This window comes from Botryllus schlosseri, chromosome 5, assembly GCF_051294905.1.
Source record: "Botryllus schlosseri isolate E-star chromosome 5, Bs_hap1, whole genome shotgun sequence".
Classification (NCBI taxonomy): Eukaryota; Metazoa; Chordata; class Ascidiacea; order Stolidobranchia; family Styelidae; genus Botryllus; species Botryllus schlosseri.
Window position 1 is genome coordinate 19,904,878 of NC_137240.1, and position 1,153,433 is coordinate 21,058,310.

A 1,153,433-nucleotide genomic window follows, 5' to 3' on the forward strand; every position below is an offset into this window, starting at 1 on the left:
GCGCAGATTTCTCGCGTTAACTTACCGCCTAGCTGCTAGTTGACGGAGTAGAATCCGCGCTGGAAATTGTAGCTTTTTGAACTACAAATTCTTAATATTCTATTTCAATATAGTAAAGAAGGAAGGCAGTATTCGATCTGAAATGGCGTGTCCTGTAGGTTACCCGATTGGGTTATATTTCGTAAGCCTGGCGAAACGAGAAAGTAGCAAAAGAGCCAGACAGCATTGTTGCGTCCCAGTGCCAATCTCCATAACAATGAAAAATTCAAGGCTGATTGTGGGGGTTCCAGGGCCACGAGCGGAATAAAATTGATATTTTCGTCATCAGTGCAGAGTCAGCTTTCGATTGATATCGGTTTTACCAAATTTAATGCTCGACAAGCCGGTCAAAAATGACCATCAAATTGCCTGTAGCCAAATGGAACTTGTGACGTGATACAATTTCACTGAGTCGTGAGATTTGCTTGTGTCGACACCATATTGGGCACTATGGTACGCCTGTATAAGCTGTATTATGTTCTCTTCAGAGCAAAATCACAAACAATTAGGGCATTTCCATTTCCCTGTTCGTGAAAGATTGTCGCAGCTAAATTGCAAATCGTTGCTGACAATGCAGCCCACATTTGATATCATCTTTTACTAAGATTGCCGACTTGGCGAAATCACAAACTAGCGCGTTTATTGCGAAACATTGTGTTGCGTCTGGAATTACGAGAGTTTTTTGAGTTCAAAGTGATCTTGCGTGAGCTGGCCGCAAAATGTTTTGATATACCAATTTTGACACAATGCGGTAATCGCATTCGAGAGAGTTCGTTACCGCTGGCGGAGATTCTGATTTTTACCGCATTGTTTTGTAATGCCCCCCATGGTGTCAAAATAAACGTATGCCATACTCTGATTCGACTACGACGATTTGTTGCACACAGAGGCCCCACTAATGATTATAATATTAATAGATTCGACAACTAATATAGCGATAAATCACGCGAAGAAAACTTCAATTGGCATAAATGACATGACATGGCCCCTCTATCCTCCAGGATACGCCGATGTCGGGTATGTGAGATCATTTAGGTCGAGTGAGAGGTAGGATTCCTGGTTTCCCATGAGCATTGAAATAGGTCGCTGACTCTATCAGGGTTGGTGTGGGAATACTGTCCAAGTACGTGATATCCTACATCAGATATACAGTGTAGGCTATCTGCTTTCGCAATCAGGATAGTTTCTGATTCTGATTTAGATATTCTAATGTGTGATAAATTTATTTATGCACTTCAATAGTATGGAGACAAAGGCAACATAAGATGCTGAACGCAGCATAAAGTACAGGACTTCAATATGCTATCGGTGTGCTATCTATATTGTTTTTGAACTAACGTATAAGGATGACGCGGGTCATCATCATCATCATCATTGGTTTATTAGCAATTTTATCAGTTCAATACACCACAAAAAATGCGATACAATGAAAAGACAGGAAGATGTCGAAGCGGCAAGGAGTAGTCTGTGGAATCTGACACCCATCTTGGCCTAGGCGATGTAAAGAGGAGGCACGCACACTGAATGAAAGTAAAGAAGATAGTATATGGAAAAAGGAAGCGACAAGAAATAGGGCGGCATGTCATAAGAAACGAGATCGATAGGTCAGTCGTGGTCCGGTAATCTTGAGGATGGACATAGATAGTGCCGCTGGCGTTGGAGAAGGTCGAGGATAGACGATTCGCGATGAATATGCAGATGCACTTCATGCTCAACCCCATATAGTTGGTGTGTGCGGTATTTAGAGTGATGTGTAGTCTAACTCCAAGCTTGAACTTTAACAAAAGTCGTGCTTAAGGCACTAGCCTCGAGTTTGAATTCCTAGAAAATGACACCTCATTCGCGTGTTCCATGACAATGTTGGCTAGGGCTGTTCAAAAATAACTTATTTTTCTGGATTCCAGTCGTTCGGTTATCAAATTGTCAGGTTACCCTGAAAAACGCTGCACACCGTATTTGGTTCAATTCTAACAAGTATAGGGCTCCGCAGATCCAATTAAACTTTTTAATTTAAACAGGAAAATAAAAAAAAAATTCAAATTTTTCTGTCAACCCCATGAAATTGTTGAGCTGTCTTCAGAGACGATGCAAAACAAATTTGACTCAATTCCAACTAGTAGAAGCGGAGATATTGGAGTTGTTCACTGATATTTCTCGGATTATCCTTGATTGGTGGATAATCCGAGATTTATCAACGAAAAACTGTTCTACTGCTCTACTGTTTCTACTGTTCGAATGGCAGACTTTTTCGTCATGAGAATGAACGTTCCATCAGGTGGTAATAGCTCTAGAGCTGACCACAACGTTTCCAGTACTTGCATCTGAATCGAGTATTAATTGAATAGTATATTCATATTGAAATGAACCCCAATGTTTTCGGCTGACACTCGTCAGGTTTAATCGTCAGCAACTAGTAGGGAATTGGAAAGAATATTGTATATTAACCATCGTATCTCGAAATGACGTCACCAGCATGAAATGAGATCTTAGATAAGAGAGCGTTCAATGTACTATTTTAAGATGGTACACGAACTCCTTCTATTGGCAAAGCCTGGCCTGATGTATTTTGATAAAGGTCGACTCCAAGGCACACGGATGATAGTGTGAGCGGCTCCTCTCGATGACAGGAAAACTGTCGTCTAGATAATTTTTCGCACAGGCGGGATAATCCAACAGATGTTTGCCAATGGCAGAATTTAAGGCCTTCGAACGCTCAGCGTGAAGTTTTAGTCCACCAAACTATCTTGAATGTGAGGAAGAACTGACATTGCATTTTGTGGTATATAATTCGACTTTTGGCGTGTTTCATAGTCTTTCATGACGTCTGATGAGTGACATTCGAATTCTCAACTCAACTAGACTCGATCCAGAATTGAAACACTCGGGCACTTAGAAGGAGACGCCTCGTTATTTAGTCCATTTGAATTTATTCACTGTTGTAGACGGGAACGTCTATCGGGAAAACGTGCAATTTATTCACAACGTTTTCACAGGGTCACCGATAGTATAGACGACGCTTGCGTAAAAACATAGGCCTACAGTAGCAAGAGTTTAAGGAATGACATGGAAATTCACAGCGCAATGAAAGAGCTTAGTAGCGACATGTGCAGTAGAGTATTTCGTCAGAGGAGCACTCTGCAAGCACACATGAAGACTCACTCCGGAGAGAAACAACACGATTGCGACATATGCGGGAAGAGATTCGCGTAAAAGCACACCATGAAATACCATCGATCGCTTCATACCGGAGAGAAAGGCCACGAATGTGATATATGCGGGAAGTCGTTTAGCAGGAAAAGCCAACTGAAATACCACGCGACGATCCACACAAGATCCCATGAGGATGAGCATACGTGCGAAGTATGCGGAAAGTCTTTCCCATTAAAATCGAGACTAAACGCCCACATGCCAGCTCACCCTCACATAGGAGTGAAATGCTATCAATGCGAGATATGCGCGAGGCGCTTTCTATCGATTACACATCTACGAGCGCACTTGCCGATTCACACGGGTTTGAAGGGATATGAATGCGACATATGCGGGATGTCTTCTCGGATAAAGCCACAACTAGACAGTCATTCATTGATTCACATCGACGTCAAGCCACACCGATGCGATATATGCAACAAGGACTTCCGTCACAAAGGAAATTACGTTACACATTTGCAAATGCATAACGGCACCGGAAAACGCGAATGTGAAATATGTGGCAAGCTTTGTCATACCGAGTCAAATTTTAATAGACACTTGCAAAGTCACATGGATCCTCATGAATATGGTTGTGAGATTTGCGGTATAGCATTCCGCCGACGTGTTGGCTTAATAATGCATATGAAAAGTCATTTTGGAGTCAAGGAATACATATGCGGAGATTGCGGATTGGGGTTTACTGTGAAATCTCATCTAAAAAGCCATTCGGTAATGCACAGCGACTTTCGACCACATCGCTGCGATGTCTGCCACAAGGAATTTCGCCACAAAACAACGTTAAGGTACCATCTGGCTGTTTATCATGGCGCGAATGGTTTCGAAAAAATCATTTGCGACGTCTGCGGGAAATCGTTCGCGTTCAGCTGGACGTTGGCAAGCCATATGCAAGTTCATGCTCCAACGAAGGAGTACAAGTGCGCCGCGCGCGGGAAGGCTTTCGTTCGAAAGCGTTATCTCGTACTGCATTCGCGAACGCACGGGCGGGCCCAGCAACGTTGATGTCATTCATCAATGCGAAGCACACAAATTCAATCCAGGAGCAGCTTGAGCATGTCGAGACCACATTAATGCCTTAATAAATGTCATCTACCGGAAAGGTTTTATTGTTTAAGAGTTTTGACATATGAAATGAGATTTCGTGTAAGAATCCCTTGATAATACGAGACACTCGATCGACAGATACGTGGCGCCCGATTCGACTCGGAAATTGCAACTTATCACGAGCAGTATAGCCTATTTTAATGCAGGTCTCGCAATAACGCGTGGCGCGCTCACTGTTGGTTGAGAAGGAATCATGGACTCGACGTGAATGTATAGTATACTGTATATATGTTTTCGATATCTTATCGGTAATTCGATATTGCATAAACACCATGAAGCCCATTATTTGAATCCAACATGGGCCTGTTCAAATGTCATGAATAAAAAAGACTATTATTTTACGCAGGGCCTGGATGTAATCGCTTTTTCGCAGTAGCGTGACCAGGACAATGATTTTATATTCACATGTCTGTTATAAAACATGAAGTATATTATCAATTCATGTGATGGAAATTCTTTGTCTATTCACCGGCGATATAAACCAGTGACGCGTCATCATTAAGCTTCTGCAACACGAGAAAGTTATTAAAATGCTTTCAAAGTGGAAAAATAGAATAGAGCAAGTGGCCGTGGCCAACATTCCCAGGTTGATAAACTTGGAATCATTCAGTGACATAGAAACGAACAGACGTATATATGGTATGCCAGTTGTGGGATATTGTGGCAGATTGAGGCCGCAGGCTGCATTACCAAGTAAGACCGGAAACTGTCTGCGGGTCGCTCAAAACCCCGTCGCGATCCGGATCCGGCCCGCGGGCTGTATGTTGCCCGCCCCTGACATGGTGTCACAAGATTGTGATCGAGAAAAAGAATGCCGCCTGGTGGCTGCGTGCCTGCGCAGCTACTGCGCAGCTACTGCGTGTACTTGGACATATAAATTCTATCATGACTTTGTTCAAGTCCTAAAATTTAGCCTATATATGTCGAGGAAATGAAAAAAAAATGGATTTGGACTTTGGTTTGGCCCAGAACAGGATCGAGATTTCGAGAATTTGCTCATAAAATAATATCCATCACATTGACCCATAGGCGCCGACTTCTATTTTTTACGAGGTGGCGAAGTCCTGTGACGTCATAATTGCTCCATATCGATGACGTCATCGTCGCACTAAAACGCACTTTACTACATGTCGCTGGTGTACGTGCAGCGTTAAACCATTCGTGTAATACCGGCCCTGCACTCATTAATATCAAACCATGCAGTCGAGTTATTAAATGGAATCTTAAAACGGTACGATCATTCGAAAGTGTAACTGCGGCCAGCGCTACCAGTGCGTCCGACGGAATGCATCGAACAAAAATCAGAATTTACATCACTGCGAATCTGGAATTGCATCAATGTTATTCACGCGCAACGCGCCGTGTGAGTAACGAAATACACTATACGCACTGGCCTGCCAAGTAACACACGACAACTCTCGAATATTTCAAGCAGACAATAGTGATGATTACAAACGCGAACCCAATCAGTAATTGTCTCTTGCGGTTTCTTGGCTTGCTTCGCGTTGACCAACTCGCTTCGCGGCAATTATTTGTAGATTAAAAGAGCGATTTGGGCGTCGTTGGTGCATTTCCCGATTTACTTTCGCGAAGCATTCCGGGAGTACATCGGCCAATTCGTAATTTCAATTTGCATGGCGACGGCCGTGAACACATACTAATTGAATTACGTGTTGACGGCCGCACAAATTTCCTTCTAATCCAAATATGGATAATGGCAAACGAAAAAGCGTGTATTCTAATTAGTATTGCCACGAATGGGTTTTTAGTTTGACACCGTATTGAGTAGCTTTCGTCGCGACAATTGTTTTCTCATTATATCGCTATTGAAGCTGTATTGCTGCATTTCCCGAATAATGTCACTGGAAAAGCATTGTTAGAGAAACGAATCTGCGCAGAAATGAATTCCAATTTTCAAGCACACACCAACACACCCTCCAATTTCGCGCTCCGATTACCAAGACTATCACGAAGCTAGCTTGCTCACGAATGGTTTTGTAAACGAATATGGGCGCACATAATTTAGATTTCGTCTGTTTGGGCGCCTGATCGGCAGAGGAGATCCAGGGCGGTGCTTCTCAGCACAGGCTAGGCGCGTAGCCAGTCGAAAAATTAGGGGGATTTGGCTTTTTTCAAATTTACCAATATAGCATCAATTCAATTCGGGTCCAGTACATGTGCAAATGGCGATCATATAATCTCTTCGTATTGACGATTTTAGGCGTATGATAAGCTTGCCAAAAAGTCGGGGAGTGCTGTCAATAATCGAGTCCCTGATCTCTGGTGAGCAATTAAATACGCGCGCGTATAACGCAGTCTCGGCGACAATTTTCGCAAATCAAGATGTCCGAACTTGATGGCACCGAGTTCAAACCTTTGTCGTCTTTCATAACTCAAGCAATGATACACATCTTCTGATCGTTACGTTCAAGTTTTAGCGGGGATCAATTACGAGCGTTAAAGTCTGTTTGCAGCGATTCAATGTTATTCAGTTTCGCCATGTCGCTTTTTAATCAATATGACATAAAACAATCACTAATTAGCGTAAACTCGACCGTATTGTCTCCAAACTAGCGAGAGATAGGAGCCAAATCATGCTATGCCCGAGACGCGATAGTTAGACCAGCAATGATATCTTTCAGACCAGGCCTATTGAAGATGCTATTGTGTGGACCAGCGAGGATATCGTGCACACCAGGACGAAACCGCCAATGCAGATGTGATTGCACACGCAAGCGATGATATAGTGTGAACTGGGCCTACTGCAGATGCGATTGTGCCAGCCTGCGGAACCAGGCCTGTTCGTGACGCGATAAATCAGGCTAGCGACGATTGCCACGCTCACGGGAATGAATGACCTAATTTCGTGACCATCTCGGCGGGAGATCATAACAGACTCTTCTCGCTAATTGACAACACGTTTCTCGCAAATCAACCGCGCAGAACATTGATAACACAATTATTGAATTGCAACTGGATATTAGCGTTCGAATGATCATTTCAAAATGACGGGGTTTCGCGTTTCAAATAGGGAAGCTCAACCCCCGAAACCACCGTGGCTACAAGCCTGGCGCACGCGCGTATCGAAATCGAAGACGTCTCTCACGAGGTCGCATCGATTCGCCTGATTACTAATTACTGGTCACAAATCACATGGGCGTTTGAGTATTTTGTACGAGGTGGCCGCCTCGTAACCTCGTAAGTCGGCGCCTGTGCATTGACCTGTGTTTCCTAAACTTGGTACTAGCACACCTTGGACGAAGGGGACAGAAGCACTCAAGGGCGATATGCGAGATGCTGGGACACTGGAGGGAGTATAGTCAAAGGATATGGAAATTGCTTAAAAGTATCCCAGTAAAAACTTTAAGAAAAAACCTCTTTCGTGAGAAACTGTTACCTATAGGCTACCTGTAGGCTACCTATATAAAAATTAGAAAATGCAGCGACAATAAATTTTCAAGCTCAATAATAGGCCTAATTCTACCAAAAAGACGTTATCATTTATGCTTATTGTTTATCCACGAAATATTTAGGCTCCCTTCGTTACCTTTCGAGCACGGTGCGGTAGTCACTGCCCTAATAAATAGACGTAGGCCAACTATTGCAATGAATGTTGTAATGAAAACGAATCTGGCGAAGGTTGCGACGAATTTAGGCGCAGGGTGGCAACCTTAATCCATCTCAGTGATTCCTGAACTTTTTAGACCGCGAACCAAATCTGAGTTTCATTAGCCTCTCGCGACCCAGGCCTCAAAAACCGAAACAATGTATTTTCAATGTTAGCTATAGTGCTATAATGCTATAGTTTTAGGCCGACATGCATAAATGACGGGACTAGGCGACGACCATTTCAACGACTGAACTTATCAATAACGTTTCTCCTTTCAGCCGGGGTTTTATTGCCACCGATCTTTTTAGCAATGCTCTTCGGCCGGACACCTAAACTATTTCCCGCTATTTCCACCCGCCTTACCTGCCCGAGTATTACCCTTGGGGATAGAGCTTTGCAGAGACCAATATCGGGCAAATGTTACCATGTTATCAAACCATTGTGTCATACAAAGGTTGGCACACTTTCATGATGGCGCCATATGGTCGTATATGAACACTTTTCTATGGGTCTCGTTAGTCAGCTATACAGTTCCCAATAGGAATGGTCTGAACCTCTGAAAGGTTCACGTTCGTGGTGAAGGCGAACCTTATTGAAAGGTTCCGTGTGAAAGCGAACGTGAACCTCATGACGTCATATTGCTAATTCCAGCCCTACATTAGGGCTCTTCAAAAATGACTTTTTTTCTCAAATCGTACTGGCTACTTCATAAAATTGGTAGGTTACCCAATTTAAGCCTACACACAAAATTTGGTTCAATTCCAGCCAGTAACCGCTTTGCTACAGGAGAAGAAAGTTTCTATTTAATATATAAAAATAAATAATAAAAAATTTGAAAATTTTTTGTTCACCCCATGAACGTGTTAGGCCGTCTATAGAAACGATGCTCACCAAATTTGGTTCAATTCCAACCAGTGGAAGCGGAGTTATTGCCGGCGAAAAATTTCGATTTGAATAAAATAGTATTTACGGTGATCGATACTTAGTAGGGATGGTGTGAACGTGAGGTTCACGTTCGCGTTCTGTGTGTGAACCTCAGAAATTTAGAGGTTCACGTTCACAAACGAACCTTGGTATGTTCTGCACTGTGAACCTTTTTCATTTATTACAATTTGCACTTCATTATAACATCTTTGGTGGAAATTTATTGCATTTCAACTGCGGGCCACTATATGCATGGCGCTGGCAGCATAACAAAAATCAACATTAAACGAGCATGAGCCTAGGCAATCTCAAAAAATCACTTGCTTTGTTTCAAAAGTTTGCTCGAATATTTAGTGACTCTTTGCTGTGACTTTGACCCGCAATCACACAACATCAAGAGCGAAATACAGCACATGTAGGTAGTCAGCGAATTATGCGTATTCAACCAAGCAATGAAATTGATATCGTTGTCTGGTGCAAAAAATTCTAAAGCAGCAGGCGTACGGGGTCAATCTGGATTTCATATATGCTTATTGTATTATAAAAATCAAATCCGTGCGATTGGGGTGTTAGCTACGGCTGTATAACTTGTTAATGGGGTGTTATCGGTAGCAGCGTTTTACACTCTGCTCAATATCAACGTAGCAATACTCATACACCGAATAGGCTACATTGTCCGGTCTGGCCTAGACCGTTGAGTCGTAAGTTTATATTCCCTTGCAAGTCCTCGTCAAAATTGCTGGCAAAGCGACGGAAGATATTGATTTTATGGGATTATTACATCATTTGATTGCCCGGGTTGATACATTTGGCGACGTTTAATACTTCAATATGTAGGCTACTTCAGCACTGTGGCATCATGTGGCCCGAGTCGTCGCTAGGTATCGTGTACATTAATATATGCTATCACTCCACTGACATATGGGGTTGGGATTAGCAATATGACGTCACGTGACGTGATGAGGTTCATGTTCGCGTTCACACAAAACCTTTCAAAAAGGTTCGCGTTCACACGAACCTGAACCTTTCAGAGGTTCACACCATCCCTAATACTTAGTTAATTTATTATGGTTGTGCTCACCGTAAATACTATTTTTTTCAAATCAAAATTTTTCGACGGCAATAACTCCGCTTCCACTGGTTGTAATTGAACCAAATTTAGTGAGGATCGTTTCTATAGACAACCTAACACTTTCATGGGGTGAACAGAAAATTTTTAAATTATTTATTATTTATTTTTATATAATGAATAGAAAATTTATTCTCTTGTAGCAAAGCGGTTACTGGCTGGAATTGAACCAAATTTTGTGTGTAGGCTTAAATTAGGTAACCTAACAAATTTAGGAAGTAGCCAGTACGATTTGAGAAAAAAAGTCATTTTTGAAGAGCCCTATCCTACATTTCAGTGAAGTGATGGCCTAGATTAATGTACTCTTACATATTATACAAGATACCTAGCCTCTACTCGGGCCACAGTGCAGAAGTACATATTGACGTTTTACATGTATGTTGAATTTAATGTATCGACTAGGCCAATCAGATGATATAATAATTAATCCCATAAAATCAATATCTTTCCGTCGCTTTGCCAACAATTTCGAAGAGGACATGCAAGGGAATATAAGCTTACGCCTTAATGGTCTATGCCAGACCGCGGACAGTGTATTCGGCGTCTGAGTATTGCTATGTTGGTATTGAGCGGAGTGTAAAGCGATTTTCAATACTTGCTACTAGGGATGGTGTGAACGCGAGGTTCACGTTCGCGTTCTGTGTGTGAACCTCGGAAATTTAGAGGTTCGCGTTCACAACAGAACCTTGGTAGGTTCTGCACTGTGAACCTTTTTCATATATTACAATTTTCACTTCATTATGACATTTTTGGTGCGAAATTATTGCATTTCAACTGCGGGCCACGCTATGCATGACGCGGGCAGCATAAAAAACCAACACAAAACGACCATGCACCTTGACAATCTCAAAGATTTTACTTGCTTTGTTACAAAAGTTTGCTCGAAATATCCAGCTTTCCGTTTGTAAATATTTAGTGACTTCCTGCTGTGAGCTTGACCCGCAATCACTCAACATCACGAGCGACAGACACTACATGTAGTCAGCGAATGATGCTTATTCAGCAAATCAATGAGATTGATATCGTATTTTGATGTACCAAATCTAACCGGCGTACGGGGTCAGTCTTGACTTCATATGTTTACTGTATAATTAAAATCAAATCCGTGCGATTGAGGTGTTGGCTACAGCTGTATAATTAGTGGGGTAGCCTAATATCGGTAGCAAGTATAGAAACCTGTTTTACACTATGCCAAATATCAATGTAGCTATACTCAGACGCCGAATACACTTTACGGTCTGGCCAAGACCGTTAAGGCGTAAGCTTATATTCCCTGGCAACTCCTCGTTGAAATTGTTGGCAAAGCGACGGATGATATTGATTTTATGGGAGTATTATATCATTTGATTGCCTCAGTTGATACATTTAGTGACGTTTAAAACGCCAATATGTACTTCACCATTGTGGCATTATGTGGCCCGAGTCGTCGCTAGGTATCGTGTACATTAATATAGGCTATCACTTCATTGAAAGACAGGGTTGGAATTAGCAATATGACGTCACGTGACGTCATGAGGTTCACACCATCCCTACTTGCTACCGATATTACCCCATTAACAAGCTATACAGCAGTAACCAACACCCCAATCGCACGAACTGGGTTTTCATGATACAATAAACATATGAAATCAAAATTGACCCCGTTCGCCTGCTAGATTTTTTACATCACATAACGATATCAATTTAAGATTGTCAAGGTGCGTGCTCGTTTAGTGTTGATTTCTTTCATGCTGCCAGCGCCATGCATATAGTGGCCCGCAGTTGAAATGCAATAAATTTCAACCAAAGATGTGATAATGAAGAGACAATTGTAACATATGAAAAAGGTTCACAGTGCAGGACCTATCAAGGTTCGTTCGTGAACGTGAACCTCTAATCTTTGAGGTTCACACACAGAAGGCGAACGTGAGCCTCACGTTCACACCATCGCTAGCTCCCAATACAGAATATAGTGACCAATGGCAATGACCATGGACAATTTGAACACGTACGAACTAATCACAGTGGAGATCGCGCCAAGCGTGAAGAACGGTTTGATGCGCGAAATTCAGCTAATACCACACAAATAGTAAAAGGCCGCTCTGATGCGGTCGCGACAAAAATTTGTAGCCTTCGCGACCCATACTTTAAGAGCCCCTGATCTGATCTGAAAAAAAGACGTGATAACGATTAAGAGTTGTTGTTGATGTTTTATGCCGGGTTAGTTGTTCCTAACTGCTATGGCCTATAGTGCACAAGACCGGTTCTGGTGACTAATTGGAATTCAATAACAGGCTAAATAGTGTATGGACTCAATATAAGAGTGCAGTGTGTTTCAACATATGTTCATTTGGTCCTAGGCTGATGTTCATGTACTGCCAACTGTCACCATGCCCCATGGGGCGTAGTGCACTATCGTTCTGGAGTTATTTATATGTACGATGGCGCCTAGGGCTCTTATGCGGATCAGGTTGGCGATGACCGGGAGTTAAATTGCGTCATCGGATGATATGATTTAGTTATTTCAGCTTGTCATTCGACAGAAAATCCCCGCGCACAGGAATAAGATGATGGAAATGAAAACCAAGTTTTGATGGCATTTTCACGATGTCTGCCAAGATATTTCGCTGAAACACTGTGACGTCATCGAATGAAAACACGATTCATCGAAATCTTCCATACAGTTTTACGTAGGAGTGGTGCTGCATCTGATTTAAAAGGCGGCTGTCATCGTTGCTAACCATGAACAATATTTATAATGAAAAAAAACGGGCGTGGGCAACCTGCGGCCATGGGGGAATTTGTGCGGCCGTTGACATGCAAATTGACTCCCGAATTTTTGAGTCATTTTAAATAATCTTGAAATTGTCTTGGGCTCCGCGCGATTCATTACGACTTCACTTTCGATTTTAATATATAGTAGGGTCCTTTGCAATCAGAGTCGGAACCGGAATTGTGTACTCCTCACGAAAGAAATTTGTTTTTGAGTGATGCATTTGTCGATTCCAATATATTTAAACTATCCCGACATTAATCCTGATGGGGGTCAAGAAATAACAGCATACAACGTAGTGACTAATAACAGTCTGCCCACCCGAAGATGCATTATCATTCATAACTTGCCCTAAATTTTCGAAAGTAGGCTATTCCCTATATCAACTCTACCGGTGAATCTGATCACATGGGCTGAGAAAGGATAAATATCTGGTAGTAACATGCATTGCCATAGTGTCAGATATGGTGTGGATACAAGCAATTAAATTTCACGGCTCAGTGAAATTGGTCTAGCACGAAATTTGATAAAACGGGTATCAATCGAAAGTTACCGCGGAACTGATTGCGAAAATATAAATTTTATTTTGCTCGTGGTCGAAAAATTTCTTGCAGCATGACACTCCGATGCTAATCTCTGTGGCAAAGCCTTGTTGGATATTTTGCCAATAGCCCCTGCCTGTTGAACCACAGTCAGGGCAAGTCACAGTACATTGAATAACTGCATCATGCATGACTTGCTAGGAAAAAGGTTTCCTTTGAATTCCATCCACCACCATCAGACTTCAAAGCAGATAAAAGTTCCAAACTTTTCTCGAATGACTTTATCATAATATTTTCTCCTTCTCTGGTCAAATGCCTGTTTTGTTGTTAGCTTTGTCCCGCCCATTGTAAAATCACAACTAACTATCAGTTTTCTCACAATATTATCTTGATAAGTAAAATAATTCCAAAATCAGCCACTGACAATAGGAGAGTAAATAACAATGTCTTGTGAGTGCTTTACAACTGCTTTGGCTGCCAGAGAATGTTATGATATTCATGCTTGAGTGATTACAGATATGGCTCTTTTCACTAACTGTTTAAATTATAAGGATGTGGTCTTTAGTGACAATTGTGAGCTGGTTAAAAATATGGGTGTGGGTCTGGAATTTTTACGAAAATGAGAGATTTCAAATGGAATTTTAACCTACTTATATCTTGAAATCATGCAAGATGATTACATTTTTGAAAAGAGCTAGTCTCATACTTTGTAATTCTGCAATAAAATATTATGAAAAATTTTGATGATCTGGGAGTACCTTACCCCCTAACAATAACAAGGATAATATCTTTAATCGAAAACCGTGCTTTACTGCCGTAGGCTACTAGGCACCAGTTTGTGACCTTATATTGTATGATCAGCAATAAATCAATATTGTTGAACACTTGTGGTTTTTAGAATCCGGTTTACTTCTTTTTTAAACCGGAATAAAGAGTAGAAACAGTTTCCGACACCTGCAATTGTGACGAAGGTGCATTACAAAGCACATGTGTGGTATTCAAATCTCGATGGTTATGGAATCTCATTCCCCCAAGCTTGATTCGGAGCGACATAAGGCCATAAATTCTGCCATTGGAAATTATCTTTTGGATAATCCCGCTTGTGCGAAAAGTCATCGAGACGACATATTTCGTGTCGTCAGAAGGGGCCGTTCACACTTTCATTTGTGTGCCTTGAAGTCGACTTTTATCAACATATACCAACCAAGGCTGTGTTAACTAAAGGAGTTCGTGTACCATCTTAAAATAGTACATTGAACGCTCCCTTATTCGAAATTTCATGCTTGTGACGCCATATATTGCGATACGATTGTTTGTATACAATGTTATTTCCAATTCGGTATTGATTATGCTGTATGATTTTCTACTCATTGCATCATCTTAAACCGGGCTATGTTTTTTAATAGACATACACATACTGTCAGCTCAGAGGCTTATAGGGAGGTATGCCTATTGCCCACGTTTCGTATTCAGCGAGACCGATCCACTTATCAAACTGACCACGAAACTGAAGATATTCATTGATGGAAGATCCTAAAACGCTCCATTCCATACCAAATCGCGTTTGAAAACCCATTTTAATTGTGTCCGTGAAGCTTATTGTGAGGTTGAGCATGTGATTTCTGGAGATTGGCGATATCTGGGCTCCTCATCGCTAAACCCACTGCCATACCAGTGTTTCAAAAGGCCCAGATTGCTGATGAGTGTGGAAGTCGTCCTGAAGATTACGAAGGCAAAGATACTGAACATTAACAAATCATTATCGTGGAGCAACAGACTTAGGCGGTAAGCACCACTGTTATGTATGAAATAAACAAACAAACAGTCAGTGTGCATTGTGCATTGCAGACTGCAGTCTGTACACGAATTCGTGAGAGAGCTGGTTGATTTCCGTGCGCAGTCTCAACGCGAACGAGTCAGCATCCGATTTGAAACTAGAGTTTTCGGATTCAACTGTAACTATGATTCACGTTTTATGCTGTGTATGCTGAGATCAAACGCACCATGTGCCGTTCCAATTAGACCTTTGTTGAATGCATGCCCGGATTGGATTGCACGGTCACACGGACCTAAAGAGAAAAAAGGAAACAGTTTCCCAAATTCCGGTTTGATTCGTAGAATGTCTGTGTTTCAAACTTGGAAAAATGCCATGTTCGATGTGGTAATTTCTCCAGAAGTTTGATTGCAATTCTTTGAACTAAACATGCATATATAAGGCCTTGCTTGCTGCTTTACTGATTTGTAAATCGCGCTGTTGGAAATCACTTTTTGATTGTGCCAATCGCTCTGAATGGGTAGGCTATATATAAGGCTACCTATTTTATATCACGCTACTGAGTGAATTAATATTATCAAGTTTTAATATGCACTTCCAGTCAGACACGGGGTGATTACTTAATGAATGTAATCGATTACGATTACGATTACTTCTGAATGACGCGATTACGATTATACGTTGACAGCAAAATCAGGAAGTATTCGATTACGATTACGATTACATTGGAAAAGTAATCACGATTACTCACGATTACATTTATTTTGCTTCTTAGAACTAATCTTAGCAGATATATTGGAAGACAATATGAGTATTGCGATGAAAAAGTCTAATTTCGCCTGATAACTTCTGAAACTGCAGGACTCACATAAACAGAATGACTGCCTGAGATGAAATATCCTACTGTGCGAAATCATTTAATTACCAATAGCCTATACTGATCCAAACTTATTGCGGTTTAGAGATGTTTTGTTAGGGTTTGTGGGAATAATAATAAAAATGGAGTATTAAGGTTAATCAGGCTGACTTCGAAATGTATGCAAAACGCTATGAATTGGACGTTGTCAGTTTCAGCAAATCAGTGAACCGTCGTTCGAAATAAAAATTCCGGATGTTTTTTCCTATAATCTGCCCCGATAAACGGATTGAAACCTTGCCACGGAATCCATTTTCTCATGTGATATGCATAACCACCACTCCAAAATAACTTCAAGATGAGCCGCTATATAGAAGTGTCTGGACTGGACGTTCATTGAAGACTTGTGTCTCAATTTTGGTGCCATACATTTTGCAATCCCATTACCTAAATGTTTCGTCGGTATGCGTTACGCGTTAATATTCCATCCGCCACCACCTGTATTTGTGGGAATGAATTTTCGGCACTCGTTCATAACAAATCGAAGGCGCGGATTTCCAACGTACGACTAGGGCTGGGCACAATGATTCGAGGCGAGTAATGAAAGATATTTCCGAATACTGAATTTATACGCTCCATGGCCCGAAGTGTTAATTTTTCGACGAAAATTATAGTTTGGACAGTATTTTTTCTACTGTGGCAGCCTTGAAGCCTCGATTGGTCGTAACGCAGCGTACGAAGCGTGTACAAAGCTACTAATTACCTTTCTGTGGTATACAACTGCTATTATATTCTTGTGGTGGAATATATAGGGTACATATTTGAAACTTTCCACGTCTTTAATACTTCCTACGTCCTAATGACTGATACTTGAATGCTCGACTCGAAGCCTGATACGCGATTCAGAAACGAATCACTCACGCTTTGTCTCACCCATTTTTTACATATTGTATGACGTTATTTTCAATAAAAGTCATTTGGCTACTGTTTATCACTAGCCTACAATTAATTTTAGCACATGATAGACGACGGCTGCACGATAATTGAGCTGAATTTGAACTTAAACTTATGGGGAGTCCGTGGGGTTCCCTGGTTGTCCAAAAGGAGTCCGCGAAGATTAGAGGGTGGAGAACCACTGGAACAGGCATTTCAGTGCCGGTCATTACCGCGCCACGGCACACCAAAAGACATATGCAGTTTCGAGCAGCATGCGACTTCACGAAGTGTGCTACTAAAGAAAGACCTTGGCCGAAACTTAGGGTATGTGTCCATTGTCAACAGCCGCTCTGAGTAGGCGTTACTTAAAGTCCTGTCCTTCCAGTCTGAGCACACAGTGCAAATGCCACCCGGGGCACCCATAGAGGAATAAAGACATGACAATGGACAATTTGTGGGTGCGTCACACGAAAGTTTTTCTTCTAGTCTGCTACGTTTGGGCGACTGCAATATCTTTTGAATACATTGCATACCGAAGGCCACGACTTAATACCATACAATAAAGTAATTATATCCACATGCTAGATGTTATAATTGTGAATTACGTGCCCCCAGCTCTACAGGTAAATCTGACCATCGGGCGCTGAGAGCGGGATAAAAATGAATAGTAATATAATGCAATCAGCAATACTGTTGACGAAATTTAGTCTTCAACCTGAAAATTGACCACCTTATGGGGGCCCAAGACCAATATTTGGAGTGGGGGACGAATCGCTGTTTTGGTGTTTTGGACCTGATTTTAGGTACAATACAAATTCTGCCTCCAACTAATTAATACAGATACTGCAAGTTGCCGTTACGAGAAACGGCAAGGAACGACTCGGCTATGATATATATCAGCGGCTATTGATTTTCAATGCCTCGTTGTGGAAACCGTAATGTGTTATTTGACGAGAACAAAATTTCAAATCTTTGTCCGGTGTACTACATAGGCCTACTGCTCGCCAAGCAGCAATGGTCAAACTGTGCCTAATTAAGCATAACTAAGCATAACCTAACACCAATACATAAGTTACTATTTGAAACTAGGCAGAGTGGTGTGTATTATCCTACTGCGAGGTAGTGGCGTCTGTAGTGTGTTGATAACCTGATATACAGCACGGCTGGTGTTCTTACAACCACACTACAATGTACGTACATCGAATATCCATTTACTATGTGTAGATACTTCTTACGCAATGACGAGCAAAGCCAATACTTCTGACGTAATAAGGAGCAGTGGCGTTTGAAAATCAGACGTTTGTGCTATCACTAACCTGATATCATATCTCTTCCTTCACGAATGTTCAGTTTATGTCATAGTCCTTGCACAAATCAAAAGTAATCGTTTTCTCACAAAGAAATCGATTACATGTGGGAAGTAGTTGATTACGATTACGATTACTTCGGAATTTTTTCGAATGTAATCGATTGCGATTACGATTACTTGAAAATGCTGTAATCGTCATAATGGATTACGATTACTAATCGCGATTACCCCATGTCTGCTTCCAGTATGTATGATGTGTATCATTCGCATTCTCAGATAATTGTTGTTATAATGGCGATCAACAGCAAAGCAATATTCTTGATGATCGCCATTGATTTGAGCGGGATGACCATCGTCTCCTCTCAAGGCGTACCGGGATCGTGCGACAACATCGCAAAGCTACATCAGCTATGCGTGAGCGGAGACACAGAATCTGTGCCATCCTGTGTATGCAAGGCAGGGATAGATGGAAACATGAATCCGGATGAGATTGATTATGACAAGTTTCTAAAAGCAATTGACGGTAAGTTTGAAGGTAGCCATCAAAGTTTGGCATATCGGCGTCGTGGTCATTGTGGAAACAAACAAATCACAGCATGTGGGGTTAAACTCTCAGCTTCCGGGCGAAGTGTGGCATCTGAAAATATTCAATTGAACTAGCAAGCAGAGTTAAAGTCTGTCAAATGGACCGCCCGACCTCAAGTGGTCAAATAATGCTCCGATGTGTTTTTGATCTTGTCTAAAATCTTTTTGCTGTCACCGGTTCGTTTGTTTGTTTATTTAACACATACAACAGTGGTGTTTATCGCCTATTAAGGTCATGTACACCACAACAATGATATTAGTAATGCTCAGGATCTTTGCTTTCGTATTCCTGCCGGACGACTTCCACATTCGCGCGCTCCCAACTTAAGTCTCTCTTTCTTTCATGCATCCGCACTTGTTCTTTAGTGCCGACTTCTTAATGGCTCGGCTCACCAATAAACTGGGCTTTTTGAGACACTGCTATGGCAGTGGGGTTAACGATGAGGAGCACAGTGTTTTTAAACTTGTCTAAAATCTTTTTGTTGTCACGGGTATGTAACTTGTACCTATGATGCGCCTTCCCTGGTTACTTGTGTTAGCAAGTGACGCGAGAAATTGCTTAGGACTGGTCGCGAAGGTCTAAGCCGTTTCGCTACCATGGTCATATTACTACGGCGAGGTGCTGACATATATAACACTGGTAAGCACAATTTTTGTTGACTTCGATCAGACAATAGATTTCGACTAACTTTTAAGTGCTGAATTCAAAAATGGCTTCCGTTTTTCTCCATCACGTTAAGGTTTTGAGTTAGGCACCCACCACATTGTATCATCATCCACATAAAAGCACTACTTTTGATATTTTGTATTTATTGTTTAAAACGTTTCAAAAACCACAAGCAGCCGAAAGTATATCAATAGACTTTCACTAAACATTTGCACTGCTTTATTTGGTTGATATAAACTGATATTGCTTCTGCAGGATAAATAAACTGCGAGTTTCTGGGTCCAAATTTACGCTAATACCTCATAATTCTGTGGCTTGTTTCGTTTAATGCTGGAGCAGTAGTCAGCTAACATATGTATACATATATGCTTCAACCTGCTCTGGTATTTCCAGCCCATCTCTGACTATGTCAAGGTTTTCCGGGATAGTACTTCGATATTTAAGCTCTTTTTAAATGTCTTCTGTCCCACATAAACATATGATAGTGGCACATGTGTATCTGGGTTACATGTGCAATGTGCATGTACATCCTTATTTTCTGGCCGCTAAGAAACACAAGGTTTCAAAGCTGACATATATGATCCAATCGTGCTTGTGATATTGCAACAATTCAACGTTTCTGTATTATTCACGAAGACTAACTGAGTGTCCGATTGTTGCTGCACCTAAGACGTTGCCATTGTGATTTGGGATCCTTTTCGAGCTACCAATAGACATTTGCCATTCACTTGAGTTTTAATTCAGGATTCCTAACTCCTCTAGCAACCCATGGTAACAACACCCTATCATGACGATGCCAGTATCACGGCAATACACAAAGCTACCGAAAGTTACCCTCCGATAAAAACGCCATCTCTAATGATCGAAAGTGAGATATCTTCTCTCTCTTGCCGAGTAATCTTTTCTCAATTCGCATGGATGCTAAATGTTCCGAATATTTCTATTTCAAGTTCCGAAGCCTATGTAACATCATTTAACTTGTGTTGATGGACTACTCTACGTTCTGAATCATCTTCGAATTCAAAATCTTCATCAGTAGGCTTGTTCTCCCTATGATCTTTATCTTGATCCAATTATCGAGCATAGAGAAGTTTCAAGTTACACTGGAAAAGCTGAATAGCGCATTGGACCTATAGCTGATTGTAAATGCAATGTTTATTTTTCTTTCCATAATCCTGCAGTTTGCATCAAATATGTGTCTGAAATATCTTCTGCAGATTGCATCTTCTAACCAAAAATAGGAGACAGCATCGGCCCAGATCGATACCAGGACCTTTTTTTCTCAATAATTCAATTGAGCCATTGGCTATATATCTTAGTATATGATAAAAGTGTTGATTTCTATGTGGTATGGAAAAGTAGTATGGCTAAATTCGTGAAAATTTACATATTTCGGGCGTATGTCGTAGCGAAAAAACTTGACGTGATAAAAAAAAACAGCAGCTGCATTTTTAGAATCAGCACGCCCAAATTAGCCTAACTAAATCAAGTGCAAAATCAAAGTCGACAAATATTTCGTTTAAAATTGTTGCCCAGTGTAATCCATCAAATGCGTCGAAACGATCCAGCGGATTCAAGCGAAAGGATGGCTCCGTAAATATGCGCGGTTCTGAACCTTTACGAACCTGCTTAACACTTAAGTCAATCTGCAAGCCTTCGCGGAACACCAAATTTCCGCTGAGTTAAAAAAAATCCACCACTACACACATCTATTATTTTACTATAGATTACTGCTGCACAAAATGAACTGTGCAGCAACAGACTGTTAAAGGAACAAAACCATTAAAATAGGATTTCCACACAAAACGAAAACATTTAAACAAATATTCATTGCAAATCAGCTGTTCCCTGTCAGATACCAGTTCAGAAATGCGAGGCTTCACATTGTGCAGTCGGTCGGTCGGTCGGTCGGTCGGTCGAAACGCAAGCGCGATAACAATTGCTCATGCTTACAAATGAGCTTATATGTATTGGAGATATAATTTTAATTTCAGAAAGACTGGGATTCGATTTCGAACCCCAGTTTCCCCTGCGTACGGTATATAGCACAACCCGTACAACCACGGCAGTCACAATTGTACTACGGATCGGGCCGAAATGCGTAAAACAAATGGTGGCAAGGCGTGCGCGTCATAACATATCATATGTACGAGTTAAATGTGTGTCGTGACCTCCACAGATCCCCCTAGATTGCCTCATGGAGCCCCTAGTGTTACATCGAACACCGGCAAGAAGCACTGTTCTACCATCCTGACACTTGGAATATAGAGTTGGGTCGACAATGAATTATGTTATACAGACTGATACTTTTTCTAAAAGGCATGGAATTTAACTTGAAAAACAGGATCATATGACTAGATAGTATATATACGGGACTTTTGTAAACTTTATCATAACTGCGACACCAGCAGTTTCAAGACATCAGGATGCTTAAATATTTGTGTCACATTTGTTTCAACATATCGCTCGCAATTTTTAGATTTCTCGTCAATCCTGAAGCAAACCTTCTCTGGACTGAAGAGTATTGTCGATAGCAATAAAAAAGAAATTGAAATTTTGAAAAAAGGTATGGGGAATTTAAAACAAAAAAGATGTTACTGAACTTAATATAAACCCCTCATGTCTTGGTTATTTTCAGATGTGAACGCACACAAGGTAGATTGCAGTAAAGTCAATGCTCATAGCTACAAATCCGGTTCCGAAAGTGGAGGGGTATTTGAAATTTATGTTTCTGGGCAACCAATCGATGTATACTGCGATATTAGTACGGAGGGCGGAGGCTGGACAGTAAGTAAATATATCCACTTCACATTAGGCTTTCATAATCGCTGTGTTCAAATTATTATATCTCCATTGATACCATCCACAGCCTTCTAAGAGGAGCAGAGGAAGTTATTCGTCCGAGAGTGTTCTGGTGTAAATGTCCATAGTAGTCTATATTAGACGACCCGCACAGTATTTTACAAACACTCTGCGTATTACGAGATGATGCTATTGGCTATATCGATAGTTATTCTAGGTTATTCAAAGACGAATGGATGGAAGCGTTGATTTTTTCCGAAATCGTGCCGAATATATCCGAGGCTTCGGCAACGTTGATGGGGAACATTGGATAGGTGAGAAGCGCCATAACCGTCATGCACCGAACCCCAAATTTAAGGAAAAGTTGCAGGGACCCACGGATCACAAAATGCTTTTTCGGTTAACATTATAGATGGAAACTATCCATATAAAATTCATCCAATAACTACCGCTTTGTTTACCGCTTAGCTAGAGGAGCTTTTAATTAGAGATGGTGAAAATGTGTTGTTCACGTTCGTGTTCGCAAACGAAGCTAGAAAAGTTCTATACACAGTGAAAATTTTTCTTATATAACAGAATGTTATAGTAAGCTTAGCATATTTGATAAAGCTATCTTAACATGACGACAAAATTACAAAAATGTAAAACAAAATTGAAGCTATAGCATCGCCGGAACTGTTACTGATTCTAGAGTAGGGGTCCGAAAACTTTATGTTGCGGTGTAACAAAATTTGTCTATTTCAAAATATTATCGAGTTGCCGTGCCAAACATTTATAGTTTTGTCATTGTCATATTTAGCGCTTAAAGGAATTTCCACCACCCACTTATCTGAAGCTGGCAAAGGCATCTGTTAGGCCAGTTTTTCTCAAAGTTTGCTCGCGAAGGGTATAAGTTTTGGTCTCTACCGCACTAGACTAGTCGCTAAAATATCGATATTATCTGGCTGCGTTAGTTGTTTCCAAGTCCACTGTGTTCGGTACCAAAGCCAATAGTCGCACAGCAAAGCCGAGTGGCACGCGTGACAGGGGTTGCCGACTCTTGTTCTGGATAATGGCGCTCTAAATATCCTGTACGATGCTGGTTGACTGGTCTCGGTTACCCGATACGTGGTTGTCCGGGAACGTGCGCAGTAGCATGTTCGGAGACGAGAATCGAGTTCTATTCCAATTGTTACCCGTCATTGACATATTCCAATCGCGCCTCTATAGCCTTCCCTTATCAAGTGTGAATATTTTAAATATCGGCATGTCAACCTTGCAGGCTACTTGTATACAGAAATTGTTACACCATTGCTCTCCTATATACTCAATATCACTAATTTTGAAACATTACCCAGAAATGAGGGGCCTACAACAGATTTTTTAGAAAAGGTCGACTAACTTGAAAGTAACCCTGAAACATATGTATTCTTGCTCGTATATCCCTTCGTATATCCCTATATAAAATGCCATGTCAAAGTGACGACAATTATTAACGAAGATCTTTTTTTCGGTTTTGTCTAATAGTACTGCTCGCTCATAATTATGTTTAACTCAAATCCGATTTCTGCATCAGGAGTTTGTGAGCTGTTATAATTTTGCGTTACTGCTTGGATTTATTTCATAATGACTGGGAATATTGTACCTCTTGGATAACAATCTCTACGACGCCTTAATTGAGCGGTTTTCATGAGCATAACTTTTGGGCTTTTATAGTCAAGTAGACATGACATGTCTTGAGCATCGGGACTTCGAGTTAGACTCAACCGTGTATATATTTTAAGTAATAATTTTACTTATAGGCCTACTTAAGCATCATCAGAGACTGTGTTTAATAGCTTTACGCCGCGAACCTGTCACACGTTACATGTAAAGTACTTGACCAGCCTGAACTGGAATTAAATCATATTGTTCATTTTTATTATCCAATTGCAACCACAGTAAGGAAATATGTGGTAGTCTTGAAAGATAAAGGTAAGATATACTACGCGGGCTAATTTATTTTAAAATACAGGCCTGCAAAACATTTACAACATATTGCAATCGTCGGATAATTTCAAATTACGAATCGACATGGAAGATTGGGATGGGGTGAAAAAATTTGCGGAATATTCGTAAGTAACAAACGAGTCGATGAAGTTACTCTTTTTACTTAACGCGTAATCCTCAAACCTGAAGTATTCATGTCAACTTATACTTAGCATGCGGTTCATTTCCATGAACTGTTCAATGATTCGTCTGCGGCCGTATTAGAAAAAGGGCTGACCAGGCTGCAATCCGGCTCCGGTTAAAATTGAGAAAATCCGACCGGATATACAATCCGACTCCGATCCAAGCCCGATTTTCGCTCGCGGGCTGAATCGAAACAGACTGTGGGCTGCAGCATGCCAATACCTATCTTCACTATAAATGGCCTATTTGGGCCTCTCCGAGCCCTCTTGCTGATTGATTCATTAAGTCATAAAAGAGATGCAAATGTTTCCAATAACTACTTTCCACTTGACAAAGGTCAGTATGCAAAGGTAAATATTTCAGTGTAAAACACTGTTGCAGTACCAGCAGTATACAAGTATAATGGTACCTGAGTACGTAACGAGAGTAGATAAAACCTACTTGAGTAGTTCAGAAGTACTTCGCTGCTGATGACCTGTGGTTTTTGAGGGGTAAAGGTACGTTAACTCTGATAAGTAGGTGATAATTCAAATAAGTTTCAGAACAACTAACCGATACTGATTTTTGCCGGAGGTGAATATTTGCTCTACCTACTTATGCGGATATGCTTTTAGAGTATACTATTTCGAATACTCATCAGCATGTGAAGCAAAACTACTAGCTTTTTGACACTTCAAATTTCGTACATTGGAACATAGTTTTGGATCATTTTTACGATAGAAGTGGAGTGTAGTGCGGGTATGTTCAACATAGTGAGAAGTAATCATACGCCACATATTGCAGGTGCTCAGACGCAGGCACTGATCAACTTGGTACGAATCAAGTGCAAAATAATACATATCCGATGAAGGTGTAGCCCATACGTGACATTAAGACATTGTCTGAAACGATGGAATATTAACTGGGTTGTAATAGCTCTATATAAGGGGTGTAAACCACTCAGTTGCAAAACAAATGTATATAGTAACTGTAACAATAAGGTGAGATTACTATGAATGAGATAATCGGCATCAGTATGTAGGAGTAAGAAATTTGAAGTGTGCAAAGGGTTGATGTTATTCATACTTTAAAATACGATTCTTCTCTGAGTTTGTGAATTTGAATTTGGTTACTTGAAATATATAACTTCCTACTTGTTTAAGGCGATTCGATATCGACGGAGATGACAATGATTACACTCTGATGGTGACCGGATACTCTGGAACTGCGGGCGATTCTTTAGCTATACAAAACGGGCAGAAATTTTCCACGAAGGATCGCGACCTCGACAGTTGGGCTAACGGTGACTGCGCAAATACCTACAAGGGCGCGTGGTGGTACGAACATTGTCACTATTCCAATTTAAACGGAATCTACCACAAAGGGGGACCTCACGCTTCATATGCCGATGGCGTGAACTGGCACACATGGAAGGGGCTCAAATACTCACTCAAATTTGTTGAAATGAAAATTAAACCGATAGTGTAGATATATCAACCAGCGAACATTTACAGTGTTGTGACTCCATCGCCTTCAACATCGTTATTATCTTGAATGAGCACAATCTTGGATAAAGGAAATGCAATTGGGTTATTCCGTAATTTGTAGGAAACTTTCCTCCAATGTAATAGTATGTATAATTTTGCATATTAATATAACATGCATGCGGTAATTTTCATAGTTTGTCAGTAACGAAGACGTTTAATTTTTTTCGGTGTCCTCGCGCAGGTTTGGCGCACTTGCATCAACTAATGACCTGATTATATTTTGTGACATCTTTCGTTTCCACGCCAACATATTTTGTAGTAAAATTACTTTTTGAGCACTTGGTGTATTTTGTCTGATGCAGGGGTTTTCAACCCGCGAGTCATGGCCCACTGTTGGGCCACATGAACAGTTTGAAGTGGGCCACAGAGCTATTTGGAATATCGTGGATTTTTTTTAGGGGTCCGGAGGAACCGCAGTAAACCTCCCCCCGTATTGGGTCCTCTGTGTCATAGCAGATTCCCCGTCGGTTTTCTCGCATTTCTCCTTCATTTTTTCTTCTTGAAGGTGCATGCGGCTGGCACAACTAGGCTTTGAAAACGGGTCGTCTGCGGCCGCTTACCCTTATCGCCACCATACTTGTGCCTGGGATACTGGCCCGTCAAAGTGGCCTCAGATCCCAGTTGGTACAAACAGTGATTAGGCACTGGTTTTTTAGAGGTAGCGCGATTTAGTGACAGGCAAGTGTTATTCATCGCAATATTTCCGCAAAACACAAATTCGTATTGTGAAATTATACTAATAAATGAGGTGAGTGTAACTTCTGCCATCACAATGTACATGACGAAAATAGGAAAGACAAAGGCGTCGCTTGCCTTCTGGTGACGCCTACAATGACAGAACACGGCTAACAGCAGCTGAAATAATTTCGATCATATGTTGTTGAAAGTTAATGCCGGAGTAATCCAGTATTTCGGCAGGAATATATGTCATATGCCGTTCAAAAGAGTATCCAGTAAAGTCAGACAGAAGTGCATTGGATATAGTTTTGCGGTATCAACTATAATTACAATTTCATGATCAATTATTATAGTGAAATGCATTTTTACGATGGCGTGGAATATCATTCTGCAAGGTCCCGTCAAATAAGGCGTACTTCCCCACTCGGAAAGGCTTCGAATGTCCCTTATTAGTCATGCTGAGGCCCACGACGTCATCAAAAAATAGGAAATTGAACCGCGAGGAAATTTCAGTGTAAAGTCCCCTTGCTCAAATTTTCCAGCCTTCAAATGATTAATTTCAAATGATTCTTCATAAATTTACGAGTCGTATGGAGGATGGTATCGCTGGACTGACTGCCCTGGCATTAAAATGCAAGTACGACGAGACATACGCACAGCTTTCATAACAAAAACTTCCTTTTTGACTTCTCTCCAATATCCCAATCACCATGTAGATTGCAGGAACGCGCTAGAATGCTACGAGAAAGGTTTATGCGTTTTTTCCTATTACCAGAGAGTAATGGGATCAAGTCACTACCTTCGAGTCACAAGTAATACCGATTTATTGCACATTTTGACTCAAGTCAAGTCAAAAATGTAACCAGCATTTATATGTGATCCCAATGTTTAATAAGTTTCAATTTACATACGAATATTACCAATTTGTCTCGACGTTTAATTACATGTAGTCAATTTGCAGAGTCCGGATGCGTTCAGTTTGGAAAACGTATTCAACTATGTAAGTGTAATGACGTAAATTTGTTTTAATGATGTCGCAGCACCAAGGATCACTCGTACGGAGTGTCGACCCGAGCTTACAATGTTCAGTAACGGGTAACAATAGAATGCTATAATCGCCTTGATTCCACTAATTCAAATATTAATAATGTCAGAGCACCGAAACCCCCGCAAATCGCCAAGAAATATGAAAATTGGCTTTATTACCCACAAGGTCAGTGCAGTTAAGTGAAGACACAAATTAATCTGCCGCTTCGATCGTTGAAATACAATCCGATAAACGTAACGTACTGAAATATTGCGCTATAGGCAGGCCGTGTTATTTTTGGCATATGCATGTGGATGTAGCTTAGACTGTGTCAGTGTGATGTCAGGCACCTATTTTTCACGAGGGCAGTGAAGCCTGATTTGTTTCCAAGCATGGCAGGTAAGTGCTCCAAACGTGCAGAGTGAACCGCACATGTTAACAGTCATATCATGATCAATATTGAATACGTCAATTGCCTTCGTGGTTGTTTTCAATGGTTTACAAAATGTCAATTCTTTCACTACTTCTTCCGCTTTCACATATCTCGCAAATACTACTAACTGACTGCAGAAACTGACGTCTGTTTACTCATCCAACTTACGACTCACTTTGATAGGACTGGATATAATATCATCGACCACCTGTGGCAAAATATCGGTGCTAATATCACTGATCCAGGCAGGAATGATGTCATTTGACAATGGCACTGATGAACAGCCTATTTTTCTACTTCAAAATCGAATTCTGTTTTTGTCATGTTCATTGCAAATGGTTTCAATAACTCTTCGGCAACTGTATGCGGCTCATTTTCTTTGGAAAACAGACATGGCACTCGATATGATGCTAGCTAAAATGAATTTCCAATTTTGCTTTGGTCGGCTACCACTGCGATGAAAGCGATGACGGTTTCAGACCTGCATTTGGAAATACTTTGGTTGTGAAGTCAGAGGAATTCGATCTGTCCTTAATGCATCTCGTACCCCCTGCTTCGGTGCTACGTACCCCCAAGGGGTCCACGGGCACCCGTTTAAGAACCCCTGGACTAGAGCATGGGTGTGAGACACGCGGTTCCCGAGTATTGTCGAACCATGTACGATGGGATTCTCTCAAACTGTCCGTATCCATGATAATTTCTAGGGATGGTGCGAACCAATGAAAGGTTCAGGTTCGTATGAACGCGAGCGCGAACGTATGACGTAACGCATATCCCCAATTCCAACCAACCCTACATTTCAGTGAAGTGATATATTAATGTGCAATTGTGCATGTACATGTGCATGTGCGACGACTCAGGCCACAGTATGCCACAATGCTGCGAAGTACATGCTCACTTCACAAAATGAATTGTCTGGAATGATCAAATGCCATAATCATCCTGATATGTATCGTGATTGGAAATTATCGTTACTTGATTACAATTATACTGAATGTTGTTGTACTGGGTCGAGTAAACGACGATATTTATTCGTTTTCTGTTGCCATGCACGTCGGGACCTTTTGTTCTGTTCGCTTGAATAAATTCCTAAGTTAGAATATTACATGGCGTTATCATACATGGCGTTGTCGGCAGGACATATCTGAAAGAATGAACACACAAAGCACCATAGATGGCTACGGCGAGAGGAAAACAGATGGAGGTAATGGAGCAACTGCTTGAACACTTGATTGTAGAATCGGAGAAACGCGAAAAACAAAGAGAAGATGAAATGAAGAGATAGGAAGATCACCACAAAGCAGCTTTGCAACGCATATAAACTGATCTCAAAGATGTCATTGCAACTCTTTCTGGGCAACTTAAGCTTAGCTCAGAACATTTGGAGAGAACACACAGTCACGTGTCCCCGAATAAAGCACCTAGGCTTGAGGCAGATATTGACATATAAAACTTTCGAGAGTGTCATCAATCATGGTCAGATTATGCAACAGTTATGAGACTAACGAGTTTACCGAACGGCGAACAAGTTGTTTTACCAAGCCCCGCAGAGTCAGGGACGCAATCTATAATATTACCGCATTCACTAAGCATCATGTGTTCACAATGTAGTTCACTGCTTTTAATTTAAATATAAAACTGCACGCCGCAGAACATTGTGTAAACCAGTGGTTCCCAACGTAGGCGATAGCGCCCCCCATGGTCGATTTTGTCAAACAGGAGGCGAAAATGACAAAGGGAGAAATTGCGGGTGAAAATGTTGGAACGTTCAGTCAGATATATTTTAGCCACCGGATACCGACACAAAATACACGTGAAAAGCGGATTATTTTGGAACTGCCGTGAAAATTGACTATAAAAGGGCAACTCGCCACACAAACTATCCTCAAATACTTGCTCGGCTGTGAAAAGTTGACATTTTGGTCAATGTAGGATCGATCAGAGTTAGCTGTATAATCTTTCCCATTTATACGTCTTCTTTCTCGGATCCGGATATAAGGGGCGATAAATATATGCCGAGCTTGATAAGGGCGATGAGTCGAAAAAGGTTGGGAACCACAGGTCTACACTTTTGTCTAAGCCCGTAAATGTATTTTCAGCTTCACGTTTGACCCACCGGGAAAACGATTGCCCGTCCTGATCTAAAGAAAGATAGTGTAACTTGGGGTGTTCTTCTTGTTTTAGTATTCGCAAATATTCCACATATGTTCATTTGGCGCTCGACTGATGTTCCCATACCGCCAACATTCACTATACCCCACTATCGTTCTGTACTTATATGTAAGACACCGCCTCAGCGCCTTATGCGGAACAGGTGGGGAATGGACAGATGTGAAATCACGGCATCTGATTTTCTGATTTCCTTATTTCTGCTTGTCAAGCGGCAGAAATCCACGCACCCAGGAATGAGATGGTGGAAATAGAAACCCAGTTTTTAATGACATTTCCACGATGTCTGCCAAGATATTTCACCGAAACAGTGTTAACGTCATTGAATGAAAACACGATACATTGAAATTTCCTACAATTTTGCGCAGGAGCGGAGCTGCGAATGACTCCAAAGGCAGCTGTCAGCGTATGTTGCTGATCATGACTAATATTAATGAAGAATTAAAAAAAAAATCTACTTGAACAAAAACAAAGGTTATATCTTTCATTAAAACCTGTGTTTTACTTCCTTACTGGGCACCAAGTTAGTGTACTTATATTATATGATCTGTAATAAATCATTGTTATTGAACACTGGTGGATTTTGAAGACTGGTATACGAACAAGAACTTCATTTTTAAACCGGTACAAAGAGTAGGCTACAAACAGTTGCCGACATCTACTACTTCACAGGTCGATAGTTTGGTGGCGAGTCAGCGTAGTGGTATATTAACCTACAGCTACAGCACCAATGGGTTGCTGGTTCGAGTTCGACTCCAGAATTCCAACCTATGTGCTAGAAGTTCGTCTTGGCTCCTCCTCGCCATCTCATCCGTGTAAGCGGTGTCTTGTAAAAGGCTAGAAGTGGGCCGTGCTACAAGTCAGCAGCTACAGAATGAAAATGAAGAATAATGCCCCGTTGTAAATGACCACTGTAGTCGAAAATCCCCATGAATACCACCAACAGCAACAAACAGCCAAGCTATGAACCATGAACGGGATGAGATTGTTTTTCTTTTAACGAGTAATATCTCCTCAAGACAAAGGTGTAGAGTTGTATAGGCTTGTATATTACTAATAAATTACGATATTTCTGACCCATCTTCATTCTTGATTATGCTGTATGGTTTTATACTCTTTGTATGATCATAAACCGGGCTATGTCTATTAATACCAGAGGTGGTCAGTAACGAAGTACTTCTACTTTTTCGAAGTACTCAAGTAGTTTTCCTCTACGTCTGGTACTTACTCAAGTAGATCTGATTTTCGCTACTTCTACTTCTACTTCGTGATATTTTGTGATCTATACTTACTTACTTTTCGCTATTTTCAGTTCGTCAAGTAGAAGTAGTTCAACCCTCCAATCAGGAAGATAGCCTGGGGAATTTCGGGGCTGCTTTCACGGAGTATCAACATTTAATTTTCATAAAGTTGAGTAAAGCCCTAAATTTTCGTCGCGCTTCGCGCGCAGTGGATGCCGAGTAACCACTATGATTTCACGAAAGTATCGGTGAATATAATTTAGGTAGCGGGTTGGCGTGGTTCCGTTCACACCACATTGTCGCCTTTCGCCCATATGAAATATTTCATCACAGTATATTTGGCTCATCATAACGTTTGAATCTGATGTTTCGCAATCTAGTATTTACTTATCATGTCGTAATCTAGCATGTCCATGGCGTGTCCTAATCTGGAAAAGTGGACTCTAAGTTTTTTTAGTTTTAGAGCTGTTTTAGCATACCACCTTTGAAACTTTCTAGACTAAAGACATGAAATCCATGTCCCGCTTTTAAAAGTAGTATTAATGTTTCATTTTCAATTCCCAGTATCATATACTTTGAGTTCTAATTAATATCAGCTCTTTTGTCTGGATAACCTACATGTTGCAGTATAAAAGCAAGTGTAGTAAGGCCTTTAATTTCCGGAAATAAAGCTACACAATAGAGAATTTTACGGTCTGCCATATTTTTTATTGATGTTTACTAATCGCGCAAAGTGTTTACACCGTATCCTATACAACTTCTCCGTATTGCTCTTCGACTAAACTACGGGCCTTATAATATGGGGGGGGGGGGCGGGCGCCATACCATGATATTTTCTAAAACGTGCTGTTCGAGAAAACAGAGGATTTGTATCGCATTTCCATATCAATACTATCATGTTCATCCCATGATGCGGGCGAATGCTTATGCTGTCGAAAATTGGATACCTCCTGGTATGCATCAATATGAATCAAGCTCGGAACCGTTCGCATAACTCAATTTGCACCTTTGATAATCCATGTGAACAAATTAGGACCGTTTTCACAACTACTTACTTACTTGAGTAGATTTAAAGTCAGTCAATTCTACTTCTACTTCAAGTAGTTTTAGGTTACTTATGGAAGAAGAACTTCTACTCGTACTTGAGTAGATTTTTTTCCTCGCTACTTCTACTTCTACTTGAGTAGCTTTCTTGACTATTTTGACCACCTCTGATTAATACAAACAAACGATGTCAGCTCAGAGGCCCATAGGTATGTCTATTGCCCGCGTTTCCAACTAAAAATTTCGATCCACATCAAACTGACCACAAATTCATTGATGGATGTTCCACGTTCCATTCAATGTTCCATTCTGAATCATATTGCATTCGAAATTTCATTTTATTTGTGTCGGTGAAGCTTATTGTGTGACATAGAATGTGACTGCTGGAGATTGCCGAAACATTAGTGAGCAATGTGTATCTCAGGCTGCAGTGTGTACGAATTCGTGACAAAGCAGGCTGATTCCCGTTCGCAGTCGCAACGCGATTGAGTAAGCATCCGATTTGAAACTAGAATTTGCGGTTTCAACTGTAACTATGAATCACGTTTTATGTTGTGTGTGGTGAGATTAAACGCACCATGTGCCATTACAATTAGACCTTTCTTGAATGTATGCCAGAATTGGATTACACAGATTGTAGACATTTAGAAACAATTTCTCCAAATTCCGGTTTGATTCGTAGAATGTGTGTGTTTCAAACTTGAAAATTTTCCAACTTCGATGTGCTAATTTGTGCGCAATTCTTTGAAATAAACATTCCTAGGCTATATAAAGGCTGACTGCTATACTGATTTGTGAATCGCGCTGTTCGGAATCACTTTTTGATTGCGTCAATCGCTCTGACTGAGTAAATAGTGGGCTATATATCGTTCTACTGCCTGAAAGGTACTCAGTCTCCGATTGGGAGTTAATAAATGTTATAAATTTTTAATATGCGCTTCCAGTGTGTGTAATGTATATCATTCGTATTCTCAGATAATTGTTGTTATAATGGCGATCCAGAGGAAAGCAATGTTCTTGATGATCATCATTGATTTGGGCTGGATGACCATCGTCTCCTCTCAAGACGTACTTGGATCGTGCGACAACATCGCAAAGCTACATCAGCAATGCGTGAGCGGAGACACAGAATCTGTGCCATCCTGTGTATGCAAGGCAGGGATAGATGGAAACATGAATCCGGATGAGATTGATTATGACAAGTTTCTAAACGCGATTGACGGTAAATTTGATCGGAACCATCACAATTTTGCATAGGCTACCGGCGTCGTAGTAAGGATGTGGAAACAAACAAATTACAGCAGGCGGGGTTAAAAGTCTTGCCTTCGGGATAAATCTGACCTCTGAAAATATTCAATTTTACTAGCACGTCGGGTGTAAGCCTGTCGAATGCGCTGCCCGACCTCAAGTGTCCAAACAATGCTTCAATGTGTTTTTGCTTTTGTCTAAACTCTTTTTGTTGTCACCGGTATGTAGGCCTACATTCGAACGAAAGGACGGCACCCTAAATATGCGTGGTTGTAATATTCGTGAATTTTGTAAACTTTATCATAGCAGCGACGCCAGCAGCTTCAAGCCGTCAGGATGCTCAAATATTTGTGTCACATTTGTTTCCACATATCGGTCGCTATTTTCAGATTTTTCGTTAACGCTCAAGCAAAGCTTCTCTGGACTGAAGAATATGATCGATAGTAATAAAAAAGAAATTGAAATTCTGAAAAAAGGTATACAGTAAATTTAAAAGAGAGAAGATCTTGCCAAAATTATTGTAACTTCCCGCTGACGCTGGGGATTTTCAGATGTGAGTGCATACAAGGTAGATTGCAGTAAAGTCGATGCGCATAGCTACAAATCCGGTTCCGAAAGTGGAGGGGTATTTGAAATTTTTGTTTCGGGGCAACCAATCGATGTTTACTGCGATCTTAGTACGGGTGATGGAGGCTGGACGGTAAGTAATTATACCCACTTCCCGTTAAGCTTTCATAATCGCTGAGTTCAAATTATTATATCTCGATTGCTTACCATCCCCAATTCCACAACCTTTTACGAGGCGCAGAGGAAGTTAGTCGTCAGAGAGTGTCATGGTGCAAATATCCATAGTATGTTATTTTAAAAAACAATGTGCGTATACCGAGATGATGCTATTGGTTATATCGATGCTTATTCTAGGTTATTCAAAGACGAATGGATGGAAGCGTTGATTTCTTCCGAAATCATGCCGAATATGTTCGAGGATTCGGCAACGTTGACGGGGAACATTGGATAGGTGAGAAGTGCAATAGCCGTCATGCACCGAACCCCAAATTCGGGGAGAGATGCAGGGACCCACGGATGACACAATGTTATTTTAAATAACATTAGATTGAAACTTTTCATATCTAATTTATGTAATAACTAGCATTTTGTTTACAGCCCAGCTAAGCGAGATTTTAATTATGGGGATGGTGAGAATTTGTTGTTCGCCTTTGTGTTCGCAGACGAACCTAGAAAAGTTCTACACAGCGAACATTTTTTGGAATAGAATAATGTTGACGTATGCTAGGATATCTTACAATGGGAACTTTCTATCACTCCATGCATCGTGGGGACAGACAAGAAGCCATCACGAAACATTATCGAATTTAGCATCGTCGAAACTGTAACTGATTGTAAAGCAGGGTCCGCAACATATCGTATGCGTCGTGCCAAAATTTGTCAATGCCGTGCCAAACATTTTGAGTTTTGTCATATTAATGTTTCAAGGGAGTCTAACCATCCGTTTATCTGAAGCTTCGAAATAGCACCGGTTACGCAAGTGGTGCTAAGTATTGGTCGCGAAGAGTATTAATTTGGTCGCTACCGCACTACATCTATAGCTTTTAAGGTAGGCATACGTAATATTTACATCATTTATTTTAGTCGCATTAAGAGCGGTCATCTGTGGCTCCTTTAGTCGTTTCCAAGTCAAGTCAGGGGTGCTTAGCCAATATGTGTCCGTCCATTGTCCAGCGAAGCCGAGTGGCACGCATGCCAGAGGGTTGCCGACTCCTGTTCTGGAGAATGGTGATTGAAATATACTCCATTGCTGGTTGACTGGTCTCGGTCTTAACCGATACGTGGTAGTCGGGTGAACGGGACCGTACAATGTTCGGAGACGAGAACCGAGTTCGATTCCACTTGTGACTTGTCACTGACACATTCCAATGACGTCTCTAGCTTTCCCTGATACAATGTATATCAGGGAGGGGTCACGAACCTTTTTAAAACTAAGAGCTAATTCTTGGGTACTGTGATTAACGCGACGGGCTAGCAGTTTCTCCCGCCGTTTATCCGTGCTCAGTTGGATTTCTTCACATAGGCATTCGGAGCACTGGGCAGGGTTTACGAAGCGCCGTAGCGCCAATTTTCGCATCGAGACTCGGAAATACGAGTTAGATTCCTGCTAAGCCTCCGTATAAGCGAAGACGAGCAACGCCCAGATCTAAAACTGCGTTCGTATGTTCTTTAGGGTCGACTGACCCATGTTTAACTGCTGCTCATATGAAACCCGCCTCCGCTTCGACTTTCAAATCTCTCATTTGAATATATGCCACTTCTCACTGCGCGACTCATTTCGTTCTCGCGGGCTACCGAGTTGGTGGCCGATGGCGCATATGTTTCAAAATCCTCATGACAGCCTTTTATAGGTTACTTGTATACAGAAATTATTACGTAATAGCTTTCCTATACTTAATTAATGTCACTACGTTTGAAGCGATACCAAGAAATGAGGGGCGTGCATTAGATTTTTATGAAAATTCGAACACCTTGAAAGAAACGCTGGAACATGTTGATTTTTGATCATATGTGACTTCGTATCGCTATGTCATGCCACTTAAATGCCATGCCTGGTGACGAAGATTATTAAGGAGGAGTTTTTTTGGTTTTGTCTACTAGAACTGCTCACTCGAATCATTATATTTCCTCAAATCCCATTTATGCGCCAACAGTTTGTGAGCTCATACAATTCTGCGTTACTGCTCGGATACATCTTTCATAATTACTGGGAATATTGCAGCTCTTGGATCAAAAATGTTCGTGACATCATCTTCGTACGATTTACACGAGCATAACGTTTGGGCTGTCAGATGCAAGTATAGTCATGGGATGGCATGTCTTGAGCATCGGGACTTAGAGCTCGACTCAACCGTGTATATATTTTAAACAATACTTGACATTACTTGAACGTAAATTACATATCTTGCTCATTTTTATTATCCAATTGCAACCATAGTAAGGAGAATACATGCTAGTCTTGAAGGATACAGGTGCAAATGACTATGCAGGCTAATTTATTATTCAAATACAGGTCTGCAAAACATTTATAACATATTGCAATCGTCGAAAAATTTCAAATTACGAATCGACATGGAAGATTGGGATGGGGTGAAAAAATATGCGGAATATTCGTAAGTATCACACTACTCGACTTTATTTACCACATAATCCGTAAACATGAAGATATAGAATGGATTATAAGTATGTTGTACATTGTCCAAGCCTTCAACTTCGAAGAAAACCGGGATCGTAATTGAGAGGTTGAAGTCGTGCGTTATCAAAAGTAGCCGAATCAATATTTATCATCTCCAAACACTTTCATACTGCTGGTCCGCTCTGCAACATAACAACATAACCAAACTAATACAACAACTCCTCGTCTCAATTATTCGAGCATACGATGGTAGCGATGAAAATCCACATCTAATATTGACTGAAAGCAGGAAGAAAACACTATTACAGCAGGGCAAGACGTTAAGCTTTCTTTTTCGTGAACCGAATCCGAAAGTACTAAGTATCATCAGCGCGTCATGTTGAGAGTTCTACTCATCACCAGCAAACAGGTAGAGCTACACAGCTTTAAAATCAAATATATTTTAAATCATGTACCTTGTACCTACACCTACAAAGGATCGATTGAGCTGGGCACGATAGCTCGGTAATCCGAATCCGAATCCTTTGGTGATTGTATTGGTTGAAGTCGAGTTATGAGAGACTCCATTTCTAGTATACTGAATTCATATCTCCATTTCCATTAAGAGCTAATTTATATTTACATTATGAAGAAATATTATGGTCTTGATACTTTTTCCTCAACTGCAGAAACCTTGAAACCTCGAATAATGATATCGAACCATCCGAAATGTGTATCAAAAAGCTACGCGCAATAATGGATATGACTTTTTTATGACCAGCAGCATTGCCAGAAGGCGCAATAAAAGCGCTAACGTCGATGAAAATACACAGTTAATTCCAATGCGGTGCATAATTGTGTGCGACAAAAGTAGAGCAGCGATCGTAGGCTAGAACGTAAAAGGGGCGAAGGTGGTTCGAAACTGATATAACTTCAGGTCAATCATATTCAAATAACTGTCTGGTTCGATTCAAGTTCAATTTATAATTGATGTTGCTGGAAAATAAGCTAAATGATTGACTAATCTCAGCCCACGAGTGGTAAAAACGATCAAATTGGGACATCCACGTTACATTATATCAAACGAGCTTATGAAATCTCACAACTTCGTAGGAACGCGTCGTTTGATAATTTGGCGAAAATCTATTCCTAACGGAAACAACATATATCAGTGTTTCACATTGACATTATGAGCTTTTTCCGTATGAGCGGAATCGAATATCACGCCAAGAGGGATACAAAATAGGCTATAAGCCAGCAAGCTGGTACGATACAACCGAAATAATGCGCATCGTTCCCGACGAGTAGCGTCTAAAGAAAGCTGAACAGTGGACTTTTTTATTCGCCGTGCTGTAATCAATACTTACTGTATAGCATATATCAACGCAGACAGGTGCTCGTGGTAGTGCTGGTCGGATCGACAAATTCTGTGGTCCGACTCCGATCCTGTTTTCAAATTATCTGCTTCGACTCCTAGGCCGGATTTTAGCAATACCCGTGATCCGGTCAGAGAGACTCCGATAAATATCATCTACTCGCAAGTTGTTAATGAATACCGATTGAAATAACAATCAGGGAATTAAACACTCCAAAATCAAGCTCAACCCTTATCTGATGTATTTATGTCAATCTGGACTTAACATGCGGTTTCTTTCCATGATCTGTTCAATGTAACTATTGGCTGCAGGGTGGAAGAGGACAGGTTGTCCTATTCTTTGTGAAAAAGTCCTGATCCGGTTCAGATCCGACTAAAGCCGTAACAGAAAAGTGCTGATCTGGCTTCGGCCCATGCCTCGCGTGTCGGATCAGAACAGATTGCTGTCTGCCGGTGGCTTATGTCTATCTTAACTAAATGGCCGAATTGAGCATACTCACTCCCGCCTTCTGATTTATCCACTTAGATCAGGGGTGGGCAAACTTTTGAGCTCGCGGGCCGCATTCAAAATCTAAATCCATTCGCGGGCCGCACTATATAAAATTGGGATTATAAATCAAAACACAATATTGGTATTCGATTATATAGTGAGAACATGGAGATAATATATGTGCTTATTTAAAACAAACCAAACATTGCTTTGGTGATATCGCACACGGGTCAGAAACAGTGGCGAGATTTCATGGGCTGGTCGACCTCAATTACCAATTTGACAAAACTATGGAGATGAAAGTCGGTTGTCCCGATTCTTAGAAAAGGATTGAAATTTAAATCTGTGAGCAGCGACCTGTTCATAGATTCACTAATTCCACTTTTGGTCCAGTTCCACGACGCACAATGCTGACGGTATCATACCCATGTTAGCTTCAAACAGGCTTCTGTACTATGTGTAGATAAAATATAAATATGCTACCCCGATTCTACGCATACAGAGAACGAATCTACCCATGACACCCACGAATCGTTTTCTATAAGCACATCACTGAAATATTTAAAACTGGAGTGGCCAATCTGAAATCCCGTTCGTGATCCGAATTATGTCAATCTCGCTTAGGAATTCTGTGATGTTTAGCAGTTGAAACCTTTCAAACTGCATGGGCCTTGAGATCGGGCTGTCGCGCCATAAATTAAACATGAAAATAACATAGAAAGTGTTTACCTTAGAACAGTGGTTCTCAAACTTTTTAAGACACGCCCCCTTCCCTTATGATGCTGAACGATTTCGCGTCCCCCTTATCGTCATATCACAAAACGTAACCAGGATACTAGTAAACCTAACGCACATAGTTTGACGACATGGAAGGTTACGAATGTGGATGAGGGATTTTTAAATATGAAATTCAGACTAAATACTTAGCAATAATCCCAAAGCGGATGACAATCGCGCGAAGCGCGAAAAATTTTTTCAATTGAGCTCACCTTCGTGCCCCCTTCAGATGCTTTCACGCCCCCAAGGGGGTGCGCATCCTAGTTTCAGAACCCCTGTCTTACAATTATCGTGGTGAGATATACGAAGAAAAAGTTTAATCAAGCCCCTGCATTATTTCGATTTATAGTACGCATTTTATCTATATTTTTAAGAAGTTTCTTTAGACTCTCGCGGGCCGCACAGAACGGTGTTGCGGGCCGCATGCGGCCCGCGGGCCGTAGTTTGCCCACCCCTGACTTAGATGAAAAAGTGGTTCACATGTTTCCAATACCTAACTTTCACTTGGCAAAGTTCAGTTTGCAAAGGTAAATATTTCAGTGCAAACAACCGTGACAGTAGCAGTGGTATACAAGCATATTTGTACCTTTGTATACGTAATGGTATCTAAAGCCTGACAAGGAGCGATGATTCAAACAAGTTTAAGAGCGACTGATTTATACTGTTTTTAAAAGGGTTGATATTTGAATTACTTACCTACCTATACTGGATAGGCCTATGCGTTTAGCGAAGACCGCTTCGATTTATATTCATCAGCATCTGAAGCGAATGAAGTGGAGTGCAGAGTGAGTATCGTCAATATATAGTGAGAAGTAATCATACACAACAGACTGCAGGCGTTCAGACGCAGATACCAATCAACTTCGTACGAATCAAATGCAAAATAATACTTAGCCAATGGAGGTATATACGTGACTTGAAGCCATCGCGCGAAACGATACAAAATTGACTAGGTGCTATAAGAGCTCTATACATGGAGAGAAATCCACGCAGTTGCAAAACCAATTTATGTCTGTATATAATAATAATAATAAGATCGGTATTACTGCGAATAAGATAATTTACATCAGGTTAGAGGTGTACGAAATTTTAATTGTATAACGGATTGACGTCTTTCATACTTTAAAGACGATTCTTTTCTAAGTCTTTCGATTGAAATTTGGCTACTTGAAATATATATTTTATCAATTCTTCGTATAGCCGATCCATTCTTAATTTCCTACTTGTTTAAGGCGATTTGATATCGACGGAGATGACAACGATTACACTCTTATGGCTAGCGGATACTCTGGAAATGCAGGCGATTCGTTAGCTTTGCAAATCGGGCAGAAATTTTCCACGAAGGACCGAGACCTGGACCCTTGGTCTGGTGACTGCGCAAATACCTACAAGGGTGCATGGTGGTACCAACTTTGTCACCATTCCAATTTAAACGGGATCTACCACAAGGGAGGACCGCACGCCACATTTGCGGATGGCATTAACTGGTACACATGGAAGGGGCATAACTACTCACTCAAATTCGTTGAAATGAAAATCAAACCGATGGTGTAAAGATATCAAAGGCGAAAATTCACAGTGTTGTGATTCCGTCGTTCAACATCATCATTATGAAGCACAGACCTACTTCTGCATAAAGGAATTCCAATTGGGTTATTCTGTAATTCGTACGAAACTTTCCTCCAGTGCTTGAGTATGTATAATTTTGCATAATTATAAAATCTGGATGTGGTAATTTCCATAGGTTGTCAGTAAAGGAGGTATTTCAATTTTTTCGGAGGTGTTTCGGCTTATTTACATTAACTAAATCGTTTAATTATCTTTTTCGACATCTGCTTCTGCGGCAACAGATTTTGAAGTAAAACTACGTTTGGAGCACAATATGTATTTTGTGTAGTGCAGGAGTTTTCAACTGGTGGGCCACATGAGCATTTTGGAACGTCGTTGATTCAGTGAAAGTTTAGTTGTATTCATCACATTATTTCCGCAAAACACAAATCCCTATTTGTCGAATATTATTAAGTCAAGTTTTTCACCCGATCAATGATGAGACGTCGTGACACTTATGGCATCACAGTGTACAATTCGAAAATAGTCTTTTGACCCTGGTTTCGCCTAAGATGATCAATTCCTTGCCCATTTCAACTAGCTTCACCCTGTCCTACGATTCACGATTGAAAAATAACGCAATAACTAATTGTCATTTTGGACCTTTGGTCTTCAAGTAGAAGTAGAGTTCGCAGTCTTTCAAAACTACCCCAGTAAAGTAAGTAGTTTGGAAAGCAGTCCGAAATACGCTCCCACGGATCGTCAGCATCTGCAAATTGACATAAGCGGACTGTGCAGACACCTCGGCTTATATTGCTACATACCACGGAGAAGATATATATTCACAACAACGCAAGGATCAGACCACATCGTTTGATAACACGATAGCTTCGCTATAGAACAGATGTTTGGATTTTTTTTACGTCAAAAGAGCCATACTGACCCTATATTTTCAATTATAATGATGATAGAACCATACATAGATTCTGATTTACTGCTACGTCCCAACTGAAGATTCGTGACGTCATTGCGAGATGATATCGTATAGTTCACTACATGTAATTATCGGCGTGCACCATATTTCTGTGTCCTGTACACACTGCTGTTATGTTATACTATCCACCCAAATCCATCGCTTGTCCGACGTTTGACCGCGCAATATAAAGAAAAACGAACACTTTCATTACAATATCTATTGTAGTAAAAGATATATTAAACTGAAAGACTTTTCGGGTGCATATTTTCCAGAGTTATTGGTGCACTAGGGATTTAAATAGATTCAAAAGCCAAAACCAATAAGGCATAGTATGACGCAACAATAGGAATTACGACACTCGAACATTGGACAATTTAGCCTAGCTGTAGTTATTCAGGCGTCGCGTTGTCTTGTTTTCTTCCTCATTAATCAACACATAGTACAATCCATGATGATCCAAGGCGTGTATTAGTGAGTACATGGAATTATGATATTGGATAAGATATTAACAGCAACTCTGTTTTTGCCGCTATGTACCATACTCGTATCTAGGGCTGGGCAAAATCGAGTACCTCAGTGATTCGATTCTGAATCACGTCTTACGCTTCGAGTCGAGTCGAGTATTCGAGTATTCGAGTATCACTCATTATGACATCACACCGGAATGTGTTATATCAAAGTTAAAATATGTACGTTTTATGCCACCACAAATAATATATTGCCTGTTATTCGCCACATTAAAGATATTTTGGTATTTGTTTGTTCATACCGATTTCATTGCACTTCTTGACAATGTTGCGGGATGATCATGACTTCGGAAAAGTGTTATTTCCACCAAGGTTCGTAGCTTTGTACTATGACTCGTATGCTGCGAAACGGCCAATCAAGGTTCCAAGGCTTCCTTAGTGTAAAATAGTTTCAAAACAATAATTCTCGTTAGTGAATTAACTTTCAGGAGCGTATAATTTCAATACTCGAAAAAAAACGTCTTTTACTACTCGACTCGAATCATCAAAATTAATACTCGATTCAGATTCGAGTACTCGAATCATTGTGCCCAGCCCTACTCGTATCGAACGTGACGGATTTCATTTGTCTGATGTATTTACACTTCCACTATTATCGGAAAATCTATTATATTGGACTGATAATAATGAGCACTTATCCACACCAATTATTCAAGATATTTCTGACTGATATTTCAAGATTTGTAGTTTATGAGCTTTTATACCCCCCGTCGCAGGATGCGTCATATTGTTGACCTTATAAGACTTGTCTAATTTACCACAAGATCAATGATGCCAGTGGTTATGAAAATTTATTAAATATTGGTAAATAAGATGGTAACAATGTGCCACATTATAAATTCATCGTAGAGCCATATTTGGCTCGCGAGCCGTAGGGTCAAAATCAAAAGATTAGGAACCACTGATAGGGAGGAACTGTCTGTAAGTTTCCATTCTGAACCAGCTGGCGGTGGAGGCTATTGTGGAATTATGTTTTTCAGTGCTTTTACGTGATTTTACCTTTAAATTTTTTATCTTTGCTACTGGTTATCTGTAACGCCCCTTGCGGTTCTATGACGTCAATAATCTTAGCGCTAAAGAAAACTGCAAGCCAGCAATATGTATCATGAAGACTAAACGAATTTGAAACTGAATTGAGTAACCCAAGCCGCTAGCAGTGGTTCTCAACCTTTTTTTAGACACGCCACCTTTATGATAGTGAAAAATTTCGCGCCCCCCAGGTTGGGAGTCACTGCGCTAGAGCCTTGGAATATATAACGTCGTAATTGAGGATTTAAAAGAGATATCTCGTTGCAATAAGACGTGGATGCTGGGCACTTTGAACGAGCGACCTAAATTCGCACCGGCCATATGGACACGTCAACACGTGGGAGAACTCATCGTCCGGCGAACAACTAAGCTGATGGTGCATTTTGGAAATTATCACTAGTTCATCGACCTAGCGATTACAGTTAAAATGTTATGAATCATACAGTTATGCCCTCGACCGCTATGCTGGGGGCATAGGTAAAGTAAAAGGGCTTAGTTGACCCTTTTTGGACAATTTCGTGTCCGGCCGACGGACACTCGGATAAAATTGATAGAAACGAAACAAAGCAAGAAGGTTTAAGAACAAAGAACAAAACGTTCAAGCGTATAAGAGACAGGTAAATCACGGAAAACTAATCATTCAATGAAGTTGGTCAATGCTGAACAACCCTAATTGTAGTCTACTAGTGTACAACGAAAACGACCAATCATTTTTGTCTACGTTTCGCATTAATTGTCGCGAATAGTAAAACCTGCTTCGTAAACAGCAATATAGGTGACGTTACCGTCTTGCAATGACTGTAAAAATATTGACTTCCGATTAGTACATGGATCTGCTCATCCAAGTAAGCTTGTATAGTCACAGTAACCTCTAGTTGACGTACTTTTAAATCGAAATATGTGACTATTATGAAAATAAGGAAGTTTGGTCGTGTCCGGAAATAAATGGAAAATCATTCATACTGACATACGAATGAAGAAGGAAAAGTTATGCTGTATTTAATATGATGACTGTAAAGTTAGTCGATCCATATCGACACCCTGTATTCGACGCTCTGTCCGCAGACATGCCTGGCGTAACCGCCAATTCTGCAAGTCTGGCTGCAAAGTCTTTCCACGGCTCCGAAGATACCTCCACCAGATAAATAACGGCATGTAGCCTATAGTTAAATGTGGGCAATTTCGCTGGATGATGATTACACAAACACAAATGACAATCATGCTACGAATTAGCTGCGACGAATCGAATGTGCCGTAATCCATTTTGCAGTCAGCCAGGCCTAATCAATTAGCTTGTTTTGTAGACAAAATTCGTACCAGTGTTGGTTGATTACAGCATAGTAGTCATTTTCTTCAGACACTCTACAATTTTATATGGTGTTCTTTCCCGATGCTATTATTATATTTTGTCATCGAGAACAAAAAAGTTTTTTACTAGATTCGACTGCATGTACAGATGCACGGATCATGGCTTTTTGTCACCTGGATTTAATACTGTTTGATAAAATGTATTGCTGATACAATCGGGATCCTGTTTCCTTCTCAAGTGTTGACATATGCGCACCGAAAAATATCCTGCACAATGTGGAGCATCATTTTGTCCCTTTCTCCAATTACACTTCGCTAATGCATTGAAGTTTGCTATCAGGGATTTTTCAAAATATTGGTGCAATGCTGAAGTCACCTGATTCCAACTTCATACAAAAATCGAATTAAACAATGAGAAAGTCACTGTCATGCTCGATTAATTTAGGCTCCTGTCCTGATCCGGATCTGATCGACCACAATAAGAATCCGGATACGATCCTGTTGGAAAATACCTGCCGGGTTCCTGTCCGGTTACAATCCAAAATCCTGACCTTGCACATCTCTGCGTTGCACCGGCGACTCGCTAGAGGTCGCCACGCTTAATCGCGCGAGCGGTTGCTGTTTAGCTGGCCTATCCTATTATCAGCACCCGAAAAGCGAACATTATTTTGGCCAGGAAGCAAAACGACAAAACGAACTTAACTGAACATGCGCTGTTGTAACACTACGAATTCGTGAAGGCAACTAGCGGCACTTTAGTTTAGATCTTTCAGGTTCGAAATTTCTCCAGAAAAATTGCGTCAAATCCTCACAATTGAAAAAGGCCCAGATATCACGTCGAACAAAATTTGCAATAACAATAAAGAAGGTATAGGGCAGGTACAGCAAGTTGTTAGACAAAGTTTTGTAAACCAGGATTCAACACTAGAACTACCGGAACTTCGAAGTTCGAACTACCTAGAACTACCTTGTGACTTTTTTGACGCCTGTCAAATTTTGTTCGATTAAATGCATTCAACGGAGCTAAAAATCAACACAAATCTCAACAAACGGCATCAGAAACCATGGTTTATTGCGCTCACAGCTACTTGCAATATTTTAGACACACCCTAGTGCAATACTTATATAGTAAATCACCGTTTTTTGGTGTAACATACAGGTGTTGTTTTGGTGCGCATTTGGTATATTTAAGCACGTTCTTTAAAAATTTGGAGTAGGTTCCAGATGCGCTTTAGCCACATCACCATTCTTGGTTATTGCTGGTATATCACAAAGCTTATCAGATAAGATTTGCATAATGCTATCTCGCAACTAATCCTCGATTTGCATATATTTATAGTATCGGCATTTTGCAAGTAGAAGATAATTCACATTCTAAGAAAACATTCACGGACCATCGTCGACTTGTTGGTACCCTCATAGAATACTGCCTTGCAACCTGGCCAATGATATTCCCCTGGTTTTGTTTCGTTATACATTTAACCGTCGCTGGTTTCTTGTTTGTGTTGTTTCTGAAGGAAACAGTTACCTCCAGTTGGAGTGAACTCAATATATATGTATAAAACTTAGATCTCTACACTGGCATCTCGCCGTTACGCTTATCAACAAGACGATAGCTTTGAAAAGTGTGGCTGCATGAAGCTGCCTGTGTTCCTTCTGGTCCTTGGTAGCTTCAAGTAACTTTTGACAATGGTGTGAACTGGGACTTCGTTTGCGTCTCCAAGCGTACAGCCACATTCACGTAACATTGTTTCAAGATGGATTACATCAGACTCTTCACATTACTATGCTTGGCAAATGCATATATTATATAAGAGGTGTCTTGTCCTATCCTTGCCTAAATATGAAACGCCCTTGTACAAATACTTGGTAGCAGCAGCGTCCACCATCTGACATTTCACCCCAATTATTTGCTGGCATTGCGACCATGTAATAAACGAAAACAATATTATCTTTATTGAGTCTACACCTTTTGTACTCCTTGTGTCAATAGAAAGCTCATGACTTCCATAAACTTGTTCCTCGAGAGGGTCTGACTAAACATAATGCACTCATGCCCTAAGTCCTCACATTTTCATTCAATTTATAAGATCCAGCTCCGGGTATACCCCCGATGATCCATCTCGTAGACCAGAGCAAAGGCCCTTTGCCCTTGCACAACCCTAGTATATTAGCATGGACAATACAGATGTCGGATTGGTCTAATGGTACATTTCAAATGCCATGTCCTGTAACATGCTGAGCTTTCAGAAATATAGTATTGCAGAGCTTTGGTGACTCGGAACGAGGAAGATCCAAAGCCTTCTATTACAAGGGATGTTGTTGCTAACACAGATAGACCAAGTCGATATTAACAAAGTTCTGTTGTTATAGACGACTTTTATGCGATTAGCAGATACATAACCACTTTCAATAATATGAAAATGCGATGCCTTAAGATAGAAAAACCGTAATACGTCAAAAACGCCACTCGGTAGTTCTAGGTAGTTCTGTGTATAACTTTTTTATTTGTACTAGATGAGTGATGAAAATCATAGGTAAGGTGGCCTACATAAAATAAATAAAAGTCAAGGAGTTTCAGCCGAACAGCGTAAGATATGACTGAATGCCAGCTCTTCAAAATTGAAAATGCGTCAAAAAAGCCACTTGATCGTTCTATAGTGTTAAGCATGTTTTAATTACAGTATTTTTCGAAAATTGAAATATGTTTAGCATTTCTGAGTGTCCGGCCCGTCAGCGCTATCGAACTTAAAAGATCATAGCAGTTCAATAACCTAAGTGATAGAACAATCCATTACGTTGTTGCAAATTTATGTACCTACGAATGTTATCTGCTACTGTCGTCACAACTCTTGCCATACAAATCCTGTGTTACGAAATTATTACTATATGCGATAATTATTCCCATCTGCATACCAATAGGCTGCGGGTTCGAGTCCGACTAAACAATTACAGTCAGGTATTTTACGAAACATACGGTGCTGACCCTTGACATCTACGCTGTTGGGTGTGGGCAGATGTAGGCCTATAGTAAAAAAAAAATCAGTAGTCGCATTTTTTGCTCGGATACAAGTGATATGAACGTACCAAAGCCCGACGTTTAAAGAACAGAGAACAAAACGTTCAACTGCATAAATGGGTAGGAAAATCACGGAATACTAGGTGTTCGATGAAGTAGGTCAATACCGAACAATCGTCATGTACATCTACTATGTTTGTTTACTCTTCGCATTAATCGTTTTCTATACTTGGATCTACTTCGTTACGTATATAGGTGATGGGACTATCTTGCTGTGACTGTAACAATATCGCCTTCCAACAAATACCCGGATATGCTCATAAACTAAGATTGCATATCGTTCTAAAAACGACTAGTGGGCGAATGTGATCGCAGTATGTGAGAATTATCAAAATACGGAACTTTAATTGTGTGCGGAATTATATGTAAAATGATTCATATTGACTTTCGACCGAGTGATAAAAATTTATAATAAATATAATGAATTGTATAGTTAGTCGATGCGTATCGACACCCACATATTCGACACTCATTCCACATTTCAGATATCACAACATATTAGTTGTTATTCCATTGACATGAAGTCAGCTATTTTAATTCCTGCAATATCCATCCAACTTACTCCCACGGGTCTGTGAAGTATATAAATAGGGAGTTCTTCGCTAATATATTTGTGTAGGCAATCATCTGCCTGCTGGTGACAATGATAGCGCCATAACGCAGAACTGTATGAACAATCGGGAAGCTATATGTGAAGCTACATAGTAAAAGCTGCAGATTAATTTCAATTTCGGTGTTAGACGTTATTGCTTTTCAATATAGCAAAAGCTCAGAATGTGATAACCGTGATTTGTAATCAAAATCGATTACGACGATTACAGCATTTACAAATAATCGCGTTCGCAACCGATTACATTCGTACAAAGTAGTAATCGCAATCGTAATCAATTATTTGTAAAAGGTATGGATACTCTATACCAGTGGTTCCCAACCTTTTTTGGCTGATCGCCCCCTTTTGAAGCTCCACACCGATCATCGCCCCCCAAATATTGGGAAACTAAAATCAGCACTTTGGCAGCCCCCCAAATCTTAGTCTTTAGGGCAACAGGGTGATGAACCAACCGCAGACCCCCCTCAGACAGTGGGCCTTTTGTCGCTACATATCAGATATACCCTATTTCATGTAATGTTTGGTGAGTCACCGTATTTCGCCTAAACACGCGAAGCGCGACAAATTTATATAACTCATGTTTGAATCGGTCAATATGGTCGGGAATTGCATGTATATCGCTATCAATTTTTTATCCTCTTTCTGCTCGTGTAATCAGATTTACCGGTAGAGCTGAGTGTGGTGTACTGGAAAAGGTAGGACCCCTAAATAATAATTAAACATCTTCGGGCGGAATCGTTGTTATATTGAATTCGTTACATGATGCTATTTCGTGACCTCCTATGTCTCTGCTATGTCCGAAGATATGGAAATCGTCAAAACGTACCAAACTAAAAGACGCACATGATGTCAAATTGGTATTTCTGTACAGGCAAATAATTTTTACCTTGCGGGATGGCATTTGTCCTGTAGGGTTAAGGTCGCCAGGACGGGAACATTCGACGCCGGCCATTGAGGCGCCTATGGTCAATTAAACAAATATGTATATCGAAGTTTTTTGTTGGCGCAGGGGCATTCCTTTTCGGCCAAGGCGTTCTCGCTGCTGATCGTTCTGGTACACTTCTCGGAGTCGCATGTTATATGGCCTCTAACTTCATATGTATTGGTGCGTCGTGGCGCAGTAATGACCGACGCCGAAGTCTCCCATTTCCATAAATCATGCGTATTTTTGTTGGGTGATGGGTACCCCAAAATCAAGATATATGATACTATTGAATCACGCGCAGCGCGAAAATTTTCTGAAATAGTTGCATGAATTTCTAAAAGATTACTCTATAATTATTGTTAATTCAAGAAATAATTTTGGGCCCCCCTCGAGTTCCGACCCCCACCCCCAATTGGGGAGTTTGGGATGCGATAGTTACGATCCCGACTCCAATATAGCCGTTTTAACGCGCCATCGCCCCCTATCGCCCCCTTCGTTGCTTTCGCCCCCTATCGCCCCCTTCATCCGTTTTCGCCCCCCTGTCGCCCCCTTCGTTATTTTCGCCCCCCTAGACTGCCAAATCGCCCCCTGGGGGGCGATATCGCCCACGTTGGGAACCACTGCTCTATACTTCACGGGGTGTATGAGGAAACTGAACATTTGTGAACAAGTACGTTGCATCAAGTTATTGTTAATTATCATTATAATAGAAATGTCGGCCTTTTAAACTCAATTGCTCGTTATCACGTTACAAGTATTAGCGATGCCTGTGATCGTGCAACTGGATATCCACACTTAGTCGGTGGGTATAGTTGATCCAACAGTTGAACGAGAGAATCACCGCCAGTGGCTGTCTGCAATGCTTTATATCTCGTCCTCAATCACACCACCTGCTCATAAATCACTAGTCTGCTTAGATTCAAACCTTTCCAAAATTAATGATGTTTAAGCTTGGTTAATGGTTATGCGTACTTGAACGTCGTTTGAATATGCCCACAAACGATACAAACAATTGAAATTTTATACTGGTACTTGTTACTGGTGTATTTCCACATCAAATCACTATAAATCGACCGTAGCTGATATAAATCATAGCTGAACGATTCGTTCCCGTTAGTTGTACCGATGCCACAGAATGTCTGTATTATTTGGGTTGTATTCCTGTATTCCTTCAAATACGACAAGGGCTCCTAACCTGTGGTACGCGAGTTTCTCAACTTCATATTTTCTGTGGTTTGTTAAGAACAATATCACCTGGATGTTCTTCCGGGAATCGCTCGAAACGAACAAACAGAGACTCCTTGTAAGCGTACACGCAAACTTCCAGATTTCAAATTACAAACGGCCTCCGCGATCTCCAGTGAACTCCTGGCTCGGGAAGGATCCTTGTATTGAAGTCTAGACCAGTGGTTCTCGTCGCGCCGCGTCGCGTCGAGCAAGTGCGACGGTGACGATATCGTGCCATGTAACGGGTTAAGCAGCCGCGGCAGCTGGTCTTGTAGAAATTTCAATAAATTGCAGCTCCATTACGGTGGCGTTCTGAAGGAAATGGCCGCGGCCAAAAATTTTTGTTCGTTTTTACCACATCATTTTCGGAGCGCAGTGACCCTTTAATACTTTGCGAGATTAGTATGTCTTCATGAAAAAAATATGGCAGATCGCAGAAATGCCATATAGTGTAGCTTTATTTTCGGAAAATAGAGGCCTTAATACACTTGCTTTTATAGTTCAACATATATGTCCTCCAGAGAAAAAGAACTGGAAGACAAAGGATGATACTGGGAATTGAAAGAGAGATGCAATGCTACCTCTAAAAAGTGGACAATATATTTCATGTCATTTGCCCAGATAATTACAATGGTGGTCTGCTAAAACAGGTCTAACGCTCAAAAAAGTCAGAGTTCACTTTTCCAGATTAGGGCACGCCATAGGCTGCTAGATTACGATATGATAGGTATTTGCAACATTGCGAAACGGTAGTTTCAAGTGTTATGATCTGTATTGACTGTAATGAAATATTTCATATGGGTGACAATGCGGTGTGAACGGAACCAAAAATCCCGCTACCTAAATTGTATTCACCGATACTTGACTACCTATATTTGATACATAATATCACTAAGTTGAAGTAGAAGTAGCATGAAATTAGATCTACTTGAGTAAGTACAGCAAGTACTGGAAAACTACATGAGTGCTTCTAAAAAGTAGTAGGCCTACTTTTTCATTACTGACCACCTCTGGTTAGGACACATCCTGGGATAGTGGGATGTGATAGCATAGTGGTATGATCTAGAACTGCACGCAAAAAGGTTGCGGGTTAGAGTCCGACCATACGCTGTTGACTGTGAACCGCTGTGATGGCGACATAAGTAAGGTAAAAAAAGTAGTCCCAATTTGGACAATTTCGTATCCGACCAAGGAACAGTCGCATACAAGTGACGTAAACGAAACAAAGTGAGATGTTTAGAGAACAGAACGTCGAAGCGCATCAGGCAGGGACGGGCAACATACGGCCCGCGACGTAATTTTGAGCGGCCCGCAGACAGTTTTCGGTAATGCATGATAATACGGCCGGCGGTCAGAGTGTTCCGCAATTCTCTACTGACTTGCTTACTGCGTCATGTTGTAGTGACTGTAGGTTATCATTTCTTTGTTTTTTCAGACACAAATAATTGTTATTTGTTTTCTTTGTCTCCGATATGCAGCCAAAGTTCAAAGATCCTGTTCACAACTTTGATCGACCACATATGTCTCATTGACTTTAACGGTTATTGAAGTAGGTTGATAAATTGATTGAATACTGCTTAGGTATATATGCTTCAAAGTTCAAGTTTACATTAAATACGATTAATTCATGTATATATACAGGTGAATAAATACGCGTTTGATGTATCCATTCGGGAATCCGGCCATCTAAGTAGGCTACTATATTTTCCCATATCCTGCCCGCCGACTGGAGCAGTTGCCCGCCCCTGACATGAGGGATATAAAAATCACGGAAAACTAAGAAGTTGGTCATTAGCGAGCAACCGTTAATCTACTATTGTAAAACGACAACGCCCAATCATTCCTGCTTGTTTACTCTTCGCATTAATCATCTTGTATACTAAGACCTACTTCGTTATGTATATAGTTGATAGGCATATCTTGCTGTGACTGTAACAATATTGCTTTCCGACGTATACACGGATATTCTCGTGGACTTAGAATACGTGGTCACAAAACGACTGGTGGGTGCATGAAATCGCATTAAGTTATGAAAATACGGAACTTTGATTGTGTGCGAAAATAAATGTAAAATGATTCATACTGACTTTCGAACGAATAATGAAAAGTCATAATTATTATAATGCGGTGTATATAGTTGGTCGCTGCCTTCGACACCCACATATTAGACACTCATTCCACGTTTCGGATATCACAACATATTGCTTGTTATTCCATTGACATGATGTCGGCTAATTGCATTCCCTTATTATCCATCTAACTCACTCCGACGCGTCCGTGAAGTATATAATAATTTTTTGTAGGCATTCATCGACCTGCTGGTGAAAATCATAGCGCCATAACGTAGAATTGTACGAGCAATCGTGCATGTATGTAATCTATGTAGTAAAAACTGCAGATTGATTTCAATGTTGGATTTTAGTCGTTACCTTTCAATATAGCAGAAGCCCAGACTTGGGACAATCGTGATTTGTAATCGATATAGATTGCGACAATTACAGCATTTACAAATAATCGTGTTCGCAATCGATTATATTCGTAGAAAGTAGTAATCGGCTTTTCGAAGTACAGAACTGAAATATTGCAGCAAACAATAAGTTCATATTGTCATATTTATTCCACGCTGTTTACTGCCGTTCGCGACTTGTGTACTTGTCATAATTAGGTCACAACGACAAAATTCTTTCGATATTTCGAACCTGGTTAACCTCATTTACTGGCGTTCACTGCTGAAGAGAGCCAGTCGAAAAGATTCCAGTGGAATAAATATGACAATATTAACGATTAAACGTATTGTTTGCTGCAAAAGTAGTAATCGCAATCGTATTAGCTAATATGAAAAAGGCATGGATACTTTTACTTTACGGCAGGGGTCACCAACCTGGTGCCCGCGGGCACCAGGTAGCCCGCGAGGACCAGATGAGTGGCCGGCGAGCCTGTTCTAAAAATAGATCGAATAGCAGCATTTGCCAATATTCGTCAGATTATCACCAGTGAGCTTTTAAATATATAAATTGAGTGATTTGGCTATTGTTGTTTAAATCACACTATAACATGTGGCTTAGAAATGACACTACATATATATAAACCACTTAAAATGATGATATCAAATATACCCATACCCAATTACAATTAGTAATACACCAACATGTAGTAGAATAACAAGATATCGAAGACAAATAATAGGCCAACGGCGTACTGCCCACACAGGCGATATGACAGCATGCCTTCCACGGTCTTCTTGAAAGGGTGGGGGTTGCGTTATGGTAGCTCGACGTCCCGGACAATGCCAAAGTAGTAAACAACGTTACTATCCGGTAGCAAATGGCGGTGACGTACTAGCAGATGCAGTATGCCCAATGTGCATTGCATCTTTCGACATAGCTTGTCTCTATTACACTCAACGCAATTTATAGTACCATATTTCTAACTTTCTGTAATCGATGCTGCTGTGAGGTATAATGAAATCTGTCATGTCTAGATGCTGAACAATTAGAGATTGAAATTGTACCACTGCAAAATCACCTCCACCTCAAAGCCCACAAGGCTGCAGCAAACTTTTGGTGCCTAGTTGACACGGAAAAGTACAGTAGTGAATGCGCATTGCGCAATTGCGCAGCAGCTATGAAGGTTGCAAGCGTGTTTGGTTCAACCTATCGTTGTGAACCAGCCTTTGCGTACACGACATTAATCAAATAACAAACGCAGAACACGCCTCACTAATGCAAATCTAGAACACTCACTCAGAGTTGCAGTGTAAGTTACATACCAGAGTGCAGCGCACTAGTTGATAGCATGCAACGCCAGGCCTCCCACTGACTGGTTTAGAAACAGATAACACGATGTCCAGTCTAACGTGTTTGTTTGTTTGTTTCAAAATCTGAGCTTACAGATGTTATATAATTTATATAAACACGGTGCGAAGTAATTCGTGATTTCTTAAAAAGTGGCTAGCGGGTTGAAATGGGATGTTTTGATTTGAAAGAATATCTTAGAAGTCTTACCGCTATGCGATACCTGCCCAATGCTATGAATATATAAGCGGGAATTGTGTCTGACACGGGTAAACGGTGGGAGTAAATGGTAGCCCGTCGCTTCAATTAGTACCCAAAAGTAGCCCTTGGCTGCAAAAAGGTTGGTGACCCCTGCTTTACGGGGAGTAGGAGAAAAACTGAACATTTGTCAAGAAGAAATAGTACTTTATATCCCGTTATAATTATCATTACAATAGAAATCTCTGCTTTGTTAACTCCATTGCTTATTAACACATTTATTAGGTAATATTAGCGATGCTCGTCATTGTGCAAGCCATGGCTTATGTCTTTTCATTAACAACGCCACCTGCTCATCAATCGCTAATCTGCTTAGATTCAAATAGTATGGTAATTATTGGGATTTATACTTTGTTTATGGTTATTAAACGAAGTTTAAATGTTGCAACAAACGACACAACCTATTAGAATTTTATAGTTGTCATAAATATAATGACAATTTACTTCACATCAAATCATGATAACTTCACGGTATAGTTCATATAAATCATAACTGAACGATTCTTTACCGTTACTCGTAACGATGGCATGACTCGGTGGGTTGCATTTATGTGTGGGTTCAATTACGACAAGGGCTTCTGATCTGGGGTACGGGAGTAGCTTCCGTAGTTACTTGTTTGTGCAAAAACCTGGACGAGTAACTTCATATTTTGTTCAACTAGTTTTGTCAAAATAAAGATTGATGTTCTGCCAGGAAAGATTGAACATAGACTTGTTAAGAGCATACACATAAACTTTCAGATTTCAAATTACGAACGACCGCCGCGTTCTCTAGAGAATCGATCACCTGCTGGCTCAGTAAGGTTCCTTTATTAAAGTCTAGTCAATCCTGTGCCACAGTAATTGAAACTCTTTTCGACGCGGGGATGCGTGTTGGAATTTTCAGCCACGATGAACACCAAGTCAAAAATTGAAACCGATTAGGTGCGACAGGAGAACACCTTCGATCCGTTTTTAGCAGACAACTGGTGGACAGTGAACAAAAACAAAAATCTCATTTAATTTAGTTTTTGGAGCTCTACTGATATTTTAGTAGGCCTATAATATTCTTTTAAATGAAATATGATTAAACAAAAGCAGTTTTCAGGCCAGAAGGGTATAGTACATAGTGTCTAACTAAATTGAACGAGATCGTAAATAGGTTGAGAGCTTCTGAACTACGAGAAGCAATATTCTTTAATGCAGGGTTGTAATGACTCGAGTCATGACTCGACTCGAGTCACGAATTTTTGGTGACTCGACTTGACTCGAGTCATTTTCTTGAAAAGGGAAAATGACTCGACTCGACTCGAGTCAACATTTGGATTGACTCGACTTGTACTCGAGTCATTACGCATGACTCGACCCAAGTCATTGACTCGGCATATTTTATATGACTTGAAGATGAAGAAATTTGCGAATCGTACTGGCTAGATCAACGCATATGACGAATTCTGCCAATATCGCTATTTGTCGCCTCTGCTTTCGTTGGACTCGCCTGATATCAGAAAAAACAGACGATGGCACATATAGTAGCAAAGCATTGTACAAAATCATCCTGTGATGAAGAGGTAATAGATCCTCCGCAATCAAAGTACTCGAGACTTTTCAATTATACAAGCAAACAATCGAAGCAAAGTTCAATTAGAGGCAATGAAATGACTCAGATGGTCAGGTACTTGGAAGAGACTGATAAGCTCGTGTGTAGATTTAAAGGCGATGATTCTTTGCATTATTGGGCGACCATAAATAATGAGTATCCAATGCTCTTCAATGTGGTTCAAAAATGCTTGGCAATTCCTGTCTCTAGTGCACCAGTGGAACGTGTTTTAGTAGATGTGGATTTATTCTAAGGCCATGCCGCTATAACATATATGAGGATCTCCTTTCCACTTTAGTATTTTTGAATTGTAACTCATCATTGATTTGATCTGCTGTCAGTGAAAACACACAATACACTCCGTCCATTTGACGTTTTGTTAGGTATGTGCATTGTGCACGTGAGTTATAATGAATGGCTAATGTTGTGTTATGTTTGCACAATAGGGTTGTTCAAAAATAACTTCTCATTTATTTTACTGGGTGGCTACTTGGTAAAATTGTTATGTTGCATAAAAAGAACACTGAATCTGGCTTAATCTTAAAAAGTAGAATCAATGATATGAGAGAAGAAAATTTTATATTTTTTTTAATAAAGGGAGTGTTTTTGGTGAGAAATTATTTCATATAATATAATTAAATACTAGTAGTAGGCCGACTATTTTTTCATATCCAAAATATTCCACTCTAATAAATTCACCTTTTCTAGTTGGAATTGACAACAATATCATGAGGTGGCCGGTAAAATTTGAAAATCTCTATTTGTAGTTAATCCAAAATTTCCTCTCATATTAGTAACGCTCCGTCGGCTATTTCGGGAGCTGAGCAGGAAAGCTGACCTATTTTTAGTCAACCACCTGATAATGCGAAAGAAAAACTGTACGTCTACATAAACAGCATCTATTGATTCTCTATCAGCTGGTATCTAGACGTGAATTCGTTGGTTCTATATCAGATAGCTTGTAGAATGAATTCGTTGATTCTCTATAAGCTATAAGCTAATTCAGGATTGAAAACATGAGTTGAACATGACTTCAATACTGTGACTTGGACTCGACTCGAGTCATAACGCTATGACTCGGACTTGAGCCTTTAAACGGTGACTTGGACTCGGACTCGACTCGGTGATGAATTGAAAATGACTCGACTTTACTCGAGTCAAAACCACAAAAGTAAGATTGACTCGTGACTCGGAACAATGTGACTTGGTTACAACCCTGCTTCAATGCAGATTTTTATCTCATGTGGTTATGGCCCTGCTTGAGTGGGCACCAATTTCATTTTGCAATCCTTTACAGTCAAATCTGAAATTACTGTCATTAATTCGCCTGTAAACCATGTTAGCATGGGGTTATAGCTAGAATAGAACCCTTGCGGGCGAGAAATAGTCAGATATAAAGTTGCGTAATATGGTGACGCAAGACGGAAACGAAGTCATATTTCATAATATATTCTCTTATTTTAGGCAGGCAACATCGCAATGTTATATTGTTTTTCAATATGTGTTCGAGGAAGCAAAACAATTCAGATCATGATTACATCTCCATGCGATTTGTAGTAATCAATGTTGTTGAACTACTCATTTTACTCGAGGCCCACATGATTCCTTTACATTCCTGGGATGCCAAGTCTTAGCAGCGCCCATTTTCGTTCTAGGCTTTTGTAAGACATCACGTACACAGATCTGGTGGCGACGAGTAGCCTAGGTCGCCAACCATTACGCGGGAATACCAGATTCGTCCTCGGCCGGACTTGAAGCCGCAAAGCTCTCGTAGTTGTATAACATTATACTGTACGCCTGCCAGCAATTGAATGAGTCAAAATTGATCAAAATGAAATTGTAGGCTTATTGGATCCGGTATACTGAGTAAAATACACAACACCATTGCGTTAAATCAATGAAACAAACAATTATCTCCTCACAAAATACAGTGAAGTCGTTTGAAACAATATTTTTGCCTGAACTGTCATGCTTTAAAAATGTATAGGCAACATATCGACAATGGGCAATAAGTTAACACTGTTCAGAAAGGCATTGTAAAGCTTGGCGCATTGTGATTCAAGATATATAGCATTACGGAAATGAACGAAAGGAAAGTGAGTGTGCGGGATTTTGAATGCTTACATCTATTTTACTTGGCTATTAGAATACTTTATGAAGTCGAATCCCTACTAGCAGAGCATTTAACGATGCCATTAGAATGTTTATTGATTATAGTTTCACCGTCGACTTGTTTAAATACTGCTCATTACGAAGAACATCTGTTCACAAAAAGATGTTGTTTCAAACATCGATAAAACCTTTGCAGCCATGGCCATGGGCGAGCTGGAAGGGACAAAAATTTATTTTGTAAATCAACACAAATTGTAGAGTATCTTTTTTGGGATAATTATTGAACTTGTAATTTTTTCGCGCTCCTGGTGATTCAATGTCAATACTTTTAACTTATTGAAATAGGCAATTCGGCGCCGGTCATTACTGCGCCATGACACACTAAGAAATTAGGAAGTTTTCACCAACATGTGACTCAGCAAAGTGCGCTCACAAAAGCACCGGGGGCGAGAAAATGGCCACCGCATGTTGTTGGCCAACACCTTCGATATTTCTATGTTGGAGTTTGTATTGCTCAGAAGACACATATATGACCGGCGCCGAATAGTCCTGCCCTGACTAGCTGGGCTCCACAGTACAGTAGTCGCAGAGGAAAGTTATGCACTCCGTGCAGAAATATCGACTCGGAATCGTGGGCTTATCACTGTGTTTTTATTTTAGCGTAGTCTGGTAAGTTTGAGATAGTATAATAATATATTTTTATGATATAGCTAAAATTATTATTGGAATTAACAACATGTGGCAATGTAATTAATAACAACGCCCTCCTCGAAGACGTATAATTAATTATAAATATAATTAATTAATTATAATTAATTAATTAATTAATTATAAATAATTAATTATAATTATAAATATTGTCAGATATCGTCCTGGGGCAAAAAGCCGAGTAACTAAGCTCCATTTTCCCCCTAAAACCTACCTACCAACCTGCCATAAATATTCGTAGAAACCAGCTCTCTCAACCCTGCCTTTAAATGTAATCATGTGGGGTGAGAGAGGATTAGAAAAATAAGCAATTGCGCATATAATTGACAAAAGTCAGCCACAACGCCGTGCGACTCGTCAGGACATACCCACTCTCACCAAATACCAAAGATGCTGCGTTACTGATCGTGAAATATTGGTCTGGAAGGATAAGTCCCCTTGTTGGTCTTGTTGATTATCCCATGTGGGCCCGAGACCAACGCTTCTGACAAAGTAATTTTTCGGTCCTGTGTGCGATCTGGTCGGTATAGTATAGTTCGGCTTTTAATTGGATGTCATGATGCATTTATATTTATGGAATAAAGCGCGAATCAAAGTCAGCAGAGATTCTGACTTATTCCCCAAAATTTTACGATGCTATTTTTGTAGACGATCCATATTGTTCGACTGCCTGAAAGGTAAACAGTATTGGTCACTGTGGTTTCTTTCTACTTACTGTTGGGGATAATATGCTCTTTCTAGTGGCAGCAGGAATAAATAAATGAGATCTCCGCGTTTGGCAATCGATATATATTGACAAATGAGACATACGTGGAGTCTGCATATAATGTGAAGAAAGTGGGTGATGATTAGCCATCTGTACCGAAATCGTACGCGAAGCGCTGCGACAGCAGAGACGCAGGTTTCGCGAAACGTTTTTAGGTCGTGATGTGCCCTACTGCCCTAGCGGGTTTTGCACGTGCCCAATTGTCCAGCACTAGCCTATTGCGTAACTCTAGACTGATCCATCTCCACGGCCTCAAGCTATACTAGCAAAATACCGTCCTTTCATAATTGCGATTACAGTTTGAGTCAAGTACGTAAATCAAGCGTATCCGGCAGGCACCGGCAGGTTTTTTCGCCAAATTTTACTTCACTTTACAAAGTTGAAAAACACTAACCTCAATGGGACGCGAACCCAACCAGAAATGTACGGTTGGATTCAGAATTTAAACAGCCGAGCGTGTATATATCAAGAAGACGAGATAACCGTGCTGTAAAAAGTTTTGGTTACTTCCTTGTACACTCCACAATAAGTCCGTGCTATTCACTGCGACTGAGATTTCTTCGTTCAAACAAGCCGGTAGTGATCTCTTTTGTTCAACTATTTCGATCGCTACTATCAAAACAAGGTAGCAGACATGGGGTAATCGCGATTAGTAATCGTAATCGATTACGACGATTACAGCATTTTCAAGTAATCGTAATCGCAATCGATTACATTCGAAAAAAATCCGAAGTAATCGAAATCGTAATCGACTACTTCCCATATCTAATCGATTTATCTATGAAAGAACGATTACTTTTCATTTGTACAAGGACTATGACATAAACTGAACATTTGTGAACAAGGAAGAGATATTATACAAGGTTCGTGATAGCACAAGCGTCTGATTTTCAAACGCCACTGCTCATTATTACGTCAGAAGCCGCAGTTAGCTTTGCGCGTCATTGCGTAAGAAGTATCCACATCCACAGTAAATAGATGTTCAATGTAGGCCTATACGTATACGTCGTACACTAGTGTGATTGTAAGAACACCTGCCGTGCTTTATATGAGGTTATCCAACTTTCCACACGCTACTACCCTGCAGCAGTATAATTTGTCTCTGCTCTGCCTTGTTTAAAATAGTACCTTATGTGTTGATGTTTGGATATGCTTAGTTAAACGCAGTTTGACCGTTGGTGCTTGGCGAGCATTGGGCCTATCTAGTACGTACGGACACCGGACAAAGATTTGATATTTTGTACTCGTCAAATAAAACATTGGAGTTTCCACAACGAAGCAGTAAAATCAACAGCTGATGATATATATATATATATCATAACCGAGCCGTTTTGCCGTTTCTCGTAACTGCAGCTTGTAGTATTAAGTTGATTAAGTTGAAGGCAGAATTTTATGTTCGCTTCTTCTTATTCTCATATGACTCTACTTGAAACGGGCGCCAATCGTTATTTCACAATTATTTACTCAACATTGGGATGTACCGCCATGGCCATGTGCTTATACATCATGTTAGCGTGGGATGTAGCTGGATTCGGGACCAAAACAGCATTTCGTCCCCCAGTCCAAACGTTGGTCTTTGGCCCCATAGGGTGGCAATCTCAAGTTGATAAGTCAATAATATTAGAACAGCTTCTTTGAGGTACAGAACTTCAATATACAATTGAATAGTATATTCATATTGAAATGAACCCGAATATTTTCGGCTGACGATTACCCCTGACGAGTGTCAGCCGAAAATATTCGGGTTCATTTCAATATGAATATACTATTCAATCAATAATATTAGTAATTGCATTATATTACTCTTAGTTTTTAATCCTCTCTCAGCCCCCGATGGTCAGATCTACCTGTAGAGTTTAATTATTTGTTTGAGGTAATCATGGTGTTTGTCGACTAACGGTCCTATACACCAGGCCGATTTTCTACATTTTTGATTCCGTATCTACCAACTTGTACCACGGCCCACTTCTAGGCTTTTTGTAAGACACCGCTTATGCGGATGAGGCGGCGAGAAGGAGCCTAGATAAACCTCCAACACTTTGGTAGGAACCATTGGTGTTGCAGCCATGGATTATACCACTGCGCTATCTCACCACACAATTACCTAGCAGTAGAGCTGGGGGCACGTAATTCATAATTCATATTATCTTGTTATAATTACTTTAGTGTATGTTGTTAATTCGTGACCTCCGATTTGTTATATAATCAAAATATATTGTATTGGCTCAAACGTAGCAGACTAAAAAAAACTTTCGTGAGACGCACAAACAAATTGTCATGTCTTATATCATGACTGCATGTCTAGCAACTCAAGTTGTAAATTACTAGGGTCAGTGGCCTCATTACCTACAATAGGACTTGAAAACAATTTCATCATGGGCAAAAAAGCATTCATTCCGTCAATGCGGCCGTTGAACTTAACAATCAAGTCAATTGGTTTGATGGTCAGATAGCCTTGTAAAACGTGTTGTAACACCACTTGCTCTTAATTAAGTCCGATGTTAAGCAAACTTAAATCTGAGTGCCCATCCAAACGCATTTGAGTGTGAGCATACTTTCTGACGTGAGTTGAGTAACGAAATCGTTGCTGAGTAGAGAATCGTTATTCGACAGCAAAGGAATTGGTCTCCACCCTTAATTATAAGCTCCAATTTCCAAGCCAAGCAAGTGTAATTTTTAATATCAATTTTTTTGTGTGTTATCGATTGATTTTTATTGTTTTTGTTGGATTTTCCAACGTCAATGGGAGCTGCGAGTAGACTAGCTGGGAGCCCTGGATGGGAATCACTGATCTAGAGAGGATTTCAAGTTACTTAGATCTCTCGAAAATACTCTATACCTATTTTGGTTTACGAAATACTTTTTGAGTCCCCTCTAGCTCCCTCTCCACCCTATTGGGAACTTTGGGGTGCGCCAGTTATGGCCCTGGCAAGAATGCAAATCGATGGGCGCGATAAATTGACCTCCATAAAAATGGGCAATAGTTACATTATGACGTAACAAGCAAATGACGCATCTTTTTTAAAGGGAGTTTGTTATCTCATTCGGCCTTTTCAGCGCAATCCATATATTGTCTTCCAGCATAGCTTATAAGATGTAAAATAAATGTAATCGTGAGTAATCGTGATTACTTTTTCAATGTAATCGTAATCGTAATCGACTACTTCCTGATTTTGCTGTAATCGTAATCGTAATCGTAATCGCAATCGATTACATTCATGAAGTAATCACCCCATGTCTGCAAGGTAGGTAGAGCGTTTCACCACACGCAGTCTGACCCTGTCAGACATTTTAGTTTTCCAGTAACACTAAATCACGCGAAGCGCGCAAAGAAATATTTCAGTTTAAATGAATTTGCCCTAAATTTATTGCTCATTAACACAATTAGAAAATAATTGGCGGCATGGTCCCTTTCGCCCTCTGGCTAAGCACATGAAATTAGTTCGTCTTTATCGGTTGGTTGTGGGCTCGATGTCCCGCCAGGATAGACTAAAGAACTGATTATTAACACTGGTATCTAGGGTTGCATTTAAAACAAATGTTCCATTTAAAACATTTCAACAAAGGCCCTAATTTTTTTACAAGTTGTAAAATGATGCCATAATTGTGTAAATCAGTGGTTCCCAACCTTTTTCCACCCACGTACCACTTCGAGGTTTTATGCAGTGCTCGCGTACCACCTACAAAATTTTCGCACGCCGTGGGCGGTCAAAAATATTTTCAATATTTATGACGTCATACCCGCGTATTTTAACTATGTGAGGTGTAATAACTAGGGCGAATTTTTACCTTAAAATCGGAGGATTTTGATGTAAAAAAACTTCATTTTGACCAAATTTTGAGTACACGTACTCAAATTATGTGTTTTCGCACATCATGTTAAAATAGTACTAGGCCTACTTATATTTATTTCTGGTTTGACCTGAAAAAGCGTTTTTGACTGAAAAACTGACAAATTTTTTCATGAAAAAACTTTATTTTACCGATATCTGGCCCAGTAGTTACACCACGTATTCGTACACTTAATTAAAATTTGTTGTAGTAAAGCGAAACATACTTCGGGTGGAAGGTGTCTGCCTTACTAAGTAGCTTGCCAAGGAAATACCGTGTAACAGCAGTAGTTGTTGGCTGACAACACTGAAGCTGTACGTACATTGCTGGTGACGCAACGTGTTGCTCTATTCTGACAATGCTGTCATACGTCACAATTTTTTATCATGCGCTTCTTGATAAAATAACCATGCAAGGCCCAAGCAGTCTTGCTTCAGTTAAGATATTGCCGTACGTTGAGCAATGAGCATAACACCATGTCACTTGTCAACCAATTCGTTTCGTTTGACAGTTTATGATCCACGATGAGCAGACAACGGGCCGCTTACAACGGTAGGCGTATAAAGTGGGCTACAGGCTGTATAACATGAAAATCTACGATACAAACGAGTTGACTTAATCAACAATTTTGACATTTTTTTGACTTAACACTTAATCGCCCTAGTAATAACAAATTCTATTAAACTAGGCATTATCAGCCCGGGTTGATAGATGCATGGAATTGTTTTTTCACCACTAGTCAAAAAACTTCCAAAAATTCAAATTCAACCATTCCTGAACTAATAACTTCCTTCGGTCGAAAAAAGAACCAGAATCTACTCGCGTACCACCTGGAAGACCTTCGCGTACCACTAGTGGTACGCGTACCACAGGTTGGGAACCACTGGTGTAAATACTTGCCAAAAACATGTTTTATGAGGCTATACGGACAATTACTGCCGACGCACATCGATGTGGGTTGGTTGGAACCCTCAAACTAGTCCGTTCAACATTAATAGTACAGATATTTCGTCAAAGGTGCTATGTTTACCCTGCATTTTTAATGGTCTATGTCAATCCACTATGACATCACAGTTGAATATTCGTGCCATCATGGCTTGAAAAAAAAAACATGTTTGTTTTAAATGCAACCTACTGGTATCCATGACTTCTCCGCTTTGCGTCCATGCATTACTGGGATACCATGGAGGGGTGTTTCAAGACTTAGAAAGCCTCACATAGCTATATCCGCACCTTCCATGTCCAACGGCACGTGCACATCATGAACTTATGTTATGCATATGTACAGATCGCATGTCGGTGTAAGCCAATATGCCGCAGAAACATCAAGGACAAAAATAAACTACGTCCTCTCCTTGCTACTAAAAATAAAGCAAGTGCACTTGCGATCTCGTAGACTTTGATCTTTTTGATAGATGACGTTGAAATGTTTTATCACTATCTGAAACATGTTGACTTAAAAATAAGATAAATACTTTCACTATATAGGCCTCGTTGTGATAGATTTGGTACGTCGTTTGCCCGCGTGGGAGAAATCTAGTTATGAGGCCGTCGCGGGCCCAACAAAATTGTCTCGCGAACTGCACACTTTTATCGCATATGAAGGAGTTTAAAAATAAGGAGATTTTGCATGTAAAGGAGGGATTTCAAAAAGATTTTGAAAATACTTCCAGCAAATTCGAAGCCAAAAGAAACACACGTTCGGAAATAAAGATGTTGACTATTACTTGACAGTTCGGACATGAAAAGTTTGGTACATCCTTTACAATTCTAAAGCAAAGTTCCCCACTAAAAATTAAAAAAAATCCCTCAAGTGGGGAATTCCCCCAGGCTGGGAGCCACTGACCTAAAGGTAACAGTACAGAAACTCATATCTTTCACGAGGAGCATACCCTTTCCAGTTGGTATTTCTATATCGGGCACAACATTTTCCTCTGTTGTTCACATGTCGACGGCCGCCAACACATAATAATTGAAATACGTGACGACGGCGGCAGGTTCGCCACTCCTGCTATATGTCGCTACTGACACGATATTCGTAACTCTGTTCATAATTAATAGTGAATCACTCTGTACTTCAATCATCTTGCAAGATGGAATGGCTTGAAAAATGTCTGGAACTCCGTAGACTGGACATGACTTGGAGACTTGACTCGTGACTTATGGACTCGAATTGACTTGACTTGACTCAAGTCACCTCCAAAACACGAGTGACTGTACTTGACTCGAGTCACAATGTGCAATGATTCGAATTGACTTGTGACTCGAAGGTAGTGACTCATCTCAACACCAAGAAAATATAGGATTTAGCAATGGACGTTTAGAGGTGGCGAACAACAACTCCTTCAAAACAAAATGCCATAAACCATTTACAGAATACCTGGACAAACCACGTACTCTTTACCACTCGTGATATTCTATTACCAGTATTGAAGTATATTTAACAAGTTTTGGCGAACACTTAAACTTTGCGTCGTGGTGAAATGCAATCTCAGCAGGAGATCGAAGACGTCTACATGAATGATAATGATACTGTAGTGTTCCGATGCAGACCCCTGCCGCCGGAGACTCAAATATCGAATTCGAGTAGAGTCCAAACATCGACTTTTGCACGGAATGACGAAGGTACGTCGACTATTGTTGTTGTCTATGGTATTCATGGTAAATATCTGGTTCGTGGTACAGAACTTGAATATTGCTTTCAATACAACATCCAATGTAACAGAATATTTATTAACCCGCCATCACTAAGGTTGGGGTCAAATTGACCCCAGGCGAACAAATATGCGAGCCATATTTTCATGTGCGGGCGGATTGTTCTTGCCAGCCATGTAATCCTAAATGGTGGTATACACTACCAATCGCAATAAGGCCTTAGCTGATTATCGCTAATACCTCGCCGCTATGAGCTATTGATTGAGCATGGGTCAGATTTTGGAGGTAGAGAGGGCAGACTAAGTATTTTTCTCCTCACTGTAATCGGATCGATTTTGATTGCTAAGGGCTCTTTCTCATTGTTCATGTCACGTGGAGTCAACGAGGCACGACGACAAGCTTTAAGATCTCTTTGCTGGCCAGAAAGAGTCAGTTATGGGTGGATTGAGTCATGGATTGAGTGCGTGAATAATGTCCAGGCTTACTACAGAGAATGTATCACGTGTGAAACATGCATTGGACCGGATGAGGATTCTGATTGAATTTACTTTGTTGCAGTGTTGGGATCAAGTCACTACCTTCGAGTCACGAGTCATTTCGAGTCATTGCACATTTTGACTCGAGTCAAGTCAAGTGACTCTTTTTTTAGAGGTGACTCGAGTCAAGTCGAGTCAAGTCAAGTCAAGTCACGAGTCAAGTCACAATTCAAGTCAAATTGGTTTTTTGAAGTATGAGTGACGATTCAAAGTCATTACATTTTGCTAGCTGTGTGAAAGACAGATGTATTGGACATATATCTTGAATCAAATAACGAGTATAAAGTCAAGTATACATGCAAACGAACATAAAGTTAAATATAAATGATGCAAAAAGGCGTTGTATCGCTTGAGCAGACGTAGAGCAGCTAATAAAATACGTGACCCAAAATGGAGGATTGAATACGAAGCGTAGAGAAGTTGAAACAAATTGATATGGTATAATACACTATCCATCTACACATTCGTGAGAATATAAACGCATAAACTATATTCGTTCCATTCAAATCATACAAGGGGGTTAGCTAAGGTGGGCATTGCGCGACGTAAGCACTCAGCCGTCTAAGAAACAGAGATGCGTTGCTATTAGATTATGCTACTGATAGCACATAAACGTAAGCTGTGATCAGTTCGTTTTCGGTCAATTTATTTGTGATGTAACAATGGGGGTCAGTGAACGGTACAATCAGTGAATGGCTGGTTGCTCTCACAAGTCACACGGGCGTATCACGAATAATCCGAACATAAACAAGATACAGAGATTTAATCGACACCGTTTACTTGATGACTTGAAATTGACTCGTAAATTTTGCTCCGAGTCACGAGTCAATCTACATTTTTGAAGCGCCGAGTCAAGTCAAGTCAAGTCATTTTTTCGAAGTGACTCGAGTCAAGTCAAGTCATACGAAAAAGTTGACTCGAGTCTGACTCGAGTCAAGTCATGACTCGAGTCATCCCAACACTGCTTTGTTGTAATAAGTAACTGTTGTAATATTGTATCGTATTGTATCGTTGTATTGTATTTAGGACTGGGCAAAATCGAGTGCCCGAGTGATTCGCTTCTGAATCACGTATTACGCTTCGAGTCGAGTCGAGTATTCGAGTATCACTCATTATGACGTCACAGCAGAATGTACTGTGTCAACGTTCAAATATGTACTTTTTATGCCACTACAACCAATATAATGCCTGTTATCCGTCACATTAAAGACACTTTTGTATTTTTTAGACTATACCGATGTCATTGTACTTCTTGGCAATGTTGTGGGATGATCATGACTTCGAAAATGTGTTATTTCCAGTAACGTTCGTAGCTTTGTACTATGTCTCGTATGCTGCGACACGGCCAATCCAGGTTTCAAGCCTTCCTCAGTGGAAAATAGTACCAAAACTATAATTCTCGCTAGTAAATTACCTTTCAGTTGCGAAGAGCGTATAATTTCAGTACTCGAAAAAATCCTCTTTTACTACTCGACTCGAATCATCAAAATTAATACTCGATTCAGATTCGAGTACTCGAATCATTGTGCCTAGCCCTAATTGTATTGCAGGCCTACTATATTGTTGTATTGTAATAAATAACTGATGGGGTCTGTTTGACCACAGTTCGCCATTCGTGTAATGGTGTTACGCCTCAGCGGGAACTTTGAAATGGGTAGACAGTAGGGTTCAAACTTGATTGGAATCGATGGCCTTTTTCCAAGATAAAGTAATTTAATAAAAAATAATAAAAAATAAAACATAGTGTGAGCACAGGAAACTGATTCCATGCACAGGACACCGATTTTATACGGCATATATGTGTTCAGAAACAGAAGATGCATCGTTATAAGGTCCTGCAGGAGGTTATTAGACAGCTGTATAGCGAAATTGGTAAGAAAAAGGGCATATTTCCTGATGGGGTCAATTTGACCCACCTTAGTCATCGTGTAACGATATCCTACCTTAGTGGTCTAGGGTTAAACTCGAAGACTTTTCGGGTGCCTCTTTTCAAGAGTTAACGGCACACTAAAGGAATTTAAACAAATCTAAAAGCAAAATCCAACAAGGGAAAGTACAACGCAACAGTCAAAATCACAGACCATGAAATTCGCATTGTACCAATGGCAACAATAACAAACTAGAAGTATACGGACATGTCGGACATACGGTGCAATTCCCAGTAAATTCGGCCACCGGTATATTCGGCCGGTAAATTCGGCCCTCGGTCACTTCGGCCCTCGGTAAATTCAGTCCTTGGTAAATTCAGCCCTCGGTAAATTCGGCCCTTATAAATGCATTTAATACGAATTATTTTTCTCAAATAGGGAAGTTTTACGTGCCGTGGGTGGGTAGGGGGGACATTAGGGTTGGAGGGGTGTAGGGTACATGTTGGGGTTAAGGTATCGCAGGATTAGGGTTGGGGTGATGGATATTAGGGTTGAGAGGGGATATTAGTGTTGGTTAGAGTTAGGGTTAGGGTGTCCCAAGATTAGAGTTGGTGGTGATTGAGTTGGGAGGGGGATATTAGGGGTGGGGATTAGAGTTAAAGTATCCCAAGATTAGGGTTGGGGGTTATGGGTATTACGTATCATGGTTGGGGGGGGGGGGGTATTAAGGTTGCGAGAGGGGAGATAGTATGGTTGGGGATTAGGGTTATAGGGTTAGGTATCCCAAGATTAGGGTTGGGGGTGAGGGTGATGGGTATTAGGGTTGGGAGGGTTCTTTCATTTAAAAGTGTTGGAGTCTACTTTTATTCAGTTGAACAAACCTATTTTATGCAGACAAAAAGATTTCCTCTATAACCTACAAATTTCTCATTAGTGCGTGTTGTTTCGTGCGTGTAACTGTTTATTTACAAATAGCGTTGCTAGCGGTCAGTAACGAAGTACTTCTACTTTTTCGAAGTACTCAAGTAGTTTTCCTCTACTTCTGGTACTTACTCAAGTAGATCTGATTTTCGCTACTTCTACTTCTACTTCTCAATATTTTGTGATCTACTTACTTACTTTTCGCTATTTTCAGATTGTCAAGTAGAAGTAGTTCAATCTTCCAATCAGTTAGATAGCCTGAGGAATTTCGGAGCTGTCCGGCCCGCGTACAGTTTTCCGTCTTACATGATAATGTGGCCCGCGGCCCTAGTCTGCCGAGATTTCCCACTACTTGCTTAAGTTAGTCGAAGCGAAAAGACTTGCATTATAGGCATTTACGATGTACTCAACCCTAATGTCGTTTGTGGTAATCATGGTATTTGTCGACTACAATGGTCAATTACACCAGGCTGATATTTCTTATTTTTCTTTCTGTAACCGCCGACTTGTAGCACTTGCAGCACGGTCGCGGGCCACTTTTCAAATTTCGTAGTGGACGCGGACCGCATGAAATCGATATCGAGATTTATCAGGCCACACAGGTGAACAACGATGCTATCTCGTCACCTACTCAACCCTAATGAATTGATATCTTGGTTTATTAGGGGTACCGGGGTTATCGAACTCCTTGAAATCTTAATTTGAGGATTTTCATTGAGGATTGCACCGTGTGTTGATTGATCAGATAGAAGCAGACATGGCGGCGCCTGTATGACAATGCTATTTTCAAATCCACATTTTCTTCGTCATTATCTGCGAGAAATGGCTTTGAAGTGACATTACTGTCGTTAAAATGCAGTCATTAAATGTGATTTATTTCTTGTATAGGTGGATAAATGGGCGAATAATGTATCGATTCAGCAATCCGGCCCACCAAGTACTTAATTTTCCGATATCTGGCCCGCCGACTCGAGAAGTTGCCCGCCCCTGGCTAGCCTATACGATCAACTACATTGAGTGCGGTAATAAGTTAAAATACATAGCAGATTCACGAGGTTACAGGACCATGATCTGACATTTCGACTTCGCCTACAACGTCATCATGCCATTTCATTTTCATCGCATGTCCTTTTATCATTATCCTCTATCATAATATAATACACCATTATAATAACTATTATACAATAAATCGTTGCTGGTACCCACCGACCGTGCGCAGCGATTATACCGGAATTCATCGCTTCGTACGGTAGGCCTACATAAACGCCAGTCCTTCCCGCAAGTATCCAAGATCAGCCTACCTACACTTATATGACCATATTTTGACATCCAATTTGTATCACATTTCTTTATAACTATTCAACCTCCTTGCCGACCCATTCCCATCGACAAATATGCGTTATTATCACCAACTTCTCCAACTTTCACCGTCTGAATTCCATATGGAATTTATAGTCGTACTGGTAACAATGGGTTGTGGGTCGTCACACCATCCCACAATCTCTATAGTTGCACATCATTTTAAGAAAAGTTGCAATACAATATCGCAATCAAAAATACTAACAGTCAATACGAACCATCAAAACACGTGTCCTATCTGACAACTTGTACTCTAGCCTCATTCAATCAGTCTCGGAAGCATAATTGCTCAACAATCTCTCTACTTTCTCATAACGTCTTAGCCTACTATACACACCAAAATCGCAAGGGACCATGTTTTGAATAAATAGAGGGAAAGCTTATATCCGCGCGAATCACGAATGTTTTTTTTTTCAGATTTACGAATGAATTTCGTCATTATTATTAGTATACTCACATATTGCAATCAAAGAGTTATCCTTTATTCGCCCATGTGATCAGATCCACTGGTGGAGTTAGTTAATGGAGGTAGTGTCTTTGGAAATTTAGGGCAAGTTACACATAATGATGCATCTATGGGTGGACCAATTGTTATTGGTCACTTTGTTGCATGCTATTATTTCCTGACATCCCATCAGAATTGTCGGTAGGCTTAGCGGAAATAAATTGGAATCGCCTGACCCAGTGATTCCCAACCTTTTTGGGTGTCGGGACAGCATTTCAAACTTCGGACTACGAATGGAGCCGCATGAAAACACTCAAGTATATTATGCTATATATAGACTACTTATAACGGAAATTTACAGGTAGCTAGCCTACCTCTGCTCTCACCATCCAGCTAATTCAAAAACATGCAGATATTGCGCATGGACTGCTATAGATTCTATCTATATCGGCTATTATAGCGGAGTTGGAGATGTGGAAAAAATATTGACTGGAGTTGGAGTCGGAGTCTGCAAAAATGACCCTGACTCCGACTCCGACTCCAACTTCTTTAGGAAGAAAACAATTGCTTTCAAAAGATTTTCAATAGGATTGTTATGTAACATCCAGGGCCGTAACTGGCGCACCCCAAACCCCCCAATTGGGGGGGGCGAGCTCGAAAGGGGGCCCCAAATTGTTTTTGGTGAATTAGCATAAATAATAGAGTATTTTTTTAAAACTTTATGCAACTTTTTCAAATGTTTTTCGCGCTGCGCGCGATTTCAAGTTGCCAAATGTGTATGATTATTGGGTACTCTTCCCCCAAGGAAAAATACGCAAGATTTATAGAAATGGGCATATCGTCGTTGGCCACTACTACGCCACGACACACCAAGACATATACAGTTTTAGGCCATGTAACACGCGACTCCAAGAAGTGTGCCAGAATGATCGGCAGCGAGAAACCTTGGCCGAAAAGGACTGCCCTTATGGTGACCGAAAACTTCGTGATATATACGAAATACATATAGATTAATTTGTCCGTAGGCGCCTAAATGACTGGCGCCGAATGTTCCTGTCTTGGTAATCTGAACCTCGCAAGACAAATACCATCCCGCATTGAAAAATTAGATGCCAGTGAAGAAATACCAATTTGAAATCGTGTGATCGTGTGTTTAGTATGTTTGGGCGATCCTATATTTTTTTGATATAGCAGACAGGAGGTCACGAAATAACATCATGTAACGAAGTCATGCCAACTAGTCCGCCCGTCAGAAGATGTTTAATTATTTTTTACGGGCTCTACAGTTTCTAAGACACCTCACTCAACTCTACCGGTAAATCTGATTACGTGAGTAGAGAGCACAAGAAATTGATAGCAATATATATGCAATTCCCGATCTTATTGACCGATTTTATCATGAATTATCAAAATTTTCGCGCTTGGCGCTGGCTAACTGAACAGTACAACTGTAATTTCGTGGCAAAAACGAACAACGTGATTGGGAGGGGGTCGGTTTATCACCACATGGGAGCTCAAGACTCAAGTTTTTGGGGGGCCTGACGAAGTGCTGTTTCGTTTCTGCCAACGGGTATAGACCCGGAAATGTTCAATTATTATTGATTGGGGGGTCCTACCTTTTCAAGCACACCTTACTTAGCTCTACCGGTAAATCAGATTACGGAAGCAGAGAGAGGATAAAAATTGATAGCAATATAAAAGCACTACCGAATACCGATCATATTGACCGATTCAGTCATGAATTATAGAAATTTCTCGCGCTTCGCGCGACTAAGCAGACAAACCTGACTCACTAAATGGACACCCAATGTACAAACAGCGTCATAGTTACCGACTGAGTCATGAATTATACCAATATCGATTAGGCAAGCAAAAGCAGAGTGACTAAACGGACACCCAATGAAGAAACAGCGTATATCCAACGTAAACAGCGTATAGTCGGAGGGGGGTCTGGGGGGCAAAGCCCCCCAGAAGTCCCGTGTACCACCCTGTGGGGGGCCCAAAACCAACGTTTTGGGGGGGGCTGACGAAGTGCTGTTACGGCCCTGGTAACATCAATCACCGTTATTAATAACGATACAGATCAGGGGCCATCCCGTGGTCCACAAGCCAAATGTGGCCCGCGAGAAGGTTTTGTGTGGCCTGCGAGGTAAATCTCGAAATTATAAAATTGCGACAAAATGATAGAGGCATGTTTACCGCAACCGTCGATATTGCTATGTCTAAACGCCGAATAAACCCGTCCTTGTCAAATGACCCCAATATATGTGAGTAGCATATGTATTGTGGTATTCTTTTTATAGTATTGTAGTTGCAGTAATTCACTCGTTACATCTGAACAAAATTTTGCGCTTCGCGCGACCTGATCATAACTGCACACTGCACACTGCACAGTTGCATCAGATAGGCTAATTGTTATCAATTTTAAAGCGTAGTATTATAAGTCTTATTTTCAATGTTACCTAATTCGATTTGCTCCTTTCGGACGACTAAAAAAGGTTGCTCGCGCCATGGTTCGTACATAACATGTGACCCTTTGGCCGAAAAGGTTTGCCACCTTTTATATAGAAAAAATCGGACATTATTCGCAAATTGCAATTCAGTTGCATAGAGGAAGAAAATAGCAATATGCATCTTTGCGATGCAGTCACAAATTGAAGAAAGGAAGGAGATTTAGAGAGGCGATCTTTCATGTTAATTGCGTAGTGAATAATTCGAGCTGTGTGACCCAATGAAACAATTTTGCATGCCTTCGTTAATCATGTTTGCATATGATCAAGGTTATATGATAGTCTCTTAACCGTAACTGCGGCATATAATTTTCGAAGTTAATCGGTATTTATGTTGGAGTCGGAGTCGGTACGTTTAAAGACTCGAGAGTCCGAGTCGCAGTCGGTATATTGAAAATGTGTGGAGTCGGAGTCGGAGTTGAAGTAGGTGTATTGAAAATTTCTGGAGCTGGAGTTGGAGTTGGTGGGAAAATGTACCGACTCCACAGCCCCATGAGTAACCCCTTTCTTAGTCAATACAAGATTTCCAGTACATATTTCGAATCAGCGTCTTTCTATTTCGTCGCATTTGATGAAAGTATCCTCCCTTCCCGATGATAGAATATGGTAACCCTAGATACAATACAATTTTCATTATTATTTTGATGATATCATTTTGGTATTCCAATACTTTATTCGACGCCAATAAGGTATCTATTACGATGCTAGATTCGGAATAGAATCCTCTTGTTGATATATTAAGTAGGATTACCATACGTCATCTTTTAAGAGGATTTGACCTCTTTTTTACTTTTTTGAAAGTGTCCTCGAAGGACGTCCAAATTTCCTCTTTTTTTGAGATTTTGTGCACTGGTTTGAAAATTTTGGTCAAGTAAATGCCAAAATAGACTGAGATACAGTAAATGAGACCTGAGGTAACGCTCCTGCGGCTATTTCGGGAGCTGAGCCGGAAAGTTGACCTTTTTTAGTTAACTAACTGATGATGTGAAAGGAAAAACTGCATTTTGGGCGCTGGGCGGGAAAGTTGACTTTTTTCTTTCTTTTTAGTCAATCGACCACGAAGTGGGTGAAATTTAAAACTTTTATAGGATTTTCCTCCGGTTTTGCAAGCATGAAAAGTTTGAAAAAGTGTCCTCTTTTCAGATTTCCAAAATATGGTCACCCTAGATTACGTCCAGACAATACATGTACTGAGGAATAAAATCCAAATACTCACTAAACGTGTCGTTTAATAAATACTGGAACAAAATACACGTGAGATGTCTCTTTTCGGCAGATATCTCCAAGAAGAAAGACAAATTCAAAGTGATCATATCAGTGGTGATCGCTGTCTTCTTTGTTGTGACGTTGGCTTTGTTCGGAGTGCAAACAAACTGGGTTTTCGGAAACAGCAATCAGAATATTGGTATGTTGTAGTTAAGAGTCTGATATTTATCGTTCTACTGTTTCGTGTTGAAATAGCAGCACTGCAATGATGGCAAAAACTTTAGTGCATGCAAGAATCATACACAGGGTTGTTTCGTAAAAACAACTATATGTGTGCATGGTACGTACAGCACGGTCAGGATAAGTTATGAGCCTGGCAGTTTATAGAATTTGTGTATATAGCTAAAAACAATACTCAATAATAGTGATATAATTCAGTGGAGCCCCGCCACATAGGGAAGTGCCCCACGTATAATTCTGCGGGATAAAAATATTACCAAAAATGTAATTTCTCTGGACACATCAATGAAGATAGTGACATTATGTCGAAAATCGCACGAGGACTACGGCTCAGCAAAATGATCGGGCTTCTTGATCACGACGCTAAAGTTTTCTGACTTTTAACATGCCCTGTGAGTAGGGACGGTGTGAACGTCTGAAGGGTTCAGGTTCGTGTGAACGCGAACCTTTTTGAACCTCATGACGTCACGTGACGTCAGATTGCTAATTCCAACCCTACATTTCAGTGAAGTGATAGCCTATAATAGTGTAGCCTACACGTTACCTAGCGACAACTCGGCCCACATAATTCCACAATGCTGCAGTACATAATTAAGTTATACGTGTCGCCAAATGTATCAACTGCCGTGGTAATCAAATGCTATTATAATCCCATGAAATCGATATCTTCCGTCGCTTTGCCAGCAATTACGGCGAGGACTTGCAAGGGAATATAAGCTTGCGTCAGAAGTCTGAACGGTCTAGAGCAGTGGTTCCCAACCTTTTTCGGTGTGAGGGCCAAATTTAAAATTTCAGAGTACGGTCGGGGCCGCAAGAATACTAGGGCAATGAAATGGACCCAAATATAGTCATCAAAATATGAAAATTGGCATTGTTCCGATCAATCGCTCGACGCCATTAACGATTGTTATGGTCATTGTGTTGCCGCGCTCCCGTTGTTCAGAACAATCGACCTTTGATGGCTATTTCGGAGTAGTTTTATTGCCCTGGCGAGATTTCAAAACTGTACACTGTTTACCGCTACTTATCTGCTGCATTGGGTGTACATTGAGTGAATCAGCTTTTCTCATGTGAACGCGCGAAGCGCGAGAAATTTCTTTATTTCATGACTGAATCGGTCAATCTGATCGGGAATTGCATATATTGCTATCAATTTTCATCCTGTCACTGTTCACGTAATATGATTTACCGGTAGAGCTGAGTGAGGTGTATTTGAAAACGTATACGCCCCCTCAATAATAACTAAACATCTCCGGGGGTATACCCTTTGGCAGGAATGTAACAGCACTTCAGGAATGTAACAGCACCCCTGGGCTCCAATAGGGTTATAAACTGACCCAGCATCACGTGTTTCGCGTTTGCTACGAAATTAAAGTTGTATTGTTTAGTGAGCCGGCGCGAAGCGCGAATATTTCGATAATTCATGATAAAATCGCTGAAAAAGATCGGGAATTGCATGGTTCTGCTCCCGTAATCAGATTTGCCGATAGAGCTGAGTGAGAGGTGTCTTTGAAACTGTAGACCCCATAAAATTGAACATCTTCGGGCGGGCGGACCCCTTGGTATGACTTCTTTGCATGATGTTATTTCGTGACCTCCTGTCTGCTATATCAAAAATGTAGAATTGCTCAAAGCTACTAAACTGAAAGATCACACGATTTCAGATTGGTATTTCTTCACTGGCATATATTTTTCCCCTGCTGGATGGTATTTGTCTTGTGAGGTTCAGATGGCCAAGAAATGAACATTCGGCGCCAGTCATTCAAGTGCCTATAGGGACAATTAAACATATATGTATTTTGTATATATAACGAAGTTTTTGGTCAGCATAAAAGCAGTCCTTTACGGCCAAGGTTTTCTCGCTGCCGATCGTTCTGGCACACTTCTTGAAGTAGCATGTTACATGGCCTAAAACTTCATATGTCTTGATGCGTTTGTGGTGCGGCAATGGCCAACGCCGATTTCTATAAATCTTGCCTAATTTTTTAAGGGGAAGAGCACCCAATAATCAAGATATCAATATCAAGATATGAATTTAATTCGTGCCCAGCGCGAAAATTTTGTGAAAAAGTTGCATAAATACTCCATAATTATGCTATTTAACAAAAATATTTTGGGCCCCCTTCGAGCTCGGCCTGCCTCAATTGGGGGGTTTGGGGTGCGGCAGTTACGGCCCTGGCTATAGGACTACCAATTATGCTGCTTTTAGCAGGCTAAGCAGTACGCATCTCGGCGTATTCAACCGTGAGTCACGTGTTGCACATCTAGTTATCATAGGGTTACCATACGTCCTCTTTTAGGAGGATTTGTCCTATTGTTTTTATTTTTTTGAAAGTGGAGGACTCCCAAATGTCCTCCAACGGCGGCTATTTCGGGAGCTGGGCTGGCAATCTTACCTTTATTCAGTCAACCACCTGTTAATGTGAAAGAAAAACTGTATTTTCCGGGAGTTGAGCCTATTTTTCTATTTTAGTCAAGCGACCACGAAGTGGGAAAAAATTACCATTTTTTCAGGATTTTATAAACATAAGTTTTATTTTTTTGTCATGAATCGATTTCTTACTATATTTTGGGGGCCGCAAGAAGGCTATGTGGGGGCCGCATGCGGCCCTCAGGGCCGCGGTTGGGAATCACTGGTCTAGAGCAGTGGTTCCCAACCTTTTTCGGTGGCAGGGCCAAATTTAGAATTTCAGAGTACGGTCGGGGCCGCACGAATACCAGGGCAATTAAAGGAACCCAAAATAGTCACAAAAATATGAATATTCGCATTGTTCCGATCATTCGCTTGACGCCATTGGCCATTGTGTTGCCGCGCTCCCGTTGTTCAGAACAATCAACCTTTGCTGGCTATTTCGGAGTAGTTTTATTGCCCTGGCGAGATTTCAATTCGTATTTTTGGAATCAGTGCGACATTTGCTTCTTTCGATAAACACCGACATATCAAATTGTTCGGACGCTTGGGTCGCGAGCTATAGGACTACCAATTATGCTGCTATTTTGCTGGCTAAGCAGTACGCATCTCGGCGTATTCAATCTTGAGTCACTTGTTGCACATGTATCCGTAAATTAGTTCTCAATACCCAGGGCCGTAACAGCACTTCGTCAGCCCCCCAAAAAACGTTCTCTTGGGCCCCCCATAGGGTGATAGACCGAACTTCGAAGCCCCCAGACCCCCTCATGCTAGATGGCTGTTTACCGCTATTTATCATCTAAATCGGGTGTCCGTTTTAGGCAGCTTCTCTTGACAAATCGCGCGAAGCGCGAAAAATTCATATAATTCATGATTGAATCGGTCAATATAATCGGGTATTGCATATATATTGGTATCAATTTTTATCCTCTCTCTGCTCACGTAATCAGATTGACCGGTTGAGCCGAGTGAGTTGTGTTGGAAAAGGTAAGACCACTCAATAATAATTAAACATCTTCGGGCGTATACCCGGTGGCAGGAACGAAACAGCACTTCGTCAGGCCCCCCAGAACACTTAGGTCTTGAGCTCCCATAGGGTGATAAACCGACCCCACGTGCCGTTGTTCGCTTCTGCCACGAAATCAGGATCCCCGTTTAGTGAGCCAGCGTGGTGCGCGAAAATTTTCGATAATTCAAAATAAAATAGGTCAATAAGATCGGGAATTGCATATATATTGCTATCAATTACTTGTCCTCTCTGCTCACGTAATCAGATTTACCGGTCGAGCTGAGTGAGGTGTCTTGGAAACTGTAGGGCCCGTAAATAATATTTAAACATATTCGGACGGGCGGACCCGTTGGTACGACTTCGTTACATGATGTTATTTGTTATTTCGTGACCTCCAGTCTGCTATATCAAAAAATATAGAATCGCCCAAACGTACTAAACTAAAAGATGCACACGATTTCAAATTGGTAGTTCTTCACTGGCATATAATTCTTCCCTGCGGGATGGTAGCCTATTTGTCTCGTGACGTTCAGATTGCCATGACAGGAACATTCGACGGCAGTCATTTAGGCGCCTATGGTCAATTATACCTATATGTATTTTGTATATACATAACGAAGTTTTCGGTCAGCGTAAGAACAGTCCTTTTCGGCCAAGGTTTTCTCGCTGCCGATCGTTCTGGCACACTTCTTGGAGTCGCATGTTACATGTCCTAAAACTTTATATGTCTTCGTGTGGCGTGGCGCGGTAATGGCTAACACCGATATGCCCACTTCTATAAATCTTGCGTATTTTCTCTTGGTCGAAGAGTACCTAATAATTATGGTATTTGGATACTTGAAATCGCGCGCAGCGCGAAAAATCTTTGAAAAAGTTTCATAAAGTTTCATAAAATACTCTATAATTTATGCTAATTCACTAAATAATTTTGGGCCCCCTTCGAGCTCGCTTCCCCTAATTGGGGGGCTTGGGGTGCGGCAGTTACGGTCCTGTCAATACCTCTTAAGTATACCTATATCTATAGGTACTGCCCGTTCAACTGGAAAGTTAGGGCACATTGCATTGAAACAGCAGTGGCGTAATCTTAGCAGTCTACTCACAACTTGCCTGCAATTCTAATTGAAAACTCCAGACTCCAAGCCAAGCAAGAGTATTTTATAAATCTATTTTTTTCATAGATCGATTTCTCAATATTTTTGTGGGGGCCGCAAGAAGTGTAGCTGGGGGCCGCGGTTGGGAATCACTGCTATATAGGCTTAATTTGACTCTCTATGATTCATAATGAGCAGGCAATGGGCCGTATACAACGGCAGGCCTATGAAGTAGGTTACAAGTTGCAAAATGTCAAATGCTAAGTGAACATCTACGATACCAACGAAATGCTGGTTGCAAAAGAAATCGACTTTGTAAACAATTTAGACCATTTTTTGACCTAACGCTACAATTTTGAAAAATTTTGACTAATTTTGACATGTCTTAAAATCGCCCTAATCATGAGATATTGCCATCGACACTCCAAAAATGAGACAATGTGACCTAAAAGTGACAAGTTTAAAGCCGGACATTGCAGAAAGCTTCACTGTCACTATATGTATGGTACAGTGCTCTTCAACCTTTTTCGACGTGGTACACCCTTTTAACGTTTGCTCAAAACTCGTACACCCCTGTTCATTAGGGGTCTTCAAAAATGACTTTTTCCCTCAAATCGTACTGGCTACTTGATAAAATTGTTAGGTTACCTTACTTATGCCTACACACCAAATTTGGTTCAATTCCAACCAGTAGCCGCATGGCTACGGGAGAAGAAAGTTTCTATTTATTATATAAAAATAAATAACGAAAAATGTGAAATTTTTCTGTTCACCCCATGACAGTATTAGGTTGTCTATAAAAATGATCTTCTTCAAAATTGGTTCAATTCCAACCAGTAGAAGCGGAGTTATTGCCGTCAAATAAAAATTGGATTTGAATAAAATAGTATTTGGTCACAGAGTCTATTCGCAGCCAGTTAGGCCGTCCGTCACGCAAATTGGAATTTATTTCGTGTCAGCCCCAAAACATCATGACATTACGAACGATAATCAACCTAAATGTAACAGTATTGGGGAGAGAGAAGGTAAAGCTACTGCTGCAGAAGCGGTAATTCAGATCAGCGATGATAGCAGGCGCACCAGCCTACTGCGTATCAGGCCTGCCTCACACCACACACAGTCGATAGTAGAACATGGGCTGGAAGAGATGTCAGTAACCTCAGATCGTATGCCGCTATACACAGTCTATTATCGCTAATTGGCATCACTAATAGCAAAATACTAAATTGCAAATGTATGGCGAAATATTGGACATAAAATCGGCATTATAAAACAAAAGGGTTTCGATTCCAACATGGAAGCTGTTTCGACCCTGGCTTGCTACGTCACTTCATTTATGTGCATTGCGGTATTTATTAACGTCGGGTAGGAAGTACCGATTCAAGAAGTCTGAGCTATCTCGGCGGTTTCCTCAAAAATCACTAAAAGATAAATTACTATAGCTGAACACATGTTTGTTAACTGCATACTTTCCAACACCAAACGGAACCATTGGTCTATTGCCGACGGCTAAATGAATAGGAGAAATATTTGCTTATGGCATCACAATCAAGCGATGTACAGTATTACCTTTGAGATAACATCGTACCGTATTGCTCATTAACCTGTGCGTCAACCTGTACTGACCCATAAACCTGCCTTTGTGATAGCTAGCCACCGGCTCATTGTAATTCGGATCTGCTACACCCCTGTACACCCCATCCGAGTGGTACACCCTTTGCAAATTCTGGTACACCCTAGGGTGTACGACAACCCCGGTTGAAGAGCACTGGACTATAGTATACATTGTATACCATTCGAATTTGATTCACCCTATTACTGACGTTACCTACTGATGAGAGTCAGTCGAAAAGCTTTTAGCGAATACATTAACAATATGAAGTTATTGTTTCGCGTTATTTTTCTGTACCCAAAATAGCTTGTTCGAATTCGAATATCTTATGTGACTGATCATCTCTTCCATTCAGAGATCAAACATCATTTGTTAAACTTGAAAAAGACATCGGAACGATATCATATCGGTAAGACGACAGTTTATGTGTCTTCCGTTAGATTAAGGAATCCACCGAATTTATCTAATAAATTTTGTAGTGGTATTCAGGCAGCCATGGCGAGCCATGAGAGCTGAGCAGTACTTTTAGTCTGAATTAAGATGCCTATGTAGTGCAATATTGGTACTCAGGTGAAGCAAAGCAAGGCAGGTAAGCTCCATCTTCATCGCAAGTGGAAGAAGCGATTTCGAGAATATGTCAAAAATACTTAACCAGAAGTAGAAAAGAATAGATGTGAGAAGTACTTTATGGTATTTTGAAAGCCAGAGGTGGTCAAAGTAGTCAGGGAAGCTACTCAACTAGAAGTAGAAGTAGCGACGAAAATTTCTACCCAACTACGAGTAGAAGTAGTCATTTTAAAAGCAATCAAAAACTACTTGAAGCAAAAGTAGAATTTACTGACTTTGAATCTAGTCAAGTAAGTAGTTGTGAAAACGGTCGTAAGTCGTTCGCATGAACTGTTAGAAGCTGCAAATTGAGCTATGCACAAAATGTGTAAAGTGCATGATTCTTTTTGATGCATCCCAGCAGGTATCAATTTTCGACAGAATAAGCATTTGTCCGCATCATGAGATACAAATGATAGTATTGATATGTAACTGCGATACTAATCCTTTGTTTACTCGAATACCCTGGGTGACAATGTGGCGTGAACGGATCCGCACAACCCGCTACCTGAATTATATTCACCAATACTGTCGTGGAAACATATTTCTCACTCTATATATGTACTGTTCGCGAAGCGCGACGAAAATTCAGGGCGTACTGAACTTTTATGAAAATTAAATGCTCATACTCCGCGAAACCAGCCCCAGAATTCATATTGCTATCTTTCTTATTGGAGGATTAAACTACTTCTACTTGTAAAACTGAAAATATCGTAAAGTAAATAAGTAGTTCACAAAATATTACGAAGTAGAAGTAGCGGATTATAATTATTTTTATAGATAAGAACACAATGGAATAAGTCGCACTTATCGCGAAATCAGAATTACTTGTGTAAGTACCACAAGTAGTGAAAAACTACTTGGGTATTTTGAAAAACTAGAGGCACTTCGGTACTGACCCCCTCAGTTTAAAACTATCTTTGATTTGATCGAGGGGTCGAAAAAGTTCAGCAGCAAATCGAAGGTGGGTACTTTCAAAATCGTAGTTAACATCCGCTCGACTAATACATTATGACTTCTGACTAGAGCCCGACCGATTTATCGGTTCACCAATTATATCGAGTCGATATCACACTTTTAAAGAAATATCGGTATCGGCCATTAGAAGTAAAATAAGGTCGGCAATTTTCACGACTTCACAACATGGTAGTAAGGACTCATAGAACTATGACTATACTGTTAATATTGATAGTTTTCTTATAACCTACATGCCGAGGTAGTAAAAGTAATCACCGTTGGTCAGGGTTGTAACGACAGGCACAAGGTTCCGAGTCGAAAGTGAATATCACTTTCATAATTTTGACTTGAGTCAAGTACAGTTATTTTCAATTCACCACCGAGTCAAGTTCGAGTCCAAGTCGGCTAGTACAGTACCGAGTCCGAGTCATAGCGCTTTGACTCGAGTTGAAGTCCAAGTCATTGTGTTCACAGTTCAGTTTTCATATCAATCCAGTTCAACCAACTCGCATTCATAATATAGTAATTTTACTCGGTCCTAACGATCTCTCACCCTATTTTCTAAGTATCAGGACTGATAGACGTAGTACCAGTAATGTGTTACCTTTACTATTCTTCGAAATTACAATGAAATATCTGTATTGGCTGACCTAGTGTCGAGTCATGTACAATGACTCGAGTATACAAGTCGAGTCAATACAAAAAGTGACTCAAGTCGAGTCAAGGCAGTTTAAACATTTGAAAAAAAATTACTCGAGTCAAGTCGAGTCAGCAAAAAACTTGTGACTCGAGTCGAGTCATGACTCCAGTCATTACAACCCTGTCGTTGGTACTCAAGTAACAGTAACCACGTATATTGTACTCCAGCCGGCTTACCTGTAGAAAGTAGCAATTTCCAAGTACGTAAACGTTAAATATTTTAGGTCTGTTTTGGTTAGAAGAAGTTCAAAATGTTATGTTAAACCTATTTCCGTACTCTGAAATACTAGAAATCATAATATCAAATCAAATATATTTTTTCTAATAACATCAAATCAATTTCAACACAGAAAATATTGCAAGTACATCAAATCCTTTAAACGAACTTTCAATTCGTGACATCATGACCTCACCAATGTCCTGTCACAGTTGCTTGGGATTGTTTCATGGCGTCTTAAAGTTATACCACCAATATCTCTCTACAAATGACAAAGGTTTCTCGCACGTAGCGTGGATCTATAAAAAATGAAGGCTGGAGAAAGTTGATCTTTTTAAGCTAACCAATCATGTTGATTTAGACGTGAGGGATGAGACCGGTAATGCTGTTTCGACATTGGAGCGCAATTTCATGGCGGCAGTGAACGGTATGGCTCATTCACGTATATCAGAAGTTTCCAAACTGCATCTCACGGCCTTCATTGCGGCTTATAAACATTATCTACTCAATGCTATAGACATAATAACTTGTTTAGATAAGTTTAATCATAATTATTTCTAACGCCTTTTGAAACAAAGGCTGTTTAAACCATGACGATCAAAGTATCAAAACTTGATGGATTATGAATATTTCATAATAGGTAGGCTACTTTTGGTAAGTTTGAAATATGTTATGAGGGATGACACCAGGAATGCAACTTCGACACTGCAACGCAACCTCATGGCTGCGGCTAAAGGTAGGGTAGATTCCAACGTCTATTTTACGAACCAATAATGGTCACTAACGGTGCTGCGCTGAATATATGCTCCATGTTTTTTTTATTACATAACACTATGCTGTGTTAATTTTGAGGTTAATAAAGTATTGATATTTCTCAGTGTGCTTTTTAGTGTTGAATCCAAAACTGTAACCCGTTTACTTCCACCAGGTCTACTTTTTTGGCAAATTGCATTCAACATATTCGATAGTTTCAGCTCTCAGCGTCTTCCGATTTGGAATTGTGCTGCCATAGAATGATTTAACAAATGAACTAGGTTTTGATGAAGAGTTTAGAAAACATTTCAATTATGACGAAGACCATTCCCTAGTATACTGTCAAGATGTTTCGGGATTTCATGTCAGCTTTGGCCGCTTTGGGCAGAATGCACAGTTCGGCAGAATGACGTTTGTTTTTGGACTCATCGGTAAAGAGTTTGAAGGCAGTGGCAATGGCCATGAGATTGGTTCTGTTGATGTTGGGCATTTCGTGGATCTTACTAAATTTTATAACGACATGAAAGTTCTTTTGAAACCCCTTCAACAAAGCCAACAAAAATTGAAATATGTGGTGAGTTGAAAATGATTTCTTTTACTGTTGGGTCACAAGCCGGTTACACTAGACATGCATATTTTGTGTCTATGGGATTCGATGGCAGATGATAGCCATTACTTACAAATTAGCTGGCCATTCAGTGAGCTGGTCACCTAGAATAGATTTTACACTTGGTTTTACAAATGTCAAATCTGCTTACTTGGTTTATCCCAAAAATATTCTTTTGCCACCTCTTCAGATTAAACTTGTTTAGCTATCTACAAATCTATAGTGTAACAAATTAGCTCCTACTGCTAACTTGATCGCTGTTGAACAAAATTGTGTGTTAGGAAGATTTCTTGGTTAGTTGAAATTCCTTAATTTCAATTTTGTCATTATATTTTTGTGGTATTTAAAAGGTATGTCATTGCATAAACCTTGCATTCAAACAAAAATACGATCTTGCGAAAATTATGAACATGCAGGGCCAATTGAGCTATTCTGCAGAAATTAGTTTATTTGTGCACAATAATGACCAAAGCCAGCATAATTAAATATGTGATACAAAAAAAAACTGGATCTTACTGAGAAAAACTGGTTCCATGTATGAGTTCAGTAGACAAAATTGATTCAGACACACTTGAAACATCCTTAACCTTTGCGAATCTTTCAAACACAGCATAGTGAACTTAAAAAAAAACTATATAGCATATTCGTCCACGCTATTGACTAAACACGATGTCCTTCCATTTAGACCTGAAGGAGTCCAGGAATGCTACTAGGACATTGGAACGCAATCTCATGGCGGAAGTAAACGGTATGGCTCATTCAAATATAACAGATTCTAAACTACAGGTCTAGGCTTTCATTGCGGCTTAGAACAATTGTCCGCTCAAATGCCATAGATACAATCATTGTTTAAATACGTTTTATCAATTCAATATTTTTTAAATATATTATCATCTAGGGGCGTCTTTCGTAAGAAAGGCTTGCTTTTTGCACGACGGCACTCGGGGTATCAAAACTTGGTTTTTGAATACTTCCGAATAATGATTTTTCGGAAGTTCTAAATCATTTTTGGCCAGTTTTGTCATCGTCAATTTGGTATGTCTTTTATACTCTGCAATTCGTTGTTGTTGGTGCTGTTGTTGTTGTTGTTGTTGTTTTAGGTTATAGTATTCATGGTGTTTCGACTACTACGGTCATTTATACCAGGCCGATCTGTTCTAATAATATTCCGCATCTACACCTGGCGACATCTAGCGGAGTCCGCTAAAAATATAGGTGGGAAAAAGCTGATTTTAAGCTAACCTATCATGTTGATTCAGAGGTGAGGGTTGAGATCAGGAATGCTGCTTCGACATTGGAGCGCAATCTCATGGTGGAAGTAAACGGTATGGCTCCTTCACATTTATCAGAAGTTTTCAAACTTCCTGCCGAGGCTTTCATTGCAGCTTATAAACATCATTTACTCATATGCCATAGATACTATAAGTTCATTAGAGCAATTTTATCATATTTATTTCTATTTTTATGTATATAATCCTATAGGGGTGATTTTCAAAACAAAGGCTTTTTACACCATGACGCTCGTGGTACTACAGTTTTATGGTTTATGAATATTTCATAATAGATTCTTTTCGTAAGTTCAATCAAGTTAACTGGAAATCCGATAGGTGAAGCATTGCTGACTGTTAACTACAATCTGAACCGTGTAAACATTTTTAGCACCAACAATCTCACAAATTCATAACTTCAAGAATATTCAATTATTGTTAGACGAGAAGTTCAAAGAACTCTCTTCAATGTCAGTAAACATATATTAAACACCTCATTTCAATGAGAAAGAATATGTCACTGTGAATGCTATATGGCATATAATATAAAAATCCATAGGAACATAAGGAATACTGTAGGCTTATCATTGTAGTGTGCATAATATTTTCGATGACTATTCGTCACCCATAAGTACACCCAAACATATTATAACGCGGATCCGAGACCAAACACAAGAAAGCGTGACAGAATGAATATCCGGTAAATCGACAGAATTCAAAGCATTTGCAATATTTCATCAGAACTTTAGTTTTTCAGTAAAGGACGTTATAATTGGAATATTATATATCAAATTTGCTTTTTCGAAACTGCACAGTTATATTCTAATTTCCATAAATAAATCCAGTCTTTTTGTGATTCCTTGAATTAACGAAATATTACCACATTGATATTCCAGGTTTCGGATGTATATGATTGACGATTACAATCAATGATAGCGCAACAATTTTGGTACACTGTGTCAATGTCCAGCCCCAAATATTCCGCTACTACGTTTCTTTAAATGAAAAAAGGTTCCCGACCCGCGGCATGGTCCAAAAATGTATGAGTAGGCCGGGAGTTGATTTCAAGCTACCTAATTATGTTTCTTTAGAAGTGAGGGATGGGAACAGGGATGCAACTTCGACACTGGAACGTGACCTCATGACTACGGCGAAAGGTAGTGTAGATCCCAACATCTTGTTTATGAACCTATGATGGCCACTAACTGCTCTGCGTTGAATATAAATTATGCTTGCTGTCTTGTATTGTGAAAAAAACTATATAGCATATTTGACTATGTCATTGAGCATTGAGAAAACACGATATCCGTCGATTTAGACCTGAGGAATCTGTCCAGGAATGCTATTAGGACATTGGAACGCAATCTCATGGCGGGAGTAAGCGGTATGGTTCATTTATATGTATATGAATTTTCAAAACTACTAATCGAGGCTTTCATCGCGGCTTTGACCAAATATCTGCTTAAATGCCATAGATACAATCAGTTATTTAGATACGCTTTATCATATTCAATATTTTTTAACTTTAAAATCAATTAGGCACCTTTCGTAAAAAAGGCTGTTTTTCACCACGGTGCTCGGGGTATCAAAACTAGGTTTTTGAATATTTCAGTATAGGTATTTATCCCAAGTTCTAAATCTATTTTGACCTGTTTCTTCATCGTCAACTTTATATGTATTCTATGCTTAGCAGCTGTTGGTGTGAATTTGGGATTCTGTTTTCGACTACTATGGTCATTTATGCCAGGCCGATGTATGCTCTAATATTATGCCGTATCCGTACCTGGTATTAAGAGAATCTGAGATATCAAAAACTGTTACATTTCATGCAATGATTCTTAACTTTGATGAAAGTGCGGAGCACTTACGCCAATATGCAAGCCATTGCGGAGCCCAAATTTTTTGGTGAGTAGTTAAGACAAAAATCTCCCACAAGATGCGTCAAACTACACATTATTGCATTACCATACAGTACTGGTGTACGAAATGAACAGTACATAAACAGAAATCTGAAAATATAAAACCAATGAATTTGAATTTTCGAACAATACGAAAAACTCATGTTGAACATTTATTACAAATCGGTGTTACTACTGCTGTTCTCTTTCAGATACCAGTTCAGAAATGCATGGCGCCTCCATGGAAATTGTCATCGTATTGTTTGGTCGCAGCGCAACAGCGCGATACCAACTGCTTGATTACAAATAAGCAATAGTTTCGAAATTACAGTCTATATCCCCTCGACTTATGACTAGCTATAGAGCAGGGGTTCTCAACTTCCCTTGTATACCGGGCCGCATTTTAACAGCAGATGACGCTGCGGGCCGCAGAAAAATACTCACATGTATAGGCCTATTTGTGGGCTAATGTTAAATTTAGGCTAATGTAGCCTATTTACCAGTCGTATACGGTCATTTGGTACGTTTTTATGCGTTCTAAAGCATTAATGGACAACGTTCGTAAGTTTGCAGCTGCTGCTTGTTGTAAGACTATATATCTTCTTGCGGCGCAAGTAAATCCCTTCATGGAGCGTGCATTGCATTCGATACCAAGTCGGTATGTTAAACTTCAAAACCTTCCATCAGAGAACCGAACTCTCTGTTTCAATGCGTGAGAGAGCAAGTATAAAATTGCGGTAACTTTTGCGCTACGGATGCCATCATCACATTGAGCTCTGAGTGATATGTGGAGAAGTCTGGTGATCGGGGCCATTTCTGTGCAAACCAATCGGCTCTTTTTCTTTCCTTCCAAGCCTCGGGCCCAGCAGCAATAATTACAATAGGCCTAGTCAGCTTTGTCAAGTTGATATTTTTGCTGGTCCCCTCCCCGCGTTTGCCCAGCCTGCATTTACTCTGCATATACGTCCACTCTGATAAAATTCAACCAGATAATTAGTTATGCAATATCGGTGGATTCGACCGAGGATGGGTTAAGTAGTCTACGCGGCAACGTGTTTCAGAACATGCTATAAAATACCGAATGGCATAAATGTTTCTCGTCTGGTCACGATTAAATCAGACGACTGTCTCTTCGCAATTCGTCGGGTGATGTTGTCCTCGCACCTAAGTTCCGGAAACAGCATATATTCGCACAGAATGTAGAGGTTTTATTGAAATAACACCTTCTTTCGTAGATTTCTTGGGTTTAGCGATATTCCAATCAATTTTGAACGATGCGTCTGTAACGTCGTCGGCAATCTCAACAACCGTTCGCACTGACTCTAACACTCTTTAAAAGTGTAGGCCTACTACGTAGCGGAATTCTCTCGAACTAGAGTCCAGTCGAGTACCGATTCAAAACAATACCAATCTGAAGTCGAGCATATATCAAGAAACGAGAACACATTAAAGCAGTGGTTCCCAGACTATTTTGGACACGCCCCCGTTTTTGATAGGTAAAATTTAGTGCCCCCTTCTCGTCATATAACAAAATGCAACCAGAAAGCTAGCTACACAAACGGCTAATACGATGGCAAGGAAGGTTATGGCTGTTTATGAGAGAATTCTCAAATATGAAATTCTGACTATACACCGAGAAATAACCAGGAAACGGAGATAAATTGCGCAGAACGCAAATTTTTTTGTTCAGTTGACCGCAGCTGCGTGACCCCCCTCAGATGCTTTCAGACCCCTAAGGGAGCGCATCCTCCAGTTTAAGAACCACTGCTTTCAAGAATGAATAATCAAACAAAAGAGAGACGGTGCGATAAAAGAGCTAAGTATCTGAATTAATTTGTACAAATACCGTGTCCGAAGTAATTGCGTTTATAATGAAAGATGTCGCGGGCCGCGGGTTGAGTACCCCTGAGCTAAAGCGTAGGGCCCGACCGACAATATTCGTTTTGGCAATAATATCAAATCAAAATCAAACTTTGAAAGAAATATCGGAATCGGCCAGTAGAAGTAAATAAATTATAGACGATTTATGTTACATCATAACAAAGTGGTATGGAGTCGGAGAACAATGACTCCATACTCAATTATAATAGTTTTCTTTTATCTTAACCGGTAGTCAAAGTAGTCTTCGTTGGTACTCCAGTAGAAGTAACCTGGTAAATGCTACTCCAGTAAAAAAATAGCGATTACCAAGTAAGTAAACGTTAAGTTTTCTAGGTCTTGTTTTGCCCTGACGGAGTTCGCAGTCTTATGCTAAAACTACTTCATTACTCAGAAATACTATAAGTACTACGTTAATGAGAACCTCTAATTACAAGTGTACAAATAAAGTCTTTATAGTTCGTGAACAAGCATAACATTGGCTGTAACCCCGTTAAACGAGTGGTCTGAAGTTTCGGAGATGCGAGTAGAGCGAGACGCTATGTTTTTGATTTAATCGGTATCGGCTCAAAATTCCAATATCAGACAGGCTCTACTAATAACGATTAAATTTTCGAAACTCTATTCAGTTGTCGTGATACAGGGGTTCTATGGCGAAACATGGCAATAATACCCACAAATGCGACGCATCAGATGTATTACAAAACTACTCTCTAATTTGTAAAACTTTCAGTGTAACAATTATAAGCAGTAATGCCCCAAAATGTTAAGCTGAAGTAGCCTACTAGTGGTCTAAAAACATATCAACTTGAGTAAGATATAGGCAGAGGCAAATTCTACATTGGTACTCTGAAAATGTAGAACCACCTGGTTACTGACTCCTTTTTGATACATATTAGTGGTGACTTTGAAATTTCATTCCAGGTCAACCGTACACTGATTTATTTTCATGTGGAAAATGATTTGGGGTTGGAGGAAAATACATATGATCATAACAGCTGTGGTTCCGTTTTATCGCTTGAATCTCTTCGATGAACCTAAGATTAAATTCATATAGTTTATCACACCAATAGAATGTATTACGTATAACTGGTTTTCATTGTCGAATATTATTTCATATTGATTCAGTGCTCACGCGAAATGTCTCCAAGCTGGCGGACAATGTCGACCTACAGTCAAAAAATACTGAAATTATGCAGAAAGGTATATGAAATGTATTGTATAAATTTGAAATGCACATCAGAAGTCTAATGCCTAACTCGTTCGTTCTTCTGGATGCGAACCAGAGCACGATAATGATTAATATTGTAACCCAAGCAAACAGTGGGAGTCACTAAATATTCACAAACGGAAAGCCGAATATTTTGAGTGAACTTTTACATTGAAGAAAATATAATTATTGAAAAAAGCAGGATGCATGCTCGTTGTCGTTTAATGCTGAATTAATTTTCTTCCTGCTAGCACCATGCAGACAATGATATAAAGTCTAAATGGGAAGTATTTCAATCAAAGATGTTAAATTAGCGGTAAAAATTATATTGCATGAAAAGGTTCACAGCGCAGAACTTACCACGGTTCGGTTGTGAACGCGAAACTCCAAATTTCTGAGGTTCGCACTCAGAACGTGAACGTGAGCCTCACGTTCACACCATCCTTAACCCTAGATTAATTTTCTTCCTATACCTATGTCATAACAATGTTATATCTACTTGAACTTGAAATCCTCCTAGTCATCATGTATCTGACTACTTAACTCTGCCGACTATTCTTGATATGCTATAAACCAGTGGTTCCCAACGTGGGCGATATCGCCCCCCAGGGGGCGATTTGGCGGTCTAGGGGGCGAAAAAGACGAAGGGGGCGACAGGGGGCGAAAATAGACAAAGGGGGCGACGGGGGGCGAAAATAGCGAAGGGGCGATAGGGGGGCGATGACGCGTCAAAACGGCTGACCTTTTTTGTTTTTGTTTTAGTCATCCCACGGAAATTTTGTTACAAACGTGTGTCAATTTAGACAATCAGCTGACAATTTGACCTTTTTTTAGTGAACCCGCCGGTGATTACAGTTTGTATGCCCAATTTTCGGTACACAAAATTTGGGGGGCGATGATCGGTGTTGACCTTCAAAAGGGGGCGATGGGTCGTAAAAGGTTGGGAACCACTGCTATAAACGATGTCCGGGGTTCTTTACGTGTTCTTAACCCGGCGTACATGATTCCCTTATTTGTCCGATGACTAATTGTATGGGGTTCATGATGGGTCAATGTATGAAACTACCACCGAAAAACTACATTGTCCGTTTCTATTTGTGCTATTATTTTGTCTTAGTGCTGTTCTTTCATCACTATGGCGAAAGCATTGGCCTTTTTTTACAAGTCAGGTAGTTTTGTTGGCAACAATCATTGCATTATTAGGCTATGGTGAGAACTCAGCCATAATGATGACGTGTTTAAATATAATCAGCTACTCAAATTTGACGGTTAAGAAAATTATACCTTGTCTTAAATTGGTGGGCAGAGGGAATATGTATTGTGCCAGTGCAATCAACGGTATTCTTTATCTGACGGCCGGAAAAATGAACTGGTTAATAACAGTTCGCGTGTTCTCTGTCTTGTGATTCATACGAATCAATATGCTTAATATTATGATTACTCAATTGTTGCCGCGATGAAACGCAAGGTTTTATCAGTACGGGATATTGTGGGATTTGTTTTTGTTTTGATATTATTGATGTTTCGATTTCATTGCTTATATTGTACCAGGCCGATATAATTTCTTTTGAATACGGATTTACCGACTTGTAGACCGGCTCACTTCTAGGCTTTTGTAAGACACCGCTTACGCGATCCACCTGGCGAGGAGGAGCATTGGAGTTTAATTTATTAAATGGATTCAATGCATAGCATTTTGCGCGAAAATCTCGACAACGCGAAACATACAACGGAACATCTTACTGCAAACCAGTTGAAAACCACCACCCGGGAGGATTCATGTGGCCAAGAAGTCACATATTATGACAGAATACCCCATTTGACACATTTTTATAAAAGATCTCCCCGTCGCCGAGTTCGTCAACGTTACCACTTCATGTTATAGTGTACAGAGCCGACTATGATGCAGCGAACGCAGCGTTTCGAAATAAAACGATTGCATCACAACCATTTGATTGTTATTAGTTCTAGAGATAAGCATGTCATTGTTTGAAATTGAATCCACTGAACGTGGCGTTTAGAGCATTTTAGACCTATGATTGTACCATGGAATCTATATTTTGAACAATTCTCTATCCTTGTATTCCTTCTAATATTATTCATAAAAAGCCGTATTATTACTGCTTTCAACGCTGTGCCTCTGACCTCGTTAATTCGAACTTTTTAGAGTTGCAGAAAGAGATCGAAAGTGCAGTGATGGCATCTGAGAAAAATAATCTGGATAATATTCAAGGTATTCTGGAGTAACTTGGTACCCCTTTCTAACGAAATCCTGTTCAGCTTGTTTCGCCGCTCAAGGGAACATAAACAGCAATTATGGCATGTCGACAGAGAAATAAATTTTGTATTTATTTTAAAATAAATCCAAATGGAAACGAATGCACTGCAGTTAGAGACACGGGAGCCTATTATTTGTGCATAACTGCGACATTATTGTTTAATACTTGGAACACTCGATTTGATGCCTGTTATTTGACTTCGAAAGGAATCAGTCAAAGATTTTGCTTAGCCGCAATGAGAGTACAATATTATTCTCGGTCCACTGTTTGCTTTCTATGCAAACAAGGCGATTGACGATGAATGGGATATGGAACATGAATGTTGTGAATAATGTGTTCGTTTCGGTTAACCAGTGTCCTGAAGGTGCTTCAAATATGACTAGCTAACACTTCAGATTGTTCGCTACACTACATCATTTAATAGCGCAGTAGGCTACTTACGCTATTTTATTATTCTTATATTATTGATATATAAATTAAATTCCATTCGAATTAGAAGGGCTCATTCATACTAATACATTCTCATTTTCGTATTCAACATGGAATAGGAACTGTCACCGAAAATCTGCGTTTGTTGCCATAACGATAAGTGAACTTATACCTCATTCGGACAGTACCACGCTATAGAGGATTGCTTTATAGTCTGGATCTGCCTTGATTAGAACACTCAGATTTATACATATAGAATACATTGAACAGAGTGAAATCGAATCTAATCCTCTTATTCTTTGTTATAAAGATTACATTGTCATCGTTTTAATTAATGCTACCGAATCAATTGTTCGAAATATTGGTTCCATAGTACATGCATATGTCACATGCTCTAAGCATGCTCAGAGCATGTGACATATGCATGTACTATGGAACCAATATTTCGAACAATTCAGTATCTTTGTATTACTTCTATTCTTATTAATCGGATGCTGCATTCTAACTGTCTTCAAAACTATGCATGTGCACTTCAATAATTTGTACCTTTTAGAGTTGAAAAAAGAGATCGAAAGTGCAATGATGACATCGGAGAAAAATCATCTGGATATAATTCAAGGTACTCTTGACTAATTTGGTGCCGCTTTCTGAAGAAAGTTCTGTTCTGCTAGTTTCGCCGATCGATGGCAGATAAACAGAAAATATGACATATCCAGGGATCAAAAAATTTTGTATCTATTTACGGAATATGTATCCAACGAATACGAATTTACTGTTAGAGACACGACGTCATATTAATTGTGCATAAATTCGACATCGTTAAATGCAGGGTTACTTTTAAAACAAAAATCAATTTAACACAAATATGACTAAAACAAGGCCTTGTTTAAAACATGTTTCTTTGAAGCCACGACGTCACGAATATTCAATTGTGACGTCAGAGGATATTGACATGGACCAATGAAAATATAAGGTAAATATAGCTCCTTTGACGAAATGTGCACCACTGCTGTTGAACCGACTATTTTGAGTGTTCCATCTTATATCGACATACATCGGCTATATTGGCTTATAATTGTCCGTAGGCTCATACAACATGTTTCTTTGAAAAGTATTTACACAATTATGTCATACACTTAAAAAAATTGTATTTTCAAAAAGGCCTTTGTTTAAAACATTGCTTAAAACATGTTTTAAACAAAGTGTTATAAAACACCGTTTGTTCGAAATGCCTTTTTCAATTAAACTAATAATTTTGACATCGAATCAGAAAGTTTAGTATGAAAGTACCATTGTTGGTAAGTTGAACTACACCTTCAATAATAAGAAGTCAAAACTAGCTAGATCAGTGGTTCCCAAACTGTGTTTTGCGTACCACTAATGCAAGGGTGGACAAATTACGGCGGCGGCCCGCGTCACCGTTTTGTGCGGCCCGCGAGAAGCGCAAGAATCGTATTCAAAACATTGAAAAAATGCGCAGTAAAAATCTACTTACTGCAGGGACTCGATTTAACATTTTCGCATTATCTTTCACCATGATCAATATAAGTTATAATCTGACTACAGTATAATTTGATTTCATTGCTGGTGCGATAGTCCTACTTCAAGGCCCATGCATTTCAATTGCCAAGGATTACAGAAAGTCAAAATTAAGTGATGACATTTGGATCACGACTGCAATTTTACATTGGCCTCTCCAGTAAGTTTAATACTTTTAGTGGTGTACTTGGAAAAACCGATTCGCGCGTGTGTCAGGCAAATTTGTTCTCTGTATATGTAGAAGTATTTAAATTTATCAAATCCATATATAACATATTTGAAGCTAACATGGTGTTGTGTGTCATGTAGTTGGACCAAAAGTAGAATCAGCAAATCAATAAACAGTAAGGTTACCATACTCTGTAATCCGAAAAAGAGGACACTTATAAAAAAAATTTGACATAGAAAACTGGTGAATTTGAAATTTTTTCTACCAAAACTTCGGTGTTGACTATAAAAAAGGTCAGCACTTAGTCTTAACTCCTGAAAAACCCGCTTTTTTACGATACTTTTGTGGTGTAGACTAAGAAAAAGGTCGTCGCTATGATGGACTCCCGCATTACCCACTTTGCTAGAATTCTGCCTGGAATCGACTTTTTCATGGCATTTTAATACATTTTCAGACTTTTAATTTTGTAAAAAAAGAAGACAGTGTCTCTTAAAAGAGAACGTGTTGTAACCCAAATAAACAGATCACTGCATACAGATTCATATCTGCATTCTGTTATAAGAATTGGTAAAATCGACTTTCATCCCTAGTTTTGAAAATTGGTTATTGATGTTGACCAGCTTATGAAATCTCGCCAATGTTTCTGAAGCGTGTACCATATCCTCTAATCAATGGTTGGTTTGTTGTAAATAAAATATATATAATTTCCACATCCTCAATATATAATCAAATGCATGCGTTTTGGTTTATAATCCCAATTTTATAGAGTGCGGCAGGCGAATGAATTCAGATGTTGAATGATAAAAAGTTTGCCCACCCCTGCTCTACAGAGTCTCGACTATAATATGGATTAGTGCATGGCTGGGCAAACTACGGACCGCAACACCGTTTTTTGCGGCCCCGAATACCTTAAGATACTCTTTAAAATATTGACAAAATGCGTATCAAAAATCTAATTGTAGCAGCGACTAGGCTAAACTTTTTCTTGTCATATTTCACCATGAGGAAGATCTGTTATAGTCTTGTTATGGTCTTATTATCTTTTATTTTCTATTTTATTGCTATTGCAATAGCCCGATGACCTCAAAGCGCGGGCTTTGATAGAGGTTTCAATTTTTAAATATCACAGAAATTCAAATCGGAAATGAAATAACTCGGCCCACGAGTGTTTTTCTTTGTAAACTGCTGCTTACGGAGGATAATCCACTTCTATATTATCTCCATATTTCTTCGGTCACTATATGACAGTGACATGCCACTCCATTTTTTTCGGTTGCATTTTTCTTTAGGCTACTATCTTCTTTTACTTTTCATTCAGTGTGCATGCCTCCTCTTTGCATCGCCTAGGTCAGTGGTTCCCAAACTCTTTCGGCTCGTGGACCCCTTGGCCGACATTTGCACCGAAAAAAGTTGCCCGGTTACTAAAAAGGGTCTTTTTAACGCACAGCCATTTGTTGACTGAGCAATATATGCCAAAACGTTTTCAGATATGCCCTATAACTATGTTGAATGCGGACCGTATTACACTTTCGTAAAGTAACGCTGACAACTTCCATATCAATTATTTGACACTAGGTGTGTTGTTATCAGTGGTGGCATTTGGTGTGGGCGGTCATTAATGGGCCCTTGGTCGAAGGATCTCCCATCTTTGGTTTAAGTGCTTTTTCAAGGAATATAGCAAATAGACGTGGAAATCCGTGTACCAATCAAAAAGATGGTTCCGTACAGATGGGTCAATCATCAAATCTCTGCATTTGCTAGAAAAGTTCCATAACCCGATAATCAAACCTTGACGTGGTGTGTTGGCTTATTACTAATGTCACCCGATAGCTTGCCAAATAAAGGTGGTCTATTAGCATGTAGCAGTTGTATCGTTGTTTCATTATTTCACGCTACATGCCATACATCTTCAACATGAAGATAGGAGATATATTTAACCGGGTCACTTATTTTATAATTTTATAATGTATAATAAAAGAAGGCCCAGGAGCTACAACAATTCAACATCGAAGCACACTTCAAAACCGTGCTACAGTGTCATACACGTGAGTGACGTAATTCCGGTCCATTAATTTCAGTTGGTAATATTGAATGCGAGGGGGGTCTGTAGGTGAAGTCTCCCAAAAGCTGCGATTACGTACTTATAGGTCCCCCTGGAAGTCTCGCCCAGGACCCCCCAATCGTAGGGCCACCACTGACTGTTATCAAAAATTTATCTAAATCAAAAGAAATTAGGTCATTACTTTCCGTCGTGGTAAATTTACTCTAAATTTGGCCTCTTTTTTACTGGCCGAGGAGCTCCTGACTACAAATTAATCACCAAATTTGCTTTTTGCGCTGGCCTTGAGTTCAATAATGAATTTAGTGTTTTTCACGTTAGCACAGATGTTGGCTTGAAAAAGGTAAACATTTTCTCGAACGGCCTTCTTGTGCTAAATTCTCCCCGACTTTTCCCTGCTTGATAGCAATTTAGTCGAGAGGCTGTTGCGGGCCCAACGACATCGTATCACGCGCCTCACTTTTTCAAGGAGTGGAAGATTATAGAAGCATATAAATATATATTTAGCTAAGAATCCGCCAAAAGAGACCTTCAAAGAACTAGTTTCATACTTGCAGTTCTAACATAAAAGTCGAAAAATGTTGCGAACTGAGTGTATCTTGCGGTGCAACGCCAAATCCAATTCCCCCCCTAAAAGTTTCGAGATTCCCCCCAAGGGGGATCCCCCCTCCCCCCGGTTGGGAACCACTGGCCTAGGCTAAGGTGGATGTCTGATTCCGAAGACTAATCCAAGTCATTTCGACACCTTCCTATCTTTTTCATTGTATCGCAATTTTTGTGGTGTATTGAACTGATAAAAACTGCTTATAAACCGAACGAATATTGGTTTTCAAATTATGGGCGTGGAAGCATCCGAAAGGTGGCGCGAAGCCGCAGTATACTGAAAATATTTTGCGCTTTGCGCTATTTGCCTCCGATTCATGGCTATTGCTCTGTCTATTGTGCAAATTTCATATTGGATAGTTCTCTCGTCTGCAGGCGCCTACCTGGAAATTTTCATCGTATTGTTCGGTCGTAGCGCAATAGCGCGATACCAACTGCTTGATTACAAATAAGCAATAGTTTCGAAATTACAGTCTATATCCCCTCGACTAATGAATGACTTATGAATAGAGCGTAGGGCCCGACCGACAATATTCGTTTTGGCAATAATATCAATTCAAAATCAAACTTTGCAAGAAATATCGGTATCGGCCATTAGAAGTAAATAAAATATAGACAATTGATGTGCCGTCATAACATGGTAGTATGGAGTCAGAGAACTATGACTCCATACTCCATTATGATAGTTTTCCTATATCTTAACTTAAGCGGTAGTCAAAGTAGTCTTCGTTGGTACTCCAGTAGAAGTAACCTGGTAAATGCTAGTCCAGTAAAAAAATAGCGATTTCCAAGTAAGTAAACGTTAAGTTTTCTAGGTCTTGTTTTGTCCTGACGGAGTTCCCAGTCTTATGCTAAAGCTACTTCATTACTCAGAAATACTATAAGTAGGCCTACTACGTTACGGGGAACCTCTAATCACCAGTGTGCAAATAAAGTCTTTATAGTTCGTGACCAAGCATAGCATTGGCTGTAACCCCGTTCAAATGAGTGGTCTGAAGTTTCGGAGATGCGAGTAGAGCGAGACGCCATGTTTTTTATATATCGGTTGAACGTATCGATTTAATCGTTATCGGCTCAAAATTCCAATATCAGTTGCGCTCTACTAATAACGAATAAATTTTCGAAACTCTATTCAGTTACCGTGATGCAGGAGTTATATGGCGAAACATGGCAATAATACCCACAAATGCGACGCAGACGTATTACAAAACTACTCTCTAATTTGTAAAACTTCCAGTGTAACAATTATAAGCAGTAATGCCACAAAATGTTAAGCTGAAGTACTGGTAGTCTAAAAACATATCAACTTGAGTAAGAAATAGTCAGAGGCAAATTCTACATTGGTACTATGAAAATGTAGAACCACTTGATTGCTGACTACTTTTTGATACATATTAGTGGCGACTTTGAAATTTCATTCCAGTTCACCGTTATACACGTATTTATTTTCATGTGGCAAACGATTTGGGGTTGAAGGAAAATACATATGATCATAACAGCGGTTGTTCCGTTTTTTTGCTGGAACCTCTTCGATGTAGCCTACCTAAGATTAATTTCATGTAGTTTATCATACCTATGGAATGTGTTACGTACAACTGGTTTTCATTGTCGAATATTATTTCATATTGCTTCAGTGCTCACGCGAAACGTCTCCGAGCTGGCGGACAATGTCGACCTACAGTCAAAAGATACTGAAACTATGCAGAAAGGTAAATGAAATGTCTTGTATAAATTTGAAGTGCACATCAAACGTCTAATGCCTAACTAGTTCGTTCTTCTGGATGCGAACCAGAGCACGATAATGATTAATATTGTAGGCCGAGCTCACATTGGGAGTCACTAGATAGTCACAAAAGGTAAGCCGAATATTCTGAGTAAACTATTCTATCAAAGAAAATATAATTAATGAAAAAAGCGGGGTGCATGCTCGTGCTCGTTTAATGCTGAATTAATTTTCTTCCTGCCAGCACCATGCAGACAATGATATGAAGCCTAAATGGGAAGAATTTCAATCAAAGATGTTAAATTAGCGGTAAAAATTGTATTGCATGAAAAGGTTCACAGCGCAGAACTTACCACGGTTCGTTTGTGAACGCGAAGCTTCAAATTTCCGAGGTTCGCACTCAGAACGTGAACGTGAGCCTCACGTACATACCATCCTTAACCCTAGATTAATTTTCTTCCTATACCTATGTCATAACAATGTTATATCTACCTGAACTCGAAATCGTCCTAGTCATCATGTATCTGACCACTTAACGCTGCCGACTATTCTTGATATGCGACAAACAATGTCCAGGGTTCTTTACGTGTTCTTAACCCGGCGTCCATGGTTCCCTTATTTGTCCGCGGACTAATTTTATGGGGTTTATGATGGGTCAATGTGTGAAACAACCACCGCAAAACTTCATTGTCCATTTTTATTTGTGCTATTATTTTGTCTTAGTGCTGTCCTTACATCACTAGCGAAAGCATTGGTCTTTTTTACGAATCAGGTAGTTTTGTTGGCAACAACTATTGCATTATTAGGCTAAGGTGAGAACTAAGCCATAATGATGGCATGTTTAAATATGATCAGCTATATACTCAAGTTTGACGGTTAAGAAAAATATAGCTTGTCTTAAATTGGTATGCAGAGGGAATATGTATTGTGCCAGTGCAATCCAGGGTATTTTTTATTTGACGGCCGAAGAAATGAACTTGTTAATAACAGTTCGCGTGTTCACTGTCTTGTGATTCATACGATTCAATATGCTTAATATCATGATTACTCCGTTGTTGCCGCGATGAGACGCAAGGTTTTATCAGTACGGGATATTGTGAAATTTGTTTTTGTTTTGATATTATTGGTGTTTCGATTGCATTGCTTATATTGTACCAGGCCGATAATATTACTTTTGATTCCGCATTTACCGACTTGTAGACCGGCTCACTTCTAGGCTTTTGTAAGACAGCGCTTACGCGATCCACCTAGCGAGGAGGAGCAATGGAGTTTAATTTATTACATGGCTTCAATGCGTAGCATTTTGCGCGAACATCTCGACAACGCGATACATTCAACGGAACATCTTACAGCGAATCAGTTGGAAACCACCACCCGGGAGAACTCATGTGGCCAGGAAGTCTCATATTATGACAGAATACCCCATTTGACACAATTTTTATAAAAAATCTCCCCGGCGCCGAGTTCGTCAACTTTATCACTCCTTGTTATCGTATACAGAGGCGACTATGATGAAGCGAATGCAGCGTTTCGAAATAAAACGATTGCATCACAACCATTTGATTGTTATTAGTTCTGAAGATAAGCGTGTCATTGTTTGAAATTGAATCCAATGAAGGTGGCGCTTGAAACGTTTTAGACCTGTGGAGGTATCATGGAGTCGATATTTCGAAAAATTCTCTATCTTCGTATTCCTTCTATTATTATTCATTGGAAGCCGTATTATTACTGCCGTCACAGCTGTGCCTCTGACCTCGTTAATTCGTACTTTTTAGAGTTGCAGAAAGAGATCGAAAGTGCAGTGATGACATCTGAGAAAAATAATCTGGATATTATTCAAGGTATTCCGGAGTAACTCGGTACCCCTTTCTAGAAAAATCCTGTTCAGCTTGTTTCGCCGCTCAAAGGAACATAAACAGAAATTGTGGCATGTCGACAGAGAAATAAATTTTTTATTTATTTCAAAATATAGATATATCCAAATGAAAACGAATTCACCGCAGTTAGAAACACGGCAGCCTATTATTTGTGCATAAATGAGACATTGCAAGATTTCTAATTTGCTTTGTATCCAAAGAACGCTGGGTTTCATTGTGCCAGTTGTAATGATAGTAATGTACCATTTATAGCTGTGGTGGTGAGCAATGAGAGTTGAGCAATACTTTTAGTCGGAATTAAGATGCTCACCTCAATTACAAGTAACATTCGCGATGCTGAAAATATGTTAAAACTACTCAACTGGAAATAGAAGAGGAGAGGTTTCAGAAGTACTTTTTGCTACTTTTAACTAACTTTGATTTGATCGAGGGGTCGAGAACGTTTAGCAGTAAATCGATGGTGGATACGATCGAAATTGCAATCTACACCCTCCCTACTAATACATGATGAGGTGACTTATGAATAGAGATCGACCGATTATTAATGGTTCACTAATAATATCGAGTCGATAGCTTTAAAAGAAATATCGGTATTGGCCATTAGAAGTAAAAAAGGTCGGCAATTTGTGTGACGTCACAACATGGTAATATGGGCTCAGAGAACTATGCGTACCAGACTGGAAATGTTGATAGTCTTCTTATACCTTACATCAGGGTTGTAAGTAAGTCTCAAGGCTCCGAGTCACAAGTCAATCTCACTTTTTTAATTTTGACTCGAGTCAAGTCGAGTCATTTTTAATTCACCACCGAGTCAAGTCCGAGTCCAAGTCATCGAGCAGAGTGTCGAATCCGAGTCATGTTATTATGACTTTAGTCCGAGTCCAAGTCATTGCATTGACTGTTCAGTTTCGGGTTAAAGTCTTGTTAAAACAACTTTGTATTACTCTGTTTGTTGATATCGAATGGTTCAAATTTATAATATACTAGTTTTCCTCGCTTTTAACAGTTTCTGGTCGCATCTTCGAGTACCAGTACCAAGACGAAATCCCAAGAGTGTGTTTACTTTACAATTCTTCGAAATTACAATGAAATATCGGTCTTGGCCGTCTGGGTCTCGAGTCATATGACTTGGTTCGAGTCATGCGCAATGACTCGAGTCCAGTGTTGGGATGACTCGAGTCGTGACTTGACTCGAGTCAGACTCTAGTCTTCTTTTTCGTATGACTTGACTTGACTTGAGTCACTTAGCTAAAATGACTTGACTTGACTAGACTCGGCGTATCAGAAATGTGGATTGACTCGTGACTCGGAGAAAAATTCACGAGTCAATTTCAAGTCATCAAGTAATCGGTGTCGATGAAAGTCACGGTATCTTGCATATGATCGGATTGTTCGCGAATCGCTGATGTGGTAATCGTGCGTTTTACTAAGCCTCCATTGTTCTATCACAAATGAATTGACCACAAACGAATTGATCGAAACTTACAGTAAACTAGTAGTGAAGTAATTTTATTGCAAAATATCTATTTCTGTTCTCTGTTCTTACCTTAATCAAATCTCTTGTTTTGTTGAAATTGAAGTCGATAGTGTATAATATACTCCTTAACCATTGGCGCAGACTCGAAATGTATCGGCGTTGCTGAAGAGATTCGGCGTCCTAAACATAGAAGATATGCGGAAACTAGAAATCGCCAAGTTTATGTATCAGTTCCACTGCGGTCGTTGCCCCGAATATTTTAATGACTTCTTTACCTTGGAATCAAAAGCGCACAAGTACAACACACGCGCGTCCACGTCGTCCAAACATCATATGATCGACCGAAAAGATCATCGCTCTATAAAATATGCCGGACCTGATGTGTGGAACAGTATCCCGCCGGTCATCCGTCAGTCGACGAGCATGTCCACATTCAAGTCGAAATACAAGCAATTACTATTAAATAAATACAGTCCATCCTCAAGAATACCGGACCACGACTGACCTATCGATCTCGCTTCCCATGACATGCCGCCCTATTCTTTTCGCTTTCTTTTTCTATATTGTCTTCTTTACTTTCATTCAGTGTGCATACCTCCTCTTTACATCGCCTAGGCCAAAGTGGGTGTCTGATTCCATAGACAAATCCAAGTCGCTTCGACATCTTCCTGTCTATTCATTGTATCGAATTTTTTGTGGTGTATTGAACTGATAAAATTGCTAATAAACCAATGATGATGATGATGATGATATCAATATGTATAAATGATATTGCATCTTATCAACTCGCTACTCTATTCTCAACGCTCTATTTTGGATGGTAACTATAAAATGAGGCCATACAGTTACTTATCCAGTTCAACAGTTCTACGTATATGTGAACAATACAGCGCCTTCTTGCGTGTATATTTAACTCTATATTTGTTCATCGATTCAGAATCAATGATCACCCAATTGTTATTTCAAACAGCTAGCAAAATGTAATGTCGTAATTATGCCTCATACTTCGAAAAAGCAACTTGACTTGAATTGTGACATGACTCGTGACTTGACTTGACTTGACTCGACTTGACTCGAGTCACCTCCAAAAATCGATTGACTTGACTTGACTCGAGTCAAAACGTGCAATGACTCGAAATGACTCGTGACTCGAAGGTAGTGACTTGGTCCCAACACTGCTCGAGTCCAAGTCAAATCAATGCACAGATTGACTCGAGTCGAGTCATTTCCATATTATGAGGAAATGACTCGAGTCTATTCGAGTCATCAGAATATCGTGACTCGAGTCTAGTCATTGCAACCCTGGTAGATCCACTTGGTTACTGACCATATCTGGATAAGGGTGACTTCGAAATCATAGCATTTTAATGGCCAAAAAATCTTATTCTATGATCGGTGTTCATCGTTATACACCTATTTATTACCATGTGGAGAATGATTCGGAGGTGGAGGGAAATACAAATGACAATACAGGCCTTCACTAAAACTGTTGTCCCATGCTCTTACTGGGAACGATTTCATGTATACACAAGATGTAAAGAACTTGGTGTCCCGATGCCTATATAATGTGTTACGTCACTCAGTGTTATTATCAATATTTATATTTCTTATTGCTCCAGCGCTCACGCGAAATCTCTCCGAGCTGACAGACGTTGTCGAGCGTCAGGCAAGAGATATTGGAATTCTGCAGATAGGTATATGAAATATTATATATTTTGAACTTGAAAATGCACATCAAAAGACTAATTCTTACCTCGTTCTTTTTTCTCTCGACAATGTTCAGAGCATGTAGTCGAATGCAGCAAAGTCGATCGACATGCCTTCAAATCTGGCAATGAACGTAGAGGGGTGTTTGAAATCTATGTGTCCAGACAAAAAGTCGACGTTTACTGTGATCCCAGTATAGAAGGCGGTGGATGGACTGTGAGTACAGATTGCTAGACAAAAACTCTAGTAAATTTACGAACTTCTTTTTCTAAATAGAATATATCATTACGGTAAGCCTCTATAAACAGCAATTTTCGTCGATTTAAATATATCTTGTTGATATGGTTGATCAGGAATGTCCAACGAAATCGAAGATAGTATAATCAAATCGCTGATGTTCATAATTCCAGACATGATCATTTAATTTCGTAGGTATTTCAGCGGCGCATGGACGGCAGTGTCGACTTTTTTCGAAATCATTCTGAATACGTCAACGGATTTGGGAGTCCTAGTGGAGAGCATTGGCTAGGTGAAGAAATTGATGTGTTTTTTGTGACCCATAATTCGGGATTCAAGTGCTGGGAACGAAGGAGGATTGTCAAACTCTCTGCTCCAATACGCCTATTTGGTCACATATTGATACCGCAATTTTAGGATTGGACCGTTTGTACAAGATACTACAAACATCCGAGACGTTCCAATTACGAATCGACATGGAGGATTGGGATGGAGTGAAGAAGTTTGCTGAATATTCGTAAGGGCAATACATTTACTGTATTATTCCAGGGCTGTGGAGTCGGAGTCTGTGGAGTTGGAGTCAATTTTCGCTTGATGGAGTCGGAGTTGGAGTCGTGGAAAAAAACTGACTGGAGCCGGTGTAGTCATATAAGTCTTGTTTTCAATGTTACCTAGTTCGATTCGTTCCTTACTGACGACTAAAATTGAAGTTATCAACATTCAAGTTGTCCGCGCAATGGTTCGTAAATCTCATCTTGCCCTTTGGTCGAAAAGGTTGGCCACCCCTGACATAGATAGAATTAGACATTATTTGCAAATTACGATTCAGATGCATGGAGGAAGAAAGAAGCAATATGCATAGTCGCGATGCAGTCACAAATTGATGCAATTTTTAGAATTATACCATGATATTGTGACAAGGCAAATATATCGCCTGGTTGTAAAATTGATGTAATCATAACCAAACGCTCCTTCCCACTTGACAAAATTAAAAATATTTCTAGTGTGGCATAACTGCTTTGGTCGAACAAATGATTAAGAGAGACTTCAAGTGCTAGTCCTTGATTACTTGACTATAAGTGCATGTAGACTAGACATGCTATTGACTACTTCCTAAATTTCGTTTATGACCAATGTCTATTTGCAGTGAGAGTGTGTGCGCTTGTAATCAGTACGATATGTAATGAGAAAATTAGTAAGATGCATCTCTGTAATAGTTGCTGACTCATACATGACAGAAACACTTCGATTGTTTTATCTACATTTTAATTATACAGGATGGGCTATAAGTCGTGTTTGAATGACACATACATATTAGGTTATCAGAGAGTCCATGTTATAAAAACTGATAAGATATGAAAAAGGGAAGGATATTTAGAAAGGCAATCTTTCCTGCATATGGAATGATTCGAGCTGTGGCACAATGAAACAATTTTGTATGCTATCGTTGAACATATGTTTGCATACGTTTAAAGGTTGAATGATAGTCATTTAACCGTCACTGTAGTATATAATTTTCGAAGTAAATTGGTAATACTCTTGGGGTCGGGGTCGGAGTCGGAGTCGGTAGGTTTGTAGACTCAAGAGTCGGAGTCGGTACATTGAAAGACTCAGGAGTCGGAGTCGGAGCCGGTTAATTGAAAATGTGTGGAGTCGGAGTTGGAGTCGGTGGTAAAATTTACCGACTCCACTGCCCTGGTTATTACACTCACTTGTTATCTCGGTTTACTTTTTCAATGTGGTCGTTTAAAAATTACTTGTGACAACTGCAGGGTTGATCATGATCACTGATCAGTAGCAAAGTATTTTTACTTTTTGGGAGTACTATAGGACAGTCGTCGGGAACCTATGGCTCGCGAGCCATATATGGCTCTTTTTGGCACAAGATATGGCTCTTTGCGAAATTTTTATTTTTGTGCTTCATCTATATTGCAGCAACTTGTTATTAAATCTTCAGCACGACCAGTATAATTATTCTTGTGGCAGTATATCAGGTCTTTGAGAGGTTAATACAGTGGCGTATTCGGGGTTAGGGGCTCGGACCCCCCTTTCAAAATCCTGAAATTTAAACAGAGGATACGTGGCAGCACCTGTATCACAACGCAGTTTTAAAATACACATTGCCTTCATGATCTACGGCGAGAAATGAACTTCCGTGGAAGTGACACTCTTAATTACAAATTCAAATTACAAACAGCACCATTGCTATCCACGTTCTTGATTGATAACGTAGCTTTGTAGTCGCTGTTAAAATGTAGGCGTGTGGCACTACGTTATGTTACCGCCGAATACTTTGAGAATTGAGAAGTCAAATCGGAATCAGTGTGGCAATTACATTCGATTAATACCAGTTATTATATATTTTATGATATTTACGATGAATTGCGCTATCACAGGTAAGGCATCGCCAGACTGTGCCTCACCTATGCCTCATCTCTCCATTCACAATTTGTTTTCGAACAATAAATATGCAAGTCGCGTCATTTTTGTAGTAAAAATGTTCACAATCTAGTAGACAGGTGGGGCACTGCGTCACCTGTCTCCCCTCACCCCACGTCGCTGACACATCACACATTACAGTGGGTATGTAAACTGCTGCATAGTGATGATGTTGGGCTTCACCTACGAATCAGGGGTCCTCGCATTTAGGATAAGCATCAAGACGAACATACGATTTCGTATGACTGAAGAAATTCTCAAGTTTTGTATGAATTTCAAATGGAAAATATAGGGTCAATATGGCTCTTCAGACGAAAAAGGTTCCCGACCACTGCTATAGGAGGTTGATGTATGTATGTATGTATAATTGGAAATGGTGCGTATAACTGCAAATGGTTTTTTGCACCATGCCATATCAAAATCAAAAGATCTATACTATAGCATATCTAGTGTCATATTTCTCTACCAGATAATATGACAAATTCAATTAATGGTGTACTGGTATAAGGGCTAGAAAGCAATAGTTCAATTTCCATTGGTACGTTGTGATACAGCGCATTGTCCCGCAAATGTTGTCGCTGTCGATCGTACTTTCTACATTCAAGTAGAAAGTGTGCTACCGTCTCGGGTACTTGGCAATCTTCACATAATCCATTTGGGTGACAATGCAATTTGCACAAGTGATAATTGAGTTTGCAATGTCCGGTCCTTAATCGGAATAGGACAGAGGAAGCTCTTCCCGTTGTTTCTTCGCTGGGATATACGTTTGGTACGATTCCGCATTGGGTGAGAAAATTCTTCTGTATTGCGATTCCTGATCCACTTGCCTGAATTCTTCTTTGAACAGGCTTCGGCATACTTCCGACACAATACTTTTATATTCCTTGGTGGACAGTTCAATTTGATCCTCACCGCCTCTATGCAGCGCGGCTGATTTAGCCAGCGCATCTGCGATTTCATTGCACCCCACTGAACAGTGGCCTGGAATCCACAGCATAGTGATGTTGAAGCCTCGGCGTTTCAAATCAGTACACTGGAGTATTATGTCTGCAACAATAATGTTATTTAATACGCGTGATCGGATAGCTTGTAGGGAACTCAGACTATCGGATAAGATAACTATATCATAGTTACTAGTGCCGTATCTTTTAATCCATTTGAGACTTTCCTGTATAGCTATGAGCTCTGTTGAAAATACTGATAAATGGTGGTTTAGTGATACATTTTTCGACACACCCTCGCCCCACACGTAGAAGGCGGCTCCACATCCAATCTCAGTTTTTGAACCATCATATATTTTGATACATTCTCTATAATAATCGTAAATGTATTGCTCACTTACCAATTTGATAACTGCTGGGGGTCGGTTTTTCGGAGCATCAACGATAAACTTACGTCTACGCGACAGTCTAGAATGTCTTCCCATGGTGGTATGGAGAAAGTGTCAGACTTGTATATAGATATATACCTCACGGCAGGTATGTTCGATACCATATTAAATGTTCTGAAGGAATGCGATGGGAAAATCTCATGCCATGATTGTTGTACGAGAGATCGACAGGGGTGATCATTGCCCGATAATATATTTCCTCGGAACTTCAAACAGGCCTGTAAATGACGTAAGTGAACTGGCAGCTCGTTACACGCGTGTTGCAAAGAGTAGGCCTATATCGGGGTACTACGCATACCTCCACAGCAAAGTCGGAGTGCTGCATTTTGAACAGCTTGCACTGATCTGATCACATATTTAGGGGCGAACATGTACGCCTCGAATCCATATTCAATTACCGATCTTATTAATGCTCTATATAGGGTCAGGAGACAGTCTTTGGACGCACCCCCAGATGTGCCACTAAGAAGGCGCAGTAGATTAAGACGCTTGGTGCAGATTTCAGTGACAATTCACGAATGTGCTCTGTAGCTTAATCTAGCATCAAACGTAACCCCAAGATATTTATACTCATTTTTTGTGTGAACCGCAGCATCATTAAAAACCAATTTCACTTCAGGTAATTTACGTCGTCTAGAAAATAGTACGGCCGCAGACTTGTCCATGTTAACTCTAAATCCCCATTTCTGACACCAGCGTGACAATTCGTGTAGCGATTGTTGCATTGTATCTATAAGACTATTGGCATCCGGACCTAACTCCCACATACATACGTCATCGGCGTAAAGATTCATATTTGATGTCACCACATCTGGCAGGTCATTTATCATCACCAGAAATAAGACTGGACTAAGAATGGAACCTTGAGGTATGCCATTTTCTAGCTGCTGGATATCTGACACGGAACTACCCAGGCGGACATGAAATGACCTTCCATTTATGAATGTGTTGATCCAGTGTAGCAAATTACCATTTATTCCCAATGAGTGAAGTTTATAGATTAGGCCATCGCGCCATACCATATCATACGCCTTCTCGAAATCGATGAACATAGCCAACGTCGATCTTCTGTTAGCCAAGGACTTATATATTTCATCGTGCAGTAGCAGGATGCAATCACTCGTGAAATGTTTCATCCTGAACCCACTTTGCGCTTGATGGATGAGGCCATTGGTCTCAAGGAACCATCGTAATCTATTCGCAATCATCTTCTCCATTACCTTACAGAAATGGCTCGTGAGCGATATAGGACGATAAGAGGACGCTTCTCCGATCGGTTTACCGTTTTTCTGTATTGGTACCACTATCGAGTGTTTCCACTCGTCAGGGCACCTTCCGTTTACCCACACATTATTTATCACTGCGAGGACGGTCTCTCTACTTTTGGCATTCATGTTAGTGAACATCTGATGGCATATCCTGTCTGCGCCGGGTGATGTCGATTTACGTTTTTCTATTACCGCCAGCAACTCGGTCATGTTGAACTCTGTATTGAAATCATGGTCCCAATCGTTTCGTGGTTGTTGTAGTATTGGTTGTATATGATCTATTGCGAAGGTAGTTCTGGTAGATCTAAATTCGTCGTCGAGGTTTTCATCACTACTTACATTGTAGAATTGCTTGGCCAACTCGTTTGCCTTGTCTATTTCATCGGTTACCACCCTGTCGCCCGCCTTTAAATGATGTATTTGGTTCCAAGACCGTGACCCAGACATGGATTTCACTACGCGCCACACTTTTGATATGTTAGAATTGCTATTTAATGAATCACAAAAGTCACGCCAATAAGACCGTTTTGCTTCCACGATTGCTTTTCTCGCTGCTGCTCGGCGTTTTTTGAAAATTATGACATCGCTCTCACGAAACGTTCGTTTCATTTTCTGAAATGCTGCTCGCTTGAGACGCACATATATGGCACATGTTTTGTTCCACCAGGGGACCGACAGCTTTCTGTTAATCGGTTTACTAGTAGGGATATTAGAATATGCAGCATCTAAGATAGCTTCGGTCGTCTTTTCCACCGCCAAATGGTGGGTTGGGTCAATTTTTTCCAGATTCCTTGAACAATCATGTTGGAAGTGTTCCCAATCGGCTCTTCTCAGCGACCATGAGCTACGGTGAGTTACGGTCGAGTGTTCATAATGTGATAGCTTTGTGAGTACAAGATAGTGGTCGCTCCCGAACAAGTGGTCCGTTACATCAGATTGCACGAGATGTGCAATATCGCTTGTTGCGTTCGTCAAGTCCAAAAGTGATCCTTGACCCATTGTTGGATGAGAAATTGATATACGCGTGGGCATGCTCGTATTTATGACTACCAGGTTTTTTGAATCAATCACATGGTAGAGGTGGCGTCCACAGGTGTTAATGCGTCTCGCTCCCCACAGCGGGTGATGAGCGTTCATATCGCCAATAATGTAGGCTTACCATACGTCCTCTTTTAAGAGGATTTGTCCTCTTTTTTGACTTTTTTGAAAGTGTCCTCGGAGGACGCCCTTTTGTCCTCTTTTTTGAGATTTTGTCCTCTTTTTTGAAAATTTAGGTCAGAATTAGAGGAAATTGCGAGTGATATGCCGCAAATTAGCGCAGAAGTGAAGCTCCGGCGGGTATTTCGGAGGGAAAAGTGGTGATTTCAGCTCTGAGCGAAAAGAAGACCTGGCAACGTGGAGTGATAAACGTGTTTTTGAGCTCTGAGCGGAAGTGATGACCTTTTTTTTTTTTTTTTTTTTTTTTTAGTCAACCGATCATGAAGCGGGTGAAATTTACCTGATTTTGAGAGTTCTTCTCCAGTTTTGCTTGTCTGAAATTTCTGAAAAAGTGTCCTCTTTTTTCATTTCCGAAATATGGTAAGCCTACAATAATGATGCTGCGCGAATCAAGTACATAAAGCAGCTTTCCATGTGAGAGCGTGATATGCGTCTGTTTGGAGGGATGTATAAATTCATAATTTTGATTCCTCCGATCTGTACAATTTGAGATTCAATCGGCGACACATCGTCCGTGGGTATCTCCATATATGGTAATTGACGTTTTATAAATAAACAATCACCGCCCCCATGGATGTCCCGGTCTTTTCTGATCAGCACATAGCCGTGAATCGTAGGGTTGTATCTAGGAACGAGATGAGTTTCCTGAATGGCCATCACGTCTGGTTTCGTTACTTGATCCCGTAGAAAAACTTTCAATTCGTCCAACTTTCTGTAAATACCTCTACAATTCCACTGAATAAATGATAATGGCATCTTGATTAGCCTACTTGTCTCCCGTCTCCATATGTTGGCTATGTTCACCTGAAGGATCCTTTGGAGCCCCTTTTTTGCCCTTTTCACGATTGCGTAGTTTCTTATTGCCGTTTGTTGACAAACTTGTACCTGGTACCTGACTTTCTTCAGCAGGTGTATCAACGGATAAATCTAATACAGTATCTTGTTCAGTTTCTCTTGGTATAGCGGGAATAATTATACCGAGATTGTTTCCCGCGGATTCCTCAACAATGGATTCAATGCATAACTCCTTTTCAGCCTCGAGGGCGAATAATGTATTTTTTATTACTTCGGCAATGAAAGTGAAAAAGGCTTTGGTCGGGATTGTAATATGACTTCCATCAGTTGTAGCGTGTGTATTTGGTGCACATTGTTCTGCCGAAATTTCCGTTTGGGGTATAGTTCTGTGGATCGCCTCCATGCCGTACCAGTGGTGGGAGGTCGTACTTGATCTTCTTGTGTTGTGACTTGTTGCTGCATACCACTGTATCCCTGATTCTCTCTCTGACGCATTTGACGAGCTGTCCAATAATCGACTTTGGAATTTGCCATAATGGACTGGATCTTACTCTCCTCCTTATATCTAGGACATCCTGCGTAACCCGCAGAGTGCGCTAGTTTCCAGTTGACACAAAAGGGGGTCTGGCTATCACAGTTTTCATAAGCGTGGTCTTTGCCACATTTCGTGCACCTCTTCCTTCCACGGCAATATTTCGCTTAATGCCCGAATCTATTACATTGAAAGCAGCGTGTCGGCGATGGATTATAGATCCTTGTTCTAAACTGCAGAAATACGATTCTAACTACTGTCGGTAGGATAGTAGAAGCAAAGCAAAGCAGTACTGATGTACTCATTTTGATTCCAGTCTTCGTGCGATAGGTGAGTCTACGAACGTAGCTAACATGTTGATGGGCAAGGGATTGCTTAATTTCCTCGTCAGTAAGATCATGAGGCACATCCGAAATAACGCCGCGTACCTCGCTAGGCTTTGTTTTGAATAGCTCTGCGCGAACCTCGATCGGGTTTTCTTTAGATCAGTGCAACTGAGTAACTTTCCCACTTGGGCGTGGTTGGCGCATTGAATACACAAGTCACCTGATGGTAACACTCTGAGGTCAGTATATGCCCCCCCCCTAACACTCTGTACAACGTTTTATTGATAACAAATGGGTTGTACTGCCGAATCTTCCGATTAACACCTTTAACTACCACGGAATGCGCCAATTCTGAATTTGACGCAGATGAGGCCCCTTTTGACGCAGGTCCTTCAAGCTCAGTATCAGAGGAGCGCTTTTGCTGCCCGCCTAATCCCCACATATTTAATACACGAGCTTATAAACCAGTAAACGGTAAATATATGATGTAAGTATGGTAAGAAGCAGTGTTGGGATGACTCGAGTCATGACTTGACTCGAGTCAGACTCGAGTCACCTTTTTAGCATGACTTGACTTGACTCGAGTCACTTTGCTGAAATGACTTGACTTGACTTGGCTCGGCGTATCAGAAATGTGGATTGACTCGTGACTCGGACCAAAATTCACGAGTCAATTTCAAGTCATCAAGTAATCGGTGTGGATAAAAATGACTGTATCTTGCATATATTCGGATTGTTCGTTAAACGCTGGTGTAACCCGTGAGAGCGAATAATCATTCAAATATTGTGCGTTTCACTGAGTCTCGATTGTTCTCTCACAAATAAATTGACCGTAAACGAAGTGATCGAAGCTTACAGCTTACGTTGTCGCAACTCGAGTAGTAAAGTAATAAAATAGCGAAATGTCTATTTCTGTTCTCTGTTGTTACCTTAGCCAAACCTCTTGTCTTATTGAAATGGAATATAGTTCTCAACCATTGGCGCAGGCTCGAATTGTATCATCAATTGGTAAATGGGTAACGTGTTGCATCTTATCAATTCGTTTTTCTATTCTCTATTTTGGCTGGTAACTTTAAACTGAGGCTATGCAAATACGAGGTTCAACAGTTCTACGTATTATATGTGAGAGATACAGCGTCTTCTTGCGAATATATTCAACTCTATATTCGTTCATCGGTTCGGAATTAATGACCACTCAATCTGTATTTCAGACATCTAGCAAATTGCAATGACGTAATCATGCCTCATACTTCGAAAAGGCAACTTGACTTGAAATGTGACTTGACTCGTGACTTGACTTGACTTGACTCGACTTGACTCGAGTCACCTCCAAAAATCGGGGGACTTGACTTGACTCGAGTCACCTTTGAAAATCGATTGACTTGACTTGACTCGAGTCAAAATGTGCAATGACTCGAAATGACTCGTGACTCGAAGGTAGTGACTTGATCCCAACACTGGTAAGAAGTCACAATAACACCTTCTGTCCGGCGAGTAGCTCGACCGCTAACAGCTGCTATCTGTCTTGATTGGTACGTCCTACCTCGACGACGTCCTGCACGCGAATCATAGGAGGTTGATCGTACTGGCACTACTGACTCGATTAGTTATGAATTTAAAACTCCTTATTTACCTCACTTGCTGTCATCATCAAACCACCCCTTTTTACAACTTGTATTATGTCAAGTAGAAAGTAGGATTTGGACGGATTTGCATCAAATATATGAGAGAAATCCGCATGAAAAACTTTTGATGTGGCCCACCTATCACGGTATCAGAATGTAATTTTTGAAATGATCTTTTCTGCTGCTTAAGATGGTTTGAATGCAAAGGTGATTATTGCAACTTCGCATGCCTTTCTGGCAATTCATTAATAAAACCTTCCACATCCATTTCTTAAAACTACGCACTTCTGTGCTTAACGTCGCATTTTCTAGATTTAGCCTACTTCTTTCATTTTTAACTCAGATTGAAAATCGTGACTCCTAACTTACATCAGTTTTTCTACTTGCATTCAGTTAGTATCAACGACTATAAAAAAATACTGATTGCTAATAGGATTTGACCTATTAAGGGTGTTGTGTGTAATGACTGAATTCGAAGCTGTTATCTGACCACAGTCAAACATGACATTGTGGTGAAGAGGTCAACTTGTCACCATTGTGCGATTTTCCAATATAACGTGGTACATGTTGAGAGTTCTTTTGTTGCAAACCCCAAGATGTGTGACTCCCGGTCACATCGGCGCATTTGGTAAATTATGCGACCAAGATCAATGGCAGGTAGCACACCCGTACACGTGGCAAATCGACGAAAAATTTGGAGCTATGGATACTTAACAGCTGTATCAGGATACAGGAGTCTGGAATACGAAACGTACAAAAGCTTAGCCATATGTCCTTGATATTTCTAACACCAATCTTTTCATTTCCAAAATTAGACCCCGGTTACTTGAAATATATACCCAATTCTCGGAAATAGAAAAAAAAATTGAATTTGTTGGAAGGAATTAATCTCAATTGATCTCTTTTAAGGCGGTTTGATATCGGCGCACCTGAGAACGATTTCACGTTGAGCATCTCTGGATACTCTGGAACTGCCGGCGATTCGTTAGCTCGTCAAAACGGACAAAGATTTTCCACAAAGGATCACAACGTCGACGCTGCGTCTGCTGACTGCGCAAATACAAACAAGGGCGCATGGTGGTACGAACGTTGTCACCATTCCAATTTAAACGGCATCTACCACAAAGGCGGACCGCACAACTCGTATGCTGATGGCGTGAACTGGTACCATTGGAAGGGATACCACTACTCACTCAAATCTGTCGAAATGAAACTCAAGCCGATAGTGTAAAGACATCAACTGAGGACGTTAACAGCAGGGGTGTTGGACTCAAATTGCCGGACCAGTCATCTAATTCGAAAATATTAGTTCACTAGTATACTTTATTTTCAAATATCAAGCATTTATAGATTATTATAATAGTATATTACCATTGTATCTCAGTTACCAGACTTTTTTTCTAGCCTTGATTGGAGTAAGTTGGCATATTTCTACGCTCCCATTGCTTTAGTGGTAATCTGGCGTTTGTCATGGATTTGCGATCTGAGGAGTACAAAAGATTCGATGGCAAACGTGGACTTATTAATTTGGTTTTGTTAGGGTTAGCAAATTTTGGTCTCTTAAAATAAGGACACTTATCATGAATTCTGAAAGCTCCAGCACCAGAGAGGAAAACTGGTGATTTTGCAAATTTTGCGACTGATAGAACTGTGTAGACTATATTTTACTAGACTCTTGATTTACCAGATTTTGTACGGAGCTCCGACGTCAGCTGAAGTCACATTTATCATGATATTTCAATCCTTTTCATAGAAAAAGAGGTCATTTAGGCGTCCTCCGGGACACTTTCAATTTATTGTAAAAAGAGGACAAAACCTCTTAAAGGAGGACGCATAGTAACCCTAAGTTACTTATTATTAAGTTTCGATTCGATTTGTTGTGTCTGTGTAACTTTTGAGCAGGAATCGACACCACAGATATTTGTATTATACTTTTTTGTAACCAATATATTCACCATGTTACTGCATATAGTGGTTTAGCATTGATGTTTGCGCTTCTGTGAACAAATACGTTTTCGTCAATTTTCCCAAAAAACTCTGATCTAAGTGTGCATTTCTTAGGCTTTCCGAAATTGGGTGTCAAGGTCACCAACTTGTCCCTAAGGGTAACTAGAGTGATGTCACGACACCACGGTCGGCTGGTTATAATATCGCGCCCAAAGGGTCGAAAATAGTGATACAAGAAAACTGAACCTAACTCAGAATTATATCGCGGACACAAAGCGTACGTACATAGGTGCATACCTTCTTACGCTCCTCTTTGCATGCATAATTATGCTTAAAATGTTTTTCTCGGTTTATACCGCGGTAAAAGTCTGAGGTAGGTTCTGGTTTCGTGTGTCAGAGGTGTATATTCACACCCTCACAGCAGGGTGGCCTACACTCATTTCCCAAAGAGTGTAGGTAGAACATGAATACGCTCGGCATTTGCTGTCTGGAGGGATTAGTTCATGGAAGTATTACCAACAAAAAATCTGAACATTTGGAACAAATATATGCTGGATAATCTAAATATTTTTCGAACTACTCAGAATTGTTTCGTGTACCGTACGAAACCGTCTGGCGGGCCGGATGCGGACCGCGGGCCGTATGTTTGACACCCCTGGTATAGAATGTGGTCATTCCATCGCATTCAATATTTTAAATTCGAGCATTAAACCCATATTGTGTAGATATTTTCCGTGTACGTTTACAGTGTCGTGATTCAATCCCCTTCTATGTCATTAGTAGGCTATCCATCAATAGGACCTGCTTCTGTGTTATGAGAATGGAAGTGTAATTTTACAAATGTGTTGTTTGTACAAATCTTTTACCAATCTTTTGGTATGTGTAATATGAATATCATATCGTGTGCTAATATAATTATGAGATCAGAATCGAAGCTATTTTCTCTTTCGGGGTCATCAAGCAGGTTTTGATCTTTTATTTAAAACTGCAAACACACTGTAAATCCAAAAGGTGGAAATTTCCTCCATGTCTATGTGGTTACCGTTTCCCCCCATACGGTGTAATATTGGAATAGTGAAATAAATATCCCATCCAATTGAATGGAAAGGCTTTCTACCCTAATCCTTCTACATCCAGCTGTTGCATATCGTCGCGTTACGCAATATGGAAGAATGGAAATGCTTTTGAAAGTAAACAAATATGCTATTGCCGGCATATTTTTCAGCTTTTTCCATCACACGAACATGCTGCCTTTCTGAAAATAGTTGGTCTAGCATCACCGATTTGTGGCTGAACTTACTCAAAGACCCAAAAATGATGATGGCAGTTCTATTGGTGGCACCACATTTACCAGTTCCTTATCAGATGGAACAGTATCTTTTTCGTCAATTAACGCCAGTCCATTATGATCCCTTTTATGGCAACATCTTGGTATTCTTCACAGCGGAATTTGTGAGCTCCACACTATAGGCAGTTTGATCTGGTATGAGATAATAAAGGTGAGACTGCGTTTAATATTGTTGGATATTAAATATCCAATGAACTGCGATCAGAAGGGGAAGTGCTTCATCAAAACTGTCAACGTTTAAGGAAAGATGAGTCCATCCAAGTACAGGTACCGTTGGAATTGTTAAGCATGGTTGAATACGGAGCGATGAAAACCTGAAAGAGATATTAGTAAGAACTTACAGACTTCTGATCATTATGAGATCGATAAAGGTGTATCAGATTCGATAGCAACACAAACATTGTAGCAATTTAATAAACCAGTACTACTGGGCAATATCTTGGAAAAAGTAGGCTGATACAAGGTGCTGCTTATTTGGTATTCGCGAAATCACCAATCATAAGAGGTCGTCAGTAACAAAATACTAATCATTTTTGGAGTACTCAAGTAAGTTTTGAATAATTGCACTGGCTATTGATGTATATGTTTTAGAGCACTCCCACATTAAACAAAGCGTCTTTGCAGTAAAACTATGCAGTTTCTTTCATTCAGGATTTTGAAGAGTGTCGTGGACTCGTCCGGGGTAATAGTCAGCAACTAGTAGAAAATTGGAAATAACATTGTGTATCAACAATGGTGTCTGTATTTTGTAAAGTAAATGAAATGCTGTAATATGGTTAAGTGAAATTGGAAAGTAAAATTATATTTAAAAAGCATCCCGACACAAGTCATTCTGATTTAATTTTGTAAGCTCTATTCGACTACTGCAGGTATGCGACGTCTCTATAAAATCAACTTTGAAACTTCTTATTCGAGTACTTATCATACTTATCATTTTCTAATGCTACAATAGTTTGGGCATATCTAGAGAAATCGCTACTTCTACTTGTAACTGAGTAGAGATTTATAGGGTACTTCTGCCTGAGTAGTAGTGATTCTCTCTAAGTTGAAGATCTCTGCGCATGATCCTGTAAGATCGACTCGAAAAAAATATTTACAAGTATCATTTTGTGACATTATAATGGGACGGTACGCACGGTACCAGATCTCAGTAGTTGACTACTGTTGGTTTGCTCGGTCCGTCAATTTTTATTTTCCAGGAATATGAGCTATCAAAGTATCTGCAATTGTTGCAGATTGTGATAGCATACGGTGTATATTTGCGAACAACTTACCAGACCAATAGGTACAGAATTGTCACATCCTTCTCCAAATATTGTCGGTTTATCAACGCCTCAATTAACCGCTCCATCATATGAATTCGACGCAGGTCATCACCATTACTGATAACTGTTTCCTATTGCCCAATATTTAATAAGAATTGGTCTAAATTCAACAGAGCTTGCAATAAGAATAAAATAATACCAAATACGAGACCACTAAATTTAGGACTTGTACACATTAAAGGAACTCATTGCATACCTTCCTACACAAAAACATCTGATTACAAATATGCCATATCATTCCACATGTCTATTGATATGTGACCTATAATTCTACAAAGTGACATTGTCAACCCTTTTCTTTCGAACTGTTCAAAAATGTTGCATTCCGCAAAAATATCACACAGCTGTTATTTTAGTCTCATTTGACTGAAATGGTTACCGGAAAATTGGCAATGCCACACAAAAAGTCCCAACAACAACAATCCTTGAATAATCTTGGAGACTTTCTGCAACTTATCATAATCTGATCTTGATTGTAACGGTACTGTATTATTGTCTTTTTCAAAATAGCAAAGCTAATTGGGGTTTCAGCCTCCATCAATATCGTAATGTACCTAAAATATAAAGACAAATATGAATTTTATTCTTCTCTTGGTCCTTGAACCCCCAAAATCAGCCTCGAATTAGACATTGTGACGTAGTTTGGCATGGTGACGCAACAATGCTGTCTGACTTTTTCTTCTTAGTTACACTGATGGGAGGTTAAAAACTAACGAAATGTAACAAAAGTGATTAATAAAACCGGGAAATGCACATCATTAATTTTGGGCCTAAGATTTTCGCAGCCACCCCCTCTTTCAGCTCTTCCGGTTAACCTGATCACTTGGGCTACGAATTTAAAAATAATTTACATTAATATATGATACAACCAATATTGTTGAATAAATTAATTTTCCTGGTGGAAACATTTTTCGCGCTCTGCGCCACTGGAAAGGGAACCCAGATATCATTTATTAACATTTATACCGCGGTTTTGGTGAATAGATAGTAAGTCTTCGGGTTGTTTTGCTTCTACAATTTGAAACTTGGTATATATCTCGAAAAATTAGTGATGGCACAGAACACCACACGGGCTCTCTGCTGTGTGAAGATCCCAGTAACCAATTTAACATCAGTGTATGGTCCTTGGCGACACTCCGCCCGAATGCGACAGTGTGTTATGGAATCGAAATACGGCGGATAACAGCAAAAACGTTGAGCACCCCTGGTGCGTTATGTGATCAGGGGCGTACGAGTTTCTAGTAAACGTTAAAATGGTGTACCATGGCGGAGAAGGTTGATGAGCACTGATCTAGGTTACTTATCGAAACTTGTACGCGTAATTGGCGCCTTATAAACGCGTTTACCGAATTTTGTGTCCTGTTGTAAATGATTCAAGTGATCCGCAATATATCGCTTAGAAAAACCGCCTGCATGATGTGAGGTGAGATAACTATTGACCATAGACCACAATGAATACAAACAAGGCTACGAGTGTCAGTGTTCTAAATTTATCATTTTGTATCTAGCTGGAGCAAGATATATTTTATATGTATTTCATGCGAAAATCAGGTGGTCACCCTCATGACATTGCGAAAGGTAATCGATACTGAAAAATATACTTATGCATAATTCGTTAGAAATAGCGCTTTTGTATTCATGTATGGCCTCTACATCTATATAGCGGAACAATAAGTACAGATACTCTGTTCGGACAAAAACATGGATTCTGCTCACGATAGTGAAAGCATTTATATGGATGACAATGTAATATCTTTCGGACGAGAAGCCGAACCGCCAATGAAGCCACAAACGACTTACAAGGAGGATTCGAAAACATCTACAGCTCAAAGCGATGATTGTACGATATTTATTTCGCTCTTTGATCTCACTTTGAATACGCAGACTTATCTTTAACTGATGTTCCTCATTTTTACAAGTATTTTGGCGTCCTTTATTTCATGTCTTTCATAATCAATTTCTACCATATCAAATTGAACTCATGTTGCGTATCCATGGCAACGCTTTGTGAACTATCTTAAATTGAATAATTGTCAACGTAAACCTGGTTCATAAACAAATCTTCCTTTGCCGCAGCGATTTCCAAGATGAACCGCCACGTGCGGATTATTTTCGCAGTACTGGTGGTTTTCTTCATCGTAACATTGACATTATTCGGTGTACAATTTTATTGGATATCACGGCTAGACATTCAGAATATTGGTAAACTGGAAATATATCTGATTTTACTCGTGCATGGATGACTACGAAATCTTGAATATTTGCAATATAATTTTAAATTTCCTATCAGGGTAGCCAGTTTGAGTTCACCTGATACAGTGGTCCTCAACCTTTTTGTGTTCGCGGACCTCTTTTCGATCGCAACGGACCCCCGTGGACCCCCAAAAATTTTCGTATAAAATTAGCTCAATTATCGTGCAACCGTCATCTGTCTTGTGCAAATATTGACTGTAGTCTTGTGATAAACAGCAAAGAAATGACTTTTCATGAAAATAACATCATAATCTATGTAGAAATCGGGTCAAATATTACAATTTCGAAGCTAATTTTGCAGCTGTATTTCTTGTCATGAAATTCCGCGTTTTCGATATGACATGAACGAGTGCCGAATATCCATTTCTCAAAGGGTGATGGTAAATGTAAAAGCGTAGCGCTTCCGACGACACCGGTGACACAGCATATATGGCACAGAAATCGAGAGACAGAACTTCAAAAGAACAGTACTTTCACGTCCAGTCTAATCATTTCTATCCATCATCTAATGTTGAAGTTATTCCGTGATAGTGGTTACGTATATCACAGGAGAAAATTGATTTCGAGGTTCAGCAAATTCAGAAATTTTTATTTCAAAGGACTTTTCATTAATTTGCAGAGATTGACTTCTTCAAACCCATAATGTTTGCATTCATTTCGAAGTCAGCATTTTTGACCTTACTATATCCAGCTTTTCATTTTTCAACCAGAACAAAATGTCTCTAAACAGCTATATGTTCCTATCAGTAGGCTATTGGCAATGTGGCAATAAAAATGAGTTTGTCCAGCAGCATATTTCAACTTGGACGGCCATTATAATGATGTGAGTCCTGAAGTTTTAGCAATTATGAAGCGAAACTCTCTCATGCTTTCTCTGATTAAAAGAATTTCAAACTAAGTTATTCATGATTTTACAAGTTTAGAGGTTTCGCGGACCCCCATGTTGAGAATCTCTGATCTAATACATTAATAAATACTCGCCTTTGTCACTTGAACCTCGTTACATTGGAAGATTCAAAAATAACCAGATTAGATTTGTCAATGCGAAAATGTTCACACCAGTATATCCGGGGTGGTGCACGGGTGGAAATGCACAATCCTTTCGCTATGAGTACAGGGCGAGTACAAACGAATGGCGATTATGAAACCATAAACAGTTTGAAGAACCAGAATCAAAACACATCAAAGAATAAGTCATCAGCAAGACACAGAGTCATATAAAAATCACCGTTTTCAACAGAGGACGAAGAAATAAATTGCTAAATTATTAGATACGTAACATTGCGGCACTCACAATATTTGAGTTCATAATAAACAACTCACAGATATAGGTTGATCTGGGCTCCTCATCGCCGACCTCACTGCGATTGCAGTGACTTGAAAAGCCCAGAAAGTACAGTAAGCCGAGCTGGAAAGTCGGCAGCAAAGATCCGATGAATGAATGAATGTGGAAGAGTGAGAGAGACTGAATCGTGGTAGCAAGAGAAGTCGCCAAAAGAAGAAGAAATGCATTGAACTGTTAAATTGCCATTGTGCCATTGTCGTGGAGCACAAAGCCTCATAAGGCTATAAGCACCACTGTCTTATCTAATCAATACAATATATACAACTCGCAGATATGCGTCGTTGGACCGCATGTTGAGAACCCTTGCTCTATAGCATAATTTAGTGATTTTGAATTAAAAATAAATTACACTGGTCTACAAATTTCGAAAACAAGTTTTTCGCCGAGAATTTTATTGAGTCAATTAGGCTAGTTTAAAGTTGCTGAATCCGATTCTGTACTCAGAATTTCTCCATCACGTCAGATTTTTTCTGTATGAATTTTTCTCATGTTCATAAATTAATCAAATTTCGGCTTTAGTTAGTGACATCACGGCAAGCATACAACAGCAACAGATCAAATATTGTCATTGAAATCATATATCATGAAACCTGGGTTGTTGTAATACATAATGATTGAGTTTTCGGTGAAGTTGAATCCAGTATTTCTCTATCTTCGTTTAATCAGAAGCTCTTTTCGACCAATAAAATTAAACTGGCCTGAAAATTGAAAAATAATGTGTTCCAAAATTTTAATGATTGATTTACGCTAATTTTAGGTTGCTAAATCCGATTCTCTCGTCAGAATTTCTCTATCACGTCATATTGTTTCGCTATGTATTTTTCTCATTTTCATAAATTAATCAAACTTCGGCTTCCGTTAGTGACATTATGGTCAGCGTACAACAGCAACAGATCAAATATTGTTATTGAGATCATCTATATTCTATAATGATGAAATCTGGGTTTTGTAGAACAGAATAACTGAGTTTTCGGTGAACTTGAATCCAGTAGTTCTCTATCTTTCTCGAACAGGACCTCTTTTCGGCCCATAAATTTATATGTGGATGCAACTATATTTAGTCAGTAGCAGTTATCATCTTTACATGCCACACTTCGTTTAAAGATTGTGATTAGTACACTGTAAAAAATAAACATGGATTTTATCATGGAAATGACATGACTTCCTCTTTCTCATGTTAATTCCATGAAAACACCGACATGGTTTTGAAAACTCATGTTAACATGACAAATACTTCCATGTTGAGACATGATAAGGCATCCATGTCTGTGGTTATAAAGCAAGAGTATCACGTTGAGCTTCAGTGATATCATCATAATTATCATCATCATCATCGTCACTGAGATAGAGGGAGGGAGAGAGAGAGAGAGAGAGACAGAGAGGAGGGAGAGAGGGAGAGAGAGAGGAAGGAGAGAAGGAGAGAGAGGAGGAGGGAGAGATAGAGAATAGAGCAGAAAGAAGAGAGGGGGGAGAAGGGAAGGGAAAGAGAGCAAAGAGAAAGAAGAGAGAGAGAGAGAGAGAGAGAGGGGAGGGGAGGGGAGGAGAGAGAGAGGGGGAGAGATAGAGAAAAGAGCAGAAAGAAGAGAGGGGGAGAAAGAAGGGAAAAGGAGCATAGAGAAAGGAGAGCGAGAGAGAGAGAGAGGGGGGGGGAGGGAGAGGGAAGGAGAGAGAGAGGGGGGAGAGAGATATCAGACTTATTCTCGTTTGCACCATTGAGATGCTTTGACGATTGAGATGCGATAACCATGCTATCCCTGAATGCTGAACGTTGAGCCGGATAGCCACGGATACCAGTTTTTTAGTCTTTGGTCTGACATGGCCGGGAATTGATCATATGACCTACCGATCAAGAAGCAGAAGCAGGACGCTTTACCATTTCATTATATCGCTATTACAGCTGAGTGACAAGTAAGCATCGTTACAATATAGAATGTAAACGTGGAATAGCAACGACCGATTTTGCTGCTTCGTTCCGCTTCGCTGAAGCTTTACTCAGACTTATTTTGCGGCAGCTACTGTAGGATTTCAGGCAATCCAAAAGTTGTCTTCCAAAGCTCAGAATTTACTGAATCTGGTCTTGATCGAAAGCAACTATCGCACTGATTCCGAAAATATGAATCAAAATATGGTCAGACCCCGTACTTAGATGAAAAATCACCCTCAACATCTAAAATCTGCATTGTTCAGAACAATCGGATGACCGCAAAACAATGACCATAACGATGACCCATTGCGGCTAATCGATTGTTCGGACAATGCCGATAATTCAGACATTTCTGGTGTCAGTGTGACAGTAGCTTTCGATCAAGACCAGATTCAGTTAATTCTACGCTCTGGAAGACGACTTTTAAATTGCCAGAAATCCTACAGTAGATGCCGTAAAATAAGTCTGAGTAAAGCTTCAGCGAAGCGGAACGAAGCAGCAAAATCGGTCGTTGCCATTCCACGTCTACTTTCTATAGTTACATCCTCACAGGATATATTACAATACACAAACATCGTGATTCGAAAATAGCAACATCATCGCACGCAAACATAGCCGTTCGGTATATCAGCGGCATATGCACATCATGCACTCATGGTATGCATATGCGCAGATCGTGTGTATGTGTATCATGAGTCGGTGTATATGCGGCAAAAACATCAAGGACAAAAATAAACTACGTCCTATCCTATCCTACAGAGCCATAATGACTCCGGATTATCTGGTTACAAGACCAGTCATGCGTACAGTGTAGCGTTCAATTCAAAAGGATTGGGAAAAAGAGGAAGTTTGATAGAGTTGGTCATTTCATGGGTTGTCTTTGTCAAAGTTGCAAAGTTTATGGCTTGTTGCTGTATTAAGCCGTGGATTGGATGGTAAGTATTGATGTATTTATTGTGCCTGCCTTAGCTGTAATATATCCACCGAATCTGCAATGCGTCACTGGGTATAGTCGAACCTGAAGCAACTTAGCCGTATTCAGTCAGATACCGGTATATAGCGAAAACTGCTGAACGGCTGCAAATAGTGATCAAAGTTTACTGCGTATCCATTTGTATGTAGTTGTAGATCATGGGGAAGTTGGTAATGCGTTAGTAGTTCTAGATGTTACACAAGCTCCCTTGCTTTTATTTTGTACCGTACTGGGCAATGTTAAAGTGAAGTATTTATCCATCTGGAGGAATATTCATGTTGAGGTGATTGAAAAAACTTCAGCTTTAAAAATATGGGATATCATGCTATACTCGAGCCTTTGATTCAAAATTTGAAAACCGTAGAAACATAACGAACTGGTGTAAATTTGTATTTTACATATATACATACTGCAGTTGTTTGTATACTATTACTCCTGTGATATTTGTGACATTGAAAATGAGGCTGCTGGAGATCATGAACGAGTGATTACAGTGGATCACAGATCTGAGATAGCTGAAACTGTGAGAACTGTATTTCGGAGTAATATCGGGGACAGTATATTCAACTTCTATATTACGACGAGGCATTTGCCTTGTATGATCTCTGGGCAATTCAAGATAAAGGAGTAATATGACTAATCTTGACAGACGATGAAAGTAAGTAATTATTACCACAAATAAATTGGTAGGCTACTATACTATGATTACACTCTTAACGCATATTGGAAGGGTTGTTTCGGGGTTCTGAAAGACACTGATTCCAAATATGACCTTGGTTTTTTTAAATTGTCTCTGGTTTTGGTGATATCCCATGGGGTTATTTTGACTAACGTCACATTTTCACTGTATGGCCCAGATAAAAAAAAACGGCTAAGAAATTAAATCTACTTGTTATACTGAACACTGTATTTGATCAAAATGCAGTAAAAGAATTATATTTGGGGTAATTGGATTTATCATAATTGGAGTTTTTTATAAATTATTTCTTGAGAGACCACATCATATTTAAAGTGGTGCCCCTTTAATTTCAACCTTGCAATCGATTTCTTACAAGCACGTTGCTATGTTTGTGCTGAAGAGATATTTCCATGGCTAAGCCAAGTATTATCATGACTCTTCTATACTTGTGTAGAGAAAGCTGTTTGCAAAGTCAACACATCTACCCTTCCGAAGACGAACTTAGCGTCGACGAGCATCAAAAGGAAATAAGTCAGAGTGGAAATAGAGGGTGTCAGATGAAGAGATGCTGCAAGATAGAATGAGAAGAACTTTTAAATCACGCCGCGACAGTGTCGTCAATGGAACATCAGCAAGAATACTTATGGAGATTGAAGATATACCCAGTTTTGACCCATGCTCCCTTGGTAGGTAAAACCTAACGCAGTGGTTTCAAACACAACATTGCCATGATCGAGTCAACCTGCGACTTTGCAACAAACCCAGAAAGAGTTCGTTTTTAAGAATGCTATGATAGTACAAAACAAACTACATATATATTAGGGTTGTTCAGAATTGACCGACTTTCAAAAAGTCTAGGTTTTCAGTCCGTTTCCCATGCCTTATACCTTAAAAACAAATTCTGGCAACTTTTTTTTGTAATTCATCCCCTGCATCCGTGTGCACATTGAGCTGGAAGAATAGCAGCTGAAAATAGGGGATTCCCCTAAAATCTGAGTGTCACGATTTTATCTAGCCTAGATAAAGTGACATATAACATGGATTTATGCAGCTGTTGCGGTTTGGAGTGCTACAAAACCCCACTATATAAGACATTCCTAGTTCAGGATATCATTTCCATGTCCCACACTGCCTTAGAACTGCTCAAAACTACCTAAAACTGATAGTCATTTTGTTGGATCACATATCCTACACCCCTCAAACCTACCAGGCACTGTTCATCAATTTCCTGGATCCCCATGTGCAAGATTACAACTGTAAATGTAACATCCACTCACAGCCACATAATAAACATCACAGGAAACGAAAAATAAGGCAAAGAAAGAGATCAACTTGGCAAAATATTATATAAATCAGGTGGATGAAATGGTAGCTTTCGAGAAATCTGCATATCTGTTCCGGTGATCTTCCACAGCTTGTAGGAGGCTCGCTCGCTGTTTTTTTGTCATCCGTTATGAACGCAGCATAGTCGGTATTCAATTTTACCATACGCTCTGCTGCATCATTAACTACTTCAACAGTATTCACAAATTCTTGAGCAGTCACGAAATCCGGATCAGTATGCCATTCCAAAACTGGAAGACTCAACCAATCATGTTCCACATGTATAGCATCAAATAGAAACCACGATTCTGGCCCAATCAAATCGACCATACTCAATTACTCATTGACTCAGAGACAGAGTCAGAGATCAGACTGAGAGGCATACCTCTGCGAAATTTTTCAGGGATTGGCATTTTCAGCAATTTAGCAGCCATCGCTTCCTTCAGTTTGTCAGGAATCTTTGGATTAGCCGAGAACATAGTAAATACCACCATTTCCTCAGTTAGAAACCAATGATGTTTTCGCAATTTCTTGTATGCCACATCAGCAACAGTGAGATCGCATATTGAAAAGTTTTTCATGTCATGAAGGAATTTGAGATCATTCCAAGGTGCGTCACATGCAATACCAGTTTTCAACCAAGCTGGAACATAAAACAAAGCAATGAATGTATTGATTCGTTCCAACTTTTCAATGAACTCTTCAGAATAGTCCATTTGCTCACTCCACATGAACATTTTTTGACAGTACAGGACTTGACTCATCCATCTAGCGCTATGAGTAGCACCAGGCTTGCGAAAACGATGATCAACATATTTGTCATCCAAAATCGCCAAGGTGCCTGTTGCACATTCTCTGTAGTCATCTCTTATCAAGACTTCTTTCTGCTTTCCATCATAGGGTTTCATCAGTGGAATTATTTCTTGCTTTGCTTCATCAGCTTTCATCGCCAACCAGCTGCCTTCAATAAACTTCAGCGTTTTATAGCTTCTTGATTTATCAATATGTTTCCACTTCTTCTTGAAGGTATTAAAATCCGTGTTTTCAGGGCCTGTGGTTGTCGATCCAAACAAACACTTCCAAACCTCTCGAATGACCAGTTCATAAATATGATGGCGACAGGCATTGTAGAAAACTTTCCTGTTAATCAATTCTTCAAGTAACGGAACCGCACCTTTGTTTTTAACAGTGTTTGAGGATGTTGTGTCAAACACAAGAGCTCTAACAGATTTTGTTAAATTCCAAAGTTCCAGCAGTTGAAATGATGCATCAGCCTGTGCTTTTCCTGTAGCACTTTCCAGAGTTTGAATGCCAAGAAGTTTCCCTTTCTTAAATGCGCCGGAATACGCAGACGATGCGAGCACTGCCAAGGCCTCAGATTGATATCCTAGACGACTCTTCGTGAGCTTTCCATCCCAGTGCAATGCAATGTGCTCTGGTGGATTGGTGGATATTTTTTCAAAGATAGATTCGGAAATTTTCAAACGATTTGCAATGCGTCGTCGATAGGTCCCAGATCTTGAAAGATGGAAGTCATTAGGGTTGCCATCGCAAGCTTTAATCAGTGCTGCAGTTATCATGGTTGCGGCATTATCACTGACTTTCAAGCGATCAAAAACCTGTCATAGGTCTTCGTCGCTGAATAGGTTTACAGGAGCTTTTAGAGTCACAAATTTAGAGGAATGACCAGATGTCGACTGTGCAAGTTCAAAATCAGTGCTGTGAGAAGTGTCAGCTACCTGTGAAGATATAGATGAGCTCTCTGTAAATTCACCTTCGCTACTTGATGCTGGTGCAGACTCTCTTGCACTCATGGTCCGTCTCTTTTGTTGCATGATTTTCGCTTTCAACACTTTATCTTTGCCACCAATCGTTGCTAATCTCGGACCGCTTTGATCCTGATAAAATGCTATGTCTTCACGTTTTTTATCGTCAGGGGCTCCTATATCCCATAGCTTACTCAGTTTGGCTTCAAAGTCGCTTTGTTTTTTGATACATATTGCCGGCCTGCAGTTTTCTTTAGTGACAGCCATTGTTTCCATACTGTTTCCAATCTTTTAGTGGCATTGACTTTTGTGATAGTCTTTATGCCAGCAAGTAACCAAAAACCGATCACTTCATCTACTGCGATCTGGATGTGTGACTTGACTGGTTCATTTTTTAAAAATGAATGCTCTCTCAGGTGTAGCACATATTGCATAACTTGCCTCAGAGTGGGCAACTTCGATCTTGTAATGGCTTCCTCAGATGGCTCAACTAAGAAATGCTGTGTCTGCGATCGTGTTCTTCTAGTTTTCTTCGGTACTGCTTCACTAGATGACGATTTTTTTTTTCAGACATTTCGCACTACAGCTAATCCTAGAAAAACAGATATACATAAACTCAGTCAAGCAACAAAGAATAGTGGAAAACATTTCAGTTCTTTCAGAGTTTTAGGTCGAACACATACTGCATAACTTCCACAGGAGTAGCCAGATTAGATCCAGTTATAGATTATCGAAGATAGTTATTCCTAAATTGGAAAAACTCATACCAGTATATTGATATCTTGGGATATAACAAAAAATTTAGAGCAACCGACTGGCGGTTTTCCCCAGTCACTGGAATAGACATTTGCAAGCTTTGTTTCTATCCCAGTAGAAAGGAAAAGAGTATCAGGTCCATTATATCAAATAGTTGTATACTGCTATAATACTACGTTCACTAATCACGCGCTAAACTCGCTAATAGCACGAGTCAAAACGCCGCCTGATAAGTCCTGCACCTCAATCGTAAACACAGTCCATCAACAACAAAGCACCAAGGCACCTGACTAACCAATGATCCCCGTTTCACAGCCGTGCTCAGCGTTTCACCAGCGCTAGAACATACGCGTCACGTCAATGAGAACACACGCCATTCCCGTCGAGTCACTGACAACGGGGGAATCCCCTAATTCCGAAGAAATTTTTAGGTGCATGAAAAAACGGCAATGTGCACACGGATGCAGGGGATGAATTACAAAAAAAAGTTGCCAGAATTTGTTTTTAAGGTATAAGGCATGGGAAACGGACTGAAAACCTAGACTTTTTGAAAGTCGGTCAATTCTGAACAACCCTAATATATTGCTGAAATAATTTACGATAGTTGTGACATATCCTCGACCACAAGCCCGACTTGCGCTTAAATTGAGACTACTGATAGTACTTAAGGCTCCTGCAGACTAACTTAATTAATTAGCTATGATGTAAACTGTCACAATGTTCAGATTTTGGAAGAAGTGAAAATATGTTGCCTGAATCAAGCCTGTTCGGATGTTGACTTGACCTCAAAGATTTTGGAAAAGACTTGGAGCTCTGCACTCAGTCTCCTGCAACCGCAAGACATTCCAATAGAAATACAAAAAGTTATGGGTAAGTAAGAGACATTTGCAAATTTAGTTAGTTGGCGGTCAATATCTGTCGAGTAGTTCTAGTTGCGGATTGTGAAAAATGATCAGTTTAAATTTTAGTTGCGGGTTACGGGAAGTGAGTAATTCTTGTTCCAGCTTCGCAGTTGTGTAGATGCTCAATAACTAAAAAACACATGTCATCGCGAGGGTGGGTTAAAATCGAATAGCCTATCTGAGTGATTCCACAGATCTAGTTAGGTCAGGAGTGGGCAATTATTTTTCTCTGCAGGCCACTTCAGTAATAGAAAATAAGTTGGCGTGCCGAGCCAACATGTTCAGCTATATTCTCCAGTGTATTGATTTTATTTATAAATGGAAAGCAGTGAATTACATTGTTAATAAATACGTCTTCGTGGATGTGTTGATATTAGATAGCCTTATGAGAAAAGTACGGTTAATTAACGAAATGAAAATTTATAATTATTTTCCCTCCTTATTCATGATAATGTTAAACATGATACATTTTGAATACTCTGTAATCCAGGTTTTTATATCAAGACATTAAAAGGTAGGCTATATCCTAACAGTTTTGACTTGATGAAATTGACATATATATATATATATATATATTTACCTATTAGGCTACTTTGGGAGACAATCGCACTTATTTTTGTAGCAGTTGGGGGACGAAAAATATTGGGAGACAATTTTGTGTCCCCCTAATTCTTGGCGACATTTTTCCCTCGGTTGCTATCGTCTGTTAAGCAAATCCGTTTGGGACCACGCTTATTAGTCCCTCATTTGTCCCTTCCAAAAGAAATCAAGTCATGAAGTAGCAGGAATTTCGAGTTACAATGGCGACATTTTGACCCCTGTATAAACCCCGTATTTTGAAAAGTGGCATTAAGTCGACAATTAATAGGGGGGATTTTCTTCCACTTTTGGCGTGTATAAAATGACACCGCTTTGCATACATGATAGTTTTTGTTTAGGATTTACTCAGTTTAGACCATTCCAGTATATATAGGGATTTTAAGACTTTATACACTGTTTTAAAAAATGACGACATAAAAAATGCTGACTACCATTGTGATGACTCGACATAAGTTCTAGTTGCGATCTTGGTAGACACCGCGGATCGTACGATTTTAATGGCGACTCCTATTATTTGGGCCCTGATTAGCTCTTGGCAAAGGCGAAAGGGCACTATACCATCGTTAAATTTTGTTGTTTAACACTCGTGATACATATTGTGAAAAAGAATCCCTGCTTTACCTTAATACAACTCCATCAAATATATGTATTGGTTATAGCATGATAAATATTCTGTAGTATTTCCCGCACCCAATATATCGAGCTGATAGGTCGTTGATTTGCTTGTGTCAAGACAGCTTTAAGATGCTCTGTCAGTTGCGAGCGTAAGGCATATACCTTGTGTCAGTTATTCTCAACCTTTCATGTCTTTGCGGACCCCTTTTGGACCGTCGCGAGCCTCAGCGAACCCCCGACTTTTATTTCTAATTTAGCTCAAATTATTGTTTCCGCTCAAGCCAGACAATGTGCAATGCGGTACTAAAGATGCATTGCGACATATTCAACAGAGAAGAGAATGCTTAAACTACCAAGCACGGTTATTATTAATCTATAGCATCCATCTCGGCCTAATCGTGAAGGTGATTGGCTTCCATTTTTTCTCTTCAGCTGTGTTTCAGTTGCTTGTCCTAGCAATTCAGTGTTCGCTTTCCTGGCATTCGCAAATCCATGTCTTTGTCGGAGGAGTAGCCCAGATAAACCAAGGAGGGTTGTTGCTCTAACCGTGCAAATAAGAAAGGATTCACCTTACTAATGCTCAAGAGAAAGAAAGATAGAAAGCAAACAAACTTATTTTTATCTTAACCATCGGATACCGTGGATACCAGTTTTCGAATCTTAGGTCTGACCCGCCCGGGGATTGAACCAACGATTTACAGATCAAAAAGCCGCACGCATCACTGCTACGCTATCTCCCCCATTCCTGCCACACCCAGATATTCCTACCCCGCTTGGGGGAGGGCGAGCTCGAATGGTGCCAAAATTATTTCGTGAATGAACACTAATTATTCGCTATTTATTTGAAAATTTTCGTAACTTTTTAATTTTTCTCGCGCTGTACGCGATTTCATGTAGATAAATGTTTGTTTATTAGGCACCCTTCCTCCACAAAAAATGCGCATCATCTGTAGACGTAGGCATCTAAGCGAGCGTTGGCCATTACCACGCCACGATGTAAAAAGACATATAAAGTGTGGGTCAACATGGGTCTCAGAGAAGTGAGCCAAAAAGATCGTCAGCAAGAAAACATTAGCCGAAAAGGATTTCCCTTATGTTGACCGTAAACTTCGATATAAAAATGTCTTGATCCGGGTACCTAAATTGCTGGCGCCGAATATTCATGTCGTGTCAATCTGGACCAGATGAATATAAAATGTGACCTAATATGGCCGCGGGTGTAATCATCCCTCTCCACACCCACAATAATTTCGTTGCTAGAGAGAGGAGAACAGCAACGACTAGCATAATAACAATATATCTCGTCGTAATTTTCAAATTATGTGCAAGGTCCAACGGACCATGTGACCTCAATCAGCTTTCCATACCTTCGTAAGTTTGTAGCAATTCCTTAAATGATTGTAATCACCCTATCATCTTACCAGAAACGCATATCTGGGTTGAAAACGCGTGATATCAATCAACCGTAATTTTAACATTAAATTCAACTGACGTAGCTCATGTCATCCGCTCATACCATGCAGCAGTGTTGCTTGAAAAATCAAACTCGTTTATTCGTCATCACGTACAAGGATAAAATGACTCTGCAAAGCTAACATAAACAAATAATGATGATCAGGCTGAAATGTGGCGATATAGGTTCGGAAAGCAGCCAACTGCAAAGTTGACTTGTTTTGTCATTTCATAACGTCACAATGCTGCGGCAAGAGAGTGTCCATTCAAACACCTATCACTGGCTATCAGACATATTGTGGTGTCAGTTGTAAATACCCAGAGTGTCGGTTTCGCACAATGCGCTGGTTACAACGCTCGGTATAATCTAGGCTTACAACCGATAATCTTACATTATATGCGTTACACTAACTAAAACATGAGTACAGATATTCTATTTTCCTTATATTAACACACGGTAAGAAGCAGTCAGATTCGGCTATCAATTACGGCCCCGTCCGTTCAAGCCAAGGCAACAATACATATATTGACATTGACAGTCTGATGTTTAAGTGATCAGACCGTCACGTCATCATCGTTGATCATTATGGCAGACTAGGGAGACCGCAGGCACTTTGATCAGAATTGCTTGACGGCAAATTCATTAGAGTGTCTTCCCAGCTATCTTGACGTCTCGATTGTTTGCAGTGGCTGAAAAACAAGGCAGCGATCTAATGCCAAATTGTTAGCTCCATGCACAGTACATACGTTTGAAGATTATACACAACTCCAGTAAATTTCAAAACAAAAATGCAACATGATAGGTTGCTTCATCAAGATGGAGCTTTATCATAGGCCACACACTTGATTTTGAAAAGAATCAATGAAACGAAAAGGCAGATGTTATCGTAACTATGTGCTCACTCACACAGCGTATATATACGATTTATCAATATTTAGAAAGTATCTAGCTAGTTGAATTATTTGAAATTAATCGGGAAACAATATAAAGTTAACGTTACGCGATAAAAGTAGGCCTATTCCCAGATATATTGAGCGTGAAGTCAACATTTTACTAATTGAGTTCTGTGAACACCTTTTCAAGGACGATTCTAAATCCGTTGCTACTCACATAGACGTTTAATAATCTGTCAGAAAGCACGTTACGCAGTGAAAATCTACCACGGCACGAATTGAATTAGTGAGGGAAACATCACAGGACGCAGCCTCCGTTTGGCGACTGTTCTGTCCAGTACTTACCCTTCCGCGTGACGTAGTTAACGAAATATAATACTTACAACAGAAGGGAAATGCATTCTATACTGAATACTCACTTTTTGTCATGGAAAAGGAGTCAGCGTGGCGATCCAAATTTGTACGCTATTGTACGCAGAATTCAGCAGCTATGTAGAATACTCTTCAATACACAGAACGAATCGTTCGATGAAAACACTGATTGGGAAGTAACTCCATCACGCATGTTTGCGTCTTAACTTTTCATATAAGATTCGTGTTAAGGATTCATGCTGATTTACTTGTCATGAAACTTTAGGGCCATGAGGTGCTAATACATCTTCTGCATCATTCTACATCATCTGCTAGTCCATCGTCCAAAGTAACGTCCATTTACAATAACCTGCTAATACGCTGAAACTAATCTTTCAATCACTCGGTGACAGCGGACATGAGACCTTACCAGTTGATGGCACGCAATTGGTCGCGCGTACGAATACAATACAAAAGTCATCGACCTAATTCAACATTGTGAATTGTGCCTATCTCTGTAAGAAAGGCGGCATGTTAAATTTTTTGTGATAAAAGTAGGCTATTCCTAAGCTACTGATCGATCTGTATATTCTGCGAATTCGGTAGCCTTTGGGAGACAAAAACCGACTTTTCAGACGCCAATACCGGGCCAACCCCGTGCCCAAGCCGTTGAATCGGATATCATCGCGTTCAGTTCGACGAGAGGAAAACGGGGATAACTCTGTCGAACCCCTAAGACCAGCGGTTGTCGATCGGTATTTCGATCTGTGTTCTGATACCGACCGATCGAAAAACCAATTGCGTAACCCGTATTGGCGTACCATCACGGGTTTTTTCTACGCGTCCCATCCCCATTTCCTGGGTATCGTTGGAATCGTAATCGAATTACGCGTCTGCCGGTACCAAATTTATCCGGCTACGATATTCGGTTGGCGAGAAATCGGTGATTAAAAAAACTGTGAAAAAAGCGCTATACACTGTTTTTTGAAGGCCGATCCCGAGTCGGCTGAAAGTCCGATACGATCGTATCGGGTATCGGTCTACGCGGGGCCCGAAGACGAACGCAGCGGTACCTCGTATGGCCCAGTGGTGTGAACGACCGAGACGGAACCTCGGAAAGCCCGCCTATGAAAAACGTGAACTTCTCGGATGATCCACCGATCCAGGATAATCCGAGGATTATAATCGAAAAACTCACATAACTCCGCTTCTACTGGTCGGAATTGAGTCAAATTTGGTTTGCATCGTCTTTGAAGACAGCTAAACAATTTCATGCGGTTGGCAGAAAAATTTGAATTCTTTTTCAAAATTTCACCTAATAAATTAAAATTTTTAATTTGATCTGCGGAGTCCTTTACTTGTTAGAATTGAACCAACTTTGGTGTGCAGTGTTCTTAGGGTAACCTGACAATTTAATAAGTCAATGGCTGGAATCCGAAATTTTACTTTATTTTTGAACAGCCCTAGTGTACGTACGTACAGTCCATTTATGATCAGTGCGGGACTTGAAGCACAGGCCTCCTGCAGGCATAGGCGGAGCCTGGAGCCTATTAAATAACATTAGGTCGCATGTAATACCTCGTTTACAATGATAATGAACCCATCAAGCGCCAGGGTAATCAAGAAGACTCGCAATTGGCAATGAAGATAGGTTGGGACGGGGCCTAGGGGCCTACGATCGTAGGCCAGTTATCGTAGGCCCCGGTTGGGATAATCTTATATATGATTCGGCATTTTGACCATGTTGATAATTGTGATTATAATTTATCGGGCACGGTAATTACTCGTAAAAGTTATGATACTTTACAAAAACCCGTAGTCAACGTAGTCTTGACGACAAATATAGCATTTAGTGACGAAATTACACATGAAGGAAAGCTATCGGTATCAAGGTCAATATTACATCACCTCACTATTTCGAATTTGGTTTGACTGTTGTACTCGATAAGATTGGATGGATGGCTGCATCAACAAACTCACTCTGGCTGTTTTAGTATAGATTAGTGAAGATTCATTCGGCTCCGAGCCGATAAAGCTAGGTTAATGTGTTTCATCTGCGAAAGGCGCGTATCTGAACTATGACATCAGATCGATGCGATTCATGAAAGCAATTTTCACGCCGCAATATAGCGTAACGCAACAATTTTGGTCGTTATTGTTTGATATTCACGGTGCTCGACTATATTGTTCACATTGCCGATATCTTTGTATGCGATATTTACGTTCATAAGACAACGATTACGCAAATGAGTGGTACGTAGAAACCGAGATAAACCTTTAACACAGTACAAATTTGGAGTCGACCTCGGTCGGACCCGAAACCGCAATCAGCTGGTTTTGCGGTTGTGGATTATTCCACTATACGCTATCTCGCTACGCTCTACTAACGAGCTTGATTGAATTGAAGATCTCATAGGCGTGTCTGTGAATGCGGCGAATGTTCGGTTAGGTTTGCTGGATTTCGTGCTGCGCTGCTAGAATAATAGTATTTACGGTGACCGATTTCGTCACACCGACATGTCCAGAAATCGTGTTCTATATATGCCTTAGGAGGCAGGGATGTCTTTTACACATGTTTTGATCTTGACAAGGCATACATCGCCAGTAACTGAAAGAAATTGATGACACATATTAGCTGTAAATTGGTCCACTTCATTGGGATAGACACGTTGAAACGATGGTGAGATAATTCTCAAATACAGTACTTTACACACTGAAATTCACGACCACAAGAAGGAAATGAACTGATAATAAGCACACAAAATACGGGTACGTATATTTTTCAAGTGATAGTCAATATCTATATTCTTTATCGGTCCAAGGTAGATTCCTTCACGATGCAATTTGATATTTATGAATTATTCTATCATGTACTCTGCAGCACTCCTATATAGTACTCTTACAGGCGGATTATAAGACTAATTGGCATCGTGACAGATCTTATTCCTATCAAAAGTCATCGTCCTTTTTTCATGTCATCCTCCACATTCGGTGAATACCATCTAATAACTAATTGTATCCATATATCGTGTTAAATCACCAATGTTTTTTATTACTTTATGACAAGAAGGGGGTTCTGGTGATATTGAAAGACCAGAAAATATCTAATGTGCTTTATAAGCTCAGTGGGTTACCATTTAGTTTCCCTGAAGCTCGCAAAGTTTCCAGCACATACACAGCTCTAGTATCAACGCCTAAGTGAAGTACCATAAATGCTTTTTCAACTCATAAATACCATTCATTGGCATAGTCCATTCTCAATTGCAATCGGCATCATTTACGCCCTGGATCAGTCAATGTCAAGTGGCAGAGAAATATTGGAACGCTGAGTTGCTGAGGAATGCAATTGATGTCTCTGTGGATGAGATTTTAGGAATGGCGACTTTGCAATCAGTAAAAACTTCGAATCAAGGCAGAGAGACATCGGTGTGCCCTGCATAACTGGGAATGATTTCATGAAATCAAAATTGGTCCGACAAAAATACATGTTACTATCACTGGAGAAATATATTTACCCGTATTTTACCTGCTTGTCAGCTCATTTCATTTTCGTCGTCCTTAATTTCAAAAAATTATCCCACCACCCTTTAATGGAGTTATTTTAATGAAGTGGACTAATTTCCAGCTAATCCGTAACGATTTGAAGCGGCTTTAACATGACGAGAGTCTGAGATAGGAGGTAGAGACATGTTAATGTGGTATTTATTCGAAGGTTTCTGTCTTGCAGCACTAGTAATAATTGATCAAAAAGTGTGCCTTATACGTTAAGCCGAAAATTGCCTTATACCTGCTAATACACTCCAAGTCTATGAAACAAGAAGCTTCCAATGGATATTAGGGTCGATTATAATAAATGAATATATTTATTATTTTATGGTAACTGAGATCTGCTATCGCAGCAAGGTAGCTATTGTATGTCGTAGTTATTTGCATACTAGCCGTAGAGAACTGGTGATCTAATCTGCAGCATGGCCAACTGTAGCTTCTTATAAAGACACATGTTCCGTATTTTCACAGCAGTTTTCAAACGCAAATATGTGCGTGGTGAAATGGCGTGGTCATTGGTATAATCCACAGCTGCAACACCAATGGGTTGTTGGTTCGAGTCCGGCTGAGGACGACACGAGAATTCCTACCCAAGTGTTGGAGGTTTATCTAGGCTCCTCGTTGTCATGTGATCCGCGTAAGCGGTGATTTATAAAATCCTAGGAGTGGGCTGTGCTAAAAGTCGGTGAATACGGAATCAAAAAATGAATATAGGCATACTCTAAAACTACCAAATTAGTCAAAACACCATGAATAAAAAACAAACAAACGGCGTATTATGTATCGCGATCATCGATATCGTACAAGGATGACGTCGTGGATTTCAAATAGTGACGTCAAAAGTGATTGTCATTGGTAAATGACTCTTTTGACGAAACTGGTTCCCGAACCTTGTCATATAATACGACGTCAATGTCCACCTTAGTTCAGTAACAGCAATGGTCATGGTCTGGTAATTCAAAATGGCGAATTGTCTCCCTAAGTAACAAATGTCCACTAAAGTGGTCTATTAGATATTGCAAAAGTTGGGAAAAATTAGGGCGACCGCAGTTGGAGGACATTTCGTGTATATTCTAAACGCTGCGATATAAACCGCAAATCACCAGTGACAAAGCGCGGAATCGATATTCCAAAACCAATCGAGTTATTTTCATACGCCTAGCTTGTCTCCTTCTGTTGGCGATAATTGTCGCCCAACTGCTTCAAAACAGGACTGTCCACCAAAGTAGTCTAATAGGTAAATATATATATATATATATATATCGGTTTCGGCCGACATGTTGCGGTACTTTTGGTCATGGTTTCCTCGCCGTTGAGCTTTTTTGCAGCACACTTCGCAGAGTCACATGTTAGCCGAAACGTCATTGTCAACATCTTGGTGTGTCCTGACGCGCTAACGGCCGACGCCGAAAAGCCGATCTCTCTAAATTAGCTGTTTTTGCAGGTAGAGCGGTACCCATATTATTATCAAAACATCTAGTCCCTATATATCGCGCAAATAAAATTTGAATGAAGTTTCATAAATTATAGGATTTATGTCCATTTACGAAGTAATTTTTGGTGCTTCGAGCTCAGGCTCCATTTGAGGGGTCTGGGATGCGGCAATTGCGGCCCTGTGTTTAGTGCTCCATACCTTCTTTGCATTTCAGCTTTCGACATTCTTTTTATGATATGCCCATTCACCCTTTATGTATGATGAGGTCTCAGTAACAACGCGCACTGACAATGGCAACAAAGAAGGTTTGAACCAAACTATATGGAAGGAGTAACTTATTGTGACTAATTGTTACGACTTACTTTGCTACATTGACTTTATTTTAAATCTGGATTACGGATACAAGCTTGGGAGGGATGTAGGCTATGTAATCGCGATATATTATTGAGCAGGCTTCAAATTAAATCAATTTCCGTTCCAGCTCAGTTTATCCAGCTTATGGTTTTATTCCACGCAGCGATATTCAAAAGTAGGTTTTATGTTTTAAATTCCAAGAAATGGCCATGCGGGCTTCTCAAAATAGCGGGCCTCACTTTGCCCATGGCTGAGTTCGATGTAATATAGTTCGTTAGTTGCGGATTTATAAGGTCATTACTTCTTGGTAGGATATTATAGAAATAGGGTATTTCAAGTTGCCGATTTAAAAAACTGTCTGGTCCCTCCTAAAGCAATGTTAAAATTTGCATATTTTTTGCCACGTCCATATTTGCAGTTCACACTACACAAACAGTAACTGCATTCATTTAATTTTTGTAACTGCATTTATTTAATTTTTAAAACGTTTCATTTTTCTCGAGTGTTTCACTTGAGCTGATCTCTCACTTCTTATTCAGGTAATCAGAAATTGGACTGGGTGGTCGGCATCCCCGCCATTTTCAATGAACGCTTCGACAGCTTCCTGATTGTGGATAAGGTGAGTTGATAATGGCCAAAACTGGTTCGCTCAATAATACTACAAGACATTACTACAATAATAATAATAATACTCAATTCAGATTCAAGTGCTCGAATGATTATGCCAAGCCCTACAAACAATGTGAGTTAAGTGTGTACCATTGCCTCGCAGGAAAACCAGTCAAAAACCACTGATATTGTTAGTTGTGATTTAGTTCGTAAGCTCCTGATTTTAAAAGGTTGCTAGTACTAGTTCTAGTATCGAATTTTAAAAAGTTCTAGGTATAGTTGTAAGTTATAGTTAGATTTGTGGATTTTGAAAATTGAGTAATTTTAGTTGGAATTCTAGTTTTGAATTTTATAAGGTGATTGATTAGTCATAGTCTTAGTTTTACTTGCGGATTTGAAAAAGTGAGTATAGTTCTGTTTTCGGAATTCCCAGAAAAGACACAAACAACCTTTGGCCGGGTCACAATGACCAAAGTTGAACTCCGTCACCAAAATACAAGTTTTCAAATCATGGATTTACCGCCCATCCGTGCATTAATCCATCCATTTATTAATAATTGGATAATCGTAGGTCGTAGCATCAAATAGTATAGTGGTGCACAGGTAAAGGAATGGAAGACTGTGCATACCAGACTTGGACAACAAGAAAATTTTAAGCTTTTCTAAATTGGATTAGAATTAGATTACCGGCATTTCGCTCTAATTTAGTTAAATTATACAACTATAGAATTATCTAGTTATCCAAGCATATACTTTGACAACTAGAAAAATTTCAGCTTTTCTAAATTAGATTAGAATTAGATTACTGGCATTTCTCTCTAATTTAGTGAAATTAGACCACTAGAATTATCTAGTTGTCCAAGTCTGGTGCATACTTGATATTGTCATGTTAAAAGTAGATTTTGGACATACCGAGACAATTCGTAGACAAGGTCAATTAATGTAATGAGGTGCTAATAGATTTTTGTCATCTTAACTGGCTGCTGTGATGGATACAACTTTGAACCACCTTGGAAACTATTCATCTGTATTCTATCAACCCGTGTGCTTTGAATAGTGCATGGATGGTAATGACATTTATATTCATTATAGGATCCGAAGAATGTCTACCAGACGATGAGGTCCGATACTCTTCAGAAAAAGTGGACAATCCATTTCGATGGGGAATCTGTCGATGGAATAATGAGTTTCCATCATACATTGGCTACATATTGCGTTTTCAATATCAAGTTTGCGCCAGCGTAAGATGTTCGTTGAACTTTTCGCAGATTTTCTTGCAAACATTCCAGATGTCAAATACAGCTAAATACATCTAACCACAGGGTATGTGTACATTAGTAGAGGTGAAAGGTCAATTTGAAGCATTATTAGGACATGGGTAGGAACATGGATGTCAACAGGTCTACATGGATGTCGACAAGTTATCATGGGCCTTTTCCATGTCAACATGACTCAGGTGGGACCAGGTCTAGACTATGGGTACACCCATGATTATTTTTTACAGTGTAGCTCCTTACCTAATTTAGTTCCATACGTTCTCTATCTTTATACATCCGTCCTGTAGACTTAGTCGGTCAATTCATTTTGTGACAGCACTCTGCTCTTTCGTAAAACGTAAGCAGGCAATAAACATTGTATTGTTGGTATATTATGTAGAAGAAAATTGTTCACTCTGGTACATGACCCGAATATGTGGCCCTTTAAGCTTGTTTTGAAACATTAAAAGACAGGGTTGTAACCAAGTCACAGGGCTCCGAGTCACAAGTCAATCTCATTTTTATAGTTTTGACTCGAGTCAAGTCGAGTCATTTTCAATTCAATAGCGAGTCAAGTCCGAGTCCAAGTCAGCGAAAAGAGGGCCGAGTTCGAGTCATGGTATTATGACTCGAGTCCGAGTCCAAGTCATTGTGTTGACTGCTCAGTTTCCAGTTAAAGTCTTGTGAACCCCTGCGTTTTATAACTCTGTTTGGTGATATCGAATAGTTCGCATTTAGAATATACTAATTTTCCTCAGTCTTAGTAATTTCTGGTTGCATTTTCAAGTACCAGCACCGATACACGAAATCCCAATAGTGTGGTTATTTACTATTCTTCTAAATTACAATGAAATGTAGGTCGTGGTCGTCGGAGTCTCGAGTCATAAGACTTGGTTCGAGTCATGCGCAATGACTCGAGTCCAAGTCGAGTCGAGTCGAGTCATTTCCGTGCTTTAAAAAAATGACTCGAGTCATGTCGAGTCATCAGAAAATCGTGACTCGAGTCTGACTCGAGTCATTACAACCCTGTTAAAAGAAACAGGATGTCTGCTTTCCTCCAAAAAGTGCTTATCATGATAGCTTGAAAGAATTTATCATCATTAATCTCCACCAGTAGGCTACTTATCATGATAATTCTTCTTCTCCAGTCTCCATATATTGTCACATTTTACCGGAATCGAGGATAGCTGTTTCTGAACTGTTATCGTTTTATTGCCATGATATAAAGGGATTCTTTTGCATTGTCCATTATAGACAACCAGATGAATGGAGACTACTTACTAACAGCTCAACACGAAACCTAGAGTACTTCACAATAGAAATAAATATGCATCGGTTGTAGGACAGTCGATCTCTCTTGACATAGGACATTCTGTGGCCTACAACAAATACCACGTGTTCTATGCTGGAACAGAGCCAGAGATTAGCATTGCTTGATTTCGAGGCTTTTTTTAGTGTGTTGCATGATCAAACGCCAGTTCCAAATACAAAAAGCTTCACATTCTTGGTGGTTTCTGATTTGCCGTAATATTTCACTATGAACTAGAGTCGGTCGAAGTGGTCAGTGTTCCTACTCAAGTAGCACAAGTAACGTCTTACATTTCTTCTCAACTACAAGTAGAAGTACTAATTTCTAAGACATGTCAAAACTACTTCAAGTAGAAGACGAAATAAAAGGTCTGAGAATTACTGAAAGTCAGTAAATATCTTAGTATATTTTATCGGGGGAGGGTGGTCGCATACTTTCCACAGTTAGTCGGAGGTGGCTAGATACGAAATCGCAAGATGTGTCACCGCATATAACGCAAAATGACTATAATGACACCACCAATGGGTAGAATCTTCGAAAACTCGGGTATCGTGATTCAGAGGCTATTTTACGCTTTTCTTATGACAATTTAACTCATGATAGTGGTGCAATATTATCCCTGAAATACTTTTTACTTTACAAAACCCAAATTGCAAAGGTAATTAGTTCATCCAGAATACAGTTCAGGTATAGATGTTGAAGTAGTTGTAAAACATTACCACTTCAGTAGGTACTACAAGTAGCGAAAATCTACTTGAGTACCCCGAAAAAGTAGAAATATTCAACATATATATTATCTCGAAAACGTGACGTGATGGAGCAAAAATAACCTCAGTTTCGTATTCAGCGACCCAAATTAGGTATAGTTGACCCAAAGAAGTCGTGGCGCAAAAATCGTGTAGACCAGTGTTAATATTGTTGCCAGTACGACGAGCCTGCTTTCACTCATAAATATGCATTGCATATTCATTTCGTTAAAAGTCATTATGTAACATATTAACACTAAACATATCGGCGGCCGACAAAGTTAGAGTTTACAGTAGATTTAAAAAAAATAGGACTTGATTGGAGCAGGAGATCATTATTATTATAATATAATATGATCCTTCGAGAACAATGGGAAGACATTTACTTCATATACTTCGTCAAACGATTCAGTGAGATGCTTGGGAAGTCATATTGTTTACCAATCTTCCAAACGAGTATGTGTCCAGTAAATACTTGGACAACTTGATTATATAGTTTTCTAATTCCACTAAATTAGAGCAATATACCGGTAATCCCATTCTAATCTAATTTGTGAAATCTTTCCATGCTCTAGTTTTAATTTTAATCTAATGTATGAAATGATCCTTTGTTCTAATTCTAATTCTAATCTAATTTTGTAAATGTTTCTATACTCAAATTTTAGTTCTAATTTAATTTATTGTTTTCCAGAAAATTAATTTTTGTCCGCAGCGAGTTAACAAGAATATCCTTCTCGAGCCGGGAGATCCACTGCCAAGCTGCCATCACATTACGTACACCGTACAGACATAGGTATTGCGAGGACTGATAACCGTGCTGGCATAGAAGCTTGTAGTCTGCTGACAACATTCTAGTTTCGAACACGAACAGAACACCAGGGGAAAAAAGAGAGGGTTAACACGGGCTTGTGCACTTTCATGTCCTCAACTACATCAAGAAAAGGGTCAATGGTTGCTTCAGATCTAACCCAAGCAAATATATTAGAGGATGAAGTGAGGGCATGGATTGTGATGGTTTACGTTACTGGACAAGATAAATCCTTTTCGTCATCTTATTAAGGCTGCTGCTGGAGAACTCGTGAACATTAGCTCCACCGGAAAGACTTTTCAGCCACGCAGGACAATTGTATAGTGTAGCTGACGCCAACTCAAAACGGGTCGCGTGCCACAATAACGCACAGACAAAATAGGAGATACAGTTGAGCAACCACGTTTTGAACAACGCCGCACTCACTGACATGGACGACACATGCATGGTCACCACAAAAGAAGTAATATTTTAATAAAGGAGTGCAATTACAACAGGAAATATCATGATCATACGCTTCCTTTTTTTCTGAACTATGAGTTGCGCACGATACCTGATACCTTTTCCGCGACTAGTGAATCGATATTGCGGCTAGCGCCAGACATTACCAGCTGAAAGACTATCTCATCTTAAAGATTGATCTCGCGGGAGAGCCCAACGCCGTGTTCTAAGCGTCGTAGTCTTGGCAGTGACTCGGGCATTGCACGTCAAGTTAATAGGCTCACATCAGCTGACTCTTCATCAAAGGGATGTTGTTGTCATCGCCAAAGCAATTTAAGGAAATGAGGAATAGTGTTCTTGGGCACAGGTGAATAGATTATTTTGAAACAACAACAACAATAATAATAAGAAGCTGAAATTAATTTAGGCATTTCAAAATGCTCCACTTTGCGGTCTTACAAAATCACAAATCAGATCGCCGGTCGCATGTGGACCGCGTGTTGATGACCACCCTGTTATAGTACAAAACGAGCCAAGATTGGTGTGATGACGCTAACCATTCTCATGCTTATAGAAATGTAGGCTAATTCCATTATAATTTAACAGGGGCTGTAATGCATACCCTCAGAATTGTCCAATATTTACAAATGTTATTCTTTTTTTAATTCCAAATTTATTAAAAAAAAAAATTGAAAAATGTTCAGCGGTTCAAAAGATATTGCGATTTAAAATCCTCTCGTCACTAGGTGGCGCTACTTTCAAAAATCTTTGAAATCGATATTTTTAGCTCAAATGATGGTAGAGAACCAATCAAAATGTCCAATTAACCAATTCTGGGGCCAAGGAATTCAATAAAACCAACTGTTTCGCCCTAAACTCAATGAAAAAAAAGTTACGGATGAAAAAAAAAATGGGGGGGGGGACGGGCTTGAAAATGTCTGTAGGATACGGCCTACACAAACAAAAAATTCTTGTGAAATGTGCTTTTAAGGAGTATGGTTGATAAAAAGCTTGATTTTAAATTTCCCATTTATTCCACCGTGAAATATGCATTATATAAAAATTTCATGGTCCCAACCCATATCCCTGCTCACCGTAAATACTATTATCACCAGTCAGATATATGAATAAATTTATACAATTTGGCTTTCGAAATTTTTCAAGTAGAATTCGTGCGGAACCACCGCTTCAACAATAATAGAAGCAAGTAACAAAAGTCAAAAGACATATTTACAATTGATCTGGCAAGTCTTGCATTTTTTTTCATTGAGTTTAGGGCGAAACAGTTGGTTTTATTGAATTCCTTGGCCCCAGAATTGGTTAATTGGACATTTTAATTGGTTCTCTACCATCATTTAAGCGAAAATTATCGATTTCAAAGATTTTTGAAAGTAGCGCCACCTAGTGACGAGAGGATTTTAAATCGCAATATCTTTTGAACCGATGAACATTTTTCAATTTTTTTTTTTAATAAACTTGGAACTCAAGAAAGAACAACATATGTAAATATTGGACAATTCTGAGAGTATGCATTACAAATCTCAAAAAATTTGCTAAATTATAATGGAATTAGCCACTGTGATTTGATGTGACCTGGACTTGATTTTTGCTGGATTTATTTCTCATTCACAATTTCATTCAATGTCCAAGATTTCACGAATTCAGTAATTCTAATTCTATATCTGATTTAATTTAAAAAAAAAGTGTAGCTCTAACCCTAATTCTAATGTAGAGTGTCGAGATAGCGCAGTGCCATAATCATCGGCTGCAACACACTGGGTCGCGGGTTCGAGTCCGACCGAGGTCGACTTCAGTATACTATACCTAAGTGTTGGAGGCTTATCTAGGCTCCTCCTCGCCACCGGTGTCTTACAAAAATCCTAAAAGTGGGCCGTGCTATAAGTCAGCAGTTGCGGAATAAAAATGAAGAACATTGGCCTGGTTTAAATGACCAATTGACCATAGTAGTCGACAAACACCATGAATACCACAAAACAACAATTTTAATATAATTTGGAAAAAGCTGTGTAGCTCTAATTATTTTTCTTATCTAATTGGTAAAAATTTGTAGCCCTACTTCTAATTCTAATCAGATTTGAAAAAATACGGGTGGCTCTAATTCTAATTCTCATCTAATTCGGAAAAGATGGCCACTCTGGGCACCGAAGCACCAATCTCCGCGTCGAGGATTGGAAATAATATCAAGATTCCTTTTGGTAGCCTGCTCCCCGGGGTCGAAGACGAGCAACCCCCCCCCATCGAAAATAGCATTCGCATGTTCCTTGGGGTCGATTGATCCATGCTCAACTGCTGTTCACATGCAACCCTTCTCCACTTCGAACTTCAAAGCTCTTCGAAACCTTACGGGCGACCTGGTGACCTCGGGCACCGCATTGGTGACCCCTGGTGTAAAGCATTGTTGATCTTGAGGCACGTCATGCTCACCTTCCTCTTGTACTCCAGTCGTACTTATTCTTAATTGTCAAGCATCATTTGTATATTTATACTGCGGCATAATTCAGAGAGAAGATGGGGTCCGTTTACGCGTTTTTGGATGTGAATATACATTGTTTCGCTAATAGTGCATTGATTGATTAGAATGAGTGGTATGATATCACATCAATTTTCAACACATAAAATACGGCGAACACATCGAATCCTATAAGCAATTTTTTTCAATCCGCGCCACCGTGACGTCGTCATTATCGCGTCTCAGTTGATTGACATAGTTTCGCGTTTTGGGAATAAGAATTAACAATATACCACCAAGATATATCTTCCAAAGACAAAGGTTCCCGACCCCTGACGTGGTGTTTAAAATATATGGTTTGGCCGATTGTTGATATTTAGCCAACCAAATATGAGACCAGCAATGCAACTTCAGCACTGGAATGCAATCTCATGGCTGCGGTTTAAGGTAGGGTAAATCCCAACATATAATTTACCATATTTTAATGGTCACCAAGTGTTTTGCGTTGAATATGTGCTCCATGCTTTGTAATACACAATTTGTGAAAGAACTTATATAGCACCTTCGACCGCCAAAAATGAAATCCATCGATTTAGACCTGGCGAATGAATCCAGGAATGCTACTCGGACATTGGAACGCAATCTCATGGCGGCAGCAAACGATATGGCCCATTCTAATATATCAGAAAGTTCTACAAAACTACTCGTCGAGGCCGTCATAGCAGCTTAGAAATATTATCCACTCATATGCTATAGATACAATCAGTTGTTTAGATATGTTTTGTCATATTCAATATTCCGTTAGGTATAAAATCACTGAGGGACGCCTTTTTGCACCACGGTTCTCGGGTTATCGAAACTTGCATGGTTTTTTAATATTTCAGAATAGGTAATTTTCGTAATTTCTTAATATTTTTCAGACTAATATTGTCATCGTTAGCTTGGTATGGCTTCTATACTCCGCATTTGGTTGTTGTTGTTGTTGTTGTTTTCGGTATACATTGTGTTTTTCGACCACAATGGTCATTTATACCAGGCCGGTATTTTCTATTATGACTTTGTATCTGAAACTGATATTTAAAGAGTTTGAGTTAGGTAAACTGTTCCGTTTAACGCTGTTGATTTTAGCTTTGAGGAACGTGCGGGAGACTAACGCTAATCTGCAAGCCTTCGCGGAACCACAAATTCTAGTTGAATCATAAAAACAAAAGTCTATAACAATACACATCATATTACAAATTTAATGCATACTGTAGTGCTGATCAGTGCATGACTATAGTCAGCACCGTAACTGCCGCACCTCAAACCCCCCATTGGGGGGGGCCCGAGCTCGAAGAGGGCCCAAAATTATTTCGTGAATTAGCATAAATCATAGAGTATTTTTCGAAAATTTAGGCAATTTTTTCAATTTTTTTTCGCGCTGCGCGCGAATTCAAGTAGCCATTTATCTATTCTATATTATTGGGTTTTGGGCCATTTTCCGCGCCACGACCCACAAGACATACAATCAAGTTTTAGGCCATATAACATGCAACTCCAAGAAGTGTGTCAGAACGATCGGCAGCGAGAAAAGCTTGGCCGAAAAGGTCTATGCCCTTATGCAGACCGAAGACTTCGTTATATAGGCTATGTAAAATACATATAGGTTTAATTGTCCATAGGCGCCTAAATGACTGGCGCCGAATGTTCCTGTCTTTGCAATCTGAACCTCACAAGACAAATACCATCCCGATGGGAAAGACTTTATGCCAGTGGAGAAATACCAATTTGAAATCGTGTGCGTCTCTTAATTTAGAAGCCTACGTTTGGGCGATTCTATATTTTTTGATATAGCAGACTGGAATTCACGAAATAACATCATGTAACGAAGTCATATCAACGGGTCCGCCCGCCCGAAGATGTTTAATCATTATTTACGGGCCCTCCCGTTTTCAAGACACTTCACTCATACTGCCCGATGAAATCATGAATTCTTGAAATTTATCGCGCTTCGCGCGCTTAGGCGACAATGGCTGATTCACTAGACAAACTCCCAATGAACTAGTTGAATAGCGGTAAACCGTGTATCGCTGGAGGGGGGTCTGGGGGGCGAAGCCCCCCAGAAGTTCGGTCTATAAACCTATGGGGGGCCCAAGACCAAAGTTTGGGGGGGGGGCCTGACGAAGTGCTGTTACGGCCCTGACTATAGTGTGCTGAGAGAACAAAAACATTAAAATATAATTTTCACACGATAATCAAAACCTGACGTTCAATATTTATTGCAAATAAATGTGACTTTTGCTGTTTCCTTTCAGATATCAGTGCAGAAATGCAAGGCGCTACGTTGGGATACAATGTTCCCTCTAATTTTCCACGAATCTGCCCGCACTCACCAAGTCACTGCGCGGTCCCCTGGACAACAGCGCTTAACGACTAAAAAAGGTCACCATTTCGTCTTACTTGAGCGCCGCTTAGATTTTCTGTGCGCAGAGACCGTGTCAGCACTGCGCAATTGCGCACGCGCGCAGCTTTGAGGGAACAGTGGTTGGGAAGTGACATCGTATTGTTCGGTCGCAGGGCAACAGCGTGATACTAATGGCTTGACTAAAAATACGCAATATTTTCGAAATTGCGGTCTACATCCTAATGCATGATGACTTATGACTAAAGCTAGACCGATAATGGGTTCGCCAATAATATCTAATCGAAAACAAACTTTTCAAGAAATGTCGGTATCGGCAATTAGAAGTAAAAAATATGGATAATTTCCGTGACGTAAACACGTAGTAGTAGGGAGTCAGAGAAATAAGATATGCGACCATACTAGACTGTAAATATTGATAGTTTTCTTATATCTTTTCAGCGGTAGCCAAAGTAGACAACGTTCTTTTGTTTGTAATATTCATGGTGCATGTCGACTAGTACTGCAGTCATTTACACCATACCAATTTCCATGATTTTTAGTCCATATAGCTGCCGACTTGTAGCATGGCCTACTTCTAGGCTTTTATAAGACACCGCTTATACACTGATGACATCGTTGGTAAGGTAGAAGTAACCTTGTAAATGCTAATCTAGTACCTGTAGAAAATAGCAATATTCAAGTAAGTAAACGTTAAGTACTGTAGGTCTAGTTTCGCCTTGAAGAAGTTCAAGTCTTTTGCTAGACCTACGTGAGTATTCTGAAAAAGTATCACGTTACTAATCACAACGGTTGTTAAAAAATATATCTTTTTCAAAATCCTGAGATTCACTGACTAAATTGTTAGGTTGCCTAAAGAAACGCAGGAGACAACTTCAAGTTCAAGGAGTAGACGCCTACGGAGCCCCAATCGAAATTTCGGCTATTATGGGAAATAATAGTGTTTACTGAGGCAAATCTTGGATATGACCAAACATCGCTTTACAGCCATGCCTGTAGGAGGAGTGATGCTTTTTTCGTGATTTTCACTCTGGAAAATGGCCTGTAATAGCGCATGGATATAGCAGCCTAACCACTAATTAATGAAAATATTTCTGACACTGATTAGCTGAAAATTTGCCAACTCTACGGAAATCGCCTCTCTACGATGATGGTGATAATTTTCATAAACAAAATACCTTCCACACTTTGATTGGCGACCATGAGGAGGATACAAACTACCAAGCACCTAAAATACAGGTATATAGTTGAATTTCCCAAGTGATAGTGAATATCAAGAAGTAACTCCTGAAGCGGCAATGTGGGTTTCACGAAGTCAGAACGAAACTTCTCGTTGCACTCTTCACAATGCATTGTGATTAGATGAAATCAAATTAGTTTATTTTCAACAGCCCTGTTTTCTTACGGAAAGTGAATTGCGCTTTATAGATATTATTCACGACTTTCGGTGGAGATACATTATCTCTGACTCAGTTATATGCAGTGACATCGTGTCCTCTATAATTGTGGGATGCTTGAAGAATCTCACTATCTTTTACTCCTAATAAAATTTATCAGTGACTGTGGAGAGTTCCAAGTGACATATAGAACTGTTGCTATACTATATAATTATATGTCCCTAATGCACAATCCACTGCGACGTCATTTTTTTCAGCATCCCGCCTATCGCTCCTGAGCGTTTCCGCCCTCTTTGGATTCCAAATCGCTTCCTATGGGGGCGCTGGAGTCAGATTAAGAATCACTGCTATAAAGAGATGTAAATTTCGAAAGTCTATTATTACCGTGATACTATGGGGTTAATCTTATTATCGAATTTATTTCGCTTTGCTTCAGCGCTGACGCGAAATCTGTCCTTGCTGGTGGACGTTGTCGACCTACAGTCAAAAGAGGTTGATATTCTGCAGATAGATATATAAAATGTATTATATAAATTTAAACTTGAAATGGACATCAAAAATGTAATTAACCTACCTAACGCATTCCTTTTTTTTGGATACGGTTCAGAACAAGACAGAAAAAAGTCGAATGCAGCAAAATCGAGCGACATGCCTTTAGATCTGGCAATGAGGGTAAAGGCGCGTTTGAATTCTATGTTTCAAGATAAAAAGTCGATGTCTCTTGTGATCACAGTATAGGTGCCGGTGGATGGACTGTGGGTGCAGATTTCTAGAAAAATACCTTCTATTCAAGTTACGAACTTCCCTTCTAGATGGAATATATCCTTCGACTAGGACAATATAAAAATAGCAGTTTATGTAAGTCTTGTTGATATGGTCGATTAGGAATGTGCGGCAAAATCGAAGATCGTATAATCATATTGACGATTTTCAAAATTCCAAACATGATAATACTTCTTCTCTGACTTTTTCGTGGGTATTTCAGCTTTTTTCGTAATAATTATGAATACCTCAATGGATATGGGAATCATAGTGGAGAGCATTGGCTAGGTGAAATAGCTCATACATATTTTGGTGACCAATAATTCAAAAGTACTGTGGTTGGAATGAAGGAGAAATGTTAACGTCTCCACTTCAGCCGATGTGGTCATATATTGATACCGCAATTTTAGGATTGGACCGTTGGTACAAGATACTGCAAACTTCTGAGACGTTCCAATTGCGAAGGAGGATTGGGATGGAGTGAAGAAATTTGCTGAGTATTCGTGAGTAAAATATGTTTACTTGTATAATTACACTCACTTCCTATCCCTGTTTACGTTTTCTGTGCAGTCGTATTTAAATTGCATGTAATAACTGCAGGGGTGGTCAGTAGCGGAAATTTCTACTTTTAGGGAGTACTACATGTTAGGCTGTCCGTACTGGCACTACCAAGTACCAACACTAGTAATCATTAATTCAAAATACCCTCAAATATACCTTACCTGCTGTTATCTGTATTATCCACTACCTTTATATAACTTTTATTTTGTCAGGCACAAAGTAGGATTTTGACGACGGCTTTGCATCAAATTTAGGAGAAAAAATTGCATGAGAAATGTATCAAGGTATCAGAAGTATTTTCTCAAATGATCTCTATTTGCTGCCCAATAATTGTTCTGCTTTGATTGCGGAGATGATTATTGCAAATCCGGAAGCTATTCCTTGCAATTAACGATCAAATCCTTCCCGATCTATATATTACCGCTACTAACTTGGTTACTTGACGTCACATGCTCTACCTTCTGTTGTAGTTTTGACTCATATCAAAAATCGCGACTTCTACGTTCTTTTACTTGTATTTAGGTACCATCGACGACTATATAAGTACTGAATGCTAATAAACAGCATTTTGCATATGGGGGATTTTAAGGTTATGTTGCATGATGTCAGAATTCCAAACAGTTATCGGTTCACCGTCGAGCATGGTATCTATAGATTATGGTGATGGGTTATAGAGCTGAGGTGGCCAATTACATTTTCAACGGGTCAAATTCCAATGCGAAATTAATTTGGCGGGCCTAGTAAGAAGCTTAAACTAGATATGCACGGTGCGGATTCTCCGCGCTGCGGTAAATCCTTCTGGTGTTGGTATTCCTGGGTAGCGAGACACTCTCAAATCCCAACTTATTCTCAGGGCATATCAGCTAGGTTTGCATTATAGTGTTTTAAAGAGGCTTTTTTCGAACGTTGTCTAATTATGCCATAATTAATTGTGTAAATACTTACGAAAAAACGTGTATTATGAGCCTACCGACGATTTGCACTCAATATAGCCTACGTATACGATGAGCGGTGACTGGAACCCTCGAAATCGTCGCCGGTTGAACAGTTGTAGCATGTAGATATAGATCGTTGGTACGGAATGGGTGTTCTGATAATGAAGACCACCGAACGTAAATATGATTCATAACGATGTAGTCCTTTTTAAAGATATTTTTGGTATGTGTATAACAGTGGTCGGAACCCCTTTTCGACGGAGGAGTCATGTTTACCCTATATTTTTAAATGTCAGTGTCGATCCACTGTGACGTCACAATTTAAGATTCGTAACGTCATAGCTAAATGATGAAAAAATAAAAATAAAAACAGGTTTTAATCAAGGGGCATGTTTTAAAGATGTTTGTTTTATATTGATTACGAGAAACGGTTATTCGATGATATTGATCGACCATTAATGTATCAAAGATATGTTGATCACTCTTTCGCCATATTTGAGAATGAGTCTCAGTGTGGTATGTTTCTGAGCAAATTGAATGGTCTTCACCCGTCACTGAAATTCACCATGGAAAAATAGGGTAATCATTCAGTAGCATTCCTTGATGCTATTGTTGAAAAGACGGGTGCTAACTTTGCTACTTCAGTTTACCGTAAGCCTATACATTCAGGGGGCAATTTATTTCGTGGGATTCTTTTTGTCCAGTTAAATGTGAAGGTAATTTGATAAGAACTTTGGTGCATAGGGCTCTGACGATTTGTAGTAGAGTCAAACTTGATTCTGAATTGGAGAACATTCGGTCAATCTTTCAGTCAAATGGTTATCCTGATCATATCGTTAAAATGACCATCGACCGTAAACTCAAAGATTTCAGAAAAGTTAAACCGTTTGGACCTACAAAATGTCCCGTTTATTTGCATCTTCCTTGGATTGGGAAAGTGTCCAACAGGTTTGAAAAGCAAATTAAATCGTCAGTGAGGCATTGTTTTTCACAAGTAGAACCGCAGATAATCTTCATGACGAAATCTTTGATGCCTGCAACGCAAAAGGATGTGCTACCTGCGACAAATCAAAGCAACATTATATATGAATACACGTGCCGATGTGACAGTTGGAATGTAGGTCGCACGTCTCAGCGCTTGCAGCAATGAATTCGCCAGCTTATCCCACGGCAAATTAGAATAAGTAATGTTTCTCCAACTTCATCATCGCAGTCTGTTGACTCACTGCGTGATTATGATTAAGTTACTGCTTGTAATTCGGCTATTGGACAGCATCTCTTATCACATAGAGAATGTGCTGATCATTACAATGACAGTCAATTTTCTATAGTTGCTCGTGGCCGTTCTCTTTTTAATTTGAAGGTCCTGGAATCGACGATCATAAAGCTGCGAAAGCCGATTCTCTGTCGCCAGAAGGAACGCCTCTACACCCTTTACTTGGAATATTTCATTAATGTTGTGTGCAGTGTTCTCGGCTATTTATACCCGTATATGTGCTCGTTAACGTCTGTTTTGTATCGTTACTGCCGTATCTTGCCCGTCTATTAGTTGTTTGCTTTGTTATTATTACGTCATGCACACAAAATAGTTCTTACATTTCGAATTTGATCCACCCTATCACTAACGTTCGCTACTGATGAGGGTCGGTCGAAAAGCTTTTAGCGAATAAATTAACTATATGAAGTTATTGTTTCGCGTTAACCCTAATATTAGCTCAGTTGAATGTATAACAGCCATTCTCTCACAAACTCCCCATCCGGGAATGGCTGAATTACTGTGTTTATCGAGTTTGGAAGACATTACAAACGTGATATTGGTTGCTGCATCCCGAGTTAGGATTATCTTGGTAAAATAGACTTCCTAATTTGCTATCTTCTCTAGCAGGCCTCCGAAAGTTCGCTCTCGGTCAGCCTCAGTGTTTGTATTTCCCCGGGTGTGTTTTCTGATAATGCCGACTGAAATTCTATACTAACCATTGAATGCCCAAAGATGGCGATCTGCTCACCAGAAAGTAAACAGAAAAGTTTACCTCAGACTGCAGTAAACAAATATTGATTGCTCCAAATCTTCTTCAAATTTTGCTATTCAGCGTCAAAATAGTTATTTTATCGTAACATGCCAGTACATCGCTTATGGGTGACCATAACCCGTGCACAGTTTGACTTGATTTACCAATTAGGAATATGAAAAATTATGGCAAAGCTATTAAAAGCACAAAACTTGTAATTCCTAATGCAACAATGGCAACAAACAAGATTTTAACTATACTATATATCTTGACCAGTGAGTTAAAAAAATTGCAATAAGTTCATTTGGTTATCGCCTAAATTGAGTTACCTGAAGACACAGGCGCAAAAGGTCATAAATAGCGATAAGCACCAGTCAAATTTCCAATATCAATCATAATAATACTATATAGGGCAGTGGTTCCCAACCTTTTTCGGTGGCAGGGCCAAATTTAGAATTTCAGAGTACGGTCGGGGCCGCACGAATACCAGGGCAATGAAAGGAACCCAAAATAGTCACCAAAATATGAAAATTGGCATTGTTCCGATCATTCGCTTGACGCCATTGGCCATTGTGTTGCCGCGCTCCCGTTGTTCAGAACAATCAACCTTTACTGGCTATTTCCGAGTAGTTTTAATGCACTGGCGAGATTTCAATTCTTATTTTTGGAATCAGTGCGACACTTGCTTTCGATAAACACCGACATATCAAATTATTCCGACGCTTGGGTCGCGAGCTATGGGTCTACCAATTATGCTGCTTTTGGCCGGCTAAGCAGTACGCATCTCGGCGTATTCAATCGTGAGTCACTTGTTGCACATCTATCCGTAAATTAGTTATCAATAGCCAGGGCCGTAACAGCACTTCGTCAGCTCCCCCCCCCAAACGTTGCTCTTGGGCCCCCCATAGGGTGATAAACCGAACTTCGAAGCCCCCCAGACCCCCGCAGGCTAGATGGCTGTTTACCGCTATTTATCATCTAAATCGGGTGTCCGTTTTAGGCCGCTTCTCTCGACTGATCGCGCTAAGCGCGAATTTTTTTTATAATTCATGATTGAATCGGTCAATATAATCGGCAATTGCATATATATTGGTATTAATTTTTATCCTCTCTCTGCTCACGTAATCAGATTGACTGGTTGAGCCGAGTGAGTTGTGTTTGAAAACGTAAGACCACTCAATAATAATTAAACATCTTCGGGCGTATAAGCGTGGGCAGGAACGAAACAGCACTTCGTCAGTCCCCCAAAACACTTAGGTCTTGAGCTTCCATAGGGTGATAAGCCGACCCCCGCCCCGTTGTTCGCTTCTGCCACCAAATCAGGATCACCATTTAGTGAGCCAGCGTGGAGTGCGAAAATTTTCGATAATTCAAAATAAAATAGGTCAATAAGATCAGGAATTACATATATATTGCTATCAATTAATCAGATTTGCCGGTAGAGCTGAGTGAGGTGTCTTGGAAACTGTAGGGCCCGTAAATAATAATTAAACATATTCGGACGGGCGGACCCGTTGGTACGACTTCGTTACATGATGTTATTTCGTGACCTCCAGTCTGCTATATCAAAAAATATAGAATCGCCCAAACGTACTAAACTAAAAAATGCACACGATTTCAAATTTTTAGTTCTTCACTGACATATAATTCTTCCCTGCGGGATGGTAGCCTATTTGTCTCGTGAGGTTCAGATTGCCAAGACATGAACATTCGGCGCCAGTCATTCAGGCGCCTATGGTCAATTATAGGCTACCTATATGTATTTTGTATATACATAACGAAGTTTACGGTCAGAGTAAGGGCAGTCCTTTTCGGCCAAGGTTTTCTCACTGCCGATCGTTCTGACACACTTCTTGGAGTCGCATGTTACATGGCCTAAAACTTTATATGTCTTCGTGCGTCGTGGCGCGGTAATGGCCAACGCCGATATGCTCACTTCTATAGATCTTGTGTATTTTATCTTGTTGGAAGAGTACCCAATAATTAAGGTATTTTGAGATTTGAAATCGCGCCGGGCGCGAAAAAATTTTGAAAAAGTTGCATAAAATTTCAAAAAATACTCTATTTATGCTAATTCACTCAATAATTTTGGGCCCTCTTCGAGCTCGCTCCCCCTTGCACTTGGGGTGCGGCAGTTACGGTCCTGTAAATACCTATATCTCTATACCTATAGGTACTGCTCGTTCAACAGGAAAGTTAGCGCACATTACATTGAAACAGCAGTGACGTAATCTTAGCGGTCTACTCACAACTTTACTGCAATCCTAATTGAAAACTCCAGACTCCAAGCCAACCCAAAGTCGATTTCTCAATATTTTTGTGGGGGCCGCAAGAAGGCTAGCTGGGGGCCGCACGCGGCCTTCAGGGCCGCGGTTGGGAATCACTGATATAGGGGCTTATGTCTTTATTTGTTACCGCTTTTACCTTAATATGTTTTACTTTATTTTGAATTGGAAATACGCATAGGACATATATGTTGGCTCTGCATACACGTAACAGGGTTCGAAGTAATTGCATTTCAAGTTCATTTTAAAATGGTGTTAGTGCGCGCATTAACTTTCAAAATTAGGTTTTATATTCAGAACTCCATGCAGCTCTTTACGGGCAGAACAAGGAAGCAGTTGGCCCAGCTCTGGGGTAGACAATTGTCACCATTCTGCGATATTAAAATTTGACGTGGAGCATGTTGACGAATTTTTTGTTGCAAACAATCAGATGTGTGATTCCCGGTCACATAGGCACGTATATTGGTAAATTATGCTACTCAGATCAATTTCCGGTACACGGTACGGAGATCAAGAACTTACTTCGGATAAGAAATAAGTACATATCGTGGGTTAAAGGAGTAAGGAATGCGACTTGGATATAACGGATTTCCCATACGTCTTTGATATGTCGAAGATCAACCTTTCCGTTTTCAAGATTAGGTCCTGATTACTCGGAATATATATAGGCTACACAAGTCTCTGAAACATCAGACTTTTTAAATTTTTGGAATAAATTAATTTAAATGGAGTCGTCTAAGGCGGCTTGATATCGGTGCATCTGAGAATGATTTCAAGGTGAACATCTCCGGATATACTCTGGAACCGCAGGTGATTCATTAGCAATGCATGACGGACAAAAGTTTTCCACAAAGGATCACGACATTGACATTGATGCAGTTGGTAACTGCGCAAATACCTTCAAGGGCGCATAATTGTCACCATTCCAATTTAAACGGAATCTACCACAAAGGCGGACCGCACAACTCATTTGCGGATGGCGTGAACAGGTACAAATGGAAGGGGCATTACTACTCACTTAAACTTGTTGAAATGAAAATTGAACCGATATAGTGAATACACAGCGAACGTTTACAGTGTTCATACACTTCAACACGGATATTGCCATCCTTGGTTCATAACTTTTTCCTCCAGCGACCGTTTTTAGATATTTCCATAGTCTGGCGCCACCTCCCCAAATATTTTAAATTTTAGGATTGTTCCGATATTGTATAGATCAGTGCTGTTCAGCCTTTTTGAGCTCCATTCGCACTTTTTTGTAAAATAAATTTCATTCGCACAGACTAACACAGTGTATTTTTCGGGAATGAAAAATGCTTGCTGGCAGAAATCGTTTTTGAGAGCTGACATAAAGGTCCCGGAGGCTTCAGTTCGTCGGAAGGGTGAAAAACCCACATGTTTGTGTTGAGGCTTTTGCCGTATGTCTTGGAAAATAAGGTCCAAATCGATCAAGGAAAGTAGGATCATTAGATCTTGCTTTCTTATGATTCCAAATTGTGCATTAGGGCTGTTCAAAAAAAACTTTAATCTTTAATCTTGCAGGCTACGTGATTAAATCGTTAGGTTGCCTTAAAAACGACGCACACCAAATTTGAATTCATTCCAACCAATATTCGCGAATTTCGTACAGTTTGAAAATTTTGAATTTACCCATATATGCAAAAAAATGATGATTCGATGATAATTATTGGATGATCCACCGATCAAGGATAATCCCCGAATTATCAAAGAAAAACTCAAATAACACCGCTTCTACTGGTTGGAATTGAGTCAAATTTGTTTTGCATCGTTTTTTAAGACAGCGCAACAATTTCATGGGGTTGACTGAAAAATTTGAATTTTTTTTTTTGGCACCTTCGGGTAAATTCAAAATTTTCAAACTGTGCGAAATCCGCAAATATTGGTTGGAATGAATTCAAATTTGGTGTGCGTCGTTTTTTAAGGCAACCTAACGATTTAATCACGTAGCCAGAAAGATTCAGGAAAAAAAGTTTTTTTGAACAGCCCTATTGTGCATGTTATGTTTTTGTTTTCGATTTCCCATTTCTGTCTCGCGAGTAGCCTATATGAGAAGAGTAAATAAGCTCACGATACTTTGTGTTCGGCTCTTTAGCTCAATCGAACTTGCTAATTCAAAACAGTTTAATAATCTTAAACCAGCTTTTTAGACTACCACCAAAATCTGACTTTTTGTGGCATCTCGCGATCCGAGCTTCACCCATGAAAATGAATTCATTTTTAATATTACAGTAGTATGCTACGAGTTTGCGGACATGTATGAAATTATAGAACGCGCACACCACAATTCTACCCAACACAGCTATCAAAACATGTCTGACGCACGCGATTTTAAATTATGGTCGCATTTGTACTACTGTCTACTCAGACTGCAAGAACGGAACTATTCCGTGCCGACAACGAAGCATATCCATATCGAAAGGTTTGGCCATCCAGCATCGGTAGCCTAATTTTTGGCCAAGGGTTTTGTCGCCGCTTATGCTCTTGGCACCGGTATGGATGATGGCCAAAACTCTACGTCTGCAACTTCTCGTTGCACAACCCTACTCTAGTGCATCCCAACGGTCATCGTTTATGTTATCCGGAAATGCCATTCGGACAAATCTTATCATGAATTCAAACCAAAGGTCGGCAGAATCTCATGATCAAGTCATATTTCTGCGTGTCTCGCTTATTGGCTTCAGTACCAAACACAGTGACCGCTGGATTTTTTGCAAATAATGCAAATACATATTAACAGATATATCTCTGGCATCGTGTCGACCCAAACTTATACCCTTGGCGGTTTTAATAACCCATGAGGGGTAACTTGCAAATGTGAGTCTGTAATGATGGTATTTACTACTATCCTGGTGCCTCGAGTTAATCGAACTGTTAGTACGAAATTATGATGATTGTTTAGCGAAAGGGGGCAGAATGTCAATTTGACGTCATTTTGCCAGTTGCAGGCTCAGACGGCCTGATATACTGTATGTGTGCCACTACACCAGACCTGGGCAAAGTGCGGCCCGCGGGCCAAATGCGGCCCGCGAAGATATTCTGTGCGGCCCGCGAAAGGATGCTTGGAATTCACAACATAAAACTTGCTTTTTAAATGACTAAAACAATAGGCTGTATCAACTCAACAGGAAATTCGTTTACTTTGAAGCCTGTTCATTAATATGCCACGATTACGCTGCCTACGTACCTCGCTTGTGCAATCCAGATTCAAAATAAAGGCAGCGGCAAAGTATCAATGAAAGTTACAAGAAATCACTCTTTTCATATAGTTTAGCTCAAACCTTCTTTGTTGTCATTGTCAATTACGCACTATACGGTATGTGTTAGAAATTGGTACGTGATACGTTTCCAAATCCCTAATTCGTAACACAAGTCAATTAATTCCCGCGATTACTATATGACTCATCGTATCTATCACCCATAAAGGATTAACGGGCATGTCACTAAATGCCACTAAATATTTGTATTGCACTCAGGGGCAGACCCGTCCTTTTAGTTTTAGCCGCGAACATGTCACCGAGATTAAGGATTTTATTTAATGTCGATCTTATGACAAAAATACGAAACACTCGGTCAAGGTAGGGCGAAGTTCAGAAAAATGCAAGCTTCGCTCAACATCACGGCTGATAAAGCTGCACACGGCTCGGAAGGCTCTGTACTTTTGCATATACATTTCAGTGCAGTGGTTCTCGAACTTGGGGCGTGACAGACAGACAGACAGACAGACAGACAGACACACAATTATTGCTTCGTCAAACATAAAAAGTTGACTGGAGGTGACGATATGGCCTATAAAGGCCTTGTTACTCGTCACCTCCATGGCAGTGAAGTAATCAAGTGCACTCATCCAAATAAATATAACAATGGACAGTCTGCAACATAGAAGAAAATAATAATGAAAGCATCAAAAGAGGGGCACGAAGCCGAAGTCGAATGAAAATTTTTCGCGCTCCGCGTGAACTACCCGCCACTTACAGTTTTTGCTCTGTGTATTGTCCGGCTGCGATAATTCAGAATTCAGTCATCAACAGCCATAACATTCCATGCCATCAAGTTATCCGTTGGGATTGCTAGCATTCTGGTTGCTCTTTTTAATATTTTGTGATATCATGAAAAGGGGTCGCGAAATTATTCACTATCATAGAGAGAGGCTTGCCTACCAACGTTTGAGAACCACAGTTTTAGAGTATTAATAAAATAATGTGGATGGATAGGGGTTTAAAGAGAGTTAAAATGTATCATGTTTAGCATTGTTTCGAATCATGACGGCAAATAGATATTTTTTTCAATTAACCGTCAATTTCTCATTACCTGACATGAACACATTCAATGTGCAGCATTTATTACCAATGCAATTTTAGAAATAAAATTAAAATACCCTGGAGAATATAGCTAAAATGTTTCACTCGGCCCGCCAAGGTATTTTCGACTTCTCATTTGGCCCGCGGAGAAAAATAATTGCCCACCCCTGCACTACACCATGGTGTGTGTAGGGCGAAAATATAAATTCGCGACGGCTTGTGAGAGCTTCGATTAGTGGTGCGTCATAAGTTAAACAAGTTACAAATGCGTCAGAACTCCAAAAATAAAACTGCCCTTGAATTTCCTATTAGGTTTATTTGAATTATTCCACGTCAGAAAAATTAACATTTATTCACGATTTTCATTCGCACTCAATCTGGATTTTCATTCGCACCATTCGGACCACTTTCGTCATTCGCACTGCAATTTGTTTCATTCGCACAAGTGCGAACCGTCACACAGGTTGAATAGCACTGGTGTAGCCTACTGTAACTATTTACCGTGAACATTTACACTGTTGAGATTTCATCGTATTCAATGTCATTATTATCCCTGATTCCGTGTTATGAAAGTGTATTTTGGCAAATGTGTTGTTTGTACGAATCATTTCATATACTTATAGCATGAATAATATCATAGCGCGTGCTAAATATTATATGATCAATATCGAAGTACAGTTTTACAATTTCGGGGTCCTCAACCAGGGGCAGAGTGAAAATTTTCACCGTTAACTATATAGATATGATTAAAAGTTCAAAGAAATTATGGTGAATTAGTCTTATTGCAAGCATCATTCATATTGAATAATTTGAATTTCCACATGATTGTCGCATCAGGCTTATAACAGGAGATTGATGGGTAGAAATACGCGTTGCTATACACTCAAGATCTGTAGCTAAGGGAACGTAAACCTCGATTACATCGATCACACAGAAGAAACACGATGACTATACACATACTATATCTAATTCTCCTCTTCAATGGAATATTTTGGAGATTTGCTGGGCTTGCCATTGGCTGCAAGCTTATTTTAGTTGTCGACTGATGCGAAATGAAGGTGATTAGGCTATCCATTATGAAGTTGGAAGCAGAAAACACTGATTTGGACTGGGGCAGCGTGGTTGTGGTTTCGATTGATAAAAATTGCAGCTTGAAGAATAAAATACGTCTCCTTAATACAGCGATAGATACAGTAATTTGTAACCAGGTATAAACTTATATAATTAGAATTCGCCACCGTCTTCGACATACGAAACTTGGAGTTCAATTCTCAGTAATTGCTTATTTCGATTGTCGCTGGGTTTCTTTGTATTATCTTAGTCCGTTTTGCTGTTCATAAGTCGTCGAAATACACATTGCCTTGATGATCTGCGGCATGAAATGAACTACCTTGTAAGTGACAATACCAATTACAAAGTCAAATTACAAGCAACGTCATATAGCTATCCCCGTCTTGTTTGGTTAGAAGCTTTGCAATACTACCGTTAAAATGTAGGCGTGTAGCGCAACGTTATGTTACCACAAAATACTTTGAGAAGTGAGAAGGGGATCAATATTTTGATTTCGGGAATCAAATGCGCCAATTATATATATTCGAATAATATCAGTTATTTTAAATCATAAGCTACTTACGATGAATTGCGCTATCACGGGTGATGCCGGGTCCATCTGTGCCTCAGTGTTGGGATGACTCGAGTCGTGACTTGAGTCAACTTTTTAGCAGGACTTGACTTGAATCGAGTCACATTGACTTGATTTGACTAGGCGTTTCAGAAATCTGGATTGACTCGTGACTCGGAACAAAATTTAGTAGTCAATTTCAAGTCATGAAGTAATCGGTGTCGAACAAATCTCCGTGTCTTGTATAATGTTTGAATTGTTGGATTCAATATTGCGCTTTTAACTCAGAATCCATTTTTTATTGCATATCACAGATAAATTGATCGCTAACGATGTGATCAGAGGTTGCAGATTACACTGTCGTAACATAGTAGTAAAGTAATTTAGTAGCGAGGTATTCTATAGGCTGCTCACGGTCCTCACCTTAACCAACGCTCGTGAATGATATAAATCGAACGACTGCAGCCTCATTACTACGTTTATAATATGTGTTAACAATTGGTGAAACCTACATTGAATCTCATCGTTGTGCCGGTTCGTGGTGTATTGTAGTGCATTACATCAATTTGCTTCAGAATTTAGGTTTCGTATCCTATCCTCTATCTATATTGACTGGTATTTATAGATTGACGCTATGCAGTTACCTTCGTAATTTAGTAGTCCCATGACTGAGAGATATAACGCCGTTTTGCAAATATTTAGCCGTATACTCGCCCCTCGATTCAGAATGATTGGCGACAGCTAAAAAAATGCAAGGAATGAACACGCCATCAACCCCGGCATAGAGAGGAAAGTAACGCAATTTAACGCAGAAAAGTCAACAGAACCTACCGAACGAACAAGGAAAGATGTTTACATCAATCTACATTGGATTGGTCCTGTTTACGCCCGCTATGAAAGCCAATTGATTTCTGTGGTCAATAAGTGTTACGACACAGTGAAAACCAACGTGATTTTCACGATAACGATACTGCTCCCTGCAACACGTAAAGACGTGCTTCCTGCAACAAAGTAATGTAGTTTACGAATATACGTGCCACCGTGATTGTGGCTATGTGGGAAGAACGTCAAAACGTTTTCAGGAACTCATAAATCAGCATGTCCCTAGCTTTCGAACACGCGCTTCCCGCTAGGTGAAAAGCTCACCCCTGCCTCGTCTCCTCGAGCTTGATGCGTAAGTAGTTAGTATGATCGGTCGCGATTCGTAATGGGGTTCTTATGGGCGGGGTGGCGAGCTAACGAGAAACCGGGGGTGGCGAACTAACGTTTTCGTCTTATGGCGGGGGTGGCGAACTAACGTTTCGTCTTATGGCGGGGGTGGCGAACTAACGTTTTCGTCTTATGGGCGGGGTGGCGAGCTAACGAGAAACCGGGGGTGGCGAACTAACGTTTTCGTCTTATGGCGGGGGTGGCGAACTAACGTTTTTGTCTTATGGCGGAGGTGGCGAGCGGCTATTGTGTCTTGTGGTCGCACGGTAACCCTTTTCAGCATAGACAGCGGTCGCACGCGGCTTCGTTGTTGGCATGTCGTACTTCGTGTTGAATATGTATCAAGTAAGTAGTCATGTGAATGAACCTTTGTTAATGTGTATATCGTCGTGTATTATTACACGGTCTCTACTGATTCACCATGCGATCTTATGGGTGCGGTCGTGATTCGTACTTTCAGGCATCTCTCGCGTGGTGTTGAATAGTCACCAACAATAATCGCACAAACGGAAACGTGGCTTGTTGTGAGGATTAAGCAGCGCGCCCTATATTTCGAATGACCTGCGCGCTGAATTGTTTCACGACCAACCGCGTGCTACTGTCGAATATTACACTAGACCAGTCAGTGTGAAATAGTTTGCTAAATCTAGGAATCACTTCCAAGTTAATATTTTGGTAATTAGTTTACTGCAGAGCCGACGTAGACGGTGATTCGAATATCGACAATAACCGCGTTCGCATACTAACACTCTAAAAAGGTGTGAAATATTTGTAAAAATCCTACGACCACTCACAAAATAACACATCAGAATAGTCATCTCTCGTGGTTTGGTGTTACAAAGGTAGGAATTACGCATAAGTAATATTTTGGACGACAATGATATATCGTTATTCTTATGGACGCGACGACATGATAACGTTACAGGTATAGGCTGTGGTGGTGATTCGCCATGTGTTCTTATGGGTGCGCTCGCACGTCGTACTTTCAAGTATAGGTATCTCTCGCATGTCGTATTGGAAACTCGTGTTGGCTCGCTCACGCGGCGAAATTTTAGTAATCAGTTTGTCGCAGAACTTGATTTCGCTGGTAAGATTTAATAAGTAACGACCAACAGAACCGCCAGCGTCGGTAACTTGAATAGCAACAAATTGCCACTTATTTCCGTCCTAACCCTAATCCTTTGTGAGGTTACCGCATACTCAAATAGGTGTGAAATAATTGTAAAATCCCACGATCGCTCACGAGGGTAAGGAATAACAGAACCACAACGGTAACGAATTGAATACCCACGAATTGTCAATTGTTGGTATAACTCGAATCTTTTTAAGAGTATAATCCTTTTGAAACTGAATATTACTTAATTGACTTGACCAACTTTCAACTCCGTTTCCGGATCATTCGCACATTCCATGCCGCTGTTTTGTTTTAACACTTATAGAATCAATACCAACTATCTCTAACCCGATAATATTCAATCATTTTGGTAATTTGTCAACTTTAAATCCGTTCGTCAGATGTACTACAGGTAAACTGAGATAATCAAAAATGAAATATTTTGACTTGGTGTAGTGTGAATTGAAATAGGGTTGACAAACATGACTACCATCTTTCCAAGTACCATTTCGATATTATACACACATTGACTTGAAACAAGTAATGAAACATTACAACTCTATTCGCGATCAGGCTTTCCGTTTGCCAAAGAGACAGTTTAACATCTTACCATACTCAAAAGAATTATTCACAACAAACACCAGTGTTAAAAATCTAGTTTTCACTTACTTGATTATATCAGTACAGCTAGCAAACTTGAATTAATTCATCTGGTTGTATTCATATGACCGATAATTTTTATCCAACTGTAAAGGTCGTTATACTACTCTGTAAGACAGACTATTTACTAATCGGTGCATATACGATTTGACTTGGGCATATTATATTTTGAGTATACGAGATTTGAGTGTCAGAACAATAACTGAGAATTAAATTATCACAATTGAATCCATATACGACAGCGTAAAAGATATTGGGATGTCAGCATCTCTTTACGGTTACAGTTACAACCACATTACCTAATTTACCCGACCAACTCGTCATGATCATTCCCGAAATCAACACAAACATTACTACTGACTTGAGTTAACCACAAAACAGCATCAAGTTTTAAATCCACTTGTAGCTTACGGTTTATTTGAATGCGGGTTATGTTTTGTTGTAATTGAGTGCACGGAAATAGTATTACGTCTCGACATCTCACCATCTTATCATATTCAAAGAGTCAACCGCGAAAACATTGTCAAGTAAATCCGGTTGTAACTTACCCGACCAACTCAAACAGTATCAGTATGAAAAACAGCCAAACATACACGAATCCATACAATCACTAAAACCTAAAATCCATAACAAGCTTGGTTGTATTCAGATCCCTACACATCTTTTTTTTATCCAGCTTGAAAAGTCGTAACTATTCTGTAAGATAGAGGAATTACTACGCGGTATATTCTGCAAGACAAACTAATTACTACTCGGTATATTTTGTAAGACAAAAGTAATTACTTCTCATTGTCGGCGACTTGAGATTAACATATTACATTTGAGTATACGAGATTTGAATGTCTGACCAACGTAGTTGAGAATTCATTTCTTACAATCGAACGCAGGCGTTATATTGAAAATTTTCGCAATGTAAACATATGAATTGACACATTGATTTTGACATATGAGATTTTGTAATAGTCGATCATGACTTGATTATTAAATTATTCGCGTTAATTAGACCCGGCGTTGTGGTAAAGGTTATTATGACAGCAACAAACTTTCAGTACCAATGTTATTAACATATTGAGTTGTAAAACTATGCGTGTCTGAAATGTTCTTGAATGGAAAATTATTCCACCTTGGTACATATCACCCTGCGTATCGCGGATATCAGAAAATATTTTACAAATGTAATTGTCTCCACTAACCAAGACTAAAGATGAAACAACAATTTCCTTTGTTAAACAATAACCGGTACAATACTTTATCATCGTAATCAGCAGTGAGAATTGAAACACTTTCGCACATTATCCGGTGTCAAGATATCACACTAGGTGAATTGACATACCGCCGCTTGATTAATACCTAATCCATTCGCACCATTTCACATACTTTGATCATTACAAAAGTAAATTGGAATATGTTTGCTAGATGCATTCAATTCAGTTAGAAATGTCTGGTACACAACAATCGTAATATCATGGAAGTACTTGCTACGCTGTAATTCACTTAACGTGTTTTGTATTGTTGTTCATTTGTAGTATTGATTGTTTTTGAACCCCCAAATAATAATTCCCGACATGAAACCAAACCGCCGAAAGTCGTTACCATCACAACGAAACAATTTGTACGATGTTTGCCAAATGTATCCTATAGTTAGGTGTACTAGAATTATTTGTCTAACACATACACCGACAATGCAACCGAAAATTTTTCCGTTATCATTCGCTAAAGTAAATGTCATCACAATACTCATCAAGCTGTCATCTGTAAATCAAGATTACATCCAACTTGTAACTGTATCGTTTAACTACCGGATTGCATCAGTTTGCTATTTTTGTCATTTAGTGACTGCTGAACATACCAAACGATACACATTCACTTACGAAATACTGTGTTGATCGTAATTTCCATCATCGTGATAATCGAAGTACATTTGTTTCGAGTTCATAACAACCGACTACTTCTCTATGACATGACGAATTTTTGAAAAGTTATGCTTAGAAGATTGGTGCATCTCGCGAAAAATAATATACCACTCATATTGATACTGTTACTCCATTGACCGGTATTTTCAAACGAGTCGATTTTCAACCGAGCAAATTTATTACTTGAGTTGTCTCGCTTACTACATTTAAATGTAAACTCACCCGTCTTTCAACAACAAACAATGATAAAAAGTACACAAGCAAACACAACAAGTTTTACTTTTGTTGGACACTAATTATTATTCCGCACATCTCATTTCATACTAAGTGTATATGAAAGATATTCACGGCACACGAAAATATTCGATATTCCACGCTACGAACATACGCAATGATTGGTGACGCTTTCACACTATTTCGATTTAGTGTACCAAAAACAACAACAACAATTTCCACTCTCTTGACTTATGAAAACAACAGACGACCCTTCATTCAATATTTTGTTTTTGTCAACTAGTTACTTTTTCATGAGACCCCCACAACTCTTACAAAAGTAGGAAAGATATTTACACAAAGTAATCAACTTTACTCGATATTCTCACATTACGAAACTAAAGAATGGTTGGTTTGACTCTACAAACTGTTTCGTTACCTCACGACCTTTATTGTCTGAATGGTTGTTCATGTGTCTTAATAATCAACACAGCACTAGTACCAACAGTAACATCAGAGTTGTTTACACAAAAGTTTGTATGTGCGCAGTATGCGAATACCACGTGTAAGTCCAGCACAATTGCAGTATCCAGCCGAGATTAGTTAACACCAATTTATTACAACGGAGCCACGTAAACTTTCGTGAAAGAAAAGCATACTCACTTCTCGAGATTCTGTCAATGTCATAGCAATAAACCAGCTACTCCAACAGCAGAGTACATACGTTTTCTAGTAACGACTCTCGAATCTTACACACAGATCAATCTACTTTGCTAACGAAAAGTGCTGAGTCATCACATGATTATCCTCACAACAACCAGTAGATGGAGCTGTATTAAAATGTTCCTAACCCTCTGCACACCAGCGAAAAATTGTTTTGTGAATCGAGTTGTTGTTCCGCGTCAAGTCTCCATGTTGAAGCATACACATTAAACAGCGCAATCCAATTAAAACCATGAATCTATTTTCATTTCCTCACAAACTGTCACATTCAGAAAAAAAAATTCTTTCCCCAACACATACTTGTAACCAATCGCTTTCATTAAACACACAACTCCATAAAAGTATTTACTTTCTACAACATAGACATTCCGATGTAGTCAAGAAATATTAAAACGGACACGACACAACTGAATGTAAGGGGATAGAAGTCTATCGCATCGATTTACATGTGGTCTTCGCTACGGTTTCAAAAAACGAATCATCTATTTTGCATTGGTCGAGACCGAGCGAACCAGTTACATGTATTCGCGGTAATGATTTTGCTTGTCATATGCGAACGATAGGATTGCTACTCCGACAAATCAAATCAACATACAACCATCTTCTGACGATCATAATAGCAATTTCATTTTCCGCCCCTTCATAATTGTACACGCACGAAAAGTATATTGTACAACTCGACAGCTACGTTTAACAAGACCAACGACACTGAACCAACGACGTTTACCTATGTAAAATTACCACTTTCACTTGGCAGTCCGTCGTTTACCTGACTAAACATATCATTTTCCTTTGGAGATCTGACGTTTACCCAGAGTAAGAAACCATTTTCATTTGGAAATCTATTTTTTCCCCTGGGTAACAAACCTTTTTTCACTTGGAAATATTTTTTTCCCCGGATGACAAACCTTTTTCACTTGGAAATATATTTTTTCCCTGAGCAACAAACAATTTTCACTTGGAAATCTATTTTTATCCTGGGTAACAAACCTTTTTTCACTTGGAAATCTATTTTTTACCTGGGTAACAAACCTTTTTCACTTGGAAATATATTTTTTCCCCGGGTAACAAACCTTTTTCACTTGGTGGGTCGTCGTTTACCTGAGTAAAAATATCATTTTCCTTTGGAGATCCGGCGTTTACCCAGTGTAACAATACATTTTCTCTTGGTCATCTAGCTTTTCCTAGAGTAACAAAACCATTTTCATTTTGAAATCTGACAAACACACCTGACAATTTGGTATTTGTTGTATTGACGATAGTTTGAAATAGATTACAACGAACAGTGACGGAAATATACACAGACCACCGGTTTCAGAGTATACCCCCATCAGTCGTATCACATCAATATCATCGGTTAACCACATACAATATGCTCTTGTACACCGAAATACATGTTTTGGAAAATTGGACAATAGGCTTCGATAGTTCTGTGATGTCCGGGTTCGTGCTTTGGATTTTCCAGAGTCAATATGTCTGAATAAAACACCTCCTTGACGATGGTTGGTATGTGGATAACGGTGTTCGGAAAACGGTTGGATTTATGTCACCCATCGCGATAACAACTCCAGGTCGAGTTTTCCTCCCGCATGTTTACTATATTGTGTCTTTATTGGTCAATGTATGTCTCGACATTCAGTTTGAAATCGGAAACCCTGATAAAGTACGTAACCGGATCCGGATATCAACTGTGAATCGATAAACCAATGAACAATATTCAAAGTAAACATGTTACACCCTGTGTTTCCACGACAAAATACCATCCAGACATACGTCGCGCTTGTTTGCCCACACCAGTATACGCGTAAATGGAGGTGTGTGACATTGCATGCAATGTGTTGGTATACAAACATCGATCCACAGACATTATCATAGCCGGTAATTTTGATGTAGATCGAATGTCACTCGATAACAATGGCATACCAATAAGCCACATTGCAATGACTCTGATTCCGCGCTATTACATCGATATTTCGACACCGTTCACTGATTTACTCGATGGTGTTATCGTGTTGTTACATTGCAAGATAGTCATGACCCTATCTCCGGACAGATCACCCAGATCAATTGGATACATCGGTCGATATCCAGCGTGTTGTCGACACCGAAGTTTTCTGCTGCAGCGTTTGACCAATGTGAACTATCGAAGTACGGGTGCTCGAAATGATTGCGATCAGTCTTTCAGTCACGATGCATGGATGTCGCTACTCCCACATAACGACTCCAGATAAATATCGTGAACTTCTGCAAATCTCGGACTGATACTGTGATCCAATAAGGTGTGTTTCTGTGGAATGAAGACTGCAATCGTACACCACAATAGAACACTACCTCGCGATTTCACACGCAATCATAAAACACATCATCGTAAGGGTCCAGTTCGTCCGGTGACATTTCGAAACGGTCATCGCTACAAGAGATCGGGTTGGTCTCGTCATATCGGTAGCATTTTGACACTGTCATCACCACAAGGCTATTGAGGTCGATTCTGTTGGTCATATCGAAGAACATGTCAATCCGTTTTAGAATGTACCGTTTTTCAACTCCCCGCACCATAGTGTTACGACACAGACAAGAAGCGTCGGTGGAAATGATAAAACACGGAAGGCATACTTTGGTGTTATTTGATATGGATTTTACACCCGACGAACCTCACATACGAGCGATGTATTGGAATGGCGATTGTATTATTGATGTCCAGGGAAAAGAAATGTATCGATTTATCGGTTTCGTACATATCCAACAAAAACCAGGGTATATGATTGTGCATGGTTCGCATATTTGACTGTGATCACAATATTGGTATGTACTGTACAGTTCACTTTCACCATCGTGCGAATACCCATGTTACGGTTTCTATGTTTGTGTGTCTGTATGTTATGCTTCAGATTGACTCAGAGTCATTGCAATTTGGCTTATTGGTATGCCATTGTTATCGAGTGACATTCGATCTACATCAAAATTACCGGCTATGATAATGTCTGTGGATCGATGTTTGTATACCAACACATTGCATGCAATGTCACACACCTCCATTTACGCGTATACTGGTGTGGGCAAACAAGCGCGACGTATGTCTGGATGGTATTTTGTCGTGGAAACACAGGGTGTAACATGTTTACTTTGAATATTGTTCATTGGTTTATCGATTCACAGTTGATATCCGGATCCGGTTACGTACTTTATCAGGGTTTCCGATTTCAAACTGAATGTCGAGACATACATTGACCAATAAAGACACAATATAGTAAACATGCGGGAGGAAAACTCGACCTGGAGTTGTTATCGCGATGGGTGACATAAATCCAACCGTTTTCCGAACACCGTTATCCACATACCAACCATCGTCAAGGAGGTGTTTTATTCAGACATATTGACTCTGGAAAATCCAAAGCACGAACCCGGACATCACAGAACTATCGAAGCCTATTGTCCAATTTTCCAAAACATGTATTTCGGTGTACAAGAGCATATTGTATGTGGTTAACCGATGATATTGATGTGATACGACTGATGGGGGTATACTCTGAAACCGGTGGTCTGTGTATATTTCCGTCACTGTTCGTTGTAATCTATTTCAAACTATCGTCAATACAACAAATACCAAATTGTCAGGTGTGTTTGTCAGATTTCAAAATGAAAATGGTTTTGTTACTCTAGGAAAAGCTAGATGACCAAGAGAAAATGTATTGTTACACTGGGTAAACGCCGGATCTCCAAAGGAAAATGATATTTTTACTCAGGTAAACGACGACCCACCAAGTGAAAAAGGTTTGTTACCCGGGGAAAAAATATATTTCCAAGTGAAAAAGGTTTGTTACCCAGGTAAAAAATAGATTTCCAAGTGAAAAAAGGTTTGTTACCCAGGATAAAAATAGATTTCCAAGTGAAAATTGTTTGTTGCTCAGGGAAAAAATATATTTCCAAGTGAAAAAGGTTTGTCATCCGGGGAAAAAAATATTTCCAAGTGAAAAAAGGTTTGTTACCCAGGGGAAAAAATAGATTTCCAAATGAAAATGGTTTCTTACTCTGGGTAAACGTCAGATCTCCAAAGGAAAATGATATGTTTAGTCAGGTAAACGACGGACTGCCAAGTGAAAGTGGTAATTTTACATAGGTAAACGTCGTTGGTTCAGTGTCGTTGGTCTTGTTAAACGTAGCTGTCGAGTTGTACAATATACTTTTCGTGCGTGTACAATTATGAAGGGGCGGAAAATGAAATTGCTATTATGATCGTCAGAAGATGGTTGTATGTTGATTTGATTTGTCGGAGTAGCAATCCTATCGTTCGCATATGACAAGCAAAATCATTACCGCGAATACATGTAACTGGTTCGCTCGGTCTCGACCAATGCAAAATAGATGATTCGTTTTTTGAAACCGTAGCGAAGACCACATGTAAATCGATGCGATAGACTTCTATCCCCTTACATTCAGTTGTGTCGTGTCCGTTTTAATATTTCTTGACTACATCGGAATGTCTATGTTGTAGAAAGTAAATACTTTTATGGAGTTGTGTGTTTAATGAAAGCGATTGGTTACAAGTATGTGTTTCGGAAAGAATTTTTTTTTCTGAATGTGACAGTTTGTGAGGAAATGAAAATAGATTCATGGTTTTAATTGGATTGCGCTGTTTAATGTGTATGCTTCAACATGGAGACTTGACGCGGAACAACAACTCGATTCACAAAACAATTTTTCGCTGGTGTGCAGAGGGTTAGGAACATTTTAATACAGCTCCATCTACTGGTTGTTGTGAGGATAATCATGTGATGACTCAGCACTTTTCGTTAGCAAAGTAGATTGATCTGTGTGTAAGATTCGAGAGTCGTTACTAGAAAACGTATGTACTCTGCTGTTGGAGTAGCTGGTTTATTGCTATGACATTGACAGAATCTCGAGAAGTGAGTATGCTTTTCTTTCACGAAAGTTTACGTGGCTCCGTTGTAATAAATTGGTGTTAACTAATCTCGGCTGGATACTGCAATTGTGCTGGACTTACACGTGGTATTCGCATACTGCGCACATACAAACTTTTGTGTAAACAACTCTGATGTTACTGTTGGTACTAGTGCTGTGTTGATTATTAAGACACATGAACAACCATTCAGACAATAAAGGTCGTGAGGTAACGAAACAGTTTGTAGAGTCAAACCAACCATTCTTTAGTTTCGTAATGTGAGAATATCGAGTAAAGTTGATTACTTTGTGTAAATATCTTTCCTACTTTTGTAAGAGTTGTGGGGGTCTCATGAAAAAGTAACTAGTTGACAAAAACAAAATATTGAATGAAGGGTCGTCTGTTGTTTTCATAAGTCAAGAGAGTGGAAATTGTTGTTGTTGTTTTTGGTACACTAAATCGAAATAGTGTGAAAGCGTCACCAATCATTGCGTATGTTCGTAGCGTGGAATATCGAATATTTTCGTGTGCCGTGAATATCTTTCATATACACTTAGTATGAAATGAGATGTGCGGAATAATAATTAGTGTCCAACAAAAGTAAAACTTGTTGTGTTTGCTTGTGTACTTTTTATCATTGTTTGTTGTTGAAAGACGGGTGAGTTTACATTTAAATGTAGTAAGCGAGACAACTCAAGTAATAAATTTGCTCGGTTGAAAATCGACTCGTTTGAAAATACCGGTCAATGGAGTAACAGTATCAATATGAGTGGTATATTATTTTTCGCGAGATGCACCAATCTTCTAAGCATAACTTTTCAAAAATTCGTCATGTCATAGAGAAGTAGTCGGTTGTTATGAACTCGAAACAAATGTACTTCGATTATCACGATGATGGAAATTACGATCAACACAGTATTTCGTAAGTGAATGTGTATCGTTTGGTATGTTCAGCAGTCACTAAATGACAAAAATAGCAAACCGATGCAACCCGGTAGTTAAACGATACAGTTACAAGTTGGATGTAATCTTGATTTACAGATGACAGCTTGATGAGTATTGTGATGACATTTACTTTAGCGAATGATAACGGAAAAATTTTCGGTTGCATTGTCGGTGTATGTGTTAGACAAATAATTCTAGTACACCTAACTATAGGATACATTTGGCAAACATCGTACAAATTGTTTCGTTGTGATGGTAACGACTTTCGGCGGTTTGGTTTCATGTCGGGAATTATTATTTGGGGGTTCAAAAACAATCAATACTACAAATGAACAACAATACAAAACACGTTAAGTGAATTACAGCGTAGCAAGTACTTCCATGATATTACGATTGTTGTGTACCAGACATTTCTAACTGAATTGAATGCATCTAGCAAACATATTCCAATTTACTTTTGTAATGATCAAAGTATGTGAAATGGTGCGAATGGATTAGGTATTAATCAAGCGGCGGTATGTCAATTCACCTAGTGTGATATCTTGACACCGGATAATGTGCGAAAGTGTTTCAATTCTCACTGCTGATTACGATGATAAAGTATTGTACCGGTTATTGTTTAACAAAGGAAATTGTTGTTTCATCTTTAGTCTTGGTTAGTGGAGACAATTACATTTGTAAAATATTTTCTGATATCCGCGATACGCAGGGTGATATGTACCAAGGTGGAATAATTTTCCATTCAAGAACATTTCAGACACGCATAGTTTTACAACTCAATATGTTAATAACATTGGTACTGAAAGTTTGTTGCTGTCATAATAACCTTTACCACAACGCCGGGTCTAATTAACGCGAATAATTTAATAATCAAGTCATGATCGACTATTACAAAATCTCATATGTCAAAATCAATGTGTCAATTCATATGTTTACATTGCGAAAATTTTCAATATAACGCCTGCGTTCGATTGTAAGAAATGAATTCTCAACTACGTTGGTCAGACATTCAAATCTCGTATACTCAAATGTAATATGTTAATCTCAAGTCGCCGACAATGAGAAGTAATTACTTTTGTCTTACAAAATATACCGAGTAGTAATTAGTTTGTCTTGCAGAATATACCGCGTAGTAATTCCTCTATCTTACAGAATAGTTACGACTTTTCAAGCTGGATAAAAAAAAGATGTGTAGGGATCTGAATACAACCAAGCTTGTTATGGATTTTAGGTTTTAGTGATTGTATGGATTCGTGTATGTTTGGCTGTTTTTCATACTGATACTGTTTGAGTTGGTCGGGTAAGTTACAACCGGATTTACTTGACAATGTTTTCGCGGTTGACTCTTTGAATATGATAAGATGGTGAGATGTCGAGACGTAATACTATTTCCGTGCACTCAATTACAACAAAACATAACCCGCATTCAAATAAACCGTAAGCTACAAGTGGATTTAAAACTTGATGCTGTTTTGTGGTTAACTCAAGTCAGTAGTAATGTTTGTGTTGATTTCGGGAATGATCATGACGAGTTGGTCGGGTAAATTAGGTAATGTGGTTGTAACTGTAACCGTAAAGAGATGCTGACATCCCAATATCTTTTACGCTGTCGTATATGGATTCAATTGTGATAATTTAATTCTCAGTTATTGTTCTGACACTCAAATCTCGTATACTCAAAATATAATATGCCCAAGTCAAATCGTATATGCACCGATTAGTAAATAGTCTGTCTTACAGAGTAGTATAACGACCTTTACAGTTGGATAAAAATTATCGGTCATATGAATACAACCAGATGAATTAATTCAAGTTTGCTAGCTGTACTGATATAATCAAGTAAGTGAAAACTAGATTTTTAACACTGGTGTTTGTTGTGAATAATTCTTTTGAGTATGGTAAGATGTTAAACTGTCTCTTTGGCAAACGGAAAGCCTGATCGCGAATAGAGTTGTAATGTTTCATTACTTGTTTCAAGTCAATGTGTGTATAATATCGAAATGGTACTTGGAAAGATGGTAGTCATGTTTGTCAACCCTATTTCAATTCACACTACACCAAGTCAAAATATTTCATTTTTGATTATCTCAGTTTACCTGTAGTACATCTGACGAACGGATTTAAAGTTGACAAATTACCAAAATGATTGAATATTATCGGGTTAGAGATAGTTGGTATTGATTCTATAAGTGTTAAAACAAAACAGCGGCATGGAATGTGCGAATGATCCGGAAACGGAGTTGAAAGTTGGTCAAGTCAATTAAGTAATATTCAGTTTCAAAAGGATTATACTCTTAAAAAGATTCGAGTTATACCAACAATTGACAATTCGTGGGTATTCAATTCGTTACCGTTGTGGTTCTGTTATTCCTTACCCTCGTGAGCGATCGTGGGATTTTACAATTATTTCACACCTATTTGAGTATGCGGTAACCTCACAAAGGATTAGGGTTAGGACGGAAATAAGTGGCAATTTGTTGCTATTCAAGTTACCGACGCTGGCGGTTCTGTTGGTCGTTACTTATTAAATCTTACCAGCGAAATCAAGTTCTGCGACAAACTGATTACTAAAATTTCGCCGCGTGAGCGAGCCAACACGAGTTTCCAATACGACATGCGAGAGATACCTATACTTGAAAGTACGACGTGCGAGCGCACCCATAAGAACACATGGCGAATCACCACCACAGCCTATACCTGTAACGTTATCATGTCGTCGCGTCCATAAGAATAACGATATATCATTGTCGTCCAAAATATTACTTATGCGTAATTCCTACCTTTGTAACACCAAACCACGAGAGATGACTATTCTGATGTGTTATTTTGTGAGTGGTCGTAGGATTTTTACAAATATTTCACACCTTTTTAGAGTGTTAGTATGCGAACGCGGTTATTGTCGATATTCGAATCACCGTCTACGTCGGCTCTGCAGTAAACTAATTACCAAAATATTAACTTGGAAGTGATTCCTAGATTTAGCAAACTATTTCACACTGACTGGTCTAGTGTAATATTCGACAGTAGCACGCGGTTGGTCGTGAAACAATTCAGCGCGCAGGTCATTCGAAATATAGGGCGCGCTGCTTAATCCTCACAACAAGCCACGTTTCCGTTTGTGCGATTATTGTTGGTGACTATTCAACACCACGCGAGAGATGCCTGAAAGTACGAATCACGACCGCACCCATAAGATCGCATGGTGAATCAGTAGAGACCGTGTAATAATACACGACGATATACACATTAACAAAGGTTCATTCACATGACTACTTACTTGATACATATTCAACACGAAGTACGACATGCCAACAACGAAGCCGCGTGCGACCGCTGTCTATGCTGAAAAGGGTTACCGTGCGACCACAAGACACAATAGCCGCTCGCCACCTCCGCCATAAGACAAAAACGTTAGTTCGCCACCCCCGCCATAAGACGAAAACGTTAGTTCGCCACCCCCGGTTTCTCGTTAGCTCGCCACCCCGCCCATAAGACGAAAACGTTAGTTCGCCACCCCCGCCATAAGACGAAACGTTAGTTCGCCACCCCCGCCATAAGACGAAAACGTTAGTTCGCCACCCCCGGTTTCTCGTTAGCTCGCCACCCCGCCCATAAGAACCCCATTACGAATCGCGACCGATCATACTAACTACTTGCGTAGCAATCCAAGGCCATACGTTCTGCCATTAGCAAGCATCTGTTGAATAATCTCGCTTGAGCGAAAATTGTCGAGACGATATATTTCGCGTCGTTGGAAGGGACCGTTCACACTTTTATTTGTGTGTCTTGGAGTCGAATTTTATCAAAATACACCAGCCAAGGCTGTGTCTATACAAGGAGTTCATGTACCATCTAAAAATAGTACATTGAACGGTCTCTTATTCGAATTTTCATGCCGGCGACGTAATATTTCGAGATACGATTGTTGATATCCAATGTTCTTTCCGATTCTCCACTAGTTGCTGACGGTTACCCCTGACGAGTGTCAGCCGAAAATATTGGGATTCATTTAAATAGGAATACACTATTCAATTGTATACTGAAGTTCTGTGCCTCCAAGTATATCGTCTAGTATTTTGGAATAACAAGAGTTCGCTGCTTCGAGTTTTCAGGCCTATAGCAATCTTTGCTTCATCAGACTTCGTATCCAACGTTAACATCGTCACGACCCATAGGTAATTGCAACAAAATTTCTCGAGCGAAACGGGATCAAAAATGGATGATAGTGATGCAACGCTGTGAAATTCCATTCAAGAATACGAACAGACGTCGCTTGTCCTTCAGTTCGTAACCATGGTGGCAATGAGTTCTTTTGTCTCCTAATTGTTTACTTGGACATCGCGACGGCCTCGCATTGCGACCCTGCACACTAGATCCATGAAATCATGGCATTCTTGATGACTGCAATTCCCTTTACCAATATTATCTAATGTCCGTTATATGTTTTCATTTTGGCTACACCTGTTGCCGTATTCAAGGCAGGCAAATTATACATCAGGAAATGGTATAAGGGTAATATCTCGAGAACGGGGGCCAATTATTTGATCGTCATGATCCAGTAACAATAATTTTCAAAAGTGCACACAGATTTTTGGTTTTCGGGCGACATGTTTGAATCGATAAGATTGAAAAGTCGCAAAACACCTACGCGGTTTACTGGGGTATTCAAATGGTATCAAGTGTAATCATTGCACCCGTGATTCATTATACACACGCGATACCCATGTCAGATTTTACCACACATTTTTATAACCCGTTGCTCATCTTCAAATTTCATAGGATCATATCGGTGGTTTCAAATATCCCATAGAGGACATCTTCGCGTAAATTTATTCTGAAACACGAAATACCTATGACGTCAGTTCACAGATGAAATACTTTAACCCTGCTTCGGCGCGACTTACATTTATTCACAAATCTCGCTGCGGTTGTATGGTCGCGTCAATTTGAATGCAACATGTAATGAAATATTATAGAGCCGAAAGGCCGAACTGCTCCAAGAATGTTAGTAGGTGCACTGAACCATATCAGGCACTGTAAAATTGATCACTCAAGTAATGTGATACGGGGCGTTTCCGATAGCATCGTGCGCGCCTACCGACGCTTGACGAAGATTCCCCTGATAGTGACTCTGCAGTCATGCAATCCGATGCCAATCTGGAAGGCAACTTGCACCGTGAACTGTCGTCGTTAGCACCATTGATGCTGTGGGTCTTGACTAAAGCGCGGTCATCCGCTGTGCGAATATATGGAATTGACGGCTGCATGTTTCCTGATAGGCTGATTCGATACCTCTTAGGTAGACGATTGCAATGATTCTTTAGCGCGAAATTGACTGGATTCTAATTGTAATATACCGTGCGCGGTTGAGACATTCCAATTCTTCGGCGATGAAATCAACCGATTGCGACTGCAGAGATGATGTACAAATATATACGTCAAGTAATTTAGAGTTAGTGATGAAACAAGGGTCAAATGCCAGAGAGGGCCAAAGTAGCGATAAAGGCTACTCAAGTAGAAGTAGCGACACAAAATTCTGCTCAATTACAGATAAGCGTAGTTGTTTTCGAAGCACCTCAAGACTACTTCAAGTAGATTTTGCAGTCTTTCAAAACTATATTCAAGTAAGTAGGTAAGTAGGCTTGAAAAGCCGTCCAAAATACACACCTGTGAATCATCAACACCTGTAAATTGAGATGGGCGAACTTCCAGAGAACTGTCGTTGTATTGTTACGTCCCATGCAGAATAATATATATTTTAAACAGGGTAAGGGTTCGACCGCATCATCTGATACAAATGTTTTAGGACAAAGATTATATACACTTTTTCACCCAAGCAGTTACTTTCAGAAATTGTGACGATTTTGAGCCCTCCCTCGTTTTACAAACCCCATAGTTGATGAGATGACGAGTGATTATGATGTGTTGAATGGGATAATAACATAACACACTGCGCAATTAGGAACGCCCCTGAAAATTTGGTATATCGTATAATTCCATACGTTGTGCTGAGTTTCATATACTGTGATGAAACTATCATGGAGACTATGCGGCCTGAAATTGCGCACACGAACCACATAGCCCCTACATAAATTGTGTTGAACTAGAACTCCGTGGAAACAGCTTGACAACTGTTTACATATTTTGAGAGAAGCTTGACGAAAATTCCATACTCTACGCAAATATGTCTCTAATTTATCCGTTTCTCTTATTTGACACAAATAGTATTTCTACTTGGCAAAATGTAAATAGCAAAAGGTAAGTAAGCACGTCACAAAATATGAAGGAGTAGAGGTAGATCTATCTGAGTAAGTACTGCAAGTAGAATAAAACTGGATGAGTACTACCAAAAAGTAAAATAATCCGTTACTGACCACCTCTGGTGCTCACCACAGATCAAAATAGCCACACAGACGATGCGAACATTAATAACACTGTTCAACAATCAATTTGCTTATAAAACGAATCACAATCACAAACAATCATGGTTAATTTTGGGTAGCTGATCACGAATATCAACTTGTTGGTTGGCTCCAGTTTAGAGAAATGACACCATTGCAATCTACGTCAAAATTGATCAAAAATATCAATAAAATAAAGTGCGAATTGAATATTCATTAGCCTACATTTAGGGCCTTCATATTGGGTTAAATCTATCGCGTTATATTCTAAGGTCGTTTTAAATTCTTTATCTTCCTGTGGCGAGCTGAAGCAATAATTCTCCATTCATTTTGCTCTCGGAAACCAGAAAAACTTTTCCCAGGAGTATCCATTTCCAATTTTATAATAAATGAGCGTAGCTAAACTATAGGGACAATACACCTGTATTACATAGCAATACGCAGAAAAGATTTTGTAATACTGCAGCAAAAAAGTATTGTCTCTGGTTGATCTGTATCATAATTATATCTAACCAAATATCGTAGGTTAGAGCTGTCTGAATACGTACCTCCGAGAAGTCCTGTTGCTGGTCGTTAGAGTTGTTCTTAAGACACAGATATTACTCAAGACATACGAATATATTGCAGACGTTGATGCAAACAGATTTAGTAAATGAATCTCATTTAGGGCACGTTCAGGACACTTATATACTCAAAGTTGATTGTAACAGGATGTAACACTAATGTGACAAATCTGACGCAAGAATCATTTCACTGTCGTACGATCGATTATCATAGGATCTCGTGCAATAATGAGAACTCAATGAGAGAAGGTTATACAGCGTAGTTGTTTGAGGATCGGTTACTGTTTGGGTGTGGCCAATTTCCCGCCAAGCTCATTTGTTGCTATCAGTCAGGTCATCATTTATAGCACAATGCTGTTACCGACCATGCCATATTACAATATTTGTGAAGACTGATGTTGATGGGGATTAGCGTGAGAGATGAGCTTAGTGTGGTCTTGTTCATCTTTGCGAAATCTAAAAATATTATCAGTACTGAAATATACATTTGAAATTACTGAATTTTTCTTCAAAATCGGAAACTAGCCTATGGCCGCAATACATGATAGATCACATGCGGCCCGCGAGTTGGTAACACATATCCTATACCTACAGTAGGCCTAGGCTATATCCTTGGGCTCATATCCTCTGTCAGTGTTTCTTGACCTTTTTAACGCACGTACCTCTTGGGTTGTCATGAAATGTATCTCGTATAGGCCTACCTCCTATCCAGGATAGAAACAGCTCTGTTTCAGGTTGCCTGCAAATGCTGGTTAGACCCCGGTAGGGTTTTCAACAAAACACCTGTGGATTTCAGGGGCAAGAGACTTTCAGCGACTGGAGACATCAATCTAGAAGGTTTCGCCGCCTTGCTGTATTTTATGGTCTAAATGTTTATCGCCGCCGATCTCTTTGGCAATACAGTTTACCTGGTCGCAGGAAACCTGATGCGGCATAGGTCTTTGTGTGTTCTGGGACGGAAGTTACGACCGGCGCCGAAATGCCGGTTTGTGATAGTCCCGCTTCAGCAGGTTTGACACCTCTGAACTAAAGCACTCCAATGACATCAATCCATCATTCTCTCATAATTGTAAAAAACGGCTGGACTTATTTCTGTAACAGATGGTTTAATTTTTGTCATTAACCCACTATTATTTTCTCTGAGGGGATGGCATACCCTAATCCAGTGCTTTTCACCCTTTTTGAGCGTAGTAATGTACCAACATGCAATAGAATCGCAAGAAGTTAGAAGACGTAGGATACGGCGCACTGCCCAAATATAAGCGACATGACATAATGCCATCCACGGTCTCCTTGAAACGGAGGTATGGTATGCCGTTATGGTAGGCTTACCATATTTTGGAAATCTAAAAAGAGGACACTTTTTCAGAAATTTTCAACTTGCAAAACCGGAGCAGTATTCTCAAAAACGGGTGAATTTTTCCCACTTTGTGATCGGTTGACTAAAAAAAAAGAAAAAAAGGACATCTTTTCCGCCCAGAGCTCAAAATACCGTTTTTCACTCCACATTACCAGGTTGATGACTAAAAAAAAAGGTCTCCTTTTCGCTCAGAGCTAAAATCACCGTTTTTCACTCCGAAATACCCGCCGGAGCCGAAGAGAGAACTCGATCTTGACCCGATTGTACACCGGTCATTGCAGGCTAAACAAACACTTGTACAAACTCAGCTTACACGAAAGTGGACTTTGTGCGGAATGCGGTGTTCCGGAAACGGTGGACCATTTTGTACTGTTCTGTAATAAATACTCCGCAGAACGGACCCATCTGATCAAAGCCGCTCAAAAGTATCGAACACCGTACACAGTATTTTCTCTCATAGTAAATCAGAGAACGATTCAACCGTTAATAGACTTTGTGATATTGACCGGAAGAGACATATGACAAATATTGACCGGAAGAGTCCTATGACAAGGGATTTCAGGAATAAGCAGTAAATACGGTTCTGGTGCACAAAGCCTTAGCAGCTAAGCACCATTCAACTCAAATACCCACCCACCACCCGCCGGAGCTTCACTTCTGTGCTAATTTGCGGCATATCACTCGCAATTTGCTCTAAATCTGACCTAAATTTTCAAAAAAGATTACAAAATCTCAAAAAAGAGGACAATAGGGCGCCCTCCGAGGACACTTTCAAAAAAGTCAAAAAAGAGGACAAATCCTCTTAAAAGAGGACGTATGGTAAGCCTAGCAGAGATGTACGGATCATGGTTTTTTAGGATCCTGTTCCAATCCTGTTTCATGATATCATAATCCTGATCCAATCCTGATCCTGTTGCAATCGCATATTTCAGTATCCGAGTCCAAAAATAATCCTGTTTTCAAAAATTGCTTCATGATCCATGTTACTATGAGTAGCGGTAAATATTATATTACCATATATGCGATTTCTGGAAAAAATAAATGTGAACAGAAGCTGAAGCCAGGATGAACTTACAAAAAGTAGTATAGTTTACATACTGCAAACAGATAGTTGATAACTGAAATTGTATTCAAGAACTGCAACATGGTCATCGTTAAGATACAGACTGACAGAAAAAAAGAAACGATTACACAAACAGCCTCACTGACCTAGCTTGAACACATCGTCACCAGCACTTTTCACTACAACTGAAGCATCTAAGCTGTCAGCTGAGAGTAAGGATCTTTTTTTCTCAATAGTATTCCCACACAAACTGAATGCCCTTTACCTGGATAAACTTGATACAGTAATACTAATTTTGATTAACCCAACAGCAAGTCTACTGAGATTTGGATACCTAGCAATTGTATAGGGATTTGTCCAATACTTCACTAAGCCGATGCCATCTCCAATATCTGAGTCACTCCAAGGACTTTTAGTCTTCGAGCTCATCAGTTGAACATTGACATGCTATATTGGCAACAAGCACAAAACATACCTAGCATATTTCCCATCTTGCTTGTCTACCAAGTATCGGAACTGTCTTTAAACATCACTGTTAGTCCTTGTGACGGTGTTTTCGTCAGTATTAACAATGTCATTCCGAACTATCAATTCTAAAATCTCTCACATTCTGAATTAGACAAGAACCCCTAATGATATCAACCTACATCAAGATCTGACGAAATAGCAGCTCAAGACATTTCTGCCACTGAAATTTCCTACACGGAAAATATATATTATCTGATTTCTACATGTAAAAAATATAGTTTATAAACTCCGAGAAGATAAGTTCTGCCTTTTCTGAATCAAAACATGTTTGACAAGATTCTTATCAGGTTTTCGTCAAAATAAAAATCCTGTCCTGATCCGGATCCGGCAAAACAGTAAAATTTGGAATCCGGGTCCAATCCTGTTGCCAAAAAATCACCCGGATTCCTGACCTGTTAGAATCCAAAATCCTGATCCTGTACATCTCTAAAGCCTAGTTATGGTAGCTGCCGAAGTAGTAAACAACAATACTATTCGGTATCAGATAGTCGTGACGTACTAGCAGATTTTCAATATCTGTATATGCTCATTGCGTATTGCATCTTTTGGCACAGCTTGTTTCTCTTACACTCAACACAGGTAGGCTACCATGTTTCTAACTTTCTAAGATCGTTGCTGCTGTTAGGTATGATGAAATCTGTCATGTCCGGAGGCTGAACAGTAGGAGTTTGAAATTGTAACACTGCAAAATGACCTCCACCTCAAAGCCCACATGGCTGCAGCAAACCTTTGGTGCCTTGTTGACACGGACAAATACAGCGGTGCATGGGCAGCAGCTATGAAGGTTGCAAACATGTTTCCGGGCCTTTGGTTCAACTTATCGTTGTGAATCAGCCTTTTCGGACATGAACTTCATCACAAACAATCACAGAGCACGCCTCAGTAATGCACATCTGTAACACTCACTCAGAGTTGCAGTGCCAAGTTACATACCAGAGTACAGCGCACTCGTTGATGGCATGCAATGTCAGGCTTTCCACTGACTGATACAGAAACAGATAACATGGTGTCCGGTCTAAAGTGTGACATGATTAATTATTTATTTTAAAATTTGAGTTTACTGTTGTATAATTTATACCAGCATGGTACGAAGTAATTCATGATTTCCTAAAGGATCTTAGTGGATAGCTAATTGAAATGAGATGGTTTGATTCAAGATACTCTTTAAAGAAGTCCTGCCCAGTGCTATGAATATCAAAGCAAAATTCAGTACGGGTAAATGGCGAGAGTAAATGACAGCCCGTCATTTAAATCAGTACCCAAAAAGTAGCTCTTGGTTGCAAAACGGTTGGTGACCTCTGTCCTAGGTCCATCTAGATCAGTGGTTCTCAATCTTTTTCGATGTCGAGGCCGCATTTCAAACTTCAGAGTACCATGGAGCCGCATGAAATCACTCGAGTAGCCTACTACAACAAAAATGTAAAGGCAGCTATCATCAGGTTTGCAATGACTCGAGTCATGACTCGACTCGAGTCCCAATTTTCTGATGACTGGACTTCACTCGAGTCCTATTTTCAAAATAGAGAAATGACTCGACTCGAACCAAGTTTTATGACTCGTGACTCAGACGACCAAAACCGACATTTCATTGTTATTTCGAAGAATAGTAAAGTAACGACACTATTGGGCTTTCGTCTATTGGTACTGGTACTTGAAAATGCGACCAGAAGCTGCTTAAAGTAACAATAATTAGTATATTATGAAAGCAAACCATTCGATATCACCAAACAGAGTTGTAAAAGGGGATTTAACAAGACTTTAACAGGAAACAGACCAGTTAACACAATGACTTGAACTCGGACCGAGTCATAATAACAGGACTCGGTCTCGACCCTCAACTCCCTGACTTGGACTCGGACTTGAATCGGAGGTGAATTGAAATTGACTCGACTTCAATCGAGTCAAAACTATAAAAGTGATATTGACTTGCGACTCGTAACGTTGTGACTTGGTTCCAACACTAACCAGCCTACCTCTGGATCCCATCATCCAGCTAACTCAAAAGCATGCACAATTGCACATCGACTTCTATGGATTCTATATCTGTTACGTTATCATTGATAGACTAACAATGGCGAACGCTATACATTGAAATACAATGTAACAGGGATGGTGTGATATTTTGAAAGGTTGAGGTTCGTGTGAACGCGAACCTTTTTGAAAGGTTCTGTGTGAACGCGAACGTGAACCTCATGACGTCACGCGACTTCATATTGCTAATTCTAACCCTACATTTCAGTGATGTGATATATAGTAATGTACACGATACCTAGTGACGACTCGGGCCACATAATGACACAATGCTGAACTACACCCTGATTTTTTAAACGACACCAAATGTAACAAATAAGGCAATTAAATGATATAATAATCCCATAAAATCAATTTCTTCCGTCGCTTTGCCAACAATTTCGACCAGGACTTGCAAGGGAATATAAGCCTACGCCTTAACGGTCTACGCCTTACCGGACAATGTATTCGGCTCCTGAGTGTTGCTACGTTGATATTGAGCAGAGTGTAAAACGGGTTTTACCCCGTTAAAAAATTATACAGTAATAGCCAACATCCCATAAACGGATTTGATTTTTATGATACAGTAAACAAATGAAATCGAGATGGACCCCGTATGTTATATTTTTTTTTACATCAGACTGCAATATCAATTTCATTGATTGGTTGAATAAGCATCATTCACTGACTACCTACATGTAGCGTATTTCGTTCTTGATGTTGTGTGATTTCGGGTCAAGCTCATAGCAGAGAGTCACATTCACGAACAGAAAGCTGGACAATTCGAGCCAACTGTTGTAACAAAGCAGGTAAAATTTTCTAGATTGTCAAGGTGCATATGCTCGTTTAGTGTTGATTGTTTATGCTGCCAGTGCAATGCATAGAGTTGCTCGCAGCTGTAATGCAATAAATTTTAACCATATATGTTATATTGACGTGAAAATTGTAATATATTAAAAAGGCTGTCACGGTGGTTTCTCACAGCGTGAGTGACTCTGTCATGCTCTACTTAACTCACAACTCGAGAGAAGCGACGACCACGTTTTCGCCCTTTTCAGAGACAGACGTCGTACAGTAAACAGGGATTTTGTGTCGCATTTCGTGTAGCATTGCATTAACGTAATATCTTCCATTTAGAGTAATTGCCAGCGTATATTTTAATGATACGTTATAGACCAGTTAGTTAATCCTACTCGCAATACAAGCTACGGAAACCCACTGTGTCTGGACTTTAACGGTCAGTTAGATATCGGTCGTTACTCGCAACAGATATTCCAGTCCAGTTCTATCGAGAACTGATCCTACGCGACAGAAGAGTTAAAATATACGAGTGCCGACCGACGTCGTTATGGATACATCACTGCCAGCAGCCAAAGCAGAGGTGCTCAGCCAGCAGCAAGTCAACACGGTCTTGACACTGCCAGCAGCCGAAGCAGAGGTGCTCAGCCAGCAGCGTTCCAATACTTTACTGCCAGCAGCCGAAGCGGCGGTGCTCAGCCAGCAGCATTCCAATACATTACTGCCAGCAGCCGAAGCAGAGGTGCTCAGCCAGCAGCATTCCAATACATTACTGCCAGCAGCCGAAGCGGCGGTGCTCAGCCAGCAGCATTCCAATACATTACTGCCAGCAGCCGAAGCAGAGGTGCTCAGCCAGCAGCATTCCAATACATTACTGCCAGCAGCCGAAGCGGCGGTGCTCAGCCAGCGGCGGTGCTCAGCCAGCAGCATTCCAATACATTACTGCCAGCAGCCGAAGCGGAGGTGCTCAGCCAGCAGCACGTTCACAAAGTTATACAAGAATCCACCGCCGCTTACAAGACAGCTAAGCGCGCTTTCTTCCACACCATCAAGAACACATCATCACACACATACGTCGCCGAGTGTAAATGCGAACTAGACGAACTAATCCTTAAGCTCAAGGATACATTACACGAACTGATACAGATAACACAAGCCTACGAGTCCACTGGTTCCAGCCTACCACGAATTTACAAGCTGAAAACAGATATCACCCGCTGTCAACGTAATGCCAACAGCGCCGCCTTCGCAGCATACCGGCGTACCTTCTATAATTCCAATCAACCACGAAGAAGCACTAAATCGAATCGTCCATTTCGCATAAGTGCCACTACTTCCAAGGAAGCCGCAAGAGAGCGAATCAAGGTTGAACTCGAAATAGAGATGGAAGGACTCGAAGTTGAATTCGAAGCAAAGATGAAATTTATCAAAGCAAAGAAGGAACTCAGCGACGCTCTCACTGAGCTCAAAATCGTCAGTATCAAATTGTCCCACATATCCCCACGAAAACTAGACAAACCTATCCCAGAAAACTTTGTCGTGAGTAACGAACTTTCACCTTTACGTACTACCTCTGACACAACTCGCACGCATGTATCTGATACATCTGTGGTTGTTAGCCAGAGGTCCGTTAATGGGCCGGCGGTCACTGTGTTACTTACTTCCCACTTGACCATACCGACAATTCCTGCAAATGCCCATGTCCAACCTAGTCCAGTCCATTCCCCCAACCATACCGACGATATAACCATCAACTTCCTGAAAGCTAATCCTAATGGCACCGTCCAAATGGCCATTCCGCACAGTGTGAATGTCTCCACTGGGCCGGGCATGCCTGACATTACTGAAGTCCTTGTGCAACTACAGAGAGTCTTTACTTATGCTACTGCAAGCGACAGTCATACTATCCGCACCCCTGGTTATGACAGACCGGGGTATTTTGAAGACTATGATGGCGAAAGTCAAGCTCACACGAATGTACTAGACACTGCACCTCCGCATATCATGTCTGGACGTTTCCAACCACTTCTGCCCTGGGAGACGAAGACCGTGAAACTGCCCCGCAATAGAGTGGCAGCCGCTAAGCCGTTCGATATCCACCGTTTGAAATCCACACAAGATCCTGAACTATTCCGCGGACACCGAGACGAGATCAACAAATACCTGCGTCGAGAATACGCTCGATTCGATTCGTCCGATCTGCTACTCCGCATCGAACGTCCGCCTTGATCTGCGCGCGTATCGCGTTACACGTTTTTCTTTATTTCTTTTCGTGCTAACATATTTTGCCTATTATTAGTCTTTCATACGCTCATCACCACCATTCCTTCAATTCGTGGCTCATGGATAACTGCATTTATTTGGCATTCACCATTCGCCACAGGGCCGGCTATGTCACGGTGGTTTCTCACAGCGTGAGTGACTCTGTCATGCTCTACTTAACTCACAACTCGAGAGAAGCGACGACCACGTTTTCGCCCTTTTCAGAGACAGACGTCGTACAGTAAACAGGGATTTTGTGTCGCATTTCGTGTAGCATTGCATTAACGTAATATCTTCCATTTAGAGTAATTGCCAGCGTATATTTTAATGATACGTTATAGACCAGTTAGTTAATCCTACTCGCAATACAAGCTACGGAAACCCACTGTGTCTGGACTTTAACGGTCAGTTAGATATCGGTCGTTACTCGCAACAGATATTCCAGTCCAGTTCTATCGAGAACTGATCCTACGCGACAAAGGTTCAGAGTGCAGAACCTACCAAGGTTCGTTTGTGAACGTGAACCTCTAAATTTCAGAGGTTCACACACACAACGCGAACGTGAACCTGACGTTCACACCATCCCCAGTAAATGCATATCAATACTACTGCATACTGAATACGTCGTTATGTGATAGATCTTCATACATTCCAGCACGTAATGCAGAAGTTTGGGGGGGGACTATACGCTGAGTAGTATTGGTAATGTTGCAATTTATACTTGACTATGAGCCGTTGTGTCGCTATTTACCCTTCACAGAGACGATCTATAAAGGTCAATGACCAGCAGAACTCAAGATATATCATTGTCTGATTGATACGCCTGTATGCGTTTGACGCTAGTCTGCAAAAATTATCTTTCCGCGTTTTCAGAAGCGGCCTAGGACGTCTTAAAAATAACTAATATCCCTACTTTAGCATTCATATACATAAACTGACTATGACTATTCATATAAACAAAAAACAACCGTCTGTTATATTTTTGTGGCATATTCATAGGTCAATCAGAGCCGCAAGACTTCTAGCTTTGAGTCGCATTCGGCTCTGAGAGCCGGGGTGGGGAATTACTGATCTAGACGGGTTTAAGAAAGGACCATGAGTACGCACCATAATATAGAATAGAACCCGTGCCCCAGGTACCTTCATAAGGGTTTATCAGTTGTTCAAAGCACAGATCCATGAAACATATGTGACGCAGGTGGTTTCGAAGGTGGGTGCACTGATTTCTTCGGTGGGTCGCATTTGTGCTGCGGGGCTCAGATTGCAAGGACCATCTCGACGACCGGACATATCAATATCGTGGGTGTTGGCCAACCAACGACGGTTTTATCACCGCCGATCTTTTTTGCACCACACTTCTCCCAAACGCATGTTGGTCGAAACTTCATGTCTTCGTGTGTCCTGGTGCGCAAAGGGTCTACCCAGAAATGCCTTTGTCTAACAGTCTCGCACCGCAGCATATTGCAACTCCCAGACAAAAACATCCAAACGGTCTCCGACAGTGTTCAACGATACCAGGAATATATCAGTCTTTCCGAATTGCGTATACGGCTAGGGTTGTTTCTATAAATTATGCACATTAAGGAAACTGTGGGGTGCCGCAGTTATTGCTACTTCATTCCTCTTCAATATCAGAGTATTACCCGTGCAAGCTAGAGCTTGCCAGAGAAACCAATGTCAGACAAATCGCATCATGACATCAAACAATATTTATAATACAGAGGTCCGTACATATTTATTATCAAGTCATATTATCGTAACCATTTTTGCGTTTCCGGCTTATCGGTGATGCTACATAAGACCATGAATGATTACGGGTACAAACGAAGTATCCAACCGAGATCGCGCGAGTGCGAAGAAATGTGTTGGTTGCGGGAAATTAGGCAAATATTACATGCATAACAAAGATCGCTACAGTGCGGTCGCGTCCCATACTTTACCAACCCCTGTTGATAATTCTATCCCTGCATTTCCGACGACTCAGCCCAAAATGCAAAAGTACATGCTGACTATTTAAACTTCTCCAAATCTACGATTGAAACGATCAAATGCAGATAATTCTATATAAAATCAATATTTTCCGTCACTTTGCCAACAATTTCGACGAGGACTTGCAAGGGAATATACGATTACGCCTTGACGGTCAAGGCAAGACCGAAGCAGTCTTAAATGACATTTTGGGATTCAGCATCCAGAACTATGTGACAGGTAAACAGGCAACTGTTTTCTTTTCGGAAGCAAATAACTTGATGAGTGTAATTACACACCCGCTGGTAATTAGGTCGGGCAAAAGTGATGACATTTTCCTGGTCATCAACTCCCCGACATTCCGCAATTAGGGGTCCACGCCTCTACCCAGGAACGTTGGAGGCCCATGCTAAAAAAAGATTAGGAACCACTGATCTATATCAATTCTATGTAATTGCCCATTCTGCACCAGTTGGCCTTCGAGGCTTTCGTGCAAGTATGATATTTTCTAGTTACGTGATTTTTAACTTTCAAAACTTTGTCTTTGCCGCCGATTATTCATAATCTGCAGCGCCTCTCATCATGATATAATACTATGACGTGATTAATTTTATCGCCTGAAAGGAGTCTATTTGCTTGAACTGAAGAAATCTATTCCGGGGCTGTTATATCCGGAGTTCGATAGTATGTGCTGCAGATGAGAGAGGTATTCGCTTGATATGTATCTGTGCAGTTACGATTCGTAGCGAAAATGATGAAGCGGGTACTGGCTAGTAAAAAGACAATCACAAAAGTCAGAGATATGAGACGGTGTTATCGCTAAGGAAAACTGCAAGTCAGCGATATGTGTCAAGAAAACTAAGTAACTGAGTAAGCTAAGGAACATATTTTAGCCCCTGACGGGTTTCCACCAGAGCAAGAAAATACTTCCAGGGCTCGGTCCTAAATTCGCATCAATCATATTTTTTCGCGGCAAGAGTAACTTGGGATTGAATGATGAGCAATGCTGCACTTGCGGAAGAATGTATAGATAAATTTAGGAATGCAAGCATTGACTTCTTGCACAATCACAATTGCGGGGAAAAAAATGACTAAACATCGCCAAAGCTATATTTAGCGGCGAAATTCAGTGATTAACATCAGTTGTCGTCAGGGTCTTGCACATTCGATACAGATAATTGCTTGATTCAGATATCACGGCTTATTGAATCAGGATTATTAATGCAACGATATTACCGGCTGGACTTTTACGGATATGACTTTCAACGTAAGGGACATGACAATAAGGATCACCTGCGTTCTGTATCTACTGCGTTTGGGTGAGATTCAAATACGTGATATGTATATTTTTGACCAAGAGTATATCATCTCAATATCAAACCTACTCCGCTATTGTCGGGCTCAAACCGTAATCCGCCGCGGTACAGTTACAATTATCAATATTTTTCTTTTCGAAATTCTCGTAGTTGTAAGTTATGCTATAAACCAGGGGTGGTTAACCTGAGGCCGCCATCACGTAATTCAATTGGTATGTGCTGTTGGCGGCCGTCGACATGTAAATTGAATTTTTGACAGATTTTAATTAAATCGGAAGGTTTTCTTCACGCCGCGCGCGATACAATGCGACGGAGGAGACTTGTTTCTGGTACGATATGGCGATTCCAGCATCTTTCCACTATAGTGACTATACCGACAATCCTGAGGGGATGTCAACAAATAACAGCATGCAACAAAGTGACTAATCACAAATGGCCCACCCGAAGGTCCGTCATCATTTATAACTTGCCGTAAATTTTTGAAAGCACCCCTTCCATCAACTCTTGCGCTGAAGCTGATCACAGGGGCTGCCAAATGATAAATGTCTGATATTATTCTGTGAAACTATACTAGTAATATTGACGACTAGTGATATCGGTGCGTATAGTAAGCCGGTAGTAATAAATGGATTAATCCGTAGTTCACAGGATATAGACATGGACGGTTTAACATGGTTAGTTGGCGCCCAGATAGTTCATTAATACTAACCCCTGGAATGCGGTCGTATAGGCTACATGAGTTATAGAATGCAGCCGTGAATAGCAAAAAGTTGACCATCCATTTTATAATCACAAGAAACTTTCAAAATGCTCAAGAGAAAACTGAACGGTATGAATATATATAGTTACTGATGATGACTTTGGAATTAAACACCGATTCTGCCATTATTCTGGTATTGACACTCCCAATGTATGGACGGGACACTCCAATAGGCTACTATTGAGTGCCGATTTCTCAGGCGTTGGATCCCGCCTGACTAGCTGAAACGTGATTTTGGACTACGCAAGCCTTGAGCGTGGGTCTTGTATTTCAATTGATCCAGCCAAACAACCCGGATCGAAGAACAATGTAGACTTAAGGGTGCGACTCATAACTAATAGGGTTCGTAATCCAATATAGTGCATGCTCGGCCAGTTCTCGAAGACCAGAGTGTGCAAAGATAGTAGGGAAGACAATATATTAGCGCAAGAAAAAAGACTACTTAAACCAGTGGTCGCCAGCTCTAAACGTTTTGAAAAGTCTTCGTCAGTACAACGCTGTGCAGTGCACTCTAACATCGGTGACGGGCATAGTTACCACAAAAGAATAAATATTTTATTGCATAAATACAAATATCACAAAATATATTATGATCATCACTTTCGCTCTGTTTTGAACCATGAGCTTCGCATGATACCATAGGCAGCAATTTTCAGCCACTAAAGCACGGGTGGCTAACCTTTTTGCTATTCAAGACCGCATTTCGATTATTTATGTAGCCTGCGGCCACATTCCAGTGCATATAGTCGTAATGAACTAACTGGAGGTTAATAATATTCACGTTAAACTGTCCATATCCATTGCCGGTGAACTCCGGACTTATCTATGTACTCATATCGGCTTATAACGCGCACCGAAATAGCGAGTAGTCATAGTCATGTTATGAATGGCCACAGGGATTCGTCTTGAGGTCGCGCGAAACGCGTAAATTCTTCATATTCATGAGGGAATTTCGTCATTAATATTATAGTATAGTTTCACATATTACTACCAAATGTTTATCCTTTGTCAGCCCATGTTATCAGATTCCCTGTAATGTTGATGCAGGGGGTATCTTCGAAAATGTAGGGAAGTTAATAATACTGTGTTGCTTCTTTGGGTGGGCCAATTGTTATTAGTCCCCTTTGTTGCATGCTATTATTTCTTGACGACATACCATCAGGATTATCGGTATAGTGGAAAGATATTCTATTCGCCCAAACAATTCTCCTTCGTGATGAGGAGAACACGGTTACAAGTTGGTATTTCTTTTTAGGCGCATCACTTTTCTCTACTGTTCGCATATGTACTGTGGGGCTCAGATTACAAAGTACACTACTGTATTAAAATGGAAAATCAACTTGCATTGAACTGTGCATAGCGCGAAGAAAATCTCAAGAATAATCTAAACCTCTCATTAATTAAAAAGTAAAATCGTCAATTAAATTTGCATATTGACGGGAACGGACGGTCGGACCTTGGACTAAAGAATCGATATTGGTTTAGCTAGATACTGTAATTGCTGGAACACTATCTCGTTAGCGAACACCCCTCATTCCCTTCACAAACGAGCATGTATGCTTCCTCCTCTGTACTATCAGAGTGGTGCCCGTAACTAGCATGGTATTGCTTCAAACTACAGCGAGAGCTAATTGCGCTGTATTACACACGTCTCTGCGTCAAAATCACAACACCCAGCACGTGGTCATTAGTACATTCACGGGAATGAAAGGGTAGCGAATCAACTAGCTGTTCAAATGGATAGCCTATATACCAGGGGTTCTCCAAGGGTGGGCCACAGGAGCATTTGAGGTGGGCCACAAAGCTATTTAGAAAATTTTAGAATTAATGTAAGTTTAGTTATAATTGTTACGTTAATCGCTAAAAAATGTACTCATATTATCTAATTATACGTAGGTTTTGGCTACGTGAAGCTTTTCATCTGACTCTGATGACACGTAGTGGCACGTACACTCTAAAAACTGGGCCCACCTTTTAAGGTGTTTCAAAAAAAAACTTCAAAATAGGAGGGAAATTTTCTACCTTATTTCACCTGGTGGTTATTTTCCCACCTCATCAGAAGTAGGGTAACTTTCCACCTTTTCCTATCCGGATTCCGCTTCATCCTACCCGGATATCGTCGAGGTACAGCATATAACCACACTTTGAGCCTTCACAAAACACTAAATCACCTTCATTCCAATGCCTTTATTTGCAAATTAGTCACGAATGTGATCCAGTTTGGCATAAGCTGCAGTACTGATGTCTTTTACACCTGGCAAACGTGCCAGAAAAACTGTCATGACAGTCAGAAACTGCATTTCGAAGATTCAATGAATTTCTAGCATCACTGCAAATGCCTCATGAAAGCTCTCGATATTCTTCACCTTTTCAACATCAAACCAGACGGTCCACTCTTTCTTCATTGTATCGTAGCAAATTGTAGGACACGCGGATGTGGGTGTCTTAAAGAAATATATTATTATGTGAAAGAAGCATCAGGTCAAACATACACTTAACACACACACACAGACACACATTGATGTTATTTCAGTAATCAGCTTATGAAATATACCGGCAGCAGGGCACTGCGGATCCTATTTTCAGTCAACATATGATATCAAATAGCAAATAGGCCAATGTATATGCGGACTTGGCCAGGTGGAAGTGATGACCATTTTGCGTCATCAGCTAATGTGAACAGTAACCTTTAGTAGAGTGGCTCTCAATTTTTTGTCGGCGCGGACCCCTTTTCTTAACCATCAAGGAAAGGCATCCGTGCAGACACCCCTAAAGTTTTAGTTCAAATCATGCTCAATAATAGTGCAACCGCCATCCACCTCTTGTCAATAGTCCTTTTTTTGCAAGTTGCAAAGGTACATCTTGGCGAGTTCGAAATAGCAAGCTCGGATAACTGCTGATATCTACTTTTTGAAACTACTTGAGTACTTTGCAGCCCTTCATTTCCTACTTGGTTGAAGTAGCTTTGACATGGATTTGAAATCACAACTTCTACACTGTACTAGCCTCGAAATATACGAAGTGATGCTTTACCCGAGCTAAGAAAATCACAAATTATATTATTAAATAGTATATTCATATTGAAATGAACCCGAATATTTTCGGCTGACACTCGTCAGGGGTAATCGTCAGCAACTAGTAGAGAATTGGAAAGAACATTGTATATCAATTCCAATTCTCTACTAGTTGCTGACGATTACCCCTGACGAGTGTCAGCCGAAAATATTCGGGTTCATTTCAATATGAATATACTATTTAATTGTATATTGAAGTTCTGTACCTCCAAGAAGCTCTTCAAATTATATTATCATTCAGGTTAAAAATTTAGCAAACACCATAAAGATGTGCTTCACGGACCCAGAGTTAGAACTGCGGGTTGTGGGACCGAGCTGAAAGAGAGCATGTGCCTGTAACACCGGTTTTAGGTTTGCACCTCGCTAAAAAAGGTACCAATCACAATCCATCATTTTGTCTTCGGGACGTCGATGTCAGCTTCTGCGCTTCATCCTATCAATCATATTTTCAACCAATTCCGCTTTGATGGGAAATCATGCTCATCTCGTCTTCATGAACAGAAGACGAAACCGTTTTCTGCAAAGCAGCCGGAATTTGAAATATGCAGTGAAACAGAATAAAAATTTCATTGGGAGATTAAATTTGTGAAACCGAGCCGCAATCATTTTTTCAACAGGTGAAGCAGCAAAAATGAGCAGATTTGAATTTATAGGCTTTACTTAGCCTTGGTGAGCCAGGCGAACTTTTCATGCTGTAAGTAGGGCTGGGCAAAATCGAGTACGTGAGTGATTCAATTCTGAATCACGTAATATGCTTCGAGTCGAGTCAAGTAATCAAGTATCACTCATTATGACGTCATAACAGAATGTAAGATGTCAAAGTTGAAATATGTACCGTTTATGCCACCACCAAGAATTTAATGCCTTTTATCCATCACATAAAAGATGCTTTGGTATTTTTTCGACTTCACCGATTTCATCCCACTTGGTGACAATGCTGTTGGATGATCATGACTTCGGAAATATGCTACGTCCAGTAACCTTGGTAGCTTTTGTACTATAGGTTTCGTATGCTACGATACCGCCAATCAAGGTTTCAAGGCTTCAACTGTGAAAATTAGTATCGAAACCAAATTTGAATTCATTCCAACCAATATTCGCGATTTTCGTAGAGTTTGAAAATTTTGAATTTGCCCAGAAACACAAAAAAAATGTTTTTCAAAGTTTTCTGCCAACCCCATGAAATTGTTGGGCTGTCTTCAAAAACTATGCAAAACAAATTTGACTCAATTCCAAGCCGTAGAAGCGGAGTTATTCCCGTTTTTCGATGAAAATTCTTGGATTATCCACGGATCAAGGATAATCCCAGAATTATCAAAGAAGAACTGAAATAACTCCGCTTCTACGGCTTGGAATTGAGTCAAATTTGTTTTGCATAGTTTTTGAAGACAGCCCAACAATTTCATGGGGTTGGCAGAAAAATTTGAAAAAAATTTTTTTTTGCGTTTCTTGGCAAATTCAAAATTTTCAAACTTTTCGAAAATCACGAATATTGGTTGGAATGAATTCAAATTTGGTGTGCGTCGTTTTTAAGGCAACCTAACGATTTAATCACGTAACCCGCAAGATTAAGGAAAAAAAGTTATTTTTGAACAGCCCTATTATGCACGTATGCACTAACATCTGCATGGATCACTATCACACGAAGTGATAGTGCCGCAGGTGGGGTAAAATATTCGTTCTATGAGATCATGTCATTGTCACTATGGATAATACCATCACAACCCGGTGCCCGGAATTTATACGCTATAGGCAAATCCTGATCCGACAGTAAGGATATGACGGCGTTGAGGTATTGTTTACGTGTCTTGAGCTTTCGAGAATAAGGCTCGGACTGCAGCACGTGCACGTGCCGTGCACATCCGCTTGCATCAAATGCGTTGCTTGCTGTATTGCAACATTGCATGCATTCCATGCGACAAATCAGCCACTAAATATTTTTTTGATAAGTCTTCAACCATAGCATCTGGCATATCTCATGCACTTGAAATGTCACCTGTGAGAGGAAATTGTGGTGAATTCTACACCATTTAACAGCTGGTGGCAGAATAGTGACCATCGTTCCCCATCTGTGCTTTCCTGTCCGTGACGTCTACATTGTTCGTACAAGAATTTGAATTGCATAGACGACTAGCCTACTAGGTAAATCAGTCGCTTTGCAAGCATCTCCAAGATAAAAATACCTTGTATTCAATCAAGAACAGTTGTGAGGCCTAAATTCATCTGACTTTTGTCACTCAATTTCAACCGACCGATTGCAATTCAACCAGTAAACATTTATTGATATTATCCAATGCTGGCAACGATAAATTCACGTACGAGGAAGCGAGTGCGGCAGTTGGTTAAGATGCCATTGTCCCGACACCAATGAAAGTGAGTTAGAATCCCTGTTCTGTTTATCTTCTATGTGTCGCTAGTTTATCTGCGCTGGGCTCTTCACGGCTAGCCTCAATGCGATTGCATCGTATGAAAATCCCAGAGCGAAGGTGAGCCGAGTGTGAAAGTTGACCGGAAGATTACGAAAAGCAGAGTCCAATAAGGCACGTTTTGCTTGAGCAAGCTTGTGCAAGTTCACATGCAGAACTGTCAGGACTTCAATATCTGTACCAAGTGAAGAATCCGTTTTTTCACTCTGATCACCAGCAATGAAGCAATCGTCTGACGCCTTCAGAATACATTGTCCAGTCTAACCTAGCTCGTTAAGGCGTAAACAAATATTCCGTTGCGAGCCGTAAGTAAATGCGGTGATTTTGATATAAGACTTCACAGAAACTTTGGACTGCCCTTAGATACGATTTCAAAAAATATGTTTGACAATAAATCCGACCACTGCCGCGTTAGGTCGATAAGGTCAAGCACGATCGCCGCTAACGAATACGGAGGCGTAGAGGTGTAGACTATACCAGGTTATACAATTCATTTTCACGCAGATCGTGTAGCACGCGTGAGGATAGCCATACCTCATTGGTTCTACTGGCAGCCACCCGCATTTCAATTATAGGCCTACTTCCAACAAACCAAGATAGTAACCTCAGCGGCGAAGAGGTTTGTCAACTGATATAACATGAACCACCTTACTTCTCAATTCTCATATTCGTCGACAGTAACACAACATTGTGCTACAAGCCTACATTTTAACGGCAGTGCTGGCACGATACCTAACAATCCCAATGTGAATTGCCATGTTTGAAATTAAAATTTGTAAACGCAAACGGCAACCCCAAAGGAGAGAGAATTAATTTGCGCATAATTTCAAAATTACGAAGAAATCACTCGCGACACACTTGCGAGACGTAAATGGCGTGCCGTAGCACAACGGTTCAGAACCACTGCCGTAGGCCGTCATTGGTGGGATTGCCCTTACCCGTGAAGACGACTTTACCACGACTACGTCGGTTTCATGCAGAAAACTCAAAATCAACCCCGCCTGAACTACTACCTTTCTTCGGCCGAAAAATTAACAGAATCTACTCGCGTACAACCTGGAAGACCTTCGCGTACCACAGGTTGGGAACAACTGCAATATAGGAACAAATCAGAGACGTTGACACCCAATTTCGAAAAGGCAAAAAAGTGCACACTGAGTTGAGTTTTATGGAATAATGTGCCTAAAAGTAGTTATTCACAAAAGCGAAAGCGACAATGCCGGACCGTTATATGAAGTTTACATGGATAATATATTATTTTGACAAAAACTATAATTCATATATCAGTGCATGGTCGCGCTGCTGTATCATTTCTGACTCAGGGTGCGTTCATACCTAATTTTCAGAACACAATTTCCCAGAATAATCCTCAGAATGCCAGCAATGTGAACGCAGTCGGGAATCCCGAGGCTGGTCTGAACGACATAATTTCCAAAACTTCGGTTCCCAAAAATGTGGATCTGAACGCAGCCGGCCCCGCGTCGCCTGTCAATCATATTCCAGTTTTGGGAATAGGCGCGTTCAGATCGCGCGGGAAATTACCACTGCATCGTTGTCTGTGCAGTGTGCCTTATAGTTGCGTTTCTCAAGGTGAATTTGGAAAGAGTTATTATCTGCAGTTGTATGGGGCCAAATTGGTATGTACGACGTATATCTAGATCTCTATTATGCCTATTTACTTGAAATGTAGAAGATCGGAATAAGCGGGTGTCATTTTTACCTGTGTACCGTACAGCATCATATAAATGTTTTTTTACATTTCTTGTTAAATATAGATAGCTAGCATAATTTTGTGATCAAGAAACATGTCGTCACGAGGTATACTATGGTCTACAGAGGAAACTAAATTGCTCGTCGATCTCTGGGCCGAGAAACAGATCCAGGAGAAAATATCAAAACGATGTATTAGCAATAGAGAAATCTACGGTAGCATATCACAATCGCTGCAACTACGGGATCACGATAGCTGTTACAAGAGGATGCAAAGACTCATTCGTGATTACCGCAAGTTCAAGGACGACTCGAAGAAAACTGGCGGAGGGGAATTGAGAATACCACCCTCAATTGCTGATGTATATCCTGTTATCGATGCAACCCTGCAAGACAAGGCCTTGACAGACCCGATTCTTCTGAGCTCCATGGATGGTGAGTTTCAATGCCATTGGGACTGAACCATTCTCCTATTATGTTAATTACAGAGCCAGGCAGCAGTGATACGTCTTTTGAAGCTGAGTCAAGTGGTGAGTTATCAATTGCTCCACCAAATTTCATAATAACATTATTTTCATCATTTCCTGTTTGTTTGTTTTTTCTCAAGAAAAAATGTTACTGAAAAGGAAAGGTAACAACGGATTACCCGCCAGTAAGTTTTTTCGCTGTACATACGACTATCTGATAAACTGATGAACAGCTTTTTGTCTGTAGCTCCAGCTAAGAGAAGAAACAGTGACCTTTCACAAATAAGTGAGCAATATGAACAATATAGAAGATTTTAGACAATAGGGATTGTTATTTTCATTTCAAGGAGAGTTAGTGGAATTGGGACAAGAGAGGTCAGACAAACGGATTGAGTCCATTCTTCAATACCAAGTAATGGCTTGAAAATTTTTAATATCCGAATACTGAGACCTAGGATATATTATTTACAATTCAGAGAGAGGAAAGAGAAAAGGAAAGACATGAAAGGGAGCTAGAAAGAGAGCACGAGCTGAAGCTATTCGAGATGCTGACGAGGTTCGTAGTTTATTGAAAGATTGCTTTTGCCGAACATGCTATATAACGCTTTTTCTTCTTAGGGCTCATGGAAACTACGTGATACTCCGGTATGAGACTCAAGCTTGCTGTCAACTGTCTTAATACAATTCGAATGATTTTTAGGCCCGAGGAACAAAACCTGGAAAACCCAGGAGAGTTGCAGGATAACTGATCGAGTGAGAAGAAGTGAAGGCTCTTTCCTCCAAAACTTTTCTTGTTGATGTTTCGTTAAAATAGTGCCATGCACAATTAACCAATAATAAATTTTTTTTTATTATTCTGCGGCAATTCATACTGTAGCAGTCCAGTTTGATATAACTACCACTAGTGAACTCAGAACTATGGTAGAGTTAAGAAATCTCTCAGAGCGTCTCGCACATTCGCTCCTGACACTTCATCGTCCTCGTATGTCGGCACTGGCTCATCAAGTATGATATCGTCGTCCATGTCGTCCCCTAGGGCGTCGCAGAAATTGTGAAGTATGATGCAAGACGCAATCATCATTCTAGCGTTCGTTGGGCCGGCGTTACAGGATTTAAATAGGCATCGCATCTTCAGTTTACCAAATGCTCTCTCCACCACCATCCTGGATTTGCTGAGTACATGATTAAAATGACTGCTGCCCCTATCATTTTGAGCATAGGGCTTCATTAGCCACGGTAGTAGAGGATATGCAGCATCACCAATGATGTAAAACGGTATGTTTTGCCCACCAATTGAAAGTTCACTATGCGGAAAGAGAGCCCCACTCTGAGCTTTTGAGAATAGTTCAGATCTTCTCAGTACCCTTGCGTCATGCACTTTGCCAGGCCAGCCAATAACAACATCGATAAACCTCCCCTTGTAGTCGACCACTGCTTGTATGTTTATCGAATATTGACCTTTTCGATTCCAGTAATCTTCACCGTCTTCAACAGGCTTTGGAATGGGGATGTGACAACCGTCAATTGCTCCAATACAATTTGGCAGGCCATTTTTGACACTGAAATTGTGAGCGGCAAGATGTATGTTCTCGGGTATTTTTACGTGCCTGGAAATACGGTGTGACAAGACTGAGCACACTTCCATAGTGACCATGAAGACGGTAGATTTCCCCAAACCAAAGGTCTCTCCAATGTGGCGGTAGCAACTACCACCAGCAATTCTCCATAATGCGATAGCAATTCTGCAGTCCGGTGATATTGGCTCTTTGTATCGTGTAGTTTGTTTGATAACATCCTGACGCAAATCATCGCACAAGATATGAAAGGTGGACCTGGAGAAGGAAATATGTAACATCACAATTCATTCATCACACAAAATACAATAGATGAATTTATAAGAGGTATGCCAACTTTTTCAGGAATGATCATATGATTGTTAGTTGTAGGTGGTACTACTACTACAAGGAGAGCAGACATTTGTTAATTTTTACTGCAATATTTCTATTCATCAGTGAGGCACTGTGATACTTTTTGAGCCTGGAAAGTTTCTTATCTAGGCCTACTACCAATTAGCTGCCCTGTGAAACTGAGCACTTGGATTTGCATGCGGAATCAGGACTAGCAATAGCAAGATAATTCAGGGCCACCGTTAGTCGGTACAGCTAGTGCATTATGATAACGACAGAAACTGTGATTTCGACTACAAAACCCCCATTAATGCGTCATACAAAAAGTTGTTCCGGCGACAGTTACGCTATAGAATGTAAGTAGAATGTATAGTTATGCTACCGGTACATTTTATGCAAGGCTGGCTCATAGAACAGAGAATGGCAGGGTCTTGAATGTGCGTACGACTAAACTAATAATAATAGTACTGCAACACGTTTCAAGAACTTTCTGACCACAATAGCTTCTGGCACACCTACCTATTTAGACGAAGATGCCTCTTGTAGTCAACCGACGTCCAACATTGCAAGACCCTCTCCCAATAGTTTTCGTTGGCCTTCAAAACGCTATAAACTCGTCGCGGAGTTGGAGTATGATTCCACAGCCACCAAGTGCAAATCAAGTCAAGAAACTCAGGTTCATCGGCCAACACAGAAACAAGATGAAGTTGTCGAGTTTTCATGGCTCTTCTTCGTCGCCGTTTATTACGCAACAGCAATTTATATAGAGCAACGCTTATCAAGCTACCATCCATCTGAGTTGAAAACAACTGTTGTTAATTCACTGCATCACTCATCGCAATCCTTATACTGCACCCGGCCTACGGTGCCCCTTTATTGGCCATTGTAACGCTCCGCCGTAACACAACGCAGCCTGCTATCAACGACGGGAACACCTCGGCGAGGTGATCTCATAACAGCGCTACCTTGCGAGGAACGTCGTTCAGACTGCACGATAATTCCGAGAAAAACCAACTAGTGTGAACGCACAATCGCGAAAATTGCGGACTGGTTTGAACGCTCACATTTCTGGGAAAATTCTGAGGATTTTTGTCCTGATATGAACGCAACATTTCTGGGAACATTATCAGAATTCATGTATGAACGCACCCTCAGAAGATCTCCAGAATCTAGAGATTCCTGAATCGTAATTTATTAAGAATACAACAAATTCAAAAGTCCGCGTTTACAGTTTAATCTCTTGTATTCCTCACAACGCATATACACGCGGCCAACGCCAGATTACGACTTAAGCAAAGGGAGCATAGAAATAAGTGAACTTGTATCGTCGTTACCGCCATTGTTTTAGCAGCGGTTTATAAGTGTATTCAACCAGCCAATCAACATCGTCAATTCCATTGTTCGCGAATAAAGGTGTTGCTACTTGTTTGAATGAAGCGCCTATGATCCGTGATACAATTGTAATATACTATGATCTATATATGCTTGGCAATAAGGTGTTCAAGTGAAAAGCAAAGCGTGCGGCCCGCGAGCATTTGTAATGTTTGAATCCGACCCGCGACGTAATTTGAGTTTGACACCTTTGGTCTACAAAGTAGGATATTTAATCCCATACGACCATTCTGTTGATGTGCTTACTGAAGCATTAGCAGTTCAAGCGAAACTGCTTGTGATTTCCCTAGTTTGAAAACGTTACAAATTCGTTTCCAATCTTTTTGCAAATTTAGAGGTCTCGCGGACCCCCTGAAAATGCTTCGCAGACCCCCGGTTGAGAACCACTGGCCTAAGACTTATGCGACTCGCATGAATATTGTGCGTGTGGGCTCCACCTAATAGCAAATTTCTAGAACCGCTGCTCAGATTATTCCCAAAAGTTTTCGACCCAGTACCGAATGGTTCTAAATTTTCGCAATGTCTTTGGCGTCACTTGTTACTTTGTTTCCCTACAGAGTATCTGCTGCAGCTTAGTTACCCTATTTGAACGCAGGGATATCTCAATTCTACGAGGAATTGTGTCTCTTATCACGTTCAGTCTTGATTAGACTTTGTCTTTGATAGTTTGTATTGATGAATACCTCCTAACGAAATCAGTGTAACATGAAGCCACTGGTCTGTTGCATGATGCACCTTTAAGCGTTTGATTAAGCATCAACATCAATGCAATCAACCTTCACCTTTACTAGAATATATATTTCAAGTTGCTACAAAATGTAACTGGGACAAAACAATGATATATTTATAGGTTCATCCGAGCCCGTATCGACTACACAATCGTACGATAACATGGCTATTATGGAGTCTGCATGGATCGATGATCTTCTGATATGGCGCGAGCATGTTGCGGAATGGATACGCCTGGTTGAACAAGGATGGTATGTATCACGGCTTGTAAAATGTGAAATCCTTGAGTGGAGAATTTTCCCTGTATTAGTTTCTGATTTAGCGGCCAAAATATACAGTAGCGTAAATGCACGTTCGGTAGCGTTTTCCACAATTAAAAAAAATGCTGCGTTTTCTATTATCAATTTGTCAGGTATTAATGATATAATCGTCAATGAGCCTGCAATAAGCTTACAGATAAGCCGTAAACACTCCTTGTAAATCGTTTGAAATTCACCATAGACTTGAAGAGTGGTTCCTGACTTATTTGTCTTCACGTACCCCTTTTGATCGATCACATCCCCCCCCCCCCAAGTTTTAGTTCAAATTAAGCTCAATTATCTCGCCGCCATCTGGTGCAATTATTAACTGTTTACTACTGTAAACTGCAATAATTGCTCTTTTCACGAAAATACCATCATACTGTAGATCAGGGGTCGGCAACATTTCGTATGCAGCAGTGACGTGCGGTGAGGCTCATGGCTGGTGAGGCACGGACCCTCCCCCCCCCTCCCACACACACACACACGCACGCACGTAAAGTGCCTGATAAAGAGACCCAAAACGTGAATAACAACAGCAGCGGGTATAGAGAGCATTTTCTTTGCACACTGATAGCCGTTGCAATTTCACATTATACAATACGCATTACGTATTGGCCGTCGCTACTATATATTTCCTACAAGACAGTCAAGACCAGGGGTTCTCAAAGGGTGGGCCACAGAGCATTTTGAGGTGGGCCACAGAGCCATTTAGAAAATTTTAGAAATAATGTAAGTTTAGTTATATTTCTTATGTTATTCGCTTATATTAGTATTATCCAATTATACGTAGGCTACATAAAGCTTTTCATCCGACTCTGATTAGACGTAGTGGCACGCATGAAGTCAGCATGTACAAATCGAACACGTTAGGGAGAAACGGTGGCTTTTTCTACTGGCTATGACAATCTACGGCTAACAGCAACTAAAATAATTTCAAGCGTATAATAACTGGAAGATAATGCTGAAGTAACCAAGTATTCTGGCAGGGTCATATGTCGTATCCCGTTGAAAGGGGTATGCAATGAACCCGCAATGAAGTGCAATTGATGTATAGATTTACTGTACTTCGGCAGGCCGTATTATTGCAAGCTAAACATAGCCATAATTGCAAATTATTAGCAACTTCTGGCGGAGGTATACTGCACCACCGCTACAACGAATCTTAATGGATTGAGGATTTATCGGAGCGCATTAATCTTTGAAGTCGGTTTAAAATGTCCTGCCTGGATATCATTGTACATACTGAAAGAGTCACAGGAATTGATTGCATCATTGGATTGTATATTCTGACATCGCAACGTCAGTAGTTTGGGTACAAGACATACAAAGTACATCATGCGTATTGAAAAATCTTTCTCCACTTTTCTGTATTACCCCATACACCAATGAATTGTTCGATGCTGGCCCAGAATGAATATAATATTCCCCACAATAGTATCACTAAAGTCCCAATCACACAGTGTGGGGATCTGATCATTGTGTTTCGCGACGCGAATGGAGCAGCGGACGAAATTAATCTACTTAGGAGTTTTAGCTCATGATCTACCAGGGCCGTAACTGCGGCATCCACATCCCCAATTGGGGGAGCTCAAAGGGCCCAAGATTATTTCGTTGATCGTTTGTTAAACGATATTTATTCAACTTGTTATTTTTTTTCGCGCTTCGCGCGATTTCATATCCCGAGAGATCGAGATTTAAATATCATCAGTTAGAGAAAAATGCCCATATTTTAGAGAAATAGGCATATCGGCGCTGTCCGTGACGACGAATTAAACAGGATTATGACTCCAAAATATCAGGTGGGCCACAGCACATTTTTAAATCGGACAATGGGCCACGGCCAAGAAAGGGCTGGGAACCCCTGGTCAAGACTCAAGACTGTTGTTTTCCGAAATAGATAGCGCGTTTCACTGTGCTGCGATTGTCCAATTGTTAGCGAATAGTGCATGAGGCAAATTCGTTTGTGCTCACCTGGCTATTGTTTCTCTGCGATGGCATTGTTTGTAATAAAGCCGAATGTCATCACCTTCCTTGGCGATTTTGAGGGGGTTCTGGTGGTCTGACACTGTTAATATTTCGATTTTCGGAAACAGTGTGACGACAGCATTCGATTGAAACCAGTTGTTATGAATTCCGAGCTATTTATGATGAATTGCATTATCGCAGGTGAGGCACGACCCGCCCGTGCCTCACCTGTGCCGCAACTCTCCTTTCGCGCTGTATTTTTGAATAATAATTATACAAATTGATGATGCTGTGTGAAAAAATGTTCAAATTTAGTTATTTATGAACATCGATGTAAAATATCAATAATCATCGACTCATGGAGGGTTTTCACAATTTTCACTTATTCGCCCTGACGACAGGTGAGGCACTGCCTCACCTGTGTTCATTTTGTCACAATTATCGTTTCAAGCACGGAATCTCACAAACCGCTATCTGAGGCTGACGACGGAATCGGTGACGTCAGTGTTTCTCAATGTGGGGGTGCACGCCCCTTGGGGGGGCGTGGAAGCTCCTCGTGAGGGCACGAAGCCGCCAGGCAGAAATTATGTTTCTTGAACTCGGAATGAGTTCAGTTTGTGCTTCAAGTCGACAACAGCAATAATCCCGATAATATTACAATTTTAAATGCCACAATTGCGACGTACTATTCATTTATAGATTATAACAAATATCGGACCTTGCACCGATCAGAAGTTGTCTCTGAATTGAGAGTAACCTGTTAACGAATTTAACTGTTAGTTGATGTTTTATGGGCTTTCTGACAAGCATCTCTGCAGGGTGCGTAGAAAGGCACAACGATATGGAGAAATACGATATTCACTTATAATGTCATAATGAAACTGAGAAACAACGATTAAAATCAGGGACGAGAAAAATACGGATCCGGATCTGCCCGCAACTGGATTATGAGCCTTCTACACGCTAAAAAAAAATCGAATCTGACAGCGTTGAAAAATGTTTCGTGTCACTGAATAAATCCAAGTCGATACCATCCTGAGAAACTACTAGCTCTGTTCCGGTCTACATATATTTGCCAACAGTCTTCCTGTTCTCTTCCTTTTCAAGAGCTTGCATTTACTTCTTTACTTTATATCAGTGGTTCTCAACCTTTTTTCAGTCACGCCCCCCTTTTTGATAGTGAAAAGTTTCGCGCCCCCTTTATCGTCATATCACAAAATCCAACCGGGACGCTAGCAACCCCAACAGATTGTTTGATGGCATGGAAGGTTATGATGTTGATGAGAGAAATAAAAATATGAAATTAGGTCTGTATATAGAGAAACACGCGTGAAATGGAGGCAAATCGCACGGAGCGCGAAAAATTTTTCCAGTTGACCGCTTCTTCGCGCCCCCCTTTAATGTTTTCACGCCCCCCAGGTTGAGAACCACTGCTTTATATGGTCATGAGATTACAGCAAAGATACAATGTTAATATTTCCAACCAACAAAAAAATTGAAAATTATGATTTTTTCGCAACTTCTCGACTTGCTAATCCCCTTAAATATACATTCAATACAATTTATTTTGTGTATAGGTGAATAAATACGCGATTGATGTATCGATTTAGGAATCCGGCTAGCAACGTATTGCATATTACCATATCAGGCCCGCCGATTCGAGAAGTTCCCGCCACTGATTTTAATCGAAGTGGCTCACAACGCAGAAGTACCCTTTCCGAGTATACTCAATTAGGATACATTCTATAGAATGCCACTCCCAAGACGCGCATAATACGCCGTGTGCGTCAAATCATTCGGCGTGCCATGAAAAATTATCTCGCGTACCCTACCACTTGGGGTTACCGACCCCCGCTATATATATTTTGAAGACTCAAATTGTTTCAACTCGAATTCATTGCTGGAGGTTTATCTAGATTCCCCCTCGCCATTATCATCCGTGTAAATGGTGTCTTATTAAAGCCCAGAAGTGGGTCGTGCTACAAATCGGCAGCTACGCAATAAAAATGAAGAGAATTGCCCTGACGTAAATGACTATGGTAGTCGACAACCTCCATTAATACGACAAACAACTCAAATCCATTAAATGGGATGTTCGCAGCTGCATGACATGATGAAAAAGTTGAAATGGGGGGTCGTGATGTGCAAATAAAAGCCTTAGATATGAGCTAGAGAGCAAAAACCCACTTTCATAAAGATAGGTAGAAGTGGATGAAATATTAGCCCGTAACACCTCCGATGACAAATATTTGGGTGTGGCCGCAACATCAGCCACCAAAGTTAAGAAATCTTTAGGATCTATTAGGAAAACACTTGAAGAATCTTATCCTGGCAACCGTAAATGTACACTAATTTCCTGAGAATGACAGCTTCAAACACAAAAACACTTGGCAAACATTGCGAAATTACCCTGACTGATCCCCATATTCCAATTTGTTATATTTGCCATGAACCGTAATAAAACATTTCTAATTCGAAATATGGTCGCATCAAAAAGTCTACCAATTGACTGAATGTAGGAGGTTATCAAGAGGATATCTCAAACGGCCGTTCTGTTGATGTGATCCCTGACGTTTCGGCAGTTATGGAAGCAACCTTGCTTCATAGGATGTACCTTTTAGCTTAGTAAATCACAAATTAGGTTATCAAAATCAATCATGGTGAAATCAGGAGGTTTCACCGACCCCGGTAGGGATTCACTGGACTAGCGAATCGAGAATTGAAAAATGGGCAGTAAATCACGAATCAATAATCATGATTAATTGGAGCCTGAAATAATATGCCAGTGATTGACTGCCAATTTGTTTTGTTGAATTGTGTTGGTTTGCAGAAAGTTGTGTTGGTTCCACTGCAGATATGTAAAATCACCATTGTCAATGTTTCCATCAGGACCGCATAATAAAATGTAACATGCCCGTCAGTTATTTTCTAGGTGCAGAATGTTAATACCAGCATTGATATGTATAGCACGGTTGTCCGACATATAAGCATGCGACACATTGAAAAACGACAGATCAGCATGCGTCACATTTGCATGCGACACTTTGGCATATGGTTTCAAAACCCCAAAACTTACCCCAACCCCGACCTGAACTCCGAAATCAACCCTCATATATTTCCTAACTCCAAACCTAACACTAACGCAATCCTCGATCTAAACCAGGTGTGCAAACATCCGGCCCTCGAAGCAATTTTTAGTAGCTTTAAAAATGCGCGTATTATTCACCACATTTCTAACAAATCTTGAAATTTTGAAAATGTGTCCATTCAATAACCCCCCAAAGCAGCGAATGTCAAGTGTGTTTAAAGCCCACATTATTACTACCTTACGGCGGTTTTTTGGTTTCGAATCATCATTACGAGTCAGTGGCTGGCATTGGCACCCAATTCCGAGAAGGCAAATAGCGCATATTAAGCTCGGAGATTTATGGGAAAATCGACTAGAAACCAGTTATTCAGAGAAGCGAAAATGTCAATGCGAAATCCTTATATGCAGGTTACATGGAGAATTAGGTTGTACTGCTACATCACTCATGACTCAAAAGGTCTCCGGCCTCGAGAGAAACCCGAATCGCTATATGATCATGATCATATGAAGTAGATTCCAACGTCAGTGTTTACATACCAACTTATATCATCGCTAGAGCCTATGTGTTCTCGGTTTATAACAGTGTTCGGTCGCCCCGTCGTAATATTACCAATTATATATATATATTTGCTAATAACGGTGAATCCAAATTACACTGTAAAAAATAAACCGTGTATTTAACGTGTTTTTTGCATGTTTTTTCCAAAAACACGTTAAACGACGGAAAACGCCGACGTGTTTTTGAAAAAAACAAGTTTAAAACCGAAAACGCGACGTGTTTTCCAATTAATCAAGTTCAAAACTGAAACGTAACATGTTATGTAAAAAACATGTTGCGTTTCAGATTGGAATAACGTTGCTCTGATTTGAAAGCTACTGTCGCACTGATTCCGAAAATATGCATTAAAATCTAATCAGGGTAATGGAACGCCTTCGAAATACACCCAAAAGTATGAAATTCGGCATTGTTCCGAACCACGCGTTATAGGGCTGCGTCGCTGCGATTGTTTGGAACAATGCTGATTTTCAGATTTTGAAGGCTACTTCGGGGTAATTCCATTGCCCTATTGAAATTTTAATGTATATTTTCAGAAGGACACGGAAATAGTGTCAGGGACAGGGATTCTGCACAATGTTGATACAGTGGGACCAGATTCGGATTTTATTGCACCAATTGGAACGCAACATAATTGCTAATCCTATCGCTGACGATCCGAGCACTCAAATTAAAAAAAGTTGAGCTTATTTATAGGCTACTGTCGCATTGATTCCGAAATATACATTAAAATCTTATCGGGGCAATGGAACCCCCTCGAAATGCACCCCAAAAGTCTGCAAATCGGCATTGTTCTGAACGATCGCAACAACGCAAAGGCCGTTGTTATGGTGATTGTGCTGCATCGCTGCACGATGCCGATTTTCAGATTTTTAGGCTATTTCGGGTTAGTTCCATTGTCCTAATGAAATTTTAATGTATTATTTTCAGAATCAGCGTGACGGTAGCTTTCAAATAAGATCAACTTTATTTAATTTGAGGGTTCGGGTCTTCAGCTATTGATAACCGATCATGCTGCGTTCAGATTGCTGAGCACTTCAGTAGTCAATTCCTCACGACGAGCAAGGGTGATGATGGGTGGTGCGAATCTATGCGTAGGTTAGTTATCTATAAAAAAAAAAGACATTTGAGTATTGGTCTTGATTGGTTGAAAAACTGAGGTATAATTTCAGTTCACAGCTCACACGATTTCCGAATCCGTGGTTGGAAAACAGGAAATTTTAGTTCACGGTCCTCGATTTCAGTCTCCGTCGTGATTGGTTGCAGAACGACGGTAAAATTTCAGTTCACCACTCACACTATTTCACGATCCGACGTGATTGGTTAAAAAAACGGAAGTTCTAATTCACTGCTCACGTGATTGCCGTATGCGTTACGATTGGTTTGAAAAACTTTCAGTGCCGGGAAGCCAGTAGCCACTTCCATCGGCGATCACTACGCGGCCATCAAAGTTGGCGAAACTGATTGTAGAGTTTATTACCGGCTGACGGTTATTGATCGTATTTGTCCAGTTAGTAGAGGATGCATTTCACATCAGTTTTCATCGGGGAAAGTGTTTCCGATTCATATGCGCGCCTACGGGGTGTGCATAGTTGGTGTGCTGCATTTAACTGCAGTACGGTAACGTGTGGCGTGTGGAGGCAGCATATCGTTTAGCACTTACCATATATAGCTTCAGAGTGCATACGGTAACCAGTCGATTACAGTATATCATGTTGGGGAATGTCTTAGCTTAACTATGTAAATAATGAACCTAAGAAAGTTGAGCCAGTTGATATATTAGGAGGATGTGTATACCATGCCAATATGTTGCATTTTGTCGAATGCAAGATATGGAGGGACAAGTTTGCTCTGTAAAATTATGTGACAAATACGGCAAAAAAGAATTCATGTTGTCAATCAGGATCAAGATGGTAAAATATTTTTCTATGAAGATTTTGACGGGCACTGTGACATTTGTGGTATCCTCAAGTCAGGCTTTGGGCGATATTTACACTGTTATTCCTGTGAGGCTATGACAGAAACCGGTTTCCTTTGTGTTTTACAACCTGGTGAAATATTTTACCAGAGACTCCATAATTTACCGGTATACTGTATTGGTAAATTACAGTATGGTGAGCAATGTTCCCTCTAATTTTTGACGAGTCTGCGCACACTCACGAACTCACTGCGCAGACCCTTGGACAACAGTGCGTAAAGACTAAAAAAAAGGTCATCATATCGGATTTTTTGTGCGCAGAGACCGTGTTAGCACTGCGCATTTGTGCATGTGCGCAGCTTAGAGGGAACATTGATGGTGAGATCGCTACATTAGACTGCATCATAGAATATGTTTCGAAGTTTAATAGTGAACTATATGCCGATAGAGAAAAGTTCCGGTAATTAAAATTGCGTAATTTTGAACATGACGTTCTATTTTTCAGATTCATCAGACTGGTTAGCGATTTATTACTCTTGTGCTATTAAATATGAAAATGCTGATCATCCATGGTAATATTAGAAAGGTGATCACAGTTGATCACCTATCTGAGATTTATGATGTTGTGAGATGTGCAGTTCGTAGTACCATCTAGGACAGAAAATTCACTACGGAATATTACGACAAGTCGCTTGAATTGAACGGCGATTTCTATGAATTGTCTGCCAAAGATATGGGACAATATGACTGGTTTGACGATGGAAGTGAGTAATTATATTCTATGCATGTCAACAGAATTATCGTCATAAAGCGATGATCATGGTAATCATACTGTACTAAAATTATCTTGTCTTGTTCGATATCTGTAATAGAAACGAATATAGATTTTTAGCCAAAATCACGGCGTGTTATGCAGGGCTTTAGAGCAGCCGCAAATTTAAACTGCTCCTGCTCTAGCTGCTGCTCCGGCTCTGAAATGATCGCATTGGCCTGTCTATATCAGGGGTGACCAACCCGTGGGCCAAATATGGCCAGCGAGAGGGTTTTGCGTGACCCGTGAGCTAATTTCCTATTATATTATCGAAAATGAATTGCTCAGATTGTGAACTTGCAATGCCAACAAAAAATTACAATTCTTGCTGCGACACTTGGGATCTTGATGACTAAAATATCAGTTCCAACGCATTGGCAGATCCAGGGTCCAGTCACCTTTTCAGTAAGTCGTCGTACATTACAATAAAGTAAAATAGCAGTGAAATTTTTTTTCACGCTTTGCGTGTTTAATTTTCGCACGATTTTGAAGTTCATAGGTCAATAATATTGTCACTTGATTATATTGCGGGCCTGCTGTATATCGCTGGGCTAAGTTTGCGAGGACTGGGTTATTCGGCGCATGGACATATCGATATTGAAAGCTGCGACCGCAACATGCGTCAATCATTTCGTGCCTAGGTTTCATAGTCGACTGCCAGTGCAAACGCAAGGTCGCATATGTTGAACGACACTTTGTCTCGTAATCGCTAATATAGTTAGACTCAATCTGAAAACGAAAAAAACGCCTATTTTATCCGATTGAGTCTAACTGTATTCGCAATTACGGGAGAAAGTCTTTTCGCGTTTGCGCTCGCATAAAGATCGTCAATGGTGAAATGGCGATATCGATGTGGCCAGACGCCAAATAGTCGTGTCCTTGCAAACTGAGTCTAGCGGGCGGTATACAATAGACCCGCAATACTCGAGTAATAATATTATTGACCTTGTTTATTTATAAATTTCGAAAATTTTATCTGCTTGGCGTGGCTAGTGGACCGCGAACTCGTTCGTCAATTGCATGTGGCTCTTCAGCCGAAAAGGTTGGCCATTCCTGGTCTATATAGATTACTAATCTACCATAGGTTAGTACTTTTTTGTTTCCCGAATAGAATATGTTGGAATATGTTGATATGAACTTCTTCAACGAATATGTGATGTTCTCCTAGGGTGATTTTATTTTTATCTAAAAACCGAAGATTTTGACCGATAAAATCTGACATTCTGTCAATTTTGACATTTTTAACCCTAAAAATCTTAATTTTGATGAAATTGTGATCTCGTATATATGTAAATTGCCTGTTTTCCCCCATTACCTTAAAATTTTAGGCTACTGCTTATCTTCATTTCTGGTCGGAACTGTCTGTTCTTACGAAATAGTTGGCCTAAAAAAACTTTTGCTCTTTCTGCAATAAATTGACCCGCTATTACCGGCAAGCTGATAATTTGCTGGGCTTTAATGAAGATATTTATTACAGAGTCAACCTGCATCGGTATATTCTCCAGAAGACGAGCGCAGCATCGAGGTACAGCAAAAAGCAATAAGTGTCAAGTGGACGAAAAGACTGCGTGACAAGAAAAGATTCAGGTTAGGATGAAAAGAACATTTGAATCGTGTCATGAGGCCATTTTGAATGGGATATCAACACAAAGTCTGTTCGAGATTTAGCCGATGTTGATCGATGCGCATTGGGCAGGTATAAAGCAGTGTTGGGATCAACTCACTGATGCATAAAGCGCTGGTGAAATGTCTTGTATTTGCAGCTCCATTATTTGTTAAAACCTCGTTTTTGTCCAGTAAATTTTGAGCTTTATGACCTAATCAGGAAAATGTGACTTCATAGCTTTAATGTAGCTCAAAGGGATACGGCTTTGTGTTGAAATTGATTTCACGACTTGCTGATGCATAGAACAAAATATGGCTTTGAATGGCCCTAATTATTACCATGGGTTAGCAAAAAGTGAAGTCAGTTTTCAAAATGTATAAAACTCGTCGGTGACCTAAAGATACTTTTTAAATTAACATACATTGTTCTTTTTGGGCAGATTTAGTTTTCTTGAATTTTTTAATCGCACATACTTCCAGACGTAGACATTTCTTCCTTAGATATAAGGGCGACCAACCCTCGGGCTGCAAGGCGATTCTAGAAATTGATTATAATATTTATTAGTACTCGCAGAAATATTGTCAGCGGTGAAACCTTTGCACAACGCGATGTACGCAGCCTCGCTGCAACCTTGATATTCATATGTCCAAGCTTGGAATAATCCTTGTCAAATGAGCCCAGAGGTATACAAAGGCGACCTGCAACTCCTTGCAGGACATGACTGCACACTTGGTTGTCGTAACATAATTGTCATCGAATTTGCTGCGTAGTAATATGTGTCATGTTTTCACCCTTGCCCAACCGTGTTACCTCCTGTCGGATGACTGAAAATCTCTATCAACATTAGAGGGGCCCGCGCAAGGTTTCAAAGTCGCTGATTTACTTTACGACGTCGCAGTCGCGTCAAAACATACATAGAGTTGATTTCTGACACTTCTCGTTCAGGTCGTCAAAAACTGGGGTGGATGGTCGGGATCCCAACGATCTTCAATTCTTCAATGACAACTATGGCAGCTTCCTGTTTGTTGACAAAGTAAGTTGTTTGGTGTATGTGTAAGCATTATGTCACTGTGTTGTGGACACAAGCAAATCGCATGGCTCACTGCCATCAGGCTACATCATTCACATCATACAAAAAAGGCAATTTATGGCACTATTAACACTGTATTGCTGTATTAACACTGTATTTGATAAAAATTGGTATCTCGAAAGGTCACTGTAAATCGAAAGAATGATGTAATCCAATATCAGTGAGTAACGAGATTTTCCCGTGTCCATGCTACTGTAGGACACTATGGTGAAATTGTCACTAGTATATGGCGTCCAATCAAAGAAGATGATGTGAAACCAATATTGGCCCCTCCTATTTCACTTAGAAAGTTGCAGTGTTACGACTGATGCTAAAATCATTCCACTCTGGGTACCATTATGCTCGCTCGATATCCTTGAAAGCACCATCACGTACGATCGTTTTCTTACCTCTTTGCATGACCCCGACTCGCGCAGTAATGACTTATTAGGTAGGCTTACCATATTTTGGAAATCTAAAAAGAGGACACTTTTTCAGAAATTTGAGACTTGCAAAACCGGAGAAGAATTCTCAAAAATCGGTGAATTTTGCCCACTTTGTGACCGGTTGACTGGAAATTTTTTAAAAAAGGTCAACTTTTCGCTCAGAGCTCCAATCACCGTTTTTCACTCCGAAATACCCGCAATAGAGTCACTTCTGTGCTAATTTACGGCATATCACTCGCATTTCGCTCTAAATGTGACCTAAATTTTCAAAAAAGAGGACAAAATCTCAAAAAAGAGGACAAAAGGGCGTCCTCCGAGGACACTTTTAAAAAAGTCAAGAAAGAGGACAAATCCTATTGAAAGAGGACGCATGGTAACCCTATTATTAGGCCTCATACTCAACTCAATTCTTAATCTCAGACCACATCGATAGTACTAAGCTAATATCATTTTTATTTATCAGGAGCCAAAGAATTATATCCGACGATCAAGTACAATACGATCCTGAATGAATGGAAGGTTCTCTTCTATGGCAAAGTTATCAAAGGGGTCAGAAGCTTCCATCATGCTATGGCCATAATACTGGCAATATACTGGCTGTTCAACATCAAGTTCGCTCCATCAGCCTCTAATTCATGGTCCGTCGTCACGAACTCTCCTTCGAAACTTCCGAACGTTAAGTACACTGCGGCTGTCTCGAAACTTTGTAACGTTAGGTAGACTTTGGCTGTTCGTAGTAAATTAATTTGAATAATTCACCAAGGACAGGTCAATATTTTTAGCCGTTATAATTCTTGTGTCATTGCATTAGGTACTCGGCGCCTTTAACTGTGACAATTTGTAATAACTTAATTAATCGAGGACCGGTCAATGTTTCCAGCCGGTATATTAATTCTTGTTTCATTACATACGTTTCGAAACTTTCTAACTTTAGGTGTGGCTGACTGTGGCTGTTCATTGTAATTTAATTTGATTAATTTATTGAGGACGGGTCAATGATTTTAGCCGTTATTATAATTCTGGTTTCATTACATATGTCCAAAACTTCAAAACATTAGGTACTAGGCGGCTTACACTGTGGCTTTTTGTAGTAAATTAATTCATTGATGACGGGTCAATATTTTTAGCTGTTGTTGTAACAATTCTTCTTTCATTGTATAAATTCCAAAACTTCTTAACGTTAGGCTCTCTGCGGCTTACAATGTGACTTTTTGTAGTAAATTAATTAATTTATGAGGGGCCAATATTTTTAGCCGTTGTTGTAAGAATTTTTCATTCATTGCATAAGTTCCAAAACTTCTTAATGTTAGGCACTCTGCGGCTCACACTGTGGCTTTTTGTAGTAAATTAATTCATTGATGACGGGCCAATATTTTTAGCCATTGTTGTATATAACTCTTCTTTCATTGCATAAGTTCCAAAACTTCTTAACGTTAGGCACTCTGCGGCTTACACTGTGGCTTTTTGTAGTAAATTAATTCATTGATGACGGGCCAATATTTTTAGCCATTGTTGTATATAACTCTTCTTTCATTGCATAAGTTCCAAAACTTCTTAACGTTCGGTACTCTTCGACTTACACTGTGGCTGTTAGTAGTAAATTAATTGCGCCATGACATGTCAATATTTTTAGCCGTTATAGTAATTCTTATTTCATTACGTATTATCCGAAACTCTCGCCATTTCAGAATTTTTCTTGTTTTGATGCATTTGTTCTCAATATACCATCATTTGATCCAACACTGAATTGCTTGTTTTAATTCATATCCTGGCTACAGATTTTGTGCCAGTCGGTCCAAGGTGAAAGGTCAATTGAAGTCTCAGGTCAGACGTGTTTTCGAGATTACATGACGGGCAGAAACATGTTAGGCAACAGGTGGAACTAAACCTGTCGTATGGTTTTACATGACGGACATGTATTAAGAGGTACCAGGTGTAAACATGTCTATGGACACCTTTATTTTTTACAGTGTAGAACCCCTATTTTCCGTAATACAATGTAATGTATAATGTGTTTATAGCCTTGATAGTAAAGTATTCAAAATGAAAAACAAGGGCATGGATTTTCAGGTATTATTGTGGAATCCTCTGAATCAGTGGTTCTCAACCTTTTTTGACACGCGCCCCCCTTGGAGATGGTCAAAAAATTTGCGCCCTCCCTGACCCCCCTTGCATTTATCGTCATGTCAAAGGAGCACATCAGCATCTAATACAGAGGTGGGCAACGTTTTTGATAATCATGACCGCATTTCGATTGCTTATGTAGCGTAAGGCCGCATTCCAGGGCATAGCCGCAATGAACGATCTGGACGCAAAATTCCTACGGTAAACTGTCCATATCCATTCCCGGTGAACTCCGGACTATTCTACTTTTCACAATGGCCTATTGCACGCACCGAAATCGCGAGTGGCAATGTTATGAATAGTTGCCGGGAGGTGCATATTGTCGCGCGGAGCGCGTAAATTTTTCAGGGCCGCGAACGAATTGCTATTTCTTGCCAATTCCCATTCCGGCTCAGATTAAGAAGGGCGCCACTGCATTAAAATAGAAAAATGAAGTCTTGTTGAATTGCGCGGAGGGCGAAGAAAATTTCAAGATTAATTAAAATCTCTCGCAAATGTGGGAGTGAATTCGTAATTGCAATTTGCATGTCTACGGCCGCCAACACATACTAATTGAATTAGGCGTCGACGGCCGCTCAAATTCCCTTCTACGGCTGCAGGCTGCCCACCCCTGATCTAATAGTATACATAAGGTATATCTTACGCCAATTTTGAATCTGCATTCCAGTTGTTGAGTCTTTTACATTGCTGACAAATTTCTTCAAATTTGTTTGAAAATTTCTTCAAATTTGTTTGAAAATAACAAAAAACATTGAACAAGACATCCTTTAATTAATTTCAATGTAGGTTACCCTGAGACTAATCCTGATGCTGGTAGTGAGTACAGAGAGCAAGGCGTCGTTCTGTCCTGCCAGGCTAAATTTGATCAGTTTTCGAAATGGATTAATTGTGTTGATTTATAGCCTAATTGAGGGTGAAACCGGGCAACCTATGTTGCATCTAAGTCTGTCTTAGGCAGTGCAGTTCGCAAGCTACTAACAAGAGCTGCCCAGCGCGACAAGCTTTAGGCTACTGTCAAAGCTATGAAGCAATGAATGACTTACACGTGGGAATTGCTCTCTATATCTCCAAAGAATTTCAAAAATTTATTCAAATGAAGTTGAAATCAGACTATACTCAGTAGAGCGCTGTTGCTAGAGTTTGTATTTTGCAAGCTTTCTTGAATATGGAATAAATTTCATCTTCATTAATCGTCTTCTCATAATGGATGTGAAACACATGTTCAGACACGTACAATTTATACTGACTTTGTCAATTTCTCGCGCCCCCCCTATAATGACTTCGTCACTTTCTCGCGCCCCCCCTGAGAGCCTCCCACGCCCCCCAAGGGGGGCGCGCCCCCCAGGTTGAGAACCCCTGCTCTGAATGGTGCGGTCCGCGAGCGATATAATGTTGTGAATCCGGCCCGTGACGTCAGTTAAGTTTGACACCCCTGGTCTGAACCATACCCAGCCCCAACCCTTAAATTCTATTCACATGCTGAAATGTCACATGCATAGTTGTTGGATGCTCATATGTCGATGTGCCGTATTGCCCAGGTGCTACTGGCCTATTAAGATGAAGTACATTCATGCGGCATGCTAGCGCTTGATTACCAAAACCAGGGTTAGAATCCTGTTACGTTTGGTATTAAATTGGGTGAGGGGAGATGGTTAACAGTGCTACTAGGTACCAGACTTATCAATTTCACAAAATCCTCGTGGCAACTCACAAATAAGCCGCATTGGAATTCAAGGCTTGTATAAGTCTCTCAATCGGAATAATTGGATGTTTGATTGTCCCTTGCTAGCCTATAGATAAAAGTTTTGCCTTTTCGCGGGTGGGTGGCAGTTACGGATATGTCACAAACTATAGTATTTGGCAATATTCATGACATACACCAAACTACTCGTTTGAGGTACGGCAGGTTGCTGAGTTATTAGACATAAAAATGCCAGTGAAGGATTGACTAATTCATTAGTGCCATATAGTTGTTAATATATAATATAAAACCAATGTGGAGAGTTCGAGATGCTGAGCAGCTGTAAAATCACAACATGCGGCACATCCCTATATCAGCTTTTTTAGATGCTCTCTATTAGTCTCTAGTAATCCGGGGATTTTAATAAGAATAATCTCGTGATTGGGATCAGAAAAATGGTTTAATTCCGGGAGCGGGAGTCCTTGCGTCCCAATGCTATAGTGCAATGGCGTACTCATGCAACGTTGAGGTTCGAAATCGAGACCCTCCTATAGCTATTAGGTAATTTGTCACTAATCAATTACTATCACTGTGTTGTGAGGCCTTATCCAAGGTAAGCCTCGCAAATCTTAACTAGATGGATTTTTAAAAAATGCGGTAAACTAGAATCACCGCTAGCTGTAACAAGCTATCTCTAATGCAAGTTGAAGCTCGCATTTCAGAACTGTTATCTGAATGGGAACACCAGAAGTCACACTGACTGGCAATAGATATTCATTATAATCTTTTTTTCTGTGAGAAAAACATGTTTTAACGGTTTTGTTCTTTTAACACTCTTTTAATGTACAGATCATTCTGGGCACCAGTACTCTCTAGTAATGTTTTAGATGTGTAGTTAGATGTGTATTGTAGTCGATTATTGTTTACTAGACTCAGCGAAAATTAAGGGTTGGCGAAGGCTTGCAGTTTAGCGTAAGTCATCCCCAGGTTGGTAAAGTTTAAGATCCGCTGCTCTGAAGTCGATTATTCTCAAGTCTGATGAGAATAAGGAAGGTGATGTACCCTTGTAAGGTAGCAGTATTTAGTCTTTTTTCTTTTATTTGTTAACCAATAACTTTCGAATTTGCCCCATATGGTATTGTACCATGTAGTTTAATATTTGTCATTATATTTGTGCTTCAGCTTCGTCAATGAGAACGATACAGATTGGAGGTTACTTTATGAATGTCCGGACTTTTCCGAGATGCATTGCCAGAATGAAACCGCATTTCGGTCCACAAACGACTCTCTCAATTGTACTATCGCATACTGCGAAGATGGCCGTTACAGCAGTAAGAATTATATCGTACATTGTTGATGAAGAAATTGTGTTGCCTATTACCACACAAAATATGTTTCACGTTAAATGTGGTTCACGCAAAAAGAACCTATTTTACCCCTGTGATATATCGCAATAGGGATTGGCGTATTTATCAAAGTTTCAGTAACTGGAATGGCTGTGGCTGAAAAATTCTCTTCCAGTGTCTTTGACATGATTCGCACACTATGCTATACTCGAAATCGGTTGATTACACGACTGTATTTGATTTAATATTCGATACACGTAGCGTTATTCAGTATCCATCCTAATTATCAATTGCCTAATCAATTCGACTCCGAGTCCACATCGTTGGTGACTCGATGTTTTTCAAGTTTTCAACAATGAAACCTCATCCGATCATGCTGAAGATATTGAAAGATGTCTGAATACGCACCTGTCGTGAACTCACGTCATCACCATTTTACATTGAATAGTATTTTATTAATAACATAAAATAAGGGTGTACAAATCGTCAGGCTTTAGATTTTCTGTTCATTACCTCATTTATAATTGCGGAAAATGAATGCTTCTCCTATCACATCACTCTGATGCCTACATGTTCTTTACCAGACGGAACAGTTCTTCGGAATATTAATCGTGGGCAATCGCACATGTATAAACGAATCTTTGCGATTTACAAAGCTGATTCAATTCAGTGTAGACCAAGGTAAGAAGTTTTATACTAGATCTATTTAAAATACACACTGATGAACGGAAGGCCTTCGATACCAAATATAATACCTCGGAATTGCATGGTAAATAGAGTAGATGGATTCATCAATATTACTCTGATGCAGTGGTTCTTGAACTGTTTCGTTGTTAGCCGAATCCGTGTGAACAATCGTAAGTTCGTGATCATACATTTTGACGCCATTATACCAGAATAAACTTCTCGATTTTAATTACACTTAGTCTTGGGGCTTTCCTCACTGTGCGTAGCAATAGCAAATATTGCAATTGAACTACAGGAGCGTAACAATATCCTGTATTCCCACTTCAACTTTTGTGCGTGTAGAGGTGCTGCTGTGTATAGCATGCCGAAATTGTCCGAATCTTGCTTGACAATCTTGACTTTGTAGCTGTTTGCTTAATTGGATAATGAACACACCTTTGGTTCTGGTCTAAATGAGCTTCCTTCCCAGTTGGAAACGATAAGCAGGCATCCCAAAAGTCCAAATGGTAAACTGGGAGCTGAACGTAAAGAAATGGTCGACTTCCTCAACCACTGGTATGTCAATCGAATCCCATCGATAGGTTATTCAGATAAGTCTGAGCCACGATCAGCCGATCACATTCATGATGACAATGACACTATAGCCCTACTGATTGACTATATGCATTTGCACTTATAATATACATGATCTCGCTGTGTTATTAATATGGTGATTATTCAGATCGCACAGAAAGCTATCTACACACAATTACTATTAATAGGCGTACTGAAAACGCACTACAATCTCAACGCAGGTTTGGTTTTTATTAACTAAGCGAAGACTCAAGCAACTGAACGAGATACAAAAAAATATACAATATATAGGTAATTACCATGTGCTTTGTTAGCACAAATATTCATGAGATTACGAAGAATCAATAATCATCACAATATGTTTTGCTTGTAAGCTATACCGACTGTAAGTCATCGCACAGATAAGCATGAATTTAGACTTCAATTTGTTTTTCTGGAGATAGGCGGCTTCGTACCACATTTACAATTATGACGCATGCGTGTTGAAGGTTTATGATTCGAAATGAATAAACTATTGTAAGTCCAATAAATTAAAACGAAAGATTTAGCCGAGAATAGGTGAATTACAGCTAGTTATCCTAAACAGCTCCCGGAACGCATTTTCAATTGGAGGCCCCAACCCATATCTTAAGATTTGCATCAGTCCGGCCCCCTATTTTCCCATAAATTGGGGATGTTCGAGCATATTATGATTCATGGCTTACATTCAGTGATCCCAAATGTTTAGAATATAATTACATATTTGTTTTCAGGACGTGCCCAACCACTCCTGTTTCGCCAGCAGTAACAGAATCTGAAACCACCAATGTTCCGTCTACTACGCCTACAGGTATGCAGTTTTAACTAATGCGTTTAAAATGACTGACGTTTTAAAATGTCTAGACCAGGGTTGGGCAAACTTTTTAGTTCGCGAGCCGCACTCAACATCTGAATCCATTCGCGGGCCGCACTATATAATATTGAGAATAAAAACCAAAACGTATATTGGTATTTGATTATATAGTGAAGACATGGATATAATATATGTGCTTGTTTAAAACAAACCCAACATTGCTTCGATAACATCGCAAGCGCTTCAGAAACATAGTGGCGAGATTTCACAGGCTGGTCGACTTCAATAACCAATTTGTCGAAACTACAGAGATGAAAGTCGGTTGTCCCGATTCTTGGAGCAGGATTGAAATTTCAATCTGAGAGCAGCGATCTGATCATAGATGTACTAATTCCACTTTTGGTTCAGTTCCAGGACACACAATGCTTACAGCATTATAACCATCTTAGCTTCAAACGCGCTTCTACTATATGTGTATATAGAATATAAATACCCCAATTGTACGCATACAGAGAACGAATCTACCTAAGACACGCTTGAATCGTTATTTATAAACATTCAGCACATCACTGAAATAATTTAAACTGGAATGGCCAATCTGATCCGAATTATGTCAATCTCGTTAAGGATTTCTGCGATGTTTAGCAAATGAAACCTTTCAAACTACGTGGGCCTTGAGATCGGGCTGTCGCGCTAGAACTTAAACATAAAAAATTATATAGGAAGTATTACCCTTAGAACAGTGGTTCTCAAACTTTTAAAGACAAGCCGCCACCGCCCCTTCCCCCTTTTATGATGGTGAAATATTTCTCGCGCCCCTTACAGTCGTATCACAAAACGCAAACAGGCTACCAGCAAACCTAACGGATAATTTGATGGCATGGAAGGTTACGAATGTGGATGAGATATTTTAAAATATGAAATTCAGACTAAAAACAGAGCAATAAATATGAATTGGATGCAAAAAATATTTTCACTCGAGCTCAGCTTTGCGCCCGCTATCAGATGCTTTGACGCCCCCCCAGTTTGGGAACCACTGCCTTAGAATTATCATGGTGAAATGTACTAAGAAAAAGTTTAATCAAGTCCCTGCATTAATTCGATTTTTAGTACGCATTTTTTCTATAGTTTTATCAAGTTTCTTTAGACTCTCGCGGGCCGCATGCGGCCCGCGGGCCGTAGTTTGTCCACCCCTGGTCCAGACCAATATATTTAAACGTTTTTGAGCTCCATTCGCACTTTATTTGGAAAATAAATTTCATTCGCACAAACCAACTGAAAATTGTTATACAAAAAGAAGTTGAAGATACTTAAACAATATTTTGTTCACGTGTGTAACAAATTGACTACTATAGCTTAGGCCACCAAGCGTCTGGTTAAAAAGGCAACTCATATCCGTCGTTTTGATTTCAACTATATTTTACTAAAACCCTTCTCGGCCAAACAAGTTGCTGGATTTTTTACAATAACCTCTACTAGTGCTGGGATACCAAGTTTTGAGAAGTGATCTGCACTCCTATCCAAAACACAGCGTAATTTCCGAGAGTGAAAAATGCTTGCTGGCAGAAATCGTTTTAGGGAGATGACATAAAGGTCCAGGAGGCTCCAGTTTGTCGAAAAGGTGAGAATCCCACATGCTTATGTTGAGACTTTTGCCTGATGCATTGGAAAACAAGCTCCAAACGATCACGGAGAGTATAGGCAATTAGGACCTGAGAGCTCGCTACCTTATGATATGTTGCTCCAACTTCTGTTATTTTATTTCTATTTTCCATTTTCTGTTTCGCGAGTAAATGAGAAGACCAAAGAAAGTCACGATACCGTGTGTTTTGCTCTTTAGCTCAATCTAACTTGAGAGTTGATAACAGTTCAATAACCTTGAATCAGCTTTTATAGACTACGGACAAAATATGAGTTTTTGTGCCATCTTGCTACCCGAGCCTCACACATAAAAAGAATTAATTTTTAATATTACAGTAGTATGCTACGAATTTACGGACATGTATGGCATACAGAACGCGCACATCACAATTTTGCCCAACACAGCTCTAAGAAACATGTCTGACGCATGCGATTTCAAATTAAGTTGAATTAAATTCCCATGAGCGTCGCATTTGTACTACTGTCTACTCAGACTGCAAGAACGGGGCTATTCGGTGCCGACTTCTGCCGACAACGGAGCATATCCATATCGAAATGATTGGCCAACCAGCATTTTTTCAGCGGTAGAAGGGATTGACCTAGAAAGGAATGAGTCTCATAGGCCTGATCTCGCTCGTTGTACACCCTTACACTAGCTCATCCCAACGGTATTCGGCCATGTTTTCCATAACTACCAGTCGGACAAATCTCATCGTGAATTCAAACCAAAGTTAGCCAGATTCTAGGATCAGGACGTATTCTCTGCATGTCTCGCTTATTGGCTATGGTACCCAACGGAGTGACCTTGGATATGTAAAAACGATCGCAGGATTTTTTGCGATAATTTGAGCAAATATTACATACATATTAACAGATAGCTCTGGTACCGTGTTAACCAAAAATTATACCATTTCCGGCCGTACTTTAATAACCTTGAAGGGGTAAAAATTTGAGTTACAGTCATTCGCAAATGGGAGTCTGTAAGAATGGTATTTACTACTATCGTCGTGCTTCGCGCTAATCGAACTGTTATTACGAAAATATGATGATTGTTCACTGTTCAGCGAAAGGTAGAAAGTCAATTTGACGTCATTTCCCACCCCGTCGCCGGCTCAGATGGGCTGATACACTGTATATCTGCCACCACACCGGCTTTCAAACCACACACCGTTAAGCGATTCTACGAATATGCCGTTCTTTCACAATTGTGAATACAATTTGATTATTTTCTATAAATTACTTGTATTAAAAAATTCAGGGGTTCGGCAGTTACGGCACCTATTAGTGCGGAGCTTATCGACAAATTCTCTGGTCCGGCTCCGATCCGGCTCCGGCCGTATCAGGAAAAAGTACTGATCCGGCTCCGGCCAAAAATGAAAAAGTCCGGCAAGAAATCTGGCCCTACACGATACGGGGGTTCCATGAATTGATAAATATGCCTCGTTTATGTTCGCACTGGCTTGGCGGTTAATTGCGTGTGGTTGGTTGGTAGTTATTTAGTTATAAAAGTCATGTTTTTCCATAAAGATTCGGGCCGTATCAAAAAAGTAGTGATCCGGCTCCGGCCGTAACAGAAAAAGTACTGATCCGGCTCCGATCCAGTCCGGTCAAAATTGTAAAAATCTGGCCGGATATCCAATCCGGCTCCGGTCCATGCTCCGCACTAGCACCTATATGTCCTGCTCAGAGTACGACTTAAGCAATTAAGGGAACATAAAAATATGTCGATTTATATCGCCGTTGCCGCCACTGTTGATTGGAACTACTAATTGCAGTGGCAAGTTTTATAGAAGACTATGCGTACCAGTTTTTTGAAAAAAATAATTAATTTTTCACACTTAAAACTTGGATTTTCCACCTCATATATGGCATGAAATGGTTCAAGTGCAACGCTTCTGATTCATAGCCTTTATCGACGTGACATAGTTCGGCGTAAAGAATTAGAATTGTCATCATGCAAACGGAAATCCTACATCATGGGCTGGTGCCATAATATACAAGTTTCATCCATCTCATTAGTTACAATAACTCCAGAATAACTATAGTTGTATGATGTGGAGGCTGAAAAGGGTGTACTGATAATTTATTCGTTGTGCAATGGGAACCGGCTTAAACGAGTTTGAGAAACATTGCATTGCACCAGCGGTCCTTAACCTTGTCTCCGTCCCACCCCCAGGGGATTTGAATTTTGAAGGGCAGGAAACGCTCAGGGGCCGTATGGGGGACGCTGAAGAGAAATGACGTCGCAGTAGATGATGTATTAAGGGCACATGATTATATAGTACAGTGGTTCTTAACCTTGTCTCCAGCACCCCCAGGACCGATTTGGATTTTGAATGGGGGGGGGAATGGGGGGGGCTAAGCTCAGGGGTGGTATGGGGGCGCTGAAGAAAAATATCCTCGCAGTAGATGGTGTAGTAACGACATATGATTATATCGCAGAACAATAGTTCTATATATCCCTGAGTTCTCATTTCAAACTAACATTCGAGAAAATCTGTCTAATCACAACGTTTGTCGTTGTGCTCATCGCGAAATATCCCCCGACCATGTCTCAATGAATGCTGTGGTTTGTTTAAATTCATGTAAAATAATTTTGACGAACTTTTGGATTGCTAATTCCCCGTTATAACACTCCGGTCACGCTATAGCTACTCCAAGTCATTTCGACACCTTCCAATCTTTTCATTGTATCGCAGTTTTGTGATGTTTTGAAATGATGAAAATATTATTAAACTGATACTTATGCTGATAGCTCGGGTTATTTTCCACAACTGTTTTGAACTAGGTATTATTATTATTTGCAGCGTACTGCGCATCGAAATCGAAAAGGCACTGTAGGCTATACTTTACAACTTTTGAGAGTGATACCCTTCGTACATTAAAGATGTTTTGAAGCATTTCGGCCAAAATGATTAACTAAATTTACTTGTATTTGAGAGCTACAAAATTAAATCGTCAGAACATTTCTTTATCGTATCATAAAGGATGATGCTGCTTAGTGATATTACCCCCATTCATGTTAAGAGCTTGACGCAGTACTAAATTTAGTGTGAACAAATTTCTACCACATCCCCGTTTGATTTAGTAGTCACACGAAGCAATACAACAACATCTAATACAAATAACTTTCCCGTATTGGCAATCGCAGAGGAGAATTCGGGATGTGTACACGCACATCGATCTTGAACCAAGTACCATGAGCCCGTAGACCAGGCCTGGGCAAAGAACGGCCCGCGAGCCAAATGCGACTCGCGGAGCTATTCTGTGCGACCCGCGAAAGGTTCCTTGAATTTCAAAATATAAAACCTACTTTCAAATGTTGCTGTGTGGACTAAAACCATAGGATCTATAAACTGAATTCGTTTACTATCGAGCCTGTTCATTAACATGACACGAATATGTTTAAGGAATATAATTTAAGTCGATTCTATTACAAAAACACGAAGACATGCACTCGGTCAAGGGACGGCGAATTTCGGAAGAACTGTAAGCTAGGCTCAACATCATCAGCACAGGCCATTTCGCGTAGTTACACAATGCTCGGAAGATAGCGACCAATACAATTAGCTTTATAGTAGCCTATCCCCGGGACTGTAACTGCCGCACCCAAACCCGGCAATTGGGGGCGAGCTCGAAGGGAGCCTAAACATATATCGGTAATGAACATAAATTATGGAGTATTTTTTGAAAATTTACGCAACTTCTTTCCAATTTTTCTCGCGCGGTGCGCGATTTAGAGATCAAAGTAGGGTATTTCGGCGTCAGCCATTAACGCGCCACGACGCACCAAGACAAGTTTAGGCCAACACCTGACTCCAAGAAGGCACTGCAATTGAAACTGCTGATCAACTAAGTGAAGGAAAAAAAGTTCGGGAGCGAGAAAACCACATGTCCAATGGTCCATAGGTAATATTTGGCAGTGAGGAAATATCAATTTGGAATCTTGTGCGTCTTTTAGTTCATTACGCTTTGTCGATTTCAATATTTATTTCACATAGCAGACGGAAGTTCACGAAATAACAACATGTAGCGAAGTAATTATACCAACGGGCCCTCCCAAATATTTCCAAGGCAACACCTCACTCAGCTCTAACGGTAAAACTGAGTTCGTGAGCTGAGAGAGGTTAAAAATACAGCAATATATATGCAATTACCAATATTATTGACCGATTGAATCATGAATCATGGAAAAATTCAGCGCTTCGCGCGATTAGGGCTTAAAACGTTGCCAATCAGTAAAAGGAAATATCGCTCGGAAGTAGTGTTGAAAACGTGCATCCCGATTGACGTCTGGTGTGGGGGTATCATGTTTAACATTGTTTCGAAATATGACGGCAAATGAACATTTTTTTCGTAATTAACCGTCACTTTCTCATTCCCCAATATCAACACTTCCACTGAGCGCCAATTAGTGTAATTCACTGCTTTCAATTCAGAAATAAAATCAATACGCTGGAGAATACAGCTAAAATTTCTGACTCGGCCCGCCAACATATTTTCTGCTTGTCATTTGGCCCGCGGAGAAAAATAATTGCCCACCCCTGCCGTAGACCTTATCCGATGGTTGTTATAACAACCTAAATTTGATCCCAAAATAACACAAACTATTATACCGTTAATTAGTCGAGTGGTCTCATAGTGAAGTCCCAACAGAAAACTGGACTTCGACCACTTACCCCCTTTTTACTACAGTCCAAATAATCATTGGCGCCAGACCCAGGCAATTTTTGAAAGGTGCACTGAAGAAAAACGTTAAGAACCACTGCATTAAACGGAAACAAGTTGAAGAACAATAGAATTCACTACGCTTCACTCTTTATCGCCCGACGATTGACGAGAGGCAGAAATCGGAATCTCTACGATATATATAACCCTTAGATTTTCAACTTGGAGCTTATCATAGACCTTCACTCAAGTATACCATAATGCTAAGACCTTCAATGGCTATTGAGACCACGGCGCATTTGTATATAAGCAAATCGCGCGGCACAGCCTGTTGGATGATTGTTCTGTGTCCGTTATAGAAGTCAGGCAATTCCCTAACCTTACACACTAATCATGTTACTATTTACATTTGCCGTCTCGATGGTGAATTCCAGTGTTCAACTGATCAAACTGGATTATATAAGATGTTCGACTACCATTCATTTTTATCGAATGCGACTGCTGTATGCCACTGTCGTATGTAGGCCTACTTCTGATTTGTGTATGCAAAGTCCAATCACCTGCACTAAATAGCCACATACCGAGGTTTGAGGTGTATGATTGGGACACCGTGCTATTGAAATGTTTCGATTTTACGATGAGGTAGCCTACGTTGCCCTCATGATATGGATACTCGGAACAAAAATATAAAAATCACAGATTCATGGGCGTGAGATGGACGGATCGGCAGGATGTGTTTTTGTCACGTTTGTTCGATTTGTCTCATGCCATTTCTTGGTTCCACATCAACGGCGAAGTCAATCTTCTACGAGCTGGGAAATATTCTGATGTCAATGAAAGATAAATTGAAATCTTGACAAAATAAGTTGTAATATTCAAATAATAAATATAACACTGACATTTTTCTATGAACCTGCCTATATTGGTGACTTTCAGATGTGAATTCACAAAAGGTAGATTGCAGTAAAGTCGATGCTCATAGCTACAAATCCGGTGACGAAAACGGAGGAGTATTTGAAATTTATGTTTCTGGACAACCCATCGACGTATTTTGCGATCTTAGTACGGACGGTGGAGGCTGGACAGTGAGTAAATAACTCTACTTGAATATGGTAATAGCTGGGTTGAAGTTATTCCGTCTCGATTGTTCACCTTCCATGGATGTACTGATACTAGAGAGGTACGCATCGCACTTTTTTGTATACTGATCTAATCCTGTTCCATGCTATATTATTCCTGATTCGTTCCTGATCCTGTTCCACTGGGATATTTCAATATCCGAGTTCAAAAATATTCATGGTGATAAAGATTGCTTCTTAATCCATGCTGCTAAGTTGCCATGTGTTTTATCTGGAAAAACAGACATCAACATAAGCTAAAGACATCATCGTCTGCAAAATATGTAGTCGCTTACTAGCCTATATGACTGCGGAGCAAAAATATACTGGATACAGCGTTCCCATAAGATCACACGTTATCAAGTACTTCTGCACCTTTAGAGAGCATGCTAGCATAGCTGTACGGAACCCTACCGATAATTCGAGAATATTAGGCCCCTTATTACTACAGTAGTGGATACTGCATAGCAAGACCGAAACAGCTATTCGTCATCCCCCAGACGTTTGCCTTGGGTTTGGTGATAAGCCATGTCATCATGGTCATGGTCAAAGTAAACAGACTTGGCAAACACACCAATTCAATCAGTCCGAGCTTGCAGGATAAATCCCATTGTTCACTTAAAAACCTCATGACCAGCATTTTTCAAGAAACTAATGCATCTAACATAGACTGTCAGTAAGTATCATTTTTCAGTAATCATAGCATATCACCACATAAACTGAATGCTCTTTCACCAGAACTAGATGCACTTGATGCAGGAATTTTCAATACCCTAATAAAAAGCTAAACACGGCTCTTTTATATCTGACCCATACATGCCACTCCTGGGTTCATCCATCCAGATCTCGGTTTATTCTAGCATTCTATCATCACCCTTGGTGTTTGTCCTCGAAATCTGTTTTTCCACATCACATTCGTCAGGTCACTTTAACGCTGAAAGATTAATTATTGCATTGGTAAGATCATAATGTCGTAAAATCATCCTACTTCAGTTCACCATTGTCGATCGATTTCGCTGGAAGAGTCTTGAGGCACTGTTTCACTAGTAAAATGAAAGGACTCGGCGTGATGCGATAGAGCTTCGTTGAATACTGACTTTGAGTCGCTGAAAGTCCTATTCATGCGGAGGCTCATTTAAACCGTTGTATTGTAATTTGAAACGATTTAGGATTTGAATGCGAATATCACTCCAAAAAAAATCGTGTATCAATAACACGTAACTGTATATTATGCACATGGGTATCTGAGTATATTCACTTCTAATATCGACACTTCGAGAAAGATAAGTCGGACACGCCCAACAATTAAGTTATTTAGAGTGCTTGATTGTGAGAAGATTCAAATTACCCTGAATTTCTTTATTTGGAAGTTTTATTTTCGGACTGTCACATTATTCAAGGATTAATCAGATGAAAGCTACATTGAACTGGTCAGTTCAGGGCACTGCATGGAAATATCCGGAAATCACCCTCAGAGATGAATGACATTGTTACGAACATTCGCGGCGCCGTTATATAATGCACTATCGAGTATTGAAGCCGCTCACCAATTGTTCCATCGTAATGTCCTAAACAGTGAGATCGAATGGTTCACTGGGTTTGGGATACGTCTTAACTTTTTAATTGGTCAACGGCAATTTTACGGCAATTTTTACCTGCTTGCAGAGCTCAAAATTTGATGAAACGGGAATCAATCAAAAGCTGCTGCTTTACTGATTACTGAAATATAAATTTATCCAGCTCATGGCCATGTAACCACCCAAAATCAGCGTCGCATTTTGAATTGTGACGTGGTTTGGCATTGTGACGCAACAATATCGTCATGAAATACTATGCTACAGCTCACACTTTCTGTTTGGCCAAATGCAGTTTTACTGAAATTTTTCACCGGCTTGCTGACCGCGAAATTTGTTAAATATTGGCGTCAATCGAAAGGTACCGCGGTACTGATCACGAAAATATGGATTTTATACTGCTCGTGGTCCTGGAACCCGCATAATGGGCCGCCAATTTAAGTTTACGTTCTGCATTGTGACGTGACAATGCCGTCTAGAACAGTACGGCGCCACGCAGGAACAAAGGCGCTGATAGAGTGAGAGGGTGAATACTCGATCGCTTGCACAACAATGGTTTATACCAGTGCTTCTCAACCGGTGGGCCGCGAAGCTATCTCAGGTGGGCCGCGAAGACGTTATAAGAAACTATCATCGATCCCAATTTGTAGGTCTGTTCTCTACCACTAAAGTCGAAAATTAACGAAAAATGTCAAAATTTTTATTGTTTTCTTCAACTTTCGGATGATGATTCCGGAACATGTAATTGACAGACCTGCGTGCTCGTGCGCTTTCGGATCAAACTCATTACAGCCCTACGGAGAAAATGCGTTTTTGGTACGAAAGTGCATGAGCCCGTACTGGTCCGGTTTCGTCGAATTCAGATTTGTGAATTAGGCTGCGGGATTCGCAAAATACCAGTTTTGACATGTTAGTCACCTTTATAGCTCTCAGAGAAATGCAGAGATATACCTCAAATATGTGACTAGCGGTACTGAACTTGAATAGTGCTTTCATAACTACATTGATTGCAGTAGAATTTATTACCTCAAATAATTTTCGTGTGCCCCTTATCAAATTTCCAAATATTCCAAACACTTTATATTATCAAGATTAGAAAAGTAATTTCACATTGTCCTACTCCAAATTAAATTGTTTTGCGCCATAAGCGCCACAAGCTGCGTCGCCGTGCTCACAATTCGTGAGCCAGATTTCCGTCACAATCATATTAATTGGAGCGTGAAATCCGACAGTGCGTTATTGTGTATGCGTGAGATTGAAATTCATTCGTTCCTCCAAAGTCTTAGCGAACGTTGATCGGGAAATGCAGCAATCCAGCCCAATTACCGCAAATCAATTCACTTTATTGTCGGTTTTTGTCTGTGGTATTCATGGTGTTTTTGTACTACTCGGCTCGACGGATCAATGGTTTGATCGTTTGTCGCGAAGGGGTGTCTGGTGGGCCACGCAATTAAATTTGGATGAAAAGTGGAACGCGAACTGAAAAAAGTTGAGAAGCACTGGTTTATGCGATTGCGGTTTGCGCTGCTCCTCAATTGCTTTTAGGTGACGTTTTTGAGTCACAATACCGAACTCCGTTGCGATGCAAAATTCAAGGCTAATTTTGGAGGTTTCGTAATGAACAGTGGTGACCCCACGATTGGCGGGCCTTGGGTAAGACTTCCGGGTCCCCTATAAGTATTTATTCACAGCTTCTAGGGAGCTCAGCCTCCCACACCCCCTTTCACTAACCAACCTAATATTAGTGGGACATAAGGGACGGTATTACGGTGTGTGTATATGACACTATAACACGGCTTTGAAGCAGCCCGAAATAGCTTAGTGATACAACTGCTGCAGGCTAAATAGACCACACCAATCTGGATAGCTATCGGCTGACATTAGTATTAAGTCAGGGAATTATCTATTATTATTGCATGGTTACAAAGATAGACTACATCATACCTCTGCCGCAGGATTGGACAACCTGCAGCCGTCGAAGGAAATTCGTGCAGCCTTGGACACGCAATTCAATTAGTATGTGTGGGCGGCCGTCGACATGAGAGTTTAATTTACGAATTGACTCCCAAATTTTGAGCGATTAATTAATCTTTGAGAGATTTAATTGAATTTGAAATTTTTTCGCACTACGCGCGATTCAATGCGACTTCATTCTAAATTTTATTATAGTAGCGCTTTTTGCAGTCCAAGCCCTAGAGCAGTGGTTCTCAACCTTTTTGTTTTCGCGGACCCCTTTAGGACCGTCACGGACCAAACGGAACTCCCCAGTTTTTGTTCAAAAGTAGCTCAATTATCTTGCAGCCGTCAACTGTCTTTGTGCTGATAGTAAATGTGGACTATAGTGAGAAACAGCCACAAAATGACTTATCTTGAAAATAACAGCACACTACATGAAACATTTGGGTGGACTTTTATTATTTCGAAGGGAATTTTCCAGCTGTATTTATTATCTTGAAAATCCGCGTCTTCGATTTGATATGAATGAGCCATTTCCACAAAGATATAGGCCTATTGATAGCGAATGTAATATTAACGCGTAACGCTTCTGACGACAGCTTTTGGTGTGACTTTTTAATGAACATATCACGTCCAGCCTATAGTCATTTCTATTTAGCATTTCATATTGTTATTTAGTGGTTATATCACAGGAGAAAATGCATTTCGTCGCGAGGTTTCAATTCCTTCATTGGGACAGTTTCGGGAATTTTTATTTCAAACGACTGTTTAGTAATTTGCTGAGTCTGACAACCCCTAATCCGAAATGTTTGCCTGTTTGACCTTGCTGTCTCCAACAATTCATTTTTGCACAAACCCTAACAAAACATCTCTAAACTAAACAGCAATATGTTTGCATCAGCAAGCTATTGACAATCTGACAATTTAAATGAGTTTGTACAGTCGAATATTTCATCTCAGGCGACCATTTCAATGATGTGAGTCCTAAGTTTTTTATATTATGAAGCAAAACAGGCTAATGCTTTTCTTAATTAAAAAATTATATAAAAATTAGGTTGTCAATCATTTTACAAATTTAGAGGCTTCGCGGACCCCCTGAAAATGTTTCACGGACCCCCGGTTAAGAACCACTGCCCTAGAGTGCAGATGCGAACAGCGTAGGAAAATCATGCACCCCATATTGAAATACGAATTAGGAATCGTGTGCTCCTCACAAACGAAATTTGGTTTTACTAAGTTTGAGAGATTTTACCGTTATACCGACAATCCCGATGTGAGGTCAACAAATAACAGCATGCAACAAAGTGACTAATACCAATTGGCTCATCCCAATATATGCATCGTTATTTATAACCTGCCCTAAATTTTCGAAAACACTCCTTCCACCAATTCTACCAGTGTATTTGATAACATGGGCTGAGAAATGATAAATATTTGATAGTAATTATATGTGAAACTAGTATTATTAATGACGAAATTCATTCGCGAATCTGAAAAATATTTCGCGCATCGCGGGACCAGAACGGCTACCACTGACTACTAATTACATGACCACAAGCAGTCTCGATGCTTATAGTAAGGCGATATGAAAAAGCAGGTTTGTCCGGAGTTCACCATGAATGGACAGTTAGTTGAACATGGATATTTGGTGTCCAGTTAGTTCATTGCGACTATGTCCAGGAATGTTGCCGTAGGCTACATAAGTCATCGAAATGCGGCCGTGAATAGCAAAAAGGCGGCCCACCCCTGCTCTATACCGCATGCAGAGACTTGATAATTATCAGGATATGGGACTTTTCCAACAAATCCAGAGATTTGATGATTGATTCCTCTGAACGGAATCATCTTCTTGATTGGTACACAAATTTCTACGCATATTCGCTATAACCCTTGAATAAAAGCGCTGAAACCAAAGAAGGCGGGCTCCGATCATGGGGCGAGGGACCCCCCACTTCGCCACCCCCAACAGCCACCGCTGGTTATGAGTACCGCGGTAGCTTTATATTGACACCAACTCTATCAAATTTTTCGTTCGGCAAGCCCACGAAAAATCACCGAAAAATTACCTCAGGTCAAATGGAAAGTGTGACGTAAACCAATCGCAGTGAACCGTGAGCTTTGGCCATGTCCACACCCATGTAAGACACTATCGTGAAGGTCGTATAAGTCGTATATTCCAATAGCAGTGAGCAAATTAGCAACATCTATGTCATATTCCGCTGCTGCAGACCCGGTCGATATCTGAGAACATACGAGCAGTGCCTCATCTTCGTCGTAAATCGTCAGAAATTCTGGGATTATTTCCGGGATCAATCAAATGACATCATGTTAATGTTATAGCTACCTAGAATAGGGTTGCGATACGTCCGGAATTTCCCGGACATACCCTGAATTTCAGTGTTAAACCGGCGTGCTGGAGAAATATGCCTAAATGTCCGGAATTTTGAAGTCTTGAAGTGAGCTCATAAAATTTCCTGAATCTACATCAACAATATTATTTTTAGACAGATTTATGCTACATGAAATTTTTCTTCGCGCGGCGCGCGATCTAGTGTCTAATATATTGGTTTTAATATCGAGACTAGAGACTACCACCCTCGCAATAACTGCGATCAAAAATAAATAAGAAAAATTCGCGAAGATGTTGAACGTAATCAGCTTCTAAAATATGCCTTGAGTAAGTCTGGGCAAATGTTCCGCCCTTTAATTAGCAATCAGTATCTCAATTTTCGTGCTGAGCCACGGAAGATTTTCAAGTTGGAAAAGCAGTCATGGTCATAAAAGGTTGGAAACCACCGGATGTGCGGTATCTATATAGGTCCGTGGTGTAGTGCGCACTGGCACTAGGCCAGGGGTCGCCAACTCAAAACGGGTCGCGGGCCACTTTTCAAAATTCAGAGAGGCTGCGGGCCGCATGACTGCAATGTCAACACAAAATAGGCAACACAGGTAACCATAATCGTTCACAGCTACAATTAAGCACATTTTAGCATTTTCCCCGGACACAGTTTAAACACTAACATCCCGGAGATGTCCGGGAAAATCCGGACGTATGACAATCATAAACTAAGAGGGTGTATGAATCCTATGTGTCCAGACAAAAATTTGATGTTTGCCGTGATCACAGCACATCCGGTTCTAAATGGAACATGTCTTTAAGTATATGAGTAGCAATTTAATAATTTTCTGTTTATATGGACGATGAGGAATGTGCGACAAAGCAAATATATCATATTCCTATTATTCATTCCATTATTACCGACATGATTATGACTCTTCCTTGTTTATTTTGCAGGTATTTCAGCGGCGCATGGACGGCAGTGTCGACTTTTTTCGAAATCATTCTGAATACGTCAACGGATTTGGGAGTCCTAGTGGAGAGCATTGGCTAGGTAAGAAATTTCGTCTATATTTTTCGTGACCTATAATTCACGATATCTGTGGTCGGAATGAAGGAGACAGATTAAAGTGCCAGCTTCATTACGCCCATTTGGTTACATATTGACACCGCAATTTTAGGATTGGACCGTTTGTACAATATACTACAAACCGCCGCGTGGTTCCATTTACGAATCGACATGGAGGATTGGGATGGGGAGAAGAGGTTTGCTGAATATTCGTAAGTACGATATGTTTACTTGTATAATTCAACTAATTTGTTATACATGTTCACGTTTTCAGTCTAGTCGTATTCGAATTACATGGTCACAAAATGAAGTATTTCTACTTTTTGGGAGGCTACTATAGTAGGCTGCCTGTACTCTCACTACTAAGTCGAGTACTTATAAATTCTAACCCACTCCAAAATCTACCTCAATTGATGTTAACATCAAACCAATCCCTCTTTACAGCTTGTATTTATTCAAGTAGAAAGCAGGATTCGGACGGATTTGCATCAAATGTGTCATGGAAATGCGAAGGAAAAACTTGCGTGCTATCCCTTGCAATTCATTAACCAACTATTTCTAATTTAAATCTTAAAACTACTTATTTCCGTACATTACGTCACATTTTCTAAGTGTATTTCCCCTAGTTTTGACTCATATCGAAAATAGAAACTATCAAATACTATAAGTAATACTGATTGATAATAGTATTTGGCACATTAATGGCGTTTAATGTGGTGTTGAATGATGACTGAATTCCAAGCATTTCTCTGATCGCAGTCGAGCATGACATCCATATATTGTGGTGTTAAGGTAGAATTGTCAACATTTCGCAATTTTCGAATATGACACGGAACATGTTAACGAATCTTTAGTTGCAAGTACTAATATGTGTGATTCACGGTCACATCGGCACGTATATTGGTAAATTATGCTACTCGGATCAATCGCAGGTAGTGTCCCTGTAGGCGTTGCAAATCGAACGAAAATTTGGAACTTACAATAGATTAATATTAAGTATATCAGATTATAGGAGTACGGCACAAAAGCTTGGTCATACATCTTTGATATGTCAAATACCAATCGTTTTGTTTTCAAATTTAGACCAAGGTTACTTGGAATATATACCCGATTCTCCGAAATATCAAAACCTTTTTAAATTTGCTAAAAAAATAATTTCGGTGGATTTTGTTTAAGGCGGTTTGATATCGGCGCAGCCGAGAATGATTTCCCTCTGAATATCACCGGATACTCTGGAACTGCAGGCGATTCGTTATCCTTACATAACGGACAAAAATTCTCCACGAAGGATCACGACGTTGATCCAGTTGCTGATGATTGTGCAAATCTGTACAAGGGCGCATGGTGGTACTCCTATTGTCACCATTCCAATTTAAACGGGCTCTACCACGAAGGCGGACCGCACGACTCGTCTGCTGATGGCGTAAACTGGTACACATGGAAGGGATACTACTACTCACTAAAATCTGTCGAAATTAAGCTCAAGCCGATATTGTAAATATTTTTACCGTGAATATTTACAGTGTTGTTATTCCATAGTTTTGAATATCATCATCATCTATCAATACAACCCGCTTCTGCATTATGAAATGATGCATAAACTATTCTGCTGTTCGTACGAGTCTTTCTATATCAATCATTTGGTATGTATAATATGAATATCATTATATCTAAATAGGTTTTTGTTTGTTTTGGGGTATTCATGGTGTTTGTCGACTACTATGGTCATTTACACCAGGCCGATATCCTTCTTATTTTCCGTTACTGCCGACTTATAGCATGGTTCACCTCTAGGCTTTTGTAAGACACCACTGACCAATGTTCCCTCTAAGCTGCGCTCTTGCGCAAATGCGCAGTGCTAAAACGGTCTCTGGGCACAGAAAATCTAAGCTGCGGACAAAACCTCCAAAGTGATGTTTTTTTAGTCGTTGCGCACTGTTGTCCAAGGGACCACGTAGGCGCGCAGACTCGGGAAAAATTATAGGGAACATTGCCAGGGGCATATAGTGTGATCGCTGAAGTCTGAAACCGAGGTACAAATGCGTCCCGCAAAGGTAAATATTACGCTCCGCGAAGAAATGAGAATTTGCAATCACGTGCGCATCACGAAAAATATTTTTCTTCAAGTATGATCTCGTACGCATGAGCGATACTAATATCATTGCAATAGCGCATTATTTTCTGGGGATGGTGAAATAACATGGTTTAACAAAGTTATAGTAACAATGGGCTAGCTCAAAGTTGATCTGCGAGAATCTAACGAATAGTCTTCTCCGCGTGGCATGAACATTGCGTAAGATTTACTCAGGACCGTAACTGCCGCACCCGAAACCTCCCAATTGGGGGGCCGAGCTCGAAGGGGGTCCAACATTATTTCGTGAATTAACATAAATCATAGTGTATTTTTTTGAAATTTTTCAAAATATTTTACGCGCTGCGCGCGATTTAATTTTGTCATATTGCTTGATTATTGGGTACCCGTCCTCCAACAAAAATACGCATGATTTAAAGAAATGGGCACTTGGGCGTCGTCCATTACCGCGCACGCACCAAGACATATGAAGTTATAGGCTATATGTAGAATGCGACTCTGAGAAGTGCGCCAGAACGATCAGCAGCGAGAAAACCTTGGCCGAAAACGACTGCCCTTATGCTGATCGAAAACTTCGATATATATACAAATACATATACGTATATTTGACCATAGGCGCCTATAGAGCTGGCGCCGAATGTTCCTGTCTTGGCGATCCGAGTCCCACAACAAGACAAATGCCATATCGAGGGAACTTTATTTGCCAGTAACGAAATACCGATTTGAAATCATGTACGTCTTTTAGTTTAGTAAGTTTGGGCGATTTCAATATATTTTGACATATCAGATAGGAGGTCACGAAATAGCATCATGAAACGAAGTCATTATACCAACTGGTACGCCCGAAGTTGTTTAAGTATTATTTATAGGACCTACCTTTTCTAACACACCTAATTCGATCAGCTCTACCGGTAGATCTGATTATGTGAGCATAGAGAGAGGATAAAAATTGATAGCAATACATATGCAATTCCCGATCATATTGACCGATTCAATCATGAATCATAAAAATTTTTCGCGCTTCACACGTTTAGGCGGTACGACGATTTATCACCTTATGTGGGGCCTGGTTGCGCACTGTTTTCCAAGGACCTGCGCAGTGAGTTGGCGTGTTTGCGCAGACTCGTGAAAAATTAGAGGGAACATTGCCGCTGACGCGGATGAGGTGGCGTGGAGGAGCCTAGGTAAACCCCAACACTTAGGTCAGGGGTGATCAACTTCCCTAGCATAACGGGCCGCATTTTAACAGCAAAATACGTTGCGGGCCGCAGAACATTATTTCCATGTATTTGTGGCCTACTATTAAATTTAGGCTACTGTATAGCTTATTTACCAGTCGTATACGGTCGTTTAGTACATTTTTCTGCATTCTAAAGCATTAATGGACAGTGTTCGTAAGTTTGCGGTTGTTATTTTTGTGAGAATATTATTTTCCAGCGGCGCAAGTATATCCCACCATTGAGCGAGCACTGCATTAGTTGCCAAGTCCGTATATGCACCTTCAAACCCCTCCACCAGAGAACCGAACTCTCTGTTTCAATACGTGAGCGAGCAAGAATAAAATTGCGGTAGCTTTTTCGTTACAAAGGCCATTATCACTTTTAGCTCTCAGTGATATGAGAAGAAGTCTGGCATCCGGGTCATTTCTGAACAAACCAATCAACCCTACTCCCTTCCTTCCATGGCTGGAGCCCTGCTGCACCAATAGTCATACAGATATGAGTCAGCTCTGTCAAGTTGCTGTTTAATAATCTTAAAGCAGCTTTTTAGACTACCACCAAAATCTGAATTTTTGTGGCATCTCGCGACCCGTGATTCACCCATGAAAATGAACTGATTTTTAATATTACAGTATCTACGATTTTGTGGACATGTATGAAATTATAGAACGCGCACACCACAATTCTACCCAACACAGCTATCAAAACATGTCTTACGCATGCGATTTTAAATTATGGTCGCATTCGTATTACTGTCTACTCAGACTGGAAGAACGGAACTATTCCGTGTCGACAACGAAGCATATTCATATCGAAAGGTTTGGCCATCCAGCATCGGTAGCCTAATTTTTGGCAAAGGTTTTGTCGCCGCTTATGCTCTTGGCACCAGTATGATGGCCAAAACTTTACGTCTTCATGTGCCGCGACTCAGAAGGGATTGGTCTCGAAATGAATGAGTCTCATAGGCCTGAAATCGCTCGTTGCACACCTCTATACTCTAGTGCATCCCAACGGTCATCGTCCATGTTTTCCAGAAATACCATTGGGGCAAATCTTATCATGAATTCAAACCAAAGGTCGGCAGAATCTCATGATCAAGTCATATTTCTGCGTGTCTCGCTTATTGGCTACAGTACCAAACACAGTGACCGTGGATATGTAAAAACTATCGCTCGATTTTTTGCAATAAATTCAACAAATATTGCATATACATATTATGATATTAACATATATCATTCGCACAAGTGCGAGCCGTCACACAGGTTGAAAAGCACTGGTGTACATATTTACCGTGAACATTTACAGTGTTGTAATTCCATCGTTTTCAATGTCATTATTATCCCTGATTCCGTGTTATGGAAGTGCGAATGGCAAATGTGTTGTTTGTACGAATCATTTAATATACTTATAGCATGAATAATATCATAGCGCGTGCTAAATATTATATGATCAATATCGAAGTATTGTTTTACAATTTCGGGGTCCTCAACCAGGGGCAGAGTGAAAATTTTCACTGTTAACTATAGAGATATGATTAAAAGTTCAAAGGAATTATGGTGAATTAGTCTTATTGCAAGCATCAGTACGTATTGATTAATTGGAATGTCCACATGATTGTCGCACTAGGCTTATAACAGGAGATTTATGAGTAGAAATACGCGTTGCTATATATACTCAAGCTCTGCAGCTAAGCGTACCCAAACATCGATTACATCGAATCACACAGAAGAAACACGAAACATCGACGATGACCGTTGGGACTATACAGACCATACCTAATTCTCCTCTTCAATGGAATATTTTGGAGATTTGCTGGGATTGCCATTGGTTGCAAGCTCATTTTATTTGTCGACTGATGCGAAATGAAGGTGATTAGGATAGGCATTCTGAAGTTGGAAGCAGAAAACACTGATTTTAACTGGGGCAGCGTGGTTGTGGTTTCGATTGATAAATATTGCAGCTTGAAGAATTAAATACGTCTCCTTAATACAGCGATAGACACAGTAATTTGTAACCGGGTATAAACTTATATAATTAGAATTCGCGGAGTTGCTGGTCCGTGCCACCGTCTCCGACACACGAAACTTGGAGTTCAATTCTCAGTAATTGCTTATTTCGATGTGTCGGTGGGTTTCTTTGTATCATCTTAGCCCGTTTTGCTGTTCATAAGTCGTCGAAATACACATTGCCTTGATGATCACGGCATGAAATGAACTGCGTCGTAAGTGACATTTCCAATTACAAATTCAAATGACAAGCAACGTCATATAGCTATCCCCGTCTTGTTTGGTTAGAGGCTTTGCAATACTACCGTTAAAATGTAGGCGTGTAGCGCAACTTTATGTTACCACAGAGTACTTTGAGAAGTGAGAAGGGGATCAATATTTTGATTTTGGGAATCAAGTGCGCCAATTATATATATTCGAATAATATCAGTTATTTTAAATCATAAGCTACTTACGATGAATTGCGCTATCACGGGTGATGCCAGGTCCAGCTGTGCCTCAGTGTTGGGATGATTCGAGTCGTGACTTGAGTCGACTTTTTCGCAGGACTTGATTTGAATCGAGTCACTTTGACTTATTTGACTAGGCGTTTCGGAAATCTGGGTTGACTAGTGACTCGGAACAAAATTTAGCAGTCAATTTCAAGTCATTAAGTAATCGGTGTCGAATAAATCTCAGTGTCTTGTATAATGTTTGAATTGTTGGATTCACAGTGATAAGCTGCCGAAGGCAGCATAGCGACAAAAGCTATGAGCTGCGCCCGCAAGGGCGCAGTATAGAGAAAGCGCGATGGATCCACCAAAGTTCTTGTTGGAGTTTTAATTGTAGATAGGCCTATGTCGTTAAAATATAGCGATAAACAAGGCATTTGGTGTTTTAGCCAAAGGATCTTCCTTCGTAAGCTGTCACAGGCGGGCTTAACCCTACCGACAAAAATCCATAGATTGGTATTTTAGGTAGATATAATGTAACATAAAATCTGTAAAAGTAGTGGATAAAAGGTAAGATGTGATTAAGTGAAGGAGTTGTAGTATAGATGTATGACGTAGTAGATATTTAACAAAAAGATATATAGGTTCCATGTGGTACAGAATTTGAAAATGAAAGTGTTTTTCTTTGCAAACAGATATATTTATATGTATAAAAATAAAACAAAACATATATAAATTCGTGAAAACATAATATAAGCAGAGGGAATGAATATAGTAAAATGGATATTGACTCGTTCCAAAGCAACTCTACCATAGCATCTTACGTCGTCAGGGGTATAAAGATTTAGGTAGGGCCTTAGCCTCTCCTTTTCTGTCGCAAATAACCGGTAATGCTTACACCCAACCCACCCAACAATTTCGATCCCCCAATAAATTCAAAAATGAAGTCAACCGTGCAGTACTTAACTTACTTTTAAAAACCAACCCCCATAGAGACCCCATTAGAAAACCCAAACCTTTCCTGAAACCCATTCCGCTCCCAATCTCCAAAATATTCAATTCGACCATATCCAAAGCTCATTCGCAATATACCCCAAGTCCTGTTAGGAATGCCATACTAAATACTTTGGATAACTTAGAAAATTTTAGGGACTCTAAATTAAATACCAATCATATAAAGCCAACATTTTCCAAAAATCAAGTAGAACAAATTAAACAAATCGCAAGTAGAAGAGACTTAGTTATTAATATTTCGGATAAAAATTTAGGTTTCTTCATGAATTCGACCAATTGGTACATTAATGAATCCATTAGACCAGGGGTTCTCAACCCGCGGCCCGCGGGCCGCATGCGGCCCGCAGACGATTATTTTGTGGCCCGCGACATCTTTCATTATAAACACGGTATTTTTACAAATTATTTTTATCTTAATACTTAGAACTTTTATCGCACCGTCTCTCTTTCATTTGATTACTCATTCTTGAAAGCAGTGCTTCTCAAACTGTAGGATGCGCTGCCTTGGGGCCTGAAAGCATCTGAGGGGGGCGGGGGGCGAAGATGCGGTCAACTGAACAAAAAAATTAGCGCTCTGCGCAATTTATCTCCGTTTCCTAGTTATTTCTCGGTGTATAGTCAGAATTTCATATTTGAGAATTCTCTCATCAACAGCCATAACCTTCCTTGCCATCGAACTAGCCGTTTGTGTTGCTAGCATTCTGGTTGCATTTTGTTATATGCCGATAAGGGGGCACTAAATTTTACCTATCAAAAACGGGGGCGGGTCTAAAATAGTTTGAGAACCCCTGCTTTAATGTGTTCTCGTTTCTTGATGTATGCTCGACTTGAGATTGGTATTGATTTGAATCGGTATTCGACTGGACTCTATTTCAAGAGAATTCCGCAACGTAGTAGGCCTACATTTTTAAAGAGTGTTAGACTCGGTGCAAACGTTTGTTGAGATTGCCGATGACGATACAGACCAATCGTTCAAAATTGATTGGAATATCGCTAAAACCAAGAAATCTGCTAACGAAGGTGTTATTTCAATAAAACCTCAACATTCTGCGCGAATATCTGCTGTTTTCGGAACTTAGTAGCAAGGACAAGATCACCCGACGAATTGCGAAGATACAGTCGTCTGATTCAATCGTGACCAGACGAGAAACATCAATGTCAGTCGGTATTTTTTCGCATGTTCTGAAACACATTGCCGCGTAGACTACTTAACCCAGCCTCGGACGAATCCACCGATATTGCATAACTAATTATCTGGTTGAATTTTATCAGAGTGGACGTATGTGCAGAGTAAATACAGGCTGGGCAAACATGGGGAGGGGACCAGCAAAAATATTAACTTGACAAAGCTGACTACTGTAATTAACGATGCAGGACCCCAGGCCTCGAAGGAAAGAAAAAGGGCCGATTGGTTTGTTCAGAAATGGCCCCGATCACCAGACTTCTTCACATATCACTCAGAGCTCAATGTGATAATGGCCTCCGTAACGCAAAATTTACCGTAATTTTATAGTTGCTCTCTCACGCATTGAAACAGAGAGTTCGGTTCTCTGGTGGAAGGGTTTGAAGTTGAATATACCGACTTGGTATCGAATGCAATGCACGCTCCGTGAAGTGATTTTCTTGCGCCGCAAGAAGATACGCCTACATAGTCTTACAACAAGCAGCAGCTGCAAACTTACGAACGCTGTCCATTAATGCTTCAGAATGCATAACAACGTAATACATGGCCGTATACGACTGGTAAATGGGCTACATTAGCCTAAATTTAACATTACCCCACAAATACATGTATATATTTTTCTGCGGCCCGCAGCGTCTTCTGCTGTTAAAATGCGGCCCGTTATACAAGGGAAGTTGAGAACCCCTGATCTATATCATAATTATTAGGGATGGTGTGAACCTCCGAAAGGTTCAGGTTCGTGTGAACACGAACCTTTTTCAAAGGTTCTGTGTGAACGCGAACGTGAACCTCATATCGTCACGTGACGTCATATTGCTAATTCCAACCTTTCATTTCAGTTAAGTGATAGCCTATATTAATGAACACTATACCTAGCGACGACTCGGTCCACATGATGCCACAATGCTGCAGTACATATTAACGTTTTAAACGTCGCCAAATGTGTCGAATGGGGCAATCAAATGATATAATAATCCCATAAAATCAATATCTTGTGTCTCTTTGCCAACAATTTCGAGGAGGACTTGCAAGGGAATATAAGCTTACGCCTGAACGGTCTAGGCCAGTCCGGACAATGTATTCGGCGTCTGAGTAGTGCTATACGCCGATATTGAGCATAGAGTTGGCTTACCATACGTCCTCTTTTAAGAGGATTTGTCCTCTTTTTTGACTTTTTTGAAAGTGTCCTCGGAGGACGCCCTTTTGTCCTCTTTTTTGAGATTTGTCCTCTTTTTTGGAAATTTAGGTCAGGATTTAGAGCAAACTGCGAGTGATATGCCGCAAAATAGCACAGAAGTGACGCTCCGGCGGGTATTTCGGAGTGAAAAACGTTGATTTCAGCTCTGAGTGACAAGATGACCTTTTTTTTTAGTCATCCACCTGACAATGTGGAGAAAAAAACGGTATTTTGAGCTCTGAGCGGAAAGATGACCTTTTTTTTCTTTTTTAGTCAACCGACCACAAAGTGGGAAAAATTAACCGGGTTTTGAGAATTCTTCTCCGGTTTTGCAAGTCTGAAATTTCTGAAAAAGTGTCCTCTTTTTAGATTTCCAAAATATGGTAAGACTAGCATAGAGTGTAAAACGGGTTTCTATATACTTGCTACCGATATCACCCCATTAACAAGTTATATAGCAGTAGTAAACACCCCAATCATACGGATTTGGTTTTTATGATACAATAATCATATGAAATCTAGATTGTCCTCCGCCTGATAGATTTTTTACATCAGATAACGATATCAAGTTCAATGATTGGTTGAATAAGCATCATTCGCTGACTATCTACACGTAGTGTATTTTGCTCTTGATGTTGTGTGATTGCTGGTCAAGCTCACTGCAGAGAGTCACTAAATATTCACGAACGAAAAGCTGGATATTTCGAGAAAACTTTTGCAACAAAGCAAGTAAATTTTTGAGATTGGCAAGGTGTATGCCCGTTTGGTGTTGATTTTTTACGCTGCCAGCGCCATGCATAGAGTGGCTCGAAGTTGAAATACAAAGAATTTCAGCAATAGATGTTATAATGACGTGAAAAATAGTAATCTATGGAAAAGGTTCACAATGCAGAACCTACCAAGGTTCGTTTATGAACGTGAACCTCTAAATTTGGTAGGTTCACACACAGAACGCGAACGTGAACCTCACGTTCACACCATCCCTAATAATTATATTAACCAAATATCGTAGGTTAGAGCTGTCTGAATACTTACCTCCGAGAAGTCATGTTGCTGGTCGTTAGAGTTGTTCTTAAAACACAGATATTACTCAAGACATACGAATATATTTCAGATGTTAATGCAAGCAGATTTAGCAAATGAATCTCATTTAGGGCACGTTCAAGACACTTATATACTCAAAGTAGATTGCAACAGGATGTAACATTAATGTGACAAATATGGCGCAAGAATCATTTCACTGTCGTACGATCAATGATCTTAGGATCTCGTTCAATAATGAGAACTCAATAAGAGAAGGTCATACAGCGTAGTTGTTTGAGGATCGGTCACTGTTTGGGTGTGGCCAATTTCCCGCCAACCCATTTGTTGCTATCAGTCAGGTCATCATTTAAAGCACAATGTTGTTACCGACACGGCGACAATGCCATATTACAATATTTGTGAAGATTGATGGGGATTAGCGTGAGAGATGAGCTTAGTGTGGTCTTGTTCATCGTTGCGAAATCTAAAAATATTATCAGTACTGAAATATACATTTGAAATTACTGAATGTTTCTCCAAAAGCGGAAACTAACCTATGGCCGCAATAAATGATAGATCACATGCGGCCCGCGAGTTGGTAACACATATCCTATAGCTACAGTAGGCTATATCCTTGGGCCCATATCCTCTGTCAGTGTTTCCTGACCTTTTTAACGCACGTACCTCTTGGGTTGTCATGAAATATATCTCGTATAGGTCTACCTCCTATCCAGGATGGAAACAGCTCTGTTTCAGGCCGCCTTCAAATGCTGGTTAGACCCCGGTAGGGTTTTCAACGAAACACCTGTGGATTTCAGCGACTGGAGACATCAATCCAGAAGGTTTCGTCACCATGCCGTGTTTTGTGGTCCAAATGTTTATCGCCGCCGATCTCTTTGGCAATACAGTTTACCTGGTCGCAGGAAACCTGATGCGGCATAGGTCTTGGTGTGTTCTGGGACGGACGTTACGACCAGCGCCGAACTGCCGGTGTGTGATGGTCCCGCTCCAGCAGGTTTGACACCTCTAAACTAAAGCACTCCAATGACATCAAGCCATCATTCTCTCATAATTGAAAAAAGCGGCTGGACTCATTTCTGTAACAGATGGTGTAATTTTTGTCATTAGCCTACTATTATTTTCTCTGAGGGGATGGCATACCCTAATCCAGTGCTTTTCACACTTTTTGAGCTCCATTCGCACGTTTTTACGTAATATAAATTTCATTCACACAAACTAAGCGAAAATTGTTATACAAGAATAAGATGAATATACTGAACAACATGCTGTTCAGATGTACAACATATTGGCTACTATGTAGCTTGAGCTATCAAGTATTTCATTAAAAAGGCAACTTTTTTCGCTCGCTTTGATTTCAGCTATTTCACTAAAACCCTTCTCGGCAAAACAAGTTGTTGCGTTTTGTACAAGAACGTCTAATAGTGCTTAGATGACCAGGTCTTGAAATCTGTTCCGCACTCCTATCCAAAACACAGCGTATTTTTCGCGAGTGAATAATGCTTGCAGGCAGAATTCGTTTTTGAGAGATTACACAAAGGTCCCGGAGGCTCCAGTTTCTCGAAAGGGGTTTGTGTTTGTGTTAAGACATTTGCCTCGTGTCTTAGGAAATAAGGTCCAAACGATCAAGGAGGGTAAGCACAATAAAGCTCACCACGTCATAATCCGTTGCTCTAACTTGAATTCTTTTTTTTCTCGATTTTCAACTCATGTCTCGCGAGTAAATGTGAAGAGCAAATAATATCACGATTCCGTGTGTTCTGCTCTTTAGCTCAATCTACCTTGAGAATTCATAACAGTTTAGTGACGGTAAAGCAGCCACCAAAAGCTGAGGTTTGTGGCATTTCGAGACCCGAGCCTCACTCATGAAAAGGGATTCATGTTAAATATTACAGTAGTATGCTACGAGTTTACGGATATGTATGACGTACGGAACACGCACGCCATAATTCTATACCCAACGCAATTCTGTACCCAACCAGTCATACACTGAGAGTATCTTTCACTGATCCCCATTGCTACATCACAAATAAATTGACCGAAAACGAAAAGATGACAGCTTACGTTTATGTGCCAGCAGTAGAATAATCTAATAGCAACGTATCTGTTTCTTAGACAGCTCAGTGCTTACATCGCGCAGTACCCACCTTAACCAAACCTCCCTTTGTATGATTTGAATCGAACGAATATAGTTTATTCGTTTGTATTCTCACGGATGTGTCGATCGGTAGTGAAAGTATTATACCATATCAGTTTGTTTCAACTTCTCGACGCTTCGTATTCAATACTCTATTTTAGCTCACGTATTTTATTAGCTGCTCTACGTCTCCGTGAGCGAAACAACGCCTTTTTGCATATAGGCTATATATGACTTTATACTTATATACTTGGTATTTGATTCACACACATCCAGCAAAATGTAATGACTTTGAGTCATCACTCATACTTCGAAAATGCAATTTGACTTGAATTGTGACTTGACTCGAGTCATCTGCATAAAACGAGTGACTTGACTCGAGTCACCTTCGAAAATCGATTGACTAGACTTGACTCGAGTCAAAATGTGCAATGACTCGAGATGACTCGTGACTCGAAGGTAGTGACTTGATCCCAAAACTGCCATGCATGTATATTAGAAAGTGTAGCATAGGACATATATACCCTAGTTCCCTCCATCGAGGTTTGACGTATGATTATGAAGTATGCGTATACACTATATTATAGCATATGGCGTATACCCCAGGTCAGAGGTAACCATAGCGGTGCCTGCGTGCCCCAGATAGACCACGAGGTTCAGATGAGTAGCCCGCGAGCCTGCTCTGAAAATAGATCGAATAGCAGCATTTACCAATATTCGTTTGATTATTACCAGCGAGCTTTCAAATATATAGATTGATTGATTTAGCTAATAAATCACACCAACATATAACTTACAAATGACAATACATATATATATAAACACTTAAAATGATGATATGAAATATCGTAAATTACAGTTAGTAATATACCAACATGCAATATAATCGGAAGATGTAGAAGACATAGGCTACGGCGCACTGCCCAAATATAGGCGACATGACGGAATGCCATCCACGGTCTCCTTGAAACGGAGGGGGTTCCGATATGGTAGCTGCCGAAGAAGTAAACAACATTACTATTCGGTATCAGATAGTCGTGAAGTTCTAGCAGATTTTCAATATCTGTATGCTCATTGCCTATTGCATCTTTTGACACAGCTTGTTTCTCTTACACTCAACACAGGTACCATGTTTCTAACTTTCTATAATCGTTGCTGCTGTCCGGTATGATGAAATCTGTCATGTCCGGAGGCTGAACAGTAGGAGTTTGAAATTGTAACACTGCAAAATGACCTCCACCTCAAAGCCTACATGGCTGCAGCAAACTTTTGGTGCCTTGCTGACACGGACAAATACAGTGGTGTAAGGGCAGCAGCTATGAAGGTTGCAAACGTGTTTCCGGGCCTTTGGTTCAACATATCGTTGTGAATCAGCCTTTTTGGACATGAACTTCATCACAAACAATCATAGAGCACGCCTCACTAATGCACATCTGGGACACTCACTCAGAGTTGCAGTGCCAAGTTACAGGCCAAAGTACAGCGCACTAGTTGATGGCATGCAATGTCAGGCTTCCCACTGACTGATACAGAAACAGATAACATGGTGCCCGGTCTAAACTATGTGACATGATTAATTATTTATTTTAAAATTTCAGTTGACTGTTGTTGTATAATTTATACCAGCATGGTACGAAGTAATTTATGATTTCCTTAAGAATCTTAATGGATAGCTATAGTTGAAATGAGATGATTTGATTCAAAAGACTCTGTGAAGAAGTCCTGCCCAGTGCTATGAATATCAAAGAAAAATTCAGTACGGGTGAATGGCGAGAGTAAATGATAGCCCGTCGCTTAAATCAGTACCCAAAAAGTAGCTCTTGGTTGCAAAAACGTTGGTGACCTCTTTCCTAGATCCATCTGGATCAGTGGTTCTCGATGTTTTTCGATGTCGAGGACGCATTTCAAACTTCAGAGTGCCATGGAGCCGCATGAAATCACTCGTGTACAACAACGAAACTGTAAAGGCAGCTATCATCAGGTTTGCAATGACTCGAGTCATGACTTGACTCGACTCGAGTCCAAATTTTCTGATGACTGGACTTCACTCGAGTCCTATTTTCAAAGTAGAGAAATGACTCGACTCGAACCAAGTTTTATGACTCGTGACTCAGACAGCCAAACCCGACATTTCATTGTTATTTCGAAGAATAGTAAAGTAACGACACTATTGGGCTTTCGTCTATTGGTACTGGTATTTGAAAATGCGACCAGAGCTGCTTAAAGTAAGAATAATTAGTATATTATGAAAGCAAACCATTCGATATCACCAAACAGAGTTATAAAAGGGGATTTATCAAGGCTTTAACTGGAGACTGACCAGTTAACACAATGACTTGAACTCGGACGAGTCATATTAACAGGACTCGGTCCCGACCCTCAACTCCCTGACTTGGACTCGGACTTGAATCGGAGGTGAATTGAAAATGACTTGACTTCAATCGAGTCACAACTATAAAAGTGATATTGAATTGCGACTCGTAATCGTAACCCTGTGAGTTGGTTTCAACCCTAACCAGCCTGCCTCTGGATCCCATCATCCAGCTAATTCAAAAGCATGCACAATTGCACATCGACTTCTATGGATTCTATATCGGTTACTTTATCATTGATAGGCTAACAATGGCGAATGCTATACATTGAAAAACAATGTAATAGGGATGGTGTGAGATTCCGAAAGGAGGTTCAGGTTCGTGTGAACGCGAACCTTTTTGAAAGGTTCTGTGGGAACGCGAACGTGAACCTCATGACGTCACGCTACTTCATATTGCTAATTCTAACCCTACATTTCAGTGAAGTGATACATAGTAATGTACATGATATCTCGCGACGACTCGGGCCACATAATGACACAATGCTTAAGTACACCCTGACTTTTTACACGACACCAAATGTATGAAATGGGGCAATTAAATGATATTATAAAAATTCCATAAAACAATATCTTCCGTCACTTTGCCAACAATTTCGATGAGGACTTGCAAGGGAATATAAGCTTACGCCTTAACGGTCTAGGCGAGACCGGACAATGTATTCGGCGTCTGAGTGTTGCTACGTTGATATTGAGCAGAGTGTAAAACGGGTTTTACCCCATTAACAAATTATACAGCAATAGCCAACATCCCATAAACGGATTTGATTTTTATGATACAGTAAACAAATGAAATCGAGATGGACCCCGTATGCTATATTTTTTTACATCAGACTGCAATATCAATAAGCATCATTCACTGACTACCTACATGTAGCGTATTTCGTTCTTGATGCTGTGTGATTTCGGGTCAAGCTCACAGCAGAGGGTCACATTCACGAACAGAAAGCTGGACAATTCGAGCCAACTGTTGTAACAAAGCAGGTAAAATTTTCTAGATTGTCAAGGTGCTCGTTTAGTGTTGATTGTTTATGCTGCCAGTGCAATGCATTGAGTGGCTCGCTGTAATGCAATGTTAACCAAAGATGTTATATTGATGTGAAAATTGTAATATATTAAGAAGGTTCAGAGTGCAGAACCTACCAAGGTTCGTTTGTGAACGTGAACCTCTAAATTTCCGAGATTCACACACATAACGCGAACGTGAACCTTACGTTCACACCATCGCCAGTAAATGCATATCAATACTACTGCAGACTGAATACGTCGTTATGTGATAGATCTTCATACATTCCAGCACGTAATGCAGAAGTTTGATGAGGACTATACGCTGAGTAATATTGGTAATGTTGCAATTTATACTTGACTATGAGCCGTTGTGTCGCTATTTACTCTTCACAGAGACGATCTATAAAGGTCTATGACCAGCAGAACTCAAGATATATCATTGTCTGATTGATATGCATGTATGCGTTTGACGCTAGTCTGCAAAAATTATCTTTCCGCGTTTTCAGAAGCGGCCTAGGACGTCTTTAAAATAACTAATATCCCTATTTTGGCATTCATATACATAAATTGACTATGACTATTCATATAAACAAAAAACAACCGTCTGTTATATTTTTGTGGCATATTCATAGGTCAATCAGAGCCGCAAGACTTCTAGCTTTGAGTCGCATTCGGCTCTGAGAGCCGTGGTGGGGAATTACTGATTTACCATATGATTACTGGTTAACATAGGACCATGAGTACGCACCATAATATATATTAGAACCTGTGCCCCAGGTACCTTCATAAGAGTTTATCAGTTGTTCAAAACACAGATCCATGAAACATATGTGACGCAGGTGGTTTCGAATGTGGGTGCACTGATTTCTTCGGTGGGTCGCATTTGTGCTGCGGGGCTCAGATTGCAAGGACCATCTCGACGACAGGACATATCAATATCGTGGGTGTTGGCCAACCAACGACGGTTTTATCACCGCCGATCTTTTTTGAACCACACTTCTCCCAAACGTATGTTGGTCAAAACTTCATGTCTTCATGTGTCCTGGTGCGCAAAGGGTCCGCCCAGAAATGCCTTTGTCTAATAGTCTCGCACCGCACCATATTGTACCTCCCAGACAAAAGCTTCCAAACGGTCTCCGACAGTGTTCAACGATACCAAGAATATATCAGTCTTTCCGAATTGCGTATACGGCAAGAGCAGTGGTTCCCGAACGGTGGGCAATTCCCCACTGGTGGGGAATTCAATGGTTTCTGGTGGGGAATAGACGCATTTGTTCAAAATTATATACAGGACAGTCTACATATTCGCGGAGACACATGCGCAATTACCGCTGCTCTAGAATGTATGTATCGAAAATTATATTGTGTTTTGTTCACAAAACCACATTTTAACTCTGGATGGCCAATGATGGCGTCACAAGCGCATCCAGCACGACTATTTTGGCGTGCAAAACTGCTTTCGCGAAATTTTGAGTTTTACTGGCATCGGTTCACAATACGTTTTATGTTGCAGTTATAGGCGATTGTCTTGCGTACTGGTGTGGTTGTGTGTCTTGTGTAGTCAAACCAGCAAATAGCTGCTCTGGGATGAAAAAAGCACTGGGGAGTGGGGAACAGGACCGTAACTGCCGCACCCCAAACTCCCCAATTGGGGGGGGGGTGAGCTCGAAGGGCCCAAATTTATGTTGTGAATTACCATAAATTAAAGTATTTTTTTAAATGTATGCCACTTTTTCGAAAAATTTTCGCGCTGCGTGCGCGATTCAATATTGCCAGATATCTAATTATTGGGTATCCTTCCCCCACGAAAATACGTAGAATTTATAGAAATGGAGACTTCAGCGTCGGCCATTACTGCACCACGACGCACCAAGGCATATGAAGTTATAGGCCATGTAACATGCAACTCCGAGAAGTGTGCCAGAACGATCTGCAGCGAGAAGACCTTGGCCGAGAAGGAATGCCCTTGTAGTGACCCAAAACTTCGATGTATATATAATAGATATATGTTTAATTGGCTAAATGACTGGTTCCGAATGTTCCTGTCCAGGCGTTCTGAGCCCCACAGGACAAATTCCACCCCGTAGGGAAAAAATATTTGCCAGTAAAGCACTACCAATTTGAAATCACGTGGGCCTTTTAGTTTTGGCGATTCCCATATCTTTTGACATAGCAGATATAGGAGGTCACGAAATACCATAATGTAACGAAGTTAATATACCAACGGGTCGGGGAGATAGTGTAGTGGTTACGATAAGCGCCCACCAATCTGACGGTACGGGTTCGATTCGTTTTTACGGCGACAAAATAGATCATTATCGAAAAGAACTGTGACATCGGGTACTATAGGCTGAGGTGGACGTCGCTACTGATGCGTGTCGTTCGACATCCTCCTATCTGTTCATGACATCGCACTGTGGCATTGTGTCTTATCGCATTGTACATTGTTTGTGACTGTTCAGATGAAAAATAGGACCCTACCTTTTACAACACACCTCACTCAGTAAATCTGATTACGTGAGCAGAGAGGGGATTGCAACATATCATTGATAGCATTGATATCATATTGGCCGATTCATACACGAATTATATAAATTTTTCGCACCTCGCGCGTTTAGTCCAAATAAGGCGACGCACTAAACAGTAGACCCAATGTTGCTGATAAGTTGCAGGGAAAAGCGTACAGGCTCAACGGGGCTGAGGGATTCTGGGGGCCCAAGACCAACGTTCTTTTAGCGGGGCTAACAAAGTGCTGTTACGGTCCTGGTGGGGAATGAAGGCTCGTGATAAATCTGAAGTGTGGAATGAAGACAAAAAGGTTCGGAACCACTCGGCTAGAGTTATTTCTATAAATTATGCGCATTAAGGAAACTGTGGGGTGCCGCAGTTATTGCCCCTTCATCCCTCTTCCATATCAGAGTATTGCCCGTGCAAGCTAGAGCTTTCCAGAGAAACCAATGTCAGACAAATCTTATCATGACATCAAACAATATTTATAATACAAAGGTCCGTACATATTTATGATCAAGCCATATTATCGTAACCAATTTTGCGTTTTCGGCTTATCGGTGATGCCACATAAGACAATGAATGATTACGGGTACAAACGAAGTATACAACCGAGATCGCGCGAGTGCGAAGAAATGTGTTGGTTACGGGAAATTAGCCAAATATTACATGCATAATAAAGATCGCTACAGTGCGGTCGCGTCCCATACTTTAAGAACCCCTGTTGATAATTCTATCCCTGCATTTCCGACGACCCAGCCCAAAATGCAAAAGTACATGCTGACTATTTAAACTTCTCCAAATCTACGATTGAAACGATCAAATGCAGATAATTCTATATAAAATCAATATTTTCCGTCGCTTTGCCCGCAATCTCTACGAGGACTTGCAAGGGAATATACGATTACGCCTTGACGGTCAAGGCAAGACCGCAGCAGTTTTAAATGACATTTTGGGATTCAGCATCCAGAACTATATAATAGGTAAACAGGTAACTGTTTTCTTTTCGGAAGCAAATAACTTGATGAACAGTGTAGTTACACACCCGCTGGTAATCAGGCCGGGCAAAAGTGATGACATTTTCCTGGTCATCAACTCTCCGACATTCCGCAATTAGGGGTCCACGCCTCTACGCAAGAACGTTGGAGGCCCATGCTAAGAAAAAGATTAGGAACCACTGATCTATATCAACGTTATGTAATTACCCATTCTGTACCAGTTGGCCTTCGAGGCTTTCGTACAAGTATGATATTTTCTAGTTACGTGATTTTTAACTTTCAAAACTTTATCTTTGCCACCGATTATTCATAATCTGCAGCGCCTCTCATCATGATAAAATACTATGACGTGATTAATTTTATCGCCTGTAAGGAGTCTATTTGCTTGAACTGTAGAAATCTCTTCCGGGGCTGTTATTTCCGGAGTTAAACAGTATGTGCCGCAGATGAGAGAGGTATATTCGCTTGATATGTATCTGTACAGTCATTCCTAGTGAAAATGATGAAGGGATTACTGGCTAGTAAAAAACAATCACAAAAGTCAGAGATATGAGACGAAGTTATCGGTAAGGAAAACTGCGAGCCAGCGATATTTGTCAAAAAAACTAAGTAACTGAGTAAGCTAAGGAACATATTCTAGCCCCTGACGGGTTTCCACTAGAGCAAGAAAACACTTCCAGGAATCGGTCATAAATTCGCATCAATCATAGTTTTTTCGCGGCAAAGGAAACTGGGAATTGAATGATGAGCAATGCTGCACTTGCGGAAGAATGTATAGATAATTTTAGGAATGCAAGCAATGACTTCTTGGACAATCAAAATTGCGAGGGAAAAAATGACTAAACATCGCCAAAGCTATATTTAGCAGCGAAATTCAGTGATCAACATCAGTTTGTCGTCAGGCTCTTGCACATTCGATACAGAGAATTGCTTGATTCAGATATTACGGCTTATTTATTCAGGAATATTAGTGCAACGATATTACCGGCTGGACTTTTACGGATATGTCTTTCAACGGAAGGGACATGGCAATAAGGATCACCTGCGTTCTGTATCTACTGCGTTTTGGTGAGATGCAAATGCGTGATACGTATATTTTTGACCAAGGTTATATCATCTCAATAACAAACCTATTACGCTATTGTCGGGCTCAAACCGCAATCCGCAGCGGTACAGAATCTTATTAATATTTTCTCTTGGAAATTCTCGTAATTCTAAGTTATGCTATAAACCAGAGGTGGTTAATCTGAGGCCGTCATCGCGTAATTCAATTGGTATGTGTTGGCGGCCGTCGACATGTAAATTGAATTTACGAATTGAATCTCGAATCTTTGACAGATCTTAATTAATTTGGAAGTTTTCTTCACGTCGCGCGCGATACAATGCGACGGAGGAGACTTGTTTCTGGTATACGATGTGGCGATTCCAGTATCTTTCCACTATAGTAACTATACCGACAATCCTGAGGGGATGTCAACAAATAACAGCATGCAACAAAGTGACTAATAACAAATGGCCCACCCGAAGGTCCATCATCATTTATAACTTGCCCTAAATTTTCGAAAGCACCCCTTTCATCAACTCTTGCGGTGAAACTGATCACAGGGGCTGACAAATGATAAATGTCTGATATTAATCTGTGAAACTATACTAGTAATATTGACGACTAGTGATATCGGTGCGTATAGTAAGCCGGTGTTATTAAATGGATTAATCCGTAGTTCACAGGATATAGACATGGACGGTTTAACATGGTTAGTTGGCGTCCAGTTAGTTCATTCATACTATCCCCTGCAATGCGGTCGTATAGGCTACATGAGTTATAGAATGCGGCCGTGAATAGCAAAAAGTTGGCCATCCATGTTATAATCTCAAGAAACTCCTAAAATGCCCAAGAGAAAACTGAACAGTATGAATATATATAGTTAATGATGATGACTGTGGAATTAAACACTGATTCTACCAGTATTCTGGTATTGACACTCCCAATGTATGGATGCGACACTCCAATAGGCTACTATTGATTGCCGATTTCTCGGGCGTTGGATCCCGCCTGACTAGCTGAAACCTAATTTTGGACTAGTCAAGCCTTGAGCGTGGGTCTTGTATTCCACTTGATCCAGCCAAACAACCCGGATCGAAGAACAATGTAGACTTAAGGGTGTGACTCATAACTAATAGGGTTCGTAATCCAATATAGTGCAGCATGCTCGACCAGTTCTCGAAGACCAGAGTGTGCAAAGATAATAAGGAAGACAATATATAAGCGCAAGAAAAAAGACTAGTTAAACCAGTGGTCGCCAACTCTAAAACGTTTTGAAAACTATTCGTCAGTACAACGCTGTGCAGTGCACTCTAACATGGGTGACGGGCATAGTTACCACGAAAGAAACAATGTGTTATTGAATAAATACAAATATCACAAAATATATTACGATCATCACTTTCGCTCAATTTTGAACCATGATCTTCGCATGATACCAGGCAGCAATTTTCAGCCAATTAAGCACGGGTGGCTAACCTTTTTGCTATTCACGACCGCATTTCGATTAGTTATGTAGCCTGCGGCCACATTCCAGTGCATAGACGTAATGAACTAACTGGAGGTTAATAATATCCACGTTAAACTGTCCATATCCATTGCCGGTGAACTCCGGACTAATCTATGTACTCATATAGGCTTACTATGCGCACCGAAATAGCGAGTTGTCATAGTCATGTTTTGAATGGCCAAAGGGATTCGTCTTGAGGTCGCGCGAAACGCGTAAATTCTTCTTATTCATGAGTGAATTTCATCATTAATATTATAGTATAGTTTCACAAATTACTACCAACTGTTTATCATTTCTCAGCCCATGTTATCAGATACCCCGGTAGTGTTGATGCAGGGGGTATCTTCAAAAATGTATGGAAGTAAATAATACTGTGCTGCTTCTTTGGGCGGGTCAATTGTTATTAGTCCCCTTTGTTGCATGTTATTATTTCTTGACGACATACCATCAGGATTGTCGGTATAGTGGAAAGATATTCTATTCGCCCAAACAATTCACCTTCGTGATGCGGAGAACACGGTTACAACTTAGTATTTCTTTTTGAGGCGCATCACTCTTCTCTACTGTTCGCATCTGTACTGTGGGGCTCAGATTACAAAGGATACTACTATATTAAAATGGAATATCAACTTGCATTGAACTGTGCATGGCGCGTAGAAAATCTCAAGAATAATCCAAACCTCTCATTAATTAGATAGTCAAATCGTAAATTAAATTTGTATATTGACGGGAACGGACGGTCGGCCGCATACTTTTCTTTCTACTACAATATATTGGCCTCCCTTGGACTAAAGAATCGATATTGGTTTAGCTAGATACTGTAATTGCTGGAACACTATCTCGTAAGCGAACACCCCCCATTCCTTTCACAAACGAGCATGTATGCTCCCTCCTACCTACTATCACTAAGGTGGTGCCCGTAACTAGCATGGTATTGCTTCAAACTACAGCGAGAGCTAATTGCGCTGGATATATTCATAAAAGCTAATAAGTATTACACACGTCTCTGCGTCAAGATCACAACACCCAGCACGTGGTCATTACTACATTCACGGGAATGAAAGGGTGGCTAGCCAACTAGCTGTGCAAATGGATAGCCTATACCAGGGGTTCTCCAAGGGTGGGCCACAGGAGCATTTAAGGTGGGCCACAAAGCTATTTAGAAAATTTTAGAATTAATGTAAGTTTGGTTATATTTGTTACGTTAATCGCTAAAAAATATATTCATATTATCCAATTATACGTAGGTTTTGGCTAAGTAAAGCTTTTCATCTGACTCTGATGACACGTAGTGGCACGTATGGAGTCAACATGTACACGTCGCAAACGGGAGGGAGAAACGGCGGCTATTTCCACTGGCTATGGCAACCTACGGCTAACAGCAACTAAATAATTCCGAGTATATTATAACTGGAAGGTAATACTGAAGTAACCAAGTATTCCGGCGGGGGCGGGGGCATATGTCATATATGCCGTTGAATGGGGTGCGAAAAAAAAGGAATGAAGTGGTATTGATTCATAGATTTACGATAAATAGCGACATCGTATTATTGTAAGATAAAAATAGCCACAATTGTAAATTATTAGCAACTTCTGGCGGAGGTATACAGCACCACCGCAATGAATCGTAATGGAATGAGGATTTAGCGGAGCGCATTAATCTTTGGATTCGGTTTAAAATGTCCGCCTATATCATTGTACATAATATAAGAGTCACATGAATTGATTGTATCATTGGATTGGATATTCTGACATCGCAACTTCAGTTGGTTTGGTGAAAGATGTGTTATTGCATGCATACTAAAAAAAATATTTCTCCACTTCTCTGTATAGTACCCCATTCACAAATGAATTGTTTGAAGCTGACCCAGAATGATTGTATTATTCCCCACAATAGTGGAACTAAAATCCCAATTACACAGTGGTTGCGTGAATTTGATCATTGTGTTTGGCGTTGCAAATGGAGCAGCGGACGATCATGATATACACCAAAGTTTCAGCTTAGGATCTACTAAGGCCGTAACTGTTGTACCCAAACCCCGGATTACAGGACCTCAAAGGGGCCCAAGATGATTTCGTTGGTCGTTTGTTGGAGGGTATTTATTAGACTTGAAAATTTTTGTCCCGATTCGCGCGGGTCTACATTTAAATATCTTCAGTAACAATGCGCATATTCTAGAGCAGTGGTTCCCAACCTGTGGTACGCGTACCACTAGTGGTACGCGAAGGTCTTCCAGGTGGTACGCGAGTAGATTCTGTCTTTTTCGATCGAAGTGAGTTATTAGTTCAGGTGAGGTAGATTTTGAGTTTTTTGAAGCCGTCGTCTCACGCTATCCCCCAGCTGCTAATTGTCCCTTATACGTGGGAATGCGAGCAATGATTTTCATCCCTAATGACTATCAAGTCGAAGCGATGAAACCGACTTGTTGCGCCCATATACATGACTTTCGATGCGCTGTAAGCAAACGTATGCCACGCATCGACAAGCTAGTGGTAAATAAACAAATGTAGCCATCGCATTAAATAAATTGACTTTTGTTGAGTGTTATTGTTATTTCATTACGCTGTTTTTCCTGTGACTAGTGGTGAAAAAATACAATTCCATACATCCCATCAACCCTGGCTGATATTGCCTAGTTCAGGGGTGTCAAACTCAAATTGCCTCGCGGGCCGGATCGAAGTCATGAAATCGCTCGCGGGCCGTACCAGTCAACGGAATCCAAAATATTGCCTCGTGCCATTGTTTTTCGCTCGAATACTTTATTATCAAGCATATATAGATAATACACGGGTCGTAGGGGTTTCATTCTAGCGAGTCGCAACACCATTATTTACGAACAATGCGAAAATACGATGTTTGTCCGGTTGAATACAGTTAAGAACCGCTAAACCAATAACATTACCGGCGATACAAGTACACATATTTAAGTGTTCCCTTTGCTTCAGTCCAGGTGTGGCCAACCTGAGGCCGTAAGAAGGAATTTGTGTGGCCCTAGACACGCAATTCAATTAGTATGTGTTGGCGGCCGTCGACTTGCAATTCGAATTTACGAATTGACTCCCGATTTCTTGAAAGATTTTAATTAATCATGAAATTTTCTTCGCGCTGCGCGCGATTCAATGCGATTACATTTTCGATTTCAATATAGTAGCACCCTTTGCAATCAGAGCCCCACAATACAGATGCGTCAGTGGAAAATGATGCGACTCACATGGAAATATCAGCTCAGAATCGTTTGCTCCTCACCATACTAAAAATTCTGATGGGAGGTCAAGAAATAACAGCATGCTACAAAGTGACTAATACCAATTGGCCCACCCGAAGATGCATCATAATTTATAACTTACTTTAAATTTTTGAAAACACCCCTACATCAACTCTATACCTGTGAATATGATCACACGGGATGAGAAAGGATAAATGTTTGAGGGTAATATGTAGAACTACTAATATGACGAAATTCACTGGTGAATCTGAATTTTTTTAGCGCTTCGCGCGACTATGAGCACTTCCATCCTTCACTCGCGATTTTGATGCGCATAGTAAGTCTATCATTAAATAAATTAGTCCGGAGTTCACCAGAAATGGACATAGACACTTTAACCTGGGTATTTGGCGTCCAGCAGCTCGTTCATTACGACTATGCCCTAGAATGCGGCCGTAGGCTACAAGAGTAGACGAAATGCGGCCGTGAATGGCAAAAAGGTTGGCCACCCCTGCTTTAGTCATAATCTGGCGGTAGCCCTACGTATGCGTTGCGATGAATACAAGATATTTAACTGTCAACGCGGACGTTGATATTTGGTTTATTACTGTGGATGTGATGGATAATATAATATTTTTTCAATGTACACAGAATTTTTATGCGTGCCGGATAAAATCGTCTGGCGGGTCGGATCCGGCCCACGGACCGTATATTTGACATCCCTGGCCTAGTTCAATAGAATTTGTTATTACATCTCGCATAGGTCAAATACGTCATTATGACGTCATAAATGGTGGCAACGCGCGTAACTTCCTTTGTGGTACGCGAGCACTGCATAAAACCTCAAGATGGTACGTTGGTGGAAAAAGGTTGGGAACCACTGTTCTACAGGAATAGGCATATCGGCGCCGTCGATTACCACGCATTGAACAGGATTATGACTCCAAGCTAAGAGGTAAGCCACAGCACATTTTCAAACCGGAAAATTGGCCACGACCAAGAAAGGGCTGGGAACCCTGGCCTATACATTTAAATCACCCGTATGTAACGACGCTGCTTCGCTTCGGAAGACGTGTTTCGAACTATATAATACCCACTTTACACAATCGGATAAGTCAATATAGAGAATATTTGTGAACTGTTTATTCGTCATGCGTATCTAACAACACAACACTTATGAAATATTCCCAGGGATTAGATCGAAAAATGCCAATTCAATAAATAGCTATAGTCATATAGACCAGTGGTTCTCAACCGCCGGTCCGCGACGACTTTTCTGCCGGTCCGCCAGGTATTTTAACATTTTACACCCTAATTTCAAGATGCAAAATGTTGAATGCCTGCCAATTGATGGAATAAATAAAACATCAACATCAACATATTCAGAACATCATGATGCAACATTAGGCCTGTTCGATTTAACTTTAAGTTCAAACGACAAGTACGAGCTGACTCGCAAAACCGCGCAGTTTGCAAAACAACACTTCGTTTTCGATTCATTCATTTTGTGGATAAACTCGTATCGCTGTTGACAGGTTTTTCGTGCGGCGTATTGCATTAATAGTAGGCTACGTCTGGTGGCAGTGGGAAATGAGCAAAGTAGCGCGACGAGGTGCTTGGTCCAGTGTTTGGATCAAGTCGCTATACCTTCGAGTCAGAAGTCAAATCAAGTCATTGCCTATTCTGACTCGAGTCAAGTCAAGTCACTCAATTTTTGGAGGCGACTCGAGTCAAGCCGACGAGTAAAGTCACAAACCGATGTGGAATTTTCGAATTTCGAGGCATGATTCTATCCATTGCATTTTGCAAGATGATTGAAGTACAGATTGATTTACGATGACTTATGAATCCAGTAACGAATATCGAGGTAATTATACATTCAACAAGGCATTGTATGGCTCACATATACGTAGAACTAGGCCACATCGATAACTGTCCGCCAAATAGATGACAGAATATGAAATCTCAGAAGTTAAACAAATTGATATGATTCAATGCATAACCTACCTATATACCCATACAATACAATTGAAGCCTGTACTACTTATTGACGAGTAATACAAATGTATAAACTAATATATCAGTCCCATTTAAATTATGCAAAAGACAATGCTGCATATAGAATACTACTAGTCTATGAAAATGTAAGCCAGGGATGGGCAAACTTTTGAACTTGCGGGCCGCATTCAACAGCGGAATCCTTTCGCGGGCCGCACTATGTAAAATTGGGATTATAAACTCAAACGCAATATTGGTATTTGATTATATAGTGAGGACATGTAGAGAACATATATGCTAATTGCTTATTTAAAACAATCCAAATATTGCTTTGATGATATCGTACACGCCTCAGAAACATTGGCGAGATTTCATAGTCGACCTCAAATTTGTCAAAACTATAGAGATGAAAGTCGGTTGTCCCGATTCTTAGAACACGATTGAAATTTAAACCTGTGAGTAGCGACGTGCACATAGATTTACCAATTCCACTTTTGGTTCAGCTCATGGACACACAATGCTGACAGCATCATAACCATATAAATAGCCTAATTCTACGCATATAGAGAACGAATCTACCTAAAACACGCGCGAATCGTTTTTTATAAGCACATCACTGAAATATTTAAAACTGGAGTGGCCAATCTGAAATCACACCCGTGATTTTTCAAACTGCGCTGGCCTTGAGATCAGGCTATCGCGCCAGAAATTAAACATAAAAAATAATAATATAGGAAGTATTTTCCTTAGTACAGTGGTTCTCAACGTTTTTAAGACACGCCCCCACCTTGTGATGGTAAAAGATTTGGCGCCCCTCTTATCGTCATATCACCAAACGCAAAGCAAGCCTAACGAATAGTTTGATGGCACGGAAGGTTACGGATGTGGATGAGAGATTGTTAAATATGAAATTCAGACTAAATACAGAACAATAATTATGAACGGGGTGTAAATCGCGCGGAGCGCGAATTTTTTTCAGTTGAGCTCAGCTTCGCGCCTCCCTTCAGATGCTTTCACGCCCCCAAGGTGGGTGCACCCCACCAGTTTGGGAACAACTGCCTTAGAATTATCGTGGTGAAATATGTAAGAAAAAGTTTAATCAAGTCCCCGCCAATTCGATTTTTAGTACGCATTTTATCAATATTTTTTAACAACTTTCTTTAGACTCTCGCGGGCCGCACACAACGGCGTGGAGGGCCGCATGCGGCCCGCGGGCCGTACTTTGCCCACCCCTGAAGTAAGCTCTAATCACCAAGTTTGCGGTCAAGTTATTTTTGACTTGCCAACGGAGGCTCAGTAAAACCAGGTTGCGCAATCGTTGAATGACTGGTTGCTCACATATCATATCATCGTGTCGATAGCACACGTACAGCCAGTTAGTCGACACCGATTATGGGATGACTTTAAATTGAATCGAATATATATGTTGCTTCGAATCACGAGTAAATCCACGTTTTTGATACTCCGAGTCAAGTCAAGTCGTTTTTTCCCCAGGTGACTCGAGTCAAGTCAATAAGTAATCTGCAAAAGTTGACTCCAGTTGAGTCAAGTCATAACTCGAGTCATCCCAACACTGGCTTGGGCCTTCTTCGAAACGCTTCTTCTCTAGATATTGTCGAAAAGAAAAATATTCGAGTTGGCGCAGTCGGTTAATCCACGATCTTCATCGCGAAAGACTGTAATCGACTCTCGGCGATTGCACGTTTATCTGGGCCAAAAGGTTTTACCTCGACTCAGCAGACTATAACTACCGTAAAATCATGAATACTATCGTGGTGAAAACCGTTAAAATGTCACGCTGTAGTACCATACCTTAAAAAAAACGGTTTCATACATTACATTTTTGGTTGATTTCAATTTTTAAGGTCCACCGGTCCGCCAAATATTTTTTGAATTTTGACCGGTCCGCGAGGTGAAAAAGGTTGAGAACCACTGATATAGACTACCCAGCAAACACAATAAACATAGATATATATATGACTCTCCTCCAACATAGCATATGCCATGGGCTGTTTTACAGAGTTCTTACTTCAATCATGAAAGTGATGCAAATACATCACAACTAGTCTTTAATTGTCAAAAGCGAAAGTGTAAAAGCAAGTATGATTTCCCAATAAAAAACAGTCAAAGAAGAAATGTATTTAGTCCACAACAATGAGTGAAAGTAAGGAAACCTAATCAAGTACTTTGCAAAATTAGATTCCTTGCATCAATCAATTAAGCAAAGTCGCGTCATGTTGTACTACTAGCCTAAAAATACGCGGAACATAAAATCGATCTAAGTCAAGTATGCTAAATTATACACGTATGCACTAACATCTGCATGGATCACTATCACACGAAGTGATAGTGCCGCGGGCGGGGTAAAATATTTGTTCTATGAGATCACGTCATTGTCACTATGGATAATACCATCACAACCCGGTGCCCGGAATTTATACGCTATAGGCAAATCCCGATCCGACAGTAAGGATATGACGGCGTTGAGGTATTGTTTACGTGTCTTGAGCTTTCGAGAATAAGGCTCGGATTGCAGCACGCAACGACCGCAGCGATTCGCACGTGCCGTGCACATCCGCTTGCATCAAATGCGTTGCATGCTGTATTGCGACATTGCATGCATTCCATGAGACAAATCAGCCATTAAATATTTTATTGATAAGTCTTCAACCATAGCATCTGGCATATCTCATGCACTTGAAGTGTCACCTGTGAGAGGAAATTGTGGTGAATTCTACACCATTTAACTGCTGGTGGCAGAATAGTAACCATCGTTCTCCATCTGTGCTTTCCTGTCCGTGACATCCTCATTGTTGGTACAAGAATTTGAATTGCATAGACGACTAACCTACTAGGTAAATCCGTCGCTTTGCAAGCACCTGCAGGATAAAAATACCTTGTATTCAATCAAGCACAGTTGTGAGACCTACATTCATTTTACTTTTGTCACTCAGTTTCAACTGACCGATTGCAATTCAACCAGTCAACATTTATTGATATTAACCAATGCTGGCAACCAGGGCATGGTATGTTATGGTATGGAAGTATGGTTCGGTATGGATCGATATTTTGGTATGGAATATGGAATAATGCAAGTATGGTATGGAATGGAAGATTTTACTCTCTATGGCAGGGGCGGGCAACTTCTCAGGTCGGCGGGCCGGATGTAGGAAAATTAAGTACTTGGCGGGCCGGATATAGCTGAATCGATACATGTTTCGCCCATTTATCCGCATATTTAAGGAATAAATCGCACGTGTGCAATTTATTCCAACGATAGCAATGTCATTTCAAAGTCATTCCTCGCTGATAATGACGAAGGCAATGTGGATTTCAGAACAACATTGTCATACAGGCGCCGCCTTGTCTGCTTCTCCCTGATCAATCAACACATGGTGCAATCCTTAATTAAGATTTCAAGGCGTTAGATAAGCCTGGTACCCCGAATTTACCAATATATCAATTCATTAGGGTTGAGTAGGGCCTACATCGTAAATGCCGATAATGCATGTCTTCTCGCTTCTACGAACTTACGCACGCATTCTTGGTAATGTCCATTCTCGGTAATGGTTTTCTCGGTATTGGTATAGAGCTCCCGCGGTCCTAGTCTGCCGGGATTCCCCACTACTGGCTTCCGACGTCACATTTTAGTGACTGTATGTTATTATTAGCGTGCGTGTGTACGCAGCGTGCGAGAGTAGAGCATACGCGTAAGTAAATATAGAATCGAGAAGACTTGCACAAACGGAACCGTATAGAACCGTAAATGCCGTTAATGCAATGGTTGTTCTCGGCAATGGTTGTTCTCGGTGGTGTCCATTCTCGGTGGTGACCATTGTCGGTAATGGCTTTCTCGGTAATGGTTTTCTCGGTATTGACCGGACACCAGCCGGCGGGCCACATTATCAACCAAGACGGGAAACTGTCCGCGGGCCGGATCCGGCCCGCGGGCCGTATGTTGCCCGCCCCTGCTCTATGGTATGGAACGACATTTCCATACTTCCATACTTTGATGTTTTATACATTTTATCGTGATCTGTGCAAGCTTCATGAAGCGTACGTTGTTCGCTGTTTACGGAATACGATCGTATTTGTTATGTGCGAACGTGAACTATTTAACGCTGTGTAGGAACAAATAGGCCCACACGCTTGTGCAACGGTCTTAGGAGCATTTGGAATGACATGATTTAGTGATGTAATAATGACAACAGTAATGTTGATCCTATATTCTATTGAGTCTCCGTCTCCGAGCATAGTCTATCATGTGACGCAATAATTGGTAATGTAGGCTACTCCAACTACCTCATTCCTTGAGTGACGACAGCTTACAAGCAATCATGATGCAACGTACTAAATGCTCAATGTGATTGATAATTACATTTCTTCTGAAACATTGTCCGCATATATACTATTTACATACCGAGATATCATAATGGTCATATTTCAAACGCTCTCGCATTAGGATTATAGACCAGGGAGGGGGTAGATATAGTTTGAAATTGTCGCCACGCTAACCCCAACCAAATACAGTACTAATAATCACGCAGATCGCTGCAGTATTCATCGCCTGCAGCTGGGATATTTTATGGGTGCGCCTATATTATAAATTATCGTGCGAGTAGTTACTTCAAACTTGCATGTGCCTCATGCCAATGTACCGGAAATGTGATGATATTCTTGTGAAGCAGGGGCGGGTAACTTCTTCAGTTGGCGGGCCGGATATAGGAAAATTAGGAACTTGGTGGGCCGGATTTCTGAATGGATAAATTATTCGCCCATATATACAAGGAATAAATTGTATTTAATGAATGTATTTTATCGACTGCAATGTCACTTCAAAGCCATTTCTCGCCGATAATGACAATATAAGATAGATTTGAGAACAGCATTGTCGTACAGGCGCCGCAATGTCTGCTTCTCTCTGATCAACTAACTCCCGGTGCAATCCTTTATTAAGATTTCAAACGTTTGATAAGCCCGGCACCCAAAATTTACCAAGATATCAATTCATTAGGGTTGAGTGCATCGTAAATGCCGATAATGCAAGTCTTCTCGCTTCGACGAACTTACGCGTAAGCTCCACTCTCGCACGCTGCGCAGTGCGCACACCTATACAATAACATACAGTCACTAAAATTTGACGTTTAGGCAAGTAGTGGGGAATCTCGGCAGACTGGGGCCGCGGGCCACATTATCATGTAGGACGGGAAATTGTCCGCGGGTCCGACAAAATCTTGTTGGGGGCCGCATCCGGCCCGCGGGTCGTATGTTGCCACTCCCTTTTATGGACGGTCCTAGATAACAATCAGCTGACTATCTCATTTTTCTCGCGGAAGCTGTAGAGTAGACGTACACGGCACCTCACCATCGTGAACTAAACCTCACCAAAACAGACTCTGTAAAACTATTACCAGGAATTAAATTCGCATCATGGCTAGTTTAAGCAACAATGACATCCGAAATATCAATAATATAGGTGCTATAAAAGGTACTATACTTATGATATTGAAGTATTTGAAAGTATGGAATATCTATCAAGTATGGTATGGAACAATGTTGGTATGGTATGGAAAATTGCAAGTATGGTATGGAGAGAGTAAGGCAAGTATGGAGTAAGGAAAATTCTCGTTCCATACCATACCATACCATGCCCTGTTGGCAACGATAAGGTCACGTACGGGGAAGCGAGTGCGGCAGTTGGTTAAGACGCCCTTGTCACGACACCAATGAAAGTGAGTTAAAATCTCGGTTCTGTTTATCTACTATGTGTCGGTAGTTTATCTGCGCTGGGCTCTTCATGGCTAGCCTCAATGCGATTGCATTGTATGAAAATCCCAGAGCGAAGGTGAGCCGAGTGTGAAAGTTGTCCGGAAGATTACGAAAAGCAGAGTCCAATAAGGCACGTTTTGCTTAAGCAAGCTTGTGCAAGTTCGCATGCAGAAATGTCAGGACTTCAATATCTGTACCAAGTGAAGAATTCGTTTTTTCACTCTGATCACCAGCAATGTAGCAATAGTCTGACGCCTTCAGAATACATTGTCCAATGTCCAGTCTAACCTAGCTCGTTAAGGCGTAAACATATATTCCGTTGCAAGCCGTAATTAAACGCGGTGATTTTGATATAAGATTTCTCAGAAACTTTCGACTGCCCTTAAATACGATTTCAAAAGATATGTTTGACTATAAATACTGCCACTGCCGCGTTAGGTCGATAAGGTCAAGCACGATCGCTGCTAACGAATACGGAGGCGCAGAGGTGTAGTAGACTATACCAGGTTATACAATTCATTTTCACGCATATCGTGTAGCACGCGTGAGGATAGCCGTACCTCATTGGTTCTACTGGCAGCCACCCGCATTTCAATTATAGGCCTATACTTCCAACAAACCAAGATAGTAACCTCAGCGGCGAAGAGGTTTGTTAACTGATATAACATGAACCATCTTACTTCTCAATTCTCATATTCGTCGACAATAACACAACATTGTGCTACAAGCCTACATTTTAACGGCAGTGCTGGCACGATACCTAACAATCCTAATGTGGATTGCCATGTTTGAAATTAAAATTTGTAAACGCGAACGGCAACCCCAAAGGAGAGAGAATTAATTTGCGCATAATTTCAACATTACGAAGAAATCACTCGCGGCACACTTGCGAGACGTAAATGGCGTGCCGTAGCACAACGGTTCAGAACCATTGCCGTAGGCCGTCAGTGGTGGGATTGCCCTTACCCGTGAAGACGACTTTACCACGACTACGGCGGTTTCATGCGGAAAACTCAAAATCCACCCCGCCTGAACTACTACCTTTCTTCGGCCGAAAAATTAACAGAATCTACTCGCGTACCACCTGGAAGACCTTCGCGTACCACAAGTGGTATGCGTACCACAGGTTGGGAACAACTGCAGTATAGGAACAAATCAGAGACGTTGACACCCAATTTCGAAAAGGCAAAAAAGTGCACACTGAGTTGAGTTTTATGGAATAATGTGCCTAAAAGTAGTTATTCACAAAAGCGAAAACGACAATGCCGGACCGTTATATGAAGTTTACATGGATAATATATTATTTACTCAAAAACTATAATTCATATATCAGTGCATGGTCGCGCTGCTGTATCATTTCTGACTCAGAAGATTTCCAGAATCTAGAGATTCCTGAATCGTAATTTATTAAGAATACATCAAATTCAAAAGTCCGCGTTTACAGTTTAATCTCTTGTATTCCTCACAACGCATATACACACGGCCAACGCCAGATTACGACTTAAAGGTAGGCCACACGTATAATATTCACTCGCGACCCCAACTCGCGACAATCTCACTTTCTCACTAAAACGAGAGTGTACGTCATCGCGAAATGAGAAAAAATAGATGAAGCATGAGTGCGTCCGGCAGGGGTCGCAATTTACAGCGTACGCTAGCTCGAAAATGAAAATGTGCGATCTTTCGTAAAGCTTCAGCGTCGCGAACGCTGCGTTTTATACATCTTCACAACACATTCGAAAAGATGCTACAGCTACGGCATACGAGATATGTTAGCCGGCCAGATGGCACGTTGGGCGTTGAAAGCAGGAATGCGAAGATTGCATTGCTCTGGCTAGCAGTAAAAAGGAAGCACAGGCGGAGGACTAGGCACATGTGGGTGCATCCAATTCTGCAAAGAAGGGAGATCCTAGGTATGTGTGTTATGATATATGTATGGGAGTATCATACCTTATGGAACATAATATTAAACAGGAGAGTTTCATGCTTTGGTGAGGGAACTCAGATTCGAAAGACAGGAATACTTTCGAGATTATTTTGCAATGAATGTGGAGACCTTCGATGAGCTTCTGTCGTTGGTCGGCCCGCTCATCAGCAAGCAGACCACAGTCATGAGAAAGCCGATTCCACCCAATGAAAGATTAGCTATCACGCTGAGGTAAATAAGACAATAGAGATGACTAGGTGCAGTTAATTTTGCAGGATGGTGTCAGGTTGTGGTTAGTTAGTGTATGTTGATGCTAGCAAACAACTTGACAAATTGATTAATAGTAGCAAATAGTGCACTAGGGTTGTTCAAAAAAAACTTTTTTTTCAAAATCTCACTCGCCTAGTGACTAAATCGTCAGGTTGTCCAAGAAAACGATGCACACCAAATTTGACTCAATTCCAACCAGTATAGGCCGTGCAATCTTGAATTGAAATTTTTAATTTATTAATAAAAATTAAAAAAAAAAATTCTCAAATTTTTCTGTCAACCCCATGAAATTGTTGAGCTGTCTTCAAAGACGATGCAAAACAAATTTGAGTCAATTCCGACTAGTAGAAGCGGAACTATTTGAGTTTTTCGTTGATAATCCCCGGATCAAGGATAATCCGACAATTATCAACGAAAAACGCAAATAACTCCGCTTCTACAAGTCGGAATTGACTCAAATTTGTTTTGCATCGTCTTTGAAGACAGCTCAACAATTTCATGGGGTTGATAAAAAAATTTGAGATTTTTTTTTTTAATTTTTGATAATACATTAAAAATTTCAATTCAAGATTGCACGGCCTGTACTGGTTGGAATTGAGTCAAATTTGGTGTGCATCGTTTTCTTGGACAACCTGACGATTTAGTCACTAGGCGAGTGAGATTTGGAAAAAAAAGTTTTTTTTGAACAACCCTATAGTGCACCTTATTCAAGGTATTCATCATATTGCTCTGTACATAGGTTTCTTTGCACTGGTGATTCATATCGTACGATCGCCTTTTCTTATCGATGTGGGAGGTCAACAGTAGCAAAGATCGTCCCAGAGACGTGTGCTGCTATTTGGGAGGCCCTAGCACCCGAGTACATGCCAGAGCCAAAAAAAGACCAATGGAAGCGCATTGCTGAGCGATTTCAAGATAAGTGGAATTATCCTAATTGTGTCGGCAGCATAGATGGCAAGCATGTTTTGATTCAGAAACCGGCAATGTCAGGGTCCCTATTTTTTAATTATAAGAAGACTTTCAGTGTTGTTTTGATGGCAGTTGTGGATGCTGACAAGCGCTTTATTGCTGTTGATGTTGGTCAATATGGTGCAGTGAATGATAGTAAATGTTTCAGTAACTCGCTTTTTGGTAAACGTCTGTCATCTAACCAATTAGATTTGCCATCAGCGTCTCCTCTACCTGGATTTGACAATCCAACTCATTACGTTTTTGTGGCGGATGAAGCCTTTCCTCTGAACACTCACATCATGAGACCATTTCCTGGCGGATCGCTGAGCAGTGATGAACGTCGTATTTTCAATTACAGATTGTCACGTGCTAGGCTTGTTGTGGAGAATGCATTTGGGATATTATCCTCTCGCTTCTCTTGCTTTCGGAGGCCAATGGTTGTTATGCCTGTTCATGTAGATGAAGTGGTTAAAGCCTGTACCGTTCTCCATAATTTTCTTATGAGTGACTCAAATTATTATGATGCTGCAGTGGATGAAGCGCGCCCGTCATCGTCTCTACGGCCACTGGACAGAGCGGGTAGAGGAAGTGCTGCGGCAGCCAAAGCCACACGAGAAGAATTTGTGAGATACTTTAGTAGTCTTGAGGGGGCTGTTTCTTGGCAGCAAGAGCGCATATAGTTCGATTTCATTTCCAGTTTTAAGTTTCTTGACATTGAGGTGATAAAACGAATTTCGTGATTCAACTTGAGGATTCAAGTGCATTCTTGATAGCGAAGTTGGTCTACTCGGGATATTTTCAGTGATGCCTGTGATGATGATGATGAATTGAGAAAAGTCCATTTCTCCTTTGCAGGAGGTTGAGTTCAAACTACATGATTGGCCATAAAACTACTCAGTCTGAGGCATCAACCTATTAGACTTGACAACAGCTTGTTATCATCTTTCTCATTTCTCGTCTATTTAATAAACACATTGCAACATTCGTCTGCTGTTTTGTATATTGACATATTTATCAGACATGTGCTACATATTAGCCAGTTACGCAGTGCAATCCGGGGCATAACTGGAAGTAAGTTGCTCAGAGACCAAAGTGTAAACCCGGTAAAATGAAAGATCTCCAGGTCCTCAAGACCATTTCTTATGCAGCAAATGTCAGTCTTGCATCAGATTTGCGGTGGCTGCAGCAAATCTACGTTTCAGTCCTGCATCTTCATGTGGTGTCTGCAGCAATGTAGGTTTCTTAGATTTGTGATGCCACTCAATCCTAGCATGTTCCGTTGCGCGATGGTTGCTGATCATGCTCCTACCTCTCTTTCATTATGTCTGCATCTAGAAATATAATTATACGGCAGCACATGGTGTTCTTCACTACAACAAATTAGTAGGCATGCAGACATACAAATTACCATCAGATATGTGAGCATTCGTTTTTGATAATACCGCCCGCATCCGCATGAAGTTATACAAATATGAATTAGTTAAGGCGCACGCTCTGTGCGAGCTTATCTCAAAACTTTACGGCATGTCCGCTCGCACAAGAACGAACCCGCCTAAGTAAAGTCGTTCTTCAAAATTCAGGGACAAGTTTTACAGCGAAAAAGCAACTCAGCACAAGCGCCCGTGTAAACGGAATTGTTATGTATCTGAACAGTGCGACAAGCGTAGAACCTGTTCGATACAGTCCTTGCAATATCGTCTCAGTTAGTGACTTTACATAAAGTTTTCATCTTCTTTCAACCATATATTGGCCCTGATTAGCTTTGAATTAGTGAAACAGGCATAACCATGACCAAAAAATGGGCGAAAAAATTTGAAAATGTTTCAAACAGGACATAAGTCACTTTGATTCCACTGCGACAATATGGGAGGGGGACATACCATATAAATTCATGAAAAGGAGCGCTGGAGGAAAGCATGCTAATCAATGATGAATAAAATATTACCTTGATGGACAGCGCCCCACAACTTTATCATTGCGATCATGCCTCAAGGCCACTGCGGTAATCCTTGGTCTAAAGTGATATCATATCCATTACAGCACCGTGCATATAATCAAAAATTAGGTATTTTCAATGCGGTGAAATTAAACTTTCAGGAGTACAACATGCACACTTTCTGTTTTCTGTTGCTCATTTTGAAATATGGACACAAACATGCCTTGGTTACGGGACCTATAGCTCCACACCGCACATGATTCTACTGGTTCCATACTATTGCCGAGAATGCTATTAGCAAGATGGACATTACCGTGAATGCTATTACTGAGAATGGACATTACCGAGAATGGACATTACAGAGAATTGCCAATGCCAAGAATCTAGCCTACTGGGACGGACGTTGTCGAGGAATTTATACCTCAGAATCGATACCGAATGTGGCCACCCCGTCATTGCACACACATGACCTGTTCATATGCATAACATGCCTGCATTGCATATATTGCATTCTTGGTAATATCCATTCTCTGTGGTTTCCATTTTCAGTAATGTCCATTCTCGGTATTGACCGGATACCGTTTTTACTCCTATCAAAAGTGCACATATTCAAAGACGAGTTACCGGAGGTTGAACATTCCATTTCCTCCTCGATGATTCCATCTCGGATGAGCTGGTGTATTCGGAATTTGATGCCAGCGCGGCGAGTAGCATCTTTGATGGTGGCTAGTTCCTTGCCCATGCTGGCCATAAAAAGCTCATCTGCAGATGGTTCTGTAAATTGTAACATCTTTGTTACTGGCTGCTATGATTGTGCAAAACTTTTGTTGGTGTCTATGTGGTTGTTGATCAGTCTAACGTTGCATGATGGCAATTAATCGAGTTACATTCGGCTTTTAAATCAAGGAAACCAAATTAATTGTTGTACATTTGAACATACGTTTTTGACTGCGTGAGCATTGCATGGTTCTTCTACCATTGGCCTGGTACACGAGTCTGAGTTTTGGCATATCATATTCATTTTCCGAACACAAAATTCGTCTCTACAACATAGATACAACTACATGACACATGCGTACCTCGATTTCCTTGCTGCAATGCCTTGAGTACAGACTGCACATCTTCATCGTCTCTTGGCGCTTTGCGTTTGCAACTCCGCCTCTTTACTGCTGTAGCAAATATGCAGGGTAACCAAAGACTGAAGCACAATTCTTGTAAAATTTCCACTCACGACGTGATGGTGCGTTGACAGCCGGTGTCGCCGTTGGCGTTATTGGTGGACTCTCAACCGAAAGAGTGGCCACCGATGTTATTGGTGGCGTGTCATCTAGTAATGAGGATGACAACGGATGCTCCGACATGTTCGATGATGTCCTGCATAGCATGAGAAAATTGTTATCAATCTGAAGTTTACCATTTTGTCAGAGAATAAAGATAAACTAAGCTACAAATGCAATTTTGGCGTGTTTCCCTGCAATTCACTGAGTCAAATTATCATCTTCTGTGAAATCTGGTTGGTCTAAGTTGGTATGTAACATTTTTAGCATTTCCTTTGACACTAATCAACATAACAAATAAATTAATTGTTTTCCTCCATCCCGGATAAAATTAACTACAACTTACTGTCTCGTTTCAAGATACGGATCTAAGAAACTCATTATATCCATATACTGCCACCGAGGTGATATTGCTTCATGACCTGATCCTGATGGAATGTATTTGTTTTTCTCTTTTACGTATCTGTCTCGGGTCTTTTTCCACATGACGGTGAGATTTTCACCTGAAATATTCTATATAAGCTCCTGATCGCAGAAATTCACTAGTATACACGATGTACCTGGGCATCCAAGAGCTTCTGACACTTCTCGCCACGTTCTTTTCTTTTTTATATTATGGTAATACTCCGGGTGCGACTTATCATATAGAATAGGCCTATATCTAACCCCTTCAATTAGATTTTCGACGTTCACCATACTCAAGCTCATCTGCAAACAAGTATACCGTAGTAAAGGTGATAAATTACTGATGATGAATCCTCGTGCGCTATGAGACGAAGATCGAGTGGTACAGCTGAACTCTACAGAAAATTTGCGCTTACAGAGCCAATATATACCTTCTCCGAAAAGTTATTACTTACATTATTACGTTAGTTCCTACCGCAAAACCGCATCAGGCCTCAATAGGTCCGTACCCGGTGGAGAACTGCGAACAACTGATTGCAATTTGACAAATCAATTTTTCTCGGCTGTGACGAATATTCTCTCGTGCGGAAAGATTCACTAGCGAGCTCGCGATTGGAACGCATCGGTAGCGTCTTCATTAGCGAGCTCGCTAGTGACCTCGCTAGCGCTAGCTAGCGAAGGAGTGGAGCAAAGAAAGAAACGAAGTCGCTAGCGAATTTCGGTACCGTGTGGCCTACCTTTAAAGCAAAGGGAGCATAGAAATAAGTGAACTTGTATCGTCGTTACCGCCATTGTTTTAGCAGCGGTTTATAAGTGTATTCAACCAGCCAATCATCATCGTCAATTCCATTGTTCGCGAATAAAGGTGTTGCTACTTGTTTGAATGAAGCCCCTATGATCCGTGATACAATTGTAATATACTATAATCTATATATGCTTGGCAATAAGGTGTTCAAGTGAAAAGCAAACCGTGCGGCCCGCGAGCATTTGGAATGTTTGAATCCGACCCGCGACGTAATTTGAGTTTGACACCTTTGGTCTACAAAGAAGGATATTTAATCCCATACGGCCATTCTGTTGATGTGCTTACTGAAGCATTAGCAGTTCAAGCGAAACTGCTTGTGATTTCCCTAGTTTAAAAACGTTACAAATTCGTTTCCAATCATTTTGCAAATTTAGAGGTCTCGCGGACCCCCTGAAAATGCTTCGCGGACCCCCGGTTGAGAACCACTGGCCTAAGACTTATGCGACTGCATGAATATTGTGCGTGTGGCTCCACCTAATAGCAAATTTCTAGAACCGCAGCTCAGATTATTCCCAAGAGTTTTCGACCCAGTACCGAATGGTTCTAAATTTTCGCAATGTCTTTGGCGTCACTTGTTGCTTTGTTTCCCTACAACGTATCTGCTGCAGCTTAGTTACCCTAGTTGAACGCAGGGATATCTCAATGCTACGAGGAATTGTGTCTCTTATCACGTTCAGTCTTGATTAGATTTTGTCTTTGATAGTTTGTATTGATGAATACCTCCTAACGAAATCAGTGTAACATGAAGCCACTGGTCTATTGCATGATGCACCTTTAAGCGTTTGATTAAGAATCAACATCAATGCAATCAACCTTCACCTTTACTAGAATATATATTTCAAGTTGCTACAAAATGTAACTGGGACAAAACAATGATATATTTATAGGTTTATCCCAGCCCGTATCGACTACACAATCGTACGATAACATGGCTATTATGGAGTCTGCATGGATCGATGATCTTCTGATATGGCGCGAGCATGTTGCGGAATGGATACGCCTGGTTGAACAAGGATGGTATGTATCACGGCTTGTAAAATTTGAAATCCTTGAGTGGAGAATTTTCCCTGTATTAGTTTCTGATTCAGCGGCCGAAATATACAGTAGCGTAAATGCACGTTCGGTAGCCTTATCCACAATTTAAAAAAATGCTGCGTTTTCTATTATCAATTTGTCAGTTATTAATGATATAATCGTCAATGAGCCTGCAATAAGCTTACAGAAAAGCCGTAAACACTCCTTGTAAATCGTTCGAAATTCACCATCGACTTGAAGAGTGGTTCCTGACTTATTTGTCTTCACGTTCCCCTTTTGATCCATCACCCCCCACAAGTTTTAGTTCAAATTTAGCTCAATTATCTCGCCGCCATCTGGTGCAATTATTAACTGTACACTACTGTAAACTGCAATAATTGCCCTTTTCACGAAAATACCATCATACTGTAGATCAGGGGTCGGCCACATTTCGTACGCAGCAGTGACGTGCGGTGAGGTTCATACCTGGTGAGGCACATGCCCCCCCCCCACACACACACACACGCACGCACGTAAAGTGCCAGATTAAGAGACCCAAAACGTGAATAAAAACAGCAGCGGGTATAGAGAGCATTTTCTTTGCACACTGATAGCCGTTGCAATTCCACATTATACAATACATGTAGAACTGGTCGCTATTGTGCTAAATGGGCAAGTTTAGACGGATAATAATTACTATCTCTTCAAGTACCGGTATAAATTATTCGAAGCATAAAGCAACGACAATAATGCAGCCTATGCAAGTAGATATAACATACCACATTTTAACGGAAAATAAATAACAGCTACATAAGTAAGGGAATGTATTTGCTCCGCGCAATACGTATTGGCCGTCGCTACTATATAATTCCTACAAGACAGTCAAGACTCAAGACTGTTGTATTCCGAAATCGATAGCGCGTTTCACTGTGCTGCGATTGTCCAATTGTTAGCGAATAGTGCCTGAGGCAAATTCGTTTGTGCCTCACCTGGCTATTGTTTCTCTGCGATGGCATTGTTTGTAATAAAGCCGAATGTCACCTTCCTTGGCGATTTTGAGGGGGTTCCGGTGGTCTGACACTGTTAATATTTCGATTTTAGGAAACAGTGTGACGACAGCATTTGATTGATACCAGTTGTTATGAATTCCGAGCTATTTATGATGAATTGCAACATCGCAGGTGAGGCACGACCCGCCCTTGCCTCACCTGTGCCGCAACTCTCCTTTCGCGCTGTATTTTTGAATAATAATTATACAAATTGATGATGTTGTGTGAAAAAATGTTCAAATTTAGTTATTTATGAACATCGATGTAAAATATCAATAATCATCGACTCATGGAGGGTTTTCACAATTTTCACTTATTCGCCCTGACGACAGGTGAGGCACTGCCTCACCTGCCTCATTGGACGGCACGTCACTGGTATGCAGCGTATCAATGTCAAAATACGAACAATTGGAGTGGCAAACGTGTTCAGTTTGTCACAATTATCGTTTCAAGCACGGAATCTCACAAACCGCTATCTGAGGCTGACGAAGGAATCGGTGGCGTCAGCGGTTCTCAATCTGGGGGTGCACGCCCCTTGGGGGGCGTGGAAGTTCCTCGTGAGGGCACGAAGTCACCAGGCAGAAATTATGTTTCTTGAACTCGGAATGATTTCAGTTTGTGCTTCAAGTCGACAACGGCAATAATCCCGACAATAATACAATTTTAAATGCCATAATTGCGACGTACTATTCATTTATAGATTATGACAAATATCGGACCTTGCACCGATCAGAAGTTGTCTCTGAATTGAGAGTAACCTGTTAACGAATTTAACTGTTAGTTGATGTTTTATGGGCTTTCTGACAAAGCATCTGTGCAGAGTGCGTAGAAAGGCACAACGATATGGAGAAATACGATATTCACTTATAATGTCATAATAGTTGACCTGCATAACATGAATATTATAATATGAAACTGAGAAACAACGATTAAAATCAAGGACGAGAAATATACGGATCCGGATCTGCCCGCAACTGGATTATGAGCTTTCTACACGCTAAAAAAATCGAATCTGACAGCGTTGAAAAATGTTTCGTGTCACTGAATAAATCCAAGTCGATACCATCCTGAGAAACTACTAGCTCTGTTCCGGTCTACATATATTTGCCAACAGTCTTCCTGTTCTCTTCCTTTTCAAGAGCTTGCATTTACTTCTTTACTTTATATGGTCATGAGATTACAGCAAAGATACAATATTAATATTTCCAACCAACAAAAAAATTGAAAATTATGATTTTTTCGCAACTTCTCGACTTGCTAATCCCCTTAAATATACATTCAATACAATTTCTTTTGTGTATAGGTGAATAAATACGCGGTTGATGTATCGATTTAGGAATCTGGCTAGCAACGTATTGCATATTACCATATCAGGCCCGCCGATTCGAGAAGTTCCCGCCACTGATTTGAATCGAAGTGGCTTACAACGCAGAAGCACCCTTTCCGAGTATACTCAATTAGGATACGTTCTATAGAATGCCACTCCCAAGACGCGCATAATACGTCGTGTGCGTCAAATCATTCGGCGTGCCATGAAAAATTATCTCGCGTACCCTACCAATTGGGGTTACCGACCCCCGCTATATATATTTCGAAGACTTAAATTGTTTCAACTAGAATTCATTGTTGGAGGTTTATCTAGGTTCCGCCTCGCCATTACCATCCGTGTAAACAGTGTCTTATCAAAGCCTAGAAGTGGGTCGTGCTACAAATCGACAACTACGTAATAAAAATGAAGAGAATTGCCCTGGCGTAAATGACCATGGTAGTCGACAAACTCCATGAATACGACAAACAACTCAAATCCATTAAATGGGATGTTCGCAGCTGCATGACAGAATAGAAAAGTTGAAATGGGGGGGGTCGTGATGTGCAAATAAAAGCCTTAGATATGAGCTAGAGAGCAAAAACCCACTTTCACAAAGATAGGTGGAAGTGGATGAAATATTAACCCGTAACACCTCCGATGACAAATTTGGGTGTGACCGCAACATCAGCCACCAAAGTTGAGAAATCTTTAGGATCTATTAGGAAAACACTTGAAGAATCTTATCCAGGCAACCGTAAATGTACACTAATTTCCTGAGAATGACAGTTTCAAACACAAAAACACTTGGCAAACATTGCGAAATTACCCTGACTGATCCCCATATTCCAATTTGTTATATTTGCCATAAACCGTAATAAAACATTTCTAATTCGAAATATGGTTGCATCAAAAAGTCTACCACTTGACTGAATGTAGGAGGTTATCAAGAGGATATCTCAAACGGCCGTTCTGTTGATGTGATCCCTGACGTTTCGGCAGTTATGGAAGCAACCTTGCTTCATAGGATGTACCTTTTAGCTTAGTAAATCACAAATTAGGTTATCAAAATCAATCATGGTGAAATTAGGAGGTTTCACGGACCCCGGTAGGGATTCACTGGACTAGCGAATCGAGAATTGAAAAATGGGCGGTAAATCACGAATCAATAATCATGATTAATTGGAGCCTGAAATAATATGCCAGTGATTGACTGCCAATTTGTTTTGTTGAATTGTGTTGGTTTGAAGAAAGTTGTTTTGGTTCCACTGCAGATATGTAAAATCACCATTGTCAATGTTTCCATAGGGACCGCATAATAAAATGTAACATGCCCGTAAGTTATTTTCTAGGTGCAGAATGTTAATACCAGCATTGATATGTATATCACGGTTGTCCGGCATATGAGCATGCGACACATTGAAAAACGACAGATCAGCATGCGTCACATTTGCATGCGACACTTTGGCATATGGTTTCAAAACCCCAAAACTTACCCCAACCCCGACCTGAACTCCGAAATCAACCCTAATATATATTCCTAACTCCAAACCTAACACTAACGCAATCCTCGATCTAAACCAGGGGTGCAAACATCCGGCCCTCGAAGCAATTTTTAGTAGCTTGAAAAATGCGCGTATTATTCACCACATTTCTAACAAATCTTGAAATTTTGAAAATGTGTCCATTAAATAACCCCCCAAAGCAGCGAATGTCGAGTGTCTTTAAAGCCCACATTACGGCGGTGTTGTGGTTTCGAATCATCATTACGAGCAAGTGGCTGGCATTGGCACCCAATTCCGAGAAGGCAAATAGCGCATATTAAGCTCGGAGATGTATGGTAAATTCGACGAGAAACCAGTTATTCAGAGAAGCGAAAATGTCAATGCGAAATCCTTATATGCAGGTTACATGGAGAATTAGGTTGTACTGCTACATCACTCATGACTCAAAAGGTCTCCGGCCTCGAGAGAAACCCGAATCGCTATATGATCATGATCATATGAAGTAGATTCCAACGTCAGTGTTTACATACCAACTTATATCATCGCTAGAGCCTATGTCTTCTCGGTTTATAACAGTGTTCGGCCGCCCCTTCGTAATATTACCAATTATATATATATATATTTGCTAATAACGGTGAATCCAAATTAGAACCCCTATTTTCCGTAATATAATGTAATGTAATGTAATGTATAATGTGTTTATAGCCTTAATAGTAAAGTATTCAAAATGAAAAACAAGGGCATGGATTTTCAGGTATTATTGTGGAATCCTCTGAATGGTGCGGTCCGCGAGCGATATAATGTTGTGAATCCGGCCCGCGACGTCAGTTAAGTTTGACACCCCTGGTCTGAACCATGCCCAGCCCCAACCCTTAAATTCTATTCACATGCTGAAATGTCACATGCATAGTTGTTGGATGCTCATATGTCGATGAGCCGTATTGCACAGGTGCTACTGGCCTATTAAGATGAAGTACATTCATGCGGCATGCTAGCGCTTGATTGCCAAAACCAGGGTTAGAATCCTGTTACGTTTGGTATTAAATTGCGTGAGGGGAGATGGTTAAGAGTGCTACTAGGTAGCAGACTTATCAATTTCACAAAATCCTCGTGGCAACTCACAAATAAGCCGCATTGGAATTCAAGGCTTGTATAAGTCTCTCAATCGGAATAATTGGATGTTTGATTGTCCCTTGCTAGCCTATAGATAAAAGTTTTGTCTTTTCGCGGGTGGGTGGCAGTTACGGATATGTCACAAACTATAGTATTTGGCAATATTCATGACATACACCAAACTACTCGTTTGAGGTACGGCAGGTTGCTGAGTTATTAGACATAAAAATGCCAGTGAAGGATTGACTAATTCATTAGTGTGCCATATAGTTGGTAATATATAATATAAAACCAATGTGGAGAGTTCGAGATGCTGAGCAGCTGTAAAATCACAACATGCGGTACATCCCTATATCAGCTTTTTAGATGCTCTCTATTAGTCTCTAGTAATCCGGGGATTTTAATAAGAATAATCTAGTGATTGGGAACAGAAAAATGGTTTAATTCCGGGAGCGTGAGTTCTTGCGTCCCAATGCTATAGTGCAATGACGTACTCATGCAGCGTTGAGGTTCGAAATCGAGACCCTCCTATAGTTATTAGGTCATTTGTCACTAATCAATTACTATCAATGTGTTGTGAGGCCCTTTCCAAGGTTAAGCCTCGCAAATCTTAACTGGATGGACTTGAAAAAAATGCGGTAAACTAGAATCACCGCTAGCTGTAATAAGCTATCTCGAATGCAAGTTGAAGCTCGCATTTCAGAACTGTTATCTGAAAGGGAACACCAGAAGTCACACTGACTGGCAATAGATATTCATTATAATCTTTTGGTCTGAGAGAAAAACATGTTTTAACGGTTTTGTTCTTTTAACACTCTTTTAATGTACAGATCATTCTGGGCATCAGTAATCTCTAGTAATGTTTTAGATGTGTAGTTAGGTGTGTATTGTAGTCGAGTATTGTTTACTAGACTCAGCGAAAATTAGGGGTTGGCGAAGGTTTGCAGTTTAGCGTAAGTCATCCCCAGGCTGGTAAAGTTTAAGATCCGCTGCTCTGAAGTGTATCGAAATAAGTCGATTATTGTCAAGTCTGATGAGAATAAGGTGATGTACCCTTGTAAGGTAGCAGTATTTAGTCTTTTTTCTTTTATGTGTTAACCAATAACTTTCGGATTTGCCTCATACGGTATTGTACCATGTAGTTTAATATTTTGCCTTATATTTGTGATTTAGCTTCGTCAATGAGAACGATACAGATTGGAAATTACTCTATGAATGTCCGGACTTTTCCGAGATGCATTGCCAGAATGAATCCGCATTTCGGTCCACAAACGACTCTCTCAATTGTACTATCGCCTACTGCGAAGATGGCCGTTACAGCAGTAAGAATTATATCGTACATTGTTGATGAAGAAATTGTGTTGCCTACTACCACACAAAATATGTTTCACGTTGAATGTGGTTCACGCAAAAAAAACCTAGTTCACCCCTGTGATATACAGACATGGGGTAATCGTGATTAGTAATCGTAATCGATTACGACGATTACAGCATTCCCAAGTAATCGTAATCGCAATCGATTACATTCGAAAAAAATCCGAAGTAATCGTAATCGACTACTTGACATATCTAATCGATTTATTTGTGAAAGAACGATTACTTTTCATTTGTGCAATGTCCATGACATAAATTGAACATTCGTGAACAATGAAGAGTGCGATTTAAGACAGGTTTTGGAGAGCAGAAATGTCGGATTGTCAAACGATATACATGTAGTACTGTGATCGTAAGAACACCCGCTATGCATTATGTCAGGTTATCAATACACTGCAGACGCCACTACCTCGTAGCAGGATAATACTCGCCACTCTGCCTAGTTTCGAATAGTAACGTATGCACTATGTATTGATGTTTTGTTATGCTTAGGTAAACGCAGTTGGACCGTTGCTGATTGGCGAGCGGTAGGCCTATTTACGTATACACCGGGCAAAGATTTGAAATTTTTTACCCGTCAAATTAAACATGACAATTTCTACATCGAAGCATTAAAAACCAACGGCTTGTGATAAAAAAATCATAACCGATCCGTTATTCTCCGTTACTCGTATAACGGCAACTCGGTATATCTGTAATAAGTGGATAGTATGCAAAAGTCTATGTTTACCTTATAATATTCTCATCCGGCCCTACTTGAAACGGGCAGCAATTTCTATTTCGCAATTTTATACTCAACATTTGGATCTGCCTCTTTGGCCATCCACTTACACACCATGTTAGCGTGGATTGCAGCTAGAATCAGTACCAAAACAGCATTTCGCCACCCCATTCTAAAAAAGGTGATCTTTGGCCCCCCCAAAGGCGATCAATAAAACTTTTGGCGGGTGAAGTCCACCAAACCCCCTTTAACGACCCGGCTTTTCACAAGAACTGGAAAACACGATTTGATGCGTTATGGATGCGCTCTATTTGCTGTCAAGTCGCGCTAAGCGCGAATATTTAGGCACGTAATTTACAACTATAGCTGTATTGTATGTTGGTGATTCTGAACTTCTTTCTACTATATAATAAAAAGATATCGGAGTCGCCCTAACGTAGCAGACGATAAGAAAACTAAACGAAAAACTTTCGTGAGTCGCACCTAGAAATTGTCATTTCTACACGGGGTTCATCAATTTCCTCAGTGGGTGAACCGGTTGGCATTTTCATTGTGGGGCTGAGATTGAGAAAACTATTCGTCGCGATCATCCTGCGCGGCTATGGAAAATGAAAAAATACACAATGTTTCGGCCAAGATAGCATATCTTGGTGTGTCGCGGCGCGGTATTGGCCGGCACCGAAATGCCTATTTCTGTAAATCATGCAATGGTATAATAGTAGTGTATATGATCGGTCGTGGTGTGCGCTTTTTTGCATGGGGTAGTATAGGGCCCGCTGGTGAGGTGCCGCAAAACTCGTGTTGGTGATGGCACCCTTTTGACCCCCCTTCCGCGGGTGAGGTGCCATGTGTTCTTATGGGATCTCTGGTGATGGTACCCTTTCAGGTATAGGCTGCGTCGGTGATATGCCTGTCATGTATTCTTATGGGATCTCTGGTGATGTGCCATTGTTTCTTATGGTATCTCTGGTGACGGCACCCTTTCAGGTATAGACTGCGTCGGTGATGTGTCGTGAAAACTCGTGTTGGTGAGTCGCACTTTCAGGTATAGGCCGCGTTAGTGATGTGCCTGTCATGTATTCTTATGGGATCTCTGGTGATGTGCCATTGTTTCTTATGGTATCTCTAGTGACGGCACCCTTTCGGGTATAGGCTGTGGCGATGATGTGCCCACGGATTCTTGTGTCGTAGTGAACTAATGTTGTTGGTATAGGCTGCGGTCATGAGGTGATGTTGATTACGAAGTATATTGATCACGTGATTGATCTTTAGTTATTGTGTATACCCCAAATTATTATATATGACCGATTCCAGGTAATCCTAACGTTTACGGTGATTGCGACTTCAATATATCGTTATTCTTATGGATGCGGCGATGATTCGTACTTTCGGGTATAGACTGCGGGCGACATGTCGTACTTTTAGCAAAAAAGGTGTGAAATAGTTTGCTAAATCTAGGAATCACTTGCTCGGTAATATTTTGGTAATTAGTTTGCCACAGAGCCGGCGTAGACGGTGATTCAAATACCAACAATAGCCGCGTTCACATACTAACACTTCAAAAAGGTGTGAAATATTTGTAAAATCCTACGATCACCCACAAGATAACACCTCAGACATAGTCATCTTTCACGATTTGGTGTCATAGCCATACCGATCGCTCACGCGGTGAAATTTTAGTAATCAGTTTGTCACAGAACTTGATTTCGCTGGTAAGATTTAATAAGTAACCACTAACAGAACCGCCAGTGTCGATAACTTGAATAGCAACAAATTGTCACTTATTTCCGTCCTAACCCTAATCCAGTGGTTCTCAACCTTTTTGACCTCGCGGCACACTTTGAAAATTAAAAATAGTTCGCGGCACACTACCACAGTCGTTCAGAACTCTTTTGGCTTACACCACAGGCAAACTACCAGAATGCGTATAGCAGCAACCATAATCTTACAGAGGTGGTCACTGACGAAGCACTGTTACCTTTTCGGAGCACTCAAGTAGGCTTTTCTCTGCTTAAGTTTTCTTTTATCTCTGCGGACATGCCACAAAACGTTTGACATGGGAATCGTTTTTAATTCTTCCCAAACATTTTTTTACAATTTTATTGCAGGCCGGAAGAAGAGCTTTCTTCGTTTCCGTGTGAGGTTTTGAATTATCAGCTATTACCTCTGTTACCACATAACTGGCCAGCTGAGATCTCGTTTAAACTTCAGGTTCAGCTTAATTTCATAAGATTGACTTGACAATAAAGTCTGCCCACTACCGCATTGTCGATGTAATTAACCGTCGCATCGAAGAGTCCAATCACGATCGCCACTAACAAATACAGAGGCGTAAAGGTGTATTATACAATATACATGGATGCCAAACGCATTTCCACGCAGATCGTGTAATAGCACCTGTTAGGATAGTAGGCTATACCTCAATAGTGTTACTGGCAGCCACCCGCAGTTCAATTGTAGTTCCAACAAATCGGGATAATAAACCTCAGCGGCGGGGAAATTTGTAACTGATATAATTTGATCAACTTTACTTCTCAATTCTCGAATTTGTCGCCTGCAACATAACATTGCGCATTGAGCCTACGTTTTACCTGCAGCGCTGGCACGCTAGGCCTACATAATAATCGCAATGTGAATGGCTATGATAGCAATTCTAATTTTTAAACGTGAACATCACTTTCAAATGAGTTCATTTCTCGATGGTGAGAATGCCTTTCTAGGTTTTGGAGATTTGTGTAGGCTCCTACTTGTCCTCCGATCTGCAAAAGCAGTGTCTTACAAAAAGTGGGCCGTGCTATAAGTTGGCATCTCAGGAATCAAAATATGTAATATCAGCATGGTGTAAAATAATCATCGATGACGAAGACATGGCAAGAATACGACTACAAATAGAAACATAAAAAGGTCATCAACCTGCGTCATGTCCCTGTTCTGTCTACGGTTCTGATGGGAGACAAGTAAAAGGTGAACACTTCGGCCACACCTCAATATCACGGTCCAATTACCCGAGTTTAGTTATCACCGTCCTAAATGCTACTATGTGGGCAAACTAGCATATAACACACCAATCACTGACGGCGGAGGCCCCAGTTTGATTCATGGCAGTGCAGTAGCAAGTTACAAAACGTTGCAGATTTATTAGATTCTCCGCCCCTATACGTTGCTGTGCTCAGAGCGTCTTTACTGCAATAAAAAGCCCAGAGAAAGACCCAATCCATGACCTCATGGGGATGCCAAATTGAAATACTAGATTGAGATACCGTTCACTGCATCGGTTGGTGCATCGCGTGTCTTGGTCGGGTAAATTCAATAGAAAACCAACAATGACCAACTCATAATTGGGATTTTTGTTATACTTCGACATAATTTGCTCGCGGCACACCTGAGCAGTCCAATTGGCACACTAGTGTGCCGCGGCACACCGGTTGAGAACCACTGCCCTAATCCTTTGTGCGGTTACCGCATACCCAAATAGGTGTGAAATAATTGCAAAATCATATGATCACTGACAAGGGTAACGAATAACAGAACCACAACGGCGGCGACTTGAATACTATCAAATTGTCAATTGTTGGTATAACTCGAATCTTTTTAAGAGCATAATCCTTATGAAACCGAATATTACTTGACTTGACCAACTTTCAACTCCGTTTCCGGATCATTCACACATTCCACGCCGCTGTTTTAACACTTATAGAATCAATACCAACTATCTCTAACCCGATAATATTCCATCATTTTGGTAATTCGCCAACTTTAAATCCGTTCGTCAGATGTACTACAGGTAACTGAGATAATCAAAAACGAAATATTTTGACTTTGACATAGTGTGAATTGAAATAGGATTGACAAACATGACTACCAACTTTGATCCAGTCACATTTCAAGATTATACTTTGAAACAATCCTTGAAACATTACAACTCTATTCGCGATCTGGCTTTCCGTTTGCCAAAGAGACATTTTAACATCTTACCATACTCAAAAGAATTATTCACAACATTAACCGGTGTTACAAATCTAGTTTTCACTTACTTGATCATATCACTACAACTCGCAAACTTGAATTAATTCATCTGGTTGTATTCATAGGACCGATAATTTTTATCCAACTGTAAAGGTCGTTATACTATTCTGTAAGACAGAGTATTTACTAATCGATGCATATGCGACTTGACCATAAACCTATTATATTTTCAGTATACGAGATTTGAATGTCAGAACAATAACTGAGAATTAAATTATCACAATTGAATCCATATATGACAGCGTAAAAGATATTGGAATGTCAGCAACTCTTTACTTTAATAGTTACAACCACATTAACTAATCTACCCAGGCAACACGTCATGATCATTCCTGAAATCAACACGTACGCGGCAACTGACTTGAGTTAACCACAAAACGGCATCGAGTTTTAAATCCGCTTGCAGCTGACGGATTATTCGAATGCATCGATGGAGAATATTATTGAACTCGTCGGTATTGTTACTTCAACAAATTTTCGCTTACACCGACTGTGAAAGTTAATATCGAATGGTAAGATTTGATCACATATTTGTTGATCACAGAAATGACAAAAAAACATTACCGAGATTTTATAAACTAGTCATATTACTCTACACATCTATCAATATCAAAATGTGAGTCATCCAATTTTTCTACTAAAGTAACATTTCACTTTCGGATTCGGATTCGGTATAGTCATAAAAATTGTATTAAATGCAACATCAAAACAAAAGGACTTTTTAGTTCATTGAAATCAAATCATTCGTCTTCGACTTGTGCTTTTTTAGATTGCACGCGACAATTCGTTTCGAATGAGTTGTAACCAAAGTCAAGATATCTTTGTGTCCACAGATGTGGAAGATGAATATAGCTAACACAATCACGAATCGACGTTTCAGAGTATTTCACGGATGTAATAAACTTGTTAGTGCCGCCTATCTAAAAGTACGCACGCGTTCGATTTCCATACCGACTGTTGCGATGTTCAGGATTCACTTACACTAACCATGGGTGAGGATTTAACATCAATGTCGTTACTGTCGGAATTCACAACAGAGAATTGAAACATTACACAGTGTGAAAATATATCTTTGATATCAAAGCACTATGTCAAGTACACGATTAATACTCAACTCTGCTCACACTTTCTATAGAACATGCTAAATGTAAAATATCGCGAGGTTGCACTCTAAGACTTTGATCATTACAAAAGTAAATTGGAATATGTTTGCTAGATGCATTCAATTCAGCTAGAAATGTCTAGTGCACAACAATCATAATATATAGGAAGTACTTGCTACACTATAATTCACTAAATGTGTTTTGCGTTGTTGTTCATTTGTAGCATTGCTTGAAATTGTTTTTGAACCCGCAAATAATAATTCCCGACATGAAACTAAGCCGCTGAAAGTCGTTACCATCACAAAGAAACAATTTGCACGATGTTTGCCAAATGTGTCCTATAGTTAGGCGTACTGGAATTATTTGTAAAACACACACACGATCAGAGAAATTGAAATTTTTTCCGTTGTCATTCGCTAAAGTAAATACCATCACAATACTTAATCGCTAAAATACCTTACTTGTATGTGATTGAAACCCTTGTGATTGAAACCCTAGCAATTACCTCACTATTCCAAAGAAATTTTACTCACTCGACGGTTTAGATCGTTTTTCTAAATGCAAATCATATCCATCCAACAGAAAATAATTTTCACTTGCTTGGTAATGAAACCGAGGTGTGGGTCTTCATTCAATTTTTTTTGTGTGTCAAATACTTTGCAATAAACACACTGGAGTGATTGAGCTTTACATCATCAGGCTGTCATCTGTAAATCAAGGTTACATCATTCTCGTAACTGTATCGTTTACCTAACCGAGTTGTATGCACAGTTGGATATTTTTGCCATTTAGTGATTGTTGAACATACCACTTCGAAATACTCCGTTGATCTTAATTCCCTTTGTCGTGATAATCGAAGTACATTTTTTTCGAATTCGTGACAACCGACTATGACATGACGAATTTTTGAAAAGTTTACTTAGAAGGTTTGTTGCATATCACGAAAAGTAATATACCACTCATATTGATACTGATTCTCACCGAACTCGATTGTGATCAATGTATGCTTTATGTGTTCTGGATTCATTTCGGTATGGTTAAACATTCAACCTCGATAGATACGAATTGACACCCACTCAACTAATGTCATACCAAGTAGTTATTTACAACAACCAAGACACAGGAAATTTGTTTTGTCGGTTTCAATTTTTTTTACTAGAGGTACTCATCACTTCGCCTAATACGATCTAGATTTAAACTCCGTCTATAGTTCTGCTGGATAAGTATTATGTTAGTGTAAAAAATTTTCACTCTCTTGGATTATGGACTCAATGTGTTAGCGGACATTCAATATTTTGTTGTATCAACTAGTTACTTTGTAGGATACGAATGATCTTCCCTATAACTCTTACAAAAGTACGAAATATATTTAGATCACACAAAGTAATCAACTTTACTCGATATCCTCACACTACGAAACTAAATGTTTGGTTATACTCTGCAAACTGTTTTTGATGTCACAAGAACTTTTTTTTACATGAATGGTCACGCATCTAAATATTCAAATAATCCAACACACAACTATAGTACTTACAGAAATATCGTAGTTCTTGTAACAAAGTTTTATAAGTATAATGTTTATCGTGAGTCCTACACGTTCATGATATCTGTCGAGTTTGACTTTTAGAAAATATTATATCGATATCGCGACATCTTTCAAAAACAAAACCACGGTGACTGCTTGAGAGAGACCTACCGATGATATCACAGTAATACAGTTACTACCACAAAAGAGTATGTATTCGACTTACTTTCCACAAATCTAACGCACAAAATAATTTACTTTGCTAACGAAAAGTGCTGAGTCATCATATGATTGTCCTCACAACAATACAACTAAAACACACTATCATACAAAATGGTCGTTATAGTTTGCACACCAACGGTACATCGTACAAGTGACAAGTCTCGAGAATCCAGTTATTCAAAAACGTAGAAGTGTTTCTACACCAAGTCGTTATGTTGACGAAGACGTATATTTTAATATCATGATCGATTTGTATTCGTTGACCACAAAATGTCACTACTCTAAATAATTATTGTTCACTCAAACACAAAAGCCTACTTGTCACCATTCGTTTTCATCAAGCACGAGTTCAAGAAACTTACTTACTGCGACATGAATTGTTATTTTTATGTTGTGTAAATAGGTAATAATTAATTTCAGTAACACTATATCAGTGCTTTTCAACCTTTTTGAGCTTCGTTCGCACTGTTTTTCTAAAATAAATTTCATTCGCACAAACTAACCTAAAATTGTTGTACAAAAAGAAGATTAAAATACAACTATTAGTTGTTCAGAGTTGCAACAAATTTGATACTATGTATCTTAAGCTATCAAGTGTCTCATTAAAAAGGTTTCTATTCTCGCTAGTTTTGATTTCAACAATTTCACGAAAACCCTTCTCGGCCAAACAAGTTGTTGGGTTTTGTACAAGAACGTCTATTAGTGCTTGGATGGCCAGGTCCCAAAATATGTTCTGCACTCCTATCCAAAATACAACGTATTTTTTCACGAGTGATAAATGCTTGCTGCAAGAAATCGATTTTGAGAGGTGACAAAAAGTTCTAGGAGGCTCCAGTATGTTGAAAGGGTGAGAAACCCCCTTTTTGTTGAGGCTTTTGCCTTATGTCTTGGAAAATAAGGTCCAAAGAGAGTGGGCACATTAGAGCTCGATATCTTATGATAAGCTGCTCCATTTTTTTTTTGATTTCTCATTTTTTAACTCGCGAGTATGTGGGAACAGCAAATAAACTCACGATTATGTGTGTTCTGCTCTTTAGCACATAATCTAACTTGAGAATTCAGTTTAATAACGTCAAAGCAGCTTTTTACACTACCACCAAAATCTGAGTTTTTGTGGCATCTCACGACCCGAGCCTCACCCATGAGAAGGAATTCATTTTTAATATTACAGTGGTATATGCTACGATTTTACGGACATGTATGACATACGGGAAGCGCACAGCACAATTCGATCCAACACAGCTCTACAAAATATGTCTGACGCACGCGATCTCATATTAGGGCAGGGGTGGGCAAACTACGGCCCGCGGGCCGCATGCGGCCCGCAATACCGTTCTGTGCGGCCCGCGAGAGTTAAAAGAAACTTATTAAAAACATTCATAAAATGCGTACTAAAAATCGAAATAATGAAGGGTCATGTTATACTTTTTCTGAGTATATTTCATCATGATAATTCTAAGGCAGTGGTTATCGCAAAACCGGTGGCCTGCAAGCATCTGAAGGGGACGCGAAGCTGATCTCAATGGAAATTTTTTCTGCCGCTTCGCGCCATTTACATCCAATTCATATTAGTTGCTCTGTATTTAGTCAGAATTCCATATTTAAAAATCGCTCATCCCCACAGTCGTAACCTCCCATGCCGGTTGGTTTGCTGGCATCGTGGTTGCGTTTTGTGATATGACGATAAGGGAGGCGCGAAATCTTTCAGCATCATAAGAGGGGGCGTGTCTTTAAAAGTTTGAGAACCGCTGTTCTAGGGTAAATACTTCCTATATTGTTTTTTACATTTAATTTCTGATGCGACAGCCCCGATATCAAGGTCCACGCAATTTGAAAGGTTTCAACTGTTGAACATTACAAAAATCCTTAACGAGATTGACATAAATCGGATCACGACTGTGATTCCCTCCAGTTTTAATTATTTCATTGACGTGCTTATAAAAAACGATTCGCACGTGTCGTAGGTAGATTCGTTCTCTGTATCCGTAGAAATTAGGGCATTTATATTATATATACACATAGTAGAAGTGTGTTTGAAGCTAACATGGTTATAATACTGCCAGCATTGTGTGTACAGGAACTAAACCCAAAGTGGAATTCGTAAATCTATGAACAGATCGCTGCAAACAGATTTCAATTTCCATCCTTCTGTTCTAAGAATCGGCACAACTGACTTTCATCTCCATATAGTTTTAATAAATTGGTTATTGAGGTCGACCAGCCTAGGAAATCTCGCCACTGTTTAAGACGCGTGTACTATATCATCAAAGCAATGTTTGTTTTGATTTAAATAAGCATATATATTATCTCCATGTCCTTACTATATAATCAAATACCAATATGCGTTTTGGTTTATAATCCCCATTTTTATATAGTGCGGCCCGCGAATGGATTCAGATGTTGAATACGGCCCGCGAGCTAAAAAGTTTGCCCACCCCTGTATTAGGGTGAATGAAAATCCTCTGCGTGTCGCAGTTGTACTACTGCATTCTACTCAGATTGCAAGAACCGGACTATTCGGTGCCGACAACGGAGCATATCCATATCGAATGGTTTGGCCATCCAGCATCGGTCATTTTTGGCCAAGGTTTTGTCGACACTTATGTTTTGGCACCGCATTTATATCAGCGGTTTGTTGGTGAGAACTTTACGTCGTCATGTGCCCCGACGCAGAAGACGTCGGCCTCGAAATGAATGAGTCGCATAGAGCTGAACCCGCTCGTTGCACATCCCTAGTCCCTACACTAGTTCATCCCAACGGTCTTCGACCATATTTAACAGTCGGACAAATCTTATCATGAAAAAGCCATATTTTATGCGTGTCTTGCTTATGGGCTACAGTACCCAACACCGTGACCTTAGATTTGTAAAAAATATCGCAGGATTTTTTGCAATAAATTCAACTAATATTACATACAATGTATTCGGCGGAGTATTGCTACTTTTATATCGAGCAAAGTGTAAACGGGTTACTTCACTTGTTACCGATGTTACCCCAATAACAAGTTATACAGAAGAAGCCAACAACCCAATCGCATGGATTTGGTTTTTATGATACAATAAACATATGAAATCAAGATTGGCCCCGTACGCCAGTTACATTTATTACACTAGACAACGATATCAACTTCACAGATTGGTTGAATAAGCATCATTCGCTGACTACCTACAGGTAGAGTATTTCGCTTTTGATGTTGTGTGATTGCGGGTCAAGCTCACAGCCGAGATTCACTATAAATATTCGAGCATACTCTGAGATTGTCAAGGTGGATGCTCGTTTAGTGCTGATTTTTTGTATGTTGCCACCGCCATGCATATAGTGGCCCGCAGTTGAAATGCAATTAATTTCAACCAAAGATGTTTTATTGAACTGAAAATTGTAATATATCAAAAAAGGTTTACAGTGCAGAACCTATCAAGGTTCGTTTGTGAACGTGAACCTCTAAATTTCCGAGGTTCACACATAGAACGCGAACGAGAACCTCACGTTCACACCATCCCTAATATTTACTACTATCCTCGTGCCTCGCACTAATCGAAAAGTTATTACTAAAGATTGTTTAGCGAAAGAAAGCAGGAAGTCAATTTGACGTCATTTTTTCAGCATGTCGCAGGGTCGGACGGGCTGATATACTGTATGTCTGCCACTACACCAGCTAACAAACCAGGCTTTGGGCTACGTAATAATTATAATTCGAAAATATTATTTCACTATGGCTTGTGAGAGCTACGATTAGTGGTGGGTCATAAGTAAAACAAGTTTTCACAATTGCGTCGCAACAACAAAAGTTACACTGCCCTTGAATTTCCTATTAGGTTTATTTAAATTATTCCTGGTCAGAAAAATTAATAATTATTACTCGCGATTTTCATTCGCACTCATCCGGGATTTTCATTCGCACCACCTTCGTCGTTCGCACTCATCTGGGATTTTCATTCGCACCGTTCGCACCACCTTCGTCATTCGCACTGCAATTTTTTTCATTTGCACAAGTGCGAACCGTCACACAGGTTGAAAAGCACTGCACTATATCAACATCATGGAGTTGTGCGAATAGATTTACACGTGGTATTGTGGTTTTAATCGAAGTACACAGCACGGTCTAATGTAGAGTCATCTCTATTGTATAGCAACTCGGTAATCGAAATGCATGCATTAGCATTTAAACAGCGATCTTGTTTCATCACGCGAAAAATATGTTCACTATCGCGATACTCTGCACAGGGAGTGCAAATCCTTTTCACACTCGTAATAGTATACCAACAGCTACCGGTGACAACGTTTAACAATACCAACGACACTAAACATGCGATACCTACCCAAGTAAAATTACCATTTTCACCTGGAGGTCAGCCGTTACCTGAGTAAAAAATACCATTGTCCTTTGGAGATTTATCGTTTACCAGTGTAACAATACATTTTCTCTTGGGGGTCAATCGTTTCCTAGAGTAACAAACCCCTTTTCCTTTGGAAATCTATTTTTTCCCTGGGTAACAAACCTTTTTCACTTGGAAATATATTTTTTCCCCGGGTAACAAACCTTTTTCACTTGGAAATATATTTTTTCCCTTAGCAACAAACCATTTTCACTGAGCAACAAACCATTTTCGTTTGAAAATAAATTTTTTCTCCGAGTAACAAACCCTTTCAACTTGGAAATATATTTTTTCCTAGAGTAACAAAACCATTTTCGTTTGGAAATATATTTTTTCGCTGAGTAACAAACCCTTTTCGTTTAGAATTATATTGTTTCTCTGAGCAACGATACTGTTTCACTTGGAAATCCATTTTTTCCCTGAGTAACAATACCATTCTCGTTTGGAAATCAGACAACCAATCCCGACAATTTGATATTTTTGTATATTGTTTACAGCGGATAGTGACAAAATATACACCAACAACGACCCCGATACATTTGTGTAATCACATATTCACTTGTTATGGTGCATCCCATCAAAATCGTCGGTTAGCCACACACACAATAACAATGCTCTATTTCGATATGACTGCGATGTCTGGGTTCGTGCTTTAGATTTTCCAGAATCAATCCGTCTAAAGTTGTAATCCCCTCGACTTTGTTAACTGGTTGATACACGGATAACAATCTTCGGAACATGGAGGAACGCATGCTACCCATCGTGCTAACGATTCCAGGTTACTTGATTAATTTCCTTGCTCACACTATACAGATTTTAGGTACGGGGATATGTAGCGGTAATCGGTTTGGTCAATTTGTTTTGCGGTATTCATGGTGTTTGTCGACTACTATGGTCATTTACACCAGGCCGATATTCTTCTTATTTCTCCGTAACTGCCGACTTATAGCACGGCCCACCTCTAGGCTTTTGTAAGACACCGCTGACGCGGATAATGTGGCGAGGAGGAGCCTAGGTAAACCTCCAACACTTAGGTATCGGAATTCGGAAGTCGACCTCGGTCGGACTCGAACCCGCACCCATTGGTGTTGCAGCCGCGGATTTTACCACTGCGCTATCTCGATTGACCCCCAAGAGAAAATGTATTGTTACACTGGTAAACGATAAATCTTCAAAGGACAATGGTATTTTTTACTCAGGTAACGGCTGACCTCCAGGTGAAAATGGTAATTTCACTTGGGTAGGTATCGTATGTTTAGTGTCGTTGGTATTGTTAAACGTTGTCACCGGTAGCTGTTGGTATACTATTACGAGTGTGAAAAGGATTTGCACTCCCTGTGCAGAGTATCGCGATAGTGAACATATTTTTCGCGTGATGAAACAAGATCGCTGTTTAAATGCTAATGCATGCATTTCGATTACCGAGTTGCTATACAATAGAGATGACTCTACATTAGACCGTGCTGTGTACTTCGATTAAAACCACAAGACCACGTGTAAATCTATTCGCACAACTCCATGATGTTGATATAGTGTTACTGAAATTAATTATTACCTATTTACACAACATAAAAATAACAATTCATGTCGCAGTAAGTAAGTTTCTTGAACTCGTGCTTGATGAAAACGAATGGTGACAAGTAGGCTTTTGTGTTTGAGTGAACAATAATTATTTAGAGTAGTGACATTTTGTGGTCAACGAATACAAATCGATCATGATATTAAAATATACGTCTTCGTCAACATAACGACTTGGTGTAGAAACACTTCTACGTTTTTGAATAACTGGATTCTCGAGACTTGTCACTTGTACGATGTACCGTTGGTGTGCAAACTATAACGACCATTTTGTATGATAGTGTGTTTTAGTTGTATTGTTGTGAGGACAATCATATGATGACTCAGCACTTTTCGTTAGCAAAGTAAATTATTTTGTGCGTTAGATTTGTGGAAAGTAAGTCGAATACATACTCTTTTGTGGTAGTAACTGTATTACTGTGATATCATCGGTAGGTTTCTCTCAAGCAGTCACCGTGGTTTTGTTTTTGAAAGATGTCGCGATATCGATATAATATTTTCTAAAAGTCAAACTCGACAGATATCATGAACGTGTAGGACTCACGATAAACATTATACTTATACAACTTTGTTACAAGAACTACGATATTTCTGTAAGTACTATAGTTGTGTGTTGGATTATTTGAATATTTAGATGCGTGACCATTCATGTAAAAAAAAGTTCTTGTGACATCAAAAACAGTTTGCAGAGTATAACCAAACATTTAGTTTCGTAGTGTGAGGATATCGAGTAAAGTTGATTACTTTGTGTGATCTAAATATATTTCGTACTTTTGTAAGAGTTATAGGGAAGATCATTCGTATCCTACAAAGTAACTAGTTGATACAACAAAATATTGAATGTCCGCTAACACATTGAGTCCATAATCCAAGAGAGTGAAAATTTTTTACACTAACATAATACTTATCCAGCAGAACTATAGACGGAGTTTAAATCTAGATCGTATTAGGCGAAGTGATGAGTACCTCTAGTAAAAAAAATTGAAACCGACAAAACAAATTTCCTGTGTCTTGGTTGTTGTAAATAACTACTTGGTATGACATTAGTTGAGTGGGTGTCAATTCGTATCTATCGAGGTTGAATGTTTAACCATACCGAAATGAATCCAGAACACATAAAGCATACATTGATCACAATCGAGTTCGGTGAGAATCAGTATCAATATGAGTGGTATATTACTTTTCGTGATTTGCAACAAACCTTCTAAGTAAACTTTTCAAAAATTCGTCATGTCATAGTCGGTTGTCACGAATTCGAAAAAAATGTACTTCGATTATCACGACAAAGGGAATTAAGATCAACGGAGTATTTCGAAGTGGTATGTTCAACAATCACTAAATGGCAAAAATATCCAACTGTGCATACAACTCGGTTAGGTAAACGATACAGTTACGAGAATGATGTAACCTTGATTTACAGATGACAGCCTGATGATGTAAAGCTCAATCACTCCAGTGTGTTTATTGCAAAGTATTTGACACACAAAAAAAATTGAATGAAGACCCACACCTCGGTTTCATTACCAAGCAAGTGAAAATTATTTTCTGTTGGATGGATATGATTTGCATTTAGAAAAACGATCTAAACCGTCGAGTGAGTAAAATTTCTTTGGAATAGTGAGGTAATTGCTAGGGTTTCAATCACAAGGGTTTCAATCACATACAAGTAAGGTATTTTAGCGATTAAGTATTGTGATGGTATTTACTTTAGCGAATGACAACGGAAAAAATTTCAATATCTCTGATCGTGTGTGTGTTTTACAAATAATTCCAGTACGCCTAACTATAGGACACATTTGGCAAACATCGTGCAAATTGTTTCTTTGTGATGGTAACGACTTTCAGCGGCTTAGTTTCATGTCGGGAATTATTATTTGCGGGTTCAAAAACAATTTCGAGCAATGCTACAAATGAACAACAACGCAAAACACATTTAGTGAATTATAGTGTAGCAAGTACTTCCTTGATATTATGATTGTTGTGCACTAGACATTTCTAGCTGAATTGAATGCATCTAGCAAACATATTCCAATTTACTTTTGTAATGATCAAAGTCTTAGAGTGCAACCTCGCGATATTTTACATTTAGCATGTTCTATAGAAAGTGTGAGCAGAGTTGAGTATTAATCGTGTACTTGACATAGTGCTTTGATATCAAAGATATATTTTCACACTGTGTAATGTTTCAATTCTCTGTTGTGAGTTCCGACAGTAACGACATTGATGTTAAATCCTCACCCATGGTTAGTGTAAGTGAATCCTGAACATCGCAACAGTCGGTATGGAAATCGAACGCGTGCGTACTTTTAGATAGGCGGCACTAACAAGTTTATTACATCCGTGAAATACTCTGAAACGTCGATTCGTGATTGTGTTAGCTATATTCATCTTCCACATCTGTGGACACAAAGATATCTTGACTTTGGTTACAACTCATTCGAAACGAATTGTCGCGTGCAATCTAAAAAAGCACAAGTCGAAGACGAATGATTTGATTTCAATGAACTAAAAAGTCCTTTTGTTTTGATGTTGCATTTAATACAATTTTTATGACTATACCGAATCCGAATCCGAAAGTGAAATGTTACTTTAGTAGAAAAATTGGATGACTCACATTTTGATATTGATAGATGTGTAGAGTAATATCACTAGTTTATAAAATCTCGGTAATGTTTTTTTGTCATTTCTGTGATCAACAAATATGTGATCAAATCTTACCATTCGATATTAACTTTCACAGTCGGTGTAAGCGAAAATTTGTTGAAGTAACAATACCGACGAGTTCAATAATATTCTCCATCGATGCATTCGAATAATCCGTCAGCTGCAAGCGGATTTAAAACTCGATGCCGTTTTGTGGTTAACTCAAGTCAGTTGCCGCGTACGTGTTGATTTCAGGAATGATCATGACGTGTTGCCTGGGTAGATTAGTTAATGTGGTTGTAACTATTAAAGTAAAGAGTTGCTGACATTCCAATATCTTTTACGCTGTCATATATGGATTCAATTGTGATAATTTAATTCTCAGTTATTGTTCTGACATTCAAATCTCGTATACTGAAAATATAATAGGTTTATGGTCAAGTCGCATATGCATCGATTAGTAAATACTCTGTCTTACAGAATAGTATAACGACCTTTACAGTTGGATAAAAATTATCGGTCCTATGAATACAACCAGATGAATTAATTCAAGTTTGCGAGTTGTAGTGATATGATCAAGTAAGTGAAAACTAGATTTGTAACACCGGTTAATGTTGTGAATAATTCTTTTGAGTATGGTAAGATGTTAAAATGTCTCTTTGGCAAACGGAAAGCCAGATCGCGAATAGAGTTGTAATGTTTCAAGGATTGTTTCAAAGTATAATCTTGAAATGTGACTGGATCAAAGTTGGTAGTCATGTTTGTCAATCCTATTTCAATTCACACTATGTCAAAGTCAAAATATTTCGTTTTTGATTACCTCAGTTACCTGTAGTACATCTGACGAACGGATTTAAAGTTGGCGAATTACCAAAATGATGGAATATTATCGGGTTAGAGATAGTTGGTATTGATTCTATAAGTGTTAAAACAGCGGCGTGGAATGTGTGAATGATCCGGAAACGGAGTTGAAAGTTGGTCAAGTCAAGTAATATTCGGTTTCATAAGGATTATGCTCTTAAAAAGATTCGAGTTATACCAACAATTGACAATTTGATAGTATTCAAGTCGCCGCCGTTGTGGTTCTGTTATTCGTTACCCTTGTCAGTGATCATATGATTTTGCAATTATTTCACACCTATTTGGGTATGCGGTAACCGCACAAAGGATTAGGGCAGTGGTTCTCAACCGGTGTGCCGCGGCACACTAGTGTGCCAATTGGACTGCTCAGGTGTGCCGCGAGCAAATTATGTCGAAGTATAACAAAAATCCCAATTATGAGTTGGTCATTGTTGGTTTTCTATTGAATTTACCCGACCAAGACACGCGATGCACCAACCGATGCAGTGAACGGTATCTCAATCTAGTATTTCAATTTGGCATCCCCATGAGGTCATGGATTGGGTCTTTCTCTGGGCTTTTTATTGCAGTAAAGACGCTCTGAGCACAGCAACGTATAGGGGCGGAGAATCTAATAAATCTGCAACGTTTTGTAACTTGCTACTGCACTGCCATGAATCAAACTGGGGCCTCCGCCGTCAGTGATTGGTGTGTTATATGCTAGTTTGCCCACATAGTAGCATTTAGGACGGTGATAACTAAACTCGGGTAATTGGACCGTGATATTGAGGTGTGGCCGAAGTGTTCACCTTTTACTTGTCTCCCATCAGAACCGTAGACAGAACAGGGACATGACGCAGGTTGATGACCTTTTTATGTTTCTATTTGTAGTCGTATTCTTGCCATGTCTTCGTCATCGATGATTATTTTACACCATGCTGATATTACATATTTTGATTCCTGAGATGCCAACTTATAGCACGGCCCACTTTTTGTAAGACACTGCTTTTGCAGATCGGAGGACAAGTAGGAGCCTACACAAATCTCCAAAACCTAGAAAGGCATTCTCACCATCGAGAAATGAACTCATTTGAAAGTGATGTTCACGTTTAAAAATTAGAATTGCTATCATAGCCATTCACATTGCGATTATTATGTAGGCCTAGCGTGCCAGCGCTGCAGGTAAAACGTAGGCTCAATGCGCAATGTTATGTTGCAGGCGACAAATTCGAGAATTGAGAAGTAAAGTTGATCAAATTATATCAGTTACAAATTTCCCCGCCGCTGAGGTTTATTATCCCGATTTGTTGGAACTACAATTGAACTGCGGGTGGCTGCCAGTAACACTATTGAGGTATAGCCTACTATCCTAACAGGTGCTATTACACGATCTGCGTGGAAATGCGTTTGGCATCCATGTATATTGTATAATACACCTCTACGCCTCTGTATTTGTTAGTGGCGATCGTGATTGGACTCTTCGATGCGACGGTTAATTACATCGACAATGCGGTAGTGGGCAGACTTTATTGTCAAGTCAATCTTATGAAATTAAGCTGAACCTGAAGTTTAAACGAGATCTCAGCTGGCCAGTTATGTGGTAACAGAGGTAATAGCTGATAATTCAAAACCTCACACGGAAACGAAGAAAGCTCTTCTTCCGGCCTGCAATAAAATTGTAAAAAAATGTTTGGGAAGAATTAAAAACGATTCCCATGTCAAACGTTTTGTGGCATGTCCGCAGAGATAAAAGAAAACTTAAGCAGAGAAAAGCCTACTTGAGTGCTCCGAAAAGGTAACAGTGCTTCGTCAGTGACCACCTCTGTAAGATTATGGTTGCTGCTATACGCATTCTGGTAGTTTGCCTGTGGTGTAAGCCAAAAGAGTTCTGAACGACTGTGGTAGTGTGCCGCGAACTATTTTTAATTTTCAAAGTGTGCCGCGAGGTCAAAAAGGTTGAGAACCACTGGATTAGGGTTAGGACGGAAATAAGTGACAATTTGTTGCTATTCAAGTTATCGACACTGGCGGTTCTGTTAGTGGTTACTTATTAAATCTTACCAGCGAAATCAAGTTCTGTGACAAACTGATTACTAAAATTTCACCGCGTGAGCGATCGGTATGGCTATGACACCAAATCGTGAAAGATGACTATGTCTGAGGTGTTATCTTGTGGGTGATCGTAGGATTTTACAAATATTTCACACCTTTTTGAAGTGTTAGTATGTGAACGCGGCTATTGTTGGTATTTGAATCACCGTCTACGCCGGCTCTGTGGCAAACTAATTACCAAAATATTACCGAGCAAGTGATTCCTAGATTTAGCAAACTATTTCACACCTTTTTTGCTAAAAGTACGACATGTCGCCCGCAGTCTATACCCGAAAGTACGAATCATCGCCGCATCCATAAGAATAACGATATATTGAAGTCGCAATCACCGTAAACGTTAGGATTACCTGGAATCGGTCATATATAATAATTTGGGGTATACACAATAACTAAAGATCAATCACGTGATCAATATACTTCGTAATCAACATGACCGCAGCCAATACCAACAATATTAGTTCACTTCGACACAAGAATCCGTGGGCACATCATCGCCACAGCCTATACCTGAAAGGGTGCCGTCTTTAGAGATACCATAAGAAACAATGGCACATCACCAGGGATCCCATAAGAATACATGACAGCATAGTGTCCTATATGGTGTCGACACAAGCAAATCGCACGGTTCAATGAAATTGTATCACGTCACAGTTTCCATTTGGCTACAGGCAATTTGACGGTGATTTTTGACCGACTTGCCGAGCATTAAATTTGATGAATCGGGTATCAGTCGAAAGCTGACGCTGTACTGCTTGCGAAAATATAAATTTTATTCCACTCATGGCCCTGGAACCCCCACAATCTGCCCCAAATTATTCATTGTCGAGTAGATTGGCAGTGTGACGCAACAATGATGTCTGGCGAAACGAGACACTAGCTCAAGAGCAAGGATGCGGCCGAGCGGCGAGAGTGGGATCAGCTGACGTCGCGGCAATAGCAATGTGCAACCGCGCCACAGAGAAACGCTGCGCTGTTGATACTTTTTCTATGCGTTTCGGTACAAGCGAGCACACACCAGCCTTTCCTTGACTTGTAAGGGTAGAACTGGGTCCACGGAATGTATTAGGGCCCTACCAATTTTCGCGCAATATCCTTCAGCTGATAGAGATATGTAGGCTACGTCTAAGTAGGCTACGTCTAAGTAGTCTACATTGGATATGTCAGATTATTATGATATCGATTGCCTTAGCCCGCTTGTTGCGCAGGGCTCCAGAGATGCATGGCGCTGTTGATACTTTTTCTATGCGCTTCGTTAAAAGCGAGCACACACCAGCCTTTCCTTGACTTGTAATGGTAGAACTGGGTCCACAGAATGTATTTGGTCCCTACCAATTTTCGCGCAATCCTTCAGCTGTTAGAGATATTTCTAGTAAGAAAAATATACTTTCAAGTAATAAGATTCACTCAAGACAGCAAATTTAGATAATGTAAATATATCATATTGTAGTAATACAACTACAGTGATGAGTTTTCACTCTAGTCCCCATAAGCACCACGTCGGTGACCTTGCCAAATTCCGAGAAGGCGAAAAAGTGCAAACTCTGTTGGGCCGAATGGACAATGGACATTCAGTTATTCACAGATGCGAAAAAAATACTGCAAATCCGTTTTACGTAAGTTACATTAGGAATATATATACAGGCTACAGAATGAATATAATTCAAATATCTGTGATACCACTGTATTACTTTTGACGCAAAAGGTCCCCGGCATTCAAAAAAACTATTTGGTGATTGAAAAATGCTAAACCAAATTCCAATGTCAACGTTTATAGTGATATCAGATATATTCCAGTGAGAAACAAAGGTATGAATTTGGTGGTAACATTTTGGAATCATTTGGCAGGTATGGCCCGCAAGCTTTCTAGTAACGGATTGAATCCGGACAGCGATAGCAGTTTAATTCGACACTCCTGCTGTTAAACTTTATTCAACAATCAACATTTTACCTGCTGCATTCGCGGACCAATTCCTACCCATACGGATCAAATAAAAGCTTGTAATGTATGCTCATGCTCAATGCTCCTTGCTCACACTTAACCATAAAAGCGACTATAGAAAGTATCGACACCCGCCATCAACAGCGCGACGTGTCTCTGGAGCCCAACGCAACAAGCGGGCTAAGGCAATCGATATCATATACAGTCCATCCTCAAGATTACGGGACCACGACTAACCTATCGATTTCGCTTCCCATGACATGCCGCCCTATTTCTTGTCGCTTCCTTTTTCTATACTATCTTCTTTACTTTCATTCAGTGTGCATGTCTCCTCTTTACATCGCCTAGGCCAGGGGTGGGCAAACTACGGCCCGCGGGCCGCATGCGGCCCGCAACACCATTCTGTGCGGCCCGCGAGAGTCTAAAGAAACTTATTGAAAATATTGATAAAATGATTATTAAAATCGAATTAATGCAGAGACTTGATTAAACTGTTTCTTGGTATATTTCACCATGATAATTCTAAGGCAGTGGTTCTCAAAGTGGGGGTGCGCCCCCTTGGGGGCGTGAAAGCATGTGAAGGGGGTGCATAGCTGTGCTCAACTGAAATTTTTTCGCGCTCCGCGCGACTTACACCCAATTCATAATTATTGCTCTGTATTTAGTCTGAATTTCATATTTTCAAATCTCTCATCTATAGTAGGCTTACCATATTTCGGAAATGTAAAAAGAGGACACTTTTTCAGAAATTTCAGACAAGCAAATCTGGAGAAGAATTCTCAAAAACAGGTAAATTTCACCCGCTTCATGATCGGTTGACTAAAAAAAAAAAAAAAAAAAAAAAGTCATCACTTCCGCTCAGAGCTCAAAAACCCGTTTTTCACTCCACATAGCTAGGTGGATGACTAAAAAAAAAAAAGGTTGTCACTTCCGCTCAGAGCTCAAAATCACGTTTTTGACTCCACGTTGCCAGGTGGATGACTAAAAAAAAAAAAAAAAGGTCTTATTTTCGCTCAGAGCTGCAATCACCACTTTTCCCTCCGAAATACCCGCCGGAGCTTCACTTCTGCGCTAATTTGCGGCATATCACTCGCAATTTCCTCTAAATCTGACCTAAATTTTCAAAAAAGAGGACAAAATCTCAAAAAAAGAGGACAAAAGGGCGTCCTCCGAGGACACTTTCAAAAAAGTCAAAAAAGAGGACAAATCCTCTTAAAAGAGGACGTATGGTAAGCCTAATCTATAGTCGTAGCCTTCCATGCCATCAAACTATGCGTTAGGATTGCTAGCATCCTGGTGGTGTTTTGTGTTATGACGGCGCGAAATCTTTCATCATCATAAGGGGGGAGGAACGAGCCTTAAAAAGTTTGAGAACCACTGATCTACGGTAAATACTTCCTATGTTTTTTATGTTTAATTTCTGGCGCGACAGCCCGATCTCAAGGCCCACGCAGTTTTATCCACACATAGTAGAAGCGTGTTTGAAGCTAACATGGTTATGGTGCTGTCAGTATTGTGTGGCCTGGAATTGAACCAAAAGTGGATTTAGTAAACAGATCCCTGCTCACAGATTTAAATTTCAATGATTTTTTAAGAATTGGGACACCTGACTTTGATCTCTATAGTTTTGACGAATTGGTTTTTGAGGTCGATCAGCCTATAAAATCTCGCCACTGTTTCTGACGCGTGTACGACATCATCGAAGCAATGTTTGTTTTGTTTTAAATAAACATATTTATTATCTCCATGTCCTCACTATATATTCAAATCCCAATATTGCGTTTTGGTTTACAATCCCAATTTTATATAGTGCGGCCCGCGAACGGATTCAGATGTTGAATGCGGCCCGCGAGCTCAAAAGTTTGCCCACCCCTGGCCTAGGCCAAGGTGGGTGTCCGATTCCATAGACAACTCCTAGTCGCTTCGACATCTTCCTTTCTTTTCATTGTATCGCATTTTTGTGGTGTATTGAACTGATAAAATTGCTAATAAACCAATGGTGATGATGATCATAATAATCTGACATATCCAATGTAGACTACTTAGGCGTGGCCTACATATCTTTATCAGCTGAAGGATATTGCGCGAAAATTGGTAGGGCCCTAACACATTCTGTGGACCCAGTTCTACCCTTACAAGTCAAGGAAAGGCTGGTGTGTGCTCGCTTGTACCGAAACGCATAGAAAAAGTATTAACAGCGCAGCGTTTCTCTGTGGCGCGTTTGCACATCGCTATTGCCGCGACGTCAGCTGATCCCACTCTCGCCGCTCGGCCGCATCCTTGCTCTTGAGCTAGTCTCTCGTTTCGCCAGACAGCATTGTTGCGTCACACTGCCAATCTACTCGACAATGAATAATTGGGGGCAGATTGTGGGGGTTCCAGGGCCGCGAGCGGAATAAAATTTATATTTTCGTAATCAGTGCAGAGTCAGCTTTCGATTGATACCCGATTCATCAAATTTAATGCTCGGCAAGCCGGTCAAAAATCACCGTCAAATTGCCCGTAGCCAAATGGAAACTGTGACGTGATACAATTTCATTGAACCGTGCGATTTGCTTGTGTCGACACCATATAGGACACTATGATGACAGGCATCACCGACGCGGCCTATACCTGAAAGTGCGACTCACCAACACGAGTTTTCACGTCACATCACCGACGCAGCCTATACCTGAAAGGGTGCCGTCACCAGAGGATACCATAAGAAACAATGGCACATCACCAGAGATCCCATAAGAATACATGACAGGCACATCACCGACGCAGCCTATTCCTGAAAGGGTACCATCACCAGAGATCCCATAAGAACACATGACACCTCACCAGCGGAAGGGGGGTCAAAAGGGTGCCATCACCAACAGGAGTTTCGCGGCACCTCACCAGCGGGCCCTATACTACCCCATGCAAAAAAGCGCAGACCACGACCGATCATATACACTACTTATAATATGTCATATACAGGAAATGATGCCAAGACGTCTCATTTAAAAAGCAAGACCTTCTCTCATGAGGCTTTTTCATCGCATTGTTCTCTTCCAAAGATAACTTCTTAGAAGCAAAATAAATGTAATCGTGAGTAATCGTGATTACTTTTCCAAAGTAATCGTAATCGTAATCGACTACTTGCGGATTTTGCTGTAATCGTAATCGTAATCGCGTGTTTCAGAAGTAATCGTAATCGCAATCGATTACATTCATGAAGTAATCACCCCATGTCTGATGATATATCGCAATAGGGATTGGCGTATTTATCAAAGTTTCAGTAACTGGAATGGCTGTGGCTGAAAAATTCTCTTCAAGTGTCTTTGACATGATTCGCACACTATGCTATACTCGAAATCGGTTGATTACACGACTGTATTTGATTTAATATTCGATACACGTAGCGTTATTCAGTATCCATCCTAATTATCAATTGCATAATCAATTCGACTCCGAGTCCACACCGTTGGTGACTCGATGTTTTTCAAGTTTTCAACACTAAAACATCATCCGATCATGCTGAAAATATTGAAAGATGTCTGAATACGCACCCGTCGTGAACTCACGTCATCACCATTTTACATTGAATAGTCGTTTATTAATAACACAAAATCAGGATGTACAGGCTTTACATTTTCTGTTCATAACCTCATTTACAATTGCGGAAAATGAATGCTTCTCCTATCACATCACTCTGATGCCTACATGTTCTTTACCAGACGGAACAGTTCTTCGGAATATTAACCGTGGGCAATCGCACATGTATAAACGAATCTTTGGGATTTACAAAGCCGATTCAATTCAGTGTAGACCAAGGTAAGAAGTTTACTACTAGATTTATTTAAAATACATACTGATGAACGGAAGGCCTTCGATACCAAATACAATACCTCGGAACTGTATGGTAAATAGAGTAGATGGATTCATCAATATTACTCTGACGCAGTGGTTCTTGAACTGTTTCGCTGTAACCCAAATCCGTGTGAACAATCGTAAGTTCGTGATCATACATTTTGACGCCATCATACCAGAATAAACTCCTCGATTTTAATTACACTTAGTCTTGGGGCTTTCCTCACTGTGCGTAGCAGTACCAAATATTGCAATTGAACTACAGGAGCGTAACAATAACCTGTATTCCCACTTCAACTTTTGTGCGTGTAGAGGTGCTGCTGTGTAGCATGCCGAAATTGTCCGAATCTTGCTTGACAATCTGGACTATGTTGCTGTTTGCTTAATTCGACTATGAATACACCTTTGGTTCTTGTCTAAATGAGCTTCCTTCCCAGTTGGAAACGATGAGCAGGCATCCCAAAAGTCCAAATGGTAAACTGGGAGCTGACCATAAAGCAATGGTCGACTTCCTCAACCACTGGTATGTCAATCGAATCCCAGCGATAGGTTATTCAAATAAGTCTGAGCCACGATCAGCCGATCACATTCATAATGACAATGATACTATAGCCCTACTGATTGACTATATTCATTTGCACTAATAATATGCATGATCTCGCTGTGTTATTAATATGGTGATTATTCAGATCGCACAGAAAGCTATCTAAACACAATTACTATTAATATGCGTACTGAAAACGCACTACAATCTCAACGCAAGTCAGGTTTTTATTAACTAAGCGAAGACTCAAGCAACTAAACGAGATACAAAAAAATATTCAATATATAGGTAATTAACATGTGCTTTGTCAGCACAAATATTCATGAGATTACGAAGAATCAATAATCATCACAATATGTTTTGCTTGTAAGCTATAACGGCTGTAAGTCATCGACGAAATAAGCATGAATCTTGACTTCGATTTGTTTTTCTGGAGATAGGCGGCTTCGTAACACATTTACAATTATGACGCATGCGTGTTGAAGGTTTATGATTCGAAATGAATAAACTCTTGTAAGTCCAATAAATTAAAACGAAAGATTTAGCCGAGAATAGGTGAATTACAGCTAGTTATCCTAAACAGCTCCCAGAACGCATTTTCAATTGGAGGCCCCAACCCATATCTTAAGATTTGCATCAGTCCGGCCCCCTATTTTCCCATAAATTGGAGAGGTTCGAGCATATTATGATCCATGGCTTACATTCAGTGATCCCAAATGTTTAGAATATAATTACATATTTATTTTCAGGACGTGCCCAACCACTCCTGTTTCGCCAGCAGTAACAGATTCTGAAACCACAAATGTTCCGTCTACTACGCCTACAGGTATGCAGTTTCAATTACTAATGCGTTTAAAATGACTGACGTTTTAAAATGTCTAGACCAATACCTTTATACGTTATTGAGCTCCATTCGCACTTTATTATATTTCATTCGCACAAACCAACCGAAAATTGTTATACAAAAAGAAGTTGAAGATAATTAAACAATATTTTGTACACGTGTGTAACAAATTGGCTATTATAGCTTAGGCCACCAAGCGTCTGATTAAAAAGGCAACTCATATCCGTCGTTTTGATTTCAACTATATTTCACTAAAACCCTTCTCGGCCAAACAAGTTGCTGGGTTTTTTACAATAACTTCTACTAGTGCTGGGATGCCAAGTTTTAAGAACTGATCTGAACTCCTATCCAAAACACAGCGTAATTTCCGAGAGTGAAAAATGCTTGCTGGCAGAAATCGTTTTAGGGAGATGACATAAAGGTCCAGGAGGCTCCAGTTTGTCGAAAGGGTGAAAATCCCACATGCCTATGTTGCGGCTTTTGCCTGATGCCTTGTAAAATAAGCTCCAAAACCATCACGGAGAGTATAGGCAGTTAGGACCTGAGAGTTCGCTACCTTATGATATGTTGCTCCAACTTCTGTTCTTTTTTTCGATTTTCCATTTTCTGTTTCGCGAGTAACTGAGAAGACCAAAGGAAGTCACGATACCGTGTGTTTTGCTCTTTTGCTCAATCTAACTTGAGAGTTGATAACAGTTCAATAACCTTGAATCAGCTTTTATAGACTACGAACAAAATATGAGTTTTTGTGCCATCTTGCTACCCGAGCCTCACATATAAAAAGAGTTCATTTTTAATATTACAGTATAGTATGCTACGAATTTACGGACATGTATGGCATACAGAACGCGCACATCACAATTTTGCCCAACACAGCTCTAAGAAGCATGTCTGACGCACGCGATTTCAAATTAAGTTGAATTAAATTCCCCTGAGCGTCGCATTTGTACTACTGTCTACTAGGGATGGCGTGAACGTGAGGTTCACGTTCGCGTTCAGTGTGTGAACCTCAGATATTTAGAGGTTCACGTTCACAAACGAACCTTGGTAGGTTCTGCACTGTGAACCTTTTCCATATATTACAATTTTCACTTCATTATAGCATCTTTGGTTGAAATTTATTGCATTTCAACTGCGGGCCCGGTATATGCATGGCGCTGGCAGCATAAAAATTAACACTAAACGAGCATGCACCTTGACAATCTCAAACATTTTACTTGCTTTGTTACAATTGTTTGCTCGAAATATCCAGCTTTCCGTTTGCGAATATTTAGTGACTCATCTCTGCTGTGAGCTTGACCCGTAATCACACAACATCAAGAGAGAAACACTACATGTAGGTAGTCAGTGAATGACTCTTATCCAACCAATCAATGAAATTGATATCGTTGTCTGATGTAAAAAATCTAGCCGGCGTACGGGGTCAATCTCGATTTCATATGTTTATTGTATCATAAAAACCAACTCCGTGGATTGGGGTGTCGGCTACTGCTGCATAACTTGTTAAAGGGGTAATATCGGTAGCAAGTAGGAAACCCGTTTTACACTCTGCTCAATATTAACTTAGCAATACTCGGGACGCCGAATACATTGTCCGGTCTGACCTTGACCGTTAAGGCGTAAGCTTATATTCCTTTGCAAGTTCTCGTCGAAATTGTGGCAAAGCGACGCAAGATATTGATTTTCTGGGATGATTATATCAATTGATTGCCCCAGTTGATACATCTGTAGACGTTTAAAACATCAATAGGTATTTCAGCATTGTGGCATTATGTGGCCCGAATCGTCGCTAGGTATTGCAAGGCTATCACTTCACGGAAATGTAGGGTTGGAATTAGCAATATGACGTCACGAGGTTCACGTTCGCGTTCACACAGAACCTTTCAAAAAAGGTTCGCGTTCACACGAACCCGAACCTTTCAGAGGTTCACACCATCCCTACTGTCTACTCAGACTGCAAGAATGGGGGCTATTCGGTGACGACTTCTGCCGACAACGGAGCGTAGCCATATCGAAATGATTGGCCAACCAGCATTTTTTCAGCGGTAGAAGGGATTGACCTAGAAATGAATGAGTCTCATAGATCTGATCTCGCTCGTTGTACACCCTTACAATGGCTCATTTCAACGGTATTCGACCATGTTTTCCATAACTACCAGTCGGACAAATCTCATCGTGAATTCAAACCAAAGTTAGCCAGATTCTCGGATCAGGACGTATTCTCTGCATGTCTCGCTTATTGGCTATGGTACCCAACGCTGTGACCTTGGATATGTAAAAACGATCGCAGGATTTTTTGCGAAAATTTGAGCAAATATTACATACGTATTAACAGATAGCTCTGGTACCGTGTCAACCAAAAATTATACCATTTCCGGCCGTACTTTAATAACCTTGAAGGGGTAAAAATTTGCGTTACAGTCACTTGCAAATGAGAGTCTGTAAGAATGGTATTCACTACTATTGTCGTGCTTCGCGTTAATCGAACTGTTATTACGAAAATATGATGATTGTTCACTGTTCAGCGAAAGGTAGAAAGTCAATTTGACGTCATTTTCCAGCCCATTGCCGGCTCACACGGGCTGATACACTGTATATCTGCCACCCCACTGGCTTTCAAACCAGACACCGTTAAGCGATTCTACGAATATGCCGTTCTTTCACAATTGTGAATACAATTAGAGTATTTTCTATAAATTACTTGTATTAAAAAAATTCAGGGGTTCGGCAGTTACGGCCCCTATATGTCCTGCTCAGAGTACGACTGAAGCAAGGGAAATAGAAATATGTCGATGTATATCGCCGTTGCCGTCACTGTTGATTTGAACTACTAGTCGCAGTGGCAAATTTTATAGACCACTATGCATAACAGTTTTTTGGGAAAAATAAGAAATTTTTCACACTTAAAACTTGAATTTGCCTCCTCATGTATGGCATGAAATAGTTCAAGTGCTGTGATAACGCTTCTGACTCATAGCCTTTATCGACGTGACATAGTTCAGTGTAAAGAATTAGAATTGTCATCATGCAAGCGGAAATCCAACATCATGGGCTGGTGACATAATATACAAGTTTCATCCATCTCATTAGTTACAATAACTCCAGAATAACTATAGTTGTATGATGTGGTGGCGGAAAAGGGTGTATACTGATAATTTATTCGTTGTCCAATGGGAACCGGCTTGATCAAGTTTGAGAAACATTGCATTGCACCAGTGGTTCTTAACCTTGTCTCCGGCCCACCATCGGGGGATTTGAATTTTGAAGGGCCGGAAACGCTCAGGGGAAATGACCCCGCAGTAGATGGTGTAGAAAGGACATATGATTATATAGTACAGTGGTTCTTAACCTTGTCTCCAGCACCCCCAGGGGGAAATTTGGATTTTGAAGGGAGCGCAATGGGGGGGGAGCTTAGGGGGCGGTATGGGGGCGCTGAAGAAAAATAGCCCCGCATAGATGGTGTAGTAACGACATATGATCATATCGTAGAACAATAGTTCCATATATCCCTGATTTCTCATTTCCAACCAACATTCGACAAAATCTGTCAAATCAAACGTTTGTCGTTGTGCTCATCGCGAAATATCCACCGACCATGTTTCAATGAATGCAGTGGTTTATTTGAATTCATGTAAAATTAATTTTGCGTACTTTTGGATTGCTAATTTCCCGTTATAACACTCCCGTCACGCTAGCTACTCCAAGTCATTTCGAAACCTTCCAATCTCTTCATTGTATCGCAGTTTTGTGGTGTTTTGAAATGATGGAAATATTAATAAACTGATACTTATACTGATAGCTCGGGTTATTTTTCACAACTGTTTTGAACTAGGTATGGTATTTGTATGTCAATGAAAGAGAAATTGAAATTTTGACAAAACAAGTTGTAATATTCAAATAAAAAATATAACACTGAAATTTTTATTGGTGGCTTTCAGATGTGAATTCACAAAATGTAGATTGCAGTAAAGTCGATGCTCACAGCTACAAATCCGGTGACGAAAACGGAGGAGTATTTGAAATTTATGTTTCTGGACAACCCATTGACGTGTTTTGCGATCTTAGTACAGACGGTGGAGGCTGGACAGTGAGTAAATAACTCTACTTGAATATGGTAATACCTGTATTGAAGTTATTCCGTCTCGATTGTTCACCTTCCATAGTTTATGGATATACTGATACTAGAGATGTACGGATCGCACTTTTTTGAATACTGATCCAATCCTGTTCAATGCTATATTATTCTTGATCCGTTCCTGATCCTGTTCCACTGGTATATATTTCAATATCCGAGTTCAACAATATTCATGGTGATAAAGATTGCTTCCTAATCCATGCTGCTAAGTTGCCGTGTGTTTTATCTGGAAAAACAAATATCAACATAAGTTAAAGACATTATAGTCTGCAAAATATATAGTCGCTTACTAGCCTACATGACTGCAGAGCAAAAATATACTGGATACAGCGTGTCCATAATATCACAAGTTATCAAGTACTTCTGCACCTTCAGAGAGCATGGTAGCACAGCTGTACGGCACCCTACCGATAATTCGAGAATATTAGGCCCCTTTTCACTACAGTATTGGATACTGCATAGCAGTACCGAAACAGCACTTCGTCATCCCCCAGACGTTTGTCTTGGGGTCGGTGATAAGCCATGTCATCATGGTCACGGTCAAAGTAAACATACTTGGCAAACATATCACTTCAATCAGTCCGAGCTTGCAGGAAAAATCTCATTGTTCACTCAAAAACCTCATCACCAGCACTTTTCGAAAAACTAAAGCATTTAACATAGACTGACAGACAGTATCATTTTTCAATAGTCATAGCCTATCACCACACAAACTGAATGCGCTTTCACCAGAACTAGATGCACTTGATGCAGAAAATTCTCCATACACTAATAATAGCTAAACACGGCTCTTTTATATCTGGACCATGCATGCCAATCCTGGGTTTATCAACCCAGATCTGGGTTTATTCTAGCATTCTAGAATCACCCTTGGTGTTTGTCCTTGAAATCTTTTTTTTCTCAACATCACGGTCGTCAGGTCAACTCAACGCTGAAAAATTAATTATTGCATTGGTAAGATCATAATGTCGTAAAATCATCGTACTACAGTTCGCCATTGTCGATCGATTTCGCTGGAAGAGTCTTGTTTCACTAGTACAACGAAAGGCCTCGGCGTGATGCGATGGAGCTTCGTTGCATACTGACTTTAAGTTGCTGAAAGTTATATTCATACGGAAACTTATTTAAACCGTAGTCTTGCAATTTGAAACGTTTTAGGATTTGAATGCTAATATCACCCTAAAATTTTTTGCTGTATCAATAACATATAACTGTATATTATGCACATGGGTATCTGAGTATATTCACTTCTAACAGCGACATTTAGAGAAAGACAAGTCGGACACGCCCAACAATTAGGTTAATCAGAGTGCTTGATTGTCAAAAGATTCAAATTAGCCCTGAATATCTTTATTTGGCTGTTTATTTTTGGACTGTCACATTATGCAAGGATTAATCAAATGAAAGCTACTTTTAACTGGTCAGCTCAGAGCACTGCATGGAAATACCTGAAAATCACCGTCAGAGGTGAATGGCATTGTTACGAACAACCGCGGCGCCATGATGTAATACATTATATATAGAGTAATGACGGTGGTAACACCATTATTACCAAAAAAAAATCCCAAAATCAGCGTCGCATTTTGAATTGTTACGTGGTTTGGCATTGTGACACAGCAATGCCGTAATGAATTACTATGCTGCAGCTCAGGAGGAAGGTGAGTGAGCGGCGAGAGTGCTCAATCGGAGGCTCGTTAATGAGCATTGCGCTTGTGGATCGAAGTGCAATTGCGTAGCAGCATAGTGCTGTTATTTCGTCACATTTACACTTCTCCAACGTCTCTTTCTTTTCGCACATGATTTGTTCGAGTATTTTTTGTAACGAATATGAAAGAATTGTCAGCTCTTCCTGACCTTTGAGAAAAAGTCATCCGCATCTAAACAGTGCTAACCCAGTTTCATGGCCATTGGCCAGCCTATCTTTATGGTGGGATTCTTTTAAAGTAGTATACTATTCTTAACAGTTTGGTGCCCATACTGAATGAAAGCTTAGTGCCCTACAATGTTGAGAACACAGCCAAATCTCACGACTCCCTGCGATTGGTTTGCGCCACAGTTTCTATTTGGACAAATGCAATTTCACTGTAATTTTTCACCTGCTTACCGATCGCGAAATTTGAGGAAATTGGTGGCAATCGAAAGCTACCGCAGTACCGATTACGGAAATATAAATTTTACACTGCTCGTGGTCCTGGAAACCCAATAATGAACCTCGAATTTCACGTTGTAACCTAGTTTTGCATTGTGACGCAAGAATGCCGTCTAGAACGTACGGTGCCAACCAGGAGCAAGTGCGCTGTGAAAGTGAGAATGTGAATGCTAGATCGCCTGCGCAACAATAGTTAATACGCTTGCGGTTTGTACTGTTCCTCCCTTGCATTTAGATGGCATTTTTGCGTACAATATCGAACTCCGTTGCAATGCAAAATTCGAGGCAAACTCTGGAGATTCCGCAATGAGTACCGCGGTAGCTTTCGATTGATAGCAATTTAATCAAATTTTTCGATCGGCAAGCCGGTAAAAAATTACCGCACAATTACCTTTGTCGTATGTTCCAATAGCAGCGAGCAAATTAGTAACATATGTGCCAGATTCCGCTGTGGCACACCCGGATGATATCTGCGATGGGAAAAAACTACTGGTGCTTCATCATCGTCATAAATCGTCTGTAATTCCGGGATTGTTTCCGGGATCAACCAAATGACTTCATTTATTTATTTATTTACTTCAGATACAACAGTGGTATGCTTAACGCCTATTAAGGTCAAGTGCACAACGACAACGATTTTGTAATATTCAGGATCTTTGCTTTCGTAAACTTTCCGGACGACTTCCACACTCGCGCGCGTGAGGTTAGCAATGAGGAGCCCAGATAAACCGAACCAGGATTCGAACCACTGGCATTAGTGTCGTGACGCTGGCGCTTAACCAACTGTGCCCTTCGCTTCCCCGAATGACATCGTAATCAGAGATGAGCATGGATTGGGATTAGAATTTGAAAAAAACGGATTTGTGTGATTTTGTCGGATTTGGATTGGATTAGAATTAAAGATTTTTTCAGAACGGATTGGGATTTCGATTGGAGTTACCGATTTTCCTGAAGATTGATTTGTCGTGTTGCGAATGGCGACAAATTTTATTCAGATCAGTTATTATTGTACTTATGCTACACTACACTGTGGTACACTCGGTGCCAATGAACATGAGAGGTGCAGCCATGTGCTAAGTTATCTTAAATCAAGAGAATTGTTGGTGGTGAAAGAAAAATTTCCAATTCCTTCCTTGCATAAATTAGAATTTTTTCTAAATTTCAAGTCAGAATCGCATTAGTATTGGAGGCGGATTTTAATATACAAAAGTTGGGGATTAAGATTCGGATTAGGATTTGACGCTTGGGATTTGGATTGGATTAGAACATAGAAATTCCAAACCCGCTCATCTCTGATAGCTATCTATGATGACGGATCACTATAAGTTGTAGAACAGTGGCTCCCAAATGCTGAGGAATGCCCAACATGTTCGGAATTCGTGGCTTTCTGGTTGGGAATAAACGTACTTTAAAAATAAACGCATAGTGCGGAGGCCACGGTCACGACTACGGTTACCAGTTTGCTGCTCTGGACTGTATGCATCGCTCATTTGAAGGCGTGTTGTTCAAATATAGGCCTATTCATTTTGAATTCTGGATAACCAATATTGGATCACAATCACGTACAGCATGAAGTGCAATGGAGTTTATTATTTTAGATTTTAGATTGAGTTGAGCACTTCTATTCTCAATCTCGCCGCTCAGCTGCTCTTGATCTGACCATATCATTTTCAGACGTCATTGTTGCATCAGAATGTCATACTACATCACATATGCAAAATAGGAGGCTGATTGAGGTGGTTTCAGGACCATGAGCCGAACAGGTTTTATATTTTCGCAATCAGTACAGCGACGGCTTTCGATTGAAATCCCTCCTAAGGTTGGAGAATTGGGTGATATTAAGGTTTGGGTACACTGTAAAAAATCTGGTAGATTTACTGGGAAATCTCTGTAAATTTTGCAACGAATTACCGGTAGCTTGTAATTTTACATTTTGATATGTAATATTACCTCAATTTAGCTCTAAAGTCAAGTTACCAGAATTTCTTCGCAAAATTACTGACAATTACTCGTTACTGAAGTTTACCAGGCTATTGGCAAAATTGATTAGCTTGAAAATCTCTGCAGCCAATGTATACGTGGAACTGAATGTTAGTGATATCATTCTCGTGGTGATTTGACCTGATTCAACCTCGTTCGCGAGTCTGGGGTCTGTCTGTCTGGGGTAAAAGAAACAACGGACAATCGTAGATACCCACTATATTATATTATAAGGCTATGGCTATACGGCCGGTCTCGCTGGTTACATTCGTTGTCACGGATAGGACTGATGAGTTAGAATATCAGTTTAGGATGTATAATATTGTTCGGGAAACTAGAAACACCAGCACCGCATGCCAAGTTGACCATTTGTTAATGGCAAACAAGGCGACCTGTAATAGGCTACATTAGGTTACCGTTACGCGTTACTGCTTTTTCTGAGATTCGTAGTAAACAACCAAGGCACCACTGTGACATCACAAGCAGCGTCTGGTTAAGTAAGTACGGTAAGTAGTGACAACACATGGAATAAATATCTATTTAAACGCAATTAGATGGAAAATAAAGGGGCTAGATGTAATGATAACTGTTTCTGTATGAAAAAACGACCTAAATCAAACATTATAACGCAGTGGCCAGTAAATATTTTTGCTGGCATGTCAGCGGATGAATACCACTTATTTCGAAATCGTGAGAGTGTCGTATCGTCGTCTGGCCCTTATTGAGATTGAGATTTGAGAAAGGGGTGGAGCGAAGCTTGTTGTGCTTGAAGAAAGTGGACACGATCGTTGAAGATTCCTAGGAATGCTGATTGGGATACGCATCGTAAAAGGTACAGTACTAAATAGTATTCGTTACCGTGAATATCTACGACTGTGCACACCACCGGGATGACTTTGATTTCAAGATTGAAATATTTCATTCGCTGCATTTTCTGTTCTATTTTGGGATGTTAGTCGACTTATATACTGACCTGTGACACCACATACTCTGCCGCGGAGTAGTTGAAACTGTTGGCATGTTTATGTCGTTTTGGGGCATAGCATAGATATGTTTCCATTCAATGCAGGATTTGTTTGGCACACATGCCACCTCAAATGAGGAACCTTTTGCTTCAATACATAAGATCAGTGGTTCTCAACCTGGGGAACGCGAGAAGTGGACTAAGTCTGTATGAATTCTGACTAAACATGTGTTTCGCAACCATTTTCAGAAGACGATTGTTGAAGATGAAACATATTTCGCATTCAAGAAACCTCGCCAAATTCAAACTCCAGCAGTCGTGCTCAACTTCATTTAAGCAAATTTTTGATATTCTTTGAAGATTTAGAGGAATTACCACATGTAAGTCATTCATTACTTCATAGCTTTGGCAGTAGCCTAAAGCTCGTTGCGCTGGGTAGCTGTTGTTAATAGCTGGCGAACTGCACTGCGTAAGACAGACTTAGATGCAATATAGGTTGCTCGGTTTTGCCCTCAATTAAGCTACCCTATATCAACACAATTTAATTCAATTCGATTCCAAAACTGATCTAATTGAGCATGGCAGTACAGAATGACGCCTTGTTCTCTGTAGTCACTACCAGCATTAGGATTAGTCTCAGTGCAACCTATCTTGAAACAAATTGATCTCCTGTCCAATGTTTTTTTTCTATTTTCAAACAAGCTTGGGGAAATTTGACAAAAATGTTAAAGACTGGAATACGGATTCAAACTTGGCGTAAGACATACCATATGTATACTATTAGATCAGGTATGGGCAACCTGCTGCCGTAGATGGGAATTTGTGCGGCCGGCAACACGTAATTCAATTAGTATGTGTTAGCATCCGTCGACATGCAAATTGAAATTACTAATTCACTCCCAATTTTTTTAGAGATTTTAATTATTTTTGAAATTTTCTTTGCGCTCCACGCAATTCAACATAACTTAATTTTCCGATTCTAATATAGTAGCACCCTTCTAAATCTGAGCAGGAATCAGAATCGTGTGCTCCTCACGAAAGAAATTTTCTGATGGTACATTTGGGCGATTTCAATATATTTCCACTACCGATACAATACGATGGACAATCCGGATCGGGGGTCAAGAAATAACAGCATGCAATAAAGTGCATGACTAATTAATAATAATTGGCCCACACGAAGATGCGTTATCATTTATAACTTGCCTGCTGCATTTGATAAAGTAAGTCATGAATCTCTGCTATATCATGTAAAAGGCGGAGCCGTCACCACAATATGTACCGGTACTTCGAAAATTGTTATATTTTTGTTACCCTATTTGTCTTAGTAGTCTTTATAATGTCATATCTAGGTTAGGGACTTTGCTTAATATAGCGACTCGAATTCTTTTTAGTGGAACTGCAAGATACTAGCTACACAGAAGGAATGAAGACGAGAAAAAGAAACAATTGGAAGTTTGGCCGATAGTTGGAGACCACTCGTATTACTGCATGTCTCCTAAAGAAGAATTAGACCTCCAGCCGCAATATTTCCATCGATAATCTTCTCATCGTGAATCATGAATGAATATACAGTTTGTTCCAATGTCGTTTTGGGGTGTGAAGAAGCTTTTGCGATATTTTAGCATAGGGTTGCTTTGCGATAGGTATGGGATGTACGTGAATTTACAAGCTGGTATGTAATCCTGATCTACACAGACAGCATGTATGTAGGTAGGCGGTAAAATTACAGTCTGAGTGGCAGATACACAGGGTAAAATGTAGGTTGGATATACCAGAGGTGACTGTAACATTACAGTCTGGCGTGTAAAGTGAGATTACCGGACGAGTGTAAGTTAAATTTACATTGACTAACGGTAATGTTAAATTACCACGAAATCTCTGGCTACCGTGCTTCCAAACATTTCGCAGTAAATCGAGGTTTTTTTTACAGTGTAGGGGGGATATTAGGGTTGGAGGTGGGTTAGGGTCAAAGTTAAGGTTAGGGTATCCCAAGATTGAGGTTGGGTGATATTATGGTTGGGATAGGGTGGGATATTAGGGTTGGAGGAGTAAGGATAATAGGGTTGCAAGTGGGGGGGGGGGGGGATTAGGGCTGGGGGAGAGGCTGATAGTTGGGTTGGGGGATATTAGAGTTGGGGGTGGGTTAGGGTCAACGTTGGGGTTAGGCTATCCCAAGATTAGGGTTGGGGTGAGGGACAAGATATCCAACCTTAATATTCCCTTCCCCAACCGTAATTTCCACCCTCTCCTAATCATAATATCCCTAAATCCTAATCTTGGGATATCCCAACCCCAACTTTGACCTTAACCCACTCTAACCCCTCGCCCATCCTTAATATTCCTCCTACCCCAACCCTAATATTTCACCTTCTCGCAACCCTAATCTTGGGATACCCTAACCCCAACTTTTACCCTAACCCACCTCCAACCCTAATATCCCCCTCTCCAAACCCTAATATTACCCTTTCCTCCAAACCAGATATCCCCCTCTCCTCCAACCCTAATATCCCCTCTTCTCCAACTCTAATATCTCCCTCCCCCAACCCTAATATTCGTCCTTCATAACCGCAATATCTCCATTACTCCAACCCTAATATCCGTCTTTCTAAAGGCAAAAATCAATTTATGTTCACGTTTATAAATTTTTATCGTGTTCATGGAAAACATTTGTTGGTGTCATGGGGAGCACCGTTTCGATGTGGGGCGTGTATCGAAGAAGCGCAAAAGTTTCTTCACACTCCCCAAACGACATTTTAACAAACTGTATAGTGCCGTGCTTTTCAACCTGTGTGACGGTTCGCACTGGTGCGAATGAAAAAAATTGCAGTGCGAATGGCGGAGGGGGTGCGAATAGTGCGAATGAAAAATCCAGATGAGTGCGAATGAAAATCGTGAATAATTGTTGATTTTTCTGACGTAGAATAATTCGAGTAAACCTAATAGGAAATTCAGGAGCAGTATAACTGCTCTAGTTGAGACGCAATTGTAACGTGACGCACCACTAATCGTAGCTCTCACAAGCCATAGTGAATTAATGTTTTCGCACTTTAATTATTACCTAATCAAAAGTCTGGTTTGGAAGCTGGTGTAGTCGCAGACACACAGTATATATATGGCTTGATCATGAGAATAAGCCGACCTTTGGCTTGAGTTCATTATTAGAATTGTCCGAATGTTTTTTCTTTTTTTCTGGAAGACATGGACGAAGACCGCTGGGATGAACCAGTGTAGGGGTGTGCAACGAGCGAGTTCAGGCCTATAAGACTAATTCATTTCGAGGCCAACCCCTTCTGCGTTTCGGCTAACATACCCCTGATAAAATAAGGTGCCAAAAACATTAGCGGCGACCAAACCTTGGGCAAAAATGACCGTCGCTGGAAGGCTAAACCCAGCTAGCACGCCCACTTGGTATCCAGGTGGAATTTAAGTGGTTAGGTGGGATGGATGATCGGAATGGGTTAGTAACATGTAACCCACATCGAAACCAAGCGGGATTTCCATCCATAAAGATGCGTGGTTATACCATACCAATCCCAGGTAGATTGCAATAAGTCTCTTCTAATTGTACCTATCAATTTGAACTCGGGGGAGTTTTACTTGTTGAGTTTTTGATATCAAATCATCTTGAAACATGAGAAATCCACTTATGGAGGAGCTCAGATTTACCATATATCACCCACACAGGAACCAACCTTATTTTCCATCAATGTTATTTGGTTTATTTCATCGAATAATAAAGGTGGTTCCATATGTAGTAAAGTTTTCTAGCTATTATGCTATCTCTGTTGGTTGCTCGAACCTCGAACATTAAAACCCCTACCATGCTTTACTTCGTCAATGTGATTTGAACTATTTAAAATTGACCGTTTGTCACACTGAGGTGAACTTAAATTTCCGTTGCTGGAGTACTCAATTCCTCACAGCGTGCGGTATAATTTTCTTGCGTAGATCCCATTACCTTGATCCCTTATCTGTATCTATTATTTTTAACTCAGGATTAATTTGACTCGTAAAATTTCTGTGATCAAATAATTGGAACTTGTTATTTTCGTCAATGAAGAATGGTCGACTTTTCATACGGCTCCCACTTGTGACCGAGTAGTTTTCCGAAATAGATGCTTCTATTATATTTTCCTACAGCAAGGTTTGTTCATCTATATAGTAAAGTCATATTATGATCGGTTTCGATTTATTCATTTGCGATGCTGGTCGCTGGGACATTTCCAAATTGAATTCCACCACCATATGAATTGAATTCGGGTACTGGTGACGATAAGCCAGGGTTGTAACCAAGTCGCAAGTTACCGAGTCACAAGTCAATCTCACTTTTATAGTTTTGACTCGAGTCAAGTCGAGTCATTTTCAATTCACCTCTGAGTCAAGTCCGAGTCCAAGTCAGCGAAAAGAGGGTCGAGTCCGAGTCACAGTATTATGACTCGAGTCGAGTCCAAGTCATTGTGTTGACTGCTCAGTTTCTTGTAAAAGTCATGTTAAAATCTCACTTTTATAACTCTATTTGGTGGTATCGAATGGTTTGATGTTATCATATACGAATTTTCCTCACTTTCAGCAGTTTCTGGTCGCATTTCCAAATACCAGTACCAACAGACGAAATCCCAATAGTGTGTTGGCTTGGGAATTACAATGAACTGTCGGTCTTGGACGTCTGAGTCTCGAGTCAATGACTTGGCTCGAGTCATGCGCAATGACTCGAGTCCAAGTCGAGTCAATACACAGATTGACTCGAGTCGAGTCGAGTCATTTCCATATTTTGGAAAAATGACTCGAGTCAAGTCGAGTCATCAGAAAATCGTGACTCGAGTCGGACTCGAGTCGAGTCATGAATCGAGTCATTACAACCCTGCGATAAGCGCCTAAGAATCGGGCGGCCTCGGTTCGACTCCCGTTGGAGGTCAGTCTAAAAGACGGCAACTGCGCGTCGGTCGGCATCCTCCTATCTGTTCATGACATCGCTTTGTATCTTATCGCATTGTACATTGTGTGTGTCTTGTTCACTTGAAAATATAACTCAACGATTACACTTAAACAGTGATGATGGTCTCACTCACCCACCGTAAAGGTTATTATCAGTGTTGGGATGACTCGAGTCATGACTTGACTCGAGTCCGAGTCAGACTCGAGTCACCTTTTTCGTAAGACTTGACTTGACTCGAGTCACTTTGCTAAAATGACTTGACTTGACTTGACTCGGCGTATCAGAAATCCGGATTGACTCGTGACTCGGAGCAAAATTCACGAGTCAATTTCAAGTCATCAAGTAATCGGGGTCAATAAAAATCACAGTATCTTGCATATGTTGGTATTTTTCGCGAAACGCTGGTGTAACCCGTGAGAACGACCAATCATTCAATGATCGTGCGTTTTACTGATCCTCGATTGTTCTATCTCAAATAAATTGACCGCAAACGAAGTGATCGAAGCTTACAGCTGAAGTCGTCGTAAACTAGTATAGTGAAGTCATTTGATAGCAAAATGTATCTTTCTGTTCGCTGTTCTTACGTTAACCAAACCTCTTGTTTTATTGAAATTGAATTCGAATATAGTTTATATAGTCATCAACCATTGTCGCAGGTGCGATATGTATCATATCAATTTGTAAATGGGTAATGTATTGCATCTTATCAATTCGTATCTCCATACTCTATTTTGGCTGGTAACTATAAACTGAGGCTATGCAATTACTTACGTAGTTTAGCGATGCTGCGTGTATATATTTAACTCTATATTCGTTCATCGGTTAAAAATCAATGACCACTCAATCTGTATTTCAGACAGCTAGCATAATTCAATGACGTAATCAGGCCTAATACTTCGAAAAGGCAACTTGACTTGAATTGTGACTTGACTCGTGACTTGACTTGACTTGACTCGACTTGACTCGAGTCACCTCCAAAATTCGAGTGACTTGACTTGACTCGAGTCACCTTCGAAAATCGATTGACTTGACTTGACTCGAGTCAAAATGTGCAATGACTCGAAATGACTCGTGACTCGAAGGTAATGACTTGATCCCAACACTGGTTATTATATACTCAGATTACCGTATATATTGTTTGGTGTGAGTGGGTGTTGGTAGCAGGTATGTACTGTACAGTATACAATGTTAAAGTTAACTAACGTGTGGGGTTTACCTAACATCGCCTTAGCGCTTGTCTACATCGAATTCTCGGCCCACTTACACTGTCACTGCTAATATTGTCTTCGCTATCAGCTTGGTGGGTTACCCACATGGTTCCCCAGAAAATACCTCTGTAATATGGGGCCAAAAATGTGCGGTTCCCGATTGGTTTCACCAGCTGGTTACCACAATTCATCTCACCTTGATACCTTGTGGTACCCAAGTATGCGTGCTACCTGGGAACCTTTCTATATTGATAATGCTCCGTTGTCGACGCGGAATAGTCCCGTTCTTGCAATCTGAGTAGACAGTAGTACACACGCGCGTTCATTCATACATGTCCATGAAATCGTATCATACTACTGTAATACTAAAAATGAATTCCTTTTCATGGGTGAGGCTCGCGTCGCGAGATGCCACAAAAATTCAGATTTTGGTGGTAGTCTTAAATGCTGCTATGAGGTTATTAAACTATTATGAATATTCGAATTAGATTGAGCTAAAAGGCCGAACAAACAGTATCATGTCTTTATTTGCTCTTCTCATATACTCGCGAGACAGAAAATGGGAAATCGAAAAAAAAAAGAACTCAAGGTTGCAGCAACGTATAATAAGGTAGCAAACTCTAATGTACCTACTCTGCTTGATGATATTGGACCGTATTTTCCAAGACATCAGGCACAAGCCTCAACACAAGCATGTGGATTTTTCACCCATTCGAAAAACTGGAATCTCCGGTACCTCTGTGTCATCTCTCAAAAACGATTTCTGCAAGAAAGTGTTTTTCACTCGCGGAAAATACGCTGTATTTTGGATATGAGTGCAGAAGCGTTCTTAAACCCTGGCCATTCAAGCACTATAGTATGCGTTATTGTACAAAATCCAACAACTTGTTTGGCCGAGAAGCGTTTTTAGTGAAATAGTTGAAATCAAAACGAAGGAAAAGAGTTGCCTTGTTAATGAGACACTTCATGGCCTAGAACTATAGTAGCTAATTTGTTGCACATCTGAACAGAATGGTCTTATGTATCTTCATCTTCCTTTGTATAGCAATTTTCGGTTAATTGGCTTGTGCGAATGAAATTTATTTTGCAAAAAAAGTGCGAATGAAGCTCAAAAAGGTTGAAAAGCACTGGTATAGTGTAAATTCAATTCATTCATGATTCACGATCAAATGGTTATCGATGAAAAAGTATTGCGAGTGGTCTCAAGAAAGGTGAATTACTTACACCACCGGATAAACTTCAAATTATTTTTTTCTCCCGTCCTCATTCCTTCTGTGCAACAATTATCTTGCAGTTCCACTAAAAAAGAATTCATGCGTAAGTCGCTGTATTAAGCAATGTCCTTAACCTAGATATGACATTATAAAGACTAAGTCAAATAGGCTAACAAAAATAGAACAAGTTTTGAAGTAGCGATACTGGTACATTGTGTGATGAAGGCTCCTCATTTTACATGATACATCAGAGATTCGTGACTTACTTTATCTAATGTATTGGAGAAAAAGGTTTCTTATTAGAGGTGGCATGTGCGCCACACATATCCAGCAATGGATGAAAATATATCTAAGCTATGGCATGAAAATTGTCAGACTACTCCGAGGCGGGAGGTGTAGTCGTAGATATTCACGGTAACCAATGCTATGCCGTACTGTACCCTTTAGAACGCGTAGCTCATTCAACATTCCTGTGAATCTCCAACAAAAGCGCCCACTTTCTTCAATCACAACACGATTCGCACCACAAAAGCTCAAAGCTCGCAATAACCAGACGGCCCGCAGACGACTTCGAAACAAGTGACATTCATTCGCTCACATTTGCCACCAAAATATTGACTGACCACGTTATAATATTTAATCTAGGTCGTTTCTTTCATACAGAAACATCTAACAAATCATATATAGTACCTTTCCATCCCATCTAATTTCGTATAAATTGATAGTTATTCTTCCATGTGTGGTTCACTACTTACTTACCTGATCTTACGATGCTAGTGATGCCACCTGCGTGTACTTGCTTATGTCACAGTTTTGCGTTGGTTGTTTCCTTCAAATCTCAGAAAACCCACTCAACGCGTAACCTAAGGTAACCTGTTACAGATCGCCGTGTCCGCCATTAACAAATGGTCAACTGTGCAATGACCATGCGGTGCTGATATTTCTAGTTTCCCAAACAAGATAATATATATCCTAAACTGATTTTCCAAGTTATTAGCACCATCCGTGACAATAAATCTAACTAGCGAGACCGATCGGGTAGCCATAGCCTTATAATAGAATACAATGGCTATGCTGTAACCACATTAGCTACGATTGTCAGTTGTTAGACCGGGGACAATTGTAACACTTTTTGTATTTTCTAACATCACGTCTTTTTCCCATGGAAATTTCATTTCCAAAGTTTTATATAAAGAAGCTAACAACTCGATAGTTGATATAAAAACTAAATTGGAACTCAATCAACAATTAATCATGGAAATATTGAGTCGCGAAAATCGTCGCTTAAATGTTACAATCGCCCCGTATCCCGGGGCAATTGTACCACCCATGCGGGGCAATTATAACAGTGTTATTTATAACTAAAAACAAACGAAATGAACAACAAAAACGAGAGCACGAATTGTATTATTATATTAAACTAAAGAAAGAGAAGTTTGTCTGCTTGCAGGCTACGCTCCCTCGGATTTTTGGCATCTAAATACAGTATCACCCTTCGTGCCTTTTTCACGAACGTAAAGTGTAAAAGAAACACATTCATTTTATCATCTCCCTAAACATATTCGGACTCTTCTACCAAGGTTATGTTGATCAGCGTGCATAATGGGTTGGTCATTCGGTCACCTGCGAAGGTGCGAAACCGACCTGGCTAACATATCGGCGCTTCTTCGATATACGCCCCAGATCGAAACAGTGTTTCACATGTCACCAGCAAGTGTTTCTCTTGAACACGATCAAATTTTATGAATTGTTTTTTTGTCTGTGGAGGGACGGACATTAGGGCTGGATGTGGGTTAGGGTCAAAGTTGGGGTTAGGGTATCCCAAGATTAGGGTTTGGGGAGGGGGTATTAAGGTTGGAGGAGAAGAGGATATTAGGGTAGGGGTAGGTGGATATTAGGGTTGGGTTAGGGCAGGGCCGGCCAACCCGTGGCCCGCGGGCCACATGTGGCCCGCGAGGTAATTTCCGAAATTTCTAATATCATCAAAAATGGATTGCACGGATTTTGAACTTGCAAGTCCAACCAAAAATTTGATTAATCTGGCTGCAACACTTGAGATTTTATGGCTAAAATATTAGTTCCGACGCATTGACAGATCCATCAGCCATTCACATAATGTTATATATCTTCGTAGACTACAATAAAGCAGAATAATTTGCGATAGATGTATCAAAGGTAAAAAATTTCTACAAGCTTAGCGCAATATGTTGTCACTCGATTGCTTGTTTTCAATATTGTTACCATTTTGTGAAAATGGAAGAACACTTAATGTATCAGATTGAGTCTAACTATATTCGCGATTACGAGACAAAGTGTCGTTGAACATACGCGACCTTGCGTTTGCGCTCGCGGTAAGACCGTCCACTATAAAACCCAGGCACGAAATGCTTGACCCATCTTGGTCGCAGCTTTAGATATCGATATGTCCATGCGCCGAATATCCCAGTCCTCGCAAACTTAGCCCAGCGATATACAGCAGGCCCGCAATATAATCAAATGACAATACAAGTGACCTATGAACTTCCAAAAATTTTCGCGCTTCGCGCGGATAGTGGCCCGTAGAAAGAGTACGTCAATCGAATGTGGCCCTTCACCCAAAAAGGTTGGCCAGCCCTGGGTTAGGGTATTACAAGATTAGAGCTGGGGAAGGGGTATATTAGGGTTGGAGGTGGGTTAGGGTTAAAGTTGGGGTTAGGGTGTCCCAAGATTAGGATTGGGGGATATTATGGTCGGGAGACTGTGGGATATTAGGGTTGGATATCATGTCCCTAACCCTAACTCTAAACCCATCCCCTAACCCTATTATCCCCCTTCCCCAACCCTAATATCCCCCTCTCCTCCAATTCTAATATCCCCTTTTCACAACCCTAATATCCATCACTCCACGAACCCTAATATCCCCCCTCTCCAACTCTAATATCCCCCTCTACTCAACCCTAAAATCCTCCCTCCCCAGTCCTAATACCCCCCTCTCCTCCAACCATAATATCCCCCTTCCACAACAAAGGCAAAAAATAATTTATTTTGACGTTTATAAATTTTATTGTGTTCATGTGAAACATTCATTGGTGTCATGGGGAACACTGTTTTGATCTGGGGCGTATATCGAAGAAGCGCTAACATATCTTGGTTGAATGGGCCGCTGATACTGTAGCAAAACGACGACTCAACATTATGTGGCGTCAAAGCTATAATGGCATTCTTATTCTGTACAAAATTAAAATAAATTGTTCACACCAAATGACAAAATGTACAGCCCGATATAGCCAAGCTGTACGATATGGGATTGTTGGAACCCGCGAAATAGTCGGTTAAACAGGTGTAATACGTAGATATAGGTCATTGGTTTGGAATGAATATACTGATGATGATGACCACCGACAGTAAAAATGCTGCATGACGACATAGCTTCCAGGTTAAAGATATTTTGGTCCGTATACGACAGGGGTTGGAGGGCTATTTCGTCAAAGGAGCTATAATTACCCAATATTTTCAATTGCCAATGTCAATCCACTATGACATCAAATATGAATATATGTGACGTCATCACTGAAAAAACATACAAACAAATCAATAAAAAACATGTTTTAAACACGGGCCCTGTTTTAAACATGTTTGTTTTAAATTGATTATTTTCGCTACTCCCCGGCATATAGCCTCAATAGTTGCGATCTTCCGAGCGGTGAATGCTCGAAACTACTTTTGTAAAAGTGATTGTCCCTATTTTGGTACACCGTCTATACCTACCTAATCCATGACGTACCTGACCTTACAGGCGAGAAGAGTCACTCTCTTTTTCATCAATAATAATATTAAAAATAATAATTTCCAACACGTCATGTAATAGTTGCAGACAGCTTCAAAGCATACAGCATTGGCTAGCTAAGAATGTTCGCTAGCTAGAAAATGGTGGGAGAAACAGCAGCTGTCAACCTAGAAAAATTCAGACTGCAATACAATTTTCCAAAATTCCGAACATTCAAGCACGTTTTAGCATTTTCCCAGGATGCAGTTTAAACACTAAAGTTCCCGAGATGTCCGGGAAAATCCGGTCGTATGACAACTATAAACTAGAGGGGTGCTTGAAATCCATAGGTCCAGACAAAAAATCGATGTTTGCCGTGATCATAGTATAGGTGAGGTGTATGGAATGTGAGTACACATTGTTGGGAAAACATCTTCCGTTAATTTTACACACTTCTGGTTTTAAATGGAATATGTCTTTAAGGTATATCAGTAGCAATTTATCTATTTTCTGTTTATATGGTCTATGAGGAATGTGCGACAAAATGGAAGATATCATATTCCTATCGATAATTCCATAATTACAGACATGATGATGCCTCTTCCTTGGTTATTTTGTAGGTATTTCAGCGGCGCATGGACGGCAGTGTCGACTTTTTTCGAAATCATTCTGAATACGTCAATGGTTTTGGAAGTATTAGTGGAGAGCATTGGCTAGGTGAAAAAGTTCATATATTTTAGATTACCTATAATTCAAGATTTCTGTAGTGAGAATGAAGGAGAAATGTCAAAGTCGCATCTTCAATACGCCCGTAGTTGGCCCCATATTGATAATACCGCAATTTTAGGATTGGACCGTTTGAACAAGATACTACAAACTGCGGAGACATTCCAATTACGAATCGACATGGAGGATTGGGATGGAGAGAGGAGGTTTGCTAAGTATTCGTAAGTGCGATATGTTTACTGGTATAATTCCACCCACTTATTATATCTGTTCATGTTTTCAGTCCAGTCGTATTCAAGTGGCATGTAATAAGTTTGATAACGACAGGGGCGGTCATTAGCGAAGTATTTTTGCTTTTCGGGAGTACTATAGTAGGCTGTCTGTACTCGCAATACGGAGTCGAGTAAATATGAATTCTAGGCTACTTCAAAATCTACCTAACTTGCTGTGAGCATCGAACATCTCCATTTTAATAACTTGTATTTAGTGAAGTAAAAAGTAGGATTTAGACGGATTTGCATCAAATGTATCATAGGAATTTGCACGAGAAACTTGCGAGCTGTCCCTTGCAACTCATTAACAAACTCTTCCCAGTATACTTCTTGAAACTAGTCACTTCCGTACTTGACGTCACATTTCCTACCTTTATTCCTTATAGTTTTGACTCATATCGAAATACGAGACTTCTACGTTAACCAGTAGGCATACTTCTACTTGGCTTGAATTATAATCAACGACTATAAAAAATACTGATTGCTAAAAGTATATATAGCATATTATGGATGTTTTTATGGTTGTATTGTTAGATGGCTGAGTTCTAAGCAGTTATCTGATCGCAGTGGAGCATCGCTTCTATAGCTTGTGTGTAGAATTGTCACCATAGTGCGGGTTTCAAATATGACGTGGAACTAGTTGACGAATCGTTTTTTGCAAACACTGAAATACGTGATTTACGGTTACAGCAGTGCGTACATTGGTCAATTATGCTACTCAGATCACCGCACGTGCCATAACCCGTAGGCGTCGCGAATCGAACGGAAGTTTGGAACTCACTACCGATAAATAAAAAGCATATCAGGTTATAGGAGTAAGGAATGCGAAGTGTACATAAGCTTGGCTATACGTCCTTGATATGTCGAAGATCAGTCTTTTCGTTTTCAAAACCAAACCCAGGGTACTTGGAACGTATAGGCTACCCAATTCGCAGAGATAGCAAAATTTTTCGTAATTTGTGAAAGAAATTTCGATGCATTTCGTTTAAGGCGGTTTGATATCGGCCCACCTGAGAATGATTTCACGCTAAACATCTCCGGATACTCTGGAACTGCAGGCGATTCGTTAGCTGTACAAAACGGACAGAAATTTTCCACGAAGGATCACGACGTCGACGCTGTCGCTAGTAACTGCGCAACTACTTACAAGGGCGCATGGTGGTACAGCTATTGTCACGATTCCAATTTAAACGGGATCTACCACAAAGGCGGACCGCACAACTCGTTTGCTGATGGCGTGAACTGGAACACTTGGAAGGGATACTACTACTCACTCAAATTTGTCGAAATGAAACTCAAGCCGATATTGTAGAGATATATACCTTAAATATATAGTGTTGAATGACATTATCATCTATCAATACAACCTGCTTATCGATTATGAAATATTGCATTGGCAATACTTATCCCTTAATACGTATGATATGTATATCATTATATTCAAATAGGTGATCGGTGAGGGAATAGTTGTATTGTTTTAGAGTCCTCAATTTTTTAGATTGAAGATCTTTAGTATCATTACTCATTTAGTATTGGTAGTGGCGATGCTTGTTGTAATTTTTAGAGGCTATTTCTGATGATTGACAAATTGTAGACAAATAACCTATACCCCTGTACAAAGTACTTCCTACGTCCAGCACTTTCAATATTTATGTATACAATGATGGAATTATATAATTTACTGTTAATTATGTAGACATTTCTGTAAATACTTGTACTTAAGCTTGAGCATGGATTAAAACAACTGTACCATATTTGCAGGTTATTTCTTTTTCATTTTATTGAGTACAATTGGCATGATAGAGTATCGTATATGTTATGGATTACAGCAGAGGTCTCTAACACGCGGCCCGCGGGTATTTTGGAATTTCAAGTATTCGACAATATATTCAAGTGTCATATATCTTTTTTCAGATTTAAGAACTTAAAGTTCATTCTAAAACTACTAAAAAAACCTGAAATCTAAACAAACTTCACCATCACATCACTTCTGAAATCTACCATACGGTAGAAGATCGCTATTACGTCACATTTCAGGTTCATGATGATAAAACATGACCCGTTGATGATTTATGACTGAAAATGGTGATTTTGTGTGGTGCGATCTTTCGTCAAATTACTCGATTTTGGATTGACTGGAAGATAAACTAAAAACGACTGGGGTTGAGTCGGGTCAAACGGTAAAATCAGAGAAGGACTTGCGTCTCGGAATAGTGACTTGGTAATCCTACGGACGTAACAATCTATGAAACTGTCCTAGGGAATCGTAATATATCAAAAGCCCGTAGCTTTCGTTGCGTAGGGTATATAGATATCTAAATAGGTCTGTATGAAAACCATTGGCATTCTGAGGTCCCCGTGACGTATATTTGGTCAGATTCTGGATGTTGTTTGTTCTCTTTGTCCCTGTTATTATCGGTGACGAGTAAGGTATTGGTACGCTCCACAGCTAGATTCTTCTGTTATTGATCATTTCTATTCTATGGGTTCTTAACCAGGGGTCCGTAGCCTCTTCGTGGTACGAAGCACCACATCAGGGGGCCTTTATGCTGCAGAATATTTTTTGGGCCAATTTATTCAACTGGAAAATATTCTTCCCGCTACGCGCGATATTATGTCAATGGGCTTTCGGATTTTTATATAGGTACCATCATGAATGGTGTTGAAAATGCACAGGAGGCACGGGAAATCTTATTGAAAGAACAATGGGTACGATTGCTAAAACGGTTAGATACAATCCTATTACTATGGAACGATATGATTATATTTAACCCTTACGAGGTGGGGCCATATTTTGAAGAATTGACCTTCACTTTTCAAATTTTCACCGTGACCCCACCAAGACTTGAATCCGGGCCGTTCCAGTTTAAAAGTGGGCGGAGTATAGCCCTCTACCGATTCCACCCTTGATCGACACCCCATGACACATCTAGGGTTTTTTAATAAGTTCAAATATTCAAAGTTTTTCTCCAAAAAAATCTCTCTTTCTCTCAATTTTCAAGGCTGACGCCATCCTGAGGGAGAAGTATGATGCTTCAGTGCGTAGCCACTGTTGCCTGGTTTCAAACAAGCCGTCAACCATGGTTGTAAACCGCGAGGTTCGTCAGATATCGAAAAATGGAAAATACATATAAAATCTACAAGTGGGCGTGGTCAGTGAGTGGTCATCAAGTCAAGTTCATGATCAACACTCAATCGGACCCCTGCCGTCCGGTTTATGGCGTAAAACAACGCAACTTGCTTTCTTTTGTCATATCCAACCATTTGCAGGCATAGTAAACCAGTTTATAATTCATATGCCATCTGAATTTGCCCTTGAAATTGACCTAGATCTTGAAGACCACTGAAGCGTGACCAAAATTACCAATTCCCCCTCAGAAAACTATACAGAACACGTTTTGATGTTTGAAACGGTGAAAATTTACACATAATACCGTACATGTCGACTTCTGATGTTCTGGCCGATTTTCCAACAATATTTCCCACTCGGAAAATATCTGGAAACTTTAGGTCAGGTGATAACCATTTTTTCATTTATTTTTATTTTCTATTTTATTTTAGCAAAACAAAATTTTTGAGTAAGGTACCAAAAGCATCGGAAAAGTCTCACCTTTTCAAAAAACGTAGTACATGATGTCTAGGGCGTGTCAACATGGAGAAATCGGTGTTGGAGGCATGCCATATAATATATGATACACCCACCTCGTAAGGGTTAAGTTGTTATTGATCTGTTCCAATATTAATCGAAGAAAATCTAACGCTGGTTTCATTTGACTTTGGCAAAGACAGTAACAATAGCCTACTTATCACGACTATATCAGAAACACCGATTAGGCTACACTGTTCACATGCTCTGATATCAGGTCAATCTTTCTAAAATATTCTGCATAAAAATGTGTCACGTCAAAAGTCCACTAGCTGAAATATTGTAACAAGACAGATTATACGATGTCATCATGCGTCCTGTCGCATGATGTATATAACTCGTCATTTTAACAAATTATGCCCGGAACAAAAATAATTTTATTCAAATATTTGAAAATATGATTTTTTTTCATGCCAAGCGTGAATAGTATAATAGTAAATGACATTTTTATGATGTTTGTGGAATGCCTGTCTGCAAGGCGCCATCAAATAAGGCCTACTTGGATATTATACATTGAATATCCCTAATATTGATGATGCGGCCCGCGGTGTCATCAAAAATTAGGAAATTGGTCCGCGGGAAAATTTGAGTATGAGAACTCTGTATTACAGCCTATATCAATGCATTTCAATTGGGTGATTCGTACGATCTGGGCAGCCGTAGACAGACATTATAGCTAGAGGGCCGTATTCAACTTTTGAATCCATTCGCGGGTTGTACTATAATAGTCAAATTGGGATTATGAGCTATAATCGTTATTTGATTATATAGTTACCAAAGACATGAAGATAATATATATATAGTACTGCTATCGATAAAATGAACCTTATATCAGGTTATGCGAGTAAGGAATACAAACTGTGCATATACCGATCCATACGTCATTGATATGCCAAAGACCAATCTTTCCGTTTTCAAAATTAGCCCCCATTACTTGAAATATATATGTAATTGTCGAACATATCAAGACTATTTTTTTGTTGTTGCGAGAAATCAATATCTATGGATTTTGTTGAAGGTGGTCATTAGCGCACTGAGTATGATTTCACACTCAACAATGCCTGACACTCTGGAACTGCAGGGGATTTGTTGTAGCTATGCACAACGGACAGAAATTTTACACAAAGGATCACGATGTAGACTATAGCGATATAGGGTATCTGACAACAGTATATTTTCACACCCATATTAGCATACGAATATGACTTCCTCTTGTAATTATCCCGAGTGTTTATAAGCTCGTGTAAGAGCTGAAACCCGATGAGATTCATGCTAACCTACTGGAATACGTTTAATAAACTGTGTATGAACATTATCTGTACGAAGAATATCACGACAGGGACACAAGGACAGCCTCTCAGTTAAGTACCAGACAGCTACAGCCTATATATCAAGTGTCTCATTAAAAATGCATTTTTTCTCGCTCGTTTGGATTTCCACTATTTCATTATAACCCTTCTCGACCAAACAAATTGTTGGGTTTTGTACAAAGAACGTCTACTAGTGCTTGGATGACCAGGTCTTAAAATCTGTTCTGCACTTCTATCCAAGAACAGCGTATTTTTCGAGAGTGAATGCTGCTTGCTTGCAGAAATCATTTTTGACAGCTGACACAAAGGTCCCAGCGGCTTCAGTTTGTCGAAAGGGTGGAAACCCACATGTTTATGTCTTGGAAAATAAGGTCCAAAACGACCAATGTGAGTAGGTACATTAGATCTACCTTATGATACGTTGCTCCAACTTATGTTATGTTTTCTTTTTCGATTTCCCATTTTCAGTGTCGCGAGTAAATATAACTTGAGGATTCATAACAGTCTAACACAGTGGTTCTCAACCTTTTTGGCTTCGCGGACCCCTTTTGGCCGTCACGAACCCTCGCGGACCCCCTCAAGTATTAGTTCAAATTTAGCTCAATTATGGTGCAACCGTCATCTCTCTTGTGCAAATATGAACTGTAGGCTTGTGATAAACTGTGCAAATATGAACTGTAGGCTTGTGATAAACTGAGACAAAATGACTTATTTTGAAATTAACATACTATTTATGTAGAAATTGGGTCGACTTTTATTATTTCAAAGCTAATTTTACAGCTGTATTTCTTGAAGTACGTGGTCGTGTCTTGAAGATCCGCGTCTTCGATTTGATATGAGCGATGAGTGCTAAAAATCCATTTAAAAAAGATAGAGACAATGTTCCCTCTAAGCTGCGCACGTGCGCAGTGTTGACATGGTCTCTGTGCACAGAAAATCTAACTTGCGCACAAAAAATCCGAAAAGATTACCCTGTTTTTAGTCGTTACACACTGTTGTGCAAGGGTCTGCGCAGTGACTTGGTGAAAGTGCGCATGACTCGTCAAAAATTAGAGGGAACGTTGAATGGAGGCTACTGCAATATTAACGCGTAACGCTTCCGACGATAGGCTACTTTTGGTGTGATCGCAACATTTATGGCACCAAAATGAAAAAAATATTATTAATGAACATATTACGTCCAGCCTAGTCATTTTTATGTGGCATCTCATCTTGAAGTTATTCTGGAATAGTGGTTATGTAAATCACAGGATAAAAATCAATTTCGTGGCGAGGTTCCAATCCCTTCTTCGAGACAAATAAGAGGAAATACTTCAGAAATTTTTATTTCAAACGACTGTTCATTAATTAGATGAGACTGACAACTTCAAATCGAAAAGGGTTCGCAAACATTACCGAAGTCACCCTATTTGACCTTACTATCTCCTTATTTTCATTTTTTTCCACAAAACGCCCCTAAACAGCAATATGTTTGTATCAGTAGGTTATTGGCAATTTGGCAAATAAAATGAATTTGCACAGCAGGATATTTCCTGTGAGGCGATTATGATGATGATGTAAGTCATGAAGTTTTAGCAGTTGCGGTGCGAAACTACCTCATGCTTTCTCAAGTTATAAAACGTTAAAATTAGGTTACCAATCATTTTGAAAATTTAGAGGTCTCGCGGACCCCCTGAAATTGCTTCGCGGACCCCTAGGGATCCGCGGACCCCCGGTTGAGAACCACTGGTCTAACACTTTGACTGCCAACAATCCTAAATTTATGAATTTACTCAATCCCATAAAGTGCCGGCGATCCTATATTTAGGATATTTCTCTAATGCGCACAGTAAAGTCCGGAATTTATTCTATCCCCGGATCACGGCTGTAATCGAGGCTACTCAATGGACGATTCCCACCGCTCTAGCGCCCCCTATAGAGGGATGGCGGTCTTAATTTTGCCTCCATAAGGCTACCATTGTGTGCAGAAATATTGCAGTTCTTTTCCCTTCATGGCGACTCGTTACTGTGAATGCACGAGTTGTTGGTTATTGCAACACTACTAATGCCTGATTTCATGTCATTGCTAGCGAAATCCAGACCCTACTTCTTCATTATAGCAGTTTGAGAAGCCTTAGCGTGGGACTGTATTTTTGCTTTAACTGAACCGCTGCTGACTTCTCTTCTGATGTCACTAGTAACAGTAACAATTTACATGCAATGTATAGAGCTTGTATTTTCATACTTGTTGACGGATCTACCACAGTTCAGTTTTGCCGACGTAAACATGATTGCCAGTGAATCGAGAGGTAATGGAAATAGCAAAGGCTATAAATTATTCGCTGAATCTTACATGAGATTTTCGAGGCATGTTGTAATTTATACTAGCATAGGTCCTTGGTAGATTTATTCAAGCACTCGAATTATAGGCTCCTAACTGGCTTTGAGAATTAGACATCGTGACTTTGCAAGTATCATCTGTGATCCTGATGAGTTTGAGCATGTCAGTATCAGCAGTGTTGTTTGGGTCAATGCTTGATATTGCCAGAACAAAAAATTGTACTGGCAACTAATATCAAATAACTATAATCAATAAATTGTTTAGTAATAAACAAATACGAAGCTTTACAATATGACTAAAAATTGCCGTCGTTGCAATGTTCCCAATTGCACTGCCCCAGTTCGATGATTTTCAAGTGCACCATATACTGGCAGGGCTGTGGAGTCGAAGTCGGTGGAGTCGGAGTCGAAGTCGGGGTAATTTTCGCTTGATGGAGTCGGAGTCGTGAAAACTATAATAGCTGGAGTCGGAGTCAGAGTCGGTGGGAAAATACTGACTGGAGTCGGAGTCGGAGTTTGTGAGAATGACTATAACTTCGACTCCGACTCCGACTCCAACTTCTCTATCATGAAAACATTTGCTTTCAAAGAATTTTCAATAGAATTTTTATGTACCACCAATCACTGTTATTATTAACCACACAGATCTGGTGCGGACAGCCCGTGGCACGCAGGTCAAATTTGGCACACGAGAAGGTTAGGTGTGGCCTGCGAGGTAATTCTCGAAATTATTTATGACATCAGGCACAATTGCAAGGCCAACCAAAATTTGATTAGCACGACCGCGAAATTTGATGATGACTAAAACAACAGTTCTGACGCATTGACGTATCCAGGGATCAGCCACATTTATCCCAGATCTTCGTATATGACCTATTGACCATGAAGTAGAATATTTCATTGCAGATTTATTTGACTTGAAATTTTTCTCGGTACTTCGCATGATTCATTGTCACTAGATTTCTTGCATTCAGTATTTGAGCCCCCTTCTGAAAATTATAAATACATTTTATTCACAGAATTGAGTCTAACTATATTCGCAATTAGGAGATACGGCTTCGCTTGTGCACTTGCAGCGAGATCGTCGACAAAACATTTGCACAAAATGATAGAGGCATGTTCACTAATACCAACGATTTTGCTATGTCTAAACGTCGAATAATCCTGTCCTTGCCAAATGAGCCCAGTGGTATACAGATGCGACCCCCAATGTATGTTAGCGACATATTTATTGATATAGCTATAGCCTAATTCAGTCGTTATCTTGCAAAAAAAATTCGCGCTTCGCGCGACCATAGCCTGATTGCGCACTGCACAGTTGCATGACACATTGTTATCAATTTTAGTGCGGATTAATATAAGTCTTGTTTGCAATGTTACCTAATTCGGTTCGCTCCTATCGACGACTAAAAAAATGTTATCAACATTCCAGTTGCCCGCGCAATGGTTCTTAAATCTCAGGTGTCCCTTTCGCCGAAAAGGTTGCCCACCCCTGATATAGATAAAATTAGACATTACTTGCAAATTACAACTTAGTTGCAGAGGTAAAGAAAATCGCAAGATACGTTTTCGCGATGCAGTCAAAATTGATGCAATTTTTGGAATTATACCATGATACTGTGACAGAGAAAATGCATCGGCTGGTTTTGTAAAATCGTAGAAATGACGAAACGATGCTTCCCACTTGACAAAATTATAAATATTTGTAGTGTAGCTTAGCTGTTTGGGTCGAATAAATGATTAAGAAAGACTTCAAGTCCCAATCCTTGAATACTTGATTAAGTACATGTAGACTAGAAATAGGCTATGGTCTTTGACTACTTAACTAAATTCCATTTATGACCAATGTCCATTATTAGTATAGTAAGAGTGTTTGTGCTTGTAATCAGGATGGTGTGTAATCACAAAATTAGTAAGTTCAATTTCTTTATTAGTTGCTGACTCATACACAAGAGCTACACTTGGATTTTTTATCTACATTTTTATTATACAGGATTGGATATCTGCCATATTTGAATGATTCATACATTTCAGGATATTAGAGAGTCCATGTTATAAAAACTTGAATAAGGAAGGATATTTAGCAAATCTTTATTTCATGTTAATTGCATAGTGGATAATTCGAGCTGTGCCACAATGAAACAATTTAGCATGCCACAGTAAATCAAATGTTTGCATATGTTTAATGGTTGTATGATAGTCATTCAACCGACAATGTGGCATATAATTTTCGAAGTAAATTGGTAATAATGCTGGAGTCGGAGTCGGGAGTCGGAGTCGGTACGTTTAAAGACTCAGGAGTCGGAGTCGGTATATTGAAAATATGTGGAGTCGGAGTCAGAGCCGGAGTCGGCGGTAAAATTTACCGATTCTACAGCCCTGTATACTGCTGCAGTATTTTATGTTCCAGGTGCAGATGTGCCTCATCGACCAGCCACAACGAGACGGACCATCAATGATCGACAAGGATATTTCGAAATCTGATGATAAAACTAGAACTGTCAAGGACACCTTGCCCATTTGCGGGATATGAAAGGGTCATGGCGACCCGGATATCTTTCAATTTACCTGGGTTTAGACTTTGTTCTCCACGGTGGACACCAAGCCGCTCACTCCCAGTTGTGTACCGGGTAGCTTTGTGCATAGCTGGCTAGCCCCAAGCAAATGGCGGATAAATTTGTCAATATACAATACCCAACAGTGTAACGTACTTTTGGTCGTAGCCTAGTTACGATAGTACGATATATTTGGCTCGATTAGAGACTTGGCTGTATCAACTTAGACTGTTCGAGTAGCTTGCGAACTCAATTCCAACCACTACCTAGTTGCTATGCGTCCTATTATCCGAGCCTACCCCTGAGACACGGTCAAAGTAATTCAAACAATTACAGAAATAGGATCACAAATTTATCAAATGAAAGTCCACGTCAACTTCAAGCAGGGTTGTAACCAAGTCACAAGGCTCCGAGTCACAAGTCAATCTCACTTTTATATTTTTGACTCGAGTCAAGTCGAGTCATTTTCAATTCCCACCGAGTCAAGTCCGAGTCCAAGTCAGCGAACAGAGGATCGAGTCCGAGTCATGGTATTATGACTCGAGTCCGAGTCCAAGTCATTGTGTTGACTGCTCAGTTTCCAGTTAAAGTCTTCCTAAACCCACTTTTTTAACTCTGTTTGGTGATATTGAATGGTTCGCTTTTATAATATATCAATTTTCCTCACTTTTAGCAGTTTCTGGACGCATTTTCAAGCACCAGTACCAACAAACAAAATCCCAATAGTGTGTTGGCTTCGAAATTACAATGAAATGTCGGTCTTGGCCGTCTGAATCTCGAGTCAATGACTTGCTTCGAGTCATGAGCAATGACTCGAGTCAAAGTCGAGTCAATACACAGATTGACTCGAGTCGAGTCGAGTCATTTCCGTATTTTAAGAAAATGACTCGAGTCGAGTCATCTGAAAATCGTGACTCGAGTCTGACTCGAGTCGAGTCATGACTCGAGTCATTACAACCCTGACTTCAAGGCAGTGGCTACAAATCGGTTATCAACAGTTAACTCTCTAGGCTAAACTTATAATCTAAATGAGTAATCACAATTAACTCAATGATGCACCAAACAATACAATAATGGAATCCCTTATACCCCTAATCTTGGCTAATTTGAATCACTGACAAAAACTTATTACCAGCACCAAGCGACTAATCTTCAACAAGTGTCTATAAAGACACGAGGGGAACATATCCCAGAGAGGGCACTATTGAGCTGTGAGGCTCACAATCACTTGCCAATTTCTCGTGTTACAAACAGAACTGTTGAATGTTACTTGTTTTGTTTATTGAGCAGATAAAAAAATGAAAGGATTAGCGATATAAAGCAGACTTGACTTGTGTTTATGTAGCCACAATGGCCATGTGGCGCGATACCAATCAAGTTTATGTGTATGTAGCCACCATGGCCATGCGGGGCGATACCAATCAAGCATTATTACCATGTGGGCTACCATAATTTCCTCATCTGAAGGGTTGGGGCATATATTCTCTAATTTGCTCTCTACTCACCCAAATTGTCAATTTTCCAATAGTAAAATATGAAAAATTTGCCCAAGTTATCGATAACCCGCTAACAGATGCAGTAGACAAGTTTAATCGAACACCAAGGTCTTTCACTCCAAAGCCTTGGTGAATCCGACAAACAAATGAAAACAGTTTGTCTTGCAATGGCAAGTTTTTGAATTTGCCTTTGCTTGAAATTCTTCAATATACCACTTCTTAGATAATTTTTAACAGCTGATAAAAGTGGAACAGTTGCAGCTGTTGATTAGACTATATCAAAAACTTCAAAACCAATCCATAACTTGAAAATCCAGAATAATACAGTAACATATATCATCGGATGCCTTGAATCGTGCACAAAATCAGCTTCTCCAGCTCGTAACTTAAATCCTGAATTATTCCCTTTGCTTCAGATGATTTTTCTTCACAATACGCGTGATCCAGCAATGGCTGTTGTAGATGTGGAATCTGATCAGTGGTGCTTGGACCAGAAATTTCTTCTGGAGTATGATGTCCACTACAAATACAGTTAGATGCATTTATAACATGCCGACAGAAATGAAAACATTTATAGTTATGGTATATTTACGATCAACTAACAATGGCAGTTATTCAAGTACATCTACGTTTTTCAAGTAATAAAGTTGCTTTTACTAAATAATTAGTGCTGGTGGCATAACCAAGTGCAGAAAAATATTTAAAGTAAACAATCACCTGAATCACAAATGAGCCGAATTGGATAAAATGTCTGTCAGCTTGCCACACACTAATATCACTAATAATGTTCGGTCATAATGTTTGTCGCTGTTCAGGTGATACAGCAGCTTGGGATTGAGCTTGGGATTTTGCTGCACTAATCATAATAACCAGAATGGCCAAGCACACCTTGGACATATTTCCTGATACTGAGTTGTGCAAGTTATATTTTTGGCTGCAATGCACTCTACCTTACAGTCTACATATTGTTAGAAAGGCAGCATCGTAGTTATTGGACTTTCCCTTCCACGCAATTGATTTGCCGAGTTCACGAAATAGTTTTAAATAATATTGGAATCTCTCACACATAAGAGACCTATCTACCATGCAGTCATTGTTAAGAATTAAAAGTAATTTGTAGCCTCATATCATGTCAGTTTACATTGATCTCACCTCTGATGCCTGTGCAACACCCTTCTTGATGATGTTGTTGACTTCGTCCACTTGAATGTCCCAGGATTTGCTCCAATTTTCAAATAGTGACGTCCGCAAGACTTTAGTTTATAATCCTCGTCATTAAAATGCTCCCCACTTCTGGTAATTTACTCACTTCAAAATTCAGCCCGACTACAGATCTAATTTTTTATATCCATTTCTTCATGTGAAAAGATGGATTCGCGGCCTTTCTTGAGTCGTTGTTGCATTTCAGAACACAACAATCATAGTGTGATCTTCCTGTCACAGTCCACGATCCCGCATCTGCATTCATGTCTGTTATCTCACAGGCAATACAGTATAATAATATATAGATTGTTTATCGTAAAAGTTCTTTGAAAGATATTAACCTGTCCATATCAAACATAAAACTGTATTACAGGAATAAATTCACTAATTTAAATTACATAAATATATCCGTTATGACCAGCCATTTTACAAATATATATGCACTATTATCTTAGAAGTCAAGCTGATATGCCATGATGTTCTCGACTTCTCGTGAGTTGTCACAAACCAGTACCGAAAAACTTCGTAAAACGGCTGAAATCGGCTGTTTTGCGCTAAAAAAAAGATGCCATGCTAATAATAAACATGCTATTTATCTTAATTTAGCAACGATACCCTGAACTGCGTCATATCGACAACCCACGGAGATAAATAGCGAATCCAACTCCAAAACTGCCATCTGCGCGCACGAAGCAAGATTCACCGGCCGCCATCCCTTGAGTCTTGACCATAATGGCGGCGCTCGTGAGCAAAAATGAAAATCGTGCATACGCTTGTTCTCATAAACAACCAAGCATATTCGTTGCCGCATGTATTTAAAAAAAAATCGCATCTGCATACAATAGGCCAACCTGCTTTGGTTTGGCTACTAGGTGCCTCTTCATAAAATGAGCAGCAAAACCTTGCAATATTTTTACAATTCCTTGATATAATAATTTTTTGTCGATGAACAAGGTTTACACCAATGATGTATATACAATGATTGGAAACTACCGTAAGCCCTGCGTTTAAGCGTGTTCGTGGTCACGCTTCATCACATACACACTTGTGCTGTAAACAAAAGAGTCTTCAGCAATAATTCTTTGAGGAACTATCGATGATATATGATGTATTCGGTATATTTATCAGTGACAATTAGCGTAATCGTGTTGAATAGTTTTAGTAACGCATGTTTTTCTCGCGTCCAGGATTTTTTCTGATTAAGCTAGCCGACCCCTGCCATGTAAACGCGGAAATAGCTCGGTGAGATTCAAGGACACACGGTTCACAAGTTAAATTTCGCGGGTCATGCACGTATCGTAAATCCAATTCACACATTGACGAGTCGCGATTATACGCAATCACCATGTTGTATCCTTGTGACGACCAGCTGATTGTATGTTCACACAGTCGCAGACGTTCAACCACTGTTGCAAGCAGGGCTTTGGAGCCGGAGCCGGAGCCCCAGAGCCGGAGCCGGATCTCTACATAAAATTCAGCCGGAGCCGGAGCTGGAGTCAGTTATTTGAGGAGTAGCTCCGGCTCCGACGTATCTCATAAGATGTTATTATATATGCTAAAACCATATCTGCTGAGTTCACATAATTCAACAGCGGGCCTTCGCGAAATTAAGAATATTTTCCTCTTTGGCGCTACCTTTTCCGACTAACCATGTTCCTGGGGATTCAACAGCAGAGCAGTCGTATGTTCAATATTCAATTTTCATACATTAGTGCCGAACCTCGGTATGCGAAATATGCCCGTGAATATTGTGGGTATTCGGCATACCCGCAATTTCATCATCAGCATAACCTTGCTGGCCAATTGTATACGGTTCGAAAATAATGATCACTAAGTATTATGCGAAATGGGAGAGACGATATAAACGTGATTTCGTTGCGCATGTCGATATGACGAGCACGTGCCGAGAGATTCCATCTCATCGTTGCTATGAATCGGATAAGCAAATACTCGTTCTTTCGTGATAGTTCCTTAATCGGGCTGCGAAATTGGACAGTGTTATTGAGTATGCAATTACGCATGCTAATAGGAATTCATCACTACGCATCATCGTCATTCACTCACGTAAGGATGTTCGAGCGTAAATAGGGGATGGTAGAAGAGTAGCCCAAAACCCCATGGTATTTTATGCAGGACACAAATTACTTATTCGATACGCGATTTCCAATTTGTAACCATTTGTTTCTTAAACTTGTAAATGTGCAATGTGCATACTGCATAGTTTAATTAGTTATGGGCATGGCGCAATGTGCATGGCACAGTGTTTAATTCGATTATTCGATTCGTTTCAACGGGAAAAATATTATATTCCGATAAACTTGATCGACACCGGATGGACTGGTAACGAGTGCAGCAATATTGAACGTCAAACCATTGGCCATTTGGTACAAATCGAGTTTCTATTGATCACGTCGTTATATCCGCCCATATTGGTCTTACTACAGTTATACAGTTACAGTTGAATAATAATCGTAGATTTAAAGATTGAATTGAACTGTCTGGCTGTTAACGCGTACAGTGCCAGTGTTAAAACGCCGCATCAGAATTTTAATGCTGTACACAGCAATGGCACGGAGTATAGTGCGTTCTAGTGCAACTATGATGTTATCGTCAATTGACAAGTATACTCATTATGTCACCGCAAGCCGGTACGGCGGCACCTATGTGTTCGTTGCTGCATCCGATGTTACTGACGGCTGACAGACTCTAGATCAGAGTTGGATCGATTGTAATTTGTAATTGAGCTGAATGTAATTATTACATTTTTCAATGTAATTGTAATGTAATTGTAATTGAAGCGTTTTTATTTTGTGTAATTGTAATTGTAATTGTAATTTGACAAAAATTTTGCTCAATTACAATTTCAATTACAATAAATTGCTATTGAGACCTGACAAGCACAACATAAAATAATTGACTTATAATTAGGGATGGGCACAATGATTCGAGTACTCGAATCTGAATCGAGTAATTATTTTAATGATTCGAGTCGAGTAGCAAAAGACGATTTTTTCGAGTACTGAAATTCCACGCCCCTCGCCCTGAAAGTTATTTTATCAACGAGAATTATGGTTTTGATACTATTTTCCACCATGGAAGCCTTGAAACCTTGATTAGCCGTTTCGCAGCATACGAAACATAGCACCAAGCTACGAACGTTACTGGAAATAACACATTTCCGAAGTCATGATACTTCCACAACATTGTCACAAAGTGAAATGAAATCGGTAGAGTCGAAATAATACCAAGGTATTTGTAACGTGACGAATAACAGGCATTTATTCTTTGTGGTGGCATAAAAGGTACATATTTGAACCTTGACATTTTACATACTGTTATTACGTCATAATCAGTGATGGTATGAAAGCTGTGGAAAGATCCTTGGAGGAAAGTAGTCACCCAATGAAAGAAAGCATCATGGAGCTCATCAGATTCACGTTGACGCATAATACCTTCGAATTTAATAACGACATTTTTTTACAACTTCAAGGTACGGCAATGGGCACAAAATTTGCTCCACAATATGCAAATATTTTCATGCATCATTTTGAAAAAGATTTTATGGAAACCCAGAAATTGCGACCTATATTCTACACCAGATATATCGATGATATATTTATGATATGGACCCACGGAGAAGAATCACTAAAAAAGTTTCACGAGTCCATAAACGGCTTTCATCCAAATATCCGACTAACTATGGAACACTCGACGAACGCCGTCCCATTCCTCGACACACTCGTCAATATCGAAGAGAGTTCTATTACCACATCACTTTATCGTAAACCAACGGACTCCGGTAAAATATTGAACTATCACAGCTTTCATCCGATGCACTGTAAAAAGGGCATAATATACAGCAAGGCTCTTCGTATACATCGTATTTACTCAAAGAAAGACGACAGGGATTATCATCTGAAAGTTCTAAGAGATGAACTAATGAATTCTGGATATGATCAAAATCTGATAAAGATCCAAATTAACAAGGCTATCAACGTTCCACGAGAAAAACTCCTTGGCAGCACCAGTAGTGATGGCAAAAAAGAACACAGAGTGCCGATGGTTACCACATATTTTCCCGGGGCGGAAAAGATTCGTAAGATGCTACGGAAACACCAAAGGATTTTGGAAAATGATCCAAAATGTAAAGAGGCATTCCCAAGGAGGCCACTTCTAGCCATCCGACAACCCCGAAACTTGCGAAGCATTTTGGTACAAAGCAGATTACCTCATACAATACAAAAAAACGTTGTTGAAAATTGCGGACAAACTCCGTGTAAGACGTGTCCAATTCTCGACACCAGCACCGTGATTACTAGAGGACAAACTAATCACAGGACCAAAGGCCAGTACACATGCAAATCTGATAATGTGATATATTTAATTCGTTGCAAAAAGGGATGTGATGCTGCGTGGTACATTGGCGAAACTGGCCAACCACTCCACAGAAGAATAAATAGTCATCGACATGACATTTCTAAACGAAACAGATCGAAGCCTGTCGGTGAGCACTTTTCTTCTGCGGGACACTCGGAAAATGATATGATTGTTAACGTGTTGGCCGGGAACATCGAGGACTCAACCCTGCGCAAGGCCACTGAACAGAAATACATCGACCAATTCAATACGTTCCATCAAGGGCTTAATATAGATCGGGGGTGCATGTCACATTACACCATGCGAATCTGCAGTTGAGAAATTCGGTGCATATGTATTTAATCATTGTATATACGCTTTCAAACCTCATTTTCAGTGCCATAACTTGCTGTAGTCCTTTCAAATTACAATTTCGATTATATTGTCTATGACGTCACAAAGGTACAAACTTTTTCGGCCTGAAAATTATCTTCTCTGTGATGTCACAATACGCGTATATGTTTGAATCCAGAATCGCTTTGCGTTATTTTCATTTTAACACCTGAAGAAGGAGCGGAGCTCCGAAAGCTCGTGTAATAAATAAAATTATTACGTTGCAAGTGGACGCTAAATAGGGTGTGAAAGCAACCAAGATCCTAATATTATCTATATCGTCTGCTATCGGTTCAAAGAATTATTCAACTATGGATCACACCAGAAAATGCCGAATTAAAGTGGAAAGAATCGCAAAGAAGATTGCTCGCAAAAACGCGGACATCTTTTTTCTGTCCGAATGCAAAAAGCGCGACCTGATCCCAAAGGGTCTAATAATTCAGAATCCTTTACGTAACACCTTCAGGACAACATACTCCGAAAATTTGGCTCGACGAATGTCGAAGAAATTGATGGCACATCTGACTGATGTGCATTACAGAAGCAGAGCAAAGTTCAGGTACGATATTGAGTGTACCATAAATTTAGTTGCCAATCCCCAATCACAGCGAGAGTTGCGTGAAGTAGTTCGAAATATTTCGACAAAGGAAGTAAAAGAGATGATCATGCAGAAAGAGAATAAAATTACGCAATTACTAACGGAAAGACAGCAATCTGAAATATCACTGCCTCCTGGTGCAACAGCTGAAAGCAATGAATCAAATCTGGCTATCGCAAATCTGTCTAGCAAAACATTGAGCCAATCTCAAATAGAAGTGCTCAGTCTGAATTTGAAATTCTGTCCTGCACAAAAACTAGATCCGTACGTGCTCGCCGGAGACGCAGACGAATTTGACAGAAAAATGAGAAATGAATTTCATTTCTACGATACCAATTCGAAAAACGATGGCTCTCAAAATGCCCAGAATACAAATGAGCAAATACTCAGCAAGAAACCGAAGAAAAATATAAAATGGAGGGCACCACACGGCGAAAACACTAATTTGGATAAATATCTGGAAAGTTTTCACAATGAGTTAAATGCAACATTCATCAGTAAATCTGACAATTGGAAAAGAAACTACGACGAAAATCTCACAAATGAGCAGAGAAGAGCAATAAGGGAACTAAAACACGACCATGACATCGTGGTAAAGCCTGCAGATAAAGGAGGAAAAGTAGTCGTTATGGATTTGAAAGACTACCTAAAAGAAGGTTACAGGCAGCTGAACGACACCGATTCGTACAAAAAATTAGCCAATGACCCAACAAAACAACACACAAAGGAATTGAGGGACATTATTAAATCTTTAGACATGTGTGAAAAAGAGAAATCGAAAATCAATAAGCCTTCTGATCCTTGCCTCGGCCGCTTTTATCTGCTTCCGAAACTACACAAGGCGAACATTCCTGGACGCCCCATTGTTTCGTGCAACAACACGCTAACAGAAAAAATATCTGGATACGTGGAAACACATCTCAAACCATTGGTGAAAAGCACACCTAGTTTTTGCCGGGACACAACAGATTTCTTGAACAAACTCAAGCATTTCAAGAAATTGAAACCAGGCACTATATTAGCTACCATGGACGTTTCGTCACTATACACGAGCATTCCACATAGTGATGGTATGAAAGCTGTGGAAAGATCCTTGGAGGAAAGTAGTCACCCAATGAAAGAAAGCATCATGGAGCTCATCAGATTCACGTTGACGCATAATACCTTCGAATTTAATAACGACATTTTTTTACAACTTCAAGGTACGGCAATGGGCACAAAATTTGCTCCACAATATGCAAATATTTTCATGCATCATTTTGAAAAAGATTTTATGGAAACCCAGAAATTGCGACCTATATTCTACACCAGATATATCGATGATATATTTATGATATGGACCCACGGAGAAGAATCACTAAAAAAGTTTCACGAGTCCATAAACGGCTTTCATCCAAATATCCGACTAACTATGGAACACTCGACGAACGCCGTCCCATTCCTCGACACACTCGTCAATATCGAAGAGAGTTCTATTACCACATCACTTTATCGTAAACCAACGGACTCCGGTAAAATATTGAACTATCACAGCTTTCATCCGATGCACTGTAAAAAGGGCATAATATACAGCAAGGCTCTTCGTATACATCGTATTTGCTCAAAGAAAGACGACAGGGATTATCATCTGAAAGTTCTAAGAGATGAACTAATGAATTCTGGATATGATCAAAATCTGATAAAGATCCAAATTAACAAGGCTATCAACGTTCCACGAGAAAAACTCCTTGGCAGCACCAGTAGTGATGGCAAAAAAGAACACAGAGTGCCGATGGTTACCACATATTTTCCCGGGGCGGAAAAGATTCGTAAGATGCTACGGAAACACCAAAGGATTTTGGAAAATGATCCAAAATGTAAAGAGGCATTCCCAAGGAGGCCACTTCTAGCCATCCGACAACCCCGAAACTTGCGAAGCATTTTGGTACAAAGCAGATTACCTCATACAATACAAAAAAACGTTGTTGAAAATTGCGGACAAACTCCGTGTAAGACGTGTCCAATTCTCGACACCAGCACCGTGATTACTAGAGGACAAACTAATCACAGGACCAAAGGCCAGTACACATGCAAATCTGATAATGTGATATATTTAATTCGTTGCAAAAAGGGATGTGATGCTGCGTGGTACATTGGCGAAACTGGCCAACCACTCCACAGAAGAATAAATAGTCATCGACATGACATTTCTAAACGAAACAGATCGAAGCCTGTCGGTGAGCACTTTTCTTCTGCGGGACACTCGGAAAATGATATGATTGTTAACGTGTTGGCCGGGAACATCGAGGACTCAACCCTGCGCAAGGCCACTGAACAGAAATACATCGACCAATTCAATACGTTCCATCAAGGGCTTAATATAGATCGGGGGTGCATGTCACATTACACCATGCGAATCTGCAGTTGAGAAATTCGGTGCATATGTATTTAATCATTGTATATACGCTTTCAAACCTCATTTTCAGTGCCATAACTTGCTGTAGTCCTTTCAAATTACAATTTCGATTATATTGTCTATGACGTCACAAAGGTACAAACTTTTTCGGCCTGAAAGTTATCTTCTCTGTGATGTCACAATACGCGTATATGTTTGAATCCAGAATCGCTTTGCGTTATTTTCATTTTAACACCTGAAGAAGGAGCGGAGCTCCGAAAGCTCGTGTAATAAATAAAATTATTACGTTGCAAGTGGACGCTAAATAGGGTGTGAAAGCAACCAAGATCCTAATATTGTCATAATCAGTGATACTCGAATACTCGACTCGACTCGAAGCATAATACGTGATTCAGAATCGAATCACTCAGGTGCTCGATTTTGCCCAGCCCTACTTATAATGCATTCTCTTTAAATGTCGACAAGGAATTTGGTGGATCCATTCGCGGAAGCCCTTGACTGCGCCCTTGCGGGCGAAGGTTTCTATTTTTACCGCTATGCTAGCCTCGGCTGCCATTGTATACAATTATTAGATTACTAACCAACGGATGGATTCGCAACACGTCACTCACGATTGAATACGCCGAGAAGCGAACTGCAGAGCCGGCTAAAAGCAGCAGAATTGATAGTCCCATAGCTGGCGATCCAAGCGTCGAAATTTGATATGTATGTTCCTAATTGAAAGCTGGTGTCGCACTGATTCCGCAATAAAAGTATATTTCCAGGCAATGGTACCATCCCAAAATAGTCGTGAAAGTCTGGGAATCGGCATTGTTCTGAACAATCGCTGGGCGTAATTGGTCATTGTTGTGGTCATGCTGCTGCGGCGCTCTCACTTTTCAGAATAGTCGGTCTTAAACGGCTATTTTGGAGCAGTTACATTGCCCTGACGCGATTTTAATTTGTATTTTCGGAATTGGTGCATCAATAGCTTACGATAAAGACCAGATGCATCAAATTTGGACTCTTGGATCGCCAGCTCTAGGACTACAAAGTTTGCTGCTTTTAGCCGGCTCTGCAGTACGTTTGTCGGTGCATTCATCCGTGACTCACATCTTGCGCATCTATCCGTGGGTTGGCAATCTACGATACGATTTCAGATCACAATGCTGCATCGTTACTTCGTCTGGCTAACTAACCAGACCACTGGATATTATATAACGTCTTATCTGACAAAGCACGGTTCTGTTTTTACTCCTCATCCTAATTCCTACGCCCCTCGATAAAAATAATATTATTTCTTTAATTATATACTGTATACGCAAATCCAACACGTGCATATATTATAATACTTTTTTCAACGACATACTGCATACTGGAATAGTTCGAAAACGTTTTTTCTTTTTATTAATCAACGGGTATTTGCGTATCATGAATGAAACATGAATACTTGAATTGTTGTTAATTACGACGCTACGATTGTCAAGGAGCACGGTTGAATTTATGATTATTCAATTACATGTTCAACAGCAGCAATTGTAATTGTAATTGTAATGTACTTGAAGCATGCAAGGAGTAATTGTAATTGTAATTGTAATTTGATATTTTTAACATGGAGTAATTGTAATTGTAATGTAATTGAAACATGCATGAAAGTAATTGTAATTAAATTGTAATTGAACTGAAATAATGTAATTGATCCAACTCTGCTCTAAATTACTACAGATAATTAACCTACGGGTAAATTAGTAATCTAAATAGACCAGAGGTGGCCAACCTTTTCGGCTAAAGCAGTGCTTTTCAACCTTTTTGTGCTCCGTTCGCACTCTTTTTCTAAAATAAATTTCATTCGCACAAACTAATCGAAAATTGTTATACAAAATGGAGATGAAGATAGGCCTACTTAACAACATTTTGTTCAGATGTGCAACAAATTGGCTACTATGTAGCTTAAGCTATCAAGCGTCTCAATAAAAAGACAACTTTTTCGCTCATTTTGCCTCCAATTATTTCACTAAAACCCTTCTCGGCCAAGCAATGTTGTTGGGAATTTGTACAAAAATGTCTACCAGTGCTTGGATGGCCAGGTCGTAAAATCTGTTCTGCACTCCGATCGAAAATACAGCGTATTTTTCGCGAGTGAAAAATGCTTGCTGGCAGAAATCGTATTTGAGAGCTAACACAAAGGACCCGCGAGGCTCCAGTCTGTCGAAAGGATGAAAACCCACATGATTGTGTTGAGGCTGTTGCTTTATTTCTTTGCAACATAAGGTGCAAAACGTTCTAGGAGAGTAGTCACATTAGAGCTCGCTACCTGATGATACGTTGCTCCAACATCTGTCTCGCAAGTTTATGAGAAGAGCAAATAACTCACGACACGATACTGTGTGTTCTACTCTTTAGCTCAATCTAACTTGAGAATTCATGACAGTTTAATAATGGTAAAGCAGCTTTTAGACTACCACCAATATCTGTGTTTTTGTAACATCTCGCTACCCGAGCCTCACCCATGAAAAGGAATTTATTTTTAATATTACAGTTGTATGCTACGATGTTACGGGCAGGTATGCAATACAGAACGCGCACACCACAATTCTACCCAACACAGCTATATAAAACATGTCTGACGCACGCGATTTCAAAGTATAGGGCGAATTAAATTCCTCTGCGTATCGCAGTTGTACTACTGTCTACTGCTACTCAGATTGCAAGAACGTGACTATTCCGTGCAGACAACGGAGTATATCCAATCCATCTCGGAAGGTTTGGCCATCCAGCATCGGTAATTTTAGGCCGAGGTTTTGTCACCGCTTATGTTTTTGGCACCGCATTTTATCAGCGGTTTGTTGACCAAAACTTACGTCTTCATGTGCCCCGAAGCAGAAGGGGTTTGCCTCGAAATGAATGAGTCTCATAAGCCTGAACTCGCTCGTTGCATACCCCTACGGTCTTCGACCTTGTTTTCCAGAAAAAAACAGTCGGACAAATCTTATCATGAATTCTCTCTCTCTGTGTCGACCCAAAATTATACCCTTTGCGGTCCATACTTTAATAACCCTTGAAAGGGTAAAACTTTGCGTTACAGTAACTTGCAAATGTGAGTCTCTAATGATGGTATTTACTACTATCCTCGTGCCTCGCGCAAATCGAATAGGTATTGCGGAAATATGATGATTGTTTAGCGAAAGAGAGCAGAAAGTCAATTTAACGTCATTTTTCCAGCCTGTCGCAGGCTCAGACGGGCTGATATACTGTATGTCTGCCACTATAGAGATTGTAGAGATCCCAATACTGCCACTACACCAGCTTCAAACCAGGTTTTTGGTTACGTAATAATTAGAGTGCGGGAATATTAATTGACTCCGGCTTGTGAGAGCTACGATGAGTGGTGCGTGATATTAAGTTTTACAATATTAAGTTTTTACAATTGCGTCGCAACTCGCAACTACAAAAGTTACACTGATCTTAAATTTCCTATTAGGTATTAGATCTTGAATGAATTATTCCACGTCAGAAAAATTAACAATTAATCACGATTTTCATTCGCACTTGATCCGGATTTTCATTCGCACTATTCGCACCACCTTTGTCATTCGCACTGGATTTTTTTTCATTCGCACAAGTGCGAACCGTCACACAGGTTGAAAAGCACTGGGCTAAAGGGTTGCATGAAATTTACGAACGAGTGCGTTGCCCACTAGCCGCGCCAGCCACGTAAAATTTTCAAATGTAACATTATTATTACTTGGATATATTGCGGGTCGACTGTATACCGCCCGCTGCGCTCAGTTTGCAAGGACAGGAGTATTCAGCATCCGGACATATCGATATCGAAGATTTCCGCTAATATACGACGATCATTTTGTGCCTACATTTCATCGTCGACGATCTTTCTGCGAGCGCAAACGCGAATATAATTTCTCTCGTAATTGCTAATATAGTTAGACTCAATCGGCTAAGTGTTGTCATTTTAAGGTGGGGGTAGGCTACCTGGAGCCGGAGCTATTGGTTGAGAGAAGAAAGCTCTGGAGCCGGAGCTGGAGCAATGCAAATTTACGGCTGCTCCAAAGCCCTGGTTGCAAGTGACACAACCTTGATTCCAACATGAGGTGTCGCTTTTCCATCATATTGATACACCAATAACATCATGTATAAATAATTATCAAGCAGAGGTAGTTATCAGAGAAGTAATTCTAGTTATTCTGAGTATACTCGAGTATGTTTGCCTACTTAATCGGGTGATTGTGTTTTCATACCACTCACCTAACAACAACATCACAATTTACTTTTTGCCGAGTATATCTAGATATCCTTGGATTTTAAATGTTTTTGAAAATTGTACCCACATATTTATTGGTCCATGGTCATTTTCCGGTAGTCACAAAGCAAAAGTGACTATTTCCAACTAACTGCGAGTCAACAACTTAGTCTAATATTAGAACTTTTTAAAAGTACTTTACAGATTTATATTTTTGTTACTTCTATTTGAACATGAGGAAATCATTGTAGCAATACTTCCACTAATTCAGTAGCAACGCTGTATACGTCAAGCACCTTTGACATAAAGTCACTTATCCATGATCATTCCACAAAATCTCGATCGATGCCTCACAATACACAATTGAATTTTAAAGGATCCCATCATGTTATGTAAAGATATGAGGAATGATGAAACAAGATACATACACTTCACAGAAGTAACATTTACGATTACAATATGCAACGGTACCGAAATAGATCGATGCAAAATGACAAAAAACCGTTTATGCGTGATGATTTAAGTAATAACGGTGCTAGATATCGATTTTTGTCATCTCCAACTTGAGAAAAATGTTTGGATGATGTCCTTAAAAAATGCAGCAGTACACTCGCTTTCATTATCTGAAAAGTGGCCAATTACGACCCGAATGATGCCGTATCTACTCTTGATGAAATCTCCTGTCTTGCTTAGATGTTTGTTAATCTTTGCTACCCTTTTCTGTAGCTTTATATGACATAAAGGCGAAAAGAGTCAGGAGGAGATAACGATGAATACTAAAACCTTCAATAGTTGTCAGTATGTCCAGTTGTCCACACGCGTGGGGAGGAACTGTGAGCATTTACCCTGAGCAAACATATGACATTCCTTAAATACAGTGGTTTTAAACATTGTCTCTAATGACCCCCCCCCCCCCCAGGAGCGATTTGGACTTTGAAGGGGGCGGAAATGCTCAGGGGGTGAAATAAGGGTCGTGAGGCTTAGGGATTGGTATGAGGTCGCTGAAGATACATAGTACATGGTGTACGCTAGTAAGGACATATGATTATATAGTAGAACAACAGTTCTATCTATCCCTGAGTTCTCATTGCAAACGAACATTCGGCATGTGAAGGTTGCGATTAGTTGCGCGTCGTAAGTTGAACAAGATTTTACAATTGCATCTCAACTACAACAGATACACTGCCCTTGAATTTTCTATTAGGTTTATTTGAATTATTCCACGTCAGAAAAATTAACAATTATTCACGATTTTCATTCACGCTCCGCCAGAGATTTCATTCGCACCATTCGCGCCACTTACGTTTTTCGCACTGCAATTTTTTTCATTCTCACCAGTGCGAACCGTCACACGGGCTAAAAAGCACTGCACTGAATGATGATTACACAAACACAGTGAGAATAATGCTACGAATTGGCTGTGAGGAATCGAATGTGACGCAATCCATTCTGCAGTCTGTCCGCCTCAATCAGTCAGCTCAGTTTGAATACGAAACTCATACTCGTGTTAGTTGCTGATTACAGCACACTGTTCATTTTCTTTCAGTGTTCTTCCCTGACGCTATCACTGTATTTTGTCATCGAGAACTGCAAGTCACTTTCGATTCGACGGTACACCGTCTTCTCGCAAGTGGCTAGATGTTGTCTCCCGTCATCGGGCGAACGGTTGCTGCATAGTTGGCTTATCATATTTTTAGCAATAGTAAAGCGAACAATATTTTTTTCAGCTATCGAAACGAAAAAAAAACTAACCTAACTCAATATAAATGCAGGTAACACCACGAACCTGTGAAGACGAGTAGCGGGATTTTGGTGACGGTCTGTTAAGTTCGAACTTGCACCAAAAACACTGCGACAAATCCTAGAATGTAAAAAATGCCGAGTCATTACGTCGGATAGAGTTTGAAATCACAATAAAACAAGTAGGGCTGGCAGCGAAATTTGTTAGAAAATGTTTTTAGCCAGGATTTCAGCATGTTTCATGGTTATTGTAGTTATTTTCGGAAATAAATACCACGTCTCGCATAGAAGTCATAATGAATGTATAAGTAACTGAATCGAAATGCGAAAAAATAGTTCATTTGGACATTTTTGAGTGTTCGGCGTTCTAGCTCAATTGAACTTAAAAGGTCATAGCAGTCCAATAACCTAAAGCAGGGGTGTCAAACATACGGCCCGCCAGACCATCTCATCGGGCCTGCGAAGCTATTTTGAAAAATGGTCGTATTATCCAGCACATTTCTTACAAATGTTAAGATTTTTTGTACGAATTATTATGATCAAATAATCCCTCAAAATGGCAAAGGTCGAGTATGTTCAATTGTTCATTGGCCACATTATGATATAAGCATATGACAGTGGTGCTGTGGTTTCACTCTAGTTGCCATCAGCAAGGAAGAGCCGTCATTCACGTCCAATTCCGAGAAGGCAAAAAATGCACGCTCAATTCCGAGTTTTATGGCATATGAACAAAAAAGTAGTTATTCACAGCAGTGAAACCGCCATAGTTAGAAACCGGTATTTGCAGGTTACATGAAGAATATAATTGTTACACGGAAATATAATTCAAATATATCTGTGGACGCACTGCCAGTTTCGCTTATGACTTAACAGAACCTCTGTATACGGAGAAACCCGAATCGCAATATAATAGTAATGATCCAGCTTCAAAATATCTCTCGTATTCCTCATAACGTATACACATGAGGCAGATCGTCCTTAAAGCTACTCCTTTCGCAGTTTATATTACCGTATGTAACCAGTAATATTATTAATTTTACTGATTGCATTGTTCGCTAACAAAGGTGTTGCTAGATTAGGCTATAACCTTATCATCCGTTATAATGTAGCCTAATATATTATTGTGCAGGCTTAATAATTGGCTATTCAAGCAAAAAACAAGGGTATGGAATTTCAGTCATTTGAATGGCCCGGCCCGCGAGCGATCAGAAGGTTTGATTCCGGCCCGCGACATAATTTGAGTTTGACACCCCTGACTTAAAGGAAGAGACCACTTCAGTAACTGTAACAGTCTGTACTGATGATGTTAATTACTATTACAACCATCCATTCATACGAAATTATGATGATTGTTGGAAGTATCAAAGATTGAACATTATCAATTTTACATAATTTTTTCCTCGTATCGCGGGCTCACACATGCTGATTCTGTGTATGTCTTCCATTTCACCAGACCAGACCAACCAGACTTTTGACAACGAATGATTACAGTCACCAATTATTTTACTATGGCTCGTATGAGACAAACTTATTGTAAAAACTACGACTAGCACTGCGTCATAAGTCAAAAAAGGTTTTACAAACGCTTCAAACCGACAAAACGCGAGGAGTCAATGTGCCTAATACTTTCTACGTATATTGGAAATATTCCACGTCAGAAAGGGTAAAAATTATGCACATTTTTTATACGTGCTCATCCACATCACGTTTGTCATCCCGTATTGCGATATTCGTCATCCGCAAAAGTGCGCACAATGTCACAGGTTTAAAAGCATTGATCTATACCAGGGGTCACCAACTCAAAACGGGTCGCGGGTCACTTTTCAAATTTCGTAGCGGCCACGGGCCGCATAAATTCAATATCGATATAAAGTGGGCAACCACGTTTTAAAACTCTACGTCACTACAACGCTGTGCTACCTAACATATAGACGATGGCTACAGTGACCACAAAAAAGTAATATTTTAATAAAGGAATAAAAATACAACAAAGGATCACTGTCATCAATTTCATTTTATTTCGAACTCCGAGCTGTGCACGATACCTAGAAAGGATTTTTGGGACTAGCGAGATCCGTAACTAGCTGAAAGACCATCCCCACTTAAAGCTTAATCTTGTGGGTAAGCCCTAAGCCAGTGGTTCTCAAACCTTTTTAGACATGCCCCCTATATGATACTGAAAAATTTCGCGCGCCCTTATCGTCATATCACAAAATGCATCCAAAATGCTGGCTATCTGAACGGATAGTTTGATGGCATAGAAAGTTATGAATGTTGATGAGTGAATTCTGTAATATGAATTCCGGATTATACACAGAGCACTAGCTATAACTATGAATTCGAGGGAAATCGCGCGTAGCGCGAAAAATATTTCAGTTGAACGCAGCTCCACGGCCCCTTCAGATGCTTTCACGCCCTCATAAGGAGGACGTACCCTCAGTTTTAGAACCACTGCCCTAAGCAGTTTTCTAAGCGTCTCGGTATTGGAAGTGTTTGGGCCATTGCACGTCAATTTCAGAATTTCAAAATGTTTTCTTAGCTTTCTTCCGAAATCTCAAATCATGTCGCGGGCCGCAAAATATGACCTGGCGGGCCGCATGCGGCCCGCGGGCCGCGTGTTGGTGACCCCTGATCTATACTATTGTAAAACAACAACACCCGATCAACAACACCCGTTTGTGTACGCTTCGCATTGTGCGTCTTTAATACCCCAACCTGCTTCGTTTGTATATTAGTGATGTGACTATCCATTTGGGACTGTAACAATATCCTCTTCCGATGAATACACGGATGCGCACATACAGTAAGTCTATGCACAGTCACAGAAACGACTAGTGGGCGCCATTATGTTTGGATTATGAAAATACGGAAGTTTGACTGTGTGCGGAAATAAAGGTAAAATGATTCATACTGACTTTCGAGCGAGTAATGAAAAGTTATATTTAATATAAATGAAACTCACAGTTAGTCGATGCGCATCGACACCCACCTATTCGACGGTTCTTGCCATAGGATGTCAGCTATTTTGATTCGTGGGATCTCTATACATCATCCACTCCCACGCGTCCTTGAAGTATATAAATAGGGGATTATTCGCAAATATTTTGGTGCATGCAATTATCTACCTGCTGGTGATAATGATAGCGCCGTAATGTAGAATTGTACGAGCAATCGCGCGGTAGTATTTAATCTACATAATAAAATCTGCTGGTTAATTTAACTGTTGGGTGTTCTAGTTGTTATGATATCTTTCGATATAGCAAAAGCTCATACATGAGATAATCCTGATTTGTAATCGAAATCGATTAGGACGATTACAGCATTTACAAATAATCGTGTTCGCGATCGATTACATTCGTGAGAATTGTAATCGCAGTCGTATTTTATAATTTGAAAAAGGTATGAATATTTTTTTACTTTACGGGGAGTATGATAAAAACGTTTTATTAAGTTATTGATAATTTTTGACTGGTCAGGCCATATCCACTATCACCAAATAACGAATAAGTTGCATTACAGATGGTGAAATAGGGTATGGGGGCTATGTCCTGCAGAAATTGGTTAATTACCCCATGATGGCTGAGACCTACGTTTTGAGGGGGCTGACGATGTGATTTTTCGGTCCCGTGTTCTATCGTATACGTTATGGAAAGCTACTGGCAGATCTGGTCGGAATTGTAGTTTGAAAGATATGGAGTTGCCTTTGGTTGAATTGCATGACGCAATCCCATTTACGGTATAAACCTCGAATAACCGGTGAGCAGAGATTTAGGATTATGCACCAAACTTCTAAGATGCTATTTTTGTAGACGAACCATATTGCTCAACTATGTCAAATGTCAAAACAGTTCGGACTACTGTGATTAGAGATAATATGCCTTTTTGTGGCAGCAAGAATAAATAAATAAGGTCTCTATACCTTGTGCAATCAATACATATCGACGAAAGAGAAATACCTGGCGTCATATATAGAAAATAAAGGAAGCAGGTGGAGATAAATCTATCTAGCGTTATAGTGGTTAACAACCTTTTTCAGTTCGCGGCCCACTTTTCATCCAAATTGTTTTGCGCAACCAACCCGACCCCGCTTTCGCGATTTACCTTTCAACTAATGCTCATGGCGTCCAATTTGTATGTTGGCAGTGTGGTCACGGGTAGCTGGTCGCGGTTACAGTGAACATTTTCCGGAATTCATGTTTGAATTCGAGAGGTGATATTAGCAATTGCATAATATTACTATAGTTTTGTCTTCTCCCATCCCAAGAGGTCAGATTTACCGGTTGAGCTGAGGGAGGTGGTGGCGTCTTTGTGAAAATTTCGGGCACAATTTAGTAATTTATAATTACATCTTTGTGCGGGCCCTTTGTTAGTAATTATTGGTCGGGAATTTTGTTTTCCCATAATTAATGTTGATTCACCAGATCATTTTGACACTCCCATTCGGGTTGCAGTGCGACATAAAACATATGATCACAATTGCATTTAAAAAAAACGGTGCTTTAAAACACTTTGTTTTTAAACAGTGTTTTAAATAAAGGATTTAAAAAAAATGTGTTTTTTTTCAAGTTGTAAAATTATGCCCTAATTGTGTAAATATTTTCCAAAAAACATGTTGTATGAGGCTACGGAATATTTTCACCCGATATAGCCGACGTATATCGATATGGGACGGTTAAATCCCTCAAAACAGTCGGTTCAACGTTGATAGTACATATATTTCGCCAAAGGAGCTATATTTACCCTATATTTTCACCTGTCAATGTCAATTTACTATGACGTCACAATTGAATATTCGTGACGTCATGGCTTAAATATAAACAATAAAAAACATGTTTTAAATCAAGGCCTTGTTTTAAACATGTTTGTTTTAAATTGATTTTTGTTTTAAATGCAACCCTAATCACAAACAAGGATGGTATATCTAGGCTCCTCCTCGCCATCTGATCTGCGTTAGGGGTGTCATGAAGACGCCTGGAAGTGGGCCGTGCTCCCAGTCGGCAGATGTGGAATCATTTTAAAGAATATCGGCCTTGTGTATACCACCATTGTAGTCGAAAAACATCAGGAATACCACGAACAACAACAAACGAAAAAGTAGGTATCCAAGCCGTAATTAGTCTTTGAAGTCGAACACAAGGTCGTATAGTGAGTAGTTTGCGTCGCGGGAATAGTTTGCAGATTACAACGACAAATCTGATTGAAGTCCTGCGTTTTTATATCAACGTTCGCAAGCGTTTGGAGGATATAATAAAATCCAAGTCCAAGCATACAGAATTCAGAATCCAAGCATACTGAATTACGCACTGTTCACTGTCATTCTCCAATCAAAATTAATGTCACGAAAACCTGCTTCACAGATTATTAGGAGCACAGGGACCTGGCTTGAGGCGCTTATGGCGCAATATAATTTAGTGGCGACCGTGTATTTGCTTATCTAATCTTGAGAATATAAGTGTTTGGAAAATTTAGCAAATATAATAAGAAACTTTGACTTTAGAAGTACATCGCGACCGACCTCAAATAGCTTCGCGACCGACTCGTGTGTATCGACCCACCGGTTAATAAACAGTGATCCAGCGCACTCGCATATGCGATGTCGTTGCGACAGGCTCAGAGGTAAAGTGAGCCATGTACAATAGGATTTAGCAATCAACCTTTAAAGATGGCGAACAAAAACTCCATCAAAACAAAATACCATAAGCCATTCACAGGACACTTGGACATACTTCTAACTCTTTACCTTATTTTCACACTCGTGATGTTTTATTGCCAGTAATAAAGTATATTTAGCAAGCCTTGGTGAACACATAAACTTTGTGTGGCGGCGAAATGCAGTCTCAACAGGAGAGCGAAGACGTATACATGAATGAGAATGATGACGTGGTGTTCCGATGCGGACCTGTGCCGCCGGAGACACAAACATCGAATTCGCGAAGAGTCCGGACATCAACTTTGGCACGGAGTGACGAAGGTATGTAGTATACGGCATTATACGAAATTTTACTACTGAATTGAGTTGTACTATCATTAGTACGGCAAGTTTTTGTCCACTCTTGAGAAAATTGCACTTAATTTTAACAAGAGTTGTAGTAAAATATTGCCCACAATGAAATAAAAACAGTCAATGAACATTGCAATATCAAAGCATGTGTCATAACCGACAGCTAGCACTCCAGCCTCATGCAATCAGTCTCGCGAGCATTATTGCGCAGCAATCTCTCTTCAATCTTCACTCAAACATGTGCAAAAATCTCAAACGGGCCGCAGGCTTGATATCCCTGCCTTAGATTACCATCTTTACAGATACCAAGGTTTCGCTTCTTACGTGCAAAATAACGAATGCAATTTTTTGAACACACAACTTGGCTATCTCATCCATCACACAACGTGCTTCCGTTTGTGCGAGATGCTTGGCCAAAAGCCAAGTCATTCTTCCACTTCTAATTTAGTTCGGGCAGTGCCGTGGTTGGCTGTTTTTTTTATCCTCCAGAGCAGTGTTTGTCAAGCTGATGGTCGCCAGCGCTCCAGGGGGCGATTTGGATTTTGAAGGGGGCGTTATGGGCCGCTGAGCTTAGGGGGAGGTATGTGGTCGCTGATGAAAAATGGTGTTGCAGTAGAGCAGTGGTTCTCAACCTGGGGGCGCGCCCCCCTTGGGGGTGAAAGCATCTGAAGAAGGCCCAAAGAAGCGGTCAACATCATAACCTTCCATGCCATCAAACAATCAGTTGGGGTCACTAGCATCCCGGTTGGATTTTGAGCTATGACGATAAGGGGGTCCCGACATTTTTCAATATCATAAAGAGGGGCGTCTATAAAAAAGGTTGATAGCCACTGCAGTAGAGGGTGCAGTAGGGATATATGATTAATTGATAGAACAACAGTTCCATATATATCGATGAGGTTTCATTGCAAATTAATATTCGACAAAATCTGTCAAATCTCGAAGTCTTTTGTTGCGCTGCGCGCGAAATATATGCAGACTGTGTTTTCTACATGTTTCTTTGTGTATGCATTGGTTTATTATAATTCGTATGATATTAATCGCGCGTACTTGTAGATCACCAATTCCCCGTTAAAATACTCCCGTCACGGTAGCTCTGGTTATTCTCCAGAAAATGTTGCGAACTTGATATTTGAACCCGCAGCGAACACCGTGTCGAAATCGAGGAAAGAGGCACTGTGGCACTTTTGAGAGTGAGAACCCTTTCTACATTAAAGATGCTATGATGCATTATGGTCAAAATGATGAACTAAACATATTTGTATTTGATGAGGATAGTGTGAACCTCTGAACGGTTCAGGTTCGTGTGAACGCCAACCTTTTTAAAAGGTTCTGTGTGAACACGAATGTGAACCTCATGACGTAAAGTGACGTCATATTGCCAATTCCAAACCTACATTTCAGTGAAGTGATATAATAATGAACAGTACACTATACCTGGCGACGTCTCGGGCCACATAATACCATACGGCTGAAGTACTTATTGACATTTTGAACGTAGACAGATGTATCAACTGGGGCAATGAAATGAATAATAATCCCATAAAATCAATATCTTCCTCCGTCGCCCTGCCAACAATTTCGACGAGGACTTACAAGGGAATATAAGTTTACGCCATAACGGCATAGGCCAGTCGGGACAATGAATTCGACATCTGAATATTGCTATGTTGATACTGAGCAGAGTGTAAACCGGGTTTCTATACTTTCTCCCGATATTACCCCATTAACAGGTTATACCAGTGACGGTTCTCAACCGGTGTGCCATATACGTCTCGCGGGTGTGCCGCGAGCGATTTCTTCGGAATTTTGAAATTATGCGCAAAATAATTCTAGTGTCTAGCAAACGATCAATGGTAATCTAATTACGAGCTTGATATGAAGTTTGTACATTTGACAAATCAAAATGGATGTCATGCCCGCAATCAATACCTTCTCGAATTCACTTAACTTTACCCGACAGATCGCGTGCCTTGAAGGCTGAATTCAGTTTTGCACAATACGCCTGCGCCTGTGTGACAATGCAGTTTTCTAATCCTCACTGTCTCGCCAATCACCAGCGAGAAATGAACTTCTTTGGAATTGACGTTCGCGTTTACAAATTCGAATTACAAACATGGCAATCCACATCGTGGTTGTTAGGTATCCTACCGGCACTTTCGTAAAGATGTTGGCTTGTAGAACAACGTTGTGTTATTGTCGACGAATATGAGAGTTGAATAGTAATGTCGATCAAATTATATCAGTTAACAAACCTCTTCTCTGCCGAGGTTATAATCTTGCTTTGTTGGAAATATAAATGAACTGCGGGTGGCTGCCAGTACAACCAATGAGGTATGGCTATCCTCACGCGTGCTACACGATCTGCGTGGAAATGCGTACAGCCTGGCATAGCCTGGTATACACCTCTACGTCTCCGTATTCGTTAGCGGTAATCGTGGCTGACCTCTTTGACCCAATGCGGCGGTGGGCAGATTTAATGCCAAACAAATCTTATGAAATGTATCTAAGGGCAGCCCAAAGTTTCTGTGAAGTCGCATATCAAAATGACTCCTTTTACTTTCGTCAGAATATGGCCTGTTTGTTGTATTCAGGACCGTAACTGCCGCACCCCAAACCCCCCAATTGGGGGGGGCGAGCTCGAAGGGGGCCCAAAATTATTTCGTGAATTTGCATAAATTATAGATTATTTTTTTGAAAATTTATGCAACTTTTTCAAAATTTTTTCGCGCGGTACGCGATTTGATGGTGGCAAATATCTTGATTATTTGGTAATCTTCCCCCAAGAAAAAAACACGCAACCTCTACGAAAATGGACATATCGGCGTTGGCCAATACCGCGACACGACGCACCAAGACATATAACGATTTCGGACATATTACATGCGACTCCAAGAAGTGTGCCAGAACGATCAGCATCGCGAAAACCTTGGACGAAAAGAACTGCCCTTACGCTGACCGAAAACTCCGTTATATGTACGAAATATCTATAGATTTAATTGTCCATAGGCGCCTAAATGACTGGCGCCGAATGTTCCTGTCTTGACAATCTGAACCTCACAAGACGAATACCAGTCTACCAGAAAATTATATGCCATTGAAGAAATACCAATTTGAAATCGTGTTCGTCTTTTAGTTTAGTACGTTTAGTCGATTCTATATTTTTTTTATATAGCAGACAGGAGGTCACGAAATAACATCATGTAACGAAGTCATACCAACGGGTCCACCCGCCCGAAGATGTTTAATTATTATTTACGGAGCCTACAGTTTCCAAGACACCTCACTCAGCTCTACCGGTAAATCTGATAACGTGAGCAAAGAGGACAAGAGAATTGATAGCAATATAGGCTATATGCAATTCCTGATCTTATTGGCCGAATTTATCATGAATTATCGAAAATTTTTGCGCTTCACGCTGGCTCACTAAACAGTATAGCCAATTTCGTGGTAAAGCGAACAACATGATGGGGGGTCCTGGTTTATCACCCTATGGGAGCGCTAGCCCCAAGTTTTTTGGGGTCCGGACGAAGTGCTGTTTTGTTCCTGCCAACGCGTATACGCCCTAAGATGTTTAATTATTATTGAGGGGTCCTACCTTTTCAAATACATCTCACACATCTCTACCGGTAAACCTGATTTCGTGAACAGGAAGGGGGTAAAAATTGATAGCAATATAAATGTAATTCCCGATGATCTCGACTGATTCGATCATGAATTCTTGAAATTTTTAGCGCTTCGCGCGTCTAGGCGAGAATAGCTGGCCACGAAACAGAGATCCAATGTTGATGACAAGTAGCGGCAAATAACAGGCAGGCACAGGGGGTCTTGGGGGCGAAGCGCCCCAGAAGTCCGGTTTATCACCCTTCGGGGGCCCAAGACCAACGTTTTTTTTGGGGGGGGGCTGACGAAGTGCTGTTACGGCCCTGGTTGTATTCACGAAGGAATGATATTCTGGCCCGAGGAAAATGATGGCTTTTTATCACGGCTTAGTAAGCTATACGAGAGACGCTTTCCTTACAAAAGTTTACTTTTAGAAATATGAAAATGGCGAAGTTTATTTCAAAAGAAAGGAAGTAAAGAAACATTTTGGATTGACTGCAGAGGTGGTCACAATAGTCGACGTTACTACTAGGTGATGATAAGTATTGTGGCAGTTTGCAGGTGCCGTAAGCCCCAAAAGGTCAAAAACCACAGTGATGGTGTGCCGCGAACTATTTTTCATTTTCAAAGGGTGCCGCGAAGTCAAAAAGTTCGAGAACCACTGGGTTATACAATAGCCAACACTCCAGTCACACGGATTTGGTTTTTATGATACAATTAAGATATGAAGTCAAGATTGACTCCAGACGCCTGCAAAATTTTTTACATCAGAAAACGATATCAATTTCATTGATTTGTTGAATAAGCATCATTCGCTGACTACATGTAGTGTATTTCGCTTTCGATGATGTGTGATTGCGGGTCAAACTCGTAACAGAGAGCCACAAACGGAAAGGTCGATAGCTAGATCAAACTTTTGTAATAAAGCAAGTACATTTTTTGAGATTGTCAAGATGCAATCTTGATTACTGTTGATTTCTTTCTATGTTGCCAGCGCCAGCCATAGAGTGGCCTGCAATTGACATGAAATAAATTTCAACCAAATATGTAATAATGAAGTGAAAATTGTAATATATGAAAAAGGTTCACAGTGCAGAACCTACCAAAGCTCGTTTGTGAACGTGAACCTCTAAATTTCTGAGGTTCACACACAGAACGCGATCGTCAATCTTACGTTAATACCATCCTTGGTATTTGGGAGCTACAAAATTAAATCTGCAGAAGATTTCTTCATCTTATCATAAATGATGATACTGTTTAGCAGAGGTGGTCAAAGTAGTCAAAAAGCTACTCCAGTAGAAGTAGAAGTAGAGTAAGAAGAAATCTACTCAAGTACGAGTAGGAGTAGTCATTTTAAAAGCAGCCCAAAACTACTTGAGGTAGAAGTAGAATTGACTGACTTTAAATCTACTCATGCAAGTAAGTAGTTGTGAAAACGATTGTAATTCGTTCGCATAGCTAGACAGTCAAAAGCTGCAAATTGAGCTAGGCGAAAGGTGCAGAGCTTGATGCATTTTGATGCATCCCATGATGTATAAATTTTCGACATCATAAGCATTCGTCCGCATCATGGGATGAAAATGACAGCATTTACATAAAAATGCGATACTAATTCTCTGTTTACTCGAACACCCCTATTTAGAAAATATCATGCTATGGCACCCTACCCATATTATAAGGCCCGCAGTTTGATCGAAGTGAAACACGAAGAAGTGGTGTGGGATCCGGTGTACTCACTTTGCGCGATTAGTAAACGTTATTAAAAAATATGGATCGTAAAAATGCCATATAGCGTAGCTGTATTTTTGGAACATAGAGACATTACTATAGTTGTCATTATACTTCAACATGCATGTTCTCCAGACAAAAGAACTGAAACTATTTGAATTCAAAGTATGATACTGCGAATGGAAAGAGAAATATAAATGCTACTTCTAAATCGGAAAATATCATCTCTTTTATCCAGAAAGTTTCAACAGTGGTCTGCTGAAACAAGTGTAAAGCTAAGAAAATGTCAGAGTCCACTTTGCCAGATTATGACACGCTATGGGCTATTAGATTACTATATGATAGGTAAATGTTAAACTTCTAAATGGCAGTTTCAAACGCTATGATAGGCCATATTTACTGTGATAAGATATTTCATCTGAGCGACAATGCCATCTGAACGGAACCACTTAACCAGTTACCTAAATTACATTCACCAATACGTCGTGAAATCATATCAGTCTACTCTGCGCGCAGCGCGACGAAAATTCTTGGCATTACCCAACTTTTATGAAAATTAAATGTTGATACGCCGTGAAAACCGACCCGAAATTCCTGAGGCGGTCTTTCTGATTGGAATATTAGACTACTTCTACTTGACAACCTTTAAATAACGAGAAGTAAGTAAATACTTCACAAAATATTACGAAGTAGAGGTAGCGGGAAATTAGATCTACTTGAGTACTTTAGAAAAGTAAATTACTTCGTTACTGAATACCTCTGCTGCTCAGTATTGTGCGCCGAGCATTCACTTGAAGGTTACATAATATGGCTTGCAATGTTTGGAATACATTCATGTTGAAATTGATAAATCGGGGCAGTATTCACCGAAATTCACTGTCAGCAAAGACCTCTACCACTATTTCAGTTGATTTACTAGTTATAGAAAGTAGGGCTGTGGAGTTGATAAATTTGACTACCGACTCCAACTCCGACTTCAACTCCACACATTTTCAATGCACCGGCTCCGACTCCATCTCCTGAGTTTTTAAACCTACCGACTCCGACTCCAAACCCGAATCCAACAGTATTACCAATTTACATCGAAAATTAGATGTCGCAGTGACGATTCAATGACTATATCATATAAACATAAGCAAACATATGATTACCGGTGGCATGCAAAATTGTTACATTGTAGCTCGGCTCGAATTATTCACTATATGCATGAACGATTGCCTTTCTAAATATCCTTTCCTTTCTCATATTTATTCAGTTTTTATAACATGGACTCTCTAAGACCCTAATATGTATGAATAATTCAAACAAGACATATATCCCATCCTGTATAATTAATATTTAGATGAAACAATGGAAGTGTTGCTCACATGTATGTGTCAGCAACTAATAGTAATACAGAGATGCATCTTACTAATTTTCTCATTACACACTGTACTGGAAGCACAAGCGCACACACTCTCACACTACTGACAGCTATTGGTCATAAACGAAATTACGGAAGTAGTGAAATAGCATATCTCTAGTGTACATGCACCTAGTCAAGTAATCAAGGACTAGGACTTGTTGTCTTTCTTAATCATTTGTTCGACCCAAGCAGCAACGCTACACTCAAAATATTTTTATTTTGTCAAGTGAAAAGGAGCGTTTGGTTATACTTACATCAATTTTACAACCAGAGGATATATTTGCTCTGTCACAATATTATGGTATAATTCCAAAAGATGCATCAATTTGTGACTGCATCGCTAAGAGGCATATTGGTTCTTTGTTCCTATATGGAGCTGAATTGTAATTTGCAAATAATGTCCAATTCGATCTATATGTCAGGGGTGGCCGACCTTTTCCGCCAAAAGGCCACATGACTGACATGAGATTTACGAACCATTGCTCGAGGAATTTGAATGTTGATAACCTTTTTTCTAGTCGTCCGATAGGAACGAACCGAATTAGGTAACATTGAAAACGAGACTTATGATATGAATAAGCTTCAAAATTGATAACAATTATGTCATGAAAACTGCGTGTGCGTTGTACAGGGTGCAGTCATGCCCTGGTTTCTCGATGCACGAAATTTTTTCAAGGTAAAGAATGAATTCGATCGATAAATATCTTGCTTGCATATATTGGGAATCGACTATGAATAGCAATGGGCTCATTTGGCAAGGGCAGGATGATTTGGCGTTTTAGACATAGCAATATCGACGGTTTCGGTGAGCATGCCTCAGTCATTTTGTGCAAATGTCTCATCGCCGACGTTCTGGCTTCGAGGGCACAAGCGAAGTCGCATGTTGAATGACACGTTATCCCCTAATTGCGAGTATAGTTGGATTCAATTCTGTAAATTACGCGTATATATAATTTCCAGGAGCGGTCTCAATACTAAATGCAAGGAATGTGACAATAAATCATGCGAAGTGCTATGAAAAATTTCAGTCACTTAAATCTGCAACGGAATATTCTACTTTATGGTCATATACGAAGATCTGCGACGAATTTGGCTGGCTCTGGATACGCCAATGCGTCGAAAATGATGTTTTATTAAGCATCAAATTTCGCGATCACGGTCGGGCTAATCAAATTTTGGTTGGCCTGCAATTTTACCTGCTGTTATAGCTAATTTCGAGAACTACCCCGCAGGCCATACAAAACCTTCTCAGCCTGCGGGTCACGGTTTTGCCGTCCTGATCTGTATCGTAACAGTGATTGATGGTACATAAAAATCCATTCATAGTTAATATTAGTAATGGAAAGATATAGGCCTACCTTTGAAAGCAATTGTTTTCGTGATAAAGAAGTCGGAGTCGAAGTGATGGTCATTTTCAAAAACCCCGAGTCCGACTCCAGTCATTTTTTTCCACGACTTCGACTCCGACTCCAGCAACTATAGTTTTCACGACTCCGACTCCGAAAAGGAAGTGAAGGTTGGAAAGGCTGCAATAACCTACCCTAATCATAGACATCTTGTGAAACCTATTAGCAACTGCTGAAAGTGTGCGATCACATCACCAACAGAAACCTGTATCGATCCTGAGCCATGTATCAATCATGAAAGTGCCCAGTGTGATTAATGGTGCTTTGGTCCCTGTTTCGGCCCCCAAACTGCACCAGCGGTTTTCCAAAATTGGTTGCTTTTCGCAATGTCTTGCCTACAATGCGATTATTGCTTATGATCAATAGTTCACGTCCGGAAGAGAGAATATAAGTGGAGGTACAGCTAACAGATGAATGATTGTCGAATGATTCATTTCATGTTGCGTTGATTGTATGTAGTCTAAATACCGAGGTTGTAGCGCATCTTTAGAGATTAATGTTTGTCCTGAAGCAGTGGTTCTTAACCTCTTTTCGTGCAGCACCCCCATTTCCAAAATTGTCCAGATCTGGCGCCACATATATTTTAAGGACGGTAGTAAAACAAGTGGTGAACGTTCTAAGTCAAGTCGGTCTTTTCGGGTTGGGACTTCTCTATTGGGAATAGCTTGAATCGCATCCGAGGCTCACTCGACGAATTAACGCTATTGTAATTGTGTCTGCTATATTCGGGATCAAATCAAGGTTGTTATAACAACACTCAGGTACGGGCTCATACCATCTGGTCGATCACCTTTAAAATGGTTGTGTATTCCAAACAAAGCTACCCACATTATAAAACGTTCGTGTAAGGTTGCGGGTCACAACACTAAACAGCTTCATCCTTCATGATACGATAAAGAATTAGTCTGAAGATTTAATTTTGTAGCTGTCAAATACAAATGTATTTTACCAAACAGCTTCAAAGTATCATGAATTAACAAAGGGTTTTCACTGTCACTCTTACAAGTGGTCCAGCGCCCTTTTATTCGAGTTCGACACGCTGTTCGCTGAGGGATAAAATACCTAGTTCGAAACATTTTGTGAAAAAACGAGGTAGTGTGATGGGAGTACTGTAACGGGGAATAGGAGATCTAAAATTAGAAAAATTAGTTCTAATTATAAGAAACCACTGCATACATGGAAACCTGATGCAAACATTTTCAGCATATATGTCGCGCATATTAGCCTACAACGGAAAATTTCGAGATTCGACACATGTTGTCAAATGTTAATTTGGAATGAGAACTCGGGGATTCAGGATACAGAACTGTTGTTCTACTACATTACGACATGTCCCTATACTGTACCCTCTAATGCAACGCCATTTGCCTTTAGCGCCCCCTACACTGCCCCTGAGCGTTACCACCCCTTCAAAATCCAGCTCGCACCCTAGGGGCGCTGGCGATAAGACGAAGAAATACTGTCGCAAAATAACCTCTGAAATCAGAAATAACGGATTTTTTTAATGTTGCTGCGTGGACTGAAACCATAGGTTCTATAAGCTGAACAGAAAATTCATTTACATTCAAGCCTAATCAATGATCATTAATATGCCACGATTACGAAGCCCAGAGGTAGGCTACCTCGTTATCCAGATTCAAAATAAACTCAATGTGTCAAATTATGCCGGAACAATTGAAGTCAATAAACCTTCTTTGTTAGCATTGTCACAATACGCATCGCACCAGTGGTTCTCAGAATGGGGGCGTGAAAGCATCTGAAGAGGACGCGAAGCTGCAGTCAACTGAAAAAAATCGCACTTCGCGCGATTTACCTTCAGTTCATAGTTATTGCTCAGTGTATATTCCGAACTTCGTGTTTGAGAATTCTCTCATCAGTACTCATAACCTTCCATGCCATCAAACCATCCGCTGGGATTGCAAATTTTCTGGTTGAATTTTGTGATATGACGAACAGGGGGGCGTGAAATTTTTCACTATGATAAAGGTGGGCGAGTCTAAAAAAGTTTTGAGATCCCCTGCACTACATGGTGAGTGCTGAAATTCAAAGAAGGTTTGGAGCAATAAATATTTGTTGACTGAAGTCAAGGTTGAACCGGTCCTTCTAGTAGTTCGTGTCGATTAGGTTGCAGTTTTTAAGGAAGATAATTTGAGTCGGTCTTATGACAAAAACACAAACACATACATTCGGTCAAGGGAGAATTTCAGAAGAACTGCCACCCTCGATCCACAACAGCACAGTGCTTGGAAGGCAGCGACCAACTCGAAAAGCTGTGTAATATCCCAATATCATAATATTGTCTTGATAGAAAAACGCGGATAGGGGCGCATAGAGATTTGAAGAGAGTTTAAGAGGTATCATGTTTAAAATTGTTTCGAAATATGACGGAAAATTAATCCTATTTTTGGTGATTAACTCTCATTTTCTCATTTCATAATATCAACACATCCACTGAGCAGCATTTATTGACAGTGTAAATCAGAGGTGGTCAGTAACGAAGTACTTCTACTTTTTCGAAGTACTCAGGTAGTTTTCCTCGACTTCTGGTACTTACTCAAGTAGAACTGAATTCCACTACTTCTATTTCTACTTCATAATATTTTGTGATCTACTTACTTACTTTTAGCTATTTTCAGTTTGTCAAGTAGAAGTAGTTTAATCCTCCAATCAGGAAGATAGCCTGAGAAATTCGGGCTATTTTCACGGAGTATGGACATTTAATTTTCATAAAAGTTGAGTTGAGCCCAGAATTTTCGTCGCGCTTCGCGCGCAGTGAAGTGGTAGTAACTAGTATGATTTTACCAAAGTATCGGTGAACATAATTTAGGTAGCGGATTGGCGTGGTTCCGTTCACACCGCATTATCGCCCTTCGCCATATCAAGTATTTCATCACAGTATATATGGCTTATCATAACGTTTGAAACTAATGTTTCGCAATCTAGCATTTACTTATCATATTGTAATCAAGCTGTCCATGGCGTGTCCTAATCTGGAAAAGTGGACTCTGACTTTTTTTAGTTTTAGACCTGTTTTAGCATACCAACCTTCGAAACTTTCTGGACTAAAGACATTATAAATACATGTTCCATTTTTAGATTTAGATTTCACTTTCAATTCCCAGTACCATATATTTTGATTTCTAATTTATATCAGTTCTTTTGTCTGGATAACGTGCATGTTGAAGTATAAAAACAAGTGTAGTAATGTCTTCAATTTCCAGAAATGAAGCTACACAATATAGCATTTTAACGTGTTTACACAGTATCCAATACAACATCTCCGTATTGCTCTTCGACTAAACTACAGGCCTTATAATATGGGGGAGTGCGCAGTACCATAATATTTTCTAAAACGTGCTTTTTGAGTACACAGAGGATTAGTATCGCACTTCCATATCAATACTATCATTTTCATCTCATGATGTGGACGAATGCATAGCGAAAATTGGAGACCTGCCTGCTGGTATGCATCAATATAGATCATGCTCCTCACCTTTCGCATAGCTCAATTTGCACTTTTTACTATCCATGTGAACGAATTACGATCGTTTTCACAACTACTTACTTACTTGAGTACTTTTAAAGTCAGTAGATTCTACTTCTACTTCAAGTAGTGTTGGGATGACTCGAGTCATGACTTGACTCGAGTCCCCTTTTTCGTATGACTTGACTTGACTCGAGTCACTTTGCTAAAATGACTTGACTTGACTTGATTCGGCGTATCAAAAATGTGGATTGACTCGTGACTCGGAGCAAAATTGACGAGTCAATTTCAAGTCATCAAGTAATTGGTATCGATAAAAATCATTGTATCATGCATATGGTCGGATTGCTCGCGAAACGCTCGTGTAACCCGTGAGAGCGACTAATCATTCAACGATCGTGCGTATCACTGCGCCTTCATTGTTCTTTCCCAAATAAATTGACCGCAAACGAAGTGGTCGAAGCTTACAGCTTACGATCTCGTAAACTAGTATAGTAAAGTAATTTAATAGGAAAATGTATATTTCTGTTTTCTGTTCTTACCTTAACCAAACCTCTTGGTTTATTGAAATTGACTTCGAATATATTTTATATAGTCATCAACCATTGGCGCAGGCTCGAATGTATAGTGCATCTTATCAATTCGTTTCTCTATTCTCTATTTTGGCTGGTAACTATAAATTGAAGCTATGCAATTACTTACGTAGTTTAGCAGTTCTACGTAGATGTGAGCGATACAGCGTCTTCTTGCGTGTATATTTAACTCTATATTCGTTCATTGGTTCAGAATCAATGACCACTCAATCTGTATTTCAGACAGCCAGCAAAATGTAATGACATAATTATGCCTCATACTTCGAAAAGCCAACTTGACTTGAATTGTGACTTGACTCGTGACTTGACTCGACTTGACTCGACTTGACTCGACTTGACTCGACTTGACTCGACTTGACTCGACTTGACTCGACTTGACTCGACTTGACTCGACTTGACTCGACTTGACTCGACTTGACTCGACTTGACTCGACTTGACTCGACTTGACTCGACTTGACTCGACTTGACTCGACTTGACTCGAGTCACCTCCAAAAATCGAGTGACTTGACTTGACTCGAGTCACCTTCGAAAATCGATTGACTTGACTTGACTCGAGTCAAAATGTGCAATGACTCGAAATGACTCGTGACTCGAAGGTAGTGACTTGATCCCAACACTGACTTCAAGTAGTTTTAGGTTGCTCATTGAAGAAGTACTTCCACTCGTACTTGAGTAGATTTTTTCGTCGCTACTTCTACTTCTACTTGAGTAGCATTCTTGACTACTTTGACCACCTCTGAGTGTAATACACTGCTTCCAATTTAGAAATAAAATAAATGCGCTGGGGAAGACAACTCATTCATTTTACTCGGCCGCCAACGTATTTTCTGCTTCTCATTTGACCCGCGGAGACAAATAATTGTCCACCCCTGGTATAACTTGTTTATGGGGTAATATCGATAGCAAGTATAGAAACCCGTTTTACAGTCTGTTCTATATCGATGTAGCAGACGTCAGAAGCAGAATACATTGTCTGGCCTCGACCTATAGGCGTTAGCTTATATTCCCATGCAAGTCCTCGCCGAAATTGTTGGCAAAGTGACGGAAATATTGGTTTTGTGAGAGTATTGTAGCATATGATTGATTCAGTTGATACATTTGGTGAAGTTTGAGAAAAGTCAGCATGTACTTCAGTAGTTTTTTAAACTTTGGGTTGGGTGAACGCTAAGTAGTTTTAAGAGACTGCAAGTGTTTCATTTAAATACCAAAAAATAGCCGCCTGTGCTTAAACGAATAATTATTTATTAGGCCACTGGCAGTGTGCAAGACAAGACATAGCGAGAGACGACCATTATTTTCTACTATGGTTGTAAGTCCAAATTTCGGAAAAGCGCTGGTGAAATTTGGGGGACTGTTTCCGTCCCCAGGACACATTAAATAAAACACTGTGCGTCAGCACTGTGGCATATTGTGGCCTGAGTCGTCGCTAGGTATCGTATACAAGGTGTATTGTTATATCATTTCAGCTTTGCGTGACTGATTCCAAAGGCGACGCCAAGTCGTTTCGACATCCTCCTATCTTTTTACTGTATCGCATTTTTGTGGTGTATTGAACTGATATAAATTGCTAATAAACCGAACTGAGCTAAAATGCAGGTTTAGAAAGAGCAGTATGACGTCTCGTGGCGTCATAAGGTTCACGTTCGCGTTCACACAAAAAGTTTCAAAATTGTTCTCGTTTACACGAGCCTGAACCTTTTCCGGGTTCACACCATCCTCATCAGGGTATAATCAGGGTTACTATCCCAGCAAATACTCGATCTCCAGTTGACTTCCTGCGGAATAGCCGCAGGGCGCCCAGCGTTACTTCCCTGGAGTGGATTTGTCGACTACTAGAAGCGTCCTAAACACTTCCTGAGTTGGTCTACTATGGACGTGAAACGACTCCATATGGACTCATCGGATCTGCTGTGAACGTGACGTGACTCCCTATGGATGCGTCAGACCTACTGTGGACGTGACGTGACTTCCCATGGATATGTCATTTACCACCGGTTCTATTCCTCAGGATTACCATATCAGGACTCCCTGTGGAGACCGCTTTATCATCTCCATGATGACCGCCTCTACACCTGATGCAATTGCATGGAATTCAACATCATATAAACTAACGAACTGTTTATATTGGGATACTGGAAAACGACAATTGCAAAATACAAGTACAATGAACTATGAACTAATGAACTATTACTTGTTAACAAAGTTCAGGCTTACATGAAAAATCGATCAGGGAATCACTACGAATGAATGTGTCAGTGGGATTTTGTATATAACAGCAAGTTCTAAGTCAATTTCAAATTACCATTACAAACATTTCAATTGAAGTGCATCATGAAATTAGAAATAAACGTGTCACATTAATGTGAAAAAAATACAACTGCGAATACAACTAAAACAGGCAAAAGCATGGAACAATCATAAGTAATAATTTACATTGCATATTATAATATCATGCATCATTTGCACCGCACCATGTTAAGAGCGCGAGCGCGTATTCGCAATAAACTTGGTTGCAACAACAGTTTTCATCTTGGTCCTTGTTTTGCCTGAAACATATACAACAATGTCAGCAAATCATTTGTAGAGCTGACATAGCACATGAAATTTGCGTCAGAGCTTCAATTTATATTTCCTCATGCATTAATTGTGATATGTCTTGTGATCCGCTACTTCTACTTGTGCTGAGTGATAATTTATGACGATACTACCATGTCTACTTGAGTGCAGTGAGCTTCTGACGTTGTGATACGGAGTATGCAACCCGTCAATCAAATTAAATTGTGGAAACACCTCAACTCCATACTTCAGTACTTTCCAGAACCTCTACCTAAAATAGTTTTGATAAGCCGTGTATATCGCGGCTTGAGTGCTTGAACCCGAGTAGAAATACATTGCGTTACTCTTACTTCTACTAGACTACTGATGCTACAAATATTTCTAATTGAGTGCTGAAAATGATTACTTTCCCTATATCTGTTTAAAAGCATACAACTACGACATTCCACAAGTCTCCATATTTTGACCATGTCGACACTTGGAAGTAGTTTGATGTCTTGTAAATCGCTATCTATACTATTTAGCACTGTACTAATGATGAATACTTTGACCACCTTTATTTGGAAGTTACCACCTACTACAACTAGGGCTTGCCACGAATCTGAATAGAGTAACGATAAGTCGAAACAGATGATCTTTTCGGGTACATAAATTGTACTCAACAAGAATTAGAATTCCGATTCTAAGTACCAATGCGAGGCCTAAAAACATCGATTGGTCATATCGCAGAACACGGCACATGTGGGACGTAGCTACGCACGATCGTGTGAATGACAAATGTATTGTCTCAAAGTTCAATAAAATAGGAATTATCTTGAATCTAAAAAATATTCTTCGATGTGATGTAGAGCTGGTATTCATTTTCTTTGAAGTCGCATACGAGATAGATATTTCAACTTTCCCTTGTTCATAATGTTGTCACACCATATAGAGCAGAGGTTTCCAATTCAAATGTGGTCGCGGGTCAATTTCCGGATTTTTGACGACGCAGCAAAATAGGGATATTCAATGTATAATTTCCAAGTAGGCCTTATTTGACGGGAGCTTGCTGACAGGCATTCCACAAACATCTCGAGAATGTAATTTACTATTGTATTATTCACGTTTGACACAAAAATCACATTTTGAATGCCTACGCAAAACCTCAACCAAATCTACTTTTTAAAACTTATTATTTGTGCACTTTTCAGAACTGCATTGTCTAGTAGATTTGACGCAACTTTAAAGTTGTTACCTCTAGGTGTGTATAGATCCATAACATTACATCTACTTCAGTTCAAAAGATGATTACTTTCACAACCTCTGGTTTCCATGAAGTGTATTCAATTTTTTATACCTTCAATGTTTTTTGACTTTTTCCTGAGGATGACGCAGCACCGATTTCGCAGCGTTGCTTGTTCCATGTGGCAGTAGTTCTTCCGAACGTTTTCGGTTCCAGTCAACAAGACATTCTTTGTACAGTGTTCTTGACGTTGTTGAAAATTATCAATTGAAGACATTGCCGATCTAAATAATCAAAATTATTATAATGATTGTAGTGAAGCCATTTGTCAAGAAGCCAAGCCAGGAATCTAGAATATCCTGTAAAAAAAACAAAGACAATGAAGTTCAAGCTGGACTATTCCCACATTCTACTCACTATAATGACTAATCAATAGGGCTGAGCACATTGGTATGGTTACTCAAATCTCGAACGAATATCAATTCTTATGATTCGAGCCAAGTATGTGACTATTTTCAAGACAGCCTACTGAAATTACACGCTCTTTGCCACTATAAGAATGCAGTTGATAATAAAATTATAGTTTCACCCAGCACGTTTGTGCAGCCCAATTGCGAACCACCGTCAATAGTATATTTCTGCATCATCGATGACACTTTCTTCAGGGTAATAAATTGCTAATTATTGAACAATCATAAATCATCATATATAGTTTGTAACTTCAACTTACATAATTCAACATCTTGATCCATGAACAATGCACCGCCTTCCTCTGGAGTTTAGAACTACATAACATTGCCTGTTCAATATCTAGTCTCCTGGTAGAATTGAAGGAACTTTGTATACACAAAAACAGATATGTCCCATCCATATAGTAAGAATCCATTGGGTAAGGTTGTGAGTTGGTAACATAAGGTTGTGTATTCTTATCGACGGCAAGATGACCATGAGCAATCAGCCTTCCTTAGGGCCCATCCATAGCCTACTTTGTTAATACTGCTGCAATATAGGCAATGTTTCCGTGTAGGGGAGATGTGGTACCGATGGATTACTGGGACCGAAAATACTTGAAAAGTTGTCCATGATAATTTCATGATTAGACTCAGTGAATTTGTCTACAATTACATGCTGACAGAATCTTTCCTCACATGCAAAAAAATTCGACCTTTATGAGTTATGGGGTCTGTGACGAATGATTTACGTTTTAGGGGGTGTAAAGTAAATTTGGATCTACATTTGCATTTTTCTATATCACCTTCAAGACTAACAAACCCGCCATAAGTTCTGATGTGAAGTGTAGGGCTTGTATAAGGGTATATAATGGCACATATTTTTTGAATCAATACCATCCTCGAGTGGACTATTATCAAGTCAATTGCAATATTTATGGGGTGGGGGACCTATGGTACCATAGCCAAATCAAGCAAAATAGATAGACCAACTAATCACTTAACAACAGAAACTCGCCTACATATATAGGCTGTAAATCATAGTTACCTGTGGTGTTTTATCGCTATTACGAGGTATTTGAAGATCAAAATGTCGATTTGCGGGTAATATGTATGTGGCATTAGTTTTGTAAGCTTAGGCGCAAATCAAAACATGATTTTATGCCAACATTTGAGTTGATATAATCTATTTAATTCTTGAAGGTCTTGAAGAAACATTCTTCATTGGCTTGCTGTAGCTTAGCTTATAGTACACAACAAAACAAGGTAACAAATTTGAGTTTTTGAGCGTATGTCTCATAGGTCCCATGGTCGTGTGCCTTTGGACCCACCGGGTGGGGACCGATGACACGTTCGAGCAACAAACTTTAAACGTTTATGAATATTTTTGGAAAAGGCGGATATTCATGTGAATGTCCGCGATAGGTAGAGCTTGTATCGAAGTGTTGAGACAGCAAAAGATCTGCTTTTCTCGGCCGAAGATTTGAGGGCCAGAGATCATTTTGCAATTTTTGATCCATCGGTACCACATCTCCCCTATATAAACTAATATTGAAAGTTATAATCAAGCATTAAAAGTATGCACGGAGGCCGTGCCAACATTGCGGTAACATTGGCAACAACCCGTCCGCACCAGGCCATGAACATTTTAAGTTTATTGAGTTTATAATTGGTTTAGTGTTGGAGTATCCTTTGATCAGAGCGAGGTTAAAGATGGGCTAACCAACTATTATAATAAATATAAATATAAACCAATATTGCCATAAATTCTTACATGTTCACTAAAAGCCTCAATTATTCTATTACCGCTATTATTGATGGTTATATACTGTTGTGGACACAAAAATACGAAAATGGATGTTAATGTTATGCTACAATCTTCATGCATCCACAAATTCAGCAATCTCAGATTCCATAAAGTGAACATTCCACATTTCCATTATGTTACATACCGTTTCAAAATTCAGTATATACCCAGCAAACACTCGATTTCCAGTTGACTTCCTGTGGAATAGCCGCAGGGCGCCCAGCGTTACTTCCCTGGAGTGGATTTGTCGACTACTAGAAGCGTCCAAAACACTTCCTGAGTTGGTCTACTATGGACGTGAAGTGACTCCATATGGACTCATTGGATCTGCTGTGAACGTGACGTGACTCCCTATGGATGCGTCAGACCTACTGTGGACGTGACGTGACTCCCTATGGATATGTCATTTACCACCTGTTCTATTCCTCAGGATTACCATATCAGGACTCCAATTCACACCTGGTGCAATTACATGGAATTCAACATCATATAAACTAACGAACTTTTTATATTGGGTTACTGAAAAACGACAATTGCAAAATACAAGTACAACATTAACTAATGAACTATTTCTTGTTAACAAAGTTCAGGCTTACGTGAAAAATCGATCAGGAAATCACTACGAATAAATGTGTCAGTGGGATTTTGTATATAACAGCAAGTTCTAAGTCAATTTTAAAATACCATTACAAACATTTCAATTGAAGTGCATCATGAAATTAGAAATAAACGTGTCACATGACTTTGAAAAAGTACAAATGCTAATACAACTAAAACAGGGAAAAGCATGGAGCAATCATAAGTAATAATTTACATTGCATATTATAAAACGATGGATCATTTGCACCGCATCATGTTAAGAGCGCGAGCGCGTATTCGCAATAAACTTGGTTGCAACACCAGTTTTCTTCTTGGTCTTTGTTTTGCCTGAAACATATACAACAATGTCAGCAAATCATTTGTAGAGCAACTCTGCTGACATAGCACATGAAATTTCTATTTCCTCATGCATTAATTGTGATATGTCTTGTGATCCGCTACTTCTACTTGTGCTGAGTGATAATTTATGACGATACTACCATGTCTACTCGAGTGCGGGGAGCTTCTGACGTTGTGATACGGAGTATGCAACCCGTCAATCAAATTAAATTGTGGAAACACCTCAAGTACATACTTCAGTACTTTCCAGAACTTCTACTTTACCTAAAATAGTTTTGATAAGCCGTGTATATCGCTGCTTGAGTGCTTGAACCCGAGTAGAAATACATTGCGTTACTCTTACTTGTACTAAAATACTGACGCTACAAATATTTCTAATTGAGTGCTGAAAATGATTACTTTCCCTATCTCTGGTTAAAAGCATACAACTACGACATTCCTCAAGTCTCCATATTTTGACCGTGTCGACACTTGAAAGTAGTTTGATGTCTTGTAAATCGCAATTTATACTATTTAGTACGGTACTAACGATGAATACTTTGACCACCTTCATTTGGAACTTACCACCTACTATAACTAGGGCTTGCCACGAAGCTGAATAGAGTAACGATAAGTCGAAACAGATGATCTTTTCGGGTACATAAATTGTACTCAACAAGAATTAGAATTCCGATTCCATGTACCACTGCGAGGCCTAAAAACATCGATTGGTCATATCGCAGAACACGGCACATGTAGGACGTAGCTATGCACGATCGTGTGAATGACAAATGTATTGTCTCAAAGTACAATAAAATAGGAATTATTTTAAATCTAAAAAACATTCTTTGATATGATGTAGAGTCGGTATTCATTTTCTTTGAAGTCGCATACGAGATCGATATTTCAACTTTTCCTTGTTCATAATGTTGTCACATCATATAGAGCAGAGGCTTCAAATTCAAATGGGGTCGCAGGTCAATTTCAGGATTTTTGACGACGCAGCAAGATAGGGATATTCAATGTATAATTTCCATGTAGGCGGGAGCTTGCAGACAGGCATTCCACAAACATTTCGAGAATGTAATTTACTATTGTATTATTCACGTTTGACACGAAAAAAATCACAGTTTTGAATATTTCAATAAAATTATTTTTGTGCTGGGCATAATTTGTTAAAATAATGAGTTATAGAGATAATGCAATAGGATGCATCATGACATCGTCAAACTCTGGGTTATAATATTGCAGTTGGTGGACCTTTGACGCGTCACAGTTTTATGTCGAGTATTTTAAAATCTACTGAAATTTGATCTGGTATCAGAGCATTTGAGCGGTGTAGCCTAAGCCGGGTTTTGATATAGTCGTGATAAGTAGGCTGTTGCTACTGTCATTACCGAAGTCAAATTAATTCAGAATTAGCTGTTGCCTTCGATTATTATTGAAACATATCAATAACAACTTTAGCCATAGTAATAGCATTGTTTCTTAGCCTTAGCGATCGCACCCTTCATGCTACCAATAAGATTTCTAGCAGCCCAAAATTTATCTTCAACACAATTTCTAATGGTACCTATATTAAAATCAGATAGTCAATTCACATAAAATTGCGCATAGCACAAGAACCACAGCATATAGGTCTAATCCCACGATGCATATCATACCCTCTGATGTGGTGCTTCGTACCACGAGAGGGTCTACGGGCCCTGGTTAAGAACCCCTGGGATAGAATAGAGCACAAAATCTTATTTTAGAACTTTTTACTTCATTTTGAAGTGAATTTTACAAGCCTGGTAAATGGCTAATTGTACAGCAGTTGAAATTCAAGGCGTTGCAACTATTTCAACTCCAGTGCAAACAATAATTACTTTGACCATCAACTATGATTAAACGCTAAGAAGGCCTACGCAACACCTCAACCAAATCTACTTTTTAAAACTTATTATTTGTATACTTTCCAGAACTGCATTATCTACTTCCATTTCGAGTAGATCTAACGCAACTTCAAAGTTGTTACCTCTAGGTGTGTATAAATCCATAATATTACATCTACTTCAGTTCAAAAGATGATTACTTTCACAGCCTCTAGTTTCCATGAAGTGTATTCAATGTTTTATACCTTCTGACTTTTTCCTGAGGATGACGCAGCAACGCTTGTTCCATGTGGATGTAGTTCTTGCGAACGTTTTCGGTTCCAGTCATTAAGACATTCTTCATACAGTGTTGTCGTTGTTGTTGAACACTATCAATTGAAGACATTGCCGATCTAAATAATCAAAATTATTATAATGTTTGTAGTGAAGCCATTTGTCAAGAAGCCAAGCCAGGAATCTAGAATATCCTTAAAAAAAACAAAGACAATGAAGCTCAAGCTGGACCATTCCCACATTCTACTCACTGAAATGACTAATCAGTAGGGCTGAGCACATTGGTATGGTTACTCAAATCTCGAATGAGCATCAATTCTTATGATTCGAGCCAAGTATGTGACTATTTTCAAGACAGCCTACTGAAATTACACGCTCTATGCCACTATAAGAATGCAGTTTATATTAAAATTATAGTTCCAACCCACTCAGCACGTTTTAGCAGCCCGATTGCGAACCAACGTCAATAGTATATTTCCACATCATCGATGGCATTTTTTTCAGGGTAATAAATTGCTAATTAATGAACAATCATAAATCATCATATATAGTTCGTAACTTCAACTTACATAATTCAACATCTTGATCCATGAACAATGCACCACTGCGGCGCCTTCCTCTGAAGTTTAGAACTATACATAACATTGCCTGTTCAATATCTAGTCTCCTGGTAGAAATGAAGTAACTTTGTATACACAAACACAGATATGTCCCATCCATATATAGTAAGAATCCATTGATAATAAGGTTGTGTTTTCTTATCGACGGCAAGATGACCATGAGCAATCAGCCTTCCTTAGGGCCCATCCATAGCCTACTTTTTTAATACTGCTGCAATGTAGGCAATGTTTCCGTGTATATATACTAATATCGAAAGTTATAATCAAGCAATAAAAGTATGCACGGAGGCCGTGCCAACATTGCGGTAACATTGCCAACAACCCGTCTGCACCAGGCCATGAACATGTTAAGTTTATAGAGTTTATAATTGGTTTAGTGTTGGAGTATCCTTTGATTAGAGCGAGGTTAAAGATGGGCTAACAAACTAATATAATGTTGTTCCTAAAATACCCTAAATATAAACCAATATTGCCATAAATTCTTACATGTTCACTGAAAGCCTCAATTATTTTACTAACGCTATTATAGATGGTTATATATACTGTTGTGGACACAAAAATACGAAAATGGATGGTAATGTGATGCTACATCTTCATGCATCCACAAATTCAGCAATCTCACATTCCATAAAGGAACATTCCACATTTCTATTAGCCTACATAACATTTCAAAATTCAGCATATACCGATATGTTATTAAATACCGGTACATTACTTTATGCGGCATCTGGTTTGCTGATTGGGTCCTGCAGTCCTAGGAAATCCTTGTTAAACTTTTCACAGGATGCACATGAAATGTCAAGTTATTGCTTGTGAGACATTATGCAACAGAGCACAATAAATCAGACTTCTATGATCAATACATTAGCCTATCATATAGTATCAAATTAACTACAAGTATTATCGGCTTGCATGAGTTACCGATTAGCAGCGGGTCGATCAATTTCGTCTTTAGGTGATATTACAGCCGTGTCACTATAATCATATAGTCGAATTCATTATATCGCATCAGCAGTTCATGATGATCGAGACTGCTGCTGTTTATTAAATTTAGCACTCAAATACCAAGCTTCCTGCCCTTCCGGTACTCATGATAGAGACATCTCACAATCCACGCTGTTAACGTTTCCCATTATGAACTAAACCATTACTGTGATAAATTCGTCCCTCCGCCATTGCTACATACGCTGATCAAATTGAATTACAACGCGCATGCGCGATGCTCGCCAAATAGAAGAAGGCAGGCTTCTGGTTTTATGGTTGGATGAATTTCAAGCAACAGGCGTGTTCGACTCCATTATCGAAATAGCCGAGAGGATTGCTTACTGCGTTGTTCCGTGATTGGAATAGTCATGACAATCCCATCATGACGATTATCAAGTTCTGATGTCGGAAGATTTCACATGCATTACGAGTATTTGCCCCTGATGTGGGCATTTTCGACCCAGTAATGTCACAATAAAATAAGCTACTGTGTCTCTGTATCGCACATTATATCGAGCCTCTTTAGCACTGTGCGACCGCAATGATCGATAGCCGGGCATGTGAAGTTCCACGCGATGGGAAAGTCATCACCATATCACCATTCACGGCTTCACTCCACTAGATTTCACTTATATCATGAGTGCATTCAACACGACTTATTTAGCATTGACTGCAGAATAATGCACATTTGAGTTCATAGAAACTATTTCCCAGTATAAGGACATCCAAATCAACTCCGGTGTAGGTGGCATCCAGGCATCACACTATTATGACATCCACTGGAATGGTCATTGGTGACTGGCATAGGAGAGCTCCAAAAGTTACTTCCTCTGGGGGTCACTTGGAGTTACATAATCGGACGTCAATTTGTGACTTACTGAGCAAGTCCTCAGTCACTAAAAGTGGGACGTGGGACGATTGGGCACAATTGTGGACGTACCCGTAAGTCCGTGGGAGATCGGGTGTTTGCTGGGTACCGATATGGTATAAAATACCGGTACATTACTTTATGCGGCATCTGGTTTGCTGATTGTATCCTGCTGTCCTGGGAAATCCTTGTAAAACTTTTCACAGGATGCACAGAAAATGTCAAGTTATTGCTTGTGAGACATTATGCAACAGAGCACAATAAATCAGACTTCCATTATCAATACATTATCATATAGTATCAAATGTACTACAAGAATTATAGGCTTGCATGAGTTACCGATTAACAGCGGGTCGATCAATTTCGTCTGTAGGTGAATTACAGCCGTGTCACTATAATCATATAGTCGAATTCATTATATCGCATCAGCAGTTCATGATGATCGAGACTGTTGCTATTTATTAAATATAGCACTCAAATACCAAGCTTCCTGCCCTTCCGGTACTCATGATAGAGACATCTCACAATCCACTCTATTAACGTTTCCAATTATGAACTAAACCATTACTGTGATAAATTCGTCCCTCCGCCATTGCTACATACGCTGATCAAATTGAATTACATGCGCATGCGCGATGCTCGCCAAATAGAAGAAGGCAGGTTTCTGGTTTTATGGTTGAATGAATTTCAAGCAACAGGCGTGTTCGACTCCATTATCGGAATAGAGGAGAGGATTGCATACTGCGTTGTTCCGTGATTCGAATAGTCATCACAATCCCATCATGACGATTATCAAGTTCTGATGTCGGAAGATTTCACATGCATTACGAGTATTTGCCCCTGAAGTGGGCATTTAAGACCCAGTAGTGTCACAATAAAATAAGCTGCTGTGTGTCTCTGTATCGCACATTATATCGAGCCTCTTTAGCACTGTGCGACCGCAATGATCGATAGCCGGGCTTGTGAAGTGCCACGCGATGGGAAAGTCATCAACATTCACGGCTTCACTCCACTAGATTTCACATGTATCACGAGTGTATTCACACAACTTATTTAGCATTGACTGCGGAATAATGCACATTTGAGTTCATAGAAAAGATTTCCCAGTAGGGCCATCCAAATCAACTCCTGTGTAGGTGGCATCCAGGCATCACACTATTATGACATCCACTGGAATGGTCATTGGTGACTGGCATAGGAGCACTCTAAAAGTTACTTCCTCTGGGGGTAACTTGGAGTTACATAATTGGACGTCAATTTGTGACTTCCTGAGCAAGTCCTCAGGCACTAAATGTGGGACGTGGGACGATTGGGCACAATTGTGGACGTACCAGTAAGTCTGTGGGAGATCGGGTGTTTGCTGGGTATGCGTCCTCCCTTTTTGCCATTCGTCCTTCTCTTTAGATTTTACAGCTAGGCGATCGTAAAGCCACAACTAAAACCGCCGTACATTACGCCAAATTTGGGATCTGGACGTTCGAGCGAGTGTTTCGGGAGTCGAGATGCACAAATGACCTATTGTTGTCAACACAGCAGTATTTCCTGTACAGATATTCAAGTTACCCGTTGTCTCTTCATATATTATAAATTCGTGATTTGTAAAAAGGATCTTCGGATATCAAAATATGGTGACCTTAGGTATAAGAGTATACCCAAGTTGCGTACCAAAGTCATACGTCCAATTGTAAATCCACAACATGAATTAAGTTAGTCGAGACGACATTGCTGCGAAGTATGACGCGTCAGTGACGGACCGATTGCATCGTACAACGTTTTTCAAAGATATATCGTCAAGTATAAATTTGTTGTAATAGAGCATATTGTAATTTATTTTCATGTTGGGATGGCAAAACATTGCTACTCTAATACTTTAATCGACGCCAATACGGTCTGTATTACGGCAATCTGTTCGGAATCGAATCGGCTGGTTACTCAATTGCATCAATGCAGTACCTGTACTGATGATAGATATTCAAATACTCACTAAACGTATAGATTAATAGATACAGGAAGAAAATGCATGTGAGATGTCTCTTTTCGGCAGATCTCTGTAAGAAGAAATACAAGTTCGAAGTGATCATCTCAGTAGTGGTCGCTTTCTTCTTTATTGTAATGCTGGCCTTGTTCGGAGTACAAGCCAGCTGGACTTTCGGAAACAGCACTCAGAATATTGGTACGTTGTTGCTAAGAAACTGATATCTATAACTCAAAATGTTTCAGGGCATTTTATTGTTTCGTGTTGAGATAGCATTGCTGCAACGGCGGCAAAAACGTGAAAAACGTCAATACATTCAAGAATCATATGCAACGTTATTGCTTAAAATCAACTATATGTTTGTACGATCCGTCCATGAAGAGTTAAGAGCCAGGCCATCCTTGAATATTTTATATATAGCAGAGGTCTCAAACTCAAATGTGATCGCGGGCAAATTTCCGAATTTTGATGAACCCACGGGCCGCATCATCAATAATAGGGATATCCAATGTATAATTTCCCAGTAGGCCATATTTGACGGCACCTTGCAGACAGGCATTTCACAAACATCGTGAAAATGTAATTTACTATTATATTATTTACGCTTGGCACGTAAAAATCACATTTTCAAATAATTGAATAAAATAGTTTTTGTGTCGGGCATAATTTGTTAAAATATTGAGTTATAGACATCATGCGAGAGGACGCATGGTGACATCGTAGAAGCTCTCAGGTTATTATATCGCAGCTATAGTGGGCCTTTGACGTGCCACAATTTTATGTATAATATTTTAGAATTTACTAGGGATTGATCTGATATCAGAGCATGTGAGCGGTGTAGCCTAATCGGGGTTTACAATATAGTCGTGATAAGTAGGCTAGGCTATTGTTACTGTCAGTGATAAAGTCAAATGAAACCAGCGTTAGATTTTCTTCGAATAAAATTGGAACAGATCAATAACAACAATAATTATTATTGTTCCATAGTAATAGCATTGTTTCTTAACCGATTTAGCGATCGTACTCCTTGTGCTTTCAATTAGATTCCCCGTGCCTCCTGTCCATTTTCAACACAATTGCTGATGATACCTATATAAATATCAGGAAGCCCATTCACATAAAATCGCGCATAGCGCGAAGAATATTTCACACATGAATAAATTGGCCCAGAAAATGTTTCACATCATATAGGTATATTTCAACAATGCATCTCATACTCCCTGATGTGGTGCTTCGTACCACAAATGGGCTACGGACCCCTGGTTAAGAACCCCTGGAATCGAAATGACCAATCGCCGAAGAACCCAATGGTGTCACAGCTGTGGAGCGTACCACCACCTCACTCGCCACCGAGAATAACATGGATAAAAAGAACAAACAAGACCCAGGATGTAACAAAGTATGCGTCACGGGGGCCGCAGAAGGCCAATGGTTTCGATACAGACCTGATTAGAAATCTATATACCCAGGGCCGTTACAGCACTTCGTCAGGCCCCCATCAAAACGTTGGCCTTGGCCCCGCCAAAGGGTGATAAACCGGACTTCTGGGGGCCTTCGCCCCCCAGACCCCCCTGTGCCTGCCCGCTATTTGCCGCTACTTGTCATCAACATTGGATCTCTGTTTCGTGGCCAGCAATTCTCGCCTAGACGCGCAAAGCGCGAAAAATTTCAAGAATCCTTGATCGAATCAGTCGGGATCATCGGGAATTACATATATATTGCTATCAATTTTTACCCCCCCCCCCTGTTCACGAAATCAGGTTTACCAGTAGAGATGAGTAAGATAGTAAGATGTATTTGAAAAGGTAGGACCCCTCAATAATAATTAAACATCTTCGGGCGTATACGCGTTGGCAGGAACAAAACAGCACTTCGTCAGGCCCCAAAAACACTTGGGTCTAGCGCTCCCATATGGTGTTAAACCAAGAACCCCATCATGTCGTTCGCTTTACCACAAAATTAGCTATACTGTTTAGTGAGCCAGCGTGAAGCGCAAAAATTTTCGATAATTCATGATAAATTCGGTCAATAAGATCAGGAATTGCATATAGGCTATATTGCTATCAATTCCCTTGTCCTCTTTGCCCACGTTATCAGATTTACCGGTAGAGCTGAGTGAGGTGTCTTGGAAACTGTAGGCTCCGTAAATAATAATTAAACATCTTCGGGCGGGTGGACCCGTTGGTATGACTTCGTTACATGATGTTATTTCGTGACCTCCTGTCTGCTATATCAAAAAATATAGAATTGACTAAACGCACGAAACTAAAAGACGAACACGATTTCAAATTGGTATTTCTTCACTGGCATATAATTTTCTGGTAGACTGGTATTCGTCTTGTGAGGTTCAGATTGTCAAGACAGGAAGGAACTTTCGGCGCCAGTCATTTAGGCGCCTATGGACAATTAAATCTATAGGTATTTTGTATATATAACGAAGTTTTCGGTCAGCGTAAGGGCAGTTCTTTTCGGCCAAGGTTTTCGCGATGCTGATCGTTCTGGTACACTTCTTGGAGTCGCATGTAATATGTCCGAAATCGTTATAGGTCTTGGTGCGTCGTGTCGCGGTATTGGCCAACGCCGATATGTCCATTTTCATAAATGTTGCATGTTTTTTTCTTGGGGGAAGATTACCAAATAATTAAGATATTTGCCACCATAAAATCGCGCCCCACGCGAAAAAATTTTGAAAAGTTGCATAAATTTTCAAAAAATAATCTATAATTTATGCAAATTCACGAAATAATTTTGTGCCCCCTTCGAGCTCGGCTCCGCCCAATTGGGGGGTTTGGGGTGCGGCAGTTACGGTCCTGTATATACCCTATACGCAACGGTGGCTACGGGCTTTTGATATATTACAATCCCCCACGAAAGTTTCATGGCGTCCGTAGGATTATAAAGTCGCTATTTCCAGACGTAAGTCCTTCTCTGATTCAAACGTTTGACCCGACTCAACTCGAATCACTTTTAGTTTGTCACCTAGTCAATCCAAAATCAAGTATAATTTGACGAAAGGTCGCACCAAACAAAATATCAATTTCTAGTCACGAATCATCAACGGGTCATGTTTTATCACCATGAACCTGAAATGTGACGTAATAGCAATCTTCCACCCCATGATCGATTTTAAAAGTGATGTGGTAGTGATTTTGTTTAGATCTCACGTTTTTGTAATAGTTTTAGAGGGAACTTTATGTTCTTAAATCTAATACAGATATTTATCACTTGAATGTATTGTCGAATTCTCGAAATTCCCAAATGCCTTCGCGGGCCACAGAAAATGTTCTCGCGGGCCGGGAGTTTGAGACCTCTGATATATAGGGTTGCATTTAAAACAAAAATTAGTTTAAAACGAGCATGTGTAAAACAAGGCCCTTGTTTAAAACATGGTTTTTATTGTTTTAGTTTTATTTTTTTTTTTTTAATCCATGTCGTCACGAATATTCAATTGTGACATCATAGTAGACTGACATTGACAATTGAAAATATAGGGCAAATATAGCTCCTTTGACGAAATATCTGTTTAATAGCTCTTGAACCGACTATTTGGGGTGTTACACAATTGAATAATATATTCATATTGAAATGAACCTGGATATTTACGGCTGACACTCAGGAGTAATCGGCAGCAACTAGTAGAGAATTTGAAAGAACATCGTATATCAACAATCGATGTTCTTTTGAATCCTCTACTAGTTGCTGACTATTTCCTTGACGATGGGTGACCAATCTTCGGCAGTAAAGAAGGTAAATTATGCGACCGTCGACACTTTATTCAATTAGGACGTGTAGGCGGCCGTCCATATGCAAATTGAATTTACGAATTGACTCCCTCATTAATGAAAGGTTTTAATGATTCTGGAAATTTTCTTCGCGCTAGACGCGGTTCAATGCGAGTTGATATTCGATTTCAATATAGTAGTGTCGTTTATAATATGAGCCCCACAGTACAGATACGATCAGCAGAAGAAACTGATGTGCCCCATAAAGAAATACCAATTATGTATTCATGTACTCCTCATCACGCAGGAAATTTGTTTTTGGTTTCTTTACCGACAATCGTGATGGCAGGCAAGTCGATAAATAACAGCATGCAACAACGAGGACTAACATTAGTTGTTCTGCCCAAAGATGCAGCCCGGGGCCTACGATATCGTAGGCCCCGTGCAGCCTACCACAAATAATATTATCTGTAAATTTTCGAAGACATCCCAGCATCAACTCTACCGGTGAATCTGATCACATGGGCTGGGAAAGAATAAATATATGATATTGATATGTGAAACTATAATAACATTATTGCCGAAATTTAAACTTGAAATAGAAAGAAAAATTCGCGCTTTGCGTGACTAGTAAATATCCCAGTGTATGTTAGTAGTGTATATGATCGGTCAACCGGTGGCAGGGGCTCTTATGGCGGGGTGGCACGGTGCCGAGAAACCAGGGGTGGCACGGTGACCCTTATCTCTTATGGCGGGGGTGGCACGGTGCCATTGTGTCTTATGGCGGGGGTGGCATGGTTACCTTTTCGAGTATAGGCTGCGGCGGCACGGTGACGTGAAAACTCGTGGTTGCATGGTTACCTTTTCGGTATAGGCTGCGGCGGCACGGTGACGGGAAAACCGGGGGTGGCATGCTAATGTTTTTAGGTATACGTGCGGCGACATGCTAACGTTCCAGTTATAGGGTGATGAAGTGGTGTTTCGACCCCTTAAGGTGGCACGATAGCGTTAAAAAGATAGGGATCGGTCGCATGCTAACGTTGTTGGTATAGACATCTCTCGCGTGGTGTTGAATATGTACGAGTCACCAACAATAACCGCGCAGACGGAAACGTGGCTTGTTGTGCAAGAGGATTACGCAGCGCGTGCGACCTATATTTCGAATGACCTGCGCGTTGAATTGTTTCCCGTGCAGTTGTTTTGTGCTACTATCGTATCGATTATTACACTAGTCCAGTCAGTGCGAAATAGTTTGCTAAATCTAGGAATCAATCGCTTGGTAATTAGTTTGCCACAGAGCCGGCGTAGACGGTGATTCGAATATCAGCAATAACCACGCTCACAAACTAACAGTTCGAAAAGGTGTGAAATAGTTTGCTAAATCTGTCGCATGGTAATGTTTTGGTAATTAGTTTGTCACAGAGCCGGTGTAGACGCCGATTCGAATACCAACAATAACCACGCTCACAAACTAACACTTCAAATAGGTGTGAAATATATTACAAACCCCACGATCGCTCACAAGTTAACACCTAAGACATAGCCATTTTTCGCGTCTTGTCATTACTTACATCCCAATCGCTACAGTTTAATATGTCGATGGTTTTTACTATCAAGTAATAAGTAATGAATAACAGAACCGGTGCAGACTGTGATTCGAAAACCAACAATTTGGCACTTGCACGCGATCGCTATATGTTTTGACACTTCGGAAGAGTGGTTGACTTTAGTTGCGTGATACAAATCATGAGAATATTCAACCAATGATTTTGATGGGATGCATCAGAGCAACTGAATATTTGATTAGACAAATGTATCGGAATCGTTGTTGGTGTATATTTTGTCGCTGTCGTCGTACCAATATACAAAAATATCAAATTGTCGCGTGTGGTTGTCAGTTTTCAAAACGAAAATGGTATTGTTACCTAGGGAAAATATAGATTTCCAAGTGAAAACGGTATTGGTACTCAGGTAAATGATAGTTTTCCAAACGAAAGGGGTTTGTTACCCAGGTAGAAAATATATTTCCAAAAGAAAATGATTAGTTACTCTAGGTAAATGATGGTTTTCCAAGTGAAAAGGGTTTGTTAGCCAGGGAGAAAATATATTTCCAAAAGAAAATGATTAGTTACTCTAGGTAAAAGTATTTTTCCAAGTGAAAATGGTTTGTTACTCTGGGTAAACGCCAGATCCCCAAAGGAAAATGATATTTTTACTCAGGTAAACGACGGACCGCCAAGTGGAAAGGGTTGTCACCCATGGAAAAAATATATTTCCAAATGAAAATAGTTTCTTACCCAGGGAAAAATATATTTCCAAGTGAAAATGGTTTGTTGCTCAGGAGAAAAATATATTTCCAAGTGAAAATGGTTTGTTGCTCAGGGAAAAAATATATTTCCAAGTGAAAAAGGTTTGTTACCCAGGGCAAAAATATATTTCCAAGTGAAAAGGGGTTTGTTACCCAGGGAAAAATAGATTTCCAAAGGAATACGGGTTTGTTACTCTAGGAAACGATAGACCCCCAAGTGAAAATGTATTGTTACTCTGAGTAAAAGATAAATCTTCAAAGGACAATGGTATTTTTACTCAGGTAACGGTTGACCTCCAGGTGAAAATGGTAATTTTACTTGGGTAGGTATCGTATGTTTAGTGTCTTCGGTAGCCATTGGTATACTATTACGAGTGTGAAAAGGATTTGCACGCCCTGTGCAGAGTATAGCGATAGTGAACATATTTGTCGCGTGACTAAACAAGATCGCTGTTCAAATTTGAATGCATGCATTTCGACCACTCAGTTGCTAAACACGAGAGAAGAGCCTACAGTAAGACCATTCTGTATGCTTCGATTAAAACCGCAACGGAGACCACATATGAATCGACTCGAAGTATTTCAACCCTCGTTGTATTTAGTCAATTCGAACCAATTTTGATACAAGTCTCCCGGTATGACTCACACACTAACACCGTAAACGGAAGTCAATGATTGTGATATGGATTATAAAAAATATTTCTCAACTACATGTACAACTAATTCGGGGTTTTGATGTTGTAGAAAGTAAACAGTTTTATTGAGTTGTGTGTTTGACGAAAGTGATTGGATACAAGTATGTGTTGAGGAAAGAAAATTTATTTTTCTGTACGCGACAGTTTGTGTCAAAATGAAAATAGATTCGTGGTTACAATTGGATCGTGGTTGTGCTGTTCAAATGTACGGTTCAACACGAAGACTTGACGCTCAACAACAACTCGACAAAACATATCCATTGCACGATTTGTCACTGGTGTGCTAAGGGTTAGGAACATTTTTATTACGGTTCCATCTACTAGTCGTTTTGTTGTGCCGACAATCATGTGATGACTCAGCAATTTTCGTTTGCAAAGTTGGTTGTTTTGTGTGTAAGATTTAAGGACGGTGACTAGAAAACATAGGTACTCTACTCTGTTGTTGGAGTAACTGGTTTATTGCTATGACATTGCCAGAACCCTCGAGTAGTGACTATGCTTATCTTCTACGAAAGTTTACGTGACCCGGTGTAATAAATGTGTGTTGACTAAACTAGGATAGATACCGCGGTTGTGCAGGACTTACGCATGGTATTCACATATTGTAAATATACAAACTTTTGTGTAAACAACTCTGATATTTCTGTAAGTACTAGTACTGTATCGAACTATGTGAATAATAAGCTACGTTGGATCATTCGTGTCAAAAAACACTTGTGACGTCAAAACAGTTTGTAGAGTCTAACTAAGCATTCTTTACTCTGAAAGCGTAGGCAATCATTCTTTAGTTTCGTAGTACCGAAAATATCGAGTAAGGTCGAGTACTTTGTGTGATGTAAATATCTTTCATACTTTTGTACGAGTCGCGGGGATTATCAGTCGTATCATACAAGTAACTTGACACAAACAAAATGCGCGTGTATCGTTTTCAAAAGTCAAGAAAGTGAAAATAGTTTTCTGTTACGCTAAAACGTTTGCTACACTAACATATTTCGTATTCGGCAAAACGATGCACGCCGTTGAAACGATGTTGGTCAATATCCGTAATGTGATGAGTGAGTAAAATACACCTTAAGTTCGTTGTGAACTGATTTATTCTCGTGTCACGCAATAAGCAACAATGTACAGTGTGTGTGTAATTTTGTTATGAATGATTATAAAATAAATAGTATTGTTCCGTGTCGGTTGTTACCGTCGATGCATTAGCTTTAACCAAGTAAGTGATATTTACAAATATGTGTGTCGTTTTGACAACTCAAAGATTTTAGGTCTTGTGTCCAGAAAAACGACCCTATAGTTGTGCACGCGTAGAAAATGACTAGGAGTTCAATCTCAACTCGGAATCGTGTTAGTGGTTGCGTGGTTTTCTTTGGTGGTGTGCGTTCTACAAATAATTCCAGTTTACCAAACTAGGATGCATTGAGCAAACATCCTGCAATATGCTTTTGATGACTTCCTGTGGTTTGGTTTTATGATTACAATTTTAGAAGATTCAAATGATAATTTATGACCACTACTATAAAACATTGAACATCAATGCAACCACATTTTGTAGTATTCAGTGAAGCATATGTTTCGATTTTATTAGTGTTAAGAGTTTTCTGTATTACTCAAGCCTAGTTGAATAGGAGGTGTCTAGCAAACATATTCCAATTTGTTTTTGTAATGATCAAAGTGTGTGGTGCGAACGGATTAAGCATTAATCAAGCGGCGGTATGTCAATTCACACATCTTGACATCGGGGTAATGCGGGTATGTGTTTCAGTTCTTAGTCGCAGATTCCGACAATGAAGTATTGCGCCGGTTGTTAATCAGTAAACGAAATTGTTGTTTCATCTTTAGTCTCGGTAACTGGAAACAATTACATTTGTAAAATATTTTCTGACATCCGCGATACGCAGAGTGATTTGTACCAAGGTGGAATGATTTGTCAATCAAGAACATTCCATACACGAATAGTTTTATAACTCAATATGGTAATAACCATGATAGAGAAAAGTTTGTTGCTGTCATAATAATCTTTACCACAACACCGGGTCTAATTATCGTGAATAATTTAATAATTAAGTCATGATAGACCGTTACAAAATCTCATATGTCAAATCAATGTGTCAATCCTTATGTTTACATCATGATAATTTTTAATATAACGCCTGCGTTCGATTGTAAGAAATGAATTCCCAACTACGTTGATCAGCCTTTCAAATCTCGTACACTCAAACATAGTATGTTAATTTCAAGTCACCTGCACCGAGTAGAATCTACTTTTGTCTTACAAAATATAACGCATAGTAACGACTTTTACAGTTGAACAAAAAAGACGAGTTGGCGGTATATGATTACAACCGAACTTGTTATGGATTTTAGATTGTAGCGATTACTCGTGTAATCTTGTTTACTTTTCATACGGATACTGCTTGAGTTGTAAGTTACAAACTGATTTACTTGACAAGGTTTTCGTATTTGACTCTTTGGGGTGTGGTAAGATGTTAAAAGATCGAGACGTAATACTATTTCCGTTCACTCAATTGCAACAAAAAATAACCTGATAGCTTGTTCAAGGTTTCGACAAATAGATTGAAATATTCCTTCATCACCCTATAACTGGAACGTTAGCATGTCGCCGCACGTATACCTAAAAACATTAGCATGCCACCCCCGGTTTTCCCGTCACCGTGCCGCCGCAGCCTATACCGAAAAGGTAACCATGCAACCACGAGTTTTCATGTCACCGTGCCGCCGCAGCCTATATCCGAAAAGGTAACCATGCCACACCCGCCATAAGACACAATGGCACCGTGCCACCCTCGCCATAAGAGATAAGGGTCACCGTGCCACCCCCGGTTTCTCGGCACCGTGCCACCCCGCCATAAGAGCCCCTGTCACCGGTTGACCGATCATATACACTACTCCTGTTCATAACATGACTAGCGACTACGCACGATTTCGGTGCGCATAGTAAGCATAGAGCAGCAGAGGTGGTCAGTAAAGAAATACTTTTACTTTTTCGAAGTAATCCGGTAGTTTCCCTCTACTTCTGGTACTTACTCAAGTAGATCTTTTTTCGCTTCTTCTACTTCGTAATATTTTGTGATCTACTTATTCACTTTTCGCTATCTTCAGTTTGTCAAGTAGAAGCATTTTAGTCCCCTAATAAGAAAGATACCCTGAGGAATTTCGGGGCTGTTTTCACGTAGTACCAACATTTAATTTCCAACTATGTTTAATCGAAAGTATCGCTGAATATAACTTTGTAACTGGGTTGCGTGGTTCTGTTCACACCGCATTGTTGCCTATATCAAGTATTCCATCAGAGTAAGTACGGCCCCCATAGCGTTTGAAACTACCGTTTCGCTATCTAGCAATTACCTATTAAACCTAGCAGCCCATGATGTGTCCTAATTTGGAAAAGTGATAACCATATACTAATTATCGCGCAAAAAGTTAAAGTCGTATCCGTCACAACTTCTCGGTATTGCCATTCCACTGAACTGGGGCCTATAATATGGGGGAGGGCGCCAGGCCATGATATGGGGGAGGGTGCCGTGCCATGATATTCTCAAAAACCGGGTGTTCGTGTAAACAAAGGATTAGTATCGTATTTCCATATCAAGTCTATCATTTCCATCCCATGATGTGGACGACTGCTTATTTGTTCAAAAATTGACACCACCTGGGATGCATCAATATGAATCAAGCTCTCTACACCTTTCGCACAGCGTCATTTGCAGCTTTGGACAGCCCATGCGAAGGAATTACGATTGTTTCCACAACTACTTACTTACTTGTGTAGACTTTAAGTCGGTAAATTCTACTTCTACTTCAAGTAGTTTTACACTGCTTATGAAAGAATTAGTTCTACTCGTACTTGAGTAGATTTTTTAGTTGCTACTTTTACTTCTACTTGAGTAGCTTTCTTGACTACTTTCACCATATCTGTATATCAGTAAATATATTATCTAGTCCGGAGTTCACCAGCAATGGACATGAACAGTTTAACGTGGGTATTTGGCCTTCCGTTGGTCCGTTACGACTATGCAGTATGCACTGGAATGCAACAGTAGGATACAATAATATTCAAAATGCGACCGTGAATAGGAAAAAGGTTGGTCACCCCTGTTTTAGTTGCTGAAGTGTGTTGTCAGGTATCGTGCGCAGCTCATAGCTCAAAATATAATGAAATTGATTATCATTACATTTATTGTTGCATTTGTATTTTTTTTAATAAAATAATATTTCTTTTGTGGTAACTATGTCCGTCGCACATGTTAGAGAGCACAGCGTGGCACTGACCTAGAGTTATCCAAACGCGGTTGTTAAACTGTGTTGCCTATTTTTATCTCGATATAGAAGTCATGCGTCCCGCGGCCTCTACATATTTTGAATAGTGGCCTGCGACCCATTTTGAGTTGGCGACATTTGATTTAAAACATGTTCTGAACAAAGCGCTTTAAACAAGCGTTTGTTTTAAATTCAATCCTATTTATACAGCGAGAAACTAAATACAAGTGATATAATGCAATATGGCCTCGTCAAATAGCTGGGGTTGCATATAAAACAAAATTTAATTCTTGGGTAACTTGCTATCGCTTTCTGAAAAAAAGTCGTGTTCTGCTTACCTCGCCGATGAATGGAAAATAAACAGCAATCATGACATAATCATCTTTTGAAATTGAATCCACTGAACGTGGCGCTAAGAGCATTTTAGATCTGTGAAGGTACCATGGAATCGATATTTCGAACAATTCTCTATCTTTGTACTCCTTCTATTATCAATCATAGAAAGCCGTATTATTACTTCCGTCAAAGCTGTGCCTCTGACCTCGCTAATTCGTACTTTTTAGAGTTGCAGAAAGAGATCGAAAGTGCAGTGATGACATCTGAGAAAAATAATCTGGATATTATTCAAGGTATTCTGGAGTAACTTGGTACCTCATTCTAACGATACCCTGTTCTGCTTATTTCGCCGCTCAAACAGCAATTATAACATGTCGAAAGTGAAATAAATTTTATATTTATTTCAAAATATATCTAAATCCAAATGAAAACGAATTCACTCTAACTAGAGACACGGAAGCCTATTATCTGTGCATAAATGCGACATTACTGTTAAATACTTGGAAAACACGATTTGATGCCTCATATTTGACTTCGAAAGGAATCAGTCAAATAGTGTGCTTACGCGCAATGAGAGTACATTATTATACTCGGTACCAGTGTTGGGATCAAGTCACTACCTTCGAGTCACGAGTCATCTCGAGTCACTGCAGATATTGACTCGAGTCAAGTCAAGTCAATCGATATTCAAAGTTGACTCGAGTCAAGTCACTCGTTTTTTGGAAGTGACTCGACTCAAGTCGAGTCAAGTCAAGTCAAGTCAAGTCACGAGTCAAGTCACAATTCAAGTCAAATTGAATTTTCGAAGTATGAGTGATGATTCATAGTCATTATATTTTGCTAGCTGTATGAAAGACAGATTAATTGATCAGTTATCTTGTATCAAATAACGAATATCTAGTTAAATATACTAGCAAAAAGACGTCGTATTCCTCAACGCACACGTGGAAGTGCTAATAAAATACGTGAGTAACTGTACACCTACATGCTACGGTCAGTTATTATCTGCCAAAATATAGGACCCAATACGAAGCTTCGAGAAGTTGAAACAAATTGATATGGTACAATATCCTAATACACTACCCCTCTACACATACGTGAGAATATAAACGCAAAAACTATATTTGTTCGATTTAAATCATACAAGAGGGTTGGTATATGTGGGCACTGTGCAACGTGGGCATTGAGTCGTCTAAGAAACAGAGATACATTGCTGTTTAGATTAATCATCTACTACAACTTCGACAACTTAAGCTGTGATCGTTTAGTGCGGTCAATTTAATTGTGATCTAACAATCGAAAATAGTGTCAACGTCGAATCAGTGAATGAGCGGTTGTTCTCACAAGTGACACCGGCGTATCTCGAACAATCCGAACATACACAATATACAGTGATTTATTCGACACCGTTAACTTGATGACTTGAAATTGTCTCGTAGATTTTGCTTCGAGTCACGAGTCAATGCCCATTTTTGAAGCTCCGAGTCAAGTCAAGTCAAGTCATTTTTCCGAAGTGACTCGAGTCAAGTCAAGTCAAGTCATACGAAAAAGTTGACTCGAGTCCGACTCGAGTCAAGTCATGACTCGAATCATCCCAACACTGCTCAGTACACTGTTTGCTTTCAATGAAAACGAGGTGATTGACGATAAATGGGATCTGGAACATGAATGTTGTGGATAATATCTTCATTTCGGTTAACCAGTGTCCCGAAGGTGCTTCAAATATGAACATGTAACACTTCAGATTTTTCGCTACACTATACATCATTATATAGCGCAGTAGGCTACTTACGCGATATTAATATTGATATTTAAACTAAATTCCATTCGAATTATAAGGGCTCACATTGTTATTTTCGTATTCAGCATCGAATAGGAACTATCACCGAAAATCTGCGTTTGTTGCCGCAACGATAATGAGACTTATACTGCATTCGGACAGTACCGCGCTATAGAGAATGTCTGTAGTCGGATCTGCCCTGATTAGAACACTCAGATTTATACATATACAATGCATTGAACGGTGTGAAATCGAATTGAATCATCTGATTCTTCGTGGTAAAGATTAACATGTCATTGTTTTAATTATTGCTACCGAAGCGATGGTGCTTAGATCATTTAAGACATGTGCATGTGCTATGAAATCAATATTCAGTATCGTTGTATTCATTCTATTCTTATTCATCGGATGCTGCATTTTAACTCCCTTCAAAACTATGCATCTGAACTTCATTAATTCGTATCGTTTAGAGTTGAAGAAAGAGATCGAAAGTGCAATGATGACATCGGAAAAAAATCATCTGGATATAATTCAAGGTATTCTTGAGTAACTTGGTACCACTTTTTAAACAAAGCCCTGTTCTGCTTGTTTCGCCGAGCAATGGCAGATAAACAGAAGATACGACATATCCAAGGATCAATAAATTTTGTATCTATTTCACAAATATGTATCCAAAGAATACGAACTCACTGTTAGAGACACGGCAACATAAGAATTGTGCATAAATTCGACATCGTTAAATGTAGGGTTTAAAAGAAAAATCAATGTAAAACAAATGTGATTAAAACAGGGCCCTTGTATAAAACATGTTTTTGTTAAGCCATGACGTCACGAATATTCAATTGTGATGTCATAGTCGATCGACATTGACCATTGCAAATATAGGGTAAAGATAGCTATTTTGACGAAATATCTGTACTATTGCTGTTGAACCGACTATTTTGAATGTTGACTCCATCCCATATCGAGATACGTCGGCTTTATTGGGTGGTAATTGTCCGTAGGCTCATGCAACATGTTTGTTTGGAAGTATTTACACTATTATGTCATAATTTTATAACTAAAAAAAAATTGTTTCTCCAAAAACCCTTTTTTTAAAACACTGTTTAAAACATGTTTCAAACAAAGTGTTTAAAAACACCGTTTGTTTCAAATGCAACCCTAGTTAAATGCTTTTGTCAATTAAACTAATAATTCTGACATCGAATCAGAAAGTTTATTATGAAAGTACCGTAGTTGGTAAGTTGAACTACACTTTTAATAGTAAGAAGTCAAAAACTAGCTTGATCTGTGGTTCGCAAACTGTGTTACACAAACCACTAATGGTAGGGTGTAGCATCACAAGTGATACGAGAGTAACTTCATCGAACATACAAATTTATGAAGTGGAAAAAAGATTTAGATCAAGATTTCCCATTTGCTTCGTATCCAAATAACGCTGGGTTTCATTGTCCAACTTACTGATAATGTTTGATGCAAATTCCTCGCAATAACTGTTGTAGATGTGGAGTACAAAACCTATGATGTGTTAAACGCCAGTCTCACGGTATTACTTAAATACTAATACCAATACCGAAAATCTTCGATGTATTAAAGACCCAATGGTACAAACATTCTTGTATTGTGGATTGCTCGCTTCGTCCTATGTTGAACTTTAGTAGACGTGCATCGATGGTCCCGATTGTGCAACCGCGAGTCAAGCCATGAGAGATTCATGTACGCCCAAAAGCTCGCAAATCTCATTTTAAATCAACTGGACGAACTTTTGTGAACAAATATAACATATCCCTGAAATAAATTCGTAGATTCTCGCGATTTGCTGTATCGGGATTGAGTTTGCTGTATCGGGAATCAAGTTTTGTGACGATTTCAGAAGATTCCCTACCAAATCTTGGCCTTACGTCATATGATATGTGCCAAACTGGTCCCAGTATTATTAACTTGCAATCAAGCTGAAATATTGTCTCCTAGCACTTTCGATCTATAAGCCTCTGTTCCGGTCGATATAACGAGCTTGTAACTGATCTCAGTAAAACTGTTCGAAATACTACAAGCATACAAAAGGTTTGAGAGGCACTTACCTAGACAATACCCCTTACATATCATGAGATATTGCCATCGACACTCTCAAAATGAGCCGATGTGACATAACAAGTGACGAGTCTAAAGCTGGGCATTGCATTAAGGATCCGGCTTGACTGCCACTATATGTATACAATTCGAATATCTTATGTGACCGACCGTCTCCTCCATTCAGAGATTAAGGATCACTTGTTAAACTTGACAAAGACGTCGGAAAGATATCACATAGGTAAGATCACAGTCGATGTTTTTTCTCTGTTAGCTTACGGAACCCACCGAATATACCTAATAATTTTTGTAATGGTAGCCGAGTACCATTTATAGCTGTGGTGGTGAGTAATAAGAGTTGAGCAATACTTTTAGTCTGAATTAAGATGCTTATAGTATATATACTTTCTCAAATCTGTACAATCAGGTAGAAGTGAAGTAAATGCAGTAAATCTATATCTCCATTACAAGTGACGGAGGCGATTTTGAAAATATCTCAAAACTGCTCAACTGAATGTAGAAGAGGAGAGGCTTCAGAAGTACTTTTAAATATTTTAACTAACTTTGATTTGATCGCGGGCTCGAAAACGTTCAGAAGTAAATCGAAGGTGGATACGTTCGAAATTGCAACATCCTCTCTATTAATATATAATGAATTAGGAATAGACAGAATATTATTAACAGTTCACCAACAATATAGAGTCGATATCACCAGAGGCGGTCAAAGTAGTCAGAAAAGCTACTCAAGGAGAAATAGAAGTAGCGACCAAAGAATCTACTGACTGATTTTAAGTCTACTCGAATCAGTAAGTAGTTGTAAAAACGATCGTAATTCCTTCGCATGGACTGTCGAAAGTTGCAAATGTAACTATGCGGACGGTGCAGAGAGCGTGATTCATATTGATGAATACCAGGACGTGTCAGTTTTAGACAGGATAAGCAATCGTCCACACCATGGGATGGAAATGATAATATTGATATAGAAATGCGATACTAACCCTTTGTTCACTCGAACATACCATTTAGAGAATATCATGGCATGGCGCCTTGCCCCACATTTTAACGCTCCTAGTTCAGCCGAAGAGCAATACGCAAAAGTTGTGTTGGATACAGCTTTAACACTTTGCGCGATCAGTATACGTTATTCAAAAATACGGCAGTTGGTGAAAACTCCATATGGTGTATAGCTTTATATTCGGAAAATATAGGGCATTACTACACTTGCTTTTATACTTCAACATGTATGTTCTCCAGACAAAAGAACTGAAACTATAATTAAAACTGAACGTATAATACTCGTAATTGAAAGAAAAATTCAAATATTACTTCTAAAAAACGGAAAGTATATTTCATGTCTTTTGTCCAGAAAGTTTCAACGGTGGTCTGCTAAAACAGGTCTAACGTGAAACAAAAGCCAAAGTCCAATTTTCCAGATTAGGACACGTCATGGGCTGCTAGGTATAATTGTCAATTGCTTAATTGCGAAACGGCAGTTTGAAACGTTATGCAGACCATACTTACTGTGATGAAATATTTGATATAGGCGACAATGCTGTGCGAACGCAACCACGCAACCACGTAACCCCGTTCAAATGAGTGGTCTGAAGTTTCGGAGATGCGAGTAGAGCGAGACGCCATGTTTTTGATATATGGGTTGAACGTATCGATTTAATCGGCTTCGGCTCAAAATTCCAATATCTCTCGGGCTCTACTAATGACCATTAAATTTTTAAAACTCCATTCAGTTACCGTGATACAGGGGTTATATGGCGAAACATGGCAATAATACCCACAAATGCGAGGCAGACATATTACAAAACTATTCTCGTGGCGAGATAGCGTAGTGGTATAATCCGCGGCTGCAACACCAATGGGTGCGGGTTCGAGTCCGACCGAGGTCGACTTCCGAATTTCGATACCTAAGTGTTGGAGGTTTACCTAGGCTCCTCCTCGCCACCTCATCCGTGTCAGCGGTGTCTTACAAAAGCCTAGAGGTGGGCCGTGCTATAAGTCGGCAGTTACGGAAAACAGAAGAATATCGGCCTGGTGTAAATGACCATAGTAGTCGATAAACACCATGAATACCCAAAACAACAACAACAACAACAACAAAACTATTCTGTAATTCGTAAAACTTTCAGTGTAACAATATAAGCAGTAATGACCTAAAATGTTAAGCTGAAGTACTAGTAGTCTAAAAACATATCAACTTAAGTAAAAAATAGTCAGAGACAAATTCTACATTGGTAGCCTACTCTGAAAATGTAGAACCATTTAACGCAGAGCGAATGTTTGTAGTTGTATAATTGTATATCTGACTCCAGAAAGGTTGCGTTTACGATTCGCTGCGTGTTTCTTCTTTCGTTCGACAGACCGGCGTAACCACGGCGTACGACCTGGTTGGCTGACGTACCACGAAGCCTGTCTCTTGCACACGTATTCGATGGATCACACGGACGAATATATTTTGTTTCTGTCTCCACGACTTGTAATTTTATTACCAATCACGTACGGTTCAAAATGCGGTATATATTTTTCCACCCAACCAGCGAAATACTTATGAATGTCTATCGACTTTCGAATCGTCGAAATAACCATGAATGTATATCGACTTCCGAATCAGCTAATAATCATGAATGTATATGTAAGCTGTATTACATCCGTATATATATCATAGCCACAACAGATTACATGCACCAAACATCGTACGATTTATTTCTCTTAAATTCACACGACAAATAGACGACTCCCGAAGGTCTTTCGGGTTTTCACTTCAGGGAAATAGGTAAAAAAAAAAACACTCCCTATTGCTCAAATCTTAAAATGGCGTGAACAATATATTTTGTTATAAGTTCCCTCTTCCTACCAAAAGAACTTGGTGTAAAAAAAACGAATATATTGTTCAAAATGTTCGGTTATAAATTCCCCCCTTTCAGCCAAAGAACTTCGTGTAAAAAAAAAACCGAACATACCGTTCAAAACCTTCTATCTAAGGTTATAACTAATCAGGGACTGGAGACAGGTAACAATTTTATATGCAGGGGCAAAGTAACTAATAAAACGAAATACCATCATAACATAGTATTCGGCTGATCTTGAAATGACTCGAAGTAACATCATTCTGTTCATGCAGACTACTGAAATACAGATCAACAACATTAGGTTCTCGTAAAACAACAAATATCACTTGATACCTCAAAACAATACATACACGATATCACGGCAACATTAAAGGATACATTACATTGGACATTCAGAAAACCGATAATATCACTCGCACGCCAACTAATCAGCAAGATACTGCTATGGGTATAAAAAATCGAATATTCACCTGCAATCATTTTATCCTAAATTGATATGAAACTTCCTAATTCATATCACGTAGCATTTAACATTGGTAAATACCAACAGAACGAGAGTGTGCCCTATTTATTGTATTACATGCAAAGCAATGTTTGCAAATATCATGCACTACCGCGGTGCATATTTTCTCAATGATATACTCAACATAAGGGTATCGTCGTATGGCAGAGGCCTAATATCTCTTCATAAGGCTTGCAATATATCATTATTCATCACACATACATATCAAGCTATTCAGCTATTGGATGCATCATGGCATCGAATAAATAGGGTAGCCTTCTTGCCACGGGTTTACCCGCACACATCTCTTAACAAAACATCATGCTATATAAGCACCTGCGTCCTACATCTACCAGCAGCGCAGGATTTGACCCGCAGGAAATGCAACCCCTACCTGGGGTTTAGAAACCAATGATTGCAATTTACTTTACTAAACTACACTTTGTCAATATCCCAATAACAGCAACCAACTAACGTCGTAGTGCAAGAGAATAAAATCGATCTACCTTACATTTTTCTAATCCGTGTGATGCATGCTTGGAGCACCACAGTCCGCAAATCTGCTTAACTTCTGCGATTTCCAACCGATTTCTGACACTGCAGACGTTGTCTTCATTATTGTCTTTTCTCTGGAGTGCTGATCGTCGAAAGCACGACCCCGCTGCATTTCTTCCTGGCAATAACGTCTCGTCGTTTTCTCTGGATGGTCTTTCTCGCCGTTGTGCAAGGCGAATCTTTATATTGATCGTTGCTCGGCCGGCCGGTCTTGATTAATTGGACGTCGGAGGTCAACATATAACGCAGAGCGAATGTTTCGTTCAATAGTCTCTTCGTATTATCTCTGAATGTTCTTTCTCGTCGTTGTGTGAGGCGATTCTTTATATTGATCGTTCCCGTGGTCCGTTGCTCGGTTGCTGTATTGCTCTTTCTCGCCGTCGTGCAAGGCGAATCTTCATATCTTTATATTGATTGTCTTCGGTCGGCCGGTCGGTCTTGATTAATTGAACGTCGGGATCACCACTTTAACGCAGAGCGAATGTTTGTAGTTGTATAATTGTATATCTGACTCCAGAAAGGTTGCGTTTACGATTCGCTGCGTGTTTCTTCTTTCGTTCGACAGACCGGCGTAACCACGGCGTACGACCTGGTTGGCTGACGTACCACGAAGCCTGTCTCTTGCACACGTATTCGATGGATCACACGGACGAATATATTTTGTTTCTGTCTCCACGACTTGTAATTTTATTGCCAATCACGTACGGTTCAAAATGCGGTACATATTTTTCCCCTCAACCAGCGAAATACTTATGAATGTCTATCGACTTCCGAATCGTCGAAATAACCATGAATGTATATATCGACTTCCGAATCAGCTAATAATCATGAATGTATATGTAAGCTGTATTATATCCGTATATATATCATAGCCACAACAGATTACATGCACCAAACATCGTACGATTTATTTCTCTTAAATTCACACGACAAATAGACGACTCACGAAGGTCTTTCGGGTTTTCACTTCAGGGAATTAGGTAAAGTTCACAACACTCCCTATAGCTCAAATCTTAAAATGGCGTGAACAATATATTTCGTTAAAAACCACTTGGGTAATGACTCCTTTTTGGTACATATTAGTGGCGACTGTGAAATTTCATTCCAGGTCAACGTCATACACTTACTTATTTTCATGTGGAAAACGATTTGGGGTTGGAGGAAAATACATATGATCATAACAACTGTGTTTCCGTTTTTTTGCAGGAATCTCTTCGATGTACCTAAAATTAAATTCGTGTGGTTTATCATACCTATAGAATGTGTTACGTATAACTGGTTTTCATTGTCGAATATTATTTCATATTGCTTCAGTGCTCACGCGAAATGTCTCCGAGCTGGCGGACAATGTCGACTTACAGTCAAAAGATACTGAAAATATGCAGAAAGGTATATATGAAATGTATTATATAAATTTGAAATGCACATCAGAAGTCTAATGCCTTACTCGTTCGTTCTTCTGGATGCGAACCAGAGCACGATAATGATTAGTATTGTAGGCCAAGCTTACACTAAATATTCACAAACTGAAAGCCGAATATTTTGAGTAAACGTTTCTATCAAAGAAAATATATTATTGAGAAAAGCAGGGTGCATGCTCGTGCTCGTCTAATCCTGAATTAATTTTCTACCTGCCAGCACCATGCAGACAATAATATGAAATCTAAATGGGAAGAATTTCAATCAAAGATGTTAAATTAGCGGTAAAAATTGTATTGCATGAAAAGGTTCACAGCGCAGAACAGCACGGTTAGTTTGTAAACGCGAAGCTTCAAATTTCTGAAGTTCGCACTCAGAACGTGAACGCGAGCCTCACGTTCACACCATCCTCAACCCTAGATTAATTTTCTTCCTATACCTATGTCATAACAATGTTATATCTACCTGAACTCGAAATCGTCCTAGTCATCATGTATTTGACCACTGAAGGCTGTCAACTATTCTTGATATGCTATAAACAATGTCCAGGGTTCTTTAAGGGTTCTCAACCCGGCGTCCATGGTCCCCTTATTTGTCCGTGGACTAATTGTATGCGGTTCATGATGGGTCAATGCAAGAAACTAGAAACTACCACCGCAAAACAACATTGCCCGTTTTTATTTGTGCTGTTATTTTGTCTTGGTGCTGTCCTTACATCACTAGCGAAAGTATTGACCCTTTTTACGAATCAGGTAGTTTTGTTGGGAACAACTATGGTGAGAACTCAGCCATAATGATGACATGTTTAAATATGATCAGCTACTCAACTTTGACGGTTAAGAAAAATAGCTTGTAATAAATTGGTAGTCAGACGGAATATGTATTGTGCCAGTGCAATCAAGGGTATTCTTTATCTGGCAGTCGGAAAAATGAACTTGTTAATAACAGTTCGCGTGTTCTCTATCTTGTGATTCATACGATTCAATATGCTGAATATCGTGATTACTCCGTTGTTGCCGCGATGAGACGCAAGGTTTTATCAGTACGGGATATTGTGGGATTTTATTTATTTTTTAATATTGGTGTTTCGATTGCATTGCTTATATCAGGGGTGGGCAACATGCGGCCCGCGAAGGGATTTTGTCCGGTCCGCGGACAGTTTTACGTCTTACATGATAATGTGGCCCGTAGCCCCTGTCAGCCGAGATTCCCCACTACTTGCTTGCTAGGTCAAATTTTAGTGACTGTATGTTATTATATACGCACGTGTGCAGCGTGCGAGAGTGGAGCTTTATGCGTAAGTTCGTCGAAGCGAGAATACTTGCATTATCGGCATTTAGGATGTACTCAAACCTAATGTCGTTTGTGGTGATCATGCTTTTGTCGACTACAATGGTCATTTACACCAAGCTGATATTTATTATTTGTGATTCCGTAAACGTCGACTTGTAGCAGCACGGCACACCTCTAGGCTTTTGCAAGACACCGCTTCTGCCAGGGGGTCGCAACTTAAAACGGGTCGCGGGCCACTTTTCAAAATTCGTAGAGGACGCAGGTCGCATGAATTCGATATCGAGATTAATTAGGCCACACAGTTAAACAACGATGCTATCTCGTCACCTACTCGACCCTAATCAATTGATATCTTTGTAAATTTACGGTAACGGGCTTGTCGAGATCCTAATTAGGGATTGCACCACGTGTGGATTGATCAGAGAGCAGGCATGGCGGTGCCTGTATGGCAGTGGTCGGGAACCTTTTTTGTCCGACGAGCCATATTGGCCCTATTTTTTTCCATTTTACCTCCCAAAGAGCAATACATGTCAATCAGATATTACGTCACAATTGAAAATTTCTGACGTCAAGGTAGTATTAATTCGAACTCTCTACCCGGGATTCGTCGTGTGCGGCACATTTTCTCTGTAAAAACTCGAACTGATCATTCTGGTTGCCTTACTTGAGCAGAGCATGCGAAACTTGACTTACGAGAACGTAGGTTCGCCGTGATGCTCCTTTTAATTGCGAGAACGCATGATCAAGATCACATGCGTACGTGGAGCCAAACATGGTCACTATAGCAATCTATATATAGGCCTACCCAATCTAAGCTGTTGACGAAGATTTTGAAACCTTCAATCATTATTGGTATTTTCTGTTGATGTTGAACATTTTTCTCCCAAATTCCCACAATTTTCATTTTATTAACCGAAAATAAAGCGCGAAACGAGAGGTAAGGCACAGACGGGCCAAGCCTCACCATTGATAATTGATAAATTCATCGTAAATAGCTTAAAGTTTGTTATAACTGATATTAATCCAATGTAACTGTGGCAGTGATTTCGAAAATTTAAATACTGATCGACTTCTCAGTTCTCAGAGTATTCAGCCGTAACATATAACCTTGCGCTACACGCCTATTTTATCGCCGGTAGAGCTACTTGCCAATCAAGAACGTGGATATCTATGGCGTTGTTTGTAAATCGAGTTTGTAATTGTGAATGTCACGTCCACGGCAATTCATTTCCTGCCGTAGATCAGGAAGACAATGTGTATTTGAAAACTGCGTTGCCATATTGGTGTCGCCATCTCTGCTATTCTCTGTGATCAATCAACCTATCGCGCAATCCAAGATTTCGAGTCGGGTAGGCTACATCGAATTCTAGGGTGATATTGGTCGCCTGCGCGACAGTCACTTAAATTTGAGGATTTTGAAAAGAGTTCGAGCCCCTAACCCTGAAGACGGCGTTGCCTTTACCTCTCAAAGACATGTTTATACTGCCACGGGAATAATTATTCTGATCGTGATGAAAATTTACTAACAAGTCGCTGCAACATTCCCTTTCAGTAGAAAAATAAATATTTGGCAAAGAGCTATATCTTATCCCCAAAAGAGCCATATTTGGCTCGCGAGCCATAGGTTCCCGACCAGCACTGCTGTATGACAATGCTATATTCTCAAATCCGCAATGTTTTCCTCATTATCGGCGAGAAATAGCTTTGAAGTAACATTACTGCCGTAAAAATACATTCATTCAATACGATTTATTCCTTGTATATGTGGAGAAATGAGCGAATAATGTATCGATACAGCAATCCGGCCCGCCAAATACTTTATTTTCCTATATCCGGCCCGCTGACTGGAGAAGTTGCCCGCCCCTGGCTTATATTGTACCCAGGGTTGTATTGACTCGAGTCATGACTCGACTCGAGTCAGACACGAATCACGATTTTCTGATGACTCGACTTGACTCAAGTCAATATGTGTATTGACGCGACTTGGACTCGAGTCATTGCGATTGACTCGAGCCAAGTCTGATGACTCGAGACTCAGACGGCCAAGACCGACATTTCATTGTAATTTTAAAGAATAGTAGAGCAACCACCTTATTGGGGATTTCGTCTATTGGTACTGGTACTTGAAAATGGGACCAGAAACTAATAAAAGTGAGGAAAATTAGTATTTGATAAATGCAAACCATTCGATATCACCAAACAGAGTTGTACCAGTTGGTTTAACAAGACTTTAATTGGAAACTGAGCAGTTAACACAATGACTTAGACTCAGACTCGAGTCATTATCCCATGACTCAGACTCGAACCTCTGCTCGATGACTTGGACTCGGACTTGACTCGGTGGCAAATTGAAAATGACTCGACCTGACTCGAGTCAAAACTATAAAAGGGAGATTGTCTTGTGATTCGGAGCCTTGTGACTTGGCTACAACGCTGATTGTACCAGGCCGATAATATTTCTTTTGATTCCGGATTTACCGACTTGTAGCCCGGCTCACTTTTAAGCTTTTGTAAGACACCGCTTACGCGATCCACCTGGCGAGGAGGAGCATTGGAGTTTAATTTATTACATGGCTTCAATGCATAGTATTTTGCGCGAACATATCGACAACGCGATACATTCAACGAAACATCTTACTGCAAACTAGTTGAAAACCACCACTCGGGAGGACTCATGTGGCCAAAAAGTCACATATTATGACAGAATACCCCATTTGACACAATTTTTATAAAAAATCTCCCCTGTGCCGAGTTCGTCAACTTTATCACTCCATGTTATTGTGTGCAGAGGCAACTATGATGCAGCGAATGCACCGTTTCGAAATAAAACGATTGCATCACAACCATTCGATCGTTATTAGTTCTAAAGATAAGCATGTCATTGTTCAAAATTGAATCCAATGAAGTTGGCGCCTAAAACATTTTAGGCCTGTGGAGGTACCATGGAATCGATATTTCAAACAATTCTCTATCTTCGTATTCCTTCTAATATTTTTCATAGGAAGCCGTATTATTACTGCCTTCAAACCTGTGCCTCTGACCTCGTTAATTCGTACTTTTTAGAGTTGCAGAAAGAGATCGAAAGTGCAGTGATGACATCTGAGAAAAATAATCTGGATATTATTCAAGGTATTCTGGAGTAACTTGGTACCACTTTCTAACAAAACCCTGTTCCGCTTGTTTCGCCGATCAAAGAAACAGAAAAAGCAATTATGACAATATTTGTGCATAAATGCGGCATTATTGTTAAATACTTGGAACACTCGATTTGATGCCTGATATTTGACTTCGAAAGGAATCAGTCATAGATTTTGCTTAACCGCAATGAGAGTACATTATTATTCTCATTGCACCGTTTGCTTTCTATACAAACGAGGCGATTGACAATAAATGGGATCTGCAACATGAATGTTGTAAATAATATCTTCATTTCGGTTAACCAGTGTCCAGAAGGTACTTCAAATATGAACAGCTAACACTTCAGATTGTTCGCTACACTACATGATTATATAGCGCAGTAGGCTACTTACGATATTTTATTATTCATATTATTGATATTTAATTTCACTTCCATTCGAATTACAAGGGCCCAGACTGTTATTTTCGTATTCAGCATCGAATAGGAACTGTCACCGAAAATCTGCGTTTGTTGCCGTAACGATAATGGGACTTATACTGGATTCGGACTGTACCACACTACAGAGGGATACTGTATTCTGAATCTGCCGTGATCAGAACACTCTCATTTATACATATGCAATACATCGAACGGTGTGATATCGAATCTAATCTTCTGATTCTTTGTTATAAAGATTAACATGTCCTCGTTTTATTTAATGCTACCCAAGCGATGAAAATTAGAGCATTTAAGACATGTGCATGTGCTATTTAACCAATATTTCAAACAATTCAGTATCTTTGTATCTCTTCTTTTCTTATTCATCGGATGCTGCATTCTAACTGCCTTCAAAACTATGCATCTGAAGTTCTGAACTTCATTAATTCGTACTTTTTAGAGTTGAAGAAGGAGATCGAAAGTGCAATGATGACATCGGAAAACAATCATCTCGATATAATTCAAGGTATTCGTGACTAACTTGGTACCGCTTTTTAAAGAAAGCCCTGTGCTGCTTGTTTTGCCGATCAATGGCAGATAAACAGAAAATATGACATATCGAAGGATCAATAAATTTTGTATCTATTTAACATATATGTATCCAAAGAATACGAATTAAGTGTTAGAGAAACGGCAACATAATAATTGTGGATAAATTCGACATCGTTAAATGTAGGGTTTGAAACAAAAATCAATTTAAAACAAATATGATTGAAACAAGACCCTTGTTTAAAACATGTTTTTTAAAGCCACGACGTCACGAATATTCAATTGTGATGTCATAGTCGATCGACATTGACCATTGCAAATATACCTTTGTTTAAAACACTGTTTAAAACATGTCTTAAACAAAGTGTTTTAAAATACCGCTTGTTCTAAATGCAACCCCAAGACAAATTTCTTTTTCAATTAAAGCAATAATTCTGACAACGAATCAGAAAGTTTAGTATGAAAGTACCATCGTTGGTAAGTTGAACTACACCTTCAATAGTAAGAAGTCAAAACCTAGCTTGATCAGTGGTTCCGAAACTGTGTTACGCATACCACTAGTGGTAGGGTGTAGCATCACAAGGGGTACATGAGTAACATAATCGAACCTTGAAATTTATGAAGTGGAAAAAAGATTTAGATCAGGATTTCTCATTTGCTCTGTATCCAAATAACGCTGGGTTTCATTGACCCAGTTACTGATAATGTTTGATGCAAATTCCTTGCAATAACTGTTGTTGATGTGGAGCACAAAACCTATGATGTGATTAACGCCACTCTCACAATATTATTTAAATACTAATAACTTGAGCAATTTTTTTTTTGACATGTCAAAAAAAGTCAAAATTAGGTCAAAATTGTAGCGTTAGGTCAAAATTTGTCAAAATTGTTTACTAAGTCAAACATTTTTTGACCTCTGCATTTCGTTTGTATCGTAGATTTTGCGCTGTCGGTGAACTTATCATTTGATATTTTACAGCTTGTAGCCTACTTTATAGGCCTACCGTTGTAAACGGACCATCGTCTGCTCATTGTGAATCATAAATGGTCAAATGAAACAAATAGTGACATGGTTTTATGGTCAACGTACCGCAATATCCTAGCTGAAGCAAGACTGCTTGGACATTGCATGGTTCTTATATCAAGGAGCGCAAGCTGAAAAATTGTGACATAGACAACATAGGTTTGTCACCAGCAGTGTGCACACAACTTGAGTGTTGTCAGCCAACAAATGCTGCTGTTGAACGTTCTTTCTCCGTTCTTGGCAAGCTACGTAGTAAGAACAGACACTTTCTACCCGAGAATGTAGGAAAGGATCTTTCGTTGTCCAACAACAAATTTTAATTATTTTCACCAGAATACGTAATGTAACTACTGGAATTCTTCATAGGGCCAGATTTCGTTAAAATACTAGTTTTTCATGTAAAAATCTGTCAGTTTTTGAGCCAAAAACGTTTTTTCAGGCCAATCTACTTTGTAAGGACAAACAGTTCCAACCAGAAATGAAGATAAGTAGTACAATTTTAACATTATATGCGAAAACACCTAATTTGCATACGTGAGGTCAAAATTTGGTCAAATTTCAGTTTTTTAGGTCAAAAAAGGTCAAAATTTAGATTTTTTATGTCAAAATCTTCCGTTTTTTAGGTCAAAAAAAAGTTGCCCTACTAATAACAATACTGAGAATCTTTGATGCAATAAAGACCCAAAGGCACATCTTGATCCCACTCCAAACTGGCCATTGCCGGCTGAACGAACATTTGCACAGGATCGGATGACATGAAAATGGATTATGTGAACCGTGCGCAGTGCTGAATCAGTGGAACATTTCCTGCTAATATGTCCGAGATACTCAACTAATAGACAATATATCAACGAAGCTGCAAGAAACCATGACGTTAACATTGTATTATAACAAATTCTTACCAGCCCTTTCACTGTAACGCCTATTATAGAATTTGTATCCTGTGGAATCGAATAATAAAGAAGTCTTGTTCTATTCAAACTTTAGGGCTGGTGAACAAGGCCACCAGTAGCCAGGCACCAATAAAAAACATACCAACCGAAAAACCCAATGACACAAACATTCTTGCATTGTGGATTGCTCGCTTCGTATGCACAACAATAGCCCGTGGTCGAAATTTAGTAGACGTGCATCGATGGTCCCGATTGTGCAACCGCGAGTCAAGCCAGGAGAGATTCATGTACGCCCAAAAGCTCGCAAAGCTCATTTTAAAACAACTCGACGAAGTTTTATGCACAAATATAACAAATCCCTGAAAAAATATCCTAGAATCTCGCGATTTGCTGTATGGGGAATTGATTATAATTATCAAGTTTTGTGACGATTTCAGAAGATTCCCTGCCTAATCTTTGGCCTTAAGTCATATAATATGGGCCAAACTAGTCCAAGTACTATAAGCTTGCGATCAAGCTGACATATTGGCTCTCAGCCCTTTCGATCTATAAGCCTCTGTTCCGGTCGATATAACGAGCTGGTACTTGAGTTCAGTAAAATTGATCGAAATGCAACAAGCATACAAAAGGTTTGGGAGACAATATCACTTAGATATCTTGAGATATTGCCATCGACACTCTCAAAATGAGCCGATGTGACATAACAAGTGACAAGTTTAAAGCCGGGCATTGCATTGAGGAGCCGGCTTGACCGCGACTATATGTATACAATTCGAATATCTTATGTGACCGGCCGTCTCTTCCATTCAGAGATTAAGGATCAGTTGTTTAACTCGACAAAGACTTCGGAAAGATATCATATCGGTAAGACCACAGTCGATGTTTTTTCTCCGTTAGCGTACGGAATCCACCGAATTCACCTAATAAATTTTGTAATAGTAGCCGAGTATACCGGTTATAGCTATGGTGGTGAGCCATGAGAGTTGAGAGATACTTTTAGTCTGAATTAAGATGCTTATAGTATATATACTTTCTCAAATCTGTACAATCAGGTAGAAGTGAAGTAAATGCAGTAAATCTCTATCTCCATTACAAGTGACAGAGGCGATTTTGAAAATATGTCAAAACTACTCAACTGAAAGTAGAAGAGGAGAGGCTTCAGATGTACTTTTAAATATTTTAACTAACTTTGATTTGATCGCGGGTTCGAAAACGTTCAGAAGTAAATCGAAGGTGGATACGTTCGAAATTGCAACATCCTCTCTATTAATATATAATGACTTAGGAATAGACAGAATATTATTAACGGTTCACCAACAATGTAGAGTCGATATCACCAGAGGCGGTCAGAGTAGTCAGAAAAGCTACTCAAGTAGAAATAGAAGTAGCGACCAAAGAATCTACTGACTGATTTTACGTCTACCCGAATCAGTGAGTAGTTGTAAAAACGATCGTAATTCATTCGCATGGACTGTCGAAAGTTGCAAATGTAACCATGCGGACGGTGTAGTGAGCGTGATTCATATTGATGCATACCAGGACGTGTCAGTTTTTGACAGGATAAGCAGTCGTCCACATCATGGGATGGAAATGATAGTATTGATATGGAAATGCGACGCTGACCCTTTGTTTACTCGATCATCCCATTTAGAGAATGTCATGGCATGGTGCCCTCACCTACATTTTAACGCTACCAGTTCAGTCGAAGTGCATTAAGCAAAGGTTGTGTTGGATACAGCATTAACACTTTGCGCGATCAGTATACGTTATTCAAAAATACGGCACTTAGTGAAAACGCCATATAGTGTATAGCTTTATAATCGGAAAATATAGGGCATTACTACATTTGCTTTTATACTTCAACATGTATGTTCTCCAGACAAAAGAACTAAAACTATGATTAGAACTCAACGTATAATACTCGTAATTGAAAGAAAAATTCAAACAATACTTCTAAAAAGCGGGAAGTATATTTCATGTCTTTTGTCCAGAAAGTTTCAACGGTGGTCTGCTAAAACAGGTCTAACGTTAAACAAAAGCCAAAGTCCAATTTTCCAGATTAGAGCACGTCATGGACTGCTAGGTATAATCGGTAATTGCTAGATTGCGAAACGGCAATTTCAAACGTTATGCATGCAGGCCATACTTACTGTGATGAAATATTTGATATAGGCGACAATGCTGTGCGAACGGAACCACGCAACCCGTTATGTAAATCATATTCAGTGATACTTTCGTTAAAACATAATGGTCACTCCATATCTACTGGGCGCGGAGCGCAACAAAAATTCTGGGTATTACATTACTTTTATGCAAATTATATGTTGCCCGAACATAGTTCTATTTTATATTGCAAAGTTTGAGTTAATTTCCCTGCTTGAGAGGATAAGTAGACAGGTGGCGAGTTGTCATGTTCCCACTCTGATTGATAGTTTTGAAGCTTTTCTTTCGCGCCGTCGAGCAGAACCCTTAAAAAAACCTGTGTGGGTTTTGAACCCCTTCGGCAAACAGGAACCTCCGGGATCTTTGGGCCATACTCTGACTAGCGATATCTGTCAGCAAGCATTTTTTAATCGCGGATAACACGCTGGATTTTGGATCAGCGGCCTGGATAGCTATAAACACCTGGCCATCTAAGCAAGAGAAGTTCTGGAACAAAATCCAACAAGTTATCTGGCGGAACAGCGCTTTACTGCACGAGTTGACATCAAAACGAGGAGAATGAGTTGCCTGCTTGATAGGACACTTGACGACCTGTTGCGGGGCGCCGTGGAGCAAGAAGTTGTACCTAACTTGTCTAAAATCTCCGCAAATATTCAGCAGCAATCGAGTCATTGACAAATCGCTGGCCTATACTTATTGGACATTCGAAAACAAAATGAACCCGACAATATTCGTGTTCATTTCAATATGAATACACTATTGACTACTCAATTGTATATTGAAGATCTGTATCTCCAAAAAGCTCTACGAATACAAAAGTGATATGTTTCTTCATTTTCCTTTTGCGTAATGAATTCCGACTGGCGCGAATGATTTTTTAAAAAGTCCGAATGGAGCTCAAGAAGGTTGGAAAGCACTGCTATAGATTATGATGAAAAAAACGTCAATGAGTCTACGATAAGCTCACAGGAAAGTCGCTGCGTAAGATGACCTGACTCGTTGCGGTTTCAAACAGATGTAGCCTACAATTGCTTCAGGCAATAGTAAATTATACATATGGTTAGCCATTATCCTGGCATATCCATCAATATCCCTATCATGTAGCTTAGTTTTGTATAAGAAAGCCGACACACCAGCCGTAACACCGCACAAATAAGCGTGCGAGTTAAGCTATTTTTGCACCCGAGCCTGTGATAACAACATCATATAGAGGCAGTTATATATCTGTTTAGATGACACACGAAGTTACTGTTGGCTTCTATGACTACTGTTGATCATACATGGAACATTAGCCGTGTAGAATACAGTTCAAATTGATGCGAAATAAAGCAATGTATCACGTGAAATGACTTCCCGAGCGTATATGGGCACTGGGCAGTGTCGAATAAGGCAATATGTGTATACTTAAGGATCCCTTGCAGTTGCAAGTTACATATAACAAGCAACTGGGGTTGATAACACTTCAATAGCATGGAGAATTGGAGATGTATACTAACGGCAAAATTACCAAGGCAGTTACTATGTTATGTAGAACTGGACGCGCGTTGCCTTCAGCGAAAATACGAGATTACGTAATCGATTACTCATCGTCGGCGGCCGCGTGATTGTGCTTATCATCTCTACCTTTCCAAGATCGTAGCGCCGGGCAATGAAGCGCTATAGTAGCATGTAATGTCTCGTTGGAACGTAGAAATTCACGCGGATGGCATTCAGGTGGTGATATACTAAGGGTGGGTTTGAAATAGTCAACTTAATCCCGTCGTCAGGCTTAAGCTACACCCCTCAGCCCTAAGTCAATTTCAAAACTCTGACTTAAGGGGATTTCCCTCCCAGCGTGGTCTTTGTTAAGACAGATGTCCAAGCCTGGTAGGGGGTAGGCTGAAGTCTCCTGTGCTGGTAACTGTTGTGCTGTTTTTTGGAGGAGGTAGGCCATTTTTCTGATGAACAGCTTGTCAAATCAGATGATATTATTGTTTAGTGCTGTCAGGCAGTTTTGAGCAATATTTTATCACATAACATGATCCATCTTGTCATGAACGTGACAATCTGATATGATATACCGTTATATAATGGGATTTACAGTGAACAAATGCTGCAGGGTTCTTCATAAGCGGATCTCATTTGAAATGGATAGCCAGAGCCCTGAGCACTGGACACCTCAGCACTTCTCCCATAACCGCACCATATTGTATCAAGTAATGTTCCGCATGACCACCGTAACCCTCGTCCTCCGACTCCAATCAATTTGGTTACGAATATGATATGACTATGGTTACGAGACACGGGAAGTGATATTTGGGGTAAGGCGTAAAGGTGTGCCTAGCGTTGGACTTGCGAATCCCGTACATTTTGGTAAAGAAAGGTCAGCGATAAGAACCCGCTACGGGTAATGATGCTGATCAGTGGTCATGGGGAACATCATTTAATATAGTGCATATATCGAAGAAGACCCAAGATGAGATTTTAGGTTGTGGCAGATTAACAGGTCCTTTATTGATAGCCTACGTCCTACGTCAACTCATCATTATAGTTTTCTCGACTGGTTACGTCTTTTAACTTAGGCACGTTGACGTTTTGACAGTTTGCCTTTGCTGTGGTTATAGTCAAAAAGTGAACACACGACGCGTCACCAGAAAATGGAAAATATGTATCATGCTCATTTCGTTGAGCCTAATCAATGTTGCACCACTTGCACGCAACATGGTTGTGATTGATTTCAGGGTTCCCCTAAATATCCGTTTTTTCTCCACCCCTATGAGCATTGTCATGAATATGATTAACCGCTACTTTCTAGAATAGTGCCGACTACATCGAACTTTGATCAATATGTGTTTTTTCAACCAGCATTGTATTGATATTCCGTTCACTGCACGTGAACCGAATTTCAGCATAGTGGATAAAGATCCAGAAGTTTCGGAAAGAAATATTACATGACTAGGCATGAAGTTGTTAGTGAATTGCTATAGATGTGAAGCAATGTTTCCTCTAATTTTTGACGCTATAGATGTGAAGCAATGTTCCCTTTAATTTTTGACGAGTCTGTGCGTACACTCAAGAACTCACTACGCAGACCCTCGGACAACAGTGCGTAACAACTAAAAAAAGGGTCATGACTTCAGATTTTCTGTGTGCATAGACCGTGTCAGCACTGCGCATTTGCGCATGTATACAGCTTAAAGGGGCCATTGATGTGAAGTGATATATGCCAATAATATTCAAAGTGCAGTACATGCTAACGCTTCAGTAATCCAAATGTTTTGAGATATATGTCAATTCAACATTGATTTTCACAGATTTGCTACCAAGTCATAGTATCGACATAGTAGCATAATCAGTCAATGTAAAAATTATTATATAGCTGTGCAATGTGCCATCAGAGTGAGCTGCAGGCTGTGAAACAAATGATAGCACCATTCTTTTGGAAGACAGAGAAAATCAAACGAGCAGTGATGTGCCAAGCCATCAAATAGGTATTTATCTATCTATCCGTATATGTGAGTGTGAATGCGCATACCAATATCCAGTTCCTTTTATATTAAGGTTTTTCTGAAAGCACTTTGCTCGAGCTTTATCCAGTTCCTCGCACCGTGATACCAACACTGGACTGTAAGTATGTCATTTCCATTCATATTTATACCATGCTTGATAAGTTGTTTTGTGATAGATGCTGACCCATCTGATCTGCCAACTTATGGAGTAGCAGTTGGGAGCTGCATCTGCGAGTTGTTTGGGCAACATTTCCAACCAAATCAAGGTAAATTTGCATTCATTACTAGGCCATCAATTGTCTGTTTGTTATCTCATTATTATTGCTACTAACATTCGTATAGTTTGCTGATGCTATGTATTACAATAGACTATTGAGTTTTGTATCGATAGCAACAGTATAAAAATTTAAAACATTCGTTCGAAATTTATCAGTTATATCTCTACCAACAGCTCACCGAAGTCCAGGCCCGAAGTCAACTATGAAGCAGCGAAGATTTGAAAATCAGTGATAAAGCAAAAGAGAACGAAACAAGTTGAGCTTGGTCTCAACGTTAATAATTATAGAAGATGCTGAACAACATTAATTTGACCCTAGCCGAATCTAGAGTCAAAACATTGTCTTTTGTACATTTGATTCAATTTCGTTCAGCCGTTCATGTTCGCATGCTCCAGTTTTCTAAGCCCCTTGTAATAAATTCGCTATATTGTGTCCAAATTTATGAATTTGAACTTACCATAACGTACATTTTACCCCATTTTAACGTGTCACAAGAAATAAAGCACGAGTATGTTTTGGAATGTAATCAAATGTATTGCAAACAAGAATGCCAGCTAAAAAAATCTCTAGATCATGCGTTGTCGTGCAGATTTCTCTGTAGGAGTCGATACTGTGAGAGTGCGGTCAATGCTTCCAGTTGCAGTATGTCATCAAATTCAGCTCCATCTGCCTTGTCAGCATTGCTATGATTGTAAAGGCAGAAGCAGGCTATTGTCATATCGATATTCTGAGGTTCTTCCTTGAATATATTAGCCAATGCGCGAGATATTTTCTTCAACACAGAGCACTGCGCTCTGCCAGAGGGTAACAATATGCATGAAAACAATAGTGATTTTTTTCGGTCAAAGTTCTTGGGCATAATAGTGGCGTGAGTAATAAGTCCTCAGTGGATATTCAGCATCTCCAAGAGCATAATCTTCATCAATTAATATGCCAAAATGCTGGGCAGTTGTGTCTTCAAAAATCGGTATCACAGCCGCACTATTTCTTCGAATACTTTGCGATAACGTGCTGATCATTTGCCAGATACTTCCTCGGGATTCCGTTCTGATCATCCGTCCGTAAATTTCAACAACTCAAGCAATTCCATATTCCTTCACTGCATCGCTACCATACTTTACGTTTACGACATCAGCAAGCAACTCAAAACAATAACACCTGGACTCGGTTCCGTGTTGAACTCGCTACAGCGACGAAGTAGACAGTAATTACTCGCAACTAACGGACTTGGCCGAGCGCGGCGCCAAATTGACATTTGAAACCGAAGTAAGACCGCCGACGCCTGGCGTCTTGAGCAAGTCAATCACTGGCCTTAAGCCAGGTCTAAATTAAGACAACTTTTTGAAACCCACCCTAAGAGATGGCCTAGGTATGACGCCAGGAGATATAGAACAACAAAATTGTACTTATTTTCAAGAAATCGAGAACATTTTCTCGCATAACGCTATTCCCTCTGGCGTCTGAGCCGTGACAGTATCTCAGACCGCTAGGCGGCTTCTTCAGGTTTACGGCAATATATTGGGCGTCGATTTAAGCCATATGGATGACATTTTATCGTTTTTTATGTGGATGCAGTAAAATTTTGGTCAGTAGGCCGGCCGGTTACAAAGGGTTAAGATTTGCCTAAAAGCGCTTGAAAGTAGCTGCCGTAGAGCGAGCGAACAAGCGACCATAGAACGGTCAGAAGACGAGTAATCCAGATCTCGGCGCTTGATTGATTAATCAGCTATGCTTGAATGATCACAACCGCAGCCGCTTTCTCATTATAAGCTTCTACTTATTCAAGAGGTTTGCTAACAGCAATGATTCTGTAAGCGGAAGCACATTGTTGGTTGGTGATTCATTATTAAAATGTGGTACCTCGTCATTGAATATTTTAGTTTGGAAAACCTCACGTTCACACCATACCTATGTCACACAAAATTATATCTACCTGAACTCTATATCATCATAAACATAATAGTATCCGACCTCTATACGCATTCGACTATTCTTGATAGGTTATAAATAATGTCCCGAAACTTTACGGGTTCTTAAGCCCGCCTTCATGGACCCCTTGTGGGTCCGCGGACTAATTGTAATAGTTCCAATGATTGCAACAAATTCTCGCATGTAAAAAGGCCCAGATATTACGTCGGACAATGTTTTCAATAACAATACATAAGGTAGAGCTATAATATGGCAATTTGTTGGAAAACCATTTTTAAATCAGCATTTCAGCATGATTCGTGGTCACAGCATTTTATTCGGAAATAAATACAACGTCTCGCCTAAGCGTCTTGTTGCAAGTTTAACCACCTCGTGGTACGATCGAATCTAATTCGGGCACTTTTGAGGGTCCTCGGGACCAATAAATTTTGTGTAGGAAGGAGACTTGGTTCGAATCGAGTCGAGTCGAGTAATGACTCGAGTCAGTACAACACTGGTACAGACACAATAGGGTATAAGTATATGATTTATGATTCCGATCAATATGTAACTCAGCCCAACTATGCTGTTTTTGCCGCTGCTTATCATCTAAATACGGTATCCGTCGGATAGGTTTGGCGCCTGATCGCGCTTAGCGCCAAAAAATTATATAATTCACGATTGAGTCGGCATATTGCTATCAATTTTTGTGGTCCTTCTGCTCACGTAATCAGATTTACTGGTAGAGCTGATCGAGTCAGCTGTGTTGGAAAAGGTAGGACCCCTAAATAATAGTTGAACGTCTTCGGGCTTACCTAGCTTTGTCTTCCTTTTTCACATGCTCCGACAACCATTCCATGTGAAACGGATCGCACTTCTTTGTTAATCTGACTTGGTGAGGGGATGAGCATGAGAAACTACCCATTCGTTTTGCCATCATTAAAAGCGATCATTATAAACAGTGAGAAGCAGAATTAGCAAGTATTCACTCAACGTTGACCACACAGGCAAGCAGCTAGCTAAACCCTTGTAGTGACAAAAATGGACGCTTGTAACCGCAAAGACAGCGATTCGTAATTTTGTGCGACTATCTGTGACGTCACAAAAATCCGTGCATGTGGTGACATATATAGATTACTAGTAGACATACACGCACGAGAACGCACTACAAATCAATACTTTACAGGCGATCGATGTAGGCCTGCCGCAATAAATCACTGATGTGATGTCTTTCTTTACCGGCAATGCACTCATTACTATCAAGACAAACAGTCATGTGTTGGGATCAAGTCACTACCTTCGAGTCACGAGTCATGTCGAGCCATTGCAGATTTTGACTCCAGTCAAGTCTAGTCAATCGATTTTGGAATGTGACTCGAGTCAAGTCAAGTCACTTGACCAGCCATTTATCTTGAATCAAATAACGAATAGAAAGTTAAATATACATGCAAAATTGCATTGTATCGCGCACGCACATGTAGAACTACTAATAAAATACATGAGTAACTGTATACTTACATGCTACAGTCTGTTATTAATGTTATTATCAGCTAAAATAGAAATTCGAATACGAAGCCTCGAGAAGTTCAAACAAATTGATATGGTACAATACACTACCCCAGCTATACATCCATGAGAATATAAATGCATGAACTATATTCATTCTATTTAAATCATACAAGATGGTTGGTAAAGGTGAGCACTGCGCAATGTAAGCACTGAGCCGTCTAAGAAACAGAGATTCGTTGCTATTAAATTAATCTACTTACTACTACGGCAACGTAAGCTGTGATCATTTCGTTTGCGGCTAATATATTTGTGATGTAACAATGGAGGACCAGTGAAACGTACAATATGTGAATGACTGGTTGCTCTCACAAGTGTCACCGGCGTATCGCTAATAATCCGAATATACACATGATACAGGGATTTGGTCGACACCATTTATTTATTGATGACTTGAAATTGACTGAAAAATTTTGCTCCTAGTCACGATTCAATCCGCAATTCTGAAGCGCCAAGTCAAGTCAAGTCAATCATTTTTGCAGAGTGACTCGAGTCAAGTCAAGTCATATATAATAGTTGACTCGAGTCATCCCAACACTTTGATACGAATATTCAAGTCTGACTGAAGCAAGAACAATATTAGCGTATGACCTTATCGACGGAAGCTTCCCGTTCAAACGAATGGAATAAAATCAAAATTTGTGCTGCTGAGAAGCTGATGTAATTCAACGCCCTACAGAGTGCAGTTGAAGCATTTCCCGATCAACGTTTGCAAGGGTATGGATTTTTTCAACAATATTGGTGCTTCTACTTGCATATTCTGCATATTATCCTATGTCACCATGCGTGATCATATTTGCCATATGTAAGTGATGACTTCGAAAATTCACGGCATGCAATTGTACAGCAAATCTTGTGCAATGTTTATGCCAGGCGGAGAATACTATTCGCTATTTTCTAGATGATTCACTTCGAGCTAGCCCATTGTTATTTATAACTTTGTTAAACCATGTTATTTCGCCATTCCCAGAAAGGATTGCGCTATTGAAATGATATCAGTATCGCTCACGCGTACGAGACCATATACTAGAAGAAAAATTTCTTTCGTGAGGCGCACATCATTGCAAATTATCATTTCTTCACAGAGCGCAATATTTACCTTTACGAGCCACACTTTTTCCTCGGTTTCAGACTTCAGCGATAACACTATTTGCCCTTGGCAATGTTCCCTCTAATTTTTCACGAATCTGCGCGCTTGCGCGGTCCCTTAGAGAACAGTGCGCAGCGACTAAAAAAAGTCATCACTTCAGATTTTTTGTGCGCAACTTAAATTTTCTGTGCGCAGAGACCGTCTCAGCACTGCGAATTTGCGCACGTGTGCAGCTTAGAGGGAACATTGCTCCAGAGTGTAAAATATTCTAGAAACATACACCATAGATCACTTTGATATCTTAGAACAGTGGTTCCCAACCTTTTCATCCTAATTCCCCACTTCCGATATATTCCGAGCCTTCATTCCCCACCTAAAATCTCTATATCCACATATACCCTTTAAAGTGCTACCTCCAATAAAATTTTGCAAGACTTTGCTTAGTGTTAAGATCCCCGCAATTGATCAGCACACAATAAAATTAACGCATCGGTGAACTGGTAACCGTAAACGCACCTCCGTAAATATATGTATCTACCCCGGCGCGTAATAGCCAACAGAAAAATGGGAGGGGTTTGAAAATTTTCCAAATATTGCGGGGTAGCATCAATAAATGCCGAATAATACATGGGTCGGATAAACTTACTGATGTTGACGAACTTATGCGTGCGATATATATATAAGCCGCTGCAAACTACACTTTCGCACAATACTAAAATAACTTGAAATAATATAAACATGTAATTTCATCGGTAACGAGTCCGGATGTGCTATCAATTAGCGAGTCCACGATCTTGCTTGAATACATGTTCAGCAATATGAGCTCTTATTACAATGAATCAGAATTTTTCTATCACTACGTTTCATGACCGATGATGGTGTACAAATGAATAAAAGCATTTCTGGAGATCGCCTGACGCTATCCAGGCGATACTCTCTAATTGGAGGCACTGATAATATAAATCGCTGAATCGCAAATTAGCTATGAAATATTCGGTGGGCATTTCAAAACGACATTTAATAAAGGAGAATATTACTGTGAAGATTTTTTCAAAATTGAGTCTATTCTCCACCAGAAATCCCAAAATTCCCCATCAGTGGGGAATTCCCCACCGTTTGGAAACCACTGTCTTAGAAGAATGATATTTACATCTTGGGTCGAGATTTCGCGTTCAGTGCTTTCATATCTTCCATGCAGTCGGGCCAACTCCGGAATTATAGAATGTAAACGTGGAAGAGCAACGACCGATTTTGCAGCTTCGTTCCGCTTCGCTGAAGCTTTACTCAGACTTATTTTAAGGCAGCTACTGTAGGATTTCTGGCAATCCAGAGCTCAGAATTTACTGAATCTGGTCTTCATCGAAAGCTACTGTCGCAATGATTTCGAACATATCAATCAAAATATGGTCAGCCTCCGTACTTAGATGAAAAATCACCCACAACATCTAAAATCTGCATTGTTCAGAGCAATCGGCTGATTGCAAAACAATGACCATAACAATGACCCATTGCTGCTCTTCGATTGTTCGGACAATGCCAATAATTCAGACTTAGAGGGCGAATTCTAAGTGGTTCAGTGCCTGATCATATTTTCATTTACATTTTCGGAGTCAGTGTGACAGTAGCTTTCGATCAAGACCAGATTCAGTTAATTCTGAGCTCTGAAAGACGAATTTTGGATTGCCAGAAATCCTACAGTAGCTGCCGTAAAATAAGTCTGAGTAAAGCTTCAGCGAAGCGAAACGAGGCTGCAAAATCGGTCGTTGCCATTCCACGTTTACATTCTATACCTGAATCAATTCTTCTTCAGACACACACTTTATTCTCTTGCCATATTGATTGTTGCTTTCTCATCAGTTATCATACGAATTGGAGAGACGTTGTAAACCTCAGTTGCACATTACAATTCTTACTGGCGTGAACTAACTAATATTCAGTAATAATAGTGTATATATCGCATATGTACTTGGTTATATTTATTGGTAGAGCTGATGGAGGCGGTCTCTTTGAAAATCAAGGCCATGCAACACGGTTGAGACTATTCATAAAGATGTAGCGACCAATAGCTTCTGGTGTCGGGTGTTAAAATAAATTTGTTGTAGCGTGTTGTTGTGTCTTGACCTCTGATAAAGATTGATTGACCTTCGATATTGATATGTTCAGTCAAAGAAGTGAGGGCCCGAACATACCACTCTTACAACCAGACCCTTGCGGTACAAACGCGACCATGCAGTTTCACTTCATGTTCATCTTCAAAGTTTATAGGTCAAAGCGCCAAATAATCCCGTGCTTGCCAAATGAACCCAGCGGTATTCCATTTGCGACCCGCAGTATATGTAAGTAACATTATTATTGACCGAATTCATTCATGAAATTTTTAAATTTTTCGCCGCATCCGGCCCTCCAGACGATTTCCTCCGGCCCGCGAAGCAGTTCTGAGTTGACTGAAAAATCCCTGTATTATCCAGTACATTTCTAACAATTGTCGAGATGTAATAGTAAGAATTATGGGAGATGTGGTACCGATGGATCAAAAATTACAAAATGATCTCTGGCCCTCAAATCTTCAGCCAAGAAGAGCGGATCTTTTGCTGTCTCAACCAATGTTCCCTCTAATTTTTCAAGAGTCTGCGCAAACACGCCAACTCACTGCGCAGGCCCTCGGACAACAGTGGGCAACCACCCTCCAATAGGGTGTTAAAACTGACTACTGGGGGGCTTCGCCCCCAGACCCCCCTAGACCTCTTAGCTTTTCCGGTACTTATCATCTATATTGGGTGCCCAATTGGTAGTAGCGTCCCTAAACGCGTGAAGCGCGAAAAAATTCTTTAATTAATGATTGCGTCGGCCAATATGATTGGGAATTCCCTATATCTTGCTATCAATAATGCTCACATAATCAGATTTCCCGGTAGAGCTAATCCAGTGAGGTGTGTTGGAATAGATTGGCCCTCTAAATAATAATAAAACATCTTCGGGCGTACCCGTTGATATAATGACTTCGTTACATGATGCTATTTCCTGACCCCCTATCTGCCATGTCAAAAGATATTGAAATCGCCAAAACGTACTAAAGTAAAAGACGTACACGATTTCAAATTGGTATTTCTTAACTGGAAAGTAATGTTCCCTCGATATGGCATTTGTCTTGTTGTGGGACTCGGATCGCCAGGACAGGAACATTCGGCGCCAGCCATTTAGGCGACTATGGACATGGACAATTACACAGATATTAGTATCAATTGTATATATCGAAGTTTTTGGTCAGCACCGGGGCAGTCTTTTTCGCCCAAGGTTTTCTCACTGCTGATCGTTCTGGCGCACTTCTTGGAGTCGCATGTTACTAGCCTTCAACTTCATATGTCTTGGCGCGTCATGGTGCGGTAATGGCCGACACCCAACTGCCCATTTTTATAAATCATGCGTAATTTTCGTTGGGAAAGGGTACCGAATAATCAGATATCTGACAATAATAAAACGCGCGTAGCGCGAAAAAAAATACCTGAAAAATTCCAAAAAAATACACCATGATTTATGTTAATTCTCGAAATAATTTTGGACCCCCTTCGAGCTTGGCCCCTCCAATTGGGTGGTTTGGGTGCGAAAGTTACGGTCCTGAGTAAATCTTACGCAATGTTCATGCCACGCGGAGAAGACTATTCGTTAGTTTCTCGCAGATTAACTTCGAGCTAGCCCATTGTTATTTATACCGTTGTTAAACCATGTTATTTCGCCATTCCCAGAAAATAATGCGCTATTGAAATGATATCAGTATCGTTCACGCGTATGAGGCCATACTAAAAAAATATCTTCCGTGAGTCCCACGTGATTGTGAATTCTCATTTCTTCACGGAGCGCAATAGTTACCTTTGCGGGGCGCACTTGTACCTCGGTTCCAGACTTCAGTGATAACACTATTTGGCCCTGGCAATGTTCTATCTTAATTTTCACGAATCTGCGCGCCTGCGTGGTCCATTGGACAACAGTGCGCAACAACTATAAAAAATAACATAATTTCTTGTGCGCAGCGTAGATTTTCTGTGCGCAGACACCGTTTCAGCACTGCGCATTTGCGCACGTGCGCAGCTTAGAGGGAACATTGGTCTCAACACTTTGATACAAGCTTTAACTATTGCGTGCATTTACTTGGATATCCTCCCTTTCAAAAAATATTGAAGAACGTTTAAATTTGTTGCTCGAACGTATCATCGGTCACCCACGGTGCGTCCAATGGCACACGACCATCGGACCAATGAGATATACGCTCAAAACTCAATTTTTTCTACTTGTGTTGTTGTTTACTATAATATATGCTACAGTATACCAATGAAGAGTGTTTCGTCGTCACCTACAAGAATAAAATAGATTATGTCAACTCAAATGTTGGGATAAAATCACATTATGATTTCCGGCAAAACTTACAAAATTAATGCCACAAACATAGTACCGGAAACTCGACATTTTGACTTTCAAATACCACGTAATAGCGGTAAAACACCACAGGTAAATATGATTTACAGCAGAGGTCTCAAACTCAAATGTGCTCGCGGACCAGTTTTCCAGTTTTGACGACGCCGCGGGCCGCATCATTTATAGGGGTATTCTATGTCTTTCCATGTAGACCAGGGGTGGGCAATTATTTTCCTTCGCGGGCCTAATGAGAAGTAGAAAATACGTTGGCGGGCCGAGTGAAATTTTTTAGCTATATTCTCTAGCGTATGTTAATTTTATTTCTAAATTACATTGTTAATAAATGATGCTCAGTGAATGTGTTGGTGTTAGGTAATGAGAAAGTGGCGGTTAATTAAAAACTACTTATTTGCCGTCATGATTCGAAACAATGTTAAACATGATACATTGTAACTCTCTTTAAAGCACTATCCACGTTCTTCTATAAGACAATAAAGCAGTGGTTCTAAAGCTTTTCTAGGCACGCCCCCTTTATGATAGTGAAAAATTTCGCACCCCCAATCCTATTATGATATCTCAGCCCTTCCTTGACCGAGTGTTTCGGGTTTTCGTCATAATCAATATCCTTAATCTCGGCGACAAACTCGGCAAGAACTAAAAGGACGGGTATACCCCTAACTCCAGTATACAAATTTCAGCTTTTGGCTTTCTCTTTTTGACAAGCCCGTTCATCCTTTATGGGTGATAGATATGATGAGTCATATAGTAATCGCGAGCACAGACCACTGATCGATTTTACGAATTTGGAAACGCCGCACGTAAGAATTTGATACACGTACTTTGTAATACGTAACAAATGGCAACAAAAAAGTTTTAACCTAAACTATATGTAAAGATTGATTTCTTGTAAATTTAATTGCTACTCATACTTTGCCACATTGACTTTATTTTGAATCTGGATTACGCATGCGGGGTACGTAGGCAGCGTAATTGTGGCATATTAATGAAAAGGCTTCAAATTAAACGAATTTCCTGTTTAGTTGATACGGCCTATGGTTCTAGTCCACGCATCAACATTCTAAAAGCAGGTTTAATGTTATGAATTCCAAGCAACCTTTCGCGGGGCACAAAGAATGGCTTTGCGGGCCGCACTTTGCCCAGGCCTGATGTAGACCTTATTTGGCGGGAATGAATTGTCCTATTGAAAGTGAGCCGATCCAGCAGACTGACAGTAAACACACATCGTCAAAATGTGATTACTCTTGTATCAATTTAGGCCTGACACGAAAAGAATCATCACATTTATAACTATTTGAATAGAATTGTTGTTGTACTCAACTCAACGACTAAACATAATATTATAATATGATATAGACACCATATGGACGGACAAACGTATGACGCTATCATAAAAGCTATCGAGTAATAATTTTGCAGCTACTATGAATATTTTGAATTTAACATATTGATAATAGAGACTGATCTGATATCAAAACATTTTTAGGTTGAGCATTGTAATTCCAATACAGGATTCGGATATAATTCTGATAAGTAGGCTATTAATCTCATGGTCAAATATCTTCAATAATAGGAGCAGAAAAAATATAAATATAATATAAATATATTGATGAATGTGTCCTAGTGATTGAAATATCGGAACGCCGAACGGTCCATTGTTGTTACATCTTTGGGGCGTACCACTACGGTACTATCGGTACCTTTGAGTGGCCCTAATAATATGGTTTAGCGACCTTCCGATATATTACTACCCCCTTGTACGCGACTAGTTTATTGCGTCCATGGTTCTAACAAATTCACGGTATTCCGAGTCCACTCGAGATATTTTCATTTTGCTATCGAGTTAGCCCGAGTCTGAGTAATTCTACACAAGGTCATGTCCAAGTCCAACTCACAAATTTCAGTTACGAATCGTCCAAGGGTCAGGTTTTGTCATCATGAATTGGAAATGTGGCGAAATAGTGAATCTTCCACTGCGGCAACGTTTGCAATTGATGTGATACTGAATTTTGATGAATAGTTTCAGGCTTTCGGGGCAATTTAAGAGGGAATATTCAATTTATAACCTGAAAAGATATATGTGACACTTATATATTGTCAAATTATTAAAAATATAAAATGTCGTCGCGGGCCGCACAAAATGCTCTGGCGGGCCGCGTGTTTGAGACCTCTGATTTACAGCCTCTATATATGGGTGTTTCTGTTGTTAAGTGATTAGTTAGTCCAACTATTTTGCTTTATTTGGCCATGGTACCATAGGTCCCGCACCCTATAAATATTGTCATTTAGGGGTGGCCAACCTTTTCAGCCAAAGGGCCACATTCGATTGACGAACTATTGCGTGGGCCACTAGCAGCGCCAAGCGCGTAAATTTTTTGAAGTTCATAGGTCAATATTATTGTCACGTGACTATACTGGGGGATTTCTGTACATCGCTGGGCTCAGTCTGCGAGGACTGGGCTATTCGGTGCCTGGACATATCGATATCGAAAGCTTTGAACAACATGCGTCAATGATTTTGTGCCTAGGTTTCATAGTCGACGGTCTTTCTGCGAGCGGAAACGCAGGGTCGCATATGTTGAACGACACTTTGTCTCGTAATCGCGAATATAGTTAGACTTAATCTAATACATTAGGAGTTCTTTCAATTTCACAAACAATATTAACAGCAAGACATCGAGTGACAATATGACGCACGAAGCGTGTAGAAAATTTTTACTTTGAAAAAATTCATCGCAAATTATTCTGCTTTATTGTAGTGTACGAAGATCTAACGATATGTGACTGACTCATGGATCTACCACTGCTTCGAAACTGATATTTTAGTCATCACATCTCAAGTATTGCGGCCAGACTAATCAAATTTTTGTTTGGCCTTGCAAGTTCACAATCTGTGACACAATCCATTTTTTAAGAATATTAGAAATTTCAGAAATTACCTCGCGGGCCACTCAAAACGTTCTCGCAGGCCACGGGTTGGCAGGCCAGATTGAATTTTAAATCGTCCTCTCGAGACTGATGTTGTTTCAAAAAAATATGTGCCATTATAAACATTGATACAAGCCCTATAATTCACAACAAAATCATGTCGGGTTTGTTAGTCTGGAAGGTGTTATAGAAAAATGTATACTTCCCATCAAGTCAGCAAATGTCAATATAATAGACCACATTATAATTATATGACAGCGGGATTAAGGTCCCAGTCTAGTCACTATGAAAAACAAGTCGGTGACACAGTCATCCACTTCCCAAAACTGAAAAAGTCTACACTGAGAAAAAATGAGCCAAAAAGTTATTATTCGAATATCAAAAAAGCCAAAACGAAACCGTTGTACGCAGTTCGCATGGAGAATATAAAAGTTGAAAAAAAAGTATAATTCAAATATATTTGGTCGCACTGCTGTATCACTTCTGATTTGAAAAGGATGGAAAAATCCAGAAAAACCCGAATCACGATTAACGACAACGAGTCAACTTCTAACGTCCGCAATCCGCATTTACAGTTAAATCTCTTGTATTCCTCAAAACGCAGACGCAGAGTTAACGCCAGATTACGACTAAAACAGGGGAAGTATAGACATCTGTCAAATTTTTCCGTCGTTAGAGTCAGTGTTTTAGCGGTTGAATTCAAACGAGCGATCTTTGAATTTTTGCCAACATTCCGTTGTTTGCAAATAAAGGTGTTGGTAGAATATAACCATGAGCTGCAATGTAATGTAATATAGTATTATGTATACAGGATTGATGATAAAATAATAAAGCGAACATAAAGGGCGTGCGTTTTGAGGTAACATATTGCAACCATTTACTGGTCCGTCCCGCGACGCAAGTTGAGTTTTACACCCTGGTTCACAAAATATGTCAAATCGATGATAACATTAACTGATTCCTTTTTCAAATCAGATATTGATGACAGAATCACAACTCTGGAACAGGTGCTGGGCTGGTATCGAGCTGGCAACAACAAAATGTATAAAGTTTTTACGGAAAGAGCCAGTTACACTGAGTCTCTGGAAAATTGTGAAAAGAAGGGGGCCAGACTTGCAGTGGACGGTATTATTGAGGCCGCTATCCGAAGGTGAATTAATAGACTGGCATGATTCAGTTTTGTCGATTGAAATATATGTCTAAACATTGAGGATCACAATAGTGCATTGTTTCGTGTATATGGACAATCCCATCGTTGCTATATCATTTATGATCAAAATGAACTATATAGATATATGATCAGTAACAATGTCACACATATGAACTCTTCACACATTTTTGATACGGCGGGATATTACTTTATCATACTGAGGATTGCAGTTAAGACACAATTCAATTTAGAACAGACATGTTCAAAACATGGCTATTTTCAAAAAAATGCTTTCATTGTTTGTTTTTTCATCCAGGACGACACGAGTCGTTAAATGTGACGTCACAAGGGAATGACATAGTTAATAGAAAATATTGGGTAAATATGACTCCTTCGACGAAAAAGGCTTCTAATCCCTGTCTTAAATGAACCAAGAAATATGAAAAAAATAAGGGCGAATGACAGGCGTGGTGCAAATGGTGCGAATGAAAACGGTCCATATTTGTCACTTTTTCTGACCTGGAATAATTCAAATATACTCAATAGGATATTATATACGATGAGTCCGAAACTTTTTTGTTGGGACGCAATTCTAAAAACTTGTTGATATCTGCGCTTTTCTAGTTCAAAAGTGAGGAGCACCCCCGATGCGTTTATATTGCACAATTTGAGAGTTCTCGTGAGAGATTACATCACTGCCTGCAAAAAAGAAATGGGAGAATCGGTATTAGTTGCTCGTGTACGGACTTTGTAGGCCAGTGGTTCGCAACCGGGGTCCGCAAAGGATTTTCATGGACTCCGCAAAACCGTAAAATGATGGATAACCTAATTTTTATTTTCAATTAAAGAAAAAATGAGACAGTTTCGCTTCATGATTGCTAAAACTTTGATACTCACAGCATAAAAATCGTCGTCTGAGATTGTATTGATAAGGTACGCCAGTGGTGCTTATAGCCTTAGGAGGTTTTGTGTTACATGACAATTACACAATGGTAATTTCAATAGTTCAATGCATATTTTTCCATGGTGACTTTTCTTGCACTCCCTCTTCTTCGAATCAGTCATTCATAAGTCATTGGAACTCTGCAGTGGCTTTCGATATCGCTGTAATTTCTGGGAATTTTAGGGCACTGCAATCGCAGTGAAGCCGACGACGAGGAGCTCAGATAAACCTCCGACACATATAAACTTGGTAAAGCCGAGAATCAAACCAACAACCATAACTGTCGTGACTGTGTCTCTCAGTACACTGCGCCACCCGCTTCCAGCTTCGTCTGACTTGAAATATCCGACTTTTGAAACTCATTTTAATTGTCAATTTGACACTATACAGCTAATATCCCAGTTTAGAGATGTTTTGTTTAGATTTTTAGGAAAAATGAAATGTTAGACACAGCAAGATCAAACAGGGTGATTTCGAAATGTTTGCGCTACCCAATGTCTACATATAGTAGGGTGTTATTTTCAAGAAAATTCATTTTGTGACTGTTCATCACTATAGCCTGAAATTATTATTAACACAAGACGGATAACGGTTGCAGGATAATTGAGGTAATTTTGAACGAAAACTTGAGGGGGTACGCGGGGGTCCGTGACGGTCCAAAAGGGGTCCGCGAAGACAAAAAGGTAGAGAACCACTGTTGTAAGCAATAGCAGCCAATGCCAGTGTTGACATTTGGCATATTTGAATGCAAAGTACTGAAATTTCGGCACATATTCATGTTGGCTGGAACAATAATTTGGCGTTTTCCACGCTGGCACTTTCAATTTTCTTCAACTATAACCAGTGACATGTATTGTTTACTCGTGTACCTAATCAAGTATTAGAGGCTGTTAAAAATAAAATTAGAATAAACACAGTGGTTTCTTACGTATGGTGAGTTTTTATCTTGCATTACCTCGAATTATATAGTCACTGTGCAGTTATCTACTGACCATTGCAATAGCCTCATTGTAATGCAAACTACACCATTTAGGCTTAGACACGCTTTTCTGTTCATGGACTGATGATCTTATGCCGAGTCTAGATCGTTAAGGCATGGGCCTATATATAAATAATTGTCGATGCCACTAAGCTTGCTGATCCATAGCAAAAAAATGCCTGGTTCATAATCGTACCACCTCTGTTTGTACTGCAAAGTTTGTTATATTGAGAACTCTACCGATTTAACTTGAGCACCAAGAGAGAGAAAAATCAAATCCACCAAGACCTATAGGTATTACGATACTCCTTCTGCAGCCTAATTAAACCCTAATTAGACTGTTGAAACTCATTACTCTTTATGTAAAAGGATATTTGTGATAATATTAACAATTTGACATAATTTCAGTCAGTCAATTACTCGGATTGTGTTGTTTTGTATAGCAAGGCATTCCTGTTTCTAACGCCCATCGTACCATCTATTCGGCTAACATACCTTAGTACGGTGAAGCATTATTTCGAATGTTGTCAGAAAATGAACCAAAGGTGCTAGTCGCAACATTGATGCTGTGATTCAAGTGCAGTTTCACTCTGTTGTGTGTTCTAAATGCGAACACATTCGCATCGCGATGACGTGTTGCGTGACACACTGCATCGCTCGCTTCCCCAACGACGCGAGCTAAAAATTATAACCTCCCGGTAAATTAATTCGAATCATCTTGTTTATGTACTTAGTGGAAACGAAAATATAACAGGGACCTCTTCGACCGGCTAATCAAACCCAGCGGCTATAAGACTTATGTTGGACTAGACGACAGAGCAATTGAAGGCACATTCGTATGGCTCAACGGAAAACCATTGATCGCGGGAGAAGTGGAGTGGGGCAGTGGCGAACCCAACAATGGCGGTGGTCGTGGACAGGATTGTGCGTCCATTTATCATTCAGACTTGATTTTCGATGACGCTGAATGTCAGAACAAACTGAACTTCATATGCGAAATATCACCTTAGTGTACGGGTCAAAGATGAGGTACATTGCATATATATTTGCCGGGCAGTAAATTCAACTCACTTAAAGAATATCATGCATAGTCGAGACTCCACTGAATTCTGGCTCTTTTGTTTCTCTCACTTTTAGCCGCATTAAACGAATGAACGGTTTGTCCCAATTAAGCGGAAATTAATTTTTCGTTTCATTATCATTCGTAAAGGCAGACAACGCATTAAAAATACTGGTGCGTAATAAATGGATTACTGCTGCGATATAGATACTCTGATGACACACAACTACACGATTATAGTCTTATATCTTCACTTAGTTGTAGTGTACTTGGAGGTACACTACTATGCTGGCATGACCATTAAAACACTTTGCTTGTACAGCTTAGAGAATTGCAGGCATGACAGAGGTGAAATGGTCAATGATTGAGCACTTTTAGACCAAAATATAAATCCGAGAAATGCCTATAGTCGGATATGGTTGCAATTTCTTCAGTGCCCCTACTTTTCTGGGCGTAGGTAAGTTTATTAGTCATCGCAAACTGGTGCAGCACACCATATGTGAGACTGATGCCGCACGAAATCTTATCTGTTCAGAAGATGTTATATGGACCGACCAGATAGCTTATATATTGGAACACCGAAGAAGTGCAACTATCGCACCGCTTCAATGCATTTTAAGCTCGTTTTATATCCATGTCTGGTTTGATTCCAGCATTTGTACAAATGCAGCCGCGGTAATGATTCAAGATTGATTCAGGATGTGCTAAGATATAACAGCAAACTGTATTTTTGCTGGTCATACCAACATAATCTGTGCTTGCCTTTATACCTCTTTCTGCGGCATCATTAACGACTTTGACAGCACTTACAAGTGAATTCATTTTGCTGTAGGAGTCCAATAAGTCCCCAGCATAAACGGCTTATTCAGCAAATCCTGAGAGCATTCAAGACTAATAAGATCAGACAAAGTAGTGTCATTGTCAAGCTTCATAGTTGTATTAAATGACGTTGCATCCCTTCTGAATTGAGAAATTCGCTCGCCACAAGTGCGTTTGCAATATTTCTCCTCAGGTTCTGCGCTTTCTCTCGGTCAAAACAGGCATGTACAGACCGTGTTATTTTTGGCATATGCCAAAACTGCCAAAAATAACTTATTTTTGGCATTTTTCGATTTTCATTTTTGGCAGTTTTGGCATCGTCCTCTAAATAGATAGTTTCAGCCTCGAATTAGTCACAAAAACGCTTTATTTGGGCTAGTTTGTCAAAAGACACCACAAAATGTGCAGCATCCACGTATAATCAGTGCCAACAAACAATAAGAAGAAGAAAATACCTAACGATTTCATAGGTTAATAATATCAAACGAAACCACAAAATATGCCGTATCCATCGGAATCGGTGCCAATAAGCAAAAAAAATAAGAAAAGCCTAACAAACACGCTCAACAGCGGATTGTTACAGCTGTTGAATAAACTTAAATCGTTTGCACTGTAACAGTGCTTCCAAACTCAGGTCAGCTAAGTTTCTCCTAAATTCATTTCTCGCCCAGCGAATGTGGGAAATATCGGCTTCAACAGTAGCCGTTGAGGGAAAGAATGTTGCCAGTCATCCACAAAAGGTTTTCAGAGTTTGGAAATCTTTGGAGGGCCGAACCGGCTTCCATGCATCATGAAAAGAGATCACTTCGCCAGTGCCATCGATCTAATCGCGGAAAGAATTTTCTTCCCGATACTTTTCCAGAGTTTCCTGTGTTGTCTCTCAACAAATTCTATATAGTAGCCCGACTATCATTTCTCCTTCAGTCTACGGATAGATTTTCGGAGGACTTTTGTCACTTCAGGTGGCTTTAATATTACCAACTCGCATGGAAGAGTCCTAGGAAGGTTAGCTTGTTTAAGAACATTGACGCAACAAGACTGTCTGGCAAAACGAGACTATGCAGCTCAGAAAAAGCCAGACAGTTTGTTGCGTCACAATGTTCAACTCGATCACAATGCAAAAATCGTGGTTGGTTTTGGGGGTTCCAGTTCCATGAGCAGAATATAATTTATATTTTAATAATCAGTACTGCGGCAGCTTCTCATTGATACCCGTTTTATCAAATTTAGCGCTCGAAAAGCCGGTCAAAAATGGTCGTAAAATTGCCTTTGGACAAATGGAAAGTATGACGTAAACCAAATGCAGTCAGCCGTTCAATCTCGCTGTGCCCACACCATTTAGGACACCATGCTTTCACCCCTAATGGGTGGGCTGGGCCCAGATCAAGAAACCTGCCTTTCACAAACGCTCTTCTCGCTTGTAACGCGGTCCTGTTAACACAACACCATGAACGAAATACACTATTCGGCAGACCGTGTTATTTTTGGCATATGCCAAAAATTGCTTATTTTTGGCATTTTCAAATCTTTATTTTTGGCAGTTTTGGCATCTATCTGCTGAAATGCCAAAAATAACACGGCCTGGGCATGTAGGTTACGGTGGTTTCCTTCACAATAAGCCAGTCATGCTTTAAGTGTGTGTGAAGCAGCTGTTGTTTGTTCATTATTATGTATTTCGTAACTCAACAGGCCCTGAATTAATCCTATACCATTATCTGCCAACCAACCTACAGAGTTACAATACGGAATTCTTTTTTGGGGTGCTGCCTGCAAGAATACAATTGACCCACTACAAAAACTTCAACATCGGATCATCCGTATCATTGCAAAAGCCCCAGGGGGGGCTGGATGTGCAACTGATAAATCGCTTCTCAAAAGATTTGGTGTTCTAAACTTAGAAGATATGAGGAAGCTAGAAATTGCCAAGTTTATGTATCAGTTCCATTGCGGTCAATGTCCCTCAAATTTCAACGACTACTTCATCCGGAGACAAAAGCGCACAACAGCACACGCGCGTCAACGAAGAACAACTACCATATGATCAGGACTGAATACACGAAAACGCATTGCTCTATCAAGTATGCCGGACCCCAATTGTGAAACAGCATCTCGCCGGCTATCCGACAGTCGTCGAGCATGTCCGCTAGGGTTGTTCAGAATTGACCGACTTTCAAAAAGTCCTGGTTTTCAGTCCGATTCCCATGCCTTATACCTTAAAAACATATTCTGGCTACTTTTTTTTGTAACTCGTCCCCTGCATCCGTGTGCACATTGAGCTGGAAGAATAGCAGCGGAAAATAGGGGATTCCCCTAAAATCTGAGTGTCACGATTTTACCTAGTCTAGTTAAAGTGACATATAACATGGATTTATGCAGCTGTTGCGGTTTGGAGTGATACAAAACCCCACTATATAAGGCATTCCTAGTTCAGGATATCATTTCCATGTCCCACACTGCCTTTGAACTGCTCAAAACTACCTAAAACTGATAGTCATTTTGTTGGATCACATATCCTACACCCCTCAAACCTACCCGGCACTGTTCATCAATTTCCTGGATGCCCATGTGCAAGAATACAACTGTAAATGTAACATCCACTCACAGCCACATAATAAACATCACAGGAAACGAAAAAATAAGGCAAAGAAAGATATCAACTTGACAATATATTACATAAATCAGGTGGATGAAATGGTTGATTTCGAGAAATCTGCATATCTGTTCCGGTGATCTTCCACAGCTTGTAGGAGGCTCGCTCGCTGTTTTTTGTCATCCGTAATGAACGCAGCATAGTGGGTATTCAATTTTACCATACGCTCTGCTGCATCATTAAAGTGCTACAGGAAAAGCACAGGCTGAGGCATCATTTGAACTGCTGGAACTTTGGAATTTAACAAAATCTGTTACAGCTCTTGTGTTTGACACAACATCCTCAAACACTGGTAAAAACCAAGGTGCGGTTCCGTTACTTGAAGAATTGATTAACAGGAAAGTTTTCTACAATGCCTGTCGCCATCATATTTATGAACTGGTCATTCGAGAGGTTTGGAAGTGTTTGTTTGGATCGACAACCACAGGCCCTGAAAACACGGATTTTAATACCTTCAAGAAGAAGTGGAAACATATTGATAAATCAAGAAGCTATAAAACGCTGAAGTTTATTGAAGGCAGCTGGTTGGCGATGAAAGCTGATGAAGCAAAGCAAGAAATAATTCCACTGATGAAACCCAATGATGGAAAGCAGAAAGAAGTCTTGATAAGAGATGACTACAGAGAATGTGCAACAGGCACCTTGGCGATTTTGGATGACAAATATGTTGATCATCGTTTTCGCAAGCCTGGTGCTACTCATGGCGCTAGATGGATGAGTCAAGTCCTGTACTGTCAAAAAATGTTCATGTGGAGTGAGCAAATGGACTATTCTGAAGAGTTCATTGAAAAGTTGGCACGAATCAATACATTCATTGCTTTGTTTTATGTTCCAGCTTGGTTGAAAACTGGTATTGCATGTGACACACCTTGGAATGATATCAAATTCCTTCATGACATGAAAAACTTTTCATTATTCGATCTCACTGTTGCTGATGTGGCATACAAGAAATTGCGAAAACATCATTGGTATCTAACTGAGGAAATGGTGGTATTTACCACGTTCTCGGCTAATCCAAAGATTCCTGACAAACTGAAGGAAGCGATGGCTGCTAAATTGCTGAAAATGCCAATCCCTGAAAAATTTCGCAGAGGTATGCCTCTCAGTCTGATCTCTGACTCTGTCTCTGAGTCAATGAGTATGGTCGATTTGATTGGGCCAGAATCGTGGTTTCTATTTGATGCTATACATGTGGAACATGATTGGTTGAGTCTTCCAGTTTCGGAATGACATACTGATCCGGATTTCATGAGTGCTCAAGAATTTGTGAATACTGTTGAAGTAGTTAATGATGCAGCAGAGCGTATGGTAAAATTGAATACCGACAATGCTGCGTTCATAACGGATGACAAAAAACAGCGAGCGAGCCTCCTACAATCTGTGGAAGATCACCGGAACAGATATGCAGATTTCTCGAAATCAATCATTTCATCCACCTGATTTATGCAATATTTTGCCAAGTTGATCTCTTTCTTTGCCTTATTTTTTCGTTTCCTGTGATGTTTATTATGTGGCTGTGAGGGGATGTTACATTTACAGTTGTATTCTTGCACATGGGGATCCAGGAAATTGATGAACAGAGCCGGGTAGGTTTGCGGGTGTAGGATATGTGATCCAACAAAATGACTATCAGTTTTAGGTAGTTTTGAGCAGTTCTAAGGCAGTGTGGGACATGGAAATGATATCCTGAACTAGGAATGCCTTATGTAGTGTGGTTTTGTAGCACTCCAAACCGCAACAGCTGCATAAATCCATGTTATATATCACTTTAACTAGGCTAGGTAAAATCGTGACACTCAGATTTTAGGGGAATCCCCTATTTTCAGCTGCTATTCTTCCAGCTCAATGTGCACACGGATGCAGGGGACGAGCTACAAAAAAAAGTAGCCAGAATATGTTTTTAAGGTATAAGGCATGGGAATCGGACTGAAAACCTGGACTTTTTGAAAGTCGGTCAATTCTGAACAACCCTAATGTCCGCATTCAAGCCGAAATACAAGCAATTTCTTCTAAATCAATACTAGCCAGTCTTCAGGATTACCGGACCACGACCTAAGATCGACCTCGCCCTCCGCCACATGCCACCTCATTTTGTCGCTTGCGTCTTATATTCTCTGCATTACTTTTCATTCAGTGTGCATGCCTCTTGTTTACTTCGCCTAGGCTAAGGTGGGTGTCTGATCTTAATGGCTACTCCAAGTTGTTTCGACACATTCCTATCTTTTCATTGTATCGCAGTCTTGTGATGTTTTGAAACGATGAAAATATTGATAAACCTGATTGATTCATTGATGCGCTTTCAGAATCATCACCGTTCGCAGACTAATTTTTATCAACTAATCAGCAAGCTACCGCCGTCGTGATCATTAAAGCATAGCCGTGATTTCGTGATTACTAGTCTTGTCGCCGTTGTATGGTCGCTGGCACGGACCACGGATAAGTTTAAATTGTTAACCGATCACTCAATGATGGTTCGTCATGCGTTTTACCGAGCCTCCATTGTTACATCACTAATGAATTGATCGTCAACGCAGTGATCGGAGATCATAGTAGGCCTACACTTTGTCGTAAACTTGCTCACCTCAAACAACCCCCTTGTGTGCTTTAAATCGAACGAATATATAATTGTATATCATGGAAATATATCTGGGTAGGGTATTTCTCCATATCATTTATTGAACTTTCTGATGTTTCATATGTTATCCTATATTTGGGCTGATAATTATAGATCAGGGGTGGGCAGAGCTACTTCACGCGTAAACCCACATATTAAAAATCGTTGCCTTAAAAGAGTCACAACACAAAAATTGATATATACTCATTCATTCCTTCACAAAGAAATGTAGGGTATCGAATGAAGTTTATTTTTGTGTGGTATCAGATTTGGACAACTAGAAAATTTTCGGCTTCATCAAATTAGATCAGAATTAGAATTAGAGCTACTTAGTTCATTTCCAAATTAGATTAGAATTAGGATTAGAATTACTGAATTCGCAAAAACTTTGAAATTGAATGAAATTTTAAATGAGAAATATAATTACAGCCCAAATCAAGTTCAGTTCATATCAAATCACAATGCATTTCCATAAGGATGATACTGGTTAACGTCTATACGCCAAGCTTGGCTCGTTTTGCACTATACCATGATCTGATTTGCGATTTTCGAAGAACGCGAAGTAAAGCATTTGAAATGCTGAAATAGATTTGAAAGCGAAGTTACTGGTCAGGTCTCGTGCGCAGCTCATAGTTCAAAATATAATGAGGTTTATAACCACGATATTTCTTGTTGCATTTGTACTACTTAATAAAATATTACTTACTTCTTTTGTGGTAACCATGACCACCGCCTAGTTACTGAGCGTGGCGTTGTACTAACGTAAAGTTTTAAAAGTACGTGGTTGCCCAACTGTGTGGCCTATTTTGTGTCGATATTGCATTCTTGCGCTCGTGGCCTCTACGAAATTTTGAAAGTGACCCACAATTCGTTTTGAGTTGGCGACCCCTGCACCATAGAGTTCTCCCGCATGGCTGAAAACTCTTTCCGGTGGAGCTGATGTTCCAGTCATGTCTACTAGCTCTCGAGTAGCAGCCTTGAGACGAGGAAAAACGATTTTTCCAGTAACTTAAATCATCACAGATTCACAGTTAATGCTCTCACTCTCTGCTTCGAGATATTTTTCCACTTCCTTTTCCACTTCCACTTGTGATCGAAACTAGAATGTTGTTCGCGGACTACAAGCTACTATGCCAATATGGCTATTATTCATCACAGTAACTACCATGCCTGTACGCTGTAAGTAAAGCGATGGTGGTTAGGCACTGGATTTTCCTGTGCGGGACGGATGTTCTTGTTACCTAGCTGCAAAATGCCTCGGACAAAGAGGTATTTTCAGGAAAACAATAAATTAGATTAGAATTAAAATTAGAGTATAGGAACAATTCACAAATTAGATTAGAATTAGAACTAAAGCATAAGAGCATTTCACAAAAGATTAGTTTAGAATTAGAAATAGAGCCCAGAAAAACATTTCACAAATTAGATTAGAATTACATTACTGGTATATCTAATTTAGTGAAATTAGTCAACTAGAATTATCTAGTTGTCCAGTTCTGTGTGGTACAATACGATGTGTCTCCACCTAGGCTGCAAGGTCTTTGAAATCGGACTGATATGGCGTCAAATAGTGCGGAGCTCGGTAATCATAATACTTCGTAAATATGTCTTTTGTTAGATAACTCGTGGCAATTAAGGATTTGGTGTTTGGCTTCGTAATGACTATAGTGAATCCTAGCTTTGTGATTATTGGACGAATCTTTACCAAAAAGGCACAGTGGCTTACGTTCATTATCACCGAATGCACATAGCTCATGGAATAGCCGCAATCAAAGGCTGAAAGAGCAGCACGCGGCTCGCTAGTCGCAGTTTTCCCACCCCTGTTATAGACTGAGGCTGTGCCGGTACACTGGCGTAATTTGACAGTACTACGTATGCATGAGCGATAAAGCGCCTTCTTACGTGTATAATCAACTCTGTATTCGTTCATTTGCAATTCAGCAATTCGTATTATCAGTGCCTCCAATTAGCGAGAATCGACTGGACAGCGGCACGCGATCTCGCGCATACACGTTGTTAGTCCGTCACATGCGAAATGGTGTGATTGAAATCACGTGATTCGTTATGATACGAGTTCATAGGTATTCAGGGAGTTCAGGGACTCGCTAACTGATAGCATAGCCTTACTCGTTAAAGATTAAATGACATATTTCTTTCCGAGTTATGTAGCGTGCAAAAGTGTATAGCTTCTGGCGGCTTGTCAGCAGGAAGTTTATTTGCCCCATGAACTGTTTGGCATTTACACATGAAAATTTATGCTACCTCGCTACATTTGGAAATATTTCAAACCCTTCCTATTTTTCCGTCGGCTTACACACACATTTGACGGAGGCGCAACATTGCGTTTACGGTTACCAGTTCACTGCTTATTCATTTCATTCCGTGCTGTTCAATTCTGGGAGTCTTCACTTTCACCAATAATAAGGCTTTACAAAACAAAGTCTTACCACATTTTATTGCATGGGGTAATTTTAATGGGTGGAAATACAGATTTCAGGTTGTGGGGAATAAAGAAAAAGGATTGGGAACCAATCTTCTAATTTCACAATACCTTTGGTTTATGTAATTTTGTAGATAATGTTACTGCTAGCCAGTGTTGGGATCAAGTCACTACCTTCGAGTCACGAGTCATTTCGAGTCATTGCACATTTTGACTCGAGTCAAGTCAAGTCAATCGATTTTCAAAAGTGACTCGAGTCAAGTCAAGTCACTCGATTTTGGAGGTGACTCGAGTCAAGTCGAGTCAAGTCAAGTCACGAGTCAAGTCACATTTCAAGTCAAGTTGCCTTTTCGAAGTATATATGAGTCATGATTACGTCATTGTAATGTGCTAGCTGTCTGAAATACAGTTTGAGTGGTCATTGATTCCGAACCGATGACCGAATATAGAGTTGAATATACACGCAAGACGGCGCTGTATCACTCACATATAGGTAGAACTGTTAAACTACGTAATTGCATAGCCACAGTTTATAGTTACCAGCCGAAATAGAGAATGGAGAAACGAATTGATAAGATGCAATACATTACTTATTTACAAATAGATATGATACAATTCGGGCATGCGCCAATGGTTGAGGACTAAACTATATACGAATTCAATTACAATAAAACAATAGGTTTAGTTAGGCTCAGAACAGAGAACGGGAACATACATTTTGCTATTTTATTACTTTACTTTTATAATTACGACAACGTAAGTTGTAAGCTTTGATCACTTCGTTTGCGGTCAATTTATTTGTGAGAAAACAATCGAGACTCAGTGAAAGGCACGATCATTGAATGATTGGTCGCTCTCACGGGTTACACCTGCGTTTTGCAAACAATCCGAACATATGCAAGATTCAATGATGTATCGACACCGATTATTTGATGACTTGAAATTGACTCGTGAATTTTGCTCCGAGTCACGAGTCAATCCACATTTCTGATACGCCGAGTCAAGTCAAGTCAAAACATTTTAGCAAAGTGACTCGATTCAAGTCAAGTCATACGAAAAAGGTGACTCGAGTCGGACTCGAGTCAAGTCATGACTCGAGTCATCCCAACACTGCTGCTAGCAAGCCGATACCACACTAGATTTACATTTAACGAGATTCTGTTGTGATTCCAAATAATCCCGTGTGTAGGACTATATATTATACAATTCGTCTTCGATGAGTAGGCAACAACATACATTGCTGACGACATATGATATAAAAAACTGGGGATATCATTGGTGCATCAGGGCTGTCCAAATGGATAATTTCATCCAAAATAATTAGAATAAAAACGCCGCAACATTTGAACATATCAAAAATAGAATATCAATTAGGAGATTGGGCACGTTGCGAAAGTATGGAAAAAGTATCAAATATGGCAGTGGTCGGGAACCTTTTTCGTCTCAAGAGCCATGTTGGCCCAATATACTACTCACTATACATGACACTCAATTGCTACGTCACAATTGTAATTCGTGACGTCACCGTAGTACTAACTCGAACTCACTACGTGGATTTCGTCGTGGGCGCAATATTTTCTCTGTCAAAACTCGTAGGCTAATAATCATCACGTGACAGCGCAATTCATCGTAAATATAGCTCAGAATTTATAATGACTGATATTATTCTAATATAACTATAGCACTGATTCCGAAAATCTAAATATTGATAGACTTCTCAATTCTCAGCATTCGGCGGTAACATAAACGTTCACTACACGTGTACATTTTAACAGCAGTGCTACTGACCAATGAAGAACGTGGATAGCGAAGCTTTGTTTGTAATTTTGATTTGTAATTGGAATGTCACTTCCAAGGCGGTTCATTTCTCAGCGTAGATCAGGAACACTACGTGTATTTGAAAACTAAGATTGTCATATAGGCGTCCCCATGTCTGCTATTCTCTATGATCGACCAGCGTATGGTGCAATCCAGGATTACACAGCGCGCGATGTCGGGTACATCGAATTCGCGAGGAATATTGGTCGCTGGAACGACGGCAATTTAAATTTGAGGATTTTGTAAAGGGGTCCGAGCCCGTAACCCTGGATACGCCACTATTTTGATCTCTCAAATACAGGTTTATGCTGCCACGAGAATAATTATTCTGGTCGTTATGAAAATTTACTAACAAGCAGACATGGGGTGATTACTTCATAAATGTATTCCATTGCGATTACGGTTACATCCTAATCACGCGATTACGATTACGATTACAGCAAAATCTCGAAGTAGTCGATTACGATTACGAGATTACGATTACATTGGAAAAGTAATCACGATTCCTCACGATTACATTCATTTTGCTACTTAGAACGTATATTTCGCGACGTATTGGATGTCAATATTACGATTGCGATGAAAAGGCCTCATGAGAGTACGTTTTTCGACGTAAATGTGATGTCATTTACTTGTTACATCACAGTATACTCATTGCCAAACTCAATAGCTGACGATCTCTCGCACCCAGCGATTTCCATTCTACTCAGGGCGCACCGTGAACCCCCAATTGGATGTATGGTGAGCTCGAAGGGGACCCAAAATTATTTCGTAAGTCATTATATTTTGTGGAGAAATTATTTGCAAAAAATTTCTTCGCGATTTAATGTCGATAAATATGAAGAAAAAATGACAATGTGTGGGTGCGTCTCACAAAATACGTTTTTCTTTTGTTTAGTCTGCTACGTTTGGATGACTCCAATATCTTTTGACTATGTTAACGAATTAATAACAAGCAACAAAGTAATATAAACATCGGGCCCGACCGAATATGTTATAATTAGTAATTGCGTGCCTACATTTTCGAAGACATCAGCCCCCTCAGCTCTACCGGCAAAGCGGACCACTTGGGCTGAGAGATCAAAATAGATATAATGTCAATACAATTACCAACATTATTGACGAAATTCAGTCATGGATTCAACGATATTTTCGCTATTCACGCGATAACAACAATTACAAAGTGAAGCCATATCGCATCAAACCTGTATTCAAGTTGTTGTGAAAAGACTAGTCGTAACATGGGGTCTGCGGGTGACCAAGTCCTGTTTTGGTTGTGATTCTCGGTACATCCTACGCTAACAATGTTAATTAGAAATATGGCTATGGCGGCAGATCAAAATGTTGAGTAAAGAATTGCGAAAAAACGATTGGTGCCCGTTATATTGCGAGATGACGTTACGAATAACGGCAAACAACAGCTCGCCTATGATTTCCATCAGCATTCGTGGATTTTTAATGCTTCGATGTGGAATCCGCAATGTTTCATTTGACGAGTATAAAATGACAAATCTTCGTCTGGTGTACCTACGCAGGCCTACTACGCGCCAAGCAGCAACGTTCAAACTGCGTGAGTAAACTGATGAGCACAACCAATAATCAAACAACAATAGAATCTTACTATTTGAAACGAAACTGGGCTGAGTGGCTCCTACAACCACACTGCTACTTATACATTATGCAGTTTACGTAGGCTACATCGAATACTATTTAGTATTTACTACGTATGGATAATTCGTTGTGCAATGACGAGCAAAGCTTATACATGTGTGCTGTGACGTAATAATGAGCGGCGGCGTCTTTGCTATCAATAACGTGGTATAATATCGCACTCTTACTTGTTCACGAATGTTCTGTTCATGCCAGAGTTGCATAGTCCCAGTACAAATGAAAAGTAATCGTTCTTTCAAAAAGAAATCGATTAGATATTTGAAACAATCGATTACGATTACGATTACTTTGGATTTTTTTCGAATGTAATCGATTGCGATTACGATTACTTGAAAATGCTGTAATCGTCGTAATCGATTACGATTACTAATCACGATTACTAATCACGATTACCCCATGCCTGCTAACAAGTTGCTGCAATATCGGTAAAATTAGGTACAAAATTTAAAATATATCAAAGAGCCATATCTAACACCCAAAATAGCTATATATGGTTCGCGAGCCATAGGTTCCCGACCACTGAAATATGGTATGTAAGAATGTTGCTATGGTATGGAAAATTATCAAGTATGGCATGGAACGATTAGGCGGATATGGACTTATGGAGTATGGAAAATTCTCATTCCATTCCATAACATACCATGCCCTGGTTACATTGCCACTGGAGTAACCTGTCATAGCTTCCTTGTTTAAGTACCGGTACGCTAACATGTCTTTTGTATCATATCATGCAAGTACTAAATCCGACGATTCTATAATTTTTCAAAATGTGACCTGTGGCTGCTGCCAAGAATCCTATCCGTACAGTGAGAGACAAAAGAATCGCAAAGCTGGAGGAATTTGTTGAAGAGCTGCTGCGGTGAAAGATGTGTGTCAGTTACAAGAATTCCGCCTTATATCTTTTATGACATTGATCACTTACACGAGGAAGTGGAATAATTCGGGCAACATAAGCATATATTGCCCAGCGGAAACTTCGTCTTTATGTGCGAGAGGCTCCTTCGGGTGATGGATTTTGTGAGGCCATGCACATTTTCTCAGGGTACCGGTATGTCGGAAGCTTTTTTGGAAACCTTTTTTAGAATCGTTGAGGTTCGGGGTCACATATCTCCATTAGCAAGATGATACCTTAAAATCACGGGTGGCCAACCTGCGAATGCAGTGAGAAATTTGTGCTGCCGTCAAACCCGTAATTCAATTAGTACTATGTGCCGGCGGCCGTTAACATGGGTATTTGGCGTCCAGTACGGACAAGCCCTGGAATGCGACCGTAGGCTACATAAGTAATCGAAAGACGGCCGTGAATAGCAAATCGGTTTCTCACTCCTGCTTTAAACAGATAATGTTGGGAAAATTTGTCGCAAAATTCTGACATCCTAGAATTTGAATTCAAAGAGAGATCATATATGCAAAATACGGTCACTACAGCACCTAAAGTACTGTATGCAGAGGTGGTCAAAGTAGTCAGCCCTGCTACTCAAGTAGAAATAAAAGTAACGGTGTAAATATCCACCCGACTAAAGACGATTACCACTGACAAGTGTCAGCTAAAAATATTTGAGTTCATTTCAATACCGGTATATATTCCATCGATTGATTGATGTAACAGGCAGATTCCTCGAAAATCTATTCAGTTACCTTGACACGGCTATATAACGCGGTAAATGTGACGCAAACTTTTTCCAAATCATATTTCTACTTTTCGAAATCCACATTGTGAAAAGGAATTTTGACTGAAAACTGTTCCAGACAAAACCTACACTTATGTAGCCTACTTTGAAAAAGTTGAAATACTTCGTTCCTGACCACCACTAACTTAATGTTATGAGTAGGGCGATTTTTTTTACCTTAAAAATGGAAAATATTGACCTAAAATATCCTAATTTTTATAATTTTTTACCCTAAAAATCTTGAATTTGACCAAACGTATGCAAATTAGGTGTTTTCCTACATAATGTTAGAATTGTAATACGTATGTTCATTTTTGGTTGGCACTGTCTGTCCTTACGAAGTAGTTTATTCTGATACACAACTCTTGTTGCCTCGAAAACTGACAAATTTTTACATGAAAAAACGTCATTTTAACGGAAACCCTAATCCGCATATACTTAACTGCATTGTCTCCAAGCCATCAGAAGATAGGAGGAGCCAAATCATGCTAGGTCTGAGACATGGTAGTTAGGCGAGCGATAATATCTTTAGTACTAGGCTTATTGCAGATGGGATTGTGTATGCCAGCGATTATACCGTGCGCACCAGACCAATACAAATGCCATTGTGAAGGGCATCGATGGCATAGTGCGCACCGGGCCTATTGGAGATGCGAATCTTCAAGTCAGCGATGATTGCCGAGCGCGCGGCAATCAATGACCTGATTTCGAAATCTTCTCAGCGGGAGATCGAGTCGCGTTACATTGTGCACATACGAATCTCGCTAATATGCCGCTCGCAACACTGATAATACTTACTGAATCACAACTGAATATTAGCGTCAGAACAGTCATTTCAAAAGGACGGTGTTTCGCGTTGAAGGAGTGGATTTCATGCTTCAAAATGAGGGGGTTCCGACACCTGAAACCCCCTCCCCCTGGCTCGGCGCCTGTCGTAATATGATGGATTCCTAGCAATTGCATCAGCTGTGACCATTCTCTGGACGTAAATTGGCTACCTCGGTCCGTTATAAGTTTCCTGGGCTCGCCGAATCTCGATACATAGCCGAAGTGAAAGGCGCCAATGACTGTCTGGGTGCACAACTGCGCATATCCCACATTCGAGAAAATCTCGCCAACGAGAAAATCTGTCAATGCACATCAATCAATAGTAAAAACCGCAAATTTTAGGCATGGAAAGGATATCAACGTTTACGACATGAAAACGTTTAGGAGGCACTGGAATGTGAAGTATTGGCTTTGGAGTATGCCTGGTTATATCTTCTAGCGCTGACACGGAAGACGATGTCGAACAAACTCAATTATGTGTCGCTTCATACGAGGCCATACGTACCGGTACGTTATCAGCCTTGTAGTCGCTCGAATGCTAGGGTGAGAAATGTTATGAAGTCCGTTGAGCACTACGTCGCGCAAAGAATGCGGTAGGAACGCGCGATGTTTGCCAGGCAGCGACATGTCGGAGATAGCAACCTGTCAACCGTTTGCTTCACAAGATCCAAAGAATGCTCGTTGGAGCTCAACAGTAGATACCGCAATTCGTCGCCGTCCTTCTGGGCGTCAAACAGCATCTGTGCTGAAATCGGTACGGTATCTGGAAACACCACATTGACTTCTAATCTTGAGAGACTGTCGGCTGCAGTGTTCAGCGATCCCTTAATGTGGACGAGTCTTTCAGTAGAGTTCTGCCAAGTTTTAAGACCGTCATCGGTGATTAGTTGAAATTTCCTGCCCTTCAATTGAACGTGGAAATGTCTAATAGCAGAATACGCTTTCAAAAAGCTCGCCATCGAATGCTGAATAGGTTCGTTAGGTACGATTAAGGGTCTTCGAATAAAACCAAACAGGCGAACATATTCCTTTGTTCCTTTCAGTGTTGGGATCAAGTCACTACCTTCGAGTCACGAGTCATTTCGAGTCATTGCACATTTTGACTCGAGTCAAGTCAAGTCAATCGATTTTCAAAGGTGACTCGAGTCAAGTCAAGTCACTCGATTTTTGGAGGTGACTCGAGTCAAGTCGAGTCAAGTCAAGTCAAGTCACGAGTCAAGTCACATTTCAAGTCAATTTGCCCTTTCGAAGTATGTATGATGCATGATTACGTCATTGCAATTTGCTAGCTGTCCGAAATACAGTTTGAGTGGTCATTGATTGCGAAACAATGAACGAAAATAGAGCTAAATATACAATACATGCAAGAAGGCGCTGTATCGCTCACACATACGCAGAACTGTTAAACTACGTAATTGCATAGCCTCAGCCCCAGTTTATAGTTACCAGCCAAAATATAGAAACGAATTGATAAGATACAATACATTACCCATTTTCAAATAGATATGATACCATTGGAGCCTGCGCCAATGATTGAGGACTATATAAACTATATTTTACTTCAATTTCAATAAAACAAGAGGTTTGGTAAAGGTAAGAACAGAGAACAGAAATATACATTTTGCTGTTCTATTACTTTACTTATAGAGTTACGACAACATAAGCTGTAAGCTTCGTGTGCGGTCAATTTATTTGTGAGAGAACAATCGAGGCTCAATGAAACGCACGGTCATTAAATGATTGGTCGCTCTCACGGGTTACGCTACCGTTTCGCGAACAATCTGAACATATGTTAGATACAGTGATTTTTATCGACAACAATTACTTGATGACTTGAAATTGACTCGTGAATTTTGCTCCGAGTCACGAGTCAATCCACATTTCTGATACGCCGAGTCAAGTCAAGTCAAGTCATTTTAGCAAAGTGACTCGAGTCAAGTCAAGTCATGCGAAAAAGGTGACTCGAGTCTGACTCGAGTCAAGTCATGACTCGAGTCATCCCAACACTGGTTCCTTTGTGCTGCTTTTGCAAAACTGCACCCAAGCATGGTAATGGTTCTGTTCTCTTTGATTTGCATAACAAAGAGCTATATGATGGGTTAGCTGCACCTCACTGTTTTCTATGACACAATGGCTTGCAAAAAGTTCAACTACCTCTGCCGAGCACGACGGTGTCCGGACAATATGTGAATAAATCGCTTTATTGATTCTGTCGGTAGAATTTGAAATAGTTTCCCATTTCACGAACGCCCATTTTCACTGGGTCACCTTATTCAGGCTACCGATTTTGTTAAATTAGCCAAGAGAGAGTTTTTCTGCAATGCCTTGGGTCATGTTAGCAGACCTAGGGGGCTTGGTGTGTTATTTGACTTGCTTTATGGGAGAGGTTTATCGCTATGCTGTTTGACTCTTGGGGAAATTATACCCGCATTTCGTAATTTTCTTGCTGTTTACCGGGAATTTTTTTACATTTTTGGTGGTCTCGCCAGAATATCCGTGAAATGGCTTGCAAGCAAGAAGTTCAACTACCCCTGGCGAGCAGACCGTGTCCGAACAATACGTAAATATATCGTTTTAAAATTTTTTTCGTTTCAATTTCAGATAGTTTGCCATTTTACGAACGCCCTGGTGAGACCGCCGAAATTTACATCTTCACTGGGTCATCATATTCAGGATATGATTTAGGTAATGTCGCCAATAGTGAGTTTCTCTCCAACGACTTGGGCCAAGTTCGCAGACCTAAGGGGTTTGGGGTATAATATTTGACTTTTTTAAGTGGAGGGGTTATCGCTATGCTGTTTGGCTTTTTGGGGAAAATTATTCCTGCATTGTTTATTTTTCTTGCTGTGTACCACGACAGCGTCCACTATATAGCTCTTGAACGCCATCTCGTAGCGGCAAAGTATATTCATATAGCAGGATTTGGCGCAAAATTTCAAAGCAATCGGGGTTCTCGTTGCCTCATTCGGATATATTCAAGTTGGTTTCCATCAAGACAGCGCAAAACGTAGTTGTACCGAGCAACATCATCATCAACGTCATAAGACTGGGATCCAGATTCTACACACACAAACCAGGACTCCGGTGCATGCTAGTGAAATTGCACCGAAGGCATATCTCCACGCAGATGCGCGTTGGAAGGTTGGGCTGCAAGCTCACCTCGTTCATCTTGCACTTGCTAGTCGTCGTTGGCTTCTTGTAGACATCGCGAACGACTATAGTCGTATACAGCTAACTCGCGTACGCAATGATCACGTCGTCTTCAGATTGCGTTGGTTTAGATCACATCGAATTTAGGATCGCGTCGCTTCGGTCACGTCGGGCTATATGATCACGTCGGGATCACCAGAAGTATGGCGGGCTGTGGTACGCTGTCTAAGTCCAAGACTGCGTCCCGTTTCCTCTAGGGTCTGCAACATAGAGTCGGCGAATACGTTGGCCTGCACTTTATTGTACAACAGAAGACATCAACGGACTAAGGATAAAATATCTGATATATTAAAGCGTCGGTGGTAGAGCGTCAGTCAGATAAAAAGGCGGCGAAGATTTTCTTCAAATAGTCAGAAACCAGACAGGGTCGCGCGCAATGATCAACATTGATTGTAATTGATGATGCGACGTTCAGAGAGTAGGGGAGATGTGGTACCGATGGATCAAAAATTGCAAAATGATCTCTGGCTCTCAAATCTTCAGCCGAGAATGGCAGATCTTTTGCTGTCTCAACACTTCGATACAAGCTCTACATATCGCGGACATTTACATGAATATCCGCCTTTTCAAAAAATATATATAAACGTTTAAAATTTGTTGCTCGAACGTGTCATCGGTCCCCACCCGGTGGGTCCAACGGCACACGACCATGGGGTCTGTGAGACATACGCTCAAAAACTCAAATTTGTTAACTTGTTTTGTTGTGTAATATAAGCTAAGCTACAGCAAGCCAATGAAGAATGTTTCGTCGCGACCTTCAAAAATAAAATAGATTATATCAACTGAAATATTGGTATAAAATCATGTTTTGATATACGCCTAAACTCCCAAGATTAATGCCATATACATATTACCCGCAAATCGACATTTTGACTTTCAAATAACTCGTAATAGCGATGAAACACCACAGGTACCTATTATTTACAACCTATATATATGTAGGTGAGTTTCTGTTGTTAAGTGATTAATTGGCCCATCTATTTTGCCTGATTTGGCTATGGTACCATAGGTCCCCCACCCCATAAATATTGTCATTGACTTGAAAATAGTCCACTCGAGGATGATATTGATTAAAAAAATATGTGCCATTATATTCCCTGATATAAGCCCTATACTTCACATCAAAAATTATGGCGGGTTTGTTAGTCTGGAAGGTGATATAGAAAAATGCAAATGTCGATCCAAATTTACTTTACACCCCCTAAAACGTAAATCATTCGTCACAGACCCTATAACTCACGCAGGTCGATTTTTTTTGCATGTGAGGAAAGATTCTGTCAGCATGTAACTGTAGACAAATTCACGGAGTGTAATCATGGAATTATCATGGAGAAATTCTCAAGTATTTTCGGTCCCATTGATCCATCGGTACCACATCTCCCCTATGTGCAGCACATCGATCCACCATATAACTATATTGCCGTGACTGTAACGATATTACTTTCAGATGCGATAATCAGGTAAGCATATGTCGCACAAACATCTAGTGGGCGGATGAAAGCCGACTTATGAGTCAATCATGAACACAAGGAAGTTTGCTTTTCCTTGGAAAAATAAATGTAAAGTGATTTATTATGTTTTTTTTAATGAGGGGGGAGGGGGAGTAATGATTGATTTGGTACGTTTGATGTAACGTTATGCGATTTACTTCGTATTAAGTTGCCTAGTCACGCCTGGTTCGTGCAATAGGCTACGACTATTTCGCCCATGTGCTATCAATTCATTACGGTCATTCCTCGGAATGTTGGATATGTGGTGCCGATAGAAAAGTACAATGGCAGTAATCTGCAGAGTTTGTTTTCAATTGGTTTTTCTTTGTGTATGTTGGCCTTTTTGTGTGATATCCTGTTACTTTCCGATGCTCATCCATGTATGCATCATCCTCACCTTGCCACATATGCAGAATTTCTTCTAACTGGTTTTAGCATACAAATACTAAGCTACGAAATCGTTAGTTAGTTTCAATACAATTAGATTGACTGAAATCGTCACATCATAAATCAAATCCATCCCATAAAACTGAATCCATGCAGAAGACGCTAATGCTTTGCTTACATTTTACTTCATCGTGGTTGGTGTTGAACAGCGATTACTGGAATGTCTAGTTTTTTCGACCAGTGAAGAGTCAAACAGCTTGGAGATGAGTTCGATGACCTTACGATTGCTCGGATTTCATACAGGAGATCGATGCCGGTTCAATTAATTTGCATCTGTCTTTGTATTTATATCGAACGAATATCCTTAATGGCGGGTCAATTACATCTGCGTCCGCCCACCTTGTAACGTCATGCTGACAGCACAATTTAAAATACTCGTAAATCACCGTGTTTCCGTTAGCACACGAATTTTCTTATGTGATAAAATAGTCTTCAGAGTGTAGGCTTTCAAAACGACCATTGTCGCCCACATTTTCGACTCTCATTCCTCGACTTTGATGTGTATGCGACAATCATCACGAAGTATCAAGTAGTATTCTTCGATATGAAGTCAGATTTTCATATCATAATTATCTACATCTAATTGACTCCCACACGACAACCAAATAGTGTATATTAGTAAGGATTCGTCATTACCATCATCCGCTGCTTATGATCTTATATTCATAACGTAGAATTGCATTACCCGAAAACTGCATGATATGAACGACAAGAGGTGTCATTTTAAATGTATCTAAATATCAATACAGTATCAATACAGTCGACCGAGGTCGACTTCCGAATTCCGATACCTAAGTGTTTGAGGTTTACCTAGGCTCCTCCTCGCCACCTCATCCGCCCCAGCGGTGTCTTACAAAAGCCTAGAGGTGGGCCGTGCTATAAGTCGGCAGTCACGGAAGATAAGAAGTATATCGGCCTGGTTTAAATGACCATAGTAGTCGACAAACACCATGAATACACCAAAACAAACAAACAAACAGTTTATATTCGTACTGATTGACGAGGTTATTATCTAATCCCTTCGATGTATTGAGTAGTAGCGCATTTATATATGATCCACCAATGCATCACAATGGGTTGCGGTTGCAAGTCGAAAATTGAATCCATGCAAAGGACGATATTGCTTTGTTAACTTTTTACGTCATCGCGGTTGGTGTTCAACAGCGAATCCCTGAAATTCTAGTTGGTCTAGTCTAGTCTATTCTAGTTGGTTTTTTCGAATGAAGAGTCAAAAGCTTGCACATGTGTTCGATTCAATCACTAGTACTCGGACTTCATCCAGGTGACCAATTTCGGTTCCAATTAATCTGCATCATCACATTTCGATCGACCAAATGTCCTCAATGGCGGGTCAATTGCCTCTATGAAATTGGATGGAATCGGCACATATTATAAGGTAATGCTGACACCACAGTTTGTACCACTTGTTAGTCATCATGTTACCGTTCGGTCCTCAATGTTGTTACGTGATGAAAAAGTCCTCAGAGTGTAGGATTTCAAAGCAACTATTGTCGCCCACATTTTCGACGCTCATTCCTCATCTTTGATAGGTAGGCGACATAATCATCACAAATTATCAATTGGTATTTTATTGATATGAAGTCATATTTTCATATCCTAACTATCTCCATCTGGTTTACTCCCACGCGACCGTCAAGTAGTCTATATAAGTGGGGATTTGTCGTTCGCATCGTCCGCTGCTTTTAATCTAGCCATAGTATACAATTGCATGTACCTGAAAACTGTGTGATATGGGATATACAAGAGGAGTAATTTTAAATGCACCTAAATGTCTGTATAGTCCGTATTCTCAATGATAGATGAGGTAATTGGTCGAGTAGTACAATAGGTTGTGGTTGCAAGTCGACAGACGTCGACTTGGGTTGCGTAGGTTATCCAGGTTACTTATCGAACCTTATACACGTAATAGTGCCTTATAAACGAGTTTATCGAATTTTGTGTCGTGTTATAATCGATTCAAGTGCACAGCAGTACCAATTAGAAAAAACTGCCTGGTGTGAGATGACTATTGACCGAGAGTCAGTGTTCTAAATATATCACCACCTGTATCTATTTGCGGCAAGTTATATTTTATTGGTATATCAGTTCGCCACCCTAACAGGACATTCCGAACATTAATTGATAATGTCAAATATGCCCATATAATTCGTTGGAAATAGCCCTTTTGTATTCGTATGGTCTATACATCTATATAGCAGAACAATAAGTATAAATAGTGTGTTCGGACAAAAACATGGACTCTCCTCACGATAATGATCACATTTATATGCATGACAATGCAATATCTTTCGGACGAGAAGCCGAGCCTTCTAAGAAGCCACAATTGAATTACAAGGAAGATTCGAAATCATTTTCAGCTCATAACGGTGACGGTACGATTGTTACTGCAGTAATCTGCAGGGTTTAGTGTAGTGATTATTGTCATCAGTTGATTAGGCGCCCCGTGCTTTGTTCTCTATATATGTTGATTGGGCGCCGCTTCTAGTTTATTCGTTTCTGTCGTTGGTACTGTTGAGTTAGCTACTATAAGTTGGTACGCTGTCAGTTGTTCTTTGTGTTCTATGTGGTCTCTAGTTATTGACATGTGTTTCTATTGTTTAGGCTTGTCTTCCATAACCGCAGGCGACCACTATTTTAAAACCTAATTTCACGACCCAGTTTCATTTGCTGTATTTGGGACATTCATTTGTTACGTCATCCATTCGAATATATCATTTCAACCTTCATCAACGGATCATCATTTGTCAGGATCGGTCGTGGGATTTGAGTTCAATTAAAAGTGGTTTCAATAACTCTCCTTACGTTAGGAGCAGTTACAGTTTTAAAATATACGCTTGTCGAAAGAACAGGAGGCTGAAGCAATTCGAAGATGGCTTCGAAAGAAGATACGCCAACCAATCACGAGATGGGTGATCATGATGTTAAGGCATCGGATGACGCCCATGGAACCGCGCATGTGGGCGCAACGTCCGCTGATGCAAAGGTATCCGATGACACCGCGTATGTGGGCGCAGCGTCCGCCGATGACGCTAGTGTACCGCGCAACGACCGCAATGAAGGCGAGCATGACGGTGAAGGGGCGTCTGATGTAGCGAAGAAGCGGCCGGTGGCGACACGCGGCAAAAACAAGGAGATAAAGACGAAATTCTCAGAAAGTACTGATCATTTGAACCGCAGAATGGAGAATTGCTCCGAAATTGCAATGCTTTCAAGCAATGAAAGTGAAGTTGGGGACTCCGTGAAACTGATGCTACAGCACAGAGACAGCCTGAGAAATATTCTGGAAGTAATGAAAGATGTTCTTCCAGACGTCGAGTATGTCCTGTTTGAAGAAGAATTTAAACGTTTGGAAGCTGGAATAAAAGAAACGAAGGTGCAAGTGTCACAACGTCTTCGCGAAATAAGAGCCGATAAACGCTCGTGTTCTAGTCGATCGAGTCGTACCAAGTCATCCGGAAGATCGTCGAAAGCCGGGAGTGTCAAATCTCGTATTCAAAAGATGCGCGACGCCAAGGAAAAGGCGGCCGTGCTTAAAGCGGGTTTAGCTTTCAAACAAGAAGAATCTGAGCTTGAGAAGAAGAGGGCGTTGCATGAAACCACCATGAAGCTTGAGCGGGATGCCCTTGAAACGAAGAAACAGATAGCTACGCAGGAAGCAATCGTAAGAGAGTGCAGGCAAGTGGAAAAAGTGGAAAATCCGTTCGGTCTGATGGAAGAGTTGGAGAATCTCTCGCGTGAGCCGTCTTCCTACATGGAGCAACCAGCTGTTTCACGTCACGATCAAACAACAGGCATGGCCGTTGACGAACACCCAACAGGTCCAGAGATGAATCCTGTTGAAGATACAGTTGATGTTCGTGACCGACCACAATTTAGTACTCGTGTGGTGGCCAATGAATCTCGCGTGGCTGATTATTCACGCGCCGAACATTCAATCAATACGATCGCGGGACACATCGCTCAAGCACCGTCTGCACCACCAGTAACTAATAGGCTTAACGTCTATTCCGATAACTTTGTGCCAATGTTTGCAGGTAATGCACAGATACCGCGGGATCCCGTGAGTAGATCCGGCGTATCTTCAAATATCACAGCATCGAACACAAATGCTCGTGGTGCTCTCGATGGTCTCCAACGCAACGAGGAATTACTTATGTCAATGATGAGGGAGATGATATCAGCTCAAAGACTTCCAAGCATTCGACTGTGGAAGTTTACTGGTAACCCTTTGGATTTTCCGAAATGGGAAGCATCGTTTGAGGCGTTGGTAGAGTCCAGAGTTCAAAATACTAACGAAAAAATGAATTTGTTACGGCAATATTTAGGTGACGGTCCCTTGAAGGTTGTCGATGGTTACTTCCTGAATAATACCGAGGAATCGTACTTCGCTGCAAAGAGAGAGCTGAAGCTCAGATACGGTGGCAGCACGTCGATTGGAAGCGCCTTCATCAATGAACTGAAAGCGTGGAAGCCCGTCAAAAGTAAGCATGACCTTCGCGAATTTTCTGATTTCCTGTTGCAAGTTTCAGCCAACAAGGAACGAAATACGGACTTGAAAACGCTCGACTATGCGTCTTGTCAAATACCGGCTGTGGTCAACAAACTACCATTGTATCTGAAGAACCGGTGGATGGATGAAGTTCACAAATACAAGCGGTTTACTGGTAACGACGACAGTTACCCGCCATTTGTTAACATTGTCAGATTTGTTAAGGACCAATCCGATATCAAGAATCAGCCTGAATTTGAAGTGCATGACAGCGGAAACATCGAGAGCAAACCGAAACCGAAAACAACTTCTTTCGCGTTCAAAGTAGAGAAAGCAAGTTGTTTGCATTGTGAAGGAGATCATCACATTGCTGACTGCTTTGAATTGCAAGGTAAAACCATGGCAGAGCGTAAGAAGGCATTTTATGCTCTTTATCTGTGTTTCGGCTGTGGCAACAAAACTGGTAAAACTCACATTTCAAGATCCTGTACCAAGCGAGCAAAATGCTCCAAATGTGACAAAAGGCATCCTACATGCCTTCATCTTGACACAGATCATGAAAAGGAAGTTAGCACCTCAACTTCTCTATGTACGCAGATATGCGATTCAAATGGTAAAGGAATAAGCAGCGCGCTCATTGTACCTGTTTGGGTTAGATCAAAACATAATGCGAGATGTGAAGTACTTTGTTATTGCGTCCTTGACGACCATTCCAACTCCAGTTTTATCTCAGACGAACTGTTTGATAAGCTTGACCTAGATGGAAAGGATACAGCGATATCGTTGACAACTCTTGCCGGGAGAGACATCAACACGCCTTGCAAGAAAGTCAAGGATTTGGAGATCTTGAGCTATGACAAGAAAGAAAGAGTTGATGTGGCGACACTTTTCACGGAAAAGGAGATTCCAGTCTGTCGCACCCAGATTCCCAACCGTAAAATCTGCAAGGAGTGGGTACATCTTACAGAGGTATGTGATCAGCTTGTCCCGTACGACTCTAAGTTGGATGTTTCAGTATTGCTCGGCACTGACGTACCGAAAGCATTGCGGCCGAGAGACGTCGTGGCTGGAGGGGACAATGATCCATATGGCGTGCGTACCATATTAGGTTGGGGAGTTGTAGGTCCAATGTGTCTGGACGTTGCTAAGGATTCCGTCATTTGTCACAAAACGTTAATTCGACCTACGGCCCTAGATGACAAGCTTGTGTTCGGTTCGAAATGTAAAGAAGTATTAACACCTCAATCAGTAGGAACCATGTTTGAGATTGAATTTGCGGAACACAATGGTAAGCATATTCCAATGTCAATAGAAGACCGTAGGTTCGTCGAAATTCTCAAAGAAGGCACATTTCAAAGATGTGATGGTCATTTGGAAATGCCTTTACCCTTGAAAAGCAGTACGGCAACGTTACCAAATAACAAACCGCTAGCAGTAAAGCGAATCGGTCAACTTAGAAAGCGCCTTCTGAAAGATGAGAAGTATTCCGCCGACTATGTGACCTTCATGGAAAATGTCATTAACAATTGGGCTGAGGTAGTACCAGAAACTGACCGAAATATCGAAAATGGCAAAGTGAATTACATACCACACTTGGGAGTTTATCACCCGCATAAACCGGATAAAATCAGAGTCGTGTTCGATTGTTCTGCTCCATATTGCTCAATTTCCCTGAATGATGTTTTGTTATCTGGCCCAATACTGCTGAATGAGATGCTGGGAGTTCTTTGCAGGTTTCGGAAAGGACACGTGGCGTTGTGCACAGATATAGAAGCCATGTTCCATCAGTTTATTGTATCGCAGCCGTATCGTGATTTTCTAAGATTCCTGTGGTTCCAAGATCACGACATCAGGAATGGACCTCTGGTGGAATACCGGATGAAGGTTCATTTGTTTGGAGCAAAAAGTTCACCAGGCTGTGCGAACTTTGGATTGAAGCGGGCGGCTGATGACGGAGAAGGTCAGTTTGGTCAGGACGCGGCTAATTTCATACGCGACGACTTCTACATGGATGACGGTATTACGTCGAAGGACTCTGTTGAAGAAATCGTGAGTTTGGTTAAAAGCAGCAAAGCACTGTGCGCTAGTTTCAAGTTACGACTTTGCAAATTCGTTTCCAATAGTGCAGAGCTAATGAATTCTATTCCAACGGAAGATAGAGCGACTGGATATCGCGAAATAAACCTATGTGATGATATCGTGCCTAACACTCGAACATTGGGGCTAATTTGGGATGTTAAGAATGATTGTTTCAGATTCAACATCAAATTGTCCGATCGTGCGGTGAACAGGCGTTCCATCTTATCCTTTGTCAACTCCGTATATGATCCGTTGGGTTTCATATCGCCAGTGGTGCTGGAAGGGAAACTCATTCTGCAATCTCTTTGCAAAGCTGGGACGGACTGGGATGACGAAGTACCAGACGAGCTGAAGCGCCGATGGGTTGCGTGGTGTTCAACGTTATCATCGATCGAGTCTTTGCGCATTGACCGCTGTTTCAAGCCGCCGAGTTTTGGTAAGATCGTGCTTGTTGAATATCATCATTTTTCGGACAGCAGCTCGTATGCTTATGGTCAATGCTCTTACGTGCGCTTGGTCAACGAAAGAGGAAATGCCCATGTTTCGTTGGTAATCGGCAAGGCCAGAGTTGCCCCTCTGAAGCGACAGGTATCTATTCCACGTTTGGAGTTGAATGCTGCTGTTGTTTCTGCTCGGATGAGTAAGTTCCTGAGAAATGAATTGAAGTTCGAAACGATAAAGGAGTATTTCTGGGTTGATAGCATGGTTGTTTTGGGCTATATCCGAAATGAGTCGAAACGTTTCAATGTGTTTGTTGCTAACAGGGTGCAAACTATTCATGACCTCACCGAACCTAGCTCGTGGCATCATATCATCTCGGCGATGAACCCCAGCGACGATGCGAGTCGTGGCATCGATGGCAAAGACCTCACATATGATTGTCGTTGGCTGAAGGGTCCTGAATTTTTGTGGAAAGCAGGACCATACGTCGTTGCTAGTGATCACGACTACAAGCCAACCGAACGAGATGCATTGGAAGTTAATGCTGAAATGCGAAAAGCGACTGCGTTTCAGGTCAAAACGGACGCGGAAGTTAGTGGTCTCCAATCCATCGATATTAATCGGTTGGAGTCCATTTCGGAATGGAAAAGAATGGTAAAAGCCGTAGCCAACTGCCTCAGGTACATAAACATATTGCGAAAACAACCCTCCACTTTGTCCAGCGAGTTAATGATTACTTCTGAAAAAATAATTATCCGTTCTCTCCAGAGAGAAGTGTTTTCGCAGGAGATCAATGCCTTAGAAGAGCATGGCGCTGAAAATCGTTCGGCTGGAAAGAAACCAACAGGTGGAAGTTTGGCAAGCTTGAATCCGTTCCTCGACACTGACGGGATACTACGTGTTGGTGGCCGTATTGGAAACTCAAGTCAAGATTTCGATGTGAAGCATCCTATAATAATGCCACGACAGTCCTTTCTGACACGACGGCTGGTTCGTCATTTCCATGAAGGTGTAAATCACATGGGTAGGTACACAACCTTGAACTCAGTTAGACAACGTGGCTTTTGGATCGTTCGAGGTCCATCTGTTGTATCAGAGGTGATACATAATTGCGTGGTTTGTAAGAAACTCAGGGCAAAGATGCAGAACCAACAGATGGCCGACCTCCCGCCAGATCGACTAAAAGAAGAGGCACCATTCACCTTCTCCGGCTGTGATGTCTTCGGAACATACTACATCAAAGAACGCAGGTCAACGATGAAAAGGTATTGTGTCGTTTTCACTTGCATGTCTTCACGAGCAGTTCATCTGGAGCCACTGAATACTTTAACCACGGATTCGTTCATAAACGCTTTGAGAAGGTTCATCTGTCGGAGAGGAGTAATCAAGCAATTGCGCTGTGACTGTGGAACCAACTTCGTCGGCGCGAGTAACGAGCTTGAAAGAGAATTGAAGACGATGAATCAGCAAAGAATAAGTGAATTTCTGTTGTCGAAAAATTGTGATTATTTCGAGTTCAAGTTTACGGTACCGCATGCCAGCCACATGTCTGGATATGTCGAACGTCAAATTAGAACGATAAAATCGGCCCTTGACCCATTGCTGAATAACTTCGGTCACATGTTCTGTGACGAGTCCTTCAGAACCTTCCTTTGTGAAGTTGAATGTATCGTTAACTCGCGACCATTAGATGTTTCAAGCATTAATGACCCTTCGGCTCCCGAACCTTTGACTCCGAATCACATATTGACTTTGAAATCCAAAATTGTTCTCCCTCCACCTGGCGTGTTTCAAAAAGATGATTTTTATTTGAGACGCAGGTGGCGCCGAGTCCAGTACATGGCCAATGAATTTTGGAATCGGTGGAGAAAAGAGTACGTTCAATCCCTGCAACGGCGACAAAAGTGGACAAGCGTCAAGCGGAATCTGAAAGTCGGTGATGTCGTCTTGCTGTCGGAAGAAAATCTGCCACGAAATCGCTGGAAACTGGGCAGAATCGACTCCGTTTATCCTTCAGATGATGGGTTGGTGAGGAAAGCAAGGATACTCGTTGGGCGAAGAGACTCCAACGGAAAGCCGACTTATCTGGAACGGCCAATACACAAACTGATATTACTAGTTGAATCAGACTCGTGGTCGTTAAAGACAGAACAGTAGCCGCTATGTTCACTGTGTATGTGCATGCATCTGTCTCGTGTTTAGTTTATGACATCAATGATTGAGAATTTGTGAATACTGTATGCTTATCGTACGTATACGTGTCTTTAGCTCTTCGTGTAGTATGTATTTGTGGGTCGATCCCCGACGATGGGAGCCTTTATTGAACTTATTTGTTTGCGAAACCACAATTGCATCGAATTGCAGTTTCGGAGGAGCCATGTTACTGCAGTAATCTGCAGGGTTTAGTGTAGTGATTATTGTCATCAGTTGATTAGGCGCCCCGTGCTTTGTTCTCTATATATGTTGATTGGGCGCCGCTTCTAGTTTATTCGTTTCTGTCGTTGGTACTGTTGAGTTAGCTACTATAAGTTGGTACGCTGTCAGTTGTTCTTTGTGTTCTATGTGGTCTCTAGTTATTGACATGTGTTTCTATTGTTTAGGCTTGTCTTCCATAACCGCAGGCGACCACTATTTTAAAACCTAATTTCACGACCCAGTTTCATTTGCTGTATTTGGGACATTCATTTGTTACGTCATCCATTCGAATATATCATTTCAACCTTCATCAACGGATCATCATTTGTCAGGATCGGTCGTGGGATTTGAGTTCAATTAAAAGTGGTTTCAATAACTCTCCTTACGTTAGGAGCAGTTACAACGATATTTATTTTGCTCTCGTATATATCTTTGAATGCACAGACTATTCATATACTCATGTGCCACATTGTTTAAACTTCGTGGTCTTTTGGCATCCTTCATTCACGTCTTTCATAGTAAATTTATATGATATCGAATTAATCTCATGTTGCGTATCAATAGCAACGATTTGTGATGTCTATAGCATTTCTGAATAATCTTATTATTGAAGAATCGTCAACCTGGTTCATGACTAAATCTTCCTTTGTCGCAGCGATTTCCAAGATGAACGGCAAATTGCGTATTATTTTCGTAGCAATGGTGATCTCCTTCATTGTAACATTGGCGGTAGTCGGTGTACAATCTTATTGGATACCAAAGCTAAACATTCAGAATATTGGTAAGCTGGAAATATCCGATTTTACTCGTGAATGTATGTTAAGAATATTTGCGGTATAATTTAAAACTCGAAATCGGCTAGGGTAGTCAATTTGAGTTCATCCGACACATCATTGAATACCCGGTTTTGTCACCCTAACCTCGTTACATTTCACTATTCGGAATAAACCAAACTAGATTCGTCAATGGTCAATATTTGTCCAAGAACAATGGGATTCACAGAAATGTTACGCCACATTTGACCGGAATTATTTAGATTCCAACATCGCATTGGTTAGTTCAAAAATATTTGGAGACCCAAAACCATTCAATGCATCCCTGGCCCAATCAAAAACTGGGAAGAAAATTTGTAGTTCATCATTTGATTGTATATCCATATTGTATTGATACATCTTATCTATAGACTTATGCAAACAGTATAATGCAGAATTGAGTGACCGACCAGGCCCCAACGAACTACAGGGGTTCACCGAAGTTCCAGACACACACTGGACTCATACGAATAGTGCTGACAAACGTGTCAATAATTGGCTAGAGCGAATTAGGCGCGATAAGCAGTCGAATTGGACTCTTGTGGTGATACATTTTCTGAAGTTGCATATGCAAGGGTGGTGGGAGTTCGAAATCGAATCCGATGCTTTTGAGATTCAGATTTCTTCTGCAATATTTATTATCTCATTAGCTCATTCGCCTGTCAGCAATTTGTGAGCAAACCAATAAAACCTTTAGCAAGTCCTATCATGAACGGAGCCTCATCAGTAGTCACAGTATCCAGCTTTTCCAAGGAATTTTTTTGACTGGTCTTCGAAAAAAGCTCATCATAACTAGGGCAAGTTTTGTTGCAGTCAAATCCGTGGATAGTTGCATTTATCTTGCGCAAATGTTGGACTGAAAAGTTGCATTTATGGACAAGATCCTTGAAATTATTAGGGTATGAATACTAGAATCCATCCGTATCCAAGGCACTAGGCAAAACTGAGTGTTGACGACATCAACTAAATTAGAAGTCTAAAAAAATTGACCCAGTGAAAATATAGTTTTCAGCGGTCTAGTCTTGATGCATAGTCAAATCAGAAGGACCTCAAATTTAAACGACAGTGAAATAATCAAGCCACCAACTTACCTATAGTGCCAAATATTTCTAGTAAAAGTTAGTTGCATGAAAAATTGAAAAAACTTGCGAAAATTTGCATGAAAAATCGAAAAAGCTACATAACGTTGCATGAAAAAAAATGGAGAAAAGTTGCAATATAAGAATTCTCCAAACAGCTTTAACCACCATATTACTTACCTTCAGACTATTTAGGATGCTGCCGGAAGCTGTAAAAAAAGCTGCCGTAATTATAATATAACAAATTTCTTCTCACCGCGTTTACCTTGTCACCGGTTGCTAGGGTTGCACTTAAAACAAAAATGAACGCAGATCAAACATGTTTAAAACATGGCCTTGTTTACAACATGATTTTGTTGCGTTTTTGTTTGTTTGCTTGTTTTTTTTATTTATGACGGCGCGAATCTTCAATGACTTCACAGGGATTACCGTTGACAATTGAAAATGTAGGCTAAATATAGCTCCTCCGACGAAAAGAACTTCCGACTGCTGTCATAAGCAAACCAACAATACCCAGCAAACACAAAACCGTAAAAGGATCATCCGGGATCATCTCGATTAGGTTCTGATTTTCTAAGTGTCGAGGGAATGTCTAAAATACGTAGTAGGATGGTCTTGTGGTTATATTCAATCAGAATAAATTCATACTCGGTGTTGTTCCATCTCATGCATTAGGCTTCGTTATATCCGGTAGTTAACCTAATAATGCAAATTTTCTATCTCTCGCGGGTACGACTAAAATACGTAGAAAGGATGACTTTGTCGGTACATTCAATCACGATGAATTCTATCCGGTTTTGTTCGATCTCATGCGGTAGCTTCGTTCTATCCATTAGAAAACAATGTTCTCCCTTCGTTTTATTGCGTGAGGATGTCACCGGTGTTGTATATTCGTGTTGTTGCTCTAAGGTCGAATAGCTTTGTTTTCCTCTGATATATATGATCTTCATTATATATATATTCGCTCTTTCGGTAATCTCGCATGTTCAACGAGTGTGGTTAATAGTTTTATTCAGAGAATAACTAAATAAGTGATATGTTGTACGTTTAGGAATATGATTATCGATGCGTGACTTCTAGAATATTTCGGCGATTCAAATTTTACGTCATCGCGCCATACAAAGATTTGAAGCGCAACAGGTCGCAGCCAGGCATAGTTCGCTCTTTCTGTATGGTAAATGCCGTAAATATATAGGAATTGTGACTGACTGAGGTAGCGGGTTAAAGGTATATATGCAGTAGCATATAGCTTATGGGGTATTTCGAATTGCCTGTAGTATATGACGCCTAGAGCTGTTTGACTTTCTGCAAAACAGGTGTAGACAACTATAGAAAAGTTTCAGCTTTTCCAGGTTAGAATTAGAGCTAAACCGTTTTTCCGAATTAGATTACAATTATATTGCTGGCATTTCGCTCTAATTTAGTGAAATTAGACCACTATAATGCGCTTCAAACATCTGAATTACCGGTACCTATACCTACGGTATATCATAATATTTATGCTTGAATTTTCTAGGTATATAAGTCATATAGATACATTCCTGTAGAACACTGATTCATGATTTTATAAAAGTTGGTGCAAGAATGAAAATTTTCAACTTGATGTTGATTAATGGAGCAAAATTTGATATTTGAGTGCAATTATACCTCGAATCCAGTGACAAGATTAATAATCGTTGAAACCAAACGCAGCTTGATTATGTTGGCCAGAGAATTTGGCTAGCCAGACCATATTGATGGAATATGGTCACAGTAAGATAATATTTTGGGCTATTTTACATGAACTTTCATACATTTGATTTGATATGTCCACTAAAACAGTTGTTATTCTGCTTTCGAATAAGACCTTAATTGCTGGTTTCAATGGTAACTGTGTTTGTCAAAGGCTGCAAAGGTAATTTCTTTTCCTTGTTAGATGTTTATTTGTTTGTTTGTGGTGTTCATGGTGGTGGTTCGACTACACTGGTCATTTTACACCAGGCCGGTTCTTATTATTATTATTCCGTATCTGCCCGATTACCAGTGAACTCGGCACTTGGTGAATTCGGCCGCACAAACTCGGCACTTGGTGAATTCGGCCGTGGTAGATCTCGTAGCGGTACCGGTCACCATGATTGGTTACTGGAATGTTTGCCGGTGAACTTGGCACTTTGAGTGGTTGTCAATGTTGTACGGCGGTCAGGGCATGCGTAGATCACACAGTCACGGCGTGATTAGATCACAGATTGCGTAATTGCGGGAAATAACGCGACGCTCTTCACTTGGTGAACTCGGCCCTTGGAAGAATTGGCACTAGAACACCTTCGCATTAGAAATGCATTTAGTATGAATGAACAGTATCAAAAAGGAAATTTAAACGTGTCGTGGCTCGTGGTAGATCTCGTAATCTTGGGATCCTTCAACCGTGTTATCGAGACACCCTAATCCCAGAGTGGAATCGTCTCTCCAAAGGCGAAAAATAATTTATTTTGACGTGATCATGCGAAACATTTGTTGATGAGGAACACTGGCTTGTCGTGATCGATAAACGAAGAAGCGCCGCTTGATGTTCCACAGTTTTGATCTCACATACAACGCCAAGATCCATCTTCTCAAAACTTACACGACACAGGCCCGTGACTCACGCCATCGATTCCAAGCAGACCGCGCGTGGTCGGTATATGAGCGCTGTGTTATTTCCCGTGGCTACGCAATCCGTGATCTAATCACGCCGTGACTGCGCGATCTACGGATGCCCTGACCTCCTTACAAGATTGACGAATCACTTGATAATACTATTATTAGTTTGATAATTCATATTAATAGCTGTAAATACACTTCATTTCAAAATTTCCTGAGGGCCGAATTCACCAAGTGCCGAGTTTGTGCGGCCGAATTCACCAAGTGCCGGGTGCATCGGCAACCATCTGCCCACTTACAGCACGGCCCACTCCTAGGCTTTTTAAGACATGGCTATGCGAATCAGATAACGAGGAGGAGCCTAGATAAACGGCCAACACTTCGGTAGGAATTATGGAGTCGACGTGTCACGCTCGAACCCGCAATTCATTGGTGTTTAGCTATAATGGAACGTACCACTACGTTTCCTCGCCATGCCTTGTAAAATGAGACCGTAGCATTTGGCATTTCGTATGGCAATTGACTTTTGTGTGGAAAATTGTGTTCGTTTTAGAACTTATCCGAAACTTTTATTCCGCCATAGATTGTATATGATAAAACAATATCGGAATTGATCCTAGAAGAATTCCAAAGCAACTCACCACAAAGGAGGATTTAAAGAAGTTTGATGGAAAATTGAATGAAAGCAAAAGCCTTTGCAAGAGATGTGGTATGTTGAATCTGTTTTGGTATTTTTAAATAGGCCTACTTTGTTGTGCCGATAGCAGACAGTATATATAAACGTAAGATGTGGAAGCTATCAAGGTGTTTTTAGAAATTCAGTCAGTCAAAGTGGATGATCGTATTGCTTGGATTATATTTAGGCTTATTTTAGCATCTTTGAGATGCAACTCTAAACGTGGACGGTCATGAACAGTAGGGCTCTTCAAAAATGACTTTTTTTCTCAAATCGTACTGGCTACTTGATAAAATTGTTAGGTTACCTAATTTAAGCCTACAAACAAAATATGGTTCAAATCCAGCCAGTATCCGCTTTGCTACAAGAGAAGAAAGTTCCTATTTATTATATAAAAATGAATAATAAAAAATTTGAAGATTTTCTGTTAACCCCATGAAAGTGTTAGGCTGTCTATAGAAACGATGCTCACCAAATTTGGTTCAATTCCAACCAGTTGAAGCGGAGTTATTGCTGTCGAAAAATTTGGATTTTAATAAAATAGTACTTACGGTGAGCACAACTTTGATAAGTAAACAAAGAATCGGTCACCGTAAATACTATTTTATTCAAATCCAAATTTTTCGACGGCAATATCTCCGCTTCCACTGGTTGGAATTGAACCAAATTTGGTGAGCATCGTTTCTATAGACAGCCTAACACTTTCATGGGGTGAACAGAAAATTTTCAAATTTTTATTACCTATTTATTTTTATATAATAAATAGAAACTTTCTTCTCCTGTAGCAAAGCGGTTACTGGCTGGAATTGAACCAAATTTTGTGTTTAGGCTTAAATTAGGTAACCTAACAATATTATCAAGTAGCCAGAACGATTTGAGAAAAAAAGTCATATTTTAAGAGCCCTGATGTCCATGTGAGAGAAACGTTTTAGGGTAGGCCTACTCATATGTCTCGCAGCGTTCTCTACATAATTGTCAATTGCGATACAAACTGTTTGCTTGTATTGGTAAAGCCATCCAACTTCGAATTGTAAAATGTTGGGAGTCTTGATATCAAATTTTTGAAAGGTGCACTTTGAGAAGATTTCGGAATCTGTCAAATTATACAAAAATTTAGCAAATTCTTTGACATATTTCATCTATTTGGGACTCGATCAACGTAAAAGAATTGGTAATCATTTTATACAATGTATTGTATTTGTAGTTGAAGTATAGTAATAATTCTTATGGTTACCGCACTTGTAACGATTCACGGCCATAACTGGAATAATTAGAATGATGTAACTTTCAAATTGTCATGCATTTTGCAACCACATTGTTCTCAATTTTCAAGGTGCTGACCATTCGAGGAAGAATCACCCACCGGGAATTCACGATCCGTAAACGCGGCCGACTGTTTCTCTCCTCAAGCGGAAGCGACAGAGAAGAGGAACGCAGAGAAAAAAGGAGCAGAAATAGCAAGAGTGTGACAAGTCGCGTCCGTTCGCTTTAATGCGTATTTCCATCCGCGAAGTAGTAGGTGGGAAAACTAATGGGCGTTTGGTTAGGGCTTATATAAGGTTGACTCCAGCGCTGTATTTGCTTAATGTTGCTATGAAATAGGGGTGGTGTCATTTGGTATCAATATTGACTATTGAAAGACCATTTGTTAGTGGTCATGGATTTGTTCAGCCAGTATGCAGTAATTTCTGATGGTCACTTCCCGGGCTTCTGTTCTCTAACCCCTCATAATTGTTATTCTGCTTCTAGTAAGACTGTCGATTCTAATGTTTTATCGTATCATTTGTCGGAGGTTTCGCTCGCTTTATTTACAACGTTTTGCTCTCTGCTAGGTCAATTACTGGCTGAGTATCACTACAGCCTAAGAAACTGCACTAATTCTCATTTTAATGTCTTGCTGGTTATCTTGCTGTCAATTCTAATAATTTATTAATGTCTATACCAGTGCCGCCACTCAAATGTTTTGTTCTCTGTACACAATATTGTTAGGTCTTCATCTTTCCAGGCAGAGTATCATTCCACTTTCTAGACTTGAGTATATATCTCTCCAACTAGCTGCCAAATAACTGATTCATTTGGATTGTTGAATTGATCATTTTGGACAGAATGTGAAGAAATTTTAGTCAAGAATTCTTTTTGTGTTAGTGGCTGTTTTCAAAGAGTGCTGAAGTAGTCATCGTTGATCTTGATAATCAAGTAGAAGTGACGATTGAAGTCAGTTCTCTAGTCATATAATATTAAAAAATATAATAATAAAACTTGAAAACTTGAGTGGAAATAGTTCAGAATCGAATCCATTTTAGTAAGTATGGGCGAAAAAAATGTAGGAGTCATTCGTTAGTCGCTACCTCTGCCATTTTCGCAGTACGAATGTCTTAGCTATTAATCATCATTTTCATTTTATTTCTGCAGGGTGTTGAGAAAAAAGGCCGCATGCTGGTTATTTAACTGGCTCATCAGAAGATGAAACCTGATGATAAGGACTGTTTTCACTTTCTTTCTAAAGACATTCGTTCGTTTGTTCGTTTTATTTTTTACAACGGCATTATTGCCAATTCGTTTGAAATTAAATTATCACAAATGTGATTAATATGTAGTAAATAATGTGGTGTGTGTACGCAGCCGTGATCAGGTTAAGCCCATAGTGGTAGAAAACAGGTTATTATATCAGGATCTTCTTCTAACGTAGGATCTACATTCTACTCACCATGTTTAAAGGCTGTAGCATCTGCATAATATTTACATTATTGAAGGACATGGAAAAGACGTTGAATTGAGTCGACACAAAATCCCCCTTTCTACGACCTGCCGAGATCTAATATCTACTATATCGGCTCGGCTTTTCTACATCTTTGGTCTGTACTGTGTTTGCTGGGTATCTTTAACAAGACTATATCGTTATGAAGCATTTTTACGGTCGGCGGTAATCATCATCATTAGAGCACCCTATCCGCGCCAACCCTTACTGTCGGGTCCACGGCGATTTCGAGGGTTCTAGCCACTCCATATCGTATACGTCGACTATATTGGGTGCAAATAGTCCACAGGTTTATACTACATGTGTTTTCGAAAGTATTGACACAATTATGGCATAATTATATAACATTCGAAAAAAATAATATGAAAAGCATTTGTTTAAACACCGCTTGTTTTAAATGTAACCCTGCCTGTAGCAAGTTTAGCATTCGTTCCATGTTAGGCTGAAGAATTAGGCAGTTTTAACAGGTTTCAGCAACTGCAATAATTGCTCATTGCTAATTGCATCTGCAGCTACGCTATTTCCCTGGTGATTCTGTCCTTGTTGTTAAATTACGAAAACAGCAAATTCGCACTACTGCTAATGTTTTCTTAAAAATTCACATTCAGTTCCTGGTTTTATTGGCTTTCGCGATATCTTTTCAGTATCTCTCTGGAGTTCAGCGGTATTTTATGCGTTTTCAGTTTAATCGTTCTCTTGTAATATGAAAGAAACCATTGAACCAGATTACCAATTTTAGCATATAGCTTTAGACGTTTACAGTTAATAACAACTTAACGTTTAAATGCCCAAGACTGGTTCACCTTCACATTTTCTTGGCTACGGAACCAAATTGTTAAATATTATCTCGTGATTAGCCACCTCTCGATGCTGTATTCACTGCGCAGCCTGCCTCCCCTGTCGCAAAGCCAGGGCCGCCAAGTGGCTGCTATACCTCTATGCAGATAAAGCCGTTTTCACACGCATTTTGGCAATTGAATAGATGCCACTGGACATTCTAAATCCAACAGGTTCGCCCCCCCCCCCCCTAGGTATTTGCTGTCCTTTGATTCTCACAAACGCCCTTGGGCAGCGATATCACCCGCGTTGGTTACCACTGCTATTAATGATATTTCAATTCGTGTCACCATGACGTCTTCCTTGTCGCGTCATAGTTGATTTATATTATCGTACGGCGTCTTGGGAATTACAATAAAAATATACCACCAATGGATGTCTATTTCAATGATAAAGGTCCCCGACCCCTGACGCGGTCCAGATAGTAGATGGGTACAGGTCAGCAGTTGATTTTCAGCTAACTATATTTATGTTGGTTTAGACGTGAGAGATGAGACCAGGAACGCTACTTCTCTATTGGAAAGCAATCTGATGGCGGCGGCCAAAGGTATAGGGCACATTCTAATATATAATTTGCCAACCTTTCATGGTCACCAATGGTCACCTATCAAGAAAACACTATGTTCATCCTTTTAGACCTGAGGAATGAGACCAGGAAAGCTACCAGGACATTGGAACGCAATCTCATGGCGGCAGTAAACGGTATGGTTCATTCATATATACTGAAGTTTCCAAACTTTTAACCGAAGCCTTTATTGCAGCTCACAAACATTACACTGGTCGACATGATTTTTGTTTTTCGGTCAAAATGATGACTATTAAGTCAGTTTTCGTTCGCTGATTACGAATATGAAGTCGCTTTTTTCCTATCACGTCAAGACTTTTTATAATCTGTGATTTAAAATTTTGCATTTCAGTGTTAAAAACAGCCTGTTCTGTGACGTGTTCCTTGCTGTTGGATCATAGCTATATCCATTATGACGTCTTCAGAGGTGGTCAAAGTACTTGCCATAGGTACTCAAGTAGAAGTAACAGCGTCAATTTCTACTCAAGTACAAGTAAAAGTAACTTTTTATAAGTATGTATGAAAGTAAGTATTCCAGGCCTAGTTTTTGATATCAGTATCAATTTATTAATCTTTTTTTTCTTTCAAAACATCACAAGACTGCGATACAATGAAAAGATAAAAAGGCGTCGATACGAATTAGAGCAGTCTTTGATATCACACACCCACCGGGGCCTAGGCGATGTAAAGAATAGGAATTCACAGCACACTGAATGAAAAATAACGTGACATTGAGGCTGTGAAGCATTTGAAAACAAAATTTTTTAGCATTTGATGTGCCAGTAGTTTGGAGAGAGAGCCACGTGGACACGGAAAAGATTGTTACTTTTGCTCATGTGTATTTTTATTCAATGTCAAATATCAGCATAAAATTCAATATCCAATTTAAATTGTGCAATACGACCGATTCCTCATGGGCTAGATGTGACAATTCCATTGCCTTCAAAAGTTTTACTAACAGTTGAACAAGATTCTCTCGGTGAAGAGTGTTTGTCTGAAGAATGTTCTCAGCATCAGTGTGGTGGTGATCTGCAGCTATATATTGTTGAATCAAGTTGAACTAAATAACTTTGTTATAAATTTGAATACGCTAAATTAATCTGCTCTTAGTGTAAGTTCCAGATAAAAACATATTCTTGCAGCTGCCACTGTTGCTTGGTATATGCATCGTGGTCATGATAGTGAATACCAGGGTTGTAACCAAGTCACATGGTTCCGAGTCACGAGTCAATCATACTTTTGTGGTTTTGACTCGAGTCGAGTCATTTTCAATTCATCACAGATTCGAGTCCGAGTCCAAGTCACCGTTTAAAGGGTCAAGTCCGAGTCATGGTGTTATGACTCGAGTCGAGTCCAAGTCACAGTATTGAAGTCATGTTCAACTCATGTTTTCAATCCTGCTTGGGTGATATCGAATTCCTTGTTTGCGAAACATGCTCATTTTGTCCCTATCAGAGTCTTGGCACGTGTTTATTTAGGCAAATAACGGACAGGTCCTGGCCTCATTTACCGATGCTGAAGAAAACTTTACTAATCTCAGAACTTAAAATCAAATATCTCTCTTGTCAGTCTGATACATCACTAATACAAGCATTCAGTTTTTATTATGAACACATCGACGATAGCTCACGAATAGCTGATAGAGAACCAACAAATTCATGTCAAGATACTAGTTGATAGAGAATCAATAGATGCATGTTTATGTAGAGGTATTTACAACAGGCCAGCATGCTGTAAAAGCGTGTATGCAACTATGTGCATTGTGCAGTGACAACAGAACAGATGCCTTTTCATTATACTAAAGGTTTTCCCAATTGCATTACAGACTACATCGCAGTTACAGCATTGGAGAAATAATTGTACAATGGGGCTGTTCAAAAACATTTTTTCAAATTTTCCGGCTACTTCTTAAAATTGCTAGATTGCCTAAAATAATCAAATTTGGCTCAATTCCAACCAGTAGAAAGCAATGCTATGAAAGAAAATTTTAGACTAATTACAAATAGAGATTTTCGAATTTTACCGGCTATCTCATGATATTGTTACATTGTGTAAAAATATGATTCATAGCAAATTTGACTCAATTCCAACTAGAAAAAGTGAAGTTATTAGAGTAGAATGTTTTGGATATGAAAAAATAGTCGGCTTAATTTACTATGTAATTATATTATATGAAAGAATTTCTCACTAAAATACTCCATTTATTTTCAAATCCAAAATATTCTCCTCTCACATCATTGATTCAACTTTTTTCAAATTAAGCCAGATTCAGTGTTCCTTTTATGCAACATAACAATTTTATCAAGTAACCACCCAGTAAAATAAAAAAGAAGTTATTTTAGAACAGCCATATTGTACAAACATCACACAACATTAGCCATTCGTTATTACTCACGTGCACAATGCACATACCTAACAAAACGTCAAATGGACGAGGGACATTGTGTGTTTTCACAGACAGCAGATCAAATCAATGAGTTACACCTCAAAAATACTAATGTGGAAAGGAGATCCTCAAATATGTTAAAGCGGCATGGCCGTAGAATGAATCTACATCTACTGAATACACGTTCCACTAGTGCACTAGATGCAGGAATTGACAAGCATTTTTGAACCACACTGAAGAGCATTGAATACTCATTCTTTCTAGTCACCCAAAAATGCAAAGAATCATCGCCTTCAAATCTACACATGAGCTTATCAGTCTCTTCACCATCTGAGTCATTTCATTGGCTCTAATTGAACTTTGATTCAATTGTTTGCTTGTATAATTGAAAAGTCTTAAGTACTTTAATTGCGGAGGATCTATTACCTCTTCATCACTGTACGATTTTGTACAATGCATTGCTACTATGTATCATTTTCTGTTGTTTTTACGGCGGCATATCTGATATCAGACAAGTGCAACGAAAGCAGTGGTGACAAATAGCGATGTCGGCAGAATTCGTCGGATGCGTTGATCTAGCGATTATGATTCGCAAATTTCTTCATCTTCAAGTCATATAAAATAAGCCGAGTCAATGACTTGGGTCGAGTCATGCGTAATGACTCGAGTACAAGTCGAGTCAATCCAAATATTGACTCGAGTCAAGTCGAGTCATAAAAAAATCGTGACTCGAGTCTGACTCGAGTCGAGTCATGACTCGAGTCATTACAACCCTGGTGAATACACACGCTTCTTTGCCTCCGAACCCTCTGTAGTCGAAACTACTGAAACGTATAGAGTTTTCTTCGATTCTGAATTCATAAATATGCTACTGGTTCAACTGTCTAGAACAGGGGTGGGCAATTATTTTTCTCCGCGGGCCAAATAAGAAACATAAATACGTTGGCGGGCCGAGTGAAATTTTTTAGCTATATTCTCCAGCGTATTTAAATTTTATTTGTAAATTACATTCCTAATAAATGCTGCTCAGTGAATGTGTTGAATGTTGATATTAGGTAATCAGAAATTGACGGTTAATTAAAAAATATCTACTTGTTGTCATGATTCGTAACATTATTAAACATGATACATTTCTGCTTTCTTAAAAACCCTATCCAACGTTCTTCTATTATGAATTTAAAACAGTGGCTCTCAAACTTTTTCAGGAACGGCTCTTTTCATGATAGTGAACAATTTCGAGCCCCCTTATCACGATATCACAAAATATTAAAAGTGCAACCGGAATGCTAGTAATCCCAATAGATAGTTTGATAGCATGGACGATTGTGGCTGTTAATGAGAGAATTGTGACATATATGAAGTCGGACGATACACAAAGCAGCAACTATAAGCTGGGGTATATCGCGCAGAGCGCGAAAATTTTTTTCAATAAACTTCGGCTTCGCGCCACCCTTCTGATGCTTTCACGTCTCTCAGTTTGAGAACCACTGCACTGAAAAGTATATGCAATAGTACAAAGCTTTTATTATTGGTCGCTGCCTTCCGAGCAGTGTGCAGCCTAAATAACCTTTATGTTGAGCGAAGCTTGCAGTTTTTGTGAACTTTGTCCTCCCTTGCCCGAGTGTTTTTTCGTGTTTTTGTCATAAGACCGCCTTTTGTTAAAATTCTTAATCTCGGCGACATGCTCGGCAAAAACTGAAAGGACCGGTTTACCCCTGACTCCAGTATAGTGTATTTATATAGAGTTCTAAATCCTAAACCTAAATCTTCTTTGAATTTCAGTTTTCGGCTTTCTTTTTTGGGCATGACCGTTAATCCTGGTGCTGATAGATATGAGTCATATAGCAATCGCAAGCACTGATTGACCTGTTTTACGAATTAGGGATTTGGAAACATATCACGTAACAAATTGAAACTCATACCGTATATTGCGTAATTTGACAATGGCAACAAGGAAGGTTTGAACTAAACTATTGCTACTCATACTTTGCCACGTTGCCTTTATTTTGAATCTGGACTACGCATGCGTTCGTAGGTACGTATCAGGTACGCAGGCAGCGTTATCGTGGCATATTAATGAACATGCTTCAAAGTAAACGAATTTCCTGTTCATTTGATACAGTCAGTTTTAGTCGTCCAAAAAGCAAGTTTTATGTTTTGATTTCCAAGGAACCTTTCGCGGGCCGCACAGAATAGCTTCGCGGGCCGCACTTTGCCCAGGCCTGGTCTAGAACATAGATGGGCAACCTTTTTGCTGTTCACGGCCGCATTTCAATAACTTATGTAGCCTACGGCAGGCCGTAATGAACTAACTGGACGCCCAATCCCCATATTGTGCATTTCCGGACTGAACTACTGTTTCATACCGGCTTACTATAGGCACCGAAATCGCGAGTGATCATGGTCTAAATAGCTACTGGGATACGCAATGACCGCGCCGAGCGCGAAATGTTTTTCAGTTTCACGAATCTATTTCGTCATTAATAGTAGTATTTTCACAAATTATTATTAATTATTTTTTCTTTCCCAGCCCATGTGATCAGATTCATTGGTAGAGTTGATTAAGGGGGTGATTTGGAAAATTTAGGGCCAGGTATATAAATTATGATGCATCTTCGGGTGAGCCAATTGGTATTGGTCACTCTTGTATGCTGTTATTTCTTGACATCCCATCAGGATTGTCGGTATAGTGGAAACACATTGCAATCGCTCGAACGTACCAGAAACAAATTTCTTTTGTTTGTCGTACACATCCAAGTAGGTATTTTATATGGGGCGCATCATTTTCCCTTGCTGTTTGCGTCTACCGTGGGTCTCAGATTGCAAAGGGTGGTACTATATTAAAATTGAAAAATGGAGTCACATTGAATAGCGCGCAGCGCGACGAAAATCTCAAGAATAATTATCTTAATCTCTCTAAAATTCAGGAATCAATTTGCATGTCGACGGGGGCCAACACATAATAATTGAATTACATGTCGACGGCTGCTCAAACTCCATTCTACGGCCGCAGGTTGCCCCCCCCCCTGGTCTAGAACTACAAGGTATCCTTGTTTTATTTGTGAATGGGACAGTAGAAGTCATTGAATTAAACGTAAGTGGCCGATGAGGGAGCATCTTACACTGGGCTTTAAAATGTTTCAGTGCCTGCTCTTATCGACAGATCTAATGTTGTATTTCCACCATTATATATTAAACTGGATCTCATGAAAAAGTTCTTAAAAGCTCTGATCAAATAGAGTGCATGTTCTAAATATATTCACGTAAGGTTTCCTAACTTGAGTGAATACAGTAGAGGCTCTATTTGTAGAACCTAAAATCAGAACACTCATGAGGAACCCCTATTTCTCATTAGCAAGGCTTGGGAAAAAATACATGACTCTCTTTCAACGAAATTTCCTCTAACTTTCTTCGAAATACTGAAGATCCTGATTATTTAGAGGGTTTAGGTTGAGATAATAACAATTCAAATCCAATAAAGTAAGATGAGAGGACGTGTTTCGTATCATATACGGACCTCAACAGCCATAAGCACCCTTAATACAGTCGTTTTTGTGTAAAATTTATATTCGATTTTTGCGCAAAATTGTGACGTGATGAGTGAATTTGGCGAATGGAGCATATTTATTAGGTGAATAATAGGACGAAAAATAAAATTATTCACCACAATATAATTTCTGAAGGGCTGCCTTGGGACAACAGTTCAACCACTGATTTATAATGCGGTTAGGTATATTTCACGTGCAATAAATTTGTATGTTTTACATCAGAAGAAGGGCGGGCTGCATATGAAGTGGAATTATGCACGTTCGGTTGTATTATTGTTGAGTCCATCTTATGACTTGAAAAAGATAGGTATTTCAACGATTTACTAAAACATTTAAGACGTCATTTTCATCAGGTACACGTGATTGTGATTTATCATTAGACAATATATTTTGAAACGTGATTTGATTATAGTAGTATAAGCAAATACGTCCCCGTCAATATTCAAAACAATTTCTGTGACTGCGACTATATTTCAAAGCCTACCCATCAGCTGTCCTCCACTTGTAATGAACACTGCACAGGTAACACAATACAGTGTACTATCTATGTTAAACGCTGTTAGTCAATACAGAAGCGGTTCCCGACATTTTTGTGTGTCCTTTCATGCCAAAGGAAAAATAGTTGGCAACACCATCGCCCATCTGGAAATTTTTTATGAAATTTATTTATTCTGGTTAACAATTTGAATAACCCCCTAAGAACTCACACAGTGTTGATCAGGGGTGTAAAACATACGGCCCCCGGGCTGCATCCGGTCCGCGAAGTATTTCTTGAGTACACGAGAAAACGCGTGTACGAACCCGCGCAAAGGCCACCAACCTTTTTGAAACCAAGAGTTACTGCTTAGGTACAGATTAATGCGAACGGCTGTGATTCACTTCCTTCGTTTATCTCTGCCAGATTGGACTTCTTGACGTGTACAGTCAGAGCACTGGGCAGGGTGTCGGCTCCTTGCTAAAAACAGATTACTCTCTCCGGGACTCACGCCAGTGAATCAGAGTTCAGTTTCGTTGTCGGACACGCGACGAAGTCCCCATTTCCGCGTCGAGCTCGGAAATATTAAGTAAAGATTCCAGCCTATAGCCTCCGTTAGGGCTAAGACGAGCAACGCCCCGATCGAACACTGCAGGTCAACTAACCATGTTTAACTACTGTTCACATGATATCCATCTCAATCTTAAAAAGCTCTCATTTCAATATTTGCTGTTGCGGCCGCGGGTGACTATTCTGATCCTGACGGGTGACCTGGCGCCCGCGGGTACCGCGTTGATAACCTCTGATCTAGCACATTCCTGCCAGAAGTTGATATTTGTGTATAGGAAATACTTCCACGATAGAATCACAAGGCAACAAATGTTGAACATCCATAGATTTCACATAACCACAATTCTTGGTCGATATTACGTTGATAGTAATCGTTGGTGACATTGGCACGAAATTCATAGAAGACACGAATGTGCAGGGTTATTAAACACAGAGGCAAAGCGCCAATGCGAAGCCGTCACATGTAAATTACACAAAGAATCCAACAATCCACATATCTGGAGTCGTGGTCGAACTACTGTTTAACTTATTAATCAAAAGCTCATCAGTAGAAACCCGAATGATGATTTTATAATAATGAACCAAGACAGCATTTACAGATAAATCTCATATCTTCCTAACAACTCATATGCAGAGCCTACGCAGAATTACCACTAATGCAGAGGGCCCATAAAATATGTCAAATTTATCAATCTATCGTGGCGATCCCTAATTCAGAGCAACCCTACTATTGGTTTATAACTGTATTCAATGGATCAATCAAAAATTTTGTCAATTCCATTGTTTCCGAATGAGGTTTTGCTGGGATTAACCAGGCTTAATGAGGCATCCCAGTGATAAGACAGAGTATGTATTTTACTGGTCCGACCCGTAAGCGATCAGTCCGGTCCGCGATCCGAATTGAGTTTGACACCCCTGGTGTAGAGCTCCTCAGTCACCATATTTATGCAACAGTCAGTGTGGAAATTCTCAGAAATTAAAACGCAATAATCTGGGAAATAATGTTGCGGTTTTTGTCAGTGTCAAGGGCCATGAAAAGACTCAGCTAGTACATTGATGATACAGTACAGGGGTGACCAACATTTTGACTAAAGGGCTACATGCCGCGTTCTAGGTAATTGCGCTGGCCACTTGAATATTGGTGACATTTTTTATAAAGCATAGGGGTTCTCAACCCAGGGGTTGCGAGCCCAATGAGGTCGTTTTCGTATTCTTTCGGGGTCGCTGAGATGAAAATTAAATACCAATGACTATCCCAATAATTAAAATTACCCAGATGCTATCGGCGGCTCCTGTCTGAAGATTTTAGGTTATTTCTCGAAAGAACCTTTTGCGGAATGCAAACCCGTCAACAAATTATTAGATCAGTCGAAGCTTCATTTTAAAGCCCCTGCAGAAATATACCCCCATGTCCACCACTAACGGGCCACGATGGCGAGCGAGCGTAGTGGTATAATTTACAGTTAAAAAAACAATGGATTGCGGGATCGAGTCCGACCGAGGTGTTGGAGGTTTATCTAGGATCCTCATCACCACGTGAACCGCGTTATCGGCGTCTTATAAAAGCCTAAAAGTCGGTAAATACGGAATATCGATCTGTTGCAAAATGTCCAATGTAGTCGAAACACCATAAATATCAATCCAACATACAATCTCGCGAGCCACGGCTTGGCCGTGCGTGATACAGGACATGGAATACAGCAAGATGCACTTCGGTGGCGCGTTCTGTACTCTCCGCAGACGTCTTATTGCGTCACGTTAATCCTTTTTGTTGCATGATTCTTGTGTTCTTGATTCTTGTATTCAAAATACCTATATCAAATTACGGTATATTGACAGTGGTGTTTAGGTTGCAAGTACGTGAATGGTACGCTAAAAGATCACATCTAGGACTTGGAATACAACAAGAATACCGAAACTATTCCATCAAAATGATTATTCGCATTCTTGTGTCGGAAATATTTCCACAACATTGTTATATGTTCTACCAACGCAATATGTCAAGTCGATATTAATAAATTATAGTCACCTTTTTCAAACCAGAAATATATAAAAGAATCACAGCTTTGGAACAGGTATTGGGCTGGTATCGAGCGGGTAACTACAATCTGTACAAAGTATTTACGGAAAGAGCCAATTATACGGAGTCGTTGGAAAATTGTGAAAAGTATGGTGCCAGACTTGCAGTGGACGGTATAATTGATGCCACTATCCTCAGGTGAATAAATATACCAGCCTTAAACGTCAGCCGTGGCTTGCAACAAATTGTCGTTATTGAAATGCGCGTAGTCGATGTTTTCGAACATTTGAATTACGCACATTGTAACAAAGATTTATCACCTGCGATTCTTTAAAATTATCAAATACATCTGTGGTCAATCATACAGTTTTTTGGTAATGTCAAATCTGCAGCATAATTGTACTCTGAAACATTATTTTTTCTGAGAAATGGTAATATGATATACGGACTTTTTCTGTATTTTCATGTAAATTTCACTTGAACGTATATCACTTTGATCACGTCTACAAACAAAAACATAACAGAGACCTCATCGACAATCTGATCAATTCAACCGACTATGGGACGTATGTTGGACTGGACGACAGAGCAAAAGAAGGTACATTCATGTGGCTGAGTGGTAAACCACTGATCGCGGGAGAAGTGCGCTGGAATAGTGGCGAGCCCAACGATGATCTTGGTGGCGGACAGGACTGCGCATACATTCGTGCTGAAGCCTGGAATTTCGATGACCATTATTGTGAGACAAAACTGAATTACATATGCGAAAAAATGGCATAGTGTATATGTATATGCTCAGGACAATTATTTTAATTACATGGAAATATGTAACAGGTAATAAATGCCACTCGTGGAAAGAATGTTGGACTTGTGGGGAATGAATATACTCAAAGTAATATAATACATTGTATTCCAGCTGTTGCATTAATTCTGACGAACGGAAAAGTTAACCTCAGATTTACTAACCTGTTTTATATCATGGTCAACCGCACTGATCACATAACAATATAGCCGGCAAGGTATCGCAATTACCGGACTTTCGCCGCTTCGTAGCCTAAAATACCTCGATAGGTCATTCTTAACCTATTGATTCTGGTCAATTTGAGGTGTTGAAAGTCCTTCTTTGCTCAGCTGCTCAGTTCTTCTTGATATCAAAATAATGAAATATGAATTTTTTCGCCACGTAATGTAATGTACATTTAACTCCTGATAAACGACACACGAAAAGTATTCGAGTTTAAGGATGTATACAGAATGAAGGTAGCATAAAACAAACGTGATATTCAAATTGAGTATATGTCTCCAGTCATGTGTTCAAAGCAGTGACGTGTGGTCAGGAAATGCAAGTGAGGCAGTGTCTCACCTGCATTCAGGATGAGTAAAGGAAAATTGTGAAACCTTCAATGATATTGATATTTACCGTCGGTGTTCATATATAATTAAATTTGACCTTTTTTTTCGTCAAACTTCACCAATTTTCCTATTTATTGTTCGAAAATATAGTGCGAAAGAAGAGGTAAGGCACAGGTGCGGCACGGGCAGGTCGTGCCTCATCTGCGGCAATGAAATTAATCATAAACAGCTCAGAATTCGTAATAACCGGTATCACTCAAATTCTATTGTCGCACCGATTCCAAAAATCCGAATAATAACAATCGTCGAGCACTGGAACCCCCTCAAAATCGCCAAGGAATGTGAAACTTGGCTTTATTACGTACAGTACGGAAGTAGTATAGTAGATCGCTCGTGATTTGCCTGGGGGTTCTTATGGGATCTCTGGTGAGGTGCCGCGAAACTCGTGTTGGTGATGGCACCCTTTTGACCCCTCCTTCCGCTGGTGAGGTGCCATGTGTTCTTATGGGATCTCTGGTGATGGTACCCTTTCGGGTATAGGCTTCGTCGGTGATGTGCCGTGAAAACTCGTGTTGGTGATGGAACCCTTTCAGACCCCCTATCGCTCGTGATGTGCCATTGTTTCTTACGGGATCTCTGGTGAGGTGCCATGTGTTCTTATGGGATCTCTGGTGATGGTACCCTTTCGGGTATAGGCTTCGTCGGTGATGTGCCGTGAAAACTCGTGTTGGTGATGGAACCCTTTCAGACCCCCTATCGCTCGTGATGTGTCATTGTTTCTTACGGGATCTCTGGTGGTGTACCATTGATTCTTATGGGATCTCTGGTGAGGTGTCATGTGTTCTTATGGGTGCGGTCGTGATTCGCCTTTTCGGGTATAGGGCGTGGTCGTGATTCGCCGTGAAAACTCGGGGTCGTGACTCACCTTCTTTGCTATAGGTGGTGGCGGTGATTCGCCTGTCGTGTATTCTTACGGGATCTCTGGTGATTTACCATGTGTTCTTACGGGTGTGGCGGTGATTCGCACTTTCGAGTATAGCCATCTCTCGCGCGGTGTTGAATATGTACGAGTCACCAACAATAACCGCGCAAACGGAAACGTGGTTTGTTGTGAGGATTAAGCAGTGCGTGCGACAGATGGCGATTCGAATATCAACAATAGTCGCGTTCGCAAACTAACACTTCAAAAAGATGTGAAATATTTGTAAAATCCTACGATCGCTCACAAGATACCACTTCCGGCATATCAATCTATCACTCAATACACAACCGAAGTTGAATTGTAATTGAATGCGTAAATTTATCACCGCGACATCAAAATTCGAAAACAACAACTTGATGCTTTATGTTCTCACTCTAATTTCATGAGAAGTGTAATAAGTGCCGAATAACAGATACACCCCCGGCGAGACTTGAATACCAACAAATTGTCACTTATTTCTATTCTAGCCGTAATCCTTTGTGAAGTTAACGCTTATTCAAAAAAGGTGTGAAATATTTGCAAAACCCCACGATCACTGACAGGATAATGTCTCGGACATAACCATCTTTCACGACTTGGTGTCATAACCATACCGATCGCTCACGCGGTGAAATTTTAGTAATCAGTTTGTCACAGAACTTGATTTCGCTGGTAAGATTTAACAAGTAACTAATAACAGACCGCCAGTGTCGGTAACTTGAATAGCGACAAATTGTCACTTGTTTCCGCTCTAACCCTAATCCTCTGTGAAGTGAACGCTTATTCAAAAGGGTGTGATATAATTTTAAAACCCGATGACCACTCACCGGATAATGCTTCAGACATAGCAATCCGCTCACAAGGTAATATTTCGGTAATTAGTTTGTCCCAGAGCCGTCGCAGACGGTGATTCGAAAACCAACAATTTGTCACTTTCCCGCGATCGCTATACGTTTCACGCCTCCCGAATAGTGGCTGACTTTAGTTGCGTGATAAGATCCATGAAAATATTCAATCAATGTGTTAGTTTGTCAACTTGTTTGTCAACTTGAAATGTAACTTACTACACAAATCAAGTTGAATCGTATTTGAAAGTATTGATTCGACCCTACTCAAATCCTTTGACAAATCCTATTAACGCGATCTGTTGAATCGAACGTAACCTGAATATTACTGACGCCAACATTCACCCGCATCGGATCATTCACACATTCCACGCCGCTGTTTTAACACTTATAGAATCAATACCAACTATCTCTAACCCGATAATATTCAATCATTTTGGTAATTTACCAACTTTAAATCCATTCGCGGGATGTACTAAAGGTAAATCCAAATAATCCAGAATGAAATATTTGGACTTTGACATTGCGTGAATTGAAATAGGTTTGACAAACATGACTACCAACTTTCACCCAGTCACATTTCAAGATTATACTTTGAAACAATCCTTGAAACTGACAACTCTATTCACGACTCCGCGTTTCCGTTTGTAAAATAGAGTTTCAGAAATACTATCACTATGACAACTCAACATTTTAACATCTCGCCATGCACAAACGAGTAAAATACAAAAACCTTGGTAAGTCAATCCGTTTGTAACTCACCAAACCAAAACAAAAAGTGTCCGTATGAAAAGTAGACAAGACTACGCGAGTAATCACTACAACCCACAAACATACCAACTCAGTTGTATCCATATCCCATATTTTTTATTCAACTGCAAGATGAAGTAATTACTACTTGGCGCGCGGTTTGAGATTAACACATTACATTTGAGTATACGAGATTTGAATGTCTAACCAACGTAGTTGAGAATTCTTACAATCGAACGCAGGTGTTATATTGAAAATTTTCACGAATTGACACATTGATTTTGACATATGAGATTTTGTAATAGTCGATCATGACTTGATTATTAAATTATGACATTATTAGACCAGGGTTGTGTTGAAGGTTATTACGATACCAACAAACTTTTCAGAAACATTGTTATTGACATATCGATTTGTAAAACTAGATTAACATATCTGAAATGTTTTGATTGGGATGATTAAGCCGTGTTCGTAAAAACCACGCAGCGTATTGTGGAAATCAGGAAATAATTTACAAATGTAATTGTCTCCAGTAACCAAGACTAAAGATGAAACAACAATTTTCTTTGTTGAACAATAACCGGTACAATACTTTATCGTCGTAATCTGCAGTGGGAATTGAAACACTTTCGCACATTTCCCGGTGTCAAGATATCACACTAGGTGAATTGACATATCGCCGCTTGATTAATACCTAATCCATTCGCACCATTTCACATACTTTGATCATTACAAAAGTAAATTGGAATATGTTTGCTAGATGCATTCAATTCAGTTAGAAATGTCTGGTACACAACAATCGTAATATCAAGGAAGTACTTGCTACGCTGTAATTCACTTAACGTGTTTTGTATTGTTGTTCATTTGTAGTATTGATTATTTTTGAACCCCCAAATAATAATTCCCGACATGAAACCAAACCGCTGAAAGTCGTCACCATCACAACGAAACAATTTGTACGATGTTTGTCAAATGCATCCTATAGTTAGGTGTACTAGAATTATTTGTGTAACACATACGCCGACAATGCAATCGAAAATTTTTCCGTTGTCATTCGCTAAAGTAAATGTCATCACAATACTCATCAAGCTGTCATCTGTAAATCAAGATTACATCCAACTTGTAACTGTATCGTTTAACTACCGGGTTGCATCAGTTTGCTATTTTTGTCATTTAGTGACTGCTGAACATACCAAACGATACACATTCACTTACGAAATACTGTGTTGGTCGTAATTTCCATCATCGTGATAATCGAAGTACATTTGTTTCGAATTCGTAACAGCCGACTATGCCACGACGATTTTTGGAAAAGTTATGCTTGGAAGATTGGTTGTATATCACGAAAAATAATTACCACTCATATTGATACTGTTACTCCATTGACCGGTATTTTCAAACGAGTAAAATTTATTACTTGAGTTACTCCGCTTACTATATTCAAATGTAAACACAGCTGTCTTTCAACATCACAAAGACATCGATATAAAGTATACAATCAAACGCAACAAGTTTTACTTTTGTAGGACACTAATTATTATTCCACGCATCTCATTTCATACTAAGTGTATATGAAAGATGTTCATGGTACACGAATATATTCGCCCATGCTACGAACATACGCAATGATTGGTGACGCTTTCACACTATTTCGATTTAGTGTAACAAAAACAACAACAACAATTTTCACTCTCTTGACTTACGAAAACAACAGACGAACCTTCATTCAATATTTTGTTTTTGTCAACAAGTTACTTTTTTCATGAGACCCCCACTACTCTTACAAAAGTACGAAAGATATTTACATCACACAAAGTAATTAACTTTACTCGATATTCTCGCATTACGAAACTAAAGAATGGTTGGTTAGACTCTACAAACTGTTTCGATATCACAAGACCTTTATTGTCTGAATGGGTGTTCATGTATCTTAATAATCAAATAGTTCAACACAGAACTAGTACTAACAGAAACATCAGAGTTGTTTACACAAAAGTTTGTATGTGTACAGTATGCGAATACCATGTGTAAGTCCAGCACAATTGCAGTATCCATTCGAGTTTAGTCAACACAAATTTATTACAACGAGCCACGTTAACTTTCGTGAAAGAAAAGCATACTCACTTCCAGAGGGTTATGTCAACACCATAGCAGTTCCCCAACAACAAAGTACATATGTTTCTAGCCACGGTCCTTACATCTTTCACATAGATCAATCTACTTTGCTAACGAAAAGTGCTGAGTCACCACATGATCGCTCTCACAACAAAACAGCTAGTAGATATTATCATTCAAAATATTCCTAACCCTTTACACACCAGTGACAAATCATACAACGAATATGCTTTGTGGGTCGAATTGTTGTTCAGTGTCAAGTCTACCCGTTGAAACGTACATTAAACAGCGCAATCCAATTAAAACCACGAATCTATTTTCATTTCGTCACATACTGAAAAATAAATTTTCTTTCTCCAACACATACTTGTAACCAATCGCTTTCATTAAACACACAACACCATAAAAGTATTTACTTTCTACAACATAGACATTCCGATGTAGTCAAGAAATATTTTTATTAATCAAAATCATCGATTTCTGTTCACGGCGTTAGTGTGTGCATGTCATACCTGTGGGCTCCGTATTAAAATGGACACGACACGACTGACTGTAAGGAGATAGAAGTCTATCACATCGATTTACATGTGGTCTTCGCTACGGTTTCAAAAAACGAATCATCTCTTTTGCATTGATCTAGACCGAGCAAGTTAGTTAATGGGCATGATTGTGTTTGTCATATGCGAATGATAGGGTTACTGTCAAATCTACATACAACAATCTTCTGACGATCATAATAGCAATTTCATTTTCCGCCCCTTCATAATTGTACAACTCGGTAACTACGTTTAACAAGACCAATCACACTACCAGCGTTGAACACAAGATACCTACCCAAGTAAAAATATCATTCTGGTTTGGACAACTGACGTTTACCTGTGTAAAATTATCATTTTCACTTGGAGGTCCACCGTTACCTAACTAAAATACCATTGTCCTTTGGAGATTTACCCAGTGTAACAATCCCCTTTTCACTTGGAAATATATTTTTTCTCTGAGTAACAAACCTTTTTCACTTGGAAATATATTTTTGCCCTGGATAACAAACCTTTTTCATTTGGAAATATATTTTTTCTCTGGGTAACAAACCTTTTTCACTTGAAAATATATTTTTTCTCTGAGTAACAAACCTTTTTCAGTTGGAAATATATTTTTTCTCTTGGTAACAAACCTTTTTCACTTGGAAATATATTTTTTCTCTGAGTAACAAACCTTTTTCACTTGGAAATATATTTTTTCTCTGAGTAACAAACCTTTTTCACTTGGAAATATAAGTTTTCTCCGGGTAACAAACCTTTTTCCCTGAGCAACAAACCTTTTCCACTTGCAAATATATTTTTTCCTGGGTAACAAACCTTTTTCACTTGGAAATATATTTTTTTCCCTAGGTAACAAACCTTTTTCGCTTGGGAATATATTTTTTCCCTAGGTAACAAACCTTTTTCGCTTGGGAATACATTTTTCCCTGGGTTACAAACCTTTTTCACTTGGTGATCCGTCGTTTACCTGAGTAAAAATATCATTTTCCTTTGGGGATCTGGCGTTTACCCAGTGTAACAATACATTTTCTCTTGGTCATCTAGCTTTTCCTAGAGTAACAAAACCATTTTCATTTTGAAATCTGACAACCACACCGACAATTTGATATTTTTGTATTTTCTTACAGCGAACAGCGACAAAATATACACCAACAACGACTCCGATACATTTGTCTAATCAAATATTCACTTGTGTTGGTGCATGTCATCAAAATCGTCGGTTACCCACATGCAATGCGCTCTTGTACACAGAAATGCATGTTTTGGAAAATTGGACAATAGGCGTCGATAGTTCTGTGATGTCCGGGTTCGTGCTTTGGATTTTCCAGAGTCAAAATGTCTGAATAAAACACCTCCTTGACGATGGTTGGTATGTGGATAACGGTGTTCGGAAAACGGTTGGATTTATGTCACCCATCGCGATAACAATTCCAGGTCGAGTTTTCCCCCGCGCGTTTACTATATTGTGTCTTTATTGGTCAATGTATGTCTCGACATTCAGTTTGAAATCGGAAACCCTGATAAGTATGTAACCGGATCCGGATATCAACTCTGAATCGATAAACCAATGAACAATATTCAAAGTAAACATGTTACACCCTGTGTTTCCACGAAAAAATACCATCCAGACATACGTCGCGCTTGTTTGTCCACATCAGTATACGCGTAAATGGAGGTGTGTGACATTGCATGCAATGTGTTGGTATACAAACATCGATCCACAGACATTATCATAGCCGGTAGTTTTGATGTAGATCGAATGTCACCCGATAACAATGTCATACCAATAAGCCACATTGCAATGACTCTGAGTCCGCGCTATTACATCGATATTTCGGCACCGTTCACTGATTTACTCGATGGTGTTTTCGTGTTGTAACATTACAAGATAGCCATGGCCCTATCTCCGGACAGACCACCCAGACCAATTGGATACATCGATCGATGTGTTGTCCACGCCGAAGTTTTCTGCTGCAGCGTTTGACCATGGTGAACTATCGAAGTGGTGCTCGAAATGATTGCGATCAGTCTTTCAGTCACGATGCATGGATGTCACTACTCCCACATAACGACTCCAGATAAATATCGTGAACAGTGATTATGCAAATCTCGGACTGATACTGTGATCCAATAAGGTGTGTTTCTGTGGAATGAAGACTGCAATCGTACACCACAATAGAACACTACCTCGCGATTTCACACGCAATCATAAAACACATCATCGTAAGGATTCAGTTCGTCCGGTGACATTTCGAAACGGTCATCGCCACAAGAGATCGGTATCATTTTGAAAAGACATCGTCACAAGGCTATTGACGTCGATTCTGTTGGTCATGTCAATCCGTTTCACAATCCGCCGTTTTTCAACTCCCCGCACCATAGTGTTACGACACAGACAAGAAGCGTCGGTGGAAATAATAAAACACGGAAAGCACACTTTGGTGTTATTTGACATGGATTTTACACCCGACGAACCTTACATTCGAGCGATGCATTGGAATGACGCTTGTATTATTGACGTAGAAGGAACAGAAATGTATCGATTTATTGGTTTCGTACATATCCAACAAAAACCAGGGTATGTGATTGTGCGTGGTTCGCATATTCGACTGTGAACGCTCTATTGGTATATGCTGTATAGTTCACTTTCACCGTCGTGCGAATAACCCATGTTACGGTTCCATGTTTGTGTGTCTGTATGTCACGCTTCAGATTGACTCAGAGTCATTGCAATGTGGCTTATTGGTATGACATTGTTATCGGGTGACATTCGATCTACATCAAAACTACCGGCTATGATAATGTCTGTGGATCGATGTTTGTATACCAACACATTGCATGCAATGTCACACACCTCCATTTACGCGTATACTGATGTGGGCAAACAAGCGCGACGTATGTCTGGATGGTATTTTTTCGTGGAAACACAGGGTGTAACATGTTTACTTTGAATATTGTTCATTGGTTTATCGATTCAGAGTTGATATCCGGATCCGGTTACATACTTATCAGGGTTTCCGATTTCAAACTGAATGTCGAGACATACATTGACCAATAAAGACACAATATAGTAAACGCGCGGGGGAAAACTCGACCTGGAATTGTTATCGCGATGGGTGACATAAATCCAACCGTTTTCCGAACACCGTTATCCACATACCAACCATCGTCAAGGAGGTGTTTTATTCAGACATTTTGACTCTGGAAAATCCAAAGCACGAACCCGGACATCACAGAACTATCGACGCCTATTGTCCAATTTTCCAAAACATGCATTTCTGTGTACAAGAGCGCATTGCATGTGGGTAACCGACGATTTTGATGACATGCACCAACACAAGTGAATATTTGATTAGACAAATGTATCGGAGTCGTTGTTGGTGTATATTTTGTCGCTGTTCGCTGTAAGAAAATACAAAAATATCAAATTGTCGGTGTGGTTGTCAGATTTCAAAATGAAAATGGTTTTGTTACTCTAGGAAAAGCTAGATGACCAAGAGAAAATGTATTGTTACACTGGGTAAACGCCAGATCCCCAAAGGAAAATGATATTTTTACTCAGGTAAACGACGGATCACCAAGTGAAAAAGGTTTGTAACCCAGGGAAAAATATATTCCCAAGCGAAAAAGGTTTGTTACCTAGGGAAAAAATATATTCCCAAGCGAAAAAGGTTTGTTACCTAGGGAAAAAAATATATTTCCAAGTGAAAAAGGTTTGTTACCCAGGAAAAAATATATTTGCAAGTGGAAAAGGTTTGTTGCTCAGGGAAAAAGGTTTGTTACCCGGAGAAAACTTATATTTCCAAGTGAAAAAGGTTTGTTACTCAGAGAAAAAATATATTTCCAAGTGAAAAAGGTTTGTTACTCAGAGAAAAAATATATTTCCAAGTGAAAAAGGTTTGTTACCAAGAGAAAAAATATATTTCCAACTGAAAAAGGTTTGTTACTCAGAGAAAAAATATATTTTCAAGTGAAAAAGGTTTGTTACCCAGAGAAAAAATATATTTCCAAATGAAAAAGGTTTGTTATCCAGGGCAAAAATATATTTCCAAGTGAAAAAGGTTTGTTACTCAGAGAAAAAATATATTTCCAAGTAAAAAGGGGATTGTTACACTGGGTAAATCTCCAAAGGACAATGGTATTTTAGTTAGGTAACGGTGGACCTCCAAGTGAAAATGATAATTTTACACAGGTAAACGTCAGTTGTCCAAACCAGAATGATATTTTTACTTGGGTAGGTATCTTGTGTTCAACGCTGGTAGTGTGATTGGTCTTGTTAAACGTAGTTACCGAGTTGTACAATTATGAAGGGGCGGAAAATGAAATTGCTATTATGATCGTCAGAAGATTGTTGTATGTAGATTTGACAGTAACCCTATCATTCGCATATGACAAACACAATCATGCCCATTAACTAACTTGCTCGGTCTAGATCAATGCAAAAGAGATGATTCGTTTTTTGAAACCGTAGCGAAGACCACATGTAAATCGATGTGATAGACTTCTATCTCCTTACAGTCAGTCGTGTCGTGTCCATTTTAATACGGAGCCCACAGGTATGACATGCACACACTAACGCCGTGAACAGAAATCGATGATTTTGATTAATAAAAATATTTCTTGACTACATCGGAATGTCTATGTTGTAGAAAGTAAATACTTTTATGGTGTTGTGTGTTTAATGAAAGCGATTGGTTACAAGTATGTGTTGGAGAAAGAAAATTTATTTTTCAGTATGTGACGAAATGAAAATAGATTCGTGGTTTTAATTGGATTGCGCTGTTTAATGTACGTTTCAACGGGTAGACTTGACACTGAACAACAATTCGACCCACAAAGCATATTCGTTGTATGATTTGTCACTGGTGTGTAAAGGGTTAGGAATATTTTGAATGATAATATCTACTAGCTGTTTTGTTGTGAGAGCGATCATGTGGTGACTCAGCACTTTTCGTTAGCAAAGTAGATTGATCTATGTGAAAGATGTAAGGACCGTGGCTAGAAACATATGTACTTTGTTGTTGGGGAACTGCTATGGTGTTGACATAACCCTCTGGAAGTGAGTATGCTTTTCTTTCACGAAAGTTAACGTGGCTCGTTGTAATAAATTTGTGTTGACTAAACTCGAATGGATACTGCAATTGTGCTGGACTTACACATGGTATTCGCATACTGTACACATACAAACTTTTGTGTAAACAACTCTGATGTTTCTGTTAGTACTAGTTCTGTGTTGAACTATTTGATTATTAAGATACATGAACACCCATTCAGACAATAAAGGTCTTGTGATATCGAAACAGTTTGTAGAGTCTAACCAACCATTCTTTAGTTTCGTAATGCGAGAATATCGAGTAAAGTTAATTACTTTGTGTGATGTAAATATCTTTCGTACTTTTGTAAGAGTAGTGGGGGTCTCATGAAAAAAGTAACTTGTTGACAAAAACAAAATATTGAATGAAGGTTCGTCTGTTGTTTTCGTAAGTCAAGAGAGTGAAAATTGTTGTTGTTGTTTTTGTTACACTAAATCGAAATAGTGTGAAAGCGTCACCAATCATTGCGTATGTTCGTAGCATGGGCGAATATATTCGTGTACCATGAACATCTTTCATATACACTTAGTATGAAATGAGATGCGTGGAATAATAATTAGTGTCCTACAAAAGTAAAACTTGTTGCGTTTGATTGTATACTTTATATCGATGTCTTTGTGATGTTGAAAGACAGCTGTGTTTACATTTGAATATAGTAAGCGGAGTAACTCAAGTAATAAATTTTACTCGTTTGAAAATACCGGTCAATGGAGTAACAGTATCAATATGAGTGGTAATTATTTTTCGTGATATACAACCAATCTTCCAAGCATAACTTTTCCAAAAATCGTCGTGGCATAGTCGGCTGTTACGAATTCGAAACAAATGTACTTCGATTATCACGATGATGGAAATTACGACCAACACAGTATTTCGTAAGTGAATGTGTATCGTTTGGTATGTTCAGCAGTCACTAAATGACAAAAATAGCAAACTGATGCAACCCGGTAGTTAAACGATACAGTTACAAGTTGGATGTAATCTTGATTTACAGATGACAGCTTGATGAGTATTGTGATGACATTTACTTTAGCGAATGACAACGGAAAAATTTTCGATTGCATTGTCGGCGTATGTGTTACACAAATAATTCTAGTACACCTAACTATAGGATGCATTTGACAAACATCGTACAAATTGTTTCGTTGTGATGGTGACGACTTTCAGCGGTTTGGTTTCATGTCGGGAATTATTATTTGGGGGTTCAAAAATAATCAATACTACAAATGAACAACAATACAAAACACGTTAAGTGAATTACAGCGTAGCAAGTACTTCCTTGATATTACGATTGTTGTGTACCAGACATTTCTAACTGAATTGAATGCATCTAGCAAACATATTCCAATTTACTTTTGTAATGATCAAAGTATGTGAAATGGTGCGAATGGATTAGGTATTAATCAAGCGGCGATATGTCAATTCACCTAGTGTGATATCTTGACACCGGGAAATGTGCGAAAGTGTTTCAATTCCCACTGCAGATTACGACGATAAAGTATTGTACCGGTTATTGTTCAACAAAGAAAATTGTTGTTTCATCTTTAGTCTTGGTTACTGGAGACAATTACATTTGTAAATTATTTCCTGATTTCCACAATACGCTGCGTGGTTTTTACGAACACGGCTTAATCATCCCAATCAAAACATTTCAGATATGTTAATCTAGTTTTACAAATCGATATGTCAATAACAATGTTTCTGAAAAGTTTGTTGGTATCGTAATAACCTTCAACACAACCCTGGTCTAATAATGTCATAATTTAATAATCAAGTCATGATCGACTATTACAAAATCTCATATGTCAAAATCAATGTGTCAATTCGTGAAAATTTTCAATATAACACCTGCGTTCGATTGTAAGAATTCTCAACTACGTTGGTTAGACATTCAAATCTCGTATACTCAAATGTAATGTGTTAATCTCAAACCGCGCGCCAAGTAGTAATTACTTCATCTTGCAGTTGAATAAAAAATATGGGATATGGATACAACTGAGTTGGTATGTTTGTGGGTTGTAGTGATTACTCGCGTAGTCTTGTCTACTTTTCATACGGACACTTTTTGTTTTGGTTTGGTGAGTTACAAACGGATTGACTTACCAAGGTTTTTGTATTTTACTCGTTTGTGCATGGCGAGATGTTAAAATGTTGAGTTGTCATAGTGATAGTATTTCTGAAACTCTATTTTACAAACGGAAACGCGGAGTCGTGAATAGAGTTGTCAGTTTCAAGGATTGTTTCAAAGTATAATCTTGAAATGTGACTGGGTGAAAGTTGGTAGTCATGTTTGTCAAACCTATTTCAATTCACGCAATGTCAAAGTCCAAATATTTCATTCTGGATTATTTGGATTTACCTTTAGTACATCCCGCGAATGGATTTAAAGTTGGTAAATTACCAAAATGATTGAATATTATCGGGTTAGAGATAGTTGGTATTGATTCTATAAGTGTTAAAACAGCGGCGTGGAATGTGTGAATGATCCGATGCGGGTGAATGTTGGCGTCAGTAATATTCAGGTTACGTTCGATTCAACAGATCGCGTTAATAGGATTTGTCAAAGGATTTGAGTAGGGTCGAATCAATACTTTCAAATACGATTCAACTTGATTTGTGTAGTAAGTTACATTTCAAGTTGACAAACTAACACATTGATTGAATATTTTCATGGATCTTATCACGCAACTAAAGTCAGCCACTATTCGGGAGGCGTGAAACGTATAGCGATCGCGGGAAAGTGACAAATTGTTGGTTTTCGAATCACCGTCTGCGACGGCTCTGGGACAAACTAATTACCGAAATATTACCTTGTGGGTGGGTATGAGGAATTGCTATGTCTGAAGTATTATCCGGTGAGTGGTCGTTGGATTTTAAAATGATATCACACCCTTTTGAATAAGCGTTCACTTCACAAAGGATTAGGGTTAGAGCGGAAATAAGTGACAATTTGTCGCTATTCAAGTTACCGCGGTCTGTTATTCGTTACTTGTTAAATCTTACCAGCGAAATCAAGTTCTGTGACAAACTGATTACTAAAATTTCACCGCGTGAGCGATCGGTATGGTTATGACACCAAGTCGTGAAAGATGGTTATGTCCGAGACATTATCTTGTCAGTGATCGCGGGGTTTTGCAAATATTTCATACCTTTTTGAATAAGCGTTAACTTCACAAAGGATTACGGCTAGAATAGAAATAAGTGACAATTTGTTGGTATTCAAGTCTCGCCGGTGGTGTATCTGTTATTCGGCACTTATTACACTTATCATGAAATTAGAGTGAGAACATAAAGCATCAAGTTGTTGTTTTCGAATTTTGATGTCGAGGTGATAAATTTATGCATTCAATTACAATTCAACTTCGGTTGTGTATTGAGTGATAGATTGATATGCCGGAAGTGGTATCTTGTGAGCGATCGTAGGATTTTACAAATATTTCACATCTTTTTGAAGTGTTAGTTTGCGAACGCGACTATTGTTGATATTCGAATCGCCATCTGTCGCACGCACTGCTTAATCCTCACAACAAACCACGTTTCCGTTTGCGCGGTTATTGTTGGTGACTCGTACATATTCAACACCGCGCGAGAGATGGCTATACTCGAAAGTGCGAATCACCGCCACACCCGTAAGAACACATGGTAAATCACCAGAGATCCCGTAAGAATACACGACAGGCGAATCGCCGCCACCGCCTATAGCAAAGAAGGTGAGTCACGACCCCGAGTTTTCACGGCGAATCACGACCACGCCCTATACCCGAAAAGGCGAATCACGACCGCACCCATAAGAACACATGACACCTCACCAGAGATCCCATAAGAACCAATGGTACACCACCAGAGATCCCGTAAGAAACAATGACACATCACGAGCGATAGGGGGTCTGAAAGGGTTCCATCACCAACACGAGTTTTCACGGCACATCACCGACGAAGCCTATACCCGAAAGGGTACCATCACCAGAGATCCCATAAGAACACATGGCACCTCACCAGCGGAAGGGGGGGTCAAAAGGGTGCCATCACCAACACGAGTTTCGCGGCACCTCACCAGAGATCCCATAAGAACCCCCAGGCAAATCACGAGCGATCTACTATACTACTTACGGACAGTACGGACAATCGCACCTCAGTGAACCAGCTAACGATTTCGGAAACCAACAGTACAGTGCTGTAAGAATTGTACAGTGGCGACGGCTATCATAATGCGGTACAAATACATTCCCTTACTGATGTAGCTGTTATGTATTAATCCATCAATACCTACCTTAAATTGTGGTAGGCTCTGTGGTAGCTACTTAAATAGCCTGCGTTGTCGTTGTTTGTGACCTTTACGGTGGGTTTCAGACTGCATCACTCATTTACACCAGGCTTCTAGGACATCTAGACTCTTTGTAAGACACCGCTAATGTGATAAGAAACAGGTCGCCTACTCAATCAGCCGACCTTGTATGTTTTATACAGTCGCGAATCATATTCCAGGAAAATCTCTGCATCCTAATCATACGGTTACCATACGTCCTATTTCAGGAGAATATGTCCCACTTTTATGACTTTTTTGAAAGTGTCCTCGGAGGACGGCCAAATGTCCTCTTTTTTGAGATTTTGTCGTCTTTTTTGATAATTGTGGTTAAATATATGGCAAAAACAACAATTAAATTACGGTAAATCAGCACTGAAGTAACGCCGCGGCAGCTATTTCGGGAGCTAACCCGTAAACTGGGCCTTTTTTCGGTCAACCAAGTGATAATGTGAAAGGAAAAAGTTGACCATTTTTTAGTCAACCGTCCACGAAGTAGAAAAATTTCCCATTCTTTCAGGATTTTCTTCCGGTCTGAAAATTTTGAAAAAGTGTCCTGTTTTCAGATTTCCAAACTATGGTGTCCCTACCTAATTATGAATAGGACTGGGCAAATTCGAGTACCTGAGTGATTCGATTCTGAATCAAGTATTATGCTTCGAGTTGAGCCGAGTATTCGAGTATCCCTCATGACGTAATAACAGTATGTACGATTTCCATGTTCAAATTTCTACTTTTCTTGCATCCACATAGAATATAATGCCTGTTCGCCATGACATTGAAGATATTTTGGTTTTCATTCGACCATACCGATTTCATTGCGCTTTGTGACAATGTTGTGGGCTAATTATGACTTCAGAAATATGTTATTTCCAGTAACGCTAGCAGCTTGTACTATGTGTTTCGTATGCTGCGATACGGCCAATCAAGGTTTCAAGGCTTCCACAGTGAAAAAATAATATCGAAACTGTTATTCTCGTTGATAAAATAGCCTTCAGTATATTTTCAGTACTCGAAAAAAAATCACGTTTTAATACTCGACTCGAATCATTAAAATTAATACTCGATTCAGTTTCGAGTACTCGAATTATTGTGCCCAGCCCTAATCCTGAATGTAACCCTGATTTTACCGTCTGAAAGATATTTCAATAATTTAAGTTCGATCTTAGTGAGTGACATATTTAGTGTTGCTGATACAGTTTCCATTTCAATTTTGTAAAAAAAAAGAGATTTGACGGGCAAAGGACAATAGGGAATATAAAACCGAAATTATAACCGTAAATAAAATATTTTCCGTTTTTCCTTTCATCCTTTTCCTCGAGAAATCTGTATTAAATAACTGAATATTTCAGCAGCGGAAAAATCTTATCCGGGTAAGCGGTGTCTTATAAAAGCATAGAAGTGAGCCGTGCTAAAAGTCGGCAGATAAGGAGTAAGAATGATCAAAATTGGCCTGGTGTAAATGACAATAGTAGTCGAAAAACACCATGAATACCACAAGCAACGACACCGACCATAACGGAAAAATCGAAATATGTATAGTAGAATTGCAAAGGCCAACGGGGAGCGGAGAAAATGGCCTCGCCTAACCACTTTCTCTTGCTGCTGCTGTTGGTATTCACATCTCTGTGTATCTTTATCGGGTGTACTTTACCTTTTGTGTGTGTGTGTGTGTCTGTTTGTGTGTGCGGTGCATGGGGAGGGGGCAGTTCCTCACCAGCCATGAACCTCACCGCACTTCATTGATTCAACTACTGAATATACCCTTTTATTTTGTTATTATTAGTCACCAATAGCCGATAGATTCGTATCGTGGTCTCTGGCTGAAGAATTATGAATATCATACTCCGCTGTATTATATTTCATTCACCCGGATTCACAGGAATTTGTATTCCTGTGATTACATTCCAGATAATGGTGCAAACCCCTAAAGTGATAGGTTGTTTGTTCCAACACGGACATTCCTGAATTATTCGTTGCCAAGTCATTGAATCTTAAGAGCCATACTGAACTGAATTTCATTCTCCTAGGGGACACATTAACAGTCTTATGATGTTACATTGCTAATTCATACGCAAATATATTTGCCTCGTAATCTACAACCCCGTCAGTGGTCGGAGCATGTTTCAGTCAGCAATTGGACATTCACAATCATATAATATTTCTTTGATAAAATCCTATTTGATCTACGGTTAAATTTCAACCTGCAAATGTATTTAATTCACACCAAGTATTATCCGCGGCTGCAACACCAATGGGTGCGGGTTCGAGTCCGACCGAGGTCGACTTCAGAATTCCAACCTAAGTGTTGGAGGTTTATCTAGGCTCCTCCTCGTCACCTCATCCGCGTAAGCGGTGTCTTACAAAAAGCCTTCAAGTGGGCCGTGGCATAAGTCGGCAGTTACGGAAAAAGTGAAGAATATCGGCCTGGTGTAAATAACCATAGTAGTCGACAGACTGCATGAATTCCACAAAAAAACATCGTGTTGGCGGAAACGAGGTAATTCGTTATTTAAAACAGGAAAAGCTTGAATTTCATCGGTATTTTCGAGAATAATTTTAGGTTTCGTTGATACAAGATCTATCTCCCGGCTCTGCTGGCTTTTCTGCACTGAATTGTGTTACTTTCCTCTCTATGCCGCGGTTGATGACATGTTCAGGGTAACCGTGCAATGCAGAAAAGCCAGCAGAGCCTACCGAACGAACAACCAAAGATGTTTACATCCATCTACCTTGGATAGGGTCTATTTCCAACCGCTTTGAAAAGCAATCGATTTCAGCGGTCATTAAGTGTTACGACACAGTGAAGACCAACGTGATTTTCACGACAACGCAACTGCTCCCTGCAACACGTAAAGACGTGCTTCCCGCACTTCAACAAAGCGCAATGTAGTTTGCGAATTCAAGTGTCACTGTGATTGTGGCTACGTGGGAAGAACGTCAAAGCGCTTGCAGGAACGCATAAATCAGCATGTCTCTAGATTCATTAGAACGCGCTCGGCGAAAAGCTCACCCTTACCTCATCCGCTCAAGATTGATGCGGAACAAGCAAAGGCCAAAAATTCTGCAATTGGCAAACACCTGTTGGATAATCCCACCTGTGCGAAAAATTATCGAGACGACAGATTTCGCATACTCGGAAAGGGTCGCTCACACTTTCATTTGTATGCCTTGGAGTCGACTTTTCGTTTTTCGTGTATCATCTAAAAATAGTACATTCGACATTCCGTGCTGGTGACGTCATATTTTGTGTTACGATTGTTGATATACGGTGTTCTTTTGAATTCTCTACTAGTTGCTGACGATTACCCCTGACGAGTGTCAGCCGAAAATATTCGGGTTCATTTAAATATGAATATACTATTCAAATGTTTATTGCTCTGTGTATAGTCCGGACTTCATATTGGAGTATTCTCTCATCAACAGTCATATAACCTTCCATACCATCAAACTCTCTGTAAATATTGGTAACATTCTGGTTTCATTGTGTGATACGACGATACATGGGGCACGAAATATTTCACTGTCATAGAGGGTGGCGAGTCTAAAAAAGTTAGAGAACCAGTGGGCTAAACTAAATCTTAATATTTCAAAAATGGATGAACAGCAAATAATCTCTTCTGAAACCTATGCTGAACCCTTTCCTACACCACGGTTAGAGTTTTAGTTTTAAATCTCTGACCAGTACCAAGGCTAGCTGCAACAATTGCAAAAAGAAATGCAAGTTTCCAATCACAGCTTCATCAAACTTGATCACGCATTTATTGAGATGTTATCCCAATCCCAAAGCTGAAGGAGAATATCTTAGTTACACAAAATATATAGACTAATTCAAGTATGTGATGTCCCTGATGTGTCGCTTACGACTCAAAAGGTTCCCGGAATCCAGAGACTCGGTAATCATGATTTAATAAATGAATCAAATTCCAACGTCCGTTGAATCTCTTTTATTCCTGACAACGCATATACAGAATGCTAACACCAACAACAACCAAAGCTACGGGAGCTAAGAAACATGCTGACATCGTCGTTATCACCACTGTTTCAGCAGTTCATAGCTGTACTCAACAGGCTAATCATCGCATTTTTATCAATCCCATTGTTCGCGAATAAATGAGGTGTTGCTAACCAATGTTCCCTCTAGGCTGCGCACGTGCGCAAATGCGCAGTGCTTTCACGGTCTCTGCGCACAGAAAATATAAGTTGCGCGCAAAAAATCCGAAGGGATAACATTTTTTTAGTCGTTACGCACTGTATTCCAAGGGTAGGGGAGATGTGGTACCGATGGATCACTGGGACCGAAAATACTTGAAAAATTCTCCATGATAATTCCATCATTACACTCCGGAAATTTGTCTACAATTACATGCTGACAGAATCTTTCCTCACATGCACAAAAATTCGACCTGCGTGAGTTATGGGGTCCGTGACGAATGATTTACGTTTTAGTGGGTGTAAAATAAATTTGGATCGACATTTGTATTTTTCTATATCATATTTCAGACTAACAAACCCGCCATAATTTTTGATGTGAAGTATAAGACTTGTATCAGGGTATATAATGGCACATTTTTTTTGAATCAATACCATCCTCGAGTGGACTGTTTTCAAGTCAATTACAATATTTATGTGGTGGGGGACCTATGGTACCATAGCCAAATCAAGCAAAATAAATGGACCAACTAATCACTTAACAGAAACTCGCCTACATATATATAGGCTGTATATCATAGGTACCTGTGGTATTTTATCGCTATTACGAGGTATTTGAAAGTCAAAAGGTCGATTTTCGGGTAATATGCATGTGGCATTAATTTTGTAAGTTTAGTCATAAATCAAAACATGATTTTATGCCAACATTTCAGTTGATATAATCTATTTTATTCTTGAAGGTCGCGACGAAACATTATTCATTGGCTTGCTGTAGCTTAGCTTATAGTGCACAACAAAACAACTTGACAAATTTGAGTTTTTGAGCGTATGTCTCATAGGTCCCATGGTCGTGTGCCTTTGGACCCACCGGGTGGGGACCGATGACACGTTCGAGCAACAAATTTTAAACGTTTATAAATATTTTTTGAGAAGGCGGATATTCATGTAAATGTCCGCGATAGGTAAAGCTTGTATCGAAGTAATGAGACAGCAAAAGATCTTCTATTCTCGGGTGAAGATTTGAAGGCCAGAGATCATTTTGCAATTTTTGATCCATCGGTACCACATCTCCCCTACACTCTTAGCGAAAAGAGTGGTTATACACCCCCCTAAAGGTGGTACACGAAAACAGAACTTACGTAACCCTGCCGGTGTGTATGGCCAGAATCCACCCTATTCCTTGCGGTGTATATCGGATATCTCACCCTAGCCATTAGAATTGATTGGGGCGTAATTTCAATATATACACCCTACTTAAAATCCTGCATTTTCTTCCAAATGGCACGCTATTGCAAATAAACTTTCTTGATTGCATATATTCGATATCAATTGAACCAGAATAACATAAAATGGAAACATATTTCGTGAAATAACAGAAACAGAGATCCCGGCGACGGAGAAAAAAATTCACTGAAAATACCGCTCGAAGAACATTGCCCATGTAATATTGGGAAGTCGCCTCCTCCAGGTCTCCGCAAAACACTCTTGTACGGCGAACGCTGAGTCACTATCTTCAGCAAGAACTTGTGGCATCATCCTGAAATCAAAATGCATATTCACAACCCAATTAACAGGCACATATGCTAACATGCATAACTTAATGAAAGACCACAAAAATAGAAGCCATTACAAAGTATATATATTTTCACAAAGTACTTACAAAAAATCAGATGTTACACTTGCTAAGGCATTGCAGCACAGACTGTAGTCCGATAGGGTGAACTTACCGCTATAGGAAACATGTTCACACACGATCACTGTATGTGTGGGCAATTAGGCATCGACAAGATGGAAATTTATGGATAGTTTTCATGAAAACCGCATGTAACAGGCAAACTTGGACAACTACAAAACGTTCCCTTTTTCCAAATTGGATTGGAATTAAATTACAACTACAAGTTTCTTTTCGAATTAGAGTAGAATTAAAATTATAGCTACAGTTGGAAATTAGATTAAAATTATAATTCTAGCTAACAGTTTTTTCAAATTAGATTAGAATTAGAATTACTGAAATCGCGAAAAGTTGAATCAAACTCCGTTATTATCAAATCATAGTTCATCTTATGAGCATGAGAATAGCAAATGTCTGTACAGTGGTTCCAAACCTTTTTCGGTGGCAGGGCCAAATTTAGAATTTCAGAGTACGGCCGGGGCCGCACAAATCCCAAGGCAATGAAAGGAACCCAAAATAGTCACCAAAATATGAAAATTGGCATTGTTCCGATCATTCGCTTGACGCCATTGACCATTGTGTTGCCGCGCTCCCGTTGTTCAGATCAATGAACCTTTGCTGGCTATTTCGGAGAAGTTTTATTGCCCTGCCGAGATTTCAATTCATATTTTTGGAGTCAGTGCGACACTTGCTTTTGATAAACACCGACATATCATATTATTCGGACGCTTGGGTCGCGAGCTATAGGACTACCAATTATACTGCTTTTTGCCGGCTAAGCAGTACGCATCTCGGCGTATTCAATCGTGAGTCACTTGTTGCACATCTATCCGTCAATTAGTTGCCAATACCCAGGGCCGTAACAGCACTTCGTCAGCCTCCCCAAAAAAACGTTTCTCCTGTGCCCCCTATAGGGTGATAAACAGATCTTCAAAGCCCCCAGACCCCCTCAGGCTAGATGGCTGTTTACCGCTATTTAGCATCTAAATCGGGTGTCCGTTTTAGGCAGCTTCTCTCGACTAATCGCGCGAAAAGTTTCTATAATTCATGATTGAATCGGACAATATAATCGGGAATTGCATATATATTGATATCAATTTTTATCCTCTCTCTGCTCACGTAATCAGATTGACCAGTTGAGCCGAGTGAGTTTTGTTTGAAAAGGTAGGACCACTTAATCATAATGAAACATCTTCGGGCGTATACCCGTTGGCAGGAACGAAACAGCACTCCGTCAGGCCCCCCAAAACACTTAGGTCTTGAGATCCCATAGGGTGACAAACCGACCCCACACCCCCCCCCCCCCCCGTGCCGTTGTTCGCTTCTGCCACAAAATCAGGATCCCCGTTCAGTGAGCCAGCGTGGAGCGCGAAAGTTTTTGATAATTCAAAATAAAATAGGTCATTAAGTGTGGTGAATTCTTGTGCGCGATTGTCTCGTCCTTTATATTTAGTTAAACCAATTATTACTTGATTACCTGTCTTTTCCTCTATATATTGTCTCGCTCCTAATTTGTCATTTCTTGGTACCTTATAGTTGCTGGCCTAGCTGTGTTGCGTATAGTGCTCGTTTTCAGTTAATAAAAGCCTTGGTTACTCTGTGAAATAAAGGTCATCACAATTTTATTAACTGAAAAGATCTACTACGGCGTCGAACCAGACGCTCATTCGCGTTCCCGTGTTAAAGGCTATGCCGAGGGATGATGATGCTGGTCAGGAGTTCAAGCACTGGATGCGCATGATAAAGGCGTATCTCACGTCCGTCGATGCTGCTAGAAGAGATGGTGACCCAGAGATCGATAGGTTCAGTATAATGGCAGGGTACTTGTCGGCTGAATCTTTTTCGCTGGTTGAGGAAGAATCGACCTTTACGGATGCGATGAAACTTCTTGAGGGCTTGTATGTGAAAAAGAAGAATCTTGTCTATGCGCGCCATGAGTTAGCCACAAGGAATCAGCAGCCATCGGAGACCATATCTGAGTACGTTCAGAGTCTCCATGCCCTGGCTAAGCAATGCGAATTCAAGGACATTTCGGCAGCACAGTACAAGGAGGAGTCCGTGATGAATGCAATGATCACCGGATTGCGCTCTTCAAGTATACGACAAAGGTTGCTAGAGTATGAGGACCTCACACTGCAGAAGGCCACCCAAGTTGCTGATACTCTTGAAAAAGCACAGAAGTTCTCTGAAAACTACCAGCAGCCGTTGGCATCGGTCGCCAAGGTATCTGTATGTGCGGATAGCGCTAATGACAACGGACTCGATACCAAACCAGATCCGTCTGCCATTGCTGCTTCAACCTCGAAGACTCGTAAATACCAGAAGAAATGCTGTTATTGTGGCACTCGTCATGTTTTTCGCAAGAGTCTATGTCCCGCGAAGGATGCTGAATGCTTTGGATGTGGGAAGATCGGGCATTTCAAGAAATACTGCGATTCGCTTTATTCCGACGAACCTATTAAGGATTCGGACCGCCGACGTGTGGCGTCGCTTCTGGCTGGGATTCCGAGCTCGTTAAAAGGTGCAATTATTACGATTGGTTTGGAAGGCAATGACTTGGATGCGCTATTGGATTCGGGGGCCGCCGAGAACTACATAGATTATCAGGTGGCGTTGCGGCTGAAGTTGTCGATTACACCATGCGATGTCACCGTTGGGCTGGCATCAAAAGATGCAGTAACCAAAATGCGTGGCTCCGTAGCGGTGTCCATAAACATTTCCGGAAGCGTATACCGTAACGTTCATTTTGGTGTCGTTTCTAATCTATGCGCCGATGTTATCTTGGGACACGAGTTTCTAGAACAGCATAAAGAGGTGATATTTAAATTTAATGGACCTCGTGATACACTCTATGTCGGACAGTGCAACCTCGCCGCCGCAAAAACCTACGAGATTCCGAGAATTCAGAAAATAGAGGGTATCCACTGGGGCAGGAGGCGTCGAACGCTTTTCGGAAGCTCAAAGATGGTTTGCTGGAAGCCAGTCTTGGATACATATGTGATGATTCGCCGTTTGTTGTGGAGTGCGACGCATCAAACTCTGCTGTCGCTGCTGTTTTGAGCCAGAAAGGTAGGCCGGTCGCGTTCGCGTCTAGAACGCTCAATAAGACGGAACAGAACTATCCGGCCGTTGAGAAGGAAGCTGCAGCTATCATAGAAGGTTTACGCAGATGGGGATATCTGCTTCACGGTAAAAGGTTCAAGTTGGTTACTGACCAAAAGGCTCTGTCCTTCATTTTCAAGAAATGTCATAAGAGTAAAATTAAAAACACAAAGCTTCTACTGTGGAAACTTGAACTAAGTGCATTCGATTATGAAATTGAACATCGTCCTGGAATACAGAATTTTGCTGCTGATACTATATCAAGGATATTTTCGGTTCATTCTATTTCAGCATTGCGGGAGGCACATGTTAATTTAGGACACCCGGGAGTTCGGAGGCTTATGCATTTCGTCAGGGCTAAAAATCTGCCCTTTTCGATTGATGACGTTAAAGCCGAATGCCGATCGTGCATGGAGTGTGCCAGAATCAAGCCTCGTTATTTTCGGCCGGCGGAGGAGTGCTCGTTGATTAAAGCTACGAAACCAATGGAGCGACTGAGTGTGGATTTCAAAGGCCCCGTTGCTGGCAGAAATAAGTATCTTTTGATAATCATTGACGAGTTCAGTCGTTTTCCGTTTGCCTACCCGTGTAGGGACATGTCTTCGAGAACGGTAATCAATCGATTGTCTCAGTTGTTCTCACTTGTCGGCGCTCCTAACTATATCCATAGTGACCGGGGGATGTCGTTTCTTTCCAGAGAGGTGAAGACCTTCCTTGTGAAGAGGGGGATTGCGAGCAGTCATTCAACGCCTTATCACCCGACGGGAAACTCTCAGTGCGAAAGAGTGAACCAAACGATATGGAGAACTGTCAAGCTTCAACTGGCCTCTCAGAATATGCGCGAAGATGACTGGGAGATGGTACTTCCCGATGCTCTTCATTCTGTGCGTTCATTGCTGTGCACTGCAACTAATGTTACTCCGCACGAAAGGTTTTTCGCATTCCCTCGTAAATCTACGTTCGGGCAATCTTTACCAGATTGGTTGCTTCAAAGTGATACTGTTCTGCTACGCAAGCACGTCAGAAGCAAGGATGAACCCTTGTGTGAGCCCGTGGATTTGCTGGATGCAAATTCGAAGTATGCCTCCGTCCGTTATCGCAATGGTACGGAATCGAGAGTTTCGGTGAAAGATTTAGCGCCCTATCCGAAGAACCGATATGACATCGAGTCAAGAGCCGCTGCGGAACATGTTGAACTTGACGACACCGATCCTTGTGATCAGCGTAACTCACCTACTGCTCCAGAAGTCGTATCGGACCAAGACAGCCCGCAGACGGCTGAAGATAATGATAGTCCGCCTTTACGTCGGTCTACCAGAATCCGTAAAGCCCCCGATCGTTTTCGATATTGAGTCAATTGCCAATTCCTTGTACGTATTGTACGATTTCCTTTCGGGCGGGGAGATTGTGGTGAATTCTTGTGCGCGATTGTCTCGTCCTTTATATTTAGTTAAACCAATTATTACTTGATTACCTGTCTTTTCCTCTATATATTGTCTCGCTCCTAATTTGTCATTTCTTGGTACCTTATAGTTGCTGGCCTAGCTGTGTTGCGTATAGTGCTCGTTTTCAGTTAATAAAAGCCTTGGTTACTCTGTGAAATAAAGGTCATCACAATAAGATCGGGAGTTGCATATATATTGCTATCAATTACTTGTCCTCTCTGCTCACGTAATCAGATTTACCGGTAGAGTAGAGTGAGATGTTTTGGAAACTGTAGGGCCCGTAAATAATAGTTAAAAATATTCGGACGGGCGGACCCGTTGGTACGACTTCGTTGCATGATGTTATTTGTTATTTCGTGACCTCCAGTCTGCTATATCAAGAAATATAAAATCGCCCAAACATACTAAACTAAAAGATGCACACGTTTTCAAATTGGTAGTTCTTCACTGGCATATAATTCTTCCCTGCGGGAATGGTAGCCTATTTGTCTCGTGACGTTCAGATTGCCAAGACAGGAACATTCGGCGCCAGTCATTTAGGCGACTATGGTCAATTATACCTATATGAATTTTGAACATACATAACGAAGTTTTCGGTCAGCGTAAGGGCATTCCTTTTAGGCCAAGGTTTTCTCGCTGCCGATCGTTCTGGCACACTTCTTGGAGTCGCATGTTACATGGCCTAAAACTTTATATGTCTTTGTGCGTCGTGGCGTGATAATGGCCAACGCCGATATGCCCACATCTATAAATCTTGCGTATATTTTATATAATTGAGATACTTGGAAACTTGAAATCGCGCGCAGCGCGAAAAATCTTCGAAAAAGTTGCACAAAACTTCATAAAATACTCTATAATTTATGCTAATTCACTAAATAATTTTGGGCCCCCTTCGAGCTCACTCCCTTCTATTGAGGGACTTGGGGTGCGGCAGTTACGGTCCTGTCAATACCTATATCTATACCTATACTCGTTTAACTGGAAAGTTAGGCACATTGCATTGAAACAGCAGTGAGGTAATCTTAGCAGTCTACTCACAACTTTCCTGCAATCCTAATTGAAAACTCCAGACTCCAAGCCAAGCAAGAGTATTTTATAAATATAATTTTTTTTTTCATAAATCGATTTCTCAATATTTCTGTGAGGGCCGCAAGAAGGCTAACTGGGGGCCGCGGTTGGGAATCACTGTGTACACTGTACAGTAGGGGTGTTCAAAATGACTTTTTCTTTAAAATTCTACTGGCTACTTTATAAAATTGTTAGGTTATCTAATTGAAGCCTGCACACCAAATTTGGTTTGATTCCAACCAGTAGCCGCATTGCTACAGGAGAAGAAAGTTTTTTTATTTATTATGTGAAAATGAATGAAAAAAGATTTAAAATTTTCTGTTCACCCCATTAAATTGTTAGGATGTCTATAGAAACTATGTTTCGCGAGAGAGAGTATTTGGTTGTATTCAGATTCGTGTCTTGCCTTTGCTAGCCACCGTAAATAGTACTTAACTTAGCTACTATAAACCTACGCACTAGGCAATTATCTCTTCATTGTTAGTGACTGCTTGCTGAGCCGTATCTTCGCCGGTGAAGCAACAGTCACTAAGCCTAGGATAAGTAGCAGCTTCCTCTGTTCTCCTCTATTTCTCGCTGCCTCTCTTTCTCACTGGATTTCGAGTCTTCTGCCTCTCCAGCGTGTCTTTACCAGCCTTCATCTTCTCGACTTGCAGAAACCTCTTTCAGACGGAGACTTTAGTTTTCACTCCCAGCCTCTCACAAATCTCGCCAGACAACTTTCTAGACAGCCTCTTGATACAAAGTATCGCATCTCCAAACGTCACTTTTAGGCGAGATTGCAACTGTGTTACCAGACCTACAACGGCTTCCAAACAGCAATAGAAGCGCTGTAAACCAACCACTATAGACAGCTTTGGGATACTACAGTGTTGTCTTTCGAAACGCGTCTTTTGACCGCCTCTGAGCTGTCCTTCGGAGTACATCTGCGCTCAAATCAAAAACCCGCGGGCATAGACACATTCAAATAACGCAGTGAAACAACACGGAACTACAATGGCCTATGCACAGGCCATTGCAAACACGTCTGCATCAACAAATGTACCAACACAGCAAATTAACGCACGACCGGAACGAATAACCTATGGCTTGCGACCTAGATCGCTTGACATCATTGTACCCAACAACACGAAGAAAACTGATGTTATCGACGCAATCATTACACACCCAGAGATGAAGCTGTACAAAGAATACATCTTCTCGATCTACCAGATAGGCTGGAATACATATAACTTAACATTCTATAATGGCTCGCCTATCGACATAATCAGAGAAACATTCTTGAAAATCGCAGAAGGAGGAATCCCGCTTGAAAATGGAAGAATGTACATTGACAAACCAAGAATGCCTGTAGCCAGGATTAACATAAGAGCAGTACCGACGGAGGTAGAGCAAGATGAAGTAATCCAAAAGATTAGACAATACAACTGCGGTACAATAAAAGAAGTTAGAATGATCAATCATGATGGAACTACCATCCACAATGGCTACAGACAAATAGACATCGAAAACTACGTACCGCGACAAATTCCACCCTTTGTCTATCTGGGGAAAGCTCCATGCAAGGTCTTCTTCCCGCCGGGAGAAGACCAAGCCCAATGCTTTAAATGCCTGAAAGAAGGGCACGCAGCCAGAAACTGCCCCAACCAAACGGCTTGCTACATCTGCAAGCAATATGGACACGTTAGAGACCAGTGTCCTCAAAATAACCAAACGGAGGTAAAATATAGCACAGTAGAAACTCAACCAGAGGAAAATGAAGTGAGATCGGAAGAATTGACCATCACCCCAGAAAGTATCAATCAATTGTCTGCAGAGGAACAACAACAACAACTTGGAAGCGAAACAAAACAGATTCCGAATCAAACGCCTCAGATAAATCAGGGCGAGAAAATAACCGACGAGAACAAGCAAATAGAAGAACAAACAGAAGAGGGACAGCTCACACAAGAAGAACAAGAAGAAGCAAATGCAGAAATGAGAGGAACAAACGAACACAAAAAAATCAACACAGGAATGAACGATTCCGATCCAAACACAATCTCAGAAAGTGAGGCAGAACAAACTGATGTTGAGGAAGACCTCTTCGTAATGGAGAAAGACTCGCCAGCTAAAACGCCTGGGAAACCAGTAGCCCAAAATACCGGGATTACGGAGGATATTTGAACCCTCCTCCATTATAACAGCCAAGGAACTGGTCCACCTAACGTGCTCGCCCATCAAAAGAAGTCGTGATGAGGGAAGCCCACAAAGTATTAACACACAAAATAAGAATAGGAGAAAACTTCTTTCATCGAAAAAAAGCTGAAGTTATAGCACGTAACGGACGATCCATCATCCCACTTTACCCGACCAAATGGATCTGAAAATACTTTCCCTTAACGTAAACGGCCTACAAGCCCATTGGCATAATTTCAAGAACTTTCTTAGACTAGAAAAAGACTGGGACATAATCTGCATCCAGGAAACCCATAGGACTAATAAAAAAAAGATCGACAGATGGGCCCACCAAAGCCAGATAAAATACTACGCAAACCATATAGACATAAACACAATCTGGACAGACCAGGAAAGCAACAAAAAATTATACTTTAGAGGCACAGGAGTGCTTGTAAAAAATAGTGTCGAACAACGACACACCATAGAAAACAGAATTATCAAAGATGACAGACTGCAACAGATAATAATCAAGGACAAAGAAACAGAACAAGCCATAAAAGTATGGAATGTATACGGTCCTTCAGATGTAGGAAAGGTCCAAACGGATTTAAGCTCCTTGCGACAGAAGTAGGCTAGCTATAGACCCAAACAACACCGTCGTATGTGGAGATTTTAACATCGTAGAATACCCAATAGACGCCAAATACAACGAAAATTTTAAAATTACACCAGCTGCAAAAGTTTGGAAAGACCTCACCGGAATACACAAAGTCCGAGACGTCTGGCGCTGGCGTAATCCACACAGAAGATTATACAGCGTAATCAAGACGAGACAGTCTAGACGGGTAGACAAAATATACGCGTCTGAAGACCTTCTATCAAGAGTCCAAACCTGCACGTATAAAATGAACCCAATATCCGATCACGTCTTCCTAACCACGATCAAACTGAAGAAGCCAGAGCATATAAGATGGGGATACGGATACTGGAGAATTAAATAGTATATTCATATTGAAATGAACCCGAATATTTTCGGCTGACACTCGTCAGGGGTAATCGTCAGCAACTAGTAGAGAATTGGAAAGAACATTGTATATCAACAATCGTATCACAAAATATGACGTCACCAGCATGAAATTTCGAATGAGAGAGCGTTCAATGTACTATTTTCAGGTGATACACGAACTCCTTTTGTTGACAGAGTTTTGGTTGGTGTATTTTGATAAAAGTTGATTCCAAGGCACACAAATGGAATTGTGAACGGCCTCGACCTACGATTCGAAATCGGTCGTCTCGATAATTATCATGCTGGTGACGTCATATTTTGTGATACGATTGTTGATATACAATGTTCTTTCCATTTCTCTACTAGTTGCTGACGATTACCCCTGACGAGTGTCAGCCGAAAATATTCGGGTTCATTTCAATATGAATATACTATTTAATTGTATATTGAAGTTCTGTACCTCCAAGAAGCTCTTCAGATACTGGAGAAGCGACTCCAGACTCTTCATAGAAGCAGAACTAACAACGGAGCTCAAAAAAATGCACAAGAGATGCACCGAGCAAAAACACCTCTTCGATGACGTGTACCATTACTGGGACTTCCTTAAAAACCAAATGAAGGTCCAAATAAAGAGATACGGCTACAAGAAAAAAGCAGCCGAAGGACAAAGAATTGAGTCGCTACAAAAACAAATCGTAGAACTCCAGAATAAAGATGATACAAAAGGAGACGTATACGAGCTAGCTAAAGAGCTCAAAAGCATTGAGCAAGAAAAATTCACACGCCAATGTAAACTCCACAAAATCAGAGACATAGAAGAGAACGAAAAGCCAACTAGGTACTTCTATCAGAAGCTAAAACAGAGGAAAGAGAAGGTTGCGCTAACCAGTGTGGTAGCACCTTCTGGAACAGCAACCAAGAACAAAGCTGAAACGTTAGAAGCAGTCGAAAATTTCTACACTAAACTGTGGGCCAAATCACACCAGGCACAGACTCATGTCCAGAAAGACTACCTGAAAGAAGTAGAAGGACTAGAAATCACAGAGGAAGAAAAAAAACTGCTAGAATGTCAGGTAGACGAAAACGAGATTAAAAATATCCTCAACCAAATGGACAATGACAAGTCGCCAGGGTCTGACGGACTATCTAAGGAATTCTACCTGCAATACTGGAATATGATAAAACATGATTTATGTGAGGTAATAAACAATGCCTACCTTTTCGGTGGATTATGTAGCACCTGGAAAACGGGAATAACGACGATAATTTACAAAAAAGGCCAACCCACAGAATTGAAAAAATTGGCGACCTATTACTTTACTAAACACAGACTACAAAATACTCACCGGACTGATTGCTAATAGACTAAAACCAATACTACCCAACCTCATTCTTGAAACACAAATGTGCAATAAAAAAGATCGTCAAATCACGGATATTTTACGAAACACGCAAGCTGCAACAGAATACGCGAAAGAGAAAAAGAAGGAACTCCTGATAGTCAACTTAGATCAGGAAAAAGCTTTTGACCTGCTAAATCATGAATACCTTTTCAAAATTCTTGAAAGTTATCATATGCCGGAAACATTAATGCGGCTGATTAAACACATCTATAACACCGCATCGAGTAGAATTCTGGTAAATGGCGCAATGACACACCCCATAAAACTGGGTAGAGGGATACGGCAGGGGTGTCCTCTGAGCATGGCGCTCTACGCCATTAGTTGTGACCCCCTAGCCAGGAAAATAACGAATAACGAAACAATCCAACCCTTCAGAATCGGAAAAGCCACCATAAAAATCCAACAATATGCCGATGACATAACTTGCTTCCTTACCAACGAAAAAGACATTGGCCGCATATTCCAGGAATTCAACAAATTCGAAAGAGCAACAGGACAGAAACTAAATGCGGAAAAAACCGAAATCTTGCATATCAACCAGAATAAGTATTCGAGCCGAAACCCGATTTACGATAATAAGAAAAAACGAAGCATAAAAATATTAGGTCAACACTATGGAAAAAATCAGATTGAAGAAACCTGGAGCGAGAAAATTGCGAAAATCAAACGAACACTATATGGCTACCGTGATAGAAAACTGACATGGGTAGGAAAGCTTACGATCCTGAACTCCCTGGCATCAAGCCAGATCATATATAATGCGAGGGTAATAACAGCACCCAGAGAAATAAAAAAAGAGCTAGAAAAGCTATATTACAACTTCTTATGGCACCCCCAAAAGATGGAAGCAATAGCCAGACGAACGCTTATTGCAGAAAAAAAGAGAGGGGGGGTCGCAATGCCGGACGTGGAATCAAAGTTCAAAGCGTGTGAACTTGAAAAAATTGTCGCGCTGAAAAAATTGGATCAACCGAAGGAGATATGGCATCAACATGCCATATACGAAATCGGCACAAAATTGAAACAAATTAACCCCGTGCTCTATAATAACTCTGAGCCGCATAAATTCCCGACACCCAAAAACTGGGTGGAAAACCTGGAATTACCAAAAAAAATAAAACTCACAAACGATGAATGGGAAGTCGCATCTCACAAAACGCTATACAAAGAAGTCAAGAAACTGAAAGAAAACAATCCAAATATTAAAACAAAAAACGGAGACGAAATCAACTGGAATAAAATTTGGCAATCGAAACATATGGGACATAAAGTAATAACCAACGAGGAAATAATTATAAACTACAAAGTAGTCCACGAAGGATTCATATTTGGGGCAAAACGGAAAAGCAGAAACTTGACCCATGACAAAGATAATAAACCGCTCAATCTTAATTGCAAATTTTGCAATAACGAAAAAGATGACATAAGACACATACTAACAGAATGTACACATACTAACAGAATGTAAATATACAAACGAAATTAAAATCCATGTTGAAAGAGCGCTCGGAATAACAATAAACGAAAATAACATACTCTACAACCATAAAACGGCGAAATTAATGTGGATAATACTATCCATATTAAAGAAGGTTGTGATAAAATTCAAAATCGCTCTAGATATTGATAATAGAAAAGCAGGAGAGGAAAAACTTGGAAGAAAGATCCTGGAAAAATTCATTACCAGAATGAAAAGAGTACCAGAAAATGAAGACATCAGCGAAATTATCGCAAAAACTGACGGATACCTATAAATTCTGTAGAAATTTTTAAAAGTAAAACCATTGAGATTACAGTGGGGGGAGTAAAACACGAGTATAGCAGTAAAATAGAGAAGCTAAAAAGAATGAGAGAAACCGTTTTATCAAGTTGAACCATTTAATCACCTAAGTTGGAAAATATATATATATAAAAAAATAAAAAAAAGTGTAATCAAGACCTCGAGCGCGAGACAGCCCTACACATACGAGAGGGCTGCCGAACGCCGGCGGATACGGGGAGCCGTATAAAAAAAAAAAATGGGCATCGTTTATAGACAACCAAACAATTTCATGGGTGAACAGAAAATTTTGACTCATTTTTATATAATAAATTTTAAAAAACTTTCTTCTCCTGTAGCAATGCGGCTGCTGGTTCGAATCAAACCAAATTTAGTGTGCAAGCTTCAATTAGGTAACCTAACAATTTTATCAAGTAGCGAGTAGAATTTGAGAATAAAAAGTCACTTTTGAACTCCCCTACTGCACCGCAAGTTTGGCTCGTTTCGCACTATACAGTTCTCCTGTAGCCTTTTCAGGAAAACCAGACATTAGATTAGAATTAAAATTACCGTAGACCATAGAAAGATTTCATGAATTCGATTAGAATTAGAATTAGAGCATAGAAACAATTCACAAATTAGAATAGCTTCAATTAGTATAATTAGACAACTAGAATATCTAGTTGTCCAAGTCTAGCAACACCACCTGTATCAGGAATAACTGAATATATTTTTGAAGATTGTTGCTGTTAGTAGTGTCATATGCCATTAGTAATTTTATATTAGTCGCGAAGATTCATATCGCAATTTTCAAAGTAGAAACTTCCGAAAAACTGCTTACCATACTTGACTATTTTTCCGACATTTCGTATTCTACTTCCACTTGACGTAGTTTTGACTTGTATTGGGAACTGTTGCATCTACTTGTAATCGAGTATAAATTGACGGCGGTATTTCTACTGCGACTTGAGTAGCAACGCTAGTAACTCTGACCATCTCTGCTTCGGTTTACTTCATATATGCGACTACGAAAGTTGACATCAGTTGTCGTTACAAAGTTGTCATACCTGCTGGCTTGATAACGAGTCTTTCAGTTGGCGTAGCATACTCGTAAACTCGGTTAGTTCCTGTGATATAATCTTGCTCTTGCAGCATGCAGTCTTTAAGCAGCATCCTAAAATTTGAAGAAAATCAGAAAAAGAGATGCATGGACTTGATTTATATTTAACTACTTGGTATTAATCCAAAACACGAAACGTTTCCTAGTTGTGCAATATTGACTTTCAGAATAGATTCAAAGCGACCGCAGATACAGGTCTGATTAGAAAACCTTGACTTGCTTTATACATGGAAATTAGCAAATTAGCTGGATGCTAATGATTAGCTTGCAATATGTGCTGTTTGATAACGATCCATCACTGTTTCGCAGAATACGGTTTTACAGTTCAATGTGACGTCGACTTGGTTGAAATGCCCTGACATGATCTTGTATCGTAGCATCCTAAAATTGAAAAAAGTAACCATGAGGTATAAACGTTTAGTTGACAATTTAGATTAGATTCTAAACTCCCAAGTCATCTGATATGTGTACTAGGGGTCTTCAAAAATGAATATTTTTCTCAAATCGTACTGGCTACTTGATAAAATTGTTAGGTTACCCAATTCAAGCCTGCACACCAAATTTGGTTCGATACCAACCAGTAGCCGCATTGCTACAGGAGAAGAAAGTTTTTTTTAATTATTACCGTATATGAAAATGAATAAAAAATAAATTGAGATTTTCTGTTCACCCCATTAAATTGTTAGGTTGTCTATAGAAACAATGCTCAACCCATTTGGCGGAGTTATTGCCGTCGTAAAATTTTGGATTTGAATAAAATAGTATTTACGGTGACCAATTCTTTAATTATTTATTATAGTTGTGCCCACCGTAAATACTATTTTGTTCAAATCTGAATCTTTCGACATCAATAATTCCGCTTCGGCTGGTTTGAATCGAGCCAAATTTGGTGGGCATCGCAGACCTAAACACAGAAGTCAGAACAAGCTGGGAAAGTGCAAAACAAATGGAACTGGGTCTGGTACTATCGAGTGACGGCCCAGATTCAGATCAAGAACAAGAATATGACATTGACCTAGCAAACGTACAGACTGAGATAATCATGGTCGACAGCCAAATAGAGAACTCAGAGGAGCACACAGATGAAAGTGCTAATGAACAGCAGACGCTGTCAGAAGATGAAAATCCTACTGAATATGATCAGAAAGGAACCCCAGCGAAGAAAAAGAAGAGAAGAATGAGCAAAAGGCAGAAAAAACAACGGAAAGCCAGGAAACTTCTACAATCCAAAATGACTCCATAAGAGTAAACTTCCTCCAACAAATACATTCAACAAAATACTAAATATAAAATTGTTATCCTTCAACATAAATGGCATAACTAGGAAGAAATCAGAACCAAAACAGATATTAAGCAAGAGAAGTTTCGACGTAATAGCTCTACAAGAAGTTCATAGAGTCGATACAAAGAAAATAGAGAACTTGATGAACAAACACAACTATAGAGCCTATAACAATTCACTAGATAAAGAAGAAAAGTGGACGAACCAAGATGACTCCCCAGCACTATATTTCTTAGGAACCATGATACTGGTTAAAAATGAGATAGCGAACGAGAATAAATATACACTGAAGCATGAAATACTGATGCCACACAGTACAAAAACTCGAAATAGCATCAGAAGAAAATCTTGAGAAGATAACTATATGGAACGTATATGCGCCAGCTAATATAGGAAAGTTACAAACCGACTTCTTTAAAGAATTAACCGCAAAGCTAGATGAGAAATGGAATGATAACTCAACACTCTGTGGAGACTTGAATATCATAACATCGATCAAAGACGTGAAAAACAAAACGAACTTCAAATTAAAACCAGCAGAGAAAATTTGGAAAAGATACACTGAAATTAACAAAATAATCGACGTATATAGAACCAGGAATCCGGACAAAGAAATCTACACGATGACTAAACACAATCAAGCAAGGCGCATAGACGCCATATACATCTCAAGTACCATTCAGCAGAATATAAGAAGCTTCAAATATGTAACGAACGCAATCTCAGACCATAATCATATGTGCGCCATTGAAATCCGAGACCTCCAAAGACAGAAATGGGGCAAAGGTTTTTGGAAACTAAACGCCGAACACCTACAGCACAAAGTGCTAAGGGAGAGCATCAAACAAGCCCACGAGATCTACGTAGAGCAAATAGACACATTTGACAATGTTGCGGAGTGGTGGGACGCAATGAAGATAGAATACAAAAAAATATGTAATAAACACGCTAAAAAACAAGTTTACATTGAAAAACGTATAAACAGAGACCTAGAAAAACAACTGAGGGAAACAAAAACTGAACAGGAATATGCATCAGTGCAAAAAAAGATTAGGGAAAGAGAGGAAAATAGAATTCTGCAAGAATGTAGAAAAGCCAAAATCCTAGACCTTGAACAAGGAGAAAAACCCACGAGGTACTTCTTCGATAAGATCAAGCTAAGACAGAAATCAACAAGAATAGAGGAACTAATTAGTGAGGAAGGAAAGTCGCTAATAGGAAAAGAAGACATAATTGAAGAAGCGACGTTGTTCTATAGAGAACTATGGAGCAAAAAGCACGAAGTAATAGGGGAGGATAGAGAGGAGGATAGAGCGAAATTCATAGAAACTATGAATGAGAGCGAGATAAATAGTGGAGATAGAGAAAAACTTAACTCGGAAATTACGCTAGAAGAGTTGCACCAAACGATTAGAAATATGAGTAACGGAAGCACGCCAGGCTCAGATGGGCTTCCCTACGAATTTTATAAGTCGTTCTGGAATGTAATAAAAAATGAATTGCTAGCAACTCTTAATGGAGCCCTGAGGGATGGTCAAACATGCGAATCGTGGCACGTAGGCATAGCTAAACTACTTTATAAAAAAGGGAACCCAAAACAAATCAAGAATTACAGACCGGTAACCCTATTGAATTCGGACTACAAAATTTTGACAAAAATTATTACGCAAAGACTAAACAACATATTGCCAGAGGTCATATCACAAGAGCAAAAATGTGCCGTAAAAAATAGATCGATATTTGACGCAGCCCTAAATATAAAAACTAGCATTGACATAGCGAAAAGAAAGAAAGGAAAGATACACACAGTGAGCATCGATCAGCGTAAAGCATTCGACATGGTGGATCACAGCTTCATGTTCAGCGTATTAGACAAACTAGAGTTGGGAGATAACATCAGCACACTCATCAAAAAACTATACGAAGGAGCAATAACGAGAATAGAAATTAACGGTAAAGCGTAAGAGGAGATTGTGATTAAGAGAGGGATAAGGCAGGGCTGTCCGCTCAGTATGAGCTTGTACACGTTGTGTGGAGAGCCACTGACCAGGAAGATAAATAAAAACCCAAGAATAAAAGGGTTAAAATGGGGTCAAAACGAAACCAAAATACAGAACTATGCAGATGATGTAACTGCGATAGTTAAATCATCAGATTCTATAGATGAACTGATGAGAGAATTTGGGAGATTCTCTAATGCCACAGGGCAAAAGATCAACGAAGAAAAGACGCAAATTCTCCCTGTAACGGCTGAAGCGAAGGAAGAATTAGAGAAAAGTAAATACAAAAATATCATTAAAACACGAGTTAAAATATTAGGCTACAAATATGGAGTAAATAACGTAAATGAGATGTGGAACGAGAAAAAAGATAAAATAAGAAGAATCCTTAAAAACTACGAAGGAAGAAGCCTGACGTGGGTAGGGAAGATCCTTATACTTAACAGTCTTGCAGTAACACAACTCTTGTACACTGCCAGGATCTTTCAACCGCAGAAAACAATAATCAGGGAAATAGAAAGGATGTTTTTCAGATTCTTGATAGTACCTGAGAAAATGGAAACGATCAGTCGCAAAACACTGATAAAATCCAAGTATGAAGGAGGACTAGATGTCCCCTACCCAAGTTCCAAAATAACCACCTCTGATTTAATGAAAATCAGCAGGCTGGCAAAAATAAAAAGACCGAGCGAACTTTGGGAGAATGAAGCAATATATCAAATCAGCACAAAAATAAAAAGATTCAATGAAGGAATCTATTCAAACAGTATCCCACATGCAGACAAGCCAGCGAAAGAGTGGGAAAAGCTGATAGAATCACAGCAAAAAATAAACTGGAATCAAGAAAAGTGGGAAGAAGCAAACTTCAAATTGATATACAAAGAAGTAAACAAACAATTCGAGAACGCATTAGAAGTGGAAAACAAGAATAAATGGTACAAAGTCAACAACGCTTACAGAAATGCGGAACCAAAACTAACGAACAAAGAAAAAGTTAACAACTACAGAATTGCGATGAACGCATATAACTTTGGAGAAAGAAAGGAGAAAAGAAACCTCTTGTCGCCAGGTCAGGCGAAAAGAGAGAAGTACGAATGCAAATTTTGCAGACATGCGACAGATAATGTCAAGCATGTTTTTGCAAAATGCCAGGTGTCGACTCGGGTTTTAAGCAAGGTTGCAAGAATCCTGAAAATAGGGAAACTGAAAGAAGAACAGATCCTTTAAAATAAAGACAACGGTAGCAGCCTAAAACTGCTGACGATCACAAAATTCAAAAGGAAAATTTTAAAAACAAAACAAAAACTGGACATCGAAAACAAATGGCAGAATGAAACAGAAAGCTGGACACTAAACATGACGAAGAAAATATTGAAGAAAATCAAAAGAAGAATTCAATCGAGAGAGATGATCTCCTTGAAGGAAAAGGCCGACGAATGGATAACGCGCATCCAAACTTACCTTGATGGAAGCGAAGACGGACCCGAGTCCGATCGAGAAAACGAGACGCGAGCTGGAAATGATCCTGACGACGACCCGGCTGGAGATGATCCCGACGACGACGAATCTGAAGGAGAGGACTCGGCCGATGATGAATCTGATGACGACGACCCGAGTGATGATGATGACGAAGAAGACGATGAAGCAGAAGTGAACCTGCGAAGGAATGAATTTATATTGTGCCGATGATATTTTATTGTCATTTCACAACTGTTCTTATGACCATGTATATTTGAAATATCTTGTATTGCAATAAGTCTTTTTAGAAATAAACGCCCACGTCGGGCACATACAAAAAAAAATGGGCATCGTTTCTATAGACAACCTTACAATTTCATGAGTGAACAGAAAATTTTGAATGTTTTTTACTCATTTTGAAATAATAAACAAAAAACTTTCTTCTCCTGTAGCAATGCGGCTGTTGGTTGGAATCGAACCAAATTTGGTGTGCAAGCTTCAACTCGGTAATCTAACAATTATATCAAGTAGCCAGTAGAATTTGTGAATAAAAAGTCATTTTTAACACCCCTAGTGTACAGCAAGCTTGGCTTGTTTCGCACTATAGTTCTCCTGTAGCATTTTCAGAAAAACCAGACATTAGATTAGAATTAAAATTAGACCATAGAAAGATTTCATGAATTCGATTAGAATTAGAATTAGAGCATAGAAACATTTCACAAATTAGAATAGCTTCAATTAGTATAATTAGATAGATTAGAATATCTAGTTGTCCAAGTCTGGCAACACCACCTGTATCAGGAATAACTGAATATATTTTTGAAGATTCTTCCTATTAGTAGGGTCATATGGCATTAGTAATTTTGTATTAGTCGCGAAGATTCATATAGCAATTTTCAAAGTAGAAACTTCCGAAAAACTGCTTACCATACTTGACTATTATTCCGACATTTTGTATCGTACTTCCACTTGACGTAGTTTTGACTTGTATTGGGAACTGTTGCATCTACTTGTAATCGAGTATAAATTGACGGCGGTATTTCTACATCGACTTGAGTAGCAACGCTAGTAACTTTGACCATCTCTGCTTTGGTTTACCTCATATATGCGACTACGAAAGTTGACATCAGGTGTCGTTAACAAAGTTGTAATACCTGCTGGCTTGATAACAAGTCTTTCAGTTTTCGCATCATACTCCCAAACTTGGTTAATTCCTGTGATATAATCTTGCTCTTGCTGCATGCGGTCTCTAAAATTTAGAGAAAATCAGAGAAAGAGATGCATGGACTTCGATATGAATTTAATATTGATTCAAAACACGTTTGAAACGTTTCCTCTTTAGGCAATATTGACTTTCAGAATGGATTCAAAGGGATCACAGATCAGGGTTGTACTGACTCGACTCGAGTCCGACTCGAGTCACGATTTCCTGATGACTCGACTTGACTCGAGGCATTTTCTCAAAATATGGAAATGACTCGACTCGAGTCGATCAGTGTATTGACTCGACTTGGACTCCAGTCATTACGCATGACTCGAACCAAGTCATATGACTCAAGATTCAGACGGCCAAGACCTACATTTCATTGAAATTTCGGAGAATAGTAAAGTAACCACACTATTTGGATTACGCTTATTGGTACTGGTACTTAAAAATTCGATCAGTGAGGAAAATTAGTATATTTATAAATGCGAACCATTCGATATCACCAAACAGAGTTATAAAAAGTGGATTTAACAAGATTTCAACTGGAAACTGATCAGTCAACACAATGACTTGGACTCGGACTCGAATCATAATACCATGACTCAGACTCGACCCTCTGTTCGCTGACTTGGAATCGGACTTGACTTGGTGGTCGAAGGAAAATGACTCGACTTGACTCGAGTCAAAACTATATAAGTGAGATTGACTTCTGACTCGGAGCCTCGTGACTTGGTTACAAACCCGCTACAGATACATGTCTGAGTGTGTCTTGATTAGAAAACGTTGACTTGTCTTATACATCGAAATTAGCAAATTAGCTGGATGATAATGATTACCTTGGAATATAAGCTGTTTGATAACGATCCTTTACTGTTTCGCAGCATACGCTTCTACCGTTAAATGCGACGTCAATTTGGTTGAAATTCCCTGATATTAGCTAGTATAGCAGCATCCTAAAATTGAAAAAATAAACATGAGGCATACGGTAAACGTTTAGTTGACAATTTGGATTGGATTCGAAACGCCCAAGACATCCGAAATGTGTACTGATGTTGTAGCCTTGACTTGCCTTATGCTTGTAAATAAGCGAATTAAAATACAATTTTGCAACTCTCCTACGCATAGTATATTACTGACCAACAACATATTTGATTTCACATTCACATAGTAAGAGTCTGCTACTAATAGCAATCAGTCCTTGAATCTAACAAAAAGCAGATTTGTGCATATGCACAGATCGTGTGTATGTCATATCATGAGTCAAGAAGTGCATATATTATGATTTGTTTATATTGATCAAAAGGACAGTTTGATAAACTTTGGCAAGGCTATGTTTGCCTCTTCATATTGGTCAAAACATTGAAGACCCAGCTAATCCGTGCATTGTTGCACACCGAGTTGACCGCAGTAGTGCGCATTGCTACTCAAGCTATAGATGTAAATTTCTACTCAATGACAAGCATATAGAAGTGGCTATGTCAAATCCATGTCAAGCTGCTTCAAATTAAAATAAATATATGAACAGAACTCAGAGAAGTAGTTTCAAAAGAAGTAGTCTAGTTGATGGGTCACATACTCTTAGCAGATAGTCTGAGGGGGCCACTGCAAAATATGTTCAATAAGACAAGCCTGTTCCTAGTCAAGTCTCTCATATTCATAGTGATAGCAATATAGCATCGTCATATTTTCACCCATCCCCATGTCATAATATCATTAACATTTACTGGCCCCAATTTACGGGGATCGAAAGCTTTCATCAAATGTCCATTGCTCACCTCAGAAACTATTGCTTCATATGCTTCAGCCCTTTGCTGTTTGTATGTTACACTTGTTTTCTCATGAGGAGAAATCGATAATTTCATTCTTCAAGAGCCCCAAATTTGCGATCTTTGCCCATGCAAGTCTGAAGTAGAATAGATAATATGTTTACCTTCCTACCATAACATAACATAATATATAATGTGTATAATAGCTCAGTGATAATGACAGGGTGATAGGCTTATAACATAACTCTGCATAGTCAGTGGTAGGCTACCCTTTACACTTAAACAGGTCGTGATGTGCTTTGGTAATCAATATAACGACAATCGAATCGATTTTTTTTCAATGCACTTACAAACGATGTTGCTCAAACCCAAATTACCGTAGTTTATAATCATAGCTGATGCTGGACCTGTCAACAGTATCTCCATTAGAGCCATTGAGCTACTGTGTCTTGGATATTGGTATCCGTACTGGTGATACAACAAGTATGTGAATTCAATGTATCGTCACTACCGGTACGTTTAAAATTCCAACTTGCTACATATAATTCTGTTCAGTACAGCTGCGACACTGAGTAACAGGAATCAGATCTGTACCGGAAACTCAACGGAACAAATGTTCTTTACTACTATAGTACCGATACGAAATGTAACTCGATACGAAATGTAACCATCCAGATATTTTCAATCTCGAAATGATGCTTTCTTCACGGATTCACGACAACTAATACGGTCAGTCGATAGCCAGTCTGGTCTCGTAAGAGCGGAAATACGGCATATAACGAAACATAGCTGTAGCGAAACATAGCAGCAGCTGTTCTGGTGACGACGGTTTGTATGTTCCATTATGATGTGACAATTGACTAACTGATGCAATAACTATATTGAAGTTAAGGATCTCCGGAATATTTGTATGTATACTATAATTGATTTATCGGAAATTTGGATTTGATAGCTGTGAAGCTGCAGATTGCATCATAATAAGCTTTAAAAAGTCTTGCAGTACTAGATTTATCTTCATAGATCGAACCATTGATGCGATCCGAAAGCTGTATGCGAATTGTCGGTTAAGCTTAGTGTGCAATTCATAAAGCTACCAAATAGTGAATAACACAACAATATAGATATGAAAATAACCAGGAAACTTTGCCCAATTTAGTCCCTCTTTCGCCCAATTCAATGATTGTTCCGTGACGTAACCTCGTGTCCCATTCTAATTTGAATTCTTGCTACGCCCATATCATAGCCTTTACCTTTGTAAAGGCTATGCCCATATTGCGTACTGCTCACGTAACTTTGTGGCAGAAATTTAACTCCTTCTAGTATTCCCAGCTCTAAATACCCTTGACCTGCATTATACTGTGGTTATACACTAATGCCGTGCGGAATAGGTCCGATATATTTTGTACCAGGGATATCTAGAAGTTTCAAGATATCTCTGTTTTGTACATATAGCCTACGTACCATGTACATTCGTACAATTGTGCATTTGACGTGGCATGAAAGAAATTATAAACCAGTATCGTGGCAACTTCATAATGTGTCGTATTTTTGCCACACACTTGAGATACATCGGTCACACTATAGTAGGCTTACCATATTTTGAAAATGCAAAAAGAGGACACTTTTTCAGAAATTTTCAAGATACAAAACCGGAGTAGAATTCTCAAAAACCGGTGAATTTTTCCCACTTTGTGGTCGGTTGACTAAATAAAAAAAAAAAAGGTCATCTTTTCGCTCACAGCTAAATTCACCGTCACTTCTGTGCTAATTTGCGGCATATCAGACCTAAATTTTCAAAAAAGAGGACAAAAGGGCGTCCTCCGAGGACACTTTCAAAAAAGTCAAAAAAGAGGACAAATCCTCTTAAAAGAGGACGTATGGTAAGCCTACACTATAGTAGCCAGGGTGAAATTTCAGCCAAAGTACGAGTACCGCAGTGCGCGATAAATGTGAATTACAATATGATATTGCGGACTCAGCTATTATTCATTCATGTCGATGTAGCACGCGAACTAATACAACGAATGCTTATTTGTCACTGAAGCTCAAACTATATGAGTAGGTGAATTTACTTGATCGAACCGGGTTAAATCCATAAAAACTTAACAATGCAACATTGCCTAAGCCTACCCAAGAAGCCTTACAGACACGGACAACAATAAAGTGGATGAAAACACGCATTTTCGGTGGATAATTCAACCCCAAAGAGAATATGTCCTACACGACCTACAGTTAGACACAGCAGAGAAGTTCTCAAGTGCTCATACAATGATCAGTTCAGTGATTCGACTGAATTTTTCACAAAAATGCAGACTTGCCGCACCCCTGCCTGCTTAACCAGGTTTATGACCGACACAGACTTAAAACTTCAACAGTCAAGTTTTGTGGAAACGGCTAGCGCGGATTGAAATCTACACGATGACTAAACACAATCAAGCAAGGCGCATAGACGCCATATACATCTCAAGTACCATTCAGCAGAATATAAGAAGCTTCAAATATGTAACGAACGCAATCTCAGACCATAATCATATGTGCGCCATTGAAATCCGAGACCTCCAAAGACAGAAATGGGGCAAAGGTTTTTGGAAACTAAACGCCGAACACCTACAGCACAAAGTGCTAAGGGAGAGCATCAAACAAGCCCACGAGATCTACGTAGAGCAAATAGACACATTTGACAATGTTGCGGAGTGGTGGGACGCAATGAAGATAGAATACAAAAAAATATGTAATAAACACGCTAAAAAACAAGTTTACATTGAAAAACGTATAAACAGAGACCTAGAAAAACAACTGAGGGAAACAAAAACTGAACAGGAATATGCATCAGTGCAAAAAAAGATTAGGGAAAGAGAGGAAAATAGAATTCTGCAAGAATGTAGAAAAGCCAAAATCCTAGACCTTGAACAAGGAGAAAAACCCACGAGGTACTTCTTCGATAAGATCAAGCTAAGACAGAAATCAACAAGAATAGAGGAACTAATTAGTGAGGAAGGAAAGTCGCTAATAGGAAAAGAAGACATAATTGAAGAAGCGACGTTGTTCTATAGAGAACTATGGAGCAAAAAGCACGAAGTAATAGGGGAGGATAGAGAGGAGGATAGAGCGAAATTCATAGAAACTATGAATGAGAGCGAGATAAATAGTGGAGATAGAGAAAAACTTAACTCGGAAATTACGCTAGAAGAGTTGCACCAAACGATTAGAAATATGAGTAACGGAAGCACGCCAGGCTCAGATGGGCTTCCCTACGAATTTTATAAGTCGTTCTGGAATGTAATAAAAAATGAATTGCTAGCAACTCTTAATGGAGCCCTGAGGGATGGTCAAACATGCGAATCGTGGCACGTAGGCATAGCTAAACTACTTTATAAAAAAGGGAACCCAAAACAAATCAAGAATTACAGACCGGTAACCCTATTGAATTCGGACTACAAAATTTTGACAAAAATTATTACGCAAAGACTAAACAACATATTGCCAGAGGTCATATCACAAGAGCAAAAATGTGCCGTAAAAAATAGATCGATATTTGACGCAGCCCTAAATATTAAAACTAGCATTGACATAGCGAAAAGAAAGAAAGGAAAGATACACACAGTGAGCATCGATCAGCGTAAAGCATTCGACATGGTGGATCACAGCTTCATGTTCAGCGTATTAGACAAACTAGAGTTGGGAGATAACATCAGCACACTCATCAAAAAACTATACGAAGGAGCAATAACGAGAATAGAAATTAACGGTAAAGCGTCAGAGGAGATTGTGATTAAGAGAGGGATAAGGCAGGGCTGTCCGCTCAGTATGAGCTTGTACACGTTGTGTGGAGAGCCGCTGACCAGGAAGATAAATAAAAACCCAAGAATAAAAGGGTTAAAATGGGGTCAAAACGAAACCAAAATACAGAACTATGCAGATGATGTAACTGCGATAGTTAAATCATCAGATTCTATAGATGAACTGATGAGAGAATTTGGGAGATTCTCTAATGCCACAGGGCAAAAGATCAACGAAGAAAAGACGCAAATTCTCCCTGTAACGGCTGAAGCGAAGGAAGAATTAGAGAAAAGTAAATACAAAAATATCATTAAAACACGAGTTAAAATATTAGGCTACAAATATGGAGTAAATAACGTAAATGAGATGTGGAACGAGAAAAAAGATAAGATAAGAAGAATCCTTAAAAACTACGAAGGAAGAAGCCTGACGTGGGTAGGGAAGATCCTTATACTTAACAGTCTTGCAGTAACACAACTCTTGTACACTGCCAGGATCTTTCAACCGCAGAAAACAATAATCAGGGAAATAGAAAGGATGTTTTTCAGATTCTTGATAGTACCTGAGAAAATGGAAACGATCAGTCGCAAAACACTGATAAAATCCAAGTATGAAGGAGGACTAGATGTCCCCTACCCAAGTTCCAAAATAACCACCTCTGATTTAATGAAAATCAGCAGGCTGGCAAAAATAAAAAGACCGAGCGAACTTTGGGAGAATGAAGCAATATATCAAATCAGCACAAAAATAAAAAGATTCAATGAAGGAATCTATTCAAACAGTATCCCACATGCAGACAAGCCAGCGAAAGAGTGGGAAAAGCTGATAGAATCACAGCAAAAAATAAACTGGAATCAAGAAAAGTGGGAAGAAGCAAACTTCAAATTGATATACAAAGAAGTAAACAAACAATTCGAGAACGCATTAGAAGTGGAAAACAAGAATAAATGGTACAAAGTCAACAACGCTTACAGAAATGCGGAACCAAAACTAACGAACAAAGAAAAAGTTAACAACTACAGAATTGCGATGAACGCATATAACTTTGGAGAAAGAAAGGAGAAAAGAAACCTCTTGTCGCCAGGTCAGGCGAAAAGAGAGAAGTACGAATGCAAATTTTGCAGACATGCGACAGATAATGTCAAGCATGTTTTTGCAAAATGCCAGGTGTCGACTCGGGTTTCAAGCAAGGTTGCAAGAATCCTGAAAATAGGGAAACTGAAAGAAGAACAGATCCTTTAAAATAAAGACAACGGAAGCAGCCTAAAACTGCTGACGATCACAATATTCAAAAGGAAAATTTTAAAGACAAAACAAAAACTGGACATCGAAAACAAATGGCAGAATGAAACAGAAAGCTGGACACTAAACATGACGAAGAAAATATTGAAGAAAATCAAAAGAAGAATTCAATCGAGAGAGATGATCTCCTTGAAGGAAAAGGCCGACGAATGGATAACGCGCATCCAAACTTACCTTGATGGAAGCGAAGACGGACCCGAGTCCGATCGAGAAAACGAGACGCGAGCTGGAAATGATCCTGACGACGACGACCCGGCTGGAGATGATCCCGACGACGACGAATCTGAAGGAGATGATCCCGACGACGACGAATCTGAAGGAGATGATCCCGACGACGACGAATCTGAAGGAGAGGACTCGGCCGATGATGAATCTGATGACGACGACCCGAGTGATGATGATGACGAAGAAGACGATGAAGCAGAAGTGAACCTGCGAAGGAATGAATTTATATTGTGCCGATGATATTTTATTGTCATTTCACAACTGTTCTTATGACCATGTATATTTGAAATATCTTGTATTGCAATAAGTCTTTTTAGAAATAAACGCCCACGTCGGGCACATACAAAAAAAAAATGAGCATCGTTTCTATAGACAGCCTAACACTTTCGTGGGGTGAACAGAAAATTTTCAAATTTTTTATTATTTATTTTTATATAATAAATAGAAACTTACTTCTCCTGTAGCAAAGCGGTTACTGGCTGGAATTGAACCAAATTTTGTGTGTAGGCTTAAATTAGGTAACCTAACGATTTTATCAAGTAGCAAGTACGATTTGAGGAAAAAAGACATTTTTGAAGAGCCCTAATGTCTATATCAGGGGGGCCAACGCGCGGGTCAAATGTGGCCCGCGAGAGGGTTTTGCGTGACCCGCGAGGTTATTTCCTATTATCTTATCGAAAATGAATTGCTCAGATTGTGAACTGACAATGCCATCCAAAAATTACAATTCTGGCTGCGACCCTTGGGATGTTGATGACTAAAATATCAGTTCCGACGCATTAGCAGAACCAGGGTCCTGTCACATTTTCAGTAAATCGTCGTACATTACAATAAACTAAAATAGTAGCGAAATTTTTCCTCACGCTTCGCATGTTTAATTGCTGCACGCTTTCTTGCTTGGTAGCCTACCCCCTACTGAAAATGAAAAAAATAACGCCTAATTAACCCGATTCAGTGTAACTGTATTCGCAATTACGGGAGAAAGTCTTTTCGCGTTTGTGCTCGCAAAAAGATCGTCGACGGAGAAATGTAGTCGCAACATGATTGTCGCATATTATCGGATACCTTCGACAGGGTTGTAACCAAGTCACATGGTTCCGAGTCACGAGTCAATCTTACTTTTGTGGTTTTGACTCGAGTCGAGTCGAGTCATTTTCAATTCATCAATGACTCGAGTCCGAGTCCAAGTCACCGTTTAAAGGGTCAAGTCCGAGTCATAGTGCTATGACTCGAGTCGAGTCCAAGTCACAGTATTGAAGTCATGTTCAGCTCATGTGTTCAATCCTGCTTGGGTGATATCGAATTCCTAGCTTGGCAAACATGCTCATTTTCTCCCTATCAGAGTTTTGGCACGTGTTTATTTAGGCAGTTAACGGACAGGTCCTGGCCTCATTTACCGATGCTACAGATAACTTCACTAAGTTAGAACGTAAAATCAAATATCTGTCTTGTCAGTCTGATACATCACCAATTCAAGCATTCAGTTTTTATGATAAGCACATCGACGATAGCTCATAAAAAGCTGATAGAGAACCAACGAGCTCACGGAGATACCAGCTGATAGAGAATCAGCAGATGCATGTTTATGTAGAGGTATTTACACCAAGCCAGCATGCTGTAAAAGCGTGCATGCAGCGATGTGCATTGTGCAATGACCAGTGGTGGCCCTACGAACGGGGGGCCCTGGGCGAGACTTATCGGTGGGCCCCCTATAAGTATCTATCCGTAACTTCTGGGGGGCTCCGCCCCCCAGACCCCCCTTCCGCATCGGTTATTATTAGCTATCTTTCACCGCCGCAAAAGGTTTGCCAGGTCCTGGATTCGGCCATGTCTGTTTTGCATGTGTGCAAGGATAGACTACATCAAAACTAAGTAATTCTACCTCATGCAGAGACGTGATGATTATCGGCATACGGACTTTTCTGACAAATGCAGTGATTTGATGATGATTGATACATCTGTACGGAATCATATTCTTGCTTGGTACACGGATTTCCATGTTTATTCGTCATTCTCCTTGAAAAAAGTGCAAAATCTAAATAGGGGGGGGGCTTCGACCAGGGGGGCCCCGGGCGACCGCCCACCTCGCCCACCCCAAAAGCCACCACTGGCAGTGACAAAAAACGGATACCTTTTGATATTACTTAAGGTTTTCCCAATTGCATTACAGACTACATCGCAGCATCAGCATTGGAGAAATAATTGTACAATGGGGCTGTTCGAAAATTTTTTTCAAGTTTTCCGGCTACTCCTTGAAATTGTTAGATTGCCCGAAAAAATCAAATTTGGCTCAATTCTAGCCAGTAGAAAGCAATGCTATGAAAGAAAATTTTAGATTAATTACAAATAGAGATTTTCGAATTTTACCGGCTATCTCATGATATTGTTACATTGTGTAAAAATATGATTCATAGCAAATTCCAACTAGAAGAAATGAAGTTATTAGAGTAGAATATTTTGGATATGAAAAAATAGTCGGCTTACTACTACTATGTAATTATATTATATGAAAGAATTTCTCACTAAAAATACTTCATTTATTTTCAAATCCAAAATTTTCTCCTATCATATCATTGATTCTACTTTTTAAAATTGAGCTAGATTCAATGTTCTTTTTATGCAACGTAATCAAGTAGCCACCGAGTAAAATAAAAAAGAAGTTGCTTTTGAACAGTCCTATTCTACAAACATCATGCAGCATTAGCCATTCATTATTACTCACGTGCACAATGCATATACCTAACAAAACCTCAAATAGACAGATGGTATTGTGTGTTTTCACAGACAGCAGATCACATCAATGATGAGTTACACTTTAAAAATACCAAAGTGGAAAGGAGATCCTCAGATATATTAGAGCGGCATGGCCTTAGAATAAATCCAGCTCTACTGAATAAACGTTGCACTGGTGCACTAGATGCAGGAATTAATAAGCATTTTTGAACCATACTGAAGAGCATAGGATACTCATTCTTTCGAGTCGCCCAAAAATGCAAAGAATCATCGCTTTCAAATCTACACATAAGCTTATCGGTCTCTTCCAATTACTTGACTATCCGAGTCATTGCGTTGGCTCTAATAGACCTTTGCTTCGATTGTTTGCTTGTATAATTGAAAAGTCCTAAATACTTTGATTGCGGAGGATCTAGTACCTCTTCGTCAGATGATTTTGTACCTTGGCTGGTGATCCTCTATGAATGAGTGTTAGGCCCAGTCATCATCAACTCGATTATTTTCTGCCGCAGTGCAATTCGGGATTGTTCTGAGTAATTTAGATCCATAAGCTAATGGAAAGCAAATTTCGGATGGAACACGCATGATGTGAAGAAGATGGTTTCACCAAACGGTTTGGGATTACCGATAGGCCAATCCAAAGACCAATCAGTTGTGATCATGTTCACATTTACAAACACTCCTGCAAAACGCTTTAAAATAGAATTTTTCAAAGCTTCCACTAATGCGCGCAAGTAATTGACAGTGATAGCGTGCCTAATTGAATGGTTGTAGAGTGAGACAGAGAGCAGGGTTGGTAGTTGGCACTACCCTGATTGGTATTGGGACGCAACAATGCTGTCTGGCGAAACGAGAGAGTAGCTCAAGAGCAAAAGAGCCAGACAGCATTATTGCGTCCCAATGCCGATCTCCATAACAATGAAAAATTCGAGGCTGATTGTGGGGGTTCCAGGGCCACGAGCGGAATAACATTTATGTTTTCGTAATCAGCGCAGAGTCAGCTTTCGATTGATACCCGTTTTACCAAATTTAATGCTCGCCAAGCCGGTCGAAAATGACCTTCAAATTGCCTGTAGCCAAATCGAAATTGTGACGTGAATCAATTTCTGAGGCGTGAGATTTGGTTGTGTCGACGCCATATAAGACACTATGGTACCATTGTCTGTTGTTTTTGCGGCGGCATATCTGATATCAGACGAGTGCAACGAAAGCAGTGGTGTCAAATAGCGATGTCGGCAGAATTCGTCAGATGTGTTGAACTAGCCATTGCGATTCGCAAATTTATTCATCTTCAAGTCATATAAAATAAGCCGAGTCATTGACTTGGGTCGAGTCATGCGTAATGACTCGAGTACAAGTCGAGTCAATCCAAATATTGACTCGAGTCGAGTCGAGTCATTTTCCCATTTCAAGAAAATGACTCGAGTCAAGTCGAGTCACAAAAAAAACGTGACTCGAGTCTGACTCGAGTCGAGTCATGACTCGAGTCATTACAACCCTGACCTTCGATATCGATGTCACCAGACGCCGAATAGTCGTGTCCTTGCAAACTGAGTCTATAGCGGGCGGTATATAATAGCCGCAATACTCAAGTAATATTATTATTGACCTAGTTCATTAATAAACTTACAAAATTTTACCCGCTTGGCGCAGCTAGTGGACCGTACACTCGTTCGTCAATTGCATCTCCCACTTTAGCCGAAAAGGTTGGCCATTCCTGGTTTATATAGATCACTAATCTACCCATATGTTAGTTATCTATAGTAATCTAGAGTCTGTCAGCCATCAGTATCATCCGATGTAGCAACGAAGACATATAGGTGCCGCCGTGCCGGTTTGTGACGTCATACTGAATACTTGTCAATTGTCGACAACATCGTAATTGCACTAGAACGCACTTTACTCTATGCCAGGGGTGGGCAAACTTTTGAGCTCGCGGGCCGCATTCAACATCTGAATTCATTCGCGGGCCGCACTATATAAAATTGGGATTATAAACCCAAAAGCAATATTGATATATGATTATATAGTGAGGACATGGAGACAATATAATAATGCGCTTCTTTTAAACAAGTCAAATATTGCTTTGATGATTTCGTACATGCGTCAGAAACATATAGTGGCGAGATTTCATAAGCAGGCGGACCTCAATAACCAATTTGTCAAAACTATAGAGATTAGAGGCGGTTGGCCCGATTCTTAGAATAGGATTGAGATATAAATTTGTGAGCAGTGATCTGTTCATAGATTTAGTAATTCCGCTTTTGGCTCAGTTCCAGGACACACAATGCTGACAGCATCATAACCATGTTAGCTTCAAACACGCTTCTACTATGTGTAGATAAAATATAAATATACCCCATCCCACGCATACAGACAACGAATGTACCTAAGACACGCCCGAATCGTTTTTTTTTTATAAGCACATCACTGAAAAAATTAAAAATGAAGTGGGCAATCTGAAATCTCACTGGTGATCCAAATTATGTCAATCTCGTTGCAGCTATCCCGCTGTGATTAGATCAGTAGTTCTCAAACTTTGTAAGACACGCCCCGCTCCCTTATGATGGTCAAAGATTTCGCGCCCCCTTATCGTCATATCACAAAACGCAACCAGGATGCTAGCAAACCTAACGGGTAGTTTGATGGCGTGGAAGGTTACGACTGTTGATGAGAGATTTTTAAATATGTAATTTAGACTAAATACATAGCAATAACTATGAATTGTATGAAAATCGCGCGGAGCGCGAAACTTTTTCCCAGTCGAGCTCAGCTTCCCACACCTTTCAGATGCTTTCACGCCCCCAAGGGGGGCGCGGCCACCAGTCTGAAAACCACTGTCTTGGAATTATCATCGTGAAATATATTAGGAAAAAGTTAATCAAGTCCCTGCATTAATTCGATTTTTAGTACGCATTTTATCAAAATCTTTAAATAGTTTCTTTAGACTCTCGCGGGCCGCACTAAACGGCGTGGCGGGCCGCATGCGGCCCGCGGGCCGTAGTTTGCCCACCCCTGCTCTATGCCATTGCTGTGCACAGCATTAAAATTCAGGCCTGCTGTTCAATTATGATAAAACAGCAGATGTGGTTGTTGCATATATATAATGGCATCTTATGAAATAGGTCGGAGCCGGAGCTACTCCTCAAATAACGAGCTCCGGCTCCGGCTGAATTTTATGTAGAGCTCCGGCTCCGGCTCCAGCTCCGGTGAAAATGCACGGCTCCGGGCTCCGGCTCCAAAGCCCTTTTCGCCGCTAGTCGGTACTTGATAAATGTGCATTGTTAAAAGTTATATTACATCCTAGTATGCAGCACTGCCTCACTATGCTCAAGAAACCAACAAAAACTAAACCGATTGGGGAAAATCAGTGAATTAGTACGCCAGCAAGGTCTATTGCAGCACTCCACCACAGTCGACGTACGCATTCGCGTACCTCTGCTCAAGCATATCCCGCGACGGGCTGATTTCGCCGGGAACCTATCTTGTAGCGTTAAGGGGCGTGGCAGTTTCCAATCATTGTATATATATCATTGATTAGGACAGCCATTTCCAACCAGAAATGAAGATAATTGGTACAATTTTAAAATTATGTGGGAAACACCTGATTTGCATACGTCAGGTCAAAATTTGGTCAAAATTCAGTTTTTTAGGTAAAAAAAAGTTTTTAAGTCAAAATTTTCCTTTTCTAGCTAAAACAATCCGCCCAACTCATCATCAAGAATCGCGCACAGAAAACATACCGCGCTAACCAATTAACTTCCTACATCCGATTAGAACGCAACTTTCCCATATGCTCAAGCGGCAGAGAATGCATCTTGGCAACAACCGTCCCAAACTGCCGAAGCGGAACGATCGCTAGTGTCTACACCACCTTAAAACACTTTGGTTCTGCACTGTGAACCTTTTTCGCGTCGCGGGCCGGATTCAAACCTCGTTCGTGGATCACACCAGTCAACTGATCCGAAAATGTTACCTCATGTCTTTGCTTTTTACATGAATACTTAATTATTAAGCATATATACCAGTGGATCCCAACGTGGGCGATATCGCCCCCCAGGGAGCGATTTAGCGGTCTAGGGGGGCGAAAATACCGAAGGGGGCGATAGGCGGGTGATGACGCGTTAAAACGGTTATATTGGAGTCAGGACCATAACTGCTGCACCCCAAACCCATAATGAGAGGCCGGACTCGAAGGGGGCCTAGAAATATTTCGTGAATTACCATAAATTAATACAGTAATTTTTTAGAAATTCATCCAACTTTTTCAAAAAATTTTCGTGCTGGGCGCGATTTCATATTGTCATATATCTTGATTTGGGGGTACCCGTCCCCAAATAATAATACGCATGATTTATGGAAATGGAGACTTCGGCGTCGGCCATTACTGCGCCACGACGCTCCAAGACATATGAAGTTATAGGCCATGTAACATGCGACTCCAAGAAGTGAGCCAGGACGAACAGCAGCGAGAAGACCTTGGCCGAAAAGCAATGCCCTTGTGCTCACCGAAAACTTCGATATATATACAAATACATATATGTTTAATTGTCCATAGGCGCCTTAATGACTGGCGTCGAATGTTCCTGTCCTGGCGATCTGAACCCTAAAGGACTAATGCCATCTTCGCAGGGATAAATTCATTGCCAATAAAGAAATACCAATTTGAAACCATGTGTGTCTTTCGGTTTGGTGCGTTTTGGTGATTTCCATATCTTTTGACATAGCAGATATAGGAGGTCACGAAATAGCATCATATAACGAAGTCAATATAGCAACGGGTCCGCCCGAAGATGTTTAGTTAATATTTAGGGGTCCTACCTTTTCCAACACACCACACTAAGCGGTGCCGGTAAATCTGATTACGTGAGCTGAGAGAGGATAAAAATTGATAGCAATATATATGCAATTCCCGACCATTTGACCAATTCAAACATGAATTATAGAAATTTGTCGCGCTTCGCGTGTTTAGGGGAAATACGGTGACTCGTCAAACAGTACATGAAATAGGGTATCGCTAATATGTAGCGACGTAAAGCCCACTGGCTGAGGGGGATCTGGGGTTTCGTTTATCACCCTATGAAGGCCAAAGACCAACGTTCTTTTTTGGGGGGCTGACAAAGTGCTGTTACGGTCCTGATGGGAGTCAAATCGGAGAAATGACCCTTTTTTAGTCAACTCACGAAAATGTAGCTTTAAAAGTGTAATTTCGAGGTCGAGCCGAAAAGTTGACTTTTTTTTGATTAGTCAACTCGCCGGTTATCCCAGTTAGTATGACCATTTTTCGGTTCCCAATATTTGTGGGCGATGATCGGAGTGGAGCTTCAAAAGGGGGCGATGAGTCGAAAAAGGTTGGGAACCACTGATATATACGGATAATTATAATTACAAACCTAGGGCTGGGTACAATGATTCGAGTACTCGAATCTGAAGCGAGTATTAATTGTGATGATTCGAGTCAAGTAGAAAAATAGGTATTTTCGAGTACTGAAATTATACGCTATTCGCTACTGAAAGCTAATGTACTAACGAGAATGATAGTTTTGAGACTATTATCCACTGAGGAAGCCTTGGAACCTTGCTTGGCCGTGTTGCAGCATACGAGACATACACAAAGCTATACGAACGTTACTGGAAATAACACATCTTGGAAGTCATGATCATCCCACAACACTGCCAAGAATTGCAATGACCTCTCTATGGTCGAAAAAATGCCAATGTATCTTTAATGTGACGGATAACAGGCATTATGTTCTTTCTGGTGAAATAAAAGTCACATATGTGAACTTTGACATAGAACATTCTGTTGTGTCGTTATAATGAGTGATACTCGAATACACGACTCGACTCGAAGCCTAATACATGATTCAAAATCGAATCACTCAGGTACGCGATTTTGTCCAGCCCTAATCACGGCTCAAAGGATTAGCTACAATGTTCCCTCTAATTTTTGACGGGTCTGCGCACACTCACCAACTCACTGCGCATACACTGTAAACGAAAATGGTGTGTTTTCGCAATTCACACCCTAGCGTAGGGTGTGTTTTGAGTCATCACACCTACTGGGTACTAAATTTGTCATTTACACCTAAGCTATTGGCGGAAATAAGCCGAATACACCCCTATACACACATACCATAAAATATACACCCCAAGCATTGGCATCTGGGGTGAATTGTTAGAGATTACACCTTTTGTCAGACAAATATGCAGTTTGGGATTCAATCCGCGCTAGCCGTTTCCACAAAACTTGACTGTTGAAGTTTTAAGTCTGTGTCGGTCATAAACCTGGTTAAGCAGGCAGGGGTGCGGCAAGTCTGCATTTTTGTGAAAAATTCAGTCGAATCACTGAACTGATCATTGTATGAGCACTTGAGAACTTCTCTGCTGTGTCTAACTGTAGGTCGTGTAGGACATATTCTCTTTGGGGTTGAATTATCCACCGAAAATGCGTGTTTTCATCCACTTTATTGTTGTCCGTGTCTGTAAGGCTTCTTGGGTAGGCTTAGGCAATGTTGCATTGTTAAGTTTTTATGGATTTAACCCGGTTCGATCAAGTAAATTCACCTACTCATATAGTTTGAGCTTCAGTGACAAATAAGCATTCGTTGTATTAGTTCGCGTGCTACATCGACATGAATGAATAATAGCTGAGTCCGCAATATCATATTGTAATTCACATTTATCGCGCACTGCGGTACTCGTACTTTGGCTGAAATTTCACCCTGGCTACTATAGTGTAGGCTTACCATACGTCCTCTTTTAAGAGGATTTGTCCTCTTTTTTGACTTTTTTGAAAGTGTCCTCGGAGGACGCCCTTTTGTCCTCTTTTTTGAAAATTTAGGTCTGATATGCCGCAAATTAGCACAGAAGTGACGGTGAATTTAGCTGTGAGCGAAAAGATGACCTTTTTTTTTTTATTTAGTCAACCGACCACAAAGTGGGAAAAATTCACCGGTTTTTGAGAATTCTACTCCGGTTTTGTATCTTGAAAATTTCTGAAAAAGTGTCCTCTTTTTGCATTTTCAAAATATGGTAAGCCTACTATAGTGTGACCGATGTATCTCAAGTGTGTGGCAAAAATACGACACATTATGAAGTTGCCACGATACTGGTTTATAATTTCTTTCATGCCACGTCAAATGCACAATTGTACGAATGTACATGGTACGTAGGCTATATGTACAAAACAGAGATATCTTGAAACTTCTAGATATCCCTGGTACAAAATATATCGGACCTATTCCGCACGGCATTAGTGTATAACCACAGTATAATGCAGGTCAAGGGTATTTAGAGCTGGGAATACTAGAAGGAGTTAAATTTCTGCCACAAAGTTACGTGAGCAGTACGCAATATGGGCATAGCCTTTACAAAGGTAAAGGCTATGATATGGGCGTAGCAAGAATTCAAATTAGAATGGGACACGAGGTTACGTCACGGAACAATCATTGAATTGGGCGAAAGAGGGACTAAATTGGGCAAAGTTTCCTGGTTATTTTCATATCTATATTGTTGTGTTATTCACTATTTGGTAGCTTTATGAATTGCACACTAAGCTTAACCGACAATTCGCATACAGCTTTCGGATCGCATCAATGGTTCGATCTATGAAGATAAATCTAGTACTGCAAGACTTTTTAAAGCTTATTATGATGCAATCTGCAGCTTCACAGCTATCAAATCCAAATTTCCGATAAATCAATTATAGTATACATACAAATATTCCGGAGATCCTTAACTTCAATATAGTTATTGCATCAGTTAGTCAATTGTCACATCATAATGGAACATACAAACCGTCGTCACCAGAACAGCTGCTGCTATGTTTCGCTACAGCTATGTTTCGTTATATGCCGTATTTCCGCTCTTACGAGACCAGACTGGCTATCGACTGACCGTATTAGTTGTCGTGAATCCGTGAAGAAAGCATCATTTCGAGATTGAAAATATCTGGATGGTTACATTTCGTATCGAGTTACATTTCGTATCGGTACTATAGTAGTAAAGAACATTTGTTCCGTTGAGTTTCCGGTACAGATCTGATTCCTGTTACTCAGTGTCGCAGCTGTACTGAACAGAATTATATGTAGCAAGTTGGAATTTTAAACGTACCGGTAGTGACGATACATTGAATTCACATACTTGTTGTATCACCAGTACGGATACCAATATCCAAGACACAGTAGCTCAATGGCTCTAATGGAGATACTGTTGACAGGTCCAGCATCAGCTATGATTATAAACTACGGTAATTTGGGTTTGAGCAACATCGTTTGTAAGTGCATTGAAAAAAAATCGATTCGATTGTCGTTATATTGATTACCAAAGCACATCACGACCTGTTTAAGTGTAAAGGGTAGCCTACCACTGACTATGCAGAGTTATGTTATAAGCCTATCACCCTGTCATTATCACTGAGCTATTATACACATTATATATTATGTTATGTTATGGTAGGAAGGTAAACATATTATCTATTCTACTTCAGACTTGCATGGGCAAAGATCGCAAATTTGGGGCTCTTGAAGAATGAAATTATCGATTTCTCCTCATGAGAAAACAAGTGTAACATACAAACAGCAAAGGGCTGAAGCATATGAAGCAATAGTTTCTGAGGTGAGCAATGGACATTTGATGAAAGCTTTCGATCCCCGTAAATTGGGGCCAGTAAATGTTAATGATATTATGACATGGGGATGGGTGAAAATATGACGATGCTATATTGCTATCACTATGAATATGAGAGACTTGACTAGGAACAGGCTTGTCTTATTGAACATATTTTGCAGTGGCCCCCTCAGACTATCTGCTAAGAGTATGTGACCCATCAACTAGACTACTTCTTTTGAAACTACTTCTCTGAGTTCTGTTCATATATTTATTTTAATTTGAAGCAGCTTGACATGGATTTGACATAGCCACTTCTATATGCTTGTCATTGAGTAGAAATTTACATCTATAGCTTGAGTAGCAATGCGCACTACTGCGGTCAACTCGGTGTGCAACAATGCACGGATTAGCTGGGTCTTCAATGTTTTGACCAATATGAAGAGGCAAACATAGCCTTGCCAAAGTTTATCAAACTGTCCTTTTGATCAATATAAACAAATCATAATATATGCACTTCTTGACTCATGATATGACATACACACGATCTGTGCATATGCACAAATCTGCTTTTTGTTAGATTCAAGGACTGATTGCTATTAGTAGCAGACTCTTACTATGTGAATGTGAAATCAAATATGTTGTTGGTCAGTAATATACTATGCGTAGGAGAGTTGCAAAATTGTATTTTAATTCGCTTATTTACAAGCATAAGGCAAGTCAAGGCTACAACATCAGTACACATTTCGGATGTCTTGGGCGTTTCGAATCCAATCCAAATTGTCAACTAAACGTTTACCGTATGCCTCATGTTTATTTTTTCAATTTTAGGATGCTGCTATACTAGCTAATATCAGGGAATTTCAACCAAATTGACGTCGCATTTAACGGTAGAAGCGTATGCTGCGAAACAGTAAAGGATCGTTATCAAACAGCTTATATTCCAAGGTAATCATTATCATCCAGCTAATTTGCTAATTTCGATGTATAAGACAAGTCAACGTTTTCTAATCAAGACACACTCAGACATGTATCTGTAGCGGGTTTGTAACCAAGTCACGAGGCTCCGAGTCAGAAGTCAATCTCACTTATATAGTTTTGACTCGAGTCAAGTCGAGTCATTTTCCTTCGACCACCAAGTCAAGTCCGATTCCAAGTCAGCGAACAGAGGGTCGAGTCTGAGTCATGGTATTATGATTCGAGTCCGAGTCCAAGTCATTGTGTTGACTGATCAGTTTCCAGTTGAAATCTTGTTAAATCCACTTTTTATAACTCTGTTTGGTGATATCGAATGGTTCGCATTTATAAATATACTAATTTTCCTCACTGATCGAATTTTTAAGTACCAGTACCAATAAGCGTAATCCAAATAGTGTGGTTACTTTACTATTCTCCGAAATTTCAATGAAATGTAGGTCTTGGCCGTCTGAATCTTGAGTCATATGACTTGGTTCGAGTCATGCGTAATGACTGGAGTCCAAGTCGAGTCAATACACTGATCGACTCGAGTCGAGTCATTTCCATATTTTGAGAAAATGCCTCGAGTCAAGTCGAGTCATCAGGAAATCGTGACTCGAGTCGGACTCGAGTCGAGTCAGTACAACCCTGATCTGTGATCCCTTTGAATCCATTCTGAAAGTCAATATTGCCTAAAGAGGAAACGTTTCAAACGTGTTTTGAATCAATATTAAATTCATATCGAAGTCCATGCATCTCTTTCTCTGATTTTCTCTAAATTTTAGAGACCGCATGCAGCAAGAGCAAGATTATATCACAGGAATTAACCAAGTTTGGGAGTATGATGCGAAAACTGAAAGACTTGTTATCAAGCCAGCAGGTATTACAACTTTGTTAACGACACCTGATGTCAACTTTCGTAGTCGCATATATGAGGTAAACCAAAGCAGAGATGGTCAAAGTTACTAGCGTTGCTACTCAAGTCGATGTAGAAATACCGCCGTCAATTTATACTCGATTACAAGTAGATGCAACAGTTCCCAATACAAGTCAAAACTACGTCAAGTGGAAGTACGATACAAAATGTCGGAATAATAGTCAAGTATGGTAAGCAGTTTTTCGGAAGTTTCTACTTTGAAAATTGCTATATGAATCTTCGCGACTAATACAAAATTACTAATGCCATATGACCCTACTAATAGGAAGAATCTTCAAAAATATATTCAGTTATTCCTGATACAGGTGGTGTTGCCAGACTTGGACAACTAGATATTCTAATCTATCTAATTATACTAATTGAAGCTATTCTAATTTGTGAAATGTTTCTATGCTCTAATTCTAATTCTAATCGAATTCATGAAATCTTTCTATGGTCTAATTTTAATTCTAATCTAATGTCTGGTTTTTCTGAAAATGCTACAGGAGAACTATAGTGCGAAACAAGCCAAGCTTGCTGTACACTAGGGGTGTTAAAAATGACTTTTTATTCACAAATTCTACTGGCTACTTGATATAATTGTTAGATTACCGAGTTGAAGCTTGCACACCAAATTTGGTTCGATTCCAACCAACAGCCGCATTGCTACAGGAGAAGAAAGTTTTTTGTTTATTATTTCAAAATGAGTAAAAAACATTCAAAATTTTCTGTTCACTCATGAAATTGTAAGGTTGTCTATAGAAACGATGCCCATTTTTTTTTGTATGTGCCCGACGTGGGCGTTTATTTCTAAAAAGACTTATTGCAATACAAGATATTTCAAATATACATGGTCATAAGAACAGTTGTGAAATGACAATAAAATATCATCGGCACAATATAAATTCATTCCTTCGCAGGTTCACTTCTGCTTCATCGTCTTCTTCGTCATCATCATCACTCGGGTCGTCGTCATCAGATTCATCATCGGCCGAGTCCTCTCCTTCAGATTCGTCGTCGTCGGGATCATCTCCAGCCGGGTCGTCGTCAGGATCATTTCCAGCTCGCGTCTCGTTTTCTCGATCGGACTCGGGTCCGTCTTCGCTTCCATCAAGGTAAGTTTGGATGCGCGTTATCCATTCGTCGGCCTTTTCCTTCAAGGAGATCATCTCTCTCGATTGAATTCTTCTTTTGATTTTCTTCAATATTTTCTTCGTCATGTTTAGTGTCCAGCTTTCTGTTTCATTCTGCCATTTGTTTTCGATGTCCAGTTTTTGTTTTGTTTTTAAAATTTTCCTTTTGAATTTTGTGATCGTCAGCAGTTTTAGGCTGCTACCGTTGTCTTTATTTTAAAGGATCTGTTCTTCTTTCAGTTTCCCTATTTTCAGGATTCTTGCAACCTTGCTTAAAACCCGAGTCGACACCTGGCATTTTGCAAAAACATGCTTGACATTATCTGTCGCATGTCTGCAAAATTTGCATTCGTACTTCTCTCTTTTCGCCTGACCTGGCGACAAGAGGTTTCTTTTCTCCTTTCTTTCTCCAAAGTTATATGCGTTCATCGCAATTCTGTAGTTGTTAACTTTTTCTTTGTTCGTTAGTTTTGGTTCCGCATTTCTGTAAGCGTTGTTGACTTTGTACCATTTATTCTTGTTTTCCACTTCTAATGCGTTCTCGAATTGTTTGTTTACTTCTTTGTATATCAATTTGAAGTTTGCTTCTTCCCACTTTTCTTGATTCCAGTTTATTTTTTGCTGTGATTCTATCAGCTTTTCCCACTCTTTCGCTGGCTTGTCTGCATGTGGGATACTGTTTGAATAGATTCCTTCATTGAATCTTTTTATTTTTGTGCTGATTTGATATATTGCTTCATTCTCCCAAAGTTCGCTCGGTCTTTTTATTTTTGCCAGCCTGCTGATTTTCATTAAATCAGAGGTGGTTATTTTGGAACTTGGGTAGGGGACATCTAGTCCTCCTTCATACTTGGATTTTATCAGTGTTTTGCGACTGATCGTTTCCATTTTCTCAGGTACTATCAAGAATCTGAAAAACATCCTTTCTATTTCCCTGATTATTGTTTTCTGCGGTTGAAAGATCCTGGCAGTGTACAAGAGTTGTGTTACTGCAAGACTGTTAAGTATAAGGATCTTCCCTACCCACGTCAGGCTTCTTCCTTCGTAGTTTTTAAGGATTCTTCTTATTTTATCTTTTTTCTCGTTCCACATCTCATTTACGTTATTTACTCCATATTTGTAGCCTAATATTTTAACTCGTGTTTTAATGATATTTTTGTATTTACTTTTCTCTAATTCTTCCTTCGCTTCAGCCGTTACAGGGAGAATTTGCGTCTTTTCTTCGTTGATCTTTTGCCCTGTGGCATTAGAGAATCTCCCAAATTCTCTCATCAGTTCATCTATAGAATCTGATGATTTAACTATCGCAGTTACATCATCTGCATAGTTCTGTATTTTGGTTTCGTTTTGACCCCATTTTAACCCTTTTATTCTTGGGTTTTTATTTATCTTCCTGGTCAGTGGCTCTCCACACAACGTGTACAAGCTCATACTGAGCGGACAGCCCTGCCTTATCCCCCTCTTAATCACAATCTCCTCTGACGCTTTACCGTTAATTTCTATTCTCGTTATTGCTCCTTCGTATAGTTTTTTGATGAGTGTGCTGATGTTATCTCCCAACTCTAGTTTGTCTAATACGCTGAACATGAAGCTGTGATCCACCATGTCGAATGCTTTACGCTGATCTATGCTCACTGTGTGTATCTTTCCTTTCTTTCTTTTCGCTATGTCAATGCTAGTTTTTATATTTAGGGCTGCGTCAAATATCGATCTATTTTTTACGGCACATTTTTGCTCTTGTGATATGACCTCTGGCAATATGTTGTTTAGTCTTTGCGTAATAATTTTTGTCAAAATTTTGTAGTCCGAATTCAATAGGGTTACCGGTCTGTAATTCTTGATTTGTTTTGGGTTCCCTTTTTTATAAAGTAGTTTAGCTATGCCTACGTGCCACGATTCGCATGTTTGACCATCCCTCAGGGCTCCATTAAGAGTTGCTAGCAATTCATTTTTTATTACATTCCAGAACGACTTATAAAATTCGTAGGGAAGCCCATCTGAGCCTGGCGTGCTTCCGTTACTCATATTTCTAATCGTTTGGTGCAACTCTTCTAGCGTAATTTCCGAGTTAAGTTTTTCTCTATCTCCACTATTTATCTCGCTCTCATTCATAGTTTCTATGAATTTCGCTCTATCCTCCTCTCTATCCTCCCCTATTACTTCGTGCTTTTTGCTCCATAGTTCTCTATAGAACAACGTCGCTTCTTCAATTATGTCTTCTTTTCCTATTAGCGACTTTCCTTCCTCATTAATTAGTTCCTCTATTCTTGTTGATTTCTGTCTTAGCTTGATCTTATCGAAGAAGTACCTCGTGGGTTTTTCTCCTTGTTCAAGGTCTAGGATTTTGGCTTTTCTACATTCTTGCAGAATTCTATTTTCCTCTCTTTCCCTAATCTTTTTTTGCACTGATGCATATTCCTGTTCAGTTTTTGTTTCCCTCAGTTGTTTTTCTAGGTCTCTGTTTATACGTTTTTCAATGTAAGCTTGTTTTTTAGCGTGTTTATTACATATTTCATATTTTTTTGTATTCTATCTTCATTGCGTCCCACCACTCCGCAACATTGTCAAATGTGTCGATTTGCTCCACGTAGATCTCGTGGGCTTGTTTGATGCTCTCCCTTAGCACTTTGTGCTGTAGGTGTTCGGCGTTTAGTTTCCAAAAACCTTTACCCCATTTCTGTCTTTGGAGGTCTCGGATTTCAATGGCGCACATATGATTATGGTCTGAGATTGCGTTCGTTACATATTTGAAGCTTCTTATATTCTGCTGAATGGTACTTGAGATGTATATGGCGTCTATGCGCCTTGCTTGATTGTGTTTAGTCATCGTGTAGATTTCTTTGTCCGGATTCCTGGTTCTATATACGTCGATTATTTTGTTAATTTCAGTGTATCTTTTCCAAATTTTCTCTGCTGGTTTTAATTTGAAGTTCGTTTTGTTTTTCACGTCTTTGATCGATGTTATGATATTCAAGTCTCCACAGAGTGTTGAGTTATCATTCCATTTCTCATCTAGCTTTGCGGTTAATTCTTTAAAGAAGTCGGTTTGTAACTTTCCTATATTAGCTGGCGCATATACGTTCCATATAGTTATCTTCTCAAGATTTTCTTCTGATGCTATTTCGAGTTTTTGTACTCTGTGTGGCATCAGTATTTCATGCTTCAGTGTATATTTATTCTCGTTCGCTATCTCATTTTTAACCAGTATCATGGTTCCTATGAAATATAGTGCTGGGGAGTCATCTTGGTTCGTCCACTTTTCTTCTTTATCTAGTGAATTGTTATAGGCTCTATAGTTGTGTTTGTTCATCAAGTTCTCTATTTTCTTTGTATCGACTCTATGAACTTCTTGTAGAGCTATTACGTCGAAACTTCTCTTGCTTAATATCTGTTTTGGTTCTGATTTCTTCCTAGTTATGCCATTTATGTTGAAGGATAACAATTTTATATTTAGTATTTTGTTGAATGTATTTGTTGGAGGAAGTTTACTCTTATGGAGTCATTTTGGATTGTAGAAGTTTCCTGGCTATCCGTTGTTTTTTCTGCCTTTTGCTCATTCTTCTCTTCTTTTTCTTCGCTGGGGTTCCTTTCTGATCATATTCAGTAGGATTTTCATCTTCTGACAGCGTCTGCTGTTCATTAGCACTTTCATCTGTGTGCTCCTCTGAGTTCTCTATTTGGCTGTCGACCATGATTATCTCAGTCTGTACGTTTGCTAGGTCAATGTCATATTCTGGTTCTTGATCTGAATCTGGGCCGTCACTCGATAGTACCAGACCCAGTTCCATTTGTTTTGCACTTTCCCAGCTTGTTCTGACTTCTGTGTTTAGGACTACGTCATTTGTCTGAGTTGCTCCACCATCCTTTCTAAGACCCTTGATCTCTCTTTGGGTTTCTCCTTCGTTGTTTTTAGGACCTTCATTGTCCTTTAGGATTTCTCCCTTTCTATTTTCCGGACCTTCATTGTCCTTCTGAAATTCTTCGTTTTGACTCATTAGACCTTCCTTGTCCTCTTAGATTTCTCCAATAATGTCTGTCAGCCCTTCGTTGTCTGTAACATTGTTAAGTCTTGAGGCTTTTTGGCTTGTGTCAGCCTCCTTTTCACCTTCTTTTATTGGACCTTCTTTGTCCGAGTGTGTATTATTGTTTGCGGCGTTTACGCTTCCTCTGTTCTGCTCGCCTCCTGCTACCTCTTCCTCATTTATTTTTGGTTCGGCCCTTTTGTTGCTTACCTCTAGCTTAGGGAAGTCAGTATTGAGCGTTGGGCAGTTTTGCCTTTCATGCCCGCTTTCATTGCATTGTTTGCATTTTTTTCGGGTTTTTACACCATTTCTGTATGTGGCCCACTTGCAGACATCTGTTGCAGATGGGTTTTTCATTTCTCCTCTTTAGCGGGGGAAAGACTTTGCACCATATTTCTCCGAATTTTAGAAATTTCGGAAGGAGCTCTGGATTATATTTTTCAATTTCAATTTTCCTGAATCCATTCTGTATATTACTATCTTTGTGGTATGACCTTGTGACTTGAGTCACAGATCCCACCCCTGTTTTTTCTATTTCTTGGGCCACAATTTCATCGTCAATTTCTGTAGGCACTGCTCTGAGGCACACAACTTCGGTTGTGTTTCTCGGTAATTTACATATGGCTTGCAATCCGCTTGCCTGTATTTTGCCTTTTGATTTGTTCAAGAACAGTCTTCTTGTGTTTTCATCCCATTCATTTTTGAATGTGATGTTGTAGGACCTCGGTCCGTTTTGGAAAATCGACTGTACGTCTTCCTTCATTTCTTTCAATTGCTCATCCTGAAGGATTTTTTTCAGGAATTCATCCGTGGTTATGTCTTCACGTATTAATACATCTATTGATCTGTCCCTTTCGACAGCTTTCTCAAGCTCATTCATCTTTCTTGTTCTGAGTGTATAGGATTGATTTACTCTAATTGGTGACGTCTGAGTACCCGTATTTTATTATAAACACGGCTTTCAATACTTATTTATCCGATACACTTTTTAGTAGTCGTCTCATTGCATTCGTCTGGAATCTAGCCTGTAGCGCTCTATTCCAGGCTCTGACCGACAATCCTGCCAATTGTTAACCTCCGCGAGCGAACAATCTGGAGTCCGACTCGCGATTGTCTCGTCAAGTCTTAACAATGCCGTCAGTCAGGCCAAGCACTATTTGTTGGTTTCTCACGTTTTTTGTGTCGTAGGGGTTCTATTCTTGATCTTTTTGTTATTTAGATACCTGGGATGTGTTATTTACGCAAAATTCTGTTCAATGATACCCTTTTTTTCAACAATGTTCCAAATTTCAATTATTGGTACCGGTGTCGCCAACCTCTACTAAATGTGTACGGCGGCAGCGGTTTTGTCGCCGCCTCGTTTGTTCGATGTATAGCAGCTAGCAGTACTGTATCCTTTTAGTTTGATAGATAACTGTTTGTATATTCAATTGCAGGTCAATCTTCCAATCGAGTACGGAAGCCACGCGTCTGTGAAGAAATTTGTTGTTGCACCGACGGCAGGTAAGTTTTAGAATAAGGCAACCGTTTGTACGCCAAAACTGCAAGCAATCTCTGCAAGCCAGGCACAACAAATGCGCGTGCGTGAAGAATCTTTTACTGTACCCGGATAAGGTGAGTCTCCCAGTTCAAGGTAAGGGAACCTTGTGTATTTTGAAGCTGCAGTTTGAATAGAGGCAAACGCGCGTTTGCTGAATTGTGGGAAAGGCAGATCTGATCTACAGGTAAGGCCGTAAAGGGACCGTGTTTGTGTTTAGTCTGCAGGTAAGGCAGCTCCGATCGACAGGCAATACTGCAAATAGATCGCTCCGGTAAATTAATGAATTAGCTGCGTGTGTGCCGAATTGTAGTTAACACAGTTTTGAACTGCACGAAAGGCGGTTGAAGATTGAAGCGGTCTCGTGTTATTCGAACTGCAAGCAAGAAAGAAAGTCTTGGACTGCAGGTAAGTCTGTTTTGAAATGCAGGTAAGGCAGCTTGAAATAAGGCAACCGCGTGTGTGCTTTAGAACGACAACCACGTTTTTGAAGAAAATCTGTTTACGGCAACCACGTGTAAAGCACTAGGATCTAGTCAAGGCGGTACGGCAACCACGTGTACGGCACTAAAGTCTAAGCACGACGGTACGGCTGTTAATCTAGCTGCACAGCGCAGATGTAGATTAAATATTTATGATAAGTCAATGTATCACAGCGATACCAGTCTAAGATAAATCTGTAAAAAGTTCTAGAAGACACCTGCCTCGCCAAGAGATGCGATACCTTAATACAACCAAAACGATCCTCGCCAAATTTGGTTCAATTCCAAACAGTGGAAGCGGAGTTATTGCCGTCGAAAAATTTGGATGAGAATAAAATAGTATTTACGGTGAGCACAACTATAATAAATAAACAAAGAATCGGTCACCGTAAATACTATTTTATTCAAATCCAAATTTTTCGACGGCAATAACTCCGCTTCCACGGGTTGGAATTGACCCAAATTTGGTGAGCATCGTTTCTATAGACAGCCTAACACTTTCGTGGGGTGAACAGAAAATTTTCAAATTATTTATTATTCATTTTTATAAAATAAATAGAAACTTACTTCTCCTGTAGAAAATCGGTTACTGGCTGGGATTGAACCAAATTTTGTGTGTAGGCCTAAATTAGGTAACCCAACGATTTTATCAAGTAGCCAGTACGATTTGAGAAAAAAAGTCATTTTTGAAGAGCCCTAATAGACATGCCCATTCGATAATTTCAGAGCCGGAGCCGGAGCTGTAGCCGGAGCAGTGGTAATGATGCAGCTCCGGAGCTAATGTATGATAAAAGAGAGCGCCGGAGCCGGAGCAGTTTAAATTTACGGCTGCTCCAAAGCCCTGGCTGCGAGGCATTTTAGCATCGGTTGCAACCATTCATGTACGATACAGCCTAAAAAATTATTAGATACTGTGGGTGAGCGTCAATATAGATGTGCAGAACCTAGAAGGATTGTTAAAAGAGGATTTGAAAGTTTTCTGGCAGCATTTACGTCACCTGTTTTTTTAAAAGAGAAGGGTTGATTACGATATTTGTTCGAGCAACTAAGTTGTTTTATATAGTATATATTGTAATATTGTGGGGCTGAATTCACCAAGGGCCGAGTTCACTGGCAGCCATAGTATCAATAATAAAAAATCCGAACTAACCGAAAACTATCATTGTACTGATTGCTAAAATACTAACAGCATATATAACTTTTTACCGGGTCAGGCCGTTAAATCCACATCAATGATGGGAATCGGCATTGTACCAAACTATATTCAATCGGCAAAACAATGCACTAGAATGACACTGAGGATAATCACTCCATAGCTGGTATTGTTCACATCGACCTGGCGTGATCTGCCGTACTCCTCTCAATAGTTATATCTTTCACACCGGGGTGTCCGAAAACGTGTACCAATGCCCATTTATTCAAAATATACCTGATAAACGTTTTGGCACTACTTCGATATAAACTACACGTTGTGAAGTGTTACCCATAAATTTCCTGTAAACCTTGAAAATTAACAAGGAGTTTTCGTTAAGATTGATAGCTGGAAGGATTGTACAAAATAGATGATTTATGCATTTGCGAGCAACATTCTATGGCGTCTTATTCATTGAAAGGTTAGGTAATGATTTTGTAACCTTCATCATTGTATAGTGTGTACGTCTATGGTATTTCCAAAGATAGTAGTCAAAATGAATAATACCCTGACGGTTGGTGCTGGATTGGATTCCATTGATGCAAAGAAAAATAGTCTTGCTGAAAGACTATGCATATTATTCGAGAGCGAGAGGTGAGGAGATGGACACTACAATGTAATCTGTGGATAATTTCGTGTGCCTTGTGAATATGCCAACCATGTTCAGCTACAACTGCCATTTAAAGCCATATTGCATTACAGATAATATTGCTTCACTTGTACTAGCTGGAAAAAGATATGCCGCTACTGCAAAACTGGAGATATTCTCATGCCGCAGAAACAGCAACGAAATTCGTGAGCAGGGAAGCTTATCAAAGAGACAAGAAAACAACAACAATGATGAATTTGATACGGACATTTTTGCCAATCCATCGAGCAGACTACCTCATTATCACCAAGAGATTGAGTCTTGATCCGTTATTAGATTCATTTTTAGCCTGATCAGGAAATCTGGCCGCTCCTGCGATCAGACATGGGGTGATTACTTTATGAATGTAATCGATTACGATTACGATTACTTCGGAATCACGCGATTACGATTACGATTACAGCAAAATCAGGAAGTATTCGATTACGATTACGATTACATTGAAAAAGTAATCACGATTACTCTCGATTACATTTGTTTTGCTTAGGACTATAATCTTAAATGATATATGGGAAGAAAATACAAGGATTGCGATGAAAAGGCTTAATGAAATATCAACTTTCTTCATCATGCGTCATTTGCTTATTACGTCATAATATATCGATTGCCCAACTTTATAGTGCAGGGGCTCTCAACTTCCCTTGCATAACGGGCCGCATTTTAACAGCAAAATACGTTGCGGGCCGCAGAACATTATTTCCATGTATTTGTGGGCTACTATTAAATTTAGGCTACTGTAGCCTATATTTACCAGTCGTATGCGGGCGTTTAGTACATTTTTCTGCATTCTAAAGCATTAATGGACAGTGTTCGTAAGTTTGCGGTTGTTGTTTTTGTGAGAATATTATTTTCCAGTGGCGCAAGTATATCCCGTCATTGAGCGTGCACTGCATTAGTTGCCAAGTCGGTATATGCACCTTCAAACCCTTCCACCAGAGAACCGAACTCTCTGTTTCAATACGTGAGCGAGCAAGTATCAAATTACGGTATATGGCTTTATCGTTACAGAGGCCATTATCACTTTGAGCTCTCAGTGATATGAGAAGAAGTCTGGCATTCGGGTCATTTCTGAACAAACCAGTCAACCCTACTCCCTTTCTTCCATGGCTGGAGCCTTGCGCCAATAGTCATACAGATAGGAGTCAGCTTTGTCAAGTTGATGTTTTTCGCTAGGCCCTCCCCGCGTTTGCCCTGCCAGCATTTCCACTCTGATAAAAAGCACCCAGATAACTTGCTATGCAATGTCTGTGAAGTCAGTGGATTCGTCCGATGCTAGGCTAAAGTATACTCTACGCGGCAACGTATTTAGAACATGCGATGAAAGATCGACTGACATTGCTGTTACTCTTCTGGTCACGGTTCAATCAGACAACTGTAGCTTCAACATTTGTCAGGTGATGTTGTCATTGCTGTTAAGTTCCGGAAGCATGCAGCGAATATTCGCTCAGTATGTTTAGGTTTTGTTGAAATGACACCTTCTATGGCAAATTTCATGGATGTAGCGATATTGAAAGCAATTTTGAACCATGCGTCTGTAACATCGTCGACACTTTTAACAATGCCTCGAAATATGGATTGGTGGGTTTGACACCTAGCTAGCAATGTTTTTTTCTAACATCAGGCCATACGTATAACTCCAGAAGAAAGTGTCGTGGTATATTTTTTAGCTTCTACGCTTCGTTACGACAACTGATCTTCGACAAATATGTCCCATCGGTTTTCCATTCGTACCTTAGAAAGCAAACTGATTGTTCCACGTAGACTTACAAACCCAGTTCCCGCCATTTAATTTCCCCTTCCTTGTTCTTGTATCTGTTTAGACCATTCGCGGTGAGTGAAACACTCTTTAAGTGTACTACACAACGGAATTGTCTTGAACCAGAGTCCAACCGAATACCGATTCAAAACAATAACAGTCTACACTCGGGCATATATCGAGAAACCAGAAAACATCAAAGAATCAGTAATCAAACGAGACAGAGACTGTGCGATAAGAGAGCTAAGTAGCTAAATTATTATTTAACAACATCGTGCTAGTAGCAATTGCGTTTACCATGAAAGATGTCGCGGGCCGCAAAATAATCGTCTGCGGGTTGAGAACCCCTGTTATAGTGGATGATTTATCGCATCCAACGATTTGCATTATTGCCATGTCTTTACCTGCCGCGCCCTATATTCCTTGATAGAGTGGGGAGCGTGCTCGAAGGGGACTCAAAAGTATTTCGTAAACAAACATATATTATAGAGCATTTTCGAGAATTTAATTAATTCTTGTAAATGTTTTTCGAGCTTTGCGATTCAAATATCTCTAGAACAGGGGTCACCAACGCGGACCAAATGAGTCGCCCGCGGCTTTTGGGGTGGGCGAGGTGGGCGGTCGCCAGGGGGGCTGGCCGAAGGGCTCCCCTATTTGGATTATGCGCTTTTTTCAAGGATAATAACGAATAAACATGGAAATCCGTGTAAGGCAAGAATAGGATTCCGTACAGATGTGTCAATCATCATGAAATCTCTGCATTTGTTAGAAAAGTACCATATCCCGATAATCATCACGTCTCTGCATGCGGTAGAATTACTTAGTTTTAATGTCGTGTATCTGTGCATACATGAAAAAATACACATGGCCGAATCTAGCACCTGGCCGAACCTTGATAGATAGATAATAATAACAGATGCGAAAGAGGGGTCTGGGGGGCGAAGCCCCCCATAAGTTGCGGATAGATAGGCTACTTATAGGGGGGGCGGTAAGTCTCGTCCAGGCCCCCCGTTCGTATGGCCACCACTGCGCTGTAGCAAATATCCAAATGAGAGATTTGATAGTTGAAGCTCGTTTCATATGAGCAGCAGTTGAACATGGGTCGGCCGACGCCAAGGAACATACGAACGCAGTCGCTCGGAGCATTGCTTGTCTTCGCCCACGCGGCGGCTCAACGGGAATCTATATAGTTAATATTCCCGAGTCTAGACGCGGAGATCGGCGCTTCTGCGCGCACTGCAGCAACGCAACTGAGCTTGGAGGAGCTGGTGTGAGTCCCTGCGAGTGAGCGTTTTTTTTTCTTGGTAAGGGGCGGAAACCCGGCCCAGTGCTCTGATTGTCTTACTCTCAGTCGGTGGTTCCCAACCTTTTTCGACTCATCGCCCCCTTTTGAAGCTCTGCACCGATCATCGCACCCAAATATTGGGAACCGAAAAACAGCACTTCGTCAGCCCCCCCCAAAAAAGAAACGTTGGTATTTGGCTCCAGACCCGTGACCCCCCTCAGCCAGTGGGCTTTTTGTCGCTACATATCGGCTATACCCTAATCCCTGTACTGTTTGGTGAGTCACCGTATTTCGCCAAAACGCGTGAAGCGCGACAAATTTATATAATTCATGTTTGAATCGGTAAATATGGTGGATGTGGTATGTTGGAAAAGGTAGGGCCCCTAAATAATAATTAAACATCTTCGGGCGGAATCGTTGTTATATTGACTTCTTTACATGATGCTATTTCATGACCTCCTATATCTGCTATGTCAGAAGATATGCAAATCGTCAAAACGTACCAAACTAAACGACGCACAGGATTCCATATTGGTATTTCTTTACTGGCAAGTAATTTTTTCCTTGCCGGATGGCATTTGTCCTGTAGCGTTAATGTCGCCAGGACAGGAACATTCGACGCCAGCCATTGAGGCGCCTATGGACAATTAAACATATATGTATTGTATATATATCGAAGTTTTCGGTCAGCACAAGGGCATTCCTTTTCGGCCAAGGTCTTCTCGCTTCTGATCGTTCTGGCACACTTCTCGGAGTCGCATGTTACATGGCCTCTAACTTCATACGTCTTGGTGCGTCGCGGCGCAGTAATCACCGACGCCGAAGTCCCCCATTTTAAATCATATGTATTTTTGTGGGGTGACGGGGCCCCCAACATCAAAATAAATGAAAATATTAAATCGCGCCCAGCGCTAAAAATTTTTGAGAAAGTCGCATGAATTTATAAAAATTACTCTATCATTCATGTTAATTCACCAAATAATTTTGGGCTTCCTTCGATTTCGGGCTCCCCACCCCCAATTGGGGGTTTGGGATGCAATAGTTACCGTCCCGACTCCAATATAGCCGTTTTAAAGCACCATCACCCCTATCGCTCCCTTCGTTGTTTTCGCCCCCTTCGTCCGTTTTCGCCCCCCTATCGCCCCCTTCGTTATTTTGGCCCCCCTAAACCGTCAAATCGCCCCCTGGGGGGCGATATCGCCCACGTTGGGAACCACTGCTCTAAGTGAAGAAATCCAACTGAACATGGATAAACGACGGGAGTACGAGGTAACCCGTCGGTCGTCGCAATAATCAGTACACACTACACCAGGGGTTCTCAACCCGCGGCCCGCGGGCCGCATGCGGCCCGCAGACGATTCTTTTGCGGCCCGCGACATCTTTCAATATAACCACTACTGGCCCCGTATTGTTATGGAAGACCGATGTGTCACATTTGTCGAAGAACAGTTGTTGTAACAAAGCCCAGAAGCTTGAAATGAGAGCACGATAGTTTCATCTGATGTTATACATATCAAACGTTGGTAGCTTGGTTTCAAACCCGGCGATCCATATTTCGAATCATTTCTAAAATTGCCGACGACGTGACGGACGCATTGTTCTAAATTGCTTGGAATATCGCTAATCCCAAGAATCTGCTAGAGAAGGTATGACTTATATAAAACTTTAACGTACTGTGCGAATATTTACTGTTTCCAGAACTTAGCAGCAAGTCCTACATCACCTGACAATTCTCGAAGCTACATAGTTGTCCGATTCAACAGTCACCAGAAGAGTAACAGCGATCTCAGTCGATCTTTTATCGCATGTTCTGTAACACGTTGCCACGTAGACTACTCTAGCCTAGCATTGGACGTATCCATCGATGCACCCAGTGCACACACATTGCATAGCTAATTATCCAGGTGCTTTTTATCAGAGTGGGCATGGGCATATTTCCAGAGGAAATGCTGACGGGGCAAACGTGAGAAGGGAACCAGGACATCAATTTGACAAAGCTGACTTCTGTAACTATTGGTGTAGGGCTCCAGCCATGGAAGGAAAGGAGAAGAGTTGATCGATTTGCTCAGAAATGACACCTAACGTCTCAATTCTTCTCATATCACTGAGAGCTCAAAGTGATAATGACCTCAGTTACGAAAAAGTCACCGTAATTTTATACTTGCTCGCTCACGCATTGAAACAGAGAGTTCGGTTCTCTGGTGGTGGAAGGGTTTGAAGGGTGCATAAATGCATATATATTATACCGACATGGCAACGAATGGAATGTACGCTCCATGAAGGGATTTACTTGGGCCACTTGAAGATCGATATTCTCACAAAAAAACAGTAACTGCAAACTTACGAACGCTCTCCATTAACGCTTTAGAATGCATAAATATATAAATGCCCGAATAAGACTATGATAAATAGGCTTAAATTTAATAGTAGCCCACAAATACATGGTGATAATGTTCTGCGGCCCGCAGCGTCTCTTAGTGTGAAAATGCGGCCCGTTATACGACGGAAGTTGAGAACCCCTGCACTACACAATAACTAGCTTTTTGTTTCAAAACAGTCGGTTACCCCTGCTCCAGTAGATAGCTGGGTTTGAAATGCATACCTCTTCCGCTCAAGAAAAAACATACACAGGCTATATTTTATGGGAATAGGCATTTCGTAGCCGGTCATTACCGCGCCACGATCCCACAACACACCAAAACACATATGCAGTTTCGGCCAACACGCAACTCCACGGGATGTGATACCAAAGAAATACCGTGGCCGAAACTTAGGGTATTCGTCCATTGTCAATAGCCGCGCTGAGTGGGCGGGACTAATAACTCCTGTCCTTCCAATCTGGGCCCACAATGCAAATGTCACCCGGCGCATCCACAAAAGAATAAAGTCATGACAATTTGTGTGTGCGTCTCACAAAAGATATTATTTTAGTCTGCAACGTTTGGGCGAGTACACAATATCTTGTGATTATACAACGGACTGGAGATCGCGAATTAACAACATACAGTAATTATAACAACATACCAGATGCTATGAATATGAATTACGTGCCCCAGCTTTACAGGTAAATCTGACACTCGGGGCTCAGAGAGGTTATAACTGAATAGTAATATAATGCAATTACCAATATTATTGACGAAATTCACTTTTGAAAATTGACCAATGGTTGGACAGGGGAATTGCTGTTTTGGCTGAATTGCTGATTCTAGCTACAACCCACGCTAACATGTCAGGCTATATAAGCGGATGGTTATGGCGGCAGGTCCAAATGCTAAGTAACGAACTGTGAAATAACGATTGACGCCCGTTTCAAGTAGTTATATGAGAATAAGATATGGTTAACATAAAAATTCTGCCTTCAACTTAATACATATACAGCGAGCTGCTGTTACGAGAAACGGCTAAGCACGACTCGGTTATGATATATATCAGCAGCTGTTTAATTGTAATGCTTCGTTGTGGAAACTGCAATGTCTTATTCGACGAGTACAAAATTCCGAATCTTCGTCAGGTGCACGTGCGTACGTAGGCCTCCTGCTCGCCAAGCAGCAATGGTAAACTGCGTTTAACTAAGCACAACCAAACATTAATACATAAGTTACTATTTGAAACTATAGGCAGAGTGGTGATCAATATCCTGCTGCGAGGTAGCGGCTTCTGTAATGTATTGATAACCTGATATACACCACGGGATGTGTTCTTACAATCACACTACAATGTGCATCGCATGTCTGTTTACTATGTGTGGATACTTGTTACGTAATGACGAGCGGAGCTAATACTTCTGACGTAATAATGAGTCAGTAGCGTTTGAAAACAGACGTTTGTGCTAACGCTAACGTGGTATATTATCTCATTCTTGTTCACGAATATTCAGTTGATGTCATAGTCCTTGTACAAACAAAAAGTAATCGTTCTTTCACAAACAAATCGATTAGATATGGGAAGTAGTCGATTACGATTACGATTACTTCGGATTTTTTTCGAATGTAATCGATTGCGATTACGATGACTTCAAAATGCTGTAATCGTCGTAATCGATTACGATTACTAATCGCGATTACCCCATGTCTGCCTGCGATATGGTAATTTTCAAAGAATAATTGATTTCCAAAGAGGCTTGAAACATCCTAGTGTTCAAATGTCATGATACTTGATGCTTCAATGCCCGCCGATGCTCAACGTCATGTGAAATCGCTGTTCTACCATCCAATTGCAGTCCTGTTATTGTCATTAAGAGAGAATAAGAAAGCTCGAAAAAATAACGTTTGAGAATATATGTTTTTGTTACGTCACAAGAAACATTGACGTTATCAACTATGAGGCACAGTTATTCGATTGTTCATAATAGCACGGCACAGTTTCATAAATTACAACAAAAATAGATGCACACTGTACATTTATCGAATGGCTTAAACATAGGTATATCTGATATTGTAATCTGCATAAACATGAAAATACCTTTTTGCTACATATTGACTTGACTTAAATGCTTTCCGCTGACTAGGATTTTGGTGCTTGTTATTTTGAATTTAGATGACAAGTCTGACATGATAACAAAATTGTTTATGCAGTTTTCAAGTATTATAGTAAATGAAATATCTATACCCTGTATCAAGTTCTCAATGATATTATGGCGTTGGTATCCTCATTGAAATTTAGTCACGACTAGTATCAGCGCATTTAGGACTCCATGAAGAGGTGAGGTATTTAAGCTGTTCAAAATCCTGCTTCTGTAATACCCATCCGATGACACATTGTTATGACGCTCAGATTCGATCAACTTCTTCCATGATCACCTCGACCGTTGAGGGAATAGATGGTGATGTGTAAGTTCGGAAATTTGTTGAGTGAAGGGGATTGTTGGACAGTCTCTATTCCGTCCCATTCTTCGAAGTCACCATCTTGCAAGTCAACTATGATTGTAAGACTTGACAAACTGAACATGGACAATATTACAATTAAATGACTATACAAAGTTTATGCTTTGAACAATCATTTATATATCATTGGCTGTGCACAAGTCTATCAGCCCTGAAATGGACAGTGGCAGGAACTTTCTACCTATTGTGGGTCGCTCTTGCGCACACATACACTTATAAGATATACCATCACATCATGGTAAATTGTACTCATGAATTCGTTTGAAAAAGTAGGTTAAGACCAGATTTTGCAGACGTTTGTTAGTCAATTGGATATTGATATCTACTTGTTGAAGCAGAAAATGAACGATCTGAAAAGTACTCGAGTAGTATTAAGAAATGAGTTAGACTATACATTGTATACATCTGTTGGTCAATTGTATACTGTATCTACAAGCTGCTGACGATTACTCCTGATTAGTATCAAACAAAAATATTTTTATTTATTCAATTGTATATAGGAGCATTCGAATCACAAGATGAAAATCCGTAACAAAGGAATAATGACTATTATTACTTCATAAATGTGATGCTTTTTGCGATATCCTCAAGTAGGTTTTGCCTACTTTCACAACTTCAGAAGGCCTGACTTAAGAGTCAATTTTAGAACCTGCCTGAATTGACTTGAAAAATTTAGAAATGACTTCGTGACTTGATTAAAAATTTGCAATGACTTGAAGATAGTGACCTGATCCGAATTCTACCTCGTACTATGAAGTATCCACCGTTATTTGATACTGCGAGACCACCTCCGATGACAATGTTCATCACGTAGGCACACTGGTACATCAGTTTCGTCTGAATATTAAGCCATGCTACTGGTATTGGCCAAAACCTGTACAGTATGAACACATTTCACCTGCAACAGAGGTCTTGATAAAAAACTTTTAACTACGTTAACGCAAGTTCCTGAAGAAAGATTGCTGGCGAACCGTTTGTTTACATCGATTTCATACCGCTGGTGAAGCATGACTCGCGACGCGCTCAAACGCAGAGCTCAGTGGAGTTTCCAATCATTGTACATATATCATTGTTGTAACGAAGTAGTTTGACCTGAAAAAAAGATTTTGGCTCAGAAACAGGAAATCTGGCCTATGAAGAATTCCAGTGTTTACAATATGTATTACGGTGGAAAAAATGAAAAATTTTGAAGTGCAACGAGAGATACTTTCCTACATTCTTGGGTAGAAAGCGCATGTCCTTACTAAGAAGCTTGCAAAAGACGTTCAACAGCAGCAGTTGGCTGACATCACTCAAGTTGTGCGTACACTGCCCTTGAAACACCATGTTGCTTCATTCTGACAATGTTATCAACATCACAAATTTTGATCATGCGCTTCTTAAAATAATAATGATGCAATGCCTAAGAAGTCTTTCTTCAGTTAGGATATTGCGGTACGTTGTCCATAACACCTTGACCACCTACTTGTTTTATTTGACCGATTATGATTCACAATGAGCAGACAATTAGCCGTTTACAATGGTAGGCCTATAAAATAGGCTACAAGCTGCAAAATACCAAATGATAAGTTCACAGACAGCGCAAAATCTACGATCTAAACGAAATGCAGACGTCAAAAAAATGTAACTTTATGAAAAATTTTGACAAGTATTGACCTAACGCTACAATTTTGACATGTCAAAAAAAAAAACGCTTTAATGATGAGACATCAATCTATAAATTAAGATGTCAAATTCTGCTGCCGGTAAGGTTTTTCAAGCAGTGTAAGCGGCATGTTATCGTGTTACATTGCAACCGGAGTAACCTGTCATAGCTTCCTCGTTAATGTTATCGTTATCATGCTATATGTACGCCAACAGACCTTTTTGGGCTCAAAAACTGACAAATTTTTACATGAAAAAACTTTATTTTAACGAAAACTGGCTTTATGAAGAATTCCAATAGTTACATTCTTACATTACGCGTTATGGTAGAAATAATTCATTACGTATAATTTAAAAAAATGTAGTAGGCCTACAGCGAAACATACTCTCCTACACTCACGGGTAGAAAGAGTCTGTCCCCTTACTAAATAGTTTGCCAAGAATGGAGAAAGAACGTTTAACAGCAGTAGTTTTTGACTGGCAACACACACAATTGCACAGGGTTTACACCTGAATATATAGCTATGACAGTAGCGTATAGATTGTGAAGACACAATGCCCTCTTTACGGGTCACATATCTTTAGTACCACTATTTAATTGTCAGGCAGAGGTGCCAGTGTGCAACAATTTGTGATAATACAGTGTCCAGTTCCTCTGTCGTATGAGCTATTACTTGTAAATTGATTGTCAGGCAGAGATGCCAGTGTAAGACAATCAGTGATAAAATAGTGTCCAATTCTTCCGTCGTATGTGGCTACCTTTCAGGCGTAGATCACACACAGCTTTAATTCCGTCGTCTGGTTTCCTTTCAGGCGCACCTCATACAGCTTTAAAACAGTAATTATTACAAATTAGTATCGATTCAAGCTAATTTGGCTTAATACAATTTTTTTAGGGGTCTGGAGGAATCGCAGTAAACCTCCTCGCGTGACGCTTGTGACAAGTACTGTGGGATTTCACCAGAGGGGGTCAGTAACGAAGTACTTCTACTTTTTGAAGTACTTCAAGTAGATTTTTTCTTCCCACACTACTTTTTAAGTAGTTATGATTTTAGACTACTTCTACTTCTACTTGACAGTTTTCAGATTTGTAGGCACAAATAAGCGTAAAATACCTACATACTTACTTACTTGTGAACCACCACTTCTACTTCTACTTGAGCAGAAAATCCGGCGTTACTTCTACTTCTACTTGAGTAGCGACGGTGACTACTTTGACCACCTCTGGATTTCACCACAGCACTTATGTGCCACAAGCGTCCGTAATAGGGTCCTTTTTATCGTGGGACACAAAACACCAATCTCAGGTTGCTTCCGTTTTACTTCCCTTTTTTCTTCTTGTTGGGTTTCAAATGGTTGACACAAGCAGGCTTTAGAGGGGGCGTCTGCGGCCACTGATCCGTCCGCCACCATATTTGTGCCCCGGGATATTGGCCCGTCGATGCGGCCTCAGATCCCGGTCGGACTATGAAGGCCTGGCGGCCATACTCGTCCTTGGTAGTAGTAGTGATTGGGCAGTATTCAAGGTTAGACCACTAGGGCTTCGCATCGTCCAGCGTCCAGAGAGGCGATGCTTGACGCTTTTATACAGTGGTTCCCAACCTTTTCCCACCCGCGTACCATTTCTAGGTTTTATGTAGTGCTCGCGTACCACCTACATAAGTTGCGCGCGCCGAAGGTGGTGAGAAATGTTACCACCGGGTTGAGCTGCCGAAGGCAGCGAAACAGAAAATAAACTGCATATTTTAAGGTGCACTATGATTTCTGTAGTGGTGGATCCATTTGGAATTCTTGTAGTCAAATATATTAAAACGGAATTTGGTTAGGTTGGAATCTCAATGCTTTTCGACTAGATCTCTTCCCCGTAGGCCAGGGGTGGCCAACCTTTTCGCCATTCACGGCCGCATTTTAACTACTCATGCTGTAGCCCACGGCCGCATCCCAGGGCATATAGTCGTAATTAACTGTAGGTAGACGCTAAATGCCCACGTTAGAGCGTCTATGTCCATTTCCGGCGAACTCCGGACTAATCTATTTAATCATATATGGTTGCTATACGCACCGAAATCGCGAGGGGTCACTGGTGATCTTATGAGACAGCAGGAATTGCCACGCGAAACGCGTATTGTTTCAGATTTACAATTGGATTTCGTAATATTAGTAGTTTTACACACATTACTATCAAACATTTAACCTTTCTCAGCCCATGGATGTGGTCAGATTGACCGGTAAAGTTGATGGAGGGGGTGTTTTCGTAAATTTAGTGGATGATGCATCTTAGGGTGGACCAATTGTTATTAGTCACTTTGCTACATGCTGTTATTTCTTGACCTCCCATCAGGATTGTCGGTATATAGCAGAGTTGGATCAATTGTAATTTGTAATGTAATGTAATGTAATTAATTACATTTTTCAATGTAATTGTAATGTAATTGTAATTGAAGCATTTTTATTTTGTGTAATTGTAATTGTAATTGTAATTTGACAAAAATTTTGCTCAATTACAATTTCAATTACATTAAATTGCTATTGAGACCTGACAAGCACATCATAAAATAATTGACTTATAATGCATTCTCTTTAAATGTCGACAAGGAATTTGGTGGATCCATTCGCGGAAGCCCTTGACTGCGCCCTTGCGGGCGAAGTTTTTTTTATTTTTACCGCTATGCTGGCCTCGGCTGCCATTGTATACAATTATTAGATTACTAAACAACGGATGGATTCGCAACACGTGACTCACGATTGAATACGCCGAGATGCGAACTGCTGAGCCGGCTAAAAGCAGCAGAATTGATAGTCCCATAGCTGGCGATCCAAGCGTCGAAATTTGATATGTATGGTCCTAATCGAAAGCTAGTGTCGCACTGATTCCGCAATAAAAGTATATTTCCAGGCAATGGTACCATCCCAAAATAGTCGTGAAAGTCTGGGAATCGGCATTGTTCTGAACAATCGCTGGGCGTAATTGGTCATTGTTGTGGTCATGCTGCTGCGGCGCTCTCACTTTTCAGAACAGTCGGCCTTAAACGGCTATTTTGGAGCAGTTACATTGCCCTGACGAGATTTTGATTTGTATTTTCGGAATTAGTGCATCAATAGCTTACGATAAAGACCAGATGCATCAAATTTGGACGCTTGGATCGCCGGCTCTAGGACTACAAAGTTTGCTGCTTTTAGCCGGCTCTGCAGTACGTTTGTCGGTGCATTCATCCGTGACCCACATCTTGCGCATCTATCCGTGGGTTGGCAATCTACAATACGATTTCAGATCACGATGCTGCATCGTTACTTCGTCTGGCTAACTAACCAGACCACTGGATATTATATAACGTCTTATCTGACAAAGCACGGTTTTGTTTTTACTCCTCATCCTAATTCCTACGTCCCTCCATAAAAATAATATTATTTCTTTAATTTTATACTATATACGCAAATCCAGCATGTGCATATATTATAATACTTTTTTCAACGACATACTGCACCCTATCCTTAATCCTAACCCATAGGAAATTAGGTAAATAACATTTTACATTTCCAATTACGTGAGCCATAATTACCGAGCATACAAAACACGCTTATATTACGTCACAATGACATCTTACATAGCATACTATGTACCTACATAAACGCATTTATTACTACACAATCTGAACTAGACTTGAATTGTTGTTAATTACGACGCTACGGTTGTCAAGGAGCACGGTTGAATTTATGATTATTCAATTACATGTTCAACAGCAGCAATTGTAATTTTAATTGTAATGTAATTGAAGCATGCAAGGAGTAATTGTAATTGGAATTGAAATTTGATATTTTTAGCATGGAGTAATTCTAATTGTAATGTAATTGAAACATGCATGAAAGTAATTGTAATTGTAATTGTTATTGAACTGAAATAATGTAATTGATCCAACTCTGGTATATAGTGAGGTGTATACACGATTCCGAGTTGGTATTTCTATATAGGGCGCATCATATTCCTCTACTCTTCGAATTTGAAATGTGGGACTCTAATTGCAAAGGGCCCTACCATATTAAAATCGAAAACAAAGACACATTAAATCGCGCCCAGCGCGAAGAAAATATTACGATTAATTAAAATCTGTCAGGAAATCGGGAGTCAATTATTAACTTCAAATTGCATGCCGACGGCCGCCTACACATACTAATTGAATTACGTGTGCACCGGCGCACAAATTCCCTTCAACAGTCGCAGGTTGGCCATCCCTGCCGTAGGCTGGTATTGGTGGGATTGCCCCTACCCACAACGACGACGGCTTCAAAAAACTTATAGTCAACCCCATCTGAACTAATAACTCGCTTCGATCGAAAAAAAAAGAATCTACTCGCGTACCACCTGGAAGACCTTCGTGTAACACTAGTGATAAGCGTACCACAGGTTGGGAACCACTTACTTAATACAGCCAAATACTCCAAGTATGGTGCAATTGCCATGATGCTAACTCGCAGACAGAGTGTACCCCTGAATTAATCTGTATCTGTACTATTACTTTGAGCTAACAAATGTCCTCATTTTGCAGGTCAATTGCCTCTGCGGAAAAGAAGGAAATCCGCCCACCTCATAACCTCGTGCTAACACCACAAGTTTTAACACTCGTTAATCATCATGTTATACCTTTAGGACATCAATGTTATTATGAGATAAAAATAGTTCTTAGAATATAGGCTTACAAAACGACCATTGTCGCCCACATTTTCCGCGCCCATTAGTCATCTTTGATATGTATGAGACATAATCATCACAACGTATCGTGTTCTTAAAAATAGGCCTACATCAATAATAATTCATAATGACTTTTCGAAGATGTGGCAAAGTTGTGATTAATTTGATATGTTTGATGTTAAGACACTTGATGTATATCGAATTAAGGTGCTATGTCACGTCATTTGGCTGCGGGTTCGTGTAGCACGGCTATTTCGCACACGTGCCATCTGTTCATAACAGTCGGCCTCGGAATGTTGGATATGCACTGCCTATAGAAAAGTACAATGGCAGTAATTTGCACAATTTGTTTGTAATTGGTTTTTCCTTATATGTATGTTTTTTTTTCTGTGACATCCTGCTACTTTATTATGCTTAGCTATGAATTTATCATCCTTACATCACCACATATGCTGCATTTTCATTAGATCTTATACTAATTTTAGCATACAGATTATGGGCAGCGATGTCGATAATTAGTTTAAATTCCATTTGCTTGACTGAAATCACCACTTCAGAAGTCACCTCTATTCCAGAAAATTGGATCCACCGAGAAGACGATATTGCGTTGTCTGTTTTGAACAGCGGCCACTAAAATATGTAGCTTTTTTCACGAACGAAGAGTCAATAGCTTGAAAATAAATGTGCTCGATGCCATCACTATTACTCGGACTTCATACAGGTGATTAATGTCAGGTCTAATTAATCTGCATCTGTACTTATAAATTAATCCAACAAATGTCCTTAATGGCGGGTCAAGTGCCTCTGTGAAATTGGATGGAATCAGCACATATTATCACGACATGTTTACACCATGACTTGTAGAACTCGACACTCATCATGTTACCGTTCAGTCATCAATGTTATTACGTGATAAAACAGTACGCAACATGTAGGCTTTTAAAAGAAATATTGTCGCCCACATATTCGACGCTCATCACAACGTATCCATTGGTGTTTTCAGTGATATGAAATCAGATTTTTGCACCAATATGTCCACCTGGTTCACTCCCACGCGACCTTCCAGAAGTCTATATAAGTAGGGATTTGTTGTTCGTATCATCCGCTGCTTATGATTAAGCCATAATGCAGAATTGCACGTACCCGAAAACTGCGTGATATGAACTATACCAGGGATTTAACTTCAAATGCTCCTAAATGTCTATATAGTCCATATTCTCACTGATAGATGAGTTAATTATTTAGTTTCCTTCGATGCGTCGAGTAGTGCATTGGTATGATCCACCAATGCACCGCAGAGGATGCCAATTGCACGCCGACAGATGTCAACACCAGAATCGCTTCTTGAATGTTGTGGGTTATCTAGATTACTTATCGCAACTTATACACGTAAGTGGTTCCTAATATAGGAGTTTACCGAATTTTGGGGGGTGTTATGAACCGAATTCTGTGTGGTGTTATAATTGATTCAAGTGCTCAGCAGTATCAATAAGAAAAACTGCATGCTGTGAGATTACCATTGGCCATAGACCAGAATGAATACAAGACATGCTCTGCGTGTCAATGTTCAAAATCTATCGCCATCTGTATCTATCAGCGGCAAGTTTTATCTTTCATGCGCAGATGATCGGTTGGTCACCCCAACATTGCCGCCCGAACATTCATTGGTAGTGTTAAATATATCTCAGATTTATTAGAAATATTGCTTTCCTATCAAGATTATTGAGATAAACATCTATATAGCAAAACAATTATCACAAATACTCTGTTGGACGAAAATATGGATTATCATCCCGACAACGAACACATTTATATGCAAGACAATGCAATATCTTTCGGACGAGGATCCGCGCCGACAAAGCCACGATTGAACTGCCAGGAAGATTCAGCTTCACCTCAGAGCGGTGAATGTACGATATTTATTTCGCTCTCTCATCTCACTTTGAATGCAAACACTTATCATTTACTGATGTTCCTCATGTTTTCAAGTCTTTTGGCATCTCTTATTTTACGTCTTTCATAATCAATTTCTACAATAACAAATTAAACTAATGTTACGTATCAATAGCAATGATTTGTGATATCTAGCATTTTAGAATCATGTTATATTGAAGAACTGCCAATGTAAACCTGCTTCATAAACAAATCTTTCTTGCCGCAGCAATTTCCAAGATGAACGGCAAACTGCGGACTATTTTCGCAGTAATGGTGGTCTTCGTCATTGTGACATTGACATTATTCGGTGTACAATTTTATTGGATATCAAGGCTCGACATTCGGAATATTGGTGAGCCGGAAACATACGAATTTATCCGTGCATGCCAGTTTGAGTTCATCCAACACATAATTAAATGCTCGCTTTTATCACCCGAACCTCGTTTTATTGGAAGATTCGAATAGAATCGAACTGGATTCGTCAATGCGAAAATTTTCCAAAAGCAACGAAGTTTGCACAAATGTTATATCAAATTTGACAGGAAATATATAGATTTCAACATCGCTCTGCCGATTGCACGAAACGTTTGATCTCAGACCTAAAATCATTCAATCCATACCTGGCCCAAACACAAACTGGAAAAAAAATTTGTAGTCTATCATTAATCGTATATATATAATATATTGATACATTTTTGTATATACTTATACAGTATAGTGCAGTGGTGCTTGACTGGACTCAAACGTAGAGTTTTACCGAGCCAGTCTGAGAGGGTCACCGGAGTTCCTGAAATAGACGACTTGTGTGAATAGAGATGACACGCCCGTCCTGCCTATCATTGGCTACAGCGAATTAGGCGCGAAAAGTGGTCACATTGGACTTATGTGGTTATACATTGTGTGTGTGTGGGGGGGGGGCGTATGCGGGGGAGGTTGGGGTTAGAAATCGGAGCCGAATGCTTTCCTCTCATTCGTCCGAGTGCAATCATTTCGACATGTGGTGGATTTTTATGTTTGTGGCTCAGTGAAAATTTGGAGTTCATTGGCGGAATGCAGATTCACCAGGTTAGTTAAGATTAAGAACTAGGGGAGATGTGGTACCGATGGATCACTGGGACCGAAAATACTTTGAAAGTTCACTATGAATATTCCATGATTGCACTCCGTGCACTTGTCTACAACTGCATGCTGGCAAAATCTTTCCTCACATACAAAAAAATTCGACGTGCGCGAGCTATGGAGTCTCTCACAGATGTTTTTTGTTTTGGGGGGTGTAAAGTAAATTTAGATCGACATATACATTTTTCTTTGTAACCTTCAACACGAACAAACCAGCAATCATTTTTATTGTGAAGTGTAGGGCTTGTATCAGGCTATATAATGGCACCTAATATTTTTTTCAGTACTTTCCTCGAGTGGAATTTTTTTCGATTCATGTATAAAATTCGTAGGGTGGGGACCGATGATACAATAGCCAAATCAAGCAAAATAATGAAGCATACTAATCATTGAAACAAATGAAACATGCCTACGTACGGAAGATCTTTATGTAATAATTGCATATAATGTTTTATCGCTATAACGAGGTATTCGGAAGTCACACTGTCGATTTTCGGACAATATGTATGTACCCTCAAATTGATAAGTCCGAGCCTAATTCAAAACGTGATTTTATGACAACATTTGAGTTCATATTTATTCTATTTTTTGACGGTTGCGATCAAACATTCTTCTTTGGCTTGCTGTAGCTTAGATTATAATACTGAGCAAGAAAAGTTGTCACATCTGAGATTTCTAGGATATATGTGTCATAGGTCCCCGGGTCTTGTGCCATTGGACCCACCGGGTGGGGACCGATGACACGTTCGAGCAACAAATTTTGAACGTCCATAAATATTTTTTGAAAAGACGGATATTCATTATATGTGTGCGATAGGTAGAGCTTGTATCAAGGTGCATAGCCAGCAAAAGATCTGCTGTTTTCGGCTGAACATTTTGGGGCCAGCGATAATTTTCCAATTTTTGATCCATCGGTACCACATCTCCCCTACTGTGATTTCTTTTGACATGTCAAATCAGGTCAAAATTATGTCAAAATTGCAGTGTCAGCTCACAAAATTGTCAAAATTGTTTACAAAGTCAAACTTTTTTTACAACTTGCATTTCGTTTGTTTCGTAGATGCTTGCACTGTCGGTGAGCTTATCATTTTACATTTTACAGATAGTAACCTACTTTATACTCCTACCGTTGTATTAGAACCATTGTCTGCTCATTGTGAATCATAGACCGCTAAATGATACAAAAAGGTTGACGTGGTCTTATGCTCAACGTAGTGTAATATCCTAACATAAATGAAGTCAGACTGCGTGGGCACTGGTTCTTATACCGACAAGATAGACACCGACAAAATAGCGTAATGATTAAGCGTCCGGCTTCTTGATCGGTAGGTCGTGGGTTCGATTCCCGGCCGGGTCAGACCAAAGACCTGATTAGTAACACTGGTATCCATGGCTTCCCTGCTTGGCGCCCATGCATTACTGGGATAGCATGGAGGGGTGGTGCATGACTTAGAAAGCCGTAAAGGCTATATCTGCACTTCCTTGTCCAGCGACATATGCACATCATGCTCTCATGGTATGCATATGCGCAGATCGTGTGTATGTGTATCATGAGTCGGTGTATATGCCGCAAAAACATCAAGGACAAAAATAAACTACGTCCTTCCTTCCTTCCTATACCGCATTAAAAGCTTGATAAAAATTGTGTTGTAGAAAACATTGTCAGTATGAAGCAACACGGTGTGTCACAAAAAGTGTGTGCACAATAGCCAACAACTGCTGTTGTTGAACGTTCTAGTAACAATGTATATGCTCAGAAGCAAAGATTCGAAACTTCCACGATATAGCGGGTCACATTTTGATAACAAATTTTGCTCGATTCAGACTGGTGGATATGACCGCACTGGAGTTTAAAATTTTTCAATCCATATTTTACTGTCAACCCCATGACATTTTTGAGTTGTCTACTAAACGAAGTGAAACAAACTTGACGCAATTCCAAACCGTAGAAGCGAATTTGTTTGAGTTTTTATTATTAATCCTGGGATTACCCACCGTCGAGGCTATTTCTGCGAATACAAAATTTTTGACTGCAATGGAAAATGGTCAAGCATCGTTCTTTTAGACAACCTAACAAATTCATGGGGTTGGCAGTAAAATTTGAAAAAGAACTGTTACCTGCCACCACCCTTTCCTGCCGTCGTCGTTGTTACGTCGTCCTTTGAATGCCTGCACAAGTGCACCTGCATATACTTATGAGAGCGTGATTCCGCGATTCCGTACTATCGAATCTCATAATCTCATGTATCATATAAATTCAGCGATTCAAGAAGCAACAGACTGCTGAGCAGACAAATTGAAATAATTCACATTAAGATAGTGGTTCCCACCCTTCCTCAAAATTATAAGGGTATAACTGACCGACTTTTTCGCGGATCGGTTTTCATTCAATTTGAGGTGCAAAGTCGACAGCACGCGGGCGGATCACATCACAACATAGCAGGAAATCTCGTCAGTCGTCATATTGGTTTGAAATAGATATATAATATACGCGACCTCGGCATGCATGATTTCCCAAACAAAATGTCCGTAGCGTATTCCGCTATCTAATGAATGATATAATTTGCGGTAACTTACTTCAAGTGAGTATAGCGACTGTATTCCTTTCTAATATTTGGTAATCACGGGCGAGAAGTACATTTTTTTCACCTGCGATCAATTTTCATTACTGGCTAAGTGCGTTCGGGTGAAAAATAGGTAAATTAATCTGGTTTGCATATTATGGGGAAAATAATTTCGCCGCATTGTTCAGTGGAAACGCGCAGCGTGCATTTAATCGATATTGTGCGATTACGTCGAGAAATATTCATTAGGTTTAGAGATGTTGGATTCGGAAAGAAGAGTTGTACGAACCTTCCTACACCACTAACTATAGTTGTGTTGGAAAAAAATCAAATTAAAACTAACAAATTTAAAACATTTTTTTGTATCGTTTTACTTTGATTTTTCTAAGGCGTGACGTCGCGCATACTCAATTATGACGCCAATGTGGATTCATGTTCACAATTGAAAATATAGGGTAAATATAGATCCTTTGACGAAATAGTCTTCCACGCCTGTCATAGACGGGCCAAAAATATATCTAACCAGGACTACATCGTCATGCAGCATTTTTACGGTCGACGGTCACCATCACCAGAACAGTCATTCCGTACCAATGATCTATATCTACGTACTGTGGCAGGTGGACCTCTTATTTCGCTGGTTCCATCCATCCCATATCGTGTACGACAGCTATATCGGGCGGCAATTGTCGTCCGAAAGTATCTGCGAATTATGTCATAACAATACAACTAAAAAAACATAATCTTTTATTTAAATCGTCTTTGTTTAGAACACTGTTAAAACATGTTTCGAACAAAGTTTTTTCAACAATTATTCATTTGTTTCAAGTGCAAACCTACCACTAGCACAAATGTTATGAATAAAGATATCAATCTGGTTAGTTTAAAAATTCATCAGTAAGCTTGACTACAATAAAAGTCCTAAACTTCCGAAGTATACAACTTTTCGCGTACCGGTACTAACGCGCCAACAGTGATCCGCGGACCCACGGTTGCCAACCACTGTTTTAGGGGACGGTAAGCCTTGGCTCGTGAGACACATATGACTCAGTACATGGTACGTATGGCTCACAGTTAAATATAGAGGTCGGGAATTATCATGTGGCACAATTGACTTGAATCAATATCCTTTGTAGTCTTCTACATAAATATTGGAAAGAAACATATACAGTGGCTGTGGCGTTTGCATGGTGAACACCACATTTCATTGTGACGTGACTTTAACTAGACGACCGTATAAGCTGTGGACTCGGGGCACGATAGCGTGATGGTGTACTAGTACCCAGCAATAGCGTTAGATAACATAAAAAAAACTTTTTATGCGAACGTTTCTGAAATATACTACTATAGCAGAAGTGATCAGAAAATTTCAACGTGTACGTTAGGCTAGGTGAGCTCCAACATTTCGACCGATATAACCTTTTAATCTGACGAGTTGCCAAAACATTTCATTCCGAGGCCATTTCGTGAAATTAAAAAAGTACCAATTATTTCAGTAAATACGAGATCTGTGCTATCGCGGCAAACTATAACCGTCGAGTAGCAGACAGGTGTCGTAGTAATTTACCATCTATCCGTTGAACATTGGTGACATATTTTGAAGGATTTAAAACACACTAGCTTCTTAGATACCAGTATTCCGTATTTATATAGTGATTATCTAGTGATATTGTGATACTCACGCCATTCGTTTCCAGAGCACGAACTTAACTAAATAACCGTTACGGAAGCACGAAATCGAACTGTTAAGAGGTTCGTGGAAAGTGGATTTGGGATAGCGATGTCATGGCGTCCACTGCCCGCACCTCGTCACCCCATCATCTGACTAGGCAATCTTAGCGAAAGGAGTGTGAACACACACAACTGGGGGTACCCGAAAACAGAACTGCCCCCCCCCCAATTCTGCAGCTTCATTCTAGGATTGTCGATAGAGTATTCCATGGGAATTGTTACAGACTGAGCAGAATTCATTTATTTGTGTGCTTCAATAAAATATGGCGGAATAGACAGTCATCATTTATTCATGGTTTGCAGCAGGGGTCACCATCGTTTTCAAATCCAAGACTTACTTCTTGGGTAGCCTACAAGTAACGGAGGCTACCAGTACTAATGCGAAGCGCTACCAGGTACTCCTGCCGTTTACCAAGGCTGGTTTGAATTTCTTGACCTCGACATTCAGATCACAGAGCGGGGTTCCCGCTCCTAACATTCAAATGATCACTAGTTCTGGGACCAGCGTCTCCGAGTTCAGTTGCGTTGCCACACTGGGCAGCGAGCACCAATCTCCGCGTCGAGGATTGGGGATAATAACTAGATTCCTTTCGGTATACCCCGGGTCGAAGACAAGCAACGGCCTCCTATCGAAAATAGCGTTCGCATGATCTTTAGGGTCGACTGACCAACGCTTAACTACTGTTCACGTGGAACCCCTCACCACTTCTAACTTCAAAGCTCTTCGAAGCTTTACCGGTGACCTGCTACCCGCGGGCACCGCGTCGATGACCCCTGGTGTAAAGCATTGTTGTAAATCTTTCGTTCCTACGTGCATACCTTCGTACGTCACTGCATGCTTACATTCCTCCGCACTCCATTCGTACTTATTCTAATTTGTCAAGTATCATCAAAATTAATTTTTTTTTGTTTTACTTATACCTCGGTATAATTCTGAGTTACACTACGTTTACGTGCATGCTAAGTTTTTGGTATGAATACAGACCATTTCTCCTGATATAGTCCATTGCTTGATTAGAGCAAGTGGTATGATATCACATCAATTTTCAACACAGAAAATATGGCGCATACATCAAATCCTATAAACCACCATGACGTCAGGATTACCGCGTCACAGTTGATTAATATTATTTCATGTCATTTTGGGAAAACCGCCACCCTGCTCCAGTCGTAAAATAGATGGGTATTGGTCGGCAGTTGTTTTTCAGCTAATTATGTTGATTTAGACGTGAGGGATGAGACCAGAAATGCTACTTCTACATTGGAAAACAATCTCATGGCAGCGGCTGAAGGTAGGGTACATTGTGATGTATAATTGCCATTGGACAATGGCCAATCTTTATTGGTCACCTATGGGTTCTGCGCTGAACATGTGCTCCATGTTTAGTAGTACGTAATTTGTGAAAACACCTATATAGCTTAGTTGATCATACTATTGAGCAAACGATATGTCCATCGATTTAGACCTGAAGAATGAGTCCAGAAATGCTACTGGGATATTGGAACGCAATTTCATAGCAGCAGTAAATGGTATGGTTCATTTACATATAGGCTATCTGAAGTTTGCAAACTGCTGGTCGAGGCCTTTATTGCAGCTTATAAACATTATTTGCTCATATGCCATGGGTACAATCCGTGGTTTATATACCTTTTATCATATTTACCACTATTTTAATGTTTAAAATCCCTTAGGGATGCCCTTTGCACCACGGCGCTTCGGGTATGAAAACTTTTTGAATCTTTTGAATTGTGTTTTTGAATCTTTCGGAATAGGTACTTTTCGAGAGTTGTAAATCTTTTCTAAACTGCTTTCATGATGGTCAATCGCAGTCAACGGAGTTGGTTGTTGTTGTTGGCTCAAATATTCACGTTGTTTTTCGACATCAGTGGTCGTTTACTCCGATATAATACTCCCTATTATAATTCCTTATCTGCAGCGATTATTTAGAGAGTTTGAGATGGCAGTAAAAACTGGTACGTTTATTGCAGGTGTTCTTAACCGTGACTTACTAGCTGAACACTGACGCCAATCTACAAGCCTTCGCCGAAATCCAAATTTTGGCTGAGTCACAAAAATGTGAATCTTACCACAATACACATCTCACTACACATTTAATATATTACTATAGCGTACTGGCGCACAAACAGAAATGTCATCAGAGTGCTAAATGAAAAAAAAAACATGGAAATACAATTTTCACACAAAAGGAAAACCTTATGTTCAATATTTATTGAAGGTGAAAGAGACTTCTGCTGTTCATTTTTACATACAAGTTTAGAAATGATCTACAAACCGCCGAAGGGTCAGACTCCCCGGTTTACGCGCTTATCTAAAATACCACCTAGAATACTTACATCGGTGTCGTACTATTCATTCACCAAGGTACCGGTTGTAACATTTAAATTAGAACATGATTGGAGTCGAAGTCGATTATCTGCTACATTTATGTCAGCTTACTCAGCGGCTTTGATGCTAATTCGTCACCCGTGGCATCTTTTCATCAGTCATTAGATGACGGTTGATGATATTTATTTGAAACGGTTACACATCTCCGTCCATAATTGGAGTGATCAACCGCTAACAAAGAATCCCCCACAAGCGACATAACATCAAGACGCAGCATGGGAAACATAAATTTAAAAGAACATGGTAAGAACATGTAAAAAGATATTATCATACACGGAAGATCACACAAATCGGGAAACAGGCAGCGATTCATCACGAATACCCGTACACTCTAGCAATAATAAAGGCCTTGAGATGACCACAGAGTATCTTCCATAACTTCAACGCGTCTTCAGGCGAATCCAGGAATATCATCAAAACGGCAATGCCAACGTCTTCATACAAAGTCAGCAAATTACCATCAAAACGTCAATGCCAAAGTCTTGGGATTATGCAACAATACTATCAAAACTTCAATGTCAACGTCATAAGACGAAGATCTGCTTGCTCAAGCAGACTTTCCGACTGCGCTAAACTCCGGTACAGTACAAGAAGCATCTCCCTCCTGTCTTGGATATGTCTGTTGTACAACTTCTACGGCGTCTGCCGGTCTCAGCACTGATGCGGTCACTGATTTGAGATCCGACTTAGTATAAGTCACATTTTCCTTATTGCGAGTAATCTTGGTTCGCAATAACTCCAGAATTTGCTGATACTTATTACGAACGTCATTTTGGTTTTAGCGTAGAGTATGTACTTTGGGGCTTAAAACAGCAAGAAGAACTATAGTATAGTATATATTTGATTGAAAAGCCATCGCTGGCCTACAAAATTGTCTTGCAAACTGCAGCACATCTGAACTAATTTTAAAAAATATGAGGGGGGAATTTGTATGTGAAAAAGAGATTTCAAATAGCATTTGAACATACTTTCAGCAAACAAAAAAAAACCATAAGGAGCATACGTTCGGATATAACTGGTTGACTGCATGACAGTTCGGACATGAACAATTTAGGAAATCCAATTCTAAAGTGGAATTCCTCCCTAAAAATTGCAAAATTCCCCCGAAGGGGGGAATTCCTCCCCGGTTGGGAACCACTGAACTATACTACCTGTGTCTACGGACAATACTACCTTGCGCTATTCGGGTGTTCTGATCACAGCTTATTTTTGTATATCTGCAACATTCACCAAATCTTGCGCTTATCGATCAAAAATTTCTGGTCCTTCGTAACAATGTCCGTCCACCATCATCGTGTCCATGTCGTATCCAGAATTGGAATGCGTGCTCGCCATTGTAGCCTTTGCTAATCTAAGGCAGTGTTGGGATCAAGTCACTACCTTCGAGTCACGAGTCATTTCGAGTCATTGCACATTTTGACTCGAGTCAAGTCAAGTCAATCGATTTTCGAAGGGGACTCGAGTCAAGTCAAGTCACTCAATTTTTGGAGGTGACTCGAGTCAAGTCGAGTCAAGTCAAGTCAAGTCACGAGTCAAGTCACAATTCAAGTCAAGTTGTTTTTTTGAAGTATGAGGCCTGATACGTCATTGCATTTTGCTAGCTGTCTGAAATACAGATTGAGTGGTCATTGATTTTGAACCGATGAACGAATATAGAGTTGAATATACACGCAAGAAGGCGCTGTATCGTTCACATATAAGTAGAACTGCTAAACTTCGTAAGTCATTGCATAGCCTCAGTTTATAGTTACCAGCCAAAATAGAGAATACAGAAAAGAATTGATAAGATGCAATACATTACCTATTTATTTAAAATTTATATGATACACTTCGAGCCTGTGCGAATGGTTGATAGGACTATAGAAACTATATTCGAATTCAATTTCAATAAAACAAAAGGTTTAGTTAAGGTAAGAACAGAGAACAGAAATAGTCATTTTGCTATTAAAATACACCATAGTTTACGACAACGTAAGCTGTAAGCTTCGAACACTTCTTTTGCGGTCAATTTATTTGTGAGAGAACAATGGAGGCTCAGTAAAACGCATGATAATTGAATGATTGGTCGCTCTCACGGCTTGCGCCAGCGTTTCGCGAACAATCCGAACATAAGCAAGATCCAGTGATTTTTATCGACACAGATTACTTGATGACTTGAAATTGACTCGTGAATTTTGCTCCGAGTCACGAGTCAATCCACATTTCTGAGACCCCGAGTCAAGTCAAGTCAAGTCATTTTAGCAAGGTGACTCGAGTCAAGTCAAGTCATACGAAAAAGGTGACTCGAGTCTGACTCGAGTCAAGTCATGACTCGAGTCATCCCAACACTGATCTAAGGCTTGTAGCAGAAGAGGGTTGCTACTTCCTTTCTGGTTCTTCGCTGGACATAGACAGTTCACCGACTGGAGCGAATATATTATATTTTCATCAAAACGCACAGCCCACACGCATCTAGCTATAACTCAGAACCCCAAAACGCCCTTCTCCCTTACTGCATTCCTGAGTGTTTTTTCCGCGCCGAGGTCAAATATCAGGCGGTTACAGTTAACAATATTTAACTCGCTCTAAACAAAAATTGATATAAACAAATTGAAAGACAATCATTCGGGAACCGGGCATTTCTTGAGCGCGACAACGAAACAAGTGTAGAGAAACCGCCGACACGTGACTAGAGTTATTCACCCGTTATACAGGTATCATACTGTTCTATCATCAAGCATTCACATATAGTATTCATATATGCAGGAGTTGGAAGTGTGTCTGGACCTCCGCGGACTCCCAGAGACTCCTTCTCGGAACCCATACTGCTCCATTGAACATTGGATAATAACCCATTGATAACTTACAAAGAAATGCTACTCAATAGGTGGATACTTGATTCACTGTCGATTGTCTCTCGTAAAATGATGTCTGAATAATTAGTCCTGCTGTTTCGATCCGAATTAAAGCGTTGGTGTCTGATGAAATCTATCTGATCCGCGGCGTTCCAGGAGACTCATATAGTAATGTTTTTGGAAATATTTGGGAGTCGTGACGATTTTTGTAGATTATGAGTTCTTTCGGTAGCCGGCGCCTCTTTTCCGCAAGTCTCCGGCCTTGCATTGAGACTCTTGGTCAGTATCTCTCAGCTTACACCTAACTACAGGGTTGTGATGACTCGAGTCACGAATTTTTAATGATTCGATTTGACTCGAGTCATTTTTTCAATTGCGTAAAATGACTCGACTCGAGTCAATTATCGTATTGACTCGGCTTGTACTCGAGTCATTGTGCTTGTTTCGAACCAAGTCATGTTACTTGAGACTAGGTCGGCCAAGACAGACATTTCATTGTAACTTCGAAGAATAGCTAAGCTACCACATTATTGGTATTTCGTCTATAAGGCCTGATACTTGGAAAATATGCCCAGAAACTGTTAAGACTGAAGAAAATTACGATATTACGAATGCGAGCCATTCTATATCACTAGACCAGAGTTGAAAATTATTGGGTCAACCGTATTGAACACAAGACTGAACAGTAACCGTAATGACCTGGACTCTGACTCGAGTCAAATCGCTATGAATCTGACTCGATTCAAATCGCTGTGGCTCGGACTCGACCCTCTACTAGCTGACTTGGACTCGGACTTGACTCGGTGATGAATTGAAAATGACTTGACTTGACTCGAGTCAAAACTATAAAAGTGAGATTGACTTGTGACTCGGAACCTTGTAACTTGGTTACTTACAACCATGCCTAACTGTATCTACTTCATCAATATAATAGTTCTGAGAGATCATCTGGAAAACGAAATCGCAAATTGTAAAAGGGACTTGCTGGAATACTCAAACAAAGCGAATGCATATGATGAAAGTAAGTCTCTTACCTTATCATATTATATTATATAGGCTGGATATACGTAGCCTACACAAAGGTTTTTGCTTGATGACGTATACTAGTATTATACATGATATGGATTCAAGCTAAATGTAGCATAGATGTAAGTCAGAATCCGATCGTAATAATATATAGGCAGAGGATGTACAATTGTACACCGTATCTACCTCTGCATTCGCTACCAATGACACGTTTAAGGACATCAGACGCGTGTTTGTTTCGATTATATGGATAAAGTGTAGACTTCTGTGCAGTTTCATTGATATAATGAATACTCACTTTTCCACGGTACCCACTTCCCTACTTTCGGGCTCTTTCATACAAGTAATTAGCTATATTAAAATATGTAATGCATGTATTTATCTAAAGAAATATATCAATGTCACGATTCGAAATACTGAAACTGAGCAGACGTAGCCTGCATCATTTATCAAGACTCTTGATATTGCTAAAAGATGGAAATAAGCTAAAGTCTCTAGTGTTTAACTTGATGGATTCTTGTGCACCTCACATGATGCACGTAACACTATGCGGAAATCAGTGACACATGCGAACACTTCCATACATCCGTACACAATATCACTGCGGTTTCCAGAATAGTCCTGCGCACACCTACAAATATCGCGGCTTTAGTAGCTTAGTAAGCAATACAATTTCCCTGTTTGTCCCGCATTTTGTTTTTAAAATATTTCAGGGTTCAATTCTACATATTTTACAAATTGCCGGAGGGTTTTTGCTGAAGATGCCAAAAAGAGATCTGAGAGCGGAGGTGTATTCGACATATACCTACGACGAAATAAAACGGAGGTATTTTGCGATCTGGAAACAGATGCCGGGGGATGGACAGTAAGAAAAGACGATGTTTCGTTTTTACTATTTTTCCCACTACAAAATCAGATAACACAAAGGTGTTGTCCCATTCGAATATATGCATCTTGAAACACAATTTTATATCGCTACAATCTTCAAGTATTTTGCGGCAGCTGATCGAATCTTCGATTACTCCGCCAATGTGGGGATCATACTTATTATCTATATCAGCGAATGGCAGGATGCCCATTCTTTTACCAGAGATAGCAAGAATTATTGAAGTTAAAATGGGTTTTTGAGGTGGGCATTGCGTGACGTCACTCAGAGACAAAGCTACATACATTTTAATTAATATGATAATCATGTCAAATAGATGTTGCGCAATGATTACACTACTAGACACAATTTTTGTTGACTTGGATCAGACAATTGATGTCGACTAACTTCCGTTTTTTCTCTATCGCGTCAAGTTTTTGAATTAGGCACCCAGCACCGCATTGTTTCATAACCCACATAAAAGTACTACTTTGAATATTTTGTTTTTATTGTATAAAACGTTTCAAAAACCGAAAGAAGTCGAAATCAATAGACTCAAAATATACATTGGCAGTGCTTTATTTGGTTGATTTAAACTGATTTTGCTTCTGCAGGGCGTATCAAGTGTGAGTTTCAGGGTCCAAAGTTACGCTAATTACTCATAATTCTGTGGGTTACAATGCTTACAATGCCAAGGTTTTCCGGGAAATTATCCAGATATTTTAGCTTTTTGGAATGTCTGCTGTCCGACATAAAGATATGGCTATGGCACATGTGTATCAGGGTTACATGTGCATTCTTCTAGTCTGACCACTAAGAAAACAAAATATTTCAAAGCTGACACATTTGATCCTATCATGCTTGTGATATTGCAAAAAATCAATGCTTCTGTATTATACTCAATACTTATGTTATGTATTCTTCATACATAATTTCATGGCCGCAATTTTCAAGACTAGATTTTATGACTAACATTGCTTTTATTCATATTTTACTGGCTACATAATGAAACTGTTATATAGGCGAGTATAACAATTGACGTAAGGACAACGGATATAATGTGAACACAAATTGTGAACATGATGATGCTTGTTCCTAATACGTGTTAGGAATAAACGTACTCGCACTACTCCGTCCTCTCTTGTGCCATTCATAATTGAACTTGTAATATCTTTAAAGATTGCATTTACGATATACTATTCGCATTCAGGTATTTCAAAGACGCATGGATGGATCAGAGAACTTTTATAGAGGTTGGGATGACTACGTTCATGGATTTGGAAATTTGACCGGCGAATTTTGGATGGGTGAATATAATATTATAAATTAGATAATCTGCCAACTAATGAATCCACTAAATAACATTTTTTTAAACATCTTCATTCTAAGTGGTCGCATGTTTATAACCATACATGGTGATTTAGTGTCCTTTAGGCTGCCGGCATTTCGACAGTTTCAACTGTCATAGTGAATAATTGGGAATGCCGATATGAGGAATGAAAATACAACAATGGTAATAGATTCAACTTACATTAGCTTAACGAATGGATGTTTTTGATTGCGCATCGATAGCGACGAGGAACAATTTGCCATTTACTGGTCATTCAAATTCCACGACTTGTTACGATCGATGCTGGGGACACGGAACTATTTTTTACCAAAGGTCCGTATGCAGAAGTTTTCAATTCTCCTAGATCCGCTTGGAATCTCAGCGAACTCTTTTTGCTGGCTATGCCTGTGGTGATTACTAATAAAAATGGAAAAAGGTCAACCCTCCCGCCTGTGTGCCAAATCTACGTAATCTACTCGTGGATAATGGGTTCTTCCGTTCCTTCGACGTTGACTACATTGAGCCTGTGGTAGTGACTATATATATACTAAGATTACCTCACCCGACTGGCTATTTCTGTGGTATCAAACTCTACTTGGGTCGCGGGCTGCTCTACTTGAATGATTCCAACGTGTTAACCCCAAATTCATAGCCTTGTTTTTCAATTAAATACTTTGTTTGTCGAAGCTATATTCATTAGAGTATATTATATTAGAATGCAAGTCATTGAGGCCAAATTCCAACAACAATTGTATTCGCAAAAAAATAATTGGCAAAAAAAAACGATGACTGGTCGGTTGAATGCAATTATAAAAAAGAGTCAGTGGCTCTGAGGTCGATATAAGCTGGAATATTTCCATTCTCCCTTTGTTTGTTCTGTTTGTCCCGTATGCGCTGGAATCAGTGACGTGCGGTGAGGTTAATGGCTGGTGAGGCACGCCCCCCCCCACATAAACACACACAACACGCATGCAAGCACGTAAAGCACCTGATAAAGAGGCCTAAAATGTGAATAACAACAGCAGCGGGTATAGAGAGCATTTTCTTTGCACCCTGATAGCCGTTGCAATTCCACATTCTATGGTACATGTAAGACTGGTCCTATTGTGCTAAATGGGCAAGTTTAGACAAATAATAATTACTACCTCTTCAAGTAGGCCTTCCGGTATAAATTATTCGCAGAACATCAAAAAAACATCCTGAGTTACATTTTTTTTTCAGTGAAAAAACACTAGACTTGCCGAATTTCGAAAGAAAATGCGCTATGTCAAGTCAAAATACACTAGATCCAGTGTTTAGTAGTGGCACCACTGACCACGAACAACAACGCAGGCTTTGTAGGTATATGGCTATGGCTATCACATACCACAATAAGGGGTTAAATAGGCTTACCATACGTCCTCTTTTAACCCTTTTAAAATCTGATTCCGTATACGGAATCGGTCAACTTCATCTGGCCCTATCTTGATTTGTCTGCGTCCTATAGGCTTCATTTGTGTTTGTAGGGAAAGCTAGCAATCTTCTGAGTTATATGATACCTAATTCGAAGGTATAAGGCATGACAATTTTCGAGCACCGACGATCTAACATAAGGAGTTTGGTCGAAAATACCCCTGCAGAAAAAAGTGGTTATCACCAAAAATTTCCAGGTATTTTCCGAGTGGAAAATCTAGTCAGACATTCTGCCAGAACATCAGAAGTCGACTTGTACGGCGTTCTGTGTAATTTTTCACCGTTTCAAACATCAAAACTAGTTCTTGGGAGTATTCTGAAGGGGTTTAGTAATTGTGGTCACGCTTCGGTGATTTTCAAGAACATAGTTAAGTTCGTGACCGAATATGAGTCATAAACTGGTTTACTATGCCTGTAAATGGTTGGATACGACAAGAGAAAGTATACCACGTTGTTTCATGCCATTAACTGGGCGGTAGGGCTCCTATTCGGTATTGATATTGAACTTGACCATTATGACCACTCACTGACCACGCCCATATGTAAATTTTTCATGTATTTTTGATTTTTCGATATCTGGCGAGCCGCGCGGTTTACGGCCATGGTTGACGGCTTGTTCGAAACTAGGCAACGGTGGCTACGCACTGATGCATCATTTTTGACTCTCTGACGCTATCTTGGGGGTCAGTCTTGAAAAATAAGAAAGAGAAAGAGATTTTTTAGAGAAAAAGTTTGTTTATTTAGTCTTATAAAAAAATCTAGACATGTCTTGGGGTGTCGATCGAAGACGGAAACGGTAGAGGGATATAGTCCGCCCACTTCTAAAATGAAACAGCCCAGATTGAAGTCTTGCCGAGGTCACGGTATGAATTTGAAAAGTGATGGTCAGTTTCGCGAAAAATGACCAGATTTCCAAAGGGTTCAAGAGGATTTGTCCTCTTTTTTGACTTTTTTGAAAGTGTCCTCGGAGGACGCCCTTTTGTCCTCTTTTTTGAGATTTTGTCCTCTTTTTTTAAAAATTCAGGTCTGTTATGCCGCAAATTAGCACAGAAGTGAGGGTCCGGCGGATATTTCGGAGTGAAAAACGGTGAAGTTAGCTCTGAGCGAAAAAATGACCTTTTTTGTAGAGTAAAAAACGTTATTTTGAGATCTGAGCGGAAGTGAAGACCTTTTTTTTTTTTTTTTTTTTTTTTTTAGTCAACCGACCGCAAAGTGGGAAAAATTCACCGGTTTTTGAGAATTCTACTCCGGTTTTGTATCTTGCAAATTTCTTAAAAAGTGTCCTCTTTTTGCATTTTCAAAATATGGTAAGCCTAGGGTTAAAGGGATTGCAGTCGAACACAGCATAAAGGACACGAACAACGACAATGAAGCCTATGGAAGTAGCTATCACATACCACAATTTAACGTAGCTATGGATGCAAAATATATAACAGCTACGTAAGTATAAGGGAATGTATTAGCTTCGCATTACGCATTGGCCGTCGCTTGTTATATAATTTCTACAAGACTGTTTGATTCCGAAATCGATAGCGCGTTTCAAAATGTTTCGATTGTCCAATTGTTAGCGAATAGTGCATGAAGCAGATTCGTTTGTGCCTCACCTAGCCGTTGTTTCTCTACGATGGCATTGTCTGTAATAAAGGCAATGGTCACCTTCCTTGGCGATTTTTGGGGGTTCTGGTGCCCTGACATTGTTATTATTTAGATTTCCGGAATCAGTGTGACCACAGCGTTTCATTGATACCAGTTATTAACAATTCCGAGCTATTTATGATCAATTGCATTGTTGCAGATGAGGCACGACCCGCCCGTGCCTCACCTGTGCCTCACCGCTCTTTTCGCGGTGTATTTTTGATAATAATGATGTAAATTGATGATGTTGGATGAAAAAGATGTTCCAATTTAGTTATTTATGAATGTGGATGTGTAACATCAATATAATCATCGACTCATGGAGGGGTTCACAATTTTCACTTACTCATCCAGACGACAGGTGAGGCACTGCCTCACCTGCCTCATTGGACCGCACGTCACTGGTTGGAATGTCATTCAGTATTATAGATTCACCATTCAAGTCTCCCTGGCGGCCGTGGATCTTTTTAGTACTAAGTTATACAGCAGTGGGAACACAGATATCTCAAATATGCTCTCCATTTAATCTAAATATTCAGTTGGGTAACAAGTTTATTGCAAGCGGCACTCGAGCGAACTCTCAAAACACAATCGAACAGCTTTATATATAATGCGAAATGGCAATGTCAAGAGAAATCGCAGTACGCCTCGCTGACTACAGTTGTGATTTCGCATGGTGTCGCCACAGAGTCCCCTCTAAAAGCGGGTAGTTAGCGGAGGCCGAGTGTGACCACGTAGTGGAACTTTGTACTATGTGCTATTATTCCTCCGGGATTCGGGAGTTTGGCCTCGGCCTGGTAAAACGCTGCGGGGAGGTCCAGAAGGAAGGAATCTGGATAGCCACTGCATGCTAATCTGGAGTCTCCAAACCATCCTGATTCTCGGAATTCATCTTGCTGTGTGAACTATCCCATTTTTTTCCGGCTCGCGGGGTCACCAGTTAAGCGGGTTAGGTAGGGTTATCAATACCATACGTCCTCTTTTAAGAGGATCTGTCCTCATTTTTGAATTTTTTGAAAGTGTCCTCGGGGACGCCCTTTTGTCCTCATTTTTGAGATTTCGTCCTCTATTCTGAGAATCTAGGTCATATAGCAAAATACGACTGATATGCCGTAAATCAGCACCGAAGTGACGCTACGGCGGGTATATCGGGAGCTTTTTTTAGTCAACCACCTCACAATGTGGAGTAGAAAACGGTATTTTGGGTGCTGAGCGAGAAAGTTGACCATTTTTTTAGTCAACCGACCACAAAGTGGGAAAAATTTACCGGTTTTTGAGAATTCTTCTCGGGTTTTGCAAGTCTGAAAATTTTTCAAAAAGTGTCCTCTTTTCCGATTTCCAAAATATGATAATCCTACGATTGGGTATATTGCAAGCAGGACGCAAGCGACATTACAACAATTCGCGTCTCGCAAACTCTCGTTGATATAGCACTGGCCTCACTTAATGCAAACAGTGCAATTTTCACTTTTCTCGGGTTTCATCATTACTGTGAACAGACATATTCTACAAATAAATTTTTGAGAATATGCACATCGAATAGAAGCGATATCGTGTCTCGCAACCACAACGCCGTGCAGGAGGCCACGGTCGCAGCATGTGGAAAATCCACGATCATCTGAAACAGAGAATAAAATCACGCACGCCAGTTCATCTTAAAAAGCCATCACACCTCCTAGGGAGCAATAACTGCTCAAATACAGGATCAACATTGTGAAGTTGTAATAATGGACTTTTCCAGTACGGCTGATTAAATAGACCAGTGCTCTTCCCCCTTTTTTGTCGTGGTGCACTCTTTTAACATTTACTCGAAACACGAACACGCCTGACCACATTATACACTGACTCCGAATAGCAAGCGTAATCCAGGGGTGTTAACCTCTTTTTGCTATTCACTGCCGTATATTGTTCATATATATAGCATGTGACCGCATTGAGGCGGAGAGTCGTCATGGCCCATCCGGACGTCATATACTACTCTTGCTGAATTGACTTCTCGGAACTTTGCACCGCGGAGAGCTCGTGTCTCGTGTGGTGTTCTGTGCCATCACTGGTTTCCTGAGATATGCGTTGCGTAAAAATGACGTCTTACCGGTAGATCTGATGGTGTGTCTTCGGAAATTTTGGGCGCAAAATTGATGATAATGCATCTTCTAGTTTTTATTAATCTCTTTGTTGCATGCTATTTTTTATCTCCCTTCAGGATTGAAGGCATAGTCAGAATATATACCGGAATCGGTCAAACGTACCAGAAGAACCTTCATTGGTGAGACGCACATGATTTAGACTTGGTATTTCTTTATGGGGTCCATCATGTCCGTCTGCGGTGGGGCTCTTATTACACCAATATATTAAAAACGAAAGATGCAAGTCACGCTTGATCGCGCCATGAGTGAATAAAATTTTCAAGTTTCATTAAAATCACGCAAAGACTTAACAACCGATTCATTAATGCAAATTGCATGTGGACGGCTGCCAACGTTTGCTAATTTAATTATATGTGTAGAGGGTCGCATAACTACGTTTTTATGGCTGCATGCGAGAGGCGTACGTCTGCAGGTTGACCACCTCTGGACTGTTGAAATAAGGATAAGCAAGGCTGCAACCCTATTGGAAATGTTAAATATTAAACAGGAGTCGAGGTTACCGGACCACCATCTAGCACAGTGATTCTCAAATCATACACTCCGAGACCCCTGACTCCGCCCCTGCACTTACGTGCACTACGCTAGTTATCAGCATCTCGCAGGAAGTACCCATTCAAAATATCTGAGTTCATTGATAGACATATATCTCAAGCTAAACATATGTCAACTCCATCCTGCTCTATTCCAAAATGAACCGATAAATCCATTGAGGAGAAGCATTTACTCATGACATCATAAAAAGGAATGTAATTTGCAATCTTCGTACAGCTGATATGAACATCAGCATTGTACGGTATATTACACATCTGATCATCATGTTCAGAAATCTATTTATTGTGATAGCTAGTGATTGCTCTATTTTGTTGCGGATCTGGTACACCCCAGTACACTCCATCTGAGTGGTACACCCTTTTACAATGTTGGTACACCCTTGGGTGTACGATACAACCGGTTAAAAAGAGCCCTGAAATAGACAAACGGCCCTGATTTGCCCTAACTGAATCGATCATGCATTTTAGTGCGTATTTAGCTGCTGTTTTCATCGATCGTTTCAACACAACGCAGCAGTTGTCTTCCATACCTACAGCGCCCCAATTTGCTCTCAGCGACCGTTACCTTCCAATTATACAGCCCCCGCCCCTCAATCGCACATATCATGGTTAGAACCCCTTTTCGCGCTTGCGAACGCCATCCAGGGGCTCTGGCGCCAACTTTTAGAACCGTACTGTGTAGGAGTCGCCAGAACTAGGAAGAGTCTATCTTTTTAATAATATGTCGTGGTATACTACGGACCGAATTGCAACAGCATTCCCGTTATAGCATACATTTCTTCTGTTCTGATCTGGACCGCAATTTTTGCAAAGCCTTGCCAAGCCAATTGTGGAAAAGGATACAGGCTTTCTGGGGGACGTTCTCACTCCAAGGAAAAATATATGAAGCAAACCAATCTGGTGCATTCAAGGAGATAAAAGTATCGCAATTCGTTTGGTCTTCTAAGGAAAACCAGTTCATATAGCAGATGTAGAAATTTCGCGTAGAACACCTGTCGTCGACATCAGTAGAACTGCAGTTTAAAATCACTGACATTGTCCGCCTTTATATTGCAGGTCTCGAGACTCTTCATCGCATGACTGCCTCCAGTCCTCACGAAATGCGTGTGGACTTGGAAGCCTGGGATAACGAAAAAAGATACGCGAAATATTCGTAAGAACATAAAATCGTACTTAGCCAGTGATTAGAACTTGATGAAATGGTTTCTGACAGAACGTTTTATGTTGGTAACCTGGAGAGCAAATACGCTATTCGCATATATGGACATTCGGGTACGGCCGCCGATTCTATAAGCCGGGAAAATGGAAGACCATTCACGACTAAAGATACTGCAGATCACAGATGCGCCACAGCCTATCAAGGTGCTTGGTGGTATGGAGACTGTCACGAGGCAAATCTTAATGGAATCTACTACAAGACCGGACCTACAAGCCCATATGGAATCGGCGTGAATTGGAGAAACTGGAAAGGATATTATTACTCAATGAAACGTGTTGAAATGAAGATCAGACCCCTGCATTTGTGAGAAAATACAACAACATATTTTACACACAACGAACGCATGATCTCAAAATGAAGTACTTGATTTTATATCTGCACTGTTAGTCGGTAAAATATTGGTAAAATATATGGAAAACGCAAACATTTGTGGTGATATTGTTTTCATTTCACATTTTTCACAAGTGTCTTGTTGAATGGTAACACCAGCTAAAATGTCTTACTAGTTGATATAAAAGTATCAATTGCAGCAGTGGTGGATTAATGAGTTATATCCTGAGATACAGAACGTATGTTCAAATAATTTCACTTTCATTGCCGGACTAACGGAACTTCGTACGCGAACAGTATTGGGCGAATTTGACTAGCCATATAACTAGATTGTTGCCTCTTCAAGTGTTAAGTTATCATACTCACAATTATTCACTTTGCGTATATATGGGTGATGAATACTAACTAGAAATATATCAAATCCGTCACTATTATTCCATGATCCAGGTAGTACGGCATTACTGTATTATGTGATGTTTTATTGGTCCCTTTCCAATCCACAACTACGTAGATATCCGGCAAAAATCCGTCCATGATGTCCATCTGTTTCAAGATATAAATTATACATTTTTTACATCGGCCAATGACTGAACTTAACAAAACAACATTTGCGGGCTTGGAGCCCGGCGCCCTATATAGGTTGTGCGGTCAGTTTCATGTGCGAGACAGAGGATAATCAAGTAGAAGTATAGAAATGTAAACTCAAGTATATTGATAAGATCATGTACCGGTTTCGAAGTGGGAAAATACCCTAAATTTCATAAAGATGGATAACTGTTAAGTGGAAGCGAAAGTAATGTAACCAGCTATAACATACTTGAGGATACTTCGTTCGTTAGTGATCACGCAAGGTGAGTGGTTTTGTGGTCTTATGTTCGAAGTATCGCCCACCTCTTACATCAGAGGTTTCAAACTTAATTGGGTTTGCGGGCCAATTTCCTAATTATGATGTCGCCGCGGGCTGCAGCCTTATTATAATAGGGATATTCATTGTATATTATCCAACTAGGCCTTATTTGACGGCACCTTGCAGCCAGGCTTCCACAAATATCGATAAAAATATTTTATATACTATTATACTATTCACGCTTGGCACGAAAAAATCACATTCTCAAATATTTGAATAAAATAGATTTACGCGCCCCCTGTATAATTTCAACACAATTTCTGATGGTACCTATATCAAAATCAGAAAGCCCATTCAACATGAAATCGCGAGTAGCGCGAAGAATATTTTCCTGATAAATAAATTGGCTCAGAAAATATTCCACAGCATATTGGCCTATTTCCACAATGACATGGACAGTTAAGAACCCCTGGAATAGAAATGACGAATCGCCCAAGAATCCATTGGTGGTACAGCTGTGGAACGTACCACTACCTTACTCGCCCCCGATAATAACATGGATAAAGATAACAAACAACACCAAAGATGTAATCAAATATACGTCACGGTCACTGGGGCCACAGAATGCCATACTGACCTGATGAGATATCTATATACCTTGGGCAACGCAAGGTACGGGCTTTCGAAATAATACTATTCCCCATGGCAGTGTCATAGATTGTTGCGTCCGTAGGATTCAGGGCCGTAACTGCCGCACCCCAAACCCCCCAATTGCGGGGGGGGCGAGCTCGAAAGGGTGCCCCAAATTATTTGGTGAATCAGCATAAATTATAGGGTATTTTTTTAAACTTTCTGCAACTTTTTCAAAAACTTTTCGCGCCAGGCGCGATTTCAAGTTGCCAAATGTTATGATTATTGGGTACTCTTCCCCCAAGGAAAAATACGCAAGATTTATAGAAATGGGCATATCGGCGTTGGCCATTACCGCGCCACGACGCACCAAGACATATATCGTATTAGGCCCTGTATCACGCGGCTCCAAGAAGCGTGCCAGAACGATCGGCAGCGAGAAACCTTGGCCGAAAAGGACTGCCCTTATATTGACCGAAAACTTCGTTATATATACGAAATACATATAGGTTTATTTGTTCATAGGCGCCTAAATGACTGGCGCCGAATGTTCCTGTCTTGGTAATCTTAACCTCACAAGACAAATGCCACCCCGCAGGAATAAATTAGATGCCAGTGAAGAAATACCAATTTGAAATCGTGTGATCTATTAGTTTAGTACGTTTGGGCGATCCTATAATTTTTGATATAGCAGACAGGAGGTCACGAAGTAACATCATGTAACGAAATCATACCAACGAGTCCGCCCGTCAGAAGATGTTTAATTATTATCTACGGGCTCTACAGTTTCGTTTCAAAGACACCTCACTCAGCTCTGCCGGTTAATCTGATTACGTGAGTAGAGAAGACAAGAAATTGATAGCAATATATATGCAATTCCCGATCTTATTGACCGATTTTATCATGAATTATCAAAAATGTTCGCGCTTGGCGCTGGCTAACTGAACAATACAGTACAACTGTAATTTCGTGGCAAAAGCGAAAAACGTGATTGGGAGCGGGGTCGGTTTATCATCCTATGGGAGCCCAAGACTCAAGTTTTTGGGGGCCTGACGAAGTTCTGTTTCGTTCCTGCCAACGGGTATACACCCGGAGATGTACAATTATTATTGAGGGGTCCTACTTTTTCAAGCACACCTTACTTAGCTCTACCGGTTAATTAGATTACGGAAGCAGAGAGAGGATAAAAATTGATAGCAATAATAAGCAATACCGATCATGTTGACCGATTCAGTCACGAAATATAGAAATTTCTCGCGCTTCGCGCGATTAAGCAAGCAAAGCTGACTCACTAAGCGGACACCCAATGAAGAAACAGCGTAGATCGAATGTAAACAGCGTAAAGTCGGAGGGGGGCCTGGTGGGCGAAGCCCCCCAGAAGTCAAGTTTACGAACCTATGGGGGGCCCAAAACAAACGTTTTTTGGGGGGGCTGACGAAGTGCTGTTGCGGCCCTGGTAGGATTACCAAAGTCAGTATTCCGGGACGCAAGTCCTTCTCAGATTTTAACTTTTGACCCTACTCAACTGGAGTAATTTTCAGTTGATCACCCAGTTAATCCAAATCGAAAGGTCGCACCAAACAAAATCACGATTTTGAGTCACGAATCATCAACGGGTCATGTTTTATCATCATGAACGTGAAATGTGACGAAATAGCGATCTTCCACCGCATGGTAGATTTCAAAAGTGATGTGATGGTGAAGTAATTGTTTAGATTTCCTGTTTTTATAGTAGTTTAAGAGTGAACTTTAAGTTCTTAAATCTAAAAAAGATATATGATACTTGAATATATTGTCGAATACTTGAAATTCCAAAATGCCTTCGCGGGCCGCACAAAATGAACTCGCGGGCTGTGTGTTTGAGACCTCTGTTCTATACATGATACGATAACCGTAGTGTTCGATTGATAACAATTATCTAGATCAGCGGTTCTCAACCGGGGGTCCGCGAAGCAATTTCAGGGGGTCCGCGAGACCTCTAAATTTTTACAATGGTTGATAACCTAATTTTTATTTTATTTTTTTAATTTGAGAAAGCATGAGGCAGTTTCGCACCACAACTGCTATAACAGCATGACTCATATCATCATAATAATCGTCTGACATGGACTATAGTAGTGTGGAAACTCATTTTCATTGCCAGTTTTCCAATAACCTGCTGATACAAACATATTGCTGTTTAGAGACGTTTTGTTGGGGTTTGTGAAAAATTATTATATGGAGATAGTAACGTCAATCAGGGTGACTTTATTATGTCTGCGAAACCTTCTCGATTTGAAATTGTCAGTCTCATCAAATTAGTGAACAAATTAAAAATTTCCGAAGTATTTCCATAATTTGTCCCAATGCAGGGAATAGCTTCTTGGAGGTAGAGAACTTTAATATACAACTGAATGGTACATTCATATTGAAATGAACCCGAATATTTTCGGCTGACACTCGATCGTCATAAATCGGACAATGATATATACCTGCTCTTAAAGCTCGGCTATCAGATTTGGCGCATTCTTATTGCGGATGCCCTATCGACAAGGCTGATTTTTCGATGAAAAAGAAGTGTTTCGTTGTAGGGATGGTGTGAACGTGGCGTTCACGTTCGCGTTCTGTGTGTGAACCTCGGAAATTTAGAGGTTCGTGTTCACAACAGAACCTTGGTAGGTTCTGCACTGTGAACCTTTTGGTAAATTGTAATTTTCACTCCATTATAAGATCTTTGGCTCAAATTTATTGCATTTCAGCTGCGGGCCACTCCATGCATGGTGCAGGCAGCATAAAAAATCAACGCTTTACGAGCATGCACCATTCACCTCGACAACCTTAAAAGTTTTAGTTGCTTTGTTGCAAAATTTTTCACGGAATAACCAGCTGTCCGCTTGTGAATATTTAGTGACTATCTGCTGTGAGCTTGACCCGCAATCACACAACATCACGAGCGATATACGTAGTCAGCGAAAGATGCTTATTCAACCAATCAATGACATTGATATCGTTTTCTGATGTAAAAAATCGAACGGGCGTAGGGGGTCAATCTTGACTTCATATCTTTACTGTATCATTAAAACCAAATCCGTGCGATTAAGGTGCTTGCTACTGCTGCATAACTTGTTGTTTGTGGTATCGGTAGCGAATATTGAAACCCGTTGTACACTCTGCTCAATATCAATGTAGCAATACTCATAGACCGTTAAGGCGTAAGCTTATATTCCTTGGTAAGTCCTCGTCGAAATCGTTGGCAAAGTAACGGAATGTATTGATTTTACGCAATTAATATATACTTTGATTACCGCTGTTGATATATTTAGCGACGTTTAAAACGCCGATATGTACTTCAGCATTGTGGCATTATGTGGACTGAGTCTTCGCTTGGTATCGTGTACAGTACATTAATATGAGCTATCACTTCATTGGAAGATAGGGTTGGAATTAGCAATATGACGTCACGTGACGTCACGAGGTTCACGTTCGTGTTCACGCAGAACCTTTCAAAAAGGTTCGCGTTCACACGAACCTGAACCTTTCAGAGGTTCACACCATCCCTATTTCGTTGCTATCAAAGCATTACGCTCCAACCCTGAAATTCATGTCACCAGTTATATTGGTATGTAGCCTTCCTTGTCTTGTTAATGTGCAATTGTTCATGGTCGAAAATGTTTGCTCGTAAATATATATATGTAAATCCGAACAGAACAAGTCGTTTCATGACAGTCTTTCTCTGGTTGGAAAACTTGGATGAATTCTTTGGAGCATAAAATTTGTCAATACTTTTAGATTAGGATTTCGCTTTGACGGTAGAAACTCTCTGCGGGCCGATCAAAATGACGTCGCCGGCCGAATCCGGCCCGCGGTCCGTATGTTGCCCGTCCCTGCGCTAGATGCTGGACGTGATATGTTCATAAAATATGTGTTTCTTCAATTTGGGGCCATAAATGTTGCGATCACACCAAAAGTATTGTCGGAAGCGTTATGCGTTAATATTGCATTAGCCTCCATCTATCTTTGCGGAAATGGTTTTCGGCACTCCTCGTTCTTATCAAAACGAAGACGCGGATTTTCAAGACACGACCACGTACTTCAAGAAATACAGCAGCAAAAGTAGCTTTGAAATAATAAAAGTCCACCAATTTCTATATAAATAGTATGATGTTACCTTCAAGAAAAATCATTATTTTGCTGTTTATCACACAAGCCTACAGTTCATATTTGCACAAAACAGATGAAGGTTGCACCATAATAGAGCTAAAATTGAACTAAAACTTGAGGGGGTCCGCGAAGGTCCGTGACGGTCAAAAGGGGTCCGCGAAGCCAAAAAGGTTGAGAACCACTGATCTAGATCATTGAGGTGTAAATGGCGCGAGGTTCGGACATTGGTATACACAAACTATCAACGGATTCATATAGGACTGGTATAAACGACCAAGATAGTTGTCACGGTGGATATTATTTTCTTTATGGCTCACTCGCCACTTATACTGCTTCGGAGCGCACGTGTGTTCATTTACGTGAGCGACGTGGTGAGAGTAGCCAGCTTTGTTTTGCTGTTGTTGATCTGTTCATTTATTGTTTTATTTACTGGAGTATTTGGTCTTACCAGGATATTACCAGCAATTTTTCAACGGTATTTTAATAAGATATTCGTCCATTTGGAGTTCTTGTTTCGTACCAGTTGGGGAGGAGATCCAGAGTCAGCCTACTCCAATCACATTCTTCATAAGTCTCTACTTGGAGACGACAAAGGTTGAAAAATTGTGTGTATTCCATTAACTTCGTTATGGATCCTCCATCTACAGTCAAAGACTTCGATGCGCAAGTCAATCATATTACTTTTGGTCCAAGAAGAACCCCTAATGCCTATAAGGCGATTACTGTCAGAGGCTTCGATATGCAAGTAACTGACAATATTTTGGCCGGTCTAGCAAGGGACTTCCACGCTGCCGATGCCTACTTTACTAAATGTTTGAGTGGAGCTACTCCCCGAACTGTTCTGGCTGCAAAAGACAGTCTTGACGAGACATTCCATCGAGTCAATACCCAGTTAAACAATCTTACTACCGGTATCAAGGAAAAGATAAACGGAGGCAGTGTCGATGCCGAATCAATATTGGAAAGTATTTCGTCATTTCATGACCTGTGTCTATATACAAAGAATATTGCTGATGGCACATTCCGTAAACTTATTACTGCTGAAAGTGTAAGTACGTCACTTGACGACTTACAGACATTGTGGACGCATGAGGAAGACAATTTGAAAAGGTTGGAATGGAAACTTTTCAGTGCTCAGTCAAAACTTGAACAGTATAAAGCAATTGTTTCGTCACAATTTGGATCATTAGCTTCTGTGACCAGTAACAAAGGTTGCTGCAGCTTGGATAGTAATGACACCCACAACAAAGGACTGCCGGTTGGCAATGCTATTAATGCTAAACCAGTCACAAAAGACTTTCTCAATACTCTGGCCATTCCCACGCAATGTCAAACTTTCGCAACTTGCCCTACTCCCTGTGTTGAAGAATGTTCGTTATCAGACAAGACATCCAATTTCCAATTCTCAGCCCCCCGTAATGGGTCGGCTGTGAAACCAGTTATTTCATCCTATTACCGATTCTCAGTCCCCTGTAATGGGCCGGCTGTGCAACAAGATTTGCCATTCAGTTGCCGTTACTCAGAAGCCTATAATGGGCCGGCTGTGCCTCAAAAAATTTCCTCTGATATTCACTACTCGGCAACCCGTAATGGGCCGGCTGATGCGACCAAATTTAATCGAGGCTTTCACACTTGTGAAATGTCTATTGATAGTTCTACGAACTCTGCAACTGTTACCACTAACAATAGTGAGTTGCTACAGTCTGCTCGATATCCTGTTATTCCACCTTCATCTCCTGTAAGTCACCAGGATGAAGCCTGTGTTAATCCAAATTCCAACGATTTCGTTGAATTTGTCAAGACGAAGACAACATTGACTAGGTCACCATTTGGTCCGGTTAACTGCGAATTTGATTGTTCATTTGAACCTGAAGATGTTGATCTAAACGTGCCGCACAAGATGTACTCGAAGAATCCGCGCAAAACTGCAATGGAGGTGAATTCTACATCGATGGATTCGAGCTCGATGCATCGATATGTCGCTAAAAAGGAGCTACGTTCATCATGTATCCTGTGTCAAGATCTTCATCCTCTTTTCAACTTTGAAGACTTCCAACTTCATGGACTCGTAGAAGGGGGTCTGTTGCGCCGTAATTGTTTATTCTGTGATCATGATCACAATTATTACCCATCCACATGTCATTGCAAAATTCATGGATGTGGCTGTGCTCAAAGCACTTTATTACATGACGCATATAATTGTTCATTACATCCTAAATTGATTGTTGTTGCCAGTAACAACACAGTTACGGCTCTATCTCCTGCAATTGCCGAGATAAGTTGTCCGGTACATCTGTCCGCACCTTTGGTGATAATCACCTGCCTGGTAGCTACTACCAGTTTAATCGCACGTGCATTCCTTATTTCTGAGGCTACTAACTGCCTGTGTACTTTCTTATTTCTAAACCAATTGGTTATCAGTGGTGAACCGCTGACTTGTTTAATAAATACCGCTGCCATCCTTCCCCACCAGCCTAAATTTGTGCCCATATCCGTTAAAGGAATCGGGTAAAGCACAGGCATCTACTTGAATGATGTATTCAGCTACTTTGTCACTTTCCTGATATTGTAAATCTACCCCCAAGCGCAGACATTGTTGCACATTGTCCACCCAATTATTGATGTAAATGATTTTTACTGTATTATTGGTAACAAGTTCTTATGCGATACCTGCATTACGAAGTCAGCAGTTACTTCATGATAACTTGGCCACTCTTTTATGGGTTGTGACAAAAACCCTTCGAACTAATTAGGTGTATTCCACTGAGGTTAATTTCCTTGATTGCAATAACAAGACTTCTGTTATTGTTGAGAATGTCATGAGACACTATTTTTTCTGCATTTAATGCCAATTTTACTAATCCTAATTGTCAATTCACTTCTAATTCATCGCTCATTGGGGCATTATGTCGATTTTGAATACTTGAATGTCCATGGGCAGCAGATCTGACTTCAGATGACTTCTCACATCTTTGGAGACACTTGTACTCCTGATATTGCACAATTTTGTGTTCGCAAAATAATTGCCTGCGACGTACTTACGTCGATAAGGCAACCCTTTATTGTATCCTAATCATGCTTCCTGACTGTGTTGGCTTGGTCAGGAGAGTGAGGTTTTGTACTGTAAGTAGAACCTACGAACATAATATTCCTAAGTTCATATTCGTACAACCACCCTGTGTATTTTTACATTTTGTTAACATTCATTACCACCGCTCATCAGTTATTGTGACTCTATGTATTTGCTTTGGCAGTTCACAGTTCGTCACAGGGCCGGCTATGTCACGGTGGATATTATTTTCTTTATGGCTCACTCGCCACTTATACTGCTTCGGAGCGCACGTGTGTTCATTTACGTGAGCGACGTGGTGAGAGTAGCCAGCTTTGTTTTGCTGTTGTTGATCTGTTCATTTATTGTTTTATTTACTGGAGTATTTGGTCTTACCAGGATATTACCAGCAATTTTTCAACGGTATTTTAATAAGATATTCGTCCATTTGGAGTTCTTGTTTCGTACCAGTTGGGGAGGAGATCCAGAGTCAGCCTACTCCAATCACATTCTTCATAAGTCTCTACTTGGAGACGACAATAGTCATGCCATAAAGTGGTGCCACTATCATAAGTGCTATGTTCGTGAATTTTACGTTGGTATCGTTTGTTTCGTATTTGTCTAGGATTAGTAATTACCGCCAATCATTATTTCCTCGTGTGTCGTGCTTCGCATTTATACCATGTCTTCTGTCGTCTGCTGGCATTTCGTTAAACTGCACTCTGGATCGTGTCGCCTGTCTTAAAGTTATTCTGCTGTATAATATACTGATTTCATATTGCAACCTCGTCGTAGGAGTTATTGTTCAAACAAGATCAAGAACATAACAATTGGTGTCAGAAGTCGGATTCGTAGTTATTTCTGCGACTGAGAAAGCACGCTGCTCGAGAAGCAGCAGGCAATGATGGCGAGGCTACATGAAACAATGGCAAATCAAAAAGCACAGCGTAAAGAAGAGTGGAAGCAACAACAGGCACAGCTGGAGCAGCAAAGTGCTCGGCACAGAGAAGATTTGGACCAACAACGCGCATAGCACAAAGAAGATATGGCACAGCAAAAGATGCAGCATGAGGAAGCCATAACGCAAGTAGCGCAGAGGTTGAGTCCCAGAGCGTCAACATCTGAAGCTACTGCTCCTAAGTTTGATTCGTTCATATAATCAAAGGAGAAATGGGACCAATATCTGCAACGATTCAACCATCACCTAGCAATTTACGGCATTTCCAACACGGAGAAAAAAAAGCGTGTCTACTCTCATGGGTCGGACCTGAAACCTACTCGCTCCTACGTAATTTGTTTGATGCTGCTGATGTCAGTGCGCAATCCTTCGACGCGTTTACCGAGAAGTTGTCTACACGCTTCAAAGACTCCATTCATGTTCAAGCAGCCAGGTACGAATTTTACAATTGAAAAATGCGGCCCGGACAGTCGTACGCCGATTCGATCGCTACTCTACGCGGAATCTCCAAGGATTGCAACTTCACATGCTCAGGAGAATGCTGTGATCAGAGCTACGTTGATGAGCTAATTAAAGAAACGCCGCAGACGGATGTGAGACGGCATTGTCTAACACAAACCAATCCATCCCTCGACGACGTTCTCAAAGTAGCCGCAACACACGTGATAACGCTGGAAACTGATAGAGTTATCCAGAGCGATAGTAGCGGCAAAGACACTTCCATCGTCAACAAAATGACGGGAAGTTATCAGAAGAAGAAAAAACCTTCAAAATCCACCCAAGGCAACTTCCCGGAAAGACTGAAATCCTGCAGCCGCTGTTTCATCGATCATCAGAGAAAAGACTGTCAATATCGACGTGCAGTATGTCAGAAATGTGGTCGAAAAGGTCATATCAAACCTGTGCGCATGTCTACCAAACCTAGTTTCACGCAACAGGTCACTTCCGTTAATTTCTGCTCAGTGCCGCTCCTCTCCTTCGACATCGATCAACTATATCGACGCGTAGGAAACCAGCTCTGGATCAACTCCAGCATCAACGGCATTCCGTTGTCGACACAGTGGGACACTGGTGCACCCTCCGCCATGGTTGGATTGACTGGGTACCAAACTTTGGGCTCTCCGAAAGTCTCAGCATACCATTGCTCTTTCGTAGCGTACGGCGACAAGCCACTGAAAGTGAAAGGTATTTGCATTCTAACCGTGCAGGTGGGTTCCGAAGTTGGAGTTGGCTTAAAATTGACAGTTCTGGACGAACACCGTGGGCAAAACATTATTGGTCTTGAATGGAGCGATGCTTTCTCCATGACCGCTAAGGGAACGTCTGCTTTGGATGCAATTTCCTCGTACATGGTCAAATCGCAATCATGTAATACTATTGACATTTGCGATTCGAACAACAAATTTCAGTCCGAATTTCCCTCCGTTTTCTCTAATGTATTAGGACGATGTACCAAGACAAAGGTGACAATTCACTTGAAACCTAATGCCAAGCCCGTATTCAACAAGCCACGTCCTTTACCCTTTGTCCTTTTCCTGAAATAGCCCGATGAATTTTCAAATTTAGCTTTTAATCTAAATAGCCCTATATAGGGCTCAGATTCCATATAGCATAGGGTTACCATACGTCCTTCTTTAGGAGGATTTGTCCTCCTTTTTCCTGTTTTTGAAAATGTTCTCCGAGGACGCCTAAATTTCCTCCTTTTGGGAAATTCGTCCTCCTTTACAGCTTTTAGAGCATTGGTTCCCAACCTTTTTCCGCCCACGCATCATTTCGAGGATTTATCCAGTGCTCGCGTACCACCTACATATTCACGCGCGCAGAAGGCGGTCAAAATTTTTTCCATCGTCCTGTTGAGCTTAGAGTTGGGACTTCGGGATCAGATTTGAAATCCCTGGATCGGTGATATTCCTTGTAGTATTGATGCAAACACATCAGAGCATCGACAGTATCATCGTTTAGACCAGGGGTTTCAAACTCAAATTTGCTCGCGGGCTAATTTCGTAGTTTTTGATGACGCGGCGGGCCGCAGCATCAAATAGGAGTATAATATCTATTTCCAAGTAGGCTTTATTTGTTGGACCTTGCAGACTGTCATTAAATACACATTTTGAAAATGCGATTCACTATTGCAATATTCAAATTTGCCACGAAAATGTCATAATTTTGAATATTTTATTAAAATGATTGTTGTGCTTGGCATAATTTGTCGAAATAATGAGTTATAGATAGAAGACAACATGTGGGACGACAAATGCATCAAGTCATCGTAAAAGCTGTAGTGTTATAATTTCGCAGCTAGCGGACATTGACATATGATAGCGACTAAGGTTTTTGGAGTGGTTTCAGAGTTAATTGTAAGTTCTCAAATCTTAAATAGGAATTTCTACAGTTGAATATTGTCGCATACCTGGGCCACGTGTTTGAGACCACTGTTTCAGACAATCAGCCGAGTTTGTGACACTGCTTTATTACCAAAATAAGAATATGGCGCTACGTTAGCCTTAGTAGATGCTGTTTACAAATACCTGGATTTCACTTGTGTCCCAACGCAGACCGGACCCAAGACAGAAAATAAACTCCCCATTTTAAGGCTAATCAAATGATTTCTGTAGTGAATCCATTTGGAATTCATGTGGTCAAATATAATAAAACGGAATTTGGTTGGACAAGAATCCCAATGCTTTACGACTAGATGTCTCCCCCGTAGGCCGTCATTGGTGGAATACACCTACCCACGACAACGTCCTTGCCACGACGACGTCCTTGCCACGACGACGTCCTTGCCACGACGACGATGCCTTTAAAAACAAAAAATTCAACCCCACTTGAACTAATACCTCCCTTCGGTCGAAAAAAAAAGAATCTACTCGTGTACCACCTGGAAGACCATTCGCGTACCACAGGTTGGGAACCACTGCTCTAAACAATCGCAGCGGCGCAGCATGATGACCATGACTATACCTTTGCCTGGTTGCGATTGTTCAGAACAATGCCGATTTACAGACTTTGAGGTGTATTTCAAGGGGCTGTCTGCTTTTCAAAAGAAAAAAGTGCTTATCATAACTGGAAAGAATTTATCATCATTATTCTGCGTCTGTACTGGTCATGCTAATTCTTATTCTCCAGTTTCCATATATTGTCATATTTTATCGGAATCGAGGAAAGACGTGTCTGAACTGTTTTGCATTTGGTTTATTATCATGATATAAAGGGCTTCTCTTTGATAGACAACCAGTTGAATGGATACTGCTTACTAAAAGAGCTTCTTGGAGGTACAGAACTTCAATATACAATTAAATAGTATATTCATATTGAAATGAACCCGAATATTTTCGGCTGACACTCGTCAGGGGTAATCGTCAGCAACTAGTAGAGAATTGGAAAGAACATTGTATATCAACAATCGTATCACAAAATATGACGTCACCAGCATGAAATTTCTCTCTCATTCGAAATTTCATGCTGGTGACGTCATATTTTGTGATACGATTGTTGATATACAATGTTCTTTCCAATTCTCTACTAGTTGCTGACGATTACCCCTGACGAGTGTCAGCCGAAAATATTCGGGTTCATTTCAATATGCTTACTAAAAGCTCAATACGAATCCTGAAGTGCGTGCTACTTCACAATGGAAACAAATCCGCATCGGTCGAACTGTGTCAACATAGGACATTCTGTGGCCTACACCAAATACCACGTGTTCCATGATGGAACAGACCCAGAGATGAGCATTGGTGAATTTCTAGTAATGTTTTAAAATATTTCAAGGCTTTTTCTTAGTGTTTTGCATGATTAAACGCCAGTTCCAAGTACAAAATCTTTACATTTTTGACGGTTTCTGATTTGACGAAATATTTTATTATGAACTAGAATTGGTCGAAGTGATCGGCGTTGCTACTCAAATATCACAAGTAACGTCTTACATTTGTACTCAACTGTGTACTCAACTACGAACAGAAGTAGGAATTTCTAAGGCATGTGAAAACTATTTTGTGGACGACGAAATGAATGGTCTGAGAATGACTAATAGTCAGTAAATATCTAAGTATATTTGGTCGGGGGAGGGTGGTCGCATACTCTCAACAGTTAGTCGTAGGTGGCTACATACGAAATCGCAAGATATATAGTCGCAGCTAACGCATGACTGTAATGACACCACCCATTGGTAGAATCTTCGAAAAATATATTCAGTTATTTCGGTTATTCAGGCTATTTCACGCGTTTTTAATGACAATCTAACTCGTGATCGTGGTGCAATATTATCCCTGAACTACTTTCTACTTTACTCGAAATCTACTTGAGTACCTCGAAAAAGTAGAAATATTCATTATATATAACATATCAAATACGTGATGTGATAGAGGGAAAATAACGTCAGATTAGTATTAAGCGCCCCCAAATTAGGTATATTTGACCCAAAATCGCGTAGACCAGTGTTATCATCACGCAAATCGATTTGACATAACCATCATGGCAATTCGAAAATATTAAGCTTGTCTTGTAGCGACGTTACGATATGCCGGCCTTCAACACGCATTGTAACTTCATAAAATCTGGTAATCTCTGATAACAGAATGGACACACTGATGTTGGGTAAGGAAGCTAACGTGTGACCCACAGATCGGCGGGGAAAATGGACGTTTGATTTGCCGTCCCAAAAATGATTGTTGATATAAATTTAAAGTCTAAGATATATTTGAATGCATTGGTGTCCAACCGTTGGGGAGTTTAGTGAATTCTGGTTTGGAATCGACTTACTTGTAAATTTCTCTTTTTACATTAGTGGTTATCAACCTTCTTGTCTTCGCAGACCCCTTTCGGACCGTCACGGACCCCGCGGACCTCCACAAAGTTCCAGTTCAAATTTAGCTCAATTATCGTGCAATCGTCATCTGTCTCGTGCCAATCATGACTATATGCTTAGTGATAAACAGCAACAATACTACTTTTCTTGAAAATAAGATCATACTTTCCATGTAGAAATTGGGTTTGACTTCTAATATTTCTAGCGAATTCTTCAACTGCATTTTTTGAAATACGTGGTCGTGTCTTGAAAATCCGCTCCTTCGATTTGATATGAACGAGTGCCGAAAATCCATTCCCACAAATATAGGTGGTGGCGAATGTAATAATAACGCGTACCGCTTCCGATAACACATTTGGGTATGATCACAAAAAATATGCCATCAAAATTGACAATTTTTTTAATGAACATATAACGTCAAGCCTGGTCATTTCTATTTATAAATTTCTAACAAATATGATCAATGTCTGCACCTGCCTCCGCAATATTGATGATATTGAAGACCCCAAATAAAATTCCTGTCAAGTATTCGGTGTTGGAGAGTGCCCATCAGTGTTTTCTAGTTAATGTATGATCATTGCCAAGATCAAACTATCAGGCACCAGTATTCATTGCTCTTGTTCGAACCGACCAAGCACTGTCGGCATTTTCATAGGTTCCCACGGATGACATATGTTGTCTCATATCATTTGGATGTATATTTGATGAAGTTGAATGCAACAGAAGCAATGTCTCTATGAGACATGTTATGCAATGTTTTCGATGCGATAAATTGAACTTCATGGAATAGTTTTCGTAATTAGTACGATAATTTATTTATTTCTATAACAGGACTGGCGACCTTGCACGTTACATTACAATCATCGAAAGATTTAGAATTACGTATCGATATGGAAGATTGGGATGGAGTGAGGAAAACGGTGAAGTATTCGTGGGTATCACCTCGGTAGGGCACGGCGTCAGCGTAGTGACGAATAATAAGCTACGCTAGTCAAGATATTCTGAATTCGAAGGAGCGAAGTAACCTGTGCACTGTGCAGCTCGAAATATTTGCATTTAGTGGAGTCATTATCGAATTCAAGATTCAAAATCATGTTATTTTCAGGCTGAGGAAGATCAACATTAAACAGACAATTCATGTTGCCTAAACATAGATTTACTGCAGCACACTCGAAAGCAAAAAGTATGTGTATTCATTCACACCCACAGGGCCAAAAAGGGTGATGCAGGAAAACATAACCTAACTCAGAATTATATATGGCCGCCATAAATCCCACGTGTCTTTACGTGCATACCTTCCTACGTTCATACGTGTATTCGGGTTGTTCAAAAAAAACTTTTTTTTTCCAAATCTCACTCGCCTAATGACTAAATCGTCAGGTTGTCCAAGAAAACGATGCACACCAAATTTGACTCAATTCCAACCAGTCAAGGCCGTACAATCTTGAATTGAAATTTTTAATTTATTAATAAAAATTGAAAAAAAAAATTCTCAAATTTTTCTGTCAACTCCATGAAATTGTTGAGCTGTCTTTAAAGACGATGCAAAACAAATTTGAGTCAATTCCGACTTGTAGAGGCGGAGTTATTCGCGTACTCAAATAGTTCCGCTTCTAATTGTCGGAATTGACTCAAATTTGTTTTGCATCGTCTTTGAAGACAGCTCAACAATTTCATGGGGTTGACAGAAAAATTTGAGAATTTTTATTTTTTTATTTTTATCAATAAATTAAAAATTTCAATTCAATATTGCACGGCCTTTACTGGTGGGAATTGAGTCAAATTTGGTGTGCATCGTTTTCTTGGACAACCTGACGATTTAGTCATTAGGCGAGTGAGATTTGGAAAAAAAAGTTTTTGTACGAATTTCATATTTGAGAACTATCTCATCAACAGCCATAATGCCATCAAACTATCCGCTGGGATGGCTAGCATTCTGATTTATCTCTTTAATATTTTGTGATATCATGATAAGGAAGGGGGGGCGCAGAATTTTTCACCATCAAAAAGGGGGCGTGTTTAAAAACTTTGAGAACTACTGCTGTATGACAATGCGGTTCTCAACTCCACGTTGTCATCTTCATTATCGGCGAGAAATCGCTTCGAAATGACATTGCTGTCGTTAAAATACATTCCTTAAAATCGATTTATTCCTTGTATAATTGAATAAATGGGCGAACAATCTATCGATTCAGCAATCCGGCCCGCCAAGTACCTATTTTTCCTATATCCGGCCCGCCGACTGGAGAAGTTGCCCGCCCCTGGCATATGTGCTATTTGTTTGTTTTTGGGGTATTCATGGTGTTTGTCGACTACTATGGTCATTTACACGAGGCCGATATTCTTTGTATTTTCCGTAACTGCCGACTTAACGCACTGCCCACCTCTTGGCTTTTGTAAGACACCGCTTACGCGGATGAGGTGGCGAGGAGGAACCTAGGTAAACCTTCAACACTTAGGTATCGGAATTCTGAAGTCGACCTCGGTCGGACTCGAGCCCGCCCCCATTGGTGTTGCAGCCGCGGATTATAGGCATATGTGCTATCAATTCATTACAGTCATTACTCGTAATGTTGGGTATGTAGTGCCGATGACTGCCAATAGAAAAGTGCAATGGCAGTAATCTGCAAAGCTTGATTTCAATAAGTTTTTCCTTATTTATGTTGGTCTCTATGTGTGATACGTCTGTTACGTCTGTTACGTCCTGATGCACCTCCACGCATCCTCTTCACATTGCCCTATACAGTGACTTTCCGTAGATCTGGAACTGGTTTTAGCATACAAATACTAAGCCAAGGGTTCTCAAAGGGTGGGCCGCAGGAGAATTTGAGGTGAGCCACTTAGCTAATTGGAATATTGTAGAACTAGTGAAAATTTGGTTTTATTTGCTATGTTATTCGCTCAAATTATAGATAGATAGATAGTGTTTTATTCGTCACATCAATAAATAAAGAAGTATACGAAACAAATTACTCTATAGAGTGGGAGACGACGAGGGGCCGTTAGGCCTTCAGAGTCAGTCGCCACTCGTTATATATAATTATATATTCATATTATCAAATTATACGTAGGCTACCTTAAGTTTTTCATCCGGCTCTGGTGGGACGTAGTGGCACGTATGGAGTCACAGCGTACAAGTCGAAAATCGGAGGGGAAATGGTGGCAAGGGGCCCAAATTTCGTTGGTTGGTCGTTTTTTTTTGTTTGAGGAGAGTTATTCAACCTGAGAATTTTCGTCGGGCTTTGCGCGATTTCATGAGTATGTAGGTCTACATTTGTAATGATCGGTAAGAGAAAAATACGCATATTTTAGAGAAATAGGCACATCGCCGCCAGCGATGATGACGCCTTGAACGGGACTATGACTTTATGATACGAGGTGGGCCACAGAACATTTTCAAACCGGAAAATGGGCCACGGACAAAGAACGGCGAAGAACCCCAGTACTAAGCTAAGAAACCGATAGTTAGTGTCAATACAATTAACTTGACTATAATCTTCACTATAGAAGTCAAATCCTTTCAGAAAATTTAATCTATGCAGTAGAGTGGTATAGACGATATTGCTTTGTTTACGTGGTCGGGAACCTATGGCTCGCGATCCATATATGGCTCTTTTGGGCATAAAGTATGGCTCTTTGCGAAAATTTTGTGCATAATTTATCAATATTGCAGCAACTTCTAATTAAATCTTCAGCACGACCAGAATAATTATTATTGTGGCAGTATAAACATGTCTTTGAGAGGTGAATACAGGGTTAGGGGCTCGGACCCCGTTTCAAAATCCTCAAATCTAAGTTGCTTTCTCGACTGCACCACGAAATCTCGGATTGCACGATGCGTTGATTGCTCAATGAGAATAGCAGACAAGGCGACTTCTGTATGACAATGCAGTTTTCAAATACACATTGTCTCCCTGATCTACGGCGAGAAATGAACTCCGTGGAAGTGACATTCCCAGCAATCACAAATTAAAATTACAAACAACGATATAGTGATCCACGTTCTTGATTGAGAACGTAGCTTTGTAGGTGCTGTTCAAATGCAGGCGTGTGGAACAACGTTGTCTTACCGCCGAATACTTTGAGAATTGAGAAATCGAATCGAAATCGGTGCGGCAATTACATTCAATTACTATACACTGGTCAACAGAACGAAAAATAAATTGGGCAGAACATCTAAGAGCCATTTCTGGGGTTTTCGAGGTTGCCGATTATGAATATCACATTAGTGATTAGAGATTGGCTCTTGTACCCCTAAAAAAGTCCCAAATTACTGTATTTACCATTGAATATTTCACTTGGCAAGAGGAAAATCGTAGTTTTTTTTGTAATTTTATACTGCACTTCATTAGATAATAATTGGCTATGAAGAAACCTCATGTCGTCCCCATGTGTTATCTCCAAAACAAGATCCAATTTGAAAAAACTAAGATCATTTTGGGAATCAGCGCCCTTCAGAACCACCAAAACCACCCTTCCTTTGTTTGCCTGAAAATATGTGTTGACCAGTGTTATCAGTTATTATAAATTCTACGATATTTACGATGAATTGCGCTATGCTAATCCCGGCCGTGCCTCACCTATGCCTTACCTCCCCTTTCACGCTATATTTTCGAACAATAAAAATATGCAAGTTGCGTGTTTTTCTTAGTAAAAATGTTTAAAATCTAGTAGACAGGTAACGCACTGTCTCACGTGCCTCTCCAGAAACCACGTCACTGACGCATCACACATTCCAGTGGGTATGCATGCTGCTGTGTATTGACCATCATGTTTGGTTCCGCCTACCTATGTCCCCATGGGTCCTCGCATTTAAGAATAACGTCAAGACGAACCTGATCTCGCATACTGACGAAAGTCGACGAATTTGCGCTACCATGACGTCACAATTTTTCAATTGTGACGTATTAGTGGATTAAAACGTATGGCTCTTTGGAAGTTAAGACGGAAAATATGGGCTCAATATGGCTCTTCGGACAAAAAAGGTTCCCGACCACTGGTTTACATTGTACTTCATCGTGGTTGGTGTCGAACAGCGATTACTAAAATGCATAGTTGCTTTCTTACTAACGAGGAGTCAACAGCTTGCATATGAGTTCGATGCCATCACTGTTACTAGGACGCCATACGGATGATCAATGTCGCTTTTCTGCATCTGTATTTGTATTTTGATTGAACAAATGTCCTTAAGTGCAGGTCTAATGCCTCTGTTAATTGAATGGAATCCGCCCATCTTGTAACGTGATCCTCACAGCACACGTTGTAACACTCGTTACGCATCATGTTACCGTTCGGTCATCAGTGTTGTTACGTGAGGAAATGGTCCTTAGAATGTAGGATTTCAAAACAACTACTGTCGCCCACATTTCTGACGCTCATTGCTCATCTTTGACATGTAGGCGACATAAACATCACAATGTATCAACTGGTGGTTCATTGATATGGAATCAGATTTTTATTTCCCAATTATCTCTATCTGGTTTATTCCCACGCGACCGTCCAGTGGTTTATATAAATAGGGATTTGTCTTTCTCATCAACCGCAGCTCTTGAACTAGTCATAAAGTAGAATTGCATGTACCGGACAACTGCTTGATATTAACTATACTGGAGGTGTAACTTCAAATGCTCCTAAATATATATATAGTTCATATTGTCACTGATAGACGAGGCAATTATTCAGTCTCCGCCGCTGCGTCGACTAGTGCTTTGGTATCATCCACCAATTCATCACAATCGGTTGCGGTTGCAAGTCGAGAAGAATGGCATCTTGAGGGTTGTAGGTTATCTAGGTTACTTATCACAACTTATACACGTAAGTGGTGTCTTATATACGAGTTTACTGAATTTTAATCATGTTATAATTGATTCAAGTGCGCAGCAATATTAATTAGAAAAACGACCTAGTGTGAGATGACTATTCACCATAGCCAACAATGAATACAAACCAGGCTCCGGGAGTCAGTGCTCCAAATTTATCATCATTTGTATCTATCTGAGGCATGTTATATTTTATAGGTATTTCAGGCGATGATCAATTGGTCACCCAAGCATGACCACCCGAACATTCATAGATAATGTTAAAAACATACTTCTAATGTGTTAGAAATCGTGATTTCGTATTACGATAATTGACCTATACATCTATATAGTAGAACATTAGGTACAAATACTCTGTTCGGAAAAAACATGAATTCTCCTCGCGATTATGAAAATATTCATATGCATGACAATGTAATAACTTTTGGAAGACAAGCCGAGCCGCCAAGGAATCCACGATTGAATGACAAGGAGGATTCGAAAACATCTACAGCTCAGAGCGATGATTGTACAATATTTTTTCGCTCTCCGTCTCACTTTAAATACTGTTTCTCAGTCTTTGAAGTCTTTTGGCATTCCTTATTTTGCGTCTTTAATCATCAATTTCTACTATATCAAATTAAACTCATGTTACGTATCAACAATTTGTGAGATCTATCATTTGCGAAATATTTTATATTGAATAATTGTCAATGTAAATCTAAATCATAAACAAATCTTATATTTCCGCAGCGGTAACCAAGATGAACGCCAAACTGCGGATTATTTTCGCAGTAATGATGGTCTTCTCCATTGTAACTATGACATTATTCGGTGTACAATTTCATTGGATATCGAAGTTAGACATTCAGAATATTGGTAAGCTGGAAATATCTAATTTTACTCGTGCATGGATGACTACTAAGTTTTGAATATCTGCAGTATAATTTTAAAATTCATAGCAGGGTAGTTTGAGTTCATCATAACATTTGTAGTCTATCATTAATTGTATATCCATATTATATTGATACATTTATTATATAGACTTATACAGTATATAGCAGTGGTGCGTGACCGGGCTCAAACGAACCATCATGGTTTACAAAGCAAGTCTAAGTGGATCACCGGAATTCAAGAAACACGGAACTCATATGAATAGAGATCACACGCCCTTCTTGCCCATCATTGGCTACGGTGTACAGGCTAGATGAGAAGTCGAATAGGACTTCTGTGGTGATACCTTGTGTGCAGGGGGATTTGGTTTAGATATCTAAACCCAATGCTTTCGAAATTGGTATTCCATTTTCGTGGCTCTGTCAGAATTTTACGGGTTGCAGATTCATCAGGTTAGATAAGTTTTATAACCACTGTTATAGAGTATATGGTCCAGTAGGATTCTAAACTTACAAGGTATAGAGGGCCACGTTTTCCTAACAACAGTTACAACGGATACCCGAGTACTATTATTATTTGGTATCTGTATTATAATGCGCAAACAGGTATAACAATGACTATTTTCGTCACGGATTCCATTACCACGTTGGGCCTCTACACCTCCCGGCTTGCTGCACAGCTGATATTGAAAAATGAATGATGAAAAATGCCTGCAGCGATATAAGAGTAATTGTAGCATTTCGGAATTTTTCTGAGCAAGCCAATCGATCTTTTCGCCGCTCTTATCATGAACAGAGCGCCATCAGTAGTCACAGAATCTAGCTTTTCAAAGCTAGAGTCTTTGTCTGGTCGTCGATAAAAGCTTATTATAACATAACAAATTTCCTCTGACCGCGTTTATCTTGTCACCCACAGCAAGATCAGCATTTCCTCTGGGTGCCTTTTCTCAAAATTGACACATCTGCAGATAACTAGTTGAACAAGTAGTGCGGTGGGGATCGACAAATAATATGGACCTTTAGTAAATATTATTATTATTGTTAAAACAAAGAAGAAATAGTGACGCTTTACACATTGAAACCATTTGCGTCACGCCATCGCATGCATTTGAAAGCTGCAAAAACTTATCATGCAAGGAATATTCGTGTGACAGAAACGTTGGCAGAAGCTTCTACGAGCAGATTCGAGTGATATGTAGTTACACAAATTAAGAGACAAACATTTAAATAACGCGCCGTGATTCCTCGACATTTTGGATTATATGGTTGAACGTGCATTCACTAGATAATAATTCTACTGTATTAAACAGCCTGTCCTTTTTAATGTAGCGTTTCAGATTTGCACATTGCCGTTTATACTTGATTAGAATAGAGATACTTGATCATGGAGAGTGTGCCCATCCATCTTGCATGGTGTGTTGCACCAGGTTTGTGATGATGTATTGTTACTGTGGGCATTTCATGTTAATCTTACGGGGTTCAACAATTTAGGAGTCATACTTGTATTCGCTAGATGGCGTATGCTTGACGATACTTCCTGGTCTGGTCTAAGGGAATATTCTGGATATAGCTGTGATAGGGTACAGTTTGTCAATAGTAATTGGCCCAACGGACGTTCCCCCACTATATCTACCGTCCTTGTTGGGACAATATTTTATTCGTGCTACTACTGTGTCGTATTATAATTTGGATATAAGGAAATTCGATCAATTGGAACTTCAAGCAATATACTTTTCTACCGTACTTCAAGATCGCGTATATTTACATCGGGAAACTTATAGGACTTTGCGGCGCTGTAAGTTCAGGGGAAGACAGCTTACACAGAATCACATAGGCAGTTCAGCGACCGCAACAGTAGATACAGCTAAAGGTCCGGTGGGGAAGTATTGGAATACACTGAACGATTAAAGGTCCTTGGTTGAGTATTGGAATATACCGTGCAACGCCAGGAAGCGGAACAGTAACACAGGACGGCTATCGGTACATAAGGAAAGGACAATCCATATTGTGTGGATTGGTGCCGGTATTAGGACTTGCTTCATTCATACTGATGTTGGAGAAAAGGACACACTTCTGTTCAAGAAAACAGTAAGTTGGTGTACTCTAGTTTTCATAATGACTCCTGGTAACGGGAAGAAGTCTGCAAAGGCTTCTGGTGTTGGCCACAATGGTGTCAATTCGAGGAATTCTACTTTGGGGGGTGAAGATAACGTAGATTCGGATCCTTATAGAATCATGGCCGAGGATTACAAGCATGGTCACACCGTGATATCGGGAAGGAGAACTAGAGGAACCTCCGCGGTATTTGAAAACATGAAGCAAGAGTTTCACTTCCGTGTCAAATAGTTATTGCGAGACTGCAAAGGTTTGAATTACCTGATAGAGTCTGGGGACAATCAGGATGAGGTTTCCAAAGCTTATTTGAAGATGCAAAGAACGTTTGGGGAATTGCAAGATTTTTGGACAGACCTTGAGCCTCGTCTTACCAAGAGGAATTGATAGCATTTTCTCGTTCGTTCAAAGATATACAAGATCATGTAGCAGAGACTGGCTACGACGTAAAGGATTATTTGGATGAATACAACGGCCAAGTGAAGGCCAAGTCGACTCAGCCCGCTCCGAGAAGGAATAGGTTCGCTGTACTAGAAGATTTGAGCTCTCTTGATAGCGAGACTGCGAAATTGGTTGAACAAATGAAACGGGACCACGAGCAGAAGATCAACGACCTGATGTCTCAGCATCAACGAGACATGCAAAGGCTAATTGATGGAATGCGGAAGTCGACACCGAGTATTGTACTGGATAACATTGAAAATGTGATGGATAGAGCTCCTAGTAACGACGGGGCCAATGTGAGTCATCATGTTGGTGCAAATTTGGATAAGCTACAAATCGGAAGGTGTGTGAAACCTGGTGAATTTGGCACTGTTGAGGAAGTGAAGCTTCATCAATTTTCAGACGCATGCGAGTATGGATACCAACAATGTTCATATCTCCGATTGGTGAATGATGAAGGGAAAGCGCATTGCGCTCTTATGTCAAAATCGAGAGCTGCACCTTTGAAGCAAGTTTCAATACCGAGGATGGAACTGAATGAAGCTATGGTATCAGCTAAGATTGGAAAATTCATTAACATAGAGTTGTGGTTATTGAAGGCAGAAATTATCATCTTGAAAGACTGGCAAAGTGAATTATTTCATGATGAAATGAAACGTCTCAATTCTTCATCGGAGTCGAAAGGTTATGTTGTGAAGAAAGGCAGTCCATTGTACAAACCGGATCCATTTTTGGACGGTGATGGGGTGATGGGTGTGGAAGAAGAATCAGTGATGTACAGGTTTTGAAACGACCTATCCACAAATTGGTCGTGCTTCTCTCTACAGAAGAAGTTACCAAGGATTCCAGCAACGAGAAGCCACTAATGGACTGATGTTTAACTTAATTTGCAAAAAAAGTTCTTTGTCATTTTATAACTTTTTGGGGCGGAATGTTACTGTGGGCATTTCATGTTAATCTTACGGGGTTCAACAATTTAGGAGCCATACTTGTATTCGCTAGATGGCGTATGCTTGACGATACTTCCTGGTCTGGTCTAAGGGAATATTCTGGATATAGCTGTGATAGGGTACAGTTTGTCAATAGTAATTGGCCCACCGGACGTTCCCCCACTGTATCTACCGATCTTGCTGGGACAATATCTTATTCGTGCTACTACTGTGTCGTATTATAATTTGGATATAAGGAAATTCGATCAATTGGAACTTCAAGCAATATACTTTTCTACCGTACTTCAAGATCGCGTATATTTACATCGGGAAACTTATAGGACTTTGCGGCGCTGTAAGTTCAAGGGAAGACAGCTTACACAGAATCACATAGGCAGTTCAGCGACCGCAACATGTATATCTACACCTGCACCGAGAAAAGCCAGAGCAATAGCCACACCTTGTCTCTAGTCATCTTTTGTGAAGAAATCTTTTCTGCTCGTTCTTTAAAACATATAGGAATAGTCAGAGTCTTGAATTGCTGTTCTATCAAGACTGCTCAAGCTCTTCTTAAGGTGGGCATACCATGTGATCTAGCCATCTTTCGTGCAGGTTTTGAAGTGATCGCACCTCAGGTGATTTCTGCGTTGTCGCAATCCTCGCCATTTTTCACACTGTCATTACATCATCCACCACCACATAACATAGTTCATGAGTAGGGCTCGACTGAGGACAATGCTCTCTCAGATGCAGAAAGCATCTCATTACTGCTCATATAGTTGGTAATCTCGAGCCACAGATGTAATCGCAAGTAGCCTATATCCGACCAAGTACGGTACTGCTCAGATTTAGATCTTGTTCTTCGCTGCGGCATGTATACAATCTTTCGCCGTTTTGCCTCTGCCATGACTGCAATATTGTTGCTCCAATTCATAAACTACTGCTATATAGACTCTACAGCATTCAAAGAACACGTGTTACAGTACTACTTATGAGTCATGACCAGGCCTGTTTATTTTTGGATATTGGGTTTTATTTTTGGAAATTCTCCAAAATTAAGATTTGAAAACATCCAAAAATAAAAAAATTTTTGATGATGTTTTTTCGCGTTTTGTAGTTAAATAAGCGAGTTAGAGCAGTGTAGATACATTTGAAACAGCTAGGAAACTCCCAATAACACACACAAAAAAAAGAACACAGCATTTGTGTGATGGAGGGGGACTCCAAACGTTAAAAGTAGCACTGCACCACTCGGCCCTGTGCCGCAGGCGAAATACCACCATATCTACAACAATCACTTCGTCCACACGATGCTGGGACTGAATGGTTACCTCAAACGGCAACAGAACTTCATCCAGGAGATGAAAGTACGTGCCCCAAGTTTTTTGACACCTTGACGCCCGTTGGTTGTCAACGAATAAGGTGAACACTTGGTTGACCGGTCGTTGTACCAAACTCCTAGAGGCTATGAACAGGGAAAGTCCGGCCTGTGCACCTCCGCCGCAATGGTGGATCCAATTGATCGTCCTCGAAAGCATGGCAACAGAGCTGAGCACCACCGTCACGAAGCTCCAGGGACTTGGCCTTCTGATCGTTGCGCAGCAGGAGGATCTCCATCACATGGTCGAACGCCTTCGAGCTCTGTGACCAGCTGAGGACTGGGACAATGACACGGTTCCATACTATTACTGAGAATGCTATTACCGAGATGGACATTACCGAGAATGCCATTACCGCGATGGACATTACCGAGAATGCTATTACCGAGAATGGACAATACCGAGAATGGCCAATGCCAAGAATCCAGCTTAATGTGACGGACGTTGTCGAGAAATTTATACCTGAGAATCGATACCGATTGTGGCAACGGCGTGATGCACACACGCGACCTGTTTATATGCATAACATGCCTGCGTTGCATATATTGCATTCTCGTTAATGTCCATTATCGGTATTGTCCATTCTCGGTAATGTCCATTCTCGGTATTGTCCTTCTCGGTAACAGCATTTTCGGTATTGACCGGACACGCGCGGAAGGAGGGCTTTCTGATCAGAGGGTGCTGGACTGTCAAGTTCAATGAGGCACGCAACTTCGTGGAAGATCAAGAGTGTGTAGTCTCGAGAATATTGACGAAGAGGGGAAGCATTTCACTTTCGAGGTAGCTGGCAGTGTTCATCGACATCATAAAGAAAATTTAAGTTGCCGACAATGAAAGGGGTCCGCCCGTCTACCACACCAAGTGGTGCAACTTCTTGGGCACTAGGTGAGCCGACACAACACCGGGGTCGACTGTCGAACAAGTGGAAAGCCAAGGAGTTACAGAATATCGAAGACCGATTCCAATCCATGTCTCTCCGATACACATGGACGGCACTTTCAAGCAGATTAGTGATGAGTAGCGACGAGTGTCATGAGTAAATGCTTATAAGATTGAAGTGTTTGGAGAGTTTGAAGCCATCCGACGGTTATTTGGACCCCGATAGGCCCGATGTTTCCCACAACTGCGATGGTCGAGTCCGATTTCTCGAAAATCAAGGGGTAGAAGGGTCTGTACCGGGCGTCTCTGACAGGCCAAAGGCTTAGTGACGAAAGTATTGGAAAGTTGGATCAAGATCTCAAATGATGTCGATGTGTTGGAGGACATGAATATACATGATAATAACATACTTTCGGTGACCTTTTCTAGAAGATTCAGGACTAAAAACACCTCCATTTCTTATTTTTGGAGATTCTCCAAAATAAAAATTTGAAAACATCCAAAACTAAGCTATTTTTGTTATATTTGGAGAAATCCAAAAATAAACAGGCCTGGTCATGACTCGTCAACCCACAACGCGCTTGTACAAAACCACAGCCGCTTCAAACAGACTCGACCTCAGCAAAGCAGACTTTGAATTTAGTAAAGCGACGCACCCGAATCCGAGTCAGCTGTTGCGGTAATCATTGAAGCTTATTCGATTACCCAATCAGCAACCGTGTTTTCGCGGCTGCCCGCTTTTTCGCAACTCTGCTGTCGGTGACCCGCCCACTCTTCACCAACGACTTTCAAACGCATGTAGACAAATGTTACTGACTTCCCTGCGAGCTTCTTTCAGGCCCAGAATTATTTTTTAACAATAATCTACAGAATAAGCCATGGATACGCAGTATTCCAAACATTTTCCAAATTTTGAACAACCCTAGAGGGCACGAAATAGCATCATGTAACGAAGTCAATATACCAACGGGTCCGCCCGCAAACGTCTTATTATTGTTTAGTGGTCTTACCTTTTCCAACACACCTAACTCAGCTCTCTTACCGGTAAATCTAATTACGTGAACAGAGAGAGGATAAAACATTGATGGGGGATGATACATGAGTGGAAATACGAAATACGAAGAACGAGTCATCAAGAAAACACGGAGCCGTATGGAAATCGCCATTTTCAACAGATGATGAACAAATTGTTTAGCTAAATTACTTAACACGTAACATTACCGTACTCATATTAATTGTGTTCAGAATCAAAGATGTTTGGCGCCATAAAATGCGTCTGTGGACCGTGTGTGGGGAACCCGTGCTCCTGTGCATCATCCATTTATTGATTAATTAAACAAAAAAATTATTTGGCAGAACATGTCGAAACATGTAGGGGTTTTCAAGGTTGCTGTGTTTAGACACATTGTCTATAATTTAGAAGATACTTATACCCAGGGTTGCGATACCGTCCTTATTTCTAAGATTTGTCCGAGATTTTATGACATCATAAAGGAAAGGAACTCTCCTGACGTACACACCATAAAATTTGACTTATAAGTTGTGAGATAGCTTGGGCCGTGAGTGTTTTCGTCTGTACCAAGCTACCACGGCGGACGTCATGTTAGCAGTAAACAGCAGTACCAGGTTCCTGCTGTTTGGTCTACAGCAGAATAAGCTCAAGCTGTGGAGAAGGCAGCATTTATTGCGTAGTGAAAAAAGGCGCAGTGCAGTCGACACATTGGTTAAAAAGCAGTAAAGCTATTATTAATTGATAAATTTTTCTGAATTATATTGCACTTGCGCACATAGTTTTAGCTACTAATTAGGTTAAATCTGATTAGTTAAAATGAGCAGGCGTAAAAACGTTTTTCGTGACGATTATGAGAGAGAATTCGAAGGTATCTAACGAAGTTTGAAGGGCGAGTGTTTCGCACATAGCAATATCTGCAATTGTGACATTAGCCTGGAGGCCATAAGAAAAAACCGCTATTCCAACTCACATTGACACCCCAAAACACAGGAAGTGTGTCATAATGATTCATTTGAGCCAGTCGATGAATAATTTTTCCACAAGTCGATCAGCACCAACGACCGCAGACGACGAGGCAGCTGCTGCAGAGGGTACCTGGGCATTCCATACCGTCAAATACCAGCAATCATTCCTCACCAATGATTGCACATCGCAATTGTTCAAAGCAATATTCCCCGATTCCAACATCGCAAATAAGTTTTATTCGGCCGGGACCAAGATTACAAGTATTGTTACTCGAGTTCTTGCTCCATACCCTCATAAATGATTTTGTCTAAACAGGGTGTACGGCCTTTTTCCATCTTGGTTGGCGCCTCTAATCACAACGAGGCGGAGAAATTTGGTTTATCACCCTGTGAGGGGGGGGGCAAGACCAACGTTTTTTTGGGAAGGGGGGCTGACGAAGTGCTGATTCGGCCCTGAGTAAAGGTAAATCTAGACATGAGCTCTCGTGAGATCCATGAAGCACTTTCTAATAACAAGGAGTTGCTGGATCAGATTGTTTTTGGCGAAAAGTATTGAATATGGAATGCCACGGCTCGTATAAATACAAAGTATGTTCAAAAACGTGTTTTCATGCTAATCTAATTTTTCGACTGTCATTATTTTTGGGTCTATGTCGATGGCAACCCTGCTTATACCCCTAAAATGCCCCAAATTACTGTGCACAACCCTAAATATTCCACTTGGTACGAAGTAAATCGTACCTTCTTCTACTTTTATACTGCACATAAATAGATAACACTGTGCTGCCTTTGAAAATTATTTTTCCAAGGTCAAAAATGTTTTAACTGTTTTTAGATATATTTTTGGCGCTGGACTCAAAAAGGCAACGAGGTTTTTCTTTATCACATCTTCAATTATGCTAGCTTTGGAAATTATTGTACACAACAAAATCAAGCTCGGTAGTAGCCTAATTGGTCATGCATGTTGTAAATTTTCGCAAAATGGTAATTTTTATTAGAATTCAAGGTTTTTGCAATGACATCCGTTTTAAATGCTACTAAACTATAATAACACAGTTGAAACAACTGCACTTCCAACTAACCAAGATAGCAAAATTCTGTTCAATGGCGTTTAACCTAACAGAAGAAGGTATAAGTTGATATGTTACACCATAGAGCATAGACAAACACTTGATACAAATGTGTTCTAAATGCGAAATCCTTGCTAACATCAATGTGTGAAGTGTGAAATGAAAACGAGGTATTCAAAATAGCTTAACAAAGAAAGCGTTCTGCGGAACATGATGATAAATTACACTGATACTGATACTAATATTCCAACGATAAATATAATAACAATATATGATGTAAATGATTGATGTTGACAACAAATGTCACTTCAAAGATTTCCTTCCATGTGTGGAGTTATGTGGATTTATCTTTAAGCAGCCACGGTAATCTGCAAACATTTTAAGTCCCTGTATCCTTGATACCATTCTTCCATCTGGCAAAAGTCTTGATGAAATTCCATTGTTATTCGCAGTAATCACCACAGTTGACTGGAAAGTAATTCTAATGGGAAGTCAAAAAGTGCATTTTCACAGACACCAGGGCTCCAGGGGATTGAAAGCTTACAAGCAGCTCTTTGACATGTGAAGTTTAGAATGGCTACTCGAAAAACTGCCAATGTTCATTTTTCTACTGCACCCATGTGTGCAGTGAAAACTTCGTCTTTGATCAGTTCACAGATCCGCGGAAAATGCCAAAAGCTGATATTAATCCTGAAATCTCTTTACAGTATACTACAGGGAAGTGGTTCTCAAACTTTTTTAGACACGCCCCTTCTTGATATATTACGAATTATCAAGTAATAAAGAGATAAATCAGATTGCTAGCGATCCCAACAGATAGTATGATGGCATTGAAGGTTATGTCTACTGATGAGAGGATTCCAAAATATTATATTCGGACGATCGATAATAGACAATAGAAATACCAGTTATTTGCAGCAGCTTCGCGCCTCCTTTCAGACGCTTTCGCGCCCCCACTTTGAGAAGCACTGCTATAGGGATTGGTCTTCGTCATAATTGAAATATTTTCTAAACTTTTCATCAAACATCATTGGTAAGTCAATTCTATGACGTCACTAATTTTAATCGCATGACGTTGAAAGCTGGAGTTTTCGAATATTCCAATGCAATTTGCTAAAAATCTAGACCTGATTGAAGAAAATGGATAATAGTTTTGGATTCTGCCTGAAAAGTACACTAAGAACCGTCATAACTTTAGTAGCATCAAAATTAACGCATTACAGCAGTGGTTCTTAACCTTTTTTCCTCCAGCGCCCCCTTTCAAAGATTATCGGGCTCCAGCGCCCCCAACCTCATATTGTAAGGAATGTACCAAAGACAATGAGTAAGAGGGAGGGCCGTAACAGAACTTCGTCAACCCCCCTAAAAACGATTGCCTTGCGCACCCATAGCGTGATAAACCAAACTTCTGACGGCTTCGCCCCAAGAACCCCGTAGCGTGATTTCGATGGTCAGCAAAGTTTGTGTGGCCTAGGCCTGGTCGCTTTAGGTGCCAAAATATTCTATAATGCATGAGTGAATAGGTGGTAATTACATATATATGTCGCTATAAACTGTTTTTCCTCTCAGCCCACGTAATCAGATTTACCAGTAGCACTGACTGAGCTGTTGTATTGGAAAATAAACGGCACGTAATTAATAATAAACATATTCGGGCGTGCCCGTAGGTACAATTAATTCGTTACCAGGGCCGTAACAGCACTTCGTCAGCCTCCCATAAAACGTTGGTCTTGGGCCTCCCGTAGGGTGATAAACCAAACTTCCGGGGGCTCCGCCCCCAGAGCCCCCTTCGGCTATCCGCTATTTGTTGATACTGGTCATCTACATTGGGTGTGCAATTACTGAGCCAGCTATTCTCGCCTAGACGCACGAAGCGCGAAAAATTTCAATAATTGTTGATTGAATTGGTCAATATGATCGGGAAGTGCATATATATTAATATCAATTTTTATCCTTTCTCTGCTCACGTAAACAGATTTACCGGTAGAGCTGAGTGATGTGTGATTGAAAGGGTAGGACCCCTCAATAATAATTATACATCTTAGGGCGTATACCGGTTGGCAGGAACGAAGCGACACTTCGTCAGGCTTGCCGAAAAAACTTGGGTATTGGGCTGCCATAGGGTGATTGACCGACCGCCCCCCATCACGTTGTTCGCTTTTGCCGCGAAATCAGCTGTACTGTTTAGCGAGACAGTGCGAAGCGCGAAAATTTTCGATAATTCACGATAAAATCGGTCAATAAGATCGGGAATTGCATTTATATTACTATCAATTTCTTGTCCTCTCTGCTCACGTTACCAGATTTACCGGTAGAGCTGAGTGCGGTGCAATGTTCCCTCTAAGCTGCGCACGTGCGTAGTGCTGACACGGTCTCTGCGCACAGAAAATCTACGTTGCGAACAACAAATCCGAAGTTATGACCTTTTTTTAGTCGTTACGCACTGTTGTCGAGGGTCTGCGCAGCGAGTTTGCGAGTGTGCGCAGACTCGTCAAAACGTAGAGGCAACATTATGAGGTGTCTTGGAAACTGTAGGGCCCGTAAGTAATAATTAAACATAGCCGGGCGGGCGGACCCGTTGATATGACTTCGTAGCATGACGTTATTTCGTGACCTCCTGTCTGCTATATCAAAAAATATAGAATCGCCCAACAGGGATATCGCCCAACGGGGATATCTAGTTCTATGTATACCTGTCGTCCAATCGTACTAAACTAAAAGACGCACACGATTTCAAATTGGTATTTCTTCACTGGCATATTATTTTTCCCTGCCAGATGGAATTCGTCTTGTGAGGTTCAGATTGCCAAGACAGGAACATTCGGTGCCAGTCATTTCGGCGCCTATGGACAATTAAACCTATATGTAGGCTATAAATAACGAAGTTTTCGGTGTTAATTCGCTCTGGATATACTCATTAAGGCTATGTCCTACTAACACATCATCTACTGCAAAGCCATATTTCTCCAGCGCCCCCCATACCGCCCCCCCCCTGAGCCCAGCGCCCCCTATATCGCCCCCTGAGCGTTTCCGCCCCCTTTCAAAATCGCCAGCGCCCCCTGGGGGGCGCTGGAGGCAAGGTTAAGAACCACTGCATTACAGCATAATTGACTGTGAACAACGTTGACGTCGTCCCCAGTTATTTCATCAATGTCAATATGACCTATGCGAGATCTTTGTTCGTCTAAAAAGCAGTTCGCCAAGCCTAAAAATTGTACTTTTACACAACAGAGATGTAATTTCTTCAGGACCCATCAGTCATTCCTCAAAAATGAAAGAGGAGAACATTTATGTTTACTATTCGCTATAAGCTTCGTTTTACATCCAGGAATTGCCTAATTAAAGTTTGTTTAGATGTCTTCGAATATTTTCGACATAACTTGTTCGAAACGAGTGGCATAGGCTACTTTTTGACCTTGACCTTGACTTTTTGGCTACCTTTTTTGCCCTCGGAAACTGCTTTGGTCACCTCCGGTGTAAATCATCCTACATCCTCAATTCTCAAGCATCATTTGGATAAAAAAATTGTGTTTTATCCATACCGCCGTAAAATTCTGAGATAGGCTCCGTCTATGTGCAAGTGACATTTTGGGTGTGAATACACAATCTTTTAGCTAATAGTGCATTGCTTGATTAGAGATGGTAACATGATATTACATCAATTTTCAACACAGAGAATACGGCGCACACAATCGATTCCTATTAGTCGAATTTTCAATCCGTGCCACCATGACATCAGGATTGTCGCGTCACAGTTGATTGAGATTGTTTCATGGCATTTTCGGAAAAACAAATAAAAACGTACCACCAATATGTCTCTTTCAACGACAAATGTTCCATACCTTTGGCGCGTACCATCAAATAAATGGGTTGGTCAACAGTTGATTTTCATCAAACTTTTTATATTGATTTAGATGTGAGGGATGAGACCAAGAATTCTGCTTCCACTTTGGAACGCAATCTCATGGCGAGGACGAAAGGCAGAGTTCACTCCAATAATTAATTTACCAGCCTTTAATTGTCAGCAATGGCTCTGAGATGAATATCATCTCTATGTTTAGAAATATATAATTCGTGAAAGCACGTGTAGGTTTTGAGCACACGATTTTCATCGATTTAGACCTGAAGAATGAGACCAGCAATGCTGCTAGGTCACAGGGGTGGGCAAACTTTTGAGCTCGCGGGCCGCATTCAACATCTGAATCCATTCGCGGGCCGAACCTATAAAATTCGAATTATACACCAAAACGCAATATTGGTATTTTAATATATAGTGACGACATGGTGATAATGCTTATTTAAAACAAACCAAACATTGCTTTGATGATATTGTACAGGGGTCAGAAACAGTGGCGAGATTTCATAGGCTGATCGACCTCAAAAACCAATTTGTTACAACTATAGAGATGAAAGTCGGTTGTCCCGATTCTTACAACAGGATTGAAATTTGAATCTTTGAGCACTGAGCAGCGATCTGTTCATGTATTTGCTCATTCCACTTTTGGTACAGTTCCAGGACACACAATACTGACAGAATCATAACAATGCTAGCTTCAAATACGCTTCTACTGTGTGTAGATAAAATATAAATACCCTAATTCTACGCATACAGAGAACGAAGACACGCGCTATTCGTTTTTAAGCACATCACTGAAATAATGAAAACTAGAGTGGCCAATCTGAAATCACACCCGTGATCCGAATTATGTCAATCTCGTTTAGGATTTCTGTGATCTTTAGCAGTTGAAACCTTTCAAACTGCGTGAGTCTCGAGATCGGGCTGTCGCGCCAAAAATTGAACATAACAAGTAATAGAGCAAGTATTTACCTTAGAACAGTGGTTCTCAAATTTTTTAAGACACGCCCCCTTTATGTTGGTAAAAGATTTCGCGTCCTCCGTTCTTATCGTCATATCACAAAACGCAACCAGGATGCTAGCAAACCTAACGGATATAGTTTGATGTCATGGAAGGTTACGATTGTGGATGTGAGATTTTTAAATATGAAATCCAGACTAAATACAGATCAGTAAATATAAGTTGTATGTAAATCGCGGGAAGCGCGAAAAAAAAATTCAGTCGAGCTCAGCTTCGCGCCCCCCATTCAGATGTTTTCATGCCCCCAACGGGGTCTCGCCCTCAGTTTGACAACCACTGCCTCTGGATGATCATGGTGAAATATACTAAGAAAAGGTTTATTCAAGTCTCTGCATTATTTCGATTTCAGTACGCATTTATCAATATTTTTAATAAGTTTCTTTTGACTCTCGCGAGCCGCACCGAACGTCGCTGCGGGCCGCATGCGGCCCGCGGGCCGTAGTTTGCCCAACCCAGTGCTAGGACATTGGAACGCAATCTCATGACGGCAGTAAATGGTATAGTTCATTCATATATATCTGACTTTTTCAAACTGTTGGTCGAGGCCTTCATTGCAGCTTATAAACATTATCGGCTCATATCCAATGGGTGCAATCCGTTGTTTAGATACTTTTTGTCATATTTATTGCTATTTGTATGTATAATCCTTCAGGGATGCTTTTTGAAACCAGGCTTCTTGCACCAGGTAGCTCGCGGTATCAAAACCTTGTTTGTGAATATTTCGGAATAGGTACTTTCGTAAGGTTCAAAATTTTTCTCAACTAGTTTCGTCATAGTCAATTGCAGTTCATTTCATCCAAATTTCCGTTGAGTCGTAAAAAGGCGAATCCACAACAATACACATCTAACGACAATACTATAGTGTACTGGTACACACAATGAACAGTGCATGATCAGAATGCTAAAAGAGGAAAACCATTAAAATACAATTTTCAGACAAAACAAATACCTTATTTGCAGCATTAATTGCAAGTGAAAATGAATTCTGCTGTACATTTTCAGACACCAGTTTAAAAATGCAAGTCGATACCTTATAAAGTGTCATCATATTGTTCGGTGGCAGAGCAACAGCCTGGTAACATTTCGAAATTACTAATTGGTTACACATGTTGGAGATAGAATTGTCATTGGAGAAGGACGTCGTTACGATTTCTAACCCCAAACACCGCTGCGTTAACGGCACTGCACACGACCTACCATCCAAACAGCCACAATTCGACTACATGGTTGAATGATAGCCAAGATAGGCGCATAATCAAAAATCATGTTAGGCCATGTTGTTGATCTACTAACTGTCGAAGGGTCCATCCCCGGCTTACGGGCTTATGTAATATACCACCTAGAAACGTTGCACAGGTAGGCCTATCGTATTATTCATTCACCAAGGTATCGTTTGTAGCAATTACCTTAGATCAGTGCTCCTCTACGTTTGTCAATGTGGTGCACTCTTTTAACGTTTAATCAAAACTCATACACCCTGGCCACATAACACACATCTACCCTAGTAAGCCTAATTCAGGAGTATTCAACCATTTTGCTACTCACTGCCGCATTCACTTACATATGCACTATACATCACACGACCGCAATCCAGGGGATAGTCGTCATGGCCTATCTGGACAATAAATAAGCCTACTCTTGTTAAATTGGCTACCGGGAGGATTACTATATATATGCACCAAAATCGCGAGCGTAACTGTTAAGAAAGTTGTTGGGATTTAGTTTTTAGTCTCGTAGAGCGCTGACTAGAAACATGCGTGGCTGCAGTTATTCACCCGTTACAGTGTGTCTTGGCCCCCGTGGAATCCCAGAGACTGGTTCACGGAGCCCATAGTGTTCTATTGAACACCGGCTAATACCCACTAGGGTAGGGTTACTATATTTCGGTGACTCAAATTCCGGACACTCTTTAGTGTCCACTAGCAGACTCCAGAATGAGGTATGAGCACATTGTCTGTCAATATTACGTAACACCAGCAAAGCTTTGCTTGTCGACCAGAGGTGGTCACGATCCGGTTCAGGAGTGAGTGTGTGGCGGTGTGTTGCGTAACCAGGACCAAAACCCCATTTTTAGCCCTCGATCTCGCCTTCCGCCACATGCCACCTCATTTTGTCGCTTGGCTTTTGTCTTCTCTGCTTTACTTTTCATTCAGTGTGCATGCCTCTTCTCTACTTCGTCGGTGGGTGTCTGATTTCAAAGACAACTCCCAATCGTTTCGAGACCTTCGTATTGTTTCATTGTATCGACGTTTTGTGGTGTTTTGAAATGATCAAAATATCAATAAACTGATACTGATTCTGAAATAAATATTGATCTTGGGCGCACCATAGGGTAATATACAGGGTTGCCATCGACATGGACCCAAAAATAAGGACAGTCGAAAAATTAGATTAGCGTTTTTGTACATACTTTGTATTTATACGAGCCGTGGCATATCACATTCCATACTTTTCACCAGAAACAATCTGCTTCAGCTACTCCTTGTTTTTAAAAAGTGCTTCGGGCCTCACGACAGCTCAGCTCAGGTCTAGGTTTACCTTCACTCAGGACGGAAACAGAACTTTGTCAGCCGCACCCCCAAAAAAACCGTTGGTCTTGCCCCCCCCCTTAGGGTGAGAAACCAAACTTCTTCACCACGTTAGAGGCGTCAACCAAGATGGAAAAAGGCCGTACACCAAGTTTAGACAAAATCAGTTTTGAGCGTATATGGAGCAAAAACTCCAGTAACAATGCTTGTACTCTCGGTCCTGGCCTACGAAAATTTTGAGGAATCGGGTAATATTGCTTTGAACAATTGCGATGTGCAATCGTTGGTGAGAATAATTGCTGGTGTTTGATGACAGTATGGAATGCCCAGCTACCCTCTGCAGCAGCTGCCTTGTAGTCTGTGGTCGTTAGTGCTGATCGACTTGTGGAAAAATTATTTATCGACCGGCTCAAATTAATCATCATGACACACTTCTTGTGTTTTGGGGTTTCAATGCAAGTTGAAATAGCGGTCTTTCCTATGACCTCCAGGTTAATTTCACAATTGTAGATATTGTTATGTGCGAAACACTCGCCTTTGCAGCTTCGTTAGATACCTTTGAATTCTCTCTCATAATCGTCACGAAAAACGTTTTTACGCCTGTTCATTTAAACTAATCAGATTTAGCCTTATTTGTAGCTAAAACTATATGCGCAAGTGCAATATAATTTACAAAAATTTATCAATGATTTATAGCTTTACTACTTTTTAATCAATGTGTCGACTGCACTGCGCCTTTTTTCACTAAGCAATAAATGCTGCCTTTACCTAGGCTCCTCCTCGCCACCTGATCCGCGTCAGCGGTGTCTTAGAAAAGCCTAGAGGTGGGCCATGCTATAAGTCGGCAGTTACGGAAAATACGAAGAATATCGGCCTGGTGTAAATGACCATAGTAGTCGACAAACACCATGAATACCACAAAACAAACCAACAAATGCTGCCTTCCGTACAGCTTGAGCTTATTCTGTTTTAGACCAAACAGCAGGAACCTGGTACTGCTGTTTACTGCTAAAATGACGTCCGCTGCGGTAGCTTGGTACATACGAAACTGCTATACCAACACTCACTGGCCTATAGCTATCTCACACCTTAGAAGTCAAATCTTGTGGTGTGTACGTCACGAAAGTTCGTTTCATTTATCATGTCTTAAAATCTCAACGCAAGAGCATAATTTGAGAATATTATGCAACACAGATACCAGAGAAAAACGGTCGAAGTTCTGTAGCGGTTGAAAATAAGACAAAATAAGGACGCGAGTCGAAAATAAGGACATTTCTTAGAAATAAGGACAGTTTAGTTTTCTAAGACGTGGCCCTTCAAAATAAGGACAAATCTTAGAAATAAGGACGGTATGGCAACCCTGGTAATATATGTAACTTCTGGTGGGCTTGCTCTATGCATGCATGGTCGTTAAATTGTTTCAATGAATTCCGTGAATAATATTGGTTTTTCCATATATCAATATCAGGGATGGCGCGAAGGTGAGGTTCACTTTCGCGTTCTGTGTGTGAACCAATCCTGGGAAGTCGGTAAATTTTATCACCGACTCCAACTCCGATTCCGACTCCACATATTTTCAATCGAACGACTCCGACTCTGGCTCCGACTCCGGCTCCGATTCTGACTCCTGAGTCTTTAAACCTACCGACTCCGACGCAAAGCCTGACTCCAACTGTATAACTAATTTACTTTGAAAATTATATGCCACAGTGGCGGTTAAATGACTATCATATAACCATTAAACATATGCAAACATATGATTAACGATGGCATGCAAAATTGTTTCATTGTGGCACAGCTCGAATTTGCACAAAAGATTGCTTTTCTAAATATCCTTCCTTTTTTCATATTTTATCAGTTTTTATAACATGGCCTCTCTAATAACCTAATATGTATAAATCATTCCGACACGGCATATATATCCCATCCTCTATCGATAAAATGTAGATAAAACAATCGATGTGTGACTGTTGTGTATGAGTCAGCAACTAATACAGGGATGCATCTTACTTATTTTCTCATCACACACTGTACTGATTACAAGCACACACACTCACTACTAATAGACACTGGTCATAAACGAAATTTAGGAAGTAGTCAATTAGCATATGTCTAGTCTACATGCACTTATTAAAGTATTCAATAACTAGAACTTGCAGTCATTCGACCCAAGTAGCTAAGCTACACAACAATTTTGTCAAGCTGGAATCAGCGTTGGGTTATATTTACATCAATTTTACAACCAGACGATATTTTTGCTGTGTCACGATATCATGGCATAATTCCAAAAATTGCATCAACTAGTGACTGCATCGTGAAGATGCATATTGCTTCTTTCTTCCTCCATGCAACTGAATTGTAATTTGCAAATAATGTCCAATTTTGTCTATGACTTAGCATGTCCCTAATTAATCTTGAATCGTTACCGGCTGCATCACGACTAATGCTTGTGTGAATCAAACCAGACATGGATATAAGAAGTATTGACGCGGTACGGTAATTGCACTTCTTCAGAGTTCCAATGTAAGCTACCTGGTCGGCCCACATATCAGTGTTGGGATCAAGTCACTACCTTCGAGTCCCGAGTCATCTTGAGTCATTGCACATTTTGACTCTAGTCAAGTCAAGTCAATCGATTTTCGAAAGTGACTCGAGTCAAGACAAGTCACTCGATTTTTGGAGGTGACTCGAGTCAAGTCAAGTCAAGTCAAGTCACGAGTCAAGTCACAATTCAAGTCAAGTTGCCTTCTCGAAGTACGAGGCATGATTCCGTCATTGCATTTTGCTAGCTCTCTGAAATGCAGATTGAGTGGTCATTGATTCTGAACCAATGAGTGAATATAAGTTAAATATAAACGCAATAAGGCGCTGTATCGCTCACATATACGTAGAACTGCTAAACAACGTAAGTAATTGCACAGCCTCAGTTTATAGTTACCAGCCAAAATAGAGAATAGAGAAACGAATTGACAAGATGCAATACATTATCCATTTACAAATTGATATGATACAATTCAAGCCTACGCTAATGGTTGAGGACTATATCAACTATATTTGAATTCAATGTCAATAAAACAAGAGGTTTGGTTAAGGAAAGAACAGATAACAGAAATATACATTTGCTATTATTACTTTGCTGTACTAGTTTACAACAATGTAATCCGTAAGTTTCGATCACTTCGTTTGCGGTCAATTTATGTGTGAGAGAACAATGGAGGTTCAGTAAAGCGCACGGTCACTGAAAGATTGGTAACTCTCACGGGTTACACCACCATTTAGCGATCAGTCCAACCATATGCAAGATACAGGGATTTTTATCGACACCGATTACTTGATGACTTGAAATTGACTCGTGAATTTTGCTTCGAGTCACGAGTCAATCCACATTTTTGATACGCCGAGTCAAGTCAAGTCAAGTCATTATAGCAAAGTGACTCGAGTCAAGTCAAGTCATACGAAAAAGGTGACTCAAGTCTGACTCGAGTCTAGTCATGACTCGAGTCACTCTACAGCATCCATCTCGCATGGTTAGCTGCTCCAGTTTGGCGATGACTAATATACGCTACCTCCACCCAGAAAAGCAGAAGCACTCGGCGTAATCTCAAGCATATCAGATGGGCATTTTTCATTACTTTCACTACGTACTTTTGTAAGTTCAAAACCATTCGCTGTTCCACCTCTGCCATGCCTGCAATAGGCTATTGTTGCAGTAAACGAGAGGTCGCTAACTCAAAACGGGCCGCGGGCCACTTTTCAGAATTCGTAGAAGCCGCAGACCGCATGAATTCAATATCCAGATAAAAATATACAACGCGGCTTAACAGACACGTTTTGGTAACGCCAAGTCAGTACAACGCTGTTCTCTGTAACATGAGAGACGGACATAGTTACCACGAAAGAAATTATATTTTATTGAAGAAATGCAATTACAACAAAAAAACAACATCATTACTCTCATACTATTTTAAACTATGATCTTTGCTCGATATTTGCATCTAAAACAGATGGCTGTTTGAAACACTTTGTTTAAATCATGCTTTAAAGAGTGTTTTAAACAAAGGCCGTTTAGATTTTTTTAAAGCTGCATAATTATGATGTACCGATACTTTCCGAAAAACATGTTACACGAGCCTACGAACGATTACCACACCCGATAAATAACCAACGTATACGATATGGGATGGTTGAAATCCTCGAAATGGTCGGTTCAACAGTTATTGAACGTAGATATTTCGCCAAAGCAGCTATATTTACCCAATATTTTCAATTGTAAATGTCAATTGACTATGATGTCACAATTGAATATTCGGGGCGTCTTGGCTTAAAAAAAACATGTTTTAAACATAGACCTTGTTTTAAACATGTTTTTTTGCTTTATTTCTGCTTTAAATACAAACATACAGACAACAGTCTGCAGCAACAAATGCATATGTGGCAAACCTTTTTGCTATTCACCGCCGCATTTCGATATCTTATGTTGGCTACGGCCGCATTTCAGTTCTTCCTCGTAATGCTCGCAAAGCTTTGGTCTTTTGGGGAGCCCGCATGTCGTTTTCTAAGCATCTCGGTCTTAGCAGTTGAGGACCATTGTACTTCAAGGCAATATGCGCTTTCTTATCAGCAAATTCCCCTATTGAATTATAGATAACTAACCTACGGTAGGTATAGATAACTAGATAACGGTATAGATAACGGTATAGATAACTAACCTACCGTAGGTTAGTTATCTATAATTGAATGATATTACCATCGCCGAACCCGGATCACCTATAGCGAGGAATGGTGGATATTGGGCACAGGAGAATAGCTTACTCTGGACAGCAACAACAACAATATGTTTATTTAAACTGAAATCAATTTCAACATTTATACTACGTTCTTCCGAAATTTAAAATCAGGTCGCAGGACGCAAAATATGACCTTGCTGGCCGTGCGTTGGTAACCCCTGCTTTAAACCTGCAGTTGCGTAGTTTAACACTAAAACATACAATGACCAGGTGTTACATCACCAACGTACAATGCACTTACAGAATCATTGCCGTTAGCGATCTTGAAAATAATCGTCTTGCACCTAATCAGCAAGCCACTGATTGCGTGATTTTCTGATTAATTTATAGTCTTCTCGCCGTTCTACGGTTGCCGACACTCCCACTCTACCGAAGCTACTTTCAAACGCATTTAGAAAAATCTTACCTACCCTCCTGTGAGCTTACTGCAGGCTCATTGACATTTTTTTTATCAATAATCTATAGAGCTTCTTGGAGGTACAGAACTTCAATATACAATTAAATAGTATATTCATATTGAAATGAACCTGAATATTTTCGGCTGACACTCGTCAGGGGTAATCGTCAGCAATTAGTAGAGAATTGGAAAGAACATTGTATATCAACAATCGTATCACAAAATATGACGTCACCAGCATGAAATTTCGAATGAGAGAGCGTTCAATGTACTATTTTTAGGTGATACACGAACTCCTTTTGTTGACAGAGTTTTGGTTGATGTATTTTGATAAAAGTTGATTCCAAGGCACACAAATGGAATTGTGAACGGCCTCGACCTACGATTCGAAATCGGTCGTCTCGATAATTATTCGCAATAATAATCCGATTTGTGCGAATAATTATCGAGACGACCGATTTCGAATCGTAGGTCGAGGCCGTTCACAATTCCATTTGTGTGCCTTGGAATCAACTTTTATCAAAATACATCAACCAAAACACTGCCAACAAAAGGAGTTCGTGTATCACCTAAAAATAGTACATTGAATGCTCTCTCATTCGAAATTTCATGCTGGTGACGTCATATTTTGTGATACGATTGTTGATATACAATGTTCTTTCCAATTCTCTACTAGTTGCTGACGATTACCCCTGACGAGTGTCAGCCGAAAATATTCGGGTTCATTTCAATATGAATATACTATTCAATTGAATAATCTATAGAATAAAACATGGATACGCATCATTTCTGAGATTTCCCAAGATATTGACAACCCTATTTACACAGGGTTGCCATCGACATGGAGCCAAAAATAAGGACACGCGAAAAAATTAGATTGGCATTTAAAAGCGTTTTTGTACATACTTTGTATTCATACGAGCCGTGGCTTATCATTTTCCATACTTTTCGACAGGAAAACTACCTGTTACTAGAAACTGCTTCATGGATCTCATGACAGCTCAGGTGTATGTAGGTTTACCATTACTCAGGGCCGAAATAGCATTTCATCAGTCCCCCCCCCAAAAAAAAAAGTTGGTCTTGGGCCCCCCTAAGGGTGATAAACCAAAATCCTTCACCTCGTTGCGATTAGTGGAGTCAATCAAGATGGATAAAGGCTCTACACCAAGTTCAGACGAAATCCCTTTCTGGGCGTATAGAGCAGGGGTTCTCAACTTGGGGGGCGCGGGAGTCTCAACCTTGGGGGGCGCTAGAAATTTTTGTCAATTTTGTCAATGTCTGTATAAATTATGACTAAACATGTGTTTAACAACCATTCTGAAGAGACGATTATTGAAGATTAAATTTAATTCGTATTCTAGAAAACTTGCCAAACTCAAACTCCAGCAGTCGCGCTCAACGGAGTATAGGCTGACTTCAACTTCATTTGAAAAAATTTTTGATATTCTTTGAAGATTTAGAGAAATTCCTAAGTGCAAGTCATTCATTACTTTATAGCTTTGACAGTAGCCTAAATCTCTGTGCGCTAGGTAGCTGTTGTTGATAGCTGACGAACTGCACTGCCTAAGACAGACTTAGATGCAATATAGGTTGCCCGGTTTCGCCCTCAATTTGGCTATAAATCAACACCAATAATTCATTTCCAAAACTGACCAAATTTAGCATGGCAGGACAGAACGAATCCGTGGTCTCTGTAGCCATTACCAGCATCAGGATTAGTCTCAGTGCAACCTACCTTGAAATTAATTGATGTCCTTTTCAATGTTTTCTTTGTTATTTTCAAACAAGTTTAGGAAAGTTTGTCAGCAATGCAAAAGACTAAACAACTGTAATGCGGATTCAAAATTGGCCACGCGAAGGGATTTTGTCCGGCCCGCGGACAGTTTTCTGTCTTAAATGATAATGTGACCAGCGACCCCAGTCTGCCAAGATTCCCCACTACTTGCTTAATACGTCAAATTTTAGTGACTGTATATTATTACAGTGCTCTTCAACCGGGGTTGTCGTACACCCTGGGGTGTACCAGAATTTGCAAAGGGTGTACCACTCGGATGGGGTGTACAGGGGTGTACCAGATCCGAATTGCAATGAGCCGATGGCTAGCTATCACAAAGGCAGGTTTATGGGTCAGTGCAGGTTGACGCACAGGTTAATGAGCATGGTACGATGTTATCTCAAGTGTAATACTGTACATCCGTTTGATTGTGATGTCATAAGCACAAATTTCTCGTAATCATTTAGCCGTCGGCAATAGACCAATGGTTCCGTTTGGTGTTGGAAAGTATGCAGTTAACAAACATGTGTTCAGCTAGTCATTTGTCTTTTAGTGATTTTTGAGGAAACCGCCGCAATAGCTCAGACTTCTTGAATCGGTACTTCATACCCGACGTTAATAAATACCGCAATGAAAATAAAAGAAGTGACGTAGCCAGCCAGGGTCAAAACAGCATCCATGATGAAATCGAAACCCTTTTGTTTTAAAATGCCGATTTTATGTCCAATATTTTGCCATACATTTGCAATGTAATATTTTGTTATTAGTGATGCAAATTAGCGACAGTAGACTGTGTATAGCAGGGGTTCTCAACCTGGGGGGCGCGCCCCCTTTAGGGGGGCGTGAAACATCTGAAGGGGCCGCGAAGAAGCGGTCACCTAAAAAAATATTTCGCGCTTCGCGCGATGTACCTCCAATGCACGCATGTTTCTCTCTATATAGACCCAATTTCATATTTTTTATTCTCTCATAAACATTCATAACCTTAAATAGCTGGTTCGTGGTACAGAACTTGAATATAGCTTTCAATACAACATCCATTGTAGCAGTATATTTAATAAACTCGAAGACTTTTCGGGTGCCTCTTTTCAAGAGTTATCGGCACACTAAAGGGATTTAAATAGATTTAAAAGCAAAACCAAAAAGGCAAAGTATGACGCAACAATCAAAATCACAGACCATGAAATTCGCATTGTATCAATGGCAACAATAACAAACTACGAAGTATACGGACATACGGTACTATAGTAGCAGCACAATTTGTAAATAAACAGTTACACGCACGGAACAACACGCACTAATGAGAAATTTGTAGGTTATAGAGGAAATCTTTCTGTCTGCATAAAATAGGTTTGCTCAACTGAATAATAGTAGACTCCAACACTTTTAAATGAAACACAGACCTACCACGCGCAATGACAGTGAACATATTGTCATCATAGTGCTGTGCACAGGCAAGGTTTTCGCTCAGATGCTGACCGATTGACGAAGCATATGCTTGGTAATCATCATAGCAGTCTGTTTTTGCAGCCAATTTGCACTGACGTGCGAGCTCCGTGCGTTCATAGCAAATCTCTCTAGTTATAAACTCAGTGATATCGAAGAATTTGTATTGTCTCATGGATTGGATTTTTGTTTGCCTCCCAACAACGTTAAGAGAGAAGAAATATTCGCCGATTTCGAGGTATTAATTGGTCAACTACAACACCATAGACCATTATCTCCGGAATATTTTTCTGCGATGAAAGCTAAGCTCAGTGATCTTGCACATGCGTATTGTGGCACCCCAGTGGACGCCGGTGATTTTCTGATGAACAAGGATTGTCTTAAAGCCATCAAATCCTTACGTTCAAACGAAAAAATTTGCATCACAAAACCTGACAAAGGTTCTGGAGTTGTGATTTTGAACCGGGCAGATTACAACATGAAAATGGAATCCATTCTTCAAGATTCGTCAAAGTTCACCAACCTGGGTCCTGCCGACATGAACGATAACACGCGCAAGTTAGAAATGAAGCTGCAGCGTCGCCTTCTCAAACTGAAGAAGGATGGAGTACTTCCTTCAAATCTGTACGAGTCTCTACGCCCAACGGGATCACAACGGCCGCGTATGTACGGTTTACCGAAAACACATAAAGATAACGTACCGCTTCGCCCCATATTGTCTATGTGTGGATCGGCACAGCATAATTTAGCCAAATGGCTTAACACCGTCATTGAGCCAGTTCGATCCTTGTATACGCACCACTGCGTCCGCGACTCGTTCAAATTTGTAGACGAATTAAAACGCGCCAAATTAAATCCGTCCAATGTATTTCTTAGCTCATTTGATGTGAAAAGTCTTTTTACTAACGTCCCATTGTCGGAAACTTTCGAAATCTGCGCAGACGCGCTTTATGATGGCACGCTTGAACCTCCGAAACTACCGCGTGAAATATTTCTTGAATTGTTGCAAACCGCTACTAGTAGCGTTGAATTCAGCTTTAATGACACGATGTTCCGTCAATGCAATGGTATTTCGATGGGTTCACCGTTGGGACCTAGTCTGGCCGATATATTCGTGGGATACCATGAAAAGAAATTGTTTGAAAACGTCACAAAACCTCTCCTCTATTTTAGATATGTCGATGACACCTTTGTTGCCTTTAAAAATGAGCGAGAGTGTAATAATTTCTTCGAAAAATTGAATTGTCTCCATCCAGCTCTACAATTTACCGAGGAAAAGGAAACTGATGCTGCCCTTCCCTTTTTAGACGTCTTAGTAGAGAGATCAGGACAAACGTTTTTAACGTCGGTGTACAGAAAACCTACTTTCACTGGTCATTACATTCGTTGGGATTCATTCTGCCCGAAGCGGCGTAAATTAAACCTCATTTCATCTCTCGTTAATCGCGCCTTGCGCCTCTGCTCAACGGAAAAACTGTCACGCGAATTGGATGATATCCACTTGATTCTCTCCAAAAATGGCTATCCGGACCACATATTAAAATGCTCCATCTCTAGGGTATTGAAAAAATCGGATACAGCTCCAAAATATGGCCCAGAAAAATGTCCGGCATTTTTACACCTACCTTGGCTAGGTAACGTGTCTAGCCGATTTGAAAAGCTTATTAAATCGGCTGTTCACCGTTGCTACTACAGCGTTAACACGCATGTAGTGTACACGACGAAACCCTTGTTACCCAACTCTCGAAAAGATGTACTTCCTGCCTTTGATGCAAGTAATGTTGTTTACCAATACAAGTGCCACTGTGATAGTAGGTATGTAGGACGTACATCTCAAAGATTGTTTGAGCGTATCAAGCAGCATATCCCAAAATTGATTCGGTCAAAAACATGCGCAAATGAACGCACGGAGCTCGCACGTCAGTGCAAATTGGCTGCAAAAACAGACTGCTATGATGATTACCAAGCATATGCTTCGTCAATCGGTCAGCATCTGAGCGAAAACCTTGCCTGTGCACAGCACTATGATGACAATATGTTCACTGTCATTGCGCGTGGTAGGTCTGTGTTTCATTTAAAAGTGTTGGAGTCTACTATTATTCAGTTGAGCAAACCTATTTTATGCAGACAGAAAGATTTCCTCTACAACCTACAAATTTCTCATTAGTGCGTGTTGTTCCGTGCGTGTAACTGTTTATTTACAAATTGTGCTGCTACTATAGTACCGTATGTCCGTATACTTCGTAGTTTGTTATTGTTGCCATTGATACAATACGAATTTCATGGTCTGTGATTTTGATTGTTGCGTCATACTTTGCCTTTTTGGTTTTGCTTTTAAATCTGTTTAAATCCCTTTAGTGTGCCGATAACTCTTGAAAAGAGGCACCCGAAAAGTCTTCGAGTTTATTAAATAGACTGCTACAATGGATGTTGTATTGAAAGCTATATTCATAACCTTCCATACCACCAAACAACCTCTTGAGGTTGCTAGCACCCCAGTGGGATTTTGTGGTATGACGATAAGGGGGGCGCGAAATTTTTCACCATCAAAAAGGGGGCGTTTTTAAAAAAAGGTTGAGAACCATTGGTGTATAGCGACATACGATCTGATGTTACTGACATCTCATGCAGCCCATGTGCTTCTATAGACTGTGTGCGGTGTTGGGCAGGCCTGATACGCCGTAGGCTGGTGCGCCTGCTATCATCGCTGATCTGAATTACCGCTTCTGCAGCAGTAGCTTTACCTACTCTCTCCCCAATACTGTTACATTTAGATTGATTATCATTCGTAATGTCATGCTGTTTCGGGGCTGACACGAAATAAATTCCAATTTGCGTGACAGGCGGCCTAACTGGCGGCGATTAGACTCTTTGACAAAATACTATTTTATTCAAATCCAAATTTTTTGACGGCAATAACTCCACTTCTGCTGGTTGGAATTGAACCAAATTTGAAGAACATCGTTTTTATAGACAACCTGATACTTTCATCGGGTGAACAGAAAAATTTCGCATTTTTCGGTATTCATTTTTCCCGTAGCAATGCGGCTACTGGTTGGAATCGAACCAAATTTGGTGTGTAGGCTTAAATTAGGTAACCTAGCAATTTTATCAAGTAGCCAGTACGATTTGAGAAAAAAAGTCATTTTTGAAAACCCCTAATGACCAGGGGTGTACGAGTTTTGAGCAAACGTTAAAAGGGTGTACCACTCCGAAAAAGGTTGAAGAGCACTGTATTATTATATACGTGTATATGCGAAGCTGCGCAGCATGCTAGAGTGGAACTTACGCGTAAGTTCGTCGAAGCGAGAAGACTTGCATTATCTGTGGCGAGATAACATAGTGGTATAATCCACTGCTACAACACCACTGGGTTGTGGGTTCGAGTCCGACCGAGGCCGACTCCAGAATTCCTACCAAAGTGTTGGAGGTTTATCTAGGCTCCTCCCCGTCATCTCATCCGATTAAACGGTGTCTTACAAAAAGCCTAAAAGTGGGCCATGCTACAAGTCGGCAGATATGGAATCAAAAACAAGGAATATCGGCCTGGTGTAAATGACCATAGTAATCGATAAACACCATGAATACCACAAACAACAACAACTTGCATTATCGGTATTACGATATAGGCCTACTCAACCCTAATGTCGTCTGTGGTAATCGTGGTGTTTGTCGACTACAACGGTCATTTACACCAGGCTGATATTTCTTATCTTTGATTCAGTAACCGCCGACTTGTAGTTCGGCACATTTCTATGGGCTTTTGTAAGACACCGCTTATGCTAGGGGTCGCCTACTCAAAACGGGTCGCGAGCCACTTTTCAAATCTCGTAGAGGACGTGGGCATGCATTCAATATCGAGATTAATTAGGCCACACAGTGGAACACCGACGCTATCTCGTCACCTACTCAACCTTAATGAATTGATATCTTGGTAAATTTGGGGTACCGGGCTTATTGAACACCTTGAAATCCTAATTAGGGATTGCACCATATGTTGATTGATCAGATAGAAGCAGACATGGCGGCGTCTGTACAACAATGCTATTCTCAAACCCACATTGTCTTCGTCATTATCGGCGAGAAATAGCATTGAAATGACATTGCTGTCGTTAAAATACATTGATTTAATACGATTTATTCCTTGTATATGTGGATAAACGGGCGAATAATGTATCGATTCAGTATTTCATTTTCCTATATCAGGCCCGCCGACTGGAGAAGTTGCCCTCCCCTGGCATAGAGTAAAGTGCGTTCTAGTGCAACTATGATGTTATCGACAATTGACAGGTAGGCTACTCATCATCGCGCCATAAGTCGGCACGGCGGCACCTATGTCTTCTTTGCTACATCGGATGTTACTGACAGCTGACAGACTCTAGATTACTATAGATAAGTAACCTATGGGTAGATTAGTAATCTATATAGACCGGGAATGGCCAACCTTTTCGGCTGAAGGGGAACATGCAATTGACGAACGAGTGCGCGTTCCACTGGCCGCGCCTTGCTGGTAAAATTTTCAAAATTTGTAAATAAACTAGATCAATAATATTATTACTTGAGTATATTGCGGGTCTACTGTATGCCGCCCACTAGGCTCAGTTTGCAAGGACACGACTATTCGGCGTCTGGCCACATCGATATCGAAGGTTTCCGATAATATGCGACAATCATTCTGTGCCTACATTTCACCGTCGACGATCTTCATGCGAGCGCAAAGGCGAAAATACTTTCTCTCGTAATTGCGAATACAGTTAGACTCAATCGGGTAAATTGGGCGTTTTTTCATTTTCAGTAGGGGGTAGGCTACCAAGCAAGAAATCGTGTTACAATTAAACACATTCTCATTACCTAATATCAACACAGTCACTTATCAGCATTTATTAGCAATGTAATTTAGAAATAAAAATAAAATAAAATTACAATATGCTGAACAATATAGCTAAAAATTTTTACTCGACCCCTCGATAAAGATGATACCGATAAGATGAGTGAAATTAAAATAATGCAAAAGGAGAGAACCTCTTGTTAACTAAGAATTACAACATTTTATTTCGCATTTACATTTTCACTTGCTCGGAGAGAGAGAGAGAGAGTCTTTATTTTCATCGAACCAAAATACATAACAAACGGCAGTGATGGTGGTACAGAAAATATGCGTGCACAGTATTCGGTATTAGATAGGAATGATCGATAAGACCATGAAGGTCATCTAGTCTGATCACACCAGCATCAAACAGGTACACTTGACTCAGAACAGTCTGGCTGTAAGAAATGTTTAGTTAGGAAAGGAAAATAGAAAAAAAAATAAACAATGGTAGCAAATGGTCAATGAAGCAATGTCTGGGCGAGGTAGGGCAACAGTGTTAGTGTAACGACAAGAGGTGATCAAGTAGGGCTTTTTTGAATCTATTATAAGGCAATTCACGGATATGTGATGGTAATGCATTCCAGATGATAGGTCCCGAGTAGTCGATAGATCTCTTAGTTAGGTTGCTATTGGGTTGGGGTAAGTAGACGTTTCCTTTAGACGAAGATCTCGTGTAATGGGAATGGACATGTTTAGCAGGTATGAAAAAGTCATCAAACACAGGAGGCAGACTATTGGAAAAATACTTGTGAACAACTTTTGATACTTCGAAGCGATACAGTTCATCAACTCGCAAAATTCGATGCTTACGGTAGTAAGGCGATAAATTGGTACGTAAAGGTACAGATGATATCAGCCGTATCGCACGGTTTTGCAGGGTTCGAATTCTGCACAAAAATGTTGTACATGCATTTCCCCATACTACGATTCCATACTGCAGATGCGAGTGGAAAAGAGAGAAGTAGATGGTTCGTAGTACTGATCTGGAAACCAAAGATTGGAGACGGGTCATTATTCCCACACACCGAGCTAGTTTTGATATTGTGCATTCAATATGCTGCTTCCAAGACAATTTCGAATCAATGGTGACGCCGAGATATTTTGCTGAGTCACATATTGAGATTTGTTTATGATTGATGTTCACAGTGAAATTATGACTGGCATTATTTAAAACGAGCATCTCGGTCTTATCTGCATTCAAACTTAGTTTGTTTGCTTGCAGCCATCTCGACACTTTTGGGAGTTCCCTATTCACAGATGCATGCAGATCATCGAAAGTGTTGGAGGTTATGAAGAGGTGAGTATCATCAGCAAATAGCGTTGTGCGGAATAAAGATGCATTAACAATGTCGTTAATATAAATGAGGAAAAAAGTCGGTCCAAGGACTGAGCCTTGTGGCACTCCACAAGTTATATCTCTGGTACCCCGCAAATAGTAAACGTTTGACACGGCTTTCAAACGTTTACAAAAGTTTCAAAAAGATGTTCAAAATAACGATGGGAATTTGGGTATGTATTTTCATGATCAATTTAAGCTCTGAGGCATGGGGACTTGAATTAACACGAACTAAACTGCAGAGGGAGTGTTATCATGACGTATCATCGCGTATGTCATCTGGAGGTGGCAAACATGTGATTCGCTACTGCCCGACATGGCATGTAAACATTCTCATCTTGACGATACACGCATCATGGTGTCATTTTATTGCAATTGTAGCATTCAGACCCAGTTCACTGATTACCGACAACGAAAATACTACATGCGCACATACCCGACACTTCATATTGCACAGACGCGTGTCGCGTTGGGATACAGCCGGCACGATTTGTCGCCGAGTGACGTATGGCATTTTTTTCCTACACGAACATCAGCTCGCCCGCCGCGCACGTGTGATGCCGCCAGACAACAGCGCGAGGTCTTACAATGGCGGTTTGTAATCGTAGTTGAGGGTGCGGTGTTAGTTGAGTTCGCGGATTAATCGCGGTAACTGATGTTGAAGCAAGAACAGAGCTATAGCGGAGTGCGGAAAACTGAACTTTGCATGCTAATTTATAATTATGCTTCGTATAAAAACATAGTTCAGGCATACGGTTACTTCATAGACCGTAGTTTTCTGTCGGCCATATCGTCAGCCATAGCTACATGCGTGATTTATCGAGTATATCATTCATCTGTTCCTTATTAATTGATGGCATGTGCAAGTATGCTTCCTTATCCACAATGACATGTCTGACCATCACCAATCAGTGTTCCTTGTGAACATGTCAAAAATATTAGTCTTTGGACTTTGGTAGAATGCAGATTTCTATTGATCATGAGGTCGTGACATGCACACAGCAAACCGTGGACTCCAATAGGTTCATTAATTTTCTACTCTATTGAAGCAGCTACAGTTCAGTATGCCTAAATGTCGAAAAAGACACCGATTACCGTAGCTCACAGAAGGAGATGGACTGCTGCGACCAGGTTAATCAAGCAGGCTTGAACTAAAAAAAACGATGAAATTTTACAGTTTGCAGATATTAATAGACCAGTATCAAGTAAGTGTTCAATTTTATTCAGTTTTGGATTTGAGTTTCATGAATCACATGGTATTGGCATCATAATGTTTGTGTGATGTCAATTTTCGAAGCAAGCTCTTTTCTCCCAGCCAATAAGATGAAATCTTCTGCTCATTCTTATAATAGCTCCCAGTCCAAGTAAACATTTCATCATTCTCATGCCTGCTTTAATACATGAATTACTTTATCAACAGATGGCCGTAACAGTACAATGTTGGATCCATTTGAGGATGTCACTCCATTACATGCAGAAACGGCTGTTCCTGCCATTATTTCTGATTCAACTCCCTATGAGAGCTCGGGCACGGATGGACGCCCAACAATTATGTTATCTGATGTTTCATTGTGTCTGCCTCAACTTCGAAGCAAACTTCGCAGTTCCTATCCAAGAAAAAGCGGGGAGGTCTGTTTAATTACAATCTGAAAAATAATTCGATACGTGACTATGTATTTCTTTCTTTAGTCACCTCAACACAACGACGTCCTGAGAGGCACCACGTAGAGACGATTTTGGAAGGTTTGTTTAACATTTTGTACTCCTGAGATGTTGCTTGCTTTGTGAAATTATTATATATTTATTATCAATTGTCTATCCATTTCCATAGTGTTAGTTTCATCCCAACTTGTATTTTCTGCAGATATTGATGATTCTGACAATGAAGCAGTTCCTGCTGATACTTATATTCATTCTCAACCATCGTCTGCCTCAACTTCGAAGCGAACTTCGCAGTTGCTATCCAAGAAAAAGCGGGCAGGTCTGTTGAATTAGAGTTTGGAAAATAATTCGATATGTGACTATGTATTTCTTTCTATAGTCACCTCAACACCAAGACGTCCCGAGAGGCACCAAGTAGAGACAACTTTGGAAGGTATGTTCAACATTTTCTTCTCCTGAGATGTCAACTTGCTTTGTAAAATTATCAAATATTCATTATCAATTATTATTTATTTATTTTAGGTTGCTCTTCGTTCGAAATATCTACCGACAGTGTATTCCACAGACGAAACGGCTATTCGGATGACGGTACGTTCTGAGATTCATATTTTTATAGGAAGTATGGCATTTGATTCACTTTTACATATTACGCTTCCCAGAACTCAAATTTATATTATAAGGGGTCGAGCTTTGAGACATTCATGACCATGTCGTTACACAATAATTGATGATTTTAATGTACGTTTGTCAAATGTGCGGTATAGATGACTTTTAATTTTCTTTAGAAATCATGAAGAAAATCTTGATTTGTGTGCGAACTATCTCGGAGAAAGTAGATGAAAATCAAGCGTATCTCGTTCGACAAGATGTTGGAAAATGTATGCAATCGCAGTCAAGCACGCAGAATTTCGAGTATTTAATCAAGAAACCTGCAACTAGTCTGGATGAATTAAAAGGCATAGATGAGAAACTTAAGCAGGGGGAGCCAAATATGCCGCAGTAAGTAGTTGTTATAATTACCCAACCCATCAATTTTCGATATACAATTGCTAACATTTTCCCCAGCTGATCAAGTTAAACGACTCTCGGTGTAGTTTTTCATTCACTGTAAAAATACTGTTACAACTAGAATTGGTCAGGATTTAATTTGACAGAGTGCTGTTGGCACCTGTTTTTATGATTTTCTCTGGATTTCTTGGTTTTCCAGGTATCGTATATTTGTCGTTGGTTGGTGGACAAACTGTGACCGCTACAACTCGAGGCGTGTTGGACAAAATTGCAACCAAGTTTCTACTTGCTCAGTATTCCAAAGACGGACATAAAGGAAAGCATAAGCATCGCTTCAAAGACCATGAAACGATATATAGCCTTCTGATATGTGAGTATTGAAGTTAAAGCAACGCTCCCAGACAGTACAAGGTGTAATCAATTTAGCTCCAACCCTATCTTCTTGTAGCTATATGCAGGAAGACCCACAGCAAAGTAACGGAGAAAGAGAATCGCACATCGGTGAAGTCTTCAAGTCTTACCCTCATTATCTCAAGAAGGTACAGTTTGCTGTTGGTTCGTCATTCTGATATCCCTCTGCTATAAAAAAAATCAGGCATAGGTGCTGGTGCAATAAATTACAATTATTGTTATGATGCGCATTCATGTTGGTGTCATATCTTATTTAGTAACAATCATCATTTTTTCGTGTGCCTTGCTTTGTATTTATACCCTGTGTTCTGTGATCCACTCTCATTTGTTTATATGCCCTCTGGACAGTAATTGCATGGTGCTTGCTTGTCTAACGTAATTCTGCTGAACAGGATTAAATACGTTGGATTCTTATTACAAGTTCTTCGTATAGGTTTACTGTGCTACCATGACCTAGAATATAACAATGAACTTCTTGCAGCAATCATCAAGACCACAGGATAGACGCACTAGTGAAGAATTCGCCGTGGATGAGGTATGCATTTTTCAAACTTGGTTTTAATGGGACTCGTGAAATCATCCAGATTGAAATAGTGGGAAATTTAACACTGTTGATCCCGCAACACCATTTCTTACATATTCTCAGCATGGGATTCTGTTTTTTGTTTAGCTGTTCCAACACAGATCTTGTACATTAAATTGATGTGATATAGTGCTAGCTAGTCATCTATTTCTGACTTGCCAACTGTGACTTCTTGATTTCAGGAATGATAAAGTGTGTGCTTTGATGAGCTGCTGCCCATTTGAGAAGAAAGAGGTGGACTAGTGAGCTTGAAAGTTACGTTTAATAGTCTCAAAGAAGACGTCATACAGTTCTTGCATCCAAGTGCCACCTTATAAGGTGAACAGCGGACATCCAGGCACCATGTACTGGTGTAATTACCTGCATTTAACCAAGAATGACATTCCTTCTACCTTTGCTCATTTATATTTGTACTTAGGAAACCTGTAAATAAGTGATTTCGCTGACATCGGCTACGCAGTTTTGCATTTCTTTATTTGTCAGTATCGTAGGGTTACCATTCGTCCTCTTTGAAAGAGGATTTATCCTTTTTTAAAGTGTCCTAGCAGGACGCCCAAATGTCATTGTCCACGTTTTGAAAATTTTGCGTAGATGTACGTTGAATTTAACTGCGATAAAGCAAGCTCAAGTACCGGTTAGGTGGGTCTTACAGGAGTTGTGCCAGAAAAACGACCTTTTGTTTTAGTCATCTAAATGAATATTCATAGAAAGTGTGTAATTCGGAAGTCGAGTCGGAAAGATGACCTTCTTACAAACTACAAACTCGCAAAATGTTTACCAATTTTACCGGATGTTACTGCTGTATTGTAAGTCCGGAAATTTTTATTAGGTGTCCTCTTTTCAGATTCCCAAAATATGTTAACCCTACAGTATCGTAAATTGGCTCACGGTAAAGTGTTTAAAGATACTTGTGATGGTGCTAACACCGGCTTACGCAGTTTCTTCATTTTTTATGTATCAATATCTTGCCATTAGCTTGCTGCCAAGTGTTTCTTCAAGTATCCCTGCTTCTCCATTACTAATGTCCTGTCTATCTATACACATCTAGGTAAAATCCAACAATAATTGCTAGTCAAATTTGTCGTAGCTCTGCTGTCTAAGGGGGTAAAGAGTTGTTGCAAAAGTAGAACTAGCAATATCCAAGGCATGTTAAATTTACTTGGTACTTAAAACTAGTAGTTAAAAATGAAGGCATTGAGAGTACTTAAGCTGGTAGTTGAAAACTTCGATTTGGACCAGGTGTCGCATTCTTTTAGCAGTTGTTAAGTGGTAGCCACTTTTGAAATTGTTGCTTTCGTGTTAGTGACTAATATGATGCTACGTCGATTTTCCGAGAATATATAAATTCAGTTGCTGACATTATTGTTGTTATACTGATTGAATTGTGACAAGTCATTGTGAGAACGACAACCATATTCCACAAAACTAATTTAGACATACAAAATCCAAAATGAAAAAGTCAGTATAGTTTTTCCTAATAGCACGTGAAGTAGAAGTGGTATAACATCACCCCTAGAGTAAGTAGTGCAAGTATCCAAAACTGAGTACTAAAATCAACGGTACTTAGTTTAACACCTCTGGTTAATATGAAAGTGTGTCTGATATTTGAATTATTGACGTCGTAGTATATTGCTATGTTATTTATACCTTGATATGTTAGTCCTGTGATTTTTGTTTGATTGCATGCATTCTGTAATATTAATTATACCTCCGAGCTTAGTACCTCAATTATACAAAATTGCAATATTGGTGTTTATGACTGTGTGTAGAACTGGGCCCAACGACTTGTTATCTTTTATGGGCAATAAACTCATTGTTCCTGAAGTATTGTGACTCGGTATTATTGCATTAAGAGCTAGTTTGAAAGGCAGCATTTAGCAACTAGGTCAGGACCAACGTGGTTAAAGTTGTCGTTTCAATTACGTCATTAGAAACGTCAGCTCATCGCTACCTTTTGTTCACAGAATGTCGCAATGATAACGTGAGCGCCAAACGTTCAACGTTCCATAGTTAACGTAATCGTAACGTGACAGGCGCGTGATCTTGTTTGCGGGGTAGTCGTTCTTAATGTCCCCAGTTTAACAAATTGTTTGCGGTTAGCCAGGTAGCTTTCAAGTAGAGTTGCTGCAATACCCCTGATTCCATAGTGTTCTAGCTTGTATCTTAAGATTCTGTGGTTAACTGTGTCGAAAGCTTTGCGGAGATCGATAAAAATGCTGCAGCCACTTTCTTTTTGCTTGATGGTTTTCAGTGGCGTAGACAGGGGGGGATAATCGGTGTCCGATACCCCCCGTTTCCAAGCTCGAAATACCCTCCGTCTTACGTATATTTCCATTGATCTAATATTTTTGTTCTAATTCGATAATCCCCTAATTGCCGCGCGGCATCATCACGCCATCGATCAATCAGACAATGCATTGCGGTGATGCCTTTTTCTCATATTGTTCTCTCGTCTACGGAAGCCCGAAAAACGCATCTCACATGGCTCTCCCGTCTCATCTGAACGATATTATCCAGTTACAGAACCAGAAGTCACAGTAACAATAACACTCGCATTGAAATTTCGATACCGCGCGAGTTGGTTTTCGTGTTGACAGTCTATTATCGACAAACGTTTAGAACATGCGCGCTAGGCTTGAATCATTAGAGATAGCAGATCCCTACAGTACCAAAACAGATCGTACTAATCAAATGTTCTGTATGGAATCTATTATGTATTGATCCAATTTGCGATCATTTAGTTCGGTTGTTGCGTGTGGGTTTACAGATCTCCAGCCGTTTCGTGTCTCAGGCCTCTGGCGCATCTGCTGACTGTCCTATCATAACGCGCTTGGCTAGTAGTAAAACATTGGAGGCTAGGAAAATTAGGCCGCTCTGTGACTCGCGGCGCGGCGATGTGCTATTGTAATAACCAGAAGTTATAGTCTTGGCCTCGACAATTCGCAATTGTCACTTCTACACCGCAAACGCGTTTAGGAATGCATTTTAATCGCGAGCCTAAGCCTGCGCCAGGCCACTGTTATTCACGTGATGCAAGCACAAGCTCGAGCGGTAATTAGTCTTTACCATCTCCACACACCATCTTGGCAGACAGTAAAAATCATATTGATTTAAAACAAAATTAATCCAGATTGTTTGTATCAAACGGCAACAGACTATAATTCATTTGCGTATCTTCACTGTTCGAGTGTTCGTCTTTGAGCGCAAAATGGAGAGATCTTCCACTGTGTTGTAATATGATCTGCGCGCACTTTCGTGATTACATCCTCGCTTTGGTAATTAAGGTCAAGATACCTCGCTACCATCGAAATTTGTTTGCTACTTCCATCTGATCTGATACATTGTGATTTGCGAGGTGATCGTCGATCACCTGCTGCGTTGAGTCATGATTCGAGCGCGCTTCGTATCAAAATCCGCGCGCATGAAACTCGCTGTCGGCAAATAGTGGCGCGCAAGGGAAAAGCGCCTTCTGTTTGTTACTGTAGCATGCGACTGCGCATAATAGAGCTATATTTTAAGATAACTGGCAAATGTTCATGTGTATAAAGACGTAAACACAAACTAGATTATCTTACCCTTGTTGTATCGGCATTTGTGTGTATTAAACCACAATAAAGTGGTTAGCATAACGAATATCATCTTTTCAAAAAATATCCCCCGTTTTAATAAATATCCCCCGTTTTTTTTCGGCTGGCTACGCCCCTCTCACTACTCAACTCGAATTGTTAAAACTCGAACTGTTAAAAAAATACCAGTAAATTTACTGCTCAAATAGCAGGCAGCAGTTTTACTGCCATTTGTAAATGTAATTACTGCTTCCAGAAAGTCAATTAAATTACGGTGTTATAGCAGTAAGATTTATTACTGGTTTGCTAGTAAATTTACTGACTAAATGTAAAACTAAATACTGATTCCAGTAAGATTTATTACTGGTTTGTCAGTAAATTTACTCCCTATTGTAAAACTAAAAACTGCTTCCAGACAGTCAATGAAATTACGGCTAATAACAGTAGGCTTAATACATTTTGCTAGTAAATTTCCTGCCAATTTGTAAAGCTAAACATGACTCTTTTGCGCACTTCGGAATCACGGCACAATCACAGCAATAGTATGCCCGATTAGCTGGTAAATCCACATACAATTTCCTCGACTCCTAGACCGGGTCATAAACCCACACACTAATCATCAATTAATGATGCAGCGTCGAAGCATTTATTGAGGTATTCATGGAGCTTTTTTCAGCAACTTTGCAAACTTTATCACTTTAGGGTGAACGTCAGTTTTTCTTCTTTTAGATGTCCTTGAGCCCTGCTCTGCGATCCCAGCAAAGTACCTATAAATGAAATAGGCTAGATATTACTAACAGGGACAAAGAATCAAAACGATTGCCAGCTGATAGTAATAGTGTATTCTAGTACAATTCATGTCAGGGGTGGCCGACCTTTTCAGCCGAAGAGCCGCATAAGATTTTCAAACCATTGCGCGGGCCACTTCAATATTGATAACCTTTTAGTAGTCGTCCAATTAAGAGCGAACCGGATTAGGTAACGGCAAAAACGAGACTTATATTACAGCGCATCAAAATCGATAACAATTATGTCATTAAAATCCTGAATACATAGCCGCGCCAAGCGCAAAAATTATTCAGAGTTAATGAATGAATTCGGTCAATAATGATGGCACTTGAAATATTGTGGGTCGCCTCTGTGTAGAGCTAGGCTCATTTGGCTTGGCAAGGACTGGGTTATATTCATATTTTAGTCATAAAGATCCTGCATTTCGCAACCAGGCTGATCAATTTTTTGTTTGGCCTCGCAAGTTCATAATACATCACCCGAGTAATTATTTTTTTGAAATTATAACTTCAAGAATTACTTAGCGAGCCCCTCTAAACCTTCTCGCGGGCCACGGTTTGGTCATCCCTGATTTACGTAGACCAGGGTTGGCCAATTTAGAAAATTACACCGTGGGTCACTCTCACGGGCCCGCGATTTGGCCACTGTGAAGCACTTCTACACAATTACTCTAGTGGTTATGGGATGCATCAATTATATAATTGATTACTTCTACTCGAGTAGCATCAGAGACTGCTTGGGACAAGAATTAAAGATAGAAGTTGTTGTCTTGTAAAGAATATAAAGGTAGGCATAGTCGAGATCAGAACGTGTTTCGGGGAGTCCAGGTGCATAATTAGTATCAATTAAATTTAGTATAATCTGTTTCAATTGTGGTCTCACTCTCACTCATAGCTCACCTTTGCATGAACTCCAATGTAGCTGTTGCTTCTTCTGGGTATTCCATATTGAAGACATGGAAGCAGGCGAAGAAATAAGCTGCTGCAGAGTAGAAGGATTCCGTCGAATAAATGGTCGATTTTTCGGCGGTTATCAGAAACTTGTCTGTACAGTGGACGGTCGAGCCTAAAAATGCACCGGTATTGTAGTCAGATTAGCATCTTAATAAATCATACTAATTTAGAGGTGGTTGTGGTAAACCAGTGTTGGGATGACTCCAGTCAAGACTTGATTCGAGTCATCTTTTTGTAAAACTTGACTTGACTCGAGTCAATTTGTTAAAACGACTTGACTTGACGTATCAGAAATGTGGATTGACTCGTGACTCGGATCAAAATTCAGGAGTCAATTCGAAGTGATAAAGTTATCGGTGTCGATGAAAATAAATGAATCTTGCATATGTTCGGATTGTTCGCGCAACGCTGGTGTAACCAGTGACAGCTACCAATCATTCCATTATGGTGTTTTACTGAGCCGCCATTGTTCTCTCGCAAATAAATTGACCACAAACAAAGTGTTCGAAGCTTACAGTTTAGGCTACTTTGTGGTAAACAAGTAGTTAATTAATCTATTAGCAAAATATCTGTCTCTGTTCGTACCTTGACCATTAACCAAACATTTTTTTTTTATTGAAAATGAATTCGACTACAGTTTATATACTCAACTATTGGCGCCTACTTGAATTGTGTTATATTAGTCAGTATTAATTAGTAATGTGACTTGACTTGAGACGACTCGAATCACCTCCAAATTGTGATTTTTATTAGATACATTTCCCACTAATTCCTAAAATTATATAGCGCATGCCGACATGAATTGGTGTAATCATAAGCATAAAATGTCACTTCCAAAACTATTGCATTGCAATCTAAACAATAACTTACCGATTGCGATCAAAAACGGATGATTTGGAGCCTCCTCCACAAAGTCTCCTTGAACACATTCCTTAAAACAGATATGGATCGGATTATTACAACACACCTTCATTGACATCATTTGGACTTGTTTGATTGTTGGAGTCATCTATCAAACATTGGTAAATGGAAACAAATGACTGCAATGATTCGACTACTCGAATCTGAATCAATTATTATTGTAATTATTTGAGTTGAGTAGGAGACATTTTTTCGTGTACTGAAACTATACGCGTCTCTCTACTGAAAAGTGAAAGGTAATTTATTAACGAGAATTATAAACTAACAACTATGAATAAAAGAAGGCTTTTTGCTTACCATTCGCCTGAATATTTGCGAGATTGGCTCATCAAAGTATGAACATAGTAACTATATCATGCCAATAGAAGCCGTGTATGATTGCGATTGAAGCATTTTGCATATTGTCGAAATTCTTTCCATTGTGGTGACAACCCTCAGTGACTTCACCTTTTTCAACGCCCTGAAGAGAGAACGGGTTCCTTTTATAAAAGATAACAGTAAGATAGCTGTCTGCAAACATTCACAACTCAATATTGAAATAAAACGAATTTTGAGCTTTTGTCTGCGACAGGCAATATAATCACGACCGAGTCTGGGGAGTCATGTAGTGGCATAGTATTATCTATATCAAAATATAAGGATAGCTATTTATACTTACGTTTGAATGAGGCACCATAGCTACTGTCCATCATGTGATATGCGAATGATGTGTTCCTTTCCATCAACCCTACCAGTAGGCTATGCTTGGAATATTGTGCAAGCATATACTGATCTTCCTTATTCTATGAAAGAAACCCTTCTGTCACACCCGCAACTGTTTGCCGAGAACAACCGCTGTATCCCGTCTGGCAATTCTTAACCTCAATCTTCCTCGCTAATCCCCTGGGATATCGATCGAACAAAAGAACTATCGCTGGCTTCCCGCCTGATGAAAGTCACTCAACTATGACAGTTGCGAGTTGAGTGACTTTGCGCCTGATTAGCTCCTGTTATTAAATATAAAGATGACTATAACCCTTAAAGTCGATGTACCACCATACAATCTATTCTTAAGCCTACTTGGTGTTAGAACGGCTGGCCTACTGAAATTATGTCAACATGAAACTATTGATTGTTGCGATATTAAATTCCTATATCTATAGATGCATATTTTCAAAATGCTGATTGTCAGCAATCTCTGACACAACGTGCTAAAATCGTACTAGCAAAATCGTAATACTCTACGCGTTTATGTAACCCTATTGTATATGGAATTACAATTTTATCAAAATCTTTCTTTCTTGGCCACAAGAAATGCCCACCCATACGTGTGACAAATGAAATAATTTACGGATTGATTCGGTGAATCGAATTACGATCTCATGTCCGTAAATGAATACGGCGGAAATAACAGTAAATTTCGCTACGACCACGCATGTAAACTGGTTTACTGCTCAAAAGGTGTAAATTTACGGATTGATTCGGTGAATCGAATTACGATCTCGTGTCCGTAATTGACTACGGCTTAAATAACAGTAAATTTCGTTACGACCACGTATGTAAACTCGTTTACTGCTCAAAATGGTGTAAATTTACGGATTTTTCTAACAGTCCGTTACAATTGATAGTATTGCATGGTTGGTGTTGTGGTTGGATCTGAATCCATGCTGAGTCGGAGACAGTACTGCATTCAATTCAAAAAAGTTCTTAAGTCGGCAGTCAATCAGTTTCTCAAAAACCGTGGCAAGATTTGGCAAAACAGAAATTGGTCGGTAGTTAGAAACTGTTAGATTGTATTTGATGAACATTAGGGCAGTGTTGGGATTACTCGAGTCATGACTTGACTCGAGTCAGACTCGAGTCACCTTTTTCGTGTGACTTGACTTGACTCGAGTCACTTTGCTAAAATGACTTGACTTGACTTGACTCGGCCTATTAGAAATGTGGATCGACTCGTGACTCGGAGCAAAATTCACGAGTCAATTTCAAGTCATCAAGTAGTCGGTATCGATCTAAATCACTGTATATTGCATATGTTCGAACTGTTTGCCAAACGCTGGTATAACCCGTGAGATCGTGCGTTTTACTGAGCCCCCCTTATTCTTTCACAAATAAATTGACCGCAAACGAATTGATTGAAGCTTGCAGCTTACGTTGTCGTAAACTAGTAGTAAAGAAAATTCCATTCTCTTGTTTGAACCTTAACCAAACCGATTGTTTCATTGAAACTGAATTCGAATATAGTTTATATAGTCCTCAATCATTGGCCCAGGCTCGAATTGTATCATATCGATTTGTAAATGCGTAATGTATTACATCTTATCAATTCGTATCTATTCTCTCTCTGGGCTGGTAACTATAAACAGAGGTTTAGCAGTCCTACTTATATGTGAGCGATACAGCGCCTTCTGGCGTATATATTTAACTTTATATTCGTTCGTCGGTTAAAAATCAATGACCACTCAACCTGTATTTCAGACAGCTAGCAAAATGCAATAACTTCATCATACCTCATACTTCGAAAAGGCAACTTGACTTGAATTGTGACTTGACTCGTGACTTGACTTGACTTGACTTGACTCGACTTGACTCGAGTCACCTCCAAAAATCGAGTGACTTGACTTCACTCGAGTCACCTTTCAAAATCGATTGACTTGACTTGACTCGAGTCAAAATGTGCAATGACTCGAAATGGCTCGTGACTCGAAGGTAGTGACTTGATCCCAACACTGTTAGGGTGCTAACATTTCTGACCCCAGTAAATTTGGCCAAGATTGGAGATAAGATTGGGATAACATCTCAACAAATGCGTGATCAAGTTTGATGAAGCCTTGGTTGGAAACTTGAATTTCTTTTTGCAATTGTTGCAGCTAGCCTCGGTACTGGTCAGATATTTAAAAATAAAACGCTGACCTAGGTGTAGGAAATGGTTCAGCACAGGTTTCAGAAGAGTTTATTTGCTGTTCATCCATTTTTTAAATATTAAGATTTAGTTTAGCCCACTGGTTCTCTAACTTTTTTAGACACGACCCCTTTATGACAGTGAAATATTTCGTGCCCCCTTATCGTCATATCACACAACGAAACCAGATTGTTAGCAATCCTTACATATAGTTTGATGGTATGGAAGGTTATGACTGTTGATGAGAGAATTCTCCAATATGAAATCCGGAGTTTACACAGAGCAATAACTTTGAAATCGAGGTGAATCGCGCCAAGCGTGGAAAAAATTTCATTTTACCGGAGCTTCGCGTCCCCTTCAGATGCTTTCGCGCCTCTCATGGGGGGCACGCACCCAGTTTGAGAACCACTGGTTTAGCCTATATTTTGAATGTATGAAGTATGAAGAATGAAGTATGGGAAACAGTTTAGCATGGCTGAATTATCTAGTTATAACGCGGCACGCATAGAGCACCTATGTATATATACTAATTACGACAGGTGGCGACTGTGTACTAAGGCCTTAAGGCAGTGTTTCTCAACCCCCGAGTCCGCGGACTCATTTGAGTCCGCGGAAGGTACTTGGTGAGTCCGTGAACACAGGAATTTTCAGCAACTTAATCGGCTCGGCACACTTTTTCTTCCGCGTCCGATATGATTTCGGAACATGTAATTGACAGACCTACGGGGCTCGTTCACTTTCGGACCAAAGTCATTGCAGCCTTACGGAGAAAATAGCTTTTTGGTCCGAAAGTGAATGAGCCCCGTCCTGGTCCGGTTTCGTCAAATTCCGTAATGAGAATTAGGCTGAGTGATTAGCAAAATACCTATTTTGAAATGTTAGTAACCTTAATAGCTGTCATAAAAAATGCATAGATACCTCAAATATGTGACTGGTGGCACTTCACTTCAATAGTGCTTTCAGAACTACATTCATTGCAGTAGAATTTATTACCTCGGTGACTTTTTGGGTTTCCCTTATCAAGAATTAAGGGCACCATAAAAAGGATAAAGAGTTTGTATACAATCTTTCAATATTCCATTAATATATTCCGCTGATTGTCTGTGTAACGTCTTCTGAGTATTGTATAATTTGATTCTCTATTATCCCTTCATTATGACCACCGGAGTACCGGTACAGCTGACTTTGGCCAGCTACCGTTCGTTTTTATCATTGCATTGTTACGTCATATTTTGCCAATTTGGATTTTGTTTGAATCTCTTTCTATATATGCTTCTTATTGTGCCGTTACCTCTTGTTGATAAGAGGCATACGAAATTCCTGCAAGTTAATAAATTATACTGCAGTGAATGTAGTTTTGAAAGCAATATTAGAGATACCTCAATAAGCGATGTATGGCCACGTTTATTTCAAACGCAAGAACAACGAAACAGCACCACTACAAATTGATCAGCATTCCAAGCATTATTGGTTCTCCTGAGATTTTCTGTGTCTTGGGCAAACCAGTTGGTTGCAAGTATCACAGGCAAAACGGGTATGCTTTGCACATCTATCGCATCATCCTGGTTTGATACCAATGACGCCAGGTATAAAACCCCTATTATCGTCAACTGGAATTTTTCAAAATGCTTTACATTTATGTTCGAGGTAGCCTATTGCTAAAATTGTCATAAGCAATTCTATCACGGTCATAAACTCTACAATTTTGGTCGGATTGACTTGAATTTAGTACGAATGGACTCGGAATTTAATGCTGCGTGTTCACTATTAACAATTCACATACAGAATATGCCAGGTATAAACCCCTGGGACAGCTCTTTATACACACGTATGCGGGACCGTAACTGCCGTACACCAAACCCGCATAATTGAGGGGGGACCTCGAAGGGGGGCCAAAACTATTCGTGAATTAACATAAATTATAGAGTGTTTTTTGAAAATTTATGCAACTTTTTAGAAAAATTATATCATTATATCATATTCCGAAACGTCTCACTCAGCTCGACCGATAAATCTGAATGCATGAGCAGAGATAGCATAAAAAATTTACAGCTATATATATATAGATGCAATCCCCGATCATATTGACCGATTCAATCGTGAATTATGAAATATTTTCGCGCCTCGCGCGGTTTATTCGAAACAAAACGACTGAATGAACGGTACAAAAATTTCGCTGAGAAGTAGGGGTAAAAAGGTATCGGAAGGGGGTCTGGGGGTAAAGCCCACCAGAAGTCAGGTTAATGACCTGTGTGGCCCAAGACCAACGTTTTATTATTGAGGGGGCTGACGAAGTGCTGTTACGGTCCTGCACGTAGGCACATTGCACAGGCTTCCGGCGCAATATGCGCTGAGTGCTGGTAATTGATTATGGCGACTTGTTCACTTACAGACTATTTGGAAAATTACAAATCGTAGGGACATGTGCGAATCACAGAAACAATCTATAGTTGTCTAATATAAGTGGAACTCGAGATGTGGACTGCATTACTGAATAGTTACTTGAATTGCAAAGCCGACAGATGTGGAAAGACAGATTTAGGAAAGCTTCCTTGACTCAATTTTAGCTCATTTTTGTTGCTATACCGTATTACACTCTCTTTGATTGAAAAAAATATATTTTCAGCAATACATAGCTTGAGTCCGCGGGCATACTGGCGAGCTTGAGATGAGTCCGCGGGTAAAAAAGGTTGAGAACCACTGCCTGAAGGCCTTGCGGCCCCTCGTCGTCATCCTGATCCGTACCGGATTTTCACTGGTGTGACGAATAAACGATTGATTGACTAATTAATTTATGTTGTGATTGTCAGGTTTCTATAACAGTGTAATTGAAACTGTAATTGAACGAAATTTTTATCAAATTACAATTACATTACATTACAACAAAATAAAAATGCTTCAATTACAATTACCTGAAAAATGTTATATTTACAGTCAGCTCAATTACAAATTACAATTGATCCAACTCTGGTGCAGTGTATATCCCAAACCACGTGTCCATAACCAAACGATGTTCCTTCTACTCGTCAAGCTTCACAGCTGAACTAACTGTTATCTCCGAGGCACTGAAGTGGATTTTAGAAAACGATTCGTATGTCAAGATATATTTACTACTGTCGAACAGTTGCAGTGCATTGCAACATCCACAAAAAGCGCGTTTCTGCGCGTTTGGAAACCGACACACGTCGATATTAAAGGCAACGAGAGGGCAGACCAATTGGCAAAGTCCGCAGCAACGTCATCTGAAGGGCAGAATCCTACAAATACAGTTTTGACATGGCATGAAGCGAAGCAAGTCATACTGAAATATTGCAAGCAAATTCGGAACCAACATTACCTCGAAGAAGATATAGGTCTCATTTCAAAGTTTTTCGCGAATTCCTTCATCATACTACACCACCTCTTGAAATTCGCATAAGCGACCGAATATTATTCCGATTGCGCTCAGGTCATTGCAGATTGAACGCACACTTGTTTAAGATTGGAATCGCACCATCACCACATTGTAGCTCCTGCAATGAACCTGAGACAGTTGAAAATTTCATAATGAACTATCCCTCGCATGAATTTCATAGAACGTTCCTGCGTCGTGCTTGTTTTTGTATGAACATTCCTATTCGCCTCGTGAACTTACTAACGGATCCAAGGATTTTGAGATACGTGGTAGAATATGTGCTGAGTTGTGATCGATTTATTTGAATTGTTGCTAAATTATAATTGAGTAATTTCGTGGCGCACAAGACATAACGGTGATAGGCGCCACTCTTTTTCTTCTTCCAATAAATAAATAAATAAATAGACGCAAATTACGAAAGTCTATTATTACCGTCATACTATGGGGTTATTTTTATTATCGAATTTATTTCATATTGCTTCAGCGCTGAGACGAAGTCAGTCCTTGCTGGTAGAAGTTGTCGACCTACAGTCAAAAGAGATTGAAATTCCGCAGATAGATATATAAGATGTACTTTATAAACTTGAAATGAACATCAACAATCTAATAGGCCTACCTAACGCAGTCTTTTTCATGGATAAGGTTCAGAACAAGACAGAAAAAAAGTCGAATGCAGACATGCCTTCAAATCTGGCAATGGAAGTAAAGGAGTGTTCGAAATCTATGTTTCAAGACAAAAAAACGCTGTTTCCTGTAACCACAGTATAGTAGGCTTACCATATTTCGGAAATGAAAAAAGAGGACACTTTTTCAGAAATTTCAGACATGCAAAACTGGAGATGAATTCTCAAAAACAGGTAAATTTCACCCGCTTCATGATCGGTTGACTAAAAAAAAAAGGTCTTCATTTCGCTCAGAGCTGAAATCACCGCTTTTTCCTCCGAAATACCCGCCGGAGCTTCACTTCTGCGCCAATTTGCGGCATATCACTCGCAATTTCCTCTATATCTGACCTAAATTTTCATAAAAGAGGACAAAATCTCAAAAAAGAGGACAAAAGGGCGTCCTCCGAGGACACTTTCAAAAAAGTCAAAAAAGAGGACAAATCCTCTTAAAAGAGGACGTATGGTAAGCCTACAGTATAGCAGCCGGTGGATGGACTGTGAGTGCAGATTTCTAGAAAGAAACCTTTCATTCAAGTAACGAACTTCCTTTATTGAATGGAATATATCCTTGAACTAGGACTATAAAAATAGCAATTCACGTGAGTTTTGTTGATATGGACGATTACGAATGTGCGACAAAATCGAAGATTTTTATATTCATATTATTGATTTTCACAATTCCAGTCATGACAATGCTTGTTCATTGGCTATTTTGCAGGTATTTCAGCAGCGCCTGGACGGCAGTATCGACTTATTTTCGAAGCCATTCTGAATACGTCATAGGATTTGGGAGTCCTGGTGGAGAGCAAGGGCTAGGTCAGGGGTCGGCAACCTTTTGCTAGTCGCGGGCCAAATTTCGGGTGTACAACTTTTTGGCGGGCCGGAATTTTTCTTAGTACTATATTTTACGCTCACTTCGGTATATTATCCTACATTGCTGCAATCTCAATCATACCAATCAGAAGACACATGTATTTACACTTCACCAACACAGAATAAATGTGACGATTGACGCAGCTTGCTTTGTGAAAGCTAGGTTTTCAACTTCTGGTAACAAATCGGATGAAACAAGAATCAGACCCTATTCAAAATGGACGTCCGAAATACGTGATCTTAGCTTGCTCTTCGTGAATTTCATTGTTCAAAACTTTTATTCACATGCGTACGTGCTTCCAAAAATCGATGCAATTTCTTTTGCATTGTTGGTCAAGCTGGGATAAAGACCAATTTCAAGAACGTACTCTTTGTCAAAGTCATGCAGTGATATGCTCTTTGTATGAAATTTGTCATTCAATTCAACTGCATCGCATTTCAGAAAGGCCCATTTGAAATTTTCAGGCAATGGTATTGGCGTTCACATTAAACAGAGTACTGAATAGTCAGAATTCATTTTGTAGAGAAAGAATGTCGGAAAAGCGGGTGAATATTCAGTAGTTAAATTTCGTATCACAGTTACAAATTTAGTGTTGGTACTAGGTTTTCTCTCCTCCAGTATAGGAAAGTGAGCATAATTTTCTTTGTACTGTTGACATTTCCAGAGTCACTCATTTGTTTTGAATGCGCCTCAACATCTCATGTATTTAGTTGTTTTCCCTCTGAAGCTGCAAATTCAATTTGTTCAGATGTGACGTTAAATGTACCAGGAAAGCAAAATGAGATCCCCATTTTCGATTACAAGATTATGAGTCGGCGATATTTGTGTTTTCGAGGAAAGTTGCTATTTCTTCTCTCAGTTCATACACTCGTGTAAGCATAGCTGCTCGACTTAATGCGCGAACATGACAGATATAGGCCTACATGACATCGCCATATTGATTCTCTGCTTCTAGTAATATCTGGCGTAACTGATTCAGTTAATAAGACAAAAATCATATTAACAGTTTTCACCATTGTGGCCAAAACACTATTCAGGTGTTTTGTCTTGGCACACAATGCCTTCTGGAAAATTAAACTATAGATAGGCTAACTAACATCGGAGGCTAGTCATCTATAATTGAACAGTTTGAGATTCCGTCATTGCGTCTGAGATGTTCCAAGCGTTTTTGAAGCAAAGGAAGAACACCTTTATTGTCACACCCCATTAGAGTGGTAAACCCTTCAAAAAAAATATGGAACAACTTCGGTTGCGAGACACACCCGATTGATAAGCACTGATCCAGTCTAGTCTATCTCCATCTCCTACTTCAACCACCTTCGTTTTATGGCGTAACAATAGACTAATACGATGTAGGCTACTATTGTATCGTAGCAATGCCGCATTTTTTTCATGCAGTGCTGCACTGCAGATTGAAACTCATTTTGAAACGGCGGGCCGTATTCTTGTGATAACTAATTATTATGTCGCGGGCCGGACGATTTCGCTTGGCGGGCCGGATCCGGCCCGCGGGCCGTAGGTTGCCGACCCTTGGGCTAGGTGAATGAGTTCCTATATACTTGATGACCTATATTTCAAGGGTTCTGTGGTTGAAATGAAAGAGCAATGTAATCGTTTCCACTTCATCCAATGTGGTCACCTATTAATACCGCAATTTTAAGATTGGGCCTTTTGTACAAGATAGTAAAAACTGCAGAGACGTTTCAATTACGGATCGACAAGGAGGAGCGGGATGGAGTGAAGAAGTTTGCTGATTATCTGTAAGTAAAATATGTTTTCTTGTATAATTACACTCAATTTTTACCCCTGTTTACGTTCTCTGCGCAGTCGTATTTCAATTATATGTGATAACTGCAGGGGTCGTTGGAGCCATGTTTACCCTGTATATTAAATTGTCAGTGCCGATCCACTATGACGTCACAATTAGATATTCGTGACGTCATGGCTGAATGACAAAAATAAAAACAGGTTTCACACAAGGGCCATGTTTCAAACCTGTTTGTTTTAAATTGATTTTTGTTTTAAATATAATATTACCGCAGCGGAATCTAACAGGCATTCTTTCACAAACTCGCCATCCGAGAATGGCTGAATTACTGTGTTTATCGAGATTGCATGGTATTACAAATCTGGTATTCGTCGCTGCATCTCTAGTTCGGATTACCGTGATAAAATAGACTTCTTATTTTCATAGCTTCTTTAGCAGGCTTTCAAAAGTTAGCTATCTGTCAGCCTCAGTGTGTGTATTGCCCCGGGCGTTTTTTCTCATAATGCCGACTGAAATTCTATACTGCCCACTGAGTGACCAAAAATGGCGATCTCTCCTCACCACAAAGTAAACAGAAGGGTTTAACTCTGACTTCAGTAAACAAATATTGATTGCTCCAAATCATCGTGAAATTTCGGTATCTAGCGTCAATAGTTCTTTCATATTAACATACCCGTACATCGCTTATATGTGGCCACAACCCGCGCACAGTTTGACTTGATTTACCAATTAGGAATGAAAAATTATGACATAGAAGTTAAAAGCACAAGACGTATAATTCTTTATGCAACAATCGAAACAAACAAGATTTGAACTATACTATATATGGCGACCACGGAGTTCAGAAAAATGCAATGAGATCATTTAGTTACCGCTTGAACTGAATTACCAGAAGACCCGGGCGTAAAAGGCCATAAATGGAGATAAACATCAATCAAATTTCCAATATTAATATTATTAACACTATTTATGGAATATTGACTTTATTTGTTACCGCATTTACCTTGCTATGCTTCACTTTATTTTGAATATGAAATAGGCATAAGACGTATATGTTGGCTATGCACACACGTAACAGTATGGTAGGGTTGCCATACGTCCGGAATTTCACTGTTAAAACTGCGTCCGGGAGGAATTTCTAAAATATGCCTTAATGTCTGGAATTTTGAAGGCTTGAAGTAAGCTCATAAATATTTCTTAAATCAACATAAACAATATTATATGGGGGCATATTTAGGCTGCATGAATTTTTTCTTCGCTCTGCGCGCGATTTAAAACCGCATATATTGGTTTTATAATATGAGAACTGCCACCCTCATAAAAACTGCGATCTGAAATAAATAAAATTAACATTCATTTACAAAAATAAGTTTAATTGTAAGCGCAATTACAAGATATCGGTATATTCATAGATTCAGTTTAGGATGTTTGGATGCTTTATTCAAAGATAGTGATTCTAAGCATGAGGTTAGTTTGCCTTTATTCTGGGGAAGATGTTCAACGTAATCAGCTTCCAAAATAGGTCGTGAGTGAGTGATTCTGGGAAAATGTGCTGACCATTAATTAGTAATCAACTCATCAAATTTTGAGCTGGGCCACGGAACATTTTCAAATTAGAAATGGAGTCGCGATCATAAAAGGTTGGAAACCACCGGATGTGCGGTGTTTATATAACTCAGTGGTGCAGTGGGCACCGGCATTAGGCTGATAAATAATCTCATTAGTGTGACATGAACAATGAACATGTGTTAACGATGTACCATTACGCTTCTTGCATTTTCGAAGTCATCATTCTCTCTACCACTAACTCTAATCACGTGGGCGGAGGGAGGATCAAAATTATATAGTAAGTTTAGGATAAACCAATATTGTTGACTTCATTCAAATTATTTAATGGCCAGATGGATATAGCAACAAGATGTATATAGTACGCCCCCAGAAGTTGCATCGATTACCCTACGGTGGGCACAAGATCAGTGTTCATTTTGGCGGGAGGGGGATGAAAAAAGGTGACTTCGGCTCTAGTTACAACTTACAACCACATACTCCTGAATGGGATCGTGACCACCTCTAGTCGATAGCAAAGCTCTGCTGGTGTGACGTCATACTGATCGACAGTGTGCTCATACCTCATTTTGAAATCCGCTAGCGGGCGCTAAAGAGCGTCCGGAATTTGTGTAACAAAAATATGGTAACTCAAAGTAGGGTTACCATATTTTGGAAATCTGAAAAGAGAACACTTTTTCACAATTTTCAGAAATGCAAAACCATCCGGGACTCGCCGTTATTTATCACATTTATTAGGAAAACTGGAAATGCGAAGGTCACGCAAATGAATCTACAGAACCATGAAGTAGGCTAGTTCCTTTTCCACCGTGTAAACTCAGACCTGGCCATATTTGTGAAGTCAAAGTGTAATCGTTACATCGCAGAAAAGTACTCAATCCATGTCAAAATACAGACCGACGGGTAAAAAACTAATCATCGATGTGGTGCGGCCTTCGTAGTCGAAGAAACTCCGTTTTCTCACAGCGAATTCCTCACTAAATATTCATCAGTATTCTCATCCGAATTAGTTGCAAGTCTGCGTAGCTTAGCCTAGGCAAATGATAATCTAGTTCATCAACAACTCGCCACCCCATCGGATAGTCAAAGTGCATGCCCTTGCAGTCATTGCCACCGGTTCTACTAACATGGGAGTTGGACAAAATGAAACGGCTGGCGAACTAGCAAGAGTGACTGCATATATACGGATCATGCAGACTATATTGGAAACCTGGTCGAGCTGTCTGTTCTAGAAGTGAAAACTCTTATAGCCTCCATATGCCACGAGAAATGGATTGAAGACTTTAACACGTCCCATGACGGGTCGGCGCATCACAAAATACACGCATCCATCACGGAAATTCCTGCGCCGCTGAATTTTTCTTGGACATTGGCGTTTGAATTCGCATTTTTATCGCATAAAGTGCCACGAAGATGACCTGTGCCACAATTGCATGGTTGAAGACACAGTCGAACACTTCCTGCTAGTGTGCTCAGAATATGCTTCGCAGAGACAATATTTGGAGAGGGAATCATGTCGATATGACAGTACGGGCCCTATTATCCAGTCTATATGCAATTCAGCCTATTGAATTCGTATTAGTCACCCGATCAATCTAATATTGCAGATATAGTATTTTTGAAGTTGTCTGGTGCACAAGACCTTAGTGGTCGAGCACCATTAACCCAACATACAACACACACACACACACACACACCGGAGGAAAATCCTGAAAAAATGGAAATTTTTCGCAATTCGTGGTCGGTTGACTAAAAAAAGGTCAACTTTCTGGGTCAACTCCCGAAATACAGTTTTACTTTCACATTATAAGTAGCTTGACTAAAAAAGAAGGTCAACTTTCCGGTTCAGCTCCCGAAATAGGCGCTGATTAACTGTAGCTCAGTCGAATTTTGCCCTATATTCAACCAAAATTCTCAAAAAGAGAATATTTGGGCGTCCTCCGAGGACACTTTCAAAAAAGTCAAAAAAGAGGATAAATCCTCTTAAAAGAGGACATATGGTAACCCTATGTAACAGGCGTCAAAGTAAACGCATTTCAAGTTCAGTTTAATATGGTGTTAGTCCGCGTATTGCCTTTCAAAATTAAGTTTTATGTTCAAAACTCCATGCAGCTTTTTACGGGTAGAACAGGGCCGCAGTTTGCCCAGGTCTGGGGTAGACAATTGTCCCCTTGTGCGATATTAAAATTTGATGCGGAACATGTTGACGAATTTGTTTGTTGCAAACAATGAGATGTGTTACTCCCGGTCACATCGGCACGTATATTGGTAAATTATGCGGCTCAGATCAATCGCAGGTAAACACCCGTACACGTTGTAAATCGAACGGAGATCAGCAACTTACTTCCGGTAAGAAATATAAGTATAACAATAATAGGAGTACGGAATGCGAATTGGATACGAAGGACGACGATCAATCTTTCCGTTTTTAAGATTAGGCCAGAGTACTCGAAATATCATAGACCAGTGGTCGGGAACCTATGGCTCGCGAGCCATATGTGGCTCTTTTGGGTATAAGATAAGGCTCTTTGGCATATTTTCAATTTTGTATTTAATTTTATCGATATTGCAGCAACTTCTTGGTAAATTTTCTTAACGGCTAGAATAATAGTACTCGTGACACCATAAACATGTATTTGAGAGATCAAGACAATGGCGTATCCAGGGTTAAGGGCTTGGACCCCTTTACAAAATCCTCAAATTTAAGTTGCTGTAGCGCCAGCGACTGATATCCCTCGCGAATTCGATGACGCGCGGCACCACACGTTGGTTGATCAGCCTGACATGGGGACGCCTATATGACGATCTAGTTTTCAAATGTACATTGTCTGCCTGATCTACGCCGAGAAATGAACTGCCTTGGAAGTGACATTCCAATTACAAATCCAAATTACAAACAATGCTTTGCCACCCGCGTTCATCATTGATAAGTAGCGTTCTAGTACTGCCATTAAACTGTAGGCGTGTATTGCAACGTTTATGGTACCGCCGAATTCAGAAGTCGATCAATATTTAGATTTTTGGAATCAGTGCTACAGTTATATTAGATTAATATCAATTATTATAAATTCTAAGCTATTTACGATGAATTGCGCTACCACACGATGATTAGTAGCCTACCAGTTTTTACAGAGAAAATCTGGCGCCCACGATTAATCCCATGTAGGGAGTTGGAATTTGTACTAACATGTCACGAATTGTCAATTGTGACGTAACAATTGATTGACATGTATGGCTCTTTTGGAGGTAAAATGGAAAATATAGGGCTAACATGGCTCTCCAGACGAAAAAGGTTCCCGACCACTGTCATAGACAAATCTGCAAAATATCAGACTTTTTAAATTTGCTGAAATAAATTAATTTCTATGGATTTCGTTTAAGGCGGTTTGCTATCGGTGCATCAGAGAATGATTTCACGCTGAACATATTTGGATACTCTGGAACTGCAGGCGATTCGTTAGCTGAGCATAACGGACAAAAGTTATCCATGAAGGATCACGACGTTGACATTGATGCTGGTGATGGCTGCGCAAATACCTTCAAGGGCGCATGGTGGTACAATAATTGTCCCCATTCCAATGTATTCGGAATCTACCACAGAGGGGGACCTCACGACTCATTTATGGAGGGCGTGAATTGGTACAGATGGAAGGGGAATTACTACTCACTTAAACTTATTGAAATGAAAGTTGAACCGATATAGTGTGGAGATATCAACCGCGAACGCTTATAGTGTTGATACCCGTCAATACATTTATTACCTTAAATAAGTTTTTCCTAACTTTTTTTCTTACAGCGCCCCTGATAGGACATTTCCATAGTCTGTTGCCCCATCAGTAGTGAGGGTATCCTTAGTTGGCGCCCGCCATAGCGACACCTTGTGATTCAGTGGTGCGAAAACTATGATGTCTATGCAAAGCTATATTCTCCGGATAATATTATTATGTGTATTTAGGACTTTATATTTTCGCGAATAATATGAGCTCTCAGATAACACGTTTTTGTGAATGTGAATTTGAATTCAATTGATTTATGTGCGTATTTATATCTGCAATAACAGTCTGCTAACGGCAACCAGTTATTGACATGATAACCAAAAATTATGATGTCTATGCAAGGCTATATTCGCCAGATATTATTATTATGTGTATTTAGGACTTTGTATTTTCACGGATATTATGAACAACGCTGAGCTAGGTGTGGTTTTATAATGATATATCAAAATTCTACACATCATCACTAATTAATTATTATAAAATGCGATTTTTTGCGCTGCGACTTGATAATATTAATCCCTGTGATTCTGATGCATGATTTTTTGTGATAATGACCTTGGTAACAATCAGAGTCTGTAACGATTGTTTGGATATACATTATAGCAATACCCCACTAAACTATAGGCGATTATATTACGCTATTGCTCAGAGATAACTCATCCGTCCATATTTTTGAACTTGATTTTATGTACACAAGTTACGGTCTCTGCAGGCTCCACATTTTACGGCTTATTTTCATTAGACGCAGGCAAGCTATTCTCAAGTTTGGAGCTACGGAAACAAATCACTCGCATGTGCGCGTTCCGAAGTCGTAATTACGATTCAGTCCTTTTCATGTCACTAGAATAAGGGTAATTAAACCGACAGTGAAATGCCGTCGGCGTCTTATAACGTAATATTGTAGGCTGCGTCGGGTGCTGCTATAGTGTTAGGAGCGAAAATAGTAGAAAGTCCACGTCTGGACACGTGTAAGCAGGTGCGCATACTACCGTAGTAAAACGCATAACAGAATTCATGCAAAAGTCGATATTGTTTTGTGACGATTTTGATGTAGTTCCATACCGATTGGGAAGATAGGACTGCTAATTTCCTAACTAACTTCATAATCCCTAGTAACATAGTCAGACGCATAACGGAATCTACGCATAATCGGTATTGCTCTGCGATAATTTTGACCACTGTGTTTTGATAATAACTTGCTTCCTAGAAATAAATAACATTCATTATACGTTAGATGATACTTTTCCTTGATATTCTATTATGTGTATTTAGGGCTAATGCGACATCACTATGTTGGCGACAGGCCTGATTTGAACACACTAATTTTGCGAATTAAACTTTTCGCCCAACACGGACACTCAATGAAGAGCACCCTGGAGACCCACATAAATGCTCCACAATTCTTGACATATAATATACTGAGCATATAATAAGCTGACAAAACCTATACTTGAGTACTCTGAAATGTACAAGTACTTTACATTTGCACGACGTTTTTGTAAAATGAATACTAATTTTATTGAAAAAATAAAAAAATAAAAAAGAGCGAAAAATGACATTTTATCCCGGAACGCAACAAGAAAAATCGTATGAATTTGTAAACTACTTATTCATGACATAATAATATTTCTACTTGTATACTTTTTCATATTTTGTAACGATTTTAGTAGTACTTAAATAAAATTCGGAATATAAACTAATCGAAAAATTCGGTACGGTAACCAATTTCGCATAGGCTATGCATACAAATGAGGAAAGTTACATCAACGCGTGTTAACTAATTGTAATATTTAGCTTGTAATTCATGCAAGTTTCGAAACTTCTACACTGAGTCTTTTAGAGTAGATAGAATCGAAAAAACTAATCGAAAATATTTACGAAGTTTGGATGCGACATAATTGGGTTTTTAAAAATTATTCATACCCATGAATCGAAATACTTTTACCTAACTTATGTTTTCGACATAAGATAAGCGTGAAGTGTACAAATTTCGATGTTGCGCAAATACCACAAACTTTGATTGCTTTCAGAGCTGGCAACTAAATGCAAGACAGACTTTACGCAAAAGTTGCTATTCTGAAAATTTTGTCAAGGTAATGGTTTAAAAACTTGTACTTGAGCACTACGAAATGTAAAAGTACTTTATCTTTACACGACGTATTTTGTAAACTGAATACTAATTTTATTGAAAAAATAAAAAAGAGCAAAAAATTACATTTTATCCCGGAACATAACAAGAAAAATCGTATGAATTTGTAAACTACTTATTTATGACATAATATTAATTCTACTTGTACACTTTTTCACATTTTATAACACTTTAAGTAGTACTTAACAGTTTCAGTTTTAAATAAAATACGGAACATAAACTAATCGAAAAATTCGGTAACCAATTTCGCGTAGGCTATGCATACAAATGAGAAAAGTTACATCAACGCGTGTTAACTAGTTGTATCGAGTTATCGAATGATTTTTTCCTTACATCAAAACAACTAGAATGTGTAACTACATTAAAAAACGCATCTAATTGAGCTCCAGGGCATTGTGATTATGCAGCATACCAAATTTCATCCCACATTTCATGATGGAACAACTTTAAAACTAACGCGGCTCTACATCGACTTTTTGCGTACATCTGTTTTGCGGGAGCGTATAGCACGTACTAATACATAGCCAACTTTAATAACGGAATTACCATGCTTAACATTGATCCCAACTCGAAACTTGATACGTAGTTGTAGGACATTATGGCAATGCACCATGCTAAATTTCATAACACATCTAATGATGGAACACCTTTGAAACTATCGCAGTCGAATACCGACTTTTACGCATATCTGTTTTTCGTGAACATAGCATATACCCACACATAGTCAATTTTAGTAACAGAATTAGCATGCTAAACATTAAATTCTCTCCTTGAACGCTGGTACGCAGTTGTAGGACATAATAACGATGCACCATACTAAATTTCGTCAGACATTACATGATGTAACACCTTTAAAACCAACGCAGTTCTATACAGACTTTTGGCTAAATCTGTTTTTCCGTAGCGTAGCACGTACCTATACATAGTCAACTTTAATAACGGAGTTACCATGTTAATAATCGGCTCCCCACCATGAAACTCGGTACTCAGTTGTAAGACATTATGACAATGCACCATGTCAAATTTTGTTACGCAATTCATGATTCAACAACTTTAAAACTAACGCAGTTCCATACCGACTTTTGCGGGAGCGTAGCACGTACCTATGCGTACTCAACTTTAATGACGGAATTACCGAGCTAAACATGGAATGCGCAACTTGTAGATACGTTCACGGGTGTAGGACATTATGACAATGGAACATATCAAATTTCATCACACATTTCATGATGGAACACCTTTAAAACTAACGCAGTTCTATACCAACTTCGCGTGAATCTGTTTGCGGGAGCGTAGCACGTAGGCCTACCTATGCGTGATCAACATTAGTGATGGAATTACAGATGTAATTAAGTTTCAACACTTTTACAATGATTCGTCTTGCTTCCTATAACATCCCACTCGATGCCCTCGTTATTAGGCTATAATCTCAGCCTGAGCTAGGTCTTGGAGCCTACGGGACTCTGCAAATAGTTTTGATTTATTCTGTCCGTTTCAATTTAAGATAAGGAAGCCCATTTCACTCAATGTATCGATGCCTACGGTACTCTACAAAATTTTCTGATTAATTCTCCCTATGCTTATTTATCATAAGAAAGATGATTTGACACCTAAAGTACGAAATACTAGTTCGCTTGAGCTAAGCCGCGGCGCTTGGAGTGGGATTTTACGGGGTATGTGGACACATTTGGTAGGGCTCTATGCCATAGGAGCCTACTTTACGCTCCAATTCGATTCCAACACATTCCATATAATTACTAACAGAACTAGAGCCCGACCGATATTGGATTTTTGAGCCGTTACCGATAAGACCGATATCCAGTACCTCCACCGATAACCCCGATATATTCAGCCGATATTCAAAAGATATGGAATCTAGCTCATGGCCCAATTTTAACAACTCAAGAGCATTTATTTTAACAGCTTTACCGCCATTGATATGCTTGAACATGAAATAAATGATCTAGGGGCTATAAAAATATATCAAAAGCACCAATCCAGCAGTTGCAGATTACAGTTCACGAAGCACAATTTCTCGGCTCTTTCTCCAAGGAATGAACTTCTGTGGTCTTCCATAAGTGATGTATATAGTACTAAACATAGTAAGCAGTCTTTCACTTGGTACCATAGTTAGTGGCACAGCAAGAATTGGAAATCTTTCTTCATTTCGGTTCCACCGCTCCCCTGCAGGGGATCTTTCCTCCAATGGTTTCACCAAATATTGATATTAATATTGATATTCTTCTGGCAGTGCACCTGGAGCCTTCAGCACATCATTAACAAATAGCTGAAGAGAATGTGCAAAACAACTGAAATTGTCCACGTCTGCAACTGTTCCATCAATCCCCGTTGGGCCTTGACCATGACCAGCATTCAAACAATCAATTGCTCAATATTTTACGCTCTTTTTTCAGAATTGGCCTATGTCATCATGGAATTAAAAATTTTCGTATCAATTATTGGCTTTAATCCACGTTTGCTTGATTTTCTTGCCCTCTATGCTCGCATATTTTCTATCATGGTGGCCCCGAATGCCTCAGTCAGACGACTTCATACATTACTGGTAGCTCTGTTGGTACCCAACCAATAGCACTATCTTCCGAGAAATGTTTTGACGCGACGCTTTTCTCTATCCTCACGAGGGTCAGTCCAGCATGATTGATGTTCTCATTTCTCTTACTGATTGAAATCTTCTGCAGACAACTATCCGATCCACCCAGCTGATCTCTGTCTTTGGTGATCGATTACTGCAGGGGGATTCCCACAAAGTCAGTGGGGCATAACGGTGGTTAGTATTCCATAATATTTTTCAGATGGGCACGCGTACTGCCTGTATGGAGTATGCACTATGTGCAACTTGGCCATTTATTTTTTATAATTTACCGTCCTCACGTCTTCTATCGACTTCTCTGACTCCCTGCCACCATGTTGTGACGTCACGAAAATGGCCGATATTTTTTACCTTCAACGGCCGATACCGATATTTCTCTCCAAGCGTGATATCGACTCGATATTATCGGCCAGCCGATAATCGGTCGGGCTCTAAACAGAACCATTGAGTACCAGCCTTGACATTTTCCGTTGTACTATTAATTTTGTGAAGGTAATAGTTTAAAAACTTATACTTGAGCACTATGAAATGACGGAATTACCATGCTAATAATCGACTCCTCACCTTGAAACTCGGTACGCAGTTGTAAGACATTATGAAAATGCACCATGTCAAATTTTGTTACGCATTTCATGATTGAACAACATTAAAACTAACGCAGTTCTATACCGACTTTTGCGTAAATCTGTTTTGCGGGAGCGTAGCACGTACCTATGCATAGTCAACTTTAATAATGGAATTACCATGCTAAACATTGAATGCCCAACTTGAAAATTGGTTCGTAGGTGTAGGACATTATGACAATGGGACACATCAAATTTCATCACATATTTCATGATGGAACACCTTTTAAACTAACGCAGTTCTATACCGACTTCGCGTGAATCTGATTTGCGAGAGCGTAGCACGTACCTATGCGTATACTCAACTTTAATGATGGAATTACAGATGTAATTAAGTTTCAACACTTTTGCAATGATTCGTCTTGCTTCCTATAACACTCGAAGCCCTCATCATTAGGCTGTGATCTCAGTCTGAGCTATGTCTTGAAGCCTACGGGACTCTGCAAATTGTTTCGATTTATTCTGCCCGTTTTAATTTGAGATAAGGAAGCCCATTTCACTCAATTTATCGATGCATACGGTACTCTACAAAATTTTCTGATTAATTCTCGCTATGTTAATTTATCATAAGAAAGATGATTTGAATCCTAAAGTACAAAATACTTGTTCGCTTGAGGTATGCCGCAGCGCTTGGAGTGGAATTTTACGACGTACGTGGACTCATTTCGAAGGGCTCTATGCCATACGAGCATACTTTACGCTCCAATTCGATTCCCACACATTCCATATAATTACTAACAGAACCATTGAGTACCAGCCTTGAAATTTCGCATAGTACTAGATGGCAAGTATACAATTTCATGACATCCGACAGTACGACGGAGACTATCAAAATATCGACAGAAGTCCTCCTGTCGTTGAGTTGAATAAACATAAAAAATATTCCCGCCCCCACCTGAACCTAACTCTCTAACTCTCCCTAATCCTACAACCAGGGGCGCGGGAATATTTTTTATGTTTATTCAACTCAACGACACCAGGTATTTTCATGTTTATTATGAAACTTCGATACTTTCCTTAAATATTCTATTATGTGTATTCAGGACTAATATTCCAAAAAGAAATAACATTCATTATACGTTAGCAGTGGTTCCCAACCTTTTTCCACCCACGTACCACTTCGAGGTTTTATGCAGTGCTCGCGTACCACCTACATACGTTACGGACGAAGTTGGCGGTCAAAATGTTTCCACCATTTATGACGTCATAATCACGTATTCGACCTATGTGGGGTGTAATAACTATGGCGATTTTTTTGACCTTATAAACGGAAGATTTTGACCTTCAAAATCAAAATTCTGACATTTCTTACCTTAAAAAAGCTTAATTTTGACCAAATTTTGACCTCAAGTTAGGTGTTTTCGCCCCTGATGATAAAATTATAGAAATTATATTCGTTTATGGCTGGGACTGTTTGTCCTTATTAAGTAGTTTGGCCTGAAAAAGCGTTTTTGACTTTATAACTGAAAATTTTTATATGATAAAACTACTATATCTGGCCGTATGAAGAATTCCAATAGGTACACCACGTATTATGGTAGAGTTAATTAAAATTTGTTGTAGTACAACGAAAGATAATTTCCTGCATTCCCGGGTAGAAAGTGTCTGTCCTTAGTAGTAGCTTGCCCAGAATGGAGAAAAAACGTTCAACAGCAGCAGTTGTTGGCTGACAACACTGAAGTTGTGTGTACACTGCTGCATGTAGACACACCGCGCTGGGTCATTCTGACAATATTGTATACTTCAAAATTTTTCATGATGCGCTTCTTGATGTAAGAACCATGCAATGCCCAAGCAGTCCTACTTCAGACAGCGGTTCGTTGACCACGACATCATGTCAATTGTCAACCTATTTGTTTCGTTTGACCCTTTATGATTCACGATGAGCAGACAATGGGCCCTCCACAACGGTAGGCCTATAAAGTAGGCTACAAACTGTAAAATATCAAATGATAAGTTTACCGACAGTGCAAAATGTACGATTCAAACGAAATAGAGGGTCAAATTGACAATTTCTTGACCTAACGCTTAAATTTTGACGAAATTTTGACATATTTTTGACATGTCAAAAAATCGCCTAAGTAATAACAAATTATTTTAAACTTGACATTATCAACCAGGGTTGATGCATGGAGCTGTTTTTACACCACTAGTCAAAAATCTTCAAAAAATACAAAATTAACCCCACCTGAACTAATAACCCCCTTCGGCCGAATAAAACAACGGAATCTACTCGCGTACCACCTAGAAGACCTTCGCGTACCACTAGTGGTACGCGTACCACAGGTTGGGAACCACTGCGTTAGATAATACTTTCTCCATAAAATGCAATTCAGATTACACATAAATTTCGGGGCGCGGGAGTATTTTTTATGTTTATTCAGCTCAACGAATATCTTCATATCGTCTTGCTTACTACATTTTAAAGATTGTCTCCGCTAGAAAAATCACTGTAACATGATAAGTATATTATAATTAATCTTATCAGCGCGGCATAGTACATTCGAGTGAATTCATTTAATTAGCTTTTGTTTATGAAATTACTTGGTTTCCGAATTTTACCTAAAACTGAAACTGTCGAGTATCGGTAAAAGTAGTCTTAACCCGTAGTCACTTTTTACGTGGAGGGAGTCGATAGCAAAGTACTCGTGCATTTTGTTGTACTCAAGTATAGGTTTTATCTGGTTGCACTATACTTAATCAAGTGAATAATTATTTACACTGCATCTACTTCTATTTCAGAGTTTTCGGTCTTCAGGTAGACTATACCTTCAATACTTACTTTTTAACTCACTCGGAAATCATCAGTTCTTGTACTTTACTAGCAATTTACTGATACTAAATGTTGAAATGTAATGTTTTCGGTGGTCTTGATGAGTGGTGCCAGTTTCCTATATATCCTACGACGCATTTTCGCGCTGCAGAATGACTTATCGCAATAAAAATAACAAAAATACTTCGAGAATTTGCGAACTCTCACTGCGCAAAATTTGAGTTTTACGAAATACCCTTCAAAGTGAGCCTACATTTTAGATATTATCAAAAAACCACATAAAATTTCGCTCCGAGAGAGGAATCCTTTAAAATAAGGTAGAAGTAGTCATTTTCGAGTAAGTAAAACGTTAGTACTCTAGGTCCATATTTCTGTTTAATACTGTAGTTATCATGAAGTTGATGTACTCCAATATCACAAGGACTTGAGAGTATTTGGTAGATGTAGGCAAAAAACCTACTTGGGTACTCTCAAGAAGTACGAGTACTTCTATACTTAACAACTCTGAAAGTTAGCACAGTTTGTGGTATTTGTATGCAATCGAAATTTGCGTGCTTCTCGCTTACCTTATGTTAATAGATTTCCTTTTCTATCTACTTTATAAGATTCAGTGTAGAAATTTAGTGAAAGTGTAAGAGTTTAGTAAAAGCAGGTTTTGATAATAGCACTTGTCAAGGTGATACAAACGTAACCTCAAACCACTTTAAAATATAAAGTCCTAAAAGTAGGTAGTTTCTCCTGAAAACCGATAAGTAGAAGTGTAAATAATCTACCAACATAACCACCTATATTAGTTACTTTTAAATCCCTAATTGTACTTGTATTCCAGCAAAATTACGAATCGTTGAGTATCGAGCGATAGCCTCTATCATACTTGCAGAAAATGGGGAATTAGTTCTCGAGTATCAAATTAGAGTTACTTGAGTAAACTTGAGATGTTATTAGTGATTCTGCTGGAGTTTATATGAAGGGAAGTCCTGATAAAACCTTGATTATTTCAGAAAAGAATAGAGGACTTCTTTCGATATTTTGATAGTCTCCGTCGTACTATCGGATGTCATGGAATTGTGTACTTGACATCTAGTACTATGCGAAATTTCAAGGCTGGTACTCAATGGTTCTGTTAGTAATTATATGGAATGTGTGGGAATCGAATTGGAGCGTGAAGTATGCTCGTATGGCATAGAGCCCTTCGAAATGAGTCCACATACCTCGTAAAATTCCACTCCAAGCGCTGAGTCTTACCTCAAGCGAACAAGTATTTCGTACTTTAGGATTCAAATCATCTTTCTTATGATAAATTAATATAGGGAGAATTAATCAGAAAATTTTGTAGAGTACCGTAGGCATCGATAAATTGAATTAAATGGGCTTCCTTATCTTAAATTAAAACGGGCAGAATAAATCGAAACAATTTGCAGAGTCCCGTAGGCTTCAAGACATAGCTCAGACTGAGATCACAGCCTAATGATAAGGGCTTCGAGTGTGATGTTATAGGAAGCAAGACGAACCATTGTAAAAGTGTTGAAACTTAATTACATCTGTAATTCCATCATTAAAGTTGAGTACGCATAGGTACGTGCTACGCTCCCGCAAATCAGATTCACGCGAAGTCGGTATAGAACTGCGTTAGTTGTAAAGGTGTTCCATCATGAAATGAATGATGAAATTTAATATGTTCCATTGTCATAATGTCCTACACCTGTGAACCAATCTTCAAGTTGCGCATTCAATGTTTAGCTCGGTAATTCCGTCATTAAAGTTGAGTACGCATAGGTACGTGCTACGCTCCCGCAAAAGTCGGTATGGAACTGCGTTAGTTTTAAAGTTGTTGAATCATGAAATGCGTAACAAAATTTGACATGGTGCATTGATATAATGTCTTACAGCTGCGTACCGAGTTTCAAGGTGGGGAGCCTATTATTAACATGGTAATTCCGTTATTAAGTTGACTATGTATAGATACGTGCTCCGCTACGGAAAAACAGATTTAGCCAAAAGTCTGTATAGTACTGCGTTGGTTTTAAAGGTGTTACATCATGAAATGTCTGACGAAATTTGGTATGGTGCATTGTTATTATGTCCTACAACTGCGTACCAACGTTGGAGGGAAGAATTTCATGTTTATCATGCTAATTCTGTTACTAAAGTTGACTATGTATAGGTATATGCTATGTTCACGAAACACAGATATGCGTAAAAGTCGGTATTCGACTGCGAAAGTTTCAAAGGTGTTCCATCATTAGATGTGTGATGAAATTTAGCATGGTGCATTGTTATAATGTCCTACAACTACGTATCAAGTTTCGAGTTGGGATTCAATGTTAAGCATGGTAATTCCGTTATTAAAGTTGGCTATGTATGGGTACGTGCTATACGCTCCCGCAAAACAGATATACGCAAAAAGTCGATGTAGAATCGCGTTAGTTTTAAAATTGTTCCATTATGAAATGCGTGAGGAAATTTGGTATGCTGCATAATCACAATGTCCTACAACTACGTACCAAGTTTCAAGGTGAGGAGTCACATATTATCATGGTAATTCTGTTATTAAAGCTGACTATGTATATGTACACGCTACCGAAAACAGATTTAGGTAAAAGTTGCTATAGAATTACGTTAGTTTTAAAGTTGTTCCATCATGAAATGTGTGATGAAATTTGGTATGCTGCATAATCACAATGCCCTGGAGCTCAATTAGATGCGTTTTTTAATGTTGTTACACATTCTAGTTGTTTTGATGTAAGGAAAAAATCATTCGATAACTCGATACAACTAGTTAACACGCGTTGATGTAACTTTTCTCATTTGTATGCATAGCCTACGCGAAATTGGTTACCGAATTTTTCGATTAGTTTATATTCCGAATTTTATTTAAGTACTACTAAAATTGTTACAAAATATGAAAAAGTATACAAGTAGAAATATTATTATGTCATGAATAAGTAGTTTACAAATTCATACGATTTTTCTTGTTATGTTCCGGGATAAAATGTAATTTTTTGCTCTTTTTTATTTTTTATTTTTTCAATAAAATTAGCATTCATTTTACAAAATACGTTGTGTAAAGATAAAGTACTTTTACATTTCGTAGTGCTCAAGTATAAGTTTTTAAACCATTACCTTGACAAAATTTTCAGAATAGCAACTTTTGCGTAAAGTCTGTCTTGCATTTAGTTGCCGGCTCTGAAAGCAATCAAAGTTTGTGGTATTTGCGCAACTTCGAAATTTGTACACTTCACGCTTATCTTATGTCGAAAACATAAGTTACTTAAAAGTATTTCGATTCATGGGTATGAATAATTTTTAAAAACCCAATTACGTCGCATTCAAACTTCGTAAATATTTTCGATTAGTTTTTTCGATTCTATCTACTTTAAAAGACTCAGTGTAGAAGTTTCGAAACTTGCATGAATTACAAGCTAAATATTACAATTAGTTAACACGCGTTGATATAACTTTTCTCATTTGTATGCATAGCCTATGCGAAATTGGTTACCGTACCGAATTTTTCGATTAGTTTATATTCCGAATTTTATTTAAGTACTACTAAAATTGTTACAAAATATGAAAAAGTATACAAGTAGAAATATTATTATGTCATGAATAAGTAGTTTACAAATTCATACGATTTTTCTTGTTGCGTTCCGGGATAAAATGTCATTTTTCGCTCTTTTTTATTTTTTTTATTTTTTCAATAAAATTAGTATTCATTTTACAAAAACGTCGTGTAAAGGTAAAGTACTTGTACATTTCGGAGTACTCAAGTATAGGTTTTGTCAGCTTATTATATGCTCAGTATATTATATGTCAAGAATTGTGGAGCATTTATGTGGGTCTCCAGGGTGCTCTTCATTGAGTGTCCGTGTTGGGCGAAAAGTTTAATTCGCAAAATTAGTGTGTTCAAATCAGGCCTGTCGCCAACATAGTGATGTCGCATTAGCCCTAAATACACATAATAGAATATCAAGGAAAAGTATCATCTAACGTATAATGAATGTTATTTATTTCTAGGAAGCAAGTTATTATCAAAACATAGTGGTCAAAATTGTCGCAGAGCAATACCGATTATGCGTAGATTCCGTTATGCGTCTGACTACGTTACTAGGGATTATGTAGTTAGTTAGGAAATTAGGAGTCCTATCTTCCCAATCGGTATGGAACTACATCAAAATCATCACAAAGCAATATCGACTTTTGCATGAATTCTGTTATGCGTTTTACTACGGTAATATGCGCACCTGCTTACACGTGTCCAGACGTGGACTTTCTACTATTTTCGCTCCTAACATTATAGCAGCACCCGATGCAGCCTACATTATTACGTTATAAGACGCCGACGGCGTTTCACTGTCGGTTTAATTACCCTTATTCTAGTGACATGAAAAGGACTGAATCGTATGAAATGTGGTCACTACAAGAATCGAGCGAAAGCGCTGTTTCACGCCGTCTTGCATCGGTCACGATTAGTTTTACTTTTCAACTAATTTGTTGTCTGTCGTTATATTCATTAGACTCGCTTTCATGCGGCTGATTTGTTCCTATAATTATAACGTCGGGGATCGCGTACCTGCGGCGAAGGTATTCGTTTAATTATAGCGACGAGAACCGGGCCCCTGCGGCTAGTCCGTTGGCATTTTAGTGCTGAGTTAAATACCCTTATACTCGACATGCCAACATTATACAGGTAGTGGTTGTACTGCGAGCTGATAATAAGGCTTAAAATGTGGAGACCTCGGAAATCGAAACCGCGATCTGTCTGCACTCAAAATCGCATTTTATATTATTCTAGGGATTATTATTATCAAGTCGCATTTAAGTAATTAATTAGTGATGATGCATTTATCCGTGCGATATCACAGTCTTCGTGAACATACATACTCTAACAACATCAAAATCATCACAAAGCAATATCGACTTTTGCGTGAAATCTGTTATGCGTTTTACTACGGTAGTATGCGCACCTGCTTACAGGTGTCCAGACGTGGACTTTCTACTATATTCGCTCCTAACATAGCACCACCCGGCGCAGCTTACATTATTACGTTATAAGACGCCGGCGGCGTTTCACTGTCGGTTTAATTACCCTTATTCTAGTGATCTGAAAAGGACTGAATCGTAATTACGACTTCGGAACGCGCACATGCGAGTGATTTGTTTCCGTAGCTCCAAACTTGAGAATCGCTTGCCTGCGTCTAATGAAAATAAGCCGTAAAATGTGGAGCCTGCAGAGACCGTAACTTGTATACATAAAATCAAGTTAAAAAATATGGACGGATGAGTTATCTCTGAGCAATAGCGTAATATAATCGCCTATAGTTTAGTGGGGTATTGCTATAATGTATATCCAAACAATCGTTACAGACTCTGATTGTTACCAAGGTCATTATCACAAAAAATCATGCATCAGAATCACCGGGATTAATATTATCAAGTCGCAGCGCAAAAAGTCGCATTTTATAATGATTAATTAGTGATGATGTGTAGAATTTTGATATATCATCATAAAACCACACCTAGCTCAGCGTTGTTCATAATATCCGTGAAAATACAAAGTCCTAAATACACATAATAATAATATCTGGCGAATATAGCCTTGCATAGACATCATAATTTTTGGTTATCATGACAATAACTAGTTGCCGTTAGCAGAGTGTTATTGCAGATATAAATACGCACAGAAATCAATTGAATTCAAATTCACATTCACAAAAACGTGTTATCTAAGAGCTCATATTATTCGCGAAAATATAAAGTCCTAAATACACATAATAATATTATCCGGAGAATATAGCTTTGCATAGACATCATAGTTTTCGCATCACTGAATCACAAGGTGTCGCTATGGCGGGCGCCAACTTAGGATACCCTCACTACACCCCTCCCCCATGTTTGTTCCGATAATGTGTGGATATGGACCGTGAACATTTACAGTGTTGTGATTCCATCATTTTCAATGTCATGATTATCCCTCCTTCCGTATTATGAAAGTGTATATTGGCGAATGTGTTTTTTGTACGAATCCTTTGGTATTCTTACAGCATGGATATCATAGCGCGTTCTAATATAATTATGTTACCAATATCGCAGTAGTCTTGCTCTTTCATGGTCCTCAAGTAGGTGCAGAGAGAGAAATTTCGCTCCTAACTATATAGACATGATTAAAATTTCAAATGAATTGTGGTGAATTAGTCTGTATTGCAAGCATCGGTAAATATTGATTAATTGGAATGACCACATGAATGTCGCATTAGGCTTATGGGACAGAATATTGATGGCAAGAAATGCGCGTTGCTATAGCTATGTAGCTAAACGAACGTATACCTCGATTACAAACCATACCTATTCGCCTATTCAATTGGATATTTTGAATATTTCTTGGGGTTCCTATTGGTTGCAAGCTTGTTTTGTTTGTAGACTGATACGAAATAAAGGTGATTAGGATATCCATTCTGAAGTTGGAAGCAGAACGCGGACTAGGGCATCGTGGTGGTGTTACGTTTGCCCAACACAGCGATAGAAAAAATAATTTGTAACGGGGTATAAACTTCTTTAATTAGAATTCGTGGCGTCGGTTAGTGCCACCGACTTTGACATATGAAACTTTGAGTTCATTTCTCAGTAATTGCACATTTCGATGTGTCGGTGGTTTCGTTACATCTTCTTACCCCGACCTGCCGTGCATAAGTCGTCGAAATACACATTGCCTTTCTGATGTACGGCGAGAAATGAACTTCCGTGAAAGTGACATTAACAATTATAAATTCAAATAACAAGCAACGCCATAGCTATGCATGTTCTTGGTAAGTAACTTTGTATTACTGCTGGTAACATTTTGGCGTGTATCATACGTTATTTTACAACATAATTCTTTGAGAATTGATCCATATTTAGATTTAGAGAATCAGTGCGACAATTACATTCGTTTAATATCAGTTATTTTAAATCCTTAAGCTAATTACGATGAATTGCGTTATTACAAGGTGATGCTTGACCCGTCTGTGACTCTGTGTTCGGATGACTCGAGTCCTGACTTGAACCAAATTTTTCGTGTGACTTTTCCTTGTCCTGTATTTGAGCCCCTGTATCAGCAAAACTAAATATGTCATTCACTAACGTCAAACTGAAATATAGTCGAAAACATCGTTCAGATTGCGGAAAATCCTAGCTATATCCATGATTAGGGATCCAGATTTCCTTTGAATAAGATTCGCAAATACCATATAACCTTAAAGCAGGTCTGGGCAAAGTGCGGCCCGCGGGTCAAATGCGGCCCGCCGAGCGATTCTGTGCGGGCCGCGGAAGGTTGCTTGAAATTCAAAATATCAAACCTACTTTTTAATGTTGCTGCGTGGACTAAAACCACAGGATGTATAAACGGAACTGGAAATTCGTTTACTATCAAGCCTGTTCATTAACATACCGTGAATACGCAGCCTATACGTACCGCACATGCCTAATCCAGATTCAAAGTATAATCAATGTAGCAAATTATGCCGTTAGAATTAAATTCACAAGAAGTCACCAAACGTTCTTTGTTGCCATTGTCACATTATGCATTACACGGTCTGTGTTTCAAATTGTTACGTGATGTGTTTCCAAATCCATAATTCGTGAAACAAGGGAATCAGTGCCCATGATTTTTATGAATATATCACCAGTCACCACCCATAAAGGATGTCAAAAAAAAGCTGAAAGTTGAAATTCAAAGATGGTTAATAACTGCAACCTTGGCTAAACCACGAGGCCATTTTGGCAAGCTGCACACTTCTCGGAAACCAGCTACCGAGACAATAAGCTATATAGTATCCTCAGGACTGTAACTCCCGAACCCCAAACCCCCCAATTGGGTGGCGAGCTCGACGGGTGCCCAAAATTATATCATGAATGAACGTAAATCATAGGCTATTTTTTGAAAATTTATGCAACTTCATTCAAATTTTTCTCGCGCTCCACGCAATTTAGAGATCAATGGTTTTTAAAATTGGGCATTTCGGCCTTAGCCATTACCGCGCCAGGACTTCCCTTATGTTGACCGAAAACCACGACGTCCAATTGTCCATTGGCAATATTTGCCAGTGAAGAAATACTAATCGGAAATCGTGTGCGTCTTTTTAGTTTGGTACGCTTTGGCGATTTCAATATCTTTTCACATTGCGGACGGGAGGTCACGAAATAACAGCATGTAATGAAGTAATTATACCAACGGTCCGTCCCGAATATTTCCAAGACATTACTTCACTCAGCTCTAGCGGTAAAACTGAGTAGGCCACTACGTGGGCTGAGAGAGGTTAAAAAATATAGTAATATATTTGCAATTACCTATATTATTGACCGATTGAATCATGAATCATGAAAAAATTCCGCGCTTCGCGCGATAAGGGCATAAAGGTTGCTGATTAGTGTATAAAAGACATCTCGTGCATCGTGCATCTCGATGGCGGCTAGTCTGGGGGCGAAGCCACCGGGAGCTTGGTTTAGAACTCTATGATGGGCCCAAGACCAACGTTGGGGGGGTAATGACGACGGGTTGTTTCGGCCATTCCGAATTCAAAATGTATATGTTTAACATTGTTTGAAAATATGACAACAAATAAATATTTTTTGGAGTAATTAACCGTCAATTTATCATTCCCTAATATGAACTCATCCACTGAGCACCAATTCGTGCAATACACTGCTTCCAATTTAGAAATAAAATCAGTACGCTGGATATTCTAAAATTTCTTACTCGGCCCGCCAACATATTCTGCTTCTCATTTGGCCCGCGGGGAAAAATAATTGCCCACTCCTGCCTTAAAGGTTAGCTAATTGAGTTGGTGACCTGTTTCTCATCACATTAGCCATCTTCACACGCAGGCTATCTATGCCCCTTCTCGCCATCTGATCCGCGTATAAGCGGTGCATTACAAAGCCTAGACGTGGGCTGTGCTACAAGTCGGCAGATATGGAATCATAGAATGGAATATTAATCTGATGTAAATAACTATTGCAGTCGACGACACCGCAAAGGCCTCAGACAACGACAACGCAGGCTATGAAAGTAGATACCACATAGCACAATTTATGGCAGATACGGTTGGAAAATACACAACAGCTACATCAGTAATGGGGAATGTATTTGCTCCGCATTATGTATTTGCCGTCGCTACGATACAATATAATTCATACAGCAGTGTCGGTTTCCAAAATCGATAGCGCATTTCATTAGGCTGCGATTGTCCGATTGTTAGCGAATAGTGAGTGAAGCAGATTCGATTCTTCCTCACCTGGCTTGTTTCCCTCAGCGCTGCCATTTTACGTAATAAGCCGAATTTCACATTCCTTGGCGATTATGAGGGGATTCCAGTGCTCTATGATTGATAATATTCGTATTTCGGGATCGTTGCGACATAGCATTTGACATATCATGTGATTGACACCATAATACGAATTCTAAGCTGTTTATGATGAATTACATTGTCGCAGGTGCCGATGAGACACGACCCGACCGTGCCTCAAATGTGCCTCACCTCTCCTTTCGCGCTGTATTTTTGAAACCTAAATATTAAAATTTGTGACGTTGAAAGACAAAATGATCAAATTTGACTATTCATGAACATCGACGTTAAATATTACGCGTTGAAAATCTGGGGTTCTCGCCTTCTCGGTGTATTGCATCAGATCAATTTGTTTCGAAATTTAAGTTTCGAATCCTATCCTCTATATCAGTGGTAAGAAACCTATGGCTCGCGAGTCATAAATGACTCTTTTGGGCCCAAGATATGGCTCTTTTCAAAATCTTTCTTTTTGTGCCTAATTTATCAAAACTGCAGCAACCTTATATTAAACCTTCAGCACCACCTGCACAATTTTTATTGTGGTAGTATAAACATGTCTTTGAGAGGTTTATACAGTTGCGTATTCAGGGTTTGGGGCTCGGACCACCCTATTCAAAATACTCAAATTTAAGTTGCTTATCGCCGGCGACCAATATCATTCCGGATTTCGATACACCCACCACGAAATCTTGGATTGAACGATGCGTTGATTGATCAAAGAGACTATAGGAGACATGGCGGCGCCTGTATCACAATGCAGGTTTTCAAATACACATTTTCTTCCTGATCTGCGGCGAGTAATGAACGGCCGTTGGTAGAAGTGACATTCACAATTACAAATTCAAATTACAAACAACGCCATAGCTATCCACGGTATTGATTGATAGCGTAGCTTTGTAGTCGCTGTTAAAATATAGGCGTGTTGCGCATCGTCATGTTACCGCCGAATACTTTGAGAATTGAGAAGTCAAATCGGAATCAGTGCGACAATTACATTCGATTATTATCAGGTATTATAAATCCTACGATATTTACGATAAATAGCGCTATGGCAGGTAAGGCATGGCCCGGCCGTACCTCATATATGCCTTACCTCTCCATTCGCGCTTTATTTTTGAACAATTTGGTAGTCAAAATGCCCCAAATCTAGTAGACAGGTGAGGCGCTGCCACACTTGCCTTCCCTAACCTCACGTTACTGAAACATAACACATTACAGTGGGTATGTATGCTGCTGTATAGTGACCATGTTTGGCTCCACCTACTTATGTCATCATGCGGGTCCTCGCATTCAAGAATAGCATCAAGACGAATCTATGATCTCGTATAACTGATGAAACTGATGTATGAACAACAATTATTAACAAGACTACAAAGCTATCAGGAATACCATGCAACAACAAAAGATGCATTAACTGTAGAAAACGTGTAAAAAGTATATTCATACTTTTATTGTTGTCTACGTCTGTTGGAATTCTAAATGTTGATTGTCTTGAGCGTCGAAAAATATTACAGGCCACTTGCAAACTTGTGAAAGATCTATGTAACTCAATCTCGCATACTCATCACACAAATAAGACGACCAGCATGATTAGTCCGAGTTTATACAAAGGAAATTGGTGCAAACGACGAATCCCATATAGTGATTTCGAATTTTCGCTACTATGACATCACGATTTTCCAATTGTGACGTAATTGTTGATTGACATGTATGGCTCTTTGGGAGTTAAAATATAAAATATAGGGTCAATATGGCTCTTCGGACGAAAAAGGTTCCCGACCACTGCTCTATAGTGACTGGTAATTATAGATTGACGCTGTGCAGTTACCTATACGTAATTTACCTGTCCTATCAGTGAGAGAAATAACACCTTTTTGCATATACTTATAGCTCTATATACTCGTTCCTCGATTCAGAATGATTATTATCGACTTAATCTGTGTTTGAAAGAGCAAATAAAATGCAATGATTTTGAATCATCCATCGTAATTCGAAATGCCAAGTCGACTTCAATTGCGATTAGCCTCGTGAATGTACTTGGTTTAGCTTGACTCGAGTCACCTTCAAAAATCGATACACTTGACTTGACTCCAGTGAAAATGTTCAATGACCGAGATCACTTGTGACTCGAAGGTAATGACTTGATCCCAACACTACTGTTCCTTGTCAGTCGTCACCTGTGCCTTACCTCTTCGTTAGCGCTTTATTTTCGAAAAATAAATAGACAAATTGCGTGATTTTGTGGGTGAAAATGTTCAACATCCAGTCATTCATGAACATCGATCGAAAATACTAATACTAATTGATGGTTTCACAATTTAGTTCACTCATCCTGACGATTGATGATAAGGCACTGCTACACTTCGCCTCCCCTGACCCCAATTCACTGACGTACTAGACCAGTGGTTTTCAACCTGGAGGGCTAGCCCCTCTTGATGGGGGGAGGGGGCGGGAAAGTATCTGAAGAGGGCGCGAAGAAGCGGTCAACTGAAAAGAATTTTCGCGCTCTGCCCGATTTACCTCCAATTCACACGAGTTTCTCTATATATAGACCCAATTTCATATTTTTAAATTCTCTTATCAACAGCCATAACCTTCCATGCCATCGAACAATCTGTTTGGGTTGCTAGCATCCAGGTTAAATTTTGTGATATGGCGATAAGGGGCGCGCGAAATTTTTCACTATCATAAAGGGGGGGCGTGTCTAAAAAAGGTTGAGAACCACTGTACTAGACGTTACTGTGGGTATGTACTGTTTAAATTACCATGTTTGGCCCAACCTGTACATGTGATCATGGGTCCTCGCATTTAAAAAGAGCATCAAGACTGTAACATCGTGTAAATAGTAGATTCACACTTCTACTGTTGTCTACATCTGTTGGAAATGTAAAAGGTAATTGTCTTAAGTTTTGAAAAATACCATATGGCTCTCACTGTAATGCAATTAAAAGACGTAATTTGCAAACGATTTACGTAACTCAAGTTTCACATGTTGAAATACATTCGAGTGGTGAACGTCGTCGAGGAAGGACGTCCAATCCTAATCAACGGAACGTACGACTGCTGCGACATCGACAAGAGATTTACGCCTCTAAACCAGGTGTAGTCGTTATATTTGTTGTTATAACAGTATAGTGAATATAGAAATAGTTCGTCAACTGACATATTTGGCATCAGATGCCTAGCGTAAGCGGCGGACAAAAGCGTTCCGCTAGCGATGTTTTAGATGGTCCTGCGTCTAAAGGGATGGCTAGTGATACTGTAGTCGCGGAAGTTAATTTGGCTGCAGTGGTCAAAGGAATAACGAAACCTTTACGTCAATATAACCCGATTACCATTAACAACGGGCTTCATCGTGTACTTGGGGGGCCTTATAGTGAAATCAAAGTTTTGCCATCGGGTGATTTGTGGGTTAAGTGCAGCAATGCCAAACAGCTATCTGATCTCCTGGCTTGCAATAATCTTGGAGATAACGACAAAAAAGTGGAAGTTCGCGCCGAACTCCATAAAGTGAGAGCGCCGGAGGTTCGTGGAGTTATTGCTAATGTACCCTTGGATATGTCAGACGACGATTTGAAACAGATCTTGAGTGATCAACGCGTAGTGTACGTGCGCCGGTTTTCGTATAGATCCGACGGAGAATCAAAGCCTAGTAGATCTGTGTTGCTTTGCTTTGGTTCAACCATACTACCGCCTATAGTCAATATCGGATTTCTTAGATTTAGGACACGTCCGTATAACCCACCCCGACCCGTAGCTTCAATTGTAATCGTTATGTTCATAAGTCCAAACACTGTCGTAGTGCTCAGCGATGTACCAGATGTGGGATGAGGCCTGTAGACAAGAAATGTTCAAATGAACCTTATTGCGTTAATTGCGGAGCGGCTCATTCGGCGAGTTACGGCGGATGTACACGGTACAAAAAAGAGGCGAAGATAAACGTAATAATGACTGATCAAAAAATCAATTATTGGCAAGCGAGACAGCTGCATCTGCGAGAAGCACAGGCTCCTGATATCCAATCGCATTCCGAATTTCCTACTTTGCCGGGATCAGTGTATGAACCTAATAAGAATTTTCATCGCATGAGTGCTTCAACCTCGAACATATCGAACGCTCCGAAATTGCCCCATACTGTCATGAATAAAAGCGCAATGCGCAATGCGCAATGCGCAATAACACGAGTACAAGTGTAGACAGTACATAAATAGACTCCACTAAAGTCGATTCATTCTGTGTTTTTAATAAGATGATTCGCTTCAAGTCAAGTCGACGAAAAATTGCCAGTCGAGTCATGAAGACAGTCGTTAACCCTATCCCATATAGGCATTCAGTAATTCCGACCGTTTTCCAGAGAAAAAGGTATAATGCACTGGTAATTCGTGCAGGTATAAATGGCGGTGCTGACAATAAGTTGCTCTCCTGAACTTTTTCAGGCGGTTCAATATTGGTGGACCCGCGGAAGATTTTATTCTAAGTGTTAGCGGATACTTTGGAACTGCGGGCGATTCGTTCAGCCGACAAAATGGGTGTAAATTTACTACGAAAGATCATGACGTCGACGTTGATTCAAATGCAAACTGCGCAATTAGCTACAAGGGTGGATGGTGGTATGAAAGATGTCATAATTCTAATTTGAATGGAGTCTATCATGTCGGTGGAGGGAGTCACATTCAATCACTTGATTCCTCCAATGGAATACTGACTGAAGACATCGACAAAGCAAATGAGCTCGCTCGTCACTTTGCATCAGCCAGTAGCAACCGTAACCTTGATCCTTCACACATTCTCAGAAGGTGCGCGGTTGAAAGCGAAGTTCAGTGTGCATTGCACGAAAACATAATAGACGGTGAGGATATTAATTCTCCCTTCACTTGGGAAGAGTTCCAAAAAATCCTGAAGCCTAGAAAAAACACATCTCCAGGCCAAGACAGACTATGCTCGAAGATGATATTGAATTTGGACACAGATTGCTTAGTTAAACTGCTCGAATCCATAAACAAATGTTGGGCATCTGAACGGTGCCCAGACTCCTGGAGACATTCCATAATCATTCCTCTGCCAAAACAGGGTAAACCAACCAACGCTGCGTCGTCCTACCGACCAATCTCACTTACCAGCAACCTTTGCAAAATCATGGAAAGAGTTGTAACAAATAGGTTAAATTGGTGGCTCACAGATATAAATTTTTTCAACATCAATCAAAGTGGTTTCCGACCGGGAAGATCCACCACTGATTGCATTATGTCTCTTCACGATGAGGTATATAAGTCAATTTGGAACAAGAGATCAGTATGGACGATTTTCATTTTTGCTCTCGGGCGCCGCCATCTTGGCCTATGGTTGGCCAGAGCCGAATCAAGCTTCATAGGCGCAGGTGGCTGTTTTGGAGTTGGTTACGTTATTTAATGCCGTGCGTTTTCGCTTTATGGTGGTTCCGCGTTTTGGTGCAAAATAAGTATTGATAACATACTCATCAATACTATACAATGTTTTTGAGCGAAAAACCGAGCTGGTTTACAGTCGTTTTACAAAGCTTTCTTGTGTCGGTGTGTGACAACTTTTCACTCACAAAAGTCGGGGAACCTGTGGATATGCAGCTGTATCACAGCTGTAACACTCAGGTATTAGCTGCATCACTCAAGTATCAGCTGTATCACAGCCAGGGCGGCAATGACACTAGTCATGATTTTCTGATGACTCTACAGCCGTATATCCACAGGACCAACAAGTAATACCAGATAGACTTTGGGGCCATAGCATAACCCTATCTGTGAAATAGTTGATCATAACGCATATAAAGTAGTGAATTTATTCGACTAATAATCATTATGTTTTATGTGTACAGGTTGATTTGCAAAGTACCGTTAACAGAACATCTATGGCCTATTTTATATAGCTTATAGGAAATAGGATAACTCTTGACATTTGTAGAGATAACTGTAAATACGCGGGTTTGTGGCGAGCATTTTCATGAAAAGAACTATGGACTAATTTCTAGCAGACGTCACTTTTTGAAAGTGGGAGCGGTTCCTGGCATTTTTGAGTGGACGAAGTCAAGAGCACCAAGAAGGTTGTTGCTCAGGCATCAGAGGTGAGAAGAATAAAGAAATTATCAATTTTCAACATATTACAATTACAACATATATATGAGTCGCGAAAATCATTCCCATCAATCTGTAGCAAGCTGACTGACATGTTATGTAATCCGACTCATTTGTGATTTGACTAATTTTATAATTGTTTGACATTTTTGGGTTACATCACTGGGACTAATTATCGAGTCAAAGCTCGATTATTTCAAGTAAGTAAATGTAGACCTACTTCATAAACTGCCATATTTGTTTAATACCATGTCGTAGTTGTGCATACTTTAATTTCTGTCACGTGGCATGTTCCCCCATGGGTTACGTGTCATTAATTTTTGCATAACTGTATTTGCAGTGGACATGACACTCCAGAAGAAATGCCGGGTTGAAGCAGCACTGATCAGATCACACACTTGCAAGAGCCATTGTGGGATCACAGCTATTGTAAAGAAGAGTTATGTAAAGCAGAGGAACGAATACAGGATTTGAGTGAAGGTTCGATGACGATGCGTATATTAACAAATCCTCTACCACACTGAAGGGAGGATACACACAAGTCTTGAGCCATGGTTGACTGCTATTCTATCATAACATGCAATCCTTTAATTTCCCATCTGTTCAATAAATATTCAACTTTTGACAGTTCTGTGCGTTATTAAATTGACAAATTAGGCACCTAGACAATGGGCGAGTTATTGACAACGTATTGGCCATTTGCTAGAAACTAGCCAGTTATGCAGAGCTATCCGGGGCACAACTGGAAGTGAGGGGTTTGGTGCATGAGAACACCATGGAGACCAAAGTATAAACCCGGTTAAAATGAAAGATCTCCGGGTCGCCATGACCCTTTCATATCCAGCTAATGGGTAGGGTGTCACTGACAATTCTAGGCAGTTCGTCATCAGATCTTGAAATAATGTCCATGGTCCACGGCGTTGTGGTTGGTCAATATGGCACATCTGCACCTGGAAAATAAGAATATGCGGCAGCATTTTGTACTCGTATTTAAAGCTTCGTATAATTCGTTATTATTTGGGAACAATTTAACTGCTGATACTTAGCTTTACAAGTTATTGCTTTACCAATATCACGCACAGACGGTAGCGAGAGGCAAAAATTTCACTGGCAATCCTGTCTACGTCGGCAAAACTGAACATGGGTAAACCCGTCAACAACTCAGAATATACTAGTTCCATACTCTTGGTTCGATTACTGTCTAAAATGTTCCTGCCATTTGTGACATTGGAGATAAACATTGGCATCAGTGCATTTTGGCAAATGCAGTTCAACGGATAAGGATTCTCAAACAACTAGTGAAGAAATAGAGTCCTGATTTTGCTAGCAATGACATTAAATCAGTCATAAGGGCTGTAGCAATAACTAAGAACCCATACGCTCGCAGTAAAGCGTCGCCAGAAGGGCAAAATAATGAGATTGCCTTTGCTGACAATGCTAGCCTTATGGAGGCGAAATCACTCTGGCCAACCATCCACAAGGGGCGCTAAAGCGGTGAGAATCGTCCATTAGCTGTCTTTGTCGACTTTGAGAAGGCGTACGATATGGTTTGGAGGGAAGGAGTGATTTTCAAATTGCAAAGGCTTGGGCTATCTGGTAACATAATTAATTGGATACACTCGTTCCTTAGCAGTCGCACTTTCCAAGTTCGCGTTGGTACCTCGTTGTCTGGAACGTTTGAATTAGAAAATGGCACGGCTCAAGGAAGCGTAATTAGTCCGTTGCTGTTCACAATCATGATAAACGATCTTCCTGACGTTATTGCATCGAGTGTCAACTTGTTTGCCGACGACGTCTGTTTATGGGAGTCGGATTTAGAAATCTCGAAACTCGCTGGTAAAATTCAAAATTCACTTGACGGCGTTTCGGAATGGTGCATACGGTGGGGTTTCAAAGTTAATATTAAGAAATCAGCGGCAGTCCTTTTCACCCGGCGGAGAAAAACCCCTGAAATACGTTTACGGCTATGTGACTCTCCCGTACAAGTTAAAGCGGAATATAAATACTTGGGGTAATCTTTGACTCCAAACTTAATTACCGAAGCCATTCCCGAGTGGTGGTTGGAAAATGCACTAAGCGTCTAAACCTTCTTCGTTCTTTAGCAGGTACGTCATGGGGTGCTTCAAAACTGTGCTTGTTGGCTCTTTACAGGTCCTTGATTAGATCAGTTATTGAATACGGACAGGAAGCTTATTTGTTCTCGCCAAATTATGTAATGAGGTCTATACAAACGATCCAGAATGCCGCGCTCAGGATATGCAGCGGTGCTATGCATAGTACCCCTATCTATGCGCTACAGCAATCCTGCAGGGAACCACCCGTAAAAATTAGACACTTGTATTCCTGCCTTAAATATCGGTGTAACATTGAAGCAAGAGACAATCACCCCTGCCGTAACTTGATAATTCAATCATGGCATGAAATTTTTCCAGACTCTCAGCGATTCATCACATTCAACATGTTGAGTAGACTTCGGTGGCTGGATGAGCTACATGTTCATCGCATACAATCCCCGCCCAATCCCCCGTGGAATGATGTTTATATATGTGTGGACGACAGTTTGTATTCACAAATTGTCAATTTACACCACCCTATTGCCATTGAACTGACTTGTAACCAGTACATTAATGAAAAATATAGGAACCACACAAGGATCTACAGTGACGGCTCTAAAAACGACCACGGATTTGGCGCTGGATTCTTTGTCGAGAATGTTAACTACTCTTTTAATGTTACTCTCCCGCAACAAGTGTCCGTATTTACTGCGGAGCTTGTCGGGATATTAAAGGGTCTTTTATGGGCTGAAAACAATGTTCGCCCACAGTGTGAATTGGCTATCTTATCAGACAGTCTGAGTGCCATTTGGGCCATAGCCAATCGTCAGTATGATATTTTTTTAATCACCCAAATTATTCTGTCTTGCAGAAATCTGTCGCGGAGCAACATAATTACGCATATAATATGGATTCCTGGGCACAGAGGAGTGGGTCAAAACGAGCAGGCTGATCAGCTAGCCAGAAGCGCAGCGTGCCCAATCCCAGTTCGTGAGGTCGAACAAATCTCGCTGTCAGTCAAGGAAGTACGATCGCAAATTGCCAAACACTGCGAGGAAAGATGGAATGATGAATTCAAGGAATCAGATGATTATTCGCAATATCGCGAAATATTTGCTTCGCAAACAATCATGCCAAGCTGCAACATATCCTCACGAAAAATCTCATCAATTCTGATAAGGTTGCAAACGGGCCACTGCAGACTCCACTGGCATCTTCACATAATCGGGCGTCACGACACGGGCTTATGCGATACGTGCGACATCGAGGAGACGGTCGACCTCTTTTTAATTCATTGCGAACGGTACTCGACCCACCGCGATCACTTGAAGACGACAGCGACGAATCTAGGCATACCGTTTCAGCTAACAAAACTGTTATCAGATCCACGGATTTTACTACAAGTGGCTGAATTCGCTATCCTCACCGGCAGACTGTTGTGACGTTAATGGATTTACCAGACTCTTGACACCTGGTGTAAAAGGCCATAGTAGCCGAACACCATATGCACAATACTAACAACAACAACATGTTGAAATAGGGCAGACTGTATGATTAATACGAGTTTTTACTGAGAAAATACGACGCACACGACGAATCCCATGTAGGAAGTTCGAATAACTACTACCATCAAGACATGAATTTACATTGCATTTCTCTTTGGTAATCAAAATACAAAATAGGGGGTCAATATGGCTCTTCACACGAACAAGTAACCAAAGAGGAAGGCCCTGGTATGTCTATATTTGTATATCGCTTATGCCCCCCCCCCCTAGCAATACCTGACTTAACTTGGTGGTGGTACACACAGAGCTATAGAACGCTAAGACATGATATAGACTTGCTGATCGACTCACAAACCACTTTTTTCATTTTAATTCCGAAATATTTATCTACTCATATTTTCAATTAAACCTGATTTCATGGCATTTCTTCTAGTTGCATTTGATAACCTACAATGACTACCTTGACCACGTCCGTTATGTATGCATGATGAGTGTCAGTGTTTGATTTCGGGTTATTATCTAAAGGCGTTCGCCGAGCCATAGGCCTGCAAACCATTTTGCATCACGATAAAACATCTTTGACACGGAGCAGTGCTCCTTCACTTCTGTCAAAATGCTGTTTTTTAAACCGTTTCCCCTCGTCAGTCGTCACGCACTTGTATCAATATCCGCCCATCAGAGCTTGACCATTTTCATTTCCATACCCTCGAAACCAATCCAACTTTAATCAGAGTTTGCCTTGCAACCAACAGTGGCGTCACCATGTATTACGATGTAAGTAAACGGCTAGACCATGGGTGGGCAAACTTTTCGGCTCCCGGGCCGCATTCAACATCTAAATCCATTCGCGGGCCGCACCATATTAAATTGAGATTATTAGCCAAAAGGCAGTATTATCATGTAATCATATATCAGTGGTGCTTAAACTTTATTAGACACGCCCCTCTTTATGATAGTTAAATATTTCGCGTCCCCTTTATCGTGATATCACAAAACATCCAAGAGAGGAATCAGATTGCTAGCAATCCCAACGGATAGTTTGATGGTTTGATGGCTGTAGATGAGCGAATTATCAAATATGAAATATAGACAATAGCCCATGAACTGAAGGCAATCGCGCCAGGCGCGAAAAAAATTTCAATTTACTGTTGCTTCGCACCTCCTTTCAGATGCTTCCACGCCCCCCAATTTGAGAATCACTGCGATATAGTGACCGAAGAAATATGGATATAATATAAGTGAATCGTCCTCATCAGTAACTAGTTTGTAAAGAAAAACACTCTTGGACCGAGCATTCGACATCTAAATCCATTCGCCTACCGCACTATATAAAATTGAGATTATAAACCAAAACACAATATTGGTATTTGATTATATAGTGAGGATGTGGAAATTATATATATAATATTTAAAACAAACCAACCATTGATTTGAGGATATGGTACACGCGTCAGAAACATTGGCGAGATTTCATAAGCTGCTGGCCAACCTCAATATTACCAATTTTCAAAACTTGCAATGAAAGTCGGTTGTTCCGGTTCTTATAACATGATGAAGATTTGAATCTGTGAGCAGTGATCTGTTATTAGATTTGCTGATTTTACTTTTAGTTCAACTCCAAGACACACAATGCTGACAGCGTCATAACCGTGTTAGTTAAAATATGCTATATACAGATTTTATAAATATAAAAACTTCTGCACATATCCAGAACGAATCTACCTACCACACGCGCCAATCGGTTTTTCCAAGTACAGTACTGAAAGTAATAAACTTGTGAGTGGCCGATCTAAAACTACACTTGTGATCCGAAAGTCATTCCCATTTTGACTTTCTGTAATGTTTAGCAATTGAAACCTTTTAAAATGCATGGGCCTCTAAGTCGGGCTTTAGCACCAGTAATGAAATAAAAAAAAACACTAATAGTCAGAATATAACTTATAATTATCCTCGTGAAAGGTAATGAGAAAAAGTATAACCGAGTCCATGCAAAAATTAGAATTTTACTGCGCATTTTTTTATTATTTTAGATACAATTCTTGAGCCTTTCGCGGGCCGCACAAAACGGTGTTGCGGGCCGTAGTTTGCCCACCCCTGGGCTAGACCGTCATATTCATTTGCTGAATATTCTGCTTGATAGGCGCCAGTCGAGCACGGCCACTATTCGATTATATTCACGATTTTGCGCATTGCCAACTTGCGATAGCCTTCGATTCACGCATTAGTACATTGGAATAACAAAAGTCCGTTTCACGCATTGCTGCCTCGAATTTTAAGGTCAAGCAATATGTGCTTTATCAGACTTCATACACAACGATAAGATCGCCACGAACCCTTGGTAATTTCTTTAAAATTAGACGAGCGAAACAGGGTCATAAATGGATGATAGTGATACATTGTTGTAAAATTCCGCCCAATAATACTAACAGAAATCGCAGTTCTTCAGGTCGTACCCATGGTGACAAAGGACCACCCGGCTCCTCGGCAATTCTATGATTGGTTTTACGGACATGTTACTCAATATTATACAGTTTGTTTCCAAAATACCAGAAACCCTCGTTGCACACGTGAGAATCTATTGATGCATAAATTTTTGGAATCACTTTTTCATAGACTGATTCGCTACCGGAAAATTGACTGGGTTCTAATTGTCGTAATTCATGCGTGGTTGACATATTCCAATTCTTCAGTTATGAAATTAGCCGATTGCGACTGCAGAGGTGATGCTCATATTTGTTCGTCAAGTAGTTCAGATTTATTGATGAGACAATGGGTATGGCAGGGGTGGTCAAAGTAGTCAAGAAGTCTACTCGAGTAGAAATAGAAGTAGCGACAGAGAATTATACTCAAGTACGACTTAACATAGTGCCTTTCGAAGCACACCCAAACTATTTCAATTCTAAGTAAAATTTGCAGTTATCCAAAACTACACAAGTAAGTAGCCTAAGTAGTTTTGGAAAGCAGTCCGGAATACGCTCCCGCGTGGATCGTCAACACTTGGAAAGTGACATAGAGGGCTTTGCAGAGAGCTTGGTTTGTATTGCTACTTACAGCATGCAAAATATATGCATTTACAACAACGACAACATCACGTGATACAAACAATGGCTTCGATATAGAACAGTGATGATATACCCAAGCGCCCACTTTCAGAAAATGGGACGGTATGGACCCCTTCCTCGGTTTTACAAGGCCTGTAGTCTATAAGACGACAAGCGATGTGGATAAGTTGTATCGCATACTACATAACGTGTTGCGCGATTAGGAAGGTCACCGAAAATAAGGTAGATCATATAATTTCAAAAGTTTTACTGACCTCTATACACTGTGATGTAACTGTCAAGGCGACTATGCGGCCTGCAATTGCGCACAATAGACGAACAACCTCTACATAAAGTGTGCTGACCCAAACCTTAGTGGAAACAGCTTAGTAACTCTATATACGTATTGGGAGATGCATGACGAAAATATTACCGATTCTCCGCGAAAACATTCCCCAATTTATCCGTTATGGTCCATCCCTCACTTTCTCTTATTTTAAAAACATATTTCTTCTACTTGACAATCTATTAAATTTATAGCAGTGGAATCAAAGTGACTTGTGTCCATTTAACACATTTTGAGAAAATTGATTTTACGTAAGATTTTCATCTTCTCTCAGCCATATATTGGCCCTGATTAACTTTGAATTAAGGAAACAGGCTTAACCATGACCAAGATATGGCCGAAAAAGAATGAAAAATTTTTAAAAACTTGATTATTTTCAAGTTTTAATAATGGACCTTCCAAATTTGAAAACTGGACATAAGTCACTTTGATTCCACTGCGACGAAATAGCGAAATATAACTACGCAACACACAAAATATGAACGAGTAGAAGTAGATCCACGTGAGTAATTACTGCAAGTAGAATAAAACTACTTGAGAATTTCGAATAAGTAGACATACTATTAGGGATGGTGCGAACCTCTGAAAGGTTCAGATTCGTGTGAACGTGAACCTTTTTGAAAGGTTCTGTGTGAACGCGACCGTGAACCTCATGACGTCACGTGACGTCATATTACTAATTCCAACCCTACACTTCAGTGAAGTGATAGCCTATATTAACGACACGATACCTAGCGATGACTCGGGCCACATAATGCCAATATAATACCACAATACTGAAGTACATATTGACGTTTTAAACGTCGCCAAATGTACCTACTGGTGCAATCAAATGATATCATAATAATCCCATAAAATCAATATCTTCCGTCGCTTTGCCAACAATTTCGACGAGGACTTGCAAGGGAATATAAACTTACGCCTTAGCGGTCCAGGCCAGACCAGGCAATGTATTCGGCGTCTTAGTATTACTACGTTGATATTGAGCAGAGCGTAAAACGGGTTTCTATACTTGCTACCGATATTACCCCATTAACAAGATATATAAAGCAGTAGCCAACACCCCAATCCCACGAATTTTTTTATGATACAATGAATGTATCATGTCAAGATTGACCCCGTACGCCAGCTAGATTGTTTACATCAGACAATGATATAAATTTCATTGATTGGTTGAATAAGCATCATTCGCTGACTACATTAGTGTATTTCGCTCTTGATGTTGTGTGATTGCGGGTCAAGCTCATAGCCGAGAGTCACTAAATATTCACAAACGGAAAACTGGATATTTCGAGCAAACTTTTGTGACAAAGAAGTGAAATGTTTTTGAGATTGTCAAGGTGCATGTTCGTTTTGTGTTGATTTTTTTATGCCGCCAGCGCCATGCAAAGAGTGGCCCGCAGTTCCAATGCAATAACTTTCAATCAAAGATGTTATAAGGGCGGGAAAATTGTAATATATGAAAAAGGTTCACAGTGCAGAACCTACCAAGGTTCGTTTGTGAACGTGAACCTCTAAATTTCCGAGGTTCACACACAGAACGCGAACGTGAACCTCACGTTCACACCATCCCTACATACTATGTTTCCGAACACCTCTGGTGCTAAGACTGCTAACCACAGGTCACAATAGCCACTAATAATAAGACCGTCGAGAAGGCTGGGCGAAAGTGATGACATTTTTCTTGGTTATTAGGTTCCGAAATTCCACAGATAGAGGGTCTACTTCACCACCCAAACAACGTTGAGGGCCCATGCAAGCGGCCCATGCAAGCAAAAAGGTCAAGAACTACTGATCTGGATGAACTCTCGAAACTTCATATAATCGGTATCTGGTTAGTCATACATGAGTGATCACAATATGAAATAAAGGTAAGCAAATGGCATGCGTAATCGCCAACACCCAATGTCGAAAGAGCCCAACGCGTCGAGACTCGTGGAATTTTAGCTAGTGATTTCACGCATGCCTTCCCCGCGCGACTGTATGAATGCACAAATGGTTGACTGATCACGATACTTCTCGTCAACAGGAACCTCTCAATTCTATCTTATTCAAGTGAGTTTGCTGTAGCATATCGTGCGAACTAATGCAGTCATGTACTTTGACAAAAGCGAGAAATTGCACAGAGGCAGGGATAGCCAACACATTTCTTCTGAATAATATAAAATAAATAAACTGAAAAGAATTTAGGACAGTGGTTCTTAACCTTTACTGACCCGCGGACCATTTACGTCCATATGCATAACTTCGTGGAGCCCTAAACTTTTGCTGAGTCATCAAGAAAAAGATCTACCACAATGCACATCTAATACATTGCTAAACATTATTGGTGCGAAAAATGACCAGAGCACAAGCGTGATTCCAAATGACTAATTTTGAATTAAAATTTGAAACCTCATGACCGATCTCGGTATGGAACATCGTCAAAATCAATAGAGCTTAATGCGAGGTTTTGAGTAAAATCTGTTTGCGATACACCCGACTGCGGAAATGAAATTACTACCCAAATACTGGAGTAGCAACCCTGAAACTTGAGGCAGTGTTAAATATCGCCATCGCGACATACCGTACCAAGTTTCAAGAATTGTGATGGTGCGAAACGCCATCGAAATCGACCGACATCAGCTAAGGACAACTCGACAAACAGGAAAGTAACAGAGTTCGAAAATAGAAACCATTACTACATCAAATAAAGAGGGAAATAGCAAAGTTGCCCCATCTGCTCGGTAATTTGATGAATAGAGAGAGTAAATCACCGTTTCGTTATTGTGAGCGGCTTTGGGAGAACAGACAAGGTAAAATTGTTACGAGCGCTACCGACTAGGGATGGTGTGAACCTCTGAAAGGTTCAGGTTCGTGTGAACGCGAACCTTTTTGAAAGGTTCTGTGTGAACACGAACGCGAACCTCATGACGTCACGTGACGTCATATTGCTAATTCCAACCCTATCTTTCAATGAAGTGATAGCCTACCAATGTACACGATACCTAGTGACGACTCGGGCCCCATAATGCCACAATGCCGAAGTACATATTGGTGTTTTAAACGTCGCTGAGGGCGGAGATAATTAAGTTAGCTGATCCGGGAGAATGCTACTCGTGTGATTAAATACTGCTAATCGCGACGCATGAAGGTGAAGATGGTTACGCGCGATGGTTAGTCGCGGTGTCCCGAGTTTTCAATCAAGTGGCGTTATCTGTTGCATCATAATGCGAAAATGCGTTATATATTGGCTGCTAGTTGGTGAATAAAACTAGAGATCCCACAATCTCCATAATGAAACAGCAGCCTGCTGACGACGATACTGCCACTGTAATAGGTAGAATTATCATCATCGCGAAATGAAAGTCGTCTCCAATTCGTACGGTACAGCTAAGAAACGGATATCGCTTTGCAATGGCGGGTACTCCTACATAATTCGGTGATTGTTGTTTAGTGAAGCCATAACCTAGGAGACAATCGGCACGGTCATTATCGGGAATAATTAGACGTAGGAATGGTACGCAGTTTCTATACATAAATAGAAATCTATAGTTGTTCCAGTTTGTTAAATCATGAGATTAACACTAACTTTATGCGCCGCGATCAACCGGTTTCCTTAATCCTGGGTTGATAAATCCTGACGAACGCGCTAATCGACTTTATTGCTAATCCAACTTTATTATCTTCGCCCTAATTGTATCAACTGAGGCAATTAAAGGATATAATACTCCCATAAAATCAATATTTTCTGTCGCTTTGACAACAATTTCGACGAGGACTTACCAGGGAACATAAACTTACGCCTTAACGGTCGAGACCAGACCGGACAATGTATTCGGCGTTTGAGTATCGCTATATTGATATTGAGCTGTGTGTAAAATAGGTTTCTATACTTGCTACAAATATTACCCTATTAAGAAGTTATACACTATACAGCAGTGGCCATTATTTTAATCGCACGGATTTGGTTTTAATGATGCAGTAAAGATACGAAGTCAAGATTGACCCCGTACGCCTGCTAGATTTTTTTTCATCAGAAAACGATATCAATTTCATTGATTGGTTGAATAAGCATCATTTGCCGGCTACGTATTTTGCTCGTGATGTTTTTGATTGCGGGAAAAACTCACAACAGAGAGTCACAAACGGAAACCTGGATATTTGGAGCAAACTTTTGTAACAAAGCAAGTAAAACATTTGAGATTGTCAAGGTGCTGCATGCTCGTTTAGTGTTGATTTTTAATGCTGCCAGCGCCATGCATGGAGTGGCCCGCAGTCGAAATGCAATAAATATGAACCAAAGATGTTGTAATGAAGTGAAAATTGTAATATATGAAAAAGGTTCACAGTGTAGAACCTACCAAGGTTCTGTTGTGAACGCGAACCTCTAAATTTCCGAGGTTCACACACAGAACGCGAACGTGAACCTCGCGTTCACACCATCCCTACTACCGACGCGCGTTCCGGCTAGGCATTCACCCACGAAAACACAAAAAATAATTCGATTTTCGCAGAATCTTCGCTATATATAGGACTTTACAAGCGAAAGTACAGAAGATAATACGAGTTTCGCCTTAATTTCACCACATATTGATTGATGTGCGTAAATCAATGGTAAGTCATTGTTATAGCATAGAATTTTAGGTGAAGCAGTGCACCCCAGTTGCCCTATAGGACGACCGCCACTGGTTGTTAGTGTGAAAATATGACGCACACGATTAATATCATGCAGTGAGTTTGAATCAGTACTACTATGAAGGCATGAATTTTCATTTCATTCTTCTCTTGGAATTAAATTGGAAAATACCGGGTCATGCTCATGCTCTTGTTGTCATTGTCGGTTTGTCGGTTTATTATCTCAGTAGGCTACATAAACGCGTTCAGCGGGCATTACAGCTCCAAACATTTCACATCACGATAAACATTTTTAACACGATTCAGTCTTCCATATGCCTCGTGATAACGCTGTTCAATACCGTTCCAGCTCGTCACCCACTTTTATCAATTATACCACCCATTAGAGCTTGACCATTTTCATTCCAACACCCTCGAAGCCAAACCAACTCTAATCAATGTTTGCCGCGCAGCCAACAGCGGCTTCATGGTAAGATACCTTGTTTACGACCAAATATAATTGCTATATAATCTTCTTGGTGTGGGCCACTCGAGCCCGGCCGTGGTATGATTAATTGAATATGTTAACGATTTCGCGCGATGCAGACTTACGACCGCCTTCGATTCTCGCATTCGTATTTTGGAATAACAGGAGTTCCTTCCCCGCATCGCTGCCTCCGGTTTTCAGGTCAAGAAAGCTAGCTGTGCTTTATCAGACTTCATATACAACGTTAACATCGTCACGAGCCATATGTGATTGTAGTAAAATTGAACGAGCGATACGGGATCATAAATTGATGATAGTGATGTAATGCTGTAGAATTCCGTTCAACAATACGAACAGAAGTCGCCTGTCCTTCAGTTCGTAACCATGCTTCCATTGTCTCCTAATTGTTTACTTGGACATTTCGACGCCCTCTCATTTCGACTCTACAAAACAGATCCTTGAAATCATGGCATTCTTGATGACTGTTATTCCATTCCCCAATATTGTCGAATGTCCGCTATGTTATTTGGGGAATAGAGTATAAGAAGAATATCTCGAGAATACAGCTTTGCATCGACGTTCGTGAAAACGTGACCTAATCATTTAATTGTCAAGATACGGTAGCCTAACAATAATTTTAAAGAGTGCGTAACAGATTTTTCGCTGTCGGGAGACATGTTTCAACCGATATGAATAAAAAGTCGCAAAACATCTACAGTTTGCTAGTATTCAAATGATACCATGTGCCATCATCTGGCCCTTGATTCAATACCAAGATTCAATACCCCTGTCAAATTTTACAATGCATTCTTACTATAGTGATGGTGCGAACCCCTGAAAGGTTCTGGTTCGTGTGAACACGAACCTTTAAAAAAGATTCACTGCGAACGCGATAGTTGCTTTTACTTCAGTAAATACGAAAAAAAATGTTCACGTACCCACCCATTAATGAACAAATGACAATTAACTATTGATACTTATAGAATAGGATTTGGAAGGAGACATCTAAAACTTTTCGGGTAAACGGCGTTTAAAAAAGACGAAGCGTTTCGTAAATCAATGAGCTATTCTTCTTCTCCGCATCGATTTCTTGATTTATGGCTTACGCTTACTAATTTATTGACTACCCGCCTATAATTGTTTGCACCTAACTATGAGCAGTATTATTAAGGTGTAAGTTTAATTATAGACATTTTGCTCAGGATTTGCGGCACGATTTTTAGTTTATGAATTGATTTGAAATGAAGCAAGAGATTTTATGATAACATAACGGCCCAGTTATAATGTGGACGTTTCACTGCTCATCGGCAATATTATACAGTGTGTTCCAAAATGCCAGACACACTCTCTGTACAGGTGAGAATTTATTGATGCACAAATAGGGAATCACTTTTCTATAGGCTGATTCGCTGGCGGAAAATTGACTGGGTTCTATTCGTCGTATTTTGTGAGTGGTTGACACATTCCAATTCTTTCGTCATGAAATTAGCCGATTGCGTCTGGAGAGATGATACTAAATTTTATTCGTCAAGTATTTAGTTTTTATTGAAGAGACAATAAGTAAATAGCAGAGGTGGTCAAAGTAGTCAAGAAGTCTACTCTAGTGGAAATTAAATAGCTGGTTCGTGGTACAGAACTTGAATATAGCTTTCAATACAATATCCATTGTATGATAATATTTATTAACTCGAAGACTTTTCGGGTGCCTCTTTTCAAGAGTTAACGGCACACTAAAGGGATTTAAACAGATTTAAAAGGAAAACCAAAAAGGCAAAGTATGACACAACAATCAAAATCACAAACCATGAAATTCACATTGTACCAATGGCAACAATAACAAACTATGAAGTATACGGACATACGTTACTATAGTATAGCAACGCAATTCGTAAATAAACAGTTACACGCACGAAACACATGCACTAATGAGAAATTTATAGGTTATAGAGGAAATCTTTTTGTCTACATAAAATTGGTTTGTTCAACTGAATAATAGTGTGCCGTTAACTCTTGAAAAGAGGCACCCAAAAAGTCTTCGAGTTAATAAATATTATTATACAATAGATATTGTATTGAAATCTAGTGGAAATAGAAGTAACGACACAGAATTCACTCAAGTACGAGTAAAGATAGTGATTTTCGAAGCAGCTCAAAACTATTTCAAGTAAAAGAAGAATTTGCAGTCTTTCAAAACTACTCAAGTAAGTAAGTCGTTTTGGATAGCAGTCCGGAATACGCTTAGGTGGATCATTAACACCTGAAAAGTGACAGAGACGACTGTGCAGAGAGCTTGGTTCGTATCGCTACATATAGCATGCAAAAGATATATATTTACAGCAACGACCGTATCACGTGATACAAACAATGGCTTCGCTATAGAACAGTGATGGTTTATCCAAGCCCACACTTTCAGAAAATGTGACGGTACGGAACCTTCCTTCGGTTTTACAGGGCATGACGCGTTGCGCGATTAGGAAGGTCGCCGAAAATATGGTAGATCACATAATTCCAAACGTTTCACTGACATTTATATACTGTGATGTAGGCCTAACTGTCAAGTCGCACAATAGCCACACAGCCCCCACACATATTGTGTTGACCCAAACTTTAGTGGAAACAGTTTGCTAATTCTATATTCATATTGAGCGATGCAGGACGAAAATTTCCGATTCTCTGCGAAAACATCCCGCTCTTTCTCCGTTATGATCCATCTGTCACTTTCTCTTATTTGAAAAGCATAGTACTTCAGCTTGACAAACTGAAGTCACAAAATATGAAGTAGTAAAAGTAGATATGCGTGAGTAAGCACTGCAAGTATAAAAAGACTACTTGAGTAGGCTACTTCGAGAATGTAGCAATACTACGTTTCTGCCCCCCTGGTGCTAGCCACAGGTCACTATATAGGCCAGACCTGGGCAAAGTGCGGCCCGCGGGTCAAATGCGTCCCGCGAAGCTATTCCGTGCGGCCCGCGAAAAGTTGCTTGGAATTCAAAACATAAAACTTGCTTTTTAAATAAATGAAATCATAGGCTGTTTCAACTCAGCTGGAAATTCGATTACTTTGAAGCCTGTTCATTATTATGCAACGATTACGCTGCCTATACGTACCTCGCATGCGTAATCCGTCCAAAATAAAGGCAATGTGGCAAGTGTGAGTAGCAATTAAAGTCACAAGAAATCATTTTTTCCATATAGTTCAGTTCAAACATTTTTTGTTGCCATTGTCGCATTGCGCATTATACGGTATGTGTTTCCAATTGTTACGTGATACGTTTCCAAATCCCTGATTCGTAAAACAAGTCAATCAGTGCTCGCGATTACTATATGACTCACCATAACTATCACCGATAAGGGGGATTAACGAGCATGCCATAAAAAGGAAGCAGAAAACTGAAATTCAAAGACGGTTCAAACTTTAGAGTACTGAATATTTGTATACTGGAGTCAGGGGTGAACCCATCCTTTTAGTTTTTGCCGAGCATGTCGCCGATATGAAGGATTGTAATTAAAGTCGGTCTTATAACAAAAACACGAAACACTCGGTGAAGGGAGGGCGAAGTTCAGAAAAACTGCAAGCTTCACTCAACATCATGGCTATTTAAGCTGCACACTGCTCGGAAGGCAGCGACCAAGAAAATATCAGATTTGTACTATTGCATATACATTTCAGTGAAGTGGTCCTCGAACTGCGGGCGTGAAAGCACCAGAAGGATGCCCGATGCCGAAGTTTGATGAAAATTTGTTTCGCGCTACGCGCGATTTATCCCCAGTTTGTAGTTAATACTCTGTGTATTGTTCGAGTTTGATATTTCAGAATTCTCTCATCTACAGTCATAACCTTCCATGCCGTCAACTATCCGTTGGTATTGCTAGTATTCTGGTAGCACATTTTAATTATTTGTGATATCATGATAAGGGGGCGCGAAATTTTTCACTATCATAAAGGGAGGCGCGCGTAGAAAAGGCTTGAGAACCACTGTTTCAGAGTATGAAGAACGTGGCTAGGGGTTGAAAGAGATTTAAAAGATGTATCATTTTTAACATTGTTTCGAATCAGGACGGCAGATAGATATTTTTTTAATTTACCGTCCCTTTCTCATAACCTGACATCAACACAGTCACTGATCAGAATTTATTAACAATATAATTTAGAAATAAAATTAAATACGCCGGAGAATATAGCTAAATTTTTTCACTCGGCCTGCCAACGTATTTCTACTTCTCATTTGGCCCGCGGAGGAAAATAATTGCCCACCCCTGGTATAGGCAGTAGGCACACGGACTATGAGAACACTGGTAATTACACTACAGCTGGTAATTAGGACGTCAGCTTCCGTAATTTCACAGGTAAAAGGGTCCATAATGCCGCCATCCAAACAACGCTAAGGGCCTATGCAAGCAAAAAGGTCATGAACCACTGATATGGATGAACTTTCTGTCACTTCCTAATTGGTACCCGAAGAGTCGTACATTAGTCGTCACAATATCAAATTAAGGTGAACAAATGTCATGCGCAATCGCCGACACTGAGCTTCGAAAGATACCCAACGCGTCGAGACTGGGGAATTTGAGCTAGTGATTCACGCATGCCTTCCCCGCGCGACTGTATGAATGCACAAATGATTGACTGATCACGAAACTTCTCGTCAACAGGCACCTCTCAAGTGTATCGTATTCGGGTGAGTTTGCTTTAACACATCGCGCAAACCACAACAAATGCATTCCTGTACTATGGCAAAAGCGAGAAGTTGCCCAGAGGTAGGGATTGCCAGCACATCCTAAAAGAGAGAGAGAGAGAGAGAGAGAGAGAGAGAGAGAGAGTCTTTATTTCCATCCAACCAAAATACATAACAAACGGCAGTGATAGCGGTACAGAAAATATGCATGCACAGTATTCCGCATTAGATAGGAATGATCGATAAGACTGTGAAGGTCATCTAGTCTGATCACACCAGCATCAAATAAGTACACTTGATTCTGAACAGTCTGGCTGTAAAAAATGTTTAGTTAAAAAAGGAAAATAGAAGAAAAATTAAACGATGGTAGCAAATGATTAATGAAGCAATGTCTGGGCGAGGTAGGGCAACAGTGTTAGTAGTATAACGACAGGAGGTGATCAAGTAGGTCTTTTTTGAATCTATTATAAGGCAATTCACGGATATGTGGTGGTAATGCATTCCAGATGATAGGTCCCGAGTAGTCGATAGAACATCATAGTACACAGATTCGTAGTTTCTAGCAAGCTGTCGGAAGCTGTAAAAAGTAGCAAAACCTGTCCCTAGTTATTACAGATATCCTTCCATGTGAGGTGAGAGAATTCATTATTATCCCATAGTTTGATTTTTCGATTCTAAGCAGATAAATCGAATTGAGATGCGAATCACAGCAGGTTAGTGGGTTATTAGAAATATGTCCATGCCAGTGAATTTATATGAGCGACGGAATTCATAATCGTGACATAGTTTGGTTCCTAGCTCTTTACCACATTATGCTCTTTTGATTTACGAATCACATCAGGTTGTTACAGACGTCCGCTCTAGTGAAGCGAAATTATTAGTTGTTATGCTGTAGTTGGAATCGTCATCATACGAATGTGGAGAGTTCGAGACAATCAGCCGATAATACTAAGCTGCTTCAAAACCAACCCTATCGCTCATTTAAATGCTTTAGGACTAAAAAACTCACGACACATGTTAGTCAGCTAAGAAACTTGAACGACGAAAAGGCGGAGGAATTAAGTCCTAATTTATTAGCAAAATACATACCTTCCACACGCGGAGATAGGTTAATCGCCGCTCGCGGATTCGTATTTAGGAGGTGGCACATGCACAATGTATGCATTCTCGGTAATGTACTTTCTCGGTAACGTCGATTATCGGTGGTTTCCATTCTCGGTAACGTCCATTCTCGGTGGTATCCATTCTTGGTAATGTATATTCTCGGTAGTGTCAATTCTCGGGTATGTCTTTTCTCAATAATGTCCATTCTCGGTGGTGTCCATTCTCGGTAATGTACATTCTCGGTGGTGTCCATTCTCGGTAATGTCCGTTCTCGGAGGTGTCCATTCTCGGTAATGGTTTTCCCAGAATTGGTATGGACCAGGGGTTCTCAAAAGGTGGGGCGAGGCCCACTCATGGGCCACAGGAGCCTTTGAGGTGGGCCACAAAGTTGTTTAAAATTTTTAGAATTAATGTAAGGTTAGTTATATTTGTTATGTTAATCGCTAAAAATATATTCATATTATCTAATTATACGTAGGCTACGTAAAGCTTTTCATCCGACTCTGATGAGACGTAGTGGCACGTACGGAGTCAGCATGTTCAAGGCAAAAACGGGAGGGAGAAACGCCGGCTTTTTCCTCTGGCTATGACAACCTACGGCTAACAGCAACTAAAATAATTTCGAGTATATAATAACTGGAAGGTAATGCTGAAGTAACCAAGTATTCCGACATGGTCATATGTCGTATGCCGTTGAAAAGAATGTGCAATAAACTCGGAATGAAGTGTAATTGAGGTATAGATTTATTGTACTTAGGCAAGTCATCGTATTATTGTAAGATAAAAATAGCCATAATTTAGGGTTACCATATTTCAGCAACCCAAATTACGGACAGTCTTTAGCGCCCACTAGTGGATTTCAAAATGGGTTATGACGTCACTCCAGCAAAGCTTTGCTCATAGAACAGAGGTGGTCACGGTCCGGTTCAAGAGTATGTGGCTGTGTGTTGTGTAATCAGGACCGAAAGCACATGTTTCCTGCCCCCTCCCGCCCAAATAATTAATGATTTTGAGCCCACACTATAGGGCAATCGATGTAACTTCTGAAGGGAGGTGCGCTGCTTGCTACATGAATCTGGTTTCTATATGCATCCGATCGGTCAATTATTTGAATGAATTCTGTCAATAATATTGGTCGTTCCATATATTACTATATAGAGACTACTCTCCGCCCACATGATCAGAGTTAGCGGTAGTGCTGGTGGAGGATGATGAGTTCGAAAATACTGCGAGCGTAATTGCACATCGTTAAGTCATTTTCATGTCCTACCGATAATATTGTTAATCAGCCTTATGCCGGTGCGCCCCACGGAACTTTATAAACACCCCACATCCAGTTGTATCCAATCTTTTATGGTCGCGACTCCATCTCCAATTTCAAAATGTTCCGTGGCCCAGATCGAAATTTTACGAGCTGATTACTAAAAGAAGTCAGCACCTTTGCCCATACTTACTCACGGGCTATTTGGGATGCTGATTACGTTCAACATATTCACTAACCCCAGAATAAAGGCAAACGACCCCCCCCCTCATTCGGAACCACTATCTTTGAATAAAGCATTTAAACGGCCTTAACGATCTCTAGGAATATATACCGTTCTGCTATAATTGATATTACAATTTGGCTTATTCCAATAAATGAAGGTCGTTTTTATTTATAATTTTTGGCAGTTTTTGCGAGGGTGGTAGTCTCTATATTAAAATCATTAAATGTGATAGCAAATCACGCGCAGCGCGAAGAAAAATATCATACATCAGCATAAATGTTCCCAAACAATATTGTTTTTATGCTGATTTACGAACAAAATTATGAGCTTACGTCAAAATTCCGGACATTTGTCATATTTTAGAAATTACTCCCGGACGCTAGTTTGAACAGTTAAATTCCGGACATGTCTGGGAAATTCCGGACGAATGGCAACCCACCATAATTGCAAATTATTAGCAGCTTCTCGTGGAGGTATACTGCACCTCCGCAACAATCGTAATGGATTGAGGATTTAGCGGAGCGCGATAATATTTGGAATAGGTTTAAAATGTCCGCCTTGGAAATCATTGTACATAATGCAAGAGTCACATGAATTGATTGTATCATTGGATTGAATATTCTGTCATCGCAACTGCTGTTGGTTTGGTACAAGACGTACAGTGTGCATTGTACAGCATGCACATTAAATAAATCTTCCTCTACTTCTCTGTAGTAGGCCTACCCCATTCACCAATGAATTGTTTGAAGCTGACCCAGAATAATTATATTATTCCCCCAATAGTGGAACTAAAATCCCAATCACACAGCGGATGCGTGGATTTGCTCATTGTGTTTCGCGACGCGAATGGAGCAGCGTACGATTATAATAAACACGGAGTTTAGTCTATGATCTTCCAGATCCGTAACTGCTGCACCCAAACCTCCAATTGCGGGAGCTAGAAGGGGCCAAAGATTAATTTGTTGGTCGTTTGTTGGGGGATATGTAATAGACATGAAAATTTTCGTCACGCTTTGCGCGATTTCATAGGCCAAGAGGTCTATATTTAAATATCATCAGTAAACTAAGAGAAAAATGCGCATATTTCCCAGAAATAGCTATATCGGCGCCGTCGATTACCGCGCATTGAACAGGATTATTATTCCAAGATAAGAGGTGCGCCACAGCACATTTTCAAACCGGAAAATGAACCACAGCCAAGAAAGGGCTGAGAACCCCTGGTATAGACTCAGGTCTCAAACACGCGGCCCATGCGGCCCGCGAGAGCATTTTGTGCTGCCTGCGACGGCATTTTGGAATTTCAAAAACAATATATTCAAGTGCCATATATCTTTTTTAGACGTAAGAACTTAAAGTTCACCCTAACACTACTATAAAAATAACTGAAGTCTCAACGAACTTTACTCTCACACCACTTTTAAAAGCTACTTTGCAGTAGAAGATCAGCTATTACGTCACATTTCTAGTCCATGATGATAAAATATGACCCGTCGATGATTCATGAATTAAAATTGTGATTTGGTTCGGTGAGACCTTCTCGTAAAATTACTCGATTTCTGATTGACTGGGTGATTAAATAAAAATGACTCGAGTTGAGTCGGGTCAAACGTTAAAATCAGAGACGGACTTAATTGCGACTCGGAACGGTGACTTGGTAATCCTACGGACGCAACAATCTATGAAACTGTCATGGGGAATAGTATAATATATGAAAAGGTCGTAGCTTCTGTTGCGTAGGGTATATAGCTATCTAATCAGGTCAGTATGGCAACAATTGGCATTCTGTGACCCCGGGACTTATATTTGATTACATGCTGGGTGTTTATTCTGTTTACTCATTTTAATATCGGTGGCGAGTAAGGAAGTGGTACGCTCTACCGCTGTAACACAAATGAATTTTTCGCCGATTGGACCCATTTTTATTCCAGGGGTTCTTAACCAGGGTCTGTAGACCCCATCGGGGTACGAAACACCGCATCAGGGTGTACGAGATGCATTGTGGAATTATGCCTACATGCTGTGGAAAATTTTATTGGCCAATTTATTCAACTGGAAAATGGTCTTCGCGCTGCGCGCGATTTTATGTGATTGATCTTTCTGGTTTTAATATAGGTACCATCAGAAATTGTGTTGATAAAGAACAGGGGATCCGAGAAATCTTATTGGAAGTTAAGAAACAATGCTATTACTATGGCTCAATTATTATGTTTAAGTTGTTATTGATATACTGTTACAATAATATTTGAAGGCAAAATCTAACGCTGATTTAATTTGACTTTGGCAATGACAGTAACAATAGCCTACTCATCACGACTATATCAAAACCCGAATTAGGCTACTCCGCTCAAATGCTATGATATCGGATCAATCTTCAGTAGATTTTAAAATATTCTACATAAAATTTTGGCACGTCAAAGGTCCACCAGATAACCCGACAGTTTGACAATGTCATGATGCATCCTCTCGCATGATGTCTATAACTCAAACCTAGAACGCATGCACGAAAAAACTTACGCTAATGCATAACAGGGGTCATTTTGAGCCGTGTTGCTATTATATGCAATTATATTTTAAAGACCTGGACTATTTTTTTCTTTTTTTTGCTTGCCTCTTCCATTGCGTTATTATGACATATCTGGAGTTTTTACTGCATTTTATTGAAACAACCGACAGAAACAGATCAAAAAAGTGGATGAGAGAATTGAAGAAAATCTCATGACATATTACAACGCATAGCCTGATTCATTCATTGCATTTGTCGCATGTGATCATGGTCACGCTGTGTTCTGGACACACGGGTATGCTACAGCATGAGCAACATTTTGCAACTTTCTTATCCCTTGCGTGGGGACATAAGGAACACCGCTTCCTCTTCTGCGCAACGTGTTTGCTGTTTACAAGGATGTACTTCGAAAACCTAAACCACATCTCACCATAGCCTCATGTGGCACTGGGTAGTCGAGGAATTTTCTGTCTTGTAATCATGTGGGGAATATGAGGCAGTTAGCGAGATCGGTTATGAAACCTCGTCGCTTTGAACCTTGTCACTCTTATAATCAGGATATACTGTCTGTATATGGTATATGCATTTAGAGCTGCGATGTCGAGCAGATTGTAAAAGAGAGTAAAAGGCCATCGGTGGGTTTGTCGTTTGATTAACCAAGTCAACACAAATCTTTGTCTTGTTATAAAACCTGATGATCTCAGGCCTCTTTATTGTGTCTTCTTTGTCAATGCTGTGCTCAATAGCACCACAGCTTTATTATTTTTGGGAACATAGCTAACCATCGTCATTTGATTGTTGAACTCAAACAGTGATGTCGCTGCTTCTCGAGACTTAGCTGCTTTCATGCAACCTGAATCACTCGTTTGCATTTCTTCATTGTTCCAACAATTGTCAACTTGTGTGCAAGCATTCTTTTGGCCAAAGGAGCGGTTGTAAAATAGTTGTCCATTGACAAATTCCTCCCGATGCCTCGAATTGGTGATGTCAGATTGACAACAACATTTTGACCCAGATTTTACTCTGGTTCTGATCCTGGCTGCCTACCCACGTAAATCCTTGCATTGGATGTATAAGGCAAAGAAGCATCACACAGCCAAAACAGTTTTATGCCGTACTTGGCATGCTTGCTAGGCATGTATTGTGTGATCGCCCTCTGAATGGCATCAGCTGTTCGTCTACAGTAGTGTCAGATCTGAGGAAAACTGAGTCTTACAGTTTGCGATGAATAAATCCCAAGTATAGCTGAATGCGGACCATTTATCCTGCTTCAGTCTTTCGGTCCGTGTGCTCTTATCATCGAATCGAAGATGACGTCGAATATTTTCAAATTTATTGACGCCAAATGCTGCTTTGTAGGAAGGATTTTGTTTCGGGTCCAAGAACAATTGCCCTATATCTAAGTCCCAATTCTTTTCTACTCCTGCCAAAAGTAAAACGCCAATAAAAGTAAAACTTTCTCTTTTTGCACCACTTTCCATTTCGTAATAACTCTTCGACCTTGCAAGTTGGTGCACAATACTATTTCTTCAATGATATCATCATTGCAAAATCCCACAAAAGCATCCTTCGGAGTGTAGATTTCTGACGATGAAACTGTGTGCAAGCGAGTGCTAATCACATTGTGAGATCTAATTCTTTCTTGAGGAGATGAAAATGAACTCAAGACAGTTACATCCTTTCCAGTTCGAGTGCTGATGTCGGGAGATGTTGATGAGGAATATGTTGTTGCATAAGAATAACTGCACTGTAAAAAAAAAACCTCGATTTACCGCGAAATGTTTGGGAGCACGGTAGCCAGACATTTCGTGGTAATTTAACATTACCGTTAGTCAATGTAAATTTAACTTACACTCGTCCGGTAATCTCACTTTACACGCCAGACTGTAATGTTACAGTCACTTCTGGTATATCCTAGGGTTGCCATATTTTTGTGAAGCAAATTCCGGACAGTCTTTAGCGCCAACTAGCGGATTTTAAAAGGACGTGCAACACATTGGCCGTCAATATGACGTCACACTAGCAAAGCATTGTCCATCGACTATATACACGATACAGGAATGAAGTGGAGCATAGGTCATGAATGGGGCCATCTGTAATTTGAGCTCTGGCGACTGCTACTTGCTATGGTTTCCTATAGATTCCTCCACGGGCCGGATGAAATCATCTTGCGGGCCGTGTCTGGCCTGTCAGGATTGTGTTTGACAGCCCTGCTATACAGTTAGGTCGGTGCGGCTATCTGTTTATGTGTTTTAATCAGGTCCGAAACAACAATCCTATTCCCCCCCCCCTTCCGCCCAAAAAGTACTGATCTTGGGCCCACCATAGGGTAGTCGATGTAACTTGTTGGGCACTTACTATATGCATTTGGCTGTTAAATTTTATGTATGAATTCTGTCAATAATATTGATTCTTCGATATATTAGGCTACTATAGAATGCACCAGCAGGCTGCACATCCGGTGATCTCCAACCTTTTATGCTCGCGATCTCGCGATCATTTATGCTCGCCCTACTTGAAAATGTTCCGTGGCAAAGCTCAAAACTTGATAAGCTGATTACTAAAAAAATTCAGCCTGCCCAAACTTACTCACGGCCTAGGAAACTGCATGATTACGTCCAACATCATCGCGATCTCCAGATAAAGCAGTGGTTCCCAACCTGTGGTACGCGTACCACTAGTGGTACGCGAAGGTCTTCCAGGTGGTACGCGAGTAGATTCTGCTTTTTTTCGACCGAATGGACTCATTAGTTAAGGTGGTGTTAAACACAAAGATTGATTGTTCTCCAATAAACTTCAGGCTTAGCGTGGCCTCCTCGTAATCGACTCTACCTTCTCACGCTATTCTCCAGCTGCTAATTTTCCTTTCAACGTGGGAGTTCGAGCAAGGATTTTTATGTCTGATAACTATTAAGTCGAAGAAACGAAACCTACTTGTTGCGCCCACGCATGACTTTCGATGCGCTGTGAGCAAACATATGCCACGCATCGACCAACTAGTGCAGTGGTTCTCAAACTGGGGGGCGTGAGGGCCATTCCCAACCTGGACAACAAAAGTTGGAACCACCACATTCCCAAATCTTCTGAAATTTGGTACATGCATAGATGAGTTAATTTCGAACACAATAAAGTTTATTTGAGGAAAATTGATCCCCGGGGTCAAAAGTTATGTCATTTTGAAAAATTGACGATTTTCTGCTCATTTCAGCTCTGCAGCATTCGGGTTTATTAATGTAAAATTCAAAAAGGTGTAAACAAATGTTGGATTACAGTTGAGATTTGGCACTGGGTTTTCTGAGTAGCTAGTATATTGGTCTATATTCTCATGTGGTATTGAATGCCATGCGATTTAGTGTTAAAGGTTAAATTGAGGCGAAACTTGGTCGATGGTTTTAAATCAGTCAAGCGTTACGCAATTTAGAATGCGAATTGAGCAAAACCTTATAAGTATATTCCAGCGAGTAGGGTATCATATGAAAGCTGGTTACAAAGACAATTTTCCATAGCTTTTTCATTTTGGTTTTTTGACGGTAAGGTGGGGAAATCGCCATCTCAAGAGTACACTGCATTTGTACATGGATATGCTTAAGTTTGGAATACGGTAAACCAATGGTTCCCATTCTTTTTTGACTCAACACACCTTGTTAAGCTTAACATATATTCATCATTACCCCTGAAGATTATATGTCAATTTGCAACAACCTATTTGAAACCAAGAGCTGTTCCTTGGGTATATATTAATGAGAAATTTAAAAAAATAACCTAACCGTTAACATCGCTGGACAGCCCGTTTCCAACACAGATAATGACAAATATCTCGGGGTTTTATTGGACTCGGACAAGTCCTGGAAGAGTCATATCAAGTCCCTAGACATTAAATTATCACCGAAGTGCGGCCTGTTCTACAGCCTTGGACGCTTCATGCCAGCCTGGGTTCTTCTGATACTCTTTAAATCCTTAATCCAATCGAAGTTACAATATGGCATCCTTTGTTGGGGGGCTGGCAATAAAACTGCACTCGAGCCACTGCAAAAACTATAACATAGGTACTCCGTATCATAGCTAGAGCCCCACAGGGGCCTGTTGGTCCATCCAACAATTCGCTGCTGAAGAGATTCAGTGTCCTAAACATAAAAGATATGCGAAAACTAGAAATCGCCAAGTTTATGTATCAGTTCCACTGCGGTCGTTGCCCCGAATATTTCAATGACTTTTTTACCTCGGAATCAAAAGCGCACAAGTACAACACACGCGCGTCCACGTCGTCCAAATATCATATGATCGACCGAAAAGATCATAGCTCCGTCAAATATGCCGGACCTGATGTGTGGAACAGTATCCCGCCGGCTATCCGACAGTCGACGAGCATGTCCACATTCAAGTCGAAATACAAGCAATTACTACTAAATGAATACTGGTCCATCCCCAAGCTTACCGGACCACGACTGACCTATCGATCTCGCCTTCCATGACATGCCACCCCATTTTTGTCGCTTTTTTTTCTATACTATCTTCTTTACTTTTCATTCAATGTGCAATTGTGCATGCCTCCTCTTTACATCGCCTAGGCCAAGGTGGGTGTCCGATTTCATAGACTATTCCAAGTCGCTTCGACACCTTGCTACCTTTCATTGTATCGCATGTCTGTGGTGTACTGAGCTGATAAAATTGCTAATAAACCAATGATGATGATGATGTCCATGCCTCCTCTTTCCATCGCCTATAGGCCACGGTGGGTGTCCGATTTCATAGACTACTCCAAGTCGCTTCGACACCTTCCTATTTTTCATTGTATCGCATTTCTGTGGTGTATTGAACTGATAAAATTGCTAATAAACCAATGATTATGATGAGAATAGCTACCCATTGCTCCTGTCGTTTATCCGTCCGTTGCAAAATTTCTCAACTTTGACATTCAGAGTTTAATTTTCAGCAGAAACTCTACCGATAGTGCTCTGAATGCCAAATTAAGGAAATTCAACATAGGTGCGGGTTAACGACGGGAGTAAGGGTGACCCAGGGGGTCGCCAACTCAAAATGGGTCGCGGGCCACTTTTCAAAATTCCTAGAGACCGCGGGCTTCAATATCGAGATAAAAATAGGCAACGCTGGGGCCTCGGCAACGCAGTTTATTAACCGCGTTTGGATAACTCTACCTCAGTACAACGCTGTGCTAACATGGGCGACGGGCATAGTTACCACAGAAGATATAATATGTTATTGAAGAAATACAAATACAACAATGCATGCATGCACACTGAATGAAAATAGAGAAGATAGTATAGAAAAAAGCAAGCGACAAAAATGGGGTGGCATGTCATGGAAGGCGAGATCGATAGATCAGTCGTGGTCCGGTAAGCTTGGGGATGGACTAGTATTCATTTAGTAGTAATTGCTTGTATTTCGACTTGAATGTGGACATGCTCATCGACTGTCGGATAGCCGGCGGAATACTGTTCCACACATCAGGTCCGACATATTTGACGGAGCGATGATCTTTTCGGTCGATCATGTGATATTTGGACGACGTGGACGCGCGTGTGTTGTACTTGTGCGCTTTTGATTCTGAGGTAAAAAAGTCATTGCAATATTCGGGGCAACGACCGCAGTGGAACTGATACATAAACTTCGCGATTTCGAGTTTTCGCATATCTTCTATATGTTTAGGACACCGAATCTCTTCAGCAGCGTTTTGTTGGATGGACCAACAGGCTTCTATGGGGCTCTAGCTATGATTCAGAGTACCTTATGTTATAGTTTTTGCAGTGGCTCGAGTGCAGTTTTATTGCCAGCCCCCCAACAAAGGATGCCATATTGTAACTTCGATTGGATTAGGGATTTAAAGAGTATCAGAAGAACCCAGGCTGGCATGAAGCGTCCAAGGCTGTAGAACAGGCCGCACTTCGGTGATAATTTAGGGTAGGGACTTAATATGACTCTTCCAGGACTTGTCCGAGTCCAATAAAACCCCGAGATATTTGTCATTATCTGTGTTGGAAACGGACTGACCAGCGATGTTAAGGGTTAGGTTATTTTTTTTTAAATTTCTCATTAATATATACCCAAGGAACAGCTCTTGGTTTCAAATAGGTTGTTGGAAATTGACATATAGTCTTCAGGGTTAATGATGAATATAAGTTGAGCTTAACAAGGTGTGTTGAGTCAAAAAAGTATGGGAACCATCGGTTTACCGTATTCCAAACTTAAGCATATCCATGTACAAATGCAGTGTACTCTTGAGATGGCGATTTCCCCACCTTACAGTCAAAAAACCAAAATGAAAAAGCTATGGAAAATTGTCTTTGTAACCAGCTTTCATATGATACCATACTCGCTGGAATATACTTATAAGGTTTTGCTCAATTCGCATTCTAAATTACGTAACGCTTGACCGATTTAAGACCATCGACCAAGTTTCGCCTCAATTTAACCTTTAACACTACACCGCATGGCATTCAATACCACATGAGAATATAGACCAATATACTAGCTACCCAGAAAACCCAGTGCCAAATCTCAACTGTAATCCAACATTTGTTTACACCTTTTTGAATTTTACATTAATAAACCTGAATGCTGCAGAGCTGAAATGAGCAGAAAATCGTAAATTTTTCAAAATGACATAACTTTTGACCCCGGGGATCAATTTTCCTCAAATAAACTTTATTGTGTTCGAAATTAACTCATCTATGCATGTACCAAATTTCAGAAGATTTGGGAATGTGGTGGTTCCAACTTTTGTTGTCCAGATTGGGAATGGCCCGTGAAAGCATCTGAAGGGGGCGCAAAGCTGCGACCAACTGAAAAAATTTTTCGCGCTTCACGCGATTTACCTCCAATTCATTGTTTTGCTCTGTGTATAGTCCTAATTGCATATTTAAGACTCATCTTATCAACTGTCATAACCTTCCATGCCATAAAGTTATTCGTTGAGATTGCTAGCATTCTGCTCCCATTTTGTGATCTGACGATAAGGGGGGCGCGGAATTTTTCACCATCATAAACGGGGGCGTGTCTAAAAAAGTTTGAGAACCGCTGGGCTAGTGGAAAATAAGCAAATGCAGCCATTGCATTAAAACAATTGACGTTTGTTGTTTGCTGTTATTTCATTATCATGTTGTTCTTCTTGTGACTGGTGATAAAAAAACAATTTCATGCATCCCATTTTAACCCTGGCTGATAATGCCTAGTGTAATAGTATTTACTATTACGCCTCGCATACGTCAAATACGTCATTATGACGTCATAAACGATGTGAAAAATTTTGACCTCCTTCAGCACGCGTAACTTATGTAGGTGGTACGCGAGCACTGCATAAAACCTCGAAATGGTACGTCGGTGAAAAAAGGTTGGGAACCACTGAGATAAAGGCAGACGACCCCAATATTTGGAACCACTGTCTGTGATTGAAGCATCCAATCGGCCTTAACCAACTCTAGGAATATACCGTTAGCTTATAATTACGATTACAATATCACACTATTTCAGTAAATGATGGTTATTTATATTTATTTTGATTGCATTTTGTGACGAGGGTGGTACCTGCAGCCCATACAAATATCATTATACGTTGCATTAACTCGCGCGAGGCGCGAAGAACAATTTTGAATAGCATAAATCTGCTTGAAAATAATATTGTTTATGTTTATTTACGAAAAACTTTTGAGCCTGCTTCAAACCTTCAAAATTCCGGACATTTAGGCACATTCTAGAAATTCCTTCAGGACGCCGATTTTTCAGTGAAATTCCGGACATGTCCGGGAAATTCCGGACGTATGGCAACCCTAGTATATCCAATCTACATTTTACCCTGTATATTTGCCACTCAGACTGTAATTTTACCGCCTACCTACATACATGCTGTCTGTGTAAATCAGGATTACATACCTACTTGCAAATTCACGTACATCCCATACCTATCGCAAAGCAACCCTATGCTAAAATATCGCAAAAAGCTTCTTCACACCCCAAAACGACATTGGAACAAACTGTATATTCATTCATGATTCACGATGAGAAGATTATCGATGGAAGTATTGCTGCTGGAGGTCTAATTCTTCTTTAGGAGACATGCGGTAACACGAGTGGTCTCCAACCATTGGCCAAACTTCCAATTGTTTCTTTTTCTCGACCTCATTCCTTTTGTGTAGCTAGTATCTTGCAGTTCCACTAAAAAGAATTCAAGTCGCTATATTAAGCAAAGTCCCTAACCTAGATATGACATTATAAAGACTACTAAGACAAATAGGGTAACAAAAATATAACAATTTCTGGAAGTACCAGTACTGGTACATATTGTGGTGACCGTTCCGCCTTTTACATGATATAGCAGAGATTCATGACTTACTTTATCAAATGCAGCGGGCAAGTTATAAATGATAATGCATCTTCGTGTGGGCCAATTATTATTAGTCATGCACTTTATTGCATGCTGTTATTTCTTGACCCCCGATCCGGATTGTCCATCGTATCGGTAGTGGAAATATATTGAAATCGCACAAATGTACAATTAAAAAATTTCTTTCGTGAGGAGCACACGATTCTGATTCCTGCTCAGATTTAGAAGGGCGCTACTTTATTAGAATCGAAAAATTAAGTTATGTTGAATTGCGTGGAGCGCGAAGAAAATTTCAAAAATAATTAGAATCTCTAAAAAAATTAGAGTGAATTAGTAATTTCAATTTGCATGTCGACGGATGCTAACACATACTAATTGAATTAGGTGTTGACGGCCGAACAAATTCCCATCTACGAAAGCAGGTTGCCCATCCCTGGCCTGATCTAATAGTATACATTTGGTATGTCTTACGCCGTATTCCAGTCTTTAACATTTTCGACAAATTTCCCCAAACTCGTTTGAAAATAGCAAAAAAACATTGGACAGGAGATCAATTTGTTTCAAGATAGGTTGCACTGAGACTAATCCTGATGCTGGTGGTGACTACAGTGAACAAGGCGTCGTTCTGTACTGCCATGCTCAATTAGATCAGTTTTGGAATTGAATTGAATTAAATTGTTTTGATATAGGGTAGCTTAATTGAGGGCGAAACCGAGCAACCTATATTGCATCAAATTCTGTCTTACACAGTGCAGTTCGCCAGCTATTAACAACAGCTACCCAGCGCAACGAGCTTTAGGCTACTGCCAAAGCTATGAAGTAATGAATGACTTACATGTGGTAATTCCTCTAAATCTTCAAAGAATATCAAAAATTTGCTTAAATGATGTTGAGCGCGACTGCTGGAGTTTGAATTTGGCGAGGTTTCTTGAATACGAAATAAGTTTCATCTTCAACAATCGTCTTCTGAAAATGGTTGCGGAACACATGTTTAGTCAGAATTCATACATACTTAGTCAATTTCTCGCGTTCCCCAGGTTGAGAACCACTGATCTCATGTATTGAAGCAAAAGGTTCCTCATTTGAGGTGGCATGTGTGCCAAACAAATCCTGCAGTGAATGGAAACATCTCTATGCTATGGCCCCAAAATGACATTAACATGTCAACAGTTTCAACTACTCCGCGGCAGAGTATGTGGTGTCACATGTCAGTATATAAGTCGACTAACATCCCAAAATAGAACAGAGAATGCGGCGAATGAAATATTTCAATCATGAAATCAAAGTCATCCCGGTGATGTGCACATTCGTAGGTATTCACGGTAACGAATACTATGTAGTACTGTACCTTTTACGATGCGTATCCCAATCAGCATTCCTAGGAATCTTCAACGATCGTGTCCACTTTCTTCAAGCACAAGCTTCGCTCCACCCTTTGCTCAAATCTCAATTCTCAATAATGGCCAGACGACGATACGACACTCTCACGATTTCGAAATAAGTGGTATTCATCCGCTGACATGCCACCAATAATATTTACTGGCCACTGCGTTATAATGTTTGATTTAGGTCGTTTTTTCATACAGAAACAGGTATCTTTACATCTAGCCCCTTTCTTTTCTATTTAATTGCGTATAAATTGATATTCATTCCATGTGTTGTCACTACTTACCGTACTTACTCAACCAGATGCTGCTTGTGATGTCACAGTTGTGCGTTGGTTGTTTTTCGTAACGCGTTACGGTAACCTAATGTAACCTATTACAGGTCGCCTTGTTCGCCATTAACAAATGATCAACGTGGCATGCGGTGCTGATGTTTCTAGTTTCCCCAACAATATTATACATCCTAAACTGATATTCTAACTCATCAGTCCTATCCGTGACAACGAATGTAACCAGCGAGACTGACCGTATAGCCATAGCTTTATAATATAATATAGTGGGTATCTACGATTGTCAGTTGTTTCTTTTACCCTACTATGTACTATACTGAAATTGGTACTAGGACCAACAGCAATTTCCGTATGACAGACCCCAGACTCGATCGCGAACGAGGTTGAATCACGTCAAATCACCACGAGAATGATATCAGTAGCATTCAGTTCCACGTATACATTGGCTGCAGAGATTTTCAAGCTAATCAATTTTGCCAATAGCCTGGTAAACTTCAGTAACGAGTAACTGTCAGTAATTTGCGAAGAAATTCTGGTAACTTGACTTTAGAGCTAAATTGAAGTAATATTACATTTCAAAATGTAAAATTACAAGCTAGGCACAGTTATTGGCAGCTACCGGTAATTCGTTGCAAAATTTACAGAGATTTCCCAGTAAATCTACCAGATTTTTTACAGTGTGGGTGCAGGGTTCCCACTTTCTTCTTCCTTCTATTGTCTGATCCAAAATCTGTAGAGTACAAAAATTGAATCGTTGCTTCGGGATCAGAATAATACGTCTCCACAGTAGGAGGCATATTAGGCGGATTATCATCATCTGAACGATCAGAGTCACTGTTTTCGCTTCCTCTTTATATTTCATTATCGTCTTACTCCATTGCATCTATCACTTGCTGTACAGCTTCTTCAATGCTCATGCTACGATTCTTGTAACGCTCAGCCATTATACAGTCATTTCGCATTACATTTGCTGAAACATAAGTATACAAACTCCATAATTTGCATCAGCATGAAGGGATAGTACTGTGGTAGCTTCATCGGCGCCCCTAAGGATCATTACGAAAACCCATTTGCTTTCTTCATTACCTAAACCTAACAACCCAAAGCCGCAACTGACTATCGCGAAACTGAATTACCGAGCTTACCATACCATTTTCTCACCATGCTTACAATTGCGCAATAGAATATTCAAGAACGACGGATTTTGTAAAATTCCATGTCGAAATGGTGATGAATGCTCTGCTGAACGACGCATCTCGTCTTATATAATGCAATAAACAGAAGTCAAGTTAGTTATTTTTTGTAAAAAGATGGCACATGTCGACTATTCGCAGCTCACGTCTACAAACAAAAGACGGCATATGTCGTCGATTGACTGCGAAAGTGCTAACAAGCCAGAAGAAACATATTTTCAATGCCGATTTGCTATGGGGCAAATTACCCCTGTTATGCATTCTCGGGGTACTTAATGAAAAATGCATTTTTCTACTCAAAGGAAAAGTTTTACAGAACGACTGTTTTCTCATCATGTAAAAGCATAAAAGGCTAACAAAGTCAAGAAAAACCAGAAGTGAATTTGCAATGTGTGCTAAGCAGTCAAGATGAGTAGCATCGTTAGGGTCAATTAGACCACTGTTATGCATTCTAGGGTTAACAAATTATGCCCCGCACAAAAACAATTTTATTTAAATATTTGAAAATGTGATTTTTTTTCCGTGTCCAGCGTGAACAGTACAATGATAAATTACATTTTCACGATGTTCGTGGAATGTCTGTCTGCAAGCGCCCGTCAAATAAGGCCTACTTGAAAATGATACATTGAATGTCACTATTTTTGATGCTTCGGCGCACGGCTTCATCAAAAACTAGGAAATTGGACGCGAGCACATTTGAGTTTGAGACCTCTGGTATAGAACCATACCTATAGAACGGTAAGCATCTCGCCGGCATTCACGGCAATCCACTTAACAAAGCCATGATTTCAGAGGGTGTCCAGAAAGATCTCACCTTATATGCGTGTCTCGATCACGTTAGCTATATATTTCGGGGCCTCATAATATCACAATTATTTGGTGAAATATTTTATTTACCGTTACAAACACCGCGACACTATTTACTCTCCTGTCCGACTGCCGTGAAGTAACCCTTTTCGAAATAGCATTTGGAAAATTGCTAGAACTTTATCTGATGTTAAGACCCATCTTTTACAAAACGCCTTTCATTCGTTCAGAAGCGTGAAGCCGAGACAGGTTATTCTGACGCAGAAAACGTATCGACTAAATAGGGTCTTTACCCAGCAACTAACTTTATGGTCATTTTTATGGAAGTTACCGTCGTTACAGATTATAGCTATGAAATGGTTGATATTTCTTGTGGTGCTAGCATTCGCTTTGTCTGCACACGCCTTGAGCTGCCGTCCATGCAACAGAATGGATTGCGCAAACGTTACCTGCGAAACTACGGTCGTGAAAGACGTATGTTTGTAAGTTTCGATTCAAGTTGTTCTCACCGATCTAGCATATAATCTAAGGCTGCGAAGTAAATTGTTAAACATCCAGCATTTTGAGGTGCTTTCTTATTTGTTCTTGCGTGGCTTCTCGAAGAAGTCGTCAGATATTTGTCTGTGATGCTGGGTTTGCGGAAGCATGTCCGGAATCCCAGATATTAGCGGGGTTTCGACTCATCTTGCACCAGTGGTTCTCAACTGGGGGTCCGCGAAACCTCAGCTTCACTTCACAACTGCTTAGACGTCAGGACTCACATAAACCGAATGGCTGACTGAGATGAAATATATTCTACTTTGCAAACTCAAATCAATTGCCAAATCGTTAATTGCCAAAGTGGCAATAGCCTGCTGATACAAACATCTTGCATAACTTCAAGATGAGCTGCTATACAGAAATTATTAGGCTGGACGTTACATGTTCATTAGAACTACGATTCTTAATTTTGGTGTCATATATAGTGCGATTATACCCAAATATGTCATCGGAAGCATTACGCGTTATTATCACATTCGCCACCAACTATCCTTATGAAAATGGATTTTCGGCACTCGTTTATATAAAATATAGACGACCCGAATATTCAGCACACCACCACGTATTTCAAAGAATGCATATACAGAAATCGCTTTGAAATAATGAAAGTCTTCTTAAGTTTTACATAGATATTATGATGTTATTTTGAAGAAAAGTCATTTTGTTGCTGTTTATCACTAGCTTGCAGTTAAGTATTGCTCAACACAGGTGACGGTTGAACGAAAATCGAGCTATAGTTGAACTATAACTAATTGTGTGTGGGGAGGTTCGCGGGGTCCGTGACGGTCCAAAGGGGGTCCGCGAAGACAAAAATGTTGAGAACCAATGTCAGAAAAAAATAGTTAGATATATGTATATATACGTGTCGTACAATGCCCTAATTGTTGAGGGCCGAATTAACCATTTTGCTGAACACTTATGCATTTCATTGCGATATACACCAGTGGTCGGGAAACATTGACTCGCGAGCCATACTTTATATGATGTGGCTCCCCGATAGATTTTCAATGTGGCACTAAATTCGCATCTCATGTTTCAATATTGCTGCCACTTCAGTTTTTGAAAAACTGTATGAAGCGAGTTTAAAACAATTGCGATTTCCCTAAACCTCGCGCGTGTGCTACACGGATAGCTTGTAGAGCCCCGAAAAGCGTGTTACTGAAGAATAGACGTATTTCTATTTGGTTTTCGTTTATAGTTGCTGCGACGTATGTTCCAAAAAACTTGGCGAAGAGTGCGGAGGACCATGGAACATAGGAGGTATTTGTGATGAGGAACGAGATCTGGTGTGCGACAGATCCATAGCTCTCGGCGGCCACGGAATTTGCGTGAGGAAGGATATTCAAGGTAAATATGCATTCAATACTTACGAGTATTTATTTGAATTATTCCACGTCAGAAAAAGTGTGAAATATTGACAATTTTCTTTCACATTCATCCGGATTTTCATTGTCACCATTCGCACTACGCTTGTCATTCGCATTGACTAAATTTTCATTCGCACAAGTGCGAACTGTATGTTATGATAAAAGTGTAGATTTCTATATAGTATGGAAAAGTAATATGGCTAATTCATGAAAATTTGCATATTTTGGGCATATGTTGTAGAGCAAAACCTGACGTGATAGAAGAAAACCAGCGGCATTTTTGGAATCAGAACCACGAAATTAGCCAAATAAATCAAGCTCAAAATTGTTGCCCTGTGCAATTGATCTCCAGCTCCAGTTCTGGAACTTATTAATAGGCCTACCACTTCTCCGTTTCCCGCTCAGTTCCAACTTTGGATCCGAAAACACTCGAACGGGTCAGTCATCAGCATAGGTTGCAGCCGTCGAGCGGAACCGTCACTTGGCGAGGGCATGCAAAGTTCTGTGACGTCATAATCAACCAGTGCCAACTTTCGATAATGTTAAAGTCGCGTATACGCACTAGGGTTATGACTAGGAAAAAAAGATTTTGCCTGTAGCAGGAATTAATGAACATTTTGGTATGAATTAGTAAAATTATAATCATTTTGTTCAAATCGAAAAAAATGTCCCGCACAAATTAACTTCAATTTTCGACACTGGTCCAAATATAGAAAAACTTAACAATTCAAAGGAATTCTTTGCTACAAATTTTATCTTCATATATACGTCCTTTTGCACTTCTGGCAAAGTTCATGCATCAATTTGACATCTCTTTCTGTTATTATGTTAGTGCCAGGAACATCTACAACGGACATATCCGACTTGCAATGGGATTTTTAGGCACTTCATCGCTGGCGGACATTCGAGCGCAAAGATAGCAGCAAATAAACTTTGGTATTGTCTATAGCCCCACCGATATTGCATTTCTTGGTCGATACCGATATCTCACGACTTGACCGAGAACCCCGATACATTCAGCCGATATTCAAAAGAAGTTGGTTACACATAAGCACATTTTCAAAGCTTCAGATCATTTATTTGAACATCTTTACAGCCATTGTTATACCTGAACATGAAATAAACTAGAAAATCTACATCTGGACACCTGTTAAGTGTAAGGTATGTGACATATATCAATATTCTCAGTCTAGCGGTCAAAGATGATAGTTTTGTGACTTCCTACCGCAATGTTGTGACGTCACGAAAATTGCCGATAATTTTTCAGCTTCAAGGGCCGATACCAATAATTCTTTCGAAGTGTGATATCGTCCCTACATTATCGGCGAACCGATAATAGGTCGGGCTCCTGTATATTCCATCTATAACCATCTGGCTAGAATACCAGGCTTCCTGACACGCATTTGCGATGAATAAGCATGATATCTCAAGAGTTACTCTCATCTGGGGACTTGGAATTATGGAATTATAGCGCTCAGCTCCATCTCGCATTGCGTAGAGATGGAAGTTTATGCTATTTAATTAGTGTTAATCTACTATTTTCTCTGAAAGAGCGGTACGCTCTTCACAGCACATAGATAAACTTAAAATCATTACTCCGTCCTCGGTTTTCTATTGAAATTATGGCTTGGTGGATTGTACCAAGTTTTCGTAGTGTTTTACCATATCATCTCCAAATTTGTAGATGAGAGTTGGATTTGTTGAGGATTGTGGATTGAAGAACTCTGGCATATGCTTTAAGAATCGATAATAGTATGTTGGAAACCAATGTATTGTGATTTATGAAAACCCTTGCTCATCATTGCAATGTGCAGTTTCACAACAACATTCCGCCGCCCGGTTTCACCAGATACTGAGTCACATATTTTATGGCATTTTCAAATTTTCATCATACTTCTCTAATCCAGACTTGGACAACTAGATAATTCTAGTTATCTAATTCCACTAAATTAGATAGAATTACCAGTAATCTAATTCTAATCTAATTTGGAAAAGCAGAAAATTTTCTAGTCGTTCAAGTCTGCTCTAATCGGTTTTCTAGACCGCTGAAAATATGTTGAGTTGTTCTACTTTCGCTTGTTCGAACAGCCAGTTGGATTTGTGTCAGACAAATTGAAATTATACGCTATATGCAGTCTACATCTGAAATCGAAATTAATAATTATTTATTAAATATTTAATTTTGTATGTAAGCAAGAAAACGATTGGATTACTTCAATCTGGGCCATCACAATTTACCAAAATGCTATTTTAAATCTTCGCAACTGGAACTGTGTCAGTTAAATTCAAATAAATCGGTATATATATCAAAAAGTCTGTATCTACAAAAAAAAAGCCTATCCTTCATCCAGTGAAAAGTGGAAAAATTTTGTGCGGGAGATTTTTGTTTAGGCAGTCTTAACTTTTGTTAATTTTGAAATCAGGACACAAAAGTTCATCGTTTGCGACTACAGGACACACAAAATTTTGAATTTTTTTTCTTGTCATAACCCTAATACGCACGCGCTGCACGCCCATGACATTGCCGTTTGCTGTGTACGTACACAGCATTAAGCACCGACGTTACGTAATACCGACACCGCACTCAGTAATATCAATCCATACAGTTGAATTTAATCTTGGAATGGGGCGATAATTCAAGTGTGGCGACAGAAAGAACAATATGAGAGAACTTGTCAAAAGAAATCCGCTTTCTACGAAATACCGAAGTGGTTGAAATTCGATATTTGTGCGCTCGTTACCCGTTCGTCAGGTGTCGAATCAATTTATTGGAATAAAAAAGTTCCCGTTCAAACGAATCAAAAAAAATAGAATTATCGTGCCACTGAGAATATGATGTTTCATCAATATTTGACAACGTAATTCAACGTCCTGAACTACACGCTCTAAAGTGACGTTGCGTAACCATTCGGGAAGACGAATGCATCAAGCATATGAGAATGAATACACGTAACAGATGTTGGCAAACCAGGAAGTGCGCAGGCATTCATTGACTAGGCCCTCACATCAGACACCGCGGAACCCTGATATCGCATTAGGTAGGCCTAGCTCGCATCCTGACTGTTGTCCGGTGACTAAAACGGTATTTGGGGCTACTTTTCTGTAGTTGTTTATTTACTGACGATCGATCATATGCGCGGGAATGAATTCCAATTTGAAGGAATGCACCTGCATCACAGCACACTGTCCAATTTCTCGATCCGATTAAAAACCTATCAATAACAACGCTGCATTTGCTCGTCTGAATTACAGAGGGGACGGTATTTCTCGGCGCGCGCGCGTGTCCAAACCGAGAAGGGCTAAGACGTCACGATTTTATCTTATTCCGATTACTGACTAGCTATTTGCTCACATAATCCTCAGTCCCATTTACCGAAATATATAGCAATCATTATTTTTTAAACCGCACAATTGACCATTAAGGTTGTGCTGATGACGAAATTACGGGTATGCCAAACATCCTCGAGTATTTAAGAGTAGGAATGCGGCATATCTTGCATAGCCATGATTGTCGCCTATACATGAACATTCCGCTGCTTTCAAATCCACCTCCTCACAGCATGGTTAATTGAAAGAGGGGAATTAATTCTTGATTTTGTGAACTGTTGCCGTAAAATTAGGTGAATTTAGCTAATTATATAGTAAAATAACATTTTATAAACTACATTGGAGCCGGAGGTATATTTTGAGCAACTAGCTACATCTCCGGCACCGGAAATGGAGCTCCGGCTCCAGATCCATGTCCGCAGAAAATCCCCGGCTCCAAAGCCCTGGTGTTAAGGTTTAGACGAGGAAACATTCTTCGAGTTTGCCATTGTTTCATTCCAATATACATTTATTGCATGTAGAGCACCTGATTTGATATCGTCCAGCACAGTAGGTTTATCAGTAGGCTTACTGTGAAAAAGCGGCGAGGAGGGCGGACGTGTCAGTTGTGTCAGTATCAAAATGCGGGATTTTGAAGACAAGAAGTAGATGTATTCAATAAAGATAGATAGATTTTCACTAATCGATGTCATACACCAACGCTGGAATCCCGTACTTTTCTGCTCGTTGAACAGTGCACCGCGACATCGAATGAAGAGCCATCATCATTCCTGTGAGAATTCCCTATTGAGAAACAATTCTTCTTCATACATATCAATTTCGGAGGGCTTGAATGGAATAAAGGCGCAGATGAACAGTGCACCGCGATATCGCATGAAGAGACATCATCATTCCTGTGAAAATTCCCTATTTAGAAACAATTATTCTTCATACATATCAATTTCGGAGGGCTTGAATGGAATGAAGGCGCAGATTTAGCCGATCTTTATAAATTGGTTTATGACTTAGAAAGTACTCCCACGCCTTTCCACCATTCTCGGAAGTCAATTTTTCGACTGAACCCTCAGAACACGTAAATATACCGGCCTGTAAAACCTCGAATATACCACAGCACCCGAAACCTACGGCATAGTTGTTGTTTACAAGGGCGGGCAACTTCGTCAGTCGGCGGGGCAGATATGAGGCTTGGCGTACTTGGTGGGCCGGATTCCCGAATCGATACATTAAACGCGCATTTATCCACCTATGCGAGAATTAATCGTATGTAATGTATCTTTGAAGCATAGAAACCAAAACAGTATTCAATGAATTTATTATTGTAATGCACTGGTTCTTAACCTTTTTTCCTCCAGTGCCCATTTTCCAAATTTTGCTAGGTCTGGCGCCCCCATATTTTAGGGATTGTAGTAAATAACAATTGGTAAGCGCTCTAAGTCTGGTGCGTCATTTCAGGTTAGGACTTTACTATTGGTAGTATTTCGCGCTTTGAATCGCGCGCGAGGACCACTCGACTATTTAACTATATCATAATTGTATGTGGTATATCCGGGATCTAATCAATCTAATCAGGGTTCGAGCTCATATACCATCTGGTTCGATCCCGATGTATACATACCTAATTCACATCTGTGATTGGCAATACGTGGGAGTTATTCTTATTGGGTTTGATATAATATTGCTTCGTGTGACTATAATAAATCAACTGAGAATGTGGTGAAGATCTTTGCTCGCTCACATTAAATTTAATACTGCATCCAGGTATTAACTTTCACATGAATGTATTCAAAACAAAGCAATCCATTATATATATAACATCATACAATGTAGTGCGGGAAGCGTGTTGGTTGAGCGCCAGCGTCCCGACACCAATGGTAGTGGTTCGAGTCCCGGCTCGGACCAACTTCTATGTGTAGGAGATTTTTCCGGGCTCCTCACCGCCGACCTCACTGCGGTTGCAGTGCATTGAAAAGCCCAGACTGAAAGTGAGCTATCCTACAAGTCAGCAGCAAAGACCACGACGGGAACGCATGGATGTGAGAGAGTCTGAAGTCTGAATGAGCGAAAGATTGAAGAAGTCGTCCCAAATATTACTCAAAGACAAAGACCTACGATCATTACAGACATTCGTGTCGTGGTGGACATAGCCTCTATCTTAAAAGTGGTACAGTGCCTCTTTCTTCGAATTCGACGCTGTGCGTTGCGGGATAGACTACCTACAGTTCGAAACATTTTGCATAAAATAAAACGTGCTCGTGTACGTACGTACGTATTTCAATGGGGAATTGGCGATCTACAATTACGCGTAATTGATTTTACATGAATTATAATAAACCTCTGCATTCATGGAAACATATTGTAAGCATCGTCGGCCAATATATCGCGCCAGGCGCGACGAAAATTTTCGGAATTTGATACATTTTGTCCAAGGGTAATTTACAAAGATAACTCAGGAATATATAGAACAGTTATTTAACCATATAATCATAAGTTCCTACTGCATCCTCTACCGCGACGCCATTTTTCTTCAGCGCCCCCCATATCGCCTCCTGAGCGTTTCCGCCCACTTGAAAATCCAAATCGCCCCTTGGGGGGGGGGGGGGCTAGGCGACAAGGTTAAGAAACATTCAGGTAATGTATTTCAATAGCTGTTGAAGTCAATGAGACATCTGTGGTCGACCAAGTCGTGAACAAGATCTTTCAAATCTGGCTGCATGTCGCACACAAAGAAAACAAAGAACTAAGGAAGAACTTAAATTCACAATTATTTGTGTCCAAAAAAATGACGAATAACCTATAAAGTCACCATAATTTGACGTACTGAGAAAGTATTGATAAATTGCGACAGACTGTGACCGCGGGCAGTATGTTGCGCGACGTTGGTATAATGCTTCCATTGGTACATACAATTGACAGTAACCCAAGCACACGCACACACACATCAGTGTTGGGATGACTCGAGTCATGATTTGACTCGAGTCCGACTCGAGTCACCTTTTTCTTATGACTTAACTTGACTCGAGTCACTTTGTTAAAATGACTTGACTTGACTTGACTCGGCGTATCAGAAATGTGGATTGACTCGTGACTCGGAGCAAAATTCACGAGTCAATTTCAAGTCATCAAGTAATCGGTGTCGATAAAAATTACTTGATCTTGCAAATGTTCGGATTGCTCGCGAAACGCTGGTGTAACCCGTGAAAGCGACCAATCATTCAATGATCGAGCGTTTCACTAAGCCTCGATTGTTCTCTCATAAATAAATTGACCGCAAACGAAGTGATCGAAGGTTACAGTAGTAAAGTAATAAAATAGCAAAATGTCTATTTCTGTTCTCTGTTCTTTTACCTTTACCAAACCTTTTGTTTTATTGAAATTGAATTCGAATATAGTTAATTTTGTCCCCAACCGTTAGCGCATGCTCGAATTGTATCATATCCATTTATAAATGGGTAATGTATTGCATCTCATCAATTCGTTTCTCTATTCTCTATTTTGGCTGGTAACTATAAACTGAGGCTAACGGAGGCGTATATTTAAGCGATACATCGCCTTCTTGCGTGTATATTATACTCTATATTCGATCATCGGTTTGGAATCAATGACCACTCAATCTGTATATCAGACATCTGGAATATTGCAATGACGTAATCATGCCTCATACTTCGAAAAAGCAGCTTGACTTGAAATATGTCTTGACTCGTGACTTGACTTGACCTGACTCGACTTGACTCGAGTCACTTCCAAAAATCGATTGACTTGGCTTGACTCGAGTCACCTTTAAAAATCGATTGACTTGACCTGACTCGAGTCAAAATGTGCAATGACTCGAAATGACTCGTGACTCGAAGGTAGCAACTTCATCCCAACAGTGCGAGAAGTATGCCAGAACGATCAGCAGCGAGAAGACCTTCGCCGAAAAGGCGTATATATACATACACATATGTTCATTTGTCCATATGCGCCTCAATGGCTGGGGTGGGATGTTCCTGTCCTGGCCAATGTTCCCTCCAATTTTGGACGAGTCTGCGCACACTCACTAACTTATTGCGCAGACTTTTGGACAACAGTGCGTAGGATTTTCTCTGCGCAGAGACCGTGTCAGCACAGCGCATTTGCGTACGTGCGCTCTGCGCAGCTTAGAGGGAACATTGGTTCTGGCGATCTGGACCCTACTGGACAAATGCCAACCGGCAGAAAAAAATTATTTGCCAGTTAAGAAACACCAATTTGAAATCATGTACGTCTTTTAGTTTGGTACATTTTGGCGATTTCCATATATTTTGACACAGCAGATATAGGAGGTCACGAAAAAGCATAATGCAACGAAGGCAATATAACAACGGGTCCGCGCAAAGACGTTTAATTATTATTTAGGGGTCCTACCTTTTCCAACACACCACACTCAGCTCTGCCGGTAAAGATAATATCATCTGATTGCGTGAGCTGAGAGAGGATAAAAATTTGATAGCAATATATATGCAATTCCCGACCACATTGACCGATTCCAGCATGAATTATATAAATTTGTCGCGCTTCGCCCGTTTAGGCAAAGTACGGTGAATCGCCAAACAATACATGAAATAGGGTATAGCTGATATGTAGCGACAAAAAGCCCACTGGCTGAGGGGGTCTGGGGTTTGGTTTATCAGCCTATGGGGACCCAAGACCCATTATTAGTCAACTCGCCGGTGATCCCAATTTGTATAGCTAATTTTCGGTTCCCAATATTATGGGGCCGATAATCGGTGTGGAGCTTCAAAACGGGGCGATGAGTCGAAAAAGGTTGGGAACCACTGGATGGAAGGTTATGACTGTTGATGAGAGAATTCTCCAATACGAAATTCAGACTATAAACCGAGCAATAACCATAAAACGGAGGTAAATCGGGCCGAGCGCGGAAAACATTTCAGTTCACTGGAGCGTCGCGCCCCGTTCAGATGCTTTCACGCCGCCCAAGGGGGCACGCCCCCAGTTTGAGAACTACTGGTTTAGCCTATATTGTAATTCACAAAGTTTTCTGTTGCTACTAAAGTATGTGAAACAGTTTAGCGTGACTGAATTATCTATAGCTATAACGCAACACGCTTAGAACACCGATGTAAATAGGCTAATTATTACATGTGGTGACTGTTTACTAAGGCCTTAAAGGGGCACTGCGCTCTAAAAATGATGCGGTCTCAAATTGAAGGTAAAACGAATACAAATTTTTGGCCGCGGCCATTTCGTTCAGAACGCCACCGTAATGGAGCTGCAATTTATTGAAATTTCTACAAGACCAGCTGCAGCGGCTGCTTAACCCGTTACATGGCACGATACTTCACCGTCGCACTTGCTCGACGCGATTAGGCAGACACGCAGAGAACGAATTTTAGGTAGTTGTCAGCCGATGTTATGAAGGAAATGTGTCTAAGTTTCGTTCTCTGCGTGACTGCCTGATCGCGTCGAGCAACTGCGACGATGAAGACATCGTGCCATCGTTCTGAAGGAAATGGCCGCGGCCAAAAATTTTTGTTCGTTTTTACCTTCAATTTGAGACCACATCATTTTTAGAGCGCAGTGCCCCTTTAATACCCCTCGTCGTCATCCTGGTTCGTACCGGATTTCACTGGTGCGACGAATAAATGACTGATTAAATGATTATTTTATGTTGCGATTGTCAGGTTTCCATGAAAATATAATTGAGATTGTAATTGAGCAAAATTTTGATCAAATTACAATTGCAATTACAATTACATGAAAAAATGTAAACAATTACATTCAGCTCAATTACAAATTACAATTGATCCAACTCTGGTTGATGCATGTGCTATACATTCGAGGTTACGTTTCATGTTATTAATACGTCATTGTATCTACGTATTTGACAGGTGAATCACCTTTAAGTACAACAACGACTGTTGCTACTACGACAGTTGGAGCTGGAGTTGATGCAGATACGACAAGGAAGGCGACTACAATAGCCCGTGCGGGCAGTGATACGAGCACTAATACTACTGCGGCCGATGTTACCGATGCTGCCAAATCTACGGCTACTACTTATCCTACGACGAGCATCAGTTCCAAGCTAGATGAAACGACTACTACTACGAACAAAATCAATTCGACTGCAACTACGACGGCTATGGCATCTTCTACGATGGAGATCAATTCAACTACAAACACAACCATTTTGCACGAGTCTGCCGCCTCTATTAGTCCACAAATTGTAATAGCGACTACTCCGTCGATGACTAGTTCTGCGAAAGCTGACCGACTGGTAACATCGACCAATAACAACGAAATCATCACTAAAGGATCCGTTGTGACAAGTAACCGAAGAGCACCGACAACGTCGCACGCCGGCGGTTCCGACAGAGGTACAAAATTAGTCATGTTATGAGACAAGACCCGGACAACTACATAATTGTAGTTGTCTAGTTCAGTGGTTCTCAACCTTTTTCGCCTCGCGGACCGGTAAAATTTCCAAAAATATCTGGCGGACCGGTGAATTGTGAAAATTAAAATGAAGCCAAAATGTAAAGCAGGCAACCGCTTGTTTTGCAATTATATGGTGTTAGAGAGTGACATTTAGAGGGTTTTGATCGTAATTATTAATTATCGTAATTGCCTTGTCCAGATAAACGTGCTACCGCCGAGAGTCGTTTAGAGATTTTCGCGCCGAAGGCCGTGGGTTTAACCGACCACGCTAACTCGAATATAATTCTTCTCTTTTACACCATTGAGCGAAGAAGCATTTCGGAGTCGAACCAAGTACCTTGTCGTGTTACCTTGCTCACTGTCCACTGCCACCAGACGCAGGCTACTCTGACAACTACGAACACAATGCTTGCCGCAAGAAAGCACGTTACAACAGCTATACGGGCCATTCGCAAATCCTGGCCGAAAAGCACTTCGTCAACCCACCCCTCAAACGTGGGTTTTGGTCCCCCACAGGGCGATAAGCCAAATTTCCGGGGGGTTTGCCCATAGACCCTACAGTTGGGTGGATGTTTTCACTTGTACTTGTGAGCACATTCATTCTACTCAGTGTGAGCAGAAGGTTTATGTGGTAGGGATGATGGTGTGAACCTCTGAACGGTTCCGGTTTGTGTGAACGCGAACTTTTTAGAAAGGTTCTGTGTGAACGCTAACGTGAACCTCATGACGTCATATTGTCAGTTCCAACCCTTCATTTCTTACTCATACCCAATCAGCTAGTTATGCAGTAGTAGCCAACACCCCGATCGCACCGATTTTGTTTTTATGATTGGCTACAATAAACATATGAAGTCAAGATTGACCCGTACACATGCTAGATTTTTTACACCAGATAAAGCATCATTCATTGACTACGTATAGCATAGTGGTATAATCCACAACGGCAACGGCACCAATGGGTTGTGGGTTCGAGTCCGACCAAGGTCGACTCCAAAATTTCCGCCCAAGTGTTAGAGCAGGGGTTCTAAACCTGGGGGGCGCGGGAGGCTCTCAGGGGGGGGCGCGGGAAATTTTTGTCAATTTTGTCAATGTCTGTATAAATTGTGACTAAACATGTGTTTCACAACCATTCTGAAGATACGATTAATGAAGATTAAACTTAATTCGCATTCTAGAAAGCTTGCCAAACTCAAACTCCAGAAGTCGCACTCAACGGAGTAGGCTGACTTCAACTTAATTTGAGCAAATATTTGATATTCTTTGAAGATTTAGTGAAATTCCTACGTGCAAGTCATTCATTACTTTATAGCAGTGGTCGGGAACCTTTTTTGTCCGAAGAGCCATGTTGGCCCTATTTTTTCCATCTCAACTCTCAAAGAGCCATACATGTCAATCAACTGTTACGTCACAATTGAAAATTCGTGACGTCATGTTAGCACTAATTCGATATCACTACAAGGGATTCCTCGTGTGCGCCATATTTTCTCTGTAAAAACTGGTATTTATTGTTCGAAAATAAAGCTCGAAACGAGAGGTAAGGCAGAGACGGGCCAAGCCTCACCATTGATAACGCAATTCATCGTAAGTAGCTTAGAATTTAATATAACTGATATTAATCGAATGTGACTGTCACACTGATTACGAAAATCTAAATACCGATCAACTTCTCAATTCTCAAAGCATTCGGCGGTAGCATAACGTTGCGCTACAAGCATACATTTTATCGCCGGTACTACACAGAGTTATACTTACCAATCAAGAACGTGGATAGCTATGGCGTTGTTTGTAATTCTAGTTTGTAATTGTGAATGTCACACCCACAACAGTTCATTTCGCGCCGTAGATCAGGAAAACGATGTGTATTTGAAATCTGCATTTTGAAATGGGCGTCGCCGTGTCTGCTATGCTCTTTGATTAATCAACGTATCGCACAATTCAAGATTTCGAGACGGGTAAATAAAATTCGCGAGTGATATTGGCCGCCGGCGTGACAGTAACTTCAATTTGATGATTTTGAAAAGAGGGGGTCCAAGCCCCTAAACCCGAAGACGGCATTGTCTTTTCCTCTCAAAGACATGTTTATATAGCCACGACAATAATGATTTTGACCGTGATGAAAATTTACCAACAAGTCGCTACAATATTGATCAATTCAGTACAAAAATAAATATTTGGCAAAGAGCCATATCTTATACCCAAAAGAGCCATATATGGCTCGCGAGCCATAGGTTCCCGACCACTGCTTTATAGCTTTGGCAGTAGCCTAAATCTCTGTGCGCTAGGTAGCTGTTGTTGATAGCTGGCGAACTGCACTGCCTAAGACAGACTTAGATGCAATATAGGTTGCCCGGTTTCGCCCTCGATTTGGCTATAAATCAACACAATTTAAATTATTTCCAAAACTGATCAAATTTAGCATGGCAGGACAGAACGACGCCGTGCTCTTTGTAGTCACTACCAGCATCAGGATTATTCTCAGTGCAACGTACCTTGAAATTAATTGATGTCCTTTTCAATGTTTTTTTTTGTTATTTTCAAACAAGTTTGGGGAGGTTTGTCAGCAATGTAAAATACTAAACAATTGGAATGCGGATTCAAAACTGGCGTAAGATATACCTCATGTATACTATTAGATCAGGTGTGGGCAGCCCGTACGGCCTCATACGGCCGTAGAAGGGAATTTGCGCGACCGTCGACGCCTAATTCAAATGGTATGTGTTGGCAGCCGTGGACATGCAAATTGCAATTACGATTTAACTCCCGAATTTTCTAGAGATTTTATTTAATCTTGAAATTTTCTTCGCGCTCCGCGCAATGCAACAAGACTTCATTTTTCGATTTTAATGCAGTAGCGCCCCTTTTAATTGGAGCAGGAATGGGAATCCTCATGAAATAACAATTCATTCGCGGCTCTGAAAAATTTTCGCGCTTGGCGCGACAATATGCATTCCCAGCAACTATTCATAACATTGCCACTCGCGATTTCGGTACGTACAATAGGCCGTTGTGAAATGTAGAATAGTCCGGAGTTCACCGGGAATGGATATGGACAGTGTACCATGGGTATTTTGCGTCCAGATCGTTCATTGCGGTTATGCCCTGGAATGCGGCATTAGGCTACATAAGTAATCGAAATGCGGCCATGATTAGCAGGAAGGATGCCCACCTCGATATTAGATGATGTGCTCTTTTTGACATGACGATAAATGTAAGGGGGGTCAAGGGGCGCGATTTTTTTGACCATCGCCAAGGGTGGCGCGTGTCAAAAAAGGTTGAGAACCGCTGTGTTAGAGGCTCTTCCACGCCATTTCATCCGTGTAAGCGGCAGTGTTGGGATGACTCAAGTCATGACTTGACTAGAGTCAGACTCGAGTCACCTTTTTCGTATGACTTGACTTGACTCGAGTCACTTGGCTAAAATGACTTGACTTGACTCGGCGTATCAGAAATGTGGATTGACTCGTGACTCGGAGCAAAAGTTACGAGTCAATTTCAAGTCATCAAGTAATCGGTGTCGATAAATATCACTGTATCTTGCATATGTTCGGATTGTTCGCGTAACGCTGGTGTAATCCATGAGAGCGGCCGATCATTCAACGATCATGCGTTTTTCTGAGCCTTCATTGCTCTCTCACAAATAAATTGACCGCAAACGAAGTGATCGAGGCTTACAACATACGTTGTCGTAAACTAGTAATAAAGTAATGAAATAGCAAAATGCCTATTTCTGTTCTCTGTTCGTACCTTAACCAAACCTCTTGTTGCAAGGGTACTTATACCAGGAGGTAACTTCAGACCGTGTTGCACCAGACCCTTAAGGGAGATAAGCGCCACTACAACTTTTACCCATATTAATAATAATAATAATAATTCAAATAAAATGCGAATATTGTTTATATAGTCCTCTGCCATTGACGTATGCTCGAATTTTATCATATCAATTTGCAAAGGGGTATGTATTGCATCGTATCAATTAGTTTCACTATTCTCTATTTCGGCTGGTAACTATAACTGAGGCTATGTACTTACGTAGTTTACCAGTTCTACGAATATGTGAGCGATATACAGCGCCTTCTTGCGTGTTTATTTTACTCTATGTTCGTTCATCGGTTCAGAATCAATGACCACTCAATATGTATTTCAGACATCTAGTAAAATTCAATGATGTAATCATGCCTCATACTACGAAACGGCAACTTGACTTGAATTGTGACTTGAATCGTGACTTGACTTGACTTGACTCGACTTGACTCGAGTCACCTCCAAAAATCGAGTGACTTGACTTGACTCGAGTCACCATCGAAAATCGATTGACTTGACTTGACTCGAGTCAAAATGTACAATGACTCGAATTGACTCGTGACTCAAAGGTAGTGACTTGATCCCAACACTGACACACATACACCCTTTCCGCAGCGAAACAAGTCTGGTATCACGCGATTTGTAGATGTGGCTATGTTAGGCCACGGCGAACGCAAAACTTATCCATTTACGTTTGTCGACTTACCATTCACCAATCGCTAATGTAACTGCTGTGAAAAATCAGTATGCATAAATTTACTGGTCGCATGAAATTTTTGGGGGGAGTTTATGTATGAATTTGGTCGATAATATTGGTACTTCCATAGCATACACGTGACCAGATTTCCTGCTGGAGCTAATGGAAATAATGTTTTCAAAATTTAGGACTCCCACGCCACACAGTTGAGACCAATAATGAAGTTTCTGGTGCTACCACATTACTTTGTAGAAACACGTTGTTATTTGGTGACTTCCGGTAAAGATTGCCGCTAGGCTACTCGAAAGATTCTGAATTCGTAATTCTTGACGGGGTGATGTGTTTTCCTCTTCGTGTCGCATTTGCACCTCGGGGCTGAGATTTCAAGGGGAGGACAGGTTTATTCGCTGCCGTCATTTTGCAGCCGCTCAGTCATGTCACTATCGACGGCTTTGGTAAGCAATTGTCGGTCATTTTGAATTTTAGGTGTTATTACCGACGATCTTTCTGAGAGCTCATTTCGCGGAGTCGCAGGTTTCGTGAAACGTTTATATGCCGTGATGTATCCCAGCGCGGATATAGGCTACAAGATAGCGAAATGGTTAAGCGTCCGGCTTCTTGATCGGTAGGTCGTGGGTTCGATTCCCGGCCGGGTCAGACCAAAGACCTGATTAGTAACACTGGTATCCATGGCTTCCCTGCTTGGCGCTTATGCATTACTGGGATAGCATGGAGGGGTGGTGCATGACTTAGAAAGCCGTGAAGGCTATATCTGCACTTCCTTGTCCAGCGACATATGCACATCATGCACTCATGGTATGCATATGCGCAGATCGTGTGTATGTGTATCATGAGTCGGTGTATATGCCGCAAAAACATCAAGGACAAAAATAAACTACGTCCTTTCCTTTCCTTTCCTTTCCTTACATGTGATACATACTGATGTATTTCTACGGCCTCGAGCGATTCTAATAAAATAGTGTCCTTTCATAGTTGCGAATACAGTTAGACTCTATTCTGTAAATCGAGCGTAGTTAATGCGTTATTTCTTCATTTTTAGTATTCTATTGACATTAAATCGCGCGAAGCCCGCAAAGAAATATTTGAGTCCAAATGAATTTGAAGGAAAACAGTGTCTTTATTACTTTCACTATAGAGGCCTCGTCGTGATAGATCCGGCACGACGTTCGCTCGCTCAGGATAAATTTGGTTGAGAGGCCGTCGCGGGCCCAACAAAATTGTCTAGCTAACTGCACTTTTAGCACATCTGAACTAGCTTAAAAATAAGGGGGGATTTGTACGTAAAGGAGAGATTTCAAATAACATTTGAACATACTTCCAGCGAAGATAACAGCCAAAAGAAACATACGTTCGGAAATAACTCGTTGACTACTTGAGAGTTCGGACATGAAAATTTGGTGAATCCGTTACAATTCTTAAGCCTAATTCCCCTAAAAAATTACAAATTTCCCATTAGGGGTTTAGAACCACTGATCTACAAAGAGGCCCACAACGAGGCCGCCTTCAATCAATTTAGTCCGTCTACTCTCACATAGGCTACATCACCAAAATCAGCTTTGACGATCAATTTGGGGAGTTCATGTTCACCGTCAAAGCACTAATAGATAAATTTGCACCTGTGGAACGCATATCAAGAAGTCGTCGCCAGTTGAACAGAATACCGTGGATGTCTAAAAAGTTGGTGCAATTGATACGAAAGCGGAACCGATGGCATAATAGATTCGATAGAACGAACGGCTCAGAAGAGGAACGAGAAAGATTTCGACGCTTCAGAAATCACGTCGTCCATCATATCTCCATTGCAAAAGCGATAGCTAGTGTGAAATTATTCAACAAGCATAAGGACAAACGCAAAACCTGGTCAGAAATTGATTTGCTCTTGCACTGGAAAAAACGCACCAGGCCTGTCACGCAAATCACGAACACGAAAAACAGGGACAATCTGACAGATCCTGCTGCCATCTCCAATTACTTCAATGAATATCTCTGCAATGTAGAGCCTAATATCGGCTCCGCTATTTGGAAACTGGCGTCGCTCAGGCCTGATGTTTGAAGCGTGTCCCAATCCATCATTTTCGGGTCTGATACGCCTCTTCCTTCATCGAAGAGAAGACTATCTTCTTTCCTCGACAATTCGGCTTCCCAAAAAAGCATCATACCTACCTCACATGCCCTGCAAACAGTGACTGAACAGTACTATGATATCTTGGAGAAACGCAGTGCTTGGTGTAGCATTTTTCTTGATCTAAAAAGGCAAGCATGGTAACCAAGTCAATCTCACTTTTATAGTATTGACTCTAGTCAATTCGAGCGTGTTTTAATTCACGACCGAGTCCAAGTCAGCTAGTAGAGGGTCAAGTCCGATTCATAGTGGTTTGACTAGAGTCCAAGTCTTTATGTTCACTGTTCAGTTTTCAGTTCAATACGGTTCAACTCACTTTTCAAACTCTGCTCGAATGATATAGAATTGCTCTCATTAATGATATCGTAATTTTCCTCAGTTTGACGATTTCTCGCCGCTTGTATTTCAAGTATCAGGACTGATAGACGAAATACCAATAATGTGGTAACTTTATCTTTCTTCGAAGTTGCGTTGCAATGAAATGCCTGTTTTGACCGTCCCAGTCTGGAGTCATGCACAATGACTCGAGTACAAGTCGAGTCGAGTCAGTTTACTCATTTGAAAAAATGACTCGAACCAAGTCGAGTCACCGAAACAACGCTACTCGAATCCGACTAGATTCATTGCAACTATGAATAAAAGTGTTTGACTGCGGCGATCACAGTATTCTCCACTCGAAATTGGTGCGCTACGGGTTCTGCGTTCCACAACTGGAGCTCATAAAAAACTAGCTGACTAGCCAATATCAAATCTTTTCGATATCCAACACCTTGTCCTCCCACCACCTTGTTACCTGTGGTGTTCTATAAGGCTCAGTTTTTGAACCGGTCTTTTTTACTTTGTATGCCAATGAAACCTCGTCATTAAGTACCACACTGTTCGCTGAAGATACTCACCTTCATCTCACGCATCTACTACTGGAGATTAAAGCTAAGCTTGAAGCTACTATATACTGGATTCGGATATGTCTTGGAAAAGTCACACATACAATCACTCAAACCACAACTATCGAAGATATGTGGTCTGTTCCACCGCCTTATGGATACTCTCTGCCGGTTAGTTTTCTGTTGATACTCTTCGACACTCTATTCTAATCGAAGTTACAAAAATTCAGAATTCTTTGCTGGGGTGCTGCTTGCAACAATACGATTGACCCACTGCAAAAACTACAACATCGGATCATCCGTATCATTGCCAAGGCCCCGCGGGGACCTGGATGTGCAACTGATAAATCACCACTCAAAAGATTTGGCGAAGGAAGCTAGAAATTGCCAAGTTTATGTATGATGTTTCATTGCGGTCATTGTCCCTCAAGTTTCAGCGGGTACTTCACCTCGGAGTCAAAATGTCACGAGTATAATGAACGCGCGTCCTCGCAGAACAACTACCATATAATTAAGACGGAATACAAGAGAACGCATTGCTCTATCACAGTGGTCGGGAACCTATGGCTCGCGAGCCATATATGGCTCTTTTGGGTATAAGATATGGCTTATTGAAATATTTTCAAATTTGCACTTATTTTTATCGATATTACAGCAACTTGTTAGTAAGTTTTCTTAGCGGCCAGAATAATTATTCTCGTGGCAGCATAACCATGTATTCGAGAGGTCAAGGCAGTGGCATATCCAGGGTTAAGGGCTCGGACCCCCTTACAAAATCGACGAATTTAAGTTGCTTTAGCGCCAGCGGCCAATATCTCTCGCGAATTCGATGTACCCGGCATCGCGCGATGCGTAATCTTGGATTGCACCATACGTTTGCTGATCAAGAGAAGAGCAGACATTGAGGACGCCTATATGACAACCTAGTTTTCAAATATGCATTGTTTTCCTGATCTACGCCGAGAAATGAACTGCATTGAAAGTGACATTCCAATTACAAATCCAAATTACAAACAACGCTTCGCTATCCACGTCCAAATTCATAAGTAACTTTCTAGTACTGCCGTTAAAATGTAGGCGTGCAGTGCAACGTTTATGTCACCGCCGAATTAAGAAGTCGATCATTATTTAAATTTTCGGAATCAGCGCTACAGTTATATCAGAATAATATCAATTATTATAAATTCTGAGCTATTTACGATGAATTACGCTATCACAGTATGAATTGTAGCCTACGAGTTTTTACAGAGAAAATATGGCGCCCACGACGAATCCCATGTAGCGCGTTCGAATTAGTGCTACCATGACGTCACGCATTTTCGATTGTGACGTAACAGTTAATTGACATGTATGGCTCTTTGGGAGTTGAGATGGATAAAATAGGGCCAATATGGCTCTTCGGACAAAAAATGTTCCCGACCACTGCTTTATCAAGTAGCCTATATGCCCGACCTCACTTGTGGAACAGCATCTCACCGGCTATCCAACAGTCGTCGTGCATATGTCCACATTCAAGTCGAAATATATTCTACTTTATGAATAGTCAGCCCTCAAGATTATACCGGACAATGGCCTAGCAAATCGATCTCGCCTTCCGCCACATGCCTCCTGATTTTGTCGCTTGCGTTTTGTATGATCTGCTTATATTCAATGTGCAGCGCATACCTATTATTCACATCGCATAGGGTCAGGTGGGTGTCTGATTTCAAAGACTACTCCAAAGTCGTTTCGATACCTTCCTATCTATTCACTGTATCGAAGTTTTGTGCTGTTTTCAAATGATCAAAATAATGAAAAACTGATACTGATACTGATGCCGAGTAACAACACATTACTTATGTTACCATCGTTTACTTTTTCATCTATTTTCCTTTTTTAACTAACATTTTTACAGCCAAACTGTTTAAAGTCAACTGTAGAGTCAAGTGCACCTGTTTGATGCTGGTGTAATCAGACTAGATGACCTTCACGGTCTTTTCGATCATTCCTATCTAATACCGAATACTGTGCATGCATATTTTCTGTACCACCATCACGGTCGTGTGGTAATGTTAGGTAATCTTATAGCTGGCGATCAGAAAGAAAAATAATAATAAAACCGGTCCTAATAAAAAGCTACTGTCACACTGCTTCTGAAAATTTCGATTAAAATGTGATCGCTCCACTGACACCAGCAAAAACCACCCTCAAACTCCGAAACTGGCAATGTTCCGAACAATTCCCAAAGACTTATATGCGTCGCGACCGAATATTGTGCGCGTGGTCACCGACTGGAGCCGCTGCTATGATTTTTCTCGGAAGTTTATGACACAGTGCCGAAGGCTTCTGAAAGTTTCTTAATGTCTTGGCGTTACTTGTTACTCTGTTTGCCTACAACGTGTCGGCAAGAGCTCGTTTGCTGTAGTTGAGAGCGGGGATATCTCAATGCTACGAGAAAGAGTGTCGCTTACCACGTTTCGTCTTGTTTCGACCTTGTCTTTGATAGTTATGAATTATAAAAAGCTCCCAATGAATTCGGGGTAACATGGAGCCACCAGTCTGATCATTGGTTCCCAAACTTTTTCGGTGTGAGGACCGAATTTGGAATTTCAGAGTACGGTCGGGGCCGCACGAATACTACGGCTATGAAACGGACCGAAACAGTCATCATGGCTATTTCGGAGTGGTTTTATTGTCCTGGCGAGATTTCCAAACTGTACACAGTTTACCGCTACTTATCTGCTGCATTGGGTGTCCGTTGAGTGAATCAGCTTTTCTCGCCTAAATGCGCGAAGCGCGAGAAATTTCTTTAGTTTCATGACTGAATCGGTCAATATGATCGAGAATTGCATGTATTGCTATCAATTTTCATCCTGTCTCTGTTCATGTAATCTGATTTACCGGTAGAGGTGAGTGGTGTGTGTTTGAAAAGGTATAAGCCCCCTCAATAGTAATTAAACATCTCCGAGAGTATACCCGTTGGCAGGAACGTCAGGACCCCGGACTCCCATAGGGTGATAAACTGACCCCACATCACGTTGTTCGCTTTTGTCACGAAATTAAAGTTGTACTGTTTAGTGATACAACGCAACGTGCGAATATTTCGATAATTCATGATAAAATCGATGAATAAGATCGGGAATTGCATGGTTGTCCTTTTTGCCCACGTAATTAGATTTACCGGTAGAGCTGAGTGAGAGGTGTCTTTGAAACTGCAGACCCCGTAAAATTGAACATCTTCGGGCGGGCGGACCCCTAGGTATAACTTCTTTACATGATGTTATTTCGTGACCTCCTGTCTGCTATATCAAAAAATGTAGAATTGCCTAAAAACCCTACTAAACTGAAAGATCAGACGATTTCAGATTGGTATATCTTCACTGGCATATAATTTTCTTTCCTGCGTGATGGTATTTGTCTTGTGAGGTTCAGATTGCCAAGACAAGAACATTCGGCGCCAGTCATTTAGGCGCCTATATGGACAATTAAAGCTATATGTATTTATTTGTATATATAACGAAGTTTTTGGTCATCATAAAAGAAGTCCTTTACGGCCAAGGCTTTCTCGCTGCCAATCGTTCTGACACACTTCTTGGAGTCACATGTTACATGGCTTAAAACTTTATATGTCTTGGTGCGATCATGGCCAACGCTGATATGACCATTTCCGTAAATCTTGCGAATTTTTTCTTGGGGAAGAGTACCCAATAATCAAGATACGTGGCGAATTGAAATCGCGCAAAGCGCGAAAAATTTTTGAAAAAGTTTCATAAATTTTCAAAAATACTGTATAATTTATGCTAATTCACGAAATAATTTTGGGCCCCCTTCGAGCTCGCCCCCCCTCGATTGGGGGGTTTGGGGTGCGACAGTTGCGGCCCTGACTACAGGACTACCAATTATGCTGCTTTTAGCCTTCTAAGCAGTATGCATCTCGGCGTATTCAACTGTGAGTCACGTGTTGCACATCAAGTTATCACAGCGTTACCATACGTCCTCTTTTAAGATGATTTGTCATCTATTTTGATTTTTTTAAAGTGTCCTCGGAGGACGCCCAACTGTCTTCTTTTTTGAGATTTTGTCTTCTTTTTGAGGATTTTGGTTACATATGGGGCCAAATTCGACTGATATACATTAAGTCAGCACTGTAGGAATGCTACGGCTGCTATTGCGGGAGCTGGACCGGAAAGTTGACCTTTTTTCAGTCAACCACCTGTTAAAGTGAAAGAAAAACTGTATTTTCCGGGAGTTGAGTCTCTTTTTCTTTTTTAGTCAAGCGACCACGAAGTGGGAAAAATTTACCATGTTTTTAGGATTTTTCTCCGGTTTTGAAAGTTATCAATACATATTTATATCTATAGCTACTGCTCGTTCAACTGGAAAGTTAGGGCACATTGCATTGACACAGCAGTGACGTAACGTTAGCAGTCTATACTCACAACTTTTCTGCAATTCTATAATTAAAAACTACAGAGGCCAAGCCAAGCAAGAGTATTTTATAAATATAAATTTTATTTTTTGTCATAAATCGATTTCTCAATATATTTTTGGGGCCACAAGAAGGCTATCTGGGGGCCGCATGCGGCCCTCGGGGCCGCACTTGGGAATCACTGAGCCTGATGCATGATGCGTCTATATGCGATTGATTGAGCAATTAAACATCAACAACATCAACCATCACATTTACTAGAATATAGATTTCAAGGTTCCAGCGAATGTAACCACTGGGACGTAAGGTAATATATTCCAATGACATATTTGTAGGAATATCCGAGCCCGTAACGACTACTCCATCGTACGAAAACAAGGCTATTTTGGAATCTGCATGGATAGATGATCTTCTGATATGGCGCGAGCATGTTGCGGAATGGATTCACCAAGTTGAACAAGGATGGTATGTATTACGGCTTTTCGGAACTGCACGTTCGGTATTGTTGTCCACAATTTAAAAAATGCTAGGTTCTCGATTATCAATTTATTTGTATATTATTATTATTACAATCGTAAATGAGCATACAATAAGCTCACAGAAAAGTCGTTAACATTTATCGGAAATCGTTTGAAAGTAGTCATCGGCTTGCAAAGTGGTTGCTAACCTATTTGTCTTCACGCACCCCCTTTTGATCCAACAAGGCCCTCCGCGGCCCCCCTCCAGATTTATTTCAAATTTAGCTCAATTATCACGCGACCGCGACCGTCTGGTACAATTATTAACTGTAGGCTATTATAAACTGCAATAAATGCGCTTTTCGCGAAAATGCCATCATACTATAGATTGGGGCAGTGCTTTTCAACCTGTGAGACGGTTCGCACTTGTGCGAATGAAAAAAACTGCAGTGCGAATGACGAAGGTGGTGCGAATGAAAAATCCGGATGAGTGCGATCGAAAATCGTGAATAATTTTTAATTTTCCTGACGTGGAATAATTCAAAGAATCCAGGAGCATATTTTTGAAGCTGGTGTAGTGGCAGACATACAGTATATCAGCCCGTCTTAGCCTGTGACAGGCTGGGAAAATGACGTCAAATTGACTTTCTGCGTTCTTTAGCTAAACAACCATCATATTTTCGTAATAGCAGTTCGATTAGCGCGAGGCACGAGGATTATAGTAAATACCATCATTACAGACTCACATTTGCAAGTCACTGAAACACAAATTTTACCTGTGCAAGGTTTATTAAAGTATGGACCACTAAGGGTATAGTTTTGGGTCGACACGGTGCCAGAGCTATATCTGTTGATAGATATGTAATATTTGTTGAATTTATTGCAAAAAATCCTGCGATAGTTTTTACATGTCTAAGGTCACTGTGTTGGGCACTCTAGCCCATAAGAGAGACACGCAGAAAATATAGCTTTATCATGAGAATTCATGATGAGAGTTGTCTGATTGGTTTTTCTGGAAAACATATGGTCGACGACCGTTGGGATGAAATAGTGTTGGGTGAGCAACGAGCGAGTTCAGGACTATGAGACTCATTCATTTCGAGGCCAACCACTTCTTCATCGGGGCGCATGACGACGTAATGTTTTGTCCAACAAACCGCTGATAGAATGCGGTCATAAAAACATAAGCGGCAATAAAACCTTGGCCAATAAATGACCGATGAATATGGATTCGATATGGATAGGCCTATGCTCCGTTGTCGGCACGGAATAGTCCCGTTCTTGCCATCTAAGTAGACAGTAGTTACAGTAGTACAACTGCAATACGCAGAGGAATTTAAATCACCATAATTTGAAATCACGTGCGTCAGACATGTGTTGTAGAGCTGTGTTGGGTATACTATTGTGGTGTGCGCGTTCTGTATGTCATAAATGTTCGTAAAAACGTAGCACACTACTGTTATATTTGAAACTGCATTCCTTTTCATGGGTGAGGCTCGGGGAGCCACGAAAACTCATATTTTAGTGGTAGTCTAAAATGCTGCTTTACCGTTATTGATCTGTTATTATGTCTCAAGCTAGATTCAGCTAAAGAGCAGAACGCACGGTATCATGAGATTATTTGCTCTTATCATTTACTCGCGAAACATAAAATAAATAAAAACAGAACACACGTTGGAGCAACGTATCTTGATGTAGCGAGCTCTAATGTGACTACTGTCCGTGTTCGTTTTGGACCTTGTTTTCAAACACATGTGACAGAGAAGCCTCAACACAAACATGTGAGTTTTCACGCTTTCGACAAACTGGAGCCCCCGGGACCTTTGTGTCAGCTCTCACGATTTCGGCCAGCAACGATTGCAAACGATTTCGGCCAGCAACCATTATTTAGAGTGCAGAACAGATTGTAGGACCTGACCCTACAAGCACTATAGTAGACCCAACAACTTGTTTGGCCGAGGAGGGTTTTAGTGAAATAGTTGAAATCAAAACGAGCGAAAAAAGTTGTCTTTTTAAAGTTAAACTATCAAGCTTAAAAAACACTGGATTAGGGAAACGTTTCGTATGTAGCGTACCAATGTCAAAATATGAACAACTGGCGTGCCATACATGTTAGTTTTGTCAGAATTATCGTTTTAAGCACGGAATCTCAACAAACTGTTATCTGAGGCTCACGACGGAAGCGGTTCTAGATAAGTGGCTCTCAAACTGAGGTCGCGCTCTCCTTGCGGGGGCATGAAAGGTTCTGATAGAGACGCGAAGACGCCTGAGAGAAATTATGTTTCTTGAAGTCGAAATGACTTTAGTTTGCACTGAAACTTCTAAATTTCCACAACATCAATGATCCTAATTATATTGCGATTTTGAATGCCGAAATTGCGTAGTACTATCCATTGCTAGACTTTGATGAATAACGGACCTTGCACCAATAAGAAATTGTCTCTGAATTGAGAGTAATTAGTGAATAGGTATAGCAATTGATAGTTGATTGTTGGAGTTGATATTTTATGGGCTGTTTGTCAAGTATCTCTGCAGAGTTCGTAGAAAGGCACAATGTTATGGAGAATAAGATATTCACCGATAATGTCATATCAGATGCCATGTAGAACATGAATAATATTAAGAGCTTCTTGGATTTACAGAACTCCAAATGAATAATATAATATGGAACTTAGAAACAACAATGGAAGTCAGTGACGTGCAACCTACGGATCCGGATCGGGCCCGCGACTGGATTTTGAACTTTATACTCGAATCTGAAAGCATTGGGATATTTTAGGCGTCACGGAATAAATCAAAGTGTATACCATCCTGAAAAAGATGGCCATTAAACTACTTGCTCTGTTCGGGTCTACATATATTTGCTAGCAAAATTTTTCAACCATGGACATCAACGAAATAAAGCTTCGTTCCAATAAGACTGATTTTTTAATCCAGTTTTACTAAGGGGTTCGAAGTACATAACGTTAATAAATTCATTAATAAATTTTTGGTCTCTAAGTTTTCAACTTAAAGTATTATACATTCAATACAATTTATTCGTCGATTAGGTGGATAAATACGAGATGGATTTAAATGACTTACAACGCCGATGTACCCCTTCCGAATATACTCAATTAGGACACTTTTTTTTAGAATGCCACTCTCAGGAAGCGCGTAATATGTCGTGTGCGTCAAATCATTCGGCGTGACATGAAAAATTATGTCGAGTACCCAGTGTTGGGAGGACTCGAGTCAGACTCGAGTCACCTTTTTCGTATGACTTGACTTGACTCGAGTCACTTTGCTAAAATGACTTGACTTGACTTGACTCGGCGCATCAGAAATGTGGATTGACTCGTGACTCGAAGCAGAATTCACGAGTCAATTTCAAGTCATCAAGTATAATTGGTTTCCATAAAAATCACGGTATCTTGCATTTGTTCTGATCGTTCGCGAAACGCTGGTGTAACCCGTGAGAGCGATTAAACATTCAGTGATCGTTTGTTTTACTGAGCCTCCATTATTCTCTCACTAATATATTGACCGCAAGCGAAGTGATCGAAGGAAGCTTACAGCTTACGTTGTCGTAGACTAGTAAAGTAATTTTATAGCAAAATGTATATTTCTCTTCTCTACGTACTTACCTTAACCAAACTTCTTGTTCTTTTTCGAAATTGAATTCGAATATAGTTTATATAGTCCTCAACCGTTGGCGCAGGCTCGAATTGTATCACTATCATCAATTCGTAAATGGGTAATGTATTGCATCTAATCAATTCGTTTCTCATTCTCTATTTTGACTGGTGACTATAAACTGAGGCTATGCAATTATAAGCTCTGATCATATGTGAGCCATACAGCGCCTTCTTGCGTGTATATTTAAGTTAGTTAAAGTTAAGTTAACTTAGGTTAAATAATTTAACTCTATATTCCTCCATCCGTTCAAAATCAATGACCACTCAATCTGTATTTCGGACAGCTAGCAAAATACCATGACTTAGCGTACTTCATACTTCGAAAAGGAAACTTGACTTGAAATGTGACTTGACTCGTGACTGGACTTGACTTGACTCGACTTGACTCGAGTCACCTCCAAAAGTTAAGTGACTTGACTTGACTCGAGTCACTTTCGAAAATGGATTGACTTGACTTGACTCGAGTCAAAATGTGCAATGACTCGAAATAACTCGTGACTCGAAGGTAGTGACTTGATCCCAACACTGCGAGTACCACTTGGGGTTGCAAAGCCTGCTATATATATTTTGAAGGCTTTTATTGTTTCAACACGAATTCATTGAATGGGATGTTCGCTGCTGCATGACAGAAGAAGTGAAATGGGTGATCGTCTCATGCAAATCAGCGCCTTCGATATGAGCGGGAGAACAGAATATCCACTTTCACAAATATAGATGGAGGTGGATGAAATAATAACCCGTAACGCGTCCGACGACAAATTTGGATGTGACCGCAACTTGTGCCACCAAAATTGGGAAAGGGATTTTTAAATAAACATAACACGTCCATGCAGCTTAGTCATTGATATAAAACAGCTCATCTCGAAGTTCTTGTGGAATTGTGAATATGCTAATCACGGGATAAACTAAATTCCTTAGGAACGATTAGGAAAATAGCCTACTTTGGGAATGTAATCCAGGGGACTATTATGTACACTGATTTCCTGAGAATGACAGCATCTAATACAGAAACACTTGGCCAACATTGCGAAATTACCCTGACTGACCACTATTCAAATTTGTCATCTTTTCCACAAACCGTGATAAAACAATTCTAATTGTAGAAATGTGTTCAATGGAATAGTATATTCACATTGAAATGACCCCGCAAAGAACCCGTTGATGATATATTCGGGTAATAAACTGAACTTAGAACTCGACAATATCCGCAAAATCTTACTTGATAACGGTTACCCTGAATATGTCTTCAACCGCGGCATTGAGAGGAAAGTAACGCAATTCAACGCAGAAAAGTCAACAGAGCCTAACGAACGAACATCCAAAGATGTTTACATCCATCTATCTTGGATAGGGCCTATTTCCACTCGATTTGAATAGTAATTGATTTTAGCGGTCAATAAGTGTTACGACACAGTGAAGATCAACGTGATTTTCACGACACCGCAACTGCTCCCTGCAACACGTAAAAGACATACTTCCCGGACTTACACAAAGCAACGTAGTTTACGAATTTAAGTGTCACTGTGACTGCGGCTACGTGGGAAGAACGTCAAAGCGCTTGCAGGAGCGCATAAATCAGCATGTCCGCTAGATTCATTAGAGCATGCTCGGCGAAAAGCTCAACCTTAACTCATCCGCTTAAGATTGATCCGGAAGAATCAAAGGCCATAAATTCTGCAATTGGCAAACACTTGTTGGATAATCCCGCCTGTGCGAAAAATTTTCGAGACGACAGATTTCGCATACTCGGAAAGGGTCGTTTACACTTTCATTTATGTGCCTTGGAGTCGACTTTTATCAAAATACACCGGCCAAGGCTGTGTCAACAAAAAGAGTTCTTGTATCATCTAAAAATAGTACATTGAACGCTCTCGTATTCGACATTTCATGCTGGTGACGTCATATTTTGTGCTACGATTGTTGATATACGATGTTCTTTTGAATTCTCTGCTAGTTGCTGACGATTACCCCTGACGCGTGTCAGGCGAAAATATTCGGGTTCATTTCAATATGAATATACTATTTAATTGTATATTGAATTTCTGTACCTCCAAGAAGCTGTAGAAATGAGTTCGTATCAAAAGGTCTGCCACTTGACTAAATGTACGAGGTTATAAAGAGGATATCTCAAACGACCGTTCTATTAATGTGATCCCTGATGCTTCGGCCCTCGTCAGTTATAAATGCGAAATTGCTTCATAGGATGTCCCTTTTAGCTTGGAAAATCACAAATTAGGTTATCAATCATGTTAAAATTAGGAGGTTTCGCGGACCCCGGTTGGGATTATAACTGGACCAGCGAATGGAGAATTGATAAAATAGGCGGCAAATCACGAATAAATCATCGTGATTGACTGGAGCCTGAAATAAAATGTCCATGGTTGACTACCACTGTGTTTTGTTGAATTGTGTTGGTTTGCAGCCAGTTCTGCTGGTTCGACTGCAGATATGTAAAATCACCATCGTCAATGTTTCCAACGAGAGTGCATAATAAAAAGTCACATGCCCGTAAGTTATTTTCTAGGTGCAGAATGTTAATACTAGCATTGATATTTATTGCACGGTTGCCCGACATATGAGCATTGAGCAATTGAACATGCGACACACTGAAAAACGACAGACCAGCATTAGGGTTGTTAAGAATTGACCGACTTTCAAAAAGTTTTGGTTTTCAGTCCGTTTCCCATGCCTTGTACCTTAAAAACAAATTCTAGCTACATTTTTTTAGAAATCATCCCCTGCATCTGTGTGCACTGTGCATGATGCCGTTTTTTCATGCACCCAAAAATATCTTCGGAATCAGGGGATTCGCCTATTGTCAGTGACTCGTTAGGAAGCGCATGTGATCTCATTGACATGAAGCGTATGTTCTAGACGAGCTGATGAAGCGCCAGGCATGGCAGTGAAATGGGGATCATAGATGATTAGGTAGGCGATTTACTGCTTCGTTGTTGACGAACTGAGTCTGTATTTACGATTGAGGTGCAGGACTTACCAGGTGGATTTTTGACTCATGCTGTTTGCGAGTCTAGCGCGGGATTAGTGATCATAGTATTATAGCAGTCAATTATTCGATCTAACGGACCTGATACTCTTTTCTTGTCTGCTGGGATAGGATAAAATACTTATAAATGTATTTCCGGTGACAGTGGAAAACTGCCAATCGGGTGCTCTGAATTTTGTGTTATTTCCTAAGATAGCAACATACTGGTATGAATATTTACAATTTAGGAATATTTATCTTCCATAAATAATAACTGGATCTAATACGGCTATTCTTGCGCAGAAGTTCATGCCATCCTGGGTTCTTCTGATAATCTTTAAATCCTTAATTCAATTGCAGTTAAAATATGGCATCCTTTGTTGGGGGGCTGCCATTAAAACTGCACTCGAACCACTGCAAAAATTACAACATAAGTTACTCCGTATCATAGTTAGGGCCCCACAGGGGTCTGGTTGTCCTTCCAACAAGTAGCTATCGATGAGATTCGGTATCCTAAACATAGATGATATGCGGAAACTAGAAATCTCCAAACTTATGTATCAGTTCCACTGCGGTCGTTCTCCCGAATATCTCAATGACTTTTTTACCTTGGAATCAAAAGCGCACAAGTAGCCTACAACACACGCGCGACCACGTCGTCCAAATATCATATGATCGAACGAAAAGATAATCGCTCCGTCAAATATGCCGGACCCGATGTGTGGAACAGTATCCCGCCGGCCATCCGACAGTCGACGAGCAGGTCCAGTGTCCACATTCAAGTCGAAATACAAGCAATTAGCCTAGTCCATCGTCAAGATTACGTCTGACCTATTGATCTCACCTTCCATGACATGTCACCCCATTTCTTGTTGCTTGCTTTTTTCTATACTATTTTCTTTTCATTCCGTGTGCATGCCTCCTCGTTACATCGCCTAGGCCACGGTGGGTGTCTGATTCCCTAGACTACTCCAAGTCGCTTCGACACCTGTCTTTTCATTGAATCGCATTTTTGTGGTGTGTTGAACTGGTAAAATTGCTAATAAACCTATGATGATGAAGTTGTGAAGTATGTGTTTGACCAAAGATAACTGAAATGTTATCGACTATTGTTTCTTGCTTGACTGAGTTGATGTATTTGTATTTTTCTAGTAATAGATGTAGTGCAAAATGTTTGGGAAAAAAGAAAAATTGTCATCTAGTGCAATAGTATCAAAGAAATCTGGAAGAGCATGATCGCAGACACAACATTTCCTAGTTGGACCATCTGAGGAAGTCATTACGAGATCGAAGCTGCCCTAGTGCCTACTCTGAGGCAAGTAATGCAGTATGTGCCACACCTGAGAGAGCATTCAACTGCGAAAAATGAACCAGTAAAGTCTCACATCCAGGACGCAGTAAATGAAGTATTAGGTTTTAGGTTACTGGCTGGCATAAAGACCATCACAAAAGTCAATGCCATTAAAAAGTTAGAGACGGTGTGAAAACAACGGCTGTTGCTGAAGAAATCTGCAGGCCAGCAATATGTATCAAGAAAACAAAGCGACTTTGAAGTCAATCTGAGTGGATTGGGATATGCCAATATGTTTGGATCAAGTCACTACCTTCGAGTCACAAGTCATTTCGAGTCATTGCACATTTTGACACGAGTCAAGTCAAGTCAATTGATTTTCGAAGGTGACTCGAGTCGAGTCAAGTAACTCGATTTTTGGAGATGAGTCGAGTCAAGTCACGAGTCAAATCAGAATTCAAGTCAAGTTGCCTTCTAAAAGTATGTGGCATGATCAAGTCATTGCAACTTGCTAGCTGTCTGAAATACTGATTGAGTGGTCATTGATTCATAGAGCCGATGAACGGATATAGAGTTAAATATATACAAAAGAAGGCGCTGTATCACTCATATATACTAGGCTTACCATACGTCCTATTTTAAGAGGATTTGTCCTCTTTTTTTACTTTTTTGAAAGTGTCCTCGGAGGACGCCCTTTTGTCCTCTTTTTTGAGATTTTGTCCTCTTTTTTCAAAATTTAGGCAGATTTAGAGCAAATTGCGAGTGATATGCCGCATATTAGTACTGAAGTGAAGCTCCGGCGGGTATTTCGGAGTGAAAAACGGTGATTTTACCTCTGAGCGAAAATATGACTTTTATTTTTATTTTTTAGTCATCCACCCGGCAAAGTGGAGTAAAAAACGTTTTATTGAGCTCTGAGCGGAAAGATGACTTTTTTTTTTAGTCAACCGATCACGAAGTGGGAAAAATTAACCGGATTTTGAGAATTTGACTCCGGATTTGCCAGTTGCAAATTTCTGAAAAAGTGTCCTCTTTTTTGATTTCCAAAATATGGTAAGCCTAACATATACGTAGAACTGCTAAACTATTCAAGTAATTGCGTAGCCTGAGTTTATGTAGTTACCAGCCAAAATAGAGAAAAGAGAAACGTATTGATTAGATGCAATACATTACCCATCTACAAATTGATATGATACAATTGGAGCCTGCGCCAATGGTTGAGGAATATATAAAGTATATTCGAATTCAATTTTATTAAAACAAGAGGTTTGTTTAAGCTAAGAACATAGAACAGAAATAGACATTTTGCTACTAAATTACTTTACTATACTAGTTTACGACAACGTGAGCTGAAAGCTTCGATCACTGCGTTTGCGGTCAATTTGTTTGTGAGGGAACAATAGAGGCTCAATAAAACGCACGATCATTGAATTATTGGTCGCACTCACGGGTTACACCAGCGTTTCACAAACAATCTGAACATATTCAAGATAAAGTGATTTTTATCGACACCTATTGTGGCGAGATAGCGCAGTGGTATAATCCACGGCTGCAACACCAATGGGTTGCTGGTTCGAGTCGGACCGAGGTCGACTTCTGAATTCCTATGCCTAAGTGTTGGAGGTTTATCTAGGCTCCTCCTCGCCACCTCATTCGCGTAAGCGGTGTCTTACAAAAAGCCTAGAAGTGGGCCGTTGGCAGTTGCGGAATATAAATTAATAATATCGGCCTGGTGTATAAATGACCATAGTAGTCGACAAACACCATGAATACCTCAAAACCAAACCAAATCAAATCACCACTTAATACTTGATGACTTGAAATTGATTCGTGAAATTTGCTCCGAGTCACGAGTCAATCCACATTTCTGATACGCCGAGTCAAGTCAAGTCAAGTCATTTGAGCAAAGTGACTCGAGTCAAGTCAAGTCATTCGAAAAAGGTAACTCGAGTCATCCCAACACTGGGATATAGGAGCCCCTGACGTGATAGCGACAATTGAAGCAAGTTGACTTCTTTCCGGCGATGAGAAACGTGAAGACATAGCATTTTATCGGAATCAAAGGGGTCCGAGATTAGCAACGATTGGAGGCAAAGATATAGTGTGGAAAGGAAAACTATGCAACAAAAGAGACGGATCATACTAACTGCGAGAGAGTCTGGACCAGCATCATGTAGCGAAGGTGACTTTACAGAAAGCTCACTATTGCGATCCCGGGCAATTTACTTTATGCAAGGTCTCACATGTTTTTTTTCCGGTCGTGTTCAACGCGTACTTAATGCAAGCCAAAGTACAACCTTCTTTGCGTCTCTTGAATCTTTATTAACTTGACACAATGTCTTACTAATAGGAATACGGTAAACTGAAATCAAAATACATCTTTCCGGCTCAACTCTCAGTACAAATTCGCGCCAACTACTATACGAAATGTATCCAACAAAGTGGCTCCTTGTCGGGAATCAATACCTATAGTTCTCAGACTTGAGGTACAAAATCAAGTTTTTGATCGGTCGATCCAACAAAACAGTCTCAGTCATAGGCCTCCCTCTGCTATCCAATGCATGATTAGCCATTCTGCATTGAACCTTGCCAACATGACCATCTTCATCAGGACACACCTTCACGATTCTCCCCAACTTCCAAAATTTTCTTGCCACGCTGTCGTCAGCTACGATAACATTATCACCAATTTCAGGATTTCGCTTGGTGTCATTCCATTGGCTGCGTAGTTGCAAATTCTGCAAAAATTCTCTTCGAAATCGTTGCCAAAATTCATTCGCCAAATGTTGCACTCTTCTCCAACGCTTTCTCACGTAGATCAGGTCTTCCAAGGTATCCTGGTGGAGACAAAACCAACTTTGACTTCCCAGTAAGTGTATGATTTGGTGTCAACGGTAGCGGACCATCAATGCTTGATGAATTCTCCACAGTCAAAGGTCTGCAGTTGACAATAGCCTCGGCTTCACCCATGAATGTGGACAAAGAATATTCGTCCAATTGCTGTCCATGCTTGACAAGAAGCGTGTTTAGTACGGCACGAATCGATCTGCAAACTCCCCCTTGTGAACTAGCCAAGGGTGCAATAAACTTGAATGGAAAATAATCACAGTTTTCTCGTAAGAGAAACTCATGAACTTTATTTTCATTCATCAATTCGAATGATTGCTTCAACTCTCTTGAAGCTCCAATAAAATAATATCCTCTATCACATCTCAGTTGTCGGATTGGTCCATTTCGACATATAAAGCGTCTCAAGGCATTTATGAAACTGTCAGTCTCCAGAGTTGGAGCTCCTTCAATTCTTACTGCTCCGCTAGTAAGACAAGTAAACAGAACTCCATACCTCTTTAGCTCCTTTCTTTCTTCCTTGCTTGATAATGAAAGGTCCAAATATATCGCATGCACAAAACGAAAATGCAGGTCCAACTTCAGATCTATCGGACGGAAGATCAGCCATAATCTGCTCCACGAACTTTCCCCTCTGTCTCTTGCATGTCACACAATTTGCAATTACTGTGGAAACAGAAGATCTTCCACCAACTATCCAATAACCATTTTCTCTGATGGCATTCTGCGTTATGCCTCTTCCTTGATGATGTGTTCTTTCAAGAATATATCTGATCATCAAAGTCGTAACGTGGTGTGATTTTGGCAAAATCACAGGATACTTCAATTCTTCCGACAAATTGGCGGCATCTAATCTACCACCAACTCGTAACACTCCATCAGCTTCCAAACACGGCTTCAGCTTATAAAGAGGAGAGCTCCTCTTTACATAACGTTTTCTTTCCAGAACTTCAATTCCTTCAGGATAGTTTTCTTTTTGAGCCATCTTGATCAATTCAATTTTCGCACCATGTGCATCGTTAACAGTGAAATTGCTCTCGAACTGTTGCCTAATCAAAACTGGTGACTTCCTTCTCAAATATTGCACGAATTCTTTCATAACCATGACAAATCTTACGGTCCTTTCCATTCTTGAAAACTTCAGCATCAACTCCGACAAGTTGCGCTGTTCCTGACATTTTGTCTTCATTACCGTTTTTCTCACTTCGGGATCATTGTGTTCCAATTCACTGTGTTGACTTGCTCTTAACTTCTTGGCAAGTTCAATCTCGTTCCACAAAAATTCCTGTCCATTTACAAATCGACAAGTTGCTTTCAGTTCAGACAGATTCATGCCACGAGATACTTCATCTGCAACATTGCACTTTGACTCAATGTGATACCAATTCCCTGGATCACTCTTGTCACGAATCTCTTGCACGCGATTAGCAACATAAATGTGAAATTTCTTTGATTCATTTGATATGTATCCAAGAACTACTTTACTGTCGGTCCAATATACTTGAGTCACATTTTCATATTCAAGCTCTTCTTCGAGAATTGTACTGATTCTTGCAGATACCAAAGCTTCAGTCAATTCCTGTCTCGGTATCAACACAGATTTCAATGGCGCAACTCTTGCTTTTGCCATTACAAGTGAGCAATGACCGCGGTCATTCTCATCAATCAATCTCAAATAAGAACACTGACCATATGCATAACTTGATGCATCACTGAAGTGGTGAAGCTCCACTTTCTTCTACTCTCCAAAATCTTGAGGCTTGAAGCATCTTTTGATTTTAAGATCTGCCAACTCTGGTAATCCCATGCGCCACTTTTCCCATCTTGGGCGAAGTTGTTCTGGAACTTCATCATCCCAATCATGATTGTCCTTGGTAAGTGCTTGCAATATTTGTTTTCCTTCAAGCAAAACAGGACTGAGAAATCCTAGCAGATCCCAAACACTGGAAACCGTTGCCAAAATACCCCGTCTTGTAAAGGGGCGGTCTTTCAAAGTTATGCGAAACATGAAACTGTCATGTTCTATTGACCATTCAACTTCAAGAGTTCTCAAAATGGGAGGAGGTGCATGCTCCCCTTCCAAGTTTTTCGCTTCAAGACAACGTTTCTCAGTAGGAATTTGTTTCAAAATCATCGGATGATTAGCAGCATACTTTGTCAGTTTGAAGCCGCCTCGTTTGCACATGTCCCTAGTCAATTTGGCATGGGATGCTATCATTTCAATATCATCTCCACTACATAAAATATCGTCAACATAGTAATTGCTCAATATTACCTTAGCAATTGAGTCTCCGAATTCCTTCTTATTTTCTTGCGCAGTCTTCATCAATGTGAAGATACTAGAGCATGGACTGCTGGATATTCCGAAGCTGTGAACGTTCATTTTATACTCGATAGGTTCACCTTCAATATCATTTTCCCAGAACAGGAATCTGAAGAAGTCTTGATGGTTGGGATACAGATTCACTGTGTAAAACAAATCTGCGGTCCAGCAATAACTTCCCTTACGGAATCTCATCAATACACCAATCAACTTATTGGTAAGGCACGGTCCAGTCAGCAGTAGATCATCCAGAGAAACGCCTTGGAACTTAGCGCTGCCATCATACACCACTCTGATTTTACCAGGTTTCATCGGATGACAAACTCCGTGATGTATCAAGTACCATTTCTTGCCAACAATTCCATGGTCATTCTTATCTAATTGAACAGCATGACCTTTCTTTATCAGTTTGTTGACAAACTCAAAATAATGCATTTTGAACTGAGCGTCTTGTTATCTGTAATAATTGGGTTATCACTCTTAAATGGCAGTGACAACTCGTAACGCCCTTGTTCAGTGAACTTGATACTATTTTCACATTTCTCTATGAATTTTCTGTCCTCGACCGATATCATTTCATTCGCAGGAAATGTACCTCCCATGAACGAATTCGAGTTCTTCCTGTACTCAGAAAAATCAAGTTCAAAACTTTGAGGAATTGCTTTAAGCGATATCATCTCTTTGGTACTGTACAATGGCACCAAATTACTTTCAGTCATCTCTTGACTCTGGATTCTATTACAGTATCGCTCATCAGGTTGACGGGCTCCTGATGTCAATCCGACTATGCTCCAGCCCATCAAATTTTTTACACATAGCTATTAGACTTTATACTTGATATGACTTCAGTAGGCTTGAGTGCCTTAGGACAATCAGTTCCCAACAGAAGTCCGACTTCAATATTACCATCGAACTCTGGTAATTCTTTCAAAATCTCAGCATAACTTGGATCGCTCGATGCAATTTCTCGTGTCACAATTTGTTTTGTATTAACTGGAATCTCTTCACGAGAATAGCAGGCTGGCAAGGCCAATGAGTTACAGTCCAAACTTTCGATGAATAACGACTTAACCTACAATGCCTTTAACGTACTTCCAGTACCCAAACAATCAACTCGGATCGTGGTTTCGATACCTTTCACATCCATCGCTTTACACAAGTTTTCCGAAATGAAACAGGCATCACTGTGCTCATCCAGCGCACAGTAAGTCTTCATTTTCACGCTAGGATTGTCTCTTTGAAAAACGTACACAGGAACTATTCTAGTAGTTCGAACTCCTTTTGTGGAAGACGCCATCAAACATGTAGCTCTCACACCATCTGGTTTATCCCTTTCAGTTTGCAAGGATTGCGTCCCATTGCGTGCAGCATTTTGCGACCTTGAATTATTTGAATGCAGTGACGTCGGATGATTTTTCTCACATATCGAGCAATGAAGAGGATTTCGACAGAACCTTGATATGTGTCAATGTCTCAAGCATCGAAAGCATAATCCTTCTTTCTTAATGAATTCAATCTTTACTTCATAAGCTTTGTTTTTTAATTCAATGCATGCATCCAGTGAATGCAGATTTGGCAGAATATGCACAGCTTTGTATGACTATGATCATTCTTTATCTGCTCATTATTATCAGAATTACTCACATTTGTGGCAAATGCTCGTGTTGCTTTAACAGTACCTGTCATGCCCTTTCCTGCAGCTTCCTCAATTGTCAACTTCCGTCTCTCTTTGTAAGCGAATACCTTTCTAGACCAGGCTTCTCTAACAGTTCTCGTAAGTTTGATTGACAATTTCTTATTCAACTCCTCATCATCCAACATAGGTCGGGTACCTTCCTTTGGTATGAGACGCTTGCAACTGTTCAAGAAATTGGAAAATTTTCGAATGCTTTTGCCTCCGTCATTCGTCGAAATAACTGGCCAATTCAGAAGTCTAGTCTTGTACTCTTGATAAATTAACAATTTATCACCAAACCATCTGTCCAAAGTTGCCATTGCTTCGATATAGCCTTCATCAGTAGCATCAATAATAATATATCCTTCAATGGATTCTCCTGCTTCTCCAGCAGTGTAATTCAGGAGATAATTAATTCTTCGACTAACTTCGAAAACATTACTTTCAATCAAGTCTCTAAATCGGCTTCTTCAAATTGGCTATTTCAAAGGAATCGTTCCATTAAAGACACTCAATTCTTCTGCTGGTAGTTCAACTCTTGGCTTGACACATAGATTTGCGTTACCGTGTTGAATTTGAGGCAATGACCCAACTGACACGTTACGCATATGAGCAGTTTGTGGCGATATAACAGTGGTAGGCTGCTGCAGTTCAATCGGGTGCGGAATCAGACTAGAATTATGATAACGCAACTTACTCGAGTTACTTCGACCACTCAAGGATCTGTTTTCCTGGTGTTCAGCGAGAACATTCACTCCAGCTTCTGCCTTCGCTCTTTCTTTCTGAATCTTCAATTTGTCCAGTTCTAATTGCATTTTTGCTCTGGTGTCTTCCATATCTGCTTTTAATTTATCTTTTTGTCTGGCAATTTCAGCCTCCATTTCTCTTTGTGTCCTTGACATCTCAGCTTGCAGCATATTCTCCTTGTCGACAAACAATAGTTCTGCTTCAGAAACAGCTTTGTCTGAAGCCGCTTCAGAAATCTTTAACACCATTGATGAACGGGACTTATTGGATCTTACTGACCTCCTGGAGGAAGTAGAGCGCGCACGGCTTCTAGCACTTTCTCCCAGAGAAATAGCATCGTCTTCCTTCATTTCAAGACGATGTATGGCATCTTCGATGCTAGCCATTGTTTTATTATAACATTCAAGCAGTGAATTAAATGACATCATAGCAGTATGAATTTCCTGCGCATCTTCCAGACTGTCAACTAATTCAGTGCGGATTGCTGTACAAGTTGCAAAGTCAGTTTCAACGTCAGCCTTATTGGTTTTCCAAATATGCAAATCGGACTGAGTCATAGACACTTGCAGTTTGCAGATATATCTATTACATGCAGAAAATGCTGACTTACGTTTCTGACATAACTGCTATATTTTAAAATCCTTTCCTTTTTCTGTAGGAATCCTCTGTCTTGTTTCTATATCCACTAGCGGTACAGCTGGGGTACCGGGTTCTTCATGTTGTTCACCATGAGATAATTCTTCTGTATCATTCATGATGCAGTCTTCTATACTTCTTCAACAACAACTTGACCCAGTATTTACCGCTAAGTACTGTAGTTCACTTAGCCCAGTTTTTACTTGTTTACTACCAAGTGCCGTATAGTCCTCAACTTGGCCCAGTCTTTACTTGTTTAGTGCCGTAAGAGTAGTTCACTTGGCCCAGTGTTTACCGCCAAGCAGCCTCAGTTGCTTACTTGTCCCAGTATATACCACCAAGTACTGTAAGAGCAGTTCACCTGGCCCAGTCTTTACCGTCAAGTGTCCGTAGTTGTTTAATATTGCGATCCCAGGCAATTTACTTTATGCAAGATCTAACAGGGTTTCTTTCCGGCAGTGTTCAACGCGTACTCAATGCAAGACAAAGCACAACCTTCTTTGCGTCTCTTGAATCTTTAATAAGTTGACACAATGTCTTACTAATAGAGATACGGTAAACTGAAATCAAAATACATCTTTCCCGGCTCTACTCTCACTACAAATTCGCGTAAACTACTATAAGAAATGTATCCAGCCGGACATGACGTCAAAGGGTTCGAACTAAAGGTTAATTATGCACAACTGCACAATCTACACATGGATACTACGTCTCTAACACTCGCAATATCTTTGCTGACACTTCCCACAGGAGTGATTTCGATGAATTGCACAGTCGACATATGGTCACTCCTTTGAATTTGTGACTCTAAAAGCTCATGTCAACCTATTCAACGACAGAGACCTATGCCAGGTTTTTCTGATCGCATGTAAGTCAGCTATACTGCTGCTACCATGATAACTGCAGCACTGATTAAGGCTTGCGATGCCGACCTTAATGACGTTCATCTTTCAAGATCTGGAACCTATCGACGACGCATTGCAAATCGTTTGAAAATTTACAGGAGAAGCACTGGCTGATGCGTCATTTGTACTGCTGGAACTTTGGAATTTACAGAAGATGTCAGCTCCGGTGCTCCGGTGCTTCGAAGCTCCGGTGTTTGACACAACATTCTATTCTCAAATAGTGGAAAAGCTAAAGGTGCGGTTCCGTTACTTGAAGAATTGATAGACAGGAAAGTTTTCTAAGATACTTGTCGCCATCATATTTATGAACTAGTCATTCGGGAGGTTTGGAAGTGTGTGTTTGGATCGCGGCGACCACAGGCCCTGAAAACACAGATTTGAATACCTTCAAGAAGTGGGAAGATATTGATAAATCAAGAAAACACTTCAGTTTGATGAAGGCAGCTGGTTGGCGCTGAAAGTTGATGAAGCAGAGCAAGTAATTCCACTGATTAAACCCTATGATGGACAGTAAAAAGAAGTCTTGATAAGAGATGACTACAGAGAATGTGCAACAGGCACCTTGGTGATTTTAGATGACCAGTATGTTGATCATCGTTTTCGCCAGCCTGGTGCTAGCACTAGATGGACGAGTCAATTGCTGTGCTGCCAAAATGTGGAGTGAGCAAATGGGCTATTCTGAAGAGTTCATTAAAAAGTTGGAACGAATCAATACATTCATTATCTTGTTTCATGTCCCAGCTTGGTTGAAAATTGTTATTGCATGTGACGCACCGTGGAATGATATCAAATTCCTTCATGACGTGAAAAATTTTCATCATGCGATTTCACTGTTGCTGATGTGGCATATAAGAAGATGCGAAACATCATTGTTATCTCACTGAGGAAACGGTGGTATTTAGAATGTTCTCGGCTAATCCAGAGATTCTTGACAACTGAAGGAAGCAATGGCGGCTCAATTGCTGCAAATGCCAATCCTTGAACAATTTTGCAGAGGTATACCTCTGAGTCTAATCTTGGACTCTGTCTCTGAGTCACTGAGTATGGTTGATTTGATTGGGCCGGAATCATGGTTTCTATTTGAGACTATACATGTGGAACATGATTGGTTGAGTCTTCCACTTTTGGAATGGCACACTGATCCGCATTTTGTGACTACTCAAGAATTTGGTAATGGTGTTGAAATAGTAGTGCGTATGGTGTAATTGAATACCGACTTCGCTGCATTCATAACAGATGACAAGGAACAGCGAGCGAGCCTCTTACAAGCCGTGGAAGATTACCGGAACAGATATGCTGATTTCTCTGAAGCAACCATGTCATCCACCTGATTTAAGTAGTATTAGCCAAGTTGATCTCTTTCTTTACCTAATTGTTTCGTTTCGTTTGAACAATGTGATATTTATGATGTGGCTGTGAGTGAATAGTACATTTACAGTTGTATGCTTGCACATAGTGATTCAGGAAATTGATCAAGAGTGTCGGGTAGGTTTGAGGAGTTTAGGATATGTGATCCAACAAATGACTATCAGTGTTAGGCGGTTTTGAGGGTTCTAAGGGAGGGTCCAACATGCACATTGCACTCAGATGCAAGGGATGAATTAAGAAAGAAAGTAGCTAGAATATATTTTAATGGTATAAGGCATGGGAATCGGACTGAAAACAGTGACTTTTTGAATGTCGGTCAATTCTGAACAACCCTGGTGTAGCCAGGTGTGGTGTAGGTAGGTTCAGTCTCGGTTTTTTAATGCACTACCATAGTAGTGAGGTCGGCGATGAGGAGCCCAGATAAACCTCCTACACGTAGACGTTGGTCATAACCGGGATTCGAACCAACGTCCATCGGTGTCGTGACTGCAGTGTTTAACCATAGTGTCCTATATGGTGTCGACACAGGCAAATCTCACGCCTCAGTGAAATTGTATCATGTCACAATTTCCATTTGGCTGCAGGCAATTTGACGGTCATTTTTGACCGGCTTGCCGAGCATTAAATTTGGCAAAACGGGTGTCAATCGAAAGCTGGCTCTGCACTGATTACGAAAATATCAATTTTATTCCGCTCGTGGCCCTGGAGCTCCCACAATAGGCCTCGAAATTCCCATTGTTATGGAGATTGGCATTGGGACGCAACAATGCTGTCTGGCGAAACGAAAGAGTAGCTCAGGACGTAACAATGCTGTCTGGCGAAACGAGAGAATAGCTCAAGAGAAAAAGAGCCAGACAGCATTGTTGCGTCCCAATGCCAATCTCAATAACAATGAAAAATGCGAGGCTGATTGTGGGAGTTCCAGGGGCACGAGCGGAATAAAATTGATATTTTCGTAATCAGTGCAGAGACAGCTCTCGATTGATATCAGTTTTATCAAATTTAATGCCCGGCAAACCGGTCAAAAATGACCGTCAAATTGCCTGTAGCCAAATGGAAATTGTGACGTGATACAATTTCACTGAGGCGTGAGATTTGCCTGTGTCGAAACCATATAGGACACTATGGTTTAACCAACTGCGCCACTCGCTTCCTATCCCGCGTAGGTAAAGCGTAAGATTGACTGCTCTAAAGTGTATCGAAATAAGTCGATTAAGCTCTATAGTCTGATGGGAATATTTCGGAAATGTGCTGTACCCTTGTTAGGTAGAATTATTTGGTCTTCTTTCTTTTATTTGTTCACCAATTCAATTTTCGAATTTGCCTCATACGTTCTTGTACCATGTAGTTTAATGTGTCGCATCATATTTCTGTTCTAGCTTTGTCGGTGAGAACGATACGGATTGGAGGTTACTTTATGAATGTCCGGACTTTTCCGAGATGCATTGCCAGAATGAAACTTCATTTCGGTTAACTAACGACTCTCTCAATTGTACTATCGCATACTGCGAAGATGGGCGTTATAACAGTAAGAATTATATCGCACATTATTGGTGAAGAAAGTGTGTAGGGGAGATGTGGTACCGATGGATCAAAAATCGGAAAATGATCGCTGGCCCTGAAATGTTCAGCCGAAAACAGCAGATCTTTTGCTGGCTCAGCACTTTGATACAAGCTCTACCTATCGCGCACATATACATGAATATCCGTCTTTTCAAAAATTATTTATGGGCGTTCAAAATTTGTTGCTCGAACGTGTCATCGGTCCCTATACCCGGTTGGTCCAATGACACACGACCCGGGGACCTATGACACATATACCCTAAAAAACTCAAATGTGACTACTTTTCTTGCTCAGTATTCTAATCTAAGCTACAGCAAACCAAAAAAGAATGTTTGGTTGCGACTGTGAAAAAATAGAATAAATATTTACTCAAATGTTGTCATAAAATCACGTTTCGATTTAGGCCCGGGCTTATAAATTTGAGGGTACATACATATTGTCCGAAAATCGACAGTGTGACTTCCAAATACCTCGTTATAGCGATAAAACATCATATGCAATTATTACATAAAGATTTTCTGTACGTAGACATGTTTCATTTGTTGCATGATTAGTATGCTTGATTATTTTGCTTGATTTGGCTATTGTATCATCGGTCCCCACCCTACGAATTTTATACATGAATCGAAAAAAAGTCCACTCAAGGAAAGTACTGAAAAACATAATAGGTGCCATTATATAGCCTGATACAAGCCCTATACTTCACAATAAAAATGATTGCTGGTTTGTTCGTGTTGAAGGTTACAAAGAAAAATGTATATGTCGATCTAAATTTAGTTTACACCCCCTAAAACAAAAATCATCTGTGAGAGACCCCATTGCTCGCGCACGTCGAATTTTTTTGTATGTGAGGAAAGATTTTGCCAGCATGCAATTGTAGACAAGTTCACGAAGTGTAATCATGGAATTATCATAGAGAATTTTCAAAGTATTTTCGGTCCCAGTGATCCATCGGTACCACATCTCCCCTACTTGTGTAGTTTATTACCACCTAAAGTACGGTTCACGTTAAATTTGGTTCACGTATAAAAATCCTAGTTTAGCCCTGTGATATTATGTAATCATGGGAATTGGTGCATTTATCAAATTCTCACTAACTGGAATGGCTGTGAAATCAAAATACTCCTAAAGTGTCGTTGACCTGATTCGCGCCTTATGCTATGCCGGAAATCGGTTTATTACACGAGTGTATTTCATTTAATATTCGGAACTCGTTGCGTGGGTCCGTATCTGTCGCAATTATGAAGAGCCCAATCGATTCAACTCCGAGTCCGCACCGTTCGTGATACGAGGTTTTCAACAGTATAAGAGTCATTCAGTAATGTTGAAAATATTGTAGAATGTCTGAATACTCACCTGTCGTGAACTCACGCCATCTCCATTTCATAGAGAATATTCGTCTATTCATATCACAAGACAGGGATGCACAAGTCGTCAGGCTTTGCATGTTCTGTTCATAAACTATCTTAATCACGGATTATCATATCATCCTGATGCCTGCATGTTCTTTGCCAGACGGAACAATTCTTCGGAAGATAAACCGTGGGCAATCGCGCATGTATAAACGAATCATTGCGATTTACAAAGCCGATTCAATTCAGTGTAGACCAAGGTAAGATGTTTACTGTTAGATATTTTAAAATGCCTACTGATGAAGGGTGTTATCAGAGACCTATATACCAGTGTTGGGATCAAGTCAGTACCTTCGAGTCACGAGTCATTTCGAGTCATTGCACATTTTGACTCGAGTCAAGTCAAGTCAGTTGATTTTCGAAGGTGACTCGAGTCAAGTCAAGTCACTCGTTTTTTGGAGGTGACTCGAGTCAAGTCGAGGCAAGTCGAGTCAAGTCGAGTCAAGTCGAGTCAAGTCGAGTCAAGTCGAGTCAAGTCGAGTCAAGTCGAGTCAAGTCACGAGTCAAGTCTAAATTCCAGTCAAATTTAATTTTCGAAGTATGAGTGATGATTTAAAGTCATTACATTTTGCTAGATGTATGAAAGACAGATTTATTGATCATGTATCTTGTATCAAATAACGAGTGCAAGGTCAAATATACATGGAAAGAGGCGCTGTATCGCTCACGCAGACGTATAGCAGCTAATCAAATATATGAGCCAAAATAGATGATCGAATACGAAGCGTCGAGAAGTTGAAACCAATTGATATGATATAATACACTACCCAGCTACACATCCGTGAGAATATAAACGCATAAACTATATTCGTTCTATTCAAATCATACAGGATTAGTTAAGGTGAGCACTGCGCGATGTAAGCCATGAGCTGTCTAAGAAACAGATATACGTTGCTAGTATAGATTATGCTACTGCTAGTAGGCTACATAGACGTAACCTGTCATCAGTTCGTTTTCAGTCAATTTATTTGTGATATAACAAGCGGTATCAGCGAAAGTTACAATCAGTGAATGACCGGTTGGTCTCAAAAGTCACACTGTCGTATCGCGAATAATCCGAACGTAAACAGGATACAGAGATTTAATCGACACCGTTTACTTGATGACTTGAAATTGACTCGTAAATTTTGCTCAGAGTCGCGAGTCAATCCACATCTCTCAGGCGCCGAGTCAAGTCAAGTCAAGTCATTGTAGCAAAGTGACTCGAGTCAAGTCATACGAAAATGTTGACTCGAGTCAGACTCGAGCTATCCCAACACTGCTATATACCGAATAAAATACCTCGGAAATGGATGTTAAAAGGAGTCGAGGCATTCATCGAGGTTGCTCTAACGCAGTGGTTCTTGAACTTTTTGAAATTTTAATCTTGGTTGACAATCCCAGCGATAAGTTATTCAGATGAGTTTAAACCAAGATCAACCGATCACATTCATGATGACAATGACACTATAGCCCAGTGGTTTCCAACGTGGGCGATTTAGCGGTCTAGGGGAACGAAAATACCGAAGGGGCGATAGGGGGCGAAAACGGACGAAGGGGGCGAAAGGGGGCAAAAACAATGAAGCGGGCGAAAAGGCGGGCATGGCGCGATAAAATGGCTATATTGGAGTCAAGACCGTAACTGCTGCACCCCGAACCCCCAATTTCGGGCCGAACTCGAAGTGGGCCAAAAAATATTTCGTGAAATAGCATAAATTTTAGAGTAATTTTTTAGAAATTCATCCAACTTCTTCAAAAAATTTCATATTCTCATATATCTTGATTTTGGGGTACCCGTCCTCTAATAAAAATACGCATGATTTACCGAAATGGGGACTTCGGCGTCGGCCATTACTGCGCCACGACGCTCCAAGACATATGAAGTTATAGGCCATGTAACATGCGACTCCAAGAAGTGTGCCAGGACGAACAGCAGCGAGAAGACCTTGGCCGAAAAGCAATGCCCTTGTGCTGACCGAAAACTCCGATATATATACAAATACATATATGTTTAATTACCCATAGGCGCCTTAATAACTGCCGTCGAATGTTCCTGTCCAGGCGATCTGAACCCTAAAGGACTAATGTCATCTGATTGCGTGAGCTGAGAGAGGATAAAATTTCGATAGCGATATATATGCAATTCCCGACCATATTGACCGATTCAAACATAAATTATAAAAATTTGTCGCGCTTCGCGCGTTTAGGCGAAATACGGCGAATCACCAAACAGTACATGAAATAGGGTATAGCTGATATGTAGCGATGTAAAGCCCACTGGACGAGGGTGGTATTGGCTTCGGATTATCACCCAATGGAGGCTCAAGACCAACGTTTTCTGGGGGGGGGGGCTGACGAAGTGCTGTTACTGTCCTGATGGGAGTCAAGTCGGAGAAATGACCTTTTTCTAGTCAACTCACGAAAATTTAGCTGTAAAAGTGTAATTTCGAGGTCGAGCCGAAAAGTTAACCTTTTTTTGATTAGTCAACAGTAGTATAGGGGAGATGTGGTACCGATGGATCACTGGGACCGAAAATACTTTGGAAATTCTCTATGATAATTCCATGATTACACTACGTGAACTTGTCTACAATTGCATGCTGGCAAAACCTTTCCTCACATACAAAAAAATTCGACGTGGGCGAGCTATGGGGTCTCTCACAGATGATTTTTGTTTTGGGGGGTCTAAACTAAATTTAGATCGACATATACATTTTTCTTTGTAACCTTCAACACGAACAAACCAGCAATAGTTTTTATTTTGAAGTGTAGGGCTTGTATCAGGCTATATAATGGCACCTATTATTTTTTTCAGTACTTTCCTTGAGTGGACTTTTTTTCGATATATGTATAAAATTCGTAGGGTGAGTACCGATGATACAATAGCCAAATCAAGCAATATAATCAAGCATACTAATCATGAAACAAATGAAACATGCCTACGTACAGAAAATCTTTATCTAATAATTGCATATGATGTTTTATCGCTATAACGAGGTATTTGGAATTCACACTCTCGATTTTCGGGCAATATGTATGTACCCACAAATTTATAAGTTCGAGCCTAAATCGAAACGTGATTTTATGACAACTTTTGAGTTAATATTTATTCTATTTTTTGACAGTTGTGACCAAACATTCTTCATTGGCTTGCTGCAGCTTAGATTATAATACTGAGCAAGAAAGGTAGTCACATTTGAGTTTTTTAGGGTATATGTGTCATAGGTCCCCGGGGCGTGTGTCATTGGACCCACCGGCTGGGGACCGATGACACGTTCGAGCAACAAATTTTGAACGTCCATAAATATTTTTGAAAAGACGGGTATTCATGTATATGTGCGCGATAGGTAGAGCTTGTATCAAAGTGCTGAGCCAGCAAAAGATCTGCTGTTTTCGGCTGAACATTTCGGGGCCAGCGATCATTTTCCAATTTTTGATCCATCGGTACCACATCTCCCCTATACGATCGCTCGCGAACTAACGTTTTTTGCATGGGGTAGTATAGACGGGGTGGCGATTCGCCTGGGAAACCGGGGGTGGCGATTCGCCTTTTTAGACCCCCCTCTGGGCCGCGATTCGCCATGTGTTCTTATGGGTGCGGTCGTGACTCGCCTTTTCGGGTATAGGCTGCGGCGGTGAGGTGCCTGAAAACCCGGGGTGGTGACTCGCCTTTTTTGCTATAGGCCGCGGTCGTGATTCGCCGTGAAAACTCGTGGTCGTGACTCGTCTTTTTTGCTATAGGTGGTGGCGGTGATTCGCCATGTGTTCTTATGGGTGCGGTCGTGATTCGCACTTTCAGGCATCTCTCGCGCGGTGTTGAATATGTACGAGTCACCAACAATAACCGCACAAACGGAAACGTGGCTTGTTGTGAGGATTAAGCAGTGCGCGCGACCTATATTTCGAATGACCTGCGCGCTGAATTGTTTCACGGCCAACCGCGTGCTACTATCGAATATTACACTATTCCATTCAGTGCGAAATAGTTTGATCGTAAATTATTATATATGATATCGTAGTTTAGTCGTGTCAAATGACCGATCGTGTTCTCTTTCCTCGCTATTGATTGCTAGCTGAATAATACTTTCGGCTTATTCACACCGCTGTTTCGCGCCTACAAAATAGTCTGCTGTTCACAACCACAACTTCATCGCGATAGCACAATTTTCACACCTCGATCAGTAGAACAACACCGCGCTAACCCAGTTGTCGAAACACATAGGTCATACATTTTACGTGAAAATGAAATATTGTATTGTGGTATACAAATATGCAAACTATTCTTTCAATTCGACAAGTCTAGTTAACTGATTGATTTTCAATCTGCCGACACAGTTTTTAACACGAGTGAGTTGATATTTCTTCCCGGGTACGAGCGAGGCTTTGTTCCATTGATCCAAAACCACCTCACCAGTATCATCCTTCAATGTAAAACTGTATAGTTTCAACTCCTTTCCGGCACCAGAATTGACCATCTTCTCCTCTCGAGAAACACAAGTAGCGGCGATCGAGACGTATCGGCAAGTCGTACTCTCGGGTATTTAGTTTGCCACAGAGCCGGCGTAGACGGTGATTCGAATATCAACAATAGTCGCGTTCGCAAACTAACACTTCAAAAAGATGTGAAATATTTGTAAAATCCTACGATCACCCACAAGATAACACCTCAGACATAGTCATCTTTCACGACTTGGTGTCATAGCCATACCGATCGCTCACGCGGTGAAATTTTAGTAATCAGTTTGTCACAGAACTTGATTTCACTGGTAAGATTTAATAAATACCGACTAACAGAACCATCAGTGTGGGTAACTTGAATAGCAACAATTTGTCACTTATTTCCGACGGGGGAAATTCACTAAACCGTAGTACGATTTTGAAAAACAGATGTTTGCGCTTGCTTTTTGATGTGTGACCCACTAACTACGTCCGTTTTGGAAACGCGATCGGTTGTGAGGATTATCAGCGCGTGCGGCCTATATTTCGAATGACCTGTGCGCTGAATTATTTCCCGTCCAGCCGTGTGCTACTATCGATCATTACACTAGTCCAGTCAGTGTGAAATAGTTTGCTAAATCTAGGAATCAGTCGCATGGTGATACTTTAGTAATTAGTTTACCATAGAGCCGGCGTAGACGGTGATTCGAATACCGACAAATTTTTACTTATTTCTGACCCAACGCCTAATCCTCTGTGAAGTTGACGCTTATTCAAAAAGGTGTGAAATAATTGTAAAATCCTAATCCGAAACCGATTATTTCGACTTTGGCGTAGTGCGCATTGCAATAGGATTGGCAAACATGACTAGTAACTTCCCCACAGTCCCGTATCGATATTATACACACATTGATTTGAAACAAGTACTGTAACATTACAACTCTATTCACGATCCTGCTTTCCGTTTGTCAAAGAGATATTTTAACATCTTACCATACTCAAAAGAATTATTCACAACATTAACAATTGTTAAAAATCTAGTTTTCACTTACTTGATTATATCACTACAACTCATAAATTTGAATTAATTCATCTTGGTTGTACTCGTATGATCGGTCTTTTTTTATTCGATTGTAAAGGTCGTTACTATTCTGAAGACAAAGTATTTACTAATCGGTGCATATACGATTTTACTTGAACATATTATATTTTGAGTATACGAGATTTGAATGTCTGAACAATAACTGAGAAATAATTTATCACAATTAAATCCGTATATTACAGCGTGAAAGATATTTGAATGTCAGCAACTCGGTAAGGTCATAGTTACTACCACATTACCTAATTTACCCGACCAACTCGTCATGATCATTCCCGAAATCAACACAAACATGACTACTGACTTGAGTTGACCACAAAACAACATCAAGTTTTAAATCCACTTGTAGCTTACGGCTTATTTGAATGCGGGTTATGTTTTGTTGTAATTGAGTGTACGGAAATAGTATTACGTCTCGACATCTCACCATCTTACCATATTCAAAGAGTCAACCACGAAAACATTATCAAGTAAATCTGTTTGTAACTTACCCGACCAACTCAAACAGTATCAGTATGAAAAACAGCCAAACATACACGAATCCATACAATCACTAAAACCTAAAATCCATAACAAGCTTGGTTGTATTCATATCCCTACACACCTTTTTTTATTCAACTTGAAAAGTCGTTACTATTCTGTAAGATAGAGGAATTACTACGCGGTATATTCTGCAAGACAAAAGTAATTACTTCTCAGGGTCGGCGACTTGAGATTAACATAATATGTTTGAGTATACGAGATTTGAAAGTCCGACCAACGTAGTTGAGAATTCATTTCTTACAATCGAACGATGGTGTTATATTCAAAGTTATCATGCTGTGAACATAAGGATTGACACATTGATTTGACATATGAGATTTTGTAATAGTTGATCATTACTTTATTATTAAATTATTTGCGTTAATTAGACCCGGCGTTGTGGTAAATGTTATGACAGCAACAAACTTTTCAGTACCAATGTTATTAACATATTAAACTGTAAAACTATGTGTGTCTGAAATGTTCTTGATAGGAAAATTACTCCACCTTGGTAAAATCACTCTGCGTATCGCGGATATCAGAAAATATTGTATTGGTCGTTGGTTCGTGAGTGAATATCCGGATCAGGCCCCCACACACTTTCTCATATTAGTGATCCGGTTTCAGCTGACTGGAGCGACATGTATTGATCAGTAAAGACACAATATAGTAAGCAGACCTGAGGAAACTCGCAAGTAACCCGGAGTTGTTAGCGCGATGGGGAACATAAATTCATCCGTTTTCCGAATACCATTATCCGTGTATCCACCAGTTACCAAAGTCGAGGAGGTGTTTTATTCAGACATTTTGACTCTGGAAAATCCAAAGCACGAACCCGGACATCACGGACATATCGGAAACCTCTTTATTCGCCAATTCCGAAAACATACATGTCGATGTACAACAGCTCATTGTTATTGTATGTGGGTAACCAATGATTTTGATGGGATGCATCAGAGCAAGTGAATATTTGATTAGACAAATGTATCGGAGTCGTTGTTGGTGTATATTTTGTCACTGTCCGTTGTAACTAGGGTTAGTTCGGATATCAATAATTTTCACTATCCGGATAACGGATATATCCGGATATTTTGGAATTTATCCAACCGGTTAACCGGATAATAACTGCTGAGTGGGACAATCGATTTCATTAGGTCTGCATGTAAAACGGATCGCAAAATCATTACACAGTGTTATTGTAGAGTACCTACCTACGCGCGCAGTATGAGCGAATACAAGAAAAACCACGCAAATTTAATGTTCACTTCTTCTGCAATGCCCTCTTTTTAAAGCACAGATGCATCAATTCAATTGTGGGATCCTGTATCCGGGACCGTAATTTTGTAACAAAGAGTCCACGTTCATTGAATGCTTTTTCAGCTTCCACAGATGTGGGCTGAATAGAAAGCAGCGCTTCGTAGAGAGTCAAAAGGTTGGCAGGTCGTACGCCGGAAACTTCAACGGCTTTACATCCTTTTGACCATCCTTATGTTTAGGTTTGGAGTACTAGAAGGACGACTAGCTGATACTGGAATTGATGCCGTCATGATACCTCGCTCTAATTCACGTGATCAGGCACGCAGCCAGCCGAAAATGTAGGGGGATTGAAATAAAATCAGGGGGTTTCGATTTTTTTTTTCGAATTAATCATCAGCGGAAATCAATTACGCTTGCACGCACGCACATTCGATGTCATTCAGTTTCGCGGTGTCACTCTCAGAATCACTAATTAGAATACACTTAACGGCATATCGTCAACAAGCCATCGAGAGATAGGAGCCAATGCATGCTGGGTCCGAGATGGTTAGGTCAGCGATTATATCGTTCGTAGGCCTATTGCAGATGCGATTGTGTAGGTCAACGATAATATCGTGAGCACCAAGCCAATGAAGATGCGATTGTGCAGGCCAGCGATGGAATAGTGTGTACACTGCACATGGCCTATTGCATATGCGATTCTTCAATCCAGTGGAACTATCGGCTTGTTAAAGACGCGATAAATCAGGCCAGAGACGATAGCCGAGCGCGCGGCAATCAATGACCTAATTTAACGATCTTCTCAGCAGGAGATCGCGTCACATTACATTGTGCGATGGGTACAGACGCATCTCGCTAATTGGCAACACGCTTCTCGTTTATCGGCCGCGCCAACACTGAATACGACTTATTGAAGCTTACTAAAACGTGTAAAATGCATCAGCAACGATTCTTTTTTATCCGGTTAACCGGAAGAAAAATATCCGGATATCAGATAGTGAAAATACCTGCGGTTAACCGTTATCCGGATAATCCAACCCTAGTTGTAACAATATACAAAAATATCAAATTGTCTGGTGTGGTTGTCAGTTTTCAAAACGAAAATGATATTGTTACTCAGGGAAAGATAGATTTCCAAGTGAAAAACGGTATTGGTACTCAGGTAAATGATAGTTTCCAGACGAAAAGGGTGTGTTACCCAGGAGAAAATGATTAGTTACTCTAGGTAAAAGTATTTTTCCAAGTGAAAATGTATTGTTACACTGGGTAAACGCCGGATCTACAAAGGAAAATGATATTTTTACTCAGGTAAACGACGGACCACCGATTGAAAATGGTTTGTTGCTCAGGGAAAAATATCTTTCCAAGCGAAAAAGGTTTGTTACCCAGAGAAAAAATATATTTCCAAGTGAAAATTGTTTGTTACCCAGAGAAAAAATATATTTCCAAGTGAAAAAGGTTTGTTACCCAGGGAAAAAAATAGATTTCCAAAGGAAAAGGGGTTTGTTACTCTACGAAACGATAGACCCCCAAGAGAAAATGTATTGATACACTGGGTAAACGATAAATCTCTAAAGGACAATGGTATTTTTTACTCAGGTAACGGCTGACCTCTAGGTGAAAATGATAATTTTACACAGGTAAACGTCAGTTGTCCAAACCAGTAAGATATTTTGACTTGGGTAGGTATCTTGTGTTCAACGCTGGTAGTGTGATTGGTCTTGTTAAACGTAGTTGCCGAGTTGTACAATATACTTTTCGTGCGTATACAATTACGAAGGGGTGGAAAATGAAATTGCTATTATGATCGTCAGAAGATTGTTGTATGTTGATTTGTCGGAGTAGCAACCCTATCATTCGCATATGACAAGCAAAATCATTACCGCGAATACATGTAACTGGTTCGCTCGGTCTCGACCAATGCAAAATAGATGATTCGTTTTTTTTTGAAACCGTAGCGAAGACCACATGTAAATCGATGATGCGATAGACTTCTACCCCCTTACATTCAGTCGTGTCGTGTCCATTTTAATACGGGGTCCACAGGTATGACATGCACACACTAACGCCGTGAACAGAAATCGATGATTTTGATTAATAAAAATATTTCTTGACTACATCGAAATGTCTATGTTGTAGAAAGTAAATACTTTTATGGAGTTGTGTGTTTAATGAAAGCGATTGGTTACAAGTATGTGTTGGGGAAAGAAAATTTATTTTTCTATATGTGACGAAATGAAAATAGATTCGTGGTTTTAATTGAATTGTGACTGTGTTGTTTTAATGTACGTTTCAACAGGTAGACTTGACACTGAACAACAATTCGAATCACAAAAAATGTTTGTTGTATGATTTTTCACTGGTGCGCAAAGGGTTAGGAATATTTTTGTATGATAATATTTTTGTATGATAATATCTTCTAGCTGTTTTGTTGTGAGGGCAATCATGTGATGACTCAGCACTTTTCGTTAGCAAAGTAGATTGATCTATGTGAAAGATGTAAGGACCGTGACTAGAAAACATATGTACTTTGTTGTTGGGGTACTGCTATGGCATTGACATAACCCTCTGGGAGTGAGTATGCTTTTCTTTCACGAAAGTTTACGTGGCGCCGTTGTAATAAATTTGTGTTAACTAAACTAGGATGGATACCGCAATTGTGCTGGACTTACACATGGTATTCGCATACTGTGCACATATACAAACTTTTGTGTAAACAACTCTCTGATGTTTCTGTTAGTACTAGTTCTGTGTTGAACTATTTGATTATTAAGATACATGAACACCCATTCAGACAATAAAGTTCTTGTGATATCGAAACAGTTTGTAGAGTCTAACCAACCATTCTTTAGTTTCGTAATGCGAGAATATCGAGTAAAGTTAATTACTTAGTGTGATGTTAATATCCTTCGTACTTTTGTAAGAGTTGTGGAGTAACATACAAAGTAACTAGTTGACACAAACAAAATATTGAATGACTGCTAACGCATTGAGTTCATAATCCAAGAGGGTGAAATTTGTTTACCGTTAAACTAACATAACTCATATCCAGCAAAACAGATACAATCCGATGATGTGATGTTGGTCAATATCCATTTTGTAAAGATTGAGTAAATCCTCCTCCGTCAGGTGGGTGTGATTCAAATCAATAGCATGCATGTTACACATAAACATCGTTTGTATTGAGGGTGATATTGTGAAGATGATGCCGCAACAACACAACAAGTAATATTTTGTATCGGGTGTTTGTACTTTAGGAATAGTGGAGTGTGCGATATTTTGGATATGTGTGCACGGTTGTAAACTACGGTTGTTCTTGGGTCTTGCGTCGAGTAAATTAGAACTATGTCTAGAATTCAAACACATCCAAGTAAGTTCTTTAGCGACTATGATTACATCTACTTTGACGAGAGGAAATGGAAAAATTCAAATGGATACTACTGACGAACACAAAGTGCAAAATGGTTTTATCAGATTTAGGTGTAGGATATCTTTTCGATTTCTTTACCAGAGTGTGTTTTACAAATAATTCCAGTACACCTAACTATAGGATACATTTGGCAAACATCGTGTAAATTGTTTCTTTGTGATAGTAACGACTTTCGGCGGCTTAGTTTCATGTCGGGAATTATTATTTGAGGGTTCAAAAACAATCAATACTAGAAATGAACAACAATGCAAAACACGTTTAGCAAATAACAGTGTAGCAAGTACTTTTTCGATATTACGAGTGTTGGGCACTAGACACTTCTAGTTGAATTGGATGCATCTAACAAACATACCACAATTTACTTTTGCAATAATCAAAGTCTTAGAGTGTATAACCTCGCGATATTTTACATTTAGCACGCACAACGGGGAGTTACTGAAATGATTAAGAATTGATCGCTAGCTTCGAACGGTACTCGATACTCAAAGTGATATTTTCACACTCTGTAAAGTGCATATGTTTCAATTCTCTGTCACAAATTCCGACCATAAATCGTTGGATTCAATAGTAACGATATTGTGATATACTGATTCTACACTTGATCGTTTCAATTACCCGTTGGGAATCGGATAATAAAGCATTTTGTATCGGATGTTCAATGTATGAATACTGGAATTATTACATCTTTAGTGCTGTTTATCGCGAACGATAGATTTTAATAATTGTACTGATTGTTGAATGTAATAATACCGATATTGTCGTTTCATCTTTAGTCTTGGTTACTGGAAATATTTTCTGATATCCGCGATACGCAGAGTGATTTTTACCAAGGTGGAATAATTTTCCTATCAAGAACATTTCAGACACACATAGTTTTACAGTTTAATATGTTAATAACATTGGTACTGAAAAGTTTGTTGCTGTCATAACATTTACCACAACGCCGGGTCTAATTAACGCAAATAATTTAATAATAAAGTAATGATCAACTATTACAAAATCTCATATGTCAAATCAATGTGTCAATCCTTATGTTCACAGCATGATAACTTTGAATATAACACCATCGTTCGATTGTAAGAAATGAATTCTCAACTACGTTGGTCGGACTTTCAAATCTCGTATACTCAAACATATTATGTTAATCTCAAGTCGCCGACCCTGAGAAGTAATTACTTTTGTCTTGCAGAATATACCGCGTAGTAATTCCTCTATCTTACAGAATAGTAACGACTTTTCAAGTTGAATAAAAAAAGGTGTGTAGGGATATGAATACAACCAAGCTTGTTATGGATTTTAGGTTTTAGTGATTGTATGGATTCGTGTATGTTTGGCTGTTTTTCATACTGATACTGTTTGAGTTGGTCGGGTAAGTTACAAACAGATTTACTTGATAATGTTTTCGTGGTTGACTCTTTGAATATGGTAAGATGGTGAGATGTCGAGACGTAATACTATTTCCGTACACTCAATTACAACAAAACATAACCCGCATTCAAATAAGCCGTAAGCTACAAGTGGATTTAAAACTTGATGTTGTTTTGTGGTTAACTCAAGTCAGTAGTCATGTTTGTGTTGATTTCGGGAATGATCATGACGAGTTGGTCGGGTAAATTAGGTAATGTGGTAGTAACTATGACCTTACCGAGTTGCTGACATTCAAATATCTTTCACGCTGTAATATACGGATTTAATTGTGATAAATTATTTCTCAGTTATTGTTCAGACATTCAAATCTCGTATACTCAAAATATAATATGTTCAAGTAAAATCGTATATGCACCGATTAGTAAATACTTTGTCTTCAGAATAGTAACGACCTTTACAATCGAATAAAAAAAGACCGATCATACGAGTACAACCAAGATGAATTAATTCAAATTTATGAGTTGTAGTGATATAATCAAGTAAGTGAAAACTAGATTTTTAACAATTGTTAATGTTGTGAATAATTCTTTTGAGTATGGTAAGATGTTAAAATATCTCTTTGACAAACGGAAAGCAGGATCGTGAATAGAGTTGTAATGTTACAGTACTTGTTTCAAATCAATGTGTGTATAATATCGAAACGGGACTGTGGGGAAGTTACTAGTCATGTTTGCCAATCCTATTGCAATGCGCACTACGCCAAAGTCGAAATAATCGGTTTCGGATTAGGATTTTACAATTATTTCACACCTTTTTGAATAAGCGTCAACTTCACAGAGGATTAGGCGTTGGGTCAGAAATAAGTAAAAATTTGTCGGTATTCGAATCACCGTCTACGCCGGCTCTATGGTAAACTAATTACTAAAGTATCACCATGCGACTGATTCCTAGATTTAGCAAACTATTTCACACTGACTGGACTAGTGTAATAATCGATAGTAGCACACGGCTGGACGGGAAATAATTCAGCGCACAGGTCATTCGAAATATAGGCCGCACGCGCTGATAATCCTCACAACCGATCGCGTTTCCAAAACGGACGTAGTTAGTGGGTCACACATCAAAAAGCAAGCGCAAACATCTGTTTTTCAAAATCGTACTACGGTTTAGTGAATTTCCCCCGTCGGAAATAAGTGACAAATTGTTGCTATTCAAGTTACCCACACTGATGGTTCTGTTAGTCGGTATTTATTAAATCTTACCAGTGAAATCAAGTTCTGTGACAAACTGATTACTAAAATTTCACCGCGTGAGCGATCGGTATGGATATGACACCAAGTCGTGAAAGATGACTATGTCTGAGGTGTTATCTTGTGGGTGATCGTAGGATTTTACAAATATTTCACATCTTTTTGAAGTGTTAGTTTGCGAACGCGACTATTGTTGATATTCGAATCACCGTCTACGCCGGCTCTGTGGCAAACTAAATACCCGAGAGTACGACTTGCCGATACGTCTCGATCGCCGCTACTTGTGTTTCTCGAGAGGAGAAGATGGTCAATTCTGGTGCCGGAAAGGAGTTGAAACTATACAGTTTTACATTGAAGGATGATACTGGTGAGGTGGTTTTGGATCAATGGAACAAAGCCTCGCTCGTACCCGGGAAGAAATATCAACTCACTCGTGTTAAAAACTGTGTCGGCAGATTGAAAATCGATCTGTTAACTAGACTTGTCGAATTGAAAGAATAGTTTGCATATTTGTATACCACAATACAATATTTCATTTTCACGTAAAATGTATGACCTATGTGTTTCGACAACTGGGTTAGCGCGGTGTTGTTCTACTGATCGAGGTGTGAAAATTGTGCTATCGCGATGAAGTTGTGGTTGTGAACAGCAGACTATTTTGTAGGCGCGAAACAGCGGTGTGAATAAGCCGAAAGTATTATTCAGCTAGCAATCAATAGCGAGGAAAGAGAACACGATCGGTCATTTGACACGACTAAACTACGATATCATATATAATAATTTACGATCAAACTATTTCGCACTGAATGGAATAGTGTAATATTCGATAGTAGCACGCGGTTGGCCGTGAAACAATTCAGCGCGCAGGTCATTCGAAATATAGGTCGCGCGCACTGCTTAATCCTCACAACAAGCCACGTTTCCGTTTGTGCGGTTATTGTTGGTGACTCGTACATATTCAACACCGCGCGAGAGATGCCTGAAAGTGCGAATCACGACCGCACCCATAAGAACACATGGCGAATCACCGCCACCACCTATAGCAAAAAAGACGAGTCACGACCACGAGTTTTCACGGCGAATCACGACCGCGGCCTATAGCAAAAAAGGCGAGTCACCACCCCGGGTTTCAGGCACCTCACCGCCGCAGCCTATACCCGAAAAGGCGAATCACGACCGCACCCATAAGAACACATGGCGAATCGCGGCCCAGAGGGGGGTCTAAAAAGGCGAATCGCCACCCCCGGTTTTCCAGGCGAATCGCCACCCCGCCTATACTACCCCATGCAAATAACGTTAGTTCGCGAGCGATCGTATATACTACTGTCAACTCGCCGGTGATCCCAGTTAGTATGACCATTTTTCTGTTTCCAGTATTTGGGGGGCAATGATCGGAGTGGAGCTTCAAAAGGGGGCGATGAGTCGAAAAAGGTTAGGAACCACTGCTATAGCCCCACTGATTACAAATAATCATTTGTACTAATGTTGATATGCAGTGTTCTTTCCAATTCTCTACTAGTTGCTGACGAGTATTAGCCGAAAATATTCGAGTTCATGTCAATATGAATTTTCAATTTCAATCAAATTCAATAATTTGCGTTTATATTACATGATCTCGATGTATTATGAATATGATGAATATTCACATCGTACAGAAACATATCTAAATACCTTTACTGTTTATATCTGTACTGAAAACACACTTCAATTTAAACTCAAGTTTGGTTTTTATTGGGTAAACGAAGACTCAAGCCACTAAACGCGATGCACAAAAACATCCAATATTTACGTATTTAACGTGTGATTAATCAGCACAAATAATCACCGCAATATTTAGGCCTATTGCTTGTAAGCTATGACGGCTGTAAGTTACCGCAGAGATCAGCATGAATCTGGACTTTGATATGTCTTTCCAAAGATAGACTGCTTCGCACAATATTTACAGTTTAGACCAGGGGTGTCAAACTCAAATTGCCTCGCGGGCTGGATTCAAGCCTTTTAAATCATCCGCGGGCCGGATCAGTCAACTGATTCCTAAATGTTACCTCGTGTCCTTGCTTTTCAATTTAATCCTATATTATCGACCATATATAGATTTAGATAATACACGGTCACAGGGGTTCTATTCCAGCAAGCCGCAGCACCTTTATTCGCGAACAATTGTATCGGCAACAAAATTACGATGATTGTCAGGTTGAATACAGTTAAAAGCAGATAAAACAGTGGTGCTAACGACAATACAAGTTGGCATATTCCTATGCTCCATTTGCTGTAGTTGTAATCGCCGTTAGCCCCGATTATGCGCTGTGAGGAATATACAATATAATTAAATGTAAAAACGGGCGTATGAATTTGGGTTATTATTATTACATCGCAAGTCGTGGTTTTCTTCCCAAGTCCGGGGACCTATGTTGGATGGGAAGTGGATACAGCAGTGCGACCATAGATATTTGAATTATATATTTGTGCAACTAACATATTCTCCATGTAAATTGCATAAACGGTTCCGCATTGTCGATTTCACTTCTGTGAATATAGCTAGGCCTACTTTTTGCTACATTTTCAATAAAACTCTGAACTCAGTGTGCAGTTTTGCCTTCTCGAATTAGTAAAGGGAGTGAAAGCACAATGTCATAGTCGGGTGGTTATAATGCTCGCTATGAACAATTGAACACACGCTCGGCATTTACCGCCTTGAGGGAATATTATATGAAAGTATTTTCTGCAAAAAATCTCAACATTTGTTACCAATGTACTGGATAATATACGAATTGCTCAATCTACTCAGAATTGCTCGCGGGCCGGATGAAATCATATGTTTGACACCCCTGGTTTAAACCTTTTGCGTGTCGAAGATTTATTAATCGAAATGAAAACTATTGTAGATCCAATAAATTGCAATGAAAGATTTAGCCAAGGATAGGCGAATTACAGACAGTTATCGTCATCAGTTCCCAAAACGTATTTTCAATTGAAGGCCACAATCCACACTTTAACAAGTGCATCAGTCCGACCCCTTATTTTCCCATAAATTGGAGCTGTTCCGACATATTTTGATCCATGACTTACAGTCAATGCTGCCAAATGTTTAGTCGTCTAGAACTGTAGTTCTCAACCGCCGGTCCGCGACGACTTTCCTGTCGGTCCGCTAGGTATATAACAATTTTATACCTTAATTTCAAAATGCAATTTGTTGATAAAAAAATAAAACATCAAATCTCGAAATATGTTCGATTTGACGACATATATGCAAGCTATACGAAAGAGCTGACTCGCTGAACCGCGTAGTTTGCACGATTATTCATTTTCGATTCATTCATTTTATGCAGGACCATAACTGCCACACTCAACCCTGTAATGGAAGGTGGCCGAGCTTGAAGTGGACCCAAAGTTATTTCGTGAATGAACATAAATTATAGATTAATTTTGTTGAAACATCATTCAAATTTCTTCAACAATTTTTTTTCATGCTATGCCCGACTTCAGTGATATGCCCGACTTCAATGCCTTGGTTATTGGATATCTTTCCATCCAGAAATACGCATGATTTGTTGGAGTAGGCATTTCGGCGTCAGCCATTACCACGCCACGACGTGCCAACACATGATGGCTTACATAGGACTCCTAAAAGTGTGCCAAAATTCGGCAGCGAGAAAGCCTTGGTCGAAAATGACTGTCCCTTGTTGACCGAAAACTTGGATATACAATCTACCATCCCTGAAGAGCGCTACGTTTTCAGTCGCAAAAACTCAATCGTCAAATCCAAGAGTCAGAACATCGACCTAGGGCGATAGAATCTTTTCTTCCTCGGCCGCCGTTCTGTGGAACAATCTTCCATTTTCTATCAGATTATCTCACTCGCTCCATGTTTTCAAACGCAAAATCCAGACCGTTTTATACACACGAGCGTTCGAACTACAGTAGGGGCGATTCCCTGCACAGACAACCGATGTTCCCACCACTACCTCTTCAAATCTCCTGAGATTTGGTATACGCACAGATGAGCTAATTCCGAACAGGATGAACTTTATTTCATGAAAATTGGACTTTTGGGTCAAAAGTTACGTCACTTTGAAAATTGACAATTTTCTGCTCATATCGGCAGTTGAGATACAGTACTTGGATTTATCTGAAGCTTGTCTGATTGTCTATATTTCCAAGTGAAATTTAATGCCCTGTAGGTTAGGGTCAAAGGTTAAATTGAGGGGGAATTTGGTCAATGGTCTAAAATCAGTCAGGCGTTACTCGATTTAGACTGCGGATTTCTCAAAAACATAGTAAAATATTTTGGAAAATAGGATCTTAAATGAAAGTTTGCTTCATGGAGTTTTCGTTCATAGCTGTGTGATTTTGGTTTTGAGACTGTAACGGGATGAAATTGCAGTTTCAAGAGTACACTTCATTTATAGATGGAAATGCAGTAGTAGTAGGCCAGTATAGAGGGTGTTCGGCCATCGAGTTTGGGGTGTGTATGACTATCATGTCAAGAGTGTGTTCAGACATCATGTCTAGGGTGTGTTCGGACTATGTTGCCATTCGAACATCGTGTCGGGGGTGAGGTCGGACTGTTTTTCCCCTCGGACATCGTGTCTGGGGTGTATTCGGAGATCATGTCCTGGGTGCGTTTGGACAGTTTTGCAACTCTCACATCGGTCCTAGGGTGTGTTCGGAATGTGTTGTCATTCGGACATCGTGTCTAGGGCGTGTTCCGACATCATGTCAGCGGTGTGTGTTAGGACTGTGTTGCCACTCGGACATTGTGTCATGGGGGGTTCAGAATCATGCCTGGGGTGTGTTAGGAGTGTGTTGTCACTCTGACATCGTGTCTGGGATATGTTTGTGTTGCGCCAGACATGCCTCAAACCTGATATCTGCGCACTATTTTTATCCGGACATGCTCCGGAGCTGATACCTGCGCACTAAATACCCCCAGGCATGGTCCGAACCAGATGTCTGTGCGCTTAATGGACATAGACATGCGTCGGACGTCATACCCGCGTTCTAAACGACGCGTGACCTATACATGACCTCTGTATTTGCGGCTTTTGCTGATATCTGCGATAGTTGGGTATATCCACAGTAGTGGTAGCTGAGTATATCTACATTCACAGTAGAGATAGCTGAGTACATCAACACTTCAACAGTTATCACAGCACCGACTCAGTTGCACGGGGGAAGAAAATTGAAATATGCGTTTTCGCGATGCAGTCAAAATTGATGCAATTTTTGGAATTACGCCATGATACTGTGACAGAGCAAAGGTATCGGTTGGTTTTGTAAAATTGTAAAAATGATGTAAATTTGACCAAAGGATGCTTCCCACTTGATAAAATAAAAATATTTGTAGTGTAGCTTAGCTGTTTAGGTCGAACAAATGATTAAGAAAGACTGCAAGTCCCAATCATTGAATACTTGATTACATGTACTTAGACTAGACATAGGCTATGGTCTTTGACTACTCAACTAAATTCCATTTATGACCAATGTCTATTAGTAGTAAGAGTGTATGAGCTTGCAATCAGTATAGTGTGTAATGACAAAATTAGTAGGTTCAATCTCTTTATTAGTTGCTAGCTCATACACAAGAGCTACACTTGGATTTTATATCTACATTTTCATTATACAGGATTGGATATCTGTCATACTTGAATGATTCATACATTTCAGGATATTAGACAGTCAATGTTATAAAAACTTGAAAAAGGAAAGATATTTAGCAAATCTTTCTTTCGTGTTAATTGCATAGTAGATGATTCGAGCTGTGCCACAATGGAACAATTTAGCATGCCAACGTTAATCATATGTTTGCATATGTTTAATGGTCGTATGATAGTCATTGAACCGACAATGTGGCATATAATCTTCGAAGTAAATTGGTAATAATGCTGGAGTCGGAGTCGGGAGTCGGTACGTTTAAAGACCCCGGAGTCGGAGTCGCAGTCGGCACGTTTAAAGACTGGGAGTCGGAGTCGGTATATTGAAAATGAGTGGAGCCGGAGTCGGTGGTAAAATTTACCGACTCCACAGCCCTGGTTACAGAGCAGAGGTAGAGATGATTGAAAATGAAAAATCGAAATTACAGAAAGTATGTTTTGATTCACCAGTGTAATTTTAGTCCAGTGGTACATTCAAGGCCTTCCGAAGAATATGCACAGTGCCCAATAACGTGATCTTTTGGATCATGTCGAATCCAACGTTACCCGGAATCTATCGGATATGTCTTATGAGTTTTTCACTTACGGCCCCTGCAGCGCCAATGACTAGCGATACAACGTTTATTTTGCACCGCCACATATTCTCACATTCCATTTTGAGCTCTGCGTTTTTGGATTGCTTTTCTGATTCTTTTTGATAGTATGTTGCAGTGATGAGCATCGGACGGACTCGGATAGCGTTCGGACCGGATATTAGACAATTTTGTGGCAGTCGGATAGGATTCGGATATTATCGCAGATTATTTTTCGGATATTGTCGGATAGTTGTAACTTTTGATACGGATATTTCCGGATAGTTGTAACCAGATGTGAGATTTGATTTACCGGCCCATAGAAAGAAGTCATAAATACAATAACCAAATGCAGACAGCTGACACCTTGCGATATGACTGGTAGCAGTCTAAAAATGTTTGTCAAGAGTCCAAGAAAATACAAATCAACTATCGCCACTACCATTCTTACCATTCAAGAGTAGACAATACTATAAGATCAGCCATGTTATCACATTTATTAGCTAAAACACATCAAGTGTACTTGCCAGTCTAACGATATATAATATGTGAACTGATGAAAGATGGTATGATTAGACATGAGCTCTCCTCGCATAGTTATCATCAGTACGTATTCTCACAGAGCAGTGTCTGAAGTTCACAAAATTGAAGGTATTGTTTCAACATCAGTCACAGAACTGCATTTGCTTCCCGCCTTGGCATGTAGATTTTGAACCCATAGCTGACGAATGTCACAATAGGGCATACAATCTCCAGAATCCTCAAAGTTGTTGTTGTGGCAGTCTTCTGTTGATTAATACAAGTCAAATCCCTCTTTGCGTACTTGTTGCATGACTGATTTTCATGCTACCACAGTAGTTGTATGATACCCTTTCAATCCGCACTATACAGCGGTGCTTGTGCTACGGCACAATCTTTAGCTACCATGAGTCTTCCAGCAGTTCATGATCACAACGGAATATATCCTGATGACGTTCAACAATGTATAATAACTCCATTTGTGAGAAGGTATTCCCAATGTGGACTTGGACTTTGTGTCAGCTAGCCACTTGCAGCCCGGCCAATCAAATAAGAATATGCATACGAACATATACAATTAACTTTCTGGAGTCAGATAATCATATAGAAAATTATACAAGAAGATATATACACAGATAAAATGTATGATAATTATTATAATGATACCTTGACGATACAGTAGCCTACCAGCCTCTTTGAAATAATTCAAGATACATGCATATCTTACTAAGGTAAACTAATAACATATAACAAGGCTATAAAATCCAGAATTCCTATATACAGTTACAACGAAACGCAAACCTATTCAACTCTCCTCCTTACTCTTGAAGCAGCTATGTTATCTCCAATATGATTGACGGAATCAATCATCCAGAACCACTGAGCCATACAAGCAAAAGCTGTTAGTTGTTTTTGTCAAGCAATGGTCTGTTCAAGTCAATTTGATTTCAGTTGAAGAATTGTGTAAAAGACATTGGCATGATTATAGTGCTTTTCTATATGATTGAAACGAGAGACCGTGGAAACAGTTTGAAAGTCAACGCATAGGATTGGTGATCAATGCGTTAGTGATGCGTCATGTCTCTTGAACTAAGCCCCATCAACTGTTCATAGTGTACCGTACACAATGCATTATTTGAAGACCTCGAATGTTGTCTAACTCCTCGTCTGAGTGTCGATTTGAGCTGTTATTCCGTACTATCTGAGTTTCGTTTCTCCGTTATAATGGATTGAGGAAAGTCGACGTCTTGAGAGATAGCACAGCAAGAGTGAATTGTGAAGAGATTGCATAATGATTTATGGGACACTGGCTCGTATGAATGCAATAATTGCTATGTTCAAGTGAAACACCACAACTTTTCAAGTGGTACAATGAACCTTACAAACCATATCCGAAAGGCCAAGAATACAGCACAGTTGAAGATAAGTCTCTTCTCTTCAAATAAACAAGTCGGCAAGACAACTACAAGACAACCTGCTACTGGAGAGGAAATTTGGACAGATTGAGGGACATTCAGAATGGTGCTATTATTGACATTTTGTGTGACTCGACTATAAGCGTCATGCTCGAAGCTTTGAACTGATTGACCAAACAAAGGTATTGTAAGCATCAGCAAGTTGCTACTGAACAGGCCTTCCATCAGCATTTGTGGGCAAAATGCGGATTATCTGCATCCAACATTGACCATCTCCTGATGGTATTACTTCTTAATATATATTGGGTAATATGGTTAAATGCCTGATTGTTATATATGACCATGGCCTGATAATCTCTGTCATTTTTCATTTGCTTTTAATCCGTGATACCACTTTCATTCGCACACTTACTTCAAACTAGTAGCGTTGTTTCTTCGCGTTAACGTTCCCATAATTAAAATTCCAATTTTTGTTCTATTTGTTTTTGTTCATTCCATAGATACAATCCGTGATCTTCTAGTGCAGAACAGTAACTAAGCTCAGCTGTACAATTGATATTCTGAGATATCAATATTCGACAAGGATTTTACGGATTCTTGTACGAGATTTCTGGATAAAGTCGGATAGTTGGATGAGATTCTCCGGAGTCGGACGGATAGTTCAGCAGACAGCAAAACTGTCGGACGGATTCGGATTCTCAAAAATCAACATCCGCTCATCACTGGTATGTTGTGATCAGCTGGGATGGCCGGTTCAATGAATAAGCACTCTCTCTTCTTTTTTAGTTTGATGATCATATCTGGACGGTCGCTCCTGATTTCGCGGTCAGTTATAACTGGTACATCCCACAGAATTTTTACTTGTTCGTTTTTTTGTAACTGGTGCTGGGCTGTAATCGTACCAATTTTTTGTCGAAGTGGTGATGTTAAAACATTTACATAATTCAAGATGAATGTAGTGACCAATCCTATTGTGTCTCCATGTGTATTAGGTAGCTGCAAGTGCACCACAGCCAGACATGAAATGTGCTACAGTTTCATTTTGGTTGTGGCACATTCAGCATTTGCCGTCCGTTTTTTTTCTTCAGAATTCTTTTGCGATGGTATTTTGTAGGAAGCGATTGGTCTTGTGCTGCGAAAATGAATCCTTCGCTTGCTTGGTTTCAGGCAAGAGCTGGATAGCCAGGTCCGTGAAAGCTCGTCTACATGGGGCTGTGAAGTTAACTTCTTGTGCTGTCCATGGAGAGGCATCGACTCCCATATCGTTTCTCTCATTTCGAGTGTTGCATTTTTGTATTGAACTCGTGCTGCTTTTAATATTAATAATATTATATATATATATATATATATATATTTACCTATTAGGCTACTTTGGGAGACAATCGTACTTATTTTTGTAGCAGTTGGGGGACGAAAAAAATAGGGAGACAATTTTGTGTCCCCCTAATTCTTGACGACATTTTTCCCTCAGTTGTTATCGTCTGTTAAGCAAATCCGTTTGGGACCACGCTCATTAGTCCCTCATTTGCCCCTTACAAAAGAAATCAAGCCATGAAGTAGCAGGAATTTAGAGTTACAATGGCGACATTTTGACCCCTGTATAAAGCCCGTATTTTGAAAAGTGGCATTAAGTCGACAACCAATAGGGGGGATTTTCTCCCACTTTTCGCGTGTATAAAATGACACCGCTTAGCATACATGATAGTTTTTGTTTAGGATTCACTCAGTTCGAACCATTCCGGTATATATAGGGATTTTAGGCATTTATACACTGTGTTAAAAAATGACGACACAAAAAATGCTGACCACCATTGTGATGACTCAACATAAGTTCTAGTTGCGATTTTGGTAGACACCGCGGGTAGTACGATTTTAATGTCGACTCCTAATATTTGGGCCCTTATTAGCTCTTAGCAAAGGCGAAAAGGCACTACATCATTGTTACATGTTGTTTAACACTCGTGATACACATTGTGAAAAAGAATTACTGCTTTACCTTAATACAGCTCCATCAAATATATGTATTGGTTATAGCATGATAAATATTCTGTAGTATTTCTCGCACCCAATATATTGAGCTGATAGGTCGTTGATTTGCTTGTGTCAAGGCCGCTTGAAGATGCTCTGTCAGTTGCGAGCATAAGGAATATACCTTACGTCAGTTATTCTCAACCTTTTATGTCCTTGCGGACCCCCTTTGGACCGTCTCGAGCCTCCGCGGACACCCGACTTTTATTTCTAATTTAGCTCAAATTATTGTTTCCGCTCAAGCAAGACAATGTACAGTGCGGTACAAAAGATGCATTGCGACATATTAAACAAAGAGGAGAATGATGAAACTACGAAGCGCGGTATTTATTAAGGGTGCCAAATATGATTTCGTGAATGAACAATTAATATACGCTATTTATTTGAAAATTTTTGCATCTTTTTAATTCTGCTCGCACTATACGCGATTTCATGTAGATAAATGTTTTGATTATTAGGCACCCTTCCTCCACAAAAAATACGCATCATTTATGAAAGTAGGCATCTAAGCGTTGGCCATTACCACGCCAAGATGTAAGAAGATATGAAGTTTGGGCGAGCATGGGTCTCATAGAAGTGTGCCAAAAAGATCGTCAGCGAGAACACATTAGTCGAAAGGGATTGCCCTTATGTTGACCGTAAACTTCGATATGAAAATGTATTTGTACGGGTGCCTAAAGTGCTGGCACCGAATATTCATGTCGTGGCAATCTGGACCCCACAGGGCAACTGACATCCCATCCCGAATTATTATTGAACAGTGAAAAAATACCAATTTTGAATCGTGCGCTTCTTTTAGTTTAGTAGCCTGCGTATAGGCGAGTTCAATATCGTTTGATTACATACCGCACAGGAAGTCGGACTGAGAGGATACAAAATTTATAGCAATATAAACGCAATTATCAATATTATTGACCTAATCAATCATTAATTATACAAACATTTTACCAGGTCCACGTGGTCGCATCTAAATGGAGACTGCATAGGTCAAAAGTGCTACATTCGGTCAAAGTGGCGATCACCGAATAGATATAGGATTCTTAATTGTATCAATGTGAGGCGAGATGCTATGTAACAGTCCCTGGATTGATGGCTTTTACCTATACAAGAATAATATATTGCTCAGAACGCAGTAGTCAAAGCAGATGAATATAAAATGTGACCTAATATGGCCGCGGGTGTAATCATCCCCTCTCCACATCCACAACAATTTCGTTGCTAGAGAGAGGAGAACAGCACCAACTAGCATAATAAATAAAAATATATCTCGTAATTTTCGAATTATACGCAAGGTCCAACGGACTATGTGACCCCAAACAGCTTTCCATACCTTCGTAAGTTTGCTGCAATTCCATAAATTATTGTAATCACCCTATCATCGTCACCAGAAACACATATCTGAGTCGAAAACGCCTGACATCAATCAAGCATATACGTTTAACATTAAATTCAACTACGTAGCTCATGTCATCCGCTCATACCATGCAGGAGTGTTGATAGAAAAATCGAGCTGGTTTATTCGTCATCACATACACGGATAAAATGACTCTGCAAAAGCTAACATAAACAAATAATTATGATCAGGCTGAAATGTGGCAACATAGGATTGGAAAGCAGCCAAGTGCAAGTAGTAAATTAGTTGAATTGTTTTGTCATTTCATAACGTCACAATGCTGAGGCAGGAGAGCGTCAAATCAAACACTTATCAAACATATTATGGTATCAGCTTTAAATACCAGAGGATCGAATTCGCACAATGCGTCGGTTACAACGCTCAGTATAGGCTTACAGCGCACAATTCTACATTGTATACGTTGCACTAACAAATAATTTCCACGAGTACAGATATTTTAGTTTCCCTATAATAAAACACGGTAAGAAGCAGTCAGATTCGGGTATCAATTACGACCCCCGTCAGTTCAAGTCAAGGCAAGGCAACATTACATATATTGACTGACTGATGTTGAAGAGATCAGAGCGTATAACGTCATCATCGTTGCTCATTATGGCAGACTAGGGAGTGATATTCACATTTGCGTCTTATTATATGAAGCCTCCGCAGTCCGCATGCACTTATCGGTCACGCATTGAACAGCTCGACGGCAAATTCATTGGAGTGAGTTCCCAGCTATCTTGCTTGACGTCTCGATTGTTTGTAGTGGCTGAAAAATAATGCAGCGATTGGTAACTACATGCACAGTACACACGCGTTTGGAGATGACACACAACTTCAGTAAATTTCAAAACAAAAATGCAGCATGATAGGTTGCTTCATAAAGATTGAGCTACTGAACGGCGGGCCTATATGCAAATATTTAAGTGGATTCACATAAATGATCATAAAATCCGATCCCAGAGACTTGATCCAACGACTAACGTATCGCCAGAATCTACGTTTCAATGCTCAACCAACCGAACTAATTTGTCGGCGACTGCGGAAGGAAATCATAGTTTAATTATACCGAGTGTTCTCGTTTTCTCACCGGAGAAAAGAGAAAACTGGTATTCATTTGGCCGTGACGCCCTTTCTAATCCTTATTATGTTATAGTGATCGCTTGACCGAATTCTCAGCTATATCATCTATCGAAAGAGTCCTGAGTGACGTGTGTTTACCTTATGCAGTTATCAAGTAATGAACTCAGACGTACATGCGATTTGAGCGTGCGTGTTGCGGTTTGCGTAAGATGACTCACACCGCGTGTCGATTACACAACGCGGCAGCCACTTCACAGTCACCAAGCTATTGTTTTTGTGATCAATGATAACTAATGATAACGAATAAAGTATTGTTATCCATGGCATTAGACATCTAGCAAATCTGCCAATTCGAAAGACAATCATAATACAGGGTATATTGTCTCACATAGGTGACACGCGGGCGTCGTTTCTACGCAGTATAAGTGATGTTTCTTTCATATCAATATGAAAGGCAATACACATCACCACGTGCGATTTATTGGCGTCATGATCGGCATATATCATTGGCGGGAACAGCTATAGTGTATGACATCCAGAACTTATGATATCGCTGTTTATGGCGCGTTATTATATACACCAGTCAGCTAAATTACGGCAAAGTCTGCGGGCTCATTTGTACGGCCTCACTAGTCACGTTGGCAATTTTTTGCTACGCCAGTGTCCAATAGATTGATAGTAATGAATTCTTTTGAATTGCAGCTATCTTGTACAATTTGCAAGTGCCTAAAAGTCTCATAAAAGCAAATATGTTGCCATGTCGGAAGGGCATTTGTGAAAATTCAATCAAGCCTGCCGACATCGTTAGCCGCGTAATGTTTTGCCGTATAGAACCTACACTTTGAACAGGTTTTATCATCATAAAATAGCTTATAAATGGCTGGGTACATGTGTGTCGATAGAAGCCATCCACAGCACAGTACTGCAACATCATAAGACCATTATAACGCATTATATCTCCGATTAGGTGAAGCGTGTTCAGGGAAGACTTTGCATGTCAGGTCTTGCCGACACGCGCAAAATTCGTTTTTCTGTATTCAACCAGCATTTGAACAGGTTATACGCTGCTCGCGTATATGATATATAGCTTGATGTACGCGTATTGATAAAAATTATCATTACAAAAAGACTGTAACCGTCTATGACCGGTACAACGCCAGATATCTTAGATCAAAGGAGGCGTGTTAGTGAACAATTGCGTCCGTCCGAGCGAGATAGTGTAATGGTTATGCGTCCGGCTTCTCGAGCGGTAGGTCGTGGGTTCGATCCCCGGCCGGGTCATACCAAAGACTCGAAAAATGGTATCCGCAGCTATCCTGCTAGGCGCTCAGCCATCACGGATAGCATGGAGGAGAAAAAAAACGGGGGCGCAGACTAGATGACCTCATGGGGCCGTATCGCAACTCCGTCGCCAAGGCATCTCGATGGTGCAGGCGAGAAAGAATATCATATCTCTCTCTCTCTCTCACGACCGAGACAATCGTATCGATCAGGCATAGGCCACACACTGGATTTTAAAAAGAATCAATAAAACGAAAATGCAGATGTTATCGTAACTATATGCTCCCTCACACAGCGTTTAAATACGATTTATCAATATCAATATTTATCAGTATCTAGTTGAATTATTTGAAATTAATCGGGAAACAATATAAAGTTAACGTTACGCGATCAAAATATTCTCAGATATATTGAGCGGGCAGTCAACATTTTACTAATTGAGTTATGTGAACACGTTATCAAGGAGGATTCTGAATCCGTTGCTACTCACATAGACGTTTAAAAATGTATCAGAAAGCGCGTTACGAAGTGAAAATCTATTACGACATGAATTGAATTAGTGAGGGAAAGATCATAGGCCGCAGTATCCGTTTGGCGACTGTCCTGTCCAGTATTTACCCGTTCGCGTGAAATATAACACAACGGAAGAGAAATGCGTTCTATATTCAATACTCACTTTTTGTCATGGAAATGGAGTCGGCGTGGCGATCCAAATTTATACGCTATTGTACGCAGAATTCAGCAGCTATGTGGAATACTCTTCAATACGCAGAACGAATCGTTCGATGAAAACACTGATTGGGAAGTAACTCATTCACGCATGTTTGCATCTTAAACTTTTCTTATAATATTCGTGTTTATAGGATTCATGCTAATATACTTGTCATGAAACTTTAGGGCCATGAGGTGCTAATACATCTTTTGCATCATTCAACATCATCTGCTAGTCCATCGTCCAAAGTAACGTCCATTTACAATAACCTGCTAATACGCTGAAACTAATCTTTCAATCACTCGGTGACAGCGGACATGAGACCTTACCAGTTGATGGCACGCAATTGGTCGCGCGTACGTATACAATACTAAAGTCATCGACCTAATTCAACATTGTGAATTGTGCCAATCTCTGTAAGAAAGGCGGCATGTTGAATTTTTTGTGATAAAAGTAGGCTATTCCTAAGCTACTGATCGATCTGTATATTCTGCGAATTTGGTAGCCTTTGGGAGACAAAAACCGACTTTTCAAACGCCAATACCGGGCCAACCCCGGGTCCCAAGCCGTTGAATCGGATATCATCGCGTTCAGTTCTACGAGAGGAAAACGGGGATAACTCTGTCGAACCCCTAAGACCAGCGGTTGTCGATCGGTATTTCGATCTCTGTTCTCATACCGACCGATTAAAAAACCAATTGCGTAACCCGTATTGGCGTACCATCACGGGTTTTTAGAAGAAAACTTTTTTCTACGCGTCCCAGCCCCATTTCCCGGGCATCGTTGGAATTGTAATCGAATTACGCGTCTGCCGGTACCAAATTTATCCGGCTACGATATTCGGTTGGCGAGAAATCGGTGATTAAAAAAACTGTGAAAAAAGCGCTATGCGCTGTTTTTTGAAGGCCGATCCCGAGTCGGCTGAAAGTCCGATACGATCGTATCGGGTATCGGTCTACGCCGGGCCCGAAGACGAACGCAGCGGTACCTCGTATGGCCCAGTGGTGTGAACGACCGAGACGGAACCTCGGATAGCCCGCCTATGAAAAACGTGAACTTCTCGGATGATCCACCGATCCAGGATAATCCGAGGATTATAATCGAAAAACTCACATAACTCCGCTTCTACTGGTCGGAATTGAGTCAAATTTGTTTTGCATCGTCTTTGAAAACAACTCAACAATTTCATGGGGTTGGCCGAAAAATTTGATTTTTTTAAAATTTTACCTAATAAATTAAAAATTCTAATTTGATCTGCGGAGTTCTATGCTTGTTAGAATTGAACCAAATTTGGTGTGCAGTGTTTTTTTTAGAGTAAGCTGACAATTTAATAAGTGAATGGCTGGAATCCGGAATTATTTTTTATGACATTTATGATCAGTGCGGGATTTGAAGCACAGGCCTGCAGACATGGGCGGAGCCTGGAGCCTATTAAATCATATTACGTCGCGTGCAATACCTCGGTTACAATGATGATGACCCCATCAAGCGCCAAGGTAATCAAGGAGGTTCGCAATTCGAAATGAAGATAGGTTGGGATTGGTTTATACAGGGTTTGACGCTTTGGCCATGTTGATAATTGTAATTATAATTGATCGAGCAGGGTTATTACCCGTAACATTTATGATACCTTACAAAACGCGTATTCAACGTAGTATTGGCGACAAATATAGCTTTAGTTACGAAATTACACATGAAGGAAATCTATCGGTATCAAGGTCAATATTACATGACTTCACTATTTCGAATCTGGTTTTACTGGTGGATGGCTGCATCAACAAACCCACTCTGACTGTTTTAGTATAGATTAGCGAAGATTCATTCGACTCCGAGCCGGTAAATCTAGGTTAATGTGTTTCAACTGCGAAAGTATGAACAGTGAACATAGACGATATCAGATCGATGCGATTCATGAAAGCAATTTTCACGCCGCAATATAGCGTACCGCAACAATTGTGGTCGTTATTGTTTGATATTCACGGTGCTCGACTACATTGTTCACATTTTACACCATGCCGATGTTTTTTATGCCATATTTACCTTCATAAGACAACGATTACGCGAATGAGATGCTACGTAGAAGCCGAGATAAACCTTTTTTACCTTAGTACAAATTCTGGAGTCGACCTCGGTCGGACCCGAAACCGCAACCAGCTGGTCTTGCGGTTGTGGATTATTCCACTATACGCTATCTCGCCACGCTCTCACTCGCTAGCGAGCATGATTGAATTGGAGATCTAGGCGTGTCTATGAATGCGGCGAATGTCCGGTTAGGTTTGCTGGATTTCCCGCTGCGTAGAAGCCGAGGCCAGTCAAATGGAAATTTCGGTCATTTTTGAAATAATAGTATTTACGGTGACCAATTTCGTCACACCGACATGACCAAAAATCGTGTTCCATTTATGCCTGAAGAGGCAGGGATGTCTTTTAGGGTGGATTGCACAGATGTCGATTAAAAAGTAATCACCGATTGCCTTAATCGGCGATAATTTAATCAGCGAGCAAGGTCACCTGGTGACTCTGTGGTACAGATACGGATTCGCCTGTGAGTTATCTTATCGCGGATTACTGACGCAAATCGACGCAAATGACGTAAGGTAGCAATCAGCTGTTTTCGGTCGGTGGCGATATTAACTGTGTCGTCATAAAGGAGAGATGCGCTCTTCATAGATATGTATGTTTAGTCGATGTCATGTGCGTATAGCAGCTAACTAGACTGTTGCTACTTCACAGTGTAAGGTTATGAACGCCAGAACGCGTCAGAAGAACAAACGTTTTGAGGTTATGAAAAGAGGTATTGTAGGAATAGCGTACCAAAATCATCGTCTTATACCGGTATTGCTATGCCAGAAACTCTACTACAAATTTCGTATATTGCAAGACATTTATCTCATTACTCTGGGATATCTAGAACTAGATAGATACTTTTCAGAGAATTTTATTTTCCGTTTATTGGTGCATTAGCCGCTTCACCAATGTGAAGATATACAAATTGAGTTCATACACACACATTTGCATACGATTTTGATTTCTCCATACCAATGACAATTGGCTCTGCAGGAGTGTAGAAGTAAATTTCAGCCATTGCAAGGATCTAACTGTTGTGCAATGTGCTCAAGTGCTGTACAAACAGTAATGCATTTATGTTACAATTTTGCAATGCAAACTTATCTGCTGTTACCTAGTTGAGTAATCTTGTTTGTTGACAGCCAAACCTCACTTCAGTTTATCAAGAATTTGGTCAACCATAAAATTCAATACAACCTGTTTTATAGAGAGCTACATTAATATAGTGCAATATCGACTGAGAATAACAATGCATCCATACCTCAATGTTCTTGCTACCCTCAATATGTTAAAGAGCCTAGCGGAAGAGAGAGTGCCAAGAAGATTGGTCAAAGGCAGAGCAAATCCATTGGAATATACCCTGGAGGTTAGCGACACCGATAACGTGACGGCACAACCGAGCACGACTTCAGCGCAGACAGATTGTTCAAAATCACTTCTCTGGAATGTCTTGAGTATTTAGCTCGTGTTTGAAGACCAATAACCACACATTCAATTGCTCGTCAATTATTTTTATTACGAAATCCAGTAGCCTATGGTGTAGTCAGAATTGGGCAACTAGAAATTCAGCTTTTCAAAATTAGACTATAATGATAATTATGGCTGCATATTTTCCCAAATTAGAAAAGAATTATAGACAGTAGTTATTTTTCAATTGAATTAGAATAGGGATTACTGCATATGTGAAAATTTGGAAATTGAATCTGCACAACTCGCTTAGTATTGTAGAGTTCTACTGTAGAATTTTCAGCAAAACCAGAAATTAAGTTAGAATTATATTACTGGCATTTTGCACTTACTATTCTAATTATACAGCCAATTTACTAGTTGTCCAAGTCTGGTTTTTGTGCTATTTCGATTCGTTGCTGTATTTTCTCAATTTTGCAGTTCTTTTTCCATTTCCAGTTTCTGGTACTTGACATGCATCTGTAATACAAAATATTTCATTCTGATATCATGCTGCTCCTTTGCCATTTCCAGGACGCTCATTTCTGAACACCACATTTTGATCACCAACATTATAGTTAAAATATGATTTTTTTCATCAACACACCTGGCTCTCATTTTCGAGACAATTGGCGTTGAGCTTTTTGTGTTCTCTGTTTCATCTTGCATATCTGAATGTAGTAATGAATAAACTGTGGGTTGCATCACCATCATTGTATGCTAACACTTACCGGTCTGTCGAGGGAACTGAAGGAAGCGTCACATCGCCATCAACAACGAAAAGGGCAGCAATTTCATTTGCTGCAATAAAACTATGGTTAACAATAGTTGTATTGATTCAATAGAGTTCAAATTCAATAGAGCAATGTTAATGTCAATCAAAACAACCCGCAATGTTCTATTTGAAGTATTCGTGTGGCTATGTTAGTACCAACACGATTCATATGGATTTCAAATTAGTACCTCAACTTACCATCGCTGTTGTGACATGAAGAACCAGCCTCTGCGCTCACATCCTCGTCGATGATGAAGGTGCAAACTGAGTCTTTGGAATATGCATCTGAATAAAAATTTTAGTTAGACATACATTAGAAAAGTTACTTTCAAATTATTTTTTCATCTTAACCTCGCGAGGAAGGATGAATGACTAAAATCATGACTTGACTCGGGTCAAAATTACCTGTTTCGAATGGGATGAATTGATTTGACTCCAGTCACTTCTTCAATGTGATATATGAGAAATCCTGACTCAAATTCAAATTTCCAATTCAAGTTGCAAGCCTAAAAATAATATGGTAAATGATATGGCTCAGGCGCCTGCACAGTAGCATAGCAAAGCCAGACTGTTTCAAATTAAAATAGGATGCAAGTTCCTCTGCCGTTGGTTGCAACATATTAAAAAAGTTGATGTCCTAAATGTACTCACCGTTGTTTTTGTAGATCCAATACGGTATCGTCGTCATACGGATGTTTCAGACATTCAATTTGAGATGGAATATGGTCTGAAAAGTGATAATAAATATACCAGTGTTATGAAAAACAATTGCAGATTAATCAAGGAGCGGTTCACAGTCGAATATGCCGAGCAGTGTTCCCCATGTGTCATTTTCGTATAGCTAATGTGCAGCAGACTCTGGATATGATTAGTTTGTTGGGAATTACAAAAAGACAATGAATTCATGTTGTCCATAGTCATCAAAATTTGTCTATTCAGTTCGAAACGAGCGTTGAAATGCGAATATGAAGCACGCCGAGAGTCACGATAAACACAGATGGAAACAATACATCACCAACTGCAAATTTTAAAGAATTGCTTGTAATGTTACCTACCGAAACTTTTTTCCATAAAGGTCATCAACTGAAGGTAGCGGTGGGCCGCCGCCAGCTTTTGCTCGTTCGACGCGTCGTGATGCGTATATCTTTTTTGCTTTTTGTTTCCAAACTTTTCCATACATTCTGGATTTGGCCAATTTTTCTTACTGATTACATCCCAGGCAACATCTTTTGTTTTGTTGTTTTGCCATCTGTCTTTTTGTTTTCCATGGTTTCAATATATTATTCTATTAATTCAATTATTCTAAACTTTTCTTGTCTGTTGAAATTTTCCGTCCTCATATTTTACTGACAAAGTATACTATCGAATTCTGTACAGTCTGTAAAAAATACCATACCGGAAATCACAGCATAAGGTACTATCGGCTGTGGTAGGCCCACGCTTATAATATGCACAAACAGTCCAACAGTTGTTGTAGTAGTGTCAGAGAACAATATATTCAGCTAATACCGCAACTGCACGTCAGAACATCCACTTAACACCATCTCCATACGAAATACCAATGTACCTATAGCCAGCCCCGACAGCAGTCGCCGCGAAGCACACAGCCGATTAACTTTCTAGACACCTCGCTCGGCGGATAACATTTGGCCGATTAAAATTCATCGATTAGTGCCTAATCGTCATCTGTGCAAGGGAAGCCAGCCGATTACTGACGTTTAATCGGCGATTACGTATTAATCGACATCTGTGCAATCCACCCTTAGACTTGTTTTGATCTTGACAAGGGCCTACATCGCCAGTAAATGAAAGAAATTGATGACACATATTAGCTGTAAATTAGTCCACTTCATTGAAATAGACACGTTAAAACGATGGTGAGATAATTTTCCAATAGAGTAGTTTACACACTGAAATTCACGACCACAATAAGCACGCAAAATACGGGTAAATATATTTTTCAAGTGATAGTCATTATCTATATTCTTTATCGGTCCAAGGTGCATTCCTTCACGCTACAATTTGATATTTATGATATTCTATCATTTGCTCTGCAGCACTCCTATAGTACTCTTACAGGCGGATTATAAGACTAATTGGCATCGTGACAGATCTTATTCCTATCAAAAGTCATCGTCCTTTTTTCATGTCATCCTCCACATTCGGTGAATACCATCTAATAACTAATTGTATCCATATATCGTGTTAAATCACCAATGTTTTTTATTACTTTATGACAAGAAGGGGGTTCTGGTGATATTGAAAGACCAGAAAATATCTAATGTGCTTTATAAGCTCAGTGGGTTACCATTTAGTTTCCCTGAAGCTCGCAAAGTTTCCAGCACATACACAGCTCTAGTATCAACGCCTAAGTGAAGTACCATAAATGCTTTTTCAACTCATAAATACCATTCATTGGCATAGCCCATTCTCAATTGCAATCGGCATCATTTACGCCCTGGATCAGTCAATGTCAAGTGGCAGAGAAATATTCGAACGCTGAGTTGCTGAGGCAATCAAGGCAGAGAGACATCGGTGTGCCCTGCATAACTGGGATTGATTTCATGAAATCTAAATTGGTCCGACAAAAATACATGTTACTATCACTGGAGAAATATATTTACCCGTATTTTACCTGCTTGTCAGCTCATTTCATTTTCGTCGTCCTTAATTTCAAAAAATTATCCCACCACCCTTTAATGGAGTTATTTTAATCAAGTGGACTAATTTCCAGCTAATCCGTAACGATTTGACGCGGCTTTAACATGACGAGAGTCTGAGATAGGAGGTAGAGACATGTTAAAGTGGTCTTTATTCGAAGGTTTCTGTCTTGCAGCACTAGTAATAATTGATCAAAAAGTGTGCCTTACGTTAAGCCGAAAATTGCCTTATACCTGCTAATACACTCCAAGTCCATGAAACAAGAAGCTTCCGATGGATATTAGGGTCGATTATAATAAATGAATATATTTATTATTTTATGGTAACTGAGATCTGCTATCGCAGCAAGGTAGCTATTGAATGTCGTAGTTATTTGCATACTAGCCGTAGAGAACAGGTGATCTAATCTGCAGCATGGCCAACTGTAGCTTCTTATAAAGACACATGTTCCGTATTTTCACAGCAGTTTTCAAACGCAAATATGTGCGTGGTGAAATGGCGTGGTCATTGGTATAATCCACAGCTGCAACACCAATGGGTTGTTGGTTCGAGTCCGGCTGAGGACGACACGAGAATTCCTACCCAAGTGTAGGAGGTTTATCTAGGCTCCTCGTCGTCATGTGATCCGCGTAAGCGGTGATTTATAAAAGCCTATTGGTAAATGACTCTTTTGACGAAACTGGTTCCCGAACCTTGTCATATAATACGACGTCAATGTCCACCTTAGTTCAGTAACAGCAATGGTCATGGTCTGGTAATTCAAAATGGCGAATTGTCTCCCTAAGTAACAAATGTCCACTAAAGTGTTCTATTAGGTATTGAAAAAGTTGGGAAAAATTAGGGCGACCGCAGTTGGAGGACATTTCGTGTATATTCTAAACGCTGCGATATAAACCGCAAATCACCAGTGACAAAGCGCGGAATCGATATTCCAAAACCAATCCAGTTATTTTCAGACGCCTAACTTGTCTCCTTCTGTTGGCGATAATTGTCGCCCAACTGCTTCAAAACAGGACTGTCCACCAAAGTAGTCTAATAGGTAAATATATATATATATATGTTAAATTGTCCATATGCAACTAAATGGCTGGCGCCAAATTTTGTTGTCCTGGCAATCTGTACCCCACAGGACAAATGCTATTCCGCAGAGAAAAGTTATTTTCCATTGAAGAAACACCAATTTGTAATCGTGTGCGTCTTTCAGTTTAGTACGATTGTGTGATTTCACTATCTATTCACTATATAACCGACGGTAGATCACGAATTAATGGCATGCAACGACGTAATTGTTTCAACAGGCCCGCCCGAATGTGTTTAATTATTGATTTCGTGCCCTAATGTTCCAAAACGACACCTCACTGAGCTCGACCGGAAAATCTGATGATTGTGAACGGATTAAAAAAATTATGGCAATATATACACAATTTCCAATATTATTGACATTTATTATTGAGTCGGTCATGAATTAAAAAAATTCAGGCGCTTCGCGTGATTAGGCTTCATAAACTCTCTGCATACAATGAATAGAATGAATGTGCTCACAAGTACTGGTGGAAACATCCATCCGACTAAGACGGATCCAAGCTCAAGTATTTTGAGGGGTTGGCTGACGAAGTGCTTTTTCGCCCCTGATTTTGTGGTTGGCCAGGTATATCTCTTACCGACTGTTTTCGCGCGGCGCATTGTATCCGTAGTAGCCAGACTAGCCTACGTGTGGTGGTAGTGGGCAATGAACGTTGAGCAAGGTAGCACCACAGCCTTTGTTATGTTCGTGCATTTACGTTCGGTGTCGTACAACTCTTTCTTTCTGATAGGATTAGTAATTACAGCCAATCATTATTTCCTCGCGTGTCGTGCTTGTATTTATACCCTGTGTTCTGTTGTCTCGTGGTCTTTCGTTTAACTGCACTCTGGATCGTGTCGCCTGTCTACAGTCTTACTGCTGATAATATACTGATTTCTTATTGCAACCTCGTCGTATGAGTTATTGTTCAAACAAGATCAAGAACATAACAGCCTTTATATTTATATATAGCGTTTTAAAGGCTATGGTTGCACGACAAAGTGCTTGGTTAGACTCCGAAACACTTCTTCTTTCGATATTGTTATGATTCGAGTTGGCGTGGTGGATTAAATCCACGGCCTACGGCGCTAAAGACTGTTAACGACTTTCGGCGGTAGCACCTTTATCTGGGCAAGGCAATTTTTCCCCAATTCAGCCGATTCACTACCGTAAAATCACATGAATGCCATCATGAACATAATTAATTACGATCAAAATGCTCAAATATCACGCATATAGCACCATATACTTGCAAAAATTGGCTGCATACTTTACTAAATTTGGGTTGATTTTAATTTTTGAAAGTCCACCAGTCCGCCACATATTTGTTTGAAATTTTACCGGTCCGCGAGGTGAAAAAGGTTGAGAGCCACTAGTGTAGAATATAATTACATATATATTTTCAGGACGTGCCCAACCACTACTGTGTCGCCAGCAATAACAGAATCAGAAACCACCAAAGTTCCGTCTACTACGACCGCAGGTATGCAATTATAATAACCTATTGTGTTTAAAATGACTGGCGTTTTAAAATGTCTGGACTATGTCTCAAACCATCCGCATGGTGAATAATACGCGTTCAAGTAAACAACGAAAGATATTCGAGATGTGCGAGACTGCCGTTTTGTTTTTTTATTGATCAAATCCCTTCATGTGCAACGTTGTGCGCTTCTGTAATGCTAAGGTCTATGGCCGGAGCGACCACAACTGAAGCATCGCGTAAGTGGCGATTAAAACATGTTGATGTGGAAATATTAACAATGTCGAACGACTACGGAAAAACTTTGGTATTGAATCAGTGGGAGAACGTTTCACAGAGAGCTCATGTTCATTATCCAATGCAGTCTGAAATTCCGTATCTGTCATAAAAAGTCGAACACCAGTTATGACTTCAAGAATCGGACATTTCGAATTTTTCAAGATCTGAAAGTATCGCAATATTTCACCTGCGTGTGATGGTCGCGAAGCTATTTCAGATCGATCGCGAAGGCTTTCTAAAAATGTTACAGTTTTCTATTCAATTTGCCAAATATTTCTAACACCCGTTCTTCTCATTATGTGACGAGCAAATACACGTCCCCCTTAAACTAAAATTGTTTCTTTCTCCGAATGCGGCATGAGACACGTTCTCGTGTTTATGAGATGGGCTTGTTGTTTTTACAATTAGATACTTTCTTGTGCAAGGTATTTCACAAGAAACAGTGATGGTACAGAAATCACAAGGGCTGTCGAATGAGATGCGTAATAGCGAATTTAGGTTGGACATTCTCGTCTTGGTGGTCCATCGCGACCGTCTGCTGCAATGCGGTCGTACGTCAAATAAGTAATCGAAATGCGGCCGTGAATAGAAAAAAGTTTGAACACCCTTGCCCGAAAAGATTTGCGAACGTTTATCGGGAAATGCAGAAATGAAGCTTCATTTTTCGTTATATTCAGCAAGCTACTTACAGCTGCTGTATATGTTCGACGGAAAAGACTAAATACCGACGGAATAAGCGCTTTCACGTTTGTTGTTGTTTATGGTATTTGCGGTATTTGGTGTTTCAACTACAATGGTCATTTGCACTGGACAGATATTTCTGCATGATTCCGCATCTGCTAACATTTAACCCGGCCCACATCCAGGCTATTTTCAAGACACCGCTTACGCAGATCGGATTGCGACTCTATAGTCATTACAACCCTGCCTGGAGGTAATGCAAAAGTAGAATTAGCACATCAGATCGATGCCCACAGATTCGAATCTCCATTGATTCAGATGTTGAATGCGGCCCGCGAGGTGAAACGTTTCCTCACCCCAGTTTAAAACGTCTCATTAGTTACGATAAATCCAGAATAACTGTGTAGGTAAGCTATATGATGCAGGCCGTGTTATTTTTGGCAAATGCCTAAACTGCCAAAAATAACTTATTTTTGGCATTTTTCGATTTTTATTTTTGGCAGTTTTGGCATCGTCCTCTAAATAGATAGTTTCAGCCTCGAATCAGTCACAAAAACGCTTTATTTGGGCTAGTTTGTCAAAAGACACCACAAAATGTGCAGCATCCACGTATAATCAGTGCCAACAAACAATAAGAAAAAACCTAACGATTTCATAGGTTAATAATATCAAACGAAACCACAAAATGTGCAGTATCCATCGGAATCGGTGCCAATAAGCAAAAAAAAGAAAAGCCTACCAAACACGCTCAACAGCTGATTGTTACAGATCTTGAATAGACTCAAATCGTTTGCACTGAAACAGTGCTTACAAAATCAGGTCAGCTAAGTTTCTCCTAAATTCATTTCTCGCCCAGCGAATCTGGGAAATATCGGCTTCAACAGTAGCTGTTGAGTGAAAGAATGTTGCCAGTCATCCACAAAAGGTTTTCGGAGCTTCAAAGTCTCTGGAGGGCTGAACCGGCTGCCATGCATCATGAAAAGAGATCACTTCGCCAGTGCCATCGATCTCATCGCGGAGGGAATTTTCTCCCAGATCCTTTTCCAGGAGTTTCCTGTGTTGTCTCTCAGCACATTCTATTTAGTAGCCCGACTATAATTTCTCCTTCAGTCTACCGATATATTTTCGGAGGACTTTTGTCACTTCAGGTGGCTATAATATTACCAACTCGCATGGAAGAGTCCTGGAGTCCTGTCTGGCAAAACGAGACTATGCAGCTCAGAAATAGCCAGACAGTTTGTTGCGTCACAATGTTCAACTCGATCACAATGCAAAAATCGTGGTAGATTTTTGGGGTTCCAGTTCCATGAGCAGAATATAATTTGTATTTTAATAATCAGTACTGCGGCAGCTTCTCATTGATACCCGTTTTATCAAATTTAGCGCTCGACAAGCCGGTCAAAATTGGTCGTAAAATTTCCTTAGGACAAATGGAAAGTATGACGTAAACCAAATGCTGTCAGCCGTTCAATCTCGCTGTGCCCACACCATTTAGGACAACATGCTTTCACCCCTAATGGGTGGGCTGGACCCAGACTAAGAAACCTGCCTTTCACAAACGCTCTTCTCGCTTGTAACGCGGTCCTGTTAACACAACACCATGAACGAAATACACTGTTTGGCAGGCCGTGTTATTTTTGGCATATGCCAAAAATTGCTTATTATTGGCATTTTCAAATTTTTATTTTTGGCAGTTTTGGCATTTGGCTCCTGAAATGCCAAAAATAACACGGCCTGGGTATGGGGGAGGAAAGGGATGCACTGATACTTTATACGTTGTACAAGGGTGCCCTGGCTTAAACAAGTTTGGGAAACACTGCACTACACGGAAAAAAGCAAGTGTTGAATATTAGAATTCAGTGCGCGCCACTCTCTATAGCGCGACGATTGAGACTGAAATAAGAATCCCCACGATATATGACGCAAAGATTTCCAACTTGGAGGATATCATACTAAAATCAAATATATAGTATTGCTAAGACCTTCCGTGGAGAACACGGCACAGCACAGATTCATGGGCGTGGATTGGATGGATCGGCAGGGTATATTTTGTCACAGTTGCCTCAACATATCTCATGCAATTTATTGGTTCCATGTCGACACTGCCGTGCATTGAGGTTCATGACTGGTGAGAAACTGACTCTCCTACACACACACACACACACACACACACACACACACACACACACACACACACGTAAAGTACCTGAAAAAAATACACAAAGAAGTGAATAACAACAGCAACAATAGAAAACGGGCTGGCGGGAGTGTTTTCTCTGAATCCTGTTAGTCGCTGCAATTCTACAATAGACCTACACTTACTTATTTCAATTTTCCTTTCGTGAAATATTCAGTTATTTATTACGGATTGCTCAAGGAAAAGGATAAAAAAAAACACTTTGAGTAAGGTCCTAATTTAGATTTTATATTCTGTATTTTCCCTTTCTCGTCAATTCTCTTTTTCTACAAGATTGAAATGGACACTGCATCAGCAAAACTTAATATGGCACACGTCAACATCAAATTTAAATGGTTCAAAACATTATTCACACTGTGTAAAATAAGGTTTGGATTCAGGATTGGGATGCATATTTCCGTGGAAAAAGATTCGCAAATATATAAAACCTAAAAGGTTGGCTATCTGGGGCGCTCCTCACCATCTGATCCGCGTGAGCGGTATCTTACAAGAGCCTATAGAACTGGGCCGGGCTACAAGTCGGCATAATGTCGGATATCGGCCTGGTGCAAATGACCATGGCAGGGGAAAAACATCATAAATGCCACAAACAACAACAAAAACGGAGGCTATGTGAGTAACTATTACATACAACAATTTAAAATAGGTGCGGGTGGAAAAGATATTACAGATACATCTGTAAGGTAATGTACTTGCTCCGCATTACGAATTGTCCGTTGCAACTCCACAATTCATTTCATACAAAATTGTGGGTTCCCGAAATCGATAGCGTGTTTCACTGTGCTGAGCTTATCCGATTGTTAACGAACAGTGAATGGGGCAGATTCGTCTGTACCTTACCTGGCTATTGTTTCACTGCGAGGTCATTGTACGCAATAAAGTAGAATTTCACAGTATTGGCTAATTTGAGGGGTTCTGGTGCCCTGACGTTGTTGGCGCACGTCAATGCACAGCACATCGACGGTGAAGTCAAATTTCTCCGAGCTGAGAAATGTCGCTGATATCAGTAAAAGATCAATTGAAATTTTGACAAAATATGTGGAAATTGTGAAATACCAAAGAGCGCACTGAAATATTTGTAACATTCCGTCTATATTGGTGACTTTCAGATGTGAATTCACAAAAGATAGATTGCAGTGAAGTCGATGTTCATAGCTACAAATCCGGTAACGAAAGTGGAGGAGTATTTGAAATTTATGTTTCTGGACAACCCATCAACGTATTTTGCGACCTGAGTACGGACGGTGGAGGCTGGACAGTGAGTAAATAACTCTACTTAACTATGAGCTTCTGTAATTGCTAAGTTTAAGTTATTACGATTCGATCGTTTACTACCTTCAGTCCTTGATCTATAAATGTGCAGTAGGGTTGTTCAGATTTGAAAAATTGTCAGGAAACATCGGTCATTGTGATCCAAATGATGGTTTAGTGCACAAAAACACTTTTATGAGCCATTTTGGTCATCTTCATCGTGATCTTCCTTTTCCTCAAAGCCCCTAAAATCAGGGGCTAATTCTCCTAATTATTGGTAATTCCCCAGGCATTTTTACCTAGCTCTTATCGTAAAGCAGTGCTGTGAGGTGATGATTGAACCGTTAGTGGAGTTTGCAGTTGAACACGACCGTCTATGGGTGATAAATATCATGGTAATATATCTTTTTGGCAATTGTATTGAACTACATATGCCAGTGCGACCTTCTGGTACATGTGTTGTAATCTCTATAGGCCCACTGCTACAGGTAGTCAGGCTATATGATTGAGACAATTGCATGCGTTTCCAGGTTGTTTGTACATTGTTAACGTTGGTGAAAGATCTATTGAGTAGGAATATAATGTGCAATGCCAGCGCCTAGCCCAATTTCAGCTCATTTGTAAGATACTGAGTTGTCTAATTTGATGAAAGACGGGAATTTAGTTGAAGAATGTCTAAAACAAGACGGAGAAGGGTTGTACCTGTCCTTTGAAGAGCAAGAGTCAAGTCCACTAGTCAATATTCCAGTTCACTTATTGCCCGAAGACGACCAAAACGCAGGACTGTCCTGTCCAGCCTAAGAGGTTGCCATAGTGTGGAATATGACAAGGGTGCCTAAGGACCATTATTGTGAAAATCCAACAAGTTCATGATACTAGGGTTGCTCTTGTAACAACAAGAGAGCCAAGTGAAGACGATGTATGTTTCTGAAGTTCAATGAATTTAGTGTGAGAACATTTTGATTAATCAAACTTTATGAAGCAGATTATGGCCAAAAATATTCAGCACGTTATAACATTTTCGTGGCTTGCGACAATTGGTATTATCATTGAAAATATGCTGAGAATTCCAAGTAATTTTCCATATGTATGCTGAGGATAAGAAGACAATATCACAGCCAATGCTTCACAGCTTGTTCCAAATCTGTCTTCTGTAAACTTTTCATACCAGTTTATAGCAGCATGATTGGGTAGGTCTTGTTGGAATGATTCAAATATTTCATGTGGAACCTTAAGGCGATTAGCCTTTATATGTCTCTCTTTATACCTGATCTGGACAGCACAAAGGCGTCAATATTGCCTCCGCATGCATGCATGAAAGCGCTAAGTAGGATAGTTGCTTGGTTATCAGTCAATCTTAGGCGGTCCAGCTCATCAGTAATAGGTTTCTTATCCAACAAGTTTGAAGTTCAATAAATGAAAGATATTTGATTGCAACATCATAATCAGTGGGTGGTGCACTGGTTTCCTTCCCAGGTGACGAGGACGTTAACGTAACAAATTCATCACTAGAACCTGTGCTCGCATATGCTGAAACAGGCTCGTCACTAGGGCTGGGCAAAATCGAGCACCTAGCTGATTCGATCCTGAATCGAGCATAAACCTTCGAGTCGAGTCGAGTATTCGAGTATCACACAAAAAGCAGTCCTATGTTCAAAGCAAGCAGAAATCAGTCCCATTTCCACATTTTATATTAGTACAAAAGGAAATTTATGACAAACTGAGTGTCAAAATGACATTGCCACACGTGGTGACTTGAAGTATTGTACAGTTACTTGTACACAGGCCATTCAAAATGAAGGATACATATGCAATTAAAAATGGACTTGTCAATTAGTCAGTATAAACCGTTGCATTTCAGAAAGACGAGAGCTTCCACGTGCCTCCCTGTGAGGCTAGATCTTAATGCAGATGCGGTATTTCCAGCTGTTGAAAATACTCATTCTGATGGAGTGGAAGTAGCTAGCACACCCAGATATTTCAATGCTAGGTTTACAATGTTTGGATACTTGGCTTTATTCTCTTTCCACCAGTTCAGAGGATTCTGATCCTGTGTGAGCCTTTTTTCCAAAAAGTATTTCTCAAGCTCATCATGAATTAAATTAACATCAGTGTCGCTAGAGCTGTCACTTGACTCACTGGAATCATAAACTGCATCAAGCAGCTTATTCAATGAAGAGCTTTGACTTGGACCACTGGTAGTTGTGGGAGTACCTTTGGTAATAACAGTAGTATCCTTTTCCTTGCCCACTACATCCTCCAGCAGTTCACACTCAAGCAAACCGCGAAGTTTAACAGATTGTGTGGAGTCAAGTCGTTTTACTTTATATCTTGGATCAAGTGCGGTTGCTTTCCAAGTAATGTCACCTTCTACAGGCATTTCATGAAATCGTGCAGACATTTGCTCTCCCAGTTTTTTGCAAAACTCTTTTATCGGTCCGCTAGCTTCTGATGCTGCATCCCTGACATGTTTCTTCAATGATGTAATATACGGATTTCTGAGTGATATTGAAACTTGCCTTTCAGCACCCAAGATCTCAGTGGCTTCAGCAAAAGGTTCCAATATGTCAGTCAGTTGCTTCATCATTATCCTGTCCGATTGTTTCAGCATGTATTTACTAGTTTGGGATTGTTGCTCATTCAATACAGCTATTACTGGCTACTGCATATCAAATAATCTCCGCAACATGTAGTAGGTGCTGTTCCACCTGGTTGTCACTCCCATCACAAGCTTTCTGATCTCCACTTTCATTTCCTCGCATTTCTTCTTTGGTAATGATGTTGCTAGCTCTGATCTTTTAAAATGAGCTACAAGTCTTCTAACGTCAGCAAGGCACTGTTGAATTGAGGATATTGCCAAAGCATGTGTGATACAAAGTTGTATTGAGTGCGCTGAGCAACCTAGACTGCACCAACCATGCATTTTTTGCAACATGTCTTTTGCTGACTTCATGTTGGAGCCATTGTCACTCACTGTACAAGTAACTGCTGATAGCTTCACATTGACTTCGGCTAATATCTGTTCAACCCAACTTGAGATGTTCACGGCAGTGTGACGATCATCTAGCAATTTACAGCTCAGCAACCATGATTGCAGGGAAAACTTTTCATCAATGAAATGTCCTGTAACAGCCAAGAACGACTCCATATTGATACTGGTCCATGCATCAAATGTCAGTGCAAGATGTGTTACTGTAGCAAATGAATGTTGCAGGTTACTTTTCGAGACAACAAATAGATCTTCTATTCGTCGTGCAAAAGTACGTCTTGATGGTATACTATACTTAGGTTCCAGGCTTGAAATCAAATTTTGGAAATTTTCCCCCTCAATAACAGAGAGTGGCCTTAAATCACCCACAATAAATTTGACAATCTTTTGAGTAATATGCTCTTGTCTAGAAGGGGTCATGAAAGAAAAACTAAATTTAAGCTGCTCGGACTTGATGTGGACGTAGAAGGTCCAGTGTTGAGATTTTCACGTTCTTCGTACGATCTTCTGTTCAAATCTATGGTAGGATGCTTGCTTTTTATGTGCTTCAGTACGTTGGTGGTGCTATCGAGGAAAGATAGCTTTTCTTTGCAAAGTATACATGCTACCTTCCGACCATCGCTTCCTTCGTCGACAGGCGAACCAAAGTATTGCCACGCCGCTGACTTCCTTCCTTTCGAGGCTTTGCTCATTGCTGTACTAAACACGCTCCCTGTAATTGTGCAACGGTATATATTACAGCCACGGTAACTAGGCTCACGCTCACAAAAACGGATTCCCACGTTTCCCATTATTGCATCATAATGGTAACGGATCAGTCAGAGACCGTGAACTAAGAAATGCTTTGAGGTGTATAACCTCATCTTTACATGGATATTAAATTATATTAATAACATACCGGAAGATTTCTGTACTGACACTTAATATCGCTGCCTGCGTAATCGAAAAATTCAACCGATATATAACGGAGATATTTTCTGTCGCAAGGGGGCGCACTTGCAAGTACTCGAAAAAATCGTCTTTTACTACTCGACTCGAATCATTAAAATAAATACTCGATTCAGATTCGAGTACTCGAATCATTGTGCCCAGCCCTACTCGTCACTGATCTCAGCCTGGCTTCTCTCAAATTTCATATGTTTTCCTGCGAGTCGTGCGCTACGAGAATACTATTGGTCCTCATAAAATGCGATCTCTTCATTTTTCTGAGATGGCGACAACTGCGTCGCAATGTCCAATGTCCCGCAACTTATCGAGTTTATCACAATTGACATTTTCTTTTTTAGATAATAAAGTTCAAGTAGCATGAACGTTGGCAACCTCTTTTAACAGTTTGAAGGAGAAATTTATGCGTTTTGATAGTTTTGGGGCAGTTTTCTTTCAGATATACCAAATATTTTAGAACTGGGAATGACTGATACACTCAGATGAATATCCGCTCAAATAGTGACCAAGCTTTGATCTTGTTCTAGGTGGATCCGGCACAAATATTTCTCCGCTTTGTGTCAGGCATTCTTCTTTTACTAAATTGCAGTCTACCATCAAATGAGATAACTCGTTATGTTACAGATAAACTAAAATTGAGGTAAATATTACTGACATTACATATCACACACCTTTCAATAACATTTACTGCTTAAAAAGTAACTGCAAATCTCTGCATTTGTTCACGACTTCGCAACCCAACGGCGCTCCTTCGAAGTACGATCCATAAAAAACCAGTGCCACCCGAGCAACTAATAAATGTTTCCCAAAAACACGATAGACAGGTTTTGAACAGGAAAACAGAGACACATCTAATATTTACAAGACAACATTTAGGTACAATTTTGAAAACAAATATATTACCTTGCAATTTGTCATTTCTGCACATTTCTGCACGACCGTTTTCAACTGATAACAACACAACAGCTACAAACTGGTTGCACGGTCAACACTACAGAGCACCGCGTCAAGTTAAACACTCTGGTGTATCAGCTGTAGTAAGGAGAAATGACCTCAGGATCTTTGGGGGCTTTGAGAAAAAGGAATATCATGATGAAGATGACCAAAATTGCTCATAAAAGTGTTTTTATGTATATAAACCATCATTTGGATCACAATGGCTGGAATTGTCTGAAAATTTTTCAAATCTGAACAACCCGAATGTACAGTTTACACTATACAGCAGGGGCGGGCAACTTCTCCAGTCGGCGGGCCGGATATAGGAAGTTTAAGAACTTGGCGGGCCGGATTGCTGAATCGATACATTATTCGCCCATTAATCCACATGTACAAGGAATAAATCGTATTTAATGAATGTATTTTAACGACAGCAATGTAACTTCAAAGCAATTTCTCTCCAATATTGAGGAGGACAATGTGGATTTGAGAACAGCATTGTCATACAGGCACCACCATGTCTGCTTCTCCCTGATCAATCAACACATGGTGTAATTCTTAATTAAGATTTCAAGGCGTTCGATAAGCGCGGTACCCCAAATTTACCAAGATATCAATTCATCAAGGTAAGTAGGTGATGATGACGAGATAGCGTGGTTGTTCAACTATGTGGCCTATTTTATCCCTATATTCAATTCATGCGGCGCGCGGCCTCTACGAAATTTGAAAGTGGCCCCCGACCCGTTTTGAGTTGGCGACCTCTGCATAAGCGGTATCTTACAGAAGCCTAGTAGTGTGCCGTGCTACAAATCGACGGTTACGGAATCATAAATAAGAAATATCGGCCTGGTGTAAGTGACCACTGTAGTCGACAAACACCATGATTACCACAAATGACATTAGGGTTGAGTACATCGTAAATGCAGATAATGCAGTACGTCGCTTCTCGCTTCGACGAACTTACGCTTAAGCTCCACCCTCGCTCACTGCGCATACATGTGTATATTGACAAACAGTCACTAAAATTTGACGTATGTAAGCAAGGAATGGGGAATGGCGGAAGACTGGGGTCGCGGGCCACACTATTTTGTAAGACGAAAAACTGTCCGCGGGCCGGGCAAAATCCCTTCGCGGACCGGGTCCGACCCGCGGGCCGTATGTTGCCCGCCCCTGGTATAGAGCATACGAACCAAAAACAGTATTTAATGAATTTTTTAAAGTGATGTACTTCAGTAGCTGTAGAAGTCTGTGAAGACAGCTGTGGTCAATCAAAGTTGTCCTTCAAGTTCTTCCAACTCGTTGATTTCAGTGTGTAGAGTACTCCATTTGAAAATTATCTCACCATCTTTTTAACGTGTCTATTTCAATGAAGTGAATCAATTTCCAGCCAATCCATGTCATATCTTTTATTTCTTTCACTGGCGATGACTTCATCCGAGCGCCACCATAGGCTCTTGTCAAGATCAAAACAAGTGGAAAAAACATCCCTGCCTCTCCAGACATACCTGGAACACGATTTTAGGTCATGTCAATGTGACGAAATTGGTGATCGTAAATACTACTGTTTCAAAAATGACCGAAATGTCAATTTGACCGACCTCGGCATCAACTGGTTGGCTTGGAATTAAGTCAAATTTGGTGCGCAACGATTTTTAGGTAACCTGACGATTTGACAACTAAGCCGATGAAATTTGAAAAAGAAAGTATTTTCAACACCGCTCATGTACACTCGCTATCAACAACATTATGTAAGATCGGAAACTGTCTGCGGGCCGCTAAAAATGCCGTCGCGGGCCGTATGCTGCCCGCCCCTGCCCGAGGGTGTACAAAATTTGTAAAAGGGTTTACCACTCAGATGGGGTGTACTGAGGTGTACCAGATCCGTATTAAATTAGACCAGTGACTAGATGACACAATAAACGGGCAGGATTATGCTACAGTACATGTTGATATGGTCTGCAATATCGTACAATGTCCAATTTTTCATATGAGTCAGGGGTCATCAAGTCAAAACGCGTCGCAGGCCACTTTTCAAAATTCGTAGAGGCCGCGGGCCGCATGACTTCAATATCGTAATTAAAATAGGCAACGCAGTTTAACAACCACGTCTGATAAATTTACGTCGGTACAACGCTGTTCTCTCTAGCATGGGCGACGGGCATAGTTGCCACAAAATAAAAATAAATGTTATTGAAGAAATACAAATACAACAATAATATTATGATCATCAACTTCATTCTATTTTGAACTATGAACTGCACTTGCACACGTTACCTGACAACAGTCTTTAACAACTAAAGCAGATGTGGCCTACCAATTTCGATTACTTATGTAGCCTGTACGGCCGCATTCCAGTGTCGTAATGAACTCACTGGAAGTCAATTACCCACGTTAAAATGTCCAGTGTCCAGTCTATTGCCGGTTAACTCCGAACTGATCTATTTACTCATATCGGCTTACTAGGTGCACCACAATCGTGAGTAGTCATGTTATGAATGGCCACAGGGATTCGTTTTGTAGTCGCGTAAAGCGCGAAATTTTTTTGATATTCTTGAGTGACTGAAGTCATTAATATTGGAAGAGCTTCTTGGAGGTACAGAACAATTTAATAGTATATTGATATTGAAATGAACCCGAATATTTTCGGCTGTGTCTCGTCAGGGGTAATCGTCAGCAACTAGTAGAGAATTTAAATAAGTTCCTTGTGGTACAAAATTTTAATATTGCAACGAACAACACATTCTAATATTAATGACTACAGTCACTCAAGAATATGAAAAAAATCGATTCAGGGTGACTTGGATTTTTCGTTTTTAATGGAATAGTGTGATCTATAAGGCTCCACCGTACAAATGCGAACCGCAAAGAAAAAGGATGCACTCCGTAAAGAAACATACCCTATGTTCCGACGCGTCACTGAAGTGAATGCGTGGCGCTTTGTCAGGTGTCGGATCCTGTCTGTTGCACACTAAATCTGGCTCGGACAAGTCAAACTGTTGCGTATCAACTCTCTTCGGTTGTCGAATACAAGCAGTCCAAATGCATATACGGAACAGATTGTTCAAAATATGAAGATACGTAAATGGTGAGATTCGCAAGATTGCTTGCTCGTCCGATAACAGTTGAAAAAGAGAATGAAACAACAGCAACAGTGAAATATAAAGGTAAACGAGAACGGACGGCGCAACAATTAAATTAACCAATCATCAAATCAAACAAGAGCAATTAAGAGTTGTTGTGGAGAATAACGGAATGCAAGTAAAGGACATTAACTAAAAACATGACTCGTCAAAACACCCTATGTCGAAATCGTGTTCATCTCACAAATGAAGGTTTTTCTGGTACGTCGGAACCATTTCCCTTTAAATTTCAACTGTGCCTACAATCCTGATGCAAGGTGAAAAAAATAACAACATGCAACAAAGTGATTGATCAAACCAGAAAATTCATCACCGCTAATTACGTGCCCAAAGTTTCCGAAGTCATCCCCCCTTAATCTCCACCAAATGTTTGATGACTTGGGATAAGAACAGTGTTGGGATGACTCGAGTCATGACTTGACTCGAGTCAGACTCGAGTCAACTTTTTCGTATGACTTGACTTGACTCGAGTCATTTTGGAAAAATGACTTGACTTGACTTGACTCGGAGCTTCGAAAATGTGCATTGAGTCGTGACTCGGAGCAAAATTGACGAGTCCATTTCAAGTCATCAAGTTAGAGGTGTCGAATAAATCACTGCATGTTTTGTATGTTCGGATTGTCCGAGATACGCCGGTGTCACTTGTAAGAACAACCAGTCATTCAGTGATTGTACGTTACAAGGTTCCTCTATTGTTAGATCACAAATAAATTGACCGCAAAAGTAGAAAATTGATGTAAATAGCAACGTGTCTCTGTTTCTTAGACGACTCAATGCCTATGTTGCCCAGTGCTCACATTTACCAATCCTCTTGTATGATTTAAATCGAACGAATATATTGCGTGCGTTTATATTCTAATGGACGTGTAGATGGGTAGTGTAGGCTATTGAACCATATCAATTTCTTGTAACTTCTCGAAGCTTCTTATTAGGTCCTATATTTTGGCTGATAAGAACTGACTGTAGTAGGTAGCTGTACAGTGTACAGTTACTCACGTACCAGTTCTACGTGTGCGTGAGGGATACACCGTCGTTTTTCATTTGTATTCATCTAAATATTCGTTATTTGATTAAGATAAATGATTTACTAATCTGTCTTTCACACAGCTAGCAAAATGTAATGACTTTGAATCATCACTCATACTTCGAAAATTCAATTTGACTTGAATTGTGACTTGACTCGTGACTTGACTCGAGTCATCTCCAAAAAACGAGTGACTTGACTTGACTCGAGTCACCTTTGAAAATCGATTGACTTGACTTGACTCGAGTCAAAATCTGCAATGACTCGAGATGACTCGTGACTCTAAGGTAGTGACTTGATCCCAACACTGGATAAGAATGCATAAACATTTGACAGTAATATATGAAACAAATAATATTATCGACAAGAATAATGTGGAAAAACTTTTCACGCTCTGCGCGATTAGAAAAGGAATCCAGATAAGCTTTACTAGCATTTATACTCGTATTATTAAAAGTGAAACACTGGTTCCTATACATGCGCCATATATTAACTCAAAAACAAGTTATAGCTTCCGCCATAATCAGGTATGCCTTGAGGATATCAAATTGAGATAGATCACATATTCCTGTTATCATTTTTTACGCTTAGACATCGCTGTATTCTTTATATCAATTTCGTTGATGTAAATATAATTGATTGGTTGACGAATCACAATATGCTGAGGCTTACGTCCTGCATGTAGTGTATTTCGTTATTGCGACAGTGTGAATGTGGTCAAAGCTCACAGCAAAGAGTCATTAAACATTCACAAACGGATACCTGAATACACCAACCAAACTTTCGAGCAGATGATTTTTGAAATTGGCAAGCTGCATTCTCGTGTTCGTTGAGAGCTGAGTTTATTTCTATTCTGCTAGCGCCTTGCAGAAGTGGTCCAATGTTGAAAAGCAAAAGATTTTCTACCAAAATAAAGACCTAAAAAATCGTAATACACGATAAAGATTTTCAGTGCAGAACTTATACCAAGGCTCGTTTGTGAACGCAAACCTTCAAATTTTAGAGGTTCACACACGGAACGCGAACATGATCCTGACGTTAACATAATCACTACTGCAAAGTACGTGAAACAGTGTAACCTTTTATGTGTGCGCTGCCATCGATATGACTTTAACAGTACCTTTTTATTCGTCCGGGCTCGTGAGCTCGAAATTGTTGCAACACCTAAAAATTTTCCAACTATCTCGGAGACGTTGTCTATGTCGCAGAGTTGGTTTTGTCGTTTGGCAAATATTTGTAAATCTGTACTCGCCAGCATAAAGCCTCTACAGTTGAACTCTTCCTAGTGGTAAGTGCTCGAAATAACTTTTAGTACATCGTCCCAGCGTTCTAGTCCGTGACACACCTGACCTTACAGGAGAGTAGCGCCACTCTCATTTTCACCAAGAATAATAATAATAATTTCTGACACGTCATATAATAGTTGCATACACGTTTAAAGCATACAGCTTCTACGAGCAAAGAATGTTAGCTACCTAGAAAATGATGGTTGAAATGGCAGCTGTCAAACTAGACAAAGACGGATTGAAATACAATCATCCAAAATTCCGAAAATTTAAGCAAATATTAGCATTTCCCACCGGAAGCAGTTAAAACACTACAATTCCGGAGATGTGCGGTAATATCCGGACGTATAACAGTCATAACATAGTGCTTTTTAGATAAAATAGTGGATTTTAAATCTATAAGAACAGACAAAATTCGATGTTCATTGTGATCGCAGTATATGTGATGGTGCATGGACTGTAAGTGCACATTGTTAGGAAAACACCTTCCATTCATTTTACGAACTTTCAGTTTTTAATGTACTAATTCTTGAAAGTATATATGTAGCAATTTATTTAATTTCTGTTGATGTGACCGGTCAGGAATTCCAGACGAAATTGAAGATATAATATTCATATTAATGATTTCCATAATTACCGACATGATGTTGTCTATTCCTTGGTTATTTGTAGGTATTTCAGCGGCGCATGGACGGCAGTGTCGACTTTTTTCGAAATCATTCTGAATACGTCAACGGATTTGGGAGTCCAAGTGGGGAGCATTGGCTAGGTGAATAATTCAAGATTTCAGTGGTGCGAATGAAGGAGAAATGTCAAAGTCTCTGCTCTAATACGCAATTTTGGTCTCATATTGATACCGCAATTTTAGGATTGGATCGTTTGTACAAGATATTACAAACTGCCGAGACATTCCAATTACGAATCGACATGGAGGATTGGGATGGGGAGAAGAGGTTTGCCGAGTATTCGTGAGTAAAATATGTTTACTTGTATAATTCCAATCACTTGTTATATCTGTTCACGTTTCCATTCTAGTCCGGTGGTTCTCAAAGTGGGGGACGTGAATGCACCTGAAGGGGGAGGGGGGTTGCGAAGCTGTAGTCAACGGAAATTTTTTTCCGGTCTGCGCGATTCGCCTCCATTTCATAGTTATTGCTTTATGTATAGTCCGACTTCATATTTGAGAGTTCTCTCATTATCGAATGTAAATTTGGAAGGGTCACGACAGATTTTGCAGCCTCGTTCCGCTTCGAGGAGGCTTTAGTCGGATTAGTATTGCGGCAGCGAGTGTGGGGTTTCTGGCAATCCAAAAGTCATTTTCCAGATCGCATAATTTACTTAATCTGGTCTTGATCGAAAGCCACTGTCGCACTGTCCTATTTTTTTCAAGTGTGCTCGGCAGACGCCCAAATGTTCTCTTTTTTTTTGAAATTTGTCCTCATTTGTGAAAATTTGAGGTAAATTTATGTTGAAATTCAGCTGAGATATAAGAAATCAGTACTGAAGTATAACGTTTTGACGGGTCTTAAGCGATTTTACAGGAATATTTTCAAATTCACCTGTTATTTTAGCCGGTACTAGAACTTTCAGAATTTTTGTAAAGTGTCCTCTTTTTCAGATCTCAAAATCTAGTAACGCTATATCATAGTGCAAGTTTTAAATATGACATGGAACATTTTGACGAATCTTTCGTTACAAACAGTAAGATGCAGAGACTCTTTGGGGTACAGAACTTTAATATACATTATATTAATATATTCATGGCAGAAATATATTAAAACCCGAAGCTTTTCGAGCTGAAACTCTTCAGGGGTAATCGTCAGCGAATGGAGAATTTCAAAAACATTCATCTAGTTACATTGTGTACAACCAATTATGACGTCATAGAAACAAAAAATATGGAATGAAATACAGGCAAACCGCGAGCGCAGCTAGTGGCCAAATTTTAGATTAACTAAAAATTCCTTCTGCTGACACATACGCGGTCAGTGGATTTTAATAAAAGTCGATTCCAGTGCAGACAGGTGGAATTGTGTGCGGCCTCTACCTAATATAGAGAATCTTTCATCGCGATAGTTTTTAGCGCAAGCTGCATTCTCAGCCAAATGCTTGCCGATGGCAGAGTTCGTAGCCATGGCTTGATTACATTCTAGCAATCGCAGATCAGTTACGGCTGCATCTTCGCGAGAGTCTAATGTGCGCGATCTAATAACGCTTGGAACGCCACAGAACTCTTGACTCGGGGTACCCGTTATCGATTAGAATTTCGCTGATATATTCTAGCTCCGCCTTTAATTTTACATCCCAACATATCATCAGGGCTCTGTGCACCAATGTGCCAATCAAATTTAGTTTACGGCAGTTCAGGCTAAAGGAATTACAGCATAAACATTGTCCTGTAAACGTTGGCTTCCGGTGAACCGAAATGACGAAGTTAATACCTCGTTTTTCCACTAGAACGTTCAAGAATGGGGACGAGTTAGCACGTTCTTTTTCGAACGTGAATTTTAATGACGAGTTTAGACAATTTAAGTTATCAAGAAAGCCATCAAACTCCGTCTCGTTTTGACAGATAACGAAGGTGTCGTCGACATAGCGACGATATATGAATGGAGGTTTGGTTTTATCTGCGGCGAAAAGTCTGTCTTCATGGAATCCCACAAATATATTAGCCAAAATCAGGCCAAGAGGAGATCCCATAGCTACACCGTCGGTTTGCCTGTACATGGTATCGTTAAAACTAAACTCAACGGAGCAAATAGCGTGTTAAGAAGTTCAGCAAACACTTTACGCAGGAAGGATGTTGGAGCTAAATTACCACCACCGTATAGCGCGTCCGCACAAATATCAATAGTCTCTTTCAGCGGCACGTTCGTGAAATCAAAAAATATTTGTATATCGGAGTCGGGGTAAACCTGCCCTTCTAGTTTTTGCCGAGCATGTCGCCGTGATTAGGGATTTTAATTAATGTCGGTCTCATGACAAAAAACACGAAACACTCGGTCAAGGGAGGGCTGAGTTCAGAAAAAATGCAAGCTTCCCTTAGAAACACGGCTATTTAAGCTGCACACGGATTGGAAGGCAGCGACCAAGAAAATAAGCTTTGTACTATAGCATATACATTTCAGTGCGATGGCTCTGGAACTGGGGGGCGTGAAAGCATCAGAAGGAGGGCTCGAAGCAGAAGGATAATGAATATTTTTTCGCGCTCCTCGCGATTTACCCTTAACTGACAGTTATTGCTCTGTGTATTGCCCAGCTGCGATATTTCAGTAATCTCTCATCAACAGCCATAAGCTCTCATGTAATCAAACTATCCGTCGGGATTGCTAGCATTCTGATTGTATAGTTTTAAGGCTTTTGTGAAAAAAGTTTGAAAACCATTGTTTTAGAGGGGCTTAAAGAAAGTTAAAATGTATCATGTTCAACATTGTTTCCAATCATGACAGCAATTATCTATATATTTAATTAATCGTAACTTTTTCATTATGTTACATGAACTGTGAACACATTCACTGAGCAGCATTTATTAACAATGTAATTTAGAAATGAAATGAAAATACGCTGAAGTATATTGCTAAACTTTTTCACTCGGCCCGTCAACGTATTTTCTACTTCTCATTTGGCCCGTGGAGAAAAATAATTGCCCACCCTTGTACTAGAGGGTAGAGTCCGAGTCATAGTATTTTGACCCGAGTCCGAATCCAAGTCACTGTTCGGTTTTCAGTTCAATCCGGCTCAATCCAGTTTTTCAACTCTTGACGAGTGATACAGAATTGCTCGCATCCAGAAAACAGTAATTTTTCTCAGTCTTAACAGTTTCTGGCGCTATTTTCTAAGTATCAGGACCAACAGTGTGGTAAGTTTAATATTCTTCGAAGTTGCAATGAATTACCTGTCTTGGCCGCCCTAGCCTCGAGTATAAGTCGAGTGGAGTGATTTTACGCATTTGAAAAAAATTGACACGGGTCAAGACGAGTCACCAAAAAATCGCGACTCGAGACTAACTCAAGTCATTACAACCCTGTCAAAATTAGACCCAAGTTACCTGGAATATAAACCAAATTCTACGAAATATCAAAGCTTTTTGAATTTGTTCGAATAAATTAATTTCTATTGATTTCGTTTAAGGCGGTTTGATATCGGCTCACCTGAGACTGATTTCACTCTGAGCATCAACGGTTACTCTGGGACAGCAGGCGATTCGCTATCCCGGCATAATGGAGAAAAATTTTCCACGAAGGATCACGACGTTGAGCAAGATGCCAGAAATTGCGCAGATACATTCAAGGGCGCATGGTGGTACGATATTTGTCACATTTCCAATTTAAACGGTATCTACCACAAAGGGGGGATGCACGATTCATATGCTGATGGCGTGAACTGGTACACATGGAAGGGATATTACTACTCACTTAAATCTGTCGAAATGAAAATCAAACCGATATTGTGAAGATATTTACCTTGAAGATTTACAGCGTTATGATTCGATCGTGTTCAATGTCATTATTATCTATCAATAAGACATGTTGCCGTAATATGAAATTGTATTCTGACAAATGCGTTGTTTATAAGAGTCATTGTACCATTCGTTTGTCGTTTATAATATGCGCGTGCTGTTATAATTAGGTGATCAGTATGGGAATAGTTTTACTCTTTCGGAGTCCTCTTACATGATTCAGTCTTTTTGATTTAACTGCTAACACACTTTAAATGTAAAGGTGGACTTTTGCTCAATTTTAAGTAGTTCACGTTTTCCCCCATATATAGTGGAATGCAAATCCACCCTCCAATTTGGCGGAAATACGTTTCAGTGTGATATTTCAACCCCACCAGATCCACATCGTCGTATTAAGCAATAAGTGGGAATCCAAATAGGCGACACGTTGAACCAACCGTCGTTGAAGCAAAACTTACCTAGTTTCTGTTACTCTGGATTTTGTAAATTAAAGGTAATGTTGGTATAGGCTTGCTTCACCGTTGTGAGTGAAATTGTCATGACAGCAGAATGATATTCGAAAAGCACCTTGTGGCAAGTCATTCTGCTTTAGTCGCATCGATGCATCATTCAATTTGGTAAGCTCCATTCGACTATTACTACAGGTATGTGACGCTTTTACTAAATTCTCTTTGAAACTACCAGAGGTGGTCAGTAACGAAGTGCTTTTACTTTTTTGAAGTACTCAAGTAGTTTTCCTCTATTTATGGTACTTGCTCAAGTATATCTGATTTTTGCTCCTTCTACTTCTACTTCGAAATATTTTGTGATCTACTTACTTGCTTTTCGCTATTTTCAGTTTGTCAAGTAGAAGTAGTTTATTCAACCCATCAAGACGACAGCCTGAGGAATTTTGGGCCTGTTTTCACGGAGTATCAACATTTAATTTTCATAAAAGTTGAGTAAAGCCCAGAGTTATCGTCGCGCTCCGCGCTCAGTCGATACGGAGTAACCATTATGATTTCACGAAAGTGAATATATTTTAAGTAGCCGGTTGACGATTAATGAGGTCACACTCGAGGATGTCCTGCTCTAATTTGCTTACGGTGCATTAAACCATTCACCATTAGGATTTATCACGTTATAATCATAAATCACTCTTATTGCTGGTCTGTTGATTTGATATGTCCTTATTCTGTAATAGTCATATCCAGAATATACGTAATCATGTTCTATTCCGCCTCTTAACTAATTTCCATTCCCAATTTACCTCAGTCCTAGCTTACCGGTTGCCTGTTTTGATGGACATTTCGACATTTGAGATAGCGTATCACCCAAACAATTCTTCGTTATTATTTCGTCAAGTTCCAGTCATTTCTCGTTATTGTCAATACCCGTGAGCTGTCATATGTACTGTGTGTGTATATTTGTATGTATATCTGTCATTGTTGCATTACTGCAACCAAGCTCATTCCATGTTGTAAATCAGTGGTTCCCAACCTTTTTCGACTCATCGCCCCCTTTTCAAACTCCACACCCATCATCGCCCCCCCAAATATTTGGAACAAAAAAATGGGCATACAGACTGAAATCACCGGCGAGTTGAATAAGAAAAAATGTCAACTGTTCGGCTCGACCTCGAAATTACACCTTTCCAGCTAAATTTTGGTGAGTTGACTAACAAAAAAGGTGATTTCTCCGACTTGATTCCAAAAGGACCGTAACAGCACTTCGTCAGCCCCCCCCCCCCCAATTCGTGGGTCTTGACCCTCTCCATAGGGCGATAAAGCAAACTTCTGCACCCCTCTGACCCAACTTCCCCGATACCTCTTTACCGCTACTTCTCAGCACAAATTGTTGGACTCTTTAGTTCAGGGGTGTCAAACATACGGCCCGCGGGCCGCATCCGGCCCGCCAGACCATTTCATCCGGCCCGCCAGACCATTTCATCCGGCCCGCGAAGCAATTCTGAGTAGATTGAAAAATTCTTATATTTTCCAGCACCTTTGTAACAAATGTTGAGATATTTTGCACGACATTCTTCCATGTTTATAATCCCCACTATAACCACCTGACTACGGCGCTATGGTTATTCAGTCTAGTTACCGCTATAGTAACAAGTCTTGAAATCAACAACCAATTTCAAGAAAGCAAAAAGTGCACATTAAGTTCGGAGTTTTATACAACTATGGACAGAAAGTAGTTATTCACAGAAGCGAAAACGCCACTGCGGAACCGTTATATATAGTTTACAGGGAAATAGATTAGTTTTGCAAATATATAATTGAACGATCTATGGTCGCACTGCTGTGTCAATTTCGACTCAATAGATCTCTAGACATGAGAGGAACCGGATTCGCGGTTTAATAATAATAGACCAAACTCCAACGTCAGCGTTTCCAATTAAAGATCTTGTATTCCTCGCAACCCATACGCAGGGCTAACAACAGACTACGACCAAATCAAAGGGTGCATAGAATATGCCAACTTATATCGTCGGTAACGCCACTGTTTTAGCAGTTCTAAACTTTATTCAACCAGACAATCATCGTATTTTTGCCAATTCTATTGTTCGCTAATAAAGGTTTTGCGACTTGCTACTTAAAAAACCCTATGACCGCGTATTTTCTATATATATTTTTATGGTATTCAAGTGAAAAGAGAGAGCACTAGGTAACATTTTGGAATCAGTTGACTAGTCCGGCCGGCGAGCAATTTGAAATCTTGAATCCGGCCCGCGGCGCAATTTGAGTTTGACACCCCTGCTTTAGTTAGTCGGCTTAATTCGCGCGAAGCGCGAAAAATTTCCATCTTTCATGATTGAATCGATCAATATGATCGAGAGTTGCATATATATTGCTGTTTATTTTTCATCCTCTCTCTGCTCATGTATTCAGATTTATCTGTAAAGCTGAGTGAGGTGTCTTGGAAAATGTAGGGCCCGTAAATAATAATTGAACATATTCAAGTGTACCCGTGGGTATAATGACTTCGTTACGTAATGACATTTCGTGGCCTGTCTGCTATGTTAAAAGATATTCAAATCGCCAATACGTACTAAACTAAAAGACGCATACGATTTCAAATTGGTATTTTTGCACTGGTAATTAATTTTTCTCTGCGAGATGGCATTTTTCATGGGGTTCTGATTGGACAGGACAGGAACATTTGGCGCCAGCCATTTAGGCGCCTGTGGACAATTAGATATATATGTATGTCGTATATATATCGAAGTCGGTTATCATAAAGGCAGTCCTTTTCCGCCAAGGTTTTCTCGTTCTGGCACACTTCTCGGAGTCGCATGTTACATGGCCTGAAACTTCATATATCTTGGTGCGTCATGGTGTGATAATGGCTGACGCCGAGATGCTCATTTCTATACCTCATGCGTATTATTTTTTGGAGGAAGGGTATCCAATAAGCAAGAAATATGTGAGCAGGAAATAGGCGCGCAGCACGAAATTTTTTTGAAAAAGTTGCCTAGATTTCCAAAATAATACTCTATATTATTGTTAATTCAGGAAAAAATGTGGGCCCCCTTCGAGCTCGTGCCCCCCATCTCAATTGCGGGCTTGGGTGTGGCAGTTACGGTCATGGACGCCAATATAGCCATTTCAACGCGCCATCGCCCCCTTCGTCCGTTTTCGCCCCCCTGGACCGACAAATTGCCCCCTGGGGGCGATATCGCCCACGTTGGGAACCACTGTTGTAAATAAAGCTTGTCGCATATTCCAACGTTCGCTCATGACAATAACTAGCAGCACAGCTTGAAGTAGAATTAATTTGGCGATAGGAACATATTTATTAGGCGAGTAATAAAACAAGAATACTAAATTTTTCACCACAATAAATATTCCGAAGCACTGACTGGGATCCGTGTTACGTCAGAAGAAGTTGGCCTGCATGTAAAGTAGAATTCTGCACGTTCAGTATTATTAGGCCTACTCTTAAATCAGGGATCAGTGGTAGGTAATCAAGAGAGAGACTGGAATACGCCCTTTGCCTTCGCGCAATGGCGGAAAACGACTCGGAAGACATGGCTGCTATTGAGGATACGGCAAAACGCAAACTATCTCTATCAACTGACAAAGATGAGGATACGGCAACCAAACCACCGCCGAGGAGTAGACTCTGCATGAATCAAGAAACCAGTACTCGAGAAGGTATGTCCAGATGTAACACCGTAATCGAACATAAGGTTATCATTACTGGTACCACACGCAAAATGAAACACTGGAATCCGATTGCAGTTCATGATGGGATTGTATCTACAGTAGGCTACTATAAGGACATCAAGGTTTTGCCATCAGGAGATATTATGATCAAATGCCACAACGATAAGCAGGTAAAGATTCTTGATAATGACGAGATAATTACTAAAGAGTCGGAAACCCGCATCCCTGTGAAAGTTACACGCTACCTAAATAGGACACATGCTTCCAGAGCCGTTCTTAACGGCGTTCCAACTGATCTGTCTGAATATGAAGTCGTCCAAGTGTTATCAAATTATGGAGTGACATTTGCAAAACGTCTTAAGCGTAAAACAGATGATGGATACGTAGAAAGTCTCACGGTACTGCTTGGCTTTAACGTATAATCTCCCCCAGATGCTGCAGCAATCGGCTATTTGAAATTCAAGACAATTGACAATATAATCCCCCACCATTGAGATGCCACAATTGTAACCGATTCGGACACACAAAAAAGAATTGCGGTTCCAAAACCACCTGTTCGAGATGTGGTGGGCGAGATCACGAATATCAAAACTGCACGCGAGATATGAAATGTGTCAACTGTTCAGGTAATCATAGTTCTGCATATAGTGGGTGTCCAGCATACGAAAGAGAACGGCAGATACAGAAACTGAAAGAAAGAGAGAAAATTGGTTACGAAACAGCGAGAGCCAAAGTACAAGTCGGGAGTAGACCCACTACTACCCTTGAGAGTCCTTCGTACAGCGATATAACTCGAGTGCCAAATACGGTCCAAGACCTATCCCCAAAACCGAATGCTCGGAAACCTAAACCGCCCACCTATCCAATTCCAAACGCATGCAATTTGACGCAAGCCGAAAATAGTACTGTCCCGCCTAGCAATGGATCGCAGATCCCAAAAGACTCGATATTATCACTGATGACTTCCCTTCACCCATTGGTAATGCTTGCATTCATATCTGAGATAATCAGAGTTACAATCATATCTTGCCAATCCAAAGAGGAGATAGACATATCTCATTTAATTTCATGTGCGGCGCGAAAATGGCTCGGCTTACCAATTGACAGTGAATCGCTGACATCCTTCATTAACGTTGTTAGCGATGGCAGTCAATAAAGGACTGTGTATACTACAATGGAACTGTCGCGGTATTTATCGGAAAATTCCAGAGTTCAAGCACTATTTATCAACACTTCGGAAGCAACCAGACATTATGCTACTCCACGAGACTCATCTAATACCCGAGTACGTACCAAAATTTAATAGTTATCGTGTAATCAGACGAGACAACACAGTTCGCAGTGGAGCACTGGCAGTGATAATTAGTGATAAACTATCGTACAGAGAGATAAAACTTAATAGCCCATCGGGTATCGAAACGTTATGCGTTAAAGTGGGAGAAATCACCATCTGTAATATTTACTGCCACCCAGACTCATCAATCACTACAAACTACTTTGATTTCATAGGGAATCTGCGGAGTAAAGCGGTGATCTTAGGTGACCTCAACGCTCACCACTGGGCTTGGGGAGCTAACACGACGAATGGAAGAGGACTACGATTGCATGATGTTATGGACAGATTTGTTAAGAGCCAATGATCCGAACTCGTATCGCCCAATCTCACTAACAAGTCATTTCTGTAAGGTAATGGAAACTATGATATCTAGTCGACTATCCTGGCATCTCGAAAGTAAGAAACTTCTTGATACATCACAATGCGGCTTCCGCCGCGGTAGACGTGCACTTGATCATGTTTTGGGTTTGCATGACTCCGTCAACAAAGCAATACACAACGGACGATCAGCGATTGCAGTATTCCTTGATATCAAAAAAGCATACGATACCGTGTGGAGAGGAGCGGTTATCCACAAATTGTCAAACCTGAGCGTTAAGGGTAAAATGTTGCATTGGTTGCAAAATTTCTTAAATGATCGAACATTCCAAGTACGCATTGGTGCAGCTTTGTCCGACAAATTAGAATTGCAAAATGGTATTCAACAGGGGATTGTTTTGAGCCCACTCCTCTTTACAATAATGACTAACGATCTTCCGCAGATGGTGTCCACGAATATTGGATTATTTGCTGATGACATTGCTATATGGGAATCGGGGATGGATATTGAAAAGATTTCTTCTGAACTACAAACGGCACTAGACGCAATAAGTCGATGGTGCGATACTTGGGGATTTACCATCTCCAAGGAAAAAACAGTGGCTTTGCTTTTCACGAGAAAACGAAAAATAGTTTATCCGGATCAATCTTTAGGAAACTACAAGATTTCCTATGAACGCACATACAAGTACCTGGGAGTTATTTTTGACGGATCACTCAACTACAAATCTCATATTGACTATATATCAGGCAAATGCAACAAACGCACGAACCTTCTCAAACTATTAACAGGGACGAATTGGGGCGCATCAACTCACACTCTACTAATACTCTATAGCAGTGTCTCCCAAACTTTTTTGAGCTACCGCCCCCCTGGACAACGAATGAAGTGCCACCGCCCCCCGACACCCCCCTCACCACACCTGATCATAAAACGAAAGTGGTTCTGCATTCAATACAGCTAATAACGAGACGAATGAAGCTGGTGTATAATTATCATCATTCTCGTCATATTGGGTTTGAGTTTTGATAGGAACAATATCAGTCTGGAACAATATCAGTCTAAAATCTCCAGTGTTCACTTCATGTAGGCCTTCTGGCAAGTCGGTTTCTGATGTGAGTCAGGAACTTGGTCACGGCGCTGATAACACGTTCTATCAAATATAAGCGGGGAAGGACATCGACGAAAAAAGCCAACCCGACTCCTGTGAAAGTGTTTATTTTTTATTCAATTGTGTATCCAAAACGATTGATTGGAGATATTGAACTTTTGAACTCAAAATTTTTCTACACTTCAATCAGGGCTACCATATTTTGGGAATCTGAAGAGAGGAAGCTTTTTCAAGATTTTCAGACTCACAATACTGTAATAAAATCCGGAAAATGGTAAATTTTTTCTGAGTTAGTAGAAAAAATGTCAGTTTTTCTGGCTCAGGTCCCAAAAAATCCGCCGAGCGCTGATTTCCTATATCTCAGTCAAATTTCCACATACATTTAACCAAAGTTTTTTAAAAAATAGACAAATTCTCAATAGAGACGACATTTAGGCGTCCTCCGAGGGCACTTTCAAAAAAGTCAAAAAGGAGGACGAATCCTCTTAAAAGAGGACGTATGGTACCCTAACTACATTGTAATCAGCTGCTCAAACATTTCATGCCAGGAAACTACACAGAATGGATTGAATATCCGGCGATGAATTTCTAATTGGAATATATCCTGGAACCAAATCACCAACCTCGTGTAATTTTGTGAGATGATTGATTCATGTTTCTCCATCAAAATCAGGTATTTGAGCTGGACCGGTAGCTCAAAGCAAGCTTGAGAATTGGAACAGTTGTTGTGTTGCAAAATTCCGGTGAATTATCACTGACTTGTCACTGAATACGGACAGTGCCATGTTTACCTCTATCATTACTAAGAATGGATATATTCTACCCTTAAATTTTGAGAAATACGACCGTCAAGTAGAAGTGATGTCGTTTCTCGCAACCAGAACTCCGTGTCGAAGGCCACGGTGACAGCGCTGTGGAAAATCCACGATCGTTTGAAACAGATAATAAAATCGCGCAAGACAGTTTCTCTTAAAAAGCCATCACATCTTGCAGTGAGCAATAACTGCTCAAATACACTTCGTAGTTCTCACAACAGCACACAATGAACCGCGCTTGTCGGGGATGCTGCCGACTGCTAAATTAGTCTATTGATGAGCAGGAATAATATTGTCAAGTAACAATGGACTTTTCCGATACAGCTGAATGAATAGACCAGTGTCTCCCAAACTTTTTTGAGCTACCGCCCCCCTGGACAACGAATAAAGTGCCACCGCCCCCCGACACCCTCCTCACCACGTCTAATCATAAAACGAAACTTGTTCGGCATTTAATACAGCTAATATTAAGACGGATGAAGCTAGTGTATCAATATCATCATTCTCGTCATAAGGGGGTCAAGTTTTGAAAGCAGCAATATCAGTGTAAAATCTCCAGTGTTCACTTCATGTAGGCCTACTGACAAGTAGGTTTCTGCCGAGGCAGAAACATATACACAGCGCTGAGAACGTTCTATCAAATATGAGCGGGGAAGGGTATACGACGAAAAAGCAACTCGACGCTAGTGAGATTTCTTTTCATTCAATAGGCCTTTTGCAGGACTTCGATCACGTGACTAGATACGCATAGCAACCACAAATTGATTAGCAAGCTACTTTCTCGCGCACCTGCTTCAGTGCTAAATATCGCATAGTGTACTGTTGATTTCTGGTTGTAAACGTTTCGGAAATTTGTTGTGAAAGTCATCAGAGATTCACCTATGCTAGGCGTCAATCCTGTACAAAGCATTTAGAATGATATCGTCAGAATTACGCAGAAATCCATCGGTAACGTAGTTGTATTACTGTACTCAACTCTGATCATATTGCCGCAGTACAGGTAATGTTCCTGGGAGTAGAAGTATAGCTAACCGAAGTATTATAGGTTTAGCTGGCTGACTACTTAACCTGGAATCCTGTACTGTATCCTGGTGAGATCTTCTTAAGACGCAGATATACGCAAGACATATGAATATATTTCAGACGTTGTTACAAGTAGGTTTAGCAAATGAGTCTCCTGATACGAGAGAATCAGTAGTTTTATACTAGAGGCAGATTACTATAGAACAGGATGTCTCTCGGTTACGAGATATACACATTTCATGGTTAAACGATAACGGGGATCTGTTACACAATCCCTTCATTGAAAAGGAAACTTAATTAGGTAAATTAGGTGGAAAAGCCAATTACACAACCATGCAACCACAACATCAATTTAGGATGTTGAGTCCAATAAAAATACGGAAAGGGTCTAATACAGGGGTTCTCAAAGGGTGGGCCATGGCCCACTGGTGGGCCACAGAGCAATTTGAGGTGGGCCACAGAGCTATTTCGAAAATGTTAGAACTAATGTAAGTTTAGTTATATCTTTTATGTTAAACGCTAGAAATATATTCATAAACTTTTCATCCGACTCGTATAGAGTCAGCATGTACAAGTCGAAAACGGGAGGGACAAACGGCGGCTTTTCCACTGGCTATGACAGCCTACGGCTAACTGCAACTAAAATAATTTAGAGTATATGATAACTGGAAAGTAATGCTGGAGTAACCAAGTATTCCGGCAGGTTCATATGTCGTATTCCGTTGAAAGGGCAGGGCAGGTCGTATTATTGTAAGAGAAAAATAGCCATAATTGAAAATTATTAGCAACTTCTGATGACGGTACTGCAACGAATCATAATGGATTGAGGATTTCGAGGGGCGCACTAATCTTTGGAGTCGGCTTAAAATGTCCGGCATGAAAATCATTGAACAGAATGTAAGAGTCACATGAACTGGTTGTATATAATTGTACTGAATATTCTGACATCGCAACTTCAGTTGGTTTGGTACAAGGCATGCATTGTACAGCTTGCATATTGAAAACTCTTCCTCCACTTCTCTGTAGTAACAGCACCCCATTTATTAATGAATTGTTTGAAGCTGTCCCAAAATGATTATATTATTTCCCACAATAGTGGAACTAAAACCCCTATCACACAGTGGATGCGGGATTTGATCATTGTGTTTCGCAACGCGAATGGAGCAGTGGACGGTCATAATATACACAGGAGTTTTAGCCTATGATCTACCTTGGCCGTAACTGCCACACCTAAACCCCCAATTGGGGGAGCTCGAAGGGGCCCAAGGTTATTTCGTTGGTCTTTTGTCGGAGGATATTTATTCAACTAGAAATTTTCGTCCCGCTTCGCGCGATTTCATATCGCGAGAGCTCTAGCTAGATTTAAATATCATCAGTAAATTAAGAGAAAAATTAGCATATTTTAGATAAGTAGGCATATCTGCGCCGTCGATTACCAGGTATTGAACGGGATTATGACTCTAGTACCCGGTCCAGGTGTTTTGGGCGACAAAATATATCCTGTCGTGGGCCTCAATGAGTAAAAGGTGGATCAGAGGTATTTAGCTTCTGTTGATCCTTTCGATATGATGCACCTGTGCTTCTTGAGGCGTATAGGGAGCGGATCGAAGATATTCTATTGTTATTGTCAGCGTGTACTCAAAATTGGTGTTGACACTCGGGAAATCACGTGACTGTCACGCCCAGGTTACTTTGACTACTGCGCTATTTATTGAGTCACGTACGCACCAACAATAACAAATTCACGATGGGCATCTGGGCGTGACAATCACGTGATTTCGCGAGTGAATGGTCTGACATATGTGACCTTTTCAATATGCTGCAAAGCTTGGCGATCGATATACTGCACATGTACTTAGTGAGGCGTAGAGCGAGCGTTAGCGAAGCGATACGCCGCCCGTGACAAGTGAGGAAGCGCAATGTATTGATTATGCTCCGAGTGAATGGTTTGACATATGTGTTGCATTTGTTGCAACGCGTCACGATCGATATACTGCATATGTGCTTAGTGAGGCGTAGAGCGAGCGTTAGCGAAGCGATACGCCGCCCTTGACAAGTGAGGAAGCGCATGCTTGATTATGCTTTTGTTGAACAGCATTTCTGTCCTGCTGACCCTTTCCATTTGCTGCAACGCGTCACGATCGATATACTGCATATGTGCTTAGTGAGGCGTAGAGCGAGCGTTAGCGAAGCGATACGCCGCCCTTGACAAGTGAGGAAGCGCATGCTTGATTATGCTTTTTTCCCCCCACCACCCTATCAGCGTCGCTCTTTGACGTTAAAAACTTTAACAACGTTTGAGGTGAGTGAGCGTGTATTTGACGACGCTGTTACTGCAAATGGATGCATAGTCTGATTGACGAATTAACATATAGTTATGTTACATAGTGGATTGCATCAGATACGTGTGTTTATATCAATGGTATACGTTGTTGATATCGTCGTACCATGTCGCGTTGTCCACTACGTTACTAGTTGGTTGCCACTTGAATCGTGAAACTTCGATGTACTGCTGTAGATCATACACGGATCATATACGATGTCAGTAATCATTATAATTGACACATTAATCGTAACTTTGTCGCAATATCAGACTCTTTAACTATGTACGTAATCAGGCGACATCTATAATTTCGTACTCGGCTCTGAATACTTTGTCATATCGAGCCTCCCGTCTACCTTGCATGTCGCATTTCACTGGTACATGTTTGTAGTGTCATGTTGATGTAATGTATACGAATAAAGATGCTCACTCTCTCTCTCTATAATGCAGTGTTGGCATGACTCGAGTCACGGTTTTCGTATGACTTGACTTGACTCGGCGCATCAGAAATGTGGATTGACTCTTGACTCGGAGCAAAATAAACAAGTAATCAGGTAGTTGGGGTCGATAAAAATCACTGCAGTGCGGTGTTGGGATCAAGTCACTACCTTCGAGTCACGAGTCATTTCACGTCATCGCACATTTGGACTCAAGTCAAGTCAATCACTTGTCACGGGCGGCGTATCGCTTCGCTACCGCTCGCTCTACGCCTCACTAAGCACACATGAATTATATCGATCGTCATGCGTCGCAGCATATTGGAAGGGTAAGCAGGACAGAAATGCTGTTCAACAGAATGTAATGACTTTGGATAATATCTCATACGTAGAAAATTCAATTTGACGTGAATAGTAAATTGACTCGTGACTTGACTTGACTTGACTTGACTCCAGTCGTCTCCAAAAAACAAGTGACTTGACTTGACTCGAGTCACCTGCGAAAATAGATTGACTTGTTTTGACTCAAGTCAACATGTGCAATGACTCGAGATGACTCGTGAATCGAAGGTTGTGACTCAATCCCAACACCGCATCACGTAAGAGACCATGAACAATATTGCATTGGGGGTGGTTGACAGCGTTTATATTGCTCACATTTGTACGATCATGGTCACCATTTATATTAGAAACTGGTCGCCTTTTAGATCGAATACTATAGTCGACATTCAGACCTAATATTGCGTATCGCAACAATATACCTCTTACAGCTTTCATGTGACAAAATTAAAGTGTGATTAGTATCGATTTTGGTTAATATGCCCGTTAAGTATAAACTATAGCCTTACTCGCAACCAGGGTATCGATGTGGGTGGTTGACATTGCAAGCGATTTCAGCATGTATAGATGTTCGCGGTCGCCATTTATATATGATTATGGTCGCCATTTATATATGATACTGGGCGCCATTTATATCGAATAATGGTCGACATTTTTATACGTTTGCGGTCGCCAGTTATAAAAATGTCGACCACTATTCGATATAAATGGCGACCATAATCATGTATAAATGGCTACCGCGAACATCTAAATATGCTGTGATCGCTTGAAATGTCAACCACCCCCATCGATACCCTATAATGTCACCTACGGAGTGACAAGTCAGTATCACTTTAATAGTTTTGACAAAATCCAATGATATAATCATGGTTAATACTTCGAAACTGCAACATGACTGAAATTGTGCCTTGACTCATGACTTTACTTGACTTTACTCTACTTGACTCGAATCGAGTCACCTTCAAAAATCGAGTGACTTTACCTGACTCGAATCACCTTCGACAATTGATTGATTTTAATTGAGTCCCACTGTGCAATGACTCGAAATGACTCATTGCTCGAAGATAGTGACTCGATCCCAACACTGCTATAATGTTACCTACGGAGTGACCCTAGTCCAGTCGAGTCATGCTCAATTCAACACCAAGACAAGGCCGAGTCCAATTCAGCGAGCAGTGGATCGACCCCGTGTCGTGGTATTACGTCTCGAGTCCCAGTCCAGTTAATTATGTTGACTGCACAATGTTCAGTTAAAGTCTTGTTAAATCCAATTTGCATAACTATGCTTGGTGATATCGAATGGTTCGCATTGAAAATATACTAATGTTGCTCCTTTCCACTGTTATGTATCCTTGTCAACGACAACTGCCACCAGCCGAAATCTCGGTCATACGAAACGATGCCTTGCAGCATATTGAAATGGTAAGCAGGACAGAAATGCTGTTCAACAAAATGTACCGACTTTGGATCATCTCTCATACTTCGAAAGTTCCATTAGAGTGAATTGTAAATTGACTCGTGACTTGACTGGACTTGACTTGATTCGAGTCGTCTCCAAAAAACAAGTGACTCGACTTGACTCGAGTCACCTGCGAAAATAGATTGACATGTTTTGACTCAGGTCAACATGTGCAATGACTCGAGATGACTCGTGAATCGAAGGTTGTGACTCAATCCCAACACCGCCTCACGTACGAGACCATGAAGAACATTGCATTGAGTGTGGTTGAAAGCGTTATATTGCTCACATTTTATACGATCATGGTCACCATTTATATTAGAAACTGGTCGCCTTTTAGATCGAATACTATAGTCGACATTCAAACCTAACATTGCGTATCGCAACAATATGCCTCTCACGGCTTTCATGTGACACGATTAAAGCGTGATTAGTATCGACTTTGGATAATATGCCCGTTGAGTATAAACTATAGCCTTACTCGCAACCAGGGTATCGATGCGGGTGGTTGACATTACAAGTGATATCAGCATGTATAGATGTTCGCGGTCGCCATTTATATATGAATATGGTCGCCATTTATATATAATACCGGTCGCCATTTATACCGAATAATGCTCGACATTTTTATACGTTTGCGGACGCCAGTTATAAAAATGTCGACCATTTTTCGATATAAATGGCGACCATAATCATATATAAATGGCTACCGCGAACATCTAAATATGCTGAGATCGCTTGCAATGTCACCCACCCCCATCGCTACCATATAACGTTACCTACGGAGTGACAACTCACTATCACTTTAATAGTGTTGACAAAATCCAATGATATAATCAGGTTTAATACTTCGAAACTTCAACATGACTGAAATTGTGCCTTGACTCATGAATTTACTTGACTTTACTCTACTTTACTCGATTTGAGTCACCTTGAAAAATCGAGTGACTTGACTTGAATCGAATCACCTTCGACAATTGATTGATTTGATTGAGTCCAACTGTGCAATGACTCGAAATGACTTATCACTCGAAGGTAGTTACTCGATCCCAACACTGCTATAATGTTACCTACGGAGTGAACCTAGTCCATTCGAGTCATGCTCAATTCAACACCGAGTTAAGGCCGAGTCCAATTCAGCGAGCAGTAGATCGACCCCGTGTCGTGGTATTACGTCTCAAGTCCCAGTCCAGTTAATTATGTTGACTGCTCCATGTTCAGTTAAAGTCTTGTTAAATCTAATTTGCATAACTATGCTTGGTGATATCGAATGGTCCGCATTGAAAATATACTAATGTTGCTCCTTTCCACTTTTATGTATCCTTGTCAACGACAACTGCCACTAGCCGAAATCTCGGTAATACGAAACGATGATGAGATATCGGTGTTGGTCGCTGGTGTATCGAGTCATATGACTTGGTACTAGTCATGCGATATGACCCATGTACAAGTTGAGTCCTTACATATATTGACTGGAATCGTGCCTAGCCTTTCCGTATACCAATAATTAAATATTATTGAAGTAGCGTCATGATAAAATCGCGACCCGCGTCGAGTCATCACAATAATGGGGCTAAGTGCGGATATGGTTTCTACCTGACGGGAAGAAAAATCGAGCTTTGATAATAATTACATTACAATTTTGTCAACTGATTGATGTGATAGGTATATTGTTCCGATTTCTAAGACCAGCTCACGATGTCGACTACTATTTGATATAAATGGTGACCAGAACCATGTATAAATGGCGACCACGAACGTCTATAAATGTCAGCTAATAACGCTTGCAATGTCGACTACATACCTCACCCCACCCCCACACGGACCGAGTCCAGTCCTTACAATCATTGTTACCAGTACGTCTATGTTTTATAATTAACGGACATATGTTCCAAAGTAGATTACAAGTACATTGTAATTATGTCACATTAAAGATGTGAGAGGTGTGTTGGAGCGATACGCAATAGTATGTCTGAATGTCGACATGTATTAGATATAAAAGGCGACTGGTTCATATAAATTGTGACCATGATAGTATAAGATGTCAGCTGCTAACCGCTTTCAATGTCGAACACTCCATTACAATGTTATTCAATGAATGTTACGAGTGGTTGGTTGCTGATATGTATAGTATAGCATACATTCCACGTAACGGATAATATGCATGCCTGATTGCGATATAATATGGTTACAGCTAATAGTAGCCGAATCATTTCTCAACACAATCACGCCTGATATATTTATATATTATGACAGGAGTTATCAGTACACAACATTGTTGTTGTGTAACTAAGGACATGGACTTACGACAATTGGTATTGACGACATAGTTCCTTTGGACTACATTTAACCAATTCAGAATAAACATTTATATTGTATAATCATGTTCTATGTTATGTCAAGCTTACTACATCCAAGCTGCCCATAGGCATTAATTTGTGGTAAACATCCATGATCTACATACAATACAGTTGAAGTGCATACAAACCAAACGGTCAAGCGCTATTAAGTGAGGATAGTCGACTATCTACTATATGCATATCATATATACAAGGGCTGTAGATTTTGACGCGAAATAATATGATCATTTAACGTACTGACATTGCTATTGGGATATAAAAATCGGCAGGGCGGGCTAGTATAGCGATATGGGCATCCGTCGCTACGACACAAACGAAAGGTACTTTGCAGCTGCATAAGGACTAATCTACTGCATTACCGGTCAGTACTCACAATGATGAATGACAATTGTTAATGCATAGATTACAAAACGATCGCTAGAAAACAAAATAAGAATAGAAATGCGCTTAGTCGTCACGTTATCAAGCAATGTAATAAAATGCGCTAATCATACATAATTGGTTATATACCCCATTGGTGGTATGTATGATGTCAGCGATTAATAGGCGTCACCATAACACCCTCGACATTCGAATGCTCACCTCGCTCTGCACGATAGCAGTATGTAGTCACAATGGCCAAGCCGCTGTCTGTTCCGGCGTTGATTATTAATGTAACAGGGGAACAAATGTACCATTTCGTAAAATCGACATGGACGACAACATATCCCACAAATTAGAAAGTGTAATTACCATTGTTCCGCCACGGACAGTGAACCTACCACGGATACTGCAGGGTAGTGATACTTTTGTATAGTACTTATATAGAAGTACCAATGTTATGTATAGAGTTGTTGTAACATTTCACTATAATGTATTATAATCGGAATAATTTCATTTTAAAGCTCGACCAATGACGACTCCTCGGCCGAATGTGAACGAGAATTCAATAACAGAGCAACACGCAAGTTTGTGCACATACTCTGTCGCTTAACCGTCGTATATATATATATATACACGGTATTCATCAAAAACATATTGCGCTTAGTTGGTACCCGCAGCTCAGATCGCCATTAAAGAGCGACGGCGACCGTGCCGGAGACGAGTTGTGAGCATTGATGATGCGCTTACATTTATAATGTCAGCGTCTCGCGTATTAAGACCCATACATTTCATCGCTCACTATGAAAACGATCCAGTCACCGAGAAAGTACAGCAGTCGGAAGATATGCCCCTTACCGTAGCGGCGGATACAGATAATAATGGTACGTCGTAGTGGAACATAATTGTAGTAAATATCAAATGGTTACCTCATGTTCCTTTCAGAAGTGAATGAAGGCGACCAGTATTGGACCGAGAAAATCGATTGCCTTCCCCGACTCAAATTTATATTCCACCGGTATCCTAAGCCGACGGCAACCTGAAAATAAGATTTATTATTATGTAATTATTCCGTGCTTTACGACTATTCAGTATTAAAGCTTGTGGAATGAAACGCGACGACTGTTTGATAGTACAAAGGGGTGCCTAACACAATGCAGAATCAAACGCATGTTAATGCGAGCATAAGTTTTATGAAGGTTTTTCTTAGTATAAATTGCATAACGGCACGTGAGCATTCGCTGTCCATAGCTGGCAACACAAAACGTTTATGTTAATCGTGATAATGTTGATTCCAAGGACGACCGGTGACGAATCCGGTCCAGGATAATAACGCGACAGTTAGGACAGCGACACTCGCAGGTTTGCAAAATGTCACTATATGCAATGTCCCAGTAGCCATGCACTGTACGTTAATACGGAAAAAGCAGCAGTCTTTACTTTATACGCACGACCAATACCAGAGCCGCACACACTTGATCAGGCTAATGCCACCCCGTCCGGTACGAGAGCGGTATGTCGTCACAATGGTCAAGCCACTGCCAGTTCCGGCGTTGATTACTAATGTTCAAGTGGAGCGACTGTGCCCTTTACGGAAAAATATGGAGGAATACGCCGGTATTCATGAAATACGTGAGATGGACGAATACGCCGGTATTAGTGAAATACGTGAGATGGACGAAAACGCCGGTATTCATGAAATACGTGAGCTGACCGAGGAATGCGTGGACCCTGTCCAAGAAGCGGCCACGGACGGCGACTACGACAGCCGTACGGATAAGGAGTAAGTGCTGCTTTGTATATTACTTGTATAGACACGCCATTGGTGTGTGTTGAGTTGGTATAATATGCAGCTATCCTGGATAATGATAGGCATAATGTTATGTTACAGATCGATGAGGGACGACTCCTCGGTCGATATGGGATTGAGCCTATGTACTGTGGAAACACGCAGGTTTGTACACACAGTATATTGCTTAACTGTCCTGAATATATACACGGTGTTATAAAAAAAAACGGTGTTGCGTTTAGTTGGGATACACAACTTCAAGTGGGCGGAGCTGGTGATGCCGAAGATGCCGCATACAAATTGTGAGCATTTATTATACGATAACATTTATAATGGCGTCGACTATCACCAATACATTGCAGCGTTGAACCCGTTTCCGACGAAGGAGAAACCAGCGTGGTGACAGATGATACAGGCGAGTACGGTACGTCCGGGGCCTACGATAACTTACGGCCTTATATGGCACATTACACTCGCAATATCGGGGAGGCCGACGTTCGCAAAACAGACATCAGGGATTGCTTACGATTTCGCATCGCGCAACCAGATGCCTCCCTTTATATAAGTCTAACAAAGCCGTATAACAGACGAATTGAGTACTTTCACGTCTTAAAACCCAAAGTTACAATTGACATCCTTGAAGATACAGTTATCCACTAATCACAGAAATAGGCTGTATAGCGGTACGGACCAAACCTGCTAATGTTAAGTATTTTATTGCATTGTAAAATCAATAAAAGTATAAAAAGAATAAATTGATATCGTTTTCACAAGTAACTACAGCAAAAACGAACACCAAGCTTATGGTTATAAAGCTTCAACAACAAATTCAAGTAATCAAATGCATCAATGAAGCATATGCAAGCTATACCTGCTCAACTTCTTATTTTTAAAGTCCTTCGCAGCATATTTTCTCACAGAGGCAAGCAACTTGCAATTGCAATTTTTGAGGACATTTTTGTCAATGTACCGAGCAACATAGTAGGACACCTCCTCACTGTCGAGAGATATAAGTCATCGAGTAAGTTCAATTGCCACATATTTAAAACGATCCTAATGAGCTGAGGTTTACACACAAACTTAATGTCCCCTGAAATTAATGTCGATTTTCAGCATGGAACGGAACAGTATTATCTTTTCAGAATTGGTAACTTCTGTTAAACCGACTAGAAACCGTCCCCCACTCATTTTCCTGTACCGCGAGAACTATCTTTCAATTGATAGTTTCTTGCAGGGTGTATTAACGAAAAGAGAACTCGTCATTGCTAAGGCATTTTTCTCGCAATAATTAAAATGCTTTCACAATGGATGGATGATTATCCCGAACAAAAACTCCATTCTCATTGAGAGTAGCAATACACTCTAGTAATTCTTCTGCCTACCATCTTCCCGTAATTTCGGTCTCTGGCAGTGCCTCCACCACGATTGAAGAAGATTTTTGAAGAGATCATCATTGCAACAATGCCTTTATAAGTGACCGCTTTCATCTACTATTCATCTAATATTTACCAACGTGCTATTGAACACCTTTCTGTAAGTACATCTCATCTATACCATCAACATTATTTCAGTGGAGATCTCGCCCTCTTCTTTCATATCTCCATGGACTTTATATGCGTCAACGCTCCATTTACTGTACCGAGACAACGTTGACGTTGAGGGAAATGGAAACCTTCTTGTATGAATTCTATAAGCTTGCGCAGATGTATACCGAAGTAGCAGCGCAAAACGAATCTATTTCGGATGAATACGCAATATGAGCAACACCAAGTCTTGTAATATAGTAGATTTGGAAGCTCTTCCAGTAGATTGTTGTCGGATTTTTCGGACATTTTCGAGATATTTCGCTAAATTAAGTAAAGCACCAAACTTAGTCAGAGTAGCACTTGTTCCTTGTGTGAACCAAGGAAGCAGAGGAACTTCAAATCATAAAATGTAAAGCGGAATGACGAAACCTTTTCCCAGTTGTCAGATATCCTGTCTTACAACCATAAACACAACATTTGTTGGCCATTATTATGCCTTAAGTCAAGCCTGAATTACTAAGTATATAGTCAGTCGAAATTCGCTGTCAGGAAGGCCGCATGAAATATCGCCATGAATTCTCGGCAGATAATAGTGGGCGCGCATAACACCGCAATATAATGAGTTATTTACCAACTGAATAAAGGTAGCCTACCTCATAGTTATAAGCTAGTCAAAACGGCAGCTAAACGTAACTCAGTCGCCACTGCAATCGAACACAGTCGACTGTATAGTTTTATAGCTAATCACGGCATGATTCCATAATCGATAATATTTCAAACGCAGCGAATATATGGCTAAAATCTTTCCCTTAAAATGAAAGCCATCTGCTATACAGAGAACCACAATCGCAAATGCACAACGGTTAGCCGAGTAAAGGTAGCCTACCTCATAGTTATAAGCTAGTCAAAACGGCATCTAAACATAACTCAGTCGCGACTGCAATCGAACACATTCGTTATTGTAGTATCATAGCTAGTCACGGCATGATTCCATAATCCATAATAGTTCAAATGCAGCTACTAGCTCGAAATCTTTGCCTCAAACTGTAAGCCGTCTGCTATACAGAGAAGCCCAATCGCAAATGCACAACGGTAGCTGCGTAATGAGTACTATGGCTTCAAAAGGGAGTCGTCTGGTAGAAATCGAAAACAATCGCCGATGTCTGTTTTGAGAGCGCCGGCCTCCTCGATCTTGCAAGTGTTTTGTACCAGATAAGGCCGTAAGTTATCGTAGGCCCCGGTACGTCGTATTGGAGCATACAATTATATTCAGGACCAAATGGTTACGTTACCTCATGTTCTTTTCAGACGATACGGGCTACAGTTACCGGGTAGAGCAAATTGATTGCACGACCCGGATTATCCTGGTCATACACCGATCTCGACAGCAAGACCAGCATATTATCGAATGATCTGTATAAATAAAAAATAACTTCAATGATGACTTTTCGATGGTGCAAACGGGTACTGAACAGACGGCAAGCTGTCGTCACACAATGCGAGCATAATTATTATGAATGGATTTCCTTACGTAGTTTGCGCACTTACACAGAAACAGTCGCAATCAATAGTAACAATAACCACCTGTATACACGCCCACGGTGATGTCGACTATGTGCACGAGCGCTAGGTTTAACCACGTCCATTACGTCATATAGTATCGCCGGTATCATCGACAACTGTATTGACTTGAATGTTGGTATACTTCTACTACTTGGTAGTGCAGTGATAGGCGTGGCCTTTTCACTATGTATAATAGACGACGTAAACAGTACATATGATGAATGTTCGTGACGTAACTATCGTTATTGTCTGATACGAATATCTCCTTTCGATTTAAAACAACAAATTTGTTGTGCATTAGAACGGATATACGCATGTATTTATTAGGAGAATAACCTGGTCGGCGTTGATATTGTCGTAACACCGCGGTGTGTGGATAGGTCGTGTTAAATGTTCACGATAACATAACGGACGTAGCTGCTCATGTTTGTAACGCATGCATTACGCCTGATCTAATATACTTCTTTGTCGGATTACAAAGACAGCCGAAAATTATTGTACCGTTGTGTACTTAGATGATGTACTGTTAATGGCGAAGGAGTATACCGCTCGGTAAGTCATTGTTATAGTTATACAACGTAGGCCTATGTATATTCATGCAAATGATTGAATGTACCGTCCCGTACAAACACCGGTATTGTTATGTGTGGATGGTGACGTGTTGACATCGCGATTCGCGAACAACCCGAGAATAAGTTAATGCTACCCAGTGACGAATTGGTATCAACATGGACGCAGGTACACGGTCGTGCAGACCCGACTTGAGGCATTATATTAGTTATATACTTCTGGGACCGGTGACTGACGACTAGTATTCCCCGCGTGTACTCAGTGAGCGATTTTATGAGGTATGCAATCAATTTGACAAATCGAAAGTAAGATCGCTGCCACGATTCTGGCAAAACTGACAAAGAATGGAAAAGTTTATAAGTATGGATAGAACATTCCATACCATCCTCCGGAAAGTTCCATACCATACCATCATCGGGAAAGTCCCATACCATACCATACTTACACCCCATATTCCACACCGGAATTTCGTTCCATACCATACCATACCATAAATAAATTTGAAGTGCATACAAAGCAAACTGTCACGGGCTATTAAATGATGATATTCGACTATATATTATATGAATATCATCGATACAAGGTGTGTATGTTTCTACGCATCATAAGGCGATCATTTGACATCCTAAAATTGATAAAGGGCTATGAAAATAGACCGGACGGGCACGAATACGACATATTTTGTTCATCAACCGCGTCCAGATGAATGTGCGATCTGGACTGTTCTGATATGTTGCAAAAATATCACTGCAAAACGAGATTCGACTGTAACCACGAACAGCGGTTAACGTGCGTAAGGGTGTTGTTAATACGGATTAGCCGGTTACTAATTTGCCGCGGAGTCCGTGATTGATAATTGGACAATTGGTCCTAACCAAGACCGCGCATGCTGAATGTGCATGTATCCCACATTTAGAGGCCTGCAGTAGCAGCAGATGCAGTATCAGGTATAGTGTCACTCATGCGCGCTCTGCGAATATGCAAAGGTGTGTTTTCATAGAAGATTATATATATAGAGAGAGAGAGAGAGAGTACATAAACCATATATTTATATAGTAATCAACATGGCACATGAATCTATATGCAGGGATGCCGTCAACTACAGGCATACATGAGTGACCGATATAACGATCCGTTGCATTTATGTATGAATGTATGCCATTTAGGGACGACGAATGCAACGATGATATCTCAACTTCAAACAGGAAACATCAACCGGTGAGCAAGATAGCGCCCAGTATGTTCACCGCAGACATTGCCAAGTCCAGGTATGCGATTTCAAATTGAACAATTGATACGGTACCTATATATTTGTGTTTCGTTGCACTAGCGAATCATCAGACGATGGACAAGACTACAACGATGTTAGGTTGGTGACAAAGTTGTTCGCGATTACTTACGGAATAAATTATTCTTTTTGCACCAGGCGTGGCGAATTTGCGATGGATGACCAAGACAGGGTGGAGGTGGCCGATGGAATTGGCGTTGTCAGACGTAAGCGAGACACCGACAAATGTCATCTCTGTGCTAGGCTCACGTTGGGGCATCGTAAACGACATTTGCAACGACAACACGGTTGGACCAAACAACAATGCGACAGGTTAGAGGTTGTATCAGCGTACGCTAACGTACATGTTCAAAGCGACACGTTATGTAGTGTCAGATATAGTCGCCATAACGAAGATGGGTCGTCAAGCACTTCATCGTCACGAACGTTCTGTAAAATATGTGACAAAACTATTGCAACGTCTTATGTATCCCTCCATTGGAGAAAGATGCACAAGAACGAGTTGGAATCCGGTCACAAAGTTGGTAGCAACGAATACCAGAAAAATTACAGCAAAGTAACGTTTTGGGACGATCTGCACACGGTATGAGATTTCGAGGTAATGTTAATTAGATCCGTTAACAACCTTGTTACGCGAAACAGCTTATAACAAAGTATCGCACGTTTCGAGAAGCACGGCAACTAGAAGGGAGTAATACCGACATGGTGCTGTCAAAAGTAAAGCAACTGTTTGGGGTTCACTTACGTAACGATCCGGAATGGTTATTGGAATACGTTTCAAACAAGGGAGGAAATGGCCGCGACAAAAAACGTTCACCAAATACAATTTTCAAAACACTAATGACTGTACGCGGAACCATAGAATTTGGACGCTTGCACTGCCCGGGAGTGCTCCGTAGAGTTGTGTCAGTATCCGATCAGACGCGACTACTCCAGATAGTGGACATGTCAAGTCACAGTACGAGCCAGAGCAGGCATAAAGCAAATCGTCAGCATCTGGCCAATGACATGAACATCATCAATGCTAACTGGCCCGCGTTCAAGAGGTGAGATAGTGGCTTGCATGCGTTGTAAGGCTATTCAATGCGTAATTTACTTTTCAGTATGATGTCGTCACATTCGTTTCGAAACGATTTGAAATGCGATATAACTGACGCGTGTTTTTCTGTTTGCGTGGCCGCACTGGTTATCGACGTCGGTTCGTGCACCGGTACTCGTCTGTCACATTTCCGACGTATCACCGCCAACGAATTACTTAATCCGTTGCGTTCGATAACAGACTCCTCCCGGGTAATCGTACAAGTCAACGACACCAAGAGTAAAACTGTACAAGGGATGGTCGTATTCGAACATTCCCAATACGGACGGTTCAAATCGGTGAGCATAATATTGATTTTGCATACTGGTATATATAATATACCCAAACATTGTCCCATATTGACAATACGCGTATATATATTGTGTCATTTCATTAACTATTTTCAGTTATGCGAGCACAACAACCGTCAGTTGCGGCCTGGTACTTCGCCCGCTCTCCGCTCTGCATCGGGACAGCCCATTATCCAGCTATCCAAATGCGTACAGTCGTACATGGCGCGACGAGGACTGGAAGGGCTCTCGTACCAGCATCTCAGAAAGATGCTAGCGACGATGTCTAGTGGCCGGTCGCGGCGCGATAAAGACGACGTCGCCGCTTCTTCGTCCCATTCCGTGGAGGTCGCTAATCTACATTATGACGGTTTATATCGGACAGCAAGCGCAGCAGCGGGTGCTGCCACTGGCCGACACATGATTGACGCCGCATTGGCAACAAAACACAACACCATATATGCGGACGCAGCACTAGAGGACCTAAATGCCCGTGGACGCAACGCGACAGGTACGCTATAATACGGTAAGAAACGTGACGTATAGCGTTGTACCTATTCATTAGCGTAATTCAACTTGTGAACGTCCTTCATTGTGATGGTATGCGTGTATGAATACTATGTAATACGTTATCACTGTATCAGGCATTCCCCCGTTGTATACGTTCTAGTGACAACCGGATAGTGCCGAGTTAAATTGCGAGTTAATCCTGATCCTTGTACCATGCACAGTCGCGCACGAACCCGCCAATTTCCAGAGGTCGCCCCGGATCGAGCATATCGAACCCAGCAGCGAACTGTTTACAGCGTCGGGCACACATCCGTCGACCAATGAAGACTTGCCCGACACCGACAAGACAAGTCCATCAAATGGAGTCGCGCCGGAATCGGTGGTTGTTGATAGCACGTCTTCACCGACCGGATCATCATCGGCGGACGCTTTGCTCCCCCATGGTAAGCATGCATCGCACCTAGTCCTATAAAATGTACTCTAATACATGTTATTTGCAGAAAACGACAAACCGCATCAATCAAGTGATGCCGCGTCGGATTCAGTGATGGAAGGGATAGCGCGTCCGAGCGGAGAATCCTTGACGGATGCTTTGCTGCCCCGTGGTAAGCATACGTCGCGCATTATACAAAATACTGTATTCCACTCTACGTTATTTGCAGACGACAACGACAAGTCGCAGCAATCAAATGCCACCGCGCCGGATTCAGTGGTAGCATATAGATCGTATTCACCGAGCGGAGAATCATCGACAGATAATTTGCTCCCACGTGGTAAGCATCTGTCGCGCCTTATCCTATACATTGTATTACACCATATGTTCTTGGCAGACGACAACGAAAAGTCGCAGCAATCAAATGCCACCGCGCCAGATTCAATGGTCGCAGAGAGAGCGTATTCACCGAGCGGAGAATCATCGCCGGATGCTTTGCTCCCCCTTGGTACGCATGTTTCGCACCGTATTCAATAAATTATACTCTAACACAAGTTATTTCCAGACGACATGGCGCTTGCTGCTGCGAGTCTCGCATTCAAGCGTCAACGGGTCACCGTAAAAAGCCCGATATCGCTCACAAAGGATCAGTTTATGCGACTGTGCCAGCATCCTGACCTGTCGTTGTATCTGCGGGGTAGTGGTCCTCTGCGCAATGAAGCTGTGCGTCGGGTAGCAAAGGAGTGTGGACTCATGCCGGCGCCTATGCGTAGCAAGCTGCGAATGTTGCGAGACTGTCATAGATAGTATAATCAGTCTATAGTACTAAATTACCCACTTCTTGTTGAGGTTCCCACCGTAATATTCATAGCACTGGTGTCGCATTTTTTGTTATGATGGTGTGTGTATGTGGTATAGGAATTTAATGTCAAATAGATTAATGCCCGATAATACAAAAGTGTCACAATGATTGACTTGTTCGTTTATTGCTGTACTGTATATGACATTCGCGCGATATCGGGACGCTACTTAGAATAGTGACCATGGTCAGGCCAATGCCGGTTCCGACGTGACGGATATCGTTCTCAGTGGTACGTCGTATTGGAACGTATAGATACAGTCAATAGCAAATGGTTACCTTATGTTACTCTCAGAAGCGGACGAGGACGAAGAGTATGTGATCGAGGAATTCTTCGCCTTGCCAACGTGAAACTGATATTCCATAAGTATCCAAACCAGACGCCACCATGAATAGTATATTTGTTGCTGAGTAATTTTTCATTTCGTTACTAGTATTTTACGAGTAAAACCTGTGAAATAAAATGCTACGACTGTTCGATATAGTACACAGGGATGACAAACACAATGACGAAGCTACGATGCGAGCATACGTTTTACGAATGTTTTTCTTGACATAGTTAGCAGAATTGCACAAGAAGCATTGGCTATCAATAGCTATTAACACAAAACGGCCATCGTATAAACATTAGGGCTGGGCAAAATCGAGTACCTGAGTGATTCGATTCTGAATCACGTATTATGCTTCGAGTCGAGTCGAGTATTCGAGTATCACTCATTATGACATCACACCAGATTCTACTACGTCAAAGTTCAAGTATGTACCTTTTATGCCGACACAAAGAATAAAATGCCGACACAAAGAATAAAATGCCTGTTATCCGTCATGTCAAAGATAATTTGATATTTTTTCGACACTACCGGTTTCATTGCACTTGTTGACAATGTTGTGGGATGATCATGACTTCGCAAACGTGTTATTTCCAGTAACGTTCGTAGCTTTGTACTATGTCTCGCATGCTGGGACGCGGCTAATCAAGGTTTCCAGGTTTCCTCAGTGGAAAGTAGTAATAAAACTATAATTCTCGTTAGTAAAGTAACTTTCAGTTGCGAGTAGCGTATAATTTCAGTACTCGAAAAAATCGTCTTTTACTACTCGACTCGAATCATTAAAATTAATACTCGATTCAGATTCGAGTACTCGAATCATCTTGCCCAGCCCTAATAAACATACGTATTGATGTTAATCGGAGTAATTAGACGAAAATGCTATATTATATGTGGCATATAATTCATGACCGATATTTTACCATATTCAATAGGTGTCCATAATCTTTACTATGAACATACAAGTATTATGCACTTGATTACTGTAATTCGATGGCATGCGACATAAGTTAGAAACTGTACGAAGACAATAGTTAGTTATCAATACGGGCAATGTATACACGATTACGTATGTATATGGCACCTTAGCATATAGTAAACTACAATGCAATAACGAAGTACACGGAATATCACCTAATGATGATATATATGTACTATCGTCCGTATAATGATAACACAGAAGCTGTTTAGAAGTATGAGGTAAGTGTACCGTTGCTTGATGCGTTATACGTTATGCACTTTGAGTAATTATATAGAAACGAGCCTTCACCCACGCTATGGTAGGCCAATCCAACAACGTAACATTCGACGATGGTAAGGTTGTTAGACGAGCGCGGCGTACCTTGAATAATAGCAGGGTGTTGAATGAATAACGAAATATTCTATCGGTTACTCGTAACGTCAGCAGCAACTACTGCGACATTCAGATAGTCGTCCAGAAGTACCGTAGAATAACGAATATACAAGGTATTCACTCGATACGTATTCGGATCGGAAAACAATTTCATGGATGCTAGTTAACCATGTGTTCCTATCCGAACGTGCGATGTCATCGAAGTATAGCTTCGAATGCGTGATGAGAATAAAGTCGCAAGGCTACTTTCATAACCGGTAACAACTAGCCGCAATTAAATAACGTTTTCCTTTGAAACAGTTGGCGGTCGTATAAAACGAGAATATAGCAATACGCAGCGAGCTCGCGAACGAAGTTTGTGCCATGTAATACTTATAGGTGATCACAAGAACTGAAGGCTATGACACCCGGAATATTTGCCACTCTAGCTTAGCTAGCGTGTCACTCACTAGCAACGCCGACAGCGACCAGTCCATTACATCTATTCTACATACTACTTAGTGCCCGAGCTCTGCATAATGGTTGTTTACATCTGTTGTAACGCACCGTTGATCACACCATAGATATTACAGATAACAATAGGATATCTTAATGATCAAGACTTGCGACAATGGTATCGGGATATTGGGTGTTGTTGCCCGGTCAGTTGATAATTAGGAAGTGCGGTGATTGGATACGATTATTAAATGTTTAGTTGAACACACATAGGCGCATCAATCATTAATAAACTTCAGTTTTAGGGGTAGTCTCCCCCTGAAATGAAGACTCACTATAACTGTATATCCTTGTATGGGTGGTGCCACATCGACAAGTGACAACGAATAATTTGGTCACCATTTCATTACACTTATAATTTGCCACGGCGTTTGCATGATCACATTTCTTCCAATATAAATCGGTAACTCCCTCTAAACGGCTTGGTTATGTAAAAGCCATTTCCATAAAATGGGAGCCTACATACGAGTCAAATGACCATGGAAGCCCATACACTATTATATATCGTGGTCAAATCAGCCCAGTCTTCTTACACTATCGAGAATAATACAATAGTGGGTCAGTATCCTATGCGTTTACCTAATTACCTATATGTTAACGGGTAATCGTTTATACCATTGAAAATGTGACTCAACCCGATAGGCATTATGGGCAAGCCATATTTCTTCGCCTGATGTGAGTCTAGTGTTTATGTAATGTATGCATAATACGTTGTCATGGTTTTTGAGGCCGGCACAAATCGTCGCTTATGAGCAAATAGCCGACTAGTTGAACGTATTGCGTGCTATCGATGGCTCGTGAATGCTGACGTGATAGACGACTACTCATCATTGGTAGATATCCTATATTGTATGGACAATGCACGGGGTCAGTATTCGAGTATAAGTATAGCAAACGTTCACGTCGTCGTGTATTATCTATCTATAATTAGCGAAAAAGTACGTGAACGAGTATAACGTGACCATCAGCCCTATTACGTATAGAATATAAGCTGTGGTACTGTCGTTGTATGTGCGTTTCCGGTAGTTTTGTGCCTGTGAAACGGCTCATGTGCTAACAGTTACCAGTACCTAGTCTTTGGTATAACATCAAGTTTGTGCGTATACATATATTGTGTGTTTCAATTGATGAATCCACTGTACGGTGCCCTTACTCCAATGAACATTTGCAATCGCCCATTCCTTGTGGATTAGGAACATATACTTATGTAGTTAGGTCATGGTTACGTAATATGTCAAATGCACGTAATACGTGCCACGAACAGTCCTTCAATGTATGGCATCATTAACTGGTCGTAAGTATCGAGCGGTTCATGTGGTGGAATATTTCAATACGAAATATTTCAGATCTTGGCATAACGTTTGGATACAGTCTAGCGTTTATAGATCTCGTTTGGTGCAAGTAACGGGTCCCGTGAAATTTTTCCTTACGCCGTTTGACAGCTATTAAACGATCAAGTTGTCATGGATTTGTCATGGATTAAGTATTTATAAATGCATATGTACATTAGAATTATCTGCATAATAAACTACTTGAAATATATATTTTGATGATTACATGCTGTTGTTTTAGTGTAACTAACCACAACCATTTTTGGTTGGTTACTTATGTATTCATGGAGCGTGTCGACAACTAGGGTCAGTTACAGCAGGCCAATTGTTAACATTTATATTCCGTATATATGACAAATTGTTTTACGAAACAATTGTAGTTTGATACGACATCATATACACTGTTGATAAAACTTGGTCGAACCTAAATAAACCTCCGACACTTAGGTATGACTTATTGAGTCTACCTCATCCGCCGGACTCGAAATCACAACATATTGTTGTTGCAGCATTGGAGTAATCCTAATGTTATTGCAGCTGTCCCTTGTCTCAATTCGCCACACACTTACGGAATATACTCTCGACAACGCATTGGCATGATATACATATGTACTGCTCTTCTTATTTGAAGACGTGATGAGCCAATAATGAACCAGGTAACAATACACGCACCGTATTTATTGCCACAACCAACCAAAATTAAGCCAATTTATTAAATATAATATCAGACACCACGAACGAAGCGGCCAGGGATCTCTTGTCTAGATATCATCCGAAGCGGCGTAGAAAGTCCTTTGTTAGTTTTCACGATGGTATAGCATCTTCGTCAGACTCCTGTGAATTATGACCAATCGGTTAACGACTACCATTACACCAGGTTTAGACGTGCGACACTATGATAACCTCTTGCGTGCTGCCGTCGAACATTTGCTGAAGATCTTTTTCTGTAGAGTAATCCGTTGCTGCAGAACCATCGCAGATCTGTAACATTACGCTGGTCATTAGTCTTGCAACATCAATGCGTCGGACAGCCACATATCCCACGTATGCGAGTACAAAACAGCCTGCGAACTGGAGGCCAGCATACTCACTTCATCGAAGTCTTCCTCCATGATATACAGCAGCTCATGCTCCGTCATGCCGTCGATCATATGTCGATTCGGTGTACACGAGTCGATGGAAGTCCGGGATACACTTTCAAGGGACTGTGACTACAATAATGTTCACATGAATTGCACATATCCGACAAATGTGATGCTCACCTTATCCGGGGTCGATACGTGTCCGACAACTGGCTGGTTCGGCACTACAACATTAGCGTCGGATGGCGAGTCAGCTGCCTCACTGTCATGTCCGGATACAAATACACGAAAGGAATTGACATTCATTCGTTACAGTGTATCCGACTGATAGTAGGCCTATTCGTCGTGACAACGCAACATTGTATCGGTTGGACTGTAGACACCGTGCTCACCTCGTCGTCGGACAAGTCGTACGAAACAAGCGAACGCATTGGTGCTGTAGATGTTGGCGGATGGACATTATTGTCGGACACATCGTCTGTCAGCTCGTTAGGTGAAACGAGTATTGATGCTGTCTCGTGCATACTAGTCACGGATGGCACCTGCAGAAAGTTGTATAAACTCATTGGATGACAAATACCGTATAAAAGTCTGCCTGTTATATACGAACGTCGCATAAAATGTCCGATATGGCATTGTCCTTGCCTGTCGTATTCGGTGCAGCTAAATCGACATAGGATTTATCGTACGGATGAATTGTTGAAATCGACAACGCACCATGGTCAGGTGACGAGTACTGCACATTCGGTAGCGTTGTAATGTATGTGAACCGAAAACGACTGGATTATATCATGGAGCCCGAGTATCAATCGTACGGAATATACTCCCGTTGTCTGGTACGGGACAATTACTTACGTCCAACTCTACTCCGTCTTCCGAAGGCGCATTAACGAGTGGAGTGATTTGCTCCACATCCCTTGGAACTACATGGCGCCGTTTTCGTACGGAAGCATTATTCTCGTTGATCCGACGGGCCTGCGTGATCGAGAAGAACAATCAGGTGAATAGTGCACGGCTAATATTCGATAGACCAAGTAGGACTACACGTGGACATTTAATATCTCATATATACGTGCTGTCATTGTTGATAGGCAAATTATGGTGACATTCACCTCTTCCCGCATCGCCACATCCGCGGGTACGGTCGCTGGGGGTACCAGATTAGAATTGTAGGCGCTTTTGCAACCGGTCTGCGTGATCGAATACAGAGAATCAATAATTGCGTAATTGAATCATTCATACGACCATTAATCTTACGTTATCTCGGTCTTCGCTGGACATGGACCCCGATATCCGTGCTGTTGATGACGATGGTGGGGTGTCCACATCATATATATGCTGTCAGTTTCGTAATAATGGATGTTATTAGGGTAGGAATGAGACACTATATGATACGTGCAGAATAAAGTCGATCGAAATTAGATTAACGTTATACCATCGAGCGGACAACTAGTGGGTATGCTTACCATGTCTGCTGGAGACTCGTACGAACCGGCCGATTGAGCCGGTATACTGGGCGATTGTGCTGAACGCAGTACAATGCGTTGCTAGTATGTCGGGCGACTACGTGAAACGATATGCAGTATGCATATGTCGTAATGGTGGTGTCCCAACGCATTACTTATATAACAGACTCACGTTGTGTGTCATTTCCTCTCTAGCCATATCTGGGTACATCGCAGAAGTTCCGAAGCTTAAAGTAGACCCGGATTCTGCGTCACTCAATCCATCCAGTTCCGACTCCTCCACGGCTGGAGCGATCGGATGCGTCCATAGTTTTTTAGTGTTGCACTTCACATTTACTTGATCAGCTTTTCTGTTCGTTCGAATATTCTGTGGGATAAATAACGAAATATGCGTAAATATTATACGGATACTGTTCAACGGTGTGCGTTATTAGTACAATCATTACATAATCATTCTCATTAGCGCGAACATTTGCGTCATCGGGCACTATCGTAGATTGTGGCGCGTCCCTGTTTGATGTAGGCGGAGTGTATGTTGAACCACTCCGCGATTTGTGCACGGCTAATATTCGATAGACCAAGTAGGACTACACGCGGACATTTACTATCTTATATATACGTGCTGTCATTGTTGATAGGCAACTTATTTTGACATTCACCTCTTCCCGCATCGCCACATCCGCGGGTACGGTCGCTGGTGGTACCAGATTATGATTGTAGGCGCTCTTGCAACCGGTCTGCGTAATCAAATACTGAGACTCAATAATTGCGTAATTGAATCATTCATACGACCATTAATCTTACGTTATCTCGGTCTTCGCTGGACATGGACCCCGATATCCGTGCTGTTGATGACGATGGTGGGGTGTCCACGTCATATATATGCTGTCAGATTCGTAATAATGGATGTTATTTGGGTAGGAATGAGACACTACATGATACGTGCAGAATAAATTCGATGGAAATGATATTAACGTTATACCAGCGAGCGGAAAACTAGTGGGTATGCTTACCATGTCTGCCGGAGACTCGTACGAACCGGCCAATTGAGCCGGTCTACTGGGCGATTGTGCCGAACGCAGTACAATGCGTTGCTAGTATGTCGGGCGACTACGTGAAACGATATGCAGTATGCATATGTCTCTAAATGGTGGTGTCCCAACACATTACTTATATAACAGACTCACGTTGTCTGTCATTTCCTCTCTAGCCATATCTGGGTACATCGCAGAAGTTCCGAAGCTTATATTAGACCCCAGTTCTGCGTCACTCAATCCATCCAGTTCCGACTCCTCCACGGCTGGAGCGATCGGATGCGTCCATAGTTTTTTAGGTTTGCACTTCACATTTACTTGATCAGCGTTTCTGTTCGTTCGAATATTCTGTGGTATAAATAACGAAATATGCGTAAATATTATACGGATACTGTTCAACGGTGTGCGTTATTAGTACAATCATTACATAATCATTCTCATTAGCGCGAACATTTGCGTCATCGGGCACGATCGTAGATTGTGGCGCGTCCCTGTTTGATGGAGACGAAGTGTATGTTGAACCACTCCGCGATTTGCTTTGGATTTCACGCCCGGCCTGTGTAACCAAGTACTTATCTATATTAATGTGCACCTGTATACGTTATTTGATCATGACTTACATTAGATCGCTTGTCCGTATTAGCAAGATGTCGCGTCGGCGCGGATAGTGATACGTCGTCGGCGTCACTCGAAATAGTCTGTATTCCGTCAAACAACATCATACGCTAGTGTCACGACTACACATGTCCGCGACATAAAATAACACATCTAACAAACGACGCCGACTCTGTTCAGGGCGTCTAGAGCGATTTCGCGCGGCGATACGGTTAGGACTCCGGTGGTGACTCGGTACATACCTCTATCTGTACGGATTTATCAGGCGTAGAGCAAGCGCGCCTACGCACGTCTGATGAAGTGGACGGCATGTCGTCCTCGCTGTCCGAACTTATCACCCGTGCTGGGCGTCGCTCACTACGCCTTGTTTCCGAACCGGATGCGCTTCTACGCACTTTCGACGAGGTACACGGCATGTCATCCTCGCTGTTCGAGTAGATAACTCGTACCGGGCGCTTCTCACTGCGCCTTGTGTCTGATCCAGATGCAAATACCTTTACCTGCGAGTAGTCGAGACATAATTAAAAACGGTAGATGACATTTTCTTATAGTGTAGTGTGCACCTGAAAAACAACAGCTGATGTTTAGCATGTATAATACATATAATCACGAATAGGAATGCTACAGTCAACAGTTCATTTATCATAGCTGTACGAGGTAACCTGATGATAGTTAATGTAGATATAAACGGTATAGTACCTGTGGTGTTCATTGACATCGGTACATTGAAGAGTATTTATGTGTTATATATATATAAGAATATATAATAACAATAACACTAACCTGGTTTGCGGGTGACGCACGAACGGTGGACGGCACGATATACGGTATTGGTTCGTCCAACCATCGATCGCTCATCATCCGCAGAGTCTCTTCGTCCATGGTGTTTGTTAAGCAACTGTAATATTCTTCTACCGTTCGGAACTGATCTGCTAAGCATTCTTTTCCAAGGTCAGGAAGGCCTGCGTCGACGAGATCGGCGACGAGCCGGTCGAGAATTCCTTCGCACGTTGCGCTCAGTATTGGTCGCCTGTCAGTGCGTGGAACAAACACGCCTGCGAAGTCTAAAACCAGAAATCGCCTGTCCCACGCTTCCCTCAGTTCACCGTTAGAAACAAGTATAGCGAACGGGTCCGGGTCGTTACTGGTGATAACCACGATGGTGGCACCGTTAGACTGTTTAGCACCATGAGTTTTGGCAGACCATGAGCCATGAAACATCTGCTTCAGTGACGCCATCATACCGGCGTTGCCCCAAAAATTTCGGCCAGCGTCGTCGCTTTTCAATATTCTTGAATGCGAATTCATATGCAGCTGTCCCACACCGGATGAATCGTGTGGTATGACACTAGATATACGAGGTGGGAACAGCAAATTGCATAGCAGTGTCTTCCCAGCTCCCGGCGTTCCTTTGAATAGTATGTGTGGCGCACGCGACACGCTATTACCACGGGCCTCAATTACCGCACACAACAGGCAAGCCATCGTCTGGGTCCTATTCAACGTGATACCATTGAAGGTTGCGCGCGTTACCCGATTTTTTAAAATGTCATTGACCATATGGACGCCTTCATCCACAGTTGTGGTGCTAGCACGCCGACGGTTTCGCCAAGATAGTAAGGCGCGGTGATGCCGAACACCTACAGTCGGCGGCCATTGGTGGAAGCTTCGACTAACCAGATTGGCTGATATGGTGAACCCCAACTTATCGGTCAGGTAAAACTCCCACTCCCCGAATGAAGGTTTCTCCTCGAAGTCCAGGTATCCCTGGCTCACAGCATGGAGTTGTACGGTCCAGGACGCGGCGCGCCTTCCGCCTATAATACGAGCCAGTCTAGACGGTAGCTCGTCATTCGTTTTGTTGAACCTGCATATGTACGCACATCGTGTGTGAAATATGAAATTGCAACTAGTACGTGCTTAACTCACATGAGGTTGACGTGTGCCACTACGTCGGTAGTCGCTGCTAGCTGATTACGAACGACATGTATGCCGGCCGCGGCCAGCATCCTCCTTGCTTCGCCCGCCGTATATGACTTGCGACCACGTGTTAGCTGCAACGTGGTTAATTACAGTGATGTTCGAATGTCGGGGAATACGTATACTTACCAGAGGCGGTACTATCAGTCCGAGTCGTCCCTCTGTACAGTGTAACTCCATGCTAGCAGTAAATATGTCAACGTCCATACCTTGGGTGTCCTGCACGGTTAGTTGCACGCCAGCCGATGAGCTACGAAATACCCACCATGCAGCGAGACAATCGTCCGAACTTGATGATTCCAATAACGCCGATAGTTTTGATGAATATTTCATCATGTAATAATATTCGTTCGCCATCCAGATTGAGCCAGGTCTCAAACGCTAATGATTGCTCCAACAGGCGTGGGCCGATAATGGAGTGCTCGCACGTGGTGTCGGCCATGATCAGACACGCGCTGATTGTCATCGTGTGTAATTTTATATTCCCGTACAATTACAAATTAGGCAGAGGATCATCGTTATACGATCGTGTAATTAGAAGTCATGTAGTAATACAAGTGTGGGTGATCGGATTCACACACGAGTGTCCTATATTGAGTAATTCCGTCGGACCGGATCTCTTTCGGTCGTCTACCACGTGGTAGAGCCACTGTTCACCAATGTACTATATCGCTCATGTATGAAGCCATATCACACATACTGCACAACCGATGTAAGACAGCAATTATGTCAACAGACGCCAACTAGAGTCCCGTTATATTATAGTACAATGAGTATAAATTGGCTGGGCATCGCTGATAATGGCTCACGATGATCATTGTTGTCATTTGCGTCATTCCCTGTTTTTGTATAATAAAATAGTCATTCACACCAGGCCGCTCTTTGTCCATGTTGATTTGATACACTCGCTGCATACTTGAAGCACGAACCACATATTGCCTGCGTACGACACCGCCTACACAGACCAGTGCACGGTGATGAGCCTACGCGTCCCAGGGTGCCCAACTGCCCATGAACATTATGCGCGCGTATAACAATGTTCGAATCGATATAGGGTCACGCACTAACATTCATTATTCGCTATTAGTCGACCACCAATTGATCGGTTTGATGGCACCTGCTTTATAATACCATAAGTAATTTGATCAAATCTAATCGCAATGTTATACTCTCCAAGAAACCGTTGCGGGCTTCAGATACAATTAGCGACAAGCTATATCATTGGTAAGCCTGTTCGTCGATACTAGGGTAAGCCGGGAGTGACGTTTTGTATAATACATCTATCAGATACATAGCGTATAGTGTATAATTAGAGCTAATCATGATGTAGATTCAATTACTTTTCCATATCCCAATGATTCAGTGTTGTAATGACTCTAGTCCTGACTCGAATCAAGGCAGACTCGAGTCCGATTGTATCATGTATCGACTGCATTATACTCATGTACTCAAATTATGGAAATGACTCGACTCACCTCCAATTAATATGTGTATTGACTCTAATTGGTATCGAATATTTGCGCATGAATCGAACCAAGTCATATGACTCGATACTAATACGGCCAATACCGACCTTGCAAAGATTATTAAAGTATCCACACGGTTGGGAGTTCGTATAATATAAATGCGAACCATTCGATATAACCGAGTAGAGTTATAGAAATGTGTTTGTAGAAAAGCTTAAATGGAAACTGACCAGTCAATACAATTACTTGGCCTCGATTATAGTAATAATACCATGACTCGGGATGTACACACTGCTTGCTGACTTGGTGACGAATCTAAAAGAACTACAAATAACTATATTCAAACATATAACAGTAAGATTCAGTTGTGACTCATAACCTTGTGACTTGGTTACAACTCTGCAATGGATATGACGACAAGGATATTGTGAACATTATTACATATTAGCAGTATGCCTGTTATCGGCGAGCAGTTGGAATGCACGTGTAATGTTAGAAGTGACCAACGATAAATCCATTTGGTAACGAATTACAACTTGTATTATATCATATAATATATATATATATATATATATGCGCGTGTATGTTAATGATAGTGCAGTCGGCCCAATATACAGTTCGCGTACCATTTGTGTATTATTCGTCGGGATTGGAACATGCACTTACATCTCAACATGTATTTTCGCTATACGAAAGCGGTTAAACGATCACCAGATACATGGAATTTGTGATAGCCGTTTCTCGACATATTATCTTGATTCGCAGTCATTATCGATGATCGGATATCATACCTTATCATGAATTTTGTTATCAAATAACACTGGATACTTGATACATTTGTTAGGTTACCTAATTTAGGCCTACACACCAAATTATGTTCAATTCCAATCAGTAGTCGCATTGATACAAGATAACTTTTTCTATATATTATATATTAATAAATAGTAAAAAAATGGAACTGTTTCTGTCCACCCCATGAAAGTGGAAGGTTGTCTATAGAAACAACGGTTACCACATTTGGTTACTTTCAAACCATCAAAAGCGGAGTTATTGTCGTGAAAAATCTGGATTATGAATAAAATATTATTTACGGTGAACAGTTCGATTGGACCGGTGTGACATAAATATAAAAATACGCACGGCTCTTCATCCCACATTGTTAGGCATAGGAATCGTCCGTGTTATTACACGCAGCAATGATCCGTCACAAATCCAACAAATACTGATAAAGAATATCGCCTGGTATAAACTTGCACTATCGTAGTCATCTGAATTGTGAGTTCAATATGAATTCTCTCTTCCGTCGTTATGTAATATTGAGTTAATAATCCGTGCTTTACACGGCTATGCTAAACTTATATACATTATCAGCACAGTGTATAGCTACTACGCATGATATATGACATGTTCACTATCGATTGCCGACAAGTCTTCATACTTGATGCATTATATTGAGCGTCATAGTATACAAAATCCACATTATAATACAGCGATAGTGCGCATATAACATGATACATGCACACTTAGTTTGATTGGAGAGCACAATTGTCAAGGTACCTATGAAGCAATGGGATATGTACATTCTACTCTCGATGCAATAACGTATGAATATAGTCGGTGGTTGGATAGAACATATAAAGGCCATCGTTATACACTATGCATATGGTTGTACTTTATCCATATGGTTGTTAACTAATCACATGGAATATCACCATGCCCGTAGTGTTGTTCGCACCTGTTAATGGTGACAATGATTTCAAGGTATGGCGGACTGTTCTACTATAAAGTCGTTGACCAACAGTTAGATATGGTGTCTGATACATATTATGCGATACGCATTTCGCATTATGTGAATGATGAGCAATTTTATGTATCTTTGTACGAAACGAATACGTCATAATCGGAATCGCGATCATATGAATAGTCATGTACATGAAATACAATGTGATCTGGTATGATTGCGTGACATATGAAACAATTACTGTGTAGAATACCAAAAATGTTATCGCGTATTAAGCAACAGATTAGTAACGTTATACGGTTTCTTATAGCGTATTACCTTACAGGTGGCATGAAGGTTAGTGGTCAACATATCATGAATTACATAGTGCAATCAACGACTGCGTTGATTAGGATGACTTCTGATACGATATCGATCGCGCAGTCGTGATTGCCCGCGGTACATGTGTCTATGAATGGCCCATTAAATTCGTTTGGATGGTCTTTTATTTGAGAATCTCTGGCGACAATATGGCAAATGCGCCAGCGAACAGGATCGGGACATTCGACCCTGCAGTAAGCAGCTTAACGAAAACTTTAATGACAAGCAAGCGAAGTAGGGCAAACTTCTGGGCGTTCCGATGTGGCGTGCCAGGTATGGCCCTATTGCTGCGGGACAAAAATATGAATACGGTATTCGCATTCTCCGGTGGCAAAAAGACAAGAAGGCGGGCAACCGCCACGTGTGATGGGTTCTTGATGGTGAGTATACACTGTTCACATGTTCATTGAACAGAACTGTAGATGTCTGTACTGTGATGACTGTTACATTTGATTGCACGTGAATGTAACTAATATACGATGTTAAACAGACGAAAAGTATATCCCCGGCAGCTCAGTTAACCAGCAATGACGTCCAGCTAATCCTGCGTACTGCGACTGCACTGAGGGTTAAGGATATGACGTCACTGATAGTGGACGAGCCGATCGCTTATATTAATGCAATGTGAGTATGACACTCTTCATAAACAACTAGATAAGTCGTCATGTATATGTGTGACATGGGCATGGACCTAGTATTATATGATTGCAACTTTTGCACAGGTACGCCGATACGTCATACCAGATGCCTATGAAATTGGCCAGGATGTGTTATCCGGTTAACCGGTTAACGGAGGCTACTCGCATCATCGCGCTTGGCACATTGCAGAACAACGCCGCGGTCATGCGACAAGTTGGGGCTACCGGATTGCCGGCCGTGTCATGGATATTTCATTACGCGAGGAAATACCGCATTTCGTTCCGCGACACGGTCGATCTGATGCGCCGCGCTCACGCTATCATTAATGCAAATGGTCGTGGCCAATGACATCTAGAAATGTGATGTTGAACAATATCTTTATAAAAGTTGTATCTTCGTACTTTTGTGTGTCTTCGTAATTTTGCGCAGGTCAACGTTGAATATCAACAAAGGATTTATACTAGCGTTACGATTGGCAGCTCTATTGCATCAAACCGAAGTGCCGTTGACAGCTATACTGTTCCCACATATCGTATGTCAGAATAGGTAAAATTGATAAATCAAAATTTGTTATCTATTGTGTCAATTCTTGATAATGTCCGTTCTCGGTGGTGTTCAAAGTTGGTTCAGGTTGCAACGACTCAAGTCACGATTTTATGATGACTCTCCTTGACTCCAATTCATATATACTCAAAATAAGTAAAATACTCGGTTCGAATCTATAGATATAGAAGCTGTGTATTGACTCGACTTGGAATAGAGTCATCGCGCATGACTCGGAACAAGTCATAGGAAGCGATACCCAAAGGCCGAGACCGACATTTATTTATAATTTTGAAGTATATTAGAGTAACTACAATATTGGGATATCGTATATTAGCGCTGGTATAGTTGAAAATGAGACGGGACTGATAAAATTGAGGAATAATATAATATAACAAATGTCAACGACTCGTTAGCACCAAGGTGATAACCATGCATCAACTGGAATAGGATCAGTAAACACGATGACTTGTGGTATGGGACGCTAATCATATTATAATGACTAGGACTTGCCTCGATATTAAATTAAAATACACTGGAATTGAGTCGAGTTAATAATAATACGAAAGTCATATTGAAATGCGACTCAAAGCCTATTGACTTGGCCAGACCCTGGTGGTATCTCTTATCGATATTGTGCATTATCGGTAATGTACAGTCTTGATGGCGTCGGTTATCGGTAATGTCCATTCTCATTATTGTACATTTTAAATAATTGCTTTATCGGTAATGCTTTGCTCGATATAGACCTGTGACCATCCGTATCGATGACGGGCGTAGTGTCGTTGCGCTACCTCCATGACCACTTCTCATAACTATAATCAGTTATGATACGTCAATTGACATTGTTTAGGCATGCGTGTTCTACTATTATTCAATGCATACCAGTCAGCATGGACTGTAATGTCCATTCTCTATAATTGCATACTCGGTAATGGTTTTCTCGGTATTGACCGGTGACCATCCTTTTTGATGGGAAGCGACGTGTCACTACATGCCATTGGTTTCAATTGTTACCAGATAAACGAACCCGATCCTTATGTAACCGTCATATGCATGAATACCATACCATCAAATATATTCATATTAATGTATGTCGTGCGATAGAGCATCCTTGAAAATGGCTGAACTTGACTCGAGTGTAGAGTCCCTTAAAGGACTGGAGATAGACTCTTATATATGGATATTCTAGTATTGAGTCTTTATGTATTGTAGAAGAGCATAGTAAAGTCCATCCAAGAGACCCGAGTCATTTCATATGACAAATATGACAACGGTCATCCAAAAGTAGCGTAAATGGGCTAATTGTATATAGAGCACAGATGGTATTGGTGGGTGTATTGCACTAGAGTAGTCATTAAATCAAGTTGCAGGCGCGTAATCCACTACTTACATGCGTATGTAATAGTTTAAACTTATCGCAAGGTTATCGCAACGACTACCACAATTAACGACTACTAAGCGTAATATGATATGGCGATGTCTTACCGTAATAGCTACTAAGACGGGAGTAACCTATATAATAGCTAATGTGAGCAACACAAAGTTTGCCGCTTTATTTCATTCAATACGTGCTGCTAACTTGAACTAACCCTTATAATTATATAATATACCATTGCATTTCATTCTTACCGAGAAAGCGAACCCGATAACTATCTAACCGTTATATACATTGCTGTATGTCGTACGACAGGGATCCTTATTGGTGAAGGGCGACGTGTCGCTACGCTTCGCTCGCTCCACGTCTCGCGAAGCTCTTATGATATTATACGTTAACTAAGGTATTGAATTGCAATGTGAGGCGTCGAACGATAGGATCGCAGCGTAACGGGGCCCAACAAATATAATTACCCGCAAACTTTGCCGCTTTCTTTCATTCACTATGTGATGCTAACTTGAACCAACCCTTTTTATTAGGATGACGTTGTACAGTTCGTGATATCTTCGGGACGGTTTATATAGTATAGCTAAAACATGTACATCCAATATTTATATAACCAAATATGTTGATCTCGTGTTTGTACATTGGCGGCTTGCTCCGTATATTTAATGTACATGTTGGTATACCAAACGTACTGAGCTATACTGTATATATTTGGATAATGCAAATTCATTGTAATAACAAGTATAGAAGTGGCGCACCAAACCTGTGCCGTGATAAGCGCCACCATCACGATATTATTAATGAAATCAAACATCGGTCTTGCCGTATGAGTGGCTAGTCATGCGAAATGACTCGAGTCCAATTAGGGTCAACAAAGATATTGACTCGATTCGAGTCAGTTCCGTCTTTGCAGAAAATAACTTGGGTCAATTTGAGTCATCAATAAATCGCGTCTCTAGTCGATTCATTACAAACCCGGTTGCGACTAAGTCCATTTTTCATACGTAACGAGCATATTATCCAACATCGATACTACTTGAAATTATTTTTTGTGAGATAAGTGCTGTGAGAGGTGCAGTGTTCTGATACGTGTTATTCGGTCCGAATGTCAATTATTACACGAAATAATTGGCGGTTTGAAATAGGAATCTATCGATCACGCCCGTCTCATTAACTTATATTGTCCGCGTTGGACATTCCCGGTCATGTCCATATTCGGCGATGTCCATTTTCGGTAATATCCGTTCTTAGTAATGTATTTTCTCGATGGTGTCAATTCTCGGTAATTTCCATTCTATGTATTGGCCATTCTCGGTGGTGTCCATTCTCGGTATTGATCATTCTCGGTATTGTCCATTCTCGATCGTGTCCATAACCAGCATTGTCTATTCATGGTGGTGCCCATTCTCGGTAATGCCAATTTTCAATATTTGCATGATAGGTAATGGTTTGCACGGTATTGACACGTGCCCATCCTTAACGATGAATGGCGACATGTCACTACGCTACGCTCCCGCCACGTCTCATCATTGTAAGCTGTTAGTATAAGTCAATTGACAATTTGATGCATGTATGTTCTACTAGTATGCAATGCATATCCCTACGTTGGCCATTCTCGGAAATGTCTATACTCGGTGATGTCCATTCTCATTAATATCCGTTATTTGTGATGTAATTTCTCGATGGTGTCAAATCTTGGTAATGTCCATTCTATGTATTGTCTATTCTCGGTGGTGTCCATTATCGGAATGTCCATTCTCGGTGGCGTCCATAATCTGTAATGCCTATTCACTATGGTGGACGTTCTCGGCAACTTCCATTCTCTATGATTGCGTTCTCGGTAACTGTTTGATGAGTAGGCTATTGACCGGTTACCAACCTTTTTGATGGGAGGAGACGTGTCGGTACGTGCCATTGACTTTGATTGTTACCAGAGAAACGAACCCGATACCGATGCAACCGTCATATGCAATGCATGAATATCCTAGGATCAAATATATTCATGTATGTCTTGCGATAGAACATCCTAGACTTGATTCGAGTGTATTGTCCCTTCAAGGACTGGAGATAGACTCTAATATATGGATATTCTAGTATTGAATATTTATGTATTGTAGAAGCGCATAGTAAAGTCTCTTCAACTATATTCATTTTTGCAACGAGACCCGAGTCAATTCATCTGACAAATATGCCAATAGTCATCCAAAAGCGTAAATGGACTACGTGTATATAGAGTACAGATGATATTGGTGGGTTTATTTCACTATAGTATTCATTAAATCAAGTTGCAACCGTGTCATCCATTGCTTACATACGTATATAATAGTTTGAATTAATCGCAGGGCTAGCGCAACGACTACCACATTTAACGAGTCCTAAGCGTAATATGAGATGGCGATTTCTTACCGTATTATCTATGAACGCTACGGTACTAGGACGGGATCAACCTATAAAAAAGCTAATGAATGCAATACAAAGTTTGCCGCTTTCTTGCATTCACTACGTGACGCTAACTTGAACCAACCTTTATCTTATAAGATACTATTGCATTTCATTCTTACCGATAAAGCGAACCCGATAACTATCTAACTGTTATACACATTGCTGTATGTCGTACGATAGGGATCCTTAGTTGTGAAGGGCGACGTGTCGCTACGCTTCGCTCGCTCCACGTCTCGCGAGGCTCTTATGATATTATACGTTAACATAGGTATTGAATTGTAATGTGAGGTGTTGCACGATAGGATCGCAGCGAAACGGCGCCCGACTAACATAATTACCCGCGATGTAATCATTGGTCGACAAATATAACACGCGCTCTAAGCACTAACTAAATTGTCGCCCTTATAGCCGTAAGGAATGCATGAGCGATTTTCGATTGCTCTAAAAGTTTACCGATTTTCTCTAAATGTCTCATTTAGATTTAGAGGAATATATCCCCAAAGGCAAAATATGTAAGAGATTTGTCGACATTTATAACCCTCACCGGGCAGGATCGGGTCTCTAAGATAAGAGGTGGGCCACAGCACATTTTCAAACCGGAAAATGGGCCACGGCCAAGAAATGGCTGAGAACCCCTGGTCTAATAGATCTGGATCTCCACCGTCCCTAATAGAAGGCACTTGAATAGGCAGATGAAAGTGTCTAGGCAATTATTCAACGACCCTTGTAGTGACTGCACAAAATTACACGGAATATCTAAACAATGACAAGGAATTGAGCCTAATTTTTTTTTGATTAAACAAATTCATAATGTCGGAACGTAGTTTTTTACAGCTTTTCTAATGTACAAGTTACCCTATAACGAAAACGTAACACTAATTTTTAGCCTCCGAACATACTAGGCAATTGTAGCCTAACAAAACACGAGACTAACACAATATCGAAACAATAGTAAAGGCATTAGGCCTAACAATCTTTTTGTTATTTACTTAAGTGTCGTCGTGCACTATCAATGCTTTTAATAATGATTTTATAATATACAAGTTAACCTAAATGTAAATACACAGCACAACATCTAACACTAACACACATGAAAAAAAATATCACTCAAAATGAACACAATTTCTAGCCAAAATGCTAGAAATTACCACAAGATTTCCCATTTGTGGCTAAAAAAAAATCAATAATGGCACTACTGCCCACCAAGGGAGGATATCTAACTTCAAAAACAAGTCCTGGCCACCAATATGTACAAGTGTGGCTGTTGAAAAAAAAATCGGTACTTATACTTCGCTCAGTATATAGTACGATTGAGTAAAATCGACGTTTACTTCAATCTCGCGGTGCACATCTGCTGCTCAATAGCTGAGGGACATATCTGCCTGCTGTAGCATATTCAAGGCAGGTTTCAAATGGGGTTTGGCTCTTCTTTTCGGTGTGGGAAACTGCGTAGTATTCGTTTGAATTCCCGGCTGGTCTGGCTTGAACAGACTTCAGGGGATTGGGCTCTCGCAGAACAATAACTGTATATTTCGCATGGCTACACATTTTGTTATCGACGCCGGTTGGGTCGATTGATTGCTGGAGGGAGCGATATTACGTCGGTCGAGGTCGAGTCGGCCGGTCGAATGAGGTAGAGAGCGGTATTACGTCGGTAATCTGCTGTGGACATGTGGTCAACAGTCAGCCTCCTTTTGCCGCATTGTTAGTGTACTGCCGGCGTCAACCGTTTTCCCGATTTCTCATTTCGTTGCGAATCGGTGCTGTTGATTTCGTAACACGAAATAATGCCAGAATTGTTCCCCAAGTCGATCGAAAACGTTCGATGTCCCTTTGACTATGAGAGCTTGATGCACCGGAAGAGAATGCGAGATCGGTATCGTGCGAGCAATCTGAAACAGCACACGACAGCCAGCATCACTTTGAAAAGGACTTAACTAGGCTTAGCACGAATACGACACAAGATAACAACTAACAATAAAATGAATTGAAATAAATGTCTCCAAAGCCCTGTAACTACAAGCCATATGGACTTATGGAGGTAACTACTTGACGTGAAGAGGTGGTAAAAGTAGAAAGCTACTCAAGTAGAAGTAGAAGTAGCGACGCAAAAATCTACTCAAGTACTATTAGTTTTGAAAAACGGTCGCAATTCGTTTGCATGGACTGTCAAACCTTTGCGCGATTAGTATAGGCCAACGTTAATCAAAAATATGTTTGACCGTAAAATCACCATATAGTGTATCCTTATTTTCGGAAAATGCAAAACGGTAGGTTCAAGCGTTTTGATGTGCCATATTTACTGTGATGAATATTTGATATGGGCGGCAATGCCGTATGAGCGGAACCACGCAATTCGGTACCTAAATTATATTCACCAACACTTTCGCGGAAACTAATTTGTCACTCTATAACTACTGTGCGCGAAGCGCAACCAAAGTTCTGGCTTTGCTTGACTTTGATGAAAATTAAAGCTGGTACTCCGTGAAACAGCCCTGTAATTCCTCAGGCTATCTTTCTTATTGGAGGATCACACTACTTCTACTTGACAAACTGAAATAGCGAAAAGTAAGTAAGTAGATCACAAAATATTACGAAGTAGAAGTAGAAAAAAATCAGATCTACATGGGTAAATATCAGAAGTAGCGGGAAACTACTTGAGTACTTCAAAAAAAAGTAGAAGTGATTCTTTGCGGGCCACCTCTGTTGACGTGATGTAAGGGCAGGGTAATTCGGTAATTACAAATAAAATAACAATTGCTGCACCTAACAGCATTTAAGGCAGTAAAAGTGTAATAAACGGTTGGCTACATGATAAGCAGACAACTCACGCAAGTTCGTAATTAAAAACATGTGGTGATATACGTGTAATAAAAAGCTATCGTAATCCTTCCATGCGAAGGATCCACCTTACTGTACAACCGAAGAACGTCTCAGTAAGCTACGTGGCGCGTCGACTCAACTATACTTTTTTGTTTTGTTTTGTTGTATTCATGGTGTTTATCGACTACTATGGTCATTTACACCAGGCCGATATTGTTCATTATTTTTCCGTAACTGCCGACTTATAGCACGACCCACCTCTAGGCTTTTTGTAAGACACCGCTTACGCAGATGAGATGGCGAGGAGGAGCCTAGGTAAACCTCCAACACTTAGATATCGGAATTCTGAAGTCGACGTCGGTCGGACTCGAACCCGCACCCATTGGTGTTGCAGCCGCGGATTATACCACTGCGCTATCTCGCCACTCAACTATACTTGAACAATGCTATCATGTAATGAGCAGTTCATTGAGTTTGGACGCGTTCTGCGAAATGCGGAAGCCAATAACTAATTAAAAAAAGGACTTTCCAAATTTGAAAATCTATGTAGTAATTTGGCGATCCTGTATCTACGATATTTGAACCAAAATATGCTGTTCCGTTATCTACTAAGTCGCTACATATCTGATAAATTCTGACCAACGACTAACGGCAAGTGACCGCCAGCAAAAAATAAGCTTTTCTGTACTATAACAAACAGACTGTCGGAAGCCTTTCTGATCAATGATAAAATTCCCTGACGAACCAATCCCGGTGCACTCCCTTGGCGTCACAATATAATATAAATATAATGCATTTTTTTCCATTAAGCGGAAAAGCGATTTGTGAATCGCATACATTTGATGTTAAACGTTACATTCGAATGTATTCAAATCGGACACAAGAGTAGTAGGATGGGATTCGTTTGTTACCGTCCAATCCCAGAACGCCACGTCATCATAATTGCCACGCCCCTTTTCATGCCCAACCCTAATCACCACGCCTATATGACGCCCATTGCCACGCCTAGATATTCTAATGTTTTGTGAATTTCAATACCGATTTTCCATGTGTATTTAGCAATATGTATTGAATAACTTGCTTCCGAGAAATAAATATCATTCATTATACGTTAGAATTCAGCGCTTTTCATATCTTCTAACACTTTACTCAGTCTCCTTGAAATAGCATTGTATAGTGTACGAGTTCATTTTATTTCGTAAAAAGAGCATATCAATGATATCGTTGATCGTTATTGCGTCGATTCACTAGCTGAAATCCTCCAGATCGGTTGATGTTTCGAGGTACACCGCTTTGCTGCCGTCCGACACTGCGATCCGAGTTCCTGCGTTCGATCTGACCGTTTTGTTTGATGTAGCGATCACTGGCTTGTAGTATATACGATACGAGCGGAAGGTCGGGATTAGGAACAACTACGCTGGGCGAATAGATGACGAATTCATCAGCTCGCAGTATAACCGCTACCTGTATAATGTTTGCATGTCGAGTATAAGGGTATTTAACTCAGCACTAAAATGCCAACGGCTAGCCGCAGGGGTCCGGTTCTCGTTGCTATAATTAAACGAACACCTTCGCCGCAGGTACGCGATCACCGACGTTATAATGATAAGGACAAATTAGCCGCATGAAAGCGAGTCTAATGAATATAACGACAGACAACAAGTTAGTTGAAAAGTAAAACTAATCGTGACCGATGCAAGACGACGTGAAACAGCGCTTTCGCTCGATTCTTGTAGTGACCACATTTCATACGATTCAGTCCTTTTCATGTCACTAGAATAAGGGTGATTAAACCGACAGTGAAACGCCGCCGACGTCTTATAACGTAATAATGTAAGCTGCGTCGGGTGCTGCTATAATGTTCGGAGCGAATATAGTAGAAAGTCCACGTCTGGACACCTGTATGCAGATGCGCATACTACCGTAGTAAAACACATAACAGAATGCAGGCAAAATTCGATATTGCTTTGTGATGATTTTGATGTTGTTCCATACCGATTGGGAAGATAGGACTCCTAATTTCCTAACTAACTACAAAATCCCTAGTAACATAGTCGGACGCATAACGGAATTTACGCAAAATCGGTATTGCTCTGCGATAATTTTGACCACTATGTTTTGATAATAACTTGCTTCCGAGAAATAAATAACATTCATTATACGTTAGATGATACCTTTCCTTGATATTCTATTATGTGTATTTAGGGCTTATGCGACATCACTATGTTGGCGACAGGTCTGATTTGAACACACTAATTTTGCGAATTAAACTTATCGCTCAACACGGACACTCAATGAAGAGCACCCTGGAGACCCACATAAATGCTCCACAATTCTTGACATATAATATACTGAGCATATAATAAGATGACAAAACCTATACTTGAGTACTCCGAAATGTACAAGTACTTTACCTTTTCACGACGTTTTTGTAAGATGAATACTAATTTTATTGAAAAAATGAAATTTACGTTCTCAAGTAGGTTTTTTGTCTACACGCACCAACAACTCAAGTATTTATGACACAGGAGTGATTCATTAAGTATAGCACAAGCAGGCCAAACCTATAATTGAGTGCTCCAAAATGTACAAGTACTTTGCTATGTACTCCCTCCACGTAAAAAGTGACAGATTTAGGCAAAAGTTGCTATAGAACTGCGTTAGTTTTAAAAGTTGTTCCATCATGCAATGTGTGATGAAATTTGGTATGCTGCATAATCACAATGCCCTGGAGCTCATTTAGATACGTTTTTTTTAATGTAGTTACACATTCTAGTTGTTTCGATGTAAGGAAAAAATCATTCGATAACTCGATAGTTAACACGCGTTGATGTAACTTTCCTCATTTGTATGCATAGCCTACGCGAAATTATTATTAGCATCTTCGAAACTTTTGGTCTAGTTCATCCGCTTGCATTTCGAAACGGACCATCACGACAAGACTCTAACCCACCACATCCGAGGTTTCAGTTGATCATATCGAAGAATATCATGTCCATTCGTGTTACCACCCACAGATTTCACCATCCTCACACGGTAGTGCTAAGACACAGACAAGATGCGGTGCTGGAAATATTGAAAATGAGAAAGCAGACCTTGGTGTCATTTGATTTGGATTTTACACCCGATGAACCCACCATTCGTACTGCGCATTGGGATGAGGATTCTATCATTGATGTCGAGGGAAAGGAGATATACAGATTTGTTGGTGTCGTGAATATTCAACGAAAGTCGGGGTATATGCTTGTGCATGGTTCGCGTATTTGACTGTGAAGATATCGCTATACATAACGTGCTGTTCACCGTATCGATAGCACCAACGAATATCCGTGAAAGGGTTGTAATCTCGGTGAAATAGTGTGCGACACATTTTTCATGATTATTCGCTGCGCACTATAGATCGAATATGTCCAAGATTACTGCTAGTGATATATACGTCATAATGGATCGGATTAACCCGATGAACTGGTATAGGTTTGCACGAGAAAAACTTGAGCTATCTGACAATGAAATTGCCGAATGCCAATACATGGATTGCTATAACTTAACTGAGCAACGATATCAAATGATACAGTTATGGATTCGTAAAAATGGTCGTTACGCTACGATGAACAAACTTAAAGAATTAGTTTACAGTTGTCTGTATCAGATACCTTCGAATGGATTGAGAGACATAACGTACTAAGAGGAAAATAATATTGTGTAGACTGGAGAATAATGAAGATGCTCTCAGAAGACTTCAATATCGGTTTATACGCAATCATATGCTCATGTATGCGAAGCTGGTATTGCTTTTACATCGCAAATCAAAAAAAGGATTCTGATATCAAGAAAGTATGCCAAGATCTGAAAGAAGCTCTACACCTTGTTCTGGACGAATAGTTAATGTGCTTGCCCGTTATTACCTCAAATAAACTGAACATGTGTATTTAATTGTGTAAAATGTGTTATAAAAGTCGGTCTACGGAAGTGAATAGACAAGTCTGGACCTGTCTATATTACAGCATATTGGAGATAGATTGTGAATGCGTGAGCTGGACTAACTTTTTACGTAGTTCGAAATCGCCACTTCTATACATTAATTCAAAGTATTTGTCAGTCATCGCAGCACCGCTCATATTGCGCACCATCTATTTATTTCACGGATAACAAATTACTCTTGCTTTTATCAGAGGATACTTTCCTAGGGTTTGCTTACTAACAGTACTTAGTTTTGATTAATGAAAAAATATAGTGATTGAAAATAGATCACTGGATTATAGTTTACAGAAAACTCCACAATTCTATGTGACGTCCTTGCATCCCAACAACCTTCGAACTATTCGCCACCTCATAAACACGCAATTTTTACAGGCTCACACACTTTGCTGCGTCTGAAGTAGAATTTCAGCGTCGTTGTTTGCTATAAGCCGGGAAATTAGAGTCGCTGCTTCGCGCAATTTTTACAGGCAGTCTCACACACTTTGCTGCATCTGAGCTTCATACTAATACATGCATAATTTTTTGCATGACGAGAAAACGGGTAATTGGTAGTTCGAAATCGCCACTTCTATACATTAATTCAAAGTATTTGTCAGTCATCGCAGCACCGCTCATATTGCGCACCATCTATTTATTTCACGGATAACAAATTACTCTTGCTTTTATCAGAGGATACTTTCCTAGGGTTTGCTTACTAACAGTACTTAGTTTTGATTAATGAAAAAATATAGTGATTGAAAATAGATCACTTGATTATAGTTTACAGAAAACTCCACAATTCTATGTGACGTCCTTGCATCCCAACAACCTTCGAACTATTCGCCACCTCATAAACACGCAATTTTTACAGGCTCACACACTTTGCTGCGTCTGAAGTAGAATTTCAGCGTCGTTGTTTGCTATAAGCCGGGAAATTAGAGTCGCTGCTTCGCGCAATTTTTACGGGCAGTCTCACACACTTTGCTGCATCTGAGCTTCATACTAATACATGCATAATTTTTTGCATGACGAGAAAACGGGTAATTAAATCATCAATAAACGCCTCACCACAATTCTTGACATATAATATACTGAGCATATAATAAGCTGACAAAACCTATACTTGAGTACTCCGAAATGTACAAGTACTTTACCTTCACACGTCGTTTTTGTAAAATGAATACTAATTTTAATGAAAAAAGTAAAAATTATGTATATATAATTTATGAGCTATTCTAAAATTCGCTACGCCTGATCGTATCAAAGTCGCTCAACTATGGCATAGATTGTGCCAGCAAAATGCAAATTCGTATTAAGGGTAGCCTGCCTGGTCCCGCTTATTACTCGTAGATAGAATCGAAAAAACTAATCGAAAATATTTACGGAGTTTGGATGCGGCATATTCGGGCTTTTAAAACTTATTCATACTCATGATTCGAAATACTTTACCTAACTTATGTTTTCGACATAAGATAAGCGCGAAGTGTACAAATTTCGAAGTTGCGCAAATACCACAAACTTTGCTTGCTTTCAGAGCCGGCACTAAATGCAAGACAGACTTTACGCAAAACTTGCTATTCTGAAAATTTTGTCAAGGTAATGCTTTAAAAACTTATACTTGGAGCTTTACTTGAGTTTTATAAATTAACGTAAAAGTAGTCATTTCCGAGTAAGTAAAACGTTCGTATTGTAGGTTCATTTCTGCTTAATACTATAATTATCATGGAGTTGGAGCAGTCCAATATCAAAAACACCCGAAAGTATTTGTTGCATATAGCTAAAAACCTAATTGAGTACTCTGAAGAAGTGCAAGTAGCACAGTTTGTGGTATTTCTATGACATCGAAATTTAGCTAACCAGAACTTATACTTGAGTACTCCGAAATGTACAAGTACTTTACCTTTACACGACGTTTCTGTAAAATGAATACTGATTTTATTAAAAAATAAAAAAGCACGAAAAATTACATTTTATCCCAAACCATCAGAATACTAAAGTAGCTTATTGCGTATATGGACCTAATACTAAAGTGCGTGACACAGGAGTGATTCATTAAGTATAGCGCAAGCAGGCCAAACCTATAATTGAGTGCTCCAAAATGTACAAGTACTTCGCTATGTACTCCCTCCACGTAAAAAGTGACAGATTTAGGCAAAAGTTGCTATAGAACTGCGTTAGTTTTAAAGTTGTTCCATCATGCAATGTGTGATGAAATTTGGTATGCCGCATAATCACAATGCCCTGGAGCTCATTTAGACACGTTTTTTAATGTAGTTACACATTCTAGTTGTTTTGATGTAAGGAAAAAATCATTCGATAACTCGATAGTTAACACGCGTTGATGTAACTTTCCTCATTTGTATGCATAGCCTACGCGAAATTATTATTAGCATCTTCGAAACTTTTGGTCTAGTTCATCCGCTTGCATTTCGAAACGGACCATTACGACAAGACTCTAACCCGCCACATCCGAGGTTTCAGTTGATCATATCGAAGAATATCATGTCCATTCGTGTTACCACCCACAGATTGCGCCACTGCCTCATCAATAATTGTTACGTCATCATCATCACTAGCTTCCGGCTCTTTACTATACATAACGTGCTGTTCACCGTATCGATAGCACCAACGAATATCCGTGAAAGGGTTGTAATCTCGGTGAAATAGTGTGCGACACATTTTTCCACAATTCGAATGCATGTCGGTTCATACTAAGACCATGTTACGGTCAAATATGTGTGTTTTTCTGTCTCCAAGTCAGCTACCCCCACATTGAATGTACAGAGTCGGTGTCAAATTTCTACAGCTACGTAAGGGAATTTTTAGGGTTACCCAGAATGACGATTTTTTCAATATATTTGAGAAATGACATAACGCACCTTTAGGGCTGTGCAATCTGTTCCATCATTATACGCTTGTAAGTCGCCCCGAGCATTCGTGTGTCAACGAGTATGCAGTAATCATTTTCTTCGCTACCTGAAATGGAACGATTTAGCTTCAAACTCAACGCATTAGCATAGCGAATTTAAGTATAGATGATAAATAATATACAGTATAGCTCTACCTAATTAATTCATAATATTGTAACCACAGCGAGATTCGAGTAATAAGCGGGGCTAGATAGTCTACCCTAAACAGAGAACTTGCATATACATTCGAATTTATGCGACTTCGGCTATATTGCCGGTTAACATTATAGCCGCGCACAGGACTGATTATTACGTTATAGCTATTTAAATGGTACGATATAGGAGAAATCTCGGTACGCTGGCGATTTTTTCATAATAGTTGAGAAATGATATAACGCACCTTTAGGGCTGTGCAATTTGCTCCATCATCATACGCTTGTAACTCGTCCCGGGCTTGAATGTGTCCGCGAATATATGCCGTGATCATTTTCTTCGCTACATGAAATGAGACGATATAGCTTCAAACTCAACGCATTAGCATGCTAAATTTAAAAAAATAGGTCGTAAATAATATAGCGAAGCTCTACTTAATTAAATCTTAATATTGTAATAGCACAAATTATGACGTAGCGTGATCTAGGTATTACTATAGATGTAATATATGATTATTCAGCATTCGAAATGATAAGCTTCCGCCATGAAACTCTGGTGATTTTTTCAATATAATTGAGAAATGATATAACGCACCCTTAGGACTGTGCCATCTGCTCCATCATTATACGCTTGTAAGTCGTCCTGGGCTTGCGTGTGTCAACGAGTATGCTTATGATAATGCACCATGTCAAATTTTGTTACGCATTTCATGATTGAACAACTTTAAAACTAATCCAGTTCCATGCCGACTTTTGCGGGGGCGTAGCACGTACCTATGCATACTCAACTTTAATAACGGAATTACCGAGCTTAACATTGAATGCGCAACTTGAAGATCGGTTCATAGGTGTAGGACATTATGACAATGGAACATACCACTGCGCTAACTTTCAGAATTGTTAAGTATAGTACTCGCAATTTGTGAGAATACCCAAGTAGGTTTTTTTTTGCCTACATGCACCAAATACTCTCAAGTCCTTATGATATTGGAGTACATCAACTTCATGATAGCTAGAGTATTGAACAGAAATGAACCTAGAGTACTAACGTTTTACTTACTCGGAAATGACTACTTCTACCTTATTTTAAAGGATACCTCGTTCGAAGCGAAATTTATTTGGTTTTGGATAATATCCAATATGTAGGCTCACTTTGAAGGGTACTTCCTAAAACTCAAATATTGCGCAAAAGTACAATTAGGGATCTAAAAGTAACTAATATAGATGGTTATTTCCGTAGATAACTTACCCTCTACTCAAGAGGTTTTTCAGGTGGAACTACCTACTTTTAGGACTGTGTATGTCAAAGTAGTTTGGGCTTACGTTTATATCACCTTGACAAGTGGCATTATCAGACATGAAAATGATATTATCACGTAATACCAGAAGTTAACACACGTCAATGTGTTTCGGAATTCACGAGAAATTGGTTATTAAGAGAAGTATATTCTTGTGTACACAATAGCGGAGAGAATATTTAAAATGTAGTAAGCAGGCCGATGGGTATTCATTGAGTTGTATAAGCATAAAAAACATTCCCGCGCGCTCCTAAACCCTGCCTAACCCTACCACCCCTTTTTTCAAACATATGGAAGTAAACGAGTGCGATATCGGTGAACATATGCGTGAATACGCCAAGGAAAACAATATTAAGTTTCCAAAAAAATTTCTGGGCTCTAGTTATTTCACGAAAAAACAGTTGTTTAATACGGATTTGCTTCAGTGGTACTTGAAAAGCGGCATGATCGTGACTCGCGTATTCCAAGCTGTTGAATATGAACCAAAACAAGTTTTCACACCCTTCGTTGAGCGAGTATCCTCTGAGCGTCGCAAAGGCGATGTCCTCCCAAAAGATCCGGCCCGTGAAATGGAGGCATTGACCTGGAAGACGATTGGAAATAGTGCTTTTGGCCGCACTATTCAAAACCCTAATAAATATAGGGAACACGAATACGTTACGTTGGAAGAATTACCATCGCGCGTTGAAAAAAAATTTTTTGTCGATGCTGTTGAAATTGATAAGAGCGATGAAGGCTTGCTCGAAGTGTCTACGCGTCCGCTAAACATTCGTCACGAAAACCCAATCATTGTGGGCTTCTTTATATTCTGCTGTGCCAAGCTGAGAATGCTCCAGTTTCTATATGACTGCCTACATGTGTATTTGCACGATAGCGATTGGGCTTTTTGCGAAACAGATACTGATTCGGCGTACATAAGCTTAAGCTCCGATACGATCTATTCTCTCATCAAGCCTTCCATGAAAAAACAATTTTTTGAAAATCACGACAAATGGTTCGTGGCTCGCGCATGTGCAGAGCATAAATGTGATTTTGAACGAGATCCCGTCGGTTTTAAAACTGATAAAGCTTGCTGCATTGAGGTTCGCAATTACTCGAAACGTATACCGGGTTTATTCAAAGAAGAGTGGATCGGAGACGGGTTTATAGGGCTCAATTCCAAGACCTATTATTGCAAAGGCGACACCGATAAATACAGCTCGAAAGGGCTTCAAAAAACAGCCAACAAAACTTTCAAAGATTTCAAAGGCATTCTTCAAAATAGATCGATCACGGGTGGTGTAAATAGTGGTTTTCGTTGCTATGGGAGCGATATGTTTACGTATAAGCAATATCGAAATGCATTGAGTTATGGTTATTATAAAAGGATTGTGCTTGATGATGGAATTCATACATTGCCTTTATCTCTGTAATAAATGGATCGAATACGTACATTGCATGCTCCGTTTCGGATGATCGTGGCTGGTCCGAGTAGTAGCGGGAAGAGTTATTTTACTTATGAGTTGGTGAAGAACGCAGAGAAGATGATTAGACCAGCTCCTGAAAAAATTGTATGGTTGTATAATAATTATCAGGCGTTGTACGATAAAATGAAAGGGGTAGAATTTTCGCAAGGGCTCTCCGAGCTCAAAAAGTTACAGAAAGGAAATAGGCACGTTCTCTTGGTGATCGACGACATGATGACGGAAGCGAAAGAGGCTAGAGATCTATTCACTCGATACAGCCACCACGCAAAGATTAGCGTCGTGTTCATATGTCAAAATTTGTTCTATAGGAGTCAAGGCTTTCGGGATATGACCCTGAGCGCGAGCTATATCGTGATATTTAAAAATCCCCGTGATGCGAGTCAAATCAGTTTTCTTTCACGTCAAATGTTCCCGGATAAAGCCGGATTCCTTACGGAGGCTTATAAAAAGGCAACTCGAAAACCGTTCTCGTACATACTGGTTGACGTGACGCAAGAGACAGACGAAAATTATCGTCTTCGCAGCAAAATATTTCCACATCAAAAGTTGACGGTATATCAAGAATAAATACAGCTCGCGCTACGGATTTTAGGGCATTCAACATGTCGAAGAGGGGAAGTAACATATCTCGAAAACGATTGAGCGACTATCACGTTAAATTAAAACTTTTGAAAAACGCTAAAGGGAAACAGCGAAAAGAACTTTTATCGAACAATCAATTTTTAAGTTGCGTCTGCCAGTGCGTTCATAACTTGGCTTCGGGGACAGTACGTATCTCCCCATCGAGAAAGTTGAGGCTTGGAAAACACAAATCCGATATCAGACAATTGTTGGCGCAAAAAACTCGCAGAGGTCAACGGAGGGTGCTACAAAAGGGTGGATTCCTCTCAGGTATAAAAATTATGATAAAATAGAAACTTTTTTCTAATCAGTCTGTTTTTAGCTATATTAGGCGCTGCAATCCCCGTCATCGGGAGTCTGTTGGGTAAACTTTTCGGGAAGAATGCGTGAACTACAATTCCCCGCATTTCGAAGCAAGGACGAATGGGAAAAGAAATTTGATAAACATATATCGAAAATTAAAAGCTCTCCATTAAATGCTTCCGAGAAACTAGCTCTGTATAGGCATGGTATTGCTCAACTGAGAAACTTGAGAAAAGACGTAGACGCAGCGACCGCCCGCCTTCCCGCCGCACACACGGGGCTCGCGAGCCCCGTAGCGAAAGAAAAGCGCCCGCAAAAGAAACGCCCGCGCCGGATTCCACAACCTTCGTTTCCCTGGCTTTATAAGAGACAGCGTAAGCCTAATCCCCGTATATACGGGAAAGAATGGGAGACGTAGACTATTTTGATCCGAAACAGCCCAAATCGTATAGGGGCGCTTATTTGCAAAAGGAAAAAGAATGGCTTAAAGGACAAGATACTTATACTTTTCATTTTCCGTTACGTAAGAAATTTAGGCGTGAACGTGTAGTGGTCTCCGGTATCAATGAACAGTTTCAGAGCGATTTGATGGATCTGCAATCTATTTCAAAGTACAATAGCGGTTTTCGTTTTGTGGTGGTGGTGATTGATATTTTTAGCAAATACCTTTGGATGATAGCGATTAAAAATAAAACTGCTTCAAGTATGATTTCTGCTTTCAAACGTGTGTTTCGTGAACGCGTACCGTTAGTTTTACAAACCGATCAAGGTAGCGAATATACCAATCGCGCTTTCCAGAACTATCTAAAGGAGAACAAAGTTAGATATTTCTATACGAGGAGCGAATTAAAATCCTCTGTCGTCGAAAGAGTGATTCGTACTATGAAGGCGATTATGTATCGATTTTTCACAAAAAATAACACGAGGAATTACGTGAGCGCTCTCGACGACTTTACTTACTCCTACAACAGGACGTATCATCGTAGCATTGCCATGGCCCCAAACCAAGTGAATTCGTCTAATCAGGAATCGGTTTGGAGAAGACTTTACGGATTTCAAGAAGCTAAACAACCCGACCTCGCTGTAGGAGTACCCGTCCGTATATCGAAAATTCGAAATCTTTTTGAGAAAAGCAGCCTACCCAACTGGCAACGGGAAATTTTCTATATCGCAGACGCCCAAAAGGGGGATCCCCCGATGTATCGCTTACGTGATTACGGCGGTGAAGTCATTCAGGGTAGATTTTATAGAGAGGAGCTCCAACGCGTAAAAGAACCGCAAACTTGGCGTGTCGAGAAGATTATAAGAAGGCGTAAACGCGCGGGACGAGAACAGTATTTAGTACGCTGGTTGGGATATGGAAGTGGATTCGACAGCTGGGTCGATAAGAAGGATATCGTCTAGTCGGAACCTTTATCAGTTTTTGGCGCAACCAGTAATCATACTGGTCATCGTATCGTTCTCTCTCTATAATCTTACCATTTCGAATGGGAACAAAGAGCTTTGGATATCTCTCCTCTCCTCTTGCGTTGGTTATATGCTTCCGAATCCCAAGCTCAAAATATGAGCTACGTCACGCTATTTTCGAACGCTTCCATGGATAAATTTCCTGATAATACAACAGCGAGTTATTGCGTTGAATTGGACGTCCCGAAAAACGTGGAAGATACAGAAGTTTCTCTGGCTGAGATCTCCTTCCCTACGGATTATCAAAAACAGTATAGGATCACGAAGAATAGGTATGGGATCAGATCGCAAAAGAGAGCAAGAAAATTTCATTTTAAATTGGGAGAATACGACTCGTTATATGACATGTATAGATCGTTGGAAAGAGACAATCCTGATGTAAAAGTAACATGTTTCCCAGAAAATCATAGTATGTCTATCTCTATACCTCATAACGAGGTAACCGACAAATTGCGACCAGAGACGGACATAGGGCATAGTAGCTTGCTACGCCGTGGAGAATTGTACGGTGCTCTTATGCGTAAGGAAACGAAGGAGGAGTTATTGGTGTTTCATTTCCCGAATGCTAATTGTACATTGTGGAATTATTTTTTCACTGAGGGTATCATTCATTTGAACTTTCGCATGCGACATGATCCGACTATCGATTTCGTTTATGTTCATTGTAATATCATTGAGCCACAAGAAGATAGCGGTAGGCTCTTACCGTTGTTACGCGTCGTACAGGTGAACAATCGTAAATCATTTTCGAAATATTACACGAAGCCTTTTTATTTCCCTGTTAATATAAATAGGCTAGAACGCGTCGAAATATCGCTACTTGATGAGAAGGGACAGAAAATACCCTTTCGAAGTTCTCCTTCGAGTGTTGTATTGCATTTTCGTAGACGGGGAGTTGCATTATGAAATATATTCATATTACGTCACACGAGTCTGATTTTACTATCGATCTCGCGAAACCGATAGATTCTGGTGAATGGGAGATAGGGCTTGCCGAGTTGTCTTTTAAAAATAATTTTCAGCCTACGCTCGAGCCTTACGACGGCTTATTATGGTACGTGAATGATGCGGAAGGCGATAATAATTTTTATTATTTCCCGGCTGGTGATTATCATGATAAAATTAGTTTGATGAAGCGTATCAATCACGATCAGAAAAAAGCACGATTTATTTGGGTAGATGGTTCTGGTCCGGTCTTGATAGCGGGGCCTTACAAGAGTTCCAGCGGTCCGAGACTTTTCATGGATAATAGAAACCCCGTTCTCAGAGGAGGCGCTCGTTCGGAGGTAGAGCTAGATGCTGGATTACATAGACGAAGAACAATTCACTTTCAAGGGGAAACTGAGCCCGTGACCAACGTTTTAGTTTATACGGATGTCATCACACCTCAAATTGTAGGTGATACGAGTGCGCCTCTACTACGCAATATCCGCGTTACGACGGGGATAGATGAATATCAGCATATGCTATTCAAAAAAATATATTTCTTTCCTCTGAATACGGAGCGAGTAAGCCAGATACGCGTTATGCTTCGTGATGATAAAGGTGAAGCTATAAAGTTCGGGAACGCACCTCTTCATCTCACACTTGCTTTGAGGCATCATGAGGAGTCATTATTGTTGTGATCGGGAGGCGTTCAGAAACTATTATCAGCAACAGAGCGGTGGCGATATCAATTTTTTTCGGGGTAAAGTGCAGAGAGGTCATGGACTTGGAAACTTATTTCGTTCGTTCGGAAGAAGCGTTATGCCTCTAATTTCGAAAGGTGCAAAATCACTCGGGAAGCGTCTACTACATACCGGAGCGCAAGTAGCCTCTGATGTTCTTAATGGAGAGAATGTTGGGGATAGTCTTAAAATACGCGGCAAAGAAGCCGCTGGGAACGCTCTCGATTCTTTACTGAGAAAAAGAAAAATGCCAAGACGGGGTCGTAAGATCACGAAAAAGAGACGTCGCAAAGATATTTTCGATTAAATATATATTACACCACGATAAGCATCATTTGTTACTTGAGACTTGATAGATGGCGGAGTTAATTCATGTACAGTCCCCAGAGGGGGTACATCCCTCATTGGACTTATTTCACATTCCCGCGACACAGACTAGCGTTGAAAAGAAAAGAATCATCAAGATAGCACCGATTTCGAACAACTCTAGTGTGATAACATACCGCTTCGAGGGCTCAGAAGACTTTATCGATTTGAGCGAGAGCTATTTCTTATTTCATTTACAATTAAAGAAAGATGGCGAAGCAATTGGCGCAGATGATGATGTTGGTGTTGTAAATAATATCTTGGATTCCTTGATTTCTCAACTACAGATTAAAGTCGCTAACGAAACTTTGAAACAAGATATAAAAGTACAGTGTTATTCGTCCTATCTGCACAATTTATTCACTCCGCTTGACGTGCAAAACAGCACACTGAGAGCTTCAGGATGGAGAAAAGATACTTTAGGAGAAATGGATACGATTGGTGGAACTAGCGCCTCGGCTAACAAAGGATATTACAACAGGAGTAAAGCCTATAAGGGGAATAACGTGGTGGAAATACGTGCGAAAATCCATCACGGACTATGTCTGCAAGACCGCTACATCCTACATGACGTGCCTCTCGAGTTTGAGCTTACCTTGAATCCGAAAAGCTTTTTCATGATGGGAGATGCTACCGGCCAATTCACCTTAACAAAAAAGGAATTACAGTTATGTACCGTACGAGTCAGCGACGATGTGAAGACAGCGATGATGGTGAATGCTCAGGCGAAATATCCGTATATCGACATGAGGTTAATCACCCGAACATTTGGGGCTGCTACGACGCAGATAGATATCGGGAATCTATATAGCGGGACTCTACCTTCTCGCCTAATCATCGGAATGGTAGCTACGAAAGCCTTTCAAGGAGATGTTACGAAAAATCCTTATAATTTCATACACAATAATATGCAACGACTCGAACTGAAACTGAACGGATTTCTGATTCCGGAGGGAGGTTATGAGCTAGATTTCGATAAGGGTCATTACACGGAGCTTTACCATAACCTGATTGAAGGTACGGGCGCAATGGAGAAAAATACAGGACTCCTAACACCTGAAGAGTTCGCTAGTGGTTTCTGTCTACTGGTTTATAATTTGCGCCCCGATGATTTGGATGATTGCTTTGACTTACAAAAGAGCGGTACCTTAAGTTTACGAATCACATTTCCTGCTGGCGGGCTAACAGCGGAAACTACTTTGCTCTGCTTCATGGAATTTCAAAAGCTATTGCAAATCAGTAGCAGTCGTAAAGTGACCGTGCTATGAACGGAGATGAAATAGACCACATCTTGTGGTGCTGCGAGTCAACAAAACATATTTTCCTTGGCACATTTCCTATCGATCGACTGCCGAGGCGACCCCCTCCTCCTTATGCTATCGTGATCAATTATGACGAGGCTCGAAAAATCGGAAGTCACTGGATATGCATTTACGCGGATGAGGATGAGACACATTTTCATGATAGCTTTGGCTTAATGCCGTTGAAATACGAGATTGCGTGCTTTATAGAACCAGAAAATTATACCTGCTCCATAAAGCGTCTGCAGCACAAGCGTTCCAGAGCGTGCGGTCATCATTGTCTAAGCTTCATCGTCCATAAGGCGCGCGGATGGAGTACGGAACGTTATTTAAATTCCTTTGGGGAAGATCACCGCAAGAATGATTCGATCGTACGACGCTTCGTCAAGGAGCTGAAGCAAGAAAATGAAATTGTGTAAATGTATATGTGAATAAAATCAATAGTTTCAAAGTTTGCTTGGTACGTTTGAGGGCGATATTCGCTACGTTCATTATAGTAATCATCTCAAAGTAGTATACTCTAAATCAGCAGTAGCGACTTGCTTTCGATTAGTCGATAGTGTCTACATATTATCATCATCTAGCAAGAGCCAGGAATTTGTATTGAGCGACTTCCCTCCTACAGCAAACGCAACTTACATTACGGTGTTACTGAACATCGAGTAATAAGCGGGACTAGGCAGCCTACCCTTAATACGAATTTGCATTTTGCTGGCACAATCTATGCTATAGTTGAGCGACCTCAGCACACTTCTTTGATATAGCTGCACAACGATCTAGACTTCGGCGTCTGGTACAGATGTGATGTTATAGCTTCTACTCATAGCGTTTTAGGAGATAAATTATAGCATAGACATAGGTTATAGATTTTATTCACTAGCTATTTAAATCACGCATCTAAAAGCAGCAGCTTATGGAGTAGTGGCTTCATATTATCATCATCTAGCAGGAGCCAGGAATATGTATTGAGTGACTTCGCTCCTATAGCCCCGGCAAACGCAGCTTACATTAGGCGTTACTGAACATCGAGTAATAAGCGGCACTAGACAGCCTACACTTAATACGATTCTGCATTTTGCGGGTACAATCTATGCTATAGTTGAGAGACTTGAAATGATACGACCTTGGCATACTTCTTCGATATACATGTAGCTGCGCAACGAAGTAAGCTTGAACGCCAGCGTCAGGTACAGATGTCAGTGATCTGAAATGTTATAGCTTCAAGCCGCTGTGGCACAGCGTTTCAGGACATAAATTATAGCATAGACATAGGTTTAGCTATCGGAAAAGCATCAGTGCATTAGCTATTAAAATCACATATCTTAAAGCAGCAGCTTATAGACTTGTAAAATCGGTATAATCTCACTAGTTAGATGCTTGCCCTCGCAATTTACCGTCTTTATGCCATGAGTAAAGCTAGCTAAAGATTTAGCTTCAATACGCTGTGGCGTAGCGAATTTTAGAATAGCTCATAAATTATATAGCTCTGCTAATTCGTGGAAATGTTAAAATCACATATCTAAAAGCAGCGCTAACTTACCAGCGTCATCAGTCGAAGTGCGTAGAAATGTGAAATTTTCTGAGCGTAAATTGCGTGCGCGGTGTCGGCGTTTTGGTCTGAAATGAAAAAATTTAGGTTCCATCCGCGGCGGCGTAGCGAATCTTAGAATAGCCGATAAATTATATTGGTTATATATTTTATTCACTATCAGAAATGGTAAGATAAAGCATCACTGCACTACCTATTAAATCAGCTCCATTACGTATCTAAAAGCAGCGGCTTATGGGGTTGTAAAATTAGCATAATCTCAGTAGTTAGATGCTTTCTACAACTCGCAATTTATCAACTTTAGGTCGTGAGTAAAGCAAGAATTCATAGACTAACATCCATCTCAAATCTGAAGTGCATACCCGCGTAATTATAACCAAATTTAGTGCGAATCTATACGGAAACGTAGCCTAACTCACCTGCCTCATTAGTGAAATTTTCCGAGCGTAAATTGCGTATATGCGATGTCGGCGTTTTGATCTGAAATGAAATGAGCGAATTTAAATATAGGTGATAAACTATTGCCCTAGCTAATTAATTCATAATATTGTAACCACACTGCGCGAGTAATAAGGGAGGGAACTTGCATACGAATTTATCCGAATTCGGGCATATCCTCGTTTAACATTATAGTCGTGCACAGAACTCATTATTACGTTATTAGCTATTTAAATGATGCGATATAGGGGAAATCTCGGTGTAATTCAATCTGCGCACATTATGCATGTATGCCCCAATGCGTTTTGCGGCTTTAGTATAGGTATTGGATCTAATATATTCTATAAAACATGTACGTTGCTATATATATATATATATCTTAATCTGAAGTGCGTTGCTGCATCGAAAAAATTATAGCTATACACAGAACGCTGTCGATTTTTCAATATAGTCAAGAAATGAATTAGCCAACCTTAGTGTTGCGTAATCTACCTTGTCACTATATGCCTGTTCCGGAGTTGCTTGGCTGCGTGGAAAAAGATAAATGTGAAATTTTTCTGAGCGTAAATTGCGATGTCGGCGTTTCGGTCTGAAATGAAAAAATTTAGCTTCCATCCGCGGCGGCGTAGCGAATCTTAGAATAGCCGATAAATTATATTGGTTATATATTTATTCACTATCAGAAATGGTAGGATAAAGCATCACTGCACTACCTATTAAATCAGCTCCATTACGTACCTAAAAGCAGCGGCTTATGGGGTTGTAAAATTAGCATAATCTCAGTAGTTAGATGCTTGCTACAACTCGCAATTTATCAACTTTAGGTCGTGAGTAAAGCAAGAATTCATAGACTAACATCCATCTCAAATCCGAAGTGCATACCTGCCTATTTATAACCAAATTTAGTACGAATCTATACGATAACAGAAAACTTGCATATACATTCGAATTTGTGCGACTCCGGTTAACATTATAGCCGCGCACAGAACTCACTATTACGTTAGCTATTGGAGAAATCTCAACGTAAATCAATCTGCGTTCACAAGTAAGCTAATGCTGTATCGAGAAATTATAGCTAAATTGAGTTTAAATTGACACGAAAATACATCGATCTTACCTCGTCTGTGATGCCTGCGTCCCTGCGCACATGGCAATACTTTTAACAGAAGTGTGAAGTTTTCAGAATGCGAATTGCTTTACGTCGGAAGTAAACATTCTAATTCGTATCGCCAGCGCGGCATTTTCTGGGAAACGCAACTATATATTTAGAATGTTCTAATTCCCATTATCGATGTGGGCCGACTTCTTGGAATCGCAACTATATTAGAATGTTCTAATTCATATTGTCGATGTGACCCGACTTCTTGGAATCGTAAGCAACTATATTCGTACCACATTTACACACGCCAATTTCTTGGAATAGTATTCAGCAATATGCGCGGCGCATGAGCTTTGCGTGATCGTAGGCCTTTATGCTTGCGATATCAGTATTATTAAGTTGCATTTGCAGAATTCCCCAAAATCATTGACTAATTAATGAATCTAATTCATATTGTCGATGTGACCCGACTTCTTGGAATCGTAAGCAACTATATTCGTAGCACATTTACACGCGTCAATTTCTTGGAATAGTATTCAGCAATATGCGCGGCGCATGAGCTTTGCGTGATCGTAGGCCTTTATGCTTGCGATATCAGTATTATTAAGTTGCATTTGCAGAATTCCCCAAAATCATTGACTAATTAATGATGACACAGCTGTTATAGTACACACGAATATAGTCTTACATTTATGTGTAATAACTCGAAAAAGGTGTTGTCTCGGAATCTAAGAGAGAATCGGCGGTTATATTCTCAAAACAGCTCAATACGGTTAGTTTGCTCAATAGCCCGGTGGTGAGCGACGTGACATTATACCCAACCAAACCAGGTTCGATTCTAGCTAAGGTAAGTTTTGACGCGGCAATGAGCGACATAGGTGCAGCAATCGACATCGCGCGGGTTGATGCTGTGCAGCGTATAGATGGGGTAATCAATGCGGTGATGATGTGGCAATGGATGATGTGGCACTATAGGCGTGGCACTTGATGATGTTGCGCAGGTGATGTGGCAATGGGTGTGCTATAGGTGCGGCAATGGGCGGATGATGTGGCAATAGGCGTTCCATAGGTGCGGCAATGGGTGGATGATGTGGCAATGTAGGCGTGGCAATTAAGGCGACGTGGCGTTCTGGGATTGGACGGTAACAAACGAATCCCATCCTACTACTCACAAGATTTCGGCATTGAGAATCGGATTGATCCTGTACCAGCAGGATCATCACGATAAAAGTCGCATGCTGGCGTTGGCGTCCCAACTTCTGCATGTTCCCGACTGGACAGTGGTTCGGTATGAGGAATAAACCATTACCAAACATCTAAAACTCAAACACGGTGACTTCATCTCAATTCTTGTAACATAAGGTAAACGTTGCCCAAACTGCATTAAAATGGGGGAATTCTTGACAGCAAACCGGGAGGACAGCGAATTTTGCGCAGTGCTGAAATCCCATACAACGGCGGTGCTATGATCATTTAAACAATGTCCTTCATTCGATAACATTGCCATATAAATCACACAAGTCGGAACGCAATCCTAGGGTCAAAGAATCGTGTGACAATTTTAAAGCATGTACATTGTACAATCAATTTCGCAGAACCCTATATGTCCACTGGACTAAAACCAACCAGTGAAGTATGAAATCTAAGATGGCGCGTTACTAAGCCAACTTTTCTAAAACTACCCAAGCGAACGCACTAAGCGCTCTAGGGTACCTCAAAAATAAACGAAGTTTAGCAGAAAAATTATAATTCGCACTAACGCAAGATCACGCCAACGTGAGAGTTGAAAGAAAATTCAAACTACTTCCTGTATCGAGGCGCGTAAACATGTACGCCTGTAGAAGCAGTTAACAATGGGCGGCGTGTAATTCTAATTACAACGTCCTGAGTCTGCGATAAGCGCTGTATCGCTGAGAAATTTGAACGGCAATACCAATTTATTAAGTTTGCCTAAAATGTCAAAATTTAGCTCGAACAATTTACTTTGTCAAGCCTGTAAGAGGATCTGAGACAATTCGGTATTAAAAAAAAAACGAGCACGTTTAAATTTGAATTAACTGCGCAAGGTGAAATCTCGCGGAGTATATCCTGTTCGCGACACGTATACGTCGTGTTCGGTATCGCGGGAAACAGGAAAGGTTTCATGTAATTCGAATTTGAGTGGAAGCAATCATGTTCTGAACGAAAAATGCGGTCGTCTGGAGGCAAAAATAAGAATTTTCCCGCGGTCTGTAAATTGCGACATGTATGGAAAACGTGTCTCTGACGTATAACGTCCACGTGGTATCGACTGCACCACACCCATGGCTGAATCGGTGAAATAAAACATGGCGCTTTTAAGGCCAAAAGGAAATCATGTTCACGAAACAGTCTCATGTAAAATGGACCCTGTAAAACTGAATACAGGAGCAAAAATAACACGGTTAAACTCCGAAGCGGGTAAAGCCAGTACACCACACTAAACGCAGGACTGCTGTATACAGATTCTACCACAAGTAAAAATCCTGAACCTGCACTGATTCTGTCAAATTATTACAAAAATCAATCCAGTGCCAAGAGCGAACATCAGTACATTGGCGTGCTTTTTTATCGTAACTCATGTGACGCCAGCACATAATGTGCCTTCTCGCTGAAGATGTAAGCGAGCTTTTGATTGAATTAAAAAGCTGTAATTCTTTCCGAATTCTACTGAGAGCCAATTTGAAAGCCATGGTTTGCACGGTTTGCGCGCAAGTGCGCAGGACCGCGACGTTACTCTGCTGTGCACTATCTAACAATTGAGCAGAAATTAATTGGGCCATAATAAGTAGCGCGTACACTACACGCAAGCGTAATCTAGTCGAAATATTGAGTGGTACAGCGCGCGCGCTGTAATTAAACTGCGGTTTCCCGTCAAAAATAGAATTGTCCTGAACGACGTTGGTGTCAAATTGTGGATCAACATTTAAAAGTGAACTATCCAACCAACGTTCAACGTTAGCGTGAGTATCAACTACTTCGTCACGCAAAGCGGGAATATCTAATTTATGATCCTGAATAACACTTAAATCAGACACGCGCCGTGAAGCTGAATCACGTATTACAACAGGAAAGATCAAATCTGAGAAGTTATCGCTGCTAGACACATCGTAATTCATTCCGTCAGTCTTACCTGGTAAAGTCCTTACGGGCTTAACAATGTTAGGGATACCAACGTTAGAATTAACAACTGTAGGTGTAGTTACTAGCCAAGGAGACATAACATGCGCACAATATACAATAATATATAACATGTAATACACGAATTGGCTAGGGAATTATATGCTGTCGCGATAGCTTATTTCAGAATTGCAATATAAGCACGAACCGTAAATTGAATAATGTCCGGAATCCTGATAATTCGATAGTTCGATGGCAACGTCAAAAGTCCTCGTACGCAACGTAGTAGCGTTTAAGATATCGCTCGGGGCACCATGCCGCAGTACAATGGTCATGTTCCGGGGAGTAGAAGTATAGCTAACCAAAGTATTATAGGTTTAGCTGGCTGACTACTTAACCTGGAATCCTGTACTGTATCCTGGTGAGATCTCCTTAAGACGCAGATATACGCAAGACATATGAATATATTTCAGACGTTGTTACAAGTAGGTTTAGCAAATGAGTCTCCTGATACGAGAGAATCAGTAGTTTTATACTAGAGGCAGATTACTCTAGAATAGGATGTCTCTCGGTTACGAGATATACACATTTCATGGTTGAACGATAACAGGGATCTGTTACAATATATACTTAAATTTATGCATTTGAAGTGAATCGATTGGTTTATATTCTGATAAGAGTATTTGTTAGTTCAAGCAGTACTATTTGTCTGTTGTGGAGCCTGATTTTGGATGGAAGATATGACTGAAGCAGCCGGGACTCGCAAGGATCAGGATATACTGTCTGCTGGTTTGGGTGCTGGCGTGCTGCTATAAAACAAATGTCGCTGAACACATCGGAAGTATCTTTTGGGAGAACCTGCCATCAAGACTAAGCAAAGCAGTGCACTTTATTGTTACCTTATACAATGCCGATTTTATCAGCACTACTTCGCAACTGCGATTGAAGTGGATTTGGCAAATCACACGCGATTTTGATAAATAGTTGATGTCACATATGTGCGCTATTTAGCGAACTAAGGGAAGTACTATCAAATAACTCTTAGAGCAGCTCAAACGCCGTGACAAGATCGGTCATCCTTTAGCGAGAGGTGGTCAACGTGGTCATTGTTGGGAACCGAGTAGAAGTAATGCCATAATTTATACTCCAGTACAAGTAGCACTAATTACTTCCAGGACATGTCCAAAGTACTTCAAGTGGAAGTAGAAATGAATTTCTGAAAAGTAGTCAAGAAATTCGTTACATGAAGTAGATTTGGTTGAGGGTCACTTAGTTTTAGAAATTGATGCCATGTGACAACTGTAAACGTTGCATGTTGCATCTTCTTGATCAACGCAAAAGGGTGATGACACAAAAAATAGGTGCAATTTTCAAAAATTAATTTAGTTACCGTAGTACTGGGGCTATTTTGCCCAGTTCAACCTCACGCTTGAAGGGGATGCAATCATGCGCCAAAGCTACTTTCTAGTTGACAAAATCCCAAACCTGACATAAAAGTACCACGTAAAAAGTGTCAAGTAGAAGTGGAAGTAGCCTAAACTCATGATGACGCTAGTACTCAGGTAAAATAGTACTTCGTTGCTGACCCCCTCTGTGCATTGGTTCAACCAACTCAGAAACATCCTCTAAAGACGACTAACATTGTTTCTTTTGCATTGACTCCGTAATATTCTGAACTTATGATATTCTTTGATTCATTGAATTTCCAAATAAACTTGCAAAGAAGTGCAATTTATTAATTTTTGTGCATTCGATACCCAGAGCATAAGAAATAGTTGAAGAAAAATGCATGTTAACCTTATCAAGTTCAATAACTGCCGAGACTCTTATGCCTATATATTTTCCTCTACCTCAATAGCCACTGTCTAGACATATTCATAGCATCCACGGAAGAGCGCTTGTCTTGCTGTACACAAATGAAATTACATTTTCAAAGCAGACATCAACATCGGGAAAGAAGTTCAGGACAGTTAGGCAGTGGTCAGATCATCTGCTGACATTTTCTGTTGGCATGAAACCACGATGCCTTCTACCGCATGACCGAATTTTATATGGTGATAATAATTGGCTCCAGGCTGAATTCTTGACAAGGGTGTCATCAATTTCTTAGTTGCCTATGTTCGGCTCTCTTGGGATAATCCATCAGATCATTATTTCGTATACATGTGGTATAGGCTATAGCCATGTCTTGAAACTCAAGATATTTGCACTGTGCCATAGAGTGAAGTAATCCAATCCAGGCAATCAATCAAGTAATCCAGGCCTCGGTACAGTTTGTTGCAACCTCAATTGGAGCTGATGATCATTTTTCTTCTGGTAGTGGCACTTGGCAGCATGACAGAATGATCAATAACTTGTAATATAGGTGTAGAGGTCTAAATGTTTTGAATTGTTTAACTGAGAAGCCATACAATAGCATAGGATGTTTAATATATATATGGTATGTAGCACATTGCATGAATTCATAACACATCAACGTACTGGCACTGGCTGTCATTGTCTCTAGGCTTAAAAATAGCAGTATCCTATATATATTGCAATCGATATCAATCATCAAAATGCTGCAATGATTACCAACTACCACTACAATACAACTATAGTATAGTATACTATCCACACCTAACTTAATGCTGCAATAAATATCACGCAGTCAATGTCCTGCAATGTCGAATTTTGTGTCATAAAATCATAAATGACTAGGTACCAAATAACGGCTACAATGTCGATCATTTTGACGCAAGGAGTTTACATAGTTCATGAATCAAAGACATCCAACATATTTGAATCCTTGCGCATTTCCATGACACTTGCGTTTTATATAAAAAGTTTACAGCCAGAAAACGATAATATACTGTATCCTAGGCTTACCATACGTCCTCTTTTAAGAGGATTTGTCCTCTTTTTTGACTTTTTTGAAAGTGTCCTCGCAGGACGCCCTTTTGTCCTCTTTTTTGATATTTTGTCCTCTTTTTTGAAAATTGAGGTCAGATTTAGAGCAAAATGCGAGAGATATGCCGCAAATTAGCACAGAAGTGACGCTGCGGCGGATATTTCGGAGTGAAAAACGGTGAATTCAGCTCTGAGCGAAAAGACGACTTTTTTTTTTTTTTTTTTAGTCATCCACTTGGCAATGTGAACGGTATTTTGAGCTCTGAGCGGAAGTGATGACCTTTTTTTTTTTAGTCAACCGATCAGAAAGTGGGAAAAATTCACCGGTTTTTGAGAATTCTACTCCGGCATCTTGGCATCTTGCAAATTTCTGAAAAAGTGTCCTCTTTTTACATTTTCAAAATATGGTAAGCCTACTGTATCCGAAATACGGCTACGTTAACGACGGATTTCTGCGTAATTCTGACGATATCAGTCTATATCAGTGTTTCCCAACCTTTTTCCATCCACGTACCACTTCGAGGTTTTGTGCAGTGTTCGCGTACCACCGCCGCGCGCCGTAGGCGGTCAAAACTGTTTCCACCATTTATGACGTCATAATCACGTATTTGACCTATGTGGGTGTAATAGTTATGGCGATTTTTTTACCTAAAAAAATGGAGGATTTTGACCTAAAAAACTTAATTTTTAGCAAATTTTGACCTCACGTATGCAAAGTAGGTGCTTTTGCACATGACGTTAAAATTGTACCAATTATATTCATTACTGGATGGGAGAGTATGTCCTTACGAAGTAGTTTGGCCTGAAAAGGCGTTTTTGACTTGGAAACTGACAAATATTTACATGATAAAACTTTATTTTAACGATATCTGGCCCTATGAAAAATTCCAGTAGTCACACCACGTATTATGGTAGAGGTAATTAAAACTTGTTGTAGTACAACGAAAGATACTTTTCTACATTCTGGGGTAGTGTCTGTCCTTACTAAGTAGCTTGCCAAGAATGGAGAAAGAACGTTCAACAACAGCAGTTGTTGGTTGACAGCACTGAAGTTGTGCGTACACTGCTGGTGACACACCGTGCTGCTTCATTATGACAATGCTGTCTACATCACAATTTTTCATCATGCACTTCTTGACATAAGAACTATGTAATGCCCAAGCAGTCTTGCTTCACTTAGGATATTGCGGTACGTTGACCATAACGCCATGTCAATTGTCAACCGATTTGTTTCGTTTGGCCGTTTATATGATTCACGATGAGCAGACAATGGGTCGACTATAACGGTACGCCTACAAAGTAGGCTACAACCTGTAAAATATCAAATGATATGTTCACCGACAGTGCAAAATCTACGATACAAACGAAATGGAGGAGTCAAAAATATTTTGGCTGTGTAAACATTTCAACAAAATGTTGACATATTTTGACATGACAAAAAAATCGCCACAACTAATAACAAATTTTAATAAACTAAGCATTATCAGCCAGGGTTGATGGGATGCATGGAATTGTCTTTTTACCATTAGTCAAAAAACTTCCAAAAATTCAAAATCAACCCCACCTGAACTAACTCCCTTCGGTCGAAAAAAAAACAGAATCTACTCGCGTACCATCTGGAAGACCTTCGCGTACCACTAGTGATACGCGTACCACAGGTTGGGAAGCACTGGTCTATATGCTTTGTACAGGATTGACATCCAGCATAGGTAAATCTCTGATGACTTCTACAACAAATTTCACAAACGTTTACAACCAGAAATCAACAGTACACTATGCGATATTTAGCACTGAAGCAGGTGCGCGAGAAAGTAGCTTGCTAACCAATTTGTGGTTGCTATGCGTATCTAGTCACGTGATCGAAGTCCTGCAAAAGGCCTATTGTGCACCCAGAACGATTGATTGGAGATATTGAACTTTTGGTTGAACTCAAAATTGTTCTATACTGCAATTAGGGTTACCATATTTTGTGAATCGGAAAAGATGACGCTTTTTCAAAATGTTCACACTTACAATGATGGAGTAAAATCCGGAAAAATGGTAAATATTTCCCGAGTTTGTGGCTAGTTGACTAAAAAAAGGTCATTTTTCTGGTTCAGGTTCCGAAAAACCCGTTACTCGAGCGCTGATTTCCTATATTTCAATCCAATTTCCACGTAAATTTGACCAATATTTTTCAAAAACGAGGACAAATTCTCAAGAAAGAGGACGTTTAGGCGTCTTCCGAGGACACTTTCAAAAAAAATTCAAGAACAGGACTATCCTCTTAAAAGAGGACGTATGGTAACCCTGACTGCGGACGTATGCTAATTAACCCTATGACTACAATGTAATCAGCTTCACTGAATGGATTGATTACCCAGTGAAGAATTTCTAATTGGAACATATCCCAGAACCAAATCATCATCCTCGTGTAATTTTGAGAGATGAGTGACTCATGTTTCTCCATCAAAATGAGGTATTCAAGCTGGACCGGTAGCTCAAAGCAAGCCTGAGAATTTAACGTGTGGCAAAATTCCAATGAATTATCACCGACTTGTAAGCGAATACGGACAGTGCCATGTTCACGTTTAACAGGTTTCATACGACCGTCAAGTAGGAGTGATGTCGTTTCTCGGAACCAGAACGCCGTGTCGACAGTGGTGGCCTTACGATTGGGGGGGCCCGAGGCGAAACTCCCGGGGGGGGGGGGGCTCCTTATCTATATTATCGCAACTTCTGACCCCAGACCCCCCTCACTAGCGCTTAACGATACCTTTTATTGTTCTACACCACGTATACACTGTTCCGGTCGTGCTTTGTCTGTACATCATGTTGAAACTGAAACTTTCAGCATATAAAATAATTATAATGTCATGCCACAGTACAATAAACGACTTGGCATATTAGAAAACAAGTGAGTCAAGTGAACTACAGTGCGTGTCCAGACCCACCTATGTAGAAGAATTATGGGATGTAGCATGACATAATAATATAACAAGGCAACTGCACGCCAAATATACCACATATATCCAGAAAGCTGTCGGCTGACATTAGTAATAAGCCAGCACACCACGTCAAGGTTTCAGCCAGGTGCTGGATTGGGCCTATCTTTTTGCTACAAAGAAGATTTTGTTACATGATAAGCAGGCCGTGTTATTTTTGGCATTTCAGGAGCCAGATGCCAAAACTGCCAAAAATAAAAATTTGAAAATGCCAAAAATAAGCAATTTTTGGCATATGCCAAAAATAACACGGCCTGCCAAATAGTGTATTTCGTTCATGGTGTTGTGTTAACAGGACCACGTTACAAGCGAGAATAGCGTTTGTGAAAGGCAGGTTTCTTAATCTGGGTCCAGCCCACCCATTAGGGATGAAAGCATGGTGTCCTAAATGGTGTGGGAACAGCGAGATTGAACGGCTGACTGCATTTGGTTTACGTCATACTTTCCATTTGTCAAAAGGCAATTTTACGACTATTTTTGACCGGCTTGTCGAGCGCTAAATTTGATAAAACGGTTATCAATGAGAAGCTGCCGCAGAACTGATTATTAAAATATAAATTATATTCTGCTCATGGAACTGGAACCTCCAAAATCAACCACGATTTTTGCATTGTGATCGAGTTGAACATTGTGACGCAACAAACTGTCTGGCTATTTCTGAGCTGCATAGTCTCGTTTTGCCAGACAGTCTTGTTGCGTCAATGTTCTTAAACAAGCTAACCTTCCCAGGACTCTTCCATGCGAGTTGGTAATATTAAAGCCACCTGCAGTGACAAAAGTCCTCCGAAAATATATCGGTAGACTGAAGGAGAAATGATAGTCGGGTTACTAAATAGAATGTGTTGAGAGACAACACAGGAAACTCCTGGGAAAGGATCTGGAAGAAAATTCTTTCCGCGATGAGATCGATGGCATTGGCGATGTGATCTCTTTTCATGATGCATGGAAGCCGGTTCGGCCCTCCAAAGATTTTGAAGGTCTGAAAACCTTTTGTGGATGACTGGCAACATTCTTTCCCTCAACGGCTACTGTTGAAGCCGATATTTCTCAGACTCGCTGGGCGAGAAATGAATTTATGAGAAACTAAGCTGACCTGAGCTTGGAAGCACTGTTACAGTGCAAACGATTTAAGTCTATTCGACAGCTGTAACAATCAGCTGTTGAGCGTGTTTGTTAGGCTTTTTGTTTTGGCTTATTGGCACCGATTCCGATGGATACTGCACATTTTGTGGTTTCGTTTGATATTATTAACCTATGAAATCGTTAGGTTTTTTCTTCTTATTATTGTTTGTTGGCACTGATTATACGTGGATGCTGCACATTTTGTGGTGTCTTTTGACAAACTAGCCCAAATAAAGCGTTTTTGTGACTAATTCGAGGCTGAAACTATCTATTTAGATGACGATGCCAAAAATAAAAATCGAAAAATGCCAAAAATAAGTTATTTTTGGCAGTTTTGGCATATGCCAAAAATAACACGGCCTGATGATAAGGCATAAAAGCAAAATGTGCGGAAATGTGGTACAACACCAGTAATGCCACAGGAACACATCAGTACTGGTATCACCTGTGAAGAGCTAGTTCCATGATCTGTAAGAATATAGCTTTCAATACAACAGCCATTGTAATATAATATTTATTGAACTCGGATAATTTTAGGGTGCCTCTCTTGAAGAGTTAACTGCACACCTAAGGGATTTAAATAGATTGAAAAGCAAAATCAAAACGGCAAAGTATGACGCAACAATCAAAATCACAAACCATGATATTCGCATTGTAACAATGACAACAACAACAAACTTTGAAGTATACGGACATACGGTACTATAGTAGGCTTACCATATTTTGGAAATCAAAAAAGAGGACACTTTTTCAGAAATTTTCAACTTGCAAAACCGGAGTAAAATTCTCAAAAACCGGTTAATTTTTCCCACTTTGTGATCGGTTGACTAAAAAAAAAAGGTCATCACGTCTGCTCAGAGCTCAAAATAACGTTTTTTACTCCACATTGCCAGGTGGATGACTAAAAATAAATAAAAAATAAAGGTCATCTTTTCGCTAGAGCTAAAATCACCGTTTTTGACTCCGAAACACCCGCCGGAGCTTCACTTCTGTGCTAATATGCGGCATATCACTCGCAATTTGCTCTAAATCTGCCTAAATTTTCAAAAAAGAGGACAAAATCTCAAAAAAGACGACAAAAGGGCGTCCTCCGAGGACACTTTCAAAAAAGCCAAAAAAGAGGACAAATCCTCTTAAAAGAGTACGTATGGTAAGCCTATACTATAGTAGCAGCCATAGGCGCTGAACTCAAGTATGCTAGGTATGCCGCGCATACCTAGGAATTTTTTTGGGTATGCGGCATACCGAGAATTCGGTTTGGTCTGTTACTGACTGGCTGGTTAATTGATCGATTTAGAACTAAGCGTTTCGTAGTGCTGCTGAACGCGTAAGTAAACCGGCAGCAATACGTTCAGGCGCTTAACAAAACTCCGTCCTTCAGTTACAATTCAGTTGTCCGTATTTTATCAGTGTTGCGCGCGGCCACGGCCAATTAGCCGGAAGCGCGTTTCCAATTTTCGAGAATCGTTTGTGCACAATGTAATGCAACGCGATCTCGACGCTGAGATGATTGCGAAATTAGGTCATTGATTACCGCGCGCAATCGTCGCAGGCCTGATTTATCGCGTCTCCGTCAGGTCTAGTTCCGCTGGATTGATGAATCGCATCTGCAATAGGCCCGGTGCGCACTATACCATCACTAGCCTGCGCACGATAACATCGTTGGCCTACACAATTGCGTCTGCGTGGTTCGAAGTATATCATTGCCGGCCTAACTATCGCGTCTCCGGCTTAGCATGCTTTGGCTCCTATCTATCGGTTGTGATTAAAGATTGATATCACGAAACTTACTGACATCGAATGTCCGCAAAAATGTGTGACTTGTGCGTACATGCGTACTTGATTTCCGCTAATACTTAAACATAACCAATAACCATCAGAAGATGCGAGTCAAGGCTTGAGTTTTAACAAAGGTTTGAACCACCTGAAATCGATGCGGATTCCATTATAGAACACCCTCCATAACAACTCGGCTATGCGCCTGAATATTAGATCAAACGCGAGTGGTCAGAAGACGCAACGCGAGGCAACAAGACCGAGAACTCGATACTAAAGATGTCAATTTCTATATGCGCGAAATGTTGCGATTGTCATCTCCTGCTGTGACGGAACATGATATCTTATGCGCCGGCCGGAGCTATCGCTTCATCTGTGATTGTGATGTCAGACTGGCTCAGACATTGAACAATGAACATGGACGGAATTGATTGAAATACATACTACTGATCGTGTCTTGCAGGCTCTTTATATTGAAACTTCTAACTCCTATGAAATCAAAGTCACTAATGAATAGAGTCCAGAACAGACGTTCTATTTGGAAGAATAATTCCTGCAACCTTATTAGCCGTCGCCGAAGATGCGTATTCGTTTGTTCTCGAGGCGGAGTGATTGAAATCTCCCGATTGTCGGCGCGTGTGTTGGCGAATATGTTGCGGAGATTGCGAGCTCGCTAATTGACTACACAGTCGCACGTGCATGTTCTTAACCATAATAAACTGATGCTACCTTGGTAAATTTGAAATGGATTCAATCAATTTAGCAAGCGGCCGGCTGGCTACGCGGCCTGCTTAATCATATCGTAATTTTGTCACCATATACAAGTGCCAGGTGATATTGAACGCTTGCGAGTCGGCTAATTTGCCAATTCTGGCGCACTATGACGTCACCCCTTTGTGACGTCATCGATCTCGCATACCTAGAGAAAATTAGAGTTCAGCGCCTATGGAGCAGCGCAATTTGTAAATAAACAGTTACACACACGAAACAACACGCACTAATGAAAAAATTGTAAGTTATAGAAAAAAATTTTTTGTCTGTAAGGTTGGTTGGTTGGATTAAACCTAAAACGCCACAACTAGCATAGACAAAAGACCACTACAATCAAATACAATATACGTATTTGAAAGCACTGTTACATCATTCAAGTCTACAAGGCAATATAGTTGGTGGAAAAACAGCATCATCCTCAATTTGTGCAGAACATTCCTGAGCTGAAATAGATGGTTAAATATTTGTGTCGCAGTTCAAAATTTGCATTGTCACTTTCTTTCCAAATCTGAACCACTTCCTTTTCTGAGATCCTGACTTACATTTAGCATGTACTCGCGGCATTGTAACAGATACTTAAGTCAATTGACTGCAGTAATTAGGAGGTACTGATGCTACCAATTACAACATAACATATAACTGAGTGATACCAAACTCATCGTAGCTAATGAAAGGTACGGTTGTCAACTGACGAGTGCGCCTTACTAAATATGCTGTTTACCGAGTCACATTTATATTGAACTGGTAGCCCATTTCAAGAGTGTAATGGTCAAAATTGTCTTATGCAACACCTGATCTTAGGGCCAATTTTGGTTGCAGTCAAATCCGTGGAAAGTTGCATGTATTTTTCATAAAAGTTGAAGTAAAAAGTTGCATTTATTTTTCATTTATTTTTCACTAAAGTTACACTAAAAAAGTACATTTATGGATAATTTTCTTGACATTATTAAGGTATGAGATACTCGAATCGATGCGTATCCAAGGCACTGTCGCAAAACTCAGTGTTGGCGCCTTCAACAAAATCAATAGCCTGAAAAAATTGACCCAGTAGTAGGCTAATATAATTTACGGCAGTCTAGCCTGAATGTATGTCAGCTGAGAAATGACCTCAAATTTAAACGACAGTGATGATAATCAAGCGATCTATTTACATATAGTACCAAATATTTCCAGTAAAAAGTGAGTTGCATGAAAAATCGAAAAGCTGCAAAAAGTTGCTTGAAAAAATGAAGAAAAGTCGCAATATAAGATTCCTCCAAACAGCTTAAAACACCATACTACATGACTTCCGAGTATTTAGGAAGCTGCCAGAAGCTGTAAAAAAAGCTGCAAAAACTTGCCTTGTGATCATTTAATTCTTTCCTCTGCCGTGCTGAAATTGATTCCATTGCTAATTGTTTGGTCGCATTTTGGTCTTTTTCTGTGACATCACATTAAATTATCAACCTCACAACAAATTGAATATATGTAGCCATTCGTACACCTTTCTCAATGATAGCCATTCAAACCTCTCAGTATCGACATAGATTTTTGAGGCATAAAATATCAGGCATCAGGCCGCTAGAAACTTTCCTGCATGCAAGATGTATTGCATATCTATCTATAGTACACCACCAATTAAAAGACATCCACCTGTGATTAAAAAAAAACACTTTCTGACAACACCATAAACACTTTCTGACTGACTGTACCGGGTGCACATTGAGCATGGTAAAGCTTTGAAAATACGCTGCTAATCCGCAGACAAGAAATGAACAAATTTACCATCATGACAACCCTGAGAATGGATTTCCATTCAGAAAAGGCCCAATTCACAACTTATATGTTGAGTCAAGAGAATGGCTCAGTAAACAACAATATATAGGCTTTAATAGCCTATGCTTTCATTGGCTTTCAAATGACTATTTCCTTTGATATTTTGGATATTCAGGCTCAGTGTGGACACGGTTCATTATCAATTAATATACGGTATCATATGAAAGCTGGCATCAAGAGCTAGCAAGTAGAATCTCACAAACTTATACTGGAAAATTTTGATGCACTGAAATATACACTGCTGCCACTAGGAAATATATACTCAATAATAATTCATTCCATGTTACAATATGACCTCATTAACATAAAATCGAAGTAGGCTCTTTTAACAAGCACAGAAATTCAATTATCGAACACCGTTTACAAGACAATATTCTACATGGGTAGGCCTACATGTATTTTCACGGTTATTCGCAAAATGATAAACTAAAATTGGCATAAATGGAGGGGAGGGCTCATAAAATCAAAGTAAGCTCTATTAGCAGGTGCAGAAATTTAATGATCGACGGTTTACGGTACCATATTCTACATCGTTACATACATTTTCACGGTTATTCGCAAAATGATAACTAAAATTCGCATAAATGTAGGGGGGGGGCTCATAAAATCGAAGTAAGCTCTTTAAGCGGATGCAGAAATTCAATGATCGACTACTGTTTACGGTACCATATGCTACATGGGTACATGTATTTTCACGGTTATTCGTAAAATGATAACCAAAAATCGCGTAAATGAAGAAGGGGCCCCCCCCCTCATAAAATCAAAGTAAGCTTTTAGCAGGTGCAGTAATTTAATGATTGACTTCTGTGTGCTGTATTACATTCTACATGGGTACATGTATTTTAACAGTTATTTGCAAAATGATAACATTTGCGTAAATGTAGGAGGGGGGGCCCTTTAGCTAATGGAAAAATAGATAGAGATCATCAAATCAAAGTGAGCTCTTGCAACTAGCGCAAAAATTTAATGATCGACTACTGCTTACGGTACCATATTCTAAATTGGTGCATGGATTTTTGTGGTTATTCGTAAAATGATTACTAAAAATTGAGATTTGATGATTGACCTATCTTTACGGTACAATACCATATTCTTTATGGATACAAGTATTCCGCGGTTATTCAGAAAATGGTAATACTTGAAAAAAAGCGCGTAAACCGGAGAAATAGTTGGAAAAAGGACGTAAACCGGGGAGGGGGGCCCTCGAAAGCGCGTAAATCAACCAGGGGGGCCCTAGGCGACCGCCTACCTCGCCTACCCCAAAAGCTACCACTGCGTGTCGAAGGCCGTGGGGACAGTGGTGTGGAAAATCCACGATTGTTTTAAACAGATGAAATCACGCAAGACAATTGCAGTGAGCAATAACTGCTTAAATATATTTCGTAGTTCTCACAGCAGCACACACAATGAACCACGCTTTTCGGGGATGCTGCCGACCGCTAAATTAGTCCATTGATGAGCAGCGGTAACAGTGAACTTTTTCGGTACAGCTGAATAAATAGACGGACGACCCTAAATTGCCCTGACTGAATCTATCATGCATTTTACTGCGAATCTAGCGTCTATTATTCAATCGTTCCAGCACTATACGCAGCAGTTGACTTCTAAACATAGGCCTACACTACCCGAATTTGATCTCAGCGCCCCCCTACCGCCCAATATTCTAGCCAGCGCCCCCCAATCGTCCATATCATGGCCACCGCCCCTTCACGCTCGCGAACGCCCCCACGGGGGCGGTGGCCCCCACTTTGGGAACCACTGGAATAGACGGACGACCCTAAATTGCCCTTACTTAATCTATTATGCATTTTTCCTGCGAATCTAGCTGCTTTATTAATCAATCGTTTTAACACTATACGCAGTAGTTGCCTTATTCTAAACCTACACTCCCCGCATTTGATTTCAGCGCCCCCCCTACCGCCCCATTTTCTAGCTAGCGCCCCCAATCACCCATTTCATGGCCAGCGCCCCCTTCACGCTCGCGAACCCCCCAGGGAGGCGCTGGCGCCCACTTTGGGAACCACTGCTCCATAGGACACTGATTACGGAATGGAGGCATACTTCTTCGTTCCGCAGACGTATCTGAAAAAGATCAAGACAATCAACAACAAGGCATTACGACTGTGCAGTGGGGGTATGGTGAGTACTCCTATATGTGCAATTGAGGCAACCTGCAATGAAATGCCACTCGAGGTAAGGCACCTGTATTTGTGCCTAAAATACCGATTGAATCTATTACACCAACGAGATCATCCAAACCACGGCTTAACAGAGAACAGTTGGGAAGATATGTACACGCTTTTGAATAACCGATTCAGAACTTTCAATTCCTTTACTAGAAGCTCGACACTCGACCAAAATGCGAACATCCGAGGAAACGAGACGTTATTAATTGCCCCTTGGACTATTCATCCTCCCGTAATTGATTTAACCCTGTCGAGATCTTTATCCTGCGAGTCCCCTTGCTACATGATAGCCATCGAAGTTAGGGAATTCCTAGATGCTTACTACAGGAACTCAATGACTATATTCACAGATGGGTCGAAGACCGCGAATGGATCCGGATAATCGGTATATGTGCCAAGTATTGACCTGAGAATTGCTCACGCTGCTCACCGCAATTTCTCGTCATTCACGGCAGAATTATGTGCCATTAAATGTGCCTTGAATTGGATAGACCAAAACAACATTACCGACTCCATCATTTTAACAGATTGCATTAGTGCTCTGCAATCCGTACACAATTTCCGTTCAGCTCGACACTTCATAATCAATGAAATCGTGGAAATAGGACATCGCCTGAAGAATAGAAGCATGTCAACTACAATTGCGTGGATACCCGGACATTCCGGCGTCAGAGGAAACGAAATTGCAGATCGACTTGCAAGAGAAGCCGCAAGCATCGCAAATGAAACCACTATTATTTGCATTTGACTTCTGACTGAGAGTATCATGTACTGAATTTGCAAGTTAGCTTGTGTTAGTGATGGAATTTGTTGTCACGTGGTGCAAAAGACCATGCTGTTATAAGCACCATAACATGCTTTTATTAGTATTTGTTATTAGTATTTGGTTGTATTAAGTTAATAAATAATTAATAATTAATTAATTAATTACTTTAAATTAACCTAACTTCTGAACTGACGCATCACTGCTGTGGATGCCTGCGAAACGATCTGGATATATCGCACCTGGACGTACCCGCCGTGGGAACAAGCGGATGACCCCAGAGGACTCGTCAACTCCGACCACACAGGAACACCAAAGAGAAGATATTTCTCAACATGGCGCCTGTGCAACACCGAACTGTGGCTCACAAAACAGCTCTGCTGCAAAAGAAAAAAAGAAGAGACACATACGGAGTAAAGAAGAGTATAAAGAAATAATGAGATGTTACTTCTTGGCCAAATTTGAAAACTCGGCAGGAGTAACCGAAGGAACTTTTCAAAAATGGAAAGAGAGAACGAACAACTCTCCAACCATGACTGCCAATACCCTGGCAACAATGAGACGTTGTGTAATAAAAAATAAAAAATTATCTGAACAAGAACTCGCGGAAATCGAGGGAGAAATGTGTAACAAAAACATAGAAAACTCTGAGGCAATGGAACTGCAATTCGGCCAAGATGACCTGAACCCACAACAATCACTTGATGACCCGAACATCGCAGAAGTAGAATTACAAAATACCACCGGGCACCCGAATGAATCAACAACACCTAATGATGATGATGACACGGAATTAGAATTGGAGATCAAAAATCAAATCATCGACCGAATGAAATCCACATTGAATGTAAATGACAGAGTGCAGTTACCTGACTTACAAATTACAAAGAAACTGAAAACTGATATTGCAGTTTTTGATAGAAACCATACTACCTGCAACTCTAAATGACAAACAAGGAGAAAGACCCTTGACAACAATCAACAACCTCATTTACAGCACTGCGGCAGTTATCTCAGAAAGGCACTGCAAAATACCAAGAACTGTCAACAAAAAAAGGGGAAGGCATACGCCAGCTTGGCAACGCAGAATTGAAAACAAAATCGCAAAACTAAGGTGTGACGTTGCGATACTCTCAGAACTAAAAAAAGGAAATGTTTCCCGCAAAGTAAAAAATAAAGTAAAAAGAATAGAACTGGAGCACCAAACCAAACTGCAGTCAACAGATAAACTGACAATGTTGCAAGAAGAATTAAAAATGAGAATATGCGCCAAAGCACAACGATTGAAACGATATAAAAAACGAGAAACACAATATCGCCAAAATTTGTTATTTGCTCGCAAACCTGGACAATTTTTTCGAATGATGAAACAAAAGTCTAATCAAAAAAATACCAGCAGCAAAATACCAGCCACTGCAGATGTGGAATCATTTTGGAAGAAAATATGGGAAACCAAAAAATTGCACAACTCAAATGACCATCTACAAACACCAGAACAACAATGGTCAGAAATCACAAAACAAGAAATCAAGGAGGCCCTAAAAAGTGCACTGAACTGGAAAGCAGCTGGTCCTGACCAGATCAAAAACTTTTGGCTAAAAAAACTAACTGCAACACATAGTTACCTAGCGGTGACCTACAATGAGCTTTTATCCTCAACCAGCTCGCACGAGATCCCAGCCTGGTTCACACAAGGGATCACCTATCTTATTCCAAAAAATGAAAACACCAGGGACCCCAAGAACTACAGGCCAATAACATGCCTGACAACCATGTACAAAACACTAACCAAAATCCTGGCAAAACGAAGCTACAAACACCTAGAAAATCTTCTACCGCCTGAGCAGAAAGGTTGCAAGGAAGGCGCCCTTGGCTGTAAGGACCACCTGCTCCTTGACAAAACCATTCTTGAAAACTGCAAGAGGAGACACACTAACCTCAGCATGGCATAGATAGACTACAAAAAAGCTTTCGATTCAGTCCCTCACACGTGGATACTGAAAACAATGCGTATGTACAAAATGAATCCGATCATCATCAGATTTATTGAAAATTCGGTTCACATATACCTAGTACCCTCTGTTACACGAAGAACACTGTTTGAAATTCGAGAGAATGGTTGTAAAAGAAGTGCATTATGACGAAGCATATAATTTATTGAAGTTTATTTGAACTTATATGGAACAGATGAATTTAACCCCACCAAAAATTGACGTGTAAGCGTAAAGAAAATGGTAGAATTGTAGAGTGGGGTATTCTGAACTTGAAGTTATTAATGTAGAATACGTGTACCAATAATACTTGCCAGAAACAAACAAAAATGACGATGGGAATAATTCGTCGGCCATTTTAAATAAAGCGGAGTTTGAGGTCGACAGCGGTAGCCTATGATTCACGGCAACCACATATTTCAAAATAACGGTTAGCGCTTGATGCGATGCGAATTCAGGAAGTTATAAGGAGCCGAGACCGAATCGTGACACTTAGTCATTTCTGCTCGTGCACGAAGTCGTTATAATGGGTCATTTATAATGACGAGGGAGATTAACTCGCACACGAAGCTGTGCCATTTTGGTAGCTGATAGAGCCGAAAACAATTGGTTAATGAGTACGGCTGGTCCACGAACTGTGATTCATAAAGAATAAAGAGAGAATAACTTGTCACGAGCTAGGTCCGAAATTAATTACCAGCTATTAAGTAAAGGAAGTCTTAGTTTTTTTTAATCAAAAACCCATATAATCCGCTGCGCAACACAGTCTAATTCAGTTCGATCTGGACTCGCAACACGGAGCAGAAGGAATTGAAGCTTAGAAAGGACACAGGAGCAAGGCGGCCATCCTTGCACCGAGGCTACGGCAAAGATCACAGCGCTGAGTTGAGTACTTTATAAATATTGCGTGTCCCATGTAGCGGTAGCTAAACGTAGTTGCAGACGTGGAAGGTTGGGGCTTTGCTCGGTTATCTACGCGCTTGAAGTAGTGCGCACCAAATCGCCTTGTGCTTGCACCCTGTAAAGAGAAAATTTAGTACACCGAATATGTTCCCGATTGTAAAAAGCCGGCCTGTGTTTACTTTGGGTGCCCTTTCGATTACCCTTGAATGTGCGGGTCCTTTCAGTTTGAACTCGAGCCCCTGGGCTCGCAGATACGAGCAGCCCATGATGGCGGTTACGGGCACAGCTTGCGGGCCATATCTACCCATAGTTCACTCTGAGGTCGTTGTGGAAATCCCGGCAAGTTTCGCCATAACAAGATTTTGGAATTACAAATTACGGCCGGCATAAAGGCGACCCGGCCTGCATGTATGGAGTCGTGCGTTTTTTTTCGTATCGAACGCAAGATACTATCATAAGTAATTTGGATTTTTCCGAAGGTTGTAAGATCCTCGTTTGTGAAAACCCGTCGAAGGGGACCCACTTGAAATTAATATATTAATATCCCTATTATTAATGCCGCGGCCGCAGCACCTCCAAGACTTGGGAGAGAGGCTTGCGAGCATGTCCGAATTGGGGCCTCTGGATAGAACAGGAAGGCGTGGAATGATAAAATAATTAATTGGTTAAGGTAGGCTGCCGTTTGTCAAGTGTGGGAATGTGTCTGATTTAGTGCATGCTAATTATTGTTTTTCAATAACCTTTTTAGGCGATTACTGTCAACAGGTACCCGGGATCATGAATGTCCGAATATTATTATGTAGGCCTATCCTGGGAGACTAGGCTGGGAAATGCGCGGGGTCCCGCTTGGAGGTGTTGCGTTAACTACGGCGATTTACGAGCGCTGCCGAGCAGACCTTACACTAAGTAAGGAATATGCACCTGCCACCCGGTGGGTTCATATCAGCTTCAAATCGGAAGTGAGTCAGGTTGAGTAAAATACTTACGGCACGTTTTGGTAGCTGGCAACCTCCAGACGGGCGATTAGTCCCTGGAGCAAAGCCTTCATTGCGAGCTTGTGGACAGATGCGAGCGTCGCGATGGGCTGGGCCTTTATTGTCTCAAGTTCAAGATGGGCTTTGTTCCAAAGCGTATAGTTAGTTAACGTATAAGTTAGTTACGGATAATTCCATTCTTAGATGATTGCACGGCAATCCGGGCCCAGGAACCAGTAACTCGCCTCGGTAGCGGGAAGCCTTACGTCTACCGCAAATAGGTGCAGTAGGATCCGCAGAGCAGGCATTGCATAGCCGCTCGCAGGACCACTGTACATATCGAGCGAGTTCTAGGCTACGGCCTGGGGAAATTTTGTAGAGCGTAGATAGGGATAGGCTGAACCAAGGACTGTAACGCCCCAGGTTCAATACGAACCCTAAAACCCGCAAGGATGGGTAACAATCTAATGTTCTAGCGCAGAGCCGGGCCACGTGTGGCCCGCAAGAGAGTTTGGGGTGGCGCGTGTGGTGATTTGCGAAATTAGTAAGGTTGTTAGGGGTGGATTGCGCGGATTGTGAACTTGTAGGGCCGACCAGAACTTGATTGGTCTGGCCGCCGCCGTTGGGACGTGATAGCTAGGGTGTCAGTTCCGACGCGTTCCCAGATCCATGAGGCGGTCGCATTTTGGTGGATCTTCATACACTACTATAAAGCGGAATAATTTGCGATAGATTTATCAAAAGTAAAGATTGTCTACACGCTTTGCGCAACACGTTGTCACTCGATTTCTTACTTTTAATAAGGTTACAAAAACGCCTAATGTGTCAGTTTGAGTCGAATTACATTCGCGGTTGCGAGACTAAGTGTCGTTCGGATTATGCGGCCTCCGTTTGCACTCGCAGAAAGACCTCGAATATGAAAACTAGGCACGAACTGCATTTGTAACTGTGATAATATTCACCCGCTTTTTCGACATTCTTTCTCTACAAAATGAGTTCTGACTATTCGGTGCTTTGTTTAATGCGAACGCCAATACAATTGCCTGAAAATTTCAAATGGGCTCTTCTGAAATGCGATGCAGTTGAATTGAGTGACAAATTTCATACAAAGAGCATATCGACAAAGGGTACGTTCTTGAAATTGGTCTTTATCGCAACTTGAATAGCAATGCAAAAGGAATTGCATCAAATTTTGGAAGCTCGTGCGCCTGTGAACAATAGTTGCGAGCAATGAAATTCACGAAGAGCAAGCTAAGATCACGTATTTCTGACGTCAATTTTGAATATGGTCTGATTCTTCTTTCATTTGACTCGTTACCAGAAGTTGAAAACCTCTCACAAACCAAGCTGCGTCAATTGTCACAATTATTCTGTGTTGTTAAGGTGTAAATACATGTGTCTTCTGATTGGTATGATTGAGATCGCAGCAATGTAGGATAATATACCGAAGTGAGCGTAACCAATTAATTTGTCCTACACCCAGTTGGCAAGGTGTAGTGACTTTGCATCATCATGCATACTTCGAAAATTCAATTTGGCTTGAATGGTGACTTGACGGTACTTGGCTGGGCTCGGGTCGAAATGTGTAATGTCTCAAGGTGACTCGTGACTCGAAGGTGGTGGTTTGATCTCCACACTGTTCTGAGGTCACAAGAGTTTATGGTTATAGCTATTCTGGAACACAGTGCAACTGTATAAAAAGTGCTAGTCGATTTGAATTCAAATAAAGGGAACGCTGAAAGACAGAGAGGGTTCGAATTGTATGACAATTGCTAAAGAAAAGAAAAACTGACTTGTGGATGATATCAGCAGAGGTGGTCAAAGTAGTCAGGAAAGCTACTCAAGTAGAAGTAGAAGTAGTGACGGAAAATCTACTCAAGTACAAGTAGAAGTACTTCTTCAATAAGCCACCTAAAACTACTTGAAGTGGAAGTAGAATTAACTGACTTTAAATCTACTCGAGTAAGTAAGTAGTTTTGAAAACAGTCTTAATTCGTTCGCATGGACTGTCAAAAGCTGCGAATTGAGCTATGCGGCCCGTGCAGGGAGCTTGATTCGTATTGATGCATCCCAGGAGGTATCAACTTTCGACATAATAACTATTGTTTCGCATCATGGGATGCAAATTATAATATTGATATGAAGATGCGATACTTATCCTTTGTTTAGTAGAGCATCCCGTTTTCAGAGAATATCAGGGGATGGCGCCCTACCCCATATTATAAGGCCACAAGTTTAGGCGAAGAGCAATACGTAGAAAATGTATCGGATACGGTTACATCACTTTGCGTGATTATTATACGTTAATTAAAATGAAATACAAATACCACTTCTAAAAAGCGGATAATATATTTCCTGCACTTTGTCCACAAAGCTTAAAAGATCATCTGCTAAAACAGGTGTAACGTTCAAAAAGGCTGGATTTTTCAGATTATCAAGACATGTAAGGGGCTGCTATATTACAATATGATAGGTAATTGCTAGATTGCGAAACGGTAGTTTCAAATGTTGTGGTGGGCCATATTTACTGTGATGAAATATTTGATATGGACGACAATGCGGTGTGAGAGGAACCAAGCAATACGGTACCTAAATTACATTCACTGATACTTTCATGAAAACATATTTGTCACTCCATTACTACTATGCGTGAAGCGCAATAAAATTCCTGGGCTTTACTTGACTCTTATCATTATTAAATGTTGGTACTCCATGAAAACAGCCGCGGAATTCCTCAAGTTATCGTTCGTACTGGGGAATTAGACTACTTCTACTTGACAAACTGAAAATAGCGAAAAGTAAGTAAGTAGATCACAAAATATTACGAAGTAGAAGTAGAAGTAGAGAAAATCAGATCTACTTGAATAGGTACCAGAAGTAGAGGAAAACTACGTGAGTACGTATAAAAAGTAGAAGTACTTCGTGACCGACCACCTCTGGATATCAGTCATATTCTGTTGTAATTCGAATGGGTGATGACTAGGGCGATTTTTTTTGACCTAAAAAACGGAAGATTTTGACCTAAAAAATCTAAATTTTGACTTTTTTTGACCTAAAAAAACTGAAATTTGACCAAATTTTGACCTCACGTATGCAAATTAGGTGTTTTCGCACATAATGTTAAAATTGTACTACTTATTTTCATATCTGGTTAAAACTGTCTGTCCTTACAAAGTAGATTGGCCTGAAAAAACGTTTTTGGCTCAAAAACTGACAAATTGTTACATAAAAAAACTAGTATTTTAACGAAATCTGGCACTATGAAGAATTCCAGTAGTTACAAATTTGTAGTGGTACAACGAAAGATACTTTCCTACATTCTCGGGTAGAAAGTGTCTGTCCTTACTAAGTAGCTGGTCAATAATGGAAAAGAACGTTCAACAGCAGCAGTTGTTGGCTGACAATAATGAAGTTATGTGCACACTGCTGGTGACACACCGTGTTGCTTCATTCTGACATGTTGTCTATATCACAATTTTTCAGCTTGCGCTTCTTGATATAAGAACATCAATGTCCAAGCAGTCTTGCTTCAGTTAGGATATTGCTGTACGTTGACCATAAAACCATGTCACTATTTGTTTCATTTGACCGTTTATTATTCACAATGAGCAGACGATGGGCCGTTTACAACGTTAGGCCTATAAAGTAGGCTATAAGCTGTAAAATATCAAATTATAAGTTCACCGACAGCGCAAAATCTACGATACAAACGAAATCCAGAGGTCAAAAAATGTTTGACTTTGGAAACAATTTTGACAAATTTTGACCTAACGCTACAATTTTGACCTAATTTTGACTTTTTTTGACATAAAAAAAAAATCGCCCTAGTGATGACATATGAAATCCTTCGCGAATATTGCCGTTTGTTCTCAAACATGCGCGGTATATAGTCCTAGTCGCCATGGATGAAACAAAGAAGGCTACACCATATTAACACATTTTATCGATAGTATTCAAAACGGATCATGCTTAACGGTATTGATCCATATCTGCAGAAACCCGCTCGAATATCCAATACGAAAAGTATGTAATTCATTTACGCGATAATTTGAGTAGGACAGTTAGCATAGTTTAATTAAAGTCCAGAGATACTAATGTCTAGAGATATAAAAGCAGGAAATGACGAGTGCTTATGCCGCGTTTAGTCAATCAGTTTTAATAATATTTTCATCATTTCAAAACACCACGAAACTGCGATCCAGGGCAGTCGTACTAACTATCCTGTCGCGTGTAGTAATTGGCTGCGACAGATTTGGCGAGATGAAAGTGTCTAGTTGAAAGTGAGCCTGACTCCAATCAAGGTTTGAATATGCCTAAAAACACTCTATTATTTCGTGTAAGCTTACATGGGCCGAACTATAGGACCAAGAATTAGTGAGGATGAAAAATAATCACTAGCAGCGATAAAGTTTCCGTAGGGTATGTTGCGGCGTTGTAAATGTGTGGTATCGCAGTGCGTCAATAAATATGTGCCGTTCGCTGTGCATATTTATGCCGACAATAAGGCGGGTGCCTTTGTACCTAGATATTCCATGGTTTTGTCAGCATTTTAGAGCATTCTTGTTTAGTGTTTTTGAGGACAATTTACCTCGCTGACGTAAGATGAAACGCACTAACTCAAGAATAGCGTCAGAAATATACCCACTTGTCGCATTAAGTAATAACAAGGACAAAGTCAAATTGGATTTATTATTGGTACTGCAAGCAGGCGACTCAAACCAGGCTTGGACAACTAAATAATTCTAGTCGTCTAATCTCACGGAATTAGAGCGAAATGCCAGTAATATAATTCTAATCTAATTTGGAAAAAGCTGTGTAGCTCTAAATCTCATCTAATTCGGAAAAGCTGAAAATTTTCTAGTAGTCTGGGTCTAACTCGAAATGAAAATATATTTACCTATATCTGAACGTCACCAGCGCTACTATTCCGGCAAGGTCAATACACTCAATACCATTCTGATCAGGACGTCAATGCCCCTGTGGAGACGCTGTAAATGGTCACGGAGCAGCGAGCCAGTTCGTTTGCTACTGTGTCCATTTTGTGTTGTCATGTATATCGGGGCCTTGTGTCGATTTTACGTCCTAGCGCTGAAGCGCCAGTATAGTTGCCGGCTATCTAATCGCAAACAACAATGTCAACGGATTTCCAATTGCTACCTCGATACCTTTGGTGCTAGACCTTGGAGAAGATCGACTAATATTCCAAAAGTTTAGGGCTACATATTGTGATTAATAAACATCGATACCTTGGTCACTAACTAGGATTAATAAAGAAGTATAATGTAACCGGAATTACTAGGCCTATAACATTAGGAATACTTCAGGCCAGTACTGCTAATATAAAGACCCCAGAAAAGTAACTCATGGTTGAACTTATCCACACATTCGTTTTTCGAAACTGATGTGTCGATGATGGAAAATGACACTAGCCTAAAACCCGCTTTGTCCGCGTATTCACTTTACGAAGTGAATGCGCCTGACGAGCGCCATTTTGTCGCATTGCAATCATTACGTGTATGAACTATGAAAGTTACCTGTATTGGCAAAAATCAATCTGCTAATGGGTATTTCATGTGAGGGTTTACTATGATGAATTATTGTATGGTGACGCCAATATTTCCTATTGTGTTCAAGTACTGCATTCACCGTATCTTTGATATCTACGACCCGGTTGCTTTAAAATGACACTAACATTTTATGTCTTAGATATGGGTATGGGTTAATGACCATTTATTATGTGAATTTGGTTGTTACTAGGCCTACACTTATTTAATAGCGAGTAGCCTACTACATCTGTAGGCATCAATAAGGCATCATAACTGACCCCGCCCCTATACTAGCGTCAGGACCCTTAACCCCAACGGGACAAAAGTTTGAAAATTTGATGCGTAATGGACCACAGGACAATAGAAACATGGGTATTTAAAGACCTCTTGGGGTAAGGCATTGGAGCATATGTGAGTTCGAAATTCGCGATAAGCCTAGTCTATTGCCTATGAAGCACGATATATACGAATGATTAAAAAAGCTTAAGCACACCAATACTGGAAATTAAGGAATATAGCATGATTACAATTGGGATATTGGTTCACATATGACTATTATAAGTGAGATGGTATCATTTTGTGCTTATCTGGGACTGTGTCGTATGCGTGTTAAGTGTTAGCTATACCATCAGTTTGCTTTACCAAAAATGGCGCCACCATTTTTTTCATGTATGCGAGCTTTTACAGTGAGCCGAAGTATGACTGACATGTGTATGCATATCTATGCCATGTATGATGTCCACATGAATTGTACACTCAGTTGTAGTATCCAATTATTGCACATAAAGACGACATCGGTGCGTCCGCTAGTTTCGGCGAACTTGTGACTCTATGCCAATGTAAATCCGCGAGTCTGAAACAGAGCCCCAAACGAAGCATCCAGTAGCAGACTATATCCAGAAAACCGGACATTGACCGAGGCATTGCGGAAGGGTTTGACGTCTTTTGAGATTGAAGGGTGATGTTCCGATGTCCCTCTGAAAAATCTTGACATGCTATTGATTGGATCGGCTGCTTGCTGCAGTTGCAAACTATACAGAAATAAAGCAGTGCGATGAAATGGGAGCGACTGCTAGCCGAAATTGCAATGTATATATAAATGAAGAAGCTTGATTATATTTGCTGGAATCGCTCCATAAAGCCGATGAGCTAAAGATGGAAAGAGCCAAGAACATAGAGGTATTGCATTCGGAATATCGTTACGACGTACCCTCAACAAACCCCGCGTTCTGTTGGACTCGGAATGCCCGATCTCCGAATCGACACGCAAGTACTTGATGATCCTAAGTAGTAACGACTCAAACAAGGGGTCGGTTCCTGGACTAATTGCAGTTTGATATCTGCATCTGGAAGACTGGGGAACTCTTATAAACAAGGTGGTCGGCAAATTGGTCAACTTGAACTCTGTGTGGTATTGTTTTTTTGTGGCATCGATTGGCATATTTCTTGCATATTATATGCATGTATATTGTAGGCAGGAAGTACCGTCACATTTATGGTGTAAACACACCTTGGAGTATTGAACTGTTATTAATCGTGCATGAATATGAATAGGTTAAATCTTGACTCGTGTTGTGATTGACGTATGTTCCGTGTGCCAACTTAACCGAGTTTTGCATAGATACTTCATTGCTGTCTGCATGATAATTATTGGAATATGTTGGTTGAATTAAGCCAAGGGGCTTGTCTATTGTATGAATAGTTTGAGCCGCTGGACCTTCCAAGGTCACTGCTTCGTTCGATCAATCTGCAACCAATGCTGCAATCAACGTCGACAAAACCGGGTTGTATAAGGGGTGTGGAAAAATGTGGAAAAGCCAGGAGATGTGGTTGAGCTCTGTGAAGTAAATCGAACCAAGTGTGGAATACTTGCATGGCAAGCGCCATGAAGCTACACTATAATCAAATGGAGGCACCAACTGAACTTCTTCCAGGGCTGAACGTCATTTCTTGGCAATTTCAGTGGACGGGGGAGAGTCTGAAGACGAACACATCGATTACCTCCTTACTATCTGCGAACGCCAATCTATGAAAAGAAAGGATCGTCGAAGGATCACTACTGGGGTTTTCTGCGCCGACACGGGAAGCGTCCTCAAATTGAAAAACGTCGTAGAAACCTAATACCCGCCAAGCTGGAAAGAGCGGCAACCTATAGACATGAAACTACGTGATATAGGTGACTCCTCCCACGTTGACTCCTTAGTAATAATCAATTTCGACGGACTGTCGGCTCCATTTGCGATCGAGAAAGGAGACCTCTCGATATTGTAGGTCTAAAATGGATTGATCATGTACAACAATTACCAAACATAGCGACTGAATTTGAATCTCCGCCTAATGCAAACGAAGAGTTGTCTTTAGTAACGCTTCATGACGAGATCTCGTGTGATCAGCGGGACGGAACCAAAGTCGGAAGCAGTCTTCGCGACACTGTAACCGATGATGGGTTGATGGAAGCTGCAAATCAAATAAGCGTCGAGTCGGCACGTTGTCTGTGTCGCCGCAGGCCGTTGCCGCTGGCGCAAGTGTCGAGATGGTAATCACCACTGGCGCGAAATGTGTCGAGTCAGGAATCCCTGCTGGCACCAATCATAAATACGCCGATCTTACGACGGCAACTGTCTTACATTCTTTCCCAAAAGGTCAAAAAAATATGGGAAATCCCTAGTGTTGGGTCAGGTAGCCCCTGCTGGCACTAACTAAAGATGTGTCGAGTCAGGAATCCCTGCTGGCACCATTAATGAAGACGTCGAGCGCGGAATCCCGGCTGGCGTAAATAAGGACCTGCACGAGAAAACTGGTCCTAAATGCTCTCGTGGATGCACTTGTCCGAATAACTGTAATGATTCGGCACATAGATGCATGACGACAGCCACAGTCATGAGTACTACCCCAAAAGGTTTAAACAAAGCAGCTATTGCCGGTCAACCGGATACACGCCCGGTCATGTCCGGCAAGGAGTCTGGGGATTTTAAGATGCACGTCTCCCCAGAAACGGGCCCTGGCGGCGACCGAATCCGCCGGCGTGACGGTAGGCGTGGGCACGCGCCGAGATCAGAGGTCAGATTGAATAGGTTGGGAATCCCCGCTGACAACGAAGAGCCTCGCCCTCTCTCCACCAACACCAAAACCCCTTTCATCACGAGATTCGCATTGGGCCAATAACTGGCCCAATTACTATGTAGCCTAACCTTACAGCAAGACACCAGTCCCAGCGTGAAGACAGAACTCGAAAGTCTCTGTGCACAATCGGTAGCACTGGCGAAACTGTCATACAAACCTCCTGACTTTTGACTGGCCTAGAAATTATCGCCATTCCTGAAGGAGTCTTGACAGCCGTTTATGATCCATTTGCTTCCGAACTTGATAGCCTGCGGGGCCAACTCAGCGCCCCCCAATCCATGAAATACCAATGCGACATCGGACGTAAGGACCCATCGACTAAGCCTTTCGTTTCTGGCCCTTATAACCTGACGCGGGAGGGTCAGGCGAAGGCACTAAAGGAAGCAATAGATATAATACCTGATTTTGGTATTATTGAACAAGGTTTTGCCGAATGAAAATTGGCTATTTTTGTTGTTCATGACAAAACAAATGAAAGACTACAAGACAAGGCGAGCCGCACTCGATAGTAACAAGAAAACCCCCTTCCCAAGAAGTGTACATGATCGCTTACTACAGTTAGACGTGGGTAACTCCAGCGGCGAAAGCCCATGATCCATGCACTACAACGCTGAAACACCTACTACCCATAGCTCTGGCATGGCGGATGGAAACGACGCTGGTGCAAGTTACACAATCGCAACCGATGCATGTAAAAAAAGACAAACTGTGACTGCTTATGGGAGGCAGCAGTTGCAAACTCGCACACGTAACCAACCCGAGGAAACGATGCAAACCAGCGGTGAAGCACCAATGACAACGCGTGTACTTCCAGTTACCACTGCGGACGCTCTGCAGGACTCCACGGATGACGGCGGAGTTGGAATCGGAGCGTACTACCAAGATCCGGATCACAACCATAAGGCAAGTACCGAAACATTCATTTTGTATTTATCAGGAGACAACAACGACGACTCATCCACGAAGAGTGTCGAACTAATGACTACTATCTTGACGTCAACGATGGATGACGCATCGCTATAGACTGGGCAGAAGAACATCAAGGGCTCGAAACGTCCGCACCTGAATATCCCCGACTATCAAGAACCACCGTGGGAAAGACAACCCCAAATTCGACTGATTCGAGCTATACTCGACGGCTACACAAAATGGTGAGGATGGAAGGCGGATATAAGGTAGGAGGCTTATCTTTCACCGATAGGATGATTATGGAAGGTGCGAAACTGATACCTACACTGGAACCAGTGGCTTTAATAATGGCGGTAACAGGGTTGATTGCTCTGTTGAGTGTGATATGGGTAAGTTATATAAAGTGTCGTCGACGTAGAACCTTAAGTCGCACTAGGAACACGAGGAGACGAAACGGAGCAGAGCAAAGGATGGCGATAAGAGTACTACGGAACACAACGGAGAATTACCGAATTTGAAGGTAACAGAATTGGTTCCTAAAATTTACTTGTAAATACAAGATGTATGAAGTTTGTATAGGAAAGTAGTGAAGTGTGATGTTATAATTGTGGTAAATCGTTAAGTAAATTTGTGATAGGTATCAGGCGTACAAAAATAATCCCGGCGACGCATGGTTTGTAATAAGTTTCAAGTGAAGTATTTTACGTAATGGGCGTAAACGGAAAAAACTGAAACCTCGTAACTAGATTTAAGCTGAGTCATGATAAGCTAGTTATGTAACGTAGAAAAATGAGAAAGGCAGTGCATCGTTTATAATAGGTATCAAGGGAAGTATTTTACGTAATGGGCGTAAACGGAAAAAACTGAAACCTCGTAACTAGAAATCTGCTGAGGTGTGAAATATCAAATCGAGAGAACAATAAAAGAAAAAGGTTGACGTGTGAAAAGATTGAGTCAATAAGGTGATCACCATGAACGGGTAATGTTGGTGTATAGTGCACTAGTTCCGAAAATTCAATGAAAAATTGGCATACAAAACTGTTGATCAAACATGACCAAGGTGAAACAGAAACCTGTACAATTCAGATATGCAATGGTATCTTCCAAGGCGACTCATTCTCACCACTTCTATTCTGCCTCAGCTTAGCTCCACTCAGTGAGTTGCTGAGAAAAAATGAAACAGGATACGTGATGAAAAAAGCAGCAAATTCCGAAGGTCAAAAGATTCATCACCTTTTGTTCATGGATGATCTGAAACTGTATGCGAAATCCGATACGGACCTGAATAACCAAATGAAAATTGTTCATGAGTTTTCGGAAGATATAAAATGAAATTTGGCTTGGATAAATGCTCAAAACTTACCATACGACGTGGAAGAGCCACCAGCACTGGCGACATGAACTTCAAAATGGACGAAACCATAACAGAATTGAATGCTGAAGATCACTATAAATATCTAGGGATCTGTTAAAGCGACAACATTAAACATGCTGCAATGAAATCAAGTCTAAAAAAAGGATACATTAGCAGGCTCAAATCAATTCTCAAAACTGAACTCAATTCCAAAAACAAAATCAATGCCATAAACAGTCTTGCAGTGCCTGTCTTGAGATATAGCTTTGGTGTGGTGAACTGGCGCAAAGATGAAATTAAAAAATTGGACACAAAGACGAGAAAACTGATGACAATGCACCACATGCATCACCCAAAATCTGATACACAAAGACTGTATATCCCCAGAAAAAAAAGTGGTCAAGGACTACAAGAAATTGAACAAGCTTTCAAAACAGAAATCATTGGCTTGTCACAGTACATCAACAACAGCGATAACATTTACTGCTAACTCATTGCACAGGAAGACAAACAGCGCAAAACAAAATTTCTGAGCTATCGTCACGACAAGTACGTCAGTGAAGTCAACATAGAAACAGCTAACCTGTACACTGCTGAAAACACTGTTGCCAAACCCACAACAATAGCAAAAGCAGCACGAGTTCGATACAAAAATGCAACGCTCAAAATGAGAGAAACGATATGGGAGTCAATGCCTCTTCATGGACAGCACAAGAAGTTAACTTCACAGCCCCATGTAGACGAGCTTTCATGGACCTGGCTATCCAGCTCTGGTCTGAAACCGGCAAGCGAAGGATTCATTTTCGCAGCACAAGACCAATCGCTTCCTACAAAATACTATCGCAAAAGAATTCTGATGCAAAACACGGACGGCAAATGCAGAATGTGCCACAACCAAAATGAAACTGTGGCACATCTCATGTCCGGCTGTGGTGCACTTGCAGCTACCGAATACACATGGAGACACAATAGGATTGGTCACTACATTCATCTTGAATTATGCAAACATTTTAACATCACCACTTCGACAAAAAATTGGTACGATTACAGCCCAGCACCAGTGACAGAAAACGACCAGGTAAAAATTCTGTGGGATGTACCAGTTATAACTGACCGCGAAATCAGAAGCAACCGCCCGGATATGATCATCAAACTAAAAAAGAAAAGAGAATGCTTGTTCATTGAACTGGCTGTCCCAGCTGATCACAATATACAACAAAAAGAGTCAGAAAAGCAGTCCAAATACGCAGACCTCAGAATGGAATGTGAGAAAATGTGGCGATGCAAAATAAACATTGTACCGATAGTCATTGGCGCTACAGGGGTCGTAAGCAAAAAACTCATGAGACATATCCGACAGATTCCGGGTAACGTTCGATTCGACATGATCCAAAAGATCACGTTATTGGGCACTGTGCATATTCTTCGGAAGGCGTCGAATGCACCTCTGGACTCAAATTATACTAGTGAATCACAGCATCATTTCTGTAATTTCGATTCTTCATTTTCAATCATCTCTACCTCTGTTCTGTAACCCTTGCCAATTCTTCATCTACTGCAATTCTGTAATCTGACTTCTCCATGTATTGCATAGGAATAACAATTTTTGACTGCATTACTGAAATTTTAAAAAATTTACTCCAATCTCGCCATTTTCCTTTGGGTGCAGGTTGCTCCCCGGATTATGTGTGTATTGACCAGTTTCTTACTGTGAATAAAGAATATAATAATAATAAAATCAATCCTATATCTTAAAAAAGATCGGTATTCGAAGGATCTACTAAATTATATGATCCAGCCGTCATTTTCATTACGCACACGTGATTGTGATAACTGATAAGCCATATATTTGCAATTAGCCAATATATTTTTAAAACAAGATTTTGATTATTAGTAGGCCATGTCATCCCCAAACATATGAAAAAGAATTTATGTAGCTGCAACTACATTTTAAAGGAGGGGCTTTCAGCAAGCGGCCCGCAGCGCTTATTTTGCGGCCCGCAACATCTTCAACTATGAAAGCAATTACTACTGATTTGGTATTGCTACATATTAATTTAGCTACATTGATCTCACATCGCACTGTCTCTGTTTTGTTTATTGGTGACCCATTCTCGTTTCTTGATTTGCTCGAGTAGAAATTGGTACTGTTTTGATAATCTGTATTCGTTTGGACTCTGGTTTAAAAGAATCCCGCTCGGTATTACACTTTTAAAGAGTGTTACACTCACCGCCACTGACTTGAACAGATCGCGACAAGGAAAGAAAACTTAATTCAACTCAGTGTGGAACAATAAATTAGTTTTCGTTGAGATAAATAGAAACCCGATGTGTCTTATTTGGTGAAGAACAGTTGTCGTAACGAAGCGAGGAAGTTTTAAACAACATCATCGACAGTTTCTTCCGGAGTTCAAAAATACATATCCACCTCAAAGGAAAAAAATCGTTGCTAGCTAAGTGTCAAGCCCAGCAATCCTTACTTCGACACATTGTGAAATTGCCGACAACGTAACAGAGGCATGGTTCCAAATTGCTTGGAATAATGTTAAAGTCAAGAAGTCAGCTTGATGAGATTCGTTTTGAGAGAACTTTAGCAGACCATGCAAATTTCCCGTTTCCGGAATTTAGCAACAACGACAACATCACCTGGCAAATCTTGAAGCCACAGATGTCTGATTCAACCGTGTCCAAATGAGTAACAGCAATGTTAGTCGATATTTTGTCACAGTTTCTACAAGCTGCCACGTAGGCTACCTTAGCCAAGCATCGTATGAATTCATCGACTCCCCGGACATTGCATAGCTAATAATCTGGGAGCATTTTCTCCGAGTGGACACATGTGCATAGTAAATGCTGGCAGGGCAAACGTGGGGAGGGGACAGTTGTCCTGCAAAGAGGAACTTTTATCGAGGACCCTCATACACATCAACTTGACAAAGCTGACTTCTGTAATTATTGATAGGTCTCCAGCAATGGCAGAAAAAGAAAAGGGTTGTTTGGTTTGCTCAAAAGATATCCCGAAACCCCGGAATTTTTCTCATTTCACTGTATTTTGCATAAGAGACGGATAGCTCAAAGTGAAAATGGCTTCTCTGACGAAAACAATTACCGAAATTTGATGCTTGCTCGCTCACGCACTGAAACAGGGAGTTTCGTGGTGGAGGGGTTAGAAGGTGTATATACCTACTTGTTGCTACCAATAGTAAGCATATTTTTAGGAGAAAAATCTGCGTGATTTACTTACGCCACTGGAAGATAAAATATTCACACAAATAATAGCAACAGCAAACTTTCGAACGCTGTCCATTAATGCTTTAGAATGCATTAATATGAATTAAACGTCCGCATATTACTGTTGAATGCAGTGAATTTGATAGTAGCTTACGAATACATCATAACAATGTCCTGTGGCGCGCTGCACTTTCTGATGTTAGGGGCTGCCCTTTATGCATGGGATGTTGAGAACCCCTTTTTTAAAGCCAACCCATCACCTGTTTTCTTTGCGGTTTATCTAATCCGCTTGTAATGAACACTGCACAGAGCACACTCAACTGTGTATTATCTATGATAAACGTGATGAGTCAATGCAACAGTGGTTCCCGACAAGTCTGTCCTTTCATACCAGTGGAAAGAAATAGTTTGCAACACCATCGCCAATCTGGAGAAGTTTTATGACATTTATTTATTTTTGGAAAAGATTTGAATCAAGAAAGGAACTCACTGCAATGAATTCCTTCTGAATGTAGTAAATAAAAGTTTTCGGAAGATCACAAAGCCTCCAACTACAGGCAGCTGGTCTGAAAATTGGTATCCACTCATCAAAAACTTCGAGCAAGCGCGAGCAATTAAAGTTCACTTTCTGTGCAGTCACCTTTATATATTTCCTGATAATCTCGGTTATTAGAGTGAAGATCAAGGGGAAAGGTTCCACAAAGACACCAAAACAAAAAATAGAGATATCGGGGCGCGGGGATGATCATATTATGGAAGACTATTGCTGGAACCTTTCGAGAGGCGGCACTAAATTGGTTAAAAGCGAAAATCGTTCTATGAACAATTTTGTTTTAAAATCAAATATCACTAATTTATTCCAACTGATTATTCTGAATTTAGGATAGTTTGTATAGATAAAACTGACTGAATTATTGCAACGTTATTTGAGTATTCAGGTAGATATTTGTACATATGACTTTATTTAATTTAAATGTGCATGATATTCGTTAAAGTCTCAAACTAGGATAAATCTAAATAACCTAAATATAATGATGTATTGAAATAGATGATATAATATGATGCATGGTGTATAATGATTTCGATTTAATACGGTCTCTAGTGTGTAATAATAACAAGTACAATGAATTTGAGAACTTTGAAATGCGATTAGGCTGTTTTCTATCCAGTCAATGCAGTAAAAACTTGAGATTTCAGTCAAAATATCCCCATGGGCTATCTCCAAAACAGGACCCATTCTTGAAAAACTAAGGTCATATTCGAATCAAATATGTTCCTTGTGGTAAAGAATTTGAATATTGCAACGAACAACACATTCATATTCGCAATTTATTAAGTCTAAACTTTTTGAAACCAAGAGCTACTTCTTATAAGTACCTATTAATGCGACGGGCTATATCATACTCCCTCCGTTTATCCCGCAAGGCTGTACTTCTACGGATACAGGTTTTTCTCTCCTTGCAAAAATCAGATAAATCTCCCCGGGATCCACGCCACTGTCTCGGAGCTCAGTTGCGTTGCCGCACGCGCGCCGAATCGCCAATTTTCGCATCGAGGCCCGGAACTATTAACTCTCGACTTCAGGTTAGTCTCCACGCGGGCGAAGACAATCATCGCCCTGATCGAAAATTGCGTTCGGTGGGGTCGACTGACTCATGCTTAACTGCTGTTCACTTGAAATCTTTCTTCACTATGACCTTCAAAGCTTTCATTTCAATATTTGATATGACGGCCACGGGTGACTGATCTGGCTCTGACGGGCGACCTGGAGCCCGCGGTCACCACGTTGATGACCCCTGAGCTAGCATATTTCTTTTGAGATTAGTTTACATGAAATGGTAACCATTGTCGAACAGCCTGGGATCTCACATTACCATAATTCTCGGTCGATATCGTTGGTGACATCGGCATCAAATTCTAAGAAGGCCCAAAGGTGCAGGGTAATTAAACACATAGGCAAAAACGACAATGCGATGCCGTCACATGTAAATTACACATGTAATCCAAAAAGCCAAATATCCGTTATAGTAATACGGTATAACTTATTATTAGGGCGATTTTTATGACCTAAAAAGCGAAAGATTTTGACCTAAAATATCAAAATTTTGACATTTTTTACCTTAACCAAATTTGGACCCCATGTGCGTAAATTAGATGTTTTTGCACATACTGTTAGAATTGTAATACTTATCTTCATTTCTGGATTGAACTGTCTGTCCTTAGGAAGCAGTTTTGCCTGAAACAAACTTTTTTAACTTATAAACTGACAAGTTTTCACATGTAAAAATTATGTTTTAACAAAATCTGAACCTATGGAGAATTCCATTGGTTTCAACACGCATTATGGTATAAATAATAAAATTAATTTGTTGCAGCACAACAACGAAAGATACTTTCCTACATTCTCGAGTAGAAAGACTCATGCCTTACTCCTTATCTTAATCCTTACCTTACTCCTTACAAGTATGGTAGGTAGGTAGTATGGAAGTATGGTATGGTATGGAACGAAATTTCGGTATGGAATATGGAAGAGTGCAAGTATGGTATGGTATGGTATGGTATGGAAATTTCCTAAGTATGGTATGGAATGTTCTTTCCATACTTCCATACTTTCCCATCCTTTGGTAGTTTTGCCAGAATCATGGCAATGATCCTACTTTTGACTTGTCAAATTGATTGCATACCTCAGAAAATCGTTCACTGTCTATGTTCATATCTCAAATTACGATTTAGCACCCACTCGCCCCGGTCGACATCTATTTGAAGACAACAAAGTAGCGTTACGTGCATATGAAGGAAGATAATATTTATAATGAATATTCAAATCAAATCTAATTTTAATATTATAAAAACGAATGATATTCGACCGCTGTCGCGTTACAACTTGCATTTCAACTTGCACTTCCACTCCGTAAACTACCAAGGGAGTTTTAAAATCGTAGATTCTGATAATGTAAAAGTTACATGAATATTTTATCAATTTGTTGAACTTGGAAATAATTTCCTGCGCTGCGTTAGGATGATCATCACGCAATATCTATTTTACATAACCGTCATTGTAAATCGAACATATGTAGCTTGTTTTGGAGCGACGTTACGTTATGCCGGCATACAACACGAATTAAACTTCATGAAATATGGTTATCTATGATAAAAGAATAGACTCCCTGATCTTGGCTAACGATTCTGATGTGTGGGCCACAGATTGGCGGGGAAAATGGACATTTGATCCGCTGTACCAAAATGATTGCAGTGATGCGAATTTATATTCTAAGATATATCATAATGCAGAGCTTTCGAACCGGTGGGTAATTTAGGGGTTTCTAGTCGGGTATAGTCTCACTTGTAAAAAAAAATATTGACCTTATCAACCTCCTAAATCAAACGTCTGTATGAAAGGCCGATCGTATCTCTAATATTTAGGCCTATTATAGCTCATTTGCAATTCAGCGATTCGTAATTTCACTTATCAGTGCCTCCAATTAGCGAGAATCGACTGGACAGCGGCACGCGATCTCCCACATATACGTTGTTATTCAGTCTCACGCGACATGGTGTGATTGAAATCACCAGATTCGTTATAATAAGAGTTCATATGTATATGGATATGTATTCAGGGAGATCGCGGACTCCCTAATTCAGGGGCGGGCTACTTCCCCAGGTGGCGAGCCGGATGTAGGAAAATTAAGTACTTGGCGGGTCGGATTGCTGAATCGATACTATTTCTCCATTTATATGCATATACACCAGGGGCGGGCAACATACGGCCCGCGGGCCGGATCCGGCCCGCGAAGGGATTTTGTCCGGCCCGCGGACAGTTTTCCGTTTTACATGATGATGTGGCCCGCGGCTCCAGTCTGCCGAGATTCCCTACTACTTGCCTACTACGTCAAATTTTAGTGACTGTAGGTTATAATATGCGTGTATGCGAGGCGTTGCGAGAGTGGAGCTTAAGCGTAAGTTCGTCGAAGCGAGAAGACTTGCATTATCGGCATTTACGATGCACTCAACCCTAATGTTGTCTGCGGTAAACGTGATTTTTGTCGACTACAATGTCGCTGATATTTCTATTTTTTTTATTCCGTAACCGCCGACTTGTAGCACGGCACACTTATAGGTTGTTGTAAGACACCGCTTTTGCCAGGGGTCGCCAACTCAAAACTGGTCGCAGGTCACTTTTCAAATTTCGTAGAGGACGCGGGCCGCATGAAGTCAATATCGAGATTAATTGGGCCCTATCTCGCCATCCACTCAGCCCTAATGAATTGATATCTTGGTAAATCAGGATTGCCGGGCTTATCGAACGCCTTGAAATCTTAATTAGGGATTGCACCGCGTGTTGATTTGTCAGTGAGAAGCAGACATATCGGCGCATGTATGACAATGTCATTCTCAAATCCACATTGACTTCGCTATTATCGGCGAGAAATGGCTTTGAAGTGACATTGCTGTCGTTAAAATACATTCATTAAATACGATTTATTCCTTGTATATGCGGAGAAATAAGCGAATAATATATCGAATCAGCAATCTGTTGATTGATCAGAGAGAAGCAGACATGGCGCGCCTGTATGACAACGTTATTCTCAAATCCACATTGTCTTCGCTATTATCGACGAGAAATGGCTCTGAAGTGACATTGCTGTCGTTAAAAATCATTCATTAAATACGATTTATTCCTTGTATATGTGGATAAATGGGCGAATAATGTATCGAATCAGCAATCCGGCCCGCCAAGTACTTAATTTTCCTATATCCGGCCCGCCGACTGGAGAAGTTGCCCGCCCCTGATATACACGGAATAAATCGTATTTAATGAAAGTATTTTAACGACAGCAATGTCACTTCAAAGCCATTTCTCGCCGGTAATGACGAAGACAATGTGTATTGAGAAAAGTATTGAAATACAGGCGCCGCCATGCCTGCTGATGAATTAACACATGGTGCAATCATAGTGCCCTATAATGACCGGCTTGCTGAGCACGAAATTTGATAAAACTGGTATTAATCGAAAGCTACCCCGGTACTGATTTAATTCTGCTCGTGGCCCAGGAACCCCCCCAAAATCAGCCCTAAATGTTGCATTGTAACGGAGTTTGGTATTGTGATGCAACCATGCCGTCTGAGAGCAAGTGAGATCAGCGCAGACCGCAAGCGTATTGGCCGTTGTTGCGCAACCGATTGAGCATTCACACTCTCACTCTCATGCGCACTTGCTCCTGAGCTGCTCAGACAGCATGGTTGCATCACAACACCAAACTCCGTTACAATGCAACATTCGAGGCTGATTTTGGTGGGTTCAAGGGCCACGAGCAGAATAAAATTTATATTTCCGCAATCAGTATCGCGGTAGCCTTCGATTGATACCAGTTTTATCAAATTTAATGCTCGGCAAGCCGGACAAAAATTACCTTCAAATTTCCTTTAGCCCAGTGGTTCCCAACCTTTTTCGACCCATCGCCCCCTTTTTAAGCTCAACACCGATCATCGCCCCCCAAATTCTGTGTACCAAAAATTGGGAATACAAACTATAATCACCGGCGGGTTGACTAAAAAAAAAGGTCAACTTTTCGGCTCGAAGCCTAATTTTGACACTTTTCTAACTAAATTTCCATGGGTTGACTAAAAAAAACGTTGGTTCACTAAAAAAAAAATGGTCAGCTGTTTTGACGCGTCATCGCCCCCCTATCACCCCCTTCGCTATTTTCGCCCCCCATCGCCCCCTTTGTCCATTTTCGCCCCCCTATCGCTCCCTTCGTCATTTTCGCCCCCCTAGACTGCCAAATCGCCCACGTTGGGAACCACTGCTTTAGCCTAATGGAAAGTGTGACGTAGACCGATTTTGATGAGCCGTGAGATTTGCTTGTGTCCACACTATATAAGACACTATGGTGCAATCCTTAGTTAAGATTTCAAGGCGTTCGATAAGCCCGGTACCCCAAATTTACCAAGATATCAATTCATTAGGGTTGAGTACATGGTAATTGCCGATAATGCAAGTCTTATCGCTTCGACGAACTTAAGCATAAGCTCTGCACTCGCACTCTGCGCACACACGTATATAATGACATGCATTCACTAACATGTGACGTTTAAGAAAGTAATGGGGAATCTCGACAGACTGGGGCCGCGGGCCACATTATCATGTGAGACAGGAAACTGTCCGCGGGCAGGACAAAATCCCTTCGCGGGCCGGATCCAACCGGCGGGCCGTATGTTGCCCGCCCTGCCCTAATTGATAGCATAGCGGGACTCGTTACAAATGAAATGACATATCTAGCGTGCGAAAGTGTAGCTTATGGCGGCTTATACCTAACAGCAGGAAGTTTATCTGGCCGATGCATTATTTGGCATTTACAGGATATAGAACTGATCTAACTCTGGGCATTTATACATGTAAATTGATGCTACCGCGCTACATTAGGAAATATTTCAAGCCCTTACTTTTTTTCTGCCGACTTACACATACATTCGACGGAGGCGCAACATTGCGTTTACGGTTATCAGTTCACTGCTCAATCATTTCATTGCATGCTGTTCAATTCTGGGGGTCTTAACTTTCACAAATAGCAAGTCTTTACATAAGAAAGTCTTACCAAATTTTATTGGATGGAGCAGTTTTATACGGTGGAAATATAGATTTCAAATTGTGGGGAATAAAGAAAAAAAGGACAATATTCTAATTTCACAATACTTTTGGTTTATGTAATTTTGTAGATGATGTTACTGCTAGAAATCCGTTACCACATTAGATTTACATGTCATGAGATTCTGTTGTGATTTCCAAATTATCCCGTGTTTAGGCCAATATATTATACGCTTCGTCTTCGATGATTAGGCAACATACATTTCTGACGTGACATGATAATAAGAAACTGCGGATATCATTGGTGTATCACGGCTGTTTAAATGGATGATTTCATCCAAAATAATTAAAACAAAAACGCCGCTACGTACCAAACATAGACTATCACTTGAGAGGTTGGGCAAGTCGCGAAAGTATGTAAAAAGTATCAAATATGGTATGGAAGAATGTTGCTGTGGTATGGAAAATTGTCAAGTATGGTATGGAACGATTGGGCGGGTATGGAGTATGGAAAATTCCCATTCCATACCATACCATACCATCCCCTGAGTTAGGTTTCTTTTTTTTTGCGTTACTTTCGCTTTAACACCTGATGAAGGAGCAGAGCTAAGGAAGCTCGTGTAACTAATAAAGTTATATACATACAAGTGGACGTTGAATAGGGTGTGGAAGCTATCAAGGTCTTATACGATGATAATTGTGGTGTGTTTGCTCTGAATAATTTGTGATGTTGGTGATTCCATGAACTATTCCAGAAACGGTTGCAGTTGCTGACTTGAATTTATGAAACCTGTCACAGCAACTTATGGAAATTTGAATGTTTTCAAGTATTTATTCACCCATATTGGGTATTACAAGTGTCGTTTATTAATGAATCGATAAAATCTGATTTTATTTTGAGCACTGCGTCCCGCTGAGAGGTAAAGCAGCCATTTTGAGACTGAACAATTGTTAGGATAACACTTTAAATTTAAACACTTCGATGCACTTCTAGGCGTTAAAATTTTGGATCACGTTTCGTGTTCAATTTTACTGGTTGAGCAACACTTCTGAACTTGAAGTGTATTGTTATTTAGAAATAACGAAATCAAAAGAAATCAGGTTTTCATTTTCCGTTGTGGCAACATAGCGCTAGAGTTGGCCAGTTTTTTTTTACCGGTCAGGTAGCTGCTGACGAAAAATAACTAACCAAGTTCTCTTGCGATGGCCTTGAGTTGAATCGATGAATTTCGTATGCCTTTCACGTTAGATCAGATGTCTGCCTAAAAAATGGTCAACATTTTCACCAGCGGCCTTGTGCTGAATTCGGCATGCAATTTCCCTGTTCAGTAGCAATTTGGTCGAGAGGCTATCGCAGACCCAACGAAATCGTATTGCGAGCCCAATGAAATCGTCTCGCGATACTCACTTTATCAGGGTTGGAATTTTACGCAAAACATTTAAACACACATGAAGGTAAAAATCCGCCAAAAGAAACATACAGTTGCTAAGAACTAGTTTAGCATTCCTACCATATTAATCTAAAAACCTTGTGAACTTAGTGTATCTTTTGATATAACCCTATGGCCAGATACCCACTAAGAATTTCAAAATTCCACCCAAGGGGGGGATTGCAACCAGTTTGGGAACCACCGACCTATGGTGTATGGCAATGCTTTTCAACCTCTTCGAGCTTCATTCGCTTCTTTTGTAAAATAAATTTCATTCGCAAACTAACCGAAAATTGTTATACAAAAAGAAGATGTAGATACTTAACAACATTTTGTTCAGATGTGCAAATAATTGGCTACTATGTAGCTTGAGCTATCAAGTGTCTCATTAAAAAGGCATTATTTGGCTCGTTTTGATTTCCACTATTTCATTATAACCCTTCTTGGCCAAACAAGTCGTTGGGTTTTGTACAATGAACGTCTACTAGTGCTCGGCTGACCAGGTCTTAAAATCTGTTCTGCACTTCTATCCAAGAACAGCGTATTTTTCGAGAGTGAATAATGCTTGCTTGCAGAAATCGTTTTTGACAGCTGACACAAAGGCCCCAGCGGCTGCAGTTTGTCGAAAGGGTGAAAACCCACATGTTTATGTCTTGGAAAATAAGGTCCAACACGACCAATGTGAGTAGGCACATTAGAGCTACCTTAGGATACGTTGCTCCAACTTATGTTTTGTTTTCTTTTTCGATTTCCCATTTTCTGTGTCGCGAGTAAATATAATTTGAAGATTCATAACAGTCTAACACTTTGACTGCCAACAATCCTAAATTTAGGAATTCACTCAATCCCATAAAGTGTCAGCGATCCTATATTTAGGATATTTCTCAAATGCGCACAGTAATGTCCGGAATTCATTCTATCCCCGGATCACGGCTGTAATCGAGGCTACTCAATACGCTTGTTCTCATAAACAACCATGCATATTCGTCGGCCGGCACAGCCGGCACAGCGACACCTATGTCTTCGTTGCTGCATCCGATGTTACTGACGGCTGACAGACTCTAGATTACTACAGATAACTAACCTACGGGGGTAAATTAGTAGGCTAATCCAAATAGACCAGAGGTGGCCAACCTTTTTGGCTAAAGGGCCGCATGAAATTGACGAACGAGTGCGTTGCCCTCTAGCCGCGCCAAGCACGTAAAATTTTCAAAGTTAACATTATTTTTACTTTGGTATATTGCGGGTCGACTGTATACCGCCCGCTGGGCTCAGTTTGCAAGGACAGGACTATTCAGCATCTGGACATATCGATATCGAAGATTTCCGCTAATATACGACAATCATTTTGTGCCTACATTTTATCGTCGACGATCTTTCTGCGAGCGCAAACGCGAATATACTTTCTGTCTCTTAATTGCTAATATAGTTAGACTCAATCGGCTAAATCAGGCGTTTTTTCATTTTAAGGTGGGGGTAGGCTACAGAGAAAGAAATCCCGTGACAATTAAACACGCGAAGCGTGAAGAAAAAGTTTACTACTTTTTTAGTTTATTGATATGTACGACGGTTTACTAAAAATATGACGGCTGGACCCTGGATCTGCCACTGCGTCGGATCTGACATTTTAGTCATCACCATCCCGGCCATACTAATTATATTTTTGGTTAGCCTTGCAAGTTCACAATCTGAGCAATTCAATTTCGATAATATAACATAATTTCGATAATGTAATGGGAAATTAGCCCGCTGGCCACATATGGCCCGCAAACCGCGGGTTGCCCACCCCTGATATAGACAGACACCTTCGATAGTTTTCAGAGCCGGAGCCGGAGCCGGAGCTGGAGCAGGAGCTAATGTATGAAAGAAAGCTCCGGAGCCGGAGCTGAAGCAATGCAAATTTACGGCTGCTCCAAAGCCCTGGTTGCAAGTGACACAACCTTCATTCCAACTTGAGGTGTCGCTTTTCCATCATATTGATACACCAATAACATCACGTATAAATAATTATCAAGCAGAGGTAGTTATCAGAGAAGTAATTCTAGTTATTCTGAGTATACTCGAGTATGTTTGCCTACTTAATCGGGTGATTGTGTTTTCATACCACTTACCTAACAACAACATCACAATTTACTTTTTGCCGAGTATATCTAGATATCCTTGGATTTTAAAAGTTTTTGAAAATTGTACCCACATATCCATTGGTCCTTGGTCATTTTGTGGTAGTCACAAAGCTTCACCCTGCAATTGCAAAAGTGACTATTTCCAACAAACTGCGAACCAACAACCAAGTCTAATTTTAGAACTTTTTAAAAGTACTTTACAGATTTATATTTTTGTTACTTCTATTTGAACATGAGTAAATCATTGTAGCAATACTTCCACTACTTCAGTGGCAACGCTGTATACGTCAACCACCTTTGACATAAAGTCACCTATCCATGATCATTCCACAAAATCTCGATCGATGCCTTACAATACACAATTGAATTTTAAAGGATCCCATCATGTTATGTAAAGAAATGAGGAATGATGAAACAAGATACATACACTTCACAGATGCAACATTTACGGTTACAATATGCAACGGTACCGAAATAGATCGATGCAAAAATGACGATGTGGAAAAAACCCGTTTATGCGTGATTTTTTAAGTAATAACTGTGCTAGATATCGATTTTTGTCATCTCCAACTTGAGAAAAATGTTTGGATGATGTCCTTCAAAAATGCAGCAGTACACTCGCTTTCATTGTCTCAAAAGTGGCCAATTACGACCCGAATGATGCCGTATCTACTCTTGATGAAATCTCCTGCCTTGTTTAGATGTTTGTTCATCTTAGCTACCCTTTTCTGTAGCTTTATATGATATAAAGGCGAAAAGAGTCAGGAGGAGATAAAGATGAATACTAAAACCTTCAATAGTTGTCAGTATGACCAGTTGTCCACACGCGTTGGGGAGGAACTGTGAGCATTTACCCTGAGCAAACATATGATCTTCCTTAAATACAGTGGTTTTTAACCTTGTCTCTAATGTCCCCCCTCCCCCCCCAGGAGCAATTTGGACTTTGAAGGGGGCGGAAACGCTCAGGGGTGAAATGCGGGGCGCTGGGCTCACGGATTGTAATGAGACCGCTGAAGATACATAGTCTCGCAGTCCATGGTGTACGCTAGTAAGGACATATGATTATATATTAGAACAATAGTTCTATATATCCCTGAGTTCTCATTGCAAACTAACATTCGAAAAAATGTGTCAAATCATGGTTTCCGTTGTGCTCATCGCGAAATATCCGCCACCCATGTTTCCATGAATACAGTGGTTTATTTTAATTCATGTAAAAGGAATTTGGCGTACTTTTGGATCGCTAATTCCACGTTATAACACTCCCGCCAGGCTAGCTACTCAAAGTCGTTCCGACACCTTCCTATATCTTTTCATTGACAGTTTTGCGGTGTTTTAAAATGATGAAAATATAAATAAACTGATTCTTATACCGATAGATCGGGTTATTTTCCAGGAGATTTGTTGAACTAGGTATTGTATCCTCCAGCGCTCTGCGTGTCGAAATCGAAATGGCTCTGTAGGTGATTGTACAACTTTTTAGAGTGATGCCCTTTGTATATTAAAAATGTTTTGAGTATAATACTTGAATTTGAGAGCAACAAAATTAAATCGTCAGAATATTTCTTCATAGTATCTAAAGGATGATACTGCTTAGTGCTGTTACCTTAATTTATGTTAAAGTTTAGAGCTTGGTGCAGTACTAAATTTGATGTCAGCAAACTTCTACCACATTCTCAGTTGATTCAGCAGTCACACAAAGCATTAAAACAAAACCCAACACAATTAATTCCCGGTATTGCCAATTTCAGAGGATAATTCGGGTTGTGTACATCTATCTCGAACCATATGCTATGAGACCGTAGGCCCTACCCGAAGGTTGGTATAAAAATGACAACCTGGATTTGATGCCCCAAAATAGCACATACAAGTTGACAGCTAATTAGACGAGTGTTCTAATAGTGAATTCCCAACCCGAAACCGGACTTCGACCACTTACCCATCGTTTTTTTTATTATAGTCCTTAAAATAGGGATGCGCCACACCCAGGTAATTTTTGAAAGGGGGCGCTGGAGAAAAAAAGGTTAAGAACCACTGCTTTAGTGCGTGATAATACCATCATTTTTTAAACTATAATTGTCACAGTTGTGATTCCCTGGCAAAGACGGATTATTCCAGAAAGAACGGTTTCTCCCGCACGAATTGATCCAATGGCAGTCCCAGACTGAGAAGGAATTGAACATTTTTTCCAATATCATTCTAATTCTTGTAGCATGCAGCCCGTTCTTACTTGCTTCCAGTTAGAGGTCGTATCTGCGTCTTTCATACGAGCATTCTTTACTGGTTAGTTGCTCTAATTTTCAAACTGGTCCGCGTACGTCCTGTCAGCAAATACATTATAAGACATTAGATACGAAACTCGTTTTGTCAGTGTTGCCAGTTAACTACCATTGGATAAAAATGAATATAGTCATGGTACCCAGTAATTTAACTAACACAACATGTAGCATATATATATATATAATATATTCCAGTGGAAGATTTTCGCAAAGGGATGTTATATTGCTTTGTAACGTATCGACACAATTATGACATAATTTTACAGCTAAAAAAAAATTTTTTTTTTTCAAAAGGTGTTTTGTAAAACACATTTTAAAATATGTTTTATACAAAGTGTTTTGAAACACCGTTTGTTTTGAATGCAACCCTATGTATGACATACACAACAACAGCATCCCAACCAGGCTTTTGGTTACGTAATAAGTATAGTGCGAAAGTCATAATTCACTACGGCATGTGAAAGTTGCGAATAGTGGCGCGTCGTATGTTAAACAAGATTTTACAATTGCATCTCAACTACAACAGATACACTGGCTTGAATTTTCTACTATAGGTTCATTTGAATTATTTCATGTCAGAAAAATTAACAATTATTCACGATTTTCATTCACTCTCAACCAGAGATTTCATTCGCACCATTCGCACCACTTTCGTTTTTCGCACTGCAATTTTTTTCATTCCCACAAGTGCGAACCGTCACACAGGCTAAAAAGCACCGCACTGAATGATGATTACACAAACACAGTGAAAATAATGCTACGAATTAGCTGTGAGGAATCGAATGTGACGCAATCCATTCTGCAGTCTGTCCGGCTCAATCAGTCAGCTCAGTTTGACTTATACTCGTGTTAGTTGCTGATTACAGCACAGTGTTCATTTTCTTTTGGTGTTCTTCCCTGACGCTATCACTGTATTTTGTCATCAAGAACTGCAAGTCCTATTCCCGATTCGACGGTACACCGTCGACTCGCAAGTGGCTAGATGTTGTCTCCCGTCATCGGGCGAACGGTTGCTGTATAGTTGGCTTAGCATATTTTCAGCAATAGTAAAGCGAACAATATTTTTGTCAGCTATCGAAACGAAAAAAAACTAACCTAACTCAATATAAATGCAGGTAACACCACGAACCCGTGAAGACGAGTAGCGGGGCTTTGGTGACGGTCTGTTAAGTTCGAACTTGCAGCAAAAACATTGCGACAAATCCTAGAATGTAAAAATGCCGAGTCATTACGTCGGATAGAGTTTGAAATCACAATAATACAAGTAGGGCTGGTAGCGAAATTGGTTAGAAAATGTTTTTAGCCAGGATTTCAGCATGTTTCATGGTTATTGTAGTTATTTTCGGAAATAAATACCACGTCTCGCATAGAAGTAATGTTGAAAGTATAAGTAACTGAATCGAAATGCGAAAAAATAATTCATTTTGGACATTTTTGAGTGTTCGACGTTCTAGCTCAATTGAACTTAAAAGCTCATAGCAGTTCAATAACCTAAAGCAGGGGTGTCAAACATACGGCCTGCGAGCCGCATCTGGCCCGCCAGACGATCTCATCGGGCCCGCGAAGCTATTTTGAAAAATGGCTGTATTATCCAGCACATTTCTTACAAATGTTGAGATTTTTTGTACGAATTATTATGATCGAATAATCCCTCAAGATGGCAAAGGTCGAGTATTTTCAATTGTTCATTGGTCGCATTATGATATGAGCATATGAGTGGTGCTGTGGCTTCACTCTGGTTGCCATCAGCAAGGAAGAGCCGTCATTCACGTCCAATTCCGAGAAGGCAAAAAATGCACGCTCAATTCCGAGTTTTATGGCATATGAACAAAAAAGTAGTTATTCACAGCAGTGAAACCGCCATAGTGAGAAACCGGTATTTGCAGGTTACATGAAGAATATAATTGTTACACGGAAATATAATTCAAATATATCTGTGGACGCACTGCCAGTTTCGCTTATGACTTTACAGAACCTCTGTATACGGAGAAACCCGAATTGCAAGATAATAGTAATGATCCAGCTTCAATATATCTCTCGTATTCCTCATAACGCATACACATGAGGCAGATCGTCCTTAAAGCTACTCCTTTCGCAGTTTATATTACCGTATGTAACCAGTATTATTATTAATTTTGCTGATTCCATTGTTCGCTAACAAAGGTGTTGCTAGAGTAGGCTATAACCTTATCATCCGTTATAATGTAGCCTAATATATTATTGTGCAGGCCTAATAATTGGCTATTCAAGCAAAAACAAGGGTATGGAATTTCAGTCATTTGAATGGCCCGGCCCGCGAGCGATCAGAAGGTTTGATTCCGGCCCGCGACATAATTTGAGTTTGACACCCCTGACCTAAAGGAAGAGACCACTTCAGTAACTGTAACAGTCTGTACTGATGATGTTAATTACTATTACAACCATCCATTCATACGAAATTATGATGATTGTTGGAAGTATCAAAGATTGAACATTATCAATTTTACATAATTTTTTCCTCGTATCGCGGCTGCAAAAACAGACTGCTATGATGATTACCAAGCATATGCTTCGTCAATCGGTCAGCATCTGAGCGAAAACCTTGCCTGTGCACAGCACTATGATGACAATATGTTCACTGTCATTGCGCGTGGTAGGTCTGTGTTTCATTTAAAAGTGTTGGAGTCTACTATTATTCAGTTGAGCAAACCTATTTTATGCAGACAGAAAGATTTCCTCTATAACCTACAAATTTCTCATTAGTGCGTGTTGTTCCGTGCGTGTAATTGTTTATTTACAAATTGTGCTGCTACTATAGTACCGTATGTCCGTATACTTCGTAGTTTGTTATTGTTGCCATTGATACGATGCGAATTTCATGGTCTGTGATTTTGATTGTTGCGTCATACTTTGCCTTTTGGTTTTGCTTTTAAATCTGTTTAAATCCCTTTAGTGTGCCGATAACTCTTGAAAAGAGGCACCCGAAAAGTCTTCGAGTTTAATAAATATACTGCTACAATGGATGTTGTATTGAAATTGTGACGTAGCAGTCGATCGGCATGTATGGCTCTTTGGGAGTTGAGATGGAAAAAATAGGGCCAATATGGCTCTTCGGACAAAAAAAGGTTCCCGACCACTGACTATACTATTGTAAAACAACAACACCCGATCAACAACACCCGTTTGTGTACGCTTCGCATTGTGCGTCTTTAATACCCTAACCTGCTTCGTTTGTATATTAGTGATGTGACTATCCATTTGGGACTGTAACAATATTCTCTTCCGATGAATACACGGATGCGCACATACAGTAAGTCTATGCATAGTCACAGAAACAACTATAGTGGGCGCCATTATGTTAGGATTATGAAAATACGGAAGTTTGACTGTGTGCGGAAATAAAGGTAAATGATTCATACTGACTTTCGAGCGAGTAATGAAAAGTTCTATTTAATATAAATGAAACTCGCAGTTAGTCGATGCGCATCGACACCCACCTATTCGACGGTTCTTGCCATAGGATGTCAGCTATTTTGATTCCTGTGATCTCTATACATCATCCGCTCCCACGCGTCCTTGAAGTATATAAATAGGGGATTATTCGCAAATATTTTGGTGCATGCAATTATCTACCTGCTGGTGATAATGATAGCACCGTAACGTAGAATTGTACGAGTACGAGTACGGTAGTATTTAATCTACATAATAAAATCTGCTGGTTAATTTAACTGTTGGATGTTCTAGTTGTTATGATATCTTTCAATATAGCAAAAGCTCATACATGAGATAATCCTGATTTGTAATCGAAATCGATTAAGACGATTACAGCATTTACAAATAATCGTTTTCGCGATCGATTACATTCGTGAGAATTGTAATTGCAGTCGTATTTTATAATTTGAAAAAGGTATGAATATTTTTTACTTTACGGGGAGTATGATAAAAACGTTTTAATAAGTTATTGATAATTTTTGACAGGTCAGGCCATATCCACTATCACCAAATAACGAATAACTTGCATTACGGATGGTGAAATAGGGTATGGGGGCTATGTCCTGCAGAAGTTGGTCAATTACCCCATGATGGCTGAGACCTACGTTTTGAGGGGGCTGACGATGTGCTTTTTCGGTCCCGTGTGCTATCGTATACGTTATGGAAAGCTACTGGCAGATCTGGTTGGAATTGTAGTTTGAAAGATATGGAGTTGCCTTTGGTTGAATTGCATGACGCAATCCCATTTACGGTATAAACCTCGAATAACCCGTGAGCAGAGATTTAGGATTATGCACCAAACTTCTAAGATGCTATTTTTTGTAGACGAACCATATTGCTCAACTATGTCAAATGTCAAAACAGTTCGGAATACTGTGATTAGAGATAATATGCCTTTTTGTGGCAGCAAGAATAAATAAATAAGGTCTCTACCTTGAGCAATCAATACATATCGACGAAAGAGAAATACCTGGCGTCATATATAGACAATAAAGGAAGCAGGTGGAGATAAATCTATCTAGCGTAGTGGTTAACAACCTTTTTCAGTTCGCGACCCACTTTTCACCCGACCCCGCTTTCGCGATTTACCTTTCAACTAATACTCATGGCGTCCAATTTGTATGTTGGCAGTGTGGTCACGGGTAGTTGGTCGCGGTTACAGTGAACATTTTCCGGAATTCATGTTTGAATTCGAGAGGTGATATTAGCAATTGCATAATATTACTATAGTTTTGTCTTCTCCCATCCCAAGTGGTCAGATTTACCGGTTCAGCTGAGGGAGGTGGTGGCGTCCTTGAAAATTTCGAGCACAATTTAGTAATTTAAAATTACATCTTTGTGCGGGCCCTTTGTTCGTAATTATTGGTCGGAAATTTTGTTTCCCCATAATTAATGTTGATTCACCAGATCATTTTGACACTCCCATTCTGGTTGCAGTGCGACATAAAATATATGATCACAATTGCATTAAAAAAAACGGTGCTTTAAAATACTTTGTTTTTAAACAGTGTTTTAAATAAAGGACTTTAAAAAAAATCTGTTTCTTTCAAGTTGTAAAATTATGCCCTAATTGTGTATATAGTTTTCAAAAAACATGTTGTATGAGGCTACGGAATATTCTCACCCGATATAGCTGACGTATATCGATATGGGATGGTTAAAACCCTCAAAACAGTCGGATCAACGTTGATAGTACATATATTTCGTCAAAGGAGCTATATTTACCCTATATTTTCCCCTGTCAATGTCAATTTACTATGACGTCACAATTGAATATTCGTGACGTCATGGCTTAAATATAAACAATAAAAAACATGTTTTAAATCAAGGCCTTGTTTTAAACATGTTTGGTTTAAATTGATTTTTGTTTTAAATGCAACCCTAATCACAAACAAGGATGGTATATCCAGGCTCCTCCTCGCCATCTGATCTGCGTTGGCGGTGTCTTGAAGACGCCTGGAAGTGGGCCGTGCTCCCAGTCGGCAGATGTGGAATCATTTTAAAGAATATCGGCCTTGTGTAAACCACCATTGTAGTCGAAAAACATCAGGAATACCACGAACAACAACAAACGAAAAAGTAGGTATCCAAGCCGTGATTTGTCTTTGAAGTCAAACGCAAGGTCGTAGTGAGTAGTTTGCGTCGCGGGAATAGTTTGCAAATTACAACGACAAATCTGATTGGAGTTCTGCGTTTTTATATCAACGTTCGCAAGCGTTTGGAGGATATAATAAAATCCAAGTTTTAGGCACACAGAATTACACACTGTTCACTGTCATTCTCCAATCAAAATTAATGTCACGAAAACCTGCTTCACAGATTATTATGAGCACAGTGACCTGGCTTGAGGCGCTTATGGCGCAATATAATTTAGTGGCGAACGTGTATTTCCTTATCTAATCTTGAGAATATAAGTGTTTGGAAAATTTAGCAAATATAATAAGAAACTTTGACTTTAGAATGACATCGCGACCGACCACAAATAGCTTCGCGACCGACTCGTGTGTATCGACCCACCGGTTGATAAACAGTGATCTAGCGCACTCGCATGCGATGTCGTTGCGACAGGCTCAGAGGTAAAGTGAGCCATGTACAATAGGATTTAGCAATCAACCTTTAAAGATGGCGAACAAAAACTCCATCAAAACAAAATACCATAAGCCATTCACAGGACACTTGGACATACTTCTAACTCTTTACCTTATTTTCACACTCGTGATGTTTTATTGCCAGTAATAAAGTATATTTAGCAAGCGTTGGTGAACACATAAACTTTGTGTGGCGGCGAAATGCAATCTCAACAGGAGAGCGAAGACGTATACATGAATGAGAATGATGACGTGGTGTTCCGATGCGGACCTGTGCCGCCGGAGACGCAAACATCGAATTCGCGAAGAGTCCAGACATCAACTTTGGCACGGAGTGACGAAGGTATGTAGTATACGGCATTATACGGAATTTTACGACTGAATTGAGTTGTACTATCATTAGTACGGCAAGTTTTTGTCCACTCTTGAGAAAATTGCACTTAATTTTAACAAGAGTTGCAGTAAAATATTGCCCTCAATAAAATAAAAACAGTCAATGAACATTGCAATATCAAAGCATGTGTCATAACCGACAGCTAGCACTCTAGCCTCATGCAATCAGTCTCGCGAGCATTATTGCGCAGCAATCTCTCTTCAATCCTCACTCAAACATGTGCAAAAATCTCAAACGGGCCGCAGGCTTGATATCCCTGCCTTAAATTACCATCTTTACAGATACCAAGGTTTCGCTTCTTACGTGCAAAATAACGAATGCAATTTTTTGAACACACAACTTGGCTATCTCAGCCATCACACAACGTGCTTCCGTTTGTGCGAGATGCTTGGCCAAAAGCCATGTCATTCTTCCACTTCTAATTTAGTTCGGGCAGTGCCGTGGTTGGCTGGGGGTTTTTATCCTCCAGAGCAGTGTTTGTCAACCTGATGGTCGCCAGCGCTCCAGGGGGCGATTTGGATTTTGAAGGGGGCGTTATGGGCCGCTGGGCTTAGGGGGAGGTATGTGGTCGCTGATGAAAAATGGTGTAGCAGTAGAGCAGTGGTTCTCAACCTGGGGGGCGCGCCCCCCTTGGGGGTGAAAGCATCTGAAGAGGGCGCGAAGAAGCTGTCAACATCATAACCTTCCATGCCATCAAACAATTAGTTGGGGTCGCCAGCATCCCGGTTGGATTTTGTGCTATGACGATAAGGGGGTCGCGACATTTTTCAATATCATAAAGAGGGGCGTGTCTAAAAAAAGGTTGATAGCCACTGCAGTAGAGGGTGCAGTAGGGATATATGATTAATTGATAGAACAACAGTTCCATATATATCGATGGGGTTTCATTGCAAATTAATATTCGACAAAATCTGTCAAATCTTGAAGTCTTTTGTTGAGCTGCGCGCGAAATATTTGCAGACTGTGTTTTCTACATGTTTCTTTGTATATGCATTGGTTTATTATAATTCATATGATACTAATCGTGCGTACTTGTAGATCACCAATTCCCCGTTAAAATACTCCCGTCACGGTAGCTCTGGTTATTCTCCAGAAAATGTTGCGAACTTGATATTTGAACCCGCAGCGAACACCGTGTCGAAATCGAGGAAAGATGGCACTGTGGCACTTTTGAGAGTGAGAACCCTTTCTGCATTAAAGATGCTTTGAAGCTTTATGGTCAAAATGATGAACTAAACATATTTGTATTTGATAAGGATGGTGTGAACCTCTGAACGGTTCAGGTTCGTGTGAACGCCAACCTTTTTAAAAGGTTCTGTGTGAACACGAATGTGAACCTCATGACGTAAAGTGAAGTCATATTGCCAATTCCAAACCTACATTTCAGTGAAGTGATATAATAATGAACAGTACACTATACCTGGCGACGTCTCGGGCCACATAATACCATCAGGCTGAAGTACTTATTGGCATTTTAAACGTAGACAGATGTATCAACTGGGGCAATCAAATGAATAATAATCCCATAAAATCAATATCTTCCTCCGTCGCCCTGCCAACAATTTCGACGAGGACTTACAAGCAATGTTCCCTCTAAGCTGCGCACGTGCGCAAAGGCGCAGTGCTGAAACGGTCTCCGCGCACAAAAAATCTACGCTGCGCACAAAAAATCGGAAATGATGTTTTTTTTATAGTTGTTGCGCACTGTTGTCCAATGGACCACGCAGGCGCGCAGATTCGTGAAAATTAAGATAGAACATAGTCCGGGCCAAATAGTGTTATCACTGAAGTATGAAATCGAGGTACAAGTGCGCCCCACAAAGGTAACTATTGCGCTCCGTGAAGAAATAAGAATTCACAATCACGTGCGCCTCACGGAAGATAATTTTTTAGTATGGCCTCGTACGCGTGAGCGATACTGATATCATTTCAATAGCGCATTATTATCTGGGAATGGTGAAATAACATGGTTTAACAAAGTTATAAATAATAATAATGGGCTAGCTCGAAGTTAATCTTCGAGAAACTAACGAATAGTCTTCTCCGCGTGGCATGAATATTGCGTAAGACACTCAGGACCGTAACTTTCGCACCCAAACCCCCCAATTGGAGGGGCCGAGCTCGAAGGGGGTCCAAAATTATTTCGAGAATTAACATAAATCGTGGTGTATTTTTTTGGAATTTTTCAGTTTTTTTTTCGCGCTACGCGCGTTTTATTTTTGTCAGATATCTGATTATTGGGTACCCTTTCCCAACAAAAATTACGCATGATTTATAGAAATGGGCAGTTGAGTGTCGGCCATTACCGCACCATGACGCGCCAAGACACATGGAGTTAAAGGCTATGTAACATGCGACTCCAAGAAGTGCGCCAGAACGATCAGCAGCGAGAAAACCTTGGACGAAAAAGACTGCCCCGGTGCTGACCGAAAATTTCGATATATATAAATATATGTGTAATTGTCCATGTCCATAGGTGCCTAAATGGCTGGCGCCGAATGTTCTTGTCCTGGCGATCCGAGTCCCACAACAAGACAAATGCCATATCGAGGGAACATTATTTTCCAGTTAAGAAATACCAATTTGAAATCGTGTACGTCTTTTACTTTAGTACGTTTTGGTGATTTCAACATCTTTTGACATAGGGGGTCACGAAATAGCATCATGTAACGAAGTCATTATATCAACGGGTACGCCAGAAGATGTTTTATTATTATTTAGAGGGCATATCTATTCCAACACACCTCACTGGATCAGCTCTACCGGTAAATCTGATTGTGTGAGCAGGGAGAGGATAAAAATTGATAGCAATATATATGAAATTCCCGATCATATTGGCCGATGCAATCATGAATTATATAAATTTTTCGCGCTTCGCGCGTTTAGGGACGCTGCTACTAAATGGGCACCCAATGTAGATGATAAATACCGGAAAAGCCTAAAGCCCTGGGGGGTCTGGGGGCGAAGCCCCCAGTAGTTAATTTTATCACCCTATTGGAGAGTGGTTGCGCACTGTTGTCCGAGGGCCTGCGCAGTGAGTTGGCGTGTTTGCGCAGACTCTTGAAAAATTAGAGGGAACATCGCTTACAAGGGAATATAAGTTTACGCCATAACGACATAGGCCAGTCCGGACAATTAATTCGACGTCTGAATATTGCTATGTTGATACTGAGCAGAGTGTAAACCGGGTTTCTATACTTTCCGATATTACCCCATTAACAGGTTATACCAGTGATGGTTCTCAACCGGTGTGCCATATACGTCTCGCGGGTGTGCCGCGAGCGATTTCTTCGGAATTTTGAAATTATGCGCAAAATAATTCTAGTCTCTAGCAAACGATCAATAGTAATCTAATTACGAGCTTGATATGAAGTTTGTACATTTGACAAATCAAAATGGATGTTATGCCCGCAATCAATACCTTCTCGAATTCACTTAACTTTACCCGACAGATCGCGTGCCTTGAAGGCTGAATTCAGTTTTGCACAATACGCCTGCGCCTGTATGACAATGCAGTTTTCTAATCCTCACTATCTCGCCAATCACCAGCAAGAAATGAACTTCTTTGGAATTGACGTTCGCGTTTACAAATTCGAATTACAAACATGGCAATCCACATCGCGATTGTTAGGTATCGTCAGGGCCGTAACAGCACTTCGTCAGGCCCTCCCCAAAAAACTTTGGTCTTGGGCCCCCCATAGTGTTATAGACCGGACGTCTGGGGGGCTTCGCCCCCCAGACCACCCTCCGGCGATACACTGTTTACCACTATTATTCATATTAATTGGGAGTTTCTTTAGTGAATTAGCTTTTGTCGCCTAAGCGCGCTAAGCGCGCAAAATTTCTAGTATTCATGATTTCATCGGTCAGTATCATCGGGAATTGCATACATTGTTATCAATTTTTATCTTCTCTCTGCTCACGTAATCAGATTTGCCGGCAGAGCTGAGTGAGGTGTGTTTGAAAAGGTAGGACCACTCAATAAGAATTTAACATCTTCGGGCGTATACCCGTTGGCAGGAACGAAACAGCACCTCGTCAGGCCCTAAAAAACGTGGGTCTTGGGCTCCCATAGGCCAGGGGCGGGCAACATACGGCCCGCGGACAGTTTTCCGTCTTCCGCGGCTACAATCTGCCAAGATTCCCCACTACTTGCTTACTACGTCAAATTTTAATGACTGTATGTTATTATATACATGCATGCGCAGTTGCGCACTACGCAGCGTGCGAGAGTGGCGCATGCGCGTAAGTTCGTCGAAGCCGGAAGACTTGCATTATCGACATTGCGATGTACTCAACCCTAATATCGTTTGTCCTAATCGTGGTATTTGTCGACTGCAATGGCCATTTACACCAGGCCGATATTTTTTTATTTTTGATTCCGTAACCGCCGACTTGTAGCACGGCACACTTCTAGGCTTTTGTATCACACCGCTTATGCCAGGGGTCGCCAACTCAAAACGGGTCGCGGGCCACTTTTCAAATATATAGAAGCCGCGGTCAGCATGAATTCAATACCGAGATGAAATAGGCCACACAGTTGAAGATCGACGATATCTCGCCACCTACTAACCCCCGATGAATCGATATCTTGGTAAATTTGGGGTACCGGGCTTATCGAACGCGTTGAAATCTTAATTAGTGATTGCACCGTGTGTTGATTGATCAGAGAGAAGCAGATCTGGCGGCGCATCCACATTGTGTTGGTCATTATCGACGAGAAATGGCTTTGAAGTGACATTGCTGTCGTTAAAATACATTCATTAAATACGATTTACACCTTGTATATGTGGATAAATGGGCGAATAATGTATCGATTCAGCAATCCGGCCCGCCAAGTACTTTAATTTGCTCATATCCGGCCCGACGACTGGATAAGTTGCCCGCCCCTGCCATAGGGTGATAAAACGACCCCCTCCCCATCACGTTGTTCGCGTTTGTCACGAAATTACCCGCACTGTATTGAGAGCCAGCGCTAAGCGCGAAAATTTTCGATAATTTATAATAAAATAGGTAAATCAGATCGGCGACTGCATATATAATATGCTATCAATTTATTGTCCTCTCTACTCACGTAATTAGATTTACCGGTAGAGCTGAGTGAAGTGTCTTGAAAACGGGAGGGCCCGTAAATAATGATTAAACATATTCGGGCGGGCGGAACCGTTGATATGACTTCGTTAAATGATGTTATTCCGTGACTCCAGTCTGTTATATCAAAAAATATAGAACCGCCCAACCGTAGGCTTCTAAACTAAGAAAAGCACACGGTTTCAAAGTGGTATTTCTTCACTGGCATAAAATGTTTCCCAGCGGGATGGTATTTGTCTTGTGAGGTTCAGATTGCAAAGACAGGAACATACGGCGCCCGTCATTTAGGCGCCTATGGACAATTATACCTATATGTATTTTGTAAATATAGCGAAGTCTTTGATCTGCATAAGGGCATAGACCTTTTCGGCCAAGCTTTTCTCGCTGCCAATCGTTCTGGCACACTTCTTGGAGTCGCATGTTATATGGCCTAAAACTTGATTGTATGTCTTGCTGGGTCGTGGCGCGGTAATGGGCCAATACCCAATAAGAAAGATAAATGGCTACGTGAATTCGCGCGCGGCGCGAAAATATTTTGAAAAAATTGTATAAATTTTTAAAAAATACTCTATGATTTATGCTAATTCACGAAATAATTTTGGGCCCCCCATCGAGCTCGCCCCCCCCCCAATTGGGGAGTTTGGGGTGCGGCAGTTACGGTGCTGGGTATCGTACCGGCACTTTCGTAAAGATGTTGGCTTGTAGCTCAACGTTGTGTTATTGTCGACGAATATGAGAGTTGAATAGTAATGTTGATCAAATTATATCAGTTAACAAACCTCTTCTCTGCCGAGGTTATAATCTTGCTTTGTTGGAAATATAATTGAACTGCAGGTGGCTGCCAATACAACCAATGAGGGATGGCTATCCTCACGCGTGCTACACGATCTGCGTGGAAATGCGTACAGCCTGGTATAGCCTGGTATACATCTCTTCGTCTCCGTATTCGTTAGCGGTAATCGTGCCTGACCTCTTCGACCCAATGCGGCGGTGGGCAGATTTAATGCCAAACAAATCTTATGAAATGTATCTAAGGGCAGCCCAAAGTTTCTGTGAAGTCGCATATCAAAATGACCCCTTTTACTTTCGTCCGAATATGGCCTGTTTGTTATATTCAGGACCGTAACTGCCGCACACCAAACCCCACAATTGGGCGGGGGGGGCGACCTCGAAGGGGGCCAAAAATTATTTCGTGAAATTGCATAAATTATAGTTGTTTTTTTTGAAAAGTTATGCAACTTTTCAAAATTTTTTCGCGCTCCGCGCGATTTTATGGGTGCATATATATGTTGATTATTTGGTAATCTTCCCCCAAGAAAAAAACACGCAACATTTATGAAAATGGACATATCGGCGTTGGCAATACCGCGACACGACGCACCAAGACATATAACGATTTCGGACATATTACATGCGACTCAAAGAAGTCTGCCAGAACGATCAGCATCGCGAAAACCTTGGCCGAAAAGAACTGCCCTTACACTGACCGAAAACTTCGTTATATATACAAAATACCTATAGATTTAATTGTCCATAGGCGCCTAAATGACTGGCGCCGAATGTTCCTGTCTTGACAATCTGAACCTCACAAGACGAATACCAGTCTACCAGAAAATTATATGCCAGTGAAGAAATACCAATTTGAAATCGTGTTCGTCTTTTAGTTTAGAACGTTTAGTCGATTCTGTATTTTTTGATATAGCAGACAGGAGGTCACGAAATAACATCATGTAACGGAGTCATACCAACGGGTCCACCCGCCCGAAGATGTTTAATTATTATTTACGGAGCCTACAGTTTCCAAGACACCTCACTCAGCTCTACCGGTAAATCTGATACCGTGAGCAAAGAGGACAAGGGCATTGATAGCAATATAGGCTATATGCAATTCCTGATCTTATTGACCGAATTTATCATGAAATATCGAAAAATTTTGCGCTTGCACGCTGGCTCACTAAACAGTATAGCTAATTTCGTGGTAAAGCGAACAACATGATGGGGGGTCCTGGTTTATCACCCCATGGGAGCGCTAGACCCAAGTTTTTTGGGGGCCTGACGAAGTGGCGTTTTGTTCCTGTCAACGCGTATATGCCCGAAGATGTTTAATTATTATTGAGGGGTCCTACCTTTTCAAATACATCTCACTCATCTCTACCGGTAAACCTGATTTCGTGAACAGGGAGGGGGTAAAAATTGATAGCAATATATATGTAATTCCCGATGATCCCGACTGATTCGATCATGAATTCTTGAAATTTTCCGCGCTTCGCGCGTCTGCGAAAACAGCTGGCCACGAAACAGAGATCAAATGTTGATGACAAGTAGCGGCAAATAGCGGGCAGGACAGGGGGGTCTGGGTGGCCAAGCCCCCCAGAAGTCCGGTTTATCACCCTTTGGGGGGCCAAGACCAACGTTTTTGGGGGGGGGCTGACGAAGTGCCGTTACGGCCCTGGTTGTATTCACGAAGGAATGATATTCTGGCCCGAGGAAAATGATGGCTTTTTATCACGGCTTAGTAAGCTATACGAGGGACGCTTTCCTTACAAAAGTTTACTTTTAGAAATATGAAAATGGCGCAGTTTATTTCAAAAGAAAGGAAGTAAAGAAACATTTTGGATTGACTGCAGAGGTGGTCCCATTAGTCGACGTTACTACTAGGTGATAATAAGTATTGTGGCAGTTTGCAGGTGCCGTAAGCCCCCAAAGTTCAAAAACTACAGTGATGGTGTGCCGCGAACTATTTTTCATTTTCAAAGGGTGCCGCGAAGTCAAAAAGTTCGAGAACCACTGGGTTATACAATATCCAACACTCCAGTCACACGGATTTGGTTTTTATGATACAATTAAGATATGAAATCAAGATTGACTCCATACGCCTGCAAGATTTTTTACATCAGACAACGATATCAATTTCATTGATTTGTTGAATAAGCATCATTCGCTGACTACATGTATTGTATTTCGCTTTCGATGATGTGTGATTGCGGGTCAAACTCGTAACAGAGAGCCACAAACGGTCGATAGCTAGATCAAACTTTTGTAATAAAGCAAGTAATTTTTTTGATATTGTCAAGATGCAATCTTGATTAGTGTTGATTTCTTTCTGAGGTTACCAGCGCCAGCCATAGAGTGGCCTGCAATTGACATGAAATAAATTTCAACCAAAGATGTTATAATGAAGTGAAAATTGTAATATATGAAAAAGGTTCACAGTGCAGAACCTACCAAAGTTCGTTTGTGAACGTGAACCTCTAAATTTCTGAGGTTCACACACAGAACGCGAGCGTGAACCTTACGGTAATACCATCCCTGGTATTTGGGAGCTACAAAATTAAATCTGCAGAAGATTTCTTCATCTTATCATAAATGATGATACTGTTTAGCAGAGGTGGTCAAAGTAGTCAAGAAAGCTACTCCAGTAGAAGTAGAGTAAGAGGAAATCTACTCAAGTACGAGTAGGAGTAGTCATTTTAAAAGCAGCCCAAAAGTACTTGAGGTAGAAGTAGAATTGACTGACTTTAAATCTACTCATGTTAGTAAGTCATTGTAAAAACGATTGTAATTCGTTCGCATAGCTAGACAGTCAAAAGCTGCAAATTGAGCTAGGCGAAAGGTGCAGAGCTTGATGCATTTTGATGCATCCCATGATGAATAAATTTTCGACATCATAAGCATTCGTCCGCATCATGGGATGAAAATGATAGCATTTACATAAAAATGCGATAATAATTCTCTGTTTACTCGAACACCCCTATTTAGAAAATATCATGCTATGGCACTCTACCCATATTATAAGGCCCGCAGTTTGGTCGCAGTGAAACACGAAGAAGTGGTGTGGGATCCGGTGTATTCACTTTGCGCGATTAGTAAACGTTAATAAAAAATATGGATCGTAAAAATGCCATATAGCGTAGCTGTATTTTTGGAAAATAGAGACATTACTATAGTTGTCATTATACTTCAACGTGCATGTTCTCCAGACAAAAGAACTGAAACTATTTGAATTCAAAGTATGATACCGCGAATGGAAAGAGAAATATAAATGCTACTTCTAAATCGGAAAATATATTTCATCTCTTTTGTCCATAAAGTTTCAACAGTGGTCTGCTGAAACAAGTGTAAAGCTAAGAAAATGTCAGAGTCCACTTTTCCAGATTATGACACGCTATGGGCTATTCGATTACTATATGATAGGTAAATGATAAATTTCTAAATGGCAGTTTCAAACGCTATGATAGGCCATATTTACTGTGATAAAATATTTCATATGAGTGACAATGCCATGTGAACGGAACCACGTAACCAGTTACCTAAATTACATTCACCAATACGTCGTGAAATCATATCAGTCTACTCTGCGCGCAGCGCGACGAAAATTCTGGGCATTACTCAACTTTTATGAAAATTAAATGATGATACGCCGTGAAAACCGACCCGAAATTCCTGAGGCGGTTTTTCTGATTGGAATATTAGACTACTTCTACTTGACAACCTTTAAATAACGAGAATTAAGTAAATACTTCACAAAATATCACGAAGTAGAGGTAGCGGGAAATTAGATCTACTTGAGTACTTCAGAAAAATAAATTACTTCGTTACTGAATACCTCTGCTGCTCAGTATTGTGAGCCGAGCATTCAGTTGAAGGTTACATAATATGGCTTGCAATGTTTGGAATACATTCATGTTGAAATTGATAACTCGGTGCAGTATTCACCGAAATTCACTGTCAGCAAAGACCTCTACCACTTTTCAGTTGATTTACTAGTTATAGAAAGTAGGGCTGTGGAGTTGATAAATTTGACTACCGACTCCAACTCCGACTCCAACTCCACACATTTTCAATGCACCGGCTCCGACTCCATCTCCTGAGTCTTTAAACCTACCGACTCCGACTCCAAACCCGAATCAAACAGTATTACCAATTTACTTCGAAAATTAGATGTCGCAGTGACGATTCAATGACTATATCATATAAACATTGAACATATGCAAACATATGATTACCGGTGGCATGCAAAATTGTTTCATTGTAGCTCGGCTCGAATTATTCACTATATGCATGAACGATTGCCTTTCTAAATATCCTTTCCTTTCTCATATTTATTCAGTTTTTATAACATGGACTCTCTAATACCCTAATATGTATGAATAATTCGACATATATCCCATCCTGTATAATTAAAATTTAGATGAAACAATGGAAGTGTTGCTCACATGTATGTGTCAGCAACAAATAGTAATACAGAGATGCATCTTACTAATTTTCTCATTACACACTGTACTGGAAGCACAAGCGCACACATTCTCACACTACTGATAGCCATTGGTCATAAACGAAATTACGGAAGTAGTGAAATAGCATATGTCTAGTGTACATGCACCTAGTCAAGTAATCAAGGACTAGGACTTGCTGTCTTTCTTAATCATTTGTTCGAACCAAGCAGCAACGCTACACTCAATATATTTTTAATTTTGTCAAGTGAGAAGGAGCGTTTGGTTATACTTACATCAATTTTACAACCAGAGGATATATTTGCTCTGTCACAATATTATGGTATAATTCCAAAAGATGCATCAATTTGTGACTGCATCGCTAAGAGGCATATTGCTTCTTTGTTCCTCTATGGAACTGAATTGTAATTTGCAAATAATGTCCAATTCGATCTATATGTCAGGGGTGGCCGACCTTTTCCGCCAAAATGCCACATGACTGACATGAGATTTACGAATCATTGCTCAAGGAATTTGAATGTTGATAACCTTTTTTCTAGTCGTCCGATAGGAACGAACCGAATTAGGTAACATTGAAAACGAGACTTATATGATATGAATAAGCTTCAAAATTGATAACAATTATGTCATGAAAACTCCGTGTGAAACTGTACAGTGTGCAGTCATGCCATGGTTTCTCGATGCACGAACTTTTTTCAAAGGTAAAGAATGAATTCGATCGATAAATATCTTAATTGCATATATTGGGAATCGACTATGAATAGCAATGGGCTCATTTGGCAAGGGCAGGATGATTTGGCGTTTTAGACATAGCAATATCGACGGTTTCGGTGAGCATGCCTCAGTCATTTTGTGCAAATGTCTCATCGCCGACGATCTGGCTTCGAGGGCACAAGCGAAGTCGCATATTGAACGACACGTTATCTCCTAATTGCGAGTATAGTTGGATTCAATTCTGTAAATTACGCGTATATATAATTTTCAGGAGGGGTCTCAATACTAAATGCAAGGAATGTGACACTAAATCATGCGAAGTGCTAAGAAAAATTTCAGTCAAATAAATCTGCTACGAAATATTCTACTTTATGGTCATATACGAAGATCTGCGATGAATGTGGCTGGCTCTGGATACGCCAATGCGTCGAAAATGATGTTTTATTAAGCATCGAATTTCGCGATCACGGTTCAGGCTAATCAAACTTTGGTTGGCCTGCAATTTTACCTGCTGTTATAGCTAATTTCGAGAACTACCCCGCAGGCCATACAAAGCCTTCTCAGCCTGCGGATCACGGTTTTGCCGTCCTGATCTGTATCGTAACAGTGATTGATGGTACATAAAAATCCATTCATAGTTAATATTAGTAATGGAAAGATATATGCCTACCTTTGAAAGCAATTGTTTTCGTGATAAAGAAGTTGGAGTCGGAGTCGAAGTGATGGTCATTTTCAAAAACCCCGACTCCGACTCCAGTCATTTTTTTCCACGACTTCGACTCCGACTCCAGCAACTATAGTTTTCACGACTCCGACTCGGAAAAGGAAGAGAATGTTGGAAAGGCTGCAATAACCTACCCTAATCATTAGACATCTTGTGAAACCTATCAGCAACTGCTGAAAGTGTGCGATCTCATCACCAACAGAAACCTGTATCAATCATGAAAGTGCCCAGTGTGATTAATGGTGCTATCCGCTGGGATTGCAAGTTTTCTGGTTGCATTTTTTGATATGACGAAAAGGGGGGCGCGACATTTTTCACTATGATAAAGGTGGGCGTGTCTAAAAAAAGTTTTGAGATCCCCTGCACTACATGGTGAGTGCTGACATTCAAAGAAGGTTTGGAGCAATAAATATTTGTTTACTGAAGTCAAGGTTGAACCGGTCTTTCTAGTAATTCGTGCCAATCAGGTTACAGTTTTTAAGGAAGATAATTTGAGTCGGTCTTATGACAAAAACACGAACACATACATTCGGTCAAGGGAGAATTTCAGAAGAACTGCCACCCTCGATCCACAACAGCACAGTGCTTGGAAGGCAGCGACCAACTCGAAAAGCTGTGTAATATCCCAATATCATAATATTGTCTTGATAGAAAAACGCGGATAGGGGCGCATAGAGATTTGAAGAGAGTTTAGGAGGTATCATGTTTAAAATTGTTTCGAAATATGACGAAAAATTAATCCTATTTTTGGTGATTAACTCTCATTTTCTCATTTCATAATATCAACACATCCACTGAGCAGCATATATTGACAGTGTAAATCAGAGGTGGTCAGTAACGAAGTACATCTACTTTTTCGAAGTACTCAAGTAGTTTTCCTCTACTTCTGGTACTTACTCAAGTAGAACTGAATTCCACTTCTTCTACTTCTACTTCATAATATTTTGTGATCTACTTACTTACTTTTCGCTATTTTCATTTTGTCAAGTAGAAGTAGTTTAATCCTCCAATCAGGAAGATAGCCTGAGAAATTCGGGCTGTTTTCACGGAGTATCGACATTTAACATTCATAAAAGTTGAGTTGAGCCCAGAATTTTCGTCGCGCTTCGCGCGCAGTGAAGTGGGAGTAGCTAGTATGATTTTACCAAAGAATCGGTGAACATAATTTAGGTACCGGATTGGCGTTTACGCTCGCGTTTACATTGAACTTTTCAAAATAATTCGCGTGTACACGAACTGAACTTTTTAAGGGTTCGCACCATCCCTAGTATGCAACATAATCATCACAACGTATTAAGTAGTATTTCCTTGACATGAAGTCAGATTTTCATATCCTAAGTTTCTAATTGACTCCCACACGACTACTATGAATACACTCTAAATTCCAAGCGTTACATTAAAACACAATATGACTTTTTTCCATCTCTCGAGATGCGTGAGTGTGAAGTAAACACCGGCATAGCGAGAGAGCGACGTCTGTTTTCGCATGAGTGACATAAAGGTGAGATAAATCGAGCTCATTCCTCAATTTCCTCTTCTCGTAATATTACGTCACAAACGATGTGGTATCGCACGCTCGATGGTGTGACAATTGCGGGAAGAGTGAGAATGTTCACAAAATTTTCCGTTGAGTGAAGTTGGCTGCATGAGTTATTCGTAGTTGGACGCCATGGATTTAAAATTGGCCGATTTTCTGCTAGGACACGGTATAGAGCTGAGACACGTGGACTTATTGAACGGTAAGTGTTAAGTATATCGATCACGCAAATCATAGAAAGCTATTAAGGTAGGTTCTCTTTGACAAGGTTATGACAAATAGCGCTGTTTTACATGTATACAGCTCGACTAATATTTGGTAACGTGCAGCAATGTTTCTTGGTGGATTGTACGCTTTAGATACAGATGGCACAGCCTACAGCTGTTCTTGAATTTTGTGTTGTACCGGTCACGTTGCATCATATGATACTTGCACCAACGTGCATACTTATTTATACATTTTACGAGCAGTGTAACGATAATGCCGAAAATATTTGTGTTATTTCTTGTTCTACATCCAAGTATATATCTATCAAGAATTCTCAGCCTGTGATTCAAGGTTCCCACCACCATGTAAATCTTTATATTTGTACTTATTTTGTTTTAACATAAAAATGAAGTCATGTGCTGCTGTAAAGACTGGTGTAGGTTCTTGTCAAAATATCTACCCTGAATTCAATTGCGTGAAACGTTTGTACAAGCATCGGTCTTTGTAAAGAATTTTGACAAATTTTGACCTAACGCTACAATTTTGACCTAATTTTGACTTTTTTTGTCATGTCAAAAAAAAATTGCCCTAATTATTAGCAACAATAGTGATCAGGTGTGGTGCTTTTGAAGGTTGTCCTGCTAAAGCTATTGATGAGATTATCATTTCATACGTTTGGGACTAAACAGTATGTCATTTCTTTCAGAAAATGAAGTATGTAGCTCGGCTTTTGGATTACTGGTGGATGATGATTTTATTAAAATGAATTTCAAAGTGGGTATCATGCGTCGTTTGATGAGCCTGAGAGATGTGAGTATATTGTTTCCATATTCGTAGCTACGACTTTTCCACTGTAGAAAGGGAGTGATATTTATCATCTAATCTTGTCTTGCAGAAGTGGTTGACGTCTATCGAACACAGCTAGATCAATGTAGTATCCCATGTTTATGCTCCAAATAGTGATTTTGAACATACAATGACTTCTCGATCACAAGCTCTTGATATGTGTGGAACTTATTAAAGTAATTATTGCATTCACCTTTACATGGAAGTATATTTTACAGAAAAGTGAACTCACTCAGATGGAAAGAGAAGTTAGTACTTGCCTGTCTTGCCTACATCGAGTACTTGCGTTTCGGTGTGAACATTTGCAGAACTATATTCCATCGAATGCTCGCATAAATTGAGTACTATCACATTTTAGGCGGAAGAAGTTCAAACAAATCCAGAAGTCGTGAATCCGGAATCGCAACTACCACCAAGAAAATGACATTACCCAAATTCAGTGCCCATGTTGCATCCGCATTGCAACATGGAAGAGTTGCCCATTGTATAAATGCGGTTGTGGAGCAGTGCATACCATGTCTTATCACAAGGTGATATGACATCCAAAGGAGAATATTCGAATTCTCGAGACTGCTTTGTCAAATGTATACATGCCTGGAATTTATTGGGCGTAATCACTGGGTAAGTGTATATTACAAGTTTTTCGACCTATAGTCATTTAACGAGTTTCTCAATTACAGACACATTTCTCGAAAAAACTCTCACAAAAGATACGAAACATTCGTCACTGGAAAAAGAGAACGATCAAGATATCATTATATACAATCGAAGGTAGGATCTATCATAGTCTCAATCAGTTCCCTGTTTTCGTAACCCTTGGGCAATATTTCCTCAAGGCGTTGACCAAACAGAGTTAGGGAACGAAGCATGTCTGATGAAAAAGTATACAAAACATTCTCCGGACTGGGCAAAGATCAGCGTTCTGCTTCGAAAATTGCATCGCTCGCGTCGCAATGTATTGGCAGAAATGACAACACAAAGTGCGCGAGAAATACTAAGGAAATTTACATATCTTTTCAATGTGAAACTAGTGAGTATGTTAACTCCTGGAAAGAATGTGCTCAAGTTTCTCTCATTTTCAGTGATTACGTGATAACTAGGGCAAGTTTTTGTTGCACTAAAATCCAGAGAAAGTTGCATTTAATTTTGACAAAGTTGCAGTAAAATGAGTTGCATTTAAAATTTTTGTTGAATTACTAAGGTACGAGATACTCAAAAGGCTCAGTTGTATAACCTAGTTCCTGCACAGCTGTCAAACTTGTTATTTCGCTATTTGGCGGTCTGACGAAACCGCTCAAAATTACATTTTATCCCGGCACACAGCAAGAAAATTATGCAATGCGGGAATACCAGAAGAAGTGGACCCAGTGGAAATGTAATTTTCAGCGGTCTCGCCTGGGCGTTCGTGAAGTGGGAAAACTATTTCAAATTTAAACGACGGAATAAATAAAGCGATCTATTTACATATTATTCGGGCAACGTTGTACTTGGCAGGGGGGGTTGAACTTATCTCCGTTGTGTCATAGATAACACTGAGATGCAGCTAACCTATCATATGGCTCTTCGGTATGCAAACTGAAGGGAGTAGAACAATACTAAAAATAGTTTATGGCATGGTTACTAAATCACTCCTTTACATTTTTACGCCATATTTGATAAAAGTTGCAGTAAAAATTGGCTATAAAAATAGAGAAAAGTTGCACTAGAAAATCTCTCCAAACAGCTTAAAACACCATGGTACGTAGATCATGAGTATCTGCGTATCTGTCGGAAGCTGTAAAAAAAGTTGCAAAAGCTGTAAAAACTTGCCCGAGTGATAACTGATGATAACATAGTAATGCGCTTTTTCTATGTTCAGATCCGAGAAGAATTCGAGGTTTTGACATCGTGTTCGGCAGCAGAAATCATACAGCGCCACCGCACTATGCTTTCCATCGTGGATACAATGATCGGTGCAATGTCTGGAGAAACGGTCAGTACCGTATACTAGATCATTTATCATTCACCTACCTACTGACTCTAGTCTGAGTCCAAGTCATTGTTTTGACTGCTGAGTTTCCAGTTGAGGTCTTGTTAAACCCAATTTTTATACCTGTTTGTTGATATCGAATGGTTCGCATTTATAATATACTAATTTTCCCCACTTTTAGCACTCTCTAGTCACATTTTCGAGTACCAATACCAATAGACAAAACCCGCATAGTGTAATTACTTTACTATTCTTCAAAATTACAATGAAGTCTTGGCCGGTTAAGTCTCGAGTCATGTGACCTGGTTCGAGTCCAAGTCGAGTCAATACACAGATTGACTCAAGTCATCAGAAAATTGTAACTCGAATCGGACTTGAGTCATTACAACCCTGTATCAAACTAACCTGATTTAAACCCAGCGATGTGGATGAAATCGGTATAATTTGCCTATTTTCCACATATGGAATTACATTGTAGCTCTCCATAATTACACATGAAAAAGTTTGCCAGGTAATATACGCGGAGTAGTATAAAACTTACTGCTATTTACGCTTCGCCATTAGCCGTTATCTAGACGCTACTTATATGTGCAAGAGCACGTCGCCGACAAATATCTGTAGAAGTCTATCAGCAGTAGAAGTAAAGTTAATGTAAGACGCATGCGGCTCTGAGAGTCAGACTCGCAGCTGGGAATCGCTGGTCTAAAAAGTTTGTGATCCTCTGATTTATTTAGATCAAGTCAAGAAAACCGTAGCTAATATTTCCACTTATTACAATTGTATTTACCAAGTAATCCATTGAGATACATGGAGATATGCACGTGACCTAATCATAACATTATCAAAATGATATTTTCCAGGAAGAAGATGAAAGTAAGGAGGTGAAAGGTCTCCTATTCCTCCAAAAAGAAATGACGGATAAGCGCTTAAAATCAACATCAAAGTTGCTCGCTATTGCCGTCCAGCAGGTAATTATAGGTTGAAAATTTTGGGCCATGATATCTTGCTGAGTATTGTGGGTGAGAGGGCTGTCCAGCCAGAGGTGGTCCAAGTAGTCAGCCATGCTACAACAGTAGAGTGGAGGAAATGCCGTAAATTTCACAAACCTTTTTAATTGCAAGGTGCATCTTTGTGACTAATGCCCAAGGCAGAACCTTCTTGAGTATACGGAAAAAGTAAAAGTATTCCATCACTGATGTTACTCTTAGCGTGCGATCAATTAGTGTTAACTGTGTGTAATAAGTCAGATCTCCAAGTTCTATTCTTGCTAGCCAGTCCATCAGCAATCTAGTGTGGTAATGGTGGTCATGATTTGATATTTTGACAACAGATAATAATAACCGCGTTATTGAATGACTTATACCTTATTGTTTCAGGCACATGATGTTAAAGTTGAATGCCTAAAACTGGACCCACTGCACCTACTTATCGTCATCCATGAGTCGGGAGTTCATCAGGGGTAGGTGTTGGCGGATGAAATCACTATACCCTGCACAAAAGATCAAGGAATCCCAGACATGGTCATTGACCTGATGTCTTGTTACTATGCCTGGGACCTTAAGTATCCAAAATCATTTATGATCGTCGGATTTATTCAAAAGACACTTATCGGGGACGAATAAAACTACTTTTTCAAATCGGCAAAATACGCTGAATTTGAAAAAAAATACCGTGAGGCCTGTTTGTGAGAATTCAGAATATCCAATGGTATAGACCAGGGGTTCTCAGCCCTTTCTTGGCCGTGGCCCATTTTCCGGTTTATAAATGTGCTGTGGCCCACCTGATATCTTACGGTCATAATCCTGTTTAACGCGTGGTCATGGACAGCGCCGATATGCCTATTTCTCTAAAATATGCGCATTTTTCGAAAACTAATGATATTTAAATCTCGATCTCCCGGGAGATGCAATCGCGCGAAGCGCGCAAAAAAAATCTAGTTGAATAAATATCCTCCAATAAACGACCAACGAAATAATCTTGAACCCCTTCGAGCTCCCCCAATTGGGGGTGTGGGTGCGGCAGTTACGGCTCTGGTAGATCATGTGCTAAAACTCCTAACTATAGATTATTTTCGTCCGCTGCTCCATTCGCGTCGCGAAACACAATGATGAGATCCCCGCACTGTGCGATTAGGAATTAGTGATACTATTGTGGGGAATATTATAATCATTCTGGGCCAGCATTGAACAATCCATTGGTGAATGGGGTACTGCAGAGAAATGGAGAAAGATTTTTCAATATGCATGATTTAGGCTACTTTGTATGTCTTGTACCAAAGCAACTGAAGCTGCGAAGTCAGAATATTCAATCCAATGATGCAATCAATTCCTGTGACGACTCTTTCATTATGTACAATGATTTCCAGGCCGGACATTTTAAACCGACTTCCAAGATTAATGCCCTCCGTTAAATCCTCAATCCATTAAGATTCGTTGCGGCGGTGCAGTATACCTCCGCCAGAAGTTGCTAATAATTTGCAATTATGGCTATTTTTAGCTTGCAATAATACGGCCTGCCGAAGTACAGTAAATCTGTACATCAATTGCATTTCATTGCGAGTTCATTGCATACCCCTTTCAACGGCATACGACATATGACCCTGCTGGAATACTTGGTTACTTCAGCATTATCTTCCAGTTAGGCCTATTATACGCTTGAATTTTTTTAGTTGCTGTTAGCTGTAGGTTGTCATAGCCAGTAGAAAAAGCCACCGTTTCTCCCGAACGTTTTCGATTTGTACAAGCTGACTTCATACGTGCCACTTCGTCTAATCAGAGTCGGATGAAAAGCTATATGTATAGCCTACGTATAATTAGATAATACGAATATATTTTTAGCGAATAACATAAGAAATATAACTGAACTTAATTCTGAAATTTTCTAAATAGCTCTGTGGCCCACCTCAAAATGCTCTGTGGCCCACCAGTGGGCCATGGCCCACCCTTTGAGAACCCCTGGTATAGACAGACTTGTCAACTATATAATTCTAGAAATCCAATTATGTCGCAACTGTGCGCATAACGTTTATAGCGTCATTGCACGTTGCACCTATGTTTCAAATGAGTTGGTGCTTTTTGCAATAAAATTCGTTATATTTCAAGTTCTCGCGTCATTGTTGAACACGTCAGGGCTAGTTGTTTTCATTTCGAGCTCTGTGGCAATATTAAACACGACAGCGTTACCTAAAACGCAAAAAAGCGTGACACGCAATATGAAACGCAATCAGGCGGTAAAAATCGACTCACTTTAGGCGTTTTGTTTTCCGTCTCATAAACGCTAATGAAATTTAGAGTGTAGTCTATGTAAGTAGGGATTCGTCATTAGCATCATCCGCTGCTTATGATCTGGTCATGACGTAGAATTATATTACCGGAAAACTGAATGATATGAAGTACTAGAGGTGTCACTTTAAATGTATCTAAATATATCTACAGTTGTTATTTGTACTGCTTGACGAGGTAATTATGTAATCCCTTCGATGTGTCGAGTAGTGCATTGGTATGAGCCACCAATGCATCACAATGGGTTGCGGTTGCAAGTCGAAAATTGAATCCATGCAGAATACGATATTGCTTTGTTTACACTTTACTTCATCGCGGTTGATGTGCTTTTTACGAACGATTACTATTACTCGGGCGTCATGGAGGTGATCAATCTCGGGTCCAATTAATCTACATCGGTATTTATATTTTGATCGAACAAACGTCCGTAAAGGCGGGTCAATTGCCTCTGTGAAATTGGATGGGATCAGCACATATTATAACGTCATGCTGACATCACAATTTGTAGCACTCGTTAGTATCATGTTACCGTTCGGTCATTTATGCTGTTACGTGATAGAATAGACCTCAGAATGTAGGCTTTCAAACGACTATTTTCGCCCACATATTCGACGATCATTCCCCATCTTTGATGTGTTTGTGACATAATCATCACAACTTATCAATTAGTGTTTCATCCAAATGAAGTCATATTTTCATATCCTGATTAACTCATTCTAGTTTTTCTCCTACGTGATCGTCAAGTAGTGTATATAAGTAAGGGCTTGTCGTTCGCATCAGCTACTGCTTATGATCTTCTAGCAGAAACGTTTATATAATTGGATGTACACTAGGGTTGTTCAAAAATAACCTTTTTTCCTGAATCTTGCGGGTTACTTGATTAAATCGTTAGGTTGCCTTAAAAAATGACGCACACCAAATTTGAATTCATTACAACCAATATTCGCGGATTTCGTAGAGTTTGAAAATTTTGAATTTGCCTAAAAATGCAAAAAAAATTTTTTTTCCAATTTTCCTTCCAACCTTATGAAATTGTTGCGCTGTCTTCAAAAACGATGCAAAACAAATTTGACTCAGTTCCAAGCTGCAGAAGCCGAGTCATTCAAGTTTTTTGATGATAACTCTGGGATGATCCACCAATCAAAGATAATCCCAGAATTATGAAAGAAAAACTGAAATAACTTCACTTCTACGGCTTCGAATTGAGTCAAATTTGTTTTGCATCGTTTTTGAAGACAGCGCAACAATTTCATAAGGTTGGAAGGAAAATTGGAAAAAAAATATTTTTTTTGCATTTTTAGGCAAATTCAAAATTTTCAAACTCTACGAAATCCGCGAATATTGGTTGTAATGAATTCAAATTTGGTGTGCGTCATTTTTAAAGGCAACCTAACGATTTAATCAAGTAACCCGCAAGATTCAGGAAAAAAGGTTATTTTTGAACAGCCCTAATGTACACCCGCAAACGGATTCTTGATGTCTTTATAGTCTATATTCTTACTGATGGACGAAGTAATGTATCTTATCATCTCATTTGATGTGTTGAGTAAGTGCTTTGGTATGATACGCCAATGCACCTAATTTTATCGATATTGCAGCAAGTTGTCAGTAAATTTTCTTAACGGCCTGAATAATTATTCTCGTGTCAGTATAAACATGTATTTGAGAGATCACGGAAACCGCGTATCCATGGTTAAGGGTTCGGACCCCTTTACAAAATCCTCACGTTTAAGTTGCTGTTACGCCAGCGACCAATCTCCCTCGCAAATTCGATGTACCCAGCATCGCGCGCTGCGTGATCTTGGATTACACCATACGTTGGTTGATCAAGAGAATAGCAGACATGGACAGACAGAAAGACAGACAGACAGACAAAAGTTTATTTCCAAATGAAAGAAAGTAATGCGGTGAAGTGGTGGCCAGCGATTCGACCATCAGGTCATTAAGTCAGCTGGTCAGCTGGCCTTATACATTATACAGACAGTCATATATAGGCCTACATGCAGCACCAATTTCATATATCCCATATGTGTATATCTATATTAATTAATGATTTGGCATATCACTGCTGTATAGCTATGAAAAAACAAGTAGGGAAGATGTGGTACCGATGGATCAAAAATTGCAAAATGATCTCTGGCCCTCAAATCTTCAGCCGAGAATAACAGATCTTTTGCTGTCTCAACACTTTGATACAAGCTCTACCTATCGCGGACATTTACATGAATATCCGCCTTTTCAAAAAATATGTAGGAACGTTTAAAATTTGTTGCTCGAACGTGTCATCGGTCCCTACCGGGTGGGTCCAAAGTCACACGACCATGGGACCTATGGGACATACGCTCAAAAATTCAATATTGTTAACTTGTTTTGTTGTGTACTATAAGCTAAGCTATACAGCAAGCCAATGAAGAATGTTTCGTCGTAACCATCAAGAATAAAATATATTATATCAACTCAAATGTTGGCCTATAATCATGTTTTGATTTACGCCTAAACTTACAAAATTAATGCCACATACATATTACCGCAAATCGACAATTTGACTTTCAAATACCTCGTAATAGCGATAAAACACCACAGGTAACTATGATTTACAGCCGATATATATGTAGGCGAGTTTCTGTTGTTGAGTGATTAGTTGGTCCATCTATTTTGCCTGATTGGGCTATGGTACCATAGGTCCACCACCCCATAAATATTGTAATTGACCTGAAAATAGTCCACTCGAAGATGGTATTGATTTCAAAAATATGTGCCATTATATACCCTGATACAAGCCCTATACTTCACATCAAAATTTGTGGCGGGTTAGTTAGTCTGAAAGGTGATAAAGAAAAATGCAAATGTCGATCCAAATTTACTTTGCACCCCCTAAATCGTAAATCATTCGTCACAGACCCCATAACTTACGCAGGTCGAATTTTTTTGCATGTGAGGAAAGATTCTGTCAGCATGTAATTGTAGACAAATTCACGGAGTGTAATCATGGAATTATCATGGATAATTTTTCAAGTATTTTCGGTCCCAGTGATCCATCGGTACCACATCTCCCCTACCTAAACAGTTGATAAAATAACAAGTATAATCAGTACAAACGGTGCCAAACTACCAATGATATGAGAATCAAGAAACTAAACAATAGCAATTTGGTTATGATTGCAAGAGCTGCTTTTACCAATGAAATTTAAATTCGTTGTAAGACATATTTTTGAATTCAGCATGGGGCGTGGAGTGCATAGGCGTGAAGTGTAACGTTTATGTTACCACCAAATTGAGAAGGCGATCAATATTTATTTTCTGAATCAGTGCTATAGCTGCCGCTGCCGAATATTTGGTACACTTTTTGGAGTCCCATGTTGACCTAAACCTAATTATGTGTTGATGCGTCGCGGTAAGGTAATGCCTGACGCCAAAATGCCTATTTCTATAAATCATGCCTTTCTTGGGGGAATGGCACCCAATAATAAAGACATTTTGTGACAATAAATCGCGCGAAGGTCGAAAAAAAATCCAAAAAAGGTGTATAAAGTTTCCAAAAATTACTCCATAATTTATATTCATTCACGAAATAATTTTGGGCCCCCGTCAAGCTAGGCCCCACTCCAATTGGGAGGTTTGCGGTGCGGCAGCTACTGTCGCGCACAAAATGAATAAGTAAAAAAAAAAACGAATAAACGCGCAAACAGCGCGGTTTAGTTGATCAGCATGAACTGGTCGCTTGCATGTCGTCAAATGACGCGGCTTGAATTTCAAGTCAAATCGAACATGTTCCAGACCTAATGTTACCTCACGAAGTTCTGAATCAGTTTAAAATTTATTGTTTTATATATTTTATCAATGGATAAGCCTTCAACATATTGCATCTTGAAATTAAGGTATCAAATTGTAATATCCTTGCGAACCGGCACCGGTCCGCGGACTGGCGGTTAAGAACCACTGATATAGACAACTATGAATATCAACCAGGCTCCCAAAGTCAACGTTCCAAATTTATCAGCATCTGTATGTAACTGGGGAAAGTTACATCTTATATGCATTTCATGCGAAGATGAGTTGGTCACCTTAACATGACCACTCGATCATACATCGGTAATATTAAATATACCTCTACTTCGTCAGAAATATCGCTTTCGTGTTACGATTATATACATGTACATCATAGCCGAACAATAAGCACAAATACTCTGCTCGGGCATAAACATGGATTCTGCGCTCGACAATGAGCACATATATATGCACGACAATGCGATATCTTTCGCACAAGAACACGCGATGCCAGAGAACCCACGTTTGAATAACATTGAAGATCTGAAAACGTCTTCAGCTCCGATCGGTGAATGCATGATATTTATTTTGCTATTGATATCTCTCTTTGAATACACAGACTATTCAAATATTGATGTTCATTAATGTTTAAACTTTACGGTCTTCAAGTATTCTTCATTTCATGACTTTCATATTAAAATATAGAATTAATATCGGGTTAGGAATCGACAACAACAATTTATGAGGTCTGACATTTGTGAATAATTTAAAATGCTGAATAATCGCCAACCCGATTCATGAATAAATCTTTTTTGCCGCAGCGATTTCCAAGATGACCACCAGAGTGCGGATTTTTTTCGCAGTAACAGTGATCTTCTTTCTTGCAACATTGACGGTATTTGGAGTACAATCTTATGAGATATCGAAGCTAAACATGCAGAATATTGGTGAGTTTGAAATATCAAATTTTAATCGTGCATGGATGACTACGAAATTAAGAATATTTGAGGTGTAATTTAAACTTTTAAATGAGCACGGGTTTATTCGATACATTTTCAATTACTCGCTTTTGTCATCCGAAACTCTTAGCACTGAAAAATTCGAAAAGAGCCTGAGAAGATTCGTCAATTTAAAAACTTTCCCTCAATAACAATCAACTTCACAGAAATGTTATACCATATTTGATTGGAGTTATTTAGATTTCAATATCGCATTGGTGAATAAAAAGTTCGATCTCTGACTAAAATCCTTTCACGGCCCAGTCACAAACCAGGAAAAAGATTGTGTCTACATCATATAATCGTATATCTATATATTATAGATGCATCTTATCTATAGCCTAATACAATATAATCCAGCGTTGCGTAAACAGGGCCAACCGAACCACAGGAGTTTACTGAACCAGAGTTCAAGACACACATCGGACTCATATAAATAGTTATGACACGACACGCTCGTCCTGTGGCTACAGCGAATTAGGCACGATAAGCATTCAAATTTGACTTTTGTGGTGATACATTGTTTGCAGTTGCGTTTATGCAGAGGAGATGGAAACCCAATGCTTTTTAAATTCTGATGCAGAATTCTGCAATATTGATTAGCTCATTTGCCTGTCATCAGTTCGCATCACGCTGTTGCGTTACGTTCCAACCATCCGATGATGGCATTTCCTCGTATTTTTCTCTCATTCGTCCGAGTGCACTCGTTCTGTCGGCTTTGTATTTTTGTGTCTCAGTACAAATTTGTAGTGTGCTGGCGGGTTGCAGATTCACCAGGTTAGTCAAGGTTAGGAACTTCCGTTGTAATGTAAATGATCCAGAGCAGGGGTTCTTTACTTCCAAGCAATCTTCCCTCTAAATTTTGACCAGTTTGCACCTGTGTTGGGATGACTCGAGTCAGACTCGAGTAAACTTTTTCGTTTGACTTGACTTGACTCGAAGCTTCAAAAATGCGCATTGACTCGTGACTCGGAGCAAAATTTACGAGTCAATTTCAAGTCATCCAGTCGACGGTGCCGAATAAATCACTGTATCTTGTGTATGTTCGGATTGTTCGAGATACGCCGGTGTCACTCGTAGTAGTAGTGGAAGATAACTCTAAATAGCAATGTTTCTCTGTTTCTTAGACGGATCAATGCTTACGCTGCGCAGTGCTCAACTTTACAAACCTTTAGGTATGATTTAAATCAAACAAATATAGTTTGTGCGTTTATATTCTCACGGTTATGTAGCTGTAGATTAGGTCCTATATTCTGGCTGATATCAACTGACTGTAGCATGTGGCTGTACAGTTACTCACGCGTCTTTTCGCATGTATATTTAACTAGATATTCGTTATTTTATTCAAGATAAATTATCACTATTGTTAAATTAAGATGTGTTTCACACAGCTAGCAAAGTGTAATGACTTTGAATTATCACTCATACATCGAAACTTCAATTTGACTTGAATTGTGACTGGACTTGTGACTTGACTTGACTTGACTCGACAAGAGTCGAGTCACCTCCAAAAAACGAGTGACTTGACTTGACTCGAGTAACCTTTGAAAATCGATTGACTTGACTTGACTCGAGTCAAAATCTGCAATAACTCGAGATGACCCGTGACTCGAAGGTAGTGACTTGATCCCAACACTGGTTTGCGCCCACTCACCAACTCACTGCGCAGACCTTTGGACGACAGTGCGTAACGACTAAAAAAAGGTCATCCCATCGGATTTTTTGTACGCAAGGTAGATTTTCTGTGCGCAGAGACTATGTCAGCACTGCGCATTGCTTCCAAGGTTGTTTTTCTGTTGTTGTTGTTGTTGTTGTTGTTGTTGTTGTTGTTGTTGTTGTTGTTGTTGTTCTATGTGGGTTTAGTTATGGTTGACTATTATGTCTTGTTCGCCAGATCACTTGGAAACTTCCAAGGTGTTGCGGTACACATTAGGAAAATAACAGTTTCAGCGTGGCGCATTACACTATTAAAATTTAATTACATGTTTTAAAATGTTATTACTTCTGACAATGTGTCAACTTTGAGAAAGAACACTCAGATTGATAGCTGCATAATCTCTGTGGGGTCGGAGGAACCGTTCAATGCCAGGCTATAGAGAACTTGGCTGTTTTAACTGCTTTCAGCAACTTGCTGATTCCTGATTGCTTCTGAAGCTTATCTATTTTCCTAGTGATGCATGTCCTTGTTATTGAATTCCGAAAATAGCAAATTCGCACCACCGCTGATGTTTTCTTCAACAATTTACCTTCAATACAAGGTTTTCTTGGCTTGTTCGTGGTGTCGTTTTTGAGTACCTCCTTACGGCACGGAAGCTGTTCTCTGACGAAGCGAATTTATGTTTGGACGCAAAGTTGGAAACCATGTTTTCGGATTTATTTTTTTCACAAAGGTCCGATCTGAAGTGCTTTACCTGAGGTTTGCGATCCAGTTTAATTTCCACCTAATGAAACATATTCAATGTTACCCCATGAACAGGACTAGAGAAGTAAAATTCAAACGAATGGCGATTATCGAAACAAACAGTTTCAAACACCTGAACTGGAACACATCAAGTAGTTAGTTATCAACAAACTACGGGGTCATATGAAAACAATCATTTTTAACCGAGAGACTGTATGATGAACGAGGACATTATCTAAATTAATATATACTTAATATTTCCGTAGTCATGGAGATTGCGTTCATGATCAACGATGTGGCTGGCCCAAAAATGCGTTGGTGGACCACATTTTGAGAACCGTTGCTTCATAGCATCATTTGATGCTTTTCGATCAATAATAAATTATAATTGATACCTCTAAGAAGAGCCTGCTCTGTCACTCATGATTGTGCATTGCTCAGACGTACAATAATCGTAAGTATCGTTCAAATTGAATATGTAACATATTAATAATAAACATATCGGCACCGATAATGTTTGAGTTTACAGAAGAATAAAAAATGTTACATGGTTTCAGGACAAGATCATTAATAATATAATTCGTCGAGAACAATAGAGTCCACATTTTGACCGTGTATTCTGGAAACGAACTTGAAATGTTGTGGAATTATAAAATAAAGCTAATTTTAATGTATGAAATCCAATAATACTATCGAACAATAGTTCGAGGTGTAGATTAATTTAGGAGAAGGGAAGCTACGGCTCGTTGGTCACATATGACTTCGTTGATGGTGGTGTAGGGCTCACAGAGAAATTGAGGTTGTGAATTATGATGTAGCACGATTAACGTGAATCAATAGCATTTGTAGCCTTTTTATAAATTTCCGAAATAAACGTACAGTTGCGGTACCGTTTGCATGGTGAACATCACATTACATTCGTACGTGACTTTAACCTGATGACCAATAAGCTCTGCAGTGGGGGCACGATAGACTGGTGTTTTGATAGCCGGATGAATACCAATGTTCTTTATTCGAACAAGAGCATAAAATCGAATTTAGAATTGTTAAGGACGTCATGGAATGTTGATTTGTGACAGTTATGTCAGGATACGCACTGATGGCACGGCGACATCACAAAATCTGACTACGCGGCCATAGCAAAAAGAGTGTGTATTCACATTCAAAAGGGGATACACGAAAACAATACCTACCTCCCAATTCTGAAACCAAGTTTTCGAAGTGTTGATCGAATATTTCACCAGACCTAGACCAGGAGTCTCAAACACGCGGTCAGCAAGAACGGGGTATACGGCCCGCGTGAGCTCGTTAGATTTCTCAGTATTCGACAATACTTTAATGTCACTTGTTTATTGCACATTTCAGAACTTGAAACCACTCTAAAACTGCTCCAAAGCATGGAAGTATAGCCTACTGTCCAATCTTCATTATCACAACACGTACCGGTACTTTCGAAAGCTATCATGCGATGGAAGATCTGCTAACTCTTCATATGACCCGTTAATGATGTTAAAACATCACCCGCTGATGCTTCGTGACTGAAAATTGTGATTTGGACTTGGGCGTGAAAGAAAACACGAATATTCCTAGGTTTCGGGCGAGTGTTCCTGAGTTCAGTTGCGTTGTCACACTGGGCCTCGATAGCCTGTGGTATAATCTGCGGCTGCAACACCAATGGGTGCGGGTTCGAGTCCGACCGAGGCCGAATTCCGACTTCCGATGTCTAAGTGTTGGAGGTTTACCTAGGCTTCTCCTCGCCACCTCATACGCGTCAGCGGTGTCTTACAAAAGCCTAGAGTTGGGCCGTGCTATAAGTCGGCAGTTACGGAACATAAGAAGAATATCGGCCTGGTGTAAATGATCATGATCATAGTAGTCGACAAACACCATGAATACCCCAAAACAAACAAACAAACTAATCTTTGAATCAGGGCTCAGGAATATTAACTATAGACTCACTTTGGTAGGACGAGCAACTTCTCCTATCGAAAATTACTTTCACGTGTGCCTTTAGGTCGACTTACCGATATTCAACTGCTGTTCACATGGAACCCTTCTCAACTTCGCACTTCAAAGCTTTTCGAAGCTATACGGGCGACCTGATGCCCACGGGCACCACGTTAGTGACCCCTGGTTTAAATTATACACGCCCCTATACGTGTATAATTTCCCAACGTTCATATACACTCACGTTCGTATCCGCACTCCAATCCTAATACTTATTATACTTTGTCAAGCATCATTTTCATTGAAATTTTGAGTTTTATTTATACCTTGGTATGGTGCTAAGGTTGGTTCTGTTTTTCGTCTACGAGACGTGAATACATCCTTTTTTGCTATTATTGCATTTAAAGCAAGTTGTATGATATCACATCCGTTTTAAACCTGAAAAATGTCGCGGACACAATGACTCACGTGCAATTGTGGTTGAAATCTTTTTTGAACTCATAGTTCCCTTAGCAAGTTCAACACAAATTTCGCCCTACCCTCACATTCACAGAGAAAGTGTGTATAAATAATAATAAATAATGTTAATATATAAACGCGAAATTTATTCACCTATTCCTACTCAATTAACTAAAAAATAAGGTCGCCCATTTTATCGAATAGGTGCTCGAAAATCTATTTCTTCGTCTAGTTTCCGTTGGGTAGACTATTTCAAGTCAAGTTTCGCTTCAAATGCCAAATAAGCCGCCTTAACGTGCGTTTGTGGGCGTTGGTATTCAAATATATCTCACTGGACGTTCTAACTGTAACATTTTCTCCCTATCGCCCCTAGTTGCCTCCTCAGATATTTTCGCCACCTTGTTCCTCCAAATCACCCATTAATCTTACCGCCGACGATGGGAATAACTGCCATAAACGATCTTCTAATTCGTGCCATCATGAAACCACGAATGTTGCGTGACAGTGGATTGGCAATATCGAGCGTCTTTTTTTGAATTACAATTAAAAATGTACCACCAATACGTTTATTTAAATGACTCAGGTTCCTGACCCTTGGGTGTACCAATGAAAAATAAAGGTAGGCTACAGTTGATTTTATGCTAACCAATTATGTTGATTTAGACTTGAGGGATGAGACCAGGAATACTGCTTCGACGTTGGAACGTAATCTCATGGCGGCGACTAAAGGTAGGGTGCATTCTAAAAATGGCTTTGGAGCAGCCGTGAATGTTAAATTGCTTCCGCACAGGGTTAGGATCTCTCTTTTATCATAAATTAGCTCCGGCTCCAGCTCTGGAGCTCGTTATTACCACTGCTGCGGCTCTGGCTCCAGCCATGAAATCTGTAGAAGCGGTGTGCCTATGGATTACTAACTCACCCGCTGATTAGCAATCTATAGTCTGTCAGCAGTCAGTAATATCGTTTGCAGCTATGAAGACATAATTATATCGCCGCGTCATATTGACTCCTTGTCGATAACATTATATTTGCACTACAACGCATTATACTCCATGCCATTGCTTAGAACATCATTAAAATTCTGATGCCGCGTTTTAGCACAGGTCATACAGCTGAATTTATTCAATAAATATGCGATTATTATTCAAATGTAACGTCAGTAAGAGCAATGTCGGCGCATATGACGACCTGATCAGTGGAAATCCGCTTTGCACCAAATAGCCAATCGTTTGTAATTCGATGGTGTGCACTTGTTACTAGTCCATCCGGTGTCGACCAGGTGTATTGGAATATAATATTCTCCGCGATGAAGCGAATCGAATAAAATCTGAATTTGTGCCACTGAGAATATGATGTTTGCATTAATACTGCAAACGATTTTAACACTGTGCAATGCACGTTGTGCCGTGTCCGTAATGACTTAAACCATACAAATTTATAAGTTACATCCGGGCATATTGGAGTTTAAAGCGGGCGAGAAAAATGAATACACGACACAGACGATCAAAAATTTGAAATCGGGTATCATATTAGTAATTTGTCCTCAACATGAAACACCATGGGTTTCCGACATCGCATTGAGTAGCTCGCATCCCGATAATTGTTTCCTAAGTGTAACAGCGTACTCGGCTATACTATCTACGCTCGAAAATTCCTATTGGGGTGAGTGACGATCATGCGCAGAAAGGAATTCCAATCCGCAGACATACACAATAACACTGTTCATTCGCGCCGCGACTAAAAAACTGCTACGAAAGAACAAGTATTTGCTCATTCAATTCAAAGCAAAGATGAAATGGTATTTCCCGTTTTTCTCGTCGAAATCGACATGCGCAACGAAATCACGTTTGTATCCTCTGCCCATTTCCGGTGATACATACAGATCTTTATTTTCGAACCGCACAATCGGCCAACAAGGTTGTGCTGATAATAAAATTGCGGCCATGCCGAATATGCATAATAATCACTATGGCATGTCTAGCATACCGAGGTTCGGCGCTCGTGAGTAGTTAGTATGATCGGTCGCGAACTAACATGGGGTTCTTATGGGCGGGGTGGCGAGCGGCTGGGAAACCGGGGGTGGCGAGCGGCTCTTATTTCTTATGGCGGGGGTGGCGAGCGGCTCTTATTTCTTATGGCGGGGGTGGCGAGCGGCTATTGCGTCTTATGGCGGGGGTGGCGAGCGGCTCTTATTTCTTACGGCGGGGGTCGCAAGCGGCTGGGAAACCCGGGGTGGCAAGCGGCTCTTTTGCCTTATGGCGGGGGTGGCAAGCGGCTATTGTGTCTTGTGGTCGCACGCTAACCCTTTTCAGCATAGGGATCGGTCGCATGCTAACGTTGTGGGTATAGACCGCGGCGGCATGGTGTTGAATATGTATCAAGTAAATAGTCATGTGATCGGTCCTTAGCTAATGTGTATATTCCAAATTACGGTGAGTACGACAATGATATATCGTTATTCTTATGGACGCGGCGATGATTCGTACTTTCGGGTATAGACTGCGGGCGGAATGTCGTACTTTCAACAAAAAAGGCGTGAAAATAGTTTGCAAAATCTAGGAATTACTCGCATGGTAATGTTTGAATGATTAGATTACCCCAGAGCCGGCGTAGACGGCGCTTCGAATACCAACAATAACCACGCTCGCAAACTAACACTTCAAATACGTGTGAAATATATAACAAACCCCGCGATCGCTGACAAGATAATGTCTCGGACATAGTCATCTTTCACGACTTGGTGTCATAGCCATACCGATCGCTCACACGGTGAAATTTTCGTAAGCAGTTTGTCACAGAACTTGATTTCGCTCGTAAGATTTAATAAGTAACGAATAACAGGCCGTCAGTGTCGGTAACTTGAATAGCGATAAATTGTCACTTATTTCCGCTCTAACCCTAAGCCTTTGTGAAGTGAACGCTTATTCAAATAGGTGTGAAATAATTTTAAAATCCTACGACACTCACAGGGTAATGCTTCAGACAAAGCGATCCCTCATGCCCGCTCACAAGGTAATAATTCCGTAATTAGTTTGTCACAGAGTCGTCGCAGACGGGGATTCGTAAACCAACAATTTGACACTTTCTGGTGGTCGCTATATGTTTTTGACACTTTGGAACGTGGTTGACTTTAGTTGTATGATAAGAATCATGCGAATATTCAAGCAATGTGTCAATTTGACAACTTGAAATGAAACTTACTACACAGCTCAAGTTGATTCGTATCTGAATGTGTTAATTCGGTACAATTCTAATTAATTTGAGAAATCTATTCGTGATCTTTTGATTCGATCGTAACCTGAATATTACTGACGCCGACTTTCAGTCACATTGAATTATTCACACATTCGCGCCGCTGTTTTCACGCCTATAGAATCAATACCAACTATAACTCTACAAGAATCAAGAATCACAAGTATGTGCATTATACAGTTATTGTCGTTGTCAACTTCAAATCAAACTCTTAATACAAACACGCATCTTATCACTTGTCAACTCTATCATGAAAATCCTCGAACCTGTATTATTAAGAATGTTATAGTACGGCGTCGGAATCCACTCGCGAGATGTACTAAAGGTAAATCCAGATAAGTCAAAATGAGATATTTGGACTTTGACATAGTCTGAATTGAAATATATTGACAAACATAACTACCAACTTTCCACGTACCATTTCGATATTATACGCACATTGATTTGAAACAAGTAATGAAACATTACAACTCTATTCACGATTCGGCTTTCCGTTTGTCAATGACACATTTTAACATCTTACCATACTCAAAAAAATTATTCATAACATTAACCGGTGTTAAAAAAATATAGTTTTCACTTACTTGATTATATCACTACAACTCGCAAACTTGAATTAATTCGTCCTGGTTGTATTCATATGACCGATAATTTTTATCCAACTGTAAAGGTTGGCCAGATCTACTACAGGTAAACTGAGATAATCCAGAATGAAATATGTGGACTTTGACATAGTCTGAATTGAAATAGATTGACAATCATGACTACCAACTTTGATCCAGTCACATTTCAAGATTATACGCACATTGATTTGAAACAAGTAATGAAATATTACAACTCTATTCGCGATCCGACTTTCCGTTTGTCAAAGAGAGTTTCAGAAATATTATCACTATGACATCTCAACATTTTAACATCTTACCATACGCAAAAGAGTGAAATACAAAAACCTTGTCAAGTCAATCCGTTTGTAACTCACCGAACCAAAGCAAAAAGTATCCGTATGAAAAGTAGACAAGACTACGCGAGTAATCACTACAATCCAAAATCCATAGCAAGTTCGGTTGTATTCATAATCCGCCAACTCGTATTTTTTATTAAACTGTAAAAGTCGTTACTATTCCGCAACCTAAAGTAATTACTACTCGGTGCGCGCAACTCGAGATTAACATATGTTATGAGTATATGATATTTGAATGTCTGACCGATGTAGTTAGGAATTCATTTCTTACAATCGAACACCGGTGTTACATTGAAAGTTATCATGTTGTAAACATTCTTATTAACACGTTGGTTTGACATACGAGATTTTGTAATAGTCGATCACGACTTGATTAATAAATTTTGACGTAATTAGACCGTGGTTGTGTTAAAACTTATTACGATACCAACAAACTTTTCAGAAACATTGTTATTAACATATTGATTTATAAAACTAGATTAGCGCACCTGAAATGTTCTTGATTTGAAAGATATTCCGTGTTGGTACAAATCACTCTGCGTATTACGGATATCAGAAAATATTTTTACAAATGTAGTTGTTTCCAGTAACCAAGACTAAAGATGACACAACAATTTCGTTATTCAAACATTGAACACCCGATGCAAAATGCTTTATTGGTCAAATTCGTGACGGCTAATTGAAACGACTACGTATAGAGTCAGTATATTACAATTTCATGTCGTTACTATTGAATTCAGCAATTGATACAATTTGTTGTCGGAGTTGTGACAGCGCATTGAAACTTGAATTCAGCAATTGATACAATTTATCGTCGGGATTTGTGACAGCGCATTGAAACTTGAATTCAGCAATTGATACAATTTGTTGTCGGAGTTGTTACAGCGCATTGAAACACACACAACTTACAGAGTGCGAAAATATTACTTTGGGTATCGAGTACCGTTTGAAGCGTGCGATCAATACATTATTCCGTTCGCACTCTCTAAGACGTTGTGAAGTCTACAGATCTACACTTCAAGACTTTGATCAACACATAAACAATTTGGAATATCTTTACTGGACGCATCCTATTCTACTAGACTTGAGTATACGCAAAACCCAGAGCATTGACAAAATCGCAATAGGCGCTACACTGAAATCTACAAAATGTGTTTGTATTGTTGTTAGTGATCATAAATTATCATTTGAATCTTCTAAAGTAATTGTAATCATAAAAACAAACTTGCGGAAGTCTTTACCATAACAAAAGAACATCGTAGGTTGTTTGCTAAATGTATGCCGGAAATATTTGTAGAACGCTCACGACCAAAGAAATCGGAAATTTTCTCCATTGTCATTCGTCAAAGTAAAGGTCGTCACAATACTCATCCCGTAAAAGATCTTACTTGTATGTGATTGAATCGCCGGTAATTAACTCGCTAAATCAAACCCTAAGGAAATTTCACTCACTCGAGGGATTATGAGATTAAACAGCGTCGCTTAATCGTTGTAGTTCGTTTTTTTCTAAATGCAAATCATACCTAGCCAGCAGAAAACAATCTTCACTCACCTGGTAATGAAACCAAACGGTGGGTCTTCGTTCGATATTTTGTTTGTGTCAAATACTTTGCAATGAACACATTTGAGTGGCTGAGCTTTACATCATCAAGCTGTCATTTGTAAATCAAGATTTCGGTAAACTTGTAAATGTAACGATTAACTAACCGTCATTTAGTCATTGGTGAACATACCAAACGATGCACATCCACCTCCGAAATACTGCATTGATCTTAATTTCCATCATCGTGATAATCGAAGTACATTTCTTTCGAATTCGTAACAACCGACTTTTCTATGGCATGATAAATTTTTGACAAGTTATGCTTAGAAGATTGGTTGCATATCGCGAAAAATAATATACCACTCATATTGATACTGTTTCTCCATTGATCGATATTTTCAAACGAGTAAAATTTATACTTGAGTTTCTCCGCTTACTATATGTAAATGTAAACTCAGTCGTCTTTTAACATCACAAATACATTGATAAAAAGTAGGCAATCAAACGCTACAAGTTTAACTTTTGTAGGTTGTGTATGATTACCCCATACAACTCATTTCTTACTGAAGGCATATGAAATATATTCATGTTACACAAAAATACTAGATATTCCCATACTACAAACCTGTACAATGATTGGTGGTACTTTCAAACTGTTTCGATACCTCAAGAACTTTATTGTCCGAATGGTTGTTCATGTATCTTAATAATCAAGTAGTTCAACACAGAACTAGTACGAACAGAAACATCAGAGTTGTTTACACAAAAGTTTGTGAGTGTACAGAATGCGAATACCATGTGTAAGTCCAACACAATTGTGGTATCCATCCGAGTTTAGTTAACACAATTTACGACACCGAGGTCGCGTCATCTTTCGTAAAATAACAATCCAACCAAGTCTTCAGGATATGTCCATGTCATAGCAATAAATCAGCTACTCCAACAACAGAGTACATATGTTTTCTAGTTACGACCCTTACATCTTACACACAAATCAATCTACTTTGCTAACGAAAAGTGCTGAGTCATCACATGGTTGCCCTAGCAACAAAACAGCTAAACGTACTATCATACAAAATGATCGTTATAGTCACCAACGGTACATGGTACAAGTAACAAGTCTCGAGAATCCAGTTATTGAAAAAACGTGAAAGTATTTCTACGCCAAGTCGTTATGTTGACGAACGCGTATATTGTAATATCATGATCGATTTGCATTCGTTCGTCACAAAATGTCACTACTCTAAATAATTATTTTTCACTCAAACACAAACGCATACTTGTCACCATTCGTTTTCATCAAGCGCGAGATCAAGAAACTTACTTACCACGACATGAATTGTTATTTTTATATTGTGTAAATAGATAATAATTAATTTTAATAACACTATATCAACATCATCGAGTTTTGCGAATAGATTTACATGTAGTCTTGTGGTTTTAATCGAAGCGCACAGCGTGTTCTAATGTAGAGTCATCTCTATTGTACAACAACTCGGTAATCGAAATGCATGCATTAACATTTAAACAGCGATCTAGGTTCGTCACGCGAAAAATATCTTTACTGTCGCAACACTCTGATACTCTGCACAAGATGTGTAAATCCTTTTCACACTCATAATAATACACTAACGGGATACCGACGTCAAGCAACAACGTTTAACAACATCACTGACACTGAACATACGATACCTACCCAAGTAAATATATCATTTTCACCAGGAGGTCAGCCGTTACCTGTGTACAATCACCATTTGCCCTTGGGGGTCTAGCGTTACCCGAGTAACAAAACCATTTTCACTTGGAAATATATTTTTTCCCTGGGTGACAATCTTTTTTCACTTGGAAATATATTTTTTCCCCGGGTAACAATCCTTTTTCACTTGGAAATCTATTTTTTCCCCGGGTAACAATCCTTTTTCACTTGGAAATATATTTTTTCTCCGGGTAACAAACCTTTTTCGCTTGGAAAGATATTTTTCCCTGAGCAACAAACCATTTTCACTCGGTGGTCCGTCGTTTACCTGAGTAAAAATATCATTTTCCTTTGGAGATCCGGCGTTTACCCAGTGTAACAATACATTTTCACTTGGAAAAATACTTTTACCTAGAGTAACTAATCATTTTCTCCTGGGTAACAAACCCTTTTCGTCTGGAAACTATCATTTACCTGAATACCAATACCGTTTTTCACTTGGAAATCTATCTTTCCCTGAGTAACAATATCATTTTCGTTTTGAAAACTGAAAACCACACCAGACAATTTGATATTTTTGTATATTGTTACAACGGACAGTGACAAAATATACACCAACAACGACTCCGATACATTTGTCTAATCAAATATTCACTTGCTCTGATGCATCCCATCAAAATCATTGGTTACTCACATACAATAGCAATGAGCTGTTGTACATCGACATGTATGTTTTCGGAATTGGTGAATAAAGGGGTTTCCGATATGTCCGTGATGTCCGGGTTCGTGCTTTGGATTTTCCAGAGTCAAAATGTCTGAATAAAACACCTCCTCGACTTTGGTAACTGGTTGATACACGGATAATGGTATTCGGAAAACGGATGAATTTATGTTCCCCATCGCGCTAACAACTCTGGGTTACTTGCGGGTTTCCTCAGGTCTGTTTACTGTATTGTGTCTTTACTGGTCAATACATGTCGATCCAGTCAGCTGAAACCGGATCACTAATATGAGAAAGTATGTGGACCGGATCCGGATATTCACTCATGAACCAACGACCAATATTCAAGTAAACATGTTATAGACCGTGTTTTGTCTCCATGAAAAATACCAATGCATACACCATCACATCAAGTACGTCACGATTGTTCACAAGTATTCGCGTAAACGAGGTGTACATACAATGTGTCGGTGTACAAACATCATGGAAAACAAATTCATGTTCTCAAGTCTCATCATGCGACGACTCTGTACATTCAATGTGGGCATAGATGACACACGACATGATACAATGGACTGTGCATTATGCATACCGATATATTCTCAGTCAAATATGCGAACCATACACAACCATATGCCCTGATTTTCGCTGAATATCCACAACACCAACAAATCTGTACATTTCTTTTCCCTCGACCTCGACGATAGAGTTGTCATCCCAATGTACCAATCGAGTGTATGGTTCATCAGGTGTAAAATCCAAATCAAATGTCACCAAGGTATCGTTTTTCATTTTCAATATTTCCACCGCTGCATCTTGTCTGTGTCGTAAAACCACGGTGTGGGGCCAGAGGAATCTATGGAACGTTACGCGTAGTCCCATATTTACTCGTGGATATAGTCAGGTAACGACAACGTTTTCTCAGCGGTCTGCGTGGGTGCACCGTTTCAATACGTAGCTCGGTCAACTAGACCAAAAGTTTCCAACTGCGTTTTATAACGACATGTAGAATTACGAGACAGCACCCTCTTGCGGTGTGATTAACACGAAATCAGTCTTCAACCCGCAGAGACACACCTTGGATTACATTATCAAATCGTGATTGAACTCGAGATTCACACATACACATAATCCCTGTTTACGATTTCAATCCGGAGTCACTGTTCACGATGTTTAGCTGTAGTCGTTATGTGGGAGTAGCGACATCTGACATATTCATCGCGTGAAAGACTGATAATGAGGGTGATCGCCAAATACATTATGCCAGGTGAAACACTGCGGTCTCAGCAAAAAAGTTCGCAGATTAGGACGAACAATACACGGAGGGATTGAGCGAGTTACACAACCCGATTATATCGAAGTCTGGATCATGATACAAGTCTACCTGAGAATCCGAACAATCTTACAAAATCAAGGTGTGAACCCGTGAAAGGGTTGTACTCGTGTGAGATTGATTTTTCACAAGTTGGGTGGAGGTCGGTTCATACTAAGACCATGTTACGTCCAAATATGGCTGCTTGTCTGTCCCCAAGTCGTCTATGCCCACATTGAATGTACAGAGTCGTCGCATGATGAGACTTGAGAACATGAATTTGTTTTCCATGATGTTTGTACACCGACACATTGTATGTACACCTCGTTTACGCGAATACTTGTGAACAATCGTGACGTACTTGATGTGATGGTGTATGCATTGGTATTTTTCATGGAGACAAAACACGGTCTGTAACATGTTTACTTGAATATTGGTCGTTGGTTCATGAGTGAATATCCGGATCCGGTCCACATACTTTCTCATATTAGTGATCCGGTTTCAGCTGACTGGATCGACATGTATTGACCAGTAAAGACACAATACAGTAAACAGACCTGAGGAAACCCGCAAGTAACCCAGAGTTGTTAGCGCGATGGGGAACATAAATTCATCCGTTTTCCGAATACCATTATCCGTGTATCAACCAGTTACCAAAGTCGAGGAGGTGTTTTATTCAGACATTTTGACTCTGGAAAATCCAAAGCACGAACCCGGACATCACGGACATTTCGGAAACCCCTTTATTCACCAATTCCGAAAACATACATGTCGATGTACAACAGCTCATTGCTATTGTATGTGAGTAACCAATGATTTTGATGGGATGCATCAGAGCAAGTGAATATTTGATTAGACAAATGTATCGGAGTCGTTGTTGGTGTATATTTTGTCACTGTCCGTTGTAACAATATACAAAAATATCAAATTGTCTGGTGTGGTTTTCAGTTTTCAAAACGAAAATGATATTGTTACTCAGGGAAAGATAGATTTCCAAGTGAAAAACGGTATTGGTACTCAGGTAAATGATAGTTTCCAGACGAAAAGGGTTTGTTACCCAGGAGAAAATGATTAGTTACTCTAGGTAAAAGTATGTTTCCAAGTGAAAATGTATTGTTACACTGGGTAAACGCCGGATCTCCAAAGGAAAATGATATTTTTACTCAGGTAAACGACGGACCACCGAGTGAAAATGGTTTGTTGCTCAGGGAAAAATATCTTTCCAAGCGAAAAAGGTTTTTTACCTGGAGAAAAAATATATTTCCAAGTGAAAAAGGATTGTTACCCGGGGAAAAAATAGATTTCCAAGTGAAAAAGGATTGTTACCCGGGGAAAAAAATATATTTCCAAGTGAAAAAAGATTGTTACCCAGGGAAAAAATATATTTCCAAGTGAAAATGGTTTTGTTACTCGGGTAACGCTAGACCCCCAGGGGCAAATGGTAATTGTACACAGGTAACGGCTGACCTCCTGGTGAAAATGATATTTTTACTTGGGTAGGTATCGTATGTTCAGTTTCAGTGATGTTGTTAAACGTTGTTGCTTGACGTCGGTATCCCGTTAGTGTATTATTATGAGTGTGAAAAGGATTTACACATCTTGTGCAGAGTATCAGAGTGTTGCGACAGTAAAGATATTTTTCGCGTGACGAACCTAGATCGCTGTTTAAATGTTAATGCATACATTTCGATTACCGAGTTGTTGTACAATAGAGATGACTCTACATTAGAACACGCTGTGCGCTTCGATTAAAACCACAAGACTACATGTAAATCTATTCGCAAAACTCGATGATGTTGATATAGTGTTATTAAAATTAATTATTATCTATTTACACAATATAAAAATAACAATTCATGTCGTGGTAAGTAAGTTTCTTGATCTCGCGCTTGATGAAAACGAATGGTGACAAGTATGCGTTTGTGTTTGAGTGAAAAATAATTATTTAGAGTAGTGACATTTTGTGACGAACGAATGCAAATCGATCATGATATTACAATATACGCGTTCGTCAACATAACGACTTGGCGTAGAAATACTTTCACGTTTTTTCAATAACTGGATTCTCGAGACTTGTTACTTGTACCATGTACCGTTGGTGACTATAACGGCCATTTTGTATGATAGTACGTTTAGCTGTTTTGTTGCTAGGGCAACCATGTGATGACTCAGCACTTTTCGTTAGCAAAGTAGATTGATTTGTGTGTAAGATGTAAGGGTCGTAACTAGAAAACATATGTACTCTGTTGTTGGAGTAGCTGATTTATTGCTATGACATGGACATATCCTGAAGACTTGGTTGGATTGTTATTTTACGAAAGATGACGCGACCTCGGTGTCGTAAATTGTGTTAACTAAACTCGGATGGATACCACAATTGTGTTGGACTTACACATGGTATTCGCATTCTGTACACTCACAAACTTTTGTGTAAACAACTCTGATGTTTCTGTTCGTACTAGTTCTGTGTTGAACTACTTGATTATTAAGATACATGAACAACCATTCAGACAATAAAGTTCTTGAGATATCGAAACAGTTTGAAAGTACCACCAATCATTGTACAGGTTTGTAGTATGGGAATATCTAGTATTTTTGTGTAACATGAATATATTTCATATGCCTTCAGTAAGAAATGAGTTGTATGAGGTAATCATACACAACCTACAAAAGTTAAACTTGTAGCGTTTGATTGCCTACTTTTTATCAATGTATTTGTGATGTTAAAAGACGACTGAGTTTACATTTACATATAGTAAGCGGAGAAACTCAAGTAATAAATTTTACTCGTTTGAAAATATCGATCAATGGAGAAACAGTATCAATATGAGTGGTATATTATTTTTCGCGATATGCAACCAATCTTCTAAGCATAACTTGTCAAAAATTTATCATGCCATAGAAAAGTCGGTTGTTACGAATTCGAAAGAAATGTAATTCGATTATCACGATGATGGAAATTAAGATCAATGCAGTATTTCGGAGGTGGATGTGCATCGTTTGGTATGTTCACCAATGACTAAATGACGGTTAGTTAATCGTTACATTTACAAGTTTACCGAAATCTTGATTTACAAATGACAGCTTGATGATGTAAAGCTCAGCCACTCAAATGTGTTCATTGCAAAGTATTTGACACAAACAAAATATCGAACGAAGACCCACCGTTTGGTTTCATTACCAGGTGAGTGAAGATTGTTTTCTGCTGGCTAGGTATGATTTGCATTTAGAAAAAAACGAACTACAACGATTAAACGACGCTGTTTAATCTCATAATCCCTCGAGTGAGTGAAATTTCCTTAGGGTTTGATTTAGCGAGTTAATTACCGGCGATTCAATCACATACAAGTAAGATCTTTTACGGGATGAGTATTGTGACGACCTTTACTTTGACGAATGACAATGGAGAAAATTTCCGATTTCTTTGGTCGTGAGCGTTCTACAAATATTTCCGGCATACATTTAGCAAACAACCTACGATGTTCTTTTGTTATGGTAAAGACTTCCGCAAGTTTGTTTTTATGATTACAATTACTTTAGAAGATTCAAATGATAATTTATGTTCACTAACAACAATACAAACACATTTTGTAGATTTCAGTGTAGCGCCTATTGCGATTTTGTCAATGCTCTGGGTTTTGCGTATACTCAAGTCTAGTAGAATAGGATGCGTCCAGTAAAGATATTCCAAATTGTTTATGTGTTGATCAAAGTCTTGAAGTGTAGATCTGTAGACTTCACAACGTCTTAGAGAGTGCGAACGGAATAATGTATTGATCGCACGCTTCAAACGGTACTCGATACCCAAAGTAATATTTTCGCACTCTGTAAGTTGTGTGTGTTTCAATGCGCTGTAACAACTCCGACAACAAATTGTATCAATTGCTGAATTCAAGTTTCAATGCGCTGTCACAAATCCCGACGATAAATTGTATCAATTGCTGAATTCAAGTTTCAATGCGCTGTCACAACTCCGACAACAAATTGTATCAATTGCTTAATTCAATAGTAACGACATGAAATTGTAATATACTGACTCTATACGTAGTCGTTTCAATTAGCCGTCACGAATTTGACCAATAAAGCATTTTGCATCGGGTGTTCAATGTTTGAATAACGAAATTGTTGTGTCATCTTTAGTCTTGGTTACTGGAAACAACTACATTTGTAAAAATATTTTCTGATATCCGTAATACGCAGAGTGATTTGTACCAACACGGAATATCTTTCAAATCAAGAACATTTCAGGTGCGCTAATCTAGTTTTATAAATCAATATGTTAATAACAATGTTTCTGAAAAGTTTGTTGGTATCGTAATAAGTTTTAACACAACCACGGTCTAATTACGTCAAAATTTATTAATCAAGTCGTGATCGACTATTACAAAATCTCGTATGTCAAACCAACGTGTTAATAAGAATGTTTACAACATGATAACTTTCAATGTAACACCGGTGTTCGATTGTAAGAAATGAATTCTTAACTACATCGGTCAGACATTCAAATATCATATACTCATAACATATGTTAATCTCGAGTTGCGCGCACCGAGTAGTAATTACTTTAGGTTGCGGAATAGTAACGACTTTTACAGTTTAATAAAAAATACGAGTTGGCGGATTATGAATACAACCGAACTTGCTATGGATTTTGGATTGTAGTGATTACTCGCGTAGTCTTGTCTACTTTTCATACGGATACTTTTTGCTTTGGTTCGGTGAGTTACAAACGGATTGACTTGACAAGGTTTTTGTATTTCACTCTTTTGCGTATGGTAAGATGTTAAAATGTTGAGATGTCATAGTGATAATATTTCTGAAACTCTCTTTGACAAACGGAAAGTCGGATCGCGAATAGAGTTGTAATATTTCATTACTTGTTTCAAATCAATGTGCGTATAATATCGAAATGGTACGTGGAAAGTTGGTAGTTATGTTTGTCAATATATTTCAATTCAGACTATGTCAAAGTCCAAATATCTCATTTTGACTTATCTGGATTTACCTTTAGTACATCTCGCGAGTGGATTCCGACGCCGTACTATAACATTCTTAATAATACAGGTTCGAGGATTTTCATGATAGAGTTGACAAGTGATAAGATGCGTGTTTGTATTAAGAGTTTGATTTGAAGTTGACAACGACAATAACTGTATAATGCACATACTTGTGATTCTTGATTCTTGTAGAGTTATAGTTGGTATTGATTCTATAGGCGTGAAAACAGCGGCGCGAATGTGTGAATAATTCAATGTGACTGAAAGTCGGCGTCAGTAATATTCAGGTTACAATCGAATCAAAAGATCACGAATAGATTTCTCAAATTAATTAGAATTGTACCGAATTAACACATTCAGATACGAATCAACTTGAGCTGTGTAGTAAGTTTCATTTCAAGTTGTCAAATTGACACATTGCTTGAATATTCGCATGATTCTTATCATACAACTAAAGTCAACCACGTTCCAAAGTGTCAAAAACATATAGCGACCACCAGAAAGTGTCAAATTGTTGGTTTACGAATCCCCGTCTGCGACGACTCTGTGACAAACTAATTACGGAATTATTACCTTGTGAGCGGGCATGAGGGATCGCTTTGTCTGAAGCATTACCCTGTGAGTGTCGTAGGATTTTAAAATTATTTCACACCTATTTGAATAAGCGTTCACTTCACAAAGGCTTAGGGTTAGAGCGGAAATAAGTGACAATTTATCGCTATTCAAGTTACCGACACTGACGGCCTGTTATTCGTTACTTATTAAATCTTACGAGCGAAATCAAGTTCTGTGACAAACTGCTTACGAAAATTTCACCGTGTGAGCGATCGGTATGGCTATGACACCAAGTCGTGAAAGATGACTATGTCCGAGACATTATCTTGTCAGCGATCGCGGGGTTTGTTATATATTTCACACGTATTTGAAGTGTTAGTTTGCGATCGTGGTTATTGTTGGTATTCGAAGCGCCGTCTACGCCGGCTCTGGGGTAATCTAATCACTCAAACATTACCATGCGAGTAATTCCTAGATTTTGCAAACTATTTTCACGCCTTTTTTGTTGAAAGTACGACATTCCGCCCGCAGTCTATACCCGAAAGTACGAATCATCGCCGCGTCCATAAGAATAACGATATATCATTGTCGTACTCACCGTAATTTGGAATATACACATTAGCTAAGGACCAATCACATGACTATTTACTTGATACATATTCAACACCATGCCGCCGCGGTCTATACCCACAACGTTAGCATGCGACCGATCCCTATGCTGAAAAGGGTTAGCGTGCGACCACAAGACACAATAGCCGCTTGCCACCCCCGCCATAAGACAAAAGAGCCGCTTGCCACTCCGGGTTTCCCAGCCGCTTGCGACCCCCGCCGTAAGAAATAAGAGCCGCTCGCCACCCCCGCCATAAGACGCAATAGCTGCTCGCCACCCCCGCCATAAGAAATAAGAGCCGCTCGCCACCCCCGGTTTCCCAGCCGCTCGCCACCCCGCCCATAAGAACCCCATGTAAGTTCGCGACCGATCACACTAACTACTCTCGTGTATGAAAATTGAGCGTTGAACATACGACTGCTCTGATGATAAATCTCCCGGAAAATGGTTATTCAGGGTTGCGCCACGAAGGCAGATATTCTTATTTTGACTTAGGTTTGCTCTTAAATTATGTGAATTCAGCGGATATGGTTGTAGCCTATATAGAAGCGGTGAGAAAACTGCGACTCGCAATCTCCATATGGCTCTTTCAGCCTATGATTGCGGATATCTAGTGATTGCACAATGCACATGCGTTTTGCGAGAGGTTCAACCTGATAATATATTGATGCGTTCCGTCGCGTATATTAACAATGTGTGTATTGTTGTCGTGTTATTTCTTTCCTCATGGTTAACGTGAGACTTGTAAAATTTAGGGGAAGGTGGCACTACACTACACTGCGAGAGTAGTAGGGGTAACGACTTTATACGCCCGCCAATCACAGAAGGCCACGTCGTCCTAATTGCCACGCCTATACGACGCCCATTGACACGCCACGTCGCGCTAATTGTCATGCCTATATGACGCCCATTGCCACGCCTATAGGACGCCCATTGCCACGTCACCTGAATTCTAATGTTCTGTTAATTTCAAAACCGATTTTCCATGTGTATTTAGCAATATGTATTGAATAACAGTCGATATCATCAAGCAGAGTTATAGAGATTGAATTACACATGACTTTCACTAGAAACTAAACGGTCAAGACAATGTCTCGGTCTTGGCCTCGAGTCACAGCACCATGGCTTGGACTGGGATTAGACCTCGTAAAATATAAAAGGAGCCGACTTGACTTGGTGCGCACAATTAATTACATAAACGAACTGGAAATTTGTGTCCCCATGACCCCCAAGATTGTCGCGTCGCAGATGACGGACATTGTTGTATGGCTTTTTTGCAATCACAAGTGTAAGATACCACGGATATGTCTCTTTAAATGACGATGGTTACCGACCCGTGGCGTGGTCCTTAAAATATATTGGTACCGTATGGGTGAAGTTGATTTTAAGATAACCGGTTATGTTAATTTAGACGTGAGGGATGAGACTAAGAATGCAACTTCAACACTGGAACGCAATCTCGTGGCTGTGGCTAAAGGTGGAGTAGATCTTGACATGTAACTTTCCAACCTTAAGTGGTATCTAAGGACTCTGCGCTGAATATGTGCTCCGTGTTTTGTAATATATATCTTTTGATAAAAAATAACTTGTATAGCACCTTCTTTGTCTACCGTCTTAGACCTGACGAGTGTATCCAGGAATGCTACTGGGAACTTGGAACGCAATATCATGGCGGCAGTAAACGGTATGATTCATTGAAATAATTCAGAAGTGTTCAAATCTGCCCGTCGATGCCTTCATTGCGACTTACAAAGATTATCTGCTTTTACACCACAGATACAATCACCTGTATAGAATCGTTTTATCATATTTATCCAATATTTTTATGTTTCAAATCATTTCGGAACGTATTTCACCAGATAGACTGTTTGCACCACGACGATCTGGTTATCGAATATAATATAATTCGTAATGTCTGAATATTTTTGGACCAGTATCGTCAACGTCACCGTGGTATGTCTTGTATACTCTGCAGCTGGTTTTCAATGTTGTTTTAGGTAGGTATACATGGTGTTTTAGGCTACATTCATACCAGGTCGATATTTTCTATCATGACTACGTGTCTGCAACTAATATTTAGACATAGTCCGAGAAAGGAAAAAATCGTTCTGTTATTTCAGTTTACCGAACTCGCAGAACACTTGTGATTCCGAAGAAGTAGAAGTATACCTCTTCCCTTGTTCGGATTCCTGAGATTCACTGATTAAATTGTTAGGTTGCATTAAAAAAACGCCATATACATCAAATTTGGCTCAATGTCAACGAGTAGAAACCGAGGCAGAGCCAATAAAAATTTGGGCAATTTTGGAAATAATAGTATTTACGGTTGCAAATTTACTCACTTGCATTTGACCAAACGCCGTGTTACGGGCATATCTGCAGGATGATGAATTGTGATGGCGTTTGGATATAGAAATCTCTGATTACAAAAAAATATGGACACTTATTAGGTGAAAATTAACCACATCCACTGAAATCGCCTCGTTACAGCTATGATGATATAATTCACAAATAAAATATTTTACACACTGAGATTGGCAACCATGAAGAGGAAATGCAGTTGAAAAACAGGTAGCTGCATTCCCCAAGTGCTACTGAACATCAGGAAGTTATTTCTGAAGCGGCAATGTAGATTTTGCGTAATCAGAACCAAGCTTTATGCTGCACTCTTTTCGATACATTGTGACTTGTGATGGGATGAAATCATATGATTTTCTTTTGAAGACAGTCCTTACTCGGCACGTGAATTGCGCCTCATAGAAATTATTCCATACTTTTGGTAGATACACATTATCCTTGAGACAGTTATAGGCACTGTCCTCGGGTCCTTGATAACTGTGTGATGCTCGAGGAACCTCACCTATTCTTGCAACTTATCACCCTCTTGTTAACAATTTCATGTTATTCTCGAGCTTTAGTGGATATCATATGACTGTCCTTAATGTTTATTGTTCATGTTCTCTTAACTCTCTCTCCAGGCATGAATGTGAAACGATGTCCAGTACCTTTGTTACTTTGGCATTGGAAATATTTTGCGATTGAACCGAGCCAGTTGACCACTCGACTAATTACCGATGCATTTATTATATGTGCTATATTCGGGATCAAATCAAGGTTATTACAACAATCCTCGGGTACCGGCCCGTTCCGGCACACATTTCGAATTCACCTCAGCGATTGGCAACACGGGCAAGATAATTGTATAAGTTTTTTTTAATTGCCATGCATGAATAGTAAATCAACATGGAATGTTGTAGAGATCTTACCTCACCTTGAATTTACTTCTACACAACTCTAACATGAATATATTCCAACTGAAGCAACCCATATTGTAATACGTTTATGTGAAGTTGTGAGTTACAACATCAACCAGTATCATCCTTATTGGTGCAGTGAAGAATATTCTGACGATTTGATGTTGTAGCTCTCAAATACAACTATATTCAGTTATTCATTTTGGAAAAAAGCTTCAGAACGTATTCAATATACAAAGAGCCCCCACTCACTAAAGTGGTACAGTGCCTTTTCGAATTTCGAAACATTTCGTGGAAAATAGCCCGAGCTAGCTAGACCAGAATGTTTTAACGGGGAATTGGGGATCCAGAAGTACGCTCAATTCACTTTCCTCGAATTATATTAAACCACTGCATTTACGGGTGCATTTTGTATGTCCCTACAGCGCCAACTACAGCGACGTAATTTTTCGTCAGCGCACCGATGCCGTCCCCTGAGCCTAGCGCCCCCAATATCGGCATCTGAGCGTTTCTGACCCTCGAAGTCCAAATCGTCACCTGGCAGCGCTGGAGCCCAGGATAGGAATCAATTCGATATCGCAATTCTTGAAAGTGTAATGTTACCGTGATTGTGGTTATTTTGATTATCGATTTTTTCTTTCATACTGGTACAGCACTAGCGCGAAATCTCTCCTTGATGGCGAGCGTTGTGGACCTACAGTCAGAGGAGATTGAAATTCTGCAAATAGGTATTTGAAATTTATTAGATTAATTTAAACTTGAAATGCACATCAAAAGTCTAATTCCTATTGAATTCTTTTTCTTCCTGGATCCGGTTCAGAACAAGAGAGAAAAAAAGTTGAATGCAGCAAAATCGATCGGCATGCCTTTAAATCTGGCAATGAAAGTAAAGGGCTGTTTGAAATCTATGTTTCAAGACAAAAACTCGATGTGTCCTGTGATCACAGTATAGGCGCCGGTGGCTGGACTGTGAGTGCAGATTGCTATAAAAAAAACAGTTAATTTACGAACGTCCTTTTCAAGTGGAATATATCCTTGAATTAGGCCCATAAAACTACCAATTTACATAAATTATGTTTATTTAGACCCGGGGCTCTCAGCACGTGGTCCGCGTGCTGCATGCGGCCCGCAGACGCCTATTATGCGCCCCATACCACCTTCAATTATGAAAGCAATCACTACTGATATGGTATTGATACACATACACATAAGTGCGACGGTGAAGCTATCGCGCCATACATCTCGCACAAGATTCAAGAAATGACGAGCATCCGCGGCCGCTGGAGCGGAAAGGGCCCATCCAAATTTTAATTGCGCCTCCGTTATGGTAGCTTTCGGAAGAAAATCGCTGCTGCCCAAAAACTGTTCACGATCTGTGTGCCAATTTGAGACCAAATATTTTTTTAGGGCGCAGGGCTCTTCAAGTATATTACAGGCACTGGGCATACGTATGTTCAACTACGAGAAGCATTATTGATTCATCAGTGCTAAATTTTGTGATCACTTTATCTTATTCCCAAGTGACCTACTTGAAGCGGGCATTTATCCATAAACGGCTGGCCATGGCATTAGATTTAAATGTCATGGCCATCCGCTTTTACAGAATGTTAGCGTGAGTTGTATCTACAATAAAAATTGTTGGGGTGAAGAAATCGTCCGCTATGAAGTTGGGTATTTGATTACTTGTGACGTAACTAACAAATCACGTCACATTTTAAAGAAATTTGCTCTTTCAAGAGGCCTTCCCATCGCAATCCTCATACTGTCTTCGAATATGTGCTGAAGGCTGAAGTTCAAAATCGCAAAATGACTGTAATCGTGGGTAGTCGTAATCGACTACTGATTTTGCTGTAATCGTAGCCGTAATCATAAATGAGTCATTAAAACGTAGTAGCAACCACAATCGATTACATTCATGAAGTTATCACTCCATGTCTAATTACATGGTAACAATGGTCTGTGTCCCGCATCAGTATTTGCTGTTAAGATGTGACCCCTTATAGAGGGAAAGCTGAGAACCCTTATATAGACACGATCGGGAATGTGAGATGAGACAAAACGAAGATAGTATGATCATATTAATGATTTTTATAATTTCTAACATGATGATGATTCTTCATTGGCGATTTTGCAGGTATTTCAGCGGCGCCTTGACGGCAGTGTCGACTTTTTTCGAAATTACTCAGAATACGTCGATGGATTTGGGAGTCCTAGTGGAGAGCATTGGCTAGGTGAAATAGTTAATATATTTTTGGTGTCCTATAATTCAAGATTTCTGTGGTGGCAATGGAGGAGGAATCTCCAAGTCTCCGCTTGAATATGCCCTTCCGGTCTCATATTGACACCGCAATTTTAGGATTGGACCGCTTGTACAAAATACTACAAACATCCGAGACGTTCCAATTACGAATCGATATGGAGGATTGGGATGGAGTGAAGAAGTTTGCTCAGTATTCGTAAGTAAAATATGTTGACATGTATAATTTCAATCACTTGTATCTCCTTTCCCGTTTTTGGTCTACCCATATTCAAAAAATGCGATAACTGCAGGGGTGGTCATTAACGCAGCATTCCTACTTTTCGGTTGTAATATATTGTAACCTATCTGTAATAGCATTACTATTCCTTGTTATTATAAATTTTAAACTATACTTTCAAATTTATCTCAGATGCGGTGCGTCCAAGCGACTCCTTTTCATAACTGGTATACTGACAGGCAGAAAGTAGGATTTGGACGTATTTGCATCTGATATATGAATGAAATTTTAATGAGAAACGTATCATCATAGTAATTTTTTAAATCACTCATCTTTGCCGCTCATTACTTAATATGCTTTTAAATGCTGAGAGGAATATGGCAAATTTGGAAGATATCTCTTGCAATTGAATAAAAGCCCTTCACATTCTATTTTAAATACTGCTCACTGGAGTACGTGTAAACCCATTTTCTATCTTTAGTAGGGTTGTCCATAATTTGGAAAATCTCACAAATCATGCGTATCCATGTCTCATTCTATAGATTATCGATAAAAAAAACGTCGATGAGCCTGCAATAAGCTCACAGGAAAGACATTAAGATTTGTCTAAATGCGTTTGAAAGTGGCTGCTACATAGTGAGAGCATAGTGTCCTATATGGTGTCGATACAAGCAAATCTCACGCCTCAGTGAAATTGTATCACGTCACAATTTCCATTTGGCTACAGCCAATTTGACGATTATTTTTGACCGGCTTGCCGAGAATTCAATTTGGTGAAACTGGTATCAATCGAAAGCTGACTCTGCACTGATTACGAAAATATAAATTTTAATCCGCTCGTGGCCCTGGAACCCCCACAATCAGTCTCGAATTTTTCATTGTTATGGAGATTGGCATTGAGACGCAACAATGCTGTCTGGCGAAACGAAAGATTGGCATTGGGACGCAACAATGCTGTCTGGCGAAACGAGAGAGTTATTCACCAAATTTAATCCTCGGCAAGCCGGTCAAAATTGACCGTCAAATTGGCCGTAGCCAAATGGAAATTGTGACGTGATACAATTTCACTGAGGCGTGAGATTTGCTTGTGTCGACAACATATAGGACACTATGGTGGGAGTACCAACGACCATAGAACGGCGAGAATACTAGTAATCACGAAGTCACGGCGCTTGATTGGGATTGCCTGAATGATTACGACGGTGGCGGCTAGCTAATCAGCTGTTCGAGTAGTCTTCTTACGGCGGTGAATCTGTAGGCGCATTGTAGGGTGGTCCGCATATGATGATTTGAGATTGATTCGGGATATGTTTAGTAACATATTACATAACGAACAAAAGACAGCTGCTTCACAAAAACGTTTGGAACATAACTGGCTTATTGTGAAGGTAACCGTTCTAGTCTGTGTACCTTGCTTGCAACTAGGGGAAGCACTGAAACACACAGGGAAACGTTACAATGGCACTTAATCAGGTAGCGTACGACTTTCTAGTTTCAGAAGGGATGTACCACCATTGATTACAAATATAAATCTTAACAGTGATCATACTTTGTCTGATCTTATTAGGTAGGCTTTTGTTGTGGTATATAATTTAAGTCTTGAATGCTCTAAGGATGGGCTGAATCGTCCGTTTATGCGTGGCACCTGTCCGATTCTTACAGCATAATGAATCTACCCGTTAGTGATATCAAAGTCCTCAATTATACCACAGAAAGAAATCTAAAGGTATGCAGAGGCTATGCTGGTTGGGTCAGTTTGTTTGTAGAGTTTAGCCTGTCCCAAATGAATCATAGATCATCACTAGCTGCGTTACGACTAATGTTTGTATCAAACCAGACATGGATATCTAAGTGCGGTAGTTACACTTCTTCAGAGTTCCAATGTAAGCTACCTGGTCGGTCCACATATCATCTTACTAGCATACAGGATTGTGACCCGCAGCATCCATCTCACATGCTATGCTGCGCCAGTTTGGCGATGGCTAATACTTTACCTGCACCCAGGAAAGTAGGAGCACTCGGCGTTCTATGGTCGCTGGCACGCCCACTCTACAGCAGCTACTTTCAAACGCATTTAGACAAATCTTAACGACTTTCCTGTGAGCTTATTGCAGGCTCATTGACGTTTTTTTATCAATAATCTAAAGAATGAGACATGGATACGCAGCATTTGTGAGATTTTCCAAATTATGGACAACCCTAATATTTAGGTTTGACTCATATCATTGACTCATAATTTTTGGCGTATTCGGGCTGTTTTAGGTTGTGTTGTATGATGGTAGAATGATGAGAAGTCATCTGATCGTAGTCGATCGTGGTATCTATAGATTGCGGTGCTGAGGTAAAATTGTCATCAGCTCGTAATTGAGTAGATTTTCTCGTCGCTACTTGCACTTCTATTTGAGTAGCATCCTCGACTTCTTTGACTACCTTTGATGCCAGGAGATATCAATTTTCTGTGGCATACGATTTCGACCGCATAACAGGATGAAAATAATAGTTTGCTATGGATCAGTGGATAATATATTTCGTTTGCATTAGCGCTTCGTTTCAGAAAATGTCACGGATTGACAGCCCAACCCTATTTTAAGTCCCGCAGTTGAGACGAAGAGCGATACAGGGAAGTCATACACGCTGTTTGAATATACGATACATATTGTTCCGAACGGTTGGCTGGGTTATAATTACTATGATGAAACATGTCATATGAGCGAAAATGCGTAGCGAGTGGAACCACGCTACTCGCTACATGAATGATATTGACCGATGAATACACAATTTTGACTCCATATCTATTTTGCGCGAAGCACGATGAATATTCCGCTTTTTACAAAACTTGAGAAAATTCTTACTGGTACTCCGTGAAAATCTGAAGCTCTCAAATTTCTCCATCTCATTCTTTCTAGTTGTCTCACTCGCTGTCTTATTGGAAAAATTATATAGTTATACTTGACAAACTGCAAATATTCAAAAGTTAGTAAGTAAATCACGGAATATGACGAAGTAGAAGTGGCGGAGAAATAAATTTCAGGGACTATAAGTACTTTAAGTATAGAAAAATTACTTGAGTACATCGAAAGAGTACTAGTACTCTGTTGGTGACCAGTGACCACCTATAGTTACTGAAAAGATATAATCTACCCAATTCTTCGAAATATCGGGAGTTTTTGATTTTTTTGCGTGTAATTAATTTTTACTGATTTTGTTTAAGGCGATTTGATATCGGCTCGCCTGAAAAAGATTTCATTCTGAACATCGGCGGATACTCGGGAACTGCAGGAGATTCTTTAACTCGGAATATTGGACAAAAATTTTCCACTAAGGATCGCGACGTTGACGCTGCGCCTGGTGTTAGCTGCGCAAATCTTTTTAAGGGAGGATGGTGGTACGACAACTGTCACTTGTCCAATTTAAACGGGTTCTACTACAAAGGTGGAGCGCACGACTCGTATGCTGATGGCGTGAACTGGTCCACATTTAAGGGGTTTTATTACTCACTTAAACTTGTTGAGATGAAAATCAAACCGATAGTGTAAAGTCATTAAGTAAACAGTGTCTGTTAAATCAATGCATCTTGTGTATGTTCCGATTGTTTAAGATACGCCGGTGTCACTTGTGAAAGCAATCAGTCATTCATTGATTGATTGTACGTTAAACTGATCCTCCATTATTACATCGCAAATAAATTGACCGCAAACGAAACGATCAAAGTTTACGTTGTCGTACCAGTAGTAGATTAATCTATTACCAATGTGTCTCTGTTTCTTAGACGGCTCGAGACGGCTCAATGCTTACGTTGCGCAGTGCTCAGTCTTGCCAACCCTCTTGTATGATTTAAATCGAACAAATATAGTCTGTGCGTTTATATTCTTATTGGTGTGTAGATGGGTAGTGTAGGTTACTATACCAAATCAATTTGTTTCAACTTTTCGGGGCTTCGTATTCCGTCCCAGATTCTGGGTGATAATAACTGACTGAAGCATGTAACTGTGCAGCCAATCACGTATTTTATAGCAGCTCTACGTGTGCGTGAGCGATGCAACGTCTTTTCGCATGTTTATTTAACTTTATATTCGTTATTTGACTTAAGATAAATGGCCAATTAGTCTGTCTTTCACATATCTAGCAAAATGTAATGACTTCGAATCATCACTCATACGTCGAAATTCAATTTGACATGAATTGTGACTTGACTCGTGACTTGACTTGACTTGACTCGACTTGACTCGAGTCACCTCCAAAAAACGGGTGACTTGACTTGACTCGAGTCACGTTCGAAAAGCGATTGACTTGACTTGACTCGAGTCAAAATGTGCAATGACAGGAGATGACTCGTGACTCGAAGGTAGTGACTTGATCCCAACACTGGAAAGTGCATGTCCTTACTAAAAAGCTTGCACAAGACGTTCAACAGCAGCAGTTTGCTGACAACACTCAAGTTGTGCGTACACTGCTGGTGAAACACCGTGTTGCTTCATTCTGACAATGTTCTCAACGTAACAATTTTTCATCATGCGCTTCTTAATGTAATAACGGTGCAATGCCCAAGAAGTCTTTCTTCAGTTAGGATATTGCGGTACGTTGACCATAACACCATGACCACCCATTTGTTTTATTTGACCGTTTATGATTCACAATGAGCAGACAATTAGCCGTTTACAATGGTAGGCCTTTAAAATAGGCTACAAGCTGTAAAATACCAATTGATAAGTTCACAGACAGCGCATAATCTACGATATGAACGTAATGCGGACGTCAAAAAATGTGACTTTATGAAAAATTTTGACAAGTTTGTGTTATGTTCGTGCATTTTACGTTGGTATCGTTTGTTTCTTACTTGTCTAGGATTAGCAATTACCGCCAATCATTATTTCCTCGTGTGTTGTGCTTCGTGTTTATACCCTGTGTTCTGTTGTCAACTGGTCTTTTTCGTTTAACTGCACTCTGGATCGTGTCGCCTGTATTAAAGTTATTCTGCTGATAATATACTGATTTCGTATTGCAACCTCGTCGTATTGAGTTATTGTTCATACAAGATCAAGAACATAACAATTGGTGTCAGAAGTCGGATTCATAGTTATTTCTGCGACGAATACTGTATATATCATGGAATCGGGTATTTTGAAGCTTCTCGAGAAGCAGCAGGCAATGATGGCGAGTCTACAGTCATCGATAAAACTAGCAACACCGGGTAAGCCGGCGATCATGGCATCAATACAGCGTTGAAAATTTGCGGGACTAGATGCGACTCCGAAACACATGCGTCGATAACTGAATATAGACCGAATTGCGTGTTGATGACACACAAATTCTTCGCATCATCATCTAATTCTAGCTGAAAATAAGCATCGGCAAGATCAATTTTCGTGAAAATATAACCACCCTGTAACTTGTGAAGGATTTCATCCAAGGAGGGCAGGGGATGTTGATATATCTGAATTTGTTGATTCAATGCTTTGAAGTCACCACAAATGCGTACTGATCCATTGGACTAAGTGACGGCAACAATTGGTGCTGCCCAATCAATGTAGTTGATTGGTTCGAGAATACCTTGATTGACTAATCTATTCAATTCGGTTTGAACAGCGATTTGCCTTGCAAAAGGCAAAGGACGTGGCTTGTTAAATACGGGCTTGGCATTAGTTTTCAAGCGAATTGTCACCTTTGTCTTGGTGCATCGTCCTAATACAGGCCTGGGCAAAGTGCGACCCGCGGGCCAAATGCGGCCCGCCGAGCGATTCTGTGCGGCCCGCGAAAGGCTGCTTGAAATTTAAAATATCAAACCTACTTTTTAATGTTGCTGCGTGGACTAAAACGACATGATGTATAAATTGGACCGTAAATACGTTTACTATCAAGCCTGTTCATTAATATGCCGTGATAACGCACCCTATACCTCACATGCCTAATCCAGATTAAAACTGAAGTCAATGTAGCAAGTTATGCCGTTAAAATTAAAGGCACAAGAAGTCACCAAACCTTCTTTGGTGCCATTGTCACATTGCGCATTATACGGTCTGTGTTTCAAATTGTTACGTGATGTGTTTCCAAATCCATATTTCATGGAACAGGTGAATCAACGCCCATGATTTCTATGGATATATTACCACCCATAAAGGATGTCAAAAATAGAAATCTTAAAATTGAAATTCAAAGATGGTTAATAACTGCAACCTTCGCTAATCAACAAGGCCATTTCGGCAAGCTGCACACTTCTCAGAAACCAGCTACCAAGATAATAAGCTATATATCATCCTTAGGACCGTAACTACCGCACCCCGACCCCCCCCCCAATTGCGTGGCGAGCTCGACGGGCGCCCAAAATTGATTCATGAGTGAACACAAATTATGGGGTATTTTTTTGAAAATTTATGGAACTTCATTCAATGGTTTTTAGAATGGGCATTTCGGCGTTAGCTATTACAGCGCCACGACGCACCAAGATAAAAGAACTTTGGGTCAACACTGGATTCCGAGAATGCACTGCAATTGCAACTGCTGATCAAATTAACTAAGTAAAGCGAATAAAGCTCGACAACCTTGGCTGAAAAGGACTGTCCTTATGTTGACCGAAAACCAGAAAGGCTTATTGTCCTTAGGCAATATTTGCCAGTGAAAAAATACCAATCGGGAATTGGGGTCGTCTTTTTCGTTTGGTACGCTTCGGCTATTTCAATATCTTTTCACATAGCAGACGGGAGGTCACGAAATAACCACACGTAACGAAGTAATATTACCAACGGACCCTACCGAATATTTCCAAGACAGTGTACCGTACACTGTCTTGGAAATATTCGGGAGGGGCCGTTGGTACACTGTGTACCTCACTCAGCTCTAGCGGTAAAACTGAGTAGGCCACTACGTGGGCTGAGAGAGGGTAAAATATATCAACATATTACTAAAAAATTCCGCGCTTCGCGCGATTAGGGCACGGACGTTTCTAATTAGTGTATACAAGACATCTCGTGGATCGTGCATCTCGATGGGGGCTGGTATTGATAGAAAAACGCGGATAGGGGTTTAAAGAGAGTTCAAAATGTATCATGTTTAACACTGTTTCAAAATATGACGGCAAATGGGTATTTTTGGGTACACTTTGTCATTCCTCAATATCAGCACATCCACTGAGCACCAATTCGTGTAATACACTGCTTCCAATTTGGAAATAAAATCAATACGCTGGATATTCTAAAATTTCTGACTCGGCCCGCCAACACATTTCTGCTTCTCATTTGGCCCGCGGAGAAAAATAATTGCCCATCCCTGTCCTAATACATCAGAGAAAACGAAGGGAAATTTGGACTGAAAAGATACCAATTTGTCGTTCGAATCACAAATGTCAATAGTATTAAATGATTGCGACTTGACCATCTGCGAGGAAATTGCATCCAAACCAGACGTTCCCTTAGCGGTCATGGAGAAAGCATCGCTCCAATCGAGACCAAAAATGTTTTGCTCACGGTGTTCGTCGAGAACTACCAATTTTAAGCCAACTCGAACTTCGGGACCCACCTGCACGGTTACAGTGCAAATACCTTTCACTTTCAGTGGCTTGTCGCTGTACGCTACGAAAGAGCAATGGTATGCTGATAGTTTCGGAGAGCCCAAAGTTTTGTACCCAGTCAATCCCACCATGGCGGAGGGTGTACCAGTGTCCCACTGTGTCGGCAACGGAATGCCGTTGATGCTGGAGTTGATCCACAGCTGGTTTCCTACGCGTCGATATAGTTGATCGATGTCGAAGGAGAGGAGCTGCACTGAGCAGAAATTGACGGATGTGACCTGTTGCGTGATATTAGGATTGGTAGCCATGCTCGCGGGTTTGATATGACCTTTACGACCACATTTCTGACTTACTAAATGTCGATATTGACAGTCTTTTCTCTTGTGATCGATGAAACAGCGGCTGCAGGATTTCAGTCTTTCCGGGAAGTTGCCTTGCATGGATTTGGAAGGTTTTTTCCCCTTCTGATAACTTCCCGTAATTTTGTTGACGATGGAAGTATCTTTGCCGCTACTTTCGCCCTGGATAACCCTATCAGTTTCCAGCGTTCTCACGTATGTTGCGGCTACTTTGAGAACGTCGTCAAGGGATGGATTGGTTTGTGTTAGACAATGCCGTCTCACATCAGCGTGCGGCATTTATTTAATGATGAGATCGCGCATTATCTCATCAATGTAGCTCTGATCACAGCCTTCTCTTGAGCATGAGAAGTTGCAATCCTTGGAGATTCCGCGTAGAGTAGCGATCCAATCGGCGTACGATTGTCCCGGCTGCATTTTGCAATTGTAAAATTCGTACCTGGCAGCTTGTACATGAATTGAGTCCTGGAAGTGTGTAGACAACTTCTCAGTCAATCAGTCGAAGGATTGCGCACTGACATCAGCAGCACCAAACAACCCAGCAAACACTCGATGTCCAGTTGACTTCCGGTGGAATTGCCGGCAGGACGTCCGGTAACTTACGGCCGTCACCTCCCTGGAGTGGGTTTGTCGACAACTAGAGACGTCCTGTCTGCCCCCTGAGTACGTCCGCAATGACGTGTTGTGGACATGAAACGACTCCTCATGGACGCGGCTGACCTAGCCTGGACGTCACGTGGTTCCCTATGGACGCGCCTGACGTACTGTGGACGTGACGCCACTCCCTATGGACGCCAGTCCACGTACTGTGGACGTGACGCCACTCCCTATGGACGCCAGTCCACGTTCTGTGGACTTGACGCCACTCCCTATGGACGCCAGTCCACGTACTGTGGACGTGTTATTCGCCCCTGTTCAAGTCCTCAAGATTACCATCTCGGGACTCCCTGTGAAATACTTCATGATCTCCATGTTTACCTCCTCCACTTCGATACCTGCTCCAACTACATGGAATCCAACATCATATAAGCTCACAAACTGTTTATATTGGGTTACTGGAAAACGACAATTGCAAATTACAAGTAAAACAATAATTAAGGAACTCTTATTATTTAACAAAGTTGAGGATTAAGTGAAAATTCGATCACAAAATTACAAATATATGAAATAAATGTGTCACATGAATTTTGGAAATATCAGCTAGTTCTAACTAACTAACATGACAAACATTCCAATTGAGGTGCATACGAGAAATTTGAAAGAAACGTGTCAGAGGAATTTGACAAAGGACAACTGCTAAGACAAGTAAAAACAGACATAAGCAATCATAAGTAGAAACTACCATTGCAAGACGTCAAACGATGCATCGGCTGCACCGCATCATGTTAAGAGCGCGAGCGCGTATTCGTCTTTGGCAATAAACTTTGGTTGCAACAACAGGTTTCTTCTCAGTCCTTGTTTTGCCTGAAGCACAGAAAACAATGTCAGCAAATCGTATGTAGATCCACTCTTCATAGCACATGAAATATGTATCAGAACTTCATTATATATTTCCACTTGCATTAGTTGTAATATGTCTTGTAAATCGCTACTTCTATTTGTACTTGAGTGAAAATTTATGACGATACTATGACTACTGCGTCTACTTGAGTGTGGAGAGCTCCTGAACTAGCGATACGGAGTATGCAACCAGCCAATCAAATCAACTTGTGGAAACACCCAGGGCTGTAATTGTAATGAGTCGGGTTACGATTTTCTGATGACTCAGTCATTTTCTCAAAATTCGGAAATGACTCGACTCGAGTCAATCTATGTAATGACTCGGACCAAGTCATATGAATCGAGACTCAGACGGCCAAGACCGATATTACCTTGTAATTTCGAAAAATAGTAAAGTAACCACACTATTGGTATTTCATCTAATGGTAGCGGTACTTGAAAATGCGACCAGAAACCGTTAAAGGTGAAAAAAATCAGTAGCCTATATTATAAATGTGAACCGTTGATATCACCGAACAGAGTTATAAAACGTGGATTAAACGAGAATTCAACTGGAAACTGAGCAGTCAACGCAATAGCTTGAACTTGAGTCATAACACCATGACTCGGACTCGGCCCTATACTCGTTGACTTGGACTTGACTCGGTGGTGAATTGAAAATGACTCGACTTGACTCGAGTCAAAACTATATAAGTGAGATTGACTTGGGACTTGGTTACAACCCTGGAAACATCTAAAGTACATACTTGAGTACTTTTCAGAAATTATACTTTCACATAAATTGGTTTGGACAAGCCTTATAAATCCCTGCTTGTACCAGAGTGGAAATACATGGCGTTATTACTACTTCTACTCCATTGATGACACAACAAATACTTCTACTTGAGTGCTGAAAACAACTACATGTTTGACCATCTCTGTTCAGAAGCATGCACCTACGACTTAGGGTTGTAGCCGAGTCACAAGTCAATCTCAATTTTATAGTTTTGACTCGAGTCAGGTCGAGTCATTTTCAATTCACCACCGAGTCAAGTCCAAGTCATTGTGTTGACCGCTTAGTTTACAGTTAAAGCCTTGTCAACCCACTTTTTATACTGCTGTTTGGTGATATTGAATGGTTCTCATTCATAATATAGCCTACTAATTTTCCTCACTTTTAGCAGTTTCTGGTTGCATTTTCGAATACATGTACCAATAGACGAATTCCCAATAATGTGGTCACTTTACTATACTTCGAAATTGCAATGAAATGTTGGTCTCGACCGTCTCGAGTCATATGACTTGGTTCGAGTCATGCGCAATGACTCGAGTCCAAGTCGAGTCAAAACACAGATTGACTCGAGTCGAGTCAAGTCATTTCCGAATTTTTCGAAAATGACTCGAGTCGAGTCAAGTCAAGTCATCAGAAAATCGTGACACGAGGCGAGTCATGACGCGAGTCATTACAACCCTGCTACGACTACATGCAATAAGTCTCGACATTTCGACTATGTCCAGTCCACTTTTTGAAACTACTCACCCCAGTAGCCTACTTTTTCAAACTTCACTTTCTACTTATACTTGAAAGGTAGTTTGATGTCTTGTAAATAGCTATTGATACTTAAGTACTAACTACGACTACTCTGACCATCTTTGTTTGGAAGTGACCACCTACAATAACTAGGGCTGGCCACAATGATTTGAGTACTTGAATCTGAATTGAGTATCAATTCCAATGATTCGAGTCGAGTAAGAGAAAGTAAGTTTCGAGTACCAATATAGAATCGAAATTCTAATCCTCAGTAAAGTATTATATATTTTCAGTATTCGAAACTATATAATACTTTACCGAGAATTGGAATTTCGATTCTATAGATCACTGTGAGGCCTTGAAACCGTGTGTGATGACCTTTATTTCACAGAGTAACCAAGGCTTTTATTAACTGAAAACGAGCACTATACGCAACACAGCTAGGCCAGTAACTATAATGTACCAAGAAATGACAAATTAGGAGCGAGACAATATATAGAGGAAAAGACAGGTACTCAAGGAATAATTGATTTAACTAAATGTAAAGGACGAGACAATTGCGCACAAGAATTCACCACACCGTGATTGGTCGAATCGCAGAATATGAAACACGTAGGACATAGCTACGCACGTTCGTGTAAATGACACATGAGTTGTCACATAGTACAATGAGCTAGGTATGATCGAAAATTCACCAAACAATCTTCGATGTGATGTAGAACTGGAAATTTTGTCTTTGAAGTTGCATACAACTTGTCATCATTCATAATGTTGTGACGTCATAATGAGATAATCGAATCGAAGCTAAATACTCGATTCAGCATCGAATCACCCGGGTACTCGATTTTGCCTAGCCCTAATAACAACTCGCTAAAAGTATGTAATACCTCCAATAAATATAGTTTTTGAAACTTCTTATATACAACTTGTGTAGGCCTACTTTTCAGAACTTTCCTGTTTCTTTTAAGTGATTTTTACAAGCCTTGTGAATCGCTAATTATACTGGAGTAGATGTTAACAGCGTTGCTACTACTTCTACTCAAGTGCAAACAATGATTACTTTGATCACCCACCAACTATTGAGTATGCAACGGTCTGTGGACATACGGGCATGCGACACATGAGCATGCGAGTTAAATGACGGGTTAGGGTAGGGCTTGGGGTCGGGATATATAGCGGTTAATTTCAGTGTTATGTTTGGGTTAAGGTTAGTTTTATGGTTATGAAGTCACATACTGAAGTGACGCATGCTAAAGTGTTCCATGCTTAACTGTCGTTTTCCATTGTGTCGCATGCTCATATGTCGGGCAATCGTATGCAACACATCGACCAAATCTACTTTTCAAAAGTAATTACTAGAGCATATTTCAGAACTTCATTCTCGACTTCCATTTCAAATAGATTTGACACACCTTGTAACTTGTTACATCTACGTGTGTATAATAAATTCATGACATTGCTTCAACTTCAGTACAAAAGATGATTACTGTGACCACCTCTGGTTTCCATATAGTGTGTTCAACGTTTTTACCTTCGATTGCTTTCTGAGATTTTCCCGAGCATGGCGCAGCACCAATTTTGTAGAGTAAAAGCAACGCTTGTTCTAGGTGGCAGTAGTTCTAGAAGGCATTCTTTGTACAGTCTGCTTGACGTTGTTGCCATCAATTGAAGACATTGTCGATCTAGAAATTTTACATGATTAGAGTAGGTTTAGTGAAGGCATTTGTCAAGAACTCAAGGCAGGTATCCATAACATCCTGTTAAAAAACAAAAACAATAGTGTACAAGCTTGGCACATGAGCACTCGAATCTAAATCGAGTATTAATTCAATTACCAGTGAACTCGGGCCATGGTGAATTCGGCCCATTGAACTCAGCCTACGGTAAACTCGGCCTTCGGTGAACTCGGCCTAAACCTAAGCCCCGCCCCAACCCTAATCTTGGGATTCACCGAATTCACCATGTGCGATCTGATCCTTGACGTTCTGCACTCTTCTTCAACATTATACAGCTCCGTACGCCTAATAGAACATTTTATACATCCGACATACGATACCGTCCCCCCAGAGGGAATAACATTCACACGACATATCCACCACCACCAATTTGTCAATCGCCATTGCCTTCAATTAATAATACAATTCACGACATTTATAATAATTTGTATTGACAAAGTCATCATGGGCCCAGTTCACCGAAGGCCGAGTTCAATGGGCCGAATTCGTCATGGGCCGAGTTCACTGGTCACCATTAATTCTATTGATTCAAGCGAAGTAGATGACTTTTTCCAGTAGGCCTTCTGAAATTATACGCTCTTTGCCACCAAGAGTACAGTTATCAATAAACTTATAATTTTTGATACCATTTTTCCATGTGGAAGTAGCATACAAAATACGTAGTACAAAGCTAGTCACTTTAGTGGAAATGACATATCTGTGAAGTCCTGATTAACCCAATGATGCATAGTCACAAAGTGCAATGAAATAGGTATCGGTCGAAAATACACCAAATTATCTGTAATTTAGTCTGATGTAAAACTTGCATGGCATCATTGTATGTTCTTAGTGAAAACATAAAAGATACGTTTTCAACCTTCAATAATACTCATACTGTTATGAGTATAACATGATGAGTGATTATCGAATACTTGACACTTAACACCAGATTCAGAATCAATCACTCTTCACTCAGGTGCTCGATTTTGCCAAGCCCTACTAATCAGAACAGAAGTGATGCGGCCAAGCTGAGATATTTATAGAAATCATGCATACCAGATCAGCGTCACTGTGAATTATGGCACACTTGGATTCAACGAAACATCGATATAATATCAAAATATCATGCAGCAATTTTGAGCACCACTGGCAAAATCCTGATCGGGAACCACCGTCACAGAGTCTATTTGCGCATCATTTATGACACTTTTTTCGGGCTAATAAATCGCTGATTAATGAACATAAATCATCACTCCAACTTACATGATTCAACTTCTTAATCCATGGACAATGCACGACTGCGATGCGTTGCTCTAAAGTTGAAAAGTACTATATAACATTGCCTGTTCCATATTTAGACTCCTGCTAAAAATGAAGCAATGTTGTATACGCAGACCAAGGTATTCCCCTGCCTCATCCGCATGAAGAATCCATTGATAATAAGGGTCAATAGTGTGCTTTCTTATTCACGACAACATGACTATCAGCAAAGCAATCAGTCTTCCCTAGGGCCCATCTACTTTGTGAATGTCGCTGTAATGTAGACAATGTTAATATATTTTGTGAATGTTGGCACAATGTCTCCGTGCAATATAGGCCTACTTATTGGAAGGTAATGGGCGAAATATCTAAAGATCAATGTCAACTCAAGGTCCAAGAAGAAGTGAAAATTCAAATGCAATAATTATCTACTTTCACCAATTTTAAACTTTCATAATATATGACGAGGAACGTGCAAGATATCCAATGAGCTTAATGCGACTATAATTTTTGCAACTACTATTTCTTACCAGGGATTTCAAGATATCGTATAGCTAAGTTATATGTATATAAATTATAAGTTATCGTTATATTGCAAGTTATAAGTAAGCATTTTAAGTATGTTGCACGGCGACATTGCCGACATTGCTACAACCCGTCTTCCCCATGAACATGTTAAAATCCATGTAGTTTATAATTGGATTAGCGTTGGGGTATCATTAAATAGGCCGAGGTTAAAGTTGGGTTAACTATAATGATTGTTCCTAGAATACCCTAACATTAAACTAATAATAAATCCATACATTTTGACATGTTCACCGAAAGCCTCGACTAGTATCAATGGTTTTAATGTTGTTGTGGATGTGGACACAACACAAAATTACGACAAATACGATAATATACATATGCCAGTCAATGGAATGCTAATATTCATTAGCATAGGCGCAACTATAGTTTTCAGCCACAAATTCAGCAATCTCACATTCCGTAAAGGAACATCCTATAATACACTTTCAAATTATGTAGCAATATAAACCTAACCACTGGCTATAATACATTCATCAATGCTGCATGGTTTGCTGCATGGATCTTGCAGTCTTTGGAAATTCATGTCAAACTTTTCATAGTATATACCGTACACATCAAACAGTAAGTTGGATATTACAACAACATAAAACCCACTGTGCTGCAAATCGAACTTCAATGAATACATACATATAATTAAATATTATCATGACCATGCTCATCGGCGTCATCGCTAGTATTACAAGTACTGCATAAGTTTACGATTAGCACTTTAGCAGCGGGTCGATTAGTTTCGTTCGTACATGATAAACCGCGGCGCAGACGTGCCACTAGAATCATAGTGAAATTCATTACGGTTGTCGCAGTTAATGATGACCGAGGCTGTTGCTGTTCAATAAATATAGCACTCAAATACCAAGCTTCCGTGATCTCTGCCTTTCCAGTACTCATGACAGCGACAATATCAATAATAATCAATAGCAGGCACAATCCATCCACGCCGTTGAGTATCCTATTCTAAACTATTCCATTCCTGTGATAAATCCGTCACTCCGCCATTACTACAAAACCTGTTCTTTCAAATTCAAATCGAATCACGCGCGAATGCTCGCCAGACAGAAGAACGGAGTCTTTTGGTTTTATGGTTGAATGAATTTCAAGCTACAGGCGTGCTCGGCTCGACACTCGAGACTCGACAAGTATCGGCATGCCTCATATGCATTATCGCTGGCCTCTTGCGCAGTGCGGCCTTAATTATCGATAATAGCCGGGCAGACTGAGTATAGTTCCGTGATTGGAATAGTCATCACCATACCGTTATTACGGTTGTCAAATTTCATGTCGGAAGATTTCACATGCATTGGGTATACGGTATATTTGAAATAATATATTTTGCCTTGATTTGGACATTACGATCCAGTAATATCACAATAAAATAGTTGTATGTCTCTACATCGTACATAATATGTGCGACCGCGATCATCGATAGCTGGGCTTCTGAAGTTCCGCGCGATAGAAAGTCATCGCCATATCATCAATCAACATTCTCGTATTCACTCCGATAGATTACAAATGGTGAAATGTATCATGACATTCATGAGTGTATTCAGAAAACTATTTTGCATTGGTTGCACAATGCACACTTGAATTCATAGAAACGATTTCCAAGTAGGGACATTCTGACGAACTCCTGTGTAGGTGGCATCCAGGCATCATACCACTATGACATCCACTGGAATTGTCATTGGTGACTGGCACAGGAGCATTCTAAAATTCACTTCCTCTGGTCTTCACCTGGAGTTACATAAATTGACGTCCAATGTTGGGCATACTGAGCAAGTCCTCCGTAACTGAGAGTGGGAGGTGGGACGAGTGGGAACAATTGTGGACATACCAGTAACTCCACGGGATATCGGGTGTTTGCTGGGAAATTACGTAGGAGCGAGTACGTTTCAGGCCCGACCCATGAGAGTAGACGGACTATTTTTTCTCCATGTTGGAAATGCCGTAAATTGCTAGGTGATGGTTGAATTGTTGCAGATATTGGTCCCACTTTTCGTTTGATTTTACGAACGAATCATACTTGAGAGCGGCTTCTTCAGATGTTGACGCACCGGGATTCAACCTCTGCGTCAATTGCGCCATTTCTGTCATGACTTTTGCCATTGCTTCGTCATGCTTTGCTTGTTGTTGCACTATCATGTCTTGCTGCTTCGCTTGTCGTTGCGCCATAATCTCTTGCTGTTCGCTTGTTGTTGCACCATCATCTCTCGCTGCTTCTCAAGAATATTCGAAATACCCGATTCCGTGATATATATTCGTCGCAGAAAAAACTTTGAATCCGACTTCTGACACCAATTCTTATGTTCTTGATTTTATTTGAACAATAACAGGCCTGTTTATTTTTGGATTTCTCCAAAAATAACAAAAATAGCTTAGTTTTGGATGTTTTCGAAGTTTATTTTTGGAGAATCTCCAAAAATAAGAAATGACGGTGTTTTTAGCCCCAATACTACATAGAAAACTTTACCGAAGGTATGCTATCATGTATTCATGTTCTTCAACACATCGACATCATCAGTGATCTTGACCTAACTTTCTAAAACTTTCGTCACAAAGTCTTTGGCCTGGAGAATGCTGTCCAAAAAAAATCAGTGGGTGACGCCCGGTAGAGGCCTTTCTCCCAGTTGATTTTCGAGAAATCAGCTTCGACCGTCGCAGTTGTGGGAAACATCGAGCCATGTGGGTCAAAAGAACTGACGCTCGTCAATAATGCGCTTGAAAGTGCCGTCCATTTTGTATCGGACAGACATGGATTGGAATTGGTCTTCGATATTCTGTACCTACTCAGGTGTCCACTTGTTCGACAGCCCACCCCGGTGTTCGTCGATCAATTCACTGAGCTGCAAATAAAGTAGCCTACATATATGTATCACTCTTGTTTATAATATTAGAATCTAAACGAGCAAGAAGTGTTTGTTCTGTCCTGCCTACGTGGTTGCACCACTTGGTGTGGTAGACAGGGCAGAACTCTTTCATTGTCGGCAACTTCAATATTCTATAGGTCGTCAATGAGCCCTGCTATAAGACTTCTGGCTGCCTCGAACGTGGACTGCTTCTCTTCTTCGTCGATATTCTCAAGAAGGTCGAAGACTGCACATTGCACACTCTGATCCTCCACGAAATTGCGTGACTCAGTGAACTTGATAGCCCAGCACCCTCTGACCAGAGGACCTTCCTTGCCGCGGGTGTCATTGTCCCAGTCCTCAGCTGAACACCGAGTTCGAAGGCGTTCGACAAGGCGATGGAGCTCATCCTTATGCTCCACGATCAGATGTCCAAGTCCCTGAGTCTTTGTGACGATGGGCTCACCTCTGTGGCCATGCACTCGAGGACGATTAGTTGGATCCACTACTGCAGCGGAGGTGCACAGGACGGATTTTATCGTTTATAACCCCGAGGAGTGTGGCACGGTGTCTAGTCAACCAAGTGGTCATCTTTCTAATTGACAACCAACATGTGTCTACAAACTTGGGGCACATACTTTTCTTTTCCTGGATCAAGTCCTGTTGCCGTTGGAGGTAGCCATTCAGTCCTATCATCGTGTCGACGAAGTTATTGTTGTAGGGGTGGCGGTATTCGGCCTGCGTTACAAGGTGCCGCTCGCACCACACTCGCACGATTTCATACCATGCCGCCTCTTCAACCCTTGTCGTGTCGCCTCCTGATCCTTCCTGTGAGTGGAAGTAATTTTAGCGTTTCGGAGACCCCCCCCCCCGCACACACATGCTGTTTTTGTATGTGTTTGTGAGTTTCCTGGTTGTTTCAACACTATTCACACTGCTCTGACTCGTGCATTTCACTAAAAAACTTGAAAAAACATCATTCAAAAAAAGCTTATTTTTGGATGTTTTCAAATCTTATTTTCGGAGAATCTCCAAAAATAAAACCCAATATCCAAAAATAAACAGGCCTGGCAACAACTTAATGCGACGAGGTTGCAATAAGAAATCAGTATATTATCAGCAGTATAACTTTACGGCAGCGATACGATCCAGAGTGTAGTTAAATGAAAGACCAGTAGACAACAGAACTCAGGGTATAAATACAAAGCACGACACTCGAGGAAATAATGTAAGGTAATGTAAGGTAATGTTGTAATAATGTTCGTAAGGTAATGAAAGCGCCAGATCGTCAGTATCGCGAATGCCCTAAAACTTCTGTAACGTTGAACGAATTCACTTGGATTTCACAGGTCCAATAAACAACAAAATGTTTATTGTCATCGTCGATGCGCATTCGAAATATCATTTCGTTAAAGTAATGAATGTCGGTTCCACCACAACCTTGTGCGTTGTCAACGCTTTGAGGGAAGTCTTTTCTATCGAAGGCTTGCCCATAACGATTGTCACGGATATCGGGCCGCAATTCACATCGAATGAATTCGATACGACGTTTTGCTCTAATTTTGCAATCAGCCATATCGTATCACCGTCTTTTCACCCTGCCTCGAATGGGGAAGCGGAGCGTTTCGTCCAGACTTTGAAAGCTGGATGGATAAAAAATGACGACGAGGGAAAAGATCTCAACTTCGCGCTCCAAACACTTCTCGCTACGTACCGATGTGCACCGCACCCGGGCATAGACTGGAAAACGCCTGCCGAGATTTTACATGGTTGGCAGCCGCGCAATTTGTTAAGTTTGTGCTCGCCCTTCGACAAATCGAAACCCGTTACGCCTGGACAATCAGTCACTCATTTCGAGATTGGTTCCTCGGTTTACGCTCACAGTTACCGAAGCGGACCAAAGTGGGTTGCTGGCGTGGTGACGGAAATACTGGGGCGTGTTGTGTACATTATAAAAACAAATTATAGGTATTGGATGAGGCACAAAAACCAACTCCAACCACGCTTGATTTTCACTGGTCATGATACAGTCACACAAGAAGTTGCCCAGCCTCAACAGTCACAAGCTGAGCAACCATTGGTCAGTAATAGGGCACAACGTCCTGCAGCTAGTCCTGCTAGAACGTCGGGCAGACGTTATCCGCTTAGAATGTTATACCTTTAGGACATCAATGTTATTCTGAGATAAATAGATCTTAGAATATAGGCTTACAAAACGACCATTGTCGCCCATATTTTCAACGCCCATTCGTCATCTTTGATATGTATGAGACATAATCATCACAACGAATCGTGTTCTTAAAAAATAGGCCTACATCAATAATAATTCATAGTGACTTTTCGAAGATGTGGCAAAGTTGTCATTGATTTGATATGTTTGATGTTAAGACACCTGATGTATATCGAATTGAGTTGCTATGTCACGTCATTTGACAGCGGGTTCGTGTAGCACGGCTATTTCGCACACGTGCCATCTGGTCATAACAGTCGGCATTGGAATGTTGGATATTTACTGCCAATAGAAAAGTACAATGGCGGTAATTTGCACAATTTGTTTGTAATTGGTTTTTCCTTATATGTATGTTGTTTTTTCTGTGACATCCTGCTACTTCATGATGCTTAGCTATGAATTTATCATCCTTACGTCACCACATATGTTGCATGTTCATTAGATCTAATACTAATTTTAACATACAGATTATAAGCAGCGATTCCGATAATTAGTTTAAATTCAATTTGCTTGACTGAAATCACCACTTCAGAAGTCACCTCTATTCCAGAAAATTGGATCCATCGAGAAGACGATATTGCTTTGTCCGTTTTGAACAGCGGTAACTAAAATTTGTAGCTTTTTTCACGAACGAAGAGTCAATAGCTTAAGAATAAATGTGCTCGATGCCATCACTATTACTCGGACTTCAAACAGGTGATTATTGTCAGGTCCAATTAATCTGCATCTGTACTTATATATTAATCCAACAAATGTCTTTACTGGCGGGTCAAGTGCCTCTGTGAAATTGGATGGAATCAGCACATATTATCACGACATGTTTACACCATGAATTGTAGAACTCGACACTCATCATGTCACCGTTCAGTCATCAATGTTATTACGTGATAAAACAGTACGCAACATGTAGGCTTTTAAAACAAGTATCGTCGCCCACATATTCGACGCTCATCACAACGTATCCATTGGTGTTTTCAGTGATATGAAATCAGATTTTTTTACCAATATCTTCACATGGTTCACTCCCACGCCACCTTCCAGAAGTCTATATAAGTAGGGATTTGTCGTTCGCATCATCCGCTGCTTATGATCAAGCCATAATGTAGAATTGCATGTACCCGAAAACTGCGTGATATGAGCTATACCAGGAATGTAACTATAAATGCTCCTACATGTCTATAGAGTCCATATTCTTACTAATAGACGAGGTCATTATTTAGTTTACTTCGATGCGTCGAGTAGTACATTGGTATGATAGGGTAGCAATTACATGCTGACAAATGTCAACGCCAGAATCGCTTCTTGAGTGTTGTGGGTTATCTAGGTTACTTATTGCAACTTATACACGTAAGTGGTCCCTAATATACGAGTTTACCGAATTTTGAGTGGTGTTATGAACCGAATTCTGTGTGCTGTTATAATTGATTCAAGTGCTCAGCAATATCAATAAGAAAAACTATCTGCTGTGAGATGACTATTGACCATAAACCATAATGAATACTAGCCAGGCTCTGCGTGTCAATGTTCAAAATCTATCGCCATCTGAATCTATCAGCGGCAAGTTTTATATTTCATGCGCAGAAGATCGGTTGGTCACCCCAACATGACCGCCCGAACATTCATTGGTAGTGTTAAACAATGTTCCCTCTAAGCTGCGCACGTGCGCAAATGCGCAGTGCTGAAACGGTCTCCGCGCACAAAAAATCTACGCTGCGCACAAAAAATCGGAAATGATGTTTTTTTTATAGTTGTTGCGCACTGTTGTCCAATGGACCACGCAGGCGCGCAGATTCGTGAAAATTAAGATAGAACATAGTCCGGGCCAAATCGTGTTATCACTGAAGTATGAAATCGAGGTACAAGTGCGCCCCACAAAGGTAACTATTGCGCTACGTGAAGAAATAAGTATTCAAAATCATGTGCGCCTCACGGAAGATAATTTTTTAGTATGGCCTCGTACGCGTGAGCGATACTGATATCATTTCAATAGCGCATTATTATCTGGGAATGGTGAAATAACATGGTTTAACAAAGTTATAAATAATAATAATGGGCTAGCTCGGAGTTAATCTCCGAGAAACTAACGAATAGTCTTCTCCGCGTGGCATGAATATTGCGTAAGATTTACTCAGGACCAGACATGGGGTAATCGCGATTAGTAATCGTAATCGATTACGACGATTACAGCATTTTCAAATAATCGTAATCGCAATCGATTACATTCGAGAAAATTCAAAAGTAATCGTAATCGTAATCGACTACTTTCCATATTTAATCGATTTCTTTGTGAAAGAACGATTACTTTTTATTTGTACAGGACTATGACATAAACTGAACATTCGTGAACAAGGAAGAGGTATTATGCCAGTTAGTGATAGCACAAACGTCAGATTTTCAAATGCCACTGCTCATTGTTACGTCAAAAGTGGCCTATTAGCTTTGCTCGTCATCGTGTCAGAAGTATCCAGCTATCCACACATAGTGAATAGATTTTCGATGTACATTAGTGTGATTGTAAGAAAACTCATCGTGCTGTATATCAGGTTATCAATACATTCCAGAAACCACTACCTTGCAGCAGGATAATTAATCACTACTCTGCCTAGTTTAAAATAGTAACTTTTGTATTGATATTTGGTTATGCTTAGTTAAACGCAGTTTGACCGTTGCTGCTTAGCGAGCAGTAGGCCTGAGTATCACGAACGTACACCGGACAAAGGTTTGAAATTTTGTAGCCTACTCGTCAAATAAAACATTACGGTTTCCACGCGCAGCATTAAAAATCAACAGCTGCTGATATATGTCATAACCGAGCCGTTTCTCGTGATGGTCGCTTGCAATACATTATCTGTATTAAGTTGAAGGCAGAATTTTATGTTTACTTTCTCTTATTCTGATATGAATCTGCTTGAAACGGGCGCCGTTATTTCACAATTCTGTACTCAACATTGGACCTGCCGCCATAGCCATCGGCTTACATACAATGTTAGCGTGGCTTGTAGCTCCAAACGTTGGTCTTGGGCCCCTGCCCCCTATAGGGTAGTTAATTTTCAAGTTGAAGATTCAGTTTTGTCAATAATATTGGTAATTGCATTATATTACTATTCATTTTTAACCCTCTCTCAGCCCCCGATGGTCAGATTTATCTGAAGAGCTGGGAGCACGTAATTCATAATTATAATATCTGGTATCTTGTAATAATTACTTTAGGTTATGTTGTTAATTCGTGACCTCCGGTCTGTTATATAATCAAAAGATATTGTTGTGGTCAAAACGTATCAGACTAAAAGAAATACTTGCGTGAGACGCACACACAGCGTAAGAATATGATGTTTAATCAATATTTGACAGCGTAATTCAAAGACGTGCACTGCACCATGCAACGTGTCAATATAAAGAATTGATCTAAACACTCGAAAGTGACGTTACGTGACAATTCGGAAGACGAATATATCAAGCAGAGGAGAATGATTACACGAAACAGACGATTACAAACTAGGAAGTGCGCCGTCAATCAAGATCGGCCCTCATATCCAACACCATGGAGTCATGACATCGCATCAGACAGGCGCAGCTAGCATCCTGACAGTTGTTCGCTGACCGAGATGGCATTTGGGTCTACTCTGCTGTAGTTCACTATTTATTGTACTATCGATCATATGCGCGAGAACGAATTCCAATAGGAAGAAATGGACCTGCGCCACGATGTCCAATTTCTTAATCCGATTAAAAATAACAATAAAGAACCTGTATTTGCTCGTCTAAATCTGCTAAAATAAGTGACCACTATTATATCGGTTGCTTATTATCTCAACAGCGCATACCTGCTGAATCACTTCAACAGACAACCTGCTTCCGTCTACGAAGATGCCCTCGAAGAGGCCGCGTTCAATCACTTTAGTCCGTCTACTCTCCCATACATCACCAATAGCAACTTCGACGATCAATTTGGGGAGTAGGCTACATGTTCACCATCACAGCGCTGATAGAAAAATTTGCCCTCTGCAACGCATATCAAGAAGTCGTCGCAAGTTGATCAGGATATCGTGGATGTCTTCAAAGTTGGTGCTATTGATCCGAAAGCGGAACCAAGGTCATCACAGGCTCGATACCACGAACGACTCGCAAGACGAACGTGAATGATTTCGACGCTTCAGAAATCTCGTCGCCCATCATATATCCAAGGCCAAAGCGAAGGCCAACTCGAATTACTTCAACGAATATGTCTGCAATGTGGGGCCTAATATCGCCTCGTCTATACCGAAACTTGCGTCTGCCAGGCCTGATGTTATATCGGTATCCCAATCTATTATGTTCGAGCGTGCAACTCCTCTTCATTCTTCGCCAAGATGTCTTTCATCTCTCCACAACAATTCCGCAAAAAGCATCAAACCTCAAATGCCCTGCTGGAAGTGGATGAACAGTACTATGATATCTTGGAGAAACGAAGTGTGGGGTGTAGCATTTTTCTCGGTCTAAAAAAGGCCAGGGTTTGTTTCTTGCACGAATGGTGTTTGTCGACTACTATGGTCATTTACACCAGGCGGATATTCTTTAATTGTTATTCCGTAGCTGCAAACTTGTAGCACGACCCACTTCTAGGCTTTTATGAGACACCGCTTACACGGATGATATGGCCAGGTCGGGTCATTTTCAATTCGCCACCGATTCAAGTCCGAGTCCAAGTCAGCTATAGTGGAGGGTCGATTCCGAGTCACTCTGTTTTGACTCGAGTCCAAGTCATTATGTTTACTGTTCATTGTTCAGTTCAATTCGGTTCAATTCACTTTTAACTATGTTCGAGTGATATAGAATGGCTCTTTCATAATATCGTAATTTCCCTCAATCCTGCCAGTTTCTGTCCCTATTTTTCAAGTATATGACATCGCTGGCCAACCCATTTCCAACGCTGAAAATACCTTGTTGTTTTACTGGATTCGGACATGTCTTGGAAGAGTCACATACAATCACCAAAACCATAACTATCGAAGATACGTGGTCTGTTCCACCGCCTTAGTTATACTCTCTGCCGGTTGGGGTTCTGTTGATACTCGTCAACATTCTATTCCAATAATAGTTACAATTCAGAATTCTTTGCTGGGGTGCGGCCTGTAAGAATACGATTGCAAGAACTACAACATCGGATCATCCGTATCATTGCCAAGGCCCCGCAGGGGCCTGGAAGTGCAACTGATAAATGGCTACTCCAAAGATTTGGTGTTCTATACATAGAAGCTATGCGGAAGCTAGAAATTTGCCAAGTTTGCATATGAGTTCAGTTGCGGTCACTGTCCCTCAAATTTCAACGGGAACTTAATCTCGGAGTCAACAGCTCACAAGTAGCCTACAACAGACGCGCGTCCTCGAAGAGCAGCTACCAGATAATCAGGAACGAACACAAGAAAAAGCATGGCTCTATCAAGTATGATGGACCTCACCTGTGAACCAGCATCTCGACGGCTATCCGACAGTCGTTGAGCATGTCCACATTCAAGTAGAAATATAAGCAGTTTCTTCTATATGAGTAGTCAGCCCTCCAGATTACTGGACAACGGCCTGACAAAGCCATCCCGCCTGCCGCCACATAACATCTCATTTTGTGGCTTGCGTTTTCTATTATCTGCTTTTCATTCAGTGTGCAGTGCATGACTCTTTTTAAGATCGCCTAGGCATAGGTGGGTGTCGGATTTCATAGACTAGTCCAAGTCGTTTCGATACCTTCCTATCTTTTCATTTCATTACTTGTGAAATATTCCCAGCGATTATATTGAAAAATGTCAATCCCATAAATAGCTATGGTCATATGGACTAGAACACAGGAAATATCATATATAATGCGACACTCTTCCAGTCAGAGGTCGCCCTCGATAGTCAAATATGTTGCCCCGGCCAATTAATCCGTTTAGTCCTGTGGTTCCCAACATGTGGTACGCGTACCACTAGAGGTACGCGATGGTTTTCCAGGTGGTACGCGAGTAGATTTTGTTTCTTTTTTCGACCGAAGGGAGCTATTAGTTCAGGTGGGGTTGATTTTGAATTTTTTGAAGTTTTTTGACTAGTGACCATTGACTAGTGACCTTGGCTGATAATGCCTAGTTTAATGGAATTTGTTATCACTAGGGCGATTTGTTTGACATGTCGAAATAAGTCAAAGTTTTGTCAAAATTGAAGCGTTAGGTCAAAAAATTGTCAAAATTGTTTACATAGTCAAACCTTTTTTAACCCCTTCATTTCGTTTGTATCGTAGATTTTGCACTGTCGGTGAACTTAACATTTGATATTTTACGGCTTGTAGCCTACTGTTTAGGCCTACTGTTGCAGATGACGGTTCATTGTCTACCCATGGTGAATCATAAACGGTCAAACGAAACAAATAGCTTGACAATTGACATGGTTTTATGGACAACGTAGCGCAATATCCTAACAGAAGCAAGATTGCTTGGGCATTGAATGGTTCTTATATCAAGAAGCACATTATGAAAAATTGTGATTGTAGACAACATTGTCAGAATGAAGCAACACGGTGTGTCACCAGCAGTGTACACGCAACTTCAGTGTTGTCAGCCAACAACAGCTGCTGTTGAACCTTCTTTCTCCATTCTTGGTAAGCTACTTAGTGGACAGACACTTTCTACCCAGAATGTAGGAATGTATCTTTCGTTGTACTTCAACAAATTATAATCGACTCTACCATAATACGTGGTGTAACTATACTGGAATTCTTCATAGGGCTAAATATCGTTAAAATATTTTTTTTTCATTCAAAAATTCGTCATAGTTTTCAAGTCAAAAACGCTTTTTCAGTCCAAACTATTTCGTAAGGAAAGACAGTCCCCGCCAGAAATGAATAGAAGTAGTACAATTTTAACATTATGTCCGAAAACACCTATAATTTGCCTACGTGAGCTCACAATCAAGTTTTTGAGTTCGAAAACTGTCAAAATGCCTATGATAAGCAAATTTATTATCACCCTATCCGTATGCGATCGGATGCCCGGAATTCACGCGCTATAGGCAAATACCTGATCCGACAGTGAGGCTATATTACCGGGGTTCTCAGCCTTCTCTTGGCCCTGGCCCATTTACAAGTTTGAAAATGTTCTGTGGCCCACCTCTTATCCTAGTTAGAGTCATAGCCCTGTCCTGTTCAATGTGTTGTAATCGGTGCCGCCGATATTATGCCCATTTCTCTGAAATATGCATGCTTTTCTTTTACTAATCACAGTTTAATGTAGGCCTGCATGGACGCAAATTTCCAAGTTTAATGATTCTCCTCCAACAAACAACCATCGACATAATTCTGGGCCCCTTCTAGCTCCCCAATTGAGGGTTTGGGGTGCGACAGTTATGGGCCTGGAAGATCGTATAGCCCTTGTGTATTTGCGCTGATTCACTCACATCGCGAAACTCAATGACCCAATCCCCGCATCATCCACTGCGTGATTGCAGTTTTAGTTTCACTATGGTGGGGAATAATATAACCATTCCGGGCTTGCTTCGAACAATTCGTTGGTGGATGGGATACTATACAGAGAAGTGGAGATAGAATTTTTTAATATGCTAGTTGTACAATTTACAATATACATAGTATTTCTTGTTCCTATTGAAGTTGCAATGTCAGAACAATAAATGCAATGATACAATAAATTCATGTTACTGTTACATTATGTACGTACGTACAATGACTTGTAGGCTGGACATTTTCAGACTGACTCTAAAGATTAATGTGCTGCGTTAAATACTCGATGCATTGCTATTCGTCGCGGTGGTGTCGTATACTTTCACTGGAAGTTGATAATTGCTGATAATATTAAATTGTAATTGCGGCTATATTTATGTTATAATATTACGAACTGTTGAAGTACCAAAAATCTACATCAAGTGCACTACACTCCGATTTTAATGCACATCATGTTCAACGGCATACGATATATGACACTGCCGCATAACCTGGTTACTTCAGCAATAAGCATTTATCTTCCATTTATTATGTAATCGAAATTATTTTCGTTACTACATTGGCCGTGGATTTTATAGCCCGGGGAGAAAAGTCAAGAGGTCGTCAAAGTAGTCCAGAAAGCTACTCAAGTAGAAGTAGCGACGAAAAAATCTACTCAAGTACGAGTAAGAGTAATTCTTCCATAAGCAACCCAAAACTACTTGAAGTAGAAGTAGAATTGAATGACTTTATGGCCGGATTGCTGAATCAATAAATTATTCGCCCATTTATTCATATATACAAGTAATAAATCGCATTTAATGAATGTATTTTAACGACAGCAATCTCACATCAAAGCCATTTCTCGCCGATAGTGACGAAGACAATGTGGATTTGAGAGTAGCATTGTCATACAAGCGCCGCCATATCTGATTCTATCTGATCAGTCAACACACGGTGCAATCCTTAATTAGGATTTCAAGGCGTTCGATAACCCCGATACCCCTAATTTACCAAGATATCAATTCATTCGGGTTGAGTATGTGACGAGATAACGTCGTTGTTCAACTGTGTGGCCTGATTAATCTCGATATTGAATTAATGCGGTCCGCGTCCTCTATACGGAATTTGAAAAGTGGCCCGCGCCCCGTTTTGAGTTGGCGAACCCTGGTTTAAGCGGTGTCTTACTAGGGTTACCATACGTCCTCTTTAAGAAGATTTGTCCACTTTTTTGACATTTTTGAAAGTGTCCTCGGAGAACGCCCAAATGTCCTCTTTATTGAGATTTTGTTCTCTTTTTTGAGAATTTTGGTTAAATATATGGCAGAATCGACTGAGATACAGTAAACTAGCACTGAGGTAACGCTCCAGCGGCTATTTCGGCAGATGAGCCGGAAAGTTGACCTTTTTTTGTCAACCGACTGAAAGGATAAACTGTATTTTGGGCGCTGAGTGAGAAAGTTCATCTTTTTTTCATTCAACCGACCACGAAGTGGAAAAAATTTACCATTTTTTTAGGATTTTCCTCCTGTTTTGCAAGCCTGAAAATTTTGTAAAAGTGTCCTCCTTTTAGATATCCAAAATATGGTACCCTTAAGTCTTACAAAAGTCAAGAAGTGTGCCTGCATGGACGCAAATTTCCAAGTTTAATGATTCTCCTCCAACAAACAACCATCGAAATAATTCTGGGCCCCTTCTAGCTCCCCTATTGAGGGTTTGGGGTGCGACAGTTATGGGCCTGGAAGATCGTATAACCCTTGTGTATTTGCGCTGATTCACTCACTTCGCGAAACTCAATGATCCAATCCCCGCATCATCCACTGCGTGATTGCAGTTTTCGTTTCACTATGGTGATGAATAATATAACCATTCCGGGCTTGCTTCAAACAATTCGTTGGTGAATGGGATAATATATAGAGAAGTGGAGATAGAATTTTTTAATATGCTAGTTGTACAATTTACAATATACATAGTATTTCTAGTTCCTATTGAACTTGCGATGTCAGAACAATAAATGCAATGATACAATAAATTCATGATACTGTTACATTATGTACGTACGTACAATGACTTCTAGGCTGGACATTTTTAGACTGACTCTAAAGATTAATGTGCTGCGTTAAATACTCGATGCATTGCTATTCGTCGCGGTGGTATCGTATACTTTCACTGGAAGTTGATAATTGCTGATAATATTAAATTGTAATTGCGGCTATATTTATGTTATAATAATACGAACTGTTGAAGTACCAAAAATCTACATCAAGTGCACTACAGTCCGATTTTAATGCACATCATGTTCAACGGCTTACGATATATGACACTGCCGCATAACCTGGTTACTTCAGCAATAAGCATTTATCTTCCATTTATTATGTAATCGAAATTATTTTCGTTACTATATTGGCAGTGGATTTTATAGCCCGGGGAGAAAAGCCAGGAGGTCGTCAAAGTAGTCCAGAAAGCTACTCAAGTAGAAGTAGCGACGAAAAAATCTACTCAAGTACGAGTAAGAGTACTTCTTCCATAAGCAACCAAAACTACTTGAAGTAGAAGTAGAATTGAATGACTTTAAAAGTACTCAAGTAAGTAAGTAGTTGTGAAAACGATCGTAATTCGTTCAAATGGACTGTGAAAAGGTGCAAATTGAGCTATGCGATACGTGACGAGCTTGATTCATATTGATGCATAGCGGCAGGTATCCAATTTTCGATAGCATAAGCAATAAGCATTCGTCCATATCATGTGAGGAATATGGTTGTATTGATAGGGAAATGTGATGCTAATCCTCTGTTTTCTCGAACAGCACGTTTAGAATATAGCATGTTATGGCACCATCCCATCTCCACCACCTTCCTTTGCGGAGTATCAATGAACGTGCTCGATAAACTGAATAGATCTTATCAATTTAATATAGAAGAAACATTCAATATTTACCACTCAATTCTTCAATGCGTCGCAGCTCATCATCAGTTTCATCAACGACATAAATACCCCGGAGCTGATATATCTCTGACTCCCCAGTCTACGCTATGAGTCATCACACAAGTAGGATATTTTTTACGTATATATTGGTAAAAACATTGATAAAAGTTGCTGCAACTACCAAAGTCACTGATTACGCCACGCAATGTTTTACCGGATCTGAAAGAAGGCTGCAAGTGAAAATGATGGATATATGTGCCTTACGCTCGCGCCTTACGGAGCATCTCCAAGTGATCTATACATTAGCAAACCAACGACCTATCAGCCTCTAGTCGCTGCAAAGCGCTGTGCTGGCTGATGCTATAATAATAGATCCTACTGTCACACTGTTTCTGAAAATATCAATTAAAATGTGATCAGACCACTGACACCAGCATAAACCACACTTGAGCTCCGAAACCGGCAATGTTCCGAAAAACTCTGAAAGACGTATGCGTCGCGACTGAATAATGTGCGTGTGGCCTCTGCCTGGAACAACAGCTCTGATTTTGCTCGGAAGTTTACGACACAGTGCCGAAGGCTCCTGAAAGTGTCTCAATGCCTTCGGCGTTACTTGTTACTCTGTTTCCATACGACGTGTCTGCCAGAGCTCGGTTGCTGCAGTTGAGAGGAGGGATATCTCAATGCTATGAGAAATAATGTGTCTTACCATGTTTCGTCTTGTTTCGACGGTGTCTAATAGTTATGAATTATAAAAATCTCCCAAAGAATTCAGTGTGAAGCCACCTGACTGTTCCATGATGCGGCTAATGCGATTCATTCAGCAATTAAACACCAGCAACATCAACCATCACATTTACTAGAATATATAGATTTCAATATACTAGCGAATATAGGCCTACTGGAACGTAAGTTAATATATACCAATGATATATTTATAGGATTATCGGAGCACGTAACGACTACGCCATCGTACGATAACATGGGTAGGCCTATTATGGAGCCTGCATGGATAGATGATTTTCTGATATGGCGTGAGCATGTGGCGGAATGGATGCACCAGGTTGAACAAGGATGGTATGTATCACGGCTTGTAGTGCGGGGTAAAATTTGAAATCCCGGAGTCGGGATTAGTTTCCGATTTAGATGCTAAAATATACAGTAGCGGAAATGCACGTTCGATAGCGTTGTCGACAATTTAAAAAAACGGTAGGTTCCCGATTATCAATTTATTTGAGGATTATTCATAATACAATCGTAAAGGAGGAGTATGCAATAAGCTCACAGAAAAGTCGTTAACATTTCTCGTAAATCGTTTGAAAGTAGCCATCGGCTAGAGAAGTCGTTCCTCCGTTCATGCACCCCTTTTAATCCACCAAACCCCTTCACGGTCCCACTTCAGGTTTTAGTTCAGATTTAGCTCAATCATCACGCGACCACGATCGCCTGATGCAATTATTACCTGTAGGCGATTGTAAACTGCAATAAATGCGCCTTTCCCGAAAATACCATCGTATTAAAGATTAGGGTCAACAATATTTCATATGTAGCAAACCAATTTCAAAATATGTATAACTGGTGTGCCATACACGTTTAGTTTTGTCATAATTATCGTTTCAAGCACGGAATCTCACCAACCTGTTTTCTGAGGCTGACGATGGAAGCGGTTCTAGACCAGTGGTTGGCAAACTACGGGCGCGCTTTCATTGCGGGGGCATGAAAGCATCTGATGGAGGCGCGAAGACGCCTGGGAGAATTTTTATTTCTTGAACTAGGAATTAGTTTAGTTTGTGCTGAAACTTGGAAATTTCGACAACATCAATAATCCTAATTATAGTGCGATTTTAAAATGCCATAATTGCCTAGTATATACCATCCGTTGCTAGACTTTGACGAATAACGGACCTTGCACCAATAAGAAGTTGTGTCTAAATTGAGAGTATTGGTGAATGTGTGTAGCTGTTAGTTGATATTTTATGGGCTGTTTGTCAAGTATCTGTGCAGAGTTCGTAGAAAGGCACAAGGTTATGAACAATAATATATTCACTTCTAATGTCATGCCAGAATCCCCGTAGAACATGAATAATATGAAGAGCTTCTTGGAGGTACAGAACTCCAAATGAATATTATAATATGAAATGGAGAAACAACAATTTAAGTCAGGGACGTGCACCTACGGATCCGGATCTGACTCGCGATGGAATTTTGAGCTTTATACCGTCAAAACATCTTAATCTGAAAGCATTGAAAAATTTTATGCGTCACGGAATGAATCCAAGTCCATATCATCATGAGAAAGAGGCCATGAATCTTTGTTCTGTTCACGTCCACTTATATTTGCTAGCAAAATGTTTCGACCATGAACATCATCAAGATAAAGCTGCGTTCCGATGTGACTGATTTTCATATACAGTTTTACTGAGGGTTTCTCCTTCGACATGCAGCTGCAGTTAGGGTCCAAAAAATCTTTTGACAACTTTGATCGACCACAGATGTCTCATTGAATTCAACAGCTATTGAAGTTCATGACGTCAATAAATTCCTTAATTATGTTTTGGTATCTAAGTATTTCACCTAAAGTATTAGACATACAATACAATTTATTCATCGTATATGTGGATATATACGCGATTGATGTATAGATTCAGGAGTCCGGCATGCAAAGTACTCCATTCTCATATCAGACCCGCCGACTGGAGAAGTTGCACGCCCCTGATTTAAATCGAAGTGACGGTCAATGCCGAAGTACTCTTTAAGAATATACTCAATTGCGACACGTTTTTTGGAATACCACTCTTAAGAATCGCATGTCGTGTGCGTCAAATTATCTCGCGTTGCAAAATTATCGAAGCTTGCCACATCGGATTGTCGAGCCTGCTATATTTATTTTGATGACTTTTATTGTTTCAACTCGAATTCATTGACTGGGATGTTCGCAGCAGCATGACTGAAGAAAAGTTGAAATGTGTGGCCATCTCATGCAAATCAGCGCCTCCGATATGAGCGAGAGAACAGAATATTCACACTCACAAAAATAGGTGGAGATGGATGAAATAATAACCCGTAACGCTTCCGATGACAAATTTCGGTGTGACTGCAACATGTGCCACCAAAATTGATAAAAGTATTTTAAAATAAACGTAACAGGTCTATGGAGCATAGTCAATGCTATCAAGCAGCTTATCTCGAATTTCTTGTGGAATATTGAATATGTTTATCACTAGGACCGATTAGGAAAATACTTTGTGAATGTTATCTAGGCGACTGTAAATGTAAACTAATTTCCTGGGAATGAACACTTGGCCAATATTGACCGACCCCTATATTCAAATTTGTCATCTTTCTCGTGAACCGTGAAAAAAATTGTTAATTAGAAATATGTTCGTATCAAAAGGTCTACCACTTGACAGTGTTGGGATCAAGTCACCACCTTCGAGTCACGAGTCATTTCGGGTCATTGCACATTTTGACTCGAGTCAAGTCAAGTTAATCGATTTTCGAAGGTGACTCGAGTCAAGTCAAGTCACTGGATTTACGGAGGTGACTCGAGTCAAGTCGAGTCAAGTCAAGTCACGAGTAAAGTCACAATTCAAGTCATGTTGCCTTTTCGAAATATTAGGCATGATTATGACATTGCATTTTGCTAGCTGTCTGAAATACAGATTGATTATATGAACCGACAAACGAGCGACAGAAGACCCTGTTCGCTCGCAATTGCATATCCTCAGTTTATAATTACCTGCCAAAATAGAGAAACGAATTGATAAGATGTAATACATTACCGCATTTACATATTGATATGATACAATTCGAGCCTGCACCAATGTTAGGTTGAGGAGTATATGACCTATATTCAATTTCAATAAAACAAGAGGTTTGGCCAAGGTAAGAACAGAGAACAGAAATGAATATTTTGCTATTAAATTACTTTACTACTATTTTAGGACAACGTATGCTGTAAGCTTCTATCACTTCGTTTGTGGTCCATTTATTTGTGAGAGAACAATGTAGGCTCAGTAAAACGCACGGTCATTGAATGATTGGTCGCTCTCACGGGTTACACCAGTGTTTCGCGAACATTTCGAACATATGGGAGATACAGTGATTTTTATCGATACCGATTACTTGATGACATGAAATTGACTCGTAAATTTTGCTCCGAGTCACGAGTCAATCAACATTTCTGATACGCCGAGTCAAGTCAAGTCATTTTAGCCAAGTGACTCAAGTCAAGTCAAGTCATAAGAAAAAGGTGACTCGAGTCTGCCTCAAGTCAAGTCATGACTCGAGTCATCACAACACTGCCACTTGACTAAATGTAGGGGGTTATCAAGAGGATGCCTCAAACGGCCGTTGTATTGATGTGATCGCTGATGTTTCAGCAGTTATGGAAGCAAAATGGATTTTAGGAAGTACCTTTTGACGTAGAAAATCACAAATTAGTTTATCAATCATGTTAACATTAGGAGGTTTCGTTGACCCCAGTTGGGATTCACTGGACTGATAAAATGGGCGGAAAATCACCACTCAATCACCGTGATTGATTGGAGCCTGAAATAAAATGTTGGTGATTGACTGCCAATGTGTTTTGTTGAATTGTGTTGGTTTGCAGCCAGTTCTGTTGGTTTCACTGCAGATATGTAAAATCACCATCGTCAATGATTCCATCAACAGTGCCTAATAAAAAGTAACATGCCCGTAAGTTATTTAAAGGTGCATAATATTAATACCAGCATTGATATGTATAGCACGGTTGCGCGACATATGAGCTTTGAAAAACGACAGATCGGCATGCGTCATTTTTGCACGCAACTCTTTGGCATGTGGTCTCAAAACCCCAAATCTTCCTCCAACCCCTATCCAAATCTCGAAATCAACCCTGGCATATATCTCAACTCCAAACCTAATACTAACGCAATACTCAATCTAAACCATTGGTTCACATCCTTTTTGTCTTCACGGAACCCTTTTGGAACGTCCCGGACCCCCGCGGAACTCCTCAAGATGTCGTTCAAAATTAGTTCAATTATCGTACAACCGTCATCCATCTTGTGCAAATATTATTTATAGGCTAGTGATATACAGCAGGGGCGGGCAACATCTCTAGTCGGCGGGCCGGATATAGGAAAGTTAAGTACTTGGCGGGTCGGATTGCTGAATCAATAAATTATTCACCCATTTATTCATATATACAAGGAATAAATCGTATTTAAGGATTGTGTTTTAACGACAGCAATGTCACATCAAAGCCATTTCTCGCCGATAGTGACGAAGACAATGTGGATTTGAGAGTAGCATTGTCATACAAGCGCCGCCATATCTGATTCTATCTGATCAGTCAACACACGGTGCAATCCTTAATTAAGATTTCAAGGCGTTCGATAACCCCGATAGCCCTAATTTACCAAGATATCAATTCATTCGGGTTGAGTAGGTGACGAGATAACGTCGTTGTTCAACTGTGTGGCCTGATTAATCTCGATATTGAATTAATGCGGTCCACGTCCTCTATACGAAATTTGAAAAGTGGCCCGCGCCCCGTTTTGAGTTGGCGAACCCTGGTTTAAGCGGTGTCTTACTAGGGTTACCATACGTCCTCTTTTAAGAAGATTTGTCCACTTTTTTGACATTTTTGAAAGTGTCCTCGGAGAACGCCCAAATGTCCTCTTTTTTGAGATTTTGTCCTCTTTTTTGAGAATTTTGGTTAAATATATGGCAGAATCCACAGAGATACAGTAAACTAGCACTGAGGTAACGCTCCAGCGGCTATTTCGGGGGATGAGCCGGAAAGTTGACCTTTTTGTGTCAACCGACTGAAAGGATAAACTGTATTTTGGGCACTAAGTGAGAAAGTTCCCCTTTTTTTTATTCAATCGACCACGAAGTGGAAAAAATTTACCATTTTTTCAGGATTTTCCTCCTGTTTTGCAAGCCTGAAAATTTTGTAAAAGTGTCCTCCTTTTAGATTTCCAAAATATGGTACCCTTGAGTCTTACAAAGCCAAGAAGTGTGCCGTGCTACAAGTCGGCGGTTACGGAATGAAAAATAAGAAATATCAGCCTGGTGTAAGTGACCATTGTAGTCGATAAACACCATGATTACCACAGACGACATTAAGGTTAAGTACATCGTCAATGCCGAAACAGCAAGTCTTCTCGCTTCAACGAACTTACGCGTAAGCTCCACTCTCGCACGCTGCGCACACGCGTATATAATAACATACAGTCACTAAAATTTGACGTAGTTGGAAATCTCAGCAGACTGCGGCAGCGGGCAACATTATCATTTAAGACGGAAAATTCCCCGGGACGGATCCGGCCCGCCGGCCGTACGTTGCCCGCTCCTGATATACAGCCACAAAATGACTTTACTTCAAAATAAAACATCAAAAGATATGTATAGAAGGTAGACTTTTAATATTTAGAACATAATTTTGCAGCTATATTTATTGTCTTGAATGTCCACGTCTTCGATTAGATATGAGCGAGTGCCGGTCAAAAATCCATTTCAACAAAGCTATATTGGTGGAGAATGTAATATTAACGCGTAACGTAAGTAGTATAGTAGATCGCTCGTGATGTGCCTGGGGCTCATATGGCGGGGTGGTGAGCGGCTGGGAAAGCGGGGGTGGTGAGCGGCTCTTATTTCTTATGGCGGGGGTGGTGAGCGGCTATTGCGTCTTACGGCGGGGGTGGTGAGCGGCTCTTATTTCTTATGGCGGGGGTCGTGAGCGGCTGGAAAACCGGGGGTGGTGAGCGGCTCTTATTTCTTATGGCGGGGGTGGTGAGCGGCTATTGCGTCTTATGGCGGGGGTGGTGATTCGTACTTTCAGGCATCTCTCGCGTGGTGTTGAATAGTCACCAACAATAACCGCACAAACGGAAACGTGGCTTGTAAGAGGATTTACGCAGTGCGTGCGACCTATATTTCGAATGACCGCTGAATATTACTTTCAGATCGGATTATTCACACCTTCCGCTGTTTCGCACCTACAGAATAATCTGCTGTATATGGCGGGGCGGCATGTGGCTATTGCGTCTTATGGGTGCGGTCGTGATTCGTACTTTCGGATATAGGCTGCGGCGGTGACTCGTATTGAAAACTCGGGGTCGTGATTCGTACTTTCGGGTATAGGCTCCGGTCGCATGATAGCGTTATGGAGATAGGGATCGGTCGCATGCTAACGTTTTCGGATATAGGCGGTGGTGACAAGTCGTACTCTCGGGTATTTAGTGTGCCACAGAGCCGGCGTAGACGGTGATTCGAATATCAACAATAGTCGCGTTCGCAAACTAACACTTCAAAAAGATGTGAAATATTTGTAAAATCCTACGATCGCTCACAAGATACCACTTCCGACATATCGATCTATCACTCAATACACAACCGAAGTTGAATTGTAATTGAATGCGTAAATTTATCACCTCGACATCAAAATTCGAAAACAACAACTTGATGCTTTATGTTCTCATTCTAATTTCATGATAAGTGTAATAAGTGCCGAATAACAGATAAACCACCGGCGAGACTTGAATACCAACAAATTGTCACTTATTTCTATTCTAGCCGTATTCCTTTGTGAAGTTAACGCTTATTCAAAAAGGTGTGAAATATTTGCAAAACCCCGCGATCACCGACAAGATAATGTCTCGGACATAACCATCTTTCACGACTTGGTGTCATAACCATACCGATCGCTCACGCGGTGAAATTTTAGTAATCAGTTTGTCACAGAACTTGATTTCGCTGGTAAGATTTAACAAGTAACGAATAACAGACCGCCAGTGTCGGTAACTTGAATAGCGACAAATTGTCACTTATTTCCGCTCTAACCCTAATCCTCTGTGAAGTGAACGCTTATTCAAAAGGGTGTGATGTAATTTTAAAATCCGACGACCACTCACCGGATAATGCTTCAGACATAGCAATCCCTCATGCCCGCTCACAAGGTAATATTTCGGTAATTAGTTTGTCCCAGAACCAGCGCAGACGGTGATTCGAAAACCAACAATTTGTCACTTGCCCGCGATCGCTATATGTTTCACGCCTCTCGAATAGTGGCTGACTTTAGTTGCGTGATAAGATCCATGAAAATATTCAATCAATGTGTTAGTTTGTCAACTTGAAATGTAACTCACTACACAAATCAAGTTGAATCGTATTTGAATGTATTGATTCGACCCAACTCAAATCCTTTGACAAATCCTATTAACGCGATCTGTTGAATCGAACGTAACCTGAATATTACTGACGCCAACATTCACCCGCATCGGATCATTCACACATTCCACGCCGCTGTTTTAACACTTATAGAATCAATACCAACTATCTCTAACCCGATAATATTCAATCATTTTGGTAATTTGCCAACTTTAAATCCATTCGCGGGGTGTACTAAAGGTAACGTAATATATCCAAAGCTGAATATGAAAACTGTTTGAAGGTTTGGAACGATAACAAAATGACAACTTTACGTGATTACCTCAAATGGTACAGCGCAATCGATACTCATTACTTCATTGAGGGGTTAGAAAAACAATTTCAATCTTTCAAAAGTCAATTCAGCGTGGATATATTCAAAGAAGCTGTCTCCCTACCCGGGGTTGTTTGGAGGCATCTTTTCAATAGCATTCCGCGCGATTTCACCTTGTTCAATGAGAAACACCAGGATCTGGTTTCGCTATTCAGAGACAACTTAGTGGGTGGACCGTCAGTTATTTTTCATCGATATCAAAAACAGGGTGAAACTCGAATCAAAGAATTTTTTTATATGGAAAACGCTCAGATTACCCAACATGTAACAGGGCTGGACAGCAATTCGTTATATCTTTTTGCTTTGAGTGAACCTAGTCCAACTGGCTTCCCGGTATTTGGCAACCACTCGATGCTGAGTGTACTAAATTCAAACCTGTAAAGACCGCACCGAAATGGGGGGAGACTGCAGCTCAATGGTCAAACTGGTATTCGTATACCCACAATGTACATGTCCACCATGCTTTTAATGGACCTGAAATCCGCGTAGGAGCCCGTAATTATCCTGCTGATGGGTTCTATCGTAATTCTGCTGGTCAAGGGGTAATCTTGTCTTTTCTTGGATGTCATTTTCATGCACTTCAGTGCAGATTTGGCTGTGATGACATGGAGCGTCGAGAACGAACTAAACGTGTTCATGATTATTACAAAAGCCTCAATTATCAAGTCATATGTAAATGGGAATGCGACTGGCGCACGGAAAAGCAGGAAAATCCTGATATTGTGCGATTTCTTAACGGTATTCAACCACAATTGACTTGAACCAAATCTGTCACCGCACAAAAATTGATGGAGATGGTAATGTCCGGTAAATTCTTCGGATGTTTATCAGTCGATATTTTTACACCAAAACATTTACAAAGGAAGTTTGTTGAACTATGTCCGATATTCAAAAATACGATGGTGTCTCGCGAGCATTGGTCAGGTCACATGAAACAGTTTGCCATTGATCGTAAATTACTCACCAAACCCACGCGCATGTTGGTTGCTTCATACTGGGGCAAGAAAATCTTGTTGACCTCCGACTTGATCAAGTGGTATGTAGAGCACGGGTTGGTTATATCCAAAATTCATGAGGCTGTCGAATTCACAAAAAAGACCTGTTTTGACAACTTTGCAAAAAATGTCTCAGACTGTCGACGCGATGGGGATCGTGACCCCAGCCTAGAGATCATTGCCCTGACGCAAAAATTAGCCGGAAATAGCAGTTATGGCCGGGTCTTGATGAATCCACGTAAATTCAAACGAACCTCTTTCTGTGATAAAAACGAATTGGGCGCCAACGTGAAGGATCGTGTTTTTGTGAAATGTGACGAATTGAACGCTGATCTATTTGAAATAACGAAGCGACCTAAAACGATCAAGTGGGGTAACTGTATTCAAGTGGGATTCTGGGTTTATAACAACGCTAAGCTCAAGATGTTGTCGTTTTTTTATGACTGCTTGTGTAAATATTTCCGTGACGAGTGCTTCATGCTATTAATGATGGACACAGACTCCCTCTATCTCTCGCATTCAGCCTCATTCGATGATATCCTTATCCCCGAGAAAAGAGATGAATTTTATCTCAATTACGAGAACTGGTTTCCACGCTATTTTTGTGACGAACACCGAACTGAGTTTTTGACTGATCCGGTTTCTTTTGACCGATCGAGGCAGTGTTGCAAAGACACGTATGCGTATTACCTTCGTCAACCGGGTTTGATGGAAGTGGAGTATGAAGGTGGTACATCTTTCTGTGGACTCCAATCCAAAAATTACTTTTGCGATGGGCCAAAGAAAAAATTAGCTTCCAAAGGGCTCCAGAAATCCAACCAAATCGATTTCGAAACTTTTCTGGGTGTCTTGACATCTAGGCAATCGACCGGTGGGGTGAACAAGGGGTTTCGGTATAGAGATGGGGGGTGTCTATACGTACAAACAACAGCGTAAAACATTTTCCTATTTCTACGCCAAACGTCGAGTACTTGAGGATGGTGTGTCAACCCTGCCATTGAATGTGTAATACCATTGTGACGTAATTATATATTTTGTGTGTTATTGTATTTTATCTGTGTGTCTGCTATTATTATGATTTACTTGTATTTTTTATGTGCTAATGTGTCATTTGTTTTCCAGATGGATAACGCTATTTCATATATTGAGTCAGTAATGTCAGAATTAGATTTAAATAGTTTGCACAAAGAGACGCTTGAACTGGAGCAGGAATTAACACAGCTCTCGATTCACGATACCGACGACAACTCACAAGACCGCACGATACCCGATCTATCCAAGGCGCGCCGGCAGGAACTAGACGAGAAATGGATTCGTGTCCGAAGTGTCTGCATAGAAGCACTACTTCAACTTCAATTTCCTGATCGAAAGACACCGAGTGATAACCACATCCTATTCAACAGAGCAAAGCTTACAAATTATGTGGTCTTGGGAAAAAATTGTTCGTGGATACCGCTTTTCGGTCACGAAGAGAGACAAGCCTACTTGAGAACCCGCAAGCGACATCGAAAATTCCAATTTTTCCTTGATCAACATCGAATCGCAAACAGTTTGAAACGAACTCGTTCTGACTCTGAAAGTAGCGATGCTACAACCGATGATTTTTGCAAACATGATTCCCTTGGTCATTGTGAACATAATCTTGTGGTGAACACTGATAGTTTTAGGTGAAACTTTGTTTACAATCTATGGGTATTTTCGAAATGTCAACTTGTAACTAAAACGTTTTAGTAATAATATTTCCTGAAATCTGTCTTGTTTTACAGATGGTTAGTGATTACATAATATCTGTTCTGGAACAAGCAGGCCTGACTCGGTTACACGAAAAGACACTTGTACAACGCCGCGATCATGTACACTTCGTGGAGCTGTATTTGAATCGAGAGATATCGCATGAATTATACGAACAACGCGTGTCGAGACAACATAAAGATTTGAAAGAGTGTTCCAAGGGTGAGGTCTATAGTTGTTATAGAAACACTGTTAGATTTTAAAGCGCTATGAATCCTCTCTTATTATGAATCCTCTTATGTGATTTAATATTTTGCAGATTGGGATCAGCTGCTTGATGACCTGAATAAAGCGTTCGTAACACTACAACTTCCACTGACGAAATTACGAGAGACAGATGAAGATTTCATAACCCGTGGAAAATTGTTAAATCGGACTCTACTGGGATTATATATTCCACTAGAACAAGATGACTACAACAGTGGATATTCCCAACCTTGTTGATATATAAACAAATGCACTTTATCGAGTTTTCAATAAACAACAAATGATGGAATTGATCCACCCATTCGCGTGTATGTATAATCTGTATAGTGTGAGCAAGGAAATTAATCACAAGTAACCGAGAATCGCGCGCACGATGGGTAGCATGCGTTCCTACATTTTCCGAAGACTGTTATCCGTATATCAATCAGTTAACAAAGTCGCAGGATTACAACTTTAGACGGATTGATTCTGGAAAATCTAAAGCACGAACAGGGACATCGCAGTCATATCGAAATAGCGCATTGTTATTGTGTGTGTGTGTGTGTGTGTGTGGCTAACCGCCGATTTTGATGGGATGCACCAGAACAAGTGAATATGTGATTACACAAATGTATCGGAGTCGTTGTTGGTGTATATTTTGTCACTGTCCGTTGTAACAATATACAAAAATATCAAATTGGTCCGGTGTGGTTGTCAGTTTTCAAAACGAAAATGATATTGTTAGCCAGGGAAAAGATAGATTTCCAAGTGAAAACGGTATTGGTACTCAGGTAAATGACAGATTTCCAAGTGAAAATGTATTGTTACACTGGGTAAACGACGGACCACTATGTGAAAATGGTTTGTTGCTCAAGGAAAAAATATCTTTCCAAGCGAAAAAGGTTTGTTACTGGAGAAAAAATATATTTCCAAGTGAAAAAGATTTGTTACCCACGGAAAAAAATAGATTCCCAAAGGAAAGGGGGTTTGTTATCCAGTATAAAAATATATTTATAAGTGAAAAGGGGTTTGTTACTCTGATTAAACGATAAATCTCCAAAGAATAAAGGTATTTTTACTCAGGTAACGGCTGACCTCCAGGTGAAAATGATAATTTTACACAGGTAAACGTCAGTTGTCCGAACCAGTATGATATTTTGACTTGGGTAGGTATCTTGTGTTCAACACTGGTAGTGTGATTGGTCTTGTTAAACGTAGTTACCGAGTTGTACAATATACTTTTCGTGCGTATACAGTTACGAAGGGGCGGAAAATGAAATTGCTATTATGATCGTCAGAAGATTGTTGTATGTTGATTTGATTTGTCGGAGTAGCAATCCTATCATTCGCATATGACAAGCAAAATCATTACCGCGAATACATGTAACTGGTTCGCTCGGTCTCGATCAATGCAAAATAGATGATTCGTTTTTTGAAACCGTAGCGAAGACCACGTGTAAATCGATGCGATAGACTTCTATCCCCTTACATTCAGTCGTGTCGTGTCCATTTTAAGACGGGACCCACAGGTATGACATGCACACACTAACGCCGTTTACAGAAATCGATTATTTTGATTAATAAAAATATTTCTTGACTACATCGGAATGTCTATGTTGTAGAAAGTAAATACTTTTATGGAGTTGTTTGTTTAATGAAAGCGATTGGTTACAAGTATGTGTTGGGGGAAAGAAACTTTATTTTTCTGTTTGTGACGAAATGAAAATAGATTCGTGGTTTTAATTGAATTGTGACTGTGTTGTTTTAATGTACGTTTCGACAGGTAGACTTGACACTGAACAACAATTCGACTCACAAAAAATGTTTGTCGTATGATTTGTCACTGGTGCGCAAAGGGTTAGGAATATTTTTGTATGATAATATCTTCTAGCTGTTTTGTTGTGAGGGTAATCATGTGATGACTCAGCACTTTACGTTAGCAAAGTAGATTGATCTATGTGAAAGATGTAAGGATCGTGAAACCTATTTCAATTCGCGCAATGTCAAAGTCCAAATATTTCATTCTGGATTATTTGGATTTACCTTTAGTACACCCCGCGAATGGATTTAAAGTTGGCAAATTACCAAAATGATTGAATATTATCGGGTTAGAGATAGTTGGTATTGATTCTATAAGTGTTAAAACAGCGGCGTGGAATGTGTGAATGATCCGATGCGGGTGAATGTTTGCGTCAGTAATATTCAGGTTACGTTCGATTCAACAGATCGCGTTAATAGGATTTGTCAAAGGATTTGAGTTGGGTCGAATCAATACATTCAAATACGATTCAACTTGATTTGTGTAGTGAGTTACTTTTCAAGTTGACAAACTAACACATTGATTGAATATTTTCATGGATCTTATCACGCAACTAAAGTCAGCCACTATTCGAGAGGCGTGAAACATATAGCGATCGCGGGCAAGTGACAAATTGTTGGTTTTCGAATCACCGTCTGCGCTGGTTCTGGGACAAACTAATTACCGAAATATTACCTTGTGAGCGGGCATGAGGGATTGCTATGTCTGAAGCATTATCCGGTGAGTGGTCGTCGGATTTTAAAATTATATCACACCCTTTTGAATAAGCGTTCACTTCACAGAGGATTAGGGTTAGAGCGGAAATAAGTGACAATTTGTCGCTATTCAAGTTACCGACACTGGCGGTCTGTTATTCGTTACTTGTTAAATCTTACCAGCGAAATCAAGTTCTGTGACAAACTGATTACTAAAATTTCACCGCGTGAGCGATCGGTATGGTTATGACACCAAGTCGTGAAAGATGGTTATGTCCGAGACATCTTGTCAGTGATCGCGGGTTTTGCAAATATTTCACACCTTTTTGAATAAGCGTTAACTTCACAAAGGATTACGGCTAGAATAGAAATAAGTGACAATTTGTTGGTATTCAAGTCTCGCCGGTGGTGTATCTGTTATTCGGCACTTATTACACTTATCATGAAATTAGAGTGAGAACATAAAGCATCAAGTTGTTGTTTTCGAATTCTGATGTCGAGGTGATAAATTTACGCATTCAATTACAATTCAACTTCGGTTGTGTATTTAGTGATAGATCGATATGTCGGAAGTGGTATCTTGTGAGCGATCGTAGGATTTTACAAATATTTCACATCTTTTTGAAGTGTTAGTTTGCGAACGCGACTATTGTTGATATTCGAACCACCGTCTACGCCGGCTCTGTGGCAAACTAAATACCCGAGAGTACGACTTGTCGCCACCGCCTATATCCGAAAACGTTAGCATGCGACCGATCCCTATCTTCATAACGCTATCATGCGACCGGAGCCTATACCCGAAAGTACGAATCACGACCCCGAGTTTTCAATACGAGTCACCGCCGCAGCCTATATCCGAAAGTACGAATCACGACCGCACCCATAAGACGCAATAGCCACATGCCGCACCGCCATATACAGCAGATTATTCTGTAGGTGCGAAACAGCGGAAGGTGTGAATAATCCGATCTGAAAGTATTATTCATTGGTCATTCGAAATATAGGTCGCACGCACTGCGTAAATCCTCTTACAAGCCACGTTTCCGTTTGTGCGGTTATTGTTGGTGACTATTCAACACCACGCGAGAGATGCCTGAAAGTACGAATCACCACCCCCGTAATAAGACGCAATAGCCGCTCACCACCCCCGCCATAAGAAATAAGAGCCGCTCACCACCCCCGGTTTTCCAGCCGCTCACGACCCCCGCCATAAGAAATAAGAGCCGCTCACCACCCCCGCCGTAAGACGCAATAGCCGCTCACCACCCCCGCCATAAGAAATAAGAGCCGCTCACCACCCCCGCTTTCCCAGCCGCTCACCACCCCGCCATAAGAGCCCCAGGCACATCACGAGCGATCTACTATACTACTAACGTATCTGACGACAGCACTTGGTGTGAGTTTTTAATGAACATATCACGTCCAGCCTAGTCATTTCTACCTAGCATCTACTTTTGAAGTTATTTAGTGGTTATATCACAAGAGAAAATGGATTTCGTGGCAAGGTTGCAATTCTTTCATTGATACAGATTAGGAAAAAAAACGTTTGAATGATGTGAGTCCTAAAGTTTTTGCAATTATGAAGCACCGCTGTCTCATGCTTTACCTATTTAAAAATAAAAGAAAAATTAGGCTATCAAAATTTTTACAAATTCAAAGGTTTCGCGGACCGCTGGTTGACAACCACTGATCTAAACCATACCCAGCCAACCATAAATTTTACCCACATGCTGAAATGTCGCATGCCCTATTATCGCATGTTGAAGTGTCGCCTGCTCGTGTGTCGATGAACCATATTGCACAGATGCTACTGGCCTATAAAGATGGAGTACATGCATGCGGCATGCTACCTTGAAGCCCTAATTGTTCCTATGCAAAACGCTAGCGCTTGATTACCAAACCCAGGGGTAAAATCTTGGTATGTTTGGTATTAAATTGCGTGAGGGGAAATGGTTAAGAGCAGTGTTGGGATCAAGTCACTACCTTCGAGTCACGAGTCATTTCGAGTCATTGCACATTTTGACTTGAGTCAAGTTAAGTCAATCGATTTTCGAAGGTGAGTCGAGTCAAGTCAAGTCAGTCGATTGTTGGAGGTGACTCGAGTCAAGTCGAGTCAAGTCAAGTCAAGTCACGAGTCAAGTCACAACTCAAAATTCAAGTCAAATTGCCTTTTGAGGTATGAGGCGTGATTACGTCATTGTATTTTGCTAGCTGTCTGAAATACAGATTAAGTGGTCATTGATTTTGAACCGATGAAGGGGTATAGAGTTAAATATTAACGCAAGTGAGGCGCTGTATCGCTCCCATATAAGTAGAACTAATAAACTACGTAAGTAACTGCACAGCCTCAGTTTATAGTTACCAGCCCAAATAGAGAATAGAGAAACGAATTGATAAGATGTAATACATTACCCTTTTGCAAATTGATATGATACAATTCGAGCCTGCGACAATGGTTGAGGACTATATAAACTATTTTTGAATTCAATTTCAATAAAACAAGAGATTTGATTGTTTAGTTGAGAACACAGAACAGGAATAGACATTTTGGTATTAAATTACTTTCCTATACAATAGTTAAGACAACGTAGGCTGTAAGATTCGATCACGTCGTTTGCGATCAATATATTTGTGAGAGAACATTGGAGGCTCAGTAAAACGCCCGATCATTGAATGATTGGGCGCTCTCACGGGATACACCCAGCGTTGAGCGAGCAATCCGAACATATGCAATGATTTTTATCGACACCGATTACTTGATGACTTGAAATTGACTCGTGTATTTTGCTTCGAGTCACGAGTCAATCCACGTTTCTGATACGCCGAGTCAAGTCAAGTCATACGAAATAGTGACTCGAGTCTGACTCGAGTCAAGTCATGTCTAGAGTCATCCCAACACTGCTTAGGAGTGCTACTACGTTAGGGTTACCATATTTTGTGACCCCAATTCCGGACGTTCTTTAACGCCCACTAGTGGATTTTCAAATGAGGTATGGGCACATTTTCGATCAAGATGACGTGACATCAGCAAAGCTTTGTCTATCAACTAGAGGCGGTCACGATCCGGTTCAGGAATATGCGGTTGAGTGTTGTAAGTTGTAACCGTTTTTGTGATTTTTATTCAATTATGTATACAAAAAAATATCAATAGTTTAATAAATGCATTTCTTTCGGTTTGGTTCGTCTCCATCATCGGGTCATCTCATCGCAGTCGTTGTCGAAGGCGAATTTGTAGCTGAAGTCGTATAGTAAAAGCCGCCGCTTATTCATATTAAGTCTTTTTAGTCGTAATTTCATCGATTATGATGGTTGGTGGATAATTTGGGTGGGTATTGGTGGGGGAGTGATATGGGTTGAGGAAGGGTTGGGATTATGGGATGAGATGGGAGGTTAGGATGCTTGGGATAGGTTGTGGGTGAAATGTTTGGTTTTGTGGGTCGATAAATACAATTTGTCGCGCACTATCGGATAGCTTTCATTATTGTCCGAGCTTGTGGTCCGTCGTATACGTTGCGCATAATTTCGTCGGGTGTAGCGTCGATAGCGATTTGCCGATTTGTATATATTGTTCCAGATTTTGCATTCTATTTGAAAATCCATTTACGTTAATCAACGTTAGTTTCAATAGATTCGCCACCGGTTCTGTTGGGAGAATTGGTGCGTTTGTCCTTCTTATTATTATTCGGCTTTTTCGCTTGGCTGCTTGCTCTGGTAGTCACTCTATCGCTGCTTGTGTGTTTCTGAGGTTTTGTATCCGACGGCTTTTTGATAGCTGGCTTTGGGGCCATCTGTAATTCTCTTTGTTTATCAGAATTGTAGTTTTCCAACACGGCTTGCCCTGGCTCGTTGTAACCAGGGCCGCAGCCACATTTCTTCAGCCCCTTCCCGTCCAAATGAACACTGATCGTTGGCCCACCGTAGGATAATCGATGCAATTTCTGGGGGCTTACCAATTGCATCTGGTTTCTATATACATCTGGTCGTTAAATGATTTGAATGAATTATGTCAATATCATTGGTTCTTCCATATATTACTACATAATTTTGATCCCACATGATCAAAGTTAGCGGTCGAGCTGGTGGAGGATCACTCTTAGAAATATTCGTAGATTTACCCAAATTATACCAGTAAATTTGTACCGTCAGTTATATTAACGGTAAATGCCCGTTAAATTAATATACGGGCACGTCAAAAGTAAATTTACTTGTTTTTAGAGGGTAAAAAAATTACAGATTGAATTCGTAGAAGCAATTTACGGGATAACCAGTATTTCAGATTTACTTTTGGATTTGTAAAAGCAATTTACTGGATAATAAGTATTCCGGATTTACTTTTGCATTCGTAAAAGCGATTTACTGGATAATCATTATTTGCAACATTGCTATTGAACTCACAATTCGATCATTTTACACGCTTACGGTCTTATGGACATATATAATATATATATATGATTTTCGTAATTACATCATGTTTCAATCATCAACCAAATTACGACATCGATGGCCGTGCTGATTGCTAATCGGTGAATGGTATCCGAACATTTGGGCATTGCAGATACCATCGTTTATATCGCTTCATAAATAGTATCCTTTGAGACATAAAGGTCTAGCAATAGTAGCATGGCAAGCGAATTTGGTATGTTATGTAGTTTTACTGCAGGTATGATATTTTGTGTAATTATCTGTTGGACCAGTTCTGCCACCATTGTAGACTCCCTAACGCATGTATGATGCAAACTATATATCGAAACACTGGAGCTGGTGTTTAGCCGCCATGCTCGTTTGCCATGAGACGAGAGTAGTAGACGTCCTTTACCTTTTTCCTGCGAATGGCCTTGTGAATTGTTTGATCATGAATTCATAGCTGCTCGAGCGAACAGTACATTGTGACGTCATACATATTCCAGACATAGTGGCGTCAGACGTCAGACATATCTGAGCCTGAGCACGTGCGGCTGAATGTTCCGAGACAGATATTATATCGACGCGATGTTTTCGTATTGGATAATAACAAGATGCGTTGCGATGTAAGATATTGAGGGTTTCGAAGCCACAGCTTAACTCTAGATTTAGAATATTGCAGGTGTTGATAGCAGATATTGTAGGTATAGCAGTATCCGAGCTCAAATCTGGCAAGTTATTCTCAGTCCTGTTTCTGAAGACGTATGTATTTTCGTTACAGTTTAATGGTGAACAGAAGTTATGGCTTATAAGAATGTATTACATTTTCTGACATTGAACTACACGAAAATGGAAGCGTTATGGCATTATGAATCATGACGTCGAATGCTTATGTGATAGAAAGGGATCATTTCGCCTCTCGCTTCTAGCACGATGCCGTGCGAAATACATTGGACGTGCGATGCAAAGGAGTATTGCCAGAAAAGTTTGCAATCACGCTGGAAAAGATGATTCAGGTACGAAGTCCTAGGCCAAACTCAACTTGCGTCACTGGCCAGATTCAAACTTTCAAACCGCTCGCGGGCCGGATCAGTCAAATCATTCCAAAATGTTACGGTACATCAAAACGCCCGACCTTACTTTTCGCTTGAATAGTTTATTATCAATCCTGTATACATTTTGGTATATTACATAACATTCACGATCATATCATATGGATATATTCTAGCAGCACCTTTACTCGCAAACAACGGAAGTTTGGCAAAAATTCAAAGATTGATCGTTTGAATTCAACCGCTTAAACACTGACTCTAACCACGGAATAAGCTGACATATTTGTATGCTCCATTTGTTTTAATCGTAAACTGCCGTTAACTCATCGTATGCGCTTTGAGGAACACAAGTGATTTAATTGTAAACCAGACGTTAGAATTTGGCTCATTATTAATCGTCATTCGGGTTTCTCTGTCTGTCTGGGGCCTTTGAGTAGAAGTGATACAGCAGTGCGACCAAATATATTTGAATTGTATTTTTTATAACTATTATATTCTCCATGCGACCTGCATATAACAGTTTTTTTTTCACTTCACGAATAACAACTTTTTGGCTCATTTCTTCATAAAAATATGAACTCAGTGTGCACTTTTTGGAGTTTTTGGAATTGGATGTCAGTATCACCAACTTGTTCCTGATGACGACTAGAGTAAAACCATAACACCACTGTCGGATAATTATATTACGGTCTATGATCTTGACATTTGTGGCCTTGCGGGAAGCATTTCTTACAATAATATCTCAACATTTGTTAGAAAATGTGCTGGGTAATACAGGGGTTTTTCAAACTACTCAGAATTGCTTCGCAGGCCGCATGCGGCCTGTTGGCCTTATGTTCGACATCGCTATCCTAGGCCATCATTATTTGAGAAATTGACAAGAATATGAAAAGTCGCAGTATGTCATACTATAGCGTCTCAAAGTTTCCAAATTGTAACGGTGTTGATGACAGCATAATCTTTGTTCAGATTATAGAAGAACCTACAAAAGAGCATGGCCCAAAGTACAGTCCTTCAACTGCTGCTGAAGTTTTGATGAAGCCCTCTTCATTCAGGCAGTTGCTGACCGATGATCTCCACAAGAAAGACTGGATTTCCGTCATTATCCACACTTACTTTTTTTTTACGTGTTCCCGCACCAAATAAACCTGATTCAAATTCACTGGTCTCAGGAACGTAAAACTGCTGCAAGGGACCAGACGAGTATATTGATATTACAGCAGATTTCTGTTACCTTAGGTTACGGAAATGTTCCGTAAAATTTCCTACGGTCAGCATATGTAAAATCATATTACGGGGAGAGTTATTTCGAATTTACTGGTCTCATCAGCGTAAAACTGCTGCACTGGACTAGACCAGTAACTTGGTATTACAGCCGTTTTCCGTTACATCAAGTAACGGGAGTATTCCGTAAAAATTTTAACAGTCAGTATTTGTAAAAATAAATTACGGTCAATAATATTTACGGGAAAATATTTTTCAAATTTACTGGTCTCAGAGTCGTAAAACTGCTGCCAGGACCAGACCAGTAATTTGGCATAGAATATTTTTAACAGTGATGATGACTTCGAAATGCAAGGAGCGTAATTAAAATTGTTAAGTCATGTTCAAGTCACACCGATAAGAATATGTATCAGCCTATTGACGGTCCGCAATGCACCACTGAGCTATGTAAACACCGCACATCCAGTGTTTTCCAACCTTTTATGGTCGCGACTTCGTTTCCAATTTGAAAATGTTCCGTGGCCCAGCTGAAAATTTGATGAGCTGATTACCAATTAAAGGTCGGTACATTTGCCAATACTAACTCACGGTCTATTTTGGAAGCTGATTACGTGCAACATCTTCGCCAACCCCAAAATTAATGCAAACTATCCCCTGGTTTAGAACCACTATCTTTGAATAAAGCATCCAATGACCTAATCCGACTCTATGAATATGCCGTTATCTTGTAATTGCAATTACAATTAGAATTTTTTTTCTATATGAATGTTATTTTTATTTATTTATTTTTGATCGCAGTTTTTGCGAGGGCGGTAGTACCCATATTAAAACCAATATATGTGATACAAACTCGGGCGCAACGTGAAGAAAAAATCCATGTAGCATAAATCTGCCCAAAAATAATCTTGTTTATTTTGATTTACGGAAACATTATGAGCTTACTTCAAACATTCAAAATTTCGGACATTTCGGCATATTTTAGAAATTTTTCTCGGACGCAGTATTACCAGTGCAATTCCGGACATGTCTGGGAAATTCCGGATGTCTGGAAACCTCATACTAAGTACCAGACATGTCAATTTCATAATATCCTTGTGGTAACGCACCAACAAGTATCAGTCTCCCAATCGGAATAATTGGATATTTGATTGTTAATTGCAAGCCTTGATAGAAGATGTGCATTTTAGCGGGTGAGTTGCGGTTACGTATATGTTGCAAACTACAATATTTGATAATATCCATGACTTACACCAAACTACTCGATCGACGTACGGCAGGTTGCAGTGAAGGATTGACTAATTTATTAGTGTGCCATAGTTGTTATTATTCATTATAACACCAACGTGGAGAGTTCGAAATGATCAGATGATATTGTAAAGTAACTTTGAAACCACAACAGGCAGCACAGCGTTATATCAGCTTTTTAGATGCTCTCTATTAGTCTCGAGTAATCCGGGGATTTTAATAGGAATAATCTCGAGATCTGCTCAGAAAAATGGTTTGATTCCGGGACCGGGAGTTCCTGCTTCCCAGTGCTAGTGCAATGGCGTAGTCAGGCAACGTTGCGGTCCGAAATCGAGACCCTCATTTATTTATTAGGTCATTTGTCACTAATCAATTACTATCACGATGTTGTGAGACCCTTTCCAAGGTTAAGCCTCGCCAATCTTAACTGGATGGATATTAAGAAAATGCGGTAAACTAGAATCGCCGCTATCTGTAATAAGCTATCTCGAATGCAAGTTGAAGCTCGCATTTCCAAAATTGGAACACCAGAAGTCACACTGATTTGCAATAAATATTCATTACGATATTTTGGTCTGTAAGAAAATCAGATTTTAACGGTTTTGTTCTTTTAACACTCTGGCAATATGCGGATCTTTCTGTGCATCAGTAATCTATAGTAATATTATAGATGTGTAGTTAGATGCGTATTGTGGTCGATTTTGGTTTACATTGAATAAGCGAAAATTAGGGGTTGGCGAAGGCTTGCAGTTTAGCGTAAGTCATCCCCAGGTTAGTAAAGGTTAAGATCAACTGCTCTAGAGTGTATCAAAATAGGACGATTAGGCTCAAGTCTGATGAGAATGTTTCGAGGAATGTGCTGTACCCTTGTTAGGTAGCAGTATTTACTCTTCTTTCTTTTATTTGTTAACCATTAGTTTTCGAATTTGCCCCATACGTTCTTGTACCATGTAGTTTAATGTTTCGCAACATATATGTGTTTTAGCTTCGTCAGTGAGAACGATACAGATTGGACGTCACTTTATGAATGTCCGGACATTTCCGAGATGTATTGCCAGAATGAAACTGCATTTCGGCTCTCGACATTTCGACATCTCGGCATTTCGGCTTTCGACTCTCTCAATTGTACTATCGCATACTGCGAAGATGGCCGTTACAATAGTAAGAATTATATTGTTTATTATGGGTGAAGAAATTATGTAGCCGATTACCAATTAAAATATAGTTCACGTTAAATTTGGTTGACGTAAAAAGAATCTAGTTTACCCCTGTGATATTATATCGCCATGGGAATGGATGCATTTATCAAATTTTCACTAACTGGAATGGTTGTGTAAGCTAAATACTCTTCCAGAGTCGTTGACCTGATTCGCACCTTATGCTATGCCGGACTTCGGTTGATTACACGGGTGTATTTGATTTAATATTCGGAACTCGTAGCGTGGGTTAGTATCCGTCCCAATTTTCAAGTGCCCAATCGATTCAACTCTTTGTCCGCGCCGTTGGTGATACGAGGTTTTCAAGTTTTCAACAGTAAAAGCATCATTCGATCATGTTGAAAATATTGCATAATGTCTGAATACTCACCTGTCGTGAACTCAAGCCAACTCCATTTCATAGTGAATATTCGTTTATTCATATCACAAAATTACGCAAAAAAAATACGCAAGTCGCCAGGATTTGCAATTTTGCATGTTCTGTTCATAACCTCGCTCAATCGCGGAGTATCATATCATCCTGATGCCTGCATGTTCTTTGCCAGACGGAACAATTCTTCGGAAGATAAACCGTGGGCAATCGCACATGTACAAACGAATCATTGCGATTTACAAAGCCGATTCAATTCAGTGTAGACCAAGGTAAGAAGTTTACTATTAGATCTTCTTATATGCATACTGATGAAGTGCGGGTTATCAGCAGAGGTGGTCAGTAACGAAGTACTTCTACTTTTTTGAAGTACTCAAGTAGTTTCCCGCTACTTGCGATACTTACTCAGGTAAATCTGATTTCCGCTACTTCTACTGCAACTTCGTAAAATATTGTGATCTACTTACTTACTTCTCGCTATTTTCAGTTTGTCAAGTAGAAGTAGTGTGATCCTCAAATCAGAAAGATAGCCTGACGAATGTTGGGGCTGTCTTCGCGGAGTACCACCATTTAATTTTCATAAAAGTGAAGGAAAGACGAGAATTTTCGTCGCACTTCGCGCACGGTACATATATGGGGTGGCAAATTTGTTTTCACGAAAGTATAGGTGAATGTACTTTAGGTCGCGGGTTGTATAGTTCCGTTCACGCCGCATTGTCGCCCATTTGAAATATTTAATCATAGTATATATTACCCATACGTTTAAAACTACCGTTTCGCAATCTAGCAATTACCTATCATATCGTAATCTAGCTGCCCATGGTGTGTGTCTTAATCTGGGAAAGTGGACTCTTGACTTTTTGTGAATTAAGGAAAAGGGAAAAATTTGTGAAAAAAGGAGTCGAGGCATTCATCGATGTCGCTCCAACGCAGTGGTTCTTGAACTTCTTGAACTTTGAATCTTGGTTTACAATCCGGATTATGTTGCGGTTAGTTACATTGGACTCAGAATACACCTTCGGTTCTCATGTGAATGAGCTTCCTTCCAAGTTGGAAACGATGGACAGAGATACGACAAGTCTAACTGGCAAACTGGGTACTGACCGAACTGAAATCGTTGACTCTGTCAACTGGTATATCAATCGAATCCCAGCGATAAGTTATTTAGATGAGTTTGAACCACAATCAGCCGATCACATTCATGGTGACAATGACACTATGGCCCTACTGATAACATATAATCATTTGCACGATTGTTGATATGCAATGTTCTTTCCAATTCTCTACAAGTTGCTGACGATTACCCCAGACGAGTGTTAGTCGAAAATATTCGGGTTTATTTCAATTTGAATATACTATCCAATCATTTGCGTTTATGTTACATGATCTCGCTGTATGATTAATATGACGAACGTTCAGATCGTACAGAAACATACCTAAATACCTTTACTATTTATATCTGTACTGAAAACTCACTACAACTTTAACTCAAGTTTGGTTTTTATCAGGTAAACGAAGACGCGATACAGAAAAACATCCAATATATAGGTAATTAACATGTGCTTAATTATCACAAATAATAATGGAATTACGAAGCGACAATAATCACCACAATATGTAGGACTATTGCTTATAAGCTATAATTGCTGTAAGTTACCGCAGAGATCAGCATGAATCTGGACTTCTGATGTGTTTTTCTGGAGATAGGCTGCTTCGTAGAACATTTACAGGTTAGACCAGTGGTTCCCAACCTTTTTGATGTCGGAGCCGCATTTCAAATTTCGGAGTACGGCGCCGGACCAATACAGTCATTCACTAGAAAAAAAATTATCATTTATTATTTGATTCAAATTGAGAATCGTTTTTCTGGGCATTGATTATCGAGTTGGGATTCTTTTCCTCTGGAACTTGACTCCAAAGTCAAAGTAAGTCTAAAATTTTAATAATTACTTGAGCACGATATCCGACTGCATGTCTAACAACTCAAGTTGAAAATTACTTGGGGCATACAGTGGCCATATTAACAGCAATAGGATTTGTAAACATTTTCATCATGTGCAAAAAAGCATTAATTCGGTCAATGCGGCGGTTGAACTCATCGATCAAGTTGCTGATAAGCCTGTTGTATGTATGAAATGATCTATAGATTTGATGGTTAGATAGCGTTGGAAAGTGTGCTGTAACACCACGTGCGCTGAAGCCTAGTGGTAAGCTGATTTAAATATGAGTGCCAATCCGAACGAAATTGAGTGGGGGTATATTTTTGGCGTGCGTTGAGTGAGGAAATCGTTGCTGAATAGAAAATCACTACTCGACAGCAGAGGGATTGGTCTCAACCCTTAATTATAAACTCCTGACACCAAGCCAAGCACGGGTAATGATTGAATATGAATTTGTTTTTGGTATAAATTAACTTATTAACATTTTTGTGGGGTTTTAAACGTCGGTCGGTGCCGCAAAAAGCCTATCTGGGAGCTGCGGCTGAGAATAACTTGTTTAGACCCTTGCGTGTCGAAGATTTATTAATCGAAAGGAAAAATATTGTCAATCCAGTAAATTACAATTAAAAATTGAGCCGTGGATAGGCGAATTACATTCAGTTGTTGTAATCAGCTCCAAAAACGTATTTCAACCTCAACTCAAACTTTAACAAGTGCATCAGTCCGACCGCTTATTTCCCAATAAATTGGAGCTGTTCCAACATATTTTGATCGATGACTTACAGTCAACGGTGGCAAATGTTCAGTCGCCTACAATATAATTACATATGTATTTTCAGGACGTGCCCAACCACTCCTGTTTCGCCAGCAGTGACTGAATCTGAAACCACCAATGCTCCGTCTACCACGACCGCAGGTATGCAGTTATAATTACCTATTGTGTTTAGAATGACTCGTTTTAAAATGTCTCAAACCATCCGCATGGTGGATATTACGCGTTCAAGTAAACAACGAAAGATATACTAGATGTGCGACACTGCCGTTTTTATTTTATCTTTATCAAATCGCCTTCATGTGCAACGTTGCGCGCTTCTGTATTTCTGAGGTCTATGTCCGTAGCGACCACAGCTGAAGCATCGCGTAAGGAGCGATTATATACATGTTGAAATGTTAGAAACCCGATATTGACTGCAGAAGACAGGATAGAGGCCCAATATTAACAATGCCGAACGACTCCGGATAAACTTTGGCATTGACTCAGCGCGAGAACGTTTCACAGAAAGCTCATGTCCATTATCCAATGCGGTCTTGAATTCCGCATCTGTCATAAAAAGTCGAATACCAGTTATAACTTCAAGAACCGGACATTTCGAATTTTTTAGGATCTGAATATTTTCGAATTATTTTGCATTGCAATATTTCATCTGATGCATCTGATGGTCGCAAAGCTATTTCAGATGTATCGCGAAGAATTTCTAAATGTTACAGTTTTCAAGTTATCAAATATTTCAAACACCTGTTCTTCTTATGATATAACGAGCAAATACACGTCTTCCTCTAAATAAAATTGTTTCTGTCTCCGTATGCGGCACAAGTCATGTTCCCGTGTTTATGAGATGGGTGTGCTGTTCGTACCATTACTTTCGTGTGCAAGTTTTTCCACAAGAAAACAGTGAGGGTATAGCAATCAGAAAGGGTGTCGAAGGAGTTGCAAAATAGCCAATTTAGAATGAATATTCTCGTCTTCTTATTCCATTATGACCATCTGCTCGATTGTAGCCATACGTCGAATTTGAAATCGAAATGCGGCCGTGAATAGAAAAAAAAAACTATGAACACCCCTGATCGAAAAGCTTTGCGAACGTTTATCGGGTAATTCAGAAATCTAGCTACATTTGTCGTTATAATCAACAAACAATTGTTCCGACGCAAGCTACTCACAGAAACTGGATATATTCGACGTAAAAGGCTAATTACCGATGGAATAAGCGCTTTAACGTTTGTTGTTGTTTGCGGTATTCGTGGTGATTGCGCAACAATGGTCATTTGCACCATACAGATATCTAGTATGATTCCGCATCTGCCAACATGTAGCACGGCCCACTTCCAGGCTATTTTTCAATACACCGCTAACGCAGATCGGATGGCGAACCTAGTCATTACAACCCTACCAGCAGGTGATGCAAAAGTAGAATTAGCAAAACAGATCTATGTCTACAAATTCGAATCTCCATCCTGTCCCATGAATCGGCAGTCGGCACAACCGACGTTCATCCCACATCTGAAAAATTGGTTATTGAGGACAACCGGCTTGTGAAATCTTGTCAATGTCTCTGATACGTGTATGATATCACCCAATCAATGTTTGGTCTGTTTTCCATGTCAGATATATCATATTCACATTTCCTCTGTTATTATTGCAATTAAATAAAAATATTGCGTTTGGCTAAAATTCCTAATTGAATTAGGGTTACCATATTTTTGTTAAACAAATTCCGGACGCTCTTTAGCGCCAACTAGCGGATTTCAAAATGAGGAATGAGCACATTGTCGATCAGTATGACGTCACACCAGCAAAGCTTTGTCTATCGACTAGACGTGGTCACGATCCAGTTCAGGAGTGTGTGGTTGTAAGTTGTAACCAGGGCCGAAGCAACCTTTTTTCATCCCCCTCCCGCCCAAATAAACACTGATCTTGGGCCCACCGTAGGGTAATCGATGCAACTTCTGGGGGCGTACTATATGCATCTGGTTGGTATATCCATCTGGCCATTAAATAATTAGAATGAAGTCAACAATATTGGTTCTTCCTAAACTTACTATATAATATTGATCCTATCTCCGCCCACGTGATCAGAGTTAGCGGTAGAGCTTGCGGAGAGGATGATGACCTCGAAAATGCAAGGAGCGTAATGGTACATTGTTAACACATGTTCATTGTTCATGTCACACCGACGAGATTATTAATCAGCCTAATGCCGGTGCCCACTGCGCCACTGAGTTATATAAACACCGCACATCCGGTGGTTTCCAACCTTTTATGGTCGCGACTCCATCTCTAATTTGAAAATGTTCCGTGGCCCAGCTCAAAATTTGATGAGTTGATTACTAATTAATGGTCAGCCGGGGCCTACGATACTTACGGCCTAATATGGCACATTACACCTGTGGGATATAAGAGGCCGACACTCCCAAACAGACATCACGATTGACTCAGCGATTGTTTTTACTTTGCTAGATGCCTCCCATCTTGAAGCAAAATGCACTCATTTCACTCGGCGAGATCTAGCTAGACGGTTGCATCTGGTTATATGCTGCTGTATTGATCGTCTTATACTTATTTTTGGTTTCAAGTATTTTATTCATCCATGTATCATGGGAAAGGAAACATGAAATTGAAAATAAATACATTCGCGACTTAGGTCACCTCGAATATAAATGAATATAAACGGATCAATACCCGCCATTTACGGTGGCGGGAACAAGATTGAATTAAGCGATAAATATATAGGCGAAAATCACACACATGAAATGCGATATTAATTATAGAACAAGGTCAGGAAAGGACGGGACCAGTTCGCCGGAAGAACATGAAAATTAGGCAAAAGACCCCCACCACAAACAACACGGTACATGGTGATGGGGGCCGACAAATAACAAAAAAAGAGGTGAACTGGTGAGGTCCGACTGCAGGCATTACAAAGTAGCCATTATAGTGTTAGTTTTAACATATGAGGGGTGGAGGACTCCTCCCACTAGCATTTGGGAACCGCTATGGTTATCTAAATCAAACAAATCAATAATAAAAATCCCGTTTATGTTAATTTGGGGAGGAGCCCGTGACAAATCTGGTGTCCATGTGCCTGCAGTCGAACCCCGTGATGGCTAGTGGTAATCCAGGCTAAAAACAAAGAGCCACTCAGAGTGAGTGATAAGAAGGGAGAGCGAAAAGCACATGTGCGCGCCTAACGCGGCGCGGCAAAAAACACAAAAATGACGTGAAGGAGAAGACAAGAAATTAAACATTGAGTGGAAAAGAAGAGGGTCAAGTCCTCTCGTTGCCTCGAAAACTACACCAAGCCTTCCAGACCCGATGTGAGCCGCGCTGAGAAGCGACTACGGCTCGCTCGGAGACCAGCCTGGACTCGAAAAGAGAAACACCCATCGCCCGTAGTGTGGCCAGGTTCCTGGGGTGGTAACTTCCCAGGGACCCGACCGCGAACGTGTGCATCTTCACGGTCTTGGCCGTAGCAAGACGCAAGGAGTGACAGAGGTTCTCGTACTTTGCGTGTTTCAACTCAACGGCGGCGTCCATGCTGGCTACTCCATTCTCGAAGGGACACACCACATCGATGACCAAGACCCGGCGAGCATCCGCTAAGATGAGGTCGGGCCTCAGCCGCCTGTTGGCCAATGTGGCGTGCTCCTCGCAAACGCGGTCCACATCGCATCTGGAAAAAGAAGAAGAGCTTGGTATACTATCCAGGAGCACCCCAAGTACCGAATTATGTCTGTTTGTGATGATATCCATCACTGGCAGGCAGTGGTTCAGCACGTGGGGCAGGGTCTCGGTATGCTGCCCGCACTTGCAGCAGACCACACTTGGCTCCACACGTTTCCTAAACCGACCCCGGATCGACCGGAGCGGCAGAAGATTCAGACGAGCTTTAAGCATCCAGCTACGCTCGACTGCCGTCAGTACGTTGGAAGACCGGAGGAAGCGGTTGGAGCTCCCGTATCGGCTGTGGCACTCCACAGTTTTGCCCTGGTCGGGAAGCTCCATCCACCGTGTCTTCCAACGTTGGTTCACCTTAAGGTGGAGGAATTTGGTTAAACGACCCAAATCCTGACAGCAGTCGGCGCCCAGTGCCAACTGATCGAGCCCGTCTTCGGTCACGAACCAGCGAGCACCGAGTCGCTTAGTAACGGGTCGGACCTCGGTCCAAAGCCCGTGGGCGTCTCCGTATGCCCTGGAATCGTGCCCTGTTAGACTCACGCAGTTTAAAAACCCGACTGTCAGGGTCTCCGACGCCTCTGAGACTCGGCAAGTTCTCCGGACGATCAACGCCAACCTTCCACGCGCAACCGCTCGCACAGAGGGGTCAGTGGAATTGACCATCTTGATGGCCTGGGAAAGCCTTAACACGTCCGCTTCGCAGCAGAGGTTGGGGATTCCCAGACCGCCAGTCGTCAGCCCTGCATGGAAGAAGGGCTGACACGCTCTGTTCGGGAGGCGGAATTCCGCCTTCACCAGCGTACGGATGCGCACATCCAGGCGACGCAGATCGCAACGGAAAAACCTGCGGATTCTCAACTGAAAAAGGAACTTTGGAATAATGAACCTCTTCAGTGCGAGCAGCTTCTGAAAAGAGGTGAGGTGCGACAGAACAAGCCTGTCACAATAGGCCTCTAGAGTTTTTATGGCCTCCCCACCTTTCTCGGTGGCCTGGTACCCCATGTTCTTGCCCAGGTATCGCCAGAAGGAGTCACGATCGAGGACCCGAACCTCGCCACCGTCAAGGCGGAACGGGACCGAGTCCACGATTGATCGGCCTCCCTTGAACCCCAAGGCAAGAACACGACACTTGGCGGGTTTGAATTTCATACCAGACCACCGAGAAAATTCATCGCACAGATCTAATTGCGCTTGAAGCTGGTCGCGAGACGAAGCACACAGGCAGGTGTCATCTGCATAACCCTGAACTCTGACAGTGACGCCCTCCGCCGCGGAAAACCGATAACCGCTGCTCTGAAGCCCAGCGACGCCACGCAGGAGAACCTCCATGACTAGGTTGAAAGTGATGGCCGACAAAGGGCATCCTTGACGGACGCCCTTCCCCGCTGGAATGGGGTCAGTCGGACCAGAACTGGTCGCGACTGAAAACACGTTAGACGTGTAAATATCAGCCATCACCTCCACCAGATACTCCGGGGCGTCAAAGTGCCTCAGGACCTCGATCACGGAGCCATGCCGAACGGTACCAAAAGCATTGCGGATGTCAAGCCAGGCAAGATAAATATCCTGCCGTGACGACTTGGCATCCGCAAGCAAGGAATCCAGCATGAATACGTGCTCGAAGACCCCCTCTCGCGGAACAAACCCCTTTTGCTCCATGGAGACAACATCTCCATCGGATGCCCAGCTCTGGAGACGGCGAGCGATTACGGACGCGTAGATCTTATACAACGTCCTGGATAGCGCTATGGGTCTCCAATTGCCGACGTCTTGCATGTCGCCGTCGCGGTCCTTTGGAATTAGGATTACCCGCGACGAGTGCCACTCAAGTGGAATTCGTCGGCAATACCTACAGATTTCGAAAAGCTCGGAGAGGATTTCTCCCTTGGGGTCCAAGCGCTTCCAAAATCCATAAGTGAGACCGTCGGAGCCTGGCGAACTACTTGTGTTTAAGGTTGCCAGTACTCCCGCTACCTCTAAGGAAGTAATCGGCTCGTCGTCAACAGCAGAAGCCAGGTCGCCCTGGTAACTGTGCTGAGTCATCCACGAAGGAAAAGCAGCGTCATCATCAGAATCCGCGGCAGCAGCGTCAGCACGAAATTTCCGCTCGATGACGTCAGCAGGAATCTCGCACCTTTTACTGCCAGAATCATCCTCGATGATCTGTCTGACCGTTTCCTTCTGATTGCGCCAGAAAGCGGACCGTAGATGTTGGGCTGCCCCAGACCGGTACTCGCGCTGGCCATTCAATTGGTTTACTTTGGCACGGCGTTGTGCTTGGCGCGAGTACCTATTCCTAGGGGGGCGTTTACGGCCGGGAGGGCGGCTAAAATCAGAGGCACGGTCAGTCCAGAGCTCCAGCTCACGTTCCAGGCGCCCGAAGGCCTCGTCGTTGCGAGGACATCCGGACACCAAATCCGCAAGCTCCGAGCGCAACTCGCGCAGATCGACTTGTGCACGAGGTGGGCTCGGTTCAGGAGAGGGCACGTCAACATTTAAAATGTCACGTGCAGTCTCCGAAGGAGGCAATCTCGTCGGACTTTCACAGCGATCGCCAGCTCCATTAGCTTCGGAACGTCCGACCGCTGATTCAGTCGTCACAGAGCGTGTCTCGTCCGCAGGTGGGCGCGAGGGAGACACGCCCTGACCGACGGGAGGTGAGTCCAAGATGTTTGGACTCGCTCCAGCCGACGATATCTGTTTCGGATCATCGCGTGTGGTGGGGAAGTGACTTCCCCGATCCAACCGGGTAAGGAGCTCTTGAGTCGAGCCCCGGCTACCCGGCAGAGGTGCCTCAAACAATTCCGAAAGCGAAGGAATTGGGTCTGGTGAAGAGTCTAAGGCCAAATGACTCCTCACTAATGTTTGGGGTGGGGAGGGAGTAAAATCCCTTGGGTGGAAGACCACAATTTTTGGGGTTGGTGTGGTAAAACGGCCTAGGGGCTGGTTACTACTCCCGGCAGTCCGAAGCCAGGCGCGGGCGGCAGGTAAGGCCCCAGCGACTGGCCTACGGACCGGGAATCGGCTAATAAGTATCGGGGACGGGGTTCGGGGCGCAGAAGAATTTGATGACGTCACGACTGTTGGCGAGTCACATGGCCCAGAGGAGGTAGTAGAGGATGAAGACTTGCGTGTGTGGGAGGAGGGATAGAAATTTTTTGACTTCACTTTATCTTTAAACTTTATAGAATAAACAGAGCGTCGACTAGAGTTAGAACTACGTGACCATGGCCGGGAAAGTACGGTTACCCATGAAGAGGCTTCCGATGAATATGAGAGATTGGCCACGGGTGAGAGAGGGTCCGGTATAGTACCAGGAAAGGAAGTTACAGAATTTTCCGCTGCGTCAACGGCAAAGGGGACTATAGAACGCGAAGAAAGGGGGGAGAGGTAGGCTACAAGGTAGGCTACTGGTACTGTGAAGTTGCGATTACGCTATTCACATTTTAAAGCAAGGTTTTCGAGCTAGTACCGTAGTAACAACTATGTACGATTGCAGTGAAGATATGTTTACTGTTTAGGAGCCGTTTTGACCATCCGGTAGCATCTAGGTAGGGTAATTATGTAGTTGGAAATAATACTTCATGTTGTACTAGTTGCAGTATCAAGCACACTAATATCGGCTAGAATTCATGGTGGTATTTCATGTGGCATTTATGACAGTGAATTGTGACATATTGTATGTATGCTTGACGATTCAGGCTTGGCTTAATGTATAAATGAACGATGATGGTCAACAAATGTTGCGTTTATGGCTGTAAATCTGGATATTTAACTACTGAAAAAAAGTTTCGTCGTTTCACTTTCCATTTGACGATGCGGAGTTACAAAACAAATGGATATATTTTCTGAAAAGGCGCGATTGGAAGCCAACTCTCAATTCTGTAATCTGTGAATTGCACTTTGAATCAAAGTGCATCAACGACTCTGGCTTGCGAAAACGACTACGTTTGGACGAAAAACCAGTCCCACCATTCGATCCAGGCAGGAGCTGCAACGGCCTTCACTCATCCCGAATGTGACTCCATGCAGAAAGCCACCAAAGAAAAAGATATTTAAGAAAGATGAGTCGAAACCTTTTCAAATAGCTGATAGAATATACAGCTTATCAGATTTTACGGAGTCCCGTGCTCCACAAGGCACGTACAAAAGAGATAATGAATATGTGATATACTACCATATTCCTTGGAATTTTGAAAGAAGAGTGCGAGATATAATGTTGATGGTGGATGAGATGTACTTACAGAAAGGTGTTCAATATCATGCTGGTAGATATTATGGAGCAGATGAAAGCGGTAACTTATATAAAGGTATCGTTGTAACCAGGGCCGTAACAGCACTTCGTCAGCCCCCCCCCAAAACGTTGGTCTTGGCCCCCCCCCATACGGTGATAACCGAACTTATGGGGGGCTTCGCCCCCCAGACCCCCCTTTGGCAATCCGATCTTTGCGGCTACTTGTCATCTACATTGGTTGTCCGTTTAGTAAGTCGGATATTCCCGTCTGGACGCGCGAAGCGCGAAAAATTTATATAATTCATGATTGAACCGGTCAATATTATCGGGCGTACACCCGTTGGCAGGAATGAAACAGCACTTCGTCAGCCCCCCCAAAAAAAATTGGGTCTTTGGCTCCGGTAGGGTGATAACCCGCCCTCTCCCCCATCACGATGTTCGCTTTTGTCACGAAATTAGTCGTACTGTCTAGTGAGCCAGCGCTAAGCGCGAAAATTTTCGAAAATTCACGATTAGGGCTGGGCAAAATCGAGTACCTGAGTGATTCGATTATGAATCACGTAATATGCTTCGAGTCGAGTCGAGTAATCGAGTATCACCCATTATGACGCCATGACATCATATAATACTTCAAAGTTCAAATATCTGAATCTTATGTCACCACAAATAATTTAATGCCTGTTATCCGTCTCATAAATGATACTTTGGTATTTTTTTCGACCATACGGATTTCATTTCACTTGGTGATGATGTTGTGGGATAATCATGACTTCGGAAATGTGCTACATCCAGTAACCTTCGTAGCTTTGTAGCCTACCATATGTTTCGTATGCTACGATACAGCCAATCAAGGTTCCAAGGCTTCTACAGTGAAAATGAGTATCGAAACTATTATTCTCGTTGATAAAGTAACATTCAGTGGCGGGCAGAGTACAATTTCAGTACTCGAAAATATCGTGCTTTACTACTCGACTCGAATCATTAAAATTAATACTCGATTCTGATTCGAGTACTCGAATCATTGTGCCCAGCCCTATTCATGATAAAGGCAGCCAATAAGATCTGGAATTGCATATATATTGCTATCAATTTCTTGTCCTCTCTGCTCACGTTATCAGATTTACCGGAAACTGTAGGGTCCGTAAATAATAATTAAACATCTTCGGACGGTCGGACCCGTTGGTATGACTTCGTTACATGATGTGACGTGACGTGACCTCCTGTCTGCTATATCAAAAAAATAGAATAGCCCAAACGTACTAAACTAAAAGACGCAGACGATTTCAAATTGATATTTCTTCACTGGCATATAATTTTTCCCTACGGGATGGTATTTGTCTTCTGAGGTTCAGATTGCCAAGACAGGAACATTTGGCGCCAGTCATTTAGGCGCCTATTGACAATTAAACCTATATGTATTTTGTGTATATAACGAAGTTTTCGGACTGCGTAAGGGCGGTCCTTTTCGGCCAAAGTTTGCGCACTGCCGATCGTTCTGGAACACTTGCTGGAGTCGCATATAATATGTCCTAAATCGTTCTATGTCTTGGTGCGGTAATGGCCAACGCCGATATGTCTATTTCTATAAATCTTTCGTGTTTTTTCTTGGAGGAAGAGTAGGCTACAACTATTGAACATGTTTGGTAGCTTAACATCGCGCACAGCGCGAAAATTTTTTTAAAAAGTTGCATAAATTTAAAAAAAATGCTCTTTAATTTATGCTAATTCACGAAATAATTTTGGGCCCCCTTCGAGCTCGGGCCCCCCCCCAATTGGGGGGTTTGGGGTGCGGCAGTTACGGTGCTGGTTGTAACGATGATCAATGGCCTGCGAAAATCAACATCAATCGTGGTGAAGGCATTGCCAAAGACCGAAATTACAGGATCTTGGTTAGCAGAGGAATTGCTGGATTGTATAGCTACTCTCAATCGCAATGGATTTTCTGATCGAGGACTTGTGTCGGATAATCATCCTTCCAATATAAAAGCATTTGAATTAATGAGAAAGAAATACCCTGGAAATGATGACTTCTCTTTTCATCATCCATCCTGCGGCAAGAAAACGTATCTATTTTTCGATACTATACATCTTGTAAAAAACATACGAAACAATTTACTCGTTAGCCAATGAATTTGTTTCTCCTCCATTCTCATTTACTATTGATTCTTTAACTATATCATTGCCTGGTGAATTCGTTGCATGAAGCGATCTTCACAAAATCGGGGAATATGATGATTTTTTACAAGAATTTGATAATTGGCTTATAAAATGGAATACATATAAACTCCAGAACTGTTGCCTGTCAAAGCAAACCTTCAAATCTCTGATTGAAACCCTGCAGTCGCAGTCACTGCTTACGTGCTTATGCAAGATTTGTTAGCAGAGGGGTATGTGATTCCCAGAAAATTCCAAAGCGATCCGATTGAAAGAAGGTTCTCGCGGTATAGGAAAATGAGTGGGGGGAGGGGGAGATTTCTGGTAGGTTTAACAGAAGATACCAATTCTGAAAAGATAATTCTTCTCCGTTCCATCCCAAAAATTGAGGTAAATTACTGGGAGCATGATATTGGTGTTTCAAGTTCAACCCATTTTGATCATTTCAAACCAAGTCATTGAAGATGTGGCTATTGAACTTACCGAATCAGTTCTATCTCCTGACAGCGAGAAGGTGTCGTATGTTGTGGCTCGGTACATTGGTAAGAAAGTCCTCGAAAAATTGTCTTGTTAAATATGATATGAGTCATTTTTTGATGAGTCCTGTGGCGCAAGTTCACGTTATTTCGACTTAGTCGATCGTGGGGGTCTGCTTGCTTCCTCAGAACCAGTCGCCAAGTTTGTTGCATCCAGTTTTTCAATCCTAGATGGTTCTGATAAATCATATGCTCTCACTCACCACCAAGTCGCAGTGAGGGAAACTGGTCAATATGTTTTGCATCGTTTTTGGGGGACCTCAAGTTTTGCATGTTGTGATCATCGAGATCGAGCTTTAAAATTGGCGAGCAAAATCATTGTGAACATATATTTTATAATAACAAGCAGAAGCTGGTAAATGACTCTGTGAGAAAAGATGCTGTGAAGGACTTTAAAAAACGACAGTCGAGCAAGACGTAGTTTGCTTACTGCAGTAATTCATTTCACTTGCTGAACTTCTATGGCTAAGCTTCATGTACGTTTTTCAGAGTAGCTCCAAATGAATGAATTTCATTTTCACGTGCTTGAATTCGTTTTACCATGCAATAAAATACTTTTACTTGCCCAATTTGGGGATTCTCGTTACATTGTCTTCTTCTGCGCTGGTGGATAAATACATTGCGACGCTGTCACGTGGCTCTTATATGGGTTGTTTCATCTGAAAGTACTAATTTTGCCTGTTATACGACTTCATTAGACTTGTATGGCTAGGCGTCTGGTATCGAAAAGTGAGATCGCAAACAATCATTGAGTCAGTCGTGATGTCTGTTTTGTAAGCGTCGGCCTCTTACATCCTGCAAGTGTAATGTGCCATATTAGGCCGTAAGTATCGTAGGCCCCGGGTCAGCACATTTGCCCAGAATCAATCACGGCCTATTTTGGAAGCTGATTACGTTGAACATCTTCCCCAGAATAAAGGCAAACTAACCTCAGTCTTAGAACCACTATCTTTGAATAAAGCATCCAAATGGCCTAAACCGAATCTATGAATGCACCGATATCTTGTAATTGCGCTTACAATTAAACATATTTTTGTAAATGAATGTTATTTTTATTCATTTTTGATCGCAGTTTTTGCGAGGGTGGCAGTTCCCATATTATAAAACCAATATATGCGGTTTTAAATCGCGCACAGCGCGAAGAAAAATTCATGCAGCATAAATCTGCCCCAAAATAATATTGTTTATGTTGATTTAAGAAATATTTATGAGCTTACTTCAATTACTTCATTTAGGCATATTTTAGAAATTCCTCCCGGACGCAGTTTTAACAGTGAAATTCCGGACATGTCCGGGAAATTCCCGACGTATAGCAACCCTAATATAGTATGGATTCGGTTGTTGAATGCGGACCACGAGCCATAACGTTTGCTCATCCCTCATGGTGTTGAGATTTAGGATTGTCATTATGCAAACGGAGAACCAATATCATCCGTATCATTAGTTACAATAAGTCCAGAATAACTGTTAAAGGGATGCACTGATACTTTATATGCGTTATCCAAGGGGGCACTGTCAAACAAGTTTGGACACCACTGCATTGCACGGAAGAAAGTGAAGAATATTAGAATTCACTGCGCGCCACTCTTTACAGCGCGACGATTGAGGCTGAAATCAGAATCCCCACGATATATAATAATCCGAGAGTATCGTAGGCCTACTCAACTCAAATATACTATACTGCAAAGACCTTCAATGGCTATTGAGATCACGACTCATTGGTGTAGAGCAAAGGTCTCAAACACGCGGCCCGCCAGAGCATTTTCTGCGGCCCGCGACGACATTTTAGATTTTTAATACTTTGACAATGCATAAGTGTCACACATATCTTTTCAGGTTATAAAGTCAAAAGTACATCTCAAATTGCCCTGAAAGACTGAAACTATTCAACAAACTTCACTATCACATCAATTGCAAACGCTACCATGCAGTGGAAGATTCACTATTTCGCCACATTTCCAATTCATGATGACAAAACCTGACCCTTAGACGATTCGTGACTGAAATTTGTGAGTTGGACTTGGACGCGACCTTTCTTAGAATTGCTCAGACTCGGGCTAACTCGATGGCAAAATGAAAATGACTCGAGTGGACTCGGAGTGACTCGGAATGCCGTGAATTTGTTAGAATCATGGACGCAACAAACTAATTGCGTATCAGGGGAATAGTAATAGATCAGAAGGTCGCAGCTTGGTATTTCGCGAACTAAGCAAGTAGATATGGCAACCATTGGCAATCTGTCAGTTACACCTTTGGTCGCTAAACCATGTTATTAAGGGCACTTACAAGTACCGAGTACCGTAGTGGTCGCTCCAATGATGTAACAACAATGGCCCGTTCTGCGTCCCGACATTTCAATCACTAGGACACATTCAATAATATATTTATATTATATTTATATTTGTTTCTGTTCCTATACTTGAAAATATTTGGCCTACTTATCAGAAGTATACCCGAATCCTGGATTGGAATTACAATGCTCTACCTAAAAATGTTTTGATATCAGATCAGTCTCTATTATTAATTCGTTAAATTCAAAATATTCATAGTAGCTGCAAAATTATAACCCGATAGCTTTTATGATGGCATCATACATTTTTCCGCCCGTATGGTGTCTATAGCTTATAATTAATATATATCAAGTACAACAACAATTCTATTCAAATAGTTATAAATGTGATGATTCTTTTCGTGCCAGGCCTGAATTTATACAAGAGTAAATCACATTTGATGATATGTGTTTACAGTCAGTCTGCTGGATCGGCTAACTTTTAATAGGACAATTCATTCTCGCCAAATAAGGCCTATTTGGCAAGACATAGAATACCCCTATAAATGCTGCGGCCCGCGGCGTCGTCAAAACTGGAAAACTGGGCCGCGATCACATTTGAGTTTGAGACCTCTGGTGTAGAGTATACAACGCTCGGCATGCAGCCTTTTGGATGATTGTTCCGTATTCATTATCCAAGTCAAGCAATTCATTAACCTTACAGACTGATCCACATTACTATTTATCTTTCACTTCTCGATTGTGAGCCAATGTTATGTTTAGAACATGGTGCTATTGAAATTACACGATTTCGCGACGACGTAGCCAACGTTGTTCTCATGATATTGCTACTCGGAGTAAAAATATAAAAATCTCAGATTCATCGGCAGTGTGTATTTTTCACATTTGCTTCGACATGTCTCATGCTATTCATTGGTTCCACATCAACAGTGACGTGCGGTGAGGTTCATGGCTGGTGAGACACTCACCTCCTTGCACACACATACCCACACAAACACACAGTAACTGCTAAAGATGCACAAAGCCGTGAATAACAACAGCATCAATAGAGAGGAGGTATAGGCGAAAGCGATTTCTCTTCACCCTGTTAGCCGTTGCAATTCTGCAATAGGCCCACATATTTCAATTTTTCCTTTAGTGAAATATTCAGGCAATACGAAAAACAAATATTTTATTTCAGTTCCTAATACAAATTTTATGTTACACTCGGCAAGAATTTTGAACGAAAAATGTGTTGACTTTGATTTTGCACATGTTTTAGGCTAATTTTGGTTTGCTGATTCCGAAAATGCTCCTGGTTTTCTTCTATCACGTGAACTGTTTGCTCTGCGACATATTCTCCACATATGCAAATTTTCGCGAATTTAGCCATATCACTTTTCCATACCATATAGAAATCTATACTTTGATCATATAATATGTCCTATAGCCAATGGGTCAATTGATTTAATATTAAAAAGGTACTGCAGTATCTGGTATCGATCTAGGCTAGGTGTGACAAACATACGGCCCACGGCCCGCACCCGACCCACCAGACGATTTCATCCGGCCTGCGAAGCAATTCTGAGTACATTGACAAATTCTTTAATTTTCCTGCACATTTGTAACAAATGTTGATATTTTTTGGAAATACATGTTAATAGGCGTCACGATAACCAGCCGATTATACGACGCTGTGGTTGCACTCCAGTTACCACTAGTAACAACAAGTCTGTGAAATTGACATCCAATTTCAAGAACGCTACAAGTGCACGCTAAGTTCAGAGTTTTGTACAAAGATGGACCAAAAAGTAGTTATCCACAGAATTAAAATGCAAATGCCGAACCTTTATATGCAGTTTACATGGGAAATATATTAGTTGCACAAATATATATTTGAAATATCTATGGTCGCTCTTCTAGATTGGAGCTTACACGTGTTAGCTAACTATTGCTCGAGTATCAAACGAGACAACCTACAGAATTATGAGTTATTTGGTAAATTAGGACTCTGAAACTCGCACTTTAGTTGTCAGGCTGAAGCAATATAGTTTATACCAACCAAATAAAGCTGTGCAAATGTTTATTTGGAGTCTATTGATTTACTTCCGACTGCTTGTGGTTTTCGAAACGTTTGATACATTAAAATCAAAATATCAGAAATGAGACAAAGTGGCGAGTGCCTAACCCGGAAACATGACGTGATGGAGAAAAACAAAAGTTATTTTTGTATCAAGCGCCCACAAGTTAGTCAAAATCAATTGTCTGATCAAAGTCAACAAAAATTGTTTTTATAAGTGTTATATATTGTCCCATGCTCGTTTAATGTCTTTTTACGAGATTGAAATGGATACTGTAGCAGCAAAACTAAATATGTCAATGACTAACATCAAACTTAAATGGTTGAAAACATCAGTCACGCTCAGAGGTGGTCAGTAACGAAGTACTTCTACTTTTTGGAAGTACTCAAGTAGTTTTTCTCCACTTCTCGTACTTACTCAAGTAGATCTGATTTTCGCTACTTCTACTTCTACTTCACAATATTTTGTGATCTACTTACTTACTTTTCGATATTCCCAGTTTGTCAAGTAGAAGTAGTTTAATCCCCCGATACGAAAGATAGCCTGAGGAATTTCGAGGCTGCTTTCACGGATTACCAACATTTACTGTTCATAAAAGTCAAGTAACGCCCAAAAATTTTGTTGCGCTTCGCGCACAGTAGTTATGGAGTGGCAAAATGTTTTCACGAAAGTATATCAGTGAATATAATTAAGGTACCGGATTGCTTGGTTCCGCTCACACCGCATTGTCGCCCATATCAAATATTTCATCACAGTAAATATGGCCCATCATAACGTTTGAAACTACCATTTCGCAATCTAGAAATTACCTATCATATCGTAATCTAGCAGCCCATGACGTGTCCTGCTAATCTGGAAAATCCGACTTTTTTAATGTTACACACCCGTTTTAGCAGATGACATTTGAAGCTGTATGGACAAAAGACATGAAATATATTTTCCGCTTTTTAGATGTGGTATATGTATTTCACTTTCTATTCCGCGTATCATACTTTGAGTTCTAATCACTTTCAGTTCTTTTGTCTGCAGAACATATACATGTTGAAGCGTAAAAGCAAGTGTAGTAATGTATGTATTTTCCGAAAATAAAGCTACACTAAATATAAATTTTACGACCCCCAATATTTGTGATTATCATATACTAATCGCGCAAAGTGTTGAAACCGTATCCGATACAACTTCTCCATATTGCCCTTCGCTTAAACTTGGAGTAGGGCGCCGTGCAATGGTATTCTCTAAAACGGGCTCTTCTGGTAAACAAAGCGTTAGTATCGAATATTCATATCAATACTATAATTTGCATCCCATGATAGGAAAGAATGCATCAATACGAATCAAGCTCTCTGCACCTTCCGCATATAGATCCATTTGCAGCATGATAGTGCATGTGAACGAATTAGGACTCTTTTCAAGACTACTTACTTACTTGAGTAGATTTAAAGTCAGTAAATTCTACTGTTACTTCAAGTAGTTTTAGGTGGCTTATGGAAAAAGTAATTGTACTTGTACTTGAGTAGATTTTTTCGCCACTACTTCTACTTCAACTTGAGCAGCTTTCTTGACTACTTTGACCACCTCTGGTCACGCTATGGAAAATAGGGGTTAGATTCATGATTTGGAATGCATATTACCTTGGCACAACCTTCGCAAATATATGAAGGAATAAAACCTAAACGGTTAGCTGATTGAGTTGCCTACCTGTTTGTTATAACATTAGATTTCTTTACAAGCAGGTTATCTAGGCTACTCCTCGCCATCTGATCCGCGTAAGCGGTGCCTTACAGAAGCCCAGAATAATGCCGGGCTACAAGTCGACAGATATTGAATTACAATGTAGGATATCAGCCTGGTGTAGATGACCATGGCAGTCAAAAACAGCAAAAATGTCACAAGCAACAACAAAAAAACGAAGGCGATCTAAGTAGCTATCACATACCACAATTTAATGTAGGTATGGATGGAAAATACATTACAGTTAGATTGCTGATTACAAATTGTCCGTTGCAACTCCACAATTATTTTCATACAACACTGTCGGTTTCCGAAATCGATAGCGCGTGTCACTGTGCTGCGATTATCCAATTGATAGCAAATAGTGAGTGAGGCGGATTCGTCTGTACCCAACCTGGCTATTGGTTTTCTGCGCTGTCATTGAACGTAATAAAATAGAATTTCATATTCATTATCACATTTGAGGGGGTTCATGTGCTCTGACGCTATTAGCGCACGTCACTTCTGTTACGTTCTTGATCTTGTTTGAACAATAACTCAATACGACGAGGTTGCAATACGAAATCAGTATATTATCAGCAGAATAACTTTAATACAGGCGACACGACCCAGAGTGCAGTTAAACGAAAGACCACGAGACAACAGAACACAAGGTATAAATACGAAGCTCGACACACGAAGAAATAATGATTGGCGGTAATTACTAATCCTAGACAAATAAGAAGCAAACGATACCAACGTAAAAAGCATGAACATAACAACTTCAGATCAACGGTGAAGTAAAACTTCTCCGAGCTGAGAAATATTACAGATAGCAATAAAAGATAATTTGAAATTATGACAAAATATGTTGTAGTTGTAAAATAATAAAGATCGCACAGAAAGGTTTAAAGCAGTGATTCTGAATTTGGGGGCCGTGAAAGCATCTAAAGTGGGCGTGAAATCGCAGTTAACTGGGAGATTTTTCGCGCTAGGCTCGATTTACCTCCAGCTCATGCTGTTCACTCTAATTATTGTCCGACTTTAATGCTTGAGAATTCTCTCATCAATAGCCATACCCATTAATGCCATCAAACTATCCGTTTGGATAGCTAGCATTCTGATGTATATCTTTAATATTTTGTGATATCACGATAAGGGGGGTGCGAAATTTTTCACTATTAAAAAGGGGGGCGTGTTTTAAAAAATTTGAGAACCACTGGTTTAAAGCATCCCATCTATATTGGTGACTTTCAGGTGCGAATTCACAAAAGCTAGATTGCAGCAAAGTCGATGTCCATAGCTACAAATCCGGTAACGAAAGTGGAGGAGTTTTTGAAATTTTTGTTTCTGGACAACCCATCGACGTATTTTGCGATCTTAGTACGGACGGTGGAGGCTGGACAGTGAGTAAATAACTCTTCACTCTGCACTTTTGTCTAAGTCAGGGGTGGGCAAACTACGGCCCGCGGGCCGCATGCGGCCCTCTTCACCGTCCTGTGCGGCCCGCGAGAGTCTAAAGAATTTTATTAAAAATATTGATAAAATGCGTACTATAATTGAATTATTGTAGGATCTTGATTTATACTTTTTCTTATTACATTTCACCATGATAAGTGTATGGAAGAGGTTCTCCAAACTGGGGGGTGCATCCCCCTATGAGGTGACGTAAAAGCATCTGAAGGGAGGCGCAACGCTGAGCTCGACTGAAAAAATTATTCGCGCGTAGCGCGATTTCCATTCCATTCATAATTATTGCTTTGTATTTAGTCGGAATTTCATATTTCAAAATCTCTCATCCACAGTAGTCATCTTCAATACCATCAAACTATCCGTTAGGCTTGCTAACATCCTAGTTGCGTTTTGTGATATGACGATAACTGGGGCGCGAAATTTATTGCCATTAGGGGGGAGGACTGTCTTGAAAAGTTTGAGAACAACTGTTCTAAGGTAAATATTTCCTAAATCATTTTATGTTTAATTTCTTGTGTGACAACCCGATCTCAAGGTCCACGCAGTCTGAAGGGTTGCAACTGCTAAACATCACAGAAATCCTAAGCGAAGTTGATATAATTCGGATCACGAGTGTGATTTCAGATTGACCACTCCAATTTTATTTATTTCAGTGATGTGCTCATAAAAAACTATTCTTAGGTATAGATTCGTTCTCTGTATGCGTAGAATAAGGCTATCTATATTTTATCTACACACAGTAGAAGCGTGTTTGTATCTGTCAGCATTTTGTGTCCTGGAACTGAACGAAAAGTGAAATTAATACATCTATGAACAGATCGCTGCTCACAGATTTAAATTTCAATCCTGTTCTAAGAATTGGGACAACCGTCTTTCATCTCTATAGTTTTGACAAATTGGTTATTGAGGTCGACCAGCCTATGAAATCTCGCCACTGTTTCTGACGCGGGTACGTTATCATCAAAGAGATGTTTGGATTGTTTTAAATAAGCATATATATTATCTTCATGTCCTCACTATATAATCAAATACCAATATTGCGTTTTGGTTTATAATCCAAATTTTATATAGTGCGGCCCGCGAATGGATTCAGATGTTGAATGCGGCCCGCCAGCACAAAAGTTTGCCCACCCCTGCACTAAGTTATACCTATCGATTGTTTGTCTTCCATAACACTCGTCGACAAAATGCCACTTAACTTTTTAAACGAGAACGTGAGTATGTCAATTTTAATTCATCTCTCACACTGATCGCGAATCTGCCTTCACTTTTCTTCTATCACATCAAATTTTCAAATTTTCTGCGGTAAATGCGCGAAACTAGTCTTGTAAAACAAATTGTCCCTATTCCCTATCCACGCCTTCTTGTCCGTGACGCACATGACCTTGCAGGCGGGAAGCGTCACTCTCGTTTTCACCAATCATAACAATAGTAATTTCTGACACGTCATATATTAGTTTCAGACAGGTTCAAAGCATGCCGCATTGGTGAGCTAAGAATGTTCGCTACCTAGAAAATGGTGGGAGAATTGGCAGCTGTGCACCTGGAAGAATAATTCGGACTGAAATATAATCTTTCACGATTACAAACATATAAGCACTTTTTAGTATCCCCTCCTGATGCAGTTTAAACACGCAAATTCCAGAGATGCCTGGAAAAATGCGAACGTATGACAGCCATAAAATAGAGGGGTGTCTGAAAGCGGATGTGTACTGTGATCACAGTATGTGAAGGTGCATGGACTGTGAGTACACACTGTTATGAAACACCTTCTTATTATATTATGAACTTCCCGGTTAGAAGGGAATATGTCAATAAAGTATAGGTGTAGCAGTTTTTGTAAACTCATTTGATATGACCGATCAAGAATGTCCGACGAAATCGCAGAAATTATATTCATATTAATGCTTTTCCTAATTACCGAGATGATGATGCCTCTTCCCTGGCTATTTTGTAGGTATTTCAGCGGCGCATGGACGGCAGTGTCGATTTTTTTCGAAATCATTCTGAATACGTCAACGGATTTGGGAATACTAATGAAGAGCATTGGCTAGGTGAAAAAGTTGATATACTTTTGGTGACTCATAATTAAAATTTCAGTGGTGGGAATGAAAGTGAAATGTCAAAGTCACGGATTCTACATACACCATTTGGTCACATATTGATACCGCAATTTCAGGATTGAACCTTTTGTACAAAATACTGCAAACTGCCGAGACATTCCAATTACGAATCGACATGGAGGATTGGGATGGAGTGAAGAAGTTTGCTGAATATTCGTAAGTGCAATACATTTACTGTATTATTCCAGGGCTGTGGAGTCGGAGTCTGTGGAGTTGGAGTCAATTTTCGCTTGATGGAGTCGGAGTCAGACTCGTGGAAAAAAACTGACTGGAGCCGGTGTAGTCATTTAAGTCTTGTTTTCAATGTTACCTAATTCGGTTCGTTCCTTACGGACGACTAAGAAAAAGGTCATCAACATTTAAGGGGGTAAGGTACTCCCAGATCATCAAAATTTTTCATAATTTTTTTATTGCAGAATTACAAAGTATGAGACTAGCTCTTTCCAAAAATGTAATCATCTTGCATGATTTCAATCTATAAGTAGATTAAAAGTCCATTTAAAATCTCTCATTTTCGTAAAAATTCCAGACCCACACCCCCCATATTTTTAACCAGCTCAAAATTGTCACTAAAGACCATATCCTTATAATTTAAACAGTTATTGAAAAGAGCCATAGCTGTAATCACTCAAGCATGAATATCATAACATTCTCTGGCAGCCAAAGCAGTTGTAAAGCACTCACAAGACACTGTTATTAGCTATCCTGTTGTCGGTGGCTGATTTTTGAATTATTTTACTTATCAATATAATATTGTGAGAAAACTGATAGTTAGTTGTGATTTTACAATGGGTGGGACAAAGATAACAACAAAACAGGCATTTGACCAGAGAAGGAGAAAATATTATGATAAAGTCATTCGAGAAAAGTTTGGAACTTTTATCTGCTTTGAAGTCTGATGGTGGTGGATGGAATTCAGAGGAAACCTTTATCCTAGCAATTCATGCATGATGCAGTTATTCAATGTATTGTGACTTGCCCTGACTGTGGTTCGACAGGCATGGGCTATTGGCATAATATCCAGCAAGGCTTTGCCACAGAGATTAGCATCGGAGTGTCGTGCTGCAAGAAAGAAACTTTTCGTCGGTTCACCTCATCAAAAGAGATGTTGAACAGGAAGGTAAAAAGCATTTTCATCACCAGATCAACACCAAAGTGGAGCCAATATTATCATAATCCCATCGTAAATGGTGCATCAGATGCACAGGAAGCCTCGAGGAAGTGTGGGCAATACTGATGCCGAACAGCTCAACTCCAGAAACACCGATGCACAGCAATTCTGATGAAAAGAGGTGCTTTTATTTGAAGGCAAAACTTGAAGATGCTACGATCCAATCCGCAAGTATCCGCTGACATCCAAAATGTATCAAACGGTCAACCCCGACTTCAAGGACCTTGCAAGTATTGAGTAAAGTGCATGACTTTGCAAATGCAGAATGCTAAGGGTTATGCAACTCTAATTAGTATTGGAGTGTCATGATGAAATTGATGCTAAAAACTCTATGTTTGAAAGATCACGGAGGAAATATGGGTGTAGTTTCTTCACTCACACCACCTGCAATCGGTATTTTGACAATGTCGCAGTATTCTTGATATGCTGTTTCATCTTTACAACATCTAACTGATGTCCAATTCAAGGTTTGTAAATTTTTCGAATCTGGTATAGCAGTTTTGAGTAAAAACTCATCAAATCACTCATACTTTTTATGACTGATTTTGCATTTAGGCACATTCAATTGTCTTCAAATTTGGCTATGTACTGATTAAAGCATGCCTGTACCATTTAAAAGCAACAGATTTCAAATACCTGCTCTACTTTTTCAATAAAATATTTTTCAATTTTCAAAGTTGATTTTCTCCTATTTCTAGTTTTTGTTAATATTGTGTCACGGGGACAGGGAATTTTGATATCAGAAGACCTTCAATCCTGATCAAACTTGGCTCAGTACAAGCAGTAGGACTGTTCTACCTGCTGAAACTATTGTTTCTTCTATAAAAGTTTTAGTGTACTTACTTTGCTACTTATGATCTGAATTTTATGAAAAAAAATCGAAAATTCGGCACCGTACCAGTACCAAACACATATTTCGTAAAATTTTTCGAGAAATCGGAAGTTTCAAGCGTTTCAGCAGGTGCTTAGAGGCCTCAGGACACTTTATGAAGCATTGTTTAGGATCTCTCGGCATCCATCGAAGAGACAGGCGTTTCCCCGTGCTAACCGTCCGCTTCGCCAATCTCCCCCCCCAATTCGGGCCCAAGGAATTATTGTAAAATGCTAAAAATTTTACAGTGTATGAAGTTGAGTCTAAATAGTTTACCTGCCAATTTTTGAGAATCCAGGATTGGTTGTTCATGAAATATCGCAATTTGAAAATTTTGTGAGTCTAGCAGTACCTTACCCCCTTAAGTTGCCCGCGCAATGGTTCGAAAATCTCATGTTGCCTGAAAAGGTTGGCCACCCCGGACATAGATAGAAGTGGACATTATTTGCAAATTACGATTCAGATGCATGGAGGAAGAAAGAAGCAATATGCATATTCGCGATGCAGTCACAAATTGATGCAATTTTCAGAATTATACCATGATATTGTGACAGAGCAAATATATCGTCTGGTTGTAAAATTGATGTAATTATAACCAAACGCTCCTTCCCACTTAACAAAATTAAAAATATTTGTAGTGTAGCATAGCTGCTTTGGTCGAAAAAAGTGTATGTAGACTAGACATGCTATTGACTACTTCCTAAATTCCGTTTATGACCAATGTCTATTTGTAGTGAGAGTGTGTGCGCTTGTAATCACTACGATGTGTAATGAGAAAATTAGTAAGACGCATCTCTGTAATAGTTGCTGACTCATACATAACAGAAACACTTCGATTGTTTTATCTACATTTTAATCATATAGGATGGGCTATAAGTCGTTTTTGAATGACACATACATATTAGGTTATCAGAGAGTCCATGTTATAAAAACTGATAAGATATGAAAAAGGGAAGGATATTTAGAAAGGCAATCTTACATGCATAGTGAATGATTCGAGCTGTGCCGCAATGAAACAATTTTGTATGCTATCCTTAATCATATGTTTGCATATGTTTAAAGGTTGAATGATAGTCATTTAACCGTCACTGTAGTATATAATTTTCGAAGTAAATTGGTAATACTCTTGGGGTCGGGGTTGGAGTCGGAGTCGGAGTCGGTAGGTTTGTAGACTCAGGAGTCGGAGTCGGTACATTGAAAGACTCAGGAGTCGGAGTCGGAGCCGGTTAATTGGAAATGTGTGGAGTCGGAGTTGGAGTGGGTAGCAAAATTTACCGACTCCACTGCCCTGATTATTACACTCACTTGTTATCTCGGTTTACTTTTTCAATGTGGTCGTTTAAAAATTACTTGTGACAACTGCAGGGTTGATCATGATCACTGATCAGTAGCAAAGTATTTATACTTTTTGGGAGTACTATTGTAGGTTGTTCGTACTAGCACTACTGACTCGATTAGTTATGAATTTAAAACTCTATATTTACCTCACTTGCTGTCATCATCACACCACCCCTTTTACAACTTGTATTATGTCAAGTAGAAAGTAGGATATGGACGGATTTGCATCCAATATATGAGAGAAATTCGCATGAAAAACTTTTGATGTGGCCCACCTATCACGGTATCAGAATATAATTTTTGAAATGATTATTTCTGCTGCTAAATATGGTTTGGATGCAAAGATGATTATTGCAACTTCGCATGCCTTTCTGGCAATTCATTAATAAAACCTTCCCCATCTATTTCTTAAAACTACGCACTTCTGTGCTGAACGTCGCATTTTCTAGATTTAGCCTACTTCTTTCATTTTTAACTCAGATTGAAAATCGTGACTCCTACCTTACATCAGTTCTTCTACTTGCATTCAGTTAGTATGAACGACTATAAAAAAATACTGATTGCTAATAGGATTTGACCTATTAACCCTTTTAATGGGGGGGGGGGTCACTGGTGACCCAAGTTCCAGTTCATCTCTCAATTTGTCCAAAGATATATGCCGTAGCGGTCTGCTTTTGGTTTCTATGGAAAGCCTGCCATCTTATGATTTATATGATACCTAATTTGAAGGTAAAGGGCATGAAAATTTTCGAATACCGACGATCTTACATGAAGAGTTCGACTGAAAATACCCTTGCCTAAAATTTCCAGATATTTTCCGAGTGAAAAATATAGTCCGAAATTCTGCCAGAACATAAGAAGTCGACTTGTACGGTATTCTGTGCGATTTATCACCATTTGGAACATCAAACCTTGTTCTGGGGAGTTTTCTGAGGGGGTTTGTAAATTGTGGTCACGCTTCGGTGATTTTCAAGAACATAGCCAAGTTCAAGTCCAAGTTCAAGACGGAAAATGAGTCATAAACTGGTTTACTATGCTTACAAATAGTGGGATATGACAAGAGAAAGTATACCACGTTGTTTCATGCCATTAACTGGGTGGTAGGGGTCCGATTCGGTATTGATCTTGAACTTGACCATTATGACCACTCACTGACCACGCCCATATGTAATTTTTGCATGTATTAGCGATTTTTCGATATCTGGCGAGCCGCGCGGTTTACGGTCATGGTTGACGGCTTGTTTGAAACCAGGCAACGGTGGCTACGCACTGAGACATCATTTTTGACTCTCTGACTATAGAAATTAAACATGGAACGGCAACGACCGATTTTGCAGCTTCGTTCCGCTTCGCTGAGGCTGGAGTGGAGAATTGTTTTGCGTAAGCGACTGTAGGATTTCTGGCAATCCAAAAGCTATCTTCCCGAGCGCAGAAATTATTGAATCTGGTCTTGATCGAAAGTTACTGTTGCACCAATTCCGAAAATATAAATTAAAATATTGATCAGGCTCTGATCCACCTAGAATCTGTCCTCCAAGTCTGAAATATCGGCATTGTTCAGAACAATCGGGTAACCGCAACACAATGGCCATAACAATTACCCGTTGCGACTCTCCGATTGTTCGAACAATGCCGATATTTCAGACTTTGAGGACAGATTCTAGGAGGATTAGTGCCGGATCAATATTTTAATTTATATTTTCAGAATCGGTGCAACAGTAGCTTTCGATCAAGACCAGATTTTATAATTTCTGCGCTCGGGAAGATAGCTTTTGGATTGCCAGCAATCCTACAGTCGCTTACGCAAAACAATTCTCCACTCCAGCCTCGGCGAAGCGAAACGAAGCTGGAAAATCGGTCGTTGCCGTTCCATGTTTAATTTCTATACTCTGACGCTATCCTGGGGGTCTGTCGGGAAAAAATGAGAGAGAGAGATTATTCAGAAAAAAGGTTTATATATTTAGTCGTATAAAGAATCCCTAGACATGACATGGGGTGTCGATCGAGGGTGGAAACGGTAGACGGCTATACTCCGGCCACTTTTAAACAGGAACAGCTCATATTAAGGTCTTGGTGAGGTCACGGTATGAATTTGAAAAGCGATGGTCAGTTCTGCAAAATCTGACCCCCCATTAAAAGGGTTAAGGGTGTTGTGTAATGGCTGAATTCGAAGCTGTTATCTGACCACAGTCAATCATGACATTGTGGTGAAGAGGTCAACTGGTCACCATTGTGCGATTTTCAAATATAACGTGGAACATGTTGAGAATTCTTTTGTTTCAAACCCCAAGATGTGTGACTCCCGGTCACATCGGCGCATATATTGGTAAATTATGCGACTGAGATCAATGGCAGGTAGCACACCCGTAAACGTGGCAAGCCGATGGAAAATTTGGAGCTATGGATACGTAACAGCTGTATCAGGATACAGGAGTCTGGGATACGAAACGTACAAAAGCTTAGCCATATGTGCTTGATATTTCTAACAATAATCTTTTCATTTCCAAAATTAGGCCCCGGTTACTTGGAATATATACCCAATTCTCGGAAATAGAAAAAAATTGAATTTGTTGGAAGGAATTAATCTCAATTGATTTCGTTAAGGCGGTTTGATATCGGCGCGCCTGAAAATGATTTCCCGTTGAACATCTCTGGATACTCTGGAACTGCGGGCGATTCGTTAGCTGTTCAAAACGGACATAAATTTACCACAAAGGATCATGACGTAGATGCTTCGATCCGGAATTGCGCGATTGCTTTCAAGGGAGCATGGTGGTACGAAAAGTGCCACGCTTCCAATTTAAACGGGATCTACTACGAAGGGGGACCACACGCTTCATATGCTGATGGCGTGAACTGGTATCATTGGAAGGGGGTCAACTACTCACTCAAATTTGTTGAAATGAAAATCAAGCCGATAGTGTAAAGACATCAACCGAGAACGTTAACAGCAGGGGTGTTGGACTCAAGTTGCCGGACCAGTCATCTGATTCGAAAATATTAGTTCACTAGTATACTTTATTTTCTATTATCAAGCATTTATAGATATTTATAATAGTATATTACCATTGTATCTCAGTTACCAGACTTTTTTTCTAGCCTTGATTGGAGTAAGTTGGCATATTTTTTGCGCCCATTGCTTTAGTCGTAATCTGGCGTTTGTCATGCATTTGCGGTGTGAGGAATACAAGAGATTCGACGGCAAACGTGGACTTATTAATTTGGTTTGGTTAGGGTTAGCAAATTTTGGTCTCTTGAAATAAGGACACTAGGGTTGTTCAAAATTTGGGAAATGTTTGGAATTCTGCGTGTCCATCGCTTATTCTGTAGATTATTGTTAAAAAAAACAATAATGGGCTTGAAAGAAGCTCGCAGGAAAGCCGGTAATATTTGTCTAAATGCGTTTGAAAGTAGCCGTCGGCGAGTGGGCGGGGAATCGATGAAGTGGGCGGGCAAAGAGAAGCCATGAATCCTGATTGGTTGAAGCCGGTAATAATAAGCTAATGATTGGCTGAAAGACCGACTTTGTGAACACTGCTGGTAACGATTTTTGCATGCTGTTGTGCAGTCGTTTCTGTTGGTGGCATTACTGACATGATATATTTCCTTTGTTAATGTTGTCATCAAGAGTCCATAGTACAACATCGCAACCGCCTAAGTCAATATCTGTAGTGATATGAGCCATACTGAGAGACTACTCGCTACAGCGATGGCACATGCTGGATGCGGATACTTATTATTATTATTGTGGGGTTCGTTGAATAAAGCTGAGCTTGTGCTTTTGTTAATAAACGCCGCTGTAAATAAGCAGATATCTTGACATGGTGGCAGCGGTGGGATTCGAACCCACGCCATCGAAATGACTGGTGCCTCAATATCTACCTGCAGAAAGTGCTATGTATTGTACAGGTGCTCTCGCTAGTTGAGATACGAATAAACTAGATGCATGCATCTTGCTACCTTCAACCTTTCCAAAAGTTACTGACAGTGAGTGAAACTCAAAAATTTACCATCAGGAGTCAACATCTCAGTAGTACTTGTTATGACTGGTCGACGTCTCACCCATAAACGAACGCATATTACACTTTTTATTCACAATTGAATGAAGGCGAAAAGCACTATTTACAAAAGACATTAAAAAAGTACGTTGCAGATCAGTGTTGCATTGGCAGGCACAAGTTGCAGATTACAGGCTTTTGATTAGAGTTGACTTCCTGCTGTCTCCAACTGTCTTCCTATGCTGTTCCACAGCTTGAAGCAGACTGTCTCTTTGTTGTTCATTGTCAGTCAAGATTGCAGCATAGTCTGTGCTTAGCTTTACACCTCGTTCTGCGGCATCATTAACGACTTTGACAGAACTGATGTAGGAGCTCATTCTGGTGTAGGAATCTGATAAGTGCCAAACATCAACCGGTTGAGCTAGCCACGCCCCACAGCATTCAAAAACATCAAATATGTACCACGACTGTGGCCCAATAAAATCAGACAAAGTAGTGTCCTTGTTGATGTGTACAGTTGCATTCAACGAGGGCGGGCCTCTCCTGAAACTTGAAGTTCGCTCTACCTGCAGGAGCGTCTTTGCCATATTTTCTCGGGTTTCATTGCTTTCACTCGGCGAAAACAAGGCATACAGCGGTTTCCTCCACGATATACCAGTCATGCTTTAAAAGCTTTTGTGAAGCAGCTTTGGAAACTTGTTCATCATGTTCCTTGTAACTTAACATGTCCTGGATGAATCTCAAGTCATTACCGGCTGCATCACAACCGATGCTGGAAGGAACCCAGCCCAGGCAGAGATATAAAAGAGAACTAAAAATAAATTGAAGCGATGCAGCAGTTCCACTTCTTCAGATTTGTAATGTAACTGATCAGCCCACATGAACATCTTCTGAGCATACAGAATTGTGCCCATCCACCTTGCATGGTGTGTTGCACCAGGTTTGTGATGATGTATATCTCCATCTGCACCGAGAAGAGCAAGAGCATTAGTCACACATTGTTTGTAGTCATCCCGTGTGAAGAAATCTTTTCTGGCGAGTAGTAGATTGAAGTTCTCAACTGTCATTGCTGCTCGATCTTTAAAGCATATAGGAATAGTCAAAGCATATAGGAATAGTCAGAGTCTTGAATTGCTGTTTTCTGTCAAGACTGCTCCAGCTCTTCTTATGGTGGGCAAACCATGTGTTCTCTGGTCCGGTTGTTGCTTTTCCAAATAAACATTTCCAGACGTCTTTGACTACTAGCTCATACACATGGTGCCGACACGCATGGTAAAAAACCTTCTTTCCTAGAAGGTCCTCAAGGATCTTCGCTGCACCCTTCTTCCAGCCGCTGTTGCTTGCTGTGGTGTCAAAAACCAAAGCTGTTACAGCATTTTGTATATCCCACTTTTTAACTATGTCGAAAGTAGTTTCAGCTTGTGTCTGACCTGCCGCATTTTGTATCTTCTGAATTCCAAGTAGTTTTCCTTCCGAGTATTGAGGTTGACAAGATAGAACAATTGACAAAGCTTCATATCGATTTCCTAATCTATCCTCTGAGCTTGCCATCCCAATGAATGGCAACATGCTGTGTTCTATTTTCGGCAAATTTTTCCAAGATGTCCTGAGATATTTCCAGGCGATTTGTTTCCCTGGCTCTCTTCGTTGAAGATCTTGACAGGGAGAACATGGCTATATCTCCTCCACAAGCCTTAATAAATGCTCCCATCAGCATCGTTGCATCGTTGTCAGTTACTTGCAATCGATCCAGAGCTTGGGACACATGCGTATTTTTCATAATATTTTTAGGTGCCATCAGTTTAATGGATTGGGTCGAGGTGCCAAGTCCAACATCAGCATCATAGTCAGAACTTGAACTCAATCTGTCACCCTCTTTTGAAGATGACGATGATGCTAAAACAACATAGTCACAACTTGAGTCGTGTGAAACGTTTTCAACAGTTTGATCTGCAATGGCTGCTGTTTTCTATTTGAGGTCTTTAGCCAGAATTTTGTCTCTTCCCAACATTATTGACTGGCGAGATTGCCGTTGATCTTCATAAAATGCAATGTCTTTAAGATTTCTTTCGTGTGATAGATAAGTGTCATTTTTTATTGTTGTTATGGCATCTCTACTTCCAATATCCAACAGCTTGTCCAAATTATCAGTGAATTTTCTCCTCTTACCCTTGGGATCACTTTCCTGTTTCGAATTCTTCTTCAGATCACGCCATCTTTCGTGCAGGTTTTGAAGTGATCGCACCACATGTGATTTCTGCATTGTCGCAATTCTCCCCATTTTCCACACTGTCATTACATCATCTACCACCACAATACATAGTTCATGAGTAGGGGTTGACTGAGGACAATGCTCTTTCAGATGCAGCAAGTAACTCATTACTTCTCGTATAGTAGGTAATCTCGAGCCACAGATGTAATCGCAAGTATATCCGACCAAGTACTGCTCAGATTTGGATCTTGTTCTTCGCTGCGGCATGTGTGCAATCTTTCGCCGTTTTGCCTCTGCCAAGACTGGACTATTGTTGCTCCAAAGCATAAACTACTGCTATCGACTCTGAAGCATTCAAATAACACGTGTTACAGTACTACTAATGCCTCATCAACCCACAACGCGCTTGTACAGAACCACAGCCGCTACTAACAGACTCTACCTCAGCAAAACGGACTTTCAATTTAGTAAAGCGAAGCTCCCGAATCCGAGTCAGCTGTTGCAGTAATCAGTGAAGCTTAGCCGATTACCCAATCAAGAACCGTGGTTTTGTGATTGCCCGCCTCTGCTGTCGGTTGCCCGCCCACTCTTCAACACCGACTTTCAAACGCATTTAGACAAATGTTAGCGGCTTTCCTGGGAGCTTCTTTCAAGCCCATTATTGTTTTTTAACAATAATCTACAGAATAAGCGATGGACACGCAGAATTCCAAACATTTTCGAAATTTTGAACAACCCTAAAGGACACCTATCATGAATTCTGAAAGCTCCAGCACCAGAGAGGAAAACTGGTGATTATGCAAATTTTGCGACTGATAGAACTGTGTAGACTATATTTTACTAGACTCTTGATTTACCAGATTTTGTACGGAGCTCCGACGTCAGCTGGAGTCACATTTATCATAACATTTCAATCCTTTTCATAGAAAAAGAGGTCATTTAGGCGTTCGCCGGGACACTTTCAATTTATTGTTAAAAGAGGACAAACCCTCTTAAAAGAGGACGCATAGTAACCCTAAGTTACTTATTATTAAGTTTCGATTCGATTTGTTGTGTCTGTGTAACTTTTGAGCAGGAATTGATACAGACGTGCGACCACAGATATTTGTAATATACTTTTTTGTAACCAATATATTGACCATGTATACTGCATATAGCGGTTTAGCATTGATGTGATGCATTGATGCGCTTCTGTGAACAAATACTTTTTCGTCATTTTTCCCAAAAAACTCTGAACTCTGTGTGCATTTCTTAGGCTTTCCGAAATTGGGTGTCAAGGTCACCAACTTGTCCCTAAGGGTAACTAGAGTGATGTCACGACACCACGATCGGCTGGTTATAATATCGCGAAAAAAAAATTGTATTCATGCCCAAAGGGTCGAAAAGAGTGATACACGAAAACTGAACATAACTCAGAATTATATCGCGGACACAAAACGTACGTACCTAGGTGCATACCTTCTTACGCTTCTCTTTGCATGTATAATTATGCTTATAATGTTTTACTCGGTTTATACCGCGGTAAGAGTCTGAGGTAGGTTCTGGTTTCGTGTGTCGGAGGTGTAAATTCACCCCCTCACAGCAGGGTGACCCACACTCATTTCGCAAAGAGTGTAGGTAGAACATGAATACGCTCGGCATTTGCTGTCTCGAGGGATTATTTCATGGAAGTATTACCAACAAAAAATCTGAACATTTGGAACAAATTTATGCTGGATAATCTAAATATTTTTCGAACTACTCAGAATTGTTTTGTGGACCGTATATGAAACCGTCTGGCGGGCCGGATGCGGGCCGCGAGCCGTATGTTTGACACCCCTGGTATACAATGTGGTCATTCCATCGCATTCAATGATTTAAATTCGAGCATTAAACCCATATTGTGTAGATATTTTCCGTGTACATTTACAGTGTCGTGGTTCAATCCCCTTCTATGTCTTTAGTAGGCTATCCATAAGACCTGCTTCTGTGTTATGAGAATGGAAGTGTAATTTTAAAAATGTGTTGTTTGTACGAATCTTTTTACCAATCTTTTGGTATGTGTAATATGAATATCATATCGCGTGCTAATATAATTATGAGATCAGAATCGAAGGTATTTTCTCTTTCGGGGTCATCAAGCAGGTTTTGATCTTTTATTTATAACTGCAAACACACTGTAAATCCAAAAGGTGGAAATTTTCTCCATGTCTATGTCGTTCCCGTTTTCCCCCATACGGTGTAATAGTGGAATAGTGAAATAAATATCCCATCCAATTGACTGGAAAGGCTTTCTGCCCTAATCCTTCTACATCCAGTTGTTGCATATCGTCGCGTTACGCAATATGGAAGAATGGAAATGCTTTTGAAAGTAAAGAAATATGCTATTGCCGGCATATTTTTCAGCTTTTTCCATCACACGAACATGCTGCCTTTCTGAAAATAGTTGGTCTAGCACAGGGGTTCTCAAAGGGTGGGCCATGGCCCACTGGTGGGCCACAGAGCATTTTGAGGTGGGCCACAGAGCTATTTAGAAAATTTCAGAATTAATGTAAGTTTTTAGTTATATTTCTTATGTTATTCGCTAAAAATATATTCGTATTATCTAATTATACGTAGGCTACATCAAGCTTTTCATCCGACCCTGATTAGACGTCAGCATGTACAAATCGAAAACGTTAGGGAGAAACGGTGGCTTTTTCTACTGGCCACGACAACCTACGGCTGACAGCAACTAAAATAATTTCAAGCGTATAATAACTGGTAGATAATGCTGAAGTGACCAAGTATTCCAGCATGGTCATATGTCGTATGCCGTTGAAAGGGGCATGCAATCAGCTCGCAATGAAATGCAATTGATCTACAGATTTACTGTACTTCGGCAGGCCGTATTATTGTAAGCTAAAAATAGACATAATTGGAAATTATCAGCAACTTCTGGCGGAGGTATACTGCACGAGCGCAACGAATCTTAATGGATCGATGATTTATCGGAGCGCATTAATCTTTGAAGTCGGTTTAAAATGTCCGGCCTGGAAATCATTTTACATAATGAAAAAGTCACAGGAATTGATTGTATCATTGGATTGAATATTCTGACATCGCAACTTAAGTTGTTCACATACAAAGTAAATCATCCATATTGAAAAATCTTTCTTCACTTCTCTGTAGTACCCCATTCACCAATGAGTTGTTCGATGCTGGCCCAGAATGATTATAATATTCCCCACAATAGTATCACTGAAGTCCCAACCACACAGTGCGGGGGTCTAATCATTGTGTTTCGCGATGCGAATGAAGCAGCGGACGAAAATAATCTACTTATGAGTTTTATCTTATGATCTAATACCTGCCGCACTCACATCCCCAATTGGGGGAGCTCAAAGGGGCCCAAGATTATTTCGTTGGTCGTTTGTTGGAGGATAGTTATTCAACTTGAAAATTTCGAGATTTAAATATCATCAGTCAGAGAAAAATGCACATATTTTAGAGAAATAGGCATATCGGCGGGGTCCATGACCACGCATCAACAGATTATGATTCTGAGATATCAGGTGGGCCACAGCACATTTTTAAACCGGGAAATGGGCCACGGCAAAGAAAGGGCTGAGAACCCCTGGTCTAGCATCATCGATTTGTGGCTGAACTTATTCAAAGACTCAAAAATTATGATGGCAGTTCTATTGGTGGCACCACATTTACCAGTTCCTTATCAGATGGAACAGTATCTTTTTCGTCAATTAACGCGAGTCCATTATGATCGCTATTATGGCAACATCTTGGTATTCTTCACACCGGAATTTGTGAGCTGTACACTAGTCAGTTTGATCTGATATGAGAGAATGAAGGTGAGACTGCGTTTAATATTCTTGGATATTAAATATCCAATGAACTGCGATCAGAAGGGCAAGTGCTTCATCAAAACTGTCAACGTTTAAGGAATGATGAGTCCATCCAAGTACAGGTAGCCTACCGTTGGAATTGTTAAGCATGGTTGAATACGGAGCGATGAAAACCTGAAAGAGATATTAGTACGAACTTACAGACTTCTGATTATTATGAGATCGATATAGGTCAGGGGTTCCAAACGTGGGCGATATCGCCCCCAGGGGGCGATTTGGCGGTCTAGGGGGGAGAAAATGACGAAGGGGCCGACGGGGGGCGAAAATAGCGAAGGGGGCAATAGGGGGCCATGACGCGTCAAAACTGCTGACCTTTTTTTTTAGTCAATCCACGGGAATTTAGTTACAAAAGTGTCAAATTAGACATCGAGCCGAAAAGTTGACCTTATATTTTTTTTTCAGTTAACCCGTCGGTGATTACAGTTTGTATGCCCAATTTTCGGTACACAAAATTTGGGGGGCGATGATCGGTGTCGAGCTTGAAAAGGGGGCGATGGGTCGAAGAAGCTTGGGAACCACTGATATAGGTGTATCAGATTGGACAGCAACACAAACATTGTAGCAATTTAATAAACCAGTACTGCTGGGCAATATCTTGGAAAAAGTAGGTAAATAAAAGATGCTGGGTATTTGGTATTCGCGAAATCACCAATCATAAGAGGTCGTCAGTAACAGAATACTTATCATTTTTGGAGTACTCAAGTAAGTTTTGAATAATTGCACTGGCTATTGATGTATATGTTTTAGAGCACTCCCACATTAAACAAAGCGTCTTTGCAGTAAAACTACGTAGTTTCCTTCATTCAGGATTTTGAAGAGTTTCGTGGACTTGGAGGTACAGAACTTCAATATACAATCAGGTGGCATATTCATATTAAAATGAACCCGAATAATTTCGGCACCCACTCGTCCGGGGTAATAGTCCGCAACGACTAGAAAATTGGAAATAACATTGTGTATCAACAATGGTGTCTGTATTTTGTAAAGTAAATGTAATGCTGTAATATGGTTAAGTGAAATTGGGAAGTGAAATGATATTTAAAAAGCATCCCGACACAAGTCATTCTGATTTGATTTTGTAAGCTCCATTCGACTACTGCAGGTATGCGACGTCTCTATAAAATCAACTTTGAAACTTCTTATTCGAGTACTTTTCATACTTATCATTTTCTATTGCTTACAATACTTTGGGCATATTTAGAGAAATCGCTACTTCTACTTGTAACTGAGTAGAGATTTATAGTGTACTTCTGCCTGAGTAGTAGGGATTCTCTATAAGTTGAACACCTCTGCGCATGTTCCTCTAAGATCGACTCGAAAAAAATCTTTACAAGTATCATTTTGTGACATTATAATGGGACGGTCCATACGCACGGCACCAGCTCTCAGTAGTTGACTACTGTTGGTTTGCTCGGTCCGTCAATTTGTATTTTCCAGGAATAAGAGCTATCAAAGTATTTGCAATCGTTACAGATTGTGATAGCATACGGTGTATATTTGCGAACAACTTATCTGACCAATATGTAGAGAATTGTCACATCCTTCTCCAAATATTGTCGGTTTATCAACGCCTCAATATACCACTCCATTATATGAATTCGACGCAGGTCATCACCCGTTACTGATAACTGTTTCCTATTGCCCAATATTTAATAAGAATTGGTCTAAATTCAACAGAGCTTGCAATAAGAATAAAATATAACTAAATACGAGACCACTAAATTTAGGACTTGTACACATTAAAGGAACTCATTGCATACCATCCTACAAAAAACATCTGATTACAAATATGCCATGTCAATCCACATGTCTAATGATATATGACCTATAATTCAACAAAGTGACACTGTCAACCCTTTACTTTCGAACTGTTCAAAAATGTTGCATTCCGCAAAAATATCACGCAGCTGTTATTTTAGTCTCATTTGACTGAAATGGTTACCGGAAAATTGGCAATGCCACAGAAAAAGTCCCACCAAAAACAATCCTTGAATAATCTTGGAGACTTTCTGCAACTTTATCATAATCTGATCTTGATTGTAACGGCACTGTATTATTGTCTTTTTCAAAATAGCAAATCTAATTGGGGTTTCAGCCTCCATCAATATCGTAATGTACATAAAATATAAAGACAAATATGAATTTTATTCTCCTCTTGGTCCTTGAACCCCCAAAATCAGCGTCGAATTTTACATTGTGACGAAGTTTGGCATGGTGACACAACAATGCTGTCTGGCTTTTTCTTCTTAGTTACACTGATGGGAGGTTAAAAAATAACGACATGCAACAAAGTGATTAATAATACCGGGAAATGCACATCATTAATTTTGTGCCTAAGATTTCGAAGACACCCCCTCTTTCAGCTCTTTCGGTTAACCTGATCACTTGGGCTACGAATTTTCAAATATTTGACATTAATATATGATACAACCAATAGTATTGAAGAAATTAATTTTCCTGGTGGAAACATTTTTCGCGCTCTGTGCGACTGGAAGAAAAGGAACCCAGATACCATTTATTAACAATTATACTCGCGGTTTTGGTGAATAGATAGTAAGTCTTCGGGTTGTTTTGCTTCTACAATTTGAAACTTGGTATATATCTCGAAAAATTAGTGATGGCACAGAACACCACACGGGCTCACTGCTCTGTGAAGATCCCAGTAACCAATTTAACATCAGTATATGGTCCTTGGCGACACTCCACCCGAATGCGGCCGTGTGTTATGGAATCGAAGTATACGGCGGATTAACAGCAAAAACGTTGAGCACCCCTGGATTTGACTTCCTATACGGAATCAGTGCGTTACGTGATCAGGAGTGTACGAGTTTCTTAGTAAACGTTAAAAGGGTGTACCATGACGGAGAAGGTTGATGAGCACTGATCTAGGGTACTTATCGAAAATTGTATACGTAATTGGCGCCTTATAAACGCGTTTACCGAATTTTGTGTCCTGTTGTGAATGATTCAAGTGAACAACAATATATCGCTTAGAAAAACCGCCTGCATGATGTGAGATAACTATTGACCATAAACCAAAATGAATACAAACCAGGCTACTAGTGACGGTGTTCTAAATTTATCATTTTGTTTCTAGCTGGAGCAAGATATATTTTATATGTATTTCATGCGAACATCAGGTGGTCATCCTATCATGACATTGCGAACGTTAATCGATAATGAAAAATATACATATGCATAATTCGTTAGAAATAGCGCTTTTGTATTCATGTATGGCCTCTACATCTATATAGCGGAGCAATAAGTACAGATACTCTGTTCGGAAAAAAACATGGATTCTGCTCACGATAATGAAAGCATTTATATGGATGACAATTTAATATCTTTCGGACGAGAAGCCGAGCCGCCAATGAAGCCACGAACGACTTACAAGGAGGATTCGAAAACATCTACAGCTCAAAGCGATGGTTGTACGATATTTATTTCGCTCTTTGATCTCACTTTGAATACATGGACGTATCTTTAACTGAAGTTCCTCATTTTTACAAGTATTTTGGCGTCCTTTATTTCACGACTTTCACGTCTGGAAATATATCTGATTTCACTCGTGCATGGATGACTACAAAATATTGAATATTTGCAATATAATTTTAAAATTCCAATCAGGGTAGCCAGTTTGAGTTCATCTGATACAGTGGTCCTCAACCTTTTTGTGTTCGTGGACCTCATTTCGATAACAACGGACCCCCGTGGACCCCCAAAAATTTTCGTGTAAAATTAGCTCAATTATCGTGCAACCGTCATCTGTCTTGTACAAATATTGACTGTAGTCTTGTCATAAACAGCAAAGAAATGACTTTTCATAAAAATAACATCATAATCTATGTAGAAATCGGGTAGACTATTACAATTTCGAAGAGAATTTTGCAGCTGTATTTCTTGTCATGAAATTCCGCGTTTTCGATATGACATGAACGAGTGCCGAATATCCATTTCTACAAGGGTGATGGTAAATGTAAAAGCGTAGCGCTTCCGACAACACCGCTGACACAGCATATATGGCACCGAAATCGAGAGACAGAACTTCAAAACATCAGTACTTTCACGTCCAGTCTAATCATTTCTATATATCGTCTCATGTTGAAGTTATTCCGTGATAGTGGTTACGTATACCACAGGAGAAAATTGATTTCGTGGTTCAGAAAATTCAGAAATTTCTATTTCAAAGGACTTTCATTAATTTCCTGAGATTGACTTCTTCAAACCCAGAATGTTTGCATTCATTTCGTAGTCAGCATTTTTGACCTTACTATATCCAGCTTTTCATTTTTCAACCCGAACAAAATGTCTCTAGACAGCTATATGTTCATATCAGTAGGCTATTGGCAATATGGCAATAAAAATGAGTTTGCCCAGTAGCATATTTCAACTTGGACGGCCATTATAATGATGTGAGTCCTGAAGTTTTAGCAATTATGAAGCGAAACTGTCTCATGCTTTCTCTGATTAAAAGAATTTTGAATGTAGATATTCATGATTTTACAAATATAGAGGTTTCGCGGACCCCGTGTTGAGAAGCTCTGATCTAATACATTAATAAATACTCGCCTTTGTCACTTGAACCTCGTTACATTGGAAGATTCAAAAATACCCAAACTAGATTTGTCAATGCGAAAATTTTCACACCTGTATATCCCGGGTGGTGCACGGGTGGAAATGCACAATCCTTTCGCTATGAGTACAGGGCGAGTACAAACGAATAGCGATTATGAAACCATAAACAGTTAGAAGAACCAGAATCAGAACATATCAAAGAATGAGTCATCAGCAAAACACGGAGTCATATGAAAATCATTGTTTTCAACAGAAGACGAAGAAAAAAATTGCTAAATTATTAGATACGTAACATTGCGGCACTCACAATATTTGCGTTCATAATAAACAACTCACAGATATGCGTCGTTGGACCGCATGTTGAGAACCCTTGCTCTATAGCATTATTTAGTGATTTTGAATCAAAAATAAATTACACTGGTCTACAAATTTCGAAAAAAGTTTTTCGCCGAAAATTTTAATGAGTCAATTAGGCTAATTTAAGGTTGCTGAATCCGATTCTGTACTCAGAATTTCTCCATCACGTCAGATTTTCTCTGTATGAATTTTTCTCATTTTCATAAATTAATCAAATTTCGACTCTCGTTAGTGACATCACGGCAAGCATACAACAGCAACAGATCAAATATTGTCATTGAAATCATCTATCATGAAACCTGGGTTGTTGTAATACAGAATGATTGAGTAGGAACTTGAGTTTCCGGTGAACTTGAATCCAGCGGTTCTCTATCTTTTTCGCACAGGACCTCTTTTCGACCCATAAATTTATATGTGGATGCAACTATTTTTAGTCAGTAGCAGTTATCATCTTTACATGCCACCCTTCGTTTGAAGATTGTGATTAGTGGCTCCGTACCTAATTTAGTTCCATACGTCATCTATCTTTATACATCCGTCCTGTAGACTTAGTCGGTCAATGCATTTTGTGACAGCACTCTGCTCTTTCGTAAAACGTAAGCAAATAATAAACATTGTATTGTTGGTATATTATGTAGAAGAGAATTGTTCACTCTGGTACATGACCCGAATATGTGGCCCTTTAAGCTTGTTTTGAAACATTAAAAGAAACAGGATGTCTGCTTTTCAAAAAAAAAGTGCTTATCATGATAACCTGAAAGAATGTATCATCATTAATCTCCACCAGTACTTGTCATGATAATTCTTCTTCTCCAGTCTCCATATATTGTCACATATTATCGGAATCGAGGATAGCTGTTTCTGAACTGTTTTTTTTATTTATTGCCATGATATAAAGGGATTCTTTTGGATTGTCGATTATGGACAACTAGATGAATTGAGACTACTTACTAACAGCTCAACACGAAACCTAAAGTTCATGTTACTTCACAATAGAAATAAATATGCATCGGTTGTAGGACAGCTCTCTCTCGACATAGGACATTATCTGCATAGCATACAACAAATACCACGTGTTCTATGCTGGAACAGAGCCAGAGATTAGCATTGCTAGATTTAGAGGCTTTTTGTTAGTGTGTAGCATGATCAAACGCCAGTTCCAAATACCAAAAGCTTTACACTTTTGGTGGTTTCTGATTTGCCGTAATATTTTACTATGAACTAAAGTCGGTCGAAGTGATCTGCGTTGCTACTCAAGTAGCACAAGTAACGCCTTACATTTCTTCTCAACTACAAGTAGAAGTAGTAATTTCTAAGAACTGTCAAAACTACTCAAGTGGAAGACGAAATGAAAAGTCTAAGAATTACTAAAAGTCAGTAAATATCTTAGTCTATTTGATCGGGGGAGGGTGGTCGCATACTTTCCACAGTTAGTCGGAGGTGGCTAGAATGCTAGATACGAAATCGTAAGATGTGTCACCGCATATAACGCTAAATGACTATAATGACCCCACTAATGGGTAGAATCTTCGAAAAACTCGGGTATCGTGATTCAGAGGCTATGTTACGCTTTTCTTATGACAATTTAACTCAAGATAGTGGTGCAATATTATCCCTGAAACACTTTTTACTTTACAAAAACCAAATTGCAAAGGTAATTAGTTCATCCAGAATACAGTGCAGGTACATGCTGAAGTAGTTGTAAAACATTACCACTTCAGTAGGTACTACAAGTAGCGAAAATCTACTTGAGTACTCCGAAAAACTAGAAATATTCAGCATATATATTATCTCGAAAACGTGACGTGATGGAGCAAAAATAACGTCAGTTTCGTATTCAGCGCCCCCAAATTAGGTATAATTGACCCAAAGAAGTCGTGGCGCAAAAATCGTGTAGACCAGTGTTAATATTGTTGCCAGTACGACGAGCCTGCTCTGTCACTCATAAATATGCATTGCATATTCATTTCGTTGAAAGTAATTATGTAACATATTAACGCTAAACATATCAGCTGCCGACAAAGTTAGAGTTTACAGTAGATTAAAAAAAGTAGGACTTGATTGGAGCAGGAGATCATTATTATTATTATATAATATGATCCTTCGAGAACAATGGGAAGACATTTACTTTATATACTTCGTCAAACGATTCAGTGAGATTTTTGGGAAATAATATTGTTTACCAACCTTCCATTCGAGTGTGTGTCCAGTACATACTTGGACAACTTGATAATATATAGTTTTATAATTCCACTAAATTAGAGCGATATGCCGGTAATCTAATTCTAATCTAATTTATGAAATCTTTCTATGCTCTGGTTTTAATATTAATCTAATGTGTGAAATGATCCCATGTTTTTATTCTAATTTTATTCTAATTTGGTAATTGTTTCTATACCTAAATTATAGTTCTAATTTAATTTATTGTTTTCAGAAAATTTATTTTTTTCCGCAGCGAGTTAACAAGAATATCCTTCTCGAGCAGGAAGATCCACTTTCAAGCTGCCATCACATTACGTACACCGTACAGCAGGGGTGTCAAACATACGGCCCGCGGGCCGCATCCGGCCCGCCAGACGATTTCATCCGGCCCGCGAAGCAATTTTGAGTAGATTGAAAAAATGATTATCCAACACATTAGTAGCAAATGCTCAGATGTTCTGGAGGAAATAGTTCCATGAAATATATAACCGAGACAACAAATGTCGAGAATGTTCATAGAACACATTATAAGCACCCGCCACCCGGTTTCACTCTAGTTACCATCAGGAACAATTCGGTGACATCGACACCCCATTTTGACAAAGCACAAATTGCACAATGAGTTTAATGGTAAAATGGACCAGACAGTAGCTATTCACAGAAGCTAAAGTGTCAATATGGAGTCGTTATATACAGTTTACATGGAAAATATCTTAGTTACATAAATAAATAATTGAAATATCTTTGGTCGCGCTGCTGTGTCATTTCCGACCCAACAGTTTCCCGGACTTAATAGAAACCCGACTCGTGATTTATTAATAAGAAACCAAATTCAAACGTCCGCGTTCACAGTTAAATAGCTTGGATTCCTCACATCACATACGGTGGGATAAAACTGGATTACGACTAAAGCAAGTGAGCCTTAGAATATAGAAATATGACAACTTATATTGTCGTTAGCGTCACTGTTTTATTGGTTCTTAACTGTATTCAACCGGAAAATCGTCGTATTTTACAAATTCCATTATTCGCGAATATGGTGTTGCGACTTGCTTGAATTAAACCCATATGATCCACGTATTATCCATATAGCCTATGCTTGATAATAAAGTATTCAAGGGAAAAGAAAGGTCACGAGATAACATTTGGAGTCAGTTGACTGGTCCGGCCCGCGAGCGATTTGAAGGCTTGAATCCGGCCCGTGACACTATTTGAGTTTGACACCCCTGCCGTACAGACATAGGTATTGCGAGGACTGATAACCATGCTGGCATAGCATCTTGTAGTCTGCGAACAACATTCTAGTTTCGAACACAAACAGAACACCAGGGGAAAAAAGAGAAAGTTAACACAGGCATGTACACTTTCATGTCCTCTACTACATCAAGAAAAGGGACGATGGTTGCTTCAGATCTAACCAAAGCAAATATATTAGAGGATGAAGTGAAATGATATTTCGTAGCAGAGCGTGAGGGCATGGATTGTGATGGTTTACGTTAATGGACATGAAAAAATCGTTTTCGTCTTCTTATTAAGGCTGCTGCTGGAGAACTCGTGAACATTAGCTCCACCGGAAAGACTTTTCAGCCATGCAGGGCAATAGTATAGTGTAGCGAACGCCAACTCAAAACGGGTCGCGTGCCACAATAACGCACAGACAAAATAAGAGATACAGTTGAGCAACCACGTTTTGAACAACGCCGCACTCACTAACATGGACGACACATGCATGGTCAGCACAAAAGAAGTAATATTTTATTAAAGGAGTGCAATTACACCACAAAAAGAAATATCATGATCATACGCTTCCTTTTTTCTGAACTATTAGTTGCGCACGATACCTGATACCTTTTCCACGACTAGTGAATCGATATTGCGGCTAGCGCCAGACAGTACCAGCTGAAAGACTATCTCATCTTAAAGATAGATCTTGTGGGAGAGCCCATCGCCGTGTTCTAAGCGTCGTAGTCTTGGCAGTGTCTCGGGCATTGCACGTCAAGTTAATAGGCTCATATCAGCTGACTCTCCATCAATGGGATGTTGTTGTCATCGTCAAAGCAATTTAAGCAAATGAGGAATAGTGTTCTTGGGCACAGGTGAAGAGATTATTTTGAAATAACAACAACAGCAATAATAAGATACTGAAATTAATTTAGGCATTTCAAAATGCTCCACTTTGCGGTCTTAGAAAATCACAAATCAGATCGCCGGTCGCATGTGGACCGCGTGTTGATAAACCCTCTGTTATAGTACAAAACGAGCCAAGATTGGTGTACCTACGCTAACCGTTCTCATGCTTATAGAAATGTACTGTGATTTGATGTTACCTGGACCCGAATTTTTCTGGATTTATTTCTCATTCACAATTTCATTCAATGTCCAAGATTCCATGAATTCAGTAATTATATTTCTATTTCTGATTTAATTTAAAAAAGTGTAGCTCTAATCCTAATTCTAATCTAGAGTGTCGAATAAGCGCAGTGGTATAATCATCGGCTGCAACACACTGGGTCGACTTCAGTATTCCTATACCTAAGTGTTTCAGGTTTATCTAGGCTCCTCCTCGCCACCGGTCTCTTACAAAAAGCCTCAAAGTGGGCCGTGCTATAAGTCGGCAGTTGCGGAATAACAATGAAGAGCATTGGCCTGGTTTAAATGACCAATTGACCATAGTAGTCGACAAACACCATGAATACCACAAAACAACAATTCTAATCTGATTTGGAAAAGGCTGTGTAGCTCCAATTATTTTTCTAATCTAATTAGTGAAAATTTGTAGATCTAGGCCTACTTCTAATTCTAATGCTAGACCTACGTGAGTATTCTGAAAAAGTAACACGTCACTGACCACAACGATTGTTCAAAAATATATATTTTTCAGAATCCTGGGATTCACTGACTAAATTGTTAGGTTGCCTAAAGAACCGCAGGAGACTACTTCAAGTTCAAGTTCAAGGAGTAGAAGCCTACGGAGCCCCAATCCAAATTTCGGCTATTATGGGAAATAATAGTGTTTACCGAGGCAAATCTTTGATGTCACCAAACATCGCTTTACAGCCATGCCTGTAGGAGGAGTGATGCTTTCTTTGTGATTTTCACTCTGGAAAATGGACTGTGATAGCGCATGGATATAGTAGCCTAATCACTAATTAATGAAAATATTTCTGACACTGATTAGCTGAAAATTAGCCATCTCTACGGAAATCGCCTCGCTACGATGATGGTGATAATTTCATAAATAAAATACCTTCCACACTTTGATTGGCGACCATGAAGAGGATACAAACTACCAAGCACCTAAAATACAGGTAGTTGAATTTCCCAAGTGATAGTGAATATCAAAAAATATCTCCTGAAGTGGCAATGTAGGTTTCACGAAGTCAAAACGAAGCTTCTCGTTGCACTCTTTACAATACATTGTGATTAGATGAAATCAAATTAGTTTATTTTCAACAGTCCTGTTTTCTTACGGCAAGTGAATTGCACTTTCGGTGGAGATGCATTATCTCTGACACAGTTATATGCAGTGATCTCGTGTCCTCTATAATTGTGGGATGCTTGAAGAATCTCACTATCTTTTACGCCTAATAAAATTTATCAGTCACTGTGGAGAGTTCCAGGGGATATATAGAACTGTTGCTATACTATATAATTATGTGTCCCTAATGCACGTCATTGTTTTCAGCACCCCTGAGCGTTTCCGCCCTCTTTGGATTCCAAATCGCTTCCTGGGGGCGCTGGAGTCAGATTAAGAATCACTGCTATAAAGAGATGTAAATTTTGATAGTCTATTATTACCGTGATACTATGGGGTTAATTTTATTATCGAATTTATTTCGTTTTGCTTCAGCGCTGACGCGAAATCTGTCCTTGCTGGTGGACGTTGTCGACCTACAGTCAAAAGAGGTTGATATTCTGCAGATAGATATATCAAACGTATTATATAAATTTAAACTTGAAATGTACATCATAATCTAATAAACCTACCTAACGCATTCCTTTTTTGGATCCGGTTCAGAACAAGACAGAAAAAAGTAGAATACCGCAAAATCGAGCGACATGCCTTTACATCCTGCAATGAAGGTAAAGGCGTGTCTGAAATCTATGTTTCAAGATAAAAAGTCGATGTTTCTTATGTTTCTTGTGATCACCGTATAGGTGCCGGTGGATGGACTGTGAGTGCAGATTTCTTGAAAAAAACACCTTCTATTCAAGTTACGAACTTCCCTTTTAAATGGAATATATCCTTTGACTAGGACTATATAAAAATAGCAGTTTATGTAAGTTTTGTTGATATGGTCGATTAGGGATGTGCCACAAAATCGAAGATCGTATAATCATATTGGTGATTTTCAAAATTCCAGACATGATAATACTTTTTCTCTTGCCTTTTCGTAGGTATTTCAGCGGCACCTCGACGGCAGTGTCAACTTTTTTCGTAATCATTCTGAATAACTCAATGGATTTGGGAATCATAGTGGAGAGCATTGACTAGGTGAAATAGCTCATATATATTTTGGTGACCAATAATTCAAAAGTTCCGTGGTTGGAATGAAGGAAAAATGTAAACGTCTCCACTTCAGCCGATGTGGTCATATGTTGATACCGCAATTTTAGGATTGGACCGTTTGTACAAGATACTGCAAACTTCTGAGACGCTCTAATTGCGAATCGACATGGAGGATTGGGATGGAGTGAAGAAATGTGCTGAGTATTCGTGAGTAAAATATGTTTACTCGTATAATTACACTCACTTTCTATCCCTATTTACGTTTTCTGTGCAGTCGTATTTAAATTACATGCAATAACTGCAGGGGTGGTCAGTAGCGAAGGATTTCTACTTTTCGGGAGTACTACATGATAAGCTGTCTGTACTGGCACTGCCAAGTACCAACACTAGTAATCAGTAATTTCAAAATACCCTCAAATATACCTTACCTGCTGTTATCTGTATTATCCATAACCTATCTATAAGTTTTATTTTGTCAGGCACAAAGTAGGATTTTGACGGCTTTGCATCAAATTTAGGAGATAAAATTGCATGAGAAATGTATCAAGGTATCAGAAGTATTTTCTCAAATGATCCCTATTTGCTGTCCAATAATTGTTCTCCTTTGATTGCGGAGATGATTATTGCGAATCCGGAAGCAATTCCTTGCAATTAACTATCATGTCCTTCCCAGTCTACATATTAACGCTACTAACTTGGTTACGGCTGCTCACGGTCCTCACCTGAACCAACGCTGGTGAATGATTTTAATCGAACGACTACAGCCGCATTAGTCATTACTACCTTTATAATATGCGTCAACAATTGGTGAAACCTAAATTGAATCTCATCGTTGTACCGGTTTGTAGTGTATTGTAGTGCATTACATCAATTTGCTTCAAAATTGAGGTTTCGTTTCCTATCCTCTATCTACATTGACTGACTGGTATTTATAGATTGACGCTATACAGTTATACCTTCGTAATTTAGTAGTCTCATGAGTGAGAGATATAACGCCTTTTTGCAGATATTTAGCAGTATACTCGCTCCTCGATTCAGAATGATTGGCGACAGCTAATAAAATGCAAGGAATGAACACGCCATCAACCCCGGCATAGAGAGGAAAGTAACGCAATTTAACGCCGAAAAGTCAACAGAACCTACCGAACGAACAAGGAAAGATGTTTACATTAATCTACATTGGATTGGTCCTATTTACACCCGCTTTGAAAGGTAATTAATTTCTGTGGTCAATAAGTGTTACGAAACAGGGAAAACCAACGTGATTTTAACGACAACGATACTGCTCCCTGCAACACGTAAAGACGTGCTTCCTGCAACAAAGCAATGCAGTTTACGAATATACGTGCCACCGTGATTGTGGCTACGTGGGAAGAACGTCAAAGCGTTCTCAGGAACTCATAAATCACCATGTCCCTAGATTTAGAACATGCGCTTCCCGCTCGGTGAAAAGCTCACCCCAGACTCGTCTCCTCAAGCTTGATGCGCAACAATCCAAGGCCATACGCTCTGCCATTAGCAAGCATCTGTTGAATAATCCCGCTTGAGCGAAAATTGTCGAGACGACTGATTTCGCGTCGTTGGAAGGGGCCGTTCACACTTTTATTTGTGTGTCTTGGAGTCGAATGTTATCAAAATACACCAGCCAAGGCTGTGTCTATACAAGGAGTTCATGTACCATATAGAAATAGTACATTGAACGCTCTATTATTCGATATTTCATGTCGGCGACGTAATGTTTAGAGATACGATTGTTGATATCCAATGTTCTTTCCAATTCTCCACTAGTTGCTGACGGTTACCCCTGACGAGTGTCAGCCGAAAATATTGGGATTCATTTAAATAGGAATGAGCTATTCAATTGTATATTGAAGTTCTGTGCCTCCAAGTAGCTCGTCTAGTATTTTGGAATAACAAGAGTTCGCTGCTTCGAGTATTCAGGTCTAGCAATATGTGCTTCATCAGACTTCGTATCCAACGTTAACATCGTCACGACCCATAGGTAATTGCAACAAAATTTCTCGAGCGAAACGGGATCAAAAATGGATGATAGTGATGCAATGCTGTGAAATTCCATTCAAGAATACGAACAGACGTCGCTGGTCCTTCAGTTCGTAACCATGGTGGCAATGATATCTTTTGTCTCCTAATTGTTTACTTGGACATCGCGACGGCCTCTCATTGCGACCCTGCACACTAGATCCATGAAATCATGGCATTCGTGATGACTGCAATTCCCTTTACCAATATTGTCGAATGTCCGTCATATGTTTTCATTTTGGCTACACCTGTCGCTGTTTTCAAGGCAGGCAAATTGTACTTCAGGAAATGGTATAAGGGTAATATCTCGAGAAACAGCTTCGCATGGAAATTCGTGAAAACGGTGGCCGATTATTTGATCGTCATGATCCAGTAACAATAATTTTCAAAAGTGCCCACAGATTTTTGACTTTTGGGCAACATGTTTGAATCGATAAGATTGAAAAGTCGCAAAACACCTACGCGGTTTACTGGGGTATTCAAATGGTATCAAGTGTAATCATTGCACCCGTGATTCATTATACACACGCGATACCCATGTCAGATTTTGCCACACATTTTTATAACCCGTTGCTCATCTTCAAATTTCACAAGATCATATCACTGGTTTCAAATATCCCATAGAGGACATCTTCGCGTAAATTTATTCTGAAACACGAGATACCTATGACGTCAGTTCACAGATGAAATACTTTAACCCTGCTTCGGCACGACTTACATTTAATCACAAATCTCGCTGCGATTGTATGGTCGCGTCAATTTGAATGCAACATGTAATGATATATTATAGAGCCGGAAGGCCGAACTGCTCCAAGAATGTCAGTAGGTGCACTGAATCATATCAGGCACTGTAAAACTGATCACTCGAGTAATGTGATACGGGGCGTTTCCGATAGCATCGTGCGCGCCTACCGACGCTTGACGAAGCTACCCCCCGATAGTGACTCTGCAGTCATGCAATCCGATGCCAATATGGAAGGCAACTTGTACCCTGAACTGTCGTTGTTAGCACCATTGATGCTGTGGGTCGTGACTAAACCGTAGTCATCCGCTGTGCGAATATATGGAATTGATGGCTGCATGTTTCCTGATAGGCTGATTCGATACCTCTTAGGTAGACGATTGCAATGATTCTTTAGCGCGAAATTGACTGGATTCTAATTGTAATATACCGTGCAAGGTAGAGACATTCTAATTCTTCGGTGATGAAATCAGCCGAATACGACTGCAGAGATAATGCACAAAGTTATCCTTCAAGAAATTTAGAGTTATTGATGAAACAAGGGTCGAATGCCACAGAGGGCCAAAGTAGCGATAAAGGCTACTCAAGTAGAAGTAGCGACACATAATTCTGCTCAATTACAGATAAGCGTAGGTGTTTTCGAAGCACCTCAAGACTACTTCAAGTAGATTTTGCAGTCTTTCAAAACTATATTCAAGTAAGTAGGTAAGTAGGTAAGTAGGCTTGAAAAGCCGTCCAAAATACACACCTGTGAATCATCGACACCTGTAAATTGAGATGAGTGAACTTTCAGAGAACTGTCGTTGTATTGCTACGTCCCATGCAGAATATATATACATTTTAAACAGCGTAAGGATTCGACCGCATCATCTGATACAAATGTTTAGGACAAAGATTAAATACACTTTTTCACCCAAGCGGTTACTTTCAGAAATTGTGACGATTTTGAGCCCTCCCTCGTTTTACAAACCCCATAGTTGATGAGATGACGAGTGATTATGATGAGTTGAATCGGATAATAACATAACACACTGCACAATTAGGAACGCCCCTGAAAATTTGGTATATCGTATAATTCCATACGTTGTGCTGAGTTATATATACTGTGATGAAACTGTCATGGGAGACTAATATGCGGCCTGAAATTGCGCACACGAACCACACAGCCCCTACATAAATTGTGTTGACCTAGAGTTCCGTGAAAACAGCTTGGCAACTGTTTACATATTTTGAGCGAAGCTTGACGAAAATTCCACACTCTTCGCAAATATGTCTCTAATTTATCCGTTTCTCTTATTTGACACAAATAGTATTTCTATACTTGGCAAAATGTAAATAGCAAAAGGTAAGTAAGCACGTCACAAAATATGAAGGAGTAGAGGTAGATCTATCTGAGTAATACTGCAAGTAGAATAAAACTGGACGAGTACAACGAAAAAGTAGAATAATCCGTTACTGACCACCTCTGGTGCTAACAACAGATCGAAATAGCCACGCAGACGATGCGAACGCTAATGACACTGTTCAACAATCAATTTACTTATAAAACGAATCGTGTCGTCATGGTTAATTTTTGGCAGCTGATCACAAATATCAACCTGAAATTTGTTTGTTGGCTCCAGTTTGGAGAAATGACACCATGGCAAACTGCGTCAAAATTGATAAAAAATATCAATAAAATAATGTGCGAATTGAATAATCATTAGCCTACATTTAGGGCCTTCATATTAGGGGTTAAATCTATCGCGCCATATTCTAAGGTCGTTTTAAATTCTTTATCTTCCTGTGGCGAGCCGAAGCAAAAATTCTCCATTTATTTTGTTCTCGGAAAACAGAAAAACTTTTCCCAGGACTATCCATTTCCACTTTTATAATAAATGAGCGTAGCTAAACTATAGGGACAATACGCCGGTATTACATAGCAGTACGCAGAAAAGATTTTGTAATACTGCAGCAGTGAAGTATTGTTTCTGGTTGATCTGTATCATAATTATTAGGGATTGTGTGAACCTCCGAAATTTCTGTGTGAACGCGAACGTGAACCTCATAACGTCACGTGACGTCATATTGCTAATTCCAACCCTACATTTCAGTTAAGTGATAGCCTATATTAATGAACACTACCTAACGACGACTCGGTCCACATAATGCCACAATGATGCAGTACATATTGACGTTTTAAACGTCACCAAACGTATCAACTGGGGCAATCAAATGATATAATAATCCCATAAAATCAATATCTTCTTTAGCTTTTCCAACAATTTCGACGAGGACTTGCAAGGGAATATAAGCTTACGCCTTAACGGTCTAGGCCAGACCAGTCAATGTATTCGGCGCCTGAGTAGTGCTATACGCCGATATTGAGCGTATAGAGTGTAAAACGGGTTTCAATATACTTGCTACCGATATCACCCCATTAACAAGTTATATGTACAGCAGTAGTAAACACCCCAATCATACGGATTTGGTTTTTATGATACAATAATCATATGAAATCTAGATTGTCCCCCAGCTGATAGATGTTTTGCATCAGATAACGATATCAAGTTCATTGATTGGTTGAATAAGCATCATTCGCTGACTATCTACATGTAGTGTATTTCGCTCTTGATGTTGTGTGATTGCTGGTCAAGCTCACTGCAGAGAGTCACTAAATATTCACGAACGGAAAGCTGGATATTTCGAGAAAACTTTTGCAACAGAGCAAGTAAATTTTTGAGATTGGCAAGGTGTATGCCCGTTTGGTGTTGATTTTTGACGCTACTAACGCCATGCATAGAGTGGCGCGAAGTTGAAATGCAAAGAATTTCAAAAATAGATGTTTTAATGACGTGGAAAATGATAATGACGTGCTGGTCGTTAGAGTTGTTATTAAAACACAGATATTACTCAAGACATACGAATATATTTCAGACGTTGATGCAAGCAGATTTAGCAAATGAATCTCATTTAGGGCACGTTCAAGACACTTATATACTCCACGTAGATTGTAACAGGATGTAACATTAATGTGACAAATCTGGCGCAAGAATCATTTCACCGTCGTACGATCAGTGATCATAGGATCTCGTGCAATAATGAGAACGCAATAGTAGCGTAGACTCGAGTCACCTGCATAAAACGAGTGACTTGACTCGAGTCACCTTCAAAAATCGATTGACTAGACTTGACTCGAGTAAAAATGTGCAATGACTCGAGATGACTCGTGACTCGAAGGTAGTGACTTGATAACAACACTGCCTTGCATGTATATTAGAAAGTGCAGTATAGAGGACATATATACCCTAGTTCCCTCCATCGAGGTTTGCCGTAGGATTATGAAGTATGCGTATACACTATATTATAGCATAGGGCGTATACCCCAGGTCAGAGGTAACCATAGCGGTGCCCGCGTGCCCCAGATAAACCACGAGGTTCAGATGAGTAGCCGGCGAGCCTGTTCTGAAAATAGATCGAATAGCAGCATTTACCAATATTCGTTGGATTATTACCAGCGAGCTTTCAAATATATAGATTGATTGATTTAGCTAATAAATCACACCAACATATAACCTACAAATGACAATACATATATATATATAAACACTTAAAATGATGATATCAGATATCCTCAATTACAGTTAGTAATATACCAACATGCAATAGAATCGAAAGATGTAGAAGACGTAGGATACGGCGCACTGCCCAAATATAGGCGACATGACGGAATGCCATCCACGGTCTCCTTGAAACGGATGGGGTTCCGATATGGCAGCTGCCGAAGTAGTAAACAACATTACTATTCGGTATCAGATAGTCGTGAAGTACTAGCAGATTTTCAATATCTGTATGCTCATTGCGTATTGCATCTTTTGACACAGCTTGTTTCTCTTACACTCAACACAGGTACCATGTTTCTTACTTTCTATAATCGATGCTGCTGTTCGGTATGATGAAATCTGTCATGTCCGAAGGCTGAACAGTAGGAGTTTGGAATTTTAACACTGCAAAATGACCTCCACCTCAAAGCCCACATGGCTGCAGCAAACTTTTGGTGCCTTGTTGACACGGACAAATACAGTGGTGTATGAGCAGCAGCTATGATGGTTGAAATCGTGTTTCCGGGCCTTCGGTTCAACTTATCGTTGTGAATCAGCCTTTTCGGACATGAACTTCATCACAAACAGTCACAGAGCACGCCTCACTAATGCACATCTGGAACACTCACTCAGAGTTGCAGTGCCAAGTTACATACCAGAGTACAGCGCAATAGTTGATGGCATGCAATGTCAGGCTTCCACTGACTGATACAGAAACAGATAACATGGTGTCCGGTCTAAAGTATGACATGATTAATTATTTATTTTATAATTTGAGTTGACTGTTGTTGTATAATTTACACCAGCATGGTACGAAGAAATTCATGATTTTCTAAAGAATCTTGGTGGATAGCTAGTTGAAATGAGATGATTTGAGTCAAAAGTCTCTTTAAAGAAGTCCTGCCCAATGCTATTATGAATATCAAAGCAAAATTCAGTACGGGTAAATGGCGAGAGTAAATGATAGCCCGTCGCTTAAATCAGTACACAAAAAGTCGTTCTTGGTTGCAAAAAGGTTGGTGACCTCTGTCCTAGGTCTATCTAGATCAGTGGTTCTCAATCTTTTTCGATGTCGACGCCGCATTTCAAACTTCAGAGTACCATGGAGCCGCATAAAATCACTCGAGTACTACAACAAAAATGTAAAGGCAGCTATCATCAGGTTTGCAATGACTCGAATCATGACTCGACTCGAGTCCCAATTTTCTGATGACTGGACTTCACTCGAGTCCTATTTTCAAAATTGAGAAATGACTTGACTCGAACCAAGTTTTATGACTCGTGACTCAGACGGCCAAAACCGACATTTCATTGTTATTTCGATGAATAGTAGAGTAACGACACTATTGGACTTTCGTCTATTGGTACTGGTACTTGAAAATGCGACCAGAAGCTGATTAAAGTAAGAATAATTAGTATATTATGAAAGCAAACCATTCGATATCACCTAACAGAGTTATAAAAGAGGATTTACCAACACTTTAACTGGAAACTGACCAGTTAACACAATGACTTGAACTCGGACCGAGTCATAATAACAGGACTCGGTCTCGACCCTCAACTCCGTGACTTGGACTCGGACTTGAATCGGAGGTGAATTGAAAATGACTTGACTTCAATCGAGTCAACACTATAAAAGTGATATTGACTTGCGACTCGTAACCTTGCGACTTGGTTACAACCCTAACCAGCCTACCTCTGGATCGCATCATCCAGCTAATTCAAAAGCATGCGCAATGGCACATGGACTTCTATGGATTCTATATCGGTTACTTTATCATTGATAGGCTAACAATGGCGAATGACATACATTGAAATACAATGTCATAGGGATGGTGTGAGATTCTGAAAGATTCGGGTTCGTGTGAACGCGAACCTTTTTGAAAGGTTCTGTGTGAACGCGAACGTGAACCTCATGACGTCACGCGACTTCATATTGCTAATTCTAACCCTACATTTCAGTGAAGTGATATATAGTAATGTACACGATACCTAGCGACGACTCGGGCCACATAATGACACAATGCTTAAGTACACCCTGACTCTTTAAACGACACCAAATGTATCAAATAGGGCAATCAAATGATATTATAATAATTCCATAAAATCAATATCTTCCGTCGCTTTGCCAACAATTTCGATGAGGACTTGCAAGGGAATATAAGCTTACGCCTTAACGGTCCAGGCGAGACCGGACAATGTATTCGGCGTCTGCGTGTTGCTACGTTGATATTGAGCAGAGTGTAAAACGGGTTTTACCCCATTAACAAATTATACAGCAATAGCCAACATCCCATAAACGGATTTGATTTTTATGATACAGTAAACAAATGAAATCGAGATGGACTATATGCTATATTTTTTTTACATCAGACTGCAATATCAATTCCATTGATTGGTTGAATAAGCATCATTCACTGACTACCTACATGTAGCGTATTTCGTTCTTGATGTTGTGTGATTTCGGGTCAAGCTCACAGAAGAGAGTCACATTCACGAACAGAAAGCTGGACAATTCGAGCCAACTGTTGTAACAAAGCAGGTAAAATTTTCTAGATTGTCAAGGTGCATAATGCATGTGCTCGTTTAGTGTTGATTGTTTACGCTGCCAGTGCAATGCATTGAGTGGCTCGCAGCTGTAATGCAATAAATTTTAACCAAAGATGTTAAATTGATGTGAAAATTTTAATATATTAAAAAGGTTCAGAGTGCAGAACCTACCAAGGTTCGTTTGTGAACGTGAACCTCTAAATTTCCGAGGTTCACACACACAACGCGAACGTGAACCTTAAGTTCACACCATCGCTAGTAAATGCATATCAATACTACTGCAGACTGAATACGTCGTTATGTGATAGATCTTCATACATTCCAGCACGTAATGCAGAAGTTTGAGGGGGACTATACGCTGAGTAATATTGGTAATGTTGCAATTTATACTTGACTATAAGCCGTTGTGTCGCTATTTACTCTTCACAGAGACGATCTATAAAGGTCAATGACCAGCAGAACTCAAGATATATCATTGTCTGATTGATATGCATGTATATGCGTTTGACGCTAGTCTGCAAAAATTATCTTTCCGCGTTTTCAGAAGCGGCCTAGGACGTCTTTAAAATAACTAATATCCCTATTTTAGCATTCATATACATAAACTGACTATGACTATTCATATAAACAAAAAACAACCGTCTGTTATATTTTTGAGGCATATTCATAGGTCAATCAGAGCCGCAAGACTTCTATCTTTTAGTCGCATTCGGCTCTGAGAGCCGGGCTGGGGAATTACTGATTTACCATATGATTACTGGTTTACCATAGGACCATGAGTATGCACCATAATATAGAATAGAACCCGTGCCCCAGGTACCTTCATAAGAGTTTATCAGTTGTTCAAAACACAGATCCATGAAACATATGTGACGCAGGTGGTTTCGAATGTGGGTGCACTGATTTCTTCGGTGGGTCGCATTTGTGCTGCGGGGCTCAGATTGCAAGGACCATCTCGACGACCGGACATATCAATATCGTGGGTGTTGGCCAACCAACGACGGTTTTATCACCGCCGATCTTTTTTGAACCACACTTCTCCCAAACGTATGTTGGTCAAAACTTCATGTCTTCATGTGTCCTGGTGCGCAAAGGGTCTGCCCAGAAATGCCTTTGTCTAATAGTCTCGCACCGCAGCATATTGTACCTCCCAGACAAAAGCATCCAAACGGTCTCCGACAGTGTTCAACGATACCAAGAATAGGCCTATATCAGTTTTTCCGAATTGCGTATACGGCTAGAGCAGTGGATCCCAAACGGTGGGCAATTCCCCCCTGGTGGGGAATTCAATGGTTTCTGGTGGGGAATAGACGCATTTGTTCAAAATTATATACAGGACAGTCTACATACTCGCGGAGACACATGCGCAATTACCGCTGCTCTGGAATGTATGTATCGAAAATTATATTGCGTTTTGTTCACAAAACCACATTTTAACTCTGGATGGCCAATCATAGCGTCACAAGCGCATCCAGCACGACTATTTTGGCGTGCAATACCGCTTTCGCGAAATTTTACTGGCATCGGTTCACAATACGTTTTATGTTGCAGTTATAGGCGATTGTCTTGCGTACTGGTGTGGTTGTGTGTCTTGTGTAGTCAAACCAGCAAATAGCTGCTCTGGGATGAAAAAAGCGCTGGGGAGTGGGGAACAGGACCGTAACTGTCGCACCCCAAACTCCCCAATTGAGGGGGGGCGAGCTCGAAGGGGCTCAAATTTATGTTGTGGATTACCATAAATTAAAGTATTTTTTTTTTAATGTATGCCACTTTTTCAATAATTTTTGCGCTGGGTGCGCGATTCAATATTGCCAGATATCTAATTATTGGGTATCCTTCCCCCATGAAAATATGTAGAATTTATAGAAATGGAGACTTCGGCGTGGGCCATTACTGCGCCACGACGCACCAAGGCATATGAAGTTATAGGCCATGTAACATGCAACTCCAAGAAGTGTGCCAGAACGATCTGCAGCGAGAAGACCTTGGCCGAGAAGGAATGCCCTTGTGGTGACCAGGGCTTTGGAGCCGGAGCCGGAGCCCAGAGCCGGAGCCCCGGAGCCGTGCATTTTTACCGGAGCTGGAGCCGGAGCCGGAGCTCTATATAAAATTCAGCCGGAGCTGGAGCCGGAGCTGGAGCCAGTTATTTGAGGGGTAGCTCCGGCTCCGACGTATTTCATAAGATGCTATTATATATGCAAAAACCATATCTGCTGAGTTCACCGAATTTAACAGCAGGCCTTCGCGATATTAAGAATATTTTCCTCTTTGGCGCTACATTTTCCGACTAACCATGTTCCTGGGGGTTTAACAGCAGAGCAGTCATATGTTCAATGTTCAATTTTCATACATGAGTGCCGAACCTCGGTATGCGACACATGCCTGTGAATATTGTGGGTATTCGGCATACCCGCAATTTCATCATCAGCACAACCTTGTTGGCCAATTGTATACGGTTCGAAAATAATGATCACTATGTATTACGCGAAATGTGAGAGATGTTAAAAACGTGATTTCGTTGCACATGCCGATATGACGAGCACGAGCCGAGAAATTCCGTCTCATCATTGCTATGAATCGGATAAGCAAATACTCGTTTTTTCGTGATAGTTCTTTAGTCGGGCCGCGAAAGTGGACAGTGTTATTGCGAGTATGCAATTATGCATGCTAATTGCAATTCATTACTGCGCATCATTGTCATCTCCAGTAAGGATTTTCGAGCTTAATAGGGGATGGCAGAAGAGTAGGCCAAAACCCCATAGTATTCTATGTTGGAGACAAACTACTGATTTCATACGCGATTTCCAATTTGTAATCATCTGTTTCGTTAACTTGTAAATGTGCAATGTGCATACTGCATAGTTTAATTCGTTATGGGCATGGCGCAATGTGCACGGCACAGTGTTTATTTCGATTATTCGACTCATTTCAACGGGAAAATATTATTCCGATAAACTTGATCGACACCGGATGGACTGGTAACGAGTGCACCAATATCGAACGTCAAACCATTGACCATTTGGTACAAATCGAATTTCTATTGATCACGTCGTTATATCCGCCCATTTTGCCCTTACTACAGTTAAAGTTGAATAATAACCGCACATTTAAAGATTGAATTAAGCTGTATGGTAATGGTAATGGCCTAATGGTAATGAGTACAGTGCCAATGTTAAAACACCGCATCAGAATTTTAATGCTGTGGCACGGAGTAAAGTGCGTTTTTAGTTTATTATAATATACGACGATTTACTAAGATGTGACTGGACCCTGGATCTGCCAATGCGTCGAAACTGATATTTTAGTACAGTCATTAATAACATCCCAAGTGCTGCGGCTAGACTAATCATATTTTTGGTTGGCCTGGCGAGTTCACAATCTGAGCAATTCAATTTCGATAATACAACAGAATTTCGATAATATAATGTGAAATTAGCTCGCGGGCTACTCGAAGCCTTCTCGCGGGCCACATATGGCCCGCAGGCCGCGGGTTGCTCACCCCTGATACAGACAGACACCTTCGATGGTTTTCAGAGCCGGAGCTGGAGCCGGAGCAGTGGTAATAATGCTGCTCCGGAGCTGGAGCCGGAGCTGATGTATGATAGAAGAAAGCTCCGGAGCCGGAGCTGGAGCAATGTAAATTTACGGCTGCTCCGAAGCCCTGGTGGTGACCCAAAACTTCGATGTATATATAATAGATATATGTTTAATTGGCTAAATGACTGGCACCGAATGTTCCTGTCCTGACGTTCTGAGCCCCACAGGACAAATGCCACCCCGCAGGGAAAAAATATTTGCCAGTAAAGCACTACCAATTTGAAATCACGTGTGCCTTTTAGTTTTGGCGATTCCCATATCTTTTGACATAGCAGATATAGGAGGTCACGAAATACCATAATGTAACGAAGTCAATATACCAACGGGTCGGGGAGATAGTGTAGTGATTACGATAAGCGCCCACCAATTTGACGGTACGGGCTCGATTCGTTCTTACGGCGACAAAATAGATCATTATCGAAAAGAACTGTGACATCGGGCACTATAGGCTGAGGTGGACATCGCTACTGATGCGTGTCGTTCGACATCCTCCTATCTGTTCATGACATCGCATTGTGGCATTGTGTCTTATCGCATTGTACATTGTTTGTGACTGTTCAGATGGAAAATAGAACCCTACCTTTTACAACACACCTCACTCAGTAAATCTGATTACGTGAGCAGAGAGGGGATAAAAAATTGATAGCAACATATCATATTGGCCGATTCATACACGAATTATATAAATTTTTCGCACCTCGCGCGTTTAGTCCAAATAAGGCGACGCACTAAACAGTAGACCCAATGTAGCTGATAAGTTGCAGGGAAAAGCGTACAGGCTCAACGGGGCTGAGGGATTCTGGGGGCCCAAGACCAACGTTCTTTTAGCGGGGCTAACAAAGTGCTGTTACGGTCCTGGTGGGGAATGAAGGCTCGTAATAAATCTGAAGTGGGGAATGAAGACAAAAAGGTTCGGAACCACTCGGCTAGAGTTATTTCTATAAATTATGCGCATTAAGGAAACTGTGGGGTGCCGCAGTTATTGCCCCTTCATCCCTCTTCCATATCAGAGTATTGCCCGTGCAAGCTAGAGCTTTCCAGAGAAACCAATGTCAGACAAATCTTATCATGACATCAAACAATATTTATAATACAAAGGTCCGTACATATTTATGATCAAGCCATACTATCGTAACCAATTTTGCGTTTTCGGCTTATCGGTGATGCTACATAAGACAATGAATGATTACGGGTACAAACGAAGTATACAACCGAGATCGCGCGAGTGCGAAGAAATGTGTTGGTTACGGGAAATTAGCCAAATATTACATGCATAATAAAGATCGCTACAGTGCGGTCGCGTCCCATACTTTTAGAACCCCTGTTGATAATTCTATCCCTGCATTTCCGACGACCCAGCCCAAAATGCAAAAGTACATGCTGACTATTTAAACTTCTCAAAATCTACGATTGAAACGATCAAATGCAGATAATTCTATATAAAATCAATACTTTCCGTCGCTTTGCCAGCAATCTCGACGAGGACTTGCAAGGGAATATACGATTACGCCTTGACGGTCAAGGCAAGACCGCAGCAGTTTTAAATGACATTTTGGATTCAGCATCCAGAACTATATAACAGGTAAACATGTAACTGTTTCCTTTTCGGAAGCAAATAACTTGATGAACAGTGTAGTTACACACCCGCTGGTAATTAGGCCGGGCAAAAGTAATGACATTTTCCTGGTCATCAACTCCCCGGCATTCCGCAATTATGGGTCCACGCCTATACCCAAGAACGTTGGAGGCCCATGCTAAGAAAAAGATTAGGAACCACTGATCTATATCAACGTTATGTAATTGCCCATTCTGTACCAGTTGGCCTTCGAGGCTTTCGTACAAGTATGATATTTTCTAGTTACGTGATCTTTAACTTTCAAAACTTTATCTTTGCCACCGATTATTCATAATCTGCAGCGCCTCTCATCATGATAAAATACTATGACGTGATTAATTTTATCGCCTGTAAGGAGTCTATTTGCTTGAACTGTAGAAATCTCTTCCGGGGCTGTTATATCCGGAGTTAAACAGTATGTGCCTCAGATGAGATAGGTATTCGCTTGAGATGTATCTGTACAGTTACGATTCCTAGTGAAAATGATAAAGGGATTAATGGCAAGTAAAAAACAATCACAAAAGTCAGAGATATGAGACGGAGTTATCGCTAAGGAAAACTGCAAGCGAGCGATATGTGTCAAAAAAAACAAAGTAACTGAGTAAGCTAAGGAACATATTCTAGCCCCTAACGGTTTTCCACTAGAGCAAGAAAACACTTCCAGGGCTCGGTCATAAATTCGCATCAATCATATTTTTCGCGGCAAAGGAAACTGGGGGTTGAATGATGAGCAATGCTGCACTTGCGGAAGAATGTATAGATAAATTTAGGAATGCAAGCATTGACTTCTTGGACAATCAAAATTGCGAGGGAAAAAATGACTAAACATCGCCAAAGCTATATTTAGCAGCGAAATTCAGTGATCAACCTGAGTTGTCGTCAGTCTCTTGCACATCAAATACACTAGTAGAGAAATGCTTGATTCAGATATTACGGCTTATTAAATCAGGATTATTATTGCAAAGATATTAACGGCTGGATTCGTACGGATATGACTTTCAACGGAAGGGACATGACAATAAGGATCACCTGCGTTCTGTATCTGCTGCGTTTAGGTGAGATTGAAATACGTTATATTTATATTGTTGACCAATGGTATATCATCTCAATATCAAACCTATTCCGCTATTGTCGGGTTCATACCGCAATCCGCAGCGGTACAGAATCTTATTAATATTTTTCTCCTCGAAATTCTCGTAATTGTAAGTTATGCTATAAACCAGGGGTGGTCAACCTGAGGCCGTCATCGCGTAATTCAATTGGTATGTGTTGGCGGCCGTCAAAATGTAAATTGAATTTACGAATTGAATCTCGAATTTTTGACGGATTTTAATTATTTGAAAGTTTTCGTCACGCCGCGCGCGATACAATGCGACGGAGGAGACTTGTCTCTGGTACGATGTGGCAATTCAAGTATCTTTCCACTATAGTGACTTTACCGACAATTCTGAGGGGATGTCAACAAATAACAGCATGCAACAAAGTGACGAATAACAAATGGCCCACCCGAAGGTCCATCATCATTTATAGCTTGTCCTAAATTTTTGAAGGCACCCCTTCCATCAACTATTGCGGTGAAGCTGATCACAGGGGCTGCCAAATGATAAATGCCTGATACTAATCTGTGAAACTATACTAGTGATATTGACGACTAGTGATATCGGTGCGTATAGTAAGCCGGTGTTAATAAATGGATTAATCCCGAGTTCACAGGATATAGACATGTATAGTTTAACATGGTTAGTTGGCGTCCAGTTAGTTCATTAATACTATCCCCTGGAATGCGGTCGTATAGGCTACATGAGTTATAGAATGCGGCCGTGAATAGCAAAAAGTTGGCCATCCATGTTCTAATCTCAAGAAACTTCTAAAATGCTCAAGAGAAAACGGAACGGTATGAATATATATATAGTTAATGATGATGACTTTGGAATTAAACACCGATTCTACCATTATTCTGGTATTGACGCTCCCAATGTATGGACGGGACACTCCAATAGGCAACTATTGAGTGCCGATTTCTCAGGCGTGGGATCCCGCCTGACTAGCTGAAACCTGATTTTGGACTAGGCAAGCCTTGAGCATGGGTCTTTTATTCAGTGGTGGCCCTACGAACGGGGGGCCCTCGGCGAGACTTACCGGGGAGGCCCCCTATAATATCTATCCGCAACTTCGGGGGGGGGGGTGCTACGCCCCCCAGACCCCCCTTCCGCATCAGTGATTATTATCTATCTTTCACCACCACAAAGATTTGCCCAGGTGTTGGATTCGGCAATGTCTATTTTGCATGTGTGCAAGGATAGACTACATCAAAACTAAGCAATTCTACCGCATGCATAGACGTGATGATTATCGGGATACGGGACTTTTCTAACAAATGCAGTGATTTGATGATCATAGGCACATCTGTACGGAATCATATTCTTGCTTGGTGCACGGATTTCCATGCTTATTCGTCATTCTCCTTGAAAAAATCGCAAAATCCAAATAGGGGGGGGGGCGACCGCTCACATCGCCCACCCCAAAAGCCACCACTGCTTGTATTCAACTTGATCCAGCCACACAGCCCGGATCGAAGAACAATGTAGACTTAAGGGTGTGACTCATAACTAATAGGGTTCGTAATCCAATATAGTGCATGCTCGGCCAGTTCTCGAAGACCAGAGTGTGCAAATAGATTAGGGAAGACAATATATGAGCGTAAGAAAAAAGACTAGTTAAACCAGTGGTCGCCACTCTAAACGTTTTGAAAACTCTTCGTCAGTACAACGCTGTGCAGTGCACTCTAGCATGGGCGACGGGCATATAGTTACCACAGAAGAAACAATATTTAATTGAATAAATACAAATATCACAAAATATATCATGATCATCACTTTCGCTCTATTCTGAACCATGAGCTTCGCATGATACCAGGCATCAATATTAAGCCAATAAAGCACGGTTGGCTAACCTTTTTGCTATTCATGACCGCATTTCGATTACTTATGTAGCCTGCGGCCACATTCGAGTGCATAGTCGTAATGAACTAACTGGAGGTTAATAATATCCACGTTAAACTGTCCATATCCATTTCTGCTGAATTCCGGACTAAGCTATGTACTCATATAGGCTTACTATGCGCACCAAAATAGCGAGTATTCATAGTCATGTTATGAATGACCACAGGGATTCGTCTTGAGGTCGCGCGAAACGTGTAAATTCTTCATATTAATGAGTGAATTTTGTCATTAATATTATAGCATAGTTTCACATATTACTACCAAATGTTTATCCTTTCTCAGCCCATGTTATCAGATTCCCCGGCAGTGTTGATGCAGGGGGTATCTTCGAAAATGTAGGGAAGTTAATAATACTGTGCTGCTTCTTTGGGTGTGCCAATTGTTATTAGTTCACTATGTTGCATGCTTTTATTTCTTGACGACATACCATCAGGATTGTCGGTATAGTGGAAAGATATTCTATTCGCCCAAACAAATTTCATTTGTGATGAGGAGAACACGGTTACAACTTAGTATTTCTTTTTGAGGCGCATCACTTTCTTCTACTGTTCGCATATGTACTGTGGGGCTCAGAAGATTACAAAGGACACGACTATAATCAAATCGAAAATCAACTTGCATTGAACTGTGCATAGTGCGAACAAAATCTCAAGAATAATCCAAACCTCTCATTAATTTGATAGTCAAATCGTAAATTCAATTTGCATATTGACGGGAACGGACGGTCGGCCGCATAATTTCCTTTCTACTACAACATAGCCTATTGGCCTCCCTTGGACTAAAGAATCGATACTAGTTTAGCTAGATACTGTAATTGCTGGAACGCTATCTCGTAAGCTAACACGCCTCATTCCTTTCACAAACGAGCATGTATGCGTCCTCCTCTCTACTATCACAGTGGTGCCCGTAACTAGTATGGTATTGCTTCAAACTACAGCGAGAGCTAATTGCGCTGGATATAGTCATAGAAGCTAATAAGTATTACACACGTCTCTGCGTCAAAATCACAACACCCAGCACGTGGTCATTAGTACATTCACGGGAATGAAAAAGTGGCGAGCCAACTAGCTGTGCAGATGTATCAGTAGCTGTGGCCAATTTATATGTATCTGTGCCTATACATTTAAATCACCCGTATGTGACGACGTTGCTTCCCTTCGGAAGACGTGTCTCGAACTATATAATACCCACTTTACACAATCGGATAAATCAATGCAATATAGAGATTATTTGTCTACCGTATCTAACAACGCAACACTAATGAAATATTCCCAGGAATTAGATTAGAAAATGCCAATTCAATAAATAGCACTATGGTCATATAGACTACCCAGCAAACACAATAAACATAAATACATGTATGACTCTTTTCCAACATAGCATACGCCAGGGGCTGTTCTAAGAGTTCTTACTTCAATCATGAAAGTGATGCAAATACATCACAACTAGTCTTTAATTTTCAGAATGGAAAGTGTAAAAGCATGTATATTTTCCCAAAAAAACAGTCAGAGAAGAAGTGTATTTAGTCCACAACAATCAGTGAAAATAAGGAAACCCAATCAAGTACTTTGCTAATTTAGATTCCTTGCATCAATCAATCAAACAAAGTCGCGTCATGTCGCACTACTAGCCTAAAAAACACGCGGAACAAAACATCGATCTAAGACAGGGGTGGGCAATTATTTTCCTCCGCGGGCCAAATGAGAAAAATAAATACGTTGGCGGGCCGAGTGAAAATTTTTAGCTATATTCCCCAGCGTATTTTAATTTTATTTCTGAATTATCATTGTTAATAAATGCTGCTCCTTGAATGTGTTGATATTAGGAAATGAGAAAGTGACGGTTAATTAAAAATTGTATATTTGCTGTCATATTCGAAACAATGTTAAAAATGATAAATTTTAGCTCTCTTCAAACCCCTATTCACGTTCTTCTATTAAGACTCTAAAGCAGTGGTTCTCAAACCTTTTTAGGCATGTCTCCCTTTATGATAGTGAAAAATTTTGAGCCCCCTTATCATGATATCACAAAATGCAACCAGTTGCTAGCAATCCTAACGGATAGTTTGATGGTATTGGATATTATGGCTGTTGATGAGCGAATTATGAAATATCAAAGTCGGACAATACACAGAGCAACATCAATAAGCTCCAGTATATCGCGCGGAGCGCGCAAAAATTTTTCAATAAAATTCGGCTTCGCGCCACCCTTCTGATGCTTTCACGTCTCCCAGTTCGAGAACCACTGCAATAAAATTAATATGCAATAGTACAAAGCTTATGTTTTCTTGGTCGCTGCTATCGGAGCAGTTGGTAGCTTAAATGGCTTTCATGTTCAGATAAGCTTGCAATTTTTCTGAACTTTGCCCTCTCTTGACCGAGTGTTTCGTGTTTTTTGTCAATGAGAATGACTTTAATTAAAATTCCTAATATCGGCGACATGCTCGGCAAAAATGGAAAGGATGGGTTTACCCCTGACTCCAGTATGCGAATATTTAGTGCTCCAAATTTTAAACCGTTGAATTTCAGTTTTCGGCTTTCTTTTTTGGCATGCCCGTTAATCTTTTATGTATGATAGATATGATAGAGTCATAGTAATCGCGAGCATTGATCGACTTGTCTTACGAGAATTCGTCACAAATTGAAACAAATACCGTATAACGCGTAATGTGACAATTGCGACGAGGAATGTTTAAACTAAAATATATGGAAAGAGTGATTTTTGTGACTTCAATTGCTACTCATACTTTGCCACATTGCCTTGATTTTGAATCTGGATTACGCATGCCAGGTATAGCCTACGTAGGCAGCGTATTCGTGGCATATTAATGAACAGGGTTCAAAGTAAACGAATTTCCTGTTCATTTGAGACAGCCTATGGTTTTCGTCATTCAAGAAGCAAGTTTTATGTTTTGAATTCGAAGAAACCTTTCGCGGGCCGCACAGAATAGCTTCGCGGGGCGCATTTGGCCCGCGGGCCGCACTTTGCCCAGGTCTGATCTAAGACAAGTATGCTAAATTATACATGTATGCACTAACATCTCCATGGATCACTATCACACGAAGTGATTGTGCCGCGGGTGGGGTAAAATATTTGTTCTATGAGATCACGTCATTGTCACTATGGATAATATCATCACCACCCGGTGCCCGGAATTTATACACTATAGGCAAATCCTGATCCGACAGTAAGGATATGACGGCGTTAAGGTATTGTTTACGTGTCTTGAGCTTTCAAGAATAAGGCTCGCATTGCAGCTCGCAACGACCGCAGCGATTCGCACGTGCCGTGCACATCCCCTTGCATCAAATGCGTTGCTTGCTGGATTGCGACATTGCATGCATTCCATGCGAGAAATCAGCCACTAAATTTTCTTTTGATAAGTCTTCAACCATAGCATCTGGCATATCTCATGCACTTGAAATGTCACCTATTAGAGGAAATTGTTGTGAGTTCTAAACCATTTAACAGCTGGTGGCAGAATATTTACCATCGTTCTCCATCTGTGCTTTCCTGTCCGTGACATCCACATTGTTGGTACATGAATTTGAATTGCATAGACGAGTATAGCCTCCGAGGTAAATCCGTCGCTTTGCAAGCATCTGCAAGATAAAAATATCAAGTAATCAATCAGTCACAGTTGTGAGACCTAAATTCATTTGACTTTTGTCACTCAATTTCAACTGACCGATTGCAATTCAACCAGTAAACATCTATTGATATTAACCAATGCTGGCAACGATAACTTCACGTACGGAAAAGCGAGTGCGGCAGTTGGTTAAGACGCCATGATCACGACACCAATGAAAGTTCTGTTTATCTTCTATGTGTCGGGAGTTTATCTGCGCTGGGCTCTTAACGGCTAGCCTCAATGCGATTGCATTGTATGAAAATTCCAGAGTGAAGGTGAGCCGAGTGTGAAAGTTATCCGGAAGATTACGAAAAGCAGAGTCCATGAGCGTTACTGAATTTAATATTGTGGCGCACATGGCCTCAATAGGCGACAAGCGCCACTGTTGTATGCGAGTGGATACAAAAATTTTCGCGGACGACAGCAGTTAGCAACAAAGACCAATTCTATAATGTCAAAAATCAACAAATCAGATATCATCGATCAGTTACTACTATACTGTACGATGTGATGTCTTGGTATAAAGTTAGTGCCTTTTATTATACACGCATGCTGGGATTAATGATGTCTCCAGTGTATGAAGAGAAATACACCTAGGCCGTCTACTTTTACAGAGTTGGCCTATCTCTTACCGTGCTCCATAAACGTGCTCGATAAACTGAACAGATCCTGTCAATTTAGCATAAAAGAATCTCTCGACATTAACCGATAAATTCTACTAAGCGTCAGCTCATCATCGGTCTTATCAAAACATAGATATCCCGGATTTGATATTTCAGTGCATTTTCGTGTAGCACATTCATTCTAGTCACCGTTCCGCCACATGTACATCATGGTCACCAACACGCCAGATTGTTTTTTGCGACTCGCGACCTGGTTTCCGATTTCGGATAATATGTGAGCATATGTATTTCTAAATGATGGAAATAATGTCAGTTTCAAAATCTTGATCTTCCTTTCTACCTCTTCGGAACATGGGTATATCGACTATGCCATAGCCACGCTACGATTCATAACACGAGAATAAACTGAATGCTATAATCATAACTATTATTTGTTGGATTTGTATTCAGTTAAAATGCTGATTTGTTTTAACTATGTCTACCACGTGTGTTAGGCAACAACACGGGGCAGTGCCTTTTCAACATTGCTTAATGCTAAGCAGGTGCAAAATATTAGGTGTCGATAATTAAATGTTGCGGCCCACAGCGTCTATCAAGATCGAAAATTGGCGTGCTACCCGGTGCTTTTGAGTTGGAGAGCCCTTGTGTAGGCTACATCGTGTGATAACGTTAGCTAATGTTAAAGCTGGCGAATATACCCGAAAATTTGAGAAACCCGATCTTAATCGATAGCTACTGTCTCACTGATTCTGAAAATATCAATTAAAATGTGATCAGACCACTGATGCCAGCCAAGACTATCCACAAACTCGGAAACCGGCGTTGTTCCGAACACAAGGAATGCACCACCGATTACCTCCAGCTTGTCATTGTGACGCCATAGTCTCAATATATATACGGCCAAAGACTTCTGCGACTCGAATGAATATTGTGCGTGTGGGCTCCACCTAATATCAAATTTCTGGAACCGCTGCTCTGATTACTCCCAAAAGTTTTCGACACAGTGCCGAATGGTTCTAAAGTTTCTCAATGTCTTTGGCGTCTCTTCTTACTTTGTTTCCCTACAACGTGTCTGCTGTAGCTTAGATAATGCAGGGATATCTCAATGATACGAGGAATTGTGTCTCATATCACGTTTTGCCTTGATTAGATTATTGTCTTTGATAGTTTCTAATTATGAAAACCTCCCAACGAAATCAGTGTAACATGAAACATGCGTTTGATTGAGCATCAACATCAACACCATCAACCTTCACCTTCACTAGAATATATTTCATGTTGCTACAAAATGTAACTGGGACAAAACAATGATATATTTATAGGTTTATCCGAGCCCGTATCGACTACACAATCGTACGATAACACGGCTATTATGGAGTCTGCATGGATCGATGATCTTCTGATATGGCGCGAGCATGTTGCTGAATGGATACGCCTGGTTGAACAAGGATGGTCCGTATCACGGCTTGTAAAATTTGAAATCCAGGAGTTGGGAATTTTTCCTTTATTAGTTTCTGATTTAGCTGCCAAAATATACAGTAGCGTAAATAAGTAAATAAGTAGCGTTGTCCACAATTAAAAAAAACGCTTTGTTTTCTATTATCAATTTGTAAGTTGTTAATGATATAGGCTAATCACCTATGAGCCTGCAATGAGGTCACAGAAAAGCCACAAACACTCCTTGTAGATCGTTTGAAATTCGCCATTGGCTTGAAGAGTGGTTCTTGACCTATTTTTCTTCACTGACTCCTTTTGATCCATCAATGCCCTCCGCCGTCCCCATCAAGTTTTAGTTCAAATTTAGCTCCATTATCTCGCCTCCGCGACCGTCCGGTACAATTATTAACTTTTTTAGGCTATTGTAAAATGCAATATTTGTGCTTTTCACGAAAGTACCATCATACTATAGATCGGCAACATTTCGTATGTAGCGTACCAATGTCAACATATGAACAATTGGCGTGTCAGACATGTTAAGTTTTGTTACAATTATCGTTTCAAGCGCGGAATCACACCCACCGTTATCTGAGGATGGAGAGGGAATCGCTTACGCCAGTGGTTCTCAAACTGGGGGTGCGCGCCGCTTGCGGGGGCGTGAAAGCTCCTGATGGGGGCGCGAAGCCACCTGAGAGAAATTATGTTTCTTGAACACGGAATGAGTTCAGTTCGTGCTGAAACTTCTAAATTCCGACAACGGCAATAATCCTAATATTATTACAATTTTAAATGCCATAATTGTGTCATGCTATCCATTTCTAGATTTTGACGAATATCGGACCTTGCACTGATCAGAAGTTGTCTCTGAATTGAGAGTAACCTGTGAATGAATGTAACTGTCAGTTAATGTTATATGAACTGTCTGTCAATCATCTCTGCAGAGTGCATAGAAAGGCACAACGTTATGGAGAAATAAGATATTCCCTTATAATGTCATGTTTGATGTCATCTATAACATGAATGATATAATATGAAACCATACGAAACGACGATTAAAGTCACAGCGGCTGGGAAAATACGGACCAGGATCTGGCCCACAACTGGATTTTGAGCTTTCTGCCCGCTAAAAAGATCGAATCTGAAAGCACTGAAAAATGAATAAATCCATGTCTATACCATCCTTAGAAAGATGGCCATGAAACTACTTGCTCTGTTCCGGTCTACATATATTTGCCAACAAATAGGTTTGACCATGAACATCAATAAGACAAAGCTTGGTTCTAATCTAACTGATGCTCACATGCAGTCTTTACTAAGGATTTCTACTTCCGACACACAGCCACGGTTCGAAGACATTTTTGACATCTTTCATTGACCACAGTAGGGATGGTGTGAACGTGAGGTTCACGTTCGCATTCTGTGTGTGAACCTCGGAAATTTAGAGGTTCGCGTTCACAACAGAACCTTGGTAGGTTCTGCACTGTGAACCTTTTTCATATGTTACAATTTTCACTTCATTATAACATTGCTGGTTTAAATTTATTGCATGTTAACGTCAGGCCAATCTATTCATGGCGCTGGCAGCATAAATAAATCGACACTAAACGAGCATGCACCGTGACAATCTCAAAAGTTTTGCTTGCTTTGTTGCAAAAGTTTGCTCGAAAGATCCAACTTCCCGTTTCCTATGCTGCGAGCTTGACCCGAAATCACAAAACATCACGAGCGAAATAAGCAATGTAGTCAGAGAACGATGCTTATTCAACCAATCAATGAGATGGATATCGTTTTCTGATGTAAAAAAAAACTAGCAGACTTACGGGGTCAATCTTCACTTCATGTTTACTGTATCATTAAAACCAAATCGGTGCGATTGACTGAATGACTTGTTAATGGGGTAATATCAGTAGCAAGCATAGATACCCGTTTCACACTCTGCTCAATATCAATATATGATGTCGAATACATTTTCCGGTCTCATATGAAAAGGTGATTCGAGTTTGACTTAAGTAAAGTCATGACTCGAGTCATCCCAACACTGCTACAAGGCTATATCTGCATCTTCCTTGCCTGGCGGCATATGCACATCATGTACTCATGGTGGGCATATGCGCAGAAAGTATGTATTTATGTCATGATTCGGTGTACATGCGGCAAAAAACATCAAGGACAAAAACAAACTACTTCCTTTCCTGTCGTTATATTCCCTGGTAAGTCCTCATCGAAATTGTTGGCAAAGCGGCGGAAGATATTGATTTTACGAGATTATTATATCATTTGATTTCCCCAGTTGATACATTTGGCGACGTTTAAAGCGTCAGTATAGGATACTTCAGCATAGGGTTGGAATTAGCAATATGACGTCACGTGACATCATGAGGTTCACGTTAGTGTTCACATAGAATAGGGTTGCCATACGTCCGGAATTTCCCGGACATGTCCGGAATTTCACTGTTAAAACTACGTCCGGGAGGAATTTCTAAAATATGCCTAAATGTCCGGAATTCTGAAGGCTTGAAGTAAGCTCTTTTTTTTTTGTAAATCAACCTAAACAAGGCTATTTTTGAGCAGATTTTTGCTACATGAAATTTTTCTTCGCGCTGCGCGCGATTTAGTATCATATATATTGGTTTTAATATGGGGACTACCGCCCTCGCAAAAACTGCGATCAGAAAATAAATAAAAAATAACATTCATTTACAAAAAGAAGTCTAATTGTAATCGCAATTACAAGATAACGGTATTCATAGAGTCGTCGTTTTAGGTCGTTTGGATGCTTTATTCAAGGATTGTGGTTCTAAACCTGGGGTTAGTTTGCCTTCTGGGATTCGCGAAGATGTTATACGTAATTAGGTTCCAAAATAGGCTGTGAGTAAGTCTGGGCAAATGTGCCGACCTTTAATGAGTAATCAGCTCATCAAATTTTGAGCTGGGCCACGGCACATTTTCAAATTGGAAATGGATTCGCGACCATAAAAGGAGGGAAGCCACCGGATTTGCGGTGTTTATATAGCTCAGTGGTGAAGTGCACACCCGCATTAGGCTGATAAATAATCTCATTGGCGTGACATGAACGTGACTTAACGATGTACAATCACGCCCCTTGCATTTTCGAAGTCATCATCCTACACTAGCTCTATTCTACCGCTGACTCTGATTATGTGGGCGGAGAGAGGATTAAAATTATCAGTGTTGGGATCAAGTCACTACCTTCGAGTCACGAGTCATTTCGAGTCATTGCACATTTTGACTCGAGTCAAGTCAAGTCAATCGATTTTCGAAGGTGACTCGAGTCAAGTCAAGTCACTCGATTTTTGGAGGTGACTCGAGTCAAGTCAAGTCAAGTCACGAGCCAAGTCACAATTCAAGTCAAGTTGGCTTTTCGAAGTATGAGGCACGGCTACGTCATTGCATTTTGTAGCTGTCTGAAATACAGATTGAGTGGTCATTGATTTTGAATCGATGAACGAATATAGAGTTAAATATACAGGCACGAAGGCGCTGTATCGCTTCCATAGCCCAATTTATAGTTACCAGCCAAAATAGAGAATAGAAAAATGAATTGATAAGATGCAATGCATTACCCATTTACAAATTGATATGATACAATTCGAGCCTGCGCCAATGGTAGATGACTCTGTGAACTAACTATATTCGAATTCAATTTCAATAAAACAAAAGGTTTAGTTAAGGTATAAGAACAGAGAACAGAAATAGAATTTTGCTATCAAATTACTTTACTAAACTAGTTTACGACAACGTAATCTGTAAGCTTCGATCACTTCGTTTGCTGTCAATTTATTTGTGATAGGCAATGGAGACTCAGTAACACCCACGATCGCTGAATTATTTGCCGCTCTCACGGATTATACCAGCGTTTCGCGAACAATCCGACCATTTGGAAGATACAGTGATTTTTATCGACACCGATTACTTGATGACTTGAAATTGACTCGTGAATTTTGCTCCGAGTCACGAGTAAATTCACAATTTGGATACGCCGAGTCAAGTCAAGTCATTAGCAAAGTGACTCGAGTCAAGTCAAGTCATATGAAAAAGGTGACTCGAGTCTGACTCGAGTCAAGTCATGACTCGAGTCATCCCAACACTGAAAATTATACAGTAATTTATTGACGACCCAATATTATTGACACAATTCATTCAAATCATTTAACGACCAGATGCATAGTAAACCCCGGGAAGTTGCATCGAATACCCTACGATGGGCCCAAGATCAGTGTTTATTTGGGCGGAATGGGGCTGAAAATGTGTGGCTTCGGCCCAGGTTAACACATACACAGCCACATACTCCTGAACCAGATCGCGACCGCCTCTAGTCGATAAACAAAGCGTTGCTGGTGTGACGTCATATTGATCGACAATGCGCTCACACCTCATTTCGAAATCCGCTAGTGGGCGCTGAAAAGCGTCCGGAATTTGTGAAACAAAAATATGGTAACCCTAACATAGAACCTTTCAAAAAGGTTCGCGTTCACACGAACCTGAACCTTTCAGAGGTTCACACCATCCCTAGACCACAGATGTCTCATTGCCTTCAACAGTTCTATTGAAGTACATAACGTTTACGAATTTATTAATACTTATTTTGGTCTCTAAGTTTCCAACATGTGACTAGCAAGTCAAAAACCTAATTTTCGGATGACTACCCCATTAGTATGAAATTTTCACTGTTGTCTAATGTGGCTATGCTATACACAAAAAAAAAAACATTTCGTTCTACTCTACAGATTGTGGATTTCGAGGAGAAAATATGCACCGACACGGGGAATGCAAAATCACAAAATTGTGAAGCCCCTTTTTTCGATCTAACGCCTTCTTCAGGAGGTGCTAAGACGGTGATGTGCTATGCTAAATTCTAAAGGATTATGTCCAACCCATCTCTGAGAAATTTCATTTTCAAATTTAAAAATTCTAATTTTTTTTTATAAATTTTGTGTAAGTCTGCAGTTCTGCAACTCGTAACATGGTGGATATATGTCAAAGAACCTTTAGCATAGCGATGGTCTGAATGTAACCTTTCCAAAAAACCTTGGGTAAACATTTAAGACAAATAATTCATACAAATGTTTAGTTTATCGTGACGCGACATGAGAAAATTTTTCGATTGGGAAAAACACTAACAAGCATTAGCAAAGTAAAAAGACATTGAGCAAGCGTTACCGATGTAATGATAACCATCGAATGGAACAGTGCATAAGGATCAGTGAGCAAACTAATGCCATCTTGGATAGAAGTGAAAGAAATTGATCAAGTTTGACAGTACCGAAAAGTAATTTCACAGTACAATTATGACACAGATAATTTGACAGAACTAATGAAAATAGCATAACAGTTTACGAGATTAGGATCCGGAAGATCCCTCTCAGAAAATGATTAGAATGTCCTATCTGAGGATTCAGCAGTCCCCTTTTCCTGTTTCATTCTTTTGGATCTCTTTGATAGCTTCTTTCGGCTTGCTCCAATTTTTCGTAGTTGTTTTGCCAACGTCGAGCACGAGTTCACTTCCAGTATTTCGACACGCAGTGCGCAATAATTTAACAAAACATTATGTACAAATAAGCATGTTAATCGTTAGCCTACCGTAATAACTTTATAGATACTTGCGGGTTACAATTAGAGTCTCTAGCTTGCTAATACTTACTTGCAACTAGATTCCCAAGCTTGCTAACATTCAAGCATCAAATACTTACAAAAGAAAGATTTGCTTTCAGTTGCTGCCCCAGAATCAGATTTCCTGTTGATCCGAACCGCATCCACTGTCAGAATTGATGGCTCTAGGTTGGATCAATTTCTCTAAGTCATCCTTCTCTCTTCCTCTTCTAAAGCTTACATTTACATCCAACTTCTACAGCCTTTTTACGGATTTTTGCCGAATTTCTAATGTTCACTGCACTCATGCAAATCCTACAGATCCACTATCGGAATATGAGTGCCAGAACGCTTGAATCAAAACAATCGAACAAATTTCTACCAGGATAAAATACGGATATATATATATTTCTAACAGTCAAACCACATCCTTTATAGAGTTATCGGAAAAAACGTGCGACCTTTTTATTAGAACCCGTGATGAAAAATAGCCCTTATCAAGGGAAAAAAGGGTGCCCAGTAGAAATTGAAATTTTGTAATTTTTAGGTATTGTTTTGTTGAAATAAGGTCATGTGGTTACAGCAGAGATACAATGGCAATATTTCAAACCAACAACAAAAATTGAAAATTTTGACGTGCTAGTCCCCATACGTATGCATCCAATACAATTTATTTCATGTATAGGTGGATAAATACGCGATTTACGTATCGATTTACGTATCCTGCTCGCAAAGCACTTCATTGTCCCATATCAAGCTTGTCGAAGCCATTGTTGGGATCAAGTCACTACCTTCGAGTCACGAGTCATCTCGAGTCATTGCACACTTTGACTCGAGTCAAGTCAAGTCACGAGTCAAGTGACGATTCGAGTCAAATTGAATTTTCGGTGCATGAGTGATGATGCAAAGTTTGTCTAACTGGGTGAAGGACGGATTAATTGGCCATTTATCTTGAATCAAATAACGGATTAAAAAATAAATATACATGCAAAAAGGTGCTGTATAGCTCACGCACACGTAGAACTGCTAATAAAATACGTGAGTAACTGTACAGCTTTATGGTGCAGTCTGTTAATATCAGCTAGTATAGAGAAACGAATACGAAGCCTCGAGAAGTTGAACAAATGGATGTGGTACAATACGCTACCAATCCATGAGAATATAAGCTCATATAGTATATTCGTTCGATATAAATCATACAAGGGTGTTGGTAAAGGTGAGCACTGCGCAATCTAAGCACTGAAGCCGTCTAAGAAGCAAGGATACGTTGCTATTAGATTAATCTACTGCTAGTACGACAATGTAAGCTGTGATCGTTTCGTTTGCGGTCAATTTATTTGCGATATAACAATGGAGAATCAGTGAAACGTACAATCCGTGAATGGCTGGTTGCTCTCACAATTGACGCCGGCGTATCGCGAACAACCCCGAGATAGAATGATTTAATCGACGCTATTTACTTAATGACTTGAAAATGACTCGAAAATTTTGCTCCGAGTCACGAGTCAATCCACATTTCTGAAGCGCCAAGTCAAGTCAAGTCAAGTCATGTCATTTTTGTAAAGTGACTTGAGTCAAGTCAAGTCATACCATAAAGTCATGACTCGAGTCATCCCAACACTCGAAGCTTCAATGGTGTAGTTCGCATTACAAACTGGCTATTGCATTGGTCAGCAGGTGAATTGCTCAGCAACCTAATAATTCGGTGTTATGCAAGTTCAGGATTCATCGGAGGTAAGACACCAATGTGCTTACTCTAATTTTATTTTAAACAACCTCTAATACTTCCGCAGGTACACGAGTAAACAGCACTTGTTACAGATCTAATGTGTTTATTATTATTGTGACACTTGAAGAAAGTCTAAAGCGCCCACTTGACAAACGCAAACTTCCGGTGCCAGCGAACATGAATATGTGCCAAAATTCGGATATTTAGCATCAACATATTTCACATGCTTACAATGGTATCGGCTGCTATTATCCAACCGTTCCGTACATTGCAAGTATTTCCGGAAACGGATTGCGGTTCCACCACTTCTTTTTTCTCGGCTGTGACGTAATCCTCTCTCGCAGAAGAAATCTCTCAAACTTTTCAATGTAAACGCATCGGGAGCGATTCTCACTTATGAACTTGAAAACTACTGCTACTAACAAGTATTTAGAAATGCGCCGAAACGACAAACGTTACGTAGTCACTGTACGTGATGTCCTATATTGAGTTTATTTGTATTTTACATGCCAAAAAGTGAGAAATATGGATAATTGTCATCTCCAATCAAAAGCACTTCTCTCCAGTAATCTGGATATTTTGATATGAATGATGCCGGGATTTGAATCAGAAAAATGGTTTAATTCCGGAATTGAGAGTCCCCGTGTCCTATTTTGCAAGATCGTATTTTTATTTGAATTCAAGGTTTTTGCAATGGTAGCAGCTTCAAATACTTTTAAAATATAATAACACAGTTGAAATGCACTGACAACTATAACCAAGAAATCATAATTTTGTTCAATGGCGATCAACCTAACAGAAGAAGGTAGAAGTTAATATGTTACAATATAATAATCAAATGATTTATGCTGACAATAGATGTCGCTTCAAAGATTCTCTTCCATGTTTGAAGTTATGTGCGGATCTCTCTTTAAACACCAACGGCAATCTGCTGTAATCACCACAGTTGACTGGAAAGTAGTTCTAATGAGAACTCAGAAAGTGCATTTTCACAGACATCAGGGCTCTAAGGGATTGAACGCTTTCAAGCAACTCTTTGACCTGTGCTTCGTAATCAGGGTTTCTATGCTTTCCTGGAAAGTTTAAATTACTACTCGAAAAGCTGTCGATGGTCTTTTTCTACTGCACCCATGTCTGCAGTGAAACCTTCGTCTTCGGTCTATTGCCTATCAAAGACTTCTCCAATCGTAGCCTCACTTCAGAGATACCAGGAAATATAATTTGTAAGAACTTGAAGGCAGGGCATGGTATGGTATGGTATGGAACAAGGATTTTCCATACTCCATACTTGCCTTTCTCTCTCCATACCATACCAACATTGTTCCATACCATACTTGATACATATTCCGTACTTCCAAATGCTTCAATATTATAAGTATATTACCTTTTCTAGCACCTGTACTTCCGGTATTGATATTTCGGATGTAATTATTGATTAAACTAGCCATGATACGAATCTAATTCCTGGGAATAGTTTTGCAGAGTCTGTTGTGGTGAGGTGCCGTGTAGCCTATGTTTACTATACAGCTTTCGCGAGCAAAATAAGATGGTCAGCAGATTTTTATCTAGGACCGCCCATAAAAGGGACGGGCAACATACCGTCTGCGGCCCGCAACGAGATTTTGTCCGGCTCGCGGACAGTTTCTCGTCTCACATGATAATGTGGCCCGCGGCCCCAGTCTGCCGAGATTCCCCACTACCTGCATTGACGTCAAATTTTAGTGACTGTATGTTATTATATACGTGTTCCGCACTGCACAGCGTGCAAGAGTGGAACTTACGCGTAAGATCGTCGGCGTGAGAAGACTAGCACTATCGGCATTTACTAGGGTTGTAATGACTCGAGTCATGACTCGACTCGAGTCAGACTCGAGTCACGATTTTCGGATGACTCGACTCGACTCGAGTCATTTTCTCAAAATACGGAAATGACTCGACTCGACTCGAGTCAATCTGTGTATTGACTCGACTTGGACTCGAGTCATTGCGCATGACTCGAAGCAAGTCATTGACTCGAGATTGAGACGGCGAAGACCGACATTTCATTGTAATTTCGAATCCAACACACTATTGGGATTTCGTTTGTTGGTACTATGGTGCTTGAAAATGCGACCAGAAACTGCTAAAAGCGAGGAAAATTGATATATTATAAATGCGAACTATTCAATATCACCAAACATAGTTAAAAAAGTGGGTGTAGGAAGACTTTACCTGGTAACTTAGCAGTCAACACAATGACTTGGATTCGGACTCGAGTCATAATACCATGACTCGGACTCGATCCTCTGTTCGCTGACTTGGACTCGGACTTGACTCGGTGGGAATTGAAAATGACTCGACTTGACTCGAGTCAAAAATATAAAAGTGAGATTGACTTGTGACTCGGAGCCTTGGGACTTGGTTACAACCCTGGCATTTACGATGTACTCAACCCTAATGAATTGATATCTTGGTAAATTTAGTGTACCGGGCTTATCAAACGCTTTGAAATCTTAATCAAGGGTTGCACCGTGAGTTAGTTGATCACAGAGAAGCAGACATGCCGGCGCCTATGTCAATACGGCTCTCAAGTCAACATTGTATTCGTCATTATCGGCGAGAAATGCCTCTGAAGTGACATTGCTGTCGTTAAAACACATTCATTAAATACCATTTATTCCTTGTACATAAGGGTGAATAATGTATCGATTCAGCAGTCCGACCCGCCGAGTACCTAATTTTCCTAAATCCGGCCCGCCGACTGGATAAGTTGCCCGCCCCTGCACCATAAGAATATCATCGCATTTTCGGTACATTGGCATGAGGCACATGCAAGTTTGAAGTAAATATTCGCAAAATAATTTATAATATCGGCGCGCCCATAAAATATCCCAGCCGTAGGCGATCAATACTGCAGCGATCTGCGTGATTATTAGTACAGTATTTGGTTGAGGTAAACGTGGCGAGACTTTCAAACTATATCTACCCCACTCCCTGATCTATAATCTTACTGCGAGAGCGTTTGAAATATGACCAATAAGATATCTCGGTATGTAAATAGTATAAATGTGCTGACAATATTTCAGAGGAAATGTAATTATCAATCACATTGAACAATTAGTTCGTTTGCATCATGATTGCTTGTAAGCTGTCGTCTCTCAAGGAACGAGGTAGTTGGAGTGGATTACATTACCAATTATTGCGTCACATTATAGACTATGTTCGGAGACGTCGTGTCTAGACTCAGCAGAATATCTAATCAACATTACTGTTGTAATTATTACATCACAAAATCATGTCATTCCAAGTGTTCTTATAAAACCGGTGCATTAGTTCCTACACAGCGTGCAATAGTTTACGTTCCCACATAACAAAATCGATCGTATTCCGTGAACAGCGAACAACGGATGCTTCATGAAGTTTGCACAGATCACGATAAAATGTATAAAATACCAAAGTATGGAAGTATGGAAATGTCGTTCCATACCATAGATTAAAGTCTTCCATTCGATACCATACTTGCATTGTTCCATATCCCATACCAAAATATCGATCCATACCATACCATACTTCCATACAATACCATACCATACCATATCATGCCATGCTTGAAGGTTGGGCCATCTTTATCAAGTGTCCAGGTATAGTTTTTTAGGATACAAGTTTAATGTGGAGAGGTGCATCATCTAAGTAAGGAAATTTGACATTTTCAAAACAAGGTGTAAAATTACTTCTTTGTGGCCAGATAATTTGCGTCTAGTGGGCATCATCAGCCCTCGATTTCCGTAGACACACAAAAAAAGGATGTTTAGTGTAACCGGCCTGTGACACCGTGAAGAAGTATCGAAATCATTTGTAAGTCACCAAATATTTTCCATTTGTGTTAGCTATACTGAAGAGGTTTCAAAAAGAATTTCATGTCTTCATATCATTCAGTGAGCTTCGCTGAATATCCAATTGTCGAAAGGACCATTATGCCAGTGGTTCCCAACAGGTGGGGCGGGAATTTCCCGCTTGGGGGAATTTTTAAATTTTTTGGGGAGAATCTGGCTTAAATTTTTTAGGGAGAATATGGCTTTGGCAATGTATCGGAAGATACACTGGGTTCACAAGGTTTTTAGATGTTTATGGTATAGAACTGTTTAGTAGAAATGAGTTCTTTACAGTTATATGTTTCTTAGGCGGATTTCAAGCTAGGTGTATGTTTAAATGCATTCCGTAGATTTCGTTGGGCCCGGGACAGCCTCTCGACCAAATTGCTACTAGGCAGGAAAACGTCTAACCGAATTCAGCACAAGGCCGCTAGTGTAAATTTTTAACTGTTTAAGCCAACATATGAGCTAACGTGAAAAACATACCAAATTCATCGATTCAACTCAAGTCCATAACAAGCAGACTTGATGATTTATTTTTCGTCAGCGGCCAAAGATTAGTGGGGTCCGCATTCGACATACTTCGGACATACCTGAATATGTTTGGCCTTTAATTGCTCAGTCAACAAAGGGTTGCGCGTTAAAAAGCACATTTTTTAGTCACAGGCGACTTTTTCATAGGGGGGGATGGAATTTTAGCTCGAATATAGGCCAAGGGGGGAACGAGACGAAAAAGGTTGGGAACCACTGTATTATGCCACTATGTAGTAATACTGCCTTCAAACTCTTTAGAGATGAGTTCAAAAACAATCGCCGTTCAGCCTATCTGTAGAATGTACCCAAAGCTGATATCAATCCTGAAACATCTTTAGAGTATACTATAGGGCAGTGGTTCTTAACCTTTTTTCCTCCAGCGCCCCCCACCCCCATATTGTAAGGACTGTAATAAAGACAATGGGTAAGAGGGAGGGCCGTAAAAGCACTGCGTCATCACCCTTAAAAACGATTCTCTTGCGCTCCCATAGCGCGATAAACCAAACTTCTGGAGGCTTGGCCCCCAAGAACCCCGTCGCGTGATTCCGATGTTCAACAAAGTTTATGTAGCCTGGTCGCCCTGGGCGCCAAATTTTCTATAATGCATAAATGAATATGTGGTAATTTCATATATAAGTCGCTATAAACTTTTTATCCTCTCTGCCCATGTAATCAGATTTACAGTAGCGCTGAGTGATCCATTGTCTTGGAAAATAAAGGCCATGTAATTAATAATTAAACATATTCGGGCGTGCCCGTTGTTACCATTACTTCGTTACATGTTGATATTTTGTTACCTACTCTTGTCCGTTATATAGTCAAAAGATATTGAAATGCATAAACGTATTAAACTAAAGTAAGCACACAATTCGAAATTGGTATTTCTTCATTGCCAAATAATTTTTCTCGGAGTGATGTTATTTGTCCTGTGGGGGGCGGATTGTGACGACATGATAATTCAGCACGAGCGATTTAAGCACCTATGGGCAATTAGACTTATATAGGCCTACATCGAAGTTTACGTTCAACATAAGGACAATCCTTTTCGGCTAAGGTTTTCTCGCTGAAGATCTTTTGGCACACTTCTCGGAGTCCCGTATTGGGCGGAACTACATCTGGCTTCGTGCATCGTGGCGTGGTAATGGCCGACGCCGAAATGCCTATTTATATGTTTTATAATTATGCGTCTTTTTCGTGGGGGAGTCGTCAAAACATGATGTGTAATTTATGTTCATTCAACGGAATAATTTAGGGCACCCTTTGAGCTAGACATTTGGGGTTTGGGTTGCAGCAGTTTCGGTCTTGGTAAGAGGTCAAAGTCCAGTCGGTCTTTTCGGGACTTGATTATTGAACATATTTCGCGCTTTAATCGCGCTCGGGGACCACTTGACTATAATAAACCAATGATAATTGTATGTGGTATATTAGGGGTGAAATCAAGGTTGTTATAACAACAATCGGGTACGATACCATACCCTGTGGTTCGAACCATCCCAAATTCACATCTGCGATTAGCAATACGGGGAAATTACTGGTATTGGATTTTGTTTTAGTGCTTTGTGTGACTAAATAAGTCAACTGAGAAAGAGAATGGGATGCATATATCTGCTCACATTAAATTTAGTACTCTACCAAATTATTATTATAAATATTAATGTATTCCAAACAAAGCAACTCATATTATATAACGTTCATGTGAGGATGTAGACCACAACACTAGATAGTATCATCCTTTATGATACGATGACGAAATATTCTGACGATTAAATTTTTTAGCTCTCAAATACAAGTATATTTAGATAATCATTTCATGCAAAAAGCTTCAAAACATATTTTATTTCCAAAGTGGCGCTAACTCTCAAAAGTGATATACAGTGACTCTTTCTTCGACTTCCACACGCTGTGCGCTGCAGAATATAATACCTAATTCGAAACATTTTGTTGAAAATAACCCCTGCAAGCGTGACGGAAGTGTTAACGGGAAATTGGCGATCTAAAAGTACGCGCAATTCATTTTACATGAATTGTACATTTACGGAAACATATGTATCAAACATCGTCGCGTAGTGCGACAAAAAATTTCGGGATTTGACACACTTTGTGGAATGTTAATTTGCTCTAAACCAGTGGTTCCCAACGTGGTCGATATCGCCCCCCAGGGGGCGATTTGGCGGTCTAGGGGGGCGAAAATGACGAAGGGGGCGACAGGGGGCGAAAATAGCGAAGGGGGCGATAGGGGGCGATGACGCGTCAAATCGGCTGACTTTTTTTTTAGTCGGCCCACGGAAATTTAGTTGCAAAAGTGTGTCAAATTAGACATCGAGCCGACAATTTGAGCTTTTTTTTTTTTTAGTCAACCCGCTGGTGATTACAGTTTGTATGCCCAATTTCCGGTACACAATATTTGGGGGGCGATGATCGGTGTTGACCTTGAAAAGGGGGCGATGGGTCGAAAAAGGTTGGGAACCACTGCTCTAAACACTCATTAGGGATATGTTCTACTACTACATCAACAACCGCGAAGCCAATTTTCTTCAGCGCCCCCATATCGCCCCCCTGATCCCAGCGCCCCCCATATCGCCCCTTAGCGTTTCCGCCCCCTTCCAATTCGCCAGCGCCCCTTGGGGGGAGCTGGAGGCAAGGTTAAGAACCACTGCTATAGGGAATGGTGTTCGTCATAATTGAAATATTTTCTAAACTTTTCATCAGAACTTCATTGCAAAATCCTTTTTATGACTTCACAAATCTCAAACGAATAACGCTGAAATCTGCAGTTTTCGAAAATGCAAATGCAATTTGCAAAAAAAACTAAACCTGATTGAAAAAAAGGATAACAGTTTTGGATTCAGCATCAAAACGTACACTAAGAACCGACAATACGTTAGTACCCTCAGAATTAACGCAGTTCAGTGTTAGTATGACGCTGTGGCGAGACATTTTCCGAGGTTAGGCCTCGCCATTTTTAGCCGGAGGGACTGAAAAATAATGCGATAAATTAGAATCAACGCTATCTGTAATGAGCTATTGGGAATGCACGTTAAAGCTTGCATTTCACAATTGATATCTAGAAGGGAACACCAGAAGTCACATTGATTTTCAATAAACATTCATTGCTATCATTTCATCTGTGAGAAAGTCAAGTTTCTTTAACATTCTGTTAATGTAAAGATCATTTTGTGCATTGGTAATCTATAATAATATTTTATATGTGTAGTTAAAAATGTGTATTGTGACCGATTTTTGTTTTTAGACTCGGCAAAAATTAGGGATTGAGGAAGGTTTGCAGTCTAGCGTCATCCCCAGTTTGGTAAAAGTTAAGATCCACCGCTTTAAAGTGTATCGAAATAGGTCGATTAAACTTAAGTCTGGTGATAATATTTACTCTTCGTTAGTTCATTTGTTAACCCTTAATTTTCGAATTTGCCCCTACGTTTTTTCCCTTGGAGTTTAATGTTTTGCAACATACTTGTGTTTTAGCTTCGTCAGTGAGAACGATACAGATTGGACGTCACTTTATGAATGTCCTGACTTTTCCGAGATGCATTGCCGGAATGAAACTGCTTATCGGTCAACAAAGGACTTTCTCAATTGTAGTATCGCATACTGCGCAGATGGTCGTTACGAAAGTAAGAATTATATCGGGCATTGTTGGTGAAGAAATTGTGTTGCCTATTATCATTCAAAATGCGGTTCACGCAAAAAGAACCTATTTCATCCAAAGTGATATTATATCACAATAGGAATTGGTGCATTTATCAAATTTTCACTAACTGGAATTGCTGTGGAAGCAAAATACTCTTCCAGTATCGCTTACCTGATTCGCGCCTTATGATATGCGGGAAATCGGTAGATTACACGAGTGTATTTGATTTAATATTCGGAGCTCGTCGAGTGGGTCAGTATCCGTCCTCATTATTAAGCCCCTAATCGATTCAACTCCGAGTCCGCACCGTTGGCGATACGAGGTTTCTCAAGTTTTCAACAAAAAAGCATCATCCGAGCATGTTGAAAATATTGTAGAATGTCTGAGTATACTCACATCTCGTGAACTTACGCCATCTCTATGTCACAGTATATATTCGTTTATTCATGTTATTGCATGTTCTGTTCATAACCTCCCTCAATGGCGGAGTATCATATCATGATGATGCCTACATGTTCTTTACCAGACGTAACAGTTCTTCGGAAGATAAACCACGGGCAATCGCACATGTACAAACGAATCATTGCGATTTACAAAGCCGATTCAATTCAGTGTAGACCAAGGTAATAAGTTTACTATTTACTACTATATTTTAAAATGCATAGTGATGAAGGGTAGAGACCTATATATCGAATAAAATACCTCGGAAATGGATGTTGAAAGGAGTCGAGGCATTCATCGATATTACTCTAATGCAGTGGTTCTTGAACTTCTTGAACTTTGAATCTTGGTTGACAATCCGGACTATATTGCTGTTAGCTAAATTGGATTCATAATACACCTTCAGTTCTCATCTGAATGAGCTATACCTTCCAAGTTGGAAACGATGACAGGCATACGACGGGTCCGGCTGGTGAACCGGGTGTTGACCGAACTGAAATGGTTGACTTTGTAAACTGGTATATATAATCAATCGAATCCCAGCGATAAGTTATTCAGATGAGTTTGAACCACGATCAGCCGATCACATTCATTATTCATAATGTCACTGATACTAAAGCCCTACTGATAACATATAATCATTTGCACGATTGTTGATATGCAATGTTATTTCCAATTCTCTACTAGTTGCTGACGATTACCCCTGACGAGTGTCAGCCGAAAATATTGGGTTCATTTCAAAATGAATATACTATTCAATCTTTCGCGTTTCTGTTACATGATCTCGCTGTATTATTATTTTTATGATGAATATTCAGATCGTGCGCACTAAAATCTCAACTCAAGTTTGGTTTTTATTAACTAAACCAGAACTCAAGCAAATAAAAGCGATACACAAAACCATCCGATATATAGGTAGTTAACATGTGCTTAATCAGCACAAATAATCATCAGATTACGAAGAAACAGTTATCCCCACAATGTGTAAGCCTATTGCTTGTAAGCTATAACAGCTGTAAGTTACCACAGAGATAAGCATGAATCTGGACTTTGATTTATTTTTCTAGAGATAGGCTGCTTCGTACAGCATTTGCAGTTTAGACCTTCTGCCTGTCGAAGATTTATTAATCGAAATGAGTAAACTATTGTAGATGCAATAAATTAAACTGAAAGATTTAGCCGTGAATAGGCGAATCATTGCCAGTTATCGTAATCAGCTCCCAAAATGTATTTTCAATTGGAGGCCTCAACTCACACTTTACGAAGTGCATCAGTCCGACCCGTTATTTCCTCTGAATTGGAGCTGTTCCAAAATATTTTGTTCCATGACTTGCATTCAATGGTGCCAAATATTCAGTCGCCTAGAATATAATTACATATATATTTTAAGGACGTGCCCAACCACTCCCGTTTCGCCAGCAGTAACGGAATCTGAAACCACCAGTGTTCCGTCTACTACGACCGCAGGTATGCAGTTATAACTACCCAATGTGTTTAAAATGGCCGGCGTTTTAAAATGTCTTGACTATGTCTCAAACCATCCGCAAGCTGAAAATTACTCGTTCAATTACGCAAAGACATATATGAAATGTGCGACCAGGGCCGTGAAGTCGGTAAATTTTACCTCCGACTCGAACCCCGACTCCAACAGTATTACCAATTTACTTCGAAAATTATGTATCGGTAACAGTGACGGTTAAATAACTATCATATAACCATTAAACATATGCAAACAGATGATTAACGATGGCATGCAAAATTGTTTCGTTGTGGCACAGCTCGAATTATACACTATGCATGAAAGTTTGATTTTCTAAATATCCTTCCTTTCTCATATTTTATCAGTTTTCATAACATGGACTCTCTAATACCCTATTGTATGTATGAATCATTCAAACACGACAGTAGTGAGGGTACCTGAAATCGGTACGCACCAATCACAGAAGGCCACGTCGCCTTAATTGCCACGCCCATTTTCATCCCCTAAGGGAACATTCATCTGCTACGTCATCTGTGCCACATCATCAAGCGTCACGCCGATAGTGCCACATCATCCATCCATTGCTATATCATCGCTGCATTGATTGCCGCATCTTGATACTTTTCTCAGATATTGTATTATGTGTATTTAGGACTAATATCATCAGTCCATATTTTTTAAACTTGATTTTATGTGTACAAGTTACGGTTTCTGCAGTTTCCACATTTTACGACTTATGATTGCCGCGTCAAAACTTACCTTGGCTAGAATCGACAGATTTTCTATTATGTGTATTTAGGACTATGTATTTAAATTCCTATTCAGATTTTACATAAATGCGAAAACTATGATGTCTATGTAAGGTTATATTCTCCGGATAATATTATTAATATCAAAATTCTACACATCATCACTAATTACTTAATATAAAATGCGATTTTGAGCGCTGCGACTTGATAATATGAACCCCTACGCTTCTGATGCATGATTTTTTGTGATAAGGACCTAGGTAACATTCAGAGTCTGCAACGATTGTTTGGATATACATTATAGCAATACCCCACTAAACTATAGGCGGTTATATTACTCTATTGGTCAGAGATAACTCATCCGTCCATATTTTTAAACTTGATTTTATGTATACAAGTTACTGTCTCTGCAGCCTCCACATTTTACGACTTATTTTCATTAGACGCAGGCAAGCGATTCTCCAGTTCGGAGCTACGGAAACAAATCACTCGCATGTGCGCGTTCCGAATAGTCTTGTAGAATTTTCTAAAGTCGGAACAGCTTAGTAGCATATACGCGAATCCCAAGGTGAAAATAATCGAACGAACTATAGCCGTAGGCGTGCGATTCGCAGGGCTTTCTTTATACAAACTCTATCGATGCCTGTACGCGAACCCCAGCGTTAAAACGATTAGGTCTAATTAACACGTTCTGAAGCCGAAAATTTAGTCAACATCATTGAGATAGCCATGATTTGAAGATGGTGATCGAGTGTGACAATAGCACTCGCCAAGGTTAGACAAACATAACCTTAAACTACTCTCTACTTCACAAAATATAAAGTTATAAAAGTAAGCAGATTTCTATGAAAACCCGTGAAATAGAAGTAAAAGTAGCCTAGAAACATAACTACTTAATGAAAAATCATGATTCTTGAAGTGACCACATTTCATACGATTCAGTCCTTTTCATGTCGCTAGAATAAGGTGATTAAACTGACAGTGAAACGCCGCCGGCGTCTTATAACGTAATAATGTAAGCTGCGTCGGGTGCTGCTATAATGTTAGGAGCGAATATAGTAGAAAGTTCACGTCTGGACATCTGTAAGCAGGTGCGCATACTACCGTAGTAAAACGCATAACAGAATTCACGCAAAAGTCGATATTGCTTTGTGATGCTTTTGATGTTGTTCCATACCGATTGGGAAGACAGGACTCCTAATTTCCTAACTAACTACATAATCCCTAGTAACGTAGTCAGACGCATAACGGAATTTACGCAAAATCGGTATTGCTCTGCGATAATTTTGACCACTATGTTTTGATAATAACTTGCTTCCGAGAAATAAATAACATTCATTATACGTTAGATGATACTTTTCCTTGATATTCTATTATGTGTATTTAGGGCTAATGCGACATCACTATATTGGCGACAGGCCTGATTTGAACACACTAATTTTGCGAATTAAACTTATCGCCCAACACGGACACTCAATGAAGACCACCCCGGAGACCCGCATAAATGCTCCACAATTCTCGACATATAATACACTGAGCATATAATAAGCTAACAAAACCTATACTTGAGTACTCCGAAATGTACAAGTACTTTAACTTTACACGACGTTTTTGTAAAATGAATACTAATTTTAATGGAAAATAAAAATTATGTACTCAAGTAGGTTTTTGTCTACACGCACCAACTACTCAAGTGTTTATGACACAGGAATGATTCATTAAGTATACCGCAAGCAGGCCAAACCTATACTTGAGTACTCCAAAATGTACAAGTACTTCGCTATGTACTCCCTCCACGTAAAAAGTATCTAGGTTTTAGACTACTTTATCGATTTTCGATGTTGCGCAAATACCACAAACTTTGCTTTTTTTCAGAGCTGGCAACTAAATACAAGACAGACTTTACGCAAAAGTCTCTATTCTGAAAATTTTATCAAGTTAATACATTAAAAACTTATACTTGAGCACTACGAAATGTACAAGTACTTTATCTTTACACGACGTTTTTTGTAAAATGAATACTAATTTTATTGAAAAAATAAAAAATAAAAAAGAGAGAAAAATTACATTTTATCCCGGAACGCAAAAAGAAAAAGCGTATGAATTTGTAAACTACTTATTCATGACATAGTAATAATTCTACTTGTACACTTTTTCACATTTTATAACACTTTAAGTAGTACTTAACAGTTTCAGTTTTAAATAAAATACGGAATATAAACTAATCGAAAAATTCGGTAACCAATTGCGCGTAGGCTATGCATACAAATGAGGAAAGTTACATCAACGCGCGTTAACTAGTTGTATCGAGTTATCGAATGATTTTTTCCTTACATCAAAACAACTAGAACGTGAAACTACATTAAAAACGTATCTAAATGAGCTCCAGGGCATTGTGATTATGCAGCATACCAAATTTCATCAACCATTTCATGATGGAACAACTTTAAAACTAACGGAGTTCTATAGCAACTTTTGCCTAAATCTGTTTCGGTAGCGTATACATATACATAGTCAGCTTTAATAACAGAATTACCAAGCTAATATGTGACTCCTCACCTTGCAACTTGGTACGTAGTTGTAGGACATAATAACAATGTACCATACCAAATTTCGTCATGCATTCCATGAAGTAACACCTTTAAAACCAACGCAGTTCTATACAGACTTTTGGCTAAATCTGTTTTTCCGTAGCGTAGCACGTACCTATACATAGTCAACTTTAATAACGGAATTACCATATTAATAATCGACTCCCCACCTTGAAACTCGCTACGCAGTTGTAAGACATTATGACAATGCACCATGTCTAATTTTGTTACGCATTTCATGATTGAACAACTTTTAAACTAACGCAGTTCCATACCGACCTTTGCGGGAGCGTAGCACGTACCTATGCATACTCAACTTTAATAACGGAATTACCGAGCTAAACATTGAATGCGCAACTTGAAGATTGGTTCACAGGTGTAGGACATTATGACAATGGAACATATCAAATACCGTGTTTCCATGAAAATAACAAGACATTACACATCCAGTATACTTCCAATCGACGTCGCGCTGGTTGATGCGGCGCTGTGCACCATATAGATGCGGCAATCAATGCGGTGATGATGTGGCAATGGATGATGTGGCACTATAGGCGTGGCACTTGATGATGTGGCGCAGATGATGTGGCAATGGGTGTGCTATAGGTGCGGCAATGGGTGGATGATGTGACAAGGGGGCGTCCTATAGGTGCGACAGAAAAACACACATATTTGACCGTAACATGGTCTTAGTATGAACCGACATGCATTCGACTTGTGGAAAAATGTGTCGCACACTATTTCACCGAGATTACAACCCTTTAACGGATATTCGTTGGTGCTATCGATACGGTGAACAGCACGTTATGTATAGCGATATCTCCACAGTCAAATACGCGAACCATGCACAACTATATACCCCGACTTTCGTTGAATATTCACGACACCAACAAATCTGCACATCTCCTTTCCCTCGACATCAATGATAGAATCCTCATCCCAATGCGCAGTACGAATGGTGGGTTCATCGGGTGTAAAATCCAAATCAAATGACACCAAGGTCTGCTTTCTCATTTTCAATATTTCCACCACCGCATCTTGTCTGTGTCTTAGCACTACCGTGTGAGGATGGCGAAATCTGTGGGTGGTAACACGGATGGACATGATATTCTTCGATATGATCAACTGAAACCACGGATGTGGTGGGTTAGAGTCTTGTCGTGATGGTCCGTTTCGAAATGCAAGCGGATGAACTAGACCAAAAGTTTCGAAGATGCGTTTTATAATTGCTCTAGGTGTGAAATAGACATCGCACTCTTGCGGGGAAACAACACGAATTCAGTCTTCACACCGCAGAAACACAGCCGCTTGGTTAACATCACAAAACCGCAATTGAACTCAAGATTGCCATACACGGAATCGCTGTTAACGATGTCTGACTGCGGCGTTTCGACGAGTAACGAATTCTCGTATTTAGTATTGATTGTGACACATAGTCAAAACAGCGACAGTTTTCACAACCCGGTACATACATTGAACCAACTGATGTAAGGTGAAACACTACGTTCACACCAAAAAAAGTTTGCAGGGTATGACCACCACCAACATATAGAGTAGTGAGTGAGTAATTAAACTACATACCACGATTTTACTATATTCCGAGATCCGGATCACGATTCAAGTCTACCTGAGAATCCGAACTACCCTGTGAAATTGATATATCAAGTTGTGAACCGTGAAAGGGTTGTAATCTCGGTGAAATAGTGTGCGACACATTTTTCCACAAGTCGAATGCATGTCGGTTCATACTAAGACCATGTTACGGTCAAATATGTGTGTTTTTCTGTCTCCAAGTCAGCTACCCCCACATTGAATGTACAGAGTCGGTGCATGTATGAGACTTCAGAACATGAATTTGTAATCCATGATGCTTGTAGTGCCGGCCATGATGTTATCCATGATGTATGTAATGTCACACACCTCCTTTACGCGAATACTTGGTATCTATGAACAATCGTGAAGTATACTGGATGTGTAATGTCTTGTTATTTTCATGGAAACACGGGGGTGTAACATGTTTGAATATTGTTCATTGGTTTGTCGATTCAGAGTTGATATCCGGATCCGGTTAATACTTTCTCGGGTTTCCGATTTCAAACTGAACGGTGGGATATGTATTGACCAATAAAGAGTGACACAATATAGTAAACATGTGTGAGAAAACTCACAAGTAACCCGGATTTGTTAGCGCGACGGGGACATAAATTCAACCATTATCCGTGTACCAAGCAGTTACCAAAGTCATTGAGGTTGCTAATTTCAACATATTGACTCTGTGGGAGGCTAAAGCACGAACCGGGACACACACAGACACACACACCAGGACACACAATATCCGTCGATTTCCAAAGCATACATTTCGATATACAAGAGCATATTGTTATTTCATGTGGTTAACCGTTGATATAGATGCGATGCGATCGACGCGGGTATACTCTGAAACCGGTTGTCCGTTTATATGAGAAAAGATGCTGTGAAGGACTTTAAAAAGCGGCAGTTGAGCAAGACGTAGTTTGCTTACTGCAGTAATTCATTTCACTTGCAGAACTTCTATGGCCAAGCTCCACGTGTGTGTTTCAGAGTAGTTCCAAATGAATGAATTTCATTTTCACGTGCTTGAATTCGT

General features: G+C 40.2%; 24 protein-coding genes, 17 long non-coding RNA genes and 1 pseudogene across 55 annotated transcripts; 27 read left to right on the forward strand and 15 right to left on the reverse strand.

Moving 5' to 3' along the window:
- The first annotated feature begins 3,043 nt into the window (after positions 1-3,043).
- LOC145440019 (uncharacterized) lies at positions 3,044-4,869 on the forward strand. Its single transcript, XM_080317680.1, has one exon. It carries the CDS (start codon positions 3,259-3,261, stop codon positions 4,246-4,248), a length of 990 nt encoding a protein of 329 aa, XP_080173806.1. The 5' UTR covers positions 3,044-3,258; the 3' UTR covers positions 4,249-4,869.
- A 12,091-nt stretch (positions 4,870-16,960) lies between these two features.
- On the forward strand, positions 16,961-26,191 carry LOC145439342 (microfibril-associated glycoprotein 4-like). Of its 2 annotated transcripts, XM_080316846.1 has the most exons (7): positions 16,977-17,197; positions 18,459-18,705; positions 21,914-22,000; positions 22,073-22,221; positions 22,454-22,550; positions 24,230-24,329; positions 25,530-26,191. In XM_080316846.1, exons 1-7 carry the CDS (start codon positions 17,006-17,008, stop codon positions 25,852-25,854), a joined length of 1,197 nt encoding a protein of 398 aa, XP_080172972.1. In that variant the 5' UTR covers positions 16,977-17,005; the 3' UTR covers positions 25,855-26,191. The 2 variants fall into 2 exon arrangements, with proteins under 2 accessions (XP_080172973.1, XP_080172972.1); XM_080316847.1 differs by lacking the exon at positions 21,914-22,000 and having other exon boundaries at positions 16,961-17,197.
- A 7,261-nt stretch (positions 26,192-33,452) lies between these two features.
- On the forward strand, positions 33,453-41,317 carry LOC145439344 (microfibril-associated glycoprotein 4-like). 2 transcript variants are annotated; one of them, XM_080316848.1, is made up of 6 exons: positions 33,453-33,727; positions 34,143-34,229; positions 34,305-34,453; positions 34,675-34,771; positions 36,833-36,932; positions 40,809-41,317. In XM_080316848.1, the coding sequence occupies exons 1-6, from the start codon at positions 33,496-33,498 to the stop codon at positions 41,128-41,130; spliced, it is 987 nt and encodes a 328-aa protein (XP_080172974.1). In that variant the 5' UTR covers positions 33,453-33,495; the 3' UTR covers positions 41,131-41,317. The 2 variants fall into 2 exon arrangements, with proteins under 2 accessions (XP_080172974.1, XP_080172975.1); XM_080316849.1 differs by lacking the exon at positions 34,143-34,229.
- A 24,962-nt stretch (positions 41,318-66,279) lies between these two features.
- On the forward strand, positions 66,280-599,158 carry LOC145439845 (microfibril-associated glycoprotein 4-like). 4 transcript variants are annotated; one of them, XM_080317492.1, is made up of 9 exons: positions 66,280-66,478; positions 75,424-75,552; positions 407,888-407,953; positions 584,733-584,798; positions 589,444-589,530; positions 590,249-590,400; positions 591,611-591,707; positions 598,572-598,668; positions 598,729-599,158. In XM_080317492.1, exons 1-9 carry the CDS (start codon positions 66,337-66,339, stop codon positions 599,039-599,041), a joined length of 1,149 nt encoding a protein of 382 aa, XP_080173618.1. In that variant the 5' UTR covers positions 66,280-66,336; the 3' UTR covers positions 599,042-599,158. The 4 variants fall into 4 exon arrangements, with proteins under 4 accessions (XP_080173618.1, XP_080173621.1, XP_080173619.1 ...); XM_080317493.1 differs by lacking the exons at positions 66,280-66,478; positions 75,424-75,552; positions 407,888-407,953 and adding exons at positions 577,510-577,829; positions 578,081-578,206; positions 584,495-584,560; XM_080317495.1 differs by lacking the exons at positions 66,280-66,478; positions 75,424-75,552 and adding an exon at positions 394,374-394,493.
- LOC145439945 (fibrinogen C domain-containing protein 1-like) lies at positions 82,075-116,731 on the forward strand. Its single transcript, XM_080317611.1, has 7 exons — positions 82,075-82,124; positions 102,385-102,450; positions 105,583-105,657; positions 105,747-105,886; positions 106,103-106,199; positions 106,325-106,424; positions 116,410-116,731. Exons 2-7 carry the CDS (start codon positions 102,414-102,416, stop codon positions 116,729-116,731), a joined length of 771 nt encoding a protein of 256 aa, XP_080173737.1. The 5' UTR covers positions 82,075-82,124; positions 102,385-102,413.
- On the reverse strand, positions 134,785-136,781 carry LOC145439345 (uncharacterized). Its single transcript, XR_013915152.1, has 2 exons — positions 136,022-136,781; positions 134,785-135,398 (listed from the first exon to the last, which is right to left on the reverse strand). It is a non-coding gene; the product is annotated as an uncharacterized LOC145439345 (long non-coding RNA).
- Positions 202,745-204,454, forward strand: LOC145439346 (uncharacterized). Its single transcript, XR_013915154.1, has 5 exons — positions 202,745-203,886; positions 203,948-204,012; positions 204,077-204,156; positions 204,219-204,245; positions 204,301-204,454. It is a non-coding gene; the product is annotated as an uncharacterized LOC145439346 (long non-coding RNA).
- On the forward strand, positions 214,087-214,842 carry LOC145439347 (uncharacterized). Its single transcript, XR_013915155.1, has 2 exons — positions 214,087-214,637; positions 214,712-214,842. It is a non-coding gene; the product is annotated as an uncharacterized LOC145439347 (long non-coding RNA).
- On the forward strand, positions 218,144-221,136 carry LOC145439348 (uncharacterized). The gene is made up of 2 exons (XR_013915156.1): positions 218,144-218,907; positions 219,853-221,136. It is a non-coding gene; the product is annotated as an uncharacterized LOC145439348 (long non-coding RNA).
- LOC145439946 (fibrinogen C domain-containing protein 1-like) lies at positions 225,760-242,494 on the forward strand. Its single transcript, XM_080317612.1, has 6 exons — positions 225,760-225,782; positions 226,553-226,629; positions 233,878-234,026; positions 240,885-240,981; positions 241,109-241,208; positions 242,173-242,494. Exons 1-6 carry the CDS (start codon positions 225,760-225,762, stop codon positions 242,492-242,494), a joined length of 768 nt encoding a protein of 255 aa, XP_080173738.1.
- LOC145439349 (uncharacterized) lies at positions 277,815-280,851 on the reverse strand. The gene is made up of 6 exons (XM_080316850.1): positions 280,629-280,851; positions 280,415-280,571; positions 280,023-280,165; positions 279,871-279,960; positions 279,416-279,565; positions 277,815-278,869 (listed from the first exon to the last, which is right to left on the reverse strand). The coding sequence occupies exons 1-6, from the start codon at positions 280,774-280,776 to the stop codon at positions 278,844-278,846; spliced, it is 714 nt and encodes a 237-aa protein (XP_080172976.1). The 5' UTR covers positions 280,777-280,851; the 3' UTR covers positions 277,815-278,843.
- Positions 335,910-338,006, forward strand: LOC145440028 (fibrinogen C domain-containing protein 1-like). Its single transcript, XM_080317685.1, has 3 exons — positions 335,910-335,998; positions 336,129-336,228; positions 337,270-338,006. Exons 1-3 carry the CDS (start codon positions 335,917-335,919, stop codon positions 337,589-337,591), a joined length of 504 nt encoding a protein of 167 aa, XP_080173811.1. The 5' UTR covers positions 335,910-335,916; the 3' UTR covers positions 337,592-338,006.
- Positions 387,274-392,426, reverse strand: LOC145439880 (uncharacterized). Of its 2 annotated transcripts, XR_013915377.1 has the most exons (3): positions 390,418-392,426; positions 389,821-389,967; positions 387,274-387,710 (listed from the first exon to the last, which is right to left on the reverse strand). It is a non-coding gene; the product is annotated as an uncharacterized LOC145439880 (long non-coding RNA). The 2 variants fall into 2 exon arrangements; XR_013915376.1 differs by having other exon boundaries at positions 387,274-389,967.
- Positions 411,953-413,494, reverse strand: LOC145439351 (uncharacterized). The gene is made up of 2 exons (XR_013915157.1): positions 413,362-413,494; positions 411,953-412,624 (listed from the first exon to the last, which is right to left on the reverse strand). It is a non-coding gene; the product is annotated as an uncharacterized LOC145439351 (long non-coding RNA).
- On the forward strand, positions 440,835-444,118 carry LOC145439366 (collectin-10-like). Its single transcript, XM_080316859.1, has 2 exons — positions 440,835-441,138; positions 443,815-444,118. Exons 1-2 carry the CDS (start codon positions 440,930-440,932, stop codon positions 444,068-444,070), a joined length of 465 nt encoding a protein of 154 aa, XP_080172985.1. The 5' UTR covers positions 440,835-440,929; the 3' UTR covers positions 444,071-444,118.
- On the forward strand, positions 466,183-473,532 carry LOC145439352 (uncharacterized). The gene has a single exon (XM_080316851.1). The coding sequence runs from the start codon at positions 466,668-466,670 to the stop codon at positions 472,962-472,964; it is 6,297 nt and encodes a 2,098-aa protein (XP_080172977.1). The 5' UTR covers positions 466,183-466,667; the 3' UTR covers positions 472,965-473,532.
- LOC145439353 (uncharacterized) lies at positions 476,810-480,998 on the forward strand. Its single transcript, XR_013915158.1, has 4 exons — positions 476,810-477,007; positions 478,316-478,441; positions 479,742-479,927; positions 480,821-480,998. It is a non-coding gene; the product is annotated as an uncharacterized LOC145439353 (long non-coding RNA).
- Positions 482,432-492,602, forward strand: LOC145439947 (C-type lectin domain family 4 member M-like). Its single transcript, XM_080317613.1, has 5 exons — positions 482,432-482,441; positions 482,485-482,550; positions 482,640-482,705; positions 491,591-491,765; positions 492,092-492,602. The coding sequence occupies exons 1-5, from the start codon at positions 482,432-482,434 to the stop codon at positions 492,345-492,347; spliced, it is 573 nt and encodes a 190-aa protein (XP_080173739.1). The 3' UTR covers positions 492,348-492,602.
- On the reverse strand, positions 512,837-534,773 carry LOC145439354 (uncharacterized). Of its 4 annotated transcripts, none has more exons than XR_013915159.1 (3): positions 533,197-534,773; positions 532,308-532,400; positions 512,837-513,215 (listed from the first exon to the last, which is right to left on the reverse strand). It is a non-coding gene; the product is annotated as an uncharacterized LOC145439354 (long non-coding RNA). The 4 variants fall into 4 exon arrangements; XR_013915162.1 differs by lacking the exon at positions 532,308-532,400 and adding an exon at positions 526,361-526,467 and having other exon boundaries at positions 512,838-513,215; XR_013915163.1 differs by lacking the exon at positions 512,837-513,215 and adding an exon at positions 526,492-526,794.
- LOC145439948 (uncharacterized) lies at positions 515,040-518,068 on the forward strand. The gene is made up of 3 exons (XM_080317614.1): positions 515,040-516,084; positions 516,213-516,419; positions 516,744-518,068. The coding sequence occupies exons 1-3, from the start codon at positions 515,040-515,042 to the stop codon at positions 517,802-517,804; spliced, it is 2,313 nt and encodes a 770-aa protein (XP_080173740.1). The 3' UTR covers positions 517,805-518,068.
- A 45,147-nt stretch (positions 599,159-644,305) lies between the features above and the next one.
- On the forward strand, positions 644,306-647,235 carry LOC145439837 (uncharacterized). The gene is made up of 2 exons (XM_080317475.1): positions 644,306-644,898; positions 645,002-647,235. Exons 1-2 carry the CDS (start codon positions 644,837-644,839, stop codon positions 646,953-646,955), a joined length of 2,016 nt encoding a protein of 671 aa, XP_080173601.1. The 5' UTR covers positions 644,306-644,836; the 3' UTR covers positions 646,956-647,235.
- Positions 647,236-652,556: 5,321 nt separating this feature from the next.
- On the forward strand, positions 652,557-656,015 carry LOC145439356 (uncharacterized). Its single transcript, XM_080316853.1, has 8 exons — positions 652,557-652,737; positions 653,036-653,089; positions 653,179-653,244; positions 653,442-653,534; positions 653,864-654,034; positions 654,113-654,203; positions 654,557-654,610; positions 654,841-656,015. Exons 4-8 carry the CDS (start codon positions 653,447-653,449, stop codon positions 654,899-654,901), a joined length of 465 nt encoding a protein of 154 aa, XP_080172979.1. The 5' UTR covers positions 652,557-652,737; positions 653,036-653,089; positions 653,179-653,244; positions 653,442-653,446; the 3' UTR covers positions 654,902-656,015.
- Positions 656,016-658,856: 2,841 nt separating this feature from the next.
- Positions 658,857-661,773, reverse strand: LOC145439358 (uncharacterized). The gene is made up of 5 exons (XM_080316854.1): positions 661,546-661,773; positions 661,185-661,347; positions 660,837-660,897; positions 659,913-660,078; positions 658,857-658,991 (listed from the first exon to the last, which is right to left on the reverse strand). Exons 2-5 carry the CDS (start codon positions 661,185-661,187, stop codon positions 658,883-658,885), a joined length of 339 nt encoding a protein of 112 aa, XP_080172980.1. The 5' UTR covers positions 661,188-661,347; positions 661,546-661,773; the 3' UTR covers positions 658,857-658,882.
- A 59,536-nt stretch (positions 661,774-721,309) lies between these two features.
- Positions 721,310-722,910, reverse strand: LOC145440017 (uncharacterized; annotated as a pseudogene).
- A 6,254-nt stretch (positions 722,911-729,164) lies between these two features.
- On the reverse strand, positions 729,165-731,405 carry LOC145439878 (uncharacterized). Its single transcript, XR_013915375.1, has 3 exons — positions 730,877-731,405; positions 730,364-730,494; positions 729,165-729,359 (listed from the first exon to the last, which is right to left on the reverse strand). It is a non-coding gene; the product is annotated as an uncharacterized LOC145439878 (long non-coding RNA).
- Positions 731,406-733,494: 2,089 nt separating this feature from the next.
- LOC145439857 (uncharacterized) lies at positions 733,495-744,927 on the forward strand. Its single transcript, XM_080317511.1, has 3 exons — positions 733,495-733,685; positions 734,942-735,090; positions 744,305-744,927. The coding sequence occupies exons 1-3, from the start codon at positions 733,555-733,557 to the stop codon at positions 744,814-744,816; spliced, it is 792 nt and encodes a 263-aa protein (XP_080173637.1). The 5' UTR covers positions 733,495-733,554; the 3' UTR covers positions 744,817-744,927.
- A 58,767-nt stretch (positions 744,928-803,694) lies between these two features.
- LOC145439360 (uncharacterized) lies at positions 803,695-806,817 on the reverse strand. The gene is made up of 2 exons (XR_013915169.1): positions 806,637-806,817; positions 803,695-804,365 (listed from the first exon to the last, which is right to left on the reverse strand). It is a non-coding gene; the product is annotated as an uncharacterized LOC145439360 (long non-coding RNA).
- A 3,436-nt stretch (positions 806,818-810,253) lies between these two features.
- LOC145439359 (uncharacterized) lies at positions 810,254-812,727 on the reverse strand. 4 transcript variants are annotated; one of them, XR_013915166.1, is made up of 6 exons: positions 812,016-812,135; positions 811,612-811,687; positions 811,159-811,245; positions 810,917-810,986; positions 810,793-810,856; positions 810,255-810,665 (listed from the first exon to the last, which is right to left on the reverse strand). It is a non-coding gene; the product is annotated as an uncharacterized LOC145439359 (long non-coding RNA). The 4 variants fall into 4 exon arrangements; XR_013915165.1 differs by lacking the exon at positions 811,612-811,687 and having other exon boundaries at positions 810,254-810,665; positions 811,159-811,230; positions 812,016-812,727; XR_013915164.1 differs by lacking the exon at positions 810,255-810,665 and having other exon boundaries at positions 810,792-810,856; positions 812,016-812,727.
- Positions 812,728-819,848: 7,121 nt separating this feature from the next.
- Positions 819,849-835,380, forward strand: LOC145439949 (fibrinogen C domain-containing protein 1-like). The gene is made up of 5 exons (XM_080317615.1): positions 819,849-819,933; positions 820,431-820,579; positions 831,565-831,661; positions 831,761-831,860; positions 835,024-835,380. The coding sequence occupies exons 1-5, from the start codon at positions 819,849-819,851 to the stop codon at positions 835,343-835,345; spliced, it is 753 nt and encodes a 250-aa protein (XP_080173741.1). The 3' UTR covers positions 835,346-835,380.
- A 29,844-nt stretch (positions 835,381-865,224) lies between these two features.
- On the reverse strand, positions 865,225-866,615 carry LOC145439361 (uncharacterized). Its single transcript, XM_080316855.1, has 2 exons — positions 866,062-866,615; positions 865,225-866,010 (listed from the first exon to the last, which is right to left on the reverse strand). Exons 1-2 carry the CDS (start codon positions 866,185-866,187, stop codon positions 865,801-865,803), a joined length of 336 nt encoding a protein of 111 aa, XP_080172981.1. The 5' UTR covers positions 866,188-866,615; the 3' UTR covers positions 865,225-865,800.
- A 7,804-nt stretch (positions 866,616-874,419) lies between these two features.
- LOC145438477 (uncharacterized) lies at positions 874,420-875,582 on the forward strand. Its single transcript, XM_080315803.1, has 2 exons — positions 874,420-875,167; positions 875,266-875,582. The coding sequence occupies exons 1-2, from the start codon at positions 875,121-875,123 to the stop codon at positions 875,528-875,530; spliced, it is 312 nt and encodes a 103-aa protein (XP_080171929.1). The 5' UTR covers positions 874,420-875,120; the 3' UTR covers positions 875,531-875,582.
- A 7,961-nt stretch (positions 875,583-883,543) lies between these two features.
- LOC145439881 (uncharacterized) lies at positions 883,544-890,283 on the reverse strand. Of its 2 annotated transcripts, XR_013915379.1 has the most exons (4): positions 889,991-890,283; positions 889,644-889,738; positions 889,214-889,310; positions 883,544-883,838 (listed from the first exon to the last, which is right to left on the reverse strand). It is a non-coding gene; the product is annotated as an uncharacterized LOC145439881 (long non-coding RNA). The 2 variants fall into 2 exon arrangements; XR_013915378.1 differs by lacking the exon at positions 889,991-890,283 and having other exon boundaries at positions 889,644-889,919.
- Positions 890,284-892,475: 2,192 nt separating this feature from the next.
- LOC145439362 (uncharacterized) lies at positions 892,476-893,635 on the forward strand. The gene is made up of 2 exons (XM_080316856.1): positions 892,476-893,050; positions 893,103-893,635. The coding sequence occupies exons 1-2, from the start codon at positions 892,762-892,764 to the stop codon at positions 893,168-893,170; spliced, it is 357 nt and encodes a 118-aa protein (XP_080172982.1). The 5' UTR covers positions 892,476-892,761; the 3' UTR covers positions 893,171-893,635.
- A 4,500-nt stretch (positions 893,636-898,135) lies between these two features.
- On the reverse strand, positions 898,136-901,760 carry LOC145439363 (uncharacterized). Its single transcript, XM_080316857.1, has 5 exons — positions 900,989-901,760; positions 900,364-900,460; positions 899,853-899,913; positions 899,425-899,501; positions 898,136-898,276 (listed from the first exon to the last, which is right to left on the reverse strand). Exons 1-5 carry the CDS (start codon positions 901,018-901,020, stop codon positions 898,214-898,216), a joined length of 330 nt encoding a protein of 109 aa, XP_080172983.1. The 5' UTR covers positions 901,021-901,760; the 3' UTR covers positions 898,136-898,213.
- A 19,843-nt stretch (positions 901,761-921,603) lies between these two features.
- LOC145439364 (uncharacterized) lies at positions 921,604-932,972 on the forward strand. The gene is made up of 2 exons (XM_080316858.1): positions 921,604-931,515; positions 931,584-932,972. Exon 2 carries the CDS (start codon positions 931,591-931,593, stop codon positions 931,972-931,974), a length of 384 nt encoding a protein of 127 aa, XP_080172984.1. The 5' UTR covers positions 921,604-931,515; positions 931,584-931,590; the 3' UTR covers positions 931,975-932,972.
- Positions 932,688-933,681, reverse strand: LOC145439365 (uncharacterized). The gene is made up of 3 exons (XR_013915170.1): positions 933,224-933,681; positions 933,094-933,141; positions 932,688-933,024 (listed from the first exon to the last, which is right to left on the reverse strand). It is a non-coding gene; the product is annotated as an uncharacterized LOC145439365 (long non-coding RNA).
- A 36,225-nt stretch (positions 933,682-969,906) lies between these two features.
- LOC145439408 (uncharacterized) lies at positions 969,907-970,693 on the forward strand. Its single transcript, XR_013915195.1, has 3 exons — positions 969,907-970,290; positions 970,350-970,440; positions 970,506-970,693. It is a non-coding gene; the product is annotated as an uncharacterized LOC145439408 (long non-coding RNA).
- Positions 970,694-970,918: 225 nt separating this feature from the next.
- LOC145438773 (uncharacterized) lies at positions 970,919-973,317 on the forward strand. Its single transcript, XR_013915023.1, has 3 exons — positions 970,919-971,650; positions 972,520-972,606; positions 973,015-973,317. It is a non-coding gene; the product is annotated as an uncharacterized LOC145438773 (long non-coding RNA).
- A 32,362-nt stretch (positions 973,318-1,005,679) lies between these two features.
- Positions 1,005,680-1,009,409, forward strand: LOC145439355 (ryncolin-1-like). Its single transcript, XM_080316852.1, has 2 exons — positions 1,005,680-1,005,849; positions 1,009,082-1,009,409. The coding sequence occupies exons 1-2, from the start codon at positions 1,005,680-1,005,682 to the stop codon at positions 1,009,404-1,009,406; spliced, it is 495 nt and encodes a 164-aa protein (XP_080172978.1). The 3' UTR covers positions 1,009,407-1,009,409.
- A 5,350-nt stretch (positions 1,009,410-1,014,759) lies between these two features.
- Positions 1,014,760-1,022,144, reverse strand: LOC145439368 (uncharacterized). Of its 2 annotated transcripts, XR_013915172.1 has the most exons (4): positions 1,020,498-1,022,144; positions 1,019,722-1,020,059; positions 1,018,275-1,018,425; positions 1,014,760-1,015,197 (listed from the first exon to the last, which is right to left on the reverse strand). It is a non-coding gene; the product is annotated as an uncharacterized LOC145439368 (long non-coding RNA). The 2 variants fall into 2 exon arrangements; XR_013915171.1 differs by lacking the exon at positions 1,020,498-1,022,144 and having other exon boundaries at positions 1,019,722-1,020,144.
- Positions 1,022,145-1,047,030: 24,886 nt separating this feature from the next.
- Positions 1,047,031-1,047,569, forward strand: LOC145440035 (uncharacterized). Its single transcript, XR_013915409.1, has 2 exons — positions 1,047,031-1,047,223; positions 1,047,321-1,047,569. It is a non-coding gene; the product is annotated as an uncharacterized LOC145440035 (long non-coding RNA).
- Positions 1,047,570-1,072,460: 24,891 nt separating this feature from the next.
- Positions 1,072,461-1,088,847, forward strand: LOC145439998 (fibrinogen C domain-containing protein 1-B-like). Its single transcript, XM_080317662.1, has 5 exons — positions 1,072,461-1,072,596; positions 1,079,908-1,080,056; positions 1,082,081-1,082,177; positions 1,082,303-1,082,402; positions 1,088,231-1,088,847. The coding sequence occupies exons 1-5, from the start codon at positions 1,072,461-1,072,463 to the stop codon at positions 1,088,550-1,088,552; spliced, it is 804 nt and encodes a 267-aa protein (XP_080173788.1). The 3' UTR covers positions 1,088,553-1,088,847.
- Positions 1,088,848-1,153,433: the final 64,586 nt, after the last annotated feature.

Excerpts from the sequence above, each read along its gene's own strand:
- LOC145440028 (XM_080317685.1), top strand. The coding sequence starts at position 335,917 with ATGGACGGCAGTGTCGACTTTTTTCGAAATCATTCTGAATACGTCAAT. Across the intron at positions 335,999-336,128 it reads TAGTGGAGAGCATTGGCTAG|GATTGGACCGTTTGAACAAG; the intron begins GTGAAAAAGTTC and ends CCGCAATTTTAG. Across the intron at positions 336,229-337,269 it reads AGGAGGTTTGCTAAGTATTC|GCGGTTTGATATCGGCCCAC; the intron begins GTAAGTGCGATA and ends ATTTCGTTTAAG.
- LOC145439362 (XM_080316856.1), top strand. The coding sequence starts at position 892,762 with ATGTCGAAGAGGGGAAGTAACATATCTCGAAAACGATTGAGCGACTAT. Across the intron at positions 893,051-893,102 it reads AAAGGGTGGATTCCTCTCAG|CTATATTAGGCGCTGCAATC; the intron begins GTATAAAAATTA and ends GTCTGTTTTTAG.
- LOC145439947 (XM_080317613.1), top strand. Across the intron at positions 482,706-491,590 it reads TCTCATGGCGGCAGTAAACG|AAATATATAAAAGAATCACA; the intron begins GTATGGTTCATT and ends TTTTCAAACCAG. Across the intron at positions 491,766-492,091 it reads ATTGATGCCACTATCCTCAG|AGACCTCATCGACAATCTGA; the intron begins GTGAATAAATAT and ends AAAACATAACAG.
- LOC145439366 (XM_080316859.1), top strand. The coding sequence starts at position 440,930 with ATGATAACATTAACTGATTCCTTTTTCAAATCAGATATTGATGACAGA. Across the intron at positions 441,139-443,814 it reads ATTGAGGCCGCTATCCGAAG|GGACCTCTTCGACCGGCTAA; the intron begins GTGAATTAATAG and ends AAAATATAACAG.
- LOC145439946 (XM_080317612.1), top strand. The coding sequence starts at position 225,760 with ATGGTCGACTTCCTCAACCACTG. Across the intron at positions 225,783-226,552 it reads GTCGACTTCCTCAACCACTG|GACGTGCCCAACCACTCCTG; the intron begins GTATGTCAATCG and ends ATTTGTTTTCAG. Across the intron at positions 240,982-241,108 it reads TAGTGGAGAGCATTGGCTAG|GATTGGACCGTTTGTACAAT; the intron begins GTAAGAAATTTC and ends CCGCAATTTTAG.
- LOC145439342 (XM_080316846.1), top strand. The coding sequence starts at position 17,006 with ATGGGGAGTCCGTGGGGTTCCCTGGTTGTCCAAAAGGAGTCCGCGAAG. Across the intron at positions 18,706-21,913 it reads GTTTCTAAAAGCAATTGACG|ATTTCTCGTCAATCCTGAAG; the intron begins GTAAGTTTGAAG and ends CGCAATTTTTAG. Across the intron at positions 22,551-24,229 it reads TGATGGGGAACATTGGATAG|GCCTGCAAAACATTTACAAC; the intron begins GTGAGAAGCGCC and ends TTTAAAATACAG.
- LOC145439948 (XM_080317614.1), top strand. The coding sequence starts at position 515,040 with ATGCCGAGGGATGATGATGCTGGTCAGGAGTTCAAGCACTGGATGCGC. Across the intron at positions 516,085-516,212 it reads CATTTCCGGAAGCGTATACC|TGCAACCTCGCCGCCGCAAA; the intron begins GTAACGTTCATT and ends TATGTCGGACAG. Across the intron at positions 516,420-516,743 it reads TGCTGTTTTGAGCCAGAAAG|CATTGCGGGAGGCACATGTT; the intron begins GTAGGCCGGTCG and ends ATTCTATTTCAG.
- LOC145439352 (XM_080316851.1), top strand. The coding sequence starts at position 466,668 with ATGGCTTCGAAAGAAGATACGCCAACCAATCACGAGATGGGTGATCAT.
- LOC145439998 (XM_080317662.1), top strand. The coding sequence starts at position 1,072,461 with ATGATATTGGTGTTTCAAGTTCAACCCATTTTGATCATTTCAAACCAA. Across the intron at positions 1,072,597-1,079,907 it reads TGTTGTGGCTCGGTACATTG|GTGCGAATTCACAAAAGCTA; the intron begins GTAAGAAAGTCC and ends GGTGACTTTCAG. Across the intron at positions 1,080,057-1,082,080 it reads CGGACGGTGGAGGCTGGACA|GTATTTCAGCGGCGCATGGA; the intron begins GTGAGTAAATAA and ends GCTATTTTGTAG.
- LOC145439845 (XM_080317492.1), top strand. The coding sequence starts at position 66,337 with ATGCAATCTCAGCAGGAGATCGAAGACGTCTACATGAATGATAATGAT. Across the intron at positions 591,708-598,571 it reads GACCGGCGAATTTTGGATGG|GTCTCGAGACTCTTCATCGC; the intron begins GTGAATATAATA and ends TTTATATTGCAG. Across the intron at positions 598,669-598,728 it reads AAAAGATACGCGAAATATTC|AACGTTTTATGTTGGTAACC; the intron begins GTAAGAACATAA and ends GGTTTCTGACAG.
- LOC145439356 (XM_080316853.1), top strand. The coding sequence starts at position 653,447 with ATGAAGAAAATCTTGATTTGTGTGCGAACTATCTCGGAGAAAGTAGAT. Across the intron at positions 654,035-654,112 it reads GATATATAGCCTTCTGATAT|CTATATGCAGGAAGACCCAC; the intron begins GTGAGTATTGAA and ends ATCTTCTTGTAG. Across the intron at positions 654,204-654,556 it reads ACCCTCATTATCTCAAGAAG|CAATCATCAAGACCACAGGA; the intron begins GTACAGTTTGCT and ends AACTTCTTGCAG.
- LOC145439945 (XM_080317611.1), top strand. The coding sequence starts at position 102,414 with ATGACATCTGAGAAAAATAATCTGGATATTATTCAAG. Across the intron at positions 105,887-106,102 it reads TAGAAGGCGGTGGATGGACT|GTATTTCAGCGGCGCATGGA; the intron begins GTGAGTACAGAT and ends TTAATTTCGTAG. Across the intron at positions 106,425-116,409 it reads AAGAAGTTTGCTGAATATTC|GCGGTTTGATATCGGCGCAC; the intron begins GTAAGGGCAATA and ends ATCTCTTTTAAG.
- LOC145440019 (XM_080317680.1), top strand. The coding sequence starts at position 3,259 with ATGAAATACCATCGATCGCTTCATACCGGAGAGAAAGGCCACGAATGT.
- LOC145439363 (XM_080316857.1), bottom strand. The coding sequence starts at position 901,020 with ATGTGCGCAGGGACGCAGGCATCACAGACGAG. Across the intron at positions 899,914-900,363 it reads AACAGGCATATAGTGACAAG|ATCAAAACGCCGACATCGCA; the intron begins GTAGATTACGCA and ends ATTTCATTTCAG. Across the intron at positions 898,277-899,424 it reads CACTTCGACTGATGACGCTG|CTCCTTGACGAAGCGTCGTA; the intron begins GTAAGTTAGCGC and ends TTCTTGCTTCAG.
- LOC145439344 (XM_080316848.1), top strand. The coding sequence starts at position 33,496 with ATGGCGATCCAGAGGAAAGCAATGTTCTTGATGATCATCATTGATTTG. Across the intron at positions 33,728-34,142 it reads GTTTCTAAACGCGATTGACG|ATTTTTCGTTAACGCTCAAG; the intron begins GTAAATTTGATC and ends CGCTATTTTCAG. Across the intron at positions 34,454-34,674 it reads CGGGTGATGGAGGCTGGACG|GTTATTCAAAGACGAATGGA; the intron begins GTAAGTAATTAT and ends TGCTTATTCTAG.
- LOC145439857 (XM_080317511.1), top strand. The coding sequence starts at position 733,555 with ATGAAATGGTTGATATTTCTTGTGGTGCTAGCATTCGCTTTGTCTGCA. Across the intron at positions 733,686-734,941 it reads GTCGTGAAAGACGTATGTTT|TTGCTGCGACGTATGTTCCA; the intron begins GTAAGTTTCGAT and ends TTTCGTTTATAG. Across the intron at positions 735,091-744,304 it reads CGTGAGGAAGGATATTCAAG|GTGAATCACCTTTAAGTACA; the intron begins GTAAATATGCAT and ends CGTATTTGACAG.
- LOC145439364 (XM_080316858.1), top strand. The coding sequence starts at position 931,591 with ATGGCGGATGGAAACGACGCTGGTGCAAGTTACACAATCGCAACCGAT.
- LOC145439837 (XM_080317475.1), top strand. The coding sequence starts at position 644,837 with ATGCTTGGTAATCATCATAGCAGTCTGTTTTTGCAGCCAATTTGCACT. Across the intron at positions 644,899-645,001 it reads TGCACTGACGTGCGAGCTCC|AGAAGAAATATTCGCCGATT; the intron begins GTGCGTTCATAG and ends CAACGTTAAGAG.
- LOC145439361 (XM_080316855.1), bottom strand. The coding sequence starts at position 866,187 with ATGAATGTCAATTCCTTTCGTGTATTTGTATCCGGACATGACAGTGAG. Across the intron at positions 866,011-866,061 it reads ACGTATCGACCCCGGATAAG|TCACAGTCCCTTGAAAGTGT; the intron begins GTGAGCATCACA and ends ACATTATTGTAG.
- LOC145439349 (XM_080316850.1), bottom strand. The coding sequence starts at position 280,776 with ATGAGCTTGAGTATGGTGAACGTCGAAAATCTAATTGAAGGGGTTAGA. Across the intron at positions 279,566-279,870 it reads ATTGCAGCAAGGAAATCGAG|AACCATCTGCAGATGAGCTT; the intron begins GTACGCATGTGT and ends TACAATTTACAG. Across the intron at positions 278,870-279,415 it reads AATGGAATGTTCAACCTCCG|ACCAAGGATTACCGCAGTGG; the intron begins GTAACTCGTCTT and ends ATATCACTTTAG.
- LOC145439949 (XM_080317615.1), top strand. The coding sequence starts at position 819,849 with ATGTCGGATATCGGCCTGGTGCAAATGACCATGGCAGGGGAAAAACAT. Across the intron at positions 819,934-820,430 it reads ACAACAAAAACGGAGGCTAT|ATGTGAATTCACAAAAGATA; the intron begins GTGAGTAACTAT and ends GGTGACTTTCAG. Across the intron at positions 831,861-835,023 it reads AAGAGGTTTGCCGAGTATTC|GCGGTTTGATATCGGCTCAC; the intron begins GTGAGTAAAATA and ends ATTTCGTTTAAG.
- LOC145438477 (XM_080315803.1), top strand. The coding sequence starts at position 875,121 with ATGACGTCACTGATAGTGGACGAGCCGATCGCTTATATTAATGCAAT. Across the intron at positions 875,168-875,265 it reads ATCGCTTATATTAATGCAAT|GTACGCCGATACGTCATACC; the intron begins GTGAGTATGACA and ends ACTTTTGCACAG.
- LOC145439355 (XM_080316852.1), top strand. The coding sequence starts at position 1,005,680 with ATGGAGGAGGAATCTCCAAGTCTCCGCTTGAATATGCCCTTCCGGTCT. Across the intron at positions 1,005,850-1,009,081 it reads AAGAAGTTTGCTCAGTATTC|GCGATTTGATATCGGCTCGC; the intron begins GTAAGTAAAATA and ends ATTTTGTTTAAG.
- LOC145439358 (XM_080316854.1), bottom strand. Across the intron at positions 660,079-660,836 it reads TCCGTTTTTGATCGCAATCG|GCTCGACCGTCCACTGTACA; the intron begins GTAAGTTATTGT and ends GTGCATTTTTAG. Across the intron at positions 658,992-659,912 it reads ACATTGGAGTTCATGCAAAG|GTACTTTGCTGGGATCGCAG; the intron begins GTGAGCTATGAG and ends TTTCATTTATAG.